At 38.8% G+C, this 1,143,563-nt stretch overlaps 8 protein-coding genes and 1 long non-coding RNA gene across 25 annotated transcripts; 7 read left to right on the forward strand and 2 right to left on the reverse strand.

Moving 5' to 3' along the window:
• The first annotated feature begins 84,593 nt into the window (after window positions 1–84,593).
• STXBP5 (syntaxin binding protein 5) lies at window positions 84,594–186,197 on the forward strand. 9 transcript variants are annotated; one of them, XM_056486828.1, is made up of 29 exons: window positions 84,594–84,973; window positions 86,775–86,872; window positions 111,991–112,072; window positions 112,860–112,960; window positions 125,877–126,011; window positions 127,095–127,158; window positions 129,068–129,151; window positions 137,903–138,026; window positions 139,075–139,153; window positions 145,027–145,181; window positions 146,198–146,270; window positions 148,463–148,610; window positions 148,843–148,910; window positions 149,920–149,960; window positions 150,836–151,056; window positions 152,575–152,753; window positions 154,514–154,639; window positions 155,129–155,280; window positions 156,676–156,759; window positions 162,384–162,449; window positions 165,816–165,875; window positions 165,994–166,041; window positions 172,980–173,030; window positions 177,071–177,310; window positions 178,712–179,075; window positions 181,499–181,664; window positions 182,448–182,559; window positions 184,706–184,926; window positions 185,431–186,197. In XM_056486828.1, the coding sequence occupies exons 1-29, from the start codon at window positions 84,821–84,823 to the stop codon at window positions 185,470–185,472; spliced, it is 3,537 nt and encodes a 1,178-aa protein (XP_056342803.1). In that variant the 5' UTR covers window positions 84,594–84,820; the 3' UTR covers window positions 185,473–186,197. The 9 variants fall into 9 exon arrangements, with proteins under 9 accessions (XP_056342803.1, XP_056342794.1, XP_056342795.1 ...); XM_056486819.1 differs by lacking the exon at window positions 156,676–156,759 and having other exon boundaries at window positions 84,595–84,973; XM_056486820.1 differs by lacking the exon at window positions 156,676–156,759 and having other exon boundaries at window positions 84,595–84,973; window positions 162,387–162,449.
• Window positions 186,198–222,599: 36,402 nt separating this feature from the next.
• On the forward strand, window positions 222,600–744,284 carry LOC130250733 (SAM and SH3 domain-containing protein 1-like). 7 transcript variants are annotated; one of them, XM_056486743.1, is made up of 20 exons: window positions 222,600–223,194; window positions 646,781–646,909; window positions 682,584–682,634; window positions 682,756–682,805; window positions 693,973–694,013; window positions 695,298–695,384; window positions 696,691–696,803; window positions 698,465–698,566; window positions 712,509–712,641; window positions 716,679–717,025; window positions 721,119–721,190; window positions 723,587–723,730; window positions 725,906–726,041; window positions 726,916–727,085; window positions 728,189–728,398; window positions 729,115–729,265; window positions 731,785–731,898; window positions 737,426–738,558; window positions 739,110–739,241; window positions 740,060–744,284. In XM_056486743.1, the coding sequence occupies exons 1-20, from the start codon at window positions 222,739–222,741 to the stop codon at window positions 740,318–740,320; spliced, it is 4,032 nt and encodes a 1,343-aa protein (XP_056342718.1). In that variant the 5' UTR covers window positions 222,600–222,738; the 3' UTR covers window positions 740,321–744,284. The 7 variants fall into 7 exon arrangements, with proteins under 7 accessions (XP_056342718.1, XP_056342720.1, XP_056342721.1 ...); XM_056486745.1 differs by having other exon boundaries at window positions 222,601–223,194; window positions 695,307–695,384; XM_056486746.1 differs by lacking the exon at window positions 222,600–223,194 and adding an exon at window positions 624,359–624,473.
• Window positions 744,285–782,255: 37,971 nt separating this feature from the next.
• On the forward strand, window positions 782,256–929,561 carry UST (uronyl 2-sulfotransferase). The gene is made up of 8 exons (XM_056488079.1): window positions 782,256–782,855; window positions 837,359–837,402; window positions 852,871–853,026; window positions 858,929–859,008; window positions 873,857–874,010; window positions 896,264–896,361; window positions 898,477–898,634; window positions 925,984–929,561. Exons 1-8 carry the CDS (start codon window positions 782,597–782,599, stop codon window positions 926,265–926,267), a joined length of 1,233 nt encoding a protein of 410 aa, XP_056344054.1. The 5' UTR covers window positions 782,256–782,596; the 3' UTR covers window positions 926,268–929,561.
• Window positions 929,562–984,742: 55,181 nt separating this feature from the next.
• On the forward strand, window positions 984,743–993,434 carry LOC130251146 (uncharacterized). Its single transcript, XR_008840107.1, has 3 exons — window positions 984,743–985,273; window positions 985,444–985,620; window positions 992,615–993,434. It is a non-coding gene; the product is annotated as an uncharacterized LOC130251146 (long non-coding RNA).
• Window positions 993,435–993,786: 352 nt separating this feature from the next.
• TAB2 (TGF-beta activated kinase 1 (MAP3K7) binding protein 2) lies at window positions 993,787–1,053,842 on the forward strand. 2 transcript variants are annotated; one of them, XM_056486277.1, is made up of 7 exons: window positions 993,787–994,233; window positions 1,034,718–1,034,907; window positions 1,040,180–1,041,692; window positions 1,048,330–1,048,490; window positions 1,049,117–1,049,210; window positions 1,050,543–1,050,623; window positions 1,051,818–1,053,842. In XM_056486277.1, exons 2-7 carry the CDS (start codon window positions 1,034,806–1,034,808, stop codon window positions 1,051,961–1,051,963), a joined length of 2,097 nt encoding a protein of 698 aa, XP_056342252.1. In that variant the 5' UTR covers window positions 993,787–994,233; window positions 1,034,718–1,034,805; the 3' UTR covers window positions 1,051,964–1,053,842. The 2 variants fall into 2 exon arrangements, with proteins under 2 accessions (XP_056342252.1, XP_056342253.1); XM_056486278.1 differs by lacking the exon at window positions 993,787–994,233 and adding an exon at window positions 1,038,008–1,038,297 and having other exon boundaries at window positions 1,034,819–1,034,907.
• A 14,084-nt stretch (window positions 1,053,843–1,067,926) lies between these two features.
• ZC3H12D (zinc finger CCCH-type containing 12D) lies at window positions 1,067,927–1,088,577 on the reverse strand. The gene is made up of 6 exons (XM_056486280.1): window positions 1,082,089–1,088,577; window positions 1,077,826–1,078,265; window positions 1,073,393–1,073,532; window positions 1,072,192–1,072,426; window positions 1,071,454–1,071,560; window positions 1,067,927–1,070,779 (listed from the first exon to the last, which is right to left on the reverse strand). The coding sequence occupies exons 2-6, from the start codon at window positions 1,078,206–1,078,208 to the stop codon at window positions 1,069,737–1,069,739; spliced, it is 1,908 nt and encodes a 635-aa protein (XP_056342255.1). The 5' UTR covers window positions 1,078,209–1,078,265; window positions 1,082,089–1,088,577; the 3' UTR covers window positions 1,067,927–1,069,736.
• An 84-nt stretch (window positions 1,088,578–1,088,661) lies between these two features.
• PPIL4 (peptidylprolyl isomerase like 4) lies at window positions 1,088,662–1,106,072 on the reverse strand. The gene is made up of 13 exons (XM_056486281.1): window positions 1,105,957–1,106,072; window positions 1,105,417–1,105,484; window positions 1,105,267–1,105,331; window positions 1,103,351–1,103,468; window positions 1,101,330–1,101,472; window positions 1,101,004–1,101,100; window positions 1,099,466–1,099,582; window positions 1,098,448–1,098,572; window positions 1,097,360–1,097,426; window positions 1,096,461–1,096,572; window positions 1,094,851–1,094,947; window positions 1,094,063–1,094,201; window positions 1,088,662–1,088,942 (listed from the first exon to the last, which is right to left on the reverse strand). Exons 1-13 carry the CDS (start codon window positions 1,106,024–1,106,026, stop codon window positions 1,088,721–1,088,723), a joined length of 1,440 nt encoding a protein of 479 aa, XP_056342256.1. The 5' UTR covers window positions 1,106,027–1,106,072; the 3' UTR covers window positions 1,088,662–1,088,720.
• Window positions 1,106,073–1,107,831: 1,759 nt separating this feature from the next.
• Window positions 1,107,832–1,125,550, forward strand: LOC130250854 (uncharacterized). Its single transcript, XM_056486967.1, has 4 exons — window positions 1,107,832–1,107,879; window positions 1,110,323–1,111,505; window positions 1,112,108–1,112,221; window positions 1,125,302–1,125,550. Exons 2-4 carry the CDS (start codon window positions 1,110,450–1,110,452, stop codon window positions 1,125,548–1,125,550), a joined length of 1,419 nt encoding a protein of 472 aa, XP_056342942.1. The 5' UTR covers window positions 1,107,832–1,107,879; window positions 1,110,323–1,110,449.
• Window positions 1,125,551–1,125,591: 41 nt separating this feature from the next.
• On the forward strand, window positions 1,125,592–1,127,607 carry MAP1LC3C (microtubule associated protein 1 light chain 3 gamma). 2 transcript variants are annotated; one of them, XM_056486282.1, is made up of 4 exons: window positions 1,125,592–1,125,712; window positions 1,125,815–1,125,870; window positions 1,125,990–1,126,096; window positions 1,127,066–1,127,607. In XM_056486282.1, exons 1-4 carry the CDS (start codon window positions 1,125,655–1,125,657, stop codon window positions 1,127,274–1,127,276), a joined length of 432 nt encoding a protein of 143 aa, XP_056342257.1. In that variant the 5' UTR covers window positions 1,125,592–1,125,654; the 3' UTR covers window positions 1,127,277–1,127,607. The 2 variants fall into 2 exon arrangements, with proteins under 2 accessions (XP_056342257.1, XP_056342258.1); XM_056486283.1 differs by having other exon boundaries at window positions 1,125,631–1,125,706.
• The last annotated feature ends 15,956 nt before the right edge of the window (window positions 1,127,608–1,143,563 follow it).

Genomic DNA, 1,143,563 nt, shown 5'->3' on the forward strand with positions numbered 1-1,143,563 from the left:
TGATAAGTGCTGCTGAGAGGCAAACTACTTGAGCTCCAAATGAGAGGCAGGAGTCAGAATTTTTAGTCATGATGCATGTAGACTGGAAAGTAGATGCTAATCTGTGATTTTTCAGATGTTTCTGAGATGCCTGGCTTCCAAAAATTAGTGTTTGCTCATGTTGGCTGTGATGTTTTGTTCTGCTTGTTGATGCATGCTGATGATAATTTATTTGTCTGTATATGGAATCAGTACAACTTGCCTGAGTTCTAGGTGTAAAGGAGCTCTTTCAGTATCTGTGGGAGACTGAGAAAATTATTATTGGCTCAAAACAACTAAAGTGTGTGTAAGGGGGAGAGGGCCAGAGCAGGTTCTGTGAAGGGGGAATGATGCACTGCTCACTCCCCACTGGAGCCTCTAGTCCAGCCCAGAATGGCTGTCAGTCACTGGCACAGGGACAGCAATGTCCCACAGCCCACTCTGGAATTTCAGTCTAGTTTCAGAGTACACAGATATCTGGAAGCCCTACCTGGGATAGAGGGGGCGACCAGAGCAGACAAAACCCATTGCCCTGAGACACACATGGTCACACATCCCTGTTTGTCTTTGGATTTTGTAGCAGCTGCCAGGAAGCTGGATCCAAGGCAATAGCTGTATCTTTCTTTGCTTTCTCTTTTTTTTTTCTCTCTTTTTCTCTTTTTCTTCTCCTAATTTCCTCCTCTTAAAGTCTAGGTAATTTAAAGTTAGATGGGTTAGAGTTTGCCTAGTCAATGCTTTGTTTAATGCTTTATTTTTGATCAAATGTTTAAATGCTTGCTTTAAATTTTGCCTAGTTTCTGATCTTCTATTTTGCCAGTAAAGTTTGGGTTTTAACCTCTTGGGAATTTCTGTCACCTCAGCTTTGCATGACCTCAAGGAGAAGTAGTACCTTAAACCTTTTTTAAATAAATTCACCAAGTGAGGACCAGGGCTTTACAGTATATTTTCATTTTCAGTGTGCTCCCTGAGATGTGCCTTAATGTAACTGTGGTTTTTAACATCTTTCTCATTAGAAGTTTGACTCTGAGCTGGCCCATTTCAGTTTTATTCTGCACTACCTTTTACAACTGGTAGTTTGTACAACTTGTACTGCCTTGCACAACCATATGCCAGGCCATGAAGCTGAAAATGTTGGTTCCAGGACCCAGCCTTGACATTAGTTGCTCAGTTTAATGACAACTTAGTAAAGCAGGCATGACAAATGTATCTATTCAGCAAGTTTACCTTGAAGAGGGCTAGAGGCAGAAATTTTATATTATCCCTTATTTTTGTTGATGCTCAACTCTTATGTTTTACCCCTCCAGCATTTTTTCACTGACTTTTTCTCCTGATGACTATGTGTAGTGACCAGCAGCTCTCTCACAATTGCAGGACTATTGATAACTTGCAATATTTTTAATTTTGTTTTTATAAACCTCTAGTATTTCAGGTGCCATTTTCCCCAAGCTTGCAAGTTGTGGTATGTACCATGTGAGTGAATAACCAAGAAGCTGAAGGAGTACCACAACATGGGCATGTGACCTTAGAGTGACCTTAGGAATTGACTGTATTTTCTTTCTCTAAATTGCCCCAATGCATTTAAAATAGTAATACAGTCATGCTCATATCAGAAGTGGTTCAGAGCTTAGATATGCATAATGGTCTCAGGACCATTGCTAAATAATTCCTGTAAGACTGCAACTTTGCACTACTCCCCATGGTGCTTCTCTACCCTGGGAAGCCTCAATAACAGTGACTTGGGCTCCAGAAGAGTCTCTCTGCTTCTGGTACTAAACACTCCCATCAATCTCAAAGAGGAGAAACTTCCTCACAGGAAACTGAACTCTTGTCAATTGCTCCCAACCTTTCTAGTCCTTCAAATAATGTTTTCTGTTCATGGTATCTTCCTGTGAGGTTCTCGTCCTGTTTTTAATATCTGGAAATACAAGGGTTTTTTCCACCCTACAGGACACCTAGGGAAACTTGCTCTTCCTGCCCTGTAGCCCCACAGAAAGCAGCAATGGTTAGAGTTCTGAAACATTTTCTGACTCAAAGTGCACTCCCAGGAATACCTGGGATGCTCACAATTGACCGTGACACATCCTGCAGCCGTTGACTAAGGCTCAATCTCTCTTTGTTGCTGAGTACGTTCAGAAGGTCGTGTCCTTCCTTTGTAATACAAAAGATCATTAAACTGTACCAATACTAGTTCTCAATGCCAAACCCTGTAGGCTCTGCAGAGTTCAGTACTAGCTTGGACTTTTAGATAGAGAAGGCAAAATTGAATGTTACTTTCACAAGTATATGGGACAGGGACCACTCTGCTTCTGCTGTAGGAGGAGAATGGGGAAGCAGGGGCTTAGAGAGGAGCAGGGCTGGGATGGAAGGTGCCTGTGAGAGGTCCTGGGAAATCTTGTCCTACTTCTTCCAAGACTGAATGATGAAAGGGTGTGGGAAGGGGAGTTTACTGTTGCTATGGACCCCAGCAACAGCCTGTTGCACAAGCCCTGAACCTTTCCTTGGCAATGGAGGGGATGTCAGCTCTTCCACCCGTTGCAATGACAATGCAGGTAGTGAATGATGGGCTGCTTTGCCACTGCAACAGCCTGTTGTCTGGAGAGCTGTCCTCATCTGATACCCAGAGGTGTGATGTCTCACTGTGGACAGAGCCCCTGTGCGGCAGACAAAGCAGAGCTCAGCTCTGCTCATGCCTGAGATCTGCTCAGATCTGCTAAAGTTGCAAAATTTAAATGTGCATCTCAGAAAAGTGTGGCTAGTAGATAAACAAGTTTGTAATTAAACACTGTGGTACTCTCCAGCTGTTTCTTTCTTTCTATTTTTTTAAGTGTTTCTTATAAAACCAGATTGATCTTTTCGTTGATTGATCCATTCTACAGATTCTGTCCCTTAGCAGATGTGTTTTAAAACATGAATTCATGGGACATTTGCCATAGGGTGTCCCTGGGCTAGACAGAGCTGGAGAACTTTTGCTCCTCCTCTCTGATAGGAGTATTTCCAATGAGCAGTGCATTTGCCTGTTTGCCAAAGCTTTTCTCTTCTTGTCTTCTCTCAGACTTGGAGAGGAGCCATGCTCAGGGCCAGATGTCTGAGTCTGCAGGCCTACTTTCAATTTCAACAGCAGTCAGTACTCAGCTTCATTAATAATTCAGGTTTTTTCTTCTGTAAGGAAACCAAGAGCTTTTCCTCACTAATCTTTAAAAGACATTTTAGACAGTTTAATCCATTTTTTCATATTCTTCTAGGTGACAATACTGTCTCTGGTTGGTTTCTGAAGGTTTTTTTTCCTGTAGCTTTCACTTTGACGACCCTTTTAATAATGTATTATGCAATGTGAACATCCCTATTGAGTGTCTGCTTTTTTTTCCCCACATCCTCTCTTGAGACGGAAATGTATTTGGGAAGCTTCTTATTTCGGAAGGATGGGTCCTGTGCTGCTCTGAAGTAAAGGAAAGAGTTCTCTCACGTTTTAGGGGTGTTGAATTAATACTTGAATTACCATGTGATTGTGCTCTAGAAGACCAAATTGGAGATGTACCTACTATTTGCTATTTGGCTTGGAAAAAGGTTTGGGTTTTGTGAGTTTTTTGTTGGGGATTTTTGGTTTTTTTTTGTTTTTGTTTTTGGTGGGGGGGTGTTTGTGTTGTTTGTTTGTTTGTTTTTGTTTGGTTTTGGGGAAATTTTTTGTAAGTTTGTTTCAGAATAAATGTTTTACCCAGTTTCAGATTGGCCCTTCCTAAAGTTTAAAGTGACAGCTTTATAAGGTACAAAGACAGAATTTCTGCTGTGACATCCCCAATCTTTAATATTTTATGAAGGCTTGTCCTGCAGTTTGGCTTTCTTTGACATTCTGTGCTTTTATTTAAGCTAAATTTAAGCTGGACAAATGAAAAAAAATCTTACGAGCTCAAGAAGAATTAGTTCCAAGGTAAGCATACTGTCCAGATGCATAAAATGTTTGGATATTATTTCGTTGAAGGCTCACATTCAGCTGACCTAACACAGAATGACATACTGACACTTCTTTCTCACTGACATCTTGTTCCCAAGAATCGGATTCCTTTCATTTTAAATAGTCTCTGACATGGCCACTGAGGAAGCTCTAAAAGCTGAATGTTGCTGGTATAGTAGTGGCACTGGCATGCTGTGTCCACTGGGATTTTTGGGAACCTGAGAGAATGGCTTTGCAAAGATGAGTGTTCCATTCACCACAGTGCCCTGTCACAGTGTTCTAATGCCAGCCTCCTGATGTGCTCCTTCTCTGAGTGTATGGAAAAGGCAGGGTAGGGAAAATTCTGCCCTTCTGCAAAGATGGCTGACTGTGGTAGCATTACAGAAATTCTTTTCCTGATGATCACAGTGAGAAGTGACTATTCCACACTTGGAAACAATCAGATCTTTCTCCTCTCCCATCATTTCTGGTTGATATCTATGCCTTAAAGCAGAAGATTTAGCCATCCACCCTGAAACGAACAGGCTTTGTCTATGGAATGACATTCACTTGTGCAATTTCTATTACTCCAGACTGCAAGGTCATCCATTTCTGCCAATACAAGTGTCTAACCCTATTACATCTTGTTAATGCCTCCCAACTTCATAGGATTGCTAACTTCACCAGCATGCTCCCAGCACTAACAAGAACATTATGTAAGATGAGACCAAAAGACCAACTGCTAACAAGCTGCACACCTTTTTTTTTTCTTCCAGCTTCATACGCTTTTGCAAGCCTCTTTAGCCCATTTCCTGCAGCTTCTCCAATTTAATTACTACCTATGTGGTAGTAATTCAAGTATTTTCTGATGTTTGATCAACCATATCTTTCCCTGTGTGAACAGTAATTATCTCAGCAGAGAAGAAAATCAGTCTAATCTGATCTAATACTGGCAAATTCATATTGTGTCCTGTCCTGTTTGCTATTGCCTAATTCCTTCCATGTTTTTAACAATTCTTTTCTTTAAAACCCACTTCAATTTTGGTAAAAGCACAGTAAAATTGCTGCCAACATATTTTATGGCACCTATATTAGATTAAAGGTATTGTGTTTGCTGTTCTCCAGTCAGATAACACTGCTGACTCTCACTTCCCATGCAAATGTGGCTTGCTAACCACTGCTTTCCTCAAAACTCTGGGTTGTGAATTGTCCTGTGGCTTCATCTCAAGTGCATCACTTTTTCAAGTATTTTACTTGTACCTGGCTTGAGGGTATTTCACGTGTATACACCAAGTGTCCCATTCTTGCTTTTTCTTAATACAAATTTTAAACAGTTCTTAATGTTTTGGGACCATAGTTTAAATGCCTTCACCCTAAATGTCCTTCTGTGGCAGGGTGGATGGGCTCTGTAAGGGCTCAGGAAAGCAGCTACCCCCTGTAGGCACTGAGACAGCTGAAGGGAAGACTCCCAGCTGGTGGTTTTTGATAGCGTGTCTGGAGAAGAATACCAGAGGAAACTAAATTCAGTGAAAGTCTTTACAGGTGGAGGAGGTTCTCTTTTTCAACTCCAAGCTGAATGAAGGCACTGAATCAAAAACCTGGCATCAGCTGCTGCTCTTACCCCATTTTAAAGGCATACCTGTGGCAAACACTGGTAGGCAGCAAAAGCCAATGTGCTGACCTTTCCCAGCCTTAAAAATAGGGAGGTGATAAAGAAGAAAAACATTTGAGGATAGATGGTGTCTGTTTGGAGATGTGCCCCTGTGTCTTTGTGCCATTCTCAATGAGAGTAGATGCATCTGAGCCAGTAAAAATAAGTCTGCAGTTAATTTTCTTTCCACAATTGCATAAACAAAAGCTGAAATCTGTTCCAGCATATAACCAGCAAGGACTGTGTCTTTTTTGGTGCTCTGAAGTTCCAGCTCTGAGCAAAGGTTTGCAGTGTTTGAGTGAAAAGCCATTTATGAGCATGGTGGGATACCTTGAGAAGCTGTAAAACCTACTTCAGATGGAATAATCTGATACACAAATTAAGCTTTTAGGCTACCTGTGATCTACCTAAAGTTATAAATGTAAATTTCTTTCTACAGATCAAAGTTAGGGATTTCTTTGACCAATGTCTTGGAGTATGTGGGGAGCAAACAATCTCTCTGCCATTTGCCTGGGAGGGCAAGACTGGGCTCATTTCTAATCGAAACAAGCACCAGCACTGTGAATTCTTTTTCCTGATACTGCAAGCACAACCAAACGACCTCTAGGCTCCTCCTGCAAACATTTCCCTTGCAGAAGCAAAAAGCTTCAGTGTCATAGTAGCATGATATACAAGACAATAAGCACAGATTGCTCTGTTGATCTGCTGTGTCCCTTGCCTGAGGGGATTGTGTTGCAATTGTTTAAGAGCCTAATTGCAGTACTAAAATGTAATTCAGGGTGGGCAGGGAAGACTGACTTTATTATAAAAAGTGAATTAAAAACAGAATGGAAAAAAACCCAAACAGTAGCACAGAGTCCAGGAAGTGAACCACACTGGCAAAGGGTAGCACCTTACTTCTCTCAAAGTGTGAGACTGATTTATAAGACTACAGTTCTGAATAAAATCTGGTTCCCCATGGAGAACTTTGATTTTACTTAATAAGAGTTGCTCCTTTCATTTTATTTTTATTTTTATCTGGATCTACAATATGAGAGGAAAAGGAAATCATATACATTCTTCCATGGGCGGACATCTGAATAGCAACAATTCAGTGTTTTCAGAGCATGCAAAGACTCTCAGCATCACCTTCAATATAAATTATTCCAATTGCTCCCAAAGCAATTTGGCCACCTTTGGGGCCTGCAGAAAGCAAAATTACTAGTTGTAACTAGTTAAAACATCGAGGTTTAGGATATATGCTAAATAACAAAATGCTAGCAAAGTGACCTTTTTGTCAGAGGTTATGAGAGCTTACACTGCTTGACTGAGCAGACTGAACAGTTAGAACATTCTTTCACTGGAGAAAAATGGAATGAAAAAATAATGGAAGTGGCAAGACTGCATTCCTATATGGAATATGCACACAAGAACAAATTTGCAGAGGAGTAATCAGTGGTATAAGATTGCTAGGGTCTTTCTGAATTTGGGAGAAAAATATTCGGTAGACTTGAAATTTCTAGGCCAAACAACTCTGATGTGATAAGTGAAATTTTTTTTTGCTACTCTTCTGCAAGGGTTTAATACAGCAGTGCTTAACAAGCTAGGAAACCTACCTGCACTTTGACCCATGAGGTCTTGTCTGTGTGACTGTGAAAGTAAAATAATCCACAAGACATAATACTTTAGGTGTAAATACAAGATTTGTTGTCACAAAAATCATGCACTCGTAAATGCAGAGCAAGAGGGTGAGCAGGATGCATACTGACAGTCCAACTTGTCCAGAAGAAAGTTTTCCTTGATAAGACAGAGCAACTTCACTGTTAGTTTCATATCATAATAGTGCAGTATTCAAAATATCAAACATCATGACTTTCCTCTGTCTGATACATTATTTCTTCTCCTAACGTTCTGTGTGCCTCATTCTTTTTGAGGCCTTTTTTTAATTTGTCATCAGTGTTTCTGCTGGATGGTAATCAAGTAAGGTAGAAACATTTTGTTGGAGATACATGGAAAATTTATTTTTTTTCCATTGTGTGATGAAAGGGGCCCTTGGCTTATTCTGGAATTCTGCAGAAGGCAACCTGCCAGTATTAGGTCTCTTTCATGTGCTACAACAAACAGCAGCTCCAGTAAAAATATTGTTATCTCAGCTTTCAAGAAGCACTGAGCTTTTTAGTCTATACTGTGTTTTTAGAGTTCAGTACGAAAACTCAAACTTGCATCAAAACTCAGCTATTATCAGCAATTATTCTCAGTCATAAACCACAGTTTTTCCCAAAAACACATTGCAGCAGACTTGGTCAAGCTTCACTGAAATTTGGTCCAGTCTTTTCATCAAGCTGTAGCTCCTGGTGAATCATAGCTGAACTGTGGAGCTGTACTGGGACTGCCAGACATAGACAAAACAGCTTTGGACATGCAGTGTTTTATCTGTTATTGAGCATGTGCTGCAATTGACTCTAAAAATTAATTGAAAAATGTTATTTTTAAATAGACTAAAGGAAGGTATGTCAACAGGTACTGTGAATAAGGTCAGGAGAGGTTTCTGATAAGATTTGTCCCAAGTAGCCCCATTTGGAGGCAGATGTGAAAAGTAACCCAGATCACATGTGCAAGGTGGGTGACTGTAGACAGAGGCAATGTAACACTGTGTGTATGAATGTAGGAGATTTGTTGTCTGAGTATACAAATACAGGGTGCTGATGAGTGCTTGAGGGGGAAGGTACTATTTGTTATTCATATTTGAACATATTAGTTATTAGACTTTGTAGTTAAAAAAAGGCATGCCATTTTTCTCTAGAGTCAGTGTGTTGCTCAGTGTCATTAGTATGTCTATAGCCCTGGTATTAAAATGACATCTCTTTTATCTCCAATTGTTTGATTCCGCAAAAAATGTATTTGCACTAAAGTGGTTCTGTTTCCAAAAGCTGGGGCTGCTTTATAAAACATGTTCATAAATATTAAGTTTCATAAAATAAAGTATTCCCCTTGACACTATCAGGATTTCAAAAGAGTTTAACAACTCTCTTTTTCATTCAGAGCAAAACAGAAGTGTGGCTTTGTTGTTAAAGCCAGATAATAATTGACCTATATTTCACACACCTTCATTTCCAAAAGTTGACAAAGGCAATGTGCTCTTGAAGCTGATAGGAGCTTGTACTGGAATTAGGCTTAAACTTTTTGGGGTGGTCCTCTTTCCAGAGGTTTTGAAGATCAAATAACACTGATGAAAATGCACATTGAAAGAGTTAGTGTGGTGAGCTGCAGTTTTAAAGAGAAGGAACAAATTCTGTTATTTATTACTGATAGGTTGTAAGATGCTGTCCTAGTTAATGTCCACAGGTAAACAAACAAAGAAAAGCCTTCACTTTTCCTTATCCAATACATTATCTACCACGGGAACATGGTAAAAAAGCAGGGAAACTGTAAGATTTCTGAATCTTTGTTGGCAGTAAGAGGGGAGAGGAAAAAATCAGAAGTGCACAGTGAACCAAATACGGTGAAATCTTAAAAGAGTTTAGCAGTAGTCCAGAATTAATCTACCTTACTTCTGTGGTCTGTAGGGCTCATATTTTAATCTGACCTAAAGATCTTGGATATGTATCCAAATACTTGCAAGCTTATCTCAAATATAAATAAGTTTGAGCTCAGGTTTTTCATTTTTACCTTATTCTTTTGTATCTGAAATATCTAACTTAGATGTTTAAATCCTTTACAAATATGTTCTTTTCTTTTCTTTTATTTTTTTTTTTTGTTTGTTTGTTTGTTTGCTTGTTTGTTTCTGGGGGTTTTTAATAAAATTTAAGTGAAACATTCCTTGTCTGGAAGAGAACATAGGATGCATGAAAATGCAGGAGAAGACTGCAGACAGATATTCTTCTAAGGTGCTATACTTGATTACAAGATTTGTTGTTTTGATGTGCTAAATTCAAAACAAAATTCTCTTCCCCCTCCTAAGTATTCCAATCTAAAAATAAAACAAAGATACACTAATTAGGGCAACAAATAAGGAAGAACAAGAATAAAAAGGACAGTCAAGGAGAGAAATTTTATTTAATTATCAGTCATAGCTGAATATTAAAATAAAACATGTGGGTAAAACCTGCTGGCAACTTGAGTCTCAGATGCAAATACACTGGGAGTTTGCTTTGCCAGCCTGTTTTCCCTCATTAGGCACTTCCTGCTGAAAAATGGAGCAATTCCTATTCATCAAAGAGAATAGCTATATTCTTGCTTAGGAGTACACATTCATTTTGATACCATGATGAGTTGTGAATACTCCAAATCATAATTTCTTTTTTTTTTTTTCTTAAAAAATGCATGTTACAAAGCTTGGTTTGTTACCAGGAAAAGGCTTTGGGGTTATTTTTCATTTCAAGCAAAAGGGAAAACATTTTATATTCAGAATTGACTGTAACTGACTGTTCTCTAGCAAACTTTCTGAGGATATCTGCAGACATTCAGTGTGTTGACATAATAGGAAAAAAAAAGGAAGCTGGATATTTAAATGAGATCCAATTCAGTGATGCATGTGTATATATTAAACAGTTGGAAAATACTCATATTTTGGTGTGAACAGGTAAATGGTTAGTTAGTGGTTACTGAAAGCATGATTGAGATGGGTCAAGAATTAACAATTAAAAGATCATTCAGCTGTGGCCCAGAGGACCCTTTAGTCATAGGTGTAAATCTATTCGGCATTCAGAGCTTGAGGGGTGACAGATATCTGGGCACTGGGAGCATTGTGTTCTCTGCTGCCTGGTGAGGGCTTCTCCTGCCTCACCTCAGCACCTCATCATTCAGATGAGGTGGAACGAAGTGGCTTTTCTTCCAAATCTAGTGCCATATTCCAGGTATTATCAAGACCAAACCATGAAAGCATCACAACTCATAGCTGATCCCAATGTCTGCTGAAAGGACTGTATTTCCTGTCAAGGATTTTTCTCACTCTTTGGAAAAGCCATTGGAAAAACATAAGCCTTTTAAAAGAAAAATCTCTACTGTTGTTTTTCAGTTGTCTTTCTCAGTCCAGCAAGATTCCAGCTCTGACTCACATTGAGTTCTGCTGTAATGCTTGAAAGGGTCTTGGTGCTTGAAAGTCCTGAATTTTTGAGATCTTGAATGCTTGAAACTCTTGAATCTCTTAGAAGGACACACTTCCCAGACAACAACAACATCAAAATAAAACTGGGAAAAGAGGTTGTCATCAAGCCATTCTGGGTAACTTTTTTCACCAGGTCATTCATAACAGGAGACCGTGTTTCTGAGGCAGCCCACCAGCCACATCTCTGAGCTTCTACCTCTGCATCTGACACAAATATAAATGAGAGGATGTTTCTTATGAGTACTTCAGTTGAAATAATCATCTCCAATCCCATTTTGAGTCGTGCTTTTCATAGGAAGTGAGTTTTACTTCTTCCCCCAGCTTCAGTGGGAAAATTCCATTCTGTTTTGGGTTGATTGCTCACTGCAAAAAAAAAAAACAAAAAAAAACAAAACAAAAAAAAAAAAAGGCATGACATATGCAGATAAAAGTTTCTCTTCAAACAGGTGTTGCATCTTTCCTCCTTGCTGATACCTGGAAATTTGTCTGTGTCTCAGCAAGTGCAGAGGGCCTCCTTTTCCTTCAGTGTCCTGGTGGTTTGGTGGTAGCTGCTGCTCTATGCAAGATCATGATTGGAGTAGGAGACACTGGTTTCTCTGACCCTGTAAGGTACAGCAGGAAAAAAAGTTTGTAGGGGTAAGGGTAGTGCAGATTTCTCTGCTGGTCCCTAAACTCTTAGAAGCCATTTATAGCACGTCCAAGATCAGAACCCAGCAGTAATATGGTCCTTGCCAAACCTCTTGAGTCATCAGGATGTGATCCTCCTCTGGCAAATGATGTCAACAGCATTTGACTGTCCAGAGAAGGATGTCATGCCAGTGCAGCCCTGAGAGTGGCCCTGCTGAGGCAGAGGATGAGCAGAGCCCTTTCCTGCAATGTGGCCAGGGCTGCCCTGCCTGGGCTGTGCCCATGGGGTGGTGCAGCCAAGCATATACCATGGCTAGGGGTCAGATGCCAGTACACCTCCTCAAGAGCTGCTTTCCTAAAGTTGTGTGTCTGAAGGGAAGAGTTGCTGTGTTATTAGCTACTCTGGCACCTGCCAGACAGGAGTGATGTCATGAGCTCTTGGCTTGTTTAATGGCCTGCCAGTGTGGGTCCCCTGCTGCTGCCCAACTGGAACTTGCAGGAGGGTTGGTTGATAAATATTCAGCCAAGTCTTACCAATATTTGTCTCACAATATTGGCAAGGGGAAAGGCTTTCTGCTGTCTCATGCTCATAGGTCATGCCCTATCTCCAGAAAACTGCCAAGAGGAGAACTTGTGAAGATGTTGAGGAAAGAGGAGAGAATTAATGAGATGTGAATCAGTGATAAAGCTCTGGAGAGGTACAAGCTTCCCCAGTCATCTTCTCTGGGTACTAGGCTGTTCTGTCTTCTTTTTGGCATGATCTAGCTTCAAAAGTTTCCAATGGCTTTTTAAATTCTCTTGCAGCAATTGTTACTAATATTTCTGGACTACTGGCTTTCTGCCCTCTGCTCTTCTGAGTTGACTGCAGAAAAAATTGCTTCTGCAGGCAGTGACAGACAGCCCACTGCCCCAGGAGTAGTGGTGCCTCAGAGCTGGTTTATGTCACTTGGCAGGGAATGTCATGCCTTCCAGGTCCTGCTGCTCCTCCACATGTACAGGCAAGATAGCTGAAGAGGAAACCTTCTTCATGTCTCAGTGCACAGGCAGCACAGGATTCCAAATTAACAAACCTTGGTGTCAGCATTGTCAAAATGCCTATGAAAAATAAAGTTTAAATTGGCAGCTGATCCCACTGTTACAAATGGATGTGGGGGTTTAGATAAGTCCTTGGTTTTTGCCCAGGCTACTGCAGCAAGCGGTAGCTTTATTGAGGCAGCCAGCACCCCAAAACCCACTCTCATTCATGAGTTCTTTAATAATGGCTGATTCAGTCTATTATAGAATGAATTATTTATTTCCTAGACAGAAAACTAACAAACATAAGACTTAAACTAATACAACGCAGGAATAAGGACAAAGAGAGAAGCTACTAGTAGGTATATACAGTGCAGGGTTAAAAATGTTATAGCTAGTGAAGAAATAATAAACTTAGGGTTCACTGTATCTTACCATCCAATTGTTGGTGGGCCACACATTGATATCCTTTCCCTCAGTTCCCAGGGAAGTAACCACAGATTTGTGTCCAAACTTCAGGGAGAAATCTGAAACCCTTTAGGGTGTGTGCCTCTGTGATAACCCTTGTGTCTTTTATAGTTTATAAAACAGTGTCTCTTAGTCAAGAATATTTCTTTTATCTCTTCCCCTATTTGCTCTCAAGCCTAAAATACTGATTCTTAGCTGATACGTGGGCCCTTTTGGCACCAGAGCTGACCCTTTGTTGAGCCTTTCAGCCTGGGTTATCTCTTTATGCACCGACTATCTGTGGGGGAACAGTCCTGCCACACCCACAAAGAAAATGTCAAAAAGTGGATTTGTTTAACCTTGTTAAACGTGAACATGATGTATCTTCTGCCCTTTGACCCCTCTTACAGCACAAGCTTTGTGTCTGTAGCTGGGGTAGGGTCTCAGTGTTTGGGAGACTGCAGATATTCCAGATACTCAGGGCCCGCATGTCTAGTGAAACTACAGCACATTCCCAGGGACAGCAAGAGAGAAAGGAATGACAGCATGGAAAAGCCAGCTGGCTGCTCGCTGACATCAGCCACCTGCAATCAACAAAAGCTTTACTAGGGTTTAACATAAGAAATGATACTACACAGCCATATCTCTATAGGGCAGGGTCAGGAAACCAATCTGGAGAAAGAATAATTCACCTTCTTGAAGTTTTTATTTTCCCCAGATGGTAGCTCTCCTGCCAAAATCATAGTACACCTGCAATGTCAGAGCTGTGTCCTCAGCACTGAACCCTTGCAGCAGGGTGCTATTATTTGGACTGGTCCAGGGAAGGTTGAATATGGGCAGAAACGAGATCTGTACTTCTGTTCCTTCGTGCTGTGTGCAGCCACAGCATTCAGACTGTGCTGTGGACAGCATGGCAGTATGGAAAGATAGGTCCTGTGCTGAAGAGCTTAAAATTGTTATAGGTGCAGGAACTGGAAGGGGGAGAGGAAAAAAACAACTTTGTATCAGAAGTTTGCTGAAATTAAAGAGAGTTCTGATACAGAACTGTAGGAGTGAGATCTTAATGCAAACATGTTTTAAATATTCAAACTGTATTTAGAGGTTTTTCCGGATGCCTGACTTTTTGAGATTGGGTGTTTACAGTGGGGAAAACCAAGATTCCTTAATGTGACAAGTCACGAATACAGAAATGTTGATATCCCAGATAATTGGTTTATTTCACAAATTTTCACTTATGTACAAAGCTGTGGATTAAAATACACCATATTCTTCAAAACATGTAGGCAATGTTTTAAAATGGTTTTCACTGGTTTTAGCAAGGAATTGTGGCCTTTTAGCTAGAGATAACAAGAATTCAGTTTATGAACATCAATGAGAAAAATATTTCAGATTTGACAAACAACAACAACAACAAAATGCCTTAAACTTAAACCCACAGGACCTGAACTTTAAGCTCAGATCAGACCCAAAGCAGCAAATCCAAAATGTGCTGTAGGATGTAAGCTGAGCCAGCAGTCTGCTGAGCTAATGTCCTGCCTGGAGGGGAGGCCAGTGGTGCTCATGTCATGTATGATACAGGCTAAGTAGGCTGTAGGCTTCAAAATGGGTAGAATGCACTAACCTGGAGCAAATCAGACCACAGCACTTTACACCAGTTTGAGTTGTCAAAATCTTACTAGAATCTTCCTGTGGAGTCTCAGAAGCAGCTTAGCTCCCAGCCACAAATTCAGAGCCTGCTGTGTATGTGGCTTGCGTGGTAAAAAGGGCTGGTGACTGCTCAGCTGATGGGAAAGCAGTAGAGCAGGAAGATACTTCAGTAAAATAGTTTAAAAAGAAAACTCTTCAAGTGTTGAAGTTTAAAAAGATATATGAAAGCAAAAGAAGTATATACAGAAAGTGCATTTAAAGCTCAGTATGGCTCCATGACTGTTTCTAGAATAGAGCTTTCTCTTCTGCAGCTGCAGAGAGCCAGTTTGCTGCCTCTGCATCAGAGTGCAGCTGGGAAGAAGAAATCACCCTTACTAGTGAGGGTGGGTGCCAGCTTGCACAGGAGCAAGGCCTATGTCTTACAGCCCATTTACATGCCCTCTTCTGGATTTGGTTGTTTTTCCAAAGAAGAGTTCAGCCTTGTGCTGGGAGCCACAGCTACAGGGCAGCCCCTATAATGTGCATATACCTATGGATCCTCTGTGGGAAGCATGGTCTGCAGGGCTGTGTGTGTTTGTGTGTGTGTAGGGGAGCAGAGACTTTTCCCCAAGTAAAGCACAAGGTTAGTTAGATCCAACTGGGACACAGTTATATATGTATATGTGAACTGCCCCAGAGTTACCCTGAGCTGCTCTGAATGCTCTGTCACAGCCAATGTTTACTTGTACCTCCTATAGGGAACTTCTTTCTCAGAATTTCTGTGCCCAGTGCAAATGGCTTTTGAAAGTCTGGATCTTTTTAACAGTTGTAACTGAGCCCCAAGTAGCTCTCTACAACTACCTGAAAGGAGCTTCTAGTGAGGTGGGAGACAGTCCAGGTAAGAAGTGAGAGGACCAGATTAAATGGCTTCAAGTTGCCCCATGAAAGGTCTAGATTTGATATTAGAAAAAAATTTTTCACTTAAGGAATGGTCAGGGAGGTGGTGCAATCACTGTTCCAGGAAGTGTTCAAAAGGTCTGTGGATGTGGCACTCATGGATGTGGTTCAGCAGTGCACTTGGCAGTGCTGGGTAACCAGTTGGACTTGATTTTAGGAATCTTATCCAAGCTTAATGATTCTATCATTCTATAAAACAGCATAACATATGCTCAGTCTCAAATAACACTAGAAACAGGTTCCTGGGAAAAATCTTGTCTTAAGCCTACCCTAAGTCTTAAGTATTTGTTTTTCTCTGAAATCTGTAGCTCTAGTACAACTTCATTGTTAGAGCCAAAAATAATGAATTTACCTTTAGATTAAAGACAAAACAGAACTCACTGAAAGCAGAAAAACAAAAGTAGTTTACAGAAGACCTAGCTAAGCTTTTAAAGTCAGTATTTACCACTTCAGCTAATTGCAAAAATTTGCAGTTTAATTTAGATGGAGATATTAAGGCACAACTGCAGCTGCTGAGTGCCTCTTAAGGGAGTGTTTTTAAGGTAACAGCTTCTCTTTTTCCCCTCCTTCACTATGAGAAACCATACATAAGACAAGAAGAAAATTGTTTGGTATTTTTTCTCTAGGTGTTTGATGCTTTAAAAGGTCATGGTAGGGTATTGCTTGTTAAATGTACCAATAACAACATTTTTTTTAAATTAGCTTAAATTCTCTGCATGCTTTTAAAATATCTGCTCAAGTGCTTTTGATGTTTTGCAATATTTCACAGAGTGGAAAACCAGAAAAGGTTAGAATTGACATACTGGCTTGTACTTTGTTTCTGCTGCAGAAGGGATGATTTAAGACTCAAAAGATGGTGAAAGGTTTTCATTTGGATAATACTTGTAAAGAGAACAAGTTCATAGAAGAGACACTGAACAGACAGGATTAAAGAACATGCAGGATTGCTCGAAAATGTTATTTAAAAGATAGTGATAACAGACTAATTAAAAGAGCAGCAAAGCCTTAAAGCATTATGTAATCTAAAACTAAAAAATAATTATTGATTAAAAAGGAGGAGAAAGAAAAACACATTACTTCTTGTACAGGAAGAGGAGAGTCTTTCAAGTAGTAACCAAATAAAATTGACATTTTGATTTCTATATTTGCCATATGGTAATGCTTGATGACTTCCAAACACATGCCACCCACCAAAAAACTGAACCCAAAAAGCATTCCCAGCTTCCCAGCCTGGGTAAACATTGCTTCTGGTTACTGTTCCTCAATGTAGTCCAAGCCATCAATTGTCTTCCATATCCAATTTTCACTCCTTTCCCACCTGCTACATCTCATGGTGTGTGCACATATGGCATCTCTAATTCTCAGTTAAATGCATTAACCTTAAAGTACTGAGAAAATAATATTTTACCAAAAGGTAGTTGAAGATGGACCTTCAGTATTTGTTTTAATTTGTTGTGAAGTCAGAGCAGTACTGTGCTGGCTGGTACTTGAGTTGATGAGATTTTTAATGAACTGATAATGGTGATCTTTTGCAAAAGAAGAGCTAGTGTTTTTTCTAAGGTCAAACCAAATCAATGTTTTCTTCTTAACTGTTATCTATTCAGAAGAGAAAAATTATAGGTTATGGGGCATTTCACTGTCTTTCCTGGGTTTTCTACCCTAATGTCCCTGGATGACCTTAGCTCTTCCGGCACCTTCCTATTCAAAATTGAATTATTTTCCTTGCTTCTGGCTTGTGTTTGCCAAGATCCCTACTATTTTTTCAGTACAATTTCTATTGGGAATGCAGCTTTAAAATCAATCTGTTTTAGAAATACAGAATCTTTCCTTGATATTGGCTTCCTTGAGATATTCACCTATGAAAAATTCTAGCAATAACTTTAGACTTTTAATATTTCTGTTCTTTTTGTCTGGGTCAAAAACATTGCAGAGAAAAATTGCCACCTTGAGATGTAAATTCATGAACATTTTGTAAGTTAGAAGATCTCAAAGAAATTGAGAAAACATGTCTTTTTTTCAACAAGGAAGAAAGACTTTTTTTTTAGTAAAAAAGTACACTGCGTAAAATATAAAATCCTTTTTTTTAAACAGAAACCAGAGAAATTTGAAGTCCTTCTCTAAATGCCAATTTAAAAGCAGACTTAATTATATATTTTTGCACAAAGCTGATTCTTTGTGTGGCTGAATAGCTGGCAATGTAACCGAGCTTGTTCCTCTGATGCTTCACACCTCAGGGAGTTAATTACAAAAAAGCAGACTCTTGTTTTCTCCTTGCAATAAGTGGCTATAAATGACGGTTTTCAACAATAGCAAAAATGCTAGTCTTCCTCTCTAGTTTGATTTCAGATAACCTGGTTGCTGGGAAGAAGTCAATGACTATATATGTGTATTTAGGAGTAGTGAGAGTACATTTCTTATCTCTGTACCAAAAGACATCGGAACTTATGATACAAGACTCACATTGTCTCCACTCCCAACCAGCTACTTTCTTCATGACAGCTTTGAGTTGGCTGTGGCTACAAGCAAATGATGAGTACAACAATCTTGCTGGCAATCATGTACTCTCAGAGTTTCTTTTAGGTCAAGTTCATGATTTTGTAGAAGCTGAAGTCTTCACAGTACTGGTCTGAGGGCTAAAAATAAAGAAAAATCTCAAATAGCAAAAAAACTCAATAAATGTGGACATAGGTTTATTGGAAGGGTAGTAAAAAATCTGCTAGCTAACATTTCATGATTCACCTTATCATGCTGCAAAGGCAGGGGAAAAGAGAAGATTCCCATCTTAACCTGAAGTTGTGGTGTTGTATCACAGTGGTGCTGCAGACAGCTGATCTCATGGCTGTGTCTCACTGGCTTGTGAAGGGGGCAGAAACCTTGGCACACACAGGAGGGAAGATATTGACTGCTCTGCATGAGGGCTGTTTGCGTTCCTTTCTGACTCACAGAGCCAGTTACCTAGATGTAATTAAGAGATAAAGTTACTTAAAAATGGCCAGGAAAACCAGGCCTCTGACTTGGAGCTATTCCCTAGATGCAGTTACATGAACTACATAAGGCTTGGTTTTCAGCCATGCAGACCAGGCCAGGACTTTCCAACATGTTTGCTCATGTTGGTCTGCTGAGCTCAGCACCAGGCTTCAGATTTGCAAAGTTCTAGAGGAAGTTTAGATCTGACATTTTGTTTTGGATGCACTGTGAAAAGGAAGTCTGATTTTGAATGTTAAGAGTGGTCCAGCCAGCTATGGAAGCACTGACTGTTCAGCTCGTAGTACTTGTCATTTCCATATGCTCTGAGTTTCAGCCAACTAAAAAAAATAGGCTCTTGCTATCTGCCATACAAATATAGGTTTGGCTGCAGATTGGATGCTCATTAAATCTAAACCATTTACATGGGTTCTTATACCTATAGTCTTGTGGTAGAAATTAGAGAATGAAGGGAAAATCCCACCATGTTTCTCCAGGCTCGACTCCTTTGCTTTTATTTTCCATTCAGCAGGGCTTCGTGATAGAACTAACAAGGTGACATCACTCTGCTAGATAAATTAATTTAGATTCTCACCAGAAAGCTGGCAGTCAGAACCAAGGAAGAGAAAGGACTGCAGGAGGAGTGAGAAGGCCACCATCTGCACAGAGAGGTGGCAATTGCCAACTGGGCCCAGGGATAAAGGATGGAGAGGAGAGGACAGGACAGGACCAGTGTTCTGTGTGCTTGGCTTTTGCTGTTTTCCTAGCTATAGAGGAGACATGCCCAGCATTTGGAAATTGCTGAAGCTGCTAGGAGAGAAGAAAGAGAACCTGGTACTGCAAGCAGGAGTCTGGAGTACATTTGTGTGGAGTACAATTTTTGGTGTCTGAACATACATAATGCAATGAATTACAGCAGTCCTGTCCTTCTCACTGTATTTCTTTTAGAGAGTTGGAGGGTTTAATGTTGTGAAAATATTGAAGAAAAAGTTACTTCCTCGTGCTAAACTTTCATCAATTTGTTTTCTGTCACTTCTATCAAAGCAATATTTTCCTAGTCTGGAGAATTCAAAACTGTGATGATATGTAAGAAACATCAGAATCTTTTCTCTGTATAACCCCATTCAGTCACTAGGAATCTGATATCAGCTGGAGACTGCTACCGTTGCATCTTCAGTTCAGACACAGGCTGTTGCAGATGAGATGCAGACTGTGTTCTCCCACAGAGTATTTACTTTCAGCTTCTTTTGTTGTTCCTTTTTATGCAAAATAAGTATTTTTGAATGTAAATACAAGATTAGGGCTTGTATGTGGAAAATGTGATTAGTGAGTGTGCGCCTACTAGTATGCATATTATTTTCATTAATCAGTGGTGACAGTCATTTTGTTTTCATGGCTTTTGGCTATCCATTTGCTCTATTCTGAGAGACTCGGTATCTAAGGAGTTTGCTGGAAAACGGAATTTTGTGTGAAGACTCTGGAAAAACACATTCTTTAAACAAGCTAAATGCTGTCACTGACAGTTACTCTCACATTATAAGCAAACCATGTGTGAAAGCTCAACATAAGCCCACCCTATCCTGCTGTTTTGTCTGGTGAAGGCTCACAGAGGTATATTGCATATATTTCAAGCTTTATTTCTTAGCTTCTTAAGCATTTTGATGTCCTTTAATAATAACTTTTTTAAAAACCAAAGAAAAAGAAAGCAAACAAAAAAACCAAAGGAAAAAAAAAACAACAAAAAACCCAAAAATAAATCAAACAAACAAACAAAAACCCAACACAACCAAAAAAAACAAAATACCCAAAAAAACCCAAAAAAAGCAAACAGAAAACCAAACAAGCAGTGAGACCAGGTGCTATTATCTGCTATCTAAGCTAAGGCTCATTTCTTGCTAGGGAGACCTCCCTCTCTGGATGGTGGTTCCATTTGGCTCTTGGCCTAAATAAGCATACGTATGACTGATGTGTCAGGGGTAGTTTTCTTCTTGATGAAAACCAGGTGTTTGACAGTACTGCCTTAGCATCTCCTCTTGATAATATTAAAAAATGGGATCTGTCCCTTCCACATGTAGCCATCCAAAAGTTATTCCAGGTCATTCACCTAGGCTCTTATCATAAAATATTCAGCACTGCTGAAGAGTAGTTTGTTCATCCTTTTTCTCTTCCTACCAGCTAAGAAGATATGTACTTGGCAAGTTCAGATATCTAATTTTAACATGGCTAACCATAAATTAGGTGATTCTTCTTTAGAGTGGACGGCTTAGTTCATTCTTAAAGTAGTAGTTTCTGTAGCTGGCATGTAGCCTTTCATTCAGTTTTCTACCCAGCTGGGACAGTTGAAAAGTCATACAGGATTAAAGCTGAAAACCTTTGGTTTTCCAATACCATTTGAACTCAAAGTCTTCTGTCTGGTGCTTAAACTGCAAAAAACATTGGATCACCTCTCTTCCAAGGGGAAGCCGGCACTCTGGTGGGGTGCTTCCAATAGGTTCAGCATTGAGCTGTAAATAGGAAATGCTTCAGAAAAGGTTTGGATCTTAAATCTTCACCATGTTCTGAATTACATAGAGCTTCATTTGATATAGCCCTCCAGGTGTTACTTGGACCACTTGGCCAAGTGATCTGGAGTACCAAATCACTTTCCATAGCTGGGAGCCTAAAAGCCTCAGGAGGTATAATTCTTTTTCATTTAAAACATCCATCCCTGAGAGAGTATGAACCATTACTAAGGTATTATTCATTCATTATTTGATGACAAATAATGAATGAAAGTATTAACAGGCTTTAGGGGTTTGAATACAAGTTATTGCTTTGAGATTTTGGAAGTTTGAATGTGTTCTTACTGCCTACTGAATGCACATCTGTATGCTCCATATTTGAAAGTCAGGATTGAGAGTATTATGTTAACTGAGGAGGGAGGTTTTTTGTATCCCAAGGCTAGAGACAGCAACTGTAGTATGAATATTTGAATTAACTAGTGATTAATCCTTGCTATTGGATGGAGTAAATATGTATTTTCAAATTATGAGAAAAGGATACTCATTATCATTCTCCCCTCTCTTCCCTTTCCTTCTCTGTGGCTTTGAACAACTGCACCTTCCAAAATGTTTTTTTTTTTTTTTTTTGTTGGCGTCAAATCTATTTGTATATATGTTTTCTGCAGAATGTGCTGAGGATGGCTGCTAGGTTGGGTTCACTATGAACAAGAAGAATTTAAATTGAGGAGACTGTCCAGTTTAGGGATTTAAATACATTTGCTGAGCCTGTGAGATAAAGAACTTTCTCTGGAGTTAAAAAGCAGCAGAACTCCAGGGAACTTATCTGTGAAAATGAAAAAAAAAAAAATTAATTTCTCAAAGATCTAAGAGAGAAATTTGAGGAGCACCATCAGGACTCTAGGAGTCTAGAAGTGACTAGTCACTTTCCATAGACTTGCTCCTTTAGCTCTCTAATACCATCTAAATATTAGGAGAATAAATTCTTAAAGTGGTGAGTTTTAGGTTCTGCAGCAGTGGGAGCCCCATAAGCACTCAAGGAAAAAAAAAAATGGGAATAGTCTCAAGCCCTCACTTTACCCACTCTCAGAACTGTTTTATCATGTTAGGTATATAATTTATTACTGTTTTGAATGACTGTTCTGCTATAAGGGTAGAATTTTGTTTCTAAATCCAAAGTGATTTGTGGCATCACACATATTGAGGCCTTCTTGCACTTTGGAAGAAGAACAGTAAAAGTGTCATGAGACAGTGTAGCAAATAGAATAAAGTAACCGATTTTTTATTATTTGTCCCTTAAACTAATATTTTGTTCAGATTCATTCCTCATACTTGTAATATACTTGGGAAGTTTAAGACAGAAGAATACTACTATATTACATTTCATAGCATCCTGAGAGGAGTGGGCAATCTATTCCCTTTTCTTGCTGTAAATATATTTATCTCATACTATTCCACCATGCCACAGGAACTATTATTTCATTTAGGTCATATGTTTCTGTCTCTCTCCCTTTTTATTCTGTGACTTTGTGCCAGATGTCAACAGTTACTGCCAGAGCCAGACTCAGTTTTCTCAACAGTCTTCCTTTAAATCTTCCTTGCCCAAAAATGTATCTAATCTCATGGTTCAGAAACTGAATCTGTGACCTTCCTAATGGTTTTTCAGGTATTCTTCAACCTCTTAAAATCACCTGACAGTCTTTCAGAAGATGAAATTGAGAACAGCATTGTTTGGAAAGTATACAATATAGTCATATGCAAGAAAGTGTACACAACCCACTGCATCCGGAGAGTGGTCCACAGTCCCAGTCTTAATACCTGGTTGGCTTATTGGAGATCAAAATTCCATCCAATAAAACATTCCTTTTGCACCTCCAGCTTTCCTCATGCAATCTGCTAGGCTCAGGTAGGCTGGCTGGTTGTTCTCCTTAGACAAGGAGTCATTAAATGAGTGCTTGCACCCCCTCCAGTCCAACATAGCTCTGGTGCCCAGAGTCTCCTCAGCCTTCTACAACCACCTTGGTCTTGCTGAATATGGCCAGCCTTGCTTAATTTCTCTGTTCTTGCCAAGACTACCAGTGCAAGGAAACTGAACAAAAACAGCTTCTCAAACCTCTTGTCTTTCAGAGTCAGCCCAGTTATTAAGTGGAATTTTTTTACAACAGAACCTACATTTGTTTAACTTTTAATTGAAAAAGCACTATTGCTGTAGAGTAATTCGAATGAGCATTTCTCACCAGCTATAAAACAGTGAGGTTTTATAATGAGTTCATGGCAAGTGCTCTAAGCACATTGGTAACAACTGCATCTCACTGGATCTCATCTGCCCTTAGCCTCTGCCTAGCTAATTTCTTATTTCCTTAGTGAATTTCCTTCCTGTTCCCAGCCTAAATACAAAGAGAAAAATTCCAAACCCACTAATATGTTCAGATGCAAGTGCCGTAATACCTACTGTGATTCTGTCCTTCCTCCTTGTAGGCAGAACCAAATTCACTTTTGGTGTAATTTTATCATTGTAAATGGAATTCCATAAGAAATTATTTTCAAGTGATTCCTAGTGGACAGTTAGGCAGGAGCTGCTCACATTGATGCTGATTCCCAAAGCTGTCTCTGTTACTTTTTAGGAGAAAAGCTGGAAAGAGGAGTTTTTATTTTTCAGTATGATGTTCCCAGAAAGCATTTCCCCTCTGAGTAGAAAATAAAATAATTTTAAAATATACAAAAAGTGACATAAACTGTATGCAATCTCTTTTTATTGGGCTGCCATTACTGTAGAGAAGCTGTAAAAGGCTGGGGATGTGTTTGAGTTGATAATGTTATTGAGCTTCTCTGACAAGGGTATACCCATCAATAACTTCTGTTATTATATTTTTATGTCCTCCAAAAATAGCTGCTTGTTTGTCTCAGAAACAGTTTGTGGAACAGCTGTAAGGAATAATTAGTTTTAGTTTATACATTACAGAACTCCTTGAAGTTTTTCTGAATAGGTTTGGAAGGCATCATGAGTTCTTCCATCTCCATTTCCTTTTCTTGTAGTCTATTGCATTGCATAGAAAAAGGAGAAAACTCCCATAGTGATGTGGAACTGAGACTCAGTAATGGAATCTGGGGTTGACCCATGAGCCAGGCACTGTTTTGCAGGAGGAGCCTACTCCCACCTGGTGATTTCAGGACTTGTACCAGGGCCTATGGAGGAGATTTAGGACCTTTTTGGCTCTCATCAGGAATGCTCTCTGGAGGTTGATATTGGCTAGCATTTAATGATCCAAAGCACAATGTGGGCCATTAACTCCTCCCAGCTGATCATCGGTTCCCTGGGAAATGTCCTACACCTCACTCATAATTGTTCAATTATACCCGCATTGCTGGGTTCTGCAGCCTTGCTGTGACATCACATTTCTAACAGCTGTGCCTGGCAGCCACTAACTAAAAGGCTGCATCCCTTTCAGTTTGAAAAGTGGAGAGAGAAGGACATGGGGGCTGGTTGATGAGCAGCTGTGGTCAGTCCTGCGTGCCCTGGCTTTCCGTCTGAGTGGAGCGTACTGACAGATTCAAGTGGAGAGGAAAGAAAGCAACAGTCATGTTGGCCTCTTGGATTAGCTGGGGACAGTGATCAAGCCCATGGAAATCAGGAGCCTCCTCCAAGCATCTGCCCTGCAGAACAAGACAGTTTGCCTCTGTGTTCCCATGCAGAGGTGCTCAGAAACCTGACTAGCTGCATTGCATAGGCAAATCCAATTTCTCAATTTGTTTTTTAAAGCCTCATCTTTCACACTTCCTATGAATAGGATGTAGAAACAGCAAAGTGGACCTGCTAGCAAAAGGGTTGCACTGTGAAACCTCCTTCATAAGGTTAAATCACTAGGTCACTGTAATGTCAGAATACTATGTATCTATATTATGTGTATATAGCAGAACATTTAGTATTTAAATGCATAGTAAATCAAAATGATGAAGGTTGAGATGAACAGTTTTCATGAGAGAGAATTGAAATAAAAAGTCTCATTTTTCAAATGGGAGAAATCCAAATGAATCAACTCTGTCATTCTTTCCTTGAAATGTGTCAATTTTAATAGAACTGTCTTTTTAGTGGAAACATTATTGTGTCAGAAATTTTCCAACCAGTCATATACCCAGCAGGTAAAAATGGCAGCACTGGCTTTGAAGGCTGTCCCAGTAGCCCAGGGCAGTCTGGCCAGTGAGCCAGCCAGGAACCTCCTTTGCCTGTGAGGAGCTGCTGCTGCTGATTCCATGTGAGGCTGTGGGCAGGTCCTGCTACCAGCCACAGTGGGGAAAAGCTAGACAGGAACATTCCCATCTCTGGAATTTTTATTATCATTTTATGTGAAGGTGCCTTTGCAATATTCTCTTAATTCAGTGTATTAAGTGGAATAATTCAGCATTAAATAAATGAATATTTAATATTAATATTTAAATTTAAATGCCTAGGGAAAAATTGCTGAAGTTTTGAGGATTCACAAGCACATGGGATACTAAAAATTAAGAGTTTGCAAAGCAGATGGCTCTTTGTTGCATTTTAAGGGACACTTAAAAGCAAAACTTCTAATAGTGCCATGACATTAAACTAAATTTCATCCACTGAGAGCTACATATGCAAGCACAGCAAATAATATCAAATTAAAATATCAAAGTGTTACTTGTTTTCATGGATAACTTTGGATGTCCATGGGGACTCCTTAAATATCTGGAACTATTTAGTTCAGGGAACCAGTCTGGAATGCTTTATCCTGGTTACTGATGGTGAATCAAGGCACAGTACTGTATCTTTTACGCCTATTAAATTCTCATTAAGTAAACATTTGTGTTAGCTAGGTTTAGTCAGAAAAACTGTTCTGCAAGATATCTGTAATGTAGGATCTACTTTTTAAAATTAAAAACCAAATAAGGTTTCATTTGGTCAATGTAGATTTGAGGTTATATGTTCAGCTGGAGTTGTGACTAGCAGGCTCTAGAAACAATGTAGTATGTGTGTGAAATTAGAAATAAATTGATTTCATTTAAAAACATCATGTTAAGAGCAACATCTGTAGAGTGAATTCCAGACAGTCTTAAAATAGACTTTTGATCTTCTGTTCTCATCCATTGCAAAGTGAGAGGCTGTTGCTACAGCAGAATGCAAATCAAGAATGCAGTCTATTTCTCTGTACCAAACCTTATACATTTCAGAGTCCATGTGTACTCCTAATCTTGTGCTCAGCTCCTAAACTGTAATCCTTAAGAATTCAGGGAGGTAGTTAAAAGGTATGAAGAGCAGTGGTGCTGAGTGAGAGCCCTGCACTGTTAACAGGCACATGGTTCTCACCCTCCTGGAGCAGTGTCAGGGCTGTGCTGAGGGCTCTCCCTCTCAGGTCTTTGTGGTGGAAGCAATGCAGTCAGTGCCTACAACTGGGCAACTGGGTTGCATTCAGAGAACCTTTTCTTTACACTGCAAGGCCAAGCAGCTCTGCCATCCTGTTAGAAAATACTGTTTCTGGTAGATCTTTCTGAATTTTCTGTCCAGAGTTTGCCCTGGACTGACCTGGTAGTTTTCTCTGCCCGCTTCTGTCCCTGAGGCCAAGCTGAACTGATTGCCTAGAAGGATGGAGTGGAGCTCAGAGCAAGCCTCACCACTGAGGCCCTACCCAGTAGATCTCCATGTTCTGCATTATGTTCTTTACTATTGTTAGTGTTTATTAATTGTAGTTACCTCAAAGAGGATTTATGAGAACTGCAGATGCATCTTTAACAGCAATAGTTAGGAAATGTCCATTGCCTTTTGGATGTCAGGTGGTTTGTAATCTGCTCTCCAGAAAAAAAAATAAAGTCAGAGCTACAATGGCTCCTTCAGCAGTGATTCCAGGAAAGCTTTCTCCCACATACCTGTCCTTCAACATTCTTTCCTGTGAAAGACTTCTGCCATCCTTGGACTTGTAATGCATAAATTGTGCTCCGCTGCTATACTGTGCAAGCTCCGGCAGCAAGGTTTCCAGACCATAATCCAAATCAACTCCCCATAAATGCTAATGAGGGTACAGCAGTCTTTACTTTCTGCATGTTAAACTTACCCTGAAGGACAATTTCCAAGACTTTAAAACATCAGTGAAATGGGGAAGGAGGAATATTCAGACTCCCATCTAATGTCAATGCCTTCTGGCCCGATTCGTTACTTCCATTTTATTCCTTGCCACTGGTCCTTAAGTAGAATTTATAGTTGTCCGTTCTACACTCACCTTTTCATAGGGTCACAGATGTATCCATGCAGAATGAGTACTCTCATGTAGCCAGGGGAAATAAATGCTCTGGGGAAAAGAGCTCCAGGTGAAAAAAAGGAGGATAAAAGCTCCTGGGAAAAAATCAAGCTTCTCTTATCTGCTGTAGAAAACACCCCACAGGGACTGAGCAAATTTTTCAGCTTTGCATACATTATGGTGCCGGTTTTGTGGTCAGTACTGCCACATCCAATGTCATCCTTAGTAAGAACACATTTTCACAGAAAGAATCCAAAATTTGTGAAGGAGAAGTTACACTTAGCACTCAGCTTGCAGAATAACATCTGCCACTTACTTATAAAGACCACATCTTTTCATGCCATGAGAAATAGCATGCAGTCCCAGGAGTCCCATACAAAAAGTGAGGAAACACAACACACACACTGTCCCCATATGATATTTGACAAAACTGCAGAAACAATAATTAACTTCACCATCTGATTGTGACTCCTTTAAGTGCCACTTCACTGGTGGAGTCTTATCAAAGAAGCATATTATCTCATTGGATTTGGTTTATATGTCAGATAGAGTGAGGTACCATTGTTGGTGCACCATTTCAATGAGCTCTTCTTTCTGTCAGTGGCTTGTTTTCTATTGTGAGGTGCCCTAAATGCAATACCAATCCAGTATGGTCATGTGTGAAATTCAGTTGTGCTGGCCTGGCCCTGGCTGCATGCCAGGTGCCAGCCAAAGCGATTCTATTGCTCTTCCTCCTTGGTTGGACAGAAAAAGGAACAAAAAGAGGAAAGAAAAAGTAGAACAAAACATTTGTGGGTAGAGATAAGGACAGGAGAGAACACTCACCAGTTACTATCACAGGGAAACAAACTGGATTTGGGGAAAAAATTTATTACAAATTAAATTAGAGTAGAATAATGAGAAATAAAACCAAATCTTAAAAACACCTTTCTCCCACCCCTTTCTTCTTCCCAGACTTAAATTCACTCCCAGTTCTCTCTACCTTCTCCCTCACTGCAGCACAGCACAGGGAATGGGGAATGGGATTTACAGTGGGTTGCAAAGTGAAAGGTTGACATATGGGTCACTTCTGCTGATACACTTGCTACATGGCAAGCAGCTGCCAGTTTGCTCCAAGGACATAGAAATTGTTGACTTACAGTAAGAGAGCGGTGCACAACTTAATCAGTAGCCCCTCTGCAGAAATTGTACCTGTTTGGAAGTTGTTTTTTTCACTAACTAGAGAATATACTGAAGAAAAAAAATGCTTTTTATGTATTTTAGAATAATCTATTAGCTAATTGTAAGATATTTTTATAATTTTTTTTTTAATTACATGATAGTTGGGTGAAAACCAAAGTGCACAGAAAATTCATGGATATAATTCCAAATAAATAAACTTCCTATAATACCTCTCAGACTTCTGAAATTTCTCCTAAAAAATATCACACTTCCTTCAGTTCCTGCTCAGACATCAGAATTAGTGTGGCATTTGAAGACCTTTATGGCAGCAGTCTCCATGTAAGGTTTGCAGTTTCTCTTCGCTTATGTTTGCACTGATCATATGTACAGCAGAGAGTTTGTTTATCATCCTAAAAGAAATTGCTACTATTTATATGTAATTCTTCCTGAATGAGTCTTCTCCATTGGCATATTTTTTCTGCATAAAAAGCTCTAATTTAGGATTCTCATTTGTAAAACCAATGCAATAATGGGAAAGCTATCTGAGGTATACCATGATTCACAGATAAGAGTTACACTTCAACTGATGATCATATTACTGCAGAGGACACAAATTACTTTCAAGTTGAGCTTAGGTTTGCTGGACTGGCAGAACACAATTAAACAGACTTCTCTGAGAGGAGAAAATAAAACCTTCACTAATATCTGCAAAAAATTAACTTTCATGAAAATAAAAAACCCTAAGGCACGTAAAAAATTCTGAGTGGAATTCTTGTCTTTGAGAAACAAGATGATTAATGATGGGCTAATCTTTTTCTGCTGCTTATTCCTCACATAGACCTCTGTAACATTGCAGTCATTTGCTGTGGTGGTGATGGTGCCATGGAGAGCAATGACAGTAGTTGACAAATTAGGCATGGAAGAGGCTAACTGAAGTAATATTCTTGTTTATATCACTTTGACTCGCAGCCCTGAAACTGGGCAAATAACTAGTTAGTGTAATATCTTCTGCTTACCTTGGCTACCCTAAATAACTCCCTATTTCACAATGTCTTAATGTTGGCTTGAATCTCCAAATCTCCCTATGGATGTCTTGTCACCACAGGCAGAAAAGAGATCTCCAAATCTTTGCATGACAAGAGTATTTTTTTCTTTTGCAGAAACCGCTCCATCTTCTTTGCCAGTTTCCTCTTTACAATAATTATCTCCTTGATCCTAAAGCTATGAAGATCTTAAAGCTACCAGAGATGAAGTTTCCCCCTTATTTTCTCTATAACCTTTCAGAAATTTGCTGCCTCTTCTCTCCACTCTCACAGATAAATTTCTTATTCCCATGCTATGACCAGAAAGCTACTGCAACAATCCTTTTCCTGGCTTGTCAGTACTGTCTAGAGGATAGCAGGGGGGTTGCATTCACTGGTAGAATGAACGATCCATCTAAAAAGAAATTTTAGCAGCACTACTTGTCACTTCAGCTATAATCCACTACAAATCCTTTTCTCTTTCTTTACTGTGAAATATCTGCCTAGACTATCCTCTTGTTTCTGTTGTTGACCCCTTCCTCACTTTTGCCAGTAATATCAATTTTCTTGTGCCCTCCACTCATTTAAGAGGGAGCCTCCAAAAATTCCCGTTCTTCAAAACAATCCCTTGTCCTAAAGAAGACAAAAAACATGTGCTTGTTAAAATTCAGTTAGCAGACAAGCTGGGGTTGCTTCATTTCAGGCTAAATAGTATTGAGTCGTCCTTATCTCCCTTTTCCCCCTCCTCAGTCAGCACATTTTTGATTACCAACATGACACTTAGATTTTAAATAGCTCTATGAGGTAGGTAGGTAGGTAAGTAGGTAGGTAGGTAGGTAGGTAGGTAGGTAGGTAGGTAGGTAGGTAGTTAAGTACTCTGCCTTATAGGATCAGGCCCCCAAGCTGAATTAGTTTCTGACAGCTGCCTCAATGCAATAGCAGAAATAACATATTACTAACTTAAGTTGGGGAGAATAAGACCTGCACTTATAGGCTTGTCAGTCTAATTGGCACCTCCAACAGCCACCATAATTTACATTCAAATAGCTGATCCAGAACAAATTCCTGTTTTATATTAAAACATCTAGCAAACATAGACACGAGGGCTCAGCCCTATTGGAGACAGTCATAGGAAAGCTATTGATGAAGTAATGTTTCATGATGTTTGGGGTGTTCAGCATTACATAGTGTGAGGAATCTAGGAGTTTGGGAGCTGCACAGATACTCTTGAGACAGCAGCTTTGCAGTAAGGAGTTTTTCTAGTTATAGAGGCAAAGAGATAAGCAAATTAACAAACTTTATATGGAAGATGGCTGCTGTTCCAAAAAACCTCCTTCCCAAATGAAAAGGTAGTCTTTTCCCCATAGCCTAGTGCAGCCTGTAGAACTAGATGGAAAATCATCAGTCCCTCCCCAGCAGGGTACCCTGAGCTGGCCCAGTACTTTCTGAGGTTGAGGGAGCTGTCCATGGAGGTTTCAGCTCAGCAGCGTTGCTTGCCCCTGAGCACACAGACAAACCAAGGCTGAGGTGCCCAAGGAAACCCCATTCTCATTTCCCTGTTGTTTAAGAAGCAACAGGTCCATGTGTCTGGGATGCTGCACTTTGTGATGTGCATACTGCTTGTCCTGGCTGCCACTGCTGAGGAATGCTGGTGCATCCCTTTGAACAGAGGCAGACTGGTACAAGACACTCAATGCTTCTGAACTGGCTGCTTTTCACATCCCCATGAAGAAGTATTGATAGCTTTAGAAATATATTTTAATAATAAGCTTTTTATGACAATGTGTGAACTCAACCAGCTGAAAGCTTGCCATTCAAAAGCCATTTTGAAAGGAGAAAGTACATTCATAGTCATTTAAGAAGTGTTTTCCATTAAAAAAAGGCCCATAGAGTAAAGAGGTGATGCTATGAGAAATGAGGTCTATAATGTGAGCTTATAGACTCAATATACTACCAGCATTTGTACATTATTTGTCTTGGACATATTGGTTTTTTAAGTAGTGTGAAGAAACATCTTATTTATGTTCTTCTGATCCAGTGTTATAATCTCACATGCACCCCTTGCAAGTCATATAAAACAGCAAAAGCAATTCTGTCTCCACAGGCTAATGTGCGTTGTCCTCATCTTGCCACATGATATTTAATGTTCTCCCTAAAAATTTGCTGATCCAGCTTGACCTTCATCTCATACTTAACATCCTTCTCAACCAACTTTACAGCCACTTCACCAGCAATCTTTAGTTCTGACACAGTCTAGGTCCTTGCTCCTCTGCCACACATTTATCTTTGTGTGCATTAGTTCAGATTTTCCATTCCTTCGCTTCGGTGGAATTCAGTTATGTTTAATTGAGTTATCCCTGACATCCTGCAGTGACAGAGAAGAGACCTGGCCAGCCATCTTTGTTTTGTCAACTCTAATTCTCAGTTACAGTTTTATAACAACTATCATGTCGAATTCACTGCCTGTTTCAGGGCAGGGCTGAACAAAGCTCGATTTGAATGGCAACTAGTACGCAAATGACTTATTAGACCAGTCCCTGGAGTCTCTGGCAGAGCACCAGCCCCCATCGAGCTGGAAGCTGTTCAAGTACCCAAAAGACTCTGCACTGAAGGGCATCCAGTTAAAATAGACAAGAAGGATGGCTGCAGGGAAAGTGGTAGCATAACGAGGATGTAGAACTAAGGAAATGCTGATTTACCAGACTGATATAGAAGAAAAAGGAACATCTACCATTAAGGTTTGACTCTGTGCCTCTTCTCATAACAGTACTCCTCTTTCCATCCACAAGGTCATTTTTAAAACTTATTTCTTCTCCTTTTTTTTTTTTTTTTTTTTTGTCCCACTCAACGCGGTTAGAGATGGCCAGTTCATTACCCAGTCCAAGGCTCACTGTCCCTGCTGAAGTCAGCAAGGGCTGGTACACACACCTCTGTCATATTGAGCCTGATGGCTTTTTTTTCCAGGAAGTGCAGGGCTGTAGAAAAAGTAAGGATTTCTCCAGATTTTATGGGTACTTAAGACATCATTTGATGATTTCCTGTTTTCTGAGAACATAGTAAGTGCCGTCAGAGAACCAGCATGGGAAAAACAAAAGCAGACAATATTTTGCCTCTTAAAGATTTCAGAACAAAATTATGAAACTGACAAAGGAAGTATAGATCTTTATGGTAACTCTGAGAAATTTAAATGGCTGATGAATTTTTTCAAAGACACTATTTATTCTTCATCACGTAACTCAGTAAATCAGAAGACCTTTTTCTGCATATGTACATTTTTAAAGATTAGCTAAAGTTCTTGCTTCTTAATGCAAGCAAGTATAAAGATGGTTTGCATTTTTTTGCATTACCATTATTAATTGTATTTTGTTGGTATGCTAACTTTATTTTATGGGCACTTTATAGTAAAAGCTTTGAGGATGTTATGCTTTTTGAAAGGGAAGAATTAGCTGCCTACTATTCTACAGTAAACAGATATAACACACAGGCAGCAATAAAAGCATATTGGTCTTTTAGTAAGAAGCTGGATGTGATATCAGGAGCTGAGGTTCAAGCTAAATTAATTTGATTTTTTAAATGAGAAAAGAAAAATAATCCTTCAAAATGTAAGACCTGAATTTGATAAAATATATGTCAAAACATATGTCTCTACAACCATACCAATCATTGTAAAGCAAAGAGACTGTATCAAAATTTCTTAAGCCTGCATTTCCATGGCATGCTCTGAAAGTGTGGCAAAAAACAAAGCTGGTGGAAAACACTACTGAAAATGTCAAATTCCAATTTGCCTATGCTTGTGGTATTTTGTTCTAGGGAATGCTGTGATCTCTTTCACTCCTCTGCTGCCGCTGTTTATGCATATATTTAATGCTATTCCTCTGAAGGGTCACATCAAATTCTCTAAAATTGATCACAATTTTAGAGTAAAAAGGGAAGATGAGAGCTTGCAGGATTTGCAGTGTACTTTACTCTTCCAATCCTAAACTACAGCTAAAAAGTTTTTACACCTTACTTTAAGTAGTGTTCTTCCAATCCCTTGCAAGATCTTGAAACTTTGCAAGATTAGGGAAAATAATGATAATTTGCACGTTTGGGGCCATAGTTTCTTAAGCATTTTGGAGCCTTTATTTTATTTAGAATAAAGCATAATCAAAGTTGAGAATTCTCTTTCTCACCTTAATTTGCCTCTATGGACTTCTAGAGCTCAATATTCCTTGACAACTTTTAGTTAAAAGACAATGTATTCTATTTCTTCATTTATGAAATATTTGAAATAACAAAACCCGTCTGGTGAAAAATTAGATTGGGATGATGATGTACTTAGTAAATCATTGCTTCTGAGAACTTTTACTTTTAATTGTTTTTTACACCTTTCTGTGTACAAAAATCATGTTATGCTGGTAAATGCATCCCAAGAAGTCTCCCTGCCTAGACCCCTGATTCAGTTTGGTGGTTTGGTTTGGTTCGGTTTTTTTGTTTGGGAGTATTTTTACATCTTCCGTTAATGCCTAAGAGAAAATACTACATATTTCATGTGAAAAATTATTTTATGCAGAAAACTGAGTATTAAGTAATTTGATTTGTTATTTGACCTTTGAACAGATGGGACTTCCAAGATTTACAACCCCCTCCCCTTTTTTATATTGATCATGTAACTGAACCTTGCTTTGTTCTTCTTCCTTAAAAAATAAGGAAAACAGGGAGAACCACAAAATCTGTCATCTCATCAGAGTTTTCTAATTTCACAAGAATGAAAATGACACCATTTCCAAGAGACACCTGCTTTTTTTTAAAATCAAAACCTTTCCTGATATTTTTCCTGTATCTGCACAATCACTAGAATTTGTAATCCATTAACCCATGCATTTGCACAAACTGAAAAATTTAAGGTAGACTTTTCTTATAAATCTGGACTCAAAAATTAATAGAACCTGACTTTAATAACTTAATGCAGGAACTGCAATATATATGACAGTATAGATGTGTTCTAGATAGTTTTAATCCCTTACAATTGTGTGATTATTTACTTTAGCCTGGATACTATTAATAATATTAGTATATTTTTAAAAATAGGTAATAGATATATTTATATTTTCATATCTGTTAATAGCATTACCAGAATGGAGTTAAGATGCATGTTGATATGACATATTCCTAGTTTGGGCAGAGATACATATTAATGCTTATTCATAGGAGGGCAGCTATTTAATATAAAACTCTAACAATGAAAAAATACTTGACGGTAAAATAATTAGTGAGGCAACACTGGTGTGAAGATCTGTCTAATGTCAGATATAAGGCATCAAGGCAGTTAAATCTGTGCATTGCTAATAATCCCTGGAACACTACTTCCTAGGAAGTATGCTCCTTGAAGAATAGATTATCCATTCTTTGCCTTCAGCTTGCATTACACTGGCATAACTTGCACTATAGAAAAAAAAAATAAGCCCTAGCAAACAATAGAGACCTGTGATAATCTAATTGATCATGATATAAAATTGCCACTTATTAAATTTTTTTGTATGGCTAAAACCGTGTTCCCATGTTCTAGACCTTTGAAGAGTATGTCATCTTTATCTTTACCTGTTCTCAAAATTTTCACACGTATTTTAGCTAAAAAAAAAACAATTAAAATTACATTGCATTTCTAAGTAAATGCATTTCTCATCCTCCTTGAAGAGGGGCCCTTATTTCATATGTCAGCTACTGCAACTTCCTTCTCTATTTCTTTGTGAAATGTAGTCTCAGCCTTGCTCCCATCCAACCCACACTGACCACTATGATTTCCCTATGCTCACCATCCCTGGGGTTCCATTTTTATCTAATCAGACCACGCTGCTTGATTTCCTTCTGTAAGGCTGCTGATACCCATCCCCTGCACTTATTCTCATTTCTTATGAAAATACCAGCCTCTGGCAACCTACACTTCTCTTGTTAACATTCAAACATGGAGGCTTTGTGTTTCTGGCATGCCTCATACTCTAAAAGAAAGGTCCATTATTAGTCACAAGGCTACCTCATTATTTTTTTCCCCGTCTTCCCTATAATTTTCCTTTTCTCTGATGCCTATAGATTTTGGACAACAATATGCTTAGAGCATATTTGGATCAATAAATGCTATTTCTTGAGTCTTTATTAGTCTTTTAAATTAGCCTAAGCTTTTACGGAGGGAGAAGATGTGTTATGGTCTCTACTGTGCCAAGCACAATGGGTCTTTGTCCATGAATTAGGCATCTAAATGATATAATATTCTGAATAGTAACTTTTATTCTCTATGAGGAGGTCACTACACATGAAACAGACATATAAACAGGATTCTAGAAGCTTGAATTAGGAAGAAATGTGTTCTAGGTAGTCCTCAAGGAAGCAGCATGATTGACATTTGTACTGGGATTTCCCATTGTACATCTCTATTTTATATGCCCAAGGAAACCCTTCACATAAACCTTCAGTTTGTCCTGTTCTGTAAAAACTACTGACTGATTCAGGCTAAAATTAGAAAAAGTATGTAGGAGAAAAATATATTAAAATATTATAGAAAGTTTGTTTAATCCTATCAGTTGATCACTGTCTTGTATGCTAAACCACAAATGTTCAAAAATACTAATTTCATAAAAAAAAAGCCCCTAATTATTTTGTTCATGACTATAATTCTGGAGATTTTAGAGGGAGGGATAAGTAAAACAAAGCAAAAAAACTCCCCAGAAACATCTTTTTTTTATACATTTCTTTATTTTCTCCCATTTCCTCTCACTTGGATAAAAGAAAGAACAGAAAATAGTCACTGTCTTTGAAACTGAGCTTAGGAATTAAGAAGGGCATCAGTTACCATCAAATAAGGAGGTGTAATGGCAAAAAACAGTAGTATTAAGCTGGAAAAGCCCAGTAAGTTAAAGATAAAATGTGTTCCTCTTATGAATAGTTGTTGCTAGTTTCTGCAGCAAAGGAGAAGAGTACCCATGGCAAGGATGCCTTAGTCACTCTCACAAAAATGAAGATTATACCTTCTTTTTCTGTAAGTGAATGGAATGCTACAGGGAGAAGCGTGATGGAAAAGCCTTAGAGTGTACAGCAATAAAAAGAAATGGCTCTGTAAATGAACTCTGTGGCACTAGGAGGCAAATACAGCAATTACTAAGTCTAAGGGATGACAAATACAAAATGTCAGCATATGTGCAGACATTCTTGAAAGAAAAGGTCATGAAAAATGACAAATAAAAGACACATGTTTGCTGTGAAAAGATATTCTAAGTCAAAGCTAAAAACCTTTATTTAAAGGCACTTCCACAAGAAAAGCATATTATCCATAATATCTAGAATATGTGTTCTAATCTACTCACTGTAGTATCAGTTAATAGAAGCTATGGAAATATAAAATATCAAGTGTAAACTTACATCCTTTTAAAAAACACTCAAGCATGAAGAAACATCTTTGTACAGAATAAAGATTTTATTTCAATGAAAACAAATAATTAACAAAGAAAGAAATCTACAAGGCCACTTTCCTTAACAATACCTTCAGAATTGCTGACAGCTCATGAACTTTTTTGCAACAATAATCTTCCTCTCTTTGATTTTGTTTTTGGTTTTCCAAACATTAAGTTTCTTCTCTTGTTTGCCTAGCACATGTGTGTAGCCTAGCCACATATGATGTCATTGGAAGCATTACACCACTAAGATAAGACCAGCTAAGGGACTACCTGAGTTAAAGGTCTTATCATTGACTGTATCATAAAATCTGATAACCCTCCGTGGAGAAGTGGTAATAAAACTCATTCATACTGCAATAAGTTAATGTGGCCAGTTTTATTTGTTTCTCAGCTACTTGTAATAGCTGCATATTTTGCTTTTGAGATTCCTGGCACTGTAAGGTGGCATTCAGAGGTCCTGCATCTAAAGGCTCTGGGCTGCCTCTCTGCTTGCTCGCCTCACCAAGCTCTGGCACTGAACCCACCTCAGCAAAATTCCATGGCCTTGCTTAGGGAAATATGACACTTCAGATATGCTGTTTCTTTCATTTTTTGTAACAGCAGCAATCAAAAAAAGTCTTAGAGCTCTCATTTAAAGAAACACTACTCAAACGGAGATTTTCCAAACTCTAAGATCATTGTTAAAAAGAAGATGAATTCCCTTATCTTGAAGGTATACACTTTTTCTTATTAATATTTGTATGGTCATTCCTGAACCCTACTAGGAATAGGTCCCTGGATCTTCTGAGGCTATCTTGCAAATACAGAGGGAAAGAATGCACCAAGGATGACTGGGGCCTCCTGAATGCCAGCAACTTGTTCATGCACACTGATATTGTCATTATCTACTGGTAAAAATTTCACCCTTTTGAATCACTGAGGGGCTGTCATCACCTTCCACCAGCACTAGGAGGTGTTGAACACCTGACTGAAGAACACCATGTGAGCAAGGAAGAAGTCATTGTGTAATCAAGGTGTTCCTTAAAAATAAAGTGTCCTAGTCAAATAGTCCCTGACTAAATATTTAAAGAGACTAACTATTTAAAGGCAATCTGTTATTAAGAGAAACATTAATACAATTTGTTGTTCTACTCTGCTGTCTTGGGGGAGAACTTAATAATCAAATATCCAAGTGCTGTTCCATTAAGAAAAATGCAGTTATACTCGACAAGTTTGATTTGATAATTTAATGTTAATGTTGTAACTTATTGACAGTTTAGTTAATGCCTCTTGCATCTTCTCTGCAACTGTTTGACAACATTGCCTTATGACTTCCTGGAGCTGTCAAACACACTGAATCTAGATCTTCGCATGAGTACGCATGAATGGTTCAGTAGCTTCTGTGCAAAGGAAAGCCAGAAGGATGAAACACAGAAACAGAGTTAGAGGCACAGATAACCAAACTCAATTACTCCACATAGTTTTCACTCTGTTGACTCTGGTAATTTTAATTGTTTTCAATCACAAACAAGACAAAGGTCAACATGAACGTGAATCATACTGTGTCATGTGGTTCTTGCAGACTTACAAACAGGTTTGTCAGCATTTCTAGCAAATAGCAGCTGCAGGATGATGCCAAATGTTTTATGTCTAAAGCTCATTAGTTGTTTCTTTGCTTTACAAAAATAGAAATCTGTGCATGCTTGGAAACAGGAAGCTCTGAATTTAAACTGTATATCACATTCAGCTATCTTCTTTTGAAATGTCTCCTCAGGTAAGGCCACTAACATACCTATACTGATCCATTTAAATTACAGAATGAGGAAGTAGGTTAGTTACAAAAAAAATGGATCTATTCCTCATAGCAAGAATCAGCCTGACTGGTGGTTTATTTGTAAATAAAATGTAGCATTTTATGTAGGGAATGAGGGAAGACACACCAATGTATATAGGTTAGGAACAAAGATTTCTTATGCTTTCTATAGCATTGCCGTCACTTTCAAAGCACTCTGCCACTTCTAACTATAATGAAGGTTTTATTTTCATAAATCCAATTTTCAAGAAATAATCAAATGAGTGAACGAGATAGATTGAAAAAAAAAAGAGATCAGGTACACTTCCTAAAATTAAATTCCTGTTAGGAACTGCTTAGAAGGATAATCTCCCTGTTTCTTAAACTTTCTGTGTTTGCTGATTGCAGAAATAATTGTTTTAGTTATTGACACATACAAGGGCTTGTCACACCTCACAATTTATAACCACTGGATTTTTTTCCCTTTGGCATTGTTTGTACACAGTGTAGCCAGGATGACTAAAAGCTAATGTATGCTCTTCTAGAAGCTTTATTTGGATTACAAATATATCTTAGGCCTGATTTGCTCAAAATCTATGTGCTCAAATAGATCAATGACAGGATCCTAAATGATGAAACACCAGAAACTCTGCCAAGAGGCCAAGGGAGTGTTCACTTTCTGGCTTGCTCAGGATAGAAGCAGGATGGATTGGAGGCAGGGCAATGCCATAATTAAATGGGCATTGCCCAGCAGGAATGGACACAGCTGTGGCCACTGTATGTCCTTCTAAGCTCCTGAAAAAAAATTGCAAATAAAAAGATTGGTCAACTCTAAGCTAGTGATGACCCACTTCTGACTAGCAGAGAAGAAAGAGAATTCTTTCTTGTAGCCACACAGACTTTAAAAGCTGGAAAAAGGGGAAGATTGCCCCTTTCCCCTGCAACTGCCAAAGCATCAGGAATAATGATGATGTACATCAGGGCCTAGGTTTTGCCAAGATACCTTTACTGCCATGATGAAAATCACAGCAAATCACAGAACACAGAAAACCACAAGCAAAATTTAAAGAATAACAATTCTGGTGGCAATCTTCATGGACCCCAGAAGGAAATATCAGAAGGTATTAATTTGCCTGTGCAGATTTTAGCAATTATTGATTTGACACCATCTGAGTGCTGTGTCTATGAAAAGTCCCCTCAGAGTGTGGGTAGGAAGTGAGTACAATATACACTGTTATATTTTCAGTGTGTGATACTGAGCAGTGTCCATCACCTCTGTCTCAGACCCTCATAAACTTTAATGCTATTACTCTCTAGTGTTGCTGTGAGGGCATGTAATGCTGCTGCTCTTACTTATTACTGCTGAAAGCAATGTATTGGAAGGCTAAGGTCTGCATAATAAGATACTTAATCCCAATTAGCTCCATTTAAAACAGACCCAAACAGTAGGATACAGGTGTCTTTATAGAATCAAAGATTTTGTTGAAACAATTTATCTACCAGTACTGAAAGAGCTAATGGGATCAGGAGAACTGAACCCTATTGCGTGCCCTATTTACAGTTCTAGTCTGGTTGGTGGTTATTTCCTGTATTTCAGTATTTAATCTCCATGTAAGGAAATCTGTGTTTAGTACCAGAAGTGGAGGTGAAGTTATTTACTGACTGTAAAATCAGTATACCACCTAGCCTGAGAGAATTTATACAAAGCTATTATTAACCTAGGTATGTAACTGCATCTTTTTTATTAATTTCTGGCATATGTGTTCTAATGTGTGCTTGTGATACTTTACCTCTCTCCATTTCAGAACTTATGAACTGGGATGAAATTAACTTTGGGTTTGAATAAATCTTTAGTGCAGAAGCGTAGTTCAGTAACACAGAGAAATCTTTTTTTTTTTCTTTGATATATGCAAAACCTGCTGTTAATCTGCTTGTCCTTGTGATACAAGGAATTCCATGAAGGTTTATTTGAGGTTGACTGCTGTGAAAATATGTTCATACAGGTCAATGGGAACACTTCACAGAAAATTGTGTTCTGGGCACACCTGAATAGCTTTCTTCTGCTTTGGCTGAAATCTTAGTGCATCCTTCATTGTAAAAGCAATTGGCTATTAGGACAACATCAGCCTTCAGTGTAATGAAAGACTATTTTTTTAATTGGAGAGCAACACCATTTTGTTTCCTCAACCGTAAATTCTCAGACTAATTCAGTCTGCATCATGCATCTCCAGACTACTCTGTAGTTCAGCCCTGAGGCCTTTGCCAGATCATTGAAAAGATAGAAGCCATCTGTAAAATCTGTATCTCTGTGCAAACTTCCTTAAGACTGGAGCCATTCAGATCGGAGGCTTTGATTTGCATGACACACTTCTGAGTATTGACATTTGGCTGTGTCAAAAAACACAAGTTAAGCCAGTCCAGATCTTTCCTCCCCACCTGTTTAATGCTGCCAAGCAGAAAAATTAAATGCTTATATTATTAAACAAGAAAGCCTGTTAAAACTCCTGGGCTGTTGAATTCTGCAGTTAGTTTTTATTTAATTGGTTCTATAAAAATGGTTACTGGAATCTCTTATCAAATCTGGATCTCTTCAAGATATTGAGAAAACACCACCAAATCTGGCTTTTCTTTTGGGGTACAGACTCACAGAACAGCAGAGGCTGGAAGACATGGCTGGAGCTCATCTAGTTCTGTCACTGCAGCTCTGTAGTGGGGTCATGTCTAATGCAGATCAGAGTCTCCTATACAGACCTAACAGTGGTATCACTTGGACCAAAAGTTTGGAGACAGATTGGGTACCATCACTGCACAGCCCTTGAAGACTAGTTCAAAGCCCACTATGTTCTGCTGTGTCTGAACTCTGGGGCAGGCTGTGTCTCTACTGCCTGTCCAATTCAGGCCATTACATACATTTTACAGTACCAAAAAGAGCAGCACACAGGAGCCTAATGGGATGACAGTTGGAAATATAAGGAAGGGGTAGGAGGGTAGTGACTCTGGCTTCAAACAGAGGAAACAAATCTCAGTCAGCAGATAGGGAAGTATCTCTGTCAATCTCTGGCAGCTTGGGTGACACTGACCTCCCCCTCCCCCTGCCCTATCACATCAGGGAAAACAAATCTAACAGTTGATGGTTAAGCAGGCAACAGAAGTGATCAAACACCTCCCAGTGTGTTCCAAACAGTAGGCACAGCTGTATGTGTATCGCTAGACTGCTTCCTCTGCTGCAAAAATCAAATGGCGCTTGTTCAGTTCCAACTGGGCTGATACTTCGCATCTCACTTTTGACTCCTTTTGATCTTCAATCTGTTGACTGTGTTTCCCTCCAAAATAATAAGGGAACCTGCTGAGGAGCCACAAAACACACGAGAGCTGGGGGAAAGAGCAACAGAACCCCAGGCTCGCAGTAATGGCAATTTAATGGGACCTCGAGAGACGTGTACTTTAAGTGGTTGGGGGACCCCTTAGAGTGTAAATTCTTATTTCCCTTGGAGAAACTGCACTATGTAACATTAAGGGACTTGCTGCTGTGCTTCTTCAGTCATTATTTCACAAATGTTCATGCACCAAGCATCAAATCATGCTGCAAACCATGGGCTTTGAGAGAGAGAAGCAGAATTTGGCACAGTTTGTCATCTGAAAAACACATTTCTGAAATGCAGAAAGCAAATCCTTGCTACTGCTTTCTAAGAGGAGGTCCTTTTCCTTCAGTTGGCCTGGGTCTTTTTTTATAAATACTGCTTCTGTTAAATCATCCCCATTCAAACACCTTTTCTCCCTCCTTAGAGGTTAAGATACATGGAACCTGTAACATATTACAGTTTGTCTCAGAAATGTTAAACTCAGTGTCTCAGTTCTCAAGATTAGGTGGCACAAGGCCAGTGTAAATTCATTCCTGCAGTGGATTCCTCTTTGGCTTAAAAAGTAACAAATCCTGCTAAAAAAAATATCACAAGGAGCGGTGTAACATTTGGAAGCAGTAGAGCCTGTGAAGAGGCAGCACTGCCCTCTGTATGACATTCATATACCACAGTGGAAGTATGTTATATGCTGAAACTAATTTTCTTTGAGGGATTAGAGAGAGAAAGAAATGGGTGGAGAAGTTGGAAGGAATTAGATTATGTTTTTGTGATAAGGAGAGAATCTTGGAAATAATTTTTCTTTCAGTGAAGGGGAGAATACACAGGGACAAACAAAGGTGTGGAAAAAACTCTTGTAAGGGAACACATCTCAGGAATCACTGGGAGTATTTTGCATGACATCCTAAGGGAGATGAAAACATTTCCTAGGCCTGAAATAAAAAACTTAGCTCAGAAAATAAACCAGCTGTTTCTGGTATTCCCCACTCCTACTCCTCACTGGCACTGGTATCCTGAAAGCTGTCTAGTCCTGCACTTTTCTCTCAGACATGAAAATCCAGGGGCCAAGCAGAATTTGGGTCTTACTTTTCACTAGAAGAACCTGACAGATATTTTGTTCTCTTTCCATCCACTTTCTAGACATAATTTCAGAACTATTTATCTATTCAGGATTAGCTCTCTGTCTTCTGTCTATAAATCAATATTGATCTCCATCTTCTTATTCTTTTAATTAATGCTTGTTTACTGAGCAATATATTCAGAGAACTTTTACCAAAGACTCCTGCCACATGGCAAATGAAGCTGGGAGGCAGTGATGGGAAGCTTGGAAGCAAACTGGAGGACACTGCCTTCTTTATTCCTTTATTACATTTTATATGTCTCATTTGCTATAAAAGACAGCATTGAAGACAATCTTAGAGAAAAGAAAGAGTCAGAAAAAGACAAATACAGTCCCTAACTATCTGAATGGCCAGAGCATACATAGGAGAATACATTTATTTGCCCAGGCCAGCTTAGCTACAGACTGCTTCCAGCAGTCCTTCTCCTTCTGGATGCACAGGTTTGATGCTGTCTACAAGGAGTGCCTGGAGAAAAAGTTGCTTATGTCAGGATAGTAGAGGGAAATAAGAGGAGGGAGGGAAGAGAACCTAGACTCATCTGCACTCTGAAGCCGCCTCAGTGTCTGCTCTCAGCTCACTGGCTCCTGATTTTCTGCCCCTTAAAGACTTTTGTTCATTTTGGTTGTCACCCTCCAGCAGTTGCCTTTATATTCCTAGCTGCCATGCACAGCCTCAAGCATCCCATGTGACCCTGTTGCCTGCATATCTTGCAAACAAGCAAACTCCTCCTGGGTGGCTTCTACCTTCCTACTTTCACCCTAAATCCCAAACATCATTGGTGTACCCTAGTGCCCAACCCAGAGACTACTGACAGCCCCAGCTGATGCCCCTTCCTTGTCCTGGTGACAGGTGAGTGCTGGATATGGGTGAAAAGTTCAAGTTTCATTGCAAGGTCATGGATGGGCACTGGATGTTGATGTACCTGAGAAAGGCTAAGTCTCAGCTTCATAAATTCCATTTTAAGAAGACCTGTGCTTGTGAGACATGAACTCTGAGTGGGTCTCACCAGTGAAACATCTTTCACTGGGCTGTGTCTCAGAAGGCCTGGCCAGCCAGATGCAAAATCTCACTTTGAGGTAAAAAGAATATTTCCTGCTGAGGATCAGTAATAAATGCTGATCTACTAAGTTAATTTGGCCCAGGTTGAGATGTGGAGGAGTAGCACATGGAGAAATAGGTGCTTTTCTTCTGGCAGAAGAGGAGGGAAACTCTGAGAGCCTAAAGTCTGAGTCTCAGGGTCTTGGGGCATCCCACCAGAGTCTTGGGGGATGGTTTACTAATTTGCATAACAAGATTCAAGGCAATTTACAGAAACTGAGTTCATGTCACAATCTGAGTTGTAGTTAAGTGCAGTGGGTATAGCTGGACAGGACACAGTGCTCCTGGGTGTGGGTAACAGCCTGCATTTTAGTACTGTCTCAAAAAACTTATTCAACCATAAATTAAAAATAAAAGCCATAATTACAGGAAGGATGAAGAGGACCCAGGGCACTGATGAACTAGACATGTGGGCTCAGCATTCTGATATGGTCACCACAGTTCTGGGAGGAGTAAAAGTGGAATCTTAAGCAGCACAGCTGACATTATGCTTCCACTGTATTCCTCATTTGCACAGGCACTGCTAGAATGCTTAGTCCAAATTTGGTGTTGCATATCAAATACTACATAGATAAATTGGAGAGATCAGAGCCATGAGCAACTTGCAGAAGCAGCTCCTGGAGACAAAGAGTGAAAGAACTCAATGTATTTAGCTTACGGAGATAAACAGTGACTTGGTCACAGTCTGTAATTACAAGAGTAAAGAACAGAAATGTGGTAATAAGGTCCTTGAAGTCTAGCAGACAAATGAATAACAAAGTCCTGAGTGGGAGATGAATCCAGATAAGTTCATGAACCTTCAGAAGCAAAGTTGAAATTTTAGTACAAAAGATAATTAACGGTTACTCAAAGTTTTGTGTTTTGCAATGGATCCTCTATCATTGGAAAATTTTAGTCATCATCAGACAAGTTTCTAATAATGGCTTCAGTGCAAGCAGGAATTAATTCAGCCCCAGCTTCTGTTGGAGATGAGGTCATGAAGGGACGTTGATCAATTTTAACACCAGGATTAATGAACATGTATTCATCCCATGGTCTCTGGGATGTACAATTTTAACATCTGGGCTTAAAAGACCAAGATTCTCACCGATTCTACCCTAAAAGTCCCCGACAACTCAGGGAGATGTTCTCTAGAGGAGCTTGAGCCATATTATCAGGTGATTTTAGGAAGGATAAAACATTACTCAGAAAACCAAATTTTCCTCAAAACCTCCGGAGGAGAAAAGATGGTGAGAGCTATTTAAGGCTCTTCTGCTGCCACATGTCACACGTTGTGACGCACTCTGTCAGTGTGGTTACACAACACCGCCACCTCCTCAGACACAGCCGCCTTTCCATGGAGGGCCTGTGCCCCCCCTGCCACTCCCTGGCCCCCTACCAAGCCAAAAGCAAAGGAATAAAACTCTGCTGATATCTGTCAAACCCATCAATTGTGAAGCAATGATGCATTCGTCTCTTCCTACAGACTTCTTGCCTCTCTTTTGGCACATAAAACACTTGCTGTGATCAAAACACAATTGCTATTTTATTTGTATTAATTATTTACTGACATTTGATTTGGAGTTCTATAGAAGTAGTAGAGGATGCTGGCATTGCCTATGAGAGAATCTATCCAGCAGTCATTCCACCTGCTGGCACTGGAGCATGAAGTTATAGAGAGAAGGCAGATAAGATGCACATCCCATTTGCATACAGCCCTTCTGCAGCCTCACACTCGTGAGCAGCCCAGGTGAATCACTGTAGCAGTAGCAAAGTTGGAGGGCCCTGAAATGCTGTTTTGCAGCAGTATTTTGGTCAACATGAAAAACCATCAAAAAATTAAATTATGGCTATGATAGCTAACAGAAACTAGATAGAAAAGCGTGTAAGTAATTTAACGGGAATATTTTGGCTGGGTTTTGACTGAATGAAGAGCACTAAGCTTAAAATATGTACTGCTGTGGTTATGATTTCTTTTTTAAAATGTTTCCAGGCTTTAAAGATAAGCATGTGTTTACATAATAAGCTATTGGTATGAATATGAATGCATATACATATATATATGTATATGTGTATATATATATATATATATATATATATATATGTATGTGACAAATAAGGCTACATAAGGCTACCAGGAATCTGAAGTGATGGTTGCCCAATGCTTTCCAGAATAAGACTGTGCCTTGAAGCATTTATGGTTGTGTCACTTTTTTTCCCTTTAGACTATAATATTATGGTGTGGGTGTCTGATTTTGAATGAATTTCTAGTGGGAGGGAAAAACAAAGATCAACTATTTTTGACCTTGAGACTAAAGGAAAATATTGTGTTCTACCATTTTTAAAGTACATGTTCAAGCATTTATTTAAGCAACTCAGAAAACCCTGTGGTTCTTTGATGAGGGAGCCAACTCAGGAGGAAAGGAACTGTCCCTTGGGTAAACTCTGCTGAAATAGAAATTAAAAGTCTTTTAAAATGTGCGTGTTCAATGCACAATGAGGATTCCAGCTAAACACCCCCACCATTCTGTCACACTGAGAATAAACCAGCTTGAGACTCTTAGGCAAAGGGATGTGCCTGCATTCCTTGCTCTCTGTTTGTCGTGCATGGCTCTGGCCTGAGCCATGGGAATACAGGATTCATGGGAATGTGAGGAACTGAAAGCAGCTGTCTCTGCTTTCATGTTCGGCCACTTTAAACAACATGACCTGACGCATGTGCATAGGAAGGGAGATCAAATGAGCATTAAATCTAAGTTTATAGGTGACTGGATCAAAGGCATCTTGAATTTAGGATGACTAACTTTGAGGGCTAAGTTATAGTTTCATAAGTGACATTAGTGGTAATGCTGAGCTGGTAAATTTACCATTCTCTGGAGGAAGAAAAAAACACTGAATCTTGCAAGCTTATTTGTAACAGAAAAGTCAAAGGCTGTAAAATATCTTATCTTTAATTTTTATTTAAATTTTTAATCTTCTCTCTGAACAAACCAAGGGGAGAGGAATACTTTACAATTATTTTGATAATCCAAACCCATGAATGTCTTCCAAGGCAAGCTGTGTTTTCTTTCTAAAACAACTTCACATAAAAATATCTCTTCCTTCTCCTTTACAAAATACAAGTGCAGCAAGCTTTTCCAGAAACAAAGATCAAATTGGTACTCAGATCTGTGCCCTCTAGGATTAGTCATGTTTTCAGAAGCTGCTAAGAGCTTTCCACCCTTCTAAGCTGGCAGGCACCCAAAGCACACAGGAACCTGCAGCAAGTTCCCAGTGCAAAACTGCCCAGGGCTGCTTCTGCTAGGATGTCTGAGAGCAGTGCACTGATACTTTGCTTCAAATACAATTCTCTAATCTCTTAACTTGCAGAATCACAGAATGGTTGACACTGGAATGGACTTTTCACTTGGTCCAAACCCCTCCTGCTAAAGCAGTGTCATCTAGAGCCAGCTGCCCAGGATGAGATCCAGATGGCTTTTTGGTGTCTTTAGCAATGGAGACTTCACAACCTCACTGCTGACTGTGGCAGCACTCAAGCACCCACACAGTGAAAAAGTGCTTCCTGAGGCAACCTCCTGTATTTCGGTTCATGTCCACTGTCCCTTCTAAAAAGCACCTGACTTCTCTTTGCATCCTTCCTTCAGGTATTTATGTCCTCTGGAAAGAACTTTCAAATCCTTCTCTTCTTTGGGCTAAATAGTCCCAGATCTCTCAGCTTTTCCTCATATGCGAGATTGTTGAGTCTGTTCATCACCTACATGGCTGTACATTAGATTTTCTCCAGTATGTCCACATCTGTCTTGTACTGAAGAACCCAGAACTGGAAAGAGTGCTCCAGGTGTGACCTCACCAGTGCTGAGTAGATGGGAAGTTTATTATTGTCACTCACTGGCAATAATTTCTCTAATCAAAGATACTCTTAGACTTCTGTCCTACAAAGGTGCATTGCTTGCTCATATTCAACCTGTGTTCACCAGAACTCCTAGGTCATTTTCTTCTAAGTTGCTTTCCAGCTGGTTGTCTTCCAGCATGGGGTGGTTCCTCCCCAGGTGCAGGACTTTTCATTTTTCCCTGTTGAATTTAATGAGGTTTCTGTTGGCTCACTTCTCCAGCCTGTCAAGATTGCTCTGGATGGTGGGACAACCTGCTGGCATATCAGCCACTATGCCAAATTTTTTATTGTCATCGGCAAACTTTCTGAGGACAAGCTGTCACATCATCTCGGTCACCGATGAAGATGTTAAACATAATTGAACTTAATATTGATCCCTTGGATGAAATCAATAATTACTGGCCCCCAGTTAGAATTTGCACTATCCTCAAAGCCTGGTCATCCAGTCAGTTTTCAGCTCACTGTTGTTCATCTAACCAAAGCATCAGCAGCTTGTCTACAAGGATCTTATAGGAAACAGGGTTAAATACCTTATTGGCATCCAGGTATACAACATCCACTGCTTTTCCCTCATCCACCAGGCTAGCCACCTCTTCGTAGAAGTTTGTCAATTTGGTCAAGCACTTACCCTTGGCAAAGCCATGCTGACTACTCTTGCTGATTTTTCTGTCCTTAATATGCTCAGAAATACTTTCCAAAATAGCTGCACCATTCTCTGCCAAGGGACTGAGGTGAGCTTGTCTGGCCTGTAATTCCTTGATTTCTCATTCTTTCCCTTTTTTAAGATAAAGATGACATTTCTTTCCTCCAGTCTTCAGAAACTTCTGATCACCATAACTGATTATAGATTATTGCCTTGGAATAAACTCTGGCAGTTCCCTCACTGTTCATGAGTGTATCCTATCAGGGCCCATGGATTTATGCATATACAACTTGCTTAAATGTTCCCTGAATCAATCCTTTTCCAGCAAGGGTATGAGTTTCTTCCACCAGCATTTCTCCCTTGTCTGTGGAACCTGGGACTCCTGAAGGCCAGTCTTGCTAGTAATGACTAAAGCAAGGAAAGCATTCAGTGCTTCAGCCTTGTTCTACATCCTGCATAATCAAGTCCCCCATCTCATTGAGTACTGGGCCCACATTTTCTCTAGTCTTCCATTTATCATCTGCTTATAGAAACACTTTCACATGCCTTTCACATGCCTGGCCAGTTTTAGTTCCATCTAACTTTCCTAAATTCATCATAAACAACCTTACAGAATGGTGGAAACACTGGCTTTTTGGCATTCAGGTATGATTCTCAGTAGCACCATGGCCTGGCAACAGACATTGTAAAAGCAGTTCTAAATATGAATGTCCTGTTCTCATGCAAGAAATGTGAACTTCTAATAGAAAATGTCACGTCCATCTGTATTTCACAGCATTATTTGAAAACTTTCTATATTGAAATGAATTTTCTAGTATTTCAAAGAATTTTGGACAATAGGTACCTCTATCCCTTTTAACAACAAATCCTACTTAATTTTGGAAAAAATAGTCACTCCAGTATTCTTTACATGGTGAACTGAAGATGATGAATTGCCATACAAGTCAACTCAACAAATGGGGCTTCTGCCCTTGGTTTTGGGTTTTTTTGCAAGAGAAAGCAAAATCAAACTACAAGGATATGCTGCTAGCATTGTGTCACTCACACCATTTTGGCCATGGTTAGCACACAGAGGGTAAGGAGGTCCGGGCAAATCGTATTTGCTGACTCACAAATGAATTACATTGAGGTTTGCTTTGGCATTAATAGTATTTGCAAAACCAGCCCGATAGTTTCGTATTTATTGGTGGCTAAAAACACCCTTTACATATTATCAGCAGGTAAATGGAAAACTGAGCCAAATATTAAGGTAAGTTTGGATTTGGAGAGCCAAGTCATTCATCACTTAAAAATTCTACAACTTTGTGTAGTGCAGGCTTTACATCAGCCTCCAGGCTAAAGTATTCATAGATAGATGTGTTTGACATAGAAGATACATTCTGACATACTTTGAAAATTACTCAGTTCAGTAAACAGGTTCAGCTAAGCTGAAAAATAGTCGAATCAAGCAAGTTTTCCAAAATATTCTCGTATTAGAGCTAGACCAGTTCTAATACTGCTTGACTTCCCAGAGCAATTTATTTCTTTGCTCTTCTCTGAAACAGTGATTTTATTGATTTAGGGATTTGTTCAGCCAGCCCTGTACATGTTATTAGAGTGGGCAAGCAGGCTGGGATCTCTGGGACTCTGCAACTAATAAAAAGAAAGATTTAGTTGATAAAGGGAAAGAAATTAAGTGGGAGATTCTTGGAGAGAGTATATCAGTGACACACCTCTAGTAACATTTAGCTTTTCTCAGTCTATGTTCTCATGCTTTAAGTCCTTAAGTCACTTGAAGGAATTAGAATAGGAAGGGAAAGAGGTGGAGTGTGTCTATCTATGATTGTATTAACCTTAAAGTGTACACCTCCCTGATTTGATCCTCTTTTCCAGATTTTTGCTTGATAGAAGTGTATTGAAGTTCATTTTTGCAGTAAAGCCAGCTGCATTCAGGACAGAAAAATTACTGTGGGGATGAATTAGAACCCAAGAAGATACTGTAGTTTGCCCTTAAGAATGTTACAGCTGGGAATGCTGAGGTCCTGATTGCCATTCTATGGCATAAGCTAAAACAAATGAAGTGTCCAACCAGTTAAGAAGCAATTAAGAAGCAATGTTTAAATTGCCTGTGGTCAGAAGCACAAGCCAGCAAGGGGAACTCCATTTTTAAATAGTTCCTAAATGTATCTAGATTAGCACCATTGGGGCTTAGGGGGTCATGGCCACCCTTTCATGTTATGGTCAGAAATGAAGGGAAAGAACTCATAACTGTGTTTGTCACTGAGGGTCAGGGAAGACTGGCATCTTGCACTACACCTTCACAATGGTGAAGTAAAAGAAGGGAGAAAGTTGGTGTCAGTGTGAGAGCAAGCAGAAGGGTCCAGAGGACTGCTAGATGCAGCAACACATCCTGCCTGAACATCTCAGCAGGGGAAAAGACAGCCTTCAAACCCTTAGCATCACCAAGGCAGAAAATTATGGCAAATAGCCAAAGTATAACTTAACCAAGAATCACAGTCTGTCCCTCTTTTTGGGAATATAATGTATTCACAGTGTCAGACACTGCAGACTACAAGATTGCTTTGTGGATCTCTGCAGATATTACACAAATGTACAAAACCCCATATTAATCAACTTGGCAGTACAGGCACACACACAAAAAATGAAAAAATTACACTCAAAAAACCAAGCTTAATCTAGAAAAACTCACCAGATTTAAGAAATAAAAGTAGCTACACAAATTCACTCAGTGGAAAGATCTCATTATGTTCACATAAGATTGGCACTGCATAAAACTTCCCATGATTATGTAACTTGAAAAAAAGACAAGAGTTAAATTCCCTTATTGGCAAGTGTTGACCTTTTTTATTACTTTTTAATAATTTCAATTTTCTTGGAGTTTTTAAGGAAAAACTTAATACTTTTAAAAATACTTTAGTGGTATTAAGAGCACAGTTAAACTGCTCGAGTGTAGCCATTTTTATTAGCTGGTGATCCCATACACCTGGGTAAGCAAGAGGGCAGAAAGCCCTGCTCTGGAAGGCATCCCATATGGACACAGCTCCTGCTGCAAATTGCCCCATGAAGGAGCTTCTCTCTCCATTAACTCTAAGAAAAGCTGAGAAGGACAGGCTGGCTGTTCAGGTGAGTGGTTTCTAATTCTGTGGGTATGGAGAAGAATGCAAATGCTAAGGGAATATGGGAGAAGAACAGAGTTTTCCCTCTGAAGGAAGAGTAAATGGGAAAGTTGGTTTTTTTCCTACTCTCCCAGAAGCTGATAAGGAAAATAGGAAATCTTGCTAACAGCAGTGATACAACAAAGTATATAGTCTTGACTTTAAGTAAAGGCCTGTCTACTTTAAAGGAGTGCTTGAATAGCTAAGAGCGTATTTCAGGGTTTGCTGAGTCATGGCCTGCGTTAATCATGAACTATGAAACCATCAGAGGGTTATATTTGGAAGTGAGATCTTGATAGAGTTTAGTTCTTCCTGACCTTATTTCTTCTATAGCACTGCTTGAGCACCTGTTTAATACCATGAGGTGTATTACATCTGCATGATGTAATACATCTACAGTGGGATATGATTATCATGGTCCCCAGATTCAACAGTTTTCCCACTCAGGGTGCAAGTCTCTCCTGCTTTTCATCAAACATACCTAAAATTACAGCTTCTAAGATTTCACTCTTAAGTAACAAGGGCAAGAGCTTTTATCAGGGTACTCAGAAATGGTATTTTTTTCTGTTGTGTTAATTCTCCAACTTCTTTGGGAGCTGGGTTTTTCCCAACCTAGAAAAAAAAATTATTTACTTAAAACCTGAAACACAGCTGGGTAGGGCTCTTCCTTCAAATTATGATGATTCACCCTCAGAGAATTTATGTAAATCTTTGGAATTAGATTTTAAAAGTCCTACTCTGGACAATCTCATAGAACATACTCAATTATGCTAAAAAAAAAAATAATTAAAACCTCACCAAATCACTCCTAAAACATAAATAAAACATAATAAAAATATAATAAAATTAAAATATAATAAAAAACATGAATAAATTCACAATAAATGGGAAAAGCTTATTCCATTCTAAAGGCCAAATCTTTGGCTTTTGCAAATAGCTATAACATACAAGTTTTCAGAATGTACCAGTTTATCCTAGCCAGCCAACAGTTTTCAAAATCTGAATGTCCTGAGCCATACATTTAATTTTAATATATTTTAAATAAGTAGTTAATTACCATGTTTCAAGCCCTAGCTTAGAGGATTGCTAGAAAATCTGCAAAAAGGAATTGCCAATTGTTGCAGTAGGTTGGTCAACATTAGATCAATGTAATGTTTCATGGCACATTAAGTAAAGCGCGCATAAAAGTAATAGAGAAGCTTTTGTTTTATGCAGGAGCAAGAGAAATCTGTTCTGGAAATAATGCCATTCAGGAAGTACAAATATCTTCACCATTCATCTGCAGTCAATGAATCACTTTCAAAGGTCATAAGCCTTCTATATAGTTTGAGTGCTCTCCTCAGCCTCATTTTTCTCATTATTTTTGGTCTTCTCTTTCCCACCCCTAGTTATTTTATTTCTAGAAGGATCTCCCTTTGGTTCCTTTAACCTTTCATTAATCTATAAATATATGTTCCTAGATAACTATACTACCTTCTTCCTTTTCTTGGTGTCAGTACATTGTGTATATCCAAATGGAGGTGAGGTTTTTATTCTGCCAAAGAATAACTACTATTCCTAGACACAACTAATTAATCAATTGATCTATTGGTTATGATAATTGGTATCATATTTAATCAAATATAAGCTGATTACTTTCAAGTCCTCTTTTACTGCTTTCATTATTAGCTTGCCAGCCCAATCTAATATCTCATGGGGAAAAACAATTTATTTCTGGTTGGCCATACTTCTGCTGTGATCACCTGGAACATGTGAACACAAGTGTGTTCCTGGAACAAGTGTGGTCCTAGAGGAAGGAAGCTTTGTAAAGTTCTCTTTAGTCTTTAAGTCTCTTTAGTGCTTTAAGAGACCAAATCTTTATTTAATCAGCATCTTTATCACTCATCGCAGAAGAAAATTATCCAAACTGCCTTTTGAGAACTTTTTTACAGGTATCAAAGGCCATCTCTACCAAAGGCATAACTTCACATGGGCTTTGCAGGATTGTAAAATCACTAGGGACCTTTCCTCTGTGTAATCCTCCTCTGTGTTCTGAGTTCATGAAGCAATTAGTCAATTAAAAGATATTCCAGTTGATGAGTTGTATTTTCATTAAAATCTCTGCCATTAGGTCCCATCATTTTAGGGGAATTTTTTTCTGTGACTTTACTCTGATCAAAAATGAATGTTTTATAAAATTTGATAATATTCTACTTGGTCTTTCTTGAGTGAGCCCAGAGTATGAAAAATTATTTTCATTCATTAAGTTTTTATGTCTTCTTTTCCAGGCAATGAAAAAATACCAACCTCAAAGAAACACAAAATCCCCTAAACAAAAACATCTCAGTCCTTACAGATGACTGTGTTAATTTGTTTTAAAAAATGCCAAACTTTAAATTAGAGTATATCTTCTCTATTAAAAAAAAAAAAAAAAAAAAAAAAAAAAAAAAAAGGTAGTTGAGAGACAGTAAATATGTGATAGCATAATGAAAACAATGCATACCAAGGATGAGGATCTGTGCCAAGAGATCTAGAACTCTGTTCAATGACACAGCTGTTCATCTGTGTGTGGTGTGTTATCTACATCCAAACATGAATCCTTGCCACATTTGACTGGAAAGCACAATCAATTAATCATAATTTGTAAACGCTATTTCAAAGCCTTTATTCAGCAATGTCAGATCCATTTTACAAGAACAAGCCAGCCATATTAATGTAGTACTTGGATTTAGGTATTCTCTCATCAGAAAGGGTTTTATATGAAGCTGTTGATGCCTTGGAAAAATCTTGGAGCGTGTAAGTAGTGTCCTGTTATGTATAGCTTCTAAATCATATTTCAGACCTTGTGGTTAGCTATCACATCACACAAGCAGGAGTAATTATGTCACTGGTAATCTGCCAATTATCTGATCCCAAATTTTGATGGGACTAGCAGGTTTATGTTAAACCTTATTTTAATTATAGTTTGAACTGATTGTATGTGTAGATGGATGGATGAGAAGGATGAAGAAATGGCTGCTTTGCCATGCCTGATCTCAGTTTTAGGCATTGTATATTCAAAAGAGGGAATGCCACTTGTGCCAACTGGTATATGAATTCAGAATAATAATAAATTTTTATACTTGTTTTCAAGGGAAAGATCAATTTCTGTTGTTTCTACATAAAGCCAGACAATCCTAGTAAAGCCTAGAGAAGTTTCTGGAACTCTCTCTTTTTGGGCTCTGCATTTGGTAACTGACAAAGCCCTCCCTCCTGATCTTTCCCAGTAACGTGCAGGTCACCTTGGCATAGAGGTCTCACAGTTACCTCCATGTTTGTAGCTACCCAGCAATAATGCATCCTGCCTTTAATCACAATGAGAATCCCACAGAGACGTAGACATAAAGCAGAAAGGTTCCCATGAGTATCAGGGGCATACAGGACATATTTTTAAAGAGGGACTGAGACGTAGTAGTGTCTCAATGTCTGTAAGGGTTTGGAGAATTTTGTGTTTGTTTTTTGTGTTTGTTTTGTTTTGTGTTTTTGTCATTTCCTTTCCTGTATGTCACTGCAGTAAACTGAACTGCAGCAGGTTGTAATGATACAGGTGTACCTAGAGAATCTCCCATTTCCAGAATGAACTAATTAAAGATAAGCTGAATATATTGCAGTAATCTGTTCCTGTTTGTATAGTGTTTTGGCTAATGTCAGAGAGTAACAGAGCCTGAAATAAAAAGGAGCATATTAAAAATTCATAAAGCAGCTGTGTATTTCTAAAGTAGAGGGTGGGATTTTAGAATTTCAATGAATGCTTGCATCCAGTTGTGATTTGGGACCTGATTTATTCCCTTCAGCCATAGTTCTTTAAATGATGGCTACATTCTGTATGTGATTGAGAATATTAATCTTCAAGGAGTTTATATGCAATATGGGGTAGTTAAAAGAACAATACTCACAGTCCTCTGATATAAGGGCTTTTTATGATTATATGGAACTGCCATCTGAAAGACCAAGCTCATAAAATCATGGCTGTTTATTGTATCTGTGTGCTTTGAAATTGGTGAATCTGTAGCCTTTTGATTTTCTTAAGAATGAGGAATGGTATGTACATTTTAAGGCTAAGTTGATTTCATGTCTATTGAAATTATTAATTATTAATGTAATTATGAACATTAGGAAACTGGAATAAGCAGCCCAAAATATTGAAATGAGAATGCAGTACTTTACAGATTGTCCTGAGATGACCCAACACACAAGTGGAGCCATTATGTTTAATCCTCTCGGATGTAATCATTAGAGAAAAACTTATGACCTTGATATTCTTCTCTTTTGTGTTTCCTCTTGCACATGTAGATGAGAGCTGGAAGGTGTTCTTGTGTGAGAGCTACAGTGCTGAACGTTAAGTAGTTGTGTCTAAAAATATTGTTGAAGAAGTAAAGTTCTTTCAGAAAAAAATTTTAATAGTCTATTTTCGTTAAAATGAAGAAATTAATCTCACATCTGTCACATAAAAATTCCTTTACTGAAGTAAGAGGTACCATGATTCAGAGAGGCAAAATAACTCCATTATTATTAGACATTTATATTTAAAAGTAAATAAGATATAAATAGCAGCGACAGTACGTGGTTGTGTCTGCAAAGGCTATTATGTTGCAACAAGTGAATACATTATTATGGAAAGAAATATCATGAAAGTAAGAAAATAGTATATTTGTAAAAAACCTGATTTTTTTCCAAAGTTCAATTTTAAGACTTTTTTTGCTCCAGTATATTTCCAACAAAACATTATAAATCAATGGAAATATTCAGGAAATTAATCTAAAATAAATGGTAAAACATATTCAAAATTAAATGGAAAATTATATAAAAAATATATTAAGAACTAAAACCCATTCCAGCTGCAGGATTTTTTTGTTTGTTTGTTTTTTCCCTCATGAAATGCAGGAAAAGGAATTACTTTTCATAGTTTTACAGAGGCCAGAAGCTATGGGGAAAAAAAGTAATGTATAATGAATGTAATGAACCAAAATTTTAAAGCTTTTCAGGGTGAGGCCACTGAGCAGCCTGATCTATCTGAATATGTCCCTGATCATTGGCCTAGAGGTCATGTAAAGGCTCCTTCTAACCCAGACTATTCTATGATTGAATACTGTGTTGCACTAAAATTCATGGGAATGCTATTTTTTTCCTGTTAATCAGTCTCAGTATTTTTCAACTAGTTGCAAGTTTTAGGATTTACTTCAGAGAACTATTGCAAAGTTTAATGTTTTTTTACTGTGAACAACACTTACCTCCTGCCAAACTCTCCATAGCAATCTGTTGGCATTTTGTTATAGTCTTCTCCATGCAAAACCTTGCTCATTTATTTTGTCTGAGTGCAGCCTAACTTCAGTACACATCATGCTGCAGAAAGTTAACTCCTCCAAAAATTACTATTTCTCTTAAATATGTTTTTTTTCTGTGTTCTTCCATCTGCTTCCCATATTTGTAACCTATATACATCTAAGCCATTTTAAATACTGCTAGCAATGTCCAAACCTTGGTTATAAAAACTAGTGACTTCAAGTTACAGCATCTGAAGTCAGCACTGCTTGAAACATTGTGTTTTCACATCATTAACACACCATTATTTTGGAGGGGACTTATTAAAATTTCAGGTAGCAAAACCATTCTGTTACCCAGTTCATATAGCTTGATCAAAATTTTCATAGCTTTCACTCTGTTTTTCCTGATCAACTCTACCTTCTTTCAAATAAAATTTACTTATTTATATAGAGCTACATATTAAACCAGGTTTTTCCCTGCATACTTTGTTGCAAGGCAAACATCAAAAAATATCATAGCAATAAGTATAATACAATCTACATCTGATTTTAAAAGCATGTCCTTGGTCATAACTTGTAGTTACCTGAGTCTGGAGTAATTTTACTGGGATGATGCATAATTTCCTGCTCTGGTGGCTTTCATACCTTGGTTGCCAGAGGGAAGTCTGTGTGCAATACACCTCAGATCTGCTCCTGTATCACTGTGTTCCTAAACAGTACCCAACATTACTGAGCAATTCAACTCTGTACACCTTTGGCAAACAGAAAGAATTGATTGTAGGTAACAATATTATACTTCCTTGACTACTGTAAAAAAACCTAAAACCAAAATCAAATCATGTTCTTTTTTTTTTTTTTTTTTTTTTTTTTTTTTTTTTAAGGTTCAGAATTATTGCACTTGGATTTGATTTATTTCAATGAATATTTTCAGCGAAGGGCTATATAATTTTTGTTGAGGGCTATTTTCCACTTTGCAAAGGTACTTCTTGTCAGCTCTATCTGAAAATGCACATTAATGCTCCCCCAGCCCCTGGCTCTTAGGTATATTTACCATGAAGCATCACAGCATGCCATATTAGTGAAGAAAACAAATTGAAGCTGGTTTTCACTCAATTTCAGCTTCTAACATCTCTTGATTACAGTTTTACACATGTTCAAACCAACACTGGTGTCTTTTTGTTTTGTTTTGTTTTAATTAGAAATGTCTGTCCATTTTCTCATGCTCATACTCCAAAGTAAATTTCTGATCAAACATGTTAAAATTCCTTTTGGGTAGAAACTAAGCAAGTAATAATCCTGCCAAAAGCTGATTTTTTTTTTGTTGTTTTTCTGAGTTTGAGAATAATTGAATAAAAAGGAAAATCGTTCTGTTCCTTCAATCAAAGATTTAGTTGGCAGTATGATCAAATAACAGGCTAGCTTGATAAAGTGAGATTAGCCGAGGTATGTGCTCGCTAAAAAAAGAGGTAGAATTAAATGTAAGGTATTATCAAAGTATAATTGTAACACAGTATTAAAAGCTGCTAAATCTTTTGTCAGGGACTGTTTCCCATCCTGCAGACACCAGCACAAAACATTCCAAAAGTTGCAGTACCTGCTATTCAACACTGCAAACACTGGGAAATTCATAAAAACACAACAATTCTCCTTTAGTTCTTGTAAAAAGTTTAACAAGGCAAAATTAATTTGATAAGTAATGAGAAGGATTTTATTTTCAAACATATATTTGTGTGTGAAATTCCCTTTTGAGGATTAAATAGGAGGTAAAAGTTGGGAGCTGGTAGCTGAAGAATGTATTGACTGTGGTGGTGCTAACTAGGAACTTTCGTGGTCTTGCCTTTGGCAAATTCATAAATCACCTGAGACGGTCTACATTAAAGACTAAAAATTTTTAAAAGAACTCAAATTGAAAGAATTCTACATGAACTTCCATTGAGAGGGCACAATGTACTTCTCAACATGAAGATTGTACATACATACACGGATGCCCTTAGCTGACCTACACTTATGCTGAAGGGTTATGAACTTTATGGCAAAGTAAACATCAAGTATGGTGTTCAAGATTTTAAGGAAATGGACTCCAATGTTAAAAACAAAAAGAAAAACCACACTAAATATCCCAGACCCAACTGCCCCCAACCTTAGTAGATAAGGATTTCCTGCTTTCAGATGATGATAAAGGATTCTGAACATTTCTAGTCCCACTCATACTACACTGCCAGGTAGAAGAGCCTGAATGGTGACTAATAGAGTATTTCTGCTCTAAATTCAGACTAGGTTGGGGTTGGTACATTGTGAGCTTGCTGAATTTAGCTTTTTGTGGCGTCAGAACCTGTGACTGGCTTCACCAGCCTTGCTTTGAGTGCTTCCCCACTGACTGTGCAGGTTCATGTGTGGAAGAATTATGTTTGAATCAGTTAATGCTGACTAAGTATGACATCCATGCAGAGAAAACTCTTGAAAGCAAGAAAATGTCAGGTTATGGAACTCATCTTAAAGGCACCTCAGTGCCCACACAACATATTTCCACTGACATGAGTAGACTTCACACCTTCCCCACAGAACTTCCTTCTGCCTCCCAAATATAAGGGATCCCATCCAGCTCATTAATTTCACACTATAGAACCCCCACACTGCAAGCCTTGCTCAACAGTGAGTATTTCATAAAGTTAGTAAGGTCAAAATTATGTGAATGCATGAGATTTTGAAATAAAGAGGAGATGGGGGTGTTAAAATTTTATTTATGCTTCAAATTTGTAGTTCAGAGCTGTCCAACTGACAACAATTTTTTTTTTTTTTTTTTTTTTTAAGATAGAATAACATGCAAGATCTATTTCTAATTCTATATTTTGGACTACCAGCTTGGAGTAAATATTCTGCATTCATGTACCAGGTGATACAGCAGAACAGTTGGTCAAAAGTTTAAATTAGCATCAGTAGTAACTGAGGAATTATTAGGCTAAGGATATGAATTGGAACATGATGGATAGAAACAATGGGCAACTTTTTAAAAGGAAAAAGATACTACTTTGTTTCTGCTGAGTTACTTTTGAAATTATGTCCTGCCTAATGAGAAAGAACATCTAGTGTCATTTGATAAGGCATCCAATTCCTATCTTTTATACACTCTTCTGTAGTATTACTACTTCTTATTGGTGCTACCTGATATCTGAATATGAAGCAATACTTTTTAAAAGCACCTGGTCACATGTATATTCTGCCTAGAGTAGGTAGCTCCCATTAATTTTGAATGAAAATGAGAAATAAAGTAAGCAGTAATGAAATTTTAATCACAGTTGCCTGAATATTTCTGTTGTTTTGTAGGCAGACTGGTTCCTTAGACTCATATTAGCACACCTATTTAGCATCTTCTGCATACAGAGCTTCACCAGGGATAGCAACAGGTTTACAAAATCACTCAGAGAGACACTTGCAAACCACCCTGACTTCAATAGCTTTGAAGTTCTGTTTACTTGTTTTTTTGTAATTGTGGAGATATGCTTAGTTGATAAAGGTGGAAGGGTCAAAGCTGAAGTCCTATTTAGAACTGCCTTTTAAAGGAATTTTTAATTTTTTATTTTTAGTTGCTTGCTTGCTTTACTACTAACAGTTTAGGGAGTGGTTTCTATATTATGTATCTAATTTCAACATCAGTTGCTGTTGATTGCTATTTGTTATAATTCAGGCATTCTGGGCCAGTCACTACGAAGCCAGGTGTACTTGGTAAGACAGAATAGTTGTGAAAGCATCATCCAGAAGGTGTCAATAGCAGTTCCATGTGACTTCAGTAACTCTTAATAGTAGGAAAGTTTTGAATTCCTGATAAAATAAGAGGTTTTATTTTTCCTCCAGTGATTGGAGCCGTGAAAATACTACTCTTAATTGAGTTTTCTTACCAGACTTGATGTGATCTTTATAAGTCTTTGGAAGCAATAGGTAAGAAAATTAATGTTGATATCTGTTATTAAACCTTCTTCTGAGGAAGTCCCATGCAACATCCATGCTGCCATTGACAGTTTTTTAAGGTTTGACAAATGTGTTGAGTGAACTTGTTTGTTCACCACAGGTACAACTGGCACAATTATAAGGAGTGCCTGTTTAAACAAGTATACCACACCCTCCATATCAAGGGTAAAGCCCAGCTCCATTGGGGTTAATCCTTCTAATGTTTCATTGATAATGCTCTTTGTTCCAAAGTGCTTAGACTTTCTGTTTTACTCAAAACAATGTATTGGTGTCACAGTAGCTGGAATATTCACTGGAGTATGCCATCATCATAGAGGCGCCCATTACCATCAATTCAAACTTCCCTTTGTGCCATATTTCGTCGTCAGTTGTCTCATCTCTGAAATTCCCTCCTAGATAAAAACTACTCCTGTGGCTGCTGAGACTTCTGTTAAAATAAGTGTATACCAAAAATGGACAGACAATCATTATTACCACAAAATTAGTTTGTAGAAAGCCATGATTGATTTTTTTTTATATTACTAATACAGTGTTAGAGTGCTTAAGTCTTAATATTCTCCTGATGGTGTTTACTGATGGTTCTTGAAAATTGTTGTTATTATTTGGAGAGTGCCAGAGAGATACAAAGATATCAGGCAAGTTGTTCCTTTTTAGCATTTGTGTATCTGGTGTATTGTGCTTATCCTGATAGCACACAGATATGAGCATCCATGCAAATGCTTTGTTCTCTTTTCTGCAATCCAGCAGTGACTTTCTTTCCCCTTCTAGAAATCTATAGTTTTATCACGATTCTCATAGTATATGGTGTTTCTCTGAAATTTAGTCACCTGGTATTACTGAATAATATGAGCAACTCATCTTAACAAAAAAAGGTATACATTTTCCTTGCATTTGAAAAAACCCAAAAATCTAACCAACCAATCAACCAACCAACCAACCAACCAACCAACCAACCAACCAACCAACCACTCTCTAAGAATGTTAAAAGCATATTTCAAGGTTCAAAACATAGACTGTGAATACAAGGAATAAAATTTATCCTCATCCATTCCTTCATCCAAGGATGTAGGGAAAACTGAGGTGTTAGAACTCTGTTTATCAGAATACCAAAGCACATAATTAGCATTAGGCACAAGTGATGCATACACTGGAGTGCTTCTGTTTAGGTCCATGGTTTTTGATTTGATCAATCAACATTAGTGTATTCATTTTGTGAATAGACACTTAGTCTAAAATACAAAGAAAATTAGTGAAGCAAATAATTCCTACAGTATCCCAGTTTGCTGAAAGAGAGCTAGTTCAGAGGGTTAGTATCTGTGTTTGAAAAAAGCTGGAGTAACTAGCACATTGAACAGCTGTTTCTGGCAACAGGGAAGACACTTAAGCAATTTATATTTGCAATGTTGTTTACATGTGGGACTAATACTCCAGAGCCCAGTATGTGAGCTAAGGAAAGCAAACATGCATCCAATTTGTAAACTTTTAATATGCTTGTTTTACCATAAAAATAGACTTGTAATTAGTTCCCAGGAGTTCTGGTACAATAAGATTAAATCTAATTTCATACAAGATGAACAGAAGATTGTTGCTTCAGCTGAGACTTAGGCAGGCATGCCAAGACCAATAAAATGAATGGGAGTCTTCCTACATGTTTGAATGGCTTTACATTAGAATAAATAGCATTAAATTGAGAGTGACTGACAAGCTTGACACAGATATAGAGCTCTATCACCAGACCAGAGGATTTTTTTGTCCTGTCCTCAGTATCTGAGGTTGCTGTGTTCACATAAGCCTACGTTTTTTACCAGCTAAACAAGACAGGATGATTAACTGTTCTGAGAGAGGGAGAAGAAAAGAAAAAAAGAAGTCTTAAAACTTAAGAAAGTTCTAGATCAAGAAAAGCATTACAGTATATGTCCTTTGATTTCAGTCTTCCTGGACCTAGACTAAAGATCCAGTTCTGTAAAAATTTAATAATTAATTACAGTTATCCCCATATGACTGCTAATATAAACAAAATACCAAAATAAAAAGCAGGCTTGCAAAACTAGTTCCAAATCACAACACAATGTGGTAAGGCTCTGCACACATAAATTAAATTTAAATATTTAAAGCAGTTTTAACAACTCAAAACTAAGTCAAAACTTGAAACTTCAGTCTTTATGAGCATATTTGGTATAAGAAAATAAAATGTCTATGTGGAAGAGCTTGAAGCTTTTTCTGCCATAGGCATTAAAGACAGTTACAGTTTTGGGGTTTTTTTTCTAGTTTCATTTAGATGATCAGCACAGATGTTTCAGAGCTAAATTGTCTTTTTTTGTTGGCAGTATAGGCATGGTCTCATTACATCCTTTTCCCCCTCATCAACAGCTTTAGATATTCAGATCCAATTTTGAGTAACTTCAAGAAAAGCACTAAGTTTTTTTTTTTTGTTTTTTTTTTTTTTGCAATATTCATAATGAGCTCCTAGAAGACGCTGCATGCCTGAGGCCTTTTCAACAAATTCCCTTGGGAAAATATTACAATGTGTCCTTGTATGTATAGATAACACGTGCAAAATATATGAGATGTATATTTCAAAATATACCTGATTCTTACTTCTGCAATATCTGATACAAAAATATTTGATGACCTTTTCTACTCCCAAAAAATATCATATGGATTTTCTCTGCAAATGAGTTACTTTCAGTTTCTCTATGTAAAGTAATTAAATTATTATCAGTTCTGTAATGAGTCCCTCTCTTTCTACTACTTTCCTTTTAATGAATTATTTTGGTGTATATTACTATTCCTTAATATGGCTTTTGAATTTATGGCATGGATGTAAGCTCTCAAACTAACAAGTCCTGTTTGTTACTTTACCTCCTCTTGTAATGGACCCCTCCTACAGAGGGGACATAGAGGGACAAGAATTTCCCAAATGTGACCAGAACAGTTTTATTGCAAGGTCTCTTGCCCTTATGTCTATGCAGTTGGTGATGTTTAATTTCAGAATGGATGGGTTCTTTCTTTCTTTTTAAGTGGTTGGTGAGAAGAGAATGTCTTGTACTAGTTTAATCAAGAAAGATTATTATATAACATCTGTCAGATTGACTCGTACCATATGGGCCCTGGGCCATCTTCTGTAAGAGAACTTACAGAGACATCTCAAAATGTCTGTGAAAATAGAATATATTTTTAGAATTGTAGAATACCTCCTACACTGCCAAATGAACCTGTCAAAAGCGCATCTTGATTTCTTCAGCTCCTACAACTCATGCTTGTTTGCAGTAATGATATTTATTGACCAAAAGTGGGTGGTAGGGTTTTTTTGTATCTGCTTTTGCAGATGTGAAACTAACAGTATGGAAGGGTTTTTAGGGGTTTTTGTTAAGGTTTTTTTTCTCTTTTTTTTTTTTTTTTTTTTTTTTTTTGGTGGGGGAGGGGTTTTCTAAATATTCTGAAGTGATATCTATTTTAATTTTACACGTGAGGAGGAAAGCTAAAATAGACCTAGTAATGAGAAGAATAGAGGAAAACAAAAAGTAACAAAAGAAATGAAAAGCATTTACACAATCTAGTATTGTTGTCAGGATCCAAACACAAGATTATACATACTTGACCCTATTCCTGGTACCAAACTAGATTTTCAGTAACAGTAAGAAGTAAAATTTTGAAAGAGTAATGCTCAGTTTGGGAGTGGCAAAATGCCATCTTGGCACGGAGCTACTAGAGCTGGCTTGAGAAAAGTAATGGAAATAGGAAGTAGGAGTGCAATTCATCTGTCAGGGTTAAAGGGTCTTCAAGGGGGCAGAGGGGACTGGAAGAAAAGGATTTGAGAAATACAGGGAGACTATCTAATGGCTCAGTATGTGGATTTTGGACTTTATATGTTTTATTTACCTGGCTATCTTTGAAGGATAGTGCAGTCCTAGCCTACTTACTGTGGCAGGCACAGAATCTCCTATTGCTGAACAAGCAGGTGTTCTATCTAGTTCCTAAGAAGAAAGTAATCAAGCAGTTGGCTGCTAAAATCATGGCTGCTAGGATATGGAAGATAATGAAGAACTCCAAGCATAATTAAGAACAAACATAAATGAGGTTATAAAGAAAAGGAAAGTGAAGGTCCAGAAATTATTCTAAAAGTGAGTGTTGTCATAAGACTAACAGTAATATGGGTCATTCATTAAGTGAAGTGTTGATGGAAGATCATTTTGTCTGGATGTATGCACTCACACCTTTCTATTTGAGAGAATCACTGTGAGCTGAGAAAGCATCATTCTCATCTTGTAAAGGAATCACCCTATCAGTGGTCTGGAAAAATGTGTCTTGTACTACTCCTGCAGGAGGACTAGGACTAGATTTTTAAAGGCTGTCAGGGCAGGACTATAGATGCTTACTAGCACCATGCATGTACTGGTGTAAAGAGCCACTGTTCAGCCATTAGTTACTCTCCCAGATACCTGGAGTGGAGCTACAGCACACAAGGAGAGGAGTGCACGAGTGTCTGAGCTCTGCCAAATGAGCTAGTATGACAATATGGTGCAGCACGTGTGCCAGCATGCTGGTTTAGCCTCAGGAAGCAGCCTGCCTGTGAATGGAAGCCAATGTGCATGAACTAATAAGGTTTGCATCTCAGCAAGCCCAATGAGTTTGGGATGACACGGTGCTGATATGACTACAGTGTGGACCATCCTCCTTTTTGCACTATGGATGTATCATTTTTCTCCATCCACTGGCATCTGCTTCTACCTAACATCCCAGCTGTTCAGAGCCTGAGTTCAAGATACAGCCCTGAAGGTGCTACAGGATTTTAAAATAGTAGAGAGAGCATCTCATAGCATTTTTCAGGACATACCTGATACCTGCAGTAAGCCATAAATAAGTGAGTCACATACCCTTGTATTTTGGCATAAAATCTCATTCTGAGGCCTCTCACTAGGCACAAACATGACAGCTCTCCAGAGCTGTGTAGCTCTGAGTAGGAATATGGAAAATGCCATTAACAAGCAAATGTACCAACACTTGCTCCAAAAATGCATGTCTTTATAGATGGACACTGAAAGTGTGGGTGGAGGGAGGGAAGACTGTAATCTTGGTGAGTGCAACTGGGAGTTGTTTAGGATTATGATGTTTACTGCCTCTTCACTTACTGTTCCTCTCCATGTAGCTGCCCAAGTAATCCAGTCTTCAGGGACTAGAAATACTTGAATTGTGTTTCATCAGTTCTTACCCAAGAGCCAGAAACTAACAGTTGAGCAACTTTTTGAATTGTATCCTAATGTGACAGACCATGCTTGTTTGAGAGCTATGCCCTCAAACATTGGCCTTTAATTACTGGCACTTAGCACTGAAATGCAGTGAGGGAGCAACATTCTCAATTCAGGCAGCACTCTCCCTTCAAAAGCTGCAATAAAAAGCTGAAGGGTCCTCCCTACAACTTCCAGGAAAGGTCTTTGCCCACCTGTGGGAGTGCTTACTGCCATTCTCTGGAGCAAACACTGAGGAGCCATGTGATGAAGTGCTTGCCATCAGGAAGCAAATTCAGGCAAGAGTTTATGCAGCTGAGGCTACCAAAACACAATGGGCAGAAGCAACAGCAGCAGACCATTGACTCAGTGAAAAGAATGGAGAGTTAGTTTAGGATGCCACTGCATCAAAGCTGTAATTGCCTGAAAGCAAAGGTTCATTTAGCCTGTGCTAAATACATGTTTGGCTGCAAACAACAATGGCATGATCTCTGAATTACTGAGTGAGCTGATAATATTTTAAGATGCTTTTGGAAGTGGTCATGGTGCAACTGCCAGATGGTAGAAGGGCAGCATGGCTCCCATCAAAACACAGCTGAAAGTTGTTAGGACAGTGCATTTCTGTGAGATGCCACTTACAAGGCAAGAGGAATTCAACTGCTGGTTACAGGCTGCTAAGGGCTCAGAGACACCACCCAAACTTACCTCAGCACAACTACTTAATATAACTTATTTAACTTATATAACTTATAACTTAATTTTTGATCCTCATGTTTGGCTAAAATTCTCTTCAACATTTTTCTTTGTGGCTAAGGGACTTCAACTTTGTCATTGCTCTGCCTTTGATGTTCAACCTACCATCTGTGAGAAGATGAGATTTATGAGTTCTGCATGTGTCCTAGCTTTCAGGAAATTTACATAATGTAGATTTTTACATTTGAGATCAATAGGGAAGTGCAGATCAATTAATATGTAATACATGTAATGCAGCCATGGCTCTTGACTTGGCAAATTAGGCAAGTGATCCTTCCTGTGCATAGAATGGAGCATGCTACTTGCAAAAATCTGCTAAAAATCAGGAACCTAAGTGGATAGGTACTGTGCCACCCAAACAAGCAGTTGTCTATAAAATCACCTAAAAATCTGATCCCTGCTTCCTGTCACTCAAAGTGTCACTACCACTACACATGAGCTAGTGCAGGCAGTCGTTTCTAAGGTGTGCTTTTTAAAAGCACTTGATACCCCCAACTGGCATAACTGGTTGCATGTAGGCAAGAGCATTACATGTCTGAGCTTCCACTGTAGAAGGTCTTGGCCATTACCCAGTGCAACAGGAGACAACAGATCCTGCTGATGGGAAACGTGCTGCCAGTATGGAGCATTTCAGAGGGCCTAATGTCAATTTTGCATTGATCTTCAGAGAAAGAAAAGAGATTGGTAGGAGACCTACAGTGCTCAGATGAGGACAAGAAGCAGCATCACAATGCTGACATGTGACATGTGCTCGGGATAACATATGCTGCTCCTCAGCAGAGATTTGTAGCTTGGATACAATGCCATGCTAATATGTGATTGCCAGAGAACTTGGAGTACAGGCAAAAGTCATTTGAGTACATCTATACCTACCACATAGTCACACAGAATGCATCCAAAGTTACTTTATACATTTTTGTTGCAGATATATGGAATTTTGGTGCATCTTTATTGTTTCATTAAATACAAAGACAGCATCCGCTTTGAACATAGCGGGAAGAAAGTATTGCAGGCTAGACCAACTGAAAATCTGATAGCAGCTTTTGAAGGCAGTTGCTGCCTTTGAGGTAGCATTCCAAAAGGCAGGTTATTGACTGATAGGCAATTACAAGGTTTTGATTTATTTTCACAAGGAAGATTTGAATACAAATATAAATATTGCCAAAGCAGATTGCATAAATGGCAGACTGCTTATATAACTCTGGATATGTGTCATAGGCAAGCATTTATAGAAATTCAGCAAGTTTCCTTCATTAAGTCCAGATTAATTCTTGCTGATCTCCAGCTTTGGCTGCTTCAGATCCAACCGAAAATGAGTCTGCAAAAATGTGTATTTTCTCATGTCAGTTTGAAAGCTTCTGAACCATTGATCAAACAGCTTTGGAAGATCTTAAAACACGCAGCAAAGGGAAAACAGTCACGTGTATTTCTTGAGCATAAATTGGCAGGAGGGAAAGGTCATTCTATTGACAGGCTGCAAACAAAGGGCACTTCTTTTTCTGGCAGCTGCAAACAAAACTCATCGTTTCCTCAGAAGTGTAATATTTGTGAGCTCAAAAATGAATTACAATAGTGGAAAAAAGTCAAGAAATGGCTCAGCCTGCCCAGGACACAGAAGATGTCCCCTGTGCTTATTGTCCCTACTTTTCCTGATTCAATATCTCCCAGGAGAATGGTGAGGCACCTGCTAAGTAAAATTAAGAGACAAAAACCACCAAACTGAGCAGCCAAATACCTTTAATCTGTTGGCTACCAGTACAGAACTTCCTTGGAAACCAACAACTTAGGATAAGAATAGGAGGCTACTAACAAAATGTGGGTATCCTGAAATAATGGTATTTGCAAACACAACATAGCTTTGAGAAATAGAGCTTATAGCAAAATAGCTTACAGCTATTGTTTTAGGCTAAAGCCCTGATAATGCCAACACTCCATCCATTAGTATTTTGACTATTTTCCTGTGGGGGAAAAAAAAAAAACAAACAACTCTTAAAATTTGCTCAAGACGAACAACTTATTAGTTGTATAGTGATAATGGATATGATGCCTAAAATGTGTCTATCAAAGGCATACAATGCTGAATGATGTCTTAGAGAATTTTATTAGTCTTGGCAGTGGCCTATGATAAGATTGTGTCTATATTTACTGAGATCATCTTGGCTTTTATGTTGCATAAGTTAAAAAAATATTTGCTATGCAGTAGCATTAAATAATTATTGTGAAAGATTGGCTTTTGCTAATTTAGAGGTAAAAATAAGCATGTTTGCATTCTTTCTCCTAAGTGGAACAGAAAACTGAAACTTGCTGGTTTTCAACAGCATAATATTAACACTTATTTTGCTAGGTTCTGATTTTGGGATCTCTATTTTATTATGTATCATGGGGCACCACTTCAGCTGTGTTCTCTGCTTTTAGTCAGTTACATCACATCAACTTTTGTACAATATTAATTTTATTTCTTAGCTTTGTCACAGCTCCAATAAGACAATGAGAAAATGAATCAGGTTTTACATTGTCAATAATCAAAGCACTTATTCCATTTTCCTTATGTACTGCACGATTAAAACAGTGTAATTAGAGGCAAACCAACAATTTCTGTTATGCCTAGGGTGTCAAGGGGATGGTCCATTATCATTATATGTGAGTCAGTAAAACATCAGTCTTGCTTTCCACATCTCCAAAGTAGTATTGGCTTTGCTGCCAATTAGGAAAGACTTTTTTATCTATAAATCTGGCAAATTATAGTTAAAAGAAAAAAGCACAGATGGCAATAGATATGGAATTCTAATTTTCAGAACAGAATCAACAAATTTGAACACAAGCCTTGCAAATGCAATATTAAAAAAAAAAAAAGTAATTTATTACATGAATATCAAGAGGCACCAGTTTTGTAAAGTTCACATTATCTTTTTTAAAAGTATATATTTCTAATATTTTATGTAAGAAAAAGGAAGTTTTCTTAAGCAAAAAAGTTTCTTTTTTATATTATTCTCAACTTCAGATAAGTGAAGTGCAATTTCCAGTGCAAAGACTACAATAACTACCATACTGGTCTCTTGGTATATTAGGAAAGTAAAACACAGATTTGGGAGGCTGTTCATCCCTCAAAATTTACTCATTTCCTTACCAGCTGCATGATCAAACTGAAAAACTCTAAATACTAATGAGAAAGTTGTCTGTAAATTTGGTACTACCCATAAGAATTTGGAGATTCTTTCAGTGGGCAGGATATTAAAGACTCAGTTCAAGTTAAAGTTAATACATCATTTGTCACACAGAGAGTTTCTATTAAAAATTTCAGACCTACATCATTATGCACCATCTCACCATCATTATGTTCTTCATGGCTGACTAAAGTTAGCAAAGACATGCTAATAATCAGAGAGATATTACTGATGAGAATTGTTAATGCTTCCTTTCATACTGACCATGCTCAAGCATGCAATGATTATACCTTCCTCTCAGCTCTCTTTGGGTACCAGCAGGTTCCCAAATCATTGTCCTGCCTAGTACTTGTTCCCTTCACAGAGGTGTCTCAAATGGTGTTGGAAAGCTAAGTATGGACACCTACTGAGACTTCATTTTATTTTGTCTTAATCAGACTGTACAGACTAAGAGAATATTAGGCTTGATGGAAGGTCTTCTCACAGTAAACATCAGAAGTAATTGTCCTGATTTTTTGTGTCTTCACACCATTGACTGTAATGTATATCTGGCTTAAACAGGTGTGTTTCAGGTATTTCACTTTGATAGGGGATTCCAGATGGCTAGAGAATTGATTTGTTCTTTGAACTCTCCCCAGGAGAACTGCCTGTACTCTCTTTTGACCGTTCTCATTTTATGTGTTATACAAAAAACTCAAGGGGATTCCTATTTTCATAGTGAGTTTAAGCTCTTCAGTGTTTTTTCTTTAAACACAAATTCTCACTTTTTCATTCCTTTGCCATATCTGAGAGCAAGGGACAGTTCAGTCCAAAAAGAGAAGTTTGTGGTAGAAAGGAATATTGGGGAGTAAATATATGTTTTTGCCCTGTCCTTTGACAGCACATTAGCTTTTACCTAAACACTGAGTTTTACTTACAAGGTAAGGGAGGAGTTGCTTTTAAGATGTTCATTCTGAGTGTGACTACAGCCCTGGGAAAGCTAGAAAAAATCCAAGGCAATTGATCAGTGACAGCTGCAGACTTCAGTCAACACACCTAAAAAACAAGTTTTCTCTCTCTGATTAGGGATTTCATAGTTTGTGCCACTCTAGCATCTGAAAAATGATGGAGTAACTCCTGCTTTATATCTGTGTTGAATTCAGTCATATGCAGTGGCAGGAATTTCTTATGTGAGTTATCCTACCATTGGGAAGTGTAGCCCTTCAAGGCCTGAATCTCATATCTCCAGGGCATGATGCCCTGATTTTTCAGATTAGCATTTAATTCATTCTTTTCCTTCTTATTTTGATTACTAATCCCCACAATATAAACATTCATCCAAAACAAATGTATATATAAAACACTATATATATATATATATATATATATATATATATATATATATATATATATATATATATATATATAATACAAAGTATTTGCTTGCTTTGGTCCAAATAGTTCAAGTGTAAATTTCTTGACAAAGCTTTGGTGTGAAAAAAGCATTGTGATTAATATGAAAACTTGTAAGTGAAATAACCACTACAGTGCTCACTCTCAAATCTCACCACAGCAGAAAAACTCACATATGCTGTTAAAATTATGGATGTGAATGGTAATGCTAAGCCTATAATACAGTAAAGGATATTTAAAGAACTATATGTACGTTCAATGATCTGTAAAGGACTTTTAGAGTTAAAAGTGCACATCCTTCATAACTCCCTTCAACCCTGAAACACTGCAAATATTTCACAGAAATAGATATTTCCTTGTACACATTGAAAATTTTGTAAAGGTATCCAAAAGATAAGTGCTGCTTGAATTTCAAGTGTCTTCCAGGATTCTTGTCCAAATATTTTAAAGTTTTTAAAGGTCAGATATGGTGTTTGCACAATATATGTAATTTTAACATGGTTTCTCAGACACATATAAATACAGAGAATGTTTCTAATTTGTATTACTTAGAAAGTGATTAATTGTCCCATTCATATTGTTTAGAGTATGGGAAATGCTTGTTCCAAACTATGAAGGGAAATGCCATAAATCAGGGAATGCTAACAATAAAGAAATCTTGATACTTATAAATATTGTAAACAGAAAGAAAGTCAGCCAAAAGTAAAAAGACTATGACAATATAAATAAATGTTGCCTTGGGAGTAGAACAGCATTTTACCAGTGGAATTAAATCAGTGGTCTATATAATCCTGTGTCTGGCAGTGAGCAATATTTGGGACAGGATGTTAGAAAAAAACCTCCAAAATGAAGAAATGCAACTCATCTCTCAGTAGAAGCAATCCCTTCCCTACTCCAGAAAAATTCTGATTAATTTGGTCATGAGTGTCTATATGCAATGTTTTTCAGAGTTGTCGGCTAATTATCAGAAGACATGCTTATTAATCATTCAAATACCTTCAAAATTCTTTCACAGCTCTTGGCTGATTTTTTTTCTTCCATTACACTGCTTCATTTGGTATAGTATAAGAGATATAGCCTGCTGTCAAATTTTAATTTGTTAGCTCATAATTCAATATTTTCCTTTTTCCCCCCCCATTTTTATACCAAGTATAGACACATTCCCTTCTCATAACCCTTCATAACCTTCTTTTTTTCTATTACTTGTATATAACTAATGCCTCCTTGATTTCTCTTTCCTCAATGATGTAGCCTTACAATTCTCCTAACCAATCAGACTCTCCTCACCTATTTTCATTTCACAGTGGTGTTTACAATGATAAAGTTCACTCTCAGTGCAATATGCATTAGTGTTTTCTAGAAATTTAGAAATGCATTCCATTGATTTGCTATTATCAAGCATAGCTTTTCCCTGAGCTTTCTACAGGCATGATGCTGGTAATTTAAAACATGAAAATAAATATTCATATTTTATTTGAAGTCTTCCCACTGTATATATTAATTTACAAGCATTTTATTTTGCTATTCATATGGCTCTTTTTAATTTTGTGAGATCTTCTGACTAGTTCTCTTGCCTAGATGCCATAAATTGTCTTTTCAAGATCATTAATTAAATATATGTAAATGCACATGCTAATAATATGTTGAAATATTTTGTTAACATTATTATTGTTTTGAAGTTGCTACTTATATCTAAGGGATTTTTTTACTTTCATTTTTTGTCTTTTACACAGGTTCATTCAATTAATTTTTTTAAATAATAGCTGATCAGATGGAAATAATTAGAAACTAAATAAAACAAACTAAGTTTTCCTTTATCTTTGACAACCTACATTTCACTAAATTATTCCAGACAGTAAAGCTGGGGAGGGTTATCCACTTATTCGTATTTGTTTTCCACTTTATTTTCTCTGTTAAAGATAAATTCTTTACCTTGAGGCTGCTCTCAGTGTAAGGCCAGGAAAGCAAATATTCTTAGAGTAACCTCAGACATGTAGAACAGTTCATATGTGTACAAAGATACTTCAGAAAGAAGGAGTGCTCTCATCACAGTCTCATGTGATGTTTAGGTTTCCGTGTGTAAGGTATATCAGTTCAGATCCATTATTTTAATTTCTGATAGGTGTTTTGGTTTTTTGGTTGGGTTTCTTTGTGAGTGTTTTGTTTGTTTGTTTGTTTGTTTTTTTGTTTTTTTTGGTTTTTTTTGGCGGGGGGAGTTGTTTTTTTTTCTTTTGTTGGTTGGTTGGTCGGTCGGTTGGTTGGTTGGTTGGTTGGGGTGGTTTTTTTTGCTATAGTGCGTGCTCTGTGTTGGGAAGGAAAATAAATTCATACATAAATTCATACTATGAGAAACTTTATACTTTTATGTAATACAAAACACAACGCCCTGCATTTTTTAACTTTTTAAAGCCTAGCTTAGGTCTTCTAATAGGACTTCTAAACGAGAGCAATGAAATTAAAAGTTGAGGGGTATAAGTGTTGAACAAAAGAAGACTAAGTGAAAAATTCATTAAATTATAGGGCAGTGGAGGGTTACACAGTGCTTTGCATAGTTCTCACTGAGGGAATACTGTGCAGCTGAGGTCAGCTGAAGTACTGAAGTACATTCAAACAGGAAGGAGCTGAAAGAAGATATCTCCACCAAAGGATGTTCAGTTTTGGGATGTGTTTCTCTGTTAATCCACTGGAGCTGGAAGTCACTGGCCTCCAGATCACTCTATTTTTTACCCACTTGCATACTTTGTATTATCCAAGAGAAATATCCATTTTGTTTTGATTGGAGAGAGTGGAGTATCTAAATCCTGTTTGAAGTTGTATGTTTATTACACAAACACTACACAGTGCTACACAATAATTACTTTAGAAACTAAATATTAGGTAGTAGTAGGTTAAGATAATTTTCAAAACATAAGAAAAGCAAAGCAGAATCTTGCTTTCACCTGTTTATGCTCTTCTTTTAATTTGTTTAAGTTTTATATTTTTTCAGCATGAAAATACATAAGCACAATTTGTTCCTATTAACTTTTAGAATGTTTTACTTCTACTGGACATAAATTTCTCAGCTTGAACTGTCCTAGGGGTTTTGGTAGCAAGAGTTCCATGGGGAAAATCTGTTTAAACAACACTGCTATTTATGTATTTACTTATTCTATGTACATTCACAGAAGAAAAATTTATCTCTGTTTTCACCTTAAAGAAAGCTTTTCCATTATTGTTTACACAAAGTCCTATTTCTTCCACTAAATTAAATTTATAGTTTTCATTAAATATATATTGTTACAAATACTATCATTTTCTGCTGAAGTGTAAGGCATATTTCTTTGATCATACCTTCTCTTGTACAAAAATATAGCAGTGGATATATTCAACTTACTCTCCACCTCAAAGAAAACTACCCAAGGGAAGAATTATACTGCTTACATAATTTTCTGTAGAGACTGAGAGAAAACAAGCTGCATATGACATATGAGAGTTAGAGTGCTGAATGCAGAACTGGATAGCAGTAATAAGAATCTATGCAGATCATAATAGGGAGACAAACTTCTTATTTCACTTAATCATTTACTTAGCTCAAAGATACCATGCTTTCAAAAGGTGTGAGGAACAAAGCGTTATTCCTCAGCATTATGTGAACAGTTTCATATCCAGGGAGTTTTAAGGCAATGTTTGTTAATGCTTGTATGCTCCATTTCAGCAGAGCTGAAGTTACTTTATGATAAAACCCTAACATGCTGCTTGTTTTTTTTTTTTTTTTTTTCTGGGAGGACACATTTCCAATACATCTGCCAACACCTGAAAGCTCCAAAGTCACAGGCGTTAAGACTCCATCTGTTAGATATATACTTCACTAAATTTATGCTTAAACTATTTCAACTGAATAATTATTTGAAAATACTTTTCAGTGGCCTAAGTTCTTGATTCTAAAAACCTGTGTTTACTGTGGGATCAGCAAGACAGATGAAAGTATTTTAAAGCACTTACTTAAAGACAGAGTGGCCTCATGAATCTTTTACGCATGTGGTGGCTTCTGATATGTGGTGGCTCCAGGGGATTCCTGACATTCAGTGTGTCCGGGAGTGTCTCCAAATTTGAAAGGCATATGCAGGAGGAAGGCAGAAGATGTGAATATATATCAGCTGATATATGTAGAATATGTCAGCAAAATATAAAAATAGAGCAAGAAAATAACTCACTGACACTTGATATAATGGCTATTTATGGGATACACCTTTATCTTCAAAAAAAATTGCTTTTGCTGGACTTCTAGACAAAAATATCCGCGATATAGAAAAACATTTCCATGGGACATAAGACTTGTTACTCTAGATGTAGGCATAAAAATGACAGAGCCCTGGGGGCACTCCCAGTCCTGCATGTCCCTGCCAGCCACCAGGGCTCCCCATGACACAGGACCCCATGCCAGCACCTGGAGCCATCAACTCCTGCCCCAGAAACGCTGCAGCAAAGCCATTCTGCAGCTTACCATGGCCCTGCCCAGCCATGGGCCTGTGTCCCAGCCCAGCCTTGACACATTCCCCTAGAGGTTCCCCATGGTGCCCAGGTCTGGGGCTGCCCCAGGGGCTCGTGGCTGCCTGCTGCTGGCTGGTGGGTGTCTCACATCCTGCTTTCCAGGCTGGGCCAGTGGACTCCCATAAGCATCCATTGATGGCCCACAGAGCCACCAGGCCTCACATAGTGCTCTGACTATGTATCAAACCATCTTTACAATGAACCCTTCATGGCTCAGAGTTAGGGCAGTTCAGTATCTATTATCACAGGATAACATTGGGCTGGAAGGGAATTCAAAGATCACATAGTTCCAACCACTTCGCCATGGGCAGACATCTTCCACTAGACCAGGTTGCTCAAAGCCCTGACCATCTGGGCCTTGGATACTAACAGGGATGGGGAATGGAGAGGGATATTAGTTAGGCTGGAGTGTTTTTCAAATGCCTAGTTGCTATTTTTGCCTTAAAACCTTCAGAAGGTAAGTAAGGGCGAGGAGCTGTTACTGAGGAGGACTGAGGGAATGGGGCTGGCCATGGAGACAGAGATCTCCACTCCCCAGCTGGGAGGCAGAGCTGTGGGTAACCTCAGGCTGTGCCAGCAGCTTCTGTGATTCCTCCAGACATACCTCAACCTTTTTTCAGGGAAGTTACTTGCTCTCCATGTAAGGGGAGAGATGCAAATCTAATGCAAATTAAATGGCTCCTACTGCAGGTCGTAATTTAGGCACAGCTGCATGCAGCAGTACAGACTGTACCACAGGCTTGCACAGCTAAACCAGCATGCTCCCCTTGTGTGTGTATCTTAATTTCCAGTTGCTAAAATTAAGGCAATATCTTTTTTCCCATTAACCTCTCTTGCCTAAGGAAGGGAGGCCTCTGTGGCAAGATTTTTTCCCACTGTTACTCAGGAAACATATTTTCAAATTGGGCATCTACATGGTAATGGGCTATAAAATACAGGTATAATTTAATCAATGTTGGCTATTCCTAACTGATGCTGGAACCAGTCTAACTGGAGTGCTACAGCAGAAGGGATGCTGACTCACAGGGACATTTGAAGGAGCAGATATTAATTGACTTCTTGCACACCTTGCCTGAAGTAAAGCTGAAAACTGTGATAATACATCAAGTTGCTGAACCCAATCTCAGCAATAGGTCTGGATTTTGGTCACGACAATGCCATGCACTATAGTGCTTGCTGAGCTTATCTAGTTAAAGCTTACAGTTTCCTCTAGACTTCAATTGAATCACCTACTTCATGTCAAAGTTCAGTTGCCTCAGTTAGGACTTCAGAAAGTCTTAGACTAAGTCACCAGTTGGATCTAAATCCGACTCAAAAAGCTCACTGACTAGTAGTGTCTTGGGATAGACCCTAAAAAATTTAAAGAATGGGAGAAATGAGAATTGTCAAAATCAATGACATTAATACATTGGAATCTATCCTGCAAATTCTAGGCTTCTCCTACTCATTTGTCTTGCTACCCATTTAATTTCTCTGAAACAATTATTTACCTCATTAATTTCAGATTATTATGTTGTTCTTAAATTGAAGCACACCAGCATTTTCTTTGAAATGTCTCAGTTGTCCTTGCATTTCACCTCCTGTCTCACCAGTTGAGAGGGAGGGGGGAAGATGCAGAAAGAGGCATATGAAGTTAATAACATGCTAGAATGCATGTTAAAATGTTCATACCTTTATGGTAAATGTTTTAATTGTCTTGGTATCTGAAATTTTCTCACAGGATGGAGCTAACAATGAAATTTAAATATATATATATGTGGTGTTATTATACTGAAGAAGGGTTTACATTTACAGAAAGATAGTAACATGGATAAAAATAACTGTATTTTTAAAAAAAACATAAAATTAAATGAAGCATTGATGCATTTTGGATTTTCAACATTTTTAAAGAGATTGTTCACTTGCTTGCTTAGCCTTGCAGTTTATGTAATTCACCACTTTTAATTTAAAGCAAGAAGAAAAAATGCCAGTGAAATAGCAGCCATTTTTAACAAAGGCCTAATGTTTCTATAATCTGAGTACTTGTCTAAATTGTTAAACTGCTGTACAACAGACCTTCCAGCTAATGCACTGTACATAGAATGACAGTAAAAAAAGAAGTAATTTTTTGTTGCGTTGGATAATCACTTTAAATGATTTGCTGATGAAAGATCCTGTCTGAAATGCTATACTTCCCACAAAATACTGCATATAAACAGATCACTATATTTGAAAGACATTGCACCACTCTAATTCTGTTTTCAGAATGGATAAATTAGTTTTGTCCATCATATTTAACTTTAATTCCTTTAGTACAAAATGAACCTTCCTCACTTGGCAGACACTTATACTTCATCTTAATTTGGCTATTTTATAAAGCTTTTGTTGATTTCACTTCTAATACTTTGCCGTCTTTTAATGGAGACAGATTGTATTTCATATTTATTTCACACTGGACAAAAAGTAGCACTGCAATAAGAAGCATTTGTATTATACTTGACTGAAAACTACAAAATGTGTATGATAAATCCATACGAAACAATAATGTTTATTCAGTGAATTATTGGCCCATATTTTTCCAGGTGGATAACAGCTTTAAGTTACTAAAAACCTGTTCTGATTAGCACTGTATGTCTGAGGTTTTAATAGTGATTTAGGCCTGCAATTAATGTAAAACTGAGAACACAGAAATGCAGCACAAGGAATGTGAAATTGCAATTTTATTTTGTAATAAAGCAAAAAAAAACAAAACAAAAAAAAAAAACAACCACAGGTTAAAGAATATCCATCTTGGGAAGCATGCAGAAATTAAACATGACTGTAAGCAATAGGTTCTGACTTTGAAGTTGGACCCAGTTTATGAGTTGAGTGGACCAGTAGACCAGATGATCACCAGAGACCCTTCTCACCTCAGTTATTCTGTGCTAATATGACTGTGCATTAATATGTCTCAAATATCCATGAGAATAGATGGAATTACAGCAACACAATACAAGGCAAGTAATGATGCAAGTTATGTACTGGTAATGAGCATGTTATTCTGTCAGGGGAGTAAACCTGTCTTCTCAGGATGTAGTTTAATCTTATGTGTACTGTTAAGAAGGTGCCTGGATTGAATTGAAGGAAACATCAGGTTAATTACATATTGAAGTGACTGCGTTAAATCATGTTAAAATTAGGAATTCCTCAGTATCATTATTTCTAATTTTGCATAGATCATGTTAAAATTAGAAATTCATTAGTATAATTATTTGTAATTTTGCTTTGGCACCTAAAGAACCACCACACATTAAGAAACCCTAAGTGTTGAATGTATGTATTACCTGCTCCTCCAGTAATTTTTGACTATCCCTTAACAGTACCTGAGTAATGATTTTCCTAAAAACATAGAGACTGAAATCCCTTCAGTTTGTGATAAATATTATGAAATCAACTCATACAGAAAAAAAGTATCCATAAAAACTATAATCAGTAGGGAATGGAATAAATTGACAAAGGATCAGATCCAAAGTACAACAGATGTGACTTTCATAAGCCTAAGTACAACACTGCACTTCAATAATAAGTAATACACATATTTTGATGAGATGCAGTATATTTTAGCACACAGTTTAATAGCTGACACTGCCTTTGTCTGGTCCAGCATGAAAGTGGAGGGACAAAGGTGCAAAGAAGCATGTGAGATACTGAGAACGCTGCACAACCTCTTTCTCATGTTTCCATCCTGCAGTGCTGCTGTCGTTCCTCCCTTCTGCCTTATGTATGTACTCTCTTGCTCGTGCATCACAGCTGTTCACCTCTTCTCACTGGCAGTGGCCAACACAGACCCACAGTGCTCAACTGGCAACAATTCCTTGAACTCTTCCAAGACATCCATGCATTTTTTCTGCCATGCTGTAGCTCCACACAACAGCTACATGGGCATTTATACATTATTTGCTATGCTGGTTGCATAGATCAGTGCTGCAGAGCCCTGCCAACTCATATTTCAACAACCAATGTATGCACCTGTCATTCTATTTGCTGACCTGAACTGAACCAGGAATACTGGTGCAGACTTTGCAGCAGTAGGATGTGCCCTCTCTCCATCATGTATGTCCATACAGCCTGATGGCATCCATATATCAGTGTTAGTCACACTGTTCCATAGGTTTTTTATTCCAGATACCCCATGATCTGTGTGCCTGCCAGAGACCACATAGTCTTCCAGATGCAGAAACTCATTGTATCAGTGTAGGCATGGTCAATCAGGATGTTTCTGAAATGAGTGAATTTACAGACAGCAGACAGTTCACCTCCAGCTATGGTTATGGCAAGCATTAACATAGCTTTTTTCCCCAGAGCTGACCAGCTAATTGACACATACTCTTAGTTTCTGTCTTGTTTATGGCTTATTCAAAACAAGCTGCAGAAAAATATAAAAATTCACCTGCAGCTGGAAATCCTCCTTAGGATTCATCACCAGTGCAGATTATTGTGGGAAAAAAATCACAGATGTTTGTTTGACAACAACTCTAAATCTAGAAAGCTTGAGCAATTTCCCAGCAGGCAGGAAAGATTCCAAAGCTTACTTGGAGCTGTGGTTACACTGCCCTGTCCAATACATTTGAGTAGAACAACCTGAATATTAGTCCAGAAATGTTTCCAAGTTTCTTTCTATTTATGGCGAGGAAATGTTTGGCTAGGGCTCAGTTGATCCTGACTGCAGTGACTAAGCACCATTAAGAAGTTCTCAGGAAAGCTAAGCATGCTTCTTGGACTTCAAAGTCTGGATTGACTGACTTTCAAAAGCTTTAGTACTGTTAGAGGCCAAGCAGGGATCTTGAGGTCACTTCTGATGATCCATTTCTTATATATGCTGAGTATTGCAATAATCACCATGGTGTGCAAATCCTCTGCAGCCTTCTCTGGACACAACCAGTAACACTTTTGGGGCTCATGTACAACTAAGACAAACCATGTGTGAACCTTTCACTTCATTACCTATCCACTGCTCTTGATTATTCCAACAAATATTAGAATATACTATGATTGGGTGGGCTTTTACTCATTCTGGCTCATGCAGGACTACAATAATTCCTTTTTTCTTCAAGGTAACACTAGTGATACATCACTCCACAAAAGCAAACAAACAACCTCCCCAAAACCAATCAAGAAGGCTCATAAGCACAGTGATAACTACACCCTACAGTGATCTGTAAAGTTATTATGAATATCTTGAGGCAAAAGACCCAACAAGTCTGTCAGACCTACACTGATGGTCTGTGGGATCACACTGATATATAGGACAACACTTCATGCCCCATTGTCTCAGATATCTATGAGGAACAGTGGCTGTTTATGTGGTATCTGTAGAATATCAATGAAGAAATGAGCAAGTGATCCCCTCTCTCAATTTTGAGCAGCCTTATATAACAAGATCAGTAAGAAATGACAGGCAAAGAAAACCTAAGCCATGTGGATGCAGTTGAATTCACTTAGCGGGGATTTCCACAGCACTGCTGGGGCCTAAGAAACTCGTGAACATTTAACACTGGCTCTGTCCCAGCTGGACTCTGTTGCAGTTGAGTACAGCACTGTTGCACACGAGCTGGGTCTGACTGCTTCTTGTCCACCTGTGCAAGATACCGGACTTGGGACTGGGGTATAAAACTGGCAAGTGATTTCTGACACTGCAGGCCAGAAGGTCTGAGTGGGCAACATGTAGGAAGTTAAGCAGAATGGCCTTGTTTGTAAAACAGGATGTGGTTATTGTGTAAGTGCTGAAGGGCCTAAAGAAGCTCTCAAATACAGATAAATCCTGAGAGATAAAGAGGATGTTCACTGAACCATGATATTAAAAAGCCTGTTACTGTTCCAACTGATGTCCCAGTGAACCCAACAAATTTTTTCACTAATTCACTGGATAAAATTATTTAAAACATTTTTTACAGGAAGAGCGGAAGTCCTGAAAAACACTGATTCCTTGAATGGCCTCAACCTGAAAGAGTGATGGAGAAGAACTGGCCTTGGTCCAACCTAGCGTATGTTGTATCACTTGCCTCAATGTTTGCAAGTATTAATACAATGTTGCAAAATGAATAAGGTCTTCCTCTTAGGTGCTAATGTAAACTGAAAATCTAATCCAATCTTTCCCCTAAAAATGTAGTCCAAATAAAGACTGCACTCACAGGCCAAGTATATAGAAAGTAAGAAAGACACTGCAGTATACAAAAAGGGGTCTTTTAACGTCCTTTAATTTGTCACCCAGTTCTGAGGGTGTTGTTGCTGTGATTAATATTCCTATAACAAATCAGGGTAGTTGTGCTGTCATAGCTGTATCTAGGAGTGTCTGCAGAGCCTAGCCCACAACATGCTGAACAGGAGGACTCAAAGGGACCATAACTTACATTCCTGAAGTTATACATGTACCTGTCTTTACCTGTAACAGTTTATATTTACCATTCAAACATGGCCAAATTCTACAAGCTTTCTTCCCAGTTCAGTGTGTTATAATAAGCATGCATGAATAGATGAGAAAATAGATATTACTTCTGTAAGTTATACACAGTTAGCTAAAATGTTACAGATAACTAAAGACACACTGAAACTGCACATATTTATCTCTTAAAATTAAGTTGTTTTTTACATCAGGTATTTACTGAACCTTATGTAAGTCTACTTCTTTCTTTTTCCTAGGACTTTTGTCATCTTTGGAAGCATTCCTTCACATTTTACCGAGATGATTTCAGGAAATGTCCAACAGTCCTAGTAACACAAAGGAACAGCGCTTGTAAGTTCACATTGCAAGAATATGTGAACTGTCTCGGTTTCTTTCAAGTACTTGTACATCATGTACCTGCTAGCAACAAAGCTGTAAATTAACAAGAGCTGACAGGTTTAAGAGGAGTTTGTGGAATTTTTACTTCTGAGGCTATGAAGATGTTGTAGCTATTCTGCTGCATTCTGATTACACTCATCCCTCAGTGCACTACAACACTGGACACTGTGCTAACGCAGCATGCCTGGCTATCAGGCTGGATACATCACCTGAAAGGACCATTTTCCAGTGTGCAGAGCCTTCTACTGCTAAGGCATTCATACTGAGGCTAGGAAATGTGAACCAACGTCTTGATTCACATCTCTGCAAGTTTTCCCTCCAAAAGGGATGATTGACCAGATAATTTTAGCTGAAAAGTTCAATAACGAGTCACAAATAATTATGACCTTCATGAATAAAGAAACATGACTGAGACAAATATATCTACTGCCTGACCACTGACTAGATAATTCCAAACTGCAAGCTAATATTAAAAGAAAAATAAGAGCAAATACAGAACACTGTACAACAGGGGCTATCAGAACGAAACGTTTGACTCTGTGCCACCTGTTTAAATTGTTTTTGCAGCCATAAGAACGAGTGCAAACACCTTCGTGACCCCGGCGCTCGCCTTGCGACGCCAGGGCTGGCCGTGACTCCGCCGGGCGGTGCTGGGCGGCTCGGCCGCAGCCTTTAGTCCAGCTCACAGCGAGCACTCCCGGGCCGGGGCCGCAGCACCAGCACGGCGCTGGGGGTGAGTGGTACGGGGGGATCGCACCGCTGGGCTCTCCCGCAGCCCCGCCGCCGCTCCGCGCTGTCGCGGCCCCGGCCCAGGACCCGCCGGCGCTGCTCCTGCCGCGGCGCGCACCGCGGGCGATCTCCCGCGGGAAACCACGCGCCGAGCCCGGCTCCGCCGCGGCCGTCGAGCGCCTCCAGCGCCGCGCCGAAGGCAGGGCCGGCTCCGCCCGCCACCACCTGTTACCTGCCGCCGCCTCCGCCCTGCCGGAGCGCAGCGCTCGGGCCCGGCCGCCCCGCCGCGCCCCGCACGCCGCCCCGGCCCCCGCACGGCGCGGCGGGGCGGGGGGAGCGGCTCCGCCACATCCGGGTGCCGCCGCTCGCAGCGCGCATGAGCGGCCGCCCCGCCGCTGCCGGGCCGGGCGCCGCGGTATCGCCGCCGCCGCTCCTCCTGCCCGGGGCGCTGCGCTCCGCGTTGTCAGGCAAGGGGGAGCGACCGAGAGGCGGGGGAGGCTCCCTCCGCGGCAGGAGGAGGAGGAGGAGGAGGAGGAGGAGGATGGTTGTGGGGGCGGGCGGCGGCAGGCGCTGGCAGCAGCCGGGAGAAGCCCCGCTGGTGACTGGCTGGAGGCACACGCAGCTCTGAGGAGGAGGCGGAGGGTGCCGAGCCGCGGGGCGGGCGGCTGCTGCTGCTGCTGCTGCTGCTGCTGCTGCTGCTGCTGCCGCGGGGGGAGAGGCTGCGGCGGCGGGAGGGGACCGGCACACGCACACACGCGCGCACGCACGCGGACGGTGACAGCGCGGCTGCCGCGATGTGAGGGGGCTGCGCTGCTCTGCGCTGTGCGGCGCGGTGCGGTGCGGTGCGGTGCGGGGGGCGCGGAGGCTCCGCGGGGAGCAGAGGCGAGGCAGCCCGCACAGCCCGGCGGCGGGAGGGGCGGCCGGGGCGGGGCCGGCTGTGCCCGGGGCGAGCCGCGTTCCCCGGCGGGCAGGGCGCGGGGCGGCCGCGGGCGGCGAACGTGGGACCGGCGGTGGCGGCGCTTGGTGGGCTGACCGGCTCCTGTTTGCTTGGCTCCAGTCTCCGTCTCCGAACCCGCGGGCCCCGATGAGAAGCGCCCCTGCGCTGCCGGACTGACGCCTCGCCGCCCTCCCCGCGGACGAGGAGGAGCGCGGCGCCCCCAGCGCGGCCGCCCCTGCACCGCCCTCCCCGGCGGGGGCTCGTCTGCCGCCTGCGGGGCGGGCGGCGCGGCGGTGACAGCGCGGCGGCGGCGAGGCCGGGGCAGCGGGAGCGCCGCCGCCGAGGACCATGAGGAAATTTAACATCAGGAAGGTGCTGGATGGCCTGTCGGCGGTCTCTGCCGTCGCATCGGCGTCGTCCGCCGCGCAGCAGCAGCAGGCGGGGAACCGGGAGACCGAAATCCAGGAGACGCTCCAGTCCGAGCACTTCCAGCTCTGCAAGGTGAATGAGCGCTGCAGCCCCGAGCCGGCGGGCGGCCGGGGAAGGGGGCGCGCCGCCGCGGTGGGCGCTGCGGGCTTTGCTCCTCCGTACCGACCTCGCCGAGCCTGCCCGCCGCTCCTGTTTACTTGTTTGGATTGATTATTTCGGGCCGAAGACGGGAAGAAAGCGGTGGGTGTAGCTGTACAGGTCTTGCTGGATTTCTTTAGTAATTTTTCTTGGGGAGTTTCGGGGTTTGTCGTCTAGGATCTTTCATGCAAGTAATACTGGCAGTGTTCACTAAGGCTTCGTAGAAAGAGTTGGATGGATGGGGGAAGGAGCGATGTTTAGCTGTAGTGCAGATCTGATTGTCGCGGTGTTGGAGTAGAAGCCTCTGCTAATGGGCCCGAAGGACAGGGCATCTGTCCCCCTGCATTGTTTGGAAATCATTTATCGTGTTCCTTTACGACTGAAAAAGGCTTTCGATGTTTGTGGTGGTTTCACTGCAGTGTGTTGCCAAGTTGGTGATGCTGCTATTGCAAATCCTATCTAGAGACGAAATTCCCGTTTATTTATCTGCTTGTGTGTGATATGACAACTGCAGTTTGTGCCTGCACACTTCAGAAAATGATGCAGCGAATTAACCACCAGCTGTATCAAGAGGAATAAAAGCTGATTGGAATATCAATACTTATTTTTATCTTTGCAGTGCACCTATGGCTTAGCTTGACATGGATGAGCTTGTTTGTGAACGCTCCTCATTTTTTTCTGGTATTGCAGGCATTTCTGCTGCACTCAGGAGTTGGTCATGAAGGATGTGGAGAAGAGCAGAGCTGTTGCTGGTTAGACTTTATTCAGTTGTGAAATACAGAGAGTTATGGGGCATGCCTGCAACTTCAGTGAAGTACAAGGAGTATATCACAAGTTTGCTATGCGTTTATAAGGTCCTGAAATACCTCTGCTTTAATCTAAAGGCTTAGAAATATAAAGCTGCCATTTGTATGGCTTAGGATGCGTGCATTTAGAGTGGAAGTAAGAGTAGGTGGCGCTTGTATTATGTTCTCAGTTCTGATTAATTGCAGTCCGAGAAATTTAATGGAGTCATTGCTTGGTCAATTACCAAATTAGTCTTGGCTAGCCAAAAAAGCTAAATGTGCCAATAGCTCCATGTTAAGAAAGAATCCCATGGTTGAGGGCTTTTGTTTTTGTTCGATAAGGTATATTTTGGTTTTGTCAATTCTGAGGCTGGCTGTTCTCTTTGAGAGAAGCAGAGGGTGAGAGATTGGTTCTGTCAAGCTCAAGTTGCTATGTTTTTTCTTCACTGAGCTGAGAGAGGTTGCACTGTCATGTTGGGTCTGTTGGCTTGAAATTTTAAGGGATTCTCAGGAAAGCAAGTCTGGTAGTTTGCAATAGTTCTGATGACATATCTGGCTTTGTTGCCAAACTTGCTAGGAACATCTCAGATTTTAATAGTTTAGTGTCTTTTTTAGAGCTGTAAATAAGATTACTCAGGGAATGAGGTATATGTAGAAATGAAATGCTGAGTTGATACTGAGGAAATGTAAGATTCAAATTAAGTTTCAGAAAGTCTGGCTGTCACTTGATGCTCAAAGTTGAATGAGTAATTATGACTAAAAACAATCTTTTGTAACTGCTTTGTGTAAGACAGGTGATTTTCTCAGTCTGTGATTAAATTGTTTTGTAGTTCCTTTTAAAATTGTGATTAATTCAAATTGTAATACTGTTCTCTAACATACAGTCTTGATTCTGTTTGTTTTTGGTACTCTGCTTGACCCATTGTTACTGCACTGCTCTGACTTGTCAGACTGTACGCCATGGTTTCCCCTATCAACCTTCAGCCTTGGCATTTGATCCGGTTCAGAAAATACTGGCCATTGGGACTCAGACTGGAGCACTAAGGCTGTATCCTTTTGTATTCTGAAGTGGATTTAGTGCATCTCACACAAGTGATGTCTTGATTCAGCTGCTGGAACCATTCAGAAATGTGGTGGGAACCAGGTATGCAGGAGGGGAGAGCAACAGCAAGCTCTCTTTGCTGTTGGTGGGTGGCTTGGCTGTTCTGGTTGTTCTTTATGTAAGTTCAAGTTGTGTCAATGATGGGAGGCATGGCTGCTGAGTTGCCATTATCTCAAGGTAATAGATAAATTTTGTAGAGGGTTACTAGCGTGCTGACAATTTACAGCAGCTGACTGCAAATTTAAAGAGAGATGTGGGCTGAGCTCTATTTTGTTGTTCTGCTCTATCCTCTGGGGTTGAAACATTCTGTGCTGCTTGGTGAGATGGTGTTTGGTTGGTTGTTTTGTTTTTTTTTTTTTTGTAGGGTTTTTGGTTGGGCTTTTTGGGGTGGTAGGCTTATTTTTGTTGTGCTTGTTCTTAAGATAAACTTTGTAATGCTCTAGTGACCTGCTACTACTTATGTGTTGCCAAATGAGGGTTTCAAGTGGGGACGGTAAAAGGTACAGGAACTGTATCTTGCTAAAAGCCTCCAAGTGACTGGGAGAAGCAGAATGAATTTGTGAAGTAAAGTACTAGTAACCCTGCTTATTTTTGTTCACTAAAAAGTGAACTACCCATATGCTTATAGCCATATGGTACCACAGACATATGCTACTATCCAAGCCATGTAACAACATATGTGTTTAAACTTTTATTTTTAAAGGGTGTCCTGTAGATTCTTTAATCCACACTGCTGTTGCCAGAACTTTTACTTGTCAGCATAAGAGAATGGATTGGATTCTTTGTTGTCCTGAAATTGACTGAATTCTAAACATTATGGGGAAGGTTTAGGCCATCTTGCTAGGGAAATTGACTTAATCCTCTTTAAACTGTAGGTAAATCTAACAACTTCCTCTGATGTTTATATTAGTTTCCAAGTTTCCTTTTTTGTTTCTTTCTGATATGCTACCCTGTCTATAATAAGAAGGTTGACTTTTAAAATTTGAAAAACTAGATTTCTATTATGAACTCTTCAGATTTCTTAGCTTAGAACATGAGGGATAGGGGGTGATAATGCAATGTTCTTAATGTCATATTTTAAACTACACTTAATTTCATAGATTTTCTTTTTGAAGAGGTTATAGGGTTGACTTAAATGAAGAGTGAACTGTGTGTGGGTGGTGTTAATTACTCTCATATTGGTAGAATAGATAAGGAAGCAAAAAGAGACATAGAACTTGGTTTGGAGGAAGTGATCAAAATGTACCTGTTTAGATCTTACTCACCTGTAATTTTGGGCAACATGATGTTGCAGTTTGGATAATGATGACTCAACAAAACCTGTTTCTGGACATTCATCCATGGCTACACATACCTGTGAATTCTTGGAGTGTGAATTGCTTTCTAAATAATTGAGAGAAATATTACAAGATTGGGAAGAAAGCATTACTGTGAGAAAGTGGCAGAAAATATGTTCTCTAAAGGAAGGCAAGATGTTTCATGCAGAGGCTGAAATGTTAGTGCTTTTCTAACTTGATGAATATGCTTCTTAGTACTTTGATACAGCTCCTGAGTCTTGGAAGAACTGGTTAAAAGCCCTTAGTTGATGGGGTCCCCCTGTAACCAAACAACACTCTTTGCAAATTTGTATCTCCTGTCATTATCTCCTCTTTGTGATGGAGAAATGCAGGCAGAAGGAATAGACTTAGACATATTCCCAATGTGAAAGCAGCCTCTTGCTTTCTGCTTGTTTGAGAAGAGTGGGTAAGAGTGAGGCTTGCAAGAAGTGCTTATTTCATTCTATTGCTCAAAGATAGATCCAACCCTCAGGATGCTTTGCCTGCTAAGGTTTTTATGAATAATAAATTACATGCAAGGGTTCATTAAAGTGGGAGCCACTTACTCTTTAAAGCTGCAAAATTGTATTTAATTGAAATGAGGTATGGACTAGAAAGACTGAGTGTCAGTAAAGTGTTATTCATTGAAAAATCATAAAAGTGCAGTGGAATTCAATTCTCATTTTCTTCTGTGTTCATGTGGAGAAAGTATAGCACTAAAGGAAAGATGTTTTTTTCATTGCCTGCCAGCAAATGGGAGCTGGTTATTAGTGTTTTCCTTTTGTCTTCAAGTATAGGTACATCTTTTTACACTTTCTGTTGGCAAGTGAGTAATCTGAGGAGTGGGGAAACAAGTCTGGCGTTTTTTGGAAAGGGTATTAAAGGTAAAATATTTTTAAATCAAGGAGTGAGAACCTGTTGAGATTTCATTAATATGTGAGGAAAATAATGTAGCAATCTTGATTTGGATTTGGGCTATTTATCAGATAACCTCTTTATAAAAGTTCTCTGTATTTGGTCAGTCTTCAAACTGGGTATTTTAAGTTCCAAACCAGTATTGGTCAGAGCAGGTTAATGTGAGGATTTTTCTAAATCACACTCTTATCTCATTCATCTTTAGGAGGACTCCGTAACCACTACTGGAAGAACAGAGAGACTTCTTATACAAAATGATTGCAGTACTGTTAAAATTATTTGTAAAAATAGAACTGAAGCTTTTTCTGAAGAACCAAAATCTGTGCTTAGAAATATACTGCCAGTTCAATGACAATGTCTTTCTTTATCTTAATGTATAAATATAAACATCAACACTGTATTGAATTCTCTAAATCCACAACGTAATTGTAAAAATGGAGGTACCTAAATTGCAGGTGTCATGTTGCACTAATGGGATTAGAAGTAGACTTACTACTCTGTTAACATTTTTTGTGTCTAGGCTTGATGGGTGTAGTTGGTAACATAGTGTGTCAGAGGGGCAACTTTGCCATTTTGTTCCCATAAGCAGCAGTTGGTTCTAGATCCTGCAGTTTTAAGAGCGAGAGAAGTCTGTAAAAATACTAGGAAGAGACTGCTTTTAATGTAAAACTTTAACCTTATGAGTCATGAAAGTTAGTTTGGGATTACTCACTGGTTTAACTTGAGCAGTATGTCCCTTGTATTCATTTTAAAGAACCTTGATTAGTTACTAAGAAACATTCCTTCTCTTATTTAGCTAGGAGATTTAAAACCAAGCTTTTTGGAGGCAGACAGATCCTTAATTAGAGAAGTATTTCCCCACTCCAAAAAGAACATGTTTAGCAATTAATAACAAAAGCTCTGTTCTGTTCTCAGCTATGAACAGCAGCTTGGTTTCTTTATGGTGCATAAGGAAAAACTACAAAATGAACAGCTAAATAGAGTAGAAACCTTGAGCAGCCTGATGTGGCCCTCTTCCTGATGCTAGGATCTGTTAAAAACAGTTTAGCTGTTGGATTCTTTTTTCTCTGTTGCAAGGGAAATTGAGGAGTGAGGTAGACACAAGGGCAGAAGCACTGTGCTGAGTGCCATAAAATCCTAAGTGATTTCTTGCAAGTAGTGGCACTCACCTGGACATGCTGGTCCGGGTATTCCTCTGAGTTTGTGGTGCTGGTTGGAGTATACTTGTTCCAGCTGTTTGAGGTGTGAGTCTTGGCTGGTGGCCTGCTTTTTGTGTGGCAATTTTGCCTCAGGCTCCCTCTCCTCTGTGCTGGATTTTTATAGATGTGATCCCCACAGGGAGCAATTGTGCTCACTATTGATTTCAAGCTGCTATGGTCAGTGTAAGCTGCTGGTGGCCTCTTTTGTCACTGCAGGTCAGTATCTTTGGTTTTCTCCATACTGGAAGGGATTTAGCTGCTGCTACCAGGGTGACTTTCACCTTTTCATTTGCTATCGCAAATGTGAGATATCAAGTAGTTAAAATTAATCTGTGCTTTGCTCCTTTTCTGTGCATACCTGAACCATTACAGTAGGAAATGTAGTCCTTGGTCTTAAGAAAGTTTTGCGCCTAATTGGTTGTGGTTTCTTTTCCCACCAGATGTCATAACCTTCTAATGAGTTAGAGTTCAGTTTATCTACTCAAGGTTTAACTTGGTATAATCACTTGGACTTTACCCCGTGAAATCCTGACAGTGCTCAGTGTTATAAGTAATACCTTGCTTCTGCTCTTCTACTTAGAAGGCTCTCTGGAAGCCAAATGTGATCTGAACAGGGGGGCGTGTAAGTACTGAAGAGGCTAGAGAAAAAAGTAATAAACTTCTTCAGGATAATTTTTTTTGCCTTTAGGATGGTGTTTCCTCAGAAGTTTTAAGTCCAGGGCCCTGTACAATTAATAGTAATAGTAAGATGAACTTTTTTGTTTGCTTTTATAAGGTAGAATAAACTCCAATGCTAAAGCAGAAATATTGAAGGGATATTTCTGGTCCCTGCTGTTTGACTGCTCCATCTTAAACAAGTTTCTTCATTTTTCTGCACTTTAATTTCTCTATAGTAAAATATATAAATAATAAATAAATATATAAAATTAGATGGTTTGTGATAGTCCCCCAATATGAGTGTAATATCTACTGCTGCTTCATGCCTTAAAAATACACATTTGTATGAAGTTCAGCCTCTCTCCTAATATAGGGAATTCTAGAAAGGAAGACCATTTTCACTAGAAATAACTGAGAATGGAGGGAATACCTGTAGAATAAATGTTGTACCTTCCATACAGACCAAATTGTGCCTCCGACTCTTTATTCCCAAGCAGAATAGGTTATTTAATTAAAGTTGGCTTTTTTTTTCCTCTTGCAAACCAAGTTCACAGGAAGGAGAAAAATTAGATTGTTCATTATTCCGTCATTAAAAATCTGAAGATTCTAATTGTCCTGAATGTCAGTATCTGTTAATTTCCCAGTCTTTTCTGCACTAAAAGATGATTTATGCTAGAAAATGGCTGAAGTTTTTATGTGTTAGGGCTTGTTTTCTGTGATTTCTGTTCTCCAGCCTTTTTAAGAACTCACTTTTTTTTTTAAATCAAAATAGCTCAAAAGCTTGGGTATGTGATTCCATGCAGTTCCAGTCAGTTTCTAATGAAGTGCTTGTTGCAGCATCTGGATAGTTTTGCTGTAGATGTATACTACAAAATTCAAGCAATTTGGTAAATTCTCTGAAGCTCTAACAAAATACCATTTCCAAGTTGTGATGTGATTATATCCATTAAAATTACTTCTCCTTTGGATCATTCAGACTTTGCAAGGCACTCTGACTGATTTTGTTCCTTATGGAAATATCCGTTTGAGATATTTGTGTGTTGAAGTTTTGACTTTTTGAGTTTTTTTTAAAATGAAGTAGTTCTATACCTGCTCTTTCTTCTCTGTAGTAGCTCTACACTGGCAGTAGGACAATGGCTGGAGTTGTTTAGAGTATGCAAAGATTTCAGTTTTTTAAAAAGCATCCAGCTGAAGTTGGCACATCTTCAAGTGGGATGCTGGACCAGATGAACCTGGGTAATCCTTTCTGACCTAAATTACTCTAATTCTGGTGATTTGGTGAAAACACCAAATTTGAACTGAACTACTCTTTCGTGCATGGTCAGGTTATTTTGGCATTTGTACACTGAAGAAAATGGTCTCAACCCTTGTCAGTAGTGTTCTGGACTTGGAACAAATATGCCTGGTTTGGGAAGAGTACTTTGGTAAAGCTGTAGTGTCGTGTCAGTGAGACACTGTGATTATTCATTATCGAGAAAATATTTATTATCTACCTTGCCACTCAGTTCACACAGAGTAGTTTAATCTAGAAAACTACTTTGCTTAAAGCAGATGTTAATCTTGTCACATTTCCGTTTCTTTTAACACTACTGCATTTCTTGTAGTATTGTCCAGTACTTTGTTCAGATGGCTATTGTTATCTTAGTGAAAACTTCTCATCCTCTGAATGAAGAAAATCAGCTACTTTTGGGTATTCTGAAATGAAATAAGGCCAAAATGGCATGGTGAGGCATGCAGCTCCTAAAAGTGCATGGAATTAAAACAACTGAGTTCTACACAGAAAAACTTTGACTGAGTTCTTTATAATAAATAGGATGGTGTTCTTTTTAAATCTGTGGTTTTACTTCTTAGGAAACTTAATGTGCTGGTTCTGGCTGGAGTAAACTTAGTTTTCTTCACAGTAGCTGGTATGAGGCTGTGTTTTGGATTTATGCTGGAAACAGTTGTGATAATGAGGGAATGTTTTCCTTATTGCTGAGCAGGGATTATACAGAGCCAAGGCCTTTTCCTCCTCTCACCCTGCCCTACCAATGAGCAGCCTGGGTGTGCATGAGTAGTTGGGAGGGGACACAGCCCAGGACAGCTGACCCAAGGGATATTCTATGACCATATGGTGTCATGCTCAGGATATAAAGCTGGAAGAAAAAGGAGGAAGGGGTTTTTGAAGTGGTGGAGTTAGTCTTCCCAGATCACTGTTACATGTGATAGAACCCTGCTTTCCTGGAAGTGGCTCCTGCCCACAGGAAACAGTGAAGGAATTCCTTGTTTTGCCTTGCTTGTGTGCGGGGTGGTTTTTGCTTTTTCCATTAGAATTTCTTTATCTAAAACCATAAATTTTCTATCTTTTCTAATTTTACTTCCCCATCTAACCAGAGGGAGTGAGCAAGTGTCTGTGTGGAGCCTAGTTACCAGATGTAGTTAAACTGCAACAATCCTTTACGACACCCAATGTGCAGCTCAAAGATTTGGGATAACAACAGGTTTGACTGGAATGTGCTATGTTGAATTTATAGCTGTAATTGCTGATTAGCTATTAATTGGCAGGTGCTTGTCAGGAGCCTTGCTTGCCTGCCTGTACATTAGAGTCTAGTGCTCATTAGTGGCTGGATTTTGCTCTCACTGCTGCTGTGCTGCTTTATCACCTCTCAGTGCTGTGCCTGGGAACATTGTGATAAAGCAGTGGTGATGTGCTGGGGCTGGCAGGTGGCCAGGGACTCTCTGTGTGTCTGTGCTGCTGGCCTGGGCTGGCTGGGACTGTGCTGTGAACTCCAGTCCAAGGGACCTGACCCGTGGGTGAGTCCATGGGGGTACAGGTGGATCTGGAAGCAGCTGTGGCTGTGGCTCTGTTGGTGCAGCAGCAGGAATACCTCTGCAGGGCTGGAGCCCAGGGAGAAGTGTGTGCTGCAGGAGGTAGATACTGACACATCAGTGCCTGTGGATAAATCCATGCTGGAGCACCTGAAAGTGTGTGGCCATGGATAATCCCACACCAGAGCAGGTATTCCCCTGGAAGGACTGCAGCCATGGGTAAAGCTGCTTTACAGCACATTTATCTCTGAAGGGACTGTGGGTAAGGCCATGCTGTAGCAGCTGTGGCCTTGGGGAAGCAGCAGGTCTTTCATTTGGAGCATTATTGCATATACTTTAATTCTATTAATGCAACTTCTAGTAGTGATTTCTTTTCTTCAAAAATACCTGAAGTACAACTGTATTGAAACTCATACTGTAATTTACAAAAGTGAACTTTACAATGAAAACTTCCCTCTAGGTATTTTACTGATAGAGCAGAAACTTAATGGATATAGCCTTGCAGCTTCAGACTTGCTGGGTGAGCCTAGGGAAGGAAATATTTGGAAAGTATGAAAAGTTTGTGAGGCTGCAGGTTACTGTAGCACTAGCATAGTTTGTTTCCTTGTACCACTTTGCTGTTTGTGAAACTGAGGTGGTATATGTATTGTGTGATCTGATGAAGTTAGGCTAAACTGTAATAGGAAATTGGATGACTGGAGGCCCAGCCTAGGCTTTCAAACTTGTGGTACCCTGCTCAATTCACTAGGATCTTAATTCAGCATTTTACTAGATTTGTTATTTCTTCATCACTGTGGAATGGCTTTTAGAACTGAAGTAGCATTATTGCTGCAGGAGATGACACGAGCATATTAGTGAAGTCACGTCTGGAAGAGTAGAAGCAGCTTAAGATTTGAGATGTGATAAAGAAAGCATGAAGGCACAAATCAAGGTTGCAAACCTTTCATAACAAAACTTTGACAGAAATTTTGTGACTGCATTAGACTCTTAAGTGTCCAGGTCCCTTTGTTGTACAAAGGTTTCAAAAGGCAAAGATAAGTGTTCTTACACAATAAGGTGACTAGAAGTTGGCTTATCTATGTAGAACCTCAGTGAAAAGCAGAATAAAACTTGCAAATTACTGCATTCAATATGAAGATAACTAGAACTGCAGGACATGGATTTTGGGAACAATTCACTTTGCTCTTGATCTTAGCTATCTGGTATTAGTTTTACATTTTGAAAAATATTGGTGTTCTTAACAGTTTTGAGAGAGTTAGTACTGTGGTACGTCTTTAATCTGCTGGGGCTTCCTTCTTCCTCTTGCTGCTCTCAATGTGCCTATCTTAAAGTGTGCCATCAAACTGATCATAGGTTTTTTGAAAAATTGTGGTTCTTGATCCTGCAAAGTTCATCTCATTAAGTAGACAAGACTGCTTTCCCAGAGATGTAATTCTTTGACATGTAGTAATTTGTTTGCCAGCCTGAGGAATGCGTTTGTGTTACTTTTGAGGCAAAACCACATTGCTTACCCACTGCTTGTGTGCTGTCTGCCAGCAGCTTTTGGAGTTCCCTTATTTTGCTGACCCATAAGTTTCAGTTGTGGTATTGTAATTGGTACTTGAATGCCAGTCAAGTGTAGCCTCATAGTATTAATGATAACTTAGTGACCCCATTCATGTCAACACTTCTATCGCAGGCACTTGGTAATTGTACAGCTTACATGTTTATTGAAGGAAACACTAAGTTACTGCCACTGTTGACTTCCAGTGCAAATACAGGTGAAGGTTGAATGACATGATTTAAATCTCTGTCAGTGATATTTGTGTCACTGAATTTAGACACATTAAAATAATGAAGGTTCTTGAAAACAGCTGAAACAGAAATATTTCAGAAGAGAGGGGTGGTAGAGTGGTATAATGCTTTATTTAGTAAATTTCTAAAACATGTAGCAGTCTGTCAGCCTCTGGGGACTCATACTGAATCCTGATTCCTTGTGATTTTTACAATTCATTTATGAAATTACTTCTTCTGTGGATGTTGTTTAGTTCTGGTACATTGATGTTCAGTTTAAGACTGGCACAAATGAGAACCATTTTGTCTTCCACTTGAAAATCTCTCCTTTTAAGAAATTCTATAACTGACTTTGTGTCGAGATCTGCACAACTGAATGACATCCTTGTCCTGTGTACTACTTATTTTAACTTAAGCACTTTATGCAATGTTTCAGTATATTTTGAATCCCTAAGCTTTGCTTAAAAAAAAATAATCTAGTTATTTATACTATTTGTATTGAGGCAACTATATCAATTGCTGAATTAAGATTGATTTTAATATTGTATTAATAAAAAAAATAAATTCAATATCAGGAGTAGTCTTGCATAGTCTTCCATCTATAGTCTTAGTATTCTTAGATTAAGCAGTTCTAATCTTACATTTTTTACTTGAAAGATTTGGGATTTTTTTTTTTTTATTTTTCAAATACTTAAAGGTTTTTCTTTGCTTTGAATTCTATTTCAAGTGCCAAGAATAGTGAAAGTAGGTGAAACTAGAAATGTGTGTCTGCAAGTACAGAAAACAAAGTGTTTTTAAGGAATGCTAGGTTCACAGAATGGGTAAAGTTGGATGTGACCATGGAGGTCATCTAGTGCATCCCCCGTGCACAAACTGACCCTGCCAGGGCACATGACTCAGGGCTGTGTCCAGATGGCTTTGTCAAAACATAAACCCAGAAGTTTTTGTAATCATAATGATGCAGGTCTTGTAATACTTGAAAAAGGGCAGTCCGAAGTGTTGCAGTTTGCCGAATCAGTTCTTTGATTGCTGTTGTATGGAGAGAAGTTTATGGCTTGATAGAAATAATTCAAGGCTACTTTATTTGCCAATTTTGCTAAATGTCTGTAATTTTGTTTCATAAACACCTTAAAAAAGTAGTAACAAAACCTGATTTATGTTTAGGAAACCTGAAGCTTAATTTTCTTCTAGGATTGACATAATATAACAGCTTCCATGTTCACTGTAAGTCTTTAGCCCATCCCACTCAAACCACACAGTGCTCTTACAAGCAGTGCTGGTGGAGAGTGGAGATTGATCTATTGCCTTCTTGGTGAAGAACCTAACTCGCCCTTTTCTGAGGTATCTCTCATGAATTCTCCAAGAATTAATTGTCATTTCCTGCTTTATATTCTCGTGTAAACTCCACAGGGGTTTAACTTTGGAACTTTGTAAGCCAGAGAGTTAAAGAGAGGGTGTGGATCCAAAGGAAGCAATATGTTTGTAGTTCTGCTTAGTGAGCTATTATTTTATTTTGTGTGATTCATATTGTTTAAGCAGGGCTTCGTATTCTATAGCCTCTTGAAGCTGCTGCCTGGTTTGTACTCTGTATGTGTACAAGTAACTTTATCAGATTTTTACTTCACATGATCATAATAAATGCAACACTTCAAGAGTAGCCAACTAAATAGATAATCCAGCTGGTGTCCAATGTTTTTGATAACAGTTTCTACTATAGGCTGTCCCTCTTTCCCAACTAGTAACAATGATTAGTAGTCAGTAGCAGCAGATGGACAAAACCTATTTGCATTTTCCAACTTGCTCATTAGGGAAAAAGATGGAATGCAAATTTTATTTTCTGATCACTTAATGTTCAATTTATAATATTAGCATGCCTTAGTTTTTTAGCGTATGCTCTATCCAGTCATAGTGCCTTGTTAAGCAGAGCAGATGTTCATCTTCACAGTTGAAAAATATTCTTAACTGGACTTTTTAATGTTGATGTTGGAGGTACAGTTACTAAGCTTTGGTTATACTTATTAATATGGAGAATGGGCTGCAAAACAATAACTTGCTTGGCATTCCCTTTTGTATGTGTTCCAAATCTGTGTAGTAAACTGCTGCAGTAAGATTACCTCCACAGCCACCCCTAAATGTTAGATAAAAAGGCAAGTGACACACACACACACTAAAAAAAAAAAAAAAAAAAGTTAGCATGGTGAATCTCTCCTCATTCTTTAAAATAATAAGGTTGGAAATATGGCCTTTTAGAAATAATGGAGAGTTACTAACGGGGAAGGAGAGAGATGAGGTAGCCTACATGTCAAAACCAATGTTGGTAATTACTTGTTGATAATGTCCCCATGTTTTCATAAGGGCTGTTGGACAAATGAAATAGAGTTCAAGTAGGAGCCACTGATAAAGAATACTACCATTTTCTTAAAAATTCTTTTGTACTTCTCTATCTTTAGTTAAAAAACAAAAACAAAAAACAAAAACCAAAACCAAACAAATAAAAAAGGGTATAGGTCCAAGGTTTTTTCAATTACCCCCAGTATATGTGGCTGCCTAGGATGTGGCTGTCTGTTATATCTGTTTTCTTACAGACCTGGTCCAAATATTGTGAATATAGTCCTAATTATGTTAATAATTAAAGAGTTGGTTAAAAAAAAAAAAAAAAGGAGGCAATTTGATTTATCCATATTCTAGAGGAGAGGCAGCAGGAATTAACTTTTGCAATACTTTTTCTTACCTGAGTAGTAGAGGACAAAAACTACTTTTGAAATCTGGCAGTTTAAAATATTTTTTTTTCCATTTGAATACTCTGCCAATAATTTCCAGGTCAAATGAATGGTGTTCTGGTTTAAAAAAAAAAAAAAGGTAGGGAGAAAATGGCATTTTCCAAACAAACTTTATTGACTTCTGATGATCTGTTCTTTCTATTGGCAATTCCCAATGAGAGAAGCAGCACATCAGATAATGCTGACAGTGAAGTTCAGTTTCAAAATATTTAGAAACTGGAGTTTTATATCATAGCATATAATGAGAAGTAGTCTTCATTTCAGTTCAGTTCTTCATATTGTTATCATTATTTGGACACAACTTATAATTTTCTTAGCTTTTCTGGTTTGTTAGTAAGGAAACGTCTTTGCTACTAAAGCTAAAAATTTGGATACCTGAAAAGGATGAAAATGTATTAATGGTAAAAGTTAAATGCCAAGGCTGTTGAAGTGGTGAGTTTATCAAGGAAGCTGTTGTGCAGACAGGAGTGTGATGATCATGCTGTGATCTGAGAATGTTCTCTGCCTTCAGTTTTTTGTCTGCAGCGGAAGTTACTGTTGCAATGCGAACACAGTGCTGGGCAAGTTCAGTAAACAATGCCCTTGAATAAGTTTTAAAGGAGAAATGCTACTCTGTGCCTTTTCTCAGTGGTCTCAGTGTGCTACCAGAGTAATTGTAACCAATTTGACAAAGAAGATACTGCTAATGCTTGCTATTTTCAAATACAGAGTAACAGACTGGCATTTCTAGGAGTATAATCTCACTTGCTGTAGAAAAACTTATTCGAAGAGACTATTCTTGCAAAATATTTCTGAAATTATATTTCTTGTCAAACTCAAATTATGCGATTACAATACAGGTAAAATATTTAAACACGTAGTTTGAAAGCTTCTTCCACGTAGTTAATTCTACAGAAATACCACCCTAAAATTTTCAGAATAACAGAGGATTCTCTACCTTTATTTATTTGCTACAGTACAGACAATAACTGTAAATTATACAATTGTAGTTAATTTGGGGGAAGTTCACTTATTATTGAATTAAACTCAGTTGTTCATACTTGTTATTAGTGTTGTGATGGACAATGTGTAAAGATAATCAGTGTAAGTGCATTTTGTATGAATCATACTGTACTGCTATAAATATATAATTTTCAGCTCCTAAAAAAAAAATGTTAGACAACTTTAGTAATCTAAAGTATCCTAGTAGCTCAGTGCTGCCCACAGCTGTTATTTGGTATATCTCTGGTTGTCTTTTTTATGAGTTCTAATAATGCCCTTCAAAGAGCTAATTTTCTTGATGTTTGACTGGAATACATGGGTCAGTCTATCATGGTGGTTTTTACTTTTGCAACAAGCCACTAATTAATGTTTCTTTCTTCATTTTTATTTAATGAGATGATATTGTTTCTTTTATAGTTGCTGTTTTGTCTTGTTAGAAGTTGTTTGGTAATAGAAACAATTTCTACTTTTCCCTTGAAATCTCATCTTTAAATTTGTCGGCATCTCTGTGACTGCTTTCTGTCAGAAAACAATTCTTAAGAAATACTTCTTTTAGTTTTTCATTTGTGGTTTATAGTATAGTCCTTTTTCTAGTAGAATTAATTGTAGCCCTTGTCCATTAATAGTTTCCAGGAATGTAACTATCCTGTGTCTCTGGTGATCTGGGGTGAATGATTTAACTCTTCCCTCTTCTCTGCTTCAAGAGGATCAAGTTTGTGCATGGTGTGGTTTGTGAGGAGGAGTAAGGCTTGATTGTGTTGAAATGTTGTTGTCCTGATTCTGAGGTCTTGTACCTGGCAGTGAATTTGAAGACTGCTAGTTCTCTGCAGACTCACCAAGTTTAGAGAGTTGAGCAGACTGAGTGTATGAGGGGAAAAATGAGTAGTAATCAGACTTCAGGTTGCAGTGCCTAATGTATCAATTGGGAACTTTTATAGTCCATTGTTACAAAAGAAGTAGGGATCCTTTTCATCCAAAACACTTCCAGATTTGTAATGCTTCAAAGAGCTAAAGTGAATCTTCATGCAGTTAGCCAGAAAAGGCTCCTTAGCTTTTTCTCTTAATATATATGTGACTTGAATTTTGATCTGGTGGAGTTCTTTACCATCAGGAAGTCTAATGCTCTTCTTGTTGGTTTTTTTGGGTTTTTTGATTTGTTTTTTTTTAAAGTTTACACAGAGGTACTGGCCACTGTAAATATACAGTGGGATTATTTGTTCCTGTTTTCATTGCTATTCTGCTGTGCTGACATTTGAAAGAAGAAATAAACCTTAAACAGTACCTTGTAAAGGTAGTATTTATTCTCTTCAAACTTTTCTAGTGGAATCTTGGAAACAGTAGTTTTCCCCTATGCATTTTTTTTTTCCCTAGTAAATGTTTGAGGAGCACCACAGCTGACTTGTCTAGCACATCAGCTCAGATGTTTACTGTTCCAGCCTATATTTGAGCCTCATGTGTTTTTTGTTCCTAATCATGGAAAGCACACATAAAACTTCCACAGTTTACAGATTCTAGTTGTAGCTGGCTGACGATTACATCTCTTTTCCTATCAGATTTTTGATGGAAGGTGTTATAGAAGTGAACTTCCAAAACTAATTTTAAAAATTTAATTTTCTCTATTGCTGAGTAGAAAAAGTTATCTGATACTCAAAACATTAAACCAAATATTTAATCAAAAAACATTAAACACTGAATTATACTGCATAAATGCAGGTTCTAACTCAAAGCAGGTCTGAATTGATGGGGCTGCAATGCCACATTAATTTTAATGATCTCGATTTGGGGCTTAGAAACTATCTTGAGGTTGAATGAAGAGTCCAGACAGTGCTTTTCTTTTGTCTGAGCCCTTGGATATTTTCATGTTATGGCATTTCTGAAATGTCCTTTTTCACAGCTGGAATCTTCCATAGTGAAGGTAGGAAACCTTGTCTATTTGACATTTGTAACTTCAGGCTTTAACATTAAAACATCAGTAAAGTTCTGGACTGTAGTGATAGTCTGCCTCAAATAATAAGTGATTTTTTTTTTTTTTTTTTACTTTTTTAAGTTTTCTTTATGGGGTAGTACTGTGACTAGTGGTGATGATCAAGGATTTTTGTTTTGTTTTTAAATATGCATAATTGGTAGGTTTTATCTTTTAACTAAACAGAAGCCGTTTCACTTTCTTGTAAGTGGTTCTTGTGTAAATATGTTGTTGAAGATTCCAGTGAGAACCAAATTGCTTAAAAAAAGTTCAAACTTCCTTAGTTTTTTTTACTTCAATAACAGTCACTTTGTAGGTAATAATTTTGAGGAATCTGGCTATTTTTTTTGTTCAAGCATATCTTTGTGCAGACTTGCTCTTTATATTGCTTTCTCTTTACCATGGTAAAAAAAAAGTGAAAGGAACAGTGGAAATGTGAATGTGTTCTCTTGGCACCTGGGGAGCAGGGTGGTAGTGAAGGAGATGGAAGTGCTGTGTGGAAAGGAAAACCTCTACCTTTTCTGCAGCTTTTCTTTTACTATGTGGGAAATGTACATAAATGCTCAAATTTCTTTACAAACCCAAACCCCTGAAGCTCTCCTTGCTCCTAATAAATCAGAGATCTAACTATAGACCTTCAGTGCTTGTATTTTTTCTCAAGATTGTCTTTTGGTGCAGAAATATTGGCAGATACTTCTGTTAAGGTGCAGGATTGTGGAAGAAACTTGGAAGTTCTGAGCAGCATAAATAGCCCCTTTATGTCTTTGAGGGGCTTGAAACAACCATTTGCTTTATATGGCACTTCTTCAAGTTCCTTTGGAACTGAAATGGTTTCAGTTATGTGAAGTGAGCTGTGATATATGGATATATATTATTTTGGATACTTTCATCTAGAGGAAAGACACACATTTTCACTGTGAAACTTGCTACTGTATGACTCAATCTTTTAGTACTGTTACATGCATGTTGTAACTCTTGAAATGCTTCCTGTGACTGCACAGAGCCTGTATTTAGGACATTGAGGTACTGCTTTGGATGGGATATGGGCCTAATCTGGGTTTCCCCCCTCTAGCCAGCTTCCTTCCTCCCCACTTTTCAGCTTCATATTTTCATAAAATTTATGGCAAATTATTATCTGAAGACTTCTTCCTCTTCAGTCAAAGCTGATTGAAATAGCTCTTCAGACTCAGATTATTTGTTCTGCTAGTAAACCAAACATTCTTGTAATAGGAGTGCAGATAAGCACTGCCTGAAGTGTCAGACATCACTTAGAATCTGACAAGCACTGGAAGTAAAGCGAATAAGAAATGGGGAGATTTTCTAAAGTATCAGAAAAAAAATCACTGAGGCTACAGTTGCAAGATAATACCTTCCCTCCATTTCGTAAAGTACTAGGAAAAACTGAAGGAGAGATGTATAGTATAAGTGCCTTGAACTGCTTTTTCTGTTGATGATCTGTTTTCCATCTTGTTATAGTCTTAAATTGGGCCTTGGGTACTTGGAAATCTCATAACACTTTTGAATTATCCTCTTCCCAGTGCTGAGAAAAACTCTTGGGTTTCTGAAACTCACAGCTTGTCCAAAACAGTAGCTCTGTATTTATACTCCCATGGGAACTCCTGAGCACTGTCCAGTGGTGCATTTCTTGGGAAAGGACCTGTCTGAAGTCCTCAGGTACACTGAGAAAGAAGCAAACTACAGGATCTATTTTGGCACCTGCAACAAATTTTAAGAGAAGAGTTAAAATGGGATGGGTAGAGTTATTTTTAAGGCTATGCTTTACAACTTAATATTCAAGACACATGTTTTAATGGCAGTTTTTAAATGTGGCAATTTAGGTTTTGTGAGTGAGCACTTATCTTTCTGACACTTAAAAAAATCAGGCTGAATAATGCAAAAAATTTACAATTGCTGTTGTGCTAGTGCATTAACTTAAAAAAATTACCATTGTGCATTTGAGGGGATGTGAATTAAGGTTGCATAAGCAACTCCTAGGGACTATGTCAACCTTTCAATAGTCCGTGTCTAGTTGGATTTCTGGTACATACAAACCATAAAAATATTACTTTATGCAACAGTGGTATGTAGCTATTTTTGTGGTGTTGAGCCCTGTAATAGCAGAAATGCCTCAACAACATAGCTTAGTATAACGACAGATATTTCCACAAAACAGTAATTTCTTTTAATGGTTTAGCATGTATTTTTTCATGTTCTATGAAAAGCCTGAAAAAATGCAAGGCACTCTAGTGAGTGAGCATTGGTTTTGCATATTTAAAATAAGAGTTCTAGCTCCATGGTATGCCTTGTTTATGCGAGGACATTGTTTTCTCTCTTGATTTTTGTGGAATAGTGCCATCTACTGAGTTGTTGGTTTTGTACCTTGGTTTTCATTTGTGGTGGTAATTTTGAGCATACCTATAAAATGGTCACTACTCTTTTGATAGTAGTGAAACAGTAAGTTTCTCAGTCCTTTGGTGATATGCAAAACTAAAAATTATGCTAAAGTGGGACCTGAGGAGGCTTAAGGTAAGATAAAATGAAAAACACTGTCTCAGTGTTATAAAATACTTAAAGTAGCACTTAAAGGATAGCTGTGATTGCTCACACTTGAGGCTAGTTTAAAAAAATTTGTGTCATTTTGAATGAGAATATTTAAGAAGTCTCTACTTCTGCTTTGAGCAGATGAGGGAAACTTTGACCCAAGACCTGTTTATTCCATTATGTTGAATTGCTAGGGTTTAGATATTGCTAGCTGAAATACTTAAAAAAGCATCAGCAGCTTTTTGTGATGCTATGCCTGTGAACATCACGTGGGGTGTTTGGAAGGTCTTTTAGCTTGTGACTGCTATGAGTCTGGGCACAGATTGTCATATCAATTTGGTATAGACAGAAGAGGTAAACTTGTACCTGCCACCTGGATTTGGGATCTAAGTATCTCCATCTTGCCTATACCATGGAAGCATTGGTACTTCTAATCCTTGACCCACTTAGTGCTTCAACAAGTGACCTTGCTCGTAGCTACTTCAAAAAGCTGTGTAAGCAGAAACATGGTATACCTGCATCACTGTATTGATAAAACTTCCAGTGCTTCAACTTTCTTCAGAAGGATATTTGGAAGAGGAAGTTATTTCCATCATCAGTACAATGATGCAAAATGATGCGGGAAGTAGAAGGGTTGGTTAAACCTCATCCACAAGTTGTCTGTTGAAGGACTGTGTCCAAAGGAAGGAGCTGATATCAGTACTGAGAGAGAAACTGCAGCAAAGTCTGGGGGAGAAATTTACATATGTGAGCAACTTTTATTTTAATTTGAGATCTTATTTAAGACCTCTTCCCATGCCTAGGTCACCTTTATCAAAGTGAGTGAGTAAAAGTGGCTGCATGAAGAGTGGTAGCAGTACCTGTGGTCTTACTGTAAATAACCCTGTAATGGTGTAGAAGGTTAATGAGGTACAGTAAAATTGGCTCAGGAAACTATGCTCACTATGAACTTTGTGGTGAGGGGGTTGGAGAATGGGCTTGTGTGTGAACAAAGTTGATATGGAATGACTGGTGATTACAGTTGGTCTTCTGTCACTTCTATCCAGTGGTTGGTGACTTGGAAATAACTGGAGAACTCTAGTCAGACAAGAGTTAAGAGCTATTTAGGTCGTGCTGTGTGAATGAAAAGAGATTTCTGGACCTAGCAAAATGCTTTACAGTCACAAATATGTGTTGACAGACAATAATTGATTGGGCAAGGATTGGCTATGTTCTTTGAAAATGTTAAATTGTCCTTTTATTAGATAATATCCAAAGTTATTTATGCTTTCATAAGCTAAATTAAATAAGTACATAAATTCATTTAGCATCTAGTTCTAGAACATTACACTTGTTAATGTTGCTCTTGGCAATGTTTGTACAAAATATCTGGACTCTGGGTAGAAACATCATTCTATTCCAAGTACACCTCAGTTCTAGGAGCCTAGAATGCCCCTGCTTTTATTCTTAGCCAAGAAGCTATGCATGTGAAGAGGAAAATCCTGGTTAGTTATTAATATTGTGACATAGTATGTAATAACATTTTGAAATTTGACTTGGAAACTAAGTCAGAATAAATGGATATAATGGAATCACGGAATGGGTAAATGGAAGCATGCAACAGAATACAAAGGTTTTTACCTCTGAATTTTGATGAATTTCTTCAAAAATACATAATTATTTCTTGGATTTACTCTTACATATGCAGTCTTTGGAAAAACTTCACTGAATAAGCTGTTACCACCCATTTCACTGCATCTAGTGTAGTCATAGGAACCAGTGTTTGTAACCATTTCCTACCCTTGTGTTCTAATGTTCTCCTCCTCTTCCCTGCCACCCAGAAAAAGTAGTCACCTTCTTTGCATTGTTAATGCTGAAATATAGATCTTAGGCTAAAGGAATACAACCTGTATCAGTAAACAAAGTGAATGAAATCAAGGAAACCCTGTAGCCTTTTTAGTTTTTTTTCTTGTTTGGTCTAAATTGATGTTTTTACCTCTTCATTTAATAGCATGCTTTGCCATCTGTGAATTGTGCATATTGAAACTTATCATTAAAACCAATCTTGTTTCTCGTTTAATTTTAAATCATTTTTTTTGGCATTTGTTTTAATCCAGTTTGCATTTGTACTGCTCAATTACATCTTGTTCCAATGAATGATTGCCTCTCACTGGCAACTCTGAGAAAATTCTACCAAATACAGCCTGTAGAGAAAATTTGCTGGCACTTTTCATAGCTGCTTGGGAAATGCTGTATTTGTGTATATTTATGCAAGCAACTTTGAAGTTTAAGAAGTGCTTTGAGCTCTGTGTGTTGCTAAAAAGTGGCTTGTACTTAAGTTACTGCTCCCTACCTATCAGTTCCCTATCAGTTTACATGCAAGCTAGTTCGGGCACTGTTTAATTTTAAAATACATGCAAATTGAAGCAAAAAAGGGTGAGTTTGTGCTTTAAAATTGCTACAACTGCTTTTATTCAAAAGCCAGTTAACAAACTTTTGCTGAGATCTATAGACTTTGGTATTTTTCAAAACAGAGCTCCTTTTCACTCTATCCATCTGAGATTATTTTCTTTGCAAGTTAACATGGAGTCATTTGGCTTCTAGTGTTTAAAGGAGCTGAGCATTGTTCTATAAACAAAGTGAATACTTAAGGAAGCTGCTCTGTACTTACGTGGGAATGAACATTATTGGTAGCTGATTTGAAAGTTGAGAAAGTCCAACCAGTTGTACTTACAGCCAGTTGTTTAGTCACCACTTCACTGGAAGTAATAAAGTTTTTTTGAAAGTTTGCAATAGCAAACAGCAGTAGTAGTTTGATATTCCTATTAAACTACTATGATATTTGTAATAGGATCTAACATTAATTTTTTAAATACTGAGCTTGTTATTGCCTTTGGTCCTAATCCTCCCCTCACCACCAAAAGGACAAATTATATTGTGTCTTGTTTGGTAGTACATGGATGTGAAAGGTCAAAGGGTGTTTTCTAGACAGTGTTTGACTGTAGTACTTTCTGACTTTTTGAATAACTTTCTTGCTAAATAACTGTCTCTTGACAGATTGTTCTTTGAGATGGTTGGTGTAGATTATATATGCGAAAGTAATAGTACTCATTAGATTTGATGAGATACAGTGGTGCATTTTTTAATTTTTTTTTAATGATTCAGGGTCTGATTAAGTGGAAAACTGCTATACATACATGACTGTAGTAAAATATGCAGGTATATTATGCAGTCCTGGAGAGCTGTATGCTGTGGAGTGGTATACATAAGAATGCATTGAGTAATCTGTTGGGTTTAGTGTTTTATATGCAATTCAAATCAGTGGTTTGTGCCTTTCTCTAGCCAATGATCTTTTATTGTCAAAGGTTTAAGTACTGTTAGGTGTTACAGCTATAGTTTTGAGAAGTATCTAGGAATGAATATTAAAAACTGCTACAGTTTCAGATTTGTCTTAATACTCTTGAGCTATTGTAACAGTGGCAAATCTGATACCTGGTCTGCCTTGATAGTATCAAGACTTTTTATCAGTGTAATAAAAAAAATATGTCAATATCTGTGTGGTGATAGTTTGGAAAATAATTTAAATTATAGATGTCTTTGTATACCTTAGGGTAATGAGCCACCTGAGCTGTAAGACAGGGACTGGAAGCAGAATAGACCCCCTGTAAATCAGGAGGAAGTAGTTAGTGACCTGCTGAGCCATTTAGGCTCTCATAAGTCTGTGGGACTGGATGGGATTCATCCACGTGTACTGAGGGAGCTGGTGGAAGACTTGTGAGGCTGCTCTTGATCATTTAGCATCAGTCCTGGCTACCCAGGAAGGTCAACTGGAGGTTGGCCAATGTGGCATCCATCCACAAGAAGGGCCAGAAGAAGGATCTGGGAAACTGCTGGCCTGTTAGCCTGCGCTTGCTGTCCAGGAAGGTTATGGAGCAGGTTATGGAACAGTGTGATGTCATGGCTCTTACAGGAGAGCCAAGGGACAGGCCCAGCCAGCATGGGTTTAGGAAACCGCATGACTTACCTCGTGCATGAGGGGAAAGGCTGCGGATGGTGTCTACCTGGACTGTAGTAAAGCCTTTGACTCTGTTTCCCACAGCATTCTTCTGGAGAAACTGGCTGCCCTTGGGATGGACAGGTGTACTCTTTGCTGTAAAAACTTCCTGGATGGCCAGACTACAGGATGGTGTCATATCCAGTTGGTGTTCAGGGTGCTTGGGTCTTGGTGTTGGAGCCAGTTCTATTTAATATCTTTACTCATGATCTGGGTGAGGGGATGGAGTGCACCCTCAGTAAGTTCTCAGATGGCACTAAGCTGGGTGGGAATGTTGATCTGGTGGGGCTGGGGAGGCTCTGCAGAGGGCTCTGGGCAGGCTGGGTCTGTGCTGATGCAGTACTGAGGCCAGCACTATGAGGCTCAGCAAGGCCGAGTGCCGGGGCCTGCGCTTCAATCACAGCAGTGTGACACTGAAGGCTTGGGGAAAAGCGTCTGGAGAGCTGCCCAGTGGAAAAGGACCTGGGGTGCTTTCTGACAGCCGACTGAACATGAGCCAGCCTGTGCCCAGGAAGGCCAATGGCATCCTGGCCTGTATCAGCAGGAGCAGGGACGGGGTTATATGTATTTATCCTACATATATACATATATATATGTATACTCAGCATGGTGTGGTCACACCCTGACTGCTGTGTCCAGCTCTGGGCCCCTCACCTTAGGAAGGACATTGAGGGGCTGGAGCATGTCCAGAGAAGGACAATGGAGCTGGTGAAGGGTCTGCAGTCTAAGTGCTCTGAGCAGCAGCTGAGCGAGCTGGGGGTGTTGAGCCTGGAGAAGAGGAGCCTCAGGGGGAATCTGATCGCACTCTACAGCTGCCTGGAAGGAGGCTGTAGCCAGGTGGGGTCACCCATTTTACATTTTAAAATTTTAAAAAAGAGTATTTTGAGGAGACAACTTGCATATTGCTAAATAAAATGCTTAGGTCTGAAGCTTGTCTGAAAAAATATCTTTTGGAAATGTTGTTTTTTCTTATAAATCCAAGGTCATACTGTGATTTTCTTGTGTATAACCTGCACTTCTAGCAGTTATGAAAATGACCACCAATGCTGGTACATAAGCATGTTATCTTTTTCTTCTCTTAGGCACAGCTGTTGTCTCTTGTTCTCAAAAAAAATATGCAGTGAAGAAAATGAAGTACTTGTGCTTTCCAGGGTTAATTTCCAAATGGCAGTGGGGAACATAGAATCAATATTCAAGGTACAGCTTAGAAGCTATTAAATTATCCGATTTGTTAATATTTGGAATTGTGGATGAAGCAAGAATAGTAGAATGAACTGCTTGGAATTGAAGGAGCAGGGATGGGTCTTTGATTAGAAAACTGCTCAGAGCAGAGTATTTCCTCTAGAGCAACCCTAGGTCTTTGGCAGAGAGTTTTTCCTGTCTACAAAATTAAAATGCTTTGCTCATCTTGTCATTATTCATTATAATTTTTGCCTGTTTTGGGAACGATGATGTAGTAGATGATCACTGCTTAGTACAGTGAGCTCTCTTGCCTAAAGCACACATACACAAGTGCAGCGGATTTGGGCGAACTGCATTCCCTGGGCTGCTGCCTGTTTTGTGTGGTTGAGAAATGCTTCACATGAACTGAAATGAGCATGTATTATCTTCTACAGTCAGTCTTTGTGACGTGCTTTTTCAATTCAGCATATCCCACAAAACTGGGAGGCTTTGCATTGCTTTAGAAAAGAAGATTAATGCTGGTTAGGAGGATGATATTAATTTGAGATGAGAAGAATAATTTTAGCTACTAGGTGAAAAAGTGAAGATGACATAATCCTTGAGTAAAAGAACTAAATAAGACTAGCTGAGAGGACTTTTTTTTTTTTTTTTTTTCCCCCCTTAATGACTATAGAAGAGGCCAGACTATTTTCACATCTGGATGTGAGGTTTCTACTCATTTGTCAAAGAGAGATTTGCTCTGACTATTTGTAACTTGTGTAATCTTACTCCCAGTGCTGCATATATACTGATTTCTGGAAAAATTATTCAGGTGTCCTGAAAAATGTGGAAGAATTTTTTGTTTAGGGAAACATTGAAATATTCTTAATAATGAAAATTTTGCTGACTAGTTATAACAGTGCTTCCAGAAATATTAGCATCAGAAGTGCTCGAAGAAAGCATCTGAGGAATAGAATTTGAAGGAAGAAATAACTTGAACAGTCTATGGACTTACGTTTTTCTGGGTCATATTCCTCTTATTTTGAAGCCAGGTAGCTGTAAATTCTCAATTCCAAATAAACTCCAGGTTTACGAACAAGGGCTGCATTTAATTATGTTGGAAAATATTTTTCAAGGGAGGGGCTGGGAAAGTATTTTATTAGAAAACTGTCTGTGTCAGTGCAGATAATCAAGTTTTAATATTCAATTTCTGTAAGCTTTTGAATTTCACATTTGAAAATTCTTTTTGTCTACTTCTGCAAATAATTCTTAATTCAAGTGAATGCAGATGCATGAGCAAGGCTGAAGGCAATCAGCTCCGAAACTTATATTATTCCTTGTGGATTTTTTCAATCTGACGATTTATGTAGTCAATCCATTGTTAATGTAAAATCAACAACTTTACATTAAAAGTATTCTGAGTTTGTGTAGGAAGATATCATTTATGGGAGCAACACCTTCTCTGCTCTTTTTTTTTTTTTCTAAAGCTATAAACTGTGACTGGAGTAGAGATGACTTCTTTGTAAAATAATTTACTGATAAGAGTGTAAAATACAAGCAAAAAAACAGGTGAGGCTCGCTGACTTCTTAAGTCCTTCCATGGCAGAACAAAATTAAATTACTGATTCTGTTTGGAAAAGAAAGCTGGTATTAAGTTTGGTGGATTATTCAACATCTGTCTAGTGTATATCTCACCACTTAGCTGGATGTCATGCAGATTCATTAGTCTAGAAGATGTGATTCAAGTTTAAAAGTTAAAATATAGCAGTGTGTTGAAGCAGACTTCTCCCTGCTGTTGTTCTACTTAGATTTTATTTTACCAGCTTAGACACTGAGCAGGAGGTGTGTTTGAGTTTTGTTTTGCATGCAGCCTAATAGGCTTTTCAGCCTTTCAAGTGCCTGTAGTGTGAATGAATGCACATGTTTTTTAAGAATTATCCCCTTTGGTTTTGTTCAGCAATTCCACAGTAAATGGAAAGCTTGCAGAATGGGTGAGAATTGTACTGTTGTCTTAATTTATGGCATATACTGAGAGAAAAAATTGTACATATAATCCCTGTTTTGCATACAGCTCTGAAATAATTTCCTTTCTTCCAGAAGCTAAGGTGCTTCTTTAAAACAAGAAGTGTTTAGCCCTGACAAATTGTAGTCCAGAAAACTGGGCATACAATGGTGATGAAATACTGACCAGTTTACGTAACCATATTTAAAATAGAATAGAATGTTTGCAACTAAAAAATGAGTTCAGTTTGGAGAAATGAAAGAATCTATTTTGCTGCTGCTTCTATATTCATTATGGAACGATAGGACTGATTTATGTGTGGCAGTGAAAAGGAGAAAGCTTTTGCTATCTCATAGCTGGTGTGAATCCGAGAAGTCTTGATACAAAGATCCTGAAAATTTACGTTATACATAATTTCCCATTGACTCCTCCATATTTTGACTACTGATCTTCTCATCCCTGTCACAGCAGATGTTTTTAACGTGCCTTGCATTATTCAGCTCTTTTCATCCTTAAGTAATGCTTAAATGGAGAGAAAGATCCATTGGCATTTGAAAAATGTAATCATCTGTTTATGATGCTGATTTGGATTACTTCCTTTAGTTCTAGTCCTGATATTTAACATTGTTAAAATAACTTCTTCATCATTCTTCAAGTTCTCTGTGATGAGGAATCTCTTAAATCTCCAAGTTTAGCGGCGATACGTAATTTTTATATTTCAATGTAGGCTTTTTAATTTTTGTGTTACTTTGTGGCATTTATAAATGACTGTTTTGATAACTTCTTAGCTCTGTGTGGTTAGATGTGTTGAGTGCACTAGCTAGAAGCAGGATGTTAGCCTGTGTCGATGTGCTATTAGTGAAAGGGAAAATGTTGGTTATTCTGTGTTTTGTTTGTTACATGCAACAATTATTCCTTAATGGTACCAATTCCAGCTTTGGTCGGCCAGGAGTTGAATGCTACTGTCAACATGACAGTGGAGCTGCAGTAATCCAACTTCAGTTCCTGATTAACGAGGTTAGTAAAATGATTTATGTGTAATTCAGAGAAGATACGGAGCCCATTTTCTTTAATTTTTCATTAAGCAAGCATTAAAATTAGCTGATATAAGTGATGTAGCACAAATAGCAAGCTGTAATAACACTTATAAATAAATTAAATGTTTTAGTTTTGGTAAATGCTTGACTAACTCCTGAAAATATCTTTATTTCTAAAGTACCCTTTTGCTGTAAACAAGAACTAGGAATATCTTTTCATGTCCTTGAACATTGCAAGTTATCTCTGGAAGTGGTGAAGTACATTTTCAATAGTACTACCAGTTTCAGCAGTAATTAATTTTATTTTGATAGAGTTACTGTCTTAGACATTAACTGAATAATATTGCCTCAGTTTCAGGTGTTTCTAGGGATGTAGCAGCTGGGATCTGACAGCAGTGCTGTTCTTGAGCTAGGGACAGGTTTCTGGAGGAATCTCACTAGCTTTGTCAGCACACAGATATTAGCAGTTCATTGCTTGATTTCTCTGCAGACATGGGCATGAGCAAAGTGATGAGCACACTGGAGAAAGTTCGTTCCCCATCACCTCTCAGTATAGCACTGAAGCAAATACGAGTGAGCTGAACAACATGTGATCACATCAGTTATCTTAATTCTACTACTTACAACTTATCTGTGCTATGTGCTGATGCACATGCTTATACTTTTTTTTCATTCTGGTAATAAATATGTAATGTATTTCCTCTGTGATGCTACACTGTTGCTAGAATTATGAAAACAGGTTGACTATAACATGTTTGTTCTCCTAGGGAGCTCTTGTGAGTGCCTTGGCTGATGACACCTTACACCTGTGGAACTTGCGCCAGAAGAGACCGGCAATACTTCATTCGCTCAAATTCAACCGGGAACGGTAGGGATTGGTTATTACTGCAGTGCCCACACTGCGTGCTGTTGTAAGGTCAGATCTTATCGATGCAGTCCAAGTCATAACGTGGTACATCATTGAAACTGGGCTTACACTGGGTTTGAATTTCAATCTGTTAGGACCTTAAAGTAGTTGTGAATAAGACACGCTAGTGACCTAAACTGAGATACCTTTTCTATCACGTCGTGTTGCATTGCTGAATGTCAATCTTCATATCTACAAAATGGAGGGATAGAATAATTTGAATGTATGTCTTCAGAGGAATTTTGGAACTAGAGAAAGTGTGTGCACCAGCAAGACAACCATGAAAACTGGTTCAATTTTTTTTTACCTGGAATTTTTTCTCCCTTGATGGCAAAGCAGAATTCTGCAGTTTTAGAAATCTCATTTTTATCAGAGTACCTGGAAACCACTTGCATTTTGACTAAAAATTTTTATACTAAAGTAATAGAATTGTCAAGCTAGAGAGACGTGTAAGATTAAATTTCTAAAAGTCGGTTGACTGAATTTCTGAAAAATGTCCTTTGTTTTAAAAGCAAGTATTCCTTCCCTTTTAGGAGGTATTCCTTCTTTTCCAGTATATTTAAAGTCTGGAATGCTGTTTGGTTTTGAACAGTATGCATTAGAGATGGACTGCTTGGGGAGCTAGAGGATATTAGTGAGAACTCAGAATAATCTGTGACTTGCATTTCTTTTGAATAGGGCAGGAGGTAATAAATTTTAAGTGATAGATAGCATTAGAAAAAGTTAAATATTTATGTAAAACCTTCTAATGTAATGTCATGCAATGTGCTAAACAAACTGTTGGGTGGGTGAAATTGTAACCCTGTAGATTTAAAGAGCAGCTTATGAACAAATTTGTCAGGAACAACATAAACGCAGATTAATGGAGTTTCTTTTTATAGAGGATTAAGTGATTCCAAGTCCCTTTTGAAATTATTTCTGTGATCACTGTGCATAAAATCTGATCAGGGCCTGTAGGAATAGGACAAGGGGTAATGACTTTTAAGTGCGAGAGGGTAGATTTGGATTGGATATTGAAAGAAATTCTTCACTGTGAAGGTGGTGAGACACTGTAAATGCAGAAAAGTAGTGGGTGCCTCATCCCTGGAAGTGTTCTAGAACAGGTTGGATGGGGCTTTGTTCAACTATGTGCTAAATATGTGCCTGCCCAAAGCAGGCGAGTTTGGCTAGGTGATCTTCAATGACCCCTTCAGGCCCAGACAATTCTGTGATTCTGAACTTTATACAGAAAACAGAAGGCTTTGTTAATTTGAGGCAAATTCTCTGCCCAAAGGAGTGGCAGTGTTCCTTTATGCAGCATAAAAGTCAAATGGAGAGAAATGCAGTTTTTTACCACTGGTTTAATGAGGAATGTTCAAGTATAAGAGATACAGTAGTTCACACTGAATTTTCTACTTCTCCCTTTTTTTAGTGACTTTTCTCTTACTTGTAGTGTCTGCATAAGTATAAAATTAGGGTTCATATCCTGAAACCACACTTAAACATGGGCTTCTAACTAATGCTTTAAAACAGATACCTGAAGAGGTGATCCTGATAGTGCACAAACCTGTTGTAGGCTGACTTAGAGTTTTAGATGTGTGGGTATCTTTGGTTAAGCAAAGTGAAAGTTTTAAACTATCCCTTTTCTGTAAATGCCAGTAGCAAAACCCATCACAGGGAGTTGAGTGGGGGTAGAAAGGAGTCTTGGTCACTGATACTGCTTTAGTGGCTGACTTAGTTACTAATCCTGTCTTTCCAAGAGGTAATGAGAGTACCAGTTACCGTGAGTGGTGTAAACATATCTTAAAACAAGGGCTTATTCTTCTAGCAATTTTAATTTTAAAGTATCTGTTATAATGACATATAAAAGTAGCCAGAACACTTAAGATTCCCAGACCTGTACCTCGTCATAGCCACTTAGATCATGCTGGATGACTGTTAATTGTTTTCAAATATTCTGTTTTCTTTTGACTAGTTAATGAAATACAAATTTATAAGATAATATGTAATTTCATAAGGTAAATATTTTGAACTTGAACTGCAAAACATTCATTGTTGAATAATTCTAGCTAGGGGCCTTTATAACACACTGTTCTTCGTAATTCATTATACCTAATAGTTTCAATATGCTATATGAATCCGAAATAAATGGGCTTTTCTTAGGTCAGTTTTATACTGTATATTAACAACTAAGTTTATTGAGGAGAGTGTTCATGATGTAAATTAATTATGCGCAGTCTGTTTCTTCATGCCTTTCTGGAAATGTGTCAAAGGGCTTTGGAGGTCTTTGGTGGTTTTATTCCCAGCCTATAGTCCATGTCCACTTCCTGCCACTCATTTCTGCACTTGCATTGTGCTGTGTTGTGTTCTTCCTAAAGGAAAAGTACTTCTCTGTCTCCACTTGACCCACCCCCTGCCCCTCACCAGCCAAAACTTGTTCTTTCTCATGGTGTTTTAATACCAACAGTCATTGGATTTATCAGCAATTCTTGTCTGCTAGTAATAACAGTCCCTTGGCTGGCTCCACAGCCATCCATTTATCTGTGTTTGAGACACAGACATCAGCCCTTTATCTTCTGGGAATCAAGAGCTCAAAGGGATCTCACTGTTGACTGATGTTTATAAAGTTGTTAGACAATGGACTCTAATATACATTAGCCCCCTAAAATCAGGAGCTCAAAAGAGTTTCAGTTTGGACCACTGTTTATAAGGTGGATAGCAAGAGTGGGCTTTAGTTGTAGTAATTTTTCATCCTGGCCAATTTGATTTGGTAACTTTCTTTGACTGTTCAACAACAAAAATACTATTCCACTTTGATTGTTATTCAGACAAGAAAAATAAATTTCCAAGGCTGTTTGTTAAAAGCAGATGTTCATTAGACACCTGTTAGTTCCTGGGAACAGACGGGTGTTTCTGATAAGCTCAAGGGGAGTTTAGTCCAAGTGCAGCTCATCAAGGCTGGGGCATAATGAGCATTTCTCAGATCAGAGAAGTCTGTGTTCTGGGTGGCAGAGGCATGCAGCACCACAACTCATACCATGACTAAAGTCAGTTCCTCTTGGTCTCTACTTTCTCAAATCACAAGCATGAAGTTGTTATAAACCTAATTAATAAAAATTTTAAAGTATTTTATGGTGAAGAATCAAGATCTGTTCATAAGGATAATTAACTTCTGAAACAGAATACTTAAAGTATTTTGTGTACTACAACATAGCCTTGTAACTGTCTTCTCTAATGATGGTTTGTTAGTTTATGAAGGGAGTTTCAATATCTTGGAACTCATTATATGACTAAAGCAATTATTGTAGTGGCATCAGCATTTGCTCTAGGACTCTGTTGAGGCAAAGGTTTAAAATTATTTAACTGGTTTGGTTTACCTGGAAGTGTGTTGAAATTGCAGAAAAGCAGTATATGTGTCCAGTTTCACAGGAACTGAACTTTAACCTGTCACAGGCAATTTTTTATTCAGATTTTGTTTCTTAATAACAATTTCATATGTGAGGTTTAGATTTGAGCTAAAATGTTGTCTTTAGCATAGAAAGCTAACCGTAGCAGTTAGCTACCCAGATGAAAGGATTTTCTTAGTTTTGAAAACTATTCTTTAACTGTGTTTAAAAAAATCAAGTGATAAGGCTATGACTTCAAAAAATAATTCTGTAGTCTTCTGGCACAGCCTTTTAACAGCTCTGCCCGTCATTTAGTCATGTGGAAGAACTACTGCCCAGTGTCTAACTACAATATTTCTAGATGTCATATTTGTTTATCCTCTTGGTAATTGAATTTAGCTACCTCACTTTTAGGTGTTTTAAACATCTTAAGATAAAAACCTCAGAGCTAGCTTGTTTATAAATGCTTGTGTTTTGTGTTTAAATATTTTGTAAACTTACCTGAAAATTTGAGTTTGAATCTGTAAATTATTTTAGAATGCAGTCTCCTGTATATGACAGGAAAGTGATGTGTATTATTGCTTTTCTACTCATGACTTTTAAGAGAGGGACTGGTGAATAAGAGCTGATTCTTTTTAATATAATTCTGTGCCATTACAGGCTTTGTTCTGATTTATGAAAAATGTCTTTGGGTAACTTACATCATGTTAGATTTGAGCAAAACATTTCTTTAAAAGCAATGGCCAAGAGTCCTGAAAGATGCTGCTTTCTCTTGAATCATTAAATTAATAAAGAATCTTTGGATAACAAACTGAGCATTAATGCATTCATAGCTCCTGACTGCCTTTTGTAACAGTGATGGTTAGTAATTTGAATCAAGTCTTCTGAAGGAGGAATTGCTGAGGTTTTAGATGTCTAACAAATCAGTTAGCTGAAGTTACTGACAGATGTCAAGAGCTCAGTGCAAAACAAGCTAGCTCAAGTTTTTTTAACCTTTTGGTTGCTGCATCTGTGTGTTTTTGTAGCTGCTTTATGTTCTAGTTACCAAACAAGAGTTAGGAGATAGTGAACCAGTGTCATGCTTGGCCACTGTTCCTCAACTGTGAGAAGCAGTGCATAGGGGCCAGGACAAAAATGCATAATGATGTGGAATAGTTGTTTGTGTGACTTGTCATGCAAAAGTGTTTAAATACTACCTCTTTTCAGAATGCATAATGCAGTGTGTGAACTTAATACCTCAGGTTTTGTACTTTTCTGAGATGTCTTCAGTCGATCACTATCTATTTCCTTTGCATATCTATGTATAAGTATCTTAGACACAAGATTGTTGTGTGTTAACAAGCAATGCTAGATTCATGTAAAACTTGCTTTAACTCAGTAGAAAATAAAAATGTTCAGGCTAGCTCTGAAATAAGTGTGGTTAAAACATCTTATTAGCGTAAATATTGAAAGCATGTTTTGAGATATATACATACATAGCTAATCTGACTTTAGTTTCCTGTTGTGCAGAAATTGTTAAACTTGATACTGATCTAAGTTGTGAGAAGTCAAACATACATCACTAACAGGCAGGAAGATCCACAGATCATGTTTGAGTGGGTGAAGTGATAGACTAACTTGAATTAAAAAAAAGAAAGTAGCATGAGATGACAAATTTTAGGCCCCTTTTCCAGCCAAAGCAAACCAGCTTCGTGTGCAAGTATGAAAAATTTGTTTCATTATCCAAGACTTACGTCTTTCCTGAGCTGACATTCCCTGTTCTAATGCCAAAGGAAAGTTTGTCTTTATGGTAAGTCACAAAGCAAGAATGGTATAAAAATAGAACTGTTTCGTGCAAGTGCTCTGCATATCGATCTCTGAATGTCTTGATAGCAGTTTAATTTTTAATATGTCAACTTCTATGCTGTGGGTTGTAAATTGTTGTCCTCAACATGGAACTGCATAATTCAGAGTTACAAAATTAGGCTTAAAATATCTTTGGTTTTCTCTCCTGCTGTAAACAGCAGCTTTAACATTGTGTTTGGAACATTCTCTACAGAGAATGGAAAATCCCACTTATATTTACTTGCTAATAATAAGATTTTCAAGTTCTATTGGCACATATGTTACCTTATTAGATACTGTAACTGTGATTCAGCCTGTGCCTTAGCAGACTTGAGAGTTTTCTTTCATCTTGAATTTATAAACTGACCAATCCTGCCACTTTGTGGATGGCAGAAGGACATACAGGCTGTCTTGCCTGTGAGAGCAGGTGGTGACAGACATTGTTTATAGGGTTTTGGATCATTTTTCACACGTAACTAAGTTTGGGGTTTGTTTTCTTTTTTTCACACTTTTAAAAGTGACTTTCTTTGGAGTGAGAGGAAATTATCACTGTGTGTGCATGCCTTCATGGTGTCATGTAAAGCCTTTTACCTAGTGAGCTTAAAATTTTAACTCAGTGATGATTAACTAGGACATGTAATTAGAAGGAGTTTGATCTTGTTTCAAGAAACTAGCAGAAGAAAATTAACTTATTGACTCTCTGGATTTGTCATATCTGTGAATGTTTCTTTAACAAGGATCACATTGCTTTGAAAAATGTTTTCTTGAGGCCATGCATGCGTGCAGAGTTCCATATGTCAGTGTGGTTGATGGAAATGAAATTGTATCAGTTGCCTTCTGCTGCTTTTATTACTGAGGCTGAACCAAAATGCTGAGTCCTATCACAGAAATTTCAAATTTCAGAGAAACGATTTTAAATTGCCTCAGTTGCCCTGTTAGCTATACTTTTCACATTGACTTTCACAGTGATATGAGGCATATACTGGCCAAATGCCACATTGTTGGGCAGAATTTGACCTCTAGTCTTCAAGTTATGCCTAAATGACAGGCTCCTCCATCAGTGATAGGAATAATTTTTCTGTCTTGTGTGGTAGGGCTACATGGCCATTTTTTTCTTTGGTCAGAAGTTGACTCCCCACATGCATTTTGAGGCAACTGATTAGAAAACTAAGAGACACTAAAAAAATCTGAAACTTTATTGCTGCTGATCAAATACCCTGCACAATATATTCGTGAACTCCTCTTGGTGTGTCTGATATGCCAGTGATCTGGTTACTTTTTGTGTCATCCCAAGGTACTTGAGTCTCTTGTTGTGACACGTGCTTACTCCATCTTGACACTGGAGTCTACCACAACTCAGCTACTGCAGAGAGGTCCTTCTCAGCTGTCTGAAGAGGCAGCCCTTCAAGTCAATGGATTTGGGGAAGCACCATTTGGAGTCCTGTTGAGGGATATAAATGGAATTGAACTACCTGCTTCAGTTCTTATGATACACTGCATTTACCCACATGTTCTTTTGGTGGGGCATTTTTGGGATGCATTGAGGATTTCTTCCTCTGCATATGCCTTCTGGTCTTTGAGGCCTTTTTTGTACAGGTAGATGTTCTAAGCTTATTGAAGTTATCAGATATGGAAAAAAGCCCCTTTTGCAGCAGTCAGTTGATATCAAAGCTACTGCTTGCTTCAATCAGTATTTTGACACTGGCTTTTGACTTTTTAAGCCCATGGAGGACTTTGACAAGAGTCCATGGATATGGAGTCTTAACATCAGAATTAAACTTCTCAGCTTCTGAATTTTAGTAGATGTCACTCCAAACCAAAATGTTTATAAAAATGTAAGTTTATGGTGTAATGATATGTGGGTTTTGAACAAACCGTCCTCCCAGGTTCCAGTGCGATTGCCACAAAGAATTTTTTTCGTTTGTGGAGACAAAATCTGTCCTGCTATCCCTGCAAACATCAAAAGAAGTCCATGCAGCATTGGAAGACTTACATTGTTAACACCTAATGAAGAAATTTTGAGGAAATTAAAACATAGAAAAAAAAGAGAAATTCAACAGTACAATCCAAACTGTAATAATAACTTTTACACATGGGACAAAGCAAAAAAAAATTCAGTAGCAATATTCTCTCCCCAAACAGCATCAGGGGTGGCCTTAACCCAATTACATCGTTTGGGTTGCTAGTTGAGCAAAAACACCAAAGCCATCTCCAATGCACTGAGTGACATGTTAACGGATGTCAACAGTGTGAAAAAAGCGACCCTTCAAAACAAAGCAGCAATTAATTATCTGTTGCTAACTCATGGACATAAATGTGAAGAATTTAAAGGAATGTGCTGCATGAACCTGTCCAATCATTCAAAATCAATTCATAAGAACATAAAACAACTACAAGAGGGTGTGGCAAAACTTAGAAAAGCTACTAAATCATGAATGGATAATTTGTTTAACTTTTTTAACCTCTCGCCCTTGTAGAGGGAAATCTTAAAAGTTGGGTTTTATATATTAGTAAAAATTGTTATTCTCGTTGTTGTCTTCCTAATAGTTTTGCCTTGTGTTCTTCATTGTATCCAGAAAGCTTTGGACCAAACCATGAAGGAAGTCTTTTTGGTGCAAACAGAGGGGGGAGATGTGGAAGTCCAGGGTATTTCCCTGACTCCTTTGGGGATGCAAAAACCCCCATGGCAGACCCCTCTGAGACCCCCAAATGGTGCCCAAGAGCTGCAGGGGCTGGATTTAGCTCCTTGGGAGAGTTTGCCAGCACTGAGGGAAGAATCGCAAAACATGGAAGTTAGCGGAGTGTAAATTAGAATATTAGAATGTAGAATAAGTGGGTTTTTAGATTGTTTATATTAAGGGCCATGTGGTCAAGATGGAGAAACCTGGGTGTGGTGGGCTCCTTCTTCTTCATGTCATCCATGTTGGGGAGGCATCCTGGGAACCACAGATTGGATGGGAAAAGAACTGGACATTGTAAAGAGATTGCATGGCATTGGAAAGAGTCTGTAAACATTGTAAACGTAGTTTTAGGTATAAAAGATTTGGCACAGCCCGCCTGGGGGTAGTTCTGTGATGGTCGCTTTGCAGAGCGGACCTGTGTCGGGCTGATTGAAACCTTTCAGAAGATAAGATAAATAAATAGCCTTGCAACAACACAAGGTCGTCTGAAGAAGCTTTCTTGCTGGGAACTCCAAGAGAAGCCAGACTCCTGACCGCCTGAATGTCCTCTCTGAGGAGGTCTCACGCCTAGAGAGACCCTCGAGGTGGGACAGTGCTGTCTCATATGTGAAAGGTTGAGGATAAAGGTGTGCAGAATACGGCTTTGATAGCTTAATCTTTTGCTTTTATTTTGCCTAGACAATAATGATCTTAGCAGCTGTGTACTTACAGTTACTGCAGACCTATAAAGATAGTTTGAGGCACTAGAAATATTTTAGTGACTTAACAATAAAACCTGTTATCAATGTTTGTCATGCTTCAAAGTATTTGTCACTCTGCTTTGTTAAAGCAGTGAAAAATTCTGAAGAATAATGCTTCATAACGCAGTAGACTAGGAAAAGGTAAAGATTAATTTAGAAGGATTTCTGCTGTCATACTAGTACAGTCAAGTTAACAGTCTGCCATTTTTTCTTAATATTTCCTCTTAAAAACCTAAGTCTTTGAATAATGTATTAATTTAGTAAGTTGTGTTCTTTAATATTTCTGTAATTAAATTCCTGTAGGGAGTATTATCACTTGCTGTATTAATTGTTTTGATATATGTTGTGTAACAGCAGCAGTTAAGATTTTTTTTTTTTGTAGTTTTGACAGATTATCGGAAAATATACATGGTCTGCAGTTAAGAACGGGAATCCTTTCAGCAGGTTTACAAAAAAGCTTATCAAAGAATCTCCTGTCATTTCTAAGACACTCTCATAAGCAATATCCTAAATTAATTTTAATTAGCATAAGAACAGTAAATATTTTTCCATTATTTTTCCCTGTGGATGTGCCACTTGCTTTTCTGTATATAATTTTGTTTTCTTGAGCTATTATTTCAACTCTTACAAATTCATTTTGCAAGAAAGAAAAATCTTGAGGGTTTTTTTTTTTTTTGAGGGGTGAGGAGGAAGCAGCTTTGCAAACGTGTGTGGTGAAGAAGTTTTTGTGCTTACAGCAAATTGTAGCTACAGGAGAATTTAAAACTATGCTGACTGCTTTGAGGTTTTATAACAGTGCCTCATTTTTGTGGTGATGTTAGTTTATACTAAAATCTTGCTGTAGATTTCACATTGAAAAAAATAAATCTCCTTAAAGCATTTTTTTTTTTCTAAAAAGGGATCTTTCTCTTTGTGAAGATATGGGAAAGTGAAATATTTGAAATGACATGCTGTGCCCAGTACTGGTTTAAGCTAAAACTTTGGTCTATTTCACTAAATGTACTACACTTACTGAGGGAGCTGAAATTGCCTTGGAGACAACATGAGGAATCTGCTGTGCCATGAAAGAACTGCCTGCAAAAGCTTGCTTTCTGTGACTGCTGGCTCAGACAATCCCAGGCTGTCTCTTTAGAAGCACAAAACTGGACAATTTTAAATCACAGATGCTTCTATTTCAGTATATTTGGGCAGAATGGTTTGCTACAGGAGAAAAGTGTGGTAGTCTGCTTTTGACTGCTACATTGTTTTTGGGCAGCTGGGGTTTGTGTGCAAGAAGGACTAGCACAAAATGCTTTTCATCTGTAGTCTTTTTGATGTGTTCTCAACAATTGGTTATATTTTCCACTTTTGTATATATCCATTTGTGAGTAGGGAGAGAGGGGGAAGACTACTCTAGGTGTGGAAATGGCTAGAGGATTATATGGCCAATTCTGCTTCCGTTGATCTTAAAATACATTATGGATTAAGTCTATTCTAATATTGTGGCAAAAAGATAGGTTTCTGAAAGAAAAATCCTCATTTTTCAGAAAAATAAAAAAGCTGTCTGTGACCAAGTGTCAAATAAGCAAGTATTGCATCACAACCAAGAACACTCTAACCTTTTGTTTCCATCCTCCAAAAGCAGTTTGAATGTCTTCAATCATCAGTCCAGTTCTTAGCAGAACAAACAAGGCTGCTGACCATTCAGATGGTCCTGGTTTCACTGATTTTTAGTTACTAAGAGGGCTGTAACACTTTCAAAGCTGTTAAAAATATACAAAATATAAGGTTAAGCCTGAATTAGTGAGGAGAGAACTCAGTGCGTGAACTTTGGTGTTGGAAATATTATTCTGCAAATTTTTAAAACAAATGCAGTTGTCTGAAATGAGTCATTCAGTCAAAATATAGTTGAGTTTCTGAAAGTTGGAGGACATAGAGTTTTTCTACTAAGAAGATAAAATACTAAATATATTTTTTATGTGCAAATGGAATAACATTTGCTACATTCAGGGAGAAATGTTGGTTTTCATAGCAGGATCAGCATGCCATTCATTTTGGATTTAACTAGTTTTTCTGTGAAATAAAAGATCTAGTAATATTTTTTTTTAGTTCATAGAAAAATCAAACAAGTCTGATTGTAGAAAAATGGTAAAATACTTTGAAGAATAAGATTAAGAACTCTGTTATGTGCCTATTCTTTACAATTTTTAAGTCTTTTCGATCTCCTGCCTTTGAGAGTTTGTAAATATTTTGTGAAGCTATTTGTTCTGTTCGTTTACTATTGGCATGGAATCACTTCATTGTTTGCTAACTCTTGACAAAATTCATCACAGTTGCACTAAGGAGACAATAAATTGAATATGCCTGCATATTTAAGAAGAGTATCAATAATATTGAGGAGCATCTTTAAATGTTACCCTTGGGCTGTAGCAGTCAAAGCTGAAGGCCCAATTTTTATTTTTGCCCACTTCAAATGATGTAAAATAGATTGGTTTTCATAATTAAAGTGTTGGACAATTTTAATTAACAATATTAACTTGCTAATCAAGACAAGCCTACAATCCTGCTACTGATTATTTTTTCTGGCTGGTACGCCATGATTTTGGATCCAAATGATCTGGTTGCCAGCTGCTTCTGGCATGTGGAGTGCTGGCACCAAAAGCTGCTGTGGTGTTGCAGAATGCTGAAGGTTTATGTTTATGCTGTATCTTTATATACGGTAGCTGCCTGCCTAGGAAGAATGTGTACCAATGTATGTGATTTAACTTCCATTCAAATACTTTTTATAAAGGATGTTGGAGAAACACAAGTTTTCAACTTGTGGTGGTTGCAGATTATTGTGCTTAGTTAAATGTGTTACAACCTCTTCAAGTTGAGTTGGAAGGGCATTTCAAGTCATGTATGTAGTATTTTTTTGCTGTCAAACATCAATGAAAAAGTTAGTGCAGCCATTTGGCATAAATATTCAAGGACAAGAAATTGAGTTGGAAAGCAGATAGATGCGGCACTTGTTTGAGCGAAGTCCATTTCCTAATTAGGAAGAAATAAGTGAAAAAACCCCAAAATGGTATACTTCTGAATCCAGGTAGTATCACTACAGAAGTTTTAACTTTTGAAACCTGCAGTGCAAATTAACATCTCTTCAGCCAGAGCAATTTCTCTCTTTCCTGCTATTAGCCTTTCCTTTCAGCTCAAATTGGTGTGAATAGGCAGCATCTAATGCAAAAGATCTAAAGCTGTTCTTTGCCTAAATATTTAACAGGCTTGTGAAGTGATGCATGGATTTGGCAATAAGCAATCCAATTGGGAGAAAACAAGAACAAAAAAATTGTAAAGCTAAGGATTAGAGCCGGCAGAACAAATTCTCGTTGAATAATTGTTTTAACTTATCACTAAAGCATTTCTGAAAGCCCAAGTTTGATAGCTAAGTAATTTGGCAATTTCTTTCCATGTCAGACCGTGTCAGATTAAAATGGTTTAGAGTGTCCAGAAAGTTTCTGGACTTCAATTTCGAGTTAGTATTCTGTCACTATGTACAGACATTATTTCCTTATATTGAAGAAATAGTCAACAATAATCAGGACCCAAGGGGCAGAACTAATCAGGTTTTCAAATGCTGGAGCTACAGTATTTGTGCTGGAACTACAGTGCTAGAACATAGTTATTAGCTGTTGAGTCTTGTGCAGTTACTCCCTTATAGCAGAAAAAAAACCTAAAAGGCAGAAAATTAAAACATGATTGAAATGTTACAGCCTGAAATTTAAACTACTTTTAAAATTATTTTTGTAATTGTTTAGGATTACTTGAAAGTTTGCTTTTTAGGCTTTAATTTGGTTTACTTGTTTTGAGTTTTTGTCTGTCCCCTTATTTGAAATCAGCCTTATCTGCATATGACAACTTCCTTTATTCATTAAAACTTGAAAGTACATAGATTCCAAAGGCAGTTTTAGAGACTATAGGAGTATTGTATTTTACGTTTGATGGGATAGCAATCAAATGCACTCAAAATGATAATTTTTAAAGGTGCTGTAATTTCTTTCTATGTTTTTTTATAACAAAGATTTATTTTTAGAATACCTTGCTTTGTATTGTTTTTTATTCAGCCTAAGGTTCTACTTTGTTCATCTCTTACTTTGGTCATGTACTGGCTTTTTTACTTTACCTCAAACCCATCTTATATTCATGTTTGCCTATTGCCTTATTTCTACCTTTTGGCAGCACAGACCTTGAAGTGTAGGATTTCAAAAAGACATTTTCTTAATTCCTTTTTGGTGGCTTTCTCTTTCAGGATAACGTTTTGTCACCTGCCTTTCCAAAGCAAATGGCTATATGTGGGCACTGAAAGAGGAAACATTCATATTGTCAATGTGGAATCATTTACTCTCTCAGGCTATGTCATCATGTGGAATAAAGCCATTGAACTGTGAGTTTACCAAGTGTTGTCTGTGGAGGGGAAAGAACAGCAGTATCCCAGATGTTGCTAACATCAGTTGCAGGAATATCGTTATCTAGAGAGGCCTCCATACTCATCTTACTGCAGTACCTACACTATCAAAGTACCTACTCACATAGATAATTTTTATTTTCAAGAGTGTGGCGTGCTAATGCCAATATATTTTTTTGCCTTTTTGCAGTATTTTATCATAGTTCCTGGGATAAATGTGGAAATAGACAAAACAGACAGTATAGAAATAGATGTAAAAATCACTATGTGTAGGGGTAAAATAGAAGAAAAAATAACACGCGTTAAAATATAGTGTGGCTGGTACTTGGGCAGACATGTCACTTCTACAGCTGGCGATTAAAGACCAAAGTGTAAAGATAATGCATTCTGAGTTGGAAGTGACTTTCTGAAATTCAAATTTAAGTAAGTCTTTTCCAAGAGCAAAATACATTTTATAGCTATTGTTACTGCACTTCTTTTTTTTATTGTTAAAATTGTATGTACAAATATAGTGGTTTGTGGAGGGAAAGTTGTAATTGTGTGCTGCTCTTCCTGTGCTGGTGTTTTGTTCCCAGTACATCTTTTTTCAAAAATACATGAAGTTCATCACTTGCCAAAGGGCGTTGAAGCAAACAGCTCTTTACTAGTAGATTTTCTTCAATAGCAAAAAGTCAACATAAAATATTAATTATGTGTTAGGGTAACAATGGCCATCTTGGCCAGTTTATGAATAATGGCAAAACCTGTATTTCAGTGTAAAAGTAAACATTTTATCCTACTGTGTCAATTCTATAACAACAGATGTTAAGATAAAATGTTTTAAGTGAATGGTAATTTTATTTGTTAATAGGCAATAAATTAGTCTTTCCTTAAGACAGAAACTGTCTACGAACAGACACTATTTATGGGCTTGAAGAGAAAAGTAGAAGTAACTCCATTTTGAAATGTCACAACATGCTTACATGGAATCTGTATCTGCTGAATCTGTATTACTTCCAATTATTTTGAGATACAATTTAGGGCAGGGAAGAGTTGTTTTTAATGGAAATATTTCTTTTTTAGGTCATCCAAATCTCACCCAGGACCTGTTGTCCACATCAGTGACAATCCAATGGATGAAGGAAAGGTAGGATATTTTAAGGACTCTTCAATATGTTATTTTCAAAACAGGAATTTTTAAAGTATAGATACCACTGCTATTTAAGGAAGGATGACAAAGACGAAGGTTTTAGGCCATGAAAGTAATACAAAGCAGGGTACAAACGTGACTGTAGGATACATCGCTGGAATAAATAATCTTGTAACTGGAAACACTTGAAAATACAGATGAAAATTATTACTGCAAAACTTTTGGAAATAAAAGCAAAGAATTTTACATATGGTGATAAAAAATAAGATGTTACCAAAAAACCCACCAATCATAATTACAGTGCTAAAGACGTGATGGAAATTCCACTTTACCATGTTCTTGAGTGTTATTTTGCAACTTTAAAATGCGTATTTATATTGCATATTTATATAGAATACCATGTAGTTTGTCTTTGGATTAACTTATCTGAGAGAGGGTTTTGTGGAATTTGACATTTAACTCATACTCTCATATTAAGGCCATTTATTATTATCACTAGCTGTTTGCTAATGACACTGGCCTAAAGAACAACAATATATTTCATAAAATCAAAAGATGTGAGAAAGAATTTATGGACTCTAGCATACGAATGCAATGAAGCTGTTGTCATTTCAGGAAATACAAGTGATCAATTTATTTTGATGTATTCCACCCCACATCTAATTATTGTCAACTGAAATTTAAAAATTACTGGTTTTATTCATCAGACTATCAGTGTTTTGAAATCTGACCTTATGCTTTTCTTGTTTCTCATAAGAAAAACATTGCTGAAAAACTACACTGCCTGTGTAGTTGCAAAAATCACCCATGTGTGCACTTTTAAAATTTGTTCATGCTTTTAGCTTTCTAATCACAGTGGTTTTTCTAATGTTTTAAGTTAAGATAGAAAAGGTACAATATATGGCATATGGTAGGCAAGGTAATTAAAAACAATAGTATAAATAAAGTTAATGGGAAAAATTGAATATTCACTTTTACTAGATCAAACATGTCTAATACTTATGATATTTTAGTGCTGTATTGCACTAAAAGAGATGAAATATTTTATTTGTGAGCTTGTAGGAGATCTGTTATTTTTGCACTGGAGACAACTCTACACCTTGAAAATCTTAACATGCTGAAAAGACTGTCCAGGCAAAACCTCTAGGTATGGCACTTGATTGGAACTACTGCCTTACATTGGCTATGATTTGGGGTTTTTTAAATTTCTGTTGAGAGAAGTAGCACTTAAGAGAGCTAAACACTTAGATACTCAACAATGTATTAGACCAGCTATTATGAGCAATTCACTCCCTGCAGTAAAGGTTTAAACCTGCTTCTTGCAAAAAGATTGAGAAATTATCTGCTTTTGTTTATCTAGCTTTCCTTCTGTGAAAGAATAATGTTTCTGATGTTCCTTCAGCCAGTTATTTCAGTTGTGATTAAAATATAGAGAAAGGAAATAGTACATAGTTTCTTTATAGACAATGAACTCTTACTGAGAACATTAGAGGGAATATTGTATTCTTCCAGCAAATTTAAGCAGACCAAATTCCAGTGAGGAAAATACACAATAAAATTCTCCTTTTCAACACCATTTATTTTCACTCAGAGTGGAATACACATAGCAACATTTAATATAGATTTTTTTGCAACTCAAAGCGATTTCCAAAGAATCTTCAAAAGGATGCTTTTTTCTAATTTTGTCTGAATATCCATTATATTTTCTGAAACTTGAGAGCAGTAAGTACAAAGCAAACCTTTCTAACATTGAGGCCTTCACCTCTTTAATTTTTGTTTTTATAACTACTTGCAGTTAGTATATGTAGTATTATAGTGCATATCTTTTGAGACGAGAACTTCCGTCATTGCAAATGATACCATTTTGCTTTTCCTTATAAAGAATTAATTTATCTTCTTAATGCAGCTTCTGATTGGCTTTGAATCTGGGACGGTGGTATTATGGGACCTGAAGTCAAAGAAGGCAGATTACAGATATACACATGATGAGGTAACATTTTTCTTCTGCATTACTTGCTCTGAGGATATAATTCACTACTCAAATAGTGACTTTTATTATTTTTTAATCTCCTGCTTCTGACATCAGTGGATCGATAAGTAGGTCTCTTTGAAGTTCCAAGTACTGGAAATTTTCTCGAGAAGAGCAGTAGGGCTTGAATAATAAACTTCAGACCAAATAACTTCACTGAGTTTGTTTGTAAACTAGAGAGTGGTGGCATGGATTGGATTTCTTCACTAAGCTTTTAGATCTTTTTTTCTTTTAATTGTGTGACTTTCACCTGTGTTAAGGGCTTAAGTTGAAACTAGATGGTTTAGCAATTTCTATAACGTGGAATCTCTCACAGTTCTGGGAACTGCAAAAGGAAAGGGCGGGGGAAGAAACCACTAAATAAAGTCTCACTACAACATTTCTCTAACAACCTTTTCCTGTAGAATAAGATCAAGATCAATTCTCTTTGAAATAAGACTGAGGAAGGTTTAAAAAACCCATGCATTAGGTGGCATTCATTTCTTTAACACTTGATTCTTGAGAAAATTGACTTTTGGAAAGACTGAGATTAAGAAAAATGAGTCAGCATAATATGCAAGTTGATGTATTTCACTTAAATTAATATAAAATTGATCTTGATTACATTTTGTTGACTGTAAAATGGCTTTGTTCAGTACCAGCTTCAGAGTTTTTGTGGGAGGAGAGGCAGGGTTGTTGGATTTTGCTCTGGCTCAGTACTTGTAGTTGTGTATATTCTACCAATCAAGAGTTTGTTTGGAGGGGGAGGCTCTGAAGGAGTGTAAGCCTTAGGTCATCAGAAATTTCCATATGTAAGCCCGAGAGTGTGTTATGCAAAGAACAATTTTTCTCCCTTCCATTTTCATTGCATGAACCTTGTTAATTCCCTTTATATTTTTTTTCATAGATTTAGTCATTCTTCATTATCTTTTTCTTCTTAAACCTCTTACTTGTTCTTCTCTAACTTTTTTAACCATTCTATGTTGTCTTTCTTTTATAAAACAGAAACACAGCAGCATAGTATGAAGATTCAGGCACACTGCATTTATCACGTGGAATAATTGTCTTTGGACTTCTTTTCTTTTTCTCTTGATTTTAATATTGAATTAGGTTTCTGATGCTGCAAGCATAAAGCAGATGCTTCCTTAAAACTATAAAACCGGAGACTCATTCTTCAGGTGTTAGTTGTCAGGTCAAAGTCCTGCCATTTATGCATCATTTTTCAACATGGTTGGACAGTAAAAATTAAAGTCTTTCTACAGTTTTTCACTGAAATCCTGATTTCTGCTTGAGTGTGGTTTGGTACTATCAGCAGACTTTACTGTCTTAATATTGTTATTCTAATTTTCCAAATTGCTTATGAATAAACTGAGCAGTGTTGTTCCCTGAGGGTCTCTACCATTTAGCTTCATCCATGAACTAATCAATTTGTGCCAGCCTGTCTTTATTCCAGATTGCTTTACTTCCTAACAAGTTATTTATTTGTTCAAAGATACCTAGTATATTTACTTTTAGCTTCCTTTGAGATACGTTGCTGAAGGACTGAAAATTTTATAGACAGCTTAAGTGGGTGTTTCCATGGACATGCCTGTTACCATTCTTGGAGGTTTGTTTGACTCTAATTACTTCTCATAAAAAGCATGTTGACTATTTCTATCTGGTATATTATATTCATCCATATGTCAATTAACTCTTCTTTACTCAAATTTTGTTGAGGTTTCTAGAAACTTACCTAAGGTATGCACTATGCTGATTATACTTGTTTTTTTGCTTTAGTGTAAAAAAATATCTATCTCAATACATTTTGGAACCAATTCTGACTTGAGAGACTGCAGAGATTAGTGAACAATTGAGATGTTATATCTTGGATTTTCTTTGGAATTTAGAAGCGGATGCATCTAGGTGTTCAGTTTGGGTTTTTGGTTGCACAAAAGCTAATTAAATACTTCAGGTCTGACTCTTGGTAAAAAAGTGTGCTTATCATAATTTGGGAATGGTTAGGAAGGGAAGAGGAAGAAAATGACAATCTGGTAATGTAGTGGTTTCCTTGCTCACGAGAGTGCGCACACGGAAGACTCAGAGCCTTGTCTCAGGAGATATCCTCTGTCTCTGGTTAGTGTGATACAGAGCTAAGAAGGTCCTTTACCATTTTGTTTCCTGCAAATAAACTGCATGAATTTGGACGTTTCTGTGCAGAGAATCTTTCTAGCTAGTTTCTCGTTAACTTTCTGGTTTTGTGGTGTTGTTAGAGAGCTTCTTTCGTGCACTGGCTCTAAGAGCTGTGTTCCATCATGAACATGTGTGCCAACCTACCCTTAAGGGACAGGGAGCATCTAATGTCACAACATGCTTCACCTCTTCTCTCACAGATGGTAATGCATGTGGCATTTTGCCCTGTAGCAGGAGCAGGATTTTAAGCCTCAGGATTTATACTCTTGGTTCTCCACTTGTTCACTCTGAGTGAGGAGTTGACAACCAGTAAGAAGAGAGGTACTTAGTCTGATCTTGTCACACTTGCCATTTTAGTGTGTGGCTAGGCTTCCTGAGGCATCATGAATAGGGTGGCCACGACATTGATACCATAAAGAATGTTTGCTAGAAACTTTGCAATTGGGTTGGTTTCCTCCTCTCTCGTCACTTTGTAGTTGATGTTATTTTTACCACACATATCTTGAAGGTCTGTGCAGTCTTTCACCATCATTTGATGTAACTTTCTTAACTCAAAACTTCAGATGTGTACAGGGATCCAAATGACATCCTTTCTTCCTTAGCAGAGAAGATCAAAATGGGGGTCAAAATCCCTGTGTGTTCAGAGGCTTGTGGAAACATATCTGTTATTTCCTGAGGGAAGACATTGAATCCAATTGGTTTCATTTCAAATGGCCTGACTTTTAGGAGGTTTTCTTGAAGCAAATTCTCATGTTGTGGTAGGGCAGTCTCATTTGTTGCCTGAAAGCCAGGTTAGTGGAACACTATGCACACTTTCTTCCTGTCTGAACACTTGTGCCTTCCCAGCATCCTGAGCTAATAGCTGCAGCACAAGGACATTAGGACGTTCATCCCAAGGACAGGAGCAGGTGGCTGACATTAAACATGGCTGGGGGACACAGCTCTAGGTCATGATTAGGGTTAGTGCTGATTACTGGCATATTCTTCACTCCAGATCATTCTAAAGAAAATTTGGGGAATGTAGTTATAATTTGTGCTTTATCTTTCTATATTGTGAATTAAATCCTGAACTTAGTGGCGTATAGTTTTTCTTCCAGCATTAATATTTTGAATACTTAGAATTAGTTAAAATAATGCACAAGTTTAACATTCTGTTTCAACAAATTTGGAGGCAATTATTTGTACATAGTGGAACTGAAGCTGTCAATGAACTTTTGTTTAGAAAATTTCTTTGAATTCCTTTACTCAAAACATTCCTTTTGTCTTGGGCAGGCTCAATGAAAAAGTAATACTAAGTTCCTTTTGTACCATTCTTAAGCCTTTTATGTGAAGACATTGGAGATTAAGGGAAAGGAAGCTGTGCATTTGTTATGTGAAATACAGTTTATAATGCAATTATTTCCTAACCTGTATGTTCGTGCAAGAAATGAAACAAATTTCTTAAGTATTAGCTTTTTCTTTAAAAAACCTCCCAAATCCCTCAGCTGTAACTTCTGAAAACTAAAGCTTGTCTTATAATCAAGTCCCTTCTTCAAGTAATATTTTGTTTGTTCTGATGTCAAGTAAGCTTTGACAGCATTAACTATAATGCATTCTAGATTACTATTTTTAGACTCAGTGTTCTGATACATGGTTGAGTGTAAGAGATTATTTTAGAGCATTAAAAGCATGTCAAAGTAGCTTCTGGAATTTAGAGGACAGGGAAAGAGAAACAACCCTGATATGTGACTTGACAGAAACCAAGTGTATCAATGTATTTCATTCCATCCAAACAATCTTCTTGATGTATTGTCATTCAAGGCTCAGTAGCTGCATCTTTTGGTTTGTTTTCTTCGTTTTGCAGCATTTTTTCCACTTCCTTAGGTTGTTGACAAGAGAGTTAGCAGAGATACTCCCAAGTTTTAAAATACTTTCTTTGTATATTTTGATGAACCTGTAGCAAAGGCATCAGTATCATCATCCATTCATGTTGAAGCAAAAATGCAGCCCATATCCGTGGAAATTAAAGAACTTTCATAATAAGACTGTGAAATCTGGATAAGATATGGTAAACAAGTCTGGTTTGCAGAACAACTAATCATGGGCTTTGCCAGTCATGCACAGTGTATTTCAAGCTCAATTAATGTCACAAGGGAATAAAGGATCATTTAGAAATCCAAATTATGAAAGGACTTATCAATGTCTCTGGTGCATTCTATATTTGGAGTAGTCTAAATTCAGTGTGAGAAAACTGGATTTAAAAAATTCTCTTGAAAACAGGGTAAACTACTTAAATTAATAACTTTCGTGTTTACATCGTTGAAATCCTCCATGCACTGTTCTGGATTTTGCTGGAATATGTTTCATTTTCTTCCTAACAGCTGGCACAGAGCTTTGTGTTTAGATTCACTATGAATAACTTTGATGTTTTAGTTGTGCTAAGTAGTTCTTTTTATTACAATTATTAGGCTGTTCTTACCTCAACCCACGAGTTTGTACCATTTCTTCTCTCCCGCATCCTACTGGTGAGTGAGCAGCTCTGGTGCCTGGCTGCTGGCTGGGGTTAAACCATAACAGATGAGAAGAGTGGTCTCAAACTTTTCAAAATCATATGCATGTAAACAGCTGTAGGGCTAGAATAAGCCTGTAGAAATTTAAAAGAATGGGATTATTTGTATCAGTATTTAATGAATTGGAAAGCTAAATTCCCCTGGTGGAAAAATACCATAAAAGCCTGAGTCTTTATTGATCAGCTTGTCTCTTAAATTGCAAGGTTGCATTTAAATTATTAATTTTTGTACCTCTTAAAAGTACCAAGAACTAATAGTTATTTCTAGGGATATTTACAAGCTATTACAGAAGTAAAAATAAATTTCATTAAATGTTTTAAAATACACAGTAATCTCTTGAAAAGCTAGTGATCTACTTAAAATATTTCTGTAGGAGTCTTGCATATAAATGCTTTTAATTTGTTCCTCAGACTTTTTGGGTTTATTTGTCATTGCATTTTACAGTCCTATGTAAGTCTCCCTCAGTTAACTGTTGCAGTAGATGTAAAAATGTTTCCTTCTTAAAATCGGGTATACTCACATTCTTTGCAGGCAGCATAGCAGTAATTTTTCCACATGTGGTAATCTTTCTGGAACAGATGGTGAGTTGATTTTGTGTTTGTGTACAGCCTGTCTCCACATAAAACTCAGGGATAGTTTCTACAATTTCTAATAAAGTTTAGGCATATGTAGGACAGCCAGGTCAATTGTGTTGTTATTCAAAAAAGTAGTATTCAATTCCCCATTCCCCCAGAAAATACATAACTGTCTCAGAAATTTTGAAACAAACTTCTGGAGTCCAGAACAGGTACCTTAAATTGAATTTAAGTGAAAGGGATAGTAGAAATACTTCTAATAAGAAACCTTCAGTAGTAATTAATTAAATATAAAGATTTATCTAGGCAAAGTTGGTTACTTTTTTATTAGAGTTTCTGTGTAAGTTCCTGTAAAGATTCCCTATATTTGGTTCATGTTTGTACATGGAAGGACTCAGAATGGTAGTGAGGTCAGTGAGTTTTACCTGTACAGACAACTCCACTTATGGATACAAATGGCTTGTTCCTTAAATATAACAAAAATCCTCTGTGATAGATGGGTATAATCTTGTTATAAGTAGTTACTTTCTGGTCCAATATGACAAAAAAAAAAATTTGAGACATAGATAAAGCTGCACTAGCTGATATAAGCATACTGCGTTAAACAGGAAGTTTTAATAATGATGAGAATTAAGATTAAAACTGAGAGTTTTATTCTGCATCAGTAAGTGTTGTGTAAAATATTAGAATAAAATTAAATTACTTCTAGTGGCTCTTAATGTCTTAAAAGATTTGTGTAGTTTTGCAAACTCAATGGATTTCTGCATCATTTTTCTATTTTATGCTTTCCTCCAAATTCCATCGCTAATATTAACCCTGTCAAATCTTTTTTGCTTTTGTGTATTGAGGTGGTTTTTCAGATCAGTTTTGTTTTGGTGACTGAGACTCTTGCTAGTCAACAACTAGTGCCATCAGCTAACTAATACTACTTAAGGTTATTTTTCATTACTATTTCATTATAACTGTCTTGTCACTAGGCCAGCTTGCTGTGAACCTCAAGATTGTGCTGAAGCTACTTATGGAGTTGGTTTAATTTTTTAGGCTTACAAGCATTTGTGAATCATGTGGTGGCAAAGGATATTGCTCTATACAAAAGTTTGTCATACCCAGCCCATAGAATTGTTACTTGAATTATTTTAAAAAACATAAAGCATATATTTCAGTAATATTTTAAAAAATATTTACTAGATTACTCTATTGCATTACTAAATATAACAAGTGACTCTAAAACTAAAGAGACTAAAATTAGGCAGTAAATAGCCATAAAGCCAAAAGGCTCATTGTTCTCTTTCAGAGATTTTTATCCTTTCATCTTCCTTGCAGAAAGGGAGAGAAGTCATCCATTGCACTCAGATCTTATCTTCTTAAACATTAATGCAGTTTCAACAGTAACAGGTTGTTGCATTTTCCTTCTCTTAACAGTTTTTCAAGAAAAGAAAGAAGTGATCATTTATCAGATTTATTTTTCATTTAATTTATGAAACTTGCTTTCTTACTGTTTCTTAAGACCTATTTCTACATAGATGTAGATCAAACTGTTCCATTTACACTATGGGCTGCCTACTGTTCTCAGTGTTAGACTTCATATGGGAGATTATATAAAATATACTGATGATATTGTATTGCTAAGCGTGCTGTAGACGTTTTGTCAGTGACAAGAGCTTTTATAAATGCAACCTTCTCTTTACTGGGTGTGCACTCTCAAATTTGTTGATCCCTTGCTTTATTTGGTATAATGTTGGTAAATTTAAAAAAAATCGGTATTTATGCACTATTTCTTTTACAATATCAGATTTTGCAAAATAAAAAATTATTTCACAGGCAGAATGATCAAGACTATTTCACTTTGACACTAGGAGACATCTTGTGTGGCATGTAGGTTTCTGAGCTACATGAGTAGATGTGATAGGCACTATCTGTCTAACAATATCTATAGTGATTCCACAGTACATAGGGAACAATATTAAATTTCACAAAGAAAAGCTAAACTTAACTGTAGTTTACATATATACAGATGTTATATTAATTTATATTGTGGAAATGTTTATTGGAGAGTCTAGACTTCTTATGAGTCCTTTGTCATTTAAGCTCTGGATTCTCCCATTCAGTTTGGAAAGTGTCTTTTCTCTCTATAGGACTTCATGAAATATGAAGACCTGATCTGTGTATAATCAGTTTAAGCAAAGCTTGCTTGGATCTGTCTTGAGATGTGCTCTTCACCCTGTAATTACTGCTTAAGCTGTCACTGCTGGTTACAGTTCTCAACTGCTCACACACCCAGGTTTCCTCACAGAGGAAATCCCAAAGTCCCTGCAGAGCTGGAATGTAAGCCCTTCTTAGAGACAGAATCACTACTGAAGGTACTCACACTTATTGTAAAGCCCATCAGTTTTCACTTATTCAGTACCTGATATTCTAGTTTACCCAGAGTAATGTCTTTGTCATAAAATCTACCTTTTTGGTAATACCAAAATTCCTTACTTCTTGCAGTTAATTCCTTTTGCACCTTCTAGGTAATAGAGAAATACCTCAAGGTTTCATTGTTTACTGATATTTTCATGCTATAACTAAAATTCCCTTGAACATCACCTAATGGTTTCATAATGTCTCCGTGTACTAGCAGAGATGCTGGAAGCAAAAACAGCACCAAGCTTTTCTTGCTAGTTAATATTTTTGTCTTATTTGTATTCTTTGCATCACTGTTTACTTTCCTCTTGCCTGAAGGCAACAACTAGATTTCATATTCATATTTAGCTGTTTTCTATATATTTTATGTGGCATGGTGTAATCGTTCCATTCCTAATTTTAGGTTTCTAGAGATGATTTTGTATTTATGGAAAGGTTTACGAGTAGTTCCTGTGCTTTCCTGCATCTTGAAGCTGCCATTGCAGTATTAGAGCATCCAGGCTAATACTTCTCTTCCCATAATTTCAAAAAAGTCTTAATACTTCAATTCTTGTTTTATGGAAGTTTTGAGCCAATGCTGTCCTCTTGTACAGATCCACACGAACATCTCAAAACAATATGTGATACTTGACCTTAATAATTCTTGTCCTATGTTTTTTGTCTGGACAGTATGTTTTTTCCAATACTGAAAAATTTTTGTTAGCAAACCTTAAAAAAGTGCTTGCAGTTTTTCTCTTCAGGCTACCCTTCATGGAAGAATACTTCAATATTATGTTGAGGAGGATGGATTCCCCTCTAACCCCCCTAAACAGGTCTCTACAGCAAAAAAAATATTTTTGATGGGTGAAGTGTGTCTGAAAGTACTAGTTATATGCAGAAAACTGCCATGGGTAAATTAAGACATAATAGGATAAGTATTATTTAATTGGTAACTTCTCTAATTGCCTTTTTCTGTTTAATGTCATTAAGGAAGGTGCAAAAATAAAATGTTAATAAGATCCATGACTTATGCTGTTCTGCTTTTTCTTGCATAGGCTATCCACTCTGTGGCTTGGCATCATGAGGGAAAACAATTCATTTGTAGTCACTCAGATGGTACCTTGACCATATGGAATGTAAAATCTCCTACCAAACCATTCCAGACAATCACTCCACACGGTAAGGTGAAAATGGATATCCACTGCACTTGACAGCTCTTAAAACATAGAGAACTTGTTTTTAATAGAAGTGTGTTTTGCAACAAATAAGTATTAAAAGTGCACTTGCAATGGTGTAAAAATCTTTCTCAGTCATCCCTGTTTCTCACAGATTTTGCTTGAAGAAGAAAAATCTTTATGAAATAAGAATCCAAATCAGTGCAGCTTTCTCTGAATCTCTAGACTTGTCTCTCACACAATGGCACTGATCTCAGAGTTAACTAATGCATATTTTGCAGCTCTTGCTTTTTACTTGACATTATGATCCCATATATTGTTTAAAATACATAAAAGCAAGTACCTGTTTTATATATAAATGTGTAGATGACCACATAAATTTTCAGAAAGGTTAGTAACAGAGTAAGAGTAGCACCTGGTAAGATATTCCCATTTCTGAGAGGTCTTGCATTAATGTTAATATGGGAAATTAACATTACATGTTGTTCTTCTGTGAAATATACTGCTATTCTTCCAGTAAGTATTGCACAAATGCCAGGCTTACATGGTGTGCATGTCTTTATTTAATGTCTTAGCAACTTATTTACTTTAGATTTTTAAGTGTGGATCTATCAGTGAGGGTCATTGCACAGCTGAGAGAGAGCAGGCTTTTCATGCTCAATTGAAGCCTTAGCCCTGCAGGATAATACACAGGATAAACCTCTCTTTACTTGTAAGCTGACCAATTTTAATTGCAAAAGGGTAGACACAACATAAATTTAAAATCTGCTAGTGCTGCTTAAAACAACACTTAAGGGGAGGATTATACATTTGAAAACAAATATTCTACAGCAGTCAGGTTTAGAGTTTTTTTTTCCTAAACATTCTAAGTTTGTGTTGAGAACTGTAACAGATTTTTAATTATATTATTCCAAGGCATACTCTGTAACTGTCAAAGTTGTTGAATATATGTTTGTGTGAATTTTATACTTCTCAAACTGCACAGTGAATTTCATTACTTGCCATAATGTTACGGAACTGCAAGATTAACACAGGAAAATAATTTACTTTAGGAAAGCAGCTGAAGGATGGAAAGAAGCCAGAACCCTGCAAACCTATCCTTAAGGTGGAATATAAAACGACTAGAGCTGGGTAAGACTTGTTTTTTATTCAAGATGAACATATGTAACAGTGCAATACTCTGGGAATGGACTGTTTGCCTGTTGTTGGGGCACATATTCTGATGGTACAGCTTTGTTTTAACGTTGATAAATCAGATATAGGTGAATGCACTACAAAAACTTTTATGAATTAATTACTGTATACAAACCAGTGATGCTGCTAATGCATTATCTACCTCTTCTTTCATTCTACTAAAACTTGTACACATTTTTGCTGAATTTCTTGATAGTTCTAAAGAAATAAAGGCTGATAAACACAGAAGACACAAACACAGACATGATGAATTGAACTTTAACAAATAGTATCCTGACTTGAATATTCTAAATTTTGAATACATGTTCCTCCCCCCTAAAATGTTATTAGCAGAAGTTTTTCTAGTAGAGTGCAGTAATTTATGCAGTGAAATATGTCTAATTATGCACATTGAGAATGTAACAAAGCAGTAATTGCAACAAGAGTCTCAGATGGAATTACAGTATCTATAGTGTAGCATGTGTTATTACCAAGACTGCAGTTAGGATGGATGGATTTCATGAACCGTGTGGAATTTCTTTTATTTGTGGTTCTGAAGTGTTTGAGTAAAAAGTGCAATATTAAGATAAAATATCTATGGAAATCTGTCCAGCTGTTTGCAAAAGCTGATTTTTTGTTAGTTTTCTTTTATATTTGGGGTGTGAGTGTACCATTTTTATTTGCTTTTCAGGCATTCAGATATGTAGAAGATGGTTGCTTAAATTATACAGTACAGTACATGTTGATATACTCATAATATCACTGGCTTTAGGTGTTTTTATTTTCTGCTAAAAGTGAGGTAATAGAAACTAAAAAGTCTGGCCAGCTCCCAGTTTTATAAAAATCTGTTATCATCTGGAAAGCCATATTTTACATGCAAAAGTCTACATCTGTCTGCGTAATCCTTTCTCAACGGACATATCAAAAAAGATCTGAAAGAGAGATAAAAAAATCTCAGCTTCAGCAAGTTACAATTTCTGCAATCAAAAGCCTTCTTTTATGAATAGTCAATCTGAAGGAGAAGATTAGTTTGGAGCTTGTTCTGTGACATTATGTATTACAATGTGAAAACTACTTGACTTTTCACATAGTTTAAAGAGGAGTTTATTCTAGTATAATTTCTAAGAAATCTTGGGGATTTGGGATGGCTAGTTTTTCCTAGTGTTTGGCTTTTTTTTTTTTTTTTTTTTTTTTGTGTATTGCACCTCTCACTTTCTGCCGTTTATCCAAATGGAATGTTTTTCATCCATTTCTATTTACTCTTCTCTCCAATGTTTTCTATCTTCAGTGTACTGTTAAATCTACAATTACTGATAACTCTTCCTGAACTTTAATTAAGAGAGGGGGAAAAAAACCCTGCAACAAACAAAACCCCACCAGTGTGCACTGCAGTGCCCTGGAAATCTCTATTAATTTACTGCTACCTTACTTTACTACTTCAGTTTGCACTTCAGTTTTCAGTTTCACTTGTAATCTTATAAGAATTTTAAGGCAAGACAGAACTACCTTTCAATACCTAAGTTTTTGATAGATTTTCTATTTACCGTTTGGAATTGTTCAAGTATTTCATGTCCTAAATAAGATTTTAAGTTTTATCCTAAATGCTATCATTTCTTATTCATGATTTAATTTCTGTAGCACATAGGAGAATCTTTTCTGGGCAGGACAAAATTTTTCGGGCTACTGAAACAATGCAACAAATGTATCAGCTACACTTTTTTCTATAGCAGCTCACTATAGCTGTTCTTCAAAAACAAATTAAAAAAAACCCACAAAAGCAAAACAGAAAAACAAAACTAAGCAAAAAAGTTTACATTTAAGAGATGCTATTTAATGCTTATTTAAGTTGTATTTGAAATCTTTATTATGAAAAAATGCTCACTATTTCCATGCTCCATTTTGAATATCATTCTATCACCTCTTTTTTTGTTTCTCCCTTATCTGTCTAGAGTTCTAAAAGATCTAGGTCTGTTTCAGTATCTCATCCAGTGGAAAATGTTTCATTGATATGATCTTCACTGGTTTTTCAATTGCTTCTAATTCTAATAAGCTGTTTTTGGAGAAAAGGGGTTCAGAACCACACAAAAGGAAGGACTGTAACTGATGGCAACCTATACTAAGGGCTGCAGGCACTATTCTTTTTACTGTTGCAGTTCTTATTAATTCCTTCTCACTTTGTTTGTTTTTCTGCATTTTGTTTTCCATATTGTAAAACAGGGGTCAGGACAAAAGGAGGACATGAGACTTTTCCTGGGTTTTATGAGATACCTATTTATTTGCTAACTTTGTGGGGTTTTCTGTTGTTTTTTGTTTGGTTGCTTTGGTTTTTGAGTCTAGTGCAAATAGTGCAAAAGGTGAAATGTACAAATCCAATGTCATTTACCTTACAACAGGAGTATGTCTGTAGCTTTATTTCAGGGAGAAGGATTACTACTGATGAATAAGGTTTGAAATCTAAAAGGATCTTTGTATATTCCTTGTGTAAAGTGGCATAATTTTGCAATCTCAGAGCATAATGTCACTGTACTGCAGCCACTCTTCATCTAAAGTACTCCATCCTTTGTGAAGCACTGAGTTTCAAAGGTAGCTTACCTTTTGAGCTTTCTGAAATGGTTCCCATATTGGTTTTTATGTGTACTTTTTCTGTCTAAAGGGAATCTAGAGACACTCTCAAGCTTCCTAAGGCCACTCTTCTCCTCCAGATTCAATCCTTCCTAATGATGCTTTCTGTGCATGCAGATTCAGTACCCTACAGTTGATATTAGCATTATGGTAAAATTGCCTGTGTCTAATAGAAGTTAGAGCTCCAAAGTCTCCATGTAAAACATAATTGAGAAGGGTTTTATCTTGGTAGCTGATGCAGCTGTCATTGGCTCACTGGGCAGTGCCTCTTAGCAAGATGCTTGTGTGCATTTGGGACCCAGAGGTTACATTTGTGATGATGTCTTCCACTAAGTAAAAGTTGTTCATCTGTTCATTTTGTTTGAATAGTGCTGTTTTCTTGTGTGATCTTATTGGTTTAAAACCAAACTTCCTAAAATAAATTTGTAGTTTTATCTTCACTACTACTTCAGGACTTCAAATATTAAGGTAAACTAACTCTTGAAGTCTTTTCCATCTTCATACTAGGATTAGCTTCTCCACAGATGTACTCATGATTTGAAAAGTAAGCCAGATGTTACCAATGACCTGATTTGTCAATATACAATTCGCTCACATATCTGGATTGTCAGAAGCTGGCTCATATTTGACAGTTTTCTTCTACAATTGAACAGAAACATTCTCCTGGGTTGTGAGCTCTCAATTATGTTTTCATATGTTACAAGACCTAATCCTATGTTTTGTGAATTTTTTTTCAATGACCCATTGCCCCCTTTTGTAGTCAATTTCTCATAATATTCTCCAAGTGATTTTACATATTTCACTGATGAGGAAATTCATGTAAGAGGATTACTTGCAAACCTGCTGAAGCTGACTTGTTTCAAAGAATCTCTGCGTGAGCAGATGCTAAAATGCTATAAAGTAATACTCTAAGATCTGAACCCTGGGGTTTTCTGAATGTCTTCCATTGTTTCAGGTAGGTAAAATGAAATTCTCAAAGTTGAATCAGTCTCTTCTATTATATAAAGTACAAATCTTCTAATTTTTTTATTTTAGATTATGTATTTCTAATTGATGTGCACTCTTACTATGTATCACAGCTGAAGGGTAACATTTTCATTACAAAATGCACAGTCTGTGTTCATGGTAAATCCATGCAAATATGAAAAATTCATACTTAAACTTATACTGATCTTTCTGGCAGACTCAAGTCAGGTTTAATCTTTGATTCATTTGTGGAAAATCTGTATGACAGATCAGTGTGCTCTATTCTTACCTCTTCCATTCCTTGCATCTAAAGGATACAGTCTCTGGCAAGCCTGCCCAAAGCAGTTTGATTACCTTGAGAAATAAAACCAGGAGAAGCTAACATACAATTGTTACTGCAATGTATGAAAATTAAAAACTGAAATTTGTTACTTTGTTACTGTCAGTTGATCTCAGTGAATCTGCAAATCTGATAATTACTACAAATTGTCCTGACATCATTATTGTTTAAAAAAATCCTGGTGATTTCTATGGACAAAAAAATACTGCAGTAAATCATTCCAACAAAACAAGACCTCACCAGTATTTTGCTCTTCACTGACATCCTTTAAAATACCAGACTAAATTCAAATGTGTAACTTGCTTGAAATTTCTTCATGGACCTGATCATAAAAGATTGTGTAAAGTTTCAATACAAAGAGCTGACATTAAATAAAGACTCAGGAAACTTAATCGTTTTCTAGAAATACACTCTGGGCTACTGGAGGCAGGATATTGAACTTGGTGGACCCATGGTCTGATTTATGACCATTCCTTTGAGGTCTCTTCCTCGGCCGGCAGTACTCTTTGATCCTGTCAAATCTTCGGCCATAGGTCTTTCTGGAAGATCGAGAAGGTTGTGAAATAATTGTAGAAGCAGGAAGCTTATCTCAGCCTGCTTTGCCTTCAGTGCTACAAACACCAAGTACATTTCAGCCAAATCTTAAACTCATTAACTGCAGCGTGTGTATAAGCCAAATCCTTAATACACAGTTGTCAAGAATTCAGATGTGTCTTGTCTCACTTTGTGTTTCAAATGCCAACTAGGAAAGGTTATTTAGACAGTATGGAAAATATGGTTTTATCATAAAGGATTTAAAAAAAAAAAAAAAATTCCTCTCTTTTTACAATATCTCAGGATGGGGTTTTTTCTCTGTAGAAATTTTATCCAGGTACTGATATACTAACTACTTCCAAGGAAGGTACAAATAAAGGGTAAGATTTCTACTGAAAGTGAGCAGAAAGGTAGATCAGAGGCAACTGATAGATATGCATAGTGCCTATTTTTCTTTCAGAAATATAATGTGAAATTTCAGACAATAGTAAGTAATCAGTAACTTTTATTTTTTTTTAAATGTATTATATTTTTAAAAAGGATTATGTCCTATTTCAAACATAAGCAGTATTAAAATGAGTGATTTGGCAATCAGGAAATAAGAAAATACCTGGTAAAACGAACAATATTTACTTCATCTTCTTTTTCAATAAGTGAAATAATAAACTGTACATTATGTGCATATTGGAAATATATGGACATATTTTAAAGCATGTTTCTGCAAAGGCTCTTTAAAAAAGTTTCAAGGGATGCCTCTAATCCCTTCTCAAGTCTAGAAGAAGCATCTCTGCTTTGCTCTACTCCGCTATTTGATTTTGCAGGAAGAATAATGTTTGACTAAGTAGCTTCTTGAGTTTTGTGTATGGTCGTAGGGGGAAAAATGGATAAAGCATCTAGAGTAAATATGTGATGTAACTTAAAAGATGTTATGTCTTTAAAGTTTATCAAGCATTTGGTTGCATCTCCAAGACAGTCATATTACTGTACAGCAAGTAAATGGGACTGTTTCTTCCTGATTTTGCTGGAGTGTTTTATGTTATGGAAAAATGGGACTGTTGGCAGATCTGAATCTGCAATTCAGTAGAAAAGAGAACTCTAAAGTAGTATAAAATTTTTTTAAAAATGCCAAGAAGTTATAATGATTGGTTAAATCAACAAATTCTTGGAGAAGATGTCTGACTTGAAGAGTTTGAATAAGACTTGAAATATATACGCAAGCTGTATACTTCATGAGAGCTGATTTGCATTATTTTTACACCATCTCTGCTTAATGATACTTCATTGAACTTATCTTAAGCTTGCAAAACCTGCCCAGTCTCTTTTAGCATGTTATCCTGACTTGATCCTAAATGCTTCTGCTTTGTTCCAGGGAGCCTTTCATCATTCTCTCAGGAGGCTTGTCATATGACACTGTAGGAAGAAGACCCTGTTTAACAGTCATGCATGGGAAAAGTACTGCTGTGCTAGAAATGGATTATTCTATTGTTGACTTTCTAACCCTGTGTGAAACTCCATATCCTAATGGTAGGCTCTGTAAAGATTTTTCTCTGTACCTTGACTTCTTATCACTGGAGTTATATCCCATCAGAATATTCTTTACTATTGTCTTTCTGTTTTATCTCTGGGGATCAGACTGCAGCAGCAACATCTGTTATCCCTATTGTCTGAAGTGTGTTTTGCTTGCCAAAACATCATAACAGACTAGCTTATTATAAAGCCAATTTTGCATCCAGAAAAAAGCCAATTACTCATAGCATGTTTTTTTTTTTTGTTTTTAATCCTAAAAGCATGTGCAGACAAAAAGCATTACTACTTTAGCTGTAGTTACTGGAGCAGATGTTTTCATCTGTGGATATTTGGGCACATAAGTAAGTCAGTGCTAAACCATGAGGGGCATTTTTGTATTATTTTAAACTTTCAGTGGCTTTATCCATTCCAATATTTAAATGGATTTCATCTCTAACCTGCAATCTCTCTTCTGCAGCAGGGGATTTCTTATCTTAGTTTAGGTAGTTATCTCAGATTAATAGTAGTATGATGATTACATTGGTTTTAGCTGTCAGCTTCCATCAGAGTATATAAAACTGCTTAGATTGGAATTTGAGATCTATCTGAAGGAGGGTAATTTAAACTTCAGAATTTTTTTCAAGTTTCTTATTTTACTGTCAAGTCAGCTGTCTTTTGAGCCATTTTGTAAGGAACTAAAACCCCGCTGAATATGAGGAAGAGCAGTTGAGGGGTGGGAGGATGTTACTCAGATATTGGCTCATTCTCTCATATTACCTGCTTATACAAGTTACTCTGCATGTTCATTTTTCTGTTATTTGAGCTGTTGAGAATATTGAATAAAAGAACATGATTTTTCCAAATTTAACTTGGAGTACTCAGGAGTCTGCGTGTATAAAATATCTTCAAAAACTATAGTAATCTAAGTGGCCTTCTAATCTCAGCTGCCAGAGTGCAAGCACTGATTCCATTCTTATGGCTGGACATATATGGGCTCCATTTTCCAGTAGATAACTTTTTGGTTTTGTTTTCAGACTTTCAGGAACCATATGCTGTAGTTGTTCTCCTAGAAAAGGACTTAGTACTGATTGATCTTGCACAAAATGGGTAAGAATCTTCTGTAGTCTTTTTAATCATTGGCTGCAGTAATCAGCCTACTGTTCTACTTTATAGCTTTTTAGTCTAACCTAATACCTCAGTGCATGAAATTTTGAATATTACATATAAAATTTCTTCAAATGAACTGACAATGTCTTATATCAACTTTTTTCAAGTTAATATATAGTAGATGAGTAGAGTACCATGTGACTTTTCCCAGGCTTGATTGACTGATCAAAATGATTCATAGATCACTTCTGCTTTTTGAGTATCACAGTTTATTTTGAACATGGTTCCTTGATGTTGTGGGGAGAGTTTGAAGTTTGGGAGCTTGCAGTTTTGAGGAAGGCAGCAGGGAGGAGAACTGATAAGATAACCCAAGTAATTTTGGCTGTTGTGATCACTTAAATATTTGCTGATTTTATTGCCAAATAAATTGCTACCTATATTGCTTAAAGTAACTCCATACTGATGCAATAATATATTATAAAATATATAAAATAAATAAATAAAATATATAAATATATTTATTATATATTTATATATAATATATAAAATTTATAATATAAATATTATAAAATTAGAATGATAACAGCTACTCCCTGGCTTACATCTGTGATAAGAAATTTTGCTTAAAAGAGTTATCCTATTGCAGTATTCACAAATAATACCTGCCTAAAACATTGAGTCTCTTGTTTCTTTGTCCATGGAATAGTCCATACACTCTTATTAGTGGTGATAAAAAATTCTAGACACTACAACATTTTTTGTAAAGGGTATTAAAATTTGTGATGCCAGTAACAACTAACTTTTAAGGCAACAGGAGCAGAGGAGTTAGATAAGACCTTGGCACTGTTCCTGATTAAAAATCTGCAATGGTCAATGAAGAAAAATCCTTGTGAAGAACATCCTTCTAGGGCAAAACAAAAACCTGTAAATATTGGTCCTCAAAGTCCGTGGTGACACCTTAGATAATGAAGACTCTATGGAATTTGGAAGAAGATCAAGTTTTGTCCTATTATCTCTGCACCTATTGAGCAATTTCATTTAGGATTTCTGAATGTTGCATAGTCATATGCTGTATCCAAAACTTGTTTATGATATAAAAATAGCATTATTTGTCAACATTCATATATAGTTTGAAGTGCCTGAAATTTGAAGTTATGTTAAAGCTTATTCTATTTCATACTAAAAAATCTTCAGCAGCTTGTTTTTACAATGGTCTTAGTTATGATTGACTTGCAAACTATTAGTTGTTTGACTGAAAAAGAAATAAAATTAATACCAAGAAAAATCTACAGGCTTCCTTTTACATTGTGTTCTCACAGGGATTTGTCCTATTTTGTTAAAGTTAAGCCTCTTCTGCATGTAATTGTTAAAATATTTTTTGTAGCTTTCCATATAGCCCTGTGTAAAGTTCCTGATGTGCAGAATGTTTTCATCTGTTGTAAATTTTTCCTTTAGATGGCTTGAGTAGCCGTGTCTTTACAGCTCTCAGAAAAGGAGAGATAAAAGGGGGAAAACAATGTATAACATTCATTTCTCTGGAGATAAATGTTCTTTGAACACAGATGCATTTATCTGTTAGTATTATTGACGTTTTTCCTCCTTAAACCTCTGTCACTTTTCAGACAGAGGTAGTGGTGGGAAGCATTTGTGTGTATGTACTTCTAATTGGTAACTGAGTGTTGCTATCTGTAATTTTCAGAACGTGATTTTAGAGTTGCAAGTAGATTAAGCAAAATTTGTCCATGCAAAATGCTGGAAAACTTTGTTTTAGTACAGTATGCTTTTACAAAATGAGACAGGAGCGTTCCTGTCTTTATCCCAGAAGAATAGACTGAAGAGTTAGAAATAAATTCATAGTTCTTTGTTACTACAACTGAGACTTGGCAGCTTAATTTTTTTCCACAGGCCGCTGAATTAGTACGCTTCTGAAAATATAAAACTACAGGGAACAGTAGTGTTATAGAAAAACTCTAAAAACTGTTCCAGCTTTAGATTTCATCTAGAGTACTACACTATAACATACTAGATGAGCAGTAAAGTTGCATAGTGTGTTTATTCATAGTCTAATTTGATATGCATTTATTTTTCTCTGTACGAAAAGAATGCCAGCTTAGTCCTTAGTATTTTACTTGTGTTCTGCACTTAAAAAAGTTTTCCTTAGATTAACAGTTATCCTCTTTCTTCCTTTAAAGGTATCCTATATTTGAGAACCCCTATCCTTTGACTATACATGAGTCTCCAGTTACCTGTTGTGAATATTTTGCTGATTGTCCTGTGGATCTCATACCTGCACTCTATTCAGTTGGTGCTCGACAGAAACGTCAAGGTTACAGTAAGAAGGTACAACATCTACTACACACATTTGTATTTTAAAATACTGAGAATCAGAAGCTCTAAATAACAGGAGTAACCATACTAAGACCAAAGCTTCGCACTGCTCAGCCTGCCTTTGACAGTGGCTAATAGTAGGGGAGGATATATGTGGCTAATGTCTGGGGAGGATCTGCAGTAATTAGCCTTAACTTTTCAGTGTATGATGTTTTCTTCCTCAGTGTATTTGTTAATCTTCCAGGAATGGCCTATCAGTGGCGGCAACTGGGGTGTGATCACTCAGAGCTATTCAGAGATAATTATTACAGGGTAAGTGATACCATAGTCATTAATAACTTTCTTAGCTCATTAAGTAGAAGTGAGAATTTTTTGATTCTCTTTTAGAACACTGTTTTCTATGAGTGGTTTGAGTGATTCATGAAATTATGATCACCAGACATGTCCTTGGCATAATCGTCATGTGTTAAGCAGAATGTGAAAGGGGAGGTAGAAATAAAATGATAGCAGGTGTTTCACAGGTATTATTATTGTTATTATGTGATACTTTGATAGTAAGCACGTGTAATCACAATATCTTAGATCAAAATCATCTTTTATTCTTTGATTTTTGCAAAATAGCTGAGTATTGTTTTAAAGCATGGCAGATCCATTAAGTAGTTACTGAGTTCAGTTCTCAAAGGGGAGCCAATTTTTTATCTCAGAGAGGACAAGCAAATACTTAAATCTGATCATTTGGAGACTGATCTTTCTAATACTACTGCAAAGAACGTAAGTGAAATTTAATTTTTATAACAATGCAGTGTATCACTGAAAGTGAGAGCGCTACTAAAGTGTTTTTTAGAACAGCCCATTAGCCCTAATCAGGGTTACTGTCACCTTGTACTACATATTGCAGAGACTTTGAGAGAGCCTTGAAAAAATATAGTCATCTGATTCTCAAACTCAAGGCTAAATAAACAAGTTAGGTGACTCATTAACAGTGGGATACTGTATATTTAGACATCTTTACAAGTGTTGCTCCTAATATAGGGCATCTTTTGAGAAACAGTGCATGGTAAGGTATGCCACAGTATTTAAAAGGGTAAATTAATATGGTACCGTGGGCTCATCAGGAAGTTGGTTTTCAAATGTTTTTCTAGTCTCTTCTGTCTAAAGCAATTGGAACACATGTGGGTAAAATACCAACTTTTAATAAATTGTGAAAATAGTGTCACTAGGAAGACAAATAAATATAGAATGTTAATTGTGTACTTTCTTATAGAGGTCGAGCACTCCAACTAATCATTTCATCATCTCATTATTCTTTTATATTTCATAGGCATGCTGATGGATCAATCAAGTTTTGGGATGCGTCAGCAAGTAAGTGTTTTCAGTAGAGATTTTTTCCTGTGTAGTTTTAGATTTTTCATCTTCAGTTAAAGGGTCAGTTACATTTGATATTCTACACAGCTCACAGTGAAAAATGCAGCAAGAATTCAAAGTAGAAATGGTTGCACAAAGTTAGATGTTTTAATTGGTCTAGTTGGAACTAACCTTACTCTTGGTACTTAAAACCTGTTTAAAGCAATTTTGGAATTGTCATCAGTTGTCTTTGAGAACTTGTGGAAAATTGGTGAGATTCCAAAAGGCTAAGGCATGTGTGGTTGTGGGAGGGAACAGATGCAATGTATATGTTTAAAAGCTGGGAGGAGGACTATTTGGAGTGTTACAGATCTTTAATTTCGGTTTGGAGTGGGTGTGGAGCCTGGGAGAGAGGAGGGGGTAAGCCAAACCTTGTTGATTGTGTGCTTAAAGATTCTATTCAGCATAGATCTGTCAAAAGGAGATTCTGTTAAAGATAGTTTGTTTCTAAAACAGATAAATAAACCTGTTAAGGGACAAATTGCAAGTATCCTCTTTATTGATTTAAAAAATTTGGAGTCTTTCTGATAGGACAGTCTTACCCATGAGCTAAAGAAATGTGTTTCAAATAAAACCACTGAAGTATGGAAGAGGAGAAAGGATGCTATAATTTAGGCTTTCCTAATCTTGTGCTTAGTATTTATAGCAGTAATTTGGGCCATTGATTAGACAATATGCCTGTGAAGTTTGAAGTCAGTATGACGACAGTTGATAGAAAATCTAACACAGAACTAAAATTCAGTTGAGAAAGATGCAATTCAAGAATTAGCTATATCAATATATTAGCTATATGTTCAATCAAAACTAATTTTTTTCTTTTTCTTTGTTCCTAGTAACGCTGCAAGTACTCTATAAGCTAAAAACAGCCAAAGTATTTGAAAAATCACGGAATAAAGATGACAGGCCAAACACAGATATAGTAGATGAAGATCCATACGCTATTCAGATCATCTCGTGGTGTCCAGAAAGTAGAATGCTGTGCATAGCTGGAGTTTCTGCACATGTCATTATTTACAGGTTCAGCAAGCAGGAAGTGACTACAGAAGTCATTCCGGTAAAGAGTTATGACTATTTTTTAACTTTGTGGGATTTAGCTTCAATAAGACTGTTCTAGCAATTTCTTTTTTTTGTCTTTAATTATATTAGTGAAATGGACAAAAATAATTTACTCAAAACAAATAGATGTTTTTGGAGAGAAAGTAAATCGTTATGAAATTCAACAAAAGTAAAATTAAAAAACAGAGTAATTAAATAAAAGTATATATTGCACACCAAGATACTGTTTTCAGTGACTTTTGGAGGTTTTGCAGCCAAAAATCATTCTTTGGTCTGTCAAAACAAGTAGTGGATCAAAACTTGGCTGTATCAAAAGTAAAATGGTAACAGAAGTGAATGAGCTATGGAGTTGAAAAATTTCAAAGCTTTGAGGGAGTTGATCCCTTGAGTCCTCATAATTACCATCTGTCCTGTCAAAACTTTTGCAGTATGGAGAGCTAAAAGAGTAGAAATGAGCCAAACATGCCCTGAAATCTGTTAAGAACTTTGCTTTGTCACTGTTTTATTTTCTATAAGATATAGTGGTTCTATTACAAGAGTTTGAGAAGTTTCTTGTTAAATCAGAAACACACACATGCAAATTTATGTATTTGAATGTATGAACGAAAACCTAACATTTAATTATAAAGTGTTGCCTATTCTAAGTAAAGTTTTAATTGTAATGTAGTTGGTTTTTTTCTCTCACCTCCTTCCTCCAACACACACACACCATCCCCTTCCTTTTCTGCTCACTTATTGTAAGTCTTAGTTTAGGGAACTTAGTTCTTTTGTGTTTTTTATGTACAAGTACATTCCCTTCTTAGGGAATAGTTTTTTCTAATAGTTTTTATGAATCAGCCTGGATGAAGCTAGCCTTCAGTACTCTTCAACGTTTTAAAAAATACTATATAGGTCTATGTTCTACACTTCTGCAGTCCATGAGCTAGGTTCTACTTTGCAGATAACAGTAAAACAGCGGAAAATTTCCTTTATACTGCACTGCAGTTAATTCTGATATTGTTACAGATGCTGGAAAAAGAAATCTAAAGTCATGTTGAACTTACAGTTCTTTAAATGTATGATTCAGTTAAAGGCAACATGAAACACTGAACCATGTGTACAGTGTTGCATCAGTAAAAATTTAGCTGTTTGTGTGGCTTTAGCTCTGTTTTACCATTCCTGAAGTACATAAACCAAGTTATCTTTGTAACTGAAAATGTGTGTCAGCAGAATGATTAAATGGGTCCAGTATTTAATTTCTTTAGATATTATGATGTGAACTTTTAAAAACTGGGAAGTATCTCAGACATTCAAGTTCTAGCATCTTCAGATATTCAGTCAGTAATAGTATGACTGTACTTCTGAAAACTAGATGCCTCTTTAAGTTACACTGATTATTAAACTGTTATCTTTCAAAAGATGGAAAAGTTCTGGATGTCACTTTTATCGCTACTATCTTCACTTGAACTTCATTTATTTCATATTCAGTGTTTTGAAAGACAAACTTTACTGATAATTTTTTTCCTTAAATTAACAGATGCTGGAAGTACGTCTCCTGTATGAAATAAATGATGTTGAAACTCCAGATGGTGAGCAGGTGCCACCTGTACCAACTCCAGGCACAGGTTCCAATCCTCAATCCATTGTTCCCCAGTCTCATCCATCTACTAGTAGCAGTTCATCTGATGGACTTCGTGATAATGTCCCATGTTTAAAGTGAGTATATTCTGTTGTACTTTCAGTGAGTCTGAAACATTGCAAGAAAATGTGATTAGAGTATATTTGCTTCGATATCAATACACATATGTCATTGCTGGTGTAAATGTTTCATTTTGTACAGCAAAGTTTTCCAAGTATCTGAAATTTGAGCTCTACTTTAATAAAGAAAGACTGCAATCCTAATTTTTTAAACGTCTTAACTTATTTAAAAAAAAAAAATCCTTTTCTTTTTGATTTACCTGATTTTAGCAAAATTTGACATGGATTTTAGAATAGCTATAGATGGTAGTGCCTTAGAGCAAACAGCTTTTAACAGCAGCAGTTCAGCCACTTTGATATCTTATTGTCCTTGAAATTAGTAGGAAAATTGATGTTTTGTGGTTCTCTTTAACTTTAGACCAAATATGTCTGAATCTGTTTGATCTGTTAGTGTTGCAGAGCCTTAAGTTTTAGAAGCAAATTTAAAGTGAAAATTCTTACAGATAGCTGAGTGCTGACTCTTTAGGCTTATAAATATATTTCTTTTAGAAAATCCTCCAAGGGTACAACTTTGCATTTTGGAAGCAGAGTTAAATGTCCCTTTGTCGTGGATCTTCACTTTGTGTGATGCCTAATAGTGCTCTCATTGTAGGTCTTTAACAAGTTTTTTTATCTTTTGAAATTGGGAGTTTTTTCTGCATGCTTCTTTTTGTGAGCTTTTACCCATTTAGAGAAATTAGTTTAAAAAGTCCATCTGTTTTTACTCTCCTACAATTATGCGGTTTCTGAGCCATCACCTTTTCTAACGGAATGTAAGAAATCTGTAATATGTATTGAGAGAAACAGAGTTAAGTGTATATACTTTGTTTTCTCAAGTTTAAGATCCCAACTTGGATTTTAATTATTTGAATGCATCCATCCAGAAAACAATTAATTCTGATGAGATTGCTTTATTTGGGTAAGAATTTTCAAATTTTATTTATTGTACTGAGTTGAGAGGTGTATTTCTGAAGGAAACTCATCTAAGCAGAAAAATTAGGAAATTCTAAACTAATGTAAAATATTGTCAAACCAAAATATATATTAGTGAGAATAAATAGGTTAAATAAGTGGAATTCAGGAAACAGGAGCTTGTTCTACATAACTTTGTCCACGTAAAAAATTCAAGACCTAATCCTTTCTGACTAAATTTTTTTGTCAGCATGCAAACAAAATCTTTACAGGAGTTTCAATCCCTGCAGTTCCAGGTTCATTGCATATAATTGGTCTACTATTACAATAATTGTTATTCATTTTGGTTTTGCCATATCATCAGCTTTTTATTTGCATTTATCTCAATACATTATGCTTCTGTTTCTGTTTTCATTATGCTTATTCCACATACACCTCTCACCCCCTTCCATTCTATAAATCAGTGTTCTTTTGGAAACTCTGAAACAAATAGGTAACACCTTCTATTTTAGACACTGATTGAACTCCTGTATCTGTTCAAGGAAATGCAGCACAATAGCACTGTTATGCCTTGTTCTGATGTTGGAAAATATGGAACATTTGTAATCATTGTTCAATTAATTTTCAATTAGGTAGTGAATCAAAAGAAGTGAATTCCCAGTTTCAGTGTGGCTTTTTTCTTCTGGTTGCTTTTATTTGCTTTTGATCATAGTTTTTACAATTTTCCAACCTTTTGAAGTCCAGCATGGTGTAGAATTTAATGAACTCTGATCCCATAAGGAAAAAAATGGAGACAGTGGAGATGCCATGTTTTGTTTACTTTGCAGAGTTAAAAATTCTCCTCTCAAGCAGTCTCCAGGCTACCAAATCGAGCTCGTTATCCAGCTGGTGTGGGTGAGTGGAGAACCTCCTCAACAGATAACCAGCCTAGCCATCAACTCAGCCTATGGCCTGTAAGTATATTCTAGGCAGTTCTTCTGTTATTCCATCAAAGTTGTTTAAAACTATCCATTAAAATTGAGTCTCTGTGTGTGTTCACATGAGCTGCAGAGCAACATAGAGGTAATCAGTTTCTTGTGCTTCTGGAAGAGTTCCTTTTGGGTTATGGCAGATAGATGATGCTAAAAGCAGAAGCAAATAGGCATCTTTCTTCCTCACCTTGCACTGTACAGCCAAAAGTGTCACTTGAGGCTCTGTGTCAGCTAGGTTGACATTCAGTAGGCAAGTACATTGACATTGGTCTGTTCTACTCAGCACCATCTTTTTACAAAAGAGCAGTTAATCGATACTGCACTCTAAAATAGTAATTTATAGATAAGTGCAATCTAAGATAATTCCTAAAAATTGGGAAGTATTAAATGCTGAACTGCAAAAAAATATTTGTATGGAACATTGCCAGCATTTAATTAGCATTGTCTTTCCTTTCACTTCCCTTTTTCCAGAGTAGTTTTTGGAAACTGCAATGGTATTGCCATGGTTGATTACCTCCAGAAGACTGTGCTCTTGAATCTAGGCACTATTGAACTGTATGGCTCCAATGACCCCTATCGCAGGGAGCCACGATCTCCCCGAAAAACTCGGCAGCCATCTGGAGGTGAGTAACCCAAGGTATATTTTAAGCTCAGAAGAAAGGCACAATTGGTCACCTAGTCTTAGTGTATATTCTTTGAATACCAACATTTTTCACTGTGGTTTTCTTTCTTCTTGATCTGTTGCTAATGTCATTATTGCAGCTTTGTTAATTCATCTTTCCTTAAAAATTGTTGCTTAGTGGAATCTACTGATGCTTTGTACCATTACTTATTTTTCAGTGTGATGTATATTTTAAGAAAAAATATAAATTTACAATAGATTTATGCAGTTTACATGAATTTACACAGCATGAAGAAGTATACTGATATTTCTGATAAAGCTAGTATCCATATTCCATGTTTATATAAATCCATTAATGTTTGTAGATAGCCTGAGTGTTTGCTGGGATATTTTGGCTTCCTGTCTTAAAATTTGACTAGAAATGTCCCTAATGAACTAAATCGTGTTATGTTGCCAATACTCTTATGTTATGCTTGACAGGAAAGCTTTGATTTAAATAACAAAATAAACTTTTACATACAAACCGGTAAAATAAATCTCTTTGAAAAAGAAAAAAAGAACCTTTTAAAAGCATATTTAAAAATATGCTGAAGAGTGTTCTTTTTCAAATAAAAAGGAAAGTGACCAATCAAAATGCAAAGCTTTTTGTAACCAAAAGGAAAATTTGGTATTTTAAAATTTTCTTCTTCCTGGCGTGTCATGGATACTTCTAAGTTATTTCAGAAAACAGCACCAGACATAATAATAAACTGTTCAAAAAAACCCTTCCTCATGATTGAGTGTTAGTTTCTTTAAGAGATCCAGAGTAAAGTCCTTGTGAGTTCTTCAGGTAATATTGTATTGAAATTTAAATGCATGTTTAAGGAGGTATTTTAGTAAATGGATGGTTTGAAAGAGATCCAGTTAATACCAGTCATCTTATTTCAACTAAGGAAATGGATCTAAAAATCATTCATATAGAGCACAGCATACACAGATGATGTCCTATCAGATAATTTTTTTCTATGAAATAATCTGTGAGAGAAAGAAATAGCTTTATTGTTTGACTGTGTTAATTTGTCCTGGGAGTAAAGGGCTTAAATTCTGCCTCATGCATATAGATTATAAACTGCCTTATGGAACTTTAAACTCATTTGTCTTTGTTTTCTTTTTCTTATTTTAATCCAGTAAATTGGATCCACATAACTCTGTGTTTCAACATGTCCCTAAGATGTTCATGATGAAAGTCCTTTTTGCTCATGAATATAGCCGTATTTTTTTTCATGACTTCTTATACTAACAATCTGCATGGCAATAGCATTTTAATAACCTGGTTATACAAGTTACTTGGCTGGCTTTTCTGTCTCAAATGTACTGTTAGTGTCTCCGTCTTTCCTTTTCTCATTGCTTCATGAAGGTATGCTGACTGTGGCTTCTTGCATGTGCGGCCTTTCTAACTTATATTCAGAGTCTGTGAAAAAGCTTCGCACCTCTTATATAAGTAAGTCATCTCATGGCATTCAAATATTTTTTGAACACCTGAACTTGATTTTTTTATTTTGTTCACTCACCATAATTATTTTTCTTAGTCCTTTCTAAGTAATTGTTTTACTTATAGAAACCGATTTCAATCCATCCTGCATCCATTGTATTTCTCGTTCATGATATCTTTAAAGAAACTTAAAGGAAAAAAGCAACCATAATAGTCTGTGTATTTTGTGGTTTTAAATAAATAAATCTCAATATCAAAAGGAGATCCTATCTCAGAATTTGCTGATGTTTGTAGAGCTAAGACCTTATTCACAAATTTAGTGGTATTTTACTAGAAATGTTCCTTGCTTGTTTCTCTTTCTGGCAGAAAGCACTTCAGAACTCCAGAGTCAGAGTATTAGTACCAATGATAAGAATAAACACTATGATTACAGAGAGATTCTTCTTCTAAAAGTGACAAGTTACTTCTACAAAAATGTTGTTTATAGGTGTTTCTGTACTGCACAGCCCTGTTAGGTTTCCAAGCAGTTTTGGAGTTCAGGTATCTGTGTGAGGAAGGTAAACCATCAGAACCATGAATTACCTAAGAGAGTCTGACTTACATCATCATTCACAGCATCCAAGAATCTGGAGAATGTAAAGCTAATTTTTTAAAAGCATAACATTGTTCCTCTTCTCCATTGCCACTTTTCTCCAGCCCTCAGGCAGAGGTCAGTAATCTCAGGCCTTTTTTTAATGAAGTAGAGTAGATTAAACTGCTGTAAAAATGGAGTTTAAAAAAACAAAATTGCAAAACAAACTTGAAATTCTAGTCTGTCTTAGTTCTGCCATTTCTTTTCCCCCAACAAGGAAAAAAATAAATACATCTCGGGATAGTCTCAATTGCCAAATAATGCTTTCTCTGTAGTCTTTCTTCCTCTACTGCCATGGCAGAAAAGGAGCTAGGCATAAAAGAAATGCCTTCACCTTAAGATGATAAAAACTGAAAACCAGGATGTGGCACTGATTGATTATTTTTTTGAAAAACAAAAAAGATGGGTAGAAATCCCAAAACTAATAAATATTGTAAAGCTGAATTTACTTGGACTATTCTATTTAGGAATAAGTTTTAACAAGTTTTCTACCCAAGAGTTAATTTCTTAACCATGTAATTCTCTTTCTCTTTTACCATCCTGACAGTATCTTGGTTAATTTGAGTTCATAATTTTAAAAACTGAAAATAATTTTTTTTAGTTATCGTTTAACATTTCTCATTTTTTTGTAGTTCTTTCAGCGTATGTGTTGCCCGGACTTCAATAATTGCTTCAATAGTTTTCCACAAGTAATGAGTCTGTTACATTTAAGCACTATCCTTTGATTTATTTATAGGATTAGAACTCTATGAGATAGTCAGAACATTTCGGATTTTACATTCTCCATTTCTTGGACATTTACTATCTGCATTTAATGTTTTCAAAAATACAAGGAGCTTATGCTTCCTTGGTTTTGCTTTGACAGATGTGCCTTGAATCTCTATCTTGAAAACTTTTTTGTTTTAATACTTGAAAATTATCTTTTTTCTAAGAATAAGATATTTTCAATGGGTATACAACTAATAAGCTTCAGGGTGTATTAGTACTTAATATCTAAATCTTCCTAGAAAAAGTGCTTTTCTATCTAATGTGGTTTGTTTAGAAAATGCTTATTGTTTGAGACAACAGTGTATTTAAGGATAAAGAAATCATACTAGCTTACACATGCATTCAGAACAACATATTGCTATTGTACATTCAACTACTTCCAAAAAAGGCAAGAAGGATTGGTTCTTCCGCATTAAAAACCCTGATATTCTATGTTTCAGCAGAAAATGTCAATTCAATAGATCCTCAGTTTCTGCCAACATACTTAGGATTTAATAAATTGTATGGCTTTAATCAAAAAATTGAAAATTTACAAAGGCTTCTTGTAAAAATTTCATAGAATAAGAGTTACATATCTTCTAAAATATGAACAGAAATGCGAGATTTTTTTTCCCTTCTCTTGTGTTGCAAGAATATGATGTATTTCTCTGTCATCTTATTTTTTCTACTCAGAAAAGAAATTCAGATTCCCGTCTTAAAGCAGCATCTATTTAGAGACAAGGCTTTCTACACTAGCTAGACTGTAAACTGTCATTTCAGGCTAGCTCTACAGATACAAGCTCCCAGTTGGGATCGTGTTTTGGAATTTATCAGTGATTCGTACCAGGTATACTACTCACATGTTTTGGGTGGCAATTTATAGTTTGTGAAGCATGCAGTATCTGTGTTTTGTTAAGGCCTGCCACACAGTGTCGTCAGGTGCTTGTCAAGGTTAAAAACAAAATCAACATTTGCCTTCAGAGTCTAAAAGTGAGAGGGGAGGGTGTAGAAAATCAGCTTTGGCCATGTGCCCAAAGACATGAAACGTGTAAGTAAAAGGTTTATAGTGTGATGAAAACTATACATGATGGAGGCTTACACTGTTAGGCAACTTTTGCTTTATATACTCTTTGCTCAAAAAGGCAGGAGTCATTAAATCAGTACTGATAAAAAATTGAGACAGGTCATAATTTCATAATGAAACATCAAAACATATGTAGCTGTTATTTTTTCCTGCTTAGTTCCATAAGTTCACAGAGAACATGAATCATAACACTTTTTTTGCAAATGACTGTTGGTGAGAGTTAGAAGATTTTATGTGACTTTTTGATTAGTGCAATATAGTACAACTCTTTACAAGTTACTATTTCTTGGTTCTACCAGAGGCAGTTTAGGTTTCTGACAAAACTGAAGCAGTTCTTACATGCATGTGACACTTTAAAAATTTTATTTTGCATCAAAAAGCTTTTTGACAGTAATCTATGAGTGATTCAAAAACTGGGGTTGAGAAAAACTGTAAGAAAATACATGCTCAAAACTCTTCTGGAGTTGCTTGGTCATGTTCTTTTCCCCATCCCCTTCCATGAATTATTTGAATTATTAACTTAAATGTCATAAGACTAACATCAGCTGTGACTGACATCAGCCAAGGCCGAAACTGTATCAGAAAGTTTGATTGTTGGGCTCAGGGTTTTGTTTTTTGACCATGTTTTTCAGGTTGCTTTTAATTCTAACTTTTATATCATATCAAGTTAGTTTTAGTTGTAATTTTTAATTGCACTGTTTTACGGTCAAGTTGTAGGTTTTTCTGAGATATGTTTGCTTAAAGCTTATGTAAAAAACTGACAAAAGTCTAATGAAACTTTATGCATCAGTCAATTTCAGCTGTAATTCTAGGGAGTTTTTAATGCAGCACGGTAATGGTGTCTTTAGTGACATTGTTGTTATAGAATGTTTTTTGTAGTTCTGAAACAGAAGTTCTTGGATCAATTGGCTTTTGTAATTCATAGCAATTTGCACAGATGCTATAAACCTGAAACCAGAGAATGTTTCCAGGAGAGCTGTCTTCTATCAGGATACCTGGGGTTTTAAGATGAATAGCAACATAATTTATTTTGGAATTTCTTCAGCTTGGTCATGGGCAGGCCCTCCTAGTTCACAAACTTAGGTCATTCTTGCTATACTCTGCTTGGTTTAATTACTAATACGATCATAGCTAAAATTGCTTTTAATCTGTTCCTGTTCCTTGTCTCTCCTAAGTAATAAGAGTAATGGCTATGAATATATCCAAGGTTTACATGCCATAATGATTGCCATAATGCACACTTATTCTTGTTATTAATTAAGATGTATATTAATCAAATTATGTCCTTGAGAGTTCCTACAAAGAATGTGTGCAGGTGTCTTCATTCTTGGCTAAAGACTATTGCTGTCAATTAATGAATGTTCATAGGAGAACTAGTACAAGAAATTAAGCTCTTCCTTCGAAGATAAAGAATTAATCTTTCTGGAAAGGAGAAAATTGTGTCCTGAACTGCATGTATGAATTTGTTTGATTTGCTCCTGAATGGGCAGATACTTCTAAGAGCACAGTATGGGTTTATCCTCCCAGCACAGGTATCATCTAGTTGTGAAAGCAACTTCAGGATTTAAAAAAAAAACAAACTTTTTACACAATCCTGTCTAGTTCAAAACACTTAATCTCCCATGCCTGTTTAAAACTCTGGTGTAAAACTATATTTATCCCATAATGCAATTTCATTGTTTTGTTGACAGACGACTAAATAAATTGCTCTTTTCATTCTCTTGTATAGTGGAAAGAAACACTTCCACTTGGAATTTCATTTGACATTTTAGAATTTAAATTGGTTCTAGGACTGTTAAATGTAGGGTTAACAAAGCCTTAAGGTCATTTAGCAATTCTAGTCATTGGGTTTTGGGGTTTAAGATATACATGCTCTTAGTAATCTTAAAAAAGACCATTTTGGAAAAATGGAACTGTTAATGTAACATACTTTCAATGTGTTCCATATTGATATGGGATTTCAGGAGAACCTTTTTCCCTTTAAACTATTAACTTTTGGTTTAGTATTTGGAAATTGTAAAGCTTTGATGGAGTAGAGCTGTTGTATTTTTGTTTGTTAACAGGCCTGTACAGATGCACCTGTGAATGTGTAGTGTACAGTTGTATAGACAGGCTTTCCATGTGATACCTTTGTTGCCTTAGCCATTACCACTCAAACATTTTGAGTATTGGAAATACTTTTGTGCATGCAAAGCCTTTTAATTTTAACAAATATTTCTTAGCTATTAGTGTTCAGTATTACATGCTTGTTTGCCTTAGTGTCACATAATGCAATTTCTGTAGGAAAGCTTCATGGTATAAACCTGAAGATGCATTACAAACCTTAAAATATCAACAAAATGACTTCTCTTAATTGTGGACAATCTTGAAGCGATTTCTTGTCAAAAAAGAAAATGGAAAAATTTCTTGTATACTTTTAATTTATGCAGTGGAATAATACTTAGGACCATTTTGAGGCAGCTTCCATCTTTTCCATCTGATTGTGTATGACTAGGTTTTGTTTCCTTCTCTGGAATGAAAGGAATTCGCTTTCAGATGTTAACATACTGCAGTTATTCAAATTGATCAGATTTGATGATGTAAGAAATTTAGTGAAATTCCTCCGTGCAAGGGAGAACACCTGTCTAAACACCCTCAAGAATTCCTAAGCATTCGTGTAACCCTGAAATGACACCAATAAGGAGTTTTTCTGGAAAATTAACTTGACAATACAAATCAGCAAATACAAGGCATATCACTGTAACAGTGGAAAAGTAGTTTAAAAAAGGCACTGTGGTTTCACACATCATATGTTTGTAATCTTCAAGACCCTCTTTTATATTATTTTCTTTTGCAATTACATTTTTAATACAATTCTGACTTTTTTCAAACAAATTATGTTTATGCTTAATATGTATCTGTAGCATGTAAATAATTAACTGTTCTGATAAAACTGTCTAGCTGAAAATATCATAGTTTTCATTGAAATTTATTGAGAGATTTTACAAAGAAAACTTTAGGAGGAAGAAGTGACTCTACAATTACTGTGGGTAATGTCAAAAAAGTAATATGTAACATAAATTCCATCACAACTGGCTTGTTTGTCTCTGATAAGAAATGAAGTTCCTGACTGCAGTGGAAATAAAAATATAATGGGAAGTGCATTTATAATTCACTGACTTTGTGTTTCAGCAGGTCTTTGTGATATAAATGAAGGTACAGTGGTGCCAGAAGACCGCTGCAAGTCACCCACGTCAGGTAATCATAACTTTCCCTGATCTTCAGATTGTTATTTTCCCAGAAGATTGCATTCATTAAATTAACACTTGCTAGTTAAGTAATTATATAAAACCTGTAGTCCTCACACAAACTGTTGAAGTTGTCACAAATTTTGCCATGTTGCACAACTGCATTTTTAAAACAAGGCTGACTTAAGAGATGCAATAAGAATATGTCATAAAGATGGTTGAAGATATAAGCTGAAATATTTATGCCTCAGGGAACATGCTGCACAACGGAATTTTGAAGCATTGACAAGAGATGCACAAATTCCTGTAATCGTTCATGTGATTGTGTTTCATATTACTCAAAAGTGGTAGAGATTATTTCTGAGTGGGTTTACTTGTGCTTCCTCATAAGTGGCAAATTACTATTTTTCTGTGAAATCAGAGGTCTTCAGAAACCAGCATCCTAAAAAAAGGAGGAGTTTCCTACTTAATACTCCTCCTACTGCACTTTTTTTTTTAATTTTTCAGTTGCCACTGCTGTATGTGAATATTGTAAATGAAACTTTGAAAATTTATTATTTTAACATTGGCTAGTTGAGGCTATAACCATGTAAATAGTTAATAATGAATGTCACTGTATAGTATTAGAATGAATAGTTTTTGTGGCAGCTAAAAATTGTCCCTTAACTTCGCTTACTGCTCTTAGAACTTTTGAAGATGTCATTTTGTTTCATTCAAAACTACTCAAGGTCAAAGGACTCAACTGCAGATTTAAATGAAATACTTAAAAGTAGTATGTAGTGTAAAATGCTAATCAAGATGGGAGTTAAAGATATGTTCCTTTTCTATTGTAGCCTGTATCTTTCAAAGCCAAATTGAAAGCATAACTAACCAAAACATTGTGTTTGTAGCTCTAGTAGAAATTTTAACATAAATTTTAATTTCGGATTTGGCAGTTGTCTTTTGATGTTCATTTTAAATTGTGCAAAATACTCCTCTAGATCAATGGATGTCATTTTCATTTTTGCTAGCGCTTTCTTAGAGTAAATTTGATTTATTTATAATTAAAGCAAAACCTAGCTGTGAGTTTTCATTTAAAGTCTTACCTGAAGGTGTGATTTCACAAGTCTGTGTTGCTAAGTATTGGCATGCTGAAGTCATCAACTTCAGTATAGCTTATAATGAAAGCATTTTTTATAGTTTTGATAATAAAGTGCATGTTTTGTATTTCATTTTTACATATTGAGACCAGTGCCTGTAAACAATTTACCATGCATTGCTGCAGTTGTAGTAAATCATTTATCTGTCAAGCTTGAGCATAGTTATCAATTCACTATGGCATTTGAACTGGGCCCACTTAAAAAGTCTGGGCTAAATCTATTTTCTGGTACAGTGCTATAAAATGTCTGCAATGAACAGCTACTCAATCATAACCTTTTATGTGTATCCTTTTTTCCCCCTGCTCCACAATCACCCAAATGTCAGCCCAAATAACTCCTAACTTGTACCACTTAAAACATTGTGTAGTTTAAATAAGAGGATTTCTTTCATGATTGGGTGTTGAAGTAGAGTAAAACTCACTTCTGCAACAGAGCAATGAAGGCAAGTCCAAAAATGAAAATTTACATTTATGGAAAACTCCTAAATTTAACAATTGGCTTCTCCTGCCTTCCTCCTGCTTGTTTGAGTTGAGTGTGAACTGAAGAAGGTTAAAAAATGGTGTCTAAAGTACCAAAAATAGTGAATGAACAAAAGATAGAGGGGGAATGCAACTGTTGTGTTCTCCTGTAAAATAGAAACTTCTAGTAGTGAGGTTGGGCTGTGCCCTGCCTCCCTCAATTCTGCCCTCTGCTCTCAGTGAATGAGATGAAGTTTATGGTAGACTTCTCAACTTTTTCTTTGAAAAAAATCTTGGATGCACCACCCTGGTATGGAAATAATTTGTTAATGTTTGTGAACTGAGAAGAACTTCAATTCCTTAGACTTGGTTTGAATATGATATCTTTTCTGGGTAAAAGCACAAGACTGAAAAAGAGTTTTAAAGTGACATTTAGCTTTCAGAGGTAAGAGAGGACCTCTGCAATTTACTGCAGAGTATTGGCAAGCTTGAAAAGAAGGAGGAGGCTAAATTTTAGGAAACTTCTTGCAATCTAGAGGCTTTCTAGTTAAGAGGAAAATACACAAACACACAATATTTGCATGTTACTAGCTCTAAGATTAGAGGATGGGACTGGCAATTGAATGCCTTATTGGCTTTCATTGTTACAATGTGATCTGTAAAAGGGACCAGTCACTGTTTGAACTGAAGTCTGCAATTGCTCAAATCCACCTTTCCATGTGCAAGTAAAGAGAAGTGGAAGGTAACTTCCATTAGACTTCCTTCAGTGAGTGGTTATATAGATGAGAGGACTGTGAAAGGGACTATACCTGCCTTTGCAAGTTGGGAGAGTATCCTACAGTTTCAGTAAAACAGAACTATAGAAATACTGTGAAAATACAGGAGGCATAGTCTTACCTCCTGCTTTTTCTACAGATGTCAAGCAGTAATAGGCTTAGACTCTGGGGGTGTTTAGCTGACCTAAAACATTGTACAGCATACCAAGTTTTTGTCTTCAGAAGTGCCAAAATGCTTGTGTTCTATTCTAGTTTTAAACTTCAACAGTATAAAATCCAGTTAAATTTGAAATTTTTTAGATTAATTGTTTTAATTTGCTAGCAATGTTTTAATTTCATGACAATGATGAGCCTGATGTTGTGCTTTGTTGCCATGATCAGGTTTTCAGGATTGAGATACAGAAAAATCCAGGTGGCAGTATTGGCTCAGAGTTGTCTGCAGAGTAATTGAAGAACAGTGGTCCAACAGTGATTTACTGCACTGGGGAAAAAAAAACCCAAACAGATTTATAAAACTTGTGTTTATTGTTACAGCTGTGTTTTCTGAATCATAACTTAGGCTAATCTCTGTGTCTGAAGCAATGATTAGTAGAGCCATTTAGTTATTCAGTGTAAACATTTGTTCAATGAGGGAATTATCTCTAGCAGTAAACTCACTGCAATGTGCAGCATTGTACCTTGCATTATAATTTCTGTGCCTAATTCCAATATGGCAGAATTCTGTCATGCCAAAGTATTTTGCACTTTATAATGTTTAGTACAGCTACAGAGAATACCAGTGTCAGTATTTGATATTTTCTTTGTATCTTTGTTAAACTCAGAGCTTGTATATATATAGTTTTATATATTATATGTATACATGTATTGTATAATAGATGTATACATATATTGTATAATAGATGTATATTTTATATGTATTGATATACATTTATTTATTGTGTCTGAGATATACCTCTTCATTCATGTCAAATGTATATACATCTCATTCTGTCTCCACTTGTAGGTTCTGGTTCACCAAACAATTCTGATGATGAACAAAAAATGAATAATTTTATAGAAAAGGGTACAGTATTTTTCTTTTCTTTAGTGTTATTTTTTCTTTAGTTCACCTTTTGGTACACTTAGATTGATTTTTTTTTTTTTTTTTTTTTTTTTTTTTTTAATTAAATTATTATTTACAGTGAAGACCAAAAGCAGAAAGTTTTCCAAGATGGTTACCAATGACATAGGTAGGAACTAGAAAAATTTTTCTCTTTCTAATCCAGTGCCTTACTCTATGCAGCACTAACCCAGCAGCAAAAAAAAAAGGCAAAATAACAGTCGAACTTCAATGCATTTTTTCATTCTTTGTGCTAATTGGTAATTCTGTGGGCTGCTTCTGTACTAAATACACTGGGCACAATAATTAAAAAATCAAGGGTATTGGTGTTTTTCTCTGATTTTACAATTGCACTTCTCTGTTTTTTCTGGATGGGTGAAATTCTAATACGTAGTAAGAGTTCCATCTATGGAAGTCACAACATGATTCTACTACTTTTGTGCTGGTTTTGGGAACATATGGCTGATACTATTTCTTTTTTATATGTGTTATTTGTGGCCATATGGTAACATTTTTATATGGCTGTGGTCAAGAAAGAGGTACTATCATGGTTTCATTTATTCATTTGGAAGAGGACTGGCTTGTATATATAAGTATACCCCACTGCTGTTCCAGAACTCTATTTTCTGCATCCAGCAGTGGCAGAATACCCTACCAGCTGTAGACTTGTGTCTTAGTTTGGCAACAAAATTGCCTTGGGATATGTTGTATGCAGATAGATTGAACCCTTTCATGGCTGGAGTGGTAATAACTCTGCTTCTGATAACTGGCTCCTTAAATAAATGAAAGCAAGAGGCTGTTTGATTTAGCTTTGGGAATGGGACTCTTCTTCCTTTACTGGGATATGGTTACTTTCATTGCAGAATCACTTTGCTAATGTACATTTTGTTTTTACGTAGCAAATTAGTATCTCATTGCAGGATAATTTCATTTTATCTCTTCAGTCAGTTTAGGTTGAAATTTTGTGGTAAAACTAGTTGCTAAGCTACTATTTCACAGGTTGTGTGGAAGCAAATCTTAAGACTAGGGAGGAAGAGTTTTCTTTTCCTGAAGTCTTCCTTTGGTTTTTCTGTTTGGCAAATTTTTATCCTAAAATATTAATCTCTTTCGTCATAATTCAGTATTTGACACAAAGGATCATTCAAAATTCAGGGAGACAAACCAAAGTATGACAAAATAATCCTTGAAATTTGAGGTACAGAATAAGAAAGTACTGTACAAAGGGCATATTTTTGCTTTATGTGGAGGCCTTCTTGCAATGACAATCAGAAACAACAGGGAAAATTAATTTTGAGGCAGTAAAAGTCTGAATATAAGTCAAGAAAGCAAATGCCTGTCAATAATACATTGTGTGAATTAATCTGTAAATTAAAAAGATATTGTCTTTTACCTGAGCATTAATACACCCCCTAAAGGAAATTCAGGGTAACTGGAACCTAATGTTCAGGTTGAAAAAAACATGAGAAAAACAACAGCTAATCTTGTGCTTGTTATGTCAGTGTCCATTGAGGTAATGTTTCCTTTTGTCTCTTTTGAACATAAGACACGCAGTCTTGTGCAAAATACATTGAAAAAGTGACTGACTGTGGCCTCTTTTTTTTTTTTTCTCTACTTCTGTTCAAAGAGTTATGTTAGAGCATTAATAAAGTGTGCTAATGAGGATTCTATAGAGCCATTCCCATCTGTTTCAGCTGGAAGCCTTTCAACTGAAAGTATTAAGAATGTTTTTCACAGCTAAAAAAAGCAAAACATTTATTTATAAGCAATGTGTTCTTCAGGGTGTAAGTTATACTGTGATTTGTGTAATTTGCACAGTTTATTAGAAGCTTAAAGATGATTATTTATTTTGCATTTTCCTAGTTTTGATTGGTTTGCTGTGCACTGAATGTGGTTGTTTCACTACCATGTTTTCTATAGCTTATCTGGCACGCTTATTCTAGCTCTTTCTGAACTTACATTCTAAGCTCTTCCATGTAAATAAAACACATTTTCTGTGTTAATAATTGTATATTTTTGCTTTTCATTGTTTTAAACTGAATTGACAACCAAATGTGCATGGACAATGAGTTTTGTAAAATATGTCACTGTCATTAACATCATCATGTTGTATGAAACAAATTGTTTGCCATCAGCTGTGTTCTCAGGGATGAGTTTGTATTTGATGTGTATGGCATGGTCATAGCTCTCTGCACTGGTGCATAGAGCAGTCAGTTTAAGTTCTTTCCATTCTTTGTGTGAAATACAACCTGCTAAATGTGGTGCAAAAGAGAATTAAAATCATTTACATTGGTAACTTCAGTTGCTGTTAATATCACTCCTGTGTTTGTCACATGGGAACAGGGAGCAAGGGAATACTGCTAGCAAAGTGAAGTAATTTCATTTCAGTGATAGGGCTGCAAGTTGGTAACATCACACATGCAGTTATAAACATGAAGCCATTGTCAATTTATCATTTTATTGCAACTGATGCAGGGCATCATCATTTCTACAGATTTCTACAGCTAGTGACAGTAACAAACAAGGTTTCTGTGATGAGTGAGAGAATCAAAAAGCTGTATAAAACTGAAACAATACCCCAAGTAAAAGTTTGAAACAAAAAAAAATAGCCCATATTAAAAAATACGCAAATACTTCACGCACCAACATTTCGATCAGTTGTTCTGGTTTGTTGTCTTCTTCTAAATACTCAGCTTTGAGTGCTTGTTGCTAAGGAATGGATAGTAAATCAAAGACCTGTTGTGAATGTGTTGCTTTTGGGTCATATTTCCCTTTTATTTGCATCAAAGATGAACCTTGAAAAGATTAAAGTTAATTGTTGCCTTGGAGATATTGAGATACTTGATTTAAGTAAGCTTTCTAGAAATTTTAGGAAGTACTATGGCCATTATTGAATCCACCCCATTCTCTTAAAAATGTCACATATTTGAAAGTATAAATAATATGCTGTGAAGTAATATAGAGAAGCATACTAAATGTAAAGGAATTTACAAAAAGAATGGGTAGGAAGTACTTATTTTCTAAGACTGTGTCATTTTTATAGAAAGACATTGGGATCCAACTTCAATGGAAGCAAAATCTTCAGCTGTTTTACTCATAATTTGGTTGGTTAAGTATTGGGCATGATGTAATACAAATGATTAAATATTATAGCTACAAATTGTGTTAGAAGTTAAGATGTAACAACCATTTCTGGAAAAACTTTTCTTTCTTAGTAAAGATGCCTGCAAAATATGGTAGATTTTAAAACCTTTATAACTGTTCTAGTGGCCTACATTTCAAGCACTTCTCAGGAAAATTGGTCTTACTTATTTCTTGCACTTTATACATTTAAAAATAGTTGCAAACAGTATTGGTAGAAGACTTAAGTCAAGTAGATTTATTTCCAAACTTTTATAATCCCTGCTGTTAGTACTGATGGAGGTTTCTCACATTTCTTACATTCTAAGTGTATACCTAAATTTTTCAAACATTGCTATAATAATTGACTGTTAATGCTGTTTTCATCAAATCAAATTTTAAGATGTTCATAATAAGTTCTTATTTTCCCTAGTGTCAAAGACCATTTCAATGTGTTTTTAATACTTTGATCTAATTTTGAATGTATTCAAGTATATGTTTTCTTACAGTTTCTTGTAAATTGGTTTTATTATTCTCATATGAATTTTAGAGATTTCAACATTTGTTAATTGGTAATGTAAATATTTCACTTTGTGTAGTTGTCAAATATAGAATAATTTGAGAACCTTGGTATTTAACAAATTCTAAGCTGCTTAGTTATTTGTCATGTGATGTTATGTGAAATAGGCTTCATAAGTTGTTCTCTTGGTTGTCAAAGCTCTAAGACACGTCTCCTTTATAATCTTCAGAATTTTATTTTAAAATAAAAGGAATGGAGGAGAAGTCACTGTATAGCTTTCAAACTGATGTGCTATACATTTTAAAGTATCAGCTCAGGATAACCCACTGCAAATGAAATGTAGCTTTTACTTGTAAGCCACAGCTTCCTGTTGAGAAGCCTTTTCAGGCTTCAGGTTTTCTTCACTGAATTGAAGGTTGTTCCTGCTATACTGACACATAACATGTTATGGGAAGGGCGTCTTTCGTATTTTAACACCTACGTTCCCAAGCCTGATTTGTGAGAAATCTCCAAGAATTCTTGGGTTTGGACAGTTCTCTAAGATGATACCTAATTATGTATATTGACATTTCTGTGTATTACTCTAGGCTTTCTAATTTAGAGAAATACTAAATGTAGGTCTAAACCCAGGCAAATCAGTCACTGTTGCCTTGAGCAGCAGTGTGCCAGGAGGAGCACAACAGCATCCAGGTCTCTGTGTCCTTGTATTGCACAGTCTGGGCTGTAAATGCTGCAGCAGCCACCACCCCCAAGAGAGATATTGAACTCTGATATCACAGCTACTATTTGAAGTCAGCCATGTGCAGCAGGAACAGTCCGCATCACCTCTGTCTGTTGTACAGCTGGAGTGAAAAGCCTGACACTGAATGTTCTCTCTGTAGATCTCCATCCTGTATCTTCCATTTTTCTTATTTATGTCTTTTGCTTTGTTCAAGGTGTCTAGCATGTTGCTGGTTTTCATCTGAGGCATAAAAAAACCTGAATTTATCAAAAATTTTAAAACTTAAGCCAATGCGAATACAAGCAGGGTGTTCTTTTTTTTTTTTTTTTTTTTTTTTTTTTTTTTTTTAATACTGAGAATGTTAGTTGAAAAGGGCTTTGCTGGTGAAATATTCCTATTTTCTTACTGCATGTTTAGGCTTTTTTTTTTTTAAACACAAGATGGCACCATTGCTATTGGAATAGGTTCTTATTCTCATTTACATTTGAATTATTGAGGTTTCTGACACATTAACATATGTTTTGAAATGTTGGGGGTTTTTTGCATAGCACAATAATTCACAATTTCCAGTAATGATATCCTTTTTAACAATTCATGTATCATCTTGTCCTATTAACAAGGCATAGTTCAGTGTATGTTGAAAATTGACAAATTTGTTTTATCTTACCAGTCTAGTTCACACAGCTGGCCTTTCAGAGGGGAACAAAAAGCTAAAACTGGATCTGCTCTCAGAATCCAACACATTTGCCTGTACTTGTTATTACATGTTATAATATCTGTGACCTTGAAGCTTTCTTTCCTTTCTTTCCTTTCTTTCCTTTCTTTCCTTTCTTTCTTTCCTTTCTTTCTTTCCTTTCTTTCCTTTCCTTTCCTTTCTTTCCTTTCTTTCCTTTCTTTCCTTTCTTTCTTTCTTCTTTCATCAGTTTTATCCCAATTTTTAAGATTGTGCTAAATGTTTCTGTTTGAAAAGGCAATAGTGACTGTACTGGTCTTCAATTAGTTAAATAGGTTAAGGTATTTTCACATGGTGAAAGCTGTAGAAAGCAAAAAAAAATCTCTAGTTATTTTCTGTGTAAATACTTGAGGTTTTCTTCAGTATCTCAGCTCTTACTATTTAAGTGTCTAACAGAGAAAACAACTGTTATGAGGCATGATTTAAGTTCAAGCTGACAGCAAAAAGTTGGGCTCGTCGTCAGTGGTGCTGTTGTGTACCCTGGTTTTCTGTTTGGATCTCTGAGCTCTGATCTGAAATAGGAGTTGATCTTGTTTGGAAGCAACCCTTGGCAGAATCCTCATTTAGATGAGTTAAGTTAGGTATTTGCTAATGCTCATGCAAGGATGAGGGTAGAAAACATGTAGTCAGGTTGCCCTTTATAGTTTCAGCCTGCACTAAAATAGGTGATTAGCATTTCTGCCTGAGAGTAAGTAATTTCAATTTAATTCAAACGTACTTTTAACATTGACACATAAAGGAAATTAGAAGATTATTTCTGGAGTCTAGTTCTCAAATTTTTATGATGTATGACAGGAATAAAACTGTTCAACTATTCAGATAACTAGCATTTGCAATATTGATGAGCATAATTGATGATACAGTGACTTATTTCACTTTTGGAAGGAGTGGAAGAAATTTTAAGTCACATTCTGTTCTTCAGGGTATGTTGAAATTGGAATGATTTCTGTTCAAGTAATAATTAGAATGAGGTAACTCAAATTTTAACAGAGAAAAGCAGTAGGATTCAGGCTGCTTTGAGTGATATCCATTACAAAGTACTCTTAGAATTATGAGGCTATGCTCAGTATCTACTTTAGGAAAAGAAGTATTACTCATGCAAGATCATAAAGAATTTAATGATAGATTAAAACTGAAGCATGTGGCTGGGAAATAAATTTAGAGTGTAGTCCTGGTCTAGCAGATAAACTATATCACAATAATTCCTTCTCCGGTAATTACTGAAAGAAAGATGGAAGGGATTTGTATGCCTGCTAGTTTATTTGTGATGTTTTTTGTAGCACCATTTGTTTGCATTATTCTGCAGTTTAAATGGACTGCAAGATTTCCCTTCCTGTAAAAATAATTTCTAAGTCAGGAATAAGTCAAAGTGAACTGTTTTTCATCTGAGCAGTATTATCAAGATCTTTCTGGTTTTATGAATGTGTTGCAAGTGTTTGTACACTGCTCGTTTTATGATTATTCTCTGTAATGTCTTAATTCTTCTAAGGTTGTGAATTTTATCTCAGGTGATTAGCTTTTTACATGTGCATTAATTTTAGTGTAATTTCAAGTTGTTTTTTTTTTCCATTTCAAATGCCTCAGGTTTGATCAGAAAGTAGGAGATAAGAAAGGGGGATGGGATCTTAAATTTTTGTGAGAATCGGTGCATATCCTTGCAATTCTGACCTTTCACCTGAGGAGTTAAAATTTGAGGTTGAGCCAAAGCCAAGTTCATCCAATCTATTAAATCCTGCCTGAAGAGAAATCAAGCTCAGAAAAAGTCATAAGGTGCTGCACTTAGGGATTTTGCTGTCTTCCCTAATTTAATTTGCACCCCTCACTTGAGGAAGTGAGGCTCTGCTTTAGTGGAAATCCTTTAAAGTACCTCAATTAATGTAATAAATAATTTTATATTAAATATTGCAAAAGAAGCAAATAAGGACCAGCAAAATTATGTTTATTCTTTTTAAAAAAAAGATATACTTCACTTTTCAGCAAAGATGTCCAGGAAGCTAAGTTTGCCAACTGAGTTAAAGCCTGATTTAGGTAAGTTTATATAGTTGATTTTATTTTTACTAAATCTGAATGTGAGTATGTTAAAGTAAGAGGCCTAAATTATGTAAGCTGTCATGACTTTATGTTGCATTTTTCTGAAGTGTAGAAATAAAATTTTAATTCCACTCTTTTTGGGGACTCTCAGGCACAAAATGTCTTTGGTGTCATCGTAAGGTAAGCCTACAATTCCTGTATATGGCTTATCACACTTTCATCATAATTTTTAGGGATCTGTCACTCACTTTATCTGTAGTGCTGTGATAGCAAAAGCGTGAATAAGCAGCATTAGAAAAATTGCTGCCTGTTTAGGACTATCTGATACACTTTAAATTGAAAAATGAAGTATCTTAACAAGATATGTTGAGGTGCTCTCAACAAATAGTTGGACATAGTTTTATAAATGTAAATTGTCTTGTGACCACTCTCTCTGAAGTAAAGCAATATACAGCTGTTTGGATGGATGACCAGTCTGAGAATTTATTTTTCTTGAAAATGCACAGTAACTTTTTAAAGAAGGATTAATTCAGTTGTGAGGTCTGTAGTACTGAAGGTCATTGTGTTGCCTAACTAAAGCAGCTTACAAATGAGTTGGTTGGGGTTTTTTAAATGCTTTAACTGCCAGCTGTTAGATCAGATCCAGCTTCTCTGACTTGTTCTCTAAAGATGTAGACCTGCAGTAATAAATGCAGCTGCCTTCTGCCTGCCACAGCTTGCTCCTCTTTCTGCAGCAGAATTGCTGCCACCAACCTAGCAGAAGACTGCAGCTGTAACACTGTGAGTTTGCCAGGTGCTGCTGCTGTCAACAAGGGGAGAAGTCCATGGGACTGGGGTATTCTGAAAATGAGCTGGACCACCCTGATTTACAATTACAGCTTGCTCCTCTCAGAGAAATGTGAAGTTGGAAGCAATTCTCAGAGATTCTTTGTCCAAGGATTGGCAAGGATCATTTGGCAGGGATACAGATGTTTTGATGATTTAACCTCTGATCTATACATGAGCCTCCAATAAATAAGTTTTTAGAAATATGCCAGACAAAGTTTCAATGTTGTGTAGTTCTAATTAAACAGATTTCCTGTTATTTAATCAAACTTCCTTGCTTCCATGTTAACTTTTTCTTGCCCTTCCCGCAGTAAACAGGTATAGCAAGTACTCCCTATCTTTGTTTATCTTTTTTTATGCTGTTGAAATCTGTCATCATATCTCTAATTTCATTTTTACAGATTTTTTTTTCTTTACAGAATTCAGTTCTTTCATCTTTAGGTTATGGTATCTCAACCCAGGGTGGCTTCTGTTTATCTCCTCTGGAACTGGAATTTTTCCTCATTATTCTAAGTTCAGTGTGTGGAAGTGTACTGATTTGACTGCAGCCATGTTGGCACAGAAGAGCGGAAGAATTTGACAACTCTTTTCAATATGTTTCTGTTGTTCCACACTATGTTTACTAATGGTTTAGGGATAATTTTGGTATAGGGTGAATTTCATATTTGGCGAACTGGAACACATTTATACTTAATTAGCCAATTGTAATTCTGCTGTTTTACTCACAGTTCTTTGATGGCAATAAGTACTTGAAAGTGTTACTTTTTTCCTAATGAAGACTGGTGAAAAGTGAATGCTGAATTTTTTTCAGCACTTTCCAATCTTGAAAGAGAGTGTTTTCCACATCACTTAATATTTGCTATTTGTTTTTTGTCACATCTTTTCTGATGAGCTCATAAAATAGTTTGTACCTTCTGCATTGTAATAGCCTTTGACTGGTTTTGATTTTGCGTGTATGTGAATATCTGTGCTTAGAGACCTCATTTTGTTCTGTGTAAAATTCTTCTAGGTTTTCAGGTCTGTAAATCACTTTCTTAAACAATTACGTTTCATTTTGCTTCTATCTTTTCTCATAATGATATAGCTTTTGCACAGTGTTCTGTGTTGGCTGGCTTGCATTTTTGTCACTTATGTGGCCATATTTACTGGCTGAAGCAGACAGCTGAAATGCCTTTCTCCTAAATTCATTATCCTTATCATGATCTCTGGTTTCTTTCCATGGCTTCTTGAAACCTACTATTCCATAATCTTGTTCTTTCAAGTTAGTTTTCTGTCTTTAGATCTTTAACCAGCTCCTTTTCCTTTCTGAACTGATAAAATCTAAGCTATGTGTTTCTGTATTTATTCTCCACTTTCTAAAACAGAACTTATCTTCATCATACCCTTGTCTGCATTATACCATTGCTTTTCAATGTTCTAATCCAGTGATTAAGATGCTACTGCCACTAGGTGCTATTCCTTGCTTTACTTCCTCAAAAGAGCCTCATCTTTCCATCCTTCTGATGCTGTGTCGTGATTCATCAAACTGCTCTTCCTCTTCATCTGAATCTAATCCATTTACAAACTTCTTCCTTGACTTCAGGATAAATAGGATGTACTAAAGCAGTTAAGCTTTCAAGCCTCTGTTCTCTCTTCTGTATGGATTGTCCACTCTCAAAAATGCCCATATTGTCTGACAAATTAATTTATATTGGTTTTCTCCTGTCCATTCTAATGCTTCTGGAATTTGTATACATGCTCTTCCAATCAACTCGCTAGAACTCACAAAAGCACATATAAAGCTATGCTTATTGCAGTTACTGTATGATTGATGATATTCAGACTGATTAATCCATGTTAAAGTTGAAAAAAACCATTCAAATAGCAAATAATCAAGCCTGAAAAAAACAAGCATATAAGAGGTGGTGGTCATTAGAAGACTTATAAAAACAAATTGTTGTTTTCATTGTTTTACACTGGATTTATTTGTTTTAATGTGAAAACTTAGTATGTCAACATCTGAGTGATTGAGTTAGTTTTTATAATCCATGTTTTATATTTGACAGCTAAAATTCAACAGGAAAGTGTTCTTTTTTATCCTTGTTGGAATGAGGCAATTATTTCCTGAGAAGATTCACTGTTTGTGTTAAGTAAATGTGTGTATTTAGTCAATTGAAATCTAGTATATATGCTTTCCAAATGCATGTTAGCTATTCTTTGTAGAAAGTTTTTCAATAATTAATGAAACTAACATAGTATTAGTTCCAAATAGTACATGGTTGAATGTTGTTCTTTAGCTCTTAATCCTGCTTTAAAATGTCAGTTGCATCTATACCCTACTCAAAAGAGTTTTGGGTTATTTTTTAGAAAGCATAATATAAATTACATCAAACTTTTGCTGGTGAGGGCTGTCCTGTACTAAAGTTTTTAATTATGAAATAAGAAATTATAGCATTAATTTGTGAATGCACAGATAAATTCAGTATCTACTGATATATTAGATATTGCCACTCCTACAGATAGCATACAGCAAGAGTGGAGCAGCACAATTTACTTTAAACATTAGAATTCACTGGTTGCTAAACAGTGAGCCAGACACCTGGAAAAGCTTTAGCGCTATTATTGGCCCTATGCTACAGGATTCCAAGTGGAAATCTTCAGCTTTGAATAGCAGTACCAGGTGCATTTAGTAGCATTTGTTTTCCTCTTACTAAAAGTTCAGGGTTGTGTAAATAACCTGTTAGATCTCCTGCACACAGTTTCCAAAAGTGAAACAATATTGTGAGTCACTACAGGTTCTGTGCTATCATACTGTGTGGATACCACTGCATTTCCTAAAGTAAAATAACTAATCTTAGGAAGATACAACTAATTGTGTTCCATGGGAGCCAATATTTTTTCATTTGACCAATGAACTAATTGGTAGAGAGGTTTGTAATTCAACTTCTGTAAAGGAGTACCATTTGATGATCTGGCTCTAGGAGAAAGAAATACACCTTAAAATTATTCATAATGATTACCTAATGGCAACCTCTCTAACAAAGATTGGATGCTTTACTCAAGAAACAGCTGGAAACTAGCAAATAAGGAAATATGACTAAGGAAGGACAGGGCTACAAAAATCATAGCATTATAGTTAGTATACAGTTGATGCTAAAGAACAAAAAAAAAACTAAATTCTCTTAATCCCTCCAATTTTCCATTCTTTTTAATTAATACTGATTTATTTTCAGATGTCAAAGACAACTCTTTCAGTCGCTCCCGGAGTTCTAGTGTAACTAGCATTGATAAAGAGTCACGCGAGGCAATTTCAGCTCTGCACTTTTGTGAGACTTTCACAAGAAAGGCTGATACATCACCTTCCCCATGCCTGTGGGTTGGCACCACGCTGGGTACCGTGCTTGTCATTGGACTGAACTTACCCCCAGGAGGAGAACAGAGACTTCTTCAGCCAGTCATTGTTTCTCCTAGTGGTATGTACAAAGCAAACAGGCTTTGATAAAGTATTGCTATTCTTCATATTTTTTTAAGAAACTCTTTTTGTTAAAGAAACTTCAATTATTGATTAATTAAAAATGTATATACCATTGACTTAGCTGATAAGTTTAACAAGCTAGACTGGTTACTTTGTTTTTCTCAAATTGGAAAAGTGGAAAGTACAATTTCATAAAATATAAAAATATAGCTTTAGTGTTTACTTGCTGAGAAAATAATGTTTGCGGTTGTTAAACAGAGATAGCAAAAGAGATTAATAGTATCAAATGTTTAGTTTATAACTTTTTTTAGTCAGGAGGTAAGAATAATCAATCAGTTTTCCTGCAGCAAGAAAAGGAAGTGAAAACCAAAGATGTAAATTGAACAACTAGCTTGAAATAGTAGTGATAAATATATTCCTTTGGATTGCTTTGAAAGGTCTTGTATCTTGTTTTTCTGATGCACAGTGACTGATTTTTTTGTAAATATGTATTAATGGTTTATTGGATATATTGTTAGTCGTAGATTTAGCTTTCCTGCTACCACTGTCTCTTGCAGAACATGCTGCTCTAGTCCATTTTACTACACAGATGGTATCAAACATAGAAATTGTAATGCTATTTGATTATAGGAATGATTAAGAGTGGACATCTAGACCATATATGGATTTGTGCCCATTGAGTGAGGTATTGGCAGCAGTAGTCAGATTTGGTAACATTTGGTCATAAAGGCAATGCTGCAGGCTAGGCAGTGTGTTTTCTCTTTGGATCTGCAGCATAATCCTTAAAAGATATTGCTTTATATTTTGTACTTAGGAAATGTTAATGTTGTTACTTATGTGTGAATAAATTAAAGTAAAATAAAATTTATTTGCTTCAGATCTGGCCTACAGAGACAGTGATTTAAACAGTAAGGAGGGAGAGCTTTTTCATTTCAAGCTAGAGAAGTGGATTCACGTGAACTACAGGTGGAGAAATTTAAAAAAAGGCACACGCTTGTTTCTGAAACAGTTGAAGGAAAAGGTGGTGCTCACCTTGGATTAGCAGCATTTATTGTTATTGTATGTTATTAAACATACCGAGTACTCATCAGGAGAGAATGAAATGAGTTGCATTGGTGACATTGAACTTAAATACAAATACATTTGCCTTGGAGTTAATGAAAGTGTATGCACCCACTTTACTCTTGAAAAACTGGTTTAACATTTTCCTGATTACATTTGTGCTTCATTGGTTTTTAGGTAAATGCCCAAGGTTTGTGTACATCTGTGTTTTGCTAGGGAGGCAAACTGAAGATCTTGTTTTCTTTTCATTATCCTCGCTTCTTAAAGGAATATTTTGTAGCTTAAAAAGCAATTCAGGAGAACTGTTTTAGAAATGTGCTCAACTACTCTTTCCTAGGAACCATCCTGAGGCTAAAAGGGGCAATCTTGAGAATGGCTTTTTTGGATACCACAGGATCTTTGGTCCCACCAGCACATGAACCCTGGAGAGAACACTACGAAGATAAAGATGAAAAAGAAAAAGCGAAAAAGCGACGACCTGTCTCAGTGTCCCCTTCTTCCTCTCAGGAAATCAGTGAAAACCAATATGCAGTGATATGTTCAGAAAAGCAAGCAAAAGTTATCTCACTGCCATCCCAGAACTGTATTTATAAGCAAAATATAACAGAGACTTCTTTTGTTCTTCGTGGAGACATAGTGTCATTGAATAACAGTATTTGCCTTGCATGTTTCTGTGCCAATGGACATATTATGACTTTTAGGTAAGACCTGTTTGATAACTTAAATATAAAAAGAGGAAATAGTCTTCTGCTTACACAGGTTCCTTTTCCACAGGATGATGAATTTTTAAAAAATTAGATTCACTCAGGGTTGATGATTCTCTTAACACTTGAGCCTGAATAATTTTGATTGCACATTCCTATTAGTTTTGTCTTTAAGACATGGAAAAATTTAGCACTTTAGCTCAAGTTAAATTCAACATATTGTTCCAAACAGGTGATACAGGTCCATGATTTTAAGTTTGTCTGAAAGTTGAATTTACTCTCTGATGGAAAAAACTGCCTGGATCCAGACTTTTAGCTTGTACCTGACCAGAATTCTGCCTATTTTTGTACAGCTATTTGCATCACCCTCGTGCCTCAATATTTTGTTGTGTAGCTTGCTTGTGTCTTAAAGGCCTTAAGCTCAAGCTACGAAGGCAAAATTAACTGCTAGTTGTATAGTATAAGTCATCATAGTTGTATAGTAAAAGTCATCTAAAGTAAGGGGTTTAAGTTATGAGTTGAAACATGTGTTGTAGTAGTAGTAGTAGTGGTGTTTAAATATACTTACATCTCACCTATGTAATTTTCATGTCCTTTATCATTGTGGCCTAATGATAAGATGAATGTGGAACGTGGCCCTATAACATTACGCCAGTAAACTTCCTAAAAGATTATTTTTAAGGCTTTCAGCTTGGAAAATTCTGTAAAAAATATTTCATTAGGAAGTTGTTAGGAGTAAAGCTAAAACTGATACAATCAAAACTTGCTTTTTAATTTTAGTATGTAAGTCTGTCAGTCCATTGGTGTATATCCCATGTTTTATGTATTCTAAACATCTCTACAAAATGCTACTCACCTTGCAGGGCAAGCAGTATTGTTTTTCCTAATTAAAACTAAACTTAGTAATGTTCAGATGCCATCTATTGAAACAAATCCTGTCTTCAGGATTCTCGTTGTTTTCTAATGAACTCTGCATATGTACTAAATTTTGAGTGCTGAATTGTTACCCTGTGTGGGGAAGTTTGACTCCAATGCTGGGCTCCCCTTCGTAAGCATGAATTGTTGCTGGGGAGTGGACCTTACATGCAGTTTGTGTAAAGTTGTCAGAGAACTGTATCATACCCAAGATGCCCAATATTTAATAACTGATATAAATTCAGATAGGACTTAGTAACAAACGAATCTGTAACAGAAACTATGAAAATGCTCTCATGGATGTCACGCTTGTCCTATCTGATCTAATGTTTTTGTATTTTGAAGCTGTAAGAATGTTTTATGTTCCTATTGATCTGAAGCAAAACACTTTCCTGTCACTTACTCTCTTAGGAATATTCTTATTTTAGATACATGTATGGCAGAGGTGTCATATCTGGGTGATATACTTACAAGAGAATGCTGTTTTTTATTTCTCACTTTTAAAGCTTGCCTCCAAAGGCAATCTCAGCATCATGCAAAAATAGAAAAAGCAAAAACAAAACAAGGCAGCCTGATACTGTTGTTACTGCATCTTTCTTTGGTTTTAACTTCAGTTTGCCCCTTGGCTGCTTTTTTAGTATCTAGAATTAACCTTATGTGGATGGTGTGTGTAACAGAAGCTGTTTATTGTATTATTGGGGTTGGCAGCTAACAACATTTGTAATTTTTTTTTAAGAAGAACGTCACAGGGAATGTTTGAGACAGTGTTTTATTTTGGGTTCTACTTGTCAAGAAACTAAGTGTTTTGTCCCTTCTTACTTCCATTTATTATCATGTTGAGGGAGTGGAATGTTTGGTAGGGGAATATTGTTCTAGCCCAAGTGTGCTGTCTGTTCTTCAGTAGATTGATACAGTAAGTACTGCAGTTACATGTACAGAATCAGAAGTACAAGGTAAGCAAACTTTGCTCTAAAAGGACTTTCTCTTCAATATCTAGTCAGAAAAATATTATGAATAAGATTGTTTGAGGCTACTGTATTCTGCTTTCCTTTGACAGCACACTCAAGTTATATTTCTAAATTTTCTCAAGGAAAGATCTTTTAGACTTGTATTTTTAGTTAAGGAGAAATTATTAACCTGAGAGAAGAGACAGGATGTTTAATTGTAAACTCTTGGTAGATACTTATCAAAATACCTTGGTAAGTATTAAGTAATGCTAATTCATTAAATAGTGAATTTGTGATTTACATGTTCAGACTATCATTTTTAAAAATGCTTTTAAATGCATCTTTGATGCAGATATTTAAATTTCACTTTTGAGGTGCTACCTTAAAAAATCTAATGCTCTGAGATTCTGTAACATCATTAAATGATACCTGTTTATGTGGTACTCATGCAGAGGGTGAAGAGAAAAAAATTACGTATTGTAGTTTGAAAATGAGCCATTTGATCAATAATAGACATTTCTGCTATATTTAATGGCCTTTTTAATTCTTTTCCTTAAGTTTGCCAAGTTTAAGGCCATTGTTGGATGTATATTACCTGCCATTGACCAATATGCGGATAGCCAGAACATTCTGCTTCACCAATAATGGACAAGCACTCTATCTTGTCTCACCAACTGAAATACAGAGACTCACCTACAGCCAAGAAACATGTGAAAATCTTCAGGTAATGAGCCCTTTTTTTTTTTTTTTTTAATCACTTTCTTAGATACATTCTGAGCTGAGCACTTAGGCATTTGTGCTTTCATTTCCATCTCCCTCCCCCGCTCTGTTTTCCTTTGCTGTAGAGTCTGATTCTGAATGAATCCCTTCTACCTTAAATTTTTGTTTCATCCATGCTTCTGTAGCTGAATCAGTTTCTTTCTTAATTTTGTTTTGATCAACAGGAAATTTCCTCCTTTAACATGCAGTTAAAATTCCCTTGATCAATTGATGCTGGGGGAGGTGTGTGCTGACACAAGTGGGAAATGCTAACTCAGGATATTTGAAGGAAGCTATTATGTTTCAGGGGTATTAACAGCTTGAAAAATTCTCAGTCATGCTTAACTTGGTAGTTGTATAGAATAATGAAACAGCAGAGTTGCATGCTCTACTTTCCTACGGCCACTAGGTTCTAAGTATTTGTAGATACAGTTTCAATAGAACAAAGTCAAGAGTCTTGCCCAAGTTGTTGAGGGGCAAATAAGCTTTACTCAAGTCAAGCATTTAAATGCATTTCTTTCCTTCTGAATTCCATGAGCTCTAAGCTTGCAACCAGCAGAAGCAGATGGTTTGGACAGATTTCATATGTTTTTATTTTTCTGTTTCCTACATCACCTTGCAAAGACAGATGCCCATTGAAGCATATTTATTTTGAAATTCAAATCCATTAAATAAATCGTGAAAGTGAAAGAATATTCCATTCTTTTTAATAATTTATGCCTTTTTATGTCTCTCTTTCATTGCAAAGGAAATGTTGGGTGAGCTCTTCACTCTTGTAGAAACACCAGAAGCACCAAACAGGGGGTTCTTTAAAGGCCTGTTTGGAGGTGGGGCACAGTCACTTGACAGAGAAGAACTCTGTAAGTTATTATTGTTATTTTTCTGGTATTTCTTCCCAAGGAAGGCAGTGATCCTTGATAAATGTATTACTGTGTTGTATTCCTATGTTACTTCTATGTTGATAGAACATTACCTTTGTGAAGAGGAAAGTAAAACAGGGAGTGACAAATAAGTTTTTCATAAATTTTGTTGTACGCCTTACCAACAAGATCAGATAAGTTGGTAGTTTTTCCACAGGTTCTTTCAGCTCACTTAATCAGCAGTAGATGAGTTGTTTCTTGTTTTATAATCTTGTTTTTATTCATCTTTATGAAGTGTGTAATACTGACCATGATTCTATTTATGCTGGTAAACTGAAAAGGACTGCTTTTGGAGAATTTTATTCTGGACAGTGAGAGAATTAAAACTTAAGTCTACTTCAGTTATTTCCCTGATTTTCCTTGCTTTACTTGTGCAGAGATGCCTTAGGAATGACAGCAAGGATAGAACCTGATATTTTGATTTTATGATATTTCAATTCAGTCCACAGTTTATAGGACAGTAAAATTCAGATTTGGCAAAATTTTCATTTCTTTATAATTTTCTCACTGTTTTTAATTATGCCTTTTTTTTTTTTTACTGTGGTGGCATTTAGCACTTTAATATATTTAAGTAAAATAGCTTCAATTTATTTACTTAGATATCTGCTAGATGCAACACCATATTATGCAAGCTTATTTTTAAGAACCTTTTTCTTATTAACGTGAAATGTATCTGTCAAAATGGACAAGGTGCTCTGCTAGTCCTTTCTTTTATGTTGGTTCTTTTGATTTCTACAGAGTAAAAATTAGACTTCATTACTTGAGCCTGCACATTTTGAGCAAATATCATATACTTAGAGGTCACTTTCTGTGTCAAAGGTTTCTTTTTTGGATGTTTTTATATATGTATATGTAATACTATGAAAGGTTGGTCAGGTATTCCATACAGAAATTTATGTGCACAAATTATAATTTAATATGACAGAGACAGAGGAAAAAGCTATCTCTTTATAAAGTTTCAAGTTTCCACCATTAAGTTTTGACTTGGATCTTTACAAGGAAAGTACTATTGAACGGAAGAAAAAAATCCTAATGAATTGTAGTCTGATAGAGTTCAATGACAATTCAAAAGACATTTGAGAATATCTTTAAAGTAGCCATATTTGCTGTGAGGGTCACAGCAGAATCTGTAATAAGTGAAATTATTTCTCTTTCTTATTTTGGGAATTCACAAAAAGATGTTTATGGTACTAATTTAAATGTAAATCATTCTTAATAGAAGCATAAAATCAAATCAGAGAGTCTTGTAATACTACATTAAAACATCTTTAACCAGTTAATATTATTTTTCCTAGAGGTGAAAAAAAGAAATATTCAAAGCATATTTCATTGTTTAAAACAACTACTCAGACTTCTGTAGTGTATACAATTCTGCATGAGATTGGCACATCAAGTATCTAGGTCAACTGGGTAGCTGATGTCCCATTATGAGCAAAGTCAATGTAGTCAGTGCCATCAATGGAGTCTGGAGCTGTTCAGCTGATCATTTGTGCTGATTTGTTCTTACAGCCATACTGTCTTTTTACATTTCTTTTTTTTGTTCCCAAGATCTTTACAATAATGACAGCATAGATACCTTATCTTCAGGCGTCTGCATATAAAATTGAATTGAACTTCCGTCAAAATAAATTTCTGCTGGTGGAATCATCCTGGCTGGCTTACATACCAGCAAAGCACTTCCAGAACTAACCACAACTTTTAGTTTCAAAATCCTGCTTTTTGTCTGTTGAGCTCAAAACATATTCCACGTGAAATTAGCTATATTGTGCTGGTGAATTGTTTATTGACCAATTCTACTTATGAACATGAGAATTTTAATTTCACTCTTGAGCTGTGAAGAGGTTACAGTTTTATAACCTGCCTGGAAACTTGAAAATATATTTAAATGTCTCAGTTCTAATGTAGCCATCTATTAGAGGAGTGAGTGTTGCTCATAGTCATACCTACAACTGAGTATTTGGTCTCCATGCAAAGAAATTACACCTCTTTATAAACCAGTTTATTTATAAACTAGTATAAACTATTTATGTAATAATGATAGAAAAAATTACTGTTCTGTATTTGCTGCTTTTTCAAATGCCTCCAGTTGGAGAATCAGCATCTGGGAAGGCATCAAGGAGTCTTGCCCAGCATATTCCAGGACCTGGGGGTATTGAAGGTGTCAAAGGTGCAGCATCTGGTGTGGTTGGTGAACTGGCACGAGCCCGGTTGGCACTGGATGAAAGAGGACAGAAACTGGGAGAACTGGAAGAAAAAACTGCAGCTATGCTTTACAGTGCTGATTCTTTCTCCAAACATGCTCATGAGGTATGTTAAACTGAACATTAAACTGATTGTCAAATAAATGCAAATTCTGCAAGTGACTAAGCTTCTAAATGTGGAACACAATCCCCATTACTGAAAGTTACTTATTGTCACTGAATTAATCAGAGGAATAATGCTTTATGTCAGATTCCTGCTGTCCTTAAGAAGGATCCTGTTGTATGCAAACCCTCTAAGAGTGAATTCAGTTTTTTCCCTCAGTAACTACCACAGAATAGCTGCGGTCATCAATTTTCTTGCTGACTTCTTTCCACACCCTGAACTCCTGTGCAACCTCTCCATTCTCCCAAAACTGTCTTTTTCTGAGGCTAGATCACCAGCAATGATGCTACCATTAGAAAATCCATCTTACTAAACACTATGTTCAGCAATGTGTTTGCAGCCTTGAGAAGCCTTGCTAAAATCCTTTCTCATGCTGCTTTGCTTTTTGTGTGGTCTGCTTTGGTATATTACAGAAACAGTAATTAGAAATTTATTTTGTTTTTCTAGATGATGCTGAAGTACAAAGACAAGAAGTGGTACCAATTCTGATGACTCTCATCAATCACATCTGTTTAATTTTGTCCTGATGAAAAAAATCTTGTTTTTTCATTAATTTTGGCAGGACCACTGAAATTTAAAGGAGTATTCACCATCGGATACTGTTGTTTCCTAGCACAAATGACACACTGTTTTACCTCAGTCCTGGCTTTAACTGAGGAGCTTTATATCTAAGAAACACACACACACGAAAAAGAAACTTGAGTGTTTCTTAGCTGTTGGTTAGCATAAAATTGGAACAGAGAAGGTAACTGGAACATGTGGAAAAGAGAGTAAAGGGAAATCGTGGTGAGATGGGCAGGGGCAATGCAGGGTCAATCCTGTGTTAATATTTCATATGCCAAAAGTTTTTGTGCTATTGTAATTGCTGCCAGTGTTATACCCTCCTGTAAGGAGAGGCAATAAATCAGGGGTCCAAGAGCTGGAATCAAGTTGTTTGTCTTGCTGGACAGTATCTGACTTACAATTACCCTCTCCAGGACTCGCTATATTTACCGTTATTGTTGAAGAAGAGTTGAAGTTTGCTGTCACTTCTTTCATTTGAAAAGCTGGAAGCTTGGAAGATTTCTTATTGAAAATTGTATACATAGTTGACTTGTGCATAGTCTTTTCTTGGACCCCTGATCTAGTATTCTTGTATTCACATCATATTCTGTGACGTGCAAAACAAAAGAATACGTAATTTTTGCATTAAAAAAGTCAAGTGAATAATATGACTGGAATGTGTCATGCTGGGAGTTTTCATTTGTGTTATGGCCGTGCAATGTGAAATGTGGTAACATCTTCCTTGTGGTAAGAATTCTTCAACTTCTGTTCAGTTAAATATTTTTTTTTGCCAAAAATAGTTATTGGTTCAGGTTGTGTAACATTTAGAATTGGCTGTGGGTTCCATTCATGCTGTGAGTTTTTATAAATGTTTAACAGAATGTATCTTTACAGCCATTAATTAAAATAGCTGAGATAGTTTTGCTCAAGACTTAAGTTCTAGATGCCCCTTTAGTCCTTTACTATGAAATCAGATAACCTTGGACTCAGGTTTTCAAAGTTTTACACACCATGGAGGTGCTGATGCATGACTAATGGCAAGCAAGCATCTAATAGTTAATAATTGTCAGTATGTTGTTTAGCAACTCTAAGTTCTGCCAGTAGTACTGTTTTACAAGTACCTGTCTCAGCCTCACCCAGCATTTAAGGCAGTTGTCCTAAAGTTTAGATTTGGTCTCTAAAGCAGTGTTTTCATTGTAAGCAGTGGCAAAGTGTGCACAAAAATTTTAGGAATTGCTGCAAAAATATTCAGTTTGGGTGAGGTAAATAATACAGCTGAGCTAACTTGTTAATGGCTACTGTACTAAAGCTATATCAGTGTGAATGACCAGGGAATCTCTTTTAAAAAGAGAGGATTCCTTAAAATAAATGCTTGCATTTCAAAAATTATTTTAGACCTTTTTCCTTGAAGTAGGAATAATTACTGATTGGTTTTGTTTTATAAAAGGGAGTACTTAGAAGCTGATAGGTCTACATTATCTGAAATTCATCACTTGGGTTTGCTTCTCCAGGCATTGCATTTTGTGCACTTTTTCAACAAACTTTCTGAATGTTCCCAAAGCAAAACCTTGGTTATATTTGTGTTGTGAAGTGATGTTGCAGGTACACAGATAAAGCAACCTTACAAAACACTTCAAGGATGCAAAATATTGAAAATATTGAATATGGTTCTTAAATCACTTTTCAAATGAGAGGCAAATATGTTTGGGCTTTGCAATACAAACTGATAAATTTTCTCACTCTATGTATAGCAGCATTTAATTTAAAAAGACAATTGAATTGTGTTGCCAGTATGAGGGCATGCCCTACTATGCCCACTGCTCAAAGGACTTAAAAAATGAGAATATGACAATTCAAACAAGCAGTATTATGATTTTTTGATGGCTGTCCCATAACTACTGAGGCAGTGTTTACTTGAGTTACTTAACTCAGTTTGCCATGCAATATTTGCCTCTGCATGTATTAATTTATTTTTTAGTGTTTAAATAATGCACTTTTAACACCATTTTGTGAGACATCTAGGTAGAAGAAAATGAGATAAACCACTACCCATACTTCATCCAAAAACCCCACCCTAGTTAGCACTATCCCCTTCCTTGTCTCACATTTGTAAATTGTGATGACTCATTATTATTTGACCTGGTGAAGATGAAGTACATTTCAGGACAACAGAATCCTGGGAAATTAATCTGGTCAAGCTCTGGGGGAGAGGATTGTAAAATTATTCCTCAACAAATTTTGGTATCATTCAATGGAAGATGACCTTGGCTTGAAAGGAAAGCATACTTAACTTTCTCATCAAGACACATTTACCAACCACCAGCAAGCAAAATAATAAGAGGCAATGAGAGACCATCTGCCAGTACCAGAAGAGTAGTGGCTTATTTGGTGTTCCAGAATCTATCATAGCTAAATCACTTCTGTTGCTTATGTTCAGGGCATGCTTCTAGATAGGAAGACTAATGATATTGCTCATGAGATAAATACACAAATGGTTCTTGGCCAATTAAAGGGGCTATGTACAATTTTAGTCTAACATGTTACTTTTTCCTTCCCAATGGAAGGAAGGTGATCACACACACATCATTGCATCTTATTGTGCTATTGGTGGTGCACCTTTTGTACAGCAAAGTGTATTGAAATCCTTGCAGGGAAGCACCCCTGTTTTTTTCACTAGCATTTTAGTTGTGTGAATTTTTTTAGAGTGTCTGGAAAACTATAAAATACAATTGAGCTATTACTTTTTTTTAAATGAAAGTAAGAAACTACCTGCTGCTACCTATCTGTTTATATGTAGTGTGTCTCATTAGGAACTGTAAACTGAAGAAGTTTTTCTTCACCTTAGTCCTGCCAAATCGTAACTTTTGAATCCTGGTATGTGTAAATATGTGTGTATTCCAAATCAGTCTGAAAGTGTTACACCACAGGCATCTCCAGTGATTTGTTCTTCAGCAAAAAGTCAGTTATAAAGTATAGTAATATACAGCTGTGTTCCTTGTCTGTCTTTATGCAAAGTTTTTGTGCCTGAGGTGGTACTTGCATGGCAGGTGATACTGGAAAGCTACATCCAAAGGAGGATTTTTGGAAGCAAATTCATTTTCTTTTTTTTTTTTTTTTCCTTTTAGTTTTCCTTTTATTTTCCGTTTTGTTTTCAGATTTTTTTGTTTGGGTTTTTTTGGTGGTGTTTCGGTTTGGGGTTTTCTTGGAAGCGTGGGAATTATTTTTTGTTGGTTTCTTTGTTTGTTTGTTTCTTTTTTTTTTTTTTTTTTTTTTTGCTTAATTAATGGCACTGATCTTACCTGAACTTTTAAACTTGAATTTTTCCTGCACTTTAATTCAATCATGGTATTTTATTCCTTAATTTTGTTTCTGCATTTGTGCAGTTCAGGTTCATTATTTGTATATAAACACACATGTTCAATAAAGACTTTAGAACAGATTACTTTCAGGCACCTTTGCTAATTATGTGATTTATTTAGAATGTGTGTTTTCTTAGCAAAATATGTATATACAATATAGAATCTAATGAAAGGCACGTATTCTGTGTCAGCATTCAGTTTATAAATTACTGCAACACTTTCACATTTGTTACTAGATAATACAAAAGAAATCTGTTATATTTATACATACTGCTTAAGAATATACTTTTAGTTTTAAATAATTTTTATATGTACACTTCTATGTTTAATTTTAAAAAGACTTACGTTCAAGTTTTAAGTCAAAGTACTTAAAGTATGTATATTATCCATAGAAGTTGTTTTAAGCTTATGAATACATTCATATCTCATATCGAGATGATACAATTACTAAGCAATGAAAACAAATAGCCCATTTTGCTTTGCAGAAAATAATCAGTTATATTTACCTCCCATTATGAACATCCTTGAACAGTTCTCCAAGTATGGAGCAAGAAGATAGGGAACTAGCCTAATATTAAAGTTTTCTCAATAGCTGCAGTCCATGGCTGACTGGTTTTCTATGGTTTGGGTTTTCTTCTGGTACACAAAAGAGACTTTTTTCAGCTCTATTTCTTGGACTTTTAAAATTCTCCAAAAGTGAAGTGAGGTTTGTCCAATAAACATTTTATTTGAGTATTCTGTGTATTTTGATTATACATCAGCTCTTTACATGTAAATCAGGGTCAGTTTTTATGTGGGTTTGTTTTGTTGGGGTTTTGTGTATCTGAAACATGTTGGAAAACTTAGAGTCTGTGGTTGAAGTGCCCTCTACTTTCTGCTTGTGTTTTAACATGTCTGGGCAGGCACTGACTGCAGACAGTCTGGTGTGGGAGGGAAGGACTGCAGTGCCTTGCCTCCCTCTCCAGGTAAGAAGGGCAACTTGTCACGTGAATCTTCCCTTGTGCCAGCCAATTTCCTGGATAATTGATATGAGTCTTTTCAGGTGGATGTTGGTAACTTTGCTACTGCCACAAAATCTTCAGATACTCTGTAGACAAATTAATGATGCTTGTGGAGTGGAAGTGAACAGAATCAGGGGAAAAAAGGGTGTAGTGTAGGTGAATCAGTTAAACCAGTTTTACTCCAGTTTTCATTGAAAAGCTAACCTGGGCAGATTCATTCTTCTTAAGCCCATTATTAAGAAGTGCTATATATCTGCATTATTACTGTTTCAAGTCCAATGAGTGTACTGTTTCTGGGTTCTTTTGCACCTTATAAAGTTTAGACTTATAGATGTAGGCATTAATTTTTAAAAAGTGGAAAAGAAGAAGAGAAATGAGGGAGAAACTCCAAACAATGAAACAAAAGATGTCAATCAGTATTTCTTTTACCAGTTCCATGTGCGCCTAGAAATATTTAAGCTAACCTACAGCTGTAGGTTACTTTGACATTTGTATTTCTTTCTGTTAGTACCTAAGTTCCATATTACCAGGCAAATAACTAGAAGTTAAACTGTTTCAGTTGAAAACATGTAAGGAGTTGTATGTGGATTACCACTACCATTCAGTCATAGGTGATGGAAAGGGAGAGGGGTGGGAACATGTTTTAAATATTCCCTTTTAAAACAGAATTGTAAATAAGCAGTACTGTGTTATTTTAGACCTGAGCTCTGCTATCTGTAGTGGTTAGAACTAGGAAAACATGCTGCTTTCTAGTTATGCTGCTGTTTCATTGTACCAGCACCATGGGGGAAAAAAATACATCCGTAAATTTTTCTAACATTGCCCACTCCTGGGTAAGCATGCTTGATGTGTAGCAGTTCTCGTTTCTGTATATGTTAGTGTGTACATGTGTGTTTTCTTTTTCCCTTATGTTCATTGCAACTTATTCTTCAGTTAAGTCTTGCTGAGCCCCACTAGCTCTTCTGAGGATGATTACTGGAATATGCATTTTTAGGTAGGGTTGCAAATCCATCTGTCTACAAATATAGTTTCATATGAACTGCAAACTGTACTGTTACAAACTCAACTATGTTAGATTGCATAGAGTTATTTTACTTACATGTACTTGGACTGAACTATGTCATCATAATGAAGTTAAAAAATTAAGTATGGAATATTTTTGTAAATAAAAATACCTGTGCAGCTGGTATTTTAAATTTAAAATGTATTATACATTAATGTTTCAGAAAAAAATGTTCATATATGTGTATATGAATGTGTCATTATGCTGAAGGGCTCTTGATTGGGCAAAATAAACTATTCAAATCTCTCCTGAAACGAGTGTAGCTTACTCCTTTTCTTCCTGACCAGTTGTTTTTCTGCTGGCTGGAGCAGCAGGAAGGTGAGTTGGGCTTTATAGCAAGCAGAGCAGCCAGACTGATGGGAGTAGCCCTGAGGGACCCCAAGAGGTGTGAAATGGTTCATCTGCAGTGATGTTCCCAAGCATGTCTAAAAACGTTCTGAAATGTGCATACTGATGGTGACAATGTGAAGTCTTGTTATCTTTTTGAGTTACCAGAAAAGTTAAAGTTGTTCATTGTACAGACTCAGTAACGCAAAGTATTTTCTGTAGCTGCATTTTGTCAGTGTCTATTAAATGAAGAATCCAGTGTGTAAAGGGAGAAGAAATGAAACTGCTATTTTTTTCTTTGCCATGTTTACAGTACAGCAGATGTATTATTTTCTTGGATTGAGATTCAGCTTTGCCACAGACCAGTTTCTATCTTGCAGTCTTATTAAATTTGCTGTCTTTTGCTGTTGAAATACAAACAACCTGGCTTTGTAAATATACTCTCAATGGTGGGGAAATAATGAATCCAGAGAGAGGCTTGGGCTCTAAATCTGAGAAGTGAAATTGGAGAAATTTTTGGAATCTCTTGATGTCAAATAGCGAAATATTTCACTGTTGGTTGCTTTACTATGTGAGAATACAGTTTCATCTGTGGGAGAAGTCTGCTAGTTCCAGACTTCTTGTTTTGTTTTTTCTTTACTATCTGATGGTTACACATAATGAACTGGAAGCTCTGCAGTGCATGGAATTATAAAAAGGATAATGCATTGGAATGAAAAAATTGTTTTATCTTTAGTTTAATTGGATTCAAGGTATTTGGAGCAGTCACACTGCCTCCAGCTACTCGCTAGGTCTGGTAGTCTCCAATAAAAGTTAAGCTACAGAAGTAGCTCCCTCCCTATGGGCACTGTAGGGCTGTACAGATCAGTGGATTGACAAGAGGGGAGTGGCAGAGTGAGATTGCAAAGTGAAGTGTTTTCATTTAGTGAAACTCAGGATTTGATGAGACCTATATTAAAAATGTGGTGCCTTTGCACATCATGTGTTTCAGCAGTTTTGATGCCAATGTTCTGTAAATTAAATGCATTTAATACCTACAGACATATGATTATATGCCCATCAGCACTATTTTTACCCAGATTTTTTATTGGGAATTTTCATCCAGGCAGAGTCACTGAACCAGCCCCTCCTTGTTACCCACTGGCCTATGGGTGCTCAGTGGTATCCCCAGTTTTCTGCTCCTTCCTCCTGCCTCGTGCACCTGGGCTGCTCCCTCGGCCTCGGGTCAGCCAAGCAAGAGGCACTGTCTGCTTCCTCCCGCAGGAGAAAAGGTTGCAGAAGGCATCCCAGTCTGGCCTGAGGAAATGGGATGTTTTCCCCCACAGGCCTGCACTGAGGTAAACCCACAAGAGCAGGATGGCAGCAAGCACCAGTTTCTCACCTCCCAGTTTGCTGGCTAATTTTTCACAATGTGTAATTAACGTTCCCTCAGTGAGGGCTTGGGGGCTTGCATATGCAACTCATTAGAGTGGCACAGCTCTGCTCACTTGCTGTAGCAAACAGTTTTCTCTATTTTCCAGCCACAGGAGGCAATCTGGGCTAAGGCTTGTGCAAGGCTGCTCAGAAGAAGGAAGCTGTACCCACCCCCACTGCCCCCGCTGAGACCTGGGGAACGCTCCCTTAGCCTCAAACACTCCTTTAGAGCTGTTTGATTCCAATGCTACTCAGATGGGCTGATGGAGGACTGTAACAAAGCCACAGTCAAGATGAAAATGGAAAGGTTGATGTGTTTTGGAGCAGGTAGCTGCATTTTTGTGTCTTGCTGCAGTCTCAGTGTGAGCACAACTTGATAGAGAGCTGAGTGTTTGAAGGAGTTTGTAATCAAAACGTCAGACTGTGCTTATGTTGTGATAAATTTATGTACTCCTCTGCCTAATTAAGCAGACATAATGAGAAATTTTATATAATTCTGGTTTCTGTGGTGCAAGACACTCCTGGAAAGAATGTGTGGAATGCAGTCTCCTGTGACAGAGTAAAGAGAAAACAGTTTCAAGCTGGTACCCCCTAATTCTCTTGTGCACCTGCAACTCTCTTAGCACCACTTGAGTTAAGTACTTTTTACCTGAGTGTTAGTGTCACCTACTGACTGGTGCTTTTTTTTCCAGGATCTCCAAGGATGCAGCAGAGTGGTCCAAGGTCTCATGAGACTTCTCTTCCTTAGAGTTGCTGTCTTCAGACTGAGTATGCATGTCTTTTGCTCAAGACGTATGTCAGAACTTAATTTATAGAAGGAAGAACTGCTGTGCTTTTTTTTAAATATGAAAGGGTTAGAAAAAGGACTAATCAAGGTCACTGCATCATGTTTTCTTTTTAATGTTCTCGAATCCAAAGTCATTTCTAGCTGTGAACTTAGAGACATTTACCTTCTTTTCAAGACATTCTGGAAATTATTTTCTTATTCTACTGTTTCAGTTAAACCCCTTTAGAAAACTTTTTTTCACACATTTTTAAATATAATTTGTAGTCAGAGCAGGATCCATGGAAGTTGCATTGACTTCTAGAGCTTTCCCTTATTTTCGAAAGGCCAATAGTTGGTTTGGCTCTGTGTCTGACATGCAACTGCTTGCTCTTTTTAGGATTCTTCTGTAAGCAGCTTCTTTCTCTCCTGTAGTGTAGTTATGCTGCATGAACCAGTTTTGGCAAGTAGCCTGTGGGTTGTAGACACCAATGCAAACTTTCCCCAGGTAAAGAAAACTGAAGAATACCTAAATATAGGTATAGATAGTTGGGGCTATGAGGCTCTGACACCGGTGTTACAACTACTTCAAAGTATTTAGCAGATTGTGCCCTAAGGGACAATAGAAAATCTCTTTGTGTGCCCTCTGCCGGGAACAGAGTAACTCTTGGGATTTGCATCATGTTGGATCTGGGGAGCTTTGTATCTGAGGCCTTTCACTATTTCAGTGTATTTCAATAGGAGTGGGGATGGCTGAGTGAATGCAGCATTTAGCAAGGGTTTTAACTCAGACCATCAAGGTGTCTTTCAAAGCATAAAGTGACAGGCATTGGCCATGTACCACATCCTGCAGAGCACATTTCAAGCCTGAAAACCCCACTCCTTTTGGTTTAACCTGGGGAAAAGGCAAAGCATGTGTGAATAATGGTGGTTTGCTGTATCCCCCCTATTGGACTGATGGGAATTACCTAAAATTTTTCATGTAGGTGTTACAGGAATTTCTTTATATTTGCACTATAAGCAATAAGGTTGTCATTTGATCTCAGTCAGAGTGTGAGTCACAAGTGAGTCCACTTTATTGTGGAGCTACTATTGTTGGTCTACTACCTGATTGTTACAAGCAATGTAAAAACATGGGAAAAATGTGGATCTGAGCTTCTGGTCCTGTAGGCTTCAGCCTGGTAAAAGAATTTGCAGCATAGCTCAGAGAGGCAAGGAGGCAGAAACAAGAAAGCCTTGAGCTGGTTGGCACAGCACCGATTCTCTTCTTGGCATGTTTTTGCAGCTATTGTTCCACAGAAAGTCTTCTAAGATTGCATTTAGAATGAGAAAACGTGACAGTTTGTGCATTTACAGGGAGCTGCTCTCTAACATAAACAGCATGGAAACAGAGAAGTTGGACTGTTTGAAAAATCCAACCAGAAGTGGTAGTGTTTGGCATAATTCACTGATCATGAGAGACCTGGCACCCTGCTGAAGGAGCAGTGATAGCTCTGGAGGGGACAGGGTGCTGAGGAGGCAATGGACATGGAGACAAGCTGCTTGCATTTGCTGCTCTTAGGAAGAGGGAAAGGCAGCACAGGGGAGGTGACAAGCCTGACAGCCAGCTCTGAAATTACCTCTGTGGCTGTGTTGTGTAGAATGGCATTTATCAGAACTGGGGGAAAGTATCTAAGTGGGCACTGGCATGAAGCTTTGTCCTGGGGATGTGCACAGCCGGTTTTCTTTAGAAGAGGGGCAGAAAAAAGGGAGACAGCAGGCAGCCTCATTGTCAGCATCTGGAGAGAACAGCTGGAAACAATGCCTGAGGAGACACCTGCTTAACCAGGGGACCCCTGTTATCCCAGGCATCACTTCACATATGGACACTCTCAGACATGGGCCATGTGTTTCCAGTCACACCTGGAGCTGACCTGTGCCTTGTGACAGCCCAGGAGTGACTGGGGGAGTCTGGCAGCCAGGGTGAGGAGAGCACTGACCCCAAGGCTCCTCTGTTGGTGGCAAGAAACTGAGAGCCTGACATTGCAGCCTTGGCCCCTGACTGCAGACCAGAATCTCTGTCCCCTTCAAAGTGATGCCAGTGGGGTTCTTGTCCTTTTCAGATGGTGGGAGGTGACCCCTTGTGTGGTCCTGCTGGCTTCTCTGACTGACACTGGGGTTCTGACCCGAAGGATTTTCCAAACTGGCTGGGAACTGAATGTGAAGATACAGCCTTGGATTTTTACAGTTCTTTTTCTTTAAGAAAAGACCCCTACCCCTACTGCTTGAGGCCAAATTAACTGGCAGTGTTTCTTAATGTAAGATCTGCAGCTTACTTCAGTGAACTGATATGTGGCCACATCTGTCCAAAGAGCACTGCAGATGTAAACATCCTCTGGTGCAAAGAACTTGATTTGCAGAGCACCCTTTCTTTTGGCCTGCAGTTGCTGTTCTGCAGGTCTGCTGTGCCTTGGGACACTTGCTCCCTGCAGGCAATGCACGTGACACAGGAGCAGACTTTTTCGTTGATTCATCCTCAGTTTTCAGTGAAATGTCACATTTTGGCTGAGGACTCAGGAGACAGGGTTTTCGTGGGCGTGCCAGGTTTCTGAGCTTCACTGCCAGGTCTCTGTGAGTGGGATCTGCAGCAGCCGCACAGGCTCGGCAGTGAACGTGCCCTGTAATAATATGCCCGTTGTTCCAGATGGCTGTTCATGGGAGGAGTACTGGTAATATTGCAAGTTAATAAGCAAAGAGTCATCCCCTTATCATTACCCATCCTGCTCTGGAGTGAAATAAAACCCTTCCTGCTCCACAGCTTTAATTAAAACCTGTGCTGGTACGTTACAGGGCATCAAGAATGACTGAAATTGCAGACTCCTCTTTTCCTGCATGGCATGATTTACTGCATAGGAAATGGGAAGTTGTATATCTTCCCAACAGCATTATCCTTTGCTCCTCTGCACACGGGAGTAATGCAGTAACTAGTATATGCTGTAGTAAAACATCCCATTAAAAGTTCCTGTATAACTAAAATATGGGTCTCTAGAAACTTCCACTTTGATCAAGTCACTTGAAAGATTCACACTCTCAGCTACTTTTTATATTAACTCTTTCTACCACTGTGTAAGGTACAGGAAAACTTTTCCCATAACCTGTGCTCCATATATTTTATTTTATTTTTTTTCTTTTGTGCATCAGCATGGCAGCTCACCAGACAGTTTTCCTTGCTTTCTGTGCCATGGAAGCAAATACCACTGGGCCACAGGAGTGGAGATACCTTGTAGAAGAGGAAGGTTTCCCCAAGACTTTGTCTTTTCACTAGTAGCCACCCTTTTCCAGTCAGGTGTGTGAAGAAAATGCTGTTATACTATGAGGAGGAGAACTGAGAGGCAGCAGGACAGGATGTGTAGAGTTTGGCTTTTGCAGAGCTGTTGCCTCTGCTCTGTGCCCCTTCCCAGGTGAGGTGACCCCTTGGGCTGGGCAGGATGCAAATATGGGGAAAAGGGACTGGGTGCACAGGAAGGGAGTATTTGGAGGGACCTGGGCTTGGGAACAGTAATTTCCAGTGCAGGAGGGGCTGGGCAGGGTCCCAGCCAGATCTGCTGGAGCCCAGGCAGAGCACGACTGTATTTTGGACAAGTGAGGGATGGGAAGAAGAAAACCCTGTGGATTGCCACCACAGGGGTGTTGTGGGCAGCTGGTGAGTTCAAAGGTGGAGGGGATGGGACAAGGATGGCAGGAAGAAAAATGTCTATGTAGGGAGAGTCGCTGCTCCAACTGCTTGCTGGGATCCAGTGTCATGTTTAGCAAACACTGGGCATCCCTGGATACCTGTGAGATATGGTCTGGCTTCTCTAACTTTTCCACCTCATGCCATTACCCTTCAATTTAAATTTGTTCTCTAACCAGCAGAGTACAACCAGAGGGACCAGCTATGCACACAGCTTTTCATCTCTCTTAAGTTCTGAGAAAACCTCCCAGGGACAGGAAGAGCAGCACTGGTCTGTGGGTCACCCAAAATCTGACCGAATCAAACACTTGGCTGTCCTGCACTCTGTGTAACCCTACTGACCTCTAATTTGCGTTTACCAGGAAAATCTTGTTTCTCAGGGGATGCTTTACACAGACTTGTGGTTGCTGGCTGCCTGGGGGGGGGAAGGTGTCAAGAGGCAAAGCAAGAGGAAAAATTTATCCCAAAATACTTGATGAAAGCAAGAGTGTGGATTTTTTACATAGGTCTGATGGCAATGAAGTGAACCTTGGGTCATTGAGAAATTATTATGGTTGATCAATAATAGGCACTTCACAAATTGTGGAACTCACTTCCTGTGCAAGATAAAGCTGTATTAGATAGCAACCTTTGCCATATTGCAAAAACAGATACAACCATCCCAGGCTTTTCTGGAACTGAACAAATCAGCTTTTGTCAAAAGCACAATGGGGTACTAGGCTGCTGGTCTGGATTCAGAGACATCAGCCTTGTGGTTTCTCGGGAGTTTTTTTTTTTTAATAAAAACAAAATGCCTTTACTTAGCTTAGGCTGCTATTATAAAATCTCATTGTGTGTAGATTACAGATTTTGCTATAGTCTAACAGTCAATCTTTTCCATATGAGTGCATGCTTTTGGCTGGGAAAACTATTATCTGAATATAATGGCTTTCTTTTCAAGCCAAAAACTAAGTATGGAAGGCACAGCCAACTGAAATGAGAAACACTGCATTATTTCAGTATTTGTAAAACTGCTCTTATTTCTGACAGTGGTTTTGCTGAAGACAGTGGTTTTTCAGAAGAGATGCAATCTTTTTAAAATAGACCACAAATAATGGCTAAAAACTGAATTGGAAGCAGAATAAATAGAGACAATTAATTCAACTGAAAAAGGCTAATTTTCATCCTGATTACCCATGCTAGCACACAATCATCACTTAATGCCATTACAACACTGTAGGATAAGGAACAAATCATAGAATTCAATTGATAAAATAAATGGTACAATGCATGTGCTATTCACTTCAATCTGTCAGTAATTATTCTCCACTGTGCTACACAAAAATATTCCCTTCCAGTTTGAACACAGTTTCAAAAGTCTCATTAGGAACTTTGAAACATATATGTGGGTTATGTTCCATCCTCTGTGTGTGTGTTTTTTGTCCTTCTGCCTTCACCTTCCAAATACATATTTGGAAACTCTTCTTGGTTTGCAGTTCATGTGCCCCCTCTATTTTCTGAAATATTTTGCTGTGGATATTCCTCAAACTTCAAACAAATCTTGCTGCTTCCCCTCATCCAGCTAATTTCCCAAGCTAAACCACAGTTAATTAATTTTTTGTCATCCTACTGTTCTGGGCATGTTCCATTCCTTCCACCAGCTGCCAAATGAAGTTCCTTGTAAGTGGCAGCTGTCATGCAAAATTGGGTCTGGAGGAAAGTCCGTGCTGTGCTCTGCTGGGAGGACCCAGGGGTTCATGAGCACGTGATGCTGCATTGCTTTCACACTGCAAGGCTGATGTCCCCTGGACATTGCACAAATGCCTTTTAAACAAAAGTCCTCAGTTTTATTGGCTGGGTCTTCGTTTTCTGTTTTAAAGCATCACTATCTCAAAGCTTTATTTCACTGTAATACTGATCTTCCCCAGGCTGACTCATTTCTGCCAGAACAAATGCTCTCCAGGCCTCAGCATTTCTGCCATGGGGTGTGGGTGTGATGGTACAAGTGAGACTGCTTTTCTCATTCCAGCAGTTGATGACCAGAGAGTGAATCAGAATTTGGAGTGGATTGCTTCTAGTGTGATGTGAGATTTAAGAGAAATTGTAAATTGAAGTTTGAGTTTAAAAAAAATTTGCTCAGCATAGGCAGCTAGGCAGTATAATACACATAATACTTTTATTTTTTTAAGGTACAGTTGTTTATATGATTTCTTGGATTGATTTCTCAATACATTTGATCCAAATGTACTGAGGGTTTCAAACTGGGTCTTTATGACAGTTTCTCAGAAAAACAAATAAGTAGTAATTTCTAACTGGAGCAGCAGTGTGCTCCTAAAATATTCTGTTAGGTGGCTGAAAACTTTTTCAAGCCTGCCTTTCAGCTTATCTCTCATCTTTACAGACTCTGGAAAGGCATGTTAGTCTCTAGGTGGTGAATATGATTTGTTTACTCAAAGAGCTCCCTGAAATCACAAAGCAGCATTACTGTATGTTATTAAAAGATAAAAAATGTATTACTGTCAGGTGAAGGGTCAATGTCAAATCCTTGTTATATCAGGCAAATTCAGATTTAAAGCTGAAGCAGCCTTGAAGATGCTCAATGGAAAGTGTCATATTCAGCAAAAATATCTCATGATACCGCATTGTTTCCGATGTCTGGGTCCATCTAGTCTTGTCAGGAGAGAAATATCACCCTAACATGCAGCTGCCTGTCAATTTATCTCCCTGGATACTTGCAATAAATTACAACAACAACAAAAAATGTTAGAGAAAGGCCATCCTTATGGTGCGTGAGTGCAGGCAGGGGAGAGGAGAGCTGAAAGGCCTTGCTGGAGTCTTTGTCTCTTTCTGGCTGCAAGAGGTGGTTCTGTACTGAAAGGAGACTTTAAAAATGGCATGGGTATGTACTGTATCTCAAGGGAAAGAGGCAATAAAAGTAATTTCTGTCAAACAACTAAGCAGATATGACTGGATATTGTAAGAAGCCATTCACTTGGAAATCAGAAGTTATTTTTACATAACTGCATTCCAGAAAAAATATCCTCTAAGTTTTTATTGCAGGACTTGGTTGAGTCCTGTGTATGTGTCTTTTCATTCCATTTTACATGGAACATTCTTCATAGGGGTTGCTATAATGCATTTTGTGGAAACCATGATTATAATCTGCATAATTATTCTTGCCCTGGGAAATAAAAAAAAAAAAGTAGGAAGTCTGCTTGAAGGAGTGATATTCACAGTGATGTAATGAAGGAGAAGTAGCACAACTGTAAGTCTTTATTCAGAGACTAAGCCATAATGTCTGTTGAACTGGGAAGGGGGCAGCTCACAGAGGAGTATGTTAAGACTGTAAGGCAACCTGTCCTTTCATGGAAATTGTTGGAATCTATCACTTTGCAATGGGGTTCTCTGAGGCAATTTAGGTAACTTTATTTGATATACATCTCAAAAGAGTAATGGTAACCATAAAATGCAGAGAAAACAATTTAACCTGTTTCAACAATTATTCTTTCAATTCTGAAGTGACCCCATTAACCAGCTACATGCATTAGGAAAATCCAGCATTTCAGCTAAGAATAAGGGTAAGAATAACAATGTTTAAATGGGTTTATTCTAAATCTAATAGCCAGCTGAAAATCCTATAAAGTTTTTATCTAGCGTATAGATTCACCTAAATAGACAAGGTTCTTACTTATTTTTCCACTACAGAAAAAGATGAGATCCTTAAATCTAATGCCCTTTGCACAAAGGGCTAGAATTTCTATTACAAATCTTAGCTACTGGAAACTGCCTTTGTATTGACATTTTTCTGACAGCAGAGGATCAACAATTTAAAGTGCCTAATTTATTATTGCCCACATGCAAACAATTTCTTTCTTGCAGAATGAACAAGTGCAAATAATTACTTATGCATTCCTGATAAAAGATGCCCATGAATATTTCCCCCCACGTAGCAAGGCCATTGACCCATAAGGTATTTCTCTGGCAGTTGTTCCAAAGAAAAAAAAATTGATGTCTTTCAGCACCTTGGATATGATACTGTGTAACATCAGCAGCTTATGACAAACCCTGTTCTCAAAAGATTTTGCTGAAACAGGAGTTCTGCTGCCTTTCCATACCAGCAATATGCATTGGCATATTTCTGCCATGAGCAGCTACTGTGGGTGTTAGCAAATCACATTTAGTCCCCTGGGACAAAAGTGGAGTTTGTATCATGTTTCATTCTTGCTTCAGTCTACTCAGATATTTTATTTGTGTTGCAGATCCTATTTACTAACACAGTAACAGGCCATGTTCTCACAAAGCTGCTTGCTTACATATTAGTGTCCCTATGCAACCCCAGCCTCATTTCCATGTTTTGTGCATTATGGAGGAGCTCCTTGGCCAGTAGAAAATGTACAGGGTGTAGATTCATTAATGCCAGCTGTGAAGGAGAAACTTGTTAGTTTACATTAATTTAGAACATTAAAAAAAAAAAAAAAAAAAAAGTTTTAGATGTTTCCCTTCAAGTACAGATGTGACAGAGTGTGATTATTTCAAACTCTTCGAATTCAACAACAACACATTGTGAGGACAATGAGAGCAGTGTGCCAGTCAGTCCAAGTGTGGTCTTTGTAGTATTTGGGCATATGGAAATCATTCTGGAGTTTGCCTGCTAGTACTCCTCTGTACACCAGTGAAAGAGCTAGTCAATGCTAAAGAAAACCCAGAGCAGTGGAAACTTAGAGTCTGGCTCCATCTTATGCTTGAATCTGGAGTTATACAGCAGTTAGAAGCAGATCCTCAAAGATATTTAGCTCTTTGAAATAAGTGGAAATCAGGCCATGCTTACCTGTAAAGCTTTGCTTCTTAGGGAATTTCCAGAAGCACTAAAAGCACCAAATTTTTCCTGAGAAAGCTGTGAACCTGGGAGGTTGAGCATTGCTTTCAGGTACCTGTCCATGTGCTAGGGTATCTACATAACACCAAGATCCCTGCCTATGGAGGTATAACCTCATTGAATCACAACAGGTAAATGGTATCACGGCTGATAACTACTTGAGAAATTTCCCTGATGCACCAACAAACAGCAGTAGTCCTCTTGTGCTAGAGATGGATCCTGTTTGGATTGCTTGGGATCATTCATAATCCCATGGCATTTTTCTTTAAAGACCTCAGGCTGCAATTTAATTGCAAGCCTAAACTGCAGCACCAGCACAGCTGCTATTTGAAATGGTAGAATGGAGATGGTTTGGTGAGGCGAGGGGAGAAGGGCAGGCTTGGAGCAGGGGATCAAGGCAGGAGGACTGGACCCCACTCGGGCAGCGATGGCAGGGCCATTGCCAACCCAGCCCAGCTCCTCCCCCACTAGTCAAGGACAACACAGACCATGTCACACCTGTCTAGATTTCTTCCCTGTTGTGGTAAATTGCTGTCATTATAAGCAAAGAAAAAAATAAGTAAACTGTAATGAATTAAACAAAAGCAAAGCCAGAACTTTTTTCAAAAACAAATTCCAATACTGATGCTTTGTAGCCTCTAATTCTTTTGTTTCTCTGGATTTGAGTCATTACATTAAGTCTTCATGTCGAGCAAAGCAATTGTTTGTGACCCTGGGAAAATGACTGTACAGGCACTCTATGTTTTAATTAATGCTTTCCCTGCATTTCAGAGCAAGATCTCTGTGGTGTGGTACTATAAATGCTGTACTCTGCTGGAGCTTACACCCCTGGTAGGACCAACCCTGAAAAATGTAGTTTTCCCCCAAGGTAAGTAAAATTTGTCAACCCATAGTGGTATGTGGGATCTCATACAGCTGCTTTGCACTTTGTATCAATAAGCCAAGAGCTGAATGTGTTGGTTGTATGAGGAGAGGTTTTTTTTCCTCAGAGTTGTCTTCAAAGTAGCGTGGTGGTCATACTCCTTCCTCTTGTTTTCCATCTGTGAAGCTACTTCACATTTCTGCAAAACAGAAGCAGGCAGCCTGGATCAATTTACTTCACCCATGACCCTTCCTGTCACACTCATCAGAGAAGTCTCTTTTCTGCCAGGCTGAAGGGTTTGCAGTCCTTCTGATCAATTTCAGTTCCTGTGACTTGATTGCCATTCCCAAGTTTGTGTTCTGTTTATTTTGCTTATAATTACTCATTCAGCTGTTAGGTCCATCTGTAGCTTGGACCTAAACAAATAGAACAATTTTAACAGAGTTTGCATGGAATTGAAAACCATGTTGATAGAGCAACGGTGTCTGCTGTCCATTTTCTATCAAACTTTCCCCACTATCTGTTAATCCAGAAAAAGGGCTTGGAGGATTTCTATTCACCATTTCCCTTTTCTCTGCTTTTAAAAATTTTTCGTAAATTTAGTAAATGATGGTAGGTGGGAAACTAATCCAGTTCAGGCTACACAGATCTGTGGGCAGATGGGTCAGCATGGCTTATTCTGAAGGAAATTCTTAGGGGGTAAACAAACCAGCTTAAAACAAAGAAGTGACTTCTTTTCCTTTCAAATGTTGTACAGAAATGCAGAGAGCTACAATAGGAAGCTGTACTTTAGATGTTAAATTATGCTAATCCTTTATCTTTTATGCATATAAGATTTGTACATTTTATGCTAACCTGAAAAATGGCAAACAGGTCATTTGATTCCTAGCTTGAAAAGTGAAAATGTAAGCCACTTAAGACAAAATAGCTTTGCTTTATCGGGGTGTTGTAGGAGCAACTCTGGTTGCAAGACAGACCCTTTCTCCTTGCCCCTGTTCCCACACACCAGGTTTCCAGCCAGTGTGCATCCCCAGCACTGCTGCCCAGCACACCCCAGTGTCCTGGGCTGGCCTCTGAGGGCCTGGGGGTTGCAGACCCCGGCCAGAGCAGTCTGTCCCCATCACACCTGCCCTGCTGCTCCTTTTGCCCTACAGCACCTCACACCTCTCAGCCATGCACTCGTCCCTTCATGCTAGGAGAAGCCTAGAAGGCCCAGACAGGATCCTATTAACCCTTCTTTGCTGATTGCCCCCAGTTTCCCAGCATCTGTATCCTTGCCAGGCTTTGTCCTCTCCTCTTGGGAAATCTGCTCCCTCTCTACTCTCCTACCCTGTCACTCTTTTATAGTTTCTGTCAATCTGACTTTCTTCAGATCCTGCTATATTCAGGTTTTGTCTCCAGTTCCATAGTCTAGCATTGACTTCCCAGCCCCAGCTAATCCTTCTGAATCAATAATTTTCTGCCTGAAAATAAACAATCCTTGATAAGTATTTGCTGAATTGAATAGACAAGGTTTAGCAAATTATTTGATTTTCACTAATTCCCTCAGTGCTCCCTAACTTTAAATACCACGGGGAGGGCTTAAGGCTCACTCTGAATATCAAAAGCCCTCCTTCCACTAGAACCTGCTGCCAGGTATAAAGTGCTCTGTGCCCTCCTCCACCCAACTGTGCACAGCCCCAGTCATGGGTGTAGGCACACCCCCATGGGAAAATCTGCTTTTTTGTCTGCTTTGATAATTGCTCCATACAGCTATATCACTTCAGTCACCAAGCTCTAAAATTGCTTTTGTTATTTATGTTGTAAAAGCACTTTGAGTGCAGCCTCAGCAGGGCTCTTTGTGCTAGATTGTTGGTTGTTTTTTCCTCCCTTTTTGCCTTTGTCTTGCAATTTATTGATTGAGGTCCTTACTAAAATCCCAGCACCTCCCAGAACTACACAGAGGGTAGAAAAGTTCCATTTACCTCTTTCTCCAGACAAGATGTAAAAGATTGGCCTGTGCAAAAAATTAGCCTGTGTATTTATTTCTGAATATGGCAAATGTTTTGGTCATCTCAGTGTCAGTTTGTAGTGAGCTACAAACCTCAAACTCCTGGACCTGCTGAGAGAAAGCAAAACATGAGTGCTCCCTCAGTGCCACTACACAGAGCTGAGTTCCCACAGTTTTGATCCAGCTACAGATCCCAATCCCAAAATCCACCAGACCCTAGAAATACAAATTAGTTGTTAACAAAATAAGATGAATCAAACCTTTCCTTTAATTTGTAGCTAAATATAGAATTGCTAAAGACAGAACTGGTGTGATACTGCTCTGATAACCTGTGCTGCCTGGCATGTGTCCTTTGGTCAGCAATGCTTTTCTTGTTGCAAACAATTTACTTTCATATATCAAGGTTTCAATTTAAAACAGTGTTTATCATACAGCAGCCTAAATTCAACAGGAAAATTGCTGCTGCCTTTCCAGCTGTCAGCTGGATCACAAGTGTGTCATCCTCCTTTCTACCAAACTCTCCCACGAGACTCTTTCAAAGCCTGAAGAGTATCTTACGAATTTTGATGGACAAGTAAAGCACTAATGTCATTTCTTTCCATATCACGTATTTACCAAATATCATAGAGTCATATCTTATTAGGATTAAGCATTTTAGTGTTTTCATCACAAATTACGAGTTTTTTCAGAAAAAAAAAAGCACAAACTATTTACTGTCTACTATTGAATTTCACCTTCCTGGTGAAACCACAGAAATGGATTATTTTTTCATTCATTCTTTAACAGTTCTTTGACAGTTTAGGCTTTTCCATTGTCTTCCACCAGGGATGAAACATATCTGAAGGCCAGGCTTAGAGGCTAGGATTTTTTCTAAAAGCCAGTAAGGGTTATTTTTTGGTGTTTAGAATATCAAAAATGTGTGACTGCAAGGGTACTTACTGGTCTGTACTGCATGGGTAGCATCCATTACTGTCTTCTAGTTTTGGGGTTTTTTTCATATGACACACACAGCCTCTCAGATCTAAGTCTATGTATTTAATCTTCCAATAGGGATTCAGATTTTTCTTTGGTCTGGATCATGAATAAAATTATTTGAGAATGTAAAGCAGGCTCTGGCCATCCTCTGAGTACTGCTTTTTCTTTCAGACTTTAGAGCTGTAGTCAGTAAATTACCTGACTATCACCTGGTCTTTCAAAAGTCCAGCAAAGCTTAGTGCAGTGAAAATAAAAGAAAAAAACCTGAAAATACCTGAGCCAGAAGAAAATCAGTGTAGGGCTGTTAGGGTGAATAGGAAAACTACTGATGGTGACAATGGCACAAAGTCAGGCCATAGCTGCCTTTAAAGTAGATGATTTAATATGTGAATTCTTTACTTGGCTGAGAAGGGCAAAGAGAGAGGAAAAAAATGCACTGGAAACTATAGTAAATTATGAATATAATGACAATTTGTTTTGATGTTTTGGCTGCATTTTTGTTTAACCACTAAGATCTCCTGAAGTCATGTCTCACATGACCTTCAATTTTTCAGGATTAGAATGTGGCTTGTTCTTTTGGATGTCCTTGGTGCAAAAGTTTCTCTCATGAATCTCAGTGCTTTCTCCCTTGTAAGCATTTAATGGGCTTTTTGTATGCTTTTTGAAGTTGAGTGACCTTGTGCCACTCACAGCCTTCAAAGGAATGTGAGCTGATGGACAGTGAAAAGGCCATACTTTGGGGCTGTGACTTCATTTTGGAGATCTAGTATTGCTGTGGTGAGTTAAGCACAAACAGCAAGGTTGAAGTCTCCCTCCCTTTGCCTTCATCCTCATAAAGAAACAGCTGGGACTTCAGAAACACCCAACATCAGATATTAATTCACATTTGAGGAGTTTAATTTCAAATAATTCCATGAGCAGTGTTCCAGGTTACTGTCTACCTTTCTGAGCTCCATCCATTATATTTCTTCATTCTCTGCACTAATCCATGTGAATAGCAGATAACATCCAGACCTTGCAGTAGTCTTGCTACTGTTGTTCCAGTTGTTTCTACTTCATCAGTCAGGAAAACCAGCCTTGGGGGAAAGTTTTCCACATTTCTCACCTTCTAAGCTTGAACTAGCTCTTTGTTATTTTACCACCAGCATTAACAAAGTTTCTAAGGAGAAAGAAATTGAAACCAAAACAAAGCAGAAAAATAAGGACTGAACTAACCTACCTTGGAAAACAAAGAATAGTTGATGGACAAGGACAAGCCACCAGTGGTATGATTTTCCTCTGCTCCAAAGGAAATACTTGGGGTGTTGATCTCGTTTGCCCTGGCACTGAAGGAAAAGAAAACCTCTAAATTCTATGAAAATACACCTAGAAACTCAATAATTATTCCTTACTCATTTTTTTTTTTCTGCAGAAATAGTTCTGGTTGCCAGCATACATTGCAGTAGAAATCGTCTGACAGGTTGTAGCTGGTGGGGTGGGACTTCACAAGAGTCAATGGCTCCATTAAGTTGTACTCAGTGTTATGAAAGCTACTTTTCCATGGATTTAGGCACTCTGGCCCTTCTTCCTCTTGGTGCCTTCCAAAATACAGACCTGCAGTAAATCTGTGTTGGGTTTGATTATTTTTGCTGGTTTTGACGGGGTTTTTTTGTTTGGGTGGATGTGTTTTTTGTTGTTTTTTTGTTCATTTGTTTTTTTGTTTTGTTTTGGTTGGGGTTTTTTTTGTTTTCTGGAGGAGGATTAGTTTTTGGTTTTGTTTTGTTGTTTTTGGGCTTTTTTATCAACTACAGAGGTTGAAGATTATGTCACTGCTGCTGACATTCTAATCCTCTGAACTTGAATCCTTGAAAGAGCTTGGGTGCACAAACTCTTAAGGCTGAACTTTGACCTTACGGTGTTTCAATCCACTGCTAGGGCTCACTTAAACAGAGCCCCTACCTGCAACTTCCACTCCTTTGTTGGTAGTAGACTCCTGTCATCAAGTCACAGTACTTAAAAGACTTTAAAGAAAATGCAGGTTTTGTTAGTAGATATAACAAATATCCCATTAAAAAAAAAAAAAAAAAAAAAAAAAAAAAAAAAAAAAAAAAAAAGAAAATAAGATGTCTGCTTTGTCACTATTCACCATGGAAGCTTTCCAGTCATAGAGAACAAATGGGTTAGAAAGACTGCAGTAAATTCAAGAAAAATGTATTGTATATAACCAGGGGTAGATTCAAAAAAAGAATTGAAATTACATAAATTTGTACTTTTGAAGAAATGATTGTTTCTTATTCTGTTGGTTATGTATAAGCAGCACTAACATTGTCCAAACTCCAGAGTGAAGATATCTTTCTTTTAGCTCAGTATTTTCTTCCTCTTAGCCAGTCATGCAAGAGCTGGTTCCTCATTGTACCCAATATGAACTTTTAAGCCTGTTTTCCAAATCTCCTCTGACCAAGCTAACTCTGGTTTAGCATGTTGTGGGGAGTTGGGGGGGTGGCTGACTGTTATCACAGCTTTTTTAATGCAAATATGCAAATGACCTTCAGTTTGTCCTCCTTCAAATGCCTCTAAGCATAGCATGAATTTCCCCCAATATTTAGACTGCTAATACCACCACTTTCTCCAAATCTCTAATTAGCATTTGCTTCTGTGTTGGTGCCTGCTGGAATTAATTGATATTTGTTAGATGCTGAAAGGCAGGAACATATGGTGCCACCTTGTGTGCTGTGCTGATCTATATGAAACCCTGCTGCTGTGACTGCTGAGTCAGTTCTTTTCTCAGCAATAGCAGTAGCTTCAGGACTGACAAGTAGAGAAGGTGAAATCATTTAACCCATCGTCTGAGCGATGTGGCTGCAGCTGCATTGGAAAAGAGGAATAGAGAGATATTGGTAGTGATAAACAGAGTAAAATATCTGGTTTTCAGATATTTCTGCTTTGAACTAGGTTGATTCTGATCCCCTGGGATGAACTCCAATATGCAGACGAAGTACATTGATGTATTTCTGGAATAAATTTTTTAAAAAATTATTTAGTATTGTTTATTTTTGAGCAGAAGGAAAACAGCTCCTCTGCTCCAAGGCTGCACTGTTTTGCCCACCAAGTGTTTGCTAATCTCTACCGAGTTTATCAACGTTCATGCTGGCTATGAATTACTGGGGCCTCTCCCAGTAAGCCTGTCTCAGCATTGCACAGGATCCCAGCTTGGGAATACATTATCCTGGTTTCTATGTTTTGAAGAGATGGAAGAGGGTACAGTGGCTTTATGTAGAAGGCAAACATTGACACTGTATATGGGCAGTGAGGTGTGAGGAGAAAAGACACAGAGCTCAGAGGCAGGAGGGGCTTCCAGAACCACTGAGCCATTTTTATTGCGTCCCCACGACAGCTGAACAAAGTCTGAGCTGCTCAAGCTGCTGTTCTTCGTGTCTGACAGGGGCCAGGTTCCACTTCTGCATTGCACTGACCCATAGCACAGCTCTGCTCCCCTGCAGTCTGCCACAGAACACAGGGCACAGGTCCCTCCTCAGGAAGCTTTGCCCTTGGAGGCATCCTTGCCCTCCTGCATCCCCCAGGAAAGGATGCTGTACATCATTAGGCATATGTTATTTCTTAGAAAGCAAGGGCTGGATTATAAATCTACTGATGTGCTGCTGTGGGATTAAGGGATGTGTTTTGTACTGAAATTGCTGTGAGTGTTTGTTTCTTTTAGTTTGTTTGTTTAATTGTGTTTTGATGGGGGGTTTTTTGTTTGGTTTTTTTTCTAAATCATCCTACTCAGGAAGAAGTATTAGTAGAATATGTACAATGTATTACTGGTTTCATGACTCCACTGTTCACTTGCTTTCCTTCAGAATAAATAAACTGAAAATACAGTGAAAAGCCCTAAAAGAAAACAGGAGAAAACTAAGCGTGCCGCCAAACCTAAAACTAAAACTAACTCCCCATTGCAAAACAAGGTGGTTCCTGGCAATGAGAGGTGCTGAAGAACAAAGTGGGCCATAGCTTTTGGCATTAATTTGGTACAGCTTGCTCCCAGCTCTTCAGCAGGTGATAGTACCAGGGAATTAGTGCAGAGCTGGGGGGCAAAATCTAGCTTTGTTATTCCTAAACCATTCAGCTTAATCCCTTCTTAGAGAGAACACATGCATTGAATAAAAATTTATTGGTTTAAAGCTGACCCATCTATTGAGGTTGGGTGGTTGTTTTTTGGTTTTTTGTGGACTTAACTACATACTAATCGAAAGTTGCATCCACATTTTTCTCAGCTGAGGAAAACCACAAATTGGCTACATTTACAGACAGAGGAAGGTGCTGTTAAGGCCAGCATTCAATTTCCTGCTGGGAGGCTGTGAATCATGGCTCACAAAGCAATACACACAGAGTTTTTATTCTATCGTAAAAAATACTGGGGTGAATTTGCTGCCTGCAAGAAATGAAATGCTGTGTGATAGTGCAAAATGCCTTAATTTGTTGCTTGCTGACATAATGTGTTTTGGATAGCTTTCCATTATATTACACTAAACAGCTGGACATTGATTGGATTTTTGCAAATGTTCATAATTAATATAGTGTTTTGTTTGTTTTTTTTCTGAGGGAATGGTATTTCCAACACAGCAAAGGGTTATTTTTTTTCCTTATTTCACTCTCATTTATCTTCGCATCTCTCACTGACTTTTTATTTCAGCACCTTTTGCTTTTCATGGGTCTTTAGTTCCATTAAACATCCAGCGCTAATTAGACTCTGTTGTCTAGACTGCACCAAACACTTCACTCAAAATCAAAGAGCATTTAATTAGTTGGTCTACAGGTTACACCCTATCTTGCAACATTAACACAAATGAACAGTTGAAATGCTTGTTACAGCCTAGCAAAATTGCAAAAAAAAAAAAAAAAAAAAAGCTTCTTTAATGGCAATCAAGATTTTCATTTCGTTATTGATGGAGGCAGGCATGACAAGTCCCTGCTACTAAGATGACTGTCAGGCTCTTTGTGGTGAAAGGAAAGCAGGGAAGCAGTAATGTTTATTTCTATCCTTTCCCAGGAACCGAGATGCCACCTGTACTCCTGGTAGTGCAAAGTTTACTAAAATTTACTAAAACTCCAAATCACCAAAGTAAGTGACTTTGTGAAAATCTTATCCTTTTTTTTCTTTAAAAAAAGGAAAGAAAAGGAACTCCTCCACACTCTAAATTGCCCTTTCAAAAAAACAGCTGTCATGAAATTCGTATGATTGATACTATGTGATATTTGATACATCAAATATCAGACATAGTTCATAATTCCTGAATATTCTGGATTGAAAACACAATGGTTGCTACAGAGGCAAAGAATAGTAGGCACTTCACTGAAGTAATTAAATCTCAAGTAATCACTCTTCAACTGCTCAAAACAATGAATAATTATTTGTGGTCTCTGTAGTGGTCTGAGTATTCCATTGAAAAAATGGAGATGGCTAAACAGTCAAAAACTTGATCTCAAAGTGCTTTAAATTTGTCTGATGTCTGGAATACTTGGAGAAAAATACCTGCTGAAGTGACCGAACAATTCTCAAAGCAGCACAGGCAGTGACCAGCAATGTTTTCCAGGCTTACTTTACCCCTCCTTCATTCTCTCCTCAGTAACGATCATCTAGCAGCATTCAAAAAGGAAATTACTTCAGGTTCAGAGTCTGCTTCTATTTTGCAAGATATTTACGTGTCTGTTGAAGTCAAACTCACCAAATGAGCTTTTTCTTGTAGATGGATCTACGTAAGTCATCTTTTCAAAGAAAACTTGTGCTGAAATATGCAGAACTGCTCAAGATGTACTTGAGATAATTTGCTGACAGCACTGGTTAGGCAGCGCGATCTACAAGAGCTAGTTCTGCAACTAAAAAGGAAAACAAAATTAACTAAACTGCCTAGTTATCCCTTTAAAAACTTGAAAAATATTTTTGATAGAGAAAATAACAGAAGCAAAACAGAATTGGATTTATAGTGCTTAATGCACTTTAGTGATCTATAGAACGCTACACTTCAGTCATTTGCTTTGCTTCAGTAGCATTGCTATTAAGAGAGGCAGATGTATTTGTGGTGTTCCTGTTGTAAAGTAGAAAAATGATATTGGTATTACCAGTTTCTAAATATTATTATCATTTTTACAGTTCATGGCTGTCAAGAATGATTGCTGCAAGACTTCTCTCATTCTTGTTTATTCTAGCAGTAAAAATCTGATGAAATAAGGAAGCTCTAACATTCTTCCTCATGAAATTAAAATCTCCAAAATTAAGTTGAGCTGTGCACTGACAAAAAGATAGTACCTATTCCTGCTCAATGTGCTTCTTTTCTTTGTTTGTTCTTGCTTATGTAATAATATCTTCCTACAGCAAACTTTTAATACTACTACATTAAATGCATATACTGCTGCTATCTCTGTTTCACAATTTCCAATGGATGTGCAGTGCCCTGAGTGTGAGGTGTCTGCCACTCCTTGAGGAGAAGGTAAGTAAATAAAGCAAAATATCCTTCTTTATATTTATTTTGGTATATAAACCAGCATGACTGAGAAGCAGTTGTGACATGTTAATGGAGTAATATGTCTTCACAGCTGCTCAGAATTAGCACTTTAGAGCTGACTGACAACTTTGATGACTGCAGGAATGTTTTAGGGGTGTTATGTCTCAGGGGAACTGTGGAGACTATTGGAACACAGGCCAGATTAGAAAATATTAAAAGAGCAGCTTTGAATACTTTTAGTTTGCGGTGTGAGAGGACACATTTTTCTATTTGTACTTCAGGCAGGGGTAAAGTGAAAATAATATGGTGGTCTACCTTTATTTTTTGGAGCTCTGAAAGCCCCCAGCATCATTGGTCTGGTATCTATAAACACTGTTCATTGCTATACACCTCACTGAGGAGTGAGCCAGTGTTCAGATTTCATCTACTCTGGAAATTCAGTGAAGTCTTCTAGCAGAGCAAAGTTTTATCTACATGCTTTGTACAAAGTGCCCTCAAAATTTTATTTATTTTATTAAATTAATTATGTATTAAATTTTATATTCATGAAGATTGAGGTTGAATTATTAGGCAGAACACAGAGACATTTATGTCCCACTTGTAGAGTTTTCTTTGATCTCATTGACAGGATCTTCCATTTCGTATTCCTTATCTAATTCACAAAAATCTTTAGTGTCTCTATTGCTCTTACTTCAAAAATGTGCCACTTCTGATGATCCCTCCTACAATTAAGGTAGACAGGTGCTGGGTAGCTCAGCATAGCAGTGACTAAGGGAGAAAACATCCACAAAATAGGGACTTTAGCATTTAAAAACTCTGATTGAAAACATCCATAGAAGGACTATCTTTTTCTGAAAGTAAAGGAGCTCATTTGTGAGAAATGGGATTTTGCTAAAAGCTTGTAACACAAAACCCATGAACCATTCACTGAAGGTATGGCATTTTGCCTGGTCTGCAGCTGGGGAAGCTTCTTTTGGTTTGATTCTTGTAGCTGTAAGAGAGGCGAGTTTTTATCGGGAAAAGACAAGGAATGTCCACAACTGCATCTTACGTGCCTGCTAACAGAAAGGTGGATTACAGATTGCCTCATAAACCTATTGACTGACATCACTAGAAAGAGTTGGCTTTTTCTATTTCCTGGGAAAAGGAAAAATTATTCATTACAGCACATCTCCTCAGGATACTTCTGACACTTCAGCTTACCAGCCTGAACCAGTGATAGTTTTTTTAAGGCTAAGACTGATTAGAGACAAAGATGCATTAATCAGTCAATTGGGCTTGAATGAAAGATGAATTGCCCTAATATTTGATTAATCCAAAACAAGCTAATTCATCATTAGATTAGCTTTAGATCAAACCTTGACTCTTAATTCCAAATCAGAAACTTGAACTTTGAGGACGATTTGACCTGCCTCAAATCAGAGCAAAGGTGGATGTCCTTCATGACATACTTCGGACTCCTGTTCTCTCAGACATCTGAATCGAGCTTTTGGTTGACATCAGCAACAGCTGTCTTCCAGACTGTGTGACTGCTGTTCTTAACCATAAGAGTTACTGCATAGATAACTAACTGGACCCTACAAATTCTACTCTAGTAAGAGGTTGTGACACATCTGGAGAATTTACATGCACAGAATCTGGGAGCACAGAAATGTCCCTCGTCCACCAAGCTGAAATACAGCCTTTCTTGGATACTTAAAACACAGAGCTATAGACTTAAAACTGTGTCTTCTGAATGTCACTACCTGAAATGACAACAAGAAACTTGCTGACAAATGCCAAGGTGCTGTCAATGAGGCTATTTTTGGGATAGGTTTGACCCTAGATCAGAGTTGGTGTCACAGCTTGGATCATCTCATGTGTACAGCCCCTTTCCACTTCTACTACACTTCTAAATTTCATACTCAGCTGAAGTGGGTGAGATGTGAAAGTCTACAGATGCCTGGAAGGAAAGAAAACATTCTCCTAGTACCAACACTTCCAGGGTGAAAAAGCATCAGTGATTTGCACATAGGGTATTTTTTTAAATTTGAAAGTTATTTGCTTTAGAATTCATTTTTCTCTTGTCTTGTCCCACCAGAGGTGCAGAGGTTAACTCTCAGATCTTTCTTTCTTTCTGCAGCCAGTGTCTCTACCCTTCAGCAGTCTTCCCAGACTGACTTCAAATATAAACTGATAATTAAAGATAGATGATGGCTCACTCTAATGAAAGTATTTGTACAATAATGGAAACTGCATGCATGCTATCGAGAAATGAAGACCCAGTAATACAAAGATAAAAAAACTTCTGTTGAGCTACTTACTGACTGTTGAAAAAATTAAAATCTAAGATGTTAAAACGGATGTGTTCTCTGGAGATAAAACCTATCATCTCGATTTTGTATCTACAGAAAAACTCCAGGTTCTTTTAGCTGTCATGACTCACAGGAACAGAAAATCCAAGTTACCTCTTTCTTTTTCTTACTCACATTTCTAATTATGCTGTTATATCAGCTTTAACAGAAATGTGTGTGGTGTAAATGAACTCATATGACTGTGAGAATGCTTGTTTGGTAATTCCCTGACCTTATTATATTCTGCTATCCTTGTATTTATCCATCTAAGCAGTTAAAACCCCACAGATGCACCAGCTGTGTCTACTCGTATCAGGAAGATCCTGGGTATAAGCCGCAGGAAGGCTGGAATCAACACTGACTTAATGAAGAACTGGTGTTGTGTGGTGCTGTGGCAGCCAGTGGAGGCAAGGAGGGTGTGATGAGTCGGACTCCTGTGATGTATGATCGACTCCTGACACATCGAGGAATGTCAGAATTAGTCCCAGACAGGAAAAAAAAAAAAAAAAAAAAAAAAAGACTATACAAAAGGCAGGAGCTGAGATGCAGTGCTGTCTTTTGGGGCACCCAGTTGAATGACTGACAAAAATCTATTATGTAGAGAGAGGTGAGCATGACTAAAAGGTCTCACAGCATTTATTTTGACAGGATGATTAATTTCTCATTACTCATCCAGAGTGGGGATGTCTGGGGGGAATTAGGGAAATATTTGATTCTTTCAAACATTGATTATTTGGAAAACAGCTTTTGCATAATTCCAAACATTTTATCCTGTCTTTGTTTTTGAAATGGCACAGCGGAAGATTTCTAATTTTTTGGTGGAGGTTCTTCACAGTCTTAGCAATATCAGGACTCTTTATTACAAAGCCAGGAGCTAAATCCTTAGCTGTTTCAGATGGTCTAACATATGTGGCCTGTGTTTTCATGCCAGCTGGTTCCTTCTCTTCCTCCAGGACTTATGGTCCTGCTGATGTGGTGGATTCAGGTCCATAAGAGGACAAATCCTGACTGCTAACCTACAGTACTGCTTTACTCCAGTAATTTTTACCTGACAGCCACCTGGGTAATAATCTTACCTTCTTCCTGTGAGGAAGCACTTTATGTTCAATGACCCTCAAGAAACAGAATAAGTATTTGCTTCTTTGCTCTTGCTGATTTCTACCTTGCACAGCTCCTGCTTTAAGACCTTGTGTTTGAAGCGCCACTCAGGAAGTTTTGTGTGTTTATAACATCTACAGTAGCTGAGCTCAAGAGAGAAAGGCAAAGCTGGGATGGTGCTTTCACGCTTCATAGAAACCATACCAAGTGAGGCCCATGTTGAATCAGATGTGAAGCCCCCCTAGCTGGATATTTTGTCTAGGCAGCAGGTGCCCAAGTAAAAAATAAGTACATGAACATGGAAAACATTACAAGGAAATTTTCCCACTTAACTATTTTTGTTGGAGGTGTAGGGGGAAAGAATTAGATCTGGACACAGCAAGAGAAGGAAAAAATAACTGGAAGTGAGAAGTGTGAACAAAAAAGCTATTCAGAAGGGATGTTGTAAAGGAAAAGGGAAAGAATTGTGGAAATAGGAGATGGTAAAATAACGCAGTCCATGAGGCAGAGAGAACTGCAGAAAGTGGCTTGGGGTAATAGACATGGAGGAAGAATGGAGCAGTTGGAGAAAGAGCCCATGGAATAAGGGAACCTGAACATATCAGCAGGTAATAGGAGCAGCCGATCTCTACTATCAGCTATGTAGCTCACAGAAAGATGTTTAAAGACACAGTTCTAATGCATATTTACTTAAGAGAGTCTGGGTTTTGAGTGCTTTTGAAAAATCTCATTATTTTCTCACTGTCGTTCTCTAAATACAATATAAGTCCATATAAATCACATATATATTGCTGAAGAGAGCCAGAGTAAAAACAAATATGGGAGAAACCAGGACCTGTTTGTCATAGCGCAGCTTTGCTGAAGCTCTGTAAGATGAATGGGTGACATTGCTCTGGGAGTACACAGAAGGCTCAGCTGGGCTGAACTGAATGCAGGGGTTTTTCCCTGGTATCCATCAGGGCCAGGATACTACCTTGAGGTCTTAGGACACCAGAGGACCCTTTTGGAAGGGAGAGAATAATTTCTGGAGGATTTAAGGGTTCTTCCCTTCTCTGGCATATGCTTTCTCTTCTACAGGAATTACAGCTGGTAATCACAGCTAGTGCCACAAGTATTAGGGCAAGTTACACAGGCCAGTTAGAAATGATAGATTCACTTTTGCCCGTTTTATGAAATTCTTTCCTTCCCTTTGGTTTCCTGGAAACCTGGTCCTTGATGTTTGTGGATTTTCACAACATATTTGTTTAAGGCATGTGATTATACTGACTGTGAGTTCAATTCTCTTAGGCATTAGCTAATGCTTTAAATTAAATATCTCACTGGAAAACAAAAATCCAACTTGAAAGCCACATAAAGATTGTTGTGTCATGATTCATGCATGTGTTTTATAAAGAAGCTCTTCCTGATGAAGAGTAAGTGGAACTTCATAGAAAAAAGTAAACAGACATAAATGACCAAGCGAGCAAAGCTTTAAGCTTTTTTTCTTCATTATGATTTCTGGACAGTATCACATGGAAGCACTAGATTGTAAATATTTATTAGTTTTCTATACACCATGTTGATTGGTAGGGATTTCCACAAGTTATGAAATAGATAGAATGCAATTATTAGTAATAATTTAGGATTTCTTCTTGTATTTATATACAATAAACAGTTCACTTAAAGAGCATTCAGCATGAATCAAAATGTTTTGACCAGGTAAAATTCAACCATGTCCACACCACATCAGTGCTATCTTCTGGCTCAAAGCAAGTAGCAATGAGAGTTGATCAGTGTTTATGTTTGTAAAGACAAACTCACCCTGAATTATTACAGGGAACCATTGCTGTATGAAAATAGGTGTCTGTCAGCAGCTGCTAAAATAGTCACAAAATTTTTATTTTGGTTTAGGATAATTTTGTTTTCTTTCAGGATAGAGTCTTTGTTACAAAAGGCCAAGAAGGTAAAACCTTTTCAAGCCCATTTACCTTTTCATTGACTATGACATCAAAACCAAAGTGTTCAAAGTTGACTGGTTAATGGAGAATTAGCTAGTCTGTGGAAGAAGTTGGTCTCATATTTTTTCTTTCTGTTACTAAGGAAAAGAGGATAATTTTTAGACTGAATTCTTGTTACAGAACTCATTCTGATGAAAACAGTACCCTTGATTTGGATATTCATTTCCATTTCTATACAGTTTCCTTATCTAACTCATTAAAAAGAAAACTGAAATTGATGCCTGTAAACTTTTATGGGCAAGGAGAATCACAGTAAATAAAGTAGCTGTTCTGTTTCAAATGCACTCTCAAATCCAAATTAATTTTGTTTACAACAAAGAAAAATGGATATTTCATCAGCTAGATCCTTTCACATTCCCTGTTGCATAGTCTCAAGCGAGCATTAAGCTATTACAAACATAGTGAGTAAATTTAGAGCAGGGTCATGTTTTTGTATATTTTAAAGTTTCCTTTATAATTTAAACATTGTTTTGTTTATATAAAATTCTAAGTGATAAATCTGTTTGTAAGCAGTTCTATTTTTACATTTAAATTTCCTATAAATTCCTGATTGCAATGTTCTCATTAGTCTCTTTTTTTTTTTTTGGTTTTTTTTTGTCAGTGATAAAACTTTTACTTACATACTTCACAAACATCATGTTTTCAAGTTTTTGTCTGCGGACAAAATATGAGAAGGGGCCAGGAGAACTTGGTTTGTTTATCTTACAGATGAAAAGGCAAAGGGAAACACACAGCAGTCTGTGGGGAAAGCCATGGAGAAGACAGAGTCAAACCATTATTAGAAGTTCTCAGCAAAAGGACATGAGACAAAGGTCACAACTGCTTTGACCAGACAAGAGGAAGAAATTCTTCATGGTGAGAGCTGGTCAGTGCTGGGAGAGACCACCCAGAAAGACTGGGGAACCTTCATCCCTGCAGATTTTCAGAAGTCAGTTGGGCAAACCCATCTGCAACCTGACTGGAGTTTGCAATTAGGTCTACTCTGAGCGGGGTATAGGACTGGGTGACTCCCAGGGGTCCTTTCCAATCTAAATTTTCCTAATCTTTTATGAAAGAGTACTTTAAATAATGGTCTTCTGATTTTTTAATGAGGAAAAGTCAATCTCCAGAACACTTAACAGATAGTACTTTCCATTAGAGTTAGTACAGCTGTGGGAATTGACACGATATATACCAGTTTTTGAAGTTCTAAGTTTATTTCCCTGCAGAGTTTACAGGGGCAAATCTTCTTTTAGATGGTGAGTTGTGTTTCTTAGGATTAACAGTTGGGGTAAGATATTGGATACATCCAAACTTTCTCTCACCAGTCATTGTTATTTCTCACTGGACTCTTGGTCAATGTATACCATGTACAGTCAAATAACTGCAACATTTTACACAAGTATAAATAGGTCTCTTTACCTGAACTAATAGCCTGGTTCTACAAACATTTGCCATTGCATATAAGCAGTTCTAGTGAATTATTCACCTTGTGGAAACCCTAAAAAAATATTTGAGAGTCTGGTTCTGTTTAAAAAAAAAAAAAAAAAAAAAAAAAATTAGTTCAAATATGTTAATGGAATTGTCTTAATTTCAGAGTCTTCCTTACATTCATCCACTATGTGAGTACCCAGTTCTGTTCGTGCTCTTGTCTAGTTTTGTCTCAAGCATCAAATATATGAGTACATGATTGAAAACACTGAATAGTAGTCAGGTATCCAGAGGACATGCCCATGCTCCTTCCCTAATGTGTCAAAAATCAAGTAAGTCGTGAAGGTAGAAAAAATAAACAATTCTAAGTGTTCCTGAATAATATCACTGCAATTAATAAAAAACACATAAAGGAGTTTTCCAAACTGAGCTTGCTGTTACAAATCAAAACATGCCTCTGCTCTGCAACTTTTTGACTTGCTTCCTTCTTTACTCTTGAATTACCTTCCCAACATATTGACTGCTCTCCCCCCTATCTGATCTTGTCTTGGCACTGGGAGCATCAGTGAAGATGATGAACAGTGCTAGCACTAGTATCAACCCTGAGGAACATTCCTTCCAACTACCCACCCAAACCTTATGGAAGTCTGGACAAAGACTTGCCCCAGATTTTCCCTGGGAGTTGAGGTGAGGGGGACCAGTCTTTTGTTCCCTGGACTTCTGATTGTCTTTCTTAAAGGCAGAGATAATATTTTATATTTATTGTTGTATTACTTATTTTGTATTTATTGTTGTTAATTTTTCTATTTCAAAGTCACATAAAACTTTACTATATTTGCTGATAGGTGAATTAATTATGTGAAACCAAAATCAGTGCCTAACAACCAGGGAGCTTCACAATGTTGTAACCTTGCCAGCCTCCACAGTCCCACTGGGGGTGCAACACTTCTCCTGCCATCCCATCAGAAGGGTCTTATCCTTTTACCAAGCACAACCGAATCATAACATTTGCATAAACATAACATTAAAAGCCTTTCAAGACCCTTCCAAAATGTGCTCATAAAAATGATATAATTCAGTATGTATTGTCAATGAGACCGATTAATAGGGCCTGCATCAGTCAGTTTTTCCTGCCTCTCATACCATCAGTTCCAGCTCCAGATCACAGAACCTCCTTGCTAATTTCACCGGTGCTGTCAGTCTTTCACCAGGTCTGTGAAGAGAAGATAATTGCTGCTTCAATCTGTCTCTGGGCTGAGAAGAGTTTGACATATTATGCTGGTCTGGGAGGAAAATAAGATTCAGGGGAAAAGTGGAGGGGGAAAAAAAAAAAAAAAAGGTAAAGGGATGGAAGGACATTTAAAAAGGAGTAAAATGCTCTTGCTCCTTTCCTCCCTCCTCAGCAGACGAACCTGATCCCTAGGCTGTACACCCAGAGGCTGCATTTTAACCGCTGGTAAGTAGCTAACCTTTCCAAAACACCTTGCAGTGCGATGCTTTCTGTGAGAACATCGCTGTGTGCGCAATCCTGTGGCGAGCTACATGAGGCCTGAGGACAAATGTGCTTCTAACTCTGCTCAAAAAAGTCTTCCAGGAAACCCGTTGCGAATAAACCCCCGGCCAAATTACGAAAGGGAGCGTGTCCCTCATCCGGCACCAGTGGGTGCTCCACCGACTACCCCCAGCTCCCTCAGCCCGCACGAGGACGGATCTTCCCAGGAAAACAGGTTTAAGCAGTTTAAAATTCCAGTGCCAGGGGGTCCCCGCCTCAGCCGGTGGGGGTGGCCGAGAGGCGGCGGCGGGGCCAGGGCCGGGCAGGCGGCGATTCCCGCGGCGGCCCCGCGGGGGCGCTGCGAGCCCGGCCTTCGTGGGCAGCGCGCGGCGCCTCAGAGCCCCGGGCGGCCCGGCGGCGCGGGGGGAGCGGGGCCGGCGCCTCCCGCCTGCCCGCGCCGCTTCCCGGGGCAGCGCCGCTTCCCGGGGCAGCGCCGCTCTGCGCCCCCCGGAACCAAGAAGGGTCCCCCTTCTACCGCCAAGGGCTCGCTGCCCCTGCGGGGCAGCCGGCGTCGCCGTCGGTCCGGCTGTCCCAAGGGCGCTGGAGGGCAGCTCCCCGGGCCGTGCCCTCTCGGCGTTCCCTTGCCGCAGGGCAAACGGTGACGGGCGAGCCCGGCGGAGAGCCCCCGGAGCGGTGCAGCCCCGAGCCGCTGCCCGGCCAGGCTGCCTTGCCCCCCGGGCCGGCTGCACGGCGGGTCGGGCTGGGCAGGCGAGCGGCCGGCGGCGGTGGCCGCGGGCTGCCGGCAGGGAAAGTTGGAAAGGCCGGGGGGAGAGCCGGGGCAGCGGGCGGGCAGCGGGGTGGCGGGCGCGGAGGAGGAGCGGAGAAGAGCCGCACCGGGAGGAGCCGGAGGAGATCTGCGGGCGGCGCATCAGGCACCTCCGGGGTAGAGGAAGAGGGAGGACCCGGGCGCGGAGCACCGCTCCGGGTACCGGTGGCTGGGAAGGGAGCGCTCCGGCGGCAGCAGGGAAGGCGGGGGCAGAGCCGGTGACCTGCCGCAGATCGGCTCATCCGCCGCCGCCGGAGGATGCACGAAGCGCCGGCCGCCCGCACGGCCCCGCCGCCGCCGCCTCCTCCCCAGGGCGGCTGCGGACAGCGGCGGGAGCGCCAGCGGAGATAGGGAAATAGGAGAACACGGGGAAAGTTGTGCGGGCCGGGCGTAAGGCTGCGTGCCCCGCTGGGGCGGGAGGGCACCGCCGACATCAGGGCGGAGAAAGTGGGGTTGGAGAGCAGCTTCTGGTCTCGCTGCCAGCGAAGCGCATTTAACCAGGATGAAGGGAATGAAGGGAAACTGGGAAAGTAACTCGGAAAAGTGAGTGGGATTTTTTTTTTTTTTTTTCCTTCCCTCTGTTTCCCTCCTAATCCGAAAAGAGCGGTTTAAAAGGAAAGCAAAAGCCGCCGTGTGCGCCCGCTGCTGGGAGAGGCGCGGGAGAGGAGGGCACTGCACACCGGCGCCCCTGCCCACGCTGGGCGAGGGTGCGGGATCCTGCGCTCGGCTCTCCCCCGACAGCACCGTGTACCAAAGCAGCTACTTAGAGTAAACAGATTCATCATACGACGGAGCGCAGGAAGGTGAGACAGAAGCAGGAACAGAAACTAACACTGAAAGGAAGAAAGCAAAAAAAAAGAAAAAAAAAAAAAAAAGACAGCGACTGCGAATTACTTCCAGAGAAAGTGGGTGGATGTTGTGAAGCAGCGACCTGGGATTTTAGGGGATGCACCCTTATATTTTGCTTCTCTCTTGTCCGAGCCTCCCTTCTCCGGTGGCAGAAAGCGGCTGTACTTGGTACAAGAGGAGGAATAAGCAGGAGGGGTTCGCTCAGCAGTGCTTGCAGTGCCCTAGTGATCTGCTTTAAGGATTTTTTTTTTTTTTCCTTTTCCTGGTGGATGTTTTCTTGACCTTGATTTTGAGACCTCTACTTGCATCGCAGTTTTTGTGGCTTTATTTTCTTTGGCGAAAAGTGGAAAGGGGGAGGCTGGCTCCGGTGCTGAAAGTTGCAATCGTTATTATTCTGGAGCCAGCATGTGCACCAACATAGTCTACGAGTGGCTGAAGACCCTGCAGCTCCCCCAGTACGCGGAGTCCTTCGTCGATAATGGCTACGACGACCTGGAGGTCTGCAAGCAGATCGGCGACCCGGACCTGGATGCCATCGGCGTGGCCGTGCCCCACCACCGCCGCCGAATCCACGAAGCCGTGCGGCGGCTGAAGGAGGCGGACGAGAGGGCGGCGGGGCTCTACTTCACCCTGGAGCCGCCGCCGCCGCCCCCCGGCCCCGCCGGGCGCTGCCCCCGCCGGGCGGGGGGCCCGGAGGAGCCGCGGCGGGGAGCGGCCCCCAGGGCCCGGGCCGGCGGGCGGCGGGGGGCGGCCGGGGCCGGGGGGCTGGTCGCGTACCCCAGGCTGAAGCTGAAGATCATGATCCGGGACAAGCTCATCCGCGACGGCATCAACCTGAGCAAGCCGCCCTACTCCAACAAGGTAAGAGGGTCCCCGCCGGCCGCCCCCCCGGGAGGAGCCGTGGCTGTGGGTGTGGAGGGGTAGCGGGGCGGCGGGGCTGGAGATGCGGGGTTCAGAAGGGCCTGGTCCCGCCTCTGCCATGTCCTGGTGCTGAGTTTCTCCAGTTGTGCCAGTGGCATTTTGGGGGGGAATATGGCAGGGACTGAGCACCATCAAGGTGTGAAGAGTAGTAAGGGCATCAAAGGTCAAATGCACCAGCGTTTTTGGCATTGGTGGTATGGCATGGCACTGTGTTTTGGTTTTGCATCCCTGTTTTTTCATTAACTGATTATTTTAGTCCGGTGTAGTTTGAGTTGGGAAAGTGGAAATTGACAGGATGGTCTTAGTGGTTGGGGCATTTCTTCATCTTTTCTGTGAAACTTTTCCATTGTGTTGGAGAGGAATGGCTTCTCTCATCTTTTGCTAGTAGTCCTATTTTAATGTCAGTTTCTGTTGGTGAAATGGCTTCTGAAGCAAGTGGTCATCTGGCTGGAGGAAGAACTCCAGCAGCTGAATCCAACTGTTTCCTAGATTTATTTGCTGGAAGATTGTAATGACTGGTGAATGTCATAACTATTCATCAGCTGCTCCAGCACAGGTCAGTCAATCTCCAGGATGCACAGTTTGCAGAGTGACCAGAAAAGAGTACGTCTCAGAGTCTGTTCCAGTCTGATGAAACCTCAATATTTACCTAATTCTTATCTTTTGAAAAGGTTACAGTGTAAGATTTATCAGTTATGAACGTTTGAAATTGTTTAGTCTGAAATTTTTGGTAGGTTTCCTGCTGAAAATGTAATAGGCAGAATAAGTAAAACAATAGAATAAAATGAAGAAGAAAATTATTTTTGAAAGAAACTAAGGTATTTTAATGCATGGGGGTTTCAGAGTTTAGAGTGAAGTGCTTCAGAGTAGTTTGATGACCCAAGTTGCCTATATTTTCTTCAATGATTTGAAGTCTCATTTTTCAGAAAGACTGAGCACTTGATGTTGACCTTCAACTTGTGGGTACTTTTCCCCTCTGAAATGCTTATGAACATATGGAGGCAAGGTGATGGGGAGGGCTGCAAGTCCAAAAGTTGCTTATCATTTTGGGGAGATTTCTTTTCCCCCCCACCGTTTAGAGAAACACACCATTACATTGAAATTACCATTACATGTCTGATATAAAAGAAATTCCATGGAAGTTCTGGCTTGTCAATGTCGCTGCACCACATTACCACCTCCACAGCTATGTTTCACTTCTTCCTTTTGACTTTGTGTGTGTTCTTAGTTACCAATTCAGTCTTTCCAAGTGGATCCTCTGTCTACTCTCTGTGGTATTTTAAAGTTGTGTAGAAGTGGCACTTTGGGACATGGTTTAGTGGCAGACTTGGCAGCGCTAGGTAACGGATGGACTCAGTGGTCTTAGAAGTCTCTTCCAATTTAAATGATTCTATGATACTCCTCCATTGGAATTGTAAAATTTGTAAGATGCCAGCATATGACATCAAGGCAATTCAAATCCTTGGCATTGATTTCTTCTTTAGCTCACTTATTTTAATTTTGTGGGTCTGATAATAATGTGGATTAACTGTCAGGACAAGCTTGCCTTACACAGAAAGCATCACTCAGCTTTGATTGTTTTAAATCTAAATGTAATATTTTGAAATACAAAAGAAACAAAGTTTACTTTCCTAGTTTTATTTCAGGCTGTGGTGTCAATGTATTTATTTTGGATAACAAATGCATATAACATTGTTTTCTCCAGTAACAGAAAAACTTTCTCTCTTCTCAGCGTGAATCACTCCACATTGTAGCACGTTGTAAGAAACCATAAAGCTGGCAAGATTTGAATGTGTGTTGCTCAACATGCATTATTCTGAATGCCACCCACCATAGCAATCCATCTCCAGAATGGCTTAAAGTGAATAGCAAAAGATCACGTCACTGTGCATTATTCATTGGATGTTGTTTAGAGCAAGAAAGATTAAATGCTGTATTTTTGCATCTGGGAAAGAGCCATATTATAGCAGTGTCTCTTAAAAAATTCCAACAAAACCTAAAAAAAACCCAACAAAGTCAAATTGTAGAAAATTATGGTATAATTTAAGCATTAGAGTTTTAATATAGAATATACAGCATACAGGCTTCTGCATGTCAAGAGAAACTGAATGTATTTTCTGCAGCACACAGTATTAAAGAATCAACTTGAAGTTTATGTCATGTTTTTTTGTATACACTTAACACTCATCCTTGTCATGTGGACATTCTGAAGTGAGGCATTAGACCACTGACCTATTCAGTATCTATTTGCATTTCTGGTTATGCTGAGCTGCGTACTGGTCTTCCACCTCCATGGCTTACATGGACAATGCTATATTTTCTTCTAAATATCTATACATAGAAGTTAGTATCTATGAGAGGAGGAGCCTGCTGGTGTGTTATATGTGTGTACATGTACATACGTATATGCATTTCACTTGTTTCCTGAAGAGTAATTCTTGGATTCAGTTATGAAGTTCTCAAGCAAGATTTGGTGGGGTTTTTTTAAACATTCCAGAGAACTGGAAGTGTTATTCCTCTGGCTTCTTCAGAGTCATTTGCTAGATGGCAGAGCTGTAAATGTGTCAAAAGATCAAAAATTAATATTGGATATGGCTGTGGAGATGTTAAAAGCATCCTTTTGCTATCTTTCCTTTTTGCTGTAGTTTCAGATGAAAGGTAGAAAAACACAGTGAGCAGAATACAAATCTATTGCGATGGTAAATTTTAGTTTAACTTTGATTACAGTCAGCAGAAATGGCTAACAGCTACTTAGTAGAGCTTAATATAAATCCCTTAAAAGATGTGCAGACTTGGAATTGAAACCATATGTTTGGGTGACTTCAGACACAGAGAATTATCATAAGCCATCTTGATTATTTCCATGGAGAATTTGAATGAGGCCTCACCTCGTTATATTGCATTATACGTGTATTTCAGGTAAAAGAAGAAATGTAACTGTAACTGAGGAGAACTCTACAGGAATCAGATTTTGTTCCATGTTGGTAATTCTCCATAGTACTCAAAGCTTTATGTTTTAGTTTATTTACCATGCTTGCTATTGCTGGCTGGTAGCCTTTGGAGTCCCTCATGTCTAAGAAACTGCTTGTGGAGGTGATGGGAGTTAATGCCCTTCAGACAAAGCCCATGGTCAATTAAAACATCTTGTCATCTTGAAACATCTAGCTGCTCAAAAAAATTATCTTTGATGGTTATAATTCTGAGTTAATTAGGAAGCGAATTATGCCCAATGTAGAAAGACTTTTAACAATCTTTTGCCCCGTAGAAGTTTTGGGGAATTAATTGATGGCATAAGGAAACCAAAAAGAGCAGACCCTCTGCATTACAGTGTAGATGAACGAAGGAAAACGCAGTACTGACCTGAACCAGCTTGATCTGAGATGTGTAGCCATTGACTTCACACAAAAACACTTCTTTGGTGGGCTTATTCCAAAATGGATGATGTCCATACTGGGTTTGAGCAGGAGTAAAGTCACTAAACCGATCTGTGGAAGAGAAAGCAGAGGAGCATTCAATTTTGTCAATATAAAGACAAGTAGGGTACCTTGTTGTGGAACATGCCAAGAGAAATTTAGTACTCTATTTATCTTGAATATAGATTAAGTGACATTTAATAGTTTACTGGAATTTCATTATTATTTCTAATTGAAATAAATGGCCTGACCTGTTTCTTGAAGAACTTTATTCAATTTTTCATCTGCAGAGAATTGTAAGTACATTAAAAACATACATGCATTAAATCTCCCACACCAATTAAGATGATTTGCTTAGCCTTGGTAAAGTTATAGTCATGGAGATTTCAATATTTATTAGCGAGAATAAAACTGTAGTGTGACATATGTACATGTACGTGACTTCATTGTCACTCACTGTGCTCTTCATGATTATCAGCATGCTTGGAAAACAAACACTAAAAACTCAGATGCATGAGATCATAATCTCAAGAGTTCAAGCAGATGTAGAAAAGTAAAATGTCAGATCCAAGTGAGTATCTGCTTAAACAGCCAAACACATTCTTTTTAAGTTATGTGCTGATAATATAGCACAGATTTGTGGTTCTGATTACGTCTTTGTTTAATCCTTGCTACTACAAAATAAGGAATATTTCACATAAGTTAAGTGTTAAGAGGTAAAGATGCCAGTAATATTGCTTTGAAATACACTGGTTCGAGCTGGGGCTGGATAATGTAATCAGCATTTTAGATATCTACAGAAGTGAATTCAGCAAATTAAAAATATTATGCTATGAAGAAATGGCAACACTTACCTATACTGGAATTAAACATGAACCTTTTTCTAAAGACCTGGCTGCTTTAGAATAACTGCATCAACTCTGATTAGCAGAGCGTTCTCAAATATGCCTTGGGGAAAGCTGCCTATTGACAGAAGTACTAGTGCATTAAGTAGTAACAATATTTTCATGGCAATAAATTAGCAAAGCTACAGGCAATGTTCAGGATGTGAAAAGGTATTTTATATAAGATACCACTGAATTTGCCTTTGACTTCACAACTTTGTTTTCTTTTGAAGAAAACATAGCACCTCATATATTTGGCAGCTGTTTCAAAGTCCCAGTTTATTAAACTCACTAAAAACAAACTGGAAAAGATCTTCTTCCTATCAGCACATTAAAGCAAAATGTTGCAGATTATGAACAATACAATACTATACTGTATTTGCATTTTAATTGTTTCTGAATATTTTAAAGTGTATTCAATCTCCTCTAGAAATGTTGAATGCAAATCTTCACGGGTTTCATTATTTTTCAATTTAGAGGGGAGGGAAGATGTCATTAGGGTACATTACAGGTGGAGTCCTGAGAGACGGTAGTATCAACTCCACAGCTTTCTTGCCCTTTTTCCGCGATTGTGTTAGGAGTAGTTTCTGAGTGCTGATCCTGGTGTGGGCTGGCAGAGGAGTTGTGCAGGACTGAGCAGCTGCCCGGCAACAGGAATCCTTCCTGTGTCCTCCACAAGGCTCTAAGTTTGAAGGAAAGGCTAAACTTAAAAGTTCCTGGCAAAAGAGAAATGCCTTGCCTCTAGTAGTTCCTTGAGGGCTTTTTGTGTCCTCCAAAGGACTTGATTCAGTCAGAGCTCTACAGTGCAAAGCTGAACTGATTTTTCCCACCTGTGGGATTTTATGTAAATACTGCACCTCAACAGGGGCACCACTAGCAGCATGACAAGTCTGTCTACCAGTTTCACTCACACCCTGATAACCTGTCCTGTTAAGTAAGTTTGGTGATCATTAGTTGTTCTGAAAAGTAAATGCATTTTAAGGAAAATATTTGTGTTGATAACCCCACCTCCAGTGTTTCTGTCTCTGCCATATGTAAGATGATGAAGCCCATCCATACAACTATTCATGTGGAATACAAAAAAAATCAAGATAATTTCTCACCAAAGAAGTAATCTTTTTAGCTATATTTCTAGTTTTGCTTATGATCAATATGAATATCTCACATATTCCATAATATATAGAGCAGCTGTGTCCTTGATTTCTGACATGGAATTTAAGATTTTGTTTAAAGTCATGACGGATATTAGACAGATGAGGCACTGGGACCCACTGCAGCAGTGTCTTTGTCCATTGCCTTAGGATTAAGAGTAAACTTTCTTACGTGTAATTAACAGAAAAGTGATCGAGGAATAACTGGTGGTCTGACTGCATGGCAATTAATTATCCTTGTTAATTTCTCTGTATTAGTTATACCCTGTGTGCAAATGTCATTCTGGAGGCTCCCTATTCACTAAGGTGTATAGATCCACACATAACTTGAATCATACTACCAGCCATTATAGAGTTTTTGAAAAGTGCAGCAGAGAGGTTTGAATTGACAGGAATACCATTATTGTGGATTAGGAAGAAATTTCTTATATCACTTACAGGAACTCACTTACTAATTTGAGATGCTTTTACAGCAGCAGAGGATGGAATGTGTTAATACTGGCATGTAGGTTCAATGTTTGAATTTCTTGCTTTGTCATTTTGAATGAGCCCCTCTGCTTGGTGTTTGACAAAGCTATCTGTTCAATCTCTTTGTCTAGGCTAATATGACATCTCATATTGATGTGCTTATCTTGACAAATGTGGTGGCTTGTGCACCCTGCAGGAATCGTCTTTTATTAAAAGAGCACGACATGGCTATGTTTAGCACTGCCACGTTATTTTGGGAATGGCTGTGCAGCAGGAAGGGGAGAATCGGGTGAACCTTCCATGACACTGGCAGTCTGCGAGCCAAGCCGGCCCAAAGCTGTCTCCAGTGACTCATCCAGCCTCTTCAGTTTGTTACTTGCAGATAGTAAAAAAACTTTTCTTATGTTTTTGCAAAACAAAAAAGCAGTGGCGTGTCACGTGAAACACAAGTAGAAGAGCCTTCAAATAGTATCTCATCTTCATTCTCACAGACTCAGCAGGATGGGAATGACAGTGATTCATGCCACTCGTGGGAGCCCTGTTCTTCCAGTTGGTCTCACTCCCAGTGAAGTCAGTGGGGGTTTTGCCAGGGATTTCATTTAATGCTGCTTTTTGAGTGAGGTGTTCAAATTTAAATCAGCTAACAAGCATACTCTTACAGTCTGTAATTGCTTTGGTGGACATGAACAGGATTTCATGAATTTAGAGCAGTAAATACAACAGTAGCATGAAAAAAAAGCAATCAGAATTTTCAGAGCTTAAAGTATTACCATTAACAGCTTAAACAGTAGTGAGGCAAACTTTTGAACATAGATCTTACAGGTCTTTGCTAGAATAAATGTTTGGTAAATATTGTCTGAAATCTGCACTAATGGGTATTGGTTGGAGTTAGCATAGTTGTTTGCAGCTGTCCTCTCAGGAACTTAAAATCAGGGAGAAATAGCAATAATATATGGCAAACAGACTTTATAGTCAGGTACAAATGTATGGCTTCTACACATCTCGGTTTTTTCCCATAATAATTGCGTTATTTTTGAGGAAACACACCCTGATGCCTGCATCACTGCATATGATGTCAACCTTTTGGGGTAAATTAAGTCTGGTTCTGATGTCTGTGCCTCAAAAAATACATAGTAAACTAGGCCTGGTTAAGAAAAAACTAAAAGGCTGGGAAAAAACCCTTGCCTTTTGGTCAGAGGCTAAGGAAAGCTTGTATAGTTTTTTTCCCAGAGTTAATTAAATGGCCACTTGGCCATGCTTTCACATGCACAGAAGGAAATATTTTTATTAGGAGAAAAAGGCATTGAGAACTTTCGTGACTGAGATCTGGAACTAGGCTATTCATGCTGTGAAGAAGGCCAAAAGCCAGTATAAACCAAAAACTTAGTAAGTTAATATTCCATAGAGGAAAAAACAAAACAACATCCAGACAAAACTAGGAGTCTGTGCCATTTTTACATCAGCGCCCTTAGTTTGTGGATAGAGAAGTTTGCTGAAAGTGGTACCTCTGTACTAGCCAGCTCCTTTCCTTTGGGCTCCACATTTCCCAGTCCTGCTGTCCCAGAGCCTTCTGTGTACCACAGAGCTACCCATTCCCTGACTTCTCCTCCTAAATCATCTTCTCAAAGTCTGCCTCAAGATACACTATCTTCTTCCCTAAAAGCAATCTCTTCCCCACACAAGAGTATACATCCTTTGCCTTTGGTGTCCCTAACATTGTTTTCTGCTAATCTGCATTCTGTATGAGTTTCATTCCATCTCCCTCTCCTGCTGTCCAGTGTCTCAGGCTGCTATTTGGATCGTCCCTTGCTTTCTAATGAGAAAAGAAACTTTCTCTCCCACTCAGGAGAGTGGGGCAATCACTTCTCTGTCCATTGTTCTCAGCGCCCCCAGCTGCCTTCCCACTGACTTACACAGGTGGCTGAACCCAGATTGTTCTCATAAAATGAAAGTTCTAATCTTTGATGTTAAAAATTTCAATCTTAAAACTGCCACAAGCAGCAGTCATCCTAAGTCCCTTGAACCGCAATTTTGTGGCAGAAAGAAGGGATTGATCTAGGAAAAGGAGGATGTGTAATAACTTTTGAACTACTGTATGAGACGGATTTGGTCTTTTTGAAGCAGGACTCAATGTATTCTTAAAAAATAAGTTGTAACCTCAATGCAAAATGCCTTCAATGCAAGATTTTGGAAGGCTTTTCTTTTTGCATAATTTCTAGTTCTAATAATGTGATCATAATCATTGCTTCTAATTGCAGCATCTTTGAATTCTTGTCCAGTTATTTTTTGTTTGCCAAAATGTTTTTCTTGGTATTTCATTTAAACCTTTTCTACTTATAACTCCTTGTACTGCATTAAGAATTTTTGTACAAATGCATCTCTGACCTCTTGTTTACTTCATAGTTAAGGTTTCCCCCTAAATATCCAGCTATTAGTTTAGCAGAGGTTTTTCTGCAGTTGAGGAATGAAAAGTACCAGAATGAAGAATCATCAAGACTGTCATAGGTCTTCATGTGCTAGTTCCTAAGCCAAAAATTTCAACCTAGATATAAGGGCAAATGGCTATTTCAGCCTGAGTCTGCATTCTTTCTCACATCATACCAAATGTCAGAGGGGAATCCCATTTTAAAACACTAACCTGTAGAAACTAATGGTGGAAATTGAAATTGCTAACCATGAAGATTTTTTCCTTTTAAGGTATTAACACTTAAAAGAGGAGAAAACAGGAAATGGAAATAAAACAAGAGCAATTTTGATTTAACCTGCAGTTTTCATGTGAAGAAAACTTATTGGACTTTCCTATGATAACTTCTAAATAAGATTTTGCCAAGAGTGTGTTTTAGAGAGAGCATTTTCACATGCACTTAGTATTTGCACAGTGTTAAAAATAATGCTCTGTAGTTTGTGGAGTAGGATGGAGCAAGAGGAAGTTTGACGAGAATACCACTAGCTGGTTTCTGTCCAGCTCTAAAAATTACACACAGTAGGGACATACTTCATAGAGCAAATTAGATTAGAAGTAATAAAATGTGTATGTGTCATTGCCAGTAATGACAAAAAAACCCCAAACAAACCCCCTAGTCACTAATTTTATATCTCTTCAATAACTAACATTTGTATCCCTAACAAAGGTTAAAGCAAAATTCTTCAATATTTCTTTGGCTTGTGGTTTATAATCTCCTAGTTTGAAGCAGTGTTGAAAAATTCTCTTTTTAGTAGTGTTTTGGGTCCTGATGCAATAGTTCCCTAGGAAAATGTTTTTGTTCTCTTTGATAGAAAGGCATGCATGTGCTGTCAAGTGAAAGGAAGGGAGCTTATTTGCTATCAGGCAGCAATGGAAATCAGCTGAGTTGGGCTTGCTCTGAGTGCTCCCAGGCTGGTGGCCTCAGTGCTCATTTACGTCTATAAATATGAGTAGCACTGCATAACCTTGAGCCATGTAGGGGTATCTTTTTTTTTTAAGGGAGTTTTGCCTGCAGTAATTCTTGTTGTAGGTAAGTTTTATGCATATCACTGTAAGCTGAGTTTATTATGACAAGAGATGGTCTGAGTCTTTTGTGGAGGTTGTCTAATACTGATATTACAGCAAGTACTAATTTGAGTGTTGTGCTCTTTATAAACTGTTTCATGAAATTGGGTGGCTTTCCTATGAGTCTTCAGTAGTGAGTATTAATTCACCTCTACAAGAAGTTGTAAAGGATTGAGGTATTCCCCTAAGGAATTATTAATCATAGAGCTGGAAACACACTTAAAAAAGAATTTATATTCTTAACTTATGTATGTTAAAAAGAACTGGTTATGCAACCACTGGATTAATTAAGTCAATTCCTATCATGCCTATCTGGAAATAAGCTATTGCAGTACATCCTTCCAAATGTGTGTGATGGGTTTGGAAGAAGTATGGTTTTGTCTAGGGTTTTATAGAACTTGTTTTATAGATCTCTCAGTGGCTGAAATTGATGTAATAGTTAATATTATTGATCTCATTTTGGAAAATAAGGCAGAAATTCCTTTGTGCTGAACATATTTCTTCCTATGGGGACAAGGAAATGATTATCATCTCCTCAATAATAAATACCAGCTTTGTACTTCCAATGAATATCAATTAAATTCAAGGTGAAGATAGAGAAGGAATTTCAAGGGCTTATTTTTCTTTTCTTCTTGTAGCTCTTGTCATGTTTACCATGAAAAATGTCTTCCTCTAATTTAAATTTGCCATACAACTAGACAAAAGCAGTGTGATAAACTTAGCACGTTCTAACTTTAAAGTCTTCCTTTTTGTTGTTTTTCTTGATAGTTTATGCAGTATGAATATATGCTTCATGTGCTTGATAATTCTCAGTTTGTAGATGTCTAATTGAAAGTTTTAAAAATGTGTTACTTCTGGCTAAGTGCTAGCATTGGTTGCATTGGTTGGTCTTCAAATCACGGTACCTAAATTCTGCTCTTAACTTGTAGAGTTGGCATCCTAAAAATTACTTTTAGAATTACTTGGGTGAAATGACTTAGAATGACTTGGGTGTTATCACTAGCACCTGGCTACTTTAAACAGCCCCTCCTGGAACTTATGTGCTCTTGGATGGTTGCTGTTGGATTTTTTCTGCCTTTTTTTTTTTTTTTTTAGTTTCTCCTTTATTTTAGTATGTGTTTGTCTTGCTAAGTGTTTCATTTACCAAAAAAGAAAAAAATTCTAGGCTCTTTCAGGTAGTTACCTGTTCAATAATAAGGTAACAGAGAAATATTTATGGCTTTAATATTATATGGGTTTAGGGGCATGTGTATGAATATTTAAAAGCATTACCCCTAAAATGAAAACCTGAACAGACTACAGAATTGAATTTTTGTCTTGCTTTACTTTCTTGTGGTCTGTTCATTAGCTGCTTGAAGGTGAGACCTACAGAATATGTAATTGTATGTTGCTGGGTAAATAGCTCTTTGATAGAAGAGGAAACTTCTGTAGTTTCAATGTTATGAGTTATCTTTTTTATAGTAGGGGTTTCAAATTAAAATCATATTTACAGTCGGTTCTCTCAGGTTTTTAAGCTGCAGCCATTATTCTAATTATGTGAGTTGGTGGAAATTTTGCTATTGATTTTGTTGGGAATGGACTGAGGATTTTGCCAAGGAGCTACAACTGTGCTTTCAAAGTACTAAATAAAAAATGTAACCATTATAGTTTCTGGTTGAAATTTTGCCTAGATTTAAATGGTTTTTAAAACGTATTTTTATTAGCTTCTATTTTCATGAGCTGGTAAAGTCCTTTTTCCTTGGAACAAGCTTTTGAGATTTTGGGTGCCCTTCCCCCCCCCCCCCCCCCCCCCACTTAATGTTGTCAGCCAAGTGCTGTTAAATAAATCTGTACCTCTTTTGTCTCTCTCTCACTCTTTTTTTTTTTTTTTTTTTTTTACTCTTTTAACCAACACGCCCTCCCCCCTGCCCACCCACCCCTTTTTCCAGTTTGGAGGCTTACAAGTTATAGCCTGTCAAACAGTCTGGTGAAATTCTGGATGGTTTTCCATTTTTCAGCTGGAAGTTAGGAGGGAGAAAATGTAGTCAGTAATAACGAGATTTTTTTTTGGTACATGAAAAATATTGAGAAATCATGAAGTGGAATAAATTGATAACTGCGTTTTAATTACCTACTGATGCAATATATCTCTTTCAAAAAGATTTTTAACCTATTTAAGAAGAGTAATCCCATGTTTTAATTATTGGTGCCTTACTAGACTTAAATTGCCCAGGAGGAGCAAAACTTGGAAAGGAGGTATTAGCTATAGTGAAGAAATGGACAGAAAGCCAGACTGACAAAAAAAGGGCTCTTGCACTGGGAGTTTGTATCATGCTGCTTTAGAACTGTATGCCTCTGGAACCAGATCATTCTGACTTTGCTGAAGGGGTGGGATTTGTTTGGAGATGGGTGGATTGGTTTACTTTTGTGTCTGGTCAATCCTAAAGCTGGAAATTTTACAGACATTGTAACTAATTTCCTGGGGTTTTTTTTTATTTAAATCATGTGTTCAGAGGAGCTGTTGGCTGTCTGCCCATGTGCTCCCTTACCTTTTTTTCAGAATCTATGGTTTCTGCTCACTTTTCTGATAAAGACACACATTTTTTTAGACCTGTTAGCCCATTGCTTGTGCTCATGTAGACCATCAGCCTGGAAAAGAAAAGAAGGCTGAAAGGGTATGCTAATAACACCCTAAGGATATTTTCTTTCTTTATCCCCAAAACTATGTATAAAGAATACTTAAACCCTGGCTTTCCAAATACTGTCAGTGTCTTTTAAATACAAGAAAAAATTGGAAAAGAAAAGCTTTTTTTTTTTCCAGAGGTTCATGTTTAAGTCACAGCTCTGGATGTTGTTTAGACAGCTTGCAGCTGAAGAATGTTTCTTGCTGTTTTATATAAGCTTCTTTTTTCCCCCTGTACAAATAAGTGGTAGTGCTACATGGAAATGTGTATTTCTAAATACCAGAATAATGAGTGAAATTGATTCAGCCGTTCTCCATGTGTTCCCTTTCAATGTATCTAAGATTTGACCAAGTGGATGCTGCCTGAGTTGTAAAAATAATTCTGTTTATGTGGCATCAGATCCACAAAGGGTGTTAAATGTCCTTCTGCTGTTTGGCAAATTGGTAGCACTAACCCTTGGTAGTTTTTGTGACTGAAATACTTGTCCAATACCTTTGAGTGACATACTGGTAAGTATTTTTTTCCTCAGTTGTAAGCTAGACTTTGAAATTGGTGGTTGACAAGCAGTTGTATAACTTTACAAAGGTCACATTATTGGTGATCTTGGCAATATCTTGCTTTGACAACACTAAGCTGTCTTTGCTGTTAGAACCTTTTCCTAAATCTTCCATGCAACAGTTTTAGCTTATTACCTCTTGCCATATCTTCATGGTCATAGAGAATAAATATTTTTGTCTTGTCCTTTGGTGACATGCTTTAGCTGCCCAAGGATGTCACTAAGTTCTACCTAAAGGTGTCTGGTTCACTAATAAAGATGATTCATTATTCCTCCTTTTAGGTTATACTTGCTAGGCCAGTTCTTTGACATTGGTCCCCTCCTTTGCTGGAATGAAAGGCTTTGGCTGTTGAATTCCCTTGGGGCCTTGCTGGTGTTGGGCATAACCTTTTGCAGTAGATAATTTGGTTTGTTTGCCTCCATATGCTGTCATCCTTTTGTCATATTGTGATACTGTGGATTCATGCCTTGGATCCACAAGTGACCCTGAGACCTTGGATTACAGAGCCATCCATTTATTTTGCATTATTGGTGTATGTAATGCTTTGTGCTTAGTTGTCCTTTCTTGCTGCTGTCCCTGAAGAATAGCATTCCTGTATTTACCAGTGTAAGACCATTTGGTAGTCTAAGCCTGTTGTTCTGTACACTAATGCTCCATCCAGTTGAATGTGGCCTACTGATATAAAAAAGCATTTTTTTCCCTACTCAAACCAGTATTAAAACCAGTGATTATTGCTGTAATGAAGACAGCCCCCTGCAAAACTTGTCTTGATCCTGCTTTAATTTTTTGTTTGTAAAAATGCTTTTTTCCTCATATTTGTATTCATTTGTTATTTTGATTTATACTGTGCTTTTCTAGTTTACTAGTCCAAATGTCTTGATGTCTCATGAAACAGCATTAAAAGATGTAATGAAGTTAAGATTTTTGGCATTCACTTATTTCCTTTTTTTTGGTGGCAACTTGTTGTCTGGTATACAAAGAAATTAGGTTAATTTGACATAATCAATACTAGACAAGGCTAGGTTGACTGTTAAACATTGTGTCACTTTTTGATTAATGAAACAGAAGCATTTTTATGTGGGAGGATCAATAAATATTCCCCGTATAGCATAAAAATCTTGTTCCAACAATGCATGTTTGTTTCAACCTTCTGTTAGCTTCCTTTTCCAGAAAGTCACGGCTCTTGTTTGCTTGCACCACCAATTTTGGGTGAGGGTGGCATGTTTTCTTGCTGAGCAGCAGCCCATCTCCTTGCATGCAGTCTCAATTTCCCCCATGCTGTGATCATAAATCCAGCCTCATAGGTGAGCACTTCTGCATAGTTGTTGACCCCTACATGTGTGACAGTGTCCGTCAGAGACACCTGTGTCCCCTCTGCATTTCAGCTCCTGCTGGTTTTCTGGTGGGGACAAGGAACTGAGGGTAACTTTTTCTCCACTTTAAACACTTTGTGCTGGAGCAGGATTTGCCTGTAGGTGCTACAGGAATGTGCTTGTGTAAAAGCAGAGTCTGCAAAGGACGTATGCTCAGTGTCATGATACTGCACAGTAATTTAACCAGGGGAAGGGATGCGCTGTGGAAAGGTTTCTGGAAAAGCCCTGGACAATTCAAATGCACAGGCAAGAGAAAAAAATAAGGCAAAAAAATTCACTCTTGTGTTTCCTCAAGCCTTAGAAATGAAGGGATGAATGAGAAAAAGCCCTGTGTTTGTATCTGTGTGGTGCTGTATATCTTACTCCCTACTTGCATAATCAGCAGATCTTCTGGTTAGTGCAGTGGGAGCTCATGCAGTGTCTCTGAATGTTATCTGCATTATCATCCCAATGGACTGAATAAGTTTTAATTTGAAAATTCTGATCTTAATGAGAAGAGGATGAGCTGCAGCATACTGGAGATTTTTTTTATGCTTAATTGCTGAATCACACATTCATCTACTTATGTGAAGTTTAGTATTTTCAACAGTTTATTTTTCAATAGCAAAAACCATTCTTAGATAATACTGTTGTTACCCACTTTGACCACGCAATTCCTGAAAACAAACAGTTCAATATATTGCTTTTAGGGGAAACATTTTGCAGTTTCTCCTAGCCTGGAACTTTGGGGAAATCAGGAAATCACTTAGAGGAAGTTATAAATCTGTGTAAAGGGCCTTTTAGATTAAAGACTACTTTTTCAACGATGAATGTGGCTCATAATAGAATGCTATAGAATAGAATGTATGACCTGATCGAGTAGAGATTACTGTGTTGAGGTTGGGGAATGTAGGGGTGGGTAGGAAGGGAAAGGAAAGAAAGGGTTAGGAGAGGACGGGAAAAGAAAGTGTAGTTTTTACCTTGCTCTTTTCAAATTCTATCCCTGGAGATTCTGCAGGAAGGATCTGCAAATTCTCTAACTGATTTTTTTGCAGTGTCATTAATTTAGGAAAATATTCACCAGAATAAAAAGCAATTTTTTATTGCACCCTAAAATACACTTTAGTGGCCAGTTGAAGCAGACAATGATATGAGTATGAGGGTGTGGAGGAATCTTTCGGACTTAGTAACTGGTTTATTCTTATCAGTCATCCTAAGAGAAGCACTGCAAGATCCTCAAAAGTATTTTTCAGTTTTTTTCTTTTAAATAGAAGCTCTACTCTGATTTTCAGCCTACATTTATTGTGGATTTGGTTTTCATATTTTAAAAAATATAAATAATGATGGCCTTTTAAAGTTTATGTAGGTTACTGTGTAAAATGTACCACCCCTATATAGTGCCCTGTGCATAGTCTCCAACATGGGTGTATCTCCTTCCATGAAGAGATGAATGGCAACAACAGTTCCCATTTGAGGAATAGGCCAAACTCACAGCACAATAAGAGAAGGTGTATTTCTTCAGTGCCTTTGTTCTGATAGCTGAAACAAGGAAAGCTCTTCTGGTCTCTCCTTGTTCAAATAGCCCACGTCTGCAAATATTCTGATACCCTATTCCTGCTAAACCCAACTAAGTTTTAATGTGGGTTTGTTTCAGAATTTTTAATCTGATATTTTATGAAATGTCTAGCTAGCATACACTTTCATATCTTTACAAACATTAAGGTCTTTTCCTGTTACGAGCTATTTAATTTTTCTGATTTCCTTTCCACCTCTCCCAAAAAAAGCATACATTTCTAGAAGCCTATTTTCTTTTTATTACCAAGGGAATGCAGTAGCTTGATCAAGTAATGTGTAGGCATTTTATTTTTTTGTTTCCTGAGTTTGGTATCTTTTCTCTTTTTAAAATGTCATGAAGTCTTTAATTACAGGTCCAAACTGCTTGTATACCAATGCAGACCTTTTCAGTTTTTGCTTATAACACTTAGAACAGATTTTTATTTTTTTTTAAGTTGGGGAATTTAGTATCCACATGTATTACATAAACAAGCAGGAGTGCCAAATCTAATCCTTGATGTTTTAAATTTTTTTTTACATGTCTCGAAGCAACTACTACTCTCCCTGCCCCTGCTGCTTTCTTAGATAAAGTAAATGTTTGTAAAGTCAATTTTGCAGGGTTGCAATTCTTGGTGACAAAATAATTTTGAACACTGGTAAGGAAATTTATAGATTTCAATTACAACTTGTAGTATATCATAATTCTAGTTTTATGCCCTGTGCAGTTCAGTGTTTTGGATTTTTAATGGGTATAGAGCAGTAATCATAAAAGTGATTCAAAATGCACCCAGTAATTACAGAGATTTGCTGTTGCTTTTGCATTAAAATTATGATGATTTACAATCAACAAAATTGCAGTCTGTGGTTTTACTTCAGATACTCACGCTATTACACTGTTTATTAGTTATGGTCAGTGATTTAGAGCTTAAGAGCTACACATTAGAAAGCTGTAAAATTAGTTATTCTTTAATAGATGATAACAGTAAAATTTCAAGAGACTTTATATTAGTTATAATCTTGTATATTAAAGAATACACATGTAGCCCTTTGTATCTCCTTTTGTTACTGGAAATTAACTACAGCTAAAATGACTTAGATGGACTGCAACAGCCAGGGTTGCATACATATACAAATGGGTCTTTTCCTCTTTGTTTCTGTTACGGACTAAGAGTTTAAGGTAAGCTGCCAGCTACCTTTCTGTTTGGTATGTAATGCAAGTCCTTTTCTTCACCCCTTTCCATCATACCCCAAATGCATTTCTAGGTATAAATGAGTTACTGGAAAGGTAGCTAATATACTGAAATCCTTAGCACTGAAAAATCATACAGAAAGAAGGAAGATCTGTTTTGCTTGCAAATTATTTTAGAATGCCTTTTGAATAGAATAAGTATATAGAGGAATTTTGCTCACTTTTCTTCTTTCTATTCATTTTCTCATTTTTCTGTTTATTTTTTTTTCTACCTTCATGCAACAAAACTCAAGGACAACATACAATGACCCTTAAGTAATAGTATTTGAATGGACCCTACAAGAGAAATGGAGAGAGACTATTTACAAGAGCATGTTGTGACAGGATGAGGGGGAATGGCTTTGAACTGAAAGGGGTAGGTTAAGATGAGATATAAGGAATAAATTCTTTACTATGAGGGTGGTGAGGCACTATAGCACATTGCCAAGAGAGGTGGATTGCTAATCCCGGGAAGTGTTTCCAGGCAGGTTAGAAGGGGATCTCTGAGCAACCTGGTTTAGAAAGGTGTCCATGTCAGTGAGGCTGGAACAAAATGATCTTTAAGATCCTTTCCAACCTAAACTGTTCAGTGGCTCTATGATTCTGAGTTGGACTTTGGGAACTCTGACTTGAAGCTGTTTTAATAATATGTTTCTTGAGAACATTGTTGAGCATTAGCATAGAGAGCACTTTTCTGTTCTTATTGAACTTGGATTTTAACTAAGATAAGATAGTGATCAGGTACATTAGCAGTCAAGTCACGATGTAAAATGTAGTTACTGATTATATACCTGTTAGGAATACTGAATGAAAAACTCAAAACTAGAAAGGTTTTAGGACATTTGAATGACTGTGGTTTGTTTCTACATGCTCTTATGCAGGGCCTTTATTATTTTTTGACCAATAGTGTTACAAGAATAAATATAATATTTTATTTTAGTTTGTGTTTTATGTGCAATTCCTACTTAAGGTTTCAGTCATTGTGTTGCATTAACAGTTGTATTCATACCACTCATGTAAAATATTTGTAAGAATGGTCTTTAGAAATTTTCTGTATTAAGATTCGTCATCAGAAAATGGCTTTTGAAATGAAGCGGAGATCACCTCAGTACTGGTTGCTTTGGGTTTTGCACTCTCTGGCAAATTCTTTCCAGCCTGGCACATTTTTTAGAGGTTATAATAGTGTGAGAGAAGGTGCATTGGAAATTGAAAATAGCAAGATTTTATCTTTACTCTTTCCTTAAGGACTTAAGTTCTTGTAAAATCAAGCAGGAGAGATGCCAACCAGAATTGCACCTGGAAAAAAAAATTCATCGTAGTCTTTTTTGGTCTAGAGATGGTTGGATATTTTTTGGCTAAAATTAAGTTTGAGGTGCTCTATATTCTGCCATTTTCAGTGAACTTCTGATTTCTAATGAGACTAGCCCAGGCTCCCTGCAGAATCTCTCTGATCTATAAAGCCTCATCTGTTCATTTCTCTGTCTCAGCTTCTTCTCTGGAGTATCTGAGAATCCCTAGCTGGTATCTGCCCCAGTTTCTGCAGCTGATCTCTGATATATTTTTGAAGCCCAGATGGGTGTCTAGGGTGTAGCCAAAACTCTGTGTTTGAAGCCCAGAAATTGTCAGGATGAGGAGGAGTTTGCCTAGGAGCCATTTATCCTGTAACCTCATACTCATAGCTGCTCAGTGAGATTGCATTCTTGCATGACTAGAGATGCCTTTTGCCAAATCAGATTTTAACTACTGTACTTTCACTGCATTAGCTGAAGTAGTCTATATTAGAATAAGGCCCTTGTTTCATAAGCAGTTTAACTGGTTGTATTTAAACAAAGAAACAAAACCCCAAACCTAACCTTTTAATTAGGCAGTTAATTTTAAATATCTGTTACCTTCATCTTGTCTGAGCCCAGACACATACAACACTCCTCTTTGTATCCTTTGAGAAGGGTTACCTTTGATTTGGGTATATCCTGTGTTGTGAGCAAGTCCATGTGAAGATGGGTGGCATATGGAGGTGGAGTAGGGGCAGAGATGAAGACATAAGTGATGAGGGAATTAAAAAAAAGCGTCTTTACAGTCAGAGTTAGACTCTGCCTCATTATACTATGTGACCCTCTGTCCTCTACTCTGTAGATTCATGTTTTGTGAGCAGGATTATTTTAGCCAAGTATTAGGTGGGAGGGGTAGTAAGTGATGGATGAGTAGCCAATGACCCTGACAGAGTCCTTTGCTCAAACAAGCTTTTCTGCCATTTGTCAAGAGAGTTCAAGCTTGCCTGTTTCATAATAGCTCTGTGTTTGTGGAAATAAAACTGTTGGGCAGTTTATTTTTTGTTGATTTGTGTAGTAGATTGTGTTGGATGGGTTAATACTTAGTGCTAGTAATTCAGTGGTTTCTCTGTTTAGATTCTCCATTCCATGTAATACAGGAAGGACAGAAAAACTAAGACCTTAAATTTCCAATAAGTCTGTAAAGCACGAACATCTGCTGGAGTCATGAACTGTGTATTGACTGTGTTTGGTAACAGGGCAAAGGCAGCTGATCATGATCATCCTTCTCTTAATTATTTTGTCAAATGTCACTGCAGTTCCATGTAGGGAAAAGAGGCATTTCCTTAATGAAAAGGAAATAAGATAAACAGCAGGCAAAAATGGAATAGATTGCTAGTATGTACACTGCAACTCCCAATTTTATTTTTTTGTAACTGTCATGTTAAATTCTTTCTTGCAAAGATCTCAGTACCTTTTTTTTCTACCAAAATATAGGGTCTCTAGTTCTAGCTTTACTGGCTGTTGGCCTTTTACCTTGCTAGTTACCTAAAGTGAATGTAGGTCAGGGTTTCAGTTTGGCTGTTTCTTTTGGCACTTATTTTCTCTAGCCTTATGCTTATCTATTAAGTATTGATAGTATTTTTTAATAGGGTCATAGTGTTTTTGTACAGTAAAATGAGAAGGAGGTATACTTTGCAAATGTGAGTGTCCATTTTACATTTTGGTAAGCCAAATTTCAGATTAATCTATCTCTTGAAGCTCAACCTAGCAATAGAAATTACATTTGAGGCCTTTGGACCTTCATGGGGCAATTGTAATCTGTAGCTAATCTTTGTGTTAACGAAATCAAAGACATGTTAATACATAGGTAACCCTGAAATGCTTTTACATATTCAGTACCTTTTGGAGTAGAATGTTATGTAAAAAGTGTATTATATCCTGCTAATTCTATTTTGATATCTTAATTTGTGAAGCTTGAATAATATATTTGTGGTCTAAAATGGTAAAATAGACCCATGGCTTTTTTTACACTCATGACCTCTGCCTGTGCAAAGGCGAAGTGAGATTGTTTTGGGTTAAAGCTAACTAGATGATAATAGCATTAGCAGAGTTCAGACTTTGGTGTTGACTGTGATATTCTGCTGGGAATTTTCTGGACAGCAAGGCACATATGTTAGGTAGATGTACAAGTTACATTTTCACTGTCCTGGAGCTGAGCTTAGTCTATTCTATTTGTTAGGTAATGTTGAGTCCCCTGAGCATTTCTGTCTGTGGGAGTATGACAGCAATAGTTTCCTGTGCAAAACAACCCGCTACAGCTGTTTGCTTACACTTACTGTAAAAGTGTCTGTTTGCCTTAAGTCATGCTGAATTATGTTAGCCTTTTAAAATGAAATATTCTGAAACCAGCTGCATTTACATACATTAGCTGAAGCTGCCTAATTAGCTTAATTAATTAGCATAATTAGCTGAGTCGTCATTGTTTTGTAGAGTTAGACTGCTGGGTAAGACTTTGGACTCAAAAATAGAATTTGAAGTACCTGGACTAAGCTAGAGTAGACAGGGACGAACTGACTACATCCAAGATTAATCTTGGAAGTAGTAAAAGATGATATGGAAATTACTGAAGGTACAGGTGGGTTTAATCTATACGTATAAAGGAGATTTTTGAGTCTGCTAGGATGTAGAGTTATCTCATACGATTACTAAAATGAACTTTATATTTACAGTTTTCCTTGTGGCAGATAGAAAACACAGCTTTGAACTGTGTTGCAGTGACTGCATGTAATATTGGAGTGTAATTTGTTGGGATAGTTTAATATAACTTATCAACAAAAGGTCCAGTCACTTCTGTTTTCTTTTTTACATTATCAGTTTCATATATGTTACATGGGAGACTTTTAGGTGCCTGCGAATTAGGCAGTCAGGACATTGAAGATCGCCAGCAGTGAAAGCTGCCGCGTTCATCGCTATTCCGGATGTCTGGGCAGTGTCAGCTGGCGGCCAGTAGAGCAGCATCTTCTCTGTGATGTCTGAGAGCAGCATACCTGTGCTGTTGGAGTGCTTGCACCTGCAGCCTGAGGCTGTCCCGGACTTCCAGGCCCTTTCACAGCACATCCATGTGCAGTGCAGGTAGACCATGGGCTGCCGTAACCACTTGCAAGTGTGTGCTGATCTCAGGCTGTCCAAGGGACTGGTGCTTTCTTCTAGGTCAGGATGCTTCTGGAGGAGTGTTACATGTATTCTGTCTGTGTGCCTGTATGGCAACAGTGTATAGGGCTGGCTTTTTTTGCTTGACTGCTCACAAAATGTGAGGGCAGAGTTTCTTGCCAAGTTGCAGAACTTTAGCAGTCAGTGCAAGATTGAATTTGGTATGCTTCGTCTTTTGTGGCTTTTTTCATACTAAAACACTAATGGCAGATGAACAATACTGGGTAAAACAAATACCAATTTATGTAGTAGATACTGTAAATTTTAAGGCATGATGTGTGGTAAATCATAGCGTCACAAAATAGATTTATGAAGTCTAGGAAAACTGAGCCATTTCATTATTTGCTCTTGGGATAAATACTTTGGCTTATTTTCTTATTTCTTAAGAATTTCTTTCTCTGTTTCTTATTGAGTCAGAATTTTAATTTCTTTGTCCTAGAATGACTTTTGTAATAGACTTTTAGGTTCATTTTTTGTAACCATGTGATGAAGTGAGAGAGAGGATAGCTCATATCATTTTTTCCTTACTGGTTTCTGTCTTGATACATTGCAAATGATCTGTTTGAACATTTTTGAGGCTTTATTGTGTGTTTCACAGCATACAGTACCAAAGTATGCAATGCCCTACACTAGCAACCAAAATATTGAGGCTTGTGTGGTGAAGATGTGAAGGGAGATAAGGCATAATTTTATGGTTTTGATTACTTACAAGTTTTAAAATATTGTTAAATTAGGAGAATTAAGCAATAAAGAGAACACATGAAGTTGCAGCAGCTGGCATGGACTGACATAATTCCAAATGTGATTGAGATCATAGTAATTGTCTGCATTATTAATGCCTTGTGTATTGGCTCCTACAGCAATAGTGCTATCAGTTGTCTGTGAAGCAGCATGCAGCAGACACTTTCAGTGATTGGCCTAAATATAATTGTAAAAAGTGCACATTTAAGGGCTCAGTTGGATTCAGGCATTTGTGACTGATCAGTCATAGGGCTAAGCTAAGCTTCAGTGCTGAATGTATTCATTCTAGGTTGTGCCTATTTTAAATAAATGGGAATGTTGTTTTACTATGTGACCATTTCCTTCACCAGCACTGCTTGTTTCATAAAACACTGTAGATAAATGATGAGTGTATAGTAGGAGCCATATGGATGGAGAAGTACTGTTGAAAGCCAGATTAATTTATTACAATCAGCTTGTGACTGGAACAGGTGAGGTAAATCATTAGTTGCCAAGGACATCTCATGAGTGTGAATAGAAGCAATACATTAACTGAGGAAAAGGCAGGCCAGAACTTTATTATTCTCTTGTTCCAAGTGTAAATGAGGAGAGCGGTACAAACAAGATGCTCTGCTTTACAAGGACTAGAGAAGATGTTTTTGGGTTTGTTGTGGCAAATTTATATTGCTGTGAGTGGCTACATTTTATTTCTTTGCTAGTTGTCGCTGATAGGTAAATGAGCTCTTTTGAGTTTGCATCTTCTGTTCTTTTTGCACAATTTTTTGCTTCTGACTATAATTTCAGAACTTCAGAATCTTCTGGCTTCCCTTTCCACATTTTAAAACCAGTTTTTGTACTTGCTTGGATAGTAAAGCTGATTTCATTTTTTATGACAAAATTTCAGGGAAGCATTATTTTTATTAAGGATGTGAGTTGGGTTTCTTTTAATGTTTTGTTTTTTCACAAAAAAACAACAGCGGTCAGTTTTTAAACAAGAGTTTAAAATGGTCAATCTAGAATAGAGTACTTTGATTTGAAGCACAGACTTGTTTAAATAAAATTGTATTATTTTTAGGGTTTGTCTTGTCTTTACACCCTAGGGACATGGTGGTACTCTTTTTTTGGAAAATGGAAGTGATAGTTTGACTTTGGGGGGGGGGGGGAAGTAACCTTTGATGTAAGACTTGCAAGATAAGGAATGTGGGATGTGAAAATAAAGGATATGATGGGGTGGAGGCTGTGCAGGAGAGTCATTGCAGGTTTATTCTTTGTCTTTTGGAAACTAGGAAGGAAATGTAGCAGAGTAAAAACAACACATAGAAAGCTGTGTTGGAAGTGTAGGTTAGTATAACCATCCTATGCCCAAGTGCAAAACCTTGTGTGTGTGTGAGTCTGGTGGCTTTTTGGGAGAGTTGGTTTCATATTATGGGGAATAAATAAAGCAGTGACCTGTCAAATAAACTGATAGTTATTGTTCTTGAATACTTGCATAGTAACTAAATGCTGTTGGATAAGAAAGTGACTTGCTTTAGATAACTGGGATCTTCTAAAGCCCCTCTACGTTTCCATGTTTGTTTATACCCTTAAGGTTTGCGTATCAGTCTTGGGTTTGCTTGACAGGTTGTCTGCTGGCAATTTATGCATGTGGGGTTCTCCCTCTGCTGAGAACCTAACCCTCTTATGATCAAGATTTGTTGCAATTGATTGCTTCCAGAAGTTTGTTTTTTTTTTTTTTTTTTTTATTCTATGATGAATAAGAGCAGGTTTTTTTCCTCATTGTCTTTCTTCCTTCATGCACTCAAAACTAGGGGTCTACTGCAGCAGCATGCACCATGCATCGCACAAAGTTTGCACAGAGCTGTTCTTGTTACATTCTTACAAGTCAGAGCAGACCTTGACTGCTGCATGGGAACTGAAATGTTGAGATCACCTACTGTAGTTATAGCAGCATTGCGGGTTATAGTGCTAACTGTGCTTTTTTTGTACTGTCAGTCTGACTCCTGTATGCGATGTGCAAAAAATCTCTACATGTCACTTTTGGTTATCTTGATCATTTCAGGAACGAGAATCCCCCATTTCATAATGCCGGTTTTGATACTTCATTGCAGATGCTTCTTGTTCTTGACACACTAGGAAGGATTGCTGCCCAGCTCAGAAATGGTGCCCCTCTAAAGATTTCCATTTGTTCAGACAAGATGACAATCTTTTCTTATTCAGAAGGCTGTTTGGCCAGGGGTCTCAGGTCGTCATGTCTCCAGCCCTTGCCCTTTCTCTGTAGGCTGGTGTGCTTGGGAAGGGAGCTATGTTCTGAGTATCTTTGGGCTGCAAAGAAAGCTGTGTGGAGACAAGGCAGCAGAGGAGTTGCATCAATTGTCTAGGAGCCCTGATACTGGAATAACTGTTTATTGAATTAGTTGTTGTTGTAGAAGAGGGAAATTTCTTCCTAACATGATTTTTTATTTTCCATCTTTTTTGCCTCTTCTTTAGTAGTTTAATAAGGCACCCAGATGTCTGAGTTATTTATTAACTTGCATCTTCCTTCTGCTTTGCATACTAATCCAGTTCTCTGCGACTGCTGTGTCCAGTAAGCAGTTGTGATTGGCTCTGAAGGTTTTTTTTAACTACTTTAGATCTCCTCTGAACTGCTCAGCTGGTGTTTCCTGCTGCAGTGGAAGGCAGGAAATGTAATCCCTGATTGGTGTCGAGGAGCTGCAGTGTCCTGCTGAGGGCTCTGTCATTAGTCTCCCTCTGCTTCTTGAAATCCAGGGATTCCTTTCCTAGAGGTAAAATATCAGTGATTGAAATGCATGTACAGCAGTGTAAAGGGATAGCATATGAAATAAGTCATCTTCTGACGACAAATTCGAGAAATATGACCTGTCACAGATGGCAGAAGGGCTGTAACAGATAAATAGATGCAGTTTAATTCTGTACTAAAAACACCCCAAAAAAAAAAATCACAATTGCTGACTTGGTTGAACACGTCATTGCCATTTAAGCAAAAAAGCGAAGCATTTGAACATGAAAACTGTCATAAGTCTGAAAAACTGATACTAGGAAGGTTTACTGAAGTGGACATGTGGGATTTTTTGTTTTGCCTTTTTTTAAAATTACCTTTAAGTGAAAAGACATTGAGGTGTTCCATCTTTAAAAAATTGATGGACAGTGGTTGAAGTCCTGGAGTCAGGCAAATAAATACACAGCTGCAATTGAATGGGAAGCTTCATACATATTTATTTAAGCAATGTGGATTTATATGCGTTTTTAATCAGCTTTACACTATTTGAGTTCCAGGACTTCACAGAGTTAATTACTGCACAGAATTTATGCTATAATCTGCACAACGCTATTCTGTACATCAAGTGTTGGTTTTCCAACTAGTAGCAGTGGGTCTCAAAAGATAAGAAATTTTGGGTGATGGTAGAAGGAGCAATAATTATGGGGGGGAAATGCATGGTGTTCTGACCTTGAACTAAATGATCAGTGTAAGGAATCAAGTGTCATTTAAAAAAATGCAACCAAATTTAAAAAAAAATCCCAAAACTCCAGGATTAGTCAATGTATAATTATTGTAGGCAAATGTTTTATTGCAGTGAATATTAGATAGTTATAATATCCTTTATAATTTAGGTATACCAAGTTCAGCCAGTGTCACGCTAAATAGTTTCTAGTTTGGCACTGAATTTTGTGGTATTTGTTAGTGAGAATTATCTTTGCCAGGTTATCTTGTGCTACTGTGTTGAGGAGTTCTTGGACTTGCCATCTGAGTGGGCAAGATGTAGTATGAAACAGAAAAATATGTGGAAGGTAGAGTGGAGCTGGGACTGGGTTTTCCAGCTGGATTGCCTATCTTCAAAGCTCTGCTGGAAAAAGGAAACAGGGACCTCTGCCTTATCCACTCCTGTCCTTGGTTCAGTAGTCTTGTTGGAGGAATCTTCTTTTAGGCAGATTGCAAATGTATGAAGCCTAATGGCTTCATGCATTAGGGGAATATAGTCTGCACTTAATCTTCTGGTGCTGCTATTGTACCAAGTGACATCATTTTGTATTTTGCTTGGAGTATCTTGCTGAGGCAAGACAAGAATTTTCTTGTTTTCCCCTCTTGGGTAGGAAGGAGTAGAAGTGACATCTGGATGAGCTGGCTGGCAGCCTCCCAGTTCCTGTCAACTCTCAATGACAAAGGAAATGTAAAGTTTGGAGAGTTATATAAATTATTTTCAGTGATGGGGTAACCTGAGCATAAATAAAATAGTATAATTGGCAAAAATGCTTTTGTTATATTTGTATTAAGCAAAGGTTTGGTAATTTCTCCCAGAAGATAAGAACACAGTAGTTTTGCAAATCATAATTGCAGACTACTTTGCTCTGTGCTGCTGTTGGCTTTTGTTTGTTATTTTAAGTAACATTGTTGCTCCTTGTCAGTTATTTCAAGTTAGTGTTTAATATTCCAGCAATTTGATTTTAGTAAAAGCTGAGAAAAGGCCAATTCATAGGTAATAAGTTTTTTGATTTTCTAGCCAGTGCAATCCTATTTCTGTCGAAGCTCTGCAAATCTAAATTAATATGTACTTAAACTGAAGCATGAGAGTATTTTTTTCTAAGAAAGCTATAGATTATTTTTTGAATAAACCAATCATTTTCCATCAAAATGCTTTTCTTACTAATGGGGAACAATTATTTTAGTAGGGTTTTAGGTTTTTTACTCTGTATTATCACAGCAGTGGTACTCTCAAGGCTATGGGAATACTTTTTAATATTGCATGTGATCATTTTTTTTTGTTCTTTAAATCTTAGATTCTGTAATCTCTTGACCTAGATGCCTACTTAGTGAACTAAAAAAATAAAAGTACTTGATTATGTAGATATCTTCATCAGTACATTTCAAGTGTTTTACAATGGAAATAAGTATCATTTTCCAGGTGATGAAACTTATGGATAATATCAAATTAAGTCACCTGAATGTGCTCATTAGATCAGTTGAAGGTCTGGAAATAAACCACAAGATTCCTGTGCTGCTCCCCTGTTTTTCAGTAAAAATACTTTCTTGTGCAGACAGGGTTTTTTCCGCCTGATTTTTTTCCTCAGAAAGAATAGATGGCAGTTACTGATATTAGAAACAGGTATCATACATGTGTGCAATTGGTGCTATATATAGAGCATGCCTACATGTGGCTCCTTTTAAATGCCAATTATTATATCTGCAAGTTTTTTGGGGTTTTTTGGTTTGTTTTTGTTTGTTTGTTTATTGGTTTATTTTTTATTTTTTTTAGTCTTTACTCCAATGACAGCATCATTCTGTGATTTAAAAGAATGAGGGGGTGGGGGGGAAGGGAGGTCTAGTTTGTGTAAGGTGAATTTTATTTGTTCCATGAAGTTTTGTGCTTTTTAAAGATTAGTTATTTTGGCTTCCAGTATAGATCAAAGGAAGAAATTAGAGTGGGATTACAACTTTTTCTATCTTTATCATAAATGCCCCTTATACATATATTTGGTTTATTATAGCTAAAAAAGAATATTTCCATGTACTTTGCTGATCCATCACATCATATAGATATAATATTACATATATGTATATATTACATATATGTATATATTACATATATGTATATATGTAATATATGTATATATGTAATATATGTATATATTACATATATGTATATATTACATATATGTATATATTACATATAATATATTGACTTTTTTTCCTGCTCATGCTTGTGGAGCACTGTTCATCTCATTCTCCAAATTCACGCATAAGCCTCTGTCTTGATGAATTTCAGAGCTAAGATGATTTTTTTTTCATATCTCCTGCCTTTGTGCTATTGAAAACTGAGCCAAAGTAGGTTTTTTTCCATATCTCTCAAAACTTTTTTTTTAGTAACTGCTGAAAATAATCTGCTTTCTAACATTATCTTCAAGAGTGAACATCAGGGCCTTATTTTTTGGATATTTATTTATGTATTTTTTAAAAAGTTGAAAAATGCAATGTGTGTTGTAGACAGCCATTATTCTTTGAAAAGCTTTACTTGCTCATCATTTGACTTTTGTCTCTGAATATCAACTTCATAATTGAATACTAGTGTTTTGTGTATACTTTAAAGTTTATTGTATACTTTAAAGTTTATTCTTTGTCTAAGAATTTTTCTACTAAAGGTTGAGCAGTGTTTTTTTGGGTTTTTTTGGTATGGTGCAACATCATGTCTTTTTAAAATTTGTATTTAAATCACTGATATATTTTTTCCACTGTATTTCTTATTTTTCTTCAGTATTTTAATATTCTTTTTTGTTTTCTAAAAATTCCATAAGTAGTTGTTTGACAAGATGCATGAGTGAAATTCTCTGTTTACAATCTGTCTAACATTTTGTGGTTGCACTGCATGATTTGGTTGGACAAAAAAATCAATTAATAACAGCCTCATGGTTAATGGACTGGCACCACCAGACAGTTATTTGAAGTGTGACTTCTTTTTTTAGCATAATAAAAATAATATTGGATAAAAATATGCTTTTAATGTATGTGAGTATGCTTTGAAATAAAATTATGTGGTCCATTTATGTTCCTTATGGAAAGGGGAAAATTAAAGTCTAGAATAGGAATACTTCAGGATATGTTAAATGCTTTTAATAGTAGAGTCAGGAGAAGGTGTTCTGGGTTTTAGAACTTAAAAAGAGGTTGTCTAAACATCTTCAAATCACTGACAAAAGCAGCTCTCCTAATTTCACTTGTGTGTATCTCTATACTCTTTGTGGAATCCTAGAATGGCTTGGGTTAGAGAGAACCTTAAAGATCATCCAGTGCCAATCCCCCCTGCCATGAACAGGGTCACCTTCCATTAGACCAGGTTCCTCAGTGCCCTGTATAACCTGGTCTTGAGCATTTCAGGGATGGAACATCCACAGCTTCTCTGGGCAACCTGTTCCAGAGCCTCACCAGCCTCACAGTAAAGAATTTCTTTTCAACATCCAATCTAAACCTACTCTTTTTGGAGCCATTCCCCCTTGTATTGTCACTACATGCCTTTACAAAAAATCCCTCTCCAGCCCTGTTGTAGGCCCCCTTTAGGAACTGAAGGGCTGCAAAAAAGTTGCCCTAGAGCTTTCTCTTCTGTGGCTGAACATTCCCAACTCTGTTTCTCCTCACAGAATACATGCTTCTGCACTCTATCTCATCTTTGAGGTCCTCCTCTGGACCTGGAAATCTTTATCACATTGCAGATTTGTGCTGGCTACTCTGGCATAGCAGGTTGAGGCACAGACTTATGGGCCATTTAAACTATGTGTAAATCTCTTAGTAAGATTTTTGTTGGTGACTACGATGTTGAGTGAAATTGAAGCTTACAGGGACTGCTGAGGGCCTTCTTCCCCAGCCCCAGCCCCTCCTGGTTCTGTCCCTGACTCCCCCTTCTCACCTCCCCCAGAAAGGTGGGGGAAGACATGCCTGCTGTGACACGTGCTTCTGAAGCGCTGACTCTCAGCCTTGGCAGATGGGTGGTGAATCGTAAATTCTGCGTGCGTTCAGTTTGGCAGGGCCTGTCGTTCCAGTGAAGGCAGTTTGAACTGTCAACACCTAACAGTGCTTGTGGATAATGAATGTAATGTAAACCTGAGAAGCCCATGAACAGCACTGGCTTCCCACATAGCAGATGAAATCCACTTGGTCTCTTGTATTTCAAGAAAGCCTCTTAATCCTATTCAGGCATTCATAATAACACAGTGTTTTGGAAAAATAATTCTGTTTTTCAAAGATGCATGTTAACAAAAGTTGAAAATATTTAAGCATCCTATGTTTAATGTGCTTGGAAAACCATTCCAGGATGTTGACAGCTGATTATTAATTACAGTGCCATGGATAAATATGCCATGATTATGCAGCACATAATTATGTAACTTACATAAACGTTTTCCATCACTTGCTCAGTATTTTTCTGATGGATTTCAGTAAAAAAATATGGCAGAGGTTTTTTGTATTCTTCAGTAGCTCTAGTTGCTTTTAGCTGAATGCAACATAGAAGCAAATATCATTATCAGTTAGTGATATTTGTGACACTTGTTTATTCTTCTAGAAGTAAAGGCTTTGTATTTAAGTACTTTTTCTTCTTTAGGGGAGGAAGGTAGAAGGAATGATCCCTTGGAAGGGCTCTTCCAAAAAGACAAAAGGCAGGAAACCAAATTGTGGAAGAGGCCTGCCTTTTAAATCACTTGAAATGAAAAAGGATATTGGAGTATTATAGCATAAGTAATCATCAAGGAAGTAGTCATGAAATGTGTGAATTGCTGAGATTCATGCATATTGGAAATAGTTGGTTTTTTTTTCCTTTTGGTTTGTGTGGCTTTAACTAGAAAATAATGTAGTTGGCTCTAGAAGTGCTCAGTAATTATTGATTACAAAAACTGGTCCATACACTTATCCACACACATACACTACATTAATTGTCCTATAAGATTCTGACAAGAATCAATTTTGCTGTAATAAGTTACTTATCTCTGTTATCCTCAAAAATCTTGCTTTGCTTCAGAGGAGTGTGTGTTGTCCATCCTCAGGCAGGAGAGTACTAAGTATATTATTAGTTAAAACAATAGAACCTAGTTTAACAGTGGAATGCAAAGTGAAGCTCAGCAGCAGCACATGTGAGTGCACTTGCTGAGCTTGCAATGCTCTTGGTAAGTCATGTTGTTGTGGGAACATCTGAAAAAGAGCAACTGAAGCTATGGAGAATTTACACTGACTATGAAGGCAATAAACAGTTTTATGTACTTCCCTGAACGTGCAGTTCAGAAAATACTTGTACTTTTAACTTCCTGAAATAGCAAGATTGTCCAAATTAAATTTACATAGGGGGAAAAAAACTTAACTTCCTCCTTCTCAAATTATTTTAAGGCAGAGAAGGTGATAGTTGCTTTGGCCTGGGTAGTTATATGCCATGCAATGACCTCACTGATATTTTCTCATAGTCTCTCTGTGGAAACTCATCACTACTTCTATTTTCTCTTCAGTACTGTTTGTACTACAAGAAAAGACACCTTTTACACAAACTCCAAGCATTTAATTCAAATTCAACAGGTGGCAATTTTGTATGATGAAGCTGTACAGTAAAGCTCTTGCATAATTTTTAATTAATACCAAAATATATGCTTACGCATCTAGATCCCTGTGTTGAATGATCCCAAGAAAAGCTGCAGAACCTCCATGTAAAATTGCAAAAGCTTGCCTTCATTTCAGCTATTATTTGCTATCATTTCAGCCTATAAAATGGATTTTTTTTGCAATTTGTAGTATTTACTCCTTCGTCATGTAGAAGGAATAGCTGGTTATAGATTGACTTCTGGAAATTTGTAAGCAAATAACAGTGAAATAAATACAGCACTGTGGGAATGACTACAGCTAGTGGAGGATATAGATAAAGCTGCAATGCACTAATAAAACTGATACACTAAGCAATTAACTGGTTTTGTAGAATGAGGGTCTATAAACTCTAATGATGTTGATTTACTTTTAGTCAAGTGAGCTGTTCCACTAGGAGAAAAAGTATAATTTGCTCATGTCTAAAGTTCAAGTGTTTCAAGTGTTAGTCCCATGGAAGGTTTTCTGGAATGGGACTTAGTATAAAACAGCTATTACTATAGTTTTTGCATATTCTGCAGACAATGCTTATTTGGAGGAAAAAAAAAAAAGTCTTGACCATGATTTTGGAGAATTTTTTTGTGTGCATTGAGTTGTTTTTTTGTCCATTTTTAGTTTTCTTTTCTTTTTTAAACTGGTAAGTATTTCTTGGTTTGTGTTGCATGTGCTTTACTGATACTTTCTTAATTCAAGGGTTGGGCATCTTCCCTTTTATTGTGGAATGTAATTAGTTAATTTTTTTCCCCCTTTGGTCTTGGGCCAAAAACTGCATGCCTTAGTGATCAGAATGTTATGGAAGAGAGAGTGTTTTACATGGATGTTTAATAAATGTATGTGTTTAATTCTAATCCTTGTTTCTGTAATACTTAAGACAAAACACTACAGGGCTGCAGTGAATAGCTCACTGCAGAGTCAGTCTGGGAGGAATTTCTCCCACTGGTAAGGGTTGTTGAAAGTCATGAAGACATAAGTTAAACAGTTGAAGAAAAGGGGGAAGTTGGACTTTTCCATTAGTTTCTCAAGTAATCTCCCTGTAATTTCTCAGGAGAAAAAATATCAAAAGGCAAATAAGATGAAGTGCATAGAAAGATTATTTTCGTAACTTAAAGCTTGGATAAGACTTCAAAATTTTATAAATATTAGTACTCATTTCAGATCAGAAATAAATGGGTTAAGCTCTGCATTTAAGTCTGCTTTCTACTTTCCAGCTAGTTCTGCCAAAAAGTCATTCCACTGGAACATTAGGAAGGAAATAAACTTTTAAACATAATTTAAGACCGGAAAAATCTTTTATGGTTATATTTTGTATCATGACTTTTTTATAAAAATGACGACATTTATTATTTCATAAATGTAACAGTCTTTCAAATATGTACAGGACAAAATAAGGAGCCATCACTGGGGCTGAATGTCACGCATGTCACTGATTTCTGTGTTTATTTTAATGGCTCAAAGTATTTATCATTCTCTAGGAACTAGTGCTAATGGCTTAATTCACTCAAATCCTCTAAGAATAAAGAAATCTTCCTGGTCCCTGAAAAATCATTCTGGAGCTTGCTTAACAATGTGAGTGCTTATATGAGTGTGTGAGGTCTTTGATTGTATTTAAATAATGTTCTAGAAATATTTCTCTGTTGATTCTGGGGTTTTGAGGGACATGTATCTCTCAAGGATTTTATTTGTTTTCAGATAGCGTAAATGTTATTTTCTCCTTTCTTTCTTTTTACTTAAAAGCCATTGTGGCAGTAGAACAATACTTGATGCCATATTATCTCTACTGAATAACATGTTATCTTTGAGGTATTTTGAAATTTTTGTTGGACCAGCACTGAAAATAGAATGTGCTTGTGACCAAGTGTGGTCAAAACAGGTGTAGGCTGCTGGCAGTGGTCTGCAGCCACATTCCACAAGGCTGTGTGAGGCCTTGTATTTACTAATGAGAAGGTGGAGTTTATCAGATGTTAAAATTGCTGCTTAAAAGATAGACTGGAAGAGGTAAACCAGGGGCATATAGTTGAAGCCTTTTCTAGAGTCAGAAAGAGATGATTGTGGCCTCCAAGTGCATTGTGAACGGAAAGATGATTTCACCGTCCACTCTTTTTAGACTGATTGCATGTTCAGTGAGAAGATCATCTGGGACATCTGAAGAGGGTAAAAAACTAATTCCAATTGAAACAATTTCCCATAAATTCTGCTGAGCCTATCATAAACCAGGTAATTGACAGTAAACCAAAGTATTTTCAACCAAAACTGTAATTTTCAAGAAAGGGTGAATAAAACTCTCTCACTTGAGCTATAGCTGCAGTCAGTCTCAATAACACTTGAATGTTACAGACATCCTTAATTCTTATAATTAGGAAGGAGGAGATGAGCCAGATATCCTGCTTTGCAAGCACCTGCCTTTATTTTATTAAACATGGTGCAGTTTCACCTATTTTTAAAGAGTCCTTAATAGTTCCAGTTTTGTTTAAAAAGCCATTGTCAAATGATATGTTTCCAGGCTTTTATTTCCATAGCTCTACGCTATATTCTAGCAAAACATATGCATCTGTGGTTCCTTCACTCTGTGTGGTTCCAGAAGACTCAGTAGGTCAAAAACTAGAATATATCAAAATCTAAGACCAAAATATTTTAAGTAATCTGAAGAATCTGTGCTCCAGGGAAAATGGAAGGGATATCTATTCCTTCAGCCTTCTGAATCAAAGTGGTATAGATTGAGGGGAGAAGAACTTGTGGAGTTGTATCTGAAAGTTCCAGAAATAAGAATTATGGAAGGCAATAAGCAAAATAACAGTATTCTCCATGGGGAGTGCATCAAATAAGGGGAGAAAACAGCTCTATGTTCAATACACTTTAACATGTGCTGGAGAACATATGAACTTACTTTGCTATCTGGTGAAATTGCTTATTGTTGAAGTAGAAAATTTAAGTAACTTAGAAATAATTTATCTCATTCAAATAGCTGTTTTATATGCCACATTCTTTCCCATTACCATACAGTGTACAAATCAGATGAGATGAAATCTAGCTGCAGAAACAGGTTGCAGCATTCCCTGATGAAGTGTAAAGAGTGTGTGTTACTGCAATGAGACTTTAATCTAAAAGATCTGAATCTTAGCACAGGGAGGTTTGCCTATGCTTATCGAGTTAGTATTATGAAAATGCATAAGGTGGTAAGGATGTGATTGATTTTTTTTTTTTTTTTTTTTTTTTTTTTTTTTAAGTTAGAAACCTTGAGTTTACATCTTCACATCCTTCTGCTCACCTCCTGAAAATCCTTTTACTATATTGGATGCTTTTATTTTAAGTAACCTCAATTAATCTTGCTTGTTCTATATTAATGACGAAGTATGTCCTTTACTGCCTAGATGAAATTCAAGTCTTACAATTAAATTTATGAATTCAGTTTCTAAAACTATTAACTTTATAAAGGCCTATTTCTAATCACTTGATTATATTAGTTGAGCAGAATTTGCTTAATGAATTGTAAGCACAAAATAAAAGCAGTTTTTGAAAGGTTTAAGTCTCCTGGAACTAGTAATCATCTTCATAATTAAGTCATGTTACTTCATAGAATGTTTTTAATATTTCAAAGAAGAATGTTTTCCAGAATGCACTGGTTTACACAATCTTTTGTCACTGGGATAATTCAAGATGTAGTCTCATACAACCCAAAAAGCAGTTAAATAGCATGCTGTTATATGTCTAAAATGCATTCTATTTGCTATAAGAAGATTAATTATAAAGGAGAAGCCTTGAACAAATTGTAAATATGAATATCAATCATTTTTCAGCCTTGCTTGGGGGCATTTCTGTAATTAAAGGTGTGTGTTTAACCAGCAGGAACATTAGGGAAAAAGGTATAATTGTCTGAATACTGACTTTGTGAAGTTGTGCTCATTTTGTTTCTGAACTAGACTACACACATTAAGCTGTTATTTTGAAATCAAATAACTGCATTATTTTCAGTGGTTTTAATGAAAAAAAAATCAAAATCAAATGAACTTTCATAGTAGTGAAAACACTTTGGTTTTCAGTTAATATTAGGTAAAAGATCAAAGTCATTGAACAGCAATCTCAAGGGATAATAAGGATCTGGGTCTTGGTTTGCTGGAGAAGAAAATACTACTTTTGTTCACATTTTAATTTGCTAAAAGAAAAGTTCAAACACTGAATATTGACTATTCTTGAAAGTCTTCCTCTTCCGTCCCCCTCCCCCCCAATCCTTGCATCTTCCTACCCGGCTTTTGTATGAAATAAAATGGTATTTGTAGGTCTTGATTTGCTGAGGTCTGTTTTTGATTAACCCAGGGCAGATTATCCAGTTTTGAGATTAACTCGACCACAGAGCAGACAGACTTGTGGGCAGTAGGCTGGAGGAGCTCTGCCACCCCAGGCTGCCCCTGGGGGACGGCTCTGAACAAGAGTTGAAGATATTGCTTTGCTTTGCCTTTTGCACCATCCTCTGTTTTGTAATCTGCCTTATGAAGTAGCTTGGTGGAAAAACTGAGTAACCTACAAGTGTAGAAAAAAGTAAAATTAAAAAAAAAGCATGATGCTGAACTTAAAAGCACAGTTAGAAACAACAACAACAAAAAAAATTCTGTAATGCTTTTCCTTCCTGAAGATATTTGTGCTTTTACTTTGAAAGGAAACTTCTATCCGTTGGAGGTTCAGCCATACTAACATCCAGTGTTTATCATGAAACACAGCAGCTCTTCTAAACCAATTGTGTAGCAGAATTGACATAATTAGATCTTTTCTCAGGCTCCTGGTGTGTATTAAGAACAGTTAAATTGGATTGACTTGTGTTACTGTGGATTGTACCTGTGTCTCAATTGGTGTGGATACCTTATGCTTTTCTTTTCCATCATTTTGCCTTACCCTTTTAGCTCCTCTTCTTAGTATTATGTCCTTAATTGTATCTTTTCTCTCATTCCATCCAGAAGTAATTTCTTATTTGCTTTTTGGAGATTTTGCTCAGGTTCTTAAGTTTCCATACCAAGCTGTCCACTTCAGTGGGTGCGACCATTTCTTGTTTCCACTGAGCTGTAATATTGCAAATATATTGAAAAACAGTCTTGTGGGTGTCTCTTAACACTGTAACCCTCTGAATAAACTCATTTGTAGTTCTTTGTTTAAGTTTAAAAATAAGAGTAGATGTAATAGAAAATCATATACACAAGTGTGTGGTTAAATTTAATTCCATCTCAAAAAGCAGAATATGAACATGACAACTGTGGTTGCCTACAATGTCATTCTGAATGTTATTAAATGCAATGGCTGAATGTTCACTACTTAAACTAATAAAACTAAGAAAGCCTTTTCTACTTCAAGCTTCTCCGTTGTGTGCACATACACAATATGTCAAGTGAAGAAAATCTAGTTGCACAGTGGCTTTGACTCTTTACAAACCTGTATTTTACTGCTTTTTTTAACTGCACACTTCATTAAAAATGAAGGCAACAACTTTGATAAAAAGATCTTTTTATACAATAAAAAGGAATGCAAATGGAATATCACGTCAATCTGCAGCACTAAACAAATATAACATATGTAGATGCATTTACATCAAAATCATGTGTTTAAAACAGTAGTTTAATTTAAAATTCTTATGGGTTGTGTATAAATAGCCCAGAACCGACAGACCCTTTGGATTTCTGCAGGAGTATTAAGTAAATGATTGCAAAAAAAAATTCAAATGCATCAGACTAATAGAACTACTAAGTAGATGGTATTTAAAGAGAGAAACTGTTCATTTGACAGCCCTTTACTCTATAAAGCATTCTGAAATGCAGCTATTTACACAACAGTCTGTATTCTTATTTCTCACAGTATTTCGAAATGCTTATTTTCAAACTACCGCTTGTCAAAATGACAGTTGGTATCTGCCGTTGTTAAAGACTACAGAAACCTTGCTAAGTTGGTTTAAAGATTTATTTACAGTAATTACTAGGGAGGCTTGCAGTGTAATTAATATTTTGTGTATTATTGTGGAATATCTTGAGTTGGATGGGACCCACAGGGCTCATCAAGTCCAGCTCCTGGCTCTGCACAGCAGCATCCCCAAGAGTCACACCCTGTGCCTTGAGAGTGTTGTCCATTGTTCAAATGCTTCTTGAACTCAGGCTGGTGCTGTGACCACTTACCTGGGGAAAGCTGTTCCAATGCTCCACCATCCTTGGGGTGAAAAACCTGTTTGTAGTGTATGATATTATGATGTTTTGCACATTGTCTTTATAATAGTTTTGAATTTTTCTTTAAGGAAATAATGCCCAGGTTGTTTAAGTTAACTTAGTAGAATGTTGATTTGGAAAATGAAAAGCTGTGTTAAATGATTTACAATGATAATCCCATTATATTCTTAGGGCTAACATCTGGATTTATTTAATTATGATAGATACAGTAGAAACAAGGTATGACTCATCAGGTTTTATTCTTCAAAATTTTTCTGGGACTTGAAAAATACCAAAATTTATTCTCTTTGTTTTTTCCTCCGTTGAAAATTTATATGCTGTGGTAGGAAATACCATTCTGTAGGAGAAAGCTAGCACTTGCAAATAAATCTCATTGGGAATTTTGGTGGGGGAAAAAACCATGTACATACACTTACAAGGATACAACAGTGTACAGTTATATGCTTATGACTAATTTTCTTATGCTTACTGTGACTTGCTCTTTCTGAGGCTGTCTCAAAATATGTTGTTTTCAAAATCAGGAGAAAGGGTATCAGGAGAAGCGAGTCTTAAGTTTTTGTATTCTAGAAGCAATTTGGGCTGTTTTTGAAGGCCTGTGTATTTCCAGCCAACAATATTTCGTTTCTTATTAGTTACATGTTTTTTATATAAACACAATGCTGATCAGCATTGAATCTACCTTGCACCACTTGCTTTGAATCATATGTTCTTTACAATAATGTTATGGCAGCGTTTGAAATGCTATCTAGAGAAGTAACATAAAATAAGAGGTAGTGAAAAGGTATAGACTTTCTGGATCTGTGTGGACTCGCATCCAAGGAGAATCAGGCTTGTGCTTGTGCTCCTGGCTGTGCTCTGGGAAGCCTGGCAGGGTATCAAAGTTGTTCTGTTCAGTGCTTAGAAACCCTTATTTTGAATGACAAATCCTCAGCCAGAATCTTTGAAACTTGTATCCTGGTATGATGGTCCTAAAATAAGCTGGGTTCAGGTGATGCAAGTGCATTGTATGTGGGGTTCTAATAGACTGTGCTTACTTTGGTAATTGTTTATCAGATCTTAAAAGGTAAGAGTATAATTTGGAGAATGAGAACACGTGTAGCTGCAGGTGACATTTTCTTCAGTGTTAAATTTCATTCATACAAGTTTTTTAAAGAGTAGTTTCTAATATTTCTAAATTTAAAACATGTCTTTGTTTTACTGAACAGCTGTTTGTTCATTTAACCTTCTTATGCCATGTTACATTGTTCCCCTTTTCCCTTTAGATGCATAGGTGAAACCAGGGATTTTCAGCAATATGACAAAATCTTTTTGTCTCTGGGTTGCAGGTTCAATTTTTTCCTCTGTCTGAATTTGTAGATAGGGTCATAGTTGTTTTAGAACTGCAAACATGATATCTTTGCTAAGTACTAAATTAATTCTTACAAAACATTTTTAAAAGGACAGGAACAATGGGCCTTTAGTTGTGAGAACTTGCTTATGACTCTTAGATTAAAATAATAAGTATCATTTCTTAACAGTACATTACTTCTAAAATGCTGTGAGGACAAATCACTTCTGAAGGGATTTATAAATGTGTAATAAGCATACTTATAAATAAGCATTTGACTTAATTTTTTAGGGATGAAGCAGAACAGAGAAAGCTAAAGACCTTGGTTGAAAAAGCCTTGAGTTATTGTCCTTGTATGCTAAAAGAATAAGGACATGTGAGGGGAAAAAGCTGGGTTATGATGAAAGAGGTAGTATTCAGTTACTCATTGATTATGTTTATTTTGGCAGCGTTGCAAATGTGAATTCATGATGATATGGTTTTTTCCACTTTCTGTTGCGTAGTGTATATGTATATGTTTTCTTTGGAACTGGTAGAGAAAAGTAGATGTCATAGGATACACTGGGAATTCTGGTGTTTAAGTGTACTATTCTGTCCCTGTAAAGCTTGTTACTATGTTACTCAAGATGAGAACAAGTTGTTAAAAGTTCTCCAAATGCTGTGTGCTTTTATTATGTTTTCAGTGTTAAAAATGCAAGTACTTTTTTTGTGGGTTGTGGGTTTTTTGAGTGTTTTCTTATGGATATTATACAGAATAGAAAATGGAGCAGATGTTTCAACAGATGTCACAGGGGGCCTCTGGAGGGAATGCATGTTTCATGCACCAGAGGAAAGAAAACTACTGAAAGGGGGGAAATCTAGAATTGTGTGGCCTGAGGTCCATTGAGCTCAGTCACTCATGGATTTTTGAGGTTGCAGCTGTTAAGAGCGGAAGATTTTTATTTATTTTGCTTGTGTCAGGACACAGATTCAGAAACCTTTATCATAAACAGAGTTTCTTCTCATTTGGCAGCTATGAAATGATCTGTAAGCATATCAGGGGCCCATTGCAAGCTCCTGTGTAAAGTGCTCTGTCTTCAAGAGGAGTGTCAGAAGATTCTTCTGCCCTGAGATTAAAAATTTTATTCAGGCCTCTGCCGAGATGTGCTTCTTGGAGAAGCTGCTAGGGGAAAATCAGGCAGACTAATCTGGAAGTGTTTTCTGGACTGGAGAACTGCTGAAGTGGAGGAAGGATGAAAAAGAAAAATTAAAAGAACTTTACATTAGGTAGAATGCAATATCAACTAAAGACTCTTGCTGCACATTTAAGGAGGACCAGGTTAGTCAGCTCTGCATTGAGACTAACTTAGTTTTGCAGCAAGGAAGAATTGTAGAAACCCTCTCATCTGTCTAGTAGTGCTTTACGCAGAAAACACCCTCTGGTCTCTTTTTTTTTTTTTTTTTTTTTTTAATCAAAATGCCTTTGGTAGTTGTAATAACCAAAGCAAGGAAAAAAAAAAAAAAAAACAAAAAAACCAACAAAAACATGGAGTTAAAATTAGGTGATGGGCAACTCTGTTATCTTTATTCCATGTCTTCTAACACATTTATCCAGAATGTGGGTGTAGGCTCCATCAGTCCTGAGTCATCACAGTTCTTTGTATGGTGTTAGTGCTGTGAATGTGATTTGCTATATTTTGTAGATGCAGTTTTGTGGGAAAATGTCATCTTGCTAATGAATACGAACATACATGATGAAGTAAAAGGAAGACTCCATTTCATTTGGGAATAAAAGCTTTTGTCATGGAAGCCTAGTAGCTTCCAAATAACTGAATTTTCTGACTGAATGACACAAAGCTACAGGGAAGATAAAGTGATATGTGGAAATGTATTACAAGCCTTTGTCGTTTTAATTACTCAAAGTGGACTGTTGAAAGGGATTATGGAGAGGGAAAAGAGCAACTCATGATTTCTCAGAGCAGAACTTGCTCAAATCTGCAGAGGCAGAAGACACATTTTTCCAATTCATTAAAGGTAGCAGGCTATCAGTCAGATGTTTGAGCCAGCTCATTTGAGAGGGGGCATATGCTTTGGTTGTTTACACAGAAATCCTAGGACTTGTAGAGGAACACTTTCATAGCCACTGTTGGCATTACTTAACACAGCAGCACGGTTGCTTTGACTTTAGTCATCCTTCCTGGTTTGGACTTACTTTGCTAAACTGGCTCAGAGGGATAAAGAGTACCCTCAGCTTTCCAGTATTTCAGAAACAAAATTTGCTTCTTGTCTCCTACCTGGGATTGAATGTGCATCTGCTCCTTTGATCTGTGAGTTACTGCTCCTAAGACTAAATTATATAATGGGAATCTGTGGCACTGAAATAGGATGGTTTCCTGTAAATCCATTCTTTTGCATGCTGCATGCTGCAATATGAAGTAGAGCCGTCATCCTATTTTGGGGAGAAAGAACTGCCAGAGCAAGAGGAGGAAAGAGATTAAAATTTTAAGAGGATTTAAGAATTCCTGACAAAATATTTTCTGCCTCATGCTTTTCAAAAACATGAGAAGCACAAAATGGAAGGGAATAATAAAAAAAAAAAAAAAAAAAACAGAGAAAAAAAAAAAAGCCCAGAAACATGAAGCTGTCAGAATGTATGAGGTGTTGGGGTTTTGGGGTTCTTTTGGTGTAGGTTTATTTGCATGTGGGATTTGAGAAGCATCTTTGGGCAGCAGAGAGCTGCATGAACAGCACTGCATGCTTGAGTGTAGAAAACAGTGAAGAACTCTAATGCGAGAAGGGGAGCAGAACCTGGAACCAACCTGGGCTACTGTTCCCAAAACAGTGTGATGTCCAACAGAGAGATGACATCAAATGGAAACCAACAATTTGCTGAGAAAATACCCTAAGGTGGCAATACACTTTAATCTGTTATGATTTGAATATACTGTGTCACAGCATTGGGCTAATATAATACTTTGATGCAAGTATTGTGAAAGATCTAGATGTATTATCTGATAGCCAGATGAAATGTTCTGCCAAATTCATAGTTGTGAAAATGCTGATGGCTGGAATTATACTCCGAAAGATATCTTCTATTACTTTTTGATCATTTAGTAACTCCTGATAAAAAAAAAAAAAAAAAATGAAAAAAAGAAGCTTTGCCAATTCAAGGGGTTTGGAGGTGTTTGTTGCTGTTTTCCACACATACCATAAATCCTATTACTTGTATATTTTATCAGCAGGCAAGCTGATTTGCAGATATAGAGATGGAAACTTATGTAAGATGTACAGAACTCCTGTGGCTTTAATGATGTCTACAGCTGAACAGAAATAAATCCAGAGTAATTAAATTTAAAGGCAATAGTTTCTTCAGAACTTTTTAAATTGCGATGCCTTTTCTCTTCAATGGGTTTCCTTTTTATTGGCACTTATTTATTGAGAGTTGTGGAACTTGAGACCATTAAAAAGAGAATCAAGAATTGAATGTTGTATATTTGGGACTCTTACTTGAATATCTGCTTAATTCCTGAAAGTCGACCTGTTGTGGTTGCAGGTTTTTTACTGGTGCTTTTGGGGTTTTTTAGGTTGCTTGGGTTTCTTTTTTTTAAATAATTCACAGTGGAAATATACAAAGGGTGGTGGAGATTTATCCAAAACACATTGTATCTATATTATGCTAATCTATATATATTTTCATGATTTGATTTATGAGATCCAGTATAAGATAGTTCCTTCCACACTGCAGAGCCATGAAAAAAGCTGCTCATACACATTCTAATTCACCTTGAAAATGAGAAATTAAAGCATTAAAGAACCATAATTTTTCCTTTTTATCATAGTTTTTAGCATTTTTGTGCATTTGTGATATGAATGTAAAGCAGGTGGTGGAAGTATAGTTATACTCGAATGTGCACATTAAATAAATCCTGTGCACTGTGGAGGTGTAAATGTATTTGTTGTGGTACAGTTTTACTTATTTTCCATTGAAGTACCTTGACAGAAAAATCCCATGGAAATATATGGCACTTTTGAGATAAGAATCTCTTGCAGAGCAATGGCCTTCTTTCCAAAACTCTATTTATCCAAAATAATCAGGTAGATGTTAAATATCTAGGATGCAGTGTGCATAAAGAAGTGAAAGAGGGAAATATGTATTACTTTTTATCAGGGCCAGATTTATTGCGCAGAGCACAGCCATAGAATTCATGCCATGAAGAGGATGAGGTGAATGAGGGATAAAGGATGCTGTCCTTATGGATTCTTTATGATGTTTCAGTTCTGTTCTCCCTGCTCTCTTTGGGAGCCAGGGACTGTTTTGTGCCTGCGAGTACAAATATGTTCCTTTAATAAAAAGAAGGAAGGAGAAAAAAAAAGTATCACATCTGTAGGTATGTCTAATTGATGGCTCTTAACGGTTGTGAAAAATGATATTGTGAAGTCCTTAAAAGTTCATTCCAGAAAATCTCAGTTGTGTTCTCAGGAATAGGACTGCTGGACCAGCAGTGGGCATAATTTAACCCAGTTCTGGCAGTGGAGGGTATTTGCTGCAGAGGCCTGCACAAAACTGAACTGCTTTCATCACCTTCATTCTGCAGTAAATCTTTCTTGTGCTGGATGTGGTGAGGAGCTACCATGATTTTCTGACTATATGAGGACCACAGACTTAAGACTTTGCTTTGTTCATGGTAGTACTTGTCCTCTTGATGGTGATTCTTCATTATTCCAGCTCCTTCCCAATTAGTTTTAGGGCATTGCCATCCACAGATCTTACTGAGTGCAGTAGCCCATTATCAGCTCCTCCAGGCCACCACGGCTGTGTTGTCACTGTATTATCATCAGTTAATTTTTGTCTGTTAGTTTTGCTTTTGTGCTTTTTAAGCTTTTCATCCAGCTACAAATAACATATTATTAAAAAACAGAAGCTCATTGGGTTTTTATTGAACCATATGCCTTGAGGGGAAAAAAAGTGCTGTTAATACTTTTGACAGTGTTGTAGAAGTTGGCAACATGCTCATATTCTCATATTCTCTGTGTGTTCTTGACAGAAAGGCAGGCTTTGACATTTATATTTTGACACTAAATTATTTGGCTGACATGCATATTAATAACAAAACAACAACCATGCCCCCCCCCGCCCCCCCCCTCCCCCCCGCTCTATTATTTCCACTGCTAGTATCTAAACAAACAATTGAGAGCAACATTTAAATATATTGGCATCATGAAGACTTCTGTTATGGTTAAGCACAGGTAGAAAATCCTGTTGTCCTATGTTTCTCTCTTTTCATTCCAGTCTTCAATTTTGCTTCCATATGGGTTTATGTCTTGATTTTTAATTTTGACCCTATGTTAACTTCCTTTCATTTTTTTTGCATTGTCTACCATAAAAATTAGTCTCTCAAAACAAATACACGTTTGTTGTATTGGTGAATTAGTTTTCATTGCACTTTGCTGCTCTCAGTACAGCATAATGATGTAAACAATTTAAGGAGAGGATGTTTTAATAATAATTAGTTCAGCTGCAAGAGGTATTCCATTACATGGAACTGTAGCAGTAACAATATTTTCTCACTATGTTTTAAGGTCATTACAGAAATCTTTTGCAGTAGTAGCAATGGCCTCTGGCATTGCCTTTAGTCTACTGACTGACAGATTACCTGTCATCTGCTAATGGTGACCAGTTACTAAAGGCTGAATGCAGTTAGGCTTCAACATACCTACATGCTGTCTTCTCTCCTGATAATTCAGTTGAAGGGGGTGAACAAAGACTCTTAATTGTCTTAATTTATACCACCCTAAATAATTACATAGTCTAAGTAATTAGTCTTGTAAATTGTCAAAATGCTGAAAAGAGACAGAGGACAAAGGGAAAGCTGAAGGACCTTGGAGATGCTACTTAAGTCATCAAGACCAGTTTTGTGCTCTTTTCTTAATTTTAGTAGTTTGGTTCAATACATTTTTCTTTAGGCTGCTTTTCTGTTCAGTAAGTCTCTTCCATGCTCAGAAAATAATCTACTTTTAGTTGATGTTTGCAATTAAAATATACGATTTGGTAACTCTTATGTTAGGGAACTTTTGGTGTTTCTCAGTTAAATAGAATCACTGACTATATGCAATACTTTCTTAAATAGGCATCAGGAGGAAAGGATGTCCAGTGCAAAAGACCAAGAAATATGAAAAAAATCTCTTGATAAGTTATGGACAAAGGTTATTCTACAAACGCACTGCCAATGATTTATTTTTAACTAGTTGATCCCACTTGGTTCATCTTCCTTCAGACACTTCAGTTATTAATGTAATGCAAATAATAAATCATTCAGGTTCTCTTTACACTTGTCAGACACATTTCTATTCTGTCTGTTTTGGCAGCAGCGGTGATGAAATACACTTATTGACTGCAGTCACCACAAACTAAATAGATATGTCTTTCCCTAACACCACAAAATAGGAATTTGTGGGTTTTATCCCTGAAATAAATCTACTTGAAAAATTTTTCTACCATATGCTTTAGTGTTCATTTTTTTTTTTTTTTTTCTGGAGTGGTTTTGTTAACTTTTGGTATACTTAAAGAAGGAGGAAGGTGGTTTCCCACACACAGCATTCCTCTGAACATATTTTGCTGAATTTTCTACTTGTTTCTTAAAATTCACATCCGTTCTTTTTCTGCCAGTTAAAAAAATAGTTTGCTCTTTTTATAAATGTGTTATAAAAGGAGCCTCAAGTAATTTGTGTTTTCCCTTCATGCCAGTGCATGATCCATATATATGTGTTTTTTTAATAATTTATCTTCTTTCCAGATTATTCAAAGGACTTCTTCACATAGTTGTAGTTGTTCTTTGAACTGTGGAAGTTGCTAAATGAAGTAAACCATTTTAATGGGGAAGTACTCAGTACTGTGAGTCTATTCCGCTACTTGTGTCTTTATCCTGTATGGAATAGAAGTAATAATTGCTTAAAACAAATAATTCTGTTAGGAAAATGTAGACTGTGGCTTTATTCGCTTTCTTTTTTTCCTTCCACCTTTTCTATTTTAACGCTGATTGTGTCATTGTAGAGACACATATTGCAGATAGAGTTCAAGGGGAAAAAATGCTTGAATGTGTTCGAGCCTATAATTTGGTTATTAGTATGTGCTCTGGGGAGATGTAATGGTAGAGAGCAGGAGTGTGACAGTGGAGGCAAGTGACAGTGTGGCAAGTCTACATTAGAGCAGGCTCCTGGCAGGACCAATGGAATGTGTGGAGACTGGAGCCCAGACTTGAGCCAGTTTGCTGGCAGGATTTGTGACCCTGTGGGGTCCCACACTGAAGCTTTCTGTTCCTGAAGGACTGCTCCCTATGGAAAGGAGTCACACAGGAGCCGTTTGTGAAGAGCTGCAGCCTGTGAGAAGGACTCACATGGGAGAAGTTCATGGAGGACTGTCTTCTGTGGGACTGACCTCACAATGGAGCAGGGGAATGTGAGAGGAATCCTCCCTGTGAGGAGGAAGGAGTGACAGAGTGTGATGAACTGACCACAATGACAATTCACTGTCCCACTGCGCTGCTCATGGGAAGGAGGTGGAGAAATCAGGAATGAAGTTAACCCTGTGAAGAAGAGAGAGGTGGGAGGGAAGGGGTTTTGAAGATTGGGTTTTCTTGTTTTCCTTCTCTAATTTGATTGGTAATAAACTAAACTAATTTTCCCAAGCCAAGTCTGTTTTGCCTATGGCAGTAACTGAGTGACCTCTCCCTTACCCATGAGCGGTTTTGAGTACCTGGTGTCCAGACATGGTCAACCACAACATCTTTCTACCCCATCCTTACCCAAGCAGTCTCTGAAGGTTTATCTAAGTGCTTCTCCGACTCCCTACTCAGTTCTTGCTCTGCAGTTTGCATTTTGGGTAAGTTGTAGTGTGTTTTGGAAGCACTGGGCTTATGGTACAGACAAGTTTGCAGGTACTTGGTAGGATGGAAGTTAGTAGCTAAACCTACTTGATCAATATTCTGTTAAGAAACTTTTGATTTAACATACAATTGCAGAATTTCTAGGTGTTTGTGAGAAGAAATAGTGGTTTTGATTGTAATATCCAAGCATTACATTGCCAGTAAAATAAGCACTGGCCAGAGGTAACAATGAAAAGATTTCTCTGGATTTAAGTCATAGTTTCACTTAAGCAATAGGTTTCTTTCCTAATGGCATGTAGTTTATTCTAATAATCTGACACACATTCTTGAGAAGATTCATTTTACTCAGAGGAAGCTGTGCATAAAGTGATGCTGTAGGACTTTAAAAACATCCATGGTATCTCTGCCCCATTAAGATTCTACAAGGCTCTCCATGAATTTTTATTTCACTGAGTAGCTTTTATAATTTGATGTGGTGTGGTTTCTTTCAGTCTTTAACTTAGCCATTACACTCCATTTTCCAGAAATCAACAGCAGGCAAAGACCTAAAAATCTAAAGAATTCATAAATGCAGGAAGAGAATTTTACGTCTGTAGAAGCAAGTACTTGGAATGGAAACAAAGTCAAGTTGTGGCTTCCTTTGCAATTTTAACTACTTTGCCCTATCTCTTCTCCTTTCATGTGTAACTATTTCAAAGTTAATTATTTTCCAACTGATTGTAAACTTTATCACGTGGGATGTATGATGTACAAAATGTCATTTTTTCCTCTCTGCATCCCTACTACATTTTTGTATGCTAATGAAATGAAATTCCATGAAAAATGTCCCATTTATCAGTGGGGTTTTGAGGTGAATGACAGTGAGGAACCTTTGTGCTTCACACAATTCATTAATTTATTTTAATGATACTACTTGATCTACTACCTGCATTATACATTTGGGAACCTCGACACAAAGGAGGAAAACCAGCATGAGAATTTTTAGCATATTTAACATCAAACAGACATATTGTCAGATTCAACTCTGTTGACAGGAACATTCTGCAATGAGGTCTTTAGCTCATTATTAAACAGAACTCTAAGCTGGCTGTCACACACCGTAGGTGATTATGGCTGGTATGAAATATCTCATATAATTTCAGCATTTCTTTTCTAGAAAGGGATATGTCTATCTTGATGAGATAAGACAAATAAGATTATTCACAAGCCCTGCAGCCCTATCATGGTTTTGCATAGGCTCCTCTTTGCTGTTGTGTGTCACTTGCATACCTTGATGATTTTAAATGTAGTAATATTCCTAGGCTGCCTCAGTTTTTATGTAGCCCCAGACAGGCTTAATATTTATAATTGTTTTCCTTGGATTCCCATGTCAGGGCCATACTTCAGAATCAAGAAATAGGTAAGTTATTGTTAGTAGCATTTGTCTTCAGTGGTGTATATATATGCTATATACCAGAAAAATCACAGCTTTTAGGTTTGCTCTGGATGTGCCTATGGCGCATACAGTCTTTTAAGTCTGTCAGTACTTGGTTAATGTGTTCTGGAAATGTGAAGTTAATCATGCAGATGGGCATTTAGGAAGTCAGTGTTTTCTCATCTCTATGGGTAGATGATGATTTTCTTTAGGACTAATTAGTAGGGTTATTAATCCAAACAATTAAATTCTCTTCTAACACTACAGCTGTCTAATTAATGAATCTATTAATTAATCAGTAGGTTCTCCAGATGTCTACTGAGATACTGTCCCTTGAGCAGCAATATTAGCTGTTGACTTTTTGTAAACCAACTGCTAGAATCTTACATTTGTTTGGTTGTATATGAAGCAAGAGCCTGATTTATTCAAGTACTATCTTTTACCTCTGAGTAAAAAGCTATTTTTATTGGTTTTTTTTCACCTGACATACATGTGACTAGATAATGTGCCATTAAAATCTAAGGAAATGAAATGCTTCCTTTCCAACGACCTAGAAAAGATTCTTGCAAAAATGAACATTATCATACAAACATGCAAATAGGTTAATTTCTTTCAATTTCCAAAACCTACTTACCTTGTGCCAGTAAGTCATGATCTTACCAGTGTTCTTATCTGTGGCTTCCTGCCTTCAATATAGCTTGAAAATGTGCTGTCATTTGGGTCAAGTCTGGCAAAGTCAGCCTGTCTGATTCAATCTGACCATTGCTCCATTTCTCAGACAGGAATGAGAAGTGTTTTCACCACACACTATGTGCAGAGGTTTGAGCAATAAAAAAAAAGTTTCTCTGCATACTGCAATAATGTAGGATTTGCTGTGTGTGCTGTGCTCATCTGCTTGGTTTGTAACTTGTTTTGGAAAAGTATTTTTCAAAGATAAGTGTTAAGACTTGTTTGGCATATTTTCTTTCATGACTAAAGCAATTAGCAGTTTATTCTGTAATGAAATCATAGTCATCTAAAAGTATTGAAACTGATGCTCAAGCTTCCCTCTCTGTTCCATAGAAGCCAAGGTATAAGTGACCTCGTCAGTTCTAATTATCCTACAACAGGCTGGGATGTAATTGCTGAGTTACCATGGCTGCATTTTTGCTAGCACATTGTTTTCCTCAGTGACAAGGATCTGTTTTATCTATCTTCCCCCTCCTTCATCTTAGAATTTCCTCCCTTTTAATTTATCAGATACAAAAGAAGGTAAGGAGGAGGAATTTAAGCCTCAAGAAAATTGTATTCATTTTAATTAAATCCTAGAATGCAAACCACACCCCCTCTATTTCTGTCTTGGTGTGCACAACCCTCCAAAAACTTGCCAGCCCACAGCTGCCAGTGTTGCTGTATTATTGGAACGTATGCAGAGTTGGCTGCTTTTCCCAGTACCATGCATCCATGCTGAGCAAGGTGCTGTACTGTGAAAGGACAGTGTCAGAGGAGCCGAGGGCATATGTTCTCAATTGGTGTTTGTCTGTACTGACGTTTTGCTGGGGGCTTGGGCTGTTTAGGAAGGTAGCTTTACTCAGGTGACAGGCTGGGTATTGCCAGCTGGCATCAAACTTAAACAAACTACTGGCAACAAGAAACAAATGCTTTGAATTAAACATTGTAGAAATTCAGACCTGAGCTAAACTGACTTTATGTAGGAAACACCTTGTTCAGGATCCTTCAGCTTCTGCCCATTTTATTTAGTTGTTAACACAGATATTTTAGGGAGCTCTGAGATTACATTGGCTTGGTTTCCAGCTGAGTTCTGGGAACTGAAGACTGAACTGGGATATAATTCTGTTTCTAGCTATAGACTGAGCTAAAGATAACTGCTAAGTGTTCATTGTCTGGACTATGTTGTGCAGAAACCTACAGTTGCACTATATCAATAGCTGTCTGCATGTGACTAACCAAGCAAACAGGACTATCTGGAAAATAGAATGCTGGACAACCAAGGAAATAAATCCTGAATCTATTAAACGAAGAAAATAGAAAACGCAGCTCTATAAAACTCGTTTGAATTAGGAAGACCCTCAGTCTTTTCCAAGGGCAAAAGCTTTATTTAGCTCATCTTCAAGAACTCTCAGTGTTCCTGTAAATTTTTGTACTGGTATTTAAAATATATATCTGACCAATTGTTAATTTAAAAGCTTTTAGTGGCAGCTGAACAAGTAGTATTTTAGTGTTCAGTATTTATTTTTCTCCTAACTTACATAATGTTTCTATTCCTATAACTGGAAAGAAGTAATTCAAAAGCAAGTAACTTCTTGCCCTTCCTCCTCTCCCCCTGAAAAAAAAAAAAAAAACCAGGAAAAACCTTAACTATGTAAGTGTTTACTGAAAAGAATAATCAACAACATTATAATTTCATTTAGGAGTGGAGATCTTTGTGTAGTTGCATCTTAAATATTTTCTTTGACTAAAGAGTCCTTAGAATCTGGCTAATCAGAAATGGGAAAAGTGTTTTTCTTTCTCATACATCCCCACTTCCCTCCTTGATGTCTTCTTTTCCCTCTCAATCATCCGCCCTACCTTCCAAGCTCAATTCATTATCTAGTTTTAAAATGCTGCTAAATATCCTTTGCTGTTATATTAGCCCTTGTATATACTGTAGATTTAAGGCAACAGTGCTAGGATTTGTTTGAGTAGTAAAGTGAAATGAGCAAAACTCACTGTTCCCCTACTTTTTTCTTGACTTTCAACTGTGTCATAATGGTTTTCATTCTGTGGTTCACAAGTTACTTATGGTCTGAGAAGTAAGTGGGAAGCATTTGATCCTTAGAGAACTAACTAATTGCATGTGTCTTATTCATTTTCAATTTTAAAATTGCATTAAAAGACAAAACTACATTGCTAAAATTCCTCTTGTACAGGAACTTATATAATCATTGAAAAAATGTTATAAGACTTGTGAACTTTTTCCCTTTCTTGTTTAAGCGTTTTCTATATTATAGATATCCTCATTTAGTGCTGAAGAAATACAGTTTTGTTATCACCACAATTTAATGGGAAACTTCCTTTTAGGATGCACAAAGTAGATAATTCATTGCATTGAGCTCCATTTTTGGCTATGGCTGAGAGCTCCCTGAAGGGCATAGATTAAAAGCGTATTTTAAAGGTGAGATTATTTGAAGAAATAGCAGTCTTTATCAGCCTGACAAACGCTTGTATGTGCTTGAATTTTTCACTTCCTTACTTTGTTTCATTCCTTTGACATTAGCTGTTTGTAGTGTTTAGATATACTTCTACTCCATCAAGATGCCTCCAGTATTGTAGATTCTAGCTATATGAATAACTGGCTGGGCAACAGGGATATGCCAGCCAAATTTCCAAGCAGGCATAAATAAATAAATTCCAAAATGAGTCTCACAGAAGTGGATGTGTGTCTTTGGTCCCGTTTCTTCAAAGAGTAGGATGGCATGGAGGCTATCCTATGTTAGGCAAAGACAGGTTTTTAAAGATAATTCAGTTTGAACCTTCTGTTTTTTTATCTATGTGCTACGAAACTTTGAAATAGGAATCAGTTTTGTTCTTCCAGCCTACCTAAACACAGCTGCTACAGTGTCAAGTCTGTGCTGGATGGAAGTGGAAGGACCCTTTAGTCTCCTATTTAGGCAGACTCTCTCATGATACTTCAGCACTTTAAATAAACATGCTGTGTCAGGCATACTTGATCAAAGGTAGCCTTCTTCTTCTGATTAGGGCAGGTAAGCTTAGCGTCTGCTTTTTCAGAAGTGCTGAGCATCTACAAAGCTCTGAGTCCCTTGGATTTGCAGAGACTCAGCATCTTTAGGAGTCACACCACTAGCAATGACAAAATTAGAGTATCCAATTAGGTGATCTCATTGTAAGTCCAGTTAAATTATAGATGTTAGTGTATTTACAGAATCAGGTAATCACGTGAATGCATACTTCTGTTGAAATCAATAGATGTTAAATTACTCAGTGCTTTTAAAAATTCAATTAGGCACTGAGACAGCTGAATAACTGTAGAAATCTGATGTATAGGGACATGAATTTATATGGAATCCATTATGCCAGGAGACTGTGAAGGAAAACTGAGGAATGAAATGCCCAGTCAATGGGGCATTTGGTGGCTAACTTCCATAAGCTGCTTTAAAGCCTAGGATTGCTGCCTCTGCTTTCAGAAGTTTATGGTCCATATGTGGGAAGAGAATAATTTGGCAGACAGAAACCCTGAAGCCCAGCACTATGTTTATATATTCAACAATTTATTGCCCTTGACATAGAAATCTAAATATTGAGCCACTGCCATACTTTGTAACAACTTCTTGCTGAATTCTCTTCTCAGATATATTCATGCAATGCCATTAAGTTTAGTGGGTGGAACCTAATAAACATTAAAAGGAGCAATATTTGAGAAAGCTGGAACTCTTTAGAGGGGTTTGGTTTGGCTTTTTTTTTTTTATTATCAGCATATTTAACTCAATTTTCTTTTTCTCTTGATCTTTGTGAAGTATGAAAACATAGCATATTCTTGCTTGTAAGAAAATTTCAATTTGTCACAGATTTCTTGTTTGTAAGAGAGTTATAGTCTCTTCGGAGGGAAGGGCTAATTATGGATGGTAATCAGAAAGGCTGAGTGAGGGAAGTCCAGTTTTAGTGAGGAGATGTTTAGCCAACATGAGTCAGATGAGACAATGCAAAGATATGCAATTTCATTTGCCTGGCAGATTTTCAAAAGCTATTTCAAGGGCAGGCCTAGAAGTCTTCAGTGAATATGGATGTATTAACATGGCTACTCTTTTAATTGTTTTTAAAAAAACCTCAAAACATTAAGGCTACCACATGACTATCAGCTCCCCATGAACTTTTCCAAAGCCACCCACAGATAATAGCAAAAAGTTTTTCATCATATATTATTAGAAAAGTATTATGTATTAGTTTCTTTTTATTTAAATGAATGGCAAGTAGAAAGACGTTCAGAAATTTATTTGAAGTTTCCTTCAGTTGTGTAGTCATTGTTTTTCTTTCTCTTCATTAGTCAGGGTAGCTTTTTTAAGATGTATTTTTAAGATCTTAAGATGTTAAGATATTTTTGTTATAAAAATTTTATAATGAGGTCATTTAATATACTTTAAAAACAGTAAAAGGTGTGAGATGCATTGGTTAAATACTTGAATACAGAAACTGCTAAAATAAAGGATTGCATTACAATTTTGTATGGTCTGAATATATTCATTGTCTCATTTTGTACTAATAACAAAGATATAAATTAATGCCTAAAAAGCATCTGGTGTAATGCAACTAAATAATTAGTGTATCTTGCTGCAAGGCTATTTCCTTTTCTTGGAGAGAAGTGAGGAGGGGTAGATCTGACGGCATTGTGGTGGTACTGTCTGGCTGGGGAGTGTTGTGGTTTTTTGGGCAGTTCTGAGAATGGGCATTTAGCAATGCTTCAACCTTCACGCTATTTTAATTTCATTTTTGCAGGTAGGGGTCTGAGTTAAGAAAAATTGTATGTGCTTAGTGGTGATAACATTTAATAGTGCTGCACAGTGATACCTCAGAATGGATTGTTCTGTATGATTCTGTCATGTGGCTTTTTTCTCAATGTAGAAGATATTTAGAGGTATGGAAATTTTCCATTGCTTGACTTGCCTTACTAAAATGAATTACAGCAGTCAAGGTATAATATTTTTAATGGACCTGATCATTACATTTATACACGGGTGTGTGTTATATTTTGTTATTATTGAATTTCTGGTTTTTTGTATTTTTAAATTTTTCTACTAAACTATCGCACAGTTTCTGGAAACCAGATGAGGAAAAAAATGTTTTGCATCTAAAATAATTCCAGAAGCTAGTAATAATATTTAGCTTTATCTATTAAGGTCAATAATTGGAGCACTGCTTTGAAATTTAGGAGCAGGTGGCCTTTTTGCCTGGGGTATCTCTTCTATGATTAATTTGTCAAATTACAAACTTCTAAAGTCTGCTTGCATGGGCTGAATAGAGACAAAGGGGAGAATTTGAAAAAAAGTTAATCTTCTCTGTAGTTAGTGGGAGACAGGTTTATCCTGGACTGATTCAAAGTGTCAAAGTTAGGTTCCTGCTGAGTTGTTCTCTTCCTTCATTACTTCTGGAAGAAGTCAAGGGAGAGCGAACTTACTTGATTGAAGTTTAGGATTGGTGAGTTCTCATTGCAGAGTTTTCTGAATTCTGTGAATTTGTGTGTGAGCATTTTTCCGCATGTTTTAGTTCTGCTTGTGCTGACCAGTCTTTGCACATATCACCCCCTGCCCCAAGATACTTAACGTGCTTTAGCCTGGAGCTACATCATTAAAGCTGGATTCATTTTTCTGCAGTTGCTGCTCCTGGCTGAAGAGCTAGCATTGAAACTGAAATCATAGCCCCTATTTTGCTGTTGCTCTTGGTGAACCCTGTGCTGGCCCTGAGGCAATGCTGTGTAAGAAGCTGTTAGACAGGGGTGTGCAAAGCAAGAGGGGAAGAGTTGGGCTGAAGCATTTTGGTGGCAGCAGAACAGTGCTGGGAGGAAAAAGAAATAGTAATCCTGAGAGTTTGTATCTTTTTCTGATACTGGGGAGGACAGGGATTGGAGAAAAAAATCAAAGCCCAGCAAACCTAAAAAGGCTCCACTAACCCGAAGCAAAAAACTCCTGCTTGGTATTTCAACATATCACTAAACCCCCTGCTCTTATGTATTCTCTTTTACTTTTTCCCATGTTGTTGCCCACTGCTTTGTTATTTTAGATTTCCATAATAAACCCATTTATACTGAAATGTATTGAGAGAATGATGCTTTTGTGTGTTGAATGTGTTTTGACATAATTTATCTTGAACTTGACAGGGTTTCCATCCTTGAGGATTATAAAAGCATTAATGAGATGGGTACTCGTCAAGACTGGATTATGGCCATCTTCATGTTAGTGAAAGGTCAATGGAATGACTACTGAAAACAAATGTGAAGCACACATTTTTGAAATGAATTATTGATCTTGATAGAGGAAATAAGAAATTAGAATGTATGGGAAGAAAAATATAAACACTCCTTGATATTTTAATCGGGTATACCATGATGTTGTTAATGTAAGATAAAAAGCTGTACATGATAGAAAGTAATTTCTTTTTAAAGAAGCAGTCTAGTAAGAAAAAGAGATTAATATATCTGGGTTTTATATTTATTAAGCCATAATGCACTATGGCTTATGTGACATGCAAATAGATTTCTTCAACATGTACATGAGAATTCTTAATTACCATTAGATAAATTGTTGATAATTCAGCTAGATACCAAACACATGGTTGAGAATACATCTATAACAATTCTCAGATTAAAAATTTAAGCATATACTAATGCAAGTTTAATTTCTTAGCTATTTGGCTATTTTTTTTTTTTTTTTTTTTTTTTTTTTTTTTTTTTTTTTTTTTTTTGACAAATTGAAATAGGTGGCATCCTGGGGAATCAGACAAAAATCTGGTCTGTAAAGGCTTATTATCTTTACATAATGCTTTATAGACACTGCTTTGCTTTGACATCTCTTCACAGATTTATATCTTGTAATGTCAAAACAATTAATGGGAAAATAATAATTTAGGGATGCTTCATCTTACTTGTCTTCAGTTTGTTAATGAGCTCCTGTCTCTATCTCTGGAAGGTTTTAATATGTATGTGTGAGGAAAGAGTGCAGTGTTGCTGCTGCTTTAGTAAGGTTTCAAGAATATTGTAACCATGAGCAACTATTTCTACAGACACACACACACATATCTGATCTCAGAAGTATGCAATGTGAGATGCAGTAAACATTTCCTGCTCACCATAATTTGTATGTCTTCCAGGAGATAAAAAGCAAAGTATTAGGTTTTGGCATTAGCAGAATGTTGCCTAAATATGCAGAGATCGTTTTAGAGTATATTGATCTCTAAAATTGGAGGGAAAAAAATTCTTTATTTTGCTGTTTGTGTCATGCAGTTGGAGAAAAATGCAGCAAAACTGTTTTAATCCCATTTAATTCTTCAATACGTATTTTACTTCTTTGCATAAAATTGGCAGTGTATCCATTTTCTTGTTCATTACTGTACCCAGTGTGTTTTCCTCTTCAAAGCCTCATTGAAAGAAAGGGTAGCTTTAATTCTGAGACATGATGAATGTTTCTGGGGTTTTAACACTTAATGTGAGAATTTTAAAAAGCTTTTATTGTCATATTTCTTTTTCAATATTGTAGTAAACTACAGGAAAATAGTAGTTAGGAAAATGCAGTGCAATTGATATTGTCTGGTCTAGTGAAATGACAAGCAGTCCTTCATTCTGAGTTAGCCACATACTGTTGTTGGCACATTGGTTTTTAGGTTGCAGCACATGGTTTACAGGATTGCACTGTCTACTAGGTTAGTAAACTATTCTTATCTGGCTGCAAGGCAAGTAAGTCATAAGGAGAACCTAAATTTAGCTCTTCTTTTTAGCCTTTTTGTTTCTTAAAGGCAATAACTTGAAAAGCTGTCTCTCATCTCCTTTATTTTTTCTAGCTGAATGGCTTTTTGCTTAGCAGGTAACTTCTGTTAGAAATAGAAGCATAGATGTCTTTTAAGACATTTATGGGTGTTATGTGCCAAAATACCCTAATTAGCTGACTAGAAAGTGTGATCATCATGTGTACAAACATTATCAAACACATGATTGCATCTTGTGACTTCAGTTTTGCCCATTTGGCAATCATATGGGATAATCTGCTTCCATTTAAGCAGTGCAAAGAGCACTAACTTGTTTCCTGTCCCCTGGCCAAGCTGTAACATTTGAAGCGAGTGTGTGGGTGGTGGTGGGGGTGGGGGTGAGTAAAGACCACTTCACCAGAAGAAGTTTGATCTGCTGGCTTTTTTAGCTAAAGTAGTGCTCAAACTAAGGGGAAGCAACCTGCTCAAACTATAAAGTAACTGTTGGCAGGACAGCAAACAGTTTCCTTTCCGGCTGGATTGTGCCAGGTTGTGAGCAGCTACCTTTTAGATATAATGTGTAAAGTAAAATCCAGTTTTGCAATTCACATCAGCTTTTTTACTGCAAAATGGTAACTTAGATGAGACTTTTTTTTTTCTTTTTTTTTCAAATTGTTTCTCTAAGTGTAAGGTTTCTGTGTTTATAGAGAAAGACCTCTTTTTTTTTCCTGGTTTTGGATGACTGTGTGTTTTATCTTTACATTAAGGATTTTTGAAATAATGAGAGTATTTGGAGATTAAAATTCTTCTCTTACTGAAATCAGCAAAAATCAAGAGCTTGCCTGGGAAGAGCATCAGGCCAATAATGGGTAGGACAAAACTGGTTCCACTTGTGCACAAGCCCACAGCATTTTCTCATACAACAATTGCTCAGAGGTTGTGTGTGGTCAGCACCACACTGGTAGCCTTAGGCTGACTGGAACTGCTTCAAACAGTCCTGAATATCACCAGATACAGAGAAATCCGTTGCCATTGTTCCTGTTCATAAGAAGCAATCTATGTATAGGCAGGCATAAAAAGTCTGGTTGTCTTTAGATTAGGCTATAATGATAGTTTTGGCAGGTCTCCTACAAATTTCAGAATTCATTTGGTATGTTATACCCAAACTTGTTACACCTCTGAGTGATTTAGTCCTTGTTGAGAGTTAAGCTAATACAACAAGTTGTGGGGCCTCATCTCAGCATTTTGCCGCTTAATAATCACAAAACATGAGCCTCTTAAGAACTATTCTTAATACAAGTCAAAGCATATGGTGAAAATTGTTTCCTATAAAAACTCTCTTGAAATATTAACTGTGATTATTTCAAGATTATAAGTAGTTAGATCCTATTTGGTTGAAGAATATTGTGGTCAAATAAGTAACTATTGAGTGATGAGAACTGAGAGAAAATAGGTTCTTTCCCCATCTGGTAGGTTTAAAAGAAAAATTATGCTAGATGAGAGGTTTATGTTGGCATTATTGATGATATTTTTATGCCTCCCTAACATCTTAAATTTGAAAGTATTGGTGCCTCAGGAAGCTAACTCATTTCTCCGTAGGTGCTAAAATTTCCATAAATGTGTAGTATGAAATTTGATAGATTTGTTTTTACTGCATTGAGATGTAACTCTCAATGAGACTGTATTAACTTGTTATAATCCCTCTGCTAAATTGGGTTCTGCATGTTTTCTCACTATTACATTTCACTATGCATTGTACATATTTTAAATATGTAACTCTGCTATTGGCTGGGAATTGTTGTGAAGAGGTTGTTATGGTCTCTCTTGCATAAGTGATACATCTTTAGAAAACAGAATTAGGTCATTGGCACACACATTTAAGTGATTTAGCTTGAACAGGAACTGAGGAAAGAGCCTCTGTGTCCTGAGGTTCTCCTGAATTTCATCTTAAAGGCTACATGTTATGGCTACCATCCTTCTTCTGGAGGACAATTAGGTCATTTTGGTCAATGTTTAGGTTTTTCTCCTAGGAAAAGCACCAATCAATGAAGAACCGATCACCTCTGGGGTATTGCTGTAGCTGGACACTAAATCAGTAATACAAGAGGTAAGAAGTTTGGATTCTTATATGTTACTACTGAATTTCTACTTCCTGTGGTACACCTAACAGAATAACATCTAAAAGGCAGCTGTACATCCAAAACTGGTGAGGAGTTTTAAAAGTTTTTTGAGAACAATCCTTACATTTTTGGAGGATCTCAGTGGTGTGAAATTATTTAACAAAATGTGTTACTGGTACAGGATGGTGGCTGGCTGGACTGGCACTTGCCCATGAGTCCCTCAGCTAAGGAGTGCTTTGCTTAGTCTGTGTGGTTGTCCCCCACTCTGCAGGAAGCACTGCATCAGCACGGTGGAAAGCCACATGCATAGATCTTGTTGTTCCCTCTCCTCAACCTCTGCTCTGGCTTCAGTGTGAGATGGCTGCATAGAGCATTATCTATTAGCCTCCTTTCTTTTGGCTCAAGTGACCCTGTTAATGTTGGTTCTTTGTTACTCACAGAAAAGTTTTGTGATGCTTTCAAATTTTAAAGAGGACTTCACCTAGCCTCAGGTTACATTCACACTGGTGGGAGCATGCCTCAATAGTGAGCTGAAGACACCCTGTTTGTAAGCTGCAATGCAAAACACAAGCAGATAAACTCTGCTGGACCAGCTCTAGTTTTTTGCATGGTCAGTTTGTTATTTCAGTCCCTAAATCTTGGTGAAGGAATTTTATAGCTGTGAGTTTCCTAGGTTTTGTGGCTGTGAAAAAGTTGGGAGCAGTGCCCCCCAGTATGAAAGAATGTATAGGAGGATTTTTTTTCCAGCAGTTAAAATCTCTTCATGATTATGCTGGTCAAAACAGAATAACTTCATTAAATTCAGTATTTATATTCTGGACTGGCAAATAGAGCAGAATTGTCACTTGCTCTTTGACTATTCTGTCCCCAACAAAAGAGAAATTTCTGTGTTTTAAGAAAACCCTAGTGACCTGGACTGTAGTAGTGGATTGCATAAGAATCTCAGGATGCTTTAAAAATAAATATGTTAAGAAGTAATGCTATATGTAGCAACTGTCATATGGTTTAATCATAGCTTATACAACTGAGTTCAGTCTGAGTCCAAGAGATAGTTATCCTATTAAAATCCAGTGTGATTACAGAGCTGTTTTCAGGAAAGAAGAGAAAAAAGGCTTGTCAGCTTTTGGCAGTGCTGAGGTGTTGGACTTTGATCAGAAGCTCTGATTCCTGTGGCTTCTATTACACAGGAAAGGAACTTGTCTTGGCACATCTTCAAACAGGCTGTGAAAGATCTGTTGCTCTTGCCCATTGGAAGAACTTTCTTGACTATTGGACATCTTGGTTTGATTAAATTGTTCCAGAGAAGTCATGAATTAGAACCTGAGCATTCACAAGAATGGTTTTAATAATGAGTTTCCAGGCACCATATTTATGAAGCATGGGAGAATAGCACTTCTCTGCCTAGCAGACATCTGGAAGGAAAAGTTTATTGAAGGCTATAAGATGGACTTAACTATAGATTAAAACATGGTAAAGGTTGAAAGTAATTTGTAAATACTGATGTGAGAACTAGAAGCTACTGTATATGATTTATTTTAATAAACATATTAAACAATACAAATGGTTAAAATTTTATATGTTTTTTTTAGATTTTGCTTTTTTAAATTTCCACTTGAGATATATTGTCATTCCTCTCTTAAAATCAATGTAGTGCTGCAAATGGTCAGGTTTTTCTGGGTTGAACCTTCAAGAGCCACTGGAAGACTTGAAATATAAACATATACAATCCCAAGCAGTGTCAGTAAAAAAGTAAATAGGGAAAAGATACTGGATGAAGGCACCTTACATCTGTTTTTTGATAAAGCTGAACACTACAGACACTTCGCAGAGCTCTACAGATAAAGACTGGACCTTAATAGTAGGTGTCAATTTTTTGAAGGCTCTAGGCAGGCATGAGTTTCCTAGAAATGGACAAGTGTTGCTGCTTCCACAGCACTGCTTCAACTTTCCCCATCTTGCCTGTGTAGGATGGGAAAGGCTGTGTATGATCTCCACTTACAGAACAAGCAGCCAGACCATTTCCATGGCTGCAGATAAACCTGGTCACCTACTGCAGTTTTCAGAGATGTGGGGCTCCTATAGCTCATCTCACCTGAGGCTTCAATGTGTCTAAAAGTTGATTCTTTCCCAATGTTTCTTATTTTGGCAGAGTGTTAATTTAGGGTGTAGTAGTTGTATCTGATCAGCTCCACATCCTCACCCTATCATCAAAAGTGATGGAGACCAGGAAACAGATTTTCAGGTACTGTAAGTTCATGCTTGTAACCTTAATGCTCAGTTTATCTCCTTCTTTAAATGTAGCTACTGTGCTGGTTGATGAAGTGTGGATTAACCTTGTGTCTGTAACTATGTTCCCAAGGCCTGAGATGCCCTAAGGTTATTCCAGCCAGCTGTGGAAAACTAGACTTCCTTATGGGGAAGCTAAAGCTAGCCTTTTTGGGTTGCAGGTTGAGGGGCACTGGAGGATTCTCAGTGTTTTTATTTGTGCTCTTGCTACAAAATGGGCAAGCTCTGAGTTTAAACTAGACCCTGGGCTCTAAGCCATGCTGCCATCTGTGCTCGCTAGTCAGGATTCAAAATATTCAGACTCAAGTTAACCTTCTGTCTCTGTGGAGGTAGGGAGGTTTCAGCCAAGATGCAGTAAAAAATTTAAACTAGTAATAGTGCAAAAAGGCAAGGCTTCATTTATTTTTCATTAATTTTATATACTGAAATTTTTTCTTTTATCTGTAATACTAGATAAGACAAACAGATTGCAATGTTTAAAAAAAGACTTGAGATAACTGTTAGTTTCCATGCAAAATAGTAATAAAGATAAAATAACCTCAGGACGTGCTGGGAATCAGGAACTTTTGGGGGTTTTTTCTTACCATTTCAAGACAAAATTTTTTCCTTCAACTCTAGGCTTGGTTTTTCACTTTGGATGATACAGCTCTTGTTTTAATTGAATAGCTAAACATGTCCTAATGCTGTAATTAAGTTATTTAAGACAAAGATGCTATATGCATTTTTTTAAATGTTCCCTGGTTTGGGGAAAAAAGAAAAAAAGGAGGGTAAATTTAAAACATGAGAGTTTTGTTGCTGTTTTTCCAAACTAAGTCCTTTCTATGTTTTGCATACCATAATTTCATGTCTAAACTTTTAATCAAAATCCAGCTTCCTTAATGAAGTACAGCATACAGATCAGCAGTTTCCAACTTTCCTTTGTGTGTGAATCCAGTTCCAGCAGCATAATATTTTTTTCCAGATTTTCCTTTAGTCTCTTAACTCTGATTTGTTTAAGAATCACTGACTTTGCAGAATGATGGCTATGGCAAGCCTCAGTGATGAGGAATGAGCCCTTTGTTTGTGGGAATACCAGTTCCCAGTGCTGCCTTGGCTGTTGTCCTGGCTCTGACAGTGTACTTGACAGCATCAGATAGCTGAAGTTGTAAAAATGGCACAGTAGGCATACAACTACTTCTTCCAACTGTTTTTGATCTGATTACAGATATTTAAAGACAGGTTTAAACCCATAAAACATGAGATTTTAATAACCTTTCAAGATGTTATGTTGGTTTCACAAAATCTGAGTATCCTTGACAGCTGTGCAAGTTATGGCTGTCAAAACTTTAGGTATATCCTTGCTTGTACTTTGACTTTTTTTTCTTTAATTTTGCAAAGCAATACTGATCAGTTTTTCTCCCCTTCATTTCTCTGCCTTCAGTTTCATTGCACAACTCCTTATGTTGCAAGATAAGTTACTCTCATTCTAACTTCTCTATGCAATTGCTACTAGTTTTTATGAACTAGCTGGTTTTTTCTTTTGTTTGAAAAAAAGGCAAAAAGATTTAAAATTGCAGTGTCTTCAATTTAATGCTTCTATTTTTTTCTCATTTTCCTTATAGAGAATGTACAGACTAGGTTGCCCAACGGACTATGACAATCATGGCGCATTTCCCTGTGTATAAGGTCTCTCCCTCTTTCCATTCACAATATTCCCAATGGCATGTTCCTCTATTTGCCTCTGCATTGTCCCCACTAGTTCCATGACATCCTCTTTATCTTAATGTATTTCAAACATTTGGCCTTCTCTGGATGGATGGACATGCATTCAGGGTGGATAAGTAAAGGAGGTGGCTGGGAACTGCTGGACCAGATGGCTTCTGCCTCTTTCCTGTGCAGCACTTGTGACAATGCACTCTTCCAGGGTGTGCTTGTTTCCATAGCACAGATGTGATACAGGGGGAATGGGTTTAAACTGAACCTGGGTTGGGTAGCTCTGTATGTTGCTGTATTGTTGATGTGTTTGCTGTCCGAATATGCAGCCCTCAGTTCAGAAGGTAGTTGGAGGGAGGGAAAATAAGTAGTAATGAAAGGGACTATCAGATTGTAACCAATTTCTGGACATTTCACATGGGAGTGCCTTTTTTCCAGAGGCTCTGGGAATACTGTATGTCTCAAGCTGGCTGTTCAGTCAGTCACTGGTCACAAGCAGCTGGGGACACAGCCTGACAGACCCCATGGTGCTGAGACCTGGGGGTGCAGTGAGGTCTGTGATGTGATGGGCTCTGCCTTAGGCCTGCAAAGGCTGCATATCTCTGGGTCTGACTGGACCCATCCCGCCAAACAAAACAACTCTTCTCCTCTCTGAAGGTGAAAGGCAGAGACAGACAAGGGACCTGGGGTAGACTGGCTTACCTGGGAGGGTGGGTCTGGCCATCTCACTCCTCAGAGAGCTGGAATGGGGAAACAGGCAGCAGGGACACAGGACTGTTTTCCTGCCCCCAGCAATTTGCTGATGTAGGCAATCATCTGCTTCAGGTGCACCCTTTTATAGGATCCTGCATTATGAAGAGTCTGAACAGAGACTGGCTCACACTATGGTAGCAGGTGACCTGCCAAATGCCAGCATATTGGAATTTTGGATTTGAAGAAGGGTGAAATTTTATTATGTCTTGGTTCAGGATGTCAGTACTGGGTTTTTTTGCATCTTTGTGTCCATATAGATGCATAGGTATATGTATACACACAGACATATATACATGCTTATAGGTATGTAAAATATTAACAAATCCATAGGGGAAAGTTGCTGGGACTATCGGTTCACAGACCAAAGCAAACTGATGACTCTACCTTGGATTGGGATAGGTGTAATTTTTCACAGTTGCAGTTTATTGTGCCATTCTGGGCACTTTCTGAGCTTGCTAGCAACTAGGGTCTTTAACATCTGTCTGTTGAGGGGATGTAAAGTTATTTTACAGGGTATTTACACATCCTTTCTGTTCAGCTTTGATGTGTACGCCTTGACCTATAATTTTTGATAAGAGTTGTGTCATACTCCATCTCTACTTGCAATAGACCCCAGAAATCATTAGATGGAATTTTTTGGCTGGGTTGCAATGTACATTTCAGTAAATGTTTTTTATAGTAAGACAGTGATCAAAGATCTGCTCTCATATACTCAAATACTTTGCTCAGATTAATTTTTTTATTCCCAGCAATTCTGATGGCAACTTATTACTGGAGTTTTTTCCATTAAGTTGTTGGAAACAACTGTACTGCAGCAAATGATAAATACACTATATTATTCTGAAAAGTCTGCACTGTAAAGCATGAACATAATTTTCTTACTTATAAGATACTTTCCATGCTGTGCACAAATCTCTTGTTATGTGTCTTGTGTTGTGGTTGTCCTTATTTTCATTTAAATTTATTGCAGTGCTTTGTCTGAAGAAAATATTTTGATTGGTTAGTAAACATGCCACAGGGGGTAGGTAATTTACATGAGCAGCAATTCTGTTGAAATTGCTATTCAGCAATTTAAACTACCTGTTTCGTCTTTGCTGTAGTTAAAGGAGGGGAAAGATCTCCCCAAAACATGGCCTAGGAGGGGAAAACAAAAAATAAAATGACTCACCAAAAAAAAAAAAACCAACTGCCAGTTCCAGAAATATGAAATAGGTAGCTTGTTTCTAATAAGGGAATAACTTTCTGGGAAATAGAGCATAACTTGTTAGTCTCTGTGAACACTCCAGCAATTTGTTTGTATTGCAACAAATTCCTGTAGCCTTCAATGCTGCTCCTGGTCTCCTCTAAAACTAGATGTGACTGAAGTTCTTTACTAGTAGCTTGAGACAACTAAAGTTAATTTCTCAACTACTCCAATTAGCACTAAAATACGCTTACAAAATAGCAACTTCATTGCCAAAATGAAGGAAATGAAAGCCAGTATCAGGCATCAATCAAGTCTGAAGATTACTGTTTTCTCTAGAACTTGAATTTTCTTTAAAAGCTTGTGTTTGGTCAAGTTATAGTAATTCTGTTAGTTAATTAATTAATAACTGTAACATTATGAATTCTGTAAAGGCATCTAATATATTAATTATCACCTGATAATTAATTATTTAAGAAAGGTTCAAGTTGTGATTGGCCTTCCAATTCTGCTACAGTACTTTGGAAAGTTGTGCATTCCCGGACCTCCTTTTCCCAGTTTGAGGACTGTGTCAGGCTGCAAGTGAAAGTGCTTCTGTTTAGGAAACCACTGAAGCATACATAACTATGAACACTTGAAATATGTAAAAGATTCTGCTCTGGGACATGGTGTGACAGAAGATGCCTTTTGTCCTTGGACATCTCAGAGCATCTTTCACTCTATATACACTTGCAGAGTGTTCACTGGCAAACTGCTTTCTGCTGCCGCACTCCTGTTTCCATTTTCATGTGTTTCAGTGACATACTGAGACCCAAACCTTGGTGGGCCCAAAACTAGGTAGAAAAAAAAATTTAGAAGCCTGAACCCATTCTCAAGGTATGTCTAACAACGCATCTCAGTCAATTAGTACCCAGATTTTAATTAATAAAATTTTCTGAGAGCTGAGAGATCTGATTCTAGGAATTAAAGTATCTGCCATATCCGCATGATTATTTCTATTAACTTGCTACACTGACGAGTTACAATAGAAATGAAAGATGGGGGGAAAAAGCCACTGCAAAACATGAGGAAGGGGAAACCTTCCCTTCTGTATAAAAGGACTCAGGATGTGAAAGATTGAAGATGGTTTATCTCTTGCATCTGGGAATATGTTAGCCCACACTCAGGAAATGGTCCTGCCTTGCAGATGACACTCATCTGGGCTGAGGGACAGTCCTCAGTTGAAACTGCTTTTTTGCACACAAAAAGCCGTAAGACTTGCCTAAAAACATTAAGCAACAGTTGAGATTTATAAAGTTTATGTATCTAACTTTGATTACATGCAAGGCAGCTTTAATGGGGGGAGCGGGGGGAATATTGCTGCTTGTGCTCCCCTAGCAGGGGAAGGGGGATTGAAGATGCACCAGTAGGCTCTTCCATAGGCATTTTTGGTTCCTGTTGGCTCACTTTGACATCTGGCATGTTGCTGGTCTCTGAATCTGAGGCACGTCCTGTTCTTGTGATTTTAGAGTGCAGTGTACAGGTACTCAGGTCTGTAAGGACAGTGTGTCAAAATTTGGCAATGATATCTAGGCAGCAGGTAGTTCAGCTGTGCAGGGGCTGATAAATACCAGGTAAAATATATATCAAGTTGTATTCTGTGTCCAAGGGAAAATAATCCATAAAATTCCTTTGTAAGTAAGTATTTTCAGCCTACCTAAACACTTGAACTTAATGGTTAGTATTAACCCAGGCCATTTCTTCATCTGAAAACTGCAGGAAGTTTGTACCAGGTCATGTGTTAAGCATGTCCATATATAACATGGTAGTTGAAAATGCAAAGATTTTGCTTTTTTCCAGATAGTCTTCTCTAAACATAGGAACACTCTTCAGTCCTGTGCATCTAAAGAATTATTAGTGAATCTTGAAAACAGCTGTAACACATCTGAAGATTAAATGTGCTTGATCCAGGGATAAAATAATTCAATGCTGAGACACAGATCTACAGCATCTCTTTCTGTATTTCATGATTCCTGTGGATGATTTAGAGTGTGAGATTGACTCACTACCCAGAACACGCAACAGAAGCTCATTAGCTTTTCACTCATTTTTCAAATACTTTTTGTTCCAATAAAAGCAATGAATTAAAAATCAAAGCATAAGTTGCTGTAGTGCTGCTTCTCATAGTTACATGCAGTCAGTTTCTGCTTTTTCTTTTATTCCTTGTTTAAGGTCTTCTGATTCAGTGACAATTCATTTATGTAAATATAGTTTAAAAAATATACTCTCAGTTCATTCCAGTTTCTAAAATGGTTGACTTGGAATGCTATCTCTTCACTGCAGTTCTGTAATAGAAATACTTGATGTCATGCACGCAAAGAACAGCCCAAGCAGCAAGCTACACCAGAATTTTCCTGGCTTCAACCTTAATAGGAAGTGGTTGGGAATTTCCTGGTTGAAATGTTTGTGATGAAATTATTGTGACATTCTAATTTAACACTGTTTAAATGAAATCGTACTCTTTGGTGTTTATTTCAACAGCTATAATAATTAACAGTAAAACAAAAAAAATTACAGCCATCTAAATAAAACATTTTTATTGATTTTGGGTTGTTTTGGCTTTAGGCCATGTTTGGATTTTTGACATTTTATTTGTAGTTAGAAAAAAGTGAAAATTTTTGTGGTGAAAACCTTTCATCTCAGTCTAATGTAAATATTGTGTTCAGTAAGCTTTTCATATTGAAAGTTATGAAGGGAGAAAAAAAAACAGTAAGACTATATTTATTAGACATCAGAATTAATCATCATGAATGACATTAATGACTAGTCAGTGTCATAAGTATATGGATATACTTGTATATGCTCAAGCCTTAAAATATTTTAAACACAACAGCTACTATTCCACTTGGGCATTTTCTCATAGTTTAAAAATCTGTGTTTTTCCTTTTGTTCCTTGTGTCTCCTTATTCATGGAAAGGGATTTTGGAACTTGTGGCATTGTAGCTATGCTTGTGTTCCTGAAGCTTGTAAAAGCTCAGTTGCTGATGAATATACAGCATAATAACAATCATGATAATTTATTACTCTGTCCAAAGCCTAATCCAATGCAGTTGTCAATGTCAGATGCCTGTGAAGTTGCTCTTCTTTTCTTACCAAGTTAGAAGAAAATGGAGGGTTGGCAAAAAATGACAGAACATTTGCACTTAAAAATTACTTTTTATGTTTGTAATAAATGTTTATAAAAATCAGTCTTTTATGTTGGGATGATTTCTGTGAAGATATGTTGGTGTTAAAGTAGAGAATTAAACGATACTATTGTTTTGCATAGATTTTGAATGTGATTTTTTTTGAGTATTACTCCAATAAAATGCCAGTGTAGGTATCAGAGTAGTAGAAAGTTTATCGACCACCTTCCTTTTTAGCAGTTTACTAATATATTTGAAAGCATCTATTTTTGCAAACATCCTGTTCCAGTAAGTAACTAATTTGCTGACTTCTGGGTAGTTAAACTTCAGTTATGGAAGCACAATTATTTTTTCCTTTTTTTGGTCTGCACATGGAGGGTTTCAAAGCCCAGGTTAGAAGCAGGAAACATCAAACCTCATAAAAAATGTGAGCTTGGGAAAAGTGTGATGCAGTTATCACAAACAACTAATGCCCCTGATTATTTTGCAGGCACAAAACTAGTTACAGGCCACAGCTGTGGATAGGGATGGAGGGAGAAGGAAGCATGCCAAGACTGAGAAAAAGAAATTAATTTTTGTCAAGCAAGCTTAAGATGTTCAGGCAGCATCCCAAGTCACTGGTGCATGGGCTATTTGCCTACCTGAGAAGCAGAAATTCACCTGCCAGGGAAATGCTGGCAGTAGTACCATGTTGTTAACTTTAGTCATTTAAATTGCCTTGTACAAAGTGGTCATTTGAAAGGCAAGGTATTTCTAGGTGGTTTGCAATCTGAGAGTAATTTGAGCTGGAGGGACCTTTGGAGAATTAAGTCCAGCCCTCCGTTGCGACTAGGAGGAAGTACAGCAGTTGCCCAGAGCCTCATCCAGCTCAGCTTTAAGTCTCTTCAAAGGTAAGCATTCAAAAACTGGACTGGCCCCTTGTTTCAGTGCTTGACTATTTCGTTTTGGAAAGTTATTTCCTAATCCCTCATTGGAATTTCCTGTATTACAGCCTGTGTCGGTGTCACTTATCCTGTCCCTCTGTGCTTCTGAGAAAACTCCACATGCTGACACCCCACCCCCATTTATCTACGTTGTTTTGCTATATTATCATATTTATGTTGTGTATAAGGGAAACAAAGAACCAGCAACCTTGTTTCCAAGATGAGCTGCTCATTCCAACACTTAGGTTTTTTAGGGAAGCAGAAGGAAAATTAAGAAGCATTTTCCTTAAGTGTCATATTACATACCAGTAGCAGGAGAGCAATAATATTCTGTCTGGTTTTTTTCATGTTTTAAAAAAATGCATATCTCAAAGTATTTAAAACATAACCCACATCCAGACAGGATCAAAATGATACTACTGACAGTGGTCCAGTGAACACTTTTCCCTCTTTTTCCATGATTTCCAGTCTAACTCTGTGTTGACACTAGTTAATTATATTTAATAATGGCATGTTGTAGTTGAAACAACTTTTTCTTTAGATGCTCTTTGACACGTTATAGCAGAAGGAAGTTCCCTGTCTTGATCATGGTTGTAGGCAGTTCTTTGCCTGCCCCACTTCACTGCTGAGCAGCTGTTGTGTATAGGATACTTTCTGTGCCAGTTACAGTGTGGGGGTGGCAAGATCATGACTGGTCATGAATATGTACAGCTGATCACAGTAAAAATTGATTATTCTAAATCTGATGAAATACAGAACAACACTGGTGCCAGTGTTGTGCTTTGATAAGCCAAGGACAAAATGCCTGATATGTTTTTGTATATATAATTTAGCTCTACTTTGTTGCCTAGGGTGTCTTTCAGGTCACCTAAATCTTGCTATCTGGGCAGGCACCAATGTTGAGCAACTCCTCACTGTGATTTTTTTCTGTCTTCAAAAAAGCTCCTACCTTGTGCCTTTTATTTTCATTTTTTTCAAGCTGACCAAAGCCAGCTAGAAAAATCATGCTCCTAAGCAGTGTCTATCCCTTGTGGGGTATCCCAACTTCATTTTAATAATAGCATAGTTCCCTTCATACTTTCTGCTTCTCATTTGCAGATATCAAAGCACAGTGAGGACCACTAGCATTATACCAGTATCTGGGTGGGAAACTGAAGCGTCATAATCTGAGAATGGAAGCAGATAACAAGAAAGCCTTAATCAGAATCTGTGTTTTGTATTGCCCAGTGTACTGCCTCAGCCTCCAGGGCAAACTAGAACTTGAATCTGCTTTGGATTGTCTTTTTTTCCTGCAGAAATGCTAGAACTTGGAATTCAGTTGTGTGGTAATTTCCAATTTCTTTTAAAATTTTAATTCCACTCCCACCTTAAAGATATAGACTCTAAACTCCCGGTGTGGGAAGAAAATAAAGGCTTTGCATGCATTCTCTAAAAAAAAACCTCTGTTTTTAAGCAGTCTCCTGAGCTTTGAAGAGGATTTCAGTCATGGCTCTCCCCTCAATTACCTAAGATTTCATGGTTTCTCCCCCAACCTTTACTGTCTCTGTGTGTGTATTCAGCCAGTACAGTATGCTCTGTTTATGCAGGGATGGTAAATAGTGCAGCATAGCAGGTCTTTGCGTAAAGAGCTGTGGTAGTGCTCCAGTCTGTCTCGTGCAGAGATGATTCAGTTTTGAAAAGCTGGGTGGTCTTGGAGGGAAAGGAAACAATAGCCTGATATAAGTAGCTATATTTTAAGAGACCACCTCCTTGCCTTTTTAGAGGTTGGGGGCAGGGAGAAGAAGGAAAAGTGACATAATTTGATCCATCATGAAAAGCCAAGCAAGGCTGTAAATGGCCCCTTTTCAAAATCTGTCACTTTTTTTCCCCCGTGTTTTGAGAACAAAATGAGAATCCTGTTGGTACTCTTTATTGGATTTTGGGATTTTGCATGCGTGTTTTTTTGCATAACAATGATACTGAGATACACTGGATGTTGATGCTGGATCAACAGCAACTTACAGTAATGCTCTGCATCTGTTGGAGTGGAGTATTTAACAATACAGAGCAGTGCAGATGCTTATGCCTGAACTGAAGTCAATGAGACCTTTTGTGGGTTTAGAGCTAATTGCAATAATTCTACATAGCAGGGCATTATACTGTAGAAAATAACTCTTAATATTGTTGTTTGGTCCAATAAGAAAGAATTTAGCAGTAAGGCTGATTAGGATTAAAGACTCATGTGGATCAAAATTATTTCTCTGGATGATTATTTTGGACTAAAATTAATATAACTTTGCTAGGGATTTTCAGTCACCTGCAAGGAGGTTGACACTGTATTTTTGCTTAATATGCTACATGATAATGGTTTGTGTAGTGTTAAATAATGCTGGCTTCCTAAACTTAAAAAATATAAGTGCAATATATATGCAAAGTGCATCATTCTGGCCGTCTAGAAAGTTGTTAAAGGGTATAGAAGAGTTGAAAGAGGTACTGAACTCTCACACACTGTGTGTGTTCTTCTGGAAAAAAAATTCTAGTGAAGAATACATAACTGCTTCAATGTGTGTGGGACAATAAAATATATGTACTCTTGTTACCACCTCAGCATATGTATATGCTTCATTGTAGTAAAGTGAACTTGCTGCCCATAATGAAGCAAAAATTACCATTAAGTTAGATTTAAGAGAGTTTTTAGATTCAATTTAAGCCTGTAAGCAATTAATAAGTTTTGTTCCATAGTGCCTTCTAAATATAAGGGAACTTGTTTTGTTTTCTGTTTCATACATAACAAGATGCTTCAGGACTTCTCCTTTCTAAATCTTTAAAGGTTGATACGGTCTTTACTGGAGAAAATTCAGTTGTGACTCCCACTTGTGTTGCACTGCTGCCAACATACCTAGGGTATGATTAAGATGGTAGTGCATGTTACTGAACAGTTTGAAGCAAACAAAAAATTTTTCACTCCTAGTCATTATTTTGCACATGCAAATAATAGATGGGTAAATAGTAAAGAGCAAGATTTCTAGCTGAAGCTGTTAGTAAGCATTCTTTTATTAGCTACTCTTTTTTTCCCTCTAAAATTATAGCTATATTGGTGTGTATATTTGGAGTAATTTTAGATACTGTTATTTATTTCCCTTCAGTAAATGTTGGCTGCTTGCCTTCATTTCTTTGTCTTTGCCAGTGATAAATTTCTGGACACATAGAGTTATACTTTGGAATTGAGCTGTTTTAGCTCAAACATTGCTTCATCAGAGACTTGAAGGGAGTACATCTACTGTGATTTTGACTGAGCTGTTGCCTGTTTTATGTGGCAATGTAGTGTACACTTTGCCACATTATATTTACAAAATCAATTTAAAAGTGCATTTCTCCCTACTTTTTAGTAAAATTTGGTAGTCCCTGGCTAATATCTGAAACCATTACTATTACTGTTTATTCTTCAGCTTTGTATTTATTTCTTGAAGTCTTCTATTTTCCTTACACAAGGGTTGCTTGCTCTTTTTTTATGTAAAATCTTTAGATTCAGTGCTTCACTTGGAATACAATAACCAAATTTTATGGTATCTTATTAAGCAAAGAGATGCACTACAGTCCTTGTTGTGCATGCAGTGCATGGCTCAGATTTGTTGTCTAAGACAGTGTAAGCTACCTTGAGAAAAGGAGAATGTCTTCATGGGGATAGAGAAGTCCTTTTACAGCTGACTGTCACTTACATGAGTTGCTGGTAGGAAAACAAGAATAGAAACTGGTTCTACAAAAGAAAGTCCTCCACCTAAGGAGTTGGGTAATGGAGCACATATTTTCAGATGAGTTTGTGCTCTGCTTCACTCAGTGCAATACATCAGAGGATGTATATTTCAGCAACAAGGTACACTTTATGGTCTACTGAAGCACAAGGAACAGAATTCAAACTGACTCTGTGCCCCTCTTAGCCTGTTTCTGAGGCTGTGAATCTGCATCCTGTTTGCTTGTGACCTGAATTGACTGCAAACTTAGAAAAAATGCCATTTTAGGCATTTAACAAGGTCCAGAGCAGTTTATTTGCAGGGCTGCCCTGCACAAGGCTGTATTTTAATCCAAAGTACTTAATCTTGTGTGATTGAAAACATGTGATATAGCACCACTTGCTACACTACCCGCCTTCTAGCATTTGCAGTGCTTGTCCTCAGTAAATCAAAAGCATGACAGTAATGTTACTACCACTGGCCTTTGTTTTGAAGACTGGGAAATTGAGGCACAAGCTGACATGCCTAGGTCAGTGAGGCAGTGTCAGGACTTAGTCTCTGGAGCATCAGCTCAGCACACAGTGCAACACACCAACTTCTGTTTGACCCATCTGTTGCCAAGTAAAGTGTGATTCATTCAAGCACTCTTTGGATATGTAAGAGCACTGTGTGAATGGTCTGTTTGCTCCTATTATGTTATGAAAGATTTTTTTTCTCTTTAAAGCTGTTAAATATACATCCATGTTTTGGAATCAATAACAGTGTTGAACTTCATATTTTGTTTTTATATTGTACCTAATCCATCTGTTTCTTCTTTTGTTAGTTTAAAACTTTTCCCATTTAGCAAAGGTTGGTAGACTTCAATAGTAGTCTTTATGCCTAAGCATTCTTAATCTAAAATAAATTTTCAACAATTAGGATATAAAAGCCTAATTTTAAAAGACTGAGTAGAAGTTTCTATGTATGGTGTGATTTTTAAGCTGTGGATAGCAGTGGCAGGCACAGGTGCTGCATCTCTGCCAAATGAAGGGTGTTTGTCCTATGGCTCTGCTCAGGGAGGGCAATCCAGGGATGTAATATTACACACCCTGCTACAGCCTTATGAGCACATTAAATAATGGTAGTACTTGAAAAAGATTTTCAGCGATGTTTCAAATGGGCATTTAGTTTTATATAATATCAAGGTCAGGTGACATGCAATTTTACTGAAAAGGAATTGAAACAGTGAGTACTATCTACATGGGAATGGATTTTATTTCCATATGCTGCACAAGAGAATGTGTTAGCTGTGGAGGGGGCACTGGGAAATCATGTACCCCTCAATGAGGTAAGAAGTAACAAACAATTCCAAAACTAGTCTGATTGCTGCTGATCATAAGAACACCCTTCGACAAAAAATCTTTAAGTAATTCCAAAATTAGTAAAAAAATTTCATCTCTCATAATTTTTCTATCAGCACAGCTTGTGATTCAGGCCTACATACTTATCTTTTCTTTTTGCAACAGTTTTTGTACCTTCTCTATCTATGCATTCCCATGAATTTTGGTGAATCATTGGCTTTAGAGGCAGCATGTATTTTGTGAAGCAGTGTGCAGGGAAAAAAATCCTGAAGAGCCATTAATGTAGACTTTTGTTATGTGGTTTGTTTTTAATGAGGATAAAATGGGTGGTAAATTTCAGATTTAAAATAATTTTACATTTGATGTACTTGGGCAGAAAAAAAGCAGCTGTATAATCCCTTGATCCTTATATTGGTGATAGAGTATTTTTATACTTAGGTGTTTGCTGTGGGTTTTTTGTTTTGTTTGAGGGATTTTTTTGTTGTTTTGATTGTTTTGTTTTTGGGTTTTTTTATTTGTTTATTTTTTATACAGACAATTTTACAAGAATGACAGATTACCCTGAGAAATTGTGGGAACAAATCAAGCACAAAGTTTGTCCCAAAGGATGGCCTTCCTTAGAAAATGTATGAAAATGCCTGACATGGGGACTTATGATAAAAAATTACTTACAGCTATGACATTGTCCCTCCTATCCTAAATTTTGTGTTCTCAGTGAAGCAAACAAGATGGAATTTTGTTTGGTTGTGGCAGTACATTGCTGCTGTTCCTACTAATCCTTCATGCAGCTTATTAGAGCACTTATTCTGTTACTCTCCTGAAGCATTAATTTAGTTTTAAGTCTATGGCATGCCTCCTGCCTACCTGCACAATTCCAGTTAGAATGGATACAGCATACTGTGGTTTTAACAGAAAGGTTATCTTCAAATTGTCAAGTAATTGGAAAAGCTTTGCATTCTGGGGTAGACTTTGGCATTGCTAAAAATTGAATTGATGCTGCGCCAACTTCATTCATGCTTTAACATCGTTGACTTCAATGGCATTACAGCAGGTCGGAGTTTACTCTATTGTTATTATGTTGCTTGGTTTTTCCAGGCACAGATACAGGAAGGAACAGGGTGGATATAGAATAGCTGATATCGTCTTTGTCTTTCCCATGATTCATTTTCCTTGTAAATTAGTTTCACTGAAGGAAATGATATAATTTAGTAGATACTTGGCCCAGTTCTTCATACAAGCAAAACCCATTATGGGAAAAAAAATTTCTTTGTCCATTATAGTTTGACAAGCTTGTGTTCACAGGACATGTCTGACATCTGGGGATATTCCATCTGAAGCAAAAAACAAACAAAGCATTTCAAATACGATGGCAGTGACTATAACTTTTCACAATATGGGGGTTTGTGTGTGTTCTTTTGGATATTTTATAACATTGTGGCAATCTTTAAAGAGCCAAATGAAACCAAAGAACTTACACAATATTTTTATTTGGAGAATTGCCAATGAGAGTAGGACACAAAGTAGAAAAACAGGCAAATTTAGTCTATGCAACAAATTTGTCTAACCCTGTGGGCAAACAATTAAGTGTGAATTGCAAGTCTGAAAATTACATTTTGAGCAGTCTCTCTTCATATTTTACTCATTCGTTTTCCAATTGTTACTTCAGCAGCAGTTCTTGGAGCTGGCAGAAAAAAATTAAGACAGACTTGGTTTCGTCCTTCTGTAGGCACTGACCCTTTTTTCTCTGCAGAGGAAGCTTGCTTGCCTTATCTCCTTCTGAGTTGCTGCATAGTATGTCCTCTTCAGGACCTGTTGCATGGACTGTGCTGCTCTTTAAGTCTGTGCATTTGGTCCTTCTTTACTGCACAGATACTTCTCTTTGCTTGTTATTTGTGATCCTTTACCATTTGTTAGCATCCTCCTTTTAAAGCACTGGGTAGCTCTAGTGTGCATCTGCTCTTGGGGACAACATCTTTCCCTTGCATCAGACTGACCGGTGACAGTCTTGCATGCAGCCTTCCAGACTTGGCTGGAGTTCAGCATGAAGAGCTACAGAACTACTTCAGTGCTCCCCATCATGCTCCTTCTTTAAACTGCCCATCATGAGGCCAATGGAAAACAGGTTTATAGAGGGTTGTTGGGCTGACCTGTATTGCTCTTACTTTTTTTTTTACTGGTTTTACAAAGCCATCGCCCCTCCTTCCCTATGGAAAATATTTTACTAAAAAAGAGGTATCCATTTGGTCTTTGTTCTGTTTCCTACAGCAATTAGATCTTGATCTGTGGCTAAGGCCAGAAAATGAGTAATCTTACTCAAATTTTTATCTTGTTTTATCATATAAGGACTCAGTGAAAGGATAGAGTAACACTTTAAAAACATGCTAAATTAGAAAAGTGGCTGGGGTATTGAGACCAGTTCTTCTAAAACCATGCTACACGGCACTGTTTCTATCAATAGGATTAATTTTGGGGCTGTTTTCCTTAATTCTTCTTTCAGTTTCAGTGTCAATGCTCTGCATTATGTATTGTCAGTCATTGTGAGAGAAAATTATTCTGTGGTTTAGAGTTGGCATGCAAATCATAAATTAAAATAGACTGGTAGCTAAGCAGCTCTTTTTGAAAGCAGCATTACTTTGAAGTAAAATCTGTTCTTCAGCAAACCATTTAAAATACAAGGACAGGTTTGTGTGCAGGAGAGCCCAGCTATGATTTATAGAAGTACAGATAAGCTTTAGTGAGGTTTTCTTTGGGGTGGGAGAAGAAAAGAAGCAGTGGGAGAAATTTTGATTATAGATTTGATTTATGTCCACTCTCCCACTTTATTGAGCTATTTGACAGGAAACTGGTGGAACTCCCTATAAGACTATTTTTGGGAGGGGCACACTGCTTCTGAGCTTGCATGTGCCCCTTCTCTAAAATGTTTTACTATTCTTTCTCCACTTACGTCTCTGTAAGAACTGTGCATTCTTGCTGAGTGCTGTAGTACTCTGAAGTAACTGCATGTGTTACTTTTCGTGAGATGCATAACTCTGGGATTTTTTTTTTATTTTTTTGCCCCTCTCGTCTCTATATGAGTATACATAATTATACTGCTATATTCTTCTGTTAGAGGGTTTCTACTCTCTACTAATATCTACTCCATTTGAATCTAACATTGCAATTGTGTAAGATTTTTTTAGGTGCAGTAATTAATTTTTCTCTGAGTCCACTGGCAAATTTCACAACCCAGTGAAGTAGCACAAGTGTGTAGGAACTATTTTAACAATTCTAGCAAAGGCCAAAATCTAAATCCTGTTCTGTTTTGTACCAGTGTACCACAGAAGGTAAAGATTTTTCTAGTCTAGCATGGATTTACACTAATGTTGTATATGCGTTTGGTTCTTTGAATTTTACAGAATTATGCTGCTATTAAATTAAGCAGTATACTAAAACAGAGCACAAAGCAAAAAAGTTATTTTTTTCTAGTAAGTGCAAATAATAATGGGCCTGTTTTATGAAAAATTAAAAATAATTGGAAAACAATTAATGTATTTTCTTATTTTTTAAATCAAAGTGTCTTTTCATAAAGCTTCATTGTGCTGACAGTGCTTTAAATGAGAAGGAAAAAAAGGCCCTAACAAAATACAGAACTAATCCTCTAGATTATTCATGATTTACTGTCTATGAAAATCAGGAATTTTAACATTTATTTGGGATGGTGATGAAACTTAATGGTGCATATGACATTAGGATCTACTGGACCTTAATTGTTAGAGGGATGGTCCTTTGCTCTTTTGTGTTGAGAAACAGGACATTTGTTTAGCAGCAGAGGAGAACCCAGTGTAGCATCAGCTATGCCTTCCCCTACAAGTGGGCAGCTGAGAGGGCTGCTGAGTTTGCTCTTGGACTGTGACAGGTGAAAAACGCTATTTAATGAGTTTCCTTCCCAGACAATTAGCAGAGGGAGGGAGCTTTCCCATCTGTGCCCGACACAACCAGGATTTGCTGGTTGCCACATTTCCTTTGTGAGAATGATGGGTAATTCATTCAATGGGATAATGACAGTGACATTGCTGGTTGCAGTCAGTCTCACTAACTGTTCTGATCTGTTTAATCTCGGGGGTTTCTATTAAATACTTCCCACCAGTGTAGAAGCGCAATGTGAAAGAAGGGTTCCCACTAGGGCAGTGCTGTTAGAGGACTGTGGAGGTCTTGCAGTAAAATGAACATAAATACAACCAACAATTCCCAGGCAGACAGGATTCCCAGGCTAACATTCTCATCTGCTCATGTAACATATCAATGAGACGTGTGTTTTGATTGCTTACTCTCTGTATGAACTACTAAATGTTGCCTTATTTTTGACTGTTACTGGCTTTCTTAGAAGTGCATTAGATCAGTAAAATACACATAAATCCTTCTGAAGTCTTTATTAATTTCTTCCAACCCTTTTCAGGGTACCCTAATAAAGAAAATTTCAGTCTGACACCAGAAAACACACAAAAAATCAGTAGACTGCCATTCACCTGAATGTAATGTGCCCTCCTCTGCAAATTCTCTTCTTAATTTAAACAGTTTTCTAATTGTGTATTTTATTCGTCCTAGACTCTATTAATCTAATACAGGGAGTTTAATTTCTTCACACATCAGTTCTGCTGAAGTAATCAAAATTAGAACACATTAACATATCACATCCTACTGCTGATACTTGGTACTTACTTGCCATGATACATAGAATTTTCACATAGGAAGGGACAAGAGGGATAGCTATGCTCTTCTGTACAGCAAATCAAGATTTCTTTGCAGGCTTTCCTGGAAAGTAAACTATAAGTATATAGTATTTGGCTAAGAATTTATATGTTGGATGGCATTCAATTGTGTGGTAGCAGTGTCATTCTTGTTATGTATTCTCTTAGTATTTGTTTTTCACTTTCCAAAACACATTTTTGTCTTGAAGTCTACTTGAGCAATTTTATTTCATATGCTTTATTGCCCATTTATAAAATAGAATAAATACAGTTCTGAGTAGAGGGAGTTGCTTTGGTTTTCCTTTTCTTTTATTTTAAACCTTCAATTCTGTGAAATATAGCTGCCTTGGGGATTCCTTTGAAAAACCTGATAATGAATGTAAGATGTGAGTGACTGGTGTGTGATTGTGTTGATGTTTTCCCTTCTCTTGAGCCCAGTTTGAAATTCAGCTCTGCACAGCAGGGATTGTCCTCAGCCACATATTACTATTTTGAGGATTGTGTGCTTGAGTAGCTGTGCAGGCTTTGGGCAACTGGCAGCAGTTTGTCATGGCTGCCTTTAGGCTAGTAAGCCTTGGGGATTTTAATCCCTGTCTCTCTCTGTCAATCAAGTCTGTTTCACTTTTTCATGTACTATTATATATTTTCAAACAAATGGTCTTCATTCTACAGTAGGTGCAAGAAAACTAAAAGGCCAAGTGTAATATAGGAGGTTTGCCTATTTTCCCCTGGCTGTGTCACTGAAACTTATTTGCTTTGTGATAGAATTGCTCATATTTAAATCATCAAGCTCTCTTGCCTGTTTTCTCATTGTTTTATTTTGATTGGGTACTTTGATGCTGTGAATCCTGTCTGCATTTAATTCATTATAATAATGTGAAATGAAACCCGGTATGGCTTCCAAATGAATATTATTTAATTTTCTTTGGCATTCACACAAACAGTGACTTTGCCAGCTGAGCAGTAAGTAGAGACATGTTTTTCACTTCTGTGTGACCCAGTCAGATTTTAGACCTGTTCTCTTTTGCATTTTCAAAGTTCTGAATATTATTATTACAAGTTTTCCTTCTTTTTATTCCCAAAATGTGAAAAATAAAGAATAAATTGTGTAAACTGGTTTGTTTTTCTTTCAGTGCTGTGCAAGTTAAAAAGTGAGTTTGTACACTTAATAGCTGGATAATCTACAAAGATTATCAGGCATACTGATGTCCAGGAATAATAATTTTAGGCTTATTTGTGACATACTAAAAATATTGTAAAACGTAGAAAAAAGGAAAAATGTATTTGTATTGCTTTATGTATATAGCCATGCTACTAAATTGTAGAACCTCACATTGTAATGTTGACAGGACTTCCAACACCCCAAGTGAATTAGTTTTTTATTTTAGGCTTCTCTTTGTCCCATGTTCCTTCTTGGGCAAGTCAGTGTATGTAGTTCACAGTCCTTAGAGGTAATTCACAGTAAAATTCACAGGAATTTTCATTTCAACAAGTTAGTAATAGAAAAACAAGTTAGGAAAAAATTGTGCACAAAACATAAGTGATTTCAGCAGGAAACTGAAATGTGGTTTATTGCCTCGTGCAGTAGGGGAATCAGTGTGGCTTTCAAAGAATCTTTTGATTGTTGAAATCATACAATTTTTTTCATGTTTGAGAGGAGCAGGCAGCCAGGGAGTCAGAGGTTGCTCACACTGAGCCAATGGAGCTGCACTGGTAACTGTGGTGTGCTTGAAGCAAACCAACAAAACTCAGCCTCTCGGGCTTCTCTCAGCAGAAATAGGCACAGAGCCTAAAACTTGTAGGGATTGTTACCCTTACTGTACAAAGATGAGTTTGGGGATCATTTTTTTGTTGCTGTTGTTTTTTGTGGTCCAGTTTTTGTTGGGATTTTGTTTATTTTGGGTGTGTGCACTTGGGTTGTTTTGGGTTTTTTTAATGAAATGCAGGACCATTAGAATCATAAAGCTTATAGCAAAATATATGATAAGCAGCAACTTTCATGATATGACAGGGCTAATGCTAGGTTGCCTGACTGCCTTCTTGTTGAGCCCAGAATGGTCAAGTCCCTAAAGCCATTGCTTAAAAGACAGATAAGGTAAAACGCTTTCATAGCAGACTCTACATGGGGCAAAATCCAGAGGCTTCGTTCAGAACATGGAGATCATCCTTTAATGGTGATTAACAGGGGTTCTCTGGTCACCATAGTACATGTGTTCCTGTGAGACAATGTCTTGCCTTCTATTCTGATTTTCTAATTAGGGTTTGAATATGTAAGGGCTGCAGGCTATATTACATCTATTTGAGTGGCAATGACATCAGCCCAAAAGAGGAATCAAATGGGAGTCCTAAGAATTAAGAAATGAAGTGGCAGTCAGTTCTGATAAATGAGCAGGAAAAATCTCGTGAGATGTTGTAGACAGGCCCTGCACCCCATTTCAATATGATACTAAGAAGGTATGTTATATACAACATACAGTGCTTGCCCTTCTTGTGTTCTGTGAGTCTGCCCTCACTCTTGAATTTTAGAGCCCTTGGTTCTTTGGTTCTGTTTCCTGGCTGAGGGACATGTTTACAATGTCTGCATTTCCTGTAAGGCTTTTCCATAAGCCTTTTTTTTCCTTGTAATTATCATGCTGTTATTACTGTGTTACCTACTCAGTCACCTAAACACTATGTGTTCTGCTAAACTTTGACCCAGTATTCATCAGGCTGTCAGACTCCCATGGCACAATTACACGATGCATGAGGGAGGTTTAAAAATTACTTGGTCATCTAGTTTTTAACAGTTTTGCATATGATTAACTACTAACTGTCTCAAAATGCTGCTGTAAGCACCATCTTTATATTCCACCAGAGACATGCTCTCGGGAGAACAATGAGACATTTATGGTGTTTGGATGGGAGGGAGATTAGAAAGTGTGAAATAATTTCTTACTCATAAACTCCCAGTAAATTATCTTTTTATTTTGTAATAAGACACTTAGTTTCAATAAAGATCTACATCAGTGGATTGCCAGAAAAATAGCACTGTATTTCCAGTCTTTACTGTAAAATAGCAGTGCAACAATCAGGTCTTTTTGTAAATTGTTTCTCAAATCCTTGGGTCTTTATTTGTGGGAGTTCTAGTGCTGAGCCTTTTCATTTATATTCCCCTCTCATAATCTCATGTTCATTAATTTAGAACCTCAGGTTACTGAATTGCGAAGTCTGCTGTTGTTTTCATTTAAATTGCAGAATATTAAACAGTAGTGTAATGTTATATTCAGATGGCAATGCTGCTTTTTCTCTGAAAATTGAAGATGTACAGCCTAAACCTTCCTATGCCAAAAGAGAATAGGTGGTTCCATAGAAAGACAGGGTTCTAACCCTGACTGCCTGCTATAAAGGATCGCTCTGGTGATGCTTTACATGGTAGATAGTCTGTGACCATGTCACTTTTTGTAACGTTCTTGGTGTGGTGACCCTTCTCTGTAGCCTACCTGGTGTTTTTCATGCTTTTCTAAAGAGCTCTGTACTCTGAAGTAATTTTGTGTGGAAAAAATAATGAAAGAATGATAGATGTTATGAAGTATTGGAGACCTCTTTCACTGTTGATTTGTAAAGATACATGGATGGAATATTCATAAGGATGTTAGAACAACTTAAGTTTCTCATGCAAATGAAGTTATTGCCTTTTTTTTGCAGATTTCTTTCTGGGGTAGACTAGCTCACTTTGAGTTGGGTTTTCCAAGTTGCAGCACCACATTTGCTCAAAAATTGCCCTGTGGGTTGGAAATTCTTCAAGCTTAGCCCTGGGAATGGAGGTATAATCATCTTTACAAATGACATCAAAGACACTAAGAGTCCAAAGGCTGTGTCCTTGGGCATGGAGGTGATTCAAATTCCCATCTTTATGCCTTGCTTATATTATGATTCTTAGTCTTTCTTACACTCACCTTAGGCAAAGCAACAACCTTAGCCTGCAACAAATGTGTAATAATTGCTTAGAAATCTTCAATGTCTATAAGACAACAGTTTGCATATACAGAAAAATATACAGTTGGATAGTGTCTAATTGACGAACTGAAGTACAGGTGACATTCCTAGTAATGAGCATCCTTCTTTCATTATAATCATGTTAATTCCTCTATTTTAAAAATAAGAAATAATTACTGTTTACTGGTATTATCACTGTTGATTTTTACTTGAAAAGTTATACAGAATTTGTTCTCCTGCCTTCTAATTCTGCACTAAAGCAAAACTTTAGTAAATTAATTTTTCTAGACAGTGAGTCTTGGGCTTCAGGTCTTTTCTTCCTCTCTGTTGATTCAGGTTGCTCCAGGATTCCACAGCCTAAGCTAATGTACCGGTTTGTGACTCTTCCAACAGCTCACATCAGCTCAGTGCTGAACAGCTGGGGATTCTTTCACCAGTGATTCTGCCCAGCATTTGAGGAGTGTGTAGCTCCTGGCTGAGCTGTAGATATCTTCTTAAACTGGGAACATTTTAGATGGGAAGAATAAATTGAAAACCTGCCTATTTTTCTAAGGGAAGTTCAACCAACTAATTTTTTTTTTTTTGTATTTATGAATTTCAAAGTATACAGCCAGGCTGCAAATAGCTGATTAGCTTGCTTGATAAGAAGAACTTGCATAAATTTAGAGGTATGTAATTTTTCAGTCTAATAGAAAATGTGAGATGTATGGGTGGCATACTCAAAGCAGTAGCTTCAGGAAGTGGTCACAACTGAGCACTTTTGTATTTGCCAGCCTTAGAAAGAAAAATAATACAATGATCAAGGTGCAAGATGCTGTGGACTTGCATGAGCACGGTTGCCATGTGAATGAATACAAAACTGCCCTATCTGATGTCCTCCCAACAACCCAAGCAGCTCATTCTGCACTCCTTTTGCCTCAGTTTAAATTTAACAGAACTTAGAAAAATCCTCTAAAACAAACCAAAATGCCAACCAAAATAAATAAATAAATAGATAAAAGCCCAACCTGACAAAAAAAAAGCTCAAAACCCAAAGATGCTATGTTCAAGTACAAAGAACTAGAAACTATTTTGCTATATTATCTTTCCATACTTACATGTAAAGTAATTCCCTGTGGGAATACGTGGGAATTTTTTCATTTTTAAATAAAGGACCATACCAATTACGAGGTCTTCTACTCAGTTGTTTTCTTCATCTGTAGCACAATACATATTTATAAAGTAGTAATACATATTTATGGATTGCTTCTGATACAGCAAGTGTTCTACAGTTTGTAAAGAAAAGGGTTAGGGGGCTCTATTATGTATTTTCAGAGCTTACAAAAATATAACTATCTGTAACCTTCTGAAGAGATACAGCCTTAGCAGATTTTACTGTTAAATTAAAAAAAAAACAAACAAAAACAACAACAACAAAAAAAAAACCCAGCCAACCAAACAAAAAACAATTAGAGCTTTCCTGTATAGCTGAAGCTTTGTTTTTGAAACCTGTAAAGAATTCACTTTCTCCAGAGAGGGGTTTTTTTCTCTTTGCTCCACAAAGCACAAGGAATGGAAGAGGAGTGAAGTGATGTATGTAATCTGTAGCCTTCCCTCTCACAACAGAATGTACAATGCACTCTGCTTGGGAGGAAGCCTGTGGACCAAACAAACACTGCTGTGGTGCTTTTGGGGGGCGAAACTGTCCTGATAACTGGGGGAAGGAGCTGATGTGAGTTATGAAGTATCCTTTAAACTGTTTAATACATCTTGGAGACATAAACATGACTTTTGCTTCTTCATTGTCCTAGACTGAGTGTGGTCTGCTGTATGTTTTAGTTCACTCAGCACAGGATATAGCTGTTAATGTTTGTGGTCCCAGTTAAACAGAATGAAGCTTGTGGATCAGAACCAGTCTCTCTTCATACATGTTTTTTTACCTGCTCTTTAAAAATTCATATATTTTAGAGAACTAAATATTCAAGTCTTTAGCAAGTTATTACTGAAGGACTTGTGCCTGCTTTTTAAAACTAGATGGCAATAAGGAGTAATTTCCTAGACTTGAAAAGTTCTGCCTCCATTGTATGGTATTACTGATCACAGTAACTATTTTTTTTTTCTCAAGAGAAAAATATGGCGTTATCTGATTCCACAGTTGTTTCATCCTTGTAGTGTTATCACCTCGGCCTTAAGGCTCACAGGGGCTAACAGTATGTCTCCTACATACCCAGGAATCAAATATTTTCATTTCTGTGGCTCTCTGTTGCTCAAAATACACATCTTCTGGCAAGGGAATTGAGTTCACATATTTTTTTTTGAAAACAGATAATTCTCTTGCACAGGGAGGAATATATTGTGTATCTAAGACAAGGGAGCTGAGCATTTTGTTTGTGCAGAGGCTCACATGGAATGAACGGAGAAAGTGAAAAAGATGAAAGCCTATTTCTTCACCTCTGCTCATCTTTAAATTATTAGTCTTGTCATGTCCCAGCTTCACGTTGGGACAAGTCTAGACTGTACAATAACTCTTTCTAATTGTGTTGTCCCTTTTAATTTTTTAAATTTTTTTTTCCCCTGCACCCATCCATGCTCAGGTCAGGTACCTTGCAACTCAGGCACAGTCTCTGTGAGTAACAAACCACAATGCTGATGGGAATTTCCAGTTGCCTTATTACTGAAGTAGCGTGTATATATATATATATATGTTTTACATACTGAAACCCTCTATATTGGCTGAATCTTCTTGGCCTTTTAAGTTTTATTTTTGTGATTTTTCTATATTCTTTTGATTATTGCTTTAATGATAAATGCTTATGTTAGTGTTCTGGAGGCTTTACTACAGTATTTCAAAAACGTTTGAAATGCAAAGAGAAATGTTTTCAAAGAGATCTGAAATTTACAGGAGCTCAGATCCTTTTGGTACAATAATTTCTATTCAGCTTTATTAGAGTCAAAACTAGTGGGGTTTGTGAACCCATCTTTGAACATTCTTAACAGACTTTAGAGGCTGTTGGTCTCTTACCTTCTTTCAGTAAAATTCCTATTTGGAGATCACTTTGCTTTGTAAATTTGGAAGCATAACTGAAGAAACTGTGGCAATTTTGCCTTTGTGTTGCATTGTCCTTCACAATGAGCAAGGACCTTCGTGCCAAAGGGAAGAAGAAAGGAGCTTTCTAATAAAAATTCTGGAGAACTGGAGTTGCTCTACTTTGTTTAGAGGACATAGGCAGAGTTAATACTTATTCCTGAAATTTAAATCCTGTATTATGTTGCTGATCATTGTAGACAACAGTAAGAAACCTCACAACAAACTAAAATTATGTAATTTCATAGTTTTGACTGCAGCAATACCAATTTAATGCATTTGAAAATAGAATTTCTTGCTTCAGGGCTGGGCGGAAAGTCTGGGAACATAATGCCTGATATTAAAACCATGGCTGCTGAACTGCCATGGTAAAACTAAGCTGTGATTCTTAGCAGTGTCTCAGTCAGCAGCTTCCAGACAGGCAGAGAGCTAAGGGCTATCTTGAAGTGAGTATGTAAACCTACCAGTAAGCAAGGGAATTCACAGCAAGGCTGAGTCATTAAGGAGAATCATAGGTGGCAGATACTTTGTGTTTCCCATCACTCTTAGGTGCTGGAAGTCTAATAGTATTTCAAATGGCTCTGTATGCAAGTTTGGTAGGTGTTTGTCTAATTTTTTACAGCCTGTATTATGGGATTTCTGCACTTGGTATATTTGCTTTCCTAACTGAATCTGTTATATGTAGCAAGAATGAAGAGTTTTACAGTACTAGAAAATGTACAATAAGTTCATGCTGCCAGTACACTCCAGGTAACCATCCACTGTGAGCCACTGTACAGTCCCCCCAGTTTAAAATCACTGATGTTGCCCCACATATTTTTTCTGTTCTGTTTTTGGGTGCGGACCTTGTGAGCTAATTATCTGTGGTGTATGCATTCACATGTGAATTCAGCTACTTTTGCTGATTATAGAAGTGGTGCTTGGGGAGTGTGATTCACACATTAATCCTCTGACAGTTGCCTAGAGCTGGTCAGGTGAATCACAGCCCAGAAATGCCCTTCTGTCATGGTGAGTCTAGGCAGCTAGCCAAGATGTGGATGTCTGCAGAAGTCTGAAGCTGTGTCCTTAAAGGAAAATGTCATTGCTTTCATTTCCTGAACAGTGCAAGCCTGTTGTTCTAATGTTGTTAAGCTATTTAGATAATTCTGCAGAAAACGTGTAGTTTTAGAGTCTGAAATTTAGGAAAATAATTTAAAAAGAGTGTTGAATAAGTTAAACAGACAAGAAGGTATATTTACTTAAAATTATGGTTTTATAATATTAGCATTCCTTTTATTTTTCGTGGGAAAGGTAGGATTTGTACCTTATATACAACATGCAAAATTATTTTTGTGTATAATACAGAATATGTTGTAGGGACACGGAAACATTTTTTCAGTGACTGTGAAGGCAGATGCTCCCTCTAGTGCCTAAGACTATTTTCTTGTAATGGCAACATCTTTGTTGGGCTTTCTGCCATGTTTTGTTATGCAGTTGCTTGAGTCTCTCAGGTATCAATCTTAAAATGGGTAATATGAAATGAGGATAAACCCCTTAGTATTGCATGCCTCCTGCATCCTTCCCCTTGTGTGTAGCAGAGTCAGATAATACAAGTGGATAAAGAAAGTTATTGAATATATTCTTTTAACTAGAGATTTTTATAACCTACCAAATCAGTAAACTGTTACTTAAATTGAATATCACCTGGGAAAACTTTGGTACTGGTCATTTCTGAATCAAATGAGAGTTAATTGGACCATGAGGGATTCTAAAGTACCTGGAAACTAATTGCACATTGAGATCATTGTTCTCTTCTTGATATTTTTGTTGGCTGCTGTTTTTAGTATGGCTATTGAAGATACCAGACTAAAGTTGCAAGTGTTGTAAACCAGTCTATGACATTACTGTGTAAAAAGAAGAAATGTTGAGACATTCAAACACATTGTTTTGTAGGAGAGTATAACTGTGAGCATGTATGCTGGCATCTGGGAGGAGGAGAGGGAAGAATGGGGTATATTTGTGTGCCCTGTGAGGTGCCCAAAGATGCATATGCTCCTTGTTTCATATGCTGTAGCTGCCTTCATCCTGACACAGTTTTTTCTGAGGGCAGCCTTTCAACATGTAGGGGTTCTAAAGTTTTTAAATGTTATCTTTAAAAAGATGCATTCTACAGTTGTGTGTCTATTTGTAAATCATACTTAAAAATCAATTATATTAGATATAGCGTGTGTAGACTAATATGTATGATACGATATGTGTGGAAAAATATTTGTGAATCAAGGTATATTCCTAACAACATTTGGTACTAAACTGTAAAATCCAAGGTTATGAATTGTTCTGCAATAATGCATTGCCTACACTATTATCAAGCTTTTGTAAATGTGACAGCAGAGGATTTGAAGGGGATTTGAGGGAAGAGAATAGGTAGGGGGCATTTTAAGAAATATTTTACAAGTGTGACAATAAATGAATATAGTATTTATCTTAACTAAAAGCTGCCTGAAATGGCGAGCTTTTAGTTTGAAGGGTTTTCTATTATTTTTGTAGTTAGTGTGTGCATCCCTTCTCCCTTCTTTTCCTTCTTTTAGTCTTTCTATCGATAAGGAAAACAAATGGAAAATTTATTGTAAAGGCTCTGTGGACATCAGCATTCAAACCCAGGAAAAGTGTATACAAGTAGATTGCGTGTTCTACTTTGGTGCACTGGGAATATCAGTAATATTTTTCATTCTGTGTCTTGCATTTATACAGCTGAATGGAAGTGTGACACAGTACAATTTGAAACAGTAGCCAGCAGCAGCCTCTTTTCCTCCTTGGATCCTTCAGTATTTTTTGTCTTACCCAGGGAGAGGGAGTAAGAATGTGTTTTAGCAATCTTTTTTTCAACATGTGCCATCTATACATAATGTAAGAACAAGTGACTGACAGTAATAAACAATGCTTGATTACGTTTTAAAGTAGTCTGATACTAGATCTGAGTTTGAATAAAATATGTAATTCAGCAATTTGTTTCAGTTGTAACAACTAATAAAAGTTACTTTCTCAGTGTTGCTACTGGCAAAGCTTTTTGTCTGCTGAAAAGATTATTGTCCTTTTGTGGGTGGCATTTTATCAGCAGTAGTGGGCATGGCAGTCAAACAGCAAAATCATGTTGTTTAAGAGTTAAACTCCACTCTGAATAACCCCTCCATAAAAAGGATCCATTTTAAATTATTTTAGTTGCCACAAGGTATGTTTACATCCTGTTGGATGCCTCTGTGTGCCTTTAACTACTTGGCAGTCTAAATGCTGTGTAGTTACTCTTTTGTTTCCAGCTGTGCATTGTAGATTTTGTGTGGTAAAATGTTCCACCTACCTGCTTCAAAATTACTAGGTAGGCCAAAATCTTAGCCAATTGTCCATAGTTTATTGTGCTCTTTTGGTGGTCCATGACCTTCTCAAGAACACATCTTTCTTACGAGGGGAAATCAGCCCCTAACTTTTATTATGTGCTACTTGATTATCTTTGCTGAGGTTCTCTCAAGAGTAATGCAGTTTCTCGGCAATTGCAGTATGATGTTAGTAGAGACAAATATAGTTCAAGAGAGTCATATTCAGGAATTTTAAAGATCAGGCAACATGTCAACATCCTGAAATACAGTGGATGTACATGGAAATGATCATTCATGAGGATGCTATTTGCATGCAAATATCACATTCATTTTCTTAGAGGGAACGGAAGGAATTTATCCATTGTGAGTATTTGCCTTCTTGCTTCAAATATAGGCCTTTTTTGAGCTTTTGTTGAGTCAGCAGGATGTGACCTATTCCTACTGTTCCCTCCTTACTCCTTCTGCCCAATAAGACTCTATAAATTAGCTGATAACCTGTTGGAATAGCAAATCATTACTCCCTTTCCTGCTGGCTCTGCTTAAGGAGGAAAAAAGGAGGACAAGATTTTGGTTATGAAATGTTGAATTACCTGCTTTTCTAATCTCATGATCAGCCCTTTGTATTCAAACAAAGGATGTGACTGCTATTTAAGAAATATTTAATGCAGTAGATATTGTAATATATCCTTAATGTTGTTTTATAAGGATTGGTATTGTAGAACTAAAATGCTCGACCTTGATCTTAGGCCTGCTTCTGCTCTGCTGAATGTAATTAGCTTCTTGCTTCTTAGTTAAAATTGTGATGATTGTTTAGAAATGACTAAGAACATAAGTGCACAGCATGATGCTGCACTGATGTAGTTATTCTTGATACTTCTGTCTAAACATCAACTTCTATGTGATTGAAACTTTAACAAGATTTTTACGTTTATAGTTTTGGTTTTATTAGCAAAATGTAAAGTCTATCCTGAAACTCTGGAATAATGTACTGGCTTTTTTAATACTATATAGTAGCTTATAAGGTAAGGATAGAATAATTTATTGTAGCTAAATACAATTACTGAAACAGTATTTTTAAAAATATGTTCCTTGGATCTATTATATTTTCACTTCCCTGGTCTCAGGGATGTCTGAGTAGTGGGGCACTGGCCTGACTTGTAATTCTGTCATGAATTCAGGTTCCATCATAGATACTCTGATTTATATCACTGCCAAAGTTCAATTAAGACTTTGACCATTTCTATGTCATCTAGTGATTTTTTTCATGTAGTTTTTCTTGAAGTCTTTCTTTGAAAATGATGACTGTTGTCTTTCTTTAGATTGTAGAATTCTAAATGTTTTCTGCCAGTCCTGTTATTCCAAGTTAGACTTCCACTGAATATATCGTGAAAGCTGATTTTTCTATAATGGAACATGAGAGCAGTGTTAAGGTTGATTTTGTTTCATTGTATTTATGACCTAATTGACACGTTTGCCTTTTTATGGGTGTAATTTCATACCTTGCATTTTATATCATTGTATTTCACCTGGATTTTCTCAGGCTAACCCAGCAGTAATTGCTGTTTGACAAGAGCTTCAAGATGCTAAAGCTACATGCTGTATCAGACCTGCATTTTCTGCAGAACAAGACAGACATAATAATGAAAAAAACCCATAGTGCCTTTAGTGTTATCCTACATTCCTTACTTAAAACTATAATATAAAGCCATTGCTATTTATCTGTTTTCTTTTGTAACAGTTTATCATATCAATAATCTCATTTGCACCATTCATCTGACATGTGCTATCAGGGGTTATCTTCTAAGTGTAAATCTAGCTTTTGGAAATAGTCCAGAATATATCAGAGTGTGGTTTATGTCTTTGTATAAACATGTTGGCCAAGCTTACGTCAGTAAAAATACAGTGAATTGAAAGTTTGAGCCGCTGTTGTGTTCATCTCTTTCCAGTAGCTATTTTTCCTTTTCACACTTTTTATGATAGTTGACCTGCTTATCTTGTATTCTTTTCTCCGATTTGTATGCTCTTTCTCATTTTCCATCCAACTATTACAGTGCTGTATGCATTTCCTGACAGTCAATTAATTGGCTGTCTCCTCACTCAGCCAAGAATAGAGGTAGCAGTTCTACATGAGCCCCTCATGTCCATTGATGTGCACAGCAGACATCCTAGGAATGGGGACACATTTCCCTGGTCTTGTGGCTGCATGCTGTTCACATCAATTTCCCATTAAAAGGTAATTTAAAGGTATAGCCCCAGGCAGACTCAGGAGAGAGCTATAAAAAGAGTTTAATTAACAGTTCAGAATAATATAATCTAGGGTTGAATAGTCTGTAACCAGTTCATTTTTTGTTCACACTTGTCATTTCCTTTACTTGCAGATTAGAGATTTCCTTGTTTGGTAAAGAATGCAATGAAATAAGTCTTCGAAGAAGCTTTATTGTATGTGTCTTGGAGCTAGATCACTGCATTATCACGAGCTTTAAACCTGCCACTGCTTATCTTTTCTCTGCATTAACTCACCTCTTCTGGTCAACACATTTTAAGGAAAGAGATGCAAGTCACCTCACAGTTGAGCCTTCATGCTTTTTGGAAGGTTTACTGCCATTCAAAAATGCTTTTATCCCAACTTGTTCTAAAGTAATCTAAAGTAGTACCTATTTTTATGTGAAAAAATGGTAGCAAGTTGTGCTAGAGTAGATATAGGAGGCTTTGTATTCCAAAGTAAGTATCATTGTCTCGTTCCTTGTCTTGTTGGCTGTATTTTTGGTAAAACTTTATTTGCAGGGACTATGTTTCTTGCTTTTCTGTTTGTTTTTTTTTTGTTGTTTCATTGTTTGCTTGGTTTTGGTGTTTGGGGTTTTATTGTTTGATTGTTTCTTAATTTCCCCTCCACCATACGTTCTCTTGTGTTTCTGCATTGTGAAGATTTCTACACAAATCCAGCCTTGCTGAATACAGCAGGATATGTTATTTTCATGACTCCTAAAAGCCTTCAAATCAGAAAGATTTTCTGTCACTCTGGCCTGACCTTTTCCTGGAAAAGTTTATTGCCTTAAAGAAGGAGGGAAAAGAAGACATATTAAGGAGATCAAAAGTACTCCCTTCCTTGAGGGCTTAAGATGTACAGTGCCTGTTGTCATTTAACCATCCACCCACCTAATTCATTCTAAAATGCCAGCTACAAGTGCAACAATTTGTGGACATGACATATCTTGCATACTTGGTACATAAGAGCTAGAAGACTGACAATTTTATTGTCCTGGAGAAAGCCGTCTTACTTTCTTAGATATGTTTCCTTTTTTCTGCCATTAGAAAATATGTAGATTTTTAAAAAATTTTTGGTTTTTACCTGCATCACCACTGAGGAAGAGAGTGGAAGCAGTCACTGAACTTTTGCTTTGTCCTAGTATGTTAAATCATTCACTAATTAAATATGGCTATGCTGGGACGCATTCTGCACAAGTCATATAAGCCTGATGTTTCGAGTATTGAATTTGTTTTGATTGCAGAGATAATGAGAGGAGGCATAGTTTGATCTTCATTCTTTTGTGTGCCAAGTTTTTAGTATGTTATGACAGTTGGGAGAAAAAAAAAGAAGCAAAAATAGGAATCTTTTTGTATGATTGACAGAAAGACCCCTTTAAGAAATGCTTGTAGTGACTACCTCAGTGAAAATTGTTGTGGAGCTAAATCAGCTTTTGCAGTATCTAATTAACACTGACACAACATCCAGATAGTTAGTTAATTACTGTTCTGCTTCTTCCTCCAGTTGCTGTGTCAGGCACAAAAGTTAACATGCACCTTCACAGTATATATCAAGTCTGTTAATTTTCATCATGCTCTAACAATAGAAAGCTGTAGCAGTGATCAAAATAAATTTTAACCATAGCCATTCTGAAAGCTTAGTAAGGTTATTTGTGTCTATTTCAAACATGCAGTGAGTTTATAATTCTAACTGTAGAATGGTGGGGGAAGCTTCTGTCTGTAGAGCTGAGACTAAAAGCAACTTTTTTCAAACAAGGTTGAAAAATTCCCATGTGCTGACAGCAGGGATTTTCCAAAGTGAGCAAAGCCCAAGCAGGCTTGATCTTCAGTGCCAGGAAACTCTGACTTCAGGGGTCTCCAGCTCATGACATAGAGGGAGTGGGTGAAGGAAATTAAAGTAATTTAAAATAGAGCTCTGTTTCTCTGCTGTAGTGTAGACATGCTGTCTCATGCTAGTCACTGTGGAATTCAGTTTTTGGGTTTTTTTTTCTCTTTTGTTTTTCAGTCTACCCCCCACTCCCTCCAGTCTCAGTACAAAGATTTGATCTGTATCAGTCCTATACAACCCTGTATATTCAAAGGCACAGTGTTTCCATACAGAAATGAGAGCACTACAGTAAAAATGGAATTTACTGTCTTATATGCATAGTCCTGCCAGACTGAGCACTGCTGTGGAGGAGGTCTCGTGCTCAACTTGTACCTGTGCTGAAGCACACTGGAGGTGATGTGAGCAGGACTGGGCACTTCAACAGCTGCAGGTTTTGTGTAGCTTTCATACAGGTCGCTGCTGACCTAACACACAAGCATGTAAGCTACTCACAAAGCTGGTCTGGCTAGTGTATGCAGCTATCTGGAAACAAATAGCTGCTTATCTGTAGTAAATATCTGCTCTGAGAGGAAAGAGGACAAGGCAGGCCAAGTTTCTCCTGTGATGCTAGACTTGAGGACTTGAGAGGTGAAAAAGATGGGAAGCTTCTCACTGGGTTACATAAATCACTGTGTAGCTATAACTCATACAGGCCTGAAACTACCAATTTTCAAGGATGACAGTAAGATACATCTCTGCCAAACTGTCACTGTCTTACTTTAGGGTCTCCATCTTGTATTACTGCAGGAACAAATCTAACCTTGCCTAAGCACTGTACTGCTGAGAGGAACATTTGACAGCTTGTCCCCAAGAGCAATTGCAAGGTGATTCTGAATTTGGGCTGTGTCTTGAAGTTGGCCCAGTTGGCAGGGAGAGTGAATTTTCTGAAAAAGCATCACTGAATAACTAATAATATCGGACACTTCTCAGCCTTTCTACATGGCAGAGAGAGGCAATGCATTCAAAAGCTTGTTAACCATCCCCATGCAAAGGTGACTGGAGAACAAGAAATGCCTGCCCTAGAATACTGGAAATTCTCAGATTCTGGAAACTGAGATCAGACAAGAGTAGGCAATCCCAGTACCTTTATTACTATTTTTTGAACTAGAATTTCCAAACCCTATAGAATACAGAGGGGAATAACTAATTCTCTTCTTTAGCCAGAATTGATAAAACTTAGGAACAAGGTGAACCTGAAGTCAGAGTAAGGACTGAGGATGAGTGAGTTCAAAGCAGCACCAAAATATTCAGAGGAGGTGTGCCCCGGACCTAGAATGCACAAATTGTTCTGTGGTGGAATGGGCCAAACCACCCCACTGAACATCTTTTGATGGATATCCTTAACTGCCACAACTGGAATGAGGAGAAAATCACCACATTGCAGTTTTTCAATCTATTTTCAGTGTGTTTTTATTTCTCCAGCTGTTCTGTCCTTGCTTCATAGTAGCTTTGAAAGTTTTAATTATTCTGGCCCATAGTTAAAATTATGTTTGTGTGGCTAAATGCAAGTGTGTTGTATCTAATGTCAGAGATAATTGCTGGCTGCCTCAAGAGATTTGATAGATTCATTACCTCTACATATGGTAGGAAGAAAACTGTCAGATTTTATTTAAGCTTTGAAGAGCCTTTAAAAAGGGTTACAAATTGTTGCAGAAAGAGCATCAGTTTTCTAAACAAGGTCCCACGCGTTGCTACATTAGTGTAGGATGTTTAAATTGATGCATCTCTTCTATCTGTCTTAGAAAAAAGTCTGGAAGCAAAACGTGAAGGATTTATATTTTTCTTCCTGATGCTCATAGATCTTCCAAAATGAAAGCACTTTATGTTGGACTCTGTAATTTTGAATATCTGTATGAGATTTGTTAAATGGTCTGAGGTATTTTCTAAGCCAAATCTGTGATGCATCTGATGGTTTCACTTACTGGGAATGTGGCTAGTTCAGCAAACATCATAAAGTGACATGTTCAGTTTGACATCTTATTTTATCTGTTTTATTATTTTTGCAGTGTGATTGCACTTAATGGCCTTATTGAGTTGGAAGTTTTATCATATGAATGCAGATGAGACAAGTTCCTGTCTCAGAAAAATAACTGAAGCTCTTGCAAGCACGTAACAGGAATTTCAGTTGGTCTCAGTGCTGTCTCCATAGCCACAATCTGTCTCTTTCTTTGCGCACATATCCCACTCCTGTTTGGCAGTTCTTGTTTTCACCAAACCTGCATTTCCTCACACCAAGCCAGTGAGACATAGGTCCAAATAACCAGTGGTTGTTGTGCTTAGCCTGCTGTGAAGCCACAGCTTGGAAATACAGTTGTGTGTTACAGCTGAGCTCAGTGAGAGGTGTAGAGACGAGTCCTCCCTTGCTCCTCCTGTCTGCTCCTAGTTCTACCCATCTCCTTTGCCACAGCTTTGGCTCCTATTAACTTTTCATTTAAAGATTTAGGTTGCTAATTCAGCAGGAAGCTCTTTAGCTTGTCTGCTCAGGCTTTGTTTCTAAGGAATAAGTCTACCCAGTGCAAAATTAGACAAGTACTTCATGAGGTGCAAAGAAGATGAGGGGAGGATGAAGTGGCTGGGACCCAAGCAGGGGAATGGCAGTAGACTTGGCAACACTGGGAGCTCCTCCTGCAGTAGCAGTGTGCTGCAGATCTTTGCACATAATGTCCCAGAATCATAACCAGAGGAGCAAATAAAGTCAAGATCAGGAAACAAAGGTGCACAGAAGAGTAGCAGAGATCTGAGAATCAGGTACTTTCACCATGTTTTTCTGTCACCATGAGTTTTTTATAATTTTTGTGAACTTGTGGCAGGACTGTAGAAATATAGCTGCTGCAGAAGAAAAAAGTACAATAATTTTTATTGCATGTTTTCCTATTTGAATCTGCCTACCATGCCCAAGATATTTGCATGAACTTAACAGATACTGATTTTTTTTTTTTTTTTTTATGAACTATAAACATTGTAGAGTAATTTCAGTGTATGAATGAAATGGTTAAGTAATGGTTAAGGAGAGGAGGGAGTAGTGTAAGAGCAGCAGGTACTTTTACTGTCACAGAGGATATTTGAAGGCTGTAGGGCAGTGTGGTTGCCTAAGGAGGTTTCCCAGTGGCACTTCCTGGAATTCTTAAAAGCTTGAGTCGTCTTTTTGTGCGGAGCTGTCATAGATGTTTAAATCTGTCATGAGCAAGCAGGGAATTGGTAAAAATATAGCATTCATTTGATGTAATGGCAGCTACAGAAAAGGGGATTAAATCTGCTACAGATGTTGACATATTGAAGTTAGCTCAAGTGGAAATCTAGCTTGTCTTAATTAACACACAGAAAGCTGGAATGCATTTAAAGAGGGAAGTGCTTCAGAACAGATATGGGACCTTTCAGCTACTTAGCCCTTGTCTCAAATTCAGAATGACATATCCTTGGAGAAGAGTTGGATGATGATGCATAATTGTCTCTTATTTTTTCAACATTTAATATTAAGAAATCTAGTTGTCCATAGAAAGCCCATGTATAAAAGGGGGATTTTGTGCAATATCTGTACCAAGGTATTGGGAAACTGGAAATGAAAAATGGGGACGATAGAGCAACAGGGTTCGCAGCTTTTCCAGTTTTGAAGTCTTTCCTTGCAGTCAGTCAAGCACACCACATAAGAGTATTACTTAAATATGAGTTTTGTATTTTATATTAAAGTAGATGAAAAAGCACATAAGGTAGATGTGTTACAATGCAGAATAATCTTATGAAGCAGGGAAAATAGTTGTGAAATTGTCTTCCAATTCTAAGATACCTGAGAAAGAGGAGTACTCTGCAGTGTGATGTGGGAAAGCAATTTGTTTATGGTAAGATATATTGTGCATAGAGTCATAAAAATCTTCACAGGATTTTCTTTAGAAGAAAAAGAGCATTGTTTGCTGTTGCATAAGCCTACCTTGGAGAGAATTTATGTTGGCTCTTTAGTCCTCATTTTGATATTTAAAAGATTTCTGTGCATTCTGCACATCGCTCAGTTTCTCTGCTGCAATTTTATCTGGTACTCTGGGAAGAGAGGTTTTGAGGCTGATGATTTAGAAATTTTTCAGATGTCAACTGGAAAGTGAAATTTATCTCACTAGTGTCAGAACTGTAGGAATTAGCTTGCAAGGTTAACAATGAAATAAAAAATGAGGTTTGGTGGAGTCTTTTATTGTTTGTGATTTATTTGTGGTAATAACCTCTGTCATACAACTAATGATTTTACAAGTGTTCAAGGAGAACGTTCTTTGCTCTAGGGAACTCGCAGCATAAGGAAAACTGGCCAAGGGAATGGGGACAGTGACAGGCAATTTAAAGCTTTGAATGTGATGACAAGAAGCTTAAATTTGATGTGATAGAAATGGAAGTCCTCAAAGAGGAAGTGACTTGACATAATCGAATCGACAGGTGAGGAAGATGGCTGTTGCAGCTGTGTTTTGTGTGAATGAGGAGAGTCTTTTGACAAGTCAAGGAACAGGACTTATCTGTTCTTAAGGGTTAATAAGGGTCTGAGTAGGACCTGTCTGTAGGAAGCACAAGCAGGGTCTTGGAGATGCCAAGAATGAGGTAGCAATAGAATAGGAGCATCTCAGCTGTGCAGTAAAGGAAAGAGTGAAGTGATAATTAACTCTGAGGTCCTAAGTATCAGTGATCGTGAAAATCAGTTGATTTGTCGTCTTGCCCAAAGAAGTGGAAAAGCAGAAACAAGGTTATAGGGAAAGGTGTGGCTACTCTTGTTGCAGTATTGTATAATATCTATGCACTTTGTTAGTGGATATTGAAAAATCTAATTGGAAGTTCAGCATCTTTCCCTTCAGTTTTCCATGAAGTAGGATAAAGGCACGAGGCACATTTTCCAGTATGTGAAGTCTGTCAACAGTGCAGAGCAGAACTGTGTACAGTGTGAAAAATACAGGAGTAGTTTAGAGAAAGAAGAAAATTCAATTCACCATGAACTGGGTTAAAAACTGCTTGAAGCAAAGTCACAATAATTTTACTGACAGGAAAAAGTTCATTTCAGGTCTCAGAAGTCAGTGAGATACAGAGAAGCTGTGTTCATCTGAAACGTAGTCTCTCTGGCTAAAAGTCTGACTCAAAATCAAGCAAAATAACTTTAGTACCTCATGTCAAGTTTAAAATACTTCACTTGTCTTCTACATGCAGCCAGAACCACCCTTGTTGAAGGAGCAAAGGGCTAATCAAGCATAGAGTACTGATACAAATCACAGCAGCATAGTAATGTGAAAAGTTATTTTTTCTTATTGCTGGTAGATGAACTTTTTTTGGGGATTTTGTTTTTTGTTTGAGTGTGGGGAATCAAGTCTTTAGGAGAATTTCTTGAAAGCATCCTAATAGACTACTGGGCTTCTAAGCCACAGCTTGCTCTTATCAGCAGAGTTCTCTAACTAAATGACTTTAGGAGGGTTGTCTTTGGGCAAGCATCTAATAATGAGGCGGTGCCCATGGAAAAGATGTCCCTTTCACCAATATGTCTCACTTCTTAGCTTCTCTGAAGTTTAAAGGCACTGTTTCTTCTTGGTAATGTCAGAGGAGCATTTAAAAATTATGAAGTGTTGTTTTCTCTAGACTTCTCAAAATAAATTTCTGCTTGCTTGCAGGATATGAAGTCTGTGATAGAAATTATTCTATTGCAGGCTAATTGTGCAGGTTATTTTAGGAAAATAAGGAAAAATCCTTCAAAAATTATGTAGCAGTCAGATAGCACTTACAGATACTATATTGTTGCCAGTATAGGAATAGATGAAAAGCCAAGTCCAAATTATTTTAACCAGAGTCACTGCATAAGATGTAATTATGATCTGCCACCCTGTATTTTCTGTTATTCTTCTCCTAGCCTTGAGCTTTATGAAGCACGTTTATTTTAACTTCATTTATTACCATCTGAGTAACATGGTTGTTGAATGTTAGAGTAAAACACTCTCTTCTTTCACACAGGCTTTCAATTCCTCCTGTTATTGGAGAGTATAGCTTGTTTCTGAGCTCTTGTAGTTCTCTCTGGCTGTCTTGTATGTTTATGGATTGCTGCTGTAAGAAACAGAAAAGTTTGTATTAGTCCACAAACATGACCCTGAAGGTAGTGTAATGTAAGAGGCAAGGTAATCCCATTAATGCTGTAATGGCACAAGCAGTGTTGATTTCCCATTGCACTTGCTCATGGTGACCAGAACATGCTAGTTTTTATACAGGAGTAGATGGACAATGGGACAGGAGTAACAGAAAATGCTCTTTAAGACAGGGAGGAAAGAGAGAGAATTTCATTACAGTGATGGAAATCACAGACTTCCTGGGAGCCATTGAGCTACTGCAAAAATCACTGGTGGGCAGGAGCTGTACTGACTTATCAACATGTTTGTAGTTTTATTTTGGCATGGTTGCAGATAGTTTGCCAGCATCCATCAGCTATGTTTTAAGGGGAAATGGAACTTAAAGCATCTGTGCAGATACACTGTATGTTTTCATTGCAATAATGTAGTTTTGTAGGTGCTTCCTTGTGTTGGTCATTTCTTTGCTTCAAAACTTGTGGAGTGAAATTTCTAAGCATTAACTCCCTTGTTCTTTTCTTATCTCCATGTAACTGCCTGATTGCATAATCCAGCTTTCAATTTACAAGGTCTTGTTACTCAGTGGCAATGCCTCTGTGGGATCCTTTTCCATGCATGTATCTTGGAAAAGACAAAACGGGTAGGGAGAACTCATAAGGAAATGCATTAATGTTTAGAATAAAATAAGTATCTGTCACAGTAAGTCATATTCTGTGTATTTATATATTTTGCACTTTTTTTACAAAGTAAATGTAATTCACAGGGGTTTTAACCTAGAAAACACAACATTTGAAACACAGGCAGACTGTAACAGAGATATGTAACATAAAGGATCTTTTACAATAGGAAAGATATCATGCAAGAGGAAAGCCCTTTGTATTTTAACTTCTCTGTCTCCAAGAGTTAGTGCTGTTAAGTATATGTGTGACCAGCTGCAGTCATTTACCACCTATGAGGAAGGAAATCCCTTTTTTACATATTATATTGCTCTTTTAGTGGTTATACATATATATATGAACTCATAAAATGTCACTGGCTAATAAGATAGCTAAAAGCTATATCAATACAGAGACTGTAAAAGAAAAATAAAGACCACAAATGGTGGAAAAGAGGAGGTGATATATTAAAATAGACTTTAGATATGTATAAAACAGATACCCCAATTATACAATGAGAAGTTATTCTATACAAGAAGGCCTGTTTCCCAAGTATCACCTCTTTGTTTTCCATACAAAATTCTAAAATCTACAATTATTTGTATGTTTTGTTAAACACTTGACACATTCTCCTCCATGTCCAAACTGGTATTATTTGGATGTACTTAAGAAAGAGGCTGTAGTAAAGAGTATTTTCAAGAGAAGAATTTACTTGTGATCATTCAGTTCTGTTTTCTTATTTAGTAGTAGTTAACAAATCTAAGCAAAAAAAAAAAAAAAACAACAAAAAAACAAAACACTTATAGCAGAGATGCATGGCTTGGGAAAAATACACTTGAATGTAATAAATTGCTAATATAATAGTTATTGTTAACTTTAGTACATTGCTTTAAAAGTTTTAGCAAAACCAATATTTTTCAAGACAGACATTCAAGCAAATTTGTCTACTTTTTTTTCTGATGTCCATGCTTTTCCAAAATGTTTATATATTCTTGGAAGAAGAATTTAGCCGTATGTGTTGAGGAGATAATGTTTAGAAGGCTCTGTCCCAAATTCTCTAAGACATATCATGTGCTATACTCTTAAGTAATAGAACTGACTTTTGAGAGCTCAGAACAGTAGAAAAAGATTATCCATTTCTGGGCTTCCAGAGATGAAAATAAAACTGTTTTTTGGTTTTTGGTGGATTTTTTTTTTTTTTTCAATTTTAATTTTCATTTCACATCAGATAAATGTTAACAAATTCTTTGTTATTTAAAAGAAAGAAAATCTCAATTTTTTTATTTGGAGGCATAAAGGAAAAGCATTCGGGTATGTTGGTAAAGCATATGGAGTTCCTTATGTAAAGACAAAACAAAAGCAAAATAAAGTTACTGACTGGCCCCCTGAGGTTCAGCACATAAGCACATTTGGTGGAATGTTGCCAATTCTCTTTTCTTCTGAAGAACAAAACTCCCTTTATATCCTAAACAAGTAAAAACAACAGAGACAGTATACATTTGGTAGCAGCACGCTGCTTGAATCTGTTTTTATACCGGTTGTTTTCACTCAGTACTCAGAAAGTAGTGACCTTGGGTTCTTCACAATTACTGTGTTACAGTATTTGGTTTATTCCAAATGCACTTTTTCTCTTAGCTTAGACATCAACAGTATGAAAAGATTGCTGCTGTAGGAACCTCCTTCTGTTAACAAAGATCTTTACCCTGATCTGGTGTTTTCCCACTATGTTAACTACATTTGGAAATAAAACTTCACTGGCTGAGTCTAGAAACACAGTGCAATGCACCTACGCTAAATTTTAAGCAAATTTTAAGCTTCTTTAATATGGTTCATATCTTTTGTCTTCATTTATGTCAACTATTTAGACACACCAGCTGTGCAAAGTTAAACTTGTACTTCAAAAAATTAAAACATCTTTTCTGAACATAGTGTCTATTAATAGCTTGTTCTGAATGCATTTGGATCAGCCTCTGGGATCTGCTATAACTGACACACACTGTCATTACTAAATTAAACATGCCAGAACGGTTATGGCATATCCATATACTCATAATAGATTTTCACACACTTTTCATGTTCTCATAAGCAGGGCCAGCATGGCTGTAGGCAGACTGCCTGTTAGAAACAGTCTCTAGTGTATACTAACCCCTGAACTGTGGCAGGAAATTGCTAGGGAGCATAATGGTCATCACAGCCCAAAAGCATATTCTAGTGATTTAGTAGTAGAGACCACTAAGGCTTAGTACCCAGGAACATTCTATGGCACAGTAAAATTTATTCCTGTAGGTGTAACCAAGGAGTACTTCTACTAATTTGTTTGCTAGGCTACTGCTGTCTCTCTATTCTGAGTTATTTTTAGATAATATTAGATATTAATACAGCTTGGATAAAGAGATTGCCTCAATGAGCGTTGCCTCTTTTCAGAGCACACACATAGACAAGAACTCATCACTGTGCACATTGTTAATCTCCGTGGAGATTTTGAGCTATGAGAGCTTTCAACATTGCTTTTTATCAGATGGCTAATGAATTGTGTTGAAATTTTGTGAAGGACTCAAATTACTCAGCAACAATCAATAAATATGCCTTAAAAGTGTCAGGCTCTTTTGAAAAAAAGAGTCTCCATTTTAATGTTTTTTTATTATGACCTTAAAATTATTAACTAAAAAAACCCTGTAACATATATTGTTGCATAGGGAGCAGAAGCTCCTGATATGTAACTGAGGTTAAGTTCTGATACATTAAAAATGTGTTTAAGAAAGCTGAAGAGTTGCCATATTCTTCTTTAAGACAGATATTATATCTTAAAGTATATCTTTAAATTAAACACCACAGTGAAGTAGGAGAATGAATGGACAGAACAAGGAGGGGAGAGAAAAGGATATTAAACCCTCAAGGTGGACTGGATGTCAGAAACAATATTACTCAGAGCTGTAGCTAAGACAAAACAGTGGGATTGAGACAGGACCTCCAGAGCATCATTTCTATCATCTGTAAACTAGTTTAAATGCTCACTTTCACCTCAGTCCTGCCTAGCCTAGTGCATGAGACAGGCTTCTGTGTCCAGCTTCTCCCAAGCTAGGATGAACATCTTGCAGGCTGGAAGGATGGCACTGGCCTTCCTTTCAGTCTGTGACCCCTCACACCAGAGAGAGAAGCTCAAACATCTGTCTCTGACCTTGGACGTTGCTGCACTCTGCTGCAGCTTTGTGGGCTTCCTTGTGCAGCCCTGTGTTGGAGCCAGTCCTGCTTCTTGTCTCCTGTCCCCATGTTTGGAGAGGACTTGCATAGCCCATCTCCTTTACATGGCCAGAAATAGTTGCTATGCGCATCTCTATTGTGTAGGCCCTTGAAGAATACGTAAGTCTCAGCCTATGAAGTGTCTCAAGTCCTTGTGATGTCTCCGTTTTGGTTTTGGAGAAGATCTGTAGACTATATTGTTAAGCATAATTCATTAGGAAGGCTATTTACCGTACATAAGAGTGTCCAGCTGTTAGTGTGAAACAAACAGACAAGTAATGCTTGGCCCCAAGCCATGGCTGAGAAGCAGTTGGGCAACCTGTGCTGTATGTCATAATTTCTTTCACTATTTTTTGGATGTAATTCTTCAGATACAGAGATTTTATCTTCTATTCCCACCTCAGCTTTTTTAAATGGCAATAGAATTTAAATTGAGAATGGTTTCTGGACAGCCTTAGCATTCCCTAATTTCTAAAGGTATTTCTGCTGTTTAATGTAAATGGGGTAGAAAAATATCTCCAAAAGCCACATCTCGTTTTATATCGGTCATTTTAGCAATCTGCAGTGATTAGATAAGTTATCTTTACTTTTATTGCCTATCAGTTGCACCAAATAGAATTGCATATTTTTTTCCCTGTGAATGTTCTTGAATGTCAGACTGATGGGAACAAATGCAGAATATATTTTCTTAAAAGCTTGTATTTAAAAACTTCAAAATGAAATGTTAATAACACAGTCATGGTTTTGAGAGTGAAATTCTCCTGCAGATACATCAATTTCTTCATTTTTTCCCCATCCCCTGATTTGATTGTGTTGATAAAGGTTTATGTTATAATCGTGTATTAGAAGATTAAACTCATTTGGGGAGCTTATGCAGAGTCCATGCAAAGCACAGACCATCTTATCACACGGCTTTGCAATCCCATTGAGCAAGGTTTGAGGTGGAGGCCACAATGAGCAGAAGGAGATCAAGAAATCTGGTAGGTCTGCTCCTGCACAAATCCCAGAGACAGTCTTGGCATAGGCAAAACAAAGGGGCTGCTGCTCTGCAACACAGTTAAGAAAGGAAGGTAGCTTTCCTCCTGGCTTTATTACTAAAAAATGTTTCTGCTAATAAATATTTTTGTGCCATGACAGTATAAATATGCTGCATTATTAAAAAGCACATAAGAGAAGAACAGAGAATCTGGAAATTACAAGACTGTCTGTGCGTGAAGGCAATTTTCCAGAAGACTTACGTTGCTAATACATTCAAATCTTTTTAATATAATGCTGAACTTTATTTTTTTTAAACTTCTGCCAATTCAAATTACTACAGTGGTATGATAAAATAATGAAGACCTTTTTAATGCCGCATGTTATTTCAAGTATATTCCAGTGTTTCCTTTATAGTTATGTAACTCGTTTGTTTTAATAGTTTTACCATGGGTTTAATGAACAGAACCTTCCTATTTCTGTAGCAGAAGATGGCTGCATCAATTTGAAGGCACATGCTGTCACAGTATAGAGCTCCTTCTACTCAACATATAGAAGCTCTCTCCAAGTCCTCTCCCATTGACCCAAATCCTTGTTTTGAACTTTCCCTTATGGTCCTGTAATGCAGGTAGTTTACAGTGTTTATTCTTTGGGCTCAGTGGCACATGGTGTTGAAGGCTCTTCCCTTGTTAGTCCTGTGTCATAGTAGGTACTTCAGCAGTTTAGCACCAAAATATTGCTGGTTCCTCAAAGACGTTCTAGCTGTGCAAGCACTATCTTGCAGAATTTAACATTTCTTTTATGCTTCTTGTGGGAGTACAATTTTACTACTTAGACCATAGCTGATACATTCCAGGTACAGTGAGGATTTTTCTAAGTTTGATAAATCAGCCAAACTTATGAATTCACTTGTGCATATAAAGTTTATTAGAATATTTGCTTCTACAAACACTCCTCAGACTATTTCGCTATTTCTCCTGTCAGTATGACCTGCATGCATCAGTTGGGTGGATTTATGTAGTGGAGTTTTAATATTGAAATAAAACATAACACTAGATTAAAGAGAATTGGAAGCTGGTGAAGGTAGCCGTGTGTTGAAGTACAGTATCAGGTGGAACAGCTGACATTGTGTACACAACAACACCAGCATTGCATGTTCTACTGAAGAATTTTGAAATAATTCTCTATAGACACCAGGGTATTCGCTGTTAAGTTTTAATGAAGTAGAATATCTTTACAAATTTTTTTTCACCCACTTTTATTAACCTTTGTTAGTTTGGGGTTTTTTGTTGGTTGGGTTTTTCTTTAACATTGACAGCAGTAATAAATACTCCTAATTTAATTTAATGTAAGAAAATGTGTCTAATGGGGAAATAGTATTTTAGCTATTTTTAAAATTTAATCATATGTGGGGATATTTTTTTTTCTTCAAATCAAAGTTTCCATTTGTAAAGCTTTTGTTTTATTTAATAATTTAAAGTATATTTTAGGAATAACTTTGGGTCTTGAAAATACTATTAGTAATTTGGATAATGGTAATAGTAATGGAAGGGCAGACTTGGGATAATATGCTTGTCTTCAAAAATAAGAGGCTCAATTATAATCAGAATTAAAATAAGAAAACTTTCTGAAAGTGAGCTGTGATGCATCTTTATTGTTGTACATGTGGAAAGTCTGCTAATATCAGTGGTTCACAGATTGTGAATGGTCCCATGGGTTCTGGTAATTTGAGGTCTTCATCTCCCAGAGTGGTGTTTTTAATTTCTGTTGTTTCTATTGAGTGTATGAGTATGTGCAGAGGTGCAAGGGAATAAATATTCAGTGAGTAATTTCCTCTTCCTTTCAAGGAAATTGATCTTTTTATCACCAAGTGATTTCTGCATTTCTCATTTTGTTTATCAAGATATTTTTTGCCCTTTCAGAAAAACTCAGACATAAACCCTAATTTTGCAGTGTTGCTCTTCAGAATGAAAGTTGCATTTAGCACCTCTGGTTTCCTACATAGCACATTAGGAAGAGATTTATATTTGTTTACCAAAATAAACAATATTATTTTAGACTATTAATCCCAGGCTATCAAAATTATTTTTTAAAGCCGGGAGTGCAGATGATTTAACATTCAGAAGGTTAATAGGTGCTAAGGAAAAGAAAATAAAAAATCTCAAGCATAAGAGGAATTTTACAGAGCTAAGATGATGAACCAGAACTCAGTCACACTAAATGCCCTTAGAAAGCTGTTGACGACAAGTGCTCTCTGCCTTCCTACAAGTTTCACAGAGATGCTGTCCAGGTATTATGCAGCATATCCTCATGACTGAAAAGTTGTCACATCCTCCAGCTGTGTAGTGCTCCCACTCACAAAGCTTCAGGAAGGTGAAGATGATTTGCTAACTTTAACTTGAAAGGAGCTTGGGAGGAAGATTAGTAATAAAATTAATTAAGATATTTATAGCTCCTTCATACCTCTAACATGATTATGTGTGCATTCTATGCCTCTGACCTTGCAGCTTCACAAGAGGATATTTACTTTAGGAATATATGATAAGCTGTGCATTTGTAAAATTTTGTAAGTATTAGTTTTTGTGGAAAAAATGATAATGCATAATTTAAAATTAAAGCAATTCACACTACATAGAAAAATGTCATTATCTGAGAGATGAGAATTATAATTGGTTGTTAGTTTGCTGTAGGTTTTAAAAGAAATTATAATAATCTAAGCCACATGGAAATTCATAACCTTCTGCTGTAAAACAGCTACAGTTTTCATAACTAGTAAAAATTATGCATATTTTGTATTTGTCACATTATTTTCTGGGTTTGGTTTTTGTCAGAGCTGCTCCTACAAGATAATACACAAATATCAAGTTTAGCTTTTTAGAACTCAGTTTCCTATTGCTGCTGTTATTTAGTTTTTTCCACCCTTTTTCACTCTCTTATCTCATTGTCATAATTCCCACATCATCACCAAAGATCTTTTTTCAAACAGGCTTAAGTCTCTTGTTGACATTGGTGTGAGTATGCTGTAGAGAAGTGATAGAGTGATGCTCCTGGGCCTTTGCAGTGGAGAAAAGTTAGGAAGGATTGAATGTTTGATATCAAAGAGTGTTTTAGTTCCTATTTTTAAAACATTTTTCTGAATCCTTACCTTTCAGTGCTTATTCCCTATGTACACATTTTTTTATGTGTTCTGTGTAATTGACTCTGGGAGAGAGGCTGCTTTTTGGAGTGCTTATTGTTCAGTAAGAAGCAGTGCTTTCCAAACAGGAGAGCAGCACTATCATGTTTCATGACAGGATGCTGATTTCAGAGCACAGGTTTTGTACAACTCTTCCAAGGAACTGATGTTTGTCTGCCAGTTATGTGCAGCACGGAATAAAAGGCTTCTGCACTGACTCCCCATAACCTCAGCCTCCTGTGTCCTCTATAAACATAAATGCGCTGTGTCTGCACAGGGTATTACCTCTAGATCATGTTCAGAAGCTTTGAGTGTTATATCATCCTGTGAAAAGTAAGCAGCTGATGCTGAGTAATAAACACCTCATTCCTATTTTGCAAAGGAGAGAGGTGGGAGTTCTCTGCTTACTTCCCTTCTCTCTGCAGCTGCTCCCCTTCTCTTCCATTTCAAACTAGGAAGATACATCTTCTCAAGTGCAGATATCCGAATAATTAACCAGACATTTCAGGTTGCTTCCATTTGTGTGTATTAATGTAGATTAAATTAATTTTGAATTACGAGTTACTACACAGCCTTTTCAGCCTGCTTGTCTTTAGAAAGAATCCTTAACTCTCTGTAATTATTGTTTAATACAAGCTTATTATATATGGGTTTAAAATAGAAAATCCATTACTCAGGTAAGAAGAAATTTCACTTTTATTCTAGATAATTTTGTGCCATCTGATTTCCCAATAATGATAGGTTGTGGAAAAGGGATGTTTTTATTTATAGCTGTGATGAACTGCATGATCACATGAAGAATTGGCAAGGGATTGCTGGGAATAATTCAAGAAAGAGGAAGTGAGATGCAGAACGTAAGTGCCAAACACTGTTTAATTAGAAAATCTGCAACACATTCTTAAGAACTGTGACCACTCATCTGTCCTGCAGGTTTGTCCTTAAAAGGCCTGATCCAGCAAGATATTGACTGTGATGTTTCCAGGCTAGGGTTTTCATTGGCATTAGTAGGAACTGAGGGCATATGTCACCTTGCATGAACATATGCTCAGAGGGATAACATCAGTAACTTCCTGCCATGTGAATGCCAGTTTTGATCCATCACAATTCAGTTTGCCAGATGTGTCCTGGGTCAGATGTCTGTGCTTAGCCAGTATTGTTCACCTGGAGGGTGAGTGTCCTATATCACTTATATGCACCTTTCTATACATGGGAGGCTATTTAAGCCACCACAACTAACTCACTGTGAAGATATCCTGTAAGATTTTGTGTTTGAGTGAAAAGTAATGGCGTATTTGCTTTTTAAGAAGAAAATTGATCAGAGGAAAGTAAATAAGAATCTTAATTCTTCTGGAGGAGCTTCAGGCTGATGGAATGTTTTATTCAACTGTTTAAAAGTACTCAAAATGTACTTACGCCACCTTATTGATTATCATGACAAAAAAAAAAACAACACAGGAGGACTATTGCTGGAGGTATAGACAGCACTGGAATGCCTGGAAATTATACTGCCACTTGAAAGAAAAGATCTTAAATTCTACTTTTAATCATTGTCTTTAGCAAAGTTATTTGTTGGAGTGCACACATGTCTGTGTCTGTCTTCCTTCCCCTTCCCTTTCCATGTTGTAATGGAAATGCAGGATGCCTGTGTACAATCTTTCACCTCTGACAGCATGTACTGCATGCTGCACACAGCTGTCATGGTAATGACAAGTCTGGTGCAGCAGGATAATTGGGTACTTGAAGAAGATTCATAAGGCAATGTACTGCACAGTACTGTGTTGTGCCCCGGGGCAAGGGGAGGAAGGGAGGGTACCAGGCAGAGTAGGGAGTGTATTTGTGAGAAATGATGATGTAGTAATGTGATTTTGTTTCCTTATGAAGTGGTTTCCCTCATGCCCACTTGTCCCACAGAATTACATTAAGGGTTTCAAAGTTGGTTTGCTCTACCAAGGAAATTGGGTTCTGTTTTATACGTAATGGAATTGAAATATCCCAGAGGAGTGAAGGAGATGGGTGTCGTCACAACACTGTGGCTCTCTGTGAGTAGGTTGGTGTCAAACCACACTGTAATCCCCCGGTCTGACAGCTTGTTATTAAGAAACAACAAGAACTGACTTTATTACTGTAGACTATAGCTGGCTTATGTGCAAATTAGCATCTTTTCTTCCCTTGTGGCAGATTCTGTCTGTTTTTCTGGCATCTGTCATGAGGTGTTAAAGGGGAGCATATTTTTAGAGTCTAATGTGATAACAATTAACCTTTGATCTCTTTCTGATACATCTCCTTTTTCATTATTGCTGAAAGTTACTTGTCCTGGAGTGAAGATGAAATAGTTGGGTGATGATATATTTATGCACACTGATACTGATAGTCTGTATAATGCACAATTAGATGTTTAACAGATAACTCATTAAAATTTTTATGATTGTTTCTCTCTAGCAAAAGGAGGGGAAGTGTTGGTCATCAATAAAAGCATGAACTCAGGATTCAAACCTTCCATCTGAATCACTGATTTGTTTCTGCATCCTTGAACAATTCATTTAATCTCTTGTTAGATAAAAATAATAGCCATGGTACCTCACTGGCATGTTGAGAAACACAATTAATTACTGTTTATATAGCACTTGGGTACCAGCAAATGAAATATGGCAGAAATATGAAGTACTATTAATAGTAATAGCTTGAAAATTTTAAAAAATGCCAATATTGTTTTGTCTGGAGACTTTTTTGAGGTATAATGCAAATAGAATTTTCATCCAAAGGAAAAAAAAAATCATTTAAAATAAATCTATAATGCAACCTATGCTTCAGATAATATAGATAATGATACCAGCATAGCACAATACCAGCACTTGTAAACAAGAGCTGACTTGCAGTTAGATAGAGGGAGGTCATGCCTGAAAAGCTTTTCCAGCATCACCAATTTTGACTATTACAGAAAATGAAACATGTGTCAAGGCATCCTTATCTTATTAAGAATAATGGGCTTGACACAGGCCACAGAGAAATGCTGAAAGAAGCACTCCTTAACTGCCTAAGTGGTGAATTAGGCTGAGCTTCTTTTTTATACATCTTTACAAAGAACTTTGCAAAATGAACATTTATTGTTTTGTAGGTATCACCCTTTGGAAGTCCAAGTTTTTAGAGACCCTTCAGGGAAACTAATTTGCAACATTTTTAATTTTGCAGTGTTGTATTAAAAAAAAAAAAAAAGTAATCCAGAAGCAAGCATGCTATCTTTACGTATTCTCCATTTCTGGCTGACTGTGTGCACGGTCTTCCTCTGAACAGATGCTTGCCTCCATTCCATTCCATTTCTCTCATAAAAAAGCATGTGAGCTTTTTCAGTGTCCCTATCCATGTGTGTTTTAATCTGCCAAGGATCACCATGTTAGGACAGGCCAGGTCCCATTGGTTTTAAGCAAAACTTAAACAATCCTTCAAGCTGCCAAGTGCTGCCACTTCCCAGTGTCCTCTATGGGAGATAAGAGTTCTTCACACCCTCAAAAAGCTTCTGCTGCCTTGCAGTATATTGTTATTTTAGTAGTTGTGTTAGAAATATGTCATTTAAGAGGCAGAATGCAGGTGGAAGTCATGAACTATTTAACTGCTGAGTTGCTGTATTACCTTTGCATTTCCATGACTTCTGATTAAGCCACTTTTATTGAAGGAGATAACCTTTTACTAGTCTGTGCTTTATGGATCTTACTAGCATCAGTAGCTCCCTCAGATAACTCATAATATGTACGCAAACTCCAAATACATAGGGCCTTTGATCAACAGTGCATTCTTTTGGCAAAATTTTTTCTGAGAATGGGATAGAATTTGTTTTCACTCCTCTGAGAGGTCCAGAACTTAAATTATTTATTTGAATGTTATTTTGATTGCAATGATGAAGTACAAAGGGTGATTTTTGTGGTAATACCTCTGAAATCTGTAATGCACAATTCATTATTGGTAAGCACTGAAATTATTCCAGCTATATTGTGTGATGTGGTACACCTAGGTCTTTGGACTTTTGAAGGCACATAATGCAGGAAAATATCAGTGCTCAGCTGATAGTATCATCTGGATTTCTAGAAAACTCTGAAACTGATTTTGGTGGGGGTTTTTTGTCACTGATTTTTGTTTGTTTGTTTTAATTGTTCTCTTTTTAAATACATCAAGATTCAACTTTAGGAACACTTAGAAATAGGTTATTTTGGTTTTGCATAGGAAGATGAATGCTAGCACCAATTACATATATTGTATGGAACTTTATTTGTGGCGTGTTACAGATAAAAGATCAAGGAAGTAAGGAATTAAAATTGTAGCAAATCAGACGCAAATTCCCTTACACAATTCCCTTATTTTGTATGCTGTGAACTCATAAGTAAGCTTTAGAGGGTATCATGTTTTGTGTTCGGAGGGCTTTTAAGGCTTTTCATTCCTACTACATTGGCTTTAGTTCACCTTAAGGACTCTTCCATGAAATTGAAAGCTTATTTTACTCTATTATTGTACAGAATGTTGATCTGGGACCTTAATTGATTTGGGGAACTTGCCACAGTTTGGTGATGATAGCAGGCAGATAACCGAAGTCAGTGACAAAACCAGGTAAAGACAGTGGCCTAGATTTCTAACTGATCAAAATTGCTTGATTCAGCTCCTGATTCTGATGAAGTTTGTGCTGGTGTGAGCCTAGTCATCCTTTTGGAGTCTGTTCTGTGTCTGAACTGATTACAATACTTAGTAAAACAGACCCCTGACCATATTATTTCCTTTAATATACTGGTTTTATTGGGTGATAGAAAGGTGAAGTTTAGAGTGCCAGGCAGGACAGTCTGCTAATCTGTCTTTTTAACGTGCCAAAAAGGCAGGTTGGTGCATCTGAGGATTTGACACTGGTTATTTAAGGTAATAAGACTGAGTCTTGTTAACCCTACAGACACACTGTAGGTGTGATTATAGAAAATGTGCAGATTCCCCAAATGAATTTAAGCATCTCTTTCCTTTGAAGAAATGGATATTTTCGTTGTCACTTATTTGCACCATGTTAAGAAGTCTTTTGAAGAAAAACGGAAAAGAATATTTCAGTTTCTCAGGAAAAGAATATTTCGATTCCATATTACCTAATGGATTAGATTTGCTTTGCTTTTCATAAGTCTTCCTAATTATAACTGTGCATGTGAAGAGCTAAATTGTATTACAAATAGACATTAATACTTACAAGTACTTTCACTCATTGCTTTTATTAAGTAATGAGTAAAGACTCATTAAAAATAGGTATGAAATACTGCTATATACTGTTTATTTCTTATATATTTTGAGGTGCAAGAACTGTATCACCTTTCAACCCTTATTAAACAAAACCACAGTAAAAAATTGTTAACACAACCAATAAAAAACAAAATACTATTCAATAGCAGCTTGATGTTTCACTCTGAATTACAGTTTATACACTTAGCAAATTATCTAAAAATAATAATCTGTAATCAGTGTTTTAATATCAAACAAAGAGAATTATGAAATGTTGGGATGAGAAAACCTGGTTTTAATAAGTGAGTGCACCTTTTAAGTCCTAATTCTTTATTTATCTTTCACCATTCATCTCATATATTTCCTTTTTTTCTTTTGAAGACTATTGAAGCTTATATACAAAACAGTCAGATATTCATATTGACCTGGTTTTTAAAAATTATTAACATCATGTTTATATGGAGGAAGTGCTTCAGTCTTCCTTTGGTTTTGTTATTTCATGACTGAGGTAGAAAAGCAACTGTCCTGAGGCATTAGTTTAAAATTTGATTGTATTTTTAGTATTTATGTTATGGTGTGTTGTGTGTTGTGTTATTTTATGTTATGTTTTATGTTATGTTATGTAGTAGTAGAGAGTTAGAACTCAGAAGCTAGCACGTTCTTTGACACAGGTTGAGTCCTAATGTGACCAGACTGACAATACTGAAGACACCATTTCAAAATGAAACACAACAAAGCACCACATGGTTGGAAAACGTTATTATCAGAAATAATGACAGTAAATGTGATTTGCTGGTGGTAAATTGAAATCACTGATTAAATTACATCTTTGGCTAATAAATTCACAGGGGTAACAGTACACAGCAAGTGCCAACACGGCACAGCCCTAAGGCATAAATAAAAGTTATCTAATTGATGGTAAAGATAAATCAGAATAGAAGTAAGTGGCTTGTTAATGTGCTTGCACTGAATTCATTAGAGCTGGAAAAGAAGCTTCCCCTCTCTTCATGCTTCACTGCACAAGGCAAATCTGGTGCCTGTCACTGGATTTGTTACTTAACAATTTCTCTTGCATATGAGTTCTTTTGTGGGCATACAACAGGTATCTATGATATAACTCCATTCTTACTAAACTACATTGTGATTAAATTGACGCTTATCTTTGTTTTCATAATTTTTCTCTGTTGCTCAAGAAGCTCTGAATATTTTACCAGGTGACTTGACTTTCGTTAATGGAATGAGTCAGGGATCCAAGCTGATTTCAAACATACCACCAAATGGAGTGAATGAATTCCTCAATCAGTTCTGATGGGGAGATGCAGTTTCTAGTCAATGCAATTACCTGTGCAGAATGATGCATTCTTCAAGTTGGGACATGATATCCAAGCCATCAGACTGTGCAGCCATTTAAATGTGCCACTCAAAAAATGTGGCATGGAAATTATCCTTTCTTTTGAAATAATTTTTGGTATCTGTTGTTGCTGCTTTGGGCTATATTATCATATAGTTAGCAAATAAAGGCTTAAAAACATCCAATTATCAAATTAAAAATGGGAGTCTGATTCTGCAGCCTCTGAGGTTCATCTCTGGGAGAAGTTAATGGGAATTTGGATATCATATTTCTTTGATATCATTATTTCTTCAGTTCTGTAAAAATAGCTCTTTTAGATGTCACCTCTTGAAAAAACAGGTAAGCATCACTTCATGTACTGTGCTTTCTCATCTTACTGCTATTTATGGTCGCGTTCTGATCTCAGTGTCACTGAGTAAGACTCTCAGGTAACTCTGCATTTAAGGAATTTACTGTTTCTCTACATATTACTGAAGTGAACTTGTCCTGTTACCTCAAGATGCAATTAGCAAGGACCTAGTCACTTCACAGAGGTTATATTGTGCTCCTATTTTGAGATGGGACTCTAGTGATTGATATTCATAAGGTTTCTGCAGCCAGGGAGCATAAACACTAATATGAATGCTTAAATAAGGACAGCAGACTTAAGCTTCAGTAGAAATCCCAGACATGTTTTCAGTAGTGTAGGTAAAGACAACCACATGCTCCATATAAGATAAAGTATAAAAGAAAATAAAATTTTACAAATGCAAGTAACCATTGGATTTGAAAAGAAAACAAAAAACCCATGCAATTCAAACCTGACAATGATAAACCCTGAAAGACTTCATGGTCCTTCTGTGATAGCCCTTGCAGTCTAGTTTTCCTTTGTTCTTTGAAGGATTGGAGCTGCAATTTAGTGGGTAAACCAAGTCATCATCTGTCTTCAAGGCTGAAGGATAATGGCTCAACTTTTTCTATCTTAACAACTTAAGAAAAGAGGCAAAAATTGCCTTACTTGAAACAATTGTGTAGTTCTCTGGAAATAATTGACTGAACATTCATAATAATCATATTGATTTATTTTACCTGCCTTGTTGAGTGCACACATCATTCAAATGAATGCTAATCAGCATTGCACAATCCTTTGAAGAATATTGCAGATTTTTCTTGTTCATCATGAATTGCAACTTCAGACACTGATGAATTTGTAAAGAGAAGCAGGGTGAGATATCAGGGAAGATTATTGTAGTGAATTGGAAACTGGACTAGGATTTGCTCTTTAGTCTAGATGCTGAAGAAAAAGAGGTGATGGAGTGATTGGGCCTTTCCAGGTTGCTACAGAGCCAGCTACCATTTTGTAAAAGGGTTCTATACCCAAAAGAGCTCCATAATTCCTTGCCCAAAGCCAGCTGCTGCTCTCACTCTTATGCATTGGGAGGAGTAGATTTCCTCTGTAATGAGTATGGCTGTCTTGTTAGTACTAAAATGCATTAGTTATTATAAATGGCAGCAATGGATAACCTCCTGAGATTGTCACGGCTGTGTGCTATCACATGCCTTGACATCCCCATTCAAGGGATTAGAGGAACAAAGAGAATGCTCAATGAGCTGATTAAATCAAATAAACAGATTTTTAATTCTCATTAAAAAACATTAAACAGTTACTGCTTTTACCAGCAGAGAATGTGTGCATGTGTGTATGTGTGAAATAATAAAAATCTGCTGTGGTAATTCAGAAAATTTAAGGTAGAGTTTGTATTAGAAATATTGGGCAAATGTAAGTCTATCTTGCTGAATGTTGCAAACCTTTTTCATTATAAGCAGCAAAAATGCCAAGGTGCATTTTGTATTAATCAGTCAAAATGCAGAAAGTAAAATCTAAAACCTTGTAGGGCAGCAGAGGATATCCCTCAGGGGCTATTTCTGTGGAATTGCCTGACTTTTGCCACTGCTCAATCCAGATATCCAGCTATTGATTTAAGTCTAATTATATGCTTTTTAGTAATGGTTTAAATGTGTATTAGAGCAGATTTTAGGAATGGAGTAAGGAGGTTGTGAAACTGAGATAAAATGCAGGGGTGGTCAGGAACTGAGGAAGATAAATGCCAAATGGTTTTGGACTATTGTGAAAAAAAAAAAAAGCATAACCAGAAAGCCCTTTTTTTTCAGGAATAAACATGCTTTGTTTAGCATTTTCACTATTATCAATGAACACTTATTTTGCTCACCATTTTGAGTTCTGTAAAAGTAGAATTATTTTGTGTTCATTTAGTTTGCTTGTGAAACTGTAAAATGTCTTGAAAAAGGGCAACTGATTTTCAGTCTGGAACAGACAGAGAGACAGAAGGGAAGAAACATGAAAATAGAACCGTGAAGAATTAGATGAATACCATCTTGGATTGTCCGTCTGGTTCCTTCTTTCCTTCATCCATCTTCTTTTCATCCTCCTCTTGGCCATCTGCCTTGGTAGCAGCTCCCACAGGTGCTGGGGACATGAGCTCACACAGCAACTAGTTTCCATTATTAGAACTGAAGGGAGAGTGTGTATGTGTGTGTGTTTGCTCGTTATTAAAGTACCAGCTACTTTTGGCCACCTTCGGAACCAAAATACTTCATTAAAAGTTCAGTGGGAAATTAGCAAAAGAAAATCTCACAGTAAAAGCATAAGATAAGCACCTGCTCGTCATGGGCCTTTCTAGAGTCCTCCTAGCAGCTGTGGATTTAAAGTCATTGCATTTGAAAAGTTCTTTATTAAATGAGAATAGCAAGTTGAAGAGGAGGGAGAAAAGGGAAAGAAAACTCTTTCCAGACCGTGAATATAACAGGGATATAACTGTGAAGGTTCTTAAGGTTGAATAATGCATCTAGTGCTGAGCATAACTAAACATACCTTGTAGTTCTCTGTTTCAATATCACTAAATAAGTGGTGAGAATGTTAAGGGTCTGAGTAAACAATTGGTATTCCTTGAGGGGCCCGCTCTAGCAAACACTTAAATAACATAATATAAAACTCCTGAAAAAAGAAATAGAATTAAATATTCAAATAATTAAGAGACCTGGAATATACACACAGCAAGAAGGAAGACACACTGCATGCTTCTCAAAACCCTTAGCCTGCTAATTTACACACATTTAGTTAGAATAATTAGCAACTTATTGGGATAATAGCGGAAAATCAGTATTTTAAGGTAAGATTTTACAAGGGGAATTAGAGAACTGCAAAAATATTTAATACATCATTTCCTATCCTGTCATTACTAGAAGAATAAAAATAACTTTTTTTTCTCTTTTTGAAAAAAATGCCTAGTGATTTTTCCCTAGGGAGTTAGTCCAGTTTCTTCATTTTCTCATAATTCAGAGCATGTTTCATCACAAGAAATATTTATTGTAAAAATAGTTGACTTAAGAAGTAGTCTGAAGTAGGAAAAGATCATATTTTCAGTGAAAATTATTATCAAAGTTAGTAATTTTGAGAAGGTCCTGAGATGCCTGTCTGTAGCAGAGAGCACACAAAGATCTTGACAATTCTGGTTGTGACTTACTTTGCAAAATAGTGATTTGGAAGTGGAAGTGAAATTACATAGTTTAAGCCAGTATTTATTCAGTATTATGACTATTTCATTTGGTTTTCACTTAGTACTATGAAGTCTGTCAACAACTTCTCATGCTCACATCTTCTCTGAGTTTCCTGCAAGACAGTAGCTGAACACTTGCTTTGTTTAATAAAGTGTTTCACTTTTATGGACATCTGGCCTTGTTCCTAGATAATTTTATTGTACTTTTTTTCCCAAGTAATTATCCCCACTGGAGATAGTCCCAAAATAGTAGAGAATGAGTAACAAAATGATACCATAGATTTTCTTAAGCGACAAATGAGTCATGAAGTGTCCATTTTCAACTTGGGTGATATACTTATCAAATTCTTCCTTTCTGAATCATCTGGTTAACTAACAGTGTTTATTGTTCTCTATGGAACACCTCTGCAAGGTATCAAAACCTAATGTGGACAGAGGTGAAACATTAACAGAACTTTTTTCTGTCTTAAAATTTCTGTATTATTTGTGGGGCTTTTTTCCCCCTTTGTCAGTGTCTCTCTCTTTCTTCAGTCCATTTGGAAAAAAATGAAAAAAAACCAAAAAAAATAAATAGTGTCAAAATTATCACACAGAATAAATGTATAACTGCAAAATAGGTTGGGGATTTTTCTGACTGTTACTTTCCCTTTGCCTCCTGAATGATTAACTTCTGTTTATTTCTAATTAGAAAAGCCACATCAGACGAAACCACAAAGCATGTCAAAGAGTATGCAAATAATGCAGAGTGCTTGAAAACCTAGGGCACTTTGCCTTTAAATGCCCCGCATGGTTTATTAAACTGTAATTGCACTCTGTGAAATGTCATATTGCAATTATATCCTTGGTTATTAATTAAAAGAAGAGAAACTATAAATGGTAAAATAATTTTGCCTGTGAAAAGCTTTAGTGAGATTTTAGAGAAGGGTATTCAGGCAAAAATAATTTGTGATACAAGCCACTGAAAGAAAATGAGATGTTTTGGTCTCCTACTGGGGAAGTGAACTTGAATCCATCCTGAGTAGGTTGGTAAGTGTAGCTAAGATGCAGAGACCCACAGGAGAAGATTTATAGGTGGTAATGACCAGTTACTTATATTAATAATTCATTAACATGCAGTCTATATAAAAAAGCTCTCTATCTTTTCTGGAATTTTCTCTAGTAATATCCTTTGGAGAAAATAATAAAAAACCTGCAACAAAAGCAGTTTTCTTTTTAAAAATACTTTGCTTGTTGGCGTTACCATAATAGGGCCTAAATAATAGTTGTTAAAATTATTTAAAAATGAGTGCAGATGATGAAACTTCTGAGCTTTTCACCAACATTGCCAACAGTTCTATTAAAAGTGGAGTGAATTTTCACTATTTAGGAAACAGCACTTCAAAAGAGTATTTCTACACCTGATAGGAGTTTACTTCTCATATTCTGTGGAATAATATGGCTTTTCTTAAATTATTTTTATGATATACAGAGAAGACCTAAATGGCTGTTTTTCTGAAGTAGGAAAGAAATTTTTTTTTTCGCTGAATCTCTCTCTTGTATGCCTTCTCTTTAGGAATTTGTTTGATTGAATCCATTCTGAGAATGAGGGATTTCAGTCTGGCCAGAGCTTTCTGGTATAAGATGATCGAGTTTTTCTTCTGAGAGAATGTAGTGCTACTTCTCAGAAATCATTGTGCTATTGGACTGCATTCTGAACTGAAGAATATTGAAGGATTTGCTGATTTTTTTTTTTTTTTCTTTTAAAGCATTCCTCCCTTGCTAACTGCATGCACACACATATTCCTTTGCATCTGGTGTCAGAAACTAAATCTGACAAGTGCATGTTTCTGTGTACATGGATATTTTCAGAGAGACCATAAATAAGCTGTGTTTTTTTACCTCTCTAAATGTGGGTATTTTTTTTTTTTCTACCTCTTCACAAGAATTCTACAATTTGCTGTCTTTGGGAGAGAGGAAGCAACATCCATCTGATTGTTTGGTAGGTTTGGCTCCAAAACCAATCCTTCTGTGCTTTTACACAGTAGTGGTAGGTCAGGAGTTGTGCAGTGTTTCTGAAAAGGAGCTGTTTGAATTTTTTTTTATTCTAAGTATTTTTCTCTCAGTGCAAGTCATAAGGTTGCTAATATTGGAGGAGTCTTCAAGTTATATGTTTCCAGGGTATGGCTTTCGTTTAATTTCGGAGAGACAGAGGAAGCTCGGTGAAGAAGTTCTGGCAAAGGAAAAAGACCAAAAACCACTTTTAAAAGTCTTTTTTTTTTTTTTTTTTTTTTTTTTTTTTTTTTTTTTTTTTTTTTTTTTTTTTTTTTTTTTTTTTTTTTTTTTCCCCCAGTCTTGCAGATGTAATTATTACAGTCAAAGGGTATGCTAGAATGAATGGAAGAGTGGATAAATCATAAATAAACTACCTCTTAGACTGCACAGAGATAAACCTTTTTTATCATAAAAAGTTTCTTGCTCATATTATTTTCTTTCAGTTGTTGAGAGGGGAATTAACTCAGAGGTTTGGTTATTTTGTGGATTACTTACTGGAATATGCTTTTTGTTATACTGTTTTTAAATCTAACAAGAGGTAAAAAAGAAAATTTATTCTTAAAGATATTGTATAATTTTAATGAATGAAGAAAAAGTGAGAAAAATGAGAAAAATTCTCTCCTTTTAGGAAAAAAAACAGACAAAGAAAAAGAAACCAAAACAATACAAAGCACCACCATTTAACTAGAGGCAGAAAACTTTAAATTCACGTTTGAATAGTTTCCAAATGTGTCTGGCACAAACAAGTTTAGAATAGTAAGAAAATTTCACTGAATCTGGTGTCCCAGTTTTAGATTTGCTGGAAGAAAGGAATGATTCTTGGAGACGTGCCACAGTTGCACCTATTCCTTTCATAGGGAAGAGGGAGCAAATATGTTTACTTTTTTCCACAAAGCAAATAATTTTAAAAAAATAATCTGCCTGAACTGCCAGGAAGTGGAGTACATCCTGGAATGAATCAGACGCTCATCAGTTCATTTCAGCCAATGGCCCATTGGCAAGCTTGCAAATGCAAAAGGGTAAAATCCCTTATCTGTTCTCTCCCCTGATAGAGGCTGTATTTCACCTTCCATTTTTTCAATTACTTGTCTTAGAGATATGTCAAATTCAGGAGCTCTTGGAAGTGGCTAGGGAGACTAGCAGAGAAGTTACTTCTGAAGAGGAATGTTTATTTTAGGAAAAATAATCTGTAATAATCCAAGTGATTGACTTAACGGTCATCACTAGGGTCAGAATTTGAAAAGCTAAAAAAAATAATTTCATGTGTTTATTGCTGTCAGCCTACATTACCGTTGTTGTGAGGTTCCTGAATCAAATCATGTGTTTAAATAATTAATTGAAGAGTATTAAGACAAAGCAAAACAGACTGCCATGAAAATGTAATAAAAGTTGTAGTACTGCAAAAAACTGATTTACACTTTACAGTCCTTTAAAATCCTTATAAAACTTAAGCATTTTTCAACTGTGTGAATAAAGGAATAGTGAAGAATTGGATTTTCTACTCTATAAGGCTGCACTGATCAAAAGCACAAGGAGTTATAGATTGTAAGAGAATGGGAATTACTGTATCTGAATTTCCAGAGCATAGCATGTTGGGTTCTGGAGAACTACAAAGTTTATACCCCAGATTTCAGAGGACATTTGCAAATAAGTTTGTTGATTTGGAGTTAATAATTTTGAGGGAATCGATAATGACAGGAATAATATTGAAGTGCAACAAATTATTTGTAGAGAGGAATGACAAAAACCACTTACTAAACCAGGGAATATGAAGCTCAGTATATGGAATGTTAGGAAGTGTAAGAGCTGGCTAACAGGATGTGATAGTGGATTGCATTGAAAAACCAAATATTGGTTTGAGGATGAAAAAGAAGTGATATTTCCTAAAGATCAAGAAGTTAATGCAGTAATTAGTATTTTTCATTAAATTCTAATAAGTTTTAATGCTCTGTTTTTGCAGCTGACGCAAATTTAGGAGGGGCTATCAACAGAGAAAGAAGATTGAGATAGTAGGAGGAGAAAAATCAGATGAACTTGAAGGTTTATAATAACAGACATGTAATGAAACTCAGTTTTAGGAAGTGCAGGATCATTCCTTTGGATTACTTGTAGACTGCTAAATACTTAGGTAGATTGTACTGCTTGATTTTTAGCATGGTCTCTAATTTACAGCATGTTTCCTGATGAACTTTAATGCCCTCTTCAAAACAATGGTCAGGCCTGGCTTAGGAAACAGAGAGCTTCAAATACCATTCCTGGCCACCAGTTTGGACAGTGCTGGTAGCAGTTAACTCCCACAGGTTTTGCACTTTCAAACAGTAGCATATGCTTTCATACTGCATCCTTGTGCTGCACATTGTAGATAAAGTCTATTTTGTAGCATAAAAGTGCTACAGTAGTGGGCTACAACATGATTTTCGGTTTTTTAGGTGTGGGTATGTTGAACTGGAAAAAACCCATACAGTAGCAGTAATACTATTAATAGTAAAAATTATAGTAATTGCTGTCACTGTTGTCATCAACGTGTGTAATTGGACCAGAAGATATAGAATGTGCCCAGCCTTACACTCTCAGGCTGTGTGCTGTGCACATGGCTTTAGGGATAGAGAAGTTCTGAGAGTTGGAGTTTTTTTAGCTTTGTAGGATACCAGTTTCTGCACTGAGTTGACCCCTTCAACGACAGATTAATAAGTAAGAAAAAAAGCCCAAACCTACTAGAACCCTATGTATCAAAGGTATCTGTATCCTGAGTCCATAAAAAAGGCTGTGGTGTTAGCCACTCAGAAACTGCATTTGGGTAGGGATAGGTGAGCATTCATCATGTACAGCATAGTGCGAGGGCTTCACCTGACAGTTTTGTTTAGCCATGCTCGTGGAAGAGGAATTTGAACTGGTACAGGTGGAGCTAGGGTAATTAAAAACGGGAAAGCCTACCATGTGCAGGGTACAAAGAGAGTTTGGCTTGTTAAATGCAGTACAATTAATGCTGAGGAGTGTGATTACTGCTTTGGGAGCAGGCACCAGAGAAGAAAGCGAAATAATTGTTTTAGATAAAGGGTGGTAGTAGCAGGAGGGCAAAATGAATGTAACTGTTCCTGAATATATTTGGTTTGAGAGATTTAATTACAACTTCAGAATGGTAATGCTTTTATAGGCTGAAGAGAGCTATAAGCTTGCGACGATTTTCTGTTTTTCTTTTTTTAAAGGTTGGTTAATATTTTACATATTTGCAATTAGAGTCTTCTTTTAAGGAAGCCGGTTGGTTATATAAGACTATTTAATGCTCTGTTTTCCCCTTCACTATTTTAGTTAAATTTACAGTAGTTCTGGTGTTTGTGATTTCAGAAGTTCACCTTGGTATTAAAATAATAATATTAGGTTAGCCAAAGTTTACTAAATAAATTTTTTTCTCAACTTTTAGTAATAAGATAGTATTCAACTCTACAATTAGTTTGATAGACTTATGTTCTGTGTTGCTACCTTTTGCAGGTGTTTGAGGTACTATTTGGGGAAGAGAAGAATTTAAGAATACTTACTTTTAGAACACATTTGACCAATTATGGTTTCCTTTCCTGTACAGTGATGTGATGCTAACTGGACAAATTCCAGAGGCAGAAGGTGACTATGTATTGTTCCTCAGTGAAAAAAAACAAAACAAAACAAAAAAAACCACCAACAAAACAAAATAATAAAAAAAAAAACAAAACAAGCAAACAAACAAAAACCATCAAGAACAAAAACCCAAACACTGCTATAATTTTAAAAGAAAAATTGTCAAGTTACTGAGAGAAGCTTAAGTTTTCAGGGTATCATCTAGGGTTGTACATACAATGTTACCATTGGTGGAAGTATTAATTCATTAGGGACTATGTCTGGACATCTACCAACCTGAGCTTTTATTTGTAGGATATACTGCTGAAATCTCAGTTCATGACAGTGTAGTTGTGTGGAAATTTCTTTTTGTGCTATATTAAAAAAATACCATTCTAAGCAGTATTGCTGGGGTGGGGGGAAAGGCTAATTTAAATGTATCATGCCATTGTCTTGATATATCAGCATTCTCAACCATTCTGTATGTATGATAGCTTCCTCTGAATAAAGAAACAAAATATATGCAAATGTATGAGGAGGCATCCATTGTTGGCTGCTTTTGTGCCTGAGGACACTTTATGAAGTGTCGGTGATTACAGGTGCTTTTGTTACGAACAGCATTTCCCCTAAAATAGCAGCAATCACCAGTAAGAGGAAAAAACAAACCTTGCCAATATCAGCTGCATAAATGAACTCAAGGGTGTTCAAGGGCCCTTCTAATAAAGTTAGCTGGTAGGGAGATGGTCTCCTCTGGCATATGAAATGTGCTTTATTGGGGTTTTTTTTGTGAGAGAGGGGAATTATGCCTCTCACAAACTCAGTGGGAATGACACTGCTGCATAATGGGGGCTAACTTTTATGCCTCCACTTGAAGAACCTTATCCCAGTCGTGGGAGATTAATTAATTAATTAATTTTGGATACTGCTGCACATGTCAAATGGGAAAATATATATCAAATGACATATGCTCCTCTTTACATGAAAAAAAGCATTAAAGGCTTGCTTACAACAATCATAAATAGATTTTTAGATTTTTTTTAATTGATTGGTAAGAAAAAGAGTTGATGTAAAAGTATAGCTAAAAATTATTAATAGGTTGCACAGATGGAAAATTATGCAGGCTTTCACACTGGGAGATGAATGACTGAATAATGCAAAATCTAAATAGCAGAGAGCAGAGGAGATAGATGTGCCCAGCAATGTTTCAGTGTGCTAGGCTACTGTGAACTAAAATATATAATAGCTCCAAAATCAATAAGAAAATCCGTTTTGGGGAAATAAAAGATGAAAAAAAATTGTGGAAACTCTTGGTTCCCCAATAGACTCTTTAAAAAGGCATTTTCAATTTCTGGTGATGCATCAAAGATAACATCATCTTCTATAGTGGTGCTCTTCTAAGGCAGAGTACATGAGTTTCTATAATGAAATAGATCAAACATCAGATGCAATTAACTTGCATCTAACCCCTTATTTTTGCCTAGCAGTAAATGCCATTAGTAATTCTGATCTTTCCTTTATGATAAAGTGTATCAGGTCTTTTGTCTTATATTGGTGTCTGTACGGAGACCAGTTAATTTCAGACAAGTTTTTACCAAAGTTCTCACTGAGAAAGTTTTTATTATAATTTAATTTATCTGGTTTATGAATAGCCAAAGAAATGTCACATGGTTTTCAATAGACTACAATAAGTAATCCAGGTCCCAGTTGTCAGAGATTGAGCCAAAAAAAATGAAGTTCACTATATGGATACAGTGTCCTTTCAACAGTGTTAAAGACAGGGAGCTGAAGAGTAAAGGTAGAGAGATCTTGCAATAGTAAGGTATCTGCAATACATGAAATAAATTCATTTGGATCCATGTGGTTTTGTACCAATAACTAAATAGCTCTCAGGAGTTTGAAGTGTTTTCAGATTTCTAGAAGGTGTTTTGGCATACTCTTTCATTAAATGCAAGTTTTACCAAAGTTCTACAAGCACTTTTATACTGTAAACCATTTTAAAATAAATTAAGAAAAATCCTAGAAAGCAATAAATATTAATAAAGACAAATAATTCCAAACAGGAAACTCCTTGTATGAGCTATGGTCAAAAACATTGTTTAAAAAGGCTTTTCAGTATTAGATTAGTGAAAGAATTGTGGAGCAACTCTTGTGGAGGAGCCCATTTTCTTTGCAGATGAAATTTCCTGGGCATCTGAGCAGACATATGACCTAAAGAAGAGAATTAGTGATTGCAATCATATATAGCTAATCAAGCCTTCTGCAGTGAACCCTATTTGAAAATCCTCTGTATACACAGGATGTTTCAATCGACTTCTAATTTTTTCTCACACATTTTCGCAGTAGTCAAATGTAGAATATTTGCTAATATTCCATAATCTCAATAAACAGAGCATGGAAGATGGCTGGGGAGAAGAATAATGTCAGACTCCTGTAAACTGAAGCTGGGCTGCTGCGGTTGCTTTATAAGAACTCATGTTTGTTGTTCTGATGTGAGAATTGAGAATGTTCTGTGGTGCAAAACCAACATCACTTTTGAGTGAGGAATGATGCTTGATCTAGAGAAATTCACAGGCTCTGTTTTTACCTCAATTGATTTTTCATTTAATGAAAATCATTACAATGTGCTAGATGCACCTAAATAATAATCTCATGAATAAAACGTTCATTTTTACTGGCAACATTCTTGATGAGACTTCTTTTTGAGATATCTCAGCTCCAGTGTAAAAAATCACAGTTTCTTCTATACCTACACTGTCACTTGTGTTTGTGGAGAGCCAGGGTAATGCAGGAAGGAGTTTTCCCCAACAACTCATAGCTGTACTCATTACCAAAGAAGAAACATCTGTGCCCAGTCAGTTTTCAGGATATAAAGGAGCAGGCCAGCTGCCCAAGAGTTAGAGGCACTTGCAGGTGGAGACGCAGAGGGATCAGAAAGCTGCTGGGTGTGCTGAGAGGAGCCAAGGGCCAGATAAGGTAAGAAGATGTTGTATGAGGAGCAGTCCAGGGTTATGTGGCCAGGAAAGGGATAGCTTGGGGTCAGCCAGCCATGCAGATTGAAAGAAGGAACCAAAGCTGTGTGAGACTCTTCATAGGTAAAGGAATCAGTACAAGCTGCTAATAAGATAATAGAGTCAGAATTAACAGAGAGGCCTATAAGATAAGGAGACAGAGCTGTACAAAAACAGAGGCTTATGAGAAAAAGAGTCAGTGTTGTAAAAGGTCTGTAGAAGAAAATTAGTTGAGTTCAGCTTTGGATGAGAACAAGGACTGAAGATGGAAATGTGTAGAGTTAAGACTGGTAAGAAATGTAAATGAAAGGGCTGATGGAGTTGCCAGCCCTATATGTCTCACCTTAGCTATGTTCATGTAGCAAGTGACTATTTTCTGCAGGTTCTGCAATAAAGAAGCAGTCTTATATGATTTTAGACCAGGAAAAAAAGAAACTACCAAAGGAAAAAAACTAGCCCTGAATTAGTCAAACTGTATGACAGAAGTCTTCTGACTGGTTTCAAGAAGTCATTTAATGGAGTATTTCCTATACACAGGTAATGTATGCCAGCTCTCTCCCATTAAAGTTGTTTCACTGTAGGGAGTGGGTTTTTTTTTTCTGTGTTTGCTGGCTGAGCTACAGCTAAAGACAGCAGCACAGGGCAAGACTGTTTTATCTGCAGTAAAACACTGGCTTCAAAGCAAATTTTTTATGCCTGGTTCCATAAATTAACAGAAAATTGAGCTTGGGGTTTGGCATCTTGAATTCCTGCATGGCAACAGCAGTTTTCTGATTGATTCTCACTGTCCAGCTTTGCACAGAGATGGTGGAAGGTCTAATATCAGATCAGATGATCGCATTGTCCTTTTCTGGTCTTAAAAATTTGTTTCCCAGTTTTCCTATTTTTAAATAATTCTTGCGCTTGTGGGTCATGGGATGTGCTAGGACTGTTTAGTTTTAGTGAGTGCAATGGAAACAAGCGTTTCTTTTTGGAAATAGAAATGCTCAAATACTGTTAGAGACTTGGTTTAAACGTTTACTAAACTATCATCTGGCTGTCAGAATTAATCTAATATGATTAACAATTTTATTATTGTGATTGCAGTGCAGGCATTTCAATACATGTTCGCAAGGGATTCCTCCTGCTTAATTTGTATGGTAATCCGCAGTCATTTATTCTACTTTGTGCCTGTTTGTATGGGGTGGTTATAGTCTATGTTAAGGTGTTTGTGAGCTGGATAGGCAGCTGGATTCATGCTCATTAAGCCTCAAAGCCTCTCAGTTTCTCCCCTGCTAGCAGCATTCAACGTGCTGTGGTTTTGTGATTTGGAAGTACAGCACTGAGAGAACTGATCTGAAACCACCAGTCTAATTTCACTTTGGTCTTTTTTCACTTGACTGATCAGAATGATTTTCAGTCACTCCAGTCAGGGCTGGAATCCCAGAGGTGAAAAGTCAGCAAGTAATCCATTTAGCGACCAGGTTCTCCAGGTGGAGCTTAGCAAACTATAACAATAATTGTATTCTCTTCTCTCTTATCATGGCATGGCCATTGCTAATGTTGTATTGGAGCTTCCATTTTAAAGTATGCTTTGCAGGAGGTGTGGAATTTGCTGTAAAAATTCCCTATATGATGAATCCCGACACAAAAGGTTGCAATGTGAGAACCATTTTTGGCACCAATTTCAAGATAAGCTTCAGTGACTTTTAATGAAAAATTGACTTTTCCATCCAGAATATTCTCTCTCAAAATCCAAGCACAGAAGGTGTCTTCTGTGAGAGGAAAAAAGTGTATTTGGTGGATATGTGTCACCCTTTCTCTCCAGCTGCTGCATAAGTTGCAGAAGGCAACTTCCACATTGTAAGAAATGTCGAATAGCAAAGGAATACCTATGGACTCCCCTATTAGATAAACAAGATAAAATAAATATCTTTATTTGACCAGCAACACCTCATTTTGTTACACCTAAATTGCTTTTTAACCACAGAAATTTCTTCTCATGTTTAATGGTTTTGTTAAGCTCTGGCACTTCTTTCAGGGTAGACAATGTAGAACTGAGAAGTCACTTGTGGAAACGGGCAGTTGTAGTTTTCCAATTACTTGAATATCTGGGAAGCAAATATCACAAAATTTTTAAGTACAAGATCATGGAATCAGGATGACTTTGTTTGTTTTTGTTTTTTTATTAAATGCATTTTTTAAATCCCTGTTGTAGAAAAAAGCTCTTTAAAAAATAAATTGTACTAAATTAATATCCATCCTTTAAAAAATTATCTGGAAAGTCATGTATGTACGTATATATATGGTGTATATTTTCTCACATGTGAATTTTCAACTCATAAAGAAACCTTTCTTGTAAACATGAAATGGTGGAAATCAGGTGGAACTTGGAAAGATTAATTATTATTTTTAAATCTACCATTTTATAATCAATCTTATGTTTTGTCAGTCATACATGTAAAACTGAGGCAACTAAATAACTAAAATCACTCAAAGGGGATATTTCTGAATAGCATTCAATTTAATTTCATTTGTCCTCTTAGGACTTGTTTTTGGTCTTATCTCCTTAAACTCCTGTCACTCCCAATAACAAAAAATTAAGGTCAGTGGCATTTTTTTTCCTCCAGGCGAGGAGCAGGATTGTACTCTTGTTTCTACTGTTATTCAGGCAGATACCTTCCCTGAGAGTCTATTTCCAGTTTATCTCAAGTACTGCTATTTCTCAGGATTTGATTGTCTCCAAAAAAATATAACTGGTGCGGGAAAAAACTAGTAGAAAAACCCCTCTTTTGTTTCATGTTACTGACTTTCACAGGGCTGCTGTGCAACCCTTATAATTCTGTCCCAATTCCCAGTAAATGATGTAGCATTTAGCAGTATTCATTCTAGGGTTTTTTTCTCTTAAATCCTTTGCACTTTGATCTACTTTTGTATGTGGGAACAAGAAGGTACGCATTAGCTTTATGCCCCCAGGATATCCCAGGTGTTTTCTCTTTACAAACCAAAAAATAGGGAAAATTATCGAATGGGGGAAATATTTTGAATGTGTCTTTCAGTGTACAGAACACAACAGGAAAGCTGACAAAGCATTCCTCAACTAAACATCTTTTCTTTATTACAAATCTTTAACACTCTTGGCTGTTAGAGGCAAAATGGATTCAATTATTTTGAAAGTGACAAACTCTAATCAATATTCAATTGTTGGTGTGTTAATTAGGAGATGACACCTTGTCTCCGTTATTAGTATAGGCAATTTGCTGCTGAAGTTCTGTTTTGGCTTCTGAGTCTCCAGTTAAGAGACTGAATTACTACAGAAGCACAAGCACTTGTCTTCTTGGAGCTTTAGGTTAGCATTTGACTAGCCAAAACTCTCAAGAAACATGAAATTTCTCAGAAGAAATATTTCTGTGGCATTATGTCATGTGAAACAGTTTAAAGAACCTTTGTTCATTCATTAGGCAAAGACAAAACTGGAAGAGTTGCTAGCATATCTGCCTGTGCCAGTTTCTGAAGGGCAGGTGCATTGCTTTGGGGTCCTTGAATTCAGTGTAAATTCGCTTGGATTATTTGTGTGCGATGTAGTTGGGATGGTCTTTCTATGAAGATGACTCGCTACTAAATTCATGTCTAGACTTTGTTTTCAAGCTATTAGGCATTGTACACGCTTTTGTGTTTACTGAAGACATATTTTAATTTAGGAATCAGTGGAGAAAAACAAGAATTGGAATTATTTCTCACAGTCGTAAAAGTCTAGAAATTTATATCCTATCAAATGACTGAATTATTGCTTACACGAGTAATTGTAAAAAATGCTGCTAAATTTAGGAGGCTGTTAATGTGTTTCTGCAAGTTCGTTTGTTTAAGTAGGGCAATAGAAATAAACCGTATGTCTAGGAACATCATCCAGAAACTTCTAGTTACATGGGTTAGTTCTCGGTAGTTTGGCAAGAAGCAGAGAATTGTCTTGATGCTTCCTTCCAATTTCAGATAAATTAGGATTCTATGAAATGGTTTCAGTCAAGGATTATTCCTAATGAGGCAAAGTTAAATGCAGACTCATTGTAACCTGGGGGATGTCAGTACGTACTGGAGCTCTGCACCAACATGTTTTTTGGGAATCTGCCTGTTCCTACAGGTGTTGGACTCTTGATCCATTAAAAATGTTGTATACTTCCAAAAGTATTAGGGTACTTACTTTTTAATGTTAGTGGGAAGCTATATATTCTAGGAGATAGGTGGTACTTAATAATCTGTTATTAATAATTATTAATAAATAATATCCTATGTAACAATACATTAAACATAATCATTATATACTACATAATTGAATAATTTGTATATTTTAATTGTCATTTATTATAATTTAACTGTAATTTAACTGTCATTTATTATAATATATTTTTTATTAATTGTGATATGTAAGGAAAACATTGCAGCATGCTAGCATTTAGCATCATGGCAAAAAAAAAAATCAATGATTTGTTTAAAAAAAAACAAAACTATAAATTCTTCAAATGATATTTGAGTAGCATTGCTTTCCAACACCAGTACTACCCTGGTACCTTTTTTCCATGGTGGTTCCATCTGTGTTTATTTCTTCTTTTTTATTTCCTCAAGACTTTCCTGCTGGGCTACTAAATGCACATTGAACTACAGATTTGTGATTTTTAAAAAGTATTAAATATTAATTCAGATACGTGCAGTTCATCCTTACTAGTTTTTCCTTGTTTTATGATACTGCTTTTCTCCTCTGAGGACAAGGGGTGAAGATGAATGTTGCATGTGGAAAGGGAGGAATGAGAATGGGAGCTCTTGCTCTTCAGGAAGTGATGGTGTATATCCCACTATAGCTCAGTATCTTTTCAGATACAGCCTTTTGCCTGGCCACTCTTTCTTGCCACCTCCATGCAGAGATGGAAGTCCTCAGTATTTTTGCCACCTTCCTAAGCTTTTGTCTGTGTGATTTAGCTGTGCAACACTTAATCAAACTCCATTTGCTCTCTGTACGCTTAGGTATTATTATGCAGCTTCCTTCAAGAGGTAATTTGTAGGCTGTTTATCAAAGCTGTGAATTTAACAGTATCAAAGACATGCTACTGTACTGTCACTGTAATAAGATGTATTGACACTTCTCATGAACAGAATTTTCTCCCTGTATATTGTTCATCTGCTGAATATTGTGGGCTTTCTATATATATATATGTATATGTATATAATATTTAGTCATATTATTCCCTTATCCCCTTCATTGTTAGATACTGTTGTCTGAAAAGCAGAACTTCAACACTGCAGTACTTTCATTGCAACAGGAAAACCATGTTTCACTTAGCAGTGTTACCTGCAGCACCCAGCTAATGATTCTGTTTTTAGGCATTAGGGAAATGACAGTGGTACCCTGTCAAACTGTTGGACACACAAGTAGTCTCTTTTGTGGTTCCAGAGCAGCACTGATTATATGATTCTAGAACAGGTCAAACTCAGATTTCCTGTGGAAAGTGGGTACGGGCTGAAAAGTTGGGAATTTTTTTAGGCGAGAGATTTCTCAGTAAAAATAATCATTGCATAAAGATAATGTAATGAAAATTACTCAGTGTTTTTTCTATGTAGGTTCACACTAATATGTAGCACAATTATAATATTTGCTCTTTCCTTAACTATTGTCTATAGCTCTGCTTTTTGTGAAATTTGCTCTCCTTTCTTTAATTCTTTCTGCTGCATTCAGGAGGTCTGTTAAGATTACATATCTAAAATACCCAAAATGCAAATACTGAAAAAGATTGTGAAAGGAAATATAGAAAAAAAAACCAAAAAACCGCAACTTGCTGAGTTGAACTCCTACTTCCTTTTGTTTAGGTTTTCACACCTTTAGCTTTTCTAAAAGTAGTAGAATGACAAAAGAAGCACCTTGCAGACTTTATACAATCAGCAATGACTTAAGTAGTTTAAATTAAAAGTAATAACATACAGTTAGGTATGTACATTAATGCTAATGTCTTTGGAAGCATTGTGGAAGACCTGTGGTATTTTTTGAACAAAAATTATTCTTGATTTAGTCAGTCCAAATTTTTAATAGCATTTTATTTTATACTTTTATAGATTTTATTTATTCAACTTTCACATTTTGGTACTGGTTTAGCTACCTTTTTTTTTTTTTTTGGAAAGTATGAATTAATTATTAAAGCATTAAGAGCCAATGACTGTTTATTGTCGTCTATATGGGCAGCCCAATTCTTATATTGTTTTCTCTTTAAATAAATGTCTACAAAGATTCTATATTTGTTTAATGTGTGACTGATGTACATGAGACAGGATTGATTAACTGTACAGTCTGTGGCCATGGATGCTGTTATTTGAAAATTCCTGGCGTAAGGTTACCCTTGCTTATGTAAAAATTTGCTATCTGTTGACAGAGTACTTTCTCTGAGCAAATGCAGTTGTGTACTGGCTGCAGAATCTCTGATAGGCCAATCCTAGCTAAACACTGTGACAGAAGATGCAGTGTCTTGGAAAGAGCCTCAAAAAACTGGTCTGTCCTGATCTCCACTATCCTGTAACCTCATCTGCTGTCTCAGTGACTTTTAGTGCTGGTATAATCACAAAATAAAATCCAGTCATCCAGAGGGCTTTCTCACTTGCAGCCCTCTGAGACGTTCTTCAGTACTGCCTGTGAGCAAGGGTTTCATTTGCATTGGGCTGGGTGCACACAGAAGAAGGCATTCTAGGATTCCCAAGTGGGATTTTTTCTGCCAGTTACCTTGTCAACAAAAGAGGAGCTGAGGTGTTTGACCAGCTCAGCAGAGGAAGTTATGCAAGGACAATGTAACTAAAAATAGACCTGCAGGATAGACTACAAAATATTTAAGTCATCTTAAAATGCTCCTTTGAATTAACAGTTAAATCAGTGTCAGGATATAGTAATTAGAGGCTTGGATCTGAGAAAACAAATAAATTATAAGATTACTGTAGTGTTTGTAGGTTATGTATTCAGGAGAGGGAAGAACTTCAAAGAGAATTAGTCACTACCTTTCAGTTCCGCTAATTATTTTAGTAGACTTGTAAATGTGTTTGTTCCTCAAATGTCTGTCTGTTCTCACTTGAATGGTAACATAGTTTGTAAGAGTACATCACAGTGAAAAAACTGTTGTTGAACACAACAAAGGACCAAGTCAAGCTTAGAGTGAAACCAAATGCTGGCCATGTGCTCTGTCTCTTCTATGTCAGAACTTATGTGAAGTACAGTTGCGTTCTCATTTTGTGACTGGATTTTTTTCCTCCTATTCTTTGAATTCTAGAAATTTTGTATTTCGGAGGGAAAAAAGTGACTTTGTTTCACTGTAGATTCACTGTAGCTTCTCCCTACTGATTGTGCTATTCAAGAGACTACTTTGGCAGACCCCTAGTCCCCTGGCTTTCAGAGCTGTCTGCATAGTTCTCCAGCTTGTAACACTCTTGTGGGCTTCCTCAGCTCTGGACACACTTGAATAATTAATTTATTACAGCTAGAGGAGGTACCTGTTTCTGAGAAGTCAGGAAAAACTTCAAGTTTGCTATTGTCAAGAGCTCTTCTTGATCCTAGGCTCATTATTCCAAGGTCTGTGCCTATAGGCCTGAACGTTTTCTTTATTGCAATGGATTATGATGATGTTTTCTCCTCTGCAGCATCTCGGACACAGACACCTGTGATTTCCACAGGCTTGGTGTTAGCACCCATCATCTCTTGCCCAGGCACATATCTCACCACTCACCATCCTAGAACACCTTGAGTGGAAGGGCCCCACAAGGATCATAGCATCCACCTGGCCCTGCACAAGACAACCTCAAAAATCACATATCGTGGCTGAAACTGCTCACAGTATTGGCCGAGCTTATTAATTAGTTCTGTGTTGAGTTTTGTGCTACCAATCTCCATGTAAGACATGAAATGGAGAGAGATGGCAGCTCCAGTTCCACTTGAAACAGCTTGAGGTAAAATTAGCACTCTGCAGATCCAGGCCCTTAGCTTAGATGATTTTGTTCCTCTTTCATCTGTTTTTTCGAAAAGAAACCAGAGTACTCTCTCCAGGAACTTCTCTTTCACAAATTTCATGGAAATAGGCAATACACTGAGCCATTTGCAAAAGATGATAAAGGAGACATTTTCCTCGTATTGTCAATTCATCTACTCACAGTGTCCTGTGTTCTTCAGGAGCTGTTTAGACCTTGGATGTCTCAAGCTCTCTAGATCATGAATTTCTTTTAAAGAAAGTTCTCATAAATGATCCTATTGTTCCAAGGCCTCTGTCAGAGGAACTGGAGTACATGGTTGCCTTTTGAACCTCTGTTTTTCCAGTGTCAGTCATTAGAAACCAAGAAGTATTTCAGAAAATCACTAGGAAGCAAGAAGTACTTAGAAATTTAATAATAGTACCTCTCCTAATTTCTGTGGCATTCCTCATCAGGTGCTTTCCATGCTTAGTCTGCATCTGAAAATACAGTTTAAGGACTTAAGGATAAATTGCACAAGTATGTAGACTGGGGAGAGATATCATAACTTTTTTGATAACATACAACAGCTTTAGAAAAACTTACCTTGTGATAAGTGGTGAAAGCACAATGAAGTCATGGGGAACGATCTCACCTTCCCCAGAAAAAGGAGTTGAAAGGACTGAGGTCACAGCCAAGGAAGAGGAGAGATACTGGATGGTAAAATTTAAGGAATGGCCCATACACTGGGGAGACATGAAGGATGCGAAGCTGATCCTGTGGCAAGAGACTACGTAAAGAAACAGTCTGTGTGCTTTCCTTCCCAAAACCATACTCCTTCTTCTGTGTGCATTAAATCAAGTGATTTATCACGAGGAGGTGAGTCAATAGATCTTGTTAAACCATCAGAAAACTTGCCTTCTGCTTTTTCTGCGCTGACAGAGTTAGTTTTCCAAAGAATGAGCCAAATGAAGTAACTCACCATGTAGTTGTGTAATTCCCTTAATCTGAAACAAGGCAGAGAGACAAGAATCCTTGACACAGAAATGCAGAAAAAATTGAATTCTTTTGGCTGTAAAATCTATTCAAAACCTAATATCTGAAAGTGAGATAGCTATTTCTCAAGGTCTCAGTCTTTAAATCTTTCTCCTGGGCCCTCTTAAAAAAAGTTGCTTTTGTTAAAAAAAAAAAAAGTGTTATTAATAATGAAAAAGATATTTAAAAAGCACCTCACAAAACTATCTATTAAATTGACATTTTTATATAATGAGCATTTTACATTTTATTTTTCAATAAAACACACACTATTGCTGATGCTCTCTAGGACACATTTTCTGGATACCCATCTCTTTATTATTTTCATGCTTTTTTCCTCTAGTCACCCATAGACTCTCTTATGGGTCAGTTCTATTTTGAGCCAGACTCCTAAACCTGTTATTTTACACATTTTCATTAATATTTCCCTGAACCAAATTCTGAAAGGAAATAATCTTGATGCTTTTTCTGATGCAACAGAGTATTCTGTAGTCTCTCATGGTAGCACTACTTGCTCAAAAATTAAAATATAAAATCATTACAAGGAAGGGCCCATTACATTTTTAAACTTCACTTTAGCAGCTGTTCTGTGATCTTGTGAATCAAAATCTAGGTTGCTGAAAATGAAATGAATTTGTTCTTTCTAGCCAAAAAGAAACAAAATCAAGTCAGATGTCACAGCTTGTAAATATTACTATGCTTGTCCATTGAATAAAACACGCAAAATTCAAACCCAGATTTCCTTCTGCTTAGCTTGCCGTGTCTTCTAAGGCCGGCCACAGTGTCTTCTAGCCATGTACTGTAGTATGGCATTTGAGCAGTGTTTTTTTTCACATGTGCTTAAAAGATTTTGCAGCAGAAACTTGTATTATTCCTCAAGTATATGTAAGGAGGGAGACAAAAGATAAGCATGTGCCACAGATAAGTATGCAATTCTAGAAATGTTGGAAACAATTTTTGAGATGAAAAGCCCATAGGAAACATAAATTTATCCTTCATTTTGATGTTTTTACTTTCCATTGTAAAAACTGAAATATGGGAGCTATTAAATAACAGTTGTAAATGCCTTATAGTAAATATAGAAGGTTTTAACTCTCTGCTAGGCCACAAGCTGAACTCTAGTGATGTTGTGTTTTCTTTGAGCTGATCCCAAGGAACTGTTTCTGTTCTGAATCAGAAGTAAGAATTGTGTGGAGCATCTTACTCAAATAATTCTGAAAATATCTTCAGTTGTGTCTCTAGGAAAATAGTCTCATCAGCTGCATGACATCAGCAGTAAAAATATCTCAGGACTGCCCTCATAAGTTGTCATTTTCCAGATTATGTCAGTGATGGTCAGTGCGCTGAAAGCAGAAACAGAAGCAAAAGCTCTTTTTCTTCCTTTAGTTTGGAAATCTGACAAGGACAGGCTGTGCTCCTGTCCATTAGTGTAATTTTATGTTTCACAACTGGAAGGAGGCACCTTTATATTCAAATAACTTCTTTCTCTCTGCTCACCAGAGGGTGTCCCCTTTTTGCTTTCTTTAAGATACTTTATCTGTGGCTTACTCAGCCTGCTGATAATATTTATACTACTTTTTGTTCTTCCTATTTTGTCCTACTGATTTTTCTATTGCTTTAATTATCTGTGCCTCCCCATGGGATATTGCAGAATGTGCTCAGCCTAGCATGGCAAGAGAAGGGCTCATTCAACCTTCCTCTCTCTTGTATTTGTCCTGATGGATTACTGAGGCACAGTTTTTCTCTGGTTGTATAGCCACTCTGAGAGTCATATCAGGAAAAGAATTAAACTCTAGTCCATGGTAAGGATGGGTGTAAGTACCATCATAGCATTCAGGGAGTGTTTTGAAAATGGCTAGGGATGTCTGGTTTAGATTTGAGAAAACCAAAATGCAGGAGCGACACATAATGATGTTGAAGTGGGATCATATTTTCAGTGTTAGGAAGAAATAGTAGTGGAAGAAAGGAAGGGCTTTAATCATGCTGGATAACAATGTGGGGATATTCTGGAGAAATACAGAGGGAAATAGGAATAGGTCTAGTGTTAGGCCCAGGAATTGGAGTATAAGAAAATAATGGTAGTTGTGAGCAATAAAGGGTTACATAACAAAGGGAAATAAGAGGAAAATAAATTAATACAGCTAGTATGGAGGAAGAGTTCAAATAAGATAGACATGAAAAGAAAAAGGAATGTGCAGGAAATGAATCAATTTTTTTCTACATTTTATGTTAAAATAATGAGAAGCTCAACTGTAATGATCCTGAAAAAAAAAGAGAAAAGTTGAATTGAAGTTGGGCAAGTTGAATTGGAATGTGTGGATACACATAAAAACAGAGTAGCAGCAATATTTTTGGGAGGTGTCGGGCAGCTGTTCTGCAATGTCTAGTTTATTTATAAATTACTTCTTTTTATATTCTAAAATTCTTCTATCTGCCTGGTGATAAGCTTTCTTCTTGATAAAGTTGTTTTGTAAGGTCAAACCAAATGTGGAAACAGTGTAGTGGTCTAATCCTTTATTACAAACACTTTGGTGGAAGGTCCATTCAGAGCTTGCACTTTTGACCAAAAAATGTCAAGTCAGAGAAAGGGCATAACGTGCAAAAGGAACAGGATAATAGAGGGTGTAATTTGTCCCTGTGTGCATGCACCATGTCATGCTGTGATGTCCTTCTTGGGAGAATGCAAGTGAGGGTTTGTTGCTTACTCCATGCTTAGTTCTTTCCATGTTGCCATAGATTTTATGGGCAACCATGTGTCTAGTCTTACTGGGAACTTAACTTTTGGCCAGGTTTTAATTAAATCAAGAATATTAATTAGTATATCTACATCATGAATGCATAAAGTGCTAGTATTTTAAAATCAAATTGCTGCTTATGAAATGTTCCACAGCAAGGCATTAAAACCAGCTTTTGCTGCCATGTAGAACATCAGTGCACTATAGTAGTCTAACACAGCATTTTATATTGCTTCTCTGGTAGCTCCTCCACGTGTGCTACCATCAGTCATACAGATCAAAATGTTCTAAGAGCTCATCTTGCTCAACCAGGTCAAGCAGACTCAGCTGTGTTGTCAGTTTCAAGGCTGTCCCATGCTGTAGGCAGGTACTCATGGCATGGATGGTCAACAACAAGCTCACTGCTCTAGCAGCCTAGTGCCCTCTCATGGAACATTTCATGTCTTCTGCTTTTTCTCAGTTTTGCAGGAATTTCATTGTCAAAAGTAGGCAAGGGATCAGTTCTTTTTAGTCACAATACCAGATGCTTATGGACAAATAATTTATTAATAAATAAATTAAGTCTAGCGTTGTTGCAAAACATTCTGTTTATGCTGCTGCCAGGTAATGCTGCTAAAAAGACAAGGAAAACTGTTAGGCTGTGAGGTACTTTTGATCTTAGGAGGACTTATTTATAAATTTAATTCAGTAATATTTTTAGTTCTCTTGCAGTTCGTGGCAATATTAATAATTTTCAGTGTCATTTTTCTCAAATCCACCTTCTGTAGTTTTGCTTATGTGTTTTTAAATTATTTTTAATGCATGCAGTATACTTCTGTAAGTAAAAAAATGCACGTATATTTAATTTTCTCTTCCCTTTAAATCTCAAATCTATTTCCAGTTATTCACAGTGACTTTTTTCTCTATTCTTTTGGCTGCTTGTCAGCAAAGAGCTCTGACAATTATTTCCTTGGGAGATCTGCCTCAGGCTGTAGCATTTTGAGACTGTGGTTCTTGTCTATTCAATTCTCACTTAAAACCACAATACTTAAGGTTTAACTGTGTAGAAATATTTTCCTAAACTGCTTTTCTATTTTGAAGTTAAAATTAATAATACAATCTTAAATGGAAACACACATTATATTGAAATTTAGATTGCTATAGATGTAGATTATAGTAGCTTGAGTATCTTTGTTAGGCTTTCCTAGAAAGTGAAAGATTCAGTATTTCCTTGTTTCTAATAATTGTATGAAGTTTTATGGGTTTTTTTAATAGTATTTCCTTACATTTGGTGTTTTGTGTAGCTTTTTCATTCTTCAGCTAATTCCAGTTAATTCTTTGGATTGTGAATAGGTACATATCTTCCGCTGTTCTTCACTACTGGATTAAAGAAGAAAATAAGGTGTGGAGTTGGAATGTCCTTTCTCAAACAAATTCCTCTAAGCAAAACTAACATATGGTATATACTTAAATATTTTAAAGATGGCCATATCAGAAAGTTTTAAATTATTTAAATCCTTTGTTGGACACAATATACTCAGATTTGTCCACTGTCAAGCTAAAGATTTTTGCCCTTGGGAAACTGTTCAAAGATCTTTGTTACAAGCATATCAACCTTGCTACTCCCCTTAAATCACTCCTTACCCTGTGGGTTTTTACTTGGTTTTTTTTTTTCATTTTTTTTTTCCTTTAAATTGTTACTTCTAGTAAAATACCATCTGTGTTTTTCCAAAGCTTTTAGTTCATTTCTTTTGTAAAATCTTAAGGTACATGCAGGAACTGTGAGCACATTTATGACTTTTCAGCTGTTCAAGGTGTTGGGTCTTTCTGAATCTGTGTTGAACAAAACATTTCTGTGAAATGTTATATGAATGTTAAAATAATTACAGTGCATAAAAATTATAGTCTGTGCATTTTAGTGAAAACATGTAGAATTATGGTTCAGAGTTGATTATTTTATAATAGCCTCTAATTATATTATTGTTTGCAAAAGCAAGGTGGTGTTTATACTTGCAGCAATTTGAAAACTATAATTTTTCTACATAATAGCCTGGCTGGAGTAAGAAAAAATTGACCCCAACAAAGCATCTAGCCTGTGTTAACTCCAGCATAGCACCTTTGAGAAAGAGTGAAGAGGAAGGAGGGTCTGTTCAGCTGCAGGCTGAGGCATGTTGAGGTTTGTTTGGAATTCAGACCTCTCTTTTCAGTAATACTCAGTATGTATTTAAGGTAGGAGCACATTCATCCTGGTCAATTTGAGAATTACTGTAATTTTCTTTTACTAACCTATTCTATGCCATGTAAATTGCTTTTTGATATAAAAATAATGTAACACATTGCATTTGTTATATCCAAGAAGACTTTTAGTCCATGAAAGCGTGACTGACTGGCACTTAAGAAATCCCATGATGATTTCTAAAAGAATGCTAAAATATAACAACTTGATTCTCCTCACAGCATCAGCTGAATCTCCTTTCTTGTTCAATTTGAGAGTAATGCTATTAAAAGTAGGTCTAAGAGGTACTGAGGCCTCTGGCAGGTAATATTTTTGTATACTGGCCTATAGACTAGGAGTGTTCAGCCCTTCTTCTTCCAGGGTTGTTAAAATTCACTTGCATGTTCATAAGCAAAATCTCTGCTGTCCTGTGTTTTGTCCAAGATGAGCTGTTTGGTGAGGAACATCTTAGTGGTTTTTTTTTTAATGAACAATAAAATCCTGTGTACACATAAAATGGCAGGTTGTAGCATGTACGGCAGTCATATAAGGTTAGGTGGATAGAATGTCTGGAGAGATTTTCCAGTATGGTATGGTGAAGGGCCTGTGTCAGTGTCCTTGTATCCTTCTTAGTTCCTGCTGTTTCTGTGCAAGTGTAAAGGATAGCTGAGTTAGAACATAAGATAGTGCAGCGTGAATAAGCAATAACCTGCCTGCACATTGTATCAATACCATACTTGTGATGATACGCATTATTTGAGTAATGTTTTCTTTGAATCCCAGTAAAATACACAATAGGAAACAGCTGCTGAGTATCTTAAGAACTTTTTTTTACTCCCATCCATAGTCCGGTCAAGTCCCCAGAGACATTGTTCTTATCAGATAATATTTCAAAGGCATGAGTTTCTGTTCAACATGATTTTCAGCATTACATTTGCATGGAAAGTAATTTAACTTTTATTAACCCAAATATTTGGCCTATACTTTCCTGTAAGGTGCAATAAAATTGAACATTAATATGTGGATATTAAAGCCTGGTGAAATATCAGCATATTGGCTGCTGACAAATAATTTCTGGAGGCTTTAGTGGTTTGCAGATGAATGAAATGGTGAAACCAAACTCTTAGCTTCTTTGATAAAAAGTCTAATTATTATCTGTACTACGACTTGGATTCATCACTGCCTGAAAAAACTTCCCATTGCTACTTCAAAAATAGTAGGGCATACCAAGACCAAATTATTTTCTAAGCATTAAAGTCTTTTTAAGCACATATAATATATAATACTACACAGGAAAATTATTTTATCTTCTAATGTGGGCCTCAGCTACCAGAAAGGATTATGTGGAAGCATAATTACTTTAAAAATTGAGTGTTCTTTTAGCATTTATTTTTGTAATTGCTTCCAACTTTGTTTATACTTGATTATAGCTTACATAAGGAAGGACCAGCAACTAAGAAATTCTAAGATATTAGGGAAGTTCTAATAAGTTTCCTGTCCTTCTGTGTGTCACTGCACCATTATTCTCCACAGGCAATTTTCCAGTGGTATGTCTAATTTGCTTTTAAAAACCAAAGCCAAATTGTGCTTTTGCTGTTTCCTATGGGAAGATTGTATTGAACAGTCTTGACACCCTTATATATAATTTATTTCTATGATATATATGATTTAATCAGAACTTTATCATCCAGATAAAATTATAGCAGAAAAAGTACTTTTATATTTTTTATTTTTTTTTTTTCAGAGAAGTTCTGGTATTGTGGTGATGTGTTATTCTTCATAGTATAAATCTTATACCTCAGTCAACAGCAGCTGCCATGTCCTATAGGACACTTCAGAGGAGATAGATTTATATAATAGTCATAATTTATAGGTATTATATGAGGATGTTTTATCAATTGCCTAAGCAGAAATACCCTACAGAATTTGTACCTTTTAGTTATTAAAAAGCTGTGAGTTTCTTAAATTAGTTATTGGAAATAAAGAATTCAGCAACAGAAATTAATCACTGTCACATTCTTGTGCATGTCTGGCGGATGCTAGGCAGTGTGGAACATTTATTTGGAAAACAGAAAAATATTATTATGATACCCTTAATAGAAACAGACAATCAAACAAATCTTAATGTGAAAAGGTTTTTGCAGTCATAAATCATAATGAAAATGTGCTGTAATGGAGGAAAAATATCTTCATAACTGTATGACCTTGGTGCAGAGGGCCACATTCTGGGAGGGATATGCTTCTCATCAGACATTTTTCCATTTCAAAGACAGATGATACATTTACCAAAATGCAGAGTAAGAGACATGCATTGTAGCTCCTGGTAAGATCACATTGTATTTATCCTTACATTTTCTGTCAACTCAATGTTTTTCTTTTATTTATTGAGATTATCTCTCTTTAAAAGGAAAAAATGTAAATGGAACTTAGGCTGTGCCAGCCTCAGCCATGGATGTAACATACCTTAGCTGCTGTTCAGCCAACTTGCCCATATCCTTGAGAGAGGATTTATTTTTACATATGTATGCATATGAAAGCTATTTAATCTCTAATAATAATTTCATAATTTTGTCCCTATTGAAGGGGAGAAGATAGTAGAATATTGAGCAAATTAAAAGCTGAATGGTGAAGATATTTATCTTCAGCCAAAGAAGAGATTAGTATGAATTTAAACTAATGAGGAACCAGGTAGCAAATTAAGATAGATGAATAGTTATTTACATACTTTATTCTTAGCTTACAAAAGCTATTGTCATCTCACCTAATGTAGCATCAGTGGGAGGTAACTACCACCTCTCTGGGCAACCTGTTCCAATGTCTCACCAAATTAATTGTAAAAAATTTCTTCCTTCTATGTAGTCCAAATCTACTATCTTTAAATTAAAGACATTATGTTCTATTGCAATAGACCTTACTAAAATATGTCACTACTGAAGCAATGATGGGCATAGCAAAAGATCAGTGGTATCATTCCTTGGTGAAGGTTTGTCATCTGTCACTGTGTGAATTTGTATGGTGCATGTCTACCAACCCTATTTCTTTGTGTAATGTTATGCCCTTCCTGCAGGTTTTTTCAAACAAGGAGTTTTGGAGTTACATTTTGGAGTAATTTTTAAGTGTGGCGGGTTTTGAGCTGTGAAAGAAACAGGCCCCATAATAAACAGCTCAGCAGTATAACATAATTTTTTTCAGGTCACCTTTAAAGACAGACATGGTGTTCCTACTGTGCTACATGCCCCCAACAAACTGCTTCCTTAGCAGGAGCTCTGTTGTTTTATTGATAGCACAACTAACTAAAGATAAATCCTCTGATTTTTGTAAGTCCCTAGTTACCTCCCTGATACAAAGCATCTCCTACTGTGTTTCCCGACTATTAGATGATCAAAAACCTGAACTCTGAAAACAACAGTAACTGTGTAAGTCTTCCTTTCAGAATGCAATTTTTGAAATAAAACTCCTGTAATAAATTAGTAGATGAATAAAATATATCTCATTAATAAACATTATGAAAGAGAGAGCAGGTTTTGAGCTAATTAAGGAAATAGAGCGATAGGGAGAGTTCAGCTTTGCTCTGTTCCTAATGAGCTATATGGTGTGGACAGTTGGTCATTTAAATTACAGCGTGGTATGTGATTCAGAAGACAATTACAATTGTAGATTCAAAGAGTAGAAGAATAATGATTGTATATTAGGTGGTAAATAGTAGAAGAATACTAATGGTATTTTAGGTGATGCAGTGCCCAGCTTTTCTGTACACAGGATCACACGGTGATCTTGAGGTATTTTTCAGTGAAGAAGGCACTCATGAGGTTTTAGCACCCACCCTGAAAGGAGTCTCTGGGAAGGTTGCTGTTGATTGTGTGTATCAACTGCTCAGCAAAGCTTCAGAACTTTACTTTAGCAAATCTCCATTTTGAGATGTAGTCCAGTCTCACAGTTTCTCATGAAATCTCAGCGCCAAAAGTATACTGACTGTGTCTGGTGTCTGACGCATCTCGTGGGGCCTTGTCAGAGGGATTTTAAGAATGCAGTCATAAATGAAGTACTTGACAGATTGCACTTCTAGGAAATCTTCAGATATACTGCAGTATTTACTCAATAGGGATAGGAAATGGAAAGTCTTAATGCCTTAAAGACATTTAAGGGGGCTTTGACCCTTTCTTGGTAATTGCCATGTTGCATATTAAAAAGGCTGTTAAAGTCTCTGGAATAACTGCTTCATTGTAACAAAAAGTGAGTAGTGGGTTGGACCATAAATTTGTATAAAATAGGTCTTATTTTTCTTCATAGTTTTGAATGGAAGTGGTAGCTAATAAAAGCGGCACATGCTAGAATTCAACTGTTTCCTAGTATTCCTTCTGGAAGAATTTCAAGCAATTTTAACATGTTTGTAGAAATGTAAGGGAACATTCAGTTGCTGCATATATTGACTCCACAAACCAGTCCAGCAAAACTGAAAAGAAACTTCTGCTTTTCATCAGTCTGACCACATAGCTGCGTCTTGTCTGATATTTCTGTGATCTGGAGATCATAAGAGAAGAAAATGCTGATAGGAAAAATCTAGCCAAGTTTTTCAAAACTCAAAAAATGTTCAGTTTGTCTGTGATTTGGGTTTTGGATAAAGAGACAGTGGAAAGAAAGCACTTCTCTGTTGTTGAGACCAGGTTTGTTGCACGTCTGATTTCATGTTATTTTTGGACCTTGTGTATTATGAAGATCTAAAGATCATTGCATTATAATTTCAAAAAACATATGTAGATCTATAAACACCCATGTTTCTTTAGGAGCCCAAATCTGCATTTTATGTCTGATATAAAATATTTAAATAAAAGATTATTTGAAGGAATAGCTTAATGTTCCCTGATTGTGTCTGTAATTAGAGTACCAACATTGTTTCAGAAATAGGCATATGTTGATATATTGAAAAACAGCACAAAAAGCCTCAAAAGTGGGCGTTATGGCTTTCAGTATGTTTTCTATGCTTTCTTACTCTTTGCTGAGAGTAAAGATGAAGAGATACTGAAAAGGAGGTGATAGAGAAGAAACAAATGAAAACCAAGAGGCTACTGAAACTTCTTAATATGCAGTAAACTGTACTGAGCACCTATGCAGTATCCCCTGAGTAATGCATCCCTGGACTTAGGAAAAGGGCAGGAGACGTTAAAGGACTCAACATAAAAGGGTTGGAAAATGCTAGGGATTTTTTTTGTCACTTTGCATAAATTATAAAATTAAAAATGGGGCAGTCTCTTTTGAAAATAGAGACCCCTACTGTCATCAGTTGGACACAGTCATTGTAATCACATTATCTTTTCACTAAGGACAGTTACATTGATGATTTAAGATCCAAACCCATAAGCCATCAAAACAAAAATGTGTTTTTTGTTCTCAGAAAATTTATAAAAACCAACTGTGTAATGTTCAAAACTAAAATTGTCCTGTGCACCATAGGAAGAGAGCGTAGAAAGAAGGCAGCTTTCATTATGCAGTGATCTAAAAGCCTTATTCCACCAAATTTTTTTTATGATGAAACAAGTTTATTATGTTTTGATAATAGATAAAAAGAATAAGGATAGCATATGACAGTTGGAACCTACATCTGGGCTATTTTCTGCTAAGCAGAAAATTATCAAATGTTTATCCCGTTCAGACAGTGGCTGAGGTTATCACATGCTGGAGTTCAAAACATGCAGCAAACAGAAGACAGACATGCAGTGAAGACATTCCTGCTCCCTCTTGCTCAAACATGTGTTCCAAATTTTCAAGACTTTGGGCTCTTAACTATAAAGATGTCTTTGTTTCACAGGAATATCCAAATGTTAGAGAAGCAATGTATAGGCTGCCTGAAAGTGACTTGTCATTTTTCACATTCAGTGGATATTGTTAATTGCACAAGATGCTATTTACAATAATAATTTCTGAGCCAGGTAATCGTCTTTTACGCTTTGTGTAATGGTTTAGATGTTGCATCATGCTCCAATGCATTTGGACTTACTGCCAAGTCATTATAACAGAAGTAAAGCTTTCATAATTTACAGAAGTGATTATGCTGTGGAGTGTAGGATGTCATCAAGTAAATAATTGAAAATGGTGGCTTTTTCCCTCAGGTCCCCTGCCACAAGTACATTTCTCCACTCTATTAGAAAACTGTATCTCGAGCCACTGTTCAGGCAGTTCAGAACATGGTTACAAGCATCTTCATTTCCATCATTCTAAATGTGACATGTGCTGAATTCAATCATGCAAACTTTGTATATTGGTTGTACTCTACTGATAACTTCTGATGTAGAGAATGGAGGGGATTTTTTTTGTTTCAGATGCTTGATGATTCCACTCCGTCACTTTGTTTTACAGTTATGTATGTTGTACAGATTGTCACAGTTTTATTTCTGCAACTCATATCTCTTTAGGGCTTTTGCCTCAGGGCAAACATAACTGTCACATTTCCTTGTTTAAATTAGTTTGTTTAGAGTGTGTTGTAGGAAAAGTCTGAGTAATGAAATTCAGATCCTTGCTCTATATAAAAAAAGGGTTTTTTTCTCATTTGGAAGATTTGAACTTGTGTACTAATTTTGGGCTAGTTGTAACACTAGTGCTAGACTTGTGAGCAATTCTAGTTGCACACTAGATCAGAAGTGCTCCAGAAATCAGCCAGGCTTGTGAGGAAGCAAATTGGGGTGCAAACTTTAATCTTGTATTTAATTTTCAGCTTTTTACAATTGAAATTTTAACTGCGTGTCATGTGGAAGTCAGCTGCAAAAGTGTAAAAACAACCTCCTGGACAGATGTGTCAATGGGTTATGAAAGTGTTCATCAACCAGTGCAAAGTTAAGTGATTTTATTTTATATTGTAATGAAGATATGGCTTGGGTCAAGCTGCTGGACTTCACACGAAGTGGCTGAAGAATGCAGGGCAAATGCAGTAAGCTCCAGCACCCAGGCAGTAAGATACTGCTGTGGAACAGCAACATCTTCAATTATTGCAGGTGCTTGCTAGGCAAGATACACATGCAATCCTTAAAATCTGTATTCATTTACTGAAGACAGTAACTCATGACAACCTTTGCCTCAGTTACAGTACACAGTTTAAAAATTGGATCTTTGAGCTGCAATTTCCATTTACTTTTTTAAAAGAGGGTGTAATTTTTGAAGTTTCATCCTCTTTTTGTCTGTTCATGCTAATAGGTTAGTGAATATACCTATCTTCAGAGATCTAGCTGCTCTGCAGAGAGGATTGTAAGATCCTGGCAGTGTTTTCCTTGACAGCTGATATACAGCTTTCTATATGCAAGAGTGAAGTAATGTGTTAATTATTAAGGGTTTATTTAGAAGTATAATAGGTGATTAGGAAAATAGAGTAGAAATGGAGAGGAATTTTTGAAACGAAAACCAATCCCTGAGAGCTCTCTCTGACCACACCAATGTACACTTGCTGGCTTCTGTTGTACTCATAAAACTGGCTCTTCTACAGAATATCTTAGTGTTTTCTATTAAGAAAAAAGTATAGCCCAAGAGGATAGCGTGTACCGCATATCTGCAAGGTGCTCAATAAACCAATTACAACTATGTGCATGAGCAGGGGGTAGTATCAAGAAAGGTTAATGAAGAAAACAAAATAAATTTGTTTGAATCTTAGGTTAAGAAAAACATATTGAACAAAACCATTCAGGACTAGGAAAAAGTAAAAAAATGTGTCAGGTTGGTAAACTGTCCCTGTATTTCAAGGGCTTAGCTCTGCATTGCACCCTTCCTTCTGCAGTGTCATCTTCACTGCCTGTTGGGGTGGCTTACAGCAAGAATCATGTCATAGACACTTGGCAGCTACTGCACTGACAGGCTCCCAGTGGCCACTGTGCAATAAAAGGCCTTCAACTGAGACATTTCCCTATTACAATGACAGTTTCTCATTTATTAATCACTCCTTACAGAAAATAGAGGAGAATGCATATGTTTGTGGGGAGGTAGTATGGGGAGGAAAAAGCCCTGAAATTTACCAATGAGAAGGAATCACAGTTAGAGTGTTCAGAAGTTGAGACACTTGATTGTTGAGACTCAATTATTGCCTTCTTGCCATATTTCGACAGGAGTTTAACACATTTCCAGAGAAGTAGATTATATAGAGACAGTATCTATGGGCAAAGCCCCACTCCTTCACCTAAAGCTCAGGTAGAATAACAGAGTTTGAACCCATATAGTGTACTTTTTCTCTCAAAAAAAATATCATGTCCTTATTTACACAGGCTATTAAGAACAACCCTTCCATTTTGCTACAACCAGACCATTACTCAATCACACCAGTGCTACCTGGTGTGAGCAAATGCACCAGACAAGATATTAATTACATCTTTGACAGTAAATTATCATGAAGCAGTGCTGGAGCCTATCCTCAATCTTATTGCCCATACACCTTGAGGAAATAAATTTAAATCTCTGAAGTGACAAAGTAGGAGATACTTCTCTGGACTCACAGAGATGACTGAACCCTCTTTTTTTCTGAGATACCAGAAGTGATAAGCACAGGTGACAGCACTTGAACTACGGGACTTTGTAAGACACAAGACAGTCTCAGTGGCAGACTCAGTAGATCATGTGGGGAAGAATGTCTGCTTGAGAGAGGACTGACTAGGTAATTTCCATCTTTTTACAGTAGCTTGGTTAAAAGCCTATGGAAGCACAGGTGTGATAGAGGAAAGCCTTCACAAAGAAGGTAAAGGAAATATGCTGTAGCTGCCACTGTGTCACTTCTTATTCATGTTCACATCATGAAAGGACAGGGTTTACTCCTGCTTATGTAATGCTTTAAAATGTTCTAAAATTGTACTGACTGATGGTTCTTTCACTCGGTCTAATCCTCAATTGAAAATGACTGTAATGTAAAATGGAACAAAACTACAAGGTCATACAATTACCACAAGGGTATGTTTGAAAGTTGTTCAAGGATTCAGCATTTATACACAAAATCCATCCTCTCAGTAGTCTTTAATATGCAAAATGTAAAAAAAAAAAATAGATCTCTGGGTGCATATAGGTTATCTTTGAATTTCTAATGAGTGCTTTGATCTTCCTTATTTCTGGCATGGTATACTCTGTCATAAAAATACACTGCATTCTTTTCAAGTGTATTCACAATAACTGTAGGGAAGTGCACTTATGGTTTTACAACAGCACCTCAGATTTCACAAAGCAACTGCAGTGGGTTTTATGCATCCTTTCAGCATCTAAATAATGCTGTATTCAGTAGTAATCGTGAGAAAGGCATAGTAGTCTCTTGAGATGTGAAGACAGTGATTGTTAATCATAGTTTTGTAGTCATTCATTACAGGAACTAGAGATATCAAAATATATGTATTCTTTTTATTTAAGTGCTTGACTTAAATTATTTTTATTTATGTGACTAACTGTGGGGGTGGAGGGTAGAAATACTAAACAGAGAGCACAGACATAAGAGGAACTGCTTTATTCATGTTCAGTATGGATTAAGATCAGTATAGGGAAGTGCCATGATCACAAGTGACATAGACCAGGATGCTGTTTTGCAGATGTGGGCTGTATTTACTCCAATTCTGCTAATTGCCTCCTGAACTATGTGGGAATTTTTCTCAAACCAGCCAGTAAATATGCTCTCTTTAACTGATATTCTTCCTCTAGTTTTTTTTCACTTTCTCAAGTTAGATCAGGATTACTGTTATTTCTCTCTTTTTTTCAGGATTTTTTGAACCTTTGCAAAAATTATAAGCTGATTCAAATGAGGGAGGGGAAAGAGGAATGCAGCTGTGTGGGCAGGACAGGAGTGCTTGTCTGGGTGTTAGAGCAGGTTTAACCTGGCAATAGTCATGAATCTACATTGAATATCTGTCTATCTGTCTCCCCTTCCTCTTGTCAGAGTTGAGGACAAAACTTTGTTGACGAGTGGGTAAAATGAGTTGAGCAAGGTTCATGCCTCTGCAATATTTATAAGCATTGCAATCAGTATAGAGCAAACCACCTATCCTGCAGACCAGATTCCACTTTTATAACAATGCCTCAATATTAATGTGACAGCAAGACATTTTTGGTCCATGTCTACAATGATTTTTTTAAAATTTTTTTTTTATTAGCTGATTTGGCCTTCAACCCTTCTGCACTTCCACTCTTAAACTTTGCAGCACATATTCATTCTTTTCTCATGCTTCAAGGGAGTCTTAATAAGATATATATTTAAAACTACAAAAATTCAGATTCAAAAGAGTGAAAATTTTGCCCCCCTATTATTTTGGAGAAAGGATAAGAGATGGTTGAGTGAGGTATTTGGAAGATAAAAAGCACTGAGAAAATGTCAAATAGGGAGAACATATAGTAAGTAGAAGGGCCATTCAGGAAGTCTGGGAGGCTATGCCTGTAGGAGACTATAACCTTCTGGATTTTCTTATAGAAATGTTTCACAGAATTTAAAAGTGATGGTAACTTCTTTGTTTGAAGAGATAATAGCAAATATAAAGCCAGATCATAGCTTGGTCCTTCTGTGAATGTACTGAAGCTTTTGCCCCAGTAGGAGCAGGCTAGCTGACCCACTGTAACAAAGCATATTTCCTCCCTGATGCTTAAAAGAGCAGAACCTTGGCTGTTGTAATCTACACTGAATGCACCAAATTTCAGAGCTTAAAGCCTTCAGAAAGACCCTGCATGTTGGGAACATCTTTCAAAAGTTTTAGGAAAGGGTTCCACCAAACAAAACTGTAACTCTTCTCAAAACCAGTTATTTTAGAAAGCAGAAAGATTATTTCTACATTTCTTATCAGAATAAAACTTCTTTAAATTACCTCATGGGGTACTGCTGTCATCTGGTAAGATTAGCACCTCACAGTAGTCCTTGTTTATCTCATTGGTCATTAATTTCCAGGAATGGCCAGTAAGATAATACATAAATAATGTAGACCTCATAAGCCTCAAACTTAAAATATAGCAAAAAAATATTATTATTAAATAATTTATTATAAACTGTAAACTTGCAATAAATAGGGTCAGCAGTATTAGTCAGCTATCTGGGAAGACAAATACCGTCACTCCAAACTCTTCCTCCTCCTTCCCCCCACTTTATATACTAATAATCATGTCACATGGTCTGGAATGTGCCTTTGGTCACTTTGGGTCACCTGTCCTGGCTGTGTCTCCTCCCAGCTTCCCATGCACCCCCGACTTCCTCAGAAATGTGGCTGTGCAAAAAGCAGGAAAGGCCTTGGCTCTGTGCAAGCCCTGCTCAGCAAGAACAAAAACATCTCTGTATCGTTTGTGCGTTCAGCACAAATCCAAAACTGCTGCCAATAAATAGATACATTTCTGGATCCTTTCTCCTGTATTAATGTTGCCACTTGGCCTGCCAAATCACTTCTGCTATTGAAATTATAGATACTTTTGAGTGAACAGCACCACTTTTTAGTGGGTTTAGGTTTTTAATGTATTCTGCAGCTAAATGTCCTTCAACATATGGAATTATATAAACTAATTTTAATTAAGATCTTCTGCTTGGACATTAAATAATCATGCTGGCTTTATCTTACTGGGATACTTAAATAAGACATGTAATTCCATACTTACACATCAGAAATGCAGCCTAAAGTTGATTGCCAAAGGATCCAGATTTCAGAAACTTAATTATATTTCTGTTAATTATATTTCAGGTAGCTTTCATTTTTTATAGAACTAGGCCATTCAAATTTGAAAACACTGTGATCAATTTTTTTTTCACAATGCCAGCTGTGGTTTGATGCTTTTTAGGAAAAATGTAAACAAAAAACATATTTTAATGCTTTTGGGATTTTTTTTTTCCTTAGTAAAAATGTGCCTATGTTCTCTATCAGTACATGGATACAGATAATAAAGAGGCCTGGGACATGATTTTGGCTAAAGGCCTCCACACTGCTTCTACAAACAGCTTCAAACAAAGGCATTGTTTTGGCCTCTCCAGTTTTTTCTGCCTCAGACAGAGCTGAGTAGAAGGTTTCTGAGTAACAGGAACATAAATAGAGCTGTTTCTGGCCATTCATCATTATGCAGGAAACCTTGTATTTGCAATTCATCTGGTCCCTGTTCTGAGTGAGGATCCAGAGAGGAGGCTGTCCTCTCCCCTGAGTACTCAGAGGCATGAACCACTGAGGAGCTCAGAAGATCCCCAAGGCCAGTGGAGCTCTTCAAAAGTGTGGCTGAAGCTACCACATGCTACTGACAAAAGCTGGACTGCAGGTCTGTCTCATCTCCTGCTATTTTGCTGACTGCTTTTGCTGTAGGAACCCATCTAGAAACTGCCAGGGCCAGGTTGACTCCTTTCTCAGTATTCAGGCAAAGCTGTTCATCAGCAACTTCCATCTTGATTCTCATTTTCCCAAGCTGTTGCTGGTTGAGCATCAGGTTAAGAGAATCTGCTTCTGCCCTGCAGGGTGGCTTTTGCCTCAGCCTGAGGAGCAGTACTGCGTGTGAGCCTGCCCCGATATGGGGGGAGCAGCTCCTCTTTGTAAAACTGGGGGCTTGGTGGCCATGAGCCAAACCAGTGCAGGAAAGTTTCTGCCTTCTCACTATCTTGTCTTCCTACTGCAAGTTTATTTCTGTCACTTGTAACCTGTGGTTAATGCCCAATCAACTTCTGTTTCTAAACCTTGGATGTGTTTGCTGTGCCTAGAGGTGGAAATCTCTGCCCTGGGAGAAGAGAAAGGGAACAGTAATTATAATTTTTATGATTTTTGTTTACTGCTGGCCTTTTTTTCTGATTGCTACTGTTGAAAAGTTGGCTCTCTGGGTTTTGAATTTATACTGAAAATGCTTGATTTTTGTAAGGTTGAGGGAGACTCAGAAGGAGCCCCATCTTCTTGTGCATTGCCAGCATTTCCGAGCTGAGCATCAGATTGTTTCTTTTGTTCTGCTTGTAGCCACTCTTAATTCCTATGGGTTGTGATGGTGGTTAGACATTTTTTCCTAATTATTTCAGATTTCAGTGTATTTTAAGGGGTTTTCTCCATGATCTTCTCAAGAAGGACTAGGTATGTCAAAACGAAAGAAATACATAAATTATTCTAATCCGTATATGTAGAGGGAAGAAGGTGAGCTTTCCTTGTCTCCACTGCAACTCTCCAACAGTTTCAAAAGAGATCTGCCCTGGGTTTTGTTTTGCACCTAGTTTCAGCAACTACTTTGTTGCAGTGTTGGCCTGTCATCATTTTGAAAGGGTTTCTCATATCCCCTTGAGCAGTTTTGAGTTTATGTAACTGTATAGGACACAAATTACAACATTTTAGTGCAAAGCATACAAAGACTTGTCTTTATTTATGTTTCAGATCAAGCGTGATTGTAAGGCCGTACGAGCAAGGTAGCTTATGAAAACCTATTTTATGTTCATATTTGTGCATATGTGACTGCATCCTTCTGTTCTTGTAATACACAGAAAAGGGTTTGTGCTTAGACTTGCAGTTCTATAGCAAAGACTACTATAATAGAAATTATATGTTGAGATTTAACTGCTCCATGGATTGTGGTACAGTACAGTAGAAATCTGTTTCTGCTGTGATGGTTCTAATTTTTTATTCAGCCGTGGCATTCTGTACCATGCTGTTTATCTTGTACTTTCATTCACTCATGGATCTGATAGTTGTGAAATTGGCAGATGGTTTGTGGTGCTTTTCTAGGAGTGGTTGCATCAATCCCAGTGATTAAAAGGCTTGCTGATTTGCTTACCCAAAAGGATTAATGGCAGGCAATGAAGGCTTTGTTTGAAAAATCCATGCCACGTAATTCAGCAAAGGGTCAAAAAAGTAGACTGGAAGTAATCCAGTATTAGAGCTGCATTATGGAGAAGCTTTTTAAAAATCTTACTGACTCAGCAATTGGATGTTTCTTGATGAGGTCTGAACTATCAAGGAAAATGCAGCTTCACAGTTTTCTCAGTCATTCCATGAGGATAAAGTTCAAGTTTTTAAGCAGGTCAGCACCAGAATTGAATGACATGTAAAACTTTGGAGAGCTGCCCTGCATATTTTGTTTCTGTAAAAAAATCAGAAACATAAAGAGCAGAAATTTGACCTTGACCCATCCTCTCTTAGCCATGTAATTTAAGCATTCATAAACTGCTGATTTTTTTTTTTTTTTTTTTTTTTTTTTTTTTTTTTTTTTTTTTTTTTTTTTTTTTTTGATATAGTCAAATGCTTAGGCAGACCAGACTGAGCACTTTGGCCTGCTGCTTAGACTTTCATAAGTTATTGTGATGGTTTCCTAGGAAATTATAGTAGCAAATTACAAACTACAGACTACTATAATAGTTGACTATTGTATTTAAAGTTAAATGTCAACTTATACAACTTATAGCCCAGTGAAGAAAAAACTCCTCTGGGAATTCAGGAAGCTGGTCCCTGTTCTGTAGACTATTTTTAAGCTGTATGCAATGGTCCGTGAATAGGAACAAAACTACCGTATCAACATTTTTCAAGCTCATTCTCTCTTCAGCCCTTTGCCTCTACCATTCTTGGTTTTCCAGTCTAAACAGGGTCAGCTCCCTTTCAGTTCTGCCTCTTGTCCAAAAAGCAGAGCACTCCTGAGCAGTGGGTTTCAAATATTCTCAGGCTGGGAAGGCCTGGGTCCTGCCTCTGTCAGCAATTGTGCTAAATACTGCATGTCCCACCAAGGCAAGCTTGGCTTTGTCTGCCCAGTGTGAGCTTCCCTTTTCAATCAAGGGAAGATTGCCTTGGAGTGATTTGTTCTAAACACACCAACTAACTTTATTTGTTTGGGGAATTTAGGTGGAGGTAGATACACGCGAGTTGAGGTGGTAGACACCTGCCCACAGACTAAGGTGCTTCCCCATATCCATTTTGTGGTTAGGGAATTGAGCTGTTTCTTGACTATGCATTTCTGAAAATGGACAATTTTTTGGACCCTATTTTGGGTCCCTAGCATACTCGAGGCAGTTGGTGTATGCTGTCATACAGACACAATGCTGGCACCATTCCTTCTGTGATTCAAATTCCATTATTCTTTTTTTTTTTTTCTTTTATTTTTTTTCCCCCTCAACATTTTTCTTAATTTTGACGCTTTCTGCAAGCTCCAGGTATTATTTAAAAGCCATTGAACTAGGTCCACTTACTTTTTGCTTCCAACCCTTCCATGTGATACCTTTTGCATTTTTAACTCACCTGTGTAGTCAGAAACTACAGCCTGATCAGCATGGGGGCTGTTCCCGGGTAAATGAGAATCTTCCTGTAAAGAACTTATTCTAAGTGTCCTTGAATCTCACTTTGAGATTTCTGTCTTTTAGACTGACCAAGAGTTGGTCTTTTATCTCAGCTAATCCTCTCAGAGTTGCAAACAGCTTTTGAGTCCTAGGTAAGCAACAAGCATTTTTCAAGGTTTAGTTTATCTTCTGTTATCAAGCTTAAGACATACAAATGTTTGTCTTACCTAAGGTATGACTCTCCTCAGTCATATACAATGCATTTGCACAGTCATTTGTCTCTACATGATTGCCAACCTAAATACATTAAGAACACAGGAATCAGCTACTATCACACTATACTCTGCTGGTTCTAACATCAGCACCCATTTTTTAAAGTATATGATGTGATTTAGTTATCTTTCAGTTGTCTTTATTATATCTGGAGTTTCCGTTTTTGCTGCTGAGATTATTTTCTGCTGTTTAATTTTCTCCCTGGTGCTAGATGCTCTTCAGATATTGCTTTGGACAACAGTGCTCGAGAGGAAGATCCTTATTTAGGGATACATTTTCAGTCAATTCTGCTTAAATGGAGTAGGTGTTTCAACATGAGATCTTCCTGGATCTTCCAGAGAATGAGCAGAATTATGTAAAGCTCCAGTTCTTCTATCAAGTAGTATTTGTGACAATATCAACCAGATTACTCATCTGGAGTGTTGTCTACAGATTCTGTGGCCCAGCTAGAAAACCTGCTTTATAGACCAAGGGTAAAATGGTTAAATGCACTCAAATAACCTAAGACCCTACCTGAAAAAGAAATAAAAAATAATTAGGATTCTAAATTTAATTGAAAATATTTATACCTTCTTTTGCTTTATTTGCTCTGCTAGATTTGAATCCAGGGATTTAAAATATGCGTGTTTTCCATATTGTCTCACTATACCCTGGAGATGCTCTGTGTAAGGTGTTTTTTAATTAGATTTGTGGTTAAAAGAAACTGCCTTTGTACTAGTTGAGCAACTGATGCCTTGAATACTTTTAATGGCACTCTTTCTATTCTGTGTGTGTGATCATTTACAATTTTTTTCCACCCTATAAAAAGACAACCAAAATTAGCTTCAATTAATAGAGGCATGATACTGGTGTGATTCTGATCTCACAGATTGTAGATGGGAATCAACTAATGAAGAAACACCTAAAAAGTCAATTACCTTAAGCTTTTTAATTTACCTAAAATTTAAGATAGATTCCTAAATTATTTTACTTTTGGTTATAAATAATTTTCCTTTTGTTTAATCCCTTCAGATGTGGGCAGTTCAGCACACAGATATGTTTTTCCATTTGCACAATATACCTTTCCCAGAGGAAAGTTTGGCAGTATCTTGCTGGGTTGCTAGTGTTTTGGCCAATCCTGGCTTTGGACCATGATCTGGTATCTCATTTTGGATCTGTGTAATGTGATGATGAAAGAGAGGAATTCTTAGCCTTGGCCTAATGCACTCTGTTTGTTTAATGATGTGATAGAGTAATGTGATGTCCATACTGAAGCTAGTCGGTGATGACTTCATTTGAGATGGGACCAGCCTTAGGCTACAAAAGAAGGCCAGCCAGGTATTTTGAGATCACAAAATTTTTGAAGATATCTTTAGCACCCAGATGCAGTGAAGGATGTTTCTTCCTAATTTCTGTTCTGTGTCTGACTATATGACATTAAAAGGCAAAAAACCCCACACTCCTCCTTGCCCCAAGTTAATTGTCCAAGCTGGATATTTAGAAATTAGGAATCTGTACTGAATTTGGAAACAAGGTATTTTGAGTGTAGAAAGACATAGTTTTTCAATAACTGATGAAAATCAAAAGCTAGAATATCCTACTACTTACTAGTGAGAAACTGGGGATGTAGTTTTTTGAAAGAACTTTTAAATAGGGACTGGAATTTAGTACCCAAAAAAAAAAAAAAAGATGAATCACAGAATCTTTTTTCCTTCCCCTCCTCTCCCTCTTTCCCAAACTAAATCCTGATGACTCATTTCATTAACTGTTTTTGGGAAAAGCTAGCTGTTAATTTTTGCCACTATAAGGAATAGTAGACTGGTATGAAACAAGAGATTTGTATTATAGATGAAAATCATAGAACTGGTGCGGTATAATGACAGGTGCATCAGCTTGAGCTGAAGACAGTGTGAATCTGTGTTGCCATGCTCATGAAAAGGATGTATTTTTGTAACTTATCAAAAATTTTAATGTCTCTCTCCCCTTTGCCAGTAGTGGTATCTTGCCTGCAATAACAAACTGAAAATAGACCTGTGATTTTTGCTTCTTTTTTTCTGCTGGTTATTGTGTGACATTTGCAAGTTCAGCAAGTCGTGTTTTAAAAATAATAGATTTGTATGGTATTTTAAAAGGAGCAATGGTTTCAGTCTGCTTTGGAGTGGGTGACCATGAGACTGAAAGGAGAATTTTATTTTTTTTCTATAAAAAACTACCATACCATAGATTACTTTCAATCACTTTTCAATCAAATTAAACAAATTTGCTGACACAGGTGGTAACTGGTTTCTGCCAAACATCCACAGAGAAAGTGACTTCTGTCATCACAACATGACACAGAATAGACTGCCTTGTGCATTTCCTTTGTGAAGGAGTCAGGCGAATATCTTTGTAATGCTGTTGAAGAAGAGATTACATCTCCTCACCTGAATTGGTAGCTGTCATAAGGTTTTCCAAAAACTATAACATAAATCTTAGTTTTTGATGATTTCTGAGATTGAATTCAGTTGAGCTGAAGCCTTTATTGCATTGAATCGCAATGAGAGTCAAGGACCAACGGACATGAATAAGAATTAAAGAGATGCAAGAAAATAGCCCCAATAAAAAAGCGCAGCACTTGGATGCCACAGTTAGATTGAGTCCTGAATTGCCTTTGATGGGTTTCTCAATCTTGTCAGTAATGATGGTCTCCCATGGTGCCAGCAAACCGCGAGCAATTTTCTGCAGTAGCTGCTGTGACCAGATTGTATTAAGATGAAATGTTGTCAAGAGACATATACAAAATCTTCTCCTTGCTTGTGTCTGATGCAAGGAAGAAAACCATCTTTCTGTGCTTGGTGAAGCATAGAGAACCCGACTCAAATCAGGGCTAGAAGAAAATATATTTGTGTTTCATCCACAGGCTGTTTATTATATCTTTATTAGAGACAACTTTTGTAATTGGAATAAAATTAAATTGTTCAGACTACTTTCAATATATTAAATAGCATTTGATCATGTATATGGATATATTATCAACAGTAATATTTTTTAGGGTAACGTAACGTAGTAAGAACATTTGTAGATAGCATTGCATTGTGCCTAATGTATGCTTTCTGTACATAATTTAAATTTTTATTTCTTAGAAGTAAGCCAGATTAGCAGTGAATGGATAGTGTAGAATATTTCAGTTGGAAGGAACCTATATGACCATCTATCTAAATGTCATTCTGAGTCCAACTGCCTGGCCTATTCAATTGCTGATGAGATGGGAGAACAAACTTGTTTAGAAGTTTATTGAGGAGCACTGACAGAGATTACAGGTATCTACATCACAGATATTCAGTTCTGTTAAATCCATTACAATCTTCCATTTGAGACCTTTAAGATGATGGAAGTTCACAACTAAACAGTTCTCTAATGTAAATTTAGGTATTTTGAATTCAAAATAAATATGAACCTAATTATGCCAAAATCTGGAAACAACAGGAAGTCATATCCAATTAATTTTAAGTAGGAATTCTTGGTTAGGATTTTGGTTAAGCTTTGTATTCGTGTAATTACTTTTACCAGTAGTGAAAGAGACATACCAGCAGATATTGCATACAAAAAAATTTCAACTCATAACCAGAAAATCAGAAGATTTCTATCTTTTCATAATTATGTGGGATAGTATTTTCAATTTTAAGTGGATAAAGTGCATAAGCAGTCAGGTAACTGAAAGTAGAGCATGGACGTGGATAATTATCGTGAACACTTATGATGGTTATTTAAATAGAATGCTTGACTCTTAAAGCCACTGGAGTTCTTCAAACTTGTTAGCAAGTTCATGGGTAAAGGATATTGTCAGAATTTCCAGGTGGCGTTCAAAAAGATGACATCCCAAAAGTTTTAAGGAAATTAAGTGACTAAAGGATTGCTGCTTATATAGTTCCTTTAGTAGTCAGGTAGTGACAAAAAAGAAAAGCAAAGAAATAGAAATAATGAGACTGAATATAGATATAACCAAGTCTCTTTATGATATTAAGGTTAACTCAGCATAGTAACCACAAAGTTCATCAACTACAAGATGAACTTGCAGAATCAGGGAATGACAGATGAAATGAAAGGTAAACAGATACAAAGTGTTTGAGGTAGAAAAAGTCAGAACTTTACCAGAAAACAAAGGCCTTGAGCTCACTTTTAGTACTCAGGAGGACCAAGCGTGGCCTGGCCAAGCTGAGCACATCTTCCTCTACAGGTAAAAAGGGGCTGAACTGAAGGCAGAAGAAAGCAGGTTTGGAACATTAAAAGGAAGCAGGTTTTCAACAGCCAGTGTACCTCTTGAGGCCCAACAAAAGTTACTATTTTTTAAAGCTAAGGAGCTAAAATGGCCCTAACAGTTATTTCAAGGATATTTCTCTCTCTCTCTGATAGTCCCAAAACATGGCCTATATTAGTACTAGGAGATGAAAACATAACCACCTTCAGAGAGCTTCTGAATTGTGCTGCTGTCAGCACCTTTCACAAGCAGCCATATAATACTACTGACAAACCTGTGATGTGCTGCTTCACTTGATACTGTTTTCAGTTTTGTGAAGATAAAAAGGACAAATCTCCCAGGTGCTGCCCTGCATGAGAAGGAGGCCTAAACTGTGAAGCTGAATCCCTCATGAGTGATGAGGTCAGCTGGACAAACAGGCTGCTTCTGAAGTAGTGAAAGGGAGAAATTGCATTTCTGAACTCCTGGACCTAAAACTGAGACAGGATAAAGTGAAATGAAGGAGTTGAAAATACGAGAAATGCACCAGCCAAGGTGATGGAGGTTGATGGATACATGTGAGCAAAGTGCAATAATAGCTCCCTGTTAGAGACTTAGCAGGAGTAGGACAATCTCAGTTTCTGATTCATAGGCTTGAGCAAGTTGTACCTTTTCAGACCTCTGCCAAAATGAGTACTTCCAAACACAGTTTGTTTATTTGACTAAGTATGTTGGAAAGAAACTCTTCCAGAGAGTTTGTGAGGTTTTTCCCTTCTGACCATGACAAGATATGACAGCTTTACAAGTGCAAACTCAGAGGAGGAAAAAAAACCACTCTGTTCTTTCTTACTTTATTGGGTCAAGTAATTTCCTGTTAACTGAATGGAAGTAATAACTCATCTTTTCACGTCAATATCCCAGTGCATGTCTACTCTCTGGCAGGTCTTAAAACAATAGTAAGTGCTCTTTGGGTAACATTGCCTATCATCTTCTAAGATTGTTTTGAGTCCTTCAGTAATTTAAGTTGCAGCTTAAACAGGCAGTAAATATATACTTCAGTAATCAATTTGAGATAACTGTTTGGAGAGAGATACACACTTAAGGGCTGTTAGTATATCCTTTGTCCTGCAGATGTACAGCATATGAAAAAAATAGAATGTATCAGGTGGGAATGCTAAAGACCTGAGGAAATTGATAAAACTTGTGGCTCTTCATCCTGAGAAAATATGTGGGTAACTACTGTTAAATATTGTTTCTTTCTATTGATTGATTAATTGCTCAATTAGGTGCTTAGATTGGTTAATGTTGGTTTTACCATTTGTCATGGATGTAGGTAGTATTTGTATCTCTGACTGACAACATTCATTTAGTTCTCTCCACTTTCTGTATCTCTGGTGTAGCTTCTGATGTTTCTTTAGGCCCACTCAAATGTTTCATCCCAATCTCGTGTACTTTGGGCATCTCTCTTGAGTTGATAGTTGGCCTAGTGGAAAAATTCCATCCAATGCCAATTCCTTGAACTGTCTCCCTTAATCTACGCATATTTTCCTTTCAATTTTTCTGTCAATTGTCCTTTGTTAACCATTTCATTTTGAAGCTTCTTTAATTAAAAAAACACCTTTCTACTAAGCATTTATCTCATTTCCCTTCAAGCCAAATTTCTATTTTCCTTTTGCCTGAAGCCTACTGATGTTTTTCCCGTAAATCATTCTTCATACCATCCCTACATAGTTTCCCCTTCAAAATATCCCTTCCCATCTGCCTTCCAAGAGAAGAGATGTACACTTTGTTTATTCTCTCCTTACAAGCTCTGACATCTTTCTTCTTTCTAAATCTTATGCCTACCAATATTTTTGCATGTTTTTGCCTCTCATATGTATATTGTGATATTTTGCTGCTCAAGATTTTTTCTGTTGTCAAAATTACCTGCTTGATTTGCTTGTATTGTCTTTAAGAATCCCTTTGCTAGTTTTGTTTTTTTTTTTTTTTTTTTTTTCCTCCATCTCACTCTCATTTTGGGTTTCCTTCTCAGTTACATTTAATCTATGGAAAATTAGGTTTTTTTAACAGCAGTCCTAAGAAAGTGAGACCTATATTTCTTATTCTGTTTTGTGGCTTTCATATTATGTATTGCTGGCATAAAAGGATGTTCCTGTTCTCTCATGAAAGTGTAGCTGCTTTTTGGGGCCTTGGTATGAATAGAATTGCACTTTTGAAAAGCTGAGGCTGTATGTGCTGCAGTTAGTTCCCAGCCACAGGATCAGTCTGTGGACCAGAAGATTAATTTGAACTGTTTCTTACTGTGAGACGAGTTCTTTGGATACTGGCTAACCTCATTTATAACTTGAAGTGAAACAATCTATGTGAGCATTAACAAATAAAGCCTTTGCAACAAAGAATTGCCACAGAAGCATTCTGATATGACTTCCAACAGTGCACAACCTGAATGCTGAATCTGTAGGACAGATAAATATAAAAATAATTGGTCAAGAGATTAAACTTCTCTGTCAGCTGCTCAAAAGATATTAGCTGCCTAACATCTAAAATATCAGCTGTCAAAGGCCTTAAAATCCTGCTTCTTGAGCAGCATGATCTGGAGTTAGGGTGAGGGGAAAAGTTATCACATGTAGGACTCTAAGATGAATGCGTACTGTATTGGTTTCTTTCAATTCCACTTTCACCAAGATTTCTGTCTGGAAAAGAAGAAGCATATTAAAGTGGAATAAAGACTTTAAAATGCATGCTACCTTAGAATTTAATTTGATTTGTAACTGGTTACAGTCCATTCCCACCAACCCATCTGAATTTTGGTTTCTTGGTTTTTTTTTTTTTGTTTTTTTTTGTTTTTTTTTTTTTTTTTCATAAAAATACAGTGTTTTGCAACTTTTAATGGGGCTCGAAATAACAGAAAACTCTCTGTTCATTGAATAGCTTTTAAATATTTGCATCATTTTTTCTGAAAATATACCTAAATGCCAAATTACAATGGCTTATTTTTTTCCAATGCTAGTGCATCTAACTGAAAACAACTCTTCTAATGCTTAAGTCTTTATAAGTCTTTAAACTTCTGTGGTATTTGTAGTTGACTGAATCTAAAGATGCTTATTAATGGAGGGACAAGTGTAGAGAGGAAAGTTCCTATCACAGCTCAAATATAGCAAGTATCTCCTATATTAAATATCCTGGATATGACTTAGGAGCAGGTATATCAGTATTCTGATTCTGAGAGGGAATTTCCATGGCTTTCGTGGCCATGATTGTTCACAGTTCACACAATCTGCAGTCACATGGGAGATGTTCTTGACTTCACTTGTCATGTAAGTGATGGAAAGTGTTATATTTCCAGGGAATCTGTAAGGCAAATGTATAAAAGTAATTACAGAAAAACCTAAATATGTTTTCCCCTTAATCTTTTAAAAACTTCCATTACAATCTATGTCTTCCCATTTCAGAAATAAAATTTGAAAAGATAACCTGTTAAACATGGCTAATTTTCAAGTAGATGTTTACCTGAGCAGGGTCAGACAAACATCAGTGTTTCTGTTAATACTGAATCGACTCATTCTGTAAAGCAGGTGTGGATATGTTCTGCAAACACAGAATTACTTTCTCCCAAGCTCCTCTCACTACTGCTTCCAGAATGAGATGGCATTCAATGGGCACAAACAGGGAGACTGAATTGCCAAACACCTGAGCTCAGTGGTGTTGGTACCTGTGCATTCCCACAGTTAAAACATCTTGCCAGCTTCCCATTGGAACTGCTTGGCTCCAGCTCTTTCTTTTTTCATGAGTTAGCACTGGCCCTTGCAACCTGACCCAGAGTTGTTTTCAGCTGAGGAGTCAATTCTGTGTTCTACCTTTTCATACAGGGGGTCAGAAAAAATGTGGCTGGGGAGGGTGTGCCCCACCATTTTTGGGATGATTCCTACCTGCAGAACTGCTGTGTGAAGCAGTAGCACCTTTCAGGTATAGGAATGGGATAGAGGCACTGGGGCAGGATAAGGAAGACTCACAGAATTGCTTATGTAATCATCTTGAAATAATTTTCTTGATATGTGGTAAATATGGATTGGTTCTGAATATTTTATGCAGTGATATCAAAACCAAATTATTTTTTAAAATTCTCCTTGGAGCTTCTTCAGTTTCTGAAAATAATTTTTGGCTTACGCATGCCAAGTACATGTGAAATGCTCTTATGTCAATTTAGCACTGTGGTGAAGTCATTATTTCTGCTTAATACTTCTTGCTCCTGCCCAAGAATTTCATTAGTACTTTTTATCATAACATCAACCTGTGAGTTTATGTTCTCTCTGAACGTTTTCCAGCCTCATCAGTTTCCAGAGATCATACTTCCTGTTCTGTTAATGTGGGCCATATTTGTGGTTCCTAGATATGCTACCTGCTCAGTAACTGGTTTCTATGTGCTCCTTCCTTCTGCAGATTCCTTACAAGCATTCTTTGTGTAGTTTGAAAAATCAGCCATTTTGTTTGTTGGATTTTTTTATTTACTCCTTCATACTTTTTAAAAAAAATTAGTGGGGTTGTCTGTAGTACTTAACATTACGAAACTGCACTTTCAGCATTTTGATAATCATTATATATTATTAGATAATTTTAGGTTGTTCCATATGTCTCTTGCATTCTTTACTGGTATTGTCTGGTGTTGTGCTAGTTTCTGGTTTGTAGTTAATGTGATTATAGCTGAATCAATACCAAATTCTAAGAATATCCCAGGTTTGCAGTAACTGATTTATAACCTCTTAAAATAGTAGAATTAGGTATGGCTGCCAAAACTTTCATTATAGAACCGCAAATGTAGTGTTTAACTGTATTTCCATCCTCTAGAAATCACATCTTTGGCAATCTTTTCTTTCATTATGCACAGTATTCATACTTGTTTGTTTGCCGTTGTTGGATAATGAAATGTTAGATTGCCTCCAAATTTCTGAAGTATCTTGAATATAAAGGGGTTTTTATAAAAATTGGTAGTAGCGGTTAAAATATCTCCACTCATCTCCATAGAGTTTTGAGCGGTCATTAAAAAAAAGAAGCAGTTTAAGTGATTCTTTTCCCTAGTCCATATTGTATATTTATACCATTAATTTACTCACACAGTGAAAACAATCTTTTTGCATTCTCATGTGATGAGTACCACATTGTGCTCTTTGTAAGTTCAAGTATTACTTGAATATTTGAGTCTCATTGGTATGTCATGAAATTTTATCATTTCCATTTATAATTGAAGTTTTTACTATTGTTAACTATTCTCGTGTTACTAAATTTAAAAGCCTTTTTCATAATGGCTGTATACCTGCCATCTGTGATTTTATTCTGGTTGATCTTAGATCACATTCCCATGTTTCTGATAACATTCATGCTACTAAATAATTTCCCCTTACTTTATCATTCTCCAATTTGGCATACAGCCCTTGGGGAAGTGGTGATAAAAAAGGAGAAATGTCATCTAGTTTAAACCTATTATTTGTTCCAGTTCAGTCACTGTGTAGTTGTGCTGGACTAAAGCACATGGTTTATTTTTAGGTTTACCAAAGCAATGACATATTTAATACTTTGTCATTTGCACAGAATATTAAATGAATTCCTAAAAACCATGAGAAGAGCAGCTCAAAAAGAAAAAAAAAAAAACCACAAATGCAAGGGTTTTTTTCAGAATGAAAAATACATGTAAAACAAAATAAATTTTAGCAAAGCAACCATGTTGATTAGTTTAGTCAAAGAAATGGCATAGTCCTCTTGGAGATAGTTAAGGTCTGACATAAAAATTGTGTGCATCTTTTGAAAAAAACTTTTATTACCTTAAACTTCAGTCCAGTAAAATTGCTTCCATTTTCAAACCCTTTTCTAAATATGCCTGTATCAGTAGGCCAGGCATCACACCGTGAATCAAAAATCATGTTGCTTTTTGCTCCCTCTGGAAGTCAGGTGTTGATATTTTCTGAGGAGCTGTTTGCTGTGTAGCTGCTGTGCTGGAGCAAGGCTGAAGACATATTACTGTGGAGTCTATGGTTTCTTGAACATAAATGGAACACCCCTCCAGCCTGCTGTGATGAATTTCCTGCACAGTCATGTCCTTGAATCACAAGCAATCAGTTAAGCATGGTTGCAGGAGAAGATTCTGGGAAAGAAACCTGGGGGATAACTACCTTTTAGAGGAAAAAATGTAAGCAATAAGACTATAGCTCAGATAGCACACTCAGCTCCACGTTAACTCTGGAAATTATGTGTATCTAACCTGCCACATGATCTCGGGCTTGAAAAGGCACATGTTGGTAGCAATGGTTTTATCTTAAATGAGATTAGAATTGTATCCTACTAAATTAGAGATGCTTTCATTCCTTAATAGACATGGAATAAAAACCTACTTTCAGTTATTTTATCAGGTGATGAATGCCTTGCTGCTAGTTACTCGTACCAAAAAGCTAAACACCTTGTATATCAAAGTATAGATTTAGTCCAGTTTTAGGCACTCCTGTAAAGAAGTTAAATTTCTGAATGCTCATCAGGGCAGAAATCTCTGTATCTTTCTGTTGAATAAATGGAACTACAAAACCCTGATACAACAGGTACTACCAGTAGAGTTGATATCCTATGCACAAAAATGCATTTGCATACATTTTTATTGCATTCCTTAAAGGGAACTCTGTTTTTATGCATACAAGAGCTGTTTGGATATCTTTTTGTTCTTGGTTTTTTGGTTTCTTTGTTTTGTTTTTTTTTTTAATTGCAGTTAAATTCAAGAAAAAGGTTCATCTCAGCACCCATTCCCAACAAGTTTCCATTTCTATATTGACTCCCATTGGAAAAAGAAGGATTGAAAGTCCATTTTTTATATACTGATATAAGGTAACTGATAGGGAAAAAAGGAATAAATATGGACTCCCTAGAAAACAGAATGTTAACTATTGAAATACAAACCTACCATATTTTTTTATAACGGGCATTTGGGATAGAAGATTATTGTGGAAAGTAGCTTTAAAATCTCAGCTGAAATACTGATAATATCTTTTCACAATCCAAATAGAAGTCTCTCAAATGCTTCCTTTATTTTTATGTGCTTTTTCAAAAAATACTTGCCCAGTAGACCATAAAAATCTTGTGACATTGTAGTTTGTTAGTGTCTTAAATATTATTAAATATTAAAGTAGCTGTGTTGTCCTCTTTAAAGTAGTTATCCATCTGAATAATTGATAACATAATTGCTTGTGTTTACTCCTATTACCCAGGGGCTTGTCTATTTGCTGTTTTAACATGGTTATCTAGCAGGAGGCTACTGATAATATGTGAAAGAGTTTTTAGTGCTTTTTCAAGGGGATAAAAGTGTATTATACTGATTTTTGGTGAAGAATTGCTACAAGTTTCTACAAGAACTGTGCTATACTTGTGTTTCAGGCAGGAAATGTCACTGTGATTCACCTTGGGATATTATAATATACAGCTGGGGTTAGGACATTTTTACATTTCTTTCATTTTTTTTCAACCAAGCAGTTGTTGACCTCTGTCCCTTATGCAGTGGCTTTGTCTAACAGCACACGTAATCTCACAGCACTCTGTTTCCCACATCTCAGATCAGATGGCAGCATGCAAAGCAGCTTAAAACCAGCAGAATGGCTGTCAAGGGATCAGAGTGGCAAACTGGTAATGCTAGGAGGAGGGGAGTGAGGATGAAGAGGAACTTGAGCTGGTCTCATGATACATATAATGCATGGCAGCCACTGTTGGGTCCTTCAGACTTGACAGATTTTTGGCTAATGCTGTGAGAGCATTATAAATTGTGAATAGGATTTGCATGAGCATTGCATAAAGTTTTCCCTGGACGTGTGGGAGGATTGGCTGTTGAGAACCCAGCCAGTGAGCTGGCTCACCCAGCTTATTGCTGGGCCTCCAGTCCATTCTGCAAAGTGCAGTTTGCTGTTTGGACAATCCCACTGTTGCATTAGACACCTGCAGGAGGTGAGAAGTGGTTTTTAAACTTGCTACTTTATAGTAGTATGCAAGAGCAGCCTATGTAGCTATGTAGCTGTGACTAACAGTCACAGTCTACAGGAAACATGGTGAGTGGTTCACAATTCATTCTTTGGCTTAGAGTCTTTGACCTGGGAGAGTGTTGTATGGAAAGGGAAGCAGCTCTTTGCCTTCTCATAAAAATTGAAAGTTGTCTCAGCACGACTGTAAGAAAAATTAAGAAAAACATGAAGGAAGACAATCTCTATGGAGAGTGGTTTGATTGTGATGCTTCATGAGGGGAGTAGTTGTACTAACATCTTGAGACCTTTCTCAGCTTCTACATTAGATTAGACAAAAATTATATAATCTTATGGCTTCACAATACATTTTTGTGAATATCTAAAGACCACAAGGTCTGGAGAAATTCTAGGTGTCTATTGCTTTGTATAGCAGTGGAGAACCCATTGCAACAACTTGTTAATGGAGATGCTTGCTTATTTTTGCATGTTAAAAAAAAAGATACCATTTCTTAGTAAGTGCCACTGTAGAAATTGACAAGTTTTCTCCTCAGACTCCAATTTTAGCCACTGTCATGCTGAGTACGTAAGTGTCTGGGCTGATTGCCTCCCAAAACTACTCTGACAGCAAAACATGTACCCCTTCTATTCTGTGCCATAGCAGTTGAAAATAAATGCCTGTTTCTTCAGAAAATGTAAAATGCAACATCTGAGAGAGTGTCTATATACAAGAGCATTATTTTGTCAGAGAAATAATGCCTTATCTAAGAAAAGAAAAGACAAAAAACTTTAAAATCACAGTGTACAGCATTAACATCTGGTTTAAAGTGTGTTAAGAGCCAACAACTCAATGTCAATTTGGTCTGACTTTACGGTATTACTTGCTTGATTATGGCTCTCACTGGGGGAGCCGAGCATTTCGATATCATCCAAAGCCCCTGAGAACGATTCAAACCAGCTGGTATTCTCTATATTACATAATTACAAAGCACGCGCCGCCGTTTGGCAGACTGAAGAGGCACCGGGGGCCCATTTCTCAAAATATTTACAGCCTTTTATTCTTCTCTAAACAATCATTTGCATAGTAAAAGTGATATACAGCACACAAACGTGGGTTTACTTTATTTCCACTTTCTCAAACTTACCTGGAAGTGACTGTTTTTAGCAGCGAGTAGGCAGAAGTGAGATGGAGCCAGCAGGGGTAAAGGCTGTAGTTTTTCAGGAAAAACTTTGTGTTAACTTGGTCAGTGAAAGATGGCGAATGTTTCAAAGAAAACCAGAAATGTAAATATGTAAATATTTTTCCCATGTGAAAGCCTATCGTGAAATGTCTACCCTGAAAGTCGAGAAGTTAAGAAACTAGGAGAAGCTGCACGTGAGCAAGCCAGTCATGACACAGTTGCTAATGTGTAGATGAGATGCAGTGGCTGCATCTTGTTAAGAGGTGTGTGTGTGTGCATCTTTAAATAACATATTTTTGATTGTGAAATTGGTTTCTTTCTATGGCCAAATTTGTGATTTTGTTTTATCTAAAGCGAACAAAAAGCAGTAGAAATTATCAATAGATGAGATGCTGGGGAGAAAATAAAGGGAACAAAAGAAAAAATCTGTTGGAATTTCTATCCTTATGTATCAGTCTGAAAGATTTAAAGTTGCAAAGGGATAGGAGAACGATAAATGGTTAACTGTCTGTTTTCTCCATACCACACCAAGAAAATACATACACTTCTTGTGTACACACACAACTTTTCTGTCTCATCTTAGCACCCACAGCTTCCCATCATGCTATGTATGGGAGGCATTGCACAGTGTAGCTAAATTCCTTTAACGCTCCAAATGCTTCTCAAGTTTTCTCTTATTGAATTCACATTGGTACAAGGTAATCACATACAGCAATGTTAAATGATTGATTAATGAATGCTTAAAGGTTTTTATGCCATGTAATACAGGGAGTTTTTTTCTCTTTTGTAATGGTTTTAATGATGAGATCATTAAAAGTGATGTTGTGTTTAGTGCCCAACCCAATATCCTTAGTCTTTATATCCATAAAACCTAAAATCTGATTTGAACCAAACTTTTACATCTTATAAAATGGTTTTGAGGCGGAAAAGCTAAACGTGAGCATAGTCAAATTATTAGACACACTACAGGGAGCCTGGTATTTACATACTGTCCAGGATCTGAATGGTGAATCATTGATATGAACAGATATGATTAGTTTTAAATCTCTACAGCCCTGTGGGGGGTGTTATCATTCAATTTCCACACAGCAAGGGTTACTGAAACTAATTTTTGGTGCCTGGTTGTTTCCCACTTTCAAGATGTTTTATTGCATTGCATAATTTGGGCTACAAGTGAAGGGATTCTAAGTGCAGAATCAAAACGAGAAATGTAGTGGCAGTCTGAGTGGGCTGCTGTAAGTGGCTTGCTGAGCACAGTGGCACCGGGTGGCACACTGCAAACCTTACAATTCTGAACTAGAATTTGCTGTCTGGTGCACTGTAGAATTTGACTGAGTGCCAGTGAGTTTCACAGCCAACTTCCTAAGACAGGGCAAAGAAAGGATGCTGCTGTCACATGGAACAATGAGACAAACACCTTCATCACGCAATGCCATGTTAGATTACCAGAATAAGCAGATCACCCATTGCACTATTTCTGAATTTAGGCACACCACCAGAGTATCTGCCACGGGAGATGCTAGAAAATTTATTTTAAGCCTGCTGAGCGGCTGGAGATGAATTTGTGTAAGAAAATACCTGACTGCATTTTAATGTATGCTGGTTTTTCGAGTGCTGCATGAATGCTCAAATAGGAAACCATACCACTGACAGTTGCTTTATAATTCCCCTTGTCCTTTGGCTCTCATTCTTTTATGATTCTGCTGGTTTTGCCTTGCAATCTTTCCTGTGTAGAGACAATATCACGGAAGAAAAATGTGAAATGCCAGGAAAAAAAGGTTCACTTATGATAAAAGTGATCAATTAGCCAACAAAAATACCACTCTTCAGAACTACATACTTATGAACAAGGAAGAATTGCTTAGGAATTTGAAGCCTGGGGTGGGCAGCCTTTTCTGCAGTGATCATGAAATAGAAAACTTCAGGATGTTGCAAGGCTTTAACAAGGCAAAAAGCCACTGTGCTTCAAGAGAACATGTTGATGAATTTTCTTGGAAAATAACACCATGGGATATTGCCCTGGATTGAAGAGGTGTCCAGGAGAGGTGGTTGATTTTCCAGAATCTTCACTTTCAAGCTTGGTAATGGATCTGTTTAACGTGCAGGAAGTGAGGCTGTTACCAAGAAACCTGTGTGGATGAACAAGGAAGTTGTGACAGAAGCCAAATACAATAAAAGAAGCTAGCAGTGAAGAGATGGAAACTGGGGTAGCTGACTCAGCAGGGAGATAGAGACATCATCAAGTGCACAAATCCATCTGATTCAGGAAAGCCAAAATCGTAAGAAATAGATGCTGATATAGATTAAAGGCTTAGCTCTGGAATCTCAGACTAATTTCTGTTCAGATGTGGATCTGTTTATCCTTAAACCTGTTATCCTAATAATAGCCACAAAGCATAGAAGAAAATCCAGATTTTTGGTTTTTTAAATTTATTCCCACTAAATATATGAAGTAACAAGTACATGATTGACCTCTTTATGAGAAAAATCTAATGTGTTTGTAAAGAACTGCAACTTATGGGAAGGAATCACACTGGAGGAGTCCATGCAGGACTGTCTCCCATGGGAGGGACCCCAAAGGCAAGGACTCCTCTTTCTGAGAAGAAAGCTACAGCAGTAATGTGTGGTAAACCGACTGTAACCCTTAGTCTCTTTGCCAGTGTGGCAGTACAAAAAATAAAAAAGGGCCTTAGCTTTGTGCAACCCCTCAGCAATAAGAAAACATCTCCATATGATCAGCACTGTGTTCTGCACAAATCCAGAACACAGTTCCATACTATTGTGAAGAAAATTAATTCGACCCCAAAGTACACCCCTGTTCCCCATCTCCCTGCATTGCTGGGGGGGGAAGAGGTAGAGAATCAGGAATAAAGTTGAGAACCTGGCACCCAGGCATGATCAAACCACCCTAGAGTGTAAGAACACTTCATAATGGAAGTCTGATTTGCACTAGTAAGACAGATCCCTTGAAGAAGGCTGCATGTAGATCTCTAACCAGGCAATGGGTCCTTCCATGTTGCTGCTGTAGAGTTGTTGTGTATTGAACACTCACCTTCCTGAATGGACTCTGATCTGAACAGCAAAGTCATGGCTTTGCCTTTCACCCTGACACTTCAGATACCTATGTACATAGTTTAAAAGAGGATATTACACAAGAGTCAGATTTAAAACAGGTTTCTGTCCACTTGTCAATATGTTTTGCTCAATAGTCAATGCAGCTTTCAAACTTCTCTCTCTGTCACATTTCCAAAATAATATAAAATAATATTTGCATTCTGACTTCTTTTAACACTTCTGCTCCCTCTCCAGCCACATTAATAAAGGTGTGACACCTCGTTCCATCCGGTATGGTGATGTTGTTGTTTATGGAAACTGGAAAAGGCAGTGGTAGCTGCAAGCCTGTCTGTCTTGATGCAGATAGACCTTACTAGTAGTTACTCAGCCCTGGCTGAAAATTCTATTAACTACATGCAAGTATTTTTGCCTCCACAAATCCAAGATATTTTGTAGTCTATTCTGTGTTCTAATTGCTTCTGAAACAGAAACCAGTGAAAAGTAGACTTTTTTAGTAATACAAGCAGGGTGTACAGGCAGAGTGAGTTCCATGTAGAACAGACAACAAACCTCTCCAAATTTATGCAAAGCAGTATTGCTGCTTTGTTCTTTGCTAAGCTTAAATCCATTTTTTAGCTAGCAGATTCAATAATCTGTGTGGTGCTACTATGTAATTATAATTAATTTAATGATTGCATTGCATTCAATGCTATTACTAATAAAGTTCAACAAAAAGAACAGTATTGTGAAAAGCAATATCTTCTACCACAGCTCAAATAAGTAAATGACCTTTATTTTATTGAAATATGCATCATACCCTAATATGATTAACATTAATTCTGCTTGAAAATACTTTTCACCTAAGAGAATAGGCCTTTCACATATGGTTCAGTTTCTTCTACTAGCTTTAATAATTAATATTTATCAGGTACTAATTTTTCTCCTTTGTAAAAACATGCATAATAATTTTTGTGTATGTATATTAACTTGAAATGCCTCATTTCTCAGTTCTGTAAAACTGCATTTTAAAAGTCTGTACATCTTGCAGCAGGAAAAGGACTTCTTTTGTGCACTAGTGTCATGATACTCAAGGTGGAAAATGCAGCTTGTGTTCTTCTGAATAGTATTTGTGCAACCTTTAAAATGTTCCATGTGCCATTGTTTTAAATCATGATTGAAACCTTATTTGCTGAAAGTTTGTAAGAAGCACTACTTTAAATTTTTTCTTAAGCCATTGAAAGTGGTATCTTTTTAAAATGCATGCCAGCTAGCATTTTACTACTTGAAAAAAGAAATAAAACCTAAAGCTTAATGAAGCAAATGCATCAATTAGATAATTAGCTTAAAAAGCAAAAGGGAATTTCATGTCACTTTTAGTTACTGAACCTCAGGATGTCTTACTAATTTACACATTAGATTTTTCTCGTTAAAGAGGTCAATCATGCACTTGTTACTTCATTTATGAAGATGATAAAAATAGGAGATATGAAAAAGGCAATTTTTAAAACCTGAAGAATTGTGCCTACTATGGACAAATAGTTTGGTCTAAAATAGGCCTCATATATGAAATTTAAACGTTGATTAATAAAATCATGCTTAATTCAGTTGCAGGAAGAATTTAAGTAAGAATAGTGCAGAGAGAATATTATGTCTTGAAAGCTATGTTGCAGAACTGATAATTATTCTTATAGCAGAACATTTTAGTTTCCTTGTCTTAGAAGCTGGTTAGGGAGGCAGTTTCCAACCTTTCTTTCTCTGCCTCTATATTATGGGATTCAAACATGATTTGCCTGTTATGACTTTGGTTACTTGAACAGTTACAACTTCTCACTACTTGGTGAGGCAAGTGCAAAAGGTTCCTGTAACTGTGTGCTGGCTTGTAAAGTGGTGTGACCTCCTTTAAAACAGTTAATAATCCATATTTTTCACTAAAAAGCATTTATTACCTCCCCCTTCTTGTGAAATAAATATGCTGGTTTTTTGATGGGTGAGGGCTGTACACACAATATTTTTGAACTTCAGAGTTCTAAGGAACTTGTGCAATACTGCATTTGAAATGAAGCAAAAATCTTTTTTTCAGTTTCATCTATTTTTTACTACTGTCATATGTAACCTAGGAAGGGCCAAAGAAAGGGGCATCAGTATAGAAATTTCATGTTTTTAAAACAATGAAATTACTGAGAAATTATGCAGGCTTTTGATATAATACTTAACTAGTGTCCTTAACATGAGGATTTTATAATCAAGTACTCTCTCTATGCTGATACAGTGCTTGATACTGTCATTACAAACTTCTTTGGATCACACTTTGACAACTTCTAGGCTTTTGTTACTGTTTTCTCACATTGATTAACACTCAATATTAATTGAAATAGTTATCAAATAGCAATGAAAATAGCTAGTGAAAGAGATTTTACCTAGTCAAAATCCTGACCTTGAATTCTGATATCTTACCTTTGCATGCAACATCTACTCTTGGAAACTGCTTGATAACTGACTTTTCTTTAAAGTCCTAGGTCTTAGCTGCTTTTCTAAGAAAGATATTTTCAGAGGCTTTTTAGTTCTTCTAGGTTCTGTTAAATTCCCAGATAAATTCTTGATTCATTTAGCTATTGACTGCACTTTCTTCCATTCCAGTTCTTTTTCCATTATACTGTTAGGCTCCAAGTTCAAATAAATTAAATTGTGCTTAACTGGATTTTATAGCTATCTTTCTTAGAGGTATTTGTGAGGGCTTTTAAAACTCAATTTATAACAATTCTTAAAGCTTAACTCTAACTCAAAATTGTGAATTCCTCAGACTGACCAAAAAACTGAGTCAGAGGGAAAGCTTTCCATCAGGCTGTTCTGTAAATCAGTTTCCTGTACGTAAGCTGCCAACCTGGCTGTGTTTGGTATGTGTCTGTACAGCTGCTTTAAGCCAGCTCAGGGCTTCTGTGCTACATCAGAGAAGCAACAGAAATGGAAGAATTTGCTTTACTGTATCAAATTTCCATGTGAACATTTATAAGCCTATTTTCAACCAAAACACAATTTTTGACAATAAGTCTTTGTAAAATAGACCAATAAGCTTCAAAAGTCAGTTTGTAGCTCCATATATCATAGGGCACTGTGCTTGAACCAAGGTCACTCAGACACGATCAATCTATTTCAGTTCCCCATCTTACCTTTGCTTTCACCTCTTTTCCCTCCTTCATTTTCCACATCACGGTTCAACTACAGACCAGAAAGCTCCAGCACACTCTGTGAGCCTGCACAGCTGCTGCTTGGCCTCCTCTCTGCTGGGGACCTCTCCTCTCCACAGCCTCTTTTACTGTACTGCCAATCTGCATGGCCCAGTGGGCACAAAAGTGACTGGAATATGCTTGAAGAAGTTCAATTAGCTTTTTAAAAATGACTTTATCTTCCCAGGTTCTCTTTATTTGTGCCAGATTGGTTCACCTGCAATCACTCAGCAATTGCTGAGCGTGTCTAATTTCTCACCCCATTGGCCTGCTGGCTCCAGTGGACTGGCTAAATAGTTGTGGACCTTCAGCACCAAAGAACAAGAGGGCAATATTTCGTTGCACAGCTATAAAACCACTTCATCAAATTTTTAAGAATTGCAGAATTTTATTGTACTTGCACAAATAATATCACCTGAAAAGTTAATAATATTGGTACTAAAAAGTAAGAATCATGAGACTGCAAGTTCTGTGATGCTCTGAAAATATTTAGATTGCGTTTTAAGAGTCTGGGGGTCTCCTTCCTCTCTAACACTGTTGTCGTCTAGACAGTCTTGCTTTTATTGCGGACATGAGGACATTCCTCTGGGAGATTTTTGTTACCAGCTCTTTTCCTGCAGTTTGTGAGTGCGCTCTCTCTCTCATCAGTGACTCCCGAGCTTCTCTCCAGGTCCATCCAGTAGCTCCTGACCCCACACCTGGCATTTTGCTGCTACAAGTCCCATTTGCTGGCATGCACAAGTCATGCTTCCAGCACAGTCCTCATGCTAGGCTCAGTGTGGGATGGACTTGGTAAAACAAAATGTAGTGGTTTAGCAAAGGGCCAGGCGATATCTGGGACTACAGCATGAGACACAGGTCAGGTACCACCAGTACCAGGGTAACATTAATATGTAATGTCCTTCATAACAGTAACAGGTTTCAGTTTATTGCTGTTCCAGGCAACAGAGTTCATTCCTGACCCATTGTCTATTACATGTATCCTCCTTATCTTCCCAAAATGATGAGTTATCTTGAAAGTGGAAGTATTTCAGGGAAAAAGGATATTAGAGGAGTTCATCAAGTGAACAATCTTATTTAATATTCTCCTTAATGACCTTGACTCACGAATGAAATTTGCTGATATAACAGAGATGGGGTCAATCTCAATGCAGAGTAGGAGTTGAATAACAAGTAGGATGAACTGGGTAATATGAAGAGCTGAAATGAATGAAAAGAGATGGATTTTAATAGTACAAGAGACAAAGCCGTGTATCAGAAGCAAATAATAATGTCTGCTATATTCTGAGCCCTCGTCATTTAGAATAAAATAGACCTAAGTGCATTAAGCATTCATAGGATGTTTATGAAAAACTGATGAGATTTTGTTGTGCAAAATATGCAATAGCAAAAGACACATGATAAGGTATTTCTGGTTCTTGTACTGAGTAGTATCAGCTATTTAAAATGTTGATGGAGTTCCTTCTGAAATGCCATGAACGTGTGTGTCTTCAAGAAGGAAAAAAAATATATTGAAATCACTGTAAATAAGGGCTAAGATTGCGAGTGATCAAGGAAATTATGTTTTTTAAGAACAAACAGGTGTCAGCTAGTTGAATATTAAGTTTCTTTGTAACAGAAGGAGAGTTTGCATGGTACTGCCTCTTCCCAGCTGATGAGAAGATTCTTCAGAGAATCTGAGTCTTCCTGGTTTAGAAAAAATAATATTTATGTCCTGGAGTTTCATGATATCATCCTAAAATGAAGCTTGCCCTTCTGTGTTAATTTCTGTGAGTTTTGCCATAGTACTGACTGATTCAAGGCAATACCTTTCTGTCCACTTGGGGTTTTTTTCCCCCTACCTGCAACATTTGGATTATGACAGAAAATGCATAAGCATGTTGATAACGATAATATCTGTGTACAGTGACAGAATCTTTTACCTGATGACACCTTTCAAATTCTTCATATTTTTTCATTTTCAGCCTAGGTTTGGCTATTCTAAAAAATATTCCTAGTTTTATTTCAGATAAAGAAAAAATTACCACTGTTCTTTTTCTGAGAATTTCCAAGTGTTTGATCTCAAGGAACTCTAATTATTTTGACAGTTACCAGATAATTTTCTAAGTTTTCATTAAAGACCATTTCAAAGACCTCAGAAAACAGGCATCTAATTATTGCAAGTGCCTCCATCTGAACAAAAAAAGGTTGGTGGTTTTACTAGATCCAATAGGATTCATGAGAATGAGAATAAAAGTCCGAAGAAGTTCACAGAAAGGTAATAATTCAGTTACTGTCAGAGTTTTAATAGATACCAATTCAGTATCAACAAGCACTTTTCTATCACTCTCCTTGACATTCATACCTAGATTTCAGGAAGAGAAACTGAGGGGTTTACCTTAGAGACAACCAGCATTATTACACTTCTCGGTCAGCATTAGAGAGTATTCACAACTTTTTACTGACTCTTTTTGTGCTTCAGAAAGGACAAGGTGTCCAAACACAGCTGAGGCATACCTTTGTATACAGGTGCAATTCTCTGCTTTGAATAAAATTTTGCTGTTTGTTAGGATTTCCACGGGCTGCTGTCAATTAGCTGATAGGAAAGTTGCTGAAGCATGAGAAATGTATAGCCCTTCTTATGCATACTTGCACTCTTGACCTTTTTTAAAGAGTGGCTTCTCCCAGTAAGAGCTGTTCCCAGCAAGTGGTGATGATAGAACATGTGACAGAAAATAAAGGAATTTCTTGACTAAGTGGTATAAAAACTGATGGGTAAAAAAAACTGATTTTTTTTTTAACTTTAATTTTGTTTGTATTAAGTATATCTGGGAATTTTGAGTCCTTCTTCTAACTTTAAAAACCATAAAGCTCCTATAGACTTTACTCACTGAGAACCAGATTATTCACTACTATTTTAATTAATGCTACTTTTCTCCTTTTTTTGTTTTTTGTAGCTTCAGTACCGCACTCACACACACACTCTCTTGTAGCTATTCTACCTTCAGGTAGATGATTACCTTGAATGATTACCAGCTATGACTACCAGTTACAGTGAAGAAAATATTGGGTGGGGTTTTTTTCCTTCTTTCACTTGCATGCTGTTCCAAAAGACACTGGCACCTGGTTTTTTAGCCTTCAGACACAACAGTTGCCATGGGAATCTGAAAGTTTACCCCCAGGCCCTTTACAAAAGAGCACCTTCCTTGTTGCAAAGGTGTTTCTATGGTAACATTTTACTGGAGGCCATAGAACTTACATGGGATGTGCCACGAGGCTTCTTTTGCACATTATCTCTCTTAAATATGTCAATATAGGTTTAGTTATGTTAAGACAGAAAACAGTGAGAAGAAATGTTTCTCTTGCTGACTGGACTCTCTAGGAGTTATTGAACACAATTCATCAGAATTTTACTTTATTCTGTGTTTTTATGCTGTGCTCTTTCTTTTTTTTTTCCAATAGAGTGCCCTGTTACTCAGTGGTAGTCATTGTCTGAATAATATGGGCTGATTGTATTCTCTTCAAAGAATATACCGTATTGGTGCAATTTCTAGTTCTTCTTGAATAAACCAAATAAGACTTTTGATTTCCAAGATGATGTTGATGTTTTTCAACTTGCTAAAATGTTTTGGTGTTTGTGAGGAAGCTGCTATCTGCAGCAAATGTACAAGACTGAAGGGTTAAATATGGGGGTTTATTGTTTCTTTTCATTCACAATAGATCATTGTCACCTCTGATAATGGCTTTCACCTTAAAAAATGAGATGACACTTCCCAAATTAAAATGGTCCGTGTTTTCTTACTGAGAGTCATCCATTGATGTCAGCTTCCATTTACAGCAGAGTCTGAGCAAGCAGCAGCATTCTTGCCTTGTAATAAATAATTTTGGGTTATCATTGTTGTTTTATTACTGTGCTATCAGCCTTTATATTTATTCCTATCCATCAGTGAAAGGATTCCTATTGCTGCCAGGTATGTGGGTACATTTAGTTTCCCTTCCTGTTTTAAAAGGCTGGTCCTGGCTTTGGATCAGCCATTGCTTTGCTTTAACTCTTGGGACCAGCTACAATCTGGGTTATTATTAATGCCGATCATTCCCTGCTGGCAAGGGTACAATGAAGGTTCCAGCCAACACTGTGCTACTTTAACAGGGGTCTTAATTAGATCTTCTTCCTCGGCCAGGGCATGGTAGAGAAGAGAAAATGAGATGAGCTAACAGAATTAGGACAAATAAAAGCATTTTGTGGATGCATTTCCGACAAATTAGCTCAGACTGCAAATAGAGATTGATTTGTTTGGGTGAAGTGAATTGGTTTTCAGGAATGTAAGGATCAGACTCTTCAAGTTTAAGGTGAATGAAGGTATATATTTAGAACCAATGTTAGCTTTTCTTCTGGCATTAACCCTAAACTGAAAATTCTGTCTGATGTTAGCACTGTGGAGGCTTCTTCCATGAAAAGTCTTCTCAGGTAAGAATCAGCTGTTCTTACACAGAAGTTGGATAAATCACAAATTCTGAAAGTGAGAAACAAACTGACTCACACTGTATAGAATTGATACCTTAAATGCCTGCCACCTTAAACATTCTGCTGTGACAGAAGAAGGTGCCAGCCACACTCATGCTCACTTGCCCAGAAGACTGCAGTCTTACCCACTCCCAGTGCACTTGGATTTACATCCAGTTGAAAGGGGTTTCTCAAACTAAATACACTGAGCTGTTTGCCAGTGTATGATTAATGCTAATTTTTATCTTTGTCATATAGAAGCAAAAAGAAGGGAGAGGAAATTTTTTCCATCCAGCCTATTGGCATATGGAGTATTTAATTCAGACAGCATTACTCTATTCTGCTTTGTAACATAGGCATCACACAATTAAAAGCTTTAGATGTGAAAAATTCATGCACACATGACTTTGTCTGGCATTAAATCTTCTACTTGGAATAATTAACAGTTCAATAAAATAGGAAGCCATATTTTCAGTAGGGGCTCAAAGAGGCATTTTAAATTATTCAGATTCTTCTTAACATGCATTCATTGCCACACATAGGTTAGGTGACTGTGCACAATTTGATCTGTATTGTACCATTTGGTGCTTAGTTTCAGGCTTGACTCTAAATTGGAACATTTGTTTACTTAGCTGAATTTCTTAGAAATGTGTTTTGCCAAGAGTTTAAGCAAGCCAAATAGTTACAGCTGCTATTTGCTAGGGATTCTTCCTAGGGGAAAATCTGCCAGAACCCAAAAGTTAAAGCATTAAGCCAATTTACATGAAAGGGGATGAGCAATACCCTGTGATGCTACCTATTCCTCTTCTCTTTGGTTAATTTCCATCCATGTATCTTTACTTCTCTGAAATAAATAATTTCTGTCTTCAAAATCATCAGTTGAACCCTTTTGTATTTGAATTGCACCCAGCCAAATGAAGTCACTTAATTCTAGTATCTTGGCCAAATCAAATTAATTAATGCTGGCCTCGACTCCTTCCTCAGGTCTTCTCTGCTGTTACACAAAACTGCACCCTGGATACACATCAGGCCTTCAGGGCACCACTTATTTCTCTTTACTTAAGCCTGCTGCCCCCTCTTTTCAGCAGTTCAGAAACTATTTAATACTGTATTTTTTGTGCCCAGGAAGAAGGATGAGGCACAAAGGTTAGTATAAATCTTGTAGACTGTGAGAATATAACTGCTACCTCACTTCTTTCTTCTCTTCCTTTAATTTCTATCTCTAGTAGCATCTGTATTGTTTGGTTTGAGGGTTTTTTTTGTTTGTTTGTTTGGTTTTTCTTTATATTGATTCTGTCCTCAAACCTACATTTGTTGCTCTTGGAGTGCAGCCCACTGGTGGAATATCATGTAAAAGGATAGCAAGGCTTTTTTTTCTCTTTTTTAATTTTAATTTTAATTTTCTTTTCAGGAAAAGAATATTTTGATGTTTTGTTTAGTGGTTCTTTCTGTGGTGTTAGAAGACAATGATTAAGTTAAATAAGGAGGTGATACAAAAATCTGCAATTTGGCATGCAGGGAATTCTCCCTTGCGTTTTCATAGCTCCATCTGTGCCCTATGAGCTGAGAAGTTTTACAGAAATGGAGGGAGAGAGGGCCTGATGATAAGCCAAAGTCCTGTCCTTTTTTTCCCTTGGCCAGCACAGGTTTCCTTGTGCCTTGAAGTACCAGATAAGAGTTTTTATTTTTGTTCTGACATAGGTGGGGAACTGGCACAGGGAGGCAGTCCTGTGCTTAATGAAAAAGGAGGATGTAGAGAGGGTGCCACAAGCACTCTGAGCTGCAGCCTCCACTAGGGATTTTAACCTTTCCTGCAGGATCTAATTTGAAGTAAGGAACCAATATAAAGCAGAAAATGAGTTTCCTGTCTTTGCTCATTGTCTTCTCTAACTTCCTTTAAAATTTTTGTAATATTTCCATTTAGTCTGTGTGGAATTTTGGTGAGAAAGTTCAAATAGTATTGCCTTGGATATCACTGAGAGCCATGGTAACCTAAGTGACAGTCCAATAATGAACCTTCTCTTGTGGCATCAGTATTTGCTCCATAATTAAAGTAGAAGTTTCCATTATAAGTTTGATTTTATATCCTTCAGTGAAATCTAACAATTCCCATCAGTTTCAAAATGGATTAGATTTCCTACAGGATTGAGAATTTGTCTCTTAATTTCTTTCTCCCAAAAAGGAATGATATAATATTTACCTGAAGATGTTATTCATTATAAAGAGGAAGATGTGTATTCTTTTGTAGCTAGACAAGAAAGAATAAAATAAAAAAGTGAGATTTCAGATAGATTGACATGGGATCTTGATAAATACTTGTTAAATATTGCAGTTTCATAGTAGTAATTTATAAAATATAAATATAAAGATTTTAATGCAGTAATTTATTAGAGTTGCACTATAATTTGATGGAAGATTTTTCTACCAATGCACTTTATGGTGACTGTCCTGCTTTTTGTTTCTAGTTCTCATTTATGTAAAATAAGAGAGTGATGATGTGTGTGTGTGTTTGTTTTCAACAATTAATTGCTAGTCAGAATGAATATGAATATACTTATATATACTTAGTAGCTTGGCAAACCTAATCATAAGCCTTTCAGTACTCTCATGGTAGCATTCCTTTGACAAGTTAGGTAAAAAGTAGCCCCTAAACCTGCTGTTAATGCAATTACCATGAAATCACTCTAGATGGAGAGAGAATTAAATCCAGGACTCTTAACTTCCTGAGCAAATTATCTAGCAACTAGGCTGAGATTTCATTCCACCCTTCTCCTTCCAGGACTTTAAACCAGGTAATTAGGCACAGCTCAAAATCTGGAGCTTTCCATATTCCTTGTACTGATATCTGGGACAGGGTTTGGCTGAGGGGTGTCAGTCGCCCGTCCTGGCCAACTATTACAGTGTCTTTTGCAATAAGATGTGTAGGATCCAGTAATAAAGCACTCAGTTATGGGGTGGGTGTCCTGTGCAGCTCTGTTACATGAAGCTCTAGCAGTGCATCCTGTGAACTCAGTTATGAATGATAAAAGATTTTGAAAGAATTGTTGTGACTGTTTTTGCAGTCTCTTAACAAGAAGCCAAGGTAGAAAATACCATTTTTGCTCTAAAGGAACAGAATAATTTAAAAACATATGAATGAACAGAATTTATTATTCTTCATTATACCAGATTCTTCTCTAATGAATTTTGGCAGTAGGATCTAATTAAAGTAAATAGTAGTACATGGTGACAAGTGCTGTATTTTGTATGTTGTGCAGTGACTTGTTATTTTAAGAGGTTCTTTGGATTTGGGATTTTTTTGGTTTTGGCGTTTTTTTTGGTGAAGGTTAGCAATTTTTGTATACAGTCACATTAAGTCTAAACCAAAGCTCTACTTGTCATGTATTTTGTTTCCCAGTAAAACAACAATATGGCCTGCCCTACTATTGAAATGTAGCTGGCTAGGTTATCTTAGCTGTCATTTTCTTTTGGAAAATATAGATTTCATGTTCTAATTCTTGGTACCATGATAGTGATCTCTTTTATATAAAGACATATGGTGTGGGTGCACTATAATCTACTAAAATAGAACTAATTATTTTAGAATTGCAGTGCTTGGAAACATTATCTTGGTTTTCTAAGTTTATCTGGAGTGCAGACTGACTACATTATAAGGAATCATATTGCTAGACTTCAAATCTTTGAATTGCAGTTCAGTATCTTCTGTCTGTATGTGTTGGGGTAACTTCAGATTAGCACACCTGTAGGCAGAAGATGTCTTGTTGAAAACATGCTTATTTCAAAGGAGAGTTGAAGACTTGAGACTGGTTCTTTTAGGAGGAGCAATCATGTCATCCAATTCTCCAGTTCAATCCAGCCCTTATTAAAGATTAATAAGTAGAGAGGCGACTACCATTTTATCCAGATATTTCAGGTCAACAGATTTCAATGATGTAAAAAAAGTAAAAATAAATGTTTCTTGTCTTGTAGTCTTTTGCAAGGTAATTTTAACGAAATCTGTTTTTTTAAATTGATTTAAAATCAATTTCTGTGATTTTGGCTTTCAGTTATATAATACTATGCTTCTGTTTAAAAAAAAAAAGAGATGAGGAGGTCAGGATGGGAAAGTACTGTTGGGTTTTCTTTGTTATTTCAAACACAGTGAACACACTGCATAGGAGGTAACATCAAGTAGCAAGGATTTGGGGTTTTGTCTTTGTTTTCAACACTATTAACTTTGATTCTGCATAAATTCCATGTGCCTCAGGGGCCTGCTATCTTGGACAGAGGTTAGCCATTAACTGCTAACCTTGTCTGCATTACTATTGACTCTGCACTATTAAAAAGACAACTTTCTAAATAAAAATTGTGTCACAGTCCATTGCAAAGTGTTTACCAAAGCAAGAGTATAAAATGCCTTAAATGTTCCCTTGTGTCTCCTCCTTAAACAGTGGGATTAATTTTAAGTAAATGCAGATGCTTTCCATGTGCCTTATGATAAATATTGTAATTGGATATGGTGTTCTTTGATGAGAATTAGAGATTTTTAGATGTTTCTTCCTGCTTATTGGGTAAATATCAAATATTAAGTCATTAAGAAAAGTCAGGAGAGAAGAATGATGGCTGTCCTTTAGACCTGGTCACCATTCCTTCAGTTTAGCCTTCTAGACAGGGTGCAGGAGAAGGTTTCTTTTTCCCAAGAACAGCCAAGCTTTCACTTCTGTCACTCATTGAAGAGTAAAGCTGGTCAGCCAGTAGGAAGATTAACCTGTGTCTCAGCCATGGTGACCTGGGTAAAGGTGGAAGCTGATGGGCACTGGGAAGCCCAGCCCAGAGCTGATGAAAAGAAGAGAGGCTCTCCCTCTGATACAATGGCAGGGTGTTTAAATCATTATACCAAGAGCTGTTGAGTTGAAGACAAGGCAATAGTTTGTCTTCCAGCCATTTTGTTTATTTTTGTCATTCTGCAGTTTTGAATTTCTTTAGCTGCAATTATCTTTTCCTAGTAATTCCTCTGATGAAAAAGAAAAAAAAAAACGAACAAAAAACCAACACATCTTCAATCAAAGACTGAAAATACTTGGTGTCTTTATAGATGCTGGAAAGAAAGAGAGGGCCATTTGTATCCTAGGGCTCCAGCTGACTTGAAATTATCAGGCTTTTCTTCAGTCACTCCCTGGTTTGCACAATTAAGTTGAAATTCCAACCTTCCTGACTGAAAAGGGAAGCAGGGACAGGCAGGAAGATGGTAGTGAGCTATTGTGTCTCTATTCCAGCCGCTTTAGAGTTGCTCTTCACAGCACATTTGCTGTACTATGTCGTGTCATTTTGTCCAGTCTACTTCTGGGAATCCCAAATGAAAATTTCCTTCCTATGATCTCCTTAATTTCATCATACTTTAATTTTTGTCTCTTCTTTACAAGCACCTTTAGTAGCGTAGTATACTCTATCTGGTATACAGGTTGCTTTTGTACCATTTAAAATAATTTTAAAATATTGTTTTGCTGAAAGACCTGGATATGCTTGTTTACATTTAAATAGTTAAAGTTTTATCCTATTTTCCAGATGTTTATTGGTGATAATGAAAATACATAGAACAATTGAACTAATTTATCAAGGTAGAGCTTGGATAGCTGTAACCATTTGTCCTGTGGCATTCCCCACAAGTCAATGACTGGTGAATGAAATCCTCTGGTCCGATGTCCATCAGCACATAATCACCTGTCCTGCTTTTCATTTACATGGATGAGTCTATTGTGATAAGTCTTTTTTACCCATTGCTGGATAGAGGAGCATGAGGAATGAGGTTTTCATCTGAGTGAATCCCAAGATCATTGACAGCAAACTTTGCCTCATGAACAAACTAGTTCCAACACATAAAATAAATATCATGAATGCTCACACATTTTTTGTAATGGCAAATGGTAAAGTAAAGAGTCTTTTCATAAGTTGCTTCATAGTAATTTATTTGCACATCACAGTTCCTGCTATGCATTTTTCTCAGCTGTGTAGTAAGAACAATGTATAAGGAGCAGCTTGGGCAACAATGTTAGGGGAGAAATGGGATGGAGAAAGCTCAAGGGAATCAGTACATCATCTTTCTACAGGAAAATGATGTTGCAGTGGTAGTGTTATTGTTTTTACTGAAAGCTATTCTAAATAAATGGAATATTCCACTAGAGGAAATGGAAAGCAAATTTATTTTGCTTTTACTACATACTAATAAATATTGTATTTTCAGTAGTGCAAAAGGAAACCTTTGCTATAGCCAAAGGAGCAATATATTTCTATTGTAAGAAATAGCCTTAAAAAGCAAAAATAAACCCCATGCAATACCTTTCTTTTCCTTTAAACAAACAAAAATTCTTTAATGAGGAAATGGAGGGGGAAAAATCATTATTTTCACTCGACAACTAATCATTATGCCCTTGCCTTGGTAAACATATATTTTTCTCAGTTTAGCTACATTACATAATAAAACATTCTAGTTTCAGCAAATGTGTTTTCTGCTGAGTGTTGTGAAATTTAATAGAGAAGTAATGTCTTATTGATGCTTAGTTTTTGTGACCTTTTCCTTCTTGTGTTAGTGACATATTGGTCCTCTGTCTCCAGTACTATGGGATTCTAATGGATAGTATAGAACGGGTCAGATAATGAAAGTCCCTGGTACATTAACTTTCAATTTCATGAATGTCTGAATACTGCCTGCAAGATGAATAACAGGCATTTCCTTCCTTTTGCATTTTAACATTTATGACCTGGTTGTGATATTTTTTTTACTATGTTACCTCACAACAGGTCCTATATTATCACATTAAACTGTGTACTTCTGCTTTTTGGCAAAGATCAAATGTAATTTGCAGAGAGAGGCAGATAATATCCAAACTCTGCTAAATGAGACAGTCTAATGCCCATGGTTTTATTAGCAAAGGCATTTTTTTCCCCAAAATTTATGTTCCTTTTTTAATAAGGTCAGATCACTCAGATGGTTTAAAAAAGCAGTTAGACTTTGATAGTGGTTAGTCTGTAGCTGAAAAAAAATTTAGCAATTACTGTTATAAGCAGCATTTGAGCCTTGTAAGGCTGTAATAGTAGGTATGATGTATGGAAGACAAGCAAGGATAGGGATTGACCTATTTGTAGGATATATGCAAGTCTATATGTGATACAAGATTACACATATAATGTACTTATTACATTGTATATATTATATAATGGGAAGCTGGAAGTAGGTTCATGTTGCTATGTGTTAAATAAATAGACAAATAAATAAATAACTGTTAATGGTAGCACTGAATGATACAGCAGGTGGGAACTCAGTCTTCCACCTCTTCATAGTTTATTAATATAGCAGTTAGCCTTTATGGAAAGTACATAAGAACTGGCCTGAATCTTTCTAGGTTGGATTTTTAGATAATGTTTTAGAAGGTGTTAGCTTGTATGTCAGAGCAGCATCTCTGCTGCTTTCAAGAAGCCTCTGCAATGTCAAATTCTATCGAAATGAGCAGCAGATGTTAAATACCAGCAACACAGCATATTCAGAATCTTTTTGTCAGATGCACTGTACAATACTTTCAGGGGATGAGAACAAGCTCACAGACCATAGGAGAGTTCAGCTGCATTTACTCTATTTCCATTCAGCCACATTTGGAAACAGGAAGCAAAGTTATTAGTGTCAGTACTTGTTTCATCCATTGAGATTGATGCCTATAGATGAATGGGGTGGTTAACAAGGTCGGAGTATAGTCCATGAATTATGTCTAAATAGGAATTGGGCTAGATTTCCTCATTAAAGCAAAGTGTCTGGGTTCTGCTCCAGACAAAATGAAGTGAGATTGGGACTAGTGAGAAAAAGATGTTTCTCCCCTGTCAAGGGGGAAGAAAATCTACAAACATTTTCTAGAAGTTTCTAGAGGGAGGTAATGAAATGTGATTCTGAAAGCGGCATAGGTCAGATCAGAGTGTTTTATTGTTTTGTGGCTGCAACAGCTGAGTCAGTTCACAGTGCCTCTCAGAGATAAATAGTATGTCAACGATTTTTCAGTTCCCAGCATCAGCTATATTTATGATTGCAAGAATTCAAAACATTCTGGAGCCTGATTGAATCTGCTGCCTAGGAATCCATTCTTTTTCTGAAATCATTTTATGCTGGAGCAATTCAGAAATGAGCAGCAGTGTGAAAGCAGAAGAGATTCTGTGGAACCAATCATAACACTCCTGTGGTTGTGTGATAGTTTATAACTATCTAACAGTTTGATAGACATTCTTATTGTACACCCAAAATTGTACAGAAAAGTAAAAAAGTATTCACCTTTTTTTTCTTAAACTACCCATATTGATCTTTTTACTTTTTCCAAAGATGTAATTTAAAGGCAACTAGAATTTAATAATGCAGTATAAATACCAAAAAAATTACATATTTTTAGCAGAAAAAGGAAGAGGAAAGTTCAGTGGGCTGGATGTTGGAATACCATATTTTATCTGCAAATTAAGAATTGCAAAGTAACTTCTGTGTTCTGCCTTTTCATTTGAAAAGTTTCAAAGGTGCCTGTGTAAAATAAGTATTTTGGGAGGAGGGATTCCTCAGTCGGGCTCTGGCTCCCTGTCATTAGCAGTCCCATCTGTTGCAAGAGCAAAGACTTGTGACTTTGGGAACACCTGCTGATTATGCAGATGCTGCCTCTTTTACAGGGGTTCTGTCATGAAGTAAAACATGAGCGTGTGTGCACATGGAGCATCTTTTACCTTGGTTAAGAGGATTGCTTCAGCTCTGGTAAAAAAAAATTAGCAAAGAGTGTGTCCAAAGCACTGTGTAGAGTTTTGTGGCAAGATACTACCTGACAGGCCATAAATCCTATTCATATATTTGGCACATGTAGCAGGCTGCCTCATACAGTAACCTGTTATAAATAGCTACCTAACTGCTTTTTTGGTTAATTCTGTTCAGCAACCAGCAGAAAAGCTGATGTTTTGGAGGGTTGGGGCATGCATACAAAACAATTCATGTCTCAAGTTGTCCTCATTCCATCCAGCTCTAGTTGCCTTGGAAAGACCACAGCTGGGTTCTGAGGTTCCTGCCATCCCTTTCAGGACAAACCTGACTGTCACTGCAGTTGATGACATTGCCAAAAGCATGTGTAATGGTATTTGGCCAGAGGTAAATTCTACACAGTACAGTTGCCATCTAGTTAAAAAGGATGGTTTACCATATTCAGTGTGAAGTAGAGCAAATCTGTGGTACAAGGGAAAGACAGCAGATCAGGCTGCCCGCTCCAATGAACTTGATTTACGTCCATTTTTAAATTAACTAGGTTGAATCAGTCTTGGTCTGTTCTTAAAATATAATTTATTTCAGTGCACAAACAAAAAGGTATTTAAAGTCATTGTTTAAAACTGCAGGCATAAAATATTATGCAGCATCTTTTCCCCAGATATAAGAAAGAATCAAAAAAAGATCTTCTGCAGTTTAATTTTGTTACTTTTAATGCAGATAGGATAGAGCTAAAGCAGAGATATACCTTGGGGCAGAGATGAATATCCAAATCTTAAAAATGAACAAAATAAAGCTGGTAAAATAAATATAATAGGCAGCCTGAAAATCTGTTTTCAACCAAGGTGTGCCACTCTGTATGTATTACATGACACAGTCATGATATCAATTCAGACAAATATTATAAGGTTCTATTTTCAGTTTAAAAACACAGTTTAATTTTTGTTGTGCTACACACAGATCTGAGTCACTTTTATGATTGGGAAGTGGCTTTTACTGTTCATCATCTTACCATGGCTGTGATCATCATAGTTTTAATGATGAAATGAGTGACTTCTCTCTTTCTGGGTGAACATTCTTTAATAGCCTTGTGAAAATCAGAGAGGAAGCACACTGGGGTATTCCTGCACCTGACATTTATACAGATCCTAAACAAAAGACCTCTATGCTTGAGGAGAGGGGAGTTTGTAAATACCTTTTCGTAAATAAATATGTTCTACTAAGAAAATGCCCCAGTGTAGGGCTGCATTAGGGTCTCTTTAAGTGGCTCTGGAAAGCCCCTGACTCTGGGCCTATGAAGAAAAGCATCTACAGAAGGAAAATTTCAGTTATCTGCAATTCAAAATTCTATTAGATCTTAGTAAAAGTACATCCTGTTGATGTGGTCCTGCTGCAACCATGCTAAGAAATGCTTCTCTAAGAATGTGGGAGGGGATATTCTGCAGAAATATGTGTGCCTGACCTAGGGCAGAGCCTGGAGCAGTGGCAGTGCAAGCAACACTACTGTCTCTTAGAAAGGATTGAGAAATTAGATAAAACAAGATATTCACTTTAGAAAAAGAGGCTTGGTAGCACTTCTAGAGGAAAATGTAACTATTTTCAGGGGGAAGCTCCTGGAGACCAATATGCTTGGGGAGAGCAGGCTCCGGGGATTTGCTTTATCAGGGAAGAACTGATTTCAGTTTCCAGTGATTACAGCTATAGCCTGATGGATTATTGGTAATAAATTCATCAAGTTCTACTTGAAAACTAATTAGAATGGTTGCCTCCCTTGCTTATGCAGACTAGTAATTATATTTTAATTCTTAAATTAAATTTGTTTATATACTCAGTTTTTCTTATGCCAACATGACCAGTTAGCTTTGATGTCTTTTGCTCTTCTCTAGTGTCTGTGTGTCTCTCTGATTCCTTATATTATTGTCTGTCCAGTTTAGCTTTTATCTTTATCTTTCTCATCTGGGAAAATTTTTCTTGATGTAAATGTACGTGTACATACTCTCACTCCCCCCCAAAAAATCCCAGAACATTATATTAACTACAGTGCCACTATCCCTTAAAATTAAGGCCTTTTCCCATTTAACTCCATGTAACTTTTCTGCAAATATGCTGCCCAATGCTGGGAACTGAGGCTGAAAACCTCTTGTTTCATAAAGCTATCTAAAATGCTAAACTTTGAATATATTCCTCCTGTCCAATTCAATCAAAGCAGAACACATTAAATCCCCATTTAACTTTCATTCACCTGAACAGGGAAAAATGCAACTAGGAAACCCTATGACAGTTATCGTATTTCTTTCATTTTCTTGGAAATTTCCCTTTAACCCATATTAGCACCTTACACTAATGAGAAGGAGTTAAAAGATTACTCCATGGAACATTCAAAGTCTGATGATGCAGTGTCATATAAAGATTTTCTCTTATGAGTCATTAACTGATTATTTAATCTTTGCCAGAGCCTGAAATTCTATATTTATTTCTAGGCTTTTTAAAAAAATTTAAGTGAAAGATGTGATGGTCATAATGTGGAGATACAGTGCCAGAGAATTAACGGTGAATGTATAATCAATATTTCCAGCATCTATTGATTTATGTCAGTAATTACTTCTGAACCCATAATGCTGACTGTTGCCAAAACAGCCTTCTCTCTGTAGTGTAAAATACTGTTTGTGCCAAGGGATTCCATATTTATCTCAATAAATTAAGTATATTAGTGATAACTCTAAACAAGTGTTTATATTATATGGCACCTTTGACACTGACCAGAGAGTAATTCATTCAGAAGTTTTCTTGGCATGAATTAGTAAAGAAAGCAGTAATTCCAGTCAGAGTCAGACAGTAAAACCCATGGGCTGAGTCGGCCTGGGAAATGCTGATGAGGAATATATAGTTAAAAGATAACAAGTCAGCTCTCCTGAAAAATTGCACAGATAAGCTAAGAAGCAACAGTCTAAGTTGTATTGCTGGAAAACTTGTTTTGCAATTGACATTGAAATACAGAACTGAGTTTCTCCAGGCTAATAGTTCATAACTGAAAAAAAGAGGCATGCAAATTTACCAGTTTATTGTGACTGTCTCTGTGAAGAGCCCTTCTAAATACTGGAGGCTTTGCCCACTTACATTATGCTTTTCCAAGGTGTGAGGTGTTCCAAATTTCATCAAAATTCATAGGACTGGATTCATGGATTTTTAGTAGCATCTTTGTATACTCAGCTCCTTTCAAAAACAAACTCACAGAAACTGTGGCTGTGTTACCTGTAATTGAGGAGCAGTATTGAAGAACAGTAGTTGGTACAATTACCATTCAGTTTGGTCCATCTTAGAATATTTACAGAGTGGCCACAGCTTTATTCCTCACTTGGTTGCAATCATGTTAATTATCACAGCAGTAATTCATCTCTTGAACCACTTGATTATTTGAGCCTTCACCTGTTGCTTAAATGTGTTCTTTTGTTTGAGATAGACACCCTCCTTTCCTGGCTCTTTTTTTTCCTGATAAAATCACCAAGATTTTAAAGGAACAAAACCATAAAATCTCATATTTTTAAACTGAAAAGAATACGAAGAACATGGCCTCTGATTAGGCATGATGGCAAAGGCTGTGTGATAATGCTCTCAGTGCTAAAAAACACTAGAGCTTAAAATGCTTAATAGGCATTGTTAAAATTATTTTTTTATAAATTTATTCTTCTAGCATTATTCAATATTGACAAAAGATTTTGATGCTCTAAGATTTATTGTTAAAATTAGCAGTGTATTTTGCACGTTTGAAACTAAGCATAAGTGTAAGAAAGGTCTTTTGATGCAAAAGTTACCAAAGATATAGAAAACATTTTTATATCAGAAATCCTCTGGTTAGAAATGCTTGTCCCTTATGTGTTTCTTCCATATTTCTGAGCTAATGAAATGCAAAGCAATATCCTTTGATAGGTCACATCTACTGAAGTTAACAAGGGGAGGAAATGCATATGGATGCAGTGAGCTGTCGTTCAGCATTTATTTCTGATTGGTAATGCCATAGTCAGCCCTTCTGCAGTAGAGAACTGAATTAAAAACTTTCATATCAACTTACGTTATTAATACTACAAAAATTTAATGGGAAAAAATGCTGTCAAAAGGTGGTGTTTTTGAGTTATCTTTTAAAAACACTGAATCTTTCCTTTTTGTCAGAAAATGGATGTCAATATTTTAATTACCACAAACTGGTTTTACCTGAGAGAAGCAGAGCTCTATGGTGCTAGCAAATGAGTAGGAGAGATAACACTGAGCCTAATTTTAGGTTCTTTTCAATTCTATTTTTTCTTGATATAACCTATTAATTACAGCAAAAAAAACCCAACAAAATTTAAAAAAAAAAAAAAAAAAACAGCACAACAACAACAGCCACCCCTCAAACCAAAACATCTTTAATAGCTTCAGAAAGGCTCAGGCTGTAGAAAAGAACCCTTCTTTCTATGATGCTTCCCTTTGTGACAGCCACAGCTTTTAACAACCTTTCCCTCACTGTCAGAAGCATTTCTGTGAAGGCTGCAGGTAGATATGTATTGCAGCTACAGCTGAAATCAGCAGGTTCTGCTGCCATGGCTATTATGTAAGACTCTTCCTCAAAGAGAAAAGTATCTTTTTTGATTAAAAACTTAATATCTTGAGCTCTCAGCGTGACACATAAAATCCCAGTTACCTTATGGAAAGATTGAGATAGCAGCTCTCAAGAAGGGTTTGAATTCCCATCTGGTCCAGAAAAAGAAGTAAGCAGGAAATTTCATACTCACCTGTCTGCCTGTACACCAAGGTTTCCACTAAGGCTGGAGACAGGGGATTGCAAGGGGTATGTTTATATTTTCACAGGATATGGCACCCTTTACAGCCAGATCCTTCCCTGCCTGGTGACCATCAAATATATCTCTGTGTTTCTGAAGACCATGGGCTGCACAGCAGTAATGTTTTTCTTGATTTGGAGGAAAAGCCCAAATGACAGGCGTTCGTATTTTTTTTTCTGTTGTAATTTCTGGAAGTTAGCATTAGCAACTACTTTGAAGTGTTCCTTCCAGTGTAATTAATTTCTAAGAATTGAATGTATCTGAAATACATGTCTACCTTCAAGGTTTGACACGTTTTTTAATCACCTTATATATGAAAAGTCCAGGGGCAAACTCTAATCAGTATAGAGGAGGGGTTTTTGTGTTTATGAAATCTGGGGGAAGAGAACCAAAGCCAGAAAATACAAAATAGGAAGGTTTTTTTGATAAGTCATTCCAGGCTAAGGAATGATTAAAAAGTTGATATTAAGAAAAAGTGCTAATAGGTATAATTATTTGATGAGTGCAGAGTGCTAGCAGAACAGCTCATAAAAATAAGTTGTTCCTGAGAGTGAAGAATGGGCCAAATCTTACCTTTGCCAGCAACATAAAATGTCTAGCTACTGCCTTATACTCCATCAGGGGAGTCCCAGTGAACGAATGCAATGCAGCATGCACATGCTATTTTTCTGAAGTGAAACTGAAAAACTCTTAACTAGTATTGCTGTTGGATTCATCAAAGGTGTTAGCTAGCTTGACAATTTGACCTCTTAAGAAACACTTGGGAAAATGCATGAGAAGTTAGCTTGACTTGACTTCTTGAGCTTTGTTTGGTGCTATTGGTCCTGCCTTTTGGTTTTTGTGAGAGAAATTGCCCTTTTCTTGCATTCTCAGCTCTAGTGTAAAGCAGACTGCCATGAACAAACTTCTGCCTTGGACACCAAGTATATAAGATTTTCTTGCCAGTAGTTTGCTAGCTGCTGTTAAGCACAAAAAATGGTGTCTTAGGGTATAATCAGGTTTTCTACCTTACCTTTATAAATATTCATTATCTTACATTTTCACTAATTGCTCTAGAGCAAGAGAAAATGTTAATTTTTAATCAATAATACAGCATCCTTGAGAACATTTTACAAATTAGGACTTCATTACACTCCCAGCATATGTTGTTAATGTTGGTTGTTACATGCTAATTAGTTGGGATTTTTTTTTTTAATCAGGAGTAACACTGGAAGTACAAGCTATGAAACTGTCATTGTGCGAAAATTCTCCAGGCAAAGGTCAAGTAAGAGCTTACATATAGAAGAAGTGGGATGTAGTTACTTGCTGTCTGAATTTACTCTGTGAAATTAGTTGGTAAGGAAATTCACTCCTTTCCTAATACAGGTTAACCAACTGTATGTGAAATGCACAGGAATTTTATTTGGTTTCTGATTTCACCATTTTAAGGCACCATGATTATAAATTGACGAGTTTTTTTGAAGGCTAAGCATTTTAAAGCACATAGATTTATTCATGCAGACTATCAATTACTTTGATATCCTTTGAATTAGCATTCAAGTTGAGGGTCTTTGAACTGAAAGGATTTCATTAATTGAAGGCAAAAGATAGGGAGTCCATAATTCCTTTGGATGTAACTGCCATGAATCTTGAAATGTGGCAGGAAGAGTCATTAGCAGAGTGCCATTCACATTGGCTCATCAGAAAGGAAGTTTGATGTGATTGCCTCAAGCAGAGTACAGAAGGTCAGCACGGGCCAATACCCTCAGCTAACAGAAATGTAGAAAGTTCACAGAGCTGCATGACAGCTAGCTCCAGTAATCCTGACTCCTCTGTCTACATGAGTTGTTTCTCTGGGAGAAACCTATCGTCAACTGCTCAAGGCTCTTGCCATTTAAATTCTTAAAGGGATTTTTTTTTTTATTAGCTGACATTTCTATAATATTCTACATGACTTAACATTATTTTTAGGGGTAGTGGTAAGGTTCAGTTAGAGATTACAGATCGAAACAATGGCCTGGTGCCTCTATTCTGTGTGTTTCATGTCCAGTTTTTCTCAGTGTTTAATGTTCTCCTACCATAGCACTTCTGTAATTTCACATACTATTAAATGAAAACAGAAAATCTTGCATCTTTACACATTGAGAAGATATGTGACTGGTCAGGAAGGGCCATTTCTCTACCTCATTTAGCAGAGAGCACAAAAAGGATGGATTTTTAGAGGAGATAGCACCAATCACCAATTCTCAATTCTTTTGTGCTTTATGCTGATACAGGACTGGGTAGGAATGCACACTTAAATAACTGTAGGGATTTGCCTTTCTTCCTCCTGCACCACCAGCTTGGATGGGCACAATTCTGAGAGCAAATGAGGAAGTGTGGGCTGGCAGAGCCACCAAAGGCAATGAAACATGATAGGGCCCCAAGGGTCTTTGTCAAATATGCAAACTTTGAAATTATGTTAGTGGAAAGAAGAGTATTCCTCTAAACTTGCTTTTTGTCTTATCCAGTATCAAAAAGATGACATCTGGAGCTGTTTCATCTCCTTTACTAGATTTCAGTTATAAAAGTTTAAACCTTAACCAGAACTGTAGTGGACAAGAAGCACTTTACTCTTCATATGGCAGTTGAAATTATATATACATTTTCATGCCTGCTAGTTGACGTCTTTAGAAGGGCTGTCTGCCTCACTATTCCCTGCTTATTAATCCTCCACTATCCCATTTTGCCACATTAATGTTAACGTGAATATTCCTCAAAATGAGAAATTGAGACACCAAATTGATCCAAGTGGTCTGGTTTTCTGTCTGAGAAATTGCATGTGACTTCATGCCTGCAGAGAAGTATAGGGAAGAGACTAAGTTTTCTAAACCTCAGTTATTTCTGTTATTTCTGTAGAACATCTACTGTTTCTTCAAACGACAATTCCTGGTCTCAGCCTCTATAAGAAGGTTATTTGAGACTGGAATTGATTGAACACATTGACTTGATTCATAAACCTTTCAAATTACTAAACTGATAAATCTAGAAGAAAGCATGGAAAAAGCTGGAGCTGACTGGTAGCAAAAATTGTCTCTATAAAGACTACAGTGCAGACAAGGTTCTTTGGTTTGGTTTGGTTTTGTTTTTCTTTGGTTTCTTGTGGGGGTTTTTTGTTTGGTTGGGTTTTTTTCTTATGGAGGGCGAGACTTTCTGTGGTGGTTGTAACTGTGGTTATTACTTTTAAAACTGCAGCTTTTTAAGAACTGTGTGAGATGCACTCAGTTGTGGTTGCATGAAAGTTCATGTTTAGCCTCTGGGGCTGTGAAAAGGTTCAGTTGATAGTTAAAATAAAAGGTAGGTCACTCACTGCTCGTCATATCTTACATCTGGTGACACATTTGGGGAGCTACTTTCCATGCCATTACAAGTAAAGGCTCTTTTTCTCCTTTCAACTGGCATTTAAGGCTATAGCTATATTTTCCCTGATAGTCAGGTCTGGAGTTTTTATGTCTCCTGTCACAGTTAGAAAATGTTAATGATTTCATTCAAGCAATCAGTCAAATTAAAATCTCACACCATTTATACTATTTGTTCATCTTGTCCTGCTATCTCTCAATAGTACTTTTGATCACTAATGCTCAGCGACTCTTAAACCTTGACCAAAGTTTAAGTCCCTGGGTTATTTGGGTGTTTTCTTCTTTATTATTTAATTAAGCATACTAGGTCTGTGGCCACTCACAGTACCTGCTTTATTCATTCAGTTTTGGAAGTTTTGGTGCTGTGTATACCTTTAGATTGAAGCCTTCCATGCAAGTTTCAAATCTAGAAGTCACCTCTAAATCAACAGGAGTCAGAAATGCTAGGGACTGGAAAAATAAGGAAGTCACAAATATTTCATTTTTAAAGTTACACCTTCACAGCTCTTCTGTATCTCCTGTCTTATTCTCCCATGGCATTATTTTGAGTCTGCTACGAGTATACGCAGCTTTCTAGATAGTAAATGCTATGGTTTAAAAAACTGGTAATTGGTGACACTACTGCCAAACAGTGGAGCTCCAGTACTTCTCAGTCTTTTATATCCAAACTCAAATACATGCAGTATTTGGAAATACTGCTGTGCTGTATGACTTACTTGCCTCTTATGAGATGGTTTTTTTGGAGATATGCATTCCTCAAAAACAAACCAAAAAAACTTTGGAAATGGTAACCTGGCCAATGGCAGTCCAGCTTTGTCATATTTCTTCATTGAAGTCCAGTAGGGAAGATTAAATAAGTTCATTTTGTGGGACCCAGAGATTGCAGTATTATTGTGAGGGAAGAGAGCAGAGTGAATGAGGACTTGGAGAGTACATATAATTGTGTGTCTGTGTGTGTGTATGTAATGTATAAGAGTAGTTACATCTGATAAGAACGAGTGATTTAATTTGATCTGATTTTCTAGTTATCCCAGAAACCCATTGAACAACCTTTTTTCAGATGCAAATTAAATCTAAACACAAAGCCAAAGCAAATTGCATATTCATTTATTCCACACAAGGGAAGAAAATTCCATAAATGAACTTAGAACCAGCTTAGATTTTTTTAATGTTCATTTTATTGCACATGCCCCTTGATGGTTACTTAATTTTAAATGTTTTGGGTTTTGAGTCATAGATTTTGAGCACATATCTCTTCAAAGAGATTATCAGTACTGCTGCTTTCTAAAATAAACTGTGATATAACTAAAGTGAAGTAAAAATCCTTCAGTAATAAAATTTAAATGTACTTTATGTTGTAGTTCAAAAATCCCACATAATTTAAAACACCATTCCTGTAATTTCTTACTGTTTTCTTCACTTTTTCGTATTAAAAATGTAATAAAGTAGACTTTATATTATAAATATATATACAGTGTATATTAAAATATTGCATACACTATACATATATTTTCACTTACTGTTAGCTAATTTAAAAAAACTGCAAGTCAAATTTAAGTATTCCAACATTGAGACCAGCTCAGTTACTAACATGAGACTTGTTTTGTTCCATATCTGTATAACTTGGTCTAAAATGGGGGTAGGTAGAAACAGATAACAGTACTAGTTAAGGTTCATTTGAACAGATATTCAACTGAGATGATACTATAGATGGAAATATATCAATTCAGCAACTATAATGGGATACCTAAGTAATGTTTTTTTATGAGTGTTTTATTTGTTTTTTGAGTTTTTTTTTTTTTTCATTTAGCCTTTGAAGAACAAAAATCAGGACTTTCTTTAGAATACTATAGAACAAAAACGGGAGAGATGCACAGACACAGAGAAACATACTGGGAGTTTAAACAGTTTCCTAGGACAAACTCCTCATCATGGTAATATATTAACTTCTCCTAGGGTTACCCTCCACCTTTGCCTTGTACTTCTTCAAGTATCCTCATCAGGGTTTAGAGAATTCTTAGCATTCCTAGGACGAGCCTTATTGCTAAAGAAAAAATTAGCATGGAAGCACTCAAAACAGTAAGAAATTTCACTCCCTGGCATTAATTTTAAAGTGAAGATCCCAGCAACATTGATTATTTTCAGCTATTTCAATATTTTCCAAGCCACAAAATGATCTCTCTCAGCTATCAAAGGCTATTTTAAGATTATTTGAACCCTTTGTGAGAAGAGTCCTTGAGGATTCACTGCCATTTTTGATCCAAATGTGTAGCTTTCATATTGATTGAATTGAAATTTTCATGAGAAGAAATCTTGTAGCATCTTTCTCTTTTATACCTCTGGGTAAAGCTCTGCTCCCCACATCTCGATTAAATCAGCATTGACCTTGCAGCTCCCAGTAGAAAACACAAAAGTTCGTCTTGTTACATTTTCCCCCTGCTGTTTTCGAGAAGTTGTTGTGCTATCCAGAGCTGTAGGATCAAATCTTCAAAAATATATCCAAATCATAATAACATGGACATATTAAAAATACAGTCTTTATATTAAAGGTAACTGATTGCACAACTCAGCATTCTTCTTCTGGAAACAGCTAAAATCATACAGAAGACCATCAAAATGAATTTTACACTTCTCATTTGCACTACTGGCTAACCTCAAGCCTATGTAAATTGCTGTCTTGGACAGTGGTGTGCCATGTGTCAGGCTAGACTTGGAAGTGGAGATTGCTGGGATAGAGCAAAAGCATTGCAGATAGAGTGGGCAAACCATAACTGGGTTTCACTGCCACTCAGTAGCTGGATCTTGTAACAAGACCTTGGTGTAGAGGACAAGCTGCACAGGAGATATGTGAAGACAGATCCTGCAAACTTGTTTGGGTTTTCTTTTTCCCCTTCCTCTCTGCAGAGGGGATTATGCAGATATGTATTTCATACAAAACACAGAACAGAGACCTATAGTAAAGGTGATGTTTCCTGAATCTGGAAGATAGAGGGATATTTTTATAGAACATTCCTGAATAGGGAATGTATAATACAAAGATAGGTATAATTGATTTGAAGGCACTATATTTTCTGTGTTATTCTCTACATTTTATTGATTATTTACTAAAAAAAAAAAAGCCGTATATTTTGCATTTTGATTATTCTGACTTTTAAAACTCGACTTCTCAATAATTTTTAACAGCCATTTATATTGTGTCATATATCTAGAATATGGTACAGGTGTTTTATTTTTCACCACTTCTGTTTTTTTGTACTAGAATTTTAAAAATCCTTTGTTAGGTACTGGAACTTAGGCCATGCTATATTCTTAGAGTACAATGGACCAAAACCCTCAAGTCCATTCAGTGAGGTTTGCCAACATTTATGCTTTTAACTATTGCATGATTTTCAGAGGCTTCTGTTGTATTACCTGGAACGGCTTTCTCTTCCTAAGAAGCAGTTTTGTAAGGTTAGGTATTTTAGAGGGTTATTTAAGCCCTGGTCAGGGAGGACTGTCTGCTGGGTTTGAAATTTTTTTCTGTTTTACTGTTGTATTTGGATGAGTATTAAAATCCTGTATTTTACTGATTGGGTTCGTAAGCAAAACATGTTTCTTCAGGCATTCTCCCCTAGACTACAGAAGTTGCATCCAAATTCATTAGTCCCTTTCCATTTGCAAGCCAAGTAAGATGCTCTGACTGGCTATTTTTCATCTTGCTTGGGGGCATTTGGTGTATGTGAGTACAGATGTTTTTGCTCAGCTTTGTCTTTGATAATACGTGTATTACAGTAGAGTTTACAGGATCAAAGCCAGAAAGACCTAATAAATTCTTTATGTCCTCTAAGAAGGCTCTTTTGTGTCCAATCAGACTGGAATATGTATGTTGATTGTAATTCCTTCTGCAGATAGTAAAGGGGGATAAGAAGCGTTGATACTTGGTTTTCATTTTGCTAAAACTGTGGCCTGGTAAAAGCAGGACATAAAGAAAGCAAAAATGAGGTCTGAAAATCTGGCACTCAGAAGTTGTTCAGTCATATCCTGATCTGCCCTGCTTAACAGAAATAGGTCATGTATTCAGCAGACAGAATATTAAAGCAGCAGGCATTTTTGCCAGTTTGGATGGGTTTGTTCAGTTGTCATTAGCTGCTATAAAAAGATGTCAGATACAAGACATATGTATATATTACAAGGAGTGGAAAGCAATTATTGCCTAGGTAGCACCCAGCAGCCAGGTAGGATTTAATGAGCCCTTAGCTAAGCCCAGTCTGTAGGCATTAGCATTGGCTCTTAGGCCGAGCACGCGGCACCTGCAGCCAGCACGGCGGGAAGGGTCAGTGCCCGCTGCGCTGCTGAGCCGCCTTCTGCCGCCAGCTCTGCCACCACTGCTGCACTGCCTGCTCAGAGCTGGCACCTGGTGACTCCCAGCTCCCCTGACTGGCTTCCAGGGCTTTTCCCTTCAGGATTTTAGACCATGTGTTGGTGCAACTTTACCTCTCGAAAGTTAGATTACTTTTATTTCCCTCTCGAATTCTTGCGCAGGTAACAAGCCCCAGCTCAGCAACTGTCCCCATTTGTCATTTTTAGTTTCTCATCTTTCTGTTCTTTCAGACAGCTTTCTCCTAACTTCGTCATTTTCTCAAAAGCAGAGGTGCAGTAACACAGTTGAGTTGCGTAGAGCTGGGCTTCACGTTCTGGAAACACAGCCAGGCAGGGCCCTAGGAAGTCAGAGGGGAAGCTTACAAAGCATTGCTGATGATTTTTGCTATAGCTTATTTTTTTTTTTCACTGTTAATGTTTAGTTTTGTTAATATTTTGACAACTGAACAATAACAATTCTGAACATTTTGTTTGCGGAAGCTTAGCACTGCATCCTGCTTCCCTCCTTATACCAGTATAGGCAGTTGCTCTATATTGACCAATATTTCATCTTTCCACATCAGCCTATATATTGACCAATTTCATCTCTCCCTACATTTTTCAACCATTTACATTGTTTTCTCTTCACAACCGATTTCAGGTGCATAGCATATTCTGTAGGCCTATGATAAAAATTCTAACAGCAGGAAATGTATCTTTGCATGCATTACAGAGGAAAGTAAGTTATATTTCCATGAGGAAAATGGAATATCTGTGTTTTCATTCCACAGCATAACTATGTTATCTTGCTGTGTTCACAGAAGCAGTCCTTATAAATGTATATGGATGTGCCTGCTGAAAATACCCAGATATTCACTGAACTATTTTTTCTAGTATAGATTTACTTTTGGTACAGATTCCTTTTTTGAATGCAGATTTCTCTGTTTCAATGGCTTTTTGTATACTTATGCAAATTACTACTCAGGTTACATAAATTTAGTTTGAGGTCATTATATGGATAATTTGTTACTTAGTAAAGTAGTTTGCCAGGTTATGAGACATTAATCCTCCAATAGGTCTTTAATTAGGAGAGATGAACTAAATAATTCATAGCAAGACTTGGCCTGAAAACATTTATACTACACGATTATACCATTTTATGTGCAGTGACAAATTGTTTTGGTGTAGTCTGGAAATAGCAGGACTTAATTAATTGCTTCCAAGCTTTTAGATATCTGTGATAGGTTCTTGAAATGCATTAGATTGGAAATTCATACAAAGGCTAAAAATAGACTTCAAGTCCTTGGGGTTAAAAAGCTGAGATGAGAAGGCAGCGTGCAGAAAAGAGCAAGAGGAGGCTGAAAGAGCAGAGGAATGGCAGCTAACTAGCATGTCCAATTCCCCAAATATTATTTTTGCAAAACTGAGCTGGAAATCATTAAATATGGAAAATGTCATGTTTTTTTTATTTGAGTAAAAGGAATGTGCCTTCTGCATATCTGGTCCATTAGATGGGAGAGGTGACTGAGAAAGGAGCCCTGAATAGTTTAGAGACCATACAACCAAGTCAGAAAAAAAAACATAAGATATTTTTCTGTTCTGAAATCACATGGCAGTGAAATCAACTAAATTAAAATAATTTATTAGACTGGAATGAGATACTACTTGAAAAAAAAAAAAAGAAAAAATTAGCCAAACTCAAGCAAAATAAGCTGGATTTTGTAGTAACCTAAGGATCAGCATATGTCATTAAGTAGTGTCTTCAGATGATGAAATGCTGAATCATGCTGTTATTGCACCTAGAGCTAGTGTGAAGAGCAAATAGCAAAGAATTATAGTCATATAATCATATACAGCTGAGGAAAAGAAAACCTTTTGGTAAGAATATTTACTAATTTCTACTGTGGAGGAGGGTATTTTTCCTACTAATTAGATACCACATTGAACACTTCAATTGTGAACTCTAAGAGATGGAAATTCATGACCCCAAGCTTGGAATTAATCCCTGAGAATGGTCCTTTTGAGTATGGACAGATAACTAGTTTTTTTCTTGAGTCAAGTTGCTGACCTTTACTCACAGCTTTGCAGCTGGAGCACTCACCCAGTGCTCTCAAGTCTGCCTTTAGTTTCCTCTATGGCCTGAGAAGACTCAAATGCACATTGCTACCTCTCAAGATGACACTGGGTTCAGTAAAAGAAGCTGCACCATTGTGCTGAATGCAGCTGTGGGAGACCAGAAAATGAACAATCCAAAAGGAAAGTAATGGAAAAGATAAGTCATTTGCAGACAACGTGATGGGAAAGGGCAGTTTGAACACGATACAGACTGAAAAGAGTGGTTTATCTATGACTGCTTTCTGACTTTTTGCTGGAGATAACTGCTGTACACCTACCAGCAGACCTATACCTGTTTAATTTACTGGTATGGACATGGCTTATGGGGACACCTTGAAGTTTGTGAAACATCCTGTCTGAGTCCAGGCCGCTACCTTCCACTTAAACTGCATGTTAGGTGCCTTAGCACTTGTGCTGATTTAGACCTTCATCACTTGGGTTCCAGGTTCTCAGTCACTGTGAGAAAGTACTGAACTGAAAACCTCCTCTGCCCGAAGCAGTGGCTTTAGGAACAGTGCCACTGAGGACAGCAGCAGGTGTGACAACAGGAGGTGTCTGAATGGAAATAAGAAGGCAAATAATAGTAGCCCCTGCTGCTAGAATGCACATACCTAGGCTCATTCATAATAGATTTCACTGAAACCTCTTTGAAGTGATCCTAGGAATTCTCAGATTATCTGCTGCTTCTGGGACTATTTTAGACATCTATAGAAAATTTCAAACATATTTAATAAAGAAAGAATCTGGCATCCCCCCTCAGAAGCAAAACCTCTGTGTATTTCCAAAAGGTACTGATTGTAGAGATGCAAGAGGTAGAAGAAAAGGAGCCTGTAGGGTCTCAGTGAAACAATATAGTTATATCAAAAGGGAAAAACAGTTAGAGTAGACTTACTGATTATATTTGTCCAATGCCCATATGTGAGTTAAGTTGAAGCTTGTGGGAGTCCAGAGTATTCCTCTGGCTTCCTTGGAAGGTTTAAGACCCCCCTGGCGGGGTCCCCAAAGACCCTGAAATGAGACCCAGGTGTCTCGGGGGCTGGATTTGGCTCCTTGGAGCAGTTTGCCAACATTGAGAGAAGAAATGCAAGCCACAAAAGTAAATGGAGTGTAAATTAGGCTGTTAGAATGTAGAATTAGCAGATTTCTAGAATGTTTGTGATAAGGGACACGTGGCCAACATGGAGAATTGGGGGTGTGGATATTCTTCCTCCTTCTTCTCCGTGTCATCCATGCTGGGTGACACGCTGGCACTTTTAGATTGGATGAGAACAGATCTGGACCATGTAACAAGATTGTATTGTATTGGGGGTCATTTGTAAATACCTAGTACGTAGTTTAGACTATAAAAGATAAGTCCTGCCTCTGCCAGGCGGATTCTGCCATGGACGTCTGGCGAGCAGACTGCTGTTCGCTGGACAAAGCATTCCTGAGATAAGCAACAATAAACAACCATGAAAACCTCTAAGAACAGCCTCCTGCAGTCTCTCATCGGCGGGCATTGGAAAGAGCTGGGTTCCAAACCACCTGCATGTCCACCAGAGGTGATCTCAGCTCTAAGGAGACACCTCAGGATGTGACAGAAGCTGAATTTTATGGGTTACATGTGAGTATAGAAATCGCATTTCACAACTTCAAAGCAATTGCCTTACTTCATAATCATCCAAAATCAGATTAAGTTTTCTTGTTCCATTTGTCAGTTAGAAACACATTTTTACAGAACCTACTTTTTAGCAAGACAGGGCACTTAGAAGGAACTGCAGCAAACTCTTTCAATTCACTTATCAAAGTAAGGCCCATTATAAAACAACAATGGATGGTAACAAAAGGATGTTAATCTGTACTCTATAAATAAAAAGCTAAAGAACATCAAAGTCACTTGCAAAATCTTGCATTTCTTTTAAGTTTTGTTCCGTTCCCCCTCTTTTCATCCATGTGATGGAAGTTTATTTAAGAAGCCCAGCTAAAATATTCAGTTAGAGAAAAACAAAAGAACAGCCTCCATAAAGGAGAAGTAAGAAAAGTGCAGCTGAGTAAGGAAGATGTCACAAACAGCTTAGTTGTCACTAGCTGTGATATGTTGCCGAGGCAAAACCCTGCAGACAGGCTTTAGTTGGCTGCTGCCTTCCTCAAAATGAGAGGTCAGCTCCCCGAGCAGCTCCAGCAGCACTGCTGGGAGGAATCACAGGAGCACACTCTGCATCCACAGTCCCACTGCCTGCCTGAAACTGAGCCTGGATTTCAAACTAGCTGATGCCACCAGTATTGTTCCTCTCAGTTCACCTGAAAAAAGCATGAGCTGCTGGTCTTGCAGGGCCTGCTCCTGCTTTCTGTATGAAGGTTTGAACCCTGCTGCAGGTCTACTCAGCTGTTTTGAGTTTGTTCTGAAGAAATTAATTGATAAAAGTGATGGCTGCTCCTGTGCTCTGGTAGCAGGAGCAGCACCAGTGTCTGTGGCACTGAAGAACACATGCCATGATAGCACCAAAGCAGTGACATATTAAAACCAAAATCAAGAAGAAAAAAATTAAGTGGGACTCTCTCACTGTCTTCTCACGTCATAAATTGACAGTGGAGGGGCCAAGTAGAAAAGCATCCTCTGTCAAGATGGGCCATTATGTGAAGGATGCAGGGCAGAGGCAGCCATGCCAGTAGAATTCAGCATGATCTGTAGCCCAGCTGCTGAGAGACAACTTCAGAGCCTATAAAACCTGAGATGGGCTTCCTTCCAGGGCTAGATTGCCCCTGTCATTCTCTGAAGAATTTTTTATTGTAAAGCTTGTTGTGTGTTGTCTGCTATTGATGCATCTCAGTTTGCTGTGTCGATTTTTTGAGGGCAGAACAGGTGCTTGTTTTGCCTAGTTGGAGAAGCTCCCAAGACAGCTAATGGGGAAGTCCTGCACAGATACCACTCAGAGGTTAATTGCTAGTTATGTCATAGGTCAAATCAGCCTGTGAAATTGTTTGAACATAAGTTAAGCGACTTGTAGGATTTATGGTTTTTCAGAAAGATTCTTATAGCTGGAATGATATACATACCATTCAGTTATTTTTGCTTTGTTTGGAAAAAAAGCCATTGGCATGCAAACCAAAAGCCCAAGAGCCATCTTCAAAATGTTATGCTGTGTTGTGGTATACTTCTTAGTCATCCTCACTAAGAATGTTACATAAACTAAGAGTACTGACCATTTCTCGAGCTACTTAAGTATATTTTGCATTTCTCTTATTTTTCAAACCATTACTTAGATGCATACAACCATCCTAAGTCTACCACTGCAGTTGTGAGATGGATCTTAAAACAAGGACATCTTATATAACTCAGGCAGGGTTTGTATATTTTACTGTTTGCAGAAACATTTATTCAGTATTAGAAATTTCAAGAAATACAACATATTATTATGAAAAAAAAAAAGAGAATAAAGGGCTGAGCCTTGCAGGGGCAGCCACACACAGCCTCCTGGGGGTCCTGTGCTGCTTCTGAGATGTGTATTGGGAAATATAAAAATCAAATTGAATGTAATGTATCATATAGATAAAGATACATAGATATAAATATAGATATAGATTAGATATAGATTTGATGTAGATATAAAGAGATATATATTAAACTTTTAAAGGGCTCTTGTCTTCCATAGAAGGCTCTTCTGGTCTATGAATCAGGAAAGGCTGAAAAACACTGAACTAGCAAAGAGACAGCTGTTGGTATTATCTGAATTGGGGTGGTTTCACTTCATCCTGGTTATAGTGTGGAGAGAAGTTTGAAAGGATGTCTCTTATGCTTTCCTGCTATAACACTGCATTAACTTTTGGATAGAAATAAATTAAGTGCTAATGCTGCTTTTGTGGAAATACAGTATCCATGATTACTGGTACTTAGGGAAATAATTCACTCTGTTCTGAAACTGTTGACTCTGCCTTCATTTGCTGCTGGTTGTCAGAAACAAGAGATACTGTATAAAATACCTGCATAATAAAGTAATCTGTAAAACTAGTGGTTATATTCATAAGATGCATTCAGAATGCTTTATGTTCAGAACATTAGGTAGCATATTGTAGCTCCATGGCTCTGGGTATGTGCTAAATTTACTCACCAATATTCAGTGTTTTAAAAGCTTAATTAGGATGGAAAACAGAGCTAATTTTTATACTGCCTTCTGGTACCCTTGCAGAAATGTTTCAAAAGTGAAATAAAGCTTTTGAAGCCTGCCTGTACTACGCCCCTCAAGGTGGTGTTTCTTGATAGCTCCTGCCAGACTTCTGAACAGCCAGATCATCTGGTGAATTAAAGTTGGTCTGTAATTAGGCAGAGTTACATGCCTGGTCTCTGCTACATGATGGCAGCCATCCAGTGGTGACTTTAACTTTTACAAAGCTTCCTGAAATTTACTTTTTTCAAAGTGTAAAAAGCAAATGCCCTTCTCCCTGTTAACCAAGAGCCACTATCTTAGAGCTCTGTCTATGTACTGACAGTTCTTCTTCAATGCCTGTCAGTATGTTAAAACTGTATCTCTCTGAGATTGTGTCATCCACAGAGAGCTTCATGAGAACTCCCATGAGCAAAGAGTATTAACAAAATGTGTAGTAAAGTCTTAACAGGATGTCTTCTGAGCAATCCTCTGCTCACAGGAAAGCCATCTCACTCCTCTTTGATATTACTTGACTCTAGCTATTATATGCTCTATAATTCTTCAGCCATTAATGTTTCTCTCTGCAGTATTTGTTTATAACTTTGCATGGGGATCTTTTGGCCCTCCTTGGCCTGTTATTAGAGTGGGAAGTATTGGTGGAGGAAGCTTCATGAAAATATTAATTGGAAAAGAAGGAAGAGGAAGATGAACTTTGCTTCAGTCTACAGAGCAACCTCCTTTGACTGGCTTGTAAAACTAACTTTTCTTAAAAATGCAATTTAAAAAAATAGTTTGAAATGTCTATGAACAAGAGTATATGAAACATTCAACATTCTTTGATTTGAAATGCATTTTGCCGTGGTCTTTAGGCCTGCATTGTTTGGGCTTCCTGCCTGCAAGTGATGTGTGCCTGGACCTAGTTTTGGTGCAGAGAGCTCTCCCTTGGTATAACCTTGTGTGAAATTTAGATTGAATTTGTCCCATAACAATAACATAATAATGAGAGAAATCGATAGTTTTATAACTTCTAATGTTTTTTAATGGTACATTCTGTCATAATGGCAACTAATCAATCTCTCTAAACCGACTTGGATTCATGGAATTGTTTAGGTTGGAAAGGACCTTTAAGATCATCGAGTCTGACCATTAAAACTAAAATGGCCAAATTCACCACTTATCCAAGTCCCTAAGTGCCACATCTAAAGGTCTTTTAAATACCTCCATGGGTGGTGACCCAGCCACTTTCCTGGGGAGTCTGTTCCAATGCCTGACCACCGTTCCAGTGAATAATTTTCTCTTATACCCTGGCTATACCTCCCCTGGGACAACTTGAGCCCTTTCCATCTTGTTCTGTTGCTTGTTACTTGTAAGAGACTGATCTGCTGCCTGGCTACAACCTCCTTTCAGGCTCTTATACAGAGTGAGAATATCTCCAGTTATCATTTAGGCTACAAGACTACATATGTAGATCTCTCTTATACTGATGTATTTCTTTTTATACCTTTATGGTATTAATTCAATGCTGTTGGAGATACACCAGGTGTTTGTGTGGCCAGACCTAAGTGGCAAATGTCATATGGCCTGGGATCCCTCACATGAGTAGGGCAGAGACTTCTGCTGAGAAGTCTGCAAGAGCCACGAAATCTCTCTCATGAAAGTAAAAAAGCGTAAGCCAGGAGCTGGGTTTACAAAAGAGAATCTTTAGCAGGCAACTTGAAAAACTGCCAGTGATACCTGCTGGAGCCAGCTGTCAAAACCTAAAGAATATGCTGATTTGGTGCAGCAGCTTTTCTCTTTTAATTGTTCTTCCTTTTATGTATTGCAGACTTTTCTGTGTGAATGCAAATAAATGTATTATATACTGCACTGTGCTGTTTTAACTATGGTTAAAAGGTGATAAATGTGTGAGAAAGGGAAGAAAAGTGGTGAGATGCATTACATAATAAATCACTTTCAGGTGTTGCAGTTAGTAAATGCATATAAAATGAAAATGTTCCCTTAGGTTTCAGTGCTTGTCAGTTAAAGTTCTGCCTTATTCTCTGTAACAGGAGGCAGGAAAAACCATGCTGAATCATTTCCTTGAGCACAGCTTGGAAAAAAATCTTTTAAATGGAAACCTCCATTCTACAAATTATCCTTTGCTTATTACATCTTAATAATAAAAGAACATGTTCATAAGTTGATTAAGTAATTCTTATTATTGGAATGCTGTTTTCAATCAAAAATGACCTTTTCTCACATTTATTGGGAATCCAGCTTTAAGACACATTAAACTAAAGCTTTTGTGCTGGTGCTGTAATGCTGCTGTCCACAAAGATGATCTTCAGTTTGTTTGCTCTCTACAGCCCTTATTACAGACAGCTGGCTGCTTGATAAGCTTCTGGGGAGAAGAGGGGTTCTCTCATATTTTCACTCCATCTTCCTGGTCTTTCAGTCTCTGCTGCATGTTATTAAGTCAGCTTTTCAAAGCTTTTGCTCTGCTTAAATTCTGTGCATAAAGAAGGATGAATAAGGGGTTTTAGGTAAAAGATTGTCCACTGAAGATTATGCAGCAGTCTTATTACATGGAGTACTGCATCAATGTTATCTTTAGATGTTGAGTAAGATGATTTTGTTTTAATTAAGTCATTTTAGAGAATGTAAACCTGCTGTTTTCAAATTTGATTCTTATCTTCATTATAGTTCTATTACTAGTTTTCTAGTAATGGTATTTTATATTAAATAAACTTCTGGCTCCTTTCTGAACCCTTCTCATCCTACTAAACAACAGGGGAAGTACAAACAAGGATATAACTATGCTGACATTTGAAAGAAGGAGAAAGAAATTGGAGGAATACAGTGCTATTTAAGAAATGCTTTCCCCTGCTGTCTTTTGTGTTTCTTCTTTTCTGCTCAGACATATTTTTTTCAGAGCAGAATTCTTATGTTTGTCTGACATTGCTTTATCTGGTTTTCATTGTTAATGATCATGGTAAGGAGTTTATCTTAGAAAACTGGGTTTTGCTATAAAACTTTCAGTATTTCACATTTTCCTGTAGCATTTGAAAGTATTTAAGCATCTGATTTTCTGTAGATCAGTTTCTCCTTTTTGCGTGGAATTGAAAATAGAAGTCTTACTGAAGATTTTTAGCTGTGTATTTTTTCAAGCTGTTTTTTTTCCATAATCATTCATTACATACCACAACTATGGTATGTGAATTGCACTAATCCAGATGTTGCTAAGCAAAGCTTTCATTATATTTTATCCCTGTGCTGTCCTATACTATGTAATTTACAGCAGTGCTGTAGAGCATAGAGATGCCTCATTGTTTTACACTGAGAGTAGAGTCTATCTTACTTAAAGCATTCCCAACACAGGCATCCAAATGTGAATCAGACCAGTAGATCCCTCCTTTATAGTCAGTGCAGAGAAAAAAGCCTTTCTAGGATGTGGCCAAGATCATCCTAAGGTTAGTGCCAAAAATACAACAGAAGTGTTTGTTTCGTTCCATTGATGATAAAAGTCATCTACAAGTTGTCATTCTCTAGACATTTAAACTTAAAATGACATTTCTATCAACCATCCTCTCAGCTGTGGAAAGTGCAGAGATACAGAGTTGAGAACATTGCTTACTGACGGTCCATAATGCCTCTGTGTGTTCAAGTTAATTGCTATGTGGTTTTTAAGCTCTTTTGAAAGAAAACATTGTGGGTTTGGGGACAAGAGGGATTGGCTTTTAGATTGGTGATAATTTTTAAACAGTAGCTATGCCTTATGGCTTGATGCCTAGGGATGTCAGAAATAGTACAGTGAAAAAGAGAGAGAGGGATTTGTGGACAGAGGGCAGGTGAAGATAGTCAGAAGTACCAAGTATAAGCTATTTATCAAGTGGTTTTACTGCACAAAGAATCCAATTTATTCTGTAGGTAGTTACCACATAGCATTTTTTTGCTGTAATTCATCATAAGCTGTGCCTCTATCACTGCGAGGGGGACAGGGTAGACAGTGACTTTGTTCTGTCCCTGTGCAGGAGAATGGCAGAAGCTCCTAATTTTCCTCACAGCTTCTTATGAGGCTTTGTAAAGGATTTTAATGGTGTCATGCTTTGCTAAAATTTTGTGGAATACCTGTCTGAAATTTCAAAGAATTACGATAGATTCAGAGAAAACGTGTCATTTATGATTGCTTGATGACCTGACAGAAGAATGTAACCTCTCTGCTACTGTCAGTGATATACAAGTTCCTTGGAATTATAAAACACAGGCTTTTTTGTTTAATACAACAAAGTATCAAATTAAATGAACTGGGATTTGGGTGGGGTTTTTTTTGGTTTTTTTTGTTTGGTTGGTTTGGGTTTTTGGGTGCTTTTTATTGTAAAAAAAAAGCTGTTGTGTGCAGATAAAAATCTCCTAGAAGACAGAGAAAAACCTTTTTAATAAAGAAAGAGTTCTGTTATGTATACATTGGACAAACTGACAAGATACCTCCACATTTAAGTGCTTTAAAATCATTCAAGGGGCAAATGGAGCACAAACTATGAACTATCGATACTTTTCTGCAGCATGAGCCTATCCATTCATGTATATAATATATATACATATATATATATATATATATATAATATATAATATATATACATATATATATATATAATATGAGGGCAGACTGGAATTCAGACTGTATGTCTCAATGTGTTTATATAAGGAAATTGTTCTCAATGCCATATAATTAGCTACAGTATCCCAAAATTAGAGGAGGACTTTTTGTCTGAGAGGATGAAGTGTTCTGTGTTTGCCCTTTTTTTTTTTTTTTTATAGGAAACTTTAGCAGATTAGTTCTCACATAAACACTGAATTTATGTGATGTTGTTATTTCAGATGCTACCATCCCAAAGACTAAATTTAGGCAGATTTTGACAGAAACATGACTAAAGTTCAAAGTATTTTTTTCCTTCAGGCACATTTTAATTCTAAAAACAATTAATGTTCTGTGATGTGTACAGTAAAACTTCTTGGGCCTTTTAGTTATGTCTTTAAAAAATAGAAAAACAGCACAGAAAGTTTTCATCAAAGTAATTTGAATGTACAAACATGAACTATTAACATTTGGATGCAGTGTTGTGTCATAAACTACATGAGAGCTACAGGGACCAGTTCTTATTAATGGTGCATTTCACCTCCTAGGGCATCATCTGTAAATTCTGGGCTGGCTTTCAGCTTCAACATCACACTACAGACATAGAAGCTGTATTTAGTGCCAGTAAATTGGGTGAATGAAGACCAGTCTGATATTAGTATATTTTAAGTCTGAGGAAAAGAAAATAAATATAGCAATCAGAAGATAATTGTTTTCTTCCTTAAAAATTAAAGACCAAAGGAGAATAAGAGTAGACAAATACCTCAATTTGCTCTTAATTTATTCAGATGTGTGATTCTGTGACTGGATAGGATCATTTGGTTATTTAGGTGAATTTCTGACTTTATGCAAATAAAAATTCAATGAGGCAGAAAATGAGAATTCCACAGTAAACAGAAGCTGTTCTTTTTACTCACAGTTAACTGATTGGAACAAGTGGAAATTAAAAGCAAGCCTGGAATTTAGTGACCCACTGATAAGATGCCTCAATTCAAGTGGTACAAGGGTAGAAGAAAAATTCATCAGGTTCAGGAAATAATATTCAAGGGTGCTAATACCAGACAAAGAAAGGTCAATTTGCAAATTTTGTGAACTTCATCAGGAGTTTCTCACAGATGCAGAATTGTATTATACATATATACATATGTAGATATATATATACATACACACACACACAGAGACATATATACATTTATAGTATGTATAGTGTAGTGTCCATTTTACACATAACTATTTTTTTAAAAGCACATTAATTTTGTGATTGCATATTAATTTATGGACTTTATTTTGATCCCTCAGTAGTTCTTAAAAAGAAAAGATTCTTAATATTATATTTCTGGCTTCTCTAAGATTTACAAGGAGAAGTTGTAATCTCCACAGTTGATTTCTGTGTGCATGACAGACCATGTGAGGAAGCACATCTTTCTTGGATGGTTATTGCAGCAGAAGCACTGAAGTCACAGTTAAATACTCTGGTATCTCTAGTGTGCAAATGCATTTTAAAACTCAGTTTTGATCTACTGACACTATTTTTTTTTTTTTAATTTATACATTTTATGATTATGCAAGTGCATCTCCAGAGACGGGCTTTAAAATTAATATTATTTGGGCTTTTCTGTCACGTTTTTCATAGACTTCCTTTTTCTCAGTTGTCTTTATAACACAATTTCCCTTAAGTAATTATATAACTAGGCAGACTAGCCTTCATCTAGTCTCTGCTGATCTTAAGCTAGAAACAGATTCATAGAGAGAGTGAAATTTGTATCTGGTGGCAAAAGTCTCACCTGAAGTCCTAACAAAGGATTTTGAAATCTGCACTAAAACCTAGATATTCAAAACCCTTTCCTGGGTCCTATTTCTTAGTAGGGAAGCACAAAACTGCTAGTGAGGGAAAAGATTTTTTTTCAAGGAGGCAATCATGGCATTTCCATGGCATTTTCTATTTAAATTAACACTTTATACACTGTAGAGGTAGAAATGAAGCTGAAGGCTACAAAATTCAAAATGGTGGGATTTGTTTGTTAGTTTGTTTCAAGCCTGATTTGTAGCTAATACTGAAAATAAAGCTTTTATACTTAAAAAGATGACAGATGAGATTATAAGAGTACAGAATTCAGCTGAAAAAATTATTAAGAGATTTTTTGTTACAACTTCTGGTATACAGTTGGAACTGGCATAAACAAAAGAAAAAAGTGGATTTGTTCTTACTTTAATGGTGCCTTTGATGTGTATTGTTGGTTACAGACGCTTTCTTAACAAAAAAAGAGAGTATCAACCTGCTGATTTGGGATTTTGTATGTGGTGGGTTTTAGGTTTTTTCTTTAATCATGTGATTTGCCAATTGTACATTACTAGCAGGAACTGGCAGCGATATCACCTATCATTGTGAACTTTTACCTCTTACTTACATATTTAAAAAGTCATAATTAACATTTCTCTTTTTCATCCCCTTTCAGTTAATTTAGAAATGAGGCTTAACAGAAAAGAGTCACTTATGTGTAAATGAGTGTAATATGTGTGATCCATCGAATGATGCCTGAAGGCTGGGAAGGGTATTTTTGCTTTGATTCATATATATTTCTAATACTATCTTAGAAACCATACTTCAGAACACTGACAAATCTGCTGTAGCTTTTCTAAGGTGGTAAGTGGAGAGGAGATGCACTACAATTTAAAAAAGTACTCATGGAATCTACTTGACAAACATCAGCAATACTTTCCCTTACTTCACACACATCACCTGAGAGGTCTCATCCTTCCAGAGTTCCCTCTTTGAGCTTTTTCTCTTATGTGTAGGCTTTGACAAAAGTTTGATGATTGCACTTTGCTTTCTGTTGTATTCAGTAGAACTTTTCGATGAAATGGAATATAATCCCTGTGAGTTTTCAGGGAAATAGCGTTTTGATGTTGAAGGGTAGAAATCTTCTCTGACCTAAATTTTTGGAAGTGACTAATGCTTTGGGGAATTGCATTTTCTAATGCTTGAGCTGAGGTTATGTAAGGAGACCTTTTATGTCAGATGAGTGCTAACAATTGGGGAATTGATGAATCTTAAATTATCTAAATTGGTTGTCTGAATATTCATGCCATAAAAATGGATGCAATACAGTTTCTTCTCTCAAATTGTGTAAAATAAATACATTTTTTTCAGTATTGCAAAATCTACTCATATTAAGTGGTGCACAAAAATGTGATAACATTAATCAAGGCAGGATTATTTTCTTTTCTATTCTGATTGAATTGCTCTTCATATCTTTCCCTCTCTCTGACTTATTTCATAAAAGCTGCATTAATTTTAATGGAAAGCATTAGAATATGAACAAAAATCCACAGAAGTCAGAAAAAGAAAAAGTAGAGTTCTCTTGATTTCTGTCACTTTTCCTATACTGTGAAGATATGTAGCATTTTATTACTGAGTTTTGCAGTACTAAACATGTGGCAGCAAGGAGCTGCTGCTGGAAGAAATATTTTTGCCCTCTGATTTTTGTGCAATTTTAATGTCTTTTCAACAGGAGTACCTCAAATTTTGTTTATTTTTTTCTCTGGTTAATGTAAATTATTTTCCTTAAATTTCATTGTAATTCCATCTCATCACCTTGCAAAGAAAATGTGAGTAAAGAGATACTTCATTTGAAGGAGGGATTGAGAGGTGGATGTAAGGTTTCTTTTGTCTTTAATGGAATAAAATTTGTAGACACTTGTACCCTGAGTGCCTTTGGTTGGTGTTTTTCACACAGGTATTTAGAATTTCAAAGAAATTCTAAAATGCCAATAAAAACTGTGCTCCCTTACACAGATTAAGAAGCTGGAAATCATACTTCTTTCAAGGTGGTCCAAAGTGTTCATGACATTCCTGAATTAATTTGCCTATGCAGCATGAAGTGTATAAATCTGTTCTTAGAAAAATGTATATCGATTTTGAAATACAAATATCTATTTGTCCTCTAATTCAAGCAATCTTTGGGTGCCTTCAAAGCAGGTGACACCTACATCAATGTAATATAAATACAATGGATATTACTTAGAGTAAAGAGGTTTAGCCAGAGAAGAAACATATTCTTAACTTATTTACATCTTTTTACATGTTGTTCAGGAGGCTGGTGTTTACTGAAAAAAATTGAAACATAATCAACAGAACTATGGCTAGCTACAAATTTGTCTCCAAACTCTTTAAACCTTCCATGGGTTTTATACTTGGTAGATTTAGCAGTGCTGCTATACTATAACTGAAGTTAATTTGTTGTATATGAGAACTGACAATGTTTTTAAGTGATTTGTAGAATAAACTGCTGAATCTTAGACAACTCGTAAAAACTGAATGTTAATTACATTGGATGAAATTTAAGTCAACTAACGTGATTGAAACTTACATCAAGAAGGATTATGTATTTTAAAGGTCATCCTTTGATACTTAACATATCTATATTCCTTTAAAAAGCTAGCTTTAGCAATGAGGAAAAAATTTTGAATGTGTGGGATGCCTAAAGATGCAGTGAATGCCTGGCAGGATTTTGGAGTCACATGCATCTGAATGCTACTGATTGGCAAGGAAACTCCTGAAACTCAATGTGGAAGGAAGACTCTACATAAAGATGCAGCTACCTTAGAGTTTAACCATACTGTGTCTGTAGACACTCTGATAGTGATGGGAAATTACAACTTTTCAGCTCACTCTTTAACTTGGAAAATTTTCTCATTGTCTCATATATTGAATATTGTTTTATATCTTTATGTAAGGTTTAATGGCACATGATAGCAGAGAGGAAAATCTGTATAAAAAGAGAGATACAAATACCCTATGAACAGACCCTTTCCTCCCCTGGGAAAAGAGAAGGGATGCCATAGTAAATGGTATTTTTGTAAATTTAGTTTACTTTTAGAAGTTTTTAAATCTGAGTGCGTAATTCCTATGCATAATAAGTAGCCACAAAAGCAGCTGTAAGGATTTACTCAATAAGGTGATTTCCTACTGTTGAACACTACATGCAATGCAATATCTGGATATATCCTTCCAGCACACTGTTTTCTTGTCACCTTTTTTTTTATTGTGAAGAGCTAAAGAAAAATTTTCCTCTTCTTGAATTTTCTTCTCCTTATTGTGGCCTCCTCATACCTAACAGGGCCTACAAGAAGACTGGAGAGGAACTTTTCACAAGGGCATGTAGTGACAGGACAAGGGGGAATGATTTTAAAGGGAAAGAGGGTAGGTTTAGATTAGCTATTCAGAAGAAATGCTTTACTGTGAGTGTGTGGAGGCACTGGAACAAGTTTCCCGGAGAAGTGATGGATGCCCCATCCTTGGAAGTGTTCAAGAACAGGTTGGATAGGGCTCTGAGCAAACTGGCCTAGTGGAAAGTGTTCCTGGACATGGCAGGGAGGTTGTAATTAGATGACCCTTAAGATCCCTTCCAACCCAAATCACTCTACAATTCTGTACAATTCCATCACAATGCTTTTGAAGACAAGATTCCTCTCTAAACTTACTTGGGGAGAGGGGAAAGGAAGTTAATGTTATTAATTTATTCAACATATCAGCCCCCTTAATCTCATAGGATTGAGTAGTATTCTGTGTTAATAATTCACTTTTATGACCACCAAAGTAATTATTTCTTGTTCCTTAAACTGGCATAAGAAAGTTTCTTTTACTTTTGTGGATACTCTTGAGTATATAGTCAGTTAGTCTGGGGAATTAAAGTCAGCAGCACCAGGGTAAATTGTATATACTGTTTTTAGTTCTTTCATTCTAATTTGTGAGAACGGCTCTTCTTACTTTGAAATCCTCTCTTTTGCCTGCTGAATACTGAATATATGCAGGTTAAAACTAGAGAAGGCATAGAGTGGAAACTAGCACATCTAGTAGTTTCTGATGGTCTGACAGTCTTTGATCAGGGCTATCAAGGGATGCATCCTACAGGATTTAATTCTGTTCAGTGTGTTCAAAGAAACTCTATGCAGATATGTACAAAAATGTCCTGAAGTAATGTTCATTAAATCACCTTCCATACTAAGATACTGATAATTTGCTGCAAGTATTACACTAAAAGCCATGGTTAAAAACACCTTTTCAGTGATGTCCCTGTTTTGATGTGATGTGGAATTTTTCTAATTTCTTTGAAACCCCTTTATGTCCATTGAACCAGCAGAAAAGAGTAAAAATGTGAGAAAAGATAGAGGGTTACATTAAAAATCCATTTGGGAAAGAAAATACTGAAATACATTTGAACTGATAATAAAATTATTCTTTCCTTTCATCATGGAATTGTTTAGATCTTTGGCTTGTGACATCTTTGAGAAGTGCTATTACTATTACATCATTCCTAGTCCTGAGTTTGTAGTTTCCTCCTGTGCAATGTGAGCTATGGAAGCACATTCTGAGCTGCAGCAGTCTCCTTTATTATATGACAGCTACTGATCCTGCTGTGAACAGGCTGTGTCATGCTGCATTGTGTATGTGCATTATTTCTCAAAGAGAGTCACCACTCAGAATAATTAATCATAATTAGCAGCAAGCAGGCATCAAGGTCAAAATAATTACTGGGTGGGTTTTTTTTTTCCATATACATAAATCTCAAGTATTTATGAAATATGGAAAAAAAAAGTCATTTTTTAGAATGTGTGCTTTTGTACCTTGAATCTAGCAAAAAAAGTTATTAAAATTCAATTGTTACAGCTGATTTTATGCTGTTTTTTCACCTGATAGAAAAAGTCCCAATTTAAGCACTCAAGTTAGAAAATGTTTTTTTTTTAATACCTTAGGAATTCTAACTAGGATGTGGTCATCCTATACACGCCTGTAAGTTGTTGGAGCCTTTTTTAGTTCCTTATCAGTCTATCCCCATCAGTGCTCATGAGATGTATCAGCACTACAGAGTTAACTACAGAAATTAAAACAGATTTTGAGGCCAGCACATTTGCTAAAAGCACTGAAAGGGACAGCCTTAACAATAAGAAAGAGAATAAGAAGCAAGACCACGACTGGATGTCCAAACATGCACTGAGGTTATAAAGCTGCACAAATGGAAATACTACCCCTGGGCTCGACCCCAATGACTGATACAAAGTAGGAGGAAGAACAAATCTGATCTGAGTACTGAGCAACTGGAGAAAAGGTTATGACTGATTTGACCCCGAATACATTAGGAAATCAAGCTGAAGGCAAGATCATTAAAAGATGATTCTGTATGCTGCTTATCCATGTAGGCAGGAACCAACTGACTGAAGACACATTTGAAAGAACTAGATAATTTGTATTTAATGGGTCAGAGCCCTCTGAAAATGTTAAATAAACTTAGTACTTGTTTAGTTGCCATGCTTCTACTTCAAGGACAAGAGGTTTGACAAAAGTAAATCAACCAATAAAATTATGTCAGCTTTTGAAAAGTTAATGAAAATTAATGTTCATCTTTGTCCCTTTCCTCTTTGTGTTTGCTTTTTTTTTTTTTTTTTTAAGCAAACAGAGATCACTCCTGACCTTAAATATTTATTCTTGACCTTATAAACAATGTTTTGCACATCACTTACATGCTGTACACCAGATTTTGTAACTACAACCTTTGATAACTTGGAAGCATAGGTTTCTGAATGCAAATTTATCAATATACTGGCTACTAAAACCCAGCAGGGAGTACTGCTGGGACATACCATGTATCACAAATGATTGAATCAAACCAGGGAACACAATGAATGGCTCCTTAAGTAACTGCAAATCATTCAAGGAAAGGGAAATATTGGTGAAATGCCTCAATTTGCAACAGGCTTGTTAGAAATTGCATGCAAATAACATTTTCTACAATTGATAGAAATGTTAACCTCTATAATTTTTTAACCTAGTCAAGTTCTGTAAAATACCCTATAGAAATGACAGTGTTTCAGAAAGGAGGGGAAAATATATAAATAGGAAAATACTGGGAAAAAAATTCATGTAAGACCCTGAGTGACATATACTTGGTGATAGCATTTCAGTGTCAGTGAAACAACACAATTTAAGGACTAAATTAGAGGTTCTGAGAGAGAATTAAGAACCATGGATCGAAACAGTGCATTTCAGTGGACTTGAGTGCCACATTACAGATTTGGCCAAGAGAATTTTCATGATAAATATTCATCATTAAAGCTGATAGAGGTGTCAAGTGGCTCCCTATTTCCCCCTCTCCATTCCAGCATCTCTTTTAGCTGAATTATTTTAATGATTATATTTTTATTTTGTTTTCCCCTCATGGAAGGTCTGACATGAGATTTTTGAACTACATTCCATTTCTATTCCCATTATGTAAATATCCAAGTGAAACACTACAAAAGTACAGGGATATGTTTGTGTATTTTATATACAATGTGAGATTTATAATGAAATACTTAACAAAACCAAAACAAAAATAAAGGAAGAGTTTATCCAGTTTTCTTTCTCTGAAGGAAGAAAGATAGATGAAAACACAACTGTGCTCAGATCAAACTACATGGGGCTGGAGAAAGTCACCTTTACATATTTTCTCTCCTTGTATATTTGACTTAGTTACTGGAGAAGTTAAAAAGCACTGAGGACATGATTTGAGACAGGAAAGTGTGGACATGAGCATAGCAATAACTAATTATGAGTGCTGTTGAGTAGAAAACAGATGTGAACTGAAATGCTGTTGCTTCAAGTGATTGTGCCCTCTTTATAAATTACTTCAGGGACTTTTTTCATTCCTGTAGAATTGTTTATTACTACTGTGCTGTGTTACAAAATGCTACATCATTCTAGAGTGCTCTAGGGGTACTTCCCCAGCACCTAAACATTGTGTTTTAATGAGCAGATATATAAAGCATGCTATTATTTTTTTTCATGATAATCCCTTGCATGTTAATGTTGCTGAGATGGTTTTTAGAAGATTATTAAAACAAATTGCTCGAAAATAACAAATCTGAGCTACCAGGGCAAGGCAGACTAAGAGAATTTAGATGAAAAGCGTGAAGTCAGCTTTATAGTTGCTTCATTTTGCTTCAGCAGCCAATATGCCCTTGACTAGAAAGGGTCTAACCATCTAGTACAAAATCTTATACTTGCTGCTTCAGTGGGTTTTGTTGAAGATACTGGCTTCTTCTATATGAGTCAGCAGTGTTTATCAATTTTTCTATCATGCCTCAGGAATATTACCACTTACACTTTAATATGACTTGGCTTGTCATTTCAAATATTGGAGGATTTTTTGCAATTTCAACTCTCATGCTGTTATAATTTATAGGGCTCCATGATAATTAAACTCTGAATGTCAGTTCTCAGATGAACATTTTAGGAAGATGTGATGTTTTGCTCTAGCAATGAGCTGATATATTTGACAGGTTTTACTTAAAGGTGTAACATTGAGAAAACTCTAAATGCAAGTTGAGAAGTTCATATTTGAATCACAGTGGGCATCCTAATTGGAAAATGCTCCTGTAGATGCCACCCTCTAAAGATTTAATTCTTGTTGCTGATGTGCCCTACAGAATTCCTTTTATATTCATGTATTCAAATAACAGCTTTTATAAGTCTATTTATGTGGGAAATTATACCTTTTGATATAAACTGATACCTTAATCTGTATCACCATCAAAACACCCACCAAAAGAGTTCTGTTTCCCAGTATGTGCACAGCCCTGAAATCATAACTCCTTGATACAGCCTTTGGTGTAGAATTTTGCTGAAAATCTTGCTGAATGAACACTAAATCCTCAAAGACTGCTGATCATTGAGTATGCTGCTGCTGTAGCTTTAAACATGTCTGAGCCTCGACTATGGGGAGAGGTGGAGGTGCAGTAAGGGTTTAGGAGATTTTTTGTTGTTCTCTTACCCAGCATGTTACCAGCCCCAGTTTTTTTGTTTCCCTGATTTTTTGTCTGTAGCCCCCACTATTTGTATATATGCAGGTTACTTGGTACACTTTTTCTATCCCTCCTGCCACCAAGATGCTTGGTACCATTTCCAAGGTGATACTTGAAGTGCATAGATGTAGCTGGTGGGTTAAAACCTTTGTCAGTTGTACAAGAATAGTTTGAGGAGGAGCTTTACTGTGAATGTTTGCTGCCATAGTGTGAATCAAAACATCTGCTTTAGGAAAATGTACTTGCAAAATACATTGCTATTATACTGACAGAAAATTTGTACACCTCCATTGTTTGGTATTGCAGTCTACAGGCAGAAGTTGACAGAATAAGGAAAAGCAGGAGTTCCAAGGATTTAATTTATAGTATGTGATAGAGTTATAAATTTGTAATCTTGTTTTATGTGTTTAGTTTTCTCTAAATTGAAGTTTATGGGCTAAAGAATATAATGAATCCCTATATATCCTTTTCCTTTATTCCAAATTTATGACTTCAAAAATCTTCAGTGAAAAGCTGTTTGTCTCAGCTCTGTGCATTTTGACATACAGGACTCATGTGGCTTCATTTATTTAATCTAGAATGCTTGTGAAAGAAACACCAATTGCAACTGTGGATATTCAGAATCATAGTGCAGTGATACAAGTGCAGGACATCTTCTATACTTTATGATCTCAATTTTTTCAATACTCTTTCCTGAATAAAGTAGGAACAAACACATAGGTCAAATTGATAGAAATTTAGGGTAAATATTTTTAAAAAATCAAAATGAAACATTTTTTGGTTTTATATCTGTGTATATACAAGTATGTGCACACACTCATTTATTAAATAACAAGTTTCAGTATCTATAACGCTTTTCATATTTACAGGTGACTATTTCAGTGGAGCTACCTGACAATAAAACTTCAGAGTTGTGCAGATTTTCTTCTGTGGACATCTGCCCTTTGCCATTCCACAAACTAGGAGTGTCTGAAGCATATTAATACTACAAAGAAGTTAGACAAAAGAAAGGAGCTGCAATACCTCTAAGGGCTGCTGCAATTTATTATTTCTTTTGAATGCTTTATATTTATTGTTCTGAGAATAGAGCTGAGGGAATTAATGAGCTGGTCTGTAGTTTTATATTGAGAAGGTGGCAGAGGTGACAGGCTTCAGCTGTAGGAAAAATAAATTTGTGATAGCTTCTTAGAGTTTGGGAGTCTTTTGGTTTTGGTTTGTTTGGTTTTTTTTTTTTCACAATGCTCAGCATTTGATAATCTTAAGTTTTCTTGGTGTCAAAATCAGCTCTTCCTTTTTAATGATTTTCATTACAGGCCCATCTCAAGAAACCATGTAATTGATGTTTGTGATATTTACAGTGAAGGTCAGTGTACTGCCCTCCTTAGATACACGTCAAGCATTGCTTCCATGAGCTGGGCTGTTTCCTCTGGGCAGTGCTTTTACATCTGGGCTCACACAGAGCTGAACATGCTGTGTGGTCATTGCTGCCATGGCTATCAGCCATTTCACAGATCACATCACAGCCTGATGTGATGCTTCTAAATACCTCCTTGCTCTGAAAACAATATTCTACCCAACCTCTCAGCTCTTTCCTGATCATAAATACTGTGTTTTTTCTCCCCAAGAAAGTTTAACTTTCTTGATTTTGTAACTACTTACATTCTTGACTTTTCCGTGTTCATGTATATGCAAGGAATGCCAAGTATATGGAAGGATTGCTTGTGTTCCTTCCTTCCTAAAGTTCTGTGTTTTGTTCCTCCCTTCAAACCCAAAAAATCCTGGAAATAACTCCTATTTCTGAGATGCAGTCTTCTCATCCTCCTCCTTGTCTCATTGTGCAAAACCCTTTATCATTTATGATTATACCCTTTATCATTCTGGATCACCACAGGGTAGCTCTATTTTTCCTTGGAAGACTCCCCTGACTGAGTTTTTAATCAGGACAGTGCTGTGGATTAACACCAGCTGGCATCTCAGCCGCTTCCTTACTTCCCGCAGCAAGAAGGGTGAGAGAATCAAAAGAAAACTGTTTTGAGATAAGGACATAGTAATTGTTGAAGCAAAAGCTGTGCATATGAGCAAAGCAAAACAAGAAATTAATTCACCACTTCCCATGGGCAGGCAGGTGTGCAGCAGCCATCCCTAGGAAAGCAGGGCTCCATCACATGTAATGGTGATTTGGGAAGACAAATGTCATCACTCCACACTTCCTTCTTCTTCTCCCAGTTTTATACACTGAGCATGTGGTATAGGATATGCCTTGGGTCAGATGGGGTCAGCTCTTCTGGCTGTGTTCTGTCCCAGATTTTTGTATACCCTGAACCTCCTCACTGGTGGGGTGGACTGAGAGGCAGAGAAGGCCTTGATGCTTAACAATAGCAGAAACATCTCTGCTATTAATACTGTCCCAGCACAAATCCAAAACACAGCCCCATGAGAGCCATTATGAAGAAAATTAACTACCCCAGTGAAAACCAGTGCAGGTATTTAAATAAACTCTATGATCTTTACCGCATGAACAGTGAGGGGATCTGTCCTTTAATAGCAATGGATGAAATTGCTGAGGATGGCCAAAATTTTAAGTGGTGGTCAGGAGAAACTGCAACAGCAGAGAACACCTCTCTGGGCTCCCCTGCCAAGCAAACATCTGCCTTGGCTCTTGGGTAGATTATAGCTGTTAGTCATTTCTAGGTGCCCTGTACAGATCAAACACCTTGGCTCAGTGTTTGTCCTACCCTGGTGAGCCTGGAGTGACTGGTGAGCTGGTGAGTGCCTCTGTCTTCAGTGTGATGGCCTTGACACAGGCTAATGTTCTACCACACAGTGAACCCAGTGGTTTGTGATATTGCTTGTCTGCTGTGTTTCATTGTGACTTACCTAGAGAGGCTCACACTGCCCATTTTAATGGTCTGTGTAAGTGGCTTCCGACCTTCTCTTCAGGACTTTCTGTGCATCTATCACAATGAGATGTAAATGGACTGTGACTGTCAGTAGCAACATATTTTCAGTAGCAGTGTATAGCCCAGCTGATCACTAGTCAGCCCCACAGCCTGTTTTACTCCTGTAGATGAGTGCAGAACTGCAGCAGTCAGCTGTAGCTATGAATTTTGATCAGAGTAAACACCGAGGCTCATTTGCTATGGAGATAGGTGGCATCAGGCAATGATGGAGGAAAGCAGGCCTATGTGCTGTTAAAAAATGAGACAGTCAAATAATGTTACACTTCACAAATTTTCAGGCACAAAATATAGTATGAGGGTTTACAAGGCTGGCATATTGCACATTATCTGGTAGCACCTGGAATGTTAATTCTGGGCAACCGTGTCTGTGCCCACACTGTTCAGATAAATCTTTTAGATAATGCCTCTAATAAAAATTAGAGAAAATTGAAAATGCATTCAATGAAAGGCATTTACAAACTGCCTATAAGGTGCACTCATCTACAGCTGTAAGTATATGTTAAAAAAATCTGTGTTAAAATTGGCTGCTTCATCAAATGGAAATTATATCTGATGTCCAGTTAAATGTTGATGTTGCTTGTCTGTGACATATTCTATGACTTCTCTTCCCACTCTTGGTGACATCAGCCCAGGATTGTACAAATTCCAATCTTGCTCATTGACATGGTCTATCAAAAGCAAGAGATTTCTTTTCTCCACCATTCTGTTATGTTCCTTTTATTAGTTTGCTTACATGCTTATGGTAAAATTTGCTGGAAGGAGGCATGTGGAGACAGGTGGGACTGCATTTGAAACTGAAGTGATAGTCATAATCCAGGGGGATGTTTTCTCTCTCTCTCTGGGACCTTTATTTTCTCATCTTCAAGCAGCTCTCAGTTTTACACAAAAGACTTCTTGTGACAATTAACTTTAAGGAATATTAAGATAACTGGAAGAGATACTGGTTTGTTCACTATTTGTACTGTGCATTATTTGTAAAGCCCCAGTGAGCGAATACATTACTACATTTTAACAAAAAGTTCATCTCTGCCTCTCAAAGGTTACAAAGTCTGTTTAAAAGAACACTGGAAAGTCAAAGGCTCAGTCATTACACTGCAGTTTCTCAGGCTGCCCAGGCTGTTTACAGCCAACTCCTTTTCTGTGAGAATTATGGCATCCCATTCCCTCTGTTTGTTACTCCTCAAAAACCACTGCCTCATCTAGTACTCAGGACCTTGCTGAGTGCTGTATGGAGAACTAATGCCATTGGCTGTAGATCCTCTGCCTTGTTTGGTCTTGTTTGACTGCATGTAAATAACATCAGTGCCTCCAATTGCACAACTACCATGGGTATGTGTATGTTTGCATCCTCTTAGATGAGTTCAGAGTTCATCAGAGCTCCTACACCACTCAGAATCTCTGATTGAGCAGTGCATAATTAACCACAACCAATTTAACAATTGTGCTGGGATTTTGCTGGAGTGCCACAAATATAATTTGAACCAACGCAGAATTTCACAAAGATAAATTCTGGGTGTCCACTGAGCAGGTGTTGCACAGAGACAAATCTTTTAGCACCTACATTGCACAATCCATACTTTTACTGTCATGGGATATATCTACGTACGCAAGTTTTGTCTGCTTGGTATTTATTTTGGGTTTATATTTGTATGCATTAATGGGTCATTTAGGTGCCAGGATGCCATATGCACTACTGAAGGTCTATTAGTGAAAAGGAGAAATTCTGATTATAAAGAAGGTATACGTAGAAACAAAAGATTCCTCAAAGAAGGACATGGTTTGGAAGGGATTTTATGGTTAGCACTAACTGGTACTGCATTTCCATAGCGTGGCTCTATGCTACAGAATCAGAAATTGATTGTTTTATGAAGTGACATCTTTTATACTGAAAGGGATTCACCCAACATTGGCATTAATTCTCTTCACACTGTCACTGAGCAAAGTGCTGAGCAGAAAAGAAGAATTAGATATTTGTTTTTTATTGGAAGTAATTTTTTTTCATATTTGTATGGAAGAATTGAAAAAATATGCTGGAACCAATATCCTCAAGCCTGTTTTATCAAACAGCTCATACTCTATTAAAGTAATATAGGCATGTTGAGCAGGCCCCCAGCTTTACAAAGTTGTTTGGGTTTGGTTTTTTTTTTTTCAAATAATAAGTGACAGCATTGGTCTTGAAAACATGTTCTCATGGTTTATACAGTGAATGTTTGAGAAGAAGTTCATTCTCAATCACTGGTCCTCTGTCAGTTTTTTCAGTGTCACAGTCAATATAGCTCTCAAAATATGATGAAATTGTATTTTATGCATTTCTGTTCAATTTTCTTTTTTAACTTTCACTTGATTTATTTTTTGAGAAGGCAGTGCCCTTACCAGTGAGGTGACATATGCAATAACTACATTATTTTAAATCTCTCTAACTTAACAAGACCTCAGCGGCTGAACTGACATTATCTGGCTGATTACATTTCCTGCTGGTAGATTACTGTCAGGAATCAGTGAATAAATGCTTGGTGGGATAGATAGAATCTACCTATCAGTTCTGCTGTAATTAATGTAGAACTCACAGCAAAAAATCCAGACTGTCAGTGATGTGTTCAGTAACTCACGCCAAGGCCCTATTATCAATAATTCTTATCTTTGGAAGAAGCACAGTTAATTTCTTCCGTAGTCCATAAATTACTGCAGAATTTAGTAATCTCATGTAAAAATCAATGCAATTAATTGTAAATTAATAGATTTCTAAGTGTGAAGGAGCATGTAATAGTGTAGATGAGTCCTTCAATGCGCATGCCAGTTCTGGTGTCAGGGGTGGGAACTTCCCACTGTTTTGTGTGACATCTTCAAGTGTAAACACATTTCTTTTCCTTTCCCCAACTGATTTAGCTTGCTACCATAGCAAGGAACATTTCCATTAGCCTCCCACCGTTAAACTGTGGAGTAACTATAATCACAAAAACATCCACCATGCAAGCAAACTAATAGAGCAGCAACTGTGGTCATAGCTTATCTCCATCTCACAGGCATTTTTTGTGAGTTCACCACAGTTGGTGCAGAAACAAATCCCTTTAAACTGAGTCTAATGAAGGAGAATGAAAATGGTTGGTTGCAATACAGATTAAGGGCTTATAGATATTCTTGAGTGAGCTTGCTAGAAAGAAGAATGTTGTGTTGTTTCCCTTATGTGCAGTACTTAGCAGCAAGGCAGTGTCCCGTGTGTCGGTGCCTAGACTGCTCAGGCTTGATGGGGCAGAAGGGGAATAGTCTGACTTCAGGATACTTCAGATTTTACTTAAAATAAAATAAACATAGATGCTGGCAGGTTTAGCTTTATTACAGGTAGCAGGACAGAAACAGTGTTAAGACCAGAACTTTCCTGTTTATTGCTTGCACTACTTTTGTTCTGGACTGTAACAGACTGTTTACATGTGTGAAATATCCACAATTTTCTGTAATTTAGGTTTACTTTTAGCTAGAATTAAAAAAGAAATAGCCTTAACTACATAGCATAGTCAGGTTTTGTTTTTCTACCATCCCAGTTTTCCAAAGCATGTAGACTCGAAGCTCAAGTGACTCTGAGGCAAGGTTAACTTTTGCATACAAGTTTTTCTGATCTGGGATTTCAAGGTGTCTTTATCTTCCTCTGAGGCTGAAGCCTGGAAACTTGGCAAAAAGCCATTCATGCCAAGGGCTTATCTTGCAGCACAGCTTCTCTCTTCTGGATACAGCTATAACTGTTCATATTGGTGAATGTTACATCAGCACCTTTACTATCTATGCACTGTGGGTTTGGCTTATGGGGTTTTTTGAAATAATAAAATTGTGAATAGGATGGTGACACAAGGTATCATAAAGAGGAGTCTCTATGTTCAATATATGTATTGAACACTTAAAATGCCATATTTTGGTGAGAGGACAGAGTCTTAATAAGCTTTGTAATGAACTACTAGAACTGAAGTGTGTGGAAAGTTGATGTTTTTCTTTTTTGCTTTTGTTGATTTTAGAAGCGAAATACGGGATTTTTCTAACAACACATTAGGTGATGTAACAGCAGGGTGACATGGAGGGAGGAAGTACAGCTCACTGTGCAGACCTGCCCAGGAGGAACAACAGCAGCAGAATTATAATTCCTAACAGTATTAGATACCACCCAATCATTCTGACAGCTGCACGACTTAAACATTTTGATAACCTCTTCCAGCATTGCTGCTTACAGTTTAGTAACTCTTAATGCTTACGTAAATTTTCTTCAAGCTGACTGCTCTGGGTTTCTGACTATCCTGTGGCAGTAAGATAGTGGTAGAAATCAGAGGTACCTTAGAAACAGAATTGGACCTATGCTTTTTGTTCCCAATCCTAGTTTGTGAAATGTATCATAAATGTGTTTGTTTTTGTCCAATTTGAGCATTTGTGTAGGGCCTTAGCATTTGAGTTCTTTCCTTCAGAGTGTCTCTTTGTGTGAAAGGATGCAGAAAAGCAATGTCATAGCTATGGGAAAACATTAAGCAAACGGCTGAAGGGAAATGTATTTCTTACAAGATCTTAGTTTTCTTACCAATGATACAAATTTTAGAAAAAAATGAGAGTTAATGAAGAGCTTTACAGGGATTGACAAAGGAGGATTTTTAGTGTTGTGTCATCTCCATCATGTTTTTTTCTGGTCCCTGACCCATCTGCCCCTTTGTCCCTTGGGAGAGAGGAACTGAGTAACAGGTGAAAAGGGCTCTACAACACACACTGCATGACACAGCCTTGTGCTAATTAGATGGCATCTGTGTCTCCAAATTAACAGGAACATTTTTGCTATGTTAAGGGAAAAAAAACAACAAAAGGATGCACTTTAAATATATATTGGAAGGGTATAATTGTATGCAAACTATTTTAAATCTCCTGGCAATTAGAGGTTTATTATATAGTCAGCTATACTTCATAGGAAATCCTTTATTTCTCCTATTTCTTGAAACAGACTTTCAAAGTTTCTGATTTAAATGTACAACATCATGTTTTAAATTATTCAAACATTTCCTATGATGGAAATTTAGAAAAGAAGTAGTGCAGTTCAAAGGTAGTATCAATTGTAAATGAGGAACTTTGTTCTTTTGCTTTTTCTCTCCTCCTAACCTCTCTTTTAAGTGTCCTTGCACATTAAGCATTTCATGTTGAAAGGTTGAAGAGTGGTGTACCACCAAACTACCCTTTCTTTGATAATACATGCTAGTATTTAGAAAGGATTTGAATGTCTGTGTATACATTTACAGTGGAGACAATACGTTCTGTTTTTTAAAATCTCATATCCCAGGAACTTTCAGACTCTACCTCATTTCATATTTCATTGAATTAATTTTTGTTATCACAGTTTTTGCTTACAAAGTTAATGAATTATGGAAGACTTCTGATCTAACACCACTACAGTTATTAAGAACTATTTAAGCAGAAGGGATTAAATACTGTTCCAATTTTATAGTTGCTGGGTTTATAACGATGAATTTAGTTTTATCTTGCTTTTGAGTAAGACCACTGAAATCAATCCACCCATTCAGAAGGAGTGCAGTGACTGAGTGACCCTTGGGCTGTTGTCTCAGGCACAAGAGTTTGTTCTGACACAGCCCCCTGAGGAAGTGAGCTGTGGGTCTTGCCCCACTGTCCAGGGAATTGCCCAGAGAATTGTTCTGCTGTTCTGCCCATCCCTGCTGACCAGGATTTGTCTGGCATATTGATGAAGATGTGTGTTGATTAATTATATATGCTGGTTGTAGTAGATGCAGACTGCTACAGTTTCTCTTCCCCTCAAAAAAAAAAAAATTTTTTTTTTTTTTTTTTTTTTTTGGGGTGTGAGAGGTAGGGGAAAGAAGAAAAAGTTAAAACTAAATGTAGTGAAACTAATTTTTCTCTCCTAAATATCGGATCTGTAACACTGGATTTCTGATAAATTATCTTAATCTCATTTCTTAATCTCATTTATTTTCTCTTTTTTTGTTTTTCATTTTAGGTAAGTGGAAGCTTTCTCTTCATGTCTTGGGGCCACATTTAATTACTATGGTAAGTGTTCCTCATAAGAATATAGGGACAGCTGGGTGTAATTAACACCTTAAGTTGGCCTCACATGTGGCAGTGGATTCTAGGAAGCTACATATACATATCTCCACTTGCTGCTTCTCCTGCACAAGTTCTTCATGTTTTTGAGCACAGAAGATGGTGTTTCCTCTGCAGACCTGCTCAGTCATACAGCTTGCAGGTATCGTGATTCATTTTTCCTCATGTGGATATGATTTAGCGTCAGCTTGTTGTGTTTGATCTTACAGTACAAAAGCTTGTTAGCTGAAGTGGTTTACTTGTGTTTCTGCTTTGGCAATTTATCCTCCAAATTTTTTGTGTTTACCTATAGAAATGAATATTGTTTTTTCTCACCTCTTTTAACATAATTTCACCCTGCTTTGAACCAGCACACTTTGGATTATTACTGGCTTGGGGTTATTTTGGTATGTGGCTTTTTAATTGTATGTTACTTTATACATTTAAATGTGTGTGTGAAAAGGAATTTGAACACCTAGCCATGACTTGTTTCAGAGAAAAAATAATGTTTGAATTTACTTTTGTGCACTTACCATTCCTGATGTATCAGAGCTGAAATGACCTGACTCATTTTTAGGAACTTGAATTTTAGATGATAAGAGGGAAATTTTCTGTTGAGGCCATGCAAATTCCACAGGTGTTTTATTTTGGCCTAAGCAGGTGTATCACAAAGGAGGCAGTGGACTGCAGGAGTGACCAAGTTCCTTTTGCATTTCTGGCATTGTCCTGGGAACAGCAGTGCATGTGTTCTCCTCTTGTTGAAAGGACTGTGAGTGTGTGTTGTAGCATCATTGATTCAGTTACGCCTTTGAAATTAAACTGATTCTGCTTGAGTTTTGGGCTCTTCTGGAGAGGTTTGGAGGTTTTGTGATTTTAAGCATTTAAAATATTTTTTTATCTTTGTGAGTTTTGTTTATACATTGGAGTAAATAATGGACTGCTTACAGCAATAGTATTTTAACATATCCATCATGTTTAGCCTATGCCAACAGCATTACTTATATTGATGGTATTTTTGGATGTAGATAAAGAAGGCTATGCTAGTGCAGAATAGCTCCTCAATAAAATGGCATTTTTGCTTTTGGTATATCACCTTTTCAACCAAATTTATTTGTGTTGTTGCTTTATCAAAAACATAACAATGGGGATACTTCTCTTATTTTTTTAAAAATTATTGTTAAATGATGAAAGTGGTGGAGCTGTAATAGGTCCAGATTCAGAGTGATCATACAAAGGTTTGGCACAGTCCATCTACACTGGCATGACTATTTATGTGGAAAATGTTCTTTGTATAGTTAAGTCTGTACCTGTAAAATTCATGGTTTTTGCAAGGCATTTGTGAATTAGCTGGAGGATACCCAGGTGCACTTTTTAAAATTATTCTGGATTGGTTTGGGTTGGGGTTTTTTTTTGGTTTTTTTTTTGTTTGTTTGTTTTGTTCGGTTTTTTTGTTTGTTTGTTTTTGCTTGCTTAAGGGAAACATCTATTCAATACATACATAGATCAAAATTGGATATTTTTTAAAGCCTGTAGGTTATTTAGGTTATTGCAGAATGAAAACTGGGATGAAAGAAGCTAGCACAACAGACAAAATCATAACCAATGCGTGATTATGTACATGCATAAATATATGAACTGTTTAATTCATCAAAATTCTTTCAATGCTTAAAGTAACTTAAACCCTGCAGAAACCTTTCAGTAGCATAGAAGTTAATAGCATATGCTGTATTCAAATAATTTTTATAGGATTCAGTGATCTGATAAGGAATGTTATCTACTTGTTACAAAAAAATCTAATTTATAATGGAACAGTACTTCCTTGCTTCTAATGTCCTTTCCCCTCCTCCTTTTTTCACTCAATATTTGCTAAAATATTTGATGTGGCTAAAAGATGAAATTAGTTTTTTAAAAAAATGTAGAAAAACTCAAAGTAACTAAAACCAATCCAATTACCCCTTACCAATACAAATAATAATTTATTGCTTCGTGATGTAGGGTAGAAAAAGTCAACTCTAAGAAGTAGAAAATGTCCAAAGAGAAGAATATTTGATGTCAAAGTTGAATAAAAACCTCATGGGAATTGTCATGCCTTTTTGCATTGGTTGAGCAGGGGGAAGGAAGCCATATGTCTGTGTAACATTATATACAAACTATCTGCTGAAGAGTTGCCAGTGGCCTATGCATAAAGGAAACTGTGCTTGAAAATGCAGTTATATCAGTGTCAACACTAGTTGCATATTCTTTTTCAGCTTTTAAATTATATCTTCTTGTTGTGTAGGAAACTTAAAAATGAATTCCTGGCAGACAGATAATTTTTTCTTGAAACATAATAAAGACAGCAGATTTTCCTTTCAATGCCACATTGAAGTCTGTGCCCCATGCTGTTCACCAACCCTGTTATGCTTTTATTTTCTATTGAAGAAAAAGGACCAAAAAAAAGATCAGAAAATAGAAAAATGCAGAGGTGAAGGTCAGTTTTTCTGCTCACATAGGCTTTTTATGCTTGTGCTTTGAACTCTTGTAAGAAGGACAGAGGCACGCAAATCCAGATGTTTGAAGAGCTACCTCAAAGGAGGTTGGTCAGAGGAAATGTCAGGGCAATCCTCTGACTATGGTTTTTCTTGACCTGATGCAGTTTGATATCCAGCAGCTTGACAGCTGTATCTCATTTCAAGTGTTAATGGTGTGATGATATGTCTGTCTTTTCTTCTGCATTTGATTTGGGTGTGCTGGTTCTTGACACCTGAATTTGTGGGCAGAACTAGCTGCAGTTAACAATTTGTCATAGATTTGGGTTTGGTTTTTTTAATACTGCTTACCCACAGTGATCCTCATTTATATTAGGCATCAGTGTATATAAAGCTTTTTTTTTTTTTAGCAGTGATATTCTTAACTTGCATTGTATCTCAACAATCAAAGAAAATATAAGAAAGTGAATTTGAGATTAATGCAAATACTCAAATCTTTAGAACTATTTTTTCCAGCACAGGATGCTTTCAAATTTCTGTGGTGAAACTTTAGTAAAATAAAATAGTGTTGTAGCAACTGGGAAGTCAGTCTTGAATCATTTACTCAAAAAAAAAATTCTAGTTAGTCTGGATTTGCAGGCTTCTTTGGTAATGATTATTTTAGGATGTAAATGCTTCTAGTCTTACGTTTCCTTATTCAACCACCTGTTACATAATTCTTGTTCAAGTTTTCTTTTGTTTTCAGAAATCAAGTAACTTTTTAAAAAACTTTTAGCTTACAGCTTCTATTACCATGTTGTTTGCTCTCCTGTAGTTAGTAGCTATGTCAAGGGGCACAGCTAGGACATGAAAACACAGAAACTGCTGTGCCTTCTGCAGCTGCTCAAAGGAGCGGCCAGATGAAAAGTTACACTATCAAAAACTTGTAAATGCAAAAAATATCATGTTCCAAAATAGCTATCAAAAATAACAAGTAAAACATGTTGGATTTGGTACTTATGCCAATTACTTTAGACTTGTGGAGTCTGCCATGTGTATGGGAGGGGAAAGCATTTCCAAACAGCTCACTGGGTGACTTCAGGTGAACATGGCTTTGGGGCATGCCTGAAGTGCATGTGCTCCTAGGTGGATGAAGGCTAGAATGAAGTTTCTCTATCTGGCAACATTCCTTTCAGAAATAGTCCTGCATTGATGAACTTCTAGGGGTGGGGAGTATTATATGTACTTATTAAAAAATTGATTTTCAAAAATATTTGATTCCAGAAAGGGCTCCATAAGCCTTTATCTTCTAGGATAAATCAATGTTTTTCAAAGTGTTTCACAAACAAGAATGAACCAAATAAGATTTTCTGACAGTGCAAGGTGCAAAATCAAACCAGTTCATCTTGTATTTTGGAACAGATGTGGAATTTGAAATCACAGATTAATGCAGTGGAAGTAAATTTATTAGAAACAATCTGTTTAGTAACATTTAAATTTATTTTTCATTATTGTACTATTGAGATTTTTCTAACCTGCCTTATTTCTACAGCAGGTTGGTTAAGGTTATCTCTCAAAGAAACTTCCAGTAAGAAACATCTAGTGTATTTGACTGAACTGAACCATGAAAATATTAATCTAAATGTTTTGGAATATTTGAGTTTGTGTGCCTACGTGTGTAAACATGTATGTAACAGAGCAGGTTTATAATACCAGTCTGGCTAAATAATTTGTTTTGGTTTGTTGTTTTTACAGTCATAACTGCATTACCTTTCTGATTATGTACACAAACATTTTGTATTGCATTCTTATCTCTTGTAGTCCATGACTTCACCTTTACCTTACTTCATTTTTGGTGGGATTAGTTAGGATTGCATTCCATAAAGCCAAAAGCACATTATTTGCATTAATTCAGAAAACCAGTCCAGAGGGATTGTAGTCATAAACTTATCATTTTACCTTTTAGTCTATTAAATTTCATTCAAAAGGCAACAACCAGGTTGGAGTTCTTGTCTTTTAGTTTTTGGTTTCCTTATTTTAAGTGGGAGGGATGAATTTGTATGGAGATAATCAGTATAATCTCAGAAGATGCCCATGGCCATCCTTAGAGGTTTTGTTTCTTTACAAACCAAGTGAGCAGAAGCAGCATGGCAGCAATAATAGTGATCTCACGTGTGACAGGGTTTCAGATTGCTGGTTTTACTTGCCTTGTGCAGTGTCCCTTGTACAAACCCACTGTGTGGTGAGTTAGAGGTGACAAATTGTCTGGTTAAATTGGCCCTCTCAGATTTAACTGAGACCCTGTAGAGAGTGCTTAGGTGTGTGTGTACCTGCCCTTATTTATGCCACTCAGAGCAGGGTACTGAAACTAAGCATCTGCTGGTTTTCATGCTAATGGAGCACTTGGCTGGCCTTACACATCTTATGAAACCTTGATCTTTTTGTGGGGTTTTTTGGGTTTTTTTTTCCTGTTAGCTAGTGAGGACAGACTGAAAGGCAAATTATCCAGTGTTGTGCATGACTGTTGGATGTCAAAAAAGAACCATAGTGTTATTTATGGAGCAGAGTAACTCCAGAGTGTTTAATTGCTGTGAACATGAAAAAATTAAAAATCACAGTGTGGGTTGCCACATAAGTATTGATCTATGCATTTTACTACTGTGATTTTTTTTTTTTTTTTTTTTTTTTAACAAAGTGGAATTTTTGAACTGCAACTGAAATCCAACTCATTATTTATAAAATACTGAACTAAAATATTTTATTTTGCTGTTATTATTATTTGAATGAGTACTTTTCTAATTATATAAAATATCTGTTTTCTTCAATGTTTGCCTGACGGGAAACAATAAAATGATATTTTATAGGTTTAATAATGGTGGAGGGGAGTTGTTTGGTTTTGTTTTGATTTGATTTTTGTCATCTTTGAGGATTTCTCTTTGTTTTCAATATTCAGAATTTAACTTTTTTGTTATGGAAAAGATAGGGGAAGAGAAGCTTCCTATTGTTGTTATACATCTGTAACAACACCAGAATGAAGTGACAGCAGAGGTGTTGACAATAAATTGTTCTAACCTTTATTTAAAAATGTAATTAAGAAATTAGAAGATTACCTTAAAATAAAATCATGGGAGAGAGTCATATGCATGGCAAAATCTGCTTTTTCATTACTGCACACTTTCAGCACTCATTTACATTGTTATTTCCCTAAGTCCCTGCAACTGTTAAATTATGCAAATCAAGTTACCATAATATTCAGTGCCAAAATGTTTTATTAAATAGCAGTCATTAATTTATTTCCCTAATCTAATCCACTAGGAAATCATTTTAAATGTATCATTTTGCTTTAAATAGGTCCCAGTTCAGCAGAAAGAAAACCTGTTGGGTCTTACAGTCATTGGGGCTTTTTAACACATGCATGACAATTCAGCAGTGGTGTCTCCCTTTTTCCCTCCCATTTAACCAGTAATTTTGCATAATGGGCAAATGAGACAACATGCTTAAATGTGGCATGACCAGTTATTTTATAAAGCAAATAATAACTACTCTTGTTAATTCTCTTCCTCAAAGTGAAGCATTGTAAGAAAAGTTGAAGCTGACCTTAGAGAACTAGGGTAGCCCCTCAGGGAGATAGTGAAGGCAATGCTAATGAGATTGAAAAAGGAAAAAAAAAGGAGAAATTCTTGTATAGCTCCAGGTGTCTTATTCACATGATATTTAAAATAGAATACAAGAATATCTTGAATGCAAATGCTGCAGTGAGGTAAATTCAAGTGGTTTGTGGATCTTCCCAGGAAAGTGATATTTTTCAAAGCCTTAGTGAAAGGGAGGCAGGAGAATTTTCTGTTGATTCATCCTTCTGTGAAGTATATTTCAAGTGTACTGTTTAGAGGAGGGAGATTTTAAGGGACATTATGGAATTAGAGCTGCCCTAGGTTTTGAGAGAGCTAAGCATAATTAAAATGTTCTATGATCTGAAAATACTGTATGAATAACATACACATAATTTCTTTTTGTCAGACGGAGCTACTGCATTTCAAATCCTGAATTTTAGGTATAAAATATAAGGACTTATATACACAAAGCATATAAGCAAAACTTGGGTATGGACAGATATTCTTTCCCTTAACTTTAAACCTTTGCACCCCCACATTCATCCCAACACAAGGGATGTGACAGGAAATTAAATTCATTGCAGGACTAGAGGTGTAATCACACATTTTTTACCTTGTTCTGTTGCAGGGAAGTTCTGGCAACTTCTTCGAAAATGCAAGTGAAATAGTTTTGCAGGGACAACTTTGCGCCATTTAAAAGACACAGGAAGCAGAATATCCTGTTGTCTTTGAGAACATGCAAATGAGATTCTTGTCTAATTGAAAAATAGGACAGTTCTGGGTTAATTGCTGGAAAAGACCAATTATCCAAATACCTTCAATAAAAGAAACAGCACAACCCCTCTGCTATCGTTCTTCAAAGAAATTATCATCTTTCATCTGTAGCACATTCACCAGAAGACTGAATTACTCTTACTAGTCACCTTTGTGAATAACTGGTGAGATTGTTTCCCACCTGCCTTATTTGCCAGTTGAAATTAAATGGAGCAATAGTCCTGTTGTCAGTGCTTTTCCTGTGAGTGTTCCTCCTAGTGACCAGTTACAGCACTTGAAGTGATTAGAAATAGTAGGTACAGGGCCATCACCTCATCACCTCATATTTTTCTTCTATGCAATTTAATCCAGCCCTAAACAGGTTGGTTCTTTGCACATCCGTTCTTCCTTCTCTGCTTTACCTCCAGAGGTGTTACTACAGGAAGCAGAGGAATTAAAGGAGTGGATAACCTGATCCCCCTTCTTGTGTGGTGAAGGGCAAGACAAGGCTGCCCATGACTCCTCATGCTGCTTCTCTCCCTAGCAGCTGGGCTTCAGGTAGATATGGCATGGAGAAGGAACATACCTGGCTTTAATCTTAAAAGCAATCTGTAAGTGTTCATAGGCTTCTTTGTATAATTATGTTTTTCATGCAACCCCAACATAAACAACGTGATGGGGTGTATGCATCTTTTTTTCTAATAAATGATGTTTACTTCAGGTAACTTTGTCTCTTTATAAGTAAAGTATCAGGACTTAAAATACATTAGAAGAACAAGTAGACGTTTTGGACAAATCTGCTTATATGTTGTTGGTTTGAAAACTAAGAATTTCATCCCTCTCGATTACTTTCATGCTCAGGACAGGTTTTTTAATAATTATTGTTGAAGTCAAAACCAAAATCTAAGAATGGCACATAGGAAAAGTATATTAATATTAGCCAAAATAATGCAAATTCATTTTGACTAATCTCCCCATATATATATATACACATATATATATATATATATACATATATATATATATATGTGTGTGTTGTGTTGTGGCAGAATTAAATTTTCCATGTATTTTAGAATAAAACAATAAATAGAAGTAACAAGCAAAATTGGTAACTGTCTCCTTTTTCTCTACCTCTTGAGTTTATTTTCGACTGTTTTCCTGTCTGTGATTGTGTATTTCTTCATTCCCAAGATATAAAGCTCTCTGCTGAATCTCAGTGACAGGAAAGAATCTCAGCAGGTTTATTCTTTAGTGATCTGACCTTTCCTCTGTCAACTTGTTTACTTAGAAACAGTTCTGCATCTTTGATTCAACTTGCAGTTTACTGAAAAGCAAAAAGCAAAACTTTTTAGTTTGCCTCTCTTCTTCTGTGCTCTTTAATTTCTGTTGCAGAATAATAGTTTGAAAGAACAAAGGAAGGCTTGTTTCTTGATTTGTCTGTTAGGTTTGGGGGTTTTTTTTGGAGCAAGAGGTCTCAGGGTTCAAGTTTTGTCTGCACTTTTTGTCTGTCTCGAAGCGCTGTATGCCTTGATCTAATAATAATTGGATCAAATGGAGGTAACCAGCTGCTAATGCCTCAGCTCCTGTCACTTCTACATGGAGATAAAATACAGTAGATAGCATCCTAGCTCATCAGTCCTAGGCTTTTTCTGTTTTCCTGAATTCTTGGGGGTGATCTAGAAATATTTTTACAAACCCACCATTGTGGAGAAGCCAGCTGGGAGGGAAGCGTATGAGGAATGAGGGGAGCCTCTGTCAAGGACCACTCTCAGGAATAATAATTTTCATCAAGATGCCCTTTCCTCCTCACCATGTTTTCATCTGTCCCCAGTGACTAAACTTAGTTAAACTGCACCTACCTAATCTGCCTGCCTCTAGCACTTCATGTGGGCATAAATGATTTCCTGTTGCTTTTGCTGGTCATGGACAACCATGTGTAATACTTTGGAGTTTTGTAATCATAATAACAGGGTAAAGTAAACTCATACATAGAAGTGGATTTTGAAAATCTAACATAACTTTCTTAGTTGAAAACTTTCCAAAGCTCAGAAAGCACTTCTTTTATTAGAATGTTTATTCTTGTCACAGCATGTCCTATAAAAAAATTGAGGATTTTCTTTCCCTCCTTCTGCTGGTTTTACTGATGAGAATTTTATTTTTTAAATAATATGACATGGACTTAGAAGACCTTTAAACAGAGAAGTGTTCGCTTAAACTAGTTACCACTTTAGTAATAATTTGTAGCTGGTCCTAGGCTTTTCCTCCCCCAGATTTTCCCCTAAAAGGACCTCTCTGCTCAATACTTGGTAGGATGTTTGGGGACATTTCCATTGCCTGCAAGTGCTGAGCTCTCTGAGGGTCCCCAGGATTGCAAGGTGAGCTTCTCCACCAGCATACAGTGAAGACAGATGGAAATGAGGATTTTTTTTTTTTTTCAGAAGTTCAGATATTCCCTGCCCTATTGCTGCCCCTCTTAACAATTAGCATGATCTACAAATAATGTCAGATACTCATAAAAGCCCAGATGCTTGGATTTATATGTATGACCAACTTCTTTAGGTTCCAGTATGGAAAACTCTCAAAAATCTTGTGATTTATGAAATGACTTTTCAAACATCTACAGCCAGTTTTCACTCAACTTCATTTCCCTGATAGCCATCTGCTGTGCTGCTGCACACTCTTGCATATAAAAAGTAGATGGGGAACTTAGTGTATTTGCAGATTAGTTGCTTCTTTGTTGTTTCCATTAAGAAGGCAGTGCCTAAGAGATTTCTTTTTGTTTGGTTTTTTTCCCCCAACATGTGGTGTGAATCACCTGAAGCTGTGCAAATGAAAGATACTTATACGTTTTTGCTTACAATTTTTACTGGTTTGTATTGTTTCAGTTTTTCTTCATCATCAGAGAGGTTTGTGTGCTTAGTTCTGAGTTTAATTTTACCAAGGTATGATTATTTTGTATGGAACAAGTAGTAAATTTTTAAAATATCTCTGCTTATCTGTATAGACTGTTATTCAAAGTGTAATAAGGATAAACATTAGTAATATTTAGTAACCTTTAATGACACTAGTTTCAAGTGCCATTTAAAGCCATTAGTACCTGTTAATAGTCTTAGGAACAATCCAATTGAAATTTTGAAGTGGTTTAGAATTTCTGCATTTCATCAGATATGTAATTAAATTTGTATTATTCAAAGAAAGCAATGTAAATTAAATATACTCTATAGTCCTTTCTCCTGAAGGAACTAACACTGCAAATTTATAAGATTTTTTTGTAAGAATAGGTGGAAATTTTGTGTAGCTTTTATTATTCTTTTCTACTAAACTTTTTCAAAAGAAGGCCAAATATTGAAAATGGCACAGCTGTTTTAATGACTAAGTACATGCAACATAATATACTCAAAGCCGTGGGGTTTTTTTCTGATTCAAAGATGTTGGTCTTGAGTTGACTACATGATTGCTGATAGTAGACATCATTAGGAAACTAATAACAATGCCTCTGTCAAATGTATTTGCTCAGTAGATGTGTATCTCTGAAAATGGAGTTGAATTCTACCTGACTCAGAAATCTAAAAGTTATCTTTAGTGTACTGTAGTCCTGAAAATTGAAGTGATAGCTGAATTAAACTTCTCTGACAGGCATTTTTTTGTATATCTCACATAAAAATACATTGCACATCTAGAAAGCCGCTGGGATGTGTTGCAAATTATTGCTTAAAAAAATTCATCTATCATCCACATAGATGGCACTTCATTTAAGTGTGATGAATGCATATTTCTGTAATAAGTGGGAAATCCTCTTTCTGTTGCATGCATCTTGGCAATTACTGTAGTGCTTTCTTCTAAGAACTAGGTTTTTTGCAGATAAATATTTTTACCAAAATGTGGTGCTTAAGAAAGTCACAGATATTTGATGCTCTAGTGATCCCCAAGAGAACCTAAGAATTTGTTCAACAGTGCAGAATTGTCCCTAGAAGCAGCAGTAGATCCTAACAACCACATGGAAGATTTCTTAGGTTGTACTAGTGGCCACAGCAGCAGGACCTCAGTTCTCATACACTTTGCTGTGTTGGTGTGCCTCCAATGCATTGCTGGACTCTGTATGTTGATGAAGTGGAATGCCTTTGGAATTATTTTGCCTCCTGTGTGGCCATGGTGGCAGCTCCAGTACTAAATGCCTCATGGAGACATTTGTTTAACTGTGTAACATGAGCTTTCCCATCAGCTATTCATCATTCTCAAAAGGAAAGGTGAAGGTCACATAACAGCAGGCCAGGTTGTTCTCACACTATCTCCATTTAGAGCAAGGTAAGTTAAGAGATGTAGATCTTGAAACACCAGACTTTGTGATACCAAAAAAAATTGAATGGAAATACCACATTGTTTACTACTTTAACTGTTTACAGTTGGTATGTTGGTTATCTCTCAATTAGTTTGCTCAAAACTTAAAAAAAAAGAGTGGGCAGATTATTTCTATAGCTTTGTTTTCTAATTTCTTGGGCTGGGCTCTTAAAATATGATGATTTTGTGTGTATTTATTTATAAAGTATGATTGGTATGTTAAAGTACATTTAATGTGTTACTTTGTTTGTTAAAACAATAATGCACTGACTAACCCTAAAGTGCAAGCCTCCACTTTTGAAGCACTCTCTACCTGCCTTCATAATTAGAATAATCATATAATGTAATTTTTAATAAAGTGAAGCTGCAAGGAATAATGTGAGGTCTAAAACAGAATAATCTGGTTTGGCACTGATAATTTGTCAAATTGTGACATGATTTGGAAATACAGAACATCGCTGTAAATGCGTAAAATAATTTGTTGTTTGAAAGCAAGGATGTGTTTTCAGTGCACGTGGGTATATTTTTTGATCCTGGGAGAAGAGCATAATATTTTTGGAAGATCAAACAAGTTCATGTACAGGGTAGATTTTATAGTTCACCTAATGTCTGAGCCTTTTCTTCTAAAATTCCTTTGCCACCTGTGACTTCAACTCTGGGGGTTTTTAATTCATCAGAATTTTGTTATATCTAACAGTCAATTAAGTGGCTGCAAAGTCAGTTGTCAGTCATCCTTGGGAGTATCTGTCTGCAATATCAGAATAGCCACCATTCTGGAATGCTTTGAAGGATGGTCAAATCTGTGCTTTAAAAACATACACTGAAGATCTTTCAGTAATAGTCAGTTTATCACATACCTTAGAACCTGATTTTAAGGGTTATTTCACGTTGCACTTTGATGTAGTTTGGAATATAAAACTTGAACAGTGTCACAGGCAATCCTCCCTGTGGCCAGATAACTGGCTACTCTGCATAGAGCAGATCAGTGGCCCACACTCAAGAAGAATTTCTTTAAATGTATGTGCCTGTGTATGAAGGCTTGGTAGCTTAAAAAGTATCAGGTAAAATTTAGCAAACAAACAAAAAACCGCCAACCAAAAAAAAAGTCCCCTTTGGTTTGTATCAGTTGTACATGCTGAGTAGTTTAGAAATTCCCCCAGTTAATGATCAGTGAATAATATGATAATCTTTCAACATTCTAGTATGTAGTCTCCTGGAGTAAAAACATTTTTGAGTTTAAAGCAAATAATAGTAAAGTCAAGGTTCTATTTCAGATGTATTTCTCTTGCAGTTGGCATTTTAAAGAGCAGCCTCCTGATTTGTGGCATTTGTTCTCAGGTATTGCTTCCAGGAGGGCAGAGATATTCCCGCACATATTCCAAAAGCACCGGCAGAGCTGCCCTTCAGTGACCCTGCTTTTTGTCCTGGCCTTTGTATCTGCCTTCCTCAAAGCATGGGCATCATGACAGCCTCAGCTGCTCCTGTTCTCTGCCCATTCTTAAACCCTCCAACACTTGTGCACTCACCTGAATCCAGAGAGGAGCCTTGTGCCAAGTACCCAACATGAATGTAGTGTGGGCTTCTTCACTTAATGCTTCCCAGCTTTTCTCTGAACTGATATTAAGGCTGGTGTGGTTGCTGGAAAACAAGAAAAGTAAGAGTTTGCTGCTAGCTGCTTGTTTGTTTTACCTCAGTTGTGTTCTTCAGCTATCGTCCGTGTAGTCTGTTGATAAAACCAGTTGCCAGTTCAGCCACATCAACACCATATTTCTTTGAACTCTGGCTTCTTCGTGTTTCACTACAATTAATACTATTATCTTTACATGGCAATCTGTTTCCTTATCAATGGAAATAAAAAGGCCAAAAGCAACTCTGCCTTTCTTTAAGCAGCTTGCAGCTGAGCCAGGTGCAAGATTAAAACTTCCAAGCTGAACCCTTAATATCTGCATTTCAAACCTACATTATTTCTTTCTCTCTATTTTGCTTTGCATGGGCCTGCTCCTTCAAAATTTCTGTTATCCTATGTTTGAAACACATGATCAGATGACCCCAGAATCATGGCTGACTCTCCTACAGACATAGTCTGTGTACTTCCTAGAGAGCAGGAATTGATTGTTCTTTCAAAGATTTTTTTTAATTGTGGAAGAGGATTATGAAGGTTGGTAAAAAGTGTGATAGAACTGGACTCATAAGTCTGAGGAAATACAATACTCTAGGGCTCATTCTGTAATAAGTTTTCTTAAGTTGCATGCTACAGGAAACTTGAATACTTTCTGCATGTTCCATATTGGGTTTTGTCATTGCATGTAGCTGTCTTTTTCTTTTTAAACTTGTGTGGCATGTCTTAAACTGTGTGTAAAATATGATATGGAGATTGTATCAATGGCATTTCTAAACATAGCATTTCTGGTTTCCTTTCCCTACTTTGATGTTAGGGTTTTGACAATTGCCCTTTACTTATGTGCCTACATACTGCACTTGGAAATCCAACTCATATGCCATATTCTATCTTTAAAGCTATATTTTTTTTTTCTTTGACATTTTTTATCTTTTTTTAAACTCTCAAATGATTTTGTGTTTTTGTGCTGATTTTCTCTTACTCTGTTTTTGGTACTAATACAAGTCCACTTAGGTTCAGCATATAGGTGGGGGGTGTGGGGTGGTTTCTGTCATTTTTCAGCTTTCCTGTTGTTCACAGATGTGCTGCTCTTTACAGACAGTATGCTCTGGTCCAGCATTACACTCTATAATAATTTATAATCAAAATGGCCTCAAATGATTTAGCAAGCAACACTGAATGCAATTGCTAAGTATAGCTAGTATGGAAGCAGAGCTGATTTAGAGGCTCTTAAGGTCTTAGGTCTTAAGGCATAAATTTACTGGTGCTAAGATGGTAATGTGGAGACAACTACTTGTTATCTCAGCCTGGTGTTACAGAAGCCTAAATTAGATTGGTGCTGTGGTCTTCACATGTAACAAAAACTCCTATGCATAAGGAGACCACAGAGACATAAAATCAGCTCTGTCTGTCAAAAGTGAATTCACAGATGCATCTCAAGAGGATGGGCAGCATATTTGCCAGGTTGTGTTCCTGATGGTTTCCTTGTTCTGAAACAATGAAATTGTTGGCTTTTGCTTGGAAAGGCTAAGATGCAGGGAATAGTATTTCTCCTTGGAAGAACAAAATTATTCTGGTTAAAAATTCCAGTACTATTAAAGCTAATGGGGATAAGCATGATTGGGTTTTGTGGTGCAGAATGATGAAGAGAAATATTCTTTCAGTCTGTGGTTGAAGAGGTTACATATGATTTTTACTACTGCAGATGTTTATAATGAGCCTTATTCACTATATTTCTCCACCACTGTCTCTGGGTTTAACTTAAAGAATTCAAAATTTAGCACTGACTTTAGTGGTGATTTGCAACAATTTCAGACATCTTAAGGTGTTTCTAAAATAGGCTAATGTTGTTCTATTTTAGTTTTTAGAAAGTGGAGGTTGGCAATGCTTCCTATAGAAATGTCCAGGTAACAAATTTAGCATCCTCCTGGTGAACAGCACAGAAGAGAGAACTTCCTTTGGAGCATTTAATTTGCCTAAGAAGACTGCCTTTTCAATTGAAGGAAATTTATTATTATGAAAAATCAAAATGCATTCAGCCTTTTTGGTGATAAATTGGCTTGTGGCAGTGAGACAACACTTCTTCCAAAGACAAGGCCATGGATAAGCTGTTTAAATTGACAGGTGTAACAGACAAAGGGAATGTGAGTTTCTAACTGTGGTTGCCAGGCTAGGTGGGGAGGGGGGAGGTGTTTAACTTGAGTAATCTGAAGGTGAATGATTCAAAGAAGGGAAACAAAGCTGGTGAAGGATCTGGAGTGCACATTCTGTGATGAGAAGCCAAATAAACTGGAGTTGTTTAGTCTGAAGAAGAGGAAGCTCCTGAGCGACCTTACCACTCTGCAACTCCTTGAAAGGAGGGTGTAGCCAGGTGGGGGTCGGATTCTTCTCCATGGAAACCAATGACAGGATGAGAGGACACAGTCCTAAACTGTGCCGAGAGAGATTTAGGTTGGATATTAGGATGAATTTATTCACAGGAAAAGTGATTAGGCATTGCAATGGGCTGCCCAGGGAGGTGATGAAGTGACAGTCATGGGAGATGTTAAAGGGAAGGCTGGATGTGCTGAGTGCCATGGTCTGGTTGACACAGTTGTGTTAGGTCACAGGTTGGACTCAATGATTTTAGAGGTCTTTTCTAAAGTACTAAATTCTGGGATTCTGTGATCTTAGGGAATACGTTACTGAGTTAAGGTACAGTCAGAAGCTACTGATGCTGTTTTTTCATGTGTGGTGGCAAAGACACAAGTTCCAGTGTCAGGAGTTTTTCACTGCTGAGTGATGTAACTGTGCCCAGGCAATAGCATGATACTTACTGTTGAATAAAGTTAGACAGGGTGAAGTAGTAACAGAGGATTGTGGTTTAAGTGCTCTATTATGCTGGTCCTTAACTACGCTTTCATTTTTATTTTTTTTTAAATCTTTTCGAAGTTATTTCTGTCTGCACAGTGTAATGGTGGGAGCATTGGTGTGAAAAGACACAGCTGCCCTCTGAAGCTGTTTACAAATACTGCAGTCTCAGTAGCTGCTCTCTATACTGCTAAAACTGATACATCCTAACAGGTGGAACAAACACTGGCTGTCCCAGGAAAAGAAAAAGAAATGTTCTCTTAAATAAGATAATACTGTATCTGTATAGTGTCTTTGATTCTGTAATTACATACTAAGGCTGTGAACTATAATTATTTAACCCACCTCCAGTTTACAATTTGACAACGCTGCTATGTAAGCCTAGAGTTGTAAGAGAGGATAATTTCAGGCTTCAAAGCTCCCAGCATAGATGTGTCCAAAAGTCCATTTTGCACTCTGAACTCTCTATGGTTTTCAATTACTACATACAAAGGTCATGATTTTCAACCCTATTGTTCTGCTCTACACTGGCTTTTCCAGCCTCTGATTTATTATAGCAGAGAGTGAGATAAGAGCCAGTAAGTTAAAAAGTGTGTATGTTTTTGTGGGGGATATGAGCAAATGCTACAAATGCTTTTAGTAAAACAGAATGCTCTCCTGGTAGCTGGTTTTCTGAGGTTTATTAGTTCACCTGCCTTCACAGCACTCCTGCAGGTGCTTTGACAAACGGATTGAGAGATTGCCTAGTAAATTCCTCGGCTTCTTGTAAATACTTCTGTGCTTTATGTAGATGATTTGTAACTTCCTATGCCAAGGTGTTTTTGTAAATCACACCAGAGACCCCTATGCCTTCCAAAAGCCACAGTGTGACTTGGAAGAGGAAATGAAAAAAAGCTAAAGAAAAATATTGGCAAAAAAAAAAAAAAAAAAAAAAAGTGTTAATAGAAAAATTGAGGTGTTGAAATTCTAAACGTGTATTGAGGAAAGAGATGTCTTTTACCCTTGCTAGTTTCTCCCACTCATGCCAATATGTGCTGTTTGCTCGTGGAGTTATAAGACCAGTTATCTCTTCTGCCAAGTGCCAAGGTCCTAATTTGAATCTCCTCCTCATAAGTCTCATTTCTGCTGTAGATTCTCCCTGAACTACTACTGATCACTGAAGTGATACATCAGACACTTGAGTTTGGCTCATCCCAGTGCCACCTCTGCCTTGAAAAATAAGTTTAAACTTGACATAGGCACTTAAATAATTCACAACTCCTGTTGACGTGATAATGTATTTGATCTCTCCCAATAGCTGGAGAAAAGATGACAGCTGTGGGTGTTTCTGATGCATGAACAAAGTGGGGAAGATCATGTTTAGAAAGACTAAGTAAACCATTACTTATACAATAATCAGTTTCATTTCACCCTGGATATACTTTGAAAACTCTGAGATAGGCAAGTAATATTTTTTACAGAGGGAAAAATGATGAACGTAGCATAAAAGTGAAGGGCTCAATTTCAGGAGCTGAAAATTCAGGAGTCCCTCATTTCAATCCCTTCCTTGTTTAAAAGCACATTGTTGGTTTTCTGGGAGATCCTGCTGGTCGAAATTCAAGGCAGGAGATGTTTAAAAGATGTGTAGATGTGGCACTTAGGGACATCATTTAGTGGTGAACTAAATGGTTATGGGTTAATGGTTGGACTCAATGCTTTAAGAAGTCTTTTCTAATCTAAAGAGTTCTTTGATTTAATTAATTCTGGAAATGTTTCCTTCTCCATTTAAACTGCATGTCTATATGTGTCTTAAGGGTGGGAATAGCACTATCCCTTACAATGGGAATTTCTTTGCAGATATTCTTACCTTATAATTTCTTCTGACTGGTTTACTGTCAAAGCTGAGCCCCACATTTTAACATTGATCTGCTTAATTACATGCAAACTTAATACCATTAGAAAGCTAAAGATACTGACTTTTGTTTGTTCCTAGCAGAAAAAATAATTTTTCAAAGAAGAATTTTCAAGTTTTAGGCATTTTTTGCAAATTGTTTAGGTACTTGGTGTTCTGATTCAATAAAATATTTTCTGAAGTGTTTCTGAAGCCAAAATGAGAAGATAGATTATTTCTCAAGGAGCACTGAAGAAAGTTTCCTAAATTCTTTTCTTATTTTGTAATTGAGAACATTTTGATATGGGTCTTTTTCTTGTTTACAAAAATGTGTGGATACAGGGTACTTTCTGATTCCTTCCTGGAGCTCCTACCTAGCCCATTCTCTGGCTGGACCTTAGCAATTTCCTTTTTACATCTGTAACATTTTACTGCCTGGTAAATTCAGAAAAATTAGAAGGCTTGAGCAATAATTTACATGAACTTACTCTTCCCTGTTGGTACAAGAGGACAATTTTTTAATCAGCTGTGTTTTCCTATGTGTTATCCAACTTGGGAAAGAGCTTTCTGTTTGGTCTACCATCTCTCCTGTTTGTTTGTACCTTAAAACTTAGTCTGTGGCTAAAATGTGCTAGTATGCAAAAATTCCTTGCTTTCAAAAATGTGGGTGTCAGCTCTTAAAATTTCTGATGGAAAGAAATTAAGAAAACTTGGTAAATTTTTAGAAATGTTATTTTACCTGCTGGGAAAGTTGCAGTGCTTCAGGTGATGTAAGTGATAAATGCAGTCCTGAGAGACCCACAGGTTGTCAATAACCTTTGACTATGGCAGCACATAAAGTCTTAATAACTGGCTCCTTACAGTGGCAACTTGTCCACTCTAGCTGTACTAAGGGAGAGCTGTTACAGACTGATGGATATTTGGAGGCTTGTACATAATGAGGTGGCTCTTTCAGGCTAGACTAGAGTTGGTTACAGTAGAATATACCCATCATTCTCTATATTCTTTTATTGGCAAATGCACAACTTGGCCAGGATTGGTGTAAATTGTCTTTGTGTTAATATCATAAATAAGGATGTACTTAATTCGTTGGTAAAAAAAAAAAAAAAAAAAAAAAAGTTTAAATAATGTTTTAATGTTTTTTGGGTTTATTTTGTTTCAAATTGGAAATAGAGAAGAACTGACACAGATGAGTTAAAAAATATTTTAATAAATAGATATAGACATCTGACTTAATCAGCATTCATTATTAAAAGACAGACAGGTCTTTCATATTGGAATTTCTAGTTATTGACAAGATCATGTGTTTAATTTTCTGAGTGTCAGGAAAATCACTAATATAATTTAATTTAATAAGGAATTTTCAAATGTCACTGCAGACTGAATGTAGAACTAGAACTGTATGTATGAATGTAGAATGTAGAACTGTAGTGCTAATAAAAGAACTCTACTTCTTTCATTATATGCACGTGCATATATATTTCCAATATGCTTTCTATTTTCTCTTGTGCAGTGTTTCTAAGGAATGGGCACTTTCTGATGGTTCTTACCACACAGTGACTTACCTAGGCTTGGAGGGTGCCATAGATTACTTTTTATTTTCCTTCTCTTGCATGAAGTTGAACTAAGAAGATTGTATTTGCACAAGAGAAGGAAAAAAATGTTCATTTTTTGGGTGATAAGGTTTGTCAATGTTGTCATTTCTACAAGCTTGAGAGGTAATAAAATTTAATAAGAGTAGTGTCTTTTTCTGAAGCATTTGTTAAGGAAATGAAGGCAAGAAAAATATGGAGTCATAATTTTTAAAAGATATATCGTGGAGTACTGCTTACCTTTCTTGATGATCCTTCTTTAGCACTCTTAACAGTGAAAATCTGAAAGCAGTCATCTCACAGTGTAATTCAACATATAATTTTAGGAAGAAATTTCTAAATACTCTATTATCCTTTTGTTTTTTAACTCTTTGTTATGGGTACCATTTCTGCCTGTGCAGAGTAAAGAAGGTTTTCTGTCAAGTCATTCAGGTTACTGAAACTGTTTTGAAGTAAGAGTTTGAGCCAAGGACAGGGTTGATTTTTCACAGTGGCCATGAGAATAGGAGTCTGGAGCTGTGTGGGCATGCTCAAGATATTTCACTATTTGATACCATCTTATGTCACAGCCAGGGTAAGGGTCAGGGATTCTCACTTCCCTGAATGACTGGGATGTTTCTTTTTTGGGGGAGAAAGTGGTAAATGGAAGGATGGTAGTGCTGGTTCTGAATGGAATATTTGTCCACCATTGCTTTTAATTGTCTCAGGCTTGGGGGAAAACCAGAGGGTCTGGGGCCATTTTGTTCTTTGTCTCAGAGGCTGCACAGCACTGGGCCAGTGATCATTTTTGTAAATAAATTACCCTCTTTTTTATATACTTTTTAAAATTAATATTGTTGCTATTACTGTTTGGCTTTTTTAATCTCATGGCTCTTTCCAACAATTGTTCTTAACTCAGGCTCTCTGCCTTTTGTCTCACTCTGACCAAAAAGAGTGGGAAGTGGAGAGGCTCACGGTCTTTCATTTTTGTGGGAACACTAAAACCATTCCTAAGCCACAACACAGAGTAAAATCCTTTGGGGTTTGTTTAAAATGAATGTAACAAACAAACCAAAGCAAACTCATTCATGTTGGCATTTGTCTTGACAAATGTGTTAAGTGTAATAACTTCTAATTATGCTTTACTAATGAGTTGAACAAGTTTTCATTTCCACTTTGCATTTTTAGCATCTAGTTTTGTATTGTGGGTACAGGCAGATTTGTAGGTGATAAGGGGATTGATAGGTGGTGAATCTGAGGTTTGAGGCAGTTTCATGCTGGATCAACAATATCTCAGCCATGGTGAGCAATCTATCCCTGTTCCAAATTGTTTAAAAGCTCTGAAAGATTAACTTTGTACTTACAAGATTCCAGTTGGATCGTGTCCTTTCTGCTTTCTTACGCGACTTGATATTCTTACAAACTTTAAATTGGAACAATGCCTCTGTCTTGTTGCAGCTCAAACACCTGCATGGACTTGAGTCAGATGGAAGGATGCACAAGTTTCTTCATGCTTGACCCACTTTAAACTGGTACTACATTATCATCTGTTATTAGTGAGCACAGCAGCATGATGTGAGCAGCCTGTGTGAAGAAACTGAATGCCAACTCAGAAAAGCTTTGTTGTAAACCTTTATATAAAAGCAAGCAAAGCCACTGTGGTCAGTAGAAGTAAAAATAGCAGTATAGATGACAGCACCACAGTAGGAGCTGTCTATTGAAGAGAACTGAAAGCTGTGTTTGTAGGGATGCTTTCTGGATTCTGTCTCAACCTGTACAAATAGATCACAGCTGGAGTATTTGCAGAGCCTCAGATCTTTGGGGCATGCTCAACAATGATGTTTGGTATAGATCCATTTTTCCTTTTGTGGGCTCTAAAGTAATTGAAGTACAGGTCAAAAAGAACATCTGACTGAAAATACCCATGTCAAGATAGCAGGACAATTAAAACAGGAAGAGAAGGTAAAGGATAATAGCAGGACTCAGCAGCCACCAAAGCATGGTAACCTTCATTACTGATCCTGACCTCTTTTCCTTTCAACTCTCAATGTCTTATATTTTGGGAACATGTTAACTGGAGGAAAAAAAAAAGGGAAGAGAAAGCAATAATCAATCCCTCATTAATCTAAGTATACTAAAATAGCTCTGCAAAATGAGATATTGGTATTGCAATTTGAATGCTATTTGAGCGGTTTTTTAAATGTTAATTTTCTATTTTTAATCTTTTTTTTTACTAACTGGGCACACACATATCCATGAAAAAATGACACTTGGCATGCAGTGATTTGAAGATCACTGTCTGTCCCTTGATATCTTCATTTGACAACATCTATATGTTACCAGGTTGCCATGACAACTAAGTACAGTCGTAATTGCAACCCTGGAAAGGTAATTCTTTCGCTCAAAAACTGGCATACATTTAGCCTGTCTGAAGTTTCAACAAACCATCTTTTAATGACAAGTGTTTTGAAAGGTCTGAATGAGGTGCTTTCTTTGATGTCAATTTTTTTATTATCTTGTGTAGTTTAACCAGAAAGATACATTGGCTTTTATTCAGTGAAGTCTGTATTTTTTAACCTTTTTATGTCTTATTTGGGTTTCAAATATATGGTATCGACTCTGAATCTGAAATTAACACATGAAAGCAAAATAGCACACAAAGTGTTCATTTATTTCTATTGCCAGTTCTGAAAGCAGATCTTGATACATTCTTCATGCTTACTATGCTTTGGGTTAAATCTAGTGAATTTTGTATGGCTGACTGTATTTTTTTAAATTGAAAAAAAACAACCAAATCAAAAAGGAAAAAACAAACAAACAAAACCAAAAGCAAAACTCAATCAAATATCAAAAAAGCGCACCCATAAAACTTGAAAAATAACTGCAAGGGTTTCTACTCAGCAGGCAGCATAGACTTTATAGTACCACAAAGGCAACCTTAAGAATCAGAAAAACTGCAGTAGTTTTAAGAACTTTCCACTTGTTTTTATGCCTTTGGGAAGAGAAAAATAATCAGGGAATTATGTGTGCAAGCTGAGCCTTGTTATTCAACCACAATCCTGGGTGCTGAGAATTAGCACCATGTGGCTGCATTTTGCCCTGTTGACAGCCTGACCCACCTTCTGCATCCATGATGATGTGCAGTCTCTCATCATCCATTGCTGTGACACAGGGAAAGTGCTATGAGAGTCAACTACACCACTTAGGAGTAGTGGAAAAAGTTCTTTCATGGATGTTCCTTCATCAATTTCCATGGATGTTTTGGTACTCATTCAGTGCTAGAATATTGGGCTTTATACTGTTTGAGGGGTATCAACTAGCTCTGGGAAGTAAAAGGAAATGTGCTATTAAGCTTTCCACATTAATTTCCTCAAGTTGTGTTAGCACTCCATGAAGACATGGTAGGCGCAATTTCTCAGTTTCTGAGTTCTTGCTTACTGAAGGCTAATGCTGTTACTTGGGATTTCTGGGATAAACCAGGCAAATTTATCAAATTCATTAGAGGTTCAGAGAAAGCTGCGTATAAATAGTGTGGATTTAATTTCATATGGGATAAATACCTGCATTTATCTATTTGTTTGTCTCAGCAATCTCCAGCACTAAAATCACCCACCATAAGACGCACACAGAGATGTTTGGGATTAATTTTTTCCTTCCCTCAACAGCAAGAGCAGGGTGGGGCTTTGAATGTGTTTTGAAAGTCAAGTTGATTTTACTACAACAGCTTTGACTTTTCAGCATACACTTCAGTTGTCAGTTGAAAAATAGTTTAAATGCATCGAGGCCATTCACACTCCCATGTTGTTGTTCAGTCCCAGCTGGCAAATAAGCTCCAGAAAGACATTTACTCACTTCTCCCCAAGTGGGTTGGAGGTAGAGAACTAGAAGAGTAAAAATGAGAACTCGTGGGTTGAGGTGAGGACAGTTTAACAGGTAAAGCAAATAACACTCATACATAAGCAAAGCAAAACAAGAAATTCATTCTCTAATTCCCATCAGCAAGCAGGTGTTCACTCACAAACAACAAGGAAGGAAGTACAGGAAGTTCTCCTTGGGGAGAAAAATGCTATAACTTCAGCTGTTCCCCTTTCCTTGCTCTTCAACCTTCCCCTTCAGCCCTAAAGAAAGACTTTGTGCTCCCCCAGCATAATTTTTGATGGGGTTGGCTGGCAAGCAGAAAAGGCCTTGACTCTGTGTAAGCACAGCTCAGCAATAATGAAAACGTCCCTGGATTTTCAACACCTTTCCCAGCACAAATACAAAACACAGCCCCATAAATGCTGCTGTGAGGAAAATTAATTCTCACCCAGCCTAAACCAGCACATACAAATATGGAAGGGTTTTTAATTGGTCTCCTTGCAAGTCTAAGCATCCATGATAATTTCAGGAGGACAGGTCCTCTGCAACAACTGTAGTGCAATGCCACCTGAATTGCTCTTTTGCATTTGAAAATATTCAAAATATTTTTATTTGGCTTTTTTGTTGTTGTTGCCTTCTAACGAAACAGAGGACAAAACCATGGTATCATTCAGGAAAATAGAACTTGTATATCTGAAAAAAAGTCAGAGGCAGCACTTGAGATGTCCTAAAGTTCAATATCACCAAAATACTGAGCTAGGCTTTCAATGTTCTAACACACAACCCAGCAGTATAAATTGCAGAGAAAGAATCAGGATTGTTTAATTTGAAATAATCCGTGTATCTCTGAGGCCTGTGCATTGCTGTATCTTTGAGCATTTTGTGTGATCTTGTAAACAGTGTTCCAGTTGCTTTTGCAGATCACTAATTTTAAAAGCCAGGCACACCTTTATGAGGTAGAAAACAGCCATTCTGTGATTAAAAGACATTGAGTACACAATACATAATACCAACTGGTAAAGCAAAAAACTAGGGATGGAGTGGCAATCCCCGTATCTCTCAATGCATCTTACTCTGAATATTCATATAGGAAGATAGTCTCATGCCTCTGAATAAACAAACTAAGGTGTGCTGGTGTAATTCAGCTCAGAATTTGCTGCTTAGGATATATTAAATGTATGAGGTGTTTTATGTTGAAAGTTAATTTTTGTACTGGATATTTCTCTAGTAAAGCCCTCATTTACTTCTTTCTATGAACTTTAAATATTCACTTCAGCACACAGGCAGATCAACAAGGATCTTATATTCTGGTTTATGCTGTATGTTTTCCTTTCCTTAAAGCCATTGAGGTAAAAATATTTGGCCCAGTGCTCTTGCAGGAAGACAGGTTGTTTATATTTTGAAAGTTAGTTATGACTGTGTCTTTAATTTTTTTATTCCAGTTTCTAATGTCTCATGGTACAGAGGCACTGTCTTATGCCTTCAAAGTTTGAAAGTCCTCTCAATCCTGCAATAACTCCAGAACATTTGGGTCTTCACCTTAAACTTTTGTGCTCTCACTTTTCTCTTGGCATATGAAGGCACCAAATCTCTTCCTTCCTTCTTTTTTGTTTGGTTTGTAGTTGCATATTTGCTGACTACATGGTCTTGCCTTCCCTTCATGAGAATTGTGCTTTCTGATTAACCTGGAAATCACTTGTATGGTATTGTGCTCTGTCCCCCTGAATGCTCTGTACTTACAATTTATCTGTTTACAGGATATAGCTTATAGGTATGTTTATGTTGCATGGGATTAGAATGTAACCCTTTTGCAACTTGCATAAGGAATGCAAAAGTAGGGATCCCTTTAGTGTGTTTTTTCAGTTGCCTCAAGGTCCTTCAGAACCCCTCTGTTTTAAACCCACTTGCTTTACCCCTTTGTCTGACCCTGGACTTAGGACTCCACCTGCCAGGAAAGCAGACTCTTCACTTTCTGTGTTGTGCCTATGCTCTTTGGGGGCTCAGTTGATTTATTGTTATGGTGACTTCATGGAGCACTCCAGCAGTCCTGTGCACAAAGCCTTAGACAAGCTGTGCCCGCCGGGGCAGCCTGCTTAGCCTCCTGCCCCGGGGTCAGCACAGCAATGTTGAGAGATAATCACTTCACCCGAGCCTGCTTCCCACTGAGACGTGTTGCAGTCCCCTTTCCCACAGACACACACTCCTCCTTAAAGCAAATACATGTCAACATCATAATGGTGCCAAGAATTCATAAATTATATATAGACTGCCTGTATCATCATATTTCTTCTTTGTCAAGGAAACCTCATTAGGACAGAGGTGAGCTAGTCCCCTGGGAGCCTTTCTGATGTTCTGGCATCTCAGTCACAACACACCTTATAATCCTTATTAATTGAGACTTCAGCATTCACTCAGTCAATGACCCCCTATCATGAAGTAATTTTAGGTCTGTTTTCATCTACCCCATGTAAATCTCCTTTCTTGTTACATGTGGGAAGCTGTACAGAAAGAATCATTCATAGTTCCCACTTCTTAAGTTCATTCATCTATGAAATCCGTGTTTCATGTGTTTTACAGATGAATATTAAAGGAGAGGATTTAAATGAGGTAGGTGTGAATTAACCTGTAATGCTTTTACAATCTCTGCATCTGTGTGATCTTTCAGGCAAATGAGTGGTTGTGGTGTCTGTACGAAAGAGAAGCCACTCTTTTTTTTATTACTGGAAAGCCTTCTTGGAGAAGTTTGGGGTCCAGAATGTGTTTGTCTGCCAATCAAGGTGGGGCATATAGTTGAAGAGAGTAATGGCAACACATTTTCTGTTGCCCATTCAGCGAGTTGTTTCTCAGGTAGTAGTGTGATACAGATATAGTGCCTTGCATACTCTGTAACAGTTCTGGTCTTCAATATGCATATTGTGGTTAATACAGTCCTCGCAGCCCTTGGTTATAACTGTGGAAACAGGCTCATCTGTAAGAATCAAACTTTCAAAATGTACAATCCGTGCCTATAAATCTGAGAACCCATTTTGGCAACGACAAACGTGTTTGAAGGGAAAACAGTATTTAAATCAGAGGGTCACACAACATTTTCTTGAAATTATAATTCAATAAAGAAATTGATGCTAATTAGTGTTTAAATCGCTCATCTTGTCAACTCTGTGTGGTGCCTTGTTTGAAGTGAAATGTTTTTCGACACAGCCTTCCTAATATAAAACTTGTTTTCCTTAGCTCTTTGATGTTGTTGTTAAAGGGAAACACATTAAAAAGCACTTTTTTTTTTTTTTTTAGCAGTAGTAGCAAAGGAGGGGAATTGGATTGATTTGATATTCTGTATTACTTTGTATGCAAAGCCCCAGAGGATTTATCAACAGCTCTGACCTATCTTCATCAAGAATGGAGAAAAATTGATTTATATTTTGTATTATAGTTAAACCTAGAGGCCCCTTTTACAATAAGTTTTATCATATTTGATGTCATGCATGTCAGTGAGCATCTGTCCTCCAAAAATTCACAAATAGACCAGGCAGTGGCTATAAGCAAAACTGGTGCTAAGTGCCCCTCTCTGTATTGTTTTGTGGAACTGAATGCAGCAATGGCAGCATCAGCCCAAGGTGAGTTGAAGGAGGAGAAAATGGTGACAATAAAGGCTTCCTCTGAGAACATGGTACTGTACCAATTTGCACTACTTCTGCACACACTGCTAATGCACTATAGTATAAACACATATGGGCTTGCTTTAAATGCTGTGATAACGCAGTGCATTGTAATCTGCTGTTTGTCTTGCACCTGGCAGATGCGTAAAACAAAATATTTCAGGTGCAAATAAAACAAATGGTAAAATATGCATTATGAAATAGTGTGAGGGTGTGTTTGTTGGGGAAATGTATGTGTGCAGATAGACATTGTGTAAGTCATAAGTAAACCAAAATTATATAATATCATGCAAAAAAGCAGTGTTAAATTAGCTTAATTTAAAGTCTGTAAATTTAGCTTTTGGGAACTTGGAGAGATTGTCAAGGTTTTCGTCCTGGTCTCTGTTTAATCTTTTCTTCCCCTCTCCTGCTCTCTCTTTGTGCACAGTCCCTATACGTGCTTTATTGCACTTTATTCAGTTCAAATAGAGCAGTTTATATCCTTGTGAGTATTCTGTTTTATCATTATGTGTACAATATTAAAAATTGATATCATTGTCCTAATTTATAGATTATTTTTTCTGGAATTTTATCCCAAAAAAGGATCAAAAAACATTTGAGTAGTAGGAAGTCTAGAGCTGAGACAAATAGATGAAGTTCAAAATAGCAGTTTATTTGCTTGATCTGATCTCTGGGATTATGCTTCTCTGGGTACTGTTTGGTTCAAGATACAGCTCCTGCTTGGATCCACAGCTAAGAAGTTTGGATCTATATCCCTTCTACAAATAAGAACCAGACTCTTCAGCTAAGAACCTTAACAATGTAAAATGCAAACATTTAACCATCTATGAAAGTTAACATGCTGATTTTGTCCAATATTCTGTCTTCTCACTCAGTGAATATGTAAATGGAGAATTAATTTCACCATGGCAACATGCTTAAGACATGACTTTTTTTTTCTGCAATATCCTTCCAGCTTTCATAGGGACATGCAAGCATGAAACAAATGTCACAATGATTTTGTGGGCGTTAGTAATCTTTACTGATCCCCAAGGGCATGTACATGATATCCAGCCATATTTCACATACAGACTCAAGTAAAACAGTATCTGGTCAATTCTAGAGATATATTATGCAGCTAGCAGTCAGTGTGACACGTGGTTTTATTATCTGCCTTATGTCATTGTCAGGAATGAAAACTGTACGGCTACCCACAAATGATGACTGAGTTAACAGAACACTCAACAGTAATGGAGAGTTATTTTTCTTTAAGTCAAGCATAAGATGTTGAAGCACTGGTAGGGGGTGGGTGGGTCTTGGGTTTGGGTTGGAGGTGGTTTGTATTTTTTGAGCTTGTGGAGTTTTTTGTGATACTTTGGCTTTAGTTGGAGTTTTTTATTCTTGACACAGTACAGAAAACAGTTGCTTGCAACCAGAATAGCCTGTACTTGAGCATATTGTCTTTCATTTTAAAAAGAAATCAAATTTTGGTAGTGCATACTAAAAGGTTCTAAGATTTTTCTCTGAAATGAAATACCACAAAACAGTAAAAAAAAAAAAAATAATTAAGTTTTAGTGTAGCTTTATTTGTATCATAGGTTTTTTTTAAGATACCCTGATCACTCTTGAGTAGTATAAGAAATCCTAAGTTTGGCTAAACTTGCTGACCAGATTTGAAAAAAAATAGAAATCTACACTAAAATAGATTCTTATTCTCTATACATAGCATAGAATTAGTTAGAATGCATGATACATCTAGAGAATTTTTCAAATAATGTGTTTGTATTAAAAGGATATTTCATTTCTAGTGTTCTTAAATAATAATCAATTGCATGAAGCTTAAATTCCTAGATGGATTGATTCATTCTGTCTGTACTATTAATGATGAATTGCAGTTGCAATGCTTGTTTATATTAATTATGCATCTTCAATCAATAAACAGCTTCCAGCAAATATTTGAAAATGCTATCAAATCTGTTGGTATTTTCCCTGGTTTAATTTGTATTGTATGGTGCTGATTTTCTGCTCAGAAGTTTTCTCACAAAAAAAGCAATTATTATAATTTGTACTTTGTGTGGATTATCTTTTATTAGGAAACCTAATAATTATTGGTTTCCATATGATATAGTTTTCCTTATGAACCCTGTCATTTGTTAACTTGACAATTTTGGATTTTTCAGTCCACCCTCACATCCTAATGCAGCTCTAAATGTAGTATGATAGTGCTGGAGAGCAGCAAGTATAGAGAAGCCATCTCACAGAACTGTCTGAAAATCAATGACAGTCATTAAAAATAAATTCTAATTGGTATTGCTATTCCCAGATATTTTTTCTCCTTGGATTGGGTTATGTTGCACTGGAATGTTTCTTCTTTCTTTCTTGCTGTGTGCTGTAAAAAATGTTAAAGCATTCAGTCTGTTTTGATCATCTTTTTAAGTACTGCTAATACTGTCGGTTAGCTGATCCACAGTGGAGCATTATTAGTCAAATGAGTCATTTCCCATGCTCTAGCAATAAGTGTCATATTTAGAGAAATAAATAGAACCTTCAGGTTGGGTAGATGTGGCACTCTTATTTCAGTGGCTTGGAAAGGTCTCAAGTCTTGCTTCCTTAGGAAGAAATTGTTTGTGTGGTCTCCAGGCAAACTGGAAAAGCGTGGTTTGGCAGTGGACGTGGGGGATGGCGCAGAGTGCGCTCCCCGTTGGTTGGTTTCTTCTCTCCTGCCACACAATTGTGGGTCTGTCTGTGACTGCCACTTAGGTCAAGGGCAAGTTTTGACAAGGCTGTGCCTTTCTGTGGCTGGGGCTCCAGGCTGTCTGTTCAGGACTAAAGAAACTAATTGTAGTGTTAGCGTGGTATGTCCAAACATTTGTACAGTCGATATTCATGGATTCTTTAGTATAGCACTTGCTTTTAGAGCTTCCTCAAAGCAAATCAGCACAGAGCATCACTGATTGTATTTGTAATTACTGCCAGCCCTGCCTGCCTATGGAGCCATGTGAACACCCTCTGTTTGCAGGAAATTCTAGGGCTGTTCAGCCCTTGCTTTGCCCAATTCAAAAATGTCATTGCTATCAGACAATACATTGCCATTAGTGTGACCACTTGAATGGCAGGGAAATTTCCTGTTGTGTTAGGGTAATATGTTAAACAGAAAATGCTAGTGATCTTAACCTTAATAAAATAAAAGGTTTTCTGTCTGGGTTGTCTGGGATTTTTTTCTTATATTGCTTATCAAAAGACCTTTTCCTTTAAGTTCAGGTACTCTTTAATAGGATTTTGATAAAGAAACTTTTTGATTACTGCAAGATCAGTTTAGTTTAGTAGTAGCACAAATACGAGTGACTATCTCAGACCTTTCCCTGCCTCTGTCGCCACCAAGTGCTGCCCATTTGTGAATTAGTGAGAAAATAATGGATCTGCCAGAGCAGTTTAAGTATTTAGGAAATGTAGCCAGACAGGAGGGATATTTTAACAGTGCTGGGGCTGAAGCAGAGAACTGCTTGTCCTCAGGTTTATCTTTTACAATATATTCTTATGTTGAAGGTCTGGGTGTATTGGCTTCCTGAACCTCTCTGACATCAATATGTAAATCTGTTTTGTATCCATAGTTAATATTTCACTTGCCTACAAGCATAAAATCTTCAGAAACTTGTTACTTTTCTCTTTGATAATGTTGGATGTATAGGTTTAGGGTTTTAGTCTCTGATTAATTGGGAGAGTAAGGAATTTAGCAGGAATGCCATCTGAACTTAGGTAACTGCGTGTGGAAGATAAATAATTCTAAACACAGCCCTCAAAGGCCCCAGTTTTCAAGGTATCCATGCTGTGCCTATGTAATTCAGACCAGTATCATGTGTAGAATATGAATTTTAACCTCAAACCTAAAAACTCTTGTTGCTAATAATGACTTGAAGCTAATATTGTCTGTGGCTGTGCAGGTAAATAATGAATTACAATCTGTATGCTTTGTATACATCAGGTTTTTTGTCATGAAGAAATAAAATGGACATAATTTTTCTATTTTTCTAGTGAGGAAAACTAGCCAATTCTATGACTTTTTATAATCAGTTCATGTGTATTTATATTCCATAAAAAGTTTTGGGAGGTTTTTTTCTTTCTTTCTCCATATAATTCTAGTACTGACAACATGGCCTCTGGTTCACCTCTTTATTGAAAATGTGGCTAACACAATATATTAGCAGATAGATAGATCTAGACCTTACAAATATATATTATCACATATTCAGTTCATTTAAATGCAGAGGTAATTTTTGAAAATACTGTGAAAATGACTGACTATATCTGTAGAAATGATGTCATGTTTCACTACCTCTGAACTTTAGGGGAAATGAGGAGAAATGTATGTGCTGGAAATCAGAACACTTGCTCATACAATTTAATACTTTTGCTACTTAATTATTTGAAGGAAAAATTAAAAATAAATGCCTCTGAAACAATTACTCAGGAATTAAGAAATAATCACAAGGTAATTCTGTAATGCTTTCTCAACATTTATTTTCTTCTTGAGATAGATTTTGATGGTTTGGGTTCTTTTTATCCAGTTTATATGGCAATTATTTGGAGTTCAGCTTGCCAGATAAACAAGCAGAGAAGTTTAAAGGAAACTTGCCTTTTGCTATATCAAGAGACTTCAGGATAATTCTTCTTTTACCCTCTCAGACTAAAGGAGCTAAAAATATTCAGGGAGTAGTGGATGTTTTGGTACCCCAGAGAATTAGAAAGGCTGCACCTCTTTCTTTTGTCATGGGAACACATTTCTGTGGGTTGGAGAAAAGGAAGCTCAAGTGGAGAGAGTTCCTTTGGCAGAAGACAGGCATTTGTAAGCTTCTGCAGTTTGATCCTTTAGGTCCAATGATATAAGGCTTTGATTTGGAAGAGTGCATTTGAAGGTACCTTTACTATGCGTTGGCAAGACAGAATGAGGAAGATCCAAAGGCCCTTAAACTTCAATTACAATTCCTGGAAGGCAGAACACAGTCTGTGTCTCTTTTCTCTGAAAGCAGTTAGGGTAGCTTGTGAATAATTTTGCTTTTTTGAGAAAGCACAGTCCTCAGGCCCAAAGACTTGAAGTCTTGATTAGGTTCAAGCCTCATGGGTTGGTCTTGAAACAAATTTATGTATTCAGTGCAAGAAGTTAAAAGAAATTGCTGTCTCTTGAAAAACGAGAGTCAGCCTTTGCTGAAGAATCCCTTTAATTATATTTCTAGTCTACATTTCTTTTTAAAAATTCATTCAGCATAATCTTCATTGCTGTCTCCAAAATAAAACTTAGTTTAATTAATTGGCTGCTGAAAGTTAACAGGCTCTTAGGTAGTTGCTGCATGGCTCTTTCTGTGGTAGGATGGCGAGTGGGCTGTATCCTCTTTGCAGAGCTCTCAGGACTTGCATGTTGTTGCTGGCAACTTTGGTTTAATACTTGCTTTCCTTCTGTCTGTATTCCAGACCAGCTGTGAGTATTTGTATATGTTTTCATGCACAGCTCTGTCAGCATATCTTGTTTCTATGCAACTCTGCTTCATTTCTTTGCAATATCCAAGCATCAAATGGCAAAATATTTTTTTGCAGTGAAGGTTAGATGGCAGTGATTTACTTGATGGCTTCAAACAAGTCTTCAGCTTTGGCCAGAAATGGATTTTTAAGCTAGATTACAGTGATAAAATGGCAGAGTAAGTAATACATAAGAATCACAGGTGATATTAAAGTAATAATATGGTAATTCTATTCTTGTTATTGAACTGTGTGTTAAGTTGCCATAAAATTTGTGACTAAAAATAGTTTTAAAAAAACTTTCATTAAGGAGAATTAAAAGGCTGAGAAGTTCTGTCCAAATTTAGTTGCATGATTTTAAATACTTTAGAATAACTTCATAATATATTATTTTAAAAAAGATAGGTCCTTTGTGAAAAATGTTTTTAGCAGAGTCCTTGAAGCAAGTGCTAGAAAATGGCTTTTCCATTACTTTGGAGGCAGCATTAAAGTACCATGAAATTCTGATTTTATTGCAGACATTTTTATACTAGTATTTAAGCATTTCCCTTATATCTCTTATATCTAACATCCAACATTTTAAGAGAATTAATATACCTGGAGATGGATCACAAAGTGATAATCTAACAAGTTATAAATCTATCAGATTTTCTAAGTGCTGTAAATACTGTACTGTATATCTCTAACTTATATTAAAAACTTATTGGGTTTTAATTAAATTCTACTATACCTAGAACTTCCTTATATAAAAGAAAGTTGTGGATTTAGTGCACCTAAAGCAAGTTATTTTTGTTCGTTTTTTTTCATTTAGATGGATCTTCTGCAAGTTAAATTAAATTATTAGTTTATGTTGCATAAATGAATAAACATCCAGAGATCATTCGAATTATAGTCATGATTTTAATGAAGTTTTCTTTCCTGTTGCATTATCATCTGTGGTCTGTAGAAAAAAGATTTGTATTTTATTCATGCCTGGGGACAGTTTACAAGAAAGTATAATTAGTAGGTAAAACAGAACAAGTCTGAAATACAGCACTGGTGCTGTCTACCCTCCCATCCATCTCCTCTTTTCAGCAAATTCACTGAAGCAATATTTTTTTAGGCCTGCAGATTACTTAATGTAGCTGTAGCTGATGACTCCAAGAACACAGCTGCTAACACCTGGGTTATAAATAGGGGTAACTGCAGGGGAAGAGCAGATACATACCTGTCTCCAAGCCAAAATACTGCACTCAAGGAGAACTTTCAGAAAAAAAACCAGACTAGGACAATGGGAACCGTTTTGAAGAAATATGTATAAGCAGCACTATGGCAGGGCAGGACAAGAGGGGTAACAAAATAAGAGTAAGTGCTTTTCATAGTATCCAGAACTATAGCTTACAGGAATCCAAAAGGAGGGAGGAGCTGGGCAACTCAAGAGGTTAGATGGACAATGCCAAACATTTTTCTGATAGTATACAGTAAACACTGATAGTAGAACATGGTATTAAAGGTCACTTCCTTTTGGGAGATATTTGTGTGCCTGCTTAGCACATGAAGCAGATGTATTGTTCTACTCCTCAGTTACTGGTCAGATGACTTCTCTTTGAATATTCTTGTTAATGTTAACATCACAGAAAAATCTTATAGCCATAGTGCTTTGTTGCCTTTCACCATGATCAAGGACAAGGCACAGGGAAGGCTGCTCAGTCCTTGATTGGTAGATCTATCAGGACCTTGAGACAATTCATAGAAATGGTTGGTGAAGGCCAAGGGGGATAAATGACTGCATTAAGAGAGCATTGCATAAGGTTTTTTCCTCTTTGAGAAGTTATAAATCTTAGGTTTGATTGCCTGGAGTTTTGACAGTCTATTTCACCGTTCATAAGGTTCTTTAAGAAGAAACAACTACTGATGTTCAGAACAAATTTGATGTTAGGTGATGTTTGATGATGCGTCTGTGTTGCAATGCTTCCAAAGCAGTGTAATCACAGCCTCTCACAAAATATGGTCTGGTGTTATTGCATATTTTATAAAATAATTGTTCCTTCTTCCCTAAAGCATATGTCTTGAACAAGAATAGGCAAATTGTTTCTGACGGAATAATTTTAGGCAAGCTAGCAGGGAAATAAGGTTGGCTAATGCTTTCCATCATTAGTGTCTGCTTCCTGTAGCTTATAGTTTTACCAGACTTACATTTCTGGTTTGGGGTTTTCCATGCTTGATCTCTGTTTTAGGGCATGTATAAACTCTTTGCATGGAACAAGGTTTACAGGTGTTACACTGACCTATAATAATATGACCAGATCATTGCAAATAAATTTGTGTTGAATTGGTGGACTTACTGTTAAAAATTTTTGGACTTTTGCATGGTTTAAATAAAGTTAAACATTTCAGTAAAATTGGTATGGTGGTCTTGTGTTTGGATAACGTAAAAAGTAACTGAAAGCTGAGAAGGCAAAAGTTACCCAATACTATATTATGTATAATGTTCTTTCCAGAAATTTAAGTCCTTAGTATGGTGAATTAATAAGTTTGACATTAATTCATTTGTTCAGTTACCAACAAGCTAGGGGAGCCACCCAGAGGAAAAGCAGTGGCCTCTATTTCATGGTATTTTTTCATTGGTTCACATTATTGTGATTAAGAAAGAAAATTATCTATATTTTAAAAAATTTCATTTATTATGAAATCATATGAAATATCACTAGAAAATATAATTCAAATTTACTTAAATATCCTTTGATGGATAAAATACTGAAAGGCAGGATTCGAAAACTACTGAATGATCGATGACAGTGGACTGATTATAGGAAGCAGGATCTATTGAGGGCAGATCCAGTTTTTGGTACTGCTGCCTTTGCTGAGCAAATGGTTTCAGTAGTTATTTCCTGTGGGAAAAAATGCCACATAAAACATGTCAGTCACACTAAACTAGAAGAGGAAATAAATAATGGAATGCCAAGCAACTACTAATGAAGATAGGCAGTAACAGAGATAAATTTGTTATACAGCATAGGTAAGAAAAGCAATTGCAGATTTACTTTAAAAAAAAAAAAAACTTGTCCTGGTTTTAAAAAACATCTTTTTGTAGTAAGGATATAGTTTAGTGCTATCAGGTTCTAGTGTAGTAACATCAAAGCTGCACAGCTTGGTGTTAGAAAGTAACATGCTGGAATAGAAAATCAAAAGTTGAACCTTCAGTTATGAATCATTGGTTAAAGATAGATATCTGACTTGTAGAATAAAGAGGTCTAGAGTGCCTCAAGTTCACAGCATTTACATTAAACCTCTTGATGGTATTCCTGCTGTGTACATATTGCTCTCCTCTGAACTGGGCACCTCTCCCACTCCCAGACAGATTTATGTGAGCATTGGGTGTGGACAGAAGGGGAGAAGTTCATAAATGTAAATAAAGAGAAGACTAAGTCTCAGCCCACCAGAGTGGAGGTTTATGGCATAATGGTGAGATGATGGCAGAGAGCAGTAGTCAGCTTCTCTAGTAGGGGAGCTGGTCCTGGCAGAAACTGACATTGAGTGTGCTGCCTCATTCCTACTGCTCCTCAGAAGTAAAAGCTGAAGTTCCCACAGCATCACCTCAGTAGTGTCTGAGTGAATACTTTCTTCAAAGGAAGAGGCACAAATAGTCAGTGGGATGTCACCCATTAGAAATCTGTGTTGTTTGGTGATGGATGTGCATGGTCACAGTTATTTGTGTGGGCTGGAATGACTTGAGTCTGATAGTTCTCTGTAATGATATATAAGTAATGGGCTACAAAGAATTAAGTATGCTAAATTAAGATAGGAAACCATGAAAGCTTCTGTTGGACTAGTTCCAAAAACTGTATACTCTAATGGATCATTGGTCTTATAAATATATATATATCTCCAATGTCTTTCACACCATTGAGATCAACAGTGTATGTATGCTACATGCCTTTAAAAAGCCATGAGTGACTATGTTGGTAGAAGTTCCATCACTCTGATTATTGTTCTACCCAGGCTAATGTAGTTGGTGATTGTTAACCTGAGAATTATTAGGTGTGGGATCAATGATGTGTGCCCTCTGTAACAAGTAATTGTAACTTCAAATGGCAGAAAGCATTAATGTCTAACACTGCATATTAATAAAAAGGCTTCCATTAGAAATACTGTAATTCACAGAATCAAGGAACTAATGAGACTTCACATCTAGTTCTAATAATTTCAAAAATCTAGGTTTTATTTTGGGATCTAAAATGGAGATCTAAGTCTAGATAGAAATTCCTAAAGAATATCAGTGCATATTGTCAAAATTTAGCAAAGTTAAACTTACAAATGTTTTTACAAAACCAAGAAAGTTTTTTGTTTGTTTGCATTTTTTTCCTTATCTGTTTGTTTTGGCGTTTTTAGTTTTGTTTTTTGTTTTGTTTTGGTTTTTTTTTTAATTGGTGTTTGTTTTAAATCTCCACTGTATTTCCCATTCTTTTTCTAGGAGCAGAGATTTTCCTGAAATTAGAAGCTGTTGTGGGTTAAATAATAAATTCTTTGGACAAAAAAGCCTGTTAAGCTCTTTGGTCAAAATTGCTATTTGAAAAATATTATTATAGTCATAGAATCATAGAAGAGTTTGTGTTAGAAGGGACACTTAAATGTCATCCAGGTCAACCCCCTTGCAATGCAAAAGGATATCTCCATCTACATCAGGTTGCTCAGGACAACCTTGAATGTTCTCAGGGATGTGGCATTTACCACCAGTCTGGGCAGCCTGTTCTAGTATTTTACCACTGTCATTGTACAAACCTTCCTTGTACCTAATCTAAGTCTACCCTCCTTCAGTTTAAAACATTAACCATTGTCCTATTGCAATAGGCCGTGCTGAACATTTGTCCCCATCTTTCAAGGCACCTTTTGTGTACTGCAGGATTGCAATAAGGTCTCCCCTGAGCCTTCTCTTTTCCAGGCTGAACAATCCCAACTCTCTCAGCCTTTCCTCATAGAGATGCTCCAGCCCTCTGATCATCTTCATGGCCCTTCTCTAGATCTGCTTCAATAGATCCACGTCCTTCTTATGCAGGGGGCCCCAGAGCTGGATGGTGCACTCCAGGTGGGGTTGCACAAGGGCAGAGCAGCAGCATCACTTCCCTTGCCCTGCTGCCCTCGCTGCTTTGGAGGCCCAAAGCCTCTGAGCCATTGGGCACTACCCTCTGCATGCAACTGTGCAACCTACTCCTCATCCATGAGGCATCCACGTATCAAATTCATATATCTCTAATTCAGAGAGAAGGATGTTGTGGGGGTTCATGTCAAAGACCTTGCATACAGATAAATGACATGTGCAGCCCCTCCCTTGTCCACCACTGTAATCACTCCACCAAAGTAGGCTGCTAGGTTGGTCAGACAGGACTTGCCTGTGAGGCATTTACAAAAATACAAAATAGGCCGGTCATTCAGGTATGAAAAATACTTTGCAACTTAATGCATATAGATGATGTTGTCATTGAATATTGAGGCAGATTTTCCACAATGAGAGTTACTATTACAAGGCATTTTCTGTGACACTCTCCTTTAACATGCTACTTGGTCTACAGATGGTTGCCAGAGTCCCTTGTTGTTGTATAAAATATAGATTATAAAAGTTCCTTGTGAATTTGTTCACATCAGTCACTTTGTATGAAAACAGAAATTCCATCTGAGCAATAAGTGACAGAGAGAGAGGCCTAAAGAATGAGCAGTAGGATCTGTGCCAGTAGTATGTCTTATATCTTGAGGAAATGACTTTCTAACATTAATTCATTTTAAGCAAGAGGAATCACCTTGTTTTATGACCATGCAGTAATCTCAAGGTCTTTACATTACGTTTTGTCATTATGAAAGGTTTCTGAAGACACATAAAAAACATGACCTGTTAGAACAATCCAGTGTGCAAAGCCTATTTGCAAAAATTATTTTATAAATCATGATTCGATTGTGATCAGTATGTAGTAGAAAATAATTATCTTTTTCAGTCGTGTGTTCTTTTATGGCCTTCCTTTTATACAGTTAAATTGGTTTACTACTTTGTTCTTTATATGAGTTTTAATAGTTCTTACATCTTTCTTTGCATATTTTCACAGGATCTATTTTATAGCACTGAAACCTGTAAAAGAAAAAGGAAAGATTTTTTTCTTTCCTTTATGCTTTTTAGAGCCTTTCATTTGCACTCATGCATTAATGTTTCAAACACAAGACTAAGCATGTTTTAGTGAAGTATCACCCTGCTCATTCCCTTGCTCATTGTCCAAATTGTTGCCAATGCCTATTAGCAGGAGATTCCCTAAATCATCTGCACCACTGTCCTGGTCTGTAAATTGTAACCCAGAGGGCAGCAAACCATTGCTGCTAAACGTGAATGAGAGTTGAGGTGGAAATCCTTCCTCACTGCTCTTTTTCTGCTACATTGTACCTGAGCTGTCACAGAGGTGGGAATGATTTGGAACACCATAAAACTGTCACTATGCCCCTTTGCTTTGAGTTACTGCCTGATACAACTGCAACTCTAAGTTTCTCCCTTGGGTTTTGTATCAAAGGTATAATTTAGTCTCTTTTTGCAAGCCAAGAGTATAGGTGTTTTCAGTCTTTGTGAAAACTTCATTTTCACTGACTCTCAAATGATTTAAAAGTATAGTTCTGGTCTAAAACATGATGACAACACAGATTTGTAACTTTCCTTTACATGACATGAGATCAATTTACACCCCAATTTTTTTCATTCTTCTATGCTTGAAGTACTTGAAAATATTTTTCCCTGCCAGCAAGTGCAGATAGCTTACAGACCCTCTGTATTTAAATATCCTGTGTATTTAAGAGTGTTGCCAGTTACCAAACTTCAACAGTGTAAGGAACAACAGATGGAGAGCATAATAACTTTACTTTCTTGGTGGAGAGCCAAAAAGCATCAAATTGACACATGTGCTCAAGAGCACATAGAATGATACAGTTTTTTTTGTCACTGGAGAAATTTGAATCTAAGATCTCATTTGACCCACAAAATGTGGAAGGTACACTTGGACATACACAGTTTTCAATTAAAAAATGCATTTGCTCTAAGCTATTTACATTCACATCAATACATTCAAGGATTTTTAGCCACAACAATTTAAAAATAAGTTGTTATAACACTTCACTCTAAAAATCACTGATATAGAGTACTATATTATTGAACTGAGTAAGACTTACTCATATTCCACTTGTGTGCAGAATCTTGAACTCTTCTACTGCACACACTATCAAGCTAAATGTCCTTTCTTCTGCATACTATGATTAGCAGTGTGCAGGCCTTTGAAACTCTGAGCTAAGATTTTTCTAAACATATCAGTGACTGATTTTTCCTTCTTTTTATTCCAATGACATGACCTCTGAATCAAATCATGCAAGGCTTGCCTTAGAATTTGTCTCTGATGCTTTGAGAGCAAGCCAGCAAGGGATGTGTAAATTATGCAGAGAGCAAATCCCGACTGTGTGTCGTTTACTTGCACAACAAGCTCAACTTTAATTAAGCCAGGGCCTAAGATCCTTTGCCAAGTTCCTTTCAATACTGATTTTACAGTTCATAGAGCAACATCCTCACCTATATGAAGCCTTTTTAACCCTTCCAAACCCTACCTGTTATTGAATGTATTTGATAAAGGGCAGTCATAATTCAGCAGCTGACAGAAACACTCTTTGATAAATCAGCAGATTGCAGAGTTGAATTAAAAGATATGGATTTTTAGACTTCTTTGGTGTAACAGGTATAATGATTGACATGACCTACCACTGCAGTCATTGGTATTAAATCTGTAAGATTATCAGCTGCTAACATCAAATGGGAAGGATTAGAAAGAGGTGACCTAAAAGGCACACCCAGGATTTGGAAGTGAGATAAATTCTCAAAACTCAAGAATGCTGAACCTCCCATGTGAACTGAGAAGGTGTTTCCCATTGAGTGCAATCTATTCTGGGGCTGCACATTACCGTGTGAATTCTTTCCTCCTTGAGCAAATAAAATATTAATCCATTTTGCTTATATTCTACAGAGCTATATTTTTCAATTCTATTACAGCTGCCAGCTAGCAACTGTCACTGTTTCATTTTAGAGGGATTGTGGTTGCAGTAATTTATATTCTGATATATTAAACATTATTTCTAAAACTGATAGGATTTGATTTCCAGTGGTAAAATTCAGTGGTGTACCTAATGGTAAGATCCATCTAACGTCTTCATTTTAACAAAAAAGAAATTGAAAAGAATTGATCACATTACAGAATTTAGTGATAGGTAGCTGTAAATGGTTAAACTTGGCACATGTTGTTAGTGTTTTGGATTTAATTCAAGAAAATTAAAGTGAAAGAGGTTTTAAAGAAGAAATATGAATAAACAGATTGGAAGGTATTCCCTTTTGTTTGTGTTTTTTTAAAACCACAGTACTAGCTCTGATAAAGGACTTAGTGCAGAAGCAGGACCTAGGAGTGTATAAAAACTAGTCAATAGTTGGGGGGTGGGGCAGAGAGGATGGTGTTTTGTTTTATGCTGTTTGGTGTTTGTAGGGTTTTTATGGTTTGGTTTTCTTTTTCAATATTAGATACCTCACGAATGTTCAAGAGCTCTTTCTCATTGTCTCTAATGAATTTCAGTAAGGTCTCCTTGCTTAGTTCATGTCATGTTTCTGTTACATCTCAGATGAGGGTGGGGATTTGGATTTTTAAATAAGACTAACAGAAAATTTTGGCTGTTGGCAGTCTGTTTCAAAGATGCTACTGTGTGTCAAATAGAGCCAAATTTGGTTCTTTCATTGGATTTCAAATCCTTTCATTTATTTATTAGCAATTTCAAAAATCGTTTAAGCTTCATTATGCCTCAAACCTTTTGAACTAAGCTCTCTGAAGCTTGGTGGTGATGGTTAAAATTACAAACTGCTGTGCATCCTGGTCACTGAGCTGAAAGCCATTATCAGGTAGTGCTGTTTGCAGCACACTGCTCATATTTAGTTCTAGTGCATGCTGTGACATATTTTTATGAGATATTTCCCTTTAGTACAATCTCTGGAAATGTAAATAATAATGCAATAGTAAGTGTGTGTAAATAATAATGGCTGGTTCAGATGATATCTTCAATTTCAGCTTATGTGCTAGCATTGTTTTGTCTCTAATTTCTGTGAGACACTCAGTGGATTGCTTAAATTATATGTTTGTGTTGGTGGTTTTAAAGCTCTTTATGGTGCTGAATAAATAAGAAATATTCTACTGGTTCCTTTTAATTTTCAGCTCCTGGTTATGCAGAAATTCAGCAGTTGTTAGTTCCCCACTGGTTACCCTCTGTTTTACTGAACTTTTCTCTAGGTTTTTTTGGTTTATGAATTTGCTATTGATAGTCATGCAAATATTAGGTATAGGTATACAGTGAAAATTCAATATTTAGTTATCAGATATACAGGTACACTGCACAGAGACTTCATGCCTTTTTGTTTTCTTTTGAAGGATGGCACACATCTTCATATCTTTTTTCCAGTTCTTTATTTTCCTTTCAGTAGCTTCTTTTAACATCTTTTTTCCAAGTCATTATCTGATCTTGTCATGAAAACCACTGTCTGTTCACTGTGTCTTAATTCATTAGTCAAAACAAATTGTCATGGTTTCCTTTTCCAGCTGTAAAGAACTCTTGTTCTCCTCACCCAAATTTCATGCAATGTTCTTCACTCTCAATATAACTTACATGCCAGCTCATCTTAGGAAGATGAAGCCTGAAGAAGAGAAAGATAATCAGGGATATAATTGCAATTTTCAGTTAAAAATATGGGGAAGGAGCATTTAAGAAAAAGAAATCAGATTCTTCTTGGAGGTGTGCACAGAGAAAGACCAAGTAGCAGCAAACATTTGATTGGGCACAGTGGGGTAAAAAGGTGCCCTTGTACCCCCAGGACTGTTCATTGAAGTGCCAGTTTTGGATGAGCTAGGGTAGACATGGGAGAGATAAAATGCTGACATAGTTCTTGGTTCCTTTGCTGGGCATGTATGGTGGGGAGCAGAGAGTTATCCAATATTCAGGTAATGTTAGCCATTTCTTACCTCAGGCTCATATGAGGAATAGTTTTGAATATTCCCTAAAGAGACTATCAGATATCTTTAATGTATTGGATTAAACCCAACTTAGATCTTACATGCATTACCAGCAACAGGAGTGGGAGGAGGAAGGAAAAATTTAAAAAGAGACATTCGTAGGATTATGCTTATATCAGCAAAAGTTATGCCCAAGAAAGAATAGCACACTTATGCTACGGGGGGAAAAAAAATTAATTAAAATGGCATTATGTAGCAGGACTTTCTATTTGTATTGTTTTTATTTGCTTTGATTTTTCATTCATGCATCACCCTTAACCTTTAGGGTAAAAGGTATTTCACATTAGCATAAATATTAAGCAGATGCCATTTCTACTACATAAAGAACTTTCAGCTAATCATTTTTCCATGCATTTAAATAGGAATATTAGAATGAGGGTAATTACTTCAGTTTTCCATGAGTGATCCATCAAGACACTGAATTTCACTGTATTTTGTTGCACAGATTAGTAGTGTAGAATTAAATTATAAACCAGTACTAGAATATTTGAAGTGTTTTGTCAAGTTTGATTTTTTTTTTCCTGATGAAGTTAGGGTTATATTTTGAAAATATATAGTAATACGACCTCTTATGAAGAGGTTATTTTGTCAAGAAAAAGTATGTCAGATTGGATGATAGGAGAAAATTTTAGGTTTAAGATATGTTCAGTTATATGAAGGAATAACCTAGGAGTGAATTAGAGTGTATGAAAACATTAGCTAGAGAAGTTGCTTTAGATATAAAGATTTTCAGATTATTGTTGTTGTTGTCATTATTTGATTTCACATCAAATACAGCACTCTTGGCATTGGGGAAAGACAGTACAGCATTGTTGAAGCAAATGTTATTGTAACAAAATCATACAACTTCAACATAAATATCTCTGGGAGTTTCAGATTTGGCTATCATCAAGTAAAAAGAGCTTTTATTTGCTTTTCCAGTTTCTGGCCATTATACCCAGAGAAATTTTATTTTCCAAGTCTTAACAAGAGGATTTCACATTAGAGCATCACACTGAAATAACTGCAAGAATGTACTGTTCATCCTCTTTCCATGTGGCGAAGCAAAGCTTTTCTTATGCCCTTCTTTGCCTGACTATGCTTGAAAGCTGATCATCAGCTAAGCAAGTGATGGGACTTGGAAAGAAATTTGTTTGTTGAGTAAAACAGACTTCTTTGCCAGAATAATGTATCAGAGGAACTGCTTATTGCATGAGAGCAGATCTGATATTAACAGGATGCTTTGTTGGTTGGAAAAATCATAAGTAGGCATTGACTTCTCTTGCCAATATCAAGATTTATTGGCACGAGACATATTGACTTCAGCAAATCCATGACATTATTATATCTCGAAGACTAATAAATCTTGTTACCAGCCAAAAACATAAGTCAATATAATTATGCTTGACGATGCATGTTTTCCCTAAAGACCTCAGTGTCATGTTATACTTCCAAGAAATATCAAAAGATCAAGGAAAAAAAAAAAAAGATAAGTCAGTATAAATAGCCACATTCACATGAATGTATGTCTTGGAGTCTCTGGATATTCATAAAAGGTAATTGCCTGTTTCTGTGTCCTTTCATATGCTTTTTGAAACAGGTCCTTTTCTCTTCAAAAGTTGCACTTCTTTTCAGCAATAGGATTTAATTTTTAATTATTGAAAAATAGCCAGATTACACATACATGTATCCACAGGAATTTCTAAGTTCATAAATAGTCTTGTTTCCAAATTATGTTGTAAAATAGGTAGGCCTATTGGGCTACACAGGACTGTGATCTGTTGAGGAGCCCATGTTTTATAATTCACAAAGGAAAACAGTGCTGCAATATGCAATTTAGATAGAAAATCAAAAACATTCTTCTCACTAACCTGTTTTATTTTGAGTCAATTTATTGTTTTACAAAAACAAAAGTAGTTTTTATTTTAAAAAACCCTGCTGTTGATTATACCAAAGGTTTATTTTCATTGGGCTTTTGTCTTGGAGTGTGTTATTTACAGCAGAAGGAAGGTGGGGAGGCACTGGAAGGCTGCTCAGCTGTTCTGTGGTGGGAGGGAGCCCCCATCATCGCCCCTCTTGGGGGTGGCATGGTACCTAGCTGGGATCTGAAACATGGATGCTCCTTGTTGGGAGGTGTGGACAACATAGCTGCTCAGGAGTCAAAATTTTTGCAGCTAATATTTCACCATGGGAACAGCATCACTCTGGGACTGTGTTTGTGGTTGTGCATTCATTTATGGTTCTCTGGGAACTGTTATGAAAATTTCTTTGCCTGGACTAGTTTTGATTTTGTTCTTGATGTATACTATACCCCATTTTTAAAAGTCTGAAGAAACGTCTGTCTGAAAATATATAAATATTTCTCTATTTCTCAAACTACATATTTCAGTTATATCTTTTTAATTATCATTTTGCTCAGCTCTCCATTTTCTTTTTTAAAACATGGTATTTTCTTAACCTCTTGACATAATAGCAGCTTCTCTTTCTGATTTACAAAGTAAGTGGCAGTCATCTTGTTGTAGAAGCTTTTGTTTAATCTGTTGACTTGCAAAAATATATTACATCAAAAGTGGGAGCTGTATGGCAGCAAACATAAATTTCTGAAGAAAAATAGAACAGTTCAGAAACTGTAATGATACATTAAATTACATGTTTGTATTTTTAAAAAGAGGATATAATAAGAAACCCTGATGTGATGGCCTACAATCACGCAGCAGTGATGGTAACAGCTACACAGGAGTTCAATTCAGTTTTGCAAAAAGAAAACCAGTTATTGAAAAGGCATTTGAACCAACCTGAAGATACAGATGAGGTTGAGGAAGAAAATAAGTCTAGGATATTTATTTAAGAAGGAGGACAGTGTTAAGAGTAGGTGCTGTAAGATCTGATATAGCTGAGGTCCCAAAACAGTTTCCATATAATGTGAGGGGTTGTAAAGTATTAATAGCTCCATAAAATGTTCAGTTCGAAATTGATTTTGCAACTTTTGTAAAGGACAATAAAAATGTTTTTACAAATATATTGATGGCAAAAGGAAGGGTAAGACCAACTTTTGTTCTCTAGTGTTCTCTACTGTTCTCTTTGTTCTCTCTACTGGGTGCGAGAAGAACTTGGTACCTGCAGATGAGGCGAAGGCAAAAGTTCTCAATGCCTTCTTTGCCTCAGCCTTTAGTGGGAAGATTGCTTGTCCTCAGGACTTCTGTCTGCCTGGGATGGTAGATGGTGTCAGGGAACAGAATGGTCCCCCTGCTATCCAGGAGGAGGCAGTCAGAGAACTGCTGAGCTGATTGGATATTCATAAATCTGTGGGACCAGATAGGATCCATCCCAGGCTTATGAGGGAAAAGGCAGATGAGCTTACAAAGCTGCTCTCCATCATTCACCAACAGTCCTGGCTCACTGGTGAGGTTCCAGATGACTGGAAGCTGGCCAATGTGACACCCATTCATAAAAAGGGTGAGAAGGAGGATCCTGGTAATTTTAGGCCAGTTAGCCCAACCTCAATGCGTGGTAAGGTTATGGAACAGTTTATACTGAGTGTCATCACACAGCACTTACAGGATGACCAGGGCATCAGACCCAGGAACAGTGTGGCCAGCAGGAGCAGGGAGGTCATTCTTCCCCTGTACTGGGCACTGGTGAGGCTGCACCTTGAGTGCTGTGTCCAGTTCTGGCCCCTCAGTTTAGGAAGGACATTGAGATGCTTGAGTGTGTCCAGAGGAGGCAACAGGCTGGTGAGGGGCTTGGAACACAAACTGTGCGGAAGGGCTGAGGGAGCTGGGGTTGTTTAGCCTGGAGAAAAGGAGACTCAGGGGTGACCTTATCACTCTCTCCAACTCCCTGAAAGGTGGCTGTAGTCAGGTGGGGTTGGTCTCTTTCTCCGGGCAGCAACTGACAGAGCCAGAGGACACAGTCTTAAGATGCACCAAGGGAAATATAGGCTGGATATTAGGAAAAATTTTCTTACTGAAAATTTACTTACTTATTTACTGAATGGTCTGCCTGGGGAGGTGGTGGAGTCACCATCCCTGGATGTGTTTAAAAAAAGATTGGATGTGGCACTTGATGCTATGGTTTAGTTGAGGTGTTAGGGCATGGATTGGACTCGATCTTGAAGGTCTCTTCCAACCCAGTTATTTTGTGATTCTGAAAATCAGGCAGAAAAAAACCAACCTTCCCATAATCTTCCTGTTTAGTAATTCCCAGTAATTAGCTGGAGAGTTGCTTTACTTCAGAGCAAGTCAGAATTGTCAAGTACTTCTCAAAAGCATAGATTAGATCAGGGAGATTTGGCATGTTACAGGATCATGTCAGTCAGTATTTTAATATTTAACCACATGATGTGCTTATATGTTATTCAAAAGTTGAGACAGTTGGTCTTACATAATTTGAAGCAATTTACAGAGATTGGAGCTTCAGTATAAGAACATGAAGATAAATTTTAAAAGCTCCATCCAAACACTCACAGAATTACAAGAGTTTTTTTAACCCTGTCTGTCCTGTGCTACTCAGAGGGTTTCAAGGTGGCACCCCCTCCTAGAACTAAAGACAGTATTAGCACTGCAGGAGAACACCGTTTGTAGACTCAAACAGCATGGGTTTTTTTTCATATTAATTAATACTCATTCTCCAAACTAAATTTAGTTGAATTACCCTCTTTTACAAACCCCAAATATTGTATTTTGTGTTTGAGAATATAGTTTCCCCCTTAATGTGTTGTTTTTGTCACAGCACAGAGAGTAACATAGATGATTGTATCAAAGTAATAATTGAGTGTATATTAAAGTTTAAATTGGTAGTTTTCTATTGTGATAATCCTTCTCCCTTTCGTCTCTGACTTGATGCACACTCATCTTTTTTTAGCTAGTGATTCTCTCTGGCCTGTGCAGTCCTTTGGTAGAAATCATACCTACAATTCTGCACACTAATTTGGGGGGATTTGTGATGGTATTGCACTCCCTTGTTGTGATTTAGTGGACCATCACATTCTTAAAAATGTCAATGCATGGTCAGATTAACTGCTGTCTTCTCAGAATGTCTTAGGAGTGCAAAAGAATGTATAGGAGATAGGAATGAAGCAAAATTTACAGAAAAGCTGTACCAGAAAAAGGGGAAAGAATAATACTGTATACAGATACAGTCAAACAGTTAACCCCTTTTTGTGAAGATAGTGGGGATTAAAAAAGTAACCCCTAAAACTTTACAAGAGTGTTCCATGAAAGTTAAAGACAAATCTTTATCCAGCTGAGGGATATGCTCTGGAATGTATCTCTTATGTAACCAAGGCAGAACTGTGATCTGATGAGATACACGTGACACATAAGAATTTAATTATTTGACGAAGCATGTGGGTCAACTCTGCAGTAGGTCCTTGTACAACTCTAATGCAAAGCCCCTAAACTGCTGAAATCTGTAATTCAGCTGCATGTCTATAACAAAACAATTTTTCATATTTCTAGTAGTTTTTCATAGCAAACTTCACTAAGTCTTTTTAATTTTCATTTCCAATTGACTATAATAAAGATAGCATTGGATGGCTGAGATTCCATCACAATATTACATTATCCTAATTTTACAGACATATGTTGTCTTTTTCAAGCTGAAAAACAGAATTTCTTAGTACTAAAAGATGAAAGCAAAGATGGCACCTGCTGTTCTTTAAAGACTTTGGAGTAGCCTGGCTAAAGCCAGTTTACTCTGCAAATACCAAACCACTGCAATGAATTTCATGATGAATTAGTGATTTGTCTTTTTGTTTATGCAGTATGGATAGACTCCAAACACAGAGTCCTGTAGAGCATCCCTGATCTACTGATGAAATAATTTTGTTTATGAACAGTATAGGATATTCTACTGTGCACAACACTAGACTATAAACCTTTGCTGTCTGCTCTGGTAGGGGTTCAATTTGTAATCTTTGAATTCCAGCTATTGCTCATTCTTTTTATATTCTTAGCTCTCGGTTGGCTGAGTCCCAACACAGTTTGTTCTTTAAGCAAGCACTGGGAGCAATAGCCATTAACCTTTTTTAAGTGGCTTTTTAGCATGTCATGGGTTTATATGTCTTGCTTCTTTTTGCCATTAACCTTTCTGCTGGGACAGTGTGCTGTGTTTTGCTTACTTCAGCATGTCATGCCCACTTTCACCCCTTGCCCATTTGGAGGTGCTGTATTTCATTACAAGAAAGATGGGGAAATGTGGTGGGAAAAGGATAATGGCAGTGCATGCCAGGCCTTCTCCCTATGCACGCGAGCAGATAGCATGACCCTGGTTAAGAAAAACAGCCCATTAAAGATATATCCTTGTTTGGGTGCAGCAGCAGTTCCTCTGACACTGTCCCTGGCATTTGCTACAGCAACATAATTGTCAGCCATGATAAGGCATTGCAGAGCCCTCAAAACAAATGCTGTTCATCTGAGGCCAGCATCAGTGAGAGGTTCAGTTATTCTTGCTTTACTGAGCATGAAATGGAATTGAAAGGCAATATTAAATGGGTTATTAAACTTAAGACATGGTGTCTTTTGATCTTTTCTTGCAATTGCCCTTACCACATGCATATATAATGTATTCTCAAAAGGGTTAGTCATTTGTATGGCCTTTCTGTTTCAAGAAATGTTTGCATTACAATTATTCAGTTGTCATATTGTGATAAGCTAAAAATATGGCTCCTTTGGAAATTAAATGTTTGTATTCTGGTTATTTTCATCTTTTCTCTACGTGGGCAAGTATCTACCACAAATTATTAAGAAGTAGCAAGAATATGCATATTTCTAGCAAGGTTTCCCTTCCTTCAAAAATCCTAAAAGTGAGTGTACTTTTGTTTCTTTTTGACCTTAACACTTGTGTCTCCAGGTTTGGGTTTATTTTACATATATATGACTTCCCATGTCTCCTCCTGAAATGGTTCTAGGACAATTGACATGTTTTTTGAAGGAAAAAAACTCAACAAAACAACATGAACTTAAACAGGAATGCTATTGTTTAAAACCATCTTTATCAGAACCTCTTCTCCAGTGAGCATTGAAGAGTGGTTTCAACCAACTGCAGCTGGCTGGAGGGCAGGCCCAAGGGAATTGCATTAAAGCACATTCTGGTGCTGGATTCAGCATTTTTGCAGCTTACCTAGAAACCAGAAAGGGCTGGAGCATCAAACAACAAGAGTAATCTAAAGAACACTTGCCAGTTAAACCCAGCAGCTGGTAAAGATGCCTGGTAACAGCATTTCCACTGTTTGCTCAAAAACTACAACCAAAATGGATTAGGACGCTTCCTCATAAAAATTTGTCATTCGCCTGCAACAAAATTATTTTCTAGATAATAATTATCTTTCAAAATAATTGAAAGACTTAAGCAGACTGGTCAGTTATCATCAGACAGGACAGTAGCATGAAGCAGAAGACAGAGGAAGTGACACTGCACCTTACTGGCAATTAAGCAGAAGATAGAGCATGAGTTAATTTTGCTAAATGAAGCTTAGCTGATAATTTTCAGCTTAGCTGATATTTTTGCTAAATGAAGCTTAGCTGATAATTTGTGTTTAACCATTTACCTGGGGGTTCTTGCTAAAGATTTGCAGAATTTAAAAGGGAAAAATATTTTCCTTGTGGAATGAAAGGAATATTATAAGATAGATATTGCTACAAATGTAATCACTTCTACTAGGATTTTTCTGTCTTATTTTGACAGCTCATATTGAAAATGTCATCTTGACTTAGGAGTGGCTGAGAAATATGGTATAAATGGGTATACCTGTATTAGAATTTCTGGTATGTATAGCTACAATGTATGAATGCATTTCTAAAACAGTAGTAGAGTAATAGATTCTAAGTAGTAGTAGAGTAACGATTCTAAGATATTTTTATATTCTCTTTAGTACTTCACCTAGCTCTGGAAGTTCTGTCAAACAATAAAATAAAAAACGTGTCAATGCAGTCAAAGCATTCACAGATAGCCTTAGAGCACGAAAATATTGAATGGAATCAAAGATGCCACTGGGGGGGATTTGGGTTTTATCTAATGAGGTTGTTTGGTTTATGTCTGCTGACAGACAGGTCGACTGCCACAGCTTTATTTTAACACTACAAAATCATATTCCAAATTGCTAGAAGCACAAAAAACATGTAAAGGCAACTTTCACTTGAAAAAATTCTGTATCAGATGGGAAAAGTAAGGCTAGAATTAAATGCTTTATCAGATCAGGACCAATGCAGGTGATGTAATATTACTCTAAATATGCTCTGAAATTAGGATTCTATCTTTTGCAGAATTAAAACTACTTAGCTTCAGATATTTAAGGTCCTATCAATTGTTGGTGTGTTCTGTGCCTAGGATTTTGGCTTATCCTAGTGGTCTTTCACAGGAAATATGGAATGTGACTTCTGATTGTGGGGGCACCTCAATCTTTATCTAAATCCTGGATGTGCTATTCATAAATCATTTTTCAGTCATAGTATTTTACGGCTATACATGGGGGGATAAAAGCTTTTTGCCAATGATTTTTTGCATATTCTTATTTTGATTTGCAGTAGTAAAATCCCAAGCTGTATTTTTTTCACACCAGGCATTTTCTTTCCTGCCATTGTCCTTCATTGTTCTTCAGCACAAGTGTTAAAGTCTGGGGAGACACACAGAAATGCTTTTTATTTTGAACATTGACACTAGTGATCCAACTTTCTCTGTTAAGGGAGTGGGTAAATCCACCCTTTCTTCATGGCTCAATTGATTTCCTTTTGAAAGGGAAAACCTATTCTTCTTTTACCTTCAGACAATATGTCAGTATCTCTACTGTATTATATAGACAATAGATTTAGAGGGATTTTTTGTTTCTCCCCATAAACCAACTAGACCCACACTGCCTGTTTGCTCTGATGTTCATGTTTGAAGTATGCTACAATTAATCCTTTGAGGACTGGCTTTAACATTGCAGTTTGTGCTTCTGCCTGCACAGGGTTTGTTGTTCTCACTAGGTCTGCTCTCTTCTCTCACACTGATTCCTCAATGCAGATTTGCCCCAGTGGTGCTCCTGTGTTGTGTTCCAGTGACTCTGCACACAGTGAAGAGCAGGTTTTGAGTGCTCTCCATTTGAGTAGCCTCTGTATCTGAGCTATGTGTCATTCACACTGAGCTTGCCATGGAAAGAGCAGTAATACAGTGCACAGAGATGTTGGGAGTGCTTTGTGGTTTTGTACAATAATCTTATCCATTTTAATTAAGACATGAGATCTTAGAGGTTTTCTCTAAAACTGACAGAAGGACAAAGTTTTGACTTTGTGGGAAACAAGTTTGGGCCTAAAATTTAGATTAGGTCAAATTTGGCTTGGATGATTTAAATCCACTCTTTGGCTTTGTTGTAAAGCTTCAGTTTAATATAGTAGGTGCAGGAAGCTCAAGTAATTCTCTCTCCCCTCCAGCCTAGGGAATCGTATTACGAAGCTAGGCTTGTTTTATTTAATCAGCTTTGTGTTCAAAAAAAACAAAATGTTTAAAAAAATCCAACAAACTAAACCAAAATATCACCCAGGAAAAAAAAAAAAAAAAAGTTTATAAAGGTAGATTTTTACAGTTTCATTTTTAAAAGATCAGTTGTGCTTCCCTGAAAAATCTTCACGCCAGTTCTGCCTGATGTGAATTGCAGCTCTCTGATACTGGCAAGGGCAGGTTCACAAACAGGTGAATGTACTGTCTTCATAACATGTAGAAACTATATGGTGACATCCAAGAATTGGATTTTTAATTGGACATTTAATTTTAGCTCCTATGTGTTTTATTTAGCTTGCTTTTCTTTTATAATTTGAAAAGCATATCTATTAATCAAACCAATAAAAGATGAGTAATATTTAATTTAAATTCACGTGTTTTTAAAAGAACCGCAGTTCGGTGTCTAAAACTCTTCACTGAGGACAAAAGTAAAAGTTTATGTTGGTTTTCAGGTCTAGGATGGTATTTCAAATATGGGAGAGTACAATAGAGAGTATGAAACAGGATATGGTTGTCAATCCATCATACCCCTCACTGTGTTCCCTTGGTAGAACAGTGACTTCTGTAACCTGTCAACAAATTTAGAGGTAGTTTAAGGTCAGCAGCTTTAAAAATATTGGAAATGGTTTTCTTTTTATTTTTTCCATTTTTAGGGTATATCTAAATCTCACTGGTATCTGCTGTCATGTGCAACAGGGTTTCTTTTTTGCTCTGAGGCAAGGCCTGAGGCTCTAATCCATGTCTGCAGGTGACCTGCAGTAAAGGCTTGTCAGAATAATTACAGCTTGCTGTGGATAAGTGTAAGCATCCCTCCTCTTTTTTTTTTTTTTTTTTTTTTTTTTTTTTTTTTTTTTTTTTTTTTTTTTTTTTTTAAGATTCTTCTGTACAGACATGACCTGGACTGAGCTGACTACTCTTCACAATGGGAACAAGGAGCAGAAAGCAAAATTAGCTTTGAACGTTCTGCTGTCAGCCTGAGGTCTCTATCATTGGCTTCTGTCAACCTTCTTAGCAGGAAAACAATCTATTCTTCCCATGCTTTGCTTTATGAAAACAATGCTTGTGTTTTAAAGTAGTTAGTTTATATCAAATTGTCCCAGAAACCAAACCTCACATGTTTATTAAGATGTGTCTCCCTGTTGCTGTGACCACCTGGTGTTGGCTTGAATTGCAAAGAACAGAAAAGAAGTGATCGAGTGTGGATTTTTCCTCTTTATGTATTATACTTTAGTTTAGTCTCAGTCTGGCTCCTAAATAGAATAATCAATGCCATTATCTCTTCCTCCCTTATCTAAATCACATCAGGAGATCAATAGCTACAACAAAGACGACCAGTGCTTTCTTTCCACTGGGACTCATTACTTTGTTGCCCAAGATGGGGTATAGATATTCTCGGGAAGGTTATCTGGTGTTCCCTGGTAGTTAACAACAACTGTCAGTTATTAATGGTGCTCTGCAGCCTCACCTTTACAGTGCTGTGACTGATAGCAGGACATGTTTATAACAAAATGAATCTCTGCTGCCTTTCTTCCTCATCCTCCTGAATCTTGTTCGTTCTTTAGTTTCCTTTCTCCCCTCCTGTCTGCTGTTGCAATCCTAGGCAGTATGTTTGAGAATATCAAATGTTGGGGGCCTTCTCATTGAGATTCCTCACAAGTGCAGGTTTGCTTTTATACAGGCTAACATCTGCTGCAGTATTACAAAGACTAATTATAATAAATTCAGATTCTAAATTAGTCTTTTCAGTAACATTTATTGCACAAGACACTGGGTGATAAAGTGTATTATATGGTTAAGCTGAATCAAAAGTCATATTTTTATTGGATTTGCTGGCCAGTCAGGAGCAATCTCTGCAAAGAAGCTTATATTTGCAATAGACTAATAAGGAAGTCTACCACAATGTTCTCATGTTTATTTATATGTATCAACTAAATGTAAAATGTTACATTTAAAAAAAGAAGAAAAATACACTTCTCCTGTTAGTTTGGGCTACATCCCCTGTTTTTCTGATCAAAACCATAAAGTCAGTTAGCAAATCCTGGGTGAGCTGGTATGACAGACAATTCACACATCAAGTCATCAAATCCTCAAAGGGGGAGTTATCTGCTAATTCAGTGGCTTCACCCTCTGACTTGGAACAGCCTCGGTTTAAGTGCAGATCCCACTTTACACCATAATTCTGCTGAGGGGAAGCTGGGCCTGAATCTTGGGTAATCACAGATTTCTGTGTAGTGATGAACAAGGAGAAGCAAGGCAATGGCACCTGAAGTACAGTTTGTACCTGTTAACTGCTTACAGGAGTTAGAAAGGCATGGATAACCAGGACTGCATTTATTCCCAGAGCAGCAGAACAGGGTGCTAAAACAACAACATTGTCACTTTTCTGACCTGCCAGGATGTAAATGAATGAAAATGAGGGGAGAGCAGTTGTGAAATTGTGGCCTCCAGACATGCTAAGCTAAGGAGCCAAAACATAAAGCAGTCATGCTGCATCTTTTTGCTAATATAACATCAGAATTTGCTTGTTGAGTCTTATAGACCTGACCTTATGCCAACTGAAAAAAATGAAAGTTTAGTGGTTGGATTTGATGGGAATAGGAGTCACCTTTCTCTGCAGGAAAATGAAGGGGTTTCTGATAAATGGATGAGAAAAGAATATGGGTACTTCAGGCTTAAGACTATCAGTGAACTTTACCATGATGTGAAATATGTAGCCATAAAAAACCTTATCTTAATAAAAAAAAATACATTTTTTGTATTTCTTGTAAAAATTCCAGTTGTACTGCATAATAGGAGAGGTAATTATGATGGGGTTTCTCTGACACTGTGTTAATAATTCCTTTTAAATTTTTGTTGACTACTTTTATCTGCAGTCATGCTTAATTTTTTGATGAAATAGACTGAAAAAGAGCAGAAAACATTTTTACTTTTGTTTTGGCTGTTTTTCAATGTACCTAAGAAAATATATATCAGGAATTTGAAGTGCTGGGGGTATTGTTTTCCTTGGCCTGCACAGCATTTCAAGTGTAAGACATCTTGGCTTGGACCATTCCCATTTTGGGTGCTTTTTATGGTCATCCTTTTCTTTAAGTATTTTGATTTTTGCAATTAAAAATATTTTTTGACACAAGGACTTTGTATGCTTTCCAGTGGGTGGGAAATAAGTTAGTTGGCAAATATCTGTGGTTTTTTCTGTGTGAAAGAGAGGTCTTGCATTACTGTTTGCTTTGACAGCTTTTATTCAGGGCCTAAAATAAAGCATGAGGACATAATTTACAGTAGTTCTCCATTGGTTATTTTGTTTTCCATACATGAGAGAGCAAAGCAGTTCAGGAGTTAATAAAAATACAGGTCTGTAAAAATGGCATAATGTGTTGCAGACAACTCAGCAACAATATTTATGTTTTCCTTTACCCTGACAGTCCCCAGATTATAATATACAGATTGAGTATTTCCAAGGACACCACAGGGAAACGTGCGGAGAAATCAAAATGGATTTTGGTAGGACATAAACAAAAACTGTCAAAAAAATAGCCTTGTAAATAACCAAGCTTCAATATAAGAACATCTCGGCAAAATACTTAAAAGAAACATAATATATGAAAGAAATGAACAGCAGAAGTGACTGAAGTTGTCTTCAATTAGAAGAACAAAAGGGAAATTGAATTTTTGTGTGTCTGAATTTCTTGAGAAATCTGTAAAGTTTCTCTTTTCTCTGATAGTTTTTTTTCTGTTTGGGTGGGGGTTTTTTGTTTGTTGGTTTGATTTGGGGTTTTTTGGTAGTGTAAATAAAATTACTTGTATCTAGGTTTTTTGCCTAAAATCAGTCTAGCAGAAAACATTAACTGGTAGCTCAGTTTTGGATTGGACATCTTTGTTTCATGGGTGACATTGTGTCTTCTTCTGACGTTAAGATAAAAGGCTTATACCTGTGAGAGCACAGCATTCTTTTCTTCATCTGACAGTGTTTTTGAACTTTTCTTTGCTGATTTGGGGACTTTCTCTGCCATCCACTGTCTTTGCATTACTATTGCTGTCAGTACTGTTCAAGACCAAGGCAAGATAAAAGCAAATGTCTTAAAATCCAAGTCTGACCCTGAACTAACACAAAGACACAGTGTAACACTGGGAAGATATATTAATACACACCTTCACCTTTGCCACACTGGCAAGTGAGTGGTTCTGGATTTTGGATTCAGGCTCACAGGAATAGTACTGAAATTTGGTCATGGAGTTCCCAGGACAGAGTTTGGCTGCAGTTCAGCAGGAAGCTGAGAAGGGAGGAGCGAGGCAGGGTGACAGGCACACCACACGAGAGCACTGGTGCTGATGAGACGTTTCACTGAGATGATTAATGCTCATTTACAAAATTGGGCTATTTACAAAATTGAGCATGCAACTTAAAGACTGCCTGGGTTACAAAAGGAAGTAACACTGTTCCCTCTGTCCCACTGTGCCATAATTATGGCTGAGCCTTGTGCAGTGGCCTGTCCCAGGTGGCATTAGTCCAGGTCCTGCTCCTTGTGTGTTGTGCCAGGCTATGGGAGCAAGGGAACAAGGGAGCTCTTAATGGAAGGTGAGAGGTTTCCATTTATGGCTGTCATTTCACTGTGACTCTGGGGTAAGAGCCATTAAAAGGGTGTTTCAGAGCACAACAGGAAAAAACTGCCATAACTGGGAGTAATGGGATAAGGTTGAGTAAAGGCAAATGGAGGCCATTTCCTGACAGTGAGATCTATTAGACTGTGGAATAGATAAGTCTCCCAAGGGAAGTGATAGAAGTCCAAGCACCTGAGTCATTTAAAACTGTAGTAGACAAAGAGCTCAGGAGTATATAATAGGGAAAAATCTACCAGTGACCACAGAATGAAAGATTGATGTAGTAGGTCCCTCCATCTCTAGATTTTAGAATACATGAAGTCTGACAGCAGCTTTCTAGCTTACTTTCCTGCTAAACATATTTTGGAAAGTCCCATTTTCAAATAAAGAAAAATAGCTACAGGTGTCTCTTAAAGGAACTACTGTTTATTTTATAATGTTGTTCCCCAGCTCTTTCTGTAGATGTTTTCTCTTCAAGTGACAAGTTTCAGGCTTTTGCAGTTGAATGAGCTCCAGCTCAGGGGACAGCTTCCTTTTCAGACATGCCATTTTTCCTCCTTGTAGCCTTATGGTTCATCACACCCTGTACCCAAATGTTTAGCACTGTTAATATTAGTTTCAGGCCCTTCTTGTACCTTATTTAACCATTTCTATAACTAACTTAAAATACAGAAATAAACCATCTATGCTAACCATCTCCTTCACCTTACCACCATACATTGGCATTATGGAGTGGGCTTTGCATGAAGAGGAGTTCATGGTCCTACAGTGAAAGTCAGGGGAGGGAAAGCACTTCATGCAGGAGGGACAGTAGAAAAGGGAAGCACAAAGAAAGTACCTGTGAGAAGCACAGCAAAGTCCAGAATTATTAAAAGAGCAAGAGATGGGGGATGAAGTGGTGCCAAAGGAGAGCATCCAGGGTGGGAGTAATGGAGTTTGTAAGTGTGCTTGAGCATGAACACCTGATGCAGAGGGATAGAGATGTGTGCAATGCAGTTCCCTAGAGCAACAGACTCGAGATGCCAAGTTTTTTATAACTTGGAGGTAAAATTAAATGTGCTGAGCAGGAGTCACTGAGGAGGGCAGAGAAACTTGTGAAATGCTTCTGATTTTGCAAATTCCACTGCCTCAACTGGGCAATATTGATCTTACGATCACTGAGCGAAAAACTACATCTAACCTGTAGCCTTGACCCTCTTTCACTGTTGTGTTCACAGACTGCAGAATTCACAAGCAGATTGTGCAATGTATTTATGACTCACTCCTCCTTTCAGGCTTCTACCCCATAGTGGTATTGACAGAAAATACTACTAGCATAAGAAATGGCTTGATCTAATCTGTAGTGTTGTTTGTGCTAGAAAATGGAGAAGAAAATTGAAATGGATTATGTTCAATAAGCCCTAAGGGTGGGCTAATATACTCAGAAATCTTTAGCACCCTGTAATGATTTGCTGTCTTCAGAAGGCTGGTTTCTTTTTAACTGTGATTTGTAATTTTTTTAATGTTGCAAAATTAATTTCTGACAAACTAGATGGTTGATTCTAAAATTTCAACCTCTAAGATGTCAATTTGATCAGCAACTGCATTTCACTCATGTAAGTGGTCAATATTTTGAAGACAATGCACTGTGATGCAACTTGGTGTGCCAGAAGAAAAGACAAAAATTTTGTTGGTCTTTTTCTAATTCAAAACTTCTATTTTGCTTGATGTGTAATCTCAAATTAACAATAGGATCTTAAGACAATTTTGTCATTTCTGCTGTCTGTATTAAGCAGGTATATTTGTTTCTCACTAGTTTGGTTTTTTTGTCGAGCAAATCCATAAATGCAGCATTGATTTGTATAGAAGAATAATAAAACTTAAGTATCAACATTGTACCTGAATAGCTATTGCTTTATATGTATCTTATATTTTTAATGCTCTTTTATATTTAAAATTATAGACAACCTCTAAAGGAGGAGCAAGATTTCAATGACTATACTGGTATTTACCCACTAAATGAACACCTTTATTGTATCATTTATATGAAAGATAGCTATATTAAAAAGCTTATGTTATGATAGGATGCAGTGTGTATGCATACTGCATACAGTCCAGTAGAAAGCTGTGCCAAAGTATGTAAATGAATTAACACAGCATATGTAACCACAGTCTATCAATATACATATATATATATATTTCTATGTCATTTCTTGCCAAGTGTTTTCCAAGAGGGAAAAATATAAGCATGTGACTGGAATTCCACTGATTCCACTGGTGGTGATGGCATCTGATCTAGAGAAGTGACTGGTAAACTCACATTGCTATCAGCTCCTGCCTTCTAGGCAGCTATTTTTAGTGCAGGATTTACCATAAAGATCAGAAAAACAGCTGGCAACTATCAACTTGTTATGAAATAGACTTTTAAATGTGTTCTTCTATCTAGCTGTGAGGTACTGCAACTTACTTTAAAATGTAGCTGTTGAATGCATGAACTTCAAGACACAGAACTCCATTTAGCTGGTAAAATACTGCTATGGCTTTAATTGTTTTAATGTTTCTCTGGGGATATTTCTCTTCAACGGGCTGAAAGGGGACAGGGGGAGGGGATGGACTGTTCTGGAAATTCTGTTTCCAAACTGTGCTAAGAATGTTTCCCTGGCCATATTTGCACTGTCATCAGTGAGCAGGAAAACACATTGTACATATTACAGAAGGATACAATACAGAAAGCGGCAGGCAAATATACCTGAAAAAGAAAACAAAATTGGGGCTTGAAGGAGGTGTTGGCCATTTAAAGCAGAGGAATAAATGAAATTATTATTTTTTTCCTGTCACTTATTTGGAGTGGCAGTACAGATGTACAGTCCATGTCATGATCACTCTCCTCTGTGTGTAGGAATGGTATATCTGCACCTGAGTTAATACTGAGAGAATTGGATTGAGATGTTTTGAAGATAGATTTTTTTTCAAGGCACATTCTCTCCAAAGCAGAAAGCTATAAGAAAATGTAGTTGCTATCAGCTGGATTTTTATTTGTATTTCTTTTGTAGGGTGCAAACTTGTTCTTCAGTTTTCCATACTCACCCCTTTTATCTTCTTTATTTTTGTTTCCCTTTGCAATTCCTGGAGCTCTCTCTGTATTGCCAAGCATCTAATTCAGCATTCATATCTGCTTTAGCCATCTCTTTGTTATAGCTACATTTCAACAACCTATCCTGCTAGAATATCCTGTCTGAAAACTCAGCCCAGCAGCTGAGAAGAGTGAGCTTGGATGGATGAATGGATGCATGGATAGATAAACAGTGATCCAGAATAGCTCTTAGAGCCGTTTATTTTAGCAAACTATTTAAGCTGTCAGCCCGTGTGTATTTATAGCCTGTTTATCACCCTGGTATCTGAACAACTATCAATTTAGCATTAGAAATCCAGTCCAAGCCTCACCCCAATTGTGGAGACTCACTGACTCTTGCTTACTTGCTTTAGATAAGTAGAATAAAAGATGTGATATCCAGCCACGCTTTCTTTTTCCTTCCTAGTCTATTAACTGAAAGCTTGATCTAGGACTTCCTAAACTATCAGAAAAGACTCTGATGTTTCCTTAGTTGTTCATAGCTCTTATTTGAAAAAAGTTTGCCACTTTCTGAAATGGAATTTTCATTAAAAGGTCTTTCAAAATTTCCAAACTAAAATGTCAATTTCCACTTTTCCCATTTTTTTTTTCTCCTTTCTTAGACTTTTTTTATCCCTTCTCACTTCTTTTATTTGTGGATGGTTTTTTGGTTTTGTTTTTCGTATTACTACTTGGGCAATATGTCAAAGAGAAAGTGAAGAGGTTTGTTTTTTTTTCAGCAGCAAAAATGGATAACACTTTTCACCTAACAGTCAGAAATGCTAAGCTTTGAAAGGAAAGCTGTTTTCCAAGATACGGAGCTGAGAGTCATCTAGAGAGGGGAAAAAAGAAATCCTAAAATTGATAATGTTGCTTCTGATACCTTGGCACTTGCTTTTTGGAATTTTTTGCTTTTGTTTTGGTTTTTTGTTTTTTGTTTTTTGTTTGTTTTTGTTTTTGTTTTTCGAGTTTTTTCTTCACGTAACACTGCCTTTATCTTGACCAGCAAGACTTGAGAGCAAGTTTTTCTTCTTTTGCTGTTCTGAATCTCTGCCGTGTCTCACTGTGGGGCAGTGATGAGTAGCCTGGCTGGGCACTCAGCTGCCAAAAGCCCCAGCCCACCATGGTCAGTCACTGCCTAACTTTGGAAACAATGGAAAAGGTCCAGTCTCTCCTGTCAGAGATAAGAACTTGGTGTCAGCTCCTTCTTGCTATACAGCTATATTTACTACTAACATATTTGCTGTATTTGTAGGCTGCTGTATAATGGGGAGAGAAGGACGTGCATATAAATATAAATCTGTGGAGGTGTTAATGACAAGTTGCTCTCAGAGGAAACAGCTGATCAATGTATAGGGAAGATGAAGGGGTGTGATCATGATCAGACAACAAGGTTAACAGTATCAATCAGGTCTCCTAAAATAGATGGAAGAGTTGCAGTTTCACGTCTTCGGCTACAACCTGGCCCTGTTTTCTGGCTTCAAATATAAAATAGCAATAAAGCATCCATCTACCTGACATCCTTTTATGTTCTCTTTCAATCATGGGCCACAAAATGTTTCTTTTCAGGTTTACCCTGGTTTGACATCCCTGTTATTGCCTATCACTTTAAGGAGTTGAAAGGCTGGGGATTGATTTCATTTTCTTTCAGTCTCAAGGTTTTTTATGTGGAATCTGTTTCTCACTTGGTTTGCATTTCATCTAAGATAATGCTGGCTATCAGTGCTTGAATAATAATTGAACTGCAGCAAGCTGTTCAGCCTAAGGTCTCAAGCTGGGAAAGCTGTGTTTGTCATGTGTGGGTATTTCAAAAGAATGTAACATTCCAGAATGAAGTTGCAAGCAAACATAAGAGCAGGGGAAAATCTGTGCAGTTCTGGCTGTACAGCTGCACCACTGCCTTCAGTAGTTCCTTACTTAACGTGAGCTTAGCCCTTCATGTTGTTTAAAAATTTTCATCAGTGGTATGTAGTAAAGCATTACAGCACTGAGAGGTGGAAAATTACATACTGGTAATTTTGAAACATGGATGAGCCTTGTGGAATTGTTTCTCCCAACCCCAGATGCTGTTGAATGGCCATTTAATAGTTATCCTGGTTGAAATTGAGCTTTTATTTTGATACCATTAGTGCTACTAAAATATAGATGCTGTTTGTAGCTTTTATAATTATGTTGCTACACCTTTAGTTGACAATAACATTCTACTGATAAAGTTCTACCATCTGTAGTCTCTGGTAATAAGTATTTGAAATTGTAGCTCAACTGGCAGAAAAAACAAACTTATTTTAAAATATCAGTCTGTAAGTGGATAGATGGCCATGCTATTTGAATATTATTTATATTGAATGCCACTGTCTGACATATCCTACTAGAATTTGGCAGATCTTGGGATTTGGAGATGCATAGTTTTGGGTTGCAGTTTGGGTTTACCTGCAGAGATTGATGATAAGCACCAAGTACTCAGAAAGCTCAGCTTTGACTTGGGAGCAGAGGAGCAGAAAATTTTTCACTCTGTAAAATTTAACAGGTGTGTACAAAACTACTGGATGCTTTTTTATTTTCATTTTATTGCTCTTTGAGCCATTCAAGCAGTGTTTATACTCTTATGCAAACCGGTTTTTCTTCAGCTTGGGAAATATGTTTTAATGGTCCAAATAGTAATCACATCTTCTAAGTCACAATCTGATGGCTTGAAAACATGGGTTAATTAAAAATTTGCAGACTGTTTTTGAAAAGCTTTAACTTTCTTCTGGCCTATTTCATCCAGACATGGCAATGAGAATTCACCAATATATAAGCACTTTTACATATTTTACTAGTTATTCACATGCACAGTTACTGTGCTGCCAGTTAGATTATGTGATTTCTATGTGCTCTGCAGACCAGTGACAATGAAGGATGTGTTAAATATTAAGGAAAGGTCTTTCTATGAGAAATTCTGCCATTTGCATAAAAGATGCCACAAGACACAAAAATGGGAGTTAATCACAGAGGTTAAACCATAAAAGAAAAAGTCATGCTTAGAGAGAGAGAGAGAAATTCCTGTTGTAGCTATCTATGAATTTATGATACTGCTGATGGATATCTTTTAAACTTCAGAATTAATGAGCACCCTGAGGACAATGAATGACAGTTGGTTAAAAAGGAATAGAAGAGTGAATGGGCAGTATTGAATGTAGAGATTTTTGCTCTGCAGGGGTAGACATGCTAAAATCCTTTTGCTGATAAATATCAAATAACTTCTGTTTTAAAAAACGTTATGCTTCAGCCAAAATAAAAGTTACACTAAGTACAGTATAGCCCCCACAGCTTACATCCCTTATAATGTAAAAGAGGTAAATAGCATAACTTAAAACTAAATCCCTAGCTTTTTCTTTATCTTTGAACTTCAAGAAGAAATGCCAAGCTTTTAAATGTTACATTTTACCCAAACTGTTATTGGACTTCCTTTTTTGGAAAGAGAAGAGTGGAACTGGGCTGCACTGGGACTGTACTCTGCTGTGTACATCAAGTTAGGACTGCACACTCTTGCAACATCCCTTCCTGGGCAAGTGACTGTAGAATCCTGTAATGGGTACATTTTCAGCCTTCCTGAACTGTTAAAACAGTGCTATTCAGTGTGAAGTACTTGCTCAGTATTTCCTTCCTTAGGTTTGAAGTGCTTTTCCTCAGTTTTGAGCACTCCAACTCAGCAGTGAGGTTTACTGCTCTCAGTGCTGATCAAGTTGATTCACATGAACTTAATGGATTGATGGAGATTCTGGCCAGCCTCAGACTGGTATTTATTTTAGAGTCTGAGTACTAAGTAATGATAATCACACCTACAGCAATCCTCCAACTTTTCAAAGTTCAGAATTCAAAATCTAGCTTTTCAAAAGGTTGCAAATATGTGTGTGGGCATTTCCTGGTGGTGGATGGTCCCTGTCATGGCACAGGGGTTTGGATTTAGCTTCCCTCTCTTGGGAACACACACTTCATTATCACCCTCATTTGTGGGCTGCACCTGGTCTCTTGCCTGGCTCTACCAAACCAGTGGCCATAAATGTGTCAGCAGCCCATCAGTAAGTGACTTTTTAAGGCTGTTAGTCTGCTACCTGCCTTTTGGAAGAAGGGAACATTGTATTTCATGGAGTTGTCTTGGTCACATAACAATGTTTTTTCTCTGTAGCATATGCCTTCATCTGTGCTCTATTTGTAGGTTATTCCAGCAATTGCCTGCAATTTCTCAATTTGCACAGCACTTACTTGTGAAAGCATTTAATTTGCTCAACTTTTTCTTTGCCTGTAGAAAAACTTTTCTTTTAGCCTTTAAAACATTAGTTCAGCAATTTGTTGAAAAGCTGTCTATGAATGACAAACTCCTTTCAATCTCACTTATCTGTTCATTCCTCTCCTTGTCATGAGAACCCCCCTTTCATATGGGTATTTTTTCCTTATCAGTGCTGAGGAAGTGCTTTGCTGTTTAATATAAAGCACTGAGATTTCCCTTTTACAATTGGGTTAGGCAAGTAATTTCAGTGAGCCTCATGCTTTTTGAGTCTCAGGCTGGTCAGTTTTTTCTTTGCCAAAACAAACTTGTGACAGGTGAACAAACACATGAATGTGTAACTGCAGTAAGTAGGACAAAATCTTCCTTCCCCTTGCAGGAGGGAGTTCAAATGGTGAAGAGAAGCAATGTATGCAGCATTCCTCTGGCTGGGTTATGTTATCAGGGCAAACAGCAATGCTGCATCTCTCAATCACAGCAGCTATCAACTGAACATAATCTCCTAGGGCAGCAGAGAGGCTAATAAGTGGATAATTGCCACCTTTAGATATTGAATCTGGTATGACAGCTTCTGGAAAACTGTGTCTAGTCCTGAAGACCCTGGTACAAGAAGGAAACCAGCAATTTGAGAAGGTCTCAGGTGAGAACCTTGCTGTGACTTTCTAAAGGATCTTAATTAGTTCTGTTGGTCAAGGAAATGGTTAAGAAAGAACTAGATTATTTTAGATTAGTGTTGCACAGAGCACAGAAATGTGATTTTAGCAGGCTTTGCGGTCCAGCTGAGAAATGCATGTAACAACTAGAAGCTAGAAAAAATTGAGAGAAATAGTGATTTACACTGGCAACATGTGCCACAATCAAGGACATTTTCTAAATAATGTCAGTGGTAGAACTTGGCTCAGTATTTTCAAATTCAAACATACCTTAGTTCCAGGAATATCAGAGGTTCCTTCTAATCTCTCATATGAAAGTCTTTTTAAAAATCGTCCATAATATGCCTTCCACTTTGCTCTTGAATTTGTCCATTCTTTTTACCATGGGATAAAGCTATATTTCCAGACTCCCCAGCAGCTTCTCTTTCTGCTAGGCACAGAGTCTGTATTGGATATCTGGGACACGCAGATCCTGACTGGATTTGATCTGGGTGCAGAAACAATGATATAAAATGTGAGAATAATTATTTGATTTTTTTCTGGGCTTTGAAGCTGCTGTCTTAGAGGACAAATGAGAATCGAGACACATGAGGGCATTTTGAATTCTTTATTCAGACCTGTCACAGATCCTACTTGACAAACAAGTCTGTGCTAGTGTTAGGTTTGAAGTGTTATCATTAAACTGTCCTACTAGTAACATAAAAGTATATATGTAGAGCCTTCTGTCCAGCTTCCTACCTTAATTAAACATGAAGTTTTAAAATAATCATTCCTGAACCCCATTCCTTCACTCTACAATTCACTTATCCTCATTGCATAGATCTCTTGAAAACAATCCTTTCTTCTGAGGTCTCCTAAGCCTTCTCCAGACCTATGGATGGCAGCTATGCTGTGTGATTTTTTTGTTTTTTTGATAAAGGTGGTTGAGTGCCTGCAGTACTTCATGCTCAGAATTGAGAAAAAGGCAATGTGCTCCCAGTAAGCATCAGAATACTTAATCCCCAGGGCTAGGAGTGTGGTGTCTATATCTATATTTATTTCTCAGGAGGTTTTAATGTCTTGGGTTCCTCTTACAAACCAGCGATGTTTACACTAGGTTTATTTTTTTATGATGAGGAGAATATAAACAAGACAATAATAACTTCCATTTTTATTAGCTGCATCTCTGCCTGTCTTGACATATTCTGATGAATACCCCCTAGAATTTCAGCAGCAGCAACAACAAAAAAAAAAACTGCCAACTTGAGGTGTCTTTGCAGGTTTAGAAACAGGGAAGGAGAAAAAAAAAAGGAATATTTTAAAAGTATATTGACTGTGGAAGAATTTGGGTCTGCTTCTGATTACTGTAACCAAAAATACACTTGAGAAATGGGTAGGAAATTATTTATGTTCTCAGACATACAGTTTGTATATCCTCTCTCCCAGTTTTCAAAAATATGAAACTCCTGAGTATGATAGCCACTGTAATTTTAAAGCTTCATCTGCTCTGTGTGTAAGTGGTATAAACCAGCTACAAGTGGTGCCATTTGTTTCAAACACCCTAGTTTTATGGAGAGTTGGCTGCCAAGTGGCTTTAACTAATGGCAGCGGCCACCAGGGCAGCTACGCCTACGACTTTCTCAGCAGTGCTGAATTGCTATTTGGTCTGAGTCCTCAAAATAAGTATGAGCAATTCCTGCAAAAAAATCTAGTGGCTAGACAAGCCTTGGCCCTTTTCTTTTTTTTTTTTTTTTTTTTTTTTTTTAAGTATTTCCGAATTTGATCCGTACAATTATATATCTGCCCCAGTGTTTCTGTCTCCAGCAGTGGAGAGTATTAGATCTTGGAGAAAAGTGCTAAAACTCCCACAGTGGACAATTATGGAATAAGCTGCTCTAAGGAAAAGTTCTTTCTTAACCACAGGATGCCTTGAAGTATTTCTGTTCTGTTTAATGTAATTGGAGATCTTCATATTAGTCCTGTAAATGCCAAATCCCTTTATTAATCCTTCTGCAAGATTAGTTCTTTTAAAAGTCAGTTCTGCACAGTGGCTGTTCAAAAAAGTAAAAATTCAATTAAAAAAAAAATCCTTCTGTTTTCAAAGCAGGGCAAGATCTAACTGATAATTTTAAAATTTATTTTTCTTCATGACTAGCCTGATATATTCCAGTTGAAAGACAAGCATGATAATTCATGCTGGTTGTAGGAAACCAAATAAATTTGGTTGCTGCTAGAGAGAATATTCTTGAGACTTATTTTCAGTGTTGCTATTTTTTATTTACCTTTTCTGGGTATTACTCTAATTCTTTATGCAAGACTCATCACTTAATCCTTTGAAACATACCTCAGATGCTCTCTTCAGAGCATTATGCACCTTTTTTCTTTTCTGCAGGTTCATGATCTAAGTTTTAAACGTCTAATTCAATACTAATCTTTATAAGAAATAGGATCATAAATTCAGGCATTAAAGATAAATATTAGGTAAATTATGAGACTAATGTGTTCCCAGCTAAGTAATTTTCTGATAAGCATTGACATTTCAGAAGACATTTAATTATTGATGTGCAATAGATCAGGAATGATTAATCAAAAGGGTGCTGTAAGTTCAAATGGATATAAATTATAAGTTTTATAATGCTGACATTATTTCATTTACTTGGACTTTGGGTTAGTAGTCATCTTGAATTAGACAATTTAGGGACACAGTGTGGGAATATTAGGTTTTTTCTGACTTCCCAGAGATTCTGAACTGGCAGGAACTGGCCACAGTTGCCAAGTCTAAATCCAATGTCAAATTTCAATATAAATGCATGCCTGAAAGATTGTTTAACAGATATAATGGTGTCAAACACAAGCAATCTTTTAAAAGAAAATTACTTTGGCTTCAGTTTTCCAGGACTGGTGGGGAAGTTGTGTTTAACCATCTAATGATCTTATGAGCAAGAACTATATTGTACCATAAGGTGGTGAAAAATGCCATCATCTATTTTTATATAAGACAGCATATTTTAAGGTTACACTGAATAGTTTAGATGCTGTAGATTTGATTTTTCCAACACCATTTTTTCTCTGATAGTGTAGTGCTGATGCTGCTTTCTCATGAATATGTAATAGCATAAGGAAAGAGCTGGACAGTATGTGTTCTATATTAAGAAATCTATTTTCTCATCATTATAAAACACAAATATGTTCCTTACAGAACTGTCCATACTGTTAAGTATGTTTAAATCAGCTGTTACACACGGTTTGATGCAAAAATACGATTCTTGTCTGTTCAGGTTCTGAACATGCTGTCTGTTGTTCATGCTACATGCTGTCTGACAGCTCCATTGTTCTTAGGGCTGGGCTGTGGTGATGATTTCTCAGCCCTTGTGAAGTTTGTATAAAGATGTGGCCTTTCAACTCTGAAATGAGTTTGGGTTTCAAAGTCAAACTCCTCTCTGAAATGCCTTTTCTAGCTCAATAGTCAGCTTACTAAAAATCTTCTAGGTTAGCACAGTACCAAAGTAATTGTGAATCTAAGGCTTTAAAAAACCAACCAACCAATCAACGCTAAAAAACCCAATCACAAAAAAAAAAAAAAAAAAAAAGAAACATTTTAGTGCCCTTCAAGCAAACTTGTTCCAGTGAAAATTTAGATGCAGTTTTAACTAGAGAATCTGTATTGGGAAATGTCAGCAGATAAGAATGTTTGAGCAGTTTGCTATTTTCCCTCAATCTGACTTGCTCAATTATTCAAAGCAGATAGGAAGCCCACTTTAAGGACCTTTGGTTATCAGTTCCCTTTAGTGTACTGGGGTAATATTGCTCTTTCCACAGCTTCCATGGCAACTGAGGAATATTTAGAGGTTCAGTTCAGTGGCACACATGAGTGATAGCAAGAAGACAATGGCTGTCTGACAGTAACATCTCTGTTCTCAGCTACCCTAGAGAACAAGCTAATGGAAGAAGAAATGCCCAATTTTTGTTACAGGTCAGGGTGGTCTTGGGTTTGCTGGCATCTCGTGCATGGAGATGAAGTATCAGTGACTTAGGCATTTTTGCTTTCCCAACATACCATCCAGCTAATACTGGAAGTCATGCAGACATGTATCAATGAATTACTCATTTTGCCTTTTTTTTTGTATCTTGGAATAGGTGACCATGACAACTCTACAGCCAATATTTTGTTAAAAAAGGTCATGTCCTTAATACTACAGACTTCAGCCTTTATGATAATGAAAATACGTGTAATTTTTTTTATTACTATGATACCTGCACAAAGACTGTGATAGCATCTTCAGTTTGGAAGAATTAAAGATCAAAGCATCTTGGAATTTGCTGTAAGGTCTTCAGTAGTTTTTGCCTGTGAGTTTATAATTTTCAGTGAAATTTTTGTTGTGGTGGACTGAACACTGCAGTATGACAATTGTTCTTTTTCTTTTTTCTCATATATCTCAGTTTAAAGAAGGAATATATTTCAGAGGTGGAGATCAGTGCAATTTTTAAAAATTGCATCAAATTGCATTTTTAAAAGAGACAGATTTCTGTATCAAAGTAAAAATCACTTGGCTAGCAATTATTTAACCAGCTGTAAGGCCATGACTGTGTAACAAACCTTCCTGTTCTATAGCTATTGGCATGGGATTTTTTTTTAATTGTTTGACTTCCACTATGGTTTCTTCAGACTCGTTGTGCCTTTGAAAACATTAAGGTACAATAACATAATTTTGAGCAGGCAAGTTCTATGTGAGTGCACATATTTTAATGATGTGTGAGGAAGGTCTCCCTTGTAATCTTACTCATTGAGATGTGTGTGCAGATGCCCTTACAGAGATTACTAATTGTCTGCTCTGATTCTTTCAGAGCAGATCAGAAGGTCTGTTCCTGATGCCTGAATTTGAGTTATTACTTTGAAAGTGGCCTTTTCCTGTAGGCATGACTTGATTTTTTCAGGGGCATGTGCTCCTTCCTCAACTGTGTGCTTGAGCTACTTTGGTGCAGGCCAGCATGGCTGGGATTTTGCTCAGGATCTTAGCTTGAATTTGAATAAACAGTGATTCTGTTAACAGCAAAACAATCATGTAATACAATGGAGCTTTAACTAAATCAGCAAAGAACAGAGAAATATAATTCCCTCATGTGCATCTCATGTGCTTCACCTGATGATGAAAGGACCGAACACCAAGGACTCACTGAAGATGAAGGATAAGATGGTGTGTGATGAGGATCTTTTATGCTTAGTGTCACCCCAAAGCCAGTTCTGATCTCTGGGGTTAAAGAATTCAACTGCCATGGTTCACCAATGTCAAGGAAAGATTGGGAGCAGCAATCAATACTGTATGTAATAAATAATGTAATAAATCCTGAGGGTTACATATAAGTTTGTATACAGTAAGTTTTAAATTGCATATTTTAATGCACAAAAGTGCTAAGGTTGGCTTGAAACTTCAGAAGACACTGCAGAGATTATCATCATAGTTACTGTATTTTATAGAGTACCTGTTTTCTTCTCTTCTCCTTGTTTATTTTAAGAACTTTAAAGGTTAAAAAAACCCCACATACTTTCATGCATATTTAAGTTGTTTTGTGGGGCGTGAACATTGTATCCTAGAAGCAAAACCCACAAGCTACTACACATTGCATTTGGTCAGACTTAACTTCAGATTATTGTTTAAGCTTCTCTCTGCAGGGATCGGATGGCCACAGTATTCTCAAGTGGGCTGCATTTATCTAAAGAGGTTTTTGCTATTTTCTTGTAAAATGGCTCATGAGCAGAGAGCTCATGAATTTGGAATGGGAAAAAATACAGAAAAGAGTAAGCATTTTGCACTTGAGAAATATTGGTGTATTCAAGGATGGCCTTATTTACCAGTAGAGATTTTCTACTTCCTTTCCTCTCACACACCATGAAATGTGGCTTAATACTGCTGATCTATTGCATGGTGTTTATGGTGCCTGGCTGCATGGGGAGGTGCAGGGGGCAGCGTGCCTAGCTGAAGGCAATCTAGTAAAGACTCATTCCAGTGCTGCTGAGTTAAAATTAATCTGTTTAGGGAGAGAATTTGTCTTACCACTGTTCTTTAAGCAGGCAAGAAAAGGCCACTTCTGTGAAGGGTTAGAGGCTTTTCAGTAGTCCAAGCTGTCAGCCAAGTGAGTGCTCTGTTTGCTTTCCCTCTGCAGGGGCCTGTGAGCAAAGTGGAAATTCAAGGTTAAAATGGGATCTCTGCAGTCGTTTATGTGAAAGTTGTACAATGATGCCCCTAGATGAAAGCATACATAAAAATTCATAAGATACATGAGGAGCAAATTTCATTAATATTTATCAGCCTTCTTCTTTGTGGAATATACAGATGTTAGCTTGTTGTTGCATTTAAATGCAGTATACTCAAGACAGCAAAGAAGTAATGGGCAGTAAATTCCAGCAACCTAATGCTTCTGAGTACATGGCCATACAGCCAGAATGAGGGTATCCCTGCTTTTTAAAAAGTATTTTCATCTACTCTTTCTCATATGACTTTGTGAAAATTGATCAACTTTATCATCATCCCAAGTTAAGTATGGGATTAAAGCATTTTGTTTTTTAAGGGTTGCCCTTCAGACTTTACCATTGCAGTGCCAGCAAGACTGGAAATTTGAACTGTGGTGGTAAGACACTATTTCTGTTAACATACCTGGGTTTTAATCTATTGTGCTCTTTCTGAGAGAGGACAAAAGTTCAACCTGTAGCTCATCATTCAGTGCTGCTTCAGAAGTGTAGCTGAAGGGGAGAGGGTTATTTGGAGTTACAAATGTGCTAAAGCCTATCAAATTCTGCTGTGGCTACTCATGTTTTCATGCTAGGGGTAATTACTTGGAACCAAGGCTCTTTGCAGATGTACTTCGTGCCATACCAGAAAAACAGGCAGAGCAGTGCAGTGTAATAAGCAGTTTTGTATAACACATTGTTCCTATTAGCTCGTGCCAGGACCTATTAACAGCACTTTCTCCCATTTTTATCTCTCAGCCAAACACAACAGAAATACCTCTGGAAAACACAGGAGAACAATTACAATCAATCCATCAGTTCTTACCAAATGACAACACATAATCAGGTGCTGAGGAGTCCTGCATTGTTTGTGGTGACTGATGGGGTACCCTGAAGTAAAATCAGTGTGAGCAGTCTTACTGTGGCAATTCTGCTTGTGCCTCAAACTTAGCATTCATCTGGCAGGGTTCTCACCTGAGACTTCCATGAACAAAACAGCATTCTGCTCTCTCAGAATGTGGGAAAGATACCACCACCTAACTCTGTATAGAATGGGCCTATATTGGTTAAGAAATTCATGCAGTGCCAGCAACTTCTTGTGATAACTTGCTATCTGCAGTCATCATTCCCTGTTGTAGGCATTTGTTTTCAGGACAGCCTCCAGGAGCCACATGGTTTTCCTTTTTCTTTCTCTCTCCTTTAGCTGCTGCAGGTTCTGGCTATGTCTGATGTAGATTTCCAACAGTGCATGCCTTCTCTTTGGGGTTTTTGGTTGAGCAAAATGTGATAGCTATTGAGAGAATTTCTCCTCAGCCCGTGTTTTAGGTCAGATATTTGTGCAGATCCAGGATATACTGAAGTGCCAGAAACATGTGTGTGAATTCCTGCTAAGTGGGCCCTCCAGTTTCACTTTGGATTACTGTGAGAGTCAACTGTCAGCAGCTAGACCAGTACACATTCTCCAGGCTATCCAACAGACTTCAGAGAATTACAGCATTAATCTCAGTGTCAAAGGTGGGAAAAAAATTAAATAAAACAATCAAAATTGATGCAGTTCTCCCCACAGCAGAGGCTGGCTCTAATGGCCTGTCAGAGGCATACAGCTCTGTGTCAGACCTGGGCAATGCTGACTGCACAACAGGCTATTGCAAAAACACTACCAGAGGAGCAGTTTCAAAAAGCCCTAAGGGAAAAAAATAATCAATGATCTAGAAAAACAGAGTTGAAGAAATTATGATAGGACTATAAGAGTCCTGAAGGGATTGAGGACTCTGACCCTCAAAGGATTTTAACTAGATGGCTGCTTAGTTGATTGGATTTACTTGGGGACAGAGGGGCAGAGGAGCAGGGAAGAAAAAAGCTTAAATGAAGCTAGATGGAGAAATGATTGTCTAATAGATCAGACTGAACAATAGTAAGAGCTTTATTACAGTCTTGTTAAAATTCCCCCAGCTGAACAGTTATTCAGTTATCATGTTAAGATCCCACTAAAGCATGTTCCTAAGGGGATTTTTTCAGTCTCAGAGGTTGTATTCATGCCATAGTAGAAACGTATCAGTATTTCTCCAGTTTATGTGCAAAGGGAAGACTGAACTCGTTCCTAGTGAGATATCAGCAGAGCTGTGCAGAGTTCATCAGCCCAGAGAGAGCCAAGTATAAGCCTTTTAGATCAGACTTCTGCAACTATCTTTTCATCCAAGCCATAGAGTGTGTCTTTAATTTCTTGCTCTTTCCTGTGTACACTCAGTTTGCTTCTTTTTTCTGCTGAGAATATGTCACTCTGGTTTTCCTTCGTTGAAAAACATGTGTATGTGAGTCACCCCAGACACCCTTGGATCTCATATTTTAAAATCTGCTACTAAGAATTACTGCTTTGTATCATTCTGAACACGTTCCACTGCTCTAAACATCAGCGTCTCTCTCCTCGCTTCTCTTCTAAACATTTCCCTTTCACTGCAGCTCAAGAGCATTCTGATCTTACAATAGGGCACTTCACCTCAAGTGATGGCTCTCCTGCTTCAATGATCTTTCACTTTCTCCAGCCAGGAAAATAAGTGGTAGAATCCCAAATGGACAGGATTGCCTGCCTGTGAACCAAGGTGTTGCTCAAGGAGCACTTCACTGCCTTACTTCGTACATTCTGTGCAGGCAAATTTGTGAAGCTGTCACACTGGGTCTAGGAGGAGGATGATTAGGTGTTCCCATGCAAATGCAAAGATAAAACATGGTACGAAGGATGGTGTCAGATGAAAATGTGTCAGCAGATGGCAAGCTGCTCTGCTACTAGAACTACTGGTTTATTTGGTTCCATGGCAAAAAGCCTGTAGGAAAAAATACCTTGAGTCAACTAACTAAGCACAAGATGATATGTGGATTCTTTAGGGCAACTTTTTACCTCTTTATGAGAGTCATAATGGCCAAGTTTGTCGTATGATATGAGCAGGGAGGTTCGCCTAGATGACCTCAAGTGGTGAATTATCAGTGATGTCTATACAAATTATTTCCTTCCATAATCTTAGTAGCAGCACTCTAAAATTGTTAATTTTAAAATATAGCACATTAATAAACTATTTATTCTTAAAATTATTAGTAGAAATTTTTCTTTGCTTTGTAGAATGCAGATGGACCATTATGATGGCAATAAATTTATAAGACTTGTAAATATGGGGGTGAAGTCTCTGAATTTAAATACTGATCTAGGAATTAAGCTTTGCTTCAACAAAGACAATTCATGATAGTTCTTTTGGAAATGCTGCAATCTGTTAAAGCTGAAATGACATTAAAATACACATATTAAATATGTATTAGATAAATATTAAGACTGAAATATGCAAATTTTGGAGCTTGTAATTGCATTTTTTGTTTTTCCTGATGTTTCTATAGATTTTTTTTGATGACACCAGATTTTCCTCTTTTGATCTTTTAAAACTAAAAATAAAACATGACACTACCAGTTAGCTGTATTATTATCAAATCTTCAGTCGGTTGTTCTGTTGAACTAGTGACTCACCTCACCTTCAGTATTTACAAGGAACATTTGATATATCTTAGATATTAAGAGAAGTAAATAGGTATATAAAACCAATTTCCAGTCAAATGTCATTTGAGACTTTGGAGTAAATATTGCATTATTTTATGCACTATCATTTATTATTTGCACTGAATAAAAATAAGACTTTGACCTTCAGTGATTCAGTTGCTTTCTAGAACACAATGAAGGCTTTAGTAAATGTAATTTAATGGTCTAGGACATGGGTAAAAAGATGTGCAGATACAGACTGTAAGGAAAATGCTAATTATCTTAAATTTAATTACAGAAAAAGATCATGATGAGAATACATAAAAACCCTTGAAATGCAGCCAAAACATTTTCCAAAGAACATTAAAAATGATTGCTGTTTACTAATCACAGATGATGTAGACACGAAGCTGCAGTGAGAAACATGTTTAAATTTTACCTATGTGGATAGCAGTAGAGATTCTGGGCCAGATGTAGAGAAAACTGGCACCTTAGTGCTATAGAAGGGTAATTTGTTTGGGGCTGAAGCACAGACTTCCCCATTACCTCTGAGCTGTGCCAGCTGAACATGTCAGCAGCCGCCATAAATGACAAATGTCTCCACACAGACTTCCTCATCCATGAGTACTGATGCACACAAAAATTGCATGATCTTTGAGAGGAGTCCTGCAGCTTTTAGTGATCTCCTTTTGTGTTTAATGTGAAGTATGAAGCGTACAGGTAGGAAAGAAATGATGGTTCATGACAGCAGCATTACCTGCCCAATAACTGTGGGTGTTTAAGGATTACTCTCTCTTACATGTAGCTAGGAGCTTCCTTCATCATGGCAAAGATGGAAAGTTTCACAGTCCTGTATTTTCAGACAAGAAATACATGGTAGCCAGGGGTGAAGCAGAAAAGTCTGTTTATTGAAAGAACTGTTTGTGATAACTGATTTTCATCTCAGGACTCTGACTTCCAGTAACTTTGAAAGTACTGCTTCTGAAAAATCTTATTCTTACTTTGTTTTATCTCAACCTGAATGTTGCCTGTTGAGACAAACTGAATCCCAGAATGCTAATTTTTGTCCCTATTATAGGTAATATTTGATATATTTGATAAATTGCTATATTCAAATGATGATTAGGATGTTCATAATTATATTTCCCTTTCAGAATATTTGCTTAAACCACTTCTTTTCCCCCTGCTCCACTAAGGAAAAAAAATGTAGGTAATTGTGCTGGGTGTTTGTCTGATTGGCTTCCAGTTGTCCTTCCTAGTTTGAAATGAATAGGAAGAAAAGACAGCAAATAAAAATATCCAGAGACATACTAATGAGGATGGATTTGGCTTCTCACTCCTGTTTAATATCCAGCTGGTTTGCTTGAACATTTATTTTCTCTAGAATGCTACCATTTCTTAGACTGCTAGCTAATCTCAACTTAAATTTCCCAAATCTGAAAGCGAGATAAGTACAAATAATAGTCAGAGATTAGTATGTACAAATAAGTCAAAAGAGAAATCTTCATGTAATTCAAGGACAATCCTGAAACACAGGATCAGGATCACCTTCCTGATGGTCTGTAGCAAAGTACTTGAAAGGATCACCTCCCTCATCCCACCCATTGCCTTTTTTATTGTCTTGATAGAGGAACTGATTTCTCAAGTGCCATTTAAAGTGAGAAAAGGATAGAGTCTGAGATACTGCAGATGAGAAGGGCAGTACTGGAGAGGAAGGGACCAGAGCGTGGGCTGAATGCGAGTGCAGAGCGGTGCAGGTGAGCCTTGGTCCTGCACCCACACGTGCTTTCTGCTAACAGCAAGAGCTGGCCTGTCAGTAACCTACCTCTGACATCTGGTGAAAAACCCCATTAGAGAGCAGTGACCCATGGGCCACAGTTAGAAACCTCATGCAGCTTTGGCTGTGGGTTTGGCATGTGCTTGCAAGACGTTTTCAGGGAGTTTTTGTTCTGACCTCTTAAGCAATGAGTGCTGTCAGCTGGTGTGGGGCTGGCCCCCATGCCCAAGCGGGAACAAAGGAATTAGGGGAGCAAAACAAGTACCTGTCAGTGCCCCTGGAAGGCTGCTTGGCCTGGTGTGTCTGGGGAGAAAGGATTCATTATAATTTAGGCAAACTGGAAAACACTGTGGTTCATAGACCTTTCAGGCTGTGCAACAGATGGTGTTGTTTTGGCTGGCACAGGAGGCAGGTGTTAAAGCAACTTCCAGAGATAATGGAGCTGCAACCAGCAGAGTTGAAAAGAGTACAGAGAATTAGAAGGCATAACACATTTACATGGAGAAAAGGAGAAGGGGAGCTTTGAAACTATACTTGGACTTTGAAGACAGCCATCTGACTTGTTCACGGCTTCTAGGTAGAGTCACTGGTGAGTGGGAAAAGGGAAGTATTGCATGCATTTTTTTAGAAAGGGAGAAAGAAAAAACAAAGACCCTGGCTACTACCAACCTGTCAGACTCACCTCTGTGCCTAGGAAGAGCATGGAACAAATCCTCCCAGAGAATATGCTATGGCAAATGGAGAACAGCGACATGATTCAAGACAGCCAGCACAGCTTCACTAAAAGCAAGTCCTGCCTAAATAACTCAGGGGCCTTATGTGATGGAATGACTGTTTCAGTGGACAAGGAAAAAGCCTGTCATCTGTTTGGAATCTATACAGCCTTCGACAGTGTCCCCCACAACATCATTCTCTCTGTGTTGGAGAGATACGGATTTGAGGAGTGGACTCTTTGGTGGATGGTCACATCCAGAGAGTAGTGGCCAACAGCTCAGAGTCCAGGTGAGCATCAGTAACAAGTGGTGTCCTCAGGGATCTGTATTCAGACCACTGCTACTTAAGGTCTTCATCAATGACATAAACTGTGGGATCAAGTGCACCCTCAGCAAGTTTACAGATGACACCAAACTGTGTGGTACAGCTGGCACACCTGAAGGAAGGGATGCCATCCAGAGGGACCTGGACAAGCCTGAGAAGCAGGCCCATGGGAATATCATGCTGTTTAACAAGACCAAGTGCAAGATGCTGTACTTGAGTCAGGGCAATTCCCCATATCAACACAGGCTGGGGGAAAAACAGATCAAGAGCAGCCCTGCCAAGAAGGACTTGGAGGTACTGGTGAATGACAGGTGAGACATGAGCTGGAAATGTGTCTTTGCAGCCTAGAAAGCCAATTGGATCTTGAGCTGCATGAAAAGCAGTGTGGCTAGTGGGGTGAGGGAGGTGATTATTTTCTTCTCCACTCTCATTAGACTGGAATTGAAGTACTGTGTCCAGCTCTGGGGTCTTCAGCACAGGAAAGACATGGACCTGTTGGAGCAGGACCAGAGGAGGGCTGTGAAGACAATCAGAGGGCTAGAGCATTACTCCTATGAAGACAGGCTGAGAGAGTTGGGGTTCATTATGGCCTTTTGGTACTCAAAGGGGGCTTAAAAAGAAGATGGAGACAACCTCTCTAGCAGGGCTTGTTGTGATACGACAAATCGTAATTGTTTTAAACTAAAAGGAGGTAGGTTTAGACTAGTTCATAGAATTAAATTTCCCCCCTGAGCAAGGGGGGTAAAACACTGCAGCAGGTTGCCCAGAGAGGTGGTAGATGCCCCATTCTGGAAAGACTCATGGTCAGGTTGGATGGGGCTCCAAATAACCTGATCTGGCTGAAGATGTCGCATGATCTTGAAGGTCCTTTCCAACCCAAACTATTACATGATTCTGGAAGGAAAGGAGATGCAATGGCATGATCTGCTTTGGGTTCCCTCAGGAACAGTGTAAATTGCTGAAAACAACCTTGTCAGGACTGAGACATTGTAGTTATCATCTTTTATAGCTGATGTTTTCCATCCTCATACATCACTGAAAGAAGAGATTTGCTGTCTGGGAGAAGTAAAAGTTGTGAAAAATGGGTGTAGATGATCCCTGTGCATGGTGATATTAATGCACCAGAGCAGAGAAAATATGTTCAGCCAGGAAATGGGTCTTCATTCTGCAGAAGATCTTGTCTTCAGCAATTAATCCCAACCTGTCAGTTTCTGGGGTTTATTTCTGTAGCAGTATTTTGGGTTGTAAACCCTTGCTGGGCACACCTCTTCTAAGCTCCTGCTCTGATGGTGGGGCTGGCCCAACCTCTCTGGTGTCTGCACTGCAGCTTCACCCCTTCACCGTCCAGAGTGGATCACAGACCTGCTGGGCTGCAAGCCCTGGGGGCAAGTGCCCACACAGGGCCAGACACTGCCTGAGAAGCCTGTCCTGGGACACATCCTGTTTAGATCACGATCAGCATTTGCTGCTGTGACCAAATAGAGCTGGCTAGCTAACAGTACTCATTTCCTGAGTAATTTAATGCTTGCTTGACTACAACTACTTGTACTGCAACTGTGAGTACATACATGATGTTCAAGTGAAAGTCCCAAGGCTTAATAGAAGGGCAATATTGAATCTTATTAACTCTCTATTCACATTAATTTGCCCCTTGGCAAATACCTGTTGCTGGTGTGTCAAATTTATTTTGTGATTCAGGAATAATTTCCCACAAAGGGACACTTTAAAAAAAAGAAAAAATAGCTATCACACTCTGCGGGAGTAAAGAAGTGCTGCATGCACCTGCAGTTGTCTTCCAGTCAAATACAGATATTGTTGCAACCTCATCAGGTCAAACAAGCCTTAAGAGTGCACAGAGCAGCACGTGTGGTGCACATACAGTCATTGATGTGTGCCCAGCTTCAGAGCCCCCAACTGAGAGAATGACTTTTTAGGTATTGCTTTCAAGCTGTAATTTCAAGGGTTTTTTCCTCTTCTTTTTCTCTGTCTTATTTTAGTTAAATTTATTTTCATTTCATTGTGACGTATTTCATCATTGTTACAGCAAAAGTAAATAATAGCATGGTTGCTATAATAGTTGCTATGTACAGATGATTAAGGTAGAAAATATTATTCTACTCATTTCCTTTCACTAAGTTAATGAAGAGTCATTGAAAGTCTCAAATGCCACTTACTGTTTAAGATGCACTTTGTGATTCTGTCAGCTGCTCACTTGGCAGATAGTATAAAGAAATACGAGCTACGTGTCCCAGTTAGGGAACTGCAATAATACCTCGGTTATTGCATCATGGGGATTCTTTTTCTCCAAGGATTGGCGTGAATAGGTTTTGCAAAATATTTTAGAACTAGAACTCTTTTTACAAATTTGTCAATCACTTGATCTGCTTTTGAACATATGCATGGATTATAACCAATGTTTATGGATGAGCAGAAAAAATAATCTAGGAAATATAATGTCTCTTTTCTAATTTAGTCTGCTGCAGTAAGTGCTGAATGTTGGTTATCATCTGCTAAGAAGATTGATGCTCAAATTGTCTTAATATGCAACTAGAAGTCTCTCTTTACAAAGAGAGCTACAAAACTGCTCATTTTCTGGTGAATGGATAATACAAATACATATTATTCTTGAAGTATGGTTCTATATTTTAAGTAATTTGGGGACTTATTTTGCAATAGGACATTTTCTCTAAATTATTATGGCTACATATGGCAACGTTGTGATATCATGTGTGTAAAACAGGTGCAGTACCAATTTCCTCTTAGACCTGTCTGTAGGAGGGTGAGCCATCCACTGTTTGAACTGTCTCTGGTCTGTGCATATTGGTTTGTCTGTATGCTGCCTGATGTTCCCAAGCCCAAAACTTTCAACATTTGAGATTGGCATACCAAACCACAAACTCAACACCCACCCTAGGGGAAAAAAAATCTTGCATAGAAACACAATGAAAGAATATTTAAATTGTTTTTTTGTAGGGCAAAATGATTACAGATTTCTTTTAAATTGTCAGTCTGAATAAAAGCATAAGTGTTTATACTTCATTTCTTGTTGTCTAGCCAAGCAGACTTTCACCTCTTTCAGTTTGCAGTTACTAAAATGGGAGCTTTGAGGAACCCTTTGTAATTTAATTTGACATGTAGTTTGTATATGCTGCACAAATTTAGAAGATGTTTAGAATATTTATTTAGAATAAAACTCTTACTGAGTTTTGCTAGACAAAGAAGGATGAACAAAATAGTCTCATAGTGAGTCTTTGGAAAAGTCAAAATGTATTCTTCCTTCCAAGCAGTGCATTTGTCTTGCCTCTGGCCTAAGTTGTCAGTAAAATGTGGGATTTTGCATGACAGTTGGTGCGAAGTTAGCAAGGTGCTTTATTTCTTGGCAAGTATTATTGACATGAGGTTTGAATACTATCATTAGTTTAGAAACTTTGAATTGGCTTAATATTCAAGAAGAGATGGGTCTTGTTTTCCTTTTTTGAAGTGTGAACTATCACAGCATAATTCAAGTTTGAAGACAGATCAGGAAGCATCTACTCCAATCTCCTGCTCAAAGTAGGGTGAACATGAGTTCAGATGAAGTTGCTCAGGATTTTTCTTCCAGTTGGTCTTGAAATCTTCCAAAGATGGAGACTGGTCAGCCTCTCATGGCAGTCTGTTCCACTGCTTCACTGTCCAAGCAGTGAAAAAAACCTTTGTGTGATAAACAATCTGGACTTCTCATTTCAGTTTTATGCCTGTTGTACCAAATTTCCTACTATACACCACTGTCAAGAGCTGGCTTCATCTTCTCAGTAACTTCCTTATAGGTACCAGGAGCTGCTGTCAGATCTCACCAAATCTGTCTCTTCTCCAGATTGAACAAGTCTGGCTCGCTCAGTTTGTTTTCATGAGGCAAGTGTTCCAAGCCTGACCACTAGCTGTTAATCAGTGTCTTTTGTGTATCAGAGCAAGTGCTGGCTAGAGAAGGGCTGTGGTTATGGTGTTCCTGCAGCACTGGGTGCTGCTGGCTGTCTTTGCTGCCAGGACACTGCTGGCTTCTGGTCAGCTCATCCCTGCATGCACCCCAGGCCAGTGCGCTCAGAGCTGCTCCCCAGCCATTACTGTTGCAGGAGTTATTCCTCCCCAGGTAGAAGGGGTTTCTTTTGTCCTTGTTGAGTTTCATAAAGCTTCTGTCAGCTCTCTCCTTCAGCCTGCCTAGGTTTCCTGGAACGACAGCTCCTCTCCCAAGCATGTTGATGGTTCCCACTGTTCTGGAGTGAGCTGCAAACCTCATGGCAGTGAGCTCTGCTCTCTTCTCTGGGTCACTGGTGAACTGGGTCACTGTTACCCACCACAGGTCCCAGTACAGACACCTGCCCCTAACCAGCCTCCTGGCAGAGCACAACCCATTGACCCAGCCCTCTGAGCTCAGCCAGCCAGTAAATTTTGTACCTGCACAGGCTGTAACATCCTAATGTGGATTCAGGAGTATCGTGGGAGATGTGCTGCAAGCCTTACTGGAGTCCAAAGGGCCCACTTGTTTCCTTGTTTGGCCTTTTACTTCAGAAGTATCCATGTTTTAAGTGCTGTTTGCTGACACTGTGTCCCTGTTCTTTGGAAATTTTTCATGCAACTTTTTTGACTAACTGGATCAGGATGTCTTCTTCTAACAAGTAAATTTTCACCTTAATTTTATTCATTGAAAATCAGAATGAATGATAGTTATCATTTAATAAAAGAAATAAACACAGATTGTTCTGAAAAAGAGTACTAAAATTTCATAGTCTGTTCAATAAATAATGACTTCTGCTGTCAGACTCTCTTTTAGCCTTTTAAGAAATGCCTATCTGTAATGGTAGTTATTTTTATTAATTACAAAGACAAATTGTGGCACACAATTTGGAAGGCTTTATTTTTTCATAGCAGTATCTCTTAAAAAGGTCATTCTTCACCTTCAAGCAGAATCTATCTAGGCTGATTTTTATATCTGCTCTTACGGATATCCAGTCCAGCTAAGTCCTATTAGAATACAAAATTTCTAAATAATTGTAGTCCCTCAATTACATAGTTTATGGATTTGAATGTAATCTTTGGAGGTAAGAAACTCTACTGTCTGTGTGCACATGCACAAAAACTTGGATCTTTGAGACCAAAATACTGAAGAACCTGAATTTCATTTCCCAATACGGCAGACACTGCAGTCAGGCTTCTAAAGCTGCCTGGGTACCAAAGGATTTATGCAAGAACTGAGGTTGTTAAAAGCATCTGTTTATCTATCTCCATCATATTTTACTTCTCTCAACTTCAGTCATCTTAAGCATGTAGTCAAATAGAGTATCCTAGATTTCCCCAGCCATCCAGAGAGGGAGACAGATGCATCACAAAGAGAATTCTTCACTACAATCTAGATACCTCCTAGATGGCTTGTGCTCCATACAGTTTTAGATTATATAGTGCTGCTGCAATTAAATATCAAATCGTATTTTTTCCCAAATAAAATGATTGCATCTAGTTAGTAATTTAATATTAAAGGCCCGAAAAATCCAATGCTTCTAAGCATTTATAAAATCATGTTTAAAAACATTTTCAGCCCTTATTTTTATTGTCCATTCTATTGTAAAAGCCTGACCTATAATTCAGAAAGACCTTGCAGACTCCTTTTTGCTTGTAAAAGCAAAATAGAAAAAATAAAAAAGCATTCAAAAATTATGTTAAAACATACTTCTATGTGTATTTGAATTGATCCTCCTTTTGTAGTGTTTGTGTGGCAGCTTTCATGAGGGTAGCTCTTTAGTTGTCTTCTGCTGTATATGCAAGAAAATGGGAGGTTGGACACTTTTCACTTCAGAGCTGGAATTGAAAACAGAACATATGCACCAACTGCAGAACAGCTACTTTGGCCAAAACACACTCTGTTTTATCAGTTCTATTGGATTTTTCTTCATGCATTCAGATAATAAGAAAACAATGTATTTTAATCTCTTCATTATGTTAAAAAAGAAGTATGTATGCATTGAAGACTAAGATTTTGTTAATATTAGAGGAAAAAAGTGTGCTTAGACTGGTCAGAGGTACTAAATGCAAATTCTCCAGAGAAATATTTCACATTATAATGAAATCTTTATGCATGCAGTAAAAGACTGCATAAACAGGCTCCTTTTTATTCTGTGTGGTAAATGGTAATGAATTTCTTATAGAAAGGTGTCTACCAGAAGCTATGGGACAGGATAAATTGCACAAAGATTCTTGTTTGGGATTTGAGCTCTTCAAAATAGCCAGCCTGTGGGCTCTGAGTCCACAGCCGTTTTTCAGGGAACAGCAGCTAAGCTGGAAGGTAAATGGGTCCCACCTGTGTCTGCAGGCACTGCAGAGAGGCAGTGAGGACCCAGGGACTGCTGCTGTGAGCAGAGCTTGAAGCAGCATCAGCAGCCCTGGCTGGCTGTGGGGTAGGAGAGGAGGGGAGTGAGGTGGGGAGGCTCTAATGGGTACCTGGAGGCACACTGCAATCAGGATGAGCACCAGTTCCCAGGCTCCTCAGCTCTGTCACCCTTCAACTTGAAAAGCTCTGGGAAAGAGATAAGTCAGTCGGTTAAACACAATAATTATATTCCTTCAAAAGCCAGTGAAAGTGGCACATGTTCAACACGGATCTCCTCCCCCCTTCTTGATTGTAACAGAAGATTTGGGCGGATTTCCTATTCGGAGGCAATCAGTGAATGCGGAGAGCGAGGGATGAAGGATGCCCTGGCTGACCTTCAGAAGAATTATTGTTTCTTTCACTCATAGTTTCTCCCCCCCAACCCCCATCTCCCTTGTACAAGGCTTGGAAGCTACAGAAGCTTTTTATTTAAAAACAGGTGCATAAGTGGAGTGCTCTGCTGTGGGGATGTAATTGATTCAGGACAACAGTGCCCCTAATCAGACAGCTGCTTTTGTTGTCCTGCCCTTTTGTGTGAGGGAATAGGAAAACAGCTATCACTATGTGTCTTAGGAAATACTCAGCAAATATTTGTCAAGTAAAGGGTGTTTAGAATATTGCTTAAAATCACACATATATTTAACACTTTCCCCTCCTTTTCTGCTCCAAACTGCCAGGCTTTAAAGCATACAGTTTAATTAGCAATGGCATTTTAATACAGTTACTTGCACTGGCTGTGCTCTATGCAAATAATTTATTTCATGGAAATTGTATTGGGATTTAAAATGTTTTTTCTTTCCCAAGAAGTATTATAATTCCTAATTGGCTGAAGCTTCACTGATTTAGAAATGTGTTCAAAGAAACCAAGGCACAAGTCAAGGGTATAGGGGGATTAAAGTTACTGTCACTCTTATGCAAATGTCTGTCACCCCACACAAGGCTCACAAATTAAAATTGAAGTGCTGGTTTGCTGCTGCAGTCATGCTTTTGGAATAATCAGTAATGAATTCAGCTACATACCACGGCTGCTTCCTAAAACCGGAGCATTATTCTTGTGTAAAATGCTACATTTATATTGTTAGAGAAAATTTATACCCATTTCATCCTATATTCAGATCCTTAAAGTTGCTAGATGTGAACCAAGTGCCTTTGCCTGCCCTGAAGATGAGTTTTCCATGTGCAGCAGCATGCTTGTCATTACAGATTAGTGCACCATTTAGAGGGAAAGGGAATAGATAGACTAGATAAAATATTTTGCATATGTATAATCAACACAATTGCAAATAAAGGCAAAAGTCTTGGGAGGCAAAACACAGCTGTAATGCTAATGCCGAGTGAATAATTTGCTTGATGAATTTAGCCTCTGTGTCTGCTCACCAAATAGCCTCAAACATATTGTAATTTCTGAAAATTTGGTTATTCTTTAGAATTGCTGCATTGTTTTGTGTGGGTTTTTTTGTTTGCTCTATTGTTTTACTTTTAACTCTTTGGATTGCATTCAATTTGTGATTATAAAATATTTGCTATCCAGCCTGCAGGCTTTATTAGGTAGTACTGTCTATCATATAAACATACCTCATTTCTATCTACTGCTTGTAGCTTTGTAATTCCTTTAGCAATACTCTCTGACGTTAGCCCAAAGCAAAGAGTTAGAGCCTTAATTGTAGTAGTTCATGGCATGTCCTAGGAACAGTTGTTTTCTGTATGGAAAAGAAAATTTTAACTTTTATGTGGCTGCAGTCTCTGAAGGAAGCAAAAGATAAAGTGGTGGTATTCTTCCCCTGGGATCTATATATTTATGCTTTTCTTACCGCATTTTCATCTGCTTGGTCTGGTTAGACTTGCCGTTTTTCTGTGGAAGGGAATGTTGATAGTTATCTGATGTTTATAATTTAATTTATAGCCAAATTGATAATGACCACAAGCATTTTCAGAAAGATAGTTCTTACATATTCTATCTGAAAAGTGTTGCTCTTTCTGGTACAATATAAGTGATTATTTAGCAAGGAATAAAGGAACAAGCATTATTTCAGAGCACTTATTGTCTTCCCTAGAGTGATTAGATGATTGCTTGACATTTTGTGGTGGGAAGTATTTACTTTAGTGTTAATAAGTTCTATTTAACTTTCTTATTGTAGTTATTGGAAGCTCTGTGATGAATCCTAGAAGGCAGTTCAGTGCTGACACAGGCTGCCCAATGATTTGGGAATAATTTCTGTGATTGTGTTCCAGTGGATTGCAGATAGAAGCCATTACATAAAGTATAAAGCTATGAACCCTTTGAAGCATTTTCATACAGAAATTAAACCCTATGCTTTCAAAAACAATAAATCAAACTGTGTGTCCTTGCTACCTGAAAAAACATCAAGATAGTGCAGTTTAAAAGTCTTTGGATGTACAAGCACCAAACAACAGGCCTCTCCTTCTTCCAGTACTGTCTGTGTTCTTGCATTTGCTTTTCCATAAATCCATTAGTCAGGCACCACTGTGCAACAATAGCCTCTGTACTGGATTTTATAAACCATTACATCAGTTATTCTAAAATCAGCAAGTTATGTATACCAGATCAAACCGAAACACTGTGTTTATCAGGGGCTCTCTGTACCAGTGATAGGGTTGGAATCAAGCTCCCACAAATATGATACTGTTAATGGTTCTGATTGTGTAATAGTCACCCTCATAACACAGGAGAATGAATGATTGCCCAAAGCAAAACAGTGTGTGCAAAGAGCTCATTGTGTGCCATTTTCTTTCATGATGCATTTGATGACCAGCTCCAAAACCTTTCTAACTCCAAAGCTGTTATTCAGGAACATGATTTGTTTTGATGTGAGGCAGGAAGGTCAGACTCATTTAACAGCACTGCACATTCCCCACTGGTGTCTTTGATATGTTTAGTGCATAGATCCTGATTAACAAATCATATTTCTTAAGACCTTATTTAAGAAAATGATCTGGATGCAGCTTTTATACATCTTTGATGTGCAGTGTGTTTTCAGGAGCTATTACAAATAGATCAACCAAACAGATTCACATAGCACCTGTAATTTTTGTTATCCATTTCATGGCTTTCTGTCACCCTACCCACAAGCATTCATCTCCAGTGAGGTAGGCAGTTCTGCTTCTTTCCAGCAGCTCTCTAAAGGGTTTGCTTGGAGTTTATATATAACGAAATAAATAACTTTGTAATTTTTTAATAAACAGTACACCTAAGGAAAGCATATTGGCTATTGTTGCTCTTCTACATCACAAAGCAACAATTTGCAAACTGAAACTGCCTTTCTTTTCCCCTCTGAAAGTAATTATTAGCTACAAAGCTCTAATAAATCAGAGCACTTAAGAATGCTTCAAGGGAGCTTTCGTGTTGGTAAAACTTTTGTCAGTCGGGCTTTAGTTTTGCAAAACCTCCAAATGAACCAAAGTTTATTTATTTTGATTTTATTTGAACTTTCAGAGCAATGAAGCTGAGTAGGTTTGGCTTAAAGTTTCTTGTCAGGTTTTTCTTTATTTTTTTTGATACTGTTATCAGGGGTATCTCAGATATCAGATATAGTATATTGGTTTCTTTAATTCCCAGACTGACCAAAATTTAAACTGATATGAAGAAAAGATACATGTTTTATATCTTTCTAACAACTAATTAGTGTACCCAGACCATCACTTGTTTTGCTACTCTGTATTTGAGGATTGTCTGCCTGGAGCAGAGAGATAACTTGCAGAAGGTGATGGATTGTGCAGTCAGCAGAGTGGCAGAGCTCAAGCCAGGCTGCAGACATTTCATGTGCTCACAGAGGTTTCTGCAAACATGGGCACCTTGGGTCATTGCATTACAGCAGCAACTTTATTTTACATACTGCAGATCTATAGATGTACTTCAGACATGATAAAGTGCCTTGTGTTAGAGGATACAAAATATACTGTAAGGGTGAGGAGAAAGAAATCTCTCAAAAGGAAAATTGTCACAGAACATTGGGAAAGACTCTGCAGTTACAGTGATTTGGGCAAAGAAATGTGGCATCTTTATTCCTGATCTTTAGTTTTATCTCAGTAGAATGGATTTTTTTTTTTTTCTTAATAGGAAAGTAATTGTTTCTCTAGTGAATTAGGTCAGAGTTTCCAAAGTTGATGTATGCATTCTTTTAACAAACTGAACAGTTTTTGGTAGAAGAGACAAGGTTAAAACCACTGATGGAGAGATGGAGATAGCAGAGTTTATATCCTATCTAGAGAATATCTATTGGAATAGTTGGGGTTGTTTTACTAAGGAGATTGTAGTTAGAAGCCATAAGTTGGCATTTGCTGCTTGCCATCTTTCTTGTTCAAGAAGTGTCTGGACAATACTCTCAGGCACATGGTGTATTCCTGGGGATGTCCTGTGCAGGGCCAGGAGATGGACTTCGATGAACCTTTGGAGTCTTCCAACTCAGGATATTTTATTATTTAAGCCAGTGAATCCACTAACCAGTTAGTACCTGTGAAGAAAAAAAAAAAAAAATGGGTTGGGGGGGTTTACAATAAGTTCTAATGCACTTATCAGAGGTATAAAGATTAATTGGCATATCTGCAGAAAGAAGATAACAGCACTATAGTATGGTTCAAGGGGGCACAGCCCTGATTTAAAAGAAAAAAGTAAAAGAGTGGGACTTAAATTGGTGGGACTGTTAAACTGCTGGAGGAGTGATTAAATGTATTTGGAAAATGCAAGCATTACTTTAGAACAGTCTAGACCTAGGCGTAGTGACAGCAATACTCAGGACCAGTCTTTTAAAAACACTAGGCCCTCATTAAAATAGACACCTTTTTACTGTTATTGAAGAGTCATTGAAGTATGAGGTGTAATGGCAGAAGAGCAATGAAAATGGAAAATTAAAGAACTGCAAATCATTCTTCCCCTTCAAATGCTTTGTAATTAAATGCCTGGATAATTTCTACTACTCATTAACTGAGACCAACTAATGAAGAGTCCACAAGACATTTGGGCTGTAGCTCTGCAGTACAATTGGTCTTGTGAATAAAATTGTTACCCAGCAGTAACAAATTGTTACTGAAGCTGACTGATAGTAAAACTCCAGCTGACCTGGATGGGGAAAGAGAATAGCCAGGATCTTGTTTCCCGTGTTTAGCTAATTGAGAGACTTCTAACATTGTTGAAAAGGGAAAGATATTCTGCTTCAACTTTTCATGGAAACACCTTAAATAAATAGGATTATACATGTGTAAGCTGTTCTGATCTAAAATAAATTCATCAGACTAACAAGTGCATGCTCAAACAACTAAGTCTGTAGCCTGATTCAAGAGGGTGAATGGCAACTCTGTAATAAAGGCAAGGTATGTAAATTCAAATAATTCCTTTTTAAATTTCTCTACATGTATATTGGGAGAACTAGTAAAAAAATATAATTCTGAACTGCCAGTGGATTATTCATAAAAGAATCACAAATTACTAAAACAGACCCACATTGACTTAAACGGCAAGTTCCCAAATGACAGGAACCTTCTCCACTTCTAGCATATTAAAATAGACACACAAAGTCAGGCTTTGGGTGAAAAGGAGCAAACATAAAAATGACTAGATGGAAAGGCAAAACATCGAAGAACTAAACCAATATTTTACTTTGGTTCTTCAGTCCCTATTCAGCTGAGCAGGGAGAAGCACAAGATCCTTTTTGATTCTCCACAAAACTTCAGTGCCTTGGTTTTTTGTTTTTTTCTCTTCAGGCTCTCTTGGAGATGTCACTCCTTCCTCCCTAATAAATATTTGTGAGTCATGCACATGCTAACTCCAGGTTTAGCAATCCTAATTTATAGGCTTTGTAGCCGCATGTGAAAATGCGGTGCAGCTCCCAGCTGGCAGGCTGTGCAGCTGCCTTCTGGGACAGCCCCTTGGACTGTACCCAGGCTGGACTCCTTCCAGCAGATTTAGTCACCCCTTGCTAAACCTGCTAACAAGGATCTGGTGCCCATTTTGGTGTGAAGGGTGTAATGACAGCAGCAACAGCTTGTTAGTGTTGTTTACTGCTTTTTGGCAACTGCCTCCCCAGTTCAAAGGGGCATCTGAGAGGTCATAGTTGCAGCCCTTCTGCTTCCCTTCTCCACTGCAGGCATGTGCATTGTCTGTTCATCTTGCTTTAAAACAAGGTGAATATTAATTTTCTAGCTCAAAGCCAAAATGAGAGGAAGGGTGTTCAAAAGCAGTAGTTACTTTGCATTTTTCTATAATGTCATCATCTTAAAAATTGTATTAATCAATGAGCTTCTGTGAGAAAGTCATGAACATCTGGTCTTGCAAAGGCAAGAATTAGGTGAATATCTAGTTTGACCATTGTTCACTAAGAAAAACTATCTTCTGTCAAAATAAGATATTTACTTGGCATTGCCTTATTCATAAATCTCAACTCCTTTTACTCTTGCCAAAATAGTTTTTATTGTGAAAAGAAAATGTCAGATAGTTGAAAACTTGAAGACTATTGTCTGAATTTGTTGCCATTATATGGAAGATGCATGAGTGTCGTAATGATGGGGAGAAATGTAAAAACCTTAAAATAAACTTATTTTGGAACTGGAATGATCTAATGAAATGAGTAGAATTACTATAGTATGAATCATGGTTTGGCCCAAAGTCTGAGTATTTCTGCAGGTTTTGGTAATAGCATGTAAGGCTCTTGTAATTTTGTCAGTGCACAGGGCATGCAGTCAGTGTTGCCATTTCCTTCAGGCCAGTCCTGGTCATGCTTGTTTCTGTTACTTTCTAAATGTGCTTTTAGGGCTAAATGGTGGCAGGCTTTTTGTTCACCTGTAAAGGAACAAAAACAAGGAAAAGGGTCCCATAATGCTTCCTCTAAGTGGATTGTTGACAAACCCTACCTAGTTTCCAGAGAAAGTAAATATTCTTTTATGTTTTCCTAGCACAGAAGCTATCATCTCAAACCAGGAACAGTGCCAGCAAACTCTGGCACTATAGAATAAGCAGTTTACTTGCTTAAACTCCCAGGCCATATGGGACTCAGCACTCTTCTCTCCCACAAATACCTCTGTTACTTGAAAGAACTAGTCCCTGTGTTGCACATATTGGTGATCAAGGGTTCATACTTTGAATTCCATTTGAGCGGGTTATTTTATGTAAAGCCTGATACCTTTCCTTCACTCCGTCTCTACTAGGTATTCCAAGTTGGTTAATAATAAGGTGCAATTATACAAGTATGGGATTTTTTTCATGTATTTTTGCAGGATTAGATTGGATGTAGTTAAAAGGATGAATTGATTAAATTAAATAAAATTTTATCATTGATACATTTGGTGTGCCTGATTTTAGAGTTCAAGATTTTGGGTAGGCCCAGAACTACTTGAAAGCTGCTGACTGGGGGAGTTGTCAAATCCTCTGTCATAACTTAAATGAGAGTGTCAGTGCAACATCCAGAATAAAGTTTCTTCAAACCTCCCTTGGTCTGCGTCTAAGATCATCACAGAAGATGCTAAACAGGCTCAGGCACAAGATCTGGGGGTATGTGTTTGGTTGCTTGCCTTTAAAGCAGCAGGAACAAGTGGAAGTGTCAGGGGATCACCTGAGACAAGTTAGGAGCTTGTGACACAGCCTGGCACATGCTGTTGCAGTTCAGTCTGCTTGGGACCACTGCCAGGCTGGAAGAGAAGGTGTGGGGTGCTGCCAAGAAGCTGCATACATCCTCCTCACTGGTACCATGTGGCTGGTTTTGGGGGATTGGGGATTTTTTTAATCAGTTTCCTTAGTTTCTCTATTGGCTTCCTGTAATTCTCTGAAGGGAATGAAAAAGCTTTAATAGATAATAAATTAGTCTTTTACAACAATAGTAAAAAAATTGCATTCATTTCTCCAACGATGTTGTGTTGGGGGGGATTCTATAGTACTTCGGGAAAGATACTTTTAAATTTTTTTAGTATTTATATTTTTCAATACTTATTGCATTAGTGGGAGCATGAGAAACTCGGGTATGATCCAAAGTGATAGGGGCTGTGAAGTCTGGGGTTGCAGGTTATTCCTGCTATGGGTGAAGGCACTGTAAACACTCACAGACTTCACAAAGGTGCAGAGACATCCAAAGTCATTTTCTCCTGGAAAAGAGTCAGAATTAGCTGTCTTGGTGCTTATCTGCAGGGAAAATTTGCCAGTGTAATTAAACTGCTCTAGTTACACAGGTCTAGCTCCTTGCTCAGTCACTCTTGTCTCAGGAGTGCCCAGGCAGGCCCTTTACACCAGAGTAACCACAGCAGCACGCTGCCCTACGAGCACAGCCAGGACACTTGCCAGCTGCTGCCTGCCAGGTGGTTGCCATCTGAGATGCTCAGGACAGCACTGCTTATGGTGAAAAAAGTCACTGAGTTGTGCCAGGGCCTTAGGCAGGATGCACATTCCCATCAATGCTCTGAAAATAAACATTTTAAATCTCAAGTCAAATTACTTCCCGAAGTGTACAAGTTCCAGCTGCCATTGAAAACCTCTAATCACACCTTTCTTTTGCAGTTCAATTTGAGAGAAAAATGAGTGTAACTGTTAATATTCAACAAGGCTTCTGAAGTTTGGTCCTTCTCACCACCCCTCCTTTCTACCACCCTTCTTTTTCTCCACCTTGCCCTTGGTCGCAGTGTGATTCCTGACTGAAGAAAAGGTTAGGAAAGACATGAGGTGACTAGCTGGAAGTATGGGCCACCTGGCTCCAAGTCCTTGCTTTGCTGCAGAATTTCTGTTTGGTCTTGGGTGAGACAGCCTCTCTGTAGTTTGATTTCTGTCCTGCAAGGGTGAGGAGCAGCATGTGCACAACTCTATGGAGAGTTGCAGGTTGTGGTAACCACATTAGAGAAGGTGAGTTATACAGGTTGTGCAAGATGAGAGATTGTGTCAGTATCTCAGCTGTGTTGCGTTTCACAGGAGATAGGGGCTGAAAAGTTGTTCATTCCCCAGCCAGGCTGCTTTTCTGGAGCAAATCCAGAGCTAGTTCCCCCTCCCCTTCTTCTACTGAGCAGTCATCCAGAGCCTTAACTGCCCAAAGCATGTTTTACTTTGCCCTAATGCACTCAAAACTATCTTTCTTAACAGGGATAATGCCCCTTGGAAGTCCTTGTGACCTCTGATTATTACAGCTTGGAGAAAAAATTGATTTTAAAGAAGGAAGGTTCATGAAACTTCTCAGGTCATTTGTCTTGCAGTGAGATGTGGCTGGAGAAAGACCCATTCAGAGAGACAGACTGAAAAGAGAAAAGGAAAAAGTGGGGAGTAGGGGGGGGCACACTTGATTGGTCTTCATTTCTTCTTCATCCATGTGTAGCATCCCTTCTTCACGTTGTCTGGACTGTAGTTACTTTTTTCATTTGTAGGGTTTTGCAGAGTATTCCTGAACTGCTGAATAATTGTGTTTATCATCTTGCATAATTTCCTTTTACTTATCTTACAGCAATCTGTCTGAGGAGAAAAAAAAACCATAGCATGTCTTATGTGGGAACTTTATTATACAGCTGATAAAGGCAGCTGTTTGAATCCAACTATCCAGTCTTTTCCTTCATTTCAAATGGAACAATTCAGATTGTGAGTTTAGCTCAAGGATATATACAGTGAGTGTAATCAAACATCTTTATATGGCCTCAAATTTGTGTCATAAAGAACTGCAAAAAAGGCATCCAAACAAAACACTGGAAGTTGCATTGCATTTTATGCCTACAGTGTAATCTGGCAGTCATTTCCCTGGCCTACAAAAGGCTTGGAAGTGCTCTGCTGTGGTTTGTACACCCTATAAAAAAAGAGATCCTCATGAACATACACACATGTTGATGTCAAATGTACCTTCTGTGTTTCAGAATTTGTTTGCTTGTGTCACTGTAGGCACACAATATCCCTGACACAAAAAAGAAGGGATAGGCTAATGCTTTATCTATAATCATCTGTGTTCCCTCTGGCAGCTGGTACCACTTTTGCAGCGTTGGATGTCTGGTGATGGGACAAGCCATAGACATGCCTTGGTTTTTAACAGTACATAGATTGTGCTGGCTCTCCAGTCTGATCCTTGGACAGAGTAATGGATGGGGTGATGGAGAATACTTAGCAGGGGAGAACTGCTGGTCCAGTCCTTCTCCTTACCCAGACTTTGATCAGGTTTCCCTCCCTCCACAGATTAGTGAGTAGTCCATTGGAAGCGGCATCCACCTCCATTTTCTCTTAAAACCTGCCTCCGGTTAAGTGTCCCCTTTATTTTACTTTTATTCTTACTCTGCTGAGAATTTTTTTCTCCAGAATAGTTAGTTTCTCTTTTTTCTTTCACTTTGCAAAGCAAAGCAGCACTCTCTGCTTTCAGGCCAGTGACAGATCTCTGTTGCTTTTTCTGAAGAGGCAGCCCAGGGGGGCACAGTCAGACCCCAATCCAATAGGCATTATTGTCCAGAGAAGGGGAATGAAGATGGTGAAGGCTCTGGAGCACAAGTCCAGTGAGGAGAGGCTGAGAGGAGCTGAGGGCACTTGGTCTGGAGAAGGCTCAGGGGTGATCTTGCCACTCTCTGCACCTCCCTGAAAGGAGGGTGTAGCCAGGTGGGGGTCGGACTCTTCTCCCAGGCAGCCAGTGACAGGATAAAGGACATGGCCTCAAGCTGCGCCAGGGGGCATGTAGGTTGGACGCTGGGAAGAATTTCATCACAGAAATGGTGATGAGACACTGGAAAGGGCTGCCAGGGAGGTGGCAGTCACTGTCCCTGGAGGTGTCCAAGAAAAGACTGGACATGGCACTTAGTGCTGCGGTATAGGTGACAAGGTAGTGCTTGGTCATACATTGGGCTTGACGATCTCAGAGGTGTTTTCCAACCTAATTGATTCTGTAATTGACACGTGTATAAAACTAGAGCTGCTTTTGCAATGGAAGCTACTTAAGGGAAAGCCCGCAGTATAGCCGGAGTTTCGTAGGATTTTAGGAGTGCTTAGTTTCTGCGTTGGCTTAAACAGCGACGAATGGAGCGTGCTGGTCAAAACTTGCTCTGCTGCAGAAACAAAAAAATAAATAAATAAAATAAAAGGCAGAACAAACAGGTAGGGTACTTCTGCAGGCGTATAAAAGATTGTGTGCGGGCCGCTGCCGAGTCCTGCGGGCAGTTCCCGGGCCCGGGCGGCTCCGCGAGCGCGCGCTGCCACCTAGCGGCCAGCGCCGGGCCCCGCGCCGCGGCCTCCGCCGCCTCAGGCACCGGGCCCCGGGAGCGGGAAATAACCAGTTTAAAAGGCAGCAAATCCCAGTATGACTGCCCACACCCTGCCCAGGCTTCCCCCGGGCACCGCGCGTGCTTCCTTGGGTTGTGGGGGTGCTCTCTGGCTGCCCACCCTGTGGTGGGATCTTCTGGGAGCTCCAGCGCTACCAGGTGAGTGATCGGCTTTGCCATTTGCTTTTGTATTTGCCGATGAAGCAGACCTTTGCTCTAAGCCCATCGGAAAAAGCCCATGCCAAATAGTTTCTTCCCCTCAAAACTCCAACAGAGTGAAAGTAAAAGGAAGAAAATCGTAGAACAACTTAAACAGGCAAAGGAAGAAATGAAACCATGTTTTGCTCATGTGCAATATACAAGATCTCAACACAAACACAGCATAAAGACATGATATTTTGTCCTAATTTAATAATCATAATTCTACTTGTTGTTTCAAAAAATGAAATACCTCCAATCAGGATGGTATCCGGCTTAAACAATTTAGCCATTCAAACTGTTCTTTCAAATTGATGCAAAGTTATGCCGTTGGCTTTTTTCAATGCATAGATTTGGAACCACAGGTTTATTAGCCATTTACAGTTGCTTCATATAAAAGCATCCCTACTGTAAGGTTGCCAGCATTTGCACTTTATTTTAGTATTAAGCACTGCAGGATTGCTGGGCTGTTTGTTGCACAGTGAAGTTGTTTCCTTGAGTGCTTCCCACTGTGCCACACTAGTGTCCTTTCTGAAATCAGTGTGGAAGACACAGGACATCTTGAGCTTTGATATTCTGCACAGATCTGGACAAAACATAGATGAGGCAACCATTGTGGTTTGTGATAGAGTTGTACATATAAACAAATGCTAAGGGGTTCTGTTCATGCTATGAGATTTTGATTCACCCATTGCTAATGCCAGATATGGATTTAAAAAAACACAAGTTTTATTTGCCTTATTACATTTTATACCTTTTAGGTGTTAATGTCTCCTCTCTGAGATCCTCAGTAGTTAAAACAACCTGACTTTCTTTGTGAAAACTGAACTTCTCATAAATAGTGTGATTCCAGGAACTGAAGCTTAAAAAGTAAAGGTCTGCTTGTATACGTATGAGAAAGTATGAAATTATGGAAGTTATATTAATTAAATGATAGAATTATTGTTCATGGGGCTTGTGTGTCATTTTTAGCTATCAAAGTATCTATAGATACCATATATAGAATTAGGAATTAGACTTACCAAAAATACTGCTAAATCTTGTTCATTTAAAGCCAGATGCTGGGGGAGGGATGGGGGCACAGCCATTGCTTTTGCCAAGAGCCAGGTTGGAACTATATTGACATCTAGCCTTGGGACCCTTTTTATCCCATCAACTATCAAACCCTGAGTTAGCTTTGAAATAGTATTGTCAAGGAGTTTGATAAATATCTTTCTGATTATTTATATACTTTATATAATTCTGGCTTATTTTTGACAAGTAATCAGTCTTTGCTGCAACCTAGCTTAGACTATAAATGTTTTTCTTGTGCTGCCCAATGTTAAGCTGGCAGCCTTTGTGATGGAGAGAAAGTGATGCTGCATGAGAAAATAGTGTTTAACAGTCTGTGTTTGCAAGTCTAAACAAGAGAGGAAGAACATTGTTTACTGTTGTTTACTGGGGACTTTACAGAAGAACAAATCAATTTCTTTTTTATTTCCAGTCAAGATCTGTTGACTGAAATCTCCTTTAGCTTCTGGGATTTAGGGTTGTAAACCCAGTAATTGGCAGCAGCCTCCTAGTAATGGGTAAGAAAGTTGTGTAGGAAGCCAGCAACAATAATCAACAATTTACAGAGTCATTGGAAAAGTTCAGAATAAAATTGCTTTTCCTCTTTCTTTCTGTTTTTGTTTTTTTTGTTTTTTTTTGGTTTTTTTTTGTTCGTTTTTTTTGTTTGTTTGTTTTTGTTTTTTTTGTTTTTTAATTAACTGATAGCTTTTTCTAAAAAATCAGTTATCAACCTTTACTACATTTTTTCCAAAAAACACAAAATGTCCATATATGGGTAAGCCTGAGTGTCAGTGTTTTTCTGTTCTGTCTTCTAGCACGAGCAAATTACAGAGTATACATATGTGCTGTATAAGAAACCCGTGTAAGCACAAACCCACTTTTCCCAGAGATTGCTGGCATCACTCCTGCAGAAGTAACAGAGCTGTATAATGATTTTCTCTTCCCCCTCTGAAATGGCAGTGCTCTGTGTACATTGTCTGCAACACGCACCACACTGTATATTGTCAGCAACCTAACTAAACAAAACTTAGGTCAGATGTAAATAAGGCAGCTAGCAGACATCAAATATTTTCAAAATAAGGTTTTTCATTCTGATTTGGTTTGTTTTGGTCCCTAGCTAAGATTAAAATTGCTGTTGTCAGTGTGTCCAAGATGATGAACTCTGCTAAGGAAGAAATACTGAGCCACTTCCTTGAAAAACAGCTGAAAATGCATTTTTTTAAAAACAGTGAGTGTTTCATGTGCGCTCCTTTGTTCAAGACAAACCCATTGTTTGCTTGTATTGATGCCCAAGTGTCATGGGACATATATGCATAGATACACTTCTTGCATTAGTCTGGCTGCAGATGGAGAGCAATGTCATCTGCTACCTTTAACTCACAGCCCCAAGGAAATCCAAGGAAACGACTTTGTGCTCCTCTGCTTGCAGTATTTGGAAAGTATTTCTTACATCTCACACAGGAGTTGACCTTGAGGTCCCAGCTTCGTTTCAGCAGGAAAAGGTTACCTGCCACTCCAAATTCCAGAGTTTTCTGCTACAGAACCTGTAAAGAAGAAAAGAGCAATGGGAGCTCTTCCTGTCAGCATCTTCATTTCAAAAAGTATCATTGTTCCTGCAAGGGAAGTGAGGAAAAAAAAAGCTAAACATATAAATAGCTAGAAAACTAAAAACAGCACTTCCCTTCTCTTCCATTTTGGCAGAAGTATCTGGGAACTTGATGAAGTTTTAATACGTGTCAATGCTGAAGACTTGTGTAGGGTTCCTGCAGGGTGAACATGTTGACCTCTGCTTTGAATTCCTAAACTCGTCATGAACTTTACCATCCTCATTAGTGTCCCAAGCCCTCTGAAGACTCCATGCTCTTAGAGTGCTGTAAATTAATGAAAACAAGAACTAAAGAAAATGGAGTAAAGGGGTTATAAAGCTTTTCCTGAGCAATTTTTCTTCTGATCTTTACAAATCTCTGTAGCATAACAAGCAAGAAGAAACGGCAAAATGTAAGGTTCCCTTAGCACAGCTGTATCCAGATTTACTAGATTGTTTGCATTTAGAGTTGCCATCAGAGATGTAGGAGACCTTTTTATCCTTTTTTGTCTTTATTAATAACCAGAATCCTTTCTATTGTATTCTCATATACTCTTCAGTAATAAATACAAAAAAATAATTCCTCTCAACCCTCCGATTTTTTTAGTTAGAACTGTTGCCATTTCATGTAAAATTGAATCCAGTATTAGAGAGTTTACTTAAAGTTCAGAACTGTGCAATTTTATGATCAAAACTTGATATTTAGTGACCAAATTGTATTTTGGGGTGTCAAGGAGGTCATGTGCATGTAACAGCAGGGACCTATAGCAGGGCTGTGTTTAACCATTTACGTTTGTCACAAAGACTCAAAAATAATTATTTTCAACGATCTTCTACAGTGGTACATAGTGAGAGCACAATAATTTTTAATATCCAAGGTTAGAATCACTGTTGCTTCTTATGCACATACTACATGTTTAGCTCTTCTTTTATATTTTAGTTTGATGAGTCTGATTCAAATTCCATTGGCATTAATGAAGAGCACTCATTGACTTCAATAATCTTTGAATTGCGTCTAGTATCAACTACATTACCATAATCAAGTGAGAGGCAATTGTTATGAATGCATTATTTAACACTTATTGGGGAGGTACTGTCAGATCCCTTTGTCACATGGTATTACATGTTATTTTATAAGGACTTGATTATTAAATTAGTATTGTAGGTTATAAATCTTGCAGTTGTGCTTTCACTTCTTATTGTGGAATAGTCTGTGTTTGTGTTCTAGTTCGCCTAAAGTGTATATTGGAAGAGTTCAACTTGATATAACTTCCAAATTTGTTATCTCTTCTGTGAAGTGGCATTTCTTACAAACCAAAGTAAGGGCTACAATGTGCCTCACATTGCCCTCCATGTCCCATAGCAAGATGCACCCTGCATTGCTGATGGTGAGGTTTTGACCTGACAGCACCAATTTGGGCATAAAGCATTGAGACAGAGAATGTCAGTGTACAGATGGCACATCCTGGAATAACTATCTCAAGCCCTGTTCAGGGGATGTGCTCAGCAGTCACAAACCAGACAGTTGCAGTTAGGAAACAGGACACTGGCAGGTCACACACATGTGGCAGTGCTCAGGCCCAGCTCTTTATTGTGATGGTGTTAGATGTTGCCCTGTCTGTGCCCAGGATGGGTGGGTTTAAATTTTTTTTAATCAGCATTCAGTACTCAAGCCATAATTATAGTGCATTTTGAGTGAGCAAATTCAGAGCCACAGTGGTGTAAAAAAAGGAGACAGGATACTTTCTACATTGGTAATCTCAGTTTTGTTAATATCTATGGGCAGTTAAAAGTAGTTTTGTTGGTGATCAGAGTTTTCCTTCAAAGAGCTACAGGGGACATAGAACTCCTTTTGCAAGTTAGCTGCAAGTCAGCTGTTTGACTTAAAGGAGCATGTAATTTGGTGTTCGTGAAGTCCAGAATGATTAACTGTCATGTTAAACAGTGCAGAGACTTGTTTCAGCAGCTAGAATTTCACTTTAGATTCTAACTTTCAGACTTATGGGCTTCTGTGCCACTGCAATGCTTCTTCAGTCAATAAAAGTCCATCTGCAGCTTTATTTCATGTTGCAAAACTCAGACCTCCCAAAGTAAATCTTCCTCTGCTCATCAGACTGGAGTCACGATTCTGAAGAATAATGTGATTTAAATGTTGGGATAGAGAAATGTGTGCATGTTGTATTAAGAACAGTAGTATTACAGTGGATTGTCTTAATCACCCACAGGATAAGAGAATTCTGAAGTGTGACAGCAGTGGGTAAAGATTTAGGCCCCTCACTGGGGTGAACTGCTCCACTTCCATCTCAGAAAGGAGGACTGCAGGAACAAGCTCTGCTTCAGAAATAGGGCATGAAAAAACAGAATATACTAGATGATGAACATGTAAAAATGTTCAAACCATGTTTTCTTGGGGGATCAATATAAAGGAAGGGTACATAGAGGTGATTTACTTTGCACCTTTCTCTGGCTTACTGCAGAAAAATGTAATTGAACTTCAACTGGTCTCTGAATTATTTGGTCTTCTGTTAAGGCAGCAGAGAAAGATCTCTGATAGGTGTTTATTATGATCTTGATGAAAGATTTTATGCTGTGTAGCATGAGAATCAAAAGATTAAAAAAAAAAAGAAAAAAAAGAAAATAAATAGACTTTTAAAGATGGTTTCTACCATGCACCATTTCACCTCTGTGGTTTTCCTTGCTATATCTATCCTGAGTGCCAGCTTACAGGATCCTGCAGTGCAGAAGCTGCCATCACTCACCCTTTCCTCTCCTTTTCCACTCTCTCCTCCAAATATTACTTCAAAACTAAGAACTCAGTCAATTAGCATTTACATCACAGCTTCTCACCACAATATTTCTAACTGTGGAAATTGTTTCTTAGTTTTTTAAATAACTAATCTAAGATGAAGTAATTTTCAATGTAAATTAAATTTCATAACATGGTCTCAGATGTTTCTCAAAATAAAATGACTAAGTAAAATAAAGTAACACCATCATGGTAATGTAATGGATCTACAAAAATTCTTTAGCGCTTACAGTGGAGACATATTTCCAATCCACTGGGTTTAATGAACATGGTTCAAAGCAACAGATTAGATATTGGAGACATTCTGTTCGTAACTGGAAAGCCCAGAGGGTTAAGGATCTTTTGCAGAAGGACAAAGAGGTCTGTGTTCCACAAAATGCCAGAGTTATATTTATTTGCTGGGTTGAAGGATTCAGAGAATAAAGCAAGAAAAGTATACATTCTGGTAACAGTTTGCTAATTTTTGCAAATCAAAGAGCTTGAAAAGCACTTATAATAGATTAATTGCTGAATTGCATCCTTTGAAGTTATTTATTTCTGGACTGATACAGGATAATCAGTATCCTGTTGTATTTAATTTTGTTTGTCTAAGTAGAACACGGAAACTATTAACTGGGAAAAAAAAGTGGTGATTAAAGGTGCATCTAAATTTATTCCACGTTGTTTGGGGATGGATATCTGAGATCAGGTAACTGGATTGTCAATTTCATCAGTGTGTTAAATAGCCAAAGTATATCCCAGGCCCAAGTGTGCAATTAGAGTCCAGTATGGATATTTCACTAGCCTGGGAAACTTTATTGGATGTAAACACAGCATTTCTATTCTCCTTTTCATTTTTTCCCGCTTCTCTAATTAAAGGCTGCCTGAGAGTGTGTAACTAGTTCAGGTTACAGTAGCATAGATATTATGCTGTTTTATATTTATATTATTAGGTATTACGTAGAATTTCCTAGGCTGTAAGAAAGGAGAAGTTTTTTCTTCTGTTTTTAATTAAACAGGCCATAGCATTACTGCACTCTCACCCAGTGAAAACCACCGGACAGGAGTTTCATGCCCCAGCTGTTGAGGGGTGACCCCAGCCATGACCCCAGCCAAGTGCCACAGGCTGGCCCAGCTATCTCCCACTACTCCAGCCCCAGCAGAGGGTGCTGGGACTCCCCTAACAGCCACTCCCTGCTTTAATCCATGTCCTTAGCTAGTTTTGCCTGCCTTCTTCTTGGAGTTGTGAGAAGAACCTGCAAGCATAGCAAGGGCATCAGAGGAAGATGTTAAATATAGAAGCTTGGAAGAAAGCATGAGCTTTTAAGTGTCAAAACTTGTAGCTTGGAGAACATTCGTCTTGGTGCAGTTTCCAAGGCAGTAAGGCCTGCAGCACTGCAGTGCTCCCAGCTCACTAGTAAACATCAAGTGCTGTAGAGGGAATACTGCCTCGGACCTCAGCGTGTCAGAAAAAGTAAAAGCTGGCAAAGAAAAAAAGGTTATTCAATGAATCCGGTGAGGGCTTGATGGTCATGTAAAGGTCTGCATTGGCATTTATTTGCTGATGTCTGGAACTTGAAAGATTTTGAACCTTCACAAGGTTTACCTGTCAAGGCAGCTGACATAAGCTTTAAAGATTGATGAAATAAATGACACATCTTGCACTGGAGACTCCCACCTATTAGGTGGTCATTAGATTGTTATGGATTTCTCCCCTCTTCATCCTAAGGCAGAGGTTTATTTCTAAACTCTGCCTCTCAGCCCTCAGACAGGTCTGCACCTCTGTGGAAAGGAAGATACACCTTTTAGATTTTCCCTGGATCTTGTTATGCCCATTTCTTAGAAAATTACCCTGCAAATTCTTCTGTGCTTTTCTTGGCTCTTGTGGGAGGAGGGTGTTAATTGTTAAAAGTTGCGATTATAAACTATAAACCTATTTAAATACATTTTTGTAACTTCTTCCAAACACAGTAGTTTTGTGCATTAATCTGGGAATGCATTGTGGCAGACTCCATGGTTTTAATGTGTGGTTTATGATGAACTTTATCATATTTATATATGCAGCAAGCAGGAATCCCACAGTTACATTCCATACACGGAATGTAACTTCATACACCTTAGGGACTTAAACTTCAGAGACTTTTAAATACAAGCCTCTGGCTTGAAGCTGTCTTTCTCTTGGCTGCACATAGCACCCAGTAGAAGTTTATATCTGGCTCGTCGTTTTTGAGGTGTGGCAGACTTAGAGATGGTAATATGAGTAGAAGTTTTACAAATGATTGTGTTAGAGACGAGTATGAATCCCTGAGTTCCTTTATTATATGTTGTGTGAGCATTCAGTTAGCTGAGGCATACTTCACTTTTGAATCATAAGGAAAATGCCACTACCCAGCTTGCTTGCAAACTTGCTCATTTGCTTAGAAGCCTCATTGCATCAGCAAAAACAACAGTGCGTGCTTAGAGTGCTCTGTGGAGCACAATGTTTCCTTTCCTGCGTTCAGTAATTTAAATGATTGGAGTGATACTTTTGACAAGGAAGAAATCATTTCATTGTTATGGATCATTTTTCAAGTGAAACTGAGTTTTGGAATAAAGTGATGGTGAGTAAACCATGTGAATGGGGAAAGGGATTTTTATTGTTCTGAGTTTTATTCAGCAGTTTCTGAAAAGTAAGATGGAAGTGATTTTGCTATTCTCTCTGCAGGGTTATATGTCTTTTATTAAGTGGAAAACATAATGTAGCCATTATAGACAGTAACAGGCACGTTTGCTGTTATGTTCCATTGGGAAGTGGAATGTAATTTCTCTTTTAATATCAAGATACAGATCTGATTCACAGTTAGTTCATATGGCTTTCAGAAGAATCTGAAAGGGAAACACGTCAGCTCATTAAACAGATATATTTTGTCTAAGCAGCTGCTTTTAAGATAAGTGTAACCCAGATTTTCAAAATAATTTATGGTATTGCTATCTTGATATTTAAAGGCGTGGGTTTTTTGCTTTAAAAAAAATCATAACCTAATTTTATTTCTGATTGGGGAAAAATATTTTAAAAGTGACTAATTATGACTGTTCTCTTTATGAAAGCAGTATTCTGCATGTTCTCTAAGTAGCCATTTTCTTTTATTCTTTTTTCTTTTTCTTTTTTTGCCATCAAAATGCAACTAATATTTCAGTCATTGAATTATTGATTTCATCCAAAGAGAGACTGTGGGTTTATTAGGTCTAAGTTTTGTCCATAAGAGCAGAAAGGCCAGACAGAATAATGCTGCTTAAGTAAAGGGAGGTACTTATATGCATAGCTGCAGGTTAGAACAAGTAAACTTTATTGTGCCTTCTGTTGTTGCTGATGGTAATCAGGACATTCATATTAGCCTGACGAAAAGAAAAAATCAACTGCAGGCTTGCTAAAGTAACTTAAAGAACACTTTCTTTTCTGAGGGAGAAAGGGAGCCTGATCTATCTGGCAAAGCTTATAATCAGTGTGTCTGGCTTATTGTCTCCAGCATTGCCAGAGGCAGCCTTAGTTCAGTTTGAGGAAGCCACAGTACAACCCATTTTACTGCACTTGCTTACAAAGTGAATTGTGCTTTGTTCATGTGGTACATTATTCCCACAAAATCTTTCCGTTTCCATTTTCTTAAAATGTCAGTAATTTTTTCTTACTCTGCTGGTGTATTTAGTCTGGTGACAGTGTTTCAGTTGTCCCTAGGTGTTTCCTCCATGGGCAGCACTGCAGCTGGGAGTGCATGATAAATATAAAACTTGTCCAAATTTGTAAGGGCTTATTTGTAGTTCCTTGTTTTAAAAACAGTGACTAAAGTAACCGTTTGGCTGTCCCTCTGCTGAAAATACAGGAGTACACAAGCAACCTGCGTATTAGGAATGTGTGAATTAAGCTAATCTTTTTCCATATAATTTAGCTCAAGTCTGCAAGCTATGAAGTTCTTCTATTTTTTTGTCTTGTATATGTAATTTGTGCTAACGTCATTAGCTCACGACAGCAGGTTTGCAAGTGGAAATGATTGTCCTGTTGAACCTTTAGGATGCAATCATGTAATTTGATTGTAAACCAAGAGTTTTAAGGGCAAAGACAACCTTTGTGGTTGTCTGAACTTATAAATTGAACAGGTTCCCATGCATGGAAGTTACCTTTGCAACTTAGTTATATCAACTTCAAGTCCAATGACCACTTCGGAAATGTCTCCTCCATGATTAATTTTCTAAGTGTCTTAAATATCTCTTTGAAAAATAAAACTAGGAGAAAATCTCAGTTTATTCTTTTGGCGGTGGGGGGGGGGTTTACAACCTTTCTCACAGAACAGTAGCACTTCTATCATCATCTGATTGTACTCTCTTCTCAGATGAGCTCTCTCTGCCAAGAGCAGAGCTCTGCACTCAAGACTGAACTTTAGAAACACTGCATGAAAAAGATGCAATGAAATCCTCTGTCCGTGGGATTTCCCTTTTCTGGAAGTCAAAAATGGGGCTGTGTTTGTGTGAACATTGTGATTTTATAGAAGTATTTAAAAGAAAGGTGCTTGGGAATGTTTGTTGTAATTTCAAAAGAGAACAGCAAATGCTTTGCATTACTGTGGAAGAAGCCAGCTGATTGTCATGAAGAAGATAGGCTAGTGTTCACACTGGTAGAGATGTTTGCAGTAACACTGCTGTGCTGAGCCAAGATCTGGAGGGGATTCTCAAGTTGCTCTGCGGAGTATTTCAGCACTGGAACTTGGTGAACTGGTTCCCCATGTGTCTTGACTTTGGGGTTATCCAGCCGGCTTGGTGAGAGTGAGTCAGGATATCTGGTCCTTACTGGATCATTGGTCTGGGCCACATCCCCTGTCAAAAGGCGGTAGTAGACCCGTTCTCCTGATCCACAGGCATTTTGCTCCCACTTTTGAGTTTTAGTAACAAAATATGTAGTAACAAAATGTGGCTTATGATGTCAGGATAAAAATTCGTAACAGTGGTCAAAAAGTGTTGAACTATGAAGTCATTTTCATTGGAAACTGGTAATGGTAGGGACACCACTAGAGCAAAATGGCTGTTTGATGCAGGGACAACAAATCCTGTGGAAAGATTGGTGTTTTTTTTCTTTGTTTCATATTAGATGCTGATTTGCCTCATGGGTCAGGTTTGTACTGTGATTCTCATCAAGGCATGAGGAATATGCAAGTTCTCTTGACTTCCTTCATGGCTGCTGGTGTCCTGAGGTCAGGAGTCACTCCTGTGTGCCCAGAAGTACCCTGCCATCCTTATCGTTGGCTCATTTCATTTGAGGTGCAGCTTGTCACAAACAAAATCTCTTGTTGATGTGGATTTTCTTCATGTAAATTCAGAACCGCTCTGTTGTGCCAGTTGATGTCAATGTAGCATTTGATACCGGTTGAGACAAGCGCTGAACAGAAGTGTTAATTGCTAGGTCATGGGTTCTGTTATGGGGTCTAAATACGAATAGGATGTGCCAGTGTTTGCTATTGGCAAGTGCACTGTCACTCTGTTAAGACTTTTGAGGTGTAGCTCAGAAACTTGGCTCTGCAGAACTGTAAGTTAACTGTGTGTGTTGCCAGCTTCACCACACAATGGTAAGAGTGATAACAGTTTCCTTTAACTAAAGCAAAAAGGTAAGCTAAACAGTTCTTTAGAAATAACATAAATAAAAGCACTAGTAGGTTTAAAATACGAACGCTGAAGAAATAATGGTTTAAAATGAAAGCAGCCCTTAGCTCGGGAGCAGCAAGGGAGCAGACTGCATCTTCTCCTTGTTCTGAGTTCTGGTCACATTGACTGTATCAGCTTCCCTTACCAAGCAGAGGTCACATCATTTTTTGAGAGGGCTGTTCCTGTCTGGATATAATCCACCAACATCTGAAACTCTTTATGCACCACTGACCAGGTGGAAAGTTCAAATTCACATGCATGAAGAAATTGCTGATCCATTTGCATGAAAAGCCACAATCAAGCTGTTTTTGTGTAGCTGGTTAGTAGATAGCAGTATATTCTTCCATAGTAATTGCATACAGACTTTTTTCTCTCCTAATCATCTCTCCAATTTCACCATCTCAGTTTGTATTTTGTCTCTTTCACCTCATCTATCAATCTGAAAGTGCTGTATCTACTGCACACCTATGTTTATTTTCTGTTGAGACATCCAAATTCTAAAAATCTAAACCAAATGTTAGCAGGTAATCTGCTCATCTGGAAGACAATAATTTTCTTAGCATCAAGATGATGACTATACAGAGAAAAGACATATATATTGATGTGTTTATGCTTTGCAATAATAATATTTGTCCATGTGAGTAAGTGTGAAGTTTTTTTTGTCCTGCCACACCATATGGCTTATGACTATTTACAATCCAAACAGTAACAGCTGCTGCTGTGTAAGAGAATCCATTCTTCTGAGCTGGAGATGCACTGAGTAGGGAATGACAAAGTGTATGTCCACAGATGTATTCCAAATATCCTCATTTACCACTATCAACCTATCCTTCTCCTCTTGGAAACCATTGGAGCTTTTTTCTCATATGCATAGCTGACAGGGAGAGCTTTGACAACTTTGTCTAGGAATTTGGGAATAGATAGGGAAGCTGTTTTCTATAATGACTATCCAAATGGGAGAAGGGAAGGACATTCTGGTTAGATGCTCAGCAAAATGAAAAGATGAATCATGCTCTTAACACCTTTCAAAGAAAAACCGATTAACTCTCTAAATAGTTGACTCTCCTAATCAATAAATTGGAAGTTTCTGGTTGGAAGAATAAACCAGGTAGTCTCTAGAACTTTAAAATATGTGTCACTTCATGCCCTTCATTGATATCATGCTTAAAGCTTGGAACTCCATATTACAAAGGTGTATCTTGCATTCCTTGGATGGTATCAGTCATTTTGAATTCCTATTAATTACCTGTTTGAACCTCTTTTCCTTTCCTGCATTTTTCTGGCCACTTTAGTGTCACTGCCCGAGGTGTCTCCTTAGACTTGAGATCACCTCAGGAGGACATAAAGGTAGTCTGGAATCCAGCTCTTTCCAATGCCTGCCGATGAGAGACTGCAGGAGGCTGTTCTTAGAGGTTTTCATGGTTGTTTATTCTTCCTTATCTCAGGAATGCTTGGTCCAGCGAACAGCAGTCTGCTGGATGACATAGAGAAGAAGGAGGAAGAGGTATACCCCGCCCTAAATTCTCCATCTTGGCCACAAGCCCCTTAATATAAACATTCTAGAAATCTGCTAATTCTACATTCTAACAGTCTAATTTACACTCTATTTATTTTTGCAGCTTGCATTTCTTCTCTCAGTGTTGGTAAATTGTTCCAAGGAGCTACATCCAGCCCCTGAGACACCTGGGTCTCATTCAAGGGTCTTTGGGGACCCCGCCAGACAGGTCTTAAACCTCCCAGGGAAGCCAGAGGAATACTCTGGGCTCCCACACTTTAGTAATTCCTGAATTTTTGTATCAGGCATTGTAAGAAGAGACTTTCTTTTGTCAGTCCTTCCTGTCAACAGCAGGAGGACACTTTCCAGATATTACACAAGTGACGTACATGCCTGGCCTTTACCTATAGTGGTGTCATTGTAAATGGCATTTAACCCACATCCATGCCTGTCAGCAGGTTCTCCCACATTTGCATCAAGCTGTTCATGTACCTGCTCTTTCCCAATAGGTTAGACAATTGGCACATTATATTTATTATGGCTTATCTCACAAAAGCATATTCCAGGGAGGATTAAATGTTCAGCAGGGTATTCCCTTGACATATTCTTCCTGTCACACAATAATCTAGCAATGCTCATTAGCAAAGAAGAATTGCAGGTTTCTTGCAGTGGTTTCTTTATCTGCCATGAAGGTTTGCTGGTAAATAAAACCCAGTGGATTTTGTCCGACTTCAGAGTGTGTTGAAAGGGGCTATGAATAGAAGCGAGCACACCTAGCAACATTTTCTGTTACACTCAGCCCTTCTGATTGAAAAGCCTTAAAATTAAACAAGATTAGTTCCCTCACAGCATATAATGATATATATATAACTTTTGCATTTTAGGTTTCTTAATGTATCTGCAGTAGTCCCATGCAATTCCCCTGGAATTTTTTCATGTCAAGGCTACAGCTACCATAGAAACAAAAGAACTAAATGGAACTTTCTGAGCTTTGCTGGTAGTTAGGCTGGCAGCCCCAAACCTCAGTACTTTAGCAATCCTTTAATTTAGATGCCCTTGTGGTCATCTTACAGAGACATGTTTTTAGCTTAAATAGCTGTCTTCCCTGTGCTTGGTACGAGTGAGTCTCCAGCTCAGACTCTATTTAGCAAGGTCCAGAACCTCTGTGCCTCTCCTCATGTACAATAGATGCTCTGCTGTCATGATTCCAGTGCTTGCTTACAATTTTTCTGTCATTGCTGTGCTGTGACCAGTAGGGTTTTGGAGTAGAGAAAGACCCCACAGGAATGAATACACCCTTGTGACCACTGATAATGACCTGTAGGGCACATCCCATGTGCCATTTCAGCATATAAATAAGGTGGAAGTCCAGGTAGATACAGATCAAATCCCTTTACTGCCCAAGCAATGCTGCTTATAGTTAAGGCAAAATCTTTATAAATCTAAGCACTGTAATATGGCACCATGTAGTTGTGACTCCATAATTCATGTGCTGAGTCAGCTCATTCCCATGTGAAGAAAGAAGTTACTTGAGAACATGCTCCTTGGTGTGAATTTCATCTTGCTTGTCACATATAAAATGAAATTACCAGAAATATTTGTATCAAAATCATAAGTGCAAGCTTAATCTATATCAGTGTTGCAGCAAAGAAGTTCTAGCATATTCCTACCAGAAAAAAATATGTGATACATGCCATTTTCTCCCCCATTTCTGCTTCACTAGAAGAGAAAAATTACTTCACCTTGCTTGGTTCAGTGCAGCTGTGCCCAGATTAAACTTGGAACTGCATGGAGAGAAATCAATATAAAACAACTGACAACAAAAATGGCAGATGGGAAGAATTTCTCTTTATAAACTACAGCAATGTTTTGTCATGCCTTCACTTGCCAAAGCTGTTCTGTGACCAGTAACAATGGGTTGCATAAACAAATTTAAGGGATTGATGGAATTTGATTTCATGCTTTGTTCTGTCTAGCTGTCTGCTGCGTTAAGTAGAGAATCCATTTCAATGCTCGCTATGCAAAATTCTAGAAACAGCTGTGAGTATTTACTTCTAGAGCGCTGCCTAGGGATAGCCGAATTTCTTGGCAACTGTGTTAGAGCACTCTGTCTAGAAATCACCTGGAGAATAAAATTGTTTTACTGACCTCTGACATGATTTGATGCCTTCAATATCAGATATTAAAGCCTCTGCTCTTCCTCCAGTCCTGCTCTTAGTTAATACAACACTGAGAAGAAAATTTGCTATTGAAAGCTGTCTCTTCTTCCTAGCAGGGAGCCCATGAGTGGAGACAGAATTTACACTCATTCCTTTCTGCTGCCCCTTGGCTTTGGAAAAACTGCAAAAATAAATTGCAGAGGGTCTGTGCTTCACTACTAGCTTTATAAACCAGTAAAATTTGCCTCTCCTGCAGTCAGCCTTGCATACTAAAACTGCTTAGCTTTGGGACTTCATAGATGTTGTCTGCATTTTGGCTTCTGACCAGACCTCAGAGAGTAATCTCTCAAATGCCATACACTTGCTTAGCATAGCAAGTTAGAGCAAGAAGCTCTATTTGGATGGCATCCCAGTGAGACACCATGGAAAGTATAGAACCAGTTAATGTCTGAAACCTGTACCTTGATGAGAATCCTAGTGCTGCTGAAGCACACCTCTCCTGGAAGTTAGACTCACTGATTTGCCCAGAGACCTCTGCCAGGACCCAAGTGAGAGATATGAATGCCCTTACACGATAACTTTGTGAAAGCACACCCAGTAGCATCAGGCAAGAATCTCCAACAGTGATTGTATTGTTTTTCCTGCCATGACAGAAAACCTTGAGCAAAGGATGAGGTAAAAGAGCATTTGGGGGAGGTCTTCTCTCTGCATCCTACTCTAAAGCAAAGAAAGTCCTGCTCCTTCCATCTCATGTGTCTAAGGGATCTTTTTCCTGTTCTTCCACAGGCTGTGATGATATGAGGTCTCATTGTGTTGTGAAACATAAGCCAGGAATAATAAGACGATGTGACAGCAGAATCTTACAAGAGAAGAATTAAAGTGCGAATGCTGTCTCTTCCTCCTCTTCCCTGCAGAAAAGTCTTAGCTTTATCATCTTAGCTCTGCCAAAGAGCAGGGCTGCCAGCAGCAGGGAAAGCAGCAGGGCTGAGACTCAGATCCTCAGGGAGCCTCAGGCCACACTGTACCATAGGAGAAGGGTTTTGGGCCACTTCCCCCAGCATGGCTGTCACTCCCTATCTCAGTAGCACAAAATAGTCAATCAGTGGCTGAGTGAGGGTCTGACAGGCTGAGAGGTGTGCATGGGGAGATACTTGAAGTCTTCCCAACCTATCTGCCTGATCTGCTTTAAGCAGGCCATTTTAGATTTAAAATGCACTTGAATGATCATCCTAGATTAATTCCTACAGCATGAACTGCACTTTATAATGCCATTGATCTTGTTATTTTTTCAGTTTAATTCTTTTTACTGTGAATTTTATCTGAAAAAAAAAAAAAAAAAACTACTGTTCCCTACTTTGTGCTGTCACTGGATAAACTTACTTTCTCCAATACCTGTACTAAACCAGTGGTGCAGATCCTGTTAAAAACCTGCAGCTGTTACCAGAATTTTGAATCTTTAAAATCCATCTTTTGCCTCTTGATTTAATAGTCTTCAAGTTCATTACTTCAAAAAAGGATGTTGCCTATTTTTTATTTTTCAGGTTCAGTAGCTAGTGATAAATGAATCTCAAGAGAGAAAAAGGCTGAAGATGATGAATAGAAGAAAAATGTTGATTATTAGCTCAGGCAGAAAATGAATCCCTTTTCAGAAATTCAGGAAGTTGATAATAGTGGAATTTTTTTTTATATAGATGATTACCCTCATGACAAATCTATCACTTTGCCTTCTCAAACAAGTATGATATGTTTTGTCCTTTCTTTCTTCTTGACAAGGGAATTCATGACATAATGTCACCCTGTTGGAAAATGTGTATGTTTCTGGTAATTACTGGAAATGATGATGTTCTTAATTTCCATATTATGCAGGATGGTTGTGATTAAAAAGTTAGACATTGACATGCAAGAAAGTGCCGGGATAAGTTGGTTAATTTCTCCTAGCTGTAGCTGTAGACATTTCTCTGTGAGGAGACAGACTACAACTGATGTGTGCTTTTTTTAACTGTTTAACAGCAATCCCTGTACAAAGCAGAGCTGTGATCTCTCAGAGATGCTGAATTTCTTTTGCCATCTTCAGTGGATGTACCCCATCCCTCATGTAAATTTGTTCAGGAACTCTGGGGTACTTTTTTACTATGGCCACACAAATAGGAAAAAAAAAAAAAAAAAAACACACACACACACACAAAAAAAAAAAAAAAAAAAAAAAAAAAAACCAAAAAAAAACCCAAAAAAAACCCACCCTGTCTTTTTGCCATTTCCAGGTCTATATATATTATTTTCAGACACAGAGGTGAAACTCCATCTAAGCACCTCCCCCCACAGTGATGTGCTGCGGTGGAAACTCAGGCAGAGAACAGGATGCCAAGCTGGCTTTCTTATCTGTAAATCAAAACAGGATCCCTGCCTTCTTTGACATACCCTGCCTTTGGACTTCATTTAGTATTTCTCTTCAAATAGCTCTGTTAAAAAGTCAAAGCCAAGGGTGACAGAACCACTCAGTCACCATGTGTATTGGTCACTCCTTGCACTTAAAGAGTGAAGTCACAGCTTGAGTTAAATCTTGCCCAGCCCTTTATAACTCCTCAGCCACATTTAACATGTCACATCTGGCCACCCTTAGGCGTGGTCAGCATCTTTATTCAAAAAGTGTGATGGAATGCTTACCTAAAATGTTTGCCAAATTGAAAAAAAACAAAGCAAGCCGAGATTTAAGATTCCCTTGGGAAATGGAAAGAGAGGCTGGCAGCAGAGCTGCTTCTGAAAACTGCTGGGAGAGGAGTTTCATAAAGGAGGAGGAAAGAGAAGAAGGGATGATCCTCTTACCAGTATGTCAGAACAAGGCAAGGTTTGTGTTAATGGGTTGCTGCAACACAGAGAAATCCTGAGAGCTTTCTGCACTTAGAAAAGGGGTTTTTTCTAATTTTTTTTTATTAAAGGATTACTTCTCTACTCATGGTAGAGAAGTAATCCTTTAATGCAGTGAGAATTTAGTATTGCAACACATTTTTCATTCTCCAAGTAGGAGGAAGAGCCTAGCTCCTGAGAAGTATTATAAATTCACAAACTAAAAATAATTAAATAATAAATTAATCACATCTTCTTGTGTTTTCTGCCCCTTTCCTTTCCATTCTGTTTCTTGTTTTGCCAGTTTTTCCATTTGAAATTGCTAATCCTTAAAAAATTAGTGGCATGAAAAATACAAATTTCTGCAATGAGTGGTGTTCTTGCTAAATTGAAATATTTTATAAACATAAGATGCATTTATTGAAAAAAATTGCTGTTAACTCCACTTTACTCTTGAAAATAGTCCCTTTAAATTTATGCAGAATGCAGGTAAAGACCCCTTAGTAGTCTCTTCCTCTTGATGAGTCTTGGTCATGTGGGCTCAGAAAACAAGATGAAAATTAGTATATGGTTATATAGAGAAGACCACAGGATAATCTAGCTTGAGCAATGGCACTGACTTTTATAGCATATGGCCCAAAATGTTCCAAAATTTCCAGTCCAGGGGGAAAAGAAGAGCAAAGAAACCTTGTGTTAAGTGCCTAGATTAAATTCCAGTAAGCCCCTGTGTTATAATTGAATGATTAATAAAGGAATAACACACTGTAAAATGATGTGAAAAAGATGAATACTGTTCAACAAGACTACTATGCTAATAAAGAGCAGGTTTTGCTCTGAACTAATTATAAAATCCACCTCCTGCAAATGACTGAATAGGCTCAAGTTGCTTCTTCGTAGAATTTCTTTGCCATTGGTTATCTTTTAGTAGCAAAGTTCATTATGTGCAGTGTAGTAGTATAATGAAAAGCAAGAGAAGGAATTGTCATCAGTTCAAGAGGATTTTGGTGTTTTTAATCTTGATGGGCTTCCTGGCAGTTCAATTTACCTTTCAAACATGCAGTAAATGTATTTAGATCTTGGATGCAATGTACAAAAATTTCAAGCAGATTTTTTTTTTAGCCTGAGCAAGGACTGGTCAAAAAGAAGAAAAGCCCTGCACATATGCTCTGGAAGCTAATGTGTGATGATCCCTGCCTCTGCTTCAGGTTGCATACTGGATCAGTTTGGCTTATTGAAAAGGCTTTTTCAGGTACAAATGACAAAAAAGCCATTCTGATATGATTCCTAGGCAACTGTGAAACACAAGGAGCTGTCAGGGTGGAGTTGATGGAAACATAGGACAGCTGAAAACACAGGACAGAGAAAGTCCTTTGCTAGGAAGGTAGCAGGATGCAGTTGGTTCTGCATAAACAGGACAGATGTGTGGCAACTCTCTCAAAAGGTTTATTTTTCTCCTGCAAGACCCTCATTTGCAAAGTCACCTTGTTTTCACACAGCATTTGTCTGATCTCACCTCTCTCATCTAGCATCAGAGGCCTTTTGGTCCTACCAAAGGCTGCCTAAAACTTGTGCTGCCTGAAAAAGCCCTTCTTTATCTTTCTAAAGCATCTGTTCACCATCTAATTTCAAAGCGTAGCTGAAAATCTTTTTTGTTTGTTTGCTTTTTTTCCCCATGCCAGTGCTTTTCAATTTCTTAATCACTTTGTTGTTGTTGTTTAATTTGTAAATTTTTAGATGTGGTCCCTTTTTTTCTTTTGAGAGCAAAAATACTGCCTCAGGTGCTGCCTTATGCATGGCAACATATACCAGAACCTTATTAGTTAATAGTTTAAAAAACCCACACACAACATCCTCATCTGTTTAAATCAGTGGAATGATTTGAACCTGTTTTGTTTCACCTAACAAAAAAGCACAAGAAAGAAAACAGTTCTTTGTGAAGATGAAATAGTTAACCCTGCTGGATTTTCACACACATCAGTTGTGATAAATTTTTTTTGAGATTTTTTTTTTCCCTAATGCTATAGCTCCTCTGTCTGACAGTGGGATGCTTGTCATGCCTCTGTAATTCATGGCATACAGAGAATGTATCTGCTCCTTAGTGCATGGAAGAATAACTTTGGTTTTCATTTCCCATCCTTACCTCCCCCTCCACCTCACTTTTTTCTTCATGCACATTTATACCAACAGTGGCAAAATAAGGAGACTTACCTCCTACCATTTACTTCAGGGTTTAAGAAATCGGGGCACATAACCAGTCAAGTTACACTTTTCAGTTTATGGGGATTTTTTAAATTCTGTCAATTTATAGACTGATGTCAGGAAATCCTTCCTCTTAGAGAAGAAAGAGGAAGGGCAACAAAGCTGGTGAAGGGGCTGGAGCTCAAATCTTAGGAGGAGCAGCTGAGGGAGCTGGGGTTGTTTAGGCTGGAGAAAAGGAGGTTCGGGGAGGATTTTATGCCTCTACAACTGCATGAAGGGAAGGTGTAGCCAGGTGGGGATTGGTCTCTTCTCCCAGGTGGCAAGAGACAGGACAAGAGGGAATGGCCTCAAGTTACACTGGGGGAGGTTTAGATTGGGTATTAGGGAAAAAATATTCATAGAAAGGGTTGTAAAGTATTGGAACAGACTACCCAGGGAAGTGGTTGAGCCACCATCCCTGGAAGTATTCAAAGAACATGTGGACATGGTTTAATGATGGACACAGTTCTAGGCTGATGGTTGGACTCAGCGATCTTTAAGTTCTTTCCATCCTTAAAGACGGAATGTATTATTTCATAATTCTCAGAGCTTCTTCTTTCCCTTCCTTCTCCCCCTGCCTCTTTCTCTTGAAATCTCTGGTCCAGACATTCTCATCTCAGCCAAACACATCTTTTAAATGGCATGCATACATACCTGATCTTACAAAATTCATTTTTCAAGTAAAAGGATTTCCAAGTAAAGTTCACAGTCCTGAGTGTAGGTGGGAAAAGCCTTGAGAAAAGATATCCAAACACACCATGCTGAGTTTGTCAGATGCTGCTTCCCCTGAGCACCTTCTGAGCCATGTTACTTGAGCCTGCTTTCACCAGTGCAGCTTTCCTAAACATTTTGCCATGTGGTTGGCCTGCAAGTTGCACCATTAAGTATTTTTGAAATCTGAGACTTAGGTAAGACAAACTATATTTTCACCAGCAAACTGAAAGTTTCCTCTTATTCCTCCTTAAATATTATTTTTGTACCAAATACTTTTCTTCTCCTTTCAAGTATTTGGGGATAAAACCTCCTTTTAAAAAATGGTAATAATTATGAAAATAGCATTTAGGTTTTAATAGTTCTCCAAAATGTTTGAACTATGGAAAATTCATCCTCCAAGAACAAGTAGTACAGATGATGTGAGTGTAGCAGTAAAAGTAATTGAAGTTCTAAAGGTATAAAGAGCATGAAGCTCCACTAGAAGTATTCATGCTATGTGATGATTGCTGTTCTTCCCTCTGTAACAGATGCCATGGCTGAACATCTGGGTTTGGATGTATACACTCAGTTACCATAAAACTCTTCGTACTGAATTCAGCAATCCTGAGAATTCATTTGAAAGGGTTGGAAAAAATACATGAATCGTTGAGGTAAATTTGTAGCAAATGAGAATTCTGCATCTCTTGTCGGTGCAGTAGTTTAGAGGGGAGGAAATCTCATCTAAAAGCAGGTACAACAAGTATGATTTGCCTGAGTTCTCCTTTGAACTTAGAGAAAAATGGTCTCCACCTAGCTGAGCAAGAGCCAGCTGCCTTCTTGCTTATATACATGCATGTCTGGTCCTGTAGAGTGGGCAGAAACTGAGCTGATGCACTGAGCAAGTGTAATTTAAATAACAGGTTTAATTACACTCCTTGAACTGGAGTGTCAAGTTTGTGACAAACGTGTAGTAATTTCCACTGTACCATATAGAGTCAGCAAATGTTGATCAACAGGTACTGCTTATTTTGCCTTTTTGAAGTTTTGATTTTAAATAACTGAGATCAAACCAGTTCTAAGAACAAGATATGCCTGCACTAGATTCTTAAAGTTTATTCGTTTTACCAGTTCATTGTTTTTCATGCTACATATCCCTAGTAGCAACAGAAGTTGCAAAGCAAATGCTCTGAAAAGATAATATGGTTTTAAAAGGCAATATTGTTGAGTGGTGGAAAAAAAGGAGAAGTTAGTAGCTTTTGTAGAGACTTAAAACTTGTGTGTGGTGACAGCTGATTTCCTGGACATTGGCGGTTGTCAATAATCGCATCCTATTTGGGGGATATGTCATCAAACAATTCTAAAGGCTAAAAGCTATACACTTTCATTAATCAGTCAGAGCTGTATTTCCACAGTATTTGACAAATCTGCCCTTAAATATTCCTTTCTGTTTACATTATGAAGGAAGCCTCTTATATTAAAATTATTTTGTCTGCGGTTAACAGATAATAATGTTGCTAAAGCAAAAAAGAAAATGGTGCACAAGTAGTTTATTTTTAGAAGCCATTTTCTAAACATTTCATTTGTCTTATGTCTATTACCTACACTAAAAATGAATGGTGAATTGGGAATTATATGTTAGAAATAAACATTTTTTCCTCATTAAAATATACTTTATGCATTTTTAGGGTCTCTGGATTCTCAGGAGGACTTTCATTTGCTTAAAAGTGAGGATTTTTCATTTTGGTTTTTTTTTTTTTACAGAACATGGTAGTTTAAAAGGAGTTATTCCAGCAAAATGGGTTGTTGAATTCCTTTTCCTTTGTTTTTCCCAGTATCTTTTGCTTTTCCAAAAGACTTTCCAAAACACCCACTTCCATGTATTTAAATATTTAATTTGTACTGTTAAGTCAGTGGTAGAAATAAATAAATTATTCCAGAATATATTTTGACATTCAAAACTTGTCAATTTCATTTTGTCCTTTCTAACTCAGGCACACTATTTGTGTTCCCTTGATTTTTCTTCCCTCTTCCCCTCCCCTAAATCTCTGGAGCATTTCAAAGAAATACATTCATGACTGCAGGATTTTTTGCCTTTTTCTATACTCCAGTATTTGAATTCAAGAAATAGGTTGTATCTAATCTGTTCAGTTTTGATGCCTCTGATGTCAAAACCCAAGGGTCATAACAATGAATGCCACCTTGGTCTCTTCAAGTTGAGAAGCCAGTTTTGTATTGTCTTATTTCTGCCCTTATGTTTTCCATAATGCTCAATTAATAGAAAAGGGCTTGTCACTTGTGCTTTTAAATTAATCAGTTTTCAAAAAAAAAATTCACTGAGGAAAAAAATTTACTTTGTGTTAATTCTCTGCTCTTTTCTTTTGGCAAATTTTAGACAATTTTGCCAATTTCAATCATACTTGAAAAATAATACTTGAAAAATACCTGAAAATTTTTGGTTTTAATTTTCCAGCCATGTTTGTGAAGACCTATGAAATAACTGAATAGAAAACATATGTCCCATTTACACATGAGCAGATTTTTGCTTTTCTACTTGCAGCATGAGGATAAGCAATTGCATTAATCAGATATTGAATACGGGACCTGATGGCAAGACAGACAGTGAGAGCTTGATGAGCCCTGCTGATTGTGAGCCATTGCAGTTCATCACAGTGAAAGGGCTGTGGCTGTACACATTCTGCAGGCCCTCAGCCTGCCTCCTTTATTTTTATACTTTTCCATCTGAGAATTCCTATCTTCATATAGTGTCTTAGCATCCATAACTGACAAGATTGTGCACTGTCTTTCAGTGCATTGATTCCAGCCATCCCCTACCCCACCCCCCAAAAGGGTCCCTCCCAAGATGATTTCTGTCACTTCTGCCCCAGAGTATCCTGTGGGAATGCAAGGCTTGAGTTTTTCCCCACACATAAAATGTTGTGAACTTGTCCCAAGAGTTGACTTAACAATTGCTACTCCATAGTGTGATATGACATTGTGACTCCATGCTCGTCTTGGGATTACTTCAGACAGAGAAGTTGCAGAGCATGCCACTGCACCACAGGGAGAGTAGAATTATGTATGATCCCTCCAGGCTTTCTGCTTCTCTTAAAGCATCAATCAAAAAGCAGCCTTGAAACTAGAAGACTTAGGGGATGATGCTTTGGAGGTGTTCATGACTTTCTGTTGCAAAGTGGAAGAAAGATCTTCAAGAGTCACAGCAGGACTATCCGTGCTGGTTTTGCACTCTGATATTGTCTCCTCAAGGGATGATAACAGCAATATCTCTGTTATGTACCAGTGGCCTTTTTCTGCCACTTACATAAATCTTTTAGGTGCTATTGTTCATTCAGAAGCAGTCCAAAGAAAGGCTGGCTGATAAAGAAAGACCCAGTTGTCCAGTGTTATAAATACTGGCTTATGGCTTTGCCCTTAGTGACCTGAGAAGAACCATAGGTTGCATTTTTATTATCAGGACTTCCCCAATAAAGCTATTTTTCCTCAAACCTCACATATTAAATTGATTGTGCACCATGTCATTTTAAAAGTATGCAGTTGCTGTTGATTTATATGGTCAAACTGGCTGCCAACTCAGCAATTTCCATCCTAAAATAACAGATCCAAAAAAACCCCAAGTCCCACAGTCGGCTGCTTTATGTTGTAATGAGTCAGCTGCAGATCTGTGCAACCACTAATTTCAGCCCATTTGTCCAAAGGGACAAGCAAAAACATGCAATTTTCTAGTAATTATAATCAGTGAAGAACTCTACATGGAAATGGTCAGCAGAAATATCAAGAAAATAATTTAGACCAGGAAGCAGTTTCCGCTGTTTTCTGCATGCGCTCTCTCTATATCCATGTATGTGTTTCCAGTAAACAGTTAGATGACAATTACAGACCTAGTTGGCCAGTTTTAGGAAAAGAAAACGAACATAAAAAGCTGAAACAACAAAACATAAAAGCAAACCCAAATCTGATGAAGTCAATGAAGTTGCTGAAGGTTTGCAACTAAATGTGTAGTTAAGTGAATGGATGCTGGTAAAGCAGTGCAAGTTTTAGTAGTGTCTCTTAACACCATAACAAAATTAATTAAGAATTTTATGCACGATTATTTCAGGTGTAAACCAGGGAGGCCTTTGTGTCATGTGTGCTTCTCTGCCACTGAACAGCACACAGACTAACAGAGAGCAGTAGTAAGTGTGGCAAATGTACAGTATTTCTAAAAGCAAGGAGAGATAGATAGAGAGGCAGCCCACAAAGCTAAATAAGGCTGCTGCACTCTTCATGTGTAATAATATGCATCTTGGTATTAATTAGGAAGAAGTAAGAGAAGAAATTAGTCTGTGCTTACTTCTAGTAGTTCAAGATACAGAGCTGGCTGATCTTTTCCAAATACTATTGTAGAGCTACCATGTGTTGACCACTTAAAATCCACTCCACTGTAGTGCTACAGTCCTTTCTTTGTGAGTGGAACATGAAAAGCTGTAAATTCAGAGAAAGAAATGGCATCCTCAGAGTTTTCTAGTGGCAGCAGGAAATGAAAAAAATTCCAACCTATAGAGTAGTGCAGCATCTATACTAATGGGAGAATAGAACCCATTTCCATTTTCTTCCCTTTCGGCACAAAGGAATCCTTTTTCGTTGTGAAAGAGTCAATGATCATCTGACAATCACTATCGACAGCAGCTTTTATCATTCCAATTACTTATGACCATAATCATGTGTGACTGTGTCATTTTAAGGTGATCTATAGAGCTTTATACTTAACTTGTGTATTGTTTCTGTTAATGATGCATAGTTAAGCCTAGAGCAGTAACGTAATGAGATGAATCAAATAGAGTTCATTTGTAGGGCCTGTGAAAAAAACATCTTTAACAGACCTTGCATTTAATGAGAATATGGTATTGATTAAATTAGATCCACAATGGCATAAACAATAACACTGAGTTTTCAAAGTGTGCTGATTGAGCTACTATTTCAGATTTAGGCTCTGGGGTTAGAAATGGGGTGAATGCATATCCATAAATAGTCTTTGCTTGGCATCAGTACTAATTAGTGTAATTATATGCCAATGTCATTTGCTTAATTTATGAGTTGGCAGCATGGCTAAAAGTAGGGGTTTTTTCTTGCCTTTTCTGTTTAGAATTTGGTTATTAGGATGAGGTCGTTAGTTTACAATTAAGTCACTTTATTTCCCCTAGCTTTAATATTAATGGAACACTTCATCACTGGATCCCATATCTTGCCTTTCTGGTAAATAGAGGGAGGAACTCCTATGGGGTTTAGCTTCCCACTCCATCATTAAAGCTGCAGGAGGAATTTCTTATATGTGTTATATGAGACAATGAGGCAATTTCTTATTAAGTGATTTTTGCACACAATTTCCCATCTTCATGCCTCTTTAGATCTTACCCGTAACCCTCTGCTGTCACAACCCATCAGTTCAGATGTGGAAGAAGGTTTTGCTTTGCAGAAAGGGCAAGAGTGAAACTGGCTATAGTGACAGAGTTTTGCCAGCCCAAACCAGCCCTAAACTTTCAGTTCTAGGATATGTGTCTGGCAGCAGTTGACATCAGTCCCTGATGTGGAAAGGGGATAAGATAATGTTCTTTGGATCACCCTAGACTGTGAGTGTGTCACATAAATGACCCTTGTTATCACCATGTGATGCTTAAAAAAAAAACAAGCAAAGAGATCATAAAAAGCTAGGAAAGATTCGTTTTCTTTCTCTCCCTCCATGCCGTTCCCTCTAGTGGTGGATTAGAGGAGCAGCTGCTGCATTCCCGCAAAGCTGCTGCAAAGCACAGCAAGCTTCTTGCCATGGAAGGGCAGCAAATGTTTGAGTTACCTTTTAGCATGTTTAGAAGCAATTCTTCCTGTCGTTTTAAATACTGTATTTCCCAGACAAGTATTCTTATATTTTCATATGTTTTCTTTTTTTCCCCCTAAAATTAAATAACCTACAGATCCATACTACTGTGGTAAAGCACACACTTCCCTTTTGCAGCTCTCTTTGCCAGCAGTATCCATTCAGAATGAGGCATGCTACTATAATAGAAAACTGTATTTTAATCCCAGTTCACTAGCTATGTCTTTAATTTTTCTAATTCATTCTAATATGTTTTAAAAGAATCCCAAATCTTAATGCCCTCAAGAGTGTGTGTAATGGCTTTTTACCAGCATAACTGTGTTTTGTGTACAGTTTATATGTTCCTGAACCTTCTGAACTAGCTATCTTGAGTTCATTGAAAAAGCTCCTCTGTGCAGTTCCTGACAAAAACCCTGGGTAGCTGCTGCGGTGACCATGTGAGGATGTGTCAGAGCAGGACCCTTGCCAAGGCTGGCCTCCTTCCACCTTCTCTGTTTGCCCCTCAGTCTCTGGAGGATGGTGCACACTGGAGAGCTCTGCCCCTTGACAGCAGGATTAGCTGTTTTTGCAATTTGCTGGGATGGGTGGGAGTGCAGAAAGGCTGAAGCTGAGCAGCTGGCAGGGCTCTGAAAGCACTTAAAGGGAGAGCTAGGGATATTGCCTGAGAGTGGAAATCTTGTGCTGGCATTCCTTCATCCATCCTACATTCCAGCCTTCTGCATTCATCTCAGATGTCTTCCAGAAACCTTCCCAGGAGAAACAGCTGCCTCATGCTTAAAAGAGGAAATATTCAAAAGCTCCTGAGTATTAAATCTTGGAGGATTGATGAAATTTCTCCTTTTTGACAACATAGTTTTTAACTCATCTCTTGCTACAGTCAGAGGCTGAATGACTACCATAAAATTTTATGTTTATTTGAGTAAAAGATGGTACCTTCTGCAGGTTCTCAATGGTCTTAAAACTGGACAGCTCTTTGATATTAAATCATATGGTTTAATAAGATTTGAAAAGCCATACTGAGAAAAGGACTGCAGTGATGTGATATTGGCATGTGTGTTCAAATTTTCAAGGTCTCTAAGTACCTTAAGCTTGTTTTAAAAGTGGCTCTTCAGTGGGTTTTTTGAAGTATCCACTAATAGTTAGAAGATTGATAGATAATTCAGCCAATATACAATTTTTTACCCTTTGAGACCTTAAATATCTTAAAAACAAGAAATATGAAAAAAAAAAGGTTGTGTGTCTTTCTGTCTTACAATGGTTGAAGTTTTACTCCAATTCCATTGGAAGGTAGAGACAAACATTGATTTGATGTAGGACTGACTCTTAGTGATTGCTCACAGACAGAAGTAGCAGCCTGACAAGAGTCTGGCAGAGAGGCTGAAGCCTGAACATCTACACACATGGATATGTTCATACTTGTATTCTTGTAAACAGGCAACTTCTGAGTTGGACTTGCAGCAGATTAATGTTAATTGTAAGTAAAATGTTGGGTAGATACTCTGAGTCATAGACATATGGTCCCATTCTCGTAAGAGCATGGGTCAGCTTGTGTTAACACTTGCGAAGCTGTAAACCCTGAGTAGCTTCCTAGAGGCAGTGGCTTTTGCATGAAATTTGCCAGGGTGTAAAAGGAACAGGTACTTGAAAAAGGGGGTTAAGATATGAAATGGAAATTAATTGCTGTGGTACACTCTGTAATTTTGCTAGAGGAGGTAGAGATGACACTGATATTCTTCAGAAAAATAAAAAGCAATTGCTTTTAAAGATAGAAGCCAAACTTCCGTAACTAAATGCATATGAAGTACTTTCCCTCCTATATATTTCTTCCAACTTGCTTGCTTCACACGTTTGACAGCATTTTGAGGATGGCTGTGTTTGCTGCAACCCCTAGCATATTATTTAATCAGTTTTCAGTGTTGTGCCCGGGTCACTGCTGTTAAGTGTTTGCTCGAGTACCAGCTGTATGCCTGGCATTGCCTGAGAACATGAGGATGACAGCTTGGAAAACTGCAAAGGCAGCTTAAAAATCAGTGTGCTTTTAAAGAAGCATGTCAGAAATGGATCTGCCACAGTAAGATAAAGCAGAGCTTTTGGGGAAATTTGGACAGAAGAGATGATATGGGGCAAAAGACAAGGAAACTCCAAAAACCTGGTAGGCAGGAGGTCTGGAAGGAAAGAGGAAGGTGAGAAGGGAAAAAAGAAGTTAAGATAAATTGAAGATAAGTGCATATATATATAAACAAGATAAATTAGGAGTACCCAGAATTATATTGACCTTGAAGGATGCTGTTGTGTTTTGATTCGGAAGGAAAAGTAATGGTGAAGCCAAAAATAGAGGGGTGGGAAATGGAAAGAAAAGAGGTGATTAAATATTCAGGCATAAAACATGTTAAGTTGGCAGCACTTTGATTTGTATGATTTTGTGTACACAGGAAGTTAGAAAGGAAGAATGGAGGATGCAGTAATGAAAATGGGAATATGTGTTTGAGATGAAGTGAAGGATTGCACTTTAAGGATGAAGATGAAAAGGTGAATTTTGAAGATGCTGAAGAGATTAATGTCAAGACTTGGAGATGGTTTGGATGTAGCAAAGGGGGAAGAAATCAAACACAACCCCTAAATGTGGGCTGGAGTAATCAAAAGAGAAGTGATATTGTCAACAGAACTAGGAAAGTTTTGTGAGGAGAGGTAAATTTGTTTTGGCCATAACCCATCAAAAATGAGAAAGAATTATAAACTTTCTTGGATAGCTTATTCATATTTAAACAATGGTTTTTTTCATGGAATTAACAGCATAAGTACTCAGCAACTGAAACAGTTGCCAGCTTATTTAAAACAACCTTATATAGATTTCTAAAAGGCCTCACATTTCACAGCTTTGTTGAAATTATTTGTAGTTTGGGGGTTTTATAGATTTTTCAGATAAAAGTGTTGTAGGAGGAAAGGGAAAATGTAATTGAAAGACTGGAAGCTGGTAAGAAAATTTAAGGCAAAATGTTAATACCTTAACTAGGTAGGCTGTGTGTGCAAAGTGCTGAAACAGGGACATTAGACCAGATGGCCCCACTATTATCTCTTCCAACCTTACCTCTTCTGTGGTTCTGTGATTAGTTACAAGTAGGTACTGCATTCCAGATGGGTTTTGGCTTCCTTGTTTCATTGCTACTTACAGTGACAACCTGTCTATGTTAATTCCAAGTGGCCTGACCCTGCTTCTGTCTCCTGTGTATTTCCTGATTATGCTTAAATAATAACAGGAGTTATTTATTCATCCAAATATCATGGTGAGTATTGCTCTTGATGCCTTCCTGGACCACAGTTCAGAAAAAAAGCTTTCTCAGCCACTATTGATACAGCTATATAAAGCTGGTTATTCCACAGATTTTTACAGTAACACAAAAATTACCAGTTTTAGTCTAAATAGCTGAAAGTCATGGTTCTTTCTTTCAGGATTGACAGCAAGGTTTTTTTTCTGCCAGCCAGGTCTAGGGAATCCATGAGAAATCACCTCCTAATGAATCTTTGTGGATTACTCAAGTGGAAGAGTCTGACAGCTGTTTGACAAGACATGCATCAATAAAGTGGCACCATCCTGACTCAGCTGATAGACAGTGTTGAAACAATGAGTTGCCAATATTATTGTGGCATTCACACTACTAAAAAATTAGTGAGTTATGCATTTCTTCCCCTCTTCCCTTGCTGTTGTCCGCTCCCAAAGTGAGATGGTGCTGCTGATGCCAACCTGGCTATTCCTTCTGGGGAGGTAAGAGCAGCCCCCGTTCCTGAGGCCAGACACACTTTCCTTTGATTCCTTCTGTCAGGCCTCATGCAGACTAAAGTTCCACAGAGACACACCTGGGATGCCAGCAAAGGCTTGTAATTTTAGAAGCAGAGAGTTAGTATGGCAGTGGGATACTCCCAGTCACCAGTCTACTGTGTGACAGTACAGATCAAAATTTTTGAGGAGTGTGGTTCCTTTTATCAGTATACAGATGAATGTGCTCCCTCTTTTTCTTGGTGCAAAAAGTCTGTAGTGTGTTTAAAATGTTAAAATGTATTTATAAACCTAATGCTTCCTCCAGCTGGAAGCTAGAGCAATTCCTTTTACTCAAGGACAGTAGTGGCTGGTCTGCGATAAGGGAAAATTATTCATGCAAGATGTCTGGAATACAGATTGCATCCTTTATTTCTAAACTATTAGAGGAAGGACATGCACATGAGAGGTGGAAGGAAATAAAAAAAGTAAAAGTTTTAGGAAAGTCAGTCCACTTCCTGGCTCTCCCCTAGGCAAATATTTCCTTGTACAACATCAAGGCTACTTCAGCCATTTATCACCCCTCCTGGCTAACCGGGGAGGTCCTGGTAAAGTGGAGGTCAGCAAATGTGATGCTGTCTTCAAGAAAGGTTGGAAGAAGAGTCTGGACAACTACAGGCTTGTCAGTGTGACCAGGGTGCCAAGGAAGGTCATGGAGCAGATCATCCTGAGTGCCATCATGTGGCACTTACAGGACAACCGGGGAATTAGGCTCAGCCAGCTTGAATGTATGAAAGGCAGGTCCTACTTGGCCAATTCTGTCTCCTTCTATGATAAGGTGACTCACTTCATGGATGAGGGAAGAGCTGTGACTGTCGTCTACCTGCATAAATCTATGATTCTGTGATCAGGAGTTCTGCTTCCCTTGGCATTACTGTATCTATCATCAGCTTACAGTATTCATTATTATTATTATGGAAGAAAACTGAGCTGGAAACTCCCCATTTTTAAACAAAGCACTACTTGCTAATCAGGCTATTATATTTCATTTAAGGAAGTCACAGTGCAATTTCCTGCTAAGCAATCTATTATATTGGGGTGGGGAGGAAGCTAAGTGCTGCTGCTACTGCTGTTTTGAAGTGCTGGTCTGTATTTTCTATAGGTAAAGTTTAGGGTTGCCTGTTTCATATGTATGTAATGATTAGGGAGAACGTGCTTTATAATGTTCTGATGAATTTCCTCATGAACTAGACTGTGCTGTTCCACCCCTTCTGGGACATTGTACAGGATTTGTGGCAATCAGAAGTGCAGAGAGCAAATAAAAGTGGCAGCTGTGGAGAAACGCCAGCAACAAAGGTCTGCCCTTACCCCTTCAGCTGCAGGTTGAAAGTTATTCAGACTATGACAGCTGAACATTTATTTCCTTTGTAGCAATTACGCCCAACATAAGTTTCCTCTAGGACATAATTGGGTCACTTGCAGTGGGTTTTGCTACCTGTCTGCTTTGAAGTCTTGCATGAAATGTAGAAATGGGTCAAGAGCATTAAAATCTTGTGGAGAACTGTTTTCAGTCTTAGACCAGAATTTGTGTGTGCATGATCACAGAGACCAGGCGTAAGGCATGTAGTCCTGTGTACACAGACTGTGTGCTGGCAGATGGGAGGTCTGTGTGTACTGAGGAGATTGACTTCTTTCCTCTTGGACACTGACAAGAACAAAGGAACATACTAGGGTAGCCAGAAAAAAAATTAAACTAGATTACCCTGTACTTGCTGCTAAGCAATGCAAAGAGCATCTTTTTTCCATCAGGCATTCAACTAAGGAGGCATGAGGCAGTACAGCTGTCTTGTTAGAAATAAAGCAGCTCTCATCTACTGACTCAAAAACAGTGCTCTGTGGCTTCTGCTTGGCTGAAGCAGTAGCTCCTGTCTTGTATCCTTCCAGTATTAGTATTGCTTACCTACATACAGCTTTGCTTATCACAGTCATCCAATCCTTTACCAAAAAAAGTCTGTTATTTTTTAAGGAAAATAATCACCTAAAGCCATTCTATTTCAAAGCTCAAACCATCAAACTCATTGATTTCCTGCCTTGCTGTATTTTCAGGTTGACTTGTCAGATCACTTCCTAAAATTGTTTTGGTGGAATATCAGAGCTTAATATGTACTTGCAGTGTCCAGGACCAGAGTTGAATGATCCAGTCATGTCTTAACCACTACCTCTAAATGTATGGTACTGATCTCTACCTTTTGCTGTCACACTGCAGCCTGTGCTCTGCTTTGATTGCCTCCACTATTCATGCTTCATCTTGTTCTCTGGTTGTAGTGACTCAGCTTCCAGCATGGTTCTAGTGCATAGATGCTAATGCCAAAGAATCACTGGTATCACCTGCACAATACTGTGCCAGGGATTTTGGCATGGAGCCCATTCAGTCTCTGATTTATATTGGATCAGTGCTAGGGTCCCAGATGCAGTCTGGTGGAGAGAGTTTGTCTTTGTCTGTCCTTGAGTTACAGAGGGACAGCTGTGAAACCACAAATAGTTCTACTTCAGCACTGTGATTGCATTTGTTGGTAAAGACTGAAGTGGACAAAGATGAAGAGGAAAGCTATGGGGGAGGCAAGACATTTGTCATTCTCCAGGCACAATTTATCAGGAATTGCATTTAGAATGGCTGAGCAATAGTGGCTGCTTTGTCAGCTCTCTTTCCTATATGCATGCACACACGTACACCCATGTATTTGCACATGCATACACACACACCCCCCCCCACCCCCCTCCTCAGTCTTTCAGAAAAATAGAATTAATGATGTGTGCTCAGCTCCTTTACCTGCATGTGACTCTAGGGATAACATACAGTCCTGGGAGCACAGTAACATCACTGTGCCAGAGATCTGGGAGCAGTTGTCAGTCTCTGCTAAACAAACGTGCTCTTTGTCCTGATGAGATGCCATTTCTCATTTACATCATCCCTCTTACAGCACTGTGTCCTTCAAGCTGGGGTCCTAGGAGGGCAAAGGAAAAAAGGGTGGCTTAAGCAGAGTTGGCTCATCTCAAGTTGGCTTCTCAATGTCCAGGTGTTATTTCAGTAGAAATGTAACCAATCATAGTATCCACTTGTGCCACTATAGATCCCATTACTCAGGAGGTGCCTTACAATTTTGTGTAAATTTACTATAAAACCAAGAGATGTTTTAAAAACATAGACATGTGGCTTTCTTGCATAATCTGTATTGTGAAGTGAGCATGAGCACTGATGAGCGAAGTGTAAAGCATGGTTTGGAAAACGTGCAAACCAAAAAATAGTACACCAGTTTTCAGGTGAGAAAAAGAAGAGGGAACAAAGACATGAGAGTTTTCCCTCAAGCCAATACTGTTTCTTTCTTGGTGAAAAGGAGGAGCAGTTCTGAAATACTGAAGCATCCCAGACCCGAATGCATAACTCCATGTTCAAAGACTATATTATTGTTTGGTTTTAATTTTTGTGACCCACCTGCACATCAGGGGTAGATCATTCTTGCATTCTCTTCCTAGCAGTGGCACAGAGAAGCAGAAGGCTGTGCTTGGGTTCACTGAGCTGGAACAGCATATTGATATAAACAGACCTGGGACCTGCCGAAAGAGACGCTGCTTGGCACTAACACCACCTTGAGTTCAGACAGGATGTGCATCTGTGCCTCATTGATATGTAATAACCTTCATTACATTTTTGGCTGAGTGCACCTGTGCACAGCCCGAGATGTCAGCCCAGGGCAACCATTTTGATCGAGGTGATATTAACAGCTCTCATTAAAACTGATGACTATAGCAGTGCCCAATAGCACTGCTGTACTAAAGCGTCTGTCAGCGTTTCTGTTACAGAGCTCTGTTTTCAGGAGTTAATAACTTAGTCATAAAAGTTTTCATACCTCTGAGTTGGAACTTGAATACAAAATATCAGACTGGGGTATCTTCAAAAAAACACAACTATTACCAGTCTGACTTTCACTTTTTTTTTTTTTTCCTGAGTTTGCCTGTGCTTTGTTAATAGTGCAATTGCATTTACCTGGCAATTGTAAGATGCCAAAAAAAGTCATCTGTCTTCCTAGCCTGAAACGGGAAAGCTGGAAATGACTGACAAGTCTTGGAAGTCCATTGGCCCTGGGAGGAACTGAAACAGTCTCTTACCTCACCTTTAACATTAGACATTGTGCTAAATCATAGCAATGGGATTAACTTATTTTTACTTGAACTTCAGCCTTTTTTTTAAACTGGATTTGAATGTATAGACTCTAGAGTAGTATTACATGTCTGGATAATAATCATCTCAGCCTAATGAAGGAATAATTATTTCAAATAAATATTCCTGGTTAAATTTCTGCAGGTAGACATGCTTATTCAAAATAAAAGTATCATGTTTATACCAAGTTTTCATACTTTGGAGAGCGCATCTAAGTAATTTCCAAAACTTAGGCATTCTGATTTTGGAATGTAAATTTTTCTACTAAGCTATTCCTGAATGACAGTTCATTTTAAATATACTTGCCTCTGGGGACAGGCCCAAAAAGACACTTATATTCATTTAAACATGTAAAGCTAATGCATAAATACAGACCCTGAAAATGTCATCTTTCCCATGCTTAACTTTACTGGTGAATAACATTAATGCATTTCAAGGGATTAAATCACAACATTTAATTATACAATTCCTCACAGACACAGAATGACCCGCTAAATCAGTGGGGACCGCAAGACAGCAAATACATGTCAGCAAAAAAGAATGTGGATAAACAGCAATTATGAAACAGATCTGACAAGTCAAAAATCCAGCTGAGCTCTAGAAGTTTATATTTTGGCACCTGGCTCTTTGCCAGCACCAGTGTTTCATACTTGACACCTTACATGGACAGTGTGTGCTTCTGAGAATATTCTTACACAATTATGTGCATCTTGGCGAGCCAGTGTCCCCCTTAGGGAAAGGAGGGGGTGGGAGAAAGAGAGGAGAGTACAAATAATGGGAACATTAATGATGCCTCTTATTAGTCATATATTATATAATCACATAATAATTTAAGTTGAAAGGGGTTTATGGAAACCATTTAGTCCCAAGTGCATACTTGAAGCAGGGCTAATTTCAAAGATGGATCAAGCCCTGTCCACTTTTGACTATCTTCAGGGGTGCAAATTCTGCTCATTCTCTGGGCTCCCGTTACAGTGCTGAGCCACTCTTGCTGTGAAGAATTTTGTCCTTCTGTCTAATTAGACTTTCTCTTGTTGCAATTTGTGACTGCTGGCTCTTGTCCTGTTGTCATTCATCTCTGAGTAAAGTTTGGCTCTGTCTTCTCTATATTCCTGCTTTTGGAAAGTGAAGACTGGTTAGGTTGCCTTTCTGCCTTCTTTCATCCAGAGTAAGCAGACATGGCAGCATTTGGCTTGGGCCCAGCCTCTGCTGCATTTTTCACAACTTTATAAATATTTCTCTTGCGATCTGTGGCCAAACTGCCACAGTGGTTTGGATGTGATTTCAGGTTCTAAAGAAAAGATAAAAAACTTCTCCCTAAACCTGCTGGGTCCTATCTTGCTCATGCAAACTGGTAAAAAGCTAATCTCCACCACTGTAAGGGTGCACTGCTGGCCCAGATTCCACTTGTTCAACAGGAGCCCACAGTGATTTTGGTTGGGCAGGTCAGGCTGTATCAGTGCCACCTTTTGTCTCTCAGTATACTGATGGGTGATACTGTAGGGAGTGTTTGGGCTGTTTAAAGCCACACAACAAAACCACTCTGAGGTTTCAATGTAATTTTCTTTAAAAAGCATTTGACATGAGAGGACAGAGGAAAATTAGTTACATTTGTCTAAGGACTTAAGGCTATCAGTGAAAGAAGGTCACTTCACCAGTAAGCCATATTCATTCTAGAACTGCTTAACACATCTTTATAAAGTTTCATCATCCAGAAAATTTGATTTGTATACAGGTGGGTAAACCAGGCTAGGCATCCTTTCCATGTATGTTACCTAAAGCACAACACAAGGGTATGCTGATTTAACATTCCTCCAAATGCTTCAGCAAGGCAGGGAGAGCTTTTACCAGAGGTCCATGCAGTGAGTCATTAAGGAAAAGAATCCTCCTAAGCGATGTAGCAATCTGTCACCTAAGGTATAGATTATGTGTATTTGTAGCAATCTGTTACCTAAGATAACTATAGATTATGTATATTGTAAATCTAGTATCTTTAAGCTTCTAGTAAAAATCATTTGAGAATGGTTTGAGGAATACATGAGTGTTCTGCATAATTAAGTTATGAGTTAACCAAGTGGTTCATATTTTTTCCTTTAAAAAGCAAACACTTAGGAGAGGATAAATAAACTACAAATAAAAAAAAAAATCCTTTCCATTTTCACAAATGAAAGTAGGATTTATGTCTTAGTTTAGAATGACTACAATTTGCAGGAAAATAACCCTCCAAATTATATTAAAAAGTATCAAATAGCAGTAAAATGGGCAGTAAATCTAAAGTTAAAAGGCTGAGACAAAAAAAAAAAAAAAAAAAAAAGCTGTGATTTGAGGAGTGTGGTTCTCAGAATGCAAAGACAGATCCTTAAGTCTTTACTTTCTGGAGAAATCAATCTAAATATCTAAATAAATCTAAATGACTTTGTGATCAGTCCTTCCCAGAGCAAATAGACGGTGCTCAGTGTATTGGGTATTTAGATTAATTGACATGGAGTCTCCCAGCCAAACCAGAGAGATGGGAAAGCAGATCAGTTGCTTGGCACTCCTCTGTAGCTGAACACAGCCAACAAGCTGTTCATGATGGCAGCAGATGTTCCTGCCTTTGCCTTACTCCAAAGTTTGCCGTATGGACTAAGTTCATGGTCCAGTCCTTCCAGTTGCAAATTCCAATGCAGGCAAAAGCTTGTCAGAGTAGAAAAAATGGATGCTGAGGCATCAAGACCTGGAAGTATTTGGTGTTTTCAGATAGGTGAATGATAGGCTAACAGTAATCTGCAGTGTAGAAATGAGGTTATTGGAACTGCTTTTCCTTCCAGGCTTTGTCCGGGCATGGCTCTCTTTTGTTTCAGTGTGTAAACACTGAGGTTTTTGTGGCTGGACCCCATTATAACTTGTACTTCACAAAGTCAGTGTTTCTTTTGATGTTGGCCATGAGTGTTCGGGGACAAGGTTCCTCAAGGCCATGATCCAGCCCTATGGAAAACATGCTGGCATGGGTTTGTACAAGCAAATAATAATAAAGGAAGGTTTTGAATGTTTACTTCTTTTATCTAGAGATATGCTGGTTTTGCTAATAAAGGGCTTCACAAACAGCAAATTAGGGCCAGCCCTGTTGCAGAGGAGATAAACAAACTTCACCATGTGCATCAGGGAGTAGGATACAAGTGCAAGCTCTTCTCTGGAAGCTCTGCATCCTTTCTGAGCCTCTGACAGGCTCCACCATGTGTTGAAGCCATAGGGAGAGTGGTGTGGAGCCTGCTCCAGCCTGCCCTGGGGAGCAAGCAAGGCTGTGCTGGCCAGAGCAGGGCTCCACCCAGGAGACGTGACTCAGGCTGCTGGACTAGAGCCTGTGCTCCATGGGAATGGCGTTCAAAAATCGCAGTCCTAAGTAAAGAGATCATCATTCCTTTTTAACCTGGGGAATTTGCAGGGTTTGGAGTGGGTTTGGGGGTTTTTTTTAGAAAGATAGCTGGATGGCACATTGCTTGCCATTTTAAAGAAAATAGGGGGTGGTTTTCAGTTGATCATGTAACTGTGCTATAATAAATATATTGATTGTTAATTTTTAAGTATGGAAAGTCAAATGGCTGGTTTTAAAATACAAGGGTTTTACATATTAGAATAAGAGACATGGGCCTGTCTTCAATTTTTTATTCCTTTTTGTGTAACCTCTTCCAGTGTATACAAGTTCTTAATGATTTGTCTATTTTGCTTTTAAAAAATCAGAAAATATCATGCAAAATTTGAGAAATTCTGATCATTTTCTGCAAAACCTTTTTTTCTTGCACATATTTTACCATGAGGTGGACTTGTCCTATAGAGGAGGAAGGCATAAAGCCCACAAGGGTGTTCCTTTGGAAATATGACAGTATTTCTATATCCATTACTGCAAGGGCATTTTTAAATATATCGTCTTTCACAAATGGGAATTTTGGAGTCCCATTTGGGAGTTTTGGCTTTTATTAAAGTGAGAGAGAAATCTAACTGAACACTGTTCCAGAGCCTTTGGAGGTCCATTCCTGATTTTCAAAACTGAAAGTAATTAAATCAATTTTGAAAATAGGATTTGGGTGGCAAGACCAATGTTGCCTCTGGAATGTCTTGTATTTCAACTACACCACACCAAAATCAAAGGATCTAGTTAGAATATATTTAAAATGTACAATGTGTCTGGCACCTAATAGCAGTGTGTAACATTTGTTTATTTTTTAAGAGAATGCATTGCAAACCCTATCTTTTTTCTTTAATATTGCTTAGTTATATAGGTTTTAATTTTTCCACATGCTTACTGACAGTTTGGCAGAATTTTAAGTAAGCCTTGCATGGGAATCAATTCCTCTGTTTTGTGCACTGTGTTAAGAGTAATTTGATTGTCCCTATGGCTGAAAAAAAAATCTGCATCTGTCCTGAATTGAAAACAGATCTGCATTAAAAAGCATTACCTCAGTATCACTGATACGCTAGAAATGAGTCAGCTGGGAAGTACATTTTCAAATAAAATACGATGAAATTACAGGCAATTAACTTCTTCCTTTGAGTAACAGAGATATACAAAATACACACTCTGTTCTTTAAAAATACCTCATGCTGTTAGTTAGAGAGTGAGATAGGAATAATGTGCTTAAAGAGTGGACTGCACAGGTAACAAGGAAATATGTGCTGCAGTGTCAGGGACTGCTTCAGCCCTGCTCATCAAAGTGGTGGATGTTCAGCCAGTTAAATGGTCATCACTGCTTCCTCCTCCAGCTGAAAACATGGCCTGACAGATCTAGTCATGCTGGTGCCTTGATAATGTCATATCAGATTGCTACCCTTATTTGGGTACAAGCAAAAAAATTACTTATATCGTGAGAATTTTTAGCCCTCTTGAAGAGCAAGCAGAATGCAGTAGTTAGGACTTCTTGACAACCACCAAAATGTATGTAAAAATCCTTTAGAAAGACAAGTTTTCAAAAGCCCTTTCTCATTTTAAACATTATGTGTGATTGACCTTTTTTCCATTAAAGGAATCATCATTTTAGCAAATTAGCATGCAATATATAAGTATCTCAAAATTTAAAATCTATGTAAGGCATACTGTAATCATTATCCAGTTAGGATGTATTTAAGGATCAGCTTATGCCAGAGGTGACAGAGTAAAGCACAGAGAATTCTGCTGTAGCAAGTCCTTCACTTTGAATCTGCCCTTGACTGTTTCACCTCCCTTTAAAAAAGTCCAAGAGTAAAGTTACACCACTTTGCTATTTTAGTCCATTGTTTTGGCATTTTCATGTGAAATGAAGTTTCTTCTTGGCATCTGGGACACCAGTGACAGAAATTAAAATTGAATCATCTAGATATATGTTGAGTTCAAAAAGTGGTTAGTACAAATGAGACAACCACTTTGTTGATTGCTTTTGGATGGCTTGCTTGGGACAGGACAAGACCGTGGGAGGCAATAAGCCTAATTTTTAAGGAAATGAGGCTGTGAATCAAAGATTGACTCTCTGCAGGAGGTGTGAGTTACATCTAGTGACTAAAACCATGTGAAGGATAGGGAGCCAAATAGCTGACAAAAGTGGAAAAAAGGATTTTTGTTGATTCATTATAAGAAAAATAATGGAAGCAAAAAAGATTTTGGAAAGCTGGAACAATAGCCACTGGGAGATTTTCCTCCTTTATTTTAGAGCTGTTGGAAAAGAAAAAAAAAAGAAAAATCTGATCTACTCAGCTACCACTTTATTTTTCCAAAGTCCATTGATCATAAATATTGTGATGGTGTTAAGAAAATTTATGTTACACGAGATTCTCATTACTGAAGTAATGATGCATTGTCCAGGAGGTGATGTGTTCTTTAGATCATCCAAAATCTTGTTTTGTTTTGAGAACCTGCCAGCATCTCTTAAATGATGTCAGTATTTTGTGTATGCCAGACATTACTGCAGAGTACCATGGGATTGTCTTTGCCTTAGAATCAGCCAGATTTTTTATTTAGGCTTTTTTGGTGGCTTATTTGGCTTCACCTAACACTGAATTATCAAAACTGTTGATTGATAGAATTAATAGAATACAATTATCTCAAACCATTTGATCAATGGACTATCAAGGGTCAGCTAAGGACATAGACTGATAGATATCTCTTTCATCTCTGAAAATCCAGATCTTGTCCTTCAATTAATTTTTCATCAAAGTTAAAGGCACATTCCTTGTTTTTGACTCACTGGCCATGCTGCTGCCAGTCTTGTGGTGGCAGAGGAGCAAAGAGAGACAGCGCTGTCCTGGGGGTTAGATTGGGATGCGCTCTTTGTGCTCAGATACATCTTTCTGCATTACTTATGTAAAAGGAAGAAAACTCTTGCTTAAATGTTTTACCAGTGCACAAGCTGGGTTTTTTAAGAAGATGCACTGCACTGTTATCATTAATTTAGGTTTATATGTATGCTGTTACAGAAGAAACATGACAGCATATGTGAGGAAAAAACAGCTTCTCTGCATTTACTTTGTTTTCTCTGCACAGTTATCTAGTTTGTGTGTGTTTGTAACATTATCTGGTATTCACAGAATTTGAGTTAAAAATATTAGCAAAATCTCAAACATTTCACAAGTTACCTTTGCAGATTATTATCAGGCATTAGTCACCTCTATTCTGTAATCAGACAGCAGAAGAAATTGTCAGCAGAAAAGTAACCAAAAGTGGCAGTATTGTTTTACTGATTTTTTTTAGGTACAAATTATTAACATATAATATGTTTTCCTTAATAGACCAAAGGAAGGTTGATTAGGATTAGGAGAGAAACAGAACAATGCAGGGATATGGTTGTGCCATCACACTAACTGGTGTTACTGGGTATCTGTTAGATCCAGGAAAATCCTGACCTTCTCCGTAAGAAATCTGCATTTGTCATCTGTTAGATTAGATAAGGAAGCTTTTTTGTTGAAAAATACATTAACTTCACATGAATTTAGTGGTAGTGATTTGGCTGCACCAGCCCTGCCCAGGGCACAGTGGTGAGTGGCCTGTTGCAAGCTCTGATAAGTCTGCCATGATAAATCCACCAGTAATTGGCTCAGAAGGTTACACCATATACTCAAGTGACTCTTATTTCCTCATCTAACAAAACTAGAGCCCAGTCTTGCAGGATATGGCATTTAACAATGCATTTAATTGTAATAAGATAAATAGTTGAATTGAGACAGCCCAGATTTTTATTGTTAAATACATGAATAATTGTCCCATTGGACTGACACCACAGCACTTTCCAGCATCTTGTCAGAACAAGACATCAGTTTATTATTCAGCAAAATAAAGTAACATAAGCCATGTCTACACTACACTTGGAACCACTTCAGGACATCCAGCTATAAGACCACAGGTTTTGTCCACCATATGGGCCTTTTTTTTCTTATCTAGTTGTTGGCTGGTTGAAGGAATTTTTGTTTCATATGTGTTGAACCACCGTTAGAGTGGCTGAAGAAGGATGTTTAATTCTATTTGTAACCATCCCCAGAGATGAGGATCATTCCACATTGCCATTACTAACAACATGCATTCTTTCAACTTTTTAAAAAGCTGACACTCAATAAAGAGTAGCTTTCTAGTTTTGACTGGCAAATGTAGCAGAGAAGAACAAGAATAATAAACCAGATCACAAGTCTTTGTTGACCATATCACCAAGACTTTTTGTATCCTGTGTATTAATGCATATCCATATGTAGTATAGTGCTTTCATTATCAAAGCTTTTTCAGAAGAAAATAATAAAATCCTTATTTTCAATGGGAAAATTTTATTTTATTCCCCGACATAGTCTGTGTGCTTATTTTTCATACATTAACTTCAGGAATAGGCATTTATTTTATTTATAATTTTTGAAGGATTCCTGTCATCTGAGCAATCTAAAGGGAAAGAGGTGATGTGTATTGATTGATACTCTATATGTTTTAAGTAGTTAGCAGCAATGCCAAATGATTTGAAAGCAGGTTAGAGGCAGCTATCAGAAAGGCTTTCTTCATTTATTCAGTTATAGACCACATGATATAAAGGACAAATAAGTTTCAAGAACTCAGGTGAGAATTTTACACTCTGTTTCATTCTGCAGTGTTTCAACACTTGTTATTTTGATCTCTGTTTGCTTGGCAATATACCAAGTTTTTAAAATTCAGTATATATGTACATTTGGGCGTGCATATAGACACTATTACATTTATTCTGTCTATTACCAGCATTGTGAGCATCATTGCAATTACTGCTTCGAGAAACCCAAAATTTCTTTGGTCTGCAAGGGATATACTCTTTTTCAGGCTGTCAAACCCAAAGAGAATTTGAGAGCTTTCAAAGGAATTACTGGTGACATTTTAAAGCTTATAGCAGAAAGATAATAAAGTTCTGTCTGAAGCGAAGACACAAAAATGAAGCATCATGTTTGCCTTTTCACAGGCTGTTCAGTGTCAGCTTCCTCTCAGGAGGATCCACTGCAGTGTTAATAACATCAAGATTGCTTCAGGTAATTCTCTGGCTTCCTCAGGGTAAATTTCAACCTGAACTAGACTGTTTGAAAAAAGTGCAATTTACCTAAGTAGTCTGTAACCTCTACTTTTTCCTAATCTGACCTGAATTCTCACCCTTTTGTCACTCACCTTAATCATATTAGACACCTGATAACAGTTAACATGGTTAGCGAATGAGAAACAACAAAATCTTTACATGCATTAGCGGTCTCTGCAGTGCATGTTTGCTTTAGGTTTCTCTTGAAGTTGGATCAAAGCATTTCCTGGTCCCTACAGTTCATCTACTGTCCGTTCTTATTAGGCCTCCAAACACAGGAAGTTTACAGCTCAGGCTGCACTTGGATTCAAGTATAAGATATGTAAGTACAGCAAAGGTATTTGCCCACTCTCAAGCCAGTAATTATTCCACAGAGTAATTTACTTCTTGACTGATGTGTCTCTGAGTCTTTAAAAAAAAATATAGCTTTTCCCTTTCACCTGAAATGCATCATTATTTACTATTCTTTGCATGTCAAAGTTCACCTGGTAAGATAATTTCATAAAAGTGTTCAGCAAAGAATACAGGGGGAAAAAAACCATGTTTTCTTCTTGAAATGGCTGATACCTCTGTTTATTCTTTGGAGACTGAAAATTGCATCTCTAAGGGGGGGGAAAAAAAGTCCCCTTGGGAACAGTTGTTCCTTTCTGTTGTACAAAAATACAGTGGACTAACCTGGCTACTGCAGTAGTTAACTAAGCCAGCAGTTCTGTCAGCCACGTAAGGTTTTGCAAACACTCAGAGCAATCCTCGCTGGAGAAGCAGTGCCCCGCACTGTCAGGAAAATATTGCTGAATTCCATTATATGAAAAGTTAAGTGTTCTTCATGCATGAAGACCTCTTTGCAAATGTTTTCCATTATCTAAACTGTTGGCCCAGACGCACTGGCAAGAGCAGTAGTGGGAGTGTAGAACAACTGGTGAATATGGTTGTCTCTTTTTGGTTTATTACATTTCTCGTGATATTTGGTATTTTTACTAATCCCTAGTTGCTGGATACAGTGATTATATGGGAAAGAACTTTCATTTGAATAAAATAAATGAGAAGTTGCATCAGTGGTAAAATTCATCCATTGCCATTGCAAGGAAACATTTGAAAACATATACTCTGGAGGTAGAAAACTCCAAACAGAAAAAGAATCCTGAAATCTGCAATTTATACAGTAATTTAAACTACTGTAGGACACTGGGGAGTGCAAGCTAGAATATTCGAGAGTGAGATGTCCACAATTTAGGGCAAATGCATTACAGACCACCCGTTCCTTGCTAGTTTCAGAAGGCAGCACATAAACCAGTTACTGTCAATTCACCAAAGCTATGCAAATAACCTCTTTTGCCAAGTGAGATGGGAACAGATGAAGTTGCTGGGGGACTGGGTACTTGCAGATAACGCCAGATGCATATTAAAAGTGATATGCAGCATTCCCCCATCTTAAAAATAGCTTTGAAAATCAGGTGATGGTCTTGGTACTTACAAAAATTTTAAAAATTCAAACTTTAAATACTAAGCCAGTAATGTTTAATTGAGAAGATGACATCATTCAGATCATATCTGTTTGCTAGGACCAAAACAAGGCAAAAAAAAAAATCTTAAAATGCAGCTTCAATGTAGTGAGTGGTGTGGGTGAGCAAGGCAGTTTCTAAAATCCAGCTGAATCCTTCAAGAAGCCGTGTTGATGTGAACCAGTGCAGGAATTACAGGCCAGCACAGGGAGCCGGAATCCCCGGGGCAGCGCTATTCACTCTCCCAGTTCTGAGCCCGTGCTCCAGGGGGCCCTGCGCCGCCAAAAGTGATGCTGCCATCACTCACCATCTGTAAACCAGGGGTCTGTGCTGCTGCAGGAGCTGTGAAACGCCCCTATGCAGTCCCACATTAAATAAAGTATCTCAGGGACAGCCTCTTCTAACCAGGTCCTGCACACTTCCAAAAGTCTCTGCTTGCTTTTTACAAACCACAGATTGTTGTAGGAGTGATGGCTTAGAGAGAAGTATTTTCTTTTCAAATAAGACAGCTAACATGAAGAGCAGTGAATTATCTGTGTGTTGTGCTTGCATGTTTGTGATTGCTTCTGGATTAGAAAAAAAAAAAGTTAAAAGTGGTCCAGCAGGGGCTTGTAGTGCTTGATATTTGTTTTCTGCTTGTGAACTGAGGTAGAAGGAAACCAGGTTTTTAGTTATTGGTTTTATATGGTATTGCTGCTTCACAAGTCTAAAACAACTGTAAGTGCACCTCTTGGAGGATTCCTCATCTTTGTCACATTGGAGTCCGTATCTTTGCTGCCCTCCTCCTCCCACAGTCTTTCAGGTCATACCTGCAAAACTGATGCACATTGCAAAGGGTAAGAGCAGCTGATTCAGTTAGCTGTTTGGACTGTCCAACACCTTTTGCTTCCTTCAAATAAGTGTGTTTCCATATCCCTGATTGGAAATTCAGACTTCCACCCTTTCTTTTTGCTGCTTGGGTTTCAACTGTACTTGGTCTTGTGACCTCTGACACTGTGCAAGAAAAGCAGCTGTTCTTTTAACAGTTCCTGTCATTGAGACAGGAGCCCTTCTTCAGGGAGACACTGGGAAGTTTTAAGCAGCAGTATTCCCTGTGACAGAGGAGACTTGAAATGACGCTTCTCAGAGCTTGGCTAACTTCAGGAGTCACAGACTTATTCCTAATAAGCTTTAGTTATTTCAAAAAGGTGTGATTTGGAAGTTGAAGTTTTCGAGTTGAGAGAGAGAGTTTTTCTTTTGTAGGCAACCTGTAGTTTTTCTGTACACAAGTAGATACAAGACAGTTTTCTGAAATAAGGGGAGGGAATACAATGAATCACGCTTTCCTGCTAGGTGTAGTTGGTTTTGTGTACTCAGATCAATAGAAACTGTGACAGGTCACAGAGTAAGACTTAACTTCTTTAGCTACCTGCAAATTTCTGTAAAATGCTTACCTAGTTTTGTCTCATTGATGGCTGCAGTCCAGAAGATATAAAACTGCTTAGTCTTAACAACAGCAATCATTCTCGCTTCAAAGACCTGCAAAAATATCTGTGCGGCAGACCTGGGACGCCACATAAAGATGCAGTTAGGGTCTGCCATGGTCATAATCATGGCCTGTTTCCACAGGGCACTATTATCAAGCTTATAAAAAATCGTGCCCAGCTTTATTTAGCTTTACAAGGCTTTATCTTCATTCTAGCAGAACTGCATGAGCCTGTTTCTCCACACACAGCCATGAGAAGGAGAGAAAGTTTAAAAGGGGGGCCAAGCTATTACTAATGAATACCTGAACTGTGCCCATAAATGCTACTTCTCAGGGACATAGGGGAGGGCTTTGACTGTGGCTCCACATCAAGGAGGAGCACTGTTTGAATAACACCTCCCATAGAGCAGCCTTCTTTCTTTGCTCTTGCCCACCCCAGGCTATCCCAACAAAACTGTTCATGTGGCTTCCTGATCACAGAAGTGAAGCGATCAGGTATGGAAAAATTTTTTTTCAGGTTCCTTTTCTCCCCACCCAGATCAGCTCCTTGAAACATTTTACCACACAGCTGCATAAATAGTTGGCTTTGGCAGAGCACAGGGAGGGAAGTGGGATGGGCACCAGATTCCAAAGAAGGAGATCCAGGGCTGCTTAAACTATCCTTGCCATCAGAGAAATGCTCCAAGAATCACAGTCCCAGCTGCATGAAGTCCAAAAGGACAGGTCTAGATTGCCAGCTGCTTTCAGTGTATATGAAGAACCTGTACAAAACTTTGAGGTCACTGCATACAAATATGAGATTAGCTCTGATCTGTTTCTTTTGTGGAGGCTATTCTCAGTGCTATGGATGATGCTGGTTGTTCAGCATTATGTTGTTGGATACCATCCAGAAGAAGCTTTGTGCCTCTGAAAAAGCAGCTTCCAGAGGTAAATTTAAGTGACCTTTGGAACAGTGGTGCAAGCACTGAAGTCCCACAAACATCCATCCTACTTTAAATGCCATTAAAATCAGGTCTGTACAACACCAGATTCAGATCAACTGGCAACATACATGTATTCTGAATCAGACTTGGGTGCATGGTTACTCAATTAGCCTGCAAAATAACCTGCACACCAGCATGTATTTCAGACTTCTGTTTATGCTGGATTCAGAGGACAGACCGTTCCTAGTCAGGAGTAATGCCTGCCAGAGCAAAAAAAAAAATCCTTCAGAAATACTTCAAATTATAACCAGAAATGTAACTTTGGACAGATTTGGTGTTTATGCCAAACAGCTAGATTTTATTTTGTTTAGTACTGTGTGCCCTAGAACCAGAGTTAGCACATTGTGTGAAAACAACCTGACATTCTGCACAAGAATTACAATAGAAATGAAGAAAAAAAAAAAAACAAAAACAAAACAAAACAAAAAAAAAACAGCTAAAAAAACCCCAGCTAAATTCGGTTGGTTAAAATCCAGCTAACAAACTCTAAAACACCAGTAGCTCATGACATCTAGCATGTTTTCTCTATTTTTAATGCCTCAGACTTAAAACATGCCCTGACACAGCTGAATGAAAAGTACTAAGAACTTCTTGTTTTGTTTTCGTGGTGGTCTTCTACGGAGAGGGAGGCTGTTAATGTTGGTAGCTACAGCAATGGAGAGGAGCATCCCTGTATATTACTGAGTCGGTGGGTGTGTATTTTTTAAGGACCCAGGAAAAAGCTTTTTACATAATGAGTTAAGCTCTTTGCAATTTGAGGGTTCTGAAGATGTCTCTGGAGGTGGTAGTACTGCAGTCTGTGTGGACACATTACTAAATACCTGGCAGGTCTCTGCATCTGACCGAGCAGGGTATTTTGCAGAATCCTTCTGGAAGGAAAACTGGTCACTGAGGTCTGTTTGAACAATTGGGATGATGGCAGAAAGGAACAAACCAAATCTTTATGGAGTTCCATCCTACAGGTTACAGAAAGCAATTTGCAAACATTGAAGAAATGTCAGGGAAAAGCAAGGCAACACAGTGCATGCAGCTCTAAAAGCATCTGTGAAAAATTACATAGCCCAGATGGCTGAAATTATTTTCACATTCATTGCACATGTAGTCTGGTTTTAGCTATCTCCTGTGCAGTCATTCTGCTGATCTATGGAAGTTATTCCCCCCTCAGTGCATGAGCATGTTTCCCATTCACATAAATAAGAGTTATGTCTTTGTATCCAGGGAGAGGGGATTTGATTTGTCTAGTGCTGAAGCAGCTTCTCACAGGACTGTTTTCCTCCCACATTCTCAGTTGCGTTCAGCTCTCCTGACCTGTGTTTTCTTTGTTTTGATCTGTTTGAACTTTTACATTTTAGGTAATAAATGTTAGTAAACTATGGAAAAGATGACAGGCTAGAAATGGGATCCTTACTAGGTTAAACCATCTCAACCTAAAATATGAGAGGTGGTTAAAAAGAGAGAAAAAAAAAATGGAAAGTTTTGTAGCATAGAAGTAATTTGATTTTATGTGATGATATCATCACATTTTCCTCTCTCCTTTCCCCTGGTACCTATCAATGAGAACCTTGTTTTGCTGTATGTGGGAAAGTTTGTTCTTATTTCCAGGGCTGCTGTCAATTGCTTTTAAAGTGCCTGTCAGGTACTACTCAAGCAGTGCCAGGGATGACTATGGCTATCACTGCTAAAAAGTTCTCAGCCATGGAGCATGAGTTTCTTTTATATGAGTTTAATTAATGAGTTTAATTAATGGAGTGCAATACTGATGACCAGAGTTCCTCAGCCCAAACAGGCCCTGGTGCTGCACTAGCAATCACAGGGTCTCATTTTGACACCTCCCATTTATTTTTCAAGACTACTGCTGGGAAGATGGAGCTAAGGTTTACACAACATTAGGTTTGATGTTTTCAGAAAACCAAGATTTTCTGAAGCAAAAGTCTGTCAAGTTGGGATAGTCAATTTTTGCCATTTGTTCTTCTCCTGTTTAGTTCATTTGGTTATAGGCATGCTGTGAGGAGGTTAGGTGTGCTCTTCTCCCTGTGAGTTTCTAGAAGTGCTGCTGATCTGTCTGCTTTTTGTCCTGTCTCTTTTTTTTTTTTTTTTTTTTTTGGGGGGGGGGAAGAGGAGAGAGATGAGAGAAGAGAAAGAAAGCAGCAACAGAATTTTAATTATTTTTAATTTTTTCATATTTTTTAAATTTTTATAATTTCTTTTTATTCCTCTGTTACTGTTACAGACCAGGCCTTCTAGCCACTCCAACCTGTCTCCTTCTGTATGACAGAAGCTGGGATACAGCTCTCTGATGATGCTATTTCTCTTTGCCTTTTCTGTCTCTTTGCAGGCAAGTTTTCCCAACATGCTCACTGCCTGGTTAATCAAACAAATTGACATGCAGCCACCTTGGGGAACAATTGTATAACTGGAGAGACCAGGGAGAGCCAGGGGAGGTTTCAGCAGCATACAGTCTGTAGCAATGTGGGATGAATGAGTTCCTGGATAGCACTGCAGGCCTGTTAGCATCCCCTCGGCTGGCTACTCCACAAATCGAGGTCAGCTAAAACCACTGGGGAGGCGGTGGTACTTGTACTCTTAGCAAGTGCTCTACAGGGTCCTTGGTCACTGTAACTCTAGAATAACTTGGCATCGGTGTATGGATAGATCCTGCTCTTCTGCATCCTCTGTACTGAAGAAAAGCAGTTTCCCCTCAACTCCTTGTGGCGCTGGACAAGCGTCCTGTTTGCCCGGCCGCTCCCGGGTTATCAGGGGCTGCAGGAGCAGCAGATTAGGGCCATTCACACCGGCAGTTTCCTTAGTGCCTCTGCGACACTGATAACCCCTGGCGGAGCGGCAGTGACGCCAGCAGGCAGCAATCCCGTCCCTGCATGTGTGTTTATCCCCGCAGGTGTGGCTCCTGGAAACCCTATCTCTCCCTCTGGTTTTTGGCGCCTGCAGTAGTCTCCCAGACCGGTCATCACGGCTTGCCCGGCTCCAGCCATTGTCCCTGGAGAGCCTCTTCTGGGCAGGATCTCGGGGAAGTGTTGCTCAACAGCTGCCTCATCCTTCGCAGGTGTCTTTTTGGCGCTGCCAGGGGGATGTGCTGAGCCAGCCCGGCTGTGGCACGGCACGGCCCCGCATCCCGATTTCCTCCCTGTTGCCTGGCAGCCTGTGGGGAAAGGCGTTGGCTTCAGAAAACAAGACGGGCTGGGCGAGCAAACAAGAAGAGGCATGAGAACAGCTAGGTTTAATTCCTGAGCGCTTCAGCGCTGCCAGTGGAAGGCAGGGCAGAGCCCGAGGGGCCGGGAATGGTGGCAGGAATCGCGCCCACAAGCACGTGCAGCTCCGCACGGAGCCGCCGCCGCCCGCCCGGGGCTGCGCCTCGCTGCCCGCAGGGACCGCGCTCAGCGCCGCATGCCCTGCACCCACCGGCCTCACCTTCGGGGAGCTGCGACAGCGAACTCTGAGGATTTTTGCACGTGGCTGCGAATGTATATTAGCTTGCTTGGCCCAGGATATAGTGAGCCACTGAGAAGGAGTGTTTACTGAAGTGTACCCTGGCATCCTTATCCTTCCTTTGCAGCTGCTATTTACCAGACAGCATTTGTGGTGAATGTAGCTGGCAGGAAACATCGTCTGGAATGAACTGGATGAGTTAAAGAATTTTTCACACTAACGTTGTTGCAGGCATTTGAAAATACTTCACGTGGGGGCATATTTCTGTAACACTGAATCAAATTAACATTGCATGAAGCTGGTTCAACTAAATCGAATTTACCATCAAAATATTTCGTGTTTTTGTTTTGGATCCCTGCCTTGTTTACAGCTCCTCTGTGTTAGGCTCTGTATTGCAGAGAGATCATCTCCATCCACTCCATTGACACGTTGTATGACAAATGTGACAGCAGCACAGCTGATTCATCAGAGCTGGGTGGCGAGTGTGCTTGGGGGGTGGAGGGTGAGATTTAGACTTTCTCTTGGCAATTCAGGAAACTGATTATGAAAATGGACATATTCCTGTTTTAGTAAAAATGGCCTGCAATGACACTATTTCTTTAAGAAACTTACATTGCTTAGCTAGAATGGGAATGTCTTCTTTTAAAATTGCCAGAATAAAGTAGCAGGATTGTTTCTTCTGTAGGCTGTTCCCAGATTCAGAAATTGCTTTCTCTGTTTTGGGCTTTAACTTGACAGTCAGATATAATTATTTTTCTTGTAGTTTGGTAACCCACGACTGGAACTTTTTCTTTATTTAACTATCATTCCAGAAACTGAGAAAACTGCTTACAAATAGATATAGAAAGAGATCAGATCCCACAGAAACAGACAGCTATTAATATGCATGTCACCCCCCCACCATGCTGAGTCTTTCTTTGTAGGTTGTGCAATCTACTCCTTCCTTTACCCATTGCCTTTGTTTTCTTACTTTGTTCCTTGTTTAGATTTCATGTAGTACTGTTATTCTCTGTTTTTTTCTTGAGAAAGTTTCTAGCGGATTGTGGCTGGTATAGCTGTATGGGAACAGACTATTTTGGTCAAGTTATTTATTTGAATTGGGACTCTCTAAAACCCCCTCCTTGTCATCAGTCTAATAGAGATGTTCCAACAGTGTATTAGTCATTACGGGGGTGACATGAAGCAGAGTGTAGTTCTGGAGACGCCCTTCCAGTGAAAGACACTGAGCTTTAAACCCTCTTTACAGATGTGCAGAGCTGTACTAGCCATGCCTAACTCTCTTGCATGCTTAATAGGCTTTTTGCCTATAAATCCCCATGTGCCACTGAGATACTGGATCTTAGTAGTAGGGCTGGATTTAATGGGAAGCCTGGATTTCTCTGATTTATGTTACAGCTCCCCCCCTCAGTGTTGCTTATGAGGGTGGGTGGAGTGCGCTGCTTCTGCCACCCTGGTAAAAGCAGGAGAGGGAAAAGATCTCCCTGCCCAGCACCCAGAAATACCTCAGAGCTGGGGCTTTGTCTCCAGAGCTCTGACCGCAGCATGGCCATGCTACAGATGAAGTAAACAAACCAACAATACAGGCATTTTTGTACAGAATAGGTCTATTATTCTTCCTGACAGCATGACTTGGAATTTGAGTTGTCATTCTTTGTATTGTTTCTTATTTAAAAAGAAAGAGAAAGCAGAACAAGGAATAATACAAATCAGACAGCCTGGGGCTTGTGCTTGCCTATAGGATATTCTTAAGGTTCTTTTGGTGCTACAAATTGGAACCATTTTGTAACCAGGTTCCTGAACCCAACTGTAAAAGCAAAAAGCAGTCAGGCCTTAAAGTCTGACATGCTGGTGTGATTGATTCACCCAGGACTGTTATGCAGACCAATGACCAGGAATCCACAACCAGTCGCTTACCAAGACCAATTGTACAGTGTACAGAGTTTTCCTTAGCTGGCCGATGGGGCTCGCACTCATACAGAGTAGCATTTGTGTGTTAATGCCCTCTCCTTTTCAGCCCTAGGTGAGGCAGGGATGCACACTGCTTCTCCTGGGCACTCTGGGCACTCCTGTGTGTGGTAGTCTGCCAGGCTGGATTCTGCCCTGACTGTCTTTGCCAGGCAGTGGCTTCTGGCAGGAGCCCATGGCCAGAAAGCTGCTGGGAAGGTGCATGAAGCTGTCAGGGATTTCAGACAGCAGTTTGTTGCAACCCTAACTCAGTAGACCTTCAAAAAATTTACATTACATTAATTTTGAGTCATTTCTTGTCATTTGGACTGGAAATCCATACTGTCTGCTGGACACAAAAGCCAAGATGGATTCTGGGAGATAGCCTTTTCTTCCTTACTCCAGCAGAGGCTGGCTAATGCCTGAAAAGCAGTACTTGGGCTTGCTGAAGTATCAAGGGTGGGGGTGTTTCACAAAGATGCATCAAAAGAATGTGGACTTACACACTCCTGAAAGCACACAAACTCCCTGCCAAGGTGTAAGAATTTTGTCTTATCTGCATGGTAACCTCCTCACCTGGGCAAGGAAGTCTTCTGGAGCATTCATTCCCTTGCTGGGGGAGGTATGGCTGCAGGGAAGCCCTGCCTGTGGGAGAGCTGAGGAAAGGTCTGTTGAAACCCTCACATTCTCCTCACACTGCTTTTTTTTCACCTCTGGGCAGCCATAGCAAGGGAAAAGCCATAAAGCTATCATCACTGAAATGAGATGCATTTTACCATAATCAAATTAGCAATCCTGATACTACTTCAGGAAGAAGTAGAGGAAGACTAGGTTAGTTAAATTGTTAGTTAATGATTGTGTGAAAAACACAATTTCTGTTTTTATGTCTGCACTTCTGATTTTCTAGAGGGATACATGGCATAAATTCTTATTCCACTTTTCAAGACTGTGTGTAAAGGTCAATTTAACTGGAAGCCTGAAAAGTATTTCATTCTACTAGACGCCATTTCTGTTTACACATCTGTAGCATTTAAACATTGCAGGATTGTTTAAATGCATTTAACATTTAATGCATTTATGTTTATGTTTAAATACATAAACAATGGATAGATTTTGTTTAGAGGCATAAACATTGCATGACAAACTCAGTTCATGGTCTTAAATAATTGGGGGATTTGGCCTGAGGCTAACAAACTGACAGTGGAGGAATTAAGGGGAACCACAGAATATCTCTCCATTATTGACAGGTAATAGATAACAGAATAACTTTATTGGCAGATAAATGAATTAATGACTGAGACTCATATCCATGAATGGCAACCAGCAAACATCTTCCCCACTTAGTCTCTTGATACAGTTTGTGAAATCAGTGCCTGGATGCCCAGGAATGCCTCTTGCCTCTCTCATGCAGCAGGAGGTGGGAAAATGGAGTGGGTGAGCAACAAGGAGACAAGGGTGCCTGAGAAAAGGAGGAGAAAGCATGAGGCACTCTGGTAGGCAAGGCAGATGCAATTAAAAAGTCTTTGACTGAGAGACATGGAAAAATGAGGAAACAAGCTGACAAAGGCATCCAGCAAGAGAGGCAAATGGGAGAAGACACAGATTCTGCTACAGGAGGGCATTAAAATGTCCTGGTCAGGAGATGTGGAGGGGGAACATACAGGAATACACAAATATTTTATCTATAGCAGACTGTGGCAACCAGTGAGGGTTAAGGGAGGGGAGCACAACAGGAGGAAAACTCATTAACATGAGTTAATGCCTTATGCTCACAGACCCAGGTACCTGGAGTCGTTAGCGAAGTCCACAATGGGAGGACACAGGATACACACAGGATTGCTGGCATGGGGTCACCATGGTCAGCTGCAGGAGCTTCTTGTGTGGCCCTGGGAGAAGTCCAGTCCCTTTCTCCCCATATTTTTATTGTCTGATGCACAGTAGAGGCAGCACATGCAATGAGACTGTCCTCAGCAGTGCACTACACAAGACTGATGGCAATACAATTTCCTCAGGAAATACATTATGCATTTTTTATTTTCAATGAATATAAGGTGGGAGAACTAACTAAAGGTAATTCACTGGCTTACTTCCTACTCATATTTAAAATTTGGAAGCTTAAGCCTTTTCTTTCTGATGCAGAGGTTGTAAAGCTTTGCTTTCAGTGGGGAAATCGATCAACTTGAAAACTGAAAATTGTCTCTGCCTGACACTGCCATACAAATAAGACAGAGCACAGTGCATACTGTTCTTTTTGTCCCTTTTTTTGCTATAGATTTCCTAGTGTGGGGTAATTGTACCAGGTTTGTGAATGCACACTCATTTTTAATTGGATACTTGTTATTAAACATTTATAAAGATCACAAACATAAGAAGCATATAGAAGTCTTCTTAAGAAGGATTTAGTCCCTTCATGACTATATACAAACACTTGAATACTTGAATCAGACTGAATCATGAGGTTAAAAATAGATTGCTAAAGTCTTCAGATTTACTTTCTAAATTATAAACCCTGTGGAAGCATATGGAAGAATTTAAAGTTAGCTCACTTTAATCTTCTTTCTCTTGATACCAGAAGCAGTAAACAAAGGGGGGTTTCTTTCCTTTCCTTTTAATGAAAACAGGAGATTCCCAAGACTTGAAATGAAGCCGTGAGAAGAGGCAACAGCTTGTTTCCTGCTTCCTTCCCGTTTTGTTTCTGTCAGGGACCCTCAGCTGTTGGGCTCAGCCCCCAACCCTCCTGCACCCTCATCCCACATGCTGTCCTTTCCCTGATGCTTCTGCCTATTGGCTCCTATGGACAGTTGGCATTGTGCTTGGATGGGATAAGGCTGCCCCTGCTCACTTTCGCCACAGGCCATTGCCACTCAATGTAAACGTGGTGTAAATCCCTGTCCTGAACTGTGAGGATGGTGGCTGTTTGTAGTATGCATCTCACCTAATCTCAACCCTCATTCCTCTTCCCACAGCAGCAGGGATGGTTGGTGGGGTCAGGATGTTGTGCAGTTCTAGCCTGTGCTGTTTGTCCCTGTAATACTGAAGTCAGGCCCTCTTTGTCCTCACAGGAGTGTAGCAGAAGCAGACCCTCCAGGAATTGCCCAATTTAATAGTGGAATAGTTGGCAGATGAAAAGGCCACCTATAACAGCTGGAAAGAGCTGCTGCTAGAGCACAGCTTTGCTTTGCAAATGCAGGAATTGCTGAGTTGCAAACGTGAGCTTATGCAAGTAATGGAGTATGGGGCAGTTATTTAAAATCATCACAGTCACCATCATCTGTAGGAAGCGATTTTCTCCCACTTCTGATACTTCAAAGAAACAATGCCATTTTTGCCCTTCTGAGAAAGACAGCAAGACATTTTTAACCTGAAGGGGTGAAGTCTGAGAGCATCACTGATTTACAACAGTGTGGTGGGACTTTACATATGACACTCCATCGCAGAATCATTTTTCCCCTTTTGAACTTATAGTGATATGTGTTTGATAGAGTATTTTGGTTTTTTTTAATTTGCTTCCAAATAGAGCTGAAAAGGTATTTTAAAAAATTATATGCAGGGACCATGCTAAGGGTCTAACACTTCAAATCTTTCATGAGTGTGTGTGAGCATATGCGTAAGAGAAATTTTTCTCTCTGTGTACAAGTCACAGTTTTCAACACGTTTGCTTGCTTTCTGCATTCCAAGCTCACTTTCATTTGTGCAGCTACAAAGCTTTTGCTGTTTTTAGTCCTAGATAAGATTCAGAGGGCCACAACAAATTGGCAGGACAACCCTTATCAGCCGTTTTCATAACCAGCAGAACTTGGGTTGGTCCAGTCCAGAGGGGAAGCTGTGGAGGGACCAGCCTGGGCTGGCCCAGGCTGCAGTCTGGGTGAAGGGTACCCTTCAGGGTGACGCTGGAGTGCTGCTGGGGAGCAGAGCTGGCTGCTCCCTTCCCAGGCCAGAGAACCCGTGTATTCCAGGCACAGACCTGCCACCCCGGTGCTCTGGCAGTCAGTGATAGCGCCAGCCAGCACGTGGTGGTGGAAGTGACACATGTCTAGCAGGAAAGGAAGAAGGTGTTGTCAAAGCAGGGGGGCTGCAGCCAGACAACTGCAGCTGGGTGGCTCTGCCTTTGTTTGAAATGTAGTGCTGGGGAGTCAGCAAGGCTCTTGGCTCAGCTCCTCTGAGCCTTGGTATGTGCCCGTCAATATAGTTTTTTGTATTTGAAAGAGTGGTTACCCAGCATTTTTAGGACATGTGACTCTTCCTCGGGAATGGGACTGTTTGGCTTGCTGATACTTTTCATCTGGAGTATGAAATACTGCTTTGATGGCTGATGGGGGTTTTGTCCTTTCTGGGTCTGGAAGTTGATGGAGATGTGAGATGCTTTGGAGAATAGTCTAGGCTGTAAAGAAGAATAAACTTAATTATCCCTATCAAGCCAGTTGCTGTTCATCAGTGTCAGATGGTAAGTCACTGAGATCACTCCATCTTCATATATTTCTATATTGTATCTTCAAACTATAGACTGCATGGATGCTTTTTAGAAATCTATCATATAGTTAATTATAGCTGAATTTAGTAGTTCCTGACATTGAATTTACAATAGTTACTTTCAAACTGGCTACACCTGAGAAACAGAAGCATTACAGTTCTGCTGCTTCCTGTCTTCTTATCACAAAAAGTAAGAAATTAAATTAGACAGTTAATTATCATTACAGGTAAGATTTAGGTGTTGGTTTATACTTTTAATTTATCCTTTAGAATAAAATTTGTTGATAAATATGAACATGAAGAATGTTTAAATTGAAATGAAAGAGAATGATAAATACAAATTTTGAGCAGTAGGATGTGGATAAAAAGCTCTGCAGGGTTTTCTTTTCTCTCTCTGCTTTAAGTACTAGTGAAAATTTTCTTCTTGAATTTAGCTTGAATTCAGGTTGTTTTCCATTTGCTATGTCTTCTAATTTGTCACCTATTGACATTGTCTTAGAGGCAAGAGAAACTGAATGTTGCTCCTATGTGATCACTTGGTTTAGATCTAATTTTCTGTTCAGGGCACCCGTATGGAAGAATATAAAAAAAGTCAATGATTCATCGGGTGGCTGAAGCTGTTAGTACTCCCCAGGGATGGTACAAGAAATGAAATCTCAATTAAGAGTGACTTTCCCTAACAAAGTAAAGCCTTTGAATCAGAGCATACCTCTGAGCCTTTTGTCTGCCAAATGGGTGGGGGTAATTCAGTTGAGAAAATGCTGTCAAGATGTGGAAAAAAAAAAAAAAAAAAAAGTGCCTAGGGGCATCCAAGGCCTGTTTCCAATGATGCACGGATGTTAGCAACATGCTGAGCTTTAAGATCTCAGAGCACAATACGACAGAATATTCCCTTCTCAGTCTCTGGGAGTTAAATTAGGTGTCAAACCAAAGGCCTTTAACTAAAATCAGAAAATGTGTGGTTTTCAGCTGGAACTTTTACATGACTTACAAACTTTCTGTGTGTGAAAGCTTATGATAATATGGTTCTTTGCTGGTAATGAAATGAGGAAGTGTGACTTTTAATGGCAGTGCCTTTTGTATAAGCCAGTTGTAACTTTTAACTCAGAAACTTTAAAATAATCAGACTATACTTCAGCAAAATTAATTCTAAAATTTTTGAAAGTATAAAGTGTACTTTATAGTACCTTACAGTATATACACTTTATAACAGATGGTACAAAATTAATTTAAGATTCTTAATTCCTCAAGTTATGTGTAGAACTGAACTAAATTATTATTAAAGTTCCAGCAGAGACCCCTGTTCCAACAAATAAGTGGATTTCCACAAGTTGATCATCTCACGTATTGTGTTACATAAGAATTTTAAATGAAAAAAAAAAAGAGGACTGAAGGTAAATGTGTATTCCTCTGAAAGGAGAAACTAGGCAAAGTCAATAAAAGTGAAATATATTCTAGTGGTGCTATACATTTTGTTTAAAGGAATTTGAAGTACACCACTTAAAATATCTTGTATGAAAGTATTAACACGGAGGGAGGATCTTGTAAGTGCAGATTTTCTGTTTAAGATAAAATAATTTAAAAATTAAAGAAATTGGATCTTGTTCTATAGTTCTTCATAAAATATGAAGGACAACTTCATGCTTTCAATTTTCTTCCTCTTATAGACTGTTGTAAATAGGTAATATTCTTTATCTCAGCTGCTCAAGTTTAGGTTAGGCTTCCTAAATAATGAGAATTCACTTGTAAGCAATTTTCCCCCAGTACATTTTTTGTTTCTTTTTAAGCTTGGTGGATTCTTTACAGAATTCGAAATATGCTGAAATTGTGTTTTCATGCACTGTAAAATCAAGAGGACTAAAAATCCCTGTTTTCCTCTCTACTTCCATTTTAAAAAAAAAACCTATATAACTTCATGTGTTTGTAGAGGGGCAAGGAAATGTCAACTGTCAAAATTCTTAGGTTGAAGGTCTTCCAACTGAGCAAGCGCTAGCTCCCAGGCAGCTGGATTTTTTAGAAGGACATTTTTTGTATGCCTAGTAACTGGGCCTCTGGGTTATTTAGGGTGTTCTCCTCTGGACTCTTCATAACTGGTTGAGATTTTTTTGAAGTGCAGTGTCAGGAATGAGTCTCATAGCTCAGATGATGGAGGTCTTACAACGCTGAGGAGAGCAAAAGATTTATTTTACGTGCCATCTGTTAGTAAATCTTTATATAATGGTTGCTTTTCTATGACAGCAAGAAAGAAGTTGACTCATATTCAGCCTGAAGCCTGCAGATCCTTTTGTGAGAACTGCCCCAGGGCCAGCTGTCGCCCATCCCCTGCTCATCCTCCTAACTTAGTTCTTCCCAAGTGAAGTATTTTGCAACAATATGTCCTTTTTGCATACTGTTTCCCTTTTGTCTTAGGCCATTTCTCCAATTTCCATATCCATCTGTGTATCTAATCTGCTCTCTGTTATTCCTGCAGCTCCTTCTAGCTTTCTGCAGTCTGAAAACTCAGAAACCTGGTTGCATCATCCTCATCAACAGACATGGTCCTCTCTTACTCATGGTTTTTAGTGCTTTCAGGTCTCCTCTACCGGCTCAGGTACTTCTAGCAGATTTCTGCTGAGCACCATGATCTGGAGAGGATGGTCACTGAGGCCCCAGAAGAGCCTCAAAATGGATGTCTTGGTCACAAGACTCAAAATGTGTACAGTTCCTAAACCAGTACACTGTAAAAATGCTGAATAGTGTCAGAATGTCTTGATGCATCTTTCCAGTTTGATGAGGAACTACTAGCAAGTACTGTTTGATATGGTTTCCCTGTCCTGCACAGTTTCATGTAGATCATTTTCTTCATGAATATGCCTTGTGAAGCAGTATTGGGAACCTTACAAAAATGGAGCTATATCTAATTTGCTTTCTTCTTATTTGTAAGGTGTATTATTGTACTATTGAACAAAACTTAACTTTATTTGACAAGAATTTACAAAGTTTTTAGCAAAGGCAAGTGACCTCAAAATCTTTATGTGCTTACAAATAGTATGTGTGATTCTTTGTTCCCAAGCACTTTTTCCTGCAAATTTAGGTCAGACTGAAAGGTCAGTGGGGCACCTGTGAAACCATTTTCTGGCTCATAAAGATAAACATCTACTTGCCTTTTCTCTCTTCTGCACTGTTGTACCTGGGCCTGTGCTATTGACCTATTCAGACTTGTGTGGAGGAGGATTTTGCTGTCCATGGCTGTGACAGCTGGAGGGCAGAGACAGCATGGACTGGGGTGCTGGTGTGGGGCAGCCCTGCAAGGGGTGGCAGGGCTTTGTCAACCCAGACCATGCCAGTGACCTCCCTCAGAGGTCACTCAGGTCTCTCTCCCCGTCTCATGCCCAAACCACACCTGCCATGACCACTTCCTCTCACATACCAAAGATATGCTTAGTGGCCTGTGGTGCTTGTGTTTCAGTAGCAATTGGGTTGTTAGGTCTTTCTGCTTACCTTCAGGTTCTGCTGTGTGTGATACTATTCAGGAAAAATCTTTAATCAACCTGCTTTATACCTGATGTAGTCATCTGTACTAGCTGTTGAACAGTATCAGAACTTTTGCTATTTTCCTCCCTTATTAATGTCCCCAAACTAATTGGGCTTTCTGCTCTGACTTTTTGAGTTTGAGATGAGTTTAGGTTACTGCTGAAATACAACCACAGGCCTTTCCCCTGTCTGATTCCCAAACAAGCTGTACATTTTCTACATTAGTACTTCAGTTGTGTGAATTCCAAGTTTCTCCTGTGCCAGTTAAATCTCTTACCTTTTTTGGCAATGAGACATCCGGTTCCTCCTGGTTTATTCATCATGGCTATTTTATTAGCATACAGGTTTTTAATGTGATGGCTGGAGTTTGCTATTTGTTCTTGTCCCTTTTGTGACCTTATAGTGAACTCACACTGGCAGGGAACGCCTGGGCTCCCGATAAATTGAAGAGCAAACAGCAGCAAGGGAGGAAAATCAAGATCCTTACTAAGGAAAACAAACTTCTAAATAGTTTTTTAGAAGACACTTGGGAGAAAAATCTTGTGATGTCTTGAAAGTGTTTGTCATTTCCTTGAAAATATTGTGGCCACCTCCATCACTTGATTGCTCCTTCACCCCTGCTTTAAAGATGGTGCAGTTCTGTGTAGTGTACGTGTACTTGAGGGCCTCTGTGCTACTCAGTCACCTGACTCCTCAGACTTTGCCATGAGAACAGATTACTAAACTGACCCAGAATAAGCAATTATCCCACGTACTTTTTGTTTGCAACAATTTCTACGGATTAGTTGTGGCTACCATTAGTACCCATTGTTAAATGCCATTCCCTGCATGTTTAACCATCTGACACCATAACTTTTCTAGTTAGTTTCAGACTCTCAGCAGCAAAAGTGATTTGCAACTTTTCTGTATTCCTGAAGATGTTTAGGCACAGATGCAAATCAGTGTGGTAAATTTAAGACTATTAAAAACTTAAGACATTTTCTTAATGACTTTATAAGGACTTCATTAAGATACTTAGTAAAGTCTCAGAAGTCCATGAACCACAAGCGGAAAACCACAGCTTCAGATACAATCTGTTAGGAATTAGTGGTGAATTCACAGTGTTTGTTACCTGCATGGCTGCTAGTAAACAAGAGGAAGCATCTGCTATCTATTTAAGCCGTCAGTTTACTCCATAGATGTTGATCTGGAAAGGCCTTCAGGATCTAAATTATTCTAAATATCTTGTTTCTCATTCCCCCCCCTTCACCATATTGCCATATAGCTTTCATTTTGGGGGAACATGAAATCCAGAAAGATGTGAGAGCCTGAAATAAGACATCACTGTAAATCATATAAGCATAGTTTAGTGCAGTTGTACTTGAATACTCTGTGATTCTTAATTTTTAATACATTGTTAGTAAAAGATGACCATGGGTCCCTATGATGTTGTATCCATTACTTCTATAATTATCATTAGTATAATTCTGCATGGAAAATACAATTGAAATATAAACTGTCTCTATGCTACCCTCCACAATGATCACAGTGCTGATAAAATTCTCCCAGCTATAATAGGTTTAGTTCTAGTTTATCAAGTTTCCTTGCGAAAAGACTTCAAAAATATTTGATATTTCAGTATCTTCTGAAACTCTGCATTTTGCATGCACTTTATGGTACAGAATCATTATTTTCCAGCAAGTGCTTCCATGTCTTTACATGATTTGGGACTTTCTTACAGAGGATTTCCCCTTCCCATTTACAAGTGTCTCCTTTCAACTGCTTATGTTTTCCTGTTGTTGCTGTAATTTTTTTTAGCAGGTTTATTTCTGTTATACTTCATTGTATAAAAAGTTGTTCAGCAAAATAGATAATTTCCTAAAATATCTTTGCTTTCCTAGAGTCATGGAGCATGTGATGTGCAGCATGTACTGGTGCATGATTATTTACAGCACAAGGAGTACGGACAGCGTGGTCCAATTGGCAGTGCCCTGGACCACAATTTTGGAAGATCCTGATTTTCTTTTTGGCTCAGTTACTTATTTCCTGTGTTTCTCATTGCAGATAACTTTAACTTTGTGTATCTTCACCCTCTATTTCTGACTCAGATGTAGAGGGAAAATGCTTTTAACCTATAAGCAATGTTTAGTACAATATGAAAGATCTTGTTCTTTAGGTGATGCTTCTGTAATAAACACTCAGTGCATATTAAGTAATATTTGAAGAGGTCCCAGAACAACTTAGAAAGTGAAACAACATAGGAGATCTATTTGAGAAACACTTGTCACAAAAAATTTCATCATGGTCCCACTACTTCTAATTTCCTACTTGTGTATTTATTCCTGCACTGTGTACTTCTGGACTTTCCAGAACCTTATGTGTAGACAGAAGCTCCCCTTTTACTTCATATGTTCCTCTGACTTCAGTACCTCTAATTTCGGTACTTTTCAGTCATCGTTACTGCAAGAATTATAATATCTTGACTTCTGGGTGGCCGGCATTGAAGCAGTTTGGGCAAGTTTGCTTTGAAATGAGGGAACTCCCTTTTACAGCTGCCAAGGTAATTTCAACCATGATAAAGTCCAATCACTGATGATTTTATATTGAGTCTTTAACAGAGAAGATATTCATACCAAGGGAGAAAAAAGCTCTTTTCAGAAGCCTCGGTCATAACTTTGTATCCATGTCAACACTAATTTTCTGTTTTGTGCAAATTTCATTAGTTTTCAGACATTTTAAAGCAAGCATAAATGGCTAATGCTGAGAGGTTGCACGAAGGGAGTGCTGGGATTTGTGTCTGTTCAGTGCAACTGACAGCAGAATCCTGCCTGGATATTGATGGAGAAAGGAAACTTCTTGCTGTTCCTTTGGACTGCTCTTGTTTCCAGGGATATGAGTGGGTGAATTTTGATTGGCATTGTACCTTTTGCAATATGCAAATTTAGAATTTACTACAAATGTATTTAGACCCTTCTGGCAGGGAAATGGGATGCATAAAATGTAAGTTGTCAACTTAATTCTTCCTTCAAAATTTGTATTTGAGGGGAGGGGTTGCTTTCCTATCAGTGGAGTCTTTTGTTTTTGCACCTTCAAAGTTACAACAAAACTGACTCTGACTTTTGTGGTATGGCAAAAGTGTGGAAAGGGTTTTTCTTTTTTCATCTTCTGATATAAAATACTACTGAAAAAAAAAAAAATACAAACTTTTCCAAAGTACTTTTGCTGCAGAAAGCTCTAGCACAAAGAGGCCTTTGTTTTACAGGAATATTTAAATCTGTGGTAAACTCTTGCTCTTTTTTGTTTGGGCTTTTTTTTCCTCCCCAGACAGGTGCCATGGAGCTCTTTGACATTTGTAGAGCAGATGGGATGCCATTTTACTGTTGTATCTAATTGACAGAACCTTATATACATTCTCCATGCATCCTGCCTTGGACAGCGTGGGCCATTGAGTTTTAGCTCTTTTTTCCCCAGCAGCAGCTTGTTTAACTCACTGCCGGATGAAGAGTGAGAGCAATAACTCACTAACTGGCCTGTGAAACCCCTTGGGAATTCATACCTTTTTGGTGCTGAATTTGCCATTTTGGCTGGTTGGTCACTTGCTGTTGACTTGGCTACCATATGTTGTATTAGATATAGCCACAGATATTATTGTGTGCATGTATTTTAATATAAACAGCAGCACAGTCTGTGAAATCCCATAATGACAGATGTAATTGAGTATGTGTAAAAAACACGAAGACGTCTGTGAAATGCTGTCTCTGGAGATGTGTGAATGCACACATCCCTCCATACCTCCTTCCCATTTCAGACTCCCAAAGGAGGGATGTCCAATTTTGGGATTCCAGAAATGGTGGAGGTCTTATTTCCAAAAGGCTGGTGGGTGAGAAGGTGTCAGAGAAGAAAATAAGTCCCAATTATTTTTTTAATCTTGGCATGCCCCCATCATGCTCAGTTCTTGCACATACATATGTCTCATACAAAAAACACATAATAACTGATTCAAGTGTAACTTCTCCTGAAAGCTGAACACTCCCTAGCAGGTCTGGTTTACACAAGAAAACCACATTTGCAGTGTGCTTCTAGCATTTAAATCCTGAAAGATGCATGTGTTTCCTCAGCAATGGCCTCTTTGGAGAAACAGGTGATGATTTCACTTTCAGATAGGTAGCTGTAATTAATAGTGATTGTCACAGGATATCACCAAGAGGGGTAGGAATATCCAAACCGGTATTTCATGCATTTCAGTTGGAGTATAAATGAACAAACAAACCCCTTGCCCATGAGCAGCTGTAATTTTTAGAATTATTCTTATGAAGCATATTGAGTTTGAGATTCTTGGCTTTCTTGTGCAGCAGCCTGTCCCTCTGGCAACTGCCATCCTCAGTCATATCAGTTACATGCTGCCACAGCCACTCAAACATCTTGTGCAAATGTTAATATTAAAAGCAGGCCAGGTGGTTGCAAACCCTGGGATAGATCTTCAGTTCAGTAGCAAAACTGTAGGATTTACAAATAGCCTATATAAAAATTCTCCAGTTCTCCAGAGGACAGTGGTTGTTTCTCTGGCACTAGCATACAAAGTATTTCAATGCCCTTTGTGGTATCCTTGATACCTGTAAATTCTAATCCTAACTTGCAGCATTGTATCTTGGCCTTTAGGCATGAGTGCCATTCAGACATCCTTTGGAGTAAGTGCTGGCTGCTGTGCAAAGGACTTTCACAGTCTGGTTTTAAAGATTAAAATACAAAAAGCATTTATTTAAAAAAAAGGACTGAAGAAATCTTAAGAGGTTATGTAGCCAACTCCAAGCCCCAGAGCAGAATCCGTTGTACCAAAATAATGGATGTTGGGAGGCTCTCAAGAACAGGTTAGACAATGACGAAGGCACCACACTGACCCCAGGCAATCAATTCCATTACTTTTATGAACCTTGCAGTTAGAAAGCATTTTCTAGTGTTTAACTGAACATTGACCCAGCTGCAATTAAACCTGTTCATTCTTGCCCTATCCCAATAGATAGAGAAGTTTGTTTTTCTTAGTGGAGCAAAGGTTTTACATATTTGAAAATTATTATCCTATTCTCTGGCAATCTTCTTTTGTCTTGGATAGAGCATCCTCATTCTTTCAATCTCTGCTTGTAAACATCTCATTTATGTGGTTGTCTTCAACATTTTCTCTCATTAGTCTGTGTTAGTCTTTACATCTAGGGCTCACTGGGTCAAAACACAACCCAGAACTCCAGCTGATGGCTTGGGCTTGGTGAGCAGTGCACAGATTGCTGCATCTTGCACATGGTTCTGTATCCCATTGGCTGTACTATGTATGTCCTCCTATGAAACTTGCTCTTCTGCAGCAAGATGACTTTTTGGATGAGTGTTCAGGAGCTATTTTCAAGCACTCTGAGCTGTGTGTCATCTGTAAATTTAATGAGCATATTCTCTTTCTACTGGCCAATCTGTTAATTAAAATATTGAAAAACAGATCCCTGCAAAACCTCACTCAATATGTTTTTTCCCTTTGGTGCCAACCACTGAAAACTAATCTCTGGAAGTGTTTGTTTCAACCACTTGTGTACCACCTTATAATAGCATCAGCTGTGTTGAATAAAGTAGAAACATTATTAAATTCAATATGTATTCCAGCTGCTGCTACTTCTTATCCACCACCAATTATCCTCCAAAGTAGGAAATTAGATTGATTTGACAAAATTAATTCTTGTCAAATCCATTTGGCTATTTAAAACTCTTACAGGATAGTAGGTTAGAAAAAGAAACATTATATAACTCATTTGTGTGTCTTTCCAGCCCGGTGCTTGCCCTCCCTTAGCCCTCTTGAATTATCTCCTTCATGAGCCCTCATTTGTAATTACCATGGCACAGGAGTGAGAACAAGAAATGGAGACAGCAGTCATTATTACTGCCAAAGTCCAGTATCTTGAAGCCAAGCCTGGGCATTTTTGGATGAAAATGAGCAGGTTAAGCTTATTTGAAACCACCAGGCTCACTAAGTACTCTGATGATGTTTAGCCCTTTGACACTGCCCTGAATTTTCTGTCATATCTGAAGCCTTTTACAATCCTTTCTCATGCATCCATATAAAACAATCCAGCTATTTAACCTTTGTTACCTGTGTACACACTTCTTTGGGAAATGAGTGCTAAAATATTTAAAACCTGTTTCTCCCTTGCTGAAATCTATTTAGAGATCAGGATAATATTGTGTATGTTTGGGTGTCCTTTGACTTATTTTCTGTTTGCAGACAAACACTAGCTAGGCAAGTACAGGCAATAGAAAGTGTATGTTTAAATCATGTTTTGTACACTGAAAACTGATTTAAGTAACTATCCAAGAGGATAATTATATTTACTTTCTATTCATAAGAAGTCCAAGTCTATTAGTATGTATTTGGAAAATGCTAGGAGTTAAAAAGGTATCACAACACTTGGAGAATGCTTTTAGGAGGTAAGGAATTTGTCTTTTTGACAAGTCAAAAGGCAATCTTTCTTAGATCTGTCTGCACATGCAGTTTATATATACAAATATAATAAATAGTATACAATAATATAATAATTTTTATCTCTAGGATTTTTATATTTTTATATAAACCCCTGAAATTTGGTGAGTAATGAAAATTGTCTACATGAGACCCAATACCTTGTTGACATCTTAACTTGTGCTTATGTATTCCCTAAATGCCTCATGTGTTACCATGGGAAACCTAAGGGCCACATAGGCTTTTCAGGCTTCTAAGAAATTGCTCAGATAGCATACCCCTTAGAATCATCCATTAAAACCAACCAAAATAATTCAAGGAGCTGCAAGTCATGTGAAATTAAGTCATGGATTGTATCTAGCCCAAAGCCCTGTGTGCTCACCGCCCATCCCTGCTGCTGCCTCCTCAGCAGCAGGGACAGCACATATAGAGTGAATCCATAAGGTCACTTGGCTGTCCCTAAGACACAGGGTTACCACTCACTAATATATTCCCCTCACTAATATAGCAATTTTTTTCATTCCTTTTAATTCCCTTTCACATATTCTATCCTCAGTGACACACAGCAATGACCAAACTGACCAGTTTGTATACACAACTAATGTCATCATTTTATGAGCCAGTATTTCAGGGCTTAAAAACACATGCATTTATCTCATTGCCCTGAGTTACACCCTCTTGAGCCATCTGCAATCTGGCTTTCCCCCTTGGTGTTTACACACCCTTCATGCTTCCAGATAATCACTGCATCCTTTCCAGTCCCTTAAACTTTGATCTAGCCAAGCAACAGTTGTTTGTTTAAATTTATACTCACAAATCACATCTTCCCACAGAAGTCAAAAGGAACATGTGATGCACTTTGGGGATCAAGTGTATTAGTAATTTTCAAAAACCAAAGTCTCAATTACTTTTTGTTAGTCATATGTTGCTACAGGATACACATTGAAATAAGGCAGCATATTTGGCCTTGTAAAATAGAATTGCCTAATTATTAAATCTTTGCAAATGAATTTTTATTTCTGAGAACAGAAAAAAATTTCTATAGGCACCAGCCTACTCTACATATACTTAGACAAAAAAATTTCCCTGCAAAACTTCATCAACATGGAGCCAGTGCAGTAAGCTAACAGCCCTCAAGGGCTGTTTTATCATCATTGATGCAGTTGGTTGAGTTATGGAGGGTAAATTCCTCCCACTCACACCACCACAGTCACAATAATCCTTCTGTTCATGAACTTCCCAAAATATTTAATGAGAGAATAGCTTGGAGGTATGTTTTCAGCAATGCTTAAGCCTGTTTTCACTTGCTATTTTTTTTTTTTTTCCTCCTTAATTACATTTTTGGGGTGGGGGGAGGGGGGGGGTTGGCCAGTGCTTAAAAGCTAGAGTCTCAGATAGATGGCTTCTTCTCATTTTAATTACTTTGACAGGCACCTCTCCTTTCCAGCTGAGCTACCCTAACTGGAAGCAGCTGCTCCTTGGAATTACTCCCCCTCCTTGCTGTTTTGCAGAAGTAATAAGTGTGTCATGCCCCTTCAATGAATTTATGGACATGAAGTGCACTGTGGCCTGCTTGTATAGAGATGTTTCACTCTTTTCTCTAGTATTTAATGAAGTTTTATGAAGTAAAACATGCTATTAACAATATAGGAAAAATGAAATCTACAGATTGGATATGACGCTCCACTCCTTTCATAACTCTTGTTAGTGAGTGCAAAGCAGGTTTTAATCTACTTTTCCATGGCAATTTGAAACTCTGATTTGAGAGAGAGTGATTGATGGTACAGCTTGCTGGGCAGTGAAGAATAAGGCATCTCTAGAGGAGCACAGACTCTGTGGATCAAGCTCATGCCTGTGTTTGCAGTCACAGCTGAAATGAATACTTATCATCTTGACTACATTGTCAGAGTCTTGTGAATGCTCCAGATTTCATCACTGGCTTGATGATTTATTTAACATCCTAGCACCTGCAGCCAATGATGTAAAAATTTCAATTTGCGGCTGCTTTCTAAATAATGGAAATGTAAATTCTGGGTTTTATTTTTCAAAAAAAGGATGAAGATGTGACCCTAAGTACACTCTAATGACTTAGACAATTGGAAGCTGAAGCACTTCAAAAGTCTTACTGTTAAAATTTCATTATATTTAGATGGAAGTGTAATATTCAGGTGCCTGACATCTGTGATTTTTGAACACCAATCATTACAAGAGAAATTGCAACACAACTGCTTTCCAGCTTGCTGGTCAGCTGCCATTTGTTTTTCCATAAACTGTCTCCTTATGTACATATCTGGGCTTGCTGCATGGCACACAGGTCAGCCAGGGGCACAGCTCTGACATGGGGAGGATACTCATGTTTTAGTCAAATGTGGTGCTTTGGTGAACAGGCAGAAAGCATTTAAAAGGAAAGATAGGGCAGCTGTTTGAAAAGTGAGGGAAGAGAGCTGATGAGAGCTGTTTCTAGGGATGGAAGCAAGAGGAGAAGCTCTGGTAATGGAGCAGGAATTGCCCCAACAGTAACTGATCTGAAAGAAGAGGTTGAAGCCAGTACATTGTTCTCCAGTGGCTGCGATAGGGAGAATTGACCTCAGGCTGACATGATATGCAAGCAAACATCAATTTATCACATCTGGTCACCTGTGCCTAGCTGAGAGCATCAGGCAGGTTTCTTTGGTCAGCTTCTGCACTAACTAGGCCCACCTACTCCTTTGCTGCTAATATATTTATGTGATTTACAACACAGGCTTAAAAGGTGCAAAGCCTAAGCTCAGTTCTGAATCCTTGTGGGACTGAAATTCAAGCTTTGGTAGGGTCTGTTTTTTTCTGGTTCAGATGGGGGTGAGGGGAAATGTATTAACTTTCAGATAAACATTTGAGGAAAAATTTTTGTTCTACTGTATTTTGGGGCAGTATTTAATTGGTAAATTGGGGAAGGGGTATTAGGTGAAGTGTGTAGGAGGTGACTTTTGGATGAGAAGCTAAACAATTCTTCCTCTTTTGTTTTCTTTCTACTGTCTACAGTTGACACATTTGCATCACATGTACTTTGTTGTAATAATATTTTGAATAATATTTTGTTAAGGGCAACTTTGTAAAGTTTTATCTCTATAACAGGCAGGAAACTTTTTTTTAAAAGATCTATATTTGCATTTCATGCTTGGTTGCTTTTGCAAAGATACAATTAATGAAATTGAAATTAATGAAAGCTCTTGGGTTTTCCCAGGAAGTATTACTTTTAAAAATGTTTGTTTTGCTTTCAAAGGGAGATGCAATAAGAATCATCTCTGAGATGCATACATTTTTATCGTAAAATTTTGTGCTGGTCACAAAGTGAGTAGTAATATAGGTGTCACTGTGAGGTTGGTCATCTCTGGTGATGCTCTTCTCATCTTACCACAGCTGACTTGGAATGATATTTACATTGGCACTGAGCATCTCTGAAACGAACAGTTACCGCACACTATTGAGTTGTACCTTATGCCACTTTTATGATGTGCTTTAGGATGAGATCATCAGACTCCTTTTCATTAAGAGTTTCAACAAAGGAATCTAAGGACACTGCATTTGGGAAAAGAACAGGCTGAAGTTCTGTTCCCAGTTTTGAGGCTATCTTTTCACCTTTTTTTACTTCCACAGTTCTAAAATTATTTGGGAGAAGAGCAGCCAAAGGACACTGAGCTAAATACTTCTGTCTCTATGGCCTTTGTAAGTCTCCTACAAAAAAGATTTATGTGCATCCCTTCTAGCAGCCGCTTATGAAAACAATTCAATCTGTTAAGCAACCTCCTGTAAATGACACTGCAGAGACTAATCCTGGTTATCTCAAAGGATGCTGAATTTCTTTCTGAAAAATTAATTAAGATTTAGAAAGCATTTTGTAAAAAGTGCTGCAGAAAGCTAAGAAAAAAAGTGAATGCTAACTATTTCAATGTTGACAGGAAAAAAAAACACATCAAAACTGGCTTTGTGGAGAAGAGGGGATGCTGAATTTAGGTGGAGAAGGCAGAAGTAACTCAAAGAACAAAAGTCTTAGTAATTTCTGGAAAATCTCCAGAAAGTGCTTTGCATTGTGGGAAGCAGTTGGAGTCCTTATCTGCAGGCACTTCTGGAGTGGCTTGATGTGCACCCAAGCAGGATGATGGCTGTGGTTTCCCTTGGGATATGCGCTCCTCACCAGTCATGCTCCAGCTCCCAGAGCCCCTCCACTGGCTGAGCTAGTGCTACTGCCTTCCAGTCAAGAAATGTGATGCTGTGCTCCATGACGGGGGAACTGGGCAGGATATGAGAGGCCTCTGTGGAACATATCTGTGGGCAGGAAGGGAAGGATGTGAACCTTTCCTTTATCCTTATGAGTCAAAAGATATCCTTCCAGGAGGGCTGTGATGCTTGCTGTGTTCAGATTTCTTTCCTTATATGATTTGTCATGTAAAGTCACAGCTACTGTATTTTGAATGAAGCCTGAAAAGCTTCACAGTACTTCTGTGTCTACTGAGTGTGGTGCTAACCCAAAATATTAAGACTACAGGAATAATTTCCCTGGGCATATGTCTCTCCCACCTTCTAATTTTTTAATCTAGCAGAGTACTGATATCTAGGGGAATGATAGATCAGGTGTAATGTGCAGAGTTCAGACTTTATCAGAATAAAGCAATTTGTTGTTCCTAACTGCTTTCTACTGATAGAATTAAACAGACTTAACTCCATCTGGTTTGTGTTGGGCATATTAGTGTGCCACTCATGCTGGGATGTGCTGCTTAGTCATGAGGCTGGTAGTAAGACTGGGAATTGACACCTAAACCTCTAAAAGGATAAATAATGATTTCTGACAGTACAGCATATAGTATGTGATCTAAATACTATCCATTTTAAAGCCATTGGATAAGTGCTTTGTTCATTGCTTATAAAATCAGGAACATTTTATTTTCTATAGTTGTCTAACTGGCAGAGGGTACTGAAAGGTGATCCTTTTGGAATATTTGGAAGTCTGATATCATGATGGATGGATCATGGATGCATGATGGATCTTGTACTCTCTCACAGTTTATGCATGTACCTTCTAGGAGAGTCTGGGACAGTGATAGCCTGCTTGTCAGATCAACTGATGGGTCAAGTGCGTGGGTCCCCACTCTATCCCATGGCAGTGAGCAGTTTCTGAAGCAGCTGCTGGCATGTCTGCTTTCTGTTGGAGAGCAGCTGCTGGCTCCTTTGACTGATACAGGTGATCTCTACTCCAAAGCACTGTGCTACCAGAAATAATAATATTACTTAAACAGTTCTTAAGGAAAATAATTCAAAGATGAAGGTTAGGGGAGAGATAAAAGAAATTATATTTTAGAACAACTTTGAAAAAAATGTAGCAAGGACAATGAGATACAATTGTTTTAAGATGGATCTCGATAGGTTTATGGGATGGAGCCTACAACCATTAAGAGCTGCATTTCCAATCAAAGACTGATGTGAAACTTTGTGTGTTCCAATTTAATGACCTCCATCAAGCAAGAAGAGGGATAGAGCTGAAAGTAGATGCAATCACTGGTAAAAGTGTGTTCCATTGTAATGTGCTTGCATTAAGAGTTTTAGGGCTTTGGCAGATCACCTGCAGGAGCTAGCTGGAATTTTTATTTCTCCCTTTCCCTGCAGCCTCTCTGCATACAATGGCTTGCTTATTTATTTCTCTGTGGCTTTGATGTTCTTATTTGGACTTGATCTACTGGGCAGGGTGTTGTTAGTGATGTTGAGAAACCTCATGTGTTTTGTTCATGCATGCAGAGTTAATTGCCAGGTATCTGAGCAGGAAGCCATTTCCCTCAGGTCATCTATCAGGAACCCATGAAGTTTGGTGTCCATTTACTCTGTGGAGCATGTTCCCCTTTCCAAGGCAACCTGATATCACCCTCTTGCATATAGTTTAAAATTTGTATCAAAGTGCTCAAGGTTGTAGATTTCCTGGAATAAATGCCTTTGATGTGGGTGACAACACTTGTGATAGTTTGGTTATGACAGTGCATGTTGGCTTTTCCAATTTATTTTGACGCATATTTCAATTTTTCCCTATTAAATGCTTTGTTGAAACACTTATGTGACATTGTGGCAAAATGGCACACACTGCTTTAGAACAGAAAGTTTGTCATCTATTGCCTTAATGACTCAGAGGTTTGTATTTGAGGTTCATGCTTTTCACAGAGAAAGAATTTGTCCTAGTGAAGGTCATCTCCCTAAACCCTCAGTAAAAAAAGGAGAAAGATGAGCTTCTCTATGGCCACCTTAACCTGGAGCTAGGATCCTGCTCTGAGTAGTCTTCTACAAAAAAAGTCCATCTCTCTTGAATACAGACTAGTGCTCTCCAAGTTGGTTAATCCAGCCTGGTTTGTATATGTGGAGAACTCATATTAACTTTACACCCACGTGTAGCTGATGGAGTGATAAGAAGACAGGCTCATATGCAGTGCATCTGCCATAACTCGGCAAGACTAGATTGACCACATATGTGTCAATTGCCTCCATCTCCTCTTCAGAGATTTGCAGAACAACCATGGGGATCATAGCCACATTGCAAATGCAACACACTGGGGAATCATATCAGGATTGCTGCTCTGCTGCCCAGTGCTGGCCTGAAGGTGCACAATGACCATTTTTCAAGATTTCTGAATGTTACACACTTGGTCAGAGCTCTTGTGAAATGTCACAAAGATCTCAGAAAATTGACCAGATTTATTTCTTTTTATTTCAAGAAATTATTCCAATTTCTTTTTATTTCTTTATTTCTTTTTTATTTCTTTCCAATAGCTGTAGAGAGGTCCAGCACAAGATGCTTTTAGAGAGCAGTTTTTTGTAGATGCTTGAGTTATTGTCTAGACAATAAAACTGCAAAAAAACCCTGTATTCTGACATGTCAAATTTCAAATAATATGTTATTCTGTAGTAGCAGTTGTAACACAAAATACTGCACTCATAGCTGAGCTTCAAAACCCTTGTAAGATGTAAGTTACTGCTTGTTCTAAAACTCCCACCTTTTTTGCAGCTGATTTTTGTAAAGTGCTCCTGGGATTTAGTTCTGCAAGTCATTGGCTTTATTAAAACAGAGGAATCCTGTCCTATCTAGAAGGAGGGGGTGGTTCTACATGAGGAAAGAGCAGAATTACTTTAACATATCATATTCATTGAAAGTCTTGTGAAAATGACGTTGTGAATGTCTGAAAATGCATAAATATTATAGTTGCAAGACCATAGAAGATAGCAGCTATTGTAAATAGCCATGGGTTTGTTTTGATTCCCTCATGTCCATTTGGTTTTAAAGCAACTGCTCCTTTAGTCATGTGATTTTGCAAGATCTTTCTTTTCTTATCTCGTTTTCTTGAAATCAAAGGCTCTGTGCCTCAAATTAAAGGCTGGGGGGAAAACTGCCACAGCCATGCATCATGCTCCTCTGATGAAAGCTGCTGCCTCCACAAAAGGGATGACATAATGGCTCAGAAAGCAACTCTGGGACCACCACAATTTATAATCTAGATTCTGTTACCTGCACTGCAAGGCTGAAAAGTGGAGCTATTCAGGACCTGCCTCTGTAAGTGATGTAGTCATCATTGCACAGAACCAATGACCTCGGTCGGCAGGGCGGGGCCGGGCAAGTGGGAGTACTGCCCCTTGCACCTATTTGATCTTAATCTGTCGCCGCCCAAGACACAACAATGAGGGGGTTTAGGCTTTGTGCTGGAGAGTTGTTGTTTTGTTTGGTTTTTTTCTTAATATGCCTCCATCTATAAAAAAGACAAAGTGCAGAAGATAGTGTGTGTGATGAGCCCAGAATACTTAAATCCTGAGATCAAGTGTGCCTTGTTCAGATATTTTAAAGTAGATTGACATTACTACTGTAAGTGGTTCAACATGAATTTCAGAGGGTCAGTCAGTAAATTACCCCTGACTAATTAAACCAGTTTTGAGTTATGCAAGCCATCTCAGAGTATGAGAGACTTCACTGACACGCCTTTAGTCTCGTCCTTCATAGGCTTATAGTTGTGTACAATTTAAAGGTCAATTAGAAGAGATTTTATACCTGGTTTGGGCCTTTCATTATTTCTCATTACTAGTCAATAAGATGCATTGCATAGGGTGTATTCTACGTGTACATCCTAAAGGAGGGTCAGTAAAATCATAGGTGGTTTCTTTACCACTTTCTCTCAGCATAATTCTATTTTAGTTTTTCTGCCTCTGCTCCCCACCTCCTTTTCTCTGTTCAATTTGTGCTGTTGACCATTCTAGCAAAAGCTGCAGTAACAAAGTGCTTAGAAAAGTCTTGTCCCTTTCTTTGTTGGCAGTTGATGAGAAAGGGTTTTGGTCAGCTTTTCTCTCCAGTGCCAGCCTACAAACTAAAATACACAATCTTAGCTTCCAGGACAGAAAGAGTATTGCTGAGAATATTGAGAGAGGATGAGTGTGTTTTTCCTTTTTTTCATTCTCCAGATACTATTTTTAGCCCTGACAGCAAATGGTATCATTTGTTGCTCCAGCCCTCCCAGGCCACCGGTGCTGTGCCCTCAGTGGGAGCCTTGTCAGCTGTAGGTGGCAAGTGGGCTGAGAGGAGCCTGGTGCTAGGAGACCCCGGGGCTGAACAGAGAGCCTGGAGGGGAGCACAGCTTCTAGGGCAGGCTCTGAATTGGGTTTGGGTGGTGCAGGGCATGTATCATACAGCCTGGCAGTAAGCAGGGCAGGAGAGATGTGGAGGATCTTCTGACTGCTCAGCTTTGTGAGCTCTCAAAATGCTTGGCCAGTGTGGGACAGCTGCCTATCCATTAAATACATCACTTTCCCCACCACCCCGTGCAGACAGGTGATTCCAATAAATGGCAGCTTGAAACAGTAGCTTTTCAAGAAGCATCTAAACATTTCAAAGCTTAGGAATGAGCACTAAGAGTAAAGGATGTCCTTGCTGCTGGTCACAGCAGAAGCTGGACTGAGGTGTGAGGTGGTGGGTAGGCCTTCAGGTCATTGTTCTGCTGACCTCTGCCGCTCCTTCCATCCACAGGCAATGGGGTTTGGCCACTGTTAATGTGCCCAAGAAGTGCGTGTGTGTGGGCACTTAGCAGTTTCCTCATCTAGAATACAGAAGCATTGGTGCTGTTGTCTGAAGTTAGTAATTATTTAATTTGACTATAATGGGGATTGGGGGTGGTATCAGAGGGGACACGAGGCACGGACGCTGGGGAGGCAGCGTTCTCAAAGTCGCTCCTCAAGGGCGATAGGTGACAGACCACCGCTTCTCGGGAGAATGATGCGATCCCGGTACCCAAACTAAACCTGAACAAACAGAGTGCCCCTTGCGCTGCCGCCGTGTAACGTGTGCGGCTGACACCTCTTCCCAGAGTCTTCCCCCAGTGTTAAGAAAGCGCTGTTGACTTGGCCGCTCCCGGCCGTCCGGCGAGGGGTAGCGAGAGCTACGGCAGCGACCACGCGTGTCCCGACAGCAGCTCTTGACTTTGGGGGTGCGCGCAGCCGCCGGGGCGGCGCTGGGCCCTTTGTTGCCGCCCTGGGGCGGCCACATGCGCCGGGCGGGCCGGGAAGGAGGGACCCAGCCGCTCTGTCGCTGGGTCGAAAGTTTGAGGGCGGCGGCGGGGCCGTCCCGCGGTGTCCCGGGGCGGGCCGGGGGAGGGAGGGAGGATGGCGGGGCGGGGCGGGCCGGCCGCGGCGGCGGGGAGCCGGCGTTGATCCGACGGCCGGGCCGGGGCATGGAGGGGGAGCGGGCGGACGGCCCCGCCGCCCCGGCGGAGAGCGGCACGTCGGAGGTGTTGGCCCAGCTGTGGGCAGACGTGATGGGCATCCTGGTGAGTGCGCTGGGGCCGGGGTCGGGGCGGCCGCGGGGGCAGCCTGCCGCGGGACGGCTGTTTGGGGTTGGGGTGAGGTGGGGGGATGGAGATGCTGCGGAGCTCTCGCCGGGTCTTCCCGGCACCTGCTGCCGAGTTTGCCCGAGTTGGAGCGTGCCCGCCTTGTGCTGGCGCGTACGTCCCAGAAAAGCTAACTTGACGGGCAAAGCCACCGGTTGTGTCGGTGAGCGCCTTCATCGCGGTTCTGCAGTAGAGTTCTCTGGGCTGTCGTGGTGGAAGGGGCGGAAGGGCTGCGCCGAGCACCGCCAGGGAGCGGGTCCGGGCAGGGGCTGCCCGCTGGCGGGGACGCACCGGGAGCGCGGTTCAGGCGGATCAATGGGCGCATTGTCCCCCCGCTGCCCCGGAGTGCCGCCCAGTCAGGGCAGTTCGGGCTGAAGGCGCTGTGGCCGCAGCCTTTGCAGCCCCGCCGCGGTTCGGGGTGAAGCCCCGCTCCTGGGGGGCCGCCCGTCCCGCAGCGCTCCCAGGCCGGCTGTGGAGCTCTTACTCCTGGTAGTTTTTCGGAGACGAGTTGCTCGGTTACGGCCCGTGGAGTTTCTGCGCCGGTGATCTTCTGAGGAGGGACTAATCCTCGTAATTCACTGGTTACAGACAAAAGAGATGGCCCCAGTAACGAGGGCTCAAGGAATTACGTTTAATGGGCACGTCGCGTACCGACAGGACGGACTGGATGGCAAACAGTAAAAATACAGGAAGAGTCAATCCTTTATTTCTACTTGCAGCGAGAGAATAATATTTACTTTAGGTGCAAGATGATAATTACCGCAGAGGACTGCCACTCAGCAAAAAAACAAATACTAACGTTATATACGTGCTGCAGCTGGCAGCCTTCCAGTGATACAGGAATGTGGTAATCAACAGTGGAGTGCCTGTTTATTCATTTTAAAAGCAAATGAATAGGCTCGATGCGTGTTAGTTTTTGTTGTTAACATTTAACTAGCAGACATTCAAGAATATTATGAGAAATACTTTTTGGAAAACTGCCATGGAACATAATGAATGGTAAACCCATAGGATCTAGTTCAGAAGAAGTGTTATAGATTTGAACAGAAAATTTAATTAGCATTTTGTGCTGCATTTTTTTTTTACCACATGGACTTTATTGTTAATATTCGAAGACAGGTTAAAAAACCTGTCTCATTCCTTTTCTTCATAGAAATTCTCCATTGACTTGACATTCAGGTTAATAGCCCTCAACCGCGGACACTTTTTTACTGTTAACGATTTTAATCTAAGAACGCAACAGAGTCAGTTCTGCCAGTTTGTAAGGAGCACACAGTTGGTACTTTATGAACAGTCTCTTTCTCTCTTTTTCTGGCAGGTTTCAGTACTGCATTTAGTAAGAGCAAAGTGCTATTGGATGCCTGGGAAGGAGTGTTTGAGGAGGCCAGACCAATAGCCTAGCATGCTGAAGCTCAGTACAGAAAAAGATCTGATTGTCACACAACTAATAATTTGAATAGGTTTCTTTTGGCCATACAAGCTAGTTTCTTTCCTGGGAAAACAAAGCTATTTAATTATTATTTGTCTTCTAATAACACTACGCTAAAATCATTTATCTTGGAGTTGGTCAGCTTTACAGAAAGGAATCATCTTGTGATTATGAAGTTGCTGGTTTATCTGTTGTAAACATCACTCAGCATTATTAGCATTTCTTACTTCAGTGTTCTGTGTTGCAACACAATTACAAATATGAAAAGATACATTGTGTTGGATCTCCTATAACAGGGAAGACAGAAGCTGTACTCACTGCATGCTGTCATTTTTCTTCAGATGTAGATTTTGAAAGAGTTTCTAGTCTTTCAGCCTTCAAAATAAGTTCCTAATATGAACTGAGTATAAACTTACTTAGTGCTCTGTCCTTGTTTGGAGGCAAAGAAGAGGTAGCTCCAATTTCATTTCCGCTGCTCATCTTTGTGGTGCATAGAGCTTTGTCTCTTTCAAACCTGTGCTGCAAAAGGCAAGCAGTAAATTGGAGTTGTGGCTTCCGAATTGGAAGCTGTAGCTGGTTGGTTGTAGTCCATGATGCCACATCAGTGGCCTGTGTAGCTGGCTTACTGCTTTTGCATTGTCAATTATGTTAGAACATGGATCTTAATTTCCTGGGATATGTAGCAGTTCCTGACTCAAACTGTCTGGGGAGCACAGGTGTAGACACCAGAGTGATTCACTGGGGACGCCTCTATAAATGAAAAAGTTGGTGCAGTGATATGCTGGCCAGGTAGGCCCTGCAGCTGCCTGGAAGCTACCAAAGGAGTGCAGAGGGAGAGAGGCAGGAGAGAAGAGCCAAGATTGCTTAATGAGACTCCCACCTGCAGTGCTCCATCCACCTCTGGGGTCTCCAACACGAGAAAGGACATGGACCTGTTAGAGCAAGTCCAGAAGAAGGCTGCCAAGATGGTCAGAGGGATGGAACATCTCTCCTATGGAGAAAAGGCTAACAGACTGGAATTGTTCTGCCTGGAGAAGAGGAGGGTTCAGGGTGACCTAGTTGCAGACTTCCAGTACCTGCATGGAGCCTACAATGAACATGACTTTTTACAAGGACGTGTAGTGACAAGACATGGGGGAGTAGCTTTAAACTACTAGAGGATAGATTTACATTAGATATTTAACTCTTTACTGTGGAGGTGCTTAGGCACTGGTATAAATTGCCCTAAGTTGTGGTTGCCCTGTTGCTGTTAATGTTCAAGGCCAGCTTGATGGGGAGCTCTGAGCAGATTGGTCTTGTGAAAGGTATCCCTGCCCATGGCAGGGATGTTGAAACTAGATAATCTTTAAGGTCACTTCCAACAGACACCATTCTATGATTCTGTGATCTTGGAAGGAGAAAACGAGAATGAAATTAAGAAAGAAGGTGATCTTCAGAAGTTTGTTGATAGAATGAAAGAGAAAAATGCATTCTTAAAACATGATTGTAGGATGATGCAGAGTGGAAAGAACCTCAGGCAGCATCTAGCCTATCCTCAAGCTGAAACAGGGAGAGCTCTTAGGTCAGGTGAGGTTGCCTGGGGCTTTACTCAGTCATGTCTTGAAAACCTCCAGGGACAGAAACTGCACGATCTCTCTGTGCAGCCTGTTCCAGCAATTTGCTCTCCTTACAGTAAAAAAAATGTTTTTCATAGAAGTGATAAAATACCTGATTCTTCCCTCCTCATACTGAGAAATTAGAGCAGTGGTGAAGAGGAGGGGAAGGTGTTGCCTTCCTCCCACTGGCCTTGCTGGAAGCCTTGTGGAGTTTGGTGGTGTCTGATTTAAGGTGCTGAATTAGGAGGAGGGGCCACAGTGTCAGCCCACTGACAGGTATTCACTACTGAAGTCACTTGAAATACAAATTGATATTCATTTATTTATCAATATTTATATTGATGCAATATATCTCCATATTTATATGAATAAATAGATTTCATTGTTAGTGTATTTTTAGCTATGTTCCTTAAAATAGGACCTCATTAGGAGGAACCTGTGATGGCAGATTCCAGGTCTGGAGGGGGAGCAAATAATTGTCAAATGCAACTTGTAAGAAGCATATTTTGTGGACTGAAGTCACATAATAGCCCTGTACTTGATGAATACTGAGTGTATGCTTGCAGCTGTCATGCTGAAGTAAATGTGGCTTTTCCCTTTTGCACTTTTCTAATGAAATATTCTGTAGGTGCAGCTGTGGAATAAGCACCTCAAGCTATTTGTGCTGTTAACAAAGCTTGCTAAATAGCAAAATTATACCCAAAAGCTTTTGCTTTGTCTGTAGCAAGCGCATGCTGGAATGTATTGGATAATTATAATTTTCAGTGTTTCAAAGTGGATATTCGAAGTGTATTAAGGTTTTAGAGAGAGGTGGACTGTGACTGGTAATAAAGAAATTCTCTGCATCGCCAAAACTCGGTGCTATAAAAAGGGATATTTTTGTCATAGAATCATGTTTCAATGTGGTGGTAGCAAACTCTGTTGCTAAAGGTCTAAAAGTTTTTATGTTATGAGATCTGAGAACAAATTTTAATATGAAATGAAAATCATGAATTTCATTCTTTCAAAGATGTGTTTTCAAAACATGGACTATTGACATAAGTACAGGGAAGTCATTCCAGTGCCCCTCTTTTTTATGCAGAGTTCTTCTTTTGTATAATTATAGGAGGGATATCTGGGTCAAAATCCTGACATTAATGAAATCACTGGCAAAACTGATTAATTTTAGCAGAACTGGAGTTTCACCGAAGAAAGTGTCTTGTTCATTTGAGATTTTTTTCTTTAATGGCCAAGATGCAAAAGATACAACAGAACTTGAAAGAGATGCCATGGAATTAGAAGTCTTTCCAGCTTTTTATTTCAAAGCAGTATCTAGTTTCTTGTTTCAAACTACTGAATCAATTGTAACAGCTGAAAGAAAAAATATTTTTGGTAGTATTTTGCAGTTATGCTGAGAGAAAACCAGTCCTTTCCCACCATCTGCTGTTAGTTGAAGAGACCAGAGTATTTTGAGGACAATAAAGCTCACTTGGCTACCAAGAGCCCCACTATTTACATATATAATCTGTCTTGGTCTCTGTATTAAAGTGACTATTTGAATTTCTTATCAAAGTAATAAAGCAAAAAACCAAAAGAGAGAAAGACGCCAGCTGATAATGCTGCTGTGATAACATGCAATTGGATACTGGCAAACATACTTTAGGAAGAGGAATTTGATATTAAGCCAGGGAGTCTGGATATCTGGAAGGATCAGGGAAGTAGATCTCCAACTGATAAAAGCAGTTGTAGAACTGCCAGGAGTTGTGGCAGCTAACACCAGCCAAAGATTTCTTCCAGGATTGCTCTTCCTTAAACCTTCATTAAATCATTGTAACCTCCTAAGGAAATCTCTGCTCTGTTGCTCTCTCAGTTTGTCTTTGGGTGACTCTATTTTTCTGGTGTCAGATTGGCACCAAAAGGCCACTCCAGCTGAGATCATAGATGCTCAGCACAGCTCTGTGCAGGCAACTGAATAGCTACTTCAGGTAGAATGTGCTTTTGAAAATGCAATGTACTTGTTTTTTATGGTTTTTATTGATGACATGTCAGTGAAGTGCCTGTGGCACTTTGTAATTAACTCAAAATGTGCTTTGGGACATTCTGATTCATTTTGTTCGGACCTGTATTTGGAGTACATTTTCTAAAGCATATCGCACTTGCAACAATAAGGATAAACCCAGAAGGCCTGGCCCCTGCTTTCAAACTAGCAGATATTATTTTTCTATTTTACAAAACCGTGGAGGATATTTTGCCTTCAAATAAAGAAGTCAAAAGAGAGAGCAACTGACTGTCAATTTAGTTGTGGGTTCAATTTTATAATTTAAACTTAACCTGTTGCATCTCCTTTGCCTTTCCATGAAATGTTATGCCTAGCAGTGCTAATCCTTTTATGAGGAAAGACAGCTCACAGAGATAACCTTTGGTCTAGGCTTTTTCTTGCACGTCATGGCACATAAAACAGATGTCTCCATCAGAGAGTTTAGTCCCCATAAGACCCTACACCATGAAGAGTGATAAGAGCTTTTGGTTCTGGTGCCTTCTTCATTCTTTCTTGAAAGCAAATTCTTTCTCTTGCTGATTTGCTGTGAATACCAACTTGGAAATACTCTTTTTCTTCATACTTTTTTCATCTTTTGAAAGTCAGTCAACCAAGCTCTGTTTTTTAAGAGCAGTGGAATAGAAGTTTGCTAGAATTTGCCTGTAGTGATGCCTTCTTCCTTTTGTGGATCTGAAAAGAATGGCAATCTCTAAGCAGAAAAAAAAGTGAAAATTGATGTGGAAAAAGAAAAGCTGTTGCACATAAGCACTTAAAGAAGGACTTCTATTACATGGAATACAATATAGTATGCTACACATGTTGGCTACCATTTTCTACAGTCCAGTGAAAACCTCTTATTTTTAGTGTATCTTAGAGCAAATAACATTTTACAGAAGTAGACAATGATTAATTTAACTGAGTCTGATGCTATGTAGAAATCTGTGTAAATTAGTGCTGGTTGTATAAAATGCTGTGCAAACAGGAGCAGAGTGGAGGAACCAGGGTGTGGAAATGGAGCACAGGGTCACTGCTGGATGTGGCACAGGGCCAAGGGACAGAGGGAACAGGGTAGTGCCCAGGGCAAAGGAGTTTGAGCCAGAATCTCTCCTTCCAGAGCCAGGTTGAACTGGCCCTGGGCTGTGTCCCTTCAGGGTTCTTTTCCTTTCCGAGGTGGCACTATGGAGAGGGTGCTTGGTGCTGGTGCACCCAGTCCTGCTTCCTGCAGCTTTCCGGGTCACCCTCTTGTCATTTGGAATCTGTGGTTGTAGCTTTTCCTTCATGCAGCAGCCTGGGCCTTCTTCTTTTCCATTTACCCACTTGTGAGAGTATTAATGGCCATAGACTACATACTGTGTTTGGACTTCAGGAGGTTTAGAAAGACGGGAGGAATAGGAATTACTTTGTAATGACCCAGCAAAGTGATTTGTCACAATACCTGTTTGAACATTGAATACTGCTAACAGTTTTCCTCTTAGTGATTGCTTGACACAGCTGATGACTAAACCACCTGCTGCTCTGTCTGGTGGCATTATTAGTGGTGGGAGGAGGAGGAAGGTGGTTGTGACTGCAGGGATACTGAGGTGGCTTTGCAAGGATCTGGGTTCCATGTTTTTCATGAGAAAGTGGACGAAAGGAAGAAATTTGGTTTCATATGTGCCAATCAAAAAATCAGGTTTCTATTATAAAAATATGTTCTCAATTAAAATATATGTAGACATATTGAATGATAAGGTAAAGAGACACGAAGGGGTTTTATTTCTGCCTGACATCAAGAGACAACTCATTGGAAGGGAAAAATTACAGCACATTTTGGGCACAAAGGTTCACAACACAGATTTCCATTACTGAAAATAATGACATTAAAAATAAAAGGAGCTACCTGTGCCCTCTCGCCCCACAGTGCAGTTGCTGTGGTGTGGGTCAGGTGTGGGCATCCTGGCTCTACTTTCATCTTCTTGAGGCAAGGGGAACATTTTTCCTGGCTTATGGTGATAGCAGAACTTTCTTGTCTGCTGCTGCATTTTGAAACACAGACTTAAAATGTACCAGGTTTATTTGAACTAAGATTAGTATAATAAATATATAATGGTTTAAGTTCTAATGACACCTGTATAAGCATTTTTGAGTTGCATACTAGTTTTTGAGGAATGTTTCCTATGAAGAGCTGGAAATTGAGAGTGGGGATTGTATAACCTATCTGGAAAACAATTTTAAGTAGGGTGTAGCTGGAAAATTGGATGGACAAGCTTAAGAGTATGATACAACAGTGATCTATAAATTACACTTTCAGGCTTTTTAATGGAAAGTCATACAATAAATTGGAGAACTGGTTTCTAATATCCATGTCACAGTCTGAGTGCGATCTGGTTGGAGTTCTGTTGCAGATCTGTTCTCCTACAAGCCTGCTAGGTTTTGGTGGTTTGACTTCCCCGTGGCCCTGCATGCACATGGGGATATGCTTTTGAGATCCGTTTGCATCATCAGGCCTTCAGATGGAGAAGATATGTCTGTTTTCATGTGTGTGGGTAAGCATACACCGTGAAGGTTAATGGTAATGCAATTATCTGGAATATAAATATATCCTTTTATGTTTCATTATTGTCACTGTATTTATGATGATATACAGTCTGTTTTGCTCTTTCTAGGTAACAGTCTACTAATATTTAATCTCACAATGTTCTCTACCTGGAGTATATTCTTTGTGTGTGGGAATGTGTGTATAGGAGATTAGGTAACTGTTTAATATAATAATAAAAGCAATGCTTTGAAAGCTTTGCAGCAGGCATGACAAGAGCTGATAGATGATAGTGGAAACAGTACCATGCTTGTTACAATATTAAATTTAGAATACACTAGCAATCTCTTGATTGCAAGATGCTCCTAACCCTCTTGCCTGTAACTGAAGATGCTTTGTGCAGTGCTGATAGGTATGATGAAAACAGAAGATAAAGGGTCTGCTTTCTGCACTGTTTACATAAAAACTTCAGGAGCCTAAGGCACGAGTTTGTCTATAGCGGAGCAGTGTGTGGCCTGTAGGCTTTTAAGAAAAATGCATCTTTTATTGTTCTTTCACAAGTTCAGATGAGCTGAGCCTCCTGCTCCTTTCAATGCCAGCACCAGGCTGGCCCTACTCTGCAGAGCCTGCTCTTTGCTTCACTGCAACCCCAGCACAACTTGACAGAGGAAACATGAGAGCTCGCTGCACCATGGTGGCACTGTTAAAAGTTCTGTCAGCAAGTGCACATCCACAGCTGGAGCTTGGATGAAAACATGTGCTAGAGCTGATTGCATAGTGTTACACTGCACTTCAGAAAAAAAGGCATTTTAGGCTTTTAAGGAATTTTGCTTGCCAGAGTAATATCTTGTGAGCCATAATATATACCTTTAGGAATTATATATCACTGCTGAAGAATCTGTGGGTTTTACACATTATACTTTTCCAGAGATGTTTGTGTTTTGCCTGTTTATTATCTGTTTATCCATATCTGTAACAGTTCTGAAATATTTTCTTTCTCTTTTGATTCTGTGCTTGCTGTTTTCCAGCAGATGTGTGCTGCATATTGCAACTCAGCCAAAAGGTATTTTTACATCAGAAATTTCTAGTGTAATCCTAGAGATGGAGTGCAAATTGAAAATACTTATTTTCTATTGCTAAATTAAGAGTAATCTCCTTTCACCATCCATGTCAGACATACTTCATATTGTTATCAATATCGCTGCATAGACTAAATGCAGCCTTCAGTTACACTGAATAATATTTAATACTTGTGAGTTTTGGAGCTTTAGTTGTTGGCCACTTTAGCGGAGTAGCTCTGAAAGCTGATGATAAATCCTTTGCATTTAAACTGCAGTTTATAATTTCTAAGGATGACAGTAAGAAAAATCCTGTTTTATGCATAAATGCGTTTGTATTCATACATAATATCCACCAGCACTTGGAGACTATGATTTCCACTCCATTATTAGGTTTCTTTCCCACCTTAGAATTCATAAATAACCATTGTAAAACAGGAAAAGGTGTGGACTGCATGTTGTGTGGTTCCTGTCTTCAAGTTTCCATCTTCAAGATGATTGTATGTTTATGCTTTAAAAAAATGATGCTTCAGAGTGTGTTTGAGGAATATATCATGTTTTATACAAAGCTTGGAGAGAAAGATTTCCCTGTGCAACATTTTATCAGAGGACTGGTAATGATACTGTACTTTAAAACCAAAAAACGTGGTCAGAAAAACCAAAAAACCTGGTCAGAAGAGGAAATTTCTTGAGGAGATTTTTCTTCTGAGATTTGGGGGAAAGATCTGTTTTGTTTCGTGTTTAATCAGTAGAGACTGCTCAGTTTTACCTACAGTACAAAAGGACTGCCCTATCCTTAAGAATGCTGTTTTCCTGTCTAATCACACCTACCTTTATTCTGAGTGCTTTACAATGAGACAAGAAATGGAGTCTAATCCAGTGCAGTCCTGCATCACTGTGATGTTGTGTTCTGATGTGTGCTGAATTGAAGGGACACTGGGATATTTCAGTTCAGTGAGGTGTACTGTTTCCTGCTCAGCCCAAACCCAGAAATGCATTGTTTAGATTTTGTGTCAGGGAGTGAGTATATATGTGCAGATGGATAAACTTTGTAAAACCTAAGCTTTGCATGATAGCTATCTAAACTCAGGAAGTTAAAAGGGAACATAAGGTCAAGGACCTCTCCAAAATACTGGCATGATGGTGATGATAAAGAATAGCTTCATACCACATATGGTGTGTGGTTACACATAAATGAGAAGGGAGAGGGATCCTTCTGCATATCCTTGTTATCCTAGTCATGATGAGTCTCACTGGGTTTGGTTAGTGTGGAGTTTGAGTTTCTAATTACCAAAAGTAGGAGGAAAGAAAAGAAGTGGATGTTCTTAATGCTGTTTTTTCTCTCTGATGGAATGGTACTTTCTTCAAGTAATCTTTGCCAAGTTACTTGTGGGTTTTAATCCTTGTCTCAAGTGTAGATAGAATACAAAGGATTGTACAAATCTTCATTTTTCATCTGCCAAACCTAATAACAACTTCTGCAGAATGCTTACAGATAGTGAATTATTTTATGAACTGCCGTGAAAGAGAGAGGAAAGGGGGATTAAAAGATGTGTTAACTCCTGCTGACCATCCTGCCTTTCTTGGACAGATTGATTGCTGGGGGGGCTGGAGCAGTTTACAAAACCAAAAAGTTGAAAAATAGTGAAGCAGGGGTTTTTCTCCAAACTCATGCCTCTCTTAGGAAAATACCTCTCATACAAAGCGGAAACAGAGGATGACAGGGGATGGAGGTGCAGTGAGTCAGTATCCAGAGTTATATTCCCGTGACCAGAAAAGCGAAAAGAGTCCCAGCTGAGAAGGGTAACTTGCAACTGCTAGGAAGAGGGATTTAGAAGGATCATGTGAAAGGAAGAATTGCCTCCTTCATGGCAGGAAATGGCTGGAGCACGCACCGGGACCTTGGCAGGGGAAGGTCAGTGTGCAGGCTGGCTTCCTGGAGGCCCAGAGGAGGTGGCTGAATGGTCTGGACATCAGGGAGCACGTGGGAAATAAATAATGGAGATTTAAGCTTGGTTCAGAAATGAAAAGGCTTATTTCAGGCACAGAGTAGGGGTATCACTAGTGCAAAGTAAGCCTTACGCCTAGTTGGTCATACCTTGTTTTGTTTTTGCTTAGAGACAAATGCAGGCTATAGATGGGTAACCATTGATGTGTATATGAGTCATGTAAAACTGAACCATCAAGGTATTGCCAGCAGATGCTTTGAATGGGTAATTGGTAGCACAGGGTTGGTTAGCTGAAACTATCTGGGGATGAGTGCAATTTACTATTTTCCTAGAGACAGTCTAATGCCCTGTTTTCTTGTTTACTGTAACTCCTTCTGAGCCAGCTCTTTCACCTCTGAAGCTTTGAAGAAATTGCCATATCTGAAAATACATGATTTTCCTTTCCCTTTGAAAAAGTTATATAGCAAAATCTTTGTTTTCTTTCAAATCCTAATTCACTGTGAATGAAGGAGCTGTTTACTATACATCCTTTGTTTTGAAGCTGATAATGGTTCAGACTGTGAAAAGTGGTGTAACATCTTCTTGCTCAGAGAGCTCCCTGCTGGTTTTGTGTTGCTTCAGATGCAGCCTGGTACAGAAGTTGTCCTACCACTCGTGCTGGGTTTATGAGGTGGTGTTCCTTGAGACTGAGAAGCAGAGTCTCTGAGGAAACTCCTTCCATCTGAGACTTTCTTTTCATGTTACTGTCACTTTTGCAACTAGGTGAGATGTTTTTCTTTGGCATGACAACTATCCTGACAAATGGTTAGTTAGCAGGATGTTCTCCTTTTGATGTTCATGTCACTATGCATAAAGAAGTTGCTCAAGTGAGAGCTTAGCTTGCCATCCAAGTCCAAGTGTCTCTGTCTACAGTTGTTTTCTTTCAGCCTATAGTTCATGGCCTTGGGTCAGTGAGAATCAACTACCGGTTTAGTAGAGAGACAGGTTTTTTTGCGAGCTTCGTTAACACTGGGGTTCTGCCACCACCTGCTTTTTATGACCTTTTTAGCCATATGGGGCTTTTCAAACTGTTCTGTGCCTCAGTTTGAGGTGCATCTCTGTGTTGGACAACACTTGAGTAACTAATTCCAGTTGCTAACTAATCTCCAGTAAAAACATCATAGAATCACAGAATATCTAAGTTGGAAGGGTCCCATAAGGATCATTTAGTCCAACTTCCTGCTCCTCACAGGGTGCCTAAAAGCATTGTCAGATTCTCCTTGAACTCTGACGGGCTTTGTGCTGTGTCTAATTCCATGGAGAGCCTGTTTCAGTGATGGACCACAATCTCAGTGAAGAGCCTTTTCCTAATGTCCCATCTGATTATCCTCTGATGCAGCTTCATTCAGTGTCCTCATGTCTCTTATCAGTGGGCAGAGCCACTGGACTGACAGCAGCCATAGGATTAAGCACTTCCTTGAAGCAAGTACATGACATCCTTTGTATCCCCCCATTCAGAAAAATATGGGCTTGAAATACCTGGGAGATATGGCAGCCACACAGTTATTCAAGCCCAGAATCTGTAGGATGTGCTCTGTTTATAGGCAGAAATATTCCTCTTTTATTTGTATAAGAGGCCTGTTTAGCCTAATTAGGAAGTGCTTTGGCAATGATGAAGCAGTATGAGCACACAGGAACGCAAAAAGCCCTTCTTCACTGTACACAGATAAAGGGAAATGAGTAAATAAAATACAGAATCCCAGAGTGGAAAGGATTATAAGCTGGCAAGTGATAGAGTTCTTATTGCTAGGTTGATATCCCTAATTGATATGAACATGAAGCCTGTGCAATCTGTGGTACTTAAAAGATGCGCATCTAAATAATATTTAAGTAGATTCTTCATTTTTAAGACCCACTGGAGTGTAATTGTATTCAAGTTAATTAAATGAACTGAAACCCCTTGATAACTGTGCTTTACTGTTCCTAAATAAAACATTCTCCAAAGAGACTTGAAGAGGCTTAGTTAAGGTGGTAAAAAACCTGAGCCCAGCACCAGAAGTTTTGCATGAGCAGTATTATATTTAGTTCATCAGTGAACTACCTACAGTGGTTGAGATGTGGTAATTGTGCCATACATCTGTTAAGAGTCAAAACCTGAGTCTTCACTGAAGTGCTTCAGGGCAGTCAGTCTCTCTGGTTTCAGATTTGTATGAATGTGAGTTGTCAAGCTGCTGAATTTCTAGCAGAGAAAACTAGAAAATGTGAGAGTTTGGGAAAGCAGTTTAAACATCAGCATTTTGGCTTTCTGCTGCTGGCAGCTGGGCTGCCCTCTGCACTTCCAACAGTAAATCAAGGGCTGTGTCTCTGGGGGCACGCAGTGCCCTGTGCTGCTGGGCGCCTCAACCAGGACTGCTGATTTCCGTACCTGTTCCCAAAAAAGAGGAGCGATCCTGTCATGCCTTGGTATGCAGAGCAGTGTTTTTTCATGCTTTGTAAAAACTGCTTGAAGTGAAGGCCGATATTCGAGATTTCCTTTGCCCTTTATGAAATCTTAGCATGGATAACAGGAGGGCACCTTCCTCATGGAGGTCAGCATCCAAAGTGGCACAAGTGGGAGTAAGTACTTGTGCTTGCTGTCACACCCAGCTTCCTAAGAGCAGCATTTCTAAACACTAGGATGCTCATGCCGAGCTGGGTGATGCAAGGTGCAGCGCTGCCCCGCAGCTCTTGCCATCTAAGTGCACATGAGGTAATAGGCTCATCCAGCCTTGAGAAATGTGGGGTGACTGCATCCCTGCTGGGCTTTCCCAGTGCTGCAGAGTGGGAGAGGACTCTGCTCTGTCCTCTACCCTTCAGCAGTTGTATTTGGGGGGAAAGTCCCATGCAGGATTTAGCTGCTGGGGTGGTAAGAAATGAGGGAAGGCCTGAAGTGTTCTCCTTTACTGGTGCATCTCCAAAGCCAAACCTGCTGGGTTTTACTGGGCTGGGGAAACTGCTGTCCGTAGGGACCTGCCCAGGGTCCTGGGTCTGGTTCTCAAAGTAAAGCAGAAAGGAGTGCACTACAGTATACTGAAGGGGCAAGGTGGAGGGGTAGGGGGAACAGAGAAAGAAGAGTGAGAAGTTTTTTTGAGTGAACTTTGGTTTTTCTGGACAAGGTATGTCCTCCTTCTGCCAGACTGTCCATGGGAAAAGCATAGCACAGTTCAATTTAAAGGCAGTCATTCTCTCCTGCCTTGACACTTGGGAAAGGAGTTCTTTTTGTAAAACTAACTAAAACTTATCAAAGTTTGCTTTCTCTGAGCAACTGTAATACCTTGGGGAAATACTGTAAACAAGACTTGCTGAGCTCACACACTTGTCCTGAGATACTGTTGAATACTCTGTTTTGCCTTTAAATATCCAAATTTTTTTTTTCTTTACATGTTTTCTGTTTAGATTTTTTAAAACTACTCTTTTAATATTACTCACACCTCAGTTATGTAGTCCCATATGTCACAGAATATTCATTTTTGTGATACTGTGCTACTACTAAATTTAAGGAAAAGAGCTTTAATGAGACATCCTTCTGATATGGCAGCTGATATGGCTAACTCCCTGAAATATTTATTTCATCATCTACTTGAGATGCTTGTCTTTTGCATATCTATTTCATTAGACCCTAACTTATCTCAGGCATGTAGCCACCCCCGTAATGTATGCTAAATTTTCCAAATCTGAAACAAGAAATTCACCTCCATCTCCTTAATGGTGCTTTTATCAGATATATGCACATTGCTTAACCCTTGCCATTCTTTTGTTTACCATTTGTTTCTGCTCCAAGTCTAAGGCTAGAACCCACTGCAGCTGATGCACATGAAGGGTGACAAATTTTCACTCAATTTGAGGAAAAGTCTCAGCAGAGCGTGCAAAAGGAAGAGACAGTGAGAGCAAGAGAGGCAAAACTAATGAGAGGTGATTGCAGATGAAGCTTAAGGAGTTGACTTGCTCTGCTTTACAAGCTGACAGTGGCAACTTAGCTAACTGCTGACCAGTCTGGTGGATGGTGGTGGCCTTTCAGGTATCAGAGCAGACAAGGGTTTTGAGTTACATTTTAATGAGTTTAGGGCAGAGCACCTCAGGGAAAGGAGGACAGAAGATAATATACTGTTATTAGGGAGGCTGGACATAAAGGGTGCTTTGAACTTTCATGAATAAAATTTGCATATATTCTTGTCTGTAAAGACCTGGTTCTACTCATGATAAATACCAACTTTTTAAGTATGTTGGAATGTACATTTGCATAGATGTAACTTTTTTGTTAGCATGCATATATTTTTATTTTTTCCAGGGAGGACTTCCTTGGTTGCAAGCCGCAGAGAGGGATCCCAGTAGTGTGTTTTAAAATTTATTTTAATTTACAGGGGGAAAAGCAAAAATCACATTCAGAATGTTTTTTCCAGAGATGCTTTCTTATACCTTCTTGACAAAGACTTAGGGGCTTTACAGTAAAAAAAAGGGGGGAAAAAGTCTGGGGTGCTTTTGGTGAAGGAAGCACTTTATTTGCAGAATTTTGAAAAGAGTAAGAGGTTTTTTATGTAAACATCAGGTAAGATTTTATATATACATATATGAAGAAACTTACATAACTGTGGTTTAGTATGAATTCTTTGGGTCTAGAGTGCTGTGCTCTGAACTCAGTGGGTTGTATCACTTATTTCAGATAATTGCTGCAAAATCTTTGATATCAAAGTATACCATTGTGCTTTCCGCTTATTTTACAGAATCTGTAACAGTTTTAACCATGCTGCAGAGAGCTTGACACAGTAGTATCACATCTATTTTTGTAACTCTGTCTGTAAAGCCACATAGTTTAATGACTCAACCCTCAGATGCCATAAGAATTAATGGAAAGTCTATTGAATCAGTCTGGTCTGTATGTTCTTTTTGTTCTCACACTGTCTGGCTATAGAGAGGTCAAGGGAACCATGACAACTTTTCAGCATCAAAAATAGCTGTTCTCAATATAAAAATGTCATGACTTGTACACTGAGTATTTTATGCCTTCTTCTGAATATCAAGGCAAGCACTGGCTGCCTGGCCTTGCACTTCTGTCTCATTCACATTTCTGACCCTGCTGACTGTCAAGACAGGCTTTGAACCTGTCATTGCATGGATAGTGGAATTGTTAACTCTGCTGAATGGAAGATTGTCCTTGCTGAGCCCTAGGAATAGAAGGGAATATTTCTCTAGCAGCTTGTTGGGTTCATTTTTAATGCAATGATTTTGAATCTGTGCCAGAAGGCAAAACATCAGCCCTATTCCTAGCAGAAATGCATTGGTAGCAAGGGACAGGTAAAAGGGTCAGAAATGTGTAACAGACTGAATTATAATGGAGTTCTGCAGATTTTTCTACAGATGCCTGTCCTCACTGTGTATTACTGTAGTAAACTGAGACACAAGCTCTAGCCAGAGAGGTGGATGCAGTTTAACTCTTCTGTTTGGAAAAGGTATGGGTCTGATCTCAATCCTCCTCCTTAGAAAGAACTCAAGGAACCTGGAATACAGTGTCTCAGATTAGTCAACTGTAGCCTGAATTCACGTGTTAGTATATTTTGGAATGCAGGGAGTTCTACCACAATTCCAAGGTCGCTTAGGGAAGGAGGCAAAGTTTCTCAAGCTTCTATGAGATTTTATTAGTAGTAAAAATATCTAAAAAGGGGTGACATCTTAGTCAAAGCTGTCTCATGAAAATCTGATCACTCTTTGCTTTCCAGCTAAGCTAGTTCTGCTTAACTTTAAACATCTTGTAGAATGTGTGCTATGTAGATGACGCCCTGTCAAAAACAGGGTGTTTATTAGACACAAATATGTTTTCCTGCAATAGGTGTTCTCATTTCACTGCTTTTTTGTCCCTCCTCCCTCTTACCCATCTCCCCTCCCCAAGCAAGCCTGTTTGCTCTGGCCCACATTCTGGCTTTCATTTATGTACTTCTTAGAGCTATCCAAACCAAAGGTATTATTGAAATGCGAGGTCATGTTCCACAAATTTTTAGTAGGCGTCCCTATTAAAATCTAACTGCCAGAAATAAGCTGCTAATGTTTACAGTAACTCTCCACACAGTAGTCCTGTGTTTCAGGCATGGAAATGGATTTTTCTCATCTTAGCTTGTAAAGGTCAAAAAATGTGCCTTTGCCCAGGGCATGATTGCTGTGTGTTGTGAAAGAGCACCTTCCCTTTGCCAGTGCTGTTTCCACGTTGATTTATACTTTAATAAGAAAAAAAGTCAGATTGTCTTTCAGTTTGTGACCTATTCCTAAAATCCCAGATTATGCATGTGCTGTGGCCATAGCTGCAGTGGCTTTTAAGTTTTAAACTCATATAGTTGCATTGTATGCTGTAACCTGCATTGCCATGTGCAGATGGAGACCCATCTGTCTCTCTGAACAAACAGGCTTGTAGCATCCACATCTTTTTACATTTCTGAGATTCATGCAGTTTATGTGAATTTCACCCAGGGTCTGGGAGAATGAGCACATATATGCAGTAGACAAGACCTCTTTCTTTTCAATATCTGACAAAATAGGAGGAGGCTATACTGGAATATGCAGTTTTGTAACACATTTTTCAGATTCTGAGACAGAAAAGTACAGAGTAAAATAGTTGTATTTTTGGAAGATGCTGCATAGAAATTTATGCAGAAAGTATGCATGCTCTGCTAGTGGCTAATATTTAGGTATACATGCACGTTTATCAAATATATTTGTTACTTAGCAAAGTCTGTTATTCCTCCTTAGCTATTAGTGTTTTTCTTTTATTATACTACTAAAATATGAATGTATTTTTACTTAATTTTACCGCCAGTAGAGCTCTCTAGCAAAACATTTTTTTCTTTTACACTTTCAGATGTCAGTTACAAAGGATTCTGCCAAGGCGTTAAACTAACTGATGTGCAGTGACCGATAAATTCTAACTTTATAATAAGTGCCAAATCATTCCAACTTTTCTTTGTAGTCACTCCATTAAGAGGAATCCCAATGGATTCCTTTGGTATTCACATGCATATTAGAACTAATTCTCTGGGAATTTCAGGGCAATTCATCAGTTTGCTCTGTGTTTTATGATGCCAAAAATGTTGCATGCATACATTAAAAAATGGAAATTTAGGAACACAACTGAAAATAGATATCTGAGATAACTTCTGTTTTCATTAGATTGTTAAATCTTCATTTTACATTTAACCCTTTATGAATATTGGGTTGTGTACTTTCCTGGCTATCAAACTATTTTGTGGAAGGGTCTGTGCAGTAGTGAAATCTTAAGGGAAACTTTGTAAATTTTTACTAGTAAAGTCTCTGGGGAATGGTTTTCATGCTCAATATTTGTTTTGCACACAATTTTTTTCCACTAGAGAAAATCTGTGAGATTTTACAGCAGGAACATTGCAGTTTGGATGTAATAAACACAATTGGTGTAAAGCACTCTTCATATTATTGGTTTTTTTAACTGATAAATTTGTAACAAAATGAGAGAGTTTATTATGAGGTTTTGGTTTTAAAAATGTTGCTGACAGTTCAGAGCATTTCAGAGGCGTCTGAATTACAGATTTATCAGTAAGAACAAATCTGAAAGCTATACATTTTTTCATTGCTCACATAAGATGTCTCAAATATGCAGCCCATCTGTATCAAAATGGGACATAGTGGCACATGATGATTGAAGGCTTATTATAAATTACATTGGCTTAGTTTTTTTGTATCAAATAACTATATGCTTTTTCCTGCCTGTGAAACTAAAATGGCACTCCACATTTGTCTAAACCTATGAAAATTACCACTGGGTCTTACTCCTAGGGCATCAGAGTGAAATATTTTTAAAATATTGATATTTATTCTTTTAGTGTTCTATTAATAATTCTAGAGATTTTTTAAAAGTTTTCAGACTATTCCTTTGACTCTGTTTGTAAGGAAATGCATGACTTCTCAAACTGGAGCTAATATTTTGCATATAAATATTTTTTAAATACTCTAAGAATTGCAAAGCGCAGTGCTGGTGATTTTGTGTGAGACAGTTCAGAATTCTTTGGAGACATTGGGGGGGTCAATTTAAGGAATAGGCAAAATGTCATGGTTCTTTAGATGAGTTACACTTGTGGTTTGATGATATCTAAAGTAGGTCTTGGCCATTATTTGTGCAGTAGAAGAATGAAGCATCTTCTCTTTTCCAAGTTTTGCTATGCTTTTAGTAATGCTTGAAGAGTAAAGGAGGATGATGGAGATAACTCTGTCTAGGGATCAAATTTGAGGCCATATAAATCAAATATATATCATTTGTTAAAGTATGACATTTACTTACATGAAACATGAGCGGATGCTGCGGGTTGTGAGATGCTTGCTGTCTTTGGTGTGGGTTGATTGATGTATCCATATTCTTCTAACAAAACCAATGCTCTCTGCATTGTCTGCATGCATAAACTCACAAAAGTAGCTCTTGGCCACAGGCGCGGATCCTTCAATCGGCATTTTGCACTGCACCTTTCTGGCAAGTTGAGATGCAAAAGCAAATGTTTGTGGTTTATTCTAATTTTGAAGCTATGGGGCTTCAAACCCCAAAGCTGTCCACATCTCATGAGGAGGGTGCATGCAGAATGGCAACCTCATAAAGCTGTAGCTGCCCTCAGTGGGGTAACCCAGCAAAAGCATGTGGCAGGGCTGTAACAAGTATGTGTGTCAGCTGTCTGTTCTCCTCTCTGAGATCTTGTGGGATTTTTTCTGTTCCTTCATCTTTTTCTGGGCATTAAGCTTATTTTCCTTTGCAGAATAGCCCCCTCCTGCAAGCCCTGAACACTGGCAGCAAACCCTGCTGTCAGGCAGGCAGGCTGATGCCTGCAGTTCAGCTCCTCTGGCCATGGCAGCACTGGTGGACAGGGTCACTTGTGAATGGGCCTCTCTTTGCTGGCTGCCAGTGGGGCCACCCACATTCTGCCAGCTTTAATTGGGGTGCTGCAATCGAGCTAATTTTGTTCCAGGGACAGTCAAAAGCCCTCAGCCTTGTGGAGGATACCTCTAAAAAGAGCACAGTGAACTGCACGCCAGCACAAGTGAAAAATGAGCACTTGTTGAGCTGTGTTTGATCCGCTGGCAGTGCCATTGCTATCCTGCAAATGGTCCATGACCATGTGTCTGAGGAGGTGTGGGGAGGAGCACTGGAGCCTGCTGAGATCCTCAGCTCTGTCTGGCTCTCAGCTAAGCTAAAGTTCATGTGATATGTTTGGATTTGGAGTATTTCAGGCAATTTCAAAGTCATGAATTACCTTCACAAGTTAGAAAGTTATGCGCATTTTGGAGCAGGTTAACTTTATGGAATGTAGGTTTCCAGAAGTGTGAGAGGAGATGGGCTGATAGGCAGTTTTCATATGGTTATAGTAAAATGATAATTCCCTGTGTTGCTCTTCTATCATTACTGTTTCCACCCTCAATATTCTTAACTAACAAAGCTTATCAAGGAATAAACAGACTGGCTGGGGAAGTATCTCCAGAGTGGGAATTTTTGATAACCCGTAGAGAGGCATGTTTGTTATGATTGAGTAGCTGGGATTCAGATGTCATGTCATCTTCTGTAGGTCATATAGGTTCTTCTACTGCCCAAAAAAGTGAACAAATAAAAGTTAAGTTTTGGCGTTGCTTTTTCAGTTTGGTGTTCATTTTTTTCCCCAGCACTGCAGCCCTGGTTATTCCTATTAAGCGTTTAAACACTGAAAGCAGCACATAGTCCATGTGGGACCAGAAAGCACACCCTCAGCCACCAGAGGGGTGTCCGGTGGCACAGGAAAATTTGTGGAACTTGTGGCACAGGCAAAGAGTCCAGGATTTTTCCCCAGCTTGTTGGGAAGTGATGGATATCATGGAGATGGTTGGAGGAAGACATAGGTTTCCTCTGTGAGCAGGTAGCAGGGGGTTCCTGTAGAAAGGGTAACACTGCGGTGCTGGCTTTTTCCCCATGTAGTGTAAACTATACATTTGCTTGGTTGCACAGGAAGTTGTTTGTCCAAAGCTCTGGAAAGTCTGAATTTCCAGAAGTGAATTTGTATAAGGACCCCAATCTTTTAATGTTTGAAACATCTCCCGTGTGAGACCTTTGGCAGGTTGAGAGATAGGAACTACAGTAAAAAAAATACATTAGTATGGGGACAGGGGAGAAAGTGTGTTTGTCTATATATATATATATATATCTAGAGTAGTTACTTTGCTTCTGCTGCTCCAACAAGGGACAATTGTTTTCCACCTGTACTGAGCACACTAGTGTTGAGAAAATGCAAGCTGCTCTAAATTTTGGCAGTGTGAGGTCTGCAGAATTTTCTGGGGAATCTGCAGAGGTTTCAGGAGATAACTGTCCTGCCTGTGGAATTACACTTTTAAAGAGTAGAGAGTAGTTTTCACAGGCTCTGAGATTTAATAGGCTTTCACTTTTATTGAAACTAGAATGTTTTTTCCAATTCTCTGGAAGTGATACTTCATTAGAGCAGACTTCCTCTTCAGCATAGTCCAGAACCCTGAGAGTGGAACCACGTGCTTATTTCCAAGTAACAACAGCTTCAGTAAGGTGTGGTTACTAATTAAGAGTTCCTCCTAGCTCATATGCTATAACTCAACTTTGCAATTTATGTCTATTATTAGCATAATTACTTTTACATTTTTTCTCTATTGCTTAGCTTTCTCTTAATAATCATAACATAATTTTATGTTTATGTGTGTGCATCTCTTAGCAGCGGCAATGAAATAATAATCTGCAATGTATTCTTGTCCTTCTGTCAGGATAGGCACAGAGAGCAGGTTGTTGCCTTCTAAAGAATGCACACAGTAACATACATGCTCATTCATAAATCAGACAAACAGGGACACAAGATTACACCATCCCATCTTTTGGACCTATCTTAAGTGTGTACATATTGTACCTGCTCACCCCCTCACTTCATAGGTGCAGCATACATATCCAGTGTTTGGAAAGGTTTTATCATGACACTTAAAATTCAGCCCTTATATTGTTTTGGTCTTATTTTCTTAATTAATAATTTTAAAAGTATGAATTTGGACTGTAATTAACAGATTATTACAATTAGATTTCTGGCTATAGCCATTTTATTAGCAGTGTAGCAATCCTGCCCTGCAAAGCAGACATTTGGGTCTCAGCAAACCACGTTGCCACCTCCAGTACATCTTAAAAGACCAACTGGCAGAGCATCTTTGTGGGTGTCATTGTTTGCAGTCTGGCTGATTTGGTGTATTGGCAAGAAATGTAATGGTTTTAGTTGCAGATAGTCATTGTCACAAAGCAGGGCTACTCTTGGTGAGGTCAGTGAAATGTGTGTAATGAATGGTTCTTGGAAGAGCAAGCTGCTGCTTGGAAGAAGCAGATGCAATACGAGTATATGCTGGTGGAAGGGAATTGGGGTAGATAGTGCCTGGAGATGTGTTGTTCCACTGCTGTGCATTGTTGTTCCTGCCTTCTTTCTCTCTGCAGGAATTAACAAAGTCCCACCTGATTGTGAGGAGCTGTTCTGGTACTGCAGTTCCCAACTGTTCTTGCTGTTCATGTGCTCTCAGATAGGGATGGAGAAGATGACCTGAGCACGATGTGCAGCAGGGAGGAATTGCCTTCATAGTTGTGGTGCTATCTTTAAATTAGGATTTTAAAATTGATTAACCTGTTTCCTTTGTCTTCCCTGCAGGACGGGTCACTGGGAAATATTGATGATCTGGCACAGCAGTATGCAGACTACTATAACACCTGCTTCACAGATGTGTGTGAGAGGATGGAAGAGCTGCGCAAGCGGAGGGTTTCTCAAGACCTTGATTTGGTATGTAATAAAGTTACAACTTTATTAACAAATAATTGCCATTCATGCTCCAGATGAAGAATCAATATTACAGCTTGAAGAATTCTACCCAGGGAAATAACTACGTGATTGTGTTCACGCATGCAAACGTTTCAGCCAACTCAATTAAACACTTGGAATTAGCTGGATTAGGTTTTTTTTTAGGTATTTTATATGATTCATTAAGCCTTGGAGTCTGCATTTCTTATTTCTTCTTTAATTAGAGTACTTCTTGCTTGCATACATTTGGTTGCAATCCTCAACTGTCGGAGGCAAGATCCTGTCTGATGAAAGCATTGTTTCCTTGCTCCAAGATGCTCTCAGTGTGAGCACAATCAAACTGTGCGGGTTTTCAATTGCACTGTATAAACTGTAGAGAGGTGCTTCTCAAAAGTCCTGGGTGCAAATACTGGTTCCAGGCTCCCAAATGTCCACAGTTCTGTGAACCCCTTTCCATTATTTTATGCGTTGTAGTACCTGTAACAGGTGATACAGGGTCAGCATGGAAGGGATCTCAGGAGGTCCCTAATCCGGCATTCAGCTCGAGGCAATGTCAACTCTGAATTCAAACCAGGTTGCTCAGGGTTTTATCTGACTGAGTTTGAAGACCTCCAGGGATGCAGGTGTTGTACCGTCTCTGAGAAAGCTGTTAATACTGCTTTGCTATCTTCAAAGCAAGCTTCTATTTTTAAATAATATTCTGTGAGATCCTCCCCATGGCAATTTATACCTGTTGCCTATTGTTCTCATGCCACACACCTTTTTGGTAAACTCCCCACAGATACCAGTAGATCTTTTTGAAACTGTCTTTTCTGACAGCTGAATCTCCCAACTCTTCTTGCCAGGCACAGGTACAAGTCCTTGAGAGTGCCTTGGTAACAGCTGTACCTGATGACGTGGATTATTTAAGGCTACTTTCTTTCTTTTTGAGATACCAACTGAGAGGCTTTCAGAGTCTGTCAAGACTACAAACTTCAGTTAAACAATTAATGGCTGCAGAATCAGGCAGGGAATCATCCTCTGCCCCACTGAGGTTTGTTAGTTCCTTCTCTATTTTTAAATAGAAAAAAAAGCAAATTTTTTGCTGGACTATTGCTGCCAAGAAGTTCCAAGGGTTAAACAAAAGGCTATTGCAGGAAATTCTTTTTTGGACAGACTCTTGGGGCTTCTGTGCAGGGAAGGTGATGGCACAGAACTGTGGTGCTCATGAAAACACCCATGCCTGGTATTCTCAGTAGCTGTTTGCAGCAGTGAAACCCGTTTTCTTGGTGCTCTTGGAAGGCAGCTCCTGTCCTGGGTAATGGAGTGTGCCTTATGGCGGGAGAGGACCCCTTCCATTTAGACAGATGGGCCTAATTTGGCTCCCTTTGCTTCCGAAGCTGCAGAAACCAGGCTGGAGAAAGCCATGTGAGCTTAATTAACTCACATCAAAGGTGCGGATCTTCACGCTGGTTCAAATAGATGTGAGCTAACCAAAGACAGACCATCGAGTGATTCATTCTACTCCAGAGAAGCTATATAGTCAGAGAAAGTGGCTGTGTGAAAAACAGCCTGGAGATTTCTCTTCAGTGCCTCTGATACTGAGCTTGCTTACTCTAGTGGTGTAGTGATGACTTTTTGAACTGTCAGGTCAGAGAGGAGACAGTTGAAAATCAAATTAGGGCTTCATTTTTGCTACATCTGTCACTCTATAATACAGTTTCTAGACATAAGATAGCCATTCTGCTGATAGCATATGTGACTATAGATACTAGCTCACTTGCCCAACAGCCACATCCAGACAGTGCTGACTGGAGCTGAAACTTGCTCTCATCAATAAACAGACAGGCTTGACTTAGCTACTCAGGGAGGGGGAAATGGCCACGTAGACCAGAATGTGATTTTACTGTGATGAACAGAAGAATGAGTCACTTGTTGTGGTGTTTCTACTCTCTATACACCTTGAGGAAAGGTAGCGCATTGACAGATGTTTGGGGATAGTGAATGGGAAGTAATGCTGGGGGAAATCCCTAATGCACATCCCAGATGTGTTACGATAGCAAAACAAAAAAAACTGTACCAGATAGCAAATATATGTGGCTCCAAAATTACTGTGTACCAGTATTGTTGGTCTGTTAGTCTAGCCTGACCTTGCTTTGCCATACACTGCTCTTCTAGCAGGGATGAAGAGGGCAGTGCTGTCTCTGCACCCTCTCTTCCCAGCCGTGGGGCTCTGCCAGAGCTGGAGCTGGGCAGTAAATCAGTTCTTCCTTCCCTCCCCAATGGTCTTCTCCCTCTCTTTAGTGAAGTGGACACAGCAGAGCTGACATGCATGGAGTATTATTGAAGATTTTCAGGGGCTTGCTGGAGTGATGGTTACTGAATCCATATGAAAATGCAGTATTGAGTGCATAAAATACTTAGCAGAAACATAAAAGGCCAAGGTTAGGTTGCTGCTTTCACTGAATGCTCTGCACAAGAGAAAGAGCAGGTCACCCCAGGAGTCAAAGTGTCCTCTAAGCCCTGCACAGAGGCCCTGTCAGGAGGAGCTGTGTAATAACAAAGACATGCCTGAGCTGGCAGAGCTTTGGCAGGAGCATGTATTTAGCACCGGCTCGCCCAGATTGCCCTTTGTAGCATGTCCAGTGGAAGGACAGAAATATGAACTGTTTATTGTTGCTTCTGTACCCTTTGAAATAATTATAAGCTGTTTGGGTGCAAGTGTTGATATCTTGATTGCATATTGTACTTTCTAATCAGCTCTCCAGCCTTTCCTATCAGAACATGACCATTTCAGTCTAGATATCCTGCTCTGAAGTTGAATTTTTAAAAAAATCACTTGGTAAAATTGTTTGGGAAAGCAGCATATCTTGTAACAAAACAGTGGGTGCAGATGGAGCTGAACCCAGAATATTTTTCCAAATGGTAATGCTGTCAAGGATTGTTAGTTGTCCCTAAACACGATAACTGCTTTCTGTGATTGGAATTTTGCCTATGTTTTTGTAATGGAGAATGTGCTTGGATTTGGACACTAATGTTTGTGAACAGCATGGGAGTTGCCCACATTTCCTAGCATTTGGCCTATTCCTGTACACCATGTGGGCTTTTGGCTGAGGAAAAACTGCAGGTGGAGTAGATATAGTGGATTTTCAGGCCCATAATGAATGTATAACTGGTGGTATTGAGGTGGACATCTGCTAAAATACAGTTATGGCCAGAGAAGTGATTCTGTGAGGATGGTGTTTTCTAACTGTTCACGTGACATCCTTTGTCTTTGAATTGGAGAGATGTGAATTAGATGGATGAACCACTCAGGTGTATAAGGAGTTGTCTGGATGGCCACACTCCAATGACTCAATATCCAAATGGAGATCAGTGACGAGTGGTGTTCCTTAGGGATCACTATTTAGATTGCTGCTGTTTAACATCTTTGCTGGTGACAGGGAGAGTTGGGATCAAGTGCACCCTCAGTAAGTTTGCTGATGATTCCAAGCTGGGTGGAGTGGTCAACATGCTGGAGGGAAGGGATGTCACCCAGAGGGACCTGGACAGGCTTGAGACATGGGCCTCTGAAGCCTCATGACTTTCAAAAAGGCCAAGGGCAAGGTCCAGCACATGGGTTGGGGCAATCCTGAGCACAGGTACAGGCTGTAAGGAGAATGAATGAAGGCCAGCCCTGGGTTAAAGTCTTAGGGGTGTTGGTGGATGAAGAACTTGACTTGACTTGCAGTGTGTGCTCACAGCCCAGAAAGCCAACCAGATCATGTGCTACATCAAAAGGAGTGTGGCCAGCAGGTCAAGGGAGGTGATTCTTCCCTTCTACTCTGCTCTGCATCCAGTTCTGTGGTCCCCAGCACAGGAAAGATGTGAGAACTGGGTTCCTTCAGCCTGGAGAAGAAAAGGCTCCAGGGGGACCTCACTGCAGTAGCTAAAGGGGGCTACAAGAGAACTGGAGAGGCACTTTTTACAAGGACATGTAGTGATAGGGGTGAGACACTGGAACAGAGAAGTTGTGGGTGTCCCATCCCTGGAAGTATTTAAAGTCAGGTCAGGTGACCTTTGAACAACCCTATTGCAGTGAGGTTGGGACTAGATGATCTTCAAGATATGTTTCAAACCATTTGATAACCTGCCTGTTTATGTCTCTGGGGTGATACCTGCCTGGCTCACTGACAAAAGCAGCTTTGCCTTGCCTGTCAGCAGGGCAAGCATTGACTTAGCTGTGAAAGAGCAAGCTGCATTCTGTTGTCTCATCTATCACTGACAGTGGCCAGCTAACTGCTGCTGCCCAGGTCTGTATTCTAGCTGATGATCTTGAAGTCAAAGAACGGCTTGAGGTTTTCTGATGGACTTTGACAGCTGCAGTTGGGGCACTGAGAAGTTGAAGCCATGTTTTGTCTTGCAAATTATATAAAATTAATGCCACTGAAAAGCTAAATGGCACAGTAGTGTGCTTTTTTCCACATTCATACAATTAATTTCATTGTGTAGAAGGGGAAGTGTTCAGAATGTCTCTCTGTACACTGTGGTAAAGTACAATGCATGTATTTGGAAAAATTACCTTGCCTAATCCCATGTGTTTTTACAGTACCTGCACATGTACACAGGCAAATCTGGAAAATAGAAATTAACATAAAACCATCATAAGTTTCTCGTCCTACTTCCAACATCCATGTAGTCTTCCTATGTCTTGTCTGTACATGGTTTTAAAAGATGCTCAACAACCAGTTGTTTGATTACAGATGGAGTTGACCATCTCGTGTAAGGTCATCACATATAAATGGTATGTCCAGCAAGAAAAAGTGGTGCAAAAGTGGAGTAATTATCAATTTGAGTAATAAAGTAATAATGATTTTTCCTCTTTAGAGGTGCATTTGTCTGCTATAGTACTACTGGTTGGCAGTAGCATCAGGCTATTTGAGAAACTAGCCAGCCTTTGCTGAAGCATACTAAAACACCCAAAACATTTGCAGTCAGTGTTTGATGTATATTTAAAACCTTCAAGGGAGTTAGCCACCGAAGCTGGAGTTGGGATGTTGAACGTGTGTGTGGATAGTGTCTATTCTATAACTGACACTAGTCATTAATGTACACCATTCTTCATATCTTACATTAATATTTCAGGATCCTAGAATAGACTGCTTATTCCTGCTATGAAATGATCACCTCTGCTTTGCAAATTCAGTAATGGCTGCTGTTACCATCTGTCCTGAGAGGACACTTCTGTATCTCACTGGAATAGGATCCCACTATTTTGTTTTGTCTTGCTGGCTGCAAGAGGCCCTCCAAAGTATAAACAACATCTGAGTTTAATTAAAAAGGTATCTGCAGCACAGGGAAAAAAAAAAGCAAAACTGGAGAGGACAGAGATAAGATTTCGTAATTTTTTTAAAGTTTGCAGGCCTGATTGGACAGACGCAGGAAAAGTAAAAAGTATGGACGTTCAAACATTGTTGTGGACTTTTTTTCCCTCAGTATAGATTGAACTAGGGGATATTTAGCCTGAGTATGAGGTATATAAAGTAGATTCACATAGAAAATATTTAATGGAGATTTACTGTGTGTACAGTCTCAGTCTCTCAGTGTTTTATCTTCATAAGTTAAGTTCATAGCAACATTTTCATCATTAATGGAGCTTTTCAAAGGTAGACACAATGGAAATTCTGGAACAGACAGGCTATTTTTAGTGTCTCATATCAAACACCAAGGCAGCAAAGGCATTTAAATATAGAGCTAGCATTAAACATGAAAACAAAGCAAGGCTTGTTCTGTATGCAGCAAAGTGAATACCATACTTAAACAGTTCTTAGTTCACTTAAAGCTAGCAGACTAAGTAAAAATCTCTCCACTTTCTGCAAGCTAATGATGTCCTGCAGTCTCACCACTGTTTTTGTTGGAAGGCTATTTATGAATAATCCCTTAGGCAAAATCTGTTCATTTATAGGCTGGAGACTCAGCAGACTTTGCAGCTGTGATGGTTTGGGTGACCGTATCTTCCTTTCATACTTTTGGAGGATCCTTGCTTTTTGGAGAAGGATCTTCTGTTTAACACTTCTGGTCTTGTGAAGTATTTTTGATAATGTCAGTGTTGCAGGAAAAATAGGTTGTCAAAGATAATTGGTTTTTGTTTGTTTTTTTTCTGAGTTGGCAATACTGTTATAAACAAAATAATATTCATTATAAATAGAAAGGATACCTCACTTCTGGCAGTCTGACTGGTAGTTGTGAAGGGGAGAAATTCTCTTTAGCTTAATAAGTGTTTTTCTAGGTATTCTTAATCTTCTAACATCATTTGTAATAATTTTCTTGCCCCTTTATGTGGAGCAGGAATTTTACTTTGTGCCTTAGATCACTTGAATATATCCTTACCATGCTCTTACTGTGCTCGCCAGAAATGCACAGATCTGGTGAAACTGCCAGACTAGATTTGTATTAATGCTGTGATTTAATCTCACTGGAGCCTGAGGACTAGAGGGAAGGAGTAATTGATTAACTAACTTTAGCTCCCTTTGTGTATTTTTTTTTTCCTTTCTTCCCTTAGAATTTAAAAGTGACAGCAAAACTGGAAATCATGCTGGTAAATTTCATTGCAATGGATACAATTGTTTAAAAAGAGAGCAAATCAAATTTCCGTTTAAGGTGCATCTCTGAGGGAAAAAAAAAAGCCAACCTAACAACCAGAAAAACCAAAACTAACAAACAAAATCAACTCAAACCAACCAAACTCTGTGTTGAACAGTTTCTGTGATGTGCGGCCCGACTTGCCATTCACATATTTCCAAGATACCCAACTGAGTGGCATTACTCTGGGAAGGACAGCAATGTGTATTGGCTGTGTTAGAAGTGTCAGACTTTTGTAATGTGATTGCAGCTAAACCAACAGAGGAATGAACCTAAAAGATGTAATGTCTTCTATTAAGATTATTCTTCTCAGTCTTTTCGTAGTGTCAGCTTGCCTCCCCAGGCAGCCTCTCTGTGCTCTCCTTCTGTGGTTCCCCAGCCACTGCTCACCAATCCATCTATGTGTGTTGAAGACAACGGGCAGCAACTTCAAATATCAACTAATTGTAGCACTTGCTCCTGCTTCTTCTAAGTCCCCGAGTAGGGAAACACCACTGTGTGTCCTCGAGGAATAGTAAGGATATTGCGCAAGACAGATGTCTTGAGGTTAGTTGAAAAATCTTACTTGTAAGAACCATAACAGCCTTGCAGATCATTTAGGAAAACAAACAGGTCTTAATCAATTATAGATCAAGACCATGTTGTGAGGAGAATGAGAAACACATCGTGAGTAGTGGTGCACATCTGGATGTGGTTTGGAATGTCTGTTTCTCTGCAGCAGAAGGACACTCTTCTAACAAAGATGCCCAGAGGAAGGCAGAGCTCCATCTGTGAATTCAAAGGGACTGATTGCTTTTTTTTTCTTTTCTGATGGCCTGGTCCCTGCTCTTCATGGTCTAGATTCTGTAGATGCTCCACAGCTACTCTCCTTTGATCTTTCCGTGCTTTATCTTCTTTCAGTGTTGTGTAGGTTTCCTGTTTCAGCAGTGTCGCTCAGTGAAGCACACAGAGAAATGCTCCATTTCAAACAAGATGCTCTGTGAATTTTGTGTTTGAAGGAGAACTCAAGCAGTTGAAGAGACATGATTTCTTTGGTAAATGATCAATTTGTTTTCCACAAAATAATGAAAAGGAATTGCTATCAGCTGGAAGTCCCACTCCCTGACTCCCATATGTCATATTTATATTTTAAAGTTTTCCCCAATGGGGAAATGGATTGCAGCTTTATTTTACATAAGGGAACAAAATAATCTGGGATTACTACATCCAGATTTTCCCTGATTCTAAGGCTTCTTTGGTTGTTCAAGCAAATAGAGTTGGGAAAGGCAATAATTCTGTAAAAACATACATATGAAAATGAACAGGTAATATGTTCAAAAGAATTCCATTTCAGTTCCTTATCAGAGGGATTAACTTCTTGCATTGCTTGTGGGCATGATGAATAAAATCAGTCATGGATTAGAAACTAATGAAAGAAGAAAGACTTGAAATGATTAGCAAAATTTGGAATTCATAAGCTCATTATGAAACACATACAATTTTTTGTTTGTCAGTGTCTTTTGCCTGTTGCTGTTAAGTTCCTGATAAGACCACAGTTACAATTATTTGGTTTACAATTCACATGAAACTAGTGGCAGTAGAATTGTGTACCTGGGTGCATTTAAGGCTGTAAAGATAATCGGAGTCATAATGAATCAATGGTTATAGAAGTGGAAAAATAGACAAGCTTTTCATCATATAAGGCTTTATTCATAAGACATACAGATAAATAGGAAGATAAAAAAGGAAGTAAAAGAAAAATCAGAATCTGTAAGCTTTCTTTAAGACAAAATAGGCTGATGAACAGTATTTGAAAGAAGTCCATCTCCCCTTCCCTTTCCAGGGGCACACAGTTCGGGTTTCTCACAGCTTTCTGTCTTGGCATGTCCACAGATCCCAGAATCACAGTCTTCTGAGTTGGAAGAGATCAACAAGGATCATCAAGTCCAACTCTTAAGTGAAGAGTCCATAAAGGCATTGATCCCACCACCTTGATGGGTTGGTTTTTTCTGGCACCAGGCTTTAACCAACCGAGCTAATCTCCTGCCTCTACTTGAAATAATTCTCTGACATATGGCAGGGAAAATAGAAATGCAGAAGTGCTGTGGAAGATTTCTTATTTCATTGGCATGATGTCAATTGGTGATGACTGAAAAAAATGCTCTTGTTAAACCCCAAATGAGATACTTCATTTTGAACACCTGTGGGAAAGTGTGAGATGAAGGGCATGATGTGCAAAGTAGTAGGAGGTGGTGGTTTGATCCCCTGCTGTAGAAAACCAAATTTTGGTTCTTCCCTCTGCCTGAGGAAATTTGAACTCTTATCTTGAAGCACAGTGCTCTGCAATTTAATATTCTGTCTTAAGCTTATCTGTTCATCAGCCCTGTTTACATATGTAAACAGTTCCTGGTGTAGCAGTGGGAACAGCAACGTCTCATCTTCCAGGCAGGCATCTTCACAAAGTTAGTGAATCTTTTCTTTTCCACTTGCAGGTTAAAAAATTTAAATATTTTAAGCATGGTTCGACAGGAATGGAGTAGGAATGTGAATCTTAACCCAATGTTTTTTGATACCTTTTTTATTTTTATATTCTACATTTATATATAAAATAAATAATAATAAAATTATATTCATATGTTTTTAATTATTTATATATTTTGATTACTTCACATCAGAATGATGCTTTAAAAAGGAACTAAGCTACTGACCCTCTAGCAAAATTCAAATTTATTTTTCTTGATTGCTGTTTTTTACTCCATAATTAGTTTGGATAATGTTTTGTTTGTAGGATAGACAATAGCAGGAGAATTATCTCCCTTGATCTCTTTTTTTTTTTGAGTAGCCTCTCAAGTTAACAGCAAGACTAGCTTAATGCTAGGCTGTATGAGCATTTTCAGGTGCTTGATAACTTTGTTTGGTTTTCCTCCTTTGAGCTGAATTATGTTTAGCCTTAGTGGATTAGTTTTCTTGTGGCTATTGAATTGCAGGTGGTACCTGTAAACTCATACCTTTGCTCCTGAAAGATATACAGATGTTTCGTAGCAGTCATCCTAATTTGCTAAGAAATGTTGATGTTCTTCAAATTTTATTTAAACAGTGGGAATGATGTAACACAAAGAATTGCATCAACTCTACACTTGTATTTGGTAACATGGAAATATGAAGTATCTCATAAAGCTTTCTATCTCTGAATGACAGGGTGTATTTAGACATGGAACACATGTTGTTAAAAACATGTAGATAAAAAAATTAAATACATTCTTTTCAGTATTTTACATGTTGGCTAAGATAAACTGTTTTTACAGAAGCTAAGTAGCCATCAAGTTTTCTAGCTGAAATTTTGGTCTGAAGGTAGAAAAGGACATTAAGAGGAAAGAAAGGTGTAAATTTTGTTGGCACTTGGACTTGTCTTCTTCAGAACTTCCTGCTTCGTTTTTTACTCTCTTGTAGGTTTTATTTGGATTTGGGTTTTTTTTTTGAGGCACAGGAGGTGATATGTGCACAAGGAAGGAGCCTCAACTTTGAGGCAAAAAGTGTGAGGTAAGAAAGGAGTCTGAGAGTGTCAGGAGCAGGTGCCCCAGGAGCTGGCACTCTTACTGCATTTGTCAGGTGCAAGAGGAGGAAAGGAGGAGGTTTGGTCATTGCTTGCTTATGCAGGTAAGGAATGAAATGTTAGAAGGTTGGGTGAGTAGGTCATTAGAAAACTAAGCTGGAGTAAAGAGGAACACATTATGCACTCTTGTGGCTGCAAAGGGTGAAAAGTGCCACAAGGCAGCAAGATACGTGTGTTTGAGTGAGCCCTGAACTGTCTGCATGGAACCAGAATATTGTAATAGTGCAACATGTCTTATGATAATAAGTAATAACTAAAAAAACCACAGTATCATAGCATAACTGGTCATTTTAAGGCACAAAAAAATGTTTTTATCTGTTAAGAGTTAGAGCTGGAATGGTTGCCACTTCTTCCAGAAATGTCTTCACTCTCCAGTGCACTCTTTTTCTGTCTATCTGTCATGGTCACTCGCCATAATGCAGACTTGATTTGCTGAGGCACAAGGCCAAAGGAGGGAATTTTGAATAGCAGTTTTGACCTTTTCTTTATAGGTACTGCAGGAGAAATGGTGAGCCACAGTCAAGATTCTGACTGCCACTACAATAGGTTGCTCTGGAACTTTGCAAGCTCTAATATGAAACTAATGAGAAGACAAATGAAAGAATTGAAAATCAAAGTAATGGAAAAGTTGAACAGTTTTTTTTTCTTAGATTGCTTTATGCACCTGAAAACACCTAGGGACAAAAGAATAAAATTGAAGTTAGCCCTGTCTTGGTCCAGCTTCACAAAAACGACAAAAGGAATTAAAACCGTTGACATTTAAGAATGAACTGCAGAAGTTCAGTGAAAAACCTAAGAATACAGAAGGTATCTTCTTTATTATAGCTTCATTTGGAGCAGTGGAAGGGCATGAGTGTCCCTAAGGTTTGCATCCTAAACGCATTTCTTTAGCTTTTTAAAATTACAAAAATATAAATACCTTCCTGACCGTAGTTTAGTCAGCAAATGGAGAAGAAAGCAGGAAGATACTTTGTCTGACTGAGTGATATGGAACTGAGGTCTGCAATGAAGTAGAAGGGGGATGGGCTTTTTGCCAAAAGTAGCTTTCAGGGAAAGCATAGCAAAGTATGGTGGGAAACACACTGTGTTTTCCTCTATATCCATGCTACATGCAACAGGAAATATTATTGTTTTCCCTAAATAGTGCGGACACAATTGATTTTCTCTTCTTAGTAATCCATTGAGATTCTTCTGATTTAAACTATTTACATTTCTAAAACAAGCATTATTCTATAGTGGCCTTTGTTGACAGTAAAAGGGGTAGAGTTAGGGCAAGACATCAGCATTGGGTTTATAGCAGATTACCTGTTGTTTCCTTTCAGCCTTTCACATAAATGGCTTCTTTAACTCTTCTCTGTTGAATCTTGAGGTCCTCCTAGTACTGAGTTTTATAATTCATAATTGTCGACATACTCTGAGATGATTCCTTTGAAAGGATATTTCTGGTTGCACAGTAGCAACTCTTCAAGTGTAAAAGCTTTCTTTAGAGATTATCACAGTACTTTTCAAATCTCTATCTATAAACTGCAAAAAGTTATTGTTCTTGAATTTTTTTCATGATCTCTGGGACATGTTTCTTTTTATATTTTCTGTTGCACCTATTTCCCTTTATCATTTTATGACCACAGCCTTTTCACCCTCTATCAGTCTTGAAAACAGGAATATTTTCTGTATGAGATCACAAGTTTGCCATGAACTGAGGCCTAACAGTTCCCATCTTTAAAAAAAATCTGAATTTAATCCAATACATTAGCCATTCTAGTTCCTACTGCTAATGCAATTCCTTGTAATTGATCTCTTACCTCAGGAGCACCTTGAAAGTTAGCAACTTCATTTACTTGCAGGGAGAGATACTTTGTCGATGAGTAAATCCTAAAAATTTGGTGGCAGTGTTTATCTAATTCCTTTTCCATATCCTCTTGTGGCAATAAATTACATAATATGACATTTGTAACACAGAAACGCTGACCCTGTAGCACATAGATTATTATTCATAGCCCAAACCCACCCAAAATGGAATGATACAAAATGAGTTGTGTTTTGCCTCACCTTTTTAACTGGAGGAAAATGGCACATTTTTTTCATTTCACACCTAATAGAAACACCAAAGGAGATTTGGAAATTTAAAAGGCTGTCTTACATGAATTGATCTTTAAGCTGTCTGAACAGTGGAATGAAAACAAAATGAAGACTTCTTGTAAGCAAGCACAAGTCACAAGTATTTTTAATAGCTCCTTTTATTAAGAGTGGCCTATTAGAAGTTTTTAAGGGATCTATTGATTGTCTGTGTCTCTGGCCATGGTATAGTTCAGTCTCTACAGTAAGGGCGTACAGAAAGTCACCTTGTGCTTCATACTAAGAAAATTAACTTTACTTGGCATGAATCACACTGCTTATCCTGGTCTTACCTGCTGTTGCTCATCTCAGGACTGGACACGTAAGCAAGGCTTACAGAACACGGATCTGTTTCTTATCCTGGTTCATTACCTTCAAAACATGGTCAATTCTTTTGAGCAAGAGTTTATAAGCCTGCAGGAAAGGGTTACAAAAACGAAAGGCATTTCTTGAAACACAGGCATATCAATCTTTGTATCCTTTCTCTTACCAGCAGCTTCAGATCAGCACAAATGCAATTATGTTGAGTGGCAAGATATTTTCCCAATGAGGAATGTTATGGATTATTTATCTCTGAGTTTGAGCATAAGACTTTTATTTCCACCACTGTGTCAGAGCAGCTAAGTGGCAGATGAAAGGCTTTGATCACCAGTGCTGGATTTGTCAGCCTCTTTCCCAGAGCAGATAGAGGATAAAATACCAGAGGAAGCTGCATTGTTCTAGATTAGTCATGTCTAGCCCTCAGTGAGAGATCAGATGTTGCCTTGTTACAGGAGACACACAGTTATGGAGGACCCTCTATGTTTTTTCTCTACTGACTCTCCTTCCATGACACCATGTTTGTTCTCAAGGCAGTTCTAGTTGCTATCATCTTCCCCTTTCATCCCATTCCCAGCTCAGCCTGTGCCCTCCTGCCTTCCTCATTTTACTCTACCTATACATCTTTTGAAAGCATCACAAAATTTTCTCTCTTCAATACTCAAAGTCCTTACAGCACCTTTTCTCCCACACGCTTCATTTTGTTTTCCTTGAGCACCTCCTACACCCTACTTTTTTCCATCCTTCTACAGTCCCTATTCTTTCTTGTATTTGTCTCCCTGGTTTGGATGTTGTTACCTCTTGGAGAGCAGTGATTTTGTGCAGCCAGCTATACTACTTCTGCAGAATAGCAATAGAAAGAATAGAAAAGATCAGAAATCTATGCAATTGCAATCCCTTGATGACTAGTGAGTTGAGGGTAGTGCACATGTAAAATGTCCCTTGAAACACAGACTAAATGAAAAGTAAAGGTATTTATTTAACTTCTATGCTTACAGCTTTGGATTAGACATCACCATAAGCAGTCTGCATCTCAGCTGCACCAGATTAAGTTTGCAGCACCTGCTCTGGAATAAAATTTCCAGTTATTTCAAAAGGAGGAGTGGAAATTCTCTTTGTAGTTATGTGTGAAATGCAAATACCAGAAGTGAAACACAAATGCAACCATATCTGAATTTTTTTGTTGTGGTTGAAGGTGTGTTACCAAGCCTATTTTGTTAGAAGTACTGTTGTATTTCATGGAATTTACTCTGGCTTTGTTTTATAATTTTGAGAAATCACCTGGTGCCTCCTTTGCCCCGAGATAGATTCAGCTGTCCTTATCATGCTTAAGAGATGTTGATCAGACGTGTCTTTAAATGTCCCAGCATGTTCATTCCACTGTCTCCCCAGGCAAGCTGTTTTAGCATTCATAGTATCTGTAATACAGTGGTGGTTCTTTACACAATAACGTGACACTAAGGCTTGTGCTTTCCTTATGATTCACTGTAATCCCTGTATCCTTTTTAGCCAACCTGTTAGCTCCCAAGATGTTCCCTACCCTGAATGTCTTTGTCTGGGTAATTCTGTTTAAATGAAGTACCTTTCAGTTTTCCATATCACGCAGAATGTGATTCGCAAACATTAGGCTAGAATAACCTGCTTTTTCAGTTATTTCCCTAGAAATGATGGTGGATTGACATGTTCATTTCTTTAGAATGGAGCCTTAAATGAGAACAATCTTTCTCTCTCTAATGGGTAATGACAGTACCTTCCAGCCCTGTGCTTCTTGGTAATGGAAGAAGGCAACAGTCTCTTCTGTGCACCTTTCTCATTTGATTTTTCACCAGAGACCAAGCATATATTTATTGATCTAATATTTTTGTGTGAGCCAATATGTATATATTCATACAGATTTCATTAGCTTTGGCAAGAAAGTGTTTTTAATTGCTCAGTCCCCTCACATCTTCACTGATGGCGGTGTTTTTTTCAGCTCCTTTTGGAAAGAATGCCGCTGTGGTTATTTGCAGGAAAGGGTCAGACTGTAAGAGTGACAGTAGAGAGTCCAAAGAAAACCCTGTATTTACATGTGACCTTGCACAAAAATGGAAGATAGCTTAACCTGTCTCAACACAGAGGTCATGTGCAAAATGCTAAATAGCTTGTTCAATGCAAATTATATTACATGGATTGATTTGGCATGTACTTGCTATGTAGAAAATTTTGCCATCCTCTCAAGTGAAGTTACTAGTATTATATAGTTGTTTTATTCATAATGCCTTCTTCAGTCATCATTTATTGATCTTTGAAGTAGAGCCTTCCATAAATTTAGTAATTAATTACTTGATCTTGAACCCTGAAGGCCTTATTTATTGCTTGAAAATTAAGAAATCAACTCAGACAGTGAGATAACTGTTACCCAACCTTCCTTTCAAAAGAACTGACCGTAAAATTAAGTGGGTTGGTTTTTTTTTTCCAATTTTATGTAATATTAATACCTCCTGTTTTGTATATGCTTTGAAAATTTCCTGAGATGTTTGAAAATGAAACACAGTTGCATTCTTCCTGTGCCTGATGACTTTGAAATCAAATGACAAACTATATTGCACAGATTTACATTATGTAATAGCTTTGATACAAAATTATTTGTGTAACTTGTTTTCCCTTGTCAGACATTCTGTTGTTCTATGGAATTGCATTTTAGAATCTTGACTTATTTTTATTGTTTCAAAAGCAATATCCTGAACATAGCTTATGATGGGGAAAACTCTTATTGTTTTTAATACAGTTTTTATGTAATTATTTATATACATAAATACATATAAATTTCTATTATGTGTGGTTTTGTATATTTAATAGAATTTTTAATATATTTTCTGCCAATTTCTGAGCTCACAGACTATTTTATGATCTGGTTTTCATTAATATGAAAGAATACCCTATTCACAAACTCATGCTGAAATTACTTTCATATTTCCCCGCCAACGCCCCCCTTCCTTTCCTCTGGAAAATACTGTTCTCCATAAAAAGTTTAAAACCATGCAGGAAGGCAGATTTCTGCTGCGCTCATTTGATTTGTCTGTAAAAATCATTTTAGAAGTGTAAGGACATGTCATGTAACATACCTTCTGTCCTTTGTCATCAAGGTATCTTTCTGAAAACACATTTTAAGGAAGTGGTTTATGATTGCTCTGAAGAGGACAGACTTTATAGGAGTTTTGTCTTGGTACTGTGGTGTTGCTGTGTAGGCAGACAGATTGTTATACATGATTTGTATCTGTGCATTGAATGCTAAAATATCCATTTTACAGATAGTTTAACAGAGGTATTCAGATGTTAAGTAATGTTTTGGAAGTATTTGGCTTTCATGTAGCATCTACGGACAAAGATGATTTTCTTGATTGGGTAAGGAACAAGCCTGTGATGAAACAGCGGAATTGACTGGATTTGAATAATGACAGATGATGTCTCTTTAGTGACACTGAGAAACAACACAAGTGGGTATTCCTGGTATTTGGCATGCAGGGTGTTTTGCTGCTTTTGGTTTCCCCATTCTCTTGACAGTTTGTTGTGGACCACTTCTGGATTTTCATTTGACAAAACAAATTTTCTCAAAATTGCAAGAAAATAAATTAAACTTGCAAGTGTTGAATTGTAGCAATGTTCGTTCTCTGAACTTGATGAAAATTTCAGGACATTCATTCATATGTGCTTTCTGCACTCTCAAATGCAGAAAGCAGCACTTAACCAAGGGAACCTAAATTAGCATTTGAAGGAGTTGCAGCAAAAATTAAGGACATGCTCTTTAAGAGGTGCTAAGTCAGAAGAAGGAAAAGAAAAGTATATTCATGTTGCTGTCCCTTTAATATACAAGAGGTAACATTTTTTATGCTGTCAGGAGAGATTTTTCTGGGGGAACAGAAAGCTCTCTGTGCATGGTTCCCATTTCTCATTAATGTGTGACAGAGCCTAAGTCTCCTTTGCATTGCTAGATGAGGGCCTTATCTTAAGCAGTCAGCAAGGCAGTGCTGATAATTTAAAAACATTTGTGTATACCAGGAAATTGACATATAGAAGCATTACATTATAGCTTCAGAGGGAATTTATGGAGACCATAAATATATTGGTTTAATTAGGGGCACAGTGCTAACTGCTGACACGTTCTCCTCAAAGTCTGCTTTCAGAGCACAATTACTAATTTATTCTTTTTCAAAACACAGGAAGCTTGAGGATGAAAATTAGGTTAGATAATTCAGTTGAGGTTTTTGTGTGTTTGAAGTGTAGTCATAGTCCATGAAGTCTACAGGGCTGCTCATGAGTGTCTCCAGAATCGCAGACACAGCTGAGAAAGAGCAAATCATGAATTGCTGCATAGATTAAAAATTATAAGAGATGTTAGCTCAATGTGGCAATACACTTTTAATTAAGCAGGGAAATTCGAGAAAAATGAGTTTTCAGGGACTTAGTATGTTATTAAAAGACCAGTTGTACTCTTCTGTTTTCCCCCGTTTATTTTTTCGAAGTATTTATTTACTGTAAAAATCAAGAACCTGAGAGTAGCCATGCAATTACATCAGGCAGGGTGAACTGTTTAACCTGCTCTACATGACTTTATCTGTTTGCTGGGGCTTTTGCCAACTTTGCTTTCATAAGGGCTAGTTGAAAAACAACTCCTTTCTGTCTGTGTTGTCTCTTTCTGCTTTCTCTGACCACTGGAGATAGCTAGCCCTGCTTTTAGTGACCAGATCTAATTAAAATCTAGTCTAATGAAAATACATAGGCAGAAACATTGGGTGCGTATCTCTGAGATTACGGAGAGAGGTTTGTGTGGTACTGAGTGGGAGACAGTCACAGAGTGTTTTGTGGTTACTTTCTCAGCAATCACCTCACCACTGGCTTTCAAAGCTGGTTTTGACAAGGAGGTGGTTGCTGTAGCAGAGTTCTCTCCTCTCCTGCAAATGCAGGACACCAAGGAAAGGAGATGTACTCTGTGATGTGTTAATTACCCCTCCCTCTGTCTTTTCTGAGGTGTGTCAGCAGCTTTGACAAACCTCTGAAATACAATAGGTAAGAATTCTTATTTTCAGACAAATATACTGAGATGCAAAGGATTTAAGTAACTTCCTGAATTAATGCAGAAAGCCAGTAGCAGAACTAGAAGAGGAACTTAATTTTTTTATTATCTATATGTCCTTCTTGCTGTTTTGGTAGTGCCATTCACAGAAAGTGATAGATAAAACACTGTAGTTACTGTGCTGTGTTTATGGTGGGTTTGGGTTTTTCACTTGGGTTCATAGCCCAAGAGGTCTTCTTTTTATCTTTTAACAGATAATTCTCATTCTTTTCTTTGGGCACTGTAAGAGGCATGTTACAAGTGTTTTTGGCAATTCAGGGTAGAACTGGCACAAGTAATAGCTGCATTTTACTTTCTGTGATGTCATAGCCTGGGTCATTCAGGCTTCTAAATCCTGGAGGGCCTTGTTCAGACTCTTTGCAGCCAGAGCACATGAAAATAGCAGAGAGGACTCTTTTGCTGGATGAACTCTGAGTCACTCAGCACTGTGCTGAGCTAGTTTATTGCAAGAAGTAGGAAAATCCTTGCTGTCTACTGGAAGACCACAGCAGTCTGAGTGATGTCGAGTCTAATTTGGATGCATCAGCACTGCACTGCTGCTGATTTTGTCTCCAGCTGTTTCCTCTCAAGGAACGCCATCTTCTGAAGCAATCTCCTGTGTGTTTGGGCTTTGTGCCTTGTTCTCTTCTGGCTATCACACCATACTTTTCCCAGTTTTTACTGCTCAGGTGCTGATCTGCTCCTCAGCAGTACCAATGAGAGTTCAAAGCAGTATGACAGATGTGAAACCCAGTGGCTATCCTGGTTGGAGGTATGATCTTAAGACTGAGTAGGTTTGGGATTAATTTTTCTCTTCCTGGGAATAGCAGTGCATTGTGTGTTTCATGACCACCACATAAATCATGTCTCTTATGTACGTAGCTGTGGAAAAAAACCCCATGGGAGCAGATCCTACAGAGAGAAGGACAGTATATAGTAAGACAGCTCTAAAAGGTAAATATTTTGCATGAGGCCATGCAAAGTGCAAAATATGCAGAAGACAACTCTGGAGGAAAATTTTTTAGATGAAGACTTTTACTTTCCCTTTTCATAGTGTGGAAGATGTCAAAATTTATTGCTTTGTAGTATACCTGGAATTGGAGAGATGGGAAAATTAGTGGGAAGGAGAAACGGGCTCAAATTAGCCTTGCATGCCAGCCCCTAAAACTGCAGTGCTCTTTCTGTAATTCATCCTATTTTACATGGAGTGCTAGCCAAAAATTTCATTTTTAAATTTTGTTGAAAATAATGATTGCAGTCATATTTAGAGATACAAAGAAGCTGATTTTCAAGATAGTAAAGCAAATAGTTTGTTCATTTTTTTGTTCTGATCATCTAATACTTTTTTTTTGCAGTAAACTTCAAAATGTCTTTTTGTCCTTTAACACTGAGACTTAAAGTGATAGAAGGGAATGGTGTAAAAGACACGTGTGTGCCAATGCTAGAGAAGCCAAGGACGTGCAAAGAAAACAGATTAATTTAGTGGCAAACAGGCAGAGACCATGAAGAACACTTTTTACAGCAGATATCTTGCATAGCCAGCAAAGGGACTGGAGCAAGCGTGATCTACTGAGATAACCTCACATTTTAGTACCTAAACAACAGCAGCAGCATTTTGAATCCTTGCAGGTGTTTCAAGGGGGGGTGGGCAGATGCAGAAGAGCTGTGAGAATCCATTCAATGGAAAATGTGCTGTAAAGAGTTGGTGCCTAATTAGATCTGAAGGATGGAGTGAGGAAACAAAAGTGTTAATATGAACAGCTAATAATTGAGTTTATGTAATTAATAGTGTCTGATTCAAGGTGAGAACTGGGAGGCAAATTAGTTACTGTTTAAAAAGTTTAAAGATCATGGTAAATCTATTCTATCACCTTACTTAAGCTTAAGTTTTGGCATTTCAAAAGTCATAGTAAGCTATATGTGGTATGAAAACAGATGCTGTTGTAGTATATCCTTTTACCATGGATTATTTTCAAGAAGCTAGAATTGAGAACTTTTCAAGGACAGGGAAACATAAGAAAGAAGCATTGCTTCAAATCAGAAATTAATCAGATTTTGGCATTACAATTTCATTAAGATTTTGAGTTTGTTTTCAAGAGTGCAGAGAATTGGTAGATTTTTGACATATAAGTAATTCTGTTAAATCCACTTTTGCAGTCATAGGAGCCCTCATGGAATTTCAATGATAAGGATGTTATCCTGGGTGAATTTATAAGGAATGTTGAATTCTGAAACAGACTTCAGGTAATCTCCCTATCATTGCTGAAGCCTCCACTCCTCCTTAGCACCGACCAGTTTCCACCCTTTTCTCTTCTTTTCTTTTGTGATGTGATGCACTGATAAAGCATGGCCTCTGGATATGCTGGGGACAGCATGTGATTTACTCTTTTTCCAAATTTAAAAAGATATATCTATCCTCTCAAGGCTTGAGTAGTTGTATAGAAACTGCAGCTTATGCACTGTGGAATAAAAACTACAGTTTCTACAGGAACTTGCAATCCTGTGCAACGAAAAATGAAGGTATCCTGTATTATCTACTAACTTGTCTTACTGCTAGTACTGTCCTGTGTCATCAGGACTTAAGTAAAGCATGCAAAAGCATGCCAAGGTTTAAACACACTAGTACTGTTGCCAGGCATGTGCTTAAATACTTTGTTGTCCTAACCACTCAATTTGTCTGATATATTAAAAATATATATGTAAGAATTATCACAGGGTAAGTGAAATGAAGAGCAGATGAGACAGGAAATAAAAATTTATGCCAGTGTGTGTGTCTTTCTGCTTTGAAAGTCAGTGGAAGTGCATAAACCCATAGTTTCTGTATAGAACTGAGTAGCAAGCACGTTGCCATACACTTAATCTAATTCCTGTTAGATTAGAGGAACCTGCTGGTGTATGTGAAAGTCTAGTGTAACATATGGGATATCGTTCTGTAGTTTCAGCTACATTTACTAATGTACTATTTTTATTTCACTTGTTTTTCAACAAAACGTGTAATTGACAACTCGTTCTGTATCCATTGGCATATGCTTACTCACAGACTGCACATAACCTTGAATAAGAGACAGTAATGTTGAGGAGAAATTTGTGTTAGAACTGGATCTGAAACAATAAAAACTTCAAAAGAAATGGTTGTGCACTAACAGAGCCTCAAGAGGGTGTAACTAAACCCTTTTAAGGCCATAACCTGGGAAGAAACCCTAAAGTACAAGGAGTGTGAGCAGGAAAGGAAAAAAAGAAGCTTTTGATCAAGACATTTTGTTGCTGTCCTGATTAGAGCAGATTTGTTTCCAAGAAATTTGGGCTGCTTTTCCTGCTGAAGACGGTTGAGCAGAGGAATTTGTACCATGGACGCTCCGATAACAGTGGCAGCACCTGCCCAAACAAGCAAGTCTTGGCTGCAAAACCCCAGGCATTTAGAAACTCTTGCAGGTGTTTGTACAGCTTAAGTTTTACTCTCTCAGGTTTTCCATAACATGGTAAATTAATTTAGTTGGAGTGCCTACCAGCAAACTGAGTCATACTGCTTACACAAAGGCATTTGCAAAGACAGGGTGTTTGGTGATTTGTTGGTGGAGCTTTGCATTCATAATTTACATTTGCTGGAGGGAAGAGGAGACAAGACTGAGCACGCTCCCTTCCTAAAGCAAACCCTTGGGTCATTGCAGGCAGGCAGCTGAGCGCGCTTGCTCCCTGGGATTGCAGCAGTGACAAAGCAGAACTGAAAGTGTTTAGCAGCAAATTATTAACTGAAGTGGTTTGACTTCAGTAGCTTTTCTCCAGTCTAAAGCTTTGACTGCCATTTGGTTTAGATTGAAATCGTGAACTGTTGTTGCTCACAGCAGTACTGCAATGTTGAGAGGCACCACAGTTTCTGGACTTATGGGTCTCATTTACTAGTTGTTTATGTTTATTTTTCTTTTGTACCTTTGCTACTGCCTTTCTCTCTGAGGGTTTTGTGCAGCTGGTTGGGGTTTGTTATGGTTTTGTTGATCATATTTTATTCCAGGTATTTTATCCATCTCCAGGATGAAGCCTTGCTCAACACTTCTTACCTTGAGAATTACAATGTACAGTCTGCTTTGGTCTTTCTCTTACTACAAATTTCCCAGCAGTCAACATTTTTCTTGTCACTTCCAGTCTTGTGCTTTGTTATGTCGATGCCCGTAATATTGAACTTTTCATTCTGGTTTTTGGTGGGTTGGTTTTTGTCTGTTGTTTCTGTTCAATGTACACACTTACTTAGAATATTATTGGGAAGACTTAGTTACATGAAGTAGGAGTCATGGTGAAGCCCCAGGTTTCTGCAGCATGACAGTAACAGATGGCCTTTATATTGACCTTAAATTAACTGGGCTTAATGTGGAGCTTGCTTGCTCTAGCTGCCCTTCAATGTGTTGTGGTTTAACCCCAGCTGGCAGCTAAGCCCAGTACAGCCACTCACTCCCCTGCACTAGTGAGATGGGGGAGCCAGTCAGAGGAGTAAAAGTGAAAAGATTCATGGTTGAGATAAACAAAGTTTAATAGGTAAAGCATTAGCTGTGCACACAAGCAAAGGCAAACAAGGAATTCTTTCACTCCTTCCCATGGGCAGGGAGGTGTTCAGCCAGGAAAGCAGGGCTCCATCATGTGTAACAGTGCCTTGGGAAGACAAGTGCCATCACTCCTAGTCTCCCCATACTCTTCCCCCTTCTTCCCCCAGCTGTGTATGTTGAGCATGATGCCATATGGTATGGTATGTCACTTGGATCAGTTGAGGTTAGTTGTCCCAGCTGTGTCCCCTTCCAATTTCTTGTGCACTTCTAGTCTTTTTGTTGGTGGGAGGCAGAAAAGGCCTTGACTCTGTGTAAGCACAGCTCAGCAAATACCAAAGATGTCCCTGAATTATCAACACTGTCTCCAGCACAAATCCAAAACAGAGCCTTATATTAGCCACTGTGAGGAAAATTAACTCTATCACAGCCAAAACCAGCACATTTTCCACTCTTCCTTCATTACCATTTACGTTGTTCTCAGGTACCACACTATCCAGCACATCCTCATTATTTGGCCCCCCTTCCCTTGATATAATACACAGATATTATTTTCCCCTAGCCTATGGACTCTGCCTGTAAAGTCCAAAGATGTCCACTGAGTTTATTCAGAACAGAAGAGGTTATGTAGTGTGTGGAATTATTGGCACCAAAGCCAGTTCAAATCCATTAGCTGCTACCCTTGGTACTTCTATTTTGTAAGACTTGTCCTCCAGTGCTTTGTGTGGTTCCTGCTATAGCCATTCCTCTGACATGCAACTCAAATCATAGGTTACAATGATTTAAACCTATGTACACTACAATCTCTGCCCCTTGTCCCTTTGAGCCAGACCAAAACATTGAACATTCCTTCTCTTGCTCCTAGCCTGGCTAGGATTTATCCACAGACTGCTGTTCCATATGGCTGTTCCTGCTCCAAGCGGTCCCATTGGGGGTATAGCTGCTGTGGCATAGGCCTATCCACAGTCATAGTTGCTTTGAGGTGTACCTGCTCCAGTGTGGCCTCACCCACAGTCACAGCCCCTTCAGAAATAAACCTGACCCATCGTAGCCTTACCATGGCTGCAGTCCTTCCAGGGGAATACCTGCTCTGGTGTGGGATTATCCATGGCCACACACTTTCAGGTGCTCCAGCATGGATTTATCCACAGGCACTGATGTGTCAGTATCTACCTCCTGCAGCACACACTTCTCCCTGGGCTCCAGCCCTGCAGAGGTATTCCTGCTGCTGCACCAACAGAGCCACAGCCACAGCTGCTTCCAGATCCACCTGTACCCCCATGGACTCACCCACGGGTCAGGTCCCTTGGACTGGAGTTCACAGCACAGTCCCAGCCAGCCCAGGCCAGCAGCACAGACACACAGAGAGTCCCTGGCCACCTGCCAGCCCCAGCACATCACCACTGCTTTATCACAATGTTCCCAGGCACAGCACCGAGAGGTGATAAAGCAGCACAGCAGCAGTGAGAGCAAAATCCAGCCACTAATGAGCACTAGACTCTAATGTACAGGCAGGCAAGCAAGGCTCCTGACAAGCACCTGCCAATTAATAGCTAATCAGCAATTACAGCTATAAATTCAATCTAGCACATTCCAATCAATGTTATCTTGAACCCTGCAAGACCCATGTTGGGCACCAAGAAGGACTGGTGGCTTAAGCCGAGCTGGCAATTAGTCCCACACAGCCACTTATTCACTCCCCTACAGTGGGATGGTGAAGAGAATTGGAAGCAGTACAGGTGAGGCATTACTCCCTTAATGTCCCAGTTTTGCCTGCTTCATCAGGACATTGCTGTAACTTCTGGCCAGCTCCTGTGCTGCTAGATTGCCTTCATAAGTTCACTGTTAGTGCTAATAGCAAAAGGGCAGGGTTTTGAATGGACCTCTGAACAAAAGCAGTTATTCATTGCTGAGGCCTCTGTTTTGCTTCATGTGTATTTGAAAGATAAGTTTTAAAAAGTCAAAGCATTCTGGCCTTTTTAGTGCCATAATTTGATTACCTGTGATTGCAGCACTCTTTTAATAGTAAAACATAGCCATGAGTGAATAGGAGGGAAAACAGTGTGCATGAGGGAGTGCATAGCTGTTCAGGCTTTGCTGGAATGAAGTGCATGTGCTTCTTGTAATCACTGCATCACTGAAAAACTATGAGTGGCTCTTGGAGTGCAAGACTGCCCTGCACTTGTGCTTCATTTGTTTCTGCAAGGCTAGTTCTGTGCATCCCTCTTAAAGTCAAGTGTGACTCAAAGTGTGCTGGAGAAAAAGGCTGAAGTTTCAAGTGGAACTTGGGAAGAAGTCTGTTGTAGTTGCTGCTTCAGGAGCAGCTTCAGGAATAAGCAAGGAGAAAATGTTACATGAGAGAATAATTTGTGAGGCTTTGCTGCAGTAATCTTAATTCTCCAATGAATTGTTGTAGATAATGGTTGCAGATGATTTGCTTGGAACAATGGTGGCAGCTTTCTTTGCAGATTCCTCTGGCCTGAGTTATCTGTAGTGACTGAAGGATGAATGTTTGCTGAGGTTCAAATGCTTTGTCTGTAAGCAGCATGTGTCATTTTTTTCTCTGCATTCTTGATACTAAGTTTGTTCATCATTCACCAATTGGCCTTTTGTTTGGAGAGGACCCTCACTCAGTCTGTGATGGGATAACAACCCAAGGAGGCAAAGCAAAACTGTGCACTGCCACCCTGTGCTAGCCTGAAAGTGGGGCGATGCCCCTGGGCTGGAGGGAGCAGCAGTCGGGGACTGCACAAGCCCATCGTACCAGGAGGCTGCTGTGGCCCCGGCAGCAGGAGGGCTCTGGCCTCCACTGTCCTCTTCTGGGGAAAATCTCTGCCCCTCCTGCTTTGGACAAAGAAAGGAGCATTTTACAGCTTGATGGATCCTCAGAATTCTGATTTGTTACCATTTAGATTTAAGAATCACTGAAACTTGCATTAAGTACTTTTCTTCTGTTTGGCCTGTGTGTCAGGGCAAACCCCACCTTCTACCCCAGTTGTGGTCATGTGGCAGGAGCCCACTTGCATATTTTCAGTAGAATGGCTGAGCTTTGCAAAAACTGGCTGGAGCTCTAGAGCCGGGCTGGAGCCTGGCCCAGCGGCAGAAGCTGTTAATGGCATGATTGAAGCCTTTAATTTAACCCCTTTCCAGCAGTTGTGCTGACTAGTGTTGGAGCTGTCAGATGTCACTGTCGCACCATTACCCTTCAAAGCAAAGCATGCAGCAGTAATCCTGTAGAGCAAGGCTCCTATTTGCTGCACCTCCAGTTGGGGCTGTTCCTGTTAACTACTTCATCTGTGGCATATGAATTCCTGTCCCAGTCTTACGTTAAACGTAAATAGAAAATGGAAGATATTTCTATCAATAGTTGTGTAGATAAATATTTTTATCATGGATGTGTATAAGGCAATAATTACTTATTAATATTCTCAAACAGGGATGTTGCAAATCTTCAGTGTAAATAACCAAATTGTGCCAGATAGTCTAATGGCATTCAATAATAATTTTCCCTCTGATGGGAGCAATCTTCCATGATGATTTACAGCATCAGAGTTGATTTGAAATTTAGTTTTGTAATAATGATCATGTGATCACCAGTGATGAGGTTTAAAGTAAGGCTCTGGCCCAAAGCATCCATCAAGACTTGAATTTCAAAGGTAAAGAGAGAACAGCTAATTTAAAAGTTCTTTTATCAAAGGTAGTTTTTATAGCAGGAAGAATGAGTAAGTACAGACTAGCAATTTGTGGTCTAGTCCTTTTTTTGCATTAATATGATTAATTTGTTTTCAGTTCTTTTGTTCAAGAAATTAATTTCTCCTCTCACTTTGTAGGAGACTTTGAAGTTAGCATCCAACTATCAACCTTTGTCTCTCTCCCCCCACCCACTCACATTCCTGGAGTGCATTTATGCAGGTTGAGAGCAAGAAATGCAGTGCCCAGCTCTAGGGAATGGATTCATATTATCTGTCTTAATTTTCAGGTGTTCAGTTTCACACATCAACCTACTAAACAGAACCAGTTTGATTTCAAGTTAAACATTTATTCTGCTTTTTAAAATGGTTGTAAAACTCATATTTTTAAAATCTGTATCTATTATAAAACTTTTCCTAGTATGACCAGTTTCTTTCCTGCTTCAAGTGCTTTCTTAAAAAAGATCCTGCAATAAACTGTTTCTTCAAAGTGAGTTTATTGTAATAAAGAAATGTCATCAGAGTTAGTTCCCTATACTAGTTTAATATACTGACAAGAGTTTTTCTGATAGAAATGTCTTTTTCAAAACCTGTTGTTTCTATTGTCAAAGTGGCTGAAATGGTCAGACCCCACCAGTCCTCCATGTTTATAAGTCTTGAAATATGCAGTGTATGTCATGTTGTTACAGCTTTTCAGCTATGGTCCTCTCATGAAATAATGAACATAGAAATCACTAAGGGGGAACTGAACTGAATTTTAAAAATTAAAGTGGTAATGCAAATCAGCAGAAAGGGCCTATCCTCAACCACAAGGAATGGATGGCTTCATGTGAATTTGGGCTGCAAAGCTTACTGCCAACAAAGACCAGAGTTCAGGATGTCTGCTTTCTTGAGCTAGCACCTGTAGATGTTTTTAACCTCTGAAAGAGGAAAATAGAGATACAGTGTTTCTGTCAGCTGGAAAGCCACAGTTTATTTTGCCCAAATGTTTATAGTTTTGATGTAATTATTTTTGCACAAAAAGATGCAACAGTAGGCTGTTTGAATTTCTTCATGGAAAGATGAGAAAAACAGTAAATGTGCAGGTGGGCACTGCCTCGTGATAAGAATACTTGCTGGGATTAATGTGACTCAGGTCCTGACTCAGCACAACTCTCTGTTACATGGTTCTGTTGCCTCATTTTCCTCATGGGGTTGGTCTGGGATTTTTTTCTGTGGTTTTAGGGGAGTTTTGTGTTCGTTGAGGTTTGGTGTTTTTGTTTTGTTTTGTTTTTTACTGGATTCTTTCACTTCTCTAAAAAGTTCAAAGTTAAATCCATTTCCTGAACAATAGCACTAAAACTTTCAGAAATTCTGTGTTGGGTGTGAGAAAGTCTTAAATCGGTTTTCTTGAATTAAATAAGGGCTTTGGTCATACTCTGAAAGGTTCAATTTCATATTGAAAAAAAAAGCCCAGAACAGGTATATGCAAATCTATACATATAGCCTTTTTAAAACTGGAAACATGGATGAAGGTGCAGGTTTTTCTAGAGGCTTATGGAGGAAGAGGAAGTCAGGAACTCTGAAGAAAACGACCTGATAGCAGCCATAGGCAGCCCAAAGAGCAGCAGTTGTAGAAAAAAAGGGTTGTGCCAGATTTCTTCCACTGCCCACAGTGCTGTCGAGTTCTGAATTTTGGGTTTGTCTTCTGCAGCTGGTGAACCTAAGAGAAAGAGTTGAATCTTTTTCATGAGTACTTGGGTTTGGGTTCGATTCTCTGCAATGTGAGGTGTCTCAAGTAAAAAAAAATGGAGAGAACAGTCTAATTCCTACTGCACATTGCATTGACACTATGATGAAAATTGCTGATACAAAATTCCTTTCAGCTTATCAGTTTTTCATAAATTGGAAAAGAAAAAAAATAAACAAAAAGCCCAAACAAACAAAAAACCCACAAAAATGTGGGGAAGTTTAAAACTAAAATATTCTTTGTTTTCTACTACATAACAGCTATAATTTTTTAAAAATCTGCCTCCTTCTTAACAAAGTAAAGCAAATCACTGCTTTCTCAGAATGAAATTAATGCAAAACTTGGCATTTTTTCTCTCTGAAATGGGGGGCTTCATTGCTGATACTCCATACATCTGTGGTAAAAAACCACTTGTAGGTCTCTTAATAAGCAGTGCTTTCTCTTTATTTACCTCCTCCTCAATTTTACCAGGGTTTTTAAGTAGCTCAAAGTCAGATAGTTTCTGATCTTCTTGGTAAAGTATTGTTTGGTAAAATATAAAGTGAAAGCAGTGCAGTTTTTAAATGCTAGATATCACAGTGGTGATGTGAATGGGGGTATAGTTGCAAAAAGTCATCAGTATTATGGTAACAACCCATTTTACAAGAATCCCTGTGCCTTGAGCATATTGCTTCATCCAGCACAAAAGCTTCCATTCATTTGCAGTATAGATCATCTGAAATTCCATGTGCTCAGGACTGGGATATTGGTATGCCGGTACACAAGTATAGTATCAATACAAATATGACAGTGGACCTGTGTTAGCCTCTGTTTCTATTATATGTCTGAAAGGATTTATAACATGGCTGTAGAAGTTTTCCAGGAGGCATTGGTCAAAGTCTGAGCTTCCTCTTTTCTTTCCTTGCCACTTTTTAAAAAGAAAATACATTTTTTTGGTTTTTCTTGGAAACACTGAAAAGAAATTGAGAAAATGGCAAATAATCTTAATAGAAATATAGTACAACTTTATGTACATGAAAATGAAGAATTGGTAAGATCCGCAAAGTGTTATTTAGAAGGAAATGGAGAGCACCACTGACCCTTAGGATTAGGTGGCCCGAGCTTGAAGAGCACATAAAAACAGATCAGAACCATTGGCATTCAGAAAGAGGTTTGCCATATTCAGCCATGGCTTTCATGGCATGGAGCTCCTTGTGGTTGTTTTCTCATGAGTGCTTCACTTCAAAACCACTCGAAATTCCTATCCCCACAGTTACAGAAAGCAGGCTGCAGGGTGTTGGTGGTGGTGATAGGGATGTGTGGCTCACAGAGGTGCTGCTTTCCTCGTTAATTGTGGGTGTTTGTTCAGGAGGTGGCTGAGGCCAAGGTACAGCACACTGCCATTAGCCATCCTTGCAAGAGGGCCAGCACCTGGGCAAGGAATCTGGACTTGGCTGACCAGACTGTTCCTACCCCAAAGTACCCTGTAGCAAACTGTTATTTGCTTGTTTGTTTTTTCATTTATTTTCTCTCTTCCTTTTGTTGTGCTTTTCCCACAGGACAAAATGCTCTCAGTGGGGGAAGTGGTAGCTCTTCCCCAAGCCCATTGTCAGCTCTTGAACAAGAAGGGCCCCATTTGGGCAGTATCCAGTTGGGCTTTACCTCATGCCTCCCTTGTCTGTGTCACATCCTGAGTCCTCTGGCTTCACATTTAACCATTCTTGATGTGGTTTGTTTAGGTTTTTTTTCATTCCGCTGAAATATTACAGCTCTTCCTGATGCCAAAACCACTCACTCTATCTTAAAGTCCTCCCTAGAAACCCATGTCTTTCACTGTTTTCCAGCATTATTTCACAAAAGTTCTTTTTGGCCTTACCTGTGCAATAAAAGTCAGTGCTCCCAAATGTAAGGATTTTTTAGGCAAAGCTAGCAGGTCTTACTCATCCTTTTTATAGCAGCAAGAGCCCTAGTACAGAGGCAGTTCCTGCCAGCAACAAGAACACTTTAGTATTGTACCATTTGAGTAACGAGTGTAAAATGCATCAATCAAAGACCTACTGTGTCTCAGTCACATATTGGCCTTTATATTAATATGGTTTTAACACAAAGATAGCTGCCATAGTTCTGGGCTTGCTTCATCTTGTTTGGAAAATTGATCAGAAGGTATGTGATTTCCCTGCTGCAGAATTCTGTGTCCCCATATTGACTTTCCTTTCTCTGAAGCCCATTTCTATTAAGGGGTTTTTTTTTGTGTTTGTGCCATAATTTTTCTTGACTCTGCTTCTGTTTGTTACAAGCAAATTTATGTCTTAGGACTGCCTCACTTTTTATTGTTACAGGGCTTTACAAAAGCTGCAGTTTCTCTATAATTGCTAATGAATTACATTTTTCAAAATCATTGTGAAATGTTTTTCAGCCCTGTGGCTCCCAGCCTTAGTGTTGAAAGCAGTGTATTTGTAATGGGTGAAAAAAACCCTTCTGCTTTCATTGTTGCCAAAGGGTAGAGAGAGGGTCCGGAGATGTGTTAGGTTCGATAGATTCTGGTGTTTGCATCAAGCTGAGAGGCAGGATATTTCTTCCCTCTCCAATACTATAAGGAAACATGTGAGTGCTCTAACAGTGTGTTCTCTCTGAAAGCTGCATTTAATCAGTAGTTAAGCGAAGTGTTTATCTATGTCTGCACTTTTATATGAGGCATTGAGACACTTGGACTTTTGTGCTTAGAAGTATTTCTTGTTTGAATTTTGTTTTTCTTTTTTTAAGCCATCCCTCCTGCTTAACTCATTTCCTCAATCCAGAGTTTTGCTGCTGTTGCTGCAGGATGCTATCATTTAGCATGTGCCAGCTCAAGCTCTAATGTGCAAGAGCAGTGGTGCAGAAAAACCTTCTTTCTTCGCTGAAACAGCTAAGGGGATGATCCAGAGTTTGTGGTTTGAAACTCAAAATGGGACTTTAACTAATCTGTACCACTGGAAACTCCCTGAATTGTTAGTTCCCTCAAACACTTGAATAGCAACACAGGAATAGGTCTTTTTTATTTCTTTATTCTGACCTGTGGCTCATTTCTAGTGACTCATAGGCAATTTCCTTTACATACCTGCATACCTGTGCTGTCTCTTTAGAGGGGCCTCCCTGCTTCTTCCCCAGCACCTCTGCAGAGGCTGAAATACGGAGTGTGGTGGAGGACTGTAAGCATAATTATTGCTTTCAAAGTAAATCTAACTCTTACAAGCCTTCAGTGCTCTCCTGTCTTTCAAATTCAACTTCGTTTAATATTTCAGAAGCAAGACTAGAACATGCTATGTGTGTTCAGAGCAAAGAGAGAAAACATTTGGGGAAAGACTGGCAGAATTCTCTCACAGAAGTTTTCTGCTATATATACCTTATTTATACCTGTTGAAATGGTTAAATAAAATTATTTATATATCTATGAGCTTTTCAGTCATCTCCTTTTTACTGGTTATGTTGCTGTATTTTCCCAGCACTTATCTGGGTCTCACTTTGCACACTTTCTGTCTGCACAGTGAGATTAATCCTGTCTTGGGATCTGCAGAGGAGTGCTTAAATTTATGATTCAAATGGATACAGCTCCTGTGGCAGAAATTGTGAAGAGATTCATGAATTTTTAATTAGAAGATATTAATTCAATGAATATAATTTCCTAAACTAAGATGTAGTGTGGTGCATAGATGTGGCTTAATGTTTAAGTAATTAAAATATGCACATTCCCCCTAGAATGTGTAAGCCATACCCTGGATAACCAAGTTTCCTTTCAGATGCTCTTGTCTGCTGTGTTTGCATATTTCAGGAGCAGAACAGCAGTGCCTTCAGATAGGCTGTGATAGCTGTTACATTACATACAGGACAAGTGGACTGAAGTTACCATGGAAGGAAAGTCCCTCATGAATGCAAAACTTGCCATTCCAGTCAGGAAATGGTTTTTCAGTTTCCCATGTATTTTGTGCTTTGTAGTTACTTCCCAGTTGCATTTTTCAGACTTAGCTCATAAATGGTTGCAAAACTGTTTTGAAGATTTTTACGAGGGAAGTCGTATATAAAACCAAAATCGCAATATTTAGAAATCTGCAGTAATTTGAAAAGAAAATGTATGCAAATGATCACATAAATTCAGTGTACAAAGTAGACAGAGAAAGCTACCTGTGAAGGAAGCTTCTTTCTTTATCCCTAAGGCAAACAACTAAAGATTTCAAGCATAAGCTACAAATCCTGCTTGTTAAGCTTGCAACTATGTTTTCTTCCAAAACATAGTAGTAGTAGTAGATTTGTAAAAAGCATTTCCCCAGCTTGCATTTCTGCACCAGGGCTCCCAAGGTTACCAGTGTGGTTCTGCAGTCTGTCTGTGGCACCCACAGTGTGGAAGGGTTGGTGATCCCAGGTGGTGGTGGCCTGACATCCATCCCTTCCTCCAGCTGCTGGATCAGAGCTTGTGCCAGGACTTCAGGGCCTTGTCCTGCGCCCATCCTCTTGATGGTATTGGCTTTGGATGAAGGAGGACAAAGGAAGGAAATAGGACTGCTAAGAAATGGCTTTAAAGGTGGGAGAACAAAATTCCTATGCAAGCTGAGATTGTTTTAGGTGCGGGTGTAGGTGACTTGATGGAAGATGCAAAACCAGCACAAATACCTACTTTAAATTCAGTGGGCTTACTCCACAGTATATTAGCATTACTAATTTTTGAAACTTCCCCCTGGGTTTATTATCAGTGTTTGAGATTCTGTGCTGCGCTGACCTTAGACCTCAAGGGGAGCTAGACAAGCTGGTGCTAAGCCACTGTTTGCCTTCTATCTAATGTGTTTCCTGGGGATTAGATACAATTTATGGACATCTCAGTTTCTGCAGAATATTCAGATCTTATTTGTTGGTTTTAACAGTGTATTGGACAAGTTCAATATGCACCAACAGTTTCTGGGTACAGGATAGGTGCCTGCCTAGGTCCCCTTAAATCCAGAAACCATGCAAGTAAACCAGTCACCTTTGGGAAACACTGGATTTCATAGTGTAGCTTAAGGAGTGTGCCCTTGATCAGGCACTTTCTCGGATCATTGGTTTTCTTCAGAGCACTGTGTAGCATGTAGGTGGTATGAATTTTCTGGTACACCTCAGACAAGCTGTATGGGCAACACGTGTGCAGGGCAGTTATCTGGGGCAGCAAGGCTGCTCGCACAGAAGATACCCATTGCTCTAATGCCTGCTTTGTCTAGACAAGAGCTCTGGAAATGCAGGCTAGGGATTTCTCTTACTGCAGCCACTGTTTCTATAAGCCCAGGCTGTCCTTGGCTTCATTTTTAAGTTTTGGCTCAGAAGGATGAAAGATGTACTTTAATGAAAGTAACCTTAAAAAATATTTTCTGAAAAGATCATATAGCGGGCTAGAGAACATGCCAACAGTACAGCATTTTCTCAACCTTCTAGAATTAGCCTTTGGTAAAAAAGGGCCCTGATCCTAATGGATTAAAGTCAACACAACCTGTGGATTTTAAAGTGAGGTTTAATGTGAAGTTTAATGGATTTTAACCAAAATAAATAGAATTGCTCGAGGCTGATGAAAGTTCTATGATCTCTTAGAATACAGATACAGATCTGATACAGATCGAAGCCAGAAGTTTAGTTGAGAGTAGTATTTCCCCAAGTATTTTGCTTTGGTTTCTCGTCTAAATAGCAATAGAAAAAAAATACCATTCTGCTGGAAAGGCATGTAGGAATATTAATCATAACAGTGCAGGACTATCAGGTGTTTTGCATTCCAGCATTGCAAAGTAGGGCTCTAGAGGAGGGAGAGGAAAGTTGTCCTTGCTTCTGCCTTCCACAGTCATCTTGGTCCTACAAAACAACTCCTGTTCTAACAGGGTGAGCTTGACAGCAAATAAGAAAAAAGAAAGTAAATACAGTCAGGTTTTTTAGGATTTACTTACGTGGGATGCAGCTGACTATTCAGCTGAGTAGTTTTATGCTGAAAATTGGAACTTTTCATCTAATTGTAGTATCAGGCTTCAACTTCACAAGCAACTGCTCAAGCACAAGAATTGTCATGGGAGGCCAGGCAGCATCTTATAAATGGTAATTTACAAAAAACTGCTGTATTTAAAAAATAAAAAAACAAAATACTTGGAGCAAAGCATCTTTTTAGGATAATAGATAAATCATCAGGAACTTGGGATCTAAAGGCCTCTTGGGGACATGGTGGGTTCTCCTGACTGGCATAGAGAAACTGTAACATAAAACTGATAAAATACTCCTTTTCTCATAAGTGCAGCAGAGTATGGAAGAATGAGGTGCTCATGAATGGCAGGTGTTTGGACTGTGGAGCTTGTCTTCTCTCCTTCCTTGCAAAGAGCTCGGCAGGGGTTGGAGAGTATCTGAGGAAGATTCACAGCAATGTGCCTGCAGCCTTTTCCAGGTGCAAAACTAAGTCAGATTCCATTTTGGCAGAACTAATGGAGAAAGGGATGCCTGGTGCTAGATAGTTAGTTTCATTTATCTGATCTGTGAACAACTCTGGAATTTCCCTGGCCTTGGTCCAGCTTCTGCTTGACTAGAGGAGTCCTTGTTGGATCTGTCAGTAAGTGGACATGACCACCTTTTCATGTCCACTTTCACTCAAGGACTTCATTTCCCTTTTTGTGCTACAAGATCAGCAAAAACAGATGGGCAGATAATGTACGGTCAGGCAAAATCCCCCAGCAGGGCAGTGACCCGGTGGCAGCCTTGCACACGAGCAAGGACACGGCCATGAGCCATCCTGTGCCCTCCCTGGCTGCCTTGGCCAGCAGGGCAAGCTGACTCGGTCTTGTGATGGCAGAGCAGGCTCCTTTCTACTCCAGATCTTGCAGACTTCCTGAGTGAGTTAATCCAACACCACCTCATGGCAGTCAATAGTAATTTCCTGTTTAGTATTAAAAGGCTGCATTTCCAGAAAATTGTGTCTGGTTTTCTATTTTTTTTATTATTTTTATTTTTGTTTTTAAAAATTAAATCCCAGTAATGTTTTGTCACCCTTTGTGTAAACGAAGGGCATAGGAAGTACAATTTCATGGAGATAAGAGTTTTACATGTAGGCTGAGGAATGCATGAACAAGTAGTCCTTAACTACTGAGAAACAAATCCATGTCCTTTTTTTAAATTTTCTTGGAGCGTGTATACCACTGCTTACCCAGCTGTGATGAGTAAGTTGTGGAATTCATTTTGTAATAACTTCACGAGGGCTAGGGCTGGCTGAGAAAAAGTCAGCTTACCCCATGATTGCACATGAAGATCAACCAACAAAATGTAGTTCTCAGTACTCACGCCTGTATTGTCTTCCTCCATTCTAACTGCAGTTTTCCCACTGATTTCAGCTAGGCATGTTAATAGTATGTGCCTTTTAAGCAGTTGGCTTGCAGTCTTCAATTAGATACCACCAGTGGGACTCCCTCATCTAACTTGAGGTAGCTGAAACCTGTCAGGCAAGTTGCTCTGTAAGAGTTTCTGAGTGTCTCCATCAACTGCAAAGGAGGCCTGGATGACTGAGTTCTGGAGTAGATGGTTTATATCCTAGATATTTGTGGAAAAGTTGGCCAGTTCTTACTGTTGGCAAGTTCTGTGTGAGAAACTGGTCTTGATGAAAGGTATCTGCATCCTTTCAGTATTTTTTCCTCAGAGAAGGTTCTTTAAATGCCAAATTTTTCCTGAAGGTAATTTCTTGGAAATTGCACTTACCTAACAAATTGTATGGTGATCTAGTGAAAATAAAAATCCCTTCTTTCTATATTATTTTGAATTACTTCTGTCTGGCAGTTTTACTTTTTGTATTCTCCAGTGATAAATGTGGAATTAGTTGTTTGGCTGGATTATTTCAGAATTTATCCTGAAAGCACTTCTTTCTAGAGTAGCTAATGTTTCCTGTATGAACTTTTTTGAAATAGTTTTTCTTTCATTTCCTTTTTCTCCCCTTCATATTTCTTCTTTCTGGTCTTTGGATATGTCATTAACTTGGTATTTGTTGTATTTCAGGAGAAACCTGATGCAAGCCCCACATCTCTACAGCTGCGATCCCAGATTGAGGTAAGCACTTAGATTTTGATCATCCACTTTTTTTTGTTTGTTCTTTAATTTGATATTCTGCATAAATTGGGTAAAGGCTTCCCTAGTGTCTGCTCTCAGTGCTACATGTCTTCTCTTGCAGGAGTCACTTGGTCTCAGCAGCACCGCATCAACACCTGACGCTGAAAGAAAGTAAGTGAAGGCACAGGAAGTGAGAAAGGAGGGAGGGGGAATTTGGTACGTTTTCTTTTTCCTTGGAAAAAGAAATTAATTTTAGATTGTACTGGTGCATCTAGATTTCAGGTCCAAACACAAGGAATGAAACCTGTTATGGAATCTGCTCCTTCTCCTCCTTCCTTTTGGTCTTTCATTATTTTGGGTTTTTATGTCAAGGGAGGGTTATTGTTTCTCTCTTCTGTGTACACTTGGGGTGTGCGTACACCAAGACAAGTAGTAATTTCTAAGGTACATCACTGATTTCGCATTCTCTGCAAATTACGCCTGCTTTAAAAATTACTTTCTTTGATTAGATCTAAATGCAACCAAAAAAAGATAGGTGAGGGAAAGGGAGAGTTACAGAGTTCCATCATATTCCTTTCCCTGTTCATTCCTGAGTTTGTAACTGTGCTTTTGAAGAAGGTGCTAAGGGCATGAAGTATTTAAAACCAAGTTAAAAGGAGCTTTAATTTTAGCATCCTTAATGAAAACCTCTCTGTGGGGACTGAGAGGGTTTCTGTTTACTGTCACCTCCTGCTGCAATGTGTGTGCTTGTTTTCTGTGCCTCCTTCCTTTGATCCCAAGATCTTGGATCCCTGCTGCTCAGGGTAACGTGCAGTGGTGCATGAAGACAACTGATGCTCTAGTCCAATTGCCTGCACTTCCATGGGGTAGTGCCAGCTGGATGAGTTCAGAGGGATTACATGGAATCCATTTGTGATGGGACATGCTTTTGTAAGGTTTTACAGTCTCACATTTGAATATCCTCAAGTGATTCATCACTGGGTAGTAACAGGAAGGCTTCTTGCTTTTGCTGGTTCAGTAGGAGGACTGTCAGTCCCAGAGCAGTCTTTGGTGGATGCTATGTATGAGCAGTGACCATATAGAAGTCAGTTGTATAGTACTGAACAGCTGCTTTGGGCTTGTCTGGAAGCTGATTCATGCTAAAGGTCTCAGACTGTGATAAATTGTCTTTTAGAAGTGCCTTATCTTGCTTCGTCACTCAGACAGAAAAGCAGAGATGGTTTGCTTGAGGTAGATGCTCATTTTCAAAACAGCCCAAGGCAGATAAGGTGAATTTTGCCTTGGGTACTATCACTGCCCCCATATTACATGCTGGTAAAAGAGAAGGCCTAGAAGTCTTAGGGTTTAATGTTTGTGCTTCCAATGCTCATATATGGAAAAGAATCTTTGAAGGCTACCTGGCTGTCCAACATTATAATGAAACCCAAAGTGCCAAGTAGATGGGAACTGTAATCTGGGAAGTAAACCTGCAAGATTATTCTATAATGATATGACTTTGCTCTCAGCCTCAAAGCACTTTACGCATGGGTAAATATAATCCCACCTCAGGTAATAATGAGATGAAGATCTTGCAGGAGGACAGTATACAACTCGGCAAAAACTCCACTTACCAGTTCTAGCCAGCTTCCTAAATTGTGCCTCTTTGTAGGTGTTCAACCACAAATAACTGAGTGAGAAGACAGTATCAGCAAAACAATTTCTGAGACAGCCCATTTACCTCACTGAAAGGAAATTATATTATCTTAGTTCAGATGAAAGGGATGTGATTGTTTTGTACCTTTCAGGAATGGAAGTGTGCCATTTGAGGATTTGTGGAAGGGTATATGTGATTAATCTGATCATATAGTGAAACTGGTACAGGACAAGTTGTGCCAGATATTTGCACAATAAGAAGCAAGGCCATGTGACACATGATAATTGGACAAGATGTTGAAAATAATAAATGATGTGTCCTCAATAATGTACAAATTATTCAAACCTGAAATTATATAGATCTGTGCCTATTTGTGACAGGCCTGCCACATCTGTGTTGACTTCACCCCTCTAGCCTGGAAGGCTGAATTGTCACAGAAATTGCCTCTTCCATGGAGGCAGAGATTATGAAATTGATCTGCAGGAAAATGACCAGTTCAAGCCCATCCAATACACCTGTACTTGCTACTAACATGCTGAATTTGATATTTTTCAGGGAAGGATGTTGTGTTGGCCCCAGGGATTTTTGTGAGGTTTAGCATATGGCTTTCATCTGAATTTCCTGTGTGGGCATGCTACTAGGCATGGAAGTTTGTCTCTTTGGGGACACTGTTTTTTATATCACTCTCATGCTGCATGAAAAATGTGTGGTCAACCATCTACAAAACTTCTTTTGTTGTGAGAAGGCTAGTTTGCCAAATATGAAACTTGATGCAGATATACATTGGTTTCTCATATTCACAAAAGATTTGGGAGACAAAAGGAAAGATTTGTTCAAAACTCAACATACAGACTTTCAGGAGCTAGAAAGAGGGTTTTTTTTGAGTACTCTTCCACAAGTAAGAGCTTATCCAAGAATAATTATAATTCTACATATTGATAATCCAAATGTTTTCATAGGGTGAAATGAGTTGTTTCTGGTTCAGTGTTCTGAGCAGATTGTTTTAGAAACTAAGGGCAGTCCCAAGGAAAAATCTGTACTGAGATAAGAAGGAGAGAGCAAGTGTCTGGCTGGGATATGGTCACTCTCAGCAGCTTCCTCACCCTGCACTACTGCCTGCACACCCTACAGCTTAATGCTACCATAGTCTAAAGTTTTAAAATAACACATCTGGATGGTTGTTTAATTTGCCAGAGTTTAGACATTCCAGACAGAAAGAAGCTTTGAGGGAACCTGGGAAGAGCAATGTTTGCTTTAACCTGATTTGGTTTTCCTTTTCTGTGCTGCCCAGCTGGAAGAGAGAGCCCAACAGGCTCCACTGTATGCCACACTGAAAAGAGATTAACCTTGGTGGTCTGTGGTAGGAAAAAATCCTGTTTGTGTGGACAAGCAGTGTATGTTCAGTCTTGCCTTGAGTCTTACTAACCCTGCTGCCCAGTCTGGTGTAAAGTCAGTGCAGAATTAGTCAGTGTCCTCAGTCCAGCAAGCTGCTCAACAAGTGTCTATCTAGTGAGTGATGTGTTCTAACACAGATGAGCATCAGCAGGGCTTGTAGACAGGCAGAAGGGATTAAATGAGCCTGGAGGCAAAACTGTTTGTCACTGTGAGTCATTGTCATCAATCCCCCCACCCCTGAATGCACCTGGGGCAATACTATCTTCCTCTGTTGCTAGCAACACCACTCCTGATAATTAGATGAAGCTGCAAAAAAAGACTGCATATGTGAACCTGCTCAGTGCATTATATGTGTCCTACCAAATATGCCCTTTGTTTGATTGGTTCTGACAAAGAAAGAAAAATCTCCATTCAGAGGCAAGGGCCTCTGAGATTTATGTGAATAACATCAAGGGTGCTGATGTGGCCTGAAAAGCTATCCATAAACAACAGTAAACAAAGTCATGTTTGTTCAAGCTTTGCTTCACAACTGCTCTGGTTGTTTTGCCTTACTGGAGTTCCTTCTGTAAACAGTTTGCCAGGTTTCTAAGTTATGTCATATTTAGCAACTAATGCAGAGCATGGAATGAGATGTTTGTATCTTTCTTCTTTGAATAATAAATTTCACTTCCCTCTTCCCTTCCCCAGATTTCCATCTTTTAAACTGCAGTCTTGCTGACAGTTGTGGTGTTAGTGTAACTTTGCTACTTCTCAGTGTGCTTTCAGTAAAGTGGCAACAGCATGTTTAACAGTGATATTATTCATTTTAAACAAAAATCTGCCCAGAGCCACAGGTGCTTCTATACAGATACATTGACTTCTGCTTTTGCTAGAGGAATCATTAGTGTAGAAAATGTGCAGTAAATGTGTTCTTTAGCAATTACTATTACTTCTCTGACCCCATACCATGTTCATCTGGGGATATATTTTATATACAATTCCTATTCTTTCAAAGAGATGGCAACACCCCAAGGATGTTTACTCAGATAGGAGACTGAGCAGGGTTTTCTCATAATTGTAAACAGAGCATTTAAACAATGTAACCCAACTTTTAGCCTGTTCCCATTTTTGAGCATTCAAGTCTACATGACAGACTGATGAGCTCTGCATGTTTGCCAGGAAATCCAGGTTAAACCCAGTCCCCTGAACTCAGGCTTCTGCATCCTGACTCTCATCCTGTTTTTAGAAGAACTGGGGGGATGTTGCAGAAAGGAAGTTGTGTGTTTTCCCTCTTTGGAAATGGATCTGTTTGCTGTCACTGTTTGCTCCATCAGCTTTTGGGCTGTGTTTCAGATGTTGTGTATCTGAGATCTGCTGGGAAAGAAAAGGAAGTGGGTGAGAGACTCAGGAGCACTGCATAGGAGCACAAATAGGTTGAGCTACAGACATTCCTATATACTAATATTTTTCTTACCAATTGAGAAAAAAAAGGATGGAAACAATACACTAGGCAACAGTCATGTCATGTATCTGATATTTCAGTCATTCCCAGCACCTCTTGTGTGGCAGTGCATGTATGAATTGTCACCTCCCATGTGAATCACCTGCACTTTCTTGGTCTGTACCACTCAAGTGCACTCCTGACCAGCAAATGGTCACACTTTATATCAAGTGCCACAATTCATCCCGCTGTACTCCTCAGTACAGTTTAAACGTTCTTGACCCTGTGATACTCAAGACCTAAATCTGAGACTGCCGGAGCAGGGAGCTGGCCAGAAACACACGTGTCAGGCAGAAGGAGAGAAGCAGGCACGTGTGGGGTGCAGGTGACACAGGGCAGCATTGCTCAGGGGCTTTGCATTCCCCCGGCGTGGGGGAGCTGCTGTGCCTCTGGCAGCTGCATCCTCAGCTCCCTCCTTCAGCTGCTCCCGAGGGCGAGTGTCTGTCACCCTGTGTGTGTGCAGGATGTGCCGAGCCACTCACGTGCTCCATTCATACGGCTTGGCCAGACCTCTGGCTTGTTGGGAATGTCACAGCAGGAGCTGCAGGCTCCTGGGGCACTATGGCTTTCTCCGAGGTTGTTAGCAGGCAGGCAGTGAGGACACAGCACAAGTGGCTGCTGTCTGCATTGTATCTGTTGTCACTGCAGGAGAGACGATTGACTGAATATGTTCTTAAGAATTTTTTGCAACAAATGTGCCATAATACAGCCATTCTAGTATCCCATGGTATAAACTGGAACTCTGTATCAACCTAAGGCTGGGATAGAGTCTGCATTTCAGTGTTCCCATTTTCCACAATGATTTTTAGTGAAAGCTGCAGAAAGGTTCATCCAAGCCTCAATTCTGCCCCCTTCGGTACACTGATCTACTGGCCTTTGCCAGTGGTTTTTAACACTTGATTCCCTAGTCTTCTTTCCCTGCAGCATCCAAACTGCAGGTCAAGATTTGAATGCAGGAGGTTATTAAATCATCCCTCCAGGTCATGGATAGGGGTTTCAATTCTATCAGCTTAGATTCTGGCAACTTCTCAGAGTGCCCAAATTAATTCTGGCAGGTATATCATCTGCGAAGAAAGAGGAGTCCAGGTCTGAAAGAGGATGTAAGGCAGAGAGAGGGCAGAAACTGAGAAGAACAAAGCATAAAACAAACAAATAACCCAAATGAGGATTTTTGCAGCTAAAGGCTACGCTTTATTGCTAAGGGAATAAATTTTCTTTTGCATAGTTTAAAAATGAAAAAAAATATTGGAAGAAAAAGAAGTAAGAGATTTTTTTTACTTGGGATGTTTGAACTTAAGATACTTTTTTTTTTTTTAATACCCTGTCTTTGCAGGAATTGAAAAAAATCAGTGAATGTGTATGGCCCTGTTTTCACTTGTTTGAGGCCTGATTTAGTCAAAGGCAAATTATTCATGCTGCCTTTAAACAGCCTCCTCAAAAGAAGTAGGGCAGGAAACTCCCACAATAACCCACACAATGGGAGTGAGAGGCCAGCCAAACGCTGCCTGGGACACGTGAGGAGGGAAACCAGTGTGCCTTTGAGCAGCTGGAAGAAGATTTCAAGCCTGGTAATTTTGTACAAGGAAGCATGAAGGGCACGTTTCACGAGAAAGTCTGACTTGTCACAGCGAGTTGAGATGGCACGTAGTGAGCAATGCACGGAGAGAAGGGGAAGCGTTGCCTGCAGCGTTGGGCCCTGCTCTTTGCTCTCCAAGAGTTTTTAGCTGGCAATTATCTGCCCCCTGGCTGGGACCAAGCATTCTGTTATTAAATACATGATGTGCCCCCATCTGCCTGCTGCCAGTCTATGGACTGAGCCCGTGGGACCAATGTGGTGGCTTCCACTCTGGTGATGCCACAGAATACACATACACACGCACAGGCCACAAGCAGCTCACTGTTTGTTTCCACTGAGAAAGTTTTGACCTGCTTAAAGAGCCATTGCTATGGAAACCTAATGAGAAGATAATTGAATGAAACCTCTTTGCTTTCCATGCCTTTCTCACACTCGTGCCAGCAAGGTCAGAACCTTGCAGGCCTCCTTTCTCTTCAGGTTCATGCAAATTTGATAAAAATACCAAAGGCCCATTTTCTTCCCTGTGCCAACTCCAGTTAGATAAATTACCTTGTATTCAGTCAGGAGCAGTTACAAGTCTGTCAGTTTTTCATACTAATTATGTAAGTGGGCCATTTCTAATGCACAGGGATAACCAAATGCTTTGCAGCAGAGCCAGCACAGGCTTTTGCATTGGTTTATTCACCGTTCTGAATATGTATAATATTCGTGTACTAAAAATCCCATCTAAACCATTTTCTGCAGTGTACTATAAATAATCATCGGTAAGGAACGAGAGGGGCACTGTCAGTTTATTGAAGATGATAACAGCAGTGGTTTCATCATCATATGATGCTGTGCACCTGTGGATTTTATGGTCCATAAATGAGATGCAGCCATTTGTTAAAGCACATCTGCATTTAAAATATAAATGCCCATCATTCTCAGTTCCCATATTTGTTCTGTTTTGAGAATGATGAGATTTCAAAAATCAGCAGGCACATTCATGAAAGCAGCACATGGTGTCATTTGTTTCTTCTCCCAGTTCTGTGGAGTACCAGCATGTTCTTGGGACATGTTTGACTGTGTCTCTAGTAGTATCAACCACTCTCTATGCAAAATTAGCCCCCGTGTTTTTCTGTCTGAGATCAGAATCAGTCCAGAGTTAACAGGAAAGCTGTAACTTAGTTAAAACCAGTCTTAATAATCAGACAGGCTTAGCTGCCTCGTGACCCAAATGTGTGCATTGAGTCTCCCTTGCATGCCAGGTTTTGGAGAACACCTCCACTTTTCAAAGATATTGCTTACATGTTATCCCCACTGCAGCACTTTTATGGAAAGATAGATTCAGAGACCATTTTAGATGTCAGACTTTGACATTGCTCTTAAAAAGCCCCCAGGCTACAAAACAAGAACCAAAAGTGCCCTCCAGAGGCAATCCTTATGACAGTGTCTGGTCTGGTCTGTTTAAGATGTCTGTTCTGGTCTGTTTTCTTTCAAGCAGCCTCCTGTAAAAGCAGTTAGGTTTTTAAAGTTGTTCTCGCTTTCTCTACATACTGTTGGAAGTTTGTCCAAATAGTTAGGAAATGTTAGTTTCTCTCTTCTGATTTTTTCTAGCATATCTGTTTGTTCCTGTGTCTGATTTATTAATAGCCAGTAAGTTAATCTTCTTGCAGCTTTTCAACTTGACTGGCAAAACTGTTCTAGTTTTCTTTTGTAAGCTCAGCAGTCCAGTTCCCTGGCTATTCCAATAGCTTTCTCCATACTACATCTAGATTGATTTCATCTTTCTTGAGCATAAATAATGATGGTTGTACAGCCATTCCCCTACATATTGGTTCTTCGTGTTCTTCATACTGGCACTGGAATTTTCCATCCTTATGCCTTTTAGAATTAATATGTAGGTTTTTTTCCCAGTCATCCTTTTCCACCTGGTATCCCCAGGTAATCTGTCATTTGCAGACCTCCAGCATTTGAAAGACTGACTTTTCTGTCTGTCTTGCTTGTGTATATGAACACTTTAATGTTGAATGTAAACTCATTTCTGTTAAGCCAGTCTTTCTAATCAATGAGTTCCTGGTCCAGTTTCTTTGCTCCATCTGTTGCTACTAAATTTTGTGTCACTGATCAGTGAGTGGCCTGATGTAGTTTACTAAATTCTGCTCAAACCCATCAACTCTCTAAGGCAGTAATATTTGAATACTCTCAAAAGTAGCTCCATTTTCAGATTATATATTGTTTTCTCTGGTTTTGATTTTTTGGAGTTTTTTCTCGTTTGTTTATTTCAGCACTTTGGCTCAAAGAGGCACAAAGTACTGGCCTAGAGATGGTTTTGGATTTGTGAGATTAATAAATTAAAGTTTTGACCCCCATCTCCTGCCCACTTCCAGAGATTATGGATTGATAAGAAAATATTCCTTCCCTCTGGCTGTAAATCTTGCTTTGTTCCTCATTGTGTGAACGTATACCCATACATTTCTTCTTTATGTGGTGACAGAGCACATTTCATGTGAAAGCTTGCTAATGAAGTTGTACATCAGACCACAACAAAAATGAAGGCCTCCATGGTGGAGTAATGGCATTTGGCTCCCTTTCAGACACACAGTGCTGAAACTTCTGCCAAGTGTCACTGCATCATTAACTTTCAGTACAAGTTATCAGTCTATGAATGGAAGAACACAAATCACTTTCATTGCACGTTCACAGAAGCACTGCAGATTTTACAGAGTAAGGGAGTGTAATTTGCAAATCAAACATACAGGGACACCAAGGTAGTCCGGAATTTTTCACCAGACATCTAGGAGGTAAAATGCTTGATTGATTTCACTGAGGATTTTTTAAGTATCAGAATTGTTGGGTGGAACTAAAAAGCAAGTGCCTTATCAGGCACTATGTGGTAAGTTGTGTTGGCATTTCCATCTCTTCAGAGCAGCTGTTAGCATTTTCAAGGTCAGCCCAGGCATGGAAGATTCCTCTTTAAAGAATGCGTGAAATGATAATCGGAATTTGCATCCTCCGATGAAACTCAGCATAGTTCTAAAATCAGTTACAAACGAGAAGTGGTCTGCTTGCTGTGGATCCTGCTTTTCTCCTCACATGCTCTGGTTCCAGCGTGTCGGGTGTTTGCTCCTACTGCCCTCCCCCTTCTTTGGAGGCCAGTTTATGATGAGTTGGTGGCCTCAGGCTAACTCATACTGAGCAGATGTCCACATCACAAACATTACACCTGCTGCTTACTTGCATCATTTTTGGCAACTGTGCAAGAGAAGAAAAGGATTCAAATGGATTTGGAGGCCAAGAGACTGCCTCTCCACTTTAAGGGTGATTTCACTAGTGAGGCAGAGTTCTGATCATTAACATATTTCATTTTCTAAGGGTGGTGACTTGGTAGATTTCATGGATCCTAATTCATTTAAAATAAATAGAATAACTACTTGATGGGTGGAGTCCATGCTCATCTGCAAAACATGTCGTGGATTAATTCTGTCAGTTCCAACAGGGCTTGGCTTTCATAAAAAGAAAAATCTCCATATACAACTCCACATACTTTTTTATCTGACTTACCTTTATTTAGAAAAATACCTGCTGACAACTTTACCTTCAAGTGTCTGGATTAATTCCTGGCCCTGTTGAAGGCATTTTCTGGAAATTTTTAGCCAGAAATTATGGGGTTTGTATTTTTACCTTTGATCAGGCCTCTTAAAAATTAAGCATCTAGTGGCATATTTTTGACTTTTCCCCTTTTACCAGCAGGAAAAACACTAAATGTCTCCCTTCTCCTGGTGCACTAAAAATTTAAAGTTTATTTGCCTCAATTTTTGTTTGTAGTTTGTGCTGTATTAAATTTCTGATCGGTCTGAGTTTTAAAGAGGTTGTATTTCAGAGCTTCACTATGCCAGACCCTCCTTGCCTGGATGAATTACTGAATCACACTGAAACTTCATACTGTCTCGTTTCCCATTTAATGATATCTTTGCAAATTGATGAGCATGTGTTTCCTGCTTATAAGATGTTGGCCAGTAATTGCTTGTGTCTTATGAGCACCGACCTGGCTTGAACTGTAATTTCCCTTGAAGAGGTTCAGTGAATTGATCAGAAACTCTTTATTGCCCTCTGCTGGGGGTCTGGGAGAGCTGAAGGAGCCCGTGCAGACAATGTGCGTGGACAGCAACAAGAGTGTGTCGTGTGTTTGTTATCATATGGCCTCATTCAGAGAATGACTTGGCTCGAGGTCCCCGTGGTACGCTGGGGTGTGTGTGTTTCCATCCTGCCACCACACAATGGGACACTGGAGCCAACCTGCAGCAAAGACACTGCAGTGATGCTCTGCACATGGAGCCTCCAGCAATGCCCTGGATGCTGGCAGAAGTCATTTCACTGCCTTGCTGCAGCGTGGTTAAATGGCAGTTCCCACAGGAAGGCTTTAAAGAATAGCACAAGGTTTGGTAATTTCTGTTAGCTGCATTTATGCAGAGAAAAAAGGCAGTGAAGTGGGGCCATGTTGTCTCATCAGAGATCCCACAATGAACTGTTGGCACTGAGTTGGAATCCATGCTGGAAAACTGTTTCAGTGAACATAAAGACCAAGAACAAAAGACTTATTTGCTATTTTAGTGGGTTGTTTGTAAAGGCTGTGTTCTGGACTTGACTAAGTCTCTCCAGCTAGCTTTTGAGGAAGGGAGCATACACTGGTGAGAAAGCACACAGTGGGGATTTGGGAGAAGGAAGCTGTAGTCTCCAATCAGTTATGGTTGCACTTTGTAGGGTCTGGACAAACCATCTCCACCTTGTCTTTAAATATCTGCTACTGTCTTCCACATGGTGGCTTCTGGAGGTGTAATGAGCATATATTTATAAAGATTGTCAGATGAAAACCAAATAGGCTGAAAATTGATGTACAGCTAAACAAGTGCAGCATCCCAGTTCTACAGTTTCTAAGGCAGCAAAATTACTGTTTTGCAAATGCAAGTGGGGAAACTATGTGAATAATTGTTTTTCTGAGGAATCCTTGGTCTCCTTTGCTTTAACCATTGGTTTCTGTCAGTATGTATTTTTCTATGCTGGTCACAAAAGGCAGATTTCAGAAGGAAACTCAGTTGCTGTGGTCAGACCAGTAGGTTCAGTTTTCATTCCCAACTTGCTGCACTGGGGAGAAAAGGGAAGAGAAAACAGCTCATGATATATTGTTTGGAAACTGTAATTTACTGTAACCAGACAGCTCCCCTGAAATGTGAGAAGCCTGCATCAATAAGTCCATTTCTCTTTTTTGTCCTAGGCTCTCCATTCATAAATCAAGTTCAGAAGAAGGCTCTGTAGGTCAGTATATTTCATTATATTTGATACTCCTATTGAATTCTTAAACAGCTTTTGAGTTTTGCTTGTTCTGGGATGTGAAGAGCTGGCAGAAGTCAGCAGCATTTGTGTGTGTGGAGGGTGAGTCTCAGCAGCTTTCAGTTTGAGTGTCTCAGTGATTGCTAAAACTGCCCAGCCAGCAATGTCATGTGATAAATATGTATCTTTTGACTTGTTATATTGAATTGAAAATGTTTGTATGTTAGATCACTGCTAGCCTGTCCTTTTGTTTTCCAGAAATTACCACCACCAGTAAATAATGGGGGTTCTTTGTTATTTTTGCTCATGTCATGCCAGAGAGTCTTTGTTTCTGAAATTTTTGTTGCTTATTGGAAAAGAAAAATAAAACTAGGAGGTTTTTCTTGTTTGTTTCCTTTTAATGGTATGCTAGGGATCCTTCTAGGGACTGTCCACACATTCTAAACTTAAGCAGTATTTCAGAGAGTCAGGAAGCTCTAGGTCATTTAGGGCAAGATCTTAAATACTAATGGCTCTTCGTCAGTAACATTTCTGCCAGATCAGGCACAGTATGTGCATTTATAGGTGGCATAAACTTTATAGTATTTGCCCTGGTTAATTCAACAGAACACAGATATATATGCCCTACTTTGAGCTAGATCCCGTTTTTCTTTCTAGAACAAATTACTTACTTTGAGGTCATCAATCCACATGGAGATCTGGTTCTTGTGGACACAGAGACCCAGCCTTGTACAGTCCAGGCATATAGAGAGAAAGAGTCAGGTGTAGCTGATGATCTCATGCCAAGTAGCAGAACGTGTGAGTGTGTCTGTGCATGTGTGTGTTTATATGTTAATTATTTCATTTCTTGATTGAGATGCACAGATATGCTAGAAAATCACTTATCTGAGTTGCATAATTGCGATTCAATTGAATAGAATAAACCAACAAAACACTTCAAAAACACTTCCAGACTTGACATCAACAACTCAACACACATTAAAATTAATGTAAAATATTTTTGTTTAAAATGCAAAATATATAAGTAACTGGCTTGTCTCAATCCTCTATAGCACTGGCAATTATAAAAAAATGTGCATCACCCTGAAATAGCTACATCAACATAGTTCTAAATAAAAAAAACAGGTAAACTGAGGGTTTTTAATTCTTGTTTCTGATTTAAAAATACAATGTAATGCTTGAAACCTTCTCTAGAATTCACTAACTAATGTTTCTTTTTAAAATTATTTTTCCCTTTCCCCTCATCCTCCCGCTCCACTTTCCTTTTAGGGAAAACAGACTGGAAAAAGAAAAATAAGTTTTTTTGGCAGAATTTCCGAAAGAACCAGAAAGGACTAATGAGGCAGACTTCAAAAGGTAAAGCTTTTCCAATAGTGCACATCCTATCTATATAAAATGTCAGAAGCCAGCATCACAAAGGAATAAAATGAATTTGTAATATGGTGGCAGCTGGGGTCTGTGGCTCTGGAAGTGTCACAAATTTGGTTCATCATGACAGTGCTCAGAATGATAAGTCAAATTCTTGAGATTGCAGACATGAGGCTGGGATGCCTTTGGTCCTGATTGTCAGTGATGGCACACATGCTAAGTGATGCAGTTAATATATAAGTAATATATGTAACTAAACAAGGTGCGCTTTTTTTCCCCTCCAGGCCTGACTTGGTAAGAGAAATACTGTTCTGTTTAAATTAGAAGGATATTTCTCCTTTCTTTGGCATTTTGTTACTTTGACCTGTTTGCTTTAGGCTTGAATCCAGCCTCTCATTGTAGAAGACACTACAAGAAGGAGCAGTAAAAGTATCTCTGGTGACCAGTGCAAATGTAGGATTGATTCCACTGAAACTGTCAGGTGTCTTTCTCTAGTTCTTCTGCAAATGATGCAGCTGTGGATTGAATTAAGTATTTCTCTTCACACAGAAAATTTCTGTTTCCCCATGTGTATCTCTTAGCTTCTTATGTTGCAAACAGATGCTTCTCTATTTCTGTCTGTGTTCAGATGGACTGTGAAAGACAACAAAAGCCCATTTATTAGGTCCAAAAGGGACACAATTCCAATTAAGTGTGGGCCCTTGCTGGTTCTCGAGGCAAGTTCTAATTGCCTGTGCTGATATGCCAAACACCTACCAGAAGGAGAGGTAGTTGAGAGTGCAGTACATCTGGCACTGTGTGCCAGCTTAGTGGGTGATTAGTTTGTCTGGATAGCTCACAAGCAGTGGCCAGTCCACAGCAGAGAGCTGCAAGGGCCCATCACACCATTCCTGAATAGGCAGGTTCTGGCAGCTGATACCAGTATTCCTCTGGGCTGACTGCTGGTCTTGTCCAGCATTAGCACTTCCTCGTTTAATTCTCGTCTCTCAGGGTCAATAACCATGTGATGACAGTCAATTTTTATTCCTCCTTTTCATGCTTGCTTGCTTTCAGTGTCAAAGTAGACTTAGCTTTTTTGCTCTAAATTGCTTCCTTTTACTGTTAAGTTACTTCGAAATCATTAAGTTCTTTGAAATCATACCATGAACCTGCTCTGGGGAGGGTCAGTTTCTGGCCAGCCAGATCCACGTGGCAACCAGATTTCAGAGCACTGGGTAAAATCCAGTTTCAATATACCCTGACCTGTGCATGAATTCTTACATGTGCTTAAAATATTTGTGCTTTTTTTGTGCAGGAGAGGATGTCGGCTATGTGGCCAGTGAGATCACGATGAGTGATGAGGAACGGATCCAGCTGATGATGATGGTGAAAGAGAAGATGATCACCATTGAGGAAGCACTTGCTAGGGTATGATATGTGCATACTTCAATCTCCTTGACTAACATGTTTTAAAATGTAGGATGTATCAATCTGGAGTTTTACTCCATTCACAAAACACAGGAGAAGGTAGAGAAAGCCTGCCTGTTTGTCCCATTGCAATAGGTAGCATAAATTAGATTGCAATTCCTTCGTTTATTGAGAAAAATGAGATTTAGCTCAACCAGAAATAGATATCCAGTACATGGTAAATTAATAGAGTCCTAAAAGCATTGCTTCTCTCTACTAAAAATAAAAGGTACTAGTCAGAGAAAAGACTAAGTGTAGGCTTTTTCATTGCAGCTGTCTAAAGTGAGGGAGAAGAATCTCTCTGACTTGTACGAGCTCTTTATTTATTGAGTATGTTCATAGGTTTGTTTAAGTACTAATAGAAATGCTTCAGGTTTTGCTGAGCTTGCCTTACTCAGTTCAGAGCACATATATTTCTTACTATCTTCCTTTAAGCTAAAACTTTTTCTGCTTATTTCTTAGCCCAAAAGGTTATGTTTTACTTTAATAACATTCAAGAAAACATATTCAGCTATTTTTGGCATATGACATTATGTCAGATGTACAACACATGTTTTTTTAATAAGTCACAAGTGTTTCTTAGCAAACTCTAAATGTTAATAAACCTCAAGAAAAAGAACTATAAGATATTGCATTTGTGCAGCAATAGAGGGTCAAGGTTTTAATTTGTTCAGGAGCCAAAAGAGGGTGCAAGTTTCAATGCAACCTTGTGTAAAAGACTGTGATGGAACCCAGGATGTTCTGTATGGGCTCTATTAGAGAAAATGTCATTTAGATCAATTGGCAGTCAGATAAATATCTTTACTGACATACTACATAGTGAAGTAGATTCTTGTAGATTATAAAGTTATTTTATTATCTGAAGAAAACACTGCTTTGCTGGAAATCATATAATGAAAAAAATGCAAGATTTTAGAATTATTGTGTTGGAATATTGGGAATATTTTTTCCTCTGTTAAAGTTTTGTGGTGTGAAAGGGTTTTACCTAATCTGATAGTTCATATATGAACTGGTAGAGTTTCCCTCTAGTGGTCTGAGCTACTAGGCTTCTTTTTTTAAATATCAGGTCTTGATCCTTACAACACTTTGACTCCTGTAGTATTGGTTTTGTCTGAAGTCTTTTACTGGAAAATGGGAGAGAGATTATTATTACTATTACTATTACTATTACTATTACTATTACTATTACTATTACTATTACTATTACTATTACTATTACTATTACTATTACTACTACAAAGGATGGTTCTTAGTCTTTAACTACAGATTATTTTCTTTATGAGGGAAATAGGCAGGTCATTGTCATTTAGTCTGTCCTCTGTAAACTCTGCCTCTGAGATGGGGACGTGTAATTTATGTTTTACCAACAACAAGTCATCAAATTTCAGTGTTTACAGATCATTTCCTTCTAAGGAAAAAAAAAACAACTCATTTTTAAAACTTCTGATTGTTGGGCAATTTATTTTGAATAAGTGAGGCATGCAGTGGAAAAGTTCTGATTTTCCCAGGTCCACAATGATACAGGGGGAAAGAAAAGAAATTACATTAACTCTTGCTATTTTAATGAAGATTGATCTATTCTTGTGACTGGAAAATGTTCTTTCTGTCTTTTCAAATTTCAGCTGAAAGAGTATGAAGCCCAGCACAGGCAATCGAGCGCTGTAGATTCTACAGAATGGCCTGATGGCTGTTACTCGACACTTGATGGGTCTTCCAATTGTAATGTAAGTGCCTGTCATTGTGATATAGCTCCCCAGTGTCATTTAATATTTAAATTCTTTCATTGAACTACTGAAATATCCTGATTTACGTGGCAATTTCCTTAATAGCAGATGTATCACTGACCTTGTGATGCTCTGTTCTGTCTGCAGAGAATCTTTAACTTGCATTTTAAATCTTCAAAATCTCTTGTCATAGACTTCAACAGTCTTTTTTTCCTTTCTTTTTTTTTTTTTTCTTTTTTAATCCCGCCCATTTGTCACTAAACTTTTGAAACAGAAGTTGTCTCAGGCAAAAGAAAAAAAAAATGCACAGAAAGAGGCTTTTAGGTCATTTAGAAGGAAGTTGTTGATTGACTAGTAGAGTTTCTCAGGCTTTTTCACCCCTTGCTGATACATTCTAGATGAGGATTTGGCTAAGTCCTAGCTGTCTGCTGCCTTCAAATACTTCTGTCTCTGCATTTGCAAACTCACAGCCCAGAGAGTTTGTGGCTTTTGTTAGATCCATAAGCAGTAAGGCAGCTTTCCTCCCCTTTTTTTTTTTTTTTTTTTTTTTTTTTTTTTTTTTGCTTCTGAGCTGTTTAACTTCTGTTGTTTTTATGCACACCAGACAGACTTTGTGTTATGCCATACTGAATTAATTAATTTTTCCTTCCAGATATCTTCATTTTCATGAGTAGTTTATTCCACTTCAATTCTCTAATTAGAATTGAAGAAGAGGAGAATACATTTGACTGTCAAATTCAAACTCTTTGTAACCCATATAATTGAATCATAAGCCTTTGAGAACATTGGTTGTTTTATTTATTTTATTGTCAATGGAATTTCCTGCTAACTGCAGCAGCCAGTTAGCTCCTCCTTCCTAAATGAAAAAAAGGAATGCAATGTCATTTTATGAGATTTTTAACATATTTGGTGGCAGAGAAGGATTTTGTTGTTTGTGTTCAAAAATGTATGCCCATCTTTAGTTACATCGGAGCTGGGGGCAGCTGATGTTGCCTTATGCTCTGTTCTGATGTATCAAAAATGTACAAAGAATAAAGAAAGAAGGTTCCTGACTCTCCTGAACTGACTGTTTAGCTGAAAGATGTCTGATTTTTCCTCATTAGTATTTATAGCTTGAACTTTTCCTTCTTTAAAGGCTTTTGTCCAGGCTACCTATAGCATAAGCCCCTCAAAACTCTCATTCACTGTGGTTAAATCTCAGAAGGATACTGAATTTCTCTCTTAAATCTTCTGATGGTGGTTTACACTTCTGTTCAATTACTGAAAGCTGTGTGTATCTCTTGAGCACTGAACGCATTCAGTATTTCTGCCCCAATGGAATGACTTGGCATCTTTTCTCTAAAATTGTTTTCCTAAGCCATCTTTGCCCTTTGAGCCAAGAGCTTGGTTGCCTCTCTCTGCTGTTCTGGCAGGATTTGAACCAACTTTCTGCCAACTTCAGTGGGGGATCTCTATTCAATCACTATAGATAATTCTCAAGATTTCTGCCCTCGCTTCTGATTTTTGTCCCTGGTGCCTTTAACTGAAGCTGTTAAACTGCTTGCCTTCAAGGGAAAAGAGGATCATCTGCAGGAATGAAAGTTCATGTTAGAACAAGACTCAGTTTGACTTCTTTTTTTTTTTTTTTTTGTGGACAAGAATGGAACTGAGGTTAACTGGAGTGAAAGACTTTGGGCTGTAATTGACAAAAGGGAAAAACAAACAATGAAAAGTATCATATATGTTAGAGATAGGGTATGTGTTCACTCATACTTTTTTGCCAAAGGACCTCTCTGCTAATCTGAAATGACCAGCTTTTGAGACCTGCAAAGATGATTCTGTTTTCAAGCCCTTTCTTTCCCAAATTATTTGAGTTTCAGTACCATTTGTGTGATTTGTGCTCTGCATATTTGGAACCTCAGCTTTAAATTACCCCACTCATTTTATACAGGCCATGAACTAAACATTTCTGGTTTGAATTTGAAGTCCTTGGGCAATGGTTCTTCTGGCTCTGTTTGCTTTTTAAATTTATTTATTTATATTTCAGTCTCACAGCCAAGTTGTTACTAGGCAGTTTTTAATGAAACAATGTGATCATTTTGTAAACAAAACAAAAACAAGTTATAATCTAAGCAGTGAGAGAATCTAAAAATGAAGGCAGGATGTCTGGAGTGTTCTAAGGTTTTAAGTAATCCTTTCCTTTCAAATCAGCTGTGCCCGCAGCATACAAATAATATCTTAAGTGGATATATCATAAGTTATTGTTTTCCTTTATAGGAAAAGATCACTTTTTAAAAATGCTTTTATAGCTGTCATGTGTTTATACATGATAACATAACTGATGTTGTTTTAAAGATTCTCATTTTCAAGATTGATTTGAGGATTCTGTTTTCCAGGTTCTCCTCTTTTAAATTACTGTACCAGGAAATGGAAACTTGAGTTTCATACCCTTAACAAAACTAAACCCTAAAGATGAATCACAAAGGAGTGAGGAGTAGAAAGGTCAGCATCCCCAGGGAGGCAGCCCCATGTCATTGCTGAGCTCTAAATTGTATGTCCTGTTTATTTGTTCTTAAGAAACAAATAAACAAACAAAAGCTTTGCCAAGCCAGTAGGTGACTTGGTTATTTGCCACTTTAGAGCAATTTGTAGCTTTCAGTCTCACTACTGCAGTCCCCCTGTTTCACAACAAAATATGTGTGTTCTTTATTTGATAATGTGGGTATGCAGTTGAAACTGTTTTTCTTTTCAGTTAGATGTATCAAAGCTCTAAAACACCTCATGATTTTCTTGCAAATTTATTTTTGAATTTTTATGTTTCATCTCTGTAGCAATGAAAGCAGTTCACATTAACACTAGACAAGCTTTCATTGCCTTGTGCCAAGCATTGGGATGTAAAGCAGGTGCAGATTACAAATGGATCCTTTTCTGGATTGCAGATAAGGCCCTATTTGTCCTCAGGAGTCAGAAAGTCCAGAGAAAGAGAGGACTTCAAAATTGTATCACATTCTTTCTTTACACTGAGGTGCCTTTTATGCTTCTTAAAGATAGAAGAGCGTTTGATAACTTTTGGGGGCTGACATTCTCAGTTCATCTAAAATAGGGCTGCTTCATCCTCAGAGCCCTTGCTGCTATGGCTCCAGCCCAGCTTGGAGAACCAGCACAAGGAGAAGTCAGTATGTTCAGTGTGTCAGTCAGTTTCTTTCCTGTGCCCTCTGCTAAAGACCACTAATTGTACCACTTGCCATGTTTCATGCCAGAGTGGGGAAATGGTGAGGAAGCACCAGGGAGCTTGACAGAAGTGTGAATCATATGTGTACTGACACTGACACAAACCACTAATTAACTTCACTGACAGTTTCTCTAGATGCAAGTTAAATGAAGTTTATTATGAGTAATTATCTCTGGACTAAAGTGGTTTGTTGGTCTTATCTTCTGTATTTTGGTGTCGATCAACGGGTGATACTCACCCATTCAGCAAACTTTCAGGTAGTGTAGCTAAAAAGGTGCCACAGTGAGCTGTGCCATGCTTGTCTTACATCACCTCCCCTACCAGATGTGCCTTAGCAGCCTCAGGACAGGCTGTAATATTTATGAGTGGAGAGAACAAAAGCAGCATCTCCCTCCAACAGTATGGCCCACATATGGGCAGTGAGGGGCTCTGCAGTGCTGTTTTACATCCCTGCCCTCCAAACACTTGTTTTCCCAGGGTCATTACATTACCAGTTGGAAACTGGCACCCCATATGTTTTCTCTGAGGAGAGTGGCAGCAGTGGTGCAGACTCATAAGTGTGTTATGCACATCTGCATCTGTCATGAGGCTGATGCTGGGGACAATTTCCACCTGTGTAGCCTCTCTTTTCTGTCTTCCATAGGTCCATTTTTTACCAGATGGCACACAGCAATACCAGAGTCCACACAACAATAGCTCTAGCTGGACTGAGATAATAATTTCTTAACTCCTGTACTTACTATTATTTTTTTTTATTATTTTTTTTTTAACAAGTGGTTAAATAGGGCTGAAAGTTGAAAGGCTGTGCGGAATTGGGTTTGTGTCTGCTACAGGCATCAAAGGCAGAGTAACAGATGAGAATAGACTTTGAGCTGTACTCATTTCAGCCCAGAGATGCTGAACCTAACTCTGACAAAAGATGAAGTCTAGTATAATTATCTCTGACTCATGATAGTATTACTGTGTTGTTTGGTAAGTGCGAAGAATAGGAAGAAAAGAAGTAATGAAAGTGTAACTTCTGTAGCAGCAATTACCTCAAGAGTAAATCTAAGCATAATTACAGCAAATCCACATTATTCAGGGTTATACTGTATTTCAGTATATGGATGCTTTCTAAATGCATCTATTTTTAATTGATTTTTATTCATAGTAGTGATGGATTCTTAAAATTTCTAACCATGGGTTTACATTATTATTTCTTATAGTACAGGACTGTTAGCATAAGCAGGAAAAAGTCCTTCTTTTGGTACAGTCAGTTTAATTTATTAGAAATAAGTTCAGAGTCAGTGTATATTGGGAATTAGCATCGAGTATCTATGGAGAGTAGGGTGTGATGAGGTTTATTTTACTTTAAACAGTAGTATTTAATTCGAAGTAATGTGAATATTTTGAAGTTAGCCCTGGTTTGCTGTTATCCCAGGACTCACCATTTTTGGTAAGGTTTCTTTTCCATGAAAGGCTAAAGGGTAGAAGAGGATGTTTCTGTGTTTTAGTTCCTCTTGGAGAACTTGTTTCCGCCTCCAGGCCCTGCATGCTCTTTCGAGTAACAGAGGGGAGCTGCTGCTGAGCGTGGCTATGAATGAATGCAGCACTTTCATCTTTGCTCCAAAGAATCTAGTGACCCAATTTCTGTTAAGATTTTCTGAAAGGCACCAGTGTGCCTCATTGTATTGGATGATATGTTTATTATTACTACCCAAATTCCTGTAATACTGTCAGTGCTTAGTAACAGTTATGATGAAAAAGAACCTATAATAAGACATGCTTCAAAATGGTATTGGTGAATTCCCACGCTATGAGCCTGTCACAGGGACCTGTCCTGAGAGGCATTGGCTGCCCTCCTTTTCCACTGATCACAGGAACAGTATCCAGCACCTTTTGGTGAAAGCAGGTAGCAGAAGAATTGCAATGTATTTTCTTACGATCTTTCCCCTCTGTCTATCTATGTATAAGAGCAGGAATTCCCATGGGTACAGTAATACAAAAACCTTCATGAGGGAAGTGCAAATCATCATTACAGTTCCCATAACACAACCCAACGTAAGGTCAGTGCTGGGGAGTGATGATAGCAAAGCAGAAGACCATTGATGTGTTTGTATTTGGTTTTGTAGAACACTCTAAAGAGTTTTTTACCTATTTTTTTCTGAAATTGTTCCGAACACTTCATAATTTGTAGAAGACACTGCTGCAAATTATTCAGAATAAAACATTGTCACCATAGGATTGTCCTGAGCAGCTGGCAGTAATGTAGCCCAAGTAAACCTGCTCGCTGCCAGCAGGAGTTTCTCCTGTAATTAACCTGTTGTAAAGTCTCTAAGAAAAGTCTTCCTTCTGTCATGACTCAGAGTTTACAGTAACACCCAAGCAGTGGCTGCAGTTAGGCGTGTTCATAACATTACTGTTTGCCTGCATTTAGACAAGCTCTATTGACTTACTCTATTGCAAAATATTTGGCCATGTGTTTGAGAAGGATGGGAGGTGGGAAGGCAAATTAATTTAATATTTATTCTAACATACTAGTTCACTTTTTTTATACTCTTTTGGCAGCTAATTTTTCTGCTTGTATCTGAGAGGGTGGGGGGGTGGTACCAGCTTTTTCCTGTTCTCCATGTATCAGCCAGCAGGAGATGCTATGACCCATAATGTGGTTTCCCTGCCCCCATCTTTTCTGAGACCTAACTATTAAATTAAAACAAAGCTTTGCTCAGTTCGAGAATTGGGAATCTCAAAAGCTATGTGTTTCACCGCCCTATTTGGCAGACACAGGCTGAATACTCTTGTGGTACAATAGAAAATTTTAATTGCCCTCTCATTGGTTACCACTTGTGCTCCTTCCCTGATGCTGGTGTTTCCTTCCTCATGCTTTGGATGATAACATTTACAGCCTGATTGTTTGAAGGTATAAGAATATAACTCAAGTTAATACAGCCTTTGCTAAAGGGCTCTCATTCTTTTTCTTTGTTTTTCTCTTCTATTAATTTTGCTGTGTTTCATGTATTGCTGTTTCACCCTTGGTTTTCCAAGAAGTCGAGAGGTGGATTTCCAGCGCCAGTGGAGTACTCCATTCATTCATAGTACAGCCCATGCCAAAGAATAGGAATTTTCTCTGGATCTTCTTAGCCTTGCCAGAGCACAAGATTCAGTTGAGAGAGTCTTGTTGAGGACTTTTGTTTCCATGTATAGAGGAGTCTGCAGGAGAATTAGAAAAGAATGTTGCATTGTAACAGGTACAGAATAATGTAATACACATCTTCATTCTTCGACATATACCTATGACAAATGGTGCATGAGTACAGTTGTAATGTCATTAAAATTAATAATGCTAATCAGTGAGAGAAGGGCTTCACCATGAGGAAATGTGTCTGGCTTGCAGATACAAATGTCAGCAATGTGCTTCTCAAAATTCAGCTAAAACCTGGAAACAGTTAACAGCTAGGAATTTGCCTAAGCAGCTATTCTTGTATCAAGACAGACCTCCTGGGAGAATCAAACTTTCATGCTCTCGTTACTTATGACAAATATTTCCCACTAATTTCAGCATGCAGTGTCGTCACCAGTTAATGTGTAATATATCTCTCACCAAAGTAGCCGTTGGATGCTCCTTTGATTTTCTTATAAGTAATCGCAGATCAAACCCAGACATGGTTACCTACAGGAGCTGACACTGCACATTTTAGACTTGCACAGCCCTTGCAATTCATGCTTCTGGCAAAAAAAAATATATATATTTATAACCTCTGTTAATTTTCTTTAAAATTTGTAACTTCAGGATATGATGCAGATTATCACGTCTTAGTTTCATGCAGTTTTTTAATAAACAGCCTCTGCAAGGATTAGAGGTCTGTGAAGCTTTCTTAATGAAACCCAAAACCTTCAAAACTCAAGTTGCAAAGCCCCAAACTTAAATCAGTTTCACTCATGGCCGTGAACTTTTAAGGGAATCTGGGATACATTTCAAGGAAGTTGCTGTCATGTTTCACTTGATGTGGGCTTGTATGTTATTGAAACTGGAGAACACTAGCTGGTTTTATCTGAAGCTTAGAATTTTCCATAGGGCTTTACATCAGAGTTTTGGGGCTGAAGTAATTCAGGGATAAGAACCCAGCAACAGCACACTAGTAAATCTAGTTTACATGACCTCTAGGGAGTGGAAAAGCTGTGGACAGTCACTAGTACAAAGGTGGAGAAATTGAAGAAGACTGTTTGACTGGGGGGCTCACTAAAATCAGCCAGTCATCAAAGGAAATAGATGTTTAGTCCAGCTATGATTTCACATTGTGATTGATTTGCAGTGAATCCAGATTAACAGGCCACTGATAGTGTGGTCCTGATAAAGGGGAATCTTCCCTGGCTTGAAGAGGGTGCTGTTGTGGTACATCTGTGCTTCTGCTTTCCACCCCTGGACAGCAGCGTTCCCAATAAGAAGCAATTTTGTTCTTTGTTTTTCTGTGCTCTGAGAAGAAATGTCCAAATTCTGTATTTCTTGTGAGGTTTGGGATAAGGTGTGGTTGCCTGTAAAAGGAATGCTAATTTACTTGAGCCTCTCAGAGTCTGTTTCTTGGGAAGCAAGATGAGAGCCCAGCCTAGGCAGAGAAGTTAAAAGTCACACTACAATACTTCAATAAAGTACTACACACTAGGAGTCACACTACAATAAAGCCACCACTTCTGGACCATCATTTCTCTTTCCAGTTCTTATTTATGTTCTTTTCTAGCACTGAAACTGAGGGGAAAGATCAAAAAGAGTATCTAAGTTCACCAAGTTAAAAAACATTTAAGCAAGGTTTATTTTTCTTTCTAATTAGCCCTTTATAAAGGGAAATTCTCCAGGGATTTTTGACAAAAGAATTTAAAAAGAGAAAATAAAAAAAAGCCTGGTAAAGGGCTTAAGTTACATTTCCTATAGACACAGCCTCCACTCTAGTGGTGGTGTTTGAGGGTCACTCTTCGTCCTGGCTTTGCAGAGATTCTCTGTATTTTTTTCTTTCACTGAAATTCCATAGACAGTAATTAAGGAACTGGAGGCCAGCAAGAGGTCAGCAAGCCTTCATCAGTGAAAACAGGGATTGTTTGCCATGTACAACACTCCCTTTTTTCCTTGTGGTGAATAGAAGATTTGCTTAGAGCTGATGACTTATGCCTTTCTTGTAAGTTATGCAGCTAGCGAGTAACTGGGGGAATCAATCAGTGAGCAGAAAACAGCTAATTGAGTCCAGCATCACGCTTTTTTCTTCTTTACATATTCAGCACTGGAATCGGAGCCAGTTTGGTGTCTGATAATGTAACTCAAGAGAAGAGGCATTTTGTGTGCAGGATTCAGAGCAAATTCAATACTTAAGAAGAAGTGTCTGCTCCTAAATTTTAAGGTTACAAAGCTGACAGCGGTTGAGGACTCAGGGGAAAATACTCGAAACTGAGCTTTAGGCCTATAAATGCCGAAGCTGGTAAGTCACTGAGCTTGTAGCATGATGTGGAGAGGATGTGCCTCCTGTTTCGGAGAGGGAGAAAGAGAAAAGGCTTTTGTGGTTATTCTTAGGCACAGCACAGCATGCATAGCTTTTCTCAGTTTTCCTTTTCCTTTCCTTGGGCTTTTAAGTTCTTTTCTGTTCTATTTTCCTGTCTCTGACTTTGTCCAGGCATCTTTAATAAAAAACTTTAAAGTTAGAATGGTTGGGATTTTTGGCAGATGGAAAGCCTGTTAGAAAGAAGAAAGGACACGTGTAACCACATCTCCTAAAGGGAACAGCAAAGTCTCTTTGCATTTACTATAGAGCCCGTAGTTCTGAGCTGAGCTAGCCAGGGCTGGGGGATGTGATGTGATGTGTCTATGAATCTAAATGTGGTTTTTTTGCCCCGCTTTGCTGAACAAGAATTGTCTGACAGTGAAAAAGATTTGCAGCTTAAATTTAAAAGATTTCCTTTTTTCTTAGAAGGTTTCCTAGAGATTTCAGTTTGGGGCTGAACAATTACTGGGCATAAAGCAAACTGTAAAATTTTAACGTCTGTCTAAATGGCTTCACACGGATCATGTAAAAGTCATATATGTTTGGGGTTTTTTCTGGAGCTGAAGCAAATTAATCAGTTATGATAGTTTTAACTGGATGTTGTTCTAGTGTTTCTTACACATTTTTACTGGGACATGGCTTCTGAGCTTTGCCTGTTTTTTTAAGGGCTGCTGCTATAACCCTGAAGTGTTTCCAAACATAGTCCTGTCAAAAGCCAGCTACTTACTTCTGGTTTACATTTTGCCAATTAATACCAAGAACACTAATAAATGTTAGTTCTCTCTCTCTCACTCTCCCTCTCTTTCTGTGAAGCACTAATTCAAAGAAGGAGGTTAAGATTGTTATTTCTGTGGCGTGTGAAATGGGCTGGATGTTAGAGAGCAGCAGAGCAAGGCGTGTGCCCTGCCTCCCGAGCAAGCAGCAGCAAAGAGCCTGCGTGAGAAAAGCAGAAAAGAAAGCGAGAAGGGTGCCAGGAGCAGAGCTGTAGAGAGCTCCTAGAATGTCAGAGTACGTGTGCTGATTTCCTATTTGTTCCTGAGCATAAAGCTCTTTACTTTGATCTTGCATATGAGGTGATGAAAAGAGGTGCACAAGTAGGAAGTTTTCCAGGGTGAAGGGAGGCGAGAGGTGGCAGAATGGATTTATTTCTTCTAGATTTGAGAGCATCTTCATTGTTTGTGACCACATTTGTTTTCAGAGAAAAGCTGGGCAGTGGGTACTGGCCTTGGCTTCTGTAGTTTTCCAGCCGTGTGGTACGTGGTGGCCGCAGTGCTCTGCATGCAGTTCTTGGTATTTCCAGATGCTGTTAATACATTCCCTGTCTCCCTGCAGCCCTCGGCGCGTCTGTGCAGCCAAGCTCTCGGAGCTGGCGGGTGTCCGCGCCGTGAGAGCATCGCAGATGCGGGCTGCACTTGCTCCAAGGCACAGGGAAGGGCGGCTCCGCCCGGCCAGCCCCGCCGAGGGCCCCGCGGGCTGCGCCGCGTCCCCGCAGCCCGGCCGAGCCCCGCGCTCGCTCTCACCAGCGCGATTCTGTGCATCGGCTTCGGCCAATTTGCTATGGTTTAGGGCTCTGGAGCCAGCTGTCTGCAATCTGATGTAATGTTGCCCTGGAAACCAGAAATGAAACACTTAAGCATGCACCACAGAATTACTACATACAGCATTAGCCAAAGTAATTAAAAGTTGAGCCATATGGGCTTTCGGATGGAAAAATTTGGAGCGGAGGAGATGGAAGTTAAGTTGTTCCTATTTGCAGTACTGTTTGTTGTCCCCTTGAGGGCACAGGGAGAGGCCTGCCTTGGCTGTGCACTGTTCACAGGGGTACAGGGAGCTGGAGGGGCTCTGGCTGTTTTATCAGCACGTTAAGGACACTGAGGCTTGGCCCAGTGGAAGAGCCATGTGCCAGGGGCCAGGAGGCTTTGGTGGCCAGGGTGCAGCATGGATTCCTCCAGTGCCGCAGAGCCTCTGGCTGAGCATCTTGCAGACTCATCCACTCTATAACAGACCATGGTAACCCTTCTGCAGTGCTGCAGCACGCTGGAGTGCCTGTGAAGGGGGAAGAGAGGAAAAGGGGGCTGGCAGCTGACAGCATCCCAGCCCTGTGCCAAGGCCCCGCTGCTAGAGCTGTCCAGGAAGCCGTTTGGGCCAGCCTGCCATGCTTTGGGGATATTGGGGTAATTTTCCCTTCTGAAGTCAGGGACAGCTACAAAAAAATGCAATTCTGTAACCATGAGAGAGGGGAGGGTACAGTCGGTTGGGGAAGTCAAAGCATGGAAGTTCAGTGATTTCCAAATATGTCAGTTATGGCCTGAATGCTTTACATTTCTGTTTTCTATTTAATATTAGCCGTAAAATAAAGCATTGCTTCAGCTGGAAAATTAAGCTCTGTTTCCCATGTGCCAAAGTGGAAACTTTTGATAATTCCAAGTCCTTTCTTAAAAAGTTGATTCAAAAACAGGAAGCAAGTGAAGAGTAACCCTTTTTGAAAATGCATTCATTTTCAAGGAATTGGCATTATTTGACAATAAAGTTGCCTGAGCAGCACAATTTTTAGGCCTTTTTGCATAAACTTATTGTCCACTCTTTTTCACTGTAGAAGATTTCTTTGTCACTGTCTGGTATGATAGGAAGTAGGCTTCTGGAGGGATTCTGTCTTTCTCTTTTACCTACCCATAAAGCATGACCAGTTCTCACCTACCTGCAAAACACTGGTGATAGAAAGGATCTGTTGCTGCTTGTGGAGGACTCCAGCTCAAAAGGGTACTAGGAGTCCTGAAGCATTGGGGAAAAGCAGCTGCCACATAATTGTGATTGGACTTCATTTATTTTGAAGTCTGGTGAGCACCCTCTGTACCACCCACTCGGGTTTGATTTCAGTCCCTTGTGCTGAGGCTATTTTGACACTTGTTTTTGCTGTGGTACTTGTGAATGCAAATGTCAGACATTGTAAAAGCTCTTTCTTCATTGTTGTCCTTGTTGTTATTAAGTCTTCATAATTCTGAGGGGACACAGTTTCTTATCAAATATCAGTGGTGCAAAGTAGGACTAGCTGTTTATTCTTCAATAAAATCCTGGGTGGGAGGACCAGGTGTGAGCTGTTCTCTAGGTCTTACAGACCTCATGGTTTCAAAAACAGTAGTCTTGCAAACTGAGGGTTTATGAAAAGTAATGAGGGAAAGCAATCCCCTAGAATAATTGCATTTAAAATAAACATATCTTGAGTGCAAAATATGCATGATGGTTTCTTGCCAGCACACACTTAATGGCCCAAGAAGTCTTGACTGAACTTCTTGATTACAGTCAATAATCCATTCATCATCTTATCTAAATGTGTCTGTCTTGTTTGACATATCACTACATTGTCCTAGGCATAATCTCTGAATTAATACTCATGTTGTTTCTTAATTTATTTGATGTAAACAACCCCGGTACTCTTTACAGTCCTATTTTTCCCAAAGGAAGTTTATTAATTACCAGTCTGCAACCACAATAAACGCATTTGTGCAATTCTTGGATGATAGAATGACAGTTCCTACTGCCATATGTGGTCAGTTTGGTATTCCTCCTTATTTTGGAGTAATGCAAAGTTTGTGGGAAACTGGTAATGGACAGTGCCCTTGCAGAAGTTTGTTGAAGTTTGCCTCGGTGTGGTTCTGGGGCCCTTGTGAGGTGCATCCCTGGGAGGTAGGCTTTCAGGGCTGCACTGGCTCTGTCAGGCACTGTGTGTGCCTTTGGAAGCATTCCAATGAAGCTGCTCATTGGTGTCCTGCCCCATGGCATCTGCCTTGAGTACCTCATCCTGGTACTTAAGTGCACTATAAAAGTAGAAAGCATTTTTTTATGGTCAGCCTTTCTTACTCATCCTCCAGATAAGCAGAAAGATTTTTTTTTTTCTGGGAAGAGAAGGGGATGGGGTTTTTTTGTTTGTTTGTTTTTACTTGGCTTGCATCTCTTGGGGATCTTTATTTTTAAAAGTTTAATTAAGGAGAAGGGTAAAAAAGGATGAGCACACTGTGGAAAGCCAGATAGCTGCACTGACAGGAAGTTGCATGAGGGTTTTTAGAGCTGACCAGTAGGAATGCTGTGAATTGGCTGGGACTGAGTGCAAACAAAGTAAGGTATACGATCCATACCGCACTCCAGCTGGAGCCTGTGCTGCGCGCAGGAATGTGCAGCAGTGCAGGATGCCAGGGCTGTCCTGGCCAAGCCAGAGAGCCCTGCTGGCCTCCTCTCCTCTCCCCTTCCCTGCCCTTCCCCCCGCCGCCTTCCACATTCTGAACTGATTAAAACAGAGGAAGTAGCACGTTGAACATTGGATCTGGCTCGAAAATCGAAGTTGTCTTCTCGTTCACAAGGAATGGATTGTTTCAGCTTGTTGTGTCACTGCTGCTGGAGAGAAGGGAATTTTTTTTTGTCTCTGTAATGTTTGATACTTGAGGGAAAACAGCTGGAACTGAGCATACTGGATCAGATGCAAAACGAAACGGGATGCTGGGGAATATGGACTGCACTGTATATCTGAAAAGGTCAGAGTTTTCCCTTGGTCAGTGCTGGAGGAATGCTCTGTCCATCTTAATTCCAGCCTCGAGAGCCTTCAGGAGGAGTGTAAGGAGCAGGGAGGAGGAAGGGAATATTTTGTAGCTGTGGCAGTCCGTGAGTGAGGCAGATGAGGTCTCCTCCTTCCTTTCCTTCCCATCCCTTTCTTGTGCTGCTGTTTTTGATTTTCTGGGAAGACTGGGGGGAAAAAAAGAGAAGTCATCAGTGACAGAGCTTCAGTTTGGAAAAGCTGTTTATAACCGGGTTTAAACAGCAAGTTCTGAGATGCCAGACAGACCAGGGACTGACTAAACCACGGGAGCATAACTGGTATGGTAAGAAGAGCCCTGGAAAAGAGCCCTGCCTGAAACATACTGGAAGAGGACGTGGAAGTAGTTATTACACAATGCATATGAAGAAAGACAAGGGCAGGAATGCATTTCAGTGCCTAGGATCTTACGTTGCACAGATTTAGAAATCAAAATGGTATGTCATGCTTTCAGAAAAAGAAAGAGAAAAAAAAAAAAGAAAACAAGAAAACCCTCGGTTTCTGTCTGTCCCGAGCTGAAAATATAGCACCAGTTACAGAGCTGCATTGACACAATGCAGCAGATGAGCTGGGTTAACTTGACTTGAAGGAGCAAGCTGTGGAACTACTGCTTTATTAATATTCCCTTTGTTTCTTTGCCAGTCAAGAGAACAATCCGATGATGAAACAGAGGAGTCGGTGAAGTTTAAGAGGTTGCACAAGCTGGTGAATTCTACTCGCAGAGTCAGGAAGAAACTCATAAGAGTTGAAGAAATGAAAAAACCCAGCACAGAAGGTAAAAAGCAACATGGTTAAAATTGTGTGAATACATGTTTCTGTTGAGAGGGGACAGAAAGTGGAGGCTTGGGGAAGGGAGGGGTGGAGTATTCATAAGGGACGGTAGTAGGAACAACTGCCTTGTCTATTGTGTATGCCTTAAGTTATTGAATTGTTAGGCTTTAGAAGGAGGCAAGTGACAACCTAGAATGTGGTTACTGCTGATCTGGTATTCTCAGAGCAGCACTGGAGAGCCCCTCATTAAGAGATTAGGAGTTGGCTTATGTTTTATGCCCTATGCTGGGGAGGGAACAAGCCTGGGAGCAATCCCAGCCAGCTGCCCCACAAGCTCAGCAAGGAGGTAAGTGGAGCTATTACCACGCTGCTTGCACCCTCCTCCCTGGCCCAGGGTGGCACACGGGTGAAGCTCCCCTGCTTGTTTTCGGAAGGTAGCAGCTGTCTGGTGGTGCAGTTGAACCCGTGGCATCACCTTGTGGCAAAAATACAGAACCTCTATCAGACATTCTTGTGGGATAGAGGTTGCCTCATGACTTCTACTTCTGGGGGATCCTGTCTGCAGTTTGGCTTCTGAATGCACCCTGCTCCCTACAGAGAGGAGGGAGAGAAGGGAGGAGGAGGAGGAGGAGGATGGGGAAAGGGAAGCAGAGTTCAGACCCTGGAAATACCATGCTGCAGAATTAAGTCCGGATGACCTGTATGCATGTGTGAGCACTCAGATTTATGGAGCCTGATCCTCAGGAGCCTCTCTGCACAGCTGTGCTTGAGTCCTCACTGGAATTGTGGGCACCTCTCTATGTTGGTGGCCTTCCCGGCATTGTATGCCAATTCCCCCAGCTCTGCAGTGAGCTGAGCAGAACTGTGATTCTTCCTAGTGCATTTAAGGAGAACACGTGCATCTTGCGTATGTGGCAGGAAGCTGCTGGCAGATCTGGGATCCAGCCTGCCTCTCCTACATTATGGGTGGTGTTACTGGCTGGCATGAAAGGCACGGCCAGTCTAGAGCTCTGGAATGGGCAGCTGTCCCTGTCTGGAAAGGTTTTATCACCCCATATGGTGAGCATAAAGCTGGGATACCTTGGAAACAAAAATGTGGATTTTCAGATGGGACAAACTAAACAGGACTATTTTTCCACTGCTCTGGGGAAAGATGGCCCTTAGAGAAGCCTGTCCTACCTCCTCCTTCTCACCTCAGGGGTCTGGGAAAAGCTGCAGGGAGCAATCAGGAGGAGGCTCCAGGGACGGGAGCAGACACAGGAGCAGGCAGCTCAGGGACTGCTGGGCATGCAGATGCCTTCCTGCAGTTGAACCAGACTTCCTCTTCAGCATATTGAGTATTTGTCTTCTCTCCATATCCTTTCTTAAAGCGCTTTACATCCTTATTTCCTTTTTACCTCAGTCTTTCACTTAAGTATGCCAATCCTTCAGGGTTTTTATTTCCATTGAGTTTTTCCACCCCTGCTCCCTGCAGAAAAAGCACTGAATTAGCAACTGTATAAAAACAAACAAACAAACAAAAAATGCTTTTTCTCCTTCTTTTTCCATCTGCTGTCTTCTCTAGCACTAGGCTTCTCTGATTAAATTATCTGTAATCTGAGTTTGTACTTTATCTGTCATTCTGGAGTTTCTTTATAGATTCACTCTTGGAAAACTCTATAGCAGAACCAATTCTTGATAAATAACAGCATGGATTAATTAATGCATAATTTCTGTATAACTGGAAGGGCCCCTAAGTAGTCAAGTCTACCTTAGCAATAGATATCTATGACTTTCCTTTCAAATTTTCATATGGCAAATTAAAAGTACTTCATAAATGTTGTCCATCCCAGTCTCTCATAAGAGAGATCTGTATTCCCAATTGGATATATGAGAGAGGTGTGCAAGATCACAAAAAATAGGGTGGTCAGATTTGGGATTGCTGTCTGGCCTTCCAAGTTACCTGCAGTTGAGTGGATCGGTTTTTGAGCTTTTTGCTGTGATTCTTTGAATGTGTTTTATGAATGTGAAGTAATGTGAAATCACAGATGACAAGGTTTTGGGAAGTTGGCTACAGTATTTGGTTGAGTAACATCAGTAAAATTTAAATAAATTCATTAATATTCAGCAGCCTTTAGTATAGTGTAAGAGTAAACTTATTTTGAAAACTGACATGCAGTTTCCTGGAAGAAAGATTCTGCATAATCCTACTCAAAAATTTCTTCACGAACAACTTTGACAAATTTCCCTTATTTGTTCCTGTAGACTTTAGAGAAAAGCACACTAATCTCAGATTCTTCTCCCATATTTCTATTACTGACTCTGTTATCTCAATGGATGTACATTTGGCTAAGCTAATACTCACTAAAATTTGCCAATATCTGAATTCATATGTATTTTGTCTTAATCTCCTCCTAAGTGAGCCAAATAACTGAAACTTCCTAATTCTTGGGCACCGTTCTTATATAACACTTAAAAATGCATCACATCTACATCTGTGTCATTATGGCTTTGTGTCATGAACTCACTCCAAATAACATCTGTTGCAGTGTTGACACACAATGCATATTTTACAAGCTGTTTAAAAACATACTTACTTAGTGGACTAAAATTGTTTATTAGTGCATACTCAGTCCCAGGAGAATGTCTATTTTCTGTTCAAATTAATATGTGAAGGGGGAGAAGAGCAAGCTGGACAGGCCAGGGAAAGTGGTGTCAAAACAAGACTCCAGTTTACAGGCATACCCCAATAAATTTGTCAAGAGTGGAAGTTGCATGTCATATGTGATCCCTTCAATGTCATGATGAGTTTTAACACAGTAAAATAGCATCTTAGGTTTCAACAAATGTATGCCAAATAAGTTTTGCCAACACAGTGAACTGAAGGTGAGGCAGGAATCCTATACAAAGCTGCTAATCTGTCATCATGAAAGGTGTCCCTTGTTATTGAATGAGCCAGTTTAGCAAGTGGTAGGTATTTTGATAACAGTTCAAATTTAGCTCTGCTTTAAGACTGTGGAAGCAACCAAAGATGAAAGCAAAATTTGGTCATTAAGAAATTTATTTTGGAAAGAAATAAATACAGTCATATTTTATGTGCATACACAGCTATGAATGCTGTGAAATTTGTCAGGGAGACAGAGGAGGATGTGTACTTTTTTTTACTCCTACCTCGTTACTACATCTAAAACCTGTGCCTATACTTGGCTTAAAAGAAAACACCAGAGAAAAGTTTCTTGTGTGATAAATATTAAAAGGAATTGCAGTTTCATGTTCTTTATTCCCTTCTCTCCACTCCAAAAAGGAAACCTGGCTATCTGCCCATGTCCAGTACTTATGTTGCAAAATATTCCTGTTAAATATTTTCTGGAAAAATTTGGTGAAAACTAAGTGTTTCTTTCATTACCAGGACACTGTTGTAATTGGCACATCTGCAGTTTGACCTACTTCTTTGTTTTTGCATCTGCTAAATAAATTCTGTGTGACTAAAACTGGTGCCTCTTCCCCCATCAAAACCCCAGAACTTCAAATTTCATCCTGGAGTTAAACTCCATAACTTTCTGAAAAAAGTACTCCTTTCTGCATCCACAGGAGCACTAGGTATTAGAAAACCGGAGCTGAGAAGTACTTGTTTAATACCTGGGTGTACTTCTGACCTATTGTGAGCTCACTAGAACTGAGCATCATATGCAAGTATCAGAAGAAAAACATGAGGAACAGATCCCAGCTCCAGCTTTTAAGGGGTTGTTAGTGGGAACATCTGTGGTCTTTGCTGCAGATGAAAGAGAGAAACTTAAAATAATGATGAATTTACTTACAGGATGTTGTCTTCTGTCTGTTGTTAACTAATCCCAGAATTCTCACTTCTGGAAGTGAGAAGAATGGAAGGAACTGCTTCAGGTTTATCCACTCAAAAATAACTTCTGAGCAATTTACATCAAAAATATTTTTCTTCCAACTTAAGTGGGTGATATATTGAATAAATACAGTAAGACTCTACAGGGAAACATCTTAGAGAATTATGAACAATGACAAGTGCTATGCTGCTTTTGTCCCCTGTAGGTGTGGAAGAGCACTCATTTGACAACTCTCCTATACTGGATGATAGATCAGCACTTTACTCTGGAGTTCACAAGAAGCAATTCTACTTTGACAGCTCCTGTGAAAAGCAGCCAGAGGATGACTCGGACTCACTTACTACTTCTCCCTCATCCAGCAGCCTTGATACGTGGGGAGCTAACCGAAAGCTGGTGAAGACCTTCAGCAAAACAGACAGCCGTGGCCTTATCAAGCCTCCCAAGAAACTTGGGACATTTTTCTCTTACCCAGAAGAGGAGAAGTCCCAGAAAGTTTGCCGCTCCTTAACAGATGGGGAAATGAAGAAGAGCCTCGGCTCACTGAGCCATGGGGTAAGTACAGAAAGCATTTGCTTTTATGACAGCAACAGGCACAAGCACCATCTTCTGGTGTCCCTGGAGGAGATTCAGAGTGTAAGGAAGCAGATCCGATTGAAGAAAATGGATACTAACTATTCCTGTTCCAGAGCTTTTCTTTGCCAGCGCCCTGCTAGGAAAGGAGCATCCCCCACAGCTTGCGACCTACAATTACTGCGGCACAAAACGAAAGGGGGTGGAGGTTGTGGCTTCCCAAACAGAAGGCTACGAGGGCGCACCTCTGTCAGCGAGTTCAATATTACCTATGTGGTGGAGAGAAGCCTGTACAGTCACCTCAACCTCTCACAGCTGGTGCGTCCCGTTACTGACAGGACCCTGAGCAAGGCCGACAAGCAGGACCTGAGGAGATGCCTGCTGGAGGAGGATGAGGAGGCCAAGAGGAAGTGGGCTGCCACAGTGGATCGCTGTACTAAAAGGGTTCTCTTGAGAATCCACCAAAAGTCTGTGAGTCAAAGAGTTGCCATGAAATTGGTCTTCCAATTTCTGTGAGGTTGCAGTAAACACTTTCTGCTTTGTACTTTTAACTAAAAATCAGTGCTTCTGCTTTCTTTGCCATTAGAAACTCTTAAGCACTGTAATGCAGGTATAAAGGAAGAGCTTGATACAATCTTGTCACAGAAGAGCTGTTGGGTCTTCCACTTCTGTGTGTACATAATAACTCAGTAAGAGAGAGCAAATGAGCAAATATGACAAAATTCTGCTTTTTAAAATTCACCTATTGCAGAAATAGAGATCACCAATGAACAGAGAAGGTTTGAGATGCTGTAAATATGTTCTTTTCAATGCTTTGGGAGTCAGTTTCTCTTAAACGGGTACCAAGAGATGAACATGATTTTCAGAGTAATAGAGTATTGTTACTCAACTATGCTCTATTTCTCTTCAGCTGTCATTGCCTTTAATTGGCCCTTCCCTTCTCAGATTGCTTCTCATCAGTTCACTCACCCAATCAGTATTCTCCCTTACGTACACGGCTGCAGAAAGACAGAGAGTTTTGCCTTAGCTGGTCACTGCTCTCCTGCTTGCTGCTCACCAGCACCAGAATTGTCACTGCTCCTTCTTTCTGGCGTGGAAAGAAGGTGACACCTTCTCTCAGAGTATTACAGAAAGGGAACAAGGAGTGGCCAAAAGAGGAAATGGTGCTTACAGTGAGAAATTAAGTTATTTGAACACTCCAGAGGGATCCAAAGCTGCTTCCTGATTATGTGACCCAGTTTTAATAGTTCCGTTAACCATGATACTGAGTTTCCTAGGAACCTGCCTTTGGTGCCAGATCTCCAAAGCTGAGCCAGCTAGTCTGTTGTCTAGTTGACAGTGTTCCCTACTTTGGTGGATGGAAACAGCAGTGCACCCATAACGTTAAGCAAGATATTCCAGTGAACAATACAGTAGAAAAACTTTTCCTCTTAAATTGCAGATTTTATTTTTCTTTTTGGAAAGGTATCTGCTCAGTTTATTCTGATATAACAGTGACAGCTGTGGTCTCCTTGAATAGCATGGGAAGTGACCAGGCCTTCATGGTTCACTTTTTGCTTTTTTGCTCTTTGGCTATGAAATACAGATTTATTTTTTTTCTACCCAATACAATGAACATTCTCTCTTGGCAGCTTTACTGTTTCTTCTGCAATGACTGCTTATCCTGCCCCTTACAGGGTACTGTTTATTGCTACAGACATTGTACTCAAAAGATGATCTTTTCCTGTAAGGATATTACAATGATAGGAGAAACCTTGCTTGTCCTTCTGTGGGTTGATTAATAAGGTTGTCTTGAACCAAAAAACATACTATTATGTTCCAGAGATGCCCCCTAATTAAAAAATACCCTCTAAAACTGTCTTGGTAAATACAGATGACAGAAACAAGCTCTTCAGTTCTTCTGATAAGTTTGTCTTGTCTCACCATATTAATTTCATTATGAAAACTACATGCACTGACCGTTGCTTAATCACAGAGATACAGTTAAAGAAATGGACAATGTTTTGTTGCTGTTGAGGAACTTTTCAGTCAGTTGCTTCTCCAGCCTTGTTTGAATGGGATAAATGTTGGAGACTTGCTGCCCATACTAACTTTTTCAATGCACTTCTTCCTGAAACTGCAAATAGCTGACAAGCTTCAACTAATGTCACTCCTTCCTAGAAACGCTTAATGTTTGTTTGCTGCAACCTCAGGGAAATTGCAATGCCTCTGTATTCAGTGGAATTGGTCACTCTGTCTTGCCTTGCCATTCATTTTTGTCATTTATATTTGTTTCAGTGGCCTGGACATGCATGGAATTTTCAAATGGCATCAGTTTTTCTTTTCTCCCAGAAGAATAATACTTTTGATTGCATGGCCATTCCATTGAATATCCCTCTCCTCATCCACAGACCTTTTGTTTGCTACAGGATTTCCAGGGTCCCTACTGGAATCTGAAGGTGGAAGCTAAATTTTACATATATGGGGAGGTCCATAGTGAAAAGGCAAGCATCCTTAATTAGGTGCATTTACTCAGAAGCTTTTAACCAACAGTTGTTTTACTCTCTAAGAAGACTTCTTTAGTAGGAGCTCTGGCTGTTTTGACAGACAGGTTTGCTCAGAGCAGTTCCAGATGTCTTCTTTTCATTGCTGGGATTGCCATACGCTGTAGGATTAGTTATAATGGTCCTTCACAGAAGGACCAAATTACTCCTAGCTAAACATGTTGTGCTTTAGAAACAGATCTTATTACTTGTGGTTGGTCTCAAATGTTTTCTAAAAACAGTTTTAAAACCTGTGCCATAGTCACATTGCCTTTAAAAAAAAAAAAAAAACAAAAAAAAAAAAACACTTAGAAAAATTCTACATCACAGCATTCTCTTTAATGTGTGTGGGGCCTAGACAAAGCTGGCTTTGAGTTCCACTAGAGTTGTAGTGTGTACAAAAACTGTCATCCAAGTTTGTTAGGTGTAAGCAGCAAGAAGCTAGAAATAAAACCTTTTAAAAGCTATTAATATGTGTGCTTCTAAGTGGTGAACAGGAAGAGTGTTTACTTTAAAATAATGAACTCTTATAATTGTTTATTAAGTGTCACAGTTTATACAGCTTGCTTCTTCCTAATAGATGAAGCGAGCTGGTAGCTCTCAGGCAGTGGGTTTTCACTGACTCACAGTCCTTTGTAGGTCTGAGCCAATACGTAATCATTACCTAATTGATTCTTAAAGTGTCTTTGAAATACTCTGTTGGGTAGTTCAGGCCCTAAGAACTTTTAGTTTACAAGTGTTGATCTTCTGCCTCCTGTTTATCTCAGCTCTCTTCTGAAAACTTAGAGTAAGCATCTGCCTGTCTTCAAAACCACACTCAGAGCCCAGAGCTGAAGTTGTGCAAGTTAATTGTAATGGCCATACCTTCCTTTCCCTGCATTGTCCCATGAGACTTCTGCCAAGGCCGGTTACTTGAGTACTGTGCAGTTGGTTGTTCATTGGTCAGGTTTTATTACCTCTTGGATTGCAAAGAAAAAGCTGGAAGTGACTAATCTGGAATCAGGGCTTGCTAAGTCTCTGGGGACACAATGCTTATGGATAGCAGGGCTGGGTTTTCCCTCCTCTTAACAAGGGCTTACCCTACTAGGCTTCCAGTGATTCCCTGTATTTCAGTGGAAATGCAGCCATTCAGAAGGTAGGTTATTCAATGCTTTAAAAGATTTGGATTGGTGGTTTTCTGTTTCAGTGCTGCTGTGGACTTATTTTATGAAGGCAGATGGGAGTGAAGAGATGGAGTTGCCAGCACCTTGGAAAACTTGATGCACAAGATCAACAGTTTCCTCAGACCAAAAAGTCTTTTTTCTTTTTAAAAAGAGGAGTAGGCAGTAGATGACTCAACAGCAGCAGATTTTAGGCCAAGGAGTTGTCTCTGGAAAAGACAGACTCATTGCTTTACAACAGATTGCCTGATTTATAATCTCTCATCCCTTTGTTTTTTTGTTTGTTTCTTTCCATTTTTGCAGACATTTGTATTTTAATTGGTGTTCTCCAAATCACAGATGTTCTAAGTGAGTGAATCATGGTGATAAAACTATGTTGCTGTTTTTTTGCAGAGAACCTGTAGCTTTGGAGGCTTTGATTTGACAAATCGTTCCCTTCATATTGGAAACAGTTCTGACCAAATGGTGAGTTTGAGAAGGTGCAGACTTGAAATAGCATAAAATGAAATGCACAGCAGAGTTATAATAGACTGAAGTGTAATTTAGGTCTGTAATAATAGTTTGGGGATCCAAAAAAAACAGAGCATCTTTTTTAACCTCAAACTTCTTTAGCTTTGAGAATAACATACCCACCCATATCCATGTGTGTGTAAGTATTTATTTACAGTATGTGTAAAAAGGTAGGAACAAGTGATCAAAGTACAGATCTGGGGGCACATCTGTGGGCTATTCTTGTATATGACTTCCTCAGAGCATCACCCGAGGCAAAACATGTGCTTGCTATACTTCCTTGGTAAAAATATTTACTGTTTGGAATGATGAGGCTAACTTTGCTTGAAGATCTGCAAATTATTTGCATGGAACTCATTATGTAAGAAGTTCATTATTAGTTTTCTCATTGTATCTCAGAGCTCTGGAGTAGACCAGGATCCCGTTGTGCTGGGTGCTGCGCTGTTGATCTCAGAGCATTCTTGTGTTTAAAAAAAAACACATCTCCCCTGAGATTTAATTCCATTTTATGTTAGTCATCTTGATCCCACTGTTACTGTTGGTTGGCCTGTGGTCAAAAATAACAGAACAGAAATGAGCCAGAACATTATATCAAATGAAATTGCAAACTTATTTTTTTCCTTTTGCCCATATATGCTTTTCTTTTCTGTTGCAGCATGGATCTGATAACTTTTCTGTCCACTTACATCTAAATTGTCAATGATTTTGTATGCCAGCATTATGTTACTTTTTATGTCAGCTGGGGTTTTTGGGCATGTTTTTTGTTGGGTTTTTAGGCATGTTTTTTGTTGTCTTATTTTTTTTTTATCATAAATTACCCCTAAATTTGCTAAATCTGTGTGTGGTTATTTTGCTCATCAATTTTCAACTCAGTAAACAAAACTTCTGAACTTAGAGTGTTTATCTTTAAACATAGATATTTGTTTGATCAGATTGGTTTTAATATAAGAAAGTGTGAAGTCTCGGTGTTATATTTACCCCTGGGAGCATCAGTAGTGGGAGAGATGCAGTGCACTAGAACAATATATGCGGATTAAAGTGGATTTTTTTTTCCTTGAAAATATAAGTCCATTAAGTAGAAGGGTTTTTTTCAGAAAAAATTAGACCAAAAGCCATCCTTAATTTCTGGTAAAAGACCAAAATTACTAAAGAAGTTGTAATTATGAACAACTTTTCGGGGGAAAAACAACATACTGTCAGAAATGAAGTATCAGTTGAATTTCAGAGAAACGTTTTGTCAGAACATTGGTGAAGTGGAAAACATACATAAATGAAGAGAAATGGATAAATCTAGAATGTATAATATAGTTTATATTTATTTTAGGTGTTTGCTATCTTGTAGCTAAATTTAACCAGGTCAGAGACCAAACTCAGTAGTCAATCTCTTTGGCCTGATGGATTTTTTGTGCTTTTTGTGCTGTGATTTTTGGTGCACCCTTGCCAATGGAAGGTGCTGGTGTACCTCTAATAGAGCTGCATTGCTCTGTGGTTCCTGAAACAGAGTAGAGCATAAGACCATGTTTAATGTCCTGCCTGGGTAATCTGAATAAGGGCTGAATCGTACAAGTTTGGTAAAAGGTCAGCTGATCCATGTAGCTGTGTACTTGTGACATAAGTAAGTGCTCGGTACCTTAAGCTGGCTTAGAAAAAGCAGCTGATCTTTGTCATTCACTATACAGGGACCAGCTAATTTAGTTTGTCACTACCCTTTTGTGTGCCTTAAAAAAGCAGTGCAAGTTTAACCTGCTGTGGTTGATGGATTTAGTACATTTTTTGTGGTGTTTGGTTTTTGATTTTTTTCTTTTTTTTATGGTCCGTAGTAAAACCACAGAGGTTAGTAGAATGTCTGTCTAAAAATAAAAAGTAGATTTGGATAGCCAAATGTAGATATACACACACAAATATATATATATATACACACACACACACATGCAGGGTTATATATTTGGCTAGTATCTCAGAGGTATCTTTATTCCTGTTAAACTCTTTGTAGTATTGGCCAACATGAGCCACAACTACTGTTGTGTGTCCTGTTAGAAAGCCTGAAATGTGGGGTTTTGTATCACATCAAATACTTACTGAAATTCAAAGGGATGAAGGCATCCTAACAGTCCCCAACATGTCTACACACAATACTTTCAGAAAAACTTGACACATCGGGCCTTAAGAGTAAGCTACAGTGGACTGCTACAGTGGTTTGCACAAGATCCCAGCAGTGAATTTGGAGCATGTAACAACTGGACACTGTGCCGCTTTCCTGTGTCTACCTGGACACCTCTGCAATAACTGCTGGCTGAGGGAAAAAAATGGCTCTTCTATTTTAAAGGTTTAAGCCCTGTTTTATTTTTCAGGGCAAAGAAGGAGACTTTGTTTACAAAGAAGTGATCAAATCACCCTCTGCCTCCCGTATATCTCTGGGCAAAAAGGTGAAGTCTGTAAAAGAAACCATGAAGAAAAGGATGTCAAAAAAATACAGCAGCTCTTTGTCTGAGCAGGTATGTAAGGTCTGCAGTGGAATCCACTTAATAATGTAGAAGTGATAATCAATATTGATTCCCATGCATCAAGGCATCTCTGAAGAAGTTTCTAACAAGATTATATGGCGTGACTTACTCCTATGTTCTTATAAAATCCCTCACTGTGAAATGGCTTCCTATAGATGCCAGTACCATGGAAAATGCATTTTCATTTAAGTAGCTCATCAGAAGTCTGTCTTTGATGGCCCTACACACTTCACTTCTCTATTTCCATTTCTTTTCTATCATAATTTATTAAGGGAACCAGTCTGTGACACAGGGTCACAGTAATATATTTAATCTGCAATTTACACCCTAGTTTAAATTCCCAGCATAACTTCACATGCACAGCTCTTCTCTGTTATTACCGGTCTTTTCTCCATCATAGTTTGCCCTGTGCAGCAGCCCATTAAAACAGGCACAGTCTAGTCAGAAAGGGGCATCTGTCAGAAGATTTTCCTATTATTCTTTCATTACAGATTTTTATAGTCTATTCTTAAAGGCAAACCTGAAGTACATTAGTTCTAAATTAGGCATTGAATTTCAGTGGCCTAGAAACAATTGCTGTCTTTTTCTCTTTTCCTTTAGTGGAGTGTCAAAAATCTTCGGCATTTGTTTAAAACCGGGCTTGCCACTGGGATTTTGTAAGGAGTAGGTTGGAAAGCCGGTGGGAAAGCAGAGCTCTTCCTGGCTAACACCGCCCCCAAGTGGGTTCAGGCCACTCGTGGAGGATGCTCGCAGCCATGGGAAATTTGGGATGGAAGTTTTTCCCTTAATGCAAAGCCTTAGTGCCTGTAAAAAGAGCTGTTCATAACACTCATAGTAACAACCCCAAACTGAAGAATCCAGAGGCACCAGGAGGCAGAAATGTAAGCAGTGTTATGCCATACTTTGTGACTACAGAATCCCTTTCCTGCAGAACTGTTTATTAGCCATACTTATTCATAACAGGGGCAGTGCTACACGTATGGTTATTTAAAATAAACTTACCATTAAAATATTTTAAGGTGTAACATGATTTACTATTGATGAGAAGATGGTTTGGTGTCTGACTGGCTTTACAGTGTGCAGTGTACTTCTGCAAAGTCTGCCAAAAAAGGGGTTCCTTTGAGAAATTGCTGTACAGTAATTTGGCAATACTTCTGTTCTCTGTCTCTTTATCTCTCTAAGATTGACTTTGCCTCTGAAGTCATAGGCTGGGATGAGATTTTCCTAATTCTGCAGCATGCAGAATTCATCTAAATAGTGTTCATCAAAAATTCTATGGTCATACATCTCCACAAAACACTCTTGCATGCAAGCTACAGTTCTTTCATTTTCAAACTTTATGGCACAGTTGTTTTAGAATATTTATAACTTTCAGGCAAAGTATGTTCCAATATCTCTTACTGCATGCAACAAAACAAGCAAAATTTATGCTAGCCACAAGTATCTGCTGCTTTGTTTTAACTGTGCTTCACAAAGGCTGACAGAATTTCAGTTTAGGAAATCCAGTTCAATTTTGGTTTTCTGCACTGTTTGACTGAATGAAAAGAGAAATTGTCTCAACTGTTGCACACTGTAGCAACCAGGACACACACGTAGCAAAATATTTTATATATTTATGCATTTATGTTTATGAGGATTTGTACTATGCACAGGTGGCATTTTCTAGCTTCTTCTGGTTTTTGTTCTTATAGGTAAATGAGCAATGATATAAAAAATTCACTGAAAAAAACCCAAAAACTAAAACATTGCTTCATGTCTTACTTGCATTGTCTGAGTAGTTTGTGTTCATCTTTGTATAAAATCCTGATCCAGAAACCTGAATTTGGCACTAGTTGTTTTGCAAGTACTGCTGGCAAAAATACCATGTGTCATGAAAACCCTTGAATTGGGAGTTTTGTGTAAGGCTTTTTCTTCTACTTACAATGCTTTTTCAGACTGGTCTGTTTGCTCCCACCACCACTATCATGCCTAATAAAGTGGAGTTCCTACCACAGCTGGGTACTGCTAAATAAGTAGATAGAAGTTTTCAGCCTGTCTGGTAAAGATAAGGGAAACAGAATCCTTTTCCTTGGAGGTGGACAAGCAGCTCCTCTCAGTGCCTATCATACTCAGTGAGTTTTCCAAACAGGTTCATTTATCAAACTTTAATGGTCCAATCCCTTTCAGGAGTCCAGCCCTGGGATGGTGCCAGGCTCCCCGCAGTCACCACCCCCAGACACTGACTCCCTGGACAAACCCAAGCTGAAAGCTGGTGGCTCAGTGGAGAGCCTGAGGAGTTCCTTAAGCGGTCAGAGCTCAATGAGTAAGTTCAGTTGTAATTGTGTTGCTCCATTTCTGTGGCTTCAGGGAGCAGAGATCTCCACTGTAAGCAGAATCGGAGAAAGTCAAAGCAGAAACAGTGGTTAAAATGTGGAAAGGCTGATGGGTTAGTCATTAGGGGTCTGCAAAGAACTGTAAGCTCTTTGGTGCAAAGAGAGGGGGGTTTTTGCTTTATTTATAAAGAACCCTGAAAAAGTGAAATCCTGCTTCCTGTCTGCTGGGCCCTGCTATTACAATATAAATATTCTAATATAAATGTAATAATGAACCTGTTTACTACTGATCAAGTAATAAACTGGCTCATCTTTACACTGGATTTCTTCTGAGCACTCCAGATGGGCCTTCCACTCTCCCTCAAGAGAAACCTTGAGTTTCTCTCATTAACTAATTAAAGGAAGAGTAGTATTCAAAACTCTCGGCTTTAGACTGCCTCTACAAGAAACAGCTTAAGTGGAACACACATGCTGTGAACTTGCTACACTATTCACCAAATTTCTGGACTACAGAGGGATTCTGAAACCTCCTTGCAGGTTTCAGAGCTTGTTTTCCTCACAAACATTTTATGAGCAAAACTTCCCAGGAAGATGTCATCAATCTCTTGTGACATACCATAGATGAGACACTTGTTAAACAGCTTCTAGGTTAAGTATTGAGGGGATGAATTCAGGAAAGCAGGAGTGCAGAGTAGATTTGCTAACTCTCCCATCCACATGTGTGTATAAGAAATAGCGGCATTTAAGGACTTTCAACTTCCATTACCATGTTTTGTGGAAAGCCCATTTTCTGTCTTGACTCTGTTTATGAAGCTTCTTCACAAAGAAAGTTTTTTGTGAACTAATACTGTGTCTCTCACACAGGTGGTCAGACAGTAAGCACAACAGATTCCTCAACCAGCAACAGGGAGAGTGTGAAATCAGAAGACGGTGATGATGAAGAGCCTCCTTACAGAGGACCTTTTTGTGGAAGAGCCAGGGTTCACACTGATTTTACTCCGAGTCCTTATGATACAGATTCTCTGAAGCTCAAGGTATCAGCTATACCTGTTTTTAAGGAAAAAATTTTTAAGGAAAAATCTGTGTTTTGCAAAATTCTTAATTAAGCCCTTTTTACAATAACTATAGAATTCTTAATCTTTTAATGAATTTATATATGTTTTGGAAGCCCGTTAACCTATATTTAAGATTATATAGCAATTATAGAATTACAGGAAAATGTTTTATAAAGTAGGTACTAGTGTTTCTCTGCATCCATGGAAAGAGACTTGTATCTTTAGCTTCTGGAAAATTAAAGATGTGCCATGAATTTCCATTTTGCAAGGGTTTTGCTTGAAAGATTGGAAAAATACTTTGTCTGCCACAATGAAATAATCCTCAGTGGAAAAATTTTCAGAACTCTTGGAAGAAATGTGCATGCACCTGCACACAATGTCTCTTAAAGGCATTTCAGTTAATATAACTTGGTTTGAGTTAATACTGAAATACTTTGCTAAGTGAGTGGTCACCCCCCTTTAATTTTTCTGGATATCATCTTTGATTATTTTTCGTTGTGCTGTATTCAATTCAAACTATCTGACTACTTACATTCATTGCTTAAAATTTCAAGGGCAGCTAATTCCTATTAAAGCAGATGTGTGTAAGGTAATCTCTTGAGGCATGCAAAAGCAGTTGTGTGTCCATTTCTTCATTATGGTTAGGAGCACATTAGGAAAAGCAACTTTATTGGTTCCTTCTGCATTGGCTTCCTTTGCTCAGGACATCTGATTTGAAATTCTGCTCATATACACTAAGCGTGTTCTTATTTGCACCAATTTCAGGTAGTTGCAAGCATAGACACTTTTGTACCAAACAGCACTGATGCTCTACAGAGATTTCAGCAGGTTTGTGAATCTGGACAGTTGGGGTCCATCCCAGGATCTTTTGTTGACTTGCTCTGTGGTCTGAGGCATATCACCTAATTCCTTTTTCTTCCATTTGTAAAACAAGTTTAATCAGACATTCTTACAAAAGCTGTGGTTAACCTTTTGAAAACTGAAGTGTGTTGTCCATCCATGTACGTGGAAATCCAAGTGGGTGTGTTTGCTTAAATATCCGTCAGAAAGCTAAATGGACTTCTTGCTTCTTTGGTCTGCAGAAAGGTGACATCATTGATATAATCAGCAAACCCCCCATGGGCACTTGGATGGGTTTGTTGAACAACAAAGTTGGCACCTTCAAATTTATTTATGTGGATGTTTTGAATGAAGAGGAAGAGAAGCCGAAGCGGCCCACCAGGAGACGTCGAAAAAGCAGACCGCCCCAGCCCAAGTCAGTCGAGGATCTCTTGGATCGCATCAATTTGAAGGTCCAAATTCTCTCTCTGCTTACCCTTTCACTTTTGCTTGCAGGAAGGGGACCACACTTTTGAAGTTGTTAGTTTTGGAAGCTGCACACCAGATTGATAATCCTAAGGACTGTGACACCGTTTAGCAGAATCGGGTCTTGGGTGCAGAGTGAAAATAGCTGCAGCCAGGCAGAACTGCCTGTCAGGCCTGATGGAGTGCCACAGGCTGTGAGTCGTGTGCGCTCAGACGCCATCAATCGTTGCACAGTGTGACCACAGGCCAGCACACCCCAGAGGCAAGCAAAAAGTGTAAAATAACAATAGTTACACTGCCTTTAAGGTGGACATTTTTTTCCATGTTTCTCTTCAGAAGTGCTTGGGATACATTGGTGTGGCTGTCATTCACTCTTCATACTTCTCCCCTCATACAGAGCCATGCCACGTTGTGCCTTCAGGTGGCATGATACCCAGGCCATCTAACACACTGCATTCCAAGCACAACAGTACGTGCGGCATTCTGCACAGCTGCACAGCTGCACAGCTACCTCCCTGAACTCAGAGCACTGTTTATGCAAACAATAATGTTATAATTTTGCTATTGTGCACTGGTTTGCACTTACTTAACTTACTGCTTTTCTTGCTGGTTGCAAAAATCTCTTTTAGTATCTTTATTGACAAAATAAGTTGAATAAATATGTTGTCTTACCACTCTTCTTATTTTTTCTTCCTTTGTGCAGGAGCACATGCCCACTTTTCTGTTCAATGGTTATGAAGATCTGGATACATTTAAGCTTTTAGAAGAAGAAGATTTGGATGAACTGAACATCCGAGATCCTGAGCACAGAGCTGTTCTCCTCACAGCAGTGGAACTTCTTCAGGAATATGATAGTACGTGGGATGTTTGAGGTTTTCTGTTTTACTAGAGCTCTGCCAAGAACCTTGTGAACCCCTTAAAGCAGAAAACTTGTTCCAGGATTTTTGATCTATTTTTTTTTCCAATATAGTTATTTCCAGGGTAATCCTGCATTACATTAGATTTTTGAGGTGTGACTTAAGACTTCATTGGTTCTGCTGCAATTACTCTTCATATAAGCCTTGCCACCCAACTTATTTAAATTAATATCACGTGTACAACACATAACACTTTAGAATACTGATGTTCAAGAATAAGTCCTGGGATAACCTATTCAAAGTAGGAGGCTGAGACATAGAGAATAGGAAAGGAAATTTCCAGATTAGAGGGAAGAGATTAAGATTATCAAGAGTAAAAAAAAAATATCAAAGCCCAGAGGGCTGTGGAGAAGTGTAATGTGAATTAATTTCATCTGCACATGCCTCAATTCTTGGACAGTTAATTGCAGGATTGTAAAGGTAGCTTCAGATTGTGTATATGACAATACAGCAATTTTCAAAGGGAATAAATAAATACATCAATTGAGTGCAAAGAGTGAAAAACAGTGACCCAGTGACTGCAACACAGTGCAGTTTTGCTCACTGAACATGCCATCTTGGGCAAGTGGTTGCAAAGACAAGGAAAAGTGGAATAAGTCATGGCAGTCAAATGCAAGGGGTCTTCGCTGCACAGGAGTAAGCAGAGCCTAGCTGCAGCAACCTAAGACAGTACTGAATTCACGCTTCATCCCCAAGTGTCAGTAGACGGTTGGTATCCACCCAGCAGTCAGTAGAATGGATTGTGTGAGTGCCTCCTCAGCTGCTTCTGTGCAAATTCCTATGTTTTAGCTTGAACTGCCTTAGCAGGAATTTAAACAGCTGTTATTAAGTGGGAAATGCTTAATTCAATTACAGCAATATGTGTGGTGAATATCTTTAGGCAGTGCTGTGTGGCCTGTGTAGTTTTCTTGTTCATTTCCCAAAGAGGCATCCACTCTTTCCTTGCCCTTCTCTAGCTCCTAATAAAGTTGCAGTTGCAGAATTAGTTTTTCACTTATATCAGAGTAGCTTTTTGTCAACTAAAATGAGCTTCTCTTCATTATTTGCAGACCTATGTAGAACGCTAAACTTCCCTGAAGTAATAATTTTTTTCAGGACCATTCAATTTTGGTTTGTAGACTTGAAGATTTAGAGGTTGGAAAGTACACATTCCAGCTCCAAGGCAGGATGATGAGGAAAAAGAAAAGTGGGGACCAGACAGATGGAATCTGGGAGGGGGAACAGCACAGAGTTCCAGCTTGTAATTACCTCTCATGTGTTTAGAGTAGGAATTGAAGTAGCCATTTCTGACATTTTATTGCAGGGGAAAAAAATACCACAGCATAAACTGTATTCTTGTATCATGACACTGGTTTTCTGTATTTTCCGCTCCAGGTTTAGCTTCTTTACAAAATATGATTTCTGACAAAAATTCTGGGTAAATTCCTGGAATCCAGTGTATGCAAGCTGGATGGACCACACTTGAGTGTTGGCTTTTTACACAGACCAAGGAAGAAGGGATTAGTCTCCTTCATTCCCTTCATCCTTTGTTAGGGGACAGTATCAAATGTGCCAGACTCAGTCCCAATCCTTCTTCCAGGTCTTCTGAAAAGTAATTCAGAGTTAGGAATTTATTCTTTTTCACTTGACTTGGTTCTTTTCAGCTCTTTTCTTCTGGTTTGGGTGTTAGAGGCTTTTTTAAATCTTAGAAAGAACTTCATTTTAAGTAAAGAACAATCATTTTAAGTAAATTTCTGTGGTGGTATGTTGCAGAACTTGGCTCCAAGGCAGCTGAGGAGCACAGGAATTCCATTCTGCTTTCATTGTGTAACCACGCTGCTCCCTCACACTCTTGCTGAGGCTGTTGTTAATAATTTACCAAACAAGATGAATTTTTCCAATATTTGTGATGGCTTTTCCTAGTGCTCCCTCTTTTCTGATATAAGTAGTACAGAATGAAAGATTATAGAATCATTTATGTTGGTAAAGACTTTTCGATACAGCAAGTTCAACCAAGTCCACCACTAAACCTGTCCCTAAGGGCCACATCTACACATCTTTGAAATACCTTCAGTGATGGTGACTGAACCACTGCCCTGGGCAATCTGTTCCAGTGCCTGATCACCTTTTCTGTGAAGAAATTTTTCTTAATTCACAAACTAAACCTCCCCTGGCACAACTTGAGGCCGTTTCCTTTAGTCCCATTGTTAGTTGCTTGGCAGAAGAGGCTGACCCCCCACCTGGCTACAACAGTGCAATTCTAGAGGGCATTTAGGTATCCCCTGAGCCTCCTTTTCTCCAGGCTCAACATCCCCAGCTCCCTCGACCACTCCTCATCAGGCTTGTGCTCCAGACCCTTCACCAGCTCTGTTGCCCTTCTCTGGACACAGAAGATAATGGTGTTTGAAATGGAAGGTTGAGAAGTTCAGCTGCATTTTCTGTTTGCCTGTTTTTCACTGTATTCTCACATCCTCTAGGTAACAGCGACCAGTCAGGATCTCAGGAGAAACTTCTCATTGAAGGCCAAGGCCTCACCGGATGCTCTCCTCGTGATTCTGGCTGCTACGAAAGCAGTGAAAACCTGGAGAATGGTAATGGTGACAGCAATGAGCCTTCTAGTTCCTGCAGTCTTTTCAGTAGTTAACTTCATAGATTTTGTTCCTGTTCCTAGCTAATACAAGCTACTTCCTACTTGACTTTGTCCTTTGCTCTGACTACCTTTTTCCCTCTTGTCTTGAGCCACTGGTTTTCACTGCTTCTGTTGCTAATTTATTTATTTGCATTAGTAGGAAGCAGATCCCATTTCACAAAGAGTCCTTGCTTCATGACCCTAAAGCAACAGTCTTTCTCACTGCCATTCCCCTGCCTTCTCCATTCCCAGTCATATTCTCATGACACTGTGCCTTATGGGGCTTGCACTGGTTGCAAGTCTAAGAGACTACCAGTGGAGAAGTCTCCCAACTTTACTGAGATTAGGAGGATTTCTTTTGAAACCATAAAAAAGCTGTTAAGAAAAAATGTTCTTTATTTTAGGCCATGTTTTTCTGTTTGCTTTGGGTTGTATGTTGCATTGTCATCTGATCAGAACCCAGATGCAGAGATTTAGGACTTTTTAGTGTATGAACACTAGAAAGATAAGTTATTGAGAAGTTGGCAAGGAAATAAACTATGAAAAAAGTGCTAATGATATCAGTTACCGTTGCCTTATTCTGCATCAGTGAAAGATAGTGCACTGAAAAATTACCAAGACAGATGATGTTAATAGAGATTGCTGTCTCTGATCTGAAGAAACAGATTATTGTGCTGATTGAGCAGGTTTTACTTCAGGGATGGTCTAAACTTGTCATTAGGGATGAAATATTAAAAGAGTTGAAATGGGTCTGAGTTGAGCATTTTTACTCCAAGCATTTGAGCCACATCTTGGCCTCAGACTGCCTGGATTCATTGCTAACATTCACCATAAATAGGAAACCAGCAACAGTATAAACAAATTCTGTATACCCCTGTAGTGGCTATTTTTTTCAATTTAAAATAAGAGCTGAAAATCCTTCTCTTAGTATATGCATTTTCTGTTAGTCTGCCACTAAAAAATAACCATTTATTGAAGAAAATTGCAATTTGCTTTGAAGCTGAATGCCTGAAAATGACAGTATACTAAATTTCTTAAAGTAGGGAGGCTTTTTTCTTCAACAGGAATCCACATCCACTAGGCATGCTGGAATAGAATCATAGCTAAATATATGGCATATATGACAATTTTCTTTTCTTTTTATCTCTAAGTACAATCATAATGATAGCTGTAATGCTAAAGTTAAAGTGCTGCCTGTACATTTTCCTTATTTTAACAATATAATAAAACCTTTAGAAAGCAATTGGCATTGCCTGTCTGGTTGGATACTTATATTTAAACTAATATTTCTGTCTGAGTTTTCCAGAATGTGAAATGCTGATTATTTTATATTGTTTTTTATGTATGACTTGCTGCATTTCTGCATCTTTTGCTCACAAATGCATTTAGTGCTTGTTTTGAAAACCATTATGAAAAGAACATTTGATTCATTCAGAGATTTTGTCAAGGCTGTTTAATCTGAAAAGTACTCCACCTTCTTTGCAAAGTTCATGCTCCACAGTTGTTTATATACATATTTTTTTCAAAATACATTCTGTTCTTATTTTGGATAGTCACTTATCTGGTATAAATATCATAATGTGAAGATCTGCAGTTCATAAAGAGCAAGTGCATTCTGAGAAGAAACCAGTCTTCAGATTTTCTGGGAAATGGTTATAGGTAATATTTTTATGACTAGTACAGTGTCCAGTTTGGGGTGGATTTTGGATCTTTTGGCATCAGTTCAAGATTTCAGAGCTACTCTTACATTTTGGCTAGAAAATGGTTTGCTATGTACTATAGCAGAGTATCTTTTGTAAGTACTTTTCTGCAGAAATACTTGGATGTTCTCTTAGGTATCTACAGTGTACTTATAGCAGCATTGTGGTTTTATTTCAATTCACAGAGAGCAAGGAGCATGTAGCCTGTGATCTATCCAGTGTTAGACAGAAAAAACCTCAGAGAGGAGGTAACCATCCATGATCAGACAATTGGTCCATATAAAAACAGGGCAGAGAGAGCAAGCTGTCTGTTAGACTTGTGACAATGGTGCAATTATTTGCCTTGGTTTGTGTCCAAGCATCAACAGACTGAGGTGCATTTGGAAACCATATCAGAAATCTGGTTCTCTCAGGACTGGCCAAAAGCAGATAGCTACAGACTGGTGTAAGAACAGAGCAGGTATATCTAATGATTCCCAGGATGGTCTTGGGGAATGACTCATTTAAGGACTTCAAAATTTGCTGTTGCCTGGCATTCACCAATTTTCTTGAAACTTTTTAGGGACGTCCCTGGTCTTCCGTAGAACCTCCATACCTAACAGTATCTGTATAAAGACCTCTGTCATACTCCTTCCCAAGCCCTCTCTTTGCTAGTCTGAGAAGGCCTATTAATTATTTTGTATAGGTCATTCCCATCCCTGTTCATGCCTGGCTTCTTTGAACCTTTACTTGTTACCTTGTGGAGCTTTTTCCAGGTCAGAGATGAAGAGATAAGAATTGTATGTGCAACATGCAGACTTGAATGAGCAAACAAACCAGGCCTTTATCGGGTTGAGATGAGGGCGTTCTCTGATTTGTTCAGCAACTGATGCCCAGATTCCCATAGTACCAGGCAGGCAGCCTGCACTTCAGCATTCAGTCCTGATTAGTCAGAAAAGGAAGCAAAAGAACAAGTGGCCACATTGCTTAACATAAAGTGTGTTTCTACTAGTTTGTAATCAATAGAAAAAGCAATGAGGCCACTATTGTCTAAGGTGCCATCACTTTTGTTGTGTCAACAGAGTAGTTTGAAATGAACCCAAAATACAGACACAGAAATGAATGCCAAAATGAAGTTAACAAAATCTGGGATTTGGACACTGCATTCGGTGTCTGGTTTTGCATACTTAAATTTCTGAGGACCATCTTCCATAAAAAGAAAAAAATACTACAAGAAATGCTGAAAATTTTTTGGTGTAACTATCTCCAGAAAGCTTCCCCAAGACAGTCCCCTCTCTTCTGAGGCAGATGATGACAAGGAATGGTAATAGCAAGAAGTATCATAAGAGGTGGGCAGTGCTTTGTTTAGAAAGAATTGCACCATAACATCCAACAGAAGAGTTGAATTATTGCCTGTATCTTGAACTGAACCTGGAAATAATATAAGCTTTGTATTTTGTGCAAGGACCACTTTTGTAGTCTTATTTTTTACCCAGACATCTGTGCCCTTCTGCACATATTTGAATAAGAGATGCCTCTATGGTTTACAGCCCTATGAAAGGCATTAGATTGCATAACTGTACCAAGGGTTCACAAGATGAGTTATTATCAAAAATCCCAACATTAAAAATGTGGTTTAAACTTTAGTAGCTATACACTTTAAGCCTTTCAGGTTGTTTTCCTTTTCTTTTTCTAAAGGTAGGGAATCTTGCATTTGTGGACATTATTTATGTAACTCTCCACTTTGTGAAAATAACTTAAAAAATCTGTTTTCAGGAAACACTATCTTCCTGTTTTAGTCTCTCAGAAGCATAATGAAATTATACCTGACAGGAGAAAGGAAGGAATAGATGAAAAAAGAGAAATTAATCATAGCTCCCCTCCTGATACTGCTCTTCACTTAAATCACATTCAAACAAATGACATTCTCAGCTACTGTCCTTTGTACAAAGCAGGAGCATTGAACCCAGCAATATCTTTTAAACCATTTTGAAGCAGAGAGCTTAATGTGGTTATACATGCTATAGGCAAAATATTTTGAATTTCCTCCCATTCTCACCTCATTTGTATATGTATGCCTAACATATAAAGATTGGATTTTAATTTCACAAAAATTCTCTTTTCTTGTTGACTTATTTTCCTTCATTTTCCTGTACCTCATTTCTTCTTTTTTCATTCCCAGGCTACTGGCTTTACACAGACATACCCCATTTCTAAAGAAATTAAATGCTGCTTACTGGATAATTTTATGGCTTCAGCAAGAGCTTATATTGCACAACAGTAGGGTTTTTCACAGCTTTTCTTTTAGTGCTGGGGTTCCTGAGTGGGCTTTCCTAAAATCAGTGTAACTCCTGATCAATATATCAGATTAAAAAGAAGGCACATGGATGTTGTAGCATAAGCTGTGACAGCAAGTCCCAGACAACAGGGTGAATTACTGCACAAGTCAGGCATGTGCTAGCAAATATGAATAATGGAAAGAGAACACTCCATTAAATATTGCCATTAGCGCCTGGAGGCACTAAAAAATGAATGTAACATTTCTTATGCATCTTTCTAATGTGATTGCAAGTTATTTTGAGAAGGCTGTAGCCTAGCTCCGTGGAAGGTTGCAGACAGAGAGATTCTTTCTGCTACTTCTCTGAGTTACCTGAACTCAAGGTAGCATGAACAGAGACAACTTCAGTGTAGGATTGTGTCTCTATTAGCATTTTGGGGAAATGGTCATATTTAGCTTGAACTGTGAACAGTACAGCTTCTGAGAAAGGAGTTGCTGTGTGCTCACATTTGTCCTTATGGGCTTACCTTGATTTTAACTTTCTTCAATGGGAGTGTTTTCCTTGTATCTCCTTGAATGTAACTTTCATTTTCTTTGCTAATTTTCTGTATACTTTGGTTTTCAAACTCCTTAAGCAGAGTAAGAGGCAAGAGAATGCAAGATATTTATTGTTTTAGGTTAAACATGTTCTTTCATTCATATGCAAGGTGAACAGTGTATGTTATTCAAAAGCCAAGCACTGAACTTCTAGCAGGATAAAGCTCTGAAGGCAAACAGTACAAGAAGAAAGCAGCTATTGCTTAAAAGCACACACTATGACTTGAAACTAACATTAGTCAGACTTAAAATTCCTTTTTGAAATACTTCTCCATCTCATAAGATCTTTTTCTGTAAAACTCTGCTGTACCTGCAAGTAGCTTTCCAAAGAGGCTGATGCAAAACCAGTCTTCGTGCTCTTTCTTGCTCTCTTGTTTTGCCATTACAAATAGTTTGCTGCTCATTTAAAAGAAGAAATATTGGTATATAATTTAAAAATTCATAATCAGGGTCTTTTTAAAAAATACTATGTGAACTAGTAAACTTCCGTAAAAGATTAACATTATTATTTATATATTAAAATTAGAGACAAAAAAAAAAATGTACATCTTTTGAGTTTTCTCAGGGAGGCCTGTCAAACCACTTCGTACAATGAGTATAGGGTATCAGTTCTAACTGTAGGATACAGTATTTCTGCATTGAAGAAGGTTTATATGAGCTAAACCTCAAATCTCTGGAAATTGGTAGGTAGAAAGTATATTAAGTATATTATATTTAAAAGTATATAAAGTATATTATATTTTGGATGCATTTAACAGATAACATTTACTAATAAAGCTGAAATTCAAATAAATTCTTTATGCTTGAAATGCCAGTGAGTTCTTCTACATTTAGAATTAACAAAAAGGGAATAAATCATTGTCTCAAAAGCATTTGGAAGGGATATTATTTATGCTGCAGATTTTATTTTAAATGGTGGATTTATTTGTTTCTAGGTAAAACTCGAAGGACCTGTCTTCCACCCTCAAAATCAGCAAGTGAGCATAGCTTCAGGGATTTCAGCAGAAATCAGCTATCAAATTATCCCACACTTCCACTGACCAAGTCAATAGAAACTCTACAGCCAGGGGAAAAGGAAAGCCGGCTGGGTTGTGCACATCGTGCTCTGAAGAGCTCTGTCAAGCCTCCGGCTGTCATGGGTTTCAAGAAGAACCGCAGAAGTTTACCAGTTGCTGTGTGTCGAAGCTATGAAACTCTGGATGGCCCCCAGGGTGTAGATACATGGCCAAGATCTCAGTCACTGGATGATCTCCAGGGAGAACCCAATACTAACTTACAGGACACTAACAAGAAAGTAGGTTCATTTCCTCAGGATTCACTGGATATAGCTAAAAAGGCAACTGGCTCTGCCTTGCCACCTGAGTCTCATGGAGGCAGCTGTAAGGTAGATGATGTCATGGCTAAGCAGGGCAAAGGAGCTGCTAATTCTCAGAAGGGAAGAGCTAAGGAATTGAACTGCTCTTTAATGGAGACTGCAGGTGGAAAGCCTGCTCCATTCCCCCTGAAAAACTGTGAAGCTCAGCCTGCCTTAGTGATGCATCATGCAGCAAGGACACCTCTGGAAATACAGAGTAAAGGTTTTCATGACCTTGCACAGGCTGATTATGCTCCAGTCCTCAAGGGAGGTCTAGAAGCTGAGCAAAAAAGCACAAATGAGACAAGAATGCAACCAAAAAATCCTTCTCAGCCGCCACCTGTCCCTGCCAAAAAATGCCGAGAACGCCTTTCTAATGGATTATATCATCCTCCCACAAGTGGAAACAACTCAAGTTTAGAAGCACCATGTTTGCCAGTAAAAAAGACCAGCTCATCCACTCCCATTGATTGTCATGGAGTACCTGTCCATAGGACATCTTCTGAACAGGAGCCCAGTAGCCCTCCTAGCCCACTGCCACCCTGGCTGTCGGAGCTCCCAGAGACTGCTAGTGTTCAGCAGCATGTGGTAAAGCTTGGTCCTGCATCAGCAAGGAAAGTCTCTTGCAGCAGAGGAATGGATCTGGAAATGGTGATAGAAAACAAGCTGCAGTCTGAAGACATTGATCTTACTGAAGAACCGTACTCAGACAAGGTAAGTGGTAATCACTACAGTGGTTTTACTCTGCTAGCATTCCAAAGGATAGTCTGTCATTCATTGTATTGTCGTTTTTTTGTGGGTAGCATAAACCAATAATCATTGGAACATTAGATATTCTATAACTTGTTTGTCTTTGCTATCAGACTTTATGCCTAAAGTAATTATTGTGTTGTGGTTTCTGGGACTCAGAAATCCCAGACTTATTCTGAACCTTCATCTTTTCAGACCACTGGTACTTTGGTGGCACTGGGCATGGGAATGTGACTTTCTCTGCTAATGTCAGGGAGTAGAGCTGAAAAAGGAAGTAACGATTAGATTTTATGTTTCCAAGGATCTCTGAATTGATAGCATCAACTAGTACATCTTTTTGTGGGCTGAAGAAAGGAGACTTTTAGGGATTGCTTTTTCAGTTGTTATGGGACCTCAAGGAAAGCTCCTTCTTGTTCCCATCCTGCACTTCTCTTTTTGCATTGGTTGGTTTGGTCTATATAAATGCACTTCTTTAATCTGTCTTCTCTCCTTTGTGTCTGGCTGGGAACATTCAGCATGGTCGCTGTGGCATTCCTGAGGCTTTGGTACAGAGGTACTCTGAAGACTTAGAGCAGCCTGAAAAGGATGTGGCTACAAACATGGACCAAATCCGGGTAAAGCAGCTGAGGAAGCAGCATCGCATGGCCGTGAGTATTTCCATAAAGCAGATTTTCTTATTTGTGAGCAGACTTTTGAAAGGACTGACTAGTAGTAAAGGGAGATACCTGAAAAATCCTGGTACAGAAGTGCTCCTTATGTTCATCCAGCAGGTTCAACATAGGTAGAGGTACTGCAGGGACAGGAGGTACCTCCCCCAGACCCAAAGGAGAACAGTCAGTAGTGGAAAGGAGAGTGGATAGCCCTCTCTTGACCGAATAATGGTCTTAAAAGTCTAAGCAAACTGCAAGCAGTGGTAACAGAGACTTACTCACTAAGGGTGGCATGTTTTAAATGCTTCTGTATTAAAATTTGAAAGGCTTTACACTCCTTCTTCATTTCTTAAACTGTACTAGTGTCCACTTCTCCTCAGCAAAAGCAGAAGGGAGAAACCACCAAAAATTTTAATGGTTTTTAATGGGCAGTCTGAGGAGGTAATAGGCAAAATTGGTATTCTCTTGCCTTACTGAGAAATTAAATGGATGACTCTGAAAAGTCTTGTTACTGGGTATTCTTCACTGATCTCAAACTAATTCAGAATAGTACATGAAAGTCAGCCAAGCAGCTGGATACTGCCCACTCTGTCTATATTGCCAAAATTGTTATCACTGCTTCTAGCCAAGGGATCTGAGCCTTTCAGCCCACACCACTCTCACACTGACAAATATGACATGAGAGAAGTTAGAACATCTGCTATCAAATTCTACCAGTTTGGAAGAGAAAACGAACAAAAAAAAGACTTGTTGTGAAACAAGCAGATGCGTTTAACATTATGGGTTCTCTGTTCTCCCGTTTTTTTACTCCCTAGATTCCAAGCGGAGGACTCACAGAAATTTGCCGTAAGCCTGTATCCCCAGGACTCATCACCTCTGTATCTGACTGGCTGATTTCCATTGGTCTGCCTATGTATTCCAGCCTGCTCACAGAAGCAGGATTCAACACACTGAGCAAAGTGCCTTCTCTGTCACAAACTTGCCTTCAAAAAGCTGGCATCACAGAGGAAAGGCACATAAGCAAGCTCCTGGCAGCAGCAAGACTCTTCAAACCTCTTGATCCAGAGGCAATTTAACATGCTCCATAGTATGACATTGCCTGGTCCAGAGTCCATTGCTTCTTCCTGCAACAGTATCACTCTAATTACTTCACATAGCTAAAGAGATCAAGGAAGTGGCTCCCCAGGACAGGCAGATACCTCCTTCAAAGGATATGAAAGGCGACTGAAGGAGAAGAGAGGCAGCCACCAGGTAACAGATGTGGTACTTCCCTCCACCCTCACTCCCATCTAAAGTATTCCTATTTCATAAACTGCACAGGGTTGGCCTGAAAATCAGACAGCTTCACGCAATTAAGGGACCCTTGCACATTTTCCTCGAGTTTGTGATAGTGATACTAGTAACAGGTCTTTTGTTCCTGGTACCTGAAATCAGTCCTAAAGACCAGGTACAAATCAAGGTGCAAATTCCAGTAGAAGCTGTTTGGCAAATGCCTTTTGTTTATTTTAGCAGTCTAGAGCTAAACACAAAGCCCTCCTCAGTCATCTTTGCTGTTGCTTGGTGTAGGTTCCAGTTGCCACAAAGCCTTCAGCTAGGCTGAAGTTGATGGACTGAAACTAGTTTTCAGTGTGGTCCATCTCTGTCACTTCAATGCAACTAATCCACGAAGAGTCAGAAAGCTTCTTTTTATTTGTACAGAGCTGAGGTCATTTTTATAACTGCTTTCTAGCAATCAGCTTTTTATTTGCCTTAAAATAAACTTTTAAGCAGTTACCTAGTGTTCATTTTACCTGTATTCACATTTCCCAAGCCTTGTTTCAACCTGTCACACTTAAGTTGCATTTAGGGTGGTTTCCAGCTGAAGTAGCTTCTATAAAATGCCTCATCATAACATCTCCTGTGTTGTAGAGGTGCTTTTACAAATGCAGGGTTATGCTAGGTTTCAATTGTCAGGTTAACTCCTTGTTCACTACAGTCTGCATTTACTGTTGTTACTAAACTGTTCTAAAATATACTGCCTTGTATATATGTAACTGCTTTTCATTTTAATCATATTCTGTGTACTGTGTTATATTGTCAATCATTATGCTGCAGCTTTGACTTGGTATCCTGACCATATTGATTCCAAACAGTGGGTTTTTGCAAATGAAAATTCACTTGCATTGAAAAAGCAAATTGTGTCCCATAGAAATCATTAGACACAGTAATTCCATTGCATGGACAAGAAAATCCTCAGTCTTATGAACACTGTGATTTTTAGAACAGTTGATATCCCTCACAACTGCATTAATATTACCTTTCCCTAAAAAAGAGCATTGTTCTGGCAAATGTGATGAACCATTTTTCATGATGCAGTGACATTTTCCTGCCTAACTCCATGTGAAACGTTCCAGTCACATATGTGACTAATGACAGATTTTATTTTTCTATATTGGGTACAAATTTTATATACCAAATACAAATTATCATGAATAGCACATGACCAGCGTTTTCTTTGGGGTCTATATATGGTGTGTCCTTCAGCTCCTTGTAGTGCAAATGCTCCATGGGAGACAAAGCAAGCTTAGTGTGGCAGGTAAAGGGAGGTAGAATAGAAACCTGGGCACAGGTCCTGGAATGTGTGGCTGTTTCCAATGTCAGTTCTGGCATCAATTTACTGTATAAAACCAGACAAGGCACTTCACTGTTTGGTGCCCCAATTATCCCAGTCTCATACTGAGCTAATGACTTCTGATAAAATGCTGTCAGATTGATGAATGAAAACTATGGTTACTCCCTGATTCCTTACTGTATCTGGCCCTTTCATGGTCATGTTTTAAGTGGATTTTACTACAGATGATAATTAATTTGCCTCTTGGTAGAATTGATAGCTGTTAGGTTTACTTCCCACATTTTGCATTTCACCATTGTCTACTGCGCACATCATATGAAGGCACCTAAGTCACTGATGCAACTTGAAATTGTTCTCAAGCAAAGCTCTGTAATATTCTCTTTGATGTCTGATAAGCAGCATATTCTGATATGACAGAATCAGGAGACACAAAGCAGACATATTTTGTACAGCTGGTGAAAATCTGTGCAGCTTCGCCTCAAGTCCTGTGTGCAGTTTTGGGCACCAGAATGTAAAAATGACATTAAGCCATTGGGGAGCATTCAAAGGAGGGCCACAAGGATGGTGAAGGGTCTGAAGGGGAAGCTTTGTGAGGAACAGCTGAATCTGTTCAGCCTGGAGGAGACTGAGGGGAGACCTCATTGCAGTCTCAACATCCTCATGAGAAGAAGCAGAGGGGCGGGTACTGATCTATTCTCTGGTGACCAGGAAAAGGACCCAAAGGAATGGCCTGAAGGGGAGGTTTAGGTTGGAGATATCAGGAAAAGATTCTTCACCCAGAGGGTGGTTGGGCACTAGAACAGGCTCCCCAGGGAAGGTCACTGCTCCAAGCCTGTCTGAGTTCAAGAGATGTCTGGACAACGTTCTCTGGTACATGGTGTGACTCTTGAGGATGGTGCTGTGCAGGGCCAGGAGTTGGACTTGATGGATCCCCTTGTGTAGCTCAGTATATTCTATGATTCTAAAACAAAATAGAAAAAAAGGTTAAAAAAAAAAGTTTTTTTAATAATTATTTTTTTTTCTCTTGTTCCTCTCTGAGGCTTACATGGTGACTATCAGTAAGCAGGAGATGGAAAGAGTATTGAGACTTCCTGGGATTGCTGACAGGGACCAGAACAGAGTAGAAGTAAGTGGACAGCAGTTACACTGGAGCAAGGGATAAGTCCAAGCTGACTATAGCAATAAAATAGGAAACAAATTTCCATGTGTTGCAGGGAAGAAAAGTCATGTAATAAAGCTATCCCATATTAATCAGTTTCCCCTCTCTTAATAACAGAAGGAGAATTATGGGAATAAGCTAAACCTGTTTGCCAAATTTTCTTTGTAAATCCATTTTGTTTAAATTATTATGTAACCCAGGGAAACCAAATCATACCCATCAGGACTGGAGTAAGCAGTTGGAAATTTATGAGTTTTAATATTTGTTTTGTTTTGTTTTGTTTTGTTTTGTTTTAAAGACTGTGCTTTGTAGTCTTACTTGAATTTCAGTTTTAGTTTATATTCTAATCTATAAAAGCCTTAAGCTTCGCAGTGTTTGAGCTTCCCTGCTGTGGTTTCAGTGACCTGTGGCATTCTCCAGGCAGGTGAGGTGGTGCATTATGAGAGCCATAACCTCTTGTATCTTCTTGCAACCTTCAGTGCTCTAAGCAAAAGTTCACTCATTAACTCTTAGAAAGCACAGAAGAAACCTGCTGCTGGAACCCTCATCTGCTCTGCTCAGGCTCACCAGGTTATGTATCTATCCATTGTATCTTAGTAACTCAAACAGCTATTTAACAATAGAAGCAGCTAGCCCAAAATATTACCAAATGCCATCATAATCATATGCTTTGATCAATAACCTGGTTGCTACCCAGGTGGTAATTCCCTATGCTCTTATATGAGCCTGGCTGTGGATGCAGACTGGGAGCATGATCAGAAGCATTAAACACTGCATTGTTCAAACAGGCCATCATGTCTAAGAGCAGCAATAGTGGTCGATTCACCAAGTCACAGCTGTGCAGTTGTACTGTATTATTTTTAGAATAAATAATACTTTCAGTCCAAGATACTTCTAGCATTAATTGACACCCTTTAGGGAATCAAAACTGTCAAGCAAGTTATGTAACAACTAACAAAGTTGCACTTTCTGTATATGAAATCAATATTTAAATAACTTATTTTTCTCCATTTGCTGTTCTTAAATGATGTAAGTAGCTGTAATATACCAGTACTCAATATGTCCTGCAGTTTGCTTCAACCCAAGAAAGCTGTGTATTGTAAAGAAAAAAAAACAAAAACAAAATATGAATGTGTAAAGATTATTGTGCTGTTTCATTTAGCAAAAAAAATGGTTGACAAAAGGGTTTTCCTGTGTATCAAAACTTGTCTATAATTATATGTCATACTGTTCATAGATAAAAAGTAAATAAATTTCCATGGTCTCTCTCTTTTCTGTTGTTGTTTTTAATTTTGCTTAACAGATCCTCTATTTAGTGCTTGGGTAGCAGCATCCAGTGATGTAATTTTCTTGCTTATATCTTTGGCCCTCGCCCTGTAATTTACCAAGCCTCTAGTTCCTCTCCTTGTAAGCACTCTCAACATATCTACAGCAGGAAAAAAAGGTTTAACAAATTTGAAATATTAAAAGCCCTGATAATTCAGGACTAGAAGCAACTGTTAAATTATATGATGTGACTCAGTCCTGCCCAAGCTGTGTTATAGCCTGTGAATGTCCAGCTGCTGGGCTCAGTGAGGTATGTGTGAGAGGTCTCCCAGGTCTCCATGTTGCAGTGGAATGATTAATAACAGGTGAATGCAGAGGAAGGCCTGTGAATACAACGCTGTGGAGCTGTAGTTACATCTCTTGCCTGCAAGAAGGGATTTCAAACCTGGTTTGCAAATGCAGCTCTGCTTCGTTTGGCTGGTGAGGTGCTGTAACTCCTGAGCACGCAGGTAATGTCTCCAGTCTGGAAAGAGATGCCAATGCCCAGGGTTTGGGGAAAGGAGCCTTGGGACAGACTCGTGGCACTTCTTCCTGCTCACTTGAGAAACTTCTTGATGTTTTGCACTTGCTGGTCTGGTTAAATTTGCTGTGTAATTAATGGGTATGCTTAGCTGCCTAACAGCGTGCTGCCAGCTCCTCATAGCAACAGCTTGAAGTTAATCCGTGGTGGATTTAGCCCCAAGGAACGAGGAGGGGGCTGTAGCCGGAAACTGAACTCAGGAAACGCCACGAAGTGGAAAACAAAAGAATCTTTTGGGCTGGATCCAGACAGCGGAATCTCCTTCTGCCCCGGGCAGCAGGGGGAACTCTCGCTGCCCCCGTGGCGAGCATTGGTTGGGATGGGCTGAGGGGGCTGAGGGAGCTGAGGGAGCCGAGGCTGAGGGGCTGAGGGAGCCGAGGCTGAGGGAGCTGAGGGAGCCGGGGCTGAGGGAGCCGAGGCTGAGGGAGCCGCAGGGGGCGCGGGCCCTGAGGGCGCTCGGCGGCAGAGGGCGCGCGGCGCTGGCGGGACCCGCTGTTTCCAAGGCTCTCTCAAGTAACAAAACAGAAATAAAAACAAAACAAACACTTGAAAAGCCAGGGCGCTTGCCATTGCTGCAGCTGGAAGGAGTATTGCTTCCTTTCCAGGATTGCTATGGTCCAGGATTGCGTTGGGAGCAACTGAAACACAAAGCCCCCATCTATTGCTCCCAGCGTTTCGCTGCTGTGTTTGATCCAAATGTGTGCTAACCACAGTAGCTGCTGCCAAAAACAAACTCCACCAGCCCCCAACACATACATACCTATCCTTATTCTAGAAGTTCTCTTTCCATATGTGTTTGCACCAGAAAACGGGATGTAGGAGAAATGTGCTAAAAATTCTTGCTGCTAATACTTAGAAAAAGAAACTTTATGCCTGAGCAGAGGGTTCACGTGTAAGCCCACAGAGACTTAGAAGCTGTGAATGTAATGTTACATGTAGCACCAGAGCTACCTCAGGAGCGCGCTGAAGGATGCTCCTTTAGCACTCGGGAAGCTGTACAAAACAAATGGTGTGACTTGTGACTCTTGGGATGGGGCTGTGCAGGGACAGGAGTTTGTCTCAATGATCCTTGTGGGTCCCTTCCAGCTCAGCACATTCTGTGATTCTGATTCTTATTAGTCCTAGCCTTGCCCTTTTGCAGGCACTGCAATCTTTCACTGCATGAGTGGGTATCATTATTGGTTTCTTTCAATTCTGCCACACAAGTAGTCTGTGCTGAGCTTGTGCCTGCATGAGTGTGTTTACAGGTACACTGATACTGTTCAAGTCCTGACCCCAAAGCTCTGATATTACTGAGATTCTGTCATTTCCAGTGGGTTTGGGCCTGTCTCCAAGCAGAAGAATTTTTGCACATGTAAATTAGACTTACTAATATTCTACACCAGAAAGACTCCGAGCCCACTTTAAAAACTTTTCAGGACATTTATAGAAGTAGTATTCTTCCCAAAAGATTTAGACTACAACAAAACCATAGATCTTATTTCAAAGGAATATTGTTTCTTGGCCTGCTGCAGTTGAAGTTCATGGAAAATATGGGTGCCTATGGTCAAACAGAAAGATGCCTGGTGGGATAAGCTGCTTCCAAGACTATACAGGTTTGAGTAGGAGAGAAAGGTAAGTTGGGATTACAATTTTGCATTCCAAACAGCCTTGTTGTTTATTGAGTCTGCTTAAGTTCACCATCTCTGAGATGAGTCCTGTGTAGCCTTGGAGGTTCTGGGCTAGGCTCTCCCAAGGTGGATCCCATCCCAGGTAGGCAGAGCCCTTTGCATCCCTGACAAGTTCTACATTCCTTATGCTACTATGCATATGCTATTCTGAAATTCCCACAAGTTGCATTTTTTCATTTAGCCACAAATTGCATACACAGATGTGCAAATTTGTGAAAACAAGACTGGTATTTATGTCCACTAATCCTGTTTTAAGGAGAGACCCTTGTGAATTTAGACTATCAATCTACTGGTTTTTGTTTTTTGGTTTTTTGGGTTTTTTTTCTCTTTGGCTCCACTGACTTCTATGGTAATGAATATATACTCCCCAGGTACTAAAAATAGAAGTTACAATTTTAATTTTTTTTATGTTTTACTGAAGCATGACTAAGCTGTAACGCAATACTAGCACTCACTTTAAAAGTTCTGATTGAAGTGGCTCCATTTGCACTTAGCCAAACAAGAAAACACGCCACCATTTCTTTGCTTCGAAGAGTGTAACTGGATGGTCTCTCTGGTGAGTTCAATGCTGATTAAAAAACCCATGCAATGCCACCTCAGCCCTGTGGTGAGCTGTTCTGTACAGCACTAGCAGTGTGACAGTAGCCTCTCTTCCATTCTGATATCCAGAGTGCCCACTGGAACGAGCTTGGTAGTGAGAGCTAAGGTTAGTTCAACTTGCAGGTGTGTTCAGGTCCCAGCAATCCTACAAAGCCAAAAAATAAATGAATTTGCAATCCTGTCGACACACCTGAGGTGTGTGGCTATCTGAAAGCAAGATTGGCTATCTGAAAGCAAGGTTAGTGACACTCCTGAGCATACTGAGACTGCAGGCAAGCACTGCATACCTTTTTGTTTTCTTTTAGCAGCACTGAATTGCCTGCCATCCAGAGGAACTGCTACATGAGTAAGGCCACATTTGCTGATAGTGAGAAGCAGGATTGCCCTGTTCCTGCCTCCATTGCAATCAGATCTACTGCTGTTACTGAGCAGCACAGGCTGCACTTCCTTATGAATATAAAAGCATCATAGAAGTATAGAAGTTGTTTTGTATTTAGAGCATGCGATTTCTGGAGAGCAGAAAAATGGCTTAGATCAATGCAATTACACAAAAAAGTGCTTATGTGCTTAATAAAGTCATCTAATGAAATGAGAGATAAGAGGCTCTCTCAATTCATTGAACCACTTCCTTTGTAAAGAGACTTTTTTTTAATTTTAGAATATGTCTTGGGACCAACTGCTGCCTTCTCAGTTTTCTTCTCCCCAGCCTCATGGCAAAGTAAGGAAAGGTTTCAGGCTGCTTTCTAACACACATGAGAGCATGAGTCAAAAAATGCTTTTTGGCCCATAGGAAACCTCTGGAAGGCATTCAAAAACTTGTTTGTTTTCTTTTTTCTTTTGTGTATATTTTAGCAATTACATCAGTAGTGTTTTGCTTTAGGAATATGGGAGGCTTCTATCTGAGTTTGTGAGGATTCATGCAAATTCACATCATAAGTAATGGCCCAAGCTTCCACGCAATGCCTGTCTGTGTTTAGATATGTTTCCCTTGGTGTTTGCAGCACAGTGTTTAACCTTGCAGGTAAAGCTTCAGAGTTGTTTCATGCTCAGGAACACATAAACAAATTTGTCTATGGTTATCTGCATACACAGTAAACCAAGATTCAGCCTCACTTGTTGCATCTTTGTGAGGTGCATCCTACTGCCTTCCTCTGTCATGTTACGTTTGGCCTGTAAGAAGACCAAAGTCTAGGTTTTGTCAAGTTCTGGTTATTGTCTGGTCCTCACTTAGGAGTATGCACTAACAAAAGTGGCTTGTGCATGCAGCCCAAGAAGTGTAAGTGGCCTGGGGAAAACACAGTTAACAGGACACTGATCTGGTGAATACCTCCTCAGGGTCTCACAAAGATCCCAGGTTCAACATGGAAAGTGAGGCAGGAAAAAAACAGTGAGCTGGAGACCCTCCATGCTAGTGACTATTTCTGCTCCTTTTTCCAGGTGTATCTGCTTGGCTGAGAGCTTTCATAAAGTTCTGTGAATTCAAGATGCTATTTGGAGAAGAGAAACTCAATTCAATCAGGTAATTGAAAGAGAATTCATACCATATGCACTCTTTAATTCTGAGAAATACTGCTTTTCCTGGGAGCATTGAAGCACAAGCAGTGAAAGGCCCAGGAAAGCAGGAAGCTTTAGTGGCTAACAGTGAAATCCTACAGATGTAAGTGATGTAAGTGAAGTACTTAGAGAAAACTGCAAAGATCTGTTAGGTTGCACCCTGAAGCTTGTGCAAGGTTTTCACAGTGCCAGAGTAGGAAATATTTGATTTCTCTTATTTGTTTTCAGTTATTTCCAATATCAACCCCAAAGGGTTCCTTAGCTCTGTTTAATCCTGTCTGTGCTGTGGGAATGGCTGTGCCTCTCTTCTTCCCTCATGCCCTCCCAAGGTGTGCCTGAACCACCCAAGCATGGCAGTCCCTCCAAGCAGCCAAAGTGAAAATCCATCTCTGTAGTATTCCTCTGTATTTGCTCTGGCTGCATTAAGGGCACAGGAGGAAGGAAAAGGGATCTGCCAGCTCATGGAACAGCTGAGATGGTAGTGAGGCTTACTGGGAGAGACAGGAGGGAAAGAAGGAGGGGCTGGATGAAGAAATTAAGGGAAAGCTGATGAATGTCTTAAAAACAAGAGCAGCATTTCTTATCTTCTGGAAACACAGAAGTCTGACATTCTCAGGCATATATTTGGTGTGGATTAGGCGAGGTCGTGCCTTGCCTTATTATGCATTTAGTAAGTTAGTTTAAGCATATATTTTTAAAGGAGAAACTCCTTAAAAATATAGGAACAATTTAAGGACAAGGGAAAAGTTCTCCTTTGTTTTCATTTGTGGGAACTACATGCTGTTCTCCCCGAAAAGAGGCATCTCTTGGCTCAGGACAATTACCACTGGGAAAGGTGGCATGTCAGGCTCCCACCGTGGGCTGCTGTTTTATGTTTCTGTGCTGTAATGAGCAGGCTGAGGCTAACTCTGAACTGCAACATCCAATCCATCCTCCCTCACACATAGCAGTGGGAACATGAAACAAACTGTAAGTTTTCCCAGACATAAAGTTTCTGCTCGCTGGCTTAACCTATAAAGGAAGCAGCCACTACAAGGTTTGTCACCACCTTTGCATCAATTACATCTAAAACCCAAGGCCTTTTTAAAAAATAACCAAAAAAACCCAAATGATGACAGTAGACCAAATAAGCAGCCCCACACTTGTTGCTAGTGAGCCAATTAGCAAAAAAAACAGTGTAAGCCTCTCTAAGCCACATCTGTACAGGACATTCTGTGGGTTTGATCTTCCAGTGACGAGCCCAGAAATGTCCCTGGAGCAATGTGACTGAGCAGGCAAGGCACAGACACTGTGTGACACACAGCTACCTACTGGAGAGCAGGTCAATCAGAAGGGAGATAATTCAGGGAGCAAGTAAACTTCCAAATGAGAAGATAACAAAATTTACAATTTTACCTCCCAAGTCTTCTAAAATCCATATAAGAGGCGTAACTAAAACAACAAGCAGCCATTAAAGACTTAAAATCTTGCCCTGCTCTGAAAGGCCATTTCCACATTCACTTCTCAAGTCTTATTTGTTCTGGTGTTGTCTCATGCTGACCAGCAATATAATAAAACACTGCTTTAATGATTCACTTGGATAAAGTTCTCAGTCCAAAGTTGGACTTAGAATACATAACCACAGCCCCCACAGACTTGTATACAGAGAAGGGTCTCCACAGGACTGTTTTATTAGCCAAGTGCTGGATTGCCATCTACTGGAAAGTAAAGAAATAAAATCCAATAAACAGCTATTTCATAGGGAGGGAACTATGTTGTCTGCATTTTTGGCTTTAACTTTCCCTGCTTCTGTTCAATTAATACAAGTCTGTGATGGCCTATAAAGTTGTTTCTCTGTTATGGTAAGCAGCTTCTGGTCTTCACCATCTTCAAAGTTAGACTGCATAAATATTACTTTTAGAATGAGGCACTTTGAAAGTTTTTTAAAAGGGTTCTTCAAAATGAGCATGTATGGTCCATTTAAAGCTGGAATTACTGGATAAGCAGCAAGTAAAAATGTTGCTAAAGATTAAAGTTTTCTTAGTTCTGATCTACTGTATTTGTGTGACCTTTGTGTTCTTAGAGTTGTAAGAATGGTTATTGGATAACTAAGTAGTATAACTACTGGGAGATAAAACCAGAAATTATGGCAGAAATTATGCCAAAGGCAAATTAAAATGAAACGTTTAACACTTTCTCTTTCTATCTCCTTTTGTCTGTGAAATGAATCTGTGTATTTAAGCCTATTAATAAACAGTAATCTCTTGCTGCCTTCCATTTAGTTTTTTTAAAGACCATAAACCCCAGTGCTCTTAGAAGGTAGAGAAAAGAACAACTACAATTTTTGGTACAGCCTCAACTCACCCTATCTAGAGCACTACAACTGCCTTGATGAGCTGAATGTTCTTCCTATAGGATGCTCCTCTCATTCATTGATGGACTTGATCCTGTCCAGGTGGCAGATTTAAAAGAAGGGGAAAAAATAAATGTATAGGTCTGTGGACTACATTACTGAGGGAGCTTGGGGCAGACATAAAATGAGGCAGGTAAGTGCAGTAAGAGAAAGAATGGTTTCATGGCTGTGTCGGTTGAGGCTGGTTTGAGTCATGCTTGTAACAGGAAATAGGAAAAAAGCCAGATACTGTGTTTAAAAAGACAGATGAAAGTTGGCTGTATTTGAAGAGGAAGGAGCTCCAGCCACCACAGCTCTTCTGAGTCCTTCTGCGTGCCCCCATGCCTGCCTCCTGCCCATCTTCCCTTATGCCTGTCCTTTGATGATACTGTGTTTTCACTCCCCCTTTTCTCCTCATTGCCTCTCCTTGCTCACCTTGTCATTAGATATCTGCTGAGGTGCTTGTTCCAGCCTGCTCCTCTCTGTTGAACACCACAGCCATGGGTGTTCCACTCAAGACAACTCACTCATTGCTGCTGAGGCTCAGCTGGTGCAGCAGGAGAAGCGCACTTTGGGGAACATCCCATCCAGATCCTGCAGTGTTATGGCAAATCTGTTGAACAGATTCATGTGGTGCACAGTGGCTGCAGCCAGCATTAAGACTCGCTTTGAGCTGGACCATTTTCAGTGCAAAATAAATTAAATCTTCTCATCGTTTCTGTTACATTTTAACAAGAAAGCAAATGAAAAGGACAAGACCCAGGCTTTGCCAATAGCTGTGATCTTAAAGCAGTGAGGTAGCAAGTGCTCAGTGGCAGAAGAGGAATAAGTACAGTTGAGGGATTATTGTTATTGTTGTTATTATATAATTTTCCCTAATTTTTTTCTTGAAATGGTTGAATGAATTTTCTTTCAGGAGGAAACAGATCGGTCTGCAGCTTAACCAGGGAAGGCCAGCCTCCCAGGACTGGACACTAATGTGTATTAGAATGGTGTTTATCCCATTAATTTGGAAATTTCTCTTTCAGAAGTAAGTACATCTCTCCTAATCTCCTTTCCTTGAAAACAAATCACATTTTATTCTCTGCATCTCATACTAGTGTGCTGCGCCTCTCTGAAAAAAATCTGCAATGCCATCTGACTTTTGCAGCAACCCTTAAGATAGGGGTAAACCTCAGTGTTGAGCAATGTATTACTGAAAGGAAAAAAAAACTAAATTAGTTTGTTATTAGTGCTGTTATCCTCCAAGCTCCAAATCAGGTGACCAATCTATTGGCTCAATTTTCTGTGCAGCAGTTTGGATCTCTTTCCATTTTGATGAGACTGTATTTCTTGAAAACAGAGACAAAAAGCCAAACAAAGCAGGGAGCTGGGGAGGTTTCCAAGCAGCTCTGAGAGACAGTGTGGAAGAGACAGAAATGTCATAAATAATAGTGTATTTCTTTTTTCCAATAAAATTTCTGAGTGGCATCAAAAAAACAAGACAAAATAAGATCTGCAATTCACTATCCTGTCATTCAATAATATTTCATGTAGGTCTGTGACAAGCCCTTTTTTTTTTTCTTTTGTTTCTCGTGGCTCCTACAAGAACCAGGAACAGCCATGTATGCCCACTGTGCCACCTGAGTGTCTCCCTCCAGCCCAGCTGTGCAGGCCAGGGCTGGCACAGCTGGCAGCTCAGTCAGACCCCCATGAGTCACCAGGTTTGATGGGAAGGTGCAAAAGTGAGGAAAGTCCCATGTCTGCTAGAGCACTTCCCTGTACTCAGAGCTAGAATCTGGGCTTAACAGAAAATTATCACTGTCGTGATTTTGTGTCTTGCTGCAGGGGCTACTTTATATTTGTCTTAAAATGAGTGTTTATGTTGTCCTTGCCTCATCCTGAGCCAGCTTATACCTCCCTCTGTGGTAGAGATGGGAAAGCAATTCACCTGGATAGCCAGCTGTGCCTTGGAGAAGCTGAAGTATCTTACAGAAAGGGCAAGAGAATAAGGCTGTGAAATACTTTTTGCAAAACCTTTTAATAACCTTACACAAAGACTGCAGCCAAGCCTATGTGTCATTCCTTTAAGTTTTGTTACTTTACAGCAAAAAAAATGTACATATTATTCTATATACTTCCATGGGCTGCTCTGAACTAAGGCACTTATTCACCCATCCTGATCCATAAAAATGATAAACCATCCTATTGCTGGCACTGGTGTCATAATGAAGCCTAGCATATATCTTGATATAATTACCCAAGCATGGGTGTGTGGATTTGTTTGTTTGTTTGTTTGTTTGTTTATTCTGTGCATCTTTTGCCTTCTCAAGGACACAGAGACAGACTTTTCCCACCTAAAATAAGCATATTCAGCCTTCTTTATGCACAAATACTAATTCCCTGTAGGGGCTCCAATGACCCTACCCACTTTCTTTTTGGCTACTATGGCTCCTATCATTAACCCTGCACTCAGTGCTTTCCCTCCAAAGTATTAACCTTATTTTAGCCTCAAGTGTCTCAAAAATTAACCCCATTAAGTTCCTACCTCTTATATCTGCCCATTTTCTTCCCCAATCATAGCATTACCATGCATGCTGCCCCTGCCTTCCTCGTGCCTTTGGAGGGCTGCCTTTCTCAGAGGGAGATGTGCTTTGGGCAAACCTTGCTCTGTGCTAGGTCAAATCTAGGACTTGGCCAATTGGAAGAGTCCAAGAGGACATTTCTGGGCTTGCTGTAAGGCAAATGTGCATGTCAGCAAAGCAGTGAGGACATTTTTCTTTCAGTTGTCTGAGTTAATAATATTTAATTGAGTAACTTCCTTCCTAACTTAAAAGCTGTGGAGTTTGCATGTTTATCTATATCTTACCTACTTAATATCATTAAGGTCACTGCTATCCCAGAAAAGTTGTGTCAGAATTGGATGCAGCACGGGATGAGGGCAGGGATGGTCAGTGCAGCACAGCTTTCCTATGAAGAGAGGCTAAATAGCCCTGAGGTCTGAATGGAGAGGCTGATGCAGAAAGGGGTGAAGGGCAGTGGAGTGATGATGGCCAGGGAAAATGTGAATAGAGAACAGTTTGCTCAGGGTCTTCACAATGCAATGATCAACTGGTATCAAATCAGTGAAAGGAAATAATAGTTCATGACTGTGCAGTTATATTGTGGTGGTGTTTACAGAAGGCTGCTTCACAGGCCACAAGAATTAATAAATTGAGGAGATTGTGGGATTAAGTTTTGCTTATGGCTGCTAAAAAGATTATGATGTGAGTGCAGGCTTTACATCAGGACATACTTAAATTTGGGAGACTTACTGGAAGACTGGAAGGTGCAGCTTGTGCTTCCTTCCTTGTATCTCATTTTTTCCATAGTTAGGACCAGTGGCAACAACATGGATTTAGCCACAGTGGTCAAACATGAGGTCACTTTTCTTTTGCCTAAGAGCAATCTGTAAGACCTCAAACCCCAGTTTAATTGTCCAGAACCCTGTAAAAATTGAAATTGAATAGGAAAGGGCCTTTCCATTAAAAACTGAGCAGCTCACTCCTGTGTTACCCTACAGGATGTCTCAAACTTCAACAGTTGCCAACAGCAGCAGCTGAAGGATGATCTCTCCTGGCTGACACTGCATGTTCATACACAATTTATGGTGCTTAGTGTTAATATATGGCCATAAACAGATGCTGCTTTTCTCCTTGCATGTGATAATGAAGCTTGTGACAAAGCCAGGAGTACCTGATGAGAAGGAAAGGAAGCAGAATTGTTTTCCTTGTAAGGGTCACCTTACCACAGGGAGACTTTGCTGAATTAAGCACCTGCACAGTGGGTGACATACATGGGGCTCAGATGCTGTCTTTGACCTCCTACCCTTTCCTTCCAGCTTTCCACTAACACAATCACAAAGTGGAAAACAGGGAAACTATCCATGCCATTTACTCCAGACAAATTCCAGATATCTACTTTCTCGCTGTTATTCCAATTACTAATTTTTAGGGTAGAAACAATTGAGAAACAACCACAGCAGACTCAGCCAGACATCTAACACCTCTCTGGGAGAGGCTGGGGGCTGCCACAGCTTGGAGGGGGAAGCATCCTCAGCACTGGCAGCCAGCCCACAGCACTCGCTGGCCCCTTCTCCAGCAAGTCCTCCTGGTACATGTTCCTCCAGGCTCTGCTTTACCGCCATTCCCAACAAATAAATGGCTTTTGCAGCCCAAAAGGCCACACTCACCACCCACAGACTCCTGCACACTGGAGCCTGCTCCCTGCCGGTGCTTCCTACAGGGAAGTGGCTCGAGTCCCTCCGCCAGTGCCACGTTTTTCCACGAAAAGCGCCTGTTGTGATTAAGTCTGTGCGCACGGGGGAGGTTTCCAGGCTTGAGCAATCCCTCTGGCAGCACGCACCGCTGTAAGATTGTTCCTGCAGTACAGGACCCAGAGCTGATTTAATTGCATTAGTCACCACAGCAGCACCGCTGATCTTGGACCCAGAGTGCTGGCTGGCCAGCAAGCCTCATGGTTATTTTAACTCTGTTTGCTTGACCTTTCCAGTGATCCAGACCCCTCGAGGAGCTGAAGAATGCTTCATCCCCCGCTGTTGCCTCTGAACGCAGAGCAGCCGGGGCCAAGTGTTGGGCTAAATATCAGGATGCGCAGGCTGAGTAATGGTTCGTCCTCAAGAGGGGAAAATTTACCTCTTACTGACTGACTTTACAGAAACCAGTTTTAGAATAGTGATTGAATTTGATGGGAAAGAAGGAAATGGAGCTGGCTAATGTTTATTGTTCTGAGGATCATTAAACATTTCTTTATTTTGTTTATTAGCTGTGAGATTCCCTAATAGGCAAATAAATTCACAGATCTGCAGAACAGAACCAAAACCTGATATTTAGAGCCAGATTCAAGTTTTTCCACTGATTCAAGCAGGATATAAGGAAAGAAGCTGGAAAGGTTGTGTCCTGGGAGAAAGTTTTGAAAGTCCAGCAGGTAGGAGTCTCTTTCAGGTAGATCATTCAAAGATACATATTTTGTATCTAATATGTTACTTACTCTGATTCCTAACACTGTAGACAAAGTATTGCACAAGTTTAAGTAAGTCTCCAAATAATACTTCTAAAAAGCTGTTTACTGCCAGACCATTATTTTTTTAACCTCAAACTCTCTCATTCTGCACAGCATCTGGGGAGGAAATTATTGCTCAAACTGCCAATGTCAAGACAGATGCCAGAGGAACTTAGCTGCTTAGCAGTGATATCTCATTCATTACTGTCTGAACAGCACGCTTATCCCGGAGTCCTGTGCTCCTCAACTTCCAGGAGAGCACTTCTCAGAGCTGAGCTGACACAAGAATTTGTACATAAGGAGCCATAACACAACTCGCTTTAATTTGGGAAGATTTACCATTACTCTTCTCATCAACTGGATTACTGTCACTTGGCAGGTTGAAAATTAAGACAACTAGAAGAAATTTACATTAAATGATCTATAAAACTCTGATACTAACACACAAGTTATATTGAAATAAGGATAAAATAGATAAAATTTATTATACCTGATATTATGCAACTCCATATCCTATGGAGTTTGAAAAATCACCAGAAAACCCATAAATCTGATAGTCCAAAACAGGCTACTACAAGAATCAGATCTCTGTTTAAATAATCTTTTTCTCACAATATCTTGGTAAATTCAGACAATTTATTATTTTGGTGTGATCCCACACCACTGAGTGTTGAGGATGACAATGATGATCTAAATGTGCTAGTGGGATATTTGTTTTTACTTCAGCAAGGTTGTAGGCTGATGTTTCTGAAGTAGTAATAGTTGCCCCTTGGGTTAAAGCTGCTCTTAGCTGGAAATACTTTACTGTTTGAAACTTCCTGATTAACACTTCTTGGGATTCTGTAAATAGCTGGGGAGGAAAACATCTTGCTCAGATAAAAGACATTTGTGGATTTGCTGTCGGAGATGTGCAGTTCCCAGAGCAGCATCACTAAGCAATCCCCGTGAACCAAAGGATAGGAGTGAGAATGATGCCTGCAGTCACACAGGGAGTGAGAGGGACAGACTATCACATGCACACCCTGGTTCTGGAGGTCAGTTAGTACTCTGGCAGACTATCCAGTGACATTTTTAATAGGAAGAAAGATAGCGTTTAAATTCCTCCAGATTTGTTTTTGCTCAGTTTTGCTCTAACCAGGGAGTCAGGGCAAGCAGCTGTGTTTTCAAAATTCACATTTTTATAGTGTGAAATTGCTTCGCAGTCTTAGGGGAGGAGAAGGAGCTGAGGTTAGGTTTTAGCAGAAAGGTAACTTTTCAGACTTAACTTCTTTGAGCTAACTAAAACATGATAACCTTCTTCCTGTACTGTCACATAAAAATATATGGTATGGCTCTGTCCCAGCTTCTGAGGTTAAGAGCTCCAACTCTAGCTCCACTCTGAAATGCTACTCTGTAAAAAAAAATACATCCATATTTATTGGTTCTAAGTCACTCAAACCTCAGATCTGCTCACTTAAAAATAAAAAAAATAAGTTTTTTCTAGCTGTTGGTGCTTAAATTGCACCTGGCTCACAAATCATCTCTCACAGGCTTCAGCTGTACCTTCACTGCGCCTGTGAGGCATCTGAGGTGGGACAGGATTATGGATGAGGCAGTCAGTGCCAGGAGGAACACAGCCTGTCTTTCACAGCCCTGAGAGGGTCTGCTGGGCTGGCAGTCCTATAAAACAGCTTTTTTTAGTCATGAGCTGAATGCATTTAATCTGCTGGTCAGCTGAAACATTCCGGAATTCACATGAGGTTGTGCCAAATACCCCAAGAGCAGAGGTGAGTGGTGGTACATGTTCATCAGGTAGTTAATGGAAAAGGTCACTGTTCTCCTTTAATGAGCTGGGCCACCTCCCTCACAGCACCTCTGGCTTTCTCTCCAGCACACCTCTCAGCAGAGACCGTGCAGCTACATACACCACAAAGTCCTGCTGGGGGGAAGAAATGTCTCCATGGTTAGACAATTTAAGTGACACTATTTACTTTTTTTAAGTGTGTTTTCTTGAACTTATAATGGGAAGTCATCTCAGCAGACAGATCTCTCACAGCTTTCTAGTGCACCAGGGAAAGGCGAGGACCCCACAGGACACCGTGGCTCCCATGGAAGGAGCTGAGCCTGTGGCACAGCCATAAGGAGGATGTGCTATCAGGGGAGCCACCAGCCTGACCCTAATGCCACCAACCACCAGGCCTATCTGCAGGAAATGCTTGGGCCCTGCTGCTGGAGAGACTGGGGAGACACTAAAATACATATATATAGTGAGGAATGCCAAGCCCATGCTGGGTGCAGAGGGGAGCGTGAAGCAGCAAAGAGAAAGGCTGAAGCAGGTTCCAGGAGCCAAGCTGAGACCACAAGCACAGCAGCACCTATAGCTGGGCTGGGCTCGATTAAAATTAAAAAAAAAAAATTAAAAAAAAAAAGAAAAAAAATGTGGGGGGATGGCTCATGTGATAATTGCTAATTAGCTCTTGTTTGCAGGAAGTTTGAGGGCTCGGTCAGAAGCAGGCAGGGAGCTGTGAGCTGGTTTTGCTGAGGTAAGCTCTCTGCTGATGTTTAAACCCATGGCTTTACCTAGGGCAGGTACTGTAAAGTGGGGTCTCTGCTCTGGAGAGGGTGAGGAGGTTTTAAGATCTTTTAGCTTTAGTTATAAGCTTTCATTGCAGTTTATCTCTTTCTGGTTGCCCAAACATTAGTGGAGCTCTTTTAGCTTGTTTTCCTTTTCAGTGTGTTATATTTCTCTTTTGTTATTCTTTGAAGGATTTTTTTTTTTTTTTGTCTATGCTCTCTCTTACAAGGTTTTACCTTCCAGATCTGCTTTGCCTTTTCAGGAATGTGGTAGTTTTTTCTCTCCCATCTATGTATGTGTGACTCTGCCTGTAATTATAATAAGGTTTAGTGCTTTGCCACACAAGGTCATTTTGTTTGCATTGCAAATATTCATAAATATCCCATTCTGAACTGTTTTGATCTGTGCTCTCACTTAGCAGGCTGATAAGACACTATTTTGCTATATAACTGCCCATATATTTTCAAGCACTCCACTTCAGAGAGGAAAAAACTTGGCAACTGTTTAATTTATTACATCAATGTCAGTGCAATTGTGCTTTTAAATGGGTGAAGGCTTCCATTGAAGGGAGCCATATCTGTCTAGTATAGGCCATTTAAGTCATCACAGATTGGTTTTAATTGTCAAAACCACGGTAAAGAATCGCTGTGTGGCTACTAAATGCATTGTCACCTTTAAGCTATAAGAACTAAACCATCCCCTACCCCTTTTGGAAGGAAGCTATCATTTATCAACCACTATATCTTCAGCATGTAAGAGTTTAAGATGGTCTCTGGTGCTGTAAGCACACATTTTGCAAAATGCTGAAGCAGCAAGGAGTTATTTCAATTTTATTTTGAGGTTAAGAGGCACCTGAGTCTTTATCGTGGGTCCTAGGAATACATGTATATTGTATACATGTATATATTGTTTCTAATTCACTTAAATCTCAACTTAAACAGGGCTATTCTTACAACAACAAAAATAATTTTGGGTGCTTTAGTAGAAGACAAAGAGAGAGTAAGTAGGATGGTTCACAGCACTAAGGAAAAGAGAATGCCTTCTAATTAGGATAAAGTATGTGGCTGTGAGGTGCGTGGGACCAGCCTCCATTTAACCTCACCAATGGCATAAAGGTGAAGAGGTTGAGCTCCCACCAGCTGGTGCTGGCACTGTGTGTTGTGGAAATTGAAGGGTTTTTCAAAAAAAGGAAGAAAATTAATGTCACAAAATGGATGAAGGCTACACTCCTTGCTGGTTTTGTTTTATTATTGTCGTAGCTCCAGGGGGCACAAGACTATTGACTTCAGCCTGACATGAGCTATTGGTGGCTGTAATTCCTACCATCCTTTATTTCAGGAAGATTTACCAGAGCACCATTTCTCTAAGTCATTGTACAGAAGTGACAGCACTTGTAAACAGATGATGATGGATCACCTGTGGGAATTACTTCTCCTATATGTAGTGCTCTTGGTGGGTAATATCTGCCAGGTAGCTGGCAGCTGCAGAAACCCAGTGAGAGCAGAGGGACTAAAGAAACTAACCTTCATTCCACTCTTCATGCCCTGCAACAGCTGTGCTTTTGACTTACACAGCTGTGGCACTAGTATGGAAAACATGTTTGCATTGCCCAAACAGTGATATGCTTAAACACTACATTTGCTTTTGAAGAAAAGAGGGACAACTGTAGCTTTCTCCCACCCAGAGGTATCAGTGCTGCACACTCACTCTGTTCCCTTCTGCAGCACTGATTGTATCTCCAAAGCTCTCCAGCAAATCCGCTCCAACGCCATCTACATTTACCATTGCACAAAAACATCTGTCAAGGTCTGATCAAAACCAGAACATGCTGCTTGTTGAGACCCAGTCTAGGATATCAAAGGATCAGGCTGGTAGAGCCAGAACTCTCTCTGGAGATGGGTACAGGTTTTCAGGGGTGGAGCTGGATCCAGTTTAAACTTCTGCCAGCACTCACAGATGCTCTCCCCACCAAGAGGCAATCCTTGCTTGTGCTGCCAACCACCTGGCTAGACAACACCTCAGCTGCTCCACTGACACCCCCTCATGTAGCACCCCACACCCCCATCCTGCCTGCCAGCCTTCTTTGGGATATGCTCAACAGCTTGAGTGTTGAGAACATACTTACTGTGTTTTAAAAAGAGAGTTCTTTAAAAATAGAAAGAAAACAGGTGTCTTTACTTTTTTTTTTTTTTTCCCCAAGTCTCTTTCCTAAATAAGCATGTTGAGTAAAGAACTGTAAAAATGATGCTCTTGTCTCCCCTTGCTTTCAGTTCTAACAGACATCTTTAGAATTCAGTCTGGTCAAAAAAAGCTAGAAGTAGCAAAGGTTTCTTTCCCACCTCACAAATGTGCAATCTTCTGCTGGCAGCCAACAAGATCATGCATCTGTTGCTTATCATCATTTTTCATGGATTTAAGGACATTTCAAGCACCTCTTTTTCTGAAATGCAGAACAGACATAGTGAGTTTTCTGTATCATATCACTCACTGAAGATTTCAGACACACCTACAGAAAGCCAACAAACAACAGCTTTTGTTTAGTTATTTCTATGGAAGAGTATTTTATTAATCTTCTGTATTGTGGAAAAAAACCTGCTTTCATTGGAATACAGAAAGCATGCAACATTCTTCTAGCATTAAGATGTGAAACATGCATATCTTGGCTTGGAGTTTGTTGAATCTTACCACAGGACTCATGCTTGGCAGTGTTTTGAGGTTGGGGTTGAGGTTTTTCTGTTCTCTCTTTTTTTGAGTGGGTGCATTAGTCAAAAAGAGCCTAACATCAGAGAGGACAGACTCTGGTAATGTCTAGGATTGGTGAGTATCTGTGTGAATAACTGAGTCTTTTCTAGTGCAATTCATGGCCCTCCCCTTCTACCAGGGCCTGACAGAAGAATTAAGAGGTTGTGTTTATGCACCATCATACTACATGTGCTATGTCTGTGATTTCTGAACACAGGTACCTCTACCTTACCCCAAGAAAGACTGGTGTGATGAAAAACATGGATAATTGTGGGAGCATTTTGCACAGGCAGGAATGCAGGATGGCTGGCACTGAAGTGTGAGTGAGGATCATTTGAGTGGGCGTGCTGGTGCTTAGTCTGGCTCCATGGGAGGTGCAGAGCTGCTCAGGTTGCTCTGTGCTTCGCAGCTGTGACATCCCCAGAGAGCTCTCCTGCAGCAGCACTCAGCATCCTACCCTGAGACAGGCTCCAGCAAGTCACACCATGCTCTGCACCACTGCAAGAGCCACTGCAGGGCTGGACAGCCGAGCAGAGCACAGCAAAGGTGTCCAGTGACAGAGTGCTGGGTGTGAGAGCTCCTGGCTGGGTTCTGACCTGAGCTGCTGGGCTGGCTCTGTGTCATGCTCCCAAGTCTCTGCTGTGCTGGTAGCTCTTTAGCCCAGGACTCCTGCCCAGAGCCTCCCCAAAACTGTGCGGGGCTCTGTTGGTGGGGCAGTTGAAGGGAATGACCCCACTCCTAATTTAAATATGCAAAACCACAGGAATTTGGTCATAAGGGTGTTGGCTGCTACACTTCTAGAAGTACTGAACCATCTGTTATGATCATTGTGACTTTTCTTCTTGATACCAGATTCAAGCACTCTGGAAATTCATGCACTTTTGAATATATAGATCAACATACATATACACTAAATGGTGTTGTCATGACCCAGTTTCTGTAATGCTGGATATAAGAGTCTTTAAGAACCTTATTCACAAGTTAATGACAAATGCAAGATACCACACAGTACAGCAAACTGAACAAGAGATTTCATCCATGACCTGTATCACAGTGTCCCTGAGCTCCTGAGCCTAGAGACTGAAATGCCAACCATGATATTTTCAGATAGATGTTTGCAAATGTCCATCTTTACCTTTCTTGACTACCTGTTCTACATTGTAAATGCTGCGAGAATTCCCTAAGGGTTTCCACGCGATAGAGCATTAGCTGGTGGCCACTCCTCTCTTCCCCTTATCTAAGTAGGTATGAAAGAAGAGGTGCAGAGATGGACTCCAAAAACACACTAGGATCTCCTGAGAGAAGGTCCTGCATGAATCTACTCAGATATATTGTTTATTAAATGTGCTCTAGAAAAATCTGCAAAGTATGTTTCATTGGTATCAAATCATGCTGAATACCATGGAGGTTGCAGAGTTTTGTACATGGAACAGGAGTAAAGCCAGATTCAAAGCCAGGTTCAGGGGGCATTCAGCCAAACCAATACAAAGACTGATTGTTGGTTTTATATTTCTCCCAGTGGAAAAGCAGATAAATGTTCAGGATATCTAGCAGCATGCTACCTTTAAGGAAAAAAATGCAGGAAAATCTATGAGGGGTGATGACAGAGTTTCTGTGAGCACTACCTCTTGTTTATGTTTAGATCTGTCTCAAAATAATCTGGTTTATTGTATTTGAGTGTTTCCCCTATCCCCATTTAAAACCTGAGACAGACCCTAAAAAAAAAGATATTAAAAAAAAGTCAATAGCCAATAAAATGCAAATAAAAAGGTGATATAGGAGTCTAGCACATTTTTGTAACTAGCAATTTTTCACTAGAAAGGAGGTAGCATAGTCTAATATAGAATATATATATATATATATATGTATATATATATACTGTAGACATACATTCCTACATGTAGTTTGGCATTTAGATTTGGATAATTTTCAATGAATGACCTAATCATCCTGTCTAAGCTCCACCTCCCATGTATGCCTCACTACTTCTTGGTATGTCTTTACATTTTCTTCATCACTGAAGCTCACAGTGCACACTAAAACATTCATTGCCAAGAGAAATAAAGTTCCTTGTGGTGTTTTTAGTGATAAAATGGGGGGTTTAAGGCTCAAGTGTTAGTGCTAAAGTCATTTACAGTTACTTTTGGCATTGTAAAATATAGGGCTCTGCATTCTTTTCAGAAAGAACGTGACAATTTAGGTAAAGAAAAAACACTTTTCCACTCATTTTTATCAAACCTTCTATAAAGGAAGGAGGCCTGTAGAGAAACTGTTGGAAACTTATTTCAAAGACAGGTTATAGATGCTTGAGGAGACACAGTAGAATCTGGGATGAAGCCAAAAAGATTTTGAAGGAAAAAGCTTAACCAGTTGGAAGAAAATAACAGATTATTTTTGTTAGCTTGAATCAAGCAGCAGAGTAAAACCCAGTTTTCTGAGAATTCATGAAAAGAGATATTAAAATAAAAAAAGGAAAGTAAATAAGGATGCTGTATCCAGATGGCCAAAATCACACAGTAAAAAACTGTCTTCAGCAGGTGGAGATTGCCAGCCTTTTCAAAAGTAGTAATGTCAACCCTCATCAGCCAAGAACTGCAGAACTGGGTAGGAGGCATCAGAAAAACATGGAAGTACCACATTTTCCCCAGTCACTCAGTGGATGTCATTTCCCACTGTCTCAGTGCTGAAATGTGCTATTTTCAGAGTGAAATACTAAAACAGAGTTGCTGACCTCCACATCGATTCAGGAGAGATTACTGCCAGTTTTGCATAACTAAAAGTAATGATTTCCAATCAGCCTTTTGCTTTTCTTTTTTTTTTTTTTTTTTTTTTTTTTTAACTCTTACATTTCCATGATGGCAGAATGTCTTAGAAATTTCAAAAACAATAATGCAGATGTAAATGTTGGTACTGAAATCTCTGAGCTAAAGAGGAAAACGGAGCTAGTTAAGAAGTCCTGGCTCCAACTCCTTCAAGCTCTGGATGCCCTCTGGACAAAACCATATGTGGTTCTGTCACTGCTATGGGATGAAGTGTTAGGAGCTTCTGGCAGTCAAGGAGGAGGAATTGCTGGCCTTAAAAGTGCCAGATATTTAAAGCTTTCCTACCTTGTTAGGTAGAGGTCTAAGTAGAGCTCTTATGATTGCCTTACCAGGTCTTTAGGTACTGGTTTTGTCAGCTCCAGCTCTGGATGCTGGTTTAAAATTCCAAGTGGAAACTTCTCCCTTCTGCACTCTCTCCTAAATCTCCCATCTGATCCTCTCTTCTAGCAATGTATTTTTTCATATAAACCCTAAACATCTACCTAGCATTCCACATTTGTAATTCTGGGTCAATGACAACAAGATGTTATGCTTGTACTCATCTGCCTAGACTACTGATGTGAAGACTGAACTACTCTGGGTGTGGGGTTTGGTTTGGTGGGGTCTTGCTGCTGCTTTCATGGGCAAAGTTCACTTCCTGCCTTCTGTTCATGCCACAATAATTTGGGAAGCAGATGCCCAGCCCAGCTGAAGGAGACCAGTGGGTTAGAAGGTATTTTGACAGATATTGACTATTAAAATCCATGGACCTGATTCACATGAGAGCACTGACTGAATAATAATTAACCTTCAAAAAGAAATCACTTTTCATTTTGGGATAAGTGAACCCATTTCCATCTCCCAACTCTAGAATACTTTTCTAGATGGCCTTGAAAAATTGCAGAGGTCATCACAAATGTACAGAAAAGAATAATTTATAAACATATTTTTGGTATTTTTTTCTATTCAGAAATATCAATTAAAATCAGTTTGATTGTACAATCAGGTGGATTCAGTGGTCTAAGTGGAGCATTTACATATTATTGTCTTTAGGTATATCTTCTTTATTAGCTAACTTGGCTAAAATGATCAGCAGTTGAACAGTTTAAGAATGTTCACATTCTGTCTGTCATCTTCACATTTCAGAGTCAGTACTGTAAAGGGATGAACAGGTCATATGGATTAAAAATTATTCTTTTGGTTGTCTTTGGTCTCTTGAACAGAAGACTATATCTGTCCTGTTTGATTCATGTCTTCAATGATTTCTTCACAGCCATGACCCTGAGGAACATAATTTTATTTTAAATGGGATGTGAGATTCAGAGCACTGCCTTGACACCAAATTTAGTAAAGACATAAAATACTGTGTGAATGCAGCACAAGAAATTTAAGAATTCAACTAAACAAGTCCTTCTTACTTCCACCTTGTTTTCTTCCTGTCATACTTAAGTTCAGGTGGACATTTGTTTTTGCAGTAAGTGAGCTCCAGCTATCATCTCTCAACCCCTTCTGCCTGTTTATTTCCATCTCTGTGAAATATTTATTGCTGTTTCTTATACTGTTTTATCCTGAGGCATATGGCTTTTGTTTGCACCGTAACAGAGTTAAGCAGTAGGATGTGTTTGCACAAGCTTTACAGGCGTGCTCCTGCTCGGGCTTCTCAGGTGTTAGTTACAGCTGCTGGTGTTTGTAAGCAAAGACCCGTGTTTCTGGTCAAATAGAAAGTTTACAAGACACATCAAGAGAATGTGTCATTTTGGGGCTATTAACTTAGATAAGCAGTTTATTTCCCTGCAGTAATAAATGTATTTTGCATCTTTCTACTCTTGATGTGATCCACAATTCTGTACCTTTGCCTGTAACAAGGTGTAGATACAAATTAGTTGCTTGGAAGAAGTTTTGCCAGATTAAAATCTGTTTGCCTGGCCTTAAAGCTGCTGTCAAACAATTTGTCACTTGTTAAAATTACAGAAGTATATAGTGTTCTTAATGCTGCAGTACTTGATTTATAGGTGAGCATTTCCCCCCTGTGCAAGGTGTAGGAGATGAGTGTTAAACCTTCCTCTTGCCTCAAACAATTTAAACTTGGATTTTCCACTTTCCTGCAAAGCTCCCTCATTCAGAGCCTGCTGGTCCCTGCCCCTGGGCCCAGAGATGTTCAAGTCTTTATGAAAAGTGGAGCACCTGTAAAGAGGTTCAGGGTGGGAATGTCACCTGGGTGAGAGGGAGCTGGGCCCTCCTGTTCAGTTTTCTTTGTGCATTCAACAGCCTGATAGGAATCACCAGTGGAAACAAAACCTCTTTGCATGTCTGTCTGCCACTTGAGAGCTCTGAGGAAAACATTGTCAGTGTGCGTTTTTGGCAATCAATTGGGGATTTATTACAATCAAAACTACACCCACAAACTGTGCACACTCTGACTTCCTTCTTCCAAGAAGTACTGAGAGGATTATATGTGTGGAATTATATTTACAATTAAGTAACTCCTCCGAGCTGCTTCTGGGCAGGTCTCACTGGTCATGTTCGCACTGCTTTAATAACTGTGGCAGGAAGCAATGCAAGATGCACCCTGGTCCTCCTGGTGCCCAGATTCCCTCTGAGCAGAAAGTTCTGCACAGGGCTCTGCCCTGCACCATCCCGGGGTCTGCTGCACTCGGGGCTCAGGAGGCAATAGGTAGCTTTTGGGGAGAAATCTCAGTACTTCTATTGCTGCAGAGGAAGACTGCAATGAGGGAAAACAGACTGCAGAAGGAATTTTTTTCCCCTCAGCTTATATAAATGGCTGTTTATTTGAACTGTAAGGTGCTAATGGCTTGGGAAAAGAAAAACAGACATGACTTGCAATTTTTTAGAAATATGTACCTTTACTATGGCTTTAATGGTCAAGAGGAGTAAAATACATATGTTGAACAGCTGTCTCTAAAAAATAATCAATGAATAGAAATAAAAATTAAGACTGGAGCAGGACATACAAAGAAGGATTAAGAGATAAACATGCATAAAACACATAAACATGTATTTAAAGTAATGTAAACATACAATAAAAAGAATAAAAATACGCATTAAAAAGAAACATTTTATTTCACATTGTCCTTTAGGCCTGAGCTATATCTTCAAAAAACTAATTTAATAACCTTTCATAGAAAATTAGGCTCCCTAATCACTCAAATTTTGCAGAAAGTAATATCTCTTCCCATTTTCTAATTTCCAATCTAAGAAAAGAACAGCACAATTAAATAGCAGCTTAAGTTAAATTTTTGCATAGTTTATGATTTGTGATAGGGAATAAGAAGGTTCCCTAAGAAGTGAGAACTATGATTACTATGCACGTACCTGCAAGAGAAAACAATTTAAACTTCTTTTGTTGCATTTCAAGGAAATTCTAGTTGGAAGATTGTTGGTTGGTAATCAACTTTTAAAGATTATTCTCTAATTAGGACTCTCATTTGATTACTTTTCCAATTCAATTGTCCATGAAAATGAGAAGTTTGAGTCCCAGAGAGCAGACTTGAATGTGAAAGGTAAGGCTGCCTGCCTGATCATTAAACCATATAAACAGGGTTCATATAAAAAGGATCTTAAACAACTGAAGAGTCATGGGCAGCAACAGCCGTGAGCAGAGCTGGAGGAAACACATGAGCAGTGACAAAAGTGGAATTTGGTTTAGCATAGAGAAAAGGTGACTTACAAATACAGTATTAACAGTCCCCAGAAATGCCACAGGCCACCAGAAGAACAAAACCAGACAACAATAACAACAACAACAACAACAAAAGATTAAACCCCTTTTCTGTCACCTCTGTGGGTAGGACAAAAAGTAATGATCTCAAACTGCATCAAGTGAGATGTAGATGAGACAACTCCAGTCGGAATGGCAAAGGACTGGAATTGTGTGTCTGGTGAATAATGTAGGGATTCTCAGGCTTCTGATCATTGTTGTCAGGATGCATAATTCCTATGCCTTTCCATCCTTTATAGAATAATAGAAAATTGCTTTGTATTTGAGGAGAGAGGAAAAAATGCTTGAATGCTCCACCCTCACCACAGTAACTTGGAAGGTGAGATGTCAAAAACGTCCTTTTTGGAAAGTGTTTTTTATGTATATGGTCTTGGCTGCAGAAGACAAGAGTTAGTGATATATAGCTGTACCCATTGGAATATAGGGATTTTTTCACTGAAGATAATGGCAGAAACCACAACTACAGCAGAGCCTTTTTCTATTATGACCTCCAGAGTCCATAATTGGCTGGGCTTGTTCCTAGAGTCAGTCCATACACATTGAAGTTTATTCAAAGCAGTGAAAACTTGTCCTAACTCTGTAATTAAAATCTCTTGGCCTTTCATGTTAAAGTCTATAGGAGATAGGTTTTTTAGGTAATGAGAAGGTTATCTGTTCAGAAAATGTGTACATGTCTTTTGGGATCCATTTAGCTCTTGATAACTGGATGTGCTGAGGTGGATCACAACTGCAAAGCTGTTTGTCTTTGCTGGTTCATAGTTTTGGTGCTGGGAAGCATAGTGCTCCCTGGCAAAACCTGAATACCTCCTAAGTGTAGAAAATACTGTAAAAATGCTAGGTACAGGGAGCAGGAGTTTTATTTTCTTCCAATCTACTTACATGCCTCCAGTCAGCACTCTTTTTTCTGGTCCTGCTATGGTCCTGGCCTACTGCAGGCTGTCTTAAGACCTTCTCTTAATCACTGTTAACTTTCAGTTCACCATTCAGCACATCATTGCCTCTGCCATTCTGTCCTTTTCCTAATTTCAGTGTGCTTGACTGTTCTCTTTGATTCTATGATTCCATCTCATTTCAGATCACCTTAGGTTAAGACCAAAGCTTCTCAATGTCCTCTGTATCTAAATCTATATCAAATCATTTCCAGGCATCATCAACACCTTGCTTCTGTCCCTTTAAATGTCTATTCCCTACTATGTGCACAGATAGACACCCTTTCTACTTTTCTTATCACTGCTGGTTTTCACTTATACCTTTTGCTGTTCAAGTTAGTAATATAGATTCAGTCACTTCCTCATACTGTCATACTCCCTGAGGTTTTAAATTTGAGGATTCATTAGGATCAGAAACAATGGGGGCAGGAGGATGCTTACCAACTCAGATCTTGGCCACCACAAGACATATCTCTCCCAAATCTTTTGCCTGTAAGGTGTGACCAGGAGAGATCAACAGCATTATATACAAGAGCTCTGAGCAGGTTTAAAAACAGTAATCAGGCCATGAGGTGAGGAAACTCTACTCTGCTTGAGCATTTCATTAGGATGAGTGCTGATGGGACCTTGAGTCTTCACATGGAGCCCCAGCTCTCACAAAGCCACTTGGGGCAGAGTCCTACTTGCTCTATGACTAAATGTACAAGTTCAAAAATCAGTATTTTGTTTCAATAGAATAAATTTATGGTCTTCTTTCCAACCATTCTTTTCCTTTTCTTCCATTAGCTTATATTTTCAAAGGGACAAAAATGGATTTAACTCCACAGTTAATGTCTCTTCCCAGGTTCTGCTTAAGCTGTTATCAGAGAAGGACAGAGAAATAGAGAATATAGAGAAATAGAAAATAAGTGCCAAGAGTTGTTTAAGCTGAATGAATGGCTAGGCAGAGCAGGTTACAGAATTGGGATTGTTTAGGAACAGCCTACACTGTAGAATGTGAAAGAGGTGCAACTCAGAGATAACACCAGATCTTAGGTCTGAGAGACTGGCAGGGTGGCTAAATGAATGAAGAAGAAAATAGGAAAACAAGACATAGAGGATGACTGGGTAATTTTTCTACTGTTAATTTTTCTAGCTGTTAATTTCAGTATTAACAGCTGAAGGTGTGTGAAGTGCAAGGAAGATGGGCTGCAGCATTAGCTTGGATAGGAGACTGATCTGAAGTGAATCTGCAAGACCACAAACCCATAGTAACTGCATTTGTGATCATAGCTCACACTGCCCAGAAATGAGGAGTGGAGGCAGAAAACAGTGCCCACAGAAATCTGGGGAGCACAGAGGAGGGAGAGGAAGAACCAAAGCCTGTTGTGAAAGCTGGAGAGTGCCTGGCTTCAGGCAGAGTCAGCAGTGTCCACAGCATCTGGCTGGTCACTGAGACTATGGAAATGGGCATATGAAAACTTGACAACAGCAGCTTGCCTGTTCTGTAAGCAGCAATCAAGGCTTTCTAAACTTTTAAAGGAACAATGAGTGTTTCTAAATCACTTCTAACTCCACAGGAAAAGCCCTGTGTCAAAGCTGAGTGTTACAGTTTGACCTGCATCACTAATGTACAAGGTGAGCTTATCACCTATTAATTTATTCATTCTTTCTATGTTTGGAAACCATTTCACAGATAGGTGTATCTTTAATATCAAAATATCAAAGGAATTGTAGTCCTGTAAACTGTTACTTCTTCATTCAACTAGATTATATTCAACTAAATAAATTACCCTAAAGAGAGAATTGATATACTAAAAGGTAATAAAAAAGCTACCTTTTTGTAGTGAAAAGGGAATTAAAAACCAATGCATAATATTTATATTTCCATAATGTGTAATACTGTTTTGCTTCCAAAACACTGCAACTTGAGTTAGAATAATTCATCCAGTCATTCAGCTACCTTAATGTGATATATAGATGACATAAAACACAATTTTCTTTTCTTTTTTGCTTCTATTAATAATAATAGTAAGAAATAAGAAAAACTAAAAACCGAGCTATGTCAAACCACGACAGCAAGGTAAGTTATTCAGTAAGCTAGTCATAATTCATATAGAAAGATAATACTGATTTTTATAAAAATGCTGAAATGAGAAGATATAAAGCATCCTTTAGTCAGATAGGCTACTTCAACCACATTCAGAAACAAAAACTGCAATTGTAAAAAAAATATATATCAATAACTAAATAAAATAACCATGACACATTTATCTCAGTAATAAAACTTCTTTCATGGAAATAACAAAACAAGAAAAAAAAAAAAAAAAAAGGAAAAAAAGAATATTTATGGTGGGCAGAATGATCCATTGGAATAAGATAATAGATGTAAATTTCAGTCTCACTTCTTTTTTTTTCCATGGCAAAATCAATGAACTGTGGTGTATAGTAGATTAGTTAATTATGTAAGATGTCAAACCCCATAAAGGATGTAAGATCTGATTTTAAAAATCAGTTCTGCCTGTGAGAAGTTTTGCAACAGTAAGTACTAGTCATTAAAATGTCAGCATGAGGGGACTACTCCAGATACAACCACTCTGATAAAAGAATGTAATAATTACATGCTTGGAAAGTCCACATAATAACAAATACAAATTTCAAATCGTTTTAAAGAGTGATTTAAACTGAAAATTTAAAAAAGAAGCACTAAGTTACAGGAAGGTGGTCTCCACATGGGGCCCTTTTTCAATCAGTACATACTCTGCAGCTGCCTTTGCAGCACATTTACCACTCTGCCAGCCAGAGAACCTATGTTTGGGGACTCTGTCAGATTTTCTGTGTCTGGCTTTGGCAAAAATTGCACATGTTCTGAACATGATGCATTTGCAATTTCTTAAAGTACTCTTCAATCCTCAGTTATTTGCATTCTTCAATTACCAGCAAGCCAAATCCCAGTAGGACTTGACAGTTTCAATGACAGCAGTTTCTTCTCACTTTCTATGGCATAACATGAACCACTGCAGAATTCCTATAGGCTTTGCTTTACCTCTTAATGTACCACTTGCTTTCAATATAAGATCCAGTCCTTCATCCTGATAGGTCTTCTATTACTGTTTTCAAGTGTGCAAGGAATGTGTTGCATCACCCAGTGGTGACAGCTCAGAAGTGAAATTTGCAGAGGAAGTTTAAGTTTATTTGATAGTCAGTGTCTTCCTTAAGAGATAAAGTGACATTATGTGTATTTCTGGTTTATCAAAATGAAGACTGTTGGAAAATAGTGGCAATGAAAAGTTTTGGGGGCTCTGAATCTGGAAATTTTCCTACTGTAACTTTTTTTTGCATTCTTCTCCCATTTTGCATCTTCTTCCTTTTGCTTTCATTCAACCAGCCCTATATCTGCTTACAAGAATACAGCTCATCCCCTTTTGTTATTATTATGGCTGTGTTCTGCACACTTTAAGATTTCTGATACTTTCTCAAAAATTTTTCTCTGAAGCACTGCAGCCCCTGAAGCAACTACTTAAAAAATTCCTTCTAGCTGAATGCACTGCCAAAGAAGGTACATGATTACTTCTTTCAAGATGGAGACTGCTACAAAGCATGCTCAGAGTGCAAGCATCTGTCAGCCTCTCTGAAGCAAAGAACTGAGCTGTAGACAGTAAATTCAGCATCTCAGCTTCTCACCACAGCCATCCCCAAAGCATTAACACATTTGCATATCCACTCAGTACACTGGACAAACTTTGAAAATTCTCACCTTGCTATCATCAGCTAATCTGTCCTAAGTTAGCGTGCAGTGCTGTAGGAGGGAGTAGATTTCTGTAGAAATCACACTATGAGTAATTTCCCTTGAAAAACATAAGACAATGATGTAAATGTTATAAAATGTTTCACAGTCACTCTGCCAAACTTCTTTGGGATCTTCCAGCCCTGCTTTAATATACAAAGGTCTTGAGCTGTGCAGAAAAACAGCACGTGGGGTACTCATGTGCCTTCACCATTCCCCATTTAATAACTCCCACCATTAAGCAATGTTATCCCAAGTCTTCTGAAACTGTGTTGATTTTTTGGCTTCTCAGAATTTTTTCATCTGTGAAACTTCTGTAAAATTACTACCATCACCCCCTTCTAGCTTTGGTTTCTTATTACATTCCATCTATTCAATGGAAGAGAACTTTACAACAGAGCCAGGGTGTGAGTAGAGGCATCCTAGTGGAAGGAACATCTGTCCAGTTGAGATGCAGCAAATATATGGGACTGTCTTCAAGTGAGTTGTGGCTCTGCCCCAACAGCAAATCATATGTAAATGGATTTAGACTTCATGTCCACAAGCTTAGAGAAGTTGAAATGTCTCAGCTATAGTATAGGATGAGATACAGTCACATGAACTTCAGCTGCTTATTAGTATTAGAACATTTGATTAGTAATTAATATGTAATAAGAGTCTTCATCATAATCTCCCTTAAGAATTCAGAGAACACATCTGAAAAGCCTTTGCAAAAAATAGAAAATACAGTGAGTTGCAAAAGGGAAATGGAAGAGAATGTATCCTCTGTAATAAGAGATGAATGTTTGTCATTAGTTTAATGAAGGGGCCACAGAAACCTCCTGCAGCCCCCCATTAGTCTAACAGTTAGTCCATTGTATACATATACAATACACAGTCACTTGTCCTTGTGAGGGATCGTGTCTGGGTAAGTCAAAGGCTAAAAATGAAGCCATTTCTACAGTTCTGGAGCTTAGACTTAAAGCATCAGGAATTTAAAAAACAAAACAAACCCAACCCAACTTTTGACTGCCCTATTTTTCTAAAATTGTTTGTTGTAGGGATGAGATGCATTCTTCTTTGGTTTTGTCTGAGAGCTTGGTCTAATAATGATTTGTTTCCACCTAATATTTTCTGGTTAAAAGGAGAAGAATTTTCAAGACATCATCGTTCAGATTTGCACCTACTTTCTCTGGCTTGAACAAATATGCCACATTTATATGTTAGAGAAGACAGACATTTTGGTCACTTGTGTGAGCAGTACATGCAGTTATGCAGAGTGGGGAAATTTTAGCTTTCCATCTTGAGAACAATTAGAGGTACATGGCTATAATTTGGAAGGGGAACTTAAATGAAGATGGAAGGTGCAGTTTATCCTCTAACTGCTATAGGATCCATAGATGTATGGATGCTTATGATAGAACACTCAAGCCAATAACAATTAAAGTAACTATTAAAAGGTAATTTTGAGGAAAAATTTTACTCTTAGAGACAAACAAGCCAGTCAAATCTTTGAATTCAATGGGAGAATCACACTTTCGATCCTGTATCATAATTTCTTCCAAAGCACTTGCATTTCATACACATGCAGCTCTGTGTTGTAGTTTTTTCCTGATCTGGGATCAGAAACAGATGATTGCAGCAAGAATAATTTTTCATCACATTGTGTTTGGCACACGGAACACAGGCTGAAATCCAGAAAAGTGGAGATGCAGCTGGTGCAATGTGCAGATTGTGGAGCAATAGCCTTGTCCTGCCACCCTTTTCATGTTATCTGTCCTGAAGGAAAAGGGTTTACATACCACATAATCTCCATATGTATTTGGGGGTTTCCATTATGCAGTTCAGGGTGACATTTCCTACCCAGATGCACATCTGTCATCTCCCATCCTTGAGCCAATGTAAGACTACAAATGTAAGAGGTCTGTAACTCATCCGAGGGTGTAAGCAGGGACTGTCACACACAGTCCTTGAAACAGCCTGTTTCCATAAATATAATAAAATAAATATAATAAAATAAATAAGGCAAAATTATCTTTCTTTTACATTAAATTAACATATTTCATAAAGTTACAAACATATATAGTCTGATTTATGCTGTGAATATGAAAAAGCAACATTTAAGCGGATATTCAAAAGACACAGTGTACTGTTCTTCTAAATGCAAACGACATATGGTTGAGCCTGCTTGTGTTAATTGGAGATAAAAAGAAAGGAAAAAAAAAGGTGACATCTTTTGAAAAAGCCTCCCATTAGGGCAATAGGAGCTGCCTTTACAAGGTGTGATGTTGAAGTCTGGCTTAGCTCAATCAGCAGCACACGTGCAGTCCCCCGAAAACTGGTCAGGTTGCTGCAGCAAGAGATGGGGAAGTAGAATATAGTGCCAACAAAATACCAGCAGCAACAATAATTTTTTTTATTTCATCAAGCAACAGAAATCAGATCAGTCTATCATAATTGTTACTCTGTTTTTTTAAACTTAAGTCTCTAAATCAGGAGATTACTCAGCTGAAGGCCCAGTATAATGAGAATATATGCTTTTTTTTTTCCACAAGAATTGGAAGTGGTATGATCTAAGACTGACAACTCCAGCATCTGGGAGTGCTTAAAGCAATTCGTAGTTTTGCTCCAGTCATGTGGCTCTGGACAAAGACCGAACAAAAATCAAATTGGTTCAGAGGAAGTCCCGATGTTGAATAGAACTCAATAAATTGAGCAAGGAGACTTTGATTTATTTGCCTTTATTCATTAGAAATGAATTGCATTCTTTCTCCTCTCACAAATGCTCGGCTGCTCTTTTTGTGTAAACATTCATGACTATGTTAATTGCTCTGCATCTTTTTATATTAATTTTACAGATTTTATTGCTCTATTTTAGAGGTCCTAAATATTTGATTTATATAGTATACTTTTTCAACAGGATTTTTCATAAGCATTATCTTCCAGATGTACTTTGTATAGTTTCAGAAGAAATGCATACCACATTCCAGAAGTACTGTTGCCAAAGAATCTAATTTAAACATGGAAATACTTTATGATATGCAGATCTACTTTCTGCTTTGCATATTTCACATTTTAACAACAACAGGGAACTGCAAGAGTAGCAAGAATTAATTGCTTAAGTGAGAGCTATTCTTACTGAATTTAAAAAAATAATAAATTCCATATTCCCCACAGTTATTCTGCAAGCTGATACTGAGTAAACCTCCTAATCTGACTGTATAGAATAAAAATGAAACTTTGCATACGACTTCAAAACTTTTCGGTTTTTTTTCAAGGAAGGGATGAGAACGCAAGATTCTATATGTAACCATCTGGGAAATGATTCAAAAACCTAAGTTAGAAAAAGAAATCTCTGATCTGTTGCAATAAGCTGTCTGAACCACTCTAAATCAGCATTTTTCACCTATATATACCTCGCATATGGGTATACTTGTATACACGACAGTGTTTTCACCTTTAGTGATCTACTGTTTACCAGTCCCTCATGTGAGTGAGGGAATTATCAGATATTGGTATGCAAGTGGTATGTTAATCTCTTGGCTTGCTGTTTTTAAATGTTAACCTTCCATTCCAGTTCTCAGCCACGCGCTGCAGTCCAAAGCTTGCTGATGGAACTGAGTGCCTGGAAGACCAAGTTACCCATGCAGCAAATGCAAACAGTTCTGGGGGACATGCCCTCCGCCCTGGCTCAGCAGGAAGCTTGTATCCACTGAAGTACAGTGTGCTTCTGGTTTAGGGCTGGGAGCAACAGGACATGGGCAGCCAAAGGATGGGCAATTCATTCACTGGATGGCCACCACTCTTGTAGGAGGTAAGAAAATGAATTAGCCTGATTCACAGGCTTTACAATAAACTCCATCTTCTGTCTAAGTCCTTTTATGTACACTGTTTTTTCTAAAATTTGACGTGACATATGTAATGATATCCCTGGGGCAGATTACACAAAAGCAGCCAACGCATAACTCTATTTTTGGTTAATACCAGTTTCCCAAGCAAGGGATCCATGCTACAGAGCTTGACATTGGATGGCTTCTTGATACATGAACAGTTTTTCTGAAATAATTTGATTACATCCAATCTGTCTATGAATAATTCAGTAAAATAACTTTCAGCTTGTGACTTTTTTCATATATAAGGTCTGAGATGAGCTGAAAAAAAACAGGGCCAAATTTACAGAGGGATTTATGCCCTTTTGTTCAGACAGCTGCCTTTAAAAATCCTATCTGGAGTCTGAGACTGCTAAGTGCTAAAGGCATATAGCTACTGTTTTCCCACCCTGCAGGGAAAGAATTTCTTTCTTCTCTTCTCCAAGTACAAATCACCTCTCCACCTTGCTCACCACACTAAGTGTAGGATCTTTGGTGGACCACTTTTCCAGTCCCTCATATGAACTTGCTTCCCACTTTTTTTTTAACTTCACTTTGGCTTTTTACTTTCCTTCTCCTTACATTCCCTGCCCCTAACCCCAAAACCCTAACACCAAACAAGTTGGAGTCATCTCACGTAGTCACAAAGAGAGACCTTGTTTCCAAATTTGCCTTATTTTATAAGACAGGTGTGGTGATACTACTCTTAGTATAATATTAGGAGTTAGAATATTAATTTTAGGAGTAGTTTTAGACATCTGGATTAAGGTTCCATACAGACTAGACTGGGTAGCTGCTTCACCTTCCCACAGTGTTCCCAGCTCCAACACCAACACACCTCTCGGTGTATTAGCTCACTGAAGCTTTTTCCTATGCTTCAGAATGTGGTGCTCTGTGGGAAGCTGTAAAATGTCTCACAAATTGGCTGAGGTGAATCAGTGCCAGGATGGCTCCCTGCCCACTCTGGCTGAGAGCCCCTGCTAACCTGTGGCTGCTGCTCTCTGGTGTTGCAGTGCTGTAACACTGCATGGAGCTTCATGCATGCACCAACTATTCTGGATGTAACTGTGTGTTTCTAACATATTTTGCATTTCCTGCCTAATGATCTTCTTTAATTGGCACCTAATTAGCACCAGTACTGTGTCTTCCCCACGTGACTGTCTCCATCTTTACATGTCTAAATCTGTCCAGTCCATTGTACGGTGTTACTCTGTGAACTGTCTAAACAAATGTAGCTTCTAATGGGTCTGTTGTGTGAAAAGTCATGTTTACACATTGAAACTTTTGCCTTTCTATTAGCAGTTTCTGCAGACAAATGCAGGAATTAGACTGCTATTTGAAAATCAATACAAAGAAGACAGAGGAATGTTCGGGTATTCTGATGGATATTTTTGAGGAGAGGATTGATCATCAAGATTATATGTTATAGAGCATATGCTTTTATATCTAGCTTTGATTGCCTCTTCTGAATGATATGCATGCAGACTAAAAAGGAAAGCAATCTGACTGAATTCTCTTGTTAACCATTTTCTCAGAAAATGAGAAAATAAAAACAATGGTATCAGGACTTAAGATGGCTCTGTGAGCAGCATGTTGCTGGAGAGAGCCAGCCATGCCAAGGAATTAATATAAATTCCTTGCAACAAATCTATCATACTCTAAGTGATATTGACAGAATATGCTAAGGTAATTCCAAGTACCATTTCAATTACAAATTATAAATTTCTCTTCTGCAGGGAACCTGCTCCATCAGAGTGTCACTAAGTTATATCAATCTGGCACACAAGTTCATTTCCCTGTCCTCAGATATTTACTATCATATTTTTCACAGGCCTATCTATTCCTGAACCTTCCACAATGGACAGAAATTAATACCACTAGCAGAGAGCTGCAATTCCAGTTTAGCCAAGGCAGAATGAAACTTGAAAGAATTCTATATGTATGAAATTAAAGAGTATGGTGCATTCATATTTCATCTTCATCAAATTATCAACAGTTGCTAAATAAAGCAACAACATAAAGGTTACCATCAATTACTCTGTTATACTCTGAACCCTTTCTGAATTGCAAAATGCTGGAGGAATTGAAATCTGAAATCTGTCATGGGTGCTTTCCAGATGATATTACAGTATGTCATTCTGTTATACCAGTGAATCTTTACTCAATGAAGCCTAATATCTACATTTCTTCTATCCCTACTGTCTTGTGAAAACTAGGGCCCAGTCTGTATCTTATTCCTTTCTAGTTATTTATACCTTTGCAAACTGTCAACTCTGAAATACAACAGCTGAGAAATTTTGCTTAGTGAGAATTTACTTCAAGAATTTGCTTATAAAATAGTAATTTTTAAAAGGTGCTCAGATGTTAGAGGAATAAGAAAAATACATTTTGCCTAGCAGATCTGACCAGCCAGTAGGTAACCAATCCTGATCCAGCCAAATGAGTCTCTCTGCAAAGAATTGCCAGACACACAACCTCCTTGCACTCTTTGTCTCACTTGTTGAACTTTTTTCTGAATCCATGCATTTGGAATTATGATTCAGTGCAGGAATATCTAGCACAGTATGAATGTGGACTCACTTGGAAATATTAGGCAGCTCTGCTCTCTGTTCCTTTGTACAGAGGAGCACCTTCTTCCAGCCCTGGGGAAAGTGCCTCTGTGCTCACAATGTCCTGCTTGCTGGCACTATTGCAGCCAGGAGGGGGAATCAGTCTGAGCAAAAGCTGGACCTAGTCTGGATGAGGTCATGGAAGAAAACAGATTTGGACAAAGATCTTGGAGCTGAGACTAGAAGGGGAGGAAAAATAGCGACACAAGGTCAGGGCAAGTAGAGGATGAGGACTGCTGCAGTGAATAGCACTCTGAAAATGATTGATTCCGTGTCTGCTAGCAGCAGAGCACTCCTACATGATGTCAGGCACATTACTTGAACTACAGGTGGCCACCGAGTGCTTTTTACATTTGGTGTTAGGTTTGAGAGCCTGGGGTCTGATTTGTAGAAGTACTTTGCATTCATAGCTGCGTCTGAAGTCACAGGGAGCTATGCTTCAAATGTACCAAGCACTGTGTCATGCTATTTCACCAAAGCAAATCCCAGCCACCTCAAGGCTGGCAACCACAACTAATAGGCATATTTAACCTTAATCTCTCTGTCTCATTTCCCAATAAATTGATGTTCCCTACATCTCATGAACATAATTTATAAGCATTCCTATTCGTAGTTCATAAGCATAATTCATATACTCAAGGTACTGTAACAATGAATGCCTAGAAAAGCTTGCTACAATGTCAATAATTCCACATTACAAGCAGGACTAAGCAGCTTTAAACAAAGCCCAAGGACATGGGCTGAACAAAGAGATTAAACATAAACTGAAAGGCTGCACAGTGTCTGTCCCATGCACTCTACAAGGCAGTGGTCTTCTGAGCAGAACAGTATCATCACACAATTAAAGGCTAAACTGTAAATCATACCCTCTACAAGTCAAAACAAGCTTGTCTGAAACCTCTTACCTTTGGCCTATCCTTAAGTGTCAATACTTGATTTTTAAACCATAATATTCCGTTATTGTGTGGCTTGTGTTTTGAATTATTTGGGTTTTTTTTTGTGTGAACAGAATGTAATAATTTAAGGAGATATATATTTATATATTTTAACAGCTTTACACTGTGCATGCAAAATCATTCTGGTTTTGTTAAAGTGGATGAGTAATAGGGGAAAACAAAAATAGGAAAATAGTTGCATTGTATCAATCTATAGCATAAAGTAAATTGTATTTATTTTCCTGCACATTATCCTAGATAGGAATTGTAATAATAGGTGTGATAGTTCACATACATGAAAGTAAATAATTTTACAGTTAATTTACATGTTTAAGCATATGTATCAACAACAAAGACTTCTATTTCTTCCTCCTTCCAATAGATGGTTTTTTTTTAAACTGTTGATGCTTAGAAATATGGCAAGAACTCTCCACAATACAGCCTTCCCACTTAGATTTTGCTCCATTGATTGGTCTCTTTTCCTTTTTTTTTTTAATCTATGCCTAGAGATCAAAGACATTCTTTGCAACCAGAAAATAAAGATTTATTGATTCACCTTACAGGTGTTACCTGTCTTCTCATCAAAGCATCCATTTTCCTCAAAGATCCAGTGTAAGAGTTTATCTGCTTTTCATCTGCAACAGCACTATTAACCAAATCTGCAATGTCGTCATCCAAGCAAGACAGTAGATACTGAAGTATGCAAAAGAATATAAACCATTAAAATATTCATGGAAACAGAGCATGGTAAGTAAGTAAGTACTTCCTAAGTATTTCAAAGAAATATTAATGAGAATTAAGAAGTGGTAGTTTAACCATGCAGTTAGAGTTATGACTGTATCGGCTGAAAGGCATTGCTTATTTGTGTTTTAAGTGAACTAGACCCCTAAAGGTTTAGCCCAAAGTGGGCTTATTTTTAGTATCCTGTTACTTTCTCTTTTTTCAGAAATGCCATAATTTACTTTGCCTTTGCTACAGGTTTTGTGTAAGATTGTGGAGCATCTGTGCATTGATGAACTGTGTAACTAAAACCAGGAGATTCCTCTCCAAACTAAGGAGGTCTGTTTTTTCAGGCAATATATAAGTATTTTTTATCAAGGAATGCAATGGGAATGGTTTTTTATTGTTAGACTCTTTGTGTTCTTATCCACACCAGCAACACTAATTTCCAAATTTTACCCTTTGCTGCTGGTTGCCAACAAAAAAATCAAAGTCAGTAGCATAGGCACCATTTACCCAAGGCTTTAAGGGCAAGTAGCAAAAACATCTGAATGTGTTCTCCTGAGCAAAATTTCCAGCTGCAAGTGTGAAAAGATTACAAGTCAGGTCCCTAAACAGATTTTTTTAAGCCTTGAGAGGAAAAGTGTGATTGCCTTTTAATTTCTTACATGGTGAGTTACACTTGCCTTCTGATTTCCAATTTTTCTTAAAAACCACAGCGAATAGAATTTTTCTGTTTATTAGAAATGAAGAGTCTCATATGATGCTATGAGCAGGATCTTGGGAAATTCCCGATTCTAGGCAGATCCATAAAACAAAATGGTGAAGCAGCATTACCACCCCAAGCCCTCCTCCCTCCACTGCTGTGCTGGCAATGCAGCCGCATGGGGGAATGAAATATATTTCTACATCAGACAATGCCCAAAAACATGAATAGTTCCGAATAAGCCATCAGGACACATTGGGGACATATGTTGTATAAAGAGGATGAAGCTATTACACAGCTCAGCTCTGAGTGAATGCCATTCACCCGCCAGCCACAAGGTTGGAAATGTCTGTCTAGGAAAAATAGCATGATCGAGTAATTAGAAGCTGTATCGTAAGCCATATGTACAAGGGGGTCAAATTAAGGTTGTGTGTGCAATCTTAATTTTGTAACTTCTGTACTTTTCTGAAGCCTTGTCCCCAGTAGACAGCTTTAATCATCCCAGCAAAGAAGAGCGGTCCCTTTCGCTGCCCACGAGCGATGTTACGCGACCCTGAAGCAGCGGGCCCTCCCGGCGCGGCGGGCCGGGGCAGGTGCGCGGTGCGGCGGGCCCGGGCGGCGGCGCGCCCGCAGGGGTCGCTGCGCGGAGGCGGCGGGCGCATGGCGGGCCGGGCCGGGCAGGGGTGGGCGGGCTCCGGGGCCGGGCCGGGCCGGGCCGGGCCGGGCAGGGGTGGGCGGGCTCCGGGGCCGGGCCGAGCCGGGCAGGGGGCGGCGGGGCCGGGCGGCGCGCATAAGTCGGCCGCGAGTTGCAGGCGGTCGGCGGCGGAGCGCTGGCTGTAACTTGACACCGGGGCGAGAGGCCGAGCGGAGAGAGGGAGCGAGAGCGGCGGCGGAGGAGGAGAGGAGCCCCAGGGAGCGGGATGGTGACCACCTCCTTCCCCTCCCCTTAGCGGCGCTCCGTAGCAGCAGCAGCCGCAGGAGCGCCGGGGACTCGCGCCTGCCGCGGAGCCGGGGGCAGCCGGCGATGGGGACGGGACGGATCCCCTGAGCTCCCGGGAACTTTCCCGGCCGCGGGCAGCCGGAGCCGGGCAGGCGGATGGAGGATGCGCTTCCCCCGGCGGGCTGCGTGAGCCGGCGGCGGCGAAGGGGAGGATGAAGAAGCAGCAGCAGAACGGCGGCGGGGAATGCCTGGCGCCCCGGCCCCCCGCGGCAGCGGCGGCGGCGGCGGGAGGGGGCCCGGGCCAGGGCGGGGGCTTGCTGAGGCGGCGGCCCCTCTCGCTGCTGCCCTTCCTCTCGCTGCGCGACTACGTCTTCTGCATGGCCACCCTGCTGCTCTTCTGCTTGGGCTCCCTCTTCTACCAGCTCAACGGGGGCCCCCCGCACTTTCTGCTGGCCCTGCGGCACTGTCTGGGTAAGGGCGGCCGGCGGCGGCGGGGACTTGTTGCGGCTGGGCTGGGGCCTCCCTCCGCTCCGGGACACGGCGGGGCCGGGGCTGCCGGGCGGGCGGGACGCGGTGCCCTGAGCGCTCACACCGCAGCGGGGCCGGCCGGCAGCCCCAGAGCCGAGCGTGGGGCGCGCCCCGCCACGAGTTCGTGCTGCCGAGAGCAGAGTCCCATCGAGACTTTGCCAGCCCCGGGACCGCTCTGCTCGGGGTACGGCTCTTTGTGCTCCGGTGGCCGTGGCACAGCGCGGTGTGCCGCTGCTCTGCGCGCCGGCTCGGTCCGAGGCGGAGCGGAGCGGAGAGCAGCGCACCGGGGCAGCCCGGGATGTCAGCGCCTCCCCGCCGAGTGCTGGCCCCGGAGAGGAGCAGCGGGGTACGGATGACCCACAGCACAAGATGCTGTTACTAAAAAAAAAAAAAAAAACAAAAGAAAAAAACAAACCGAAAAACAACCCAACCAAAAACCCCCGATGCACTTTTGCACTTTGTGAAACAAGCATCCATCCTTGTGCAAGAGGCTGGAGTCTGGAGAGAAGGATGTGCTTTGTAGGGTCAGTGCAGCAGCGCTCAAACACTCGGGCTCACTCTGGTCCTTTGCCAGCCTGGTTGCCTGCGTAACCCCAAAGGAGGTGCTCCCGTGGAGCGGGTGTGATCCCCACGCTGTGGTCTGTAGTGCTCACCCTCACGCTGACCACAAGTTTTCACGTGTTTTTTTTTTTTTTTTGTAGCCAGTGTCCGCATCGCTAGATGTTGCTTCCCTGCTCAGCAGAGAAGTTGCGTGAAAGAGAGTTTTTTGAGAGGTTGAGTAAGTACCTTAGACTGGCAGGAGTAGTGGTGGTAGGACAAGGAGGAATGACTTTAAACTGAAAGAGGGCAGATTTTGTTTAGCTGTTAGGAAGAAATGCTTCACTGTGAGAGTGGTGAGGCACCACAACAGGTTGCCCAGAGAAGCTGTGGATGCCCCATCCTTGGTGTTGTTCAAGGCCAGCCTGGATGGTGCTTTCATCAACCTGCTCTGGTGGAAGGTGTTCCCTGCCCATAGTGGGGAGATTGGTTAAGGTTGGAAGGGACCTAAAGACCATTTAGTTCCATTCTGTGATTCTAGGATGAAATACTAGACAAAAACCAAGTGTTCTTCAGTAGAGAATTACTACAGAATAATTTGTGGCATGAGTTTTTACTGCATTAGCTGCTCTGCTTTACTTGTCTGTGAAGGTGAGGCTGTTGTGGTACATATTGCAGAAGCACATGACAGTAAGAGACAGTGTAAGGTTATAAACAAAAATACGGTTCATGTATTTCAGAAAAATAAGCTGCAGATCCTTTTCTATGTGCCCGTATTTTATGAACATTTTGAGAATACAGCCCAGTGTGTGTGTGTGTTGCTTTCCCTTATGGGAGAACTACAGTCAACTAGTGAGAGAGTATGGAGAGGCAGTAGGACAAGAGGCAACAAACACAAGTTGCAACAAGGGAAATTCCAATGAGATATCAGGAAAAAAATTAAATGTGAGAAGAGTCAGATGTTGGAACAGGCTGCCCAGGGAGGTTGGAATGTCCTTGCAGATATTCAGAGCTCAGCTGGACAAACCTCTGAGCAGCCCGAGTCAATTTCTCCTTGGTTTGTTGGGGATATAGGATCAGGAGAACAGAAGTCACTTTCAGATAATGTTACTATGTGATTCTGCTGTAAAAAGTCAATAAAAATTCAAGTGAAAACAGGAGAAGAAGAAATACTTTGGATATTACTTCATGAACACAACAGTAGTTTTGGCTTGAGTTTTAATGACTTTTTTTTCCCCTTTCATATTACAATTAGGAAGAAATTCCTCCACTGAAGAGGAAACTGACAAGTTTTCTGCCATAGAATCAGAATTGCTAGGGTTGGAAGGCATCTCTGGAGATCATCTAGTCTACCTCCCATCCCAAGGCAGGGTCGCCTAGAGCAGGTCAACACAGGAGCATATCCAGGTGGGTTTTGAATGTCTTCAGACAAGGAGACTCCATAGTCTCCATGGGCAGCTGGTTCCAGTGCTCTGCCACCCACAACATAAAGAAGTTCTTCCTCATGTTGAGGTGGAGCTTCTTGTGTTTTAGTTTATGGCCATTGCTCCTCGTCCTGTCGCTGGGCACCATGGAAAAGAGTCTGGCACCATCCTCTTGGCACCTGCCTTTGAGATATTTATATGCATTAGTGAGATCCTCTCTCACACTTCTCTTTTCTGGACTAAAGAGGCAAGCTCATACTGGTAGAAGATTTTGTTTGCAATTGAATGGTATTTTATTGGGGTTTAACACAATCTCTGGTTTTCTGAGGAAAATTTTTGTCAGTTTTTAACATTTTCGTTGTCTTCAGGGAAAAATGTTTCTTAGCTTGGGTGAAAATAGACTGCAAGAAACGCAGGGTTACTCAGCTTCTCACTTTGTAGCCTTTTGACTGCTTTTGAGGGATTGGGGGAAATAAAATTTGGATCTACTACCCTAACCACTCTAGCCAGTAGTTGCATGTCTGCTGGAAAGTCTTCTGAGGACTGCAGATGAAAGGCTTGGAAACTGCATCTTGGAGAATGGGTCATGATAATTTCTGTGAGGTGCTCAGCAAGTGCAAAAAAGCCTTTGTTGTGTGTGCCTGAACGTGATGAGCCTCTGGGGATGGAGTGCAGTCTTACTGAAAATGTTTTGGGGTTCTTTTGAAGTGTAGGATTCTCACAGGAGAAAGCAGACAGATCTATTAATCTCTGCTAATGAACTTCTGCACTTGTTATTTGAATTAGTGTAGGAATTTCCTTTCTGTGTCTGAGTGACCTGGGATGTTAAGGAGATGCAGACTTGGCTAACATCATGCCCCAGGCTAGTGGCTGAGAGGGAAGCAGAGTCCTCATGGCTGGCTGGAGTCCTAGTACCCACTGAGCAAGTGGTGCTGCTGCCTCTGCAGACAAGTGGGATACACTTTGGGTCCTAAGGTGTCTGTCTGCATGCAACTCTATGAAGTTACTTTATACTTCCTTGGTCTGCAGTTTCATTTGGGTTGTCAGAGTTCATCCATGTCAGTGACATTGCTGAATATTTTATTTTAAAAATTTTTAGAGTGATGCATACTTCTTGAGGTATACAGCTGAGACAGCTTTCAAATTAGGAACAATTTTTTTTTGTAACTGGAAGGCTTTTTGTCTTCTAGGGAGCTAACAGAACTGCTTGGAGGAATATGTATTGGACATCCCATCCTGCTAACTACCAAAGCCATACATGTAAATGTGTGTTTTATACAGCAGCTGGAAGCTTCATGATGTTAAAAAAAAAAAAATCAAAAACCCTTTTCCCCCCTGAAGCCACAGATTCAGTGTACAAAAACTTTCCTTGCAGTCCTTCCAACCCACAATTTATGATGTTAAAATTTACATCTCCAAACAAAAATGAGTAGTTAGTTTGTAAACCATGTTTGCAATGTGTGAATTTTGCCATTGACATCATTGTATTTAAATCTACAGAAACCAAGGAGTAGCCTAAAGGGAATATTAATTTCACTGTCTTGCATGCTCCATAGGGTGGGAGGGTCATCTTGCCTGACTTGAGAGTTTTTGTTTGCATTTGCAAGTTTCAGTGCTCGTGTTATATTTAGTTATGTTATTGTGAGGGGAATGCTTGGATTTTTTTTTACCTCAGAACTTGAAAGGAAGTTCCTGAGCAGCAGCACAAAACTTCAGTAGTGGTCTGGACAGAAATCACACCTGCATCAGGCAGGTGTGTGCATAAAAAAAAAATCAAAACAGTGTGACAACACTTGGTTTGAAAAACTTCAGTTTTCTTATTAGGCCTGCATCATATGCTGTGGAGGAGGTATACATTTATTTTCAAAGGAATGAAGTGTGAACGTTTGCTAGTTCTATTAACTTTCCTTTGGAGGTGGGGAAGATGAATGTATTTTCAGAATATTCAGACTATTAGTAATTTTTTTTCTCTCTCCCAGACAAGCTTCTCTGGTGTCTTGTCCATATATGCCTCTTTTGTTTGGTTGCCATACTGATTGGAGAAACTCTTGGAAAAATATTATGGCAGTTTGTTGGGTAGACAATAGAAGTATTCAGTATTTCCTCTTCACATCGCCATCTCTTCCCTTTTATACCAGAGTCATCCCAAGCAAATGAGAGTAGAGTAGTAGATATGGAGCTGTGTTTCATTATTTATCATTCTGACTTCAAGCTCACAGTAATTCAGAGTACAGAAGGTCTGTTGGAGAGCTGATGGTTTCTGCTGTCTCTTCTGGTTGTGGCTCGCAGTGATGTGGCTCAAGTTTCACACTGTCATCATCCCATCAGAAGGTATCTGGAGCCCTGTTTTTCAGCATGAGATTATTGGGCAGGGCGTAGACATATGTGGGTTATTTCTGAAGAATCTATGGAAGATACTTAAAAGCGTATCTGTTGTCAGTACACATAAATTTGCTATATGAAGGTGCATACTATATGAAGGTGCATACCTGTCCTGAACCATCTACGAGCTCCAAAATACAGGAAGGTTTGAAAACTGCCAGGCTTTCCAGTAAGGAACTGCAGTATTGGGATTTGCACAAATGAGGTCTTGCTTGTTGATTCTGCCAAGGTAATTCTGGCTCACTAATTGAAAACCAATTCCAGCAGTGGAAGGAAGTGAGAAGAACCTTCCTTAGATGAGTAAGACACAAATCGTAAATCTTGGACAGCCCAGTGGCTTTTGGGCAATGCACTAGGGACTCCACTCCCCTGCAACTGCAGTGGTTTTTCATTGCTTTATTCTTCCTGCTTTGACTTGATCTATGCATGCTTCAGATTACAGAAATGAGAATTTCTAAGGGTTGGTAGCAACCTTCTAATGGCCAATAAAAACATAAAACACATAAAACCTTTAAATCTTCTGTATTTGTTGTGAAAACTTGTTGTTCATGTCAATTAAAACATTTCCCCTGTTGAACTTGCCAGGAGCCTCTACAACAAGTACACTGGTTTGATTGCATGTGAAAGTTGCCTGTCCAGCGGTTTCCTATGCAAGACAAAAGTCTTAAGTGTCCACTTATATTCCTCAAGCAATTGCTGTGTTGCTCTCCCTATTTATGACACTGAAAGTTCTCAGATATTTTGGCCAAGGTGGGCTCAGTAGCTTTAAAGTTGTCACAGCAACAGTTGTGTTTATTTTGGGCACATCAGGGAATTTAACCATAAAAAAAGCAGAATGCAATCTGAGTGTTTGGGGAGGCTATTATAAAAATCTTCAAAATATTTAAAACTAAACAGCAAGTGAAACTTTTTCTTTAAATCGAGGTAGTATGAATTGGTTGTATTTTGTTAGGGTATTGCAGTTGCATTTTTTTTGTTTGTTTGTTTTGCTTTGTTTTCTTTTTTTCTTGACCTATCTGACTTTTTCCTGTTAACCTATTAAGACAGGGGCGAAAAAGAAAACCTAACTATCCAAAGAAAACAATTTAAATAAATGTCAGTGTTTTGTATGCAATTTTTTTATAAACTGTAGAAGGGAGGGACAACAGTAGGTTTTATAGGTTTTTTGAGAGAGATTTGTTTTATTCTGGTAATACTGCATTTTTATATAGAATGATATAAAGCATAATATTCTTCAATGCAAGCTTTTCTAAAAAATAGAAGCACCTACTATGCTTTTTTTTTTTGCTGGTAGACAGCATGCTGTCTTTACATGGCCAAAAAGGGTTGTGTCATCCAGGCTTGTTTTGCACATGCATGGATCAGGAATCCTTTACAGTTTTTTGAAGGCCCTTCAGGTGTGTGAGTAGGAGGAATACACTCAAAGAAAGGAAGTCAGGTCTGTAGGTGAGACTCTGGTGACACAATACCTGTTTCTGAGATGCCTAAGCTTTTAAAAAGGCCTGGGTTATATTCTTAATGACAATTTTTTTTTCTAATTGATGTCTAAAGAGAGAGCTCCTCTGTACTCTAAAGCATTTTGATTTTGGTCTGACTTCTCAGAGGATTATTTCGTTGCAATACACGTGGAGTTAATTGCATTTCAAAATTCGTTAACATTGTAGGGAATGGAAAGGTCAGTTTAGAAGCTGCTTCCTAAAAGCCTTGAAAAGAGATGGTCTGAACCTAAATTGGAAGTCTGTAGCTGTATCTTTCTTAATTAGCTTTTCTGTCCTCTTTGAACTTCCTCATTTTGCGGTTGTAAAAGCCATACATATTATCTTTTAGATAAAATATGTTTGGACTTCCATTTAGGTTACTAAACTCTCAAGTTCTAAGTGAGCTTCTTTGGAAGACAAAAGAGGAGCCTCATCTCCAAGTAGCTTTTGTTAAAAGACTGCTCATCACTCACAGCTTGTCTGATGGTAAGATGAACAAAGCTTTTCCTAGCACAAGGGGATGTGAGGAAATACTCTGTGGAGAACCAGAATGCACCTAATTTTATGACCAAGGTCATAAAACTCAAGCCTTTTCCTTTCAGAAAGATTAAGTGGTCTCTGGACTACACTGTGCTGGCTGGCTAAAACACTGTACAGAGAAGTCGTAGCAAAAATGCTTGTGTGAATGTGTTGTGATAATGTTCAAAATATATTTGAAAAATTGGATAGCATTTATTCAGGGATGTATTTTCTGCTTTCAAAATCAGACTCCATCTGGGAATCAGGAATTGCATATAGGCATCTGTGTACATGTTTCTTTTTAATATTGTCCACTTTGTCATTTGACAAAGGATTTAAAGCATTAGTTCAGTCTCTGCTGAGAGGGAATATTACTGTAGCTTTTTAAAAAATCTATTTATTTGGTTTACTTAGGTTATATGGCAGTGTGATATATACACCTGTGAGATATCAAGTCTGCTGGTTAAATGAGATGTTTCACTTGGGCCTGAGGAGATGAGAGAGGCTAAAGTTCCCTGCCCTGACAGACTTAATGTTACATTGAACAAATCATGTATTAAGTCTCTCTAACCCCCTTTCATCCAAATGACACTTTGAAGATTAATGTGTGACAGAATAGGATAGACTGAGATACTGTGGTGGTCATAGCCATAGAAATAGAGAGGAAAAATATGCTTTTGATAAATCCTTTTGTTGTGGACAGGTTTTGGCTGTGTCAAAGAGATAAGGCAGGTAGTGTTAGAAGGGAGTTCCTGTGTAAAAGGTGAAGTCAGTGGTCCAGCTGCTTTTCTTTCAAGGGTGTCACCGCTGCTGGCTATCACAGTCTCTGTTCAGTTTTACTTCAGGAATTGTTATATTTGGTTTCCAGAGTGTCATCAAAGGGCTTCAGTTTTTAGATGTGTCCTGATCTAGAAGACTTCATGTTCACAGAAGTTACCAAATTATTTATTTCTTGCTTCCCATGGTGCTTAGACTTGATTTTTGAAAATGCAATTTCTTGAAGCCTTGGTCATCCTAAGTGAATGGCAAACACTTTGTTCTCTACTGAAGAGTAGTCAGTCAAAAGCAATTGGCTGTTATGAGGAAAAAAGTGGTTGTTGCAGTGATTCTCATTTTCATACAAAATTAGGGAGAAGGAAGGTTGCTTTTGCTTGGGGTTTTACAGAGACTGATAAACTTTCAAGGGTGCTAGAATGAGAGACTCTAGCAAAAGTAACTACTACAGAAGCTACAACACTTCATGCTCTGTGGGGACAATAAAAGCTGTCTAATTTCCCCCCCTCCCATACCTCTAATAAAAGGTTTGAGATTAATTAACATCTGTGCTGATTTCTGATAAAAACTGTTTTGAAATCAGTAGCGCATGTCAAAGTCACCAGTGACAGTAAGTGGAAGTTCTTTGTTGTTCAAGCACAGGGCTCTTTTAGCAAAATTTGTAGAACATATGATGAAAGTATAACAGAGCGATTTTACATGATTTTTGGTGGGAACATTGTAAAGTGGTTGAGCAGGTATCCTTTTTTTTACCTCGTTTCCAGATGGTAATTTGTTTTTTTTCTCCCATCATTTAAATTCATATCTTAATAGAAAGTGTGTCTGCTGTCTCTTGTGTCTAGCAAAACTCTGGGATTACTGACATTGCATGAGTATATTTTGTATGATAATCACCACATGTTTTGGACATACATTTTGAGCACTTAAGGAAGCTTCTGGCTCCTGTAACCTATTCAAGAAGAGCTGGATGTTTTGTTTTCATAGTTGTCCCTCTCTGCAAAGACAGGTTTTCAGGTAAGATGTAAGAGTTTGTTTTCATCTTGGACTGGACAAACAAGTCTGTTGTGGGATTTTGTTTGAAGTTGTGACTTTGCACCTTCTGCTGACCCCCTGTGACCTCTGTTTTAAACTGCAGTGATGTGAAGGACAGCCCTGTGTTTCCCCTGTTACAGGTACAGCCAAGGGGGTCAGTAGCCACTCAGTGTGCTTGTGGGAGTGTGTATGAAAAACATTTAAAAAATTAGCTACTGTATCATTACACGGGGCAGGTAACTTTTGAGACTGTTTCTATTTGGATTGTCTCTCCTGAAGAACTGGGGGTCCTCCTCCTATCCCCTTTCTACACTGCTTTTTTGTTTGTTTGTTTGTTTGTTTGTTTTGGGTTTTTTTTTAGGTTTTTTTGTTGGTTGTTTTTTTTTTTGGGGGGGGGGTGGGGGTGGGGGTTTGGGTTTTTTGTTTGTTTGTTTCGACCAGTAAGTTTTGAACTTAGGGCTTGTAACGGTCTAGGTCCTGCTTATTCATACCATGGGGGCAGGGAAGACAGGAATCCTTTTGAAACTGGTAAGAATTAAATTCTTCTTCAAGTCTTATACTAAGATTCATGGTCCTCTCAGCCATTTGTCTGCTTTTCCTGTCTCATCAGTGAGAGGGGAGAGCAATTTCCTGGCCATTACAGTTTATTATAGATGTGATACAAGTAGGATTAGCCCTTTTTGGAGATGTCAGTTGTCTGTAGCCTGTTGACATTAACTTAGAAGGGACTTAGAACTTAACTAAGCTGGGATAGGCTGGCACTACCTTTCCCTAGGTGGCAGAGGTGCTTGCCTGCAAGACCTAGTCTGACTGGTACAGCATTGGCTCCTCAAGCTTTCAGCTTACGGTTTTTGGGTTTTGTTTGTTTTTGTTTGTTTTTTTTTTTAATTTTCAAGTGAAAGCTGTGGAAAGTGATGACATGATTTTTTTTCCACCAAGAAATGTTTCCTCATCGTTATTGGTGAGCAGGCAAATAGATTTTCAAACATTACTTATGTTTATATAATGAGGCATTTGTTTTTCTTTGTTTTAGAATCTGGGTTAGAGGATGTTTGGAGACTGGAGGGGTGGATAGGAAGTGGAAAGCAATTATTTGACTGAAATTTATTTTACTCTCTTTCTCTTTAGAGCTGCACTGAGGGAAGAAGGCCCTGTTGTGTTGAAAATAGATGTTTAGCTTTGTTTGTAAGCATGGAAGCACAGTGATTAGGTTTGTGTTACGGTTTCTGTGTACTAATGCTTTAGAAATAGGCATTTGGATGCTTGCCAAGGCTTACTACTTATCATACTTAATGATTCAGAGTCATCAGGAGTCATCAGGAGACTGGGATGGAGATCATAGTGCCTGTTTGAGTGAAGAAGCAGTTCATCTCTGCCATAAGTAAATAGTATGTTTCGGCACCCCTGAGAGTGTTTATTTTAAAAACTTCTGCTGATCAAGTGGATGGTTGGTTCAGTTTAATGTAGCTGCCCCAGGGAGAGGATGCCAGTATGACATTGTACTTCTACAAAGTTACTAATTGCTAGCAAGTGACAAATCTGGGAGATGAGGTGCTGGTGCTTGGATTAACATTTGCTAGTCAAGGCGGTTTGGTTTATTATTTCCACTTCCTTTTGCTTTTAAAATCCAAATTCCAGTTGTGTGTCTTTTTACCTTGTAAAATACCCTAAGGTTTGGAAATTCTTGTGCTTAGAATTAGAGCACAAGATTAGATTAGAGCTTGCATTGTTTATCTGAATGTTCTGGGGTTTCTTTTCATTCTATCCAGATTATGAAGTTTTATGCTTTTCCTCCATGGCAGTGTCTTATGTTGACATGGGCATGAGTCCTGAAGGGGTTGGGGCATGGGAAGCTTTATGATGTTGTTTCAGAAAAAGTTTGAGAATTATCTCACAATATGCAAGTTTTGGGTTGGATTTCAGAAGACACAGTAACTATGTGAGTGTTTACATTAATTGATAAGTGTCTATGCATGTGTTTATCTCATGACAGTTAGGAAGAGCTTACATCAATATTGGCCATACTTAATGCTGTCTTTTTGTTCAGTCTTACTTTTTTGTTCTCTTATTACCTTCTAAGAACCTCTTTTTCCTTCTGCTCTCCTTGTATTCACAGGTAGTTTCCCAGTCCTTTTGTTACTTTATTCCTCTATAACACCAAATCATGTTTAGCAGATGGTGATTTCCCAATCATGAATTGCTGGTGGTCCTACTTCATTCCACCAGATTTTCTTTCTTCAGTGGCTTGCATCATAGAGCAAATACTCTTGCCTCTTTTTCTGGCCTGCATGTAGAGAAGAGCCATCTGAAGCTCTGCATTGAAAATCAGAAAAAAAATGAGATCTGAGCAGTGTCCCAGAAGCAGCTCATGCTTTTGCATTCATAAAAGGTAAGGAAAAAGGCTACTGAGGTGCTGTGAAATACACAGAAAGATCTTGGAGGGGCAGTGTTGGTAGACCTCCTCTGTACAAGATTGGTGAGATTACAGGTAGAAATTGCATGCAGATTGGGCAATACAGTGCCAAGGAGAGATTGTTAAATAGGAGAAAACTATATGGCTTGTCTCTAAGACCTTTACTCCTTGTTTCAGAGGTTCCCTCTGACATCAGCAGGGAGAGATGGTGGTATCTCCAAAGACTGACTTAGGCATCTTATTGTGTCTGTGATGGTAGAACCCCTGACTTAAGCACAGAGAAATGCTTGAGGTTTGGTGGGAAGAATCTGAGTTGTCATATAACTTATTCTCAGAAACACTTGTTGATGACCAGTGGTAGGCTTCCAAAGAGGAGGAGAAGGACGTGGAGGGGAGAGGGGAGCTGGGAAGTTAGACTAGCAAAATTTTTAAATAGAAAGGTCATCACTTCATGTCAGTGGGTCATTGAAAGTTGAGCGCTTACGATGCATAAATAATGACTACACAAGGCACTGGAAAAATAGCACCATGTGGGTATCTGTCCTGTTTGATGGGTGGATTTGGTGCCATGTTTGGTTCTCCCTAACTCTTGCAGTTCCATGGAAATGGGGCGCGACAACAGCTTTGATATGATCTGAAATGTTGCAGCAGATATTGTAAGGCAAAGGCTGTGAAATTGCTGACTTCTCAGTTCCTTTCATGCCTGCAGCTGATTGTTCTTTTCCTAGCAGAATTCCCCATACAAATGTGCAGATTTCTTTTGTGTTGCCTTTTGGGAGATAACACAATAAGTAAATTAGGGTGAATAACAAAATAGCAGAGCCTAAACCCTACCACCTGTTTATCTGAGGTTCTGTGGGGGTTTTTCATGAGGGGGTTTGGTTTGGGGCTTTTTTTGAGGGAGGAAGATTGTTTTTATGAAGTAGAGATTTTCAGAAGTGTGATTAAATGAAAGCTGAAATAGAAAATGTTTCATTCTCTATCTGTGAGCTCTCTACCTTGCCTCGCTATTAATGAGCAAAACCTATCACTTAATATCATCCGTTCAATAATATTTATCTAGGGAGTCAGTCAAATTCAGCATGAATTATTTAATCTTCTGATGAACAGCCTTCCTTCATTAGGCCTGTTGCATTTTCTCCTGTCTAGTTTGGAATCTGATACTTGTCTCATCTAATCAATGAAGCAAATTTTGGCAAAGCTCTGTGATTCTTTATAGCTCAGCAGTTGTCTGTTTTTTGCACTATGCTACATGGAAACAGCTGACAGCTTCAGTTCTTTTTCTCTGCAACCCTTTGATTATGAATTTTAGAAGCTGAAAGGCTTTTAAATAGCATATAGTATCTTTCACCTTCTGACCCCAGCTCAAATACAGCTGAGGCTGGCAGTAACTGGATCTTATTATTACTGTGCTGAGGTGTTCAGTTAGCTGTGTGCAATAAGTTCATTTAGGTGGTTGTGATACTGCCCCTCCCCTCTTTGCTCTGCTGGCTCAAGGACACTGCATGTCATTCCACTGTGAGAGTGTAGCACCAGTGGAGGATCCAATGCCTGTTATGTGGTAGGGCTCCCAGTGGGCTGATGCACTTTTCTCCCTCTAGATGTGCTGTGGCTCTAGTGATGGTGTATGTGCTGCTTGTGCGTAGTGCAAGAGGGACTTGAGATTCAGAAAGATGTTAATGAGGGTTACAGAGCTTGGGGGTGGGAGGGACAGCATGGACCCAACTGTCCCTAGGAGAAGAGCTGTGCCTCTATGCTGAATTTCTTTGTACTACCCTGCTGCATAGTTAGGCTTGTTTGTTTAGAGCTATTATATCAATGGTAAGTTTATTACTTACTTAGAAAAAAGGCAAGCCTGAAATTTTTTGCTCAAGTGTCCTAAACAAAGAAATGTTTCCATCATTTGTAAAAAAAGCTGCTGAGTGTCTTTCTTGCTCCCTCCTTACTCAATCACTGCTGACTGCAGAGTACAATTTTCTGGGTTTTTTTATCCTCATGCCATAGTTTTCATCTAGCATGTCAAAGAGGAAGCTAATTAACACTTCTTATTTCATTTAAAGGGCACAGAGAGGTGATGTGCTTTTGGTGTCATTTGCCTGATTAATAGCAGTATCAGGAACAGGGTTATGATTATCTTCACTCTTAGAAGGGCAGGGATTTTCCCAGAAACCTGTGCACCATGTCCAACAAAGCACTGATGCTCAGCCACATAGAAACTCTTCTACTTGCCTGCCTCTCCTGGCTGGGGTGGTTTGAGTTTGTTCAGTATGTGAGCTTTATATCTGTACAGTGTTCTTGAAAAGTAATGAAATTGTTTTTCTGAGGGGACTTCTGAGGCAAAAGGTAGTTCAGGGAAGTGTGAAAAGAGGTCTACCAAACTGTGTGGAGCTTTCACCCAGCAGAGCTTCCATCCAGCCCAGACAAAGAAACTCATATTTCCCTGTCTTTGAGGAGCAGCTTTTTAGAGTCTTTCCTCATCCTTTCCCTCGATAGAGAACCCTGTTACTGCAGAACTGTGTGTTGGGCTTGAGACTCTCAAAATGACAGGGAAGTATGTGGGAGGGAGTGATAGCTGGGAAAAGAAAAAGTGGGGTGAGAGAAGCAGAGGTTGCTGGGCAAAACTTTCCTGATTTAAGATAGGAAAGCATACCTTTTAATGTATTCTGCTTAAAATGAGCTTGTGAGAGACAGGAATAATACTGGTGGAGCAGACAAGTGATAAGCAGCATGTTAATGAACCTATTCCTCTTGAAAAGTATTTCTTGCTCTTCTCTGCAGCTGTCTTCAACACCTTTGTGGAATTTTCTCACCAAAGCCTCTACTGTGAGTGGAAAAAGTTGTATTTGTGGCATGAGTAGATGCTAAAACAGCTGCTTTATATAGCCAACACAGCTTAAGGGCTGTATAGTCAGCTTCAGAAATGTTTCCTTAACTTATTCTCAAGACAAAAATATTTTTAATACAAAAGAGCTCATAATGCAAGGGAGTTGATTTGCTCAGGCAAATTTTATCTATTAAACTCTCTGGTTATTTTTAACTGAAATTTTACATCCACATTTTTATGCTTGCTTTGTATGAGAAGAATGACCAGAGAACTTGTTCTTGTGCTCTAACAGAAGAATTACCATGCCACAAGCACAAAATAATGATGAAACTGAAGGCAGATCAGTTGAATGGCTGATGCTCTTGCAACATGATTGTTTTGGCTTGCAGAGCCTGAAAACAGAAAACTTTCGTACAGTCTACTCCGGATCCACACCCAGGCTTGAAATCTAATTGTTGTGAGAAATAAATGTGGTAGTCTCAGGTAATTCCTTTGTGAAAATGGTCAACATCAAAGAAAGCCCACACTGATTAAATATATAGTTAAGTCTGAGATAAAAATGACAGGTTTAGCTATTCAGCTAAATATAATCTGTAATATGGTTAAAAATATTTCCTTACTCATATGCTATAAATAACATCATAAATATGGTTTATACTTTCTCCAAACACCCATTCTTCACTTCTGTTCTAGCCTGTTTGCTCTTCTCATCTCTGACTGCACTGGTTGCAGGGAATCTCTTTTACTTGCTTTAGTGGCCAGTGAATGGTTCATGGATTGCAGAACGAACCTTTAGTTCCTTATGGCACGTGAGCATCAGGATTTCTTAGTATATAACCTATATATTGCATTTGGTCCTATTGCACAGAGCCTTGTAATACTGTGCCAATCATACTATGGCTTGGCAAATGCTCCTGCTCAGCTGGGAGAGGAGGTGTAGGAGGCAGGAACAAGGAATAGGAGAGTAGAAAGCATTTTTTCACTTTCCTTCCTTCACTGTGTTTATGGACACTTAAAAAGTGAAGTTAGCACTAATGCATTCAAACTCCTGAAACTGCACTTACTAGCAAACAACAAAAAACAGTTTAAAGAAAGGATAAACTCATGGAATGTTTGGGGGTTTTTTTGTGTTCTCTTGCGTGCATTGCAATTTCTTTGAGAAAGAAAAGGAATTGCTATACTGCCTTTAAAATCCTGGAAAGAAAAATAGTTTAGAATTGGGAAAGTTTGTAGATGGCCATGAAAGTCAGTTTGCATTGATGGTTCTTATGTTAGTTTTACCAGCTTTAGTCTGTCTGTGACACAAAAGTTAGGATCCTGCTAAGAGCTGCGGTTCAGTAGAGACTGATATTTATTTTCTTTTACTAGAAATAATAGTGTGTGAGCAAAGTAGGGTTATTATACTGGCATATCTTGAAATTTCTTAGAATTTGCATTTCATTATTTAATATTATTTTATTTATGTAACTCTATCTTCTGTTTGTTTTATTTGGGGATCAGTCTGTAGTGCCGTATTTTCTTTCTAAGGAGGAAGGCATGCTAGATTTGTTTCATGAATATTTTCCTGCATGTGTTTTAGTGTAGAGGTAGTGCAGAGCTTAAATGCTGTGTTATTACAGGATTTTTTCTTTAGGAGAAGTAAGATATAGTCTCCTTCGTGAAAACAAGATCAGTAATAAATGTGTGTGAATATAGAAATAACATTCCAGGTTACACATAGTTTTATCAATATGATAAGGATGCCAGTTTTCATGCATGACATGAAGCTGAGGCATGTGTAATAAATTGTTTAAACCTTTTCAGCTTTCTTCGTTATCTTTTTTGTGAGACTTTGTGTCCTCTCAGTTAAGTAAAAGTGAATAAGGAATGGATATAAAGAATTAAAACACTTAGCACTGGATCTCCTTTATCCTTGAGGTTCAGATGAGGCAGTTTTGATGTTTCTCCTGCATCTGTGGTAATAGATAGCTATTATTGATCAAGGATTGGAGTATTTAATAATTTCTGTGGGTAAGAAGAGTTAAATATCCCCGTAGATTGGTCCAAAATACTTTCCATGTGTTTCATACAAGTTTTTCTCAAGATAAAAATGGCCAGGGTGCCTATGGATGTAGGTACCAATGTACCTATGAAGAAATTGGTATGAGGTGCTGTTGAAAGTAACTTTGATTTCTCTGGATGCACTCCTCTTGGAATGTGGGAGCTCAAGCAGCAATGAATGTGCTTTGTCTTTCCAACTGCTTAAATATTTTTGTAAGTTATTGCATGTGGACTTACTAATGGCTTTCTGAGAAGCTCTGTGAATTCACCTTGGGAGTAGTACAGAGACATTGTTTGAGCGTGCAAGGATGGGGTTAGCCCACCAAAGCCCACCTGCAGTTGAATCTAGGAAAGGATACAAAGGGGAATGAGAAGGGCTCCTACAACCATATCAGCAGCACAAGCAAGAGCAAGGAGAATGAGGGCTGCTGAGCAGGGCCTCAGAAAAGGCTGAGGTACTTAAAGCCACCTTCACCTCAGCATTTACTGGTGAGATTTGCCTTCAGAAGTCCCCAGCAAGGAGGACCCATTGCCAGGGCCAGATTGTTCCCATTAATACCCAGAGTGACAGTTCAGGAGACAGTAGTGACATGTTGGAATACAGGAAATTCCACTGAAACATCAGAAAACCATTTTCATGTAGGGGTGATTAAACACTGGCACAGGTTTCCCTAGGATATGCAAAACAATTCACCCTGATCCAGATGGCCCTGCTCTGAGCAGGGGATTGGAATGGACAGGGGGCTCTGCTGAGGTGCCTTTCTGCCCCACTGTGCAGTGGGCTGTGTGCCTGAGGTCTCATGGCATGTGCTGTCCTTTTAGGAACTTGGTTAGGAGGAGGAGTGAAAAGTCAACTCTAGTGTAAAGCATGGAGTAAAGGTGTTGGACATGAGACGTGGTGCTGATTAGTGGCAGTTCTAGCAACAGAGATTGGATCCTAGCATCAGTCTCAGTGTGAAGGAGATTGATATGTCAAAATTGCATGTCACATTTATGAATCACATGTAAGCCTTGAATGTTTTTTCAGGACTCTGGCAAATTATTTTCTGAGAACTGATTAATTAACATGCAGGAACATAATTATTGTGTTGCAAAAGCAAAGGTAAATTACCTTTGTGCTAACTGTTCAGACACTACAAATCTTACTTGCTAAGTAGTAAGCAAGAAGGTGGGATATGCTGCTGCAAACTTTTCTTGATCATGGTGTCCTTTGTATAGGTTTCTTTTAGTGGCTGTGTGAAATCTACTGTTGTCTTGCATCGTGTCATTCTCTAGGAAGGATGCAGCGAGTGGCTAAAGAGAAAAATAAATAGTGACTTTGGTAAAAAACATGAGCTTGCTTTATGCACAATTAAATCTCCTGTTGGACTTGAGCCTAGGAATCAGGATAATGTATGCTTCAAACATACTGTAGCTGTAAACAGTTAGAAATAGTGTTTTATTAGCTTCTGTATGCATTCTACAGAAATAAGTTTTTTTCCAAAAAAAGTCTTGGATGATGTCTGAGTGTGAGGGAGAAAAAGAATGGATAACTAATCCAAGAGAGAATGTGTATGATTGTGCTGGGAAGGGAATGCTCTTTAGCAGTGCTGGTTATCATTTACCACTTTTAGCACAAGTGCATTTTTCCACTTTGTGGTATGTTTTCCCTCTTGGGTCAGTAGGAGAGCAGTTTCTTAGAACAGGGAAGTAGTACAGTAAATCCATTGTGCCTCTAGGATGTATTAACTTCAAAAGATATGATGCTTCAGTCTCCTAGTGAAAGATAGACACAATCTAGCCTGCTTGTTTGTTGGTTTTTTTTCCTGTCTTACTGCAATGTGATTTTTATCTTGAAAGAATTAGACCATGCCTTTGCAAGTGAAAAACGTTGAAGCAGATTTGTTTCAATGAAATTGATACCTCTGGCAAGTTGGATCTAATTCAGATGACTGTGCCAAGGATGAAAGTCCTGAAGCTTAAGGAGACAAAAGAAAACAAAGAATTTTTTTCAATTAGAGCTTAACTTTTAAAAAAATAGAGCAAACTCGGCTTAAAATTACATGTGAAAGAAGAGCTGATGTGTTACTTTACAAAGATGAGCAGCAATATTATGATATATTCCTTCACTTAAATGACATTCATATTTGGCACTGGTAAGCATTCCTATCTAAAGGAAATTTTCTTGGTTTTTACAGCACTTCTGTTTGCTGGAGTGAAGGAAGAGCAATTTGAATACTTGTGCATTCATTTTCCTACAGTCCCTCTATAATTGTGTGTGTTAACTAGATCTTGTCAACAGGCAAAGAGATTCTGACAAAGTTTTAAAGGAAACCTTTAAAGGATCAAGACTGAAAGTGTGAGGGCAGGCTCTGATATCTTTGCAGAACTTTAATGGATACAGTGATGCAAAGAATTAATTTGAATAATTTCAGACATAGAATTGAGGTACATAATTACCATTCTTTTTTTTAAATTTATTTTACCCATTCTCTTTTCCTCAAGTATCTAAATAGATTATAGAAGTCTTACTTGTGATAGTCTCCATGCAAACAGATAACAAATACTTTTAAAAGGTAAAGACCTAGCTAATCTCTGTGCCTCTCCCCACTGGATTGCTACTGATTGCCTAAACCTCTGAAAAAACTGAATAGCAGGAAAAGGACAAACCTGCTAATAGTCACATCTCTTACCCTTTAACATGGAGTCCGTTGCTGTGTCTCCACTGGAAGAGGGGTGAAGGAATTCTAAAAAAAATCAACAGCCCAAAACTAGGAAACAAAGGGAAATAAAAAGGACTGAATACTTAAAAGATATCTTGTGACCTTAGCAGAAGGGTGCCTGTCTGGTAAAATTTTAATCAAGTAAATTAAACAAGAGGTTAGCAATTCTCAGATTAAGGGGCCTGTGTAATTCTCCTTTAAAACTTTTTGCCACACCTGTGAGTGGGGATACCCCCTCTTAGCTGCAGGCCATGTAAATGTACATTTTCTTTAGTGGGCTTCATCATCCTACTTAACAATGAAATTAGAAGTTTTTTTGCTTTTTTCGCTCCCTTTGATACAAACCTCAATTACATTAGTGGGTGATAGTGCCCAGTCTGCAGGCACAAGCCAGGCCAAGAGGGTCTTCTTGGGAGTGGGAACTGTGGTACTGCACCCCTGCCCAGTAGCCATTTAATGCTGATGATTCTCTGCTCTAAAAATAAACAGTGACAATAAAGAGAGTTGGGAATAAAGATAAACATTGATACTGTAAAGTGAATATTAAGTCCTGCTCTGTATTGTATACTTGTATGCCATTTTTACAAGTCTGTGCTTTATTGCACTGTGGAACTGTACAGACTTTTGCGAGTAACAGGAAATTTTCCTCAAGTAACCTTTGGGTAAGAGTAGTTTCTCAGCACTTTGAGATGGCAACTTTATGATAGACTGGCAATGAGTGTCCTCTTACCCACTGTCTGCTTTTCTATTTCTTGGGGAGGCAGGAGTATTAGCAATAGGACAAATAATTTCTTCAGAAGTTGCTCTGCAAATTAAAAAATGGTCTATGTAATACAGATACAATACCTTACATGGTGACTTAGTTTTACTATTTCAAAAAATGCTGATGGGACTTCTTGTTACATGTAGAAGACTTTTTTTTTTTTTTTTTTTTTTTTTTTAATGTGCCATAATTGGATTGTAATTTCCTTACAAAATAAAGGGAAAAGTTCGAAGTTGAAAATCTAAATAATCAGAGCACTGTTGTAGAAGCAGTGCTTACCAGAACTAATGCTAAAAACCTAGCACAAATATCCTAAAAAGAATGTTTGAGGCCAGAAAGAGGAAAGGGTCTCGAGATAATGTTCGTAATTATTAAATACAAAGTAAATAAACTTCATTAAATGCAAACTTTGGTTTTAGAGAGACAAGAATTTACAAAGAAGGTACCTTTTATAGCTGTAGGGAAGAAAGAGTGAGAAATTACTGGAGTTTTAAGCTTATTTCTGTCAGTGTGCTATTCCCTGCACCACATGAACAAGTATCTAGAGAAACAGCTATGAATCAAATGATATTCCAAAAAGTTAGCGGTGTTTAAAGCTCCAAGGAGGAATGTTTGAAATTGTAGGAATTTTTGAATATCTCTTCCGCTGTTCTGTTAAAGAAACAATTTCAGTCTTGGATCTTCATTTGAATCTGGCTTTCTGAAGGTAAATATCAATATGGTCTGTTAATTTTGAAATAAATTGAAATTGTCATCACGTAGTTGACAGTGACTACTAACAGTTAAGAAAACCCCCTGATCCAAAGAGAACAAATAACTACTGCTTACTGTTGGACTCTCATCAAAATCCTTCTCTCTCTTTCAAAAATGCAGCTGACTGTAGCTGCCAGCTAATGTACAAACAGAACCGAGAGAGGGAACAGCTGCGCTCTGAAAAACAGCAGAGCTCAAAGGCAGCAGCTCCCGCCTCAACGCCTCTGGTATTTGGTTTCAGGCTAGAATTGTATATTTGGGGGTACTTTTATACAAGTAAGCTTTTCTAGGGGATCTGTAGGATTATGGATTTCTCAAAAAGGAAAAAAAAAAAAAGTAACAGCCTATTGATTTTCAAGAGTAACTTCACCCCTTTTTTTTCCTTACCTTTGTACTTTTAACATTTCTTACAAATTTCTGTAGCGGTCAGTGTTTGTAGGTCCCATATTACGCAGATAGTATCTCTGAACCTACTTGGTGAGTGTATGTTGGCCAAAAAGGTCCTGTGCCTGGTATACCTGAATTCTGAGGAATACCATCTGTAATAGGTGGCAGATACCTAATAAAATGCTTCTGTTTGGTGGGCTTCTGTGTTATGGGAACTGGGACATCCTCATTAGTGAGCGAATAGTGTGTGTCATGTTTCAGGTGGGACTGAATCAGCATGTGGCAGATATAAAACAAGATAGCAAGTGGTGGCTAAAATTAGATCAATTACACACTGACAGAAAAAAATTGAAGTGGTGAGCATGAAGAGTGGTAGGTATGAAAGTGTGCATTCAGGCAACTTTTTGTGTGCGTTGTGGTGTGCAAAATACCATTCTGTATCTCACTGATATGAACATAAAGCTTATTACAGAGGGAAGTTTGTTGGACACTAGAAACTTTTGACAATCTATGTTCTAGAGAATGTAAATTCAATATTGCCATAAAATCTAACTCAAGTGGCTCTAGGTTTTTGTGTAGTCAAATGTCCTTCAGTTACTACTGGTAAGAGAAGCATTATCTCTCTATTGCTATTGTGTGTTTTGCTCCAGATGACACAGGATAGAGTATCTTATTTTTAAACTCCATAAAAATAAGCCTTAATGCTTTGTTTGCTTCAAGTCAAAACAGCCTTTATTTCCTGTTTGTTATGGTTTAGCAAATGGACTGTATTTTAGAAAGGGTGTAACGCTTGTATTTTCTAGGTAGTATGAATATAATTTTTCACTCAGGAAAAGAGAAGTGTATTGTTTTGATTTCCTAAGAGGTAACTTGTTTCTGGGCTCATGTTAGAAAGCTCTGGTTTACTGAGAGAGTAGGCTTTACCCTTCCTAGGGAGCATATGGTGTGTTGTTTTCTGCATAAAACATGGTAATTTTCAAGGGCAAGACAATTGCAACTCGTTCACTGTTTTTAGAAACTTGGGTGTTGCTATTGCCAAGCATACAAAGTAATGTTGTAGGTTGGTTTTTCATGGGGACACTGACATGGAGCCAGAATCTGTCTGCTCCTTTGCTGACATCTTGCTCCTGGGAAGTCTTTCCTTTCTGGGAAGGTGGCAGGCATAGTCTGTCCCCAGCCTTGCTGAATTGGATACTTCTCACCTGGCTGTGAGGCACTGTCTGGTCAGAATAGTGGACCTCATCACAGAGTGTAAGTGTAAGTTTTAAGGACAATTGGTCTGACATTTGAGTTCCCCCATAGATGGACAAGTTGTCTTAACTTATTTGTTGGTAATAAATACTTTAAGGGTTATGTAAAAATAGGCATCTGCATTTCATAATGACTTCTTTGAACATTATAGTGCATTAGTAAAGTTAATTGAAAGTGTATTTCAATTGACAGTGTCGTAAATGAGTCTTCTGAGATCACAATTACTGTAATTTGGGACAAAATGAATACTTAAGGTAAACTTACTTTAATTAGCACCATTGTTTGTGCTTGCCTTAACATTGGGTTTGCAACATTTGACAGTCTGGGAAGAGCGGAGAGACACAATTACAAAAGACTCCAAACTAGTAATTTGTTTTTAGTATTATGCCTCACAGGAAATTTATATTTATTGTATGAATACAGAAGGTGCTTCTCTGAAGAAAGAAAATGAGTATTTTTCTTCGAATTCCAGTCATAGGGGAAAAAACCTAACCTGACTCTGTCCATTTCTAGTTTTCTGTGAAAAGTATTTAAAAATTTTATAATGGCAGGTGTAGTGGTAGAAGTTACACTGAAGTAAAGTTGAAGAAAAGGAAAAGAGAAGGCTGGCTGTAGGAAGATAAAGCTTTGAAGGTTTTTTTGGAAATTATAGCATTTTGGCTTTATTCATATTTTAGTTCAGATTCTTTGTTTTCTCTTACTTAAGTGTTCTGGAACTGTAGTGACTTAGGAATTTTGTGTGTTCTTGGGTTTTAGCATGCACTCATTTGTATTCTTCTGACATTCAGGAAGTTGGATGGCTCCTGGGCTAGGTACATCTTTGACAAATTAGAAAGCTCTTTAGTTTTGTGAAATTATATCAATAATGTAATACAGATTTTTGTAATAAAGCTTCTAGTAATACTGAACAGCTGGAAAAAATTACGAATGTTTGAAAACCAGAATAAACAGGGCAGAATATTGTTTTGGACGTGCTGTGCCGTGTCTTCTGGTAACTGTGGGCCATGTCCTGGTCATGATGGCTGGTGAACATGTCGTGTAGAGTTGGAAATAGTGATGGGTGTGAAGGAAGGCCAACTTCCCTTGGAGTATTCCAGTGGTGTGTATTGGACTGAGGTTGCCTGTCAGAGCTATGATTTTTCTGGTGGTACCAAAGTCTTGCTTAGGAATAGTGTAATCAGTATTTTCTGTTAAAATATTTAGTTAAGTTAGCTGAGTAATATTAATTGGATGGGTGCTGAATAATTTTTGCTGACCATTGCAGAATGACAGGAGATGACATTGTAGGCTGTGTGTAGTTTTTCAATGCTGACGTGAACATTGAAAATGTTTTAAAGGCTGTGGTAGGAAACATACAAGGACTTTGTGGGTTATTGACCAGAAGGTGTTTGTTCAGTCTTGCCAACAGTAGACTTAATCTACATGCAAAATCCTGGCCCTCCTCCAATACAGCTCCTGGTTCTTGTGCAAGGTTCCCTGTCTATTCTGGGCTCTGACTGAGAGTCTGGACAGCTAGCCAGTGCCTCTCACAATGGCACTGACTGCATTTGGACCAGTACCCTATGGCTCTACATCAGCTATTTTTGAGGTTTGTGACAATAAGTTGTTGTACATTGCAGTGAGTTTTGAAGCTGTTGACAAGGTCCTTGGGGTGTAGGGGCTGAAGAGGATGCTGTGTCATGCAACACCTGGATGCCTGCACCAGTCCTGAAACACAGGCATGTGGTCTTTCTTCCTGTCCTGAGTCATGGAGTTACCATTGACAAGCTAACAAGCAACTGAACAGGCTTGCTGGGTCACTTTGTGAGATGTGGAATAAACCATGTGCTGGCTAAATATAGAATATGTAAACTGTATTTACTTACATTTGACTTTGGATTTAGATGCAGATGTTGGAAGCCTGCAGTAGTGAATTTTCTAAACAACAAAACAATAATCTCCTGCTTGTCAAAAGGCAAGAGATTTGCCTTGATTATGATAGCAGTTCCCATGTGTCATAGCTGGTTTCATCATGTTGCTTCAAACTGTGTTAACACCTGAATATAAAAGTAAATGTTGGCTAGTTTGTTGTTGTTTTTTGGGGGGTTTTGTGATGATAATAAAACTGGGAATTTAAAATTCAAGAAATAAGTTACATTGAATGACTGAGCCCATTTTGCAAAACTTAAAAATGGCATTTACAAAAGCTGGAGATGATAAACTGAGTTTGAATTTTGGAGATGTTTTTTAGGTTGGTGAAACCTGATTACAGCAAACTTCTTGATTTGAGTACTGCCAAACTCCCTTGGAGGGCTGTCTTTGTCTTTTGAACTTTGCAGATGTCAGATTTTTTTAGTGTATTATATGGAAGTGTTGAAAATATGTGCATCAAATGGTAGTTTTATGGAAGCATTTCTAGCATAAAGCTAAGAGTAACACTGCTAAGGAAGCAGTGTTCTGTCATGTGTATCTGCCCAGACACCAAAAAATTTTGTTGTACTGTGGTTAAGATGTTTTGTTTCAATTTTTTTTCCTGTATGTTAGGGCTGTTGACATTTTAGAAATTTTTGTGGCAGCCGTTCAGTGGAGGAAAGTATGATTAGAGGCTTGGAATGGGGGGAGACAACCCACGGTCTATATATACCTCTACTACTGGATATATTTGGTATGCTGTTTAAAATAACTTACCTTTCTTTTCACTTTCGATAAGCATATGGGCTAAACTGTTTGTTTTTGAATAGTAAGCCACACTGGTGGTTCTAGATCTGTAATTACTGGAAAGGCTCCAAACGTAATCAAACTTACTCTTTTGGCATTGCCTGAATTGGAATGAAATAAGCAGCTTTTAATAGCACATATCAGCAAACCTGCCTTGTTCAGAAGTTGTTGACTTTGTCTTCTTACACTTGAATTTCAAAATTCAGCTGGAGCTTCAAGATGGTGTGGCATAATTTGATGGGAACATGAGGGGTTTTTTTTTCTGTTTGTTAGTTCTTGTGTTGTCAAGAACAGAAAGAAATTAGTAAAAGAAAAATCTATTAAATTAAAAAATTAATTTGATTAATATTTTCAATGGCATAAAATGAGGTGCTGTTTGTCAGAAGTCTGCAAGCTTGAAACTTTTTCTTGTTACAAGTGTTTGTTTTTCTTTTTTATTTTTTGCTGAACACCATACATTATTTGCAGATTAAAATGGTGAGGGAGAGAGCAGAAGTTCAAAAGAAAAACTTGGTTATAAATATTTTTGAACTATCTGAAGTAGGTTTTATTGATATAGAGATTGTCTGTAGCTCTGAGGCAGCTGTGGTTCTTCAGTTCATTTTGTACCAATAGATGCCTCTGTGTTGATTGAGCTGTAAGGACCGGATTTGTGTGTGCAGGTCTTGTGTTGAGTCTCTGCTCTGTTTAGGTATAGGTGGAGCAGTAAGCTAGTAACACTAGTGATAACAATAGTAGTGGTGAAACTTTCTGGGGAAGGTGTTTTACCTGAACAACAGCGTGAGATTATGGAGGGAGTTGGGTGGGGTGGGTGTACCCCTGCAGCTGAAATCTCTGCCCTTGCATTTTCTTTGAAGAACACTCGTGATCCATAAACAAATCATCACAAACAACAGATGTATCTTCCATTATAAGAATATATTAAGCTATTAGAGAGCATGCAGAGGAGGGCAGTGCAGATAGCCAGGACCTTGAGGGGAAGTCATGTGGTAGGAGTGGCTGAGGTCACTTGGTCTCTTCAGCCTGCAGGAGGCTGAGGGACTGAAGTCTATGACTTGCTTTTGAGGGGAAAAGGAGGGACAGACACTGATCATTCTTCTGTGGTACTCCGAGAGAATGGCCTGAAGCTGAGTCAGGGAGACTTAAGTTGGAGGTATCAGGAAAAGATTCTTCACCCAGAGGGTGTTTGGGCACTGGAACAGGCTCCCCAGGGAAGTGGTTGCAGCATCAGCGTGGCAGAGTTCGAGAAGCGTTCAGACAATGCTCTCAGGCACAGGGTGTGGCTCTTGGGGATGGCGCTGTGCAGGGCCAGGAGTTGGACTCGATACTGATGGGTCCCTTCCAAATCAGCTCATTCTGTGAAATAAAGCTTATAGGCTTGTTCCTAAACGCTCTGTTTGAGGATGCTTTTATGAAGACCAGCTTACTGGGGAAGAAAAATAACTAATAATATCAGGTAGGTTATCCAGGTGTCAAACTACAAGGATGATATTGTAGAATGTTATTTTATTCTCTCTTGAATTGAGATAGAGATATGAGGGATGTAACACAGAAATCAAAGCTAGGAATACAGGAGAGTAAGACCCTACAATTCAATTCCCTATGAATGAAAGTAATTATCTCCTATAATCAATTTAACAACTATTTTAAAACTAGGTAGATTTGTTTACTTCTGCATTCTTACTGAAAACTTGTTACCAAACAACTCTGTTTAGAAAATTCTTCTCATACTCAACTGAAACTTTTTGCTCTGGCATCTTTATTTATGTTTGATTTTGTGCCACAGTCCTTTTGTAGTTTAAATAACTCTTGTTTCTGTGAGCCTGTAAAAGGTAATGTAGCCCTCTCTCATTAAAAAAAAAAAACAAAAAACAAAACCAGTCAGGACTTCCTCCTTTCCTCTAATGGTGCTGGTAACATTTCTTGCACCCGTTACACTGTACTTTATATATAATCTCACGCAAAGCTTGAGTGGTATTACTTCTTCCTTTTTCCGCTGGACATAGCTTTCCTGAGGCACACTATGTATCTCTTTGCCTTTTTTTAACATTCATTATCATAAAGATATGGGCTTGTTGATCAATCCATTGTTCCCAGGTGGAAAGCTCATGTCCTGTTAGGGAGGTTTTCTCAGTGTGCAGTTTTGTTGTTGCATCTTACTTCTGTTATTCTGATCCTCAGCATTGCCACAATTCTCCATAGATCAAGTTGTAATCAACCTCTGATGACAGTTCCTTCCAGCTTTGTGTCACCAGGGAGCATCATTATGGCTATCCTAACCTTTGTTCTGAAGTAATTACCAAAATTATGCCATTCTGATTATAGACTGCAACATCTCCAAACTAAGGTGGTGCAACTTTTGGTTCTTACACAATTACAAAGTTATTTTCTCTCTTTCTTGGGTAGAAATTATTAAGTTCAGAGCAGAGGGCCAAATTCTATTGTATTTTAGTTTGGTATTGTTTTACAGTACACATATGAAACTCTTAACAATTTTGTATTCCTTTGAGTGTCGAATTAAGATCAAGCAAGTTCTTCCCTCTGAATTTTTTTCTCTTTGAATATTTCAGTTATTTATAACTGCAAATGTCTTTGTAATAAATAAACACACAAATGGAAATTGTGTAAGTCTGGATGACAGCAGGGAACACTCTTAAAATTACTGATTTGAGCTAGGTAAATGTTGCTATTGCTTTTCCTCTCTGTTTCGTGTGTGTTTTCTACCCTATACCTGAAGATGCTCCTTGGCACTTTTTGTGTCCAATGCATTCCTTCCACGACCCCGGCAGAGCTGGCAGGAGACCAAATTTGAGTTCAAATGATGACATTCACGCATGGGTGATTGCTCTGACTGGGTCTTGAAAGATTTGTCAAGGCATTAGCTATTTATTTCTCAAGTAGAAACATGAAATACTATTATTTTTACATTAAATCTAGTACATCACTGAACTACAGGCATTTAATACTTCTTTTCTAATTTATTTTAGAATATTGAAGTGATATTTTTGATAAATCTCATTAAAGGAAGATTAGTTTTGTAATCCACAATCTTAGAAGATAGTGATAAAGAGTAGAATACCTGAACTAAAATGTGAGCAATATTTATCTGGCATGGCAGTTTCTCTGTATGTTGTTTGGATTTAGAGAAAGGATTGAAATGCTTTTTGCCTAACTATGCTGAAAAGTCTTCTTGGTCATATGAAGCCGTTCCAACAGTTGCTCTAAGATCTCTGAATTGGTTCATTTCATTTATGAATAAATACCACAAGTAAAACATTGGCGTTAGGTGTAAACTGCTCATCTTTCCCTTTTCATGTATGAAATACAGTGCATCTGACTCTTGAAATTATTTGTTGCCTTCAGAAGACTTTCTGAGAAACATATGGAGTCATTTGTGTGAGATATCAAAGTATCTTCCTTTTCAACATTAAAAAATGTGACATACTTCTAACCCTTGGCCTCTGTCTCCTCCATTTTTTGTATGTCTGTTGAATCAAATGAACTGTGCGTGATGAGGATCAATGTTTCTACCTCATAAAACCCATGAGATCTGATCTGTTTTGGAAAAGGAGGATTGCACATCTGCAAGAGAAAATTTGTGTAGAACTTTACATGTGGGTGGTCTGTTTTTCCTCTTGGAGTTTTCCAAGGTTGCCAAAGTACCTGAGTGTTTTACTGCAAAGGAAAGCTTTCTGATGTTTTCTTGTGCTGCAAATAGGAAGTGTTTGTCCCTGAATTTAGAGGGAGAACTAGGATGGGTTTCATTCTGGGACAAGCAAGCCCGTAAGAGAAACTTGCGAGTCTACTTTGTTCGAGATTGGCCCAAATCACCCTAATTAGGATGTAGCCCTGGAATGGCTGTATCAGCTCTTGTTCCGCCTGTTGAACTAAGCAATGATAACATGGCAATTGGCTGCTTGGAAAATAACATCTGCTGTTAGAAAACTTTCTAAAATGCCTCAAGTGTATTTGATTTGCTTTCTTACAGCAGTTGTTTCTATCTGTTAAATGACAAAAAAGTTGTGTAGATGCTGGGAAGTGCTTTAAGTTTTTTGAAAGACATAAGCAGCTTGCTCAGTACTGCTGAAAATGAGCTGCAGGTTTGTCCCATCATGTGCTGTTGCTTTCATTCTGAGAAGGGAATTAGACCAGCTGGCAGTGTCTTATCTGATTGAGTGATTTTTGTACTCCAGTAGGTGGAGAGTACAGTAGGGATTTAGTCCTTGTTGTAACAACCCTTAAAGTGTTTGAGCATATGCAGTCTTTGGCTTTTGCATACTTATGTACTTCTCTTGCTTACTTGCATGAGGTGGGATTTAAACAGCAGAATCTGGATCAGAGGTGATGCTTCTGTCAAACAGTTGAGGGCATTCTCTCTTGAAAAAAGAATTACTTGAAAAAAGAATTTACTCTTGAAAAAAATTACTCTTTGCAATTTACTATTTCTTTTTTATTAGTTTTCCTAGTTTTACATGGCAGAAGATGGGACTTTTGAGTGCAGTTGTTTTTACTGGTGGTTCTCTAGAAAATGACTACTGTGTAAAGACGGCAGAAAGAAGTTCTGCTATTAGTGTGCTGGTTGCAGTTGTTTATGAAGTAGGTCAAAAGGCCTGAAGATACACAAAAATATGACAATCACATGTTGGGTTTTTCATAATTAGGGGATTAGATAAGAGAGTTACAATAGCAACAAAGAGACAATAAACTGTGGCGCTTGCTAGAATCCATATGCTGTGGGGTTTCAGGCGTGTTCCTAAAGGTCTTACTGTAGATTCAAATAATTTGCCTACAACATAAGGACTGTATAATAATGAAAGATACTAGTTCAGTTGATGTTTCCCGGCAGCAATAAAAATTAGAATCCTTTATTTAGGAAGTACCTATTTCAATAAAAGTGCTGTCACACTCTTGTACTCTGGAGGTAGGGGAAGAGGTGCTTGAATTGACTGTTGCAGGAGAGAGCTCACACAGATGCAAGCGGAGATAATAGGAGACCAAGCTGCAGAGAATGTGACACTTGCCACTGTGGCAGGTCCTCTCAGGAGTGTGTGATGCCTTCTGTCCCTTCCCACATCCTGCACGCAGTCTTTGTTTACACCAGTGATATTGCTCACACTGACAGACTTACCCTGAGGACTGCGATGGTGGTTGTTTCATGGCTGCTACTATTTGTGTGTCCTGATTTGGGCTGGGATAAAATTAATTTTTTCCTAGTAGCTGGTATAGTGCTTTAGTATGAGAATAGTGTTGATAACACACTGATGTTTTAGTTGTGCTAAGTAGTGCTTAGAATAAGTCAAGGACTTCTCAATTTCTTTCTAATGAGGATGATGGCTGAAATATAAATATGGGAAGGAAGGCAGGAAGAGGGGGGGAAATAAATCTGTAGAATGGTAAAATAATCAAATACAACAAATAAAGTTATTTGGTGCTTAAGACAAGGTCTCCTTTTTGGCTATATCCAGTCAAATATTTCCTCCATAAAAAAGGAAGACTTTCCATAAATCGTGAAGATAAGTTCTGCGGAAATACATGTATCTGTGTGTGAGGAAGACATGCAGTTCTATAGAACTTTTTTTTCATACAAAGTGTTATACCTATATGATGATCAAAGATGATGAGATTTCAAAGTCATGCTTTGACTTCTGCTGCTATAGACTTAAATCTTTGAATGTAGATGTGCTGTTTCGCTTCAAAAATACTTAATGACTGTGCCTGACATGTCAATATGGCTATTGAAAAAATAGCAGTTTTAACTTATAGCTATTTAACTTGCTACAGAGGTGTCTAGTTAGAATCAGCCAGTACCTGCTATGTATTTCTCTAAAATATTTGATATTAAGTGTTGTGTCTGTAACCAAATGGAAATTAGTCCTAGTCCATAAGTCAAAAGCAGAATATTTAAAGACTAAAGTATTATCTGTAGACTAATAAACAGCATGGTCATGTTAAGCTTTTCTTGGCTACTACTTGGGTACTGTTGCTGGTATCAAGTTTAACCATTTAAGGAGTACAGCTTGATTTGGTTGTTGGAATCTGAAGAGTCATCTCAGTCTTGCAGAGATAGATTGGTATTTTATATATTTAAATACCTGTTTAAAAATTTTGGCCTAAGCAGCAGTCACTGTTTCACTAGTATGTTTGTGCCATTCAGATTTAGAATACTTGCAAATACTTAAACATATGAAATTATGCAATTGGGTAGGTCAATATTGAAGATAAAGCTTGTGTTACATATAACTGTCTTTTTCCTGTATATCACCATGCCTCTCAGACTCATGCTGTGGTGATAGAGGAATGCTTTTCTCCTAATACTTGTGAGATGTTTCTCTCAACAGTGAAATGACACCTCTGCATAGTGCAGTTTTTAAAGCCACATTTTTAGGAGGGTAAAAAAAAATTGAAAGAGTAGCGGGAGAGGTAAAAAGACATAAAAGTTATTTGAAGGCTGGAAAAAATACCTCGCAATTTGAAACTTGGTATTGATTTCACATGAAGAAGACTGAGACGTAACTGGCTCACAGTGTTCAGCCACCTTTGCAGAGAGAAAATTCCATGGAAATTACAGTATGTGAGAAAGTAATAACAGGAAGCAATAGCTGGAAGCTGCAGTCAGATAAATTTGAATTGAAAACAGCAATGATAATATGATTATGTTGAGAACTAGGGACAATCATAAGATATGTGACAAGAAAAATCTGTTGTGCAGAATCTGTCTGTAACAAGGTCATTATGAGTAGCATGTTCTTTGTAAAAAAGTTACAAGAAACATTTTGGCCTTCATATCCTGTTTGTGTAGAAGCTATGGAAAAAAACCCCACATTTCTTAATTAAGGGAGGAGAAAATGTTCTGGGAGGTTATCAAAAATGCAGGACAAAAACATTTCTTGTGGCAAGGACTCAAAGATACATCTTCTCTAAAAACTAAAATGCAAATGTTCTGGCAAATGCTAGAATTCTAATATTCAGCACTCCAAAAATCAGTCATTTTAATGCAACCTCGTTGTGGCACTTCAGTTTTGAAATAAATCTGATTGTAATAATCTTTGTCAAAATAGTCTTAAGCTTTTTGAAAAGGACCAATGGCTTTGCTTTTGCCTTCAAAAATGGCAGTTCTCATGAAAGCAAGAATATTCTGTAAATGATTTGAAAGACTCTGCTGGTAGGAGAACAGGGCAGTAATTTGGAGGTAAAATTTCCTGAGCTGTTGTACATGACTTTGATATAAGAATAACTTTTTCTGGCCTTTGGGAGGGGAGAGAGAAGTCTGATTTCAGGAAAAAGTGAACTTAATGCAGTATTTTTGACCTTGTTTGTGGACTCTATGTATTTTGCCCAAGGGTTATTTATGCTTAGTGTGCTTGAGCTGGATACTCACCGCTTTACAAAAATGAGGGTGCTGAGGGTGCTGGGAGGTTGGTATTATGAACAATTGTGGATGATAGCTTTCATAAAACAGCCTTAAAGAAGTAGTTTGTGTGGCAGTCAGAGTAGAGCTCATGGGCTCTGGCAGATGTTGTTACCATAAGATCTACAGAGATGTCATGGAAGAGATCAAGAAAGCTCTGAAAAAGCTGTGCAAGTATTCACTGAGTGGTTTTTTTTTTATTTTTTTTTTTTTTATTATTATTATTTTTTTTAATGAGAATGGTTTTCTATCTGTTTTTTCTTTGTAAGATTTGTCCCTTTTGACTGCAAGGGAGGAAGAAATATTGCAGGCGCAATGTCCGGGGAGAAATGTGGGCAAGGGATGGTGATTGACTAAGCCTGAAGCTGATGGAGCTGAGTTGGGTTTTGTGGATAAGGGCAGAGAGGAAGAGGGCTGGGGAGGAGGCAACCAGGCAGAGAGCACAGCCAGCAAGTGAGGGTTGCCTTTGGTTGCCCCAGCCAGCCAGTCTTGCAGCTGACAGCAGCAGTGGTGTGGGACTGTCCCAGAAGTGGAGCCAAGTGAACAATCACAACTGCTCCTGGGAAATTCTTGTACATGCCAGGGCCAAGCTTTGCTTCTGCTTTTCTTGGATGTCTGTCTTGAGCTTCTCATAGAAAACAGCAAGAGAGTTAGCGTTTCATTGAATTGGGAGTTTGACCTCCTGAAAAAGGGGAGTTCAAAATCCAAAAGCAAAGTATGTGAATTTGTGTGATTTAAGAGCAGATGTCCAATTTAATATCATATACCTCCCCAAAGCACTGCATATTTCCATCCAGATCTAAACCAATGCCAAATACCAATGTCAGAGTTGGTGGCCTGTTTCTGAATTGGCCTTGCATTACTTGATCTCTCTTCAGATGGTCTGTTGTCAGTCTTTTCTCATAGTAGTACCTGAGTCTTTTATATTTCTGATCTTAGTGTTTTGAACAACAGGACTAAAATTACTGAGTTCTTTCCTTTTTCCTTCTTTCTTTAGTCTGAGATATTGGGAGAAGTAGGAAAGTAGCCTTCTTTCACAGCTGAATGATCCCAGCTTCTCCTCCTCAGTATTGCACTTAATTCTAGGGCTTCATGCTTCAGGAGTAACATGTATTCCTAGCATTACCAGTGTTAGCTGTTTTTTTAGCTTGGGGTCAACAAACAAGCTAATTTTCTATAGACTGGTTTTAGAAAAGCAAACATACTTGTTTGTGTGAAAGTACGGTTAAGCCAGATGTGAGAGGTAACAATTTGGAAAGAAATGTTTTGCCATTTGAAACTGTGTGTAACAAGGCTGAGAAATTATTTTTCCAAACTTAGAGATTAGTTATTTCTCACAAAAACACCCCAAAAGAAATGGTACTGTGTTTCTTCCCAGCTTTATAGGAAAATTAGTGATTTTCTATAGTGATTGATCATCTCATTTGAATATTTGTGTTCTGGTTACAGTGAGCATGAACTAGCTTTTCATATTTAGAATCTGTTTATTTTGAAATTGACATTTGTGACTTTGGAGAAAAATAAATTAATCCCTTAAAATTATGGTTAGGTTTACCATGGCTGTTAGATATTGTAATATTGTTGTGTCTTGAGTATTTTCTTAGGCAATTTGTGATGTATTTACAGAGCAGTCACAGATCAAAAGATGCAAATCCCCATTCTTGCAACCCAGCCTTTTATTTCCATAAAGCTGGAGCACTAACAGGATCAGCGCTTTATTAGCCGAAGAAAATTTGCAAGAAAAAGCTGGAGGAAAGGCATAAATGCTTGTGTTTAAATAATGGGATATCACAAATGAGTCTGAATTTGGTTATTTTTATTGGACAGTGTAGAGGCAACAAAAGAAGCGAATGGGCTTAGGCTGTGCAAAGGAAACTATTTGCATGGACAGTGCTAGAAGGCTTCTTGCTTTCACCCTCTTATTGATGAGATCTGTACCTATGTCTCAGCCCTTGCTTGTGAACAAATACTTCTGGGAAAGCATGCATCTCTGGTGTAAAAAAATTTTTTTTGGTATATTTTTGTCAGACATTAGAAAGGAGAATGGTATTTTTTTTCCTTTTTGAAGAAAAGATAGGCGTGGCTCCTATGCTCCAGTGCAAGGCACAGCAGCCTGAGACATCTCTGTGAATACAGCCTCTGGAAGAGGAAGGATATCATGATATAGAATGTTACCTAGCAAGTGTTATCTGGTGTAGCACCCCTAAAAAGTCTGCTATGATCTGTTAATAAAATAATTAGTGTAGAAAATGTCTGAAATTGATATTTTATCACAGCTGGACTAGCTAATCATGACAGTCTCTTCTGTATTGAATGACATGACTACACCAGCTGCTAAAATCCATACCTCTTAAAGGAAGCCTCCTGTAGGTCAACTCCAGCCTGTAAGTTGCCTCTGAGACATACTTCAAATAAAAATTGGCAAGTTGACATGAGAGCTGGGCTTACAGAGAAACCCAAATCATCACGAATGACATCAGAAAGAAACTTCAGACTACTTCTGTGTTGTTGCACCAGAAATTTCTGTGTATCAGTATTCTCATGGCAGGTACAAAACAACATCTGGAAATATTAGGCAAAAAAGAGCTTTTACTTATATGCATTTTTCAAGTTTATAGATTTACTTCTGTGGCCTTTATATTATCAAGGACAAAGAGCACCTTCTGAAGTAAAGGCGTTAAACTGAGAACAAATTAGCACATCATCTGTATGCTCAAGACTATGAGGATAAACAACTACCTAAATTCAGAATACATGAAGTAGTAACAGCATGACTCTTACATTGCACTGCAGTATATCCACATGATCACATTCCACTTATATTTTGCATGCAACTTTTCCTGAGGACTTACTCAAAACTTGGATTATGCTTTTAACATTCCATGATCCTGACATTCAACAATGATGAGTTCACATAGTTAAATTTTCAGTACTTAAAATAACAAAACAAAGCCACTAAATTAAAAAAAAAAGCAACCCCCAAACCAAAACTTCTGTAAATTGAATTCAGATGTCTTGTTTGGAGAGCATTCAATTGAGCACAAAAAAGAATAAGTTTTTAGTTCAGAGAAAGGGTGAGTTTTTAAATTTTAAATTCTTTATTTCTTGTGTAATTCTGTTTCTTATGTGCCCTGAAAACTTTCTGGGTAGCACAGGATCAAGATTTTGTTTGTATTGTCTTGCTTTCCTTTTTTTCTGCTTAGTCCAAAGTCAGATTATGTTTCCAGCTTTAATTTCCATGTCTAGCTTCAGAGTCAGTTTCAAAATAGGTGTTTTGTTTTTACAAGTCTTCATAAATTTGAAATTTTAGAAGGGAAATGTGTCTTTAGATTGAAGAAAATAATGTAATATATAAAAATTCACTTGGACCTTGTTTTTAATATGACTCTGCAAGAAATGTTGTTGGCATTATGAAAATAATGGTTTAGCTGGAGGCACATAAAAGTGAGTGTTTATTTGTAATAGTGCTGTGTTAGTGCCAAGTTAGCTTTTTTTTTTTTTTAGCCAAGCTGCAGATGCACAATAGCTGAAATACTGGTGGTGTTTCCCTCACTGTTTTCATGAAAAGTAGCCACTCTTCGTAATTAATTATTCTGCTGTCAGCCTGGGAAGATCACTGAGAGCAGATTTCCTGTGACCACCTGGTGGTCACTGGACAGTCTGATATGCCATCAGCACTGCTGCCAAGGACCAAGGAGGTAAAATCAGTAGAGAAGCTGGAGAATGGGTGCAGGACTCTGTTGCATCAGTGCTGCAGGGAGCCAGGCTGCCCTCGGCTTCACCAGTCACCAGTGTGAGACCAGTCCCAGAAGAGGCAGAGAGCAGGAGGGTGGAAGGGAAAAGCCTCCTGCTGGCAGCCCCAGTGCCCTGCTGGAGGCTGACAGTCATTCTGGCCTTTGCAGTGGGTGCTCTGGTGGGCAGCTTGCTTTTGTCAGCATCTTTGTAAGAGATTGCAAACTGATTCCCTGTTTTCTGGACCTGGAAAGGAAGATGTTTGTCAGTTTTCTGGAAGCAAATGACACCAAGCTGTTGTTCAGGCCAGGTGTTTGTCTGCCTTGTCATCAGAAGATTGTTTTATTGACTGTTCTATAACCCCAGCAGCCACTGTGTGCATGGACTGCATGCTTCCTGATCATCTGTACCTTGGCTTGTCCTGAAGGATCTTTCTCAGAACAATTCCTACTGTGGCTGCCCATGTGGCTGCTCCAAATGCAGGGTGGCAGCAGGTCTGAGTTACTGTAGGACCAGGTGCCTCTGTGTGAGACGGAGATTCTTGCATGGTGTCTGTGAGCATGGGGAGCATTGCTTTCCATGGTGGCCTTGCACAAGGGTCCCACGTGGCCAGGCTTGCAAAATGCTGCTGTGGGACTGCCAGCCAGGACTCCATGGGGTTTGGCTCATGCAGGTCCTGTGGAGGAGAGCATGACAGCTCAGCTGAGAACTCCACTTCTTGTGTGAAGTAGAGAGCCAGGTGAAGTGTTGATGGGACTGTAAGGATGAATTGATACCCACTTGCCACAGGTTGTTTGCTAGCCATGATGTGCAGTAAGAACCTATTGGGAGGTTTAGATTTGGTTTGTATTGCAACAGAAGGCTGTCAGTCTTAGCTATTGCATGATTGGAGTGGTGGTTTGGGGCTTTTCTTTATTGTTATTTCATTAAAATAGTGTTTCTAGCAGATGAAGAAGCTGCAGAATTTTCATGGTTAAAGTGTTCACTGGAAGTGTAACTGGACGATGAAGTATACAGAGAGATCAGTTTAGCAGGCCTTCTGTTTAATTTGGCAAAATGTCAAATGCCATTGAGTAGTAGTGGGTTATTCAACTTTTGGTTATTCAACTTCGGCTTTGAATGTTTTTTCTTCCTGTACTGTTTTTCCTTGTTGCTGATCAGATGAATGACTGAATCAGAAGGTCTTTGGGAAGAAACACATCAGCAGCAGTACCACAGTTCTCGCACTATATGGCACAGGATGTTCTTATCAGTCAAGAAGTACTGTTTTTTTAGAGTATTTTGTAGAGTAGGGATATCTGCTAAAGTGAAGGTAGGAGTTTAAATAGAAGTATGAATTTGAGTTTTTCTAAAAACAGCAGTAGGAAGAGAAAGCAAACATGTTTCAGTGGAAGCAAAAAAAAAAAAAATGTCAGGGCATCTTATAATTCCTATGTCTCCTTCACACTTCAAGACTTAAACAGAAGCCTCTGAAGTAAGCAGCTACTCAGGATTCCTACTTTTGAAAAGTGTTGTTTCAATTCAGAGCTGCTAGAAATGAAAATATGGTCAGGAACTGGATCTCAGTGAGTTATTTCATATATGCTATGTTGTAGCTTTGGACTATCCAAAGATGTCTTTGCTAATTTGGTCATTAATTCAAGTTAAAACCACCATTCTTTGTAGTGTCCCACAGTTTACTATCAGCTATAAAATCATTCAAGTGCTTTACACAATGTGTGGAGAACCAGAGGGTGAATGCTGTGTGCTGGGAGCAACGAACTTGATGCATCTGTTCAGGACTAAGAGGTTGTGGTGTGTAGGTGTAGAAGAGGAGATTACAGGCAACTATACCTCTGCTAAGTCACAGTTGTACTAGCTACCAAAGAAGAGGAATAGCCTTGCCCTTAATGGGTTGCAGCTGTGCCAAATAAAGATAAGCGTGATAAAGGGGGTGGGTTGGCTGGTTAGGAGGATCTTGGAGGCAGACGGCCTGGAAAAAGAGGATCTTGAGGAGGTAGAGGAGCTCTGAGGAAGAAGAAACAATCCAGAAGGACACGAAGAAGAATGAAACAAGGAAGAGAGCTACTGCAATAAAAGATATGCAGTCAGGTCAGTCTGGGTCTGATGGAGTCAGAGCCTGCAGCCATAGCTGAGCTGGGTGAAAGCCTGTGTTCAGAGTCTGCAAACCAATACTTGCAGTCAGAGTCCAGCAGAAAACAGCCAGCAGTCAGTCTTCAGTTAGACCCTGCAGTAGGAGCTCTCTGTAGTTAGAGTCAGGATGGCTGAGCTGTAAAGAAGAATAAACCAGGACCCTTTTCCAGGACCTTTTTCATGTTGTTGAATGAGAGTCTGTCTTGGCTCATGTCTACCCCTAACGAGAGCTCTGCTGCAACAGTGGTGAAAGCTGCTCATGCAGTGTGAGATGTGTCACTTTCCCAGTGCTGCTCAAGAGAGGAATGTGTCACTGCAGAGGTGCCTCTCTGGTCTGGTCACTGTGACTGGGCAGAGTGGCTGGAGGCTGCTGCTGGGGTGTCACCAGGGCTGCAGAGTGGCACTGGCAGCTTGGTGATACAGGTGCCACATTCACACCCAGGTACATCTCAGGGCAGGTTTGGAGAAGGTAGAGGAATGATCATGTTCTGGTTGTGATGGTCTCTTGGGATGCTGAGGGTAATGGTGGCTTGAAATAGGGTCTGGTTGCTGAGTGTGGTTGTGTTTCTTTCAGGGTGTGTTGGAGCGCAGTACTGCCATTACAATTGGAAACCTGGTAGTGTTTTATAGAAGTGAGTTTGCACTACTGTGTTTAACCCTCAGTCTCCATTAGGAGATATTCTTTATTGATGAGAATGCTAGTAATGAGTATAGTATTTTCAATATACTATGATGCTACAGCTATTATGACGTATATTAAGGAAGATGTCTATTAAGCATCAAACTCTGGTTCTGAACAATATGTTTTAGTGCTTGTGAAAGGGAGATGTAACATTTTGACTATATTTGCAGATGATTCTGAAGTAAAGATACTGTAAGGATACCACAAAGGGCAAGTACACATTTCAGAATAATGTAGAAATAACACATTGACAGCAAATAACAGGTCAGTTGTGGAAAAATATATGGAACTGTCAGACTTGCAGAAAAATAGTTAAAGTGCCAAAATTGCCTAGTGTTCTGGGTCCTAAATGGCATAATAAGAATGGAAGTCAAGTAAAAAACCAGACTGTGTGCCAGATTGCAAGGAAGTAAAAAAGACTATAATTTTAACTGTGTGAAAACAGTGTTATGTTAAATGTGAAGATACTCTTCCATTTGTAAGAGCAAAAAAACTTCTAATCACTGAAGACATCCTAACTGGGTTTCCTGATATTTTTGTACTGCCTTGATGAGTTTCCTGAAAAGTGTGAAAACTGCCTTCACTTAGTTCTGTACTGAAAATAGTTTTTTGAGATTGTAAAATGCCTGTTTCTATGTGATGGTTTTAACAGAAACTATAGTTCATCCAGGATATTGCTCAGCAACTGGGAGGAGTAAAACTGCTCTCCCCTTTGTGATCTTGGAGTGACTAAATTGTTCCTAAATTTTAGTGGTACTATGAAATCACATTTCCCAGCCTTCCCTAACTACTACTAATGTACATTGCTGTCCTGTTCTTTCTGGGTGAAGTCACTGCTGACTAGCAGTGTAAAGCAAACACGTTAAAGCTCTTGAAACTTCAGAGTTGTCTTTTATTTGTGTTGTGTGCTTACAGATGTATGTATGCTTTGGAAAGGGTGCATTAATTACCTGGTATTTTTGTGTTAAATTGTCAGAATATTGCATGAAAAGTGAAGTGTCAAAAAAGTCTACCTTGTAACAGCTCAGGTTTGTGCAGGAAATCCCTCTTTCCTTCAGAGGAGAAACTATTCTGTGTAACCAAAACTTAAGTAGCTGAAAGTTTCCAATTATTTCAGCACAGTCTTCCAGCAGAAATTATTCTGAATGTTTATGTGGGTACTGATGATTTGAGTATCTGTTCTGCAGAACACCTGAGAAATTAGCATCAGGAATAAGTACCTAGGTAAACAGTGGTTTTCATTAGTTTTCTGTTTCTGGGTTGTGGGTGTTGTTTTTTGAGGGCTCTTTTGTGATCAGTGGCTAGAGCACCATTATCTAATGTAATGAACTTACTCGCTTCTGTTGCATCATCTGCCTTAGCCCCAGCATTGTTGGCCAATGAATGGGGCCTGTTGTATCTACAACTTGGAGAAACTACTATGGAAGTCCAAAAACTTTTTAGCCACTGTACATGTTAATGTTTGTTTTCTAGTTCATTTGTGCTAAAAGAGGAGAGGGATCCACCTGATGCTGTAATGTTTTACTCCATGTTTCTTGGCACTGGTCTGCAATGCCCTTTTTCTGTGTTGGCTCCCACAGTAACTTTGGATGTGTTTACATTTAAATGTGTCCAAATTACACATCCAGAGAACATGAACAACCTGGTAAAAGATTTTTGGTGAAACCTAGAGAAAAAAATCCTATGAGGAGCATCTGAGGAAACTAACATTGTTTAGCTTGGTGACCCTATCACTCTTTCACCTAAAAGGAGGTTGTAGCAAGCTCGGGATACATCTCTTCTTAGTAACAAAGAGTAGGACAAGAGGAAGTGCCCTGCTTTAAATTGCTCCAGAGGAGGTTTAGATTGAATGTTAGAAAAAATTTATCCACGGAAACAGTAGCATTGGAGCAGGCTGCCCAGAGGAGTGGCTGAGTCACCATCCCTGGCAGTATTTAGATGATGTGTAGATGTGGTGTCTAGGGACCTGGTTCAGTGATGTTCTTGGAAGTACTCAGTTAATGGTAGACTTAATGATCTGAGAGGTCTTTTCCAGCCAAAATGTTTCTATGATTCTGCTGTCTGAACCAAGGTTTGAGACTCCTGGGAGCTGTGGACATTGGCAGTTGTGAGCACTGTCTCACACTCTGTAGAAGTTGAACTTGAAGTTGTCCTGCTGCTTGTTGCTGGTAGCACTCCCAGATTGAGCAGTGATGGTGGAAGAGGTTGAGGACATGGCCTGATCCCTTGAACAGGCTGGCATTTTGCATGGGGTCTGGGCTTTTCCTGGGGTCTGTGTGCCTGCAGGAGCCCAGAAGGATACAGCATAGGACTGAGATTTTGCAATGTCAGCGATGAGGTGCTGATATCCATGTTTCTGCTTGTTTGGTTTTTTCCTTCTCTTGGGGAATTCATAAGGAATGACCTGTTAGTTAATAGCTTTCAGGCATGGTGCTTAAAATTTTACTAAGCACTCAGCAAGTGCCATGAGAATACAGGGTGAAAATGGATCCTGTCATTCAGCTTATAAAAAGGAAGAATATCATCAAAGCTATGGTTTGTTGAGTGCAGAAAGAAGCACAAGGCCCTGAATTTTTTTCCTTAGCTGAGGGTGGCAGGAGTATGCTTAGCCTGCTGGCATCCTTCCCAGGCCAAGCAGAAATGTAGTAGCTTAATATGACATGATGAATCAAGTGCAAAATTGCTTTTCTTCCAGTCAAGATTGTATGTAGAATATGATTCCATTACAATAAAGACGTGCTTCTAAAATAGCAGATAGAAGAGCTGCTAGAGATAGGAGAGAAAAAAGGAACAAACCAAATCCAGAAAGGATATACGAGCACAAAACTGGTCTTCCTGGTTCTGCTGTCAAGCTGTATACTTTTTGGTATTATGGAGGGGGGTGGAGCAATGGTATGTGTTCACTGGTTTCATGCTGTGGTTCATGTACCAGGCCATTTCTTTCAAGAAGAAAACAAAAGCAGCACAACCACCCTGGTTTCCACTCAGGGTGATGTGTGGGATTCTCTGACTTGCTATATAATTGTATAGTTTTATATACGCCTTGTATAGCTGCCTATGCAAAAATCCTGTTTGTGCTCACTCAATGCATGTTCTAGCTGATGGCACTGTATTTATGTCTTTCTTTAAGTTTCCGTGATCTAAAATGGCGCTATGTTACAGGGTTTCTTTGGAGCTAAGTGAATTGCTTGTTTACATGCCAGCAAAAGAGTCAAAAGTGTATGAGTTTATAAAGTCCTAGGCTTAAATAGATGAATAGTAAACTTTTATGGATGTTGGAAACTTGATGTGTTTCAGTTAATAGTGAAGTTAGTGAGTGCTGGGCCCTACATGGGTGTGTCAGAAGACTGTATCCTCTTTCCAAAGAGGTGCTAATCTTGAGGCTCAGCTGGTATAGACTTTATTTTGAAATATCAGTTCCTCTCATGGTTTTCCAAGAACTATTGTATTAAGGTAACCCATCACAGGCTTTTATGACGGTTCACTTTTATTACTCTTACAAAATACGTCGACAATGATTTGTATTTAAGGATGACTCCGAAGACAAAATTGCTGTTAGAGATGTTTGAGGTGATGACACTGTTTTGTGTTATTTAAGAGAAGATTGCAGAGAAGGAAGGAAAGCTTCCTGGCAGGGGAGTAGGACCTCTGGGCCCAGTCAAGTCATTTGAAACACTTTATTGCTTGTGCCTTGGCTGCAAACTCGCATCTCAGCCTGAGTAAATACACTGGTGTCTTCTGAAATACAAGTATTGCTAATCCCATTGCATTCCCATGGCATTTTGCCAAGTCTTCTATCCCAGTTTTTACTTTCTCATTTTCAGCTTTCTGATTTTCAGTAATTTAGGCTGGTACATTTTCTGTGTCAGAAATATGTCTAGGGATGGATTTTCTTTTTTCTTACCTGTTTGTTCCAATTTTATTACAAAATAATGTACTGTTTTGGAAAAGGCAGCTAGGGGAATCACATTGTTTCTTAGAGTTTGACAAAAATAAATTCTGGTGGACTCTTGATTGTTAAATAATGTAATACAGTGGAAACTGCTGTGGGAAACGAGAAGAAAACAGTGGAGACCTCTTAAACAGCTTGTGTGAAGCTGCAGTGGCAGCAGAGAGGAGGTATTTTCACAGCTGTATTTTGTTTGGAGTTAGGGGAGCTGAGGAGCTGACACTGGCTGACCATAGCATGAGAGCTGCTGATAGCAGATCCATAAGGATGTCAAGACTTGGAACAAAATGACTTGTGGCAGGAAGTCTGAGATGGATTTTTGAGGTCTAAAGAGAAAAGTAATGCCACAAAAGTCCTGACACGTGTCCCAAAGCCTAGAGTGTTTTCAGGCGCCAAAAGACACGGAAGCCCTGAGCAAACTGCTGCAATTTTGCTGCAAGGTTGTTTCACATTCATATCAAAGTAGCAAATTGCTGTGTCAGTGCAGTCCACTGAATGTGCCCTTTTCATGTGTGTAGGTTGTGATCAGATTGAAACACATTTGGTGTTGGCATTATACTGATTTGAGTGTTTTTTTGGAAAATAATCTCTTTCCCACAGGAGTCCATTCAAAGGGTAGAGTTCCATATTTTTCAGAAAGTACCTCCATCTTTGAATCAGAGGTCAGCATAATTTGCAGAAGTGTTAAATTCTTCATGCATAACTGATGTCAGTACTGCAGGCACCATCCCCACAGCTGTTTGTGTGTCCTGATGGTTTTTCCACTGCAGGCTGTTGTTTCTATGTCTGGAGATGCTAGGTTCCTTAATTTTTAAGTACCTGGCTTTAAAAAACCCAGACCAACAAAGAACCCGGTAAAAAATCAACAAAACCTGTGAGCAGTGAACACTTAAATACATGGAATGAGACCTGATTTTGTTTCTGCAGTGCTCATTTCCTGAGTGAAGACTGCATCCTAGATGGATTAGGAGAGGTCAGTTTTGCAATCTATTGTTGCCTGGTGAACTCAATAATTTAACTTCAGAATTACTTTTTACCAATTAAAGAAGTACTTAGAGAACCTCATCTGTAAAGGGACAGAAATCCCATGTGAAGAAAGACAAAGCCATAAGAAAAATCATGAGTGAGATCTGGGTGTTCTTGCCATGTAAGAATGTTTTTACTTAAGGAAATACATAACTTGCCAGTGCAAACTTATCTGTAATTGTAAGTAAGTAAGTAAGCTTCTAATGCATAGAAAACCACTAACTTTGAATTAGGGGAGAGGATGCTTATTGTGTTACATTTCTTAAAGGTTTTTTTGGTGTTCTTGCATCCTTGGGGATTAGAAAAAAAAAGAGATTTTTTTGGTGTTCTTGCATCCTTGGGGATTAGAAAAATAAAAGAGAACACATTTATGGTTAATATTTTAAATATATACTATATAAATAGTAGTTAATAATAACCTTTTCCTAGTACCACAGTTGCTGTTGACAGTTACATAGCATTGAATGGTAGCCTGGCTTAGGTGTAGAGAGTTTTCAAGCTTTTTTGTTTTGATGTAAAACAATATAGACAACTCTCTAGATTGAATTTCTCTAGGTAGATTTCACTATCTTTTTTTGATAATGTCATCTTTCTGAGAAATATAGAATCTAATAGAGAATACATGAAAAATGCAAACCTTTTTTCTTTTATCTGAATATTGGTTTCAGTATGCTGCAATTTCTTTTCTCTCTCTCTCAGCCAAACTCTATGGAAACTTGTAGAAATAAAATACTCTTGCTGAAATGACTCTGAAATGTAGAATAACACCACTCTGCCTGCTGTATGATTAGAACAAGAAGCCTGTTCTCACCTTCCAGCAAAAACTAAAAAGCATTGTCATAAACTCTGGCATTAGGAAATAATTTTTGCTCTTTAACAGAAGGTTGACAAGCATGTCCTTAAAATGTTCCATCATCGTACATAATATAGTACAACAGAAAATCTAATTTATACTGGTCTGTAGGATGTGACAATGTGAATACCTTTGTTATAACTTTTGAAAACAACTAATTTAACGTTGTATAGAAGTCTCCCAACCACTGAAGCAAAGCAGAGGTTGTTGCATATATATCTATATATATCTATATATATAAATACATACATATATTTTGTTGGTTATATGTAGATGTAATAAAAAATTACCTTATTCCATGTGTACATTGAGAAGCTGAATTTAGATAATGGGTACTATATTGTCACAGTCTACATGGCACAGATGTTTTTCATATATTTTAAGATGTCTCTTGTAAGAAACACTGTCTGCAGGAGGCCTGCTGAGTGGCAGTTAGAGATCTATTAAACTACCACATCTTAGTGGTGGCATCCTGATGTGGTTCTCCAAGCTAAATAAAACGCAGCAAAAAGATATAAAAAGAAAGAGCACGCCTAGGTAATTGTTACCAGTAGTGAATGTTTGCCACTCAGAGTTCACGAGTGCGGTCAAGGCATCCAAGAGCAGTCCTAAATAAACAGTTATCCCAGCAAGTCAAAATGCATCTTAGATCCTTTCAGTTGCCTTCATCAAGTTTGAGCTGCTCACCAGTTAGTTTAGGAGTAGATACATGAAGTGAAAACCTTTCTGGGACAGGTAGAGAGCACGAGAGAAATAATGCTGATTTGGAGATTTCTCCAGAGTCTGATGGCACTTGGTTTGCTTCTGTGGTTGTATGGCACTGCTACAAGTGTAGTTAGTTTTTTCCACATAAAGATGTTAATGCAGAACCTGCCATTGCTGACACTTTCCGGATGCTGTTTTAGTCATCGGAGAGTTTAAGGTAGCAAGAATTAAGCAACACATCCAAAAACTTATCTTCTAAAAGTTTTCACTCAAACTTTTGAAAACTGAAAGCATACAAAATGCTTATCAAAAAATCAATAGCCAAATTTTTGTTTCAAATCGGTATGTGTTTGTATTTACTGCTGGATATGCTTAAGTTGATGAAACTCATGAGGGCTCTGTAGTGTCTTTCACACAGGTAAGCCTGGTTTATGAGTTGTGGGTCCTCAGCTTCAGTAATAAGGATAGCATTAGATTTTGAGAGTAAAATGATGCATTCCTTCTTTTCTCGCAGGGCATCCTACCAAATGTTTACAAATCAATCTAACAAATCACATGCCCGTACAAAAATGGGGAGAAATATTATTTAAGATCATGAGAAAAGAGGCTAAAGGCGGAAAAAGGAATTTCTAGAAATCACAAGGTTTGTGCTGGACACTTAATAGTGCTTTGTAGTGGAAGAAAATACTTCCAGAAATACTGACTTAAGTTACCTATTTCATGTACCAAAATTACTCTTCTCAGTAAAGGCTGAAATCTAAAGTAGAAATTATGTATTGCAAGAGTTTGGAATGACAGGAATGAGGTTAATCCTATACTTTTACAGTTGCAGGAGATTAAAGGGTGCTGAAATAGAAAGGCAGGTTTAAGTCCAGAGCAATTCTCTATGTTTGCTAAATCTCACCCCTTGTTTTTGAACATTTGCAGTTTCTATACAGAAGTTCTTAAAATACAGAACTCCTGCACTGAGTAGTCTTTGTGTCAGTCAAATGCATCTGTATGAGACTGGAGTAGAGAGGAGTTAAAATGTCTTCATGAATAGAAGCTGGATAGTGTGAAAAATGAGCAGTTTGGCCAAAGCATTTATAGTAATGGAAAATATTTCTATTAAATCATGTTCAAGTCTCGAAAGCCCTGAAGCTGTAGTATTTTTTGTAGTAGAGATTAATAAAATTTTGTGCTAATGTGTCATAAAGAAGAAATGGCTCATTTAGGTACATTATGTTCCTTATCTGACCTACTTATATGCTCTATTTTGCAGTTATAGGCGTCTAACAGACTTGGCAAGTAATGCTACTTCTAATTTTGTGTCTGGTAAGACCTTGGAGGATGGGAAGCTAATAATGGCTAAACAATTTGTAATTCTTTTTTTAAAATTCTATATTCAGAAAAGAAAGCAATATGAAGATAGCTGTTCTTACATAGAGTACTCTTGCTTTTCAGGAGGCATACAAGTATAGGTAAGAGTTTTACTGTGTTTCTCCTGTGGCACAAAGAACTGGCTGGGAGGGGAAGGAGACAGACTTGTAAAAAGGCTATTTCTTAAAATTTTCATTTGTACTTTTTAAAAACAGATACTAAAAGTACCTGAACTATGGAGAAAGTGAAAAACACATACAGCTTGATCTTGGCAGGTTACCTTGTATGGAGGGTCCATTATCCTAAATTCAGCTGCCTCTGTAAAGAAGTGTGACAAAATCATAGCAACCATATGACTCAGATGTTGTGAAAAGCACATGCAAGGAAAACTCATTTGGCTTCAGCACAATAAAAATATGAATAATTCTTTAGCGATGTATGTGACCAGTTTTCAGTGAAGCGTGATCATTTTTTCTCTGCTAGGAAGGTGCCGCTGGGGTCAGACCACAGACCTAGGCAGCTTCTCGGAAATGTGCCTCCAGGGAAAGGAACTTCAACCAAACGCCCAACAAACAACTCCTTCTGGATAGCATTTGCAGTGTAGTACTTAATAATACTAATAATAGTAATAAAAATCTTCCTTGAATAACTGGTGACTTGCCAGCTGGGTGTTTTCCAAAATTCATTAACTTGCTGTTTGCCGAGATTGCCTTGTGCAGGGGGAAAAGAGTGAAATATATCTGCAGAAATGCAGCAGACAGGAATAAAACTTGCAAGTTGGGTTAAGCTTAAATAATAAAACCCTTGTCTCTGGAAAAATATCATGTGAAAGAGCAGAGCTGATGTCTGGCACTGATGGAAGAGGCAACTCTTGTGATTGGCACCTTCTGAGAAGGTGTCTGGTCAGATGCAGATTCCCTGGAGTTTGTAGCCTGAATGGCAGAGCAAAGTGAGACTTAGAGACCTAGCACTTGACAAAATCTTCATTGAAGCTTCATCATTATCTTCTTTGTCCACCCCTCAGCCTCTGTGTCATCACTTTGGTGAGGGGAACCTTGTGAAGACAAGGTTCATCTGTGGAGTTGCAGTCCTGTACCTCAACTGTGCAGAAGGAGGGAGGTCTCCTGTGTTGACTCTGCTATTCCCTGTGTGGCAGAGTGTGTGCACTGAAAGGGAAAGTATTGTGGCCCTGTCACCATCACTCCTATAGAGCTTCTTCCTCTGCATCATGCATTCTGCACAGTAGAGGGGAAAAAAAGTTTTCTCTGAAGAAGTCAAATGGCTTGCAAAAATATTCTTGCAGTTACCTCTCACTTAAAAGGAAAGTGGGAAAATGGGGTAATCATAAGTCTTAAAAGTTTCTTCATACAATAGTCAATTAAAACAATCTTCTTACCAAGCTCCTGAAACCATCTCTGTATGTTCAGCTGGAGTAGAACGGTCTTCCTGAAAAGCTCTCAAAGACATCCCAAGGAAGGGAACTGATTTTCACCTCCCATCACGGCTCTTTTCTGCAGTTTCCACTTTGTTTCCATTCTACTTTTTAGAAGATGTTTTCCTTATCCAAGTTGAAATGTGTGTGCTTGTTTTTACTGGATTGTATTGTGTATTTTCAGGCCGTTTCTTTAACTGATTAGTATGTTCCTGTTCTTCGCAGAGTTTCAGCAGATTTTAAGTCACTCCATTTGGTTTTGTTATCAGATTTGATACTGGTGCTCTTTAATGCATCTTTCAAGTAATGAATGAGAATATTGAGTAGTAGAATCATGAACAGTACCCAAGGGAAATTTGCCTGATTAATAACAAAAAAAGAGATAATAATTAAAAAGAAATATTGCTGATTTACAACCTGGTTTAATTTGCCTGTTGGTTCTAAAGCAGCATAACACCTGGGTCATTTATGGCAGACGCTTGACTAATTCCTCTTGGATATCTCTAGTGCTGTCCAGTCCTCAACACCTGATTGTTGCAACACTTTTCTGTTTCCAGTTTGAGTGTTGGGTTTTGATAGATACTTTCAGAGAATTTTCTTTCAGCCATATTTTTACTCATTCATTCCCTGTTAATTCTCGGATACAATTGTTACTGCAGCCATCTGCAGGCAAATTTCCAAGTATGCCACCTGGATGTTTACAGAGTTAAGCTCATTTACAACTGTCTGATGTTTCTGTCTACTCTCTAACTTTCTGGTTTCTGTGCTACTCTGATCATTTTTGTATTCAGCCATAATAATTTGGTACAGTGTCCATTATTATTCTTACATTATCCAGTTAAGAAATGAAGTCAGAGACCAGTGTTTATCTGTGTTATTTCAGTGGGTGGCAGTTCAGCTGTTGAACTGTGAGCTTTTCCCAGCTTGCCCCTTTAAGTTTTGAACAGGTTTGTTGGTAGCTGCATAGCTGTAGGTATTACTTGACCACACATCTTGAGAGATTTTTTTTTTCTTTGGGAACACCTGTGTGTATTTATAGAACTGACTCTGCATTTTGTTGAAGTAAGTCTTGCTAAGGAAATTAAGGAAAGAATAGAAGTAATTACAAAATATTTGGCACACTTTTTGACAGAAGGTAAAATAAAAATCTTTGGGGGGGGAGAAAAAGGACACCATATTTAATCTGTGTCCAGTTGCTGTGTGATACCAGAATGCTGAATTTAAGAACCATCTGAAAAGTAGACTGAAGTTAACAGGTTAATGAGTCTTTGAAGTGCATTTAGTAAAGAGCTGCCAGGGTGCAAAGATAGATCATAGCCTTCTGCAGTCTCCTCTCTTTGCAAGAGGAGGACCATTTGATGTATTTTATATCCTACCCTGGTTTAGAACCTCTGCTATTCAAACCCTTTGTATCTGTGGTCCAGTGGTACTTTCATGTGTAACACATATGCAGATTTGCCAGTAAGTTTTCAAAAACTCTCCTTAAATGTGCCAGTTTGTCTCCTAATTGTATTAGAAGTATGAAACTTGTAGGTAATCAAACCTGAATTATATCATGATGAAGTTTCTAGGGTTCAGATCACTGAATAATAAAGCAAAACAGGTATTTTTGTCATGTTCCAGGTTTTTTCCTTCATTGTGTGTAGTGATAGAGAGTGAATTGAATGTGGGTTTGGTGCTGGCTTGGTTTTGTTTGTTGGCTGTATGTTGGTTTTTGTTGTGGTTGGTTTTATTGAATTTATGATTTTAAAAATTAAGAATAAAATTATTTTAAAGGCAAGAAAGGAAGAAATAATTCAATTATAGAATGTTTTAAAAAATGTTTACTCTGAGCTTTTTTTTTTTTTTTTTGTGGTTAAGAGTTAAAAATTTGATAGGATACTAGTCTTGCACAGAGGAAACCAGTTGTAGGTACATAGCTTTTTACATACGTTGGAAGAAATAGCAATAAGTCACTTTGTATTCTGGTGCAGATTGGTCAGTGGGGTTTTGCTGTGTTAATGTTCTCTGTGCACCTCTGTGAAAACTTTCCTCTGTGAAAGCTGGTGTGTGGCTGTGCTGACCTCAGCAACAGCAGTGTTTTTACTTTTAGGTTTGATTTGAGCTGTGGGCAACATCATTCTGCTAATCTGTTGGTTTTCAAGTTGTAGTTCTTAACCCCCTTCCTGCCTTTGGACCACAAAGGGCTCCAAGACACGATGACTAAGCAAATTGTATTATTTCAGATGTGGAAATATCTTTGAAATTTCTAAGGGTGTCCGCAGCTTAATTGGGAGTAGCAAAAAAATAAAGAAGGAAGCACAGCAGAATTTATTGTCTTATGATAACTCACTGGCACTTCATTTTATTTTGAAGGTGAAGCTGTTAATGATTAGAGGTGCTTGCTGGGGAAATTATTCTTGAAAGTCTGATTTCTAGACCAGAAGACTCCTCAGATAACTATAAAGCTGTTGCTTTCCTTTACACATCAGAGGGTCTAAGGGATTGTTTGCCAGTAGAGGTTGTATTGGTGCCTGGAAGTTGAAATGGTGACCAAGTGGAAAGAACAAAGGATTTTTACAAATTAAATTTGGACTTAGCTGGATCCCAGCTCCCTTACACTGCTGCTTGTGATTCCCTAAAAGGGAAAACCCTGCTCCAGAAAAATGGTCCAAACTCCACATTTTCAGTGTTGGCTGTCTCACCCTATCTTTACACAATTCTTTCCATGGGATATCTGAATCGTTCAAGTAGTCACGCTGTTTCAATTGCTATCAAAGGGTCTTCAGTTCATGCATAAATCTACTTACTTCCTATTCCTGTACTCCCCAGTCATTTTTTGGAAATGTTTTTTTCCAGAATTGCAGTTACTTTCATTATCTGTGGTTCTGAACTGTACACGGTAATATTTGTCCTTAATCCTGGTTGACTGACCATCTTTGGCTGTTTAAACTTGGCTTGCTTCAAGCAAAACCCCCACACTTCAGTGATTCCAAGAAAAAAGGAACTCAAGCACGAGGTTTCTCCAAAGATTTTGCATATAGCTGATTCACTTAACCTCAGTGATAATAAATTATGGAAAAATTTGGACTCCCTCCATGTATTCACCATATTCTATAATAAAGCTTCTTTTTTTTATCATCTCTGGCAGAGTGTGGAGGAGACGTGTTCAGCCAGCCCAAGTGTGCTGTTGAGCATGTTTGTGGAATGCAAAATACCACCTGATTATTTTGTCTGACTTGTTTCTAATGCCTTAGACTTTTGTGCTATTACAGGAAGGCAGAAAATTTCCTTTTTGAAGAGCAAATACTCTTCTTCAGGAAAAAAAAATAAATCCTAGAATAATCTTGTTACTAGCAGACAAGAGCAATGATGTCTTTGTTAAAGCTTTATTAAAGGAGTTGAGAGAAGTCATCCTAATAGTTTGATGCCATGGGTTGTTTTGGGGCAATGAACAAGGTTCCTAGTGAGGAAATGCAACTCTCCTCTATCACTTTATTATATAATTTTTACCACAGAAACCCTCTTCTCTTCTTGTGCCATGTTGTGATGTCAAACATGTTGTCAGTGCCATAGCATATAAAAGCTGCAAGACTATGGTCTCCATCTTAGATAGTTAATGCAATTGCAATAAACAGTTGAGGTTATGTACAGTGCCATTGGTGCTTTTGCTATCCATTCCTAAGTCTCTGATTTTTACTGTGCAGCTCTCCTACTGTGTCACCTGTTAGTAGCTGGTAGTTCATAGATTGGCTTTAGTTTGTACTTCTCCATGGTTGCAGTTTTTATAATGCTGAATTTTTCTTTTGTTTTAACATTAACCTAATCAGATATGTATTTTCTGAAAAGTGTGTTAAAGTGGCACCCTGTTTTAAGTATTTACAGCTTCTAAATACCCAGCTTGGGTGTCTTACTGAAGGTTTTCATGGCCTCTTATAAGAAATTAATCATCTTCCCTTCAGGCCTTTTGCATAGGTGCACATTTTTCCTTGTATTTCTGCATGCATTAAGGCTCCTGTAGTGTGGCCCCTGTTTTGCAGACAGAAGGGAAGCAAGCTGAGAATCTATAATGAGATGATCAGTGAGGGCACATGCTGGGCTTCATGGGGTTAAGGAGTGGCTGGTGTACCTCAGGCTACTGCTGCACTCCATTGCAGCTGGATTTGTGGAGTTGGTGAATGTATTTTACTTAGTGTATGGTATGGATCACGCAGCAAAGGGTTTTGCTTTTATTTCTGAAAACAAATTCTCAACTGAAACTTGAACCCTAAAGAATTCAAGCTGTTAGATTGATGTGGCAAGCTGCTGAGATTGACTCTGGCTCGTGTGCCTGAGTAGCAGAAGGAGGAGCTGTGGCATGAGACGGGAGCAAGCTCTGCACGTGGAGTTTGGGGCAGTGTAAGGGTGTGGGGGCTCTATGCAGCTTTCCATTCTCTGCTGATTGTGAGTTATTCTGACCAAGTTTCAAATTGTTACTCTCCTTCTTCACTTGTGTTTGCCTGGCAATTCATTTTTATCACTTCCTAGCTTCTGAATTGGAGCAAGCAACTGCCATGAAAGCGACTTTTATAAAATGGCCCCATAAATTCTACTATTGTCTTTTAAGTGGATACAGTAGTAGCTAGACTGTGCTTTGAAAAAGCATTTTCATTACAGAAATCAAATATACAAGGCTTATATTCGAAGATAGAGGTATTTCCATGTTGTTTTGATAATTTAAAAATTTCCAAGGACTGAGAATGCAGTCTCCATACTAAGAACATGTATTACTAATACAGAGAGGGAAAATCAGTTGTAAGCTCTTTAATTTTAAGGAATATCTCAAAAATGTTTCTGTGATGTAACTCTGACACTCTTGATGCTGTGCTATAAGATGCTATGTAAGCTCTTGACTAGTAATTCAAGTCCTTCTCTACTGTGAAATTGGCTGTGATAGGTGATTGGTAAAGATAGATATTAGTATATGTAACACACATAATTAATATTTAGGTGAGCATAAAATTGCATTTGTTTTGGGAAGACAAGAAAAAAACCCTGTTACTCCTGTAACCACTTTAATACCAATTATGAAACTTAAAGTTTTGCTAATTAAAAAAAATAATTAGTAGTTTTCATCTGATGTTTAACTTCGCTAGTGTATTAACTTGTTTAGACAACAAAAGTCACTCTTTTGTTAGATATCGAAATGAAACAATTTTCCTGACGCAATGAGTAAACTGTAAGAAATGTTTTTATCAATAAGTGTCAATCTTTCTGCCTGCCTAATTGCAGGGAGTAGAAAGCTGCTGTGAACAGCCTGGTTCTGCAGGAAAGGTAAACCCTGAATGAGCAGCTTTCCTTGCTCTCATCCCAGGTTAAGTAGAAATGATTCTTTTCAAGTCTGTGTCACTGTGTGTGGAGTAGCTACTTTAACAGAAAACCAGATTGCCAACTCTTTTAGCAGTCTGGGAGCTGAATTTCTTCCATGGCAATTAGAATCGTATCAGAGGGACGAATAAAAAAATATTCTGAATGTAGAGCATGAGCCATATTATCTATGGCATTAAATTAAATCACTGGATTGTTTAAAGAGTGGGTATTTGTGTCAAATGTATAGAGAGATGAGTTTCTAGTAAAGATGATTGGTGATTTCAGATTACAATTAAAAAGTTCCTGTTCAGGCTTTTGTAGTTTCACAAACTCTTCCAAGATCAAGGTTATAATCTGTAAAAGAACATGTTTGGGCTATTGGGACTTCCCTTTAGATGAGCTGGAAGCCTTTCGGCTGAAGTTTTCACGGCTTTGGAACATATGCTGGAAAACCAGAGGAAAAGCAGAAAGCAAAATACTTCTGAGAAATAATCCCAGCTACTTGTTGTACATAGAAATTGATCATGCAGCTTGCAGCAGTGGTGCTCTGCAGGCTCGCTCTCCCTGTGGTGGTGTGGTCCAGGTGGTGGCTGCCTCTCCCAAGAGTTCAGCAAGGGAATTGTGGCCCTTCCATTTCCAGCCCCCTGCTTTTCCTGCTGAAACCAGCCCCCAGCACTGGTGTGGGTGCTACTGAGTGTTCCACACTAAAGGTTCACCTCCTTGTTCTGTAACTGTAACACTCAGACACCAATAGCTCTTTCCTGCTTCCTGGGTCCAGAAACCTCTGGGAGGGGGGTTTTGGCACTTGGAAAAATTAGGGCTTTGGCCAGACTGTAAAGAGAAAAGCCCTCTGGTTCTGAAATATGCTTTATCCCACTAGCATATGTTTCTGTTGCCTGTTCAACACCCCAGGAGCTCATGAGCAGGGCAAGCTTCTTAAAGTCATCTTCCGTGTGACTTCAGGATGTCTAGTAGGTACCTGTAAAAATAATTCTCATACCTCATACTGATGTAAGGTTAGAGCAAAGGTATATTTTCTATGTTTGGTAGGAGGATGACTGAGAGCAAAGGCATGTATGACCCAGGGGGAAATTTTAGGCTTGCTGCAAGGTCTCTTTATCTGCTGGAAGGTGTTGGAAACACACGTGATTAATACTTTTGGAGAAGGGTTCAGGGAGGACGGTAACGGAGGGCAGCCTATGTGTGTGGGGCAGTGTGTAGTTTATGCATCAGTGTGTGTTTGTAAGGAAGTCTAGAATTGTTGGCTTTTTTTATTGTAGCTAAGAAGAGTGCACTTGTTTAGAAGCTTTTTTCTTTTTTCCCTGAAGCTTTTTGTCTGAATTTAATGAACGTCTTGAAAAGGCAGGTGCAATTACATCAGAATACAACTCCCAGTCAATCAATATATTTAGGAGAGAAAATGGAAGTTGGAAAAAATACAGTTAGAAGAGAGAGAAGTGAATGCTTGTCAGTTCCATCAGACCAAAATTTGTTAGAGTCCTTTGATACTTGATTATTTAAGAAAACCTTTTGAGGTTAACCATTCTCACTTGCTTAAAGTGTACAAGGATGCAGCTGGCAATTTTTTATCATACGAATAGTTGAATACTGATTGATTAATTTAAGTAGCCTTGGGCCATGTTTTTAGGGTTTTTTTTTGTAAAATGATAATGTTTTTCTAATCCTGTACTACAAATGTAGTCAAATTATTTGCTAATCAAAAATTAAAGCAGAGGGAATTTATTTTCCTAGAATTATTTGACACCACAAAACTAGTGGGATAGAGATGCACTGATTGCATTGGAAAGTTTGGAAGTTACATTGGATGGCTTTTGTTTATTTCCATCCTTCTTGTTTTTGTAGGAAATTCCACTTACCTGGATGACCATGGACCACCACCTCAAAAGGTAAGCTGCTGTTACTTTGTATTTGCTTTATCCGTACTTTTTTGGCTTTTGTTTTTGGCTCATTGTATGTTTAGTCATGTGCCAAGCAACTCTGCTGAGTTTACATCAATAGCACAAGGCCTTTCCAACTTTAACCCCCCCCAAGTGTTCTCAGATGTTTGTAAGTGACTTGGGTTAAAACACGCTGTGATTAAGCTAATGGAATTTTTATCAAGCAGAGGCAGGGATTTAGTGGTTTTGTCTATCAGCACTTTCATGCAAAAAACCAAGACACTGCAATTGGAACTCATCTGGCAGGTGAAGATGGCCTTTGGCTGGCAGCATTTTCTGGAGCATGGCACAAACACTATACTTGAAGCAGGTCAGTAGGATAAATTAATGAATGTGAGTAACGATCCCTTTTTTAGGAATAATGTTCACTGCTCCTATCATATGGGACTGTGCTGCATAAGCTTTTCCTTCACATCATCATGGCACCTCATGAGATTTCAGGTTAGGAAGGGCATCATGATAGTTTCTTCAAGAGGAAAAAAGTGCAAGTAGGCATTTAGGGTCTCCTGTTCTGTTTTTGTTTGTTTTACCTTGGATTGGTTTGTTCTAAGCACGATTTGGTACTATATTGTGCCTGTCTTTGCAGCCTGTTAGAGCTCCTCTTGCATAGTACAGACATGTACTAAAAGGACAGATTATTTCACTGATGTGACCCACCATGGATTGTAGCTCAGCAGGTGTCAGTGAGTAGTTGGAGAGGGGGTGGGTGTGAATACCTCTGGTGGTAGCCCTCCCTCTTCTCTGTTTGGCTGACCATGAAGTCACATGCTGAGCCACAGGTCTTGGGATGAAATGATCAACCACATGTGCACCTGTGTGGTGAAACAGTTGGCTTCTGGTCAGCAGAAGGAGGATAATGTGGAAAGCAATTTCATTTTGCTTTGTTATTAGTGAAAACAGACAGTAATCTGGGTTTCTTCACCTTTTTGCTGTGTAACAAAATCTGCAATTTTCAGCTGGTATGTGAGTATTTGTACATTGTTAAAGTTGATGGCTCACTTGGAGGAATGATGTACATTTGATTTTCTTCCTGTCAACACAAATTACTCCATTACAAAAGCAAATGGATGTAGACAGAAGTGACAAAATCAACCTCTTACGTTTATCATTGCAAACTGAGATCATGCTTACATTAGCATTCAGAAATGCCAAGCTATTCTACTAAGGAAAAGGCTTTCGTCTAGATAAGGGTTTTTAACCTTGAAAATTTAATTCAGATTTTGGTACTTTTCAGAATTTTTTTACTTACCAATTAATGGTTCTGGGGTGGGATCCATATTCCAATGGGCAGTAGCAATTGGAGAGATTTATGCAACCCAGACACTATTCTGTTTACATTGTGAAAATATCTTTTGCCTGTCTAAACATGTAATTTTGGGCTATGTTCACACAGCCTCATCCAGCTGCTGCTCAGTTGTCTGTGGAAAGGCCAGCTGAATAGATAACTACATGATTGATTGGTTGGGTGGGTACTCTTTGATTAGCTGCCTACAGTCAGTAAAGTTTGTAGGCTTCCTCTCTAATCATCCTCGCTCCTGAAAGCTTGGTGAAAAGCTCAGCAGAGTAACGGGCTATATAGCCTTGTGTAAGTTAGAAGTATTTTGCTCTTTGAAGTATTCGCCTGTGTTTCAAAAACTTTGACAAAATATGCATCATTTTGATCCCTTGGACAAACTTGCTTATTCCTTAGTGGTTTGAGTTTTTTGTTTTGTTTTTTATTCCTTTAATCAAAACATGGGTGGGGATTGATAGATCCCCAGATAATTCCTTCTATTTGCTTGGGGTCATGTTTTAAACCAAGATGTTCTTGCTTTGTAAATCTCATGCATTGCAATTTTGGCTAAGTGCAGTTATTTACCCTCTTACAGCTTCATATCTGAACTGTGAACTCTGCAGATGTGAGTGAAATTCACTGTAATTGTCATTCTCTTTCAAGTAGCCTCCATTCACATGATTTGATAGGTAGGTGCCTTCATTTAAACTAACAGATGGTTAAGGTCTATGCGTGCTTTAATACAACATATAAAAAAGTGCCAGAAAAATCAATCTTGACTCCAACATTTAAAATATTTCATTACAAAAAGTTAGAAAGCTAGAAGCGGAGATAATGAACGACAATGCATTGCCTGAGGCTCAAGTGACTGGTAGCTAATATGGGCAGTGTGTAGTTAGCTGTAGGGACAGGCCACCAGCAGTTGATACATGCTGGACCGTAGCTGCTTTGCAGAGTACATTCCAGTGTTTGTAGGAAATCGTATTAGTTTTGGCTCTTTGTCATGGCTAGGTGCCAGAGCTTAGGACTTTTTTAAATATCGTTGTGGGTTTGTTTTTTTTTCCCAGTGGAAGAACTGAAAATAGCACTTGTTCTCTGAATAAGGAATTAGCATCATCACATTTCAGGAGATCAGGGTACTGGTCTGTTTTTTCAAATAAAGGTGGCAGCAGCAATTTTCTCAGCGCAAGCAAAGAATGAAAGCCTGGCTCACTTCTGTACCTAAACATTGCTGGTGTGGTTCTGATTCTTCCTTGGAGACCAAGTGAGCCATCTTTTAAGGTGTTCCCCCAGTAAAGGTTTAATTGGTTGTTGAAGATTAGCAGTGGTTACCCTTGCCAGTGATACAAAGGTAATGTGTCCAGATGTGGTGGTTTGACCCTGGCTGGAGGCCACCAAAACCTCTCTATCTCTCCCATTCTCAACTAGACAGGAGAGAGAAAACATAGCAGAAGACAAGATCAAGAGATAATGACAAGCAGAGATCACTCACCAATTATAATCACAGGCAAAACAGATTCAACTTGGAGAAATTAACTGAATTTACTGCCAATCAAAATCAGACTAGGATAATGAGACGTAAAACAAATCTTAAAACGCCTTTCCCCACCTCGTCTTCCTTTCAAGCTTAACTTAATTCCCAATTCTCTACCTCCTCCCCACCAGCAGCACAGAGAAATAGGGATTGGGCATTAGTCATCACATTGTTTCTGTCTCTGCTTCTCCTCAGGGAGAGGAGGCCTTCCCCCTCTCCAGTGAAAGATCTCTTCCATGGGAGATGGTTCTCCACGAACTTATCAGAGTGAGTCCTTGCCATAGGCTTCAGTTCTTCATGAGCTGCTTGAATGCAGATTCCTTCCCCAGGGTGCAGTTCTTAGGAGCAGACTGATTCAGCCAGCATGGTTCCCCCATGGAGTCACTAAGTCCTGCTGAGAAATCTGCTCTAGTGTGGGCTCTTCTTGCCATGGATCAGCATGTCCTTCCAGGAGCCTGCTCCTCCAAGGGCTACGGGTGAATCTGTGCTCCTCTGTGAACCTTCATGGCCTGCAGGGGCACACTGGTTCGTTCACTATGGCCTTTGCAATGGACTGCAGGAGAATCTCATCTTGGTCACCTGGAGCACCTCCTACCCTTCTTTCTTCACTCACCTGGGTGTGAGTTAAGGGATGTTCTTCCTGTCACATATTCTCATGCCTCTTTTCTCTGGCCACTTTTTTTTTTACTTTCATGCAATATCATTTCTTCCTTCTTAAAAATATGTTATCTCAGAGGCAGTACTGTCATTCCTGATTGGCTTGGCCTTGGCCAGCAGTGGGTCTGTCTAGGAGCCAGCTGGTGTTGGTTTTGTTGGGCATGGGGGAAGCTTCTGGCAGCTTCTCACAGAAGCCACTCCTGCAGTCCCATACGCAGTAGCAGAACCTTGCCATGTAAACCCCATACACAGGAATAGGCCACTCTTCTGTGGTCCTTAGGCACCAAAGACTTCACAAGATTGACTAATCCTGGATTTTTCATGAGTTGTGAGACAGATCTGTGTGTGTTTCTCTGCAGGTAGATGCAACCTCCAGTAGCCCTATGGTGTTTTTGGTGTTAGTATCTGACAGATAAAAAGGAGTACAGTTGAGCAGAACAACCACTGCTGGTGATTCTACACTGCCAGTGAAAGTTGACTCTTTTCTATCTCACTACACCCTGATTTTTTTAAAAAAAATAAGCATCTGAAAACGTAAATTTTAAAAGATTTGCAAAGTGATCATTTGTTTATCCTTTTTCTGTAGATTGGAGTTTAAGTGATGCCTTTAAGATGATGCTAGTTTGGTTTTTACAAACACCTTTGAAATGGATGTTCATTAATGACTGATGGTATTCACTGGATGTATTTTATGTCTGAGCATTTCTGCGAATAAAGTTGGATGTATTTTGTTCCAGTATTTGGAGCAGCTATTTCATTATCAAATCTACCCAAGATTTTTTTGTTCTATCCAAGATGGTGAAACTGGCCTTGGAGAACAGATGATACAAACTTTATCAGACCTACTGTTGTTCTTGATTGAAAGCTTTTCCCTGAGAACTTGGCAAGAGCATCAAGATATGTCTCTCTTTCAGTAGAGATGACATATATATTTGTGAGGGAGCTGTGCACATAGCGTACAGATAAATTACACTGAAGTAATCTATTCACCTTTTCTTTATGGTTTTCCCTTGGGATGCCTGTAATGGACCCAGTGTCTTTTGGCAGCTGTTTAGGTGTCAGCAAGGCACTATGTTTAGCGTGTGTGACAGTGCTTCAAAACTTTAAATTAATATAGAAATGGATGGGAGTCAGGATCAGGTCAAAATTAATTGAAATAAGAGGCATACACCAAATAAATTTGATCTGATTTTATTGATTTAAAACTGGAAAGCTTTCTTTCAGTTCTTAGCTAGTAATTATGGAGTAAGACTACCAGAGCATAATAGAATCATTTGGAAAAGACCTCTAAGATCTTTGGGTCCAATCCTTAACTTAGCCAACACCATGTTCATCACTCTTTGAAAAGGCAGCAGAATCTTTGAGTGGCCTTTGGTGAGCACATACTGTACTCAGTCCTAGTCACTCTCCATTGTCAACTAGATTATTTATTTCTTTTATTTGAGTTTAAATCCTTCTAAAGGATAGTTTCAGCATTGTCCCCTTTACACTGAGTTTTTATGTTCATCATGTTTATGCCAGTTTAATTTTTTATAGTATTTTAATAGCAGCATTAAGATAAATATTTTGTTTTGATTATTTATTTTTATTGCATACTTCATGTTTCATTTGAACTAGTGTTCTAGTTCTAGCCATCCCTTATGAGAACATGTTTTTAACCCTTCAGCCCTCTACAGTTTTAAGTGATTGATTTGTTAGGGATTAAGTGCTTCATTTAAAGCCAACCAACAAACAAAACCAATTTAAAAACAAGCCAACAAACCTCACAACAGTTAGAAGCAAGTAAGATTTGTTTTCTTAAGTATATGCTCACTAGGGATTTTAAGAGCATGAATATTGGTGTGTTTTTTTTTTTTTATAGAGGTGAAACTGTCTGTTTAGCTTGAATTGAAAAATGGGCAGATAATGTTTAATCCTTCCAGGGCAGGTTGGGGAAGGTTTCAATGATTTTAGAATATTCTATCCTGCTTATAAAATGAAGAGTTGAGATTATTGTGCAGTGTACAAATTTTCAGCTAGCAAAAATCGTCAGAATTTAGCAAGACTAAAATAGAGTAATTTCCTATGGTTACCAGATTTAGTACCTGGCTGATAAAATACTAAGAGAGAATTCACTAAGTGACTTAACCACAAAGATCCCTTTTATAGTTTGGAGCACTGTTTTACAGTAAAACTGAGCTTTTAGGCCTTGTACAGTCAATAAAATACTATGACTTAAAAAAACCATAAAGCATTTCTCCACTTCCCTCAGTTTACTAGAAGCAATGTGTTGTGGTTTAACCCAGCCAGCAACCAAGTCCCACACAGCCACTCACACTCCCACCAGTGGGACTGGGGAGAAAATTCAAAGGGTAAAAGGTAGAAAACTCATGAGCTGAGATAAAGACAGTTTAATAGGGAAATCAAAAGACACACACAAGCAAACCAAAACAAGGAATTAATTCACTGCCTGCCATGGCTCTGTGTAAGGCCTGCTCAGCAATAACAAAAAAATCTCTATATTACAACAGAATATCTCTATATTTGTGCCACGTTCAGCACAAATCCAAAACAGCTGCATAATAGCCACTGTAAAGAAAATTAACTCTAGCTAAAACCAGCAGACAGTGTAAAATCTTTGTAGAATAATTGGTTTATGTGCTTTGGTTTACTGTCTTACAACAGTATATCAGGGGAAGAAAAATCCGGATTTTCCCATTGTCTGTCATTCATAATTCTTTGCTATCTTGCTGAAGCAGGTGGTAAATGATATAGCACAATAGTAGTATGGAGATCTATTCAAAAGCTAGAATTGAATCTCTGCTATAAAGTGTGAAGTGGACCATAAAAATATATGAATTGTACTGGAGCACTAACTTGTTTGTTTTGTTCATTTTAATTTATTGCTCAAGAATCTTAATGATAAAACAATCCATGATTTATCAAAATAGAGATGATTACTTGCTTTTTAATACTCCATCAGTTTATAGTATATCAGAAAGTTGTTGATATGGGGAGGCTGACTGATTTGTAAATGGAAGTACAGAGAGACATGGGAAATTAAAGCCAGATTGCCTGTCACAAGAAGATAAATCTAAGTGGGATACTGTGCATGCTGATGTCCTGCAGAAATTTAAACAGTAGAGAGCTGGATTTTTAATAAGCCTGGCATTTGCAGCCTTTAAATTTTGAAAGACTTAGAGAGACAGCAGGTATGCAGGTTTTGTGACTACTATGGTAGTCTGTAGTTTTCATCTGTGCAGATTATTACAAGCACAAGAATACCTCCTTAGAGATTACGGTTTTAGATTTACAGTATTCCTTCTTTTCCTTCTTTCCATGATAGGAAGGTATTCATAAACTAGCATAGCATATGAGAAGGTCATAACCACCTTTATTATCTTTTTATTAGGAAGTGCTAGATTGTAATATCAAAGTTGAATTGCAGCTGGGTTTGGATGATCTAAACCTTCAGTGAAAAAAACAAAACTCTGCCTTGTTTGCATAGGAGTGACACGATGGAGTATCTTTTGAAAGTGACAAATTGATTTGGTTAATCTTGCTAAGGCTTGAGACTCCATTGAGTATCACTCAGATTTCTACCACCAGTCTTATATTTGTTAATGGTATTCTTAAATCCTGAACTGAAAGGATTTTCTTAACTCTGATGTTGGAAGGGAAAAAACAATCCGATACTTGGGATGCTGGGGAGTCTTAAAAAACTAAAAAAAAACCACCAGATATGAATTCTAATATAATTTTTAAAGCCTCATGATTTTGAAGATGAGCTGGTAGTCTTCTACTCAGTCTTTAAGGAAAGATCAAATTTAGTTCAGGAAACCATAAATAGCAGTGAAATACTCTGATAAGGGCTGTGAGCTTTAATCAGACAGGAGATTGTGAACATGCCTACACATGGTCAGAAGTAGAGTCAAAACATCAGACAAAGAGGACAGGGCTTCATGACTGGGCTGAGGAAGTCAGAGTGAGTACAGTGTATCATGGTGGGGCAAGTGTGCTTATGAAAAGGTAGTTCTCAAGACAGCACCTACAGGATCCTGATGTCCTGGGAAAGTGTGCAGGCCTTTGTTGCACTTCTGGGAATTTTCAGTAGATGCAAGGAGAAGCTCCCTCCATTGAAATGGAAAGGAGTCATGCCCTGGTCAGCAGGAATGAGTTTTGAATGAATTGGTTTGCCTTTGAGCAAGTCAGATTAATAATTTCAAAGTGCAGAAGAGTGAAATGGGAGCACTTGATGCTGGGCTTCCTCTGTTATTGACTCTGTGTCGTCTTCAACACAAGATCCATTTGTGACTTGAGACATGGATTGTGGTCTGTGAGAGAAAGTATTTTGGGCCTTGGAGTAATTTTAGTGCTGAGCTCTGGTTCTACTGGAAGAGTTGGCTAGCAGCATGTCCTCACTGCAGGTGCTTCTTGGTGGTGTTCCTTCCAGATAAAGAGACCATGCCATGATTTGAATCTGTTACCTGCAGGAACTGTGATGGAGCTCCCTTTGAGTTCCTGTGAACATCTAGAGCAAGAGCAACCTCAGAGGCAGCTCATTGGTAATGAGCATGTGAGTTACAGTCCAGCAGAACTGGCCTGTTTTACAAAATTAAAATCCAGTTATGGCCATAAATAACCTTTCCTTCATGCTGTGATTGACTTATGGAGTGTCTGTGCAAAGTACAATGGAAAGGACAAGCACACTGGAGACTATAAAATAGAACGTGGAGTTGCTGAAAGGAAGCCTAAAGTAAAGGGCAAGCTGAAATGCAGCATGACAGGTCCTTGGCAATGGTGAGACTGAGTTGCTGCATTAGCTGCAGCCCAATCAATAGTCAACCACAACAGCTACCAAAGAGTTAAACCTTAATGTGAAGAAAGACAAGTGCATACAGAGGAGTAAATTATTCAGTCTACTGCTCACCACATTCAAATCCAATATTATTGGCTCCCAGGGTGAATTTGTGAATATTGCATTGAAAAGATAGAAAAAACCATAAGGTAGTGAGGTTACTTAAGGGAATGCCAGTGCTGTGAAGTGTTATAAAAAGTTTTAAAACCAAGTTTAGTTACTTAATATCTCTCATTTTGCAAGTATCCAATGTAAACATGTGGGTTGGATGTGATAGGATTTACTACTTAAACAGAGAATAACTGTGCCAGTGTGTTCTGAGCACATCACAGAAAGTACAAAACCCTGGGCTCTGAAGGAAAACTGGTAGTTTTAAATTTTACTGTTCCAAGATACATATAACATGATGCTGCTCTGGAGTTAAAATCAATCTTGCACAAATTCTGCAGCTTAACGGGTTTTTGATACTACATGTTAAATCTTCAAGTGGAAAATGGGGTAATTAAAGTGACACTAAAAATCTTAATCTACCTGAACTCATGCTAGTTCTCTCAACAAATACCAGTATCAGTGAACTTTGTTCTTAGATAATTAATTTCCTTTATCATCTTATGAGGGAGGTGCTTACCAGAAAGATAACTTCCACAATGTGATTAACTTAAAAAGAGATAAATATACTGCTTTTCATAAGAAAGCTAATGAAGGTCTTCCAGTTATTTTTCTGTCGTAATCTGCATGCACTTATGTAGTAAAGAAGAAAAAGAGCAGCAGCTTTGTTCTGCATCCTGCTCTATAGTAGTGGCAATACCGTATTCTTTGATTCTTCTAAATTCTCTCCTGACATGTCTTAAAAAGAGATGTCTCCAAGACATAGACAGTAACTGTTCAGTTCTTCTTGGCACTGGGAGATAAGATAAAGCACTGTATCTGATTTTGGCCCCAAAAGAGGCCAACAAGTTGCAAACTGCTGAGAAAAGCAAGAAGAATGAAGAAGAGGTTGAAAAGTCTGCTGTTAAAGGCCAAAAGCAAAAGGTTTTATTAATCTAGAGGTGGCAGTTGTACACCATCCCAAAGCAATTACCTATTTGGTAAGGTGATTCCCTGTCACCTGCTTCATCCCTGAAAGGAGCTGGAACTGAGCTGCCATCACTTAAGTACCAGTGAGTATTGCTGAGTGATGAAAGCCAGGAGTGCCACTCACACTCCAGAGCTGCCTAATATCAGTGAGTACCCAAAAGTGCTGAGTGAGCAAGAGCATGTGCTCTCTACCAACTTGTTTGACTTTGTATACATGTTTGAATGTTGCTGTAACTTCCCATGCCTGAAATAAACCTGGTTCTGCACTCACTCCCTGTGGTGTGGGGAGTCTTGTGCAGCAGACTGAAGGCACAGATGTTTTGCTCTGCTGCAACCTGCTGTTGTAGACAAGTAAATCAGGTGTGAGGTATAAGATGAGCAAACCCTAATGCATTGACAGGATGCACCCAAAACCTTGAATATTAAAAATGGATCTTTGACCTTTTCTTTGTAACTTTCCCAGATTGTTACTGATGTTATCATTGTGTCTATAGTCACAGTATCTTGTAACAGGACCTGATCAGAGACTTAATGGGGATACTTTACTATGCTTTGGACTTAGATCTTTTTAGATTTGTAAGTGTGCAGAGCTTCTTCACAGAAAAATTACTGCAAGTTTTGATTTTGGCTACACAGATCTGTTTTGTAGGACACATCAGGGACCATAGGCTTTGGCAGACACTTCATAGTAATGCTTTTCTTTAGTCTTAATAAATTCGAGGACTGTCTACAACCAAGTTTCCTTTTGCTGCTGGTGCTCCATGCTTATGTTTTTAATTTAGCTTGGTGCTTAGGGACGTTGAACTATTAGAGAGCACATTTTAACTTAGTCTTCCAAATATCTCATCTGTCTAACAGATGAAATGCATTGTTTGTCATGGGGGGGGAAGAAGTCACCTTTTTTCAATTAAATTAGTTTCTTAATGAAAATGCAACAGAGGAATATCCTGTTTCTTCTTCTGCCTTATTTTCAATGCTCTGCTGCAGCTATATGGCATTTAAACTTTGAAAACAAACAAATTTCATCTTTACTTTCTTTTGTGGTTTCTGGTGTATTTTCAGTGACCCATAGAAGTGACCATGCTGTCTGGTCTGCTTTAGAGTTGATTAATTCAAAAAGCTTGTCTCTGTCCAGCATCACAATACTTTACAGGTGAATGTTTATATAACTGGAAATGTGTAGTTTAGATGGAAGGAGCATTCTAGCTAGTAGTTTATTTTGTTTACTCTTTTGTTCATTCTTCAGTCATGTTTTCTGCTGACATAACTTTGTATTACCAACTCTTATTGTGATTACTTTAAAAGTGAGCAAGTTGATGCTTGTATGGAATGAGATTTTTGAGCATCAATTCCTGAACTTAATTTTGGAAGGCTATCTATTAGTGAGTTTGTCTTTAAAGGCTTGTGAAAAACTTCAGTTAAAAAGAATATCCAGTGTATCTAAGAAGATCTCAAAGCTGAATTATCTGATCTGTGTTGATGAAATCCACAATCTGAGTCCAGATATTCTCTGGAAATGGTAGAAGATGAACTAAAAATTAAATGCATGGTGGGTAAAAAAATTCTGGAATGAGTTGTGTAAAAAAAATTCTTTAGGCAGCATGGAAGGATGTGCCTGCTAACATGCAATATATTTTTGGGAACACTGGAGAAAGAAGAGAGACACCGGAGAGGAATGGACTGCTGACAGCTCCCAGGTTTGTAGTTACCTTAGGAGTATCATTCTCCTCTCATGAGTCAAATGGGCCATTCCTTTGACCAATTAAGCTATTTTTTAAATTCTAATAATTCTTTATCAGTTGGACGGGAAAAGAAGAGGTTGGACTGGGAAGGTGTGATGCAGTATAAAGATTGGCCAGCCAATGTTTCATTGTTTCCACAATCTTACCAGTGCATTCTGTGTTGGTTGGCCTTATTCACCTGCTAAACATGGAGCACTGCCTTACCATAGATTAGTGTCTGCTCAGAAAGGAGGAGCCAGTTCTGACATCTGCTTCTGGCTTTAGTTGTGTGTAAGGACACGGATCACTTACATGCAGAAGGTGTGACTATAATGGATTGCTTTCTGAAAAAATGTCTCTGACTCATGTAACACCTGGACAGCTTGTATCTGGATTGGGAGATTTTTGACAAATGGGCAAATTTGCACTGGGATTCTCAGTAAAAGTGGAATTATTTAGGCCTATGAGTGAATCCTTACATCATTGACATTGCAAGTAATTATCCAGCCTATTTTTTTTTTTCTTAATGATGCAAAGCTTTATCTGTAGACAAAGCAAGCACTGAAGGTGAAAGCCTGAGCTTTTGTCTGGTTATCTGTTGAATGGCTCCCTTTCTGAGACTGGCAGACCTCTTTGCAGAGATATTGACAGTCATTTTCTGTAATGCAAGTCCATTTGGGATTAAACTTGCTTTTTCTTCTTGATTTCATTTCACAATGGTTCTTCACATTTTCTCTAACTGTGAAACAAAAGAAAAAAAATCTGTTTGAACTGGTAAGTAAATTGTCACGTAACTTTCCAAACCTTTGAAGAGAGCTGTTGTAATTATACTGTGGGTCTTACTATTTATTGCTGTAAGAGTTAATTTGTGTAATTCCAAAGTGAATTATGTGTTTGAATTGTTTATATTACCTCTGGGCATTGATGCAGTGCTCAGTAAAGTCACTCTGCAATTATTTTGCAGTTGTGTATATTGTTACATGAATATCAAGTTGCCAGAGCATCATCTCAGCAGTTAGTCAGTCTACATGATACCTACTCTTAGGTAGTAAGTAATAATAAAATGTAATCCAATTAGCATTTTGTAAGTGTCTAACTGCTGTTTTTCACTTGCTTCTCCTAATACAATAGGAGCCTTCTTTTCAAGTGCCTTCTCTGCCACATCCTTTGTGTTGTCTGAGTGTCTTGTGAGTATCATGAGGGAGAAAACAAAGTTCCTGTCTGGAGAAGCTTTCCATTTCTTGCATTTTTAGTTTTGCCTGATACAAACTCATGTTTCTGGATGAGGTATTTCTTCTCCTCAGAAATAACTTTGACATTTTCTAAATGCAGAAAGCAGATTTGCAGCATCCTAAGGGAGCTGGTCACGTTAAACAAATAGTTGCTTGTACACCAAAAGCCTGTGTACTGCATGGCTTTGTGCACTGGACACACCCTTTGGGGCATTTGGGGTGATAAGTGCAATGGTGACGTAAATGGATGAAACATGAGCAGAGCTTCAGGAGTGCACCCCAGAAAGCCAGCCACACTCAGCAGTGCTGCAAGGGAAGTTTTGGTTACCACTCAAGATTGTTCTTCTGAAGTGAGCTTTGAGCTGTGGTGTTTATCTTGAATCTTGTCTGATTAGACCTAAGTGCATTCACAATGTACTGAAATAAGGCATTGATATATTGGTCTCCTTTAAACTAAACAAGTGTCTGAAAATAATAGTCCTGTATTTCCTTCTCCTTTGTCTGCAGTATTTGCTGTGGTTTCTTTTTAGGGATTACTATGGTTATTGTTTGTATGCAGAACAGAATTGTGCTACCTAGGAAGGTGAGTTTCAGAAACAAATGTGAGAACTGGTAACTACTGTCAGTTTTTCAAGCTGACAAAGTTGTTTTCACTTAGAATAGAGAATTTACAAAGGCCTCCTTTAATTTTATCTAGTTTTTAAAGAATTGTATTTATAAGATTCACCCAAAGTTATTGGATAATCCAGTCAAGGATTTAATTAGAACTTGAGTGTAATCTGTATGCAGTAAAATTGCACTTGACTGAAGTACCAATAAAGAAAAAAATTTGCTCACTCTCTTGCCTAGTCCAAACTGATAGGAAAATCAAAGCAGTTAATACTTATGATGCATTTAAAAATATTTCTAACTTTACAAACTCTCATCATTAATCTAATTTCTGGGATGCTAGGCAAACATACAGTGTAGATGTTCTTGCTCCTTCACTGACACTTGTCAGCATCTACTTATCATTTCTCTTGAAGGCTTTCACTTACTTACACAGCAAAGTATTCCAGAAGCATATGTCTGAGCAGAGGAGTAATTCCCAATCCACACGTTGCAGGGATGTGACAAGTAGTAGTTTTAGTGTTTGTTTTGCAAAGAACTGAACCAAAAAGGGGGCAATCCAGAATAGGGCTCAAGTTCTTTTCCATTATGGTGTGATAATCAGCATAATAAAATGTGTTTAAATGTTAACCTTTCAGATAGCATTAACAGTAGTTTTGGGAAAGGTTAGCTCCAGCTGTAGTACAGAGATGTTAAATTCATCACCGTTGGAGTTCTCTAATAATTGAGGCTGAAACTTTGCATTTCATAGGAAGCAAGGCTTCTGAAGGAAAGATTGATCAAGAAATATGGGAACTGTATTTCTCATAGAAAAGTCTATAAAAATGTTACAAAACAGTAAGATTTAGTGTTTGTGTGGTGTTTCTTTGAGCCTTGAGAGGCCCTTCTTTGTTTGCTGAATCAGCAGATGCAATGTCCTGCAACTTGAAAGTTTAACTGAGGCCATGATCACCCAATATCTACTCCTTCCCAAGGTAATTTGGGGAAAATGGCCTCCACATTTGTGTTGCAGTACAGGATATCCTAAGCATTGCAACCAATAACAGCAGTAATGTTCATTTGGTCATGAAATGTAACAGTGAGAGCCAAGTGCCAGTAGGTTCCCATTAAATATAAGGGAATACAGATGTTTTCTTTTTTTTTTTCTTTCTAGTTAGCAGGTCTCTTTGAAAGCAGTCTGAAAGGTTGCCTGACAAATAGTTTTGCTTCCCTGATGATCTATTAGCAGTTCAAATGCAGTGAAGAAGTACTCTGCTCTGAAAGTGCCATATGCCTCATCTGACTGCTTTTGTTAGAAATCCTTCTGTAGGAGAACATGACTGCATCAAGAGCAGGAGTGACTGTATGTTGAGACACACCATCACTTTGGCCATTCCTTGTGCTGAACACAGGTTGCTTGAAACCCAGGTGCAGGCTCTGTGTCAGGAAACATTTGTGCCATTGTCTTAATAGAAAAAAGGACTTTTCCTAAGTGCTGTGTATGCACCACTGTGAGTGAAACTGTGAGCTCCTGACTCTGTGAGCCAAATTCAAGGCTTGAAAATAGTTTCTTCTGGGCCTATATTATCACATGCTGCTAAATGCTATACAGCAAATACTTGCATAGTGCAATAGTGTGACTTCAGAATGCCTTTTGCTGAAACAATAGCCCGTGGACATCATCCAGGAACAAAATAAGGCTGCATCTGTCGTACTGTGAGACACTGACTTAGTTTTTCCTTGTTCTGGTTTCCAGGGAGGAGAGCAGGGTACAAGAGTTAGTATGGGCTGGACACTATCCCCAGTGGCCAACTTGAATGTGGCTGTTCTATTTTGAGATTTAATGAACATTACCTGTACAGAAGTGATCAGACTGTGCCAGTTGGCCTCAGGCCCCCTGTGTATTGATTACTCTGCACTTAGATCCTTGGCCAGTGGCATGATTTGTTCTCTGAGTGTTTGAAAGATTCATGTTTATATTTGAAATTAAAAGATTAATTTTAGCTCTGTGCAACTGGTTGTTGTTTGGTTTCTTTTGTTTCTTTTTAAGCTGAAGTTTTGCAATTCAAGCATTCATTCCTCCTGCATTATGTCAGCTTGACTTTGAGTTGCCAAACTGTAGTGCAAATTCACTCCTTTTAATTCTTTTTATGGGAGATAGTCAACTAAAGATGACTATTTGTATTGATATTACAAACAGTAAGCTCAGGATCGTTATCAACAATTACACAGTATTTCTGGAGTAGTTGCCAATCTTTTAAACTGCATCTCGAGGGGGTAATCTCACCTTGTCTCCTCCCTGAGCTATTGCTGTTTCTCTTCTGGAGAGCTTCTACCTTGCTAAAAGAAGTGAATGCTTCTGACCTGGGTAGGGCCATAGAAATTATCCTCTATGTGTCTGTTGATTTAAGGTAAAAACATGTGATGCAGAGGTACACAGAAACAAAAATATCAATAGAGTGACTCAATTTTTTTTTTTTTTTTCAATCTTTGTTTAGGTACTTCCTTTCCCCAGTCAGGTGGTCTACAACAGAGTTGGAAAGTGTGGGAGTCGAACTGTGGTTTTGCTTTTAAGAATTTTATCAGAGAAACATGGATTCAACCTGGTCACATCTGACATCCATAACAAAACAAGACTGACCAAAAATGAACAGGTAAGTTACTCCTGCTTGTCTTAGATCCTGTTTTCTTATTACATGTGTGAAACTGAGAAACAAAGGCATATGCTAGCAGATAATGCTATTGAGAAGATGTATTGCTACTTTGTCCTGAGTAATCATGTGGAATTCATCATTCTCTGAGTGACTTCACTTAATAAGAGAAATGGGTGGCAGAGCCAAGAGCAACATGATGTGGCAGCTAACCAGAAAAACTAACTTCCAGTGAGGCAGCTCTTGAATTTAGTCAGCATAGCAGTTAGAGGCAGGAAAGGTTAGTACAGTGAAGTGCTAACAGATCTGGGACGTGTATTAATGTATTTGCAGCCATTTATTGCACAACCAGGACACCTTATTCAGACCTAGTTTGGGTCTTAAATAGAGCAGGAGTATATAATAGCCCAAAAGGTCCTTTTTGATGATTCTCTTAATTTGCTTCAAAAAGTTGTTTCCCAGGGCCATGCTAACCCATGTTTCTATAATATGACATGTCCTCGATCCTATCTCCGTTTCTTGCTTATCTGTCTTTTTCATGTTTGTTGCACAACGCTCCCTAAAGGAAGTGAAAATACCACATAAAACCTCTTTACCCAGACATCCTTTTTCATGTTCTCTTGAAATTGTAGGAGGATTATTTTGGCAGCTTTGCTTCCATGACGGGTCCAGTTATTTAAATTTTCTTCTCTTCAGGGTACACGTGTACCCACTGTAAGTATCACTTCTGTCAGTAGATTGATACCAGTAGTGTAGGAAAACCGCAGACTCAGAGCGCATGTCCGTGGTCGGATGTGCACACGTTGCCCACTGCTGCTATTTTGAGCTACTGATCAGGTAAAGGCTGCAATTGCTGCCTGTGTCACTTCTAGAAATAGCAAACCACAAAAGGATGTGTGCAATGATCGAATATGAGTTTGGGCCTGCCAGTGACATTGTGCTGTGATTGGGGGTCATTCACTTGCAGCCTGTTCACGGGCACAATTTGTTATTTTAGATGCAGCAGTTCATTCCAAATTAAACTTTAGGAGCTGATATTACTCCTGCAGGTCCCACCTTCCTCCTCTTCAAGGTGTCCATTGGGGTTCCACTGCAGCTGGCTGACCTAACACTTCATAAGGCAAGTTCAGCCAGAAATGGGGTCCAGCTGGGCAGGGCTGCCATGCCAGCCCAAATGCAGCTCCTGTGTGTGGTGGGTGTGGCACCCCAGTGACAGGCTGTGGAGGGGGACGGTGTCCCCTCACTGCCCCTGCTTATGGCTCTGCATCTGCTGCAGCATCCCCGTGTGTATCCTACCGGCAGCACCGCGCAGCCTGCGAAGGTTGCAGTGCGGTCCCATCAGAAAGGAGTCAAACTATCCTGTGCTACAGAGCCTGTCTGGTTAGTTTTTCTGCTGGGATATGAGGTTTTATGTAGTCCAGTATGTGGAGGTTCCAGAGAGGCCCAGACATTTCTTTTGATGCAACCAATACACCAACAGACAATTATCTGCATTACCTTTTGCACTCCCTAAGCAGTTAAGTTACTAAATGGCAAATATGTTGGAAGTATTGCTACAGAGCTGATGATTTACTCTATAGTTTGCCCTGCCATAATTTGAGTCTCTTTATTTTCATTTATGATTGATTTCCATAGTTACAATAGACTCATAATTTAATGAGTACTTTTGCTGAAAAGTGCCTTTGATCACCAGAAAACATGCTTGGAGATAGTAACTATTCTGTTGTTCAGGGCATTTTTAGTTGTCTTCTCAATTTTTAAGAGCAGAATATGAAAAAATAAATGATGTTTTCCACCTTTAATGTGGTGTACACAAGAGGAAGTTAAGGCAATGAATGATCTCAGGCTCCAGGCATTGGAACAAGAAAAAAGAGAGCTGGGCTGGGCTGTAGGCTTCCAGCATGAGCCTGGGCTTCTCACTTGGGATGTGTCTCTCTTCCTTCTGTCATTTCTCTGTCCTGTGTTTGGTTAAAGCCCTGATCCAGCCAAGACTTTTCTGTAAATATTTAGCTTATGCAGTCTGCTGTTGTTAAATAAAGTTAAGCATGTAGGTGTTTTTAATGACTGTGGGGATTGCTCATAATTGGAATCCATATTCTCGTTGTCTTTTCCAGTCTACTTCCTACTAAGAAATTTTCCCAACTTATGTGTGTCTGCCAGCAATTAGAAGTGCAGCCTTTGAACATCTGTTGGCATAAAGGAGTGAGTTCTGGAAACAGATGTATTAATATATGGCTTGCCATTTGCTATAATATTTTCAAGTCAATTAAATACAGGAAATAACACATAATATTAATCTAATTGATCTGGCTTTAAAGTGCCACTCAAACTGTTGCAAAATGAAGTCTTGCCCTGCCTTTGTCCTCTACTCCCATTTTATTGCATTCAGGGAAGTAAGAATAAGTATGCTTATAGGTATAGAAATGCCAGTCACATACAAGAGTAATTGGTAGTTTATCGTCAAATTGTTTCCTTCTACCACCCATTGTTAACGGCTGTGCAGCCAAGTTTATATGTCATTCCGGTTCAACACACTAAAAATCCATCACTAATTCTTCTTAAATGCTTTTAAAGACAGAAAATTGGTCATACTAGCTTGGGGAGGTGAAGAAATTCTTGAAACCATTCCAAGCTTTTGAGAGCTGAAAATGAAGATCTAGTCTCATTCCTGAGAGTCGTGAGTTGTTTATGGAAATGAGTACTCAGATGAAAGTGATGTACAAAAGTTCTTGTAGGTACTTGTGCCTTCTGAGCCTTACATACCTTCAATAGAGACTGAAGGCAGTGGAAGAATGTAAAGAGCTCACAGGAAAGATAGATACAGAGATTTTTTTATTTTTTTATTTTTTTGTGTCAATATTAATGGAGTGTTATCTATCACCATAGTGTGATAAAGCAGACTGCACTGGAAAATCCCAGTAGCCTCACCATTTTTATACATTTTGACCTCATTCTCACACTGAAATACAGCATCTTAAAAAAAAATAATAACATTTTGGCTGTTACTTGGGTGGGAATGTTATCCGATTATTTCCTTTTGTTCCCAGTAGAATTTACTTACTGCAAACCTCAAACAAAGCAGGGTTGCTCTGAGTGGTCAGCCCAGGGACTGGGCTAGCCATCTCCAGAAGAGAGAAAGGTGACCTGTCTGGAAGGCAGGAGTTGAGTTTTTGTGCAGGAGCAATGCTGTGGCTGAGAAAATCCATCCCCCACGTTTCTCCCCTCTCAGGGAGGGCTCCATCCTGCCCTCCTGGAGTCACTTCACGGTGCCATCTGCTGGAGCGTTGTTTGCAATGCAGCACCAGCCCATTGCAAGCTCATTTCAAGAGCTAATTAGCGTATTTTCAGCAATGTTTCACTGAAGCTGCCTAATTCTTGCAGGAAAGCTCTGGGCAGCAGTGAGAGAGAGAAATAGCTCTTTATGGGCCCTAATCCTAGCAGGTACATCCTGCTTTTGTATTTCTCAAATATTTTCTACATCTTCTCCCCCCAACCATGGATGTGTTCTGACTCATCTCTAACAGTTTGCCAGGGTTGTTTATCTTCTGCTGCTTGTTCTTTATTTCTTTTCAAACTCAGGATGATGTGATCATCTGTATTTGTATGTCATTCTCCTTCATCGCTCATTCCATCCAAAAGTACTTTCTTTCTTCAGCCCTCATCCTTTGCTCACTGTTGCTCTCTGTGAGTCCTTTACATCTTATTTTCTTTATTTCTTGTTTCATCTTACAGAAACAAACATACAAACAAAAAAAATCTAACAATCAAAACCACCCAACCAAACTTACTCTTCTGGGAGACACTGGGTCATTTTTCTTTCTGTTGTGTTTTTCTTCTTTAACATAATCTTAGAAGGAGTGAGGGATCACTATGTCTTTCTGAGCAAAACATTTGGGTTGTTAGGCTGAAATCAGTTCAGGACAGCATGATGAGAGAGGGAGAGACCCATGCAAAATATGGCCACAATTTGCATGTGGCCATGAGCCATTACAGTTATTTATTTTTCCCTCCTGACATCTGTGTGTCATTTCAGTTGAGCCTTACTTACCCTTTTGGCAGGGTTTTTAGAAGAATGGATTTTGGTTGTTTGTTCTTATGCACATTGTAGCTTTATCCACATCTGCTTACAAGTCCAGTTGACCATTAAGTGTCTAAATATGAAGGTACTCTAAGTCAAAACAAAATTCTGTTTCTGCTTTGGAGCAAGCTGTTGTCTTAGCTCAAGAGATTGAGTTTGGTAGCAAGAGATGAAAAAGAAGCCAGGAGCCAGATGCTGTCCTGCCCTGTGTGCATCTTTCCAGCCTCCCTTTGTTCCTGAGGCTGAAGTGCCTGTGCCTGTCCAGCAGCAGGTTCAGGTGGCACGGACATCTGGTGAAATGGAATGAGAAACGTGGCAGTGCTGAATTGCTGCCAGCCCTGGGGACAGCTGGAAGCCGAGGGAAACTCATGTGATGCTTTGTAACACTCGCATACACCCCCAGCTAAGTTTATCTAGCAGTATTCTACTAGAGCTGCCTGTGTTTTTAGATTTAGTGGGATTACTTTGGGTATAGTATTTTATATCTCCATATTTATACTCCAGTAGCGTTTTTTCCATTTATTTCAAGAAAGAATTACAGTCATGACCATGGGGGCATGAACCAAGTTTTTATAGCGGATCGGTAACTTCCTTCTGCTGTCTTCCTTCCTTACTTCATGCAGATAGAGCAACAGAAGTAAAATGCAAAATATAACAGAAGTCTTCATACAATTCTGAGAATTTCACTTCTCCTGTACCTTGTCTTAATAAAAACCAAAACCAAAAAAGGAATCTGTAGTGGTTTGACTACAACAGAATCCAATTGAGGCATCAGATACACAAGTTCCAGGGTCTTCTTTGTTTGATTCTGCAAGGTGAATGAAGAACGTAATTTTTCGGCAGAGTGAGTTTCCAGTTCTAAACAAATATCAACATGTTGGTTTTCTAGAAAAGCCTTTGTCTCTTCAGAGCATAAAAAACCAATACTCAGTTCCTTTGTGCTAAGTATTGCAAAGCTTCCTGGGCTTTCTATTTCTGATCTTTGCTCTTCAGGCTTATGAATTTCTCACCCAATCCATTTATATTGTACTGAAGAAGCTGTGCAAAGACCTGTTTGTGCTTGAATCAAGCAGGCCAGACTCCATATATGACTAAGTAAGGAAGGGATGCTATTCCATTCTTGACTCTTTTTTAATTTAATGATCATGTCCATGGTGTTGCTTACACTGTTCCATTTTGATGATCTGAAAATTCAAATTATTTATTTTTTTAAAAATAACGTTATGTGAATGAGCCTGGACTAGAATTTAGCATCATCTTTCTAAAAGTGCCCATTTAGTTTGTATTCCTAATTTGTTGTAATAGGAGAAGGAATTGTAAGTCCTGATTTCTATATATAAACAAGCAAATCAATTGGTGTCTTGGCTGTGTTGGCAGCATTTATTGTTCCACAAAAATGGCCACTGGCTCAGCTCCTGCTTTCTGTTACTGTTTCAGGCATTTTACATTTTTGGCATTGGGGTGAATAGAGCTAGTGTCTTCAGGAGGCAGCTGCCATTTGGAAAGCTCTTGCAGATTTAGAAAGAGTTTAGATTTTTCCTATCATTTATGCCTTTCTTTAAACTGATACTCACTTCTGGAAATATTTTGGAAGTACATAAGCTCCATGGTAGCAGAATGGTGTCTGCAGCTCAACCTTTCTTGCTTAGATATAAAATATTCATTATGCTATCTTGATGACAGTGTTTGGGAGGGATAGTGGGGAAGGAGGTCCTGAGTAATTCAGGCTTGAAAATTATATCATCATATGTTGTTTGAAAGTTTTATGTTTGTCTCAAATTGTGCATTGATGTAATGTGAAAAATTTGATTTGTTAATTCTTTTTAGATGGAATTGATCAAAAACATAAGCACTGCTGAGCAGCCCTATTTATTCACTAGACATGTTCATTTCCTCAACTTTTCAAGGTAAGGTGAAAAATCTTTTTCATTGATTTCTATTAATTGTAATACATAAAAAATTTTCCCTCTTTTACTCAAACAATACAATGCACTTTTTTTCCTTCCTTCTGGCACTAGAATTCACATTCCAAAGTTGTTGGGGTTTTTTTCACCACACTCACTTTTCTGTAGCATAATTATATACAGGATGTTTGTGAAAAGCTAGGATGCTATTATATGCTTTTTTGCCTCTTGAGATGATTATGATTTACAGTGTTTCCTGTCAACATGCAAGAGATGGTAACTTAGGTCTTTGAACTGTGCACTTGTGTTTTAAAAGTGGCAGAACACTTCTGTTAATGTTTCATCTCTGTATAACCAGACACTAAAAGGAGATTGAAAACTGCGCTGAGTTCATTAATTTTGTGCCTGGAATGACTCTTCAGCAATATAACCCATTTAATTTTGTTCTGACAAAATAGTCCCCATTCCATAGGCTATGGAAGTATTTTTAAACCATGCAAACAGATTATGCTCTATCATGGGAGTGCAGTTTCTTCTGGCACATATTTAAAAGTATGCAGCAAGACTCTAGGGATTTTTATAGCACGGAATGTGAAGAAAATTGAATTTGGATGAAATTTATAAGGAATTTTTGAAAGGACTTGAATGAGTGATGCCAGTTAGCATTTAGCCAGGATACAGAGGTTAAAGCTGACTGCAGATGGTTATTGCCCAGGCTGTGAATTTAATCTGGAAATGATATTCAGGAACCATGCTATCTGTGCCACCAGATTGGATTCCTTGCATTTAGATTTTTAAAAATTCTGTAGAATTAGGAATGTAGTGCAGATCTTGGCAAGAGCTTGCCTAAAAACACAGCATTTTGTTTGCATGGTAATGTGAGTGCATGGCTTCAGACTTCTGTAGACAGTGCAGCAAGAAATTACAAAATTGGGGGTGGAGTGTTTTTAGTTTTGTTTTCTTAGATAATAAAATATTTTGAGCAATTGGAAATTCACTTGATGTAGAACTTAAATATATGCATGATATTTTACATAGAAACAAGAAGAGTTAACTGTGTTGTCTCTTCTGATTCCTCGAGAGATCTATTTCTAATGTATAGTGCTCTTTCTTGCAAACCTGGAAACATATATTTTGTTTTATTTAGAGTGTCCTTGGTTTAACTAGTAGGTGTGAAGTAGTGAAAAGGCTGATGAGACTTCTGAATCAGACAACACTGAATTGCAGCAACATTGCTTACTAGTGTTCAGCACTTCTTCATGTTTTCTGATAAATTAAACATTTTTGGAGGTTTTAGTTTCAAAATTTATTAGCAGGGTTATACTTAACAGTGAAGTAGCGTGTTTTATATTTTCTGGCTTATTTAATTCTATGATTTCCTAATGAAATCAGTTTTTAAAAAAATGGATTGCCAAGTATTGCATTTACAGAAATTTCAGGAAAATTATAATATAAAATTATATTTATAAAATTATAAATATTACAATACTATGAAAATGTTGCAGTTTTGCTTGATTTTTTTAAACCATTTATAGTTCCTATGAACTTCTATCTCTAGTGGTTAGCTGGACTCAGATTGTCTGTGGAATACTGTTCTTCCAATTTGCCCCAGCTTTTCTGCCAGCTCAACATAAAAGTCATGCAAAACTCCTCAGACTAAAAGAATGGGGCTTAGAATTTTGATGTGGCGTTATCTGGCTGATAGCTGAAGACCTCAGACAATAGCTTGGCATGAGCAGCCATCACAGTGGGGAGCAGGACCCATGCACAGTGATGGGCAGGAGACAACAGCTAACTCCTGACTGCAGGTTTAGGGCAGCTCTAGATCCATGAAAGGCTCAAAGATCAGCCTGAAGATTAAAAAAACATATTTTGGTGAAACTTCATGCACCCTCCCAGGAAAAGGCATGTCATTGCAGCAGAGCCATTACTGGAATCCATGAATTTTTGCAGGAGTCATTTTTGGGTATCAGTCCAGTGACTCACTTCTCTTGTTTGGCATTTTAGACTTTTGAAACCAAGCTTTTGTTCATAGGAAGGGAAAAGTATTTATTCTCCTTCCTCCTGCATGTATTGAGCTGGCAGAAAGTGAGGAGTTAGAAGGCACGATACTTTGCTACTCTTTTGGTAGGTCACATTTGGAACAAAAGAAGTCTCTTCTGCTTGTCTTGCATCTCTCTGCTTGAGAGTTTTCAAGATGTGTAGGGATTGCATTAAACTATTTAGACCGTATCACCAAGGTACTATGAGAAGCAGACAAAATGTAAGCAGAGTAATGAAAAATGTGAATCTGATTTGCTTTGACTTAAAATAAAGATACAGAATCATTTAGGGTAGAAAAGATCCTTAAGATCATCAAGTCCAATTGTTAACACAGCACTGCCAAATCTGCTGCTAAACCATGTCCCTGAGTGCCACATCTACATGTGTTTTAAACATCTCCAGGGATGTGGACTCAGTCACTCCCCCAGACAGCCTGACCACCTTTTCCATGAAAACTTTTTTCTGAATATCCAATCTAAACCTCCCTGGCACAACTTGAGGCTCTTTCCTCTTGCCTGGTCGCTTGTTAGTTGGCAGAAGAGACCAATCCCCACCTGGCTGCAAACCTCCTTTCAGACAGTTGTAGGGAGCAGTAAGGTTTTCTTTGGACCTCCTTTTCCCCAGGTTAAACAACCCCTGCTCCCTCAGCCACTTCTCATATGACTTATTGTCTTGACCTTTCATCAGCTCTGTTGCCCTTCTCTGGACACACCAGTTTGTCTAGGAGAATGCTGTAGGGAACTGCCACAGGCTTTTCTGAAGTCCAGGCAGACAACGTCCACTGAGCAGGTCATCTTGTCACAGGAATTGGTCAGGTTGGATGAGCAGGACCTGCCTTTCACAAACCCCAGATGTCTGGGCCTGGCCCTGGGTTGTTGTGCATGTGCCATGTGATGGCTCTCAGGATCATCTGCTCTGTAACCTTCCCTGCCCCAGCATCAAGGAGGCTGGCAGGCCTGTGCTGCCCTGGAGTTTCCTTCCAGCCCTTCTTGTAGATGGGTCTCAGTCTGCTGCCTGCCAGTAACAGGGACCTCCCCGCTGATCCAGTACTGTTGGTAAGTGATGGGAAGTGGCTCAGTGAGCACTTCTGCCATCTCCTTCTGTACCCTTTGGTAGATCCCATCTGGCCCAGTAGACCTGTGTGTACCTAGCTGCTCACTGGCCACTGCTCACTTTCCCCTTGAATTAAGGGGACTTCTTTCTGCTCTCTGTCTTCTAACTTGGGGCAGGGAGCCCCAAAAATAACTAATCTTTTTATTAAAGCCTGAGGCAAAGAATGCATTAAATACCTCAGCCTTTTCCTCATCCTTATTGGTGCTTCTCAGCTTCCCGAACAGTAGTAAAACAACAAGCTTTTGTTGTGTTTTTTGGGGTTTTTTTTTAAGATTGCTGATGTGAATAGCAGCAATGACAAATCAATTGAATTTTCTGCCTTTGTGCCCTGTACCCGCTTATAAACCTGTCAGCACTTAAAACTCTCTGATTATTCACAAAAGCATCACAGCATTTACTTATGATTGTTTCCAAGTGAAAACCAAAAAAAGGTTGTATCTTCTTTCCAGAATAAATCTCCAGTGGAAGTGAGCTAAGCCTTCAATGGTGAGTTTGAGTACATGCATGTTTTCTGAAGCACCATTAGTTTTGCTGAACAAAGTTCTAAAACCTTGAAAATCTCATCCTGCCCTGAATGCTTGCCAAGGCAGTTTTCCCCTCATTCTTGAACAGTTTTTTAAGAGTGCCTGTTGGTTCAGCTGAGTAAATTAACCTCCCTTTACTCTTCTTCGTCTTCTGATTCAGTTCTATCTTTTCTCAATCCAAAGTAGTGCAGAGAGACAGACGAAAAGATAAATCTTAAAAGCAGATATGAAGACAAATCTTCCACCTTCAAACAGAAAATAAAAAACTTTCTTGTTCTTCTTTCATGATAGTGAATTTCTACATAACCCTTGTCACAGAGAAAGCTTTTATTCAAAGTGTTTTACAGCTTCTGTTCCCCATCTATCCAGTGCAGTTACACCAGTGCAGTCTACCTTTAGGAGATGACCCCGTGCTTCTGAAGGGTGGCTGCTCCATCCAGTCCATTTCAGGATTGTTTCTTTGGTAGAAAGTGGTGCTGGTATTTTATTGGTTTGGCGATTTATTGTCTTTTTCTGATTTGATTTTTATAAACTAATGTTGCTGGGAAAAACATCCAAAGTGTTAATCAGGAGCAAATAGTAAATAAAGTCTGTAAAGATTTATATGTTGATACATTTGCTGAGATTGCAGGTGTTGCTGGCAGATCCAGGCAGTACAGTGTTGGTGTGCAGAAGCTCTGAAAAAGCAGAAGAGAGATACAAAAAACTATTTCAGAATAGATGCAATTTGTTCACTGTGCTTTATCATAAGTGCCTGTTGTCATCTAGTTAGTCCAAAAAAAAATTAATCAAGAAGAAGCTTCAAGTTTGTGGAGAAACCCCCCTTGATTTCTCAGTTATGTGCTGAATTAACTGTAACAGTCATTGGGCAGTGACTCAAGACACTTGGTGAGTGCTCCAAGTTTCACAGATTTCAGAGAAGCAGGAAGAACATTTGCAGGAATGCAGAGGCGGGTGGCAAGGCCATGGTTTTGGGTAAGGATGAGTCAGGAATGTGAGGAATTGCACAACTCCTGTTTTGGTCACGGAAAGGAAGCACATCTCTCTCCAACATCAAACTGTTATTTTCTGGGCTTGCAGTTAAGGACCCAAGTTCAGGCAGAGCAGGGAGCTTGGGTGTTCCTTCCTGTCTTGGGGTAAGTGGATGTTGCAGGTGACTGTGTAAAAACTTAAGGACATTCTTCTGCCAGTGACTGGTGAGTTTTGCTTGTATGAGGGCAGGGTGAAGTCAGAGAAGGGAGAAACATTAAAACAACCACCCAGAAAGTGAAATAGGCTTTTTCACATCTCACTGGAGCCATGAATTCTTTACTTTCTGCATAGCTATAGACCACTGAGGAATTAGCTCCTTTAAAATTTCCTACGATGTGCTAAGGAGATGCAGAGATAAAGCACTGATCCTATTTGATTTTACAGTTTAATTAGCTCTTATAGTATATCTTATTTGTTCAGAGCCAGGCTGATTTATCACCCAGCACTACTGTGTCAGGAGTCATCATTTCAGTGCGGTCAGGCTGCTGCCCTCTTCTTCCTTTCAGCTGCAGTTTTTAATATCTTAGGTGTGTATTTAGCATATGTGTGCATGTGCTTGAGGGGAGGGGACAACACTTTGCTTTTGGCATAAGTTTCTAAAGAAGAGCCATGCAGCAGTTCCAGGTGTTCTGCCTGTCTTTCCATCCTTTCTTCCCAAATTCCTAAATAATTTCTGAACATGTTGACCAGTTTGAAACCACACTGCAAAGGTCACTAGAGGACTCTGAGACAACCACACTGCAAGTATATCTGCTGAAGGGAGAGCCATGCAAACCAGAGCTTGTGGACTTTCTGCTGGGCACAACCAGCAGTGACCTCCCTGTGCCCTGCTTGGATGCCAGCCCCAGCTCTGTTGTGTCCTTGCTCAATGTGAGATGTGTGGGGAGGAGAGAAAGATCTCTTGAGTCTTCTGCTTGGGAAGGAGCTTGTCTTTAGTCCCTGGAATCAACATAAGAAGTATTTCCAGTTTTCTGTTTTTCATTAGTGAAGCTCATGTGTAAAGTTCTTGTTTTTCTTGAAACAAGCCTTTTTTGGTAGACAGTCTGTATCAGCATTGCTGAAATTTTTTTTTATTACTTTTTTGCCAGATACAATGGCCAACACAAACTAATAAAAATGAATAAATTGAACTGCTGTAGCAGCAGACAATGTCACATGCAGCAGTGCTGGTCAGGTTGGTGGTTTTCCTTCAACTCTGACCTGAATTCTGACCTATGGGTAGCAATAAATCACATGCTATTTGAAGGCAGGGATGGACAGAGAAATTTAGTCTGGATAAGCGCAACACAAAACTTGATTTCTGAATGTTGCTGAGATTTTTTTGTTAGTTGTTGGTTCTGTGTTTTTTCTCATGCAGAAGCAGCTCTACAAACTGTGTTTTAACACAGCACTTTGATGTTACACCATTCCCTTGTTCTTGCAAAATGTGTCTATAGCTAACAAACAAAAAGGGGGTAGATGTTGATGAATTAATTTGGTCATGTGAATAAGCTTCATGTTTGAAAGCTGAAGCACACTCTGTGTTGGCAGCTTGCATTTGGAAGCCTTGCATGTTAGCTTCTTGATAATTTGGAAGGGTTTTTTTCTTTTTATTTTCCCAGATAAACATTTTGTTTTGCAATGACTTAACCTATGTATGTATATCTCTATATGCATTGATTTGGAAATAGAATTTCACTTTTTTTTCAGACTGACTGGAGGTCAGTAAAACCAAGTGATTCTCTGCTGTTTTCATTGTCTTAAAGTCATGCACTTTTTGTCACAACATCAAGATTTTTTAGTAATTTGAGGATTATTGTTTCTTCTTTTCTTTGGAACAAGTAATGCCACACAGCATGTTTATGTTTTGTAGAATGTGCCTATTATGTTTACCGTGCTCCACTAGCATTTGAAAAGAGTGTATTAGGCAAATTCGTGGAGCTGCCATAACAAGATGCTGAATGGCTGTGACCCTAGAATGCAAACTCAGGTATGCTTTGTACAAAGAGCAGTATTTGGGTCAGCTTGCACTGACTCAGTACAGCTCAGCTGTGGGAGGGATTGGGCTCTTTGAATGCCTCATTGAATCAACATCTTGAAACAATGATTGCAGCCTAAGATGATCTACTGAAGTAATTTTATGTTGTGGGATTTTTTTTTCTCCTTAAAAAAAATAAAAATACACACTTAGGGAAATGTCATTAAATATATGGTAGCAGAAAAAAAAATTACCCTCTGGTTAAGCTGTTAAAAGTAGGGAAATGTCAGCTAAACTCATGTGCATGGCCTTAACACTGTGTCTTTATGTGTGTTCATTATAATTTGTACTTTTTGCTAACACATCATGAAACACTTTCTACCATCATGTGAGGTCTGCCTTGTAAAGTACACATTTCATGAATGGCCACATGGTGCTGTAATCCCTCCTACATTTTTTTTTCCTTTTCTGTAGTACATTTTTTTAATTACGTGAGTGTGTAATGATGCATTTTAACTGTGACTTGATGGAAGGCTAAGCACAAATCTAATGTGCAGTTTGACCTTTATGTGGTCTAAGCAGGGCTTTTTGGGGGGTTATTCTTCTTTAATGCATTGCTTTGCGGTAATGTTTCCACAGACTTTAAGATAATTTAATTTAGAATTTATTCCCCTAGCTTTCCTATGTTCTTTGCATAATGGATTTTCTATCTTTCATTCAGGTCATAACATGGTAGTCTCAGAATAGAAATTGTTGCTTGAAATCTTGGTTCTGAAGAGAGGGTCAGGCATTACTCCTCAATTATCCTGGTTTTACTGTTGTTCAGCTTCCACACTCCCATTCACACTGTAAATTACCAGTTTGGGAGTAACTTTATTTAAGAAGGATGATGATTTGTCCAGAGGGGTCCAAAAGAGAATAAGAATGATCAGAGATTTCAAAAATTTACCTAAAAACCACAGGAAAAGAAAAACAAATAGAGAAGATAGGGAAAGAGGGGACTGTCATAGCAATTCTGATTTTTTTATTTAAAAGGTTCTGCAGACATGAAGGGATTATGCAGCTCTTAATGAGTAATGATAACACAAGTGGTGGACTTGAATTGTGTTGAGTTCTAGATCAGACATTTAGGAAAAGGTTAGCACAACAAGGACAGCAAAGCAACAGCACAGACTATACTTCAGGATTTTGAAGCTAGTAGTGGCAGTTGCATAGCTGATCCTGCCTTCAGGCAAAAAGATGGACAGTGACAGTTCTGAGTAATTTTGAAGCTTTGTTTTCCTTGATAAATAAGTTTAAACCTAAAACTTCCGTCTTTCAGGAAGGAAATTGAAGTCTTGATTCTAAATCGCCAGTAATAGAGAATCAGCTGCACTTGATAAATTCTTTCAATAGTGGATTGTTCTCTCAGATAGTAATTTATGAGTAATTTTTCCTCCTAATTTTTCAGAGAAGTCCAATTGACTTCTTTTTCTTGGATCTCTGAGTGCATTTGCCCACAATGGACAGACTCATCAAATTTGTCGCCTGTGTAATTTCATGTGTGGTATCTCACACACTGTCATGCAGCCAACTCTCAGCCTTCTCTGTATTTTCTCCTTCTCTTTGCTAGCTGGAGCCTTTTAATTTTTTCATCATTTTTGTGATGCTGCACTGAACTTTGTTCATGTTTTTCTGAAAATAGACTCTGTGAATGCTCATATGAGTGCTGTGTCAGGTCTTTGCTCCTCTCTCCTCCTGCTTCTCAGCAAAAGGGAAACTAGAATCATTCGGGCTTGTAAGGTCTCCCACACTGCTGAAAATATGTGGAAGTATGCATATCCTTGCCAGAACTACTCCTTCCCTGTGAATATGCTCTGCTTCAGATTCTAGATGCTTTGGGTTTCATTGGCCCTATTACAGTGCAAAATGTTTTCTTATGTCTTTCTTGCCCTGTGGCTCAAGTTATGAGCAAACCACTCCCTTCATTATTCTCTCCTTTTGTAGCTTTGTTTTCTGAAAATATTGTCTCTTTGCTTCTGAATCACAGGTAATCATGCTAAACTGCAGGTTCAAAGCCTCAAGCAGAGTGATGTCCACAGTCCCTCTCTGATGGCAGATTTTCACATCTGTGACTGGGCAGCCATGTTATCAGTTTCACTTACATTGATTTTTATATTCTGTAGATTGCATACATGATATATACTGCTGAGTTACCATGATTTATTATTTTGTTACACACAATTTACTTTCAGTTCCCATATGGATGCTCCCAACATTGAGTTGCTCTCTGCAACAGCCCTTTCCACTAGACAGCTGGAGTCACCCATACTTCCCTTGATAAATGTATTCATACAAGAAGCTGAATATGCAGTGCTAAGTTCATTGCAGCATCCTTTGCATAATAACCTTCCTAGAAGTAGAACCCCAAGATTTTATGTGAATGTAACTACCTCAGCCAAATTTGTGGTCTCACTCAATTTTGAAAATGTATCTTTTCATCCTATCATGTTTGTTGATTTAATACTTTCCAAAGAGCTGTATCAGCTATTCTACTATTTGCAGGAAATTTATTGTAATACTTTGTAATTAGCTTTTCTATTCTTCAATATAATGCACAGCATTTGCATCTCTGAATTACAGTGAAACATTAATCAGAGGTCCAGAGAGATCCTAAGCCAGACCTTTGGAAGAAAGTCTTAAATACAGGATATCTAGAATGAGATTATTTTAATGATTGCGTTTAGCTACTATTGTTTCATGGACAGTTGTTGTTTACTCTCTTACTTGTTTCCAGCTGTAATTTTGCATTACATAAATGAAAACATAATTAGTATTTCCTTTACTTGGAACCCATGTGGGTTACTTATCCATGTTGGTGTTGTTCATTGTGAATTTATATATTAAACTACTTTGATGTCCTGAGAAGAATGAAAAGTATAAGGTAAAAAAAGATCCTCGTTGTTTAGCATGCATGAATGACTGACAAAATGCAGCCTAAAATATTCTGGTAGATTTACAGGATAGTGAAATAGATAAATACAAGGCATTACAGTGGCTTTTAGCCATTCACTGATCTGAGGCACCTTATTAAACAATTCCTAGAGGATTCAGTTGTAATTTTACAGTGATGTGACCCAGACACATCACTTCAGAAACTGAAATTTCTACTATTGAAATCTTGGGTCCAGAAAGGGTTGATTGATGAGGAGTGTGCATTATTTTACTGTTAACCTTGAACCACTGGGCATTTTGTATCCCTGCACACACCTCCCATTGAAGGGCAGGCTAGTCAAAGATGCAGTTTTGAAAAAAAAAATACTTATTTAATTATATCATGGATCTGTTAAGGTTGGAAAAGATTGCTAAGGTCATCAAATCCCACTCTAAACCTACACTGCCAAGTCCACCACTAAGCCACGTCCCTAAATGCTGCATCTGTATGTTCTTTGAGTGCTTCCAGGGTGGTGATTACATCACCTTTTTGCATTGCTTGTTTTGTGTCTGGGATAAATGAGAGAGCAATAACAAAAAAGCAGACTGGCATAACTTTCAGTTCAGCTTGCTGGGGAGAGGCAGCCTAGTTAGTACCCTGCACGAGAGGAAAAAGGCCTCATGAAGCCAAAGTTTTTAACTGAAATCTGCTCTACATAGTCCTTGTACCAGTTCAGCTGTGCCAGTACACTATTATGATTGAAATAACCATATAGGTGATGTGGGTGCCGCAGTAGAGAAATGCCCTATATCAACTCCCCTAGTTCTAAGGAAAAGATTGAAAGCATGACTACAGCATAAGAGTGAAGGCTGCAAGAGAGGCACTACAGACAAGAGCAGGAAGATAAACAAATTCCTGATTATGGAGGCTGGCAGTACCTCAGCCCATTCCTCTTTGCAGCTCAACTTTGAGGAGCATCACTGGAGCATCTCAGAAGCGCCTGGTGCCTTGTGTGCAGGGGATTGCTTTGCCACAAGTTCACACTGATGCAAGATGTTCTGAAAACTTATATTCCAAAATACCTTTTTCAGAAGATAAATGTTGAAATAACTGCATCTTATTTAAGTCCTAAAAAGGTGAAGGTTTTATGTCAGTGCTTTTACATGACTTCCCCATGAAGCCGTTCTGCAGGGCATGGAGCTCTAACACAATTGATCTAACACATGGAACTCTAACACAACTGGGCAGTTGTACTCTCAGCATGTGATTCTCATTTGTATGGCGCTGTAAAAGGAAATTGTGCTTCCTTTATAAGAAGGACACAATATGACTGTTCCTGTTAATAATATGTGGCTGTTGGTTCTCGTTTGCTTCCATTATATTGAATTTCTAGCAACCACCCTTTGTGTCTAAGGGGAAACAGCGTATGTTAAAAGAGTAAGTGGCAGATAAAGCTCTTAACAGAGAGTAGGTTGGGAGTCATCTTTTCCTTGAGGAATTGTGCTTTGCCTGCAAGGATGAAGAAACCATCTTCTGCTTGTGTGAAGTTTTGTATTAAGTGCAAAGGCAGCAGCCTCCTGAAGGGAAATGAAAAATAATAGGAGCTAGAAGAGCCTTCATTTTAAAGCCATGCCAATCACATTTGTTGATTTATTTTTTTTTTCCCTAACTTGCAAGGCATTTGTAAATTGTTTTAAATGAAGATTTTGGTCATGTAAATAATAAAATTGAAATTTGTCAGAAATGTGAAGGGCCAAGCTCACATAGTTCTCAGGCTTTATTTTTTATTATTTTGCTTTTATTAAAAAGATGTAGGGGAATATATTATTAATGAAGCTGAATATCATTGATTGAAGCTTGCAAATAGTTTTTTTGATGAGGATTTCAAAAATGTACTCTCAACAGCAGATCAGTTAAAACTAATGGGATTTACTAGTATATATAGAATAAATCAGGAGACATTAAGTACAGGAAGAGTGTTGTGGGGGTTGGTGTATCCATTTGTGGTGTACTGGTGGAGTGGTGATATCCTGACCCACTATTCCCAGTTGCACCAATGTGCTACTGGAGATGAGAATATTTGTTCAACTTCATCATGCAGAATCCAATCATGATCCTGCTCAGAGAAGGTAAGTCTGCTGTTCAGGCCTAGAAAATATGATTGTGTCCCTTTGTATCCTTCACAATAAGTATTGGAGTGCAAATAAGGTGATGTGATGCATAAAATCAAAGCACATCTATTTTTTTGTGAGAGCACTTTCATGTAGGTGTTGTTAATCTGAAAAGTTTCACTCAGGAGAGCATTTAATATGTTGTGATTGATAGATATCTAAAAATATGCAGAACATACTTGAACAAATGGAGCATTTATTTGCACTTTTTTTTCTCTAAATAACCTAAGGTAATTGATTTTTTTTAAACTGTTGGTTTTTTTTAAGCTATGTGAGTGCTGCTTAGTTTCCATAAAAGACTCTGAGTACAGTCCATAGAAACAAATGGCTGGAATTTGAAGTATTATAAACTATGTTTAAAAAAAATGCACATTTGAATAGGGACCAGAACAGACTTGATTTTTCTAATACTTCATTGCTTGTTGCCTGGTGGAGCAACCCACAGCTGGCTGTATAGCAGCTGGTCACACTGTGCAGAAAATCAGAAATTTGAACTGTCCTGTATTTGGGGAGGTGGGGAGCATACACAATCTCCTTTTTGAAAATGGAAGTTCTTCTGTAGCATTTGTTGAAAGAGTGACCTCCCATCTCAGCTGCCCTCTTGGGATGAATGAGCTTGTGTGAGTCACTTTTCTCAGGGCTTTTGGTCCTGAATTTACTGTTCTCATTTTCAGAAACATAATCTTACCAGCAAAAGGATGGGCTCTGGAAATACAGTGGGTTGGTTATGCAATCTCACCCCTCCTTTTACTTCAGAAAAGACAATATGTATTGAAAATTTCTATCAAGACAGCTATTAACTGTCTGGTTTTCATTTTTTGCTCTTCTGATGAGCATTTAGGTTTAACATCCTCTACAAATCCTGGGGCAGGACATCCCTGCTCTCTTTCTTCTATGAACCTTATGATCGTTTTATCTTTATCTTAAGCCAGCTTGCTGCTGTCATCACTTCTTACTGTCTCTACTCTTCCCTTTTTCTTTGCACTTCTTCACTTTTGATTATTGCTGCCTGCATCAAGCAGCAGGAAGACAATGTGTTCAGTAATTTAGATGCAATTTATTATTTCCAGCAATTTCACGTGAAAAGTTTCGTTTTCAAAACTACCAGGCCAAGGTATTCACTCAAAGCTTTCTCTTTGAGTAAATATTGTCAAAGCTTTATGCCCCCAGTGTCCTGTGGTATTTGCAGGAATGCCTGTTTTTTTGTAAGTGTAAGTTTTATTTCTGTATAAAGATAAAAAGCAGCAAAGATAAGCTTAGAGAAGAATTCAGGATACTAAATTCAGGATATTTCACTTGCACATCCATGTCCAAACTGGGTTGTGCACTAATCAGGAAGCAAGGAGCATATTCCTTTTTAATTGGAGTGTTTTAAAATTTTATGCTCTCTGTGCAATTTCAAATTATGGCAGTGATCCTGCAGCACGGAGGTCAATGACATTACTGATAGGCATAGTTACTCATGAGACAAGCCTTTGCAGACTGTATTTAGGAGTCTGGGAAATAATGCAGAATAAAAATCAAGTTTAAACTCTCAGATTTTTCTCTTGTGTTTTACTAAAATTCATAATTTTAAACAATGTTGCTGCCTCTTTAATATTTATGGGAAGCCCTGATCTTTTATTATACAAATTCAATTATTCATCACCTCAAAAGATGAGGAGAAACTGAGAGGGTTTTTTAATTTAAAGACTGTCTTCAATTTTCTCTCTTTTAATCTAGTATTTTACATTTTAGAAAAAAATACATAAATTGTGACTCAGAAAATCATCAGAATAGCATCTAAATACTTAAATATGACTACATCCTCAAGCTCCCAAAAATAAAGCATAAGCTAGTGCTTAAGTGAGAATTATTCACCTAAACTGGGGAGACAAAAGGGAGAAGCATAATCCATGTTCTTAGATGAAGAAAATTCCAAGTTTAATTTATCTTATGAACTTCTCAGTCCGGGAAGGTTTTATTTTATTCTTTGTCTCTCAGAATTTGTAGTCCATAAGTCTGTTCCATTAAGGTACATTTTTTAATTTTGACCATGGAACAGTGTAAGCAGCTTCCCCTTTTTTCTTCCAGTTAGGCCTGCTCTCCTGATGCTGTATGTTGATCTAAAATATGCAGCCAGTATTCTAACATTCTGTAAATACAGTGTAATCACAAACCATCACAAGCTTGTTTTTCCTCCTTTCCACTTTTGGAATGCCAGCTGCCGAACTGAAGATGTTTGTCACTTAGCACCAGGAGGAGACATGCAAGAGGGTAAAGTCAAGGTGGTGAAATTGCTCTGGTTTACCTTCTCCTCTCTAAGTTGCAGATATCTATGCTACGTTTTGCTTATGTGCAAGACTGGTCACACCTGGTGTTACCCTTTCCTTTTCCTTGGATTTGCATGTACTTGAGATTGATACTTAATTTCTTTTTTGAAGCAAGAATTTTCATATTGGCTTTAAAAAAACAATGTTTGTGAAGTGCAGTACAGGGATAAGGTATTGTACAATGAAATAACCTCAAATCCAGCCACTGGTGCAGGCTGGGGGTGAGGGGATGAGGTTCTGCACAAGTTCCAGCAAATAAAAAGTTGCAAATACCATGCATATCTGTCAGTTCATCCAGAGGAAGCTTTTGGAAAAAAGCTTTCAAAGTAAGCTGGAAATCCTTTGCACATTACTACGCTTACTGTAAAGGCAAAGGGGATCCAAGGCTGGGTTACAGCAATTACTGCTGGGTGGTGCCTGTTCTGACATGACTGCCCAGATAGGAAGTGTGTTGGGAAGAAATGCTCATTCTCTGATTCATCTGCAGAAGGTTCTTCATCTGAAAACAGCAAGGAGAGAACTCAAAAAGCAAAACTGTTGATAGTGTGAAAAACGGTTTTCAACTAAAATGTTTGTAGTACACTTATAGCTTAATGTGATTCCATATTTATGCATTTACAAAGGTTTAGAAACTAAACTAGTTGTAAGATTCTCAGTTTCACTCCTCACCTTGTAAAAGCTCTGAATTTCTGTAGGAAGTAATTTGAAAGCATTCATATGAGGGATAATAGATACATGTCTGTGTGGAACCTTGTGATGAGATTCACCCATTTTCTTCCCACCAGGTTTGGAGGAGACCAGCCTGTGTACATCAATATTATTCGAGATCCTGTCAACCGATTCCTCTCCAATTATTTTTTTCGGCGTTTCGGAGACTGGCGAGGTGAACAGAATCACATGATCCGTACCCCCAACATGAGGCAGGAGGAAAGATACCTGGTATGTTTAAATACAAGGTTTTGATTACCAATTTCCCATCATTGTTGTCTAGTGCTGTTACTCAGACTGGATGCATGAAAAGAGGGATATTGAGGCATCATCTTCCCTCTTGTGTTTCTTCTCTGTCTTTTCTTGCCTGGTCCTTAGTTTGCTTAGCTTTACTGTATAGACTGTTGCCAGTAAATTCAGTTTGATCCTGAATAAGATGACAGCAAGTTCCAGATTTCCACCATTGCATTATGGTCCTTCAGTCGATTTGGATTTGCACTGCATAGTAATACAATAATTCTGCCTCTATGTATCACTGGGAAGATTCAAGCAGATTTTTAGCTTTATGTCTGTAACTCTGCAGCCTCAGAGGAAAATTGAGAAACAGAGCAATTCAGGGAGCCTAAGTCTCTAATGTTCTTGCTGCTGAGTTGTTTGTAATGTTCTTTACGCCAGGGCTCTAATCTCAGTTCTTGCTCTGGTTTTGTTGCCCTTTGTCTTTTTTGGGTTAAGATGATGGCAATAATGCTGAATAAGCTATTCATAATAAGTTTTAAATTTGTATGACTGCAAAACTGTGATAACACCTGCCAGCTTTTGTTGCATACCAAGGTCCTGTGGCAGTAGGTGAATGAATACTAAATTGAATGAATACTAAATAAGAAATACAGAAGCTAGGGAGGTGGCTAGTTTGGTTTATACTGATCTCTTTGCAGGTATACAGACACCTCTAAAAAGGCAAAATGGTGGGATTACTTCTTGCCCTCTGTCTAATGGAGATCCAGTTTGATTGGACTCAGCCTTCAGGCATACTTGAACCTGCAGAGACTTCAGTGAAACAGCAGTGACAGGACAGCTTAATGGTTACTATGACATGTTGCAGGCCAGACATAATGTCAAAATAAAATATATCTGTGGCTTTTGGGGGAGAAAGAGAGGATGTTTTTGTGGGGTTTTGAAGAGGCAGTAGAGTACAAGATGTGCGATGAGCCATAGAGAGCAGAGGTCTGAACAACTGCCACACAACACCTTTCAGCCCTAGCTGAAGCTGGATGAATCCAAGGAGGACTGGGGTTTTTTTCCGTGTTACAGAGCAGTTTGATTTCTTTCGTCTTCTGGTGTTTGTCATGCAGAGCCCTGTGAACAGGTGAACTTTTACATTATGAGTAATTGAAGGAGAGGTATCAGTGTAACTGTCTAATTTAATGACATTTCCTATACAGTTATAAACTGTGAAAGTTTTCTTATTTGCTATGTGCCTAGAGATCCCTGTGTCTGCTGAGTGGGTCTTGACCTCCTGATGTACAGAGCTGGAGGGATTTGCATGTTGTGTGTGCATGGACTTCTGCTTCATCATCTCTGCATGGAACAAGAGGGTTGAGGAAGTTAATGAGCAGGAGGGTTTACTACAACTTTATAACAGTACTACATTTTCTTTTGTGAAAATGTTAAAAGTGAGTGGTAGAGTCTGTACTTTACTTTGAGTGCCTTCTCATATGGTGCAGGGATTGGCATCTCTTACGACTGACTGTAAAAACATGATATTATTTCAGTACTACTGTGTGGCTTAAGAAGTTATATGTATAGCCAGTGAAATTTTACTTCACGCAAATCTGAAAAACAAATAGATCTAATTCATGTTGTATTGGTTTAAAACTAATAGAAATTACCTTGCATTTTCATTGGCATTAGTATATTTTTTAAGAAGTTAATTATTTATATGCATGTGCAGATATCTATGCATACACAGATCAGTACAAAAACTATAATGAAAAAAATAAAAAGTGTGTGAGGTCAGTAATCATTTTGTTCAAAGGGCAGTTTGTTAATCAGATTAATTAGCATCCTTAATAAAAACTATTTTTGCATTTTCATTTTTATTTTCTTTGTTGGTAAGTCAATGTTAGAATCCTGGTAACATTTTGAAACCTATTTTCCATCCCTCCTTGGCAGACTTTGGCAGTCACTTGCACTACTCAGAGAGTGACAGTAACAGGCCACTTGCCAGTGAAATGAATTTTCACGAAAGCCACTCATTGTGAATGTTCAGCATTTTTAATGCTTGAACTCTCCAACTACATCATATACTGCATGCCTGCATTCTAAACTTTTCTTCAGTGGTGCAAGAAAATCAGCTGGCATATTACTTAAAAATCAGCTATTGGGGATTTTGGAATCACAGCTTCAGAAATCTGCCAAATCTATTGTAAGATCTAGCTGTGAAGCAAGTAAGCAGCTGGTTTTACCTCTGAGCATGAGCTTGTATGCCACTTCAGCACAGGACTGATCGATGGCCTCATTGCAGGTCTCGTAACTTTTGTTCTTCCCTAATATTCTTTAAGATGCAAAATTCACCATGAAACGTTAGTCTTTTTTACGGGTGACTATTTAAGGATAAACTTAGATTTAGCATATTAAATAGTTTCAACTTTGAATGCAATATTAAACCTAAGTTGCTTGGGATGAGGTATGCCTAACCATGAGCAGATACATGAAAGCAGGGGGAGGATATGAGCTTTTACTTTTCTTCTTCCATCATGCCTCAGGTCAACAGGCAGGAAAACACATAACTGGTGATGGATCCATGACACTGAGCTCATTGCTGGAGTACTTGAGAAGCCTTGTGTTGATAGCAGTTATAGACTTACAGAATAGACTGGAGAAGCTGTAAATATTACTTTTTTGTTTTACCACAAGGAATGGGTGTGCAGGCAAAAGCTATGTATCTGTTTATCAACCATGTTGTTCTTGTCTTCCTATCTCTTGGAAGATGGTGTGGGCAACTGGGAAACTTTCCAGGCCATCCTGTCATCTTCCTCAACAGCTGCCAACATTGGCCTTCCTTGAAAAGCTGAGGGCAGCATCCATATTCCCTCAAACTGCAGTGGAAGGTGTGGAAGCCCAGCTGCTCTAGAAAGCAGGGTTTTAAGGGAGGAAAAGCATTTTAAGATCAGGTTGTGTCTGGTGAACTTCAGGTTGTGATGCCCTTGATGGAAGCATTCCCTCTTCTCAATTCTAATCCTTAAGAAAAAGAGGGAGTTGAAAAAAATCCAAACTATATTGAAGTCTTGTAGTACCTTGCATGCTGTTTTTTTTAACATTGAAAATGTGAACTGCTGACATTGCGACGGTCAGAAACAGAGACAGAAATTTCCATCATTAACTGATCATTTGAGATTTTCTCTGAATAGAGCTTCAGGCTTTGACTTTGTTCCAGGAAACACAACCATTCATTCAGGAGTCAGATAAATTGTTCTAAACATTTTGGGTAAATGTCTGTGTTTACCAAAATTTAATTGAAAGTCATGATAGAAAACAAGCCTTCTATTCGTGAGTCAGATGCAGCAGCATCTGTGGGATTTTTTACCCCCATCCACCAGCTCCTCGCCCTGACCTGGCACTTTCACTGCTGGAGTGAGTTATTGTTAGTCACCTGAAGAAATCGCTTCCAAGCTTCCCCAAAATAAATAGTGGCAGCATGGTAGTGTGGAGCATGGCAGAGAGGTAATTAATGGTGAGCACCTTGAATCAAGTTTCAAGCACACTAATGTGACTGTCAGCCCTGCATTATATGGTCCTGTAAGATGAGATAAATTCACAAAAGTTAATTTAAAGTCATTGTAGTGAATGTATTTCAGGTTGAACTAGAGTTCTTAGACTAAATATGCTTCAATAAAACAAGCAAACCCTTATCAGTGGAGCTGTGAGTGCTGCAGGTACCAACCTAAAGAAAAATATGCGTAAGATGCAATTTAGGTCAGGGCTTGGAAGTGCAGAACATAGGAAGCACCCCTGATTAAGAGGGACTACTGTTAGTATTTTAAAGCTTTATATTAAAATTGTTCCTTCCAGAAGACTTGTTTGCAATTATCTAGCATTTATTACAGCTTCAGTTTGAGACACCAAATAAAAAAAAGGCATATATAGGGTTTTCATCTTATCTTAATGCTCAGTAAAACTTTGATCTAAGACTACTAAGGTTGAATGAGTGTGTGAAGCAGCATGGGCTGTGTTGTTGCCTGAATTGCAGGAAATCTGGTTACATGGGATTCTGATCTCTCTTAGGCTCATGAATACCATGGCTTCTAGCTCACTCCAGTAAAAGATTTCTGAGCTAATGTATCAGAAGTGAGGATTTTTGTATATAAAAATCACTCAGTAAAACAAGAAAACTTGTCACCTTCTTATAGAATGTTTCAATTTTTTATTATAATTAGCAGTTATGCTTGCACAGCATCTCTGCATGGCTCTGCATGGTTTTTGAACTTCATCTCTGAAAATAAATGTTTTTCTCAGCAAAAATGTAAAATATTCTAACAATATTAATTTACATTAAAGATTACTCATGCAAATGGTCCCATAAAGGAGCATTTGTCCTTTTGTCTTTTAAATTAAATGTTAAAATAATTGTTAAAATTGTATTAGGATTACTGCAAAGGAGGGAAGTAAAATTCAAGTAATGTCAGGGAACTTTCACATGAAATTTCTTATAATAGGGGAAAAAACCATTCCTTTTACAACATTAGCTTTTATAGCTGAAACTTAAACTAACGTTGTTTAGGTTATTTCATAAATTTCAGACAAATTAATAGAAAAAGGTGAATGAGTAAATCCATAGAACACTTTTTTTAGTCTTGAATCTTGGGAATTCCCTTTTATTATTTCCATGATTTTCATTAATATAAGAATATTCACTTAATATATTTAACTAGTTTTATTATTTATATCCTGAAATTTCTATCTACAATGAAAAGTATTTACCAATTACACTAGTTTTCAGACAGCAGCTGGCTGTCTTATTTCTTGTCTTTATCTGCCTAATACTGTGAGTAATTATGTTATGAATTGTCATTAGTAATTGTTATCAGTTGTCATCACTGAGATTTCTCCTTCATGACTTCAGATAATCTTCTTCAAGCTTTTCAGTTGCCAGAGATGTGGCCTCCAGGAGAAACCATGGTGTGGAGCCCATGCCTTCATCTTCTGGCTGTCACTCTCACAAGTGTGTTTCTCTGTTTAAGAAGGAGTCAGGAGAAAGTTGCCTGCCTGCAGATTTGGTGCAGTGAGGGAGCTGAGGGTTCATGACTGATTTTCCTGTCGAGGACCTCACAAGAGGGGCTACAAATGTCTGTTGATTGAACCTGGGAAATTTTGGGGAGGCTCTGGTAGCTTGGTTAACATTGTTTAAACTAGAAATCTGAGGCATGCAGAGTTAAAATTATTTGCTTTTGTCTGTGCAGTGCATACCAGATATTGGGGAGTCAAATACACAAATAAAAAAGAACATTTTTCACTTACTGGGTTCCGAGCTGTAGTTGGGAGGCTAAACATTTTGTGCACTCTGTTTTCCCTGGCATACCCCATAGAGAGGAGTCATTTCACTGGTGCTGAGGTGGTGTCATTGGCCACTGGACGTGCTGCAGTGCAGCTTTGCAGCTGTGGCTCTGCTTTGGGGCTCGCACAGTAGCACCAATCCCTGCGGCTGGGACGGGACGGGGAGCGCTGCTGAAGCACGGCCACCTGTCAGCTGACCCAATTAGAACAGTTTGCTGCTTCTTCCCTCTAATGAGTGCTTTTAATAGTCTCCAGCTGTTCCCTTTTGCTGCATTACCTCTTCACAGCAAAATTTCTGGCCCATTTTTGCAGCTCTTAGTCTATTGTGTGTGCTGTAAAGCACCATTTTCCCCCTAAGATTCTCCCATTTTGTATTAATAATTTATTGAACCACTAAGTTAATGGTAATTCACGCCTCAGCTGGAGGAGAGACTGATTAAACAACTTATAAAACATAATATTAAAGGAAATATTTTCATGGCTGACATTTACTTTTCAGTGAGTTTAATTTACAAACCAATATTTTTTTAATGTTCCCCTGTGGAGTTTGCATTCCAAACATTGCAGCATTATGCATTTATACAAAAGCAAGAAAATGTGCCATCCTAATCTGTTTTCATTCAGTAGTCTGAGTCAGTTGCACTTAGTAAATATGCACTATAGCATTGGTTAAGATTGCAACACTAAAAACTTCCATGTGATTCACAACACATATTCATAGAAAATGCAAGATTAATACCATGCTTTTATTTTAATGATACCATTCTGTATTGCCATTCTCCTTTTTGTGGAGATAGGATACAGGATAACAGCAATATATTGCTTCAGAATGTAAAAAGGTGAAGGTTTTTTTCTTGGAGTGTTGTAGTGGCCTGAAAATTTTTGGCTGTTGCCAGTTTTTAAAGAACTGCACAGGAAACCAGAAACCAGTTAGCAGTATAGGTCCAAGCACTAAGCACCCACAGTGTTATTTAAATGTAACATTATTACAGTAGTGCTTTTTAAGATACTTATATATGTAAGAAATTATGATCTTCTATTAAAGGACCTTGCTGTATTAAAATTATGAACCTTCATTTTTATGGTGATTTTGCTAAGTTTTGTATTTGTTGCTTTCTGAGTGTGAATACAGAACAGTTCTTTATATTCTCTCTTGTGTTCGTTTTTGGGTTTTGTGTGTTGTGGTGGCTTGGGGAAATAAAAAAATCTTCTCTATAGGAAGATCCTGTTTGTAGAGTGGAAAATCCCAACCACAGAACAAAGATTCTAATATATTGATGCCAGCTTTTTAAGGCCATGTAAACTGTATAAGAGAAGAGGGTATGTCTGTGTTGTATTTTCAGGAGATATATTTTTGGATCATTGAACGAGAACAGAAAAGGGCTTTCTTCTGCAGCCCAGGGACAAAAGCCAGCCTTGCCTTCAGTGAAGGTGGGAAAGCAGTTTGCAGGGGATAATATTTTTTTCATTTAGAAACTGATGGACTCCAACAAGCCTTTGCAGGGTTAAGAGTGAGATTTTCTGTGTGTGTTGGGTGGTTCTACCTTAACACCTGCTGGGTTGTCAATAGCAGTCAAAAAAGGCAAACCAAAAACAATAGAGAGCAATACAGAGAACTTCATTGTATATAAATCTGCAGTGTCTGCACTCGACAAATTTCACTTGACATCTGTGACCTACTCTCCTAGGGTGTTTACTCCCAAATTTGCCCTACACCAGGACACCTCCCATTCCCAAAACGGGATTGAAAGAACTGGAAAACACTCACAAATGGGTAGGAGCAATGATTAAATAATTTCCATATGAAAAACGACAAAGGTTAGGGCTCTTCAAATGAGGAAGGAGTAAACAAGGATACGAGAAGACATTTCTGGGAGGCATGAAAAAGTGGCCTCAAGGATTGATTGCTTTTTGAGCTTTTTCGGTGTAAGACTAATATAAATTTACAATTGGAATGGATAGTTGATGGATCCAGTAAAAAATAGAAAGATGCCATGGCTTGGACAATGTGTAATTAGGCTGTGAAAGTCCTTGCTGGTCATTGTTGTGAAAAAGTTTAGATGTATTCAAAAACGAAATATTTTAGGAAGCATTTCTTTGCAGAGAAAGTGACCAAGCCCTGGAGCAGGCTTCCTAGAGAGGTGGTGGATGCCCAAGGCATATCATCATTTAAGAGTGATTTGTACAATGCCCTTAACAACACACTTCAACTTTCATTCAGTCCTGAATAGGTCAGGCAGACAAGACAATCTGTCGGTACCTTCCAACTGATCCATTCCTTTCCATTTTTTAAAGTGCAACTATGTAGCCCTTGAGGGCTCTTAATTACCCAAGTAACACCTCTTCAACAGAAAATCCAAAGCCTCAGGGGTACCCAGAAAAAGGTCCTATGTGAATGGTAAATGTTCTTCATAGCCAGTAGTGATTTTCTGAAATTGGTTTCTGCTCTGGGCTACTCAAAAGCAAACTTTATAATTACATGCTTACAAGTGAATTCTATTACTAGGTGATTTATGTAAGACTGTAAATCTATAAGATTTATAGACATCTCCAGTTGAATGTGTTGTTTCTTTACTTCAAAATAGTTGAGTGTTCTTGGGTATATGCCATAGTGACTAAGGCTTTGTTGTCTCACATCTCTGTCAATCAAATTAATTTTTGTAAATTCTAAACTGTTGGTGTCATGACTACTCTCAAATTTACTGTTAAAAGCCAAGGTATTAATTCATTTAAAATATGAACTGCATCCACAGTTTTACATTGTGCACTGTAATAATAAAGATAACAGAAGAGAAGATATAAAAATCCTTAAAATAGTGGGATTAAACATTTGTTTATGTGCATGCTTTTCAGAATTGTGAAGTCTTTTTGTTTTGATGTTTCAGTATGGGTGAATTTTAGGTGTTTGATAATTTTTGTAAGCCTTGAGTTGAGTATTTGCATTTTCAGTTCTTACGCACTTTGTTAATGTGAAAGTAAAAAGAAGACACATCTAAGCAGATAGCACTTATATGAGTCTGAGAAAGGGATGACTTAATGATAATTAGCAGACAAATAACTATTTCAGGTGAATGAAAATGAGATGATCTGTGCATGATATGAATGTTATCTTCAGTGCATAGTCTAGCATTTTGGGCATTATGAACCCGAAATCAGTGTTTAATAGTCATCAAGTCAAACTAATTGTTGATTGATATTTTGTTCATGTTAAGTTGGAATACAATTGTTTTTAAAACTGGAATGTTCTATCATCCAGAAGAAAAAAAAAGAATGCTTTCAATTTCTGTTTTGTGCAAATTTTAATATAATTATTTTTTAACGTTACAGTTTGTACAAGGCATAAATAACAGAGATGGGGCATTGACCAGCAAATAGTCTGTCTTTAAAAATATGATGCAGTAATGTCTATGTGTGTGTGTGTGTGCACATTTAGGTGTCAGACTCTTGAAATTATGTTTAATTAACAATTTTTGGAAGACTTGTCTAATGAAGTCATGGTAGCTGTCGCTAAAAAACCATACTATAAAACCTCCTAAGTATGCTCCTTGCTAGGAGTAGACCTGTTTTCTTTTCCTAATTGTGTTATGCTTTAACCACCTTAAATGAAAACACTTTTATTGGCAGTAGGATGGGGAAGGAAACTGCAGAACCTTTTACTCCTCCTGACAGAGGAAGGGCAGAGAGAGACAGCCCTCCTCTTACTGCCAGCATATTGAATGTGTTCAGGCTGTGGCATGATAATGTAATTTCAAGCAGTCAGATACTCACTTCACTCAGTGTCAAAACCTGCAGGAACTGACAACCCATGAAAATAAAAGTGAATTTATTAGCCCGTTTTATTCCTTGTCTGTCATTCTCCTTCCTCTCTCCTTCTGGTGATTTATACCTAAGTTTTCTGGCTGTCAGAGCTGCCAGCAAAGTGAAATGAGCAGAGATCCTGATCTCTAGAACTTCCTAGCTTAAGTAAAGCTGAAGCTTTGAGGTGGTGGATGGCAAGGAGAGCGTAGGGCGGTAGAATTAGGAGAGCTGCCCACCCCTGGTGCATGGCTGACGTGGTGAGGGATAGACTTGTCTTTATACAAGCATCCAAAGCTGTCCTGAGCCTTGGGTGTTTGTTGACAACAAAATATTTTCCTATCGCGTAATTTTTTGGTAGTGGTGTGGACTCTTCTGTGGACTGCAGGATGGCTGCTGGGTCACACTTGTTGAATTCAGTATTTTTAAGACTGGAGTAGTTTATGTTGAAACCATATGGAAGCAGAGATGGCTTTTTTTGGAAAAAAGGGACCTCAGTGCCCCAGCATACACAAGACTTAGTTTATTCTAGTTTTTATGAAGTTTTTAAGTTTATTATACCCTTATCCTGGTCCCAGCTCACAGGGAGCCCAGGGCCTGCTGGAGCACCATGTGCTTGCTCCTTTCTGGTTGTCACCAAGGCTCATGTCTGTGGAGCTGGGCCACATGGTGGGTGCCTGAATATCCTGTGGAACACAGCTGGACTGCTTGTTCCACTAGGGAGGTGACAGGTTCTTCCCAGCCAGCCCACCCAGCAGGGAAAGAACCCTCAGTATAGCAGTAAAGTTGAAGGACAGAGGTGCAAATTTAGGTTTCGTTTCTCTCTCCTCAGAATAGTCTGAACTGGAGAATAGTCTGCCTAAAAATCAGGTGCTGTCTGTCTATGCTTGCTTTGTTTGCTTCAATATGCTCCTATGATGGAGACATAGGTGTTTGTGTTTCTCCAAAAACAACTAAAGGCCATAGGTTTGTGTTGGCAAATGGATTGTAATGTTTTCTCTGGTTGCCTGGCCCCACCTGGCAAGTGGCTGCTCTATTTTCCCTCAGGAGTGCTCTTCAGGTCTCAGGTATTCAGAAATCAGATTTTCCTTCTTGGCATAAAAGGTATTACTACTTCTCTTTCTCCTCTCCCTTTCTCCTCTCTCTCCTCCTCTTGTTCTTAAAGACTTTTTTAGCTAAAGTGGATTGTGTTGAGATGTTCTTGGCATACTAGTAACTTCTATTGGAGTAACAGTTCTAATTTGGAGGCTCCAGAGTCGTTTTAGGTGTCCTCCCTTCTCTTCTTTAACTGAACAGATATGAAAGGACTTCAGACAATGAGGTGACAGATTGACTTCTTTGCCAGACAGATAAGCAACTAAAGGGTAGGCAAGTTTTGCTGGTTAGTGCAGTGGAAAGACTAATGGCTTCTGTTCCCTGAAACAAAGATGGATTCAAAGCACATGCTCTAAGGCATCTTGGAACCTTAATGAACTGGAAACCCAATAGAAATAACCTCAGATATCTGAGGGATGGTCAGAGGGAGTCCTTCAGAAAGCTGATTCCTTCAGCCTTTTTGTGTTGAATTTTAATCAAATTCAAAAGGAAAAATAAAAGAAGTTTTTCATAACTTGGTGAGAGAATATTGCCAGGAGAAAGTGTGAGGGAAAAGAGTATGATAAACTGTAAAACTGTATTTGTTGTCACTGGATTGGAGTTCAGGGCATTTGGCCATTTTTTCGTTAATAATCAGTCAAGTAAAGGTTACTGCTGCCAGGAAATAATTTTTTATTGTCTTCTTTGTAATCCCATATTATTTAAAGGTAGAAATGTGAAAAAAAAAAAAAAAAAAAAAAAGCTCCAAGAAACAGGCATAAGCTATTTCAAACGTGGTTTTGGTTTTTGCCTTAAGATGACTATTTGAAGTTACTTTTTTCAAAATTGTGTGTCCCTCACCACTTTGCTGATGATATTACATGGTTGTGAGTTACCACAGGGATGGTGGGTGCATGTCTTGAATGAAATGGTAACTCCATCTTTCAGAATAAGCAGCAGACCTGCTGTGTCAACTGCAAAAATGCATTCCCTGTGTAACAAGGTAGTGAAATTCTCCTTTGAAGTGAAAGCAGTGTTTGTTTTTTTTTTTCTGGCTATTATTTCAAGCATTGCTTTCTTTTTTTTTTTTTTTTTAATGTTTGCTAGAATTTTCAAAGTTCCTCTATTCCTTGTAAATGTAGTTGCTTTATATAAAATCAAAATCAGACTGCCCAAAAACCCCAATAAAGGGTGTTAAACTGATTGTTTGTTGTGCTAGACTCTGGAAAATGGACAGCCATTGTTTCAGCAAAGCTGGCTACTACTCAGTGAGTTATTGAAATACAGTCTATTCAGGTTACCTTGAACACAACTTTTTCCTATGAACTCTGATCCAAGCAAAGCCAGCCACTATTCATAACTGAGCTTGTCAAGAGCAATTTCCTTCTTCTTGGGGAAAAATCCACTAACTGGTGGCAAGTAGGAAACTTTCCATGGTGAAGATGGATTGTTAAATGAGATTATTATTTTCTTCAAAATTAATTTTCTGTTTTCTTTGAAAGGAAAAAAGAAAACTAGTGTTCATCAGTGACTGAAGGAAAAAAAAATGAAAATTTCTTCAGAATGTAATCCAAAAAGATTGTCTTAAATAAAAATAAAGGGGGAGGAAAGCCTATTTTACACTTTTTTCTCTTCCTAACAGATTTATTAACCTTCATTATTTTATACTTGATCTTGTTGATTGCTGAGCTTTTTGAAGCCATAGCACCTGAGATGAAGGCTTTGAGAGATTCTGGGTTTCTGTGTAGGGAGGGAAGTATGATTTTGTTTTTCATAGAAAATAATTTTAGCAGATGACAGAAGATTTAAAAGGTAAAAGAAAATGCAAATAGGAACATTATTTATGCCTCTGAACCTTGTAATTTTAGGAGGTCTTTAATACTTGGTGTTGTCAGTACAGTGATAGTCTTGTCAAAATGAAAAGTGGAATCAATATGTTCCATTTTGTGTCTGCTATTCAGAGTGGCAGTGCTATGAATAATGCAAAGTATTAGTAATTTTCCAGAAAAGCGTTAGAACTCTTCAGCAAGAGGAAGATTTTAACTAGGGGAATTAGGGGCAGCAGAGCAGAAACCACCTCCAGTTGTAGCAGCAGGGAAGTCACATGCAGAGGCTCTCTGCACTGCAGCTCCTTTTGCATTTCAGCCCTGAGAGACGAAGGGAGAGATTCCAAGTCAGTCAACACTAGGCAGAAGATTAATAAGAAGGTAAAATTAGCCCACAACTCAAACTTCTAGCTGTTTCCTCACCATTTAACAGGTTTGTGTGAAAGTGCCACCACAAATGTAGTAGGTCAAGGGGACATAAAAGATATTTAGACCTTGGTACTATGAGGAACTTTTAATAAAAAAGTCAGTACTGTGGTTTTTGAGATTTACCATCTAGCTTAAAAAATGATCAAACTCAGAGAAATTTATAATGTGTACTGTATGATAAATCATGTATTTTATGTAATTCAGAGGTCAGCAGCAGGTTTCCTTTGTTGCTAGACAGTGTACTTGATGTGACTGGATTATTTCAGGGACATATCAGGAGCTGTTGGATACAGCTTCTCTCCCTTCAGCAAAAGGGAATTGTATCACTGGAATTCACGACAGCAGATAGCCTGAGCAGTATGTTGAAATAACACATGTATTAGCTAGTGAGTGCTTATTTTCTTATGTGAAAATTTTGCTACATATGCAGATTAGGAGAAGCTTAATAATTTTTAAAAATTATTTCTTTCCTGATGCCTGCAATAATTTTTTTTTTTATTATTAATGGGGCATATCTTTCCTTCTTCATCTCTTCACTCTTTGATTTTGAAGATCTATGTTGTAGAAAGTAAGCATTTTCCTTCCCAGTTCTTGTCACGTGAAGTCCTATTTTAAAAAGTTGCAAATAGAATGATCTTTTGTTTGTTTTGCCTTTCCTGTTGGGATACATGAAAGCAATAATATCTAATGCTCATTGAGAATGGAATTAATTTCCTTTTGGCTCATGGATTTTTTTTTTTGTCTCCAATTATATATTTAGTGTACAGAACTCTGACATTTGTTCTAATAAACCTCTTTTAAACTTTTATATTGTTTAAACTGGTTTTGTGGACCTCTGCTAAAAACAAAGTGTAGTGCTAGCTTCAAGATGTTGAGGCATTCATAGAATTTAAATGTGTTTCTGTTAATATAAGCATTTTTGAGGTTTGGGCTAAAATCTGCTGAGTATAATTTTTGTGTATGCAGTCAGTCTTTAAAGGAATGGGAACATTTGACCTGGGAAATGGGAGGAAAATGTGAACTACAGAAACATCTCACTATTAAAACAGGCTTTTCTATATTGTAGGGAATGCGATATTTTGAAACATTTAAATTCCATGGTAGCTGAAAATGATATTGTCATATGTGGAGATGTGAGCCTTCTGCATTGGGCCCTTCTTGATACATGAACATCATCCAACACATTTGGGGAATCCAGTACAAACTGTAGGTAGGCTCCCTTGAGTGTCCTCCCAGGTTCTGACATCCTTCAGCTTACCAATGGACATTGCTGCCATATCTGTGTTTTATAGCCCTTGATAGATCTCTGTTCTGTAAATATATAATTTCTGTTGAATTATTGTTGTTGTTATTATTCTTTTGATGATTTGAGTTTTTAAATCTAGTTGCATCCTTGTCATTCAGAATATCCTGTTGTAAGGATCTATGGTTTTTAATGCTGAATGTCTTTCAGCGTTATAGGGTCTTTCTGTTATCTCCTTGAGGTCAGATTTCTTATCTGCTCCCATTAATAGTCCGTGAAAAAATTGCTACTTTGCTGTTAACCCTTCTTTGTTATTCTTGAGAATTGTCTCAGCTCAGATGCTATGCAACCTTTCTCAGTGTCTCATTTTACTAAGAAACACTAAGAAAGTTTTATTCCTGTCTTTAGCTTCCTGTCCTTAATTATCCTATCATCTCTTTTTTTTCCCCCTCTTTTCTTTGTACTGGGAGCAAAGGATGTTTATTACATCTTCAGTGACTGAATTAAAGACCTGTTGCAAGCTAGAGAGGCTTTTCTGCTGATGCTGGTTCTTCCCCTTGCTGATTGTGTACCTGATTACAGTGCTGTCTAATACTAGCTAGGTTCAGGCAATCTTCTGTTTTATCCATTTTTTATCCACAGTGTGTTTGACTGTCAGTTCAAGTCAAGACTATTTTTCCTGACTAATGCTCTTTCTAGAGAGCCATTTTCTGTATATGAACAATGTGGTGTAGTGGAAGGTGTCCCTGCCCATGGCAGGGTGGTTGGTGCTAGACACACTTTAACTTCTCTTTCACACCACACCATTCTACAGTTCTGTGATGTCCTGTGGTTTTTCTCATTACGTGATTTCTCATTCTGGGTAATCTGGTCATGCATATTACTGCTCAAATACAGGTTCTGCACCTGAGTCAAGACAACCCCTCTGTATCAGTGCAGGCTGGGAGTTGAACAGATGGAGAGCAGCCCTGGGGAGCAGGATTTGGGGATGCTGGTAGATCAGAGACTAGACATGAGCCAGAAATGTGCACCTACAGCCCAGAAAGCCAATTGTATCCTGTATTGCAACAAAAGCAGCATGGCCAGCAAGTCAAGGGCAGTGAGACTCTACCTTGTATGACTTTTTCTTTTATGACTCCACCTGGAGTGCTGAGTCCAGCTCTGAGGCCCTCAACATAAGAAGGACATGGATCTGTTGAAGCAAGTCCAGAGGATGTCCATGAAGATGATCAGAGGACTGGAGCACCTCTCTCATGAAAACAGGCTGAGAGCATTGGGGTTGTTCAGCCTGGAGAAGGGAAGGGAGACCGTAGAGCAGCCTTCCAGTACCTGAAAGGGGCCTACAAGAAAGCTGGAGAAGAACTTTTTAAAAACAGAATGGAGTGACAGGACAAGGGACAATGGCTTTAAACTAAAAGATGGCAGGTTTAGAGATTAGGAAGAAATTCTTTACTGTGATGATTGTTGTAACAGGTTGCCACAGAAGTTGTGGATGCCCTGTCCCTGGAGACCAGGCTGGATACGGCTCATGACGTAGTGGAAGGTGTTCCTGCCTTGCCAGAGGGTTTGAAACTAGGTGATCTGAAGGTCTCTTCCCACCCAAACCATTCTATGACTTGCTGTTTTTCTCATAGACATCAATTTGCTAGAGTCCACATGCCCTCCATTAGGGAGGGCTGAAAAGTGGTGGGTATTTTCTTGGCATTTGCAGAAAGGAATATAAGCCATCCCTAACTGATTTTATTGAAGCTCATAATCCAAGCAGACAAATTTTCCAGATTCTTTTATGAAGGAGTGTTAGTAAACAGAATTAGCAGATGTACTGTCTCCCTGCTGTTGGTTGCCAGTGGGATTCATTCTTGATTACAGTATAATGATCTTCATTTTTGGTCTTCCCTGGATCTGTGCCCTCTGTAACAGGGTGGTTATTTAATGCTTACACACTGCTTCCAGCTGGCAGCCACTCATCCTTTTTTTTGGGCAATTTCTTTGTATTTTTTTTTTAATATTTCCCATACTAAGATGGTTTGAGGTGAAAAATACAAAAGCAGTGGAAAAGAAAGATATGATGTCTGCTTAGAACTACAAAGTGATTCCATTCTTACTGGTAAAACTTATCTTTGACAAATTACTCACACAATTTCTGATAACAGAAAAGAGAGAAATATATCGACCTATGTATTTTCTTGATGTTGTACATCATTTTAAGTTAGAAAATAGTGATGTACAAACATGTTTCATGTTTGTCACATCTAAATAGTAGCATTGTGGGCATAGTTTATCACTTTTGCAGTGTCAATGCCAGCAAAAAATTTGTATATGAATGAATAACTTATTCATTCATTTATTCACTTAATGAAAATATAGATGGTTAGCAGAAGATGTTGTTTTTTTAGATGCTGCTTCACTTGTTAAGATGCCAGAAAAAAAGAGATTAATACATTGTTGGCTGAAGTCAGGCAAATTAGCCCAGGCAAAAGAGTCCAAGCAAATCAGCTCAGGGGAAAAAAGTGGGAATTAAACTTGACAGCCTATTTACTTAGGTGGTGGTGGGGGAAGGAAAGTAAAAACATGCATTTTGCTGGAAGAAATTGGAAAGTCAATTCAAAGAAACCCCAAAATTATCCTCTACAAAAATGTAATGAGTGTGCACGGCAAGCTTTTGGTAGCAGTGGTAGGGGACAGGGAGGGGGCAGAGGGGCTACAGGGGTGGTTTCTGTGAGGAGCTGCCAGAAGCTCCCCCATGTCCGGTGGAGCCAATGCCAGCCAGCTCCATGGTGGGTCCGCTGCTGGCCAAGGGTGAGCCCTTCCTTCAGTGATGGTAGTAGCACCTCTGGGATTTAAGGGAATGAAGTTACTGCACAGGAGCAATTGCAGCTGGAGAAGAGAGGATTGACAGTATATGAGAGGAGCAGCTCTGCAGACACCTAAGGTCGATGCAGAAGGAGGGGGAGGAGGTGTTATAGCAGCAGAGCTGTGATTCCCCTGCAGCCCATGGTACAGACCATGGTGAGACAGATGCCACCCTGCAGCTTGTGGGTGTCCATGGTGAAGCAGAGGTCCACCTGCAGTCCATGGAGGACCCCAGACAATAGAGTGTGGGTGCCCAAGGAAGGCTATAAAAGAAATTAATGTACTGACTGAAGTCATCCACTGTGGCTGTGTCACCCTATGCAGCTGGGGTGCTGTGGTGGCATTAATGTGAGCAAGCCCTATGTTGATCACTCTTCTGGGAGAAGACCAGAAGGCAGTGGAGGAGGAAAAGAAAAGGGTTTCTGTTGCTTTTTGAGCTGGCTGAACCTGTGAAGGGGCAATCACAGCTGGTGTAGGGGGGCATCTGGGGACAGAAACCCTGCATTCTACAGTTAGCTGGATCTGCTCTGCCATCTTGTGGAGCTTCTCCCCAAGATGCCCACTGGACAATCTGCAGCCTGCCACTGGTGTCCCAATAAACTTTTCCAGCTTGCTGTCATCTCCAGAGGACAATCATCCCACACAGTTTGGCAGCCCACCTTGGAGGGCCTCAGTGCCACAACAGCACAGGATGGGAAACATTTGGCTTGGTGTACATTGGCAATGCTGATTTGGGAAACAGTGCCCAGCACCTGCCCACACCACAGCAATCTGCTGCCAGCGCTGTTGGCAGAGATGCACAAACAAATACCAAATGTATTTGAAAGAAGTCATCTTGCTGCTGTGTGGCCCTAGTTATCCAAATCCTTGAGATTGAATAGACACAATAAATATCACCTGGTGAAATAAAACTCTCACTAACTAGGGTTAAAAAATGTGTTGCGTTATATCTTACGTTTCATTAAAATGTGTAAATAATCTGTGCTCCTAAGTTAGATTTAGTAAGTTCTGTTACATTTATACTTGAAAACCTTCATGTCTACTATACCTTGACTTTTTGGTGTCTTCCAAAGTAGGAAGTTGTGCTTTTCCTTCTTTCATGTCATTTGTACTCACAAGCCCTTTTCTGAGACACCATGTTTACATTTTCTTTCCAATCACTCTAAGGCCAGCCGGAGTTCCCTAGCTGGGGCCAGAGAAGGTGGGGAATTACATTCGGGTTTTTAGCATGGTTGTGTTTAGTTTATATGATGAGACCTTGTCCTCAGATGCAATGGTCAGTTTGACCTCTTTGCAAACACCAGCTATGTGAGAGAACGCTTCACAAGCTGCAAGAGGATTCTCTGTGGCTCTCAGGAGAGTGGAGGAATTTTCCTTGGCTGGCAACAGTGAGGACTAGACTGCACTGCTGGCTGTAGTGGTGTATGAAGAGCAGTCTTGTAAGCAGGAGAGGTCACTGTAGGCTGAGCTCAGTCACTGGTTTTCCACATCATCGTTTTATTTCATTTCCTTTTATAAAAACTTGAAATTGGGTTGCTGCTGACACACATCCACATCTTCACCCTTCACGCGCTGTTCCTGGGCTGTGAGCAAGGTCTCCTGGTTTCACAGAAGTTGTGGTGTCTCACAGGGGCAGGGTGTAGACAGAGAATGTGTATTTTTTGTTTTGATTATGAGAGAAAGGATATTTTTGTTTTTCCACAGATGAATGGATGGAATGGAAATTATTTGTGAGGCATGTATGTATTTTGAGTTATGATTCCTTATTTAAATTGTCAGGACTGCTAATAATTGAAATGCATCCAGGGCAGAATGTGGTGTTTCTGTAATTTTTGATTGAGACACTGGCAATCAAAAAATAGGGAATACCTTGAAACCCAAGATTTTTTAATTTGTTTTGTTTTGCTTTTCTTTAAATTTTGGGTGTTCCTTCTACTGGGTAAAAGATAAGTTACTATTTCTGTCAGTACTCTTAGGAGTTTGTATTAGGAGGAAAAAAAACGTTCTCAAATCTTGTCACATCTTTTTGTATATGGTACAGTATTTGTCATAAGACAATAACTTCAGTAAATTGCTTATTGTTCTACAAAACAGCACCTTGAAGTTTGCTCTTTTTGTGATGGTATTAAAATTCCCAAAGGAATTTTGTAGCTCTTCACTCTCTACAACTACCTGAAAGGAGTTTTAATGAGGAGGAAATGAAAGGATGATTTGAAATGTCCTTAAGTTGCATCAGGAAGGTTCAGATTAGATATTAGGAAAAAAAATTCCACTGAAAGAGGTATTAGACATCGGAATAAGTTGCCCAAGGAAATGATAGTCACCATCTCTTGGAAGTGTTCAAGAGGCATCTGGGTGTGGCACTTGGGGATATGGTTTAGGAGTGATTATGGTGGTTCTGGGTTAACAGTTAAACTAGATGATCTTGAAGGTTTCTTCCAAACCTAATGATTCTATAAAATATTTTTAATCAGGTACTGACTTCCCCTTATAGCATATATGAGCTCACTATGGCAAATGAAATAGTTTATTACTAATCTCAAAAAAAACATATTAATAATACACCTTTGATTTATTTCTGATAGATCAATAATCTGATTCATTGACAGATTTAAAGGATTAAAGCATGTTCTGATTTTTATTTCAAAGAAAATTTTACAGAAAAGGAAAGCAGAAATTACCAGTTTAACTTTTCAGACGAAATTGTTATGTGAGTAGAAAAATATAGTTACTTGGAGCTGCAGGGCTGATTCCCAGGCCTCCCACTGCCCTGTTGAAGACACAAGCCCAGTGGGATGTGAGTGCTATGAATTCTAGCCAGGAGCTGAGGAATAAAGTAAAATATTGGTTTCTTTATTGTGAAAGGTTATGATCAAAGTAGCTCTGTGTTTCCTTCTGTATCTTTCCAGATTGTGTTAAAATAATTTTTTACAAGGCTCCTCCAGTGATTTAAATAGCAAGGCTGTCATCTGTCACCTTGCAAATTTTTGTCTCACATGGAAACATTTCTGCCCTGAAATATCTGTGTTCTGCTGAGAAAGCATGTTCTTAATCAGAGATGTGGCTTAATTAATGTTGCTTAGGATAGCAGAGTAACACTGCCTAGAATAATGTCATTCCACCTTGGCTTTCCATGCTTGGAAAAAAACCCAGAAATTCCCGAGTGACACTAGCACCAAAAAGCATCTTCCTGTAGGTGTTCTTGAGTTCTGTAATGACTAGCAGACCTCAGGCTGACCTTTCTTTCATCCACTTCTTGGTTGAAAACCGATTCCTATCTCATGGAGTGAGCAGATGCCGCAAAGGTACAAGGACACTCCAGCAGCTGAGTACAGATCACAGCAGTGGTGGTAAACAAAGCCTGGGAAGGAAGGGGCAGTGCTTCTACTGTGGAGAAAGCCTGGTACTTCTGATGTCAGGAAGGTAAAGTGCATGTCCTTGTGTGGCAAAAGATTGTAGGTTTGTTTGTATGAAAGCTCACCTGGCCTTTATCTTAAACCTTGAGTTCTCAACAAGGAGTGGGGAAGAATAGATTAGAGCCAGCCTGGTTGTTTCAGTAATACTACATCAGCTTACCCTAAAAAGAACACTAAAAATCTCTTTTTGAGTTAGTATCAAATGTTTACTTGTTAAAGCTGCAGGATTTTCCACATGAATTTGCATTGCTTTTATTGTACAGATGTTTCTCTGGCCATGTGAATCAAGTACTGTTTTCAGAATTACAAGAAGGTCCCAGTTGCACTTTTATGTTGGATATTGATACTCATGTCAGGGAATATTTTCTGACTCACCATATCCATTATTCTTGCAAAGAAATTATAAGTTTCTTTGTTGGGAGTTGATGTTCCTTTGCCTTTGTATGAGAGTGAGAAAAGAGTTAATGTTCTTAGCTGGGTGTTGCTACAGATTTCTAAGTCTTATGTAGGTGTTCTACCCATCTTCCATCTAATATGTCTGTCAAGTGTAAGCCAGATTGGACATAAAAGTATTGTCAGGACAGTATTTCAGATTTTTAAAAATCCAAGCAATTTATTAATTCATTGTAGGTCTTTAGGTTCTTGTGAAAGCAAAAAATATATATCACCGAAAACATTTCTGGTGGTGTCTATAGTAAAAGTACAATAAGCCTTTAAAGAAGTGCAATTTGTAATTCATGTTTAAAAACCCTGTTGGGATGATACGAGAGACACATTGCCTGTGCAATCTATATACCCACAGTAAGATTTCTTAGTAATCATAACATGGAGAATGGGGGCTGGTTAGCTTCAGCTCAGAGCCTTTAATGTCAAAATTCAGGTCTTGACCATAAATCTTCTGGTGTGTATTTAAGGCAAGCCCTGAATGTACTGTGGGAAGCAGGGGAAATGGATTGTTTATATCCCAGTTGGCAGTTTTTATGTTGTTTTCTTTAAGGGTTCCTCTCCATATGATTTACTTCCTAGCCCAGGGTCTTCTAGTGTGCTTCTAAAGTTGGATTCACATAACTGTGAGACAGAGTAGGAATCAGAAATCTATTTTAAAAGGTTTAAAGACCCAAATGGGGCTCTAATAAAGTTAGGTGAGAGGACTGAAGTTCTGGGAAGAGCTTTTCTCTGACGAGGCTTGAGATGCAGATGCTGTGCTGGAGGCCTGTACCCTGTCCTCCCCTGGGAGAGCAAGGGATGCTGTCCATGTGTTCCATGCTGCCAAGAACTTCTGTCTTGTGGAATACTCTCTATCACATTTTATTTACTTGATAAAATATGTTTAGTTGTTGGTTTGATATTGATGTGTATAGCACCTATAGCATTGTGAAAGCACATATCTAAATAGCAATGAAGATTGATTCTGCAAAGGTGAGATCCTTCCATCCTTGCTTTTCTTCTCTTAACCATTTTTTTGCCCCGTATGTCTCTGGAGTTGGGTGTATCTGCTTGCAGAGTAAGGCTCTATTAAATTAGATAAGGATAGTGGAATTCAATCCCACATGTTTATTACTGTGCTGAAGTACAGCTATAAATGGAATGCAGCTCCTCAGGGTTCAGTAGCTATGCCTAGTCTTTGAAAAATGATAAATAGCTTCTAATTAGATTAATGATATTTCATGAAAATGATAAATACTTTCTAATAACGCCTTTTCTCAGTAGGCTTTACACAGTTCAGTTCTGAAAATCAGAGAAGTTTACAGAATTGTAACCAAAAGTAATGTATGCTCTAATATTGAGTGAAACGTAAAAATTACAGCTTACATTGCTTCATTCCACTCATTGAATGCAGCAGAATTAAAAAACAAAAAATGGGGGGGGGACAGGTAATAATTGTTGTCTCAATTTTATTTATTCTGGCTACTTCAGGTTTCCTCCAGGGTTTATTTAGAAGAAAGAAGAGCCTGAAAATAATCTTCTGAATGTTTTAAATGTTACTCAGTATGAAAGTTGATTAATGTGTCCCACTTTGACTCATATAGTAATCACAGGATAATAATTGTGGGGTTTGCAGCAAGGAGGAGAAAACTACTTTACTTGTATTCTGGGATAAAATAACTTTTTGTTTTCTCTGCTGATATTTAGAAGTAGATAAATGGACCAGTAGATGACTTTAAAGATATTTGTTATAGCCTCAGCACAATTCTTTGGCTCTGAGATGACTATAAAAAGTATAAGATAAAGAAAACAGTCGCTATTAGAGAAAGAAAAATACAGTATTCAATTTTTGTCTTTCCTCTCCCACAGGACATTAATGTATGTATCCTTGAAAACTACCCTGAATGTTCTAATCCCAAGTTATTTTACATCATACCATATTTCTGTGGACAGCATCCAAGATGCAGGTAAATATATGCAAGGTATTTCAATTTGTTCAGCAATAACTATTGCCAACATTTTGTCAGAAGTTGGTAGTAAAGAGGTGACATTATTTGAAGTACAAGAGAAAAATGAAAGTACAAGGACTGTAGCACTGTGTGTGGTAACTGGATGCATATATTTTGAAGTAAGGATGGCACTGCAAATGTAACACTATTCTTTTTTCTTGATTTATAGCATGAATAATTCATCAAATCTGAATGTGTTTATGCGGGGTTTTTTTTTCTGGGTTACTCATTTTATCTGCAATTTTGTAATACATGTTTTTTATTTGCTCAGATGCTTGTATCAGGTTTATATGAGTAATACAGGTTTCTGTGTCCATCTAAAAAAACTATATTCATGCTTAAAACTACATAAAATATAGCCTTCTATTGCTTTGAGCTACCTCATTTAGGATCTATGCCATTCTAATATTGCTATATTACTGATACAATAGTAAATTCTTTATGCAATAATACTGGAATAATTTTAAATACTTCTCTTGGTTAAATATTTTTGTATTGTTTGTAACAAGTGTTCTTTATTAGGTGAGTTCCTATGTACCTGTGTAGGTACCTTAGGCTTCTCAATAATGAAACAACTGCACATTTTCCAGAATTTCTTTCAAAAGCCATACTTCTTGTAGCAGTAATAACAAGTGAAAATGTGTTACTTCTTCTATCTGAATTTCTAAATATGTATGTTGTAAAATCCTGCCTTTTTTTTTTTTTTTGCTTAAGTGAAGTTATGTATAAGAAACAAAACAGATTAATGACTTCATTTTCATGACACTTTTTTTTAACATATTTTGGCCTTATTTCCAAATTCTTACGATTGCACACTTAACTTGCATGTGCAAGTAATCCCATTAATTTTCTATATTAATGCTTTCACAAAATATCTCTGTGGAGTTCTCAAGCAGCATATTGAAGTACTGTTTTGTACCTTGTTGTAGATGTGGCTCCTGTCATGCCATTGCACTCCTTCAGCTACTTCTTAGTCCAATAAGGAGCTAAAAACAGGAGGCCCATAGTGTTTGTTAGGATACTTTGCTCTTCCAGAAAACGGATGAGTGCACAGAAGGTGGTAGAGCATGAAAAACCTGCTGCAAGTCTGCTCTAGTAGGAGTGGAAAGTAGTAATCTTTTCCACATGACACAGACAGAGCTTCAGACAAATGTTAAATTCACTATTGCACAGGGTCCACTATAGCCTAATGAAGTCAGGGAAGTGGTGTGATTTACAGCCACTCCCAGGCAGTCTGGGCAACTGATTTCCTTTAGCTTGGGACACTGGCATTATATCCCATGTCAGTGTGAATGATGGCTGCTGCTCCCAGAACATAACTAATGTGAATTGTTAAAAGGGATTTAGGATTCATATTCAGTCTAACTACACTGTGCTTTTGGGAAATGGAGAAGCATAAAGATGTAGTGAAGTCCTGCCAGCTTCTCCTGCTGGGAGAAAATACAGAAGAAACCGAAACGGTTCTTCAAAACCAGTATCAGTCACAGAAAAAAAAAAAAGTGAATCCTGTAGCAAAGCAGCAGGGCAGCCAGGGGTAATGACAGGGAAAGGGATGCTCCTGGAGACTTTGGCGAAAGTTAAAATGAAGGACAAGGTGAGAAATGGTAATGTCCTCTGTAGGATTTGCTGAGTAACAGCAGGCAGTGGTTGGTCCCAGCAGTTCTACTGGTATAGTTCAGGGACACCACCACCCCTCAGCACCTTCCAACACCAAGGGCACTCATTCTTCCCATCAGACAGGTTGTGCTTCCAAGTTGAAATACCAAAGTTCACAAGTTTGAGCTTATAAAAAACTTGGCAAAAGATATCTTCAGAATGGAGTATTTTCACACAGTGATTAGCCTCCTTTTAATGTGATCCTGTTTTTACATGCCAATCCAATCTTAGATGTTGCATGGAAAAGCTCAGTAAGCTAGTCAGTTTTGATGGGGGGTCTTTTTTTTTTGTTCTAAGTATAGCACTGAATATTTTTTTTTTTAATTCACTTGTGTTGTTGGCTTGAATTTTAGAAGTAAATGCATATTTAAACTTGGCTTTTTCTCTCCTCTGTCTTCCCCCATCAATTTCATACAGGGAGCCTGGTGAATGGGCCCTTGAAAGAGCAAAGCTGAACGTTAATGAAAATTTTCTGCTTGTGGGCATTCTGGAGGAGTTGGAGGATGTGCTGCTTTTATTAGAAAGATTCTTACCTCATTATTTCAAGGATGTGCTTAGCATCTACAAAAATCCAGGTAACTTTTTCCATTAAAAAGCTATTCTTACAGAAACTTCAGCTAAATCTGCATGGCTGCCAAAGGGTACGTGTTTCTTTCTTGTTCAGTTAATGGAGAAGTTTATCTCCCTTTTAGGGAGCAGATTTGATGATAGGGAAAGGTCATATATTCCACTTTTATCTAAATTGTTACTGTGTGGTTTTCTTTCCTTCCAAGCACTTGTTCAGTGATCTTTTCACATGCCAGAAAGGCTGCCCATTTTCACTGGAGTGGCTTCTTCTTCTTTTAATTGTGTCATACTCAGTTCTCAAATAATACTGTCCAAATGGTGTCAGCAATATGTACTTAAATAAGCCTTCAAGAAATGGTGTGGGGAGCTGGAGAGACTGCAGTTTCTCCAGGACCAGTTAATTATTTTTACTCAGCCTTCACTATGAGTTGAAATGAAATGAACCTTCAGTTGAGCTGAGTTTAGGTAAAATACAAATAAAATGTGCATTTACATCGCTTCCAATATGAAGCATGCTGAGGAAAAAGGCTTTGGAGTCTGGAGTAGAGAAATTAAAATGGAGAACATTCAGTCTGCTCCTTAATTTGCACCCCGTGGTCAATCTGAAAGGGTTCTCTGCATCAGTCCATCATTCCTCCACTTACTCCAACTCTTACTTATTGTTGACTTCTTTAAAAGGCAGTCTTGTGCCCTGTGCCTGAAAATAAATATGATGCTTCTGGAGGGGCGTGCATGTCATTCCAGCAGAATTGATTTCTTGCTTACATTTGACTGGCCCATCAACACTGTGTGCACCAAGCAGGGGTAAAACTTCCCTTCTTCCTTTGTGACTAGGTTGCATTTGTGTCAGTGTGAAATGCCTACAGCCATTAATATGAGTGTTTTGTACCAAGCTGTATATTCAAAGCATGTGGAACAAAGATTGAATTTGGTTTGTAATGCATGCAGCTCATGGCCAGCTTCTGACTGAGAACAGCTATTACAGTGGTCAGTCACTTTGGAGAAATTATAGGTTTCTGTGCATAACTGGACTTTATAGCCGTGACTTTCTACCAAATCCTTCTTCTAGGATGCATCTTTGGAAATTTTGTATTCAGCTGTGATACAGGTCCTAGGGAAAGTACAGCATTCCTTCTCTGAACATGCTTGCAGTGGGTCATTGTCTGCTTGCAGTCAGGCAGTTAAGGCTGCTCTTTGGAAGGTGGGAGTGTAGCTTCATGGTGCCATGTCCAGCCATAGAGCGATTTTGCTTAGTAACAGATGCAAGGAGAGTATTGTACTCGCATAAGAACAATGCCTGGTTTGAGATCAGGCATTTCCCTTATCTTTGTAAATTAAAAAATAAGAATTACTATGTTTCTAGTATGTGGAAGTCATCCTAAAGGTTTGCACAATTTGGTGTTGGAGGTTTCCCCATAGGGATGTTAGATAAAAGGAAGGCAGGGGGATCAACAGAAGGATAGGCTCTCTCTGCTATGAGAGTTTTCTTTGAGTTTATATGACTTCTTCAGCTGTTCTGTGCACTATATATTATCACTTCTTTTACAATGGGGGAAGCTAATAAGCAGCACATGGGGTTTTGATTTTCATCAGGGTGCCCTAGAAATTGCCAGGTGGTAAATAAGCAATCTGCCAGAATCATTAAGTGCTGGTTAATCTTTCTCCTCTCTGTATTTTCCAGTATCTGGAGAAAATTTGGTCACCTGTTACAGGACAGTGATTTCCTCTGGGGTTTCATGTTAAAGATTCACCACTTTCCATCAGTATTCCCTAGGTGGATTAAACCTTTATTTTATCTTTCCCATTCACTTATTGACTGGGCATATTAGTCAGAAAACAGTTTTCTTGTATTAACTCTCTCCTCCTCTTTTCATACACGCATATGTTTGAGGAGCTTTTTTTTCTATCATAATTATTTTGTGGTTATTTCTGAGTTGGTGCTAATGCTTACACAAAAAAAAAAAAGTTTAGCAGAATCAGCCAGAAAAATAAAACATACTGAAATGGTGTGTAAGAAATCCTACATTGTTGTTCTCCTCAGGGCATCTTAGACTTGATCTTCAACACCCTCTGCTGTTGCATCATGAAGTGCATGGAAGAAGCTATGTTGTTCTGCCAGCTGTGTGGTGGTCCCACAAAGTAGCAGATAAATTGGACCAAAACTGACCTTTTGTTGCAACTAACATTTGCAGATTAAATCTATACAGTTTACAATATTGTGTGCTGACCTGCTGCTCCACTTGAGATTCTCTTATGGCAGTCTTTGCACATAAACAAAGGGAGTTTTTCTAGAATTTATTTTTTGTCAGCTGAATATAACAAGATGAGGAAAACACAGTGAAGTATTTGTACAGAAAGGTGATTTACTTCAATGTCTGTGCACCAGAGTCACTGCAACAAGCAGTTCTGGATTAAAGGCAATTCAGAAACAGGATTTATAGAGCTCCCTTGAAGCAAAAAGTAGCTGAAGAAAGACAATTTCAGTCCAGTGTTGCTTTAGTGGATTGCGTAGATCAGAAATCACAGTAAGAAGCAGGCGATTGCTGTCCCACCAACATCATAATCTAAACTGTATTTAAAGCACCTTCCTGCTATAGGAAGCAAAATGCCTGATGGTATCAAACTTATAAAATCACATGTGCATTTAAGATACATCTGCAGGAGTTGTGAGTTAAATCTCTTCTTCCTGAAGTTGGGACTCTCCTCTGTCATTACAGTTTCTTTGGGTTGTCACTAGATCGCTGTATCTCCCACCTAAGCAAACTTCTTAGAATTGGAAACCTTCAGTATAGGTTGATAATACAGAAATCAGGAAATCTAGAAATTTTTCTCATCTCTGTTCCTTTGAACTGAGTAGGCCATATACTAAGTTCTCTGTTTCTTTTGTGTCTGTAGTAAAATTTCTCATCTGAAGCACTATAATATTTATCAAGAAACTATTTCTCAGTGTTTTCTTAGGAGAAAACAAAGCCTATAGTTGTTTTACCTTCAAAAATATTTTTCTGCTGCTTTCTGAAGCAGATCATTAAAACAGTGACTCTATGATCAGATAAGATAGAGTGACATTTTCATCAGAGAGCTATTGTCTGTCTGTATATCTGGTGACACAGATAACAACTTAAAATAAGCATGAATTGAGTGCTTTTCTTGTCGATGCTAATAATTTGTCTGATATCAGCTGACAAAAGAAAGCTGCAGAAGAAAGTGAACAAGTTTTTTTAACATTTAAACTGTAGAAGTGAACAAGTTTTTTTAGCATTTTGCCTTTCTTCTGGTGAAGAAAGGCAAAATGTTAAAAAAACTTGGCAGTTCAGCATGACAGAAAGTTTTTTCAGCATGTAAGAGGACACTAGGAGGATAACTTGCTTCATTGCATTAACAAACACATTGCATTCAGCCTTTCCATTTACCAAATATTTTGACTTGTGTGTTTTATAGCCACGTGTAACAAGCTATGAAATCTCCTTCTGATGCTGAAGTTTTCATTGGAACAAATCTGGTTTTATCTTGTACAGTACTTCAAAGCTATGGGCTTCCTGTTTTTCTGTCTCCACTTGTCCTTGCAATTAAGCATTATCTTAATGTTAATACCAAGTGGAAAATTGCAAAAGGACTCTCTTTTTTGATGCCCATCTTGTCCAAAGTTGCATACTTGCCTTGACAGCTTTGCCAAGAGATTGAAAGGGCAGGAATGGGGGCAACAGACAGATTTTGAAATCAATAGATGGATGAGTAGAATAAATTTTAAAAATATATTTTTATGTTTAATAGCTGTCTTTTCTAACACAGTAAAATTTGCTCAAAATTTTGTCTTTTTTCACCAGCATTGAAGCAGATAGGATCCAAGTGCAGACCCTTAGATTATATTTATTGCAAAATTTTAAAATATTCTTTAACTCGTTGAAAGGCCTGAAATAGTTATAACAAAACTTGACATGTAAAATCTCTCCTTACTTTCAGGAGGAAAAGGGAAGAAGAAAATTGGTCAGTCCTGTTCCCTTTTGCTAGCTATAGCTCACTTCTGTAACCTGGCTGGTAGCCAGGATACAGAATACTTGCACAGTTTCTTTTGAAATGGGCACATGTGGGTTTCATATCTTTGATGTTTTTAAGAGGCAAAAAATGCACACTGTACTCAGCAAAACAGAGTTTTCTTCTGTCTTGTTAACTTCTGTGGCATGGGGTAAAAGTTAACAGCATCCAGTGTAAAACAATATGCAATAAAATGGTTTTTTATCACCTCAGAAATGAGCCATATCTTCATACCTCTCTGCAGGAGTTCATAAATTTTCTTTGGCACCAGAAGCCCTATAAAAACACTTCTTCCCAATACCAGGGAAAAAAACCCCCTTTGTTTCCTGAAGGGTGTGTTTAGCATGGAGAATGTATAGGTCTTACTCTAAATAAGAGGACTGACTTTAAGCTTTTCAGAGAGTGAATTTTATTGAGTGCAATGAAATAACTTATACTGTCATCTGAAAGAAAATACATTGTTTAAGTAAACTGTAAAAATAATTTTTTTAAAATGCAATGAAAATTTGGCTGCATAAGAATTGCATTTACAGAGGGTGTTTTAAACTGTATTAGTGATATCCCAGGTAGTATGAACTCTCTCGTTTTTTAAATCCACTCTGTTCATGAATGTTAATGATACAGTCTTGATATTTTCTCTTCATAAGTTTCCCCTTCTCTTTAAACCCAGTAAGGAGAGAGATGCCATTTTTCTTTATTGCAGAGCTGAGGTCCTGAGAAGCAGAGCATTTTTGATGGAGTTAGGAAAAGGGTGAAATCAAACTCAGCAGTCACTGTGCTGAAGATCACGCCTATGCCAGGCCAGCACTGAAGGTGGGACTTGCCTTCAGATGGCTCAGATACTATGTATATGGAAAAGTTCAGGAACCAAGGGGTTTTTCCCTCAGAAATTGTAGTGAATGTGTTTACAAGCACCACCTCCAAGAGCAAAAATTTTGAGTAAGAAATGATCATGGGGCTTTGGTGGAAGGAGGCAGTGCTTTTTGTGCAGTCTTTAAACAGTTATCATTTAATCATCTTATATTCTGCCTTTGCTCAGTACAAAAGGGAAGGAAAGAAGAAATCAGAACAAGTCATATGAGGCTTCCTAGTCTGCTGGCTTCCTGTGAGCTGCACTTTCTGGTAAATGGAAAGGGAATACACTGGCTCATCTCCTGTGCTGAAGTACCCAACCCTTCTCTCTCCTACAAAGCACCTGTACTCTTGATGAGAGAATAAAATCAGCATGGATTAGTTTTAATTTAAATACTGAGGGGTTTTTTTGTTCGGTTTGGTTTTGGGTGGGGAGTTTTTTGGGGGTTTTTTTGCATCACTTCTAAAATTTCAAACACATTCAAATGTTTAAAAGCTTCAAGACTCCAGGTATGCTTTCTTTTCTTTTGCCTTGCACTCTAGGAGAGCTTTGTGTTTTCCCTAAGTAATACTTCGAACAGGGATCACTGACTGTGAAAATTTCTACAGAAAAGGAAAGTTCCAAATTTCACGTGGAGGTAAAACATGAGGTTGGACTTGGGAAGTAACTCCCTGTGTGACACTCGTGTAGCACGTTCCCATCTCTGATGTGAGCAGAGCAGCTTTGTCCAGCAGGTGGAGCGATCTGCCCGTGTGTGCAGCGCTCCCAGCACTAACAGCACACGTGGGTTTACATTCTGCCTGGGTAGCGTTTTCTGGGCACCCAGCATCCTCTTCTGAAAATAGAAAGTGTGAACCCACCATCCTTTTCTTCTCCCTTTGAAGTCTCAACTTTCAATATTGCATAGAGGAACGCTGTAAAACAATGTGAATGCTAAAACATGCAGTTTAAGATCTAGGAAAAGTGTTTAATTGTACTTTTGTTTCTTGTAAAACAAATGCCCTGGTCTCTGTGTGCAAGATGGGCAGGGAAAGAGGAAGGGTAACAGTGCATATCCCTGAGGACATTTCTCTTTTATTAGGTCGATAGCATCTAGGACATTCTGCACAACTAATCCGTTCCTTGGTTTGTTTGATAAAATTGAAGGCACTATCAAAAGCTTAGATACATTATTAGCTCTTCAGCCATGAAAATACGAGGTCTGGAGAGCAGGGACAAAACCAGACTGCCTGATCCAGGATGCCTTGAGGTTGGTGGATACACCAGTGAGCGATAAGGATAGTCAGTGAAAGCATCCTTTCTTTTTCAGTCCCATAAAAGAAAATGTGTTGTTTTGTCTTCCAGAGGTTTGAAATCTTATGGTGAGTAAGCTAAGCAGTTTTAAGAATAGGAGCTCTTGGATGGATTTGAGCACTTCTGGACTTTCTCATTACTGTGTTTTTCAAGAGAGCCACTAGGTCTTTGGAAGATTTGTCTCAGAAGCAAAACTACTCTGCGGTGAGTTCTGAAGCAAAGCTTGACAGCTTATAAGAGCTGCTGTTCTTGTTTTGCTGAGGAAGGTGAAGCACTCCAGACAGTATGTGTGTGGCATGAAAACCATAACTGTGGCACCAAAAGATTTATCCAAGATAGTATCAGACTCGTTGCTAAAATGTGATCAGGAGTAAAGATGTGGCAAGCGAGTTTGGTATGGCTTTCCAACCCACATGGATCTTGTGTACATCCAGGCACAAGTCCCATCTACTTACTCTTCCTTGCTAGAGTGTGCTTGTTAGATTGAGTTAGCTCATATATGCATAGTTGCACAGCAGAGCAGTTGGCTATAAATATATCTGGTGGCCCCAAATGAATGGAATTTTGAGACAAAAAGTGAGGCAACTGACAGGTTGGCACAACATTGGTGCCTGGGCTGGGTGCATCTGTTCCCTGAGCCTACAGTGCAGGGAACTGGGATTTACATGTTCATTTCCCAGACATATTGCTATGGCTCTGCTTTCTCCTGGAGTCAAGGGCAGTGGTTGACTTGGTAAATACAGCAGCAGCAGCAACAATCATTTCAATCAGGTGAAAAATTTATGTATTTCCTCTTGGCAGGCCAGAACCATAGGCATGGTTCATGAACTGGAGAAATGAGGAATGAGGCTACTGTTGATCCATAGTTCCCCTTCCCGGCACTTCTGGCATTCAAGGGTGTTGGCTGCCTTCCAGATCTTACCACTGATGATGGCAAACAAGGATATAGTTTCTCTTCTTGCTAATTACAGTACTGAATTTAAATTCTTATTTTAGGCTTGAATTTTCATGGGCGTTGAATTTGTGAAGGCTCTGCTCAGAATCACTTGTAGTGGAAGGTGAAGTCCATGTTCCCTTAAATAATTGTTTGAAAAACCTAGATCTAGTGTTCCTCTTCTAGTAAAGTTTCTGAACACACAAGCTCATAGACTGGCTCTGACAAACTGCAATGCATTGTAGAGATAGGCTGAGTATGTTTTGTAGAATTACTTAATCTTCCCTTTCTGTGAGCTGTAACACATGCCTATACCGAATTTGTGCTCTGCAATCTGCTACTTTTTTCCTATTCCCCTCCTCCACCTTTTTCATATTTCTCTTTGCTGTCAAGTGGCAAAGTCTTCACCTGAAGCCAAACAAATTTTACTTTTTTGCATGCTCATCTGAACCTCTCTATCATTAAAAGAGTTTCCCCTCTCTAAAGTTTCTGTGTGTCTGTAGGATTATGAAGACTGAGACCACCTAATGCATCATTTTCATCTTTTAGTGCAATTCCAAGACCTCAGCTTACAGATTTTGCATCTCATCCCACCTATTCATGTCACTTGCATTCCGTTACCTTTCATCAGATCTATCTGTCTGGTTTTGGATTAAACCTGCAAAGATGTAATTTCATACTGTGTTGCAGTAAAAGCAAAACTTATTTATGTTCTAAATCCCAAGGGACCAGTCAAATCAGCCCTTACATCTCACACATCAAGAATCCACGTGTTGGGTTTTTTTGTGTATGTCAGGAGATCATTTTGGAGGCTTGGTGCTGATACCTTCCAAGCAACAGTCATGTTTATCTAATGAGCATATCAGTCACCAAAGATGTTATGGTTTGTAAGAGTGCTCCTGCTGCTCATCCAAGGTTGATTCTCCAGTGCATCTTTTGAGTACTTCCTGTTCCTAGTATCACAAAATAGAAACCCATGGATAACCAGCACAGAAGGAAATCTGCATTCAGATACAGCATTAGTGATGTCTCATAAATAATCCAGGGTTACTGATGACAATATACCACAAACATTTTAATGACAGGCAGTTAAAGCCTGCACTGACAGTTCATTCCTTCTTGAGTAACTTAGTAAATAAAATCATAATGCTATTTTAATCAGTAGCATTTCAGCTTAACCTCTGTTACTGCTTCTGCTTTAAACAAAAATTACAGCAGTAAAAGATGATGCAGATTGTTTCTTTGACAGCTTTGACCTATGTCCAGGCAACAGAAGGCATACAGAAGGAGCCATTAAATCCCAGTTAATAGGCCTGCTTCTGTTCCCAGGTCGTCATTTCACCTACATGGAAACAGGCAAGCTCCAAAGAGTGGCTGAGGCTGGAATGTAAAAACTTTTATTAATAATAGGACCAAAACAACTTAGGATTTAGCTCAGTTATCATTGTGTTCCACAGTATGTTTTCAGGGCCAGTGTTTGGGGAGAAACACCTCTTAATTGAAATCAAAGTATATTTGACAAACAATATGAGCAGTATGAAACACATCACAGGGCTGACTATTCACTTAGCTTTTAGGAGCATAATCTTATTTTCAGTCTTCAAATAAAGGTGGTGTAGTACTTTTCTCAGACTGAATCACTGTATCAGTGATAGAATGGACTGCAGGTTAAATTGATTATTCTTACCCCAAGAGATCTTGCAAGAACAGTGCAAGTAGCCTGAGCTAGTATCTTTGATGGCTCAGAAATGTTTTGAAAAACATTAAAGGTAAGGTAGCTATAGAAAAGAAATTTAGTTGATAAAACACTTCTACCTGTAATTTTTATGCAGTAGAGACAAGGAGCCATCCCTTAGGAATTACTTAAATTTTTACATAAATGTTGCAATGTAATATCAAATTTTTACAGTGATGCAAATTATCTGCCATAGTAATTAAAATGTTGTAATAGTTAAAGTTAGGAAACCATGAGAGAGCATAAATTCTGACAAGTTAGGTGGGAAATTATAGCAAGACACTTTCTGGCATGCAACTTGCGAAAGGCATTAAAGCTATAATCCCAAAAGGGTTTTTTTCCAACCACATCAGGGCTAGGTGGCTGAGAGGGCAGATGGGAGGAGTGGCAGGGAGACAGTCTCAGGGAAGAGACACCCCAGGGTACATCTGTAAAGGGACCACTTGCTCCCAGAGGACACAATGTATTGTTCTCTAAAATCATCTTAAGGACACTGTTGCTACTATTAGAAAAGAAGGGAAAGAATTAGTAATGTGAATTTCAGCAAAGTGCAAGGGTCAGCTCTTGATGACAAAAGTCTAAGAGTTAAAATGAAGTATGTTAGCAGTGTAGCTCTCAGCTGCTGCACAGCTGGTAGTCTCAGCTGGTATGTCTCCAGAGCTTCACCCTGTGCCTGTGCTCATTCCTGTGAACCACTTGCTTTACCTGCCCTGAAGGCAGTTTATGGTGCTGGAGAGCTGACCCCTTGCTCTTCCAAGAGTCTTTCTTGGAGTTATGTTCCCTACTTCCTTTCCTTGTTGGAATTTCCCAGCCTTTTTGATCTGTCCCTCTTGAAAACTTGATCTCCAAGAAGCTATAGTGAGAAAAGAGGGTTTTACTAAATATAGCTATGAAGGTTCCGTTTTTCTTCTTTTTCTCTGTTCTTGGAGTAGAATCAAACTTACAAAATGTAGCACGAAAAAGCATCCTCCCCTCTGTTTCTCTCTAGCCTAATCTCCCCAGTTTCCTCCCCTTCCAAACTGCATTCCCACTGTGTTCTTTTATTGCTATATTCTCTCCAGTTTTCTGTCTTTGTCTGTCTCCAACATTTGGATAATTGTTACTGCACTTTATAAATCTTATCTTTTGAGTTGTTCTATTTGCACTCCATTTGAATATCTTCTCAGTTGCTTGCAGATACCATCTATAATACAAATAAATGTTAGGGTGTGGCATTTTTTACTCCAGGGCAGTGTTAGGGATGCTGCTGAGAGAGCTAGTATTCACCAAGGATTTCTTTGAAACTGAAATTACCAACACTGTGGTGTGTCCCCTGATTCAATCAGCAGCTCGTTTGGAAGAATAGTTAAGATGCACTCTGAAGCTTTTACAGGGCTGCAATTGTCACCTGGACACCAACAGATGAAAGAATCAAATTGACATACTGGGAGGAGCTATAATAGAGGATGTGATTAATCGACAGTTGAGAAAAGTCAATATGGCATTTGTAAAACCTCAAATTCAACTACTTCCTTTAAGGACTCAGCAAGCACAGGGATATGAGGTAGTACAGGTGTGATTTTCAGCAAGATCTCTGTCCAAAAGCTCTTTAAGAAAACTGGTTGTCAGGATAGGAGAAAGACTATTCTCCTGCAGGATCCAGCTGGTGGAAGAGGTGGGCATTCATTGTTTGGTAGTGCCCCCTTACTTCCCTTACAAGGGAAGTCTTGCAGGGACTGTGCTCCAGCCTGGGATAAATGTTCTCTTAAAAAGGTCTGACTGAGGTAAGAGAGGTCAGTGCTGATATGATGTTACCAGGAAGCAGCAAAAGCAACACTGAAGTGGTTTACTAATCATAACAAAGCCAAGCATTAAAATTCAGCTCGTGTGCCTTTGAAGAGATCTGTCCTTGGCAGTCAGAGCTGCAGAGCTCTGGGTCGTGATCCGTATGGAGCTTGGTAGGAAAGTGCACAGATTGTCAGATGGGTGGCTATTTTTCTCTGCACAAGAAAGCAGTCTCCTACAGAACAGATTTTTATGTGAAATCAGATCAAGTCATGACTCAGTTTCTCCAGATGGCAGAAAACGATGATGCAGGACAGAAGGGTTAAATCCTGGCTGAATTGCAAGAGCAGCTGAAGGAAAGGCATTCACATTTGAGGTGCTGCCCTAGCTGCAAAAAAGGGAGTTCATGCAGCTGTAGTTCTGATTTGTGTTTAGTGGTAGGGGATTCAGGAGCATCAGAATGTGCCTGTTCTTGTTCTCATTTATCTGTTCTCTTTCGAGTTTGCATTCTGGGTAAGCAAAAGGTGGCAAGGATGACAGAGAAGACAAAGAAACGTAATTTTCTGCAGACACACCAGACCTCATTTTCTAGCTAGACTTACCAGAGAAAGAAAGAAACTCTTGAGTTGGCCTCTGGTTTTCTAGCAGTGAGCAGCAGCTGTTTTGGTAGCAGTAGCAGCAGCTCATATAACAAATGTTTCATGATGAATGCAAACAAAAGCCAGCCCTGAAATTCCAACTCCACTGTGTACGCATAAAATATAAAACCAGTTCAAAATAATGTAACTACTCAACTTAATGGATTTTTTTTTCTCCCCTTCCAAATAAATTCCATATGAGAATTAGTGTTTGGTCTGCTCAGTTCTCCAGGGCTCACCCAGAAAATTTTTATCATATAGGCCGAGGGCAAAAAGTGAACACAAAAACAGACCAAGAAAAAATATTTTTAGAAGAAGTGCACGTGCAAAGAGGTTGTGTGGTTTGGGTGAAGGTTTTGAGAATGCCAAACATGCTTACTGAATTGAAATTACTGCTGATGTTTGTGAGTTGGCTGGATTCACTGCCTCCAAAATAGGTCTTGGAGGAACTTTATGCATCTCTGTGCAATTTGCTTTGTGAAGATGACTTGTGGTTTTAAAGGCATCTATATGTTAGAAGAGTGTTATGCCCTCTAGCATAAATTTCTTTCCAGATAGCTAGTGGGAGGATTTTGGGAATGCAAGTTGCTGGTCAGTGCATACTCAGGAAAAATGAGGAGATATTGAAGAGAGAGAATAATATAATAATTGGAGATTCAGGCTAAATACAAAAACTATCCAGGGGGCAGTGTCTTAAATTATCTTCCTCCAATTGCTATAAAACAGCAAGTAAATACAAGCCTTTACCATCCCTCCCTGCTCTGCTGCTTGCTGAAAGTCTGGAGCAGCATCTGTTGCCTGCCCATGCAAGCACTACTGCTCTGTTCTCAGGCCCTGAAATACTCTCTTCACAATCAGTGTGCTTTCCTCATGGCTTTTTTTCTGAGGTGGCTTCCCTGTAATTGTGGAATTGTTCAGCTCTATGCATCCAGCATAGGAAAAAACCTAATTTCTTGTGTTCTGACAGATTAATGGTAAAAAAATATAGCTTATTGTTATGCCTTTTGCAATATGATTCTATCTAATACATTTTGTGTAATGCAAATTTTGAATGAGGTTTGTCTTCTTCCATTTTGTTCCTTTCAAATAAATTTTGAAGGGCCTGTGAAGTTGTGTTGCTGTTCTTGGGGTACACGTGTAAGTCATTGTGAGCATCTCACCTTTGGTGCAGCAGAGCATGCACATGTAGGGCTTAGAACACAAACTGTGTGCTTGCCTGCTCTCTGCTTCTCCTGCTTCTTGACTGCTTTGATTGGTTTCCAAGCCATCAGCTACATTATTTGATTTCTTGGTCTTTGTGGAGTGGGAGGGGGAAAGGATATTGATAAAGAATACTGTTGGATCTAGCAACGAGAAGAGAACAGAATAGGTGGGCTCTTTCAGGTTTTGCTTCTTCCTCACTAGAAAGAAGTGCAGCCCAAGTAACTGGGAGAGCCCAGTGGTTGTGTTGGGCCTGTGTGGAGGGCAGGCAGGGACAGGAGCACACGGAGGTTGCTGCACAGAGTTTGGTGCACGCAGGGAGCTGCGGGTGTGCGCAGCTGGCAGAGCCCGCAGTGCTTTGCAGAGCTGTGCTCCTGCGGCTTTTAGGATGTTACCAAGTTTGGAGGTTTGCTGCTTGGGCACGAACACATGCTTTTTCTGTTACATAAAATGAGAGTGTGGAATTAATGAGTGACTGATATATAATATATATCTTCTAAAAGCTAGTGGAAATTGGACATGACAGAAGTGACAGCATAGCCAAAGCAAATTTATTTAAAACATTGAATGAAAATATTCCCCAAAAACTCTGTTTTATCTTAAATACCACTACATATTTTCTGGGCATTGAAGTCTTATTTTTATATTTTAAGTTTTCTTCCACTCCCTACTGTTCCATGAGTGCTCTGCCAATTTCACAGTAGCCATGACTCATCCTTGAATGGTCTTGAGACAACTGACAAACCTACCTTACTTCACTGGGTATTGACATTAATTATTGTCAGTGCTTAAATTATGTACTGGAGAAACTGAACTCTGCATGATCAGTGAAGAGAGGTGGCTCTTTCTCTCTCTGGGGGTGGTTTGGTGCCCTGATGGCTGTCTGAAGTTCATCAGCAGGAATAATCCTAACTCATGCTGTGTACTGGTACACAGTAGGATAGAGCAGGATGCTGGCTAGGAGTTGGCATGCAGTAGTGTTTGTAGGAACATGGATGAAATTTGCATATAAAAACAAAGTATGTCATCCTTCTTAGTGCTTTCCTTGCCTATCTTGCCAATAGACAGATCATCATTAAGTGCTATTTGATTTAAGTTTGGTGGAATTGTTAGGGGGTTTTTTGTGGGCTTCACTTGGGGTTTTTTTAGCACCCCACTATATTTTTCTATAGTGATTCCAGGAACAATGTCTATGACCTTAGTTTCTTGTGGGGCACAGAAACACAGCAGAAGCCCTGAACTCTCTTACCAAGAGCAAAGGAGGTGATTGAAGAGGGAGATTTATTCTAGTAAACTCTCAAGAAACGCCTGGATGGTGACCAGACCAACTGCTAGGGAGTGAATGGATTGCAGAAGGTGGGAATCCTGGGGAAGGATTTTGGACAGTAAAACTATGAAGGGATATTGAAGAGGGTGAAGCATGGCATGACCAGCTGAGGTGAGGGATGATGGTTGAACCAACTTTCTCAGGTATTTGGCAATAAGGTTATTTCACCAGTTGCTTCCTCCATATCCTCTCCAAGATTTTTGGATCAGCGCATTTTTGGATTAGATGTATATCTGGCTACTCACTGTCCACAGCTTATGTTTCTGTGTTTGAGAAGTCCTCAGTCTGTTTTTCTGCACTGAATCCTGGTTCATAGGGATTAGTGTTTGCCCGGTTTCACCACAGAAGTATCACATGCTTTCCACATCTTCCTCAGGGTTATTACTTCAGGATTTGTGGGTATTTCAGGTGTGGGGTTTTTTCAACTCTAGATTCTTATCCTATCTATTTCCACTCTTAATTTAGTTCAGTAAGTAGTAATTTCAGTGGTAAATTTTGAGTATCTTTGATGGCAATTAAAAGCTATTAGAGTCAGGAAATGAGCTGGAATCCTGGATAGATAGATCCAAATAGCACTTCAATGAGTTCATATTCTTTCCAGAATTTTGTTACTTAGTCTAGCTCATGACTTTGTGTGCAAAGCCAATTCATTGATCTTCTCTAATGACCAGCCAAGATGCTTAGCATGGAGAGTGTGTTCTTTTTAAGCATGATGAAATAGATTTCTTGTGTTAAGATTGTTTTGTTTTGTTTGCAAATTGCAAATTGTTCTTTCCAGTCAGTATAGTGAAAAGGGTGAGATGAGTGCTCTTAGTCTAAGCCCTTGAAAGAAACACATTATTAGGATGGGACACATCCTGATACACATATATATTCATCCAGATGTACCAAGAACAGCTCCTGGAGGACAAAGTAATCCCTTTTTATAGACATCTATTTTTAGCTCTTATTAGTTGAAAATAACAAAAACAAATTGTCTTGTGCAACTTTGCCTGTTTGGTGCAGACATGCCAGTGCAAGTGGTTGATAGCAAGAAAACTCAGTCTGTCTTACACTTTAGCAAATAGCTTACCAAAGATGTCAGCCCAGTTCACCTTGAGCTTTTACCAACAGAAGAGCAGTGAAACTGCAAAGCGTATCTTTCTATATTAAATTTCAGAATTTACTTGGCATTGCCTGCTGCTGCTGGTGGAATATGGTATTGGGCCCCAGTACTTTGTGCATTTGCAGAACACCTTATTTAGCCTATTTTAAGGGCAGACTTACCACTTAGCCAAAGGTTCTGCTTCAAATAATTGAAAATTATTTTCCTTGGTGCATGTTTTTGCAAGCTACTTGTAGAAATCAGTGGTTTGAGTTCCTGCTTAATTCATCTGCTCAGTTCACAGACTGCTTCAGTTATTCTTCAGACCACATCTTGGTGTGCATCCCACTCCTTCAAAAGTAATAAAAAGTTAAGCCCACAGCCACTTTGTATCTGATGTGCAAAAAGGGAAAAAATCATAGTCCCACACATCTTTTCAGGCTGTATACACATGTGTGAGTAATTTAGTGAAGAAATAGCACATGATATATTAGTATATTTTATTAGCAATTGGCATTGCCAGACCAATATTTTGATTTTGAAATAGTGGCAGAACTTGCCCAGATTGCTGCTAAAATCAAAGGTCGAATCTGGTACTGCATCTCCATTTCTGAGTCTTAGCAGGAAAAGACAAAAAGCGAAAGATACAACAAAAGTATTTTGGTAAACAGATGTCAGCCTCTTTAAAGTGTTGAATCTCAGTTTAATTTTTCCCATGCTACATAAATAGTCACTTCACTTCCTTTAGCGTTGCAGTTTTTTGTTTCCCACTGTTACTCAAACAAAACAAAACAAAAAAACTAGTTATATTTATGAGGACTCTATATTTGCCCAGTTTAAGGGTTTTCGTTTCTTCAGTAAATCTTCAGTAAATGTACTTAATAAAATTAAATGCTCTGGGAATGTGCCAGAAATGCTGTCAGCCACTGTGGCAAGCAGATGGATGGAGTTTCAGCTGAACGTGATGTGCCCAGGTTACTTTGTTTGTTTAGAAGCTGATGACTACAGTCACTGGACATACTAGAGTAGCCTGTGAGAAATGTGTTTTTAAAGAGCTCAGGGTCACAATTTCCTACTCCCAGCAGCTATGGGTTTACTGGTTAACTTTGCCCCATCCAGGCATCAAATTGGGTTCTGGACTAAGACTGGATGTGAAGGCAGTCTAGCTGCAGCATCTGTCCCCCCCATTGACTGCCAGTGCTGATTCTGCTGTTCTGACTGGTTAGGCCAGCTGTCCCCTTCCTCCTTCAATAGCTCCATCTGTGTCCCTCCCAAAGCTGCACACTGGTTTGCAGAGGACAACCTCCCCAGCAGATTTTTTGTGGCTGGAAAGAGGCCAAGCAGAGAAGGACCTGAGAGTGCTGTTGACAGCCAGCTTAACATGAGCCAGCATGTGCCCGGCTGGGCAAGAAGGCCAGTGGCATCCTGGCCTGTATCAGACACAGCATGGCCAGCAGGAGCAGGGCAGGGATTGTCCCCTGTACTTGGTACTGGTGAGGCCACACCTCGAGTGCTATGTCCAGTTCTGGGCCCCTCATTGCAAGAAAAACATTGAGGTGCTGGAGGGTGTCCAGAGGAGAACAACAGAGCTGGTGAAAGATTTTAGAGGGTCAGTCACATGAGGAGCAGCTGAGGGAGCTGGGCTTGTTTAAGCTGGAGAAAACAAGGATCAGGGGAGACCTTACCACTCTCTGCAACTGCCTAGGAGGAGGTTGTAGTCAGGTTGGTCTCTCCTGCCAGGGAACCAGCAACAGGACAGGAGAAAATAGCCTTTAGTTGCACCAGGGACCAACCACTCAGGTTGGACATCAGGAAAATTTTGCTTCACTGAAAGGGTGTTTGAGCATTGGAAGAAACTTTCCAGGGAAGTGTTAGAGTCACCATCCCTAGGAGTGTTCAAGGAAAGACTGAATGTGGCACTTAGTGCTATGATTTAGTTGATATGGTGTGCTCAAAGGTTGAACTTGGTGAACTTAGAGGTCTTTTCCAACCTTTATGATTACATGATTCTAAGACAAAACCTGATTGTGTGCACTGGTCACCCACTGAGCACTGAGCCTGGGTGAAAACGTGCCTCAGATCCCTGTTGTTATGAGTAAGTGCATACACACATCCACATGGTCAATGTCCCTTCTACACAAATACACACTGAACCTCCCAGAGGTGAATTTTTTATTTTTTTGGACAGGCCTTTCTAAAGTTAGCTTGATTGTTTATTTTTTCATTGTTTTTCTTGCTATGGAAACCTTGAATGTACTATTCTCTCAGATAACTTTTTCATCATGTTTTCCGCAGAACTTCATTAAAATATTCTGTATTGAAAAAAATATTTTTTAGTAAGCTTAGGAAATTGAATAGGATTTTGTAGATTCAGGCTCAGATTTGTTGTTTAGAGGAACAGGTGTTGAAATTAGGCACTGAAATGTTGACTTGTGGTTTTTAATGGTATTTTCTGTGTTGTGTTTTGTTATCAGATACGTTAAATTTACTTATAGAACTCACACAGCATTAATGCCTTCTCTTGTCACTTTGCTCTTTGGGTCAGTAGACTGGGGATGAGCAAGAGGTTGGGAGAGGACACAGCCAGGACAACTGACCCAGATTGATCAAAGAGATAGTTCATACCATAGAACAACATGTTCAGTAATCAGTGAAAGTAGAGGTGGAGGAAGGAGTGGGATCTTCGACTTCTAGGATGGCCATTGCTTATGCACTGGCTGGGAATGGGGAAGGGATGTCATTTGCATCACTCCCTCCCTCCCTACCTCCTCCGGATTAAACTGTTCTTATCTCTACACACGAGTTTTCTTGCTTTTGTTCTTCCCGTTCTCTCCATCCTCCCACTGTGGGAGCAGCAGGAGAGAGCAAATGGCCACATGGGTGCTTGACTGCTAACTATGGCCAACCTACTTCAACAGGTTTCTCTATTTATCTTGATACAACTTTTGATATTGCACATCTTGAGTAATGTTGAATGTCTTTATTCCACTGCTCCTGAAGATTGCTTTGTAGAAAATTGCAATGTTCTTCAACAAAAGCCTATGCATAGCGTTCCTTTAGTAACCTCATTCCCTCCCAAAATTGATTTATCTTGTAGAGGTTTTCCTAATTGCTGTCACATCCTTCCTTCCTGGTTTCTATCTCATTTTATTCTTATTCAGAGGTGTTAACATTTTACAAGTACCCATAAATACTGAAATGGAAAAAGACAGCAGATCATTTATCTCCGGTTTTGTTAATCACAAGGGAAAGGTTTGTGCAGTATAACTTTGAAGCACAGTAGTCATTATGTCAGGTCTAGTATTGTCATTAAACTAATGTGCAGACTATCCTGGAAACTTTGATACTAGCCAGTCTCTCTAACACTGGCATGAAACTCCTGGTTGAAATACTGCAGACATAAGACAATTTACAGGATTAAGTGCAGGAGCAATGGCTTCTCATACCCCATAAGTCTCTCATTGCGATTTATGTGTGCTTTAGCTAAGCCCTTTAACAAGCAGTAGAGTTAAGGCTACTGAGAACAGACTTCCTGTAAACAAGGTGATGGATGGCAGAACGATGTGCCTGTGCATCTCTTCCCTGTCTGTAATTAATGTTAAATGGGAGTTGAATTAAAAAATATCATTGAGCAAGCCCTGTTTCCGCAATGGATTGTTCTTGGTGCTGATGCACAAGCAAGAATGGTAAAGGTGTGCTGGAGCTGATCGTGTCAGTCACTGAAGAGAGGTGAGAGTTACCACAGAGGCAGCTGTCTTTGCCACTGGCTGGTACAGCTTGGAGTGCATAGGGAAGCCTTTATCTTCAAAGATCTTAGTCTCATAAGTATGTCAGAAATGCTATTTTCACACTCCTACTGGAAGAAAATATATGGTTTGGAATATACAGCAAGTACATGCATGTGTAGATCTTGATGGTGTTTGAACAGCTTCTAAGCACCTAAAAATGTTCTGTATTCATTTGTATTAACCCAAACTGATTAAAATCATACTTATCTTTGAATTGGGGCCTGCTTCCAAAAGCTCTCATGCATATAAAGAATTTCTGGGGGAAGTCTCCTGCCACAGGTTGCTGAGACACTGCATCTTGTAATACAGCCTCTGAGAGAAGATCAAACAAGTGCCCAGGATCAAACAGACCTGGGGAATTCCTTCTGCCTTTTCCAAGCCCCCATTCCTCACCTGTGGCTGAGCTGCTAAAGAGGTTGACATGAAGAGTGTATTTCTGCCTCCATGATTTCCAGGTGAGATACAAACTCTAAACTTGCAGCAAATCCCAAGTGTCTCAGGTTCCTCATTGCAGATGTGGCTGCAGGCTCTGTAACAGAGGCAGTGAAGAGCTCAGGCATATGAATTCACCTAGACTTGGGTTTAATAAATTTGTGGAAATCCAGCAGGAGCTTTGGTCATAGTGAAGTCCTGAGAAGCTAAATGTTTGGGCTTATCTATCTGTCAGACTCCTGGAGGTCTGCTAGTGTGTAGGAATTAGTATCTTTGTGAGTGAGAACACTTGCCTTTCATGTGAGCCTGTAAGTCCAGTCATGGAGGGTAGAGTGGAGCTTCCTGGAAGGAGGAAAGCTACATTCATGTTTCTGGTTCATAGTGACCTCAGGGGCTGTGAAGACCCTGGCAGCCTTGGGGCTTAGCCCTTTTGGGATGTTATACTTTGCCTTCTAGACGGAACAGTAGAAAATCAAGATGTTCCCTCTCCAGGAAAAGCACAGGGTAAGAATTGCATTAGCCACACTATGAGATTGCTCTCCTCTCCCAGGGCTTCTAGTTAATATAATTCCCCTTCTTTTTTTTTTCTTCTTTTTTTTATTTTTTTTTTTCCTCTTGCTGAAACAAGTCTGCCTGTGTTAAACAACAGACCCTTTTCCTCAGTTTTGGCCAGAGGAGGAAGCCTTTGTCCCGATCTCCTGGCAGCTGGCCAAGGCAGTCGGGCTGTGGGCCAGGAGGGGGTGAACTTGAAAGGAACAGTGTGTTGTTTCTACTCTGGTAGCATTCTTCCTTCTTCAGCAGTGCCTCGGCCCCTGGCTGCCTTCAGGCATTATACACAAAAGAACCTAAGGTCAGAAGAGACAATTTTCTCTTGACCGCCTGGAACTTGAAATAATAAGAAATAAAACCATTTTGGGGCTTTCAGTTGTCTGTGTGCAGATAGAGTTGAGAAAAAAAATCTTCTTGGAACTGGCAACTTTCTCACGAGGGAGAAAAGAGCCAATAGCACCTTTTTTCCCTCATTTCAATAGCAACTTTTCTACAGTAACATGCACTTCCCAGTTCTGTATCTTCTATCATTATATGATTTACCTTGGCAGTGCATGAATTTTATTACTGGACATTACTTGCACCCTAATTAGTATTTTTGCATTCATTTTTCATTTCAGTAGTTATAAAGAAATAAGCAATCATATGTATGCTCTTGAAAGACTTAGGCTTAAGTCTAAGAGGCTAAGAGTCTAAGAGGTTGCATTTAGAATTAACCATCTTTAAGGCCATGTTCTCAATGTTTTTTAAAAACATACAGGATTATTTTGCTTTCCTGCAAGACCTGATACTACAAGATGATAAGCACTATGTTTGAACAGTCAAGAAGTAGACAACTTAGCAAGTTGGGTGTTCAGGCATCTTCTAAAAAAGACATTCACACTGGGGTATCTGAATGCAGTGACAAAAAGGCTTTTTCATGTGGTGCTTCTGACTTGGAAGTTGACACAAGCAAGGTGTTCCAAACTTGGATCTGTGAAAGGCTTAAAAGGATGATTGGATCATTGAGCTTGGTTCATGTGTGCCACAGGCCACACAGTCTCTCTTCTGCATAGAGAGCAGTATCTGGAGTTCATTAAGTTATCTGTCATTGATGCAAAATTATCAAGCAATAGCAAATCAGCTGTGTATGTTTTGTACTAATAATTAGTAACCTTCACCACTTCAAGAGAGCAGTGCCATACTTCCAGTCTGCCCTTGTCTGGTTCCTGTCTCCAGCCCTGCAGTACCCATAGTTTTCTCACCATGAAAATATGCAAATGCTGTAAACAAGTCACCTCTCAATCATCTTTTTTTGGTAAGCTGACCAGAATTAATTTATCATCTTTCTCCAAAATGTCCCTTTCAACCCCAGTGTTCATTCTGAGGTTGTTTTCATACTCTTTCTGATTTAGGATGTGGTTACAAAACTGGATACTATATGCCAGTGTTTCAGTTACCAGTACTATATAAGGAAATAAAGATACCTCCACCTCTCTCCATCCCTCTTAGACATCTTAGCTTGCACAGCACGCCTCTTCATCATTTCCTTTATGGGGACAAAAATCACAGATAGCAGCCTACCATGACTTGAAGCACAAAGGCAAGATGCCTGCTCTAGATTCTCAAATGCAGGGCTGTATCTCTGCAGATTTTCTGCATTACATAGCTGTGGTGAAGCTTTTCCTGCTCATAAGCGCTGCTGAAATTTGTCTTAGTCACTGCAACTCTCTCTTCAGTCTGCAAAAAAAGTGATAATGTTAGTATCTGCATAACCTACTCTGCAGCACTGTTCACAAGCCATCTGTAAGAACCTATTTTTAAATTGTGGTTTTGTCAGATCCAGATTTGACTGGATTCGTTCAATAACTCTTAAACAGCTATAAAAGATACACTAGAATTGCAGTGGGTGAGCTGCAGCCATAGCAGTTGTTTCAGCAGCTCAAACTAGACAATCCTGGCATTTCCTCTGCAGATGACTTTGGTTTTGGCACTTCCAACTCTGTCTAGTTCAACTTAAAAGTTGCTTAATGGCTATGAAAGTACCTGACCACATTCTCATAAGAATCTGCCTGTTCATTCTACCAGTGTGGATTATTTTTCAACTTTCCTTTTTCTTCTGTGTTAACCTACCTGAATTAGGAATGCAACATTAAAATGCACCAAATAAAACAGCCTCTTAGAAGTTGCTGCTGAGACTTGTTACCTGGTCTTGAGCGAGATACAGCACATTTCCAGGCTGAGGACAGCATCAAAGGCAGTATGTGGTACAGGAGGGTGGCTGAAGTGTCTCATGCAGCTGGAAATCCATGTTGTTGGATCCACAGCTCTGAACTGGTAGGAGCAAAGGCATAGCATGGTGACATTTCCAGGAGTAGAGTTTAGAGAATTCATTATAATACTTACTGGTTGGAGAAGAGGCTTCAGAGAGTGGTAGCTGGAGAAAGTTATATATTTGCATTGCTGAGTGTGTTGTATGGCAAGTGTTTCATAATGGTGATGTAATGCCTTGAACAGCTCAAGTAGTATGTAAGAGCACTGTTGAATTCATGTCACTGTTGCACTGTCCAGTTGACAGCCAGACCAGTGCAGTGCTGGCCTTTGCAGTATTTTCCAAATATATGTTACTTGTATAGTGTAGGAAGATGTTTGTTATTCATGGCCTTATCAGCCCAAGGTACTTCTTACATTTATCACTTACCACTAACTTTTATTTTCTTTTTTCTTCATCTTTCTTTCTTGCTGTGATTTTATGTCATGCCTTCTTGGTGTTTACATCCTTGCACATTAGTAAGTGTTTGATTATATGTTGTTCAGTTTATCTCTTTGAACTCTTCCTGGTTAATCTCTGTTTTGGCATCCCTCCATTTTTCTTTGCCATCTTATCATTATCAGAGCTTCCTGCATTTTGCCTATGTTAATATAAATAATGAAACTGTATAAGGTTAACAGGGAGACTATTCTTTCCTCTAGTTTCTTTATTCATTGTAGTGGTAAGAAAGAAGGAAGAACGTTGCTGTCTCACCTAGTTCCATCTCTGACAGCCATCATTTTACAGTTTCGGGCTAATTACAGTGTTGTGTATTTGCTCCCAAGATCCCTGTTTGATAAATAATAGGATGTTCCATTTCCTAGGATTGCAGATCTCTCAAGTTCTGGGAGTTTCTGTGACCTGTGGAGAGCTGCTCTCTCAGAGAGATCTATACCTGCCCTTTAGGAGATAGGAAATGGCTGTGTGCCAGTGTGTGAGAGTTCTCCTAATCCCCTGGAGTTAGGAGTTGTTCTGAGTCAGCAAAGCACCACAGTAATTCAGGACAGAAGTGCTAAAACAGAGCAAACAGTGCTGCAAGCCTGGCATAATTGTCCCCAGTATGCACGTGAGGACCTAATCTTAATCTGCGTGTTATTAAAACTTACACCACATTTTATTGGTGTGAATAACTGACAGGAGAGTAAACTCTAGGGGTAAAGAGGTTAGTAACTGGGGTTCATGGTATTTCAGATAAAGTTGGTAGATACTGTGGGACAAATTACTACTTCACTTTTCCATCAGTTTTGATTTTTGATATATTTCTGTCTAGTGGGTGTCTGTTAGATTTTCTCCACCATCCCTGCTGTCCATTAACAAACGGCAGCCTAAGCAAGGTGCCCCATTGTGGAGTGTGGCTGCAGCACATCATCCCTCCTCCAGCTGGGATCCAGGGACTTGCCCTGGGCTGAGACCCCTAAGCGGCTGTAGCCCTGTGGTTATTGGAAAGATGTTCAAACCCATTATGTCAGTGTCTCATCCATTCTCCTGGAACTGTCCTTTTCCAGATACCCTTCAAAAGCCAGGCTAAAAATTTCAAGTTTGGAAAGCCAATCGGTTGTGCCAGAAAATGTTTTGCTAAGCTGCAGTTGAGCATTCCAGGGGAAATAATTTCCACCGCAGCACTGAGAGGCAGATCAAGCAGAGACCCTCGCCCCTTCGTACGTCACATCTAACCACAGTGACATACATTTATTTCCCTTTAAAACTCTGGAGAAGTAGGTATGTGCTGTAACTCAGCTGCATATGGCTGAGACATGGGGCCTCCCTGCACAGTTGCAGGAAATGAGTTTCAGTATCTGTGGCAGCCGTGGTGTTGGCACAGCCGTGGGAGCAGCGCGCTCGGCGTAGCGTTCTTCCACTGCCAGCAAGCCCCGGGCTCTGCTGCCTGCAGCACCCTGCGCTGCCTCCAGCCTGCCTCACCTCTCCTCAAGGGCCTCCCAGGGGCACTGGCTCCCTGTGGCTTCATCCAGGAGCAGCACTGAGGAGCTGCCTCTGCATGGCACCCCCCAAAGCAGCAGGGCACGGGAGAGCACATCGTTCTGAAATTGCTTCTGAGGTGGAGAATGCCTTCAGGATCATTTTGTCTAAATATGGCAATTCAGGGTTTTTGGAGCTACAAGTTATAAAACTCACTTTTCCCTATGGTTTGGGTGCTGCAGTGAGTAATGTCCATTTCTTAGTTAAAAAAAAAAAAATGAGAGTGTGGAAAGTAACAGTAAACACTCATCAACTGGTAACCCAAAAGAATTTGATTTTCTTCATTCCTATCTGCATGCCAGTTTAGCCTTAATTCAAGGTATGAGCAGACTGCATTACTGCAGCCTGCAGTAATGGGAGGTTACATTACTGTATAGTAATGTCTGTGTGCAGATGTGATTGGGAGAAAATCTTCTTGGAACTGGCAACTTTCTCACAAGGGAGAAAAGAACCAATAACACCTTTTTTCCCCCCATTTTAGTAGCAGCTTTCCTACAGTAACATGCATCTTCTGAGACCTGTAGCTCCCATCAGTTGTGATTTTATCTTTGCAGTTCATAAGTTTTATTACTGGACATTACTTGCATCCTAGTTAGTATTTTTGCATTCATTTTTAATTTCAGTAGTTATATAAAGAAGGGGATTGCATTACTACATAGTACATTCTTCTAGTAGTTTAAAATAATGCCAAAGCAAACACATTTTTAAAAAAATAACCCTAAGAAGTAAATGGTGTAGTTTGTTGCCCTCCATCTGGTTAGCTGTCTCAAAGGTCATAAAATGGGGGTCCTTTGGTGGGGCAGCTGGGTTTATGTAGCATATGCAGATTGGTATTTTGGCTTCAAGCCAGATCTACCTAATTTTCCATTTCATTTCTATGATGAGAAGAGGTGGTTGAGGTGACTTCAAGGGGCAGTTTTGTGGTTTCATCCATATTTGTATTAGAGAGCCTTTTAAGAGTATTTAAGAATAAAATGCAGTCTATATAAAGTTCAAGTACAAAAAATAGCAGAGTTCAGTTTTTTATCAAAAGGCTGAGCCTGCAGCCAGGCACACGCCCAAATTATGCCATCCAACAGCCCATACCTCACAGCTCTTCATGCTCTGCAGTTCTAGTGATTGTGCTGCAAGGCAAACAAACAGGAGCCAGAAAATTTACACAGCCCCTGCAGCCTTCCAGAGTGTGGGTCTTTCTCTCTGTTCAGATGTGTACTTCTATAGTCATAGGTGTGTGCACAGAGCAGAGAATTGCACACATCCAGAAACCCCTGTGAAACAGCAAGTTCAGAGGAGTATGCTGTGCTGCGAGGGTGGCACAGAGCACCGGGCTGCTCCCTGCCTGGCACACCAGTAGCACACTGCCCTTGGCCACTTCTGCCCCCACAGACTGACTGCCCCCAAAGAAAACAGTCTCTTGTTTTCACCTTGTCGTCCTTGGCAGCGCTCCTGGCTAAGCACAAGTGCCTCTCTCTGCTGGGACAGGCAGCCTCCGAAGGGAGCTGGAGCTGTGAAAGTGGCTTTCCCCACTTACAGTCCTGGAGGGACCCTATAAGTAAAGGGCTTTTTCCAGTGAGCTAAATGGAGTTTTCTGTAGCAGAAATAACTTACGTGAAATAAAAACAAAGTTGGCAGGCAGTATAAAGACTTAATCTAATAAATATAGTATTTAGTAGTGTATATTTGCTGCTGAATTTGTAAAGAAAACCAAACTGTAAAGCTGGCCAGAGCTATCAGCTAAGCACAATAGAGGAATATCTTGAAGTGCTCAATAATCATAAGAAAGTTTTCTCACCCAAGGACAGACTGAGTACAGTGGCCTTCCTGGAACGTAGTCATCTCATACCCATCAATGGCAATTTGAAGGTAACTTGAACAACTTGACCGAAACTTTAGCAAGATGAGACATTTGTTAGTCTGTTCTGGTCTATGGGTGAAGGTGATGCAGAAGAGAATAAGCTCTTGGGGAACCCAGATATTTTCACCAAAAATACTTCACACTATTCAGTAGATACAGGTCCTGCTTTCTATGCCAATGTCTGTTTGGAATGCAGGCGTTTCCTGAACCTTCCTCTACACTTCTTCTTAGCTAAGTAGCATGTTAAAATTTGCATCTTTCTTTCTGGTATATGTTAATAATTTCGCTACTATCTAAATAAAACTAAGCAAACTGATAAACAGGAAATATAGAATGTATTTCACCGTACATCACTGTAATTAAAGAATAGAGAGCTCTATGCACTGAGTTGTTGTATTACTTATATATGAGTAGAGACAGATTTCAGTGTGAAGAACTACTAAGATAGGTGCAAAAGTTCCACTTAATTTTACACTAGTATGTTTTAATAGCTACCAACTAGTAAAAACCATTTATCCTTTACAGAAGGAATTAAAAGTATAGATGTGAAATAGAATTAATGCTTTAAATATTTTTCTTGTGATTTAGAACAGTGTTGCATTGGGTAAGCTAGTCAGCATCTCTTCGTATCATTCTTTCTACATTTCATATTACTTTGCTGCAGTTGATAAGCAAAACTGACTATGTCAGATATAACTTTTTTCTTCTGCACCAGATGGGTGTGACACAATGAAATCCAGTGAATAAGACAATGTCCACCCCAGCAGCACTTGTCTCATGTGGTATTATTGAATACTGAAATACTGAGGATGCTCTGGTAGGCTATTGCCATCTAGAAAAGAGCAAAATTACTGCCTTCAGAGTTTGCTTTACACCTCCTTCAGATACATTCATCTCCAGTGATAGACTTATCTATTGAGAAGAAAGGTAAAGAGACAATTCAGTATTTTTGTTAGTAACTCTAATTCTTTATCAACAATAAAAGGTTTGTATTTCAGTTTACCAAAGCAGAAGTTGTCAAGCGAACGAAAAAGTAATGAGATATTCCAGGGCATGACAGGAAGATGAGTCTGGTTCCATTAACAGGTATAGTTGATCCTAAGGTGTCATGTGGTGATGCCAACAGTCCTTCAGTACTACCCTGAGATGGATTCAGGTTTACAAGTATCTGTTTAGATTTGAGCTATAATAAAGCACAACTGAGACAGGTCACCATACAACACGTAGGAAATGATTGATCGGTTAAGCTCGGTGGTGTGCCTGACATCAAATTTCTAAGGCTAGGCAAGATTGTGGGTTTCTCTATGTGTAGCTCATGCTCATAGTTCATATGACGTGGTTTGCATTTTCAGATAACTATTGACAATTAAGATCTTTGGTGACTGCAGACAAGACATGTATGCACTACCATATTTAAACATGCAAGTCTGACTTCAAACATCCGTATTTTTTCATATCTTGTTAAAAGTAAATCCATTGTTAGAGACAGCTTGAACTCATTCATATCAGTAATTAGTAGGGTCATGCCTTAATGTTAAATTAAAAAGTTTATGTCTGGTCTCAGTAACCAGCACCCACCGTGTTTCTTGTTGTTCTTTCTTTACAGAACATAGGAAACTTGGCAATCTGACTGTGACAGTGAAAAAGACCGTCCCCTCTCCAGAAGCAATACAGATCCTCTACCAACGCATGAGATATGAATATGAGTTTTATTACTATGTCAAAGAACAATTCCACCTGCTAAAGCGCAAGTTTGGACTGAAGTCTCATATCAGGAAACCAAGTCCCAAACCTGAGTTCTTCATTCCTTCTCCCCTGGAAACAGAGGAACCAATAAATGATGAAGAAGAAGATGATGAAAAGTGGCTAGAGGATATCTATAAAAGGTGATGGATGGAAGAGCTATCCTTTCTCTTCTGGTGACCCCTCCAGCTTTCTTAAGATTTTTTTTTAATTATTATTAAAAGTAATTCCTTAAGGAACTGAGTTAATGCGCAGCGGATTTGAAACAGATCAGAAGAGACCATTCCCACATGCTGGAGCCATGGGGAGATACCTGATTTTGCAGGTTTGATTCATTATGCGGTGTTGGCTCTATAGCATCCTTGCTATAGCACAGTTCAAGAGAGAAGTACCTAGCATCTGTCACAAAATAACTTTTGGAATACACAATAGTCCTTTGTGAACTGCAAAATACAAAAGAATAGATTAGGCATTCTTGAGAAGTAAATCTTACAGATTCTCATCTCTCTCTTTGGCCAGAAACAAGTGAAGTACATTCAGTGAGCCATTTGGGAAGAGTGCCTCTGTTTTGTGCAAAGCACACTGGTATCCCAGTGGTATGGTCAGAGCCATTGCTTTGTCTTCAAGGATAAGAGGCTCAGAAAGAGGCTAAGTAACAGCTCCTTGAATTACCTGTGCCAGAGGAGCAAGGCTGCTCTTCTGACAAATCAGTACTAGTGAGTGTAAGGCAAGTTACAGGAACCAGATATTTTTGGTAAAACCTTCTAGTTCATAGAGTAGGAAAAGTTACTGGGTCAGTGAATGGCAACAACAAATTAAAAGTGCCAGGCAGATCTTTATTTCAGCAGTTGGGTATGTTTGTATTAGACTCAAAAGGAAAAGGTGTAACAAAGGCGGTTTATGTTCAAGAATGGTATTTTTAGATTTTTTTATTATTCTTTTGGGTCACAAATCCAAAGAGATACAGAAAAAACTACTCATTAAAAAGCTCGGGTGATCTGGAACTCCTATTAAGCATGGCCTATATTTCTGCAACTGCAGAATTTAATTGTTCACATCTGAATCTGAACGCAGCTTCCCCACCCAACTCCTGTTTTTAATGTGGCTAGAAGGAAGATTGACACTATGAACATAGACAGCTTCTCTAGTTGAAATATTTCAGAATCATCAAACAAATACAAGAAGATGCGCTCTCTGAAACCAAAGCTTGTTGCGCTGATTCAGTGGTAGGTTATTAAGAGATTCACTGTGAAAGCTGTGCTTGTTAATCACTACACATGTTATCTGCCAACACTAGGAAAGGGATCAGTGGAAGCTGGGAGGACAAAGAGAAGCAGCACTAGTATGTGAGGTGCTGTTGTTATTCAGGTGGGTGTCCCTGGAGTGGGATTCCCTGTGATGTGTGGGTGTGCTGGCTATTGGGCAGCCTGCCAGTCCTGGTGGTGCAGAAGTGACAGACTCACAGGCAGCCCTGGGCAGAGCTCTTTGGCCTTCTGCTACAAAACAGAGCAGGGGGGAGTTTGAGGTCTTGGTGAGGCCTTGGCCTCTTATGTGCCATTGTTTTCAGAGGAAACTGAACTGAGAATAAGAGCAATAAATTCCTGTCCCTAGAGCACAGGAAAGAAGCAGGTACAAGTTTCAGCTGCTTGTTAGGATGAGGAGACAATCCACCTCTATCTCACATCCTTTCTCGAACATCTACCAGAAATTTTTTTGTTCCTATTCCACAGCTGCCATCTGCAAGGTCATACTTTGGTTTGCTATATCTTGCAAAAGTTATTTTGTGATGGATGAAGCATATAGACACGGGATCAGCTCAAATGGGATTTCCAAGGATTTTATCTTCCATGAGCCTGCTGAGAGCCAATAGAAATTATGGTCAGTCTTTACCTATACTCAGAGAATGAAAATAAAGGAGAGTTGAAACAAGATGCTAACTTACAGAAAATACTAGGAAGAAGATTCTGTTCTCATTCTTGACAAGCCAGGTTGGTGGTAGCAATGCACTACTGTGGCGGAGCACATTAAAGAAAGCTGAAAATGGCACAGATAGTAACTAACATATTAGCTAAGATATGAATCTGCTGCATTGTATATTTTAAGTGGTTTCTATGAAATTACGTTGAAAGAGTAATGATTAGTTTACACACTGTGGAGTTGTTGTATTTTGGAAAGAACTAGTATTCTCATGTTTCTGAAATTCTGTTTCAATCCTTTTTCTGCCAACGTTTTAACAGAATTATAGTCACTTAACACCTTCACCCTTCATGAGAGTTCACTGCCACTTACAGTAAAGTCTGTTTCTATCTGTTTGTTTATTTAATCTTCAGCCATCACTACTTATAATCTAAATACAGAAGCTGCTTAGTGATTTACTCGCTAGGTTTTAATATTGTCATATTTTTGTAACAATCAACCTGGCCTCTCCTCCTCAAATGGTAATTCTTAAATTTATCTGGCACATAGCATCTAATATTCCTGGTCCTATGGCCTATTTCTCTGTCATTAAATATATTTGCTTAACTTTTAAAAGGTACGTTATAAGCTGGTAAATCTTTGACTTATTTATTGAAACTTTTCAGCACATTCCAAATTCTAAGTTGCTCAGGAAGAAGTTGATTTAAATAATTATATTTGGGTCTGATTAATATTTCTTATTAAAAAAAAAATCACTGTTTGTAAGCCTTTAGTCCACAAGAGCTTTGTAGAAATTGCTAATGCATATACTTGGAGATCTTTGTGGGGGGAAAAAGGTGGCTGTTCAACACTTACAAAAATAAGAAAATACATGTCTACGTTAGCTTAGCTATAAATGAATGCAACATGTGTTTTGGAATGAAATCTTCTTTAACTTATTCACTACTATCTCCTGAAATATCAATAAGCCATATGATTCTTTATTTTTCAATCCAACAATGTTTAAAAATAAAACTTGCACATTTCTTCCTGGCGCCATAGTCCTTTTGCTTACCTTAGTTTTCCTGCCTGGATACAGGGGCTGTGGGTAGGATGCTGGAGTTGCACCCTACAGAGCAGGGTTGGATACAGTATAGGATATCCTCTGAAAGTCATACTTGAGCAGTGGGACTGAACAGGTTGCTCCTGAGTTATTCCATCTCCCAAACTATCCAGACATGTGAGCTGGAGTCCGAATTGTTTTACTCACCTGAGATGTGCGGTCAGGACATTGAAGTTCATTGTCCAGTGTTCCATGGCTGCTAAGTGAAAGTTTTATCCAGGAGAGAAACAACTTGGTCTTCATGCACTACATTTTTACTAGGTATGGTATTTGATGGCCAGGCATAAAAGCTTCAGTAGTCAGAGTGATGTTACAATGCAAGTGAAGTATCAGTGCTTTCACACTACAGAGAGAATCAACTGTTGTTAAAATGCAGCATTCTGGAAAAAAAATAAATTTCGGTTTTAAGTTTCAAGTGACAATGACAAATTGTGCCGTTTTCTTTTTCTGTTCAATTTACTTCTCTTCCACATGAATTTTCTTGGTGATGCAGGGCTAAGTCCAAGTATCTCAAATGTCCTCCACTTGCATATAGAGAAGTAGTTTGGCAGAACTGAAAGTACATGAACCTGATGGTGTACTTAAAGAATTCCAGCTTCTTTACAATTCTTTTATTGTTGGATCTTTGATGAATCATTTGAGTGTTAGGATGTAGAATGGTACATTGTATCATAAACACACGAGCAAAGTCACAAATTTTAAATATTGGAGATCATAACTATGAATTCAAGCCATGGAATTTTTCGTCTTTTCAGTATTTGACACAATAAAATTGAATGTACAGGTACATTTTTTGACTAGCAAAGGAAACCATACTGCATGCCAACTTTTATCCTCTTCTCAAATGAAAAAAACATTGTCTGCCAAAGATTAAAATTTTATATTCTTTTAAAAAATAAAGACCTGTAATTCCCAGCTACCAGTAATGGTGCTCTGATCTTTCCCTCTATTTTAAGAAAGGGAACATCTGTGATATTAGAACATTAGCCTAAAACAACGCAGCAACATTTTTGAGAGCTAAAATACTATAATACAGTACAACAGCATTCCTTCTGTTTTATTTTTAAGGACTCTGCCTTTTTTGCAAGGAGTTCAACTAACACATAAAACACTGTTGATCAGAGTGCTTGCATGAGCCAAGACCAAAGAACTGAGTGTTGCTGTGTATCAACCTCCACACCTAGATTCCATGGGAAAAACAAGGGTGTTACCAAGCCTTGGAAGTGCCTCTCCACTGGCAATGGAATCACTGGATCTACTTCTGCAGGATCTGTCCCAAGGGAGGGTTTGCAAAGTTAGGCTCTGCTTAAGTACCCACAGGTATGGCAGGAAGGTGCTGGGAGGCAGCTCCATGAGAAATGGCCACTGGAGGGTAAAAAAACTTCACTGCAGAATATTTAAAGTGAATGGGAAAGGATCTTAGTTTGAAGGTTGAAAGTGAAATTGCAACCAGCATAAATCAATTCCTGATGTCTCACAGCTGAGAAACAGTGGTAAGTTTTCTTTGGTTTGTCTGGAAGTGGCGTTGTATGCCAAGCTGCAGCGCGCAGTGAATGTCAAATCTCGCTTGTAAGCTTTAGAAGATCAGTGTGTGTGTGTAATGAGAGCACCAGCACTCCTTAATGGTTGGATCTCTGACCCTGTCATCTTGGAAGAGCCTGCAGTAAGGTTGTTGTGGGGGTGGAGGGATGGGGGAAGGGGAAGGTTTTCTGCAAAAACAAATTTGGCCTTGCAGACACTGTAAGATGGGAAGATTTGACCACTGGTTTATTTAAATGTGGATTTTGAATATAAACACGTGGGTTTCCTTTTCTGAGTGTGTAAAGGAGAAATGTGAGTTGATTTTGAATTTGAGTGATTATGGCTGGAAGAGTAAGTTAATAATATTGCTGTCAGGCAGGCATATTGGAGTGTGCTTTATGCACACTTTCATCATCTCTGTTCTCTTCTTTGGATACAATGGGCAAAAAAGCCAAAAGTTAAAGAATTCAGCTATACTGCAAGGGAATTGATGCTGTGAAAAGCAGAGATTAGCAGGAATACATGGGGGTGATGCTGCTCAGAGTTAAGATTATTGGTCTAAATGCAATGATGATATAGAGCAGCCAGCAGAAGTGGTGCTCAAGCTGCTCACTCTGTGGCTTTGTCTTACCTGGACAACTTGAGACCATGCTTCAAAATCACATGCTGCTTCAAATCTCTTATTTGTATTGTTAGCAGGACAGCACTGGATGTTTTACTTTTTCCCTATCATTTCAAATTGCCACTTAACCTCACCAACTTGGCAGAGCATAAGCACACAGCCTGTTCCTGTATCTGATGTGCAGGAGCTTATCAGAGACATGGATTTGATCCTTCAGCAAACCTCTCTCTGATGAGCAGAGTGAAACAAATCCTTGGCACAGTGTTGCTGCTAACAGGCGGAGTGATATTTAGTTACTGTGCCACAAGGGAAGGTATTCCTGCAGTTCTCCAGCTTACTGCAGGGGACTTTGGACAACCTCAAGGATCAGGGGACCATTGTCAGGTAGCAAAAGCCAGTTGCATGTCAGTGTTGAACTCATGAATATCTCCAGGTTAGGTGCAGGAAAGAAACAGAGGTAGTTCCAGTTTGTACCAGACACAGGAGTGACAGTCTGGGCTATGGTTTCACAGAGCCCGCAGGGATTTCTGTTCTTGAAGCTTCCTGTCCAGTTTGTGTGGTGGGAAGCTCAGGGAGAGGAAGTCAGCTGCAGTTCTTAGTCTCTGACTCCTCAAAAAAGACAAGATTCTCAAGATCATGCTGGATAAACATGCTAGAAGAGGCAGCAGTGAGGCACCTGTGCCTCACAGAGGAGCTGTGAGCACTTTTCCGTTTTCACTTTCTCCATTTGTTTGTATTTGGCTCTATTTGCTCTGTTTCCCGAGTCTGTGTAGGGTATTTCGTCACTAAAAATATTGTCTAATCACCTTGGAAAATGGTTGATATGCTTATCATTTTGATCCACAGTGGAGGTAAAGAAGTGCTTATCCCCATTTCATACATTGGGAATGGATGCAGCAAGTGTGTAAGTGATATTCTAAATGTCACACAGAAAGGTTGTGAAAAGGAACTGATGATAATTTAGCCGAGTGTCTTAATCCTTGAACTTTCTTTTCTGCTGTTAGATTGGCCCTAGATTTTGGAATGCAAAACAACTACTATGGAAAATTTTTCTTAACTTGGAGTCTTTCCTTAAAACTAGGAAAACCTTTCAGTTAACTGCCTAAATATGAATGATGTTTTAGCCCTTATGCATTTATTTCCTTTTGGGACAAAGATGAATTCCAGGTTTTGTCTGTTCAGTTGCATACTAAACACCTGCAGAAATGGTATGGTTGCAAGAAGGCTTTTTGTTAGGGAATGGTGTTCCTGTAGCAGTAGGGGAAGATAAGCAGATAGATGGGTGTCTGAAGTCACATCTTGTAAATTTAGCCATTCCCAAGAATATGGTCATGTTTTCTCCTGCAATATATGGCACTTGTAGCCTACCTGAAAAGTCATCAGACCTATGTTCATGTATGTGGTCTAAGTTGTGTTTTAATTTAGTTTTCCACAGTGCTTAAAAACCCAGGAAAAGAAGTGATGCCTCACTGTTCAGCAGCCACTCAGAGTTCTCACACAGCTCACCAAGTAGTCAGTTTTGTCTGATGTACTCATAAACCCGAACTTCTGATACCTTCTACTTATTGGGCAGGGGCAGATGCCTCTCACCTGAGAGATCTGGTGCTTTCTTCTCATCTCTTCGCTGTCCTCCCCTCACCTGGACAGCGCACATCGTTAAAGCTTTTGCCTATATTTTCTGGAGAGCATCTGAAGGAGGATTTTTTGCAGATGTGGACATAATCCTCTGTTCCAAGTGTCCATGGAGATGCATGAGCTGCAGAGATTTGCTCTAAACTTTAATACTGGAGGAAGGCTCTTGATTCTGAGCCCACCTTGCAGGTATCAGCTTCGTTCCTGCTCCAGATCTAGTGTCTGTTCTGAGTGTTAGGGTGGGTGCTGGCCTGTCTCTGCTGAAATAGCTGAGGGTTAGCAGTAACAAATCCATTCACTCTGTCTTTGGGCTGGGAGGCTGAGATGCTGGCAGGTAAACCCATCAGGGTGCAAGGAAGCCTCCATAGCATCAATCCTCTGATGTGAGCAGGGACACTCAGTGTCAGCAGCAGCCCTGGGGCTGGTGTCTGCATAAGATGGGGGAAACAGCTGTTTTCTCACTCATGGTGTACTGGTGGGCACTTCTGCCAATCCTCTTGGAAAAGTTACTGCTAGTCCTGTCAGCACTTGATGTGGAAAAGAAATTTTTTTCCTGCATTTTTTAGACAGAAAGCTGGCAAAGAAAACCCAGCAGTGCTGCTCTTCCCTAAATGCTGCAGAGATCCAGGGGAGGTGTCAGGGTGCAGAAGAGGGAAAGCAGCACCTCCTGCCTGCCCCACAGGGGATGAGTTCCAAGCTCTTTCTCATCAGACCTAGGCAGGATGGTGCTGGTAGAGGACAGTGTTGCTCCTTGAAGCATGAAAACCCAGCTCCTCACAGTGGAGTTTCCTGTCAGAAACTTAGCTGTGAAAACTCCTTGGAGTCTCCCTGTACAGTTGTAGCTTTCCATTAGGTTTTGCCCCAAAGAATGTGATTTGGCCCATCAGCACTGTGTGGAAACTGAGATTTCTAGAGACTCCACAATCCAGCCCTTGTCAGTCACGCCACTTGGGTCTGTACATGGGGCTCTTTGTGATAAACCTCACTGGAATTTGGAAAACATTCAGCAAATTTGACCTCTACTTTGTCTTATAAATATCAGTGTCAAGCAGCATCATGTATGCTTTATCACTCCAAAATGGGGGAAAGGACATGGAATTAGTGCAGTCAGCTCTGATTTTCCAAAACAATATCTTCTGAGTTAAAAAAGCTTTTTGCTTCTCAAAAAGAAAATACAATGTCCTCTTTTTGCCTCGGGACCGGGGCTGCTTCTCAAGCTTACTCTAAATCCTTATGAACGTGGGCTTTTGGTCTCTTGTAGATAGAGCACTGCAGCAGTCCCCTCCAGCAAGGAAGGTGAGATGAGACCCAGCCCATTTCTCTGTTTTCACCACAGGAAAGGGAATAGAGGCATTGGAAAAACCTTAGCCAAGAACAGCTCTGACCAAAATTATGATCTTCTTACTTCTCTACAAAACAGAAAAGTGCAAAATAGATAGCAAAGCTTACTGGGGCAATCCAGGGAAAACGCATCTAGCTGCAGGTCAGCATGTTTTCCAGAAGCTGCCGCTCCTGCTAACATAAGGAAGATGAGCCCCTTGGTTCCCTCAGCAGTCGGATGTGGTGGCACAGTGCCCCCTCCTCGGCGCCCCGGCAGAGCTGCCCGGGCCGCGCTGGTGCAGATGGGGACGCCTTGGGAGCCCTGCGCAGCTGGCGGCCCCGCCTGCTGCCGAATCGCTGTGTGGCCATCCTAATTGCTTAAAGCTTTCCTTTCCCCCTCACCGCAAATGCTGGAGCGCAGTATTTATCTACTCTGCAAAACTTTTATGAGAACTGGTACGGTTTTGTAGAATTCCTGAATAACAGCGATCACAATAGCTGCGGCAGAGCCAGACTATGCAAACCCCAACGCCTGCACTGTTGGCCTTATTTACACACAGTGTCTGCAGGGAGGAGCTGTGCTCCCCTGCACAAAGTGCCCCAGACCCCTCACAATCCAGCTGAGGTGCAGCTGCTCAGCGCTCCGCCCTCCCCCTCCCTCCTTCTCCTCAGTCCCAGGCTCACAGAGAGCATGGGCACCGTTGGAAGACACCAGGGTGCAGCTCTCCGAACCACTTCGGGACTTAGCACTAGTTTGTCTTCCTCCAAAAATAAAAAGGAACTTCCCCTGGGGAAATTTTGCATGGGAAAAACTTCCTCGCTTTCCTACCAAATAGTGGGCTAGGAAAAGTAAGCTGAAACAGGGCAGGTAATCCCTACCTTTTCCAAAATAGCCTTTCAGGTTTTGACCAGCCCTTACATACTGTGAAGCCAGCACTGACGTGTCATATCCTTGAAGACTGCTCTTTCTGGTAATATTTAAGATTAAATTATTATAGTAATTACAAGTAGTAAAGATAATAACGTGTTAACCTCATAGTTGTGTTCAAATGAAACAGAAGATTCTGGAAAAAAGATGCTTTGGATGCAGAGGAAGCCTTATGCAGGAAGGGGATGAGTGCAGGTTAAACTGTGGGAGCCTCTTGCTGAGGAGGCCTGACTGCAGTGCTCAGTGCCTGGGAATAGCCAGCTTTCCCCTTCTTCCTTCCTCTCCAGTGCATGCCAGTCATTTCAGTTTGGATGAAACAGAAAAAATTACCAAGCCAAACCAAACCAAACTATCCATTGTTTTTTCCAGCCTGTCCTTCCAAAAGTAGTTTGCTTTAGTCCAGTGAGTCAAAAGGTGTCACTCCCTTACTCATCATTCCCGTTTGCTCAAGGGGAGAGCTGGCAGAGAAGCCCAGAACCTTGCACCAGTACTTGGTAGCTCATTCTTGGGGAAGCACTGCTTTAGCTGTAGGGGCTGCAGGCTTGGAGACTGTGTAAATGGTGATTTTGTTCAGGGCTAGTGGAGCCTGCCTGAAAGTGCCACCATAAAGGGGATCACCAAGGGGAGCAAAACCAGACTGCACACACAGAAATGGCAAGGTCCCACCTTGGACCACAGCACTGCAGTGACACGGTCAGCACGTGTTTGGTGTGTGCACTGTGGGAACACAAGCAAGTGTATGTGCATAGCTTCAAAAATACTATAGCCCTCTGGAACTCTGCTGGGGGGTTAGAACAAAAGAGAGAAGGGTTTTGCTTCTAGAAGATTTAAGAGATGTTACACAAACCAAAACAGAGGTGATGAACAGGGTGGAATGTAAGGAGCAGAACCCTGTACAAGAGAGGTTGAAGAAAGCTACTCCTGGTACAGATATCAGGCATTCTCCATGCAGCTTGATATCCATAAAGGAGCTGGCAAAAAGGCCAGTCACAGCCTCTCTGGCTCCACTTTTCCTGCCCCTGATGGTGAGGGCACACTTTGTGAAAAGCCTACACCTGATAAAAGACAGAAATGGGGGAAAGATTCAACCTGTGCCCAGATGCAGTAATGGGTCCAGGTGAAACTGCTTAATAACCCTGGCAGTCACTGGCTTTCAGGTGCTGGAGTCAGAGGGGAAACGAGCAGAGATGGAATTTGTTCATCCTCTTTCACTGTCAAAGTCATCAAAGGTCAGTGCTGGTGTAAATTAACTCATACTATACATTTTTAAAGGGAAGCAAAGCTGCCTATAATACTGTTTCAAGCTCTATTCTAGTAAGCTACCAATATCAGCTTTGTTTAAAGGTTTTCTTCACCTCTCAATCTCAAGTTTGTGCTGTTTCTCAACAAAAACTGCTGGAGTCAGGGGAGGCTCTGGGCTGAGTCACTTTTTGTCAGAGGAAGGGTTTTTCCTCCTGCTGCTGTGGTCCCTTGTTCCCATATCTCATGGGTCTCTGCATTTCCAACGCAGAGCCTGTGCTCCGCAAAAATGCACCGCAAGCTTTCAAAGAATGCATCTGTTTATGTTACCTCCCCTGGCCCAACATCCTGTTTTGGGAAAAATAGCTTTTATAATGAGAAGCAGGGGGAAGCGAACAAATTATTCTCTGTGCTGGAGGTGCAGGTCTTCCTTTCTCCCAGCGCTTTTCGGGGTGGACTCTGTTCTTTCCCCGGAGTTCCCGCCTCGGAGGAAGGAGCCGATATCCCCAGCCGGGCTCTCCGGGCAGGGGCGCGGTGCCCGCTGCTCCATGGGGCGCAGCCGGCGATGCAGCTCCCGGGGCTCGGGCCCTGCCCGGAGCCGGGCGGGCACTAGAGGGAGCCGCGGCCGCGGCCATCCCGGCCCGGCCCGGGCAGGTGGAGAGCGGCTCCTCTCGGGCAGGGCTCGGGAATCGCTGCCCGCTCCGCATCCCGAACAGGGCCCGGGAATCGCTGCCCGGCCCGCATCCCGAAACCTGCGGGGCACAGGGACGGAGCTGCCCGGGGAGCCGGGACCCCGAACCAGCGGTCCTGGCTGGCAGCGAGCGCTCGGGCGCCGAAGAATGCGAGAGATTCCGGGTGGGAAGTGGTGTGAGATGCGGCGGGATATTAGAAGATGAAAATCGGGGAGTGGCCACGTCTCGAGGTCTGGACAAAGGCCGGGCACGCTGGAGGGAGAGAGGAAGCGGGAGGAAGTGTATTGCTGAGTACTGCAATGATAATACACAGCTTGCTTTCAAAAGCCAACCAAAGAAACCGAGGCTGTGAAAAGTCGTTTTCAAACTGGGGCTGTAACAACCTTTTATGAGCAAACATCAAACCTGCAAAACCATATTTCCATTGACTTTTGGCAGCAGGAAGAACAAATTAAACTTCCACACAGATGGTACCTTTCTTCTGGTGACATCATAGCCCAAAAAAAGATGAATAGCCTAAACTTTATCGCTCTCTTGAGAGATCATTCACTATCATAATCCCAACTTTGCTGGGCACATTTAGAAGCACATGGCATACCCAGTCTTCACTTCAGGACTGGGAACCTGGATCTCTTCCTTCACTCCAGGCAGGAGCCTTCCCCCATATTTTCACCCTTTCCCATTACCTGTCCTCCTGCAGAACGTCAAGGGGTATGTGCAGTTTTCTTTAGGTAAACTCGCCTGTGGTTCCTTGTTCGCTATTTTCGTCTGGACAGAGCACAGATCCTGGGACATGGGCACAGAGAGAGATTAGGTGGTTTAAATCTTGTGCCTCGGGCCCCTCTCCAAGGAAAAGCTGTTGCTAACTTACAGCTGTCTCGTGCTCTCTGTGGAATGAGAGGGAAGTCCATTCAGTCCAGTGAAAATAAACCCACCATCATAGCTGGCATTCTCGTTGGTAGTCTCAGTGCAGAGGCCAAGGATTTGAGGGTTGTGACACATGAGGCAGCTCACTCCTAAAGAGCTTGATCTGGGTTGAAACGTGTCATCAGAAAAGTATGAGGAGCCTTGTGCTCCCGCTGTCAATACAGTACTTGCCCTCTTCACACGGACTGGCTTTCCTTTTCTGTCCTGCCAGCCTGGCACACAGCATGGGTACCCTTTACTGTACATTCACTTTAAAGGAGAAGGACACACAGTTTCCTCTCACTGAGCTCCAGGACTCAAACATCATTCCTGTAGCTACTCTTCTGCATTCACCACCTGTCTTTCTCTTCTGAATAAAAGGTGGTGTCCTATCTCCTCTGCCTGTTAACCCTCCTCTCTTGCTCCTCAGCTCCTCCTGGGTGTGAGGCTGAGTGCCAGGAGCAGTTCTAGGAGCAGGGCAGCAGGTGCACTGTAGCTGTGTACATGCTCTGCCATTGTCAGCCTTTCCCTCCAAGTGAGGATCCAGAGTGAGTCCAGGGCTGTGCAAGAGGCTATCACAGGCAAGAAGTGTTAACTATAACAAGGTTTTTATCATATGGTATGAGAAAGCTGAAGCTTTCATCATAGAGACCTGGAGGTTTTCTCTTTGTTCTTTTATCAACAGGTCTGAGAGTTTATACAGGCTTCTCACAAGGGTTGAAATCTCTGTTGAAGTGGGTTTCATAATCTTCCTGACTTAATTAATTTAATATGCTAAACATATTAAAGTGTAGCATGCAGCAGACAGGCCAGAACAGCTCTGTGAGGCAAGAAGGTGCAGTGAGTGAAGACAGATGCAGTGAAGGGATACACTACCAGAAGAAACAGAAATGCAAAGCAAAGCCATCTAGAAGGGTTGTCATCCATCAAAACTGACTTGTGACCGTATATCGCCGCTGTAATGGTTTCACAAACTCTTTCCTCATGGAGCCTAATCCAAGGTCAATCCCAATGTGGGTCAAATTAAGGAAGTCAATCATCCTGGAGATGTGGGCTTTTCAAGTGAAAATGCATTTTTTAAAAATAGGTTAAAAAAGATATTCAGTATTAGCTCTCCAAGCTTTCCCAGGCAATTTTGGATGGCCTGGTTTGGTCTCCTCCCCCTGCATTCACTGCTGTAGGTCTTTTCTTGGTACAGCTTCCACATACTCACCACGAGCCCTCCTCAGAGCTGACTGTGCTATGTGCTCATTTTCCAACTAAAAAAAACCTGGAAAAATGTAAGCAAGGGGTGCTCCAGTGGGGCCATGTGGACAGATCTGCAGCCTCTACAGTGCCCAGCTCCTGCACACCTTCCTCTGGAGGCTGTGGAAAGGGTTTTAAATTATATGGTGCCGAGAGAAGGGGAGGCCTGCAGCTGGTTTTAGTTCTGGGGTGAGAAAGTTGAAAGAATAAAAGAATTAGAGGCGGTTCTTTCACAAAAGTGATTAGTGCAAAGGAATGTCAGATTCAGTGAAGAAAGTTTCCTTATCGGGCTGCAGATTTATTAAATGCATTCCAGACTTGCATTGCTTCATTCAGGTTTAAGAGAGCAGTAATACTTAATATGCCCTTTAGCAATTTAATACTCTCTTGTACAAATCATTGGAAAATTTAAAATAGAAAAATATGTCCAGGCTTAACTGTAAGAAGAAGGGGAACTCTGTACGAAAACAGAGGAGAAGGAATGCATGGGTAAAGCTGAATATTACTGAATATCTTACCACATGTATTATTCTGCTGAGTTACTAGTACGTGCACTCTCAGCTGCAGGCTAAAGGAGGAACTTGCAGAAATAACTTCCAGAACAATAATTTTCAACATCAGGACTCAAGGCTGGCATCATATCATGTCCAGAAATTACTCCTTGGGAAACACATTTTATACAACTTTTTTTTTTTGCCTTTGGGAAGCACAAATGTGGGTTTCTTCTACAAGGAAATGAAAATCAGTTGTTGGTGCTGCTTATAACAGAGAGGAAATACTGCTGTCAGACATCACACAGTTGCTTTCACAATAGAAGTGGATGTAAACACTGAATTGGCACATCACTGAGACATTAAAGGAAGTCTTTGTTGGAGGCAGAGAGAGGACAAGACCATAAAATGCCTTAGTGCTGCATAATTATGTGTGAATATAAACACATCCATATAAACATGTTTCTGCATAAGTACTTTTGCTCTAATATCCTGTCTAAGAAAGTTCCTTCAAGGCTCCACGTGCCCAAGGTGAACAGGGATCTGTCCCAGTTTGGACAAGAGGATGTTATTTAATATTGGCTGTGCATGTGGGAAAGAAGGGAAGGACTTTATTTTGTGATAGTCGATTAGCCTGCTTGGCTTTTGTGTTTGTTTTGAAGAAGCAAAGGTTCCTAAAGCAGCCCTCCCAATTAATTTCAATATACAAGCACACTTCTGAGTATCTAACTGCCCTGCAGAGGCTTGGACAGAAGATGCAAAGGTGCCTATTGGATCCTATAAGGAGATGTTCCCAGGACAGAGTCAGAGTGCAGGAAAGGAAGAATTGCCTATGTCACCATCTTGACCTAGGAAAGCAACTGATAAAACTGTGGATACTGGCCACTTCTAATGGCACTGAGTCACCCTGTCAGTCTGTGTGCTGCTGCTGACCCAGACTGGCTGCCAGTAGCCAGCATGAGTCAATATGCACAGAGATCACAGGGCCTTTCAGAGGCTGGGAAGAGCCATTGCTTGCAGGGGACAAACTTTCTCAGATCATAAAGGACAGCAGTATTAAAGATCCACCAAAACTAATGATTTGTGTTAAGCAACAGCTGGGACCAGAATCTCCCCTCTCCTGCCCTAGTCACACGTTTCCAGGCCCTGAGCCATTTTTAACAATTATCGTTGCTTTCTACTGGCAAGCTCAGACTAACTCTTTCCATACTATTTAAGGGCTGCAGGACTGGAAGTGACCTCCTGAATCACTGATCCCAGTCCCTTCCAATTGGAGAAAACCACCTCATGTGAGCCTAGTCAGAAATGTCTCAAAGAGAGCAGGGTGGTGGGATGTGTGGTGATTTCATCCTTCCAAATTCCAGAGGCAACACCCAAGCTGTGGCAGTGACTGTCTCCTGCTCAGACGTTTCAGCAAATACAGTTGCCTGATAACAAAAGGAATTTGTGCTGAAAGGTGTTTTGGTTTGTTTGTAGTTTTCCTGGCATGACAATGGAAATTCTGTAGTGAGGTGGGATCTGGGTAAAGCAGCCACTCCTCTCACCCACCATGCAGCAATGGCACTGAGTGCAACTCACCAGCAGCTGAGACCTCAGAGAGTCCCATTGAAGTGGAAGACAATACACTGAATTTACCAGAAGGATCAAGTGTGGGGCCTACACTAATTTATATTAGTGGAGGAATGTGTTAGCAATATCTGTCTTTGAAAGGCACATATTTCATGGTCTCTGGGATGAATGGAACAAGGAAAAAGGGCTTTGGTTCTCTTCTTCCATTAACCTCTATCTCCAGCTTCTCTGTGTTGGAGCCTGTCTCCGGGGATGACAGAAGGGAGGACCTGTCTCTGCAGGGTGCAGGTCTTAAAGGGATTTTTTTTCCTTTCTTGTCATCTAATTCATTTAGAAGGGATGCCCCGTGGGATCTCCTGTTTGCTGGGGAGGAGCACACCCTGCAGTCCTTTCTGCTGCTACCTTCCTCTGCCAGTCCTTTGGAGGCCATGAGCTAGGCAGCAGCATGGAAATAGCACCAAATGCCTGAGGTGGAGATAGGGGACCACAAGAAAGAGAGAGGCAAGCAGGATTGTTTGGATTCTGAAGGTGGATAGAGAAACAACTGTTACAAGAGGTGCAGGGCTGTCACTACAGCCTCTCTATGGACCTCAGAGGGAGCTGGGGCACCTGGATGCTGCTTAAAGAGTGATCTTGGACATAGGCAATGTAACACAGAGTCTGAATGTGGGCCAGAAGCACAGGGGGAAATGGAATGGAAAGAACTATGGAAAGAAGGTACAGATGCATGCAGCAGCTAGAAAGCCAAAGCTAGCAAGTGTTGGGTTCACCTGGGCAGGGCAAGACCCCACAGCATCTTCCACCATGGCACAGCAGAAAGAAGAAGAAGGAATTCAGGATTCCCACAGAAACCATCCTTTTATGCTAGTATCTAAAAAGCTGCCAAAATACAATGGCAAACAGATTTGAGTTAAAGGACAAAGGCTCCTTAAATATCATATAGCATTTTAACTTGCTCCAAAATGCAGGAATGAAACTGGATTTCATGTCACCACTGAATTGTGACAGGCTACCAACAAAACTTTCTTTGAAGAAGCTGGCATAGTTTCTGTAGTTGATATCCAGCAACTACAAAGTGAGGGTAACAAGCAAAAGATTCTTTTGTTGGGAGCAGGAGAGGGGAGTCACATAGCTCAGATGTACTGAGGCAGATGATCTGAATAGCTATGAAGGATTTTTTAAGTCTCAACAAGCACCTAACAGAAGAACATGTTAAAGCTGCTTTATCAGGAAGAAGGAGGCAAATTGCTTGCAATGCATTGATCTCATTCATGTAGCATTTATAAGATGATAATATCACTGTAGCTCAAGTACAGGTTGATTCATTTCCATTTAAATTTAAAAGTAACACTCTTGTGAGTCCTGCTATTTAGGTCACTGTACATGAATGTAAGCTAGGAGCCAAGATTTGGAATTTAGTTTAAGAAAAATAAATAGTGTTGACCCTTGCAGGAAAACAGTGCTGTCCTGCACCTGATGGCTCAGGGGTTAGTCGTTCACAGCTGATAATTGATCAGCACATTCCCAAGCAGGTAGAGCTGTCATTCACTGTGAAGAGCTGCAGTGGTCAGAGGCTTGGCTGTGCTTCATGCACTGCAGTGTGCCCATGGGCAGCAAGCTTGTTGAGAACTTCCCTCTCTCTTCATAAGATGCTGGCATCCCTCTGGATGTTAAGGTCAGAGAGAACTTTTCAAGCCACCAAAAAGTCCAAAGAAAAGTTCATCCCTTTCTACTGGAGATTTATCTGGATTGTGTGAAATTTCTTGGCAAAGTTAGCTTTCAGGGAGGATGCTGTAGAATAGAGATTGTGCTATTTAAGTAAGCATTGTTTAAAGAGATATTAAAAAACACATAAATAGGAATGACAGGTGTTGGTAGCATCAGTCAATTGCATATGGTTTTTCCATAAAGTCCTTTCCTTATGAAAATTACTGCTAGGAAAATATAAAGACTTCTGCACCCAGCCTGGAAACATGGAGCTCACTGAGCAGGACCTGAGGAAGAGATCTCCTCAGCTGAAAATGATGCAGCAGGCTGGCAGCTCCCATTGTGCCTTCAGCCCCCTGCTATCCCTGGTGTAGGAGCAGTAGGGGAGCAGCCTTGTCTCTTGAACCTGATCATTTCTCCAGCTGCTGCTTCTTTCACAGGGTGCTTCCAGAAGCAGAAGGGTAAAATTCTGGCCTCACTGAAGTGATGCCATAACTGTCCCTTCAGAAAAGGCTCTCTCCTGCCTTGTTAGATAGAAGAAACAGTTTTTCCTTGCATAAAGCTGCACTCCAGGTGATCCAGGAGCCAGAATGTCAGCTCCTGCTGATCTCCCTTGTCTTGCCATGTTTTCTTCCAAAAGACATCAAGAAAAATTTGGTGTGTGCCCAGCTGGGGTGTTGTTACCTGGTAGTAGAACTTCCATCCCTGGCTGGGAAGCTCTGGTCAGGTGGTGGCACTTCACCAGACCATGGAAAGCCCATCCAAGACAAAGGTGGATTAAGGGAGTCCAGTCTCCAGGGAGGTGGAGAGAGATGACCATCCAAATACTTGTCAGAGGATTCTTCACTGCTGTGAGGGAAGCACTGAGCCTATACCTCCAAGAAAGCACAGGCAGTCCAGACAGGTCTTCACTGTCCCAATGGAGCTATTACAGCTGTATAGAAAGGTTCCCATATTCAGACTAGAGACTGACTGAGCCTGCCGCCCTGAGAACACTGATATCAGAAGGTGACCATGGACTTACTGCCCATTTCCTGGTGAATAACTCCTTTTATTGCAGTATTTTAAATGTGAGGTCTTGAGATATTGACACAAGGATTGCTCACAAGGACAGGATGCAACCTTTCTGAAAAGCCTCTTTCTGCTGTTTGGCTGGTAAGACAGCTAATAAACATCTTCTCAAATGGGGCTCTGGTGCACCCATCGCAAAAATTCAATTTGTGCATTTGTTCTTGTGAGACAAAGAGGTTGAGTAATGAAAATCAAATTGCCACTGTCAGCGAGGTAAAACCATTTAATAATCTCCATCCTGGAATAAAGTTCTCATACCTGCATTCCTCCTAGATACATTCAACTGAGGCATTCCAAATATCCATTGAGTGAATACTGTGGGGTTTGGAGGTCAGCAGTGGTTAAAACAGAAGTGCACAGAGATTAGTTTGCAGAACAAGCTGTTTGACTGGAGAAAATGAGGCATGAAAGTGAGGATAACTCAAAATGGTTTGCCTTCCATTAAAAGACAGGCAGTTCTGTTAGGGGTAAGAGTTTCAGTGGACAAGGCTCAGCAGTGTGCCCTGAGCTCTCGAGCACAGAATATCTACAATTTACAGCAGCATAGAAGAGATCTTCATCTACTGATTGCACTGTGCACCTCACAGTGGAAGCAGAAGTACCACAATATAACAGAGAAATAAACAGCCAATGACTGGGTAACAGATCTTGAACAGGTGGTTAGCCAAAATAAAGAATTTCAGAGCATTTTTAATGAGCCTAAGAATCATGAAAGGGTTCTTCTTCAAATCAGTGTTTTGTATGGAAACTAATTCCGTTTTATTAGCAGATGGATGGAGGGATGCACACCTGCAGGCATGAATGCATCTAGTGAACATAAAAGCTTGACCTGGACAATCCATATTTTGAGGTTGCTTTGGGTTAGTCTGCATATCCTATTTGGATATCAGATGCTGCGCCCACAACTTTGTCTCTAGAATCACAAAAGCTTTCCATTCAGGTGCTGCATGTCAGTACTTCTCTGTGAGAGCTCAGCCAAAAGTTCCAGCTCACACTGACAACTCATCAGTGGCTGAGAATGCCAAGGAGACAAAGGCTCTGTTGGCATCCACTTCCACTGATCTCCACCCTTGTTTTTTTGCTGATACGGACCAGACCTTGTCCTTCAGAGCAGGGTCAGCCCTATGCTTTCTTGTGCTAAAATAGTGAGAGAGAGAGAGAGAGTATCTGCAACAGACAAAGGGAAATCAGCAAAGGCAGGTAGATGAGTGGGTCTTTCCACAGGAAGGAGGCATTTCTATGGGTCAGAGAATCAATGACAACATTTAGCCTATGAGTTTAACAACCTGAGCTGATATGAGGTACTGTGAAAGGCATTGATCAGCTTTATCTACCTCAGAGTTAACAGGCTGAAACCCTCCATGTCCATGTGTGTGTATTTCCACTCCAGGTTCCCTTACAGAGCACAGCAGCAAGGGAAGGGCCATGCTATTGATCAAATGAATAACAGAGCATTTGACCTGCAATATAGAGTTGCTGGTTCCTGGAAGCTCTCTCTCTGTTCTGTAAATTAGTTTTGAACCCACAAGAGGTTTGGCAAGTGACCCAGAAGTGGCATGGAAAGTTGAAACATGCAAAAACAGAGGGAAATTACGGACAGTAAGTACCTCTCCCTGCAAGGCTTGCCTGTCTCTTATCCTTACCTAGTCACTGCTAGAGCTACTCTGAGTCTCCTCTTCTTTCAAGTGATTAATCCCTGACCATACCCGGGGGAGGAGAAGGTGATTCAAACCATAAATAAAAATGCAAGTCTAAAGGTCAGGCAAGCCAAAGTGATGTTTCAGCTCCCAGTTCATACTGGGCTCTACAATCAGTTGGCCTCTGTGTCCAGTACATATTCATAAAAATATTTCTCAATAAGGCCATCTAACTCCCTTCTCACTTGCCAGTGAACAACACTAGAAGATGTTAACTCCAATGTTGGTGCTGTGTTTTGCATCACACACACACAGAGAAATGCACACTTGAGTTAGTCAGATCAATCCTTATATCCCTACTTTGTAGCTGGTCTTCAGAGCCAAGGTAAGATGCCAAGCTCATTCCCAAGATCTGTGAGAAGCATCCCAGGTAAGTGTTAATGCCCTGACCCATGGCACAGCATTTTCCAATTTATCAGAGGCTACAGAAAGCATCAATGAGGTTATAATGGACAAACATGTAATCACATAAAATATTTTTGTTTCTTAATTCATGGTTAACCCTCCAAGAATCCTGAGAAAAGGAGGGGACACATCCCAATGCAGAAATTGAAGTAGTTGAAATTTTGTGCTGAAGTAAGCTTGTAGCTTTGTGGTTTATTTTCAGGGGTAGGCATTACACTCTATGAATTGGGCACAAAGTATCTCTAGGTTGGAATCTGTCCTGTAGGATTAGAGCCCTGGACTTGGAGCCAACCAGCCTGTTATTTGTGGAGGGTGAGGAGGTGACTGTGTCTGAACTGTCCACTCGATCTTGCCAATACTTCAGTGACCTTTCCCTAGATGTGGAGAGCTGGAGTCCAGTGGGAGCACCATCACCGCTTTAGAAATGAAAGAAGTCAAGGCAGATTCTGATTTCAGCAGCATAAGCCTACCTGTTTCAGGGATACAGCAGCCTCAGACTTCATACTGGTAACACTGGGCCTGGAATGTGGTTTTCCCTTCTCAGTGAAAACAAGTTTGGGTTGTATCAATAAATGCCTAAGGAGACACGTATGTATGTATGTATGTCTTTAATTGCCAGAGAGCTATGGCCTAGAATGCCAACGTGTCCAAGCTCTTTGCTCCCTTAATCATTTAAAGTGCTGTGCATGCTGCTTGGATACCTCCTAACACTGTTTGCTAGATCAGATATCAAACAGGAATGTTAAACTTTGGAAGCGGGACAGTGGTGTGCCTTCGTAATTGCGCTTCTCTATGAATAATGGAAGCCCGCTGGACAGGACAATGATTTATTAACATTACCTCTCCTGCCTTCCCCCTTCTCCATCTGCCATCTCAAGCAATGCAGTCAGGACTTTCTTATCCCTGTATTTTAACGTAGCATACTCATTCTAGAGGACTAACAAATTTGTTAGTCTGAGAAAACTTTTATAGTTGATGCTGGCATCAAAAATATTTTTCTACCATTGTTGTGGGAGCAGTTTCCTCATTCTCAGAGTCACAATGTCTTGCATTGCTGCTCTGGCTCCTATTCCCTTTGCTTCCACCAATAACAAGATGGGAGTTAGAAGCAGTCCTAGAGCTGGGATCTGGCCAGTGAGCTCTTCACTGATATCTTGGTTATACCAGTAAACCCTGGTGTGACAGAGCAGGGATTGGGCCAGAGCCCTCCAAATGCCACTGAATTGCAGGAGCTGCTACAACAGAGCGCTGCTTCCTCCCCCACAGACACCACTGCTTGCATTTAATTTCTAGCTAATCTAGGAAATTATCCATATTTCATCTGCTCATTTGCTTTATGTTTGCTGAGTTGTTAAATTAGTATCAGGAAGAAGTCTCACTGTGCATAATGGTTGAAAGCCAACTTCTAAAACCCAGTGAAGCTTTTCCCTCTATTATTCCAGGGACTCCACTTGCCTGCCAGTGCCGTGTTTAGCTCAAAAAGACCCAGGTAGCAGAGGAGACAGACTGATACCAGCCCATGGTCTTATGCATCTGATCTCTGCTGAGCAGATGGAGATGTTTGTCTCTCTCAGCATGGATAGTATACCCTTTTGTCACTCATGTTCCAGTGCCTGCACCTCCATGCCTCTGGAACCTACAGCTCACGTGCCCTGCTCTACCTGCCCAACCTATGCTGCTCCCACCACGTGCCCCTGACTGATGCTCCATACCAGCTGGCAATTGCAGTCACCCCAAAGCTCTTTTCTCAGAATCTGGAAATAACAATCCAGCAAGGCTTCTTGGACATGCCTGCAAGACTGAGCGACAAGTCAACCTCTACGGATCATGAAAATTGCTGCTCTTTGTTACAGGGCAAATTTAGCACCTTCTGTGCTGCCAGTAGGACTTAAAAGGCTTTATTCACCCAGCTGCCACTCTTCTCAAGAGTGCAATAAAACCTCCCAGACTAGAATGGGAGCAATTGACATTTGCCAAGTTTATGTGTAAATTATCGTTTTTATAGCGAGCCAAATAAGTCACTGGAGCAAGCTAGCCAAACAACATTTTCAGAAATAGCTGACTCCTGAGGAAGCAGGTCAAATCTATCTCCTTCTACTTGAAGTTATTGTGAAACACAGGAAAGCACTCAACTCTTCTTTCACTGCAAACCAGATGTGAGAGACACACAAAATACACAACCATATTCATCCTCAGTGGATACCAGTTAAATCTTCTCACTCCTTGGACATCATGTGTGCACTTACCTTGAAAAGAGATGTTTAGGGTTGTTTCCATGTGATGACTGAGCTGTGAGAAGGAAACTGTCAGAATTAGTCTCTGAATTGGTACATCTTTAGCAACTTACTGAAAATGGGATAGATATATCCCAAATGGATCCTATGAAAATCTTAGCAAGAGAAACTCAGTTCATATTTTGCAAAGCTGTGAGCCTTGCTTTGATCTAAATATAGTCTTTCTACCATACCTTGCTAATAAGAGTCAGTATTTTATTCTTAAAGGGCAGACAAACATTTTTCTTACTCCTTTATACTTCAAGGTCTTTCCTTCCCTGTGGGTATGGATAATACTTGCTGGTGGTTCCCATAGGAATGGCTGGATTTGGCCCATGAGAAAGTACTGGTAGGCTCTTGGGAATTCAGCTACAGCACACAGGGGAGGAAGCTGGTGTGGAGCCTGTGAAGCAGTTGCTCCACAAGGAGCACAGTGTAGGGCCCATCTCCATGCCCAGTGTGGGACTGTCTCTGCAAGCACAGCCAGGACTCGACAGCTGACCCACACAAGTGGAAGTGAACAAGTCACACTGCCACCCTTTATAGGCAGCCCAGGTACATCCACATGTCCATCAGCAGATTTCATTCTCTCCATGCTTATCTTGGCCAGCAATTGTTTACATTCATCTGAGGAACCAGCCAACTTAAAACACCAAGCAAAAATGTTTGTGTGCCTGCTCATCTTTCTACCCTGCTATCGAAAGGGCCAAATTCTGCAGCATGGAGAGATCTTTCCACTGGGGTCTTCCAAGGACCACCTTGTACCTGGGGTCTAGCTCAGAAAGCAGCTTCCTGTGAAACCAGGAGAGAAAGTGGCTGTTCAAACATTGGTGTTACATTGGGATACAGTGAGGAGGCTCATGTTGAGAAAAGCTTGACAAGGTATGTTAGATACATTGGTGGCACCAGTCTTTCTAGTGTCACCTACGCTTACTGCGCTTTCCTAAACATTTCTTTAAAGCAGCCTGTGCCTATGGAAAATGGCTCCCTTGCATCAGGAGGCCTGGTCACAACTGTTTTCATGGAGCTAGGCATTCAGTCCAGTCACTTTTCCAGAACAACTCGGCAGAAAATACGGTATCGTGTCAAGCAGTCATTTCCTGGTAATGTGGCATCTTCTTTGGCAAACGCTTCTTAAAACAAACAAAAAAGGCACAATAGATAAATTTCTCAATTCCAGGCTTGTTTTAGACCATATCTGCCAGACACTGTTGGTCCCATGGTAAGTGACTTTCCCTTCCTTCCTTGTTCCTGCTGCAAGGCCCTGCAGACACTCTATGTGTGTTTATGGATACAGCTCTGTGATTACTTTGGAAGTGCAAAATACTTGGCCTAAGGCATTATGACAGGGTTTCATTGGCTCCGACAAGTCTCAGTACCTTCAATCTTGGCTACCCAAACTGTTCAGTTTTTCAGCAATAAAACAACCATCTCAGATGGCACTCTCTGGTGTCACCTGCACATCCGGCTGCCTCCAGGATCTAGGAAGGAGGCAGGGAGAAGAATGCAATCGTACATCTGCTATTGGCAGTGGCATTCCTGGCTTTGATTCCTCCTCTGTGGAGTCCTGTTAAGCAGACAGTCATCCAGATGTGAGTGTTTGAGTGTTCTCTGGCTGTGTCAATGTGAATCATTAGCCCACAATTGCATGGGATGCAGCCCCCTCCTTTGGAGATGACCTTGTGCTGGGATTTAAGGTTATTTGCTGCTTTGTTTTTACCACAAGTTCTTTAGTCTGAGCTGCCTTGTACCTGCATTGTTCCTTTTGTCCTGTCTCCCTTCTCTTTCCTTGCACCTACTCTCTTGTGCTTCCTCTGGCTCCAGTTAAACCTGCATTGGACGACTCAAGCTTATGCTTGTTACTGAGCTCAGGGCTGCTCAAGGGTTTTGCAAGAGCTCCACATGGCATGTCCATGGCATTGCTGAATGAAGAGTTTTGTATTAGAACATAATTACTGAGGGGCCTGGCACAGAACAAGAAATGCAAGTCTTTTTCTTGCACAAACATTTGCAGTTTGAATTGGCTGAATACCTGGATACCAGTTCTCTATGGGTTGGGATCCCGTGGGTTTATTTATCGGTTACGTTCCTGTTTTTGAATTCAATGGCTCCCTAACTATCATCACCATGGTAGAAAAAATATTGATATGCAGGGTACAGGAGACAATTTTATGTTCAGTTTCAACAACTAAGGAAACTATTTAGCTGGAGGCATCATGGAAGAGCTATGTCTATTTACACAAACATTTGGATGAACACCATTACATCTTCTATTTCTTCTGCTTTCCAGTATGGGGGCTTAAAACTCAAACACAAGTAAACAACAACTGTTTTTGTTTTTTTAAGTACTCCTCATTCTGATAAGAATACTCTATTACAGAAAACACAAAATCAAAAACCCTACACCTAGGGCAATGAGGGGAGTTAGAATACTCCCCTCAATATTAATTGCAACAGTGTCAGTGCTTTGTGCACTGAAGATACTGACAACATTGAAAATAGTCTAAGCAATATTGCTTTGAGTTTTGAATAACGTGGAGTGTCAAGCACACAGGGCTTGGGGTAAATACAAGAAATAGATTAGGGTTGAGAAGAGTGTCCATAAGGTATGTTCACTGTCTATCTCTCAGTCCATCTTACTCCATCTGTCTGCCTCTACCCCTCCTCCTCCCATTTTGTTCTTGTTTCCAGCAAAAGGCCACAGATGGAGACTTTGGAAGGGTTGAGGAGGAGCAGATATGATGAACTGCTTTATTTTTAAAAAAGTTCTGAAGATGTAAGATTTCCTTACAAGATAATCTTTGTCTGAAAAGAATTTCTAACAAAAGGGTATTGTGTCCAAATAGGTAAATATTTTTATTTCTTTATACTAGAGAAAGATAATTAGTCACTAGATGAAACTTGACAGTAGCCTGCCTGTAGCAGCATGATATTCAGTAGAAGCAATTGAAGACCCTGCTGATGAGTTGTAGGCATATTTTCATAAAAAATCATATCCTGGAACTGAGAGGAATTGGAAGGAAAAAATAGTCAGAAGAATAACTATTATTAATTTAAGGACAAATGTATACATGTTCATATAAAACTTAAAAAGAAAGAAAGAAATCTTGAGTTGAAAGAAAATAAACTAGGACCAAAAGCTGATCTACAGTGATCTACACAGTTGCTACACTCACTCTTACTTGTTTTCAAAATGTAGTGGAAAGCAGAGCACATCACTAAAGAGCCTGAATTCTCTGCTGGAAAACACTGATTCTTTTAGAGCATGACCCAGATGCCAAAACTTCAGACTGTATGAATATTTTAGTGTCTCTCAGAAAATTTTGTCCCGCTATCAGGAGCAATACTCAAGTGAAATTAACCATGCATTAATAAGAGAAAGAGAAAGGTTTGGAGGTTTGGTAACATGGAAGATGTAAAAAGCAGCTGAAGACAAGCCAAGAGTGGGGCAGCTATATTTGTATCATAAGCAACAATATGACTAATTTGTGAGGATGCAAGGCATTCTATAAGGAGTAAGTGGCCTTTTGATAGATAAAAATTACAAAATTATTAATGGTCGTGTAGAAAAGATAGACTCATTCCATTCTTATCTGTATTTGGAAGCCAGAAAGATAATGAGCATAAATGCCTTCTTTCCACTTGCAAAGCAGGACTAGAGTAAAACACAATGACTCAAAATTTTTTTGAAAATCAGCAGATCTAGAAAACTTGAAGTCAAGAGACCTACAGAGATAAAGGAGCAGTTCCTGGCCTAGAAATATTCATTTTTAGTGAATCCTGGAACACCAGAAGGACACTAGAACAATACAGAGTGTTCAGCCAACATCACAGTAGGTCACCAGCATACGTGACAGCACTGCAGCTTGGTCTGCCTGACAAGAGATCCTAAGCAGCAGAAAAATGAATTGTTAATGAAATTAAATGGGAACACAGTCACTCAAAGTCTACACTGGTTTACAAGACAGCATTCTTGCAAGAAACTAATGATACACAATGTGTCTGTGTGGTTTGTTCCAAAGGGATTAACACAGCGCTTGAAGCACCTCTGAAGAGCTTGCTTGCTGGTTCCCTTCAGGCAGCCATCTGTATGCAGCAGGTCATTCAGTGCTGCTGAGGTATAACCAGACTGAACCAACAAGCAGCTAAATTATGGTTTGGCTGCAGTGACTCAATCATCAGCTGAAGGTCATGGGCAAGACTGAGGCAGAATCGATCTCACAGCATTGACAAGAAACTCTTCAGGTGAGAGGAACACAAATTATCTCTGCTGCAAAAAGAGATAAAAACTTCACAAATGTCCTTGATGATTTGACCCTGGAAGCCAAGTGAGGTGATCAGTATGACTTGGAACATGTGAGCAAGAGATGCCATCAAAACACCGAAAGGAGTGGGACCTCCTTAGTAAGTGGAATCCAGATCACCTTCTGATAGTGACCAAAAAAATCACAGAAACAGAAGAGTTTACTACCCCAATCCAGTCTGAGCAGGGATGTGCTTTTATCTGTGCACAGTATTAGGGATACTGTTTCAACACCCACGGTTTTAGGAGGTTGTTGAAATATCAGCATGGGTGTGGAAAACAGCCAAACACTGTGCAGGACCTAGAGAAAAAGGCCATAGCAAAGACTTAGAAAACAAAGGCTGTTGAGTTAATCAAGACTTATAAAAAATTAGAAATTATTTGATTACAGAGAATGTTTCCTGGCAGGAAATGTCATGAATGAAGGAGCTCTTAATCTAGCAGAGAAATGTGCAACAAATGCCAATAGCTGGAAATGGAAGCCTGGACCTTCAAGTGAGAAAATGATCAGAAATGCTTAACAATGAGAGTAAGCATTAAATCAAGTTGCCAAAGAAAGTGGTAGGTTCTTCGTATCAAGCTATCATCACATCAAATCTCCAGGCATTTCTAAATGATGAGTTTCTGTTAAACAAGTCATTTGGCTCCTAATGGGAAAGACTGTCCAAACCTAATGGCCCATCCCAAGGACTGAAACTCAGCTGGCTTCAGGAAATTCAGACCAGATGATTTACTGGCTTCCCTGGCCATCATTTTGTGTGTCTTAGAGACTGGTACAGGTTAGTTTAAGTTTTTTCATTCTTATCTACCAGTTTTATTTGTCATCTCTCTTGTTAACAAAGACTTCCTCCAGCTTTTGCCTGTCTGGACTCCACAGGTGGGCAAAGAACTGTCTCTGCATCTCTGGAGATGCAAAGGCAATTTCTCCTTGTGGCTAAGTACCCTGCAATAGCTGGGGCTTTTCTCAGATTTCTCCATTTTTCCTGGAAAAAAAGGCGGTTTCTCTCAATCCGTCTTTCTCTCTTTCTCCATCTTAAGCCACAATTGCCAAGTCTCCTGGAAAATATTTTCTAGTTTCTGGAACAGATTATTGTCCCTGCTTGGTGCAGATCTTTCTCTGGGTGGTTTTCAGAGCCTCTCGGGGCCCACTACTTCCCATGGTCTGGCAAAATCCCTGACCACCGCCTGGGACCTTGGTTTGTTTATTTTAACATTTATAGTGAATAAAATGAAACCAATCAATGCCAACCATTGGTACAGAACAAAAAATTAATGTAGACCAAACACATTTCTATCTGCTAAAGAAAGATGTAGAATGAAGGCCTCACCCAGTGTCAAATTAAATAAAGGCCAGAGTTAAAAGTTTTGTCTTGCAACACATTCTACAACTGCTCAAGCTCTGTGTCAAGAAGCAATAAATGCCAGAGCCAAGGGCTTGTGGGGAACAAGTTCTCCTGCCTGGTCCCACAAGCCCAGGCCCAGAGACAGACACCAGGAGCATTCTGGCTCATTTCAATTACTGCAAAAATTGGACAGCCCAGGAAAAGAGAGAGGGGCCTGTTGGAGAGGGTGGGTCAGGTAAGGTGCTCAGCTTCAGCAAATGTCTTAAATACGTGTGTGTGACACGGGACTGCGAGGAGCACTCGCCCTTCACCTCGGGCACTCTCTGGAAAGTTTTGTCCTGCTCTCCTGCTCTGTGTGGGAGGTGGGCTCTGGGGCTGGTGGTCTATATTCTGTCCTTTGCACTTCTCTTCAGAAGTCCTCCCAATTTGGGTGATTTCTATGCTCTGTTGGAAAAACAGAAGGCCCAGGAACCAAATATCCTTGAGGCATTTGGTAAAAGCTGTCCTGTGTTTTGCCATGGCATGGATGCCTGGGCTGAAACTGGTGATGTGCCTGGATTCCCCTTCTGGGTCTCTGGTGCAGCTGCTCACCCCAGTGGGGCTCCTGGGTTCCCAGCCCTTAGCTCCTTGGCTCAGGCACTGCCAGAGCCATTGTTTTCTGTGCTGGAGCTATGTGGTTTCTGTGCCGGAATTATGAGTAAACCATGAAAAAATATTAACATTTTTGAGTAGACTTATGCAACTTTTTCCATGAAGACCCTCAAAAATGGCACAAGACTTGTCATTAACCATGCAGAAGCATATGGTCCATGGTGCCTTCTGAAAGCAGCAAATGTGTGTCTAGAAGGAGCAGTTTGCAGACCTGAGAGGTCCTAAAGGACATCATTTACAAAACTCCCACCAAAAGACCTCTGTGAAGGCCTCACTTAGCAGACACAGATAATCCTGTTTCAAATTTTGTTCTACAAACACAGCTGCTGCTGGTCTTGAGCAGTCACGGAGCACGACTACAATGTCAATTAGACTGGGGCAAAGTCCCACCACGGTGCCACTTTTTACCAGCAGTGGTGCCTCCTCCACCTGGAGCAAGAATGGTGGCCACCAGCAGGGGCCCACTGGCTTCAGCAGTGCCCCACCAAGGGCCCCAGAAATGCTTCCTGTGCTCTCCTACCAGGAAACTCTTGTATGTGAGATCCCAAACACTTTATAAAGGGCTTTCAGCCTTAGCATGTGTATCAGCACTTTGTAAAACACATGGGGATGGAAATACACATGCCAAATTCTTTGAGCAGTGAGACTGATTAGTGATTCTAGGTTTCTCCTGAGGAAATGCTGGCTTTTATGAAGTAGTGGGCTGCTGTCACTCATGTTTGAGCAGCCTCCATTACTCAGGGGCTCAGATGTATCCTATGGAATCCAGACATACCAGAGGGTGTTTCTGAGGTTGGTGGGCGGACGTGTGCCCATTACAGAGCCCAGCTACACAGATGCACAATGATTAAGCTGGACTCCTACACACTTGTAAGGTACACAAGGCTCATGGAGTGCCTGCCAAGTTCCTCAAGTAGTAATAGTTCATGACACTCTTGAGATATCTGCCAGATGCCGACACAGTGTTCTGAAGTTCCTATTTCAGGACATAATTTTAAAAATACCTCTAGCTCAGGATTTAGATGCCAAAAAGCATTTGTGTATGAATTGTAATGTAAACCATAAACCCAACAGGAAACATCAGAGCCTTCTCCTTTTGTAGATACCTTGTGACTAAGAAGTTAGGAAAATGTTCTTTTATTGGCAAGAAAACAAATACATTTTACTGTCCCATATGTGCAAAGTGAAACAACCAATTAACATATATCTGGCAAAGAAAGAATATTTTACCTTCCAGCATTTCCCACACATCCCAAATTTTATATTGATTGCAACATTTGTGAGTATTGCACAGGGGGCAGATGGTGAACACTCTGCTGAGCCCCAAGTTTGGCTGACAGGGAGACATGGCACTATTAATAATAGTATCAGCAATTCAGCCCAAGCCTGAATTTTCTCACATTTCTGCAGCTTACTCTAGGAAAGCAAAAGCTTTATATCATAGTCACTTTCATATCATCAACTGGCTGGCATAATCATCCTTACAGTACTGATATAATTCTTATCCTTTCAGTAGACATCAAAATAAATTGCAGTAGAAAAGAAGTCCCAAAAAGAGACCCCTGTCTGCTTTGCCTCACATAGGATCTGCATTTGTAGATTCAAGTTCAATAACCCATTGGTGCACGTGTGTGTTGTATGCCTGTGTTTTCAGCACATTGGCTCTTTGAAGTGGGCTTCTTGGTTTTTTAATCTTTTCTCAAGCAGGACTCTGATAGGTCTGAGGAAGTCTTCTAGCTAAAAAAACACTAGCCCTGCTTTTCCCAGTGTGTTTTCACAGGGGAAATGCAAAGACAACAGCATGAGCAGAAGAATGCAACTCCCACCCCTGCAGCAAGCCATCCTCAATGCACGTTTTCAGCCTGGCCACACAAGCCTCTGGGCCAGAATAAAGTATGCATTTGTTGTTTGTGGGGTGTTGTCACTGGTTATTTGTAATTGCTGAATAGATTCAAATGCCCTGTGCCACCATTTTGAGACATGTCCCATCTTCTTCATCAAGTTTGCATATGCTGGGTCCCTGCATAATAAGTCATTAAATAAATAATAAGTAAGGCAGTAATAAGCCTTGATCAGCCTCATCTGGAGCTTCCAGCCACACCCTCACCCATGGGGCCAAGAAGCTCCATTTCAAGCCAGCCCAGGGTTGTGATGCCCTGGCTGAGCAGTAATGGAGGGTTGCTGCTCTCTTATCCATGTCTGTGGTTGCACCTTTTTCCATCATGTGTCTTATCAATCCTGACCTCAACAAGCAGATTGATATCCTGGCTTAGTCCAACCTGGTTGTTGTGGACTTCCTGGCCATCATTAAACCTGGTCCTAATCCTGACCTGTGGACTGAATTTCCAGCTTTACCTCAGACCTCTTTCACCACCATGATGCTGCCTGATGATCTGTGTTCTTGGCTGGGTCTGGCCATTGTCTCCAGGTATGTCCTGCTTGCCTCATTTGGGTCCTGTTTGGGGGGTCTGGGTTCCCATTGCCTCCAGGATCACCCTGCCTCAGGAAGCAGCTGGCCTGTGTGGTGTCATGACCCCAGGTCATGCATTTAAGTTTATAGAAGCATAAAAATGTTTCTTGTCACACAGTAGCTGGAAGCCAGTGGAAATTTTAAGCTGGACAATGGAATGTGATGGAGTCGAGAATTTGGGGTGGTTAAAAGTAGTCTCAAGGGCAATCTCCTACATCAATCATTAAACATTTAGGTCTAGTTTTAAAGTCAGTCCTGTTTCTAATACAGTGAAATGCCATGGGTGAGTGACTGAATCCGTTCTGCTCATTATTTCCTGAGGGCCAAATATCTCTCTATATATGTTAGTACACTCTGCACTGACCTGTAAGAGGTATAAAGATAGAGCTCTGGTTTCCCACATAGCTGCAATACCTGTCTCCTATGGTCTTCACCAAAATGACCCTGTATTCTTCTTGGCAGGAAGACTTCCCCATAACAATATCCCCAGACTCTTCCCATGACCCTAGAATGATTCCTTCTCTGGTTCTCCAAACCTCTGCTTCATCTTATGTCCTCAGCATCTTCCCTTATAGTGATAATTTGACATTATCCTTCCCCTTAATTCAAATATTGGCTCATATTCTCACCATTTACCTCTTTTACCAGATAAGTGAGCAAGAGTTTATGTGTGCAAGGACAAGGCTAGAGCTGCATGCCCACCAAAGCCACAGGTTCTGCTTGCCTCTTCCTTGCTCAATGGAAGGGCTCTGGGTTGGGGTGCCTCTCTTCCCCTCTTTCCTCTGCCCACATGGATTGCTGTAAAACTCGTTTTAAGAAGCTGCTGCTCTGTGAAATATGGTTGAAAGTGACCACCAGAGTCAAGGGTACCTGGGGAAAGGGCTGACAGACACGTGGGCTTTGTGGAAGTCCTTGATCCTTTGGACTCTTGAACTATTCAGTGAGATTCAAATGCTCAGGGAATGGAGTTAGTGTGCCTCCCTCATATTTTAAATTCATCCAACAACTGCAATAGTGTATTAAGTGTATTTAAAATTCATAATAAAACTTCTTACTTGCTGTTTTCAGAACTGCTGTGCAAGATCAACATTTTACACTGGGTAATGATAAGAAAGAGTTTATGAACAGCCATTATACTACACAAGTGTGTGAGGAGCTGCTTGTCTTTAACTTAGAGCAGAGGGAGTTTTTCAAATTGGGAAGATAGACTAGTAAGTGCAGTTTAAGTGTGCCCCCCTCCTTTACTCTTTTCACTGTTTTTGCACTAGCTTGCATGTGTAACCAGATAGTTCTGAGACCTTTGTTAGAAAGCAGAGTTTAATGTACAGGCACCAATCAGAGTATTATGGGAGTTTAGAGGCCTTTGAGTGTGGAATAAATTGGTTCAAAAAGCAATAGCAATTGCTCAAAGGATCATGTTGCAATAATAGATTTGAAAGTTGTGAGCAACACAGTGGATGTGACCTGAAGGTGTAGATGAAGCATTTTGTGGGCTGCTAGGAGCAAAACAGATCATGATTATTGCATTGACAGAGGTGGGTTGTGGGGGCAGCTGACATCTCTTTAAAGTTGGGGCTTTCAATTCATCCATGGGACTTGGGAAGGCTTCAGGAGCACCACTCAGTCACAACTGATGGATGAGGCAAGGAGGAGAGCCTGTGTCTGTATATTCAGTAGAGCTCTGCACTGGCTAACACAAGTGCTGATGTGACAAATATAACAGTAATTAACTCAAATAATAAATTATGAAGATTGATTAAAAAGAAAATGGGAGCCCAAATTAAAGGAACTCTAAAGAGATCTACATGACCTTGACAGAAGAAACCATGGCCCAGACCCCCAGAGCTGTTCAAATGAGAGTCAGGTGACTGATTAAGTTTTGAGATCTCAGCCACAGACTGGAGAGAAAGAGAAAAGGAGCTGGCAGTCTACTAAGCTACTTCTTAACAGATTGTTTTTCTTCCACTTTGAGAGGAAGCATGAAAGGCTGAGCTGTCAATATTTTTCAGGATGCTATTAGTAATTTCTCCTGCTTTTATTTACTAGTTCATAATGTTTGCACTTTGGTTTACATCTGGTATGTACACTGGCAGTAACTTGTAATTCTAGATGGTTTTTCGCCTGGCTGCCCAAATACAGAAACTTGTCTGGCAAACTAAAGAAAAGATTAGAAGTGTTTTGGCTGTAACTCCCTGCTCTGACCAAATCAAGACCTTGATATCCTCAAACTCCTTATCAGGACCACACTTTAGCAGCAATGGTCTGTGTCTCAAAAACTGAATAGTTATTTTTAGCTAAAGCTGAAATGCATTCAGTCAATCAGATTCTGGTTTGGAGATGTTATGGATGGTATATAAAATGGAGTACTGACAAAATAGCAGAGCAATGAAATTCTATTCATAAACTCATGCTCACTAGTTTCCAAACTATTGTTAATGGCAGTATCTTAATGGATATCAACAAGGCAGGAGTGGGAAGGCATAAAAACAAGAATCATTAAATTAAAATTGAATGTGCATACATTTAGAAGCATATATCCATGTGTTTATTTTCACAAGTGAGATAATGCCATGTCTGTTTTAAGTGTAGTTTTTCTGCTGTTCCATCTGCATGAATAGCTCTTAAAGCAGTCATGAAAAAGCGTAGGAGATGAAGGAGGAGCAAAGGAGTGACCCAAGAGAAGTGAATAAATAGTGTGGACACATCCTGTGTGGGCAGTCTGAGCTGGTTCACAGGCAGCACCAGATAAATCTGTCCCACAGAGGATGCTACTCTGTGCTCTACCCTCTGGCTTTAATGTTTCACAAACATCCTGCTGGCCCTCAAATGGCTGCAAGGATGATTGTGAAAGTGCAAACCAAAGATAAGCAATACAAAGGTGTCCACAGGCAGGCAGATTCAAAGATCTGAACTTTTGCCATTCATCTTAATGGCATGTCATTACTTAAACCATGCAGCAATGTACATTATAATGTTGTTAACTGTGTCATTGCTGGGTAAAACTTGCAAGGTAAAACTGGACTAACAGGTAATATGTATATATAGATTATTCTCATTGGTATTGCATCATTGTAATATTTTTATAAGTTTGTTATTTGCATTATTCAATTATTTATTCAAAGATTGCCTTGAAACTATAAAATAATCTGATATTGTGACTGTTCTACCATTTACCTGGCAGCCTGCCTTGACATTACAATTTGACATTGCTGTGACCATGAGATGATAAAATTTAAGCCCATGAGGAAAGAAAGGAAGGCAGAGTGATAACACTGGTCTTTAGGAGAGCAGATTTCATCTTCAGGGTACCATGGGAGGCTGTCATAGAGCACTGTGAAGGAGTTTCATATTTGTTTGATCTTCAAGAACCCCTTTGGATGAGGAGTACTCAGAAATGACTAGTCCTGTCAGAGGACTGGCTTTGGAATGAGGAACTCCTGACTGAAATGAAATGCATTCTTCAAGGTTTTCCAAACTCGACTGGATGAAGCTTTAAGAACCTTAAAAGTTACCCTTGCTTTGTGCAGCAGAGGTGGGGTGGTCCAAAGGTCCCTTCCAACCTGAATGGGTTTTATGTTTATGTTGTGTTATTATGGGTATGTATTAAAAAGGCATATTCTGTTCAGTTAAAAAATTGAAGACTCCCAGCCATTCTTTGAGCAGGATATGCTGCTGCCAAGTAGAAAAGAAAAGTCTCTGACAGTCAAATATGATGGTGATGAGCCCAGTACAAATTACTCCATGTTTGCAAATTGAGGAATTGTGTAGTGTAGAATTTGATTAATCTGTTCATTCTTCCAATGAACTTTTTCTTATGCTGCTTATTCTGATTCCCCACTGTAATACAAGATACAAACCTCATGGGATAGCAAAGATCAGTAGGAGTCATGCAAGTAAATACAAACAAAAAGGTTGATGTGGGCTTTGTACAGTGGATGGGCTTTGTATCTTGGATATTCTGAAAGTTTAAAGACAGAATCTGTGTACTGTTTCACTAGAGGCAAAAACACTGCAGCTCTTTAAAGGCAGGACACAGGTGTCTCTCACAAGTTGCAAGGCATTTTGAAAAAGTGTGGCACTTAAAAATAGTTATTTCTGGTCACCTTTTTCTTAAGTTGAGTGTTCTTAAAACTGTAAAACAGCTTTTAAGTACAAACCCAGGGTTTATTTTAACAGAAATTAGGTCTCATGGTTTGAAAAACAGATAAAACTTAGAGTGAGACAAAACAGAAATGAAAGCATTTGGAAACCAAATTCCTTCTTGCCTGCTATGTCCCGGCAGAAAAGGCCCTATTTTCAGGCTTTCTCTCAGTTTAGCAGCTCAGGAACTTTCTGTATTGTAACAAAATCTCTTCTGAGAAGGTCTTTGAAACTATCACTTTTAAAATATCACTAAGCCCATCACTGAGGCTTGGTTGTGTATCTGCTTTTCTTAGGACTTTGCCAGTGTCTGAGATCTCTCTTCTCAGGCTCTTACACATTTTACTCAGTGATCAAGTATTTTAATTTGATTGCTTTTTAACTAGACTCTTAGATTATGTGAAATCAAAAAAACTCACCTGAAGAATGAAAGAGGCTGATAAGAGAGGAGCTATCTGGCAGGCAGTAGAGGATATAAAGCATCAAAAGAAGTATATTTTAAGACCAGCTTGGCACTGAACATGTGTGCTGAAAAAGCATCATGTCTCCCTGTGTTTTTAAGGTTAGTTTCCTTTTTATTTTGTTTTTATTTAGCTTTAATGTTTAATACCTGACAAGTTGCACAGGGCATGTTTGAAGGAACTGACCCATAGAGGAGGTTGCTGTGGTTGTCAGAGACAGACAGAATAATTAAGTTCTTCAGAGAGAGCTGCTGGAGATGAGGTGAAAAAGAATGAAGCACTGGCAAAAAAGACAAACTGAATTGGAGAGATGAATTTACCATATGATATGAGGTTTTGGGGCAATATTGTAAATACTGTAAGGTATTTCAGTCTTATGTCATTAACTGACTTTGAAAAAGGTAACCTGCTTGTAGGAAATTAGCTGGTTATGTTGACACAAGAAAGAAACTTTGCTCACAGGCACTTTTTTAGTGAAAGCCTTCAAGAAACATACAAATGTTTTTCAAATTCTTAGTTAATTCAGTTTAGTGCCATGTACTGCCACTGTTGTAAGGCTGCTCCAGCCCCCAGTCTTGGCCTTTACCTATTTTTAGTCTAAAAAGTACTAAAGAGTCTCTCAGTACCTATTTAAAACAATGGCTCCATTTGGACAAAAGAGAGAAGTATACAACATCCTTCTTTCTCTTTTGATTTGAAAGGACTGTGTGTGTAGAAAATGGCACAGAGACTTTGGTTGTTCCTCTCTGAACCACAGACAGCTGAGCAAAGGGGAACCCAGCCCCATCCCTGGGTCTGCCAGCAATAGCAGCTCCATGGCTGTGCTCAGCAGGATGGATGATGTTCACCAGTGGTGAGACAGAGACCAGGACATGCTGGGTTCCTGGGAGTTTATATGGGGCAGTGGAAGGTCTGGGTTTGAGGGAGAAACAGGGTACTCAGCTGCAAGTCACAGTGGCATTTTAGGAGTCTCAGAAAGGGCAGAGTCACACATGCCAAGTATTTGTGTGGGAAGATTGGAGAGCTATTCGTTAATGAGTTTGCAGAGTGCCAGGCCTTAGATTGATGTGAGTCAACCATTTGGTTTTTAATCTCTTCCTCTGCACACATAGTGACTATTCGTGAGAGGATTACAGCGAAGTATCCTGAAACTAAAAGGCATGATTTTCATCTTGTGGCTACAGGAATAAAAGTCACAGGCAAGTTTGGATAGCAGAAGCAGGCTGCAGCCTTGTTCATGTTTTCTGCTCAGTGTCATGCTCCTACTCACATTTATCCCAACTCATAATGCAGCATCAACTCTAAAAATTCAGCTGCTGTTGCCAGTATGTAAATTAAATACCTCACATGGGTGTCATCTCTTCAGGATCACCTTGTTCTTACTGCTCAAGAAGTCAAGTAATGGGAGCAGCTGATCACATCAGCTGAGAAACTAGATGAGCCAGTATCTTCTGCAGATCTAATGTTTTAAAATGTTCTGAACAAGCACACGCCTGCCTAGATTTACCCTGGAAGCCAATATAATACCCATCTGTGTAACTGCAGAATAACTGCTGCCAAAATGAGACTCTTGCAAAGCTAAAGTTTTATGTAGCTCCAGATACCTCAGGCTCAGCCTTGTCTCTGGAGCACATTATACAATCCTGTTTAAAGCTATATGCATGTGCTCAGCAAAACAAGATCCCTTCCTCAGGGGGTGAGGGGAATGAGGGCATGGCAGCTCACTACCAGCCTCAAGAAAGAGGGAAATGAGTCACAGTCATTAAGTAGGTCACTTCCACTTTGTGTAACAGTGCTCTTCTGGTGCTTAGGTTAATCTCTGAAACAAGGAACTGTCTGGGCTTGAGTTTTCATCTGAGCTTGCTGTTTCTGCTCCAGAAAAGTGTGGAAAGTAAGGAAAAATTCCCTGTATAAAAATTGGTGTTTTCAGCTGGTGAATATATGATTGTGGATTCCAGTGAAACCATTTAACTCCCACTAATTGAACATGTGGTTTAGTTTTGTTTCATACATCTATCTAGCTTCTTAACAGAAAAAAACCCAAACAAACAAAAAACCAAAAAACCACCAACCCTCTGTAGCAGCTGCAATGGCTTCTTCTAATATTTGATTCCCATACAGTAAAACCTAAGCAGTTCAGCAAAAGATGTCAATATTTTCTTTACTTTTATCTTAGATCATGTCTTTAAAATGGTGAGTTTCTGAAGACAGAACACAAGTTCATCTGTGGTGAGTGGGAGGTTGCAGTATTAGATTTTCTTTCAGGAACCTTCTTTGACCCCAAACAGAGGGTCAAAACATTTTGGTCATCAAAGCTCTCAAACAAGGGGGTTCAAAGGTTAAGATATAACAGAGGTTATTTCCAATAAATTTCTCAAAGAAGAGGGAAGGATATTACTATTGTCATTGTTTTGTTGTGGCAGATAGACTGCTGGCCTGAGACATTGTCCTTGCTGAAAAACTGATAACAGTTCAGTTTTGAAAAGTGGGTGTTTCTTCTGCTTTTAGTCACCACATTAGGCTTTCATAAGGAAACAAACAGAAAAACCCCCAACCAAAAACTCACCATCATTTCTCATGTTCCTTTTGCTTTCCTGAGACCTGTGTCATAACAACTTACTGAGTATGAGGCAAGCTGCTGCTTCATTTTTTTTATCCTCCCCTTCTAGGAAACAGTTGCTTTAGGACTGATTCTAGTAACCTGATACCACTTGATGTATTTTTGCTGGAATATGGAGCCTACATAAATTGCACCATAAGCAAATTTCTTTATAATGGAAGGATTGGGAAGCTGCAGTTTGGCAGGCCATTTCATTGGTGTGGCTTTTTTAAGGTGGATTTTCCAGATGCTTTTAAACAGATGATATTGTAGACTTTTTCAAAGGGTATTAGGAATATGCAGTTACCACTGTTTTTAGAGCATCCCACCTAGGCTCCACATTTGGAAAAGCCTTACAGATACCACTGTACAATCTGAAAGGAAAATTGCTGTTATTTGCACTTTCTGATGTGCCTCATTATTTGTCAGTGTTGCACAAGCCCACAGACTCCTGCTGCAATTGAATCCCATCTCTGCAGACTCAAATACAGATGAAAAGTTAGGTCTTTTCCCCTCAAAGAAGTAAACTGACAGAAATCCACAAAGGGTAGTAAAAAGCGAGTACCATGTTCATTGAATCAAAACATCATTCCTCTCTGGCCAGGACACAGCAGCTATGGAGACTTCTTTAGACAGAGGATGGGCAGATGTGAAGTGACTCTGCAGCATGGTGTGATGCAGGCAAGGGCTATTCCAGTGCTGGTCCTGAAAAGGAGCCAGAACAGAACTTTAAGGAGAATTTCCTCCCAGCTGAGCAAAAGCTCTTATAGACTACACTCAGTGTAGTCTTATAGACTCACTACAGTGAGATCAACCAAACCAGCTGGATCCACTGCACACAGAGTGCAGCCCAGGACTTTGGGCTGCTGAAAGCCTTCATGTCTTCTGATGTTCTGAGACACTCAGCACCTCCTGCTCTGTCAGGGGCTGGCACTGTCTGTCTGAACACACTAAAGCAGCATGGCCTTTGCCCCAGACCTTTCCAGGGTGCCAGCACTTTTGAGAAGGTTTCCTGACAGCCCTGAGAAAAACAGTTCCTCATAAGGCCAAGACTTATTTCTGCTGTCAGTAGGAGATGCCATCTCTTCCTGCATTCAAAAAAAAAAGAGTGGGAAACCCTGGCCAGTGACTTTGATACAGAAAGCACTTTCTAGGGAGTTTAAAACTTGCATTGGTTGCCTGGCACAGGCTGAGGCACTGGGAAATGCTCAGAACTATGGAGACCATGCAGTCTCTGTCACCACATTATCCCAACTGGAGAGCTGTTACAAATCATTAATGCTCCCAGACCATTCAGACTTGATTTTGTTGTCATTACAGTATTATCTGTCCCTGAGATATTGCAGAGTAGGGCACCTTCCTCCAGCTCTTCCTTTCACTGCAGCACACGACTGCACGTTGCACATGGCTGAGCTGTTTGTCTGGCTGTGCCACATGGGAATTTCTCCTGATAATGTAAACCTTCATGTTCCACCCAGAAGTGGAGCCTGGCCCTTAAGAATGAAGGAAAGGAGGAGATTTGTACTTTGTTCCTTCCACTAGAAGGAATGCTGCCCAGTGGTCAGATGGAAGTAAACACAAGATAGGGGGCTGGAATGCAACTCTTGCCTTATCAGCTCCTGGCCCCTGCCTCAGAAAGCCTCTGTCATCTCATAACATTTATTACAGGCTTACCAAGCATCAGAAAGGGTTCTGGGTTTTGGGCTTCTGCTGCTAAATAACTTACATGGTGATGAATGAGCAATTTAAACTTACAGCACCTTGCTTCATTATCTCCAAAACTCCTAACAGGAATTTCACTGGGATCCCTGGAAGCTCAGTGTTCATTAACTGTCTAAAGAGTCTTTCCTGAAGTATTTTCTTGTTATGTACAAATAGTGTAGTAACCTTGAGATTATTATTCCAGAGCCAAGTGGTAAACACCAGCTGCAATTCACACTGCATGGGTTTGTTTGCCCTGGAATGGGGTGGCTGCATTGATGCTGTGCTGCTGCTTTTTGCCTTGGTTTCCTCTAAGACCCATGTAGCATAATTGCAGCTGTGAAAACTAGCTTTTCTTTTATGGTAGCTTTTCGGGTTTGAAGATTTTGAAATAAGCAGATCCCTGTTAAAGTACTCAACTTACTTTTAAAAGGTCTTAATAGTCTCAGAGGCTCCTTTTTGAAGAAATGGTTACAAGAAACTAAGCCCTGTATCTTCACATAATAATTATGATAATTAGATCCTATCCCTTAGTCTTATGCTTTAACTATTCAAAAATTAGGGTATAGCCTTACAGAAGCTCTTTTTAATATATGTTTGGAATATTTGGCAACCTGGTTTCTCCAGGCAAAAGACTTTTTCTGCTGCTTTCTGACTGCTAAGGAGGAGCTGGTCTGTACTTGCAGGAGGGATTTCCCTAAAACTCAACACCTGGGGATCCCAGCCCTCAGGCACTGACACCTTGTCCTATGGGTTTCCCAAACACCTCCAGCTTTGGGGGTTGCCCCAGCTCATCTCAGCTTGCAGGTATCCATTGCCACTATGCTTAGTATGAATGCTTTTTTATGTTTTATTAGTAGTTTCATAATCTGTAAGCAAGAGGAGGTGGGTTTTGAAGTTATTGTTTCAGATAATCATTTGTCCCCCAGGTTGTTAAGTAGTGGCTGCTGCTATCATATTTTCATCACAGCAGCCTTGCCCTCTACGAGGACCAAAAACTAGATGACAGCAGCTGAGGGGTGATTGAAATGTGTTATTTCACCGTAGCTGTGCAGAAAACAGGTGCTGCAAACAGGTATTAGGGAAGAAGTACAGCTTTTAAAGGGGTGTGTGGTGAAGGAGCCAGGGAGGTAACATACCTAGCACACAGATTTATGGCTGTAAAGGACTTCAGCCACAGAGATTCCCAGAGATCCTTCACATCTGAAGATCTGCTGTGTCTGTGCTCTGATAAAAGAAGACTAACTAGGAAGCTGTTTGCTTGACTGAATCCTACTCTTAATTTTGGTTGAGGTTTTGGTTTTACTGACTTTGTCTATATCCTCGTGTTGCGGATGTAAAATGCTTCACTTTCATAACTCTTTCTTTGGTGTCCAGAGTTCTGAGAAAGAATTAAATTATGCCATAAGGACAACTTAGGAAGACAAGGAAAAAAATAGAACTAGGAAGAGTGCTTTGGTAGAGAACATGGAATATCTCAATGTGTGCCTGGTAACAGAAAGCCCTTCCAAACAAGGCTCAGACATAAGAGGAAGTAGTGACCTGAGGCTGCTTTGAGACAGATATGCTGATGATAGCCTGTGGGGAAAGCTTTCAGATGGGGTGAAGTCCCTGTCCATAGACTAGATCAACTGGTCAATTCCCACTGAATAAATTATTACTGCTCATCAGGAGAAAAGGCACCATTCTCACCATTAGCAGAACCTGGTTAATGGGAAGAAAAGCTGCAGAAAAACTGAGGCACTTTGCAAAATGGAGTGAAAAAAACAGCAGTTCTTGTTTCAGTGTAGCAAAGCATTTGTCATTTCCATTTCAAGACAGATGAACTTCTGACAGATAAGAACCCATTTGGGCTCTATATACCCTGTGATAGCCAGAGTGTGAGTGCTTGACAGGTGCTGTCTTTCCAGAGGCTTGGTTTAGGACAAGTGCCATGAATGTGGGTATCTGAGAGGTTCATGACAGTTTTTTAAGGCCATGAAACAGTTAAGTACATGTAGGTATTTGTATCTATTCATATACATGTACATGCATTTATGTGTTCAATATATTCAAAGAGGTTGCAAATTTTTAGCAGAAGTCATGCAACTGGTTTGTGTGACAGTTTATAAAATTTACATAAAGTTTTGAGGTTTCTTCATTTTTATAATTTTTATTAAACATTTTTAAAGGATCGCCTTCAAAATCCCATTAGATGCTTGCATTTGCCTAAAATGGTTTGTTTCAGTAAACGAACATCCCTGTGAATCAGCTAAGTTTGAATATGGTGGTGTAGGAGCATCTGTGTTTCTCTTTGCTGAGTTTTCACTCAGCAAAAAAAAGTAAAAAAAAAAAAAAAAAGAGGCATTTTCTGCTGGAAAAGATTCCTCATATACAATTTTTTTACTAACTTTAATAAAAAGTCAAAGAAAAGAAAACATTCAAGTCTCTTGACTCTTGCCAGCTCCTGCTGCTGCTATTTGTTTATAGTTTATTCCTTTATTTTTATTATTACTGACCATTTATTAGTACTGTAGTGGTGCCCAGATCTTCCCCATGACGATGGTAAGTACACGTACAAGTCTCATAAACAGAGGAGCTGATACCATTCCTTCCATGAAGAATCCCAGCACACAGTCAGCAGACCTGGAGCTAGGAAGTGCAATACAATAAAATCACATCCAGGCTTTGGGGTATGTTTATGAGCAAACACAACAAGGGAGGGTTTTGAAAAAACTGCTGGCAAAGGCTCAGGTCTGCATGCTGCGGGGACTCCAATTTATCCTTTCTTCTCGAAATAGAAAAAGGCATTTCTCAGACAAAATAAAGGCTTGCAGTCATCCTACAGAAGTGGCCAGTGACTGGAGAAGGTGTGTTCTGTACCTTCAGGCTGGGAAGCGTGAGCACTGCCCCAGCAGCCCAACTGGGCATGAAATTTGGAGCCTGGCATCAGATGCTGAGCTTGATGGCCACTCCACAGTGTGTCACCCCCTCTGCAGGGGCAGGAAGGACCTAGGCTGGAAGAGCATGGCCCAGCCACTGTTCTGGGAGCCTGGGTACATATCTTCCCTAGTGAGGGCTTCAGTAGGAGTCACCAACTTGATAAGGGAGATGGTTTGTGAAGGCAGGAACTTAGGTAGATTTGAAGCTTAAATAAGCCCAAAAAACCACAGGTAAGATTACCAGCTATGAAGTTTGGGAGGACTTTAAGAAGGAGAGAACTGTGTGTACTTGCACTATTTTGAGAATGTGGAGGGATTAAGAAAGAACTGATGAAATTTAATGGATTGGGGAAAGATACTAGATACTTCCCACTGAGGCTGGGAAGAGATTTCCTCACCTACTCACTTCTGTGTGAGACAGTCTAGTTGCTCTGAGGAAAGACAGTACAACAGAAATTAAATCAGTGATTTTTTAAATACAGAAAGGTTGGGAGTAAGGTTTTAAGACTCTGCAGACACCCTCTATTAGAATACAGTAACTACAAGTGTTATAAAGTTAAGTAGAAGGAATGCAGATGAAAATATCAGGACTGAGTAAAAGAGGGGTCAATGGTTTTGCAGTAAAAGAAGTGCTGGGCAGGACTGTGAGGGCTCAGCTGGTACAAGTGAAGAAAGCCAGAAGTAAGCCTGAAGTTAGAGAAAATGATGGAGTAAAGAAACTAAGGCTGCTGGGGCACTGGAGTGAGACAAGGATGTTGGGAGGCAGCAGAAGAGTAGAGATCACAAAGCTCAGACATCTCTTGATAAATAAAAGAATTCCCTGGAAGCTAATAGACTTGGTGTCATGTTCATTAAGTGAGGACAGAGAGGGAATGAAACAACAGGATGATGATGCAAAAAAGATCTCTGGAACATGATTCATCTTTAAACCTGCTGGATAATATGTGGCTTGGGCAGGCCTGTGCAGTCAGGGATACCAACAGCAGGAGAATAATTCCCTACCTGATGAGGTAGTGAAACTGGAGGGAATTAAGTGAGTTATTAACTGTAGCTTATGTCAAAAATGGCATAACATTATTCCTGTTCCATGAGCTAAACTGATAGCTCATGGTAAGAACTGTTTATGGTTCATTCATTGTAAATTAAACCAACAATAAGTAAAATATAATCAGGTATATTATAAATGTTAGAGATTTAACAGGTAATAAAAACAGCATTCTGCAGTGGGCTTGGAGGTCAATACAGGCACTAAGACAGCAGTATTGCATTGCCATATATCAGATGTCTTGTTTACAAAAAAATTATTTCTGCTTCTTTATGAAAAAAATAGAACATCCATGTTCTTTCTGTGAAAGAAAACTTATCTGCAAAATTCACCACAGCAAGTCTGAAAGAGTATGGAAAGTTATCATACTTTTTTGATTCAATAACCTGCCTTGAGAAGGCATTAAATACATTGTTTGCAACAACTATTAATGCTACATTAAGGATGAAATCCAAGTAAGCTCAGCAACCCATTGCAAAGAAGGGAAAACTGGCATGTTAAACCTACAGTTTGTTTACAATGGTTGTATAGTGGCCTTGTAGCATGAAAAATGTGATTTGTTGGAATACATTTCTTTATGGTGTGTTTCTTTTGGCTCTTGGGAATTGTCCTTCATATCATGCCCAATAAAGCAAAGGACTCCACCTGAAGTACTGCTCTTGTCACATGGTATTTATGTTGCTGATAAACAGGAAAATGTTTCCTCAGCATCTTATTCTAATGCCATTGTGAAGCAATACACAGTTTCTGAAACAGAACTAAGTGGCTGTATCCTGTATTTTAAGGCTAAAATCTGAAAAATGATGTGTGAGACAGGAGCCTTTTAGTTCTTTTAATGTGTTTGCTCTCTTATCCCTTCCTGACAGAACCAAATTTCTGTGTGGGAGCTGTGATGCTGAAGTCTGGAGCTTCGTTCTTAGCAGTCTTCTGGTTGGGGGAGAGTTGTACCCTCTCACTATCCAACTAAGTCAGGTTTTTACATGGCCACTGCACATATATTATCTTGTTGCTGTTCCCCATATCTAAATATTTAATTCCTAGATTCTAAACTCAAGGAGCATCTGTCAGTGTTTTCTTTAAAAACCCCATTGGGAAAGGAGAAAGAGTGCTCCTTTCTTACAACATGGCAGATTAATTCTTCAGAATAAGATTCTTCTGCATATAATTTGGTTAAAAATAAGAAAAACTCTGAAGACAGAATGAGTGAAGTTTTCTTGTTTGAAAAATACATTTTATATTCTGTATTTTGGAAGAGATTTTATTGCACCTTTTTTCTGTTTGATTGTTTTGCTTTTGTTAGTGGAGAGGAATTCAAAGGAATGAAATTAAGCCTATGAAGCAGTACCAGTAATCACATTAAACATAGGATAATTGAACTAGCAATTTCCCCCAGCTGTAGGCAGTTTGTGAACTGCCAGGCAATAAATCCACTGCCATCTACTACAGAAAGTACTGTTGCCTAATTTACCTTCCCTTTGCCTTGGGATTTACTTTGCATTCAATGGATTGTTTCAAATCCTTGCCTGCATTCAGTATGAAGGCTGCAGTCCAAGCGTAGCCGAGGGTTTCCTCCTTTGCAATTGCTGACCAGGGCCAGGCTTTCAGTATTGAACATGCTTCAGGGGACAGGCACAAAGAAGTGATCAGGTGCTGGGGAGCCTGCTTTGCTGCTGAACTCAGAAAATAGGTCAGCTGTCCTTCAGCTGCCTTGAAAAGAACACAAAGGGGGTGAGGAATAAACTTGTTTTTCTTTCTTTCCTATCAACATTGTTCCAAACCCAGAGGGGGGGGAAATAGCCATCTCCTACAAGCTGTACAAATACTGATGTTCAGATTATAGGGTGTTTATTCTTTCTTCTGCTGCGAGTTCCCCACTCCTTGGGCTGTTAAGGGCTGTGATTGCCTCAGCAGTGCTGGGGCAAACAGAAATGCTCTCCAAGCAGTTCTGCTAATCCCCTGGAGCATGATGTTGTTAGGCCACCGCAATGCTCTGCTGCTGCCACCTTTCTAAGCAAAATCACAGCTCTGTAGAAAGACCTCCTTTAACTAGCCTGACTTTAATTTCCTCACCAATCCTACAAACAGGGAGTGGGGGGTTGCTATGTTTCCTTTCTTTCCCCCCCACCTCTGTACAAAGAAAAACCTCTCTGTGAAAAAGAGAGCCTGTACTTGGCATGTAGCATAGTAACATGAGCATAATAAACAAGAGTGGCTGTCCCCATAAATAATAAAAGGAATGTTTCTCCTCACACGGCGGCTTTTCAGAGGAGAAAAGGCAGGGAATAGGTAGCCCTCCTCTAATGTGCAATCTTGCAAACTCTAATCCCCACTTCTGTTGTTTTCCTTGGCAAGCCACCAGCTGGTGGAGAAGGAGGTACCTCTCTGCTCTGCACTCCCTTCTAACTTTTATTCTCTTTCTTATCTCTCATGCCTTCTGCCTGCTGGAAACTCAGGGGCTCCTTAAAAGCACAGTTGTATTTCTTCCCTCTGCCTGTGCAGTGTTTTACATTCTCATGACGATGGAGACATGCTCTGCTGGCAATGAACTTGGACTCATAATATCAGCATAGAGGTGAAAATAGACCATTCACGGCTTAACATCCTCCTGATTTACGTTCTTGCAGCAAAGGTGATGAGCTCTTGATACAAGTGAATAACTGTATCTTTGGAAAATGTTTCTGATGTTGTTTCAGCTGCTTAAGTAAAAATGTTAAGCTCTCTCGCCATTAGGAGCATGATTTAGTGGCATGTCAAGATTTCCCTTTTCTGGCCACTCCGTTCAAATTTTGAATATATTGTAGTTGGCTTCAGTTTTCAGAGCCATGTGTTAGCTACTGCAGTAGCTGAAAACGCATGCAAATTATCCCTTTATTCTGGCTGAGATTACGACATTAAAACAACAACAACAGAGAAAAGCCTGTGCAGAGAGTATCATAAATAATTTAGCTTAAGTGAATGCTGAAATTAGTCAAGGCACCGCATTGCTTGGCTCCAAGCAGTCTATTTACAGCCAGATATGTAGAGTACCCTCCGGCCAAAGCCTGGGCTTACAAAAATGGAAAGCAGGAAAAACAATATGATCTTCTTTTAAAGAAGCATGTTGGAATGATCTGTGGGGTTAAATATACCTAGACAGTGCTCTGTGCCATTGCTCCAACAATCTTGGGAGAAAGCAAACTGTTTATAGAGAGCCCTGAGCTGGGGAAGGAGATAATTAAATATGCTCGGGTATTATTGGCAAGTGCTCTGAATGGTACAGGCCAGCTAAGTGCATACAGTATTATCTTGCATAATTATTGGGTCACTGTACTGTAAACTAAGTGGCTTCTATACTTAGCCACACTACTGTGCTCAGTGCCTGATTAAGGACTAGATCCAGCTCTCTCTCCTACCAGGCTGTATTTACACTGAGCTCAAAGGATCGATTTGGGCCCTGCTAATTCTTCATGGGGCCCTAATTTCTGAATAGCTGAGATGAACGTGGGGCAAGACAGCAATGGGAATTTGTAGTCATAGAAATAGGGATGTTCCCACTGCAGCCAGGCACAATAGAGCCTTTCCAGGGAGTCCAGGGTTGAAGACTGAGTGAGGCAGCATGAAGACAAACCCAAATAGATAACTTGGATCATTTTAGAGATCATTTGGATCATAGTTCTGTACTTTGGACCAGATTATTTCATAGCTAGTGCTTAGTTTGCATGGATCAGAAACCCCAGAAAATCTCTGCTGGGGGGATAGTATGTATTTTTCACACGTTTCTTTGAATGTGGTTATCATGTACAGGTACCATTTGAGGAAGGTCTTCTACCAGCACAGCAGGTTATCTGCAGACTCATGGGTTGAAAGGCAACTGTGACAGGCATAAGCAGCAGTCTATGGAAGGGGAAAAGTTGAAAGACTTTTTTTATTATGGGGCTTTCAGAACCAGCCTCCTTAGCACATTTATGAGTCCCAAAGTGACTGGTTGAAATAGTCTAGGAGAATGGGGGCAAACTCAAGATAGCCCATGGTAACTTCTTAGGCAACAAAGTGTGTGTGCATATTTATTTATTTATTTATTTATTTATTTATTTATTTATTTATTTATTTATTTATTTATTTGTGTGTAACCTCAGAGAGCTTAGCAGGCTAGCTGAAATGATACAGAACTGAGATAAAGTCAAGAAGAGAGCAAAGGGTGAGAGAAGGAAAAGAAGCCAAGATTACAGACTGGGATGAAATGGAAACAAAGGCCAGGAACTGAGACAGAGAAATGGGAAGTAGAAAGCACAGTGGGAAGAAACAAAGTTCAGAATAGAAGACAAATAGAGAGAGTAGAAAATGAAAATAAAATTATTATTTTTGTTGTTTAAAAGAAGAATGGCATCTTGAGCCTCGGGAAATACACAAGGTCAGATAATAAATGAAACCAAAAACCAATGTAGAGAAAGTAGTGCAAGAAATCATTAAAATTATCTTTTCTAAAGGATGAATTCTTTTTGTGAACAATGTAAAAAAAAAAAAAAAAAAAAAAAAAAAGCCGAGGTCTGACATGAAACCTTAGAAAAACTTCATTAAGACCCTTCAGCCTTCATATAACTTTCTCACGAAGCAGTGGAAATAGAGGTTTAACCCATTCACCTCTCTCCCTGTGCAACCTGTGACAGGGCTCTGGGCACGTACACAAGGAAGTGGCTTTGCTGCATGACAATGCATAATGTGCTTAGGATTGCCACTTATCATTGTCCTTGGGCTGGCTGTGAACCCTGTGTGTGGATACGGTGCTGTGAAACACTGTGGCAATGCTGCTTCTGTTTATCTCTGTTTTTTAAGCTGAAGACTGCTGGTGTAGGCCTTAGGTGCCAAAAGTTTATCACTTTTATGGCACAAAGGTTCATCTTTCTACTACAGTGAACCAGCCCACTTAGGGTTAGTGGCAAGCAGCTTGAATTCCTTGGATGTGTTTACCTGCTTCAGAGAGGGCAAGCTATGAAAAAGTGAGCTTGGTTTTTGAGACTGAGGTGTGGTTTTGAAACCCTGTAAGTGAAGCATGATGTATGCTTGCAAAAAGCACATCCAAAGCGACTTTTTTGGTGAGAACTGTTCTGGTTTTTTCACTTTTAAAGAGGTGAAGTCTGCCTAACATATTTAAGATTAGGGAAAAGTCTTACAATACATTACTGCACAGGACTATGCCTTATTAAGTCATGTTTGCCTCAGGTATAAAACCAGAGCACTGAGCAAGATGCCACTAGGGCTAGGTACATTTATTGGAAACTTACTGCAAGTCAGAAAATCTCACAAGAAGATTAACTTGGTGTTTCCATGAGTAACTGTTTAATTTTTCCTTGTGGAGGGGTCAAGATGCTCAGGAGCACCTTGTGAATGTTAAGGTGAGGTCTAAATGGAGGTTCCAACAAGCAGAAGCTATTTCTGGAGCTTTTATATCTTCAGTAAGCTCACATATGAAACAAGTTACTATGACCCAAAAATATTTTTTTTTCTGAATCCTTGCAGGCCTTGTTTTGTTTGTTTTGTGGGAATCAAATTACAATTCAAACCTGCAGTGTGTGCATGCAAGGTAGAGGGAGGTTGCGTGGAGTTACTGCACTCAGTAACATTTTTGTATTTATTTATTCAGCATGCTAGCTCTTGTGCTCTTTGCTGGGAAGGAATGCCTACACAAAAAGCTACGAGGTGGATCAAATAAAAAAGCCTAGAATGTTTTGAAAGCCTCCCCCTTGACTTTGGACTGAAGGGATCTGTAGAGGTTTTGGCACATTGTAAATCTGTGTTTACTGAAAAGAGAAAAAACCCAACTCTGCAGCCCCCCTCTGACTCTGGGTTTATGTCCATTGAAGTCCATGCCAGACCTGGTTTACAGAATGTCAAGTGCTAATAATTCACAATAGATCCAAGACAAAAGAAAACTTGAACTGCACTTTGGGTCAAAATATGTAGTTTTAAAGTCTAAAAATACTATGCAATTTGATCTTAATTGGGAGATCCAAGCTTACATCACATTGTTCCAACTCTTCTCCTAGAAACTTGAATGTAAACTTTGTGTTCAAATATAAACCCACCTCTGGGGCTGGCCTATTCTCATTATTTATTTTATTTGCCAAGCTGCTGAAGAGGTCTCGTGCACAAAAAGAGTGCCCTGCTCCTAATCTTTTTAAGCTGTTGACAGAGTAGCTCATGCAAAGCACTTGGTTTCATTGTGCCTCTAGAAACGGAAAGCAAACTATCTTTCTTATTCCACAGTCCTTTCCTTTCACACTGATACATTTCTGTTTTTCTCTCTTCAATACTCATTCTGGCCTTTGGTTACAGACACACCGTTCAGTATGGGAAATAGATGTATGCTACTGTTCAGAAGTAACCTGGGCATGAAACTCTTCTCCTGACTAGATAAAATCTTGTCTTATGAAGTCCTCACTAATATCAACAGGATAAGTTGGCATTTCATTACACACTCCTTGTTTTAATCCTGTCTGCCTATTGTTCATATGCTTCCTGAGAACTGGGGCAGGAGAACTTTAGGAATAGTAGATTGTGGGGTTACCTAAAGTATCACCAAATATCTAAACTTGAGTCCTGATGATGAAATCTAGCACTCAGGTGTGTGACTTTGTGTCATTTTCTGCATGAGGCCATCTCATTTTTCCTCATTTCTGTCTTCTTCATTTTCCTGGAAATTGTCACACCCCAGTCAAAATCCCAAGGATGGGCTTAAAGCCACCTGCGAGATTTATGCTTATTCTTTTGGTTATTCATTTAGCTGTGGATCAGAACTGAAGTATCTCATTGCTCCTTGGAAGAACTGAGTTTAGGGCACCCACTGGGGATTGGACCCCTGCACTTGTGGCACCACCTGTGGCTAAAACCCCTGCAGAGTGCACACCAGGAGGCAGGAGAAACCAGGGTGATGCTGCCACATTCCACCCCACCTCTCCTCTGCAGTTCCTAGACAGAGTGAAAAATGCTGCTCCTTTGATACAGTGCCACATTGAAAAGTGTAAAACTTGACTGAAATAGAATTTAATAAGCCATCCACAAAACACACCTGAGGAGGCCTGAGCATCTCTCATTTTCTAGTTCCACTAATTTTCTAGTCACCTGCTCAGGATGGCTGCCACTGGTGCAGCTGAGCTTCTCCACTGCTGCTTCCTCATAACCCCAGCCTGAATTCACCAGGTAAGTATCCTGGTCATCTGAGAGACAGTTTCATGTGGATACACTGAATTCAGCACAGCAGGGCCAGATTCACTTTTCTCAACAACTTTCTGGTCTGTGGATCTGCTGGTATTGATTTCCAGTGACCAACTTCTAGCAAGGTAAATGGACCTCTTTGTCTCTTCATTTCTCTTTAGGCACAAGTTGTTTTGGAGCAGATAAAGCTGTCTACATGTGGCAAGGTGAGCTGTGTTGTATGTTTTGAGGGAACATCCAGAAAGCTGATTCTGCATACGGTAGCAGGTTCAGAACATGCATTAAGGGAGGGGTAGGGGAGATTAGATCATAGATTAAAGATGAAATTTAAAAATGCAATATTAAATAATCATAACGGTGGTAAGAAAAATGGCCAGATTCAGAAACTTTGAGGCCTCCCTGGTAACCAGGGCATTACAGTGGCTTAAACAGAAAGCCTGTGAGGTGCTTTATTCTGCTCAAGTGGAATACACAGACTTATTTTGTGTGGATCAGGCACAGAAAATGCTCAAATGCAGAGCAGGATTGAATCTTTAAAGCATGCTACAATGTTTTGTTTATTCCTGTACTTTATCACTGCAAACTCAATCATTTTTGCTGGCATCTAGAGACTCCACAGTTACTTTACTCTCAGCACTGCCTGATAACAGGAGATTTGTGAAGACATCTCTGTGCAAAAAAAGAAGGGAGTGGACAGAAAAAAACTTTTCACAGTGACTCAGAATTGTATCAGTGGTAAGTCTAGGGAGAAACAGATTTTAAAAGCTCCTGTTGCCTTTGGAACAAATTGGGAAAAGCAGTGTTCATTTACATTGTCAAGTCCTACTTTTTAAACAGAGAGCTGTATTTAAGGAGGGAGAATCATGTATTTTTCATAGTAATACTCTTTTTTCTATCAGTAGTTCTAGAATTTCCATTAGAGAGATAAACAAATAACTATGCTGCCAACCACAGAGATGGAAGAAGAAGCCAACGGAGAGAAATAGGTTTTTTCAAATAGTACAGTGATGACAAAATACCAAGGCTCAGGGACACCATTGTCAGAGCTTAAAATTATAGCTAATGATACAGTAGTGACTCTCTGACATTTTAAAATACCACAGCACATAGATTTCTCACCTTCATTTGCATTTTCCTTTTTCTCTAGAGAGCAACAAACTTAAACTGATTCTGATGCCAGGTAATAACAGCCAGTGTAAAATAATTTTTATCTCAGACTATAGCATAAATTGAATCAGGCCACCCTCTGTACACTTTGTTATCAGCCTGCTGGGAGCAAATATAGCCCAGTAGTATCAAAAGTCATTAGTTCAAGTCAGGACTTGGGTGACTGAGCAGGTGGAAGTTTTACGTGTCAGACGGAGGAAGCTTAAAGCAATATTGAGTAGCAGTTACATAAACTCTGCTACAGTGTTACTGCTCCTTTACAGACAGGCAGGCTGCAGAGCTTAGGACGCGTGAAGTGCTTAGAAAAGTCAAGTCGTCCACACTCACGAAGCTTCTCTTAAAGTTTGTCTGGTTTTATCAGCAAATCATTGCTAAAGAAGTAATTTTGTAAGCTCCTTTGCCTGCCTCTCTATCTAAAGGCAGGCTAATTTTCACCACAGTAGTGTTCTCTCACTCTCACCGTCAGCTGGCGCCGAACTGTGAATGGGATTGAGATTTACTATTGGTTCAGGGTTTTGTTGGGAATCTCTTCTTGGAACATCCACTTCTGTGCATCTGATCCACAAAGAGCTGGTACAGCCAGCCAGTGCTGTGGTACTGCTCTGCCTCAGGGTGAAATGCATTCCCAGCCTGGGGACCACAGCTCAGGCATCACCTCTGCCAAAACCCCTGACACTGGGCTTTAACACAAGCTCTTTCTTCCCCCTTCCACTTTGGGTGCCAGAAGAAGGGTTTTTTATCTGAACCATGCAGTAACTCAGGTACCAGGCAGGATGCAGGAAGCCCAACATGAGAATTTCCTGCAGTGGCATGGGTGATCAGAGCATGCATGTAGGGATGACTTGGACTCTCCCTGGCTGAGGAAGACTCCACATGATAATTGGTTCCCTTCTGGTGAGTGCTCTATGCTACTACACAAAATGTAGCTACTGTCCACTGGTTTAAATAAGTGCCAGTAAGCAACAATTTGAGGAGAGGTAGCACATGAAAACAAGTAAAGGAAGTAAAAGTAGAGGTAAAAAATTGTATTACTTCTAAGCTACTAAGAAATACACAACAAGGAGAAGGGTGTTTAAGACTGAGAAATGAAACTGAGAATATCTAAGATAGCAGCAATATGAATATGCTCATCTGAAGGGTGGGGCAGAGATCATACAATAAATAATCACTGCATTTGAAGAACTAGCACATAAAATGCAATCTAGAAGTAAAGATTTTGAATAAGAGACTGTGACTTGCTCAGACAGTAAGGAAAGGGCATAAATAGCATATTTGTCCCTATGATTAGGATGAAGCAAGAGTACAATGCAAGTAAGTAGTTGGATCCATTGCATATCTCAACCCTCTGCAAGACTTGTAAATATTGAATGAATTATAATCAAAGATATTGAGAAAAATTTAAAATAGGATCCAACATATACTTTAGGAACAGATTATATCACAGTGATGACATATATGTCTTTACCAATTATAAAGTTCTTGCTGACTGGGAAAGCATTAGACCCAAGTGCTTTGGATGTCAAAGAAACACAATGAAAAGAAAATTTAATGTATTAAAGATGAAAATTAGTAGTAAAAAAGTGAAAGATGGCTAATGGACCAGCTAAAGAAGAGGCAAAAAAAAAAAAATTAACCTAAAATCAAAGAGAGGTTAGGATTCCTGTCTCCCTCTCTCATGGACATAAAGTTAATATTTAACTTAAGAGTCAATGCTGGCACAAGAATGAAGTAGTGCAAACTGCCCTAAACAAATATACTTTGAAATCTTCAGAAATTTTGAAACATCAGAGGAGAGGAGAACAGCTGCTCAGTCAGTATAATGGAAGTAACATTTTAAGACAGAACTCTGCAAACATATTGAAGATTGATAAATTGTAGACTGCAAGGCTGACTCTGATAACAGGGACACAGTCTTGATAACCCAGGAGATCCTTTCCAATCCTTTTTTATAAGCTAGAATACTTGTCGACCAGTCTTCTTACTGATAATGCCTCAGATGATAATTTCTAATACTAAATAATATTAAAAAATGACTTGTTCCTTTATCACCTGTAGCTCTGAAGGAAGACGTAGAGAAGAGAGGTATAACCTTTTGTGAAACATAGGACCCTGTAAGAATGCAGATGTTTTTTTCTGTTTACATTGGACTGTGTTTTTGGGTATATCTAACATGGTGGTGTTTTACATAGATAAAGAAAATGATCACAAGAGTAAAAGTTATGATAAACTAATACAAATGTTTGCATTTCAAGTACACATTTTTACTGCATAACCAGAATCACATGTCATAGAAATAGGCCTAGGGAGGGACTTAGAGAAGCAATTTAATTTATTCCCTGAGGGACGAACTATACCCTACAGCATTCCTGATACATTTATACTTTAAGTTCTTTGTAGATCTCTCCAAAGGTGGAATTATGCGAGCTACCCCAGCTAGTGTAACGATTTTGTTGCACTTATTGTTTAGAAAGGTTTGCTTAAGCCAGTGCTGATCAGGGCGAGATTACTTTCTGTATCTTGCTGACTCTTCTGTATCCTGCTGACTTTTTTTTTGGTAAAGCTTAATATGACATTGCTTACTCTGAAGTTCTTCCTGTTTCAGAAAAGGATCATTTCATGAAGATGAGAACATGGATCATCCAGGCACTTTCAAAACAAAAGTTCAAGTTTGAGTTTTAAGAGGAAATACAGAAACACAAATAATAAGGACAGTTGTTGGTTGATAAATATCAATCTCAGATTTCTAGAATTTAGTCAAGGAGGAATACTCTGGTAGAAGTAAGCCAGTAAACATGAGTAGAATGTTTAATTTCTTTCATTTTCCACATATTGGAAACTAATGGAATTCTAGTAATACTTTTAGTAAGAGTAATTTTTTCAAGTAGAAGGGAGAAATGTTACAATGAGAGTATCATGGAAGAAAAAAATGTTCATATAATGGAACTGTTATATAATTTGAAATAGTGCAGTGCTGCATTTGACCTACTTTGCATCTTTTGCTGATGTTGAGACCAGGGGGTTTGTGTTTTCAGGTTGTTTTGTGTTGCATGCATGCCAAAAGCCAATGGCTCCATGCTCCCAGTGTGCTTACACTCAGACCAGGTTTTCTTCATGCATTCCAAAGACCCCTTTTTGCAGCAGGCGGAGGACCAGCCTTTGCCCAGGTTAATTCTGCTGCGGTTTGTTTGTGCTGTTTGGAGAGGTTTTTCCAAATGTAGATCTGTTTGTAACAAATCCACTTGTTGCTGTCCTGTCCTGTCCTATGTTCTTGCCTTTTAATTAAGGCATTTCTAATGTCTCTAAGTTAATTGCACAATACTTATTTTTCTTACCACAGGAATAAGTAAATACTTTAAATGCAGGCATTCTCCTACAGAGTTAAAATGTTAAGAATTAAAATCCTCAATAAATTACATTATTAACTGTATTTCAGGCATTGCACCTGACAGAAACCTCTTGTTTAATTCTTACTATGTTTTTACCATAAAGATAGGACAATGCCCCCTTTTCCTTGCCAGGGAAGGAATTATAAACAGTACTTGCTTTAGATCACATGCAAGTAACTGCTGTGCATTATGCAATGTGATTAAAAGGCACATGGTACTGCCTTTAGTATCTGTTGATCACTCTAAAGAGAGGTATCTTTAGGCCACCATAGTCCAGGCACTATGTGTTGAGAAGAAAGGTGAAAGAGCTCTGCTCATAAAATGATCTTGATTAATGAGGGCTCTATTTTGAGATGGGCTGCAGAGCCAGCTGTGGTTGTAGCTGTGCACCACAAACTGCTGCTTGGTACTTCCTGCAGCTTTGTGTTCCTGCCTCAACTTTTGCCTAGGTAGTTATAAGGCAGATAGAAGAGTTCCTGCTTGCACAGGGTGATCTGGAATAGCATTGCAGCCAGGGTGATGGTCTGAACAATTTTGGCCAATAACACTTGGAGTAAAGCCATGAACACAAGACCTCACTACAATCTACACTAGTCAGCTCCACCAGGGCAAGGATCAAGAGCTTTCATAGACATTTGTAATGCTCTCCTACCTAGCACTAAGCCTTTAGTTTAGTTAATTAGGAATAAATGCTAACAGTGCTGATGACTTTTGTGGAGTTTGTGAAGTTTATTATTTGTTTAAAACACACAGTAATGAGGCTTCCTAATATTCATAACTGGTTTCTTAAACAAGGTGGGTTTTTAAACTACTGATATTTCCTTTTAAATACAAAGCCTAAAAGTTGTATGAACTTAACACTTAGCCAGGTAGCCAGAACAGAAGGCTTCTCTGCTAGCTACAGTACAGTGACACTGGAGCTCTGCTCAGCAAAATGTTTTAAGAATACATTTGAACAGAGTGATTATCTGATCTGTGTATTTAGAGGCAGGGCACTGGATTATCTGAAGAAGATGTAAACTGATACTGATACTGGAACTCTACTATATTTCAATAGCTATTTTCAGCCTAATTTCAGTGCCTAGAAGTCGTGCCACCACAATACTGCAAAAAGTACTTTCCAATGCGATATACACTTTTTTTTCTTAAAAATTTTATCAAGTTATTCCTTGTTTCTCTTGGAATTGTTACAAATCCATACAAATAAAAGACACTGTTTCTCACTGTTCTTGATCTGAGAGAGACAACTGCAATGCAAACACCTTACAGGAAATGTAGGTGTACTACCTGCAAGCCAACTCCTCTATTGCAATGCTTGGTATTTTAACATCACACACTATTATTTTATTGCATCATTGACGATTGCATGTTCTTTCATTTCAGAAAAAAAATTACACACTGTGCTACAATTTTTTCTCCTCCCTTTTACTAGATTTCTATTGGATTTCACTCTGAAATTATACCAGGTATTGTTTTTTCATCACTACATTGCTTCAGGGTGACTACATACATATAATTTGCTTTGATAATTTATCATACCTCAAAGAAACAGACAGCACTCATAATTAAATTACCCAGTTATATGGCCATATGGTCTATGTAACTCTTTTTTTGAAGCTGCATTATCTTAACTGCAAAGTACAAATTTACTTATGCTGCAGTTATGAGAAAAGCTGTAGATTAAATTAAATGAAATCACAGCTCAAAATTAATGACTTATACATTCTTAAACTAAAAGTTGGATAAATTAAATTAATGTTTTATCACAGGTGAACAATCAAAAGGAAGCCAATTATTTAGGATATCTTGACTTACATATTTTAAAACTCACCTCTTGTGCAGCACATGTGCTACTTGTTCTTTATACAGGTACCTTATGAGTCTCAGCTGCAGCGCTGCAACACCATCTCTTAACTTTTTTCCACACTTCTTTTTATTTTGTTGTGATCTTCCATTGTTTTGGGTTTTTTTGGTTTTTTTTTTCAGGGTTAGGATAATCATAATCAAAATAATAACTAAAATCTACTTTCTTTTCTGAGTCTTATTCTATTTAGGAGTTTCTTCTCTCCTGTATAAGCTGATGCATGAAAGCTAGTTTAGATCTAAAACTGTTGATTTTTAAAATCCAGAAGTTTCTATGAGTACTAATCACACTTGAAACATGCTAATTACTTGAATATTTATTGCCTCAAAACCACACAGATTCTTTGGCACTCTTTGCTTTTGTAGACCTTCCTTATTCAGGAATAAAAATTTGTGCATAATACTGTAGCAAGAATTCTGGATAGAAATACTATTCCTAAAAATTAAACTTACACTTTCTAAACTAGAAACAAAGTCTGTTTATGCTGTTGGGCATTAAGTATTTATAAACAAGCTGAAAAATTACTTATTAAAAAAGTTACTAACAGAGGTTTAAATATTCCCTTTTTTTTTTTTTTTTCCCTGAGGATGATGGTCCCACTAAAATAATTATTTAGTGACAATTATTTTAATCAAAACAGTTCAATGCATGTACAAATTTCAGATTACTACTAGGTATTGCATTTTGGTAGTTAGGAAATTGAACCAGATGAGACCTCTATGGCTCATTGCACATAGTTCAATGTTTATTACATATTCAAATACATGTTTATTACATTTATTTCATTTTTAACCTAGTTTTCACTCACCATTACTGTTGGAAGACATTTCAGAACTAATTTCTGTGATTAGAAACTTATTTTTACTTTACTGCAGAGCATTGCCTACTACTGGGACTGATTCTGACAAAGATTAACTGAAATGAGTAGGTGTTTTTCTTGGAGAAGGGCTGATGATTAAACTTCAAAATATGTAATGCATTAGGAAGCTCCCAAACTGAGATCTCGACTGGTGGGAGTTTTTATGGTTCCATTACTACAGTTCTTTTAAACACACAACCCTGAGTTAACTGTTGGTGGACTGAACCATCATTCCAGCTGTGTTGTACCTTAGCCTGCTCCCTGCAGCTGGTTTCTTTTGAAGGTCAGCCCAGCTTGACTTAGCCCTAACGTTGCTGCTGTTGCCAATAAAGAAAACTTTCCTTTCTCCCACACTCTCAGTCAGTGTGCAGCTGAGTGCTAAGGCTTCTATGCAGTCCCATCACCACACAAAACCTGCAAATGCCAATTTGCATTCTGGTCTCCTGCCTATCAGTAGCAGATGACAGCCATACAGCAGAATTGAGATGTGACTCATATGTGTCACTCTTCTCCATGATATAATGGATTGAACATTGCTTATGTCCAGCTGAACAGGTGACACTGGCTTTACTAGAAATGTGCAACTTTAAAAGTTAGTTTAAACTTTAACCTGATTAATGGTATCTGTATACAACACTGCTGAAATCATCACAGGACCTCAGAAGAGTTGGTGAAGAGGTGAATTTTGAAGAAAAGACGACCTCTGACATAAGTGGTAAGAAGAATGGATTTTTTTTTTTTTTTTAAACAAACCCTACTAATTGAAGTCCCATAACTGTCTATAAGGATTACTAGAGAAAATATTCCTTTGGAGCCATTTTTCTTACCATCTGTAAGTTTCATGCACTCAATAAATTTACTGTTTAATATTTGTTTGTTCTTTAGGGCATTGAGGCCATGACCAGGTCTTCACTGAGCAATGGGCCTTGCAAATAAGATATGAAAATATGATTGTGGAACCTGAGCTGTAAAATCCAGTCAAATCAGGAATTTATTAACAGTGGAGTAATGAAACCTGCTTTTCATGTGTCTGAAGGCTGGATTCCCTCATGTGTCATAAGGGTGAGATAAGATCCATCTTCATTCTTCCCTTTTGTAAGGACACTACTGTCAGCCCAGACACTTATTTTCTGAAAAAGTTCAAAAGTAGAAACCTGTCTATCTGAAAATGTTCAATGGGCTCTGGTGCTGTAGCTGGTGATGCAGAATGAGCACAAACACCTGCAGGCTGTGCACTCTGCAACCTTGCACCTTTGGATGACTGCTTATAAGGTCAGAGCTACTAAAGACCAGTAAAAGAACCTAATTTGAAAACAAATTATGATGTCTTCTGAATTAAGGTTTTTCCCTTTGAAAAGGCAGAAAATGCAAAGCACATGCATTGCCTGGTGATTCAGGTATTAGCAATGCTAAACAGGTAGATGACACTTACTGTGGAAGTCTAACACATTTTCTGTGTGAGGATATGAGAGGGTTGCTGGTACAGCTCCACTGCTGCTGGGAAGTGCCAAAGGGTCAATGCAGAGTCCTGCTGTGACCACTGGTGCCTCAATATACAGAATCACAAAATCTCAGAGTGGGTCAGTTTGGAGAGACCAGAGGGTCATCTGGTCCAACCTCCTTGCTCAAGTTGAATCATTCTAGAGCACATGGCACAGGATTGTGTCCAGACACTTCTTGAATACCACCAGGAAGGAGACTCCACAACCTCTCTGGGCAACCTATTTCAGTGGTCAGTCACCTGCACAGTATAGACTTTCTTCCTCATGTTCAGGTGAAAACTACCAAGCACCAACTTGTGCAAATGAAACTGGTGAAGGATCTGGAGCATGAGTCCTATAAGGAGCAGCTGAGGGAGCTGAGGTTGTTTAGTCTGGAGAAATGGAGATTTGTCACACTTTGCAACTACTTTGAATGAGGCTGTAGACAGATGGGGATTGATCTCTTCTCCCAGCTAACAAGTGATAGGATAAGAGGAAACGGCTTCAAGTTGCAACAGTGGAGGTTTAAATTGGATATTAGGAAAGATTTCTTCAGTGAAAGGGTCATCAAGGATTTGAACAGGCTGCCCATGGAAGTGACAGAATCACTGTCCCTTGAGGTTAAAAAAAAAAGTGTTGATCTGGTGCTTATGGACAAGGTTTAATGCTGGACTTACAAGTGATCGTTGGATTCAGTGATCCAAGAGATCTTTTCCAAACTGTACAATCCTATGATCCTTGCTCTTAAGGATACACTGTTCTTGAGCTTGAATATTGACTAGCACTCTTGGAACCATCTTCCCTGCAGGGCAGGTTCCCATAGGATTCTTCCAAGAAAGTAGCTGAAAATTAGCTCACCTGAAGTGCACAGTTGCATTGCTACTTGCTGCCTTCCCTCCTCCATGCAAGACACTGAATCTCATGGCTGCTGTAGCCAAGGCTGCCCCCAACCCTCACATCTGCAACAAAGCCTTCCCTGTTTGTTAGTACATGGTCGAACAGCTCACCATTACTCGTTTTTTCCTCCACCACCTGTGTCAGGAAGTTGTGGCCAACACTTTCCAGAAACCTCCTGGACTGTTTGTGCTTTGCCATGTTGTTCCTCCAGCAGATGTCAGGGTGGTTGAAGTCCCCCACAAGATCCAATGCCTGTGACTTTGTGACTGCTTCCAGCTGTCTGTAAAAGACCTCATCTACTTCCTCCCCGTGAACAGATGGCCTGCAGCAAACACCCACACAGTGCCACCCTTACCAGTCTGCTTTTTAAACCCAGCCTATAAACTCTTGACTTGCTCATCATCCACCAAAGACAGAGCTCAATTCAATCCAAGTGTTGCCTTGTCACATAGAGGGCAAGCCCAGCACTGCCCTTCCCTGGTCTGTGTTTCCTGAAGCAGGTGTGGCCCTTCACACAAGATAGAGCAGCTCTGAATGATGACAGATAGCCCTGTGCTTTAAATGCCAAAGGAGCCACAGCTACACTAAAACTCATACTTTGCCCCACTGTTGTTAGCAACAGAAAGGTTTTGCTGGAAAAATTAAAATTAACACGGACACAGTCTGGTAGAATTGTATTCCTTCTGGTTTTGAGAATGATGTAAGTTCCCTTTAAAGGATAGACCTAGAACATCAAATATTCAGAGAAGTTCTTAGCATTAAAAATAAATATGCATCAGTGCATGATGCATACAAGAGAATTAGTTAGCTGATATTTATAATATATATGCAATTATGTGAACTGGAATGAGCAAATTCAGGTGCATGTATGTAATGAAACTCTGTTTAAAAAGATTGGCCTCCTGTCTGTTCTCTTCTCCAGAGAATGCAGCGGTATATCTGGAAAAAGCTAGGCTGTTACTAAACAGTGGGAAAATGACTTTTGAAATTTGTGCTTGCAAAAAATGTTTTTCTTTGATGTGAAAATCAATTTGCTTTTGGGGGTGCAAGGGTGCAAAAACCAGATTTTTTCTTCAAATGAAATTTTTTTAAAAAGTGCTTCTCTAGCAGACTAATTAGTTTGCTATCTAAAATGATTTGTTTCACGCCTGATTTCTTTTCTAAATATATAAATACCAGCTAGTGTTTTAAAGCTTCTGTAACTGTGAATGGCTCTGCTGTCCCTCATTGCAAGCTACATTTTTATTACTTCTTCCCAAGAAATTTATTTTGCTGACATAGGCTCTAATCCAGTAAAGTGTTAAAACATATGCTTAATTTTACGTGAGTTGAATAAAGCCAACAAAACTTTCCTATGCCTAAATCTAAGTACAAATTTGTGTTTGGCTTAGCTGGGGTTATAGTTTCTGGGTTATGATCTAGAGGGCTTTGTGTGTTTTGCGGAGAACAGAGTTTTGAGGAGTTTTAAGATATTTTGTTATTTATCAGAAGATCTTGAGATGAAAAAAAGTGCCAACAAGCGAGCACTAAAATTTTTGGACATGAATGCACTCCTTTAAATATGTATGTCATGTATCTTCTAAGAAACTTCCCACAATTTCCTCTTCTTTCTCAACGTGACAATATAGCAGCTGAAAATAGCTACAGTGGTAGCTGATTGTTTTCATATACGATCACCTTCTTTTCTGTATTGGTTTTCCTAGTTGTAGCAAAAATTTTACCTTGGAAAAGAGATGATCTTTCTTCATGCTAGTGAGCTGATGATTTGGAAGTTTAGTATTTCTGAATATTTTGTTCTGTGATACTGAAACATTTTTAACTGTGGTGCACACAAGTCATCTTTTCCCACAGAAAGGGTGAAACCATGGGAGTTTATGATGGAAACACAGCTCAATTTGGAACTCAAAAGTCACACAAGTAGAACAGGAACTTGAGGACTCTGGTGCAGTAGCTAGAGGACAACTGGTTACGTAGAGAAATGTATTTCCACAATTTTCACTTCTGCTGGCAATTTCACAGACCTAGGACACAGTGGACCTGGAATAAGCTGCCTTCTCCTTACAAAGGTTTGCATGAGACCCAGAAGGAAACAAACTGGAACAGTGTGTATATTAACTCACATGATTGATGGTTTTGTTACACTAGTGGGTTTTCCACTCAAAAGAGGGATCCAGTACCCTCTTCTTCAAAACTGACTTTGTCTAATATCTATGAGCAGTAAAAAGATATGAGTAGCTTTCTTTGGGGTTTTTTTTGGGGTTTTTTTTGTTGGTTTTTTTTTGATGTGGGGTGGTTTAAAGGCTTTATGTGTTTCATTTGTACCATGCAAGCTGTCAAGTACTGCAGCCGAAGAGAAGAAAGAATGCAGAGAATTTGTACTAAGCTTTAATTTTCCTTAATAGCAGGCACAGGATTTATTCAGAGAGTTTTATTATTGGGTGATAAGTTAAGGTAATTACAGTGGTGGGGCAGAAGGCCAGAAGAAGACAGAGAAATCTAATACCATGAAACATTTAGGTTTAGAGAGTGCTTTGGGTTATTTTTTAAAATATACTAGCCACCTACAAATAGCCTCCTGCACATTTAGGGAAATTTAAACACAATATAGTTATTGCACCTTGTGTGTTAACATATAGTATAACATAAGTACCGTGTAGTTTGCACTCTCACTTCTCATATTTACAAAATGTGTAAAGGGAAGGGATTTGGCTGAAGTCACTGAGACAGTATCAGTAGCTAGAGAAAGAAAGAGCTGTAAGACATTCTGCAAGGGTTTTTACTATGAAAACATTCATGCCTGATTTGTATCTGGAACAGGCAAGTCATTTGTTTGGACTTCAAGGTAGGTTTCCTGTCTCAACTCAGCAAGTTATACCTGTCCAGAAACACTTAAACCCGTTCTTTGTCTCAGGTTTCAACACAGCATAAAGTTTAAGCAAGTGATTGAAAGGTATTTGAATAAAGATGGACTTTAGCAAGAGACTAAAGGTATCTTGCTGATCAAAACCCTAGAGATATGTAGGAACTATATGCCAGTATTATATAAATCTTAAGAAAAGTGGAAATAAATTTTTATCATTACTTTCTACTCCATTTCCCACAAAGCAAGGAAACAGTGGATTTGGGAAGAAACAATCTGTGTTTCTCTTCAAGTATTTTGAATCCTCAAATGGCCTTGGCTTTTTATATTTTATGTCATTGAATTATCATAAAATAGTTTAATAGAAAAGGTTTATGGTAGCAATAAGTAATACTAAATTTGTCTCCCTAGTAGCTACTGACTCAACTGTATGTCATATGAGCATAAGAGCTTTTATTCACACATTTTTAATTCTCTTATTCAGAGCACTGAAAGACGTGTCAAGGATGCACTTTTCCCTACTTACTCAAAAGATTATTTTAATATGGCTGTCTTCCCCAGTTTTAAAGCAATTATTGAAAAAAAAAAACCTTCAGAATTGCTTTGGGTAGGCAAAGATATTTTTCTTCAAGTGTAAACATTCTCCTAAGGTGCTCATGATCAATATAAACAAGTGTGGGTTTTTTAATGCATTAAAAAAATCTTACCAAGTTTTAAAACATGCTATTTCCCTCATTTTAATTCATAAAATACAATAATGCTCCACTGTAACACAAGTCCCTATGCTTTTACAACAGAAAAGCCTGGGTAGGCTGGCTGTCCTCAAAATCTCAATGGATTTTCCTTCAGCAAAGGCCTTATCCAATTCTTGTGAAGGTGCTAGAACTCATGAACCACTAAGGCACCTCTTAATCACATCCTTATCTCAAATGTCATGTCTGCGCTCCACTCCCAAACAGATGAGCTGTTAGGAAGTGAAAAAGCTGGTGCTGTCTTGAAGAAAGGACGGCAGCAACCTGGAAAAGAAGGGAGTCTCAACTCTAATGCCAGGAGCTGTTTGTGTTCTGCAGATTGCAAAGAACACATCAGAGCGCAACAGCTGGTAACTTCCACGTGGAATAGAAGAAGTACAGTGCCTGAAATTTCTTGTGAAATAAGGTGAATTTCTGTGTTTCCTTGCCATGTTATTAATTCAAATTCTAATTTTTATTGTAACAGAAGCTGTGGTTGCAACCTCAGGCTAGGAACTTCCAAGGACTCTCCTCGGCCAGTGAATGCTACTTCTGTTTTTGTCACCCTTCCAATAGGAGGACTGACAGACCTCCTTTCTAGAAGAAAGAAAAAAATTGCCAGGTGAATGTTCAATGGAAAAGTGCCTTTAAAACTGCCAATGCTACCATCTTCTGCTGTGGAAGATGACTTTTAAACTCAATTTCAGAAATAATGATGCAGTTGTGGATTTTAACTCGACTCCTCCTCTTACCTTTTCTAAAGAACATTATCAGGAAATTTCAGCATCAGAATTGTCAGTAGCAAGCTGACAAAATTGACTGTACTTTGTAGAAATAGCTTTTCTGTACAAGATGTTTAGAATAATTCCCCAAACCTATTCAAAATTTCATTTTCTAGCAGGGAAAAATATAAACAGTTTGATGAAGGGTGCTTGAGCAATGACAAGGCAGACCATGAATTGTCTATAGCACAGGTAGCAAAAGAGAAAGGTTTGATTAATGTACCTGGGCACTTAGAGGGGGGCAACCCCTGGTACAGATGTGACCTGATGTTCCCACTGCATCTTCTTTCTCGGTGCCCCATTACCCATTTTTGTAATGGACTGTAATAATTTCAGTCTCACTTTGGAGAAATACTATTTTGTTTGCAACAAACAAACAAATTTCAGTGACTCTCAACCCTGTATAAGCTTGACACAAGACAGGCTGAGTAATAAGGTTTGGACACATGTGTTTCATACTCCATGCTGGTGATGTGCAGACTTCTTTGTTGCAGTTTATGAAAACAACTGATTCTTACTGGAGTGTATGTACACACATACATACACACACACACTCCCCCTTATATTTCCATTTCATGAAGGAAAAAAAGCTGTGTTCCTCTTCCCCTTTTTTCTATTTTTTCCCTCTCACAGCATAACAACTCACTATTGGACTCCTTGGTATTCTCTCTCTCCCTGCCTGCTCCAGTCAGTCCTTGCAGCTCCCTTGGGATTCTGACAGCTTTAACTAAATGTAGTTGAGAGGCATTTTTTTACTTGTTAATGCTTTCATTTGGGAAGTGCATGTCCAATAATTTCTGCACATATCCATTGTTTCAGTGGCAAGGTTGACTTTATTTCTTGTAACAGAACACTTAGCCTAAATTGTCACGAGTAATTTATTTCCTGCCTACAGCACGCTAGATTTTTTATTGGTTCATGCCATTCACTGTTGCAGTTGTTAATTGGCCAGTCTAACAGCTGAGGTCTTGCAAAGAAAGTGCTGCTCTCTCTTGTCATACCACTGAAACAAATAGTGTAAGGGGTAGTTTTGAGTTTTGAGATGATTATGGCGTGGCCATTTTGTAGTACCTTCCACACACTGGCATGTGCTGGAAATTACTGCTGTCTCTTGGGAGTTAAGGTGGTAGAGAAAACGTTTCTCTCTATTGATTCCAGCCCAGTCCCACTGTACGGGAAAAGCTGAAAGCTTCAGCACATCCCATTCTTTGCCGTAATATGTTGCAGGGTTTCAGGCAGTTTCCCTCTGCCATAGATGATAAAGACTACTTTAAAATTATTTCTGTGTCTGGCTACATTTTTCAGAGTAAGATGACACAAGAATGGATGGATGGACAACATGGGAAGCACCTGCTCGCTGCAGGGAGGAAGAAGGAGGATTCAAGAGATGCAGGAAGAAAGCATGTTGCATTTTAAGGCTACAGGAGCAGTGAAAAGCATAATGCAACAAGTTCTTCATGTAATGGAGAAGCAAGCGAGAAGAGCTTTATTTAAAGAAACACTACACATATATATAGGGTAACACATGCAAAACAAAACAGAAAAGACTCGTTGGTCAAAGAAGGCAACACCTCTCTAAAAAACATACTTTAGCAGAACATCATGTCTCTCATGCACCCTGCAGGTGTTTAATCATTTTTATAATTCCTTGACCTTGTTAAGGCCTGAGAAAGGCAAGGCCTCAAGGCTGCCTTTTCCCTGGTTCCCAGCAGTATCCAACGACAAAAGCAAATATAGGAAGAATAAGAGGTAGATAGTGAAAGGTATCACAACCCCAAAACTCAAGTGATTTACTGGATGATTTTACGATATCATGAGGAAGTTGTCTTTTCATTGAAGCTGAAACTTCTCAAATTAGAGAAATACAAAGACCTACTTGGATACCCCACTAAAATTAAAGATGCCTGTCGTGGAATGGGTGTTGGTGAAGCTGACAGAGGAAGAGGGATTCACCAGCATACCGGGCCCTCTTTGCCTGGTGGCATTTTTGGGAGATGATCAGTCAGAGCTCTGCCTCAGAGGGATGATGGAAATCACGTACTCTGTGTAAAGTGGAGTAAGCGCTTCTATGTCTGACAATTCCCTCGAAACAACCGTTTTGAAGATAAATGGAGAAGGGGGCCTTAATTAATATTAATTTTTTTCCGTTTTTTTTCTCCCTTGCAGATGTTGCCCTTCCTTTCCCAGCCTTTTTAGACCCTGCTCGCTTCCCAGGAGGGCAGCCCACCTTCCCGCCACCGCCGCCTCTCCCTCCCCTAGCGCCGGGCCAGGCGGAGCAGCGGTGGCAGGGCAGGAAGGGGCCGCCGTTAGCCCCCGCGCCCCACGGTGTCCCGCCGGTGTCCCGCCGGTGTCCCGGAGCGCTGAGGCGCTGGCCCCGCTCCCGATCCCGCCCTGAGGGCGGAGGTGCCGCCCGCGCCGCCCCCGCCCCCGCCCCGGCGCCCATTGGCGCGCGGCGCAGCCCCGTTAGCGCTCGCGGCGCGCTCTCGCGATGCTGGGGCGGCCGCCGCCATATTGTCGCTCTATTTTGATTCGGAGCGCAGCGAGCGCGGGGGGAGGGGGCCGGGAGCGGCGCGCGGCCCCAGCGGCGGCTCCGGCTGAGCGGGAGCGGCGCCGCCACAGGCACCGCACGCACACCCTCACTCACCCCCACCGCACCGCACCGCACCCCGCCCGCCGCCGCGGCAGCACGGACCCCCCTGCCCTCCTTCCTCCTGCACCTCCTTCCTCCTCCGCCTCCTCCCCCCGCGGAGCGGAACGGCGGCGGCGGGAGGCTGCGGAGCGGGTCGGGTCGGGTCGGCGGGGTCCCCCCTGCCGGGTGGAGGCGGCGGCGGCGGCGCTGGTGGCGGTAGTGGCGGCGGCTGCTGCCGTGGTGGTGGGGGAGGCGGCGGAGGAGGAGGAGGAGGAGGAGGAGAAGCGGCAGCAGGGTAAGGCTGACCCCGCCGAGGCGGGCCTGGTGGCGGCTCCCCGGACGGTTTCCTGGTCCCATCCCGGGGGGCTGCGGGGAGAGGCGCGGGGGCCGGCGGGGGCGGGGGGCCCGGGGCTCCCGCGGCTGCTCAGCGCGCCCCGGGCTGTGCCAGGGTGAGGGAGTCAGGGAAGGCCTGTGCGAGGGGAGGGAGCAGCCCCGGCACCCCGATCGTGCCGGCGTGCTGGGGCGGGGTGGGAGAGCGGGGACGGGAAGCCTCCGCACAGCGGGGCCTTCAGCGAGAGATGGAAACTTATTTTCCTTCGCCAGTCGCTGGAGCTTCCCGAGGCGGGGAGGGATCGGGGGGCTGCGGCTGCTCGGGGAGGGGCGGGAGCTGCCAGCGGGCTCGCCTGGCTGCGGGAGGGAGGGGGAGAGGGAGGGGGAGAGGGAGGGAGGGGCTGGCCCGGCGCCTGGCAGGTGACAGGTGTGGGTTCGCTGGGCGAGACTCTGCCATTTGGGGATGAGTACCCGAGCGTCTGAGGTGTGAGATTTTAGTGCCCCGTGTCTTTGCGGGGGCTGGTTGGGCTCGATTCCATATATAGTATATTTGGGACGTTGGTTTCCATTATTCGAGTCAATTTAATTGTCCAGTAGAAATTCTTGACATGATTCTGATAAGAGGGGTTTTGCAGAGAGGAGATGCGTACTGTTTCTCATTTTCTTTCCTTTTTCTGTTTTGTCCCTCTGAAAGACGTGGGAACGCTTTGCGGAGGTGTGTAGTACTCTGTCTCATTCATTGGAAGGCTCGAATGAAAAGTCTGAATGCTCAGTCCTGTCAGATGTAGGCAAGGCCTTCAAAACAGGAGCCTGGTGTTCTTTGTGCTGTGCCTGGTGGCTCGGCAGGGCCTGGTTTGTTCCCAAGACCTGTGGGCGTTTCTGTATTAATGATGGGAAGCACATACATTAAAAAGGAATTTCCAAAGGGTTGCTTCTTAGTAAGGAGTGGGTTTCAGATGTGGTTTTCTAGTCGTAGCTTTAGGATATCTGACACAGACTTGACAAAGCAGTTTCTGAAGTTCGCCTGTAGAATGCTGAAAATGGTGCTGCATATAATTTTTAATACTCTTAACATATTCTTTCTAAACATCAGCATAAGTCAGATAGTCTTTCTCTTAGACTGTTCAAGTTAGTTTATGTCATGATTTTACCCACCAGAATGGTACTGTTCGTGCACTCCTGTATAAGGAGGGCCAATGATGCTGTAGCAATAGCATTATATTCACAATTGGCTGAAATCAGGAATAATTTTCAGCTTAGCTATTGATTTTCAGATAATTAGGCATTTGTGTTTTCACATGCATATTTCAGTTATTTATTCTTTGCCTATACTGCTGTAATTGGGTTTTGTCAAACCCCAGAATTCTGATACCTGCTTTTGGCAAGAAGGAAGTTCCACTGACACGTTAGGAGGGACATGTCATCAGCTTCAGCAAGTTCTACTCTCCATTTTTTATTAAAATCTTAGTCAACTGTGGCTGTGATCCACATGTTAAACTTGGGAATGCTTAACTGTAGATACTACCTTGGTTTGTGCTGCAGCAGAATAAACCCTCAGTTGAGTGTCATTTTCTTGTAAAAACTGAGAAGACCTAGGTGATTTTTGTCAAGTTGCTTCACAGTGGAGAGAGCCTGCAAAGGGGAAGAGGTAAGGAAGGTGGTTGGGGGAGAAGGTGGTTAAGAGATATTTGATAAAGCACCATCCCTGTCATTACATGTGGGGGCAGTGCCATCTTGCTATGCTGTGCTGTGCTACCCTTGCTTATGCCAGCTTTTCGAGACTTAGTGAAATGCAAACCATTATCTTTCTCAATATAAGAGAAGTTAAAGGGTTCTTCTTTCTTCCTTTATATCTGCTGATACAATAGTAGAATTCTTGAAAATGGGCACTCTTCCTATGACAGTGTCCTGGTAGAAACTTTTTTTTTCCAGCAGTGACAGAACAGAAGATAGTGATTTTCCGTGCCATGGCATGGCTTTGAAAGCCGAGTTGTTTTGTAATGGTTTTTGGTGTTATAGGTAACTGGTATGTTTTTTGAGTCTTGCAAAATTAAACCTGTCATCTGTTGAAGAGATTATTCTCAAAAAAAAAGAAAAAAAGAAAAAAAAAAAAGTTGTTTTTTTTCTAGGCAGCTTAAAGCTTAAACAATTTTTTTTTGCGAGAGTGTACTTTGAAACATAAAACTGTGTTACTATCCATCCTGTTGCAAGTGCTGCCTTCTTATCATTATCTCCATGGTTGGAAACACTGGAAGAAGCAAGTTGGTCAGATGTGACCTCAAGTTTATGAAATGACTGTAAATTTAGGACTGCCGGGATCAGGCTGATCTTTTCTGAACTGCTGCAAGCGGAATGCTGAACGATGTTACTGTTGGTGCTTTTACAGAAAACAGAACAAAAATTCCAGTGATTCAGAACTGGATTTTTTTAAAAGCTGTATTCAAAACTCAAGTATTTAAATGTTTTACATGAAAGGTAACTTTTTTACCAAGAATGTATACAGTGATTCAAGTTGGGTTTTTCTCACTTCATTGGTATAGGAGGTTATCTCAATTGGGCAAGTGTGTGCTTTCTGTTTCAAAGATGAGAAATGCTGCTGGATGCTCTAAGGTGCCTTGAGCCCAGCTTAGCAACCTGGTCTGGTTTGGATTCCACATATTTAAATGCAACTGTGAAAGCAAGAAAGCTGTCAGATGTACAATTGGGTAATTTTTTTTATAAACTCTTCAATGTCATCAAGGGTTTTTCAGTATAATAGTTGTTTCAGTTTCATCCTCTCTTGAGAATGCTTTCCAAAAAATCAGAGACATAATATTGATGCTTTCCCTGACAGATTTTTTTGTAGATATTTTTCCTAATTATAAAAAAATTAGGGATTTTTTTCTTTTGAATTGTTCAGCAAGTACAATTCTCAATCAAGAAATGACTGCAAGTGCTATACAGATATTTACTGAGTTTTCTGGTTTGTGTTACACTGCCTTTGGGTGGTGTTCCTTAATTGGTAGGAATTGCATTCTAGTGAAACCAAATGAAATAGCTTGACATAAATAAAGTTAAAAGATCTTTGTGTGTAGGGGTTTGCATGTAGTATCATGATATTCTTGGAACATGACTGTTGCTGAATGAACAGCGTCACTTGGCATGTTCTTGTTGCCATAGGTGCAGTTAAGGTATAGTTAAATAGTTAATATTTTTAGAACTCATTGGATTTATATTTTTTTTGCTGGTTTCAAGAAGTCAAGCATAATTTGGTAACGTGCTAAATAAATTGTAAGTTAATATCTAGTCAGAGAATTTTACCAGAAAATTTTTTTTTTGTTGTTTGAAATATGCATTCTATTCTTAGAAAAATGCTATGTGGATTCAATTTTTGTAGCAATATGCAAAATGTGTAGCTCTTTCCTATTCTAAGCACAGATGAAGATCAGATTTCACTGTCTTTAAAGATGAGTGGTTTAAAACTCCTTCAGATCGTGGTTGTACTATGAACAGAATTTAATCTTTCCATTATTTAAAAATCTGTGTTTCAGCATGTATTTAAACCTTGTGCCTCCTTTAGTGTTTAAAAAAGCATTAGCTGGAGAATACTCTGTGGCAAAAGAAAACTGTAGATTGTATATTTGAGTTTTTGGAAAATGATCACCCAAGTAACTAGGACTGTTACACCTATTAGTCATTGCATTGTTAGGTTTGCTAGAATTTGCCAAAAATGAGACAAAGCCACTTTATATGCTCAGTGCTTTGATGATTAACTTAAGGTAGATTACCACTTAAATGCAAAGTATCTTATGCTTGTTCCAAAATTAATCAAATGTGGTCCTACGTGGTGCAGGCTGGCTGGTCTTCTGGGGCTGCCAGTGGAGAAAGCAGAATTCCACCTGCTTTTACTCTCATTGAAAACATGAATTCAGGTTACTTTTTTTTACAAATCTGCTGGTTTTTGCAAAATTTATAGAACCCTTTTATCTGTGGGATTTTATATGTCCTTTAAAATGCACTTGAAAATTATTAAAATATGTGTGAATAGTTATTAAAAGTATGAAACACGTAAATGCAGTTTCTTGCTAGAGAATAAATTTTTGCATTTTGGGAGTTCAGAATCAGCTGTTCTCTTGTGGGTGAAATGTTGAGATTCACCTATTTTCTGTGGGGTTTTTTTTTAAGAAATAGTTGCTGGGTTTGTGTATTTGTGCAGTGAATAAACTGTCTTTAATTTGCTTTTCTAAAGTCGCAAATCTTGAGCAATCATATTTCATTTAATTTTGTGTCTCAGTAAATTTTGAAGTCATCAAGATTTCAGCAGAGAAATTAGCCAAGGGTCAAGGTGTGAAAGATTTGACATTATACTAATGTTGAACAAAAGTTAAACTTGTTAAAGTTGATGGCTTCATTAAGATCATCTCTTTAGGGGGAAGTTTTGCATTAATTTAGCAGTTACCTGTAGTTAGCTGCCAGTTGTCTGCGGGGTAAGGCCCAGGTCTGAAGTGCTAACTCTTCTCTTCAGTCAGTAGTTAGAGGACATGAGAGGTTAAGTATATTGTGGCCAGTGCTTGGAAGAGAGTGGTAAGATAATAGGCTTCTGGGATAGAGGTGGAATGTGACTAATTGGAACACAGGGGCATGGCTGAGGGAGAGAAAAATCTGTGGGAAACAGGACAATATTACTTTTGCGGTTTCTGGGACAGTACCCTGAACAAAAATAACATTAAAATAGGTTCTTAAGAAGATGAAAACTGGAAAAAAAAGGTTTGGTGATATTATTGCTTCCACTCATTACAGAGCCTCTTGAGCTGTGCCTGCTCTTGTGTTTGTGTGGGTCTGATTCAACAGGAGTGCCCATACTGACAGTGTGTGAAGTAGCTTGGGGTAAGAATGTGCATGAGTAAGGGAGGAGTTACACAAGTGCATAAGATATACATGTTTTTCTGAAAATACACTATCAAAAACATTATTTTATTGTTACATCATGTATAGTTGCAGTTTCTTTAGATAATGTGACTTACATGTTGCTTACATGCTGGTAGTTTAATTCAGTCATGTCTCTGTGGGCTGCTGCATGCCCACAGCACATGTGATGTACTCCCAGATCTGATATATTTGTGAAGGTGAGACATGGTAGAATCAAATTGTTTTAGTAAGCCTGAAATTATTTGCTTTTTAATACAGACTTATTACAGACTAAAAATTTTATGGAGTTTTTTGAGTCTTGAAATAAACATTTGCTTGGTACAGCTCTATTTTGTCCATAATGCTAGTAGAAATGGATAAGAAATCACTGGCAGATGGGAAATACTCTTTAAGAGTAACCTTTTAATTTTATTTGCTGCAGCCTCTCTTTATTGTTCAAGAATATGCTTTCCTGTTATCAGGTGTTTTCATAAGTGACTTGTAGAAAGATCAAGCATAAATATGTTTAGGGAGTAACTCTTGAGATTGTCAAAGCTAGGGCTTTAGAGTGCATTTTTTAAAGGAAATTGCACCGTGTGTAAAAATCTCTTGCTGAGCCATCCACACGTTTATCAATGTGTTCTTGGAATGTCTTTTTTAAGAAGGTATATGAAACTAAAAAAAATACAGTAAGTTTCAAAATGTAACTGTTCCACAGACATTAGTTACTGATCTGATGCTTCAGAAGCTGTGAATGACATGTACATTCAGATAAATCATCTCTTTTCTTGAAGCTGTTTGGGTTGTGAAAATTGATTTCTGTTTTGTACTGAAGACTAGAAATGCAGAAGTCTTTCTAAGTCTAAGTCCTAAGTCTGATTTCCCCGGCTGAAAAAAATTAACTGTTTCGCCTCTATATTGGAAAAAAGCACACAATTAAAGAAATATTTAAGTTGTATAGTGTGGTCTGTAATTGTATCTTTTGTCAATTCATGTGTTTAAACTCTTGAGAACTGAAGCCTCCCCTCCCTATGTCTGTGCTGTGCTACACATCTCTTTTTGCAGTACTCTCCAGTCTTTGTACAGCATTCATAGTTTTTTTGTTTGTTATTTCTGTTAATTTTTTCTTTACACTTTGAAAAATCTGTGCCATGCAGAATTCATCTCTTCCAACTACTTTACTGATATCCTGTCATATTTGTAGGTGATCTAGAACTGAGGAAATCTGGTCATTCATATCCTCTTCATTTACCTTGCCTAGGCGTGCTGATCTATACTTTATAGCTAAAGTGTTAGTGTCCTCTTGTTTATTCTTCACTTTGTCATTCTTTTTTGTTCTAATCTTTCTTGAATACCTTTCTTAAGAAAAGATATTCAGCACTTGGCGTTTCATTCCCATTTTGTCTCTTCTTCAGAGTATCATTACTAACTTTGCCCCTGTTTCTTTTAGGCTTTCCTGAGAGAATGATAGAAAAAAAAAAAACAAAAAAACCTCTGGAGTTCTGTAGTTGGATTTTTCTGTTCATTCAGCTGGTTCAAACTGCAACTTTCTGTGTGTTGAACAAGCATTTGTTGTTCAAAGGGAACGGTAGGTTATCTCTCTAAGAGAGCCTTTTTAAGTCCAACAGCCTTAAGCCTGGGAACAATCTCCAGGGGCTCAGCAAAAGTGTGCTGAAAAAGGTGGTTTAGGTTGATAAGTATAAAACAGTAAGAAAAATCTGGTGTCTTTCTCTCTTTTTTTTTGATGTACTACTCTTGTCTTTGATAAATGGGAATAAGATTTTGTATGCACAAAATTGTGTATTTAAAACTGTCTTACTGTAATAACTGCCAATACCAGATTATTGTATTGACTAGAGTATAACCTGGATTAGGCCGTTTTGTGCAAGGCAGTGTATAAATATTTATTAAATAAGTCAGTCCTAGAAGAGTTTGCAGTCCCATGAATAATAAATTTATTTACATAGGTACCTATATTGGATTAGACAAAGACATATAGCAAAGTATTTGTATCTTTCTTTTATTAGGCCTGTTAGTTGTCAGTCATTTAAAAATTGTTCCAGTCTTTAAAAATTAATTAAAACTGTATTTGATAGCTGTAATTCATTTAGTGATGTTTTGACGTGACTTTTAATATCTGTGTGGAAAATTCATAGAAGACTTATGAAATTACTTGAGTTAGACCCTCACTAGCTTGTATTCATTGGTAGTTGCTTAGGGTAGAGTTTGATGTGTCAAAGCTGAGAGTGAAGGTTATCACAGTGGATCACATCTGTGACACTCTTGGGGCTTCACTCAGAATGAGAACTTTTTATTTCTTCAGAAGATGAGTTGAATACAAGGGAAATTTAACCACAAGCAATTTCTTAAAAAATATATTTAATTCTGTTCTGTATCTGAGTTAAAACTTGGTATGAACATATGTGTAAAAAAGGTTGCTAAAGTTTTTGTGCCTCTACAAGAAGCACATTTTGATCTTTCTTTTCTATGTGTAAAGTGCAATAGTTCCTCTTCCACAGTATTTGGCAAAGGAGAATAAAATAAATTGTAAGCAGCAGGTGAAAGCTGTCGTTTGGATAGTGGAAATTCCTGTTCTTTCCAGTCTCTTTTGTCTAGCAGGTGATGTGTTAAGCAGCAAGGTTCAGAGAAAATACCCATTATTTGTTTATTCTTTTCCCCTGCATGAGGCTAAAACCCCCTGTGGTTTCCAGATCAAAAGGAAAATATAATTTCTGTTATTAGTGCTTTCATACATATACTGTGAAGGAAGAAGATCAGTTTGACAATGTGGTATCTTCACTGTTCTGATGATACTGGTATTGTCAAAACTGGGAAAGGTACCAACATGGCTGCATAATTTTGGATGGGTGGGAGGGTGTCATCCTTCCATAATAAAGTCTGCATACAGAGATTGCTGGTGTAGTGCGGTTATATGCGCAGAATGGTGTTATTTTTCTGGAAGGGCTGTAACATTGAGTGAGGAGTTTTGGTTTATTGATATAGAAATATGCCTTTGCTGCTGTGAAAGGAATGCTTTCGTTATTTTGTCGGTATTCTGCATACATGGATTACTCTTGAAGTAATATAACAAAATGGCTTTGAGATAGGAGGCTTAGAACAAAAAATGGAATAACACAAGTGTTTATGGGCATCAGGGGCCATTGATACTTTGCTGTGACTGAATGGGGAAGATTGCTTTCACTGACATAAGCAGCTGGTCCCTTGTTCTGATCTCATCTGTCTGTGAGCCAGGGCAGTTTCTGTATGGGTGGTTAGAAAGTTACCCAGATTGCTATTTAACTTAGGTGATCTTGTGGGCTAAGACTAGCCCCTGGGTGCCAAGGAGATGCTGGAGTCTGGCAGCCTCCTGTAACTTCACACTGAGGGGGTTTTGTGCTACATCAGGGACAGGGCATGGATTTGCCATCCTTTCCTCTAAGATCGCTGGTGTCATTTTAGTATGAGCCCACAAATAGGTTTTTTTGCAAAACTGAGATATGGTAGAAAAGCCAGAAGAATAAATATATAGAAGAAACAAGAGTTAATTAAGCTGGTATTGTGGATGATGAAAGCCCCTCATGAAGCTGTAGACTTGGGAGTGGTCCTGTGACAGAGAAGTAGGAAGACCAGTTCAAGGAACTATCTCTATGCACTGTGGCACTGCAGCTGTTCACAGTCACCAGCTGAAATACCAAAATGGTGTAAATTGAAAGCTAGCCCTTCAAAAGGTAGAACTGACTTCTTTAGTTGAAGTAACTTAATTAGTTGAACTAACTTCACCAGAGAACCTATGTGTGTGGATTCTACCACTGTGTAAGATCTTCACTAGTGGCCTACCTGGATGAAAGGTGGTAACAGTAATTTTTCTCCTCTTATGTGGACATAATCAAGGAGTCTTAAATGCTTTCAACAGCTATATTTTAATTAGCTTTAAGTGATGGTGCCTGCAAGAATCCTAGCAGTCTTCTCTTTGTCAATATGAAAGAGTTTTTTCTAAGGTTTTCTGGTCTTTAAATGCTGTAGTCCAGTTTTACAGTGCAGTAGGACATCCAGGTCCCACTGAAACTTGTGAAAGTGTGGCTAATAGGTAGGTAGCTATGTACACTATGGAAAGAGAGATTTGGAGAAAAGGTGCAGCACTTGAGGAAAAATGTTGTTAAAATAGGATAGCAAAACAGATGTTTTGTAATGATGTTCATATTTTACCTGTGTACTGCAAGGGAACATTATTTCTGGCATAGGGTTGGAGCCTTTTGTAACCTTTAATGGTTATAAAACTAGTGAATCTCTTACATTATAATCTGCTATTCAAACATATTAATGAATACTTCATTTAAAGATGAGTAAGTTAAAACTAGTGTGTAGATGTTCTCTTTTTTCAGTTGCAGATTCTGAATGGACTTTGGAACTCGGCAGTAGCTGCTAATCTGGCCTCCATGTTCAGATTCTAGGCTGGCAGATACCAACAACTTCTTCAAGTTAAAGTTTAGGCTGTGATTTCTTTAATGTTTCCTTGGTTGTGTTTATTATATTGGTTTTGTGTGATTTCTTATGGGTTTTGCTTGTCAGTTGCTGTGACAAGAGAGTATCTTGAAGTCAAAGTACCACCTAATGGAGTTAGCAGAGTTGGTGGAGCTACAGGCTTCCTTCCTGTTGAAACTGGCCGAAAGAACAGACCAAACTGAAGTTTCTTCAGAGCAGAGCCAGGGGCAGCTCTCTGGAATGTTTTTTCTACTCCCCATCAATGAGTGGGGAAATTCTTGCCAACGCAGATGAGATTGAGACCTGCAATCTGCCTCAACATAATATAGTTTATACTGAGAGAAATACTTCATCTAGAAAAAATATTCAGAGTTATACTAGCATGGGATCTTGTTAGTTTAAAAAAATTGTCTTCATGTTTGATGTTTTTAAGAGTCTTGGACAAAACAGTATTTCAGCATTGTCTGTGTGGCTTCAAGCTGCTGCCTGTTTGTGATAAGGGCAAGTCATCGCCTTACACTGTCATATCCATGAATGCTGCAGAATGCCTGCAGTGACTATGCAGACTGTCCAAATTCACTAATTTTGAAAGCCCTTTCTCATTTTATATTTTACAATTGCCACCTTCTCTGGCTGTTGTAGCTTTGTTTTCTGGTATATATGGATTGACTGGGATTTTGAATTGGTTTTGGAGAAGCCTAGCAGTGCAGCTTTGTTTGCCTTGTGAACTTAAGAATTTGTTGTCACTCATTTATCATATTTTCTGAACTTTTTGTGAGAATTAAACTCTGTGTAATTGGAAAGAATAGTTCTTAGTTTGCTATTTATTTATTGTGGGAAACGGTGGTGATACCACAAAATTAAAGCATGAGGGTTTTTTTTAATACCTTGGTTATTGCCAGTTCCTTTGAAAAGTCCCCATCTGCATTTTTAAATTATGCCTGCATGTAACCTATGGCTTATTATTTTTGCGGGACAAGCATTAGAAAATTGGAATGAGTGGAAAATTGAATTATTGTGAAATGCAGAGCCAAATAGTTACAAATCCTTTGCTGCTTTATCTGTATGACACTGTTAAATTTTATCTTTCAAAAGTCAGTCTACTTCTATTAACAGGCCTCTTATCTTTGTTGCAAATGCAAGAAATGTATTAGTATGTCAAAGCTGAGAAGAGCTATCCGGACTAGCAGAGTTACTTTTTCACCATGCACTTCTTTAATATTAATTTTTATAAAATGGATTCTCAGCTTTCTTTAGTTTCCTGAAAATGCACAATATCTGTCTGTATCTCTGGTTAGAAGATAAACATTAAAGGTTTAACAGTTCTTTTTAATTGTATGTACTTTTTATATTTTCTTTTTTTCTTAATAAGAGGCTATCAGCTGATATCAATATCCAGGTAATATATCCAGACAATATCTAGAAAACACCGTGAAAAGTCAAAATCTGAGTAGAAATGGTTTATTTCTGCACTTCTGCTTCTCTGTCCACAGTTTAGAGAGGGCCTGGAATAGGGATCGCACAAGGACAAACTCTTAGTTGCAAGTCCTGGATTTTTCAATATGAATTTTAATCTAGTGTAAAACTTAACTGCTTTTTTCTTCCAAAGTGATGTGACAAAGTGGAAGACCTCACAAGGCTAAAAGCTCTTTACTTGCCTGGTGCCTTGAGGCATCTTTTCTATTCTTTCTCAGCTTTCTTGTTACTTTTCCTTCTTGCCTTTTTCAGAGCAGGTTACTTACTTAGTTATTTTTTTTTATTTTTGAGTAGCTGGTTTTCTTGTTAGAATGTATCTGTTGTCAGAGTTCATGTAAGAATTATTAGCTTAAGGTAGGAAAAAAGTAGATGGTAGGTTACTTTGTAAAAGGGCTAGTGATGTCTTTTAAAGGTTTTAACAGCAGGAAATGCAGGTACTGAGAAGCTGTGAGTGCTGGGCACACTTCAGCTCTTCCTGGCTTTCCTCTTCCCTTTCCTTGTTAGTCTCCTTTCCCCCCTCCCAATCCTGTGTAAAATGCAGAAAAAAGGATCTATGGTATTAGTCCCTTGCATAACAGCGAGTGCAGTGATCACATTCTTCTTTCCTTAACAAAAGGATGGAGAACAACTAGCACTCTTTTCTTCCTTGAAGACAGTTCATAGTAAAACATGGGAAATCTAGAAAAAAATAGCAATTTTAAAAATTACATATTATCAGTTACTTGATGGGAAATCTTTATCTTATTCTAGAAGAAGATAAATATGGGAAGCTAACAGGGAGTAGAGGATTAGCTGCTTAGATGTCTGTCTGTTACTTTACTTGTGCATCAGATAGGGCCTTGGAAGAAATCAGCAGGAAAACAGAGTTGTATGGGCACCTTCATGAGTATTTGTGTTTGACTCATGCCTAGCAGTGTCTGTTACCTCATCTTGGTGTTGGTGGAGGGCTTTTTCCCTGGTTATTGGATGAATTTTTGTTTATTTTCTACTAGTACAAATTTGGCAGAAAATAAATGGAAACTAGAGGCTTCCTCCCAAATATTGCAGTGGTGCTCTTGGGTTTGTCCTTATATGTATTGGTTTGGGAGCTAATAGACAAGAAAGAGAAAACAACAACTAGTTTTCCATGACCACACTTCACCCTTTCTTTTCCCCCTTTTTCCTGGCAGCTGTCAAAAGTCCTCCACCATTACCCCAGGGATTTCTGCCAGTGCAGTTTCACAGGTGAAGATAATTGCAGATACAAAGTAAAGCTCTGTTAGCCTAAAACTATGGCAGCCCAGCTGCGAGTCTCTTCCTAATATGGATGCCCTTTGAATTCAAGGATCTCAATTGCCCTTCTAGAGGAGAGGATTGTCAGAAAAGGGGTGTTCTGCGACCATTTTTTTGCTTACGATACTGTATTAAATAGCTAAAGGTCTTTTCTTCCCTAACTCTTGGTGGGAGTTTCTCTCTTGGTCTTGTCCTACCAATTTTTCTGAAACTTCTCCACTGCCTTTTAGATCAGGTGCTGTGTTTTGACAGAGTTGTTTCCTATTATAGCTGCTACCAACTGAAGGAAGTGGTTTGCTGTTATTTACCCTTTGTATTGCTTCTCTAGAACTTGTGTTTCCTCCTCAGTCTTATCCTACAGGCCTACATTGTTGTTTGTTTGTAACAGCTGCCAGAAACAGCTTTGTGTAATTTGGCTAATCTTTTAACTTTTTAAATGTTTATTTTTGTACTAAGGTAATGTAAAATCAGAAAAGGCTGATTTAGTGTTTAGTAGAACCTTGATTTTTCTCCCCCCTCCAAGACTGTCCTTAGGAAATGTTAAGGGTGTGATTTATAAATCACTGTAAGCTGATTCTGCTTCTTTTCCTGTGTCCACCCTGGCATTCATCTGACTCAAAGTTAAAGTAGCAGAAAATTAGCACAACATCATTCCCTGTCTTAATTTTGCTCCATGAACTGGTTTGCTGCAGAATCAGATGAGTGCCAGAGTTGGGCACTCACAGGAGGGAAGTGAAAAGGGGAATGCATGCTTGGGAACTGGAGGAATAACAGTAGCAGTATTGAATTGGTTTAGAACAGATTTTAAGGAGTGGCTGAAATACCCAACCTTACTGTCATTAAAATATTATGAGTAAATAATATACTGGTAAACAAGTAAAATCCTTGATTAAGATGAAATAGGAATATTTTTTTTTTGCCAGTCTGGCTTCCAGTAGATATTTATGCAAACACTGGATTACCAGTGGCACTTCTCCCATCAATTAAAGAAGTTGTTTGAGGTTTGTAAAGGGAGGAAGAATGAAAAAGAATATACTGAGCCAGCCCAGAAGTAAAGGAAAGTATTCAATCAGCCCAGAAGTAAAACCATTTGTGAGACACAATCCTCTGTGCTCCTTGGTCAGGAGAGAATATGATGAGGGTTGCTGGGAAATTAAATCTCAAAGTTCATGAAATAAACGGGGATGTTTCGCAAGGTGAGTCATGCAGCGTAAATGAGAAGGAAGTAGAAGTTGCCCTTTAGTTACTTGATTTATCATTAGGGAACAGGCGGGAAGTTGGAGCTCGTGGTACTTGGCTGCTTAGTTATCTAACAACATATTCCCTGGCCCAGCTGCTTCAGACCTTTCATTCTGCTTGCATCTGTTTCTGTAGGAAATAGGACTACGGGGGTTTCTAAGCAGTACCCAAGTATCTGATAGTGGGCACGTTTTACTGTTTCGACTCTTCAGTAGTGATAGGTGATATTGTTTTAGTAGGAAAGGTACAAGTGTTTTCTAAATGATTGGTGTGCTTCCAAAGAGTCGGTGGATATTTTTCTGTGCTCATTAGCCTCTTTCCACTTACCCACCTCTATGGAATGGGAGTCAAGCATAAGAGATTTTACCATTTTGGAGTGTGTAGAACAAGGTATTAGTGGTCATGCCAGAGGAGAGTGAAAGATTTGCATTTGATGCTTACTTGGGGCTTTTCCTACTGCCCTGGTTTCATGTGTAATTGCAAAAACTTTGAAGTGTGGCAAAATGAAATAAGGAGAGTTTATTTTAGATTAGGAGCCAAGCATGAAAAATTCAAGGAATTTTCCTTAATAATTTCAGTTATTATCTCAGAAAAATATGGGTGAAATGAAGTACAGCAATGTGCAAAACTGAAGATCTGTTCTATTTAATCATTAAGCATATCTTCTAATTGTATATTTGGTTATTACTGTATCTTTGAGCTTGCTGTTTTCAAAAGATAACCCCTATGAATAAATTCTTGGGTGGAGATATCCCCAAATCCTTAAAATAACCAAAACTGTTTGCCTCTGTTGGAACAAACCTGCTTTATATTTCATGAAAATAAGATAAACATATGACTGGTTGCATTAGCCAATAATTTTCTCCACAATCAAAATTTTACCTTAGCAAAAGAATTATTTTCTTCTGCTTTTCAGTTTGATAAAAATTTACACTGTGACACGTGTGCGTTTTAGTATAGTGACTTTGTTTTCTGTTTTGAAGTGTAGTTATGAATGTTTTGCAATGGTTATTATTTGCAATGAAACATTTTAATTGAAGCTGCTCTTGAGCAAAAAGAAATATGGTCTGTGTGAATGGTGTGAAAGACAGACAAGAGACTATTTTCTTTGAAAAGCTGGGGAACTTAACTTGCTGCATTTCTGAACAAATTGGTTTTTAATTAGGCGTAAATATTTCATTGAATCTCTTAAATTAGTTTCTTCACTTTTTAAATGAGTGAAAGGAGATGGTAGTTTCTTGACCACCAGCATTTTAGCCTTTTTTTTTTTTTTTTTTTTTTTTTTGAAAGAAGCCTGATAGATGTTCATAAGGGAGAAATATTTTTTTTATTTCTTGCGTTTTTCTTCAGCTGTTAGGGATAGTGATGTTGTAAGTATCTTTGCTCTGTTAAGGGACCATGATGATGGCTTTCAGGTATTTGGTTTTTACCTCTAATGCCATGCATAAAAGGCTTTTATTTGAGCAAATAGTGAGTGAGGAACATGAGTCTGTGTGTGTGTGTGGGGAAGTGTTCTCTGATAATTCATTCTGAATTTTTTTACTCTTCTATTCTTGGTTAGGATCATGTGCGTTTAGTTTTTTTCCTTGACAAAAAAAGAGACTTTCTTGTTTTTGTTATTCCCTACATGTAAAATGCATCATACAGCTTCATGTAGGTAGCAGTTTTCTCTTGACAGCTTGGACTTAAAGAATTAAATTTAAGATGTTGGAAATTGCTGGAATTAGAGGGGGAGAGCCTGAGCTTTGAGTCTTATTATGTTGGTGCCTTACATTTTGAGGTAGATAAAAGTTTTATCAGCAGCGAGTACAACTTACCTTTCAAGAGCAGATGTAATTGCCAAGAACTGGATCAGTAAGTCATTGTAGACAGGTATATGGACTTCTATATTGAGAATGTTGTAGTTTTATACAATACTTGGTAGGTTTTAATCAATATCAGTTAAAGGAATTCAACAGAGGGTAGTCAAAGCCTGTGTCTGGTAGACGTTATTGACTCATCTGTTCCTCTCCAAAGATCTTCTGGGTGTCTGCTATGTGAGATTTTTTTTTTCTCATTAGTGGGTTGTTTCTCAGGACCTGAGTGTCCTACAAGGAAATCTGCACCGTGATCTTTCTATACCTGTTTTTAACATTTTCTTCCAGCCTACAGAGCCAGACCTATTTCACACTACGTCTTTACCTGGTTTGGTCTTGCTGACTGTGGCAAGATTGCTGTTTAACAGATGAGAGATTAAAGTGTTGGTTTCTGAATATATTTTTTTGTTCACTGGTAGGATGTGCATGAAGAAATGACAGGAATAAGTGGGAGAAGAAACACTTTCCCAACATTGCCCACTCCAGTGGTTTTGCAATGAGCTGCATGGTGCTGCCTAGTATTGAAGTCAGGATTTCAATATTCTTAAAACACAATCTTCTGTCCTTCAAGGCTGAAGAACATAGTTGACATAACTGCTTATATTATATACTTATATTGATGACTGTTTCTTACTTATAAAACTGAAATTCCACATACTTTGAGTCAGCTTCGTGCTGCTGATAACTACAATTAATCTAAAATGGCATTTATCGTGAAGTTAAAACTGATTGTTTGGTGTTCTGAAGGGTTTTCACAATTGAGTGATGAAGTACCAATCTAAGCTAATGCATCTCCATGGCACTCTGGTGTAAGTTTGTTATTTTATGAACTACCAGATACTTGTACAACTCAGTAATTTTGTTCATGCTCCATGCCTTACTTCACTTGCAGCTTCATGAGACTTAGTTCAAATTTGAAGGAATTTAGTGAACAGATGAATTGGTTTTCTTTTCTTTTTGCCAGAGTGATGGGTTGCTAACAATGGGGTAGTTTGTTTCAACTTCTTGGAGATTCACTGAGAGCTTGAAATCAAATATGTGTGATCTTTACTTCATATTAATTCAGTACTTCAGACTATATTTTCATTGTAAAGGGATGCAAGACCAAGAATTCTAGAAGGTACCTAAAGTCAGCTAAGAATTTCATTTTCAAAGGCTCAAGTGTCTTTAAAAATGTGTGTGTAAAAATGGTGGACTTGAGAAACGAACTTTTTATGGTTTTTGTAAGCAATATTGACATGATTAGTTTTGTTGATGAACAACAGTAGGTGGCTTTATTTATAACTAGCAACATGCTAGTTGGCTTTGAGAGTTCAGCAGTCATTCTGGTTGTTCCTGTCACTGGAAATAATACAGTGCCAGTCTAAGAATTCCCTCCTGTTAACAAAGGAAGCACATCTTCCCCTACATGTGGGCTTGTATTGGCACTTCTCAGGTACCTCTTCTAAACAGCTCCATTTGCTACAGACAAATTCAGGCTGCCCTTTACCTGTCAGATAATCACCTAGTAAAAGGACTTCACCTTTTCAAGTGAGCAGAAGGTCCAGAGAAGTTTTTGTGTTGGAGAAAGGAGAGTAAAGCTCTTCCGGCAGGTGGCAGCAGCAACCTGTTGAGTGAGGCTGGGTTGGACTGGCTTGGAGGTGTGAGGACATGGAAAAATGACTGGTAAATGATAAACAGATGAAGTAACTTCACTGAAGGTAACTTGCTAGCTTTTAATAGATAATATCCCGTTAAATGATTTTTCTCAGGTCTTTGCACAACAAGATGTGGTGCAGGATGCTTGCCAAAAGAGCTCTGGAGTGGTGTTCAGAAAGGAGCCACTCTGAGTGACAGCAGGCTGCTGTTGTTTGTTCAGCTACTCCCTGTAGGATCTTCTGAGGAAGTAGATTAGTTTAGGCCTATGTTGGAGGAAATGTGCATTTTTAAATATACAGTTTACTTTTTGTGCAAGACAAACAGGTAGTACTTATGTTGGGTGATATATTTGGTCCTGTCAAAATTCGTGACTCTTTTTCAGAGTAAAGAAGACTAGGTGAGGTGCTAGAACAAGTACCTAAATAAAGTATGTTTGTGGGCTCCCGCAGGCTACAGTTTGACCATGATTTTATCAGAATTTATGCTGTAACAGTAGTGCAGTGAAACCTGACCCTTGAAGAGCTGTGTTCAGACCAGATGACAAGCCAGATTGCTGTCTCAAAACTTCCTTCATGATATGGGCTACTGTAGTTATATCACAGGATGATCAGTAGTTTGGGGTCATTTGGGCAAGGTCTGACAAATGCACTGCATATCATTCTTTTGTGTCTCTTAACTGCTGAAGAAATGCATGCTTCTGGCTAGTTTTTATTTGATTAGATTTAGAAGTGCACAACCTTAACTCCTGGGAGGGGATAAGCAATAAAGCAAGAGGCAAAGGGCAGAAGCTCATGTAGAGGAAGTTCCACCTGGACACGAGAAAGAACTTTACTGTGAGGGTGATCGAGCACTGAAACATATTGCCCAGAGAGGCTGTGGAGTTTCCCTCCAGGTGATATTCAAGAACCATCTGGACAAAATCCTGTGCTGTATGCTCTAGGATAATCCTGCCTGAGCAGGGAGGTCGGACCAGATGACCCCCTGTGGTCCCTTCCAACCTGACAGATTCTGTGCTAAGTTGTATTCAGGGGAATTCCATCTTAAACTTAGTTAAGACTATGTCAGTGTTTGACACTATAGTCATTCCTGCTTGAGGTTTGTTTTTGGGTTGTTTTTTTTTTAAAAGTACTCCAGAGTCAGCAGGCTTTCATGTTTTGCCATATTGTGGTGTCTCTTGGGAGGTAAATAAAGAGTCAAAATACTAAACAAGGCCTGTTCCTCATGACCCATCTCTAAGAAGTACCCTGCCCAGCCATGGCTGGAAAGACTACTGTGTGTACTTGGTGTTAAAAATTCATCCAATTCAGTATTATAAGGCTTATTCTTCAATTACAATATTTCTTATAAAAATTCTGAACTGTACTTTGAATTAAATCTGATGATAAACATCTGAAGTTAACAGATGAAAAAAGATACATTTATTCCTTATTCTCAAAGTTAATAGTGTTAAAAATGTCTTGTGAATGCTTTGAAGCAAATTCTTAGAAGTTACAAGAGTTGGACGTAGTTGTTTGATATATTTTAAATTTAAATGTTTGAAACAATATATTTAATCTATTGACTTTTTTCATATGTGTTCAGAAACTGGCCTGACTGTCAAGTATATATGTGTGAATCAGATATAAAATGAAATAATATAATGTTCCCAGAATTAGTGGGTTTTTCCTTTTAAGAAAAAGTAAAAGCATACTTTCTGTCAATATTAAATGCAATACTGTCAAAAATTGTGCTGTAAGAAGCAGGAAGTAGAAGGCCGTGTGCCGAGGGTGCTTCTTTTGCATGTGGTTGAGACGCACGTGTGCTCCCTGTGTATGTGGAGTATGGCTCTGTGCCATGCTAACATGCTATAAACCGGCTTCTGTTGGGGAAGCTTTATCCATGTAGTCGTAAACCTGAGTATTTGTATGCCAGTAGCTTGTGCCTAAGATAGAAAGTGCGTGTATCAATAGAGCACAGCCAACAAGAGTTCCTCCCTTTTCATGGCATTGTAGACATCTTTTTGAATAAACTTGGAGTAAAGTAGATCACTAACAGAAAGAAAGTCTTGTCTATTGCTGAAGTTTAAAATCTTACCAAGAAGCTAGGGTGTAGCCCTTAAAACAATAGGATAGCCAGTATTGAGAAGAATTGTATTGTTTTAGCCTTGTTTCTGTATCAAGCACAGAAAATTTGCTTCCATACAGAGGTGCTGTAAATAGTTGTTACCATCATAGTTAACAGTTTCTTTTCCCCTCCTTTTCCATTGCCTAGGCATTTGTTGAGAGAGCAAATGCAGTTACATTTTGGCCCCTTGTCTGAAGGATAGAGATCCTGGATCAAGTTTTGTGTGTGAGCTAGTGAAAGAAAGAGTAAATGGTAGAATACACTTCTTCCACAGACAGGAAATTACGGTGGTGGGGGAATGGAGGGAGACAGTTTGAAATTTCTATTTTAAATGAGTTTATAAGTGAATTTCTTGTAGCCCTTGCATAGAATTTCTTGAAAAGTAGGTGGGAACCTCCTTTCTTTTTTAAAAAACATGCTTGTGAGGTAGTAGTTAGTATTCCCTTTTATTCTGCAGTAGTTGGATTATGCACTTAATCAGGACATTTAAAGACCAAGAGTGTATTTTCATGAGCATTTCTTTCCATGTCAGCACTGGCATGGGCTGCCCTGACCTTAGCTTCTTATTCCTGCTTTTCCCCTCAGTTGTGTTGGTGTAACTAGTTAATGTGCCAGGTGGCTTTGCAGCAAAGCAGATTGTGGAATTTACCATCAGAAAAATATTATTTTTAACCTGGATTGATTCCCTGACCGGCCTCACTGCTCAGCTGCACAAACAGTTGTGCCAGCACAGCTGAGGAATGAGGACTGCTTAAGCTGGTACTGCAGTGGAAAAAGTGTTGTGAAACTGTAGCTTAATCTGTGTATTCTAGGTACAGTTGTACTATGCTGGTAAAATATTCTTCACATAGATACAGCTTTTATTAGCACAGTTTGACTGTGGAATGGAGAAAAGGACCTGTTTTGACAGTTCTGTGTAAAATTTCTTATTCTTTACATAAGTTGATTTGAAGTACTATGGATCATTAAAAAATTGAAAAACCATAAAATCAAGACATCCTCTCCTTTTTTATGCTGTCTACTTGGAATATATGTAGTGCTGAGATAGTTGAGCTTCCATCTTCAACCACATTGGTATTCCTGCATTCAACCTCATTTGTTTTTTTTGAAGGTGAAAGCAACAGAAAGTCTTACAAGAAATGAAATTCACAGTTTTTAGTAGATATTATACGAAACTGGAAGATCTGAAGAATGAATTTAAGATTTTGGGAGACAATATGCAATTTCTTGAGAATTCCTTCTTAAGTAGTTATGGGTCTTTGCTGAGTCTATGTAGCTATGGGTCCTCTTGGGAAAGAAAGCGTAAAAATGCTTTTTCATTCTTTGTCCTGAAAATCTGGCTCTCCTATTTCTTGTCAAATGTCCTGTACACAAATAATTCAATGCTTTAATTTCTTTTCTGGTTGGATTTTCTTATTGGCTTAGATGTCAGCTTCAGCTGTCAGTCTCATGTTATAAATGAGAGTTGGGGGAAGGCAAGTATTTTCCCTTACTTGGACCAGTTAGAATTTTGTGATGCTTTGCTTTTAAATTGTACTTCGGCATATTGATATGCGTAGTATGCATTGTTGAATAATTAAGAGCTGATATTAAATTTCTTTGTATTCAGGTATCATTCTTTTAGTGTGGGCTTCCTTCAGTCACATGCGCCTAACAGTATATTTCTAGAATTAAAAAAAAAAATCCTGCAGTATTTAATGGGTTTAACTCTCTTAAGTTGGCAAATATCTAGGCTCTTGTGTGGCTGTAAAAGAGTTTCATTTATTTCATTTGATAATGAGTCTTTGGAATGCCTTCTACCCAATTCAATTTCCAAATATCCATCTGCAATGGACTTAAATACATGCACAATGAGAAGTCTTAGGTGTTGAAACAAACTAGTATTCTAAATGCTTTTGTTCAGCATTACTTATCATGTAACGTTAAAGTTGAATAAGTACAGATCAATTGAGAAATGAAAGATAGTCTTACACTAGAAATTTTTGCCTTTAAGAGTTCACTATCCCTATGGCAACAACTGCAAAGAGCTTTTTCTAATTATGCAAAGTTTAAGGTTTCATTAAAATGGAGAGGGGGGGAAAAGCAGCTCCTAAACTTCTACATTTTGTGGCTTGGAAAGGAAACACAAATCTGTTCTTTGTAGACAGTTTTTTTGCTGACTGTTTGTAGCTTTCCTATGCACTGAAGAGAAATTTTAATATAAGGGTAAGCTTACTGATCTATGCAAGAGTGAAATTATTATAGTCACTGATATTTGAGAAAATTATGCAGTAGTTGGGAAGCTGTAAAGACAACTCATGCAGAAATTCCTCTGATGTTGGAAAAAAAGAATATAGGCAATGCATTTCACTATAATTAATAGTGTTTTCCTTTGCTGAATCTATAGGAAATACATTTCTAGCATCCAGTGTTGTTTGTAATGGAATTTTCTTTATAATAAGTAGCAGGAAGAACTGGTTTTTGTCTCTTATAAATTGAGATGCAATGAATAATTTTCTTAAAAGGCAAGTTACGTATATTGTAGAGTTTAAGTAATTAATTGTTAGATTAGTTTTTGCTGTGAAACATTATAGTGGGTAAATGTGTTTTATTCTACTGTTACACATACTAATTGTACTATTAACCAATGCATAGGAGCATTTCATAATTCCCCATTCTGAATTCATGTGACTGAAATGGAGTGTTCACAGAAGTTTGTTGTTCTAGAATACATTGTTTTGTTTTATTCCTGAAAGATACAAGGCCCCTCAGGTTGGTGGTATTGGTGACATTTAGGATTCTTTTAACTGAGCTATCAATCCTGTTAGGGCTCACTGATGATAAAAAAGAATTTATTTTACTGTAGCTGAAAGAATGAAGGAAGTGAAAATGTTTCAGAATATATTTTAACAGTTAAATGGCTCTAGGTGTATTAATTTATTATAACCTGTGTTGTATTATGGCAAATTCAGTGCATTCTTTGGAAGATTGAAATCAGTCATGCATTCTAAATGTATCGAACTCTCATTGATGTAATAGAGAACAGTATGGTCAAAATTCTTGCTGTGATGTTTTGCAATTCATCCCTGTTTGATTTAGTTGGTTACTGTCACACCTAAACTGCTGTATCTGTCCTCTGTGCCTCCCAGTGAAAAGGTTAAGATGTCTTGGTCTGTGTCATTAAAACTACTGCATAATAATAGTGGGGGAGAGGCCTCCCCAGTGGTTCAGTCACTGAGAGAACTGCTTTTTTTAAGATGGGCAAAAGAGTACCCCAACAGTGTCAAAATGAGGATGCAACATTTCCAGTGACAGATCATTGACTTTTTTTACAGCTTGAATATAATTTTCAGGGTAAATTAGAAGGACATTCAAGCATTTGTTCTTTTGTAATGACCAAAAGGGATTTTATGTTAGTTCTGAGACTAATCAGTAGGCCCTCTGGAATATCTGTAGGATAAGAGGAAGCCAGAGCTTTTCAAATATTTTTAATCTTTCTTTTTGTTTCTGCATAAGGAATTAGCTGTACTATCCCATTTGAAGTAACTAACCATTTGTTTGCAACATGGTGGTAACTTCTCTTTTATGGAAAGTGTAGCAGTTTCCATTCTTCGTTGGTAAGGAGCAGCTTTCCAGGCCATTGAGGGGAAAATGAAGTTTAGAAGTCCATCTGAAAGCATTTGGTTTTGGTTTGGATTTTTATTTTTTCCTTACTTTTGTAATGACTGGTGCCAGTAGCAACTCATAGTAGCCCTTTTTGATACCTAACCTATATGCTTTTCCATTTTCAAGGCTTACTGTTCTCGTAGCCAGTAGATGGCCATCTTGTATTTATCCAAAAAGGCAGAGCAAGATCTGCCAGCTGTGATGACATAGGAAAATTTGGATCTTGACCATTTTTTCTGAACTTCAGTATATGATATTGAAAAAGCTTTTCCACTGTCTGTACTGGCATCAAAACTTCCCTGCTGTGCAAATAATATTAGCAGTGGCTTTGATTTTTGGCATTAAAAAGTTGGCATTTTAAAATTTCAGTTTCAAATATTTAAATGTGTTCTCTGTGATGTCTAGAGAGGACATGTGTCTCGGTTAGAAAGAAATAAGTCTTACTCAAATGGAACCAAATTCCACAGAGATATGTAAGCATCTAGTTAGTGGAGAGGGATCTAAAGGTCTGGAAAAAAGTGTGGGGACTCGCAGAAGCTACTGATTAAGGATTTGCATAGAGCCCAGCAGTACCAGACAAATACTTGGCACAGAGGTTTGAATTTAATTTGGAGTCAGTGTCACAAATTACACTGAAGGCTGTAATTTTTCTTATCACTGTTCCTCCTACCTTATTCAGACCCATAACTTTCCTTTCTGTGTTTTTTCCCCACTGCAATTCTTAAGTAGGTAGCTGTCAAACCTGAATGGTTTTCTGTGTGTTCTGCAGAAGAGGGAGATATGGGAGATGTGTGTTTTACACATGTAGAAGTAGAGAAAAGGTATTTCTATACTAGTTATTGTATTTGCTTAGATACCTGGCTTTACTTGAGTTATAATACAACTGCTGGTCTAAAAGCATCAAGTTAATTAACACTGTTTTTAAAAAAGCATCTTTCAAACAGCAGCTGTGAATGGGCTTCTCAGTATGTACTTCTCAACAAGTCAGCTTGCCAAAGGATAAGGAAAAGGGCTTTTCAGAGTGAACATAAGAAATAGCATGGGCGGCATGCTGTAGGATGTGATTATTCCTTCTCTCCACACTTGTGAGGGTGCATCTGACAGCTTTGAGCCTGTCATTGCAAGAAATGTTGACAAATGAGAGCAACTTCAGATGAGGGAAATAAGGTGGTTAGCAATGCAAGTGGAGAGGCTGAGGAACCTCAGCATGTTTAATGTGGGTAAAGCAGGTCTAAAGATGCACTAATGTAAAGAATTACAGGCTAGATGAGGCGGGAATGCTTTTCTCAGGTAGCAAATACAATGACAAGAAGTAATAGATTGCAACAATGGAAATCCCAATAGAATATAAAGAATAAGTTGCTCTTAGCGAGTATGATTAATCCGAGGAGGAGATTTTCCAGAAACCCAGTGGTTTCTCCATCCTTGGAATTTTTCAGAATTTGGCTGCCCAATGCCTTGTGCACCTGCTTTAAACCTGAAATCCTGCTTTGAGTAGTGTTTGGAGCTGTTCACCTCTATCAGTACCTTCCGACCTAAGTTTGTCAGTAATTATATGAAGATAGTTATTACAGAGTATTCAACAATGTCAGGCCCAAGTTTAGAAAACATTCTAGATCAATACTGTTTTATTTGGGATGCTGTTGGAAGTGCTTTGAGACAGAGCAGCCTTAGGTTATGTAGTTAAAGCTTGTTTTGAGGCTCCATGAATTGAGTTTACTGCTTCCTAAAATCTGCTTTTACGTATTTCTTAGAAATGCTTTTGATTTGTTTTTTTTAGGCAGTTGCTGCTCTTCTGCACCTGTTTTAGGTATAGAATTGGTTTAATATGTAGTCTCATAGGAGTACAATAGGAGCGGGATATAAAAATGATCCAGTCATAGCCCTGATCCAGTGCTGGCTGCTGAAATAACAACACATGGCCCATAACTCACTCTCCAATTCAACTTTTGGTCTAGCCATGCTTACAGGGTCTGTAATTCAGAGTCTTAATTACAGTTCTTGGAATGCAGGTGTAATTCATGTCAGCCTTGTTCATTATTTCTTTCAGTTTTGCAGTGAAGTCTTTGGCTTCAGAATAATACATTTTCAGGCTTTTTGCATGATAGGATCTTCCAGTCTGCTGGATGTGATACAGATCCAAGATGGTTTGAGCTTATGCAGCAGCTCATCACTGCTGAAACTCAAAGAGAAATTCAACAAAAGAGAAAAGTATTATCTTCTAATGAATTGATCTTTTGAATTTGCCATGGAGAAGAGGTGGACAAATATCACGGCCAGAGCAAGAAAGAGGGCAGAATTGCAGGGTCTAAGAGCAGAGTGGCAAGAAAGGTAAGGTATACTCAAGATTTTAGTCTGTTCAGCTTTCTCATGTAGTTTCAGCCTAAATCTGTAAGCATTTAATTAGTAAAGGAGCATGCAAGGCTGTTGCTGCCACACAGTTAAGTTGCATCCTGTAGTCTTCTCACAGGGGAAGATTCATGTGATAATCTTATCCTCACAGTGAGTGAGAATGGTGAGTGTGGACTTGTGGATTTCAGGGAAGCTAAATGAGCCGGTTCTGTGCTTTCCTGACATAAGGTGGCTTCTTTGCTGGCCTTGTGCCACAGGAGGCAGCTGACAGATCTAATAATCCGAGTTCTGGAGCTTCACTGTTTGCATTTGGAACTAGGAGTGGCCTTTACCTCTGATTTGAAAAGGCTTATAGAGATTTCAGACATATATATTCAAAGAATTTTTTTTTCTACTTTTTTTCCAAAAGAAAGTAGCTCAGAGTGTTAATTCTGGGATTACTTTGAAGAGTTGAAAGACAGAAAAGTTCTGGTTGGCTGAATAGCCAGCTTTCGTTTGTATTGAAGCCAGTAGATTTTTGTCTAAATATTTAGAAGTATCATCTGCTTAGGGCACTTAATGAAGGGCCTTAAATATTTTATTTTGTTAAAACCTTAACTGTTTTGCATTAGTATTTATTTGTCTTTTAATTAAGAAAGAACCAAGAAGGTAAATGAGATGAGTGTTACCTGTGGAGTCTGTGATCTAAATGAGCACAATTCTCTGTTCAGCAACTAATTTTTTTATTTTTTTCATGCGTATAGATTTTGCCAGAAATTATGCTCTTAGTTTGGCAGTCTCAGTTATAAGAAAGGTCCTGCTTGTAAGATATTATTATCAGTATCATTACCATCCTGGAGCAATTATTTGTGTTACTTGACTATTTTTAGGTGATTTTAATTGATGTAAGTGAAATGTTGTTCTTTAAATATGAATATAAAAAGTACGGGACATTTGCGTATAGATGACGGAATTGAGAGTGTTTTCTGAAAGGAGTATCTGGAAAGTAAAGGGAATACTTGGAGTTACTCTTCAACTTTGTGGATTTCTTGTGGCTTTTTGTGACACGTGTATTCACTACTTTGTGAATACCAGAGAAAGTGTAATTTGATCACTGAGCCACGTTTGGTAAATACTAGTTTTGTGGGGACAGGCTGTTCTGTCCATAGGGGAAAAGGTCCCTGCCAAAATCTAAAAGCTTTCTCTGTTATTTGGTTGTCTGTTATTTTGCTCTAGAGGACTGCAATACAGATGCGTGTTATTTCTGACATGATAGCATCTGTATTTGTTTGTTGCTGTAGTCCTTGGTTAATAAGGTTTCAGACTGCACTTTTCATGAAATATGGCTAAATAGTAGAAAACTTTTGATAGATGATTTTGCAAAACTTTCTCTAATGCATCAGTGAAACATTAAAAACTTATGTGATGCTCGCAGCCTGCTGCTTAGCAATTATTCAAATACTTCCTAAGTCTGGTATATACGAAGAAGAATTATTTCTGTTCTGTTGTTTGATGCTTTCTGTAACAGTCCAAAGCTACTTCCAGTTTTTCTGTAAATGGCGTATTTTAACACATGCCTCGTAGGAGGAAGTCGTGTGGTCTCGTGGCTGTACGTGACAGCTAGGAAGGAAGAAGTAAACCAGCTTGTTTCTTCCACATCTAGTGCAGTGCACACAGCTATGGGTTGCTGATGCAAAGCATTAAATGCATTGTACTGTGGCTTTCATGGAAATGGGATCACAAATTCCACCACCAAGCTTCCAAGTACATTCGTCTGTGGTGTCAAAGGTACATTTTGGTGTACACATAACTGTTTGTACTGTCCAGGAAAGAGCACTGAATATGGAAGGCTATTAAGTTGTTTTGCTCTTAAATCATACCTTTTGTAACTCGTAATAGCTTACAGACTTGATCAAAATAATATTGCTCAAGCTATCCTTGGTATCTTTGCTTTTCTCTAAGCAGATAATCTCTCTAAAGCCAGTTTACTGCTCAGGAATTTTTCACTTTTCTTTTGAGTGATGTTTTGTATAAACCAGGCATTCTCAAAGTAGTCAGTGAATCACAGTGAAATGCTGTATGAATGTGGATTCAGCAGGCTGAATGGAGGTTTTTTTTGTGCACATTGTGTACAAGTGCTGACAGAACCCTTGCTATAAATTTTTGTAAAATGTTGATATTCTTCTTGAAGTGCCTGCTTAGCAGAATCAGAGACTTTGACCCTGTGACCTGGAAAAATTCCTCTTGTTTCAACAAGTTAGAATTGCTGCTGTGTTTTAAAATGAGATCTGCAAGGAGACTGCATTGATAAGAGTGTTTGGAAGACGATACAGTTCAGAAATTTAGTGTTTTGCCTACTGCAATACAGGAGAAAGATGATGAATGAGCTGGAGTGTGATAAAAAGAGAGAAACTGTCTCTTTGGTTGCATTCCAGTGTGTTAAATTCAGAGTGTGCATCTCTCTTCCTGGCAGTACTGTGGAGTTCCTACAGGATGTTAAGCAGGACTTAAGTGATGTGTGTGTTAAAGCACATCAGACTTAACTGTGATGTTACTAATATTTTTTACTCTTAACTTCCCAGTGCTTTATGGTTTTTTTCTGCAAAAGTAGTATTATTAATTTGCTTTTGGTACAGTCATGCTTTTTTGAGGCCTTTACTCCTGGTCCAGCTTTTCATTTGTGGGATGTGATGGACAGTACATAATGTGGCTACAAGGGCAAAGACCCAGCAGCAATATTCATAACAATGTTATTGTTCACAGTAGCCTTATTGTAGCAGGAAATGAGAATTTAAAATACTTCTTTTATTATTGTTATTCTAATATACTTACTGTCAGAAGCTCCGCTTTAAAATTTGGTAATGACAAGTCCTCGAGCTAGAGGCCTCTCTTGCTGTGTGAAATGTTATTGTATCTCATTGGCTCAGTTAGAAACTTAGTAAAATGTTTCCCTCCATGGTCTGAGGAGGTTTCCACTCTGTGCCAGGACAACAGGATTCAAAAGCATTGCCGGTAGTGATGCCTTCGCTGCAGTTGTAACAACCTTTAGAGCAACGAAATAAATGAAGGAATAAATGAAATAGAATAAATGATGGCGAAATCTCTTGGCTGGTTTGCTGTATTCTGGGAATTACTAAGAAAACAAGATTAATTTAAATCTTAGTGCAGAGGTGGTAGTTTCCTCCAAATCAGTTTTCCAGACCTGGATTATTTTTCTCCAGCTCCTGCTTATGGTGAGAGTTAGCCTTATATCCTTTAAGTTCCCTTAGATCCTTACAGTTAACCTTATACTTTTATCCTTAGTAAAAGAATGGACTGAACTGTCGTTAACCTTTAGACCTTCTGGCCACTCACATTGGTAACTGTACTGGCACCTTTTGAATTTGTTCCATTTTCTTGTCTAAACCACAAGTAAATTTAACCACCTCGTTTAGTCACATTCAAGAGACATAAAATGAACAGGGGAAAAAATGGTAAAAAGACAATACTTGCCAAATGTGAACATCTTCCAAATAAGAGCATGTATGTTTTTTTGAATTTCGAACAGCTGGAGAGAATGTCAAAAGTGCATCTAGACCTGAACTTGAAATCTGTGCTTTGTTTCTTTTTACAGTCACACAAACATTTGAGAACCAGGCTTTCTTGGAGTACAACTTGCAGATTGTTGCTTCCTCTTTCTTTGCTTTCTGACAGTGGATGCTGCTCTTGCTGGGCTGTGCTGCTGTGTCCAGGTTGTGCCAAAATGGGTCACTTTACAGATGGGGCTTGCACAACTAAGAATATATAAATTTAAGTTAAGAAGTAAAGAATAGAGAATGGTTCCATGAAATGAGGGAAATAAAAAAAAATAATAAATAATAAAATAATAAAAAATTTTCCTTGTAAAATCAGGAAACAGCTTGTACATTATGTGTGCCTAAGAAAGAATGAGTGATGCAAATATCTTAGGTTTTTTTCCCATAAATTAATGTTTTCAGTCAAAACAATAAGAAAGATTCACCATAATTTTGAAATTATTTGGGACAAGCTTTTTTTGTTTCACAAAATCTCACTATTTATACACTAGATGTGCTATCACAACATTTTAGGCCAATATTATACATGAGCCATTTCTTTTCTCTAGTGAAAAATGTAAAGCAAATACTAGGAAATAGGACATGTCTTATAATGTGAATAAGACAACAATAGGCATGCCTTGCTACTCGTGGAATTTCTGTATGTTTTTCTTAATGTAATTGTATGCATTTAATGTGCTATACAGCCTAACTTCAGCAACATCTTGTAATTGTAGGAAAAAAAACATTACTTAACTGCATCAAAATCCAGCTACTTATTCTTGGTTTGGACACCTCTGATACAGAATGTTTTATATCTGTAGGGGCTTGTAAGATCAGGAGCACCTTTCAGAGGTTCACATTGCTCAAAGGTTCACCAAACTGTTCATGGCAAGGAGGGGCACCCACAACTTCCCTGGGCAACCTGTTCCAGTGTCTCACCACCCTCAACACAGATAATTTCTTCCTTATATTGAATCTAAATATGTGCTCTTCTAGTTTAAAATTATTACCTCATCTTCAGAAGTTTTTGGTTGTGGCTATGGGCATTTATTGAGATACTTCAATTCTGGAATGTTCTCCCTAAAATGCCGTCATGTCCCTTGATCTCCGATTAGCTTCATTTCTGGCTTACAGTTTTAAGATAATGGAACTCATCGGCATTTTTAGGGCTACTTGCTTTAGTATCAGTATGAAACTCAGAAATAAGTCTTTCAAATACCAATCTAGTCATCAGCAAAACCACTGGAAGATTGTGTTACATAGTGCAAGCGCTGAGATTTGTTATGCTGTTGTTGGCTTCTGTATTGAACTGCTGAAGTTCAGCTATTTGCCTGGATACAGAGGCTTTCCAGAGCTTCTTGCTATGAACTGAATAACCCCAAATACATACCAGAAATTGAGCTACCTGGAAAGCTGCTAAAACATGGCATCGCATGTTTCTGTTCTTATATGAATTTTAACGAAATACGGTAATATTGTCTTTGGGAACATACTAAAAGGGCACAAAGTTCACTCTCAGATTTTCCACTATTGTGGAAACGTGACAACAGCATAATTTTACATTCAACAATTGTAGGTCACTATAAAGGTCCCTATAAGTAGGAGCAAAATCATTATATATCATGCATGTAACTTAGCATTTCTTTAGCCTTTTGGATTCTTTCATCATTGAATTGGCAGTATAATAATGAAATTGAAGAATTTTTTTGTCATGGATAAATCTGAGAGTTATTGCAGTTTCAGAGCAGCTGGGTTTGAAGTGTTTCTCTGATACAGTCTTCAGAGTCATGGGGAAGGGTGTAGTGTTAACAACACTCTTTCTTAGTTCTGTATGGAAGCAATGACACACTTGCTGTTCTCTTCAGAGTGAAAGCTAAGGTATATGGAGTTCCAGTGTGAAACTCACCAGTGCTTTTGTATGTCAGTATTTCAATGCGCATTTGAGTCTCTTTGTGCTTGGTTAAATGCAGTTTCAAGTTGTTTTGACCCAAATTTCTTTCTCTAAGTCATATTCCTGTTTTCAAAAAATAAATTGTTAATGTGTGATTTTGAATACATTGAGAAATCCAGACATATTCTTGGTCATGTGGTCTTCTAAGAACAAAAAGCATTGTGTCCTTATGTGCCTGCTTCTATATATTGATGTCCCATGATGGCAGTAGTAATTGTGCATCTCTTACTGAAAGGTTTGATATCTGGTGTGTCTTATTTTGGTTTTAAATTGGGAAATCGCTGTCAAAAACTACTGCTAAATATGTAGCTAGGAGTTGTGATTCTCATTTCATGAGATGTCTATTTCATTTATGTGAAGATTTTTAAAGAGACTATGAACTTAGCAAGCGTAAGCTGAATCTTCCCTGGGTGCAGTGAAACTGTCATGGGACTGATGTTTCTAGAGTTCAGATTGACAGCTCTGAAGCAGCCAGTCATTCTGGACTGGGGTTTTCAGTGCTGGAGCCAGAAGTCTGCAAGCTCTGCAGATCCAGGTCTAGTTGGAATGTGATTTCATACTATTGAAAGGGTGTTAGGAGCCAAGAGGTTTTGAGATGGGCTTCTGTGTACTTAGGCTGCAGGTTAGTCCCCTTTGGCCTGGAGTCAGCTATTGTAGACGTTCCTGAAGCTGCTCAAAGAACTTGTCATTCACATACATTCTATTGCTGCTCTTGGCAGTAGGTTACTGGTGAGTTCCCTAAACATCTACAGCTTTTTGGGGGCAGTTTGTTCGAGGAAGACTTTGATCTGATTTGGACTGGTCAGATGTAAAACCTGAAACTTTACAAACTATTCTGGAGCCATCTCAGAAACAGCTATTAGAATTGTTCTATCTGTAGAGTAGTCATGAAAGCAGGGGGATAGCAATGAACAAAGTAACAATTGCATGTGCTTGTTACGCTACTTGTTACTGTGGTCACAGCCTGCAGATACATCAGGCTTTGTATAACAAACTTCAGGTTTTTCTGACTCATGTGTGCTGGACTTCTTGGCTGTGGCTCTGATTCTTCTTCACATTGCAGCTTTTACCAAGCTGTCTTCTACTCAATGAACTAGGATGTAGTAAAATATTGGAAAATGTTTAAGACTTTCATAGCTAATGATGTTAAGGTACTAGATAGGAGAAGGAAAGGTATAGGTGAAAGAAAGAGGTTTTAGGTTATTAACGTTTTAGTATACTGTCTTGTGGTGTGTAATGAGCCTGATCTTGTGCACAAGATACTACATTCATAACTCATTGCAACTGAGAAGAGCAGTCTTGGATTTGTGAGGAGTTTGGTGAAACTTTTGGTGCAATGTTCAGGAGCAGATTGGGCATGATCAGAAAGATACTGAGGACATGAGAAATGGTGTCGTTCCTGTGTAAAGCCCTGTTAAGCCTTGCCCTTCAATACTGAGGTCTACAGTCCCTGTATTTCAGGGAGCATATGTTGGTGTTAGAGAAGGTAGTGAGAAGATATTTTATTTTCAATTAAGGCCACAACTCTTGCCTTCCAAGGCGACATTTAGATGACAGGCTTAGCAGTTTGGAGAGGTGAAGATTGTAGGAGGATTTATGAGTGTAGCTTGAAAATTATTGCAGGTGGTGAATGCAGAACTGTTAGGAAATCCTGCAGCTTGGAGCTGTGTACCACTCAGGACCTGTAGGACAAGAGGTTTGATAAAAGTCTAAGGAAGATGTTTTGGTTGATTTTGAATTACTGTTTCATAATGCACGGAGTAGTAAACTAGAATTCTTTGCCACAGTGCATTGGAGGAGCACATAATTTCAGTTAGATGAAGAAAAGGAATTTGATTAATACATCATCAACAGGTCTGTAAAGAGAATAGACAGGGTGTTGCTCTCAAGTTTCCTCAATCACACAATTGTTGATACAGAGAGAATGAGAGGAATGTGCTCAAAAAAGGCTTAGGCTTACATGTCCTTCCTGATTATTGCTTTTTGTTGCCACTCTTGCAGACAATACTGAGCTAAAATGACCCTTTTTTGACTCAGTAGGATATTTATATTCTTACATTACTGCACATTGTGATCAGAGAATTTGTGAGAGATTACAGAATTTAGTTAGATTTAAACTAGTTGTTTAAATTCATTGTTTCATTTTAGGAAGCCTTTGTATGTTTTTGTCAGTTGTCAACCAAAAGCAGATTTTAAAGGAGATATAGTCAAATGAATTTAAAAAAAAAAAAAAAAAAAAAAAGTTTAATCATGTTTTTTTGTAGACTGTCATTGTTTTCAGTGACTTTTTCAAGATTTTTTAATAAGGGCTGGTAATATAGGTGTGGTTTTCCTGCCTCTTTCTCTGATTGCCATTTTTGTCTTAAGGTTTATTCTCTCCCTTCAACTCTTAGAACAGTTGCATTGAAAATAGTGCATACTCTTCAAGATAGCTACACCTGCTTTTGACTTCAGAGAGTTCATAGAGGATTATCTTTATGAAAGCTTTACGCTACAGCAGCAGTAGAAATTAAGTATGCAGGAGGAAAAGAGTACTTAACAGCTTTCTCATATTGTTAACCTATGGAAGGAACCTGATACAATCACAGTTGGGTATGTGAAGATTAATACTTGCTACTTGACCTTCCTGTGAATTAGTAATGGCTTTTCATTCATTGAGAAGCTGAGAAATGGAAGCAAATGTACACAGTTGCATAATAAAAAAGGGAATAAATCTATTTAAAGGTAGAGAGTTTTGATTATCTAGTTAAAACTGACATGAAGAATGTTAGGATTGGAATCCTAATGCAGGCAGAATTTAGTGTTACTGTGGCATTCATTAATTTTTTTAATTTCATAATTTTTAAAAATATCCTGACTGGATTATGCATGCAATTTTAGCTTTGTGTTCTCATTTCCATATGACATCCTACAACTGCCATGAAACAGGTTTTACAACACACGTACAAAACATATGGTTGCTTCTAAAGTGAAGAAAATGGTTCATAAGGATAGATTTGTAACATTCTTGGACTTTTAATTCTGAGTTTCATCAAGTACTGTATTTAAGATACACATGTAGTTCAGAAATCTTGATTTTTATCTTCACATATATTTCCAGTATCACTTAATGGGTAGTGATGTAGAGGTTTTAGGGTTCTTGTGAACTGTGTGGACAGGAGAGCACAAGAGAAGTGTTGCTCTTAAACAGTTGGATATGCTTTGGAGAATAAGTGTAAGAAGAATTGAAAATGCCTTCTCAGCTGTCTTAGAGGCATTTTGCTTTCCTCACCTTTAGTTCATATCCAGTAAAAATGAATTAAATCATTTTTATGAATTTCAAAGCTTTCAGATCCAGATTTCTGTTGCTAACATACAAAGAATACAGGTCAAATCTCAAACTGTAAACTCCTAACAGTAGCTTAAGTCAAGCTCAGCTGTTGTGATAGATTTTTTTCTAATGAAACCATATTCCTGAGGAAATTTTTACAGTGTTTTGTAAAACCTCATTTTTAACGTACTTATGTATGAGGTTTACCGACACTTTGCTGAGCTGTAGATGAAAATGTCAGCTGTGCTTTGATAGAATTGACAGAATGACATGCAGTAAAGGATGGTGGCTTTGTTTTTAATTAATTCTCTTAAGAGAAAGAGGAAAAAAAAAAATCCAACCCAAACTTACATGCAGTCCATTAATAGAGTCTCTTAATGTGTGCATTAGCATTACTGAACTAGCATGAATTAAAAATCCACAGTTAAACAAAACAAAACCCTTTTTTTTTTTAAAATGTACTCAACATGAAACAAGTACAGCCCCAACTAATTTCCCTTGAAAAAGAAATCGTGTAACTGGTCATAATTTCCAAGGAAATACCTGACAGATTAAACCTCTATAAATGTTTCATGTATGCACACTTTTGCTGTGGGACCCATTAAAGTACATTGTTATTCCGGCCAGGAGTTTAAAGACATTATGAAATGTGTTAAATAAAACTTTATTTCTGGAAATTACTCTTTGTAATGAATTTGGAGGAATAAAAAATATCATGTTGTTCTTCCAGGTAGGGGTTGCTTCCAGGTATGGTCACTTAAAATAAATTTTCCATAGGAACAGATTATTTCTTTGAACTGAGAGTTTGCCATTTTCCTCTGACCTTGCTGATCATTAATTATTTGATAGAAGTCTTTTGGTTTGATCCAATTCAGTAATGTGCTTGGGAAAAAACTCCTAGTGATGCTTGTTTGCAATTCTGGGGTATTTTTCAGTTTTAAGGTCATGCAGTGAAATCAGATTTATATCCTTCATGTTCTTGTTTGGATTCAGATCAGTGCAGAGTAGAAATCTGGCAAACAGTTACAAGGAAGTATCACTGTGTAGTAGGTTGAGAATGAGATGGGAAACTATCTGTGCTGGACTAAATTTATTCATTATTTATTTAAGAGATGGATGGTAATGAGTAAAGTATAACATCTGGATTTGATAATACTATTCTTTAAGCAGAGATGCTGGTGAAGAACTATTGAAATGGTTCGAATTAGCTATGGAAAAGCTGAGTAATATATTAGAACAATTAAATTCTACTAGGAATATTTAATAAACCTGTTTCCATCATCCAGTTCTCACACTTTTTTTTTTTAAATATGCATTTAAAGCATTAGCGATGTTAGCGTAAGCTTTTAGATTTTGTCATCACTTCTTAATCTCTTTTGCAGAAAGAATAAGAATGGGACTCTGTGGTAGAATGCTCTTGTTTCTGTATTTTTTCCCTTACAAAATTACTCTACATTTTAATTTTAAGGAAGCAAGTGTGTGTTCAGGCTCTCTGATATTTGGCTCCATGTAAGCTTTCAGAAAAAGTATATTAGGGCTTGATGGGGAGAAAAGAATTTCATTGTTTCTTGCTGATTGATTTATAATTTTGTGTGTGTGTGTTGTAGATTCTCAGACAGACATATGATTTTGGCTTTGTTATTCTTGGGTTTTTCTTTTTTCCTGCCTGCAAGGCGTCAGTGACATAGTTGAGTGTGCTGTCCTGCATGTACCTAAGAGCTAATTTCTTTAAGGAAAAGTTGGCCTTACATGCAGTGGTATGTCTTTAGTTCCCAACCTCCCCCCCATTTGCTAGGCACACATACAGTGAAAGTTTCTAATCTCGTATTTAACAAGAATGTGCAGTTATAAGTGAGGAAAAAAAGGAAAAATAGGTGTGGAAATTGGCATATAAGAGTTGGAGAAGTAGGTTGCAAGAGAACAATATGGCATTTAGTGTCTGATATTCTTTTTTCTCCCCAAGCAATAGGGATACAAAAACATGCTTTTAATTGTAAGGGGAGTGTTAACACACAAATAAGTTCAAACTGGCAATAAGATTGCAATGCTTGTTACTGTCAGAGGAATGGAGATCCTGCTTAGAAGGGGTCTTCTGTGGACAGAGATTCATATATTTTTTTATGTGATTGCCAGTCTTGTAGACTGGAGAGGAAATTATATTTTTTAAAGAAAGCTGAAAGAATTGCTAGCAATATTAATATCAGATGTACTTTGTCATTTAAGCAATTCAGTGTAAAGAAACCCTCAATAGAAAGTGACCTAAGGTTAGTCTTTAGTTGAATTATTGGAGTGAAACATCAGAATTGAGGTCTGGCTGAAAAAAGAGCCCATAGAAGTTTCTTAATATTTGTTGGCTTGGTGCCTGGATAGGTGTTTGGATAAGATAACAGAAAAAAAAGGTAGCTATATACATGGGGCAAGGTAGAAGGTATTGCTCATGAAAGCATGGAGTGAGGAGGGATGAAGATAATTATACTTTTTGGAGTTACTCAGTGCAGATACTTTATGTGTCTTAGTCCTGATGAAGGAGCCTGAGATAAGTATAGAGGGATTGGATGGTTCTGGTTTTTTTCAGTCATCTTTTTAGTTGCTTGTGTGTTTCTGCTGTTGGTTTAGCATTGCAATTTGCTGCATCTGATTTCCTGTCATACAGCAGTCTTTTTATGCACAGTGCCTGTAACTTGCACCATTAACACTACAAGAAAATGTTCACTTGTTTCTGCATTCACTCTCTTAAAAAATATTTGGAGCCAGATTTCTAAAATAAGCTTTTAGATAGATTACTTTTACAGCATTTTAATCAGGTGAGTAAAACACAGATCAGATGTGATCAGATTAAAACCACAGAAAAGTGTGAGCAGTTTACTTACTAGATGTAGCTGAACTAACAAGGGAGATACAAAGGCTGCATTGATTTGAGTTTGGAGGAGGTGAAGGGCATGCTGGTTACTGTGGCAGTGTTCTGCATATTTGCAAAAAGCTGTTCTCTTGAACGAACAAAGGCTGTTTTCCCAATGGTAGCTGACCATAACTGAGACTTCAGTCATAATGAGTGCATCATAACTTTAATGGAATTGTTAAATACAGCAGTTAGGTTAAAATCTGCACAATTAGCTTTGATATTTATTGTGGCATGGACTGTGTGTGATGTTGCCGTAGGAAAAAATTAGTAACTAACAAGAAGTGCCGATAACATTCTAGTCTGTCGGCGTCTTTGTTTAGATTTTTCTCAGGTTTAATTTTTTCATAAAATCCATTCTGGCAGAATCTACTCTGAAGAGCACTTGTTTTGTAAGTGTTTTGTGGAAAGTCAGCATGATACTAAGTTAAGTTTTGCACTGAAGAATTGTCTGTGATATTTTAAACATGTGCTCTGTCAGAAGAAAGGAGACTTGAAAAATTATTAGCTAGCACTGGTCCAGCACTATAATGGCCTAGTATTTGGCGTCTGAATTATATTTCACATTAAGTTGTCTTTGAACATTTTCATAAACAAGAGAGGCAGTTTATTTTGTGTCTCATACTCATGGTTCTGAGTAGTCTTTGGGAGATGACACATTGTTTACTTTGGTTTCAATAGTTTTCACAGAATAAAGCTTCAACAGGAGCTCCATCATGATACAATTGCCAAGCCTTTTAAGTTGTCTGGGGATCATGCCAATACTCTTTGAAAAAGGACACAGCTAATTAATTCTTCCGGTTACTTAGTATTTCTGGCATAAATGAGCACTGGGATCTCGGTCTCTTCAGCATTGTAAAGTCACATTGAAGGGGTTGCTTTGTTTTTTTCTTTTTAAATGGCTAGAAACAATATGTGAAATGGTTAATAAATGGACATTATGACAAGAATAACTTTATATTGTACTGCACTCCAGTATTTAAAAGTTTTTCTTTGTAATTAAACTCTCGTATTAATGATTTTAGGAAGAATTATTTCTCTGAGTCGCCAGTGTTGAATTTTCCTTCTTCCAATAATTAATTTCTTGAATAGATTTTTCTGATTACTTCTGTAATGCTGTATTGCTCTTATTTTTATGCCAGATTTCTGAATGAAGGCAGCAGTTTCCTTTGCCTCCTGTTGGTACCATTTTCTTCTACAGTCTAATTACTGGCAGTCTTGGCTATTCACTCTTGCATTTATGCCTTTTATTTTCCACTTGCATATGTTACTTTCTAACAATATTCTAAGAATATTTCTGACAATATTCTGGATGATCCTGAGTTACAAGGCTGGCAGCAGTGCTGTGTGTTTGTTCCTTGAACTTGTATCTGTCAAAGTAACTTTTAGTTCCTTTAAGTTTGCCTCTGGAGATGGATCCTGACTCCTTTTGGTAGTTTCTTGCAACATCAAGAACATGAGAAACTTTTTCAGTTTTCTTTTCATGAGAGACCTCAGAAGTCCTCGTGACCTATCACTCTGGTCTTCCTTAAGATTAGTTTAAGTTTATTAATAATCTTTTAGTATCTTTGACCTCTTTAGTGGGTTTTTCTTCTTGAAGTAGTAATTTGAATGATAATCATATTCATATGATACATTTTTCATTTGTTAAATTGTCAGTGAAACCATATTAGTTGCCTATTGTAATTGAAACTCAGGAAAAAAAAAAACTTTTTTCTTTTTGTATTGGAGTATATTTCTCTGAATTAAGATAGTGGGGGCAGAGCCTCTTTGTTTACTTCCTCCCATTTTAGAGTAAATATCATATTTTGCTATGCTGACACAATGATGCACATGTGCAAAAATTCATCAACAAATTTAGTAAAGTGATAGTGCCCGCAGGCATCTGCTTGGTGCTAAGCCACCAAAACTTAGAAGTACAGTACAAAAAATAAAAATAAGCTATCTCCCAAGTTTTGCATGCTACCAACTAATAATTGAACTTTATGAGCTTTGAATGATGACCCTAAATCATTTTATGCCTCATGAAGGTGCAGATGAGTTTTTTCTGCAGCACTTTTGAATTTTAAGATAATTGTTATAATACTTTGCTCTTTCAGAGTAATAAATGGAAATTGTGGTCATTGTGCGTTTTATCAAGACTTCAGACACTGAAAAATGAGTCAGAATACAAAATACTGCATTGAAATGGTGCACTGGGATGAAAATGTGGAGCGCTTGTTTTAAATACTGTTTTTTAAATTTATTCTCTGTGGTTTTTTGAAAAGACTACATACATTAATCTCTTTCCGTGGAGTTTTTGCTATGCTAGCTGTGAAGGCGCTTTTTGGTGATACAATTTAAATAAAGAGTAAATACAAAATTTTGGTGCTGTACAAGGAACTTGAGATGGAGATCATAGAATTTGCTCTTCTGAAATAATAGAGCATATTGCAAAGTGGTTTGCTTTAATGCGGGTTACAGAAATTGGAAAAAAATTTCCGCAGTCTTGGGAGAAATGAGGGAGTTAACTATTTTCAGGAAGTTCTATGGACTGCTTAGTAGAAGAGGGGTGGGAAAATGCCATTGGGTACTGAGCTAGGGTAAACAACTTTTCTTGTTAATAGGATCTTTTGTTTTTGTGGACTTGCTGTGATCTTGTCAGATTTGAAGTTTAATGAGAGAAGTATTGCAGTACAGTTTTTTATAAACAATGTAATTGTTTAGTTTTTTAATTTGAACAATATTTTTCATTATAATTTCTTTAAAGAAGGTGCAAGATCAGTAGTGTCTTTTCACTGCTCAGATTAGTCTAGCACTGTAAACCACTGAAGAAATAACATGGGTGTACTTCCAGTGAGACATAGACTGAGTAACTTTTTTAATTGCTCTACTACTGCCACAGAGAAAGTGAATAAAATTCATGGAGATGCTTGAATAAAGCTTGCTTATTTAAGAGGTAAATGTATGTTGGAGTTAACTATGTCAAGGTTTTTATGAACCATATCGTCACATTTATTTATAATATTAGTTCATATGAAGAAGATGCTATTCCATTGCTTAGCACACAGGTCCATTTTTTGAAGATTTATTGGTAGAAATTCTTGGTAAAAGCCTGTAGATATATAGTCGGGACAGATAATTTGTATGAATGTATTGATTGGGTGATTGTGCAATAGTCTTGTTCATAGCTCTTCATAATTTCATTCAAAGCAGAAACAGAATTAGTTAAAGAAGCCCAAGTTGTTGCAGTGTCATTTCCTTCTAGTAATAATTTCAGAAATATGTTGGGTGAAGTAGACAATTGCTAGTAAATTCTGAAACTTAGAGACATTGAGCTTATATCCACAATACCCTAACAAAACAATGTAAACAAAACCAGTGATGGTAAAAGTAAAAATGCAGATACATTCAAAAACTGCATGAACACTGTTTTCCAGTATTTGATGTGTATTACTTTGCATTTGGTTTTGTTTAAAATAAATAAAAATGCTGCTCTTAAACCAAATAATTTTAATGCTTGGATAAACCAAGTATTTTTTTTCTTAAGATATTTTATCATATCACTATAAAACCAAAGACTGAAGGAAACTGATCCTCAGATGTGTCTACAGATGGGCAATTTTCAAGGTTATGAGTGCGTGAAGGACAATTACTTAGCCAGAGATATTGCACGGGAAAACATCAACATAAAGTACTGACTTAGGTTGCGTAATTGAAAGGGGATTTTTGTATGTGTGTTTCAGTTTTTTGTGGAATGTTCTTTTTTTGTTACATCAGCAGTGCCTGCTTTTGGTGTCTCAAGGCTTTCCTTTCTCTTCCAGAAAATGCTGGGACAGAAGAGATGAGTACTCCCTTTACTAAGGCCTAAAACTGCCTGTTGAAAAACAATCCTGACCAGGCAATATACGAATGGCCCAAGGAAGCCAGCAAATTGATATTCAGGTTTTACATGACCTGCGACAGAAGTTTCCTGAGGTACCTGAAGGTGTTGTATCCAGATGCATGTTACAGGTCAGTGCTCCGTTCATGGCTGTACAAGCAAGCAGCATTGTAATTTAAACTATCTGTGTGGGTGTGCCCTTTGAAAGCAGATGTTTTTCTTTTTGTTTTTTCTCGATAAATGAGACAAATATACACAGCCAATTTCTTTATACAGCACAGCAAGCGAAGTGTTATATTGGCCTCTCTTTTTCTATGCTTAATCGGGTGGTCCAGATCAATAATCAGTGTGTGCATGGAGACTACTGTCTCACCAATCAGTATGCTCATGCCTGTTGGCCATCTCAAGAGCCAAAACTAACTGTGGTAAAAGGAGGGATGCAAAGCCAACTTGAGTCCAGCAGGGGCAATTTAAGGCAATGTTAAAAGTGTGGCATTTTAAAATTTTATTTTAATTTTTATTTGGGTGTTGGAGCAGGTTCAGAGGCAACTTTGCTACCTGGTTTCCATCAGACTTAAAGGTGGGCCCTTGCCTTTGTGCAGGTCGGCCCTGATGCTTTCCATTCCCAACTCCCTGGTCCTGCAGAGCCAGCACTGCTGGCCTTAGGTACCCTCTGCAGCAAGAAGCCTGGAGCACAGCCACACATCCAAGTCATGCTCTCTCAAGCAGGATGAGCTGCTTGTAGCCTTGCCTCTACCATGTTAAGCCTGAGTGGGGATGAGGCACCAGTGTGCATCTGCCCAGGGCTTTGGCTGCCAGATAGGCTTCATTTTTTTGCTGTACCTTTGGAGTCTATGTAGTTAATTAATGGATTTCTGTTGGGCTTGATAGTTACAAAGCATTTTTGACTAGTTCTGTCATTAGTGCTAAAACTGCATATTCTTGACTTCTACGTGCTGCTGTCTGTTTGTAATGCTGCCACTATCAGAACACATACTATATTTTTTATCAGTTTCTTGTTCTGTAACATTGTGTTAGCTACTTCAGAGAACAAAATAATTTGTCCCTCCAAAACCCAATCGTGACACCTAAATGCCTAGAGATAACAGATGCTGGTAGACTTGTTTAATTATGTTGCTTAAACATGTTTGCTTTGCACTTTCCATTGACTCAAAGCATCCATACTGATTGATCTTCTTTTTCAATCTAAGATATTCAACTTTTGATTTACTTCGGTTAATAAGAGAATTATCCAGATAGTCATACTAATCATCAGTATACAGTGATAGGAAAAATGATGGGTTATGGCTTCCCAGAAGTTAACTGTGTCTGGACTATGGCTAGGACATCTGTGGTTGTGATTCAATATTCTTTATGTTGTAATTGTTTGTCTTGATATTTATATGTATTTTTTATATGAAATACATATTTTTCTATACTTACTTATGTATATGACTCACACACACATCCAAATAAAGTGTTTGCAATGTTGGGAAGAATGTCTGTGACAATTTAACATTCATATCGCCAAGACTTTATCATGGCTCTCCAGTCTTTCTAGAGTAAGAATTTGTGAAAAGTGTGTTTCATCAACAGAATTGATTTTGATCTGTAAGACAGCAAAATGCTGTTTGGGACTCGTGAGGTTTCAAGCTTTCTCCAGTCCATTCTTTTTCATTATTTAGCTGAAAAGGAAACTGAACCAGAATATAAATTGCCTGTACTTGTTCTCAGGATTGTACACTATTTTTATGTTAGTGCTCTGTAGGACTTAATACTACAAAGTATAGTTTTGTTCTTCAAACATGAGAACTGCTTGTTCAGCAAGGTCTGTGGACTTAATGGAGTGAATGCATCAGTAATCATCTTTTGAATGTAATTGTTGATAAATCTAAAAACTAATGTCTCTTTAAGAGACTCAGAGGTCTTTATGACATTGAATATGGTGGATTTCTTTTAATAAAAAAGCCTTATAACTGTGAAGAAAAGATACTGTACATCCCATATCATGACAGTTTTATGGGGAAGGGTTTAGATTTTGAGGACGTATTTTAAGTCAGCTTTCGTTAGAGGATCTTTCAAAAACAATCTGGAGTAATTAATGTTCCATGTGTGCAGTATTTTTAAATTAAACTGTCACACTGGAAAGCTACCTTTTTTGTGAACTGAGAGCTAAAGACTCACCAAGAAAATCCTGTCAATGTTGGTGGTTCTTTGAAATTTCATGAGCTCTCATTATGCAAATTCTAGCTTTGCTACTCTTTTTGGCTTGGGTTTTTGTTTGTTTGTGTTGTGGTTTGTTTGGGGTTGTTGCTGCCTAACATGACTTCTTCAAACCAATGAATTTTGTACTTGGACTGATGGGAAATTTGAGAGTACTTGTTCGCATGTTTTCAGTGCTGCTGGAATAGTGTATGAATCCTGAGTTCTGTCACCTTGTAGTTGAACATAGTGGAAGGAGTTTCCAATAAAGACAGTAAGTGTAGTTTAGGTCAAAGACAAGTACTTTAGGACATATTGATATAAGAAATGCCTTGCCCCCACAGTACCTTATGTGAAGGCATTATATATCAAGATGAAGTTACTTTAAGCTAGGAATTATAAGATAACCCAGATGAGAATCTGAAAGAATATAAGCAATTATTCAGTTTATAGTATTATTGATGAGGCTTTTATAACAAGGAAAGTTTCTTTGGATCACTGTGAATTGTGCAGAGAAAATGTACAGATACTTGAGTCATCCTCCATGAATTCTTTGTAGCCAATCATTTACAGCTGTTTCTAAACAAAGGTGTATAGCATCATATGCTTATAATGAAAAACTTAAGGATAAAGAGAATATGCACGTACCTGGAGGTAAATAGCCCACTGTTGAAATACCTAGACACTATGTAGCATACTAGAAACAGAAAACCACCAAAGAGCTGATAGGGAAACTTAGGAGGAAACTACTAAATATAGGGAGTTAAAAGTCTTGGGCTGACAGCATTTTTTTCCTAAAAGGTTTTGTATCCCTCTGTTCTTCCCAACAATTCTCCTGCATTCAGCTCTCCCATTCTCCTCATTTAAAGGAGTCACTGCAGTGTCCACAGTCTGTGGACATTGTTCCCTGTTGTTCCATTTTTTGTGTCCGGAGCATTCTATACCTGCTCCTCAAGTCTGCGTCCTCTCCTTGCTTCCTCATTTCCCTCCAACATTCTTATTCTTTCTTTTTTTTTCTTTCTCTTTCAGGATGCCAACATTTTAAACTCAATTGGGACATGGGCAGAGATAAGATGAGGGGTATTGTTTTGCTGGAATATGCTCAGTTCTGCCATCAACCGGTTCTCTGGTCTGTAAAGAGCTAGAAGCGGTTGAAACTCTGCCTCTGCCAGCCAGAAGATGCCAGGGGTTCCATGTGCCCCAGTTTCCCCTTTCAGTTCTCCAATTTTCTCATTGACGTCACTGAAATTTTGGAATTGATTGGATGCAGTCTTTAAAAAGAAAAAAAAATTGTCCAAAGAAATGCATTCAAGCTGAATGTAAGGGCCTTGCAAGTTTGGCCTGTTCCTTTTTGTTTTGGTATTTTTGGCCTCTCTGTTAATAATTTTAATTCACTTCATGCAAAATCTGCCTTTGAGATCTTTCTAGCTTGTTTTTCTGTAGCATCCTATCTTTTTCCCTTTTCTGGCTCCCTTTTCTCCTTTGCAACAAATACCAGGCTATCGTTCTTATCTTCTCTTACCCACTGTTCTGTCTGCGTGTTTCCTTTCTTCACTACTAACTTCCTTTGATTACTTTGTCCTCTGGTGCTTATTCCAAACTAGAGCCAATATACATATATCAATTTGATCCATTTTCATATCTCTGAATACATTTTTGCAGCAATCCTTACATAGAGCTGGCTTATTAGATAGCCTTTAGGAAATCCTGTCATTTTTAAAAAGTTTTGTGGCTGGGGCTTTTTTGGGAGGGTTGGGTTTTTTGGGGGGTTTTTTTTAATGGTTTTTTAAAATTTAATTTGGAGGAATTCAGAACTGTATCTGGTCGGTATGAACACATTCTTTTGGTTTGGTGAAGTTTAGCCTTATAATCACGCTCCCAATTCTGTTTTGGTTTTTTTTTCCCCTTTTTTTTTTTTTTTTTTTAAATCTGTAAGGTAGAGACAGTCTTGCTATGTCTGCACAACACTGTCACCTTCATCATGGTTGAAGAATGAGAAATGTCTGCTAGTTTAACAAAAATTACATAATAGAAAGCATGTAGCATGGATCAGTTTATCTGGTTGTGTTACTCTTTAACTAACTGATTATGTTGCTACTTGGCACATGCAAATTTTTTCCTTGATCACATGCATTTTTTCTCTAGTAACTATTTCTATGTGCTGGATGGGTTTGCCACCTATATAGTGTTAATAACATGGGCCTGTACAGGTGCTCTTCTGGCTGAAAGTATTAACCTTTATTTCTTGGGGGTTGGGAGGTTCTGTGTGAAAGGTGAGGAAGATGGAGCACAGTATGAAGAAATTAGGTCACTGATGCATGTTCACTCTTTCTGAAAGTCCTTATGTAGGAAACTGAATTGGGAAGACTAGAGTACAATATTATTAAACGTGGAAAAGGAGAAGAGAGATTAGCAGTTTGCTTCTGAAATGTTCTTAAAGAATTAGCTAGGCTGTGGTTTCTGTTCTAAGTCATCCTATTACAGGTTTTAAAAGGCACAAATATAAGTATTTAAAAGCTTTGCAACCAGTGGTTTAAAATGAAAACACAAATGTCCTCTGGGTTTTCAATTAATAGTTTTATCTTACAAAAAAGTAATCCTGCTGAATTTGTATAAACTGAATTTTTTCATTTCTTCTGAAGTCATGTAGTTCCTTAGGTCAGCATGTTTCTTCTCTTCATAAGATTCACTTTTGGTTTTCAGTAGGAGATAATGCATAACTGGTATTGAAATGTTCAGGAAGACATTTAAAATAAACATGTGCTTTTATTTCTGTTTTTAAGTTATTAGTCAATACTGTGGAGATGCTGTGAATCCATTCTTGCTGTCATTTTCTTCCCTAAAGCCAGAGATCTGGTCTCTGCTGAAGATGGTTCTGAAACTGAGAAGGACTAGGGAAAGTATTCATCCAAGGTGTATTATACTATATAAAGCTACTTGCCAAGGTGCACCATCTCCCTGTCACTGCTTCAGAGGCAACGCAGATCTCTGCCCTTGGTGCCACTGGCTGAGTCACTGTTTCCAGAGCAGTGAGCTTCACATGCAAGCCCTCTGTGTGTGTAGAGCAGCTGTGCTAGCCAGCCACCTAAAGCTTTCTATCTGATGCTCTACTGTTAATTTTTCACTTATAATTGGATGTATTCATACATAACTGTGACAGTATTTTGTCAGTAATGTCAAACTTTCATCTGTCTTTTTTAGAATAACAATAATTTGGATGCCTGTTGTGCAGTTCTCTCTCAGGAGAGCACGAAGTATCTCTATGGTGAAGGAGACCTGAGTTTTTCGGATGATTCTGGGATTCCTGGACTACGAAATCACATGACATCTCTTAATTTGGATTTGCAGTCACAGAACATCTATCACCATGGAAGAGAAGGAAGTAGAATGAATGGAAGTAGGACTCTAGCTCACAGTGTTAGTGATGGACACCTTCAAACCAGTCAGTCCAACAATGAACTGTTTCAGCAGGAGCCACAGACAGCACCTGCGCAGGTTCCACAAGGATTTAATGTCTTTGGGATGGCTAATACAGTTAGTGCTCCTAATCCAGGGCAGCATCTTGGATTTCACCTAGGCAGCAAAGGAGTATCTAACTTGTCTCAACAAACACCCAGATTCAACCCCATTATGGTAACTTTAGCCCCAAACATCCAGCCTGGTCGCAATACCCCAACGTCTTTGCACATACATGGTGTACCTCCTCCTGTACTTAACAGTCCCCAGGGAAATTCTATCTATATTAGGCCTTACATCACAGCTCCTAGTGGTACCGCTCGACAGACACAGCAGCAGCCAGGCTGGGCATCTCAGTTTAATCCCATGCACCCTCAGCAAGTCTACCAGCCTTCGCAGCCAAGTCCCTGGACTACTATTCCTACATCCAGTACTACGCCACATACCTCATCGCAACACTCAACACAGCCAAACCAGCAAGGCCACCAGACTTCTCATGTGTACATGCCTATCAGTTCTCCTACTACTCCACAAGCACCTATGATTCATTCGTCTGGTAGCTCACAATCTTCTGCTCATAGCCAATACAACATTCAGAATATATCCACAGGACCTCGCAAAAATCAAATTGAAATCAAACTTGAACCGCCACAAAGAAACAGTTCTTCTAAATTGCGTTCAACTGGCCCTCGCACCTCCACTGTTCCCTCTTCCCTCAACAGCCAGACATTAAGTAGAAGTCAACCCACTGTTTACATATCGGCCAGTCCTCCAAATACTGATGAAGTGATCACACGTGGTCAGCCCAAGGTCTACATTTCAGCAAATGCCACGACAGGAGATGATCAACTTGTGCGGAGCCAGCCCACGCTTTTCATATCGACCAATCCTGGAGTATCTACTACTGCTAGGAATATGTCTGGTCAAGTAAGCATGGGTCCTGCATTTATTCATCACCATCCACCCAAGAGTCGAGCAGTGGGCAACAGCACCACTGCAACCTCTCCTCGAGTGGTTGTTACGCAGCCTAACACAAAATATACTTTTAAAATTACTGTTTCTCCAAATAAGCCCCCTGCAGTTTCCCCAGGGGTAGTGTCCCCAACTTTTGAACCTACAAACCTTCTAAACCTTCCTGATCACTATGTTGAACCAGAGGGTATCCAGCATCTTACTGACCCTGTTTTAGCACATGTGGATAGGATCAGTGATGCACGGAAATTGAGTATGGGATCTGATGATGCTGCCTACACGCAAGGTAATATTCTTAATATAAATTGTAGAGATTTTGACCAGGTTGTCAATTAAGTGTGTAGATTGCAGAACAGGAAACAGCTAGTAACCTTTGTAATGTTAATACAGTTTCTTTAATTTTAGCATTTGTGAGTGTTTCCTAAATAAATAAAAGCATTTTATGAGTAAATCATAAGATTTCTTTTTATGGTAAAGACATGTAACTGAATACTTGGCAATATTCTTCTGTTTGTCTTACGTAGATATGTTATCTGTTTAATGAGCTGGAGTCATACCATCTTTGTTTTTATATTGTTCTGAAGGAAACATCTACATTTGTTCAACTTGTCCTAGTGATTTAAAGCTACAATTCAGTTGTCAGATTTTTTAATCAGTTGAGGTTCTGTTTACATTGGATAATGTTCCCTTTTTTTCCTTTTTTTTTTTTTTTGCGAGTATTATTTAAGAAAGAAAAGCAGACTTCAAAAGCAATTAATGGGATGAAGTGTTGGCCTGGCCTCCCTGTTTTGTACTGTGTGTCTGACACTAAAATGCTTGAAGTCTTGACACTCACTTCTGTTACATTCTAAAATGTGAAAAGAAACACCAAACCAAAGGAATCTGTTTTAAGGGATCAGTGGTATTGGAAGGGTAAAACTTAGAATATGTGACACATATCTGTTAATCTTTTTCTTCTGTTTTTGTGGGTTTGCATGCTTTTATTATCAACTTGATGGTTTGTTAACCCTCCTGTAAGCTTTTTATATAAAAATGTTGAATGAGTCTTAGGATATTTAAGCTGTGTTCATGATTGGTTGTCATAATAATTTGTCTTTGACCTCACTAGTCCTGTCTGGACTTGGCAAGCAATTCAGAATTTAAAAAACTGGCTTCTTCCACGACCGATGTGAACATTCTTCAGATTAATTTAGCCATTTTATTTTGTGTAAGTAAGTACAGTGATCAGGACACTGGAAGCCAGGTCTGCATCTGGAGTACTATGTTAATGATGTAAATCAAAGTGATTCTAGCTTGTGCACTACTTCTAGATGTAATTATCTTTGGTGATGAATAGTCAATCCTAACTCAAAAGTTGCTAAAGGTTATGTGTCAAACCCAAAAAGCTAATCATCCTTATGTTCTCTTATGTTCAGTGCATAAAGAACTTCAGAAAATTCATCTGTAGGTAAGCAAAAAAGTTGCCCCCCAGATCATATTACCTTTTCTTACTTTGTAGGGAGACTTACATGTCTGTTTTAATCTTAGTTCTGGAAAACTTCATATACCAGAAATTAAGTAATTGAAATCTTGTCCTTAGGCTCTAAACACTCTTCTAGATCATGAACTTGCTTCCCAAGCAAGTTGGGTAGTTTTTAGGGGGTTGCAAAACTGCACTTTGGATATTTTTTGGGGAGTTGTCCCTTTCTTCTGTTTTTCCTTATTGAGGGCACTGCCTTCTACCAGTCTGCCTCTTTATCTCTTGTACCCTTGGTAGTGATGGCCACTGTAACCTCCTGCACAATCTCTTCGAGCTGCAGGTGTCAGCATTCAGTGTATTGAGGTGAGGCAAGCTTGTTACACAATCTAGAGTTCCAGAAGCATTGACCTCATACCTGCTGTGGAACCCAGCTCTTCCTGAAGCCAAGCTGCAGCTTTTAGATGGTGTGTAGATGTATGATGTGGGCTGGTGCAACTTTAGGGACCTCAGGAAATCACCATCCTTCTATGTCCTTCATTAAAAAGTGTCCTTATACTTACGAAGTTCTTCACATGTAGAGATGTTTTGCATTTCCTGCATGTGTGTCCATTTCTGCTGCAATAAGTGCAGTGTTTCTTACATTTTGTTATTAATTAATATTTGGAAAGTTGAGAAGTTTGTGATAGATTTACTTGTATGATGTTGATATCTGAAGTCTTTACTGTTGCTTTTAAACATGTTTCTTATATTAGCAGTGGGCTTTTTTCTGCTCTTACATATAAAACGTGATGTTTTCTGTGTTCTGAACTGCTTATGATTTAGCCAGTCTGCCAGCATCCTTCCATGCGAGGTCCTTGTTTCATTTTAATTTTAGCCAGAGAGGATGAGTAGTTTCTCTGGCCACGATTAGAGAAAAATGTATTTTCATCAGCTTTTCCATTTCTGCCAGAATGCTCCTTATCTTGGCAGGGGGAACTGAAACTGACTTGGGGGAAAAGAAACCTTAGGGTGGAAGATGGAGTTGCTTTGATGTCCCATGAAATTTTCTTTGCTCTTTTTATTTATTTTACATTTATATTCATGGTCCAACACAGGAGAACAGAAGATGTGTTGGACTTCTCTGTAAGTGCTGCTGTTTGCCATCAAACAAGCTTTACTTAATTGTGGTGTGTGTAGGCACCTCAGTCTCCTTCCATATTTCATTTTTCCCTCCCAGGAAAGGCACAGTGGGTAGTAGAAGGCTGCCCCAGATCTCTGTCTTATTTGCTGCCATACCTGGAGGTTATATAATGTGTAAAGGAGTGAGTACTGCTCAGATGAAATCAATATCATTTCCCTGGAATGCTTGGTTGTATCTCTGGCACTGACACTGTGATCGTAAGAAACTCACTGTCACCAGACTTTTCAGAACCGGTTGCTGTGGGATGTTTCTCATTTTCTAAGATCCTAGTTTGTGATACTGAGCACTCGCTTGTTGAAATGTTGAGTGCATGTGTCCGCTGTTGAAGTCAGTAAGAATTCATGATGCTATGAGATGAGTAGTGCTAGGTGCATGCCCAGAAGGACAGCCAAAAGAGGATGCATTTTTATGCTCCTCTGTTCAGTAATCACTTCTGTCAGTGTGCAGGAGTATTCCTATTACATTAGCAGAGATTGCAATTTATAATTAGTTTTATTAATATGAAGTAGTTAAGTTAGACTTTGATATATAATTTAAGTTAGCATAAAGTGTCTTATAGATGAAGAATTGGAATCCTGCTAGAAATTGGAAATTCTGTACTCAGATACAATTTTGTGATGTATGCTCTGTATGAATGTCATGTGATGGGTAGTGAGGCTGAACAGTTACTGAGTAGTTGCTCATTCTGCATATAGCTTTCCATCTGTATAATGGGAAGGCATCCCATCAAGAAATTGTACAATAAAATCACTAGGTTTTCTTACTAGGGAGCTGAAGTCCTTTGGTTAAATATTACATGGCTTTGACTGTCTGATGTTTTCATATTATTTTCTCTAACTTGAAAGAGGATGGTGTGCAAAGTTGAGTGAATCATTGGTACCAACTATAGTCACAGATGTGGCACATGTTTGCTTAGCAATTCTTGCCACTGTGTTTTTAATGTAAATAAATTAATTGATAAACTAGATCAGTAAATTGACACTTTGCACGGCTCTTGCTTTGGTTTCTTGGAACTTTTTAAAACTTAAAAAAAAATAGATAAAGCTGCAGGAAACAATTATCTTTAATTCTTTGCCAGTCCTTGTAGATGGTTAAGAAAAATGACTTGAGTGAGATACAGCTGTTGCCTATGCTCCAAGGGGCTCAGAGCCCATTGCATCACGTGATCTAAGAAAAAATACTACCTTATATTTGGCTCTGTGTATCAGGCCCCACTCTTCAGTGATGCTCTTTTTAAAAAATTAAGTGACGAGAGTATTGAAAAGAGAGAACAAAAAAGACAGTTTGATCTATTGAAGTTGTATATCAGATAACTGAATTTTGTGCAGCTTCAGATACAGGTTTTGAGAACATGCACAAGCATAAGTGTGTTTTGAGACTCTTGTGAACCTCCTGCCACAGTGTAATTGCATTGCCCGAAATCCCCTCCATATCTGGCAAATAAGAGATTTAAGAAATACATAGATCTATAGGATAGGGCAAAATCATTGTATTCCTGGATTAGAATTTCTCTTAGAAACACTTAAAAGACACTAACTTTAAAATTCAGAGAGACTTTGAGAAATCAAATATGCATACACTTACAAACTTAAAGGTTTATTTACTGCCTGACTGAGAAGGTCTTTGGGAGAAGAAGTCAGCTTTTGTCCTCCAAACTTTTATGCTCCTTCCTGTATTTATAATGATACATAGCATTTGTGTGAAAAATGTACCCTGTGGATGTCAGAGGAAACAGTGGCATCTGCCTGAGCATTGAAGTGTACTGCACTCTGCTGAATGCAAATGTGCACAAGTGTAAAAAGCTAAATGTGCCAAATACCCTGTTTGCACTTAATTAAGAAGTTGAACTGCAGTGTTTTTCTGAACGTTTTCAGTTGCTCTGAGCAACACTAGAGGGAGCTGAATACTTAAATTGCTGGTTTCCATTCATAAATGCGGCCCTGAAATACAGGGAGGGTTTTGTCTTCCCCCACCGTTGTTTTCCTGCAGCTGCTAAATTGGTATTTAAGCAAAATTACCAAATTATATATGAAAGTCTCCACTTAAACCGATCTCTTTCAAGTTCTTTAATAAAAAGTTGATTTTAATGGTAAAAGGATAGCATAATGGTATCAAGTGATTCTTCTTTAATCACAATGGTAATTTTTAATGTGTTTTTAAAACCTGTTGGGATTTGAAATTGTCAGATGGTAGTCACAAAGCTCCTTGGAGAATAAATTGCATACCTTTCCAGACATGACATGAAAATGAAAAGCTGTAATTGTGCTTTGGGCATCCATCTCAGTGCCTTCTCCTCCTTGTGCAGTTCTGTAATGACAGCTGAATTTCTAAACCTCACAAATGAGAGAACATCAAAATGAGAAATTGTGGGGTTTTTTTCCTTTACAAGAGGAGCTTAAAAAGGGAGGTGAGGTATGCACAGGTGAAGTCGTGATCATAGTTGAGCTCTTGAGGCCATGCCATCCTGTGCAACCTGATATTCTGGTAACAATGCTCCTCACCTACCACATCCAGCTGCACTGGCTACTTGCCAGCAGACTGCATCCACAGTTTGACAGGTCTGAAGAGTTCTGAGTCTGGGCAGTGGAACATGGCTGTGTTGCCTCAGCAGCCTTACCAAGTTAATGAAAACAGAGGAAACTGTCTAAAAGTGGAAATAAAATGTAGAAAGAAAAAGGGCTTGTGCACTCCCTGCAGAAGTAGAAACAAAGTAGTCCTTGATTTCCTTTCTTTAAACTTGCAGCTTTTGTAAAAGGTGTATTTTCAAGAGAAGAGACTGTCTGTTTACTTACCTGATAATTCCAAGTCTTCAACAAAAATCTTTATCTTGAGAGTTCAGTTATTATGTTTTTATTTTACATATGACCCCAGCTACAATTTTTACTGTAGTGCAACTACTTTGACCCAAAATAAAGGTATGTTTATGAAAACTTCTCTGATTTGAACAAAACGTAGCAGAAACTAGGTGCCATTTCAGTATCTCGTGAACATTTGTGGTTCAAAAGCCTAGGCTGGATCTGAGTACCGCCTTACAATCTGTAACACTGTTCAAAAATAGTTTGGCATGGTTCCTCCTTTTAAAGAACCTCTGGAAAACAAAATGCCAAAGTGTGAATGAATGAGCAGGCAGGAACTGCAGAAGAAGACAGTTCTGCTTGCCAAAGATGTGGAACATTGCATCTTTTTGATGTGTTTGTTTTTCCTCTGCTATTATTTGGGAAACCTAGGCAACCAGATTTGAGTGCTTCTAATTTTTTGGTACCTGAAGAAATTGTGAGGAATTAAGCATCATGTTCCAGGTAGAGTTTGGCTTAAAGATTTTGTGAGGCAAATTCAGCCTTTTTAAAATACCTTGTTATATTGCTACTTCGTCATGATTTCGGGTTGCTAATAAAAGTATTCATAGTCTGTATTCACAGTTCCTATGAATTACTAGTTCAATGGATGAATGAATGGCTATGCAGAAGTTAAAATGATTCTTTGGTTTATTTAGTGAAATACATTTTTATCGAAGGTATTTATTACTTTGAGAGTGATATCTACTTTTGTGATGATATTTAATAGTAAACGTGCCTTCAATGAAATAAACTTATTAGATTGCATTAATTTGTGTCATCTGCTACTTAGGTTCTTTATACCTTTAGAAACTGTGGTTTAAATGCTAACTTCGTTGTTTCTAAATTAGGTCTCCTTGTGCCTTTTGCATTACAAATAGTAAGCAGTGTTAGAAATTAGAAGCTGAGCTAATGGTTCTGCACCATAGTTTAGAGGTAAAATGACACACAGTCATGCTTATGATAAATATCACAGTTTGCTAGTGGTGTGCTTATTTCTGGTTTGGTCTCATTTGATGGGTCCTACTATGATGAATACTGGATCCAATCCTAATTGCAATAAGCATATGTAGTGCTCCATATTGCAGTTGTCTGAAATCCTCTTCATGCTACCTGTTTTACAGTGGTTAAGCTGAATACACGAAGAAATATTTGTTCCTGGCTTTAGGTAGTCAGTCTTGTAGATTTTTAGAAATCACAGTCAAATTTTGCATGGCCATTTATTATGTTGTATGGCTCTCTCATATTTGCTTGTCTGTAGTTAGTTTGTTTTCAAAAATACACTGCTTTCTGTCTTATGGCAGAGATTTTCTTGTGAGGAAATTGGAAAAGCAGTCTGTAGCAGTGTTTTTTTCTGTTTTATCCCAGAAGAGTACTAACTTGCATCTTAATCTGATGTTGCCATGTGAAGGATAATAAAGTAGATAAAATGGGACTTTATGTATTGCAGCTTTACTGGTACACCAGAAGGCCAGGATGGAGCGACTTCAACGAGAACTTGAGGTTCAAAAGAAAAAGTTGGATAAACTAAAATCAGAGGTCAATGAAATGGAGAATAATCTAACACGAAGGCGCCTGAAAAGATCGAATTCTGTTTCCCAAATTCCATCAGTAAGTTGAAATGCCTGGAGGGTATAAACCTAAACCACAAGTGTGGTCTGTCACAATGGATTGAAGGAAGAGTTGCTCATATATTGACAATATACTAGGGACAGGCAGTGTAGTTAGAATTAAGCTGGTAAACAGTGGAGTTTAGAGTAAGGACTAAAAATGTGTCATTTAACCACAACCTTGCAGTTCGCTAATTGTTTTGTGAAGTATTGCTTTTAAAGGCTGTTGTAAAAGATTTGACCTGGTAGTCCTTACAAGTTAATACTCATACTGCTATCACACCAAGTACTTTTTGGTCTTGGTGCATATACCAAGCTCAAAGAAGCTGATTAATGCACCAGTTTTCAGTGCCAGATGATCATCCATTTGGTGGACCAGATGACTGGCTGTGCCTTGACTGCAGTTTGGAGTTGTTCAGTCAGCTCTGACTGAACTTTCTGATGAGAACTATTCAGTGAGTCTGGAAGGCTTTTGTAAGATTATGCTTGGATTAAAAGAAAAGTGATCATTAGGGAAAATTCTTTTATCATCATTTCTGAAATAACTAAATGCTGTCTACCTGTGCCTGAATGATAACTGTTCATAAACTGGGCAAATAAGTCTAACAGACAGATTTATTTTTTCAGCTGGAAGAAATGCAACAGTTAAGAAGTTGTAACAGACAGCTGCAGATAGACATAGATTGCCTAACCAAAGAGATTGATCTTTTTCAAGCAAGAGGTACAGTATGTCTTAGTACATCAGTAACTGTAAATGTTGATTTTTTTTTTTTTTTTCACTGTCCATGTTTTCAAAAAAGTCTGTGTCATAAATTATGGATATACACCTTTTGCAAAATCTTCGCATTAATTTGAGTGAAACCATGGAAGTAACTGTCTTTAAAACCTTTTGTTTTTGTTGGCCATACGATTTTCCTAATCCCACAGTCATTCCTATTTCATACTTGGCTCAGAAGGCAGAAGTTTGTGATGCCATTTATTAATGCTCGGGGGGGAGGGGGGAAATCTGGTTATCTGAGTACCAAAGAAAGAGAGTAAGTTTTTTGAATGATGCAACTATGCATATGTGTCCATCTCTCTCTTTTGTCTTCCACTTCTGTCTGTATTTAGCGTCTCAAGTTAGCAAGTATTAAGTGCAGTTGTAACTTTCAGTGTGCTCTCCGCTTTCGTTGTCTGCAGGGACACAGCCTTTGGTCTTGGGGGTGAAACTGTGAGACAGCTGAGCCAGTTCCAGAACTGCCAACAAGAAAGCCTTCTCTCTTCCTGCTTCTCTCTCTTGCCACTTACTGTGTTCTGGCTCTGTATTAATTTTTTAGATCCTTTGCAGAGCTGATTCTGTTCACGAGCCAAGCTAAAACTTGCATTGCTGGAAAAGCTTGCTACAGCTGATGTGAGGGAGAGGCACAGGAAGGGAGAACTGAGATAGTGAGAGGGAAGGAACTGATACTTCCCACTTTCAGCAGCAGTGAGCTGTTAGATCAGTTGGGACATGAGCCACTAAAGTTCTGCTTCAGACAGTGTACCTGCAGTTCAGGAGAAGGCAGACAGATGTGCTGAATGTAATGCTGCTCTAAAAACCTGATCTTAAATAGAGTGAATGGTGGGTAATTTTTTTTTTTTTTTCTTGTTTGCTTTTGCTAGTAAATTGCATTTAGAACTTTGAGTTTTAATTCTAAGCATGTACAATACACTGCATAGTAGGTAAGATATCTCTGAGTAAAATTACAATTTAGAAAAAGCTAAGATTTACGAACAAAATGATCTTGTTGAAGAATAGCAGAAAAGGACACTTTTAAAGGAGTTCAGTTTGCTAGATTTTGTCTCTGAGTTTATAGTGCATATTTTGGGCAATAAGTTTCTTAAAGTGTATTGTTGAAATCACTGTATCTCATCTCACTTAGGTCTGTATTGACACCTTGATATAAAAGATAAGTGAATAACAGTATTGTTACAGAATGACTATCAGAAAAAACTGATATGCCTCCCTACTCAAGTTTATTTTTTTAAACTGCTTTTTTTTTTAAACTGCGCTTTTTTTTTTTTTTTTTTTTAGGACCACATTTTAATCCCAGCGCTATTCATAATTTTTACGATAATATTGGATTTCTTGGTCCCGTGCCACCAAAACCCAAAGGTATTGTATTGATAAAATTTGGATTTGATACAAATACCTGGTTTGTATCTAATATCAAGTTCTAATTTACGAATCTTTGGTGTCAGTTATGTAATAGATTACTTCAAACCTTGCATTTTATTTGTGTTGGCAGTAAGTGTGCTTCTGTTTGCTCTCATTCCTCTCTATTCATACATTCAGGAAAGAGAAGTAAATTAAATGGATAATATATTGTAAGGTAATTTATGTGATGGAAGCGTATATTGCTTAGGGACCAGTGAAACTCACTTAGATGACTTCTGTATCTTAGTTCTTCGTTGACTTTAATTTTCATTTAATTTTAAGCTTCAATTTAGCTATCATGTAGGCTTTGACTTAAACCAGAAATACTGCTGTTCATAAAAGAACAAAAATAATTTTTCTTCCAGCTGTGCAACTATGATCAGTACCATTGTACTTCTGGAGTTCTTGCTGTCATTTTGCAGCAATTGCCATTGATTACTTGCTGAGGAGATGTTCTCCAGATGAAATAATGGACTAAAAGGATTTTGCAGTTGCCTAAACCAGAGAACCATTAACTTGAGAAGTTACTCATCTGTCTTTTCATCCTTTTCATTCCTTTTCTCTCTTCTTCCTTTCTCTTTTAAAATAGTTGAAGATTGCATTCTAACACATCATGCAAAAAGATGTGTTGGTATGGCTGGGAGGATTACTCTGTAGCATGACAGAGCCAGGCAATGGTTTTTCTGTAGCACATCTGCCTGCTGAGCTGGCTTGAAGAACTGCTACCTTCTTTCTAAGATCAAAAAGTTACACATGTCAGAGGGTTACAGAGCACATACTTCTTGTCATAATGAATTTTAGACCACTCTGTAGACCTCAGACTTCTAAATCTTCTTCATGTTTCCGGTGCTGATTAATTTGCAAATTTTACCTCCTTTTTATGCAGTAGCTTTGAACTGAGGGAAACAAAGGAGGAAAGCAGACTTAAGGGATGGAGACCTTGATTTTTGTAGTTTTACCTTGAGCCTTTTGGCTGACCTACAATGAAGCTATAGTAAAGGGAGTGGTGAAAAGCTTATTCTGTCACTTTTAATAACTGTAGTGTTCTCAGAGGAACAAGATAGTTCTCAGTTACTGAAAAAAAAAATCTCAAAATTCTTTCCATGCTGTTTTCAGTTAGTAACTGCTTGTCTTATCTCTTCCATGTCACAGATCAGAGGCCCATTGTGAAAACACCAAAGACTGTTCCAGACACAGATGAAGATGAGGGATCTCAGTGGAGTTGTACCGCCTGTACTTTTTTAAATCATCCAGCCTTAAATCGCTGTGAACAGTGTGAAATGCCCAGGCATTTCTGAGCCAACAGGCCCATTACCTTCCGTAAAACCATAGCAAATGTACAAGGAATTGTCCAGGCATTGGGGGCAAAAAACGCATTTATGCATAGGATTTTGTAAAATGGAAGGTGTGACGAGATGGTATTTTGCTAATGCTAAATGTCAGCCCACAGAGCAAGCAATACCTCAGAGTTGTGTCACAGGCAGTTGACGCTGATCGGCTGAGCGACTCGCCAGCTGCCTAAACCATGTACAGTATTACCAGTAACACACACCGTGTTCAGTGCCTGGATGTCGCCCATCCTCTTCTCTGCCCCCATGTCACTACTGAATTTTGACAGGGGAAAGGAATAGAGTGCTAGTGTTTTTGTTTTCAGAGCTTTCAGTGAAACACTACATGCACAGAGGAGATCTTAAAAGGAACAAGGTTTAAATATTTAAACTGTTTGCTGCCATATAGTGCCTTTGATAAAGGGAAGAACTTTACAAATCAGTGGTACTCTTTGCCTTGTCTTCCCTGAAAACATCTCTGTGAAGCCAGAAATCAGTACAATCACATCTAAAGATGAAAAGGAAAAACTGCATGCGTTGTCTGTACAATACACACGGTGAAATACCCCAAAGCTTTTCCTACTGTACATAGCTCTAGAGCCTGCTTTAAGTGATTTCTTTTCCTCACCTTTATTATTTTCTTGTACTTCTGTATGTATAGTGTAATAGTCTTTTTGTTAACTTTCTTTTTTTCCCTTTAAGTGATTAAGCACGATCATGTCCCTTTTTTTAAGCTTTTATCTGAGAGAAGCAATGCCTTAAAATAAGAGCATTAATAAGAAACTATGCACAAAATAGCTTTCCTCTGCTTGTTCTGTACATTGCTCTTGTAAATGCTGATGATCTGTGAAGACCTGCAGATGCAGCGTGGTAAAAGTGCAGGAAAAGTTGGAAGAATTATGCATATAGTTCACTCTGTACACTGAGTTTTACGGTGGGTGACACAAAGGGAGCATTTTGTCTGGTGTGAGGAAACTTTATACTAGGAAACTTTCAACCCACCAACAGATCAGCATCCGAGTTAAGCTTGCTTCATCTGCTGGGTGTCTTGCAGACTCCTGAAGAGAGATTCATTGGGGAAGTACATACAGTGCCAAAATCAACAGCAGCAGCATCATACAGCTTTGTTCAAGGACTTTAAATGCTTTCCTGTTTTGGCAGCCAGTTTCTAAACGTGACTTTGTGGTGAAGTCTCATATTTATAGAAAACAAGGATAGCAATATTTAGGACAACTGAAATAAAGGCTGGAAAAGAGAAATCAAACAGACTTGAACACTGAAGCAACCTCAAGCATCTCTTTTATTTTGATGATCTATTTTTTTAAGGAAAATACATGATCGGGGATGTATGTAACAGAGATCAAGAAAATGGAATTCCAGTACATTATGCATAAAAGAAGGCACGCAAAGAATTATGTAGCAGCAGCACTTAGTGAGGCTGGAGGGAGTGCTAACAATGTAGCAAGAGACAAAGTAGACTGTCACCCACTGTAAACATCCGCCAGTGGACACTTTTTATTAGGAGTTTTACAAGTGATCTATGTGAATGCACAGAGGCCTTTGTTTTGAAGGCTTTGCATTTTTTTTTATGTGGGAAGAAAAAGTCAATCCCAGGTAATTAGGCAGTAGACCCAAAGCACTTGCATTCAATGCATTTTGTTTATAAAATGAGGCCTTGTTTTTCAGCTTCATCTGCAGTTCTATGTGAAGATTGACAAATCAGTTTTTACCTGTTTATTAATAAAACCTAATTTGGATATCTTGAGTTGATGGTTTTGTGATTTAGCTGGGTAAACTGCCTTTGTAACAGATAAGTTATTTATAAAAATTAAAAAAAAATATATTCTAATGTTTTCTTTTGTGATTTGTTTGCTTTTTCCATGCTGTGGAGCAAAAGAATACTCAACAGAACAATAAGGATTAACAGTATTAAAAGCAGGCTGATTTCTTATGACCAGAGTTTTTATTTAAGCTTTTGTTTTCTTGAACCTTGTCTCTCCTGCCATTCATTACTCTTTTTAATTCCAATTCAGTGGGCATAAGGAATGTATTTCGTAAAGTTGCACTGAGGAGATTGTTTTCTGACTGAAAGACCCACTCACTTATTCATAAAGCAATAAACTAGACACATGCTTCTGGCGTTTATGATTTTTAAAATATTTTTCTAAATCAAAATGGGCAAGCACTTTGTAGTAGCAGATGACAAACTGACGTTGGTATAAGCACAGTTTAAGGATGAACATGATTAAACTGTGTCTTGGTGCTATGGATATAAATGCTGTGAGGTGTGGAGTGTTGCTTGACATGTCTTTCCCACAGGGACCCTGTTGAAGCAGACAGATACTTGTTATGTGGAGTTGGGTTTTCCTGAGACATACTGATGCTGTGTAAAAGGCCTTCAGGAGACATCTATAAACTGATTTAGCAAAGAAAAAAATAAGCTACAGATCCAGCAAAAAAAAAACCTTAATGCATATTATTCAACTATTGTGCCTTAATCTGCAATATGAGAAATAGTGATTGGAGTGAGGGGGGCAGATGTATTTATAAAGGAAACTATAAACTCCAGTCAGCTGAGGGGTGGAAAGAGCATATTTGGAAAAATAGGTGAAGTGGAATCCTGCTCATTCTATGAAATGCATAATTGATCTTTTCCCTAAATATGAGTGTTTATTTTCTGAAGGGGGGAAAAAAACCTTACATCCTTGCTCTCCGCCTAGCTGGGCAGAGCCATCTGCTCAACATGAGAGTGTATTGGGCAGCCTTTTCAGTAACTGATCCTGGAACAGTGGGATAAGAGAAATTATGTCTCCAGTGTCTATTCCAGACTTTTACCTTTCCCTTCAAGAGTTTTATGTCCTTTGTGTACTTCATGTCATGTATAACATCAGATAGTGGCATATCAATGTAGTGTGTCATTAAGGGTTTCAGTTTGAAGGGTGAAGTAGAACTAGATTTCACTGCTGAATTTTTCCTTATAGAACATTAAAAAAAATATTTGCAGCAAGATTAAACTTTGCTTTGTGAACATCAGTAGTTTATCTTGGATGCTGATTTACTATTCTGTACTGTCTTTGTCAGGGATTTCTGTAAAAAAAAGTATATGCAGGCAGGATGGGAGTAGCCTTCTTGGCTTTCACAGATGCTCCTGTTTATTTTTTATGAATGCTTAAGATTATCACTTGGTCAGGTTTCAGAATTGGGATAACTTTAGAAATGTAGCGATGAAAGAGCTGGTACTGGGCTGCTGTTTGACATCAGCTCTGTGGAACTGACTTCAGTTCACCTTGCTACTTTCTAGATCTTTTTAAAAAATGTTTGTCTTGTGCAGTCTGCAATCAGTAGAGCTATTCTGTTGTCTAGGAGTGTGGCCGGGTGTGGCACCCATGAAATTCAGTAATTCAGTTTAATTGTGAGATTCAATATCTTCAGTCTGAAGTTAATGATAGATTTGCTTTAAAACTGTGTAGTCAGTATTCATTACTGTCTATTTGCTTTATTCCTGTGAATTTAATTGGTTTTGTGATCTTGAAATGTCTGCCTTCAGTGTGTTTTGTTGATGACTGGGGGAAAAGTGTCCTTATCATTGCTATCTTTCTTCTATCAAATTCCTCTAGCTTGAATGTATATTGGAGCCTGGACACAAATAAAAGGAAGACTTGATTAAAGATGTAGAAGAAATATTAGAAAAAAGCCATCTATTGTAATCTACTGTTTACTTTTTTCAATACTGCTTTGGTATTCTAAAATATGAGTATTGCTACAAAGCAGTGGCAGAAACTTCAGTACAGTTTAAAGAATATGTAGTACAACTTGTGAATGTGCAACTACTATTGCTTATGTTTCATTCTAACTTTAGCAAGAAAATCCTTTGATATTTTATCTCATATTTGTTAAAAATGCCCTGATAAGTTGAACAGCAAATGCGAATTAAACTTTAGATTATTTTCATTGTCACAGAGCAGAATAATTACAGTGCATTCCTTTTTTGAGCTTGATTGCTTGAATAGCTCTTTTATTGCTAATTTTGAGGAACAGTCTTTGATTTTATGTAGTCCAAAATGCCTTGTGAGGTTCATATTTTGTGTAAACTACTTTTAAAAGTAGTGAGAGGAAACAGGAAGAGTTAATATGAAGTGTTTGGAGACTTCAGGCTCTATAAGAAGCTGAAGTGCTATAAGAGCAATTGAGAGTGGTGGTAAACATTGAAAATTATATGATCAGTCTCAATTTTGACTTTTTGGTATGATTCAATAGTTTTAATTTGGCTTTTTGAGCATTTCTGTATGGATGGCATCTACAATAGAACTCAAACAGTGCCACCTTTAGAGGCAGCACTGAGTGGAACTTAGAAATTCTTGCTTCAGTCAAGACTTCAGACATGTTAATTTCCAGCAGTGCATATAATTATGCTTTCATCACAAATGCAAATATTTTTAATATTTAATCAAAATATAACAGTCTTTAGCCAGTGCAGTGCTGCTGTGTTCAGCTGATTATTTTTCCCAGTGTCTTGTTCTCTTCATTGATTTAATTTGCAGATACCCATGTGTACTTAGAGGGACTTTGAGCCAAAATGATTGGTTATCTACAAGGGTTCAAACTGCATATGATTTGTGAGTTCATTTAAAATAGTAAAACCCTATCACATTGCATGTGAGTGCAGAGGTGCCAGAATAGTTTTGATGTGGTAACTATTGGAGATGCTGCGTATTAAGCATTTTAATGTGCTTTTTGTCTTAGTAGATATCAACAGACCTTATGAGCCTGTGACTGATAAACTTTACCTAAATTCAGGTTCCCCTTTTAAGAGATTGGAGGTCCAAGGCTAAGGAATATGGTGTTGGAGACCTCAAGGAAATGGACTAAGGAATGCTCTGCCCTTTGTTCTGAACATACAGAAGCAGGTAGTGTTGCTTTCCTTGCATCCTGCTGTAACATGCAAACTAAAATGTGGCAAGCAGAAGGCCTCAGAGCTGAACAGGGTGTGTTGGAGTCAGGAACTTGGGACATAATGTGAAAGAAATGCTGGTGTCAGCACTGTGCATCTGCTGACAGCACAGCCATGTCTCCATTGTATGCTAAGGTCTTGTGCTTACCATGTTTCATTACATGCCAAGGAAAAGTTCACAAGGTTTTCCTGAGGAGAGGACAGTGAGAAGTGAGTCCCTGGAGTTCCTCATCTGGCTGGCACACAGCTGCTTGCCCACAACAGAGAAGAGGTACCTGCATGTGATTTGGTGTCCGTGGTTTTGGAGGCTGGACACTAATTCCTTAAAGGCAACACTACTCTCAAAAGAACAGCCCCTGTATGATTAATTCTGGATTAGCTTTGTACCATCGTACTGCAACAATAAACCCATAAAAGTGGTGCTTCCTAATTCAGGTGGTAGATCTAGAAGTGAGTTCAAAAGAGGGTAATGAATATTGATAGCTCTTCTGAGGTGACAGGAAACATGATTCAGATGAGACAATGAATGTGTGTTTGTAATGAACACTTGATTACAAAAGTTACCATCCCAAAAACTTTAAATAAAGGATTTGTTTTATAGCGGTTTTATGTTCATCTAAGATTACAAGCAAAGCAATGTTTGCATGTACATAATGTCTCTTATCAGCTGACATAAAAAAATATTTCATTTACAATCTACTTACTTATGGGAGCAGCCCTATACTTCACAGTTAGCTGTAAATGGTAATCTGGGGGTTGTTTTTTCATTGTTATTTTGGCTTTTTAATTTTTTAAAAATATTTGGTATTTCACGAGTTGCATCCTGTGTAGAACAAAATTGGATGGATGGATGGATGGATGGATGAATGGATGGATGGATGAATGGATGGATGGATGAATGGATGGATGGATGGATTTATTTTTTTGCAGAATCTTTTTGCAGCTTTGCTCTTATTTGTACTTGCTTTGTGTCTTACTTGTCACGGAGAGCTACTGTTGCTCCATCTGGGGAGCTGCTGCTTGGAAAAAGGACATGTTTGGATGCATTGTGTCCCATCCCACTACTCTGGGGCTGCTGCTGACTGTGAACCTGTGGACAGTAGTGGAAAAGCTTGAAGTACCACTGAAGCCTTAAAAGGCATTTGGCCAAAGGCACTGGAGAGTCTTTGAATGGTTTGGGTTGGAAGGGACTTTAAAGCTCATCTAATTCCAACTCCTGCTGCCACAGGCAGGGACAAGTTCCACTAGACCAGGATGCTCAAAGCCCCACCCAGCCTGGCCCTTGGTTTGTCCATCTCAGCAATATTGCTGTGTCACTGGCTGAGTTTCTGAAAGATGCTCTGTTCTTGTGCCATGGCAGTGTGCAAAATGCGACCCTAGGATTTTGCTATTCCCTGTACCTTCATCTCTGCCTCTGTTTTTTCAGTTTTCTCCATCTCTAATGAGAGACTTGAACAACCACTCAGGCAAAGTTTCCTATGTTTTGTTGCAACTATCCAGTAGCTACAATGAAAATTTGGGTTAGAAGTATGATTAATCTTTTGGATTTTTTTCATGAGCCTTTTTCTTCCCTCTGTGTCTTGGGGCCATAAATAAATATATTAAATTAAATGTGGCATCTTTTCTGCCAGCAAGAATCACTTTTTGGTAGCCAATGTCTATAGTTTATATGTGCTGTCATTGAGAGGATGTTGGATTCTGTCACTGGACACCCAGCTTGAAATTTGTTGGCTTGTGGTTTGATGCCCTGTCAAAGATGGTTCGGTGGTTTGGAGAAAGTTATACAATTCCTCTATGACTGAGGAAGGATTTGGAGATGCATACATCTTTTCTGCTATGCATACTCCTGAATATTAAGGTTTTGGAGATGTGGGGTTGTTCAGTAGAAAATCTTACTGTGTCATTCCAACTGAGCTGCTGCTGGGCTTAAGGGGATGAGGGGGGAAAGGCAGCATGATGCTTGGCTTTGGGAATTCGTCATAATCCTTGGCACAACTGCCCTGTACATGAGAAAGAATGTCTTGTTAGTGTTTTTTAAGCTGAAGAACATAACAAAAGTTTTCCCTCTTTAATAAAGATTAGTAATGTGCAGGTTTTTTTCCTGCTGAGCTTGATACTTTTAAATTAAATGGCTTAGACTTTCTGAAGCCCTAAGGAAACTGCTGTCCTGCCTGGCCGCTGTTCTGCCCCCATGAGCTTCACTTCTGGCCCTGGGACTCTGGAGTAAATGAAACAGAACAGCCAGCTAGCATGGCCAGGGGCTGAATTTCCTTTTGTTAATGGACCCTACAGCTGCCCTGCTGGATCTCACCAGGGAGTGCTTTTCTGCCAGCCCCACAGCCATGGCTGCCAAGCTCCACACAGCAAATGTGGAGTTTGCTCTGAAGAAACAGACTTCATCGTTTTTCAAGGCAGCTGTCATGTGTCCCAGTTCTCAGTGCTTCCTGAAAAAACAGAAGGGTTGAGTGATGGAGAGAGGTACTTTACTGTTGACATGATTTACTATTTGCCCCCAACACAACTGTCAGGCATAGCTGTGCCATGTGATGCCATGCTCAGGAACTCGCGTTCCGACTTGGAGAGCGCAGCCAGGTTCAAAGTGGATATAAGGTAAGTGGCATGCAAAGGTATGTCCTACATAGCTGCATAGAAAAGTGTCATCCATTTCCTGATCTGTTGCTTCATGTCGGTTTTCATTCTCTTTCATTTATTTAATTTCCTGTCTTTTCATCCTGTTCTTTTCCTGGACCAATCCTTGTACTTTGATATCAGGGTTGAATCTATTGGTACTTGATTGCACACAGTGCTTGAGTTCAAGGCTTGAGTCAGCATCTAGATCTCACTTGATCATCAGTCTGCCATCCCTTGGCAACCATGCTTTCCTCTAGGATTTTGGAACACTTGTTTTAGTCATGGTACTGGCCCAGAAGGTGGTGGGCTGCCATGTGGTGATTTCAGCTCAGTTTTCATTTTGCATGTGAAATTCATCTCATGAGACTGAGACAAAATGCATTAGTAATGCTTCAGAGCTGGCATTGCATCACCCCCAGCTGGAGGTGTCCTTGTTACTGGTTTAGAGGGCTACACTCCGGATGTTCCCATTCTCTGTGGGGCTGTTAGTGAGCTATGAATCCTGTGTTCTGGCACTGGAATGGCACACCCCCAGGGCTGACAGGGAATGGCTGATCTTGGCATTGCCCATTGTTTGGTCACAGCTGCTGTTTCCTGTCTCGTGTGGAAGGGCTTTCACTTCTGCAGCCAAAAGGAAGGTGTTGGCAAGTGGTGATTAATATTTTTTTCTGAATTTTGGTTTTATGACTCCAGATGAGTCTCAGGAAGGTAGCACAGTTCATTTCACATCACAATTGGCTTCTGCTGTTACTGCCATGACCTAATTGTTTTTATTTTCATTTTAAGAGTAAAAGCATTTAAACCCAACCTTATAAAGACCAATGAATAAAACACACCAGTGAAAAAGCTGTGGCTGAGGACTTGAGGTAGGTGGCGTGAATTAGATTGGTCAGAGGCTTGTTTTGTCAGTCATTATTCATCTGTTAGCAACTCCTGTGTGATCCTCTAAAGCATCAGCCATCACTCATGTTTGCCAGGGCTTTCTGTGGGATTTCCCCTGCCCCAAGCCCTCCTGTTATATGTTTAGCTACAAAAGCTGCTCCATACCTGCAGGTTCTGTTGGCTGCCTCTGGTTGGTTTTCCTGTGGTGGTTTGAGAAGGTGCCTGCCAGCTGTCAGGGCACAGACACAGTTAGCTCTCTCTGCATGTCCCTTAGCAGTAACGTGAGCCAGCACACTTGCTGACCTTTTCCAGATGTTTTTTCACAGTACCTGGGTCAATGGAGTTTGCTTTCCCTGCCCCTTTAGCCCTTTCCAGTCAGGAGAAGATAAGCCTGATGCAGTGCTGTTATATCACATTATGGCCACAGATAGCTCCCAAATCAAGTGTTTCCTCATTCTCTCCTGACTTCCCTGCTAGTGTGTTTGGTGGTGCAGTGCTTGATGTAAAGCATACGAGCTGCTGAGTCACCCCTGAGCTGGCAAGGTTTTATTGTATTCTTAAACCAACACAGAGTGTTTGGTCCCTAGGCAAGCAGGAGCAAAGCTGGTGCTTCTTGCTTCTTTCCAAACCACGTCAAAGCCAGCCTGGGGGAACCTTTGCTTTTAGGGCTGGTTAACCTGTGCTTCAGAGTCTGTGTATTCCAGGCTGGGCCATGGCAGCACCCTGGGGATGCTCCAGCAAAAGCATCAGTGTTTAGAATAATAAATAGTGAGTTGGAAGGGATACATGAGTCATGGAGACCAACTCCTGGCCCTGCACAGGACACATCTTGTGCCTGAGAGCGTTGTTCAAACACTTCTTGAATTCTGTCAGGCTTGGTACTGTGACCACTTCCCTGGGAAGCCTGTTCCAGTACCCAACCACCCTCTGGGTGAAAAAAACTTTTCCTGATGTCTAAGCCTCCCCTGGCACACCTTCATGCCATTTTCTCAGGTCCTGTCACTGGCCTCAAGAGGGAAGAGATCTGTGGCTGCTACTCCACTTTGCCTCATGGAGCTGTTGATGATAACAGCAAGGTCTCCCCTCAGTCTCCTGTTCTGCAGGCTGAGCAGACCAAATTACTTCAGCTGCTCCTCATACAGCCTCCTCTCAGACCCTTCACCATCCTTGTGGCCCTTCTTTGGATTCTTTCTAATAGCCCTATGTCTTTTTTTATATTGTGGTGACCAAAACTGCACACAGCACTTGAGGTCAGGGTGCACCTTGTGGGTTCTTTTGGATCGCAGCTCAATGTCAATACAATGTAACATAATATTTATACATAATATATATACATAGTAAAGTTATATTATTCAAATATTCTTATAATAATACATATTGAGTATACATTATAATAATACATATACAGAGTGGTCTGTGTCCTCTGTAAGATTTGCTTTAGAAGTTGTTCAAGAAGGATGGGGTTGTCTTCTGTTTATCACAGATTCTTTTACATGTTGAAGAGTTTAAAAAGCATGTGTAACTCTTAAAATATCAGTGCTAATGGCTCTGATGTAAATCTGCCTTGAAATGGGATGAGCTGCATTCAAAATTGTATTGAGCCCTGAAAACTGTGAGCTGGGCACCACAAATGCAGCATTTCAAGCAGGTCTGAATAAATGAAATTGAGTATGGCACAGTATTGGGAACCATCTGCTGGCTTGTGGACAAATACAGGCTCCATCAGGAAGTCCTGCCTTCAAGCCAGTTTTGCTGCTCTGCTGGTGATGTGATAGCTGGACCCAGGGTTATTTGTGCCTCTGGCAAGGAGCTTAGAAACAAGGCTGCAGGCGGGTTTCAGATGGCTGTGAGCTCAAGGCTGTAAGTGCTGAGTTGCACATCCAGCCTGGTGAGTGGAGAACTTTATTTTCAGTTCTGTTGAGATGTGAGTGCACAGCCCAACTGTACAGCTGTGGTGACCCTGCTTGCTCCCCAAAAATGCAAGGAAAGAAGGAATGCAGTAGGAGCTTGTGCTGGTTTGTTTTGGGAGAATTTCCCACACACACACTTAATGCTGTCTTACAGCTGCATGTGGGAATATTTGTTGTATATCCCTTTAACTGTTGATTGACACATACAGGACAATAAACTTAATTAGTTAAAATCCCCCATGTTCTGATTGACTGCCAGTGTCCAAAATCCACCTGGAAAGACATGGGAGATAGCCTTGCCTTACAAATGTTATCTGGGCCTGCAGAGTGTTTTTTCAATAAATTTCTGCCTAAGGATTGGCTGTGATACTTATCCACTGGCAAACCTAGTCTCAGATTTCAGCTTTAAAATATAATTGGCAGCTCAGCAAATTCATAAAATTGATCCCCATTCACACTTATTTTTGGCTTGCGTTAAGAATGTGCCAACCTGGAACTCTAAACTTAACCCCGAGTGACTTTCCCAGGGCTGCTGCCCTGAAAGGAAAGCCTGGCAGCAGCGCCTGGGCCCCGGCCAAGATAAATCCTGAGCCGCCGGGGGCAGGGCAGCCGCAGCTTGAACTGCAGGTGAGGCGGGAATCAATAGGTGGAATAAAGGGCAGAATTTGTAAAATGCCCTCTTTCTGAAACCTTTCTTTTTCTGCATTTGTCTCTCACTGCTCCACAGCCTGGGCTGCTTAAACACAAACCACGGGCTGAGCTCCAGCCGCGTGTGCGTGGTTACAGCAACACCGCGTTTCAGGTGGCAGAAGCAGCAGAATCGGTTCAGTCGCTGTGATGCAGCTTCTCCTCCAGGCTCGTGCTTTATTCCAGCCTTTGGGAGCCTCTCGGCCGGGAGCTCCTCGGTAGAGGAGCGTCTCCGCTGCGCGGGGCAGGGCTGAGCCTGTGCCGCGCTCCTGATGTTGCTGCTGCCCCCATCGCTCCTGCTGCTGCTCCTGCTCCCATCGCTCCCGCTGCTGCTCCTGCTCCCATCGCTCCCGCTGCTGCTGCCCCCATCGCTCCCGCTGCTGCTGCTCCTGCTCCCATCGCTCCCGCTGCTGCTGGTCCTGCTCCCATCGCTCCCGCTGCTGCTGCTGCTGCTCCCATCGCTCCCGCTGCTGCTGCTGCTCCCATCGCTCCCGCTGCTGCTGCTGCTGCTCCCACCGCTACTGCTGCTCCCATCGCTCCCGCTGCTGCTGCTCCTGCTGCCCCCATCGCTCCCGCTGCTGCTGCTGCTGCCCCCATCGCTCCCGCTGCTGCTGCTCCTGCCCCCATCGCTCCCGCTGCTGCTGCTCCTGCCCCCATCGCTCCCGCTGCTGCTGCTGCTGCCCCCATCGCTCCCGCTCCTGCTGCTGCTGCCATCGCTCCCGCTGCTGCTGCTCCCATCGCTCCCGCTGCTGCTGCTTCTGCCCCCATCGCTCCCGCTCCTGCTGCTCCTGCTCCCATCGCTCCCGCTCCTGCTGCTTCTGCCCCCATCGCTCCCGCTCCTGCTGCTGCTCCCATCGCTCCTGCTGCTGCTGCTGCTGCCCCCATCGCTCCCGCTGCTGCTCCTGCCCCCATCGCTCCCGCTGCTGCTGCTCCCAGCTCCGCTCTCGCTGCCGGGATTGCCCCAGCGCCGGCACCCGCTGGGGAAAAGCGGCCGTGGAGCAGCGAGCCCTGTCTCCAGTGCTACCACATCGACACCTTGTGGTGACCTTGGCCACCACCATGGTTATTGGATACAGGTTGTTGGCGAACGCCTTAGGGATGTCAGTTTCCGGACATTCACTAGAGCCTTCCCTTTGGCTGTGGGCAAATTCAAACATCAGACCATCAAAGAGCAGAGGCTGACCTAGACCAGTGTCTCCCAAACACCATCCCCAGTTGCTTATCAATATCATAGAAGATGATCAGAAATGTGATCATTTTTTCTACTGATGTAGGAAATTGGATTCTCTGCCTTTTTTTTCCCCCCATAATATTGTTTATTTAACTTTAGTTTAAACTGATATTAACTTTTTTTCACTTTGTTCAAGGCTTAAAAACGACCAAGGGAAGATGCTTCAAAGATCTAAAGATCTTCCATCTTCTCCTTTAAGTGAAACCAGGGCTCCAAATCCACCACGTGTCATACATTACATTATGAACAAAAGGATATGCAGATGCTGAAGTTCTCCGAGAATGTTTCCCTGCTGGAAATAACATTTTTACAAGCTTCTGTATTCACTTTAGCCTCTTCCTAACAGGACCTCCTGTGGGGAGAACTCAGTATTTCTCATTCTGATGAAGGTTTTGAGTAACACTTATAATTGTCTGCCAATGGCCATGTATATTTTGGCAATAAAAAATCATAGTCAAGTTTGCTTCCCTGCTAAAAATTTCCTTAGCACCACTTTTGGAGCGATGGAGGGATGGACTGCAACCTTTGCCAGGGCATCATGGCACTTCTTAGGATTTAGATTTCCCTGTAGCTGGAGACTGTGGTTTTATTTATGAAGTGCATTCTGCCATTTATCATTTCAAGTAGGAAAAGCATCACATTCCTCTTGGCTTCTCCTGCTGCCCCCCTTGGCAAGCCTTGGTTGTTATTTGGTCCTTGTAGGCAATTCTGGTCTCTGCACAGCTCTCCTCCTAAGCATGCCAGGAGAACTTTAATTCCTGTAGTAAAATGAAGTCTAATCTGGAAACAAAATCACCAGGGAAGTTATCTTTGTCTTGACTTTGTGTTCAGTGTTGTAGCTCATTTGGTTACTACAGCTGATGCTGCTTCTTATTTAGCACTTTTCTCACTTGTTTGGAGTCTCTGCAGATATCAAATTACAGATTCTAAATTCAGCAAGCTGAGAGCCACAGGAGAGCTGGGCCTGCTTTGCTCAGCCTTGCAAGTGTACAGATGGGTGGCAGACACCCTTTCCAGTCCTACTTTGCAGAGCAGTTCCTTTCCAAGGTTCATCCTACCATATGTGACATTCAGTACTTGCTTCTTCAAGCTCTACACTCATTAATTGCATTGAATTTATTTTTGTTCTTTTCTTGAGAAAATCAACTTGTTTGTCCAGTGTGGCATTTTTTGTGCCATCCATATTTTGCTGCCTGCTCCTAGTTTATGTTTTTCTTCTGCTATCAAGTGTGCTGATGCCCATTTGTCTTCTGTATGGAACCAGTAGTGTTAATAATTCTCTTCAATGCCCAAACTAGGGAATTGTAGGTACAATGGAAATCCTGAGCCCAACAAGGATGGGAGAAGAAAGGGAAGACAAGGACTCAGGGTAAGTGGCAGTATGGTTAAGGGTGAACAATCCTGGTGCCACCATTTGTGCTCATCATTCAATTTCCTGACCATGCTCAAATCCCTGCCAGCCCTGCATGTGTTGTCCTGACTCTGGCTCACTGCCTCATGGGTGCTGTCCCCACAGATTGCTGTGTTCACTCACTGCTCTGCTCCACTTGCATGTCTGTTTGGGATGCATTTGCCAGGTCAGCACATCTCATTGAAGAGTTCCTCTGAGCCTGCTGTAAGTCTTCAAGACAGTGAGCCCAGCTGGGGTGGAAAAGGTATGTGGCTAAAATACTATAAAAAATCCCTTTGCTATCAATTTCAAGTCATAACACCTTCCTAATAATGTTAATGGTGCTGTAATATTAAGCTCTTCTCAAGAGTTTACAGCATCCCACTCCCACCAGTGCATCATAGATAGATAGATCCTGCAGCAGTTTTGTGTACACATCAGTGAGTGCAAAGATTTGTCACACTTGGTGAAGTACAGGCTTTGTTCTCCCCTAGCAGTCCAACATTTTTAAGAAGGAGAAAAGTTATGTTCTATTTAGTTTTTCTGATTAATTCAAATATTTGCTTATGAATTGCTTATGCCAGCTTTTGTGGGAACTGAGTTAAAATATTATCAAAACTTCTCAGAATAATTGGCAATTACAAGTGTTTGATACCCAGCAAGATTATCTACTTTATAGATTGTTTTATGGCATTAATTCTTAACAGTACCTCAGCTCACCACATCAGTAGTCTTGTCATCCATGTTCTGTGGAAGAGAGATTTCTGTATTTAGAAGAGGTTGCAGAAGAGCTCCAAGAGCACCCTCTTTCCCCCTTCTTATGCTGAGGAGCTGTTGCAGGGGTGACCCAAGATTTTCAGTGAAATATATGTGTCTGGTTTCCCTAGCCCCTTGCAAAGGAGAATGTTTCTGGCTTTCTGCCTTTTTGGGAAGGGCTGAGTGAAGAGAAAGGAAGAGGAATTTTTTTCTGACTTTTTTTTTTTTTTTTTTTTTCCTCTTAAAATGAACTTGGCAACTCTGTAAATCTCCCTTGGGAAAGCAACCCATCTCCTGGATGATTGCTCTCAATGCTTCCAGCTTCTTCTAAAAGAGTCTTGACAACCAAAAAGCAAAGAACATCAAGGGCCTTCTGAGCCTGTTAAGATTTATGGCTTCATTTGCAACTTGGCAGCGAGAGCTGGCCTCAAATGCATCTCATCAGAGATACCAAATAGCAACAGCCTCTTACCCCTGTCCAAGAGCTGCTGCCTCTTTCTGTTGGCAGCCCTTCCCCTGCTCCAGGGGCTGACAAAGGCAAATGGAAATCCCTGCTTTGGAAAGTGCAAAAGGCCCTGCAGCAGGAGCTCCTGAGCCCCAAGAGCTTGTGCTGTGGTGGAACAGGGAATCAGTCCCTGCTTTCTGTGGGCTCCTGGCCAGCAGCAGAGTTCCTCTCAGGCAGTGACACAGCTTTGCTGTTAAGCTGCCCTTCCAGCAAAATCCCCATGAGAAAAAACCCTCTGGTGAGCACAAGAGCCAAGAGAAATCCAGTTCTGTTTAGCACCAAAGTAATTTATTTTCTCAGACACTCTCTCAGCAGAGTGCACATTCTATGTATTTTACCAAAAGTTTCCTCAGTAAATATGACAGAAATTAAAAGAAAAAAAATTAAACATTGAGAGGGTTTTGAACAACCTCCAAATTCCTGTGCATCCTCAAAGGAAAAGGGGAATAGTTTATACACGTCCTCAGCATGCCAAGGGCACCATATAAAGGCAGTGTGCCAATTTTCCTAGGGATTTTTAAATGCCTTGTGTACTGAAATATGTAATGTGCATGCCAGACATGAAAATTAATGTTGACATGTACAGTTACATCCTGCTCTATTGCTGTGTGTGTTTTCTGAATGCTGACATTTGGAACTTGCTTTGTTTGAGTGGGTAGAATGTGTTTTTCCACTCAGCATCACACTTTGTCTCCAGTATTTTTTGAGGCATATCACAGTGAATGTTTTCCACAGTTTTAAGACAACTTCAAATCCTTATGTCATATGCAGTGGATAAATTTATAAGCCATTCTGACAATCCATAGGACATATGGACAAAACAGTCATGTTCTGTGAACGTAAGTCATACCTCCAAAATCCAAATTGCTGTTTCTTGGAGCCAGCCACAGGGGCATAAGAAATTGAACAGATACAATTTACTTATTTTCTGCAAATACTTCAAATACAATCACACACACACAAAAAAAAAAAGAAAGAAAAAAAAAAAAAAAAAAAAAAAGCAAAGAAAAAAAAAAAAGCTGGTGGTGGTTTCCAGAGGGGAACTCTCACCACTTTCAAAAAACGCATCATGTGATATCACTAAGAGTAAATTTCTGCTACCTTCGTGAAACCAACAGAATCCTAACTTCTCATTGAGGACTGTGTTTAATTCCTGTCTGGAACTAACAACACTGCCTTTCAGAGAAATGAGATACTGCAGGGCCTTAGAGATTGAAAATCCCACCTGAATGTTGATGCATCAGTTCTAAGAGGACTGGGGGGAAAAAAAGCAAACAAAAACTAAACAAAATAACAACAAAGGACCCCACTACTTAAGCAAAACCCAGAAAATAAAGAAGACATTATTGAGAACAAAGTGTTATAGATGAACATTTTATAATGTGTTAAAGCATTTTTAAAACATGTCATACTGACATACTTAAACTTTGGTATAGTGCCAAAAGTCTTCAGGATCAACTTTACTATTTGAATTATAACCTGAAGCATTCAGTGGAATAATGCAGAGATTAGCAGCTTTACAGCTTACTGAGAATCAAACGTGTCCTAACAGGACATAGTTTGCTGTATTGCATTATGGGGCCACATTTAGTAATTAAGGGTTAAGTCAACAATAGATTTCTTGTTCAATACAGGAGACACTCAAGTTTGCTTTTAAAATTTTTTTTCTTTCCCTCTTTGGCATCATCTGGACTTCTGGATTTTAATTATCAAATCCAAGCCCTCACCAGGACTTACACTGAAGATTACTTCCCTGATTTGATTTAAGCTGTGTGTGTCCCTTTTCTGAGAAATGTACTTGTGTCTTCCTTCAGGTACTCTGGTGCACCTCCAGCCCTCTGCTAGCAGTTCTGTGTGTTCTCAGCTTTGATTTAGAAGCTTTGAAAGCTCACTGACAATCAGGTAATGACAGGGACCCAAAGCTGCCTTCTAGCAGAGACCACAGCCCTGTGCTGGGGGAACAGGGCAAATCATCTGTGCTGGCTGAGCAGGGAGTGACAGGCTGGTGCTGGGAGAGCCCTTTAGTGGGGACTGGGAAGCACAGTTCAATAGGTCAGGACTCTGAAAACATGTCTAGTGTTTCAAGGTGTTAATGAAAACCTGTGCCATCCTGAATCCAGTCACAGTGAGGTTCAAATGCTGACAGCCCAGTAACCCTGGGCCCTCCTGTTCTCTTTCAGGGGAGATGGAATGCAATCCTGCTGCTGTGGATGACAGCCTTTGCCCTGACTTGATGATTATACTTGTATTCCTGGAGCAGCATTAATCCTTGCCATAATGCCCTCTAAAAACAGTTAAGTCTCAGAATAACATCTTGCCCCAGGACTTGTGCTTATTGGGAATGGTTTGCTCTCGAATTTTCTGTGTCTTTGAGCCATTAAAGTCCAGCAGGCAATATCATGGAATCGCAGAATTGTTTGAGTTGGAAGGGACCTGAAAGATCATCCAGTTCCAGCACCCCTGCTGCCATGGGCAGGGACATTTTCCACTAGACCAGGTTGCTCAGAGCCCCACTCAACCTGGCCTTAAACACTTCCAGGGATAGAGCATCCACAACCTCTCTGACAACCTGTTCTAGTGTCTCACCACCCACGCAATTAAGAATTTCATCCTAAAATCTAGTATAACTTACCCCCTCTCAGTTTGAAGCCATCCCCGTGTCCTATCACCAGAGTTCCTGATTAATTGTCCCTCTCCAGCTTCCTTGTAGGCTCCCTTCAGATACTGGAAAGTTTCTATGAGGTCTTCATGGAATCTTCTCTTTTCCAGGCTGAACGGCCCCGACTTCCCGAGCCTGTCTTCACAGGGCAGGTGGTCCAGTCCCCTTATCCTGGATACTGGGGTACAAAATCATGACCTGGCTCATCACACTGTAAGGGTAAGGGGGGCACAGCTCCCTGTGTATGCTTATTTGCTGGGCAGAGGGTGGCCTTGCAGCTGGGCTGGGCCAGTAGTCCCGGTAAGAGGCACTGGGGTAAGCGTGGGTTTTCTGGAATAAGCCCGTTCCATGGCTGGGATCTGGCTGCAAGGGCTGCGCTGGGGGCTGGCTGTGGAAGCAGCGGTGCTGCTGCAGCTGCTGCTCCCTGTACAGGGGGAGCCTGTCCGGGGCCAGAGCCGTGGGCTGCAGCAGAGCGGGATGCCGGGGCTGTGTGTGCTGGGCACCGCCGGGAATGGAGCGGCTCCCAAGGGCTGATCCGTGGGGCTCCAGGGGCTGTGTGTGCTGGGCACCGCCGGGAATGGAGCGGCTCCTGGGGGCTGTCCCGCGGGGCTCCTGATCCCAGCCGTGCCCCGGGCACATCCCGCCTGGCGCGGCCGGGAGCGCTCCGTGCTGGCAGGGACACCTGGTGCGATCCAAGCCCCGCGGGTGACAGAGGGACAGCAGTCTGTGCCTGAGCTCAGCGCCACGGTGAGGGCTGTCCAAGGCCCCCCTGTCCCCGGCGGAGCACAGGGACCAGCCGTAGGTGCGATCCCTGATGGACACGGCTGCCATCCTCTCCAGGAGCGGCTCCGGCTGCGCCAGGCGCTGCTCCGGCCCCAGCTCGGAGCCGGGACTGCTGGCCCAGGCACGGAATGTCTGCTCAGAACAGCTGCCCTGGGACGGGCCCGGGCAGCAGCAGGGCCCGGAGCCGCCTCTGCCTTCCCGCAGAGTTTCCGTGGCGGCATCGCGGGGCGCGGGTTCTCCTCTGGCTGCGTGTGGCGAGCACCGGCACCTCTCCTCCTCCTTCCCCGGGGCTAACGGGACCTTCGTTTTGGCCCTGAGCTCATCGGCCACTGAAAGCTGAGCTTGATGTTGTCTCTCTGGATGGTAAAATTTGCATTTATTGCCATAGGTGCATTTTTTACCTGAAAGAATAAAAACAAATCAGACAGGAAGTTGTCACTGGCAGCAAGACCGGTTAACGCACACAGCACTTCTCCCCAGCACTGGGTGTGATAAACACAGAAAAAAGGGGAAGTACTATTTTCAAACTCAGTGCTGTTGACTCCAGATTTAAATATTGCTGATATTAATAGCAGGGTGAAGCAGCAGTGAAAGGAAGTCTCTGCTATTCTGGGAGTGTCTGATATTCTTGTTTCAGTTCCTGCACTCGGTGGGCTGGGAGGCTGCTGCTACAAAATGTTGCTTTAAAAAATGGCATAGGGATTTACCTCTGAAAAACCTGCACATTGCTAGGGGCCTGTCGGGATGGGAGAGAGGGAAAGTATTTGGATGGCCATTCCCAAGTGCTGCAGCAAAACCCGCTCCACAAAGTGAGAAGGAAGTGTGGCAGGCAGGTTGGTCAGCACAGCCCTGGTGCCCATGGCTGCAGTTTGCAGGCAAGGATGGAGGGGCCAGAAACATCTGCTGCCTTTGCTGAGGCTGCAGCGACTTCAGCAGGAGGGGAAAAGAGCAGCACATCTTTGAGCAAGCCCAACCCAAGCCCCTTCCATATGAAGCAGCACATGGCAGTGGCCCCTAGCTGAGGGACAGTACTGCTGGGAAGCAGGGGGCATTCAGAGCCTGGGGAGAAACCCACCATAAGGACAAGGCTGCCATTTCTTCTCAGGAAGCACTGGCTTTTTGCTGAGGAAGTTACTTAAGGTGGGTCCATGCCGGCCTAATGGATCATCGGGAGGCATGAACCTGGAAAAGTCAAAAAAGTCACGGATGTAAGCACAGGTCTGTGCACACTGCATGTCCCAGTGAAGTGCATTTCCCCTGCACTCAGCTATTAGGAGACTCAGGAGAGCAGAGAGGTTAGTGTGAACAGACTGAGCACTCAGCTCAGCCTTGCACGAGTGAAAACCTTCTCCCAGCAGGCACGGAGCTCCCACCAGCTTCTTGTCTCTTCTAGCAAGCTATGATTGCAGAAACACAGGGAGAGACCTATTTGGTCATGTAGGAGGATTAGAAATACTGCCAGCCAGCCTCCTCTCATGGATTTAATTCTTACAGGAAATAGAAATTAAAAATACCAACCCTTGGTTTAACATTGCAAATTGGATTGGAAAGAAGCAAAGTTTGTCACTAATGCTGCCATTCAAGTAGAAAAGTTCCTAGAAGAGTTACATGGGATGTTTTAAGATCAAAGCTGAGGGAGTAGGAAACCCAAGAAATGAGATAAGAAAAGCTGCAGTAAATTCCTTTCATAAAAAGGCTCATGTGCTCTGCCACTGGTGGGAGGTACTCTGATGCTGGAGCTGACTTGGCCCATAATTAAATTAAATTCTAAATTCTATAAATTCTAGATTCTATAGCACCATCCACCTCTTACCTGTTACTGACAAAAGAGTACATGAGTAGTCGCTGCTCAATGAACCATTTCCACTCGGGGTTTTCATTCTGCAGATCCCGGTAGTGGTCATTGGAAACAATGACTCCGTCCTTCTCATAAGCAACTTTCACTATGTAGCGATCATCATAGCACACCACCCTCTTGCCTTTCACCTTCCTAGAGGGCGTGTAGACCAGGACAGATTGCTTTTCCAGCTCCTCAAGAATGTGCTGATCTGGAGAGGGCATTGGCAGAAGTAGATGAGGGAAGTAAAAAATAAAAGAGAAACTAATTAATTAGTTTCAGCCATCAGGTCTCCAGCATTTGCTAGAAACCTACAGGAATCTAAAGATATTACAACAGTTTAGGAAACTCAGAGTGCAATTTTCAGATGCAGTGGTACCTGGTGGTTATTTGGCAACTTGAAAACCAGGTCTTTTACAAAAACATCAACTGGTACATTTTGAGACACCCTTTTGTTATTTTTAAGTTTTATCTGTAAAAGAATGCCTCGAATTCTACACCAGAGTCTGGTACTGAATCCCTGCAATGCCCTTTTTACCCTGCTAGATGCCAGAAGGCTCCTAACCAGCCCTGATGTGAGCTTTACCTGGAAGTAAAACATGTGATAAACACATAAATAAACTCTTGCTGCTGTTGAGGACGCTCTGACCTCTTGCCATTCCTTCTGTGCAGGAAGGCAGATCCGTCTCATCTGCACACACCAAGCTGCTGGCACAAACCCCACTGATCTATTTCCAGACAAACTGAGTCTCACTCCCCTCCACAGACTGCTGCTGGTGCATTTTCTCCTCCTGGAAGGGGAGCCCATGCCCCTCTGGTGGGTACAGCTGACAGACAATAGTTATACAGCAATGAACATCACTGTCTCCTGGCAGCCCCCAAAAGCTCTGTAGGCTCATTGCAAGCTGACAAACTCCTTCTTTAACTCAGCTTGGCAGCACCTTGTGCTTGTTAAGCAGAAGGTTTAAAGCAGTGTAACAAATCCTTGTAAGCAGTTTTAGCTGCTAGCCAGGAGCACTGAATGGGGCAATGATTTAATGACTCATTTAAGCCTGATACACATCTTGCATTGTGCTTGTCTTTACAGGGAAAAAAAACTGCACCAGGTTTCTCACATCCCCTCTGTCTCCAAACTGCACCTAATGGCTGCCAAATTACTCCCAGGGTGGTGACCTACCTGCAATGGGGCTGTCTTGTCGAGGGGGTTCCTTTCTCCAGAGGGGGACAAAGACTTTGATGTAAGTGTGCCCCCTCTCTCGAAACCAATCCACTGCCAGCTGGATCCCCCAGCAGGAGAACACCTCCTTGTTTCCATGACTATAAAAAAAGAGAGAGGATGATGAGGCAAAGCTTTTATAAAGCTTAGAGCTGTCTTCAACTGAGCCAGTAATGAAAAGGCAAAATAAACAACTTTTGTGTCATTCACCAGTTTCCAAGAAAACAACCTGGCAGAGTGTCCTGGTGGGACAGATCCAAACATCTCCTCCAGCAGAGCCAAAGATTTATCTGAAAAGCTTAGATATTTAAAAACAGAAGTATGCTATCCCCCCATTTCTGTGACCCAAGCCTATTCCTTCCATCTGTATCTGGATGGGCTTAAGTTCTAAAGTACCAACAAGATCTGAGGTCTTGTCAAACCCTTCACATGCCTTGACTGAAAAAGGTTTGAGGAGTGAGAGTTTCTTCCTGCACAAGCAGAAACCCATGAGACTCTCCTGTGATAAACAAAATGTGGGGATTTTCTTCTGTGGTAACAGGGCCATTAGAGATTTTAACAGCTGAAGTGGCTGCAGGTGTGACCACAGGGCACTCCACTGGTGATCTTTTTTGGAAACATGAGACAAAATATGGGGGAAGACAAACTATAAGAGGTGGGATAGGAAATACAGAGAACCAAAAAAGGGACAAGACATCAGTGGAGATGGCCACAGACACCTCAGGCCTACTTGTATCTTGCTCTGGTTGATGGATATTTTCTTCACTGCACAGAGAGTCAGGAAAGCCCTGTGTTCTAGAAGTGCCAGCAAAATGGGTTCTGAAGAATTCAATATGCAGTATAAGACAGAAAATAACCTCAAGGAAAACAACCAGAGGTGACATAATTTTAAATGTCTCACCTTTCCTGGGAGTTCCTACCGCTTGGCATTCACTTATCTAAAATTTGACTACAATGCAATGTATATGTAAAGGAAGGTGGTTTGTTAACTACCTCTGCACAAGGAAACTAAAACAGACTGTACACAAAGTCCTAAATGCCTTCACAGTATCTGCAGAATGCTCATCCTTGTACTTTGACCTTTCTGCATAATACTGCCAGTCTTACTCAGGCTTTCACCTCTGCAGAAAGCCTTTGTGAGCACTTGGCTGCTACACCCCCTGCACTGACCTACCAGCCAAGGGTGATGCTGCAGTCTTAAAGGAGTCTCCCACCACCTCCTCCCAGGGATTCATCTCTAGGATCTGTCTACACCAGCCTCACAACCAGTTCCTGTCCTGAAGTGGTGACCAGAGATTAAATATAGCACAATTTGTAGGAAGAAACCTGATTGCCTATTAAGAGCTATCAAGGCAATAGGAAGTAATTAAAAACCCTTATAATAAATGGTCTGAAGTGCTCGACATATCTAATCTCCATTTTAGAACAGGTTTTTTTTTCTGCTTTTAAAGGATAGAATCTTCCCAGGATATTCATAACATCACCTGGACTGTTGAATTGGAAGTTTGGGTGACTTTTTCAGATAACTGCCTTTAAAAGGCAGTCCAGGCACATCTTTGATTCCATGACTCAAACAAAATTCAGCGACAACTTTCTTAAATATTGACTACTTGTATACATAATGCTGTGAGCTTTAAGAAGGCAGTTCTAGGTGTACCCCAGTGCAGAAAGTGAAGGACTCAAGAACAAATGGGTCAGCCAAAAGGCCAGAGGGAACAAGGAAGGTGAGGCAGCTGGAACTGCTCCTCAGCATTTCTAATCCAGCTGCTGCTACACTGCTACAGCCAGACCTGGGGGCCATGTGAATGAGTCTGTACATGTGTGGGGGTGCACATCCCCACTCAACACCAGGGACTGCTGTGCAGTGCAGCAGGGCCCTCAGAGCTTTCCATCCTCCCTGTCACCTTTCCCATGCAACCCCAGATCCATGGACCATAACCCATCCATGACCTGCCATACCTCAGTCTCATCTCCCCCTCCTGCCAGCAACAGGGTGCACTGCACTTGGGTCACAGACCAGCAGGGCCCATCTCTCTGGAAATGAAGCAGCAGTTTGGCATCTTTGTGACTCCAGAAGTTAATGTTTCATTAGCATGCACCAAGTCCTTTTAAAATTTTGCCATTCAAACTTCTTTGAGGGGAAGTTTGGGCATTCCAACTTCTTTTGAAAACTGCAAATGGCCCCATCTCCACCTGGCCATGACACAGCATCAGCCAAAGCTTTGACAAAAATGACTAGGAAAGCTAGCTTTAAACCACAGCTTTAAACTAGGTGTAAGTGCAAGCACTAGAGGAGACAGCAGCCTCTTTGGCAGTGAATTTGGTTATGACACTTCCCTTTTCCTACTAACACAACCCCATTTATTCTTTCCACCAGCCTTGCTGAACTTCCCATGGACAGGCTGGCAGGTGGTGAAATTCCTTGTTACAACTGACGGAAACACAAAGTGTACTGAGATGTTTGGTGAGTGAGACTGGCTGGAGGCAAGGTTATTTTCCATTCAGCTTCTCTGGGTAGGCTGCTTGATGGCTGGAGACTGCTGAGTCAGTTGCTTTATTACCCTGGGGTAACACATCCTTTTCTAAACCTTGCACTCTACCGTGGGCTCTCAATGCCAACTCCAAATTGCTCCAGAAACAGCAATCCTAAGATAGAAAAATAAATGCTCAAGGTGTTTTTCTCTACACAGACAGCTGCCACTTGAAGCTCTAACTTCTTGATTGTTTCATTCCTAAAGTGCTGCTTCTGCTACACTTTTATGGTTGCTGGTATTGATGATGATGGAGTTTTCCCCAGCAAGGGAATCCCCAGCAAGGGAATCCCTGTTCCCCGACACCTGCAAACAGTCCTTCTCTGTCTGACAGCAGCAAACCAGAAAAATTAAAGCACGGGTACTGAAAGCACTGACCAGGCCTACCCCATTAGCCACAGCAAATGCCCTTCAGCATCACTTTGAAAGGCATCCAAGAGAGGAAAGCAGCTCCTTCCAGGCTGTGCCCTTCCAGGCACCAACTGAACTGACAAGCTCAGTAGTCTCCTCCATCGTCCACAGAGTCATTATCAAGACAGAGGTTGGGATGTCTCAGAAGAGCTGTAAAACTTTTGCCTTTCTGAAACTTAAAGCTGCTGTGCCAGGAGAGCTGAGAACAGAGCCCAAGGCCCATCATGGGTAATAGTGACCCCAGCACAATGGAAGGTGGGTGATCAGCTCAGCCACACTGCCTGAGTGGGTGCTCAGCTCATCTGCAGAGAGGCAAGAAAGGCACCCTGAGGAGGGGCTTGACTGAGGCAAAGCAGGGCAGGAGATCTCACACCTGGCTACCAAGTTCATGGACCAGACAAGGCCAAACAAGTTTGCTCTGTTGTGTATTTCCCACTCCTGGTGATCTGCCTTGAGCAGGGAGCCTCTTGGTTTTGGCTGGGATTTCTCCCTTCACCCACAAGATGGCATAATTTGCTTAGTTGCTGTGGATGCTGGACCACTTTTCTCTCTAACCAGAGGGGATATGGTCTCATCCCATCTCACAGGATGGCTGTTGAAAGAGGAAGCCTTCCTTTGCCCTGTCCCAGCCTACAGGGATGGGCTTGGCCCTGCCAAGTGGACAGGGAAGTTGACAGAGAAAACAGATGGATAGCCAGTGCATCCTGGACTCCTGGCTCTGTATTGCTTGGATAAACAGAGGCCAGCCCACTGCTGTCTTTGGACATCCCATCCACAGGGATATGCCAGGATCCCCCTCTGTAAGGGTGCTTTCACAGTGCCAGGGCACTGCCAGGAAAATGGGTTGATGTGACATTTCCCAGAAACACAATGACTAAGGAGGGAATTAACCTCTTCAATGCAAATCAACTGCTAATTCCCTGATATTTCCCTAAAACTGAAGCCAAATCGAAAACCAACAAAAATCATACAAGGTGGGAACATTTTACTTGCAAGTCAAAGTGGTACAACTGTGATATTGTTAGAAAGCACAGCCACCTGGCATTATTTCCCTTCTCCTTAGATTACCTGGGTGCTCTTTCTACATGTTCATCAGTTTTTCCCTGGAAGCATCTCAGGTTTAGAAATCCGAGGTGCCCATTAGAAAAGGGGGGTAATTTAATAGTGAGCTCAAAGGGAGGGACACTGCCATGAGCAGTGGACAGAGGTTGCCTTATTCTGGTCAGAATGCAGAGTGAGCCAGTAATTGCATGTGATGTGCATATTCATGGGCATCAAGGCAGCAGGTCCTCAAAAGCTGTGCATCAGCCAAAGGACAGGAATAAGCAATTGTGCATACGTCAATTGCATCAATGTACCTCTCACCTGAAAGAAAAACACACTGCAAGCCATCAGTTCTAAAGTTCCAAAGCTTCAGAGGAAGAGAGATGCCTTCCAGGGGATGGAGCTTACCTCATTGCAACATTGCTGCCATCGATCACAATGGGTCTCAAGGAATCAGAAGAATCACTTCCATCATCTCCAAGCCACTGCAGCCCTGCTGTGGTGCCACACGATCCACGGGCAACCAGCTTTAGCTGGGAAGGCTGAGCCTGGCTCTCCAGAGCCTGAGGTTTGCTCCCCATCCGAATCAGCTCCTTCAGCACATCATCCTCCAGGGCCTCTTGGCCCAGGCTCTTCAGCACTTTGCAGATGTCCTGCTTACCATAGCCCAGCTTGCAGAAAAAATCCATCTTGCTCTGGTGCACTTCCACCCCTGCTGCAGAAACTTTTCTGGAGTGTGGTGGTGCTGCTTTGCTAGAAATTGAACTGGCCAGTGCCATTTTAGCAGGCATTTATGTTCCTTTAAACCTGATGGTGCTGTCTTCCCAGCTGTGTCGCACAGGCATCAGCTTCAGGGAGGGAAAGATTAGAAACAACAAAACACGAGCATTAAGGAAGAGCATGCAACTGTCTCAGTTCTTTGCCTGGGCACAGCAGAGACCAGCAATTAGCTGTGTTCTCTCTGAGGAGACTGTCCAGCCTTCTCTCTGCATTTAAGCATTTTTCTGGTCTGCTCTCAGTTACAAAAGCACCAGAGTGTCCCGTGCAACGTTCGTCACTCTCCAAACATTATGTCAGACAGGTGTCACTTCACTTGGTGAGCTGTGCCAGGCTCCTGTACGCAGGCTGCATGCGTGAGCTGGTTCTTCAGACTTATCTCACAGGAAATGACACAAAGGGGATTTTCATTTTGCTCTGTGGTTTCTCAAACCAAGATAAATATCTGTCAAATTTTACTGGATGGGCTCAGATGCCATAGCAACTTAACAAGTATGGCAAATTTCATCCTGTAGTTTAGGGAAACGTGCTGTTTGCAAAGTATCTGGAAACTGATTTTTTTTTTTTAAATAGTTTTATTTTCCCTGCTATGTGTCTCGCGTGTATACAGACATAAATTCTGAAATTCTGTCACTCATCTGTTCTAATGATTTCTGACTACTCTTTTCCTGTTACTACTATTTCAGAGAGGGCTTTTATTTTCAGAGAAGCAGCTTGTTTTTTTGAAAGCCAGCAGGAAAGTGCTTTGAAGCAGGTGATCCAGACAGCAGTTTCAATTTCACTTCTGTTTATTGTCAAGGTAATTCAGAAATGAGCGTGCATTAGTAGCTACTTATTATTAGTAGCTACTTCATATCTTCCAGAACTGCACCATGTACATTTCTGGTTTACCCAGTGAATGAAGGTGATGGGCAGCATAGTCAGGAACAGCCAGAGCTGCCTAAGCCTGACAAGTGTCACACAGAAGAACATACACGGTGACCACTCATCCATCAAGCCAAACACCTTCAGCCACTGTTGGCTTGCTTGCACTGAAGCATCTCTTGCCACATCACTGCAATAATTGGTGCTACCTGGTTAAAAGCTGTGGCTGGTTCTTTTACCCACGCGAGGGATGTAGGGGTGGCCTCTTCCCTCTGCTGATTGCAGTCTGATGCAGAATTAACTGACCAAACAACCACCTCTGTGCCAAGCCCAGAGCCAGAACCACATCCCAAGCTCCCCTTCCCACCCTGCCAGCCATTCCCTGCCAGCGCTGGGCCAGCCCAGGAGCCAGAGCTGAAACCATGTGGAAGAAGGCACGGAGGTACTGGAAACAAACAGCTGGGAGAGGAGTCAGAGTGAAGCTCCCAAGGCATAAGAACCCTCTCAGGCTGTGGGTAAGAAATCCACACTGGGTTCAGTTAATTTAAAACTGATTAGTTTACCAAGAAAACATAGTAATTAGTTACAACCTCATCTGGTGAAACTTTTATCTTTACTTTTCTATGTAGCTTTATAAATTTCAGTTATTCTCTGGGAGAAATCTGGCACACAGTCAAAAATAACAAACATCACCAATAAAATAAAACATATATATGTCTTAACTGTAATGGGAAAACAGTCACCACGTGTATTTCTATATCTGTGTATCTAAACTAAAGCATTGCTTATTTTAATCAGTGACTGTTTTCCCCACAGTGCAGTCTGTAACAATTTTACAATTTTTAAATCTAATCCTTGTTTTTAATTCATTGACTAAAGACAAAAATGTATTTGCCTGCTTTTTCATTATTGAAATGTTTTCTCATCTTTGAAACAGCTACTGAGCTGAAATACATTGACGTAACCAAATAAAGCAGAAGCAGCCACATCTGTGCCAGCACCACAGCAAAATCTGCTTCCAGGTATGTGATCAGTGGCTCCAAACACTTAAAGTGTACCACTTGATTTTCTTTAAAAGCCTAGAATTTAAAAAATGAATTATTGTTAATTAAAATTTTTTCTTAGTATCTCTCTCCAGGTTGAAAAGAAAACATTTATCACATATTTCAATAGCCATTCCTATTATTTTCAAACCTGTACTTCTGTCTACTCTGATGCTTTTCCTTTTTTTTCTCCCCCCACCCCTTTCCTTTTACTATCAGAACAATTTCCCACGTTAGCATCACATTGTGTTGCATGGATGTTTGTCCTGGATTTCATCTGGAATTAGGTTCAATCCAATCCTTCAGAATTTTACCAGAGGTCTTTCCAGCTGCAGAGGGGGCAGAGGCCACACCCACCTACATACAAGTAGGTGATGGATAAAGTTGTTCACCATAACACTTTTCTAGCTCCATCCCAGGCAGCACCAAGCCCGTGGCTCATGTCTGCACCCTTTGCTTCTTTTTGCAAGGCTTGGTCCATCTGTGCAAGCAGTGAATCCCTTTGGCTTGGTAAGCATGGGAAACACTGAGGTCTGGATGGCTGCCTGGGGCTGATGTGATGCAGCATCAGCCATCTCCAGCAATATGGTAATTCTGCAAGTTAAACACTGGACTTCTGCTGCAGCGTGGCCAAACATTAAAAATGGGTGACACAGACACTGCAGGGTGTCACCACAGAGAGAGCAATTTGGAAAAACTGAGATGGAAGCCTTGGAACACTGAGGTCATCCTTCTCAAGGTGGAATTAAAGGGCAGTAAAATCCCTGGCTTACACATTAGTAAACAGTCAGGAGTGTGCCCAAGTTCTGCAGGTCAGCGGGCTGCTTACAACCAGCACAAAAAACATGACAAGAGGAGAAATAGTGTATCACAGAGTACAGCTTCTGCTATCACAAACAGGTTGTGAAATTCCATTTATAAACTTTATGACCTTCATTTGCAAACTACTTAGATTTCCTCCTGCTACTTTCCTCCCTTTATCTCAGCTGATCTCACTGGAAGCTGTTTTTGTTCTCACTCCTGACTGAAAGCCAGTCTTCCATTTCATAGAATAATTTATCCACAGATAATGGTGTGCCCATCCTATGTTCTAGCCTAAAAATCACTCTCTCTGGGGTGTTGGGACTCCTTTTACAGATATACACACACAGAAGAAAAGGCTTCAGTCAGGTTTCCAAAATTCTATTTCAATCTTAATATTTTAGAATATTAATATTTCAATGAGTATTTTGACCAAAAAATCGGAAGACCTTTTGTGATTTTATGCCTTTGGTATATTTTGACAGATTTTTAAGATTAGAAAATGATAATGGAGAACACTTTTCCAAAGAAGTGGTGGTAACTACTATATCTTGAATGACTTTAAAGAATAATTTTTCCTCATCCTTCCACCAGGGTGTTTGCTCCTCTTCTGACCAGTCAGAGCAGCATCTCCAGCAGCCTCGAACCACAGTAAGGACCAGTCTGACTCAGAGGGATTTAGAGTGCTTCAAAGCCCCCCACAAAAGGCCCATTCTGCCCAAGCAGAGGCAGAGAGGATACAGCCCTAGACAAATCTGTCTCAAGGCAGAGAAGGTTTAGGTCTTCTCTAAAGTTCATGTGCATGCTGAGCAGCACAAGGAGCACAGCTACAGCTCCCTGCCAACACAGTATTGCCCCTCACACCTCGGGGCTGGACCACTTCACCCCTCTTCCTCCTTCACCCTTGAGAATAACACTGCAAACCACCTAAGAGTGACAGCCCATTTGAGCCCTGCCATGTGGTGTTTCCCTGAATGCAGATGGGCTGCTCTACCTTCAGAAAAATAAGAATTTTTCAATTCACAAACGAGATGCACATAAACTCTACATAGCAACACCAGTTTTTTGCTGTCTTGATGACTTTTCCTTCCCCACCTTCCCTACTCTGTTTGCTAAAAAGAATAAAGCCAAACTCCTGAGGGAGTGAGCTGTGCTCACAGGCAATCCCTCTGGCTCTGCACCTTACCTGGCAGCTGTTCTTTCTGTGGCCTAGAAGTGCTGTCCCACCATCCTCCAGCCAGAAGCTGGATTCAGAGCACTACCAGGCTCACAAGGAAGTCATCAGCTCGTATTTAGAGGCAAGGCTGATGTCAACTGAGAGCAAATAAGTGCAGTGGGCAGAACTCATTTTATAGGAAGGTTTTACTTCCTCATGTGACTGGCCAAGCTCTCATATAACCATAGTTTGATAAACTTTCACTTCATTTTTCAAAAGGGAAAAAAAAAAATAAAAGCGGTTCCCAACACATCTCCATTCTGAGTCACAGGCAAAGATTAGTCAAACTCACTGTGGCAGGGATGCAGAACATTGGGCAGTGAGAACATAGCACATGAATTCTGGATGAAGTGAAACGTGTTCCACCAGGGTTGCTGTACCAAGTTAGCATAGCCTCATTCCCATGCATCTAGCAAATTCCTGACCTCCGGGGAAATGTGGAAAAAAATACTTAAAAAAATAAACATTTTGCTTAGCCCCCAGTATTGCAAAGCCTCATTCAAACACTTCCAAGTCTGAAGGAACCTGCTCTGGGACACTACTATGAAACATCAAAACCCAAACAATCCCCTCTAGCCTGCTGGTGCCCCAATTGCTTCAGAGACACTCAGCCTGTCCACAGCAAAGACTGACAGGCACTTCTTCCTGGAAACCTGAGGTTTTCCGCTGGTTTTTCCTTACCTTGCTGCAAAGAAACACACTCCAAATACAATTTTAGGCAGCAAGAAGGGTTGGAGACTCTCAGAGGGGTTAACTCCTGGGGCTTCAGACAGCCTTTGCACATGCAGTGCCCTTTGCCCCAAGGGACAACTGGGGTGCTGTGGAAGGAGAGAACCTGCCACTGTCACAAGGCAAAACAGCAGAGGAGGGCTGACCTTTCCCAGTCAGAAATCCCACTACTTGCATACTTTGTGGGAGTAAGCACAGTGGCTTACAGGGTGGCCAAACCCTTTGCAGTGGTATCCTGTTTAATCCAAACTGTCTGCTACTTGCTGCAAGCCTCACTGTCGTTTTTTCCAAGTGATGGTTCCACCTTGACATCACACCCAGACTCCTGGAAACTCTTTGGGAGCCAGGATGCCCTGCTGCTGTGCAAAGCAGTGCCCTCACAGGATAAGGGGGCAGCACACGTCCTCCTGTGTCCTGGCACAACACTTCCTCTAATCCACAAAGCTCTGGCTGGGCAGGTTAAGGCTACAGAAACAGGCTCCTAAGAGCCACAACTAAAGAATTGTGTTAATTCCCTGCTGCCCAGAACAGCTGCGAGAGCAGAACACCCATAACCTTTGACTCCTCACTCCTTGGACTCAGAGTCACAGAATCACAGAATGAACTAGGCTGGAAAAGACCTTTGAGATCATCAAGTCCAACCTAAACTCCAAACATGCCTGGAGAGGAGGGGTTTTCTTTGCTCTACTTAAGCTTTCACAATGCCACACACCTCATCACAAGACCACCATGTAGCAGTTCTACTGGAAAGAGAAAGTTGCTGCATTATTGATAACCCAGGAAGGCAACAGAGCAAAGCACACCGTTTTTACCCCTTTATGTTTTAACTCCTACTTGTCAGTAAAATGGGGCTTTTACTACCTAAATAGGAGCTTATAAAAAGAAAAGTGAATTAGATAAAAAAAAGCCATGAGCAAAAAAGACTTCAACATCCTCCAAATCATAGGCAGCCAGGAAGACCTTCAGCCAATTCCTGAAACCCGCTTACCTAGGTGATCACCTGCTACCAGAGAGAAGACCATGAGAAATAAAGGAGCATATTTAACTTCTCAGATGATCTCACACCCTTTCACTCACCAGCATAGACACACATTTAAGCACCAAAGGCTGTGGTTTCAAACACATTTCCTTTCTCAGCTGTGCTCGCTTGAGCTGACAAGCATGCTGAATTTTCCCAGCACAGATTTATTTCTGCTCTAGGCCACTGTTATGCTCTAGAGGGAAAGAGCTGCACTAGGAGAAGTTTTCTTCCCCTAGAGGGGAAGACCTCCCCACTAATGGATGTTTCAGTGCTGAGGACTGAGGTTATTGGTTTGTGAAACAACTAGACCTTCACCAGAAAGAATCACTACCAACCTCAAAGTGGGGCAGCTTTGCTGCAGCAGCTCCTGGAGACTATGGAGACCAAGCATGATTCTGAAGAAGGCTCCCCATGCAAAACCACTTTCCTGATGGTGCTAGACTCCTGCACGGAAAAAACATTCTCTTGAAACTGGTTCTGTGGAACACCTCAGGTATTTTGGACTACACACCTCAGTGAGATATTTGCTTTGCTAAAGGAAACAGTTGGTATTGCATCAGCACAAGAGAAAAGCATTATCACCCTCTTCCTCGTCTGAAAAGTTCACCTGCTGTCTACCAAACAAACATGTGGCCATAGGAACGCTGTGAAAATTCTTTAGCCCGTAACCAGCACAACACAGTCAGAATAAAGCAAGTGCTAAATCAGATGTAGGTCTATTTCCAGTAATATTATTAATAGTTGTGGAACTAATATGTTCTCCATCCTGTCTCAAGTGAGAGTATTCCCCTACTCCCTTCAGGAAGGCTCAGGTCAGACCTTCAAGCCAAGCTCTCTCAACAGTATAAGCTATGCTCCTGACTTAATTACAAATTTTTAATATTAGGCAAAATCTGGATGTTTTCTGCCAGTGAAATTCTTTCCCTGTTGGAGACACTGAAAATTTTGACTTGGAGACAGCTGCTCACCCCAAAAGCCTACATCACTAATTTAGCAGGTCCTACTAGAGTGCCAGCTCAGTTAATGACAGGCAATCCTGTATTCAGATTGGCAGAAAGCCACTACCTTTAAAAGAGATATTTCTACATGCTTGCCAAAATGACCACCTTTCCTACTTCCTCAAAATGATGCCACTGTAGCAAGCACTCCATCTGACCACAGAACAGGGAGAACAAAACCAGGAAAACCAGTTTCATTAATGCAGACAATGGTAACTTCTTGGAAAATTTCAACTCCATTCATAACGTATGATGTAGCAGGATCCCTACTTCGTTTTGCCTAAAATATCTATTTTTCCTCATTTTATATAACAAGCTACTGCTATGACTCAAGTTGTTTTCCACTGGGCTTAAAATAAAAAGTACCTTTTTCAATCAGAAAGTCCCAAACAAGTTTCAAGTTCAAAAGTTTACTGCCGTTCAGGTTAAGATTTCAGAAGGCTCTTGGAACTGTCATTCAGCTTCAATGATTTATTGTAACCTCATAAGACCAAAACCAACAGAGTTTACTGTATTTATCTTTTAAGACAGCCACCATATTTAACCAAGGTGATACTGGCTTGCTCAGTGAGAAAAAGCACATTCCATCAGTAGCCAGACCAAGCATTTTACACAAAAAATACTGCCCTGTAGCAAGTATTTATGTAAATCTGATTGTAATTTAAAATTTTTCAAATTGCTTGTGCTTCCTCTGTATGTAACAGGTGATTCACAGAAACACATGCTCCAGGGAAGCTTACAAGCAAAACCTGTAATTCTGTTGCCAATAACATACAAGTTTTACATTAAAAAAATCAGGATACAGGAGGGCAAAATGGACAAAGGTAACAGCAGCAACAGAATCAGAAATTGTTGTAAACTTCTTGAAAATTTTAAAATGCTTGTCCAAATAACTAACAGATGATGGGGATGGGGGAGAATCTGGTTTGGTTTGTTTGTGTGGTTGTTAAGGTTGGGTGTTTTTTTGACAAGTGGAAGGAAGCAGGTAGAGCTTTACCTCCTGAGAGTACAGGGTTACCATGACTGGGTTTGGGTAACTCCCATCCTGCAATGCCAACCACTCGGATACATTTATGCTACTTCGACTGACTTGTGCCATGTCTGTGGGATTAGAGAGACACCTCTGTTGTAACCTACCCTTCTCCCACTTGCCTTTAGTGCTCTATGACCATGTCTTATTCATAACCTGGTTTTGGCCAAGTCCACTCCAAGCCTTGGAATCAAGCTCAAGAGATCTACAGAGAACTAAAGAAACTACAACATATGACAGGAAAATAGGTCTCAAACTTACTCAAATCCACAGAATAAAACGATTTCGAGTCTACATCTCATTTTTAAGCTGTTGCAAGTAAAGGAATCCAACAGACAACTCTGAGAAGCTGGCTTCTAAGTCTTCAACTAATGAACAAAGAGCCTAAAGCATGAGGCATTCCCCTTCCAACAGGCATCTTAACTTGACAGTCAAGTCAAAGTAAAGAAGTTGATGCTTCTGCTACAATTTCAATGCCATTTTCAACATTTAGAGGAAGGTGGGGTTTTTTGTTCTGTTTTTAACTACCACAAGCACCAAAGGTCAATACTGAAACTGAGGTTGGAGATAGCATTGACGAAAATGAAGTGACAGAGACGTGTGACTTCTCATGCCATTAAAACAAGTCAACTCTTAAATTTCCAGATAATAAAGAGTCCTGTCCACTCCAACACCTCTGGCTGGACACAAACAGCAGGAAATGTTTGTGGTTGCAGCTGGCCATACAGCTTGTTTGGGCCATTTCCCGAAGAACCACATGTACAAAACCATAATTTCAGATAACTGGAGGAGTAAATCCCATCTAACCCAGAGTGCTCAGCTGTCTATGCGCCCATGCCAAGAGCACTGTGATCCCTGCAGTTTCAGCTAGAAATGTAGCCCCAAAATTAAGTACTTGCCTCTAAATTGGGAGCTTTTTTACTGTAATTTAATCACCTATTATCCCCTTATTTTTGAACATCCACATTTGAAAGCTTCCTCTCAAAAATATAAGCAGGTAATTTTGCTAATCTGAAGGATCTGTGTATCTTTAACAGCACCAAGGCACATTGAAAATCAGAAACTTGAAACCTTTCAGACGTACTGGTTTTCTAACCCTTTATTCAGAAGACTCTGGCCAACAATGAAGATGGACTATTTACTTCTGTATATTACTCATTTAAACTTCTAGTTCTTAAGTATTTCTGTGTTGCAAAGAAAAGAAGAGCCATTTCTGCTTCAAAAGAGAGCACATTCACCTGAAGTAGGGTGTTTCTAAACATCAGTAACTTTTGTATGTCCCTCAAGTGGTCGAGGGCTAGCTGAAGGTTAGGAATGGCTGTTGAAACTCTTTGTGATGTTAAGTCACAGCTCTCCAATAAGAGAACCTCTGGTGTTCAGCAAGAATCCAACACTCTCCCCAGCTGGAAGCTTTTGTTTGTTTCTATGACTGACATTTCCTAAAGAAAGCAACAATGCAATTGCTTTACTAGATCCACATTCTTTTCAAATCTGGCCAGTGCTTTTTGCAAGTTAAAAATGTTGTGTGGAAAAGGACAGCAGGACTGAGAACAGTATGACAGCACAAACCTTTCCTCTTTAACAGAGCAGGCTAAGAGCAGGAAGAGCTCGAGACAATCTATTGCCTCTACAGCACTATTTCAAAGGCACCATATCCTGACCTAGTAACAGTTCCTTGGAATCTTCTTATACCCAGACTGAAGGCAGAAATTTTCTTGGTAAGAGTAGTGAGTAGTCCTGAGCCCAGATTCCCCACGAGACTTCCAGGAACAGGCTTCCTGCTTACCTCTCCTCTGGGACAGAGGGCTCTTGCTCAGACTCTGCAATGACAGCCCCTGTAGGGTCTTGGGTGGTTAGAAATGTTTTGCCAGGAGACAAGTTATGGAAGTTCTGGATTTCTAGTTCTATGCTTTGAAGGACACAAAAGTTAGAGATTCATCAAAACGCAGCTTCTTTAGCCAAGTACATTTCCTGTCTTTGGTCAAGTCCACTCCAAGTCTTGGAATCAAACTCAAGAGATCTACAGAGAACTAAAGAAACTACAACATATGACAACAAAATAGGTCTCACACTTACTCAAATCTCCAGAATAAAACAATTTAGAGTCTACATCTCATTTTTACGCTGTTGCAAGTATAGGAATCCAATAGAAAACTGAGGAGCTGGTTTCTAAGCCTTCAACTAATTAACAAAGAGCCTGAAGCATGAGGTGCTCCCCTTCAAACAGGACTCAGCTATGTCAAAGTGAAGAAGCTGATGCTTCTGCTACGACATTTTCAATATTATTTTCATCATTACAGGAACTTGGGGGATTTTTGTTCTGTTTTCTAGCTACCACAAGCACCAAAGACACCGGACTCCAGCTTTGTTTTTAACAAAGAAAAGACAGGGTGGATGCTGCTGGAAAGCACATTCCTGTATTAAATACCTTCAGTATCCCTGCCCAGTTTAGGTCTGGAGATTATAGCCATCTCATCTGGCCTGCTTAGTCAGAATTTTCTGCCATGGGATAGTTTCAGCTGATTATGTTCCTTAAATACCAGCCCTCCCATAGAATCATCTTAATAAGAATTTCTCTTTCTTCACAGTCCATTGAAATACTCTACCCAGGCATAGCTACTGGAACTCCAGGCCAGAGCAATTTGCAGTGATTCATCTTGAATTTTAGAACTAGCAGATCATGTTCCAATGAGGGATATCAAACTATAAAATCTCACTGCATATTGCGGCCAGACACTACAGCAAGTATTACAGAAAAAACACTATCACAAAAGAAAAAAGTTAAATTTATTATTTTAGTTCTCCTCTGTCTTTTCCTTGTTCTTCATCTGTACTTGGACCTCTCTTTGTCTTTTGATTTCTTAGGACTTCTGCTTCTGTCTGCTTTTTTATCCCAGTCTCTTACTCGGATGTCTTCCCTGTATTTGTCTCTTTGTCTGCCGTAGGTGTAATCTCTCTCCTGAGAATGGCTGCGGCTCCGATGCCTGTCTTTCTTCTCGCTCTTGGTCCTCTCCCTACAGCGCTCTTCGTGCTTTCGGTCAGAATCCTGTCAAAGGAATTGCACACAAATGCAGTTACAAACAAGTACAGAAAACGTACAGAGGCACGAAGAGAACTAGAGAAAAGATGAGCTACCGCTGGTACTACCTTTAAGAGATTCACATCCATGATGATTTGAAAAAGGTAACACAAAAATACCCACTGAAACCCTCTGAAGAAGGGAAGTTTACAAGTAAGCTTCTGTCAGTGTTTATGGAAAAAAGCATGGCTGTTAGGCACACTTCTTGTACTGTCTAAGGAGTTTGAGCAAAAATTGTTTATGTCAGGGACTCCATTCAGATGGATATGATCAAACTCTTCACAAGAATCAAACAAGTCTTGTAAGCCAGATTTGGATTTCAGATTTTTTTGACCTAAGCAATGCAAATATTTCCATAAATTTTGGTTCAATGCCCCACAGGCACTCCAGTGTTATGCAGATGCATAACATATCTTAAGACCTGCCTGTAATAATTCTTAATGGCCTAAATTCTAGGTTTCAGCAAAATTAACAACCTGACAGTTTAATATCACTATATATGCTAATAAAGAGATACAATTTTATGGACTTTAATAACAACTCTGTTAAGCACAAATCAATATTAAAAAAAATAAGTTAAGAAAAATGTCTGCATTAAATTACACAGTATTTCTTTCCTCATTTCAGATATTTTTCTAGAGGTGTACCAAGACAGCAGCCTTCACAACTGTATGGTTAAAACCTATACTCCATGTACAAATAAGCAAACTTCAATTATTTACAAGAATGGTGAAAAAAACTCTACTTTAAACAGAGATTTTATGCAGAAAGCCAGCAACTGAGGTGGTTCCCAAAGTTAACATCACCTTTAGAATGACAACAATAATGCTAAAATTACTAGGGTTACAATAAGCAACACAAACCCCCTGGATAAACAGACACATAAATAATCATAGGTTTGATCTATAACAAAAACATTCTGCTACTGCTAGATGCAGAAACCTCACTGGTGGCCAAATGCCTATTTCACATCTTTACTGTCAAACTTTATTTCAGTACAGATTTTAAAAACTGGATCTACCAAAAACACTCAGTGGTGCTTCCTGCTACTTTTAAGAGCTTTGTCCATCCATTCTCGAAATGATGCACAGCCATATTGCTCCTGTACCCACAAGCCTCACTCTCCAGATGTCTGAAAAAGCCAATAGGTTTCAAGCCCCTCTGTGACAAGGCCTGAGTAAACATCAGATGATGGACATGCTTGGTGGAGGGGTAGACAGGAACAAGGCAAAAAGTATTGGCCAGAAAACCAAATGGTGGGCTTGGTGTATGGCTGCCTTCTAACTGGTTTGTTGCTGGAGTTTCCTCCCAGCACATGGGAGAAACAGGAGAAAAGCAGGACAGCACTCAGTTGAACAATCTACCAAGTGTTTACTAGAGACAAGGCTACTGGCCAACTGGGGGCAAGGAACAGGTTAGTGAACATTTCAAACTACAGACAAATAGCCCACACTGAATGTCATAGAAAAGGACAGCTTGCTGAAAGGATCAGAAGTCATACAAGTATTGAGTTAAACAACTACAGTGACCACAAAAGCATTTCAGGTACAGGTGTACATGACAAGTCTGAAAGTGACACAACAAAGTCCCCACAGTAGCTAATATGATCACAATGTAAAGAAAAAAATGGGCAATTTGAATTAATAGAATGAATGGCATATTTATTTCTTGCCAGCGTAAGTTACATTTCCCTTAAATAAGATTTTTCATTTTAAAGTCTTTGGCATAGAAAAAAGTCCATTTTTAAAACACACTAAATTACTAAAAATAATGGCATTTTGAAACCAAATTTTCATACCCAAACGTCAAAACCACGTTGTTTTAGAAGAAGAAGAAGAAAAAGATTAGTACTTAGAAACAGTCTCCTTTTTACAGCTGAAATTTGTATTTCTCAATCCAGGATCACAGCCTCTCATCAGTCAATGATTAAGTGATGATCACCCCAGTTCTTAATCCAGCAGTGTGCTGGAACACACATTAGGAAGGAAATAAGGAAAGAGGGAAAGATGTTTCTCTGGAAGTTCACGGCCAATTTTCCCAAAAGCAATAACTTGCTAAACAGCAGTCACAGGTGAAATAGCTAGAAATATCATGGCCACTGAAGCAGAATGCATATGCCACCTCTTACATACATTAGTTGTGTATGTAACACATAGTTAAAGGCTAAAAGCAGCAAACAAATAGAGAAGGCCTTTTCTGGGGGCAGATTTTGATAAAAGTTGCCCCTGAATATAAAGGGAACAGTATCCAACAAGCAGTAAAAGCAGGAAATCAAAACAAGAGAAATTGGTACCTCTGCCAAAACCATGGACTACAGAAATCAGAAATCAGGAAGTCCCTATGTCTCACCAAAATCTATTGGATAGGCTGTACTACTTCACAGATCCAGTTATCTTAAAAAATAAAATCCAAGAGAAAACACACAGAGAAAACTGGAAGGTGAACAAAGTCATTATACAGATCTCAGAAGGAAGCATGTTCTGTACTCAAAAAAACTCTACCAAATCCTATTCACAAACTCACATGGCAGTCCACCCTCCTGCCTCAGACCCACATCCTGTTACTTACTAAAAGCAAGCCACAGCACCCTACCTCTTCTACCTACTGGAATGGAGTCAAACAACACAAGACTCAAAAATATATTCTTGAAACATCAACACAGAGGCCAAAGATTCAGGAAACGGGTGTCAGACTAAGAAAAGGATGAGTCAAAATATACTAAAGAAAAAAAGTAACACCATCAAGAGAACAGAAAAACAACTCAACATCATGGAAACTATTGAGAAAATAAACCCCCTTCAAGTCATATCTAGAGTTGACAGCACAAACTGCAGTTCCAGTTTGCCAGAACTTCCCATTATAAGCCCCATATCTCTCTTAATTAAAATCTCTGCCACCCTATGGACTCGCAGTGGAAGTTTCTGTATGAAGCATGGCTACTGTGGTCTTTGCCTGATGAGTTATGGAAGGCCTGCTGCTGTTTTATTTTAAAGATCTTATCTCGAACACATTCAGTGATTCACAATATAGGGTTAAGGAAGAATGCTTTGTTTTTCAATACTAAAAATGCTACCATTCACTAAAAAGTTTCCATGCTGTTATGCTTGTGTTGGACTCAATATTGCCACTGAGTATATTCCACTTCAGGAACATGCCTGCTTCCCCTTAGTTTCACATATCATGCCCAAAGTATGAATAGAAAAAAATGAAATAAAATTAAAATTTTTTATATGCTAAACAGGTTTTGTCACCTAAGCTGCCTGCAGATTTCACTAGAGGTTGTGCCCAAAATACTGAGTCTGTGTAAGACTAGGTACATACTGCTCAGTATGTGCATACTGTACAGTAGACATTAATAAGAATATTCAAATCCAGAGAGAAAAATGCTTCCCAGAAATTAATTTTCACAGCTCCAAGAGGGAACTATGATGCTTGCCATCAGAGAATAGAAGTTAAGTCTCCATCTGTGATTTCAGGCATAAGAAAGCTAAACTACATACAGCAAAGTGGGTAAAAGTGACTAAGAAAGAAAGCTGTTGGAAAGAAGATACTAGAACACAGCAGCAGCAGACTATGAGAACAAACCACATCAGGAGCTGGTGACTAAATCACAAAAAGATACACATAAACACAGAGGAGATCACATAGACAAGCATCAGAATATGTTCTATTCCAGAACCTGAAAACCAGGAATCCCTCTGTCCTCATCCATGTTTTTGTGCTACGAAGTCTCACAGTCCCTTCACGATTAGAGCAGATGTTAACAACCTACTGCTGCCAGCACTTGTTGTGCCATCTGCAGGGGTGAAGACTTCTGAATGATTTTAAAGTGTTCTCTGCTGATAATGCATGACCAGCCAGTTCCACGGGTGTAATTCCTGAGCCATCAGGAACAAAGATTACCATCAAAAACACCTGTTTGAAGAAGGCTAAAGCAACAATCAGCTCAATAGGACAAAGTCTAAACCAACAATAGTCCACACCTCTAATATGCACATGCTGCAGTCAAGACTCTACTTACCTGAACAAGCCCCTCCCATCAACTCAAAGGACCCTGACTGAATTAGTACTGAGGCAAAAGGACTGTGTCCATGAATGAGCAATAGGGCTCACTGCTGGCACTGAAAGATTTTAATTGCTCATGTTCACGAGAAAAATTACTTCCAAACATCACAGCAAGAAGTGATGTATAAAAACAGAATCATGTATGCTTTGTGTACACAGAACTTTCAGCAGTACTCAAAACTCAGGATGGGACAATAGCCTTATCTGCTGTGTCTGAAACCTTTTCACTTTCTGTGAAGTTGCTAGAAGACAGCTTTGTTCTCACTCATAAAGCTTGCACTGTTAAAATACTGGGGTTTGGTTTTCTTCGTTTTCAGCTTAGCTCAACTGTTCCTAATGCTCACTTCAGCAGTGTTTAACCCTCCACTTTCTCACTGCAGAATGTGCCATATTTTGAGTATCCCAAGTTGACAGAAATGTGGGAATTCTGTCCTGACAGGCTGCAGTGGAACTAATGAATGACAGAATTATTGTCTCCTGGTGCTGTCCTCGACAGCCCCAGCCTCACAGCACCATAGGCTTGCACATTCCAGATGCAAGCAAATTCACACACAGATTTTACGCAAACACTTCCAAAACAGTGAAGGACAAATACAAAAAGATAACTTAAAGATCATATTCCCAACTCCATACAGAAAAAACCCAACATATGATGGTCTGGCAAGAAAATGAGACATAGTCTACAGTCATGTAATATGATTACTACTTTATGACTAGGAATATGTGAACAACAGGTTCAAAGTGCTGAATATACCCCACTTTACAAGAGGCTACATTGCCTCTTCGGCATGTTTTGGCAAAAAAACATCTAGACACGCCAAGCTTCAAAAGTCCATGAGGATTTGAAATCCCCTTTCATAATCAAATATTAACATAAACAGGTTTATGTAGGTTTACAACTGCTATATTTTACACAGGACTTTGCATGCTGTGTCCTTATTCAAAATCAGACTTTTTTCCTGGCTTCTTTTATGAAGAAAACAATCAATAGGTATTAAGTTAATGCATGAACTGTCAAGTACCTTAGATTTTTTGGTCCTCTTGTCATCATCTTCATCTTCAGAATGGTGGTGCTTTTTCTTCTTCTGTTTTTTAGCCAAGTGCGACTGACTTGTGTGAGACTCTTCTACATCCTCATCCAGAACAAGGTCATACTTGGCACTGATGGTGCTGGTTAAGGACAGATCTGTTTCCCAATATCAGTAAGGAGCAGAACACAACAGGCCAGGAAGCAAACCAATTCCTGTTCGTCCAACAAGAGTTTACTAAGACTTAACACATATTTCAGTCAGAACACAGTTATACACATGGATAAAAAAAGAATTAGCTGTGTTACAATGACTGAAGTCTGTCCTGTCAAACAGTACAGCCAGGCTGCATTCTCCTTTCTCTTCTGTGCATTCTCTTCTGTGGATATCTGAACAAGCTATGGTGTTTTCTCTCATGCTCACCACAAGCAAAGTATAACCTTAGAGAATGATTTAATTACTAGTACGGTCTCATCTCAGATATAGAAGGACCCATCTGAAACTACTTAAAAACTCTGATATGCCATATGTCATTCCAGGGCTGTGGACTTGGAACATTATTTACCTGCAAACAACATGGAAGCGAAACAGCATATTTTGATTTGACTAAATGAATCAAAGTGAAAACCACAAAATATTAAATTCTATCTCAAACTCCAAATGGTTATATGAGGTAGCAGGGAAACATCCATTTGGCAGGCTTTAAAAATATGAAGTTTTTTCCAGGCTGTTTTCATAAACTCTACTTAATTCAAAAAGTACCTTTGACCAGAAAAGGATACTCTTGCTTTGGTTTTACTTTTTCTTTCAGAGCAAATTTCGAAGGTTTGTCACGTTCCTTCTCATAGTCCTTGAAATCTTCCTTGGTATATCGCCCACCTGTCCACAGAAAAATATATTCATTTCACTCCACCCACAAACACAACCAAGACTGACAACTATCATTAAGTTCTGATAATGATTCAGGGGCTCTTTATAACCATAGACAACTCCACAGCAGGATACAGTTCCAGAAACAACACTGACATCTGCACAACTGAGGAGAAGAGAGCAGAACAAGTTGCTTTGTCCTTTTGCTTGCAGATTCCATTAAACAATATCCAGCTTTCCCCTCATTCATGTCCAGCAGAGACAATACGTGAAGAGGATCACAAAGTAGGATTCAGCAACTGGCTTAGTTGCTGTTTCAGGTCCTATATCACACTACTTAAAATTCTGTTAGCATGAAAGCCCACAGACTGTTCTCGTCTTTTTGCTCTGGTCTGCATTGAGGGAAACTTCTAAGACAGCTACAGCTCAAGAACTCAAACAGAAAACTACGAAAAGAAAAAGTTCACATCTAGATTTAAAGAGGGACACGATAGATTTCAGTTTCCATTCGCTCACTGAAATACCAGTGCCCAGATCAGAAAACTACGGCAACGTGCTGCCCTCTCACGGCCACGGTTAGAACTGCAGCGCTCACCGGCTAGGCCAGAAACCACTGCCGAGGATGGAAGGTCACTTTTGGGTACCATACAAGCACAAGACACTATAGATAACTTTCCAATACTTTGGACAATTTAGACCTCACATAAGGTTTCACACCCAGGTATTCAATACAGGATGCACTGCAACACCTGGTACAGACAGAATACAGAGTCAGCTCTGCACAGGACACGTTCCAGTATCTCCAGTATCCAGTATCAGTGCTCATGGCCACAACTCTACCTGGAGAAACTGTATGCCAGCAACTGAGGGCTGACTGCATTTTTAGAAGAAGACACACAGAATGTCACCAATGCAATGCACAGACACCTCTCCAAGTCCACTGTTTTCCTCATGCCACCAGTAATCAAATATCCACTGCATCCACTTCTTCCACCACCCTTTTCGTCAAAACATCCTCAAACACCCAAAATTTGGTTTCTGTAACGTACAAGCTGCCATGCACTATGTTTGACCTACAAGAGGTGAAGAGCAGAAATCCCTGGCCTGAATACTGACTTTTTCTTGTATACTTGTATATATACTTGTATAATATTATTATTGTATACTAATATATAGACTATTATACAATGAATAAACTAGAAAATAACAATGATTACTTTGCTAATTAAAAAAAATCATGCCCCAAGTTTGAGATGAAAAAAATATTTTAGTGAAAAAATACAGTGGCTAAAAAGATAATCAGTGGCAGTGCAATGCTCATGTAAGAGTAGGAAATCCTTCCACTTTTTCTTATGAAACAAGTGAAGAGCTAATAACTGTGTTGCTCTATTTACTGCAGTACCAGGAACATTTATATGCCTGAAGATGGAACGATTTAAACTCATAACTCTTAATATAATGCTAAGTTTAGAAGTCGTGGATTATTAAGTTATGAGGATCAAAGAATTGCAAATATACCTACCTTTTCCCTTCCATTTAATCTTTGCAACAGACTGGCTAAAATCCACATGTATCCGTCTGTCATCTATCAGCACATTGTCCATTTTGAAGTAGGCTTTCTCACAGTCTTCCTCCTGATATTAACCAGGTGAGTCACAATTATTTCATAGAAATATTCACTGAAGAGCTCAAACACAAATTCAACTGCTTAGTGGCACACATTTCTTTCTGAAACTGCCTAGAGCATCACACATATTTCAAAATAAATAGTTATGCTTTGTATGAATATCAGCATTTCAATTCCCAATGCTTCAGTTCATTTCACTATTTTAAAAATTTGCCAATCCAGCCACACGTTTGGCAGATGTAATACATTCAGAAAAAAAAGGAAAATAGAACAACTGACAGAAGTTCCATTTTAACTACATAAGTAGGCTTATGAAAAGTGAGAACACTTTCCAGTGTTTTCCTCACAGATGAGGGATACCAGCACATACAAAGCTACATAACACCAAGAGAACTATTGCCATTAATCTCACAGTAAGGGCAATGTATTGATACAGCAAGCATCATTCACAAGCCCAGAAGAAAAAACTACTGTACTCATGGATTCCATACACCCCTCCTTTCTCTAACTCTTCAGTCTTAATGCACTCTGGGGAAAACAGGGACCTGATCCCCTCCCACTGGTTTTAAGACAGCCTAAGTTCCTTTTTGTACTGGCTGCTCAAACAGGAAGACTTAAATGCTTGCCTTATTTAGGACCTACAGCTTCTATAACAAAGTTATAGCTTCTCTCAGTATAAGAAAATATTAGCTATTCCACACTTAGAGATATCAGTGTTTTTCCTAAATGGAAGTATACCAAAAAGGGGCTTTTACAAGCAGGATCTACATAGAGTTTGTACCTAAAACCCATACCTTTTCAAACTCAATGAAAGCATAACAAAGAGATTCACCAGTCTTCCAGTCCCGGATCACTTCACAACTGAAAAAATTATATGAAATTAAAATGTCAACATTATTGGAGCAAAAAAATGTAGGGTAGGAAAACACTGCTTAAAAGGGAGTGTAAGAGCTCAAAAAATAACCCAAAAACCCCAACCAACAAAACTGAATCATCTTGAAGGTATAAAAACATTTGCTTCTGAGACCCCCTACTGCAATAAAAAATGTATGAGACATTGTTTTGAGCAATTACACTAAACTAACACGTGGTTACCATGAAGCACAGAACTAGAGATGAATTTCTAATCAGTGAAACAAAATATATTTTCCAACATTACTGTTCCAAAACTGTTCCACTACAAATCTGTAGTTTCTTCAAAACTGTGTGCAATTCTGATTCTCTCCTCTTGAGATGAAAACAAAAGAACAGGAGAAGGACAAGAAAAATGAAACAAGGTAATTAAGTCTCTACTATGAAGAAGCATGAATATGTTGGTTAGTGCTTTTAGCAAGAAAATAAAAAACCTTGGGATATAGAATAGAGGAGCGTATGAAAACAGATTTCATTGCCCATCCTGTCTTTTGATAGCAGTACTGGGAGGAATCAGATGAAACCACTAGAAGCCAAGGTGAAAACTGAGAAGGGCAGCAGGATAGAGGAACACCTTACAAGGAGTGTATCAGATGACACAGACAGTAGGTGCTTTATCCCAAACCACACATAGTCCCACAGAAAAGAAAAATCAAGAGACTCTATCCAGCTTACTGAGCATCTGACATAAAAACTGCTGAAAGGAGTGAGAGGATGGGGGCAGGGAGGAGTGTCATATGCTTTCTTGATTCCTACACTTCCTTAGGCTTTCCTTAAAACCACTCCTGGGGACAAAATAGTCATCCAGCTAAATCTGCTTTTGTATCCACATTGTTGTGGTCTTTCTCCAAACAGAGCACAAAGCTCCTGAGACAGACAGCAGACTATTCCTTTACAGCCAAACCTAAACAGACTGGGAGGAATCAATTTCAGTTTCAACAAAGAAGGTTTTCTTTTTTATCATAATTACCTTTTAATGGGACCAAATCGTGAAAATATTATCTCCAGGTCTTCACCTGTGGTCACAGGATTCAGTTTACAAACAAACAGCACATTTTCTGGTGGCTTGATGTCTGCATCTGGTAAGTCTCCCACCTGGGATACAGACAGAAGACATTCATCACTTCTGCCTAAAGCTCTCTACAGGCAGCACAGCACACTCGGAACACACCTTTTACATGATCTCACGTTCCTACCAAAATCAAAACTTAATAAAATATTTTTGCCCCTCAGTGTCACAAAAAGAGTGTTTTCTACAACATGTAAAATTTATTTGCAATTCTGCCACTGGACTTCATGGAAGTTCACAAATATGTTCTACTTTGCTTTTTCTGTTCTTAGCATAACAGAAAGTTCTAAAAGTTGGAAGTGCACCCTTTTTGTCCCTATATATCTTCTGCAACACTGTGGCCAGATCAGGCTTGGTCTTGTAATCAGTCTCTGCTGCAAACTATTCACCATAAATTTGAATTTGGTAGTTGTAAGGAAGTGAAATGGAACCACTCATCCTTCAATGATGTGTATTCTTTTTTTAATTTTCCTTTCTTTCTTTAAAAACAAAAACAAAAAACAAAAAAAAACTTCAAAGTCTGTTTACAATTTTTATTACTATGGAGTTTAACACTGTATGCACTGGCAGTAGTTTGTCACAAATTAGCTCAGCTCTCTCCCACACAGGCTAAACCTTTTCCAGGATTGCAGGTATTCCAGCAGTATACTATGTATGTTACATTTTTTAACTGGATGCATTTCTACAAAGCCTCCACTGGCACACTCTGACAATGAAGTACCTCCAGTTTTATCAGAAAACCACAACAACACAAGTGCTTGTGGTCAATCCTTTCATTGTACAACAGATATTTAGTATCAGGTTCTGAAACATGATATCATCATCAGATAAGTAATTCCAAGATAAGTAATACACATCCACCTAGACATGCACACACACTGGTATAAAATCTAAAAGGTAAATACAGAAAGAGGTTCACCATTTCCAGAAGAATGGCACGAGTTTTTGCTTCTTTTTCTGCCTGAACTTCTTCTATTTCATCTGCAGACCGTCCTTTCATGTCATCAATTTCTTCATCTGCTCCTATTCTGCCACTCTGAAAAATGAAGGAAAATGTTATTTATTACCACGCCATGGCCAAAAATTCTTTCTCACTTTCCAACTATTATTTGGATGACCTCTCCCCTCACCCCTCTAGACATGAAAAATGCTTAAGCATTGTATGTCTGCAGAACTGGTCTTCCATTCTGTTCTTCCCACTTAGATGAGGGAAAAAAAAAAAGAGAGAGAAGCTGTTATCTTCACATTTCAAGCGTTGTGAACTATTTCTGAATCTTTTTGACCAGTCTGAACCACATTCAGTGAGGTATTCTAAATCCTTTTACATATACCCACCTAATACTCAACATCTCACCACAAGTGTCAACTCATTTCTAATCCAGGGAACTCCTGCCACAAATGAAGGTAAGGAACACTGCAAATATCTGCTGTGTCTAGCAAGACATTAAATAGAACATAGCACAATAATAATTTTGTTTTAATATATCTATACCTATGCAGGACTTGAAGATTAAATTTTTCTCCTCACCAGCATCTCTAGAATGCTGTCTTTCTTCTAGACACTTCTATGCTTAAAGGGGTATCCTTGGACATGCTATGAGAGAAATAAACCTCAGTATGAGTCTTCATATCTCTATGCTCCTGGCAGTGAGCTACAAAATACTTAATATATCTGAAGGTACATCAGAGATTAACTACAGTGCACATATCATGAAACCCTCATTTCAATCTTGTATCTATTAAGCTTAAAAATAAACAATATTCTCTCTAGTTAATTAATTCATTACTTGAAACAAGTGTTTCCACACAAGGAAATAATCTCACACACAACTTCTGTAACTGCATACTATGAGTAAATTATTAATAAATGCAATTATTTTTTAGAAAATTCCTTAAGTTTGAACAAATAGCCCACAGTAGTATGTGTACCTGCACATACAACTCTAAGATGACCAAGATTACTTCCATTGAAACACAGCCTATTCACATTTAAAAGAAAAACAGAAGTAACCATTTTCATATGAATAAATGTTAGGTATATTTTGTCTTCTGAGTATACAGAAAACTGGTAATTACCAACGTTGAATATTCTGAACATTCTGCTTATCTACAATGTAAATAGAAACCAAAAATACAGCTTTCCAACATAACTCTATTAGAGCCACAGCAGGGGAGGGTACCCAAGATATGCTTTTATCCTTCTCTTGAAAGGTTAAGCAGCTGTGTTTGACTAAACACAGCAGTAGCTCCAAATAAACTGACAAGCATTTGACATATCAGAAATCAAGCTGGCACAGCAGAACACCTCCTGCGTGAAAAAATGTGTAGTTCTTTTAGGACATAGATTTGAGAGACAAAAATCTTGATTTCTTATTTTGGCCAAATCTGTGCTGGACATTAATTTAGATAGACTTATTTAATTATTTCTTCCAACTTTTCCCTGTCGCGAACACTCACGTCGAGCTGTTCCTTTGTAGGCTCTGGTGAACGATCAGGAACACACAAGCCAGGTGGATCATCAAAGGGATCGTCTAAAATTACTGTGTGGTTTATCCTTAGAGAAAACAAAATCAAGATCAGCATTGGTTACATGCAAGTAAAACTTGGTTTACCCAACTAACAGCAAACCAGCCCCACCAATTCTCAGCTGTATCCCAAACAACCAAATATCCTGTGTGCTTGTAAATACAAAAGCAGTGATGCTAGTTTCTAGTTCCCCAAAAGAAGCAAATTCATTCAATTACAATGTATTCCTCAAAAAGTAGGGGTAAAAGCAGTCACACCTGATATCTTGATATGGGATAAAATCCTTATCTACAAAGGTTTCATTAATTGTCTTCAATACATCCATGCCTTCTGTCACTTCCCCAAATACTGTATGTACACCATCAAGGTAATCCAGGTTTTCCCCTGTGGTAATGAGGAACTAAAAAAGAAGATACAAAACAAGGAACAGTAAATAGAAAAATCCAGGTTGTGATTTCTTTTTTTACCTTAACACTCTATCTGAATTCAGTAGGGGGAAAAAAAAACCTCTTCCCATCTTTTGTAGAAGATTGGTCTGAGAACATGGTGAGCCAATGTACAGACTCTGCAAGTGTCTGTGGGTGCAGCTCACTGGACCCTTCTGCGAATTGGTTTGAATTGGCAATGGGGCACAAAACCAGATGGGCAGAGTAGGAGCAAAGAGCTCTCTGCTGGGGAGGTTTGGTGAGCAGGACCAGTAAAGGTTATGACTGGCATCACAGCTGATGAAAGGGAAAGGACAGAAAGAGCAAGGTCACCCCTTGTGAGCTGAGGTCAAATCACCTGTTCACCAAGCAGTATTTGGCAGGTACTTTTTCAGAAATTTGGCAAAAAACTCCCATAGTACTATCTATACCTAATTCTATCCAGACTTTTTTCCCTTCTTCCCACAAGCCCTTGCCTCCTGAAAAACAGGATGCAGTAACATTAAGAAGTAGCACACACTGATTTAGATCAACTCGAACTGGCACTGGAAAGTATCTTACTGCAAATCAGATCTTTCACCTTAAGGCAAAACTGAAACTATAAAAATTGATACCAGCTGAGAATTTAGAAATTAAAGAGGGCACTTTATAATGGAGGAAGGACAAAACCATTGCACCCGCACTTTACAGTCTGACTGGTAGCATCCCGCTCCTCATTCTCTCTACAACACTGTTAAGACTGATTAGTACTTGGAATAGGTTACACTAAGCTACACTTTACTTTGTAGTTCCTTTCCAAATTTTTTCTTTTCCAAGGAAGAAGCTGCAATAGTATTCCTGGGAACAGCATTCATTTCCATATGCATGCATATACACTAGAAGGCTGCATCTTGTAAATACATACATACATATATATATATATATATATGCGTGTGTGTGTGTACATATATATATAAAAAAAGTAATCTCTTTGTCCTAAACCTCCAACCACACAATTTTCTATATACAATGCAGGGAACAGCATAATTACCTGTATATATTACAAGCTGCAGCTCGAATAAAACCCTACCTTTTTTTTGAATTGTTCTTTGATTATCAAAAATCCCTCTTTTTAAAAATTGAAAGATATGGATATTACAAGTGAGGCATTTAATTCATAGAAATTATAATGCACCTAAAATAATAATAATTTAGAATTAATAGTGTTCTATGAGCTTTAAATATAAAAAGCCTCACAAAGTAAGTAAAAAGAATTACCTACAGCAAAAACTTTGTGTGCATGAACAACAAACAAACAAAATAGCAAAGGGAATGAGATCACTTTCAAAAACTGTTTTATACCAGCATTGGGGTAAAACTGTAAACTTACATCATTAATGCACACTTTCAAGTAACCATACAGAAGAAACTGTGATATGATTTCAGTTTCCAAACTAACACAAAGTCATAACCAGAAATGTCAACACTATTTCAAAACTCAGTTTCCTTAATTTCGCTTCCATTTAACTAAAATTTTTTTTTCCTGACCATTTTATACATTAGCAAAATCACATCAAAGTATTAACATACAGAAATAAATAAAGGAAAAAAAATACAGGACTAAGTACTAGCAAATAAAATTAATCTAGGATAGGATTTCAATCTGAGCATTTAAATTCTTCTATCTGTAACCAAATACCCATTGACACCTGCAATGCTGTGCAAAATATGTAGCTATGGTGTTTTTTTTAATATGCCCTTTGACTCTATTACAAGATGCTATTGACACGACAGTGTCATTGCTCTGCAGCTTCTGTAAACTCATGGAACCTTCATGTTAGTTATTTAGCCATGTACCAACCCCATATGCTGACCTGTGATCCATGCTGATCACTGCCATTGTTCACCATTGACACAGTTCCCTTCTTCTTGTGCTTGATCCTCGGCACCTTTTCTGCCTCAAAAAATCTGGCTTGATCACCATACAGTTGACTAAAAAAACATATATAACAGGTATGTTACAAGAAAAAGGAATTTTTAAAAATGAGCTAATCAAACATTGTAAAACTGTAAATGACATCTCAAAAAATTTTTACATTTCACATTTACATTAGGCCTTCAAATAAACCTAGATTCTACATTGCACCCATGAAGGTATTTATGCACCTTACACTTTCACTGTTTATATTACAAGGAACTACAAATTTTTCTCTGGACATTTCACAGAGGCTTTTTGGGGGGTGGGAAATGTATACTTATATATTTTTAAATACAGTATATAACATTTTTCTGAGGCACGAAGGAACTTCACATTTTAAGCAGGTTCTGCAAAAATAAGTTATTCCACGCTGTAAAAATGCAGCCATTTACATAAAAAATTTATCTCCCAAGAGAAACAGAAAACCAATATATCTATGTGTAAAATCAGTTCATCATACAGACAGGACTACATACAGTAATTTGGGATATATGGGATATAGCAAATTGCTGCATTCTTTTTAATTTTTTATGTCTAACCCTGATACTACTTATTTTGTCTCACTCCATAAACTGACAGAGGCATGATCAATAACGATATTTGCCCAAATTTAAGGACAGTGTTGTGTTTAAACTCATTTTCTAAGCATGTGTTGCCTCTGTGAAAAGAGGATTCAAATTAAACTTTGCCTGCAAGAATAGAAACTTCAGTTTCATGGACGGCAGCAGAAGCAAACAGTTACAAAAGAAAACTGACCTTCTCCATGCTACTGCCAGACAGGATCTGACACTCTCTCATCACACTGTACTTCCCCATTTGCCATACCAGTAAGTTTCAGAAGACTTGTAACATATCAAAACAAACTTAATTTACTTGTGTGCAGAGACAGATCAAGTCTGGCAAGTTTACCTACCGAGATTTGCATCTGCTTAGCACAGTTACACTGCTTCCAAGACCATCAGAGGGTGATTCATGGATCCATGAGTTCCAGGTTTTGTATTTAAGCGGCTCTGACAGACTGACTTAAAAAAGCCGACACTAGTCTAGCAACACTGTTTCTATTCCAGCTGAACTCTTTTATAGCTGTATATTGTATTCCCCAGCATCTCCCCGGTAATTAGTCTGCTCTGTAATTTTAATTCTACTTTTAACAACTATTTCAAATTAATCATATAGAACACATGCACTTTAACGTCATCCTAGATGTCTGAATGATTTCTTCAACTCTTGTCTCCGTGACCACTGAAAACTTCTTGAACAAATAAGAAATTGCATTTCTTTATAAACAGTCAACGTGACTAAAACAGACTGAAGTAAGGGGATCACTGTCTTATACACAGAGGAAACCAAGTATAGCCTCCATGCTCCACTCATGCTCAATTTAGTACATTTTGTTATAATAATAAATGTATTCAAAATGCTAATTGATTCTGTCTTCTACAGAGCATTTTAGTTACGATACTTTTCTTACCAAACATACAGTTATTTGCCAGCTTTTAAACAGAGAGAAATGTATGTACAAGTTGCTACCTGTAACATCATTTCTAAGGTCAGAGACAGAATAATGTCCAGGAAAAAAACAGTGAATGGCCAAAGGCAGCATAGAAATTAAAAAGCTATCTAAGTATGAAAAACAAAGAAGCTTATGCATCAACATTTTTATTTCCCACCAGTAACTGTGCCCCAAGAAAGCTGAAGACAATCTAACTGGAACTCCTACTCCCTTACACAAATTCTCCATTGAGAAATATATGTATATATATATATATATATACACGTATGTATGTATCATTTTTATACATAAACACTTACCAAAATATGGATTCCCCTCCACGGCCAGTTCCCATGGGGTCTCCAGTTTGGATAATGAAATCCCTCTGTCACAAAGGAGAATACATAAGATATTGCTCTGACGTTTGTGATTTTAAACCAACCAAAAAACAAGGAACTGAGAATACTCACCTGTACATTATAAATAAGACAATAGTTGTAGTACTTGACTTTGCAGAGCTTCAGGAAATTCAGACAAGCTGCAAGAAATCATACCAACATTTACAAAGGAAACGCCAGATACAATAAGAATAGATAAAACTGAAATCCAGTTTAAAGTGCAGAAAAGTGGTTTTGGAGCAGACTGTGTCGAGACTTACCGGGGTACAACCTATAAACGCTGAGAGAAATGCTCAAAGGACACGTAACATTTCCTCTCTTCCTACAAATCATCTCTAGCGGTTCAAAAACCCTAAACACGGCTAGTTATACAGAAACACTTCCCCCCTCCCTTCCCCCCCTTTCTTTCCAAACGCTTGAGAAAGATGCTCCCGGCATCCCTTCGATTTAGCGATATTACATCAGTGGCCGCAAGCGCTGACTGCATCCCTGCATCCCCCGGCCTCTGTCCCGCTCGAGGCCGCCCGCTGCCCGCGCAGCCGGGGCGCTCAGGGGCGAGCCCGGTGCCGGCGGGGCCCGGGGAAGGCCGGTGCCGGCGGGCTCGGCTCGTACCGCGGGGCCGCTCCTCCGTGTACAGGTCGATGACCAGGTCGCCCACCGTGGTCTCCAGCAGCACCGCCATGGCCGCGCGCGCCACAGCCCGCCCCCGCGGATGGCGCGCCCCCTGCCGGCGCGGAGGACCCCGCGGCTGGCGCGCCCCCTGCCGGCGCGGAGGACTCCGGCGGGACGGGACGGGCTGTCCACGCGGCCCGGAGGGCGCGGGTGGTGGAAAATGTAGAATGTGTCAAAATTAAGGTAGGATGTTCTTTGTGTCCTTGTATACTTTAAGACGGAACAGTTAGGTTGATAAAGACCTCCCTGTGGGAGTGAGTCCAAGCTGAGAGCTGACTGGCACGCCCGGTCGTTCCTTAAACATCTCTAAGAACACCTCCTTGCCAGCAGAGCACAGCAGATGGGCTGTCACCCCGGTTCCTGCAGGGCTGGGCTGAGCTGAGCTGGGAATAAGGGTATGTGCTGGGATGGACAGGGCCAGCATGGGTGCACCAGGGGCAGAGGTTTTCTTCCTCACCTTGGCCACAGGGCTTGTTTCTTCCCCCACTCCTGACGGAGCACTGCCTGGCAGTGCAAGGGAAACAGTGAGGCCAGGAGGGAGGCTTGGGCCTGTAATGCCTTCCATTCCAGAGCCACCAGGCTGGAGGACAGGGCCATCTGAAGGGGCAGCGAGGACCTGTGGCCAGGCTGTGCAATGGGGAGGGCTCAGCAGAGCCTCCAGGGATCCCCAGGGAAGGTGGGGACACGCTCGGAAGAACTGCCATCCCTGGCTCCTGGGGTCATGGACACTGCAGAGGCCAAAGGGACAGAAAGGCAGAGGGACACAAGGGCTGCCTCTGTGGCAGAGGTCACAGAATCATCTGTGTTGGAAGGGACTCGGCAGGATCATTGAGTCTGACTGGCAGTGACTGGTCCATATGGGAGCAAAGCCACACGGTGCCAGGGCCCTGCCCTGCATGGGCCGGGCTGGGGGCAGTGCGGCCGTGGGGCACAGCTGGGGCTGGGGGCAGTGATGGGGCAGTGAGGGCGGCCGGTGCCAGTGAGCAGCAGTGTGGCCGTGGGGCACAGCCAGGGCTGGGGGCAGTGACGGGGCAGTGAGGGCGGCCGGTGCCAGTGAGCAGCAGTGTGGCCATGGGGCACAGCCAGGGCTGGGGGCAGTGATGGGGCAGTGAGGGCGGCCGGTGCCAGTGAGCAGCAGTGCGGCCGTGGGGCACAGCCAGGGCTGCCAGGCAGTGACGGGGCAGTGAGGGTGGCCGGTGCCAGTGAGCAGCAGTGCGGCCGTGGGGCACAGCCAGGGCTGGGGGCAGTGACGGGGCAGTGAGGGTGGCCGGTGCCAGTGAGCAGCAGTGCGGCCGTGGGGCACAGCCAGGGCTGGGGGCAGTGACGGGGCAGTGAGGGCGGCCGGGGGCAGTGAGCAGCAGTGTGGCCATGGGGCACAGCCAGGGCTGGGGGCAGTGGCGGGGCAGTGAGGGTGGCCGGTGCCAGTGAGCAGCAGTGTGGCCGTGGGGCACAGCCAGGGCTGCCAGGCAGTGATGGGGCAGTGAGGGCGGCCGGGGGCAGTGAGCAGCAGTGTGGCCGTGGGGCACAGCCAGGGCTGGGGGCAGTGATGGGGCAGTGAGGGCGGCCGGTGCCAGTGAGCAGCAGTGTGGCCGTGGGGCACAGCTGGGGCTGGGGGCAGTGACGGGGCAGTGAGGGCGGCCGGTGCCAGTGAGCAGCAGTGCGGCCATGGGGCACAGCCAGGGCTGGGAGGCAGTGACGGGGCAGTGAGGGCGGCCGGTGCCAGTGAGAAGCTGTTGAACGTGTGCTGTCACAGCCTTTGGCAGGTGCTGGAAGGCTGCCTGCAGTTTTGGCGGTTGCCGGAGCAGTTGCTGCTGCAGTTGAAGGCTGTGCTTCCAGCCTGGCGCCTGTGCTCTGGCTGTAGTGGTAACTAAACCTCATCCCTTGATCCATTCTCCTGGCTGTACTGCTGAGACCTGGCCTTCACCCCAAGGCCGGAGCCTGAGGGGTGCTCTGGCCATACATGGCCCCGGGGGCACCACTGTGGGGTGAAGCTGATGGGAACAGTGGGTGTTACACAGCAGGGCCTGCTGCCAGTGGCACACCCATGGAGAGGGCCCTGCGCCTCTCAGAGCCTGGGGCATCCAGGAAATTGCCACCATGTCCATGGTCTCTACTCAGATTATTGTTGGGCCTTCGCTTTTGGCCACCATCAGAGGCAGGGACTGGGCTAGAAAGACCCCTTGCATGTGAATGACACATTTTTATCAAAAATAAGGGAACTTGAAATACTGATTTTACTAATTTTTGTGAGTTCTCTTAAGATTCTTTGCTATCTTCATCTCTGGTGAAGATAGGGCAATGGTGAGCCACAGTCATAAAAATGAGATTGTGTGACCACTTCAGATGGAGAAGATCTGTATGCATGAAATCTAAGTAATAGGGAAATCTGTGCTGGCTCAGCTCCTAAGTGTGAAATTCTGCTTGGCAGTCTACAAGTTTTAAGGTGGAAAAAGAAAGAAGGATTTCTTTCAGGTTTTTTGTTTTTTTGTTTTTTTGGGTTTTTTTGGTGTGTGTAAATAAGGGTATTTTAAGGCATGTAAATATAAAAAAATTTTTTTTCCATTTTATTTGGAACCTCGAAACCCATGACACAAGGGTTAATATCTTAAACTCGAGGACTGACAAAGTAACACAACCAAGGTCACTACTGTACATTAAGATGTGCACTGTGAAGTACAGTACATTAATCATCAAAGTTGGAGGCTATACTAGACAAGCCCCATCAATCAGTCAGAGTCGAGCCATGACCTCTGAGAATCAGAGACTTTCTCTTCTGCAGTGATATTTGCCTCTTTTTTAGCTGGCTTCACAATTAACCAGGATTTCTCTATCTCAAAAATATAAACCTTTTTTCTTTTCTTTTTTTTTTCCCTTTAATTTTAGTTTAATTGCTGTGTCTCTAGGTTTCCAAGAATTTCATTTTTTTAAGATGCTAAGAGACTTTCTAGGTCAGAAGACTGACCCTAGCTTTATCACATTGCAGTGCTGGGTGTAGTAAAAACCCCTAACACCAGAAGTGTTAGGCAGAACAAAAAAAACCCCACTCATCAGATAAAGCAAAGTAAAAAAATTGATTTAGAGTCTGCTTCTACAGAAGGCCTCACTCCTTCTATATGTACAATTAATTATTCAAATAACTTGCTGACAAGTAATAGAATTATTTCTAACTATTCTTGATTAGAGTCGTGGAACTGGGTAATTACATCTCGATGTATGCATCATAAATGCAGGAGATATGGCCTACATGAGGACGGAATGCCATTTTATTTTTCAGTTTATTCATTTTTGCTAGATAAAAGACTCAGAAAATTTAATTTTCATGATTCTAAACAGAGGCTTGCTGACCTTGCTTTTATTAAATTTCTTTTCGTAAGTTAAGAACCTTTTCAGTTATGGAGGTGAAACTCCCTGCTTTTTCAATATTTAGGAAGGCTAAAAAACACCTTAGAGTTGTACGATTGACATGCAAATAATGTGAATGTGTGTGTTTCCTTTCTACAAAATCAAGTCTGTAGTGCTAAGATGAGTAGGTTTTTCCTAGGAGAATATAACCACTGGAGGAGCAGCAGTTAATTCTAAGTTAATTCGTTAATATCTCTCAGGATACAAATTTAAATTTCATGTTTCCTTCTCCTGTACATTCAACTCCGTTCTCAGGATTGTTTAGCATTTTACAATTTCAATGGTGCTTAGAAGATTTTAATATGTATCAGATAAACATCTGAACTTGTTTTTTTGGATTTTTTTGCATATTTGTTAAAAGCCATGACAAAGCTACTGAGTCTGATTTTGCTACAGCAGAGAGTAGCATAGGCTGGAGTTGACTGCTGAAATCAAAGCATTCTGCAAGCAAACTGATTGTAAAGGTCTTTGGTTAAGAACATTTTTATTAAAAATATGCATTGATTTCAGTGGTGTTATGTCTAAGAAGATTGTGCTACATCTAAACAAAATATATCCTGTCTGCCAGCAGCATGCAGTATTGAGTAAATTCCTACAAAAGCAAGCAAAAACTCACTGCCAACTTAAGACTGGAAGTATCTCACAGCAAATTACTATTGCAGAAAAATTCTACTGGCTAGATGAGCTGTAGTTAATACTTAAATGACAAATATGTTTCTGTTTATTGATTTTCTTTGGGGTAACAAAGAAAAACCTCCCAGTGCATTTACAAACATGTAATCACATTTTAATTTCTGTCCATTTGTATTGTAAGCATGTCAGGCTGCAAAAGTGAAGCCCTTCAGGAGAGAGGTGAAAATAGATGAGACCTGCTGAAACTGCTTTTGCTTTCTCTTTCCTGCAGAAGCCTTTGCAACGTGTCCAATCGCCCCTTCACAAAAGCTCATTGAGTCAAACCACAACTCTTGTTAGGAGCTACATCTGCTCAGGTGGAAGAGGATCAGCAAATAAGCAGATAGGAAGATTTCAACATGCTAGAAAATAGTGTCATGACCTCTCCTGGCAGAGGAAAGTTCTCAACCGATTTTAAGGCTCTGAGTAATGAAAACTTAGCTGCAAAGCACTCTCTGCAAAGAGGTTTCTCACTAAGTTGTGCTAATCAAGAAGAAAAAGTAATTGCTTCTGAAATCTCTGGTGCTCTTAAAGTTACTGAAGAACCTCAGGCACAGATTTTAAAACCTGATCTAGAGATACCACATCAAGCCAAAGTCACATCAATACCACTATCTTTTTTCCCATCTAAACTACAGCAACTATTGTTAGCTGTAGAGAGAAAGGTCTCTGAAGCAAGGGAAGCTATAGAAACACAATCTGTAATTTACATATGGCCAGTAATAAAGATGCAAGAGAGTTCCAGATCCTTCTGGCACAATTTTTCAAAGTCTTTTATGCCAAGCAGCCCAGACTTAACAAGACACTGTTCTAGTCCTGATGTAATTGAAGATGAGAAAAGTTCCCAAATAACTTCAATGAAAAAGCTTGCACAAGAGGAGCCAGATGGAAAGACAGCAAGATTCTATCCTCTTATTGTAAAGTCATCTAACAGTTCTGTTTCAGAAATTTTGAAGTCACTCACCAATATAAAAAATAAGGATTATAAGAATATATTAACACTTTCATCTACTAGTCCTATTGAAGAGCAGCGGGAAATTCCTCTCTTTAAGGAAAATGCTCTAATGATTTATAATGGTCATGTCTACCTTCTATATGTAATGAGGCATGAAGATCTGGCAGCAGAAATGAAAATATCTGCCCACCATATGTTGTTTATGAAGACCATCGTTTGGCTCATCACGTGTCGTTCTGTCCGTAAACTAAATTTCCAAGTTTCACATCCACTGCTGTTGAGAGAGGATGCTGTGAAACAGAACATAAAATGTCTTACAACCTGTGCTACTCCCACATTCCTAAAGAAAACATCAAATGAAACACGTTTCTCTTCACACATGATGACTACAATCTCTCAGCCTGAGAACTGCTCCCCTCTTGCTGGGAAAAGGCAGCAGGTGGTAAACCATGATGATCAGGTGAGTGTCTCTTTATGAACACCAAATTATTCTCCTCTTAGACGTAGCTGAATGCAAAGTGCACTATTAGAATATTGATAATAGGCTGTGAGTGACCTGGTTTTTTTTTCAGTTTTTGTGGGGAAGCTAAACAGAAATGCAGCAGATACAATCACTGTAGAGGAAATCAAATTATGGCTTGCAGGCCTATAAGACTTTACTGTTTAAAATAAATATAATTACATAATTCTGAAAAAAAAAGTCTTGAGATACACCAAGATTTTTTCTAGTATTTGAACAGGACAAAAGCATTGCAGTCCATTGCTATTTAGACAACAGCAGGGAAAAATTTAATATAATAGCGAGATATTTCCCAAGGGAGAAGTTTGGGTTTCTGAAAAGAGGTGATGAGTGCCATCATGAAAATTTTTTAAAGTAACGATGGAAGAACAGGGAAGGGCTGGTATACAAGATCCCTCTTGAATTAAATTCTTCTTGCAAAGCCACATCCCCAAGGTATGTGAGACTGTAGAAAAAAGCTGTGGAAATAAACTGGGGTGGGAAGAAAATGACTACTCAACACTCACTTCCTTATAGTCAAGTTCTACTCATTCCCATTTCAGTTCCTCTGCCAGACTGCATTCCCATCCAAAGAAGACTTGCAAAAAAGAAATGATGAAGAAGCACTTCGGGATAAAGACAAGGAAATAAGAAAGAAATTTGGTCTTGTTAAAGGTGTAAGAGTTGTTCTCAACAGGCTAAGTGCCTCTGAGCTTAGGAAATGGACTGCTAAACCTTCTGCACATAAAAAGAAAGGTAACAATTAGGACAGAGAACTGAGGGAAATGGTACACATACTTACCTTCTGTACACAAATATGGAGTATACCTTGAAGTATTTATTACACAACATTAGTATAATTTTCAAAATTTTTGAACATTTAACCCCATAAGACATTTATTGTTGGAGAACCTCACCACAGCTACTTCTAAAATGTCAGGATCTGGTGCTTTCCCCCTGTCCCCCAGCACTTTCTCCAAAAACTGCATATAAAATGCCAGCCACTGCTGAAGGATTTTCTGACACTGCCTTCTCTTTGGCACGCATACAACTGCAGCTGAAAGTAGAAAAGGTGCCTGCTGACCTTATACTTGTAGCAATGGTTTGCAGTCTGTGTGTGCCAACATGTCTCATAGGCAGAAACGGGAAACTCTTCATACCCATGCTGGGCTCTTTCCGGTTTGAGCATTGCTATTCATTTCAAGTGAAGGTGCTGGAAGCACAAGCCACATGTTTATAGTCACTGATCTGCTTTTGAGAAAGTCTTGCCCCACGGCTTTGCTTAGAGTGTTATTTGGCAGTTTTGCCTGTTATCATCAGAGCCTCTGGGAATAGGTGTTTGCTTTCTCTAATCCCTGACATTTTTAAACTTTCAGTTCAGATTCACCTCTTGTGTCCATTTTGTATTTTTCTACAATGAAGCTCTTAAGATTTTTTCAGCAGATTTTTTCCAGAATTCTGTATCATTTCAATATACCTTTGTTCAAGTTGTTATTCTGCAGACAAATTAGTGATCAATAATAAATCAGCATTTCTCCTCAATCTGTTTACTATCTTATATTCAGCACTAAGTTTCCATTTCTGTCAACTGGATTTTAAGTCATCATCACCCAGCCTTCTCAGGATCTTTGAGAATGGTCTGGTTTTCTTGTCTCTGAATGGAAGCATGATTAGTGTAACCTCAGCATTCATGAAAATGTACTATAGCTTCATGTGAAATATTTTGAGGTCAGGTAGAGGAAAACTCGTCATAGAATAGATTAAAAAACACAGGTACAACTCCTGGGTTTGGGATTTTTTTTTTCTTTTGTGCTAGTACTCTAATGAAAGTAAGAAAATTAGTATTGACTGTAATTTCTCCTGAAATTTCCTTCCCACTAAATACACCAAGGCAGACCCTTAGGATACTCAATTTTTTATGGTGTTTCTACATCTGTACATGTTATAATTTCTCAACATGTGTTCCAGAAATCCAGAAATAAGGTCAAATACCCAGCAAAATATTTATTGTTTGGCTGTTTTATATAAATGCTTCCACCTGCTGGATTGCTATTGAGCAGTTTCAGTTTTATTAGTAGTTCTCATTAACCTCAACTGTTATTGTGACTGCTTTTCAATATTTCCTGCTGCTTTGTCTTTTCGTTTGCAGAATACATTAATTTTGTTGCATCCTGTCATTTCACACAGACTGTGTTCTTTGCATGTAGAATCAGTCAAGTAATAAAAAGATGTTGCATCTTCTTGAAGTTGTTGTTCTCATTTCTATCTTGCTCTGGTTTCTTTCATGAAAATTGAGCTCATGTAGAGGTTGTGACAGTGGGATTAACCTACGTTTATTGAGTCTTGGTGGAGGACCTTTCAAATCCAAGTGCCCTTGGCTAAAGGGAACACTTGTACAAAATGTTTTGTTTTATATGCAAGACATGATTTACAAGAATAGTCTCAATAATAATAGCTATTATCAAAGGAACTGGAATATCCAGAAAAAAAAGCATCATATTCCAACATGGAATGAAATGAAAGAATAATTGGTAAGGCTATCATTAAATACATAATACATCTACTATTCAATACAAACAATAGTTAATATTCAAAGAACAAAGAGGTTGATGAAGCAAGAGAAGAATGGTAAGTAGATTTCATCCAGAGGGAAGAGTCCTTTATTTTCAATCACATGATGATGAAAGTTGTTGAACTTAGCAACCAGCTTCTGAGACCTAACCTTTGCTTCTGGCCTACATATTTTATGGATTTGTAACTATAGATTTGTTGACTTAGAAACATATCTAGATTTTGGCAGAGTAATTTCCTTCTAACTACAGTGCCAGATTATTTGTTTCTGGAACTATATGTAACACAATCTGTTAAAACCTAGTCTGATTTATCTGTTTATTTAGAGAGAAACAGGGTTAGGAAACACATTAGGACTTTAAATGTAGGTGATTCTCTTCTGTGCTTCTCATTAGGTCAATCATTATAATCCACTATCTTTATACATTTCCTTTATGTACAGAAACTCCACAAGTCAAGAAGCACAAATGTCCTGAGTTTAGATGAGAGGATAAAGTCATCCAAGTTAGAATGAAGGACAGTCAGGAAAGGGGGTTTCCTGCTAACAGGAAACTTATTTTTTTCAGAAATTGGTTTCAGTCTAAATTAGATGAAATTTTTTATTCTTCCCAGTTCTCCAGTCAGCAGGAAGCTGCTCAGACACTGGAACAGCTCAGCTAAACTCCCCCTATTATAACAGTAAAGCCAGGTGTCAGCATCACTGAAGGCTGGGGCTTCCCAGACTCCCTGACCCTTTGGCCAGTCTCTCAGGGGATGGCTGTGGGGCTACTGCAGGACTCTGGACATTCAGCAGTTCACCAAGTGCAAGAAATTTTAGACTCTAAAACATAGATTCTATCAAATAAAATTTGTTCCATGAGGAAACTTTAAATCTACTCTTTTCATCTGGAAGCTCTGTGTAAGGCACCAGTTTTCATAACGCAGAGGAGAAAGGCAGAGGGTAAATAACCTTTCATGCAGTGGTGATAGCACCAAGAAACAATGGGAATCGAAGTTTCAATTTATGGAAACTCCGTCAATATTCTTGAGTGTCAGGAATATTTTTCTGGCCTCTCTTCATGTGTGATGTTTGGAGAGTGGCTGAGCTTCAGCTGGCTGCACTCCAAAACCACTGTCCCATATGAGACAGTGCCCAAAGACATCTTGCTGTTTCTTTTGCCCCTTACAAACACAAAAAACTTCTCCACTGCTCAGGGTGGAAACCATGGCAAGATGCTCCTTTTGTACAGGGTGTGTTTTGCACCCAGCACAAGAGGGGTCTTTAGCACTCAGCTGACACTAACAAGAAGAAAATACAAATAATAACTCCTCCCACCAATTAAAACCATTATCAACTTATATCATTCTGTAACAGGTGGTTATTCAGCTATATTATTTTTGAGATATAAGGGATTTTTTTGTTTAATTAGTGGTCCAGCTCTGGGGTAAGATTATTACTCATTGATATGAGAATGAGGTCTAGCAGATTGCTGGCTATGAAGCTAGGCAATATTTAAGGTATTTGTAGTCTTGACAGAGGTATTCAGAAATATTACAATATGATACTTCTTGTACTTTTAGATTTTCCAGTACACTCCCAAAAAGGGACAACTACTCTGCTGGGCAATTTTCCTAAATAAACCATTCCTGAACCTTGGGCTGCAGCACATACATCCTGGATTGTTTGAACTTGCATCTGATATGCTGTGTTGTGCAAAAAATGTTTTGTGTCTCTCAAAGACCTTAATATAGGCAGACCTTTTACAGTCCTACTTTCTACTGCCATCTGGTAGAAAAAAATATTAGTCACTGCATGCTTGAAGCCCAAATCATTCTGGAATGCACTCATATTTTGTTCATATCTTTCTGGAAGTTCAGTAACCACAGGGAATAAACTCCCAGCCTCTAAATGGTTTTATGCCTATCAGACAAACACAAATGTCCCCTGTAGGTTTGCACAGAGCCAGAGACTGACTCAAGTTTTTTTAGTTTTCATTACAATCTGTCACAGTGTGGTTAAAGTGGGAAAACATCTTATATGGAAAACTCCATCTTCCCCCTCTGCAGACTTGCTTTTCATGTGCCTGAGTCAGTGCTGATTGTGGAAACCGAAACCTCCCATTTTATTTTTTTTAAATAACCCTGAAAGGCCAATCAAACAGTATGCAAAAATCTTATATCTTAGACACTCAAATTTAGAAAACAGGGACAACAACTTGTATCTAAATCAACAGCCTTATATGGAAGCTGCAAAAGGGCAGAGCAAGCTGCATAAAGGCAGGCCACTTCTTGTTGCTTAATTTGACCATCCAAATTAAAAAATATTTGGTTTCAATTGTTATTTCTGAGAATAAAATCGGTGTTTTGTTTTCACACTGCAGGAACATTTAAAAAGATGAGTAGTATGTCAGACTAGGTGAACAGGGGATGATTGTCCTTTTCTTAAGTACAGGATGAAGGATCATTGGATTAAACTAACAACCAGAAGGTTCAGAATAAAAAAATGGAGATGGTTCCTCAAGCCACATGTAGCCAAGTTTTAGGAATCACTACTAGCAGGCTTTTGCAAATAGTTAAGTTTATACCAGTGTGAATTAAAAAGGCTATTGGACAGAGTCATAGAAAGATGTGTGAGGATATTAACTGCTATCTCTGGGTGAGGAAATTATTGCACTTCAAATGGCAGGGGGTGGACAAGTATAATTTCATGTTCTCATGTGCTCCCTTAGACATTTTAGTAATGTTAGGACAAAAAAGCTTAGGTCAGATCAAAGATCCATTTTGCCCCATAGTGTGTTCTCAGCTTTGGTTGGTAGTGAAGGCATGGTTCAGAGGCAGCAGTGGCTACAGGTGGCCACTGATACTTCCACAAACTGGAAGGCCACTGGACTGAGATGTCAGTGATGCTGCTGTCAGGTCACTGCTGCCACCAGCAAAGCACCTGAAGCAGAGAAAGAAGTGAGACACCAACCTGGCATCTGCACTGAAGTGACTGTGGGTCAGCCAGGAGACTCACTGGTGTGTGCAATTTACACAGTTCTCAGAAACACAAAAAATAACACATGCTAAACCTTTACTTGGATGAATATTGCTCTTGCATCATTAGTAGGTGTCTGAATAGATTTCAGTTTCCTTGAATTTATTCATTATTCAAAGCAATCAGACAAAAATTACCTAGTCTGTAATGTAAAAGTACATGCACGAGTCATAACATGCAACTGTAGCTTTTAATGGAGAAATTAACTTCTCAAAATCATTCTTCTGGAGAGAATATTCATAGGATATCCCCAGTTCTGAGCATAGTAAATAATAATATCCACTTCTTTCTCTTTGGATTTCAAGATATTAAGCATATTCTAAATGAGGACCAAGTAGTACTGTGCTAATCACTGCACTAAGTACAAATGAGAAATTTGACACCTCTTTTTTGTAGATATTGTTGAAAGTCCCATCAGAAGTGAAAGAGGCTCCAAAGGCACCCAGAATGGCTGTGACACAGCTAGGAAGTTAATTCAGAGTCTCAGAGTTCAGTCCTCATATAAGGCAAACCCTTCTTGTGGTAATTCTCCGCTGGTAGACAAAAGAATCATTTTATAATGATCACTGCCTGGTGCCAGAATGCTGTGGCCATCTCGCAGAGGGCTGAAACTGGCCCAGGGTAGTTTCCTGCACTTGCAGTTATGGGAAACTAAAAAAAAAAAAAAAAAAAAATACAAAAGTGACAAGATGGCCAGGCCAGTGGAGTTCAATGGTAAGAATATCTTCACCAATTACCACACTGCACTGCATTGGAGGTTGTGCTGGTCTGAGAGAGGGAAGGCATTTCATTTCGGTGTCCTCACGAGCAGGACTTAATGTGCATGGGGCATGGATCCTGCTCCTGTTCAGGTAAAAACAAACCTTAAAAAATGTTCTGCTTGGACAAAATCTCTCCTAAAAAGAGATTTAAGTCTTCATGGAATAAGAGGAGTCAGTCTGGGCAGTTGGCTGCCTAGCTTTTCTTCTGTGAGTGTAGCTCAAGTAATTCTTGATTAGCAGCTCTCTCATTCCACTTCCTCTTCCTTGTCACATTACCATACTAGACACTAACTCACCGCTCTGGAGATGCATGTTAGAGAGGAAAAATATCTACTCATCTTTAGGCAGTTTGCCACCTCCTGTCACCAAGCCTGTTTCAGAGACAACTGCAGAAAGCTGGATCAGAAAGTAGATTTAAAACCACATTACACATAGGAAACAAATGCTGTCCAGGAAACGTTTTTACAGGTCTAAATTATAAATCACTCCTTGGAAGAATTTTTATTTTGGAGAAGTGTTTGGTGAGATGCTGCATTTGACCACAGACAGCTGGGCTGTTTAATCATTTAGTATTATTTACTTCCATAGCAACTTACTTAATCCACTGTGTGTATCTGACTTCATATCTTCAGTGGAAAAGAAGAAATAGCATACATACAAACATACACACACACACACACACACATATATATATAAAATCTGTGTGTATAAGTATGTTCTTAGAATTACATATAAAAATACACATTTATATATATAAGTATGCACACAAAAAATCTGCAATGTCTGATGTGATTAGAGCTTCTCATCTTACAATAAAGAAAATACAAGAACAGAATTTACTCAGGTCACAGGGGATACTGAAATTTCAAGGGCAAGAAGAGTTCCTATGTTAATAAAATATTTATTTTCAGATTTTGCACTTAACAGTTGCATGGAGTCAATGCTACATAAGAGATGGGGACAAGAGTGAATCTGAGTAATTTGGTTTGATTTTCCACAGTAAAAAGTGATGGAAATGCATGCCTCAGCTGTTGTGAAGCTGACTTGGTTTCCCAATATGCTCTTTTTGATACATGAAAATACACTTCAGTATTTATATTTCAGCATAATATTCAACAAAATTCAGTGTAGCAAGACACTGATCACATAGATATAAGAAAGCCAGTATATGAAGAACTAATGGAAAAAGGAAAAGCTGTTTGAAGGAGAGAATACTATAAACTCGGAAAAGGACCTGATGAAATATTTAAGAATGTATTGAAACAGATAACAAGGGAAACTCTTGCTTTTTCTATTTAAAAGTTTAATGTGTCCTTCTGCAGTCTGATCACAGCCTTCTTTGAGTTGTTTGGTTTGAAAAAACAACCCCCAGCCTGCAAGCAGAGATATTTTCAGACATGAACACCTCTGCTGAGCACAAGAGACTTTGGCAGCAGCATAAAACGTCCATCCTGCTGGTGCAAACAGCCAAGTGTGCATGTGAGGAGAGGATTTACACTTGTCAGAAGGGTCCATGCACCTAACACTTGTCCACAACTGTTTGTGGGCAACTCCTGTGGCTCCCTCTGAAACTCTTTCTAAGTGTGGTTCAACCTTGTCTTTGAGAGATCCTCTTTTAAACTAGAGGAAAATTTACACTTGGTTCTTGTCCTCTATTTAAAATAATGCTACTTGGGTACAATAGAAACTAAAGTGACATATCCCATGCATTTGCTCTAAAGGTCTTTGTCACAGACAAACTGATATGAGATATTGACAATATGAAGGATCCATATCAGAGACCTAGCATTGAATGACCCAGATACCAATACACTGAGTCATTTGATCCTTATGCATAGGCTCCCTGAGATTACCAACAAGAGCCATTCAGTATTCCACAATTGCCAGCTACCACATATATTTTTTTATCTTTTTATAGGATGAAACTTTCATCATATCTCAGATCTGCCTTACCTTTTACTTAAAACATGGAAAAAATCCACTTCAGCAGTATTTCCCATGCAGGATTCTTACTGTTCTGAGAGTCTCCCTTACAAACCCTGAGGTCAGGGCAAAGGCTATTCTCTGGTGCAGGCAGACACTCTATGGCCAGAGTGCAAATCTATTACTGACCTTGGCTCTTGTCAGCTGCAGTGTGAAACTGGCATTGCATTGCAACTCAAGATGCTGTTGGAAAGAGGATAGGGACCTGAAAGCATACAGGTAGTGAAAGTCACCTGCTTTCCAAATGCAAGAGTTTCCCTCTCCCTCTCTCTACTGGCCATACACAGCACCTAAGGAAACAGGGCTCTGGACCTCATCATCCCCAGTTAGATTCCTGAAGTAGAGAGTTCTGAGTATCAGCTAATGTACATGTTTGGGCTATGATTTGCAGTAATCCCATATCAGTCCACAGCACTTGTCAGCATTTTTATACCCAATAAATTGTTCGCATTTCTCCAGAGCCTCGTTCATAGCACACAAGTAAGAGCTGAGCCCTGCAATGCATTTGTTATGCAGCCAAGTACGTGATATGGCTCAGGGGCTTGGCCAGCCTCCCAGGACTTAAGATCACAGAACTCAGTAGAGCCACCAAGAATAGTTCTGAGGGTCCCTCTTAGAAAATAGCTGAGCAACATCCCTCTCTTTTACATACATTAGTCTTGGTATTTTTCCTAACATCTTAGAAAATTCCCTAAAAAACAAATTCTGAAACCAAGTAACAGTCTTGACACTGTAGAGAAGGAATCTAATCTTTCCTTTATACTTAGACGTTTTTTTCTACAGTGTTTGGATTTGGACCTGTCCAAGCCTTAGACAGGACTTCAAGTCCTCAGACTCACAGTTTCTGAGTAACTAAATGGCAGTACCTTAAGAGTCCAGATTTTCATTAAGGATAGAACAATTTCCCAGTAAGGATCAGGCCTCTTAAACATCCATCTGAGAAAAGAGATGTCTAAGGAGTCCCAGTCACTCTTGGAAACTCTGGCACTGCTCTCCTGATGAGGCTTTCAACCCTGACAGCTTGACTCTCTTGACCTTTCTGTCAGAAGGGTCAAACAATAAAGCTCCCAACTTCACAGGGACATGTTGAAGCTATTTTTAAAATCCTCTGCTGTCTGTCAGTTACAACACCAGTTTTGATAGTTAAAATAGAAACCAGTTTCCAGTATCTACAAACCAAAACCCAACGGATACTTTTGGCATTGTCTGACACATTCTTGAGAGCCTCAACAGGGAGACCAGGAAAAATCTGGACATAAAGCCAAAGACATCTTATCTGAAAAGAACTGAACTACGCTGGATGAAAAACTTTAAAGCCCTATGTGGAAGGAAAACCACTTCAAATAATATTATGATCATATTTGGACAAAGAGTAACTTTTATATCCATATTTGCAGGGCAAGTGATGCTGTTACTTCTCACCAAGACCTGTACTCATAGTAGGAGGATTACTAAAACTAGCAAACCAGAGTGCAAATGTTCTACCAAATAAAACAGCAGACACAACAAGATAAGTAAGAAATTTTGTCCCATGATTCCAGTCCACAAGAAGAACACTGCTTTAGTTTCTCAAAGAGATGATCAAGGAAATTGCCTAGAAACAACAACATCAATTCTGTAGAAATAAAACATAATACATTGCATCTTAGTAATGGTAATGAGAGCAGATGATAGGAAAGAAAGATCCAATAATGTTTTTCCCTTTTCAACATTTGTCTAGACCTTGAGTTCAGCCCCTGTAGGACAAAAAGACAGTGAACCACTGGCACAGCAGGAAACAGAAAGTCAAAAATGCACTTGCAGGGACCTTGACCAACAGGTTGCCAGCGTACACTAACTTTTCTCAAAAAGAGTCACTGATTTATTTCTGGCTTTATGTCTAGTCAGAATCACCAGTCTGAGCAACCATTGCTGAAAAATACTGAGAATTTAGGTCTCAAATTCTTGTAAAATTTAAAATGCAGAAGCATTTAATTTTAAATTTAATTTAAAATTTAAATGCAGGAGCACTTACCATGTGAAAGACCTTAAAGACTTCTGAGGATACTCCATTATAGCTCAGATCTTTCAATATGGTTGAAAATTTATCTAATTAATATTGAGAGCAATTTTAAAAGTCTTGAAATGAAAGATAGAGAACTTGAGAATCCAAATACTGCATAAAGAAACTATTCTGTCAAAATGAGCTGAACACTGGGCAAACAGGTAAAAGTAAGAAAGAGAAAAGACATTTATTTGGTCTAACTGAAGTTTCTTTTGCAGAAGAGACATTTTAAAATCAAAATCTCAAGCTGGTACAAAACAGTCATGTAATCTCTGGTTTAAGAGTAACATAACTAATTTCTAATCCTTGTGGCTACACCAAAAAAATCATCAGACTTATGATCTAAGTTCAATATAAGTGTTAAAAAATCAAGAGACAAAGACACAAATGTACATATAAACCCTGGCCAATCAACTGAAAAATGCCACTGCTAACCTTTGAACTTATCTCAGCATTTAGAGGTAAGTTTATAATTTGAGTTTTATTAGTGGGACACCAAAATCAGAAATAGAGTACTAAGCATCCCCTTAAACATAATAATTCTCCAGCTAGCGTTTTGGTATAAGGACATATGAATTCAGAAATTCACACAATTTCTTCAGGTTTATCCACAAGAGTGGGCTTGCTTCTGTGTCACAGGAGGAGGTACAGACACATTCAGAGTTGCATAAGGGAAGAAGGAAGCAAAGGGTTCCCTATCTGTAACTACCTGTGTTCAGGAAGTGTGCAAATATTTAGGATGGCTCTTTTAAACCCCATTAAATTGGCTGGCTGAGTCTGACTACTTGAGGGCTCTTCAAAACCTCCTGACTATTTTCACTTACAGGCAGCCCTCATGAAAACATGTATTTGAGATAACTATGTGTAATACTGTGAACTTCACAGGCTTTTGCAGTCCGACAAATAAGCCCTCATTTTGCCACGCCACATATTTTCCCTAGAACATCATGCTGCAGTTTCAGTTAGGTTTCATGCTAGTCAGTTAGGTTGCTTAAATAAATAAATCTCAGCCCTTCTAGCACTGTATAATTCATATTTAAATTGTTCATCTACAGATTACTTGACCCTCACTTCCACAGTAGCTCACAGATCCAGCTGAAAGCACTGCAAGTCTCACACCACTTGAAAAAAAGGAGATGCCTGCTTTTGGCAATGTTGTTGAGTCCCTGGGAGACACTGGAGAGTTTGAGAGCACTTGCAGAGAATATCACTTCAATATGGAGACAATGGATACATGAGAATTCAGCTACACACCTGCAGACCTTGGGCTTTGAAAGAGGCTGCGAATGTGGCAATGAAACTGGACTAGATAAGATGTGGAGCTCTGAGTTTGTACCTTAATGTTTGGGGACTTACAGGATTCCTATAAGTGTTGGCTTTGGACATTCAAGCAGGTAGAAATGGAATAATAATTCCCTTTGGTCCTTCCATTTCTGTATCAATAGGATCCTTTGAGTGCTTCATTCTCTACCTAAAATTGCTCTATCAGTTAACTAATTATGTGCATGTAAGAAAAACTTCCAAGGGAAAGAAGTAAGAAGGAGCAGATTCCACATCTAGGTCTGAAACTGGGTATTTCACTGCAGAAGCAAGTGTAGGTGCTATGCAGACACATTAGACATCCCATTCTCTCTACCTCCAAAAAATATGATACATTTACATTATTAGTTAGCATATGCTAACTAAAGCTAGTTTTTTGCTCATTCCTTAGCTCTCACAGGCATTAGAGCCATAACTGATCACCAGGCTTGCTGGGAATTAATCTTCTTTTGCTCACTTTCTTATTAGGTATTCACTTTTTTCTCTGGATGCTGCCATAGGAGCTTATGAACATGAAAAGAAACCTCTCCCCTCTCACCTCTCCCTGAAAGCTGGGCTGGTGGAGCCACACTTTTGTATTTCATCTGCAGTGAGAGGTGACACAAGAAGAGAGCACTGATGTAGCAGGTTCCCTCCTCTTTACACAAAGTAGATCACGGATCTTTCTACTGAATCTTTTGGGCAGAAACCAGGAGGGTGTGGAAGAATGATACATTTCCTGAACAGTTTTGGACAGCCCCACGCTTGACCACAGTTCCAAAGAAACATTCTCTGGTGTCCACACATCCTCCTGTCTCCTACAGGCTTTGTTCGTGTGCTGTCCATGCTGTTTCTTTACTTTCCAAATTATTCCCCTTTTCCTTCATCGTCTTAAATACAACTTACCATACTGAGTTATGGCACTATGCCAATTCTGTGGCACACATCCTCCTTCACTCAGGCTTCCTCACCTCTGCTCAAAAGACCTTCAGCTAGACCCAGCTACTTAAGCCAGCCCATGGGCTTACCTGTCCCGATGCAAAAATCAGATCATAGGGATGAGCTGTACCCAAACCATTCCAGCATAGGCTCAAGGCCTTTCTCAAGGTTCAGAGCTCTTGCTTTTGAGTCCCTCAAATCCAAGTGTCTACTCTGCACAATAATATTTCTGCCGCCACGTGGGGGAGCTTGTGCTGTGGCTAATGCTCATTACTTCCAGATCAAGAGAAAAGGACAGCTCAGTAGCATTAAGGACTGCAGCCACTGGAAACTCTGTTCTGGAGAGGATGGTTGAAAAACCTGACACATGCATATATAGTATACACACTTTATTAAAGATGCTTCTTTTCAAAATGAGCTTGGCTAACAGTCATTGACTTTGCCTTGACAAAGCAGGCAAAGCAACTTATAAACCATAACTCATAAAAATTTGCAACTTCGAGTTGCCCTTAGCATGGTAAAATAATAGAATTTAAATTGGAAATGACCTGCAAGATCCTTGAGTCCCTCCATTAATTAGCACAGTAAAATCCACTAAACTATGTCCTTAAGTGCAACGTCAACTAGATCTTGATCAGAATGATAGGTCAAATAAAATGAAAATTCCTATATTTTAAAGGGATAAGTAAAGCAAACAAATAATGAGGATCGGTTCCAGACCCTCGCTGAGATGATTGGTAAACACAAACACCAGACTGGAGTCAACTTTATTCCTTATTGAGCCGTGTTAGTTTGCAAAGCCATTTTGACAGCTGAAGTAAAAGCAGGCGAACCAGCAATCCAAAAGGCAAGGAACCTGTCTGATCATATTCACCACATAGATGGACTTAGAGTCTGTTTGAAACCTCTTAAAATCACAGCTGTGCATCAGAGACAAAGCCAGAGTTAAAACTCAGCTCTCAAGTCATTCAGGAATTAAACAATCTGGTAGCCTGAGGAGATGAAAAATGACAGGGGGCAGGGCGGTTGGATTTTTGTGTGGGGGTGCGTTGTTTTGGTTTTTGGAGTTTTTTGTGTACGTGGGGTATGTTGTCTCGTTTTCTTTTTAAACCAAAGCAATAGTCTGAAAGCGGTTTCTCGGTAGGAAGAAGGCTGGCCATGTGGAAAGGAAAGACATCTGGGGGCAGTCCAGCCTCGAGCTGCACCCCTGAACCGCTGGGCAGGGCAGCCAAAGACCTCTCAGCAGCATCGCACGGCGCTGCAGGCAGATCACCTCTCGGGGCGGGTACCTCCCATCGCGGCAGAGCGCGGCAGGGGCGGGCTGGGCAGCCGCGCGTCTCCCGCTGGCCGCGGCGGGGCGGTCCCGGTCCGAGCGGGGCGGTCTCGGTCCTAGCGGGGCAGTGCCGGTCCGAGCGGGGCAGTGCCGGTCCGAGCGGGGCGGTCTCGGTCCCGGTGCGGGTCCCGGTCCGAGCGCAGCGGCGGCCCCGAGGCGGGAGGATGCGGGCGGCGCCCGGGGCGCAGCCGGACCGGCCCTTCAAGCTCCGGAAGAGTCTCGGTAGGGTCGCCGGGGCGCGCAGGGGCTGCGGGGGCACGGAGGGGCTGTGCCCTCACTAACGCTTCTCTTCTCTTCTTTTCTCTTCTCTTCTCTGCCCCGCAGCCACCCGGCGGGAAGAGGTAGCAGGGATCCGAGCCAAGTTCCCGACAAAAATCCCGGTAAATTTCTGGTTTGTTATCCGAGGTTGTTGCCGCTGTTTAAGGGAAGAAGCGTCTGAGGGGAGGGAAAGGGACCTGGATATTTTAGAGTTTGCTAAGTGTGACTCTAATTAAAACAGGTAATTGTTGAGAGATACCAGAAAGAGAAATACCTTCCTGTCTTGGACAAGACCAAGTTTCTGGTTCCCGAGGAGCTGACCATGGCACAGTTCATAACCATCATCAGGTGGGTAGTAGGTACTGGTGGGTTGGAGCTGCAGCTGGGGGTGGCTGCTCTTCCCCAAGAAGGTATTTCCTAGTGTGCTGCTGGGGACATCTTCCTGCCTTTGGTGGCTGGGAGGTTAAAGGTGTTGGCCATGTAAAGGCTTCCCTCTCTTGCAAGTGTTCAAAGACAATCAACAGATGTTTTCACAGGTGCACTTGGGGGAAAAATGTGGTCTTTTTTGGATTCACAGTCCCCTCCTCCCTAACTGTAGTGAAAAAAGGCTATACAAGACTCTTGTTCAGCTCTCTTCCTACCTCACGAACTGGTTATTGGGGCTCTGTGATCTTGTTCTGCTTATGACTCTCACTGCCTTGTTCTCTTACTGCACCTAGCTGAATTTGCTCAAATTCAAAGCAGCTTTTCAATGTGTGTGAAATGAAATGTGCTGCTAAATTGTTCTTTATGAAACATTACAGCAAAGAAGTCCCCCAAAATATTTAGGGGTATTTTCTGACAAAATATGAAGCTATGTTTTTCAGCATGCTTATTTATGTATAGAAAAAGATCTTTCTAGATTGTAACTTCTGTAAAAGATGCTTTTGGCTCTTGGACAACTTGTATGTAATGTCTCTGTAAAGGACTTTTTTTTGAAGGTAGGCTTTGTAGTAAATGTAACAGACTGGAGCTGGAATCCTTTACAAAATCTGCACTACAGAAGCTTTTGGTTTCTATTCACACTTTTCCGTGGTAACTGGGAACTCCAAGCCCATGCTCAGTAGCACCTTTGGTGTAGCCATGTAAGCTTTTCCTCTGATCACAGGCCTTTGAGCTTCCAGTTAACTTCCTGCTGATGGAGACATTAAACCATGTAATAACTTTACACAGCATTTCTTGTACCTACTTCATTCAACTGCTCTGCTTAATGTATGTCACAGACTGAAGTTGAAACCATATTCAACTTGCTAATGCTTAATCCTCTTTTTCATTTAGAAGCAGGATGGCTCTAACAGCTACACAAGCTTTCTACCTGCTGGTGAACAACAAAAGCCTAGCCAGCATGTCCTTGACAATGGCAGAAGTGTACAGGGACTACAAAGATGAAGATGGCTTTGTGTACATGACCTATGCTTCCCAGGAGATGTTTGGATGCTTATTACCCACTGCCCAAGGGAAAACTATGGAATGCTTTCAGAAAACTTAAGATTGGGTTCATATGCTGCAGCAAAGCAGTTTGCTCTGAATCATGCCTGACGTGAACCTCGGAGATGCTCCTTCCAGTGTGAGCTCTTGAGCTCTGTAGTGGGAGTTATGACCCAAAAGCTGGCAGGACCAGCTTAAGAGAGAAATGGTGGTACACTTTCCCTAGGTAATAACTTGGATATATATTTTTATATTTGAAGACACTATGGGTTAGGTTTTTTTTCCTTTTGAACTGCACCTCCACTGTTTTGCAATATCAGTCTTTGCTGTGTAACTGATTTTTAAAGTTTCCTGAAAGCCTAAGAGTAAAATAAAGAACCTTTTAAGTATTGAGTTGAATGTTATTTTTAATTTGGGAAAAAAACTGTAAAATTTTGTCTAGGAGAAGATCCTATGATAATTTTGGATGAAACACTGTTTGCACAGCTACTCTGAATTTTTGAATGGAGTATCAGAGTTTGTGTCACCCATGAACAAAACTGTCAGCTGTTACAGAAAACACTGTCTGTGGTATAGATAACTGTTTGTTTAAATAAACAAACTGATTGCTAGTCAGCATAACTGAAAGGCAGATAGCAGGACTTGAAGTGTAATCAAGTTCCAAGAATTATTTTCTTGCTGCTGAATTTTGCTAGCATGGTCACTCTAGATACTGTCATATGCATCCCCCACAGGCACCTGCTTATCAGGTACCCTGAAGGACTTCAGTGAGCCTTCTCTCAACTATAGAGCTAAGTCCAATGTACATTGTTATCAAGAGGTATTCCAGTGTTCCTGGAAAATGTTGAAAATATCAAAAATACCATGTAGTAAAATGTTGATTCATCTCAATATACAGGCTTGGTTCCTATAAACATGTGTTAAAGGAACACTTGACATGAGCCTTAGTCTGAAGTACAGCTCAGGCTGTCTTCCCTGTATGTGAGGAATGTATTGGAAAGCTGGAAATGCTCTGATCACGCACGATCAACTAAAATTTAAAAATTTAAAAATCTGTCACAGTTTGCAGTCAACCTCTGGCAGCCTCAGTTTAGGAATGGTCAAATTTTACAATATGATGCAATTCTTCTGTTCAGTACTAAACTGCAGAATGATTAATGTAGGAATTACTAGACTGCAAAGAAATAAGCGTTGACAGTATTTAAGTTATGCATAAGGAAGGAATGTGTGTGTAAGCTTTTTGCAGTGCTTCTCTTGCATTAATAATCTCTTAAAATTCTGAGCAGACCTGGGTTTGAGCCTCTAAACCAGGGGATTTAGAGGAATACCTGCTGTAGTGGAGGTGATGTTTGCCAACTTTATGAGCTGAGGAACAAAGAAATCATTGAACTGACCTGTGGAAAGGATAAGGCTATGTTGGTGTAGGTTATAAAAACGTGGGCTTTGGGATCCCAGAGTCAGTTGCTTGGATCTATTTCACTTATGCTTGTAATGGAAATAGTTTCCATTGCATAAATTGAACTCAAATAGTCATTTGTCACCAGCCCTTCAGGGAAGCAGAGACACCTGCTTGGCAGGAACACCACACAGAAATGCTGAACAGCTGTGAGAACCTTGGGGTGGGATGAGCAAGGGGAGACTTTTTGTGTTCAAGCTCTCTTGCCAGTCTAGCGTTGGGCTAATATTTTGTTTCAATGGCTCCTCTGTCTTCCTGTCTTGTGTGATACTTGGTACAAGAAGGGAAAACCACTGCAGTTTCTCAGCTGGAACAATTTTGTCTGACAGCCAGCTTTCTTTGGTTTGTAATGTAGTGGGTGAGGGTTTAAGTGTTGATCCCTCCAGCATTTATTAACATTATGCTATGGTGCCTACAGGCTGAGTCACAGATCCAGCCAAAAAGTTGCACAAGGAGGTCAGTTGCAGGTAAAGAGTGTCATTATAAACTTGCTTAAACTGGCCTGATGAACCTAGAAAGAAATCCTGTTAAGTGGGAAAGCATCATTGGGTAATAGTAATAGACTTGCCCTTCTATCAGATGTTGAAGAAGATAGGATAAGATACCTATCAAAGACATTTTCACGAAGTCTTAAAATAATAAACTAGGAGTTACATGCCCAAATAATTCTGTTGTCCTGCTTGTGGAATTGCCTTGGTATGATTAGAAGGTTTGAATTTAATCTGTTCTCTCTTGAAGTGCAAAGAACAAGGATTAGAAAAGAAGCAAACAGAAAATCTTTGCTGTGACTGACATATGCAACTGAGATAACTGCAGATACTTCTAATGCAGCTGCTGTTTGAAGAGCTAATATTTGCTTGAGCAAATACTTATTGATTAGAAACAGGTATATATTTTTTTTTCAATGAAGGACACAATGCTGTGTAAAGCAGATTTTATACTTCTTTCCAATGTGCCACTAATGTAAAAAGAGATGGCAGAGATGCCATTTGTTTTTAAAAGTTTTATCTTCCTGATATGGACTTGTGTTCATTAATATCAAAGATATCCACCAGAGAAGAGAAAACATTCTGAGGATACTTCTGTTTCTTCCATAGACTACCAGCTCAATCCCAGAATATGCTCAGTGCTCTGGCTCCAAATAGAATCCAAATCATCCTGAAGGATATGGAATGTTAGAGTGGTATGAGGTCCTTTCTGGAAGAGTGGTCCTTGAGGGAAGTATGTCCTACAGCCATGTCTACAATCACAGCTACAACCTGTGCACAATGCTTTATGGAGTGCAAATTGACAATTGTTGCTGCAAGGCAAACATGATAACCTCAGCTTGAGCTTTAGCACACATAAGCAACATCAGGAGCTTTCCAAGCTGTTTGGATTTAAAAATGACGTTTTAGTAGAATAAATAAATGGATGGGAACGCTAATCTTCTTGTTCAAGGCAATAACACTTGTGAACTTAGATAGACTTTTTATTGTTTTCCCATGCTAACTATTTCCAGATGGTGGTAGTTTCAGGATAAAAATATTTTAATATTTTACACACACTAAGTGACAGATGGTATCCTCTGCTGCAAATAAGTTGCTTTATTTAGGTAAGATACAGTAAATTAGAAAGGTTAAATGAGATAATAGGACAGACAGCATCAAATTGCCCTGCTATATTCTCTTTTCGAGAAAGCCTGTAGAGAAATTATAGGGAGAAAAAAAAACACCTAAGCAGAAAAAAATTTTTTTTTTTTTGCAAACCAGTGTTTTAACTTATGCATTATGAGGTGGAAGGGGGGAGAGTGGAAGAGTTTCTATGGAAAACCTCCATGGGATCCCTGATGGTAGTTGAGAAATGTGATTTCATATGTTACAGTGCCTATATACAAAACTTGTAATGGCAAATATACTTCCCTCAAGAACAACTGTTCCAGAAATATTTCAAGATAAATCTCCTGGATCTTAAAATACCCCCCTTTTAAACAGTTTTTAATCAACCCATAAGAGAGAGAAGGGGAAAAAAAGAACCAAAACCAGACTTCTGCCTATAAATACATGCTTAGTTTCTTTAGCTCTCCTTAGGTACTTTGTAATGTTAACTCTAACCAATTCTCTCTCCTGATGATTTTAGATTGGTTCATGGGAGTTTAAGTTAGCTACTACTTGTTACTATACAGTCCACAACATGCAAGGGTAGTTAGGTCCTGTAATAAATAAGTCTGATCTTAGAGGGATATGAATATAACTTCAATTAAATTAGTAATGCCCTTAAAGCTTCTCCCCAGAAAGTCATATCAGTCCCTGCCTCCCATATTTCATATGGTGCCTCTCTTGTGACTCCTGAGTGAGTGGCCCAGGTAGCAGTGTCCTTTTTCCTGCAGGAGGGAGTGTGCCTGCCTGGGTACACATGGAGCTTCCAGGGCAGGCAAGCAGGGCTGAGGAGAGGCTGCTTGGGCCACTCAGCACTTACATCATGTCTGTCAGGGACTGTAAAGGGCATTTATGAGGCTGCCTGTGATTTGTTGCAGGGTGGGCTTGGCTGATGGTGTTTATTTTTGCAAATATTTCAAGACCCTGGCCTTATTTTCCATGCATAACAGCATAGTCTGGATCTTAGTCAGACCTTCAGCTCAAGCCTTTTTTATGTCAGAAATGCTATTGATTGCATGGTCCTTGATGCTGTTGACCGAGACATGCCTAGTAGAACTAAAATGTATTTCTCACTCTCAAAAAGAGAGCCAAGACTTTACAGCCTGACAAATGGATTTCCAGGGAAATCTTTAGGTCAGCTAACCAGTGGGTGAGGAAAGGGGAAGGAGTGAGCCAGGGGGTTAAGCATGCATATCAGTGCTCCCACCCAAAGCTCCCAACCATGTTCTTTTCAGGAGCCTGCTGTGACTGCCTGGAAAGCCTGAGCCTCAGTGTGATCTCACTGAGGCACCTATTACACCCATTAGCTTACAAAGAGAACTTATGAGAAAAAAAACCATATGCTCACAGATGGAGGGTGGATATAATCTTTTCCTGAACAAAACATGAGCTCTGTCAATGGAAAAAACCACACAGAACGGTGCTGAAAGGCAGACATGGCAAATAAAGCAATTCTATTCTTGGCGCTGGCACTACTTCACAAGACAACTTGGCCCTTACTCTGAGAACTTAAAAACTTTATGTCAAGTGGTGGATAAGAGTATGGTCTCTGTCTGACCCTTCTCCCCAAAAATGCTGCATCTGTGCTCAAAAATGAAAAATCAGATAGAGATGTGCATATTTGAATGCTGACTGGCTGAGGAAGATTAACTCATTTTCCAGCAGCTTGATGTATTAGTCACCTACAAAATAAAAGAGCCATCAACAGAAAAAACAGCTGCTATGCTGCAGGTGAGGGAAGAATCACCAGCTTAGTGCAGACACATCTGTGCTGTCTAGACTGTCAGGGTAACCCAAGCATTGCAGGGGTTATGAAGATAATTTTGCTATTTGAAATTATATTGGTTCTGCTATAAACCTGTCAAAACTGTCAAGAGAGGCCTCAGGAGAAACTGCATTTTCCTAGGAGGCAGCTGGATTTGGTTTAAAAATCCATCTTTTTCAGCCATCCTCTTACAAACTGACATTCTTTTTTTGGAAAGCAACCAGGCCTTCTGTGTTTGCAGAACGTGGGTACAGGTTCCAAGATTGCTGAAAATTATAAATTATATGACCTTAGTTGCCATGTAACAAACTTGTATGATAATTCATGGCTGTTCTGCTATTGTAATTCAGCCTATTCTGAACCCACAAAATTTGGCTGGGCCTCAGTCCCTCAGATTTCTAAGCCTCTGTCAGGTCTGGAGCAGCAGTTTAAATGAGATGGCTGTGGACATTGCTGCTATTTGGATAAACCCCTCTTCCAGTGAATTTTGTTGAAACAAATTTTTTTTAATCAGCTGAAGAACAGTTGTATAAGTTAGCCTTGCTAACCAGTGGGAATCATTTTTGCTAGAGGTACAAGAAAGTAGGTTAATGTAGCAGCTTAATTTCATGCCCCAGCTCATCCAGATGATTTTGGCACAGAAGCAGGATGCCATGCAGCACAGGCTGGGGAGAGGTGACAACTTTCAGGAGGGGTTTGGTGCAGAGGAGGGCTGTCACAAGAAACTGGGGGGTAGAACTGCTGCTGGTGTAGGTAGACCTTGAGGACTATGTGGGTCTGCAGGCTAGTCCATGTCAGGATTTCTTGCATAAATACCCTTCCTTAAAGGAAGGTTTCTGTTGTTTCTGACATCCAAGGCAGATGGTCCACTAGGCAAGTCTTGAGCAAGATTATTGTCATGTGCTTCATAGAGCAGCATCCTTATAACTCTATGGATAAAGAATTGGAAAGACCCTCCTACGATTCCTTTTTCTCCCTGAAGAGGATCAGCCACAAACTCCACACTGTACACATCCAGCAGCTCCTGTCTCCCTGGACCCAGCACAGCAAATCAACTTCTGCTGCCAGAAGCTAGAGCCTTTGTAGGTAAAACCCAGAGTGACAGCAGAGGTGTGTGGCTAAGGGACTCGAGCCCAGCTCCCAAAGTAAACCCCCAGCCTACCTTCTATTTCTGAAAACAACTGCAGGGTCTGTGAGAGGCTGCAGTTTTACAAGTGGAAAATTTAGGCAAAGCCCAATAAAATAAATGAAGCAATTCCAGTAGAAGCCAGGGCAGGCACTGAAATGAGTGTCTGGAGCCATAAAGACTGCAGAGCTAAAGCTACCATGCTACAATTCAATGGGAGGAAGCACTTACCCACGGGGGGTGGAGAGAAGGAAAGGTCAAGCACTCTAGCAGATATAAAATATTTCATGTTTAAGTTTCTAGAAAGCTTTTTCTTCAAAATATGGTTTTGCCAAGTATCTTGTTTCCTGATTCAAACTAATCTATTTTTTCCTCATCGAATTATTTTTACTTAAGCTTGTTTGTCAAGAGGGAAAATCCAAATCTCAATTTATATTTATATGGGGAAAAAAATGAATTTAAAAAAAAAAAAAGCTTGTTGACTCTTAAGTTACACTGTGTAACTGCCATAAAAATTTGCAATATGTATGCCAAGAGGCACTCAGGTAACACTAAAAAGCCAAAAGAGGGGTTGTTCCATTTTAGACATCTCATTTTAAAATCAGGTGGAACTTCCTGCTAATTCTCAGCATAGGAATTTTTGTGTTTTGTGGGGGGTTTGGATGTGTTTTGGTTACATACAAATGAGATCCACACACTTTTGGTTGGACTATGTTTTATGATTTTACTGAAGTAAGAAAGCACTAAGTCAAGGTTGCCTTCAGTATGTTTGCAAAAAGAGCAAGAGCACATCACCTTTTTATGGACGTGAAGCTCAGTAGGTTATTGCTGGCAGACTCTTGGGAGGATGTTACAGTCAAATTGAATTTCAAAAAGTCACACTACAAACTGAATTCTTCAGGGATGTGTGTGTGTATCTTCTCACTTTGATGTAGGGCCTACACTTCTGGAAATCTGTTAACAAACCCTCAGTTTTTGTGAGGTTGATGCTACAAGGAGTCCAGATTGCAGGGAGAGTATCAGGAAATTTGAAAATATAATACTTTGGAGAGGACATATTCTGAATAGTTATTTATTTTGCTTAAGTGTGAGCTAAACACTATATAAAGACCTATTTCTATAAAATATGGAGAAGAGATGTTTTCTTTGCATCTAATTCCTTGATTATTTTGCATAAGAAGTCATGATTGCACTGCAAGGGAACACAAAGGATATCTATACATGCTGGAGGTCTTTCTGCTGACTGAAATTCTAATAATCTGCTTGATGTCATGGAATTTTACAAAGGTTTAACCAATGTCAGCTCCTGCCTTTTTCTTCTTAATGCTGTTTGCTTCACATCTGCATTTAATCTCTGGTTAAATAAATCAGAATTTATGGAGTTTACCCCACAAATTGAGGAGTTTCTTCTCCTCTCTCCTTGTCCACATACAAAGTATTTGCTAATAGAGCTTGTGCTTATCTAACACCCTTACTCACTATGCCATCTAAACAAATAAAGATATGAATCCAAAGGCAAAAAAAAATTCCATAGAATAGCTAGTCCTGTGTATCTTGTGGGTTTTGCAATAAGAAACACAAAAATGTTGGCAAAGATCTTACAGGAAGAATGAAGAGGGCTTTTATCACTGCCTGGGTACTATTCAAGGGGGATAAATGTAAAACCCTACATTAGGACAAGAATAATCTGCTGCATAAATATGGGGTGGAAAACAAGTGGCTGGTGGCATTTCTTCTTAAAAGAGCCCATGGAACAAAATGAATCACAAGCTAAGCAGAAGTCAACACTATCATGCTGTTGTGAAAAAAGCAAACACAATATTGAGATTTCTAATCAAGAGCAGAGGCTGCAAGGTGTGTGAAATAATCCTGTTCTCTGCTGTTCTCAACAATGGTAGGGTTTCATCTGAAATACTGTGTGTAGTTTAGGCACTGCACACCAAGAATATAAACCACTTGAGAATTCAAAAATTATTGATGATGAGGAGAAATTTAGTATGACAAAAGTTCCACTAACTGAGGTGGTTTAGCCTCAAGAAGAATATCCTCAGAAAGGGACATGATGTTCCTCACAAATGAAAAGTTCTTTGAAAAGGAAGGGGAAGAATGTCAATGCCCATGTGCATAGATTACTTGTGTACTAGAAAGGGGCTTTTTAGACCCTGCCCACCTTCCCATATTGTTCTTCATTTGAAACATGGAAGCTCTCCATCTAGATTCTGGAAGTATTCAGAAACAGTGGCACAATTGCATTTAGAGTAACAATGACTGAGAAGTATCTCACTGTAAATATTTTATAGGGCAACAGACAGTGATAAAAAGTGAAGGTCAGATCACTGCTAGTGGGTGCTGTAAAGGTGAGCACATACAGTTGTAACAGAACAGCCACATAAAAAATCCACCTACAGCTGTAACTACAGGAGATGCTGCTGGGTCTTATCTTGTAGAAGAATATGAGAATAATCATATGGTAGCCACCATGTGTTGGCAGTCATAAAAAAAGGCTAATACAATCCTTGGATATGTGTACAGGGAGAAGAATTTTAACTTTACTTCTGTGCCTGGCAAAGGAATGACTGTTCTACACTCAGTCTAGTGAATGCAATTCAGGATTAATGTTGCAACTTGGAGAAAATCCAAAGAATTGTCAAGAGAATGATTCAGGTGTCAAGAAAAAACCCACCTACTTTACCTATGGATAAGAGATGGCTAAACTACTCTTTTTAAATCCCTAATAGTTTAGGTAGGAAGAACTGATCATGGGTTCTTCAGTCCAGCAGGTGAACGTATGACCTGTGTGTCAGCACACTGATTTTTTGTTTCTTTGGTACCAGTTTTCAAACAGATAATGTTCTTTAGCCTGATTGAAAAGGCTGCTAGGTGCACACAAGAGGTAGGACATGGAAACCAGCAGGGAAAAGGGTTACTGGAGAGGAGAAAAAACAAGGCCAATCTTTTATGGCAGCGGTGCAGACATCTCAGAGATTAAAGTAACCACATAACAATGGCCTAGTATACCTTCTTATGCAGCACAGAGTTTAGAACAAAGGCTAACCTAGCATTCTGGATTAATGAGGGTGGATATTCACAGACTAGTTAAGATGAGGCAAAAGTTCTTCTCCATAGGAGTGCTAATTAACATTGATAGAATGCATTTGAGCATTTATCTCCCTTGTTGCCCAATATATATCATCTTTCCTAAATATTTTTGAAATGTCCAGCTTTATTGTGACTTGTTGTTCAGAGCAAAATATCTTGCAAATATCAAACACTGAACAACTGAAAACAGTAAGGTTTTGTTTGAAAAAAAAACCAGTCACAAAGAAAAATAAGAAAAATAAGATACATTTCTGACTGAATATAAATCTGCCAGATGTCACCCTTTTCCAGCAAACTGAGTTCACCTTCACTGGGCCACATGTATAGATACAAATAAGAATCCACCAATTATCTTTCCTACCATGCTTTTCAGGGGTTATTTTGCCTCCCACAACCTGTACAGACACTTTGTGAGTCAGAATCTCTGATCCAGCCAAGTCAGGTTCTAGGCAAGACTGATGGGTAGAGCTAAGGTAGGTTTGAATGACATTCAAAGTCCTCAAGTGTGGCAACTCCCCAGGATACAGACCAATACCTGAATAAAAACAACAGACATTCATTCCAACTGATGTGTAGTTTCCCACGGTTCTGAAGTCCAAATATTTAATCTCCCCTGGAAAAAAACCTCCCCCTAAAAATCCATGATAAATAATAGATTCTCCTGCAGCACAAGTGGAATAGACTTCTCAGTGCATGACACCAAATCTATTTTTATAAAAGGACAAGTGGAGCCAATTGAGTGATTTCACTGGCTAGTGATTTCTTTGAAAAAGTTTATCACATACATGAAAATACACTGCATTGCTTCACTTCAGAAGTCGTTTTTGTTTTCATTTTAATTAAGTTACAACAAATATCTTGATGATTAAATGTGTGAATTCAGTGGCATCATAGAAACTATTATATGTCCACTGTTTTTGTACCTATGTATGTCTGCAGCTGTCCAGGAAGGCAGCACTGGAGAAGTTAATTACATGTTAATTACACATTACAACCTCTTAATCTCCAATATGCATACAGACACAAGCACACTCACATCTGAATCCACATCACATATAGGAAATTTAAGTTCTTCCAACTTAAATTGGTGTCATTTAAATAAGAAATCCACAAAACAAACTCAAGTATTAATGCTGATTGCTAGAGCATTTCACAACAGCTATAAATGTGGGAGAGTCAACATTTTTGCACTCCTCCTCCTGCAGGCACAGCTGAGGAATGTTCAGACACTCTGACCCACAGCTATATTAGGCACATGTCTCAAGTGCAGAAGCAGCTTTATAAGTTATACTCCAGACAATGGAGGTTTAGACGTATAACTCACTGGACTGATGCATTCTTGTGTAGTCTGTTCATTTAGTATTGTACAGAACAAACGTGCATCTGTGGTCTCCAGCTGAAATGTAACTGCTCTCAAAGAATATTGTTTTATCACCCAGTTATATGCAAGCATATAAGTTGGAAAGGGTAATGAGATGAATGTTTTTTCTTGGAACAAGGGGTGAGTTCTAATTGGCTCGACATTGCTCCTATTCTTTTTACACATCCTTGTTATTCAATTCCCCTTGTTACCTTTTTTAGTGCAGAACCTAAAATAAATCAAGAGGCAGTGGTGTTCCTAGATCTCCTAAAAGCTGATTTTAAGCTTACAGTCAACCTTATGAATTGAAGTTTCTGGGCTTATATATTTATACTGTTCCTTTCTGACCATCTGTGACCTACTGCAGAAGGTCACATTAATAATCTTATAATCAAATTTCATTGCTGATATAATTTTCAAGGTGTTTTCAGGTGATTTCAGGAATGCTGTCTCCTTGTTACAGTGGAGAACTGCTATTTTTCACTCTCTCACTGGTTTAGAGGAGAGCAGTGGCTAATCCTCCAAGTCAGTCCAAAGAGAGTTTATAATTTTTTAAAAAAAATGAGAGCAGGACTGTTGACCTTTGTTGCTTTGTTACTGAGACCTACAAACACTAAATGGCTGCAACTCCAAATTTACTCTCACTACAGTTGTGTATGACAGCTGTATGTTCATGTATTCTATCAAGCAAGTAAGTAGTCCAGGAAACTTGTACCCCTAAGGAGTTAAGAAGAAATGGCACAATAAAACACATTAAGTAAAAAACGATTGTGATGGAGTAACTTCCTCAACCTGCCATATCTGCTGATTTCTAGAAGTCCTCTGGGAAGGAGAGCCTAAGTTGATCCTCGTTTCTGACTAGATGCATTTACAAATCACTGGTAAATGGACTCTTCCATGTTATCAGGTCTCTAGAAGCACAAATAAAGTAAATCTGATGATATAAATACTCCACACAGAAAGTATAAAGTTCCAAGTTTCAGTTCAGAAGGATATGAACCTAAAATGTCCTTTAATTTTTATGGCTTTTCAATGTGCATATCTAGATGTAATGTCCTGTTTATAGCTACAGTGGGTAGTCTTTAGTGAATTTATTATTTAGATCCCTAGAAAGGAGTAGAAATGAAGCAAGAATTCAGGGCTGAAAATTCAGGTCCAAAACATTAAGAACATTAAACATTAAAGATTGATACAAAAAGGGAAAACCAGTTTCCTCATTAAGCACAAAAAGATTCAAAACAACTGTTTTAAAAGTTTCTAAAGTCACTTTTCAATTCTGGAAATATTACAGACTCAAAATAGAAAAAGGGTCAGATCTTACACAAAATTAACCTTTATGACTCTGAGCAAAATTAATACCTCTGTGTTCAGTGGCCTACAAGAAGAAAATAATTCAAATAAAAATTGGGATGGAACCACTACCACCCCAGGAGATTTTCTTGCTTGTCTGAAAAATGAAATAAAAACCCAAATAAAAATAGAGTACTGCTACATATAAACTTAGCATTAATTATGGTCAATTCAGTTGCATTCAGCAACAAGTACCCTGTCATCCTAAGTGGGCATGACTTACTGCAGGCACTTGTTTAATACAAAAATCTTCCAGACATCCTAGAAAGTTTATTGTTAAGGCTTCTGAATTGGCCTGGAAGTTCCAGCTTATATACAGAGTTTACTTGTGCTTCACATCTTTACTGATACCAGTACTTAATTTTTAAACTGAAAATGAAATGTAGCCAGAAAACTTTATTAAGCCTAAAACCAATCTATTTAAGGAAAGTTGCTCTAGCCACAAGATTGAAGCTCCTCTGCTGTGTACTTTTCATTACTTCTTTCCCAATCTGTAGCTGATATTCTCTGTTTTGCAGAAACAGTGTTCATAGTTTGTGGGCTGACATCCCATCTTTCCTCAGTTCTCCTTTCTCTAGACTAAACAATGCCAATTCCTTCCACCCTCCCTCATACTGCCTTCTAGACTGTTGCTCATTCTTTTTACTTCTCTCTGGATTGTCTCCAGGGCATCTGCATTTTTCCTCAAGTACAGTGCCCAAAACAGTACTCCTTGCTACTGGAGAATGTCAAAGAGAGGGGAAGAAGCACTTCACACACCCTGCATAAAATGTTTGTGCTCCAGAACAGCTTTATTTGGTTTAAATGTGGTGATAATTAGTAAGTGCTGGGAGCTTTTTGAACAGTTCAGCTGAAGACATATGTTTAGAGAGTCTTTCCTTGTGAAAGCTGGGTTCAGGCATAGATTTCTGATCAGGGTCCTAAGGCCAGAAATTGGTAAATATGTATTTTCCTTTATTACAAGGCATGCCAGCAAATCAGGAGTCAGCTCTGATTTACTGTGCAAAATAGTCCCTGTTTTCAGACCCTCAAGCAGGCTCACAAGGTTTTCAGATATGGATGGCAATTATCCTGTTTTGTGTTTAATTAACATAGCAATAAATATTACCCAGCTTTCTAGTCACAGGTGCTGAGTTACTTGCCTCCAATCAACACACTGAGCACCCAAGCCTTCTTAGCTGTGCACTTTACACAGTATAAAGCCTTGTTACTTCTGTGTACCTCTAGGCTGAAGCCCTGTTTCATGAAAGGCAACTGAATACCTGTTAACTGAATTTCACAATTAACTCTAAAACTTTACACGTAGCAATGTGTTATGTACTATTTATATTTGGCTATGAAAATAGTCTTGATTAATGTTCTAGACTAGTGTAGTTTAAATATTCATTCTAATAATTGGTAACACCTCCCCTACTCTTACTTTGCTGCGTTGCCTTAAAATGTGCTGTATTTTTTGAAGAGGATTTGCAACAGATCTCAATGAGATTTTCTACCAGAATTTGAAGGATTTTGTCTTTCAAATACTTTCCAGAAGCCAGTAGCCTATTACACCTGGTACTGTGCAAACATGAAACAAATTCAGCAAGTTGGCCTGGTGTTTTTAAACACCAGTGTTGATCCAGACATCAGTGAGTCCCAGGTAAAATAGAACTTTGAGGCATCTAGTCTCTTAGTACTTAATTATAGCTGTATAACTTTGCATGGGAAAATAAAAATGGGGCTGCACAACAAATATTGTCCTTTGCTATAGAGGAGGAGATGTAGAATGTTTTAAATTAATGTTCCACGTTCATGCCATTACTGTGAAGCAAATCTAAAACTTAAAAGAGGGAATAAAAACAGAAAGTCATAGCTGTAAAGTTCAGTATTCAGTGCTCCCTTGAAGACAAATAATGATGTCAGTGAGCTAACTTCAAGGCTGAGTAAGTAAGATTAGAATAATAATCTATAACACAGGAAATTACAGAAATCTTCAGTGGGCTGTTTTTAGGACAGACCCCAAAACCATTCATTTTGGGGAAATTGCTACTGCAGACTATTGTAACTTTTCCAGAAAATTCACAAAATTTCTTCTCTCCACTTGCCACTGCTGGCTTAAAAAGCAGCTAAGCAGAAGGCATTTTGATAGTTTAATATATAAATAAATCAAAATGTGGGCTAGGGCATAGAAGGGAAGCCTTTTTTGTTGTTTTTGTTAAGGAAATAGCATAATAACATAAAAAAAAAAACCCCAAAAAACCCAACCAACCCCCAAACTACATTTTGACTACTGTAACTTAGCTGTTATACAAAGCTTTTATGTGTTTTAAAGAATTGTTTAAAAAAGAAACCTGAGGATATGCAAGAGATGCATTAGTAAAAATAGTGATATTTAATATGTAGTTTGTATTTATTCAGCTAAGCACTGCCAGTAGGTATGCTTTTTTTCTTCTTCTTCTTCAAATCCAGCTGAAATTTGACTTAAAAATACTGACCTGAACATAGGACCATAATGTTCTAGCATGCCTAAAGCAAGTAATGTTGTGAAATCAAAGTGGATAAAATCCACATCAATGTGAAGAAAACTGAAAGTCTCTTGGTCTTTATTGTCAGACAGAAATTTGTCCCACAGATATCACTTCAGGATTCTGGCATTGGCAAAGTGTGCATGCCAGACACAGGAAACCAAGAAAAAACAAGACAAACCACAGAAACCTTCAAAATTGTATCATTTTTATAGCTTAGTGAGAAGATGGATGTTCTCACTATGACTGACCTCCAAGAAGTAGACTTTTAAGCCAATACAAATATTAGCTTATTTAAGCCTCTGAACATACACATAATATTGGACAAAGGACAATCCAGCTTAGTTGAGATCAGATTTTAGACCATTAACTGAACTCTACTTTACTTAGCAATTTACTCATCAAAAAACCACCAAACAACAACAAAATTCACCAAAAAAACCCCACCAAAAATGTTAATGATTTCTTGTATTTAGCAGCCATAATCTCAGAAATCAGTGTTTTCTATATTTAAACTAGAAATTATTACTTATGTTATTTAGGTCTACCTAAAACTTTTTAAAAAGTGTCCACTGTAATTCAAGTGAACATTGACGGTCATTGTGTTTGCTAATTAAAAGGGTTTTAATACACTAGTTGGCATTAGCTAATTTAAAATGATCTTCATTGGAGAAAAAATGGTGAGGTGAAATATCTAAAATTGTATTTAGCTTAACAGAGTTAGCTAGTTTTTAAAAAAGGATGCTAATAGCTGCTAGTTGACCTCAAAATATCCTTATTGACATGCATTCATAAAAATTACTCTACTGTATTAATTTGTGTGAGAAGGAATAAAAAGTTTTAAGCAGAAGCACTCAGTTGACTTTGGACAAGTCACCTACAGTTTCAAAACCATGACTGGATTTGGATAATAACACTCTCACATTAACTCTCTGTGATACTGAATATGGTCATATGAGAATTCTGATGAAGGAATGGCTAGCCAGCATTTTCAAAAGTGAAGCTTGATTAGACCACTGTTAGTAAATTTAGTTTTGCTGGGCAAGATTTACTCTTTTAATGTCGTATAGCAATGCTATCCATTTTGTAAGAATATTCTGAAGTCCTGCTGATAAATTTAGAGATATTAGTTATAGACATTAAAAAGATATATTTAGTATTTTACATGAGATTCTAAAGCATGCAACAACACAGTCATGCCTCTGCTTGCCATTTGCTTTCAATTCCTCCTACTCAATTCTTATTTTTAACTACCCAGCTTTTAAATACCAATCTCCTTCCTCCATGTTTTTTTTTCCTTTTTCTTTTCATTGTTATATTTTATCCTCCTCAGGCCATCATAACCTGTAATAATTTTTCCTATTCTGATACTTAATAATTTTTACTATGGAATATTACCCTACCCTATTAAACTCAGGAATAAAGTCTTGCATCAACTCATTTGCATTTATGTTTTTGTATCTTCCACAGAGCAAACACTAACTCAGTAAGCCCACATTAAAAGTATAAAACTTAAACGCTATTATATGCTTACATGTACATATTTAAATGTAATATAACAGATGACTCTATTCCTGAGAAGAATTCTCTGTAATGTAGTCAGTACCCAAGATCTCCAAAACACAAATCAGGAACTACACCAAAGTATTTTTAAGAAATCAGCTTTAAGAGCATACAGTGTAGATTGCACATAAGATAATCCCTTAAAAGCACCTGTCCTTGATAGCACAAAAAGTAGTTTGTCTCTTATGATGATGCATTAAACAATAGGTGGCCCTTTGATTGAAGGGGCAGGGAAAAGGCAAGGATACATTGTACAAAATAACCTGTGCAACTGCCACACTGATAAATAAGCCATGGATGAAAAGTAACTATTTTTATGTTTTCCCTTCAAAAACTTATTCTGTCATTTCTATTATATTTGTAGGAACACATAAAAATTCATCCCAGGCAATAGTTCTGTGACTGGAAACACAAACATTTATCTCTGGCCTACATTTGTAACATCATACCTGAGATAATTCTCACTGAAGATCAACATTAAAAACCTG

The sequence above is a fragment of the Oenanthe melanoleuca genome, chromosome 3, assembly GCF_029582105.1.
Source record: "Oenanthe melanoleuca isolate GR-GAL-2019-014 chromosome 3, OMel1.0, whole genome shotgun sequence".
Taxonomy (NCBI): domain Eukaryota; kingdom Metazoa; phylum Chordata; class Aves; order Passeriformes; family Muscicapidae; genus Oenanthe; species Oenanthe melanoleuca.

What these genes read in the sequence shown, in the direction of transcription:
- PPIL4 (XM_056486281.1), bottom strand. Translation starts at nt 1,106,026, where the DNA reads ATGGCGGTGCTGCTGGAGACCACGGTGGGCGACCTGGTCATCGACCTG. An exon ending in AAAGTAAAACCAAAGCAAGA is followed by an intron (nt 1,094,202 to 1,094,850) that starts GTATCCTTTTCT and finishes CAGCACCATCAG; the next exon opens with TGCCAAGTATGACCTTGTTC. An exon ending in AGAGGACCAAAAAATCTAAG is followed by an intron (nt 1,088,943 to 1,094,062) that starts GTACTTGACAGT and finishes TTCCTTTGACAG; the next exon opens with GATTCTGACCGAAAGCACGA.
- STXBP5 (XM_056486828.1), top strand. Translation starts at nt 84,821, where the DNA reads ATGAGGAAATTTAACATCAGGAAGGTGCTGGATGGCCTGTCGGCGGTC. An exon ending in ACAGATATACACATGATGAG is followed by an intron (nt 129,152 to 137,902) that starts GTAACATTTTTC and finishes TTTCTTGCATAG; the next exon opens with GCTATCCACTCTGTGGCTTG. An exon ending in AACTCGGCAGCCATCTGGAG is followed by an intron (nt 155,281 to 156,675) that starts GTGAGTAACCCA and finishes TGCTTCATGAAG; the next exon opens with GTATGCTGACTGTGGCTTCT.
- UST (XM_056488079.1), top strand. Translation starts at nt 782,597, where the DNA reads ATGAAGAAGCAGCAGCAGAACGGCGGCGGGGAATGCCTGGCGCCCCGG. An exon ending in ATGGACCACCACCTCAAAAG is followed by an intron (nt 837,403 to 852,870) that starts GTAAGCTGCTGT and finishes ATCTTTGTTTAG; the next exon opens with GTACTTCCTTTCCCCAGTCA. An exon ending in GGACAGCATCCAAGATGCAG is followed by an intron (nt 896,362 to 898,476) that starts GTAAATATATGC and finishes AATTTCATACAG; the next exon opens with GGAGCCTGGTGAATGGGCCC.
- LOC130250733 (XM_056486743.1), top strand. Translation starts at nt 222,739, where the DNA reads ATGTGCACCAACATAGTCTACGAGTGGCTGAAGACCCTGCAGCTCCCC. An exon ending in ATGGGTCTTCCAATTGTAAT is followed by an intron (nt 698,567 to 712,508) that starts GTAAGTGCCTGT and finishes TTTCTTTGCCAG; the next exon opens with TCAAGAGAACAATCCGATGA. An exon ending in AAGCGGTCAGAGCTCAATGA is followed by an intron (nt 726,042 to 726,915) that starts GTAAGTTCAGTT and finishes TCTCTCACACAG; the next exon opens with GTGGTCAGACAGTAAGCACA.
- MAP1LC3C (XM_056486282.1), top strand. Translation starts at nt 1,125,655, where the DNA reads ATGCGGGCGGCGCCCGGGGCGCAGCCGGACCGGCCCTTCAAGCTCCGG. An exon ending in CAAGCTCCGGAAGAGTCTCG is followed by an intron (nt 1,125,713 to 1,125,814) that starts GTAGGGTCGCCG and finishes TCTGCCCCGCAG; the next exon opens with CCACCCGGCGGGAAGAGGTA. An exon ending in CAGTTCATAACCATCATCAG is followed by an intron (nt 1,126,097 to 1,127,065) that starts GTGGGTAGTAGG and finishes TTTTTCATTTAG; the next exon opens with AAGCAGGATGGCTCTAACAG.
- LOC130250854 (XM_056486967.1), top strand. Translation starts at nt 1,110,450, where the DNA reads ATGCTAGAAAATAGTGTCATGACCTCTCCTGGCAGAGGAAAGTTCTCA. An exon ending in TGGTAAACCATGATGATCAG is followed by an intron (nt 1,111,506 to 1,112,107) that starts GTGAGTGTCTCT and finishes TTCCCATTTCAG; the next exon opens with TTCCTCTGCCAGACTGCATT. An exon ending in AATTTGGTCTTGTTAAAGGT is followed by an intron (nt 1,112,222 to 1,125,301) that starts GTAAGAGTTGTT and finishes GTTTCTCGGTAG; the next exon opens with GAAGAAGGCTGGCCATGTGG.
- TAB2 (XM_056486277.1), top strand. Translation starts at nt 1,034,806, where the DNA reads ATGGCCCAAGGAAGCCAGCAAATTGATATTCAGGTTTTACATGACCTG. An exon ending in CTGTTTCCCAAATTCCATCA is followed by an intron (nt 1,048,491 to 1,049,116) that starts GTAAGTTGAAAT and finishes TTATTTTTTCAG; the next exon opens with CTGGAAGAAATGCAACAGTT. An exon ending in CGTGCCACCAAAACCCAAAG is followed by an intron (nt 1,050,624 to 1,051,817) that starts GTATTGTATTGA and finishes TCCATGTCACAG; the next exon opens with ATCAGAGGCCCATTGTGAAA.
- ZC3H12D (XM_056486280.1), bottom strand. Translation starts at nt 1,078,208, where the DNA reads ATGCCTGCTAAAATGGCACTGGCCAGTTCAATTTCTAGCAAAGCAGCA. An exon ending in GGCAGCAATGTTGCAATGAG is followed by an intron (nt 1,073,533 to 1,077,825) that starts GTAAGCTCCATC and finishes CTTTTTTTATAG; the next exon opens with TCATGGAAACAAGGAGGTGT. An exon ending in ACAAGACAGCCCCATTGCAG is followed by an intron (nt 1,072,427 to 1,073,392) that starts GTAGGTCACCAC and finishes TGCCCTCTCCAG; the next exon opens with ATCAGCACATTCTTGAGGAG.